At 40.6% G+C, this 1,093,267-nt stretch overlaps 164 protein-coding genes, 8 long non-coding RNA genes, 4 other non-coding genes and 6 pseudogenes across 356 annotated transcripts in view; 89 read left to right on the top strand and 93 right to left on the bottom strand.

Moving 5' to 3' along the window:
• The window catches only part of LOC135623979 (cation/H(+) antiporter 15-like), a 2,702-nt gene extending 730 nt beyond the window's left edge, over window positions 1–1,972 (bottom strand). The window contains exons 1-3 of the mRNA XM_065127451.1: window positions 1,766–1,972; window positions 531–1,640; window positions 1–446 (exon numbers count right to left, since the gene is read on the bottom strand). The exon at window positions 1–446 is cut by the window's left edge and continues 730 nt beyond it. Coding sequence (XP_064983523.1) covers window positions 1–446; window positions 531–1,640; window positions 1,766–1,972 — 1,763 coding nt within the window. The remainder of the gene's footprint in view (window positions 447–530; window positions 1,641–1,765) is intronic.
• Window positions 1,973–2,931: 959 nt separating this feature from the next.
• Window positions 2,932–10,453, top strand: LOC135623978 (2,3-bisphosphoglycerate-independent phosphoglycerate mutase-like; annotated as a pseudogene).
• On the bottom strand, window positions 9,319–10,087 carry LOC135622531 (probable calcium-binding protein CML27). The gene has a single exon (XM_065124453.1). It carries the CDS (start codon window positions 10,085–10,087, stop codon window positions 9,497–9,499), a length of 591 nt encoding a protein of 196 aa, XP_064980525.1. The 3' UTR covers window positions 9,319–9,496.
• Window positions 10,454–11,637: 1,184 nt separating the features above from the next.
• On the bottom strand, window positions 11,638–16,342 carry LOC135622530 (hydroxyacylglutathione hydrolase cytoplasmic-like). The gene is made up of 7 exons (XM_065124452.1): window positions 16,183–16,342; window positions 15,951–16,073; window positions 15,611–15,772; window positions 13,648–13,723; window positions 13,447–13,560; window positions 12,582–12,758; window positions 11,638–11,854 (listed from the first exon to the last, which is right to left on the bottom strand). The coding sequence occupies exons 1-7, from the start codon at window positions 16,227–16,229 to the stop codon at window positions 11,780–11,782; spliced, it is 774 nt and encodes a 257-aa protein (XP_064980524.1). The 5' UTR covers window positions 16,230–16,342; the 3' UTR covers window positions 11,638–11,779.
• An 847-nt stretch (window positions 16,343–17,189) lies between these two features.
• LOC135622529 (receptor-like protein kinase FERONIA) lies at window positions 17,190–20,560 on the bottom strand. Of its 2 annotated transcripts, none has more exons than XM_065124450.1 (2): window positions 20,449–20,560; window positions 17,190–20,300 (listed from the first exon to the last, which is right to left on the bottom strand). In XM_065124450.1, the coding sequence occupies exon 2, from the start codon at window positions 20,089–20,091 to the stop codon at window positions 17,443–17,445; it is 2,649 nt and encodes an 882-aa protein (XP_064980522.1). In that variant the 5' UTR covers window positions 20,092–20,300; window positions 20,449–20,560; the 3' UTR covers window positions 17,190–17,442. The 2 variants fall into 2 exon arrangements, with proteins under 2 accessions (XP_064980522.1, XP_064980523.1); XM_065124451.1 differs by having other exon boundaries at window positions 17,190–20,182; window positions 20,449–20,546.
• Window positions 20,561–22,948: 2,388 nt separating this feature from the next.
• On the top strand, window positions 22,949–29,057 carry LOC135622528 (eukaryotic translation initiation factor 2 subunit beta-like). 2 transcript variants are annotated; one of them, XM_065124449.1, is made up of 11 exons: window positions 22,949–23,039; window positions 23,154–23,290; window positions 23,428–23,533; window positions 23,629–23,684; window positions 23,780–23,834; window positions 24,196–24,293; window positions 25,668–25,813; window positions 26,636–26,778; window positions 27,564–27,649; window positions 28,448–28,574; window positions 28,742–28,870. In XM_065124449.1, exons 2-10 carry the CDS (start codon window positions 23,246–23,248, stop codon window positions 28,523–28,525), a joined length of 813 nt encoding a protein of 270 aa, XP_064980521.1. In that variant the 5' UTR covers window positions 22,949–23,039; window positions 23,154–23,245; the 3' UTR covers window positions 28,526–28,574; window positions 28,742–28,870. The 2 variants fall into 2 exon arrangements, with proteins under 2 accessions (XP_064980521.1, XP_064980520.1); XM_065124448.1 differs by lacking the exon at window positions 28,448–28,574 and having other exon boundaries at window positions 28,742–29,057.
• Window positions 27,744–27,827, top strand: LOC135624083 (small nucleolar RNA SNORD34). Its single transcript, XR_010491588.1, has one exon. It is a non-coding gene; the product is annotated as a small nucleolar RNA SNORD34 (small nucleolar RNA).
• A 272-nt stretch (window positions 29,058–29,329) lies between the features above and the next one.
• Window positions 29,330–29,403, bottom strand: TRNAI-AAU (transfer RNA isoleucine (anticodon AAU)). Its single transcript has one exon. It is a non-coding gene; the product is annotated as a tRNA-Ile (tRNA).
• Window positions 29,404–32,063: 2,660 nt separating this feature from the next.
• LOC135622527 (trans-cinnamate 4-monooxygenase-like) lies at window positions 32,064–34,922 on the bottom strand. The gene is made up of 3 exons (XM_065124447.1): window positions 34,075–34,922; window positions 33,837–33,967; window positions 32,064–32,814 (listed from the first exon to the last, which is right to left on the bottom strand). Exons 1-3 carry the CDS (start codon window positions 34,857–34,859, stop codon window positions 32,219–32,221), a joined length of 1,512 nt encoding a protein of 503 aa, XP_064980519.1. The 5' UTR covers window positions 34,860–34,922; the 3' UTR covers window positions 32,064–32,218.
• A 2,141-nt stretch (window positions 34,923–37,063) lies between these two features.
• On the top strand, window positions 37,064–38,537 carry LOC135623977 (WRKY transcription factor 55-like). Its single transcript, XM_065127450.1, has 3 exons — window positions 37,064–37,542; window positions 37,722–37,847; window positions 37,942–38,537. The coding sequence occupies exons 1-3, from the start codon at window positions 37,064–37,066 to the stop codon at window positions 38,411–38,413; spliced, it is 1,077 nt and encodes a 358-aa protein (XP_064983522.1). The 3' UTR covers window positions 38,414–38,537.
• Window positions 38,538–40,382: 1,845 nt separating this feature from the next.
• LOC135623256 (probable LRR receptor-like serine/threonine-protein kinase IRK) lies at window positions 40,383–44,203 on the top strand. Its single transcript, XM_065126010.1, has 3 exons — window positions 40,383–40,611; window positions 40,711–42,191; window positions 42,411–44,203. Exons 2-3 carry the CDS (start codon window positions 40,744–40,746, stop codon window positions 43,870–43,872), a joined length of 2,910 nt encoding a protein of 969 aa, XP_064982082.1. The 5' UTR covers window positions 40,383–40,611; window positions 40,711–40,743; the 3' UTR covers window positions 43,873–44,203.
• Window positions 44,204–45,917: 1,714 nt separating this feature from the next.
• On the bottom strand, window positions 45,918–47,764 carry LOC135621992 (vicilin-like seed storage protein At2g28490). Its single transcript, XM_065123615.1, has 5 exons — window positions 47,399–47,764; window positions 47,115–47,296; window positions 46,939–47,019; window positions 46,513–46,878; window positions 45,918–46,440 (listed from the first exon to the last, which is right to left on the bottom strand). Exons 1-5 carry the CDS (start codon window positions 47,733–47,735, stop codon window positions 46,024–46,026), a joined length of 1,383 nt encoding a protein of 460 aa, XP_064979687.1. The 5' UTR covers window positions 47,736–47,764; the 3' UTR covers window positions 45,918–46,023.
• A 2,162-nt stretch (window positions 47,765–49,926) lies between these two features.
• On the top strand, window positions 49,927–72,845 carry LOC135622524 (nardilysin-like). Its single transcript, XM_065124444.1, has 19 exons — window positions 49,927–50,475; window positions 51,860–51,935; window positions 53,442–53,488; window positions 54,832–54,944; window positions 55,066–55,139; window positions 55,265–55,360; window positions 55,445–55,564; window positions 55,717–55,950; window positions 56,661–56,809; window positions 58,501–58,657; window positions 58,953–59,108; window positions 61,809–62,188; window positions 63,548–63,697; window positions 67,965–68,147; window positions 68,322–68,525; window positions 68,999–69,105; window positions 69,297–69,450; window positions 70,605–70,726; window positions 71,998–72,845. Exons 1-19 carry the CDS (start codon window positions 50,122–50,124, stop codon window positions 72,242–72,244), a joined length of 3,123 nt encoding a protein of 1,040 aa, XP_064980516.1. The 5' UTR covers window positions 49,927–50,121; the 3' UTR covers window positions 72,245–72,845.
• Window positions 72,846–73,312: 467 nt separating this feature from the next.
• LOC135622526 (expansin-A2-like) lies at window positions 73,313–74,547 on the top strand. The gene is made up of 3 exons (XM_065124446.1): window positions 73,313–73,589; window positions 73,656–73,968; window positions 74,041–74,547. Exons 1-3 carry the CDS (start codon window positions 73,442–73,444, stop codon window positions 74,342–74,344), a joined length of 765 nt encoding a protein of 254 aa, XP_064980518.1. The 5' UTR covers window positions 73,313–73,441; the 3' UTR covers window positions 74,345–74,547.
• Window positions 74,548–76,279: 1,732 nt separating this feature from the next.
• On the bottom strand, window positions 76,280–77,793 carry LOC135622523 (CBL-interacting serine/threonine-protein kinase 14-like). The gene has a single exon (XM_065124443.1). It carries the CDS (start codon window positions 77,703–77,705, stop codon window positions 76,398–76,400), a length of 1,308 nt encoding a protein of 435 aa, XP_064980515.1. The 5' UTR covers window positions 77,706–77,793; the 3' UTR covers window positions 76,280–76,397.
• A 1,382-nt stretch (window positions 77,794–79,175) lies between these two features.
• Window positions 79,176–81,598, top strand: LOC135622525 (cationic peroxidase 1-like). Its single transcript, XM_065124445.1, has 3 exons — window positions 79,176–80,447; window positions 80,533–80,727; window positions 80,798–81,598. Exons 1-3 carry the CDS (start codon window positions 80,247–80,249, stop codon window positions 81,362–81,364), a joined length of 963 nt encoding a protein of 320 aa, XP_064980517.1. The 5' UTR covers window positions 79,176–80,246; the 3' UTR covers window positions 81,365–81,598.
• Window positions 81,599–82,342: 744 nt separating this feature from the next.
• Window positions 82,343–85,435, top strand: LOC135622521 (uncharacterized). Its single transcript, XM_065124441.1, has 4 exons — window positions 82,343–82,583; window positions 83,508–83,945; window positions 84,274–84,618; window positions 85,041–85,435. Exons 1-4 carry the CDS (start codon window positions 82,404–82,406, stop codon window positions 85,314–85,316), a joined length of 1,239 nt encoding a protein of 412 aa, XP_064980513.1. The 5' UTR covers window positions 82,343–82,403; the 3' UTR covers window positions 85,317–85,435.
• On the bottom strand, window positions 83,467–87,617 carry LOC135622522 (protein transport protein Sec61 subunit beta-like). 2 transcript variants are annotated; one of them, XR_010491089.1, is made up of 3 exons: window positions 87,467–87,617; window positions 85,933–86,168; window positions 83,467–83,782 (listed from the first exon to the last, which is right to left on the bottom strand). XR_010491089.1 is itself a non-coding variant. In XM_065124442.1 (2 exons), exons 1-2 carry the CDS (start codon window positions 87,017–87,019, stop codon window positions 85,907–85,909), a joined length of 318 nt encoding a protein of 105 aa, XP_064980514.1. In that variant the 5' UTR covers window positions 87,020–87,451; the 3' UTR covers window positions 85,610–85,906. The 2 variants fall into 2 exon arrangements, 1 of the variants encoding a protein (XP_064980514.1); XM_065124442.1 differs by lacking the exons at window positions 83,467–83,782; window positions 87,467–87,617 and adding an exon at window positions 86,964–87,451 and having other exon boundaries at window positions 85,610–86,168.
• Window positions 87,618–87,895: 278 nt separating this feature from the next.
• Window positions 87,896–114,245, top strand: LOC135622520 (uncharacterized). Of its 4 annotated transcripts, XM_065124438.1 has the most exons (25): window positions 87,896–88,066; window positions 88,163–88,546; window positions 90,439–90,510; window positions 90,888–90,931; window positions 91,023–91,134; window positions 91,429–91,500; window positions 91,837–91,899; window positions 93,036–93,113; window positions 93,179–93,271; window positions 93,362–93,481; window positions 94,097–94,180; window positions 95,383–95,598; window positions 95,696–95,743; window positions 98,557–98,811; window positions 103,656–103,759; window positions 104,135–104,379; window positions 105,884–105,952; window positions 106,037–106,101; window positions 108,766–108,935; window positions 109,045–109,123; window positions 110,488–110,743; window positions 111,709–111,754; window positions 112,985–113,093; window positions 113,779–113,841; window positions 113,933–114,245. In XM_065124438.1, the coding sequence occupies exons 2-25, from the start codon at window positions 88,196–88,198 to the stop codon at window positions 114,011–114,013; spliced, it is 2,895 nt and encodes a 964-aa protein (XP_064980510.1). In that variant the 5' UTR covers window positions 87,896–88,066; window positions 88,163–88,195; the 3' UTR covers window positions 114,014–114,245. The 4 variants fall into 4 exon arrangements, with proteins under 4 accessions (XP_064980510.1, XP_064980509.1, XP_064980511.1 ...); XM_065124437.1 differs by lacking the exon at window positions 87,896–88,066 and having other exon boundaries at window positions 88,119–88,546; XM_065124439.1 differs by lacking the exons at window positions 87,896–88,066; window positions 109,045–109,123; window positions 110,488–110,743; ... (2 more) ...; window positions 113,779–113,841; window positions 113,933–114,245 and having other exon boundaries at window positions 88,119–88,546; window positions 106,037–106,106; window positions 108,766–108,903.
• A 637-nt stretch (window positions 114,246–114,882) lies between these two features.
• LOC135622146 (senescence associated gene 20-like) lies at window positions 114,883–115,623 on the bottom strand. The gene has a single exon (XM_065123791.1). The coding sequence runs from the start codon at window positions 115,550–115,552 to the stop codon at window positions 115,031–115,033; it is 522 nt and encodes a 173-aa protein (XP_064979863.1). The 5' UTR covers window positions 115,553–115,623; the 3' UTR covers window positions 114,883–115,030.
• A 1,209-nt stretch (window positions 115,624–116,832) lies between these two features.
• On the bottom strand, window positions 116,833–126,311 carry LOC135622518 (uncharacterized). Of its 11 annotated transcripts, XR_010491084.1 has the most exons (9): window positions 126,014–126,247; window positions 122,961–123,054; window positions 122,794–122,866; window positions 121,341–121,498; window positions 118,833–119,417; window positions 118,376–118,429; window positions 117,858–118,285; window positions 117,258–117,730; window positions 116,833–117,171 (listed from the first exon to the last, which is right to left on the bottom strand). It is a non-coding gene; the product is annotated as an uncharacterized LOC135622518 (long non-coding RNA). The 11 variants fall into 11 exon arrangements; XR_010491079.1 differs by lacking the exon at window positions 126,014–126,247 and adding an exon at window positions 126,266–126,311 and having other exon boundaries at window positions 117,858–118,018; window positions 118,131–118,285; window positions 121,341–123,054; XR_010491080.1 differs by lacking the exon at window positions 126,014–126,247 and adding an exon at window positions 126,266–126,311 and having other exon boundaries at window positions 122,116–123,054.
• Window positions 126,312–126,579: 268 nt separating this feature from the next.
• On the top strand, window positions 126,580–138,810 carry LOC135622516 (protein SCAR2-like). Of its 7 annotated transcripts, XM_065124431.1 has the most exons (16): window positions 126,580–126,777; window positions 126,884–127,127; window positions 127,238–127,377; window positions 127,995–128,441; window positions 128,529–128,713; window positions 128,846–129,052; window positions 129,122–129,183; window positions 129,276–129,372; window positions 132,732–132,895; window positions 133,862–133,985; window positions 134,074–134,203; window positions 134,959–135,026; window positions 135,113–137,951; window positions 138,097–138,183; window positions 138,274–138,381; window positions 138,480–138,810. In XM_065124431.1, the coding sequence occupies exons 9-16, from the start codon at window positions 132,772–132,774 to the stop codon at window positions 138,540–138,542; spliced, it is 3,543 nt and encodes a 1,180-aa protein (XP_064980503.1). In that variant the 5' UTR covers window positions 126,580–126,777; window positions 126,884–127,127; window positions 127,238–127,377; window positions 127,995–128,441; window positions 128,529–128,713; window positions 128,846–129,052; window positions 129,122–129,183; window positions 129,276–129,372; window positions 132,732–132,771; the 3' UTR covers window positions 138,543–138,810. The 7 variants fall into 7 exon arrangements, with proteins under 7 accessions (XP_064980503.1, XP_064980506.1, XP_064980505.1 ...); XM_065124434.1 differs by having other exon boundaries at window positions 127,238–127,327; window positions 128,846–129,183; XM_065124433.1 differs by having other exon boundaries at window positions 127,238–127,337; window positions 128,846–129,183.
• Window positions 138,811–139,038: 228 nt separating this feature from the next.
• On the top strand, window positions 139,039–143,155 carry LOC135622517 (uncharacterized). The gene is made up of 4 exons (XM_065124435.1): window positions 139,039–139,433; window positions 141,512–141,581; window positions 141,808–141,896; window positions 142,928–143,155. The coding sequence occupies exons 1-3, from the start codon at window positions 139,098–139,100 to the stop codon at window positions 141,861–141,863; spliced, it is 462 nt and encodes a 153-aa protein (XP_064980507.1). The 5' UTR covers window positions 139,039–139,097; the 3' UTR covers window positions 141,864–141,896; window positions 142,928–143,155.
• A 2,440-nt stretch (window positions 143,156–145,595) lies between these two features.
• LOC135623976 (uncharacterized) lies at window positions 145,596–146,051 on the bottom strand. Its single transcript, XM_065127449.1, has one exon. The coding sequence runs from the start codon at window positions 146,049–146,051 to the stop codon at window positions 145,596–145,598; it is 456 nt and encodes a 151-aa protein (XP_064983521.1).
• A 3,600-nt stretch (window positions 146,052–149,651) lies between these two features.
• LOC135622514 (dehydration-responsive element-binding protein 2B-like) lies at window positions 149,652–153,792 on the bottom strand. Of its 3 annotated transcripts, none has more exons than XM_065124424.1 (4): window positions 153,659–153,792; window positions 151,719–151,768; window positions 150,226–151,622; window positions 149,652–150,134 (listed from the first exon to the last, which is right to left on the bottom strand). In XM_065124424.1, the coding sequence occupies exons 3-4, from the start codon at window positions 151,110–151,112 to the stop codon at window positions 150,119–150,121; spliced, it is 903 nt and encodes a 300-aa protein (XP_064980496.1). In that variant the 5' UTR covers window positions 151,113–151,622; window positions 151,719–151,768; window positions 153,659–153,792; the 3' UTR covers window positions 149,652–150,118. The 3 variants fall into 3 exon arrangements, with proteins under 3 accessions (XP_064980496.1, XP_064980498.1, XP_064980497.1); XM_065124426.1 differs by having other exon boundaries at window positions 149,652–150,052; XM_065124425.1 differs by having other exon boundaries at window positions 151,719–151,771; window positions 153,659–153,764.
• An 839-nt stretch (window positions 153,793–154,631) lies between these two features.
• LOC103996955 (abscisic acid receptor PYL4) lies at window positions 154,632–155,908 on the top strand. Its single transcript, XM_009418032.3, has one exon. The coding sequence runs from the start codon at window positions 154,700–154,702 to the stop codon at window positions 155,579–155,581; it is 882 nt and encodes a 293-aa protein (XP_009416307.2). The 5' UTR covers window positions 154,632–154,699; the 3' UTR covers window positions 155,582–155,908.
• A 422-nt stretch (window positions 155,909–156,330) lies between these two features.
• On the top strand, window positions 156,331–163,428 carry LOC135622512 (uncharacterized). 2 transcript variants are annotated; one of them, XM_065124420.1, is made up of 11 exons: window positions 156,523–156,662; window positions 159,335–159,482; window positions 160,111–160,196; window positions 160,339–160,405; window positions 160,827–160,969; window positions 161,068–161,116; window positions 161,198–161,335; window positions 161,420–161,500; window positions 162,573–162,749; window positions 162,838–162,924; window positions 163,066–163,428. In XM_065124420.1, the coding sequence occupies exons 3-11, from the start codon at window positions 160,129–160,131 to the stop codon at window positions 163,126–163,128; spliced, it is 873 nt and encodes a 290-aa protein (XP_064980492.1). In that variant the 5' UTR covers window positions 156,523–156,662; window positions 159,335–159,482; window positions 160,111–160,128; the 3' UTR covers window positions 163,129–163,428. The 2 variants fall into 2 exon arrangements, with proteins under 2 accessions (XP_064980491.1, XP_064980492.1); XM_065124419.1 differs by lacking the exon at window positions 159,335–159,482 and having other exon boundaries at window positions 156,331–156,662.
• Window positions 163,429–163,749: 321 nt separating this feature from the next.
• On the bottom strand, window positions 163,750–167,095 carry LOC135622513 (small ribosomal subunit protein eS7-like). Of its 3 annotated transcripts, none has more exons than XM_065124421.1 (6): window positions 166,942–167,095; window positions 166,078–166,172; window positions 165,926–165,999; window positions 165,709–165,832; window positions 164,357–164,539; window positions 163,750–164,016 (listed from the first exon to the last, which is right to left on the bottom strand). In XM_065124421.1, the coding sequence occupies exons 2-6, from the start codon at window positions 166,150–166,152 to the stop codon at window positions 163,894–163,896; spliced, it is 579 nt and encodes a 192-aa protein (XP_064980493.1). In that variant the 5' UTR covers window positions 166,153–166,172; window positions 166,942–167,095; the 3' UTR covers window positions 163,750–163,893. The 3 variants fall into 3 exon arrangements, with proteins under 3 accessions (XP_064980493.1, XP_064980494.1, XP_064980495.1); XM_065124422.1 differs by having other exon boundaries at window positions 166,835–166,972; XM_065124423.1 differs by lacking the exon at window positions 166,942–167,095 and adding an exon at window positions 166,790–166,838.
• A 556-nt stretch (window positions 167,096–167,651) lies between these two features.
• LOC135622511 (uncharacterized) lies at window positions 167,652–175,168 on the bottom strand. The gene is made up of 11 exons (XM_065124418.1): window positions 174,868–175,168; window positions 173,845–173,887; window positions 173,291–173,344; window positions 172,699–172,762; window positions 171,351–171,407; window positions 170,791–170,897; window positions 170,641–170,679; window positions 169,583–169,671; window positions 169,410–169,488; window positions 168,173–168,220; window positions 167,652–167,960 (listed from the first exon to the last, which is right to left on the bottom strand). Exons 1-11 carry the CDS (start codon window positions 175,050–175,052, stop codon window positions 167,889–167,891), a joined length of 837 nt encoding a protein of 278 aa, XP_064980490.1. The 5' UTR covers window positions 175,053–175,168; the 3' UTR covers window positions 167,652–167,888.
• Window positions 175,169–178,586: 3,418 nt separating this feature from the next.
• On the top strand, window positions 178,587–181,995 carry LOC135623025 (ferritin-4, chloroplastic-like). 2 transcript variants are annotated; one of them, XR_010491253.1, is made up of 8 exons: window positions 178,587–178,956; window positions 179,219–179,302; window positions 179,383–179,443; window positions 179,540–179,627; window positions 181,112–181,173; window positions 181,271–181,336; window positions 181,582–181,692; window positions 181,781–181,995. XR_010491253.1 is itself a non-coding variant. In XM_065125489.1 (8 exons), the coding sequence occupies exons 1-8, from the start codon at window positions 178,658–178,660 to the stop codon at window positions 181,834–181,836; spliced, it is 780 nt and encodes a 259-aa protein (XP_064981561.1). In that variant the 5' UTR covers window positions 178,587–178,657; the 3' UTR covers window positions 181,837–181,995. The 2 variants fall into 2 exon arrangements, 1 of the variants encoding a protein (XP_064981561.1); XM_065125489.1 differs by having other exon boundaries at window positions 181,629–181,692.
• A 1,063-nt stretch (window positions 181,996–183,058) lies between these two features.
• On the top strand, window positions 183,059–186,316 carry LOC135622510 (uncharacterized). The gene is made up of 3 exons (XM_065124417.1): window positions 183,059–183,821; window positions 183,927–185,001; window positions 185,841–186,316. The coding sequence occupies exons 1-3, from the start codon at window positions 183,427–183,429 to the stop codon at window positions 186,120–186,122; spliced, it is 1,752 nt and encodes a 583-aa protein (XP_064980489.1). The 5' UTR covers window positions 183,059–183,426; the 3' UTR covers window positions 186,123–186,316.
• Window positions 186,317–188,894: 2,578 nt separating this feature from the next.
• LOC135622509 (LIMR family protein Os06g0128200-like) lies at window positions 188,895–198,328 on the top strand. Of its 7 annotated transcripts, none has more exons than XR_010491075.1 (18): window positions 188,895–189,459; window positions 189,557–189,642; window positions 190,799–190,917; window positions 192,253–192,363; window positions 192,645–192,743; window positions 192,865–192,987; window positions 194,714–194,776; window positions 194,863–194,927; window positions 195,191–195,300; window positions 195,375–195,489; window positions 195,586–195,651; window positions 196,325–196,435; window positions 196,558–196,624; window positions 196,703–196,815; window positions 197,060–197,156; window positions 197,239–197,468; window positions 197,737–197,821; window positions 198,100–198,328. XR_010491075.1 is itself a non-coding variant. In XM_065124416.1 (14 exons), the coding sequence occupies exons 1-14, from the start codon at window positions 189,110–189,112 to the stop codon at window positions 196,748–196,750; spliced, it is 1,533 nt and encodes a 510-aa protein (XP_064980488.1). In that variant the 5' UTR covers window positions 188,895–189,109; the 3' UTR covers window positions 196,751–197,037. The 7 variants fall into 7 exon arrangements, 1 of the variants encoding a protein (XP_064980488.1); XR_010491076.1 differs by having other exon boundaries at window positions 196,703–196,854; window positions 197,322–197,468; XR_010491073.1 differs by having other exon boundaries at window positions 196,703–196,854.
• A 1,660-nt stretch (window positions 198,329–199,988) lies between these two features.
• Window positions 199,989–204,315, bottom strand: LOC135622507 (trihelix transcription factor ENAP1-like). 2 transcript variants are annotated; one of them, XR_010491069.1, is made up of 3 exons: window positions 203,191–204,315; window positions 200,400–200,474; window positions 199,989–200,262 (listed from the first exon to the last, which is right to left on the bottom strand). XR_010491069.1 is itself a non-coding variant. In XM_065124415.1 (2 exons), the coding sequence occupies exons 1-2, from the start codon at window positions 204,059–204,061 to the stop codon at window positions 200,464–200,466; spliced, it is 882 nt and encodes a 293-aa protein (XP_064980487.1). In that variant the 5' UTR covers window positions 204,062–204,315; the 3' UTR covers window positions 200,310–200,463. The 2 variants fall into 2 exon arrangements, 1 of the variants encoding a protein (XP_064980487.1); XM_065124415.1 differs by lacking the exon at window positions 199,989–200,262 and having other exon boundaries at window positions 200,310–200,474.
• Window positions 204,316–204,713: 398 nt separating this feature from the next.
• LOC135622508 (uncharacterized) lies at window positions 204,714–207,307 on the top strand. The gene is made up of 2 exons (XR_010491070.1): window positions 204,714–204,850; window positions 206,817–207,307. It is a non-coding gene; the product is annotated as an uncharacterized LOC135622508 (long non-coding RNA).
• A 2,097-nt stretch (window positions 207,308–209,404) lies between these two features.
• LOC135622506 (zinc transporter 6, chloroplastic-like) lies at window positions 209,405–211,770 on the top strand. Its single transcript, XM_065124414.1, has 2 exons — window positions 209,405–210,202; window positions 211,331–211,770. The coding sequence occupies exons 1-2, from the start codon at window positions 209,462–209,464 to the stop codon at window positions 211,643–211,645; spliced, it is 1,056 nt and encodes a 351-aa protein (XP_064980486.1). The 5' UTR covers window positions 209,405–209,461; the 3' UTR covers window positions 211,646–211,770.
• Window positions 211,771–213,198: 1,428 nt separating this feature from the next.
• On the bottom strand, window positions 213,199–215,976 carry LOC103996945 (ran-binding protein 1 homolog b). Its single transcript, XM_009418022.3, has 4 exons — window positions 215,774–215,976; window positions 215,527–215,678; window positions 215,316–215,441; window positions 213,199–213,685 (listed from the first exon to the last, which is right to left on the bottom strand). The coding sequence occupies exons 1-4, from the start codon at window positions 215,926–215,928 to the stop codon at window positions 213,453–213,455; spliced, it is 666 nt and encodes a 221-aa protein (XP_009416297.2). The 5' UTR covers window positions 215,929–215,976; the 3' UTR covers window positions 213,199–213,452.
• A 405-nt stretch (window positions 215,977–216,381) lies between these two features.
• LOC135623947 (mitogen-activated protein kinase kinase kinase 18-like) lies at window positions 216,382–218,810 on the bottom strand. Its single transcript, XM_065127416.1, has one exon. It carries the CDS (start codon window positions 217,944–217,946, stop codon window positions 216,411–216,413), a length of 1,536 nt encoding a protein of 511 aa, XP_064983488.1. The 5' UTR covers window positions 217,947–218,810; the 3' UTR covers window positions 216,382–216,410.
• Window positions 218,811–219,774: 964 nt separating this feature from the next.
• On the top strand, window positions 219,775–223,202 carry LOC135622501 (asparagine synthetase [glutamine-hydrolyzing]-like). 2 transcript variants are annotated; one of them, XM_065124405.1, is made up of 14 exons: window positions 219,780–220,307; window positions 220,421–220,559; window positions 220,643–220,738; window positions 220,812–220,953; window positions 221,026–221,216; window positions 221,291–221,452; window positions 221,531–221,611; window positions 221,686–221,907; window positions 221,975–222,109; window positions 222,186–222,266; window positions 222,349–222,435; window positions 222,507–222,614; window positions 222,685–222,891; window positions 222,973–223,202. In XM_065124405.1, the coding sequence occupies exons 1-14, from the start codon at window positions 220,042–220,044 to the stop codon at window positions 222,976–222,978; spliced, it is 1,923 nt and encodes a 640-aa protein (XP_064980477.1). In that variant the 5' UTR covers window positions 219,780–220,041; the 3' UTR covers window positions 222,979–223,202. The 2 variants fall into 2 exon arrangements, with proteins under 2 accessions (XP_064980476.1, XP_064980477.1); XM_065124404.1 differs by lacking the exon at window positions 222,973–223,202 and having other exon boundaries at window positions 219,775–220,307; window positions 222,685–222,903.
• Window positions 223,089–228,222, bottom strand: LOC135622502 (acetylornithine aminotransferase, mitochondrial-like). 2 transcript variants are annotated; one of them, XM_065124407.1, is made up of 5 exons: window positions 227,961–228,222; window positions 227,206–227,844; window positions 226,681–227,112; window positions 225,005–225,439; window positions 223,089–224,096 (listed from the first exon to the last, which is right to left on the bottom strand). In XM_065124407.1, exons 3-5 carry the CDS (start codon window positions 227,104–227,106, stop codon window positions 223,557–223,559), a joined length of 1,401 nt encoding a protein of 466 aa, XP_064980479.1. In that variant the 5' UTR covers window positions 227,107–227,112; window positions 227,206–227,844; window positions 227,961–228,222; the 3' UTR covers window positions 223,089–223,556. The 2 variants fall into 2 exon arrangements, with proteins under 2 accessions (XP_064980479.1, XP_064980478.1); XM_065124406.1 differs by having other exon boundaries at window positions 227,287–227,844; window positions 227,961–228,220.
• A 1,878-nt stretch (window positions 228,223–230,100) lies between these two features.
• LOC135622503 (omega-3 fatty acid desaturase, chloroplastic-like) lies at window positions 230,101–232,949 on the top strand. Its single transcript, XM_065124408.1, has 8 exons — window positions 230,101–230,937; window positions 231,019–231,108; window positions 231,213–231,279; window positions 231,381–231,473; window positions 231,554–231,739; window positions 231,815–231,895; window positions 232,275–232,412; window positions 232,494–232,949. Exons 1-8 carry the CDS (start codon window positions 230,435–230,437, stop codon window positions 232,647–232,649), a joined length of 1,314 nt encoding a protein of 437 aa, XP_064980480.1. The 5' UTR covers window positions 230,101–230,434; the 3' UTR covers window positions 232,650–232,949.
• A 151-nt stretch (window positions 232,950–233,100) lies between these two features.
• On the top strand, window positions 233,101–235,834 carry LOC135622504 (uncharacterized). Its single transcript, XM_065124409.1, has one exon. It carries the CDS (start codon window positions 234,044–234,046, stop codon window positions 235,244–235,246), a length of 1,203 nt encoding a protein of 400 aa, XP_064980481.1. The 5' UTR covers window positions 233,101–234,043; the 3' UTR covers window positions 235,247–235,834.
• LOC135622505 (jasmonate-induced oxygenase 2-like) lies at window positions 235,475–242,100 on the bottom strand. Of its 3 annotated transcripts, XM_065124412.1 has the most exons (5): window positions 241,735–242,100; window positions 241,114–241,521; window positions 240,327–240,901; window positions 239,934–240,258; window positions 235,475–235,720 (listed from the first exon to the last, which is right to left on the bottom strand). In XM_065124412.1, exons 3-5 carry the CDS (start codon window positions 240,824–240,826, stop codon window positions 235,475–235,477), a joined length of 1,071 nt encoding a protein of 356 aa, XP_064980484.1. In that variant the 5' UTR covers window positions 240,827–240,901; window positions 241,114–241,521; window positions 241,735–242,100. The 3 variants fall into 3 exon arrangements, with proteins under 3 accessions (XP_064980484.1, XP_064980482.1, XP_064980485.1); XM_065124410.1 differs by having other exon boundaries at window positions 240,327–241,521; XM_065124413.1 differs by having other exon boundaries at window positions 240,327–241,521; window positions 241,899–242,100.
• A 22-nt stretch (window positions 242,101–242,122) lies between these two features.
• On the top strand, window positions 242,123–247,630 carry LOC135622500 (uncharacterized). Of its 5 annotated transcripts, none has more exons than XR_010491066.1 (5): window positions 242,123–242,744; window positions 242,831–245,183; window positions 245,579–245,628; window positions 246,809–246,975; window positions 247,335–247,630. XR_010491066.1 is itself a non-coding variant. In XM_065124401.1 (4 exons), the coding sequence occupies exons 1-4, from the start codon at window positions 245,143–245,145 to the stop codon at window positions 247,384–247,386; spliced, it is 318 nt and encodes a 105-aa protein (XP_064980473.1). In that variant the 5' UTR covers window positions 245,060–245,142; the 3' UTR covers window positions 247,387–247,630. The 5 variants fall into 5 exon arrangements, 2 of the variants coding, with proteins under 2 accessions (XP_064980473.1, XP_064980474.1); XR_010491067.1 differs by having other exon boundaries at window positions 247,327–247,630; XR_010491068.1 differs by having other exon boundaries at window positions 245,265–246,975.
• Window positions 247,631–248,395: 765 nt separating this feature from the next.
• LOC135622499 (uncharacterized) lies at window positions 248,396–253,579 on the top strand. The gene is made up of 6 exons (XM_065124400.1): window positions 248,396–248,852; window positions 251,621–251,749; window positions 251,827–251,947; window positions 252,084–252,165; window positions 252,885–253,038; window positions 253,132–253,579. Exons 1-6 carry the CDS (start codon window positions 248,541–248,543, stop codon window positions 253,264–253,266), a joined length of 933 nt encoding a protein of 310 aa, XP_064980472.1. The 5' UTR covers window positions 248,396–248,540; the 3' UTR covers window positions 253,267–253,579.
• Window positions 253,580–253,820: 241 nt separating this feature from the next.
• On the top strand, window positions 253,821–262,982 carry LOC135622497 (uncharacterized). 4 transcript variants are annotated; one of them, XR_010491065.1, is made up of 5 exons: window positions 253,821–254,887; window positions 255,001–255,744; window positions 256,659–257,801; window positions 259,207–262,344; window positions 262,785–262,982. XR_010491065.1 is itself a non-coding variant. In XM_065124399.1 (4 exons), the coding sequence occupies exons 1-4, from the start codon at window positions 254,704–254,706 to the stop codon at window positions 262,197–262,199; spliced, it is 5,034 nt and encodes a 1,677-aa protein (XP_064980471.1). In that variant the 5' UTR covers window positions 253,821–254,703; the 3' UTR covers window positions 262,200–262,702. The 4 variants fall into 4 exon arrangements, 3 of the variants coding, with proteins under 3 accessions (XP_064980471.1, XP_064980470.1, XP_064980469.1); XM_065124399.1 differs by lacking the exon at window positions 262,785–262,982 and having other exon boundaries at window positions 259,237–262,702; XM_065124398.1 differs by lacking the exon at window positions 262,785–262,982 and having other exon boundaries at window positions 259,210–262,702.
• Window positions 262,983–264,834: 1,852 nt separating this feature from the next.
• LOC135622496 (protein THYLAKOID ASSEMBLY 8, chloroplastic-like) lies at window positions 264,835–266,659 on the bottom strand. Of its 5 annotated transcripts, none has more exons than XR_010491064.1 (3): window positions 265,823–266,659; window positions 265,204–265,288; window positions 264,835–265,132 (listed from the first exon to the last, which is right to left on the bottom strand). XR_010491064.1 is itself a non-coding variant. In XM_065124395.1 (2 exons), the coding sequence occupies exon 1, from the start codon at window positions 266,573–266,575 to the stop codon at window positions 265,850–265,852; it is 726 nt and encodes a 241-aa protein (XP_064980467.1). In that variant the 5' UTR covers window positions 266,576–266,656; the 3' UTR covers window positions 264,835–265,113; window positions 265,823–265,849. The 5 variants fall into 5 exon arrangements, 1 of the variants encoding a protein (XP_064980467.1); XR_010491062.1 differs by having other exon boundaries at window positions 264,835–265,113; XR_010491063.1 differs by having other exon boundaries at window positions 265,204–265,279.
• A 1,052-nt stretch (window positions 266,660–267,711) lies between these two features.
• LOC135622495 (E3 SUMO-protein ligase SIZ1-like) lies at window positions 267,712–284,026 on the bottom strand. The gene is made up of 18 exons (XM_065124394.1): window positions 283,878–284,026; window positions 283,536–283,801; window positions 282,231–282,311; window positions 281,592–281,634; window positions 280,769–280,847; window positions 280,453–280,612; window positions 278,983–279,116; window positions 278,122–278,190; window positions 276,662–276,749; window positions 275,151–275,226; window positions 274,756–274,829; window positions 273,978–274,085; window positions 271,293–271,454; window positions 270,730–270,834; window positions 270,576–270,656; window positions 269,310–270,492; window positions 268,157–268,526; window positions 267,712–268,031 (listed from the first exon to the last, which is right to left on the bottom strand). The coding sequence occupies exons 2-17, from the start codon at window positions 283,557–283,559 to the stop codon at window positions 268,381–268,383; spliced, it is 2,613 nt and encodes an 870-aa protein (XP_064980466.1). The 5' UTR covers window positions 283,560–283,801; window positions 283,878–284,026; the 3' UTR covers window positions 267,712–268,031; window positions 268,157–268,380.
• Window positions 284,027–287,333: 3,307 nt separating this feature from the next.
• On the top strand, window positions 287,334–294,814 carry LOC135622491 (uncharacterized). Its single transcript, XM_065124391.1, has 8 exons — window positions 287,334–288,669; window positions 288,785–289,110; window positions 289,195–289,379; window positions 289,454–289,624; window positions 290,844–291,044; window positions 291,643–291,894; window positions 291,971–292,465; window positions 294,418–294,814. The coding sequence occupies exons 1-7, from the start codon at window positions 287,504–287,506 to the stop codon at window positions 292,406–292,408; spliced, it is 2,739 nt and encodes a 912-aa protein (XP_064980463.1). The 5' UTR covers window positions 287,334–287,503; the 3' UTR covers window positions 292,409–292,465; window positions 294,418–294,814.
• Window positions 294,815–295,017: 203 nt separating this feature from the next.
• LOC135622492 (uncharacterized) lies at window positions 295,018–302,904 on the bottom strand. Its single transcript, XM_065124392.1, has 6 exons — window positions 301,773–302,904; window positions 300,739–300,930; window positions 300,387–300,626; window positions 297,016–297,233; window positions 295,857–296,111; window positions 295,018–295,529 (listed from the first exon to the last, which is right to left on the bottom strand). The coding sequence occupies exons 1-6, from the start codon at window positions 302,191–302,193 to the stop codon at window positions 295,272–295,274; spliced, it is 1,584 nt and encodes a 527-aa protein (XP_064980464.1). The 5' UTR covers window positions 302,194–302,904; the 3' UTR covers window positions 295,018–295,271.
• Window positions 302,905–303,100: 196 nt separating this feature from the next.
• LOC135622493 (beta-1,4-xylosyltransferase IRX9-like) lies at window positions 303,101–306,417 on the bottom strand. The gene is made up of 3 exons (XM_065124393.1): window positions 305,449–306,417; window positions 304,040–304,298; window positions 303,101–303,532 (listed from the first exon to the last, which is right to left on the bottom strand). The coding sequence occupies exons 1-3, from the start codon at window positions 306,141–306,143 to the stop codon at window positions 303,380–303,382; spliced, it is 1,107 nt and encodes a 368-aa protein (XP_064980465.1). The 5' UTR covers window positions 306,144–306,417; the 3' UTR covers window positions 303,101–303,379.
• Window positions 306,418–308,530: 2,113 nt separating this feature from the next.
• On the top strand, window positions 308,531–309,336 carry LOC135622846 (LOB domain-containing protein 1-like). Its single transcript, XM_065125088.1, has 2 exons — window positions 308,531–308,760; window positions 308,910–309,336. Exons 1-2 carry the CDS (start codon window positions 308,578–308,580, stop codon window positions 309,261–309,263), a joined length of 537 nt encoding a protein of 178 aa, XP_064981160.1. The 5' UTR covers window positions 308,531–308,577; the 3' UTR covers window positions 309,264–309,336.
• Window positions 309,337–310,446: 1,110 nt separating this feature from the next.
• Window positions 310,447–313,924, top strand: LOC135622489 (PWWP domain-containing protein 5-like). 2 transcript variants are annotated; one of them, XM_065124387.1, is made up of 3 exons: window positions 310,447–310,568; window positions 310,659–313,483; window positions 313,586–313,924. In XM_065124387.1, the coding sequence occupies exon 2, from the start codon at window positions 310,755–310,757 to the stop codon at window positions 313,467–313,469; it is 2,715 nt and encodes a 904-aa protein (XP_064980459.1). In that variant the 5' UTR covers window positions 310,447–310,568; window positions 310,659–310,754; the 3' UTR covers window positions 313,470–313,483; window positions 313,586–313,924. The 2 variants fall into 2 exon arrangements, with proteins under 2 accessions (XP_064980459.1, XP_064980460.1); XM_065124388.1 differs by having other exon boundaries at window positions 310,462–310,568; window positions 310,680–313,483.
• Window positions 313,925–314,971: 1,047 nt separating this feature from the next.
• LOC135622490 (probable sugar phosphate/phosphate translocator At3g11320) lies at window positions 314,972–319,836 on the top strand. 2 transcript variants are annotated; one of them, XM_065124389.1, is made up of 8 exons: window positions 314,972–315,126; window positions 315,229–315,412; window positions 315,507–315,626; window positions 315,780–315,871; window positions 316,244–317,224; window positions 318,367–318,470; window positions 318,664–318,892; window positions 319,362–319,836. In XM_065124389.1, exons 5-8 carry the CDS (start codon window positions 316,757–316,759, stop codon window positions 319,506–319,508), a joined length of 948 nt encoding a protein of 315 aa, XP_064980461.1. In that variant the 5' UTR covers window positions 314,972–315,126; window positions 315,229–315,412; window positions 315,507–315,626; window positions 315,780–315,871; window positions 316,244–316,756; the 3' UTR covers window positions 319,509–319,836. The 2 variants fall into 2 exon arrangements, with proteins under 2 accessions (XP_064980461.1, XP_064980462.1); XM_065124390.1 differs by lacking the exons at window positions 314,972–315,126; window positions 315,229–315,412; window positions 315,507–315,626; window positions 315,780–315,871 and having other exon boundaries at window positions 315,925–317,224.
• A 3,556-nt stretch (window positions 319,837–323,392) lies between these two features.
• LOC135621995 (dof zinc finger protein DOF1.6-like) lies at window positions 323,393–324,690 on the bottom strand. The gene is made up of 2 exons (XM_065123618.1): window positions 324,545–324,690; window positions 323,393–324,325 (listed from the first exon to the last, which is right to left on the bottom strand). Exons 1-2 carry the CDS (start codon window positions 324,569–324,571, stop codon window positions 323,477–323,479), a joined length of 876 nt encoding a protein of 291 aa, XP_064979690.1. The 5' UTR covers window positions 324,572–324,690; the 3' UTR covers window positions 323,393–323,476.
• Window positions 324,691–326,262: 1,572 nt separating this feature from the next.
• Window positions 326,263–328,953, top strand: LOC135622488 (mitogen-activated protein kinase 5-like). The gene is made up of 6 exons (XM_065124386.1): window positions 326,263–326,707; window positions 326,808–326,937; window positions 327,564–327,701; window positions 327,786–328,118; window positions 328,205–328,388; window positions 328,542–328,953. The coding sequence occupies exons 1-6, from the start codon at window positions 326,556–326,558 to the stop codon at window positions 328,712–328,714; spliced, it is 1,110 nt and encodes a 369-aa protein (XP_064980458.1). The 5' UTR covers window positions 326,263–326,555; the 3' UTR covers window positions 328,715–328,953.
• Window positions 328,954–329,780: 827 nt separating this feature from the next.
• Window positions 329,781–332,472, top strand: LOC135622486 (APETALA2-like protein 1). The gene is made up of 9 exons (XM_065124383.1): window positions 329,781–330,295; window positions 330,383–330,408; window positions 330,497–330,527; window positions 330,609–330,696; window positions 330,789–330,934; window positions 331,024–331,068; window positions 331,169–331,272; window positions 331,541–331,652; window positions 332,123–332,472. Coding segments are annotated over exons 1-9 (963 nt in total). The 5' UTR covers window positions 329,781–329,885; the 3' UTR covers window positions 332,124–332,472.
• A 2,006-nt stretch (window positions 332,473–334,478) lies between these two features.
• Window positions 334,479–335,839, bottom strand: LOC135621925 (uncharacterized). The gene is made up of 2 exons (XR_010490962.1): window positions 335,327–335,839; window positions 334,479–335,233 (listed from the first exon to the last, which is right to left on the bottom strand). It is a non-coding gene; the product is annotated as an uncharacterized LOC135621925 (long non-coding RNA).
• Window positions 335,840–336,293: 454 nt separating this feature from the next.
• On the bottom strand, window positions 336,294–342,154 carry LOC135622484 (thioredoxin-like protein AAED1, chloroplastic). Of its 2 annotated transcripts, none has more exons than XM_065124381.1 (10): window positions 341,927–342,154; window positions 341,275–341,416; window positions 341,146–341,191; window positions 339,910–339,969; window positions 339,299–339,335; window positions 338,826–338,905; window positions 338,595–338,686; window positions 337,494–337,554; window positions 336,695–336,793; window positions 336,294–336,591 (listed from the first exon to the last, which is right to left on the bottom strand). In XM_065124381.1, exons 1-9 carry the CDS (start codon window positions 342,120–342,122, stop codon window positions 336,734–336,736), a joined length of 774 nt encoding a protein of 257 aa, XP_064980453.1. In that variant the 5' UTR covers window positions 342,123–342,154; the 3' UTR covers window positions 336,294–336,591; window positions 336,695–336,733. The 2 variants fall into 2 exon arrangements, with proteins under 2 accessions (XP_064980453.1, XP_064980454.1); XM_065124382.1 differs by having other exon boundaries at window positions 336,699–336,793.
• A 1,928-nt stretch (window positions 342,155–344,082) lies between these two features.
• On the top strand, window positions 344,083–351,257 carry LOC135622479 (two-component response regulator-like PRR73). Of its 10 annotated transcripts, XM_065124368.1 has the most exons (10): window positions 344,111–344,404; window positions 344,488–344,617; window positions 344,803–345,254; window positions 347,236–347,397; window positions 347,504–347,637; window positions 347,871–348,041; window positions 349,101–349,284; window positions 349,359–349,794; window positions 349,879–350,698; window positions 350,908–351,257. In XM_065124368.1, the coding sequence occupies exons 3-10, from the start codon at window positions 344,858–344,860 to the stop codon at window positions 351,046–351,048; spliced, it is 2,445 nt and encodes an 814-aa protein (XP_064980440.1). In that variant the 5' UTR covers window positions 344,111–344,404; window positions 344,488–344,617; window positions 344,803–344,857; the 3' UTR covers window positions 351,049–351,257. The 10 variants fall into 10 exon arrangements, with proteins under 10 accessions (XP_064980438.1, XP_064980446.1, XP_064980443.1 ...); XM_065124366.1 differs by lacking the exon at window positions 344,488–344,617 and having other exon boundaries at window positions 344,083–344,241; XM_065124371.1 differs by having other exon boundaries at window positions 344,110–344,617; window positions 349,101–349,266.
• Window positions 351,258–351,534: 277 nt separating this feature from the next.
• LOC135622480 (uncharacterized) lies at window positions 351,535–360,844 on the bottom strand. Its single transcript, XM_065124376.1, has 18 exons — window positions 360,685–360,844; window positions 360,025–360,094; window positions 359,372–359,932; window positions 359,098–359,286; window positions 358,887–359,000; window positions 357,688–357,746; window positions 357,538–357,604; window positions 357,339–357,390; window positions 357,135–357,227; window positions 356,637–356,720; window positions 356,099–356,514; window positions 355,006–355,067; window positions 354,406–354,475; window positions 353,082–353,162; window positions 352,867–352,968; window positions 352,020–352,150; window positions 351,842–351,884; window positions 351,535–351,769 (listed from the first exon to the last, which is right to left on the bottom strand). Exons 1-18 carry the CDS (start codon window positions 360,729–360,731, stop codon window positions 351,668–351,670), a joined length of 2,343 nt encoding a protein of 780 aa, XP_064980448.1. The 5' UTR covers window positions 360,732–360,844; the 3' UTR covers window positions 351,535–351,667.
• A 754-nt stretch (window positions 360,845–361,598) lies between these two features.
• Window positions 361,599–364,511, top strand: LOC135622481 (pentatricopeptide repeat-containing protein At2g37310-like). Its single transcript, XM_065124377.1, has 4 exons — window positions 361,599–363,671; window positions 363,960–364,119; window positions 364,266–364,334; window positions 364,450–364,511. Exons 1-2 carry the CDS (start codon window positions 361,652–361,654, stop codon window positions 364,025–364,027), a joined length of 2,088 nt encoding a protein of 695 aa, XP_064980449.1. The 5' UTR covers window positions 361,599–361,651; the 3' UTR covers window positions 364,028–364,119; window positions 364,266–364,334; window positions 364,450–364,511.
• LOC135622482 (protein IN2-1 homolog B-like) lies at window positions 364,027–367,415 on the top strand. Its single transcript, XM_065124378.1, has 10 exons — window positions 364,027–364,119; window positions 364,266–364,334; window positions 364,450–364,510; window positions 364,677–364,763; window positions 364,850–364,948; window positions 365,040–365,148; window positions 365,234–365,310; window positions 365,890–365,997; window positions 366,910–366,990; window positions 367,110–367,415. The coding sequence occupies exons 1-10, from the start codon at window positions 364,097–364,099 to the stop codon at window positions 367,116–367,118; spliced, it is 723 nt and encodes a 240-aa protein (XP_064980450.1). The 5' UTR covers window positions 364,027–364,096; the 3' UTR covers window positions 367,119–367,415.
• Window positions 367,416–367,758: 343 nt separating this feature from the next.
• Window positions 367,759–371,122, bottom strand: LOC135622483 (uncharacterized). 2 transcript variants are annotated; one of them, XM_065124379.1, is made up of 4 exons: window positions 371,003–371,122; window positions 369,815–369,926; window positions 368,713–368,927; window positions 367,759–368,238 (listed from the first exon to the last, which is right to left on the bottom strand). In XM_065124379.1, the coding sequence occupies exons 2-4, from the start codon at window positions 369,905–369,907 to the stop codon at window positions 367,974–367,976; spliced, it is 573 nt and encodes a 190-aa protein (XP_064980451.1). In that variant the 5' UTR covers window positions 369,908–369,926; window positions 371,003–371,122; the 3' UTR covers window positions 367,759–367,973. The 2 variants fall into 2 exon arrangements, with proteins under 2 accessions (XP_064980451.1, XP_064980452.1); XM_065124380.1 differs by having other exon boundaries at window positions 370,871–371,009.
• An 887-nt stretch (window positions 371,123–372,009) lies between these two features.
• On the top strand, window positions 372,010–372,958 carry LOC135622125 (protein SODIUM POTASSIUM ROOT DEFECTIVE 2-like). Its single transcript, XM_065123767.1, has 3 exons — window positions 372,010–372,336; window positions 372,411–372,486; window positions 372,552–372,958. Exons 1-3 carry the CDS (start codon window positions 372,010–372,012, stop codon window positions 372,713–372,715), a joined length of 567 nt encoding a protein of 188 aa, XP_064979839.1. The 3' UTR covers window positions 372,716–372,958.
• Window positions 372,959–373,068: 110 nt separating this feature from the next.
• LOC135622124 (ankyrin repeat-containing protein ITN1-like) lies at window positions 373,069–376,697 on the bottom strand. The gene is made up of 4 exons (XM_065123766.1): window positions 376,568–376,697; window positions 375,940–376,479; window positions 374,591–375,000; window positions 373,069–374,110 (listed from the first exon to the last, which is right to left on the bottom strand). Exons 1-4 carry the CDS (start codon window positions 376,587–376,589, stop codon window positions 373,280–373,282), a joined length of 1,803 nt encoding a protein of 600 aa, XP_064979838.1. The 5' UTR covers window positions 376,590–376,697; the 3' UTR covers window positions 373,069–373,279.
• Window positions 376,698–377,312: 615 nt separating this feature from the next.
• LOC135622477 (ankyrin repeat-containing protein At5g02620-like) lies at window positions 377,313–383,265 on the top strand. 3 transcript variants are annotated; one of them, XM_065124362.1, is made up of 4 exons: window positions 377,313–377,441; window positions 377,924–378,391; window positions 379,479–379,888; window positions 381,768–383,265. In XM_065124362.1, the coding sequence occupies exons 2-4, from the start codon at window positions 378,070–378,072 to the stop codon at window positions 382,632–382,634; spliced, it is 1,599 nt and encodes a 532-aa protein (XP_064980434.1). In that variant the 5' UTR covers window positions 377,313–377,441; window positions 377,924–378,069; the 3' UTR covers window positions 382,635–383,265. The 3 variants fall into 3 exon arrangements, with proteins under 3 accessions (XP_064980434.1, XP_064980433.1, XP_064980432.1); XM_065124361.1 differs by having other exon boundaries at window positions 377,314–377,441; window positions 377,819–378,391; XM_065124360.1 differs by having other exon boundaries at window positions 377,328–378,391.
• Window positions 383,266–385,721: 2,456 nt separating this feature from the next.
• LOC135622476 (receptor-like protein kinase HERK 1) lies at window positions 385,722–389,183 on the top strand. Its single transcript, XM_065124359.1, has 2 exons — window positions 385,722–386,118; window positions 386,208–389,183. Exon 2 carries the CDS (start codon window positions 386,422–386,424, stop codon window positions 388,918–388,920), a length of 2,499 nt encoding a protein of 832 aa, XP_064980431.1. The 5' UTR covers window positions 385,722–386,118; window positions 386,208–386,421; the 3' UTR covers window positions 388,921–389,183.
• A 103-nt stretch (window positions 389,184–389,286) lies between these two features.
• LOC135622478 (uncharacterized) lies at window positions 389,287–390,378 on the bottom strand. The gene has a single exon (XM_065124364.1). The coding sequence runs from the start codon at window positions 390,045–390,047 to the stop codon at window positions 389,457–389,459; it is 591 nt and encodes a 196-aa protein (XP_064980436.1). The 5' UTR covers window positions 390,048–390,378; the 3' UTR covers window positions 389,287–389,456.
• Window positions 390,379–394,731: 4,353 nt separating this feature from the next.
• Window positions 394,732–395,514, bottom strand: LOC135622474 (histone H4). The gene is made up of 2 exons (XM_065124358.1): window positions 395,401–395,514; window positions 394,732–395,282 (listed from the first exon to the last, which is right to left on the bottom strand). Exon 2 carries the CDS (start codon window positions 395,249–395,251, stop codon window positions 394,940–394,942), a length of 312 nt encoding a protein of 103 aa, XP_064980430.1. The 5' UTR covers window positions 395,252–395,282; window positions 395,401–395,514; the 3' UTR covers window positions 394,732–394,939.
• A 566-nt stretch (window positions 395,515–396,080) lies between these two features.
• LOC135622473 (uncharacterized) lies at window positions 396,081–404,430 on the bottom strand. Of its 3 annotated transcripts, XM_065124357.1 has the most exons (5): window positions 404,193–404,430; window positions 400,728–400,920; window positions 398,171–398,346; window positions 396,665–396,854; window positions 396,081–396,428 (listed from the first exon to the last, which is right to left on the bottom strand). In XM_065124357.1, exons 2-5 carry the CDS (start codon window positions 400,783–400,785, stop codon window positions 396,196–396,198), a joined length of 657 nt encoding a protein of 218 aa, XP_064980429.1. In that variant the 5' UTR covers window positions 400,786–400,920; window positions 404,193–404,430; the 3' UTR covers window positions 396,081–396,195. The 3 variants fall into 3 exon arrangements, with proteins under 3 accessions (XP_064980429.1, XP_064980427.1, XP_064980428.1); XM_065124355.1 differs by lacking the exon at window positions 400,728–400,920 and having other exon boundaries at window positions 404,193–404,429; XM_065124356.1 differs by lacking the exons at window positions 400,728–400,920; window positions 404,193–404,430 and adding an exon at window positions 401,187–401,636.
• Window positions 404,431–405,230: 800 nt separating this feature from the next.
• On the bottom strand, window positions 405,231–405,870 carry LOC135623975 (WUSCHEL-related homeobox 3-like). Its single transcript, XM_065127447.1, has 2 exons — window positions 405,529–405,870; window positions 405,231–405,458 (listed from the first exon to the last, which is right to left on the bottom strand). The coding sequence occupies exons 1-2, from the start codon at window positions 405,868–405,870 to the stop codon at window positions 405,231–405,233; spliced, it is 570 nt and encodes a 189-aa protein (XP_064983519.1).
• A 2,439-nt stretch (window positions 405,871–408,309) lies between these two features.
• Window positions 408,310–415,536, bottom strand: LOC135622472 (kinesin-like protein KIN-5A). The gene is made up of 23 exons (XM_065124354.1): window positions 415,236–415,536; window positions 414,737–414,917; window positions 414,520–414,649; window positions 414,270–414,428; window positions 413,705–414,178; window positions 413,436–413,533; window positions 413,202–413,358; window positions 413,049–413,118; window positions 412,780–412,856; window positions 412,603–412,656; window positions 412,443–412,523; window positions 412,244–412,355; window positions 411,890–411,976; window positions 411,590–411,765; window positions 411,296–411,457; window positions 411,098–411,205; window positions 410,848–411,006; window positions 410,676–410,759; window positions 409,467–409,672; window positions 409,247–409,348; window positions 409,038–409,147; window positions 408,798–408,949; window positions 408,310–408,708 (listed from the first exon to the last, which is right to left on the bottom strand). Exons 2-23 carry the CDS (start codon window positions 414,904–414,906, stop codon window positions 408,487–408,489), a joined length of 3,150 nt encoding a protein of 1,049 aa, XP_064980426.1. The 5' UTR covers window positions 414,907–414,917; window positions 415,236–415,536; the 3' UTR covers window positions 408,310–408,486.
• Window positions 415,537–418,552: 3,016 nt separating this feature from the next.
• On the top strand, window positions 418,553–419,323 carry LOC135622471 (histone H2B-like). The gene has a single exon (XM_065124353.1). The coding sequence runs from the start codon at window positions 418,640–418,642 to the stop codon at window positions 419,111–419,113; it is 474 nt and encodes a 157-aa protein (XP_064980425.1). The 5' UTR covers window positions 418,553–418,639; the 3' UTR covers window positions 419,114–419,323.
• Window positions 419,324–419,768: 445 nt separating this feature from the next.
• LOC135622470 (actin-depolymerizing factor 7-like) lies at window positions 419,769–421,123 on the top strand. The gene is made up of 3 exons (XM_065124352.1): window positions 419,769–419,942; window positions 420,324–420,589; window positions 420,675–421,123. Exons 1-3 carry the CDS (start codon window positions 419,784–419,786, stop codon window positions 420,823–420,825), a joined length of 576 nt encoding a protein of 191 aa, XP_064980424.1. The 5' UTR covers window positions 419,769–419,783; the 3' UTR covers window positions 420,826–421,123.
• Window positions 421,124–422,262: 1,139 nt separating this feature from the next.
• Window positions 422,263–423,717, top strand: LOC135623974 (UDP-glucosyltransferase 29-like). Its single transcript, XM_065127446.1, has one exon. The coding sequence runs from the start codon at window positions 422,263–422,265 to the stop codon at window positions 423,715–423,717; it is 1,455 nt and encodes a 484-aa protein (XP_064983518.1).
• Window positions 423,718–423,874: 157 nt separating this feature from the next.
• LOC135622469 (elongator complex protein 1-like) lies at window positions 423,875–431,246 on the bottom strand. 2 transcript variants are annotated; one of them, XM_065124350.1, is made up of 6 exons: window positions 430,899–431,246; window positions 429,634–429,933; window positions 426,106–429,194; window positions 424,720–424,821; window positions 424,253–424,565; window positions 423,875–424,180 (listed from the first exon to the last, which is right to left on the bottom strand). In XM_065124350.1, exons 1-6 carry the CDS (start codon window positions 431,055–431,057, stop codon window positions 424,157–424,159), a joined length of 3,987 nt encoding a protein of 1,328 aa, XP_064980422.1. In that variant the 5' UTR covers window positions 431,058–431,246; the 3' UTR covers window positions 423,875–424,156. The 2 variants fall into 2 exon arrangements, with proteins under 2 accessions (XP_064980422.1, XP_064980423.1); XM_065124351.1 differs by lacking the exon at window positions 430,899–431,246 and having other exon boundaries at window positions 426,106–429,205; window positions 429,634–429,773.
• Window positions 431,247–431,651: 405 nt separating this feature from the next.
• LOC135622467 (probable ADP-ribosylation factor GTPase-activating protein AGD6) lies at window positions 431,652–436,095 on the top strand. The gene is made up of 3 exons (XM_065124345.1): window positions 431,652–432,629; window positions 433,216–433,305; window positions 435,375–436,095. The coding sequence occupies exons 1-3, from the start codon at window positions 431,817–431,819 to the stop codon at window positions 435,852–435,854; spliced, it is 1,383 nt and encodes a 460-aa protein (XP_064980417.1). The 5' UTR covers window positions 431,652–431,816; the 3' UTR covers window positions 435,855–436,095.
• A 1,348-nt stretch (window positions 436,096–437,443) lies between these two features.
• On the bottom strand, window positions 437,444–442,491 carry LOC135622468 (uncharacterized). 4 transcript variants are annotated; one of them, XM_065124348.1, is made up of 11 exons: window positions 442,349–442,491; window positions 441,806–441,890; window positions 440,905–441,098; window positions 440,312–440,394; window positions 438,958–439,003; window positions 438,811–438,867; window positions 438,687–438,741; window positions 438,504–438,604; window positions 438,375–438,438; window positions 438,150–438,283; window positions 437,444–437,750 (listed from the first exon to the last, which is right to left on the bottom strand). In XM_065124348.1, the coding sequence occupies exons 3-11, from the start codon at window positions 441,094–441,096 to the stop codon at window positions 437,577–437,579; spliced, it is 906 nt and encodes a 301-aa protein (XP_064980420.1). In that variant the 5' UTR covers window positions 441,097–441,098; window positions 441,806–441,890; window positions 442,349–442,491; the 3' UTR covers window positions 437,444–437,576. The 4 variants fall into 4 exon arrangements, with proteins under 4 accessions (XP_064980420.1, XP_064980418.1, XP_064980419.1 ...); XM_065124346.1 differs by having other exon boundaries at window positions 442,117–442,437; XM_065124347.1 differs by having other exon boundaries at window positions 441,025–441,098; window positions 442,117–442,437.
• A 473-nt stretch (window positions 442,492–442,964) lies between these two features.
• LOC135622466 (5-oxoprolinase 1-like) lies at window positions 442,965–447,944 on the bottom strand. Its single transcript, XM_065124344.1, has 2 exons — window positions 447,567–447,944; window positions 442,965–447,034 (listed from the first exon to the last, which is right to left on the bottom strand). The coding sequence occupies exon 2, from the start codon at window positions 446,914–446,916 to the stop codon at window positions 443,143–443,145; it is 3,774 nt and encodes a 1,257-aa protein (XP_064980416.1). The 5' UTR covers window positions 446,917–447,034; window positions 447,567–447,944; the 3' UTR covers window positions 442,965–443,142.
• Window positions 447,945–448,546: 602 nt separating this feature from the next.
• LOC135622465 (inner membrane protein PPF-1, chloroplastic-like) lies at window positions 448,547–455,827 on the bottom strand. The gene is made up of 11 exons (XM_065124343.1): window positions 455,377–455,827; window positions 454,488–454,598; window positions 453,984–454,058; window positions 453,530–453,590; window positions 452,431–452,504; window positions 452,215–452,319; window positions 451,176–451,283; window positions 450,972–451,075; window positions 449,875–450,021; window positions 449,670–449,793; window positions 448,547–448,970 (listed from the first exon to the last, which is right to left on the bottom strand). The coding sequence occupies exons 1-11, from the start codon at window positions 455,692–455,694 to the stop codon at window positions 448,863–448,865; spliced, it is 1,335 nt and encodes a 444-aa protein (XP_064980415.1). The 5' UTR covers window positions 455,695–455,827; the 3' UTR covers window positions 448,547–448,862.
• Window positions 455,828–456,916: 1,089 nt separating this feature from the next.
• LOC135622463 (guanosine nucleotide diphosphate dissociation inhibitor At5g09550-like) lies at window positions 456,917–461,837 on the top strand. The gene is made up of 13 exons (XM_065124341.1): window positions 456,917–457,218; window positions 457,880–457,942; window positions 458,062–458,145; window positions 458,726–458,833; window positions 458,949–459,121; window positions 459,512–459,623; window positions 460,036–460,116; window positions 460,196–460,258; window positions 460,466–460,567; window positions 460,640–460,764; window positions 461,076–461,286; window positions 461,371–461,445; window positions 461,640–461,837. Exons 1-13 carry the CDS (start codon window positions 457,132–457,134, stop codon window positions 461,694–461,696), a joined length of 1,341 nt encoding a protein of 446 aa, XP_064980413.1. The 5' UTR covers window positions 456,917–457,131; the 3' UTR covers window positions 461,697–461,837.
• Window positions 461,838–462,333: 496 nt separating this feature from the next.
• On the top strand, window positions 462,334–467,822 carry LOC135622464 (uncharacterized). The gene is made up of 9 exons (XM_065124342.1): window positions 462,334–462,493; window positions 462,573–462,634; window positions 462,749–462,839; window positions 463,048–463,134; window positions 463,618–463,671; window positions 463,855–464,039; window positions 465,059–465,141; window positions 465,338–465,438; window positions 467,461–467,822. Exons 1-9 carry the CDS (start codon window positions 462,449–462,451, stop codon window positions 467,677–467,679), a joined length of 927 nt encoding a protein of 308 aa, XP_064980414.1. The 5' UTR covers window positions 462,334–462,448; the 3' UTR covers window positions 467,680–467,822.
• Window positions 467,823–469,784: 1,962 nt separating this feature from the next.
• On the top strand, window positions 469,785–472,889 carry LOC135622461 (heat shock cognate 70 kDa protein 2-like). The gene is made up of 2 exons (XM_065124337.1): window positions 469,785–470,108; window positions 470,931–472,889. The coding sequence occupies exons 1-2, from the start codon at window positions 469,895–469,897 to the stop codon at window positions 472,661–472,663; spliced, it is 1,947 nt and encodes a 648-aa protein (XP_064980409.1). The 5' UTR covers window positions 469,785–469,894; the 3' UTR covers window positions 472,664–472,889.
• Window positions 472,890–474,563: 1,674 nt separating this feature from the next.
• LOC135622462 (probable clathrin assembly protein At4g32285) lies at window positions 474,564–478,274 on the top strand. 3 transcript variants are annotated; one of them, XM_065124340.1, is made up of 2 exons: window positions 474,564–474,927; window positions 476,051–478,274. In XM_065124340.1, the coding sequence occupies exon 2, from the start codon at window positions 476,148–476,150 to the stop codon at window positions 478,074–478,076; it is 1,929 nt and encodes a 642-aa protein (XP_064980412.1). In that variant the 5' UTR covers window positions 474,564–474,927; window positions 476,051–476,147; the 3' UTR covers window positions 478,077–478,274. The 3 variants fall into 3 exon arrangements, with proteins under 3 accessions (XP_064980412.1, XP_064980410.1, XP_064980411.1); XM_065124338.1 differs by having other exon boundaries at window positions 475,932–478,274; XM_065124339.1 differs by having other exon boundaries at window positions 474,597–474,927; window positions 476,027–478,274.
• Window positions 478,275–480,657: 2,383 nt separating this feature from the next.
• LOC135622460 (probable protein phosphatase 2C 23) lies at window positions 480,658–483,275 on the bottom strand. Its single transcript, XM_065124336.1, has 3 exons — window positions 481,669–483,275; window positions 481,215–481,593; window positions 480,658–481,133 (listed from the first exon to the last, which is right to left on the bottom strand). Exons 1-3 carry the CDS (start codon window positions 483,193–483,195, stop codon window positions 481,018–481,020), a joined length of 2,022 nt encoding a protein of 673 aa, XP_064980408.1. The 5' UTR covers window positions 483,196–483,275; the 3' UTR covers window positions 480,658–481,017.
• A 2,699-nt stretch (window positions 483,276–485,974) lies between these two features.
• Window positions 485,975–489,496, bottom strand: LOC135623411 (replication protein A 70 kDa DNA-binding subunit A-like). Its single transcript, XM_065126347.1, has 2 exons — window positions 488,975–489,496; window positions 485,975–488,489 (listed from the first exon to the last, which is right to left on the bottom strand). Exons 1-2 carry the CDS (start codon window positions 489,250–489,252, stop codon window positions 486,176–486,178), a joined length of 2,592 nt encoding a protein of 863 aa, XP_064982419.1. The 5' UTR covers window positions 489,253–489,496; the 3' UTR covers window positions 485,975–486,175.
• Window positions 489,497–490,573: 1,077 nt separating this feature from the next.
• LOC135623973 (uncharacterized) lies at window positions 490,574–493,054 on the top strand. Its single transcript, XM_065127445.1, has 9 exons — window positions 490,574–490,850; window positions 490,937–491,053; window positions 491,124–491,370; window positions 491,438–491,849; window positions 492,003–492,102; window positions 492,180–492,239; window positions 492,324–492,407; window positions 492,496–492,603; window positions 492,716–493,054. Exons 1-9 carry the CDS (start codon window positions 490,779–490,781, stop codon window positions 493,052–493,054), a joined length of 1,539 nt encoding a protein of 512 aa, XP_064983517.1. The 5' UTR covers window positions 490,574–490,778.
• A 16,066-nt stretch (window positions 493,055–509,120) lies between these two features.
• On the bottom strand, window positions 509,121–514,698 carry LOC135622459 (telomere repeat-binding protein 2-like). Of its 3 annotated transcripts, XM_065124334.1 has the most exons (11): window positions 514,028–514,698; window positions 513,840–513,928; window positions 512,980–513,184; window positions 512,034–512,907; window positions 511,683–511,892; window positions 511,549–511,599; window positions 511,347–511,426; window positions 510,737–510,981; window positions 510,025–510,333; window positions 509,861–509,924; window positions 509,121–509,419 (listed from the first exon to the last, which is right to left on the bottom strand). In XM_065124334.1, exons 3-11 carry the CDS (start codon window positions 513,058–513,060, stop codon window positions 509,246–509,248), a joined length of 2,088 nt encoding a protein of 695 aa, XP_064980406.1. In that variant the 5' UTR covers window positions 513,061–513,184; window positions 513,840–513,928; window positions 514,028–514,698; the 3' UTR covers window positions 509,121–509,245. The 3 variants fall into 3 exon arrangements, with proteins under 3 accessions (XP_064980406.1, XP_064980407.1, XP_064980405.1); XM_065124335.1 differs by lacking the exon at window positions 513,840–513,928 and having other exon boundaries at window positions 514,351–514,698; XM_065124333.1 differs by lacking the exon at window positions 514,028–514,698 and having other exon boundaries at window positions 513,840–513,961.
• Window positions 514,699–517,142: 2,444 nt separating this feature from the next.
• On the bottom strand, window positions 517,143–525,999 carry LOC135622458 (oxysterol-binding protein-related protein 3A-like). The gene is made up of 10 exons (XM_065124332.1): window positions 525,693–525,999; window positions 524,520–524,613; window positions 523,319–523,435; window positions 520,481–520,553; window positions 520,283–520,401; window positions 520,010–520,131; window positions 519,633–519,809; window positions 519,238–519,382; window positions 517,871–518,049; window positions 517,143–517,634 (listed from the first exon to the last, which is right to left on the bottom strand). The coding sequence occupies exons 1-10, from the start codon at window positions 525,791–525,793 to the stop codon at window positions 517,388–517,390; spliced, it is 1,374 nt and encodes a 457-aa protein (XP_064980404.1). The 5' UTR covers window positions 525,794–525,999; the 3' UTR covers window positions 517,143–517,387.
• A 2,719-nt stretch (window positions 526,000–528,718) lies between these two features.
• Window positions 528,719–530,590, bottom strand: LOC135622457 (uncharacterized protein C24B11.05-like). Of its 3 annotated transcripts, none has more exons than XM_065124330.1 (9): window positions 530,454–530,590; window positions 530,175–530,253; window positions 530,028–530,093; window positions 529,854–529,951; window positions 529,742–529,779; window positions 529,585–529,672; window positions 529,228–529,503; window positions 529,082–529,147; window positions 528,719–529,005 (listed from the first exon to the last, which is right to left on the bottom strand). In XM_065124330.1, exons 2-9 carry the CDS (start codon window positions 530,233–530,235, stop codon window positions 528,850–528,852), a joined length of 849 nt encoding a protein of 282 aa, XP_064980402.1. In that variant the 5' UTR covers window positions 530,236–530,253; window positions 530,454–530,590; the 3' UTR covers window positions 528,719–528,849. The 3 variants fall into 3 exon arrangements, with proteins under 3 accessions (XP_064980402.1, XP_064980403.1, XP_064980401.1); XM_065124331.1 differs by having other exon boundaries at window positions 529,228–529,379; window positions 530,175–530,347; window positions 530,454–530,584; XM_065124329.1 differs by having other exon boundaries at window positions 530,175–530,347; window positions 530,454–530,574.
• A 1,316-nt stretch (window positions 530,591–531,906) lies between these two features.
• LOC135621990 (uncharacterized) lies at window positions 531,907–535,069 on the top strand. Its single transcript, XR_010490990.1, has 2 exons — window positions 531,907–532,237; window positions 534,595–535,069. It is a non-coding gene; the product is annotated as an uncharacterized LOC135621990 (long non-coding RNA).
• A 3,487-nt stretch (window positions 535,070–538,556) lies between these two features.
• LOC135622456 (E3 ubiquitin-protein ligase SDIR1-like) lies at window positions 538,557–543,591 on the bottom strand. Of its 5 annotated transcripts, XM_065124326.1 has the most exons (10): window positions 543,472–543,575; window positions 543,186–543,379; window positions 542,963–543,081; window positions 542,815–542,872; window positions 542,666–542,718; window positions 542,334–542,562; window positions 542,029–542,149; window positions 541,854–541,905; window positions 539,601–539,729; window positions 538,557–538,916 (listed from the first exon to the last, which is right to left on the bottom strand). In XM_065124326.1, exons 3-10 carry the CDS (start codon window positions 543,038–543,040, stop codon window positions 538,800–538,802), a joined length of 837 nt encoding a protein of 278 aa, XP_064980398.1. In that variant the 5' UTR covers window positions 543,041–543,081; window positions 543,186–543,379; window positions 543,472–543,575; the 3' UTR covers window positions 538,557–538,799. The 5 variants fall into 5 exon arrangements, with proteins under 5 accessions (XP_064980398.1, XP_064980396.1, XP_064980399.1 ...); XM_065124324.1 differs by lacking the exon at window positions 543,186–543,379 and having other exon boundaries at window positions 543,472–543,591; XM_065124327.1 differs by lacking the exon at window positions 543,186–543,379 and having other exon boundaries at window positions 539,601–539,726; window positions 543,472–543,591.
• A 289-nt stretch (window positions 543,592–543,880) lies between these two features.
• TRNAL-CAG (transfer RNA leucine (anticodon CAG)) lies at window positions 543,881–543,961 on the top strand. Its single transcript has one exon. It is a non-coding gene; the product is annotated as a tRNA-Leu (tRNA).
• Window positions 543,962–547,532: 3,571 nt separating this feature from the next.
• On the bottom strand, window positions 547,533–552,830 carry LOC135622454 (protein TOC75-3, chloroplastic-like; annotated as a pseudogene). Its single transcript, XR_010491059.1, has 7 exons — window positions 551,608–552,830; window positions 550,044–550,265; window positions 549,704–549,811; window positions 549,062–549,253; window positions 548,734–548,863; window positions 547,984–548,238; window positions 547,533–547,913 (listed from the first exon to the last, which is right to left on the bottom strand). The product of XR_010491059.1 is annotated as a protein TOC75-3, chloroplastic-like (transcript).
• Window positions 552,831–553,160: 330 nt separating this feature from the next.
• LOC135622453 (uncharacterized) lies at window positions 553,161–561,973 on the top strand. 2 transcript variants are annotated; one of them, XM_065124323.1, is made up of 12 exons: window positions 553,161–553,350; window positions 553,495–553,584; window positions 553,821–553,943; window positions 554,037–554,204; window positions 554,287–554,373; window positions 554,517–554,656; window positions 558,679–559,503; window positions 559,601–559,726; window positions 559,942–560,034; window positions 560,112–560,152; window positions 560,250–560,307; window positions 561,232–561,973. In XM_065124323.1, the coding sequence occupies exons 1-12, from the start codon at window positions 553,330–553,332 to the stop codon at window positions 561,800–561,802; spliced, it is 2,343 nt and encodes a 780-aa protein (XP_064980395.1). In that variant the 5' UTR covers window positions 553,161–553,329; the 3' UTR covers window positions 561,803–561,973. The 2 variants fall into 2 exon arrangements, with proteins under 2 accessions (XP_064980395.1, XP_064980394.1); XM_065124322.1 differs by having other exon boundaries at window positions 560,235–560,307.
• A 1,045-nt stretch (window positions 561,974–563,018) lies between these two features.
• Window positions 563,019–571,828, bottom strand: LOC135622452 (probable methyltransferase PMT11). Its single transcript, XM_065124321.1, has 9 exons — window positions 570,977–571,828; window positions 569,709–569,858; window positions 569,326–569,596; window positions 568,176–568,286; window positions 566,878–567,037; window positions 565,564–565,821; window positions 564,365–564,487; window positions 563,695–563,772; window positions 563,019–563,470 (listed from the first exon to the last, which is right to left on the bottom strand). Exons 1-9 carry the CDS (start codon window positions 571,652–571,654, stop codon window positions 563,269–563,271), a joined length of 2,031 nt encoding a protein of 676 aa, XP_064980393.1. The 5' UTR covers window positions 571,655–571,828; the 3' UTR covers window positions 563,019–563,268.
• Window positions 571,829–573,223: 1,395 nt separating this feature from the next.
• LOC135622451 (uncharacterized) lies at window positions 573,224–578,517 on the top strand. 2 transcript variants are annotated; one of them, XR_010491058.1, is made up of 2 exons: window positions 573,224–573,331; window positions 574,988–576,026. XR_010491058.1 is itself a non-coding variant. In XM_065124319.1 (2 exons), the coding sequence occupies exon 2, from the start codon at window positions 576,326–576,328 to the stop codon at window positions 577,748–577,750; it is 1,425 nt and encodes a 474-aa protein (XP_064980391.1). In that variant the 5' UTR covers window positions 573,229–573,331; window positions 576,053–576,325; the 3' UTR covers window positions 577,751–578,517. The 2 variants fall into 2 exon arrangements, 1 of the variants encoding a protein (XP_064980391.1); XM_065124319.1 differs by lacking the exon at window positions 574,988–576,026 and adding an exon at window positions 576,053–578,517 and having other exon boundaries at window positions 573,229–573,331.
• Window positions 578,518–579,605: 1,088 nt separating this feature from the next.
• Window positions 579,606–579,720, bottom strand: LOC135624079 (U6 spliceosomal RNA; annotated as a pseudogene).
• Window positions 579,721–581,585: 1,865 nt separating this feature from the next.
• On the bottom strand, window positions 581,586–583,070 carry LOC135622449 (mannose-specific lectin 3-like; annotated as a pseudogene).
• A 133-nt stretch (window positions 583,071–583,203) lies between these two features.
• Window positions 583,204–586,076, bottom strand: LOC135622450 (ras-related protein Rab11C). The gene is made up of 3 exons (XM_065124318.1): window positions 585,918–586,076; window positions 585,498–585,694; window positions 583,204–583,960 (listed from the first exon to the last, which is right to left on the bottom strand). Exons 2-3 carry the CDS (start codon window positions 585,660–585,662, stop codon window positions 583,475–583,477), a joined length of 651 nt encoding a protein of 216 aa, XP_064980390.1. The 5' UTR covers window positions 585,663–585,694; window positions 585,918–586,076; the 3' UTR covers window positions 583,204–583,474.
• Window positions 586,077–589,584: 3,508 nt separating this feature from the next.
• LOC103996890 (rop guanine nucleotide exchange factor 7) lies at window positions 589,585–592,754 on the bottom strand. 3 transcript variants are annotated; one of them, XM_009417942.3, is made up of 7 exons: window positions 591,753–592,750; window positions 591,474–591,590; window positions 591,246–591,400; window positions 591,099–591,173; window positions 590,733–591,023; window positions 590,316–590,663; window positions 589,585–590,239 (listed from the first exon to the last, which is right to left on the bottom strand). In XM_009417942.3, the coding sequence occupies exons 1-7, from the start codon at window positions 592,075–592,077 to the stop codon at window positions 589,820–589,822; spliced, it is 1,731 nt and encodes a 576-aa protein (XP_009416217.2). In that variant the 5' UTR covers window positions 592,078–592,750; the 3' UTR covers window positions 589,585–589,819. The 3 variants fall into 3 exon arrangements, with proteins under 3 accessions (XP_009416217.2, XP_064980389.1, XP_018686660.2); XM_065124317.1 differs by having other exon boundaries at window positions 591,099–591,400; window positions 591,753–592,754; XM_018831115.2 differs by having other exon boundaries at window positions 590,733–591,173; window positions 591,753–592,754.
• A 917-nt stretch (window positions 592,755–593,671) lies between these two features.
• On the bottom strand, window positions 593,672–596,524 carry LOC135623321 (universal stress protein PHOS34-like). Its single transcript, XM_065126147.1, has 4 exons — window positions 596,234–596,524; window positions 596,015–596,124; window positions 595,807–595,925; window positions 593,672–593,972 (listed from the first exon to the last, which is right to left on the bottom strand). Exons 1-4 carry the CDS (start codon window positions 596,409–596,411, stop codon window positions 593,882–593,884), a joined length of 498 nt encoding a protein of 165 aa, XP_064982219.1. The 5' UTR covers window positions 596,412–596,524; the 3' UTR covers window positions 593,672–593,881.
• A 701-nt stretch (window positions 596,525–597,225) lies between these two features.
• LOC135622448 (uncharacterized) lies at window positions 597,226–599,710 on the top strand. 3 transcript variants are annotated; one of them, XR_010491057.1, is made up of 3 exons: window positions 597,226–597,660; window positions 597,756–597,833; window positions 599,329–599,710. It is a non-coding gene; the product is annotated as an uncharacterized LOC135622448 (long non-coding RNA). The 3 variants fall into 3 exon arrangements; XR_010491056.1 differs by having other exon boundaries at window positions 597,226–597,833; window positions 599,329–599,396; window positions 599,512–599,710; XR_010491055.1 differs by having other exon boundaries at window positions 597,226–597,833.
• Window positions 599,711–600,011: 301 nt separating this feature from the next.
• Window positions 600,012–603,757, bottom strand: LOC135622446 (transcription factor MYB1-like). Its single transcript, XM_065124315.1, has 2 exons — window positions 603,248–603,757; window positions 600,012–601,295 (listed from the first exon to the last, which is right to left on the bottom strand). The coding sequence occupies exons 1-2, from the start codon at window positions 603,636–603,638 to the stop codon at window positions 600,514–600,516; spliced, it is 1,173 nt and encodes a 390-aa protein (XP_064980387.1). The 5' UTR covers window positions 603,639–603,757; the 3' UTR covers window positions 600,012–600,513.
• Window positions 603,758–603,909: 152 nt separating this feature from the next.
• Window positions 603,910–604,754, bottom strand: LOC135622447 (heme-binding-like protein At3g10130, chloroplastic). The gene has a single exon (XM_065124316.1). The coding sequence runs from the start codon at window positions 604,674–604,676 to the stop codon at window positions 604,077–604,079; it is 600 nt and encodes a 199-aa protein (XP_064980388.1). The 5' UTR covers window positions 604,677–604,754; the 3' UTR covers window positions 603,910–604,076.
• A 200-nt stretch (window positions 604,755–604,954) lies between these two features.
• LOC135622445 (DExH-box ATP-dependent RNA helicase DExH11-like) lies at window positions 604,955–624,818 on the bottom strand. The gene is made up of 23 exons (XM_065124314.1): window positions 624,452–624,818; window positions 623,940–624,197; window positions 623,559–623,819; window positions 623,396–623,470; window positions 622,480–622,558; window positions 620,919–621,073; window positions 620,415–620,522; window positions 618,594–618,695; window positions 618,114–618,314; window positions 617,871–617,981; window positions 616,872–616,939; window positions 616,327–616,699; window positions 615,627–615,782; window positions 615,437–615,547; window positions 613,926–613,979; window positions 611,588–611,845; window positions 610,043–610,152; window positions 609,272–609,425; window positions 608,392–608,854; window positions 606,956–607,170; window positions 606,177–606,415; window positions 605,605–605,731; window positions 604,955–605,517 (listed from the first exon to the last, which is right to left on the bottom strand). The coding sequence occupies exons 1-23, from the start codon at window positions 624,584–624,586 to the stop codon at window positions 605,305–605,307; spliced, it is 4,026 nt and encodes a 1,341-aa protein (XP_064980386.1). The 5' UTR covers window positions 624,587–624,818; the 3' UTR covers window positions 604,955–605,304.
• A 2,001-nt stretch (window positions 624,819–626,819) lies between these two features.
• On the top strand, window positions 626,820–629,391 carry LOC135622444 (laccase-22-like). Its single transcript, XM_065124313.1, has 6 exons — window positions 626,820–626,975; window positions 627,186–627,337; window positions 627,468–627,715; window positions 627,813–627,947; window positions 628,025–628,951; window positions 629,033–629,391. The coding sequence occupies exons 1-6, from the start codon at window positions 626,880–626,882 to the stop codon at window positions 629,161–629,163; spliced, it is 1,689 nt and encodes a 562-aa protein (XP_064980385.1). The 5' UTR covers window positions 626,820–626,879; the 3' UTR covers window positions 629,164–629,391.
• A 757-nt stretch (window positions 629,392–630,148) lies between these two features.
• Window positions 630,149–637,322, bottom strand: LOC135622443 (coronatine-insensitive protein homolog 1b-like). Its single transcript, XM_065124312.1, has 3 exons — window positions 636,527–637,322; window positions 631,566–632,043; window positions 630,149–631,479 (listed from the first exon to the last, which is right to left on the bottom strand). Exons 1-3 carry the CDS (start codon window positions 637,009–637,011, stop codon window positions 630,679–630,681), a joined length of 1,764 nt encoding a protein of 587 aa, XP_064980384.1. The 5' UTR covers window positions 637,012–637,322; the 3' UTR covers window positions 630,149–630,678.
• Window positions 637,323–639,396: 2,074 nt separating this feature from the next.
• Window positions 639,397–651,219, bottom strand: LOC135622442 (imidazole glycerol phosphate synthase hisHF, chloroplastic-like). 2 transcript variants are annotated; one of them, XM_065124310.1, is made up of 19 exons: window positions 650,931–651,219; window positions 650,743–650,825; window positions 648,016–648,110; window positions 646,896–646,999; window positions 645,262–645,431; window positions 645,045–645,159; window positions 644,225–644,277; window positions 644,082–644,120; window positions 643,863–643,961; window positions 642,995–643,057; window positions 642,845–642,907; window positions 642,663–642,745; window positions 641,649–641,757; window positions 641,479–641,532; window positions 641,138–641,225; window positions 640,998–641,035; window positions 640,622–640,727; window positions 640,262–640,428; window positions 639,397–639,701 (listed from the first exon to the last, which is right to left on the bottom strand). In XM_065124310.1, exons 1-19 carry the CDS (start codon window positions 651,085–651,087, stop codon window positions 639,642–639,644), a joined length of 1,746 nt encoding a protein of 581 aa, XP_064980382.1. In that variant the 5' UTR covers window positions 651,088–651,219; the 3' UTR covers window positions 639,397–639,641. The 2 variants fall into 2 exon arrangements, with proteins under 2 accessions (XP_064980382.1, XP_064980383.1); XM_065124311.1 differs by lacking the exons at window positions 642,845–642,907; window positions 642,995–643,057 and having other exon boundaries at window positions 650,931–651,205.
• Window positions 651,220–651,447: 228 nt separating this feature from the next.
• On the top strand, window positions 651,448–658,479 carry LOC135622441 (uncharacterized). 2 transcript variants are annotated; one of them, XM_065124309.1, is made up of 6 exons: window positions 651,448–651,587; window positions 652,360–652,527; window positions 652,609–652,693; window positions 652,788–652,855; window positions 654,558–657,648; window positions 657,766–658,479. In XM_065124309.1, exons 5-6 carry the CDS (start codon window positions 656,123–656,125, stop codon window positions 658,010–658,012), a joined length of 1,773 nt encoding a protein of 590 aa, XP_064980381.1. In that variant the 5' UTR covers window positions 651,448–651,587; window positions 652,360–652,527; window positions 652,609–652,693; window positions 652,788–652,855; window positions 654,558–656,122; the 3' UTR covers window positions 658,013–658,479. The 2 variants fall into 2 exon arrangements, with proteins under 2 accessions (XP_064980381.1, XP_064980380.1); XM_065124308.1 differs by adding an exon at window positions 651,850–652,045 and having other exon boundaries at window positions 651,453–651,587; window positions 652,360–652,693.
• Window positions 658,480–660,243: 1,764 nt separating this feature from the next.
• On the top strand, window positions 660,244–663,415 carry LOC103996879 (auxin transporter-like protein 4). 2 transcript variants are annotated; one of them, XM_009417932.3, is made up of 8 exons: window positions 660,244–660,801; window positions 660,914–661,203; window positions 661,324–661,509; window positions 661,661–661,773; window positions 661,849–662,032; window positions 662,141–662,238; window positions 662,337–662,802; window positions 662,983–663,415. In XM_009417932.3, the coding sequence occupies exons 2-8, from the start codon at window positions 660,997–660,999 to the stop codon at window positions 663,229–663,231; spliced, it is 1,503 nt and encodes a 500-aa protein (XP_009416207.2). In that variant the 5' UTR covers window positions 660,244–660,801; window positions 660,914–660,996; the 3' UTR covers window positions 663,232–663,415. The 2 variants fall into 2 exon arrangements, with proteins under 2 accessions (XP_009416207.2, XP_009416206.2); XM_009417931.3 differs by having other exon boundaries at window positions 660,884–661,203.
• A 1,050-nt stretch (window positions 663,416–664,465) lies between these two features.
• On the bottom strand, window positions 664,466–670,121 carry LOC135622440 (thylakoid ADP,ATP carrier protein, chloroplastic-like). 2 transcript variants are annotated; one of them, XM_065124307.1, is made up of 11 exons: window positions 669,710–670,121; window positions 669,312–669,368; window positions 666,714–666,776; window positions 666,568–666,624; window positions 666,365–666,448; window positions 666,112–666,180; window positions 665,930–666,042; window positions 665,664–665,833; window positions 664,983–665,061; window positions 664,753–664,861; window positions 664,466–664,666 (listed from the first exon to the last, which is right to left on the bottom strand). In XM_065124307.1, exons 1-10 carry the CDS (start codon window positions 670,037–670,039, stop codon window positions 664,759–664,761), a joined length of 1,125 nt encoding a protein of 374 aa, XP_064980379.1. In that variant the 5' UTR covers window positions 670,040–670,121; the 3' UTR covers window positions 664,466–664,666; window positions 664,753–664,758. The 2 variants fall into 2 exon arrangements, with proteins under 2 accessions (XP_064980379.1, XP_064980378.1); XM_065124306.1 differs by having other exon boundaries at window positions 664,777–664,861.
• A 2,084-nt stretch (window positions 670,122–672,205) lies between these two features.
• LOC135622438 (protein root UVB sensitive 5-like) lies at window positions 672,206–682,152 on the top strand. Of its 22 annotated transcripts, none has more exons than XM_065124295.1 (18): window positions 672,206–672,498; window positions 672,580–672,630; window positions 673,395–673,543; window positions 674,442–674,542; window positions 675,408–675,466; window positions 676,483–676,529; window positions 676,601–676,679; window positions 676,754–676,826; window positions 677,684–677,773; window positions 678,562–678,621; window positions 678,720–678,833; window positions 679,517–679,577; window positions 679,652–679,770; window positions 680,249–680,341; window positions 680,443–680,726; window positions 681,115–681,156; window positions 681,345–681,470; window positions 681,719–682,152. In XM_065124295.1, the coding sequence occupies exons 1-15, from the start codon at window positions 672,245–672,247 to the stop codon at window positions 680,692–680,694; spliced, it is 1,602 nt and encodes a 533-aa protein (XP_064980367.1). In that variant the 5' UTR covers window positions 672,206–672,244; the 3' UTR covers window positions 680,695–680,726; window positions 681,115–681,156; window positions 681,345–681,470; window positions 681,719–682,152. The 22 variants fall into 22 exon arrangements, with proteins under 22 accessions (XP_064980367.1, XP_064980365.1, XP_064980371.1 ...); XM_065124293.1 differs by having other exon boundaries at window positions 681,236–681,470; XM_065124299.1 differs by having other exon boundaries at window positions 681,089–681,156.
• Window positions 682,153–682,352: 200 nt separating this feature from the next.
• LOC135622437 (arginyl-tRNA--protein transferase 2-like) lies at window positions 682,353–690,487 on the bottom strand. 2 transcript variants are annotated; one of them, XM_065124283.1, is made up of 7 exons: window positions 690,152–690,252; window positions 689,747–689,785; window positions 689,343–689,414; window positions 687,147–687,297; window positions 685,848–686,981; window positions 684,045–684,384; window positions 682,353–682,940 (listed from the first exon to the last, which is right to left on the bottom strand). In XM_065124283.1, exons 4-7 carry the CDS (start codon window positions 687,242–687,244, stop codon window positions 682,815–682,817), a joined length of 1,698 nt encoding a protein of 565 aa, XP_064980355.1. In that variant the 5' UTR covers window positions 687,245–687,297; window positions 689,343–689,414; window positions 689,747–689,785; window positions 690,152–690,252; the 3' UTR covers window positions 682,353–682,814. The 2 variants fall into 2 exon arrangements, with proteins under 2 accessions (XP_064980355.1, XP_064980354.1); XM_065124282.1 differs by lacking the exon at window positions 689,343–689,414 and having other exon boundaries at window positions 690,152–690,487.
• A 768-nt stretch (window positions 690,488–691,255) lies between these two features.
• LOC135621979 (uncharacterized) lies at window positions 691,256–694,748 on the bottom strand. 3 transcript variants are annotated; one of them, XM_065123604.1, is made up of 6 exons: window positions 694,558–694,748; window positions 693,531–693,667; window positions 693,351–693,446; window positions 693,164–693,262; window positions 691,779–691,859; window positions 691,256–691,665 (listed from the first exon to the last, which is right to left on the bottom strand). In XM_065123604.1, the coding sequence occupies exons 2-6, from the start codon at window positions 693,552–693,554 to the stop codon at window positions 691,654–691,656; spliced, it is 312 nt and encodes a 103-aa protein (XP_064979676.1). In that variant the 5' UTR covers window positions 693,555–693,667; window positions 694,558–694,748; the 3' UTR covers window positions 691,256–691,653. The 3 variants fall into 3 exon arrangements, with proteins under 3 accessions (XP_064979676.1, XP_064979674.1, XP_064979675.1); XM_065123602.1 differs by having other exon boundaries at window positions 691,779–691,839; XM_065123603.1 differs by having other exon boundaries at window positions 691,256–691,662; window positions 691,779–691,839.
• A 3,857-nt stretch (window positions 694,749–698,605) lies between these two features.
• On the bottom strand, window positions 698,606–703,157 carry LOC135622436 (auxin transporter-like protein 2). 3 transcript variants are annotated; one of them, XM_065124280.1, is made up of 9 exons: window positions 702,686–703,157; window positions 702,385–702,514; window positions 701,867–702,108; window positions 701,542–701,727; window positions 701,319–701,431; window positions 701,043–701,226; window positions 700,751–700,848; window positions 699,374–699,839; window positions 698,606–699,193 (listed from the first exon to the last, which is right to left on the bottom strand). In XM_065124280.1, the coding sequence occupies exons 3-9, from the start codon at window positions 702,056–702,058 to the stop codon at window positions 698,957–698,959; spliced, it is 1,476 nt and encodes a 491-aa protein (XP_064980352.1). In that variant the 5' UTR covers window positions 702,059–702,108; window positions 702,385–702,514; window positions 702,686–703,157; the 3' UTR covers window positions 698,606–698,956. The 3 variants fall into 3 exon arrangements, with proteins under 3 accessions (XP_064980352.1, XP_064980353.1, XP_064980351.1); XM_065124281.1 differs by having other exon boundaries at window positions 702,385–702,444; XM_065124279.1 differs by lacking the exon at window positions 702,385–702,514.
• A 4,773-nt stretch (window positions 703,158–707,930) lies between these two features.
• LOC135622432 (uncharacterized) lies at window positions 707,931–711,744 on the bottom strand. 2 transcript variants are annotated; one of them, XR_010491051.1, is made up of 3 exons: window positions 711,249–711,744; window positions 708,681–709,770; window positions 707,931–708,286 (listed from the first exon to the last, which is right to left on the bottom strand). XR_010491051.1 is itself a non-coding variant. In XM_065124276.1 (2 exons), exon 2 carries the CDS (start codon window positions 709,550–709,552, stop codon window positions 708,872–708,874), a length of 681 nt encoding a protein of 226 aa, XP_064980348.1. In that variant the 5' UTR covers window positions 709,553–709,770; window positions 711,249–711,744; the 3' UTR covers window positions 708,573–708,871. The 2 variants fall into 2 exon arrangements, 1 of the variants encoding a protein (XP_064980348.1); XM_065124276.1 differs by lacking the exon at window positions 707,931–708,286 and having other exon boundaries at window positions 708,573–709,770.
• Window positions 711,745–712,292: 548 nt separating this feature from the next.
• LOC135622435 (uncharacterized) lies at window positions 712,293–715,858 on the top strand. Its single transcript, XR_010491054.1, has 3 exons — window positions 712,293–712,983; window positions 713,741–713,848; window positions 715,063–715,858. It is a non-coding gene; the product is annotated as an uncharacterized LOC135622435 (long non-coding RNA).
• A 479-nt stretch (window positions 715,859–716,337) lies between these two features.
• LOC135622434 (uncharacterized) lies at window positions 716,338–720,136 on the bottom strand. Of its 2 annotated transcripts, XR_010491053.1 has the most exons (3): window positions 719,999–720,136; window positions 716,769–717,073; window positions 716,338–716,663 (listed from the first exon to the last, which is right to left on the bottom strand). It is a non-coding gene; the product is annotated as an uncharacterized LOC135622434 (long non-coding RNA). The 2 variants fall into 2 exon arrangements; XR_010491052.1 differs by lacking the exon at window positions 719,999–720,136 and having other exon boundaries at window positions 716,769–719,992.
• An 807-nt stretch (window positions 720,137–720,943) lies between these two features.
• On the bottom strand, window positions 720,944–726,210 carry LOC135622431 (mitochondrial uncoupling protein 1-like). Its single transcript, XM_065124275.1, has 9 exons — window positions 725,948–726,210; window positions 725,211–725,426; window positions 725,037–725,115; window positions 724,777–724,910; window positions 724,604–724,702; window positions 724,385–724,489; window positions 723,621–723,695; window positions 721,623–721,709; window positions 720,944–721,273 (listed from the first exon to the last, which is right to left on the bottom strand). The coding sequence occupies exons 1-9, from the start codon at window positions 726,026–726,028 to the stop codon at window positions 721,238–721,240; spliced, it is 912 nt and encodes a 303-aa protein (XP_064980347.1). The 5' UTR covers window positions 726,029–726,210; the 3' UTR covers window positions 720,944–721,237.
• Window positions 726,211–726,854: 644 nt separating this feature from the next.
• Window positions 726,855–727,752, top strand: LOC135622433 (17.3 kDa class I heat shock protein-like). The gene has a single exon (XM_065124277.1). The coding sequence runs from the start codon at window positions 727,057–727,059 to the stop codon at window positions 727,537–727,539; it is 483 nt and encodes a 160-aa protein (XP_064980349.1). The 5' UTR covers window positions 726,855–727,056; the 3' UTR covers window positions 727,540–727,752.
• Window positions 727,753–728,846: 1,094 nt separating this feature from the next.
• LOC135622429 (uncharacterized) lies at window positions 728,847–731,629 on the bottom strand. Of its 4 annotated transcripts, XM_065124274.1 has the most exons (6): window positions 731,383–731,610; window positions 730,904–731,252; window positions 730,475–730,816; window positions 730,067–730,391; window positions 729,679–729,786; window positions 728,847–729,590 (listed from the first exon to the last, which is right to left on the bottom strand). In XM_065124274.1, exons 2-6 carry the CDS (start codon window positions 731,210–731,212, stop codon window positions 729,451–729,453), a joined length of 1,224 nt encoding a protein of 407 aa, XP_064980346.1. In that variant the 5' UTR covers window positions 731,213–731,252; window positions 731,383–731,610; the 3' UTR covers window positions 728,847–729,450. The 4 variants fall into 4 exon arrangements, with proteins under 4 accessions (XP_064980346.1, XP_064980345.1, XP_064980344.1 ...); XM_065124273.1 differs by having other exon boundaries at window positions 730,475–731,252; window positions 731,369–731,629; XM_065124272.1 differs by having other exon boundaries at window positions 730,475–731,277; window positions 731,383–731,628.
• Window positions 731,630–739,541: 7,912 nt separating this feature from the next.
• LOC135622427 (26S proteasome non-ATPase regulatory subunit 14 homolog) lies at window positions 739,542–744,112 on the bottom strand. The gene is made up of 6 exons (XM_065124270.1): window positions 743,878–744,112; window positions 743,602–743,779; window positions 740,927–741,008; window positions 740,408–740,584; window positions 740,159–740,326; window positions 739,542–740,023 (listed from the first exon to the last, which is right to left on the bottom strand). Exons 1-6 carry the CDS (start codon window positions 744,014–744,016, stop codon window positions 739,832–739,834), a joined length of 936 nt encoding a protein of 311 aa, XP_064980342.1. The 5' UTR covers window positions 744,017–744,112; the 3' UTR covers window positions 739,542–739,831.
• A 634-nt stretch (window positions 744,113–744,746) lies between these two features.
• Window positions 744,747–750,946, bottom strand: LOC135622426 (folylpolyglutamate synthase-like). The gene is made up of 16 exons (XM_065124269.1): window positions 750,702–750,946; window positions 750,500–750,606; window positions 750,359–750,424; window positions 750,163–750,272; window positions 749,876–749,936; window positions 749,476–749,559; window positions 748,177–748,233; window positions 748,002–748,062; window positions 747,565–747,611; window positions 747,379–747,456; window positions 747,096–747,260; window positions 746,778–747,017; window positions 746,573–746,693; window positions 745,678–745,833; window positions 745,381–745,490; window positions 744,747–745,144 (listed from the first exon to the last, which is right to left on the bottom strand). The coding sequence occupies exons 1-16, from the start codon at window positions 750,913–750,915 to the stop codon at window positions 745,085–745,087; spliced, it is 1,737 nt and encodes a 578-aa protein (XP_064980341.1). The 5' UTR covers window positions 750,916–750,946; the 3' UTR covers window positions 744,747–745,084.
• Window positions 750,947–751,489: 543 nt separating this feature from the next.
• On the bottom strand, window positions 751,490–755,939 carry LOC135622428 (digalactosyldiacylglycerol synthase 2, chloroplastic-like; annotated as a pseudogene).
• LOC135623972 (hevamine-A-like) lies at window positions 755,623–757,023 on the top strand. The gene is made up of 2 exons (XM_065127444.1): window positions 755,623–755,649; window positions 756,202–757,023. Exons 1-2 carry the CDS (start codon window positions 755,623–755,625, stop codon window positions 757,021–757,023), a joined length of 849 nt encoding a protein of 282 aa, XP_064983516.1.
• Window positions 757,024–757,039: 16 nt separating this feature from the next.
• Window positions 757,040–758,232, bottom strand: LOC135623971 (acidic endochitinase-like). The gene is made up of 2 exons (XM_065127443.1): window positions 758,130–758,232; window positions 757,040–757,392 (listed from the first exon to the last, which is right to left on the bottom strand). Exons 1-2 carry the CDS (start codon window positions 758,230–758,232, stop codon window positions 757,040–757,042), a joined length of 456 nt encoding a protein of 151 aa, XP_064983515.1.
• Window positions 757,601–759,932, top strand: LOC135622425 (uncharacterized). Its single transcript, XM_065124268.1, has 3 exons — window positions 757,601–757,756; window positions 759,401–759,557; window positions 759,647–759,932. The coding sequence occupies exons 2-3, from the start codon at window positions 759,402–759,404 to the stop codon at window positions 759,692–759,694; spliced, it is 204 nt and encodes a 67-aa protein (XP_064980340.1). The 5' UTR covers window positions 757,601–757,756; window position 759,401; the 3' UTR covers window positions 759,695–759,932.
• Window positions 759,933–761,065: 1,133 nt separating this feature from the next.
• On the top strand, window positions 761,066–764,282 carry LOC135622424 (very-long-chain aldehyde decarbonylase GL1-8-like). Of its 2 annotated transcripts, XM_065124265.1 has the most exons (7): window positions 761,066–761,221; window positions 762,237–762,374; window positions 762,720–762,865; window positions 762,937–763,056; window positions 763,130–763,342; window positions 763,438–763,518; window positions 763,980–764,282. In XM_065124265.1, exons 1-7 carry the CDS (start codon window positions 761,192–761,194, stop codon window positions 764,053–764,055), a joined length of 804 nt encoding a protein of 267 aa, XP_064980337.1. In that variant the 5' UTR covers window positions 761,066–761,191; the 3' UTR covers window positions 764,056–764,282. The 2 variants fall into 2 exon arrangements, with proteins under 2 accessions (XP_064980337.1, XP_064980338.1); XM_065124266.1 differs by lacking the exon at window positions 762,237–762,374 and having other exon boundaries at window positions 761,078–761,221.
• Window positions 764,283–764,314: 32 nt separating this feature from the next.
• On the bottom strand, window positions 764,315–765,804 carry LOC135622423 (tropinone reductase homolog At5g06060-like). The gene is made up of 5 exons (XM_065124264.1): window positions 765,646–765,804; window positions 765,288–765,495; window positions 764,969–765,185; window positions 764,783–764,895; window positions 764,315–764,671 (listed from the first exon to the last, which is right to left on the bottom strand). The coding sequence occupies exons 1-5, from the start codon at window positions 765,744–765,746 to the stop codon at window positions 764,495–764,497; spliced, it is 816 nt and encodes a 271-aa protein (XP_064980336.1). The 5' UTR covers window positions 765,747–765,804; the 3' UTR covers window positions 764,315–764,494.
• An 8,669-nt stretch (window positions 765,805–774,473) lies between these two features.
• Window positions 774,474–775,931, bottom strand: LOC135622422 (tropinone reductase homolog At5g06060-like). Of its 2 annotated transcripts, none has more exons than XM_065124262.1 (5): window positions 775,800–775,931; window positions 775,442–775,649; window positions 775,123–775,339; window positions 774,936–775,048; window positions 774,474–774,824 (listed from the first exon to the last, which is right to left on the bottom strand). In XM_065124262.1, exons 1-5 carry the CDS (start codon window positions 775,898–775,900, stop codon window positions 774,648–774,650), a joined length of 816 nt encoding a protein of 271 aa, XP_064980334.1. In that variant the 5' UTR covers window positions 775,901–775,931; the 3' UTR covers window positions 774,474–774,647. The 2 variants fall into 2 exon arrangements, with proteins under 2 accessions (XP_064980334.1, XP_064980335.1); XM_065124263.1 differs by having other exon boundaries at window positions 774,942–775,048.
• Window positions 775,932–776,061: 130 nt separating this feature from the next.
• LOC135622421 (noroxomaritidine/norcraugsodine reductase-like) lies at window positions 776,062–778,446 on the bottom strand. Of its 2 annotated transcripts, none has more exons than XM_065124260.1 (6): window positions 778,294–778,446; window positions 778,001–778,208; window positions 777,713–777,929; window positions 777,530–777,636; window positions 777,276–777,448; window positions 776,062–776,200 (listed from the first exon to the last, which is right to left on the bottom strand). In XM_065124260.1, the coding sequence occupies exons 1-6, from the start codon at window positions 778,440–778,442 to the stop codon at window positions 776,125–776,127; spliced, it is 930 nt and encodes a 309-aa protein (XP_064980332.1). In that variant the 5' UTR covers window positions 778,443–778,446; the 3' UTR covers window positions 776,062–776,124. The 2 variants fall into 2 exon arrangements, with proteins under 2 accessions (XP_064980332.1, XP_064980333.1); XM_065124261.1 differs by lacking the exon at window positions 776,062–776,200 and adding an exon at window positions 776,914–777,111.
• Window positions 778,447–780,325: 1,879 nt separating this feature from the next.
• On the bottom strand, window positions 780,326–782,013 carry LOC135622420 (noroxomaritidine/norcraugsodine reductase-like). Its single transcript, XM_065124259.1, has 5 exons — window positions 781,563–782,013; window positions 781,268–781,475; window positions 780,972–781,188; window positions 780,776–780,882; window positions 780,326–780,687 (listed from the first exon to the last, which is right to left on the bottom strand). The coding sequence occupies exons 1-5, from the start codon at window positions 781,640–781,642 to the stop codon at window positions 780,511–780,513; spliced, it is 789 nt and encodes a 262-aa protein (XP_064980331.1). The 5' UTR covers window positions 781,643–782,013; the 3' UTR covers window positions 780,326–780,510.
• Window positions 782,014–782,363: 350 nt separating this feature from the next.
• On the bottom strand, window positions 782,364–784,276 carry LOC135622419 (tropinone reductase homolog At5g06060-like). The gene is made up of 5 exons (XM_065124258.1): window positions 783,671–784,276; window positions 783,383–783,590; window positions 783,013–783,229; window positions 782,823–782,929; window positions 782,364–782,716 (listed from the first exon to the last, which is right to left on the bottom strand). The coding sequence occupies exons 1-5, from the start codon at window positions 783,865–783,867 to the stop codon at window positions 782,540–782,542; spliced, it is 906 nt and encodes a 301-aa protein (XP_064980330.1). The 5' UTR covers window positions 783,868–784,276; the 3' UTR covers window positions 782,364–782,539.
• Window positions 784,277–793,433: 9,157 nt separating this feature from the next.
• LOC135622418 (L-type lectin-domain containing receptor kinase S.4-like) lies at window positions 793,434–795,882 on the top strand. Its single transcript, XM_065124257.1, has one exon. It carries the CDS (start codon window positions 793,466–793,468, stop codon window positions 795,620–795,622), a length of 2,157 nt encoding a protein of 718 aa, XP_064980329.1. The 5' UTR covers window positions 793,434–793,465; the 3' UTR covers window positions 795,623–795,882.
• Window positions 795,883–797,953: 2,071 nt separating this feature from the next.
• LOC135622414 (uncharacterized) lies at window positions 797,954–801,141 on the bottom strand. Its single transcript, XM_065124253.1, has 5 exons — window positions 801,057–801,141; window positions 799,038–800,885; window positions 798,721–798,925; window positions 798,416–798,612; window positions 797,954–798,329 (listed from the first exon to the last, which is right to left on the bottom strand). The coding sequence occupies exons 2-5, from the start codon at window positions 800,842–800,844 to the stop codon at window positions 798,229–798,231; spliced, it is 2,310 nt and encodes a 769-aa protein (XP_064980325.1). The 5' UTR covers window positions 800,845–800,885; window positions 801,057–801,141; the 3' UTR covers window positions 797,954–798,228.
• Window positions 801,142–801,232: 91 nt separating this feature from the next.
• On the top strand, window positions 801,233–805,253 carry LOC135622417 (uncharacterized). 5 transcript variants are annotated; one of them, XR_010491050.1, is made up of 3 exons: window positions 801,233–801,572; window positions 801,887–802,350; window positions 802,446–805,253. It is a non-coding gene; the product is annotated as an uncharacterized LOC135622417 (long non-coding RNA). The 5 variants fall into 5 exon arrangements; XR_010491047.1 differs by having other exon boundaries at window positions 801,887–804,793; window positions 804,859–805,253; XR_010491048.1 differs by having other exon boundaries at window positions 801,887–804,993; window positions 805,056–805,253.
• Window positions 805,254–805,689: 436 nt separating this feature from the next.
• LOC135622415 (uncharacterized) lies at window positions 805,690–809,034 on the bottom strand. Of its 2 annotated transcripts, XM_065124254.1 has the most exons (5): window positions 808,619–809,034; window positions 806,802–806,955; window positions 806,553–806,585; window positions 806,360–806,454; window positions 805,690–806,164 (listed from the first exon to the last, which is right to left on the bottom strand). In XM_065124254.1, the coding sequence occupies exons 1-5, from the start codon at window positions 808,970–808,972 to the stop codon at window positions 805,928–805,930; spliced, it is 873 nt and encodes a 290-aa protein (XP_064980326.1). In that variant the 5' UTR covers window positions 808,973–809,034; the 3' UTR covers window positions 805,690–805,927. The 2 variants fall into 2 exon arrangements, with proteins under 2 accessions (XP_064980326.1, XP_064980327.1); XM_065124255.1 differs by lacking the exon at window positions 806,553–806,585 and having other exon boundaries at window positions 808,619–809,024.
• A 94-nt stretch (window positions 809,035–809,128) lies between these two features.
• Window positions 809,129–810,311, top strand: LOC135622416 (thaumatin-like protein). The gene is made up of 2 exons (XM_065124256.1): window positions 809,129–809,533; window positions 809,604–810,311. Exons 1-2 carry the CDS (start codon window positions 809,473–809,475, stop codon window positions 810,281–810,283), a joined length of 741 nt encoding a protein of 246 aa, XP_064980328.1. The 5' UTR covers window positions 809,129–809,472; the 3' UTR covers window positions 810,284–810,311.
• Window positions 810,312–812,527: 2,216 nt separating this feature from the next.
• Window positions 812,528–815,020, bottom strand: LOC135623930 (laccase-4-like). The gene is made up of 6 exons (XM_065127393.1): window positions 814,801–815,020; window positions 814,565–814,716; window positions 814,233–814,477; window positions 814,017–814,145; window positions 812,973–813,926; window positions 812,528–812,900 (listed from the first exon to the last, which is right to left on the bottom strand). Exons 1-6 carry the CDS (start codon window positions 814,891–814,893, stop codon window positions 812,770–812,772), a joined length of 1,704 nt encoding a protein of 567 aa, XP_064983465.1. The 5' UTR covers window positions 814,894–815,020; the 3' UTR covers window positions 812,528–812,769.
• Window positions 815,021–816,246: 1,226 nt separating this feature from the next.
• Window positions 816,247–819,282, bottom strand: LOC135622413 (uncharacterized). Its single transcript, XM_065124252.1, has 6 exons — window positions 819,124–819,282; window positions 818,948–819,034; window positions 818,721–818,783; window positions 818,474–818,575; window positions 816,712–816,970; window positions 816,247–816,611 (listed from the first exon to the last, which is right to left on the bottom strand). Exons 1-6 carry the CDS (start codon window positions 819,199–819,201, stop codon window positions 816,502–816,504), a joined length of 699 nt encoding a protein of 232 aa, XP_064980324.1. The 5' UTR covers window positions 819,202–819,282; the 3' UTR covers window positions 816,247–816,501.
• Window positions 819,283–819,619: 337 nt separating this feature from the next.
• On the top strand, window positions 819,620–826,411 carry LOC135622412 (ATP-dependent zinc metalloprotease FTSH 8, mitochondrial-like). The gene is made up of 8 exons (XM_065124251.1): window positions 819,620–819,821; window positions 819,911–820,145; window positions 820,249–820,320; window positions 821,477–821,610; window positions 823,368–823,853; window positions 824,097–824,864; window positions 825,315–825,542; window positions 825,763–826,411. The coding sequence occupies exons 1-8, from the start codon at window positions 819,762–819,764 to the stop codon at window positions 826,207–826,209; spliced, it is 2,430 nt and encodes an 809-aa protein (XP_064980323.1). The 5' UTR covers window positions 819,620–819,761; the 3' UTR covers window positions 826,210–826,411.
• Window positions 826,412–828,708: 2,297 nt separating this feature from the next.
• LOC135621919 (laccase-4-like) lies at window positions 828,709–831,050 on the bottom strand. Its single transcript, XM_065123545.1, has 5 exons — window positions 830,897–831,050; window positions 830,664–830,815; window positions 830,321–830,565; window positions 830,114–830,242; window positions 828,709–830,000 (listed from the first exon to the last, which is right to left on the bottom strand). The coding sequence occupies exons 1-5, from the start codon at window positions 831,008–831,010 to the stop codon at window positions 828,901–828,903; spliced, it is 1,740 nt and encodes a 579-aa protein (XP_064979617.1). The 5' UTR covers window positions 831,011–831,050; the 3' UTR covers window positions 828,709–828,900.
• A 958-nt stretch (window positions 831,051–832,008) lies between these two features.
• Window positions 832,009–839,572, bottom strand: LOC135622410 (factor of DNA methylation 5-like). 4 transcript variants are annotated; one of them, XM_065124242.1, is made up of 7 exons: window positions 839,194–839,572; window positions 835,311–836,214; window positions 834,477–834,658; window positions 833,519–833,608; window positions 833,130–833,417; window positions 832,771–832,983; window positions 832,009–832,399 (listed from the first exon to the last, which is right to left on the bottom strand). In XM_065124242.1, exons 2-7 carry the CDS (start codon window positions 836,200–836,202, stop codon window positions 832,172–832,174), a joined length of 1,893 nt encoding a protein of 630 aa, XP_064980314.1. In that variant the 5' UTR covers window positions 836,203–836,214; window positions 839,194–839,572; the 3' UTR covers window positions 832,009–832,171. The 4 variants fall into 4 exon arrangements, with proteins under 4 accessions (XP_064980314.1, XP_064980313.1, XP_064980316.1 ...); XM_065124241.1 differs by having other exon boundaries at window positions 839,286–839,572; XM_065124244.1 differs by having other exon boundaries at window positions 839,296–839,572.
• A 275-nt stretch (window positions 839,573–839,847) lies between these two features.
• On the bottom strand, window positions 839,848–845,790 carry LOC135622411 (triosephosphate isomerase, cytosolic-like). 5 transcript variants are annotated; one of them, XM_065124246.1, is made up of 9 exons: window positions 845,356–845,789; window positions 845,182–845,257; window positions 844,211–844,334; window positions 843,120–843,204; window positions 842,272–842,404; window positions 841,853–841,947; window positions 841,006–841,084; window positions 840,678–840,760; window positions 839,848–840,163 (listed from the first exon to the last, which is right to left on the bottom strand). In XM_065124246.1, the coding sequence occupies exons 1-9, from the start codon at window positions 845,464–845,466 to the stop codon at window positions 840,113–840,115; spliced, it is 837 nt and encodes a 278-aa protein (XP_064980318.1). In that variant the 5' UTR covers window positions 845,467–845,789; the 3' UTR covers window positions 839,848–840,112. The 5 variants fall into 5 exon arrangements, with proteins under 5 accessions (XP_064980318.1, XP_064980319.1, XP_064980321.1 ...); XM_065124247.1 differs by having other exon boundaries at window positions 845,377–845,789; XM_065124249.1 differs by having other exon boundaries at window positions 845,540–845,786.
• Window positions 845,791–846,363: 573 nt separating this feature from the next.
• On the top strand, window positions 846,364–849,712 carry LOC135622408 (transcription factor AS1-like). Of its 6 annotated transcripts, XM_065124237.1 has the most exons (4): window positions 846,364–847,310; window positions 847,403–848,071; window positions 848,218–848,295; window positions 848,463–849,712. In XM_065124237.1, exon 4 carries the CDS (start codon window positions 848,506–848,508, stop codon window positions 849,532–849,534), a length of 1,029 nt encoding a protein of 342 aa, XP_064980309.1. In that variant the 5' UTR covers window positions 846,364–847,310; window positions 847,403–848,071; window positions 848,218–848,295; window positions 848,463–848,505; the 3' UTR covers window positions 849,535–849,712. The 6 variants fall into 6 exon arrangements, with proteins under 6 accessions (XP_064980309.1, XP_064980307.1, XP_064980310.1 ...); XM_065124235.1 differs by having other exon boundaries at window positions 846,364–846,895; window positions 847,014–847,310; window positions 847,403–849,712; XM_065124238.1 differs by lacking the exon at window positions 848,218–848,295 and having other exon boundaries at window positions 847,403–848,011.
• A 2,017-nt stretch (window positions 849,713–851,729) lies between these two features.
• LOC135622409 (uncharacterized) lies at window positions 851,730–852,649 on the bottom strand. Its single transcript, XM_065124240.1, has one exon. It carries the CDS (start codon window positions 852,505–852,507, stop codon window positions 851,842–851,844), a length of 666 nt encoding a protein of 221 aa, XP_064980312.1. The 5' UTR covers window positions 852,508–852,649; the 3' UTR covers window positions 851,730–851,841.
• Window positions 852,650–855,774: 3,125 nt separating this feature from the next.
• On the top strand, window positions 855,775–864,409 carry LOC135622407 (protein ESMERALDA 1-like). Its single transcript, XM_065124232.1, has 10 exons — window positions 855,775–856,458; window positions 857,029–857,098; window positions 858,342–858,409; window positions 858,508–858,596; window positions 858,975–859,172; window positions 859,932–860,136; window positions 860,227–860,394; window positions 861,828–861,995; window positions 862,089–862,279; window positions 863,574–864,409. The coding sequence occupies exons 1-10, from the start codon at window positions 855,868–855,870 to the stop codon at window positions 863,734–863,736; spliced, it is 1,911 nt and encodes a 636-aa protein (XP_064980304.1). The 5' UTR covers window positions 855,775–855,867; the 3' UTR covers window positions 863,737–864,409.
• A 110-nt stretch (window positions 864,410–864,519) lies between these two features.
• Window positions 864,520–866,489, top strand: LOC135622168 (fasciclin-like arabinogalactan protein 4). Its single transcript, XM_065123812.1, has one exon. It carries the CDS (start codon window positions 865,095–865,097, stop codon window positions 866,409–866,411), a length of 1,317 nt encoding a protein of 438 aa, XP_064979884.1. The 5' UTR covers window positions 864,520–865,094; the 3' UTR covers window positions 866,412–866,489.
• Window positions 866,490–873,610: 7,121 nt separating this feature from the next.
• Window positions 873,611–875,470, bottom strand: LOC135623214 (dof zinc finger protein DOF3.6-like). Its single transcript, XM_065125933.1, has 2 exons — window positions 875,024–875,470; window positions 873,611–874,851 (listed from the first exon to the last, which is right to left on the bottom strand). The coding sequence occupies exons 1-2, from the start codon at window positions 875,072–875,074 to the stop codon at window positions 873,886–873,888; spliced, it is 1,017 nt and encodes a 338-aa protein (XP_064982005.1). The 5' UTR covers window positions 875,075–875,470; the 3' UTR covers window positions 873,611–873,885.
• A 5,312-nt stretch (window positions 875,471–880,782) lies between these two features.
• Window positions 880,783–883,344, bottom strand: LOC135622406 (uncharacterized). The gene is made up of 2 exons (XM_065124231.1): window positions 882,986–883,344; window positions 880,783–882,824 (listed from the first exon to the last, which is right to left on the bottom strand). Exon 2 carries the CDS (start codon window positions 882,653–882,655, stop codon window positions 881,687–881,689), a length of 969 nt encoding a protein of 322 aa, XP_064980303.1. The 5' UTR covers window positions 882,656–882,824; window positions 882,986–883,344; the 3' UTR covers window positions 880,783–881,686.
• Window positions 883,345–885,408: 2,064 nt separating this feature from the next.
• Window positions 885,409–889,083, top strand: LOC135622405 (vacuolar protein sorting-associated protein 2 homolog 1). Its single transcript, XM_065124230.1, has 5 exons — window positions 885,409–885,588; window positions 885,803–885,933; window positions 886,823–886,927; window positions 888,470–888,730; window positions 888,828–889,083. Exons 1-5 carry the CDS (start codon window positions 885,552–885,554, stop codon window positions 888,963–888,965), a joined length of 672 nt encoding a protein of 223 aa, XP_064980302.1. The 5' UTR covers window positions 885,409–885,551; the 3' UTR covers window positions 888,966–889,083.
• Window positions 889,084–892,637: 3,554 nt separating this feature from the next.
• LOC135622404 (CASP-like protein 4C1) lies at window positions 892,638–894,255 on the top strand. Its single transcript, XM_065124229.1, has 3 exons — window positions 892,638–893,090; window positions 893,169–893,304; window positions 893,396–894,255. Exons 1-3 carry the CDS (start codon window positions 892,825–892,827, stop codon window positions 893,618–893,620), a joined length of 627 nt encoding a protein of 208 aa, XP_064980301.1. The 5' UTR covers window positions 892,638–892,824; the 3' UTR covers window positions 893,621–894,255.
• Window positions 894,256–895,229: 974 nt separating this feature from the next.
• On the top strand, window positions 895,230–900,461 carry LOC135622403 (syntaxin-52-like). 2 transcript variants are annotated; one of them, XM_065124228.1, is made up of 7 exons: window positions 895,230–895,389; window positions 896,710–896,942; window positions 898,836–898,937; window positions 899,161–899,264; window positions 899,346–899,446; window positions 899,552–899,596; window positions 900,102–900,461. In XM_065124228.1, exons 2-7 carry the CDS (start codon window positions 896,725–896,727, stop codon window positions 900,231–900,233), a joined length of 702 nt encoding a protein of 233 aa, XP_064980300.1. In that variant the 5' UTR covers window positions 895,230–895,389; window positions 896,710–896,724; the 3' UTR covers window positions 900,234–900,461. The 2 variants fall into 2 exon arrangements, with proteins under 2 accessions (XP_064980300.1, XP_064980299.1); XM_065124227.1 differs by having other exon boundaries at window positions 895,255–895,394.
• A 2,257-nt stretch (window positions 900,462–902,718) lies between these two features.
• On the top strand, window positions 902,719–906,289 carry LOC135622402 (ras-related protein RABE1c-like). Its single transcript, XM_065124226.1, has 9 exons — window positions 902,719–902,876; window positions 902,991–903,166; window positions 904,824–904,896; window positions 905,021–905,121; window positions 905,231–905,296; window positions 905,390–905,487; window positions 905,627–905,689; window positions 905,824–905,916; window positions 905,985–906,289. Exons 2-9 carry the CDS (start codon window positions 903,094–903,096, stop codon window positions 906,066–906,068), a joined length of 651 nt encoding a protein of 216 aa, XP_064980298.1. The 5' UTR covers window positions 902,719–902,876; window positions 902,991–903,093; the 3' UTR covers window positions 906,069–906,289.
• A 2,809-nt stretch (window positions 906,290–909,098) lies between these two features.
• LOC135622401 (zinc finger protein ZAT11-like) lies at window positions 909,099–909,953 on the bottom strand. Its single transcript, XM_065124225.1, has one exon. The coding sequence runs from the start codon at window positions 909,846–909,848 to the stop codon at window positions 909,357–909,359; it is 492 nt and encodes a 163-aa protein (XP_064980297.1). The 5' UTR covers window positions 909,849–909,953; the 3' UTR covers window positions 909,099–909,356.
• A 2,672-nt stretch (window positions 909,954–912,625) lies between these two features.
• On the top strand, window positions 912,626–913,140 carry LOC135623970 (zinc finger protein ZAT5-like). The gene is made up of 2 exons (XM_065127442.1): window positions 912,626–913,009; window positions 913,111–913,140. Exons 1-2 carry the CDS (start codon window positions 912,626–912,628, stop codon window positions 913,138–913,140), a joined length of 414 nt encoding a protein of 137 aa, XP_064983514.1.
• Window positions 913,141–913,702: 562 nt separating this feature from the next.
• On the top strand, window positions 913,703–920,007 carry LOC135622400 (serine/threonine-protein kinase AFC1-like). Of its 7 annotated transcripts, XR_010491044.1 has the most exons (14): window positions 913,765–914,113; window positions 914,620–914,791; window positions 914,964–914,990; window positions 915,179–915,332; window positions 915,421–915,469; window positions 915,557–915,671; window positions 915,872–915,963; window positions 916,182–916,338; window positions 916,437–916,501; window positions 917,371–917,468; window positions 917,581–917,692; window positions 917,809–918,087; window positions 918,252–918,310; window positions 918,620–920,007. XR_010491044.1 is itself a non-coding variant. In XM_065124220.1 (12 exons), exons 1-12 carry the CDS (start codon window positions 913,994–913,996, stop codon window positions 917,968–917,970), a joined length of 1,323 nt encoding a protein of 440 aa, XP_064980292.1. In that variant the 5' UTR covers window positions 913,767–913,993; the 3' UTR covers window positions 917,971–918,139. The 7 variants fall into 7 exon arrangements, 4 of the variants coding, with proteins under 4 accessions (XP_064980292.1, XP_064980293.1, XP_064980295.1 ...); XR_010491043.1 differs by having other exon boundaries at window positions 918,252–920,007; XR_010491045.1 differs by lacking the exons at window positions 917,809–918,087; window positions 918,252–918,310; window positions 918,620–920,007 and adding an exon at window positions 916,885–916,982 and having other exon boundaries at window positions 913,703–914,113; window positions 917,581–917,621.
• A 1,461-nt stretch (window positions 920,008–921,468) lies between these two features.
• On the top strand, window positions 921,469–925,926 carry LOC135622397 (metal tolerance protein 5). Of its 2 annotated transcripts, XM_065124217.1 has the most exons (7): window positions 921,620–921,759; window positions 921,839–922,298; window positions 922,630–922,739; window positions 922,842–923,087; window positions 924,144–924,224; window positions 924,493–924,726; window positions 925,292–925,926. In XM_065124217.1, exons 3-7 carry the CDS (start codon window positions 922,674–922,676, stop codon window positions 925,640–925,642), a joined length of 978 nt encoding a protein of 325 aa, XP_064980289.1. In that variant the 5' UTR covers window positions 921,620–921,759; window positions 921,839–922,298; window positions 922,630–922,673; the 3' UTR covers window positions 925,643–925,926. The 2 variants fall into 2 exon arrangements, with proteins under 2 accessions (XP_064980287.1, XP_064980289.1); XM_065124215.1 differs by lacking the exon at window positions 921,839–922,298 and having other exon boundaries at window positions 921,469–921,759.
• Window positions 925,927–926,722: 796 nt separating this feature from the next.
• On the bottom strand, window positions 926,723–929,984 carry LOC135622398 (actin-7-like). The gene is made up of 5 exons (XM_065124218.1): window positions 929,849–929,984; window positions 928,440–928,507; window positions 927,936–928,329; window positions 927,248–927,861; window positions 926,723–927,164 (listed from the first exon to the last, which is right to left on the bottom strand). Exons 2-5 carry the CDS (start codon window positions 928,494–928,496, stop codon window positions 927,099–927,101), a joined length of 1,131 nt encoding a protein of 376 aa, XP_064980290.1. The 5' UTR covers window positions 928,497–928,507; window positions 929,849–929,984; the 3' UTR covers window positions 926,723–927,098.
• Window positions 929,985–933,392: 3,408 nt separating this feature from the next.
• LOC135623939 (uncharacterized) lies at window positions 933,393–934,684 on the top strand. The gene is made up of 3 exons (XM_065127409.1): window positions 933,393–933,548; window positions 933,658–933,763; window positions 934,168–934,684. Exons 1-3 carry the CDS (start codon window positions 933,504–933,506, stop codon window positions 934,317–934,319), a joined length of 303 nt encoding a protein of 100 aa, XP_064983481.1. The 5' UTR covers window positions 933,393–933,503; the 3' UTR covers window positions 934,320–934,684.
• A 1,670-nt stretch (window positions 934,685–936,354) lies between these two features.
• LOC135624076 (U5 spliceosomal RNA) lies at window positions 936,355–936,471 on the bottom strand. Its single transcript, XR_010491583.1, has one exon. It is a non-coding gene; the product is annotated as a U5 spliceosomal RNA (small nuclear RNA).
• A 477-nt stretch (window positions 936,472–936,948) lies between these two features.
• LOC135622395 (elongator complex protein 5-like) lies at window positions 936,949–941,210 on the bottom strand. Its single transcript, XM_065124212.1, has 9 exons — window positions 940,992–941,210; window positions 940,804–940,896; window positions 940,546–940,706; window positions 940,413–940,459; window positions 940,128–940,197; window positions 938,511–938,734; window positions 938,338–938,427; window positions 938,124–938,199; window positions 936,949–937,374 (listed from the first exon to the last, which is right to left on the bottom strand). The coding sequence occupies exons 1-9, from the start codon at window positions 941,156–941,158 to the stop codon at window positions 937,169–937,171; spliced, it is 1,134 nt and encodes a 377-aa protein (XP_064980284.1). The 5' UTR covers window positions 941,159–941,210; the 3' UTR covers window positions 936,949–937,168.
• A 209-nt stretch (window positions 941,211–941,419) lies between these two features.
• On the top strand, window positions 941,420–945,017 carry LOC135622396 (uncharacterized). Of its 2 annotated transcripts, none has more exons than XM_065124213.1 (5): window positions 941,420–941,558; window positions 941,956–942,189; window positions 943,058–943,233; window positions 943,308–943,599; window positions 944,446–945,017. In XM_065124213.1, exons 1-5 carry the CDS (start codon window positions 941,485–941,487, stop codon window positions 944,501–944,503), a joined length of 834 nt encoding a protein of 277 aa, XP_064980285.1. In that variant the 5' UTR covers window positions 941,420–941,484; the 3' UTR covers window positions 944,504–945,017. The 2 variants fall into 2 exon arrangements, with proteins under 2 accessions (XP_064980285.1, XP_064980286.1); XM_065124214.1 differs by having other exon boundaries at window positions 941,438–941,558; window positions 941,993–942,189.
• Window positions 945,018–945,482: 465 nt separating this feature from the next.
• LOC135622394 (uncharacterized) lies at window positions 945,483–952,224 on the top strand. 5 transcript variants are annotated; one of them, XM_065124210.1, is made up of 6 exons: window positions 945,527–946,068; window positions 947,172–947,260; window positions 947,733–948,128; window positions 948,264–949,658; window positions 950,694–950,844; window positions 950,934–952,224. In XM_065124210.1, exons 1-6 carry the CDS (start codon window positions 945,966–945,968, stop codon window positions 951,563–951,565), a joined length of 2,766 nt encoding a protein of 921 aa, XP_064980282.1. In that variant the 5' UTR covers window positions 945,527–945,965; the 3' UTR covers window positions 951,566–952,224. The 5 variants fall into 5 exon arrangements, with proteins under 5 accessions (XP_064980281.1, XP_064980280.1, XP_064980282.1 ...); XM_065124209.1 differs by having other exon boundaries at window positions 945,483–946,433; window positions 947,733–949,658; XM_065124208.1 differs by having other exon boundaries at window positions 945,483–946,439; window positions 947,733–949,658.
• A 2,194-nt stretch (window positions 952,225–954,418) lies between these two features.
• On the top strand, window positions 954,419–955,696 carry LOC135622392 (protein SODIUM POTASSIUM ROOT DEFECTIVE 2-like). Its single transcript, XM_065124204.1, has 3 exons — window positions 954,419–955,023; window positions 955,111–955,186; window positions 955,316–955,696. Exons 1-3 carry the CDS (start codon window positions 954,577–954,579, stop codon window positions 955,459–955,461), a joined length of 669 nt encoding a protein of 222 aa, XP_064980276.1. The 5' UTR covers window positions 954,419–954,576; the 3' UTR covers window positions 955,462–955,696.
• A 1,444-nt stretch (window positions 955,697–957,140) lies between these two features.
• On the bottom strand, window positions 957,141–959,947 carry LOC135622393 (large ribosomal subunit protein uL29-like). The gene is made up of 4 exons (XM_065124205.1): window positions 959,790–959,947; window positions 959,589–959,724; window positions 959,359–959,515; window positions 957,141–957,433 (listed from the first exon to the last, which is right to left on the bottom strand). The coding sequence occupies exons 1-4, from the start codon at window positions 959,791–959,793 to the stop codon at window positions 957,359–957,361; spliced, it is 372 nt and encodes a 123-aa protein (XP_064980277.1). The 5' UTR covers window positions 959,794–959,947; the 3' UTR covers window positions 957,141–957,358.
• A 2,953-nt stretch (window positions 959,948–962,900) lies between these two features.
• On the top strand, window positions 962,901–965,013 carry LOC135622389 (exocyst complex component EXO70H1-like). The gene has a single exon (XM_065124203.1). It carries the CDS (start codon window positions 963,006–963,008, stop codon window positions 964,932–964,934), a length of 1,929 nt encoding a protein of 642 aa, XP_064980275.1. The 5' UTR covers window positions 962,901–963,005; the 3' UTR covers window positions 964,935–965,013.
• Window positions 965,014–965,151: 138 nt separating this feature from the next.
• On the top strand, window positions 965,152–968,145 carry LOC135622391 (ankyrin repeat-containing protein ITN1-like; annotated as a pseudogene).
• Window positions 968,146–969,163: 1,018 nt separating this feature from the next.
• On the top strand, window positions 969,164–972,764 carry LOC135622385 (glycine-rich protein A3-like). 3 transcript variants are annotated; one of them, XM_065124189.1, is made up of 3 exons: window positions 969,164–969,319; window positions 971,815–972,150; window positions 972,299–972,764. In XM_065124189.1, the coding sequence occupies exons 2-3, from the start codon at window positions 971,835–971,837 to the stop codon at window positions 972,568–972,570; spliced, it is 588 nt and encodes a 195-aa protein (XP_064980261.1). In that variant the 5' UTR covers window positions 969,164–969,319; window positions 971,815–971,834; the 3' UTR covers window positions 972,571–972,764. The 3 variants fall into 3 exon arrangements, with proteins under 3 accessions (XP_064980261.1, XP_064980262.1, XP_064980263.1); XM_065124190.1 differs by lacking the exon at window positions 969,164–969,319 and adding an exon at window positions 969,338–970,151; XM_065124191.1 differs by lacking the exon at window positions 969,164–969,319 and adding an exon at window positions 970,158–970,294.
• A 746-nt stretch (window positions 972,765–973,510) lies between these two features.
• LOC135622388 (uncharacterized) lies at window positions 973,511–987,238 on the bottom strand. Of its 9 annotated transcripts, none has more exons than XM_065124197.1 (5): window positions 986,803–986,944; window positions 979,152–979,261; window positions 978,863–979,027; window positions 974,165–974,297; window positions 973,511–974,070 (listed from the first exon to the last, which is right to left on the bottom strand). In XM_065124197.1, exons 4-5 carry the CDS (start codon window positions 974,235–974,237, stop codon window positions 973,823–973,825), a joined length of 321 nt encoding a protein of 106 aa, XP_064980269.1. In that variant the 5' UTR covers window positions 974,238–974,297; window positions 978,863–979,027; window positions 979,152–979,261; window positions 986,803–986,944; the 3' UTR covers window positions 973,511–973,822. The 9 variants fall into 9 exon arrangements, with proteins under 9 accessions (XP_064980269.1, XP_064980267.1, XP_064980270.1 ...); XM_065124195.1 differs by having other exon boundaries at window positions 978,863–978,945; XM_065124198.1 differs by having other exon boundaries at window positions 974,165–974,273; window positions 978,863–978,945.
• LOC135622387 (glycine-rich protein A3-like) lies at window positions 975,709–978,039 on the top strand. The gene is made up of 3 exons (XM_065124192.1): window positions 975,709–975,812; window positions 977,339–977,687; window positions 977,840–978,039. Exons 1-3 carry the CDS (start codon window positions 975,807–975,809, stop codon window positions 978,037–978,039), a joined length of 555 nt encoding a protein of 184 aa, XP_064980264.1. The 5' UTR covers window positions 975,709–975,806.
• A 1,809-nt stretch (window positions 987,239–989,047) lies between the features above and the next one.
• Window positions 989,048–997,816, bottom strand: LOC135622384 (APETALA2-like protein 2). 8 transcript variants are annotated; one of them, XM_065124187.1, is made up of 14 exons: window positions 997,659–997,816; window positions 995,758–995,920; window positions 995,555–995,645; window positions 993,736–993,909; window positions 992,436–993,323; window positions 992,322–992,347; window positions 992,192–992,222; window positions 991,992–992,079; window positions 991,694–991,839; window positions 991,197–991,241; window positions 990,993–991,096; window positions 990,753–990,886; window positions 989,819–990,081; window positions 989,048–989,726 (listed from the first exon to the last, which is right to left on the bottom strand). In XM_065124187.1, the coding sequence occupies exons 5-13, from the start codon at window positions 993,149–993,151 to the stop codon at window positions 989,842–989,844; spliced, it is 1,530 nt and encodes a 509-aa protein (XP_064980259.1). In that variant the 5' UTR covers window positions 993,152–993,323; window positions 993,736–993,909; window positions 995,555–995,645; window positions 995,758–995,920; window positions 997,659–997,816; the 3' UTR covers window positions 989,048–989,726; window positions 989,819–989,841. The 8 variants fall into 8 exon arrangements, with proteins under 8 accessions (XP_064980259.1, XP_064980255.1, XP_064980254.1 ...); XM_065124183.1 differs by having other exon boundaries at window positions 989,048–990,081; window positions 995,745–995,920; XM_065124182.1 differs by having other exon boundaries at window positions 989,048–990,081; window positions 993,736–993,931.
• A 7,477-nt stretch (window positions 997,817–1,005,293) lies between these two features.
• LOC135622383 (uncharacterized) lies at window positions 1,005,294–1,019,040 on the top strand. Its single transcript, XM_065124180.1, has 14 exons — window positions 1,005,294–1,005,428; window positions 1,006,011–1,006,110; window positions 1,006,241–1,006,371; window positions 1,006,489–1,006,645; window positions 1,006,735–1,006,844; window positions 1,008,303–1,008,386; window positions 1,008,468–1,008,516; window positions 1,008,656–1,008,747; window positions 1,013,312–1,013,441; window positions 1,013,578–1,013,657; window positions 1,013,723–1,015,299; window positions 1,016,598–1,016,711; window positions 1,016,787–1,017,488; window positions 1,018,781–1,019,040. The coding sequence occupies exons 2-13, from the start codon at window positions 1,006,018–1,006,020 to the stop codon at window positions 1,017,350–1,017,352; spliced, it is 3,183 nt and encodes a 1,060-aa protein (XP_064980252.1). The 5' UTR covers window positions 1,005,294–1,005,428; window positions 1,006,011–1,006,017; the 3' UTR covers window positions 1,017,353–1,017,488; window positions 1,018,781–1,019,040.
• A 4,161-nt stretch (window positions 1,019,041–1,023,201) lies between these two features.
• Window positions 1,023,202–1,026,680, top strand: LOC135622379 (probable WRKY transcription factor 14). Its single transcript, XM_065124176.1, has 3 exons — window positions 1,023,202–1,024,470; window positions 1,025,041–1,025,181; window positions 1,025,793–1,026,680. Exons 1-3 carry the CDS (start codon window positions 1,023,947–1,023,949, stop codon window positions 1,026,295–1,026,297), a joined length of 1,170 nt encoding a protein of 389 aa, XP_064980248.1. The 5' UTR covers window positions 1,023,202–1,023,946; the 3' UTR covers window positions 1,026,298–1,026,680.
• Window positions 1,026,681–1,027,322: 642 nt separating this feature from the next.
• Window positions 1,027,323–1,031,035, top strand: LOC135622381 (uncharacterized). 2 transcript variants are annotated; one of them, XM_065124177.1, is made up of 5 exons: window positions 1,027,323–1,028,187; window positions 1,029,076–1,029,178; window positions 1,029,589–1,030,422; window positions 1,030,597–1,030,711; window positions 1,030,819–1,031,035. In XM_065124177.1, the coding sequence occupies exons 1-3, from the start codon at window positions 1,027,922–1,027,924 to the stop codon at window positions 1,029,622–1,029,624; spliced, it is 405 nt and encodes a 134-aa protein (XP_064980249.1). In that variant the 5' UTR covers window positions 1,027,323–1,027,921; the 3' UTR covers window positions 1,029,625–1,030,422; window positions 1,030,597–1,030,711; window positions 1,030,819–1,031,035. The 2 variants fall into 2 exon arrangements, with proteins under 2 accessions (XP_064980249.1, XP_064980250.1); XM_065124178.1 differs by having other exon boundaries at window positions 1,027,324–1,028,187; window positions 1,029,091–1,029,178.
• A 77-nt stretch (window positions 1,031,036–1,031,112) lies between these two features.
• On the top strand, window positions 1,031,113–1,038,983 carry LOC135622378 (fe-S cluster assembly factor HCF101, chloroplastic-like). Its single transcript, XM_065124175.1, has 15 exons — window positions 1,031,113–1,031,531; window positions 1,031,611–1,031,727; window positions 1,031,807–1,031,949; window positions 1,032,031–1,032,081; window positions 1,032,659–1,032,814; window positions 1,033,006–1,033,149; window positions 1,033,229–1,033,371; window positions 1,034,594–1,034,663; window positions 1,034,753–1,034,848; window positions 1,035,064–1,035,153; window positions 1,035,259–1,035,312; window positions 1,036,430–1,036,553; window positions 1,037,239–1,037,363; window positions 1,037,901–1,038,023; window positions 1,038,675–1,038,983. The coding sequence occupies exons 1-15, from the start codon at window positions 1,031,366–1,031,368 to the stop codon at window positions 1,038,759–1,038,761; spliced, it is 1,689 nt and encodes a 562-aa protein (XP_064980247.1). The 5' UTR covers window positions 1,031,113–1,031,365; the 3' UTR covers window positions 1,038,762–1,038,983.
• Window positions 1,038,984–1,039,846: 863 nt separating this feature from the next.
• LOC135622382 (acyl transferase 5-like) lies at window positions 1,039,847–1,041,013 on the top strand. Its single transcript, XM_065124179.1, has 2 exons — window positions 1,039,847–1,039,990; window positions 1,040,067–1,041,013. The coding sequence occupies exon 2, from the start codon at window positions 1,040,169–1,040,171 to the stop codon at window positions 1,040,709–1,040,711; it is 543 nt and encodes a 180-aa protein (XP_064980251.1). The 5' UTR covers window positions 1,039,847–1,039,990; window positions 1,040,067–1,040,168; the 3' UTR covers window positions 1,040,712–1,041,013.
• Window positions 1,041,014–1,041,196: 183 nt separating this feature from the next.
• Window positions 1,041,197–1,054,891, bottom strand: LOC135622377 (uncharacterized). Of its 4 annotated transcripts, none has more exons than XM_065124172.1 (12): window positions 1,054,581–1,054,891; window positions 1,054,247–1,054,416; window positions 1,054,002–1,054,090; window positions 1,053,810–1,053,909; window positions 1,052,597–1,052,814; window positions 1,051,940–1,052,508; window positions 1,051,581–1,051,760; window positions 1,051,450–1,051,501; window positions 1,050,873–1,050,955; window positions 1,048,657–1,048,771; window positions 1,048,462–1,048,569; window positions 1,041,197–1,041,773 (listed from the first exon to the last, which is right to left on the bottom strand). In XM_065124172.1, exons 1-12 carry the CDS (start codon window positions 1,054,596–1,054,598, stop codon window positions 1,041,652–1,041,654), a joined length of 1,824 nt encoding a protein of 607 aa, XP_064980244.1. In that variant the 5' UTR covers window positions 1,054,599–1,054,891; the 3' UTR covers window positions 1,041,197–1,041,651. The 4 variants fall into 4 exon arrangements, with proteins under 4 accessions (XP_064980244.1, XP_064980243.1, XP_064980246.1 ...); XM_065124171.1 differs by having other exon boundaries at window positions 1,054,627–1,054,891; XM_065124174.1 differs by having other exon boundaries at window positions 1,052,381–1,052,508; window positions 1,054,627–1,054,891.
• A 4,901-nt stretch (window positions 1,054,892–1,059,792) lies between these two features.
• Window positions 1,059,793–1,078,875, top strand: LOC135622376 (N-terminal acetyltransferase A complex auxiliary subunit NAA15-like). Of its 2 annotated transcripts, XM_065124170.1 has the most exons (26): window positions 1,059,793–1,059,968; window positions 1,061,773–1,061,851; window positions 1,061,953–1,062,035; window positions 1,062,124–1,062,273; window positions 1,064,130–1,064,245; window positions 1,065,131–1,065,236; window positions 1,066,039–1,066,110; window positions 1,066,296–1,066,411; window positions 1,067,988–1,068,120; window positions 1,068,459–1,068,536; window positions 1,068,709–1,068,762; window positions 1,068,873–1,068,943; window positions 1,069,987–1,070,041; window positions 1,070,127–1,070,222; window positions 1,071,837–1,071,965; window positions 1,072,074–1,072,156; window positions 1,072,263–1,072,493; window positions 1,073,678–1,073,810; window positions 1,073,892–1,074,005; window positions 1,074,180–1,074,311; window positions 1,074,872–1,074,928; window positions 1,077,336–1,077,433; window positions 1,077,513–1,077,571; window positions 1,077,644–1,077,755; window positions 1,077,848–1,077,948; window positions 1,078,078–1,078,875. In XM_065124170.1, exons 1-26 carry the CDS (start codon window positions 1,059,918–1,059,920, stop codon window positions 1,078,278–1,078,280), a joined length of 2,712 nt encoding a protein of 903 aa, XP_064980242.1. In that variant the 5' UTR covers window positions 1,059,793–1,059,917; the 3' UTR covers window positions 1,078,281–1,078,875. The 2 variants fall into 2 exon arrangements, 1 of the variants encoding a protein (XP_064980242.1); XR_010491040.1 differs by lacking the exons at window positions 1,077,336–1,077,433; window positions 1,077,513–1,077,571; window positions 1,078,078–1,078,875 and having other exon boundaries at window positions 1,059,810–1,059,968; window positions 1,077,848–1,077,886.
• A 1,699-nt stretch (window positions 1,078,876–1,080,574) lies between these two features.
• Window positions 1,080,575–1,084,609, top strand: LOC135622375 (auxin-responsive protein IAA1-like). 3 transcript variants are annotated; one of them, XM_065124169.1, is made up of 5 exons: window positions 1,080,576–1,080,874; window positions 1,081,329–1,081,510; window positions 1,081,689–1,081,800; window positions 1,084,084–1,084,145; window positions 1,084,401–1,084,609. In XM_065124169.1, exons 1-5 carry the CDS (start codon window positions 1,080,645–1,080,647, stop codon window positions 1,084,418–1,084,420), a joined length of 606 nt encoding a protein of 201 aa, XP_064980241.1. In that variant the 5' UTR covers window positions 1,080,576–1,080,644; the 3' UTR covers window positions 1,084,421–1,084,609. The 3 variants fall into 3 exon arrangements, with proteins under 3 accessions (XP_064980239.1, XP_064980241.1, XP_064980240.1); XM_065124168.1 differs by having other exon boundaries at window positions 1,084,383–1,084,609; XM_065124167.1 differs by lacking the exons at window positions 1,084,084–1,084,145; window positions 1,084,401–1,084,609 and adding an exon at window positions 1,082,338–1,084,069 and having other exon boundaries at window positions 1,080,575–1,080,874.
• Window positions 1,084,610–1,084,654: 45 nt separating this feature from the next.
• On the bottom strand, window positions 1,084,655–1,091,503 carry LOC135622374 (ABC transporter G family member 36-like). The gene is made up of 24 exons (XM_065124166.1): window positions 1,090,965–1,091,503; window positions 1,090,756–1,090,876; window positions 1,090,560–1,090,648; window positions 1,090,372–1,090,456; window positions 1,090,112–1,090,271; window positions 1,089,948–1,090,024; window positions 1,089,789–1,089,842; window positions 1,089,578–1,089,668; window positions 1,089,197–1,089,498; window positions 1,088,836–1,089,117; window positions 1,088,437–1,088,753; window positions 1,088,186–1,088,346; window positions 1,087,992–1,088,095; window positions 1,087,734–1,087,896; window positions 1,087,520–1,087,645; window positions 1,087,293–1,087,438; window positions 1,086,873–1,087,205; window positions 1,086,498–1,086,788; window positions 1,086,335–1,086,418; window positions 1,086,108–1,086,241; window positions 1,085,797–1,086,024; window positions 1,085,542–1,085,713; window positions 1,085,215–1,085,469; window positions 1,084,655–1,085,122 (listed from the first exon to the last, which is right to left on the bottom strand). Exons 1-24 carry the CDS (start codon window positions 1,091,285–1,091,287, stop codon window positions 1,084,862–1,084,864), a joined length of 4,359 nt encoding a protein of 1,452 aa, XP_064980238.1. The 5' UTR covers window positions 1,091,288–1,091,503; the 3' UTR covers window positions 1,084,655–1,084,861.
• Window positions 1,091,504–1,093,267: the final 1,764 nt, after the last annotated feature.

The raw sequence follows: 1,093,267 nt of genomic DNA, 5'->3' as shown, positions 1-1,093,267 counted from the left end.
GTGAGGGCCTGGAGGGTGACGCATCCGGCGTGCTGCTGGTACTTCTCGAAGGCAGAAACGATCGGTTCGGAGTGCACGAGGTCCGGGGGTGCGTTGTCGGTGTTCCTTCTCGTGAGGGTGCCAATGGCACCAGCTTCATGGACGATGAGCATGGGAGGGGTGCGGCCGGTGAGCTCAACGAGGTGGACGGCAGAGACCAAGAGCGGGGAGTCGTGGGTGGGGTTAGAGAGCTGAAGGAGGCTGATGACGGAAGGGACGTTGCGGACGGTGTGGACGCACGCCACCAGGCGCAGGTCGGAGTCCCGCCTCGAGAGCTCCAGGTTGCGCTGCTTGTAAATGGCCGGGCCGCGGCATTTCCTGTCGAGGGCTGTTACCAGCGGGCCCACCAGTGCCGTGGAGATGACCGACGAGGCCACCAGCAACGCGTATATCTTCTGGTTAAAGACCTGCACGGGCTAATAATGCTCATGAGACGACAGCACACCAGGGTTGGAAGCGAGAGAGACGGTGAGGAAGGGAGGGGAGTTCACCTTTTCGCTCTTGCCCATGTTGAGGATGATCGCCTGAGCCGGGCCCATCGTGTTCATCAATATCCCGAGCGACAACCCCTGAGAGCGCGGCATCGAATAGAAGGAAGAGATGATCATGCATCCGGCCACCTTGGCCAACGTCGCAACCACGACGATGCAGCCTAGCCAGAACATGTAGTGCGTCGGCTCGTTTCCCTCCGGTCTCATAAGGGATGCCACATCGGCCTTGAGTCCGCAGCCGACGATGAGGAACGGCAGCATGAAGCCGATGACGAAGTCGTCGAGCCGTTCGATCAGGGTTGTGGTGAGCGGCCCCTTGGGCACCGCCAGCCCCAAGACGAGGGCGCCAAACACGGGGTGGAATCCGACGGTCGCCGAGGCCAGGGCGGCGCCCAACACGAAGATGAGCACCAAACCCATGTACACGTTGTTCACCGGCTCGCCTTCCGGCATCTGCCGCAACGTCCATTCCAGGAGCGGCCTGACCATGTACAGGCACACGAGCACAAGACAGGCTGCGGCGAGCACCATCCAAAAGGGCGCAAGGTACTCATGAGCAGCTGCCTTGTCGCCAGGCCCAATAAGGGCAAAACACAGCGCGAGGAGGAGCCACGACACCACGTCGCCGACCAAGGCCGACGGCAGGACGACCTGACCGACTTCGGGATTCGGGATCTTGAGCTCCGCGAGGAGTCGCGCCAGGATCGGGAAGGCGGTGATCGAGAGCGCGAAGCTGAGGAGCAGGACGAAAGCGGCTTGCTCCGTGCCGGACGCCTTATAGCTGTTGTTCGCCATAGGGGCAGGTAAACCGAAGACCGCCACGATGGCGGCGGTCGCAAGCAGAGGGAGGGTTAGGCTGGCCATCGCGATGGCCACCACCTTCCTGCCCATCACCCTGAACACTTTCACGTCGAGCTCGACTGCGACTAGGAAGACGTAGTAGATGAGCCCCAAGAAGCCGATAGCCTCGATCAAGGTATAGCTCGTCGGGGGAAAAAGGAATCTGTAAAGCGGTTTAACCACCGATGTTCGTGGGCTCCCTGCATTCTCGGCCGAGGCGCTATTGTAAGTAAGCTTCCCAAAGGCCGCCGGCCCCAACAGTATGCCACCCTAATAGACAGGCAACTCCAAGTCAACAGCTGGACAAGATAATTCCACTACATATGGAATGAAAGCTAATCTCGTGAGACTTGCGGAACGAGAAAGAAAAATAGAGGAGAGGAAGTCGAGCTTACGATGAGCTCGGCGACGACTCTGGGCTGGCCGAAAGGCTTGAGGGCGTAGGCCAAGAAGCGAGTGAGCGCTAATATCACCGAAGTCTGCATGATTAGGACGGGAAAAAGGAATTCCGACAACACCTCAATGTCAATTTCATTAGCCCAAAGTCCGCTCAGCAGGATCATATCCGACGGAGGGCATACCGTGCTGTTCCCTTCCGTCATGTCTTGCGTCCAACAACGGCAACGATGGGTGAGAAGGGAGAGGGACGAGGGAAGGGAGGCTTCAGGCACAAGAGATGGGAGGAAGAATGGTGGTGACTGTATATATGGCCGGGGCACGGAGGGCTGCTATTTTAGCCCCGTTGTTCCGTAAGCTGGGGCTTAATTAGGCTTTAGTGGTTACAGACGACTGCCGTTACCAACAACCCCTAGACCTTCACTAACTAACACAACCACCTTCAGACGCAAACTTCGACTAACTAAAAACCGTTGTTTTAGTTATGTCTTATGAATCACTTTCTATTCCTTTTATTTGAAGCTCACCAAGCTCATATTATAACTTGATATCCTCTAACATCTTGATTGAGTGTGGTTGACTTAGTCACAATCTTCGGACATTACCGATTATGTCATGTCTTTCGTATATTTTCTCATATTTTGTGTAATATTACTGTACCTACGTTGAAAAAAAAAGGTAAAATCATTCTCAATATTAATACTTCACAAGTACATACGACATCTTATACAGTTATTCTCATTTAATTTACGTCGGTAGAAGATTGTATAACATCTCATATGAATCAAATTTCTGCTAATGATGAGATGAATCGGTTGATCCATGCGTTGCGATTCCGTTATCATGGCCATAAAACTCGGCGAGAAGACGACACGTGTCTCCAATAAAATTGGAAGGCACTAAAGGCGGGGGTTCATCCTCTCGTGTGTACCGGAAGGAGTCGAAGCTTCGGGACGCCCTCGCCGCCCGGTCTTTGCATCTGATACTTCAAACAGCGGCTATCCACAGCACTCGTCGCCCTGTCATCTGCGCCTTCTCACACCTCCATTCCCTCCTCTTGATCGATTAAATTGCGCTAGAGTTGTAGCGGGAAACGATCCCTTCGTTCGACGTCGCGCGTTGTCTTGATCGCCCTGGTGTGTAGTCTCGTGGAGGGTTCGAAAGGATGGGAAGCCCGGAGTTCTCTTCGAAATTGGCGGACCACCCGAGGCTTCCCAAGCGGAAGACGGTGGCCGTGGTGATTTTGGACGGATGGGGGGAAGCCAACCCCGACCAGTACAACTGCATCCATGTCGCCGACACCATGTCCCTGCCGGCGACGATTTGTTGTTTGAGCAAGACCTCATCTGGTAGAATCTTTAGTACTTATCGATGTTTAGTTCTGTTCTAATCTGGTACCCTGGATTCGCGAAGCCGTGTGAGTATCGAACATATAACTTGCAGTTATACTTTTCGGCATTGGGGATGCGGATTAGGGCCTAACGCAATTTGTGCTCATGAACATATAGGGTTGAAGACGGATAATTGGAGTACGAGAATTGGCCATATGGAAGTCGCCAATTTGATGTGTCAGTACGAGAATTGGCCAATATTTTTAACCCCTTTTTTATTTTGTTTAATCAGAAAATTTTGCTGTATCTGTGACCACTTAGTTATTTTCTGCTGCTACTCTGAATATGGCTGCGATAAAATTTGTTAGGTTATAGGTGGTGAGAGAAATTTGTTGTTTGGAGAAATTTAGCAGGTGGGATTGTTAGGAAAAAGCTAGATAAGATGATTACTCTACGCCAAACCAAATGCATTTACTGAGCCCAATTGTGCCATTTGGTAATTGCATGCATGATTTATCCGTTAAAGAGAAAGTTAGGATGGCAAACGGTTGGTTGGTTCTTGATGTTCAATGTTCTGGATTATTCAACTGAGTTGTTTTCTCATGTTTACTCAATGAATAAAAGGGTAAACATTCTTCACCATTTCATAGGGTGCTCCAGAGAGATGGAGATTGCTGAGGGCTCATGGTACAGCGGTCGGGTCGGGCTACCTACTGATGATGACATGGGTAACAGTGAAGTTGGTCACAATGCACTAGGCGCAGGGAGAATCTATGCCCAGGGGTAAATTACACATTTGCCTATGTGCTTCAGCTACAAATCGTATTTTTTTCTTTATTTGCTTCTTTGTGTTCATATAACTTGCTTGGTTTTGAACTCTTTGTTATAAATGGTTTACCGGAACAATGCTAACCTGATTAACTGCTTGTTACCTTCCGATTCTTCTGATTGTCCTGATCATTGATGCAGCAAATGGTTTTGCTGCAACAGTAAAATAGCATTATGCAGGCTTTAATATTTGATTCATTTGCTGATATTTTACATTGCATTATATTATAAATATGTTTGCATGGTAGAAAGTTCGTGTGCATTGAGTTATGACATGTGAATATGATTATATGAACACAATACAATTTGGCCTATTTAGAAGTATTATGATACATGGCTTTCTTCATGGTCAAGGTATTGTTTGAATGAAATGAATATTTTTGCCGTTTCGAAAGAACATTTCATTTATGGACTATTTTCAGCAATGTTGTCATCCTGTCTGATTGCAATCAGATACTTCATAGCTGAGCCTATTTAGAACTATCGCTACATCAACATTGATAGTGATTGCATTCAAGTAATGATCCTATATGTTTATCTGGAAAATCACTTGCAGATTATTAGAAATCTTTGACCTTGTTCTGCTATTATGTTTAGGGTACATTCTTTGATTCCCTTGTTAACAACTTTGTTGTATATCTTGATGAAGTACAATTTCACTACAATATGATGGCACGAGATATGTAAACTGCTTTTTTGGGCGACATGAGCTCTGTGCTAGAACAACACTATATAAGAATGTCATTAGTAGTCTCATGCCAATGCAATATATGGGTGTTATGTGTGGCACATGCTGTCTGTATGTTTCATTTTTATTGGTTCATCCACTGTAAGCCAAATGTTACCCATTGTCAGGGCTAAATTAGTGGATCTTGCACTTGCCTTTGGGGAAATATACGAAGGAGAAGGTTTCAAATATATCAAAGAGTGTTTTGAGAAAGGGACTTTGCATCTCATTTGGTTATTGAGCGATGGTGGTGTCCGCTCACGGCTTGATCAACTACTAGTACATATTTCTTATTTCTGGTTCGTACTTTAGAAGCTTCAATCATTCATCATCATCGATGACTTCATTCTTGCAGTTGTTACTAGAAGGAGCTGGTGAACATGGTGCCAAAAGAATCCGTGTGCACATACTTTCTGATGGCCGTGATGATTTGGATGGTAGCAGTGTATGATTTGTAGAAATACTTGAGAATGAGCTTTCAAAATTGCGTGAGAAAGACATTGATGCACAAATTGCATCTGGTGGGGGCCGGATGTATGTGAGAATGGACCGTCATAAGGTAAAGTGCAAAGGTTTCTAGTTTGTATGCTGATCAAGTATCGATGGCACCAAGCAAGATCACTTGTGGAGAAATAACTAACTAAATTCCAAAGTGCTCTTGAAGCCATTAAAAAGTTGAGGGAGGACCCAAAAGCCAATGATCAGTACTTGCCTCCTTTTGTCATAGTTGATGAGAGTGGTAAAGCAGTTGGACCTATAGTAGATGGAGATGCAGTTGTAACATTCAACTTTCGAGCAGATCGGATGGTTATGATTGCAAAAGCTTTAGAGTATGAAAATTTTGATAAGTTTGATCGGCTTCGGTTTCCAAAGATACGATATGTTGGAATGCTTCAATATGATGGGGAATTGAAGCTTCCAAGCCACTATCTTGTTTCTCCTCCAGAGATAGAAAGAACATCTGGTGAATATTTAGTGCATAATGGCATCAAAACTTTTGCCTGCAGGTAATATTCTATGCTGTTATCTAGAAATTGTTAATTATTGTGATAAACTTTAAAAACAATGTGCATGATTTGTTTCTTTTTTATCAATGCATGAATCATTCTATTTGCAGAGATATTGGTTTTATTTCCATAAATTACCATTGTCCATAAACTTTTAGTTCTTCACTTCTTCTCTGTCTATAGTTTGTTAACTATAAAGTTGATTAACTTAATTAGTCGTACAAACGTTTTGTATTTAGATGGTCTACTCTCTTTCTTGCCTTGGACTACAAATTGGTGAAACCTACCAAGATGATTAATACTTTCGGGATTTGGATTCTCATCATAGCTGGTATGATGGAAACCCCTGTAACGTATTATAATGGCTGTTGTCAGTCTTCTTGATCACTGTTGTCTTTTTCAGATTTAGAATAATTATTGTCAACCATACCTATGAATTGTAATAGCTGATAAATGCAGACAAACCCCCTATGTGCTATAACAGCTAATAACTGCAAACAAACATTAAAACAACAATGTTGCAATAACACCAAATTTGAACAAGGTTATTTGTGCTGGTGAGACAATGTTACTAATTACTGTTTTAATCTCAAGAATATTTATGATTAAATTGTATTAAAACCAATGGAGATTCAGATAATATTACTCTACATCATCCGTCAGAGCTTGGTATTTGTCTTGACAAAATCCTTTGATATTCCAAATGTTTGTTTCCCCCTTTATTTGCCCAAACAGAGTGAAATTTTCTTGTCTTGTCATGGAAGATGGAAGAGTCCTTCTAGTCAATATAAAATGCTAGGCAGAACATTACCTATGCAGCATGCATTGTTGAGTTGGTGATCTCTGGATTCAATATGAACTATTTGTGTATGAGCTTAAGTTAAATGTTCTTATACTATTGAAATATATATATTAGGGAATTAAACATAGTTCACATGTACATTTCTAATGCATGCTGAGGACATATTTCTGAACTTTGCCTTACCAGATTTGTATTGTAAGAAGTCATTTAGAGCAAGACATTAATTTCTTCTTAACTCTGTATGGGGCTGTTGCTTACTACCTATCACATACATCCACATGCCAAATGTCTTTCTTTTTTCTCTGACCTGCAGTGAGACTGTCAAATTTGGTCAGTCACCTTCTTTTGGAATGGTAATCAATCGGGATATTTTGATCCATCCATGGAAGAGTATGTTGAGATACCCAATGACATGGGGATTAGTTTTAATGTTCAACCCAAGATGAAAGCTTTGGAAATTGCTGAAAGGGCAAGAGATGCGATACTCAGTGGCAAGTTCCACCAGGTGATTAACATTTGGACTGTAAAAGTTTTTCTTTTTATATTGTTTTTTCTTATGATTTATTTTCTGCAGGTATGCATCAACCTAGCTACTGGAGACATGGAAGGTCATACCGGAGACATCAAGGCTACTGTTGTGGCATGCAAGGTAGCTGATGAAGCTGTTAAGGTAAATTTATGAATTTCGTGTTTCTTCTGTTGTTGGGCTTTACGCTTTGTCCAAAATGCTTGGGGTTGTGTTCAAATACTGTTGGACGTTGAAGTAAAATTTTAAGCTTATAAACCCTTGGAGAACTAATCTTTTAAGTTCCATAAATTCCAAAATTGGCGTAGGACTAATTTGTCAATCAAATAGGGCTAGTCATGACTCTGCTACTAGCAAACTCTATGACTAAGAATTTTCTTGATCCTCCTAAAATATTTAGTGGATCGGGTCAAATTCAACATGGCAAGTGAAGTATTTTCAGATGTAGTTTAGATGAATTTTGCAAAATGTTATGTTTTTAGTGCATGGCATTTTTTAGTCCATTAGACAATATAAACTGTTGTTCCCTTTTTATGTCAAGCTACTACATTTTCTTTGTTGCTTTTGGTTTCTTCAAACAATGTAGTTGTTAGTGATTTCCTTCTTCTCTACTGATGCAGCTTATACCTCCTAAGAGGTGTTTTTCACATTGTTATGTTCACTACATCAGATGTATTCATGGCAATGTTACAGAACAATGCCATGACTGCAGTTTTAGCTTCTAGATGATTGCCATCATCATGGCATATTTGCAAGTAGATCTATCTCTTATCACGAAGACCTAACAATCCTTTTAGATGATAATCGAAGCAACAGAAAAGGTGGAGGGAGTCTATGTTGTGACCGCCGATCATGGTAATGCCGAGGACATGGTCAAAAGGGATAAGTCCGGCCAACCACTTCTTGACAAAGATGGGAACATCCAAATTCTCACCTCCCATACACTTCATCCGGTAAGTTCTACCTTACGTTCTCAATTCATCATCATTGTTTACCATCACTTGTTTCTGTGCTGCTGAAAATGCTAGCTTTGAGGTATTTCAGCGTTCTAGATTGGTTCACTCTTACAGCTTTCAAGACTTCTTTGAAAACAAGTATCAGCTGGTGTATAGATAAATTCTTGAAGATATCAACTGGTTGATAACAAGACCTCAACCGCTTACCCGATACAAAGTTAAATAAAAAAAACAAGTATTATTTCTGTTCTGCTGAGTGAATCGCCATTCGTATGAAATCATGAACGTAGTTGTGAATTCTTTATGTTTTATGTCCCTTAGTATACGTGTGTGTAGATGCATATTTCATTGTACATACTTTTGTGCTGCAGGTTCCAATTGCGATCGCAGGCCGTGGGCTTGCCAATGTTGCTGCTACCGTGATGAAACTTCCCGGCGACTACGAGCCGACACTAATTGAAGTGGTTCGCGACTGAACAGTGGTCCGACGACCCATCTGCGATTAGGTACGCCATGCCAAAACCCCTCCTCTTCTTTTAAATCTTCGATCTGCAGTTACTCGAGCATCATAAGTTTATACCTGAAGGACAATAATAGTGTTGGCAAGCAGTCATCGGTCTCCTGTGAAGCCGCTTACTTTGACTAACGAAGCATGGGAAAACCCCCTTTTGGATGGCAAGTGGCCCCACCGTCTCCGAAATGGTTTCGTCAATAAATATTTTTTTTTTAAAGATAAAAATCTTTCATAATTCAAAAATTTTATCACCTAAGTTATCCGATATTTTTAAAAAATATATAAAATAAGATTTTGAATACTCAATTTTGTTTAACAAATTTGTTATACTACTATTATATCATTATTTGACATAATATTTCAGATATTTTTTAAATATGAAATAAGATTTTGGATACTCAGTTTTCGGTAAACAAATTTGGCGTACTACCATTATATTAATATTTAATACATTATGGTTTTTTTTATAATTTAATTTGACAATCTAAAATATTTAAATTCAAGTTAAAATTAATTGATGAGGTTTCTTAGATTAATATCTAATGTGTAAAAAGAAATAAAATATATAACTATAACCATAACTCTATATCTAATGTGTAAAATATATAACTATATCTATGTCTAAAAGATATAAAAGATATCTATCGTTGATTATAACACTCGCATATGCTCATCATAACCCCATGTGGGGCAATATTTTGGTAAACCACAAGAATTGTAGCACGAGTTATTGATCGACGACACTGACTCCTTTTAGTTCGACAGGTTAATAAACATAACATATCACACATCGCAGCACATCCTCAAAGCTCAAATCAATCGGTCGCCCGACACAGAAGTCAAAGACAAATTATGAGCGGATAAGAAAAAGGTGCGTCCCCACTTGGCTCTAGAAATCTACGGCAATTAGACCTCCACGCGTCCATGATGTGATGCGAGCAACATCAGCAGCATTTAAAAGCGGTGAGGGGCGAAGAGAAAAAAATTGAAAGGGAAAGGGAAAGCAACCAGAAAAAGGATCTGCATCATGTGCCGTTGATCAGGCGCTCCAGACGGTGATGCCCTGCATCATGTGCTTGAACTCGCCGAAGTCGACCTGGCCGTCGGAGTTCTGGTCGACGGAGCAGATCATCTCTCGGACACGCGCGATGCTCCGGCCCTCCGGCAACCCCAGCTTGGAGAGCACCGCCTGCAGCTCCGCCGCCGAGATGAAGCCGTCGCCGTCCTCGTCGAACACCCGGAAGGCCTCCCTCATGTCCTCCTCCACCTCCTCCTCGGCCGCTTCCTCCTCCTCGCCTGTTGCGTCGGGAGCGCCGAAGAGGGCGTCGCCGAGGGCGCGGTGGAGCGCCTCGAAGTCGTCGAAGGCGAGGCCGGCGCGGCCGGGAGGGATGTAGGCGGCGACGGTGGAACTGAGCTCCGCGGGGTCGGCGGCGAGGCCGAGGCGGTCAAGGGCAAGCGCAATCTCCTCCACGGTGATCTCCCCGTCGCCGTTGTGGTCGAACAGGTCGAAGACGCGGCGGAGGCGCAAGGTGTTGAGGCTCTCGGTGCGCAGCCGGAAGGACGGCGACGGCCGGCCAAGGGTCGGGGCCGGCGTCGGCGGCTGGCGGTGAGCGGCCATCCCTCCCTCCATGGCGTCTGTACGTGGACAACAGCAAGCGAGCTAAGAGAGGTAGAGAGGAAGGAGAGGCGAGGGGTGAGCGAAGCTTCCGAGGGCGGTGCATCATATAAAGAGAGGGAAACGCGGGAAGTCGGCGTGCGATGGGAGCTGGAAACGGCTTCTTCTACGAAAATAATAATTTGGATGCGAAATGGTTTATTCTCGAGACAATGATATACAGTGGTGTCACGAAATTGACATGAGTCACATGTCCCTTACTGTGCCATAAGAGGAGAGTTTGTTACTTTTCCATTTATTCGAAAAGCTATCGTCGAGAAAAAAAAAATTGTAGATATATGGTCATCGGAAAAGAAAAATAATAAGTGAGAAGTTAAGATATATTTCTAAAATGGGAAGTTGATCATAAATAAAGCAAATAAAGTGAGAAGTCAACTAAATAAAATATATGGCTTGATACACTAGCATCTTCCGGTAAACAGCTCACATCAAGCTCTTGTTTATGACGAAGCTCGAGCTTGGGAGGCGGTGCACGACTCCAGGGCTCGACGCTAGGTTGACATCAAAGGAGAACATAGCGTGGGCAACACGTTATGCGGAGTTGCAGTCATGACGATCGTCTCGACGTGTCATAGATTGGTCTACATCTGAAGAGAGAAGGGTTTGTTATTACCATTGCGCTTACTGCCATGTGATGCCGTGAGCTGGAAGACTGTGTTGTAATCTGTTCCATATTAGTATTTAATGTGAGAGAAGTTTATGATGACAGGATCAGTCCAATCTAGTAGTAGTTCGAGTTGATACACATAGGTTGAAGGTGGCTCGGGTGATCCTGTACGAGATGTCGAGTGAGATTCTCAGTACTCTAATTGATTTTGAAACAAAAATAAAATAAAAAATTTTAAGTAAACAATAATTAATCTTAATTGTTATTATCTAATCGATTTCTTATAGTAAATTTAATCAAAGAAAAATATTTTACGAATTGATATCCACATAATCTAATTAATTGTTGATCACCGCTCGCAGGGCAAAAAGATTCTTCCGCACCGAAATGACGAATGAACTGTTCACGAAGCTGTCGGTAGTTGATCATCAAAGCTGAATCCAGCACCGAGAGGCTTGCCGACACGTTAGCCCAAAGAAGCTCCAAATAAAAGCGCCCCTCTCGTCCTTGCTTGTACAACGTTTTCAATAGAGGCTATTGAAGAGCACACAGACTATTGTTGCATGCATACACAGCACAAGCAGTGACTCGTATCACCTCTAAAGACAAACATAAGGCACGTCATGATCACAGAGAGAATGCTTGATGATAGGACAAACATAAGACAATTACCTCCGTCAGGATGATTGTACGACAAACATAAGACAATTACCTCCGTAGTGCCAGCCCTGCTCATGGAGAATCATGTCGTTTCAGTTTGCTGTGATGCTTTCGGTAGAAAACCAAATGACTGTCCTGGCATTTCAGCATCTTTGATTGCCATTACCAACTCTCGGGATTGCAAGTGCCTTCACATCTCGGATTCTCTCACAACATTAATTCATCGAGATATATTCCGTGAACAATCGCACACCGTGATTTATTGCAGTCTCGGGCAAGATTCTATAACCACAGAAAATATGGTCCTTGTTCTAACAATACATTACCATATCCCATAAGACTCTTTGGATCGTCTTTTCCGAGGATTGATCTCCTCCTTTTCAGCCTCTCCAGTTGTCTTTCATTGTCCTAATTTTCCTCAGCGTCTCGACTGGAGTACCACAGCTGACTCTAGCCTGCAAATTGCCAAGTTCAAGTTGATAAGCTGATCCAGAATATAAAACAAATATGTAAATCCAGATATTTGAAATATGACCAAAACAAAGGACAATAGTCGATATGGCAGATGGAAGTAATAACGGTTATACAGGAAAACAGACTTGGACAAAGTTCATATGCCTTCTGTCTTCCACATATGTCGAGAAATCTTATGCAATTCATTAACATTATTTCTATCCCTCGGGAAATTGCACACATGATGTTGAGAGCACAGTCATCATCGAGGCTCCCGTTTCATAACTGTATGCTGTCACCTAAAAGAATGTGCAGCCATAAGCATCCAATGCTAAAATGCTGAGGACTTGAATGTGCAAGCTTCAAAAGACGTATTCATTTCACATCCCATGAACGGTCCATCTGACAGTATGGTAGTTGAATTCTAGCAATAAAGCCATCATTTTATCTTCATGGAATGCACTATTTCATTTTACAGCTAGTAGACTGGTAATGCTAACTCTTTCATTCATGCTGTGTAGATCCACCTTTTAAGTCTAAAGTTCCCTAGCTTAAAAACATCTATATCTTCTTAGAGGCAGCTTAAGACCATTGCTGGGAGAATCAAGCTGTGTATCAGATTAGCAATTTATGTAGTCAGCCACTAGTTTAACATAATATGCCCGTTTCTTTTTTTTTTTTCTTTCCCTCCCTCAAGCAATACAATGAATCAAAAAGAAAGCAAAAAACCTGTATCTCGGGTAAGTCAACCCGCATGAATGGATTAGTTTGTAGTTCTTCGTCAATTGTCGAAGGAATGGTAGGCTGGCCTTTTTTACGCTGATTTTGAGCCCATAATAGCTTCTGTGATACCTTTTCATTGTCTGGTTCAACCGTTGACGCAAACTGCAGGTTCTTCACCGTGTACTGCAGGAAATCACAAATTTAGCCTCATCATCTCTTCCCAACATAAGGGAAAGACTAGAAGTTGCAACAGATCTAAGAATAAAATGATGTATGTTTCACAGTACTATTGACATGTTTCCCTCCTACATCAGAGCAACAAAAAATTTGTCACATACACAAGACAATGATTTATTAAATGGAAATGACATATCATGAAGATATCTGTATTATCAGATATAGCAGGGGAGGTAAACATGATAAACTGTTTTATCGTAGATTACCAAATTACAGCTGTAATCAAATTGTATGCCACATTTGCTGCTTATGTTGACTACACTTCTCGATAGCAACTATAAGGAATCAGCATCATGCATACATCATCTGATGTACATTTTCCCCAAGGATATATTTTTCCACTAATCAAGATCTCATCAATTGCATAACAAATACAATCAGCTAACATTTGCAATCTATGCATTTCCTGGATTAGTCTAGTAATGACCTTTTTAACTTTTTGGAATGCATCGAACTTAGATGTGTTTAAGCACCTTCTGCTACACTATTTCCATTACCTATATTCAACAACCTCGTTTGGCATGACTAGTCCAACCAGGAATCGAAATAGAAACTCTAAGGTCCATGACTTCAGTCCATTCTATCACGAGGAAAAGGTTCTCATATTAGATATTCGGATTAATAAAAAGCACACCTCATGGCCACAATAAACACGGGTAGGCTTCGGCAGTGAACCCAATGTCACACATAGTGATTGATACATCTGTTCTGCAGTGCCTTCAAAAAACTTACCACAACCAGCGATAAACTGAAAATCAAAAGGAATAAAAGAGTGTCATCCTATCAGAGTGTAATGCATCCATATTATAGAACAAAGAACATGATGTCGACTCACCAATGTGTCTCCAGTAAATACAGCTGGATCTTCCCCTTTACTGGTCACATAATAGCTAATATGACCCATGGTGTGGCTGATGAAACCAGATCATAAGTACATTTTCAGGTTGAGAACCAAAAAAGGTTGAAAAAGAGTGAAAAAAAAAAGCAACATCAACTAATAGATTATATCTTCATCCTTTATGAGTAATATAAATAATTCAAGGACTTGAGTTTACTTTTCCATCCTGCATCAATGGTGATCACTAAAAAACATCTTAAGGTACAATGTGCTTCCTTATAGAGGATGCAAGAAATGATTAGATGATGCAAATGGACAACTCGAAGCTCAGACTAGGACAGGTTCAAACCTCTAAATAAAGATTATTAAATTGTCTGAGGTTTTATTTGTTCTGAGCTACTGCACCATTCGTTCTGGAAATGCATGAGGGAATGCAAGGAGAATTGACCAGCTCAAAGACGCCACAGTTCACCATTTTTCTAGTGACCAACTTGACCAACATTTTCCAAGAGGAGATGTTGCTGCTATGTACAGAATTCCATCTTATTGACTTGGCACTATCATTCAACGTACACATGTGCATTTTTACAAATGTGGAAAGCTTTGCCCTTTAATCGATGAAAACTTAGGATGTTTAATTTTAATAAATAATATGTATTGTCACATTCATATTATCACCAAAGTCGTTCTCAGATGGTATATGTTGCCATCACCAATAGTTGCTTATGACATCACATATTATGGTTTGCCTGTCATGTTAATCAGAAACTAAAGCTCAATAATTCCTTTCAGCTTCATGACCAAAGATATAGATATTCTTCACGTTCCAGTTTATCTAGCACAAACCACCAATAATTATGATGTATAATTCACTTACGAACTTGAGGCAGTGCAAGAAAATGTTTGTTCAATCAAAATTTTTCTGAGTTCTCGATAAAAGTGGCTCAAGGACAATTAATTAACAATGTCATCATACTATTTGCTGGTTTTGAAGTCTGTTTATCTTATGTCCTCGGGCTGTCAAAATGATTCATTTATATTTTCAATTCTAAGGGTATGTTTGAGAACACATTTGAAATAAACATTGAGGGCCCAATACACATGTCATGTGAATCGGTATTTGTTTAATTTTTTTTCAAACTGCATCTAGCCTGGATGCTGCATTGAAAATGCTCAAATGCTGATGCTACCTCATGGTAGCATTAGCATTTCAACATTTGAAGGATGCCAATGTAATTTTTAAAATTCCAAAAGTACCTTATAACTTTATCTAAAATTAAATATTACCAAAATGATTTAGTGATAAACCAAGTTGATCTATATTTTCTATAAGATAAAATTTTATTTATTTATTTATTTATTATATGTTTGGGCCATACTAATTTTTTATAAGATTACATATATTATTTACTTATTAATTTAATGAAAATATATATATTCACTTTTGAACAAATATTAAGAATATTAGAAAGGTAAATTTATCAAAAATATTTAATGAACTTTTGAATATAATTTTACTAAAAAAAATTTACGTCAATGCACATTTAAAATATAGTTTTCATATGTTGTCTACTAAACACTTGGAGCATTCCATGACTGCACATTTATTCAAACCCCTTTCTCCGACCGCACATTAGAAATGCAAATGTGTTACCAAACGCAGCCTAAGTGTTCCTCCATATGTGAATTAAACAACTTGCTATCCTATGTCTCAGAATCAGTCACAAGCTAGTTCGACATCAACATGTGGCAGTCCTGCAATTCTACATGTGATATATCACTGTCCAATAATAGTTTCTCAAATGAGACTGACATAGGGTTGTGATTTTGATTTCATCTTGTCGCTTCACAGTGCACAAACAATCAAGTAAGAATGCATAGATCACACAGGAATACAGGGTATGTAGAGCAAGATAGGGTATGGAGAGCAAGATGTGATACAAGAGGAGTGACCCCATACCATGGTGTGTGGAGCGCCAGTATCTCCATATCCGGCCCCAGAGGCAGCTTATCCCCGTTCTCTAAATTATCCGTGCAACCTTTGACGGAGTCTTTTGATCCACCAAAGACTTTTATCCCTGGCACCAACTGCTTCATCTTCTCGTTCCCACCTGCATGATCCCTATAATGAACGGGGCACTTTCAGAAGACAACATATAACGGGCTACCAACCTAATCCAACGACTTCTAGTACTGCAGAGCTCAAAATTCTCAGAGTAGATGAACAATTTGGTGAATCTTGGGTCAAGAACTTATCGGAACTAGCAAAAAGGATAAGAGGAGAGGGGATTTGGACCAACCAGTGGTGGTGAGTAGTGAGGACAAGCTTGAGATCGGCCCCGATCTGCTTCGCCGTCCAGCAGACCTTGTCGGGCTCGACGGGATCGACGGCCGCCGCCTCCCCGGACACCTCATTCACGATTCTGGAAGTCGCGCGAAACGGGAACGGATCAAGAAAACAAGAGGATCAAAAGCAAATCTAGGGTTCGAAGCAACGGGAAATCGCGGGGGAAAGGATCAACCGGTGCTCACATGTAGGCGTAATTGTCTTCCAAGCACTCGACGTGAACAATCTTCATCGTCGCTCTTCGCGATTCTTCGATGGTCGAGAAGACGCAGAGAGCGAGCGAGCAGAGCGAGAGAGAAGTGGGGTAGGAGCGGAGGGGGTCGGGGGTGGGTTAAGGAAGAAGGTGAAGTCGCTGGGACTAGAAGAGTGCGTTTAGCGACACGTGGCAAGACGGCAAGCATTCTCTGGAAGCTCATCTGCGTATAATAATTATTTTTAATATATATTAATAAGGACGATTTATCTGAAAAATATCTTCATTCTAGAAATTATGTCTGGTTATGTAATGATCTTTTAGCTTCAATGAAGAATCATAACAGTATTATATCGGAGTTCATCGATCGTGTTAGCTGTCGCCAGATGCAGGCTTGTTAAATGATGTCTATTATATTTAGTTACAGGTCTACTAATCTAAGTTACTCACTGGTACAACACAGAGCCAGCTAGTTTGGATTTTGTTGTTGTTGTTGTTGTTGTTGATCTTTTTGGTTTATGGATGCCGACAACAGGAAGTGATTGCATGTTATATGAAGCTGAACTGGAATTCTATAGGAAAAAGTACAGAATTCGGGGAAGAACATGAGATAAATGGAGAGCAGCTGAAGAGCAATCGGTCTTGGTCATGGAGGATTCCAGCTAATGTCCTATGCTATCAAAAACACAGACTAAGCTGTAACGTGCACGGGTTGAAATGTTTCCCGATCTTGCGGACCCATAACTTGAAGCACGCAGTGGGATACAGCACATGATCCACCTCTCTGATAGAGACAATAAGATAAAAGAACAGGTTTTGGATACTTCGATATCGCATGCTCGCACAAGAAAAGCGCTAGAACGACACCCCAAGAAATCTATCAGCTCAACATGAATCCAAGAGCAGAAACTAGGAGTCCATTTCATATCTGAATAGGTCATATTTTGTTCGATCCATCAAATCTTTCAGGAACAAAGGATGGGATATCAAACTTCCAGATACAAAAGAAGACGACTTTAAGTTGTCTATTGATAACACCAACCATTTATTTTGTTCACAACAGCAGTTTCATCCTGGAAGTACAAATTACAGATCAAATTTATCGGAGGTTATATGAAATCTCAAGGTTGAGTAATGTTACAGCACAAACTCAGCAAAAACATTTAATAAAGAGATTAAGAAGATAAATCAAAGCGCTAACTTCCATATCGAAGATTGAAGAAGCATCGAGGCAACCCTTACAATGATGAGCTCACCGACCTTTTGGGTTCATGATCTGTGAAAACACAGCACTGGGGGTCAACCCATCCGAGTCCTCGCTAGCTACACTCCGCCCTCCAATGCTTATCGAGGTGGTTGTGGTTGTTGTGGTGCTTGATTCCATAGATGGGTCATCAGGAACTTTCTTTCCGAATATCATAAGTGTTGCTGCCTCGTCTGAGATACCAGTACTGATGCTGCCACTCTCCTCGGCACTCTCCTGCAGCTGGAGGGCAAACTCGAGGTTCCACAGCACATCACCCATTGATGGTCGTTCGGTCCCAACATCTGCCACACACTTCTCGGCAGTCTCAGCAAACTTCTTTAGGCACTGCGGAGCAATCTTACCCTTTAAGTAGGGATCAATGATCTGATCTAGTATTCCCTTCTTCTGGCAGTGTGCTGCCCACTCAGCCAAGCTGACTTGTTCCTTCGGAAGTGTAGGGTTTAGAGCTGGCCGAGCGCACAGGACCTCAAACAACACAACCCCGAACGAGTATACATCAGATTTCTCGGTAAGCTGCTGCCTCCGGAAGTATTCTGGGTCAAGATATCCAAAGCTTCCCTTCACCACTGTGCTGACATGAGTGTGATCCAGTGTCGGACCAGTCTTGGAAAGACCAAAATCTGAAACCTTTGAGACCCATTTCTCATCTAACAGAATGTTTGTGGTCTTCACATCTCGGTGGATGATGGTGTACTTGGCACCAGTATGGAGGTAGTGCAGTCCGCGAGCTGCCCCAATGCAGATATCGAGTCGCTGCCTCCAGGTGAGGGGCGGCTTTTGAGTCTTGTATAGATGCTCACGGAGGGTCCCATGGGCCATGTAGTCGTACACCAGGATCATCTCACAGTTCTCCTCACAGTAACCAATCAAAGAGACAAGGTGCCTGTGGCGAAGCTTGGAAAGCATCTCAATCTCAGTCTGAAATTCATGAACACCTTGCTCGGACATCGGATTACCACGCTTGATGGCTACCTTTGTCCCACCATCTATCTCCCCATGGTAAACCTTTCCAAATCCACCAACACCAAGGAGGAGAGACTCATCAAAACCTTTTGTGGCAGCCTTTATTTCAGCAAATGAGAAGTGGCGGCAAAGGTTTGTGGGGAGTGATGAGGCATAGCTCCCACTAGTGTTTGATTTAGCTGATGCAGATGAATGAGAATTTCCATACAAGGAGAGAGGAAGCCAACCAGAAGGCCCATCACTGCTACCAGCATCCTTTCCTTTCTTCTTTTGGCGCCTGCAGATCCTGATAAGACAGAAACCAACAAGCAAGAGTGCAAACCCTCCAACAACCCCGCCAGCAATTGCCGCAGTTCTACTCTTGGATTTCGTGGATTGCCCATCAAAAATCTTGCTAGCATCCACCTCTGGATCAGGCCTTGGTGGTGGATTAAGTCCTGCAAGACTTGCATTGCTGTTTTGCAACTTAAAGATCTCAAGCCCATTCAAGATAGCATCATAAAACTGTGGTTTGAGTTTGGTATCTGGGTGGAGTGCAATCCATAGCTCCATCTGTCCGCTTCCTGTTGTGACCACGACATAGTCCTTAAAAACAGGTATACCTATTCCAGTGCTCCACCCGATTACATCAGCCTCTTCCTGTGCAGTCTGGTTGTTGATGTAGATATCAAAGACTCTTTGGTTTAACTTGGTTATCGGATACTGGATCTCGCAGAAATGGAACCTTACGAGATAGTAAAAGCCAGCATCCACTGTGAGAATCCATGTGAGATTATAATTCAGGTTGACATTTGCATTTGGCCCCATTGATCGTGCAGTTGAGTAGACATCCACCGGTGCAATATAGTTTGGAACATTATCCGTGTATGAGATGGTGACATTCGGATCGTTGGAGTAGGTCACACCGAAAGAAGACCCATAGATGTATGGTGAATCATCATTCCAAGAGCGGAACAAGCCAGAGTCCTGGGTAGGGGAAAGGGACTGCCCACCCACATTGAGCCGATACACTGTCTCTAGAGCCCAGTCCTGGTCAATTGTATAGGGCAGGGAACTTCCACCCATGACGAGCATAGGGCTTGCAGAGCTAAAGATGTCCGGAATCGACACGATCTCGATACCATTGATAAAAGCAAAAGCATTGGGATGGGTGGTCGATGGGCTAAAAGTGAGGTTGAGGCCACCGGTAGAGACATTAACCGAGAACTCGCGGGCGAGGTAGGCATAGTTGAGTGAATCGGCAGTGAGATAGGCGCTGAAGTTACTGAGAAGGGTGTGTGTGTCGGAAGTGACGGAGAAGAATGCATCCGATGCAACATGGTTGGAATAATTGGAAGGGTAGAAGTGGAGGCGGACATACTTGCGGCCCGGGCCGACAGGGAAGGAGTAGGTGTACGGGGAGGTGAAGACCCGGGCCGTCAAGTACGGGACTTCCGGGACCGACGAGTCTTGCTGGGGAGCTGTGAAGCCGACGGCATTCAGAGAAGGGCCGTACTTAGATCCAGCGTCGCCGGTCCAAGTTTGGGAGTCGGTATCAATGGCCTGCCCTGAAGCGCCACAGTTGAGGAGGATGTGGTCCCGAGGGACATAGGTGGAGTTATCGGCGGCGACCAAGATCGGGGCCATCGCCAAGAACAGGAGCAAGGAAGCCGACCCGAAACGGTTCCTCATGTGGAAACACCACACTATGCACCACCCAGAAGAACAGAACTTTGGGAAGAAACTAGCAATCAAGCCGAAGACCAAGACTGGATTTTTAGCCCTAGATACAGCAAAAATCGAATCTTTGATGAAGAAAACAGAAGATTTCCCTCAAGTTCTTGCATTCCTCTTGGATTCAGAGGAGAAATCCACAGAACGAGGAAAATAAACCGGAATTCCTGCAGAAATACTGAAATCTAAGACGGAATATTTGGCAAAAAAATTGTCGGAAAAGAGAACAACAACAGATCTACAAAACGCAGCTGAAATAAATCAAAACCGGATGAAGCGGAAGCCTAGATCGACGGGGAAGAGCAACGTGAGTACCTTGCATGAGCTCCGATGGCGGAAAGAACCGCGGGGAATCTTTGGTGAGGGAGGAACACCTCTTCAGTTCTTACAAGCTATCAACTACTTCCCCATTTATTTCCTTCCCTATTAGCTTAATGGAAAGTGCATTATTAGTCGATCCCTTGTATGATACGGCTGTCGCTTCGGCACCAAGAACCCTCCCGAGAACCTTACCCGGAGGCCGATTTCTCGTGGGTCCCACCTAATCATCCAGTAACCGAAATGGTGTGACACCGGGTTCGTCAGGGAAAGACGTGTTGAAGAGCGACGCACCTCGCTCACCGCGTTTGGCGACCCACCGACGCCAGCTGTTGTCGGAACGGAGCCAGTGATGGACCGGGTGGTGATGGTGGGTCCAGCAAAAGATCGTCCAACTTGAACCGTTGGATCGCGGGGCTCTTTGATTCGTTCGAACACGTATTTTTCTACGGTAGGTTGACGCCAAAGGGTCCGAATCCGACATGAACGCATGAACATGGGGAACATTAACGCTCCGGAAAGACAGCGTTGACTCGGTAACATGTAGACGGTGGTGGTGGATCACAACCCGATTGAGGCGACCAATAAAAAACGATTATTTAGGTGGAGCCCACATCATCTAATATATTTTTCCCTCCGTCACGCCGCAAATTAAGAATATCGTGTGAGAAACCAATTTCCCTATCGCATTTTCATGTAATTATATTAGTGGTAGATCGAACCTTCACGGCTTTGACGATCAATTCATTTGAATGTGATTCTTAGGAAATGGTAGCTATTCTTAGGAAAATTTGACATCCATGGTAAATAATTATAGTGAGGATGGTATTGGGTGAGTAAGCTCATCCCAAAACTGAGTTAACACAACATTATGTTACCTAATACCTACAAGTAAATTGCAGTAAATACATGGCATAACGTATACATCACACTACCTCCGATTTCAATTCGATTATGTTCATGAATTAGTGAAACAAAGATGCCAAGAATTTTGGTTATTTGTTGACAATTATAATCCGATGAATTCCTAAAGAAAGCCCATAGGTTTTGTTTTTCTTTGAAGTGTGTTTATTTTTAAATTTTCATAATAATATTATGTATTTACCTAATACACAGAGCTTTATTGATTTGACAGTCAACCATCTATTATTTGTTTTTTGTTTTCTTTTTTTCATATAGATCGATCCATAAGGTGAATCGTAGTGATTACGATGTTTTTAACAATATCAACAATATGCTATAATACAGTATATATATATATATATATATATATATATATATATATATATATATATATATATATATATATATATATATTTATTTATTTATTTATTTATATAATAGTGTTTTTATACTATGTCAGTGTTTTCAGTAATACTAGATAAATACTATAACATAGTAAAAATATATATTTTTAATATATTTAAAGTTAAAAGTATAAAAATATTATAATTGGAATGATTTATTCTATGAACTAACTTATAGAGACAAAAAAAAAAAAAGAATAGATGATTGGTGGTATTTTATCTACTAAATAAAAAAGGAGGTGATTAGAGAAGAATGAAAATGAAGATATTTTTCAGAAATATATCGATAACTTGCCCATTATAATCTCCTTTATGTGATATTTGAATGAAAAGAGTGAAATAAAAAACGTGGAGATTTTTCGATCAGTTTATTTCACAAATAACAATCAACCATATAAATATTTGTCCATGCAACTTTAAATATAACTAATCATATATAATATTTTTATTAATCAAATATAAATTTACTTGATCTTTCGTCAAATGGGCTAATTACATAATAACCCTTAATTATATTTTTTAATATTTTGATATCTAAATTTAAAAAAATTATATTAAAATCTCTATAATTATGAAAGTGAAACATTTAGTTCCATTTATCCTAAAGTCGTTAGTTTTATTAATCATAGATGATTGTTATGGATAAAGAAAATGAGAATGAAAGATGAGAACCACTCGATAAACTATATCAGCACATATATAAATATCAAACAATTATTTCCTCACTCTACATCTGTATCGAGATCAATGCAGATAAAGATAATAAGTAGCTACGTTTTTTATTTATTTATCTCAATTTACCTCATATATTACCGTTATTCTCTCTCCTTATCCACAACAAATATCCGCGACCCCTGTTCGTCACTGTTAATATTATTCGTCATTACCGAAAACATAATTAGGATATTAAAATTATAATTTTTACCTCTCGTTTTTATACTTCTATCGATAAAATAAAAGATATTATGTAAATAAAACTAGATATTTAACTTTAATATTTATAGATATTTTAATATAAATATTTTAAATATATAAATCGAAATATTAAAAAAGTTTAACTATAAAGATAATATGCAATTAGCCCTTAATGAAAGCGGGTCTAACCTAACCCAATTCGTACCGGTCGAATCGGATCGGATCGGATCGGTGCAGGGTTAGAAATGCCACCCATTCTCTAACCCTACCCTTATCGTAACCCTGGCTATAAATGCTAAGCCGAAGCGGTGGTAGCACGCATCCGCCGAACGAAGCCTCCAGTGTTTCGTCATCACATCCTTTGAGGTATGCCGAGGAACTCGTCGATTCCTAATCCATTCCCAAGAAAATTTCACGGAAAATATGTTCGAGATCTAATTCTTTTCCCCGTCATGTGCGAAATTGATTTTCCGGTTGTAGTTGGTGGTGGAGGCTGTTCGTTGCATCGATTTGTATTCGTTATTTAGGGTTTCGCAAGTTTCAGATTCGAGAATCTGTGTCCGTGAGACGGCATGGCGGACGAGAATCCATCAGATGTGAAGGAGGAGGTTTCGGAGGTAATAGAGTCGATGTGCGTCTTTGTCTAGGGCTAGCGAGATTTATACTCGTGATAGGGTCGATGCGAATTTTCCTTACTCCACATAGATCTTGCCTATTATTCTGATTCATTTACTTCTGGCAATAATGCCTGCAGTTGGCCCCCTTTGATCCGACCAAGAAAAAGAAAAAGAAGAAGGTTGTTCTTCAGGACTCTGCTGAGGTGGTGGATAAATTAGCCGAGAAAACGGAGAATTTAACTGGTATAGTTCTTGTTGAAGTAGTTCATTGGACTCTCACTTTTCGTTAAGCGCAGAATATTATGGGTTGTGCAAGCTGAAATGTTTATCCATCGCAGTTGCTGACTCGGGTGAGCCTAGTTTTGCTGGCATGAAGAAAAAGAAGAAGAAACAGGTTAGTTGGGAAGCAGTACGATGATGTCTAGGGATTAGGTTCTTGCAGCTTCCTTTTGATGATGACATGATTTATATGTTGTTTTGGCCATTCAGGTTGACACTAACTTTCTGAATGATGAAAATGGTGATGTGGTAGATGATCTAACTGGTAAGATCCGTGTGTAGTAATTTTGGATGATTTGATTTTGGTCATTTCAGTTTTAAGATTGCCAACAATGACTGATCCAGGCTATAAAAAGTAATTATTTGTGAAATAACTATGAATTTTTGTTATTAACAAAACATTTGATGATTAGTCCATGTAGGTGGGAGAGAATCACAATTCAAATATAAACAGTGACCCATTCAGTTTAATAAATTTGCTGTATATGTAATGTGTAGAATTGAATTCAAAGATGAATATATCTGGAAAGCTTCATCCAGAAGGCCTTTTGTACATTGATATTTTGAACACATTAATTTGGATTCTTTTGAACATGATAGCAGTTAATATTGTTGTTAATGTTCAGGTGATCAAGTTGGCGGGGAGGACGAAGGAGAAGGCATCGTCCTTGGGGTTGGTCGATACCCTTGGGAAGGAACTGATCGTGATTATAAGTATGAAGAGGTGTGGTCATGTTATCTTTCATAAACTGAATTGCTTTTTCTTTACCTGGAATTCATAGTTGAAATGACATTCAAAGGTGTATTCTGTAAGTGTAGGTGCAGTTCATTCATGTTTTCCATCCCCTTTGTGTTTAGCATGAGTCTTACCTATGATGCACTTATTCTGGACCTAAGAAATCGATAGTGATTCTTGCCACAATCTGAAGTTAAGATAAATATATGTCAACTAAATTGGATGGATGTGTCAGCCTTTAGGGGCTTCAAGGTGAAAGCAAAATAACACAGAAATAGAGAAAGAGTCAACTTGATATTACCACAATAACTAGTACTTGGAGCATATCAAAATAGCTGTCTGGATTAGGATCTTTTTAGTCATCGGATGACATCTTCTTGTTTGCTGGGGGAGGCTAAACGGGATTTATCTTTGACTTTTTAGTTTTTGATCAAACTAATTCGAGATTAGGTGACATGCAAGTTGCTTGCGGCTGGATTAGACCCTTTACACTGTTATTCAGTTATAAGCTAATTTTTATGCTTATCATAGTTCAGTGATCATTTTCTGATTGGTGATGGTCCTGAAAGTTGGCATTCTTTTAAGTGGTTCTACTGCTGATGTTGCTAAAACACTCAAGTTGTGGTTTTGGAGAGGTATCTGATTAAAAATTGTGGCTAGTTTTAGCACTTTAGGTATCTAATGTACATAATTCTGACCAAGGATTTCAATGTTGTAGTCTTGTGTGGTATTGGCCTTTGCTTGGACTAGTACTGGTGTTGGAACTATATGACATTGTGGCGTGCCAACATAGGTGTGCTGGTGTAAGTGAGAGGCAGATGCTGGGATGGAGGAAGAGATGAGGGGCTGAGGGGGGCAAGAGAGAGTGATGACAAGGTGGACAGGAGGAGGAAAGCCAAGTGAAATAGTATACATCATACTCCTGTGGTCACCATCTCAATTAATATTAACATTGATATGACCTGCTAGATGATTTTGGGCCTTTTGGCTGGATCTCATGCTATCTTCCAAAACACCAAACCAGGCGCTTGCATTTTACGTTTTTGTTTTCTACCCTGTACAACATTTTTTTTGGTACTTGGTAAAAATCAGAATGGTTGGTTATTCTTTCTGAATCACATCTCCTTTTATGTTGAGGTTGTGGTGTAATCTGGGATTTGGTATCGTACTTGTTTCTACATCAGCAGCCACAAGGCTTGTACGAATCAGAACAATTGGTTATTCTTTCTGAATAACATCTGTTTTTATGTTTAGTTTGTGGTGGAATATTGAAAATGTTTGTGGGTACTTGTTTCTATGTGAGCTGCTCACATAATATTAAACATTTATATTTTAATCTGATATTTGCTATTGTCGATGCAGCTTCTGGGTAGGGTGTTTAATATTTTGCGTGAGCATAACCCTGATCTTGCTGGAGACAGGCGTAGAACTGTGATGAGGCCTCCACAAGTTCTTAGAGAAGGAACAAAGAAGACAGTTTTTGTTAATTTTATGGATCTATGCAAAACGTATAACCAATACCCTTCCGTATATTAATTTTCTTTTAATAATTTATGATCTACCTAGCTTCTACCGCACTTTTTGCTGTTTATGTTGTCAGAATGGCATTTCTTTTCTGTTATGTTAGTAATCAGATATTTTTCAAGGATATGCTTGAATACGTGTTCTTCTGTTTGAATGAAACTGTCTGCTGCATTGGGAAAAAAATTATATGGATTTAATTTTCATGTTTACTTCTATTGTAATGGTAATTTTAAGAAAAGATTTCAAGTAAGCTTTTCATGTCACTTTTCTTTGTTTTAATTTAAAGTTGACATATGATTGGTTATGATTTTTTCAATCATACATATATAAATTTCTAAACTGTGTTAGGAAACTTGGTAGTGCAGTTACTATAATTACCGAAGTGAGGTAGCTTAAATTGGTATAAATAATTACTCACTTATTCTGTCACCTGATGAAAATGCTTGTTTGTCATTTTGATCGAATTTGCAACCATTTTGATGATATAGAAAACTCTTGTATGCTTTTGCTGTGTGATTTGTCTATAGGGTATATACATTGAATGATATTTGCATTTTGATCAAGGTCATCCTTAAAATGCTTTTGCAACATAAAGGTACAATGATCTTCATTGATGGAAACAGGGATTGTCTTGCTGACCAGCATGTTGATGTGGTTGGAAATGTATCATGCCATGTTTACTTTTAGCAGAGCATTCTTTGTTTGTCTACTTGACCATCGTCTTCTTTTGATATTCTTAGTTCCATATTTGCAATATTTAGTCATAATGAACTGCCTTCTCAAAGAAAGCTTCTGATCTTCTTCAGGATGCATAGGCAACATGAGCATGTTATGAATTTCTTACTTGCTGAAATGGGGACAAATGGGTCTCTTGATGGGCAGCAGAGATTGGTTGTCAAGGGAAGATTTGCACCAAAAAATTTTGAGGGCATCCTCAGAAGATATGTCAGTAAGTTTCTACATGAACTGCCAAATTTAGATTTTAGTGCTTTGTTAATATCATCATTACCATTTTCTGTTGTCTTTATTGGTTTGAAATAACTTTTGATGTATTAGCAACTTGATTGAACAATAGGTTGAACATATCAAAGTGCTTCAGTAAATTGTTTGTTTTCGTATGTATTTTATTTATTAGTTTAGCAAATCGTGTTCTTTCCTAAATTTGACTAAGCTTGAGATTGATGCCAATATTAGAGGGTTGGCCAGTGGCCTTATATTTATCTCTTGACAATAAAGTGTAGTTAAACTATTGGTAAACCCTGCTATGTTTTATTATGGTGTATAAGTTTGATTGGAAGATTCTCAAAACATGATGATTCATATAACAAACTTGATTGCACTCTCCTTGTGATCGGGCTGTAGTTATGCCCAATGTACCTAAAATCATCAAACTCTCCTTGTGATTTTGCAGTCATTATTTCCAAGGTAGCCAAAATCTTCATCTTGAGCTGTTAATTAGTTAACTATATCATTGCTGAACTATTTTGGATAGGCATGCTGAATGTTATTTAGTTTCCTCGTACCTTTTATAATCATTATTAGTATGGCATTAATATTTGAGTATGATCTTCCCTCTTCATTATGATGTTTAGTAAAAGGATGGTTGGTAATTCAAATTCTGTCGCAAAAAAAATGTAACATGCTGATGCATCAAAAATTTTGACAGTTAAAACGAGGACTAAAAGAGTGTTGATTGTTGACTACTTTTCTAATGAACACCTTTTTTCCCTTCAGATGAGTATGTCATATGCAATGGCTGCAAAAGTCCGGATACGATACTTTCAAAGGAAAATCGTTTGTTCTTTCTTCGCTGTGAACAGGTGATCATCTAAACCCCTCAACTCCACATCGATTACTCTATACATTTACTCCAATTCAGTATATGGTTGGGCTTTAGTGCTTTCTCTTTTCCTCAAGGCCTATGATAGTCAACTAATATATTGCCTACATTGCCTGATTAGCCTTGTGATTATAATCTGATGTTGTTCTGAGGCCTTTGAGATGGTTAGAAGCACGAAGAACTGTGACTTTTTTTCATCATTCCTTTTATATGATTTAGTACAAATGTAAAAATATTCAAATTTGGTTTTGGTATCCTGTGCAAAAGTCTCTCTCTCTCTCTCTCTCTCTCTCTCTCTCTCTCTCTCTTATTTTTTTCTTCTCTTCACGCCACTTTTAATCTTTTTCTTTAGAGATCCACTTTTAATATTTACCTCAAACTTCAATTAGTGTCTTGGTCAAACTTGATATTTTTCTGAACATTGACTTCTAAAATTCCAAAAGTTTTTTTCATTAAAAAAAATGTTCTAGATTTATTTCAATTTGTGTGCAAATTTACAAAATACATCTGGCCTTGGATTAAGCTGTTCTAGATTTCCTCTGTGCTCCATCTTCTGGTGCACATCAGGCCGAAGAACCTGAACTGCTAGTCAGACTTAAATTTTCTGATAGCCTCTGAAGGTCTTCTGAGCTTTGGCTTTCTTTTTAGCTGGTCTTGAATAATATTATTTTCCTGGTTTTTTTTCAAAGAGTTTTCTTGTTCGACTGTGGGCATCTTTCTAGCTAATTCTTCAGGCATTCAAGTAACTTTGCATGATTAATTCGATCATTTCCTTCAGTGCGGCTCTTCACGATCAGTTGCACCCATCAAGGCTGGTTTTGTTGCACTGGTTGGCCGCCGAAAAGCTGGCACCTGATTTTCATCTCCCCAGTGTTGCTGCTGCTCTTCAACGTTTTACACAGACAGTATATTCAAACTTTTTTTTGTATCGATTTGCTTACAATTTTGTCCTTTTGGGAATTGCATGCTACATCAACTGAGTCAAATGTTCATCAGTTTTAAGAGCTTTTTTCATCTATAGCAATGGTGGAAACTGAAAGCTTAGATGAGCCATATACCATTGTAATTTCAGGCGAGGAGGCTGCAGTCTGGTCTTCGGATCCTGTGGGAACGTATTCTTATGTCATCGAAACCGAGGGCAATTTGTAGCAGGAACTCGAGTAATAAACTGACTGTCGAAACTAGTTTTGTGCTGTGCCAATTTGTGTTTGCTTTTTGCTCGATCTCGTTTCGCTACTGCTAGTTTCAGACTTTGTGACTCGAGCACGATTTGGAGGAACATGTAATGCTACTTTGGTTTATGGCATGCCAATCCCAAAGTTAACAAGAATTGTGCGTGCCCATCATTGTTATTAACATGCTTTTAACATGATGCTCGATGGTCTCTATTTTCTTTGGTTTTTTCTTTTGCTAAATAATTATTTTGCTAAATTAAAATCGCAACACGAATGTAACATCCACGGTACATTTTTTTTATCAAATCTCGCTTAATTTAAGCCGACATATATCTTTGACCTGCTGAACCGCTAAAATGTTTGCCTATAAATGTTAAAATAATTGATGTTAGGCTGACCGAAAATTTAAATATATGACATGTGAATTTAAATTATAAATTTTAAAAATGTTGTTAAAAAAATCGAATTTAATACAAAAAATACTATGGCCCATGCAGGTTTCGAACCTGCGACCTTCGCGTTATTAGCACGACGCTCTAACCAACTGAGCTAATAGGCCAGTTGATGAAGATAGAGATATATATTATAGATAATTATAATACGATTATAATTTTAATTTAATAAATAATTTATAAATATGAGTAGTGTTAAAAGATGATCATCACTACTTCCAATGCCATACTAATGAATATACTGTTCCAAATTACAAGAGTTACATATATTTTTACTGTGTAAAAAAAAATTCACATGTACCATCCACACATTAAGCGTACTAATCACATGTTCATAGATAATAAAATATCACCATGTATCAAAACAAGTAAATTTTCTTAGGTTAATAAAGTCTCGGCCAAAGTAAAATTAAGAAAAAACAAGTGAATTTCCATTGAAAATCCATAACACAAGGCGGGGATAGGAAAAATCAACCTTGCAACTTATTTATGGGCGATAAGGAGCAATATTGGAAGTTGGCTGATAGAGGAGGAGTTCAATGGATTACATGATACTGTAAATAAGCTGTTAGCAATTGTTACGGGAAACAACTTTGAGCCGTGGCCTCGGGGCCAACGCGACCAGGTTCTGGTTCAGTCGTAGCGATGGGCCGTCGTTTCTCCCGTGAAAGGGGCTCCTCGCCTGAGCCTCGGGTGAAGGGCGCCTCGTCTTCGTACCTGCACACAGGTCGGGTCGGGGTGTTTGATCCGACCCCTCCGACGATCTAGTCAAATGATGTGGAAGGGAGTTTTTTTAGTGAAGAAGTGTCCCCCCACTCGTTTAGAACTCGGGGGTATTTATAGGGTAGTTTAGTGTTACCTGATGCGCCTGCCTACGGGAGGCAGGATCATACCTCTGATGGCGTCTGACATTGCCATCGACGTTGCGTGAAGAACCGAACTGCCGCAGGGTATGGGCGAGTTTCGATCGTCGTCCTCCTCTGCCTCGGCCAAGCGCGCGGGGTCAGACAATGATGAAGTCGTTGTCTGAGAGCGGATGACGTCAGTGTATATCGAGTTAGCATTATTGCCCTCCTCCTCGGGCAGAGTGGCGCCCAGGTGAGACCGACGTCGTGACACGTTATGACGATGTTACTCTGGTCGTGTCGCTATTATTGCTCCTGTCAGATGGTGTCCTTTCGGTTGACCTGGCTACCGCGAGACGGGGCGCGCGTCACCAACCGTAATGCTGTTGGGTCTTCAGTGATTCCCTCATCATGTTTTCCTTATTTTAATAAAAGACAATATTTAAAACACTAAAGATTACGAATTTCTACCTAAAAGTGTAGAATTTCCACATTTTGAAGCCTACCAGCACAACATATTAAAGTAAGATTCTCGATACTATGATGCTTCTAAGAGAGAAGCACACATCTTCACGACCAGAATTGGGAATGTGTCTAAGAGAAAACACTAAAGATTACGAATTTCTACCTAAAAGTGTAGAAAGCAGCCGCAATTACACAAATCAAATCAAACACTTCCTAACACAAGATCCGATTTGGATGCCTACCACCACAACATGTTACACTAAGATTGTTGATTTAATGCCTCTGACGAAGAGACCGACCTCTCGAACGCAAAAATTGGGGAAAAAAAGTCTAAAAGAAAACACTAAAGATTACGACTTTCTACTAAAACTGGACAAAACAGCCGCGATTACAGAGATCCGATCAAACGCTTCCAAACACAAGATGCAGTGGAGGCGAAGGAGCATTACCAGCGAGGCGCGTTAATCGACGTGACAACACCCGGTCAAACGGACGTCAGATGATGCCTCACGCCTTAATCGACGCGATAACACCTGATCAAACGGACCAGAACACCGACCGAGGCGCATTAATGCTTGCTCAGGCTCGGTTCTTCACGCCACGCCAACACCAACGTCAGACGCTACTAGTCTGCCCCTTGCAAGCGGGCACAGTAAGCTTCCCTATAAATACCCTCACATTCTGAACAGGAAAAGAAAAAAAGTGAAAAAACACCCCCTAACCACTATCAACTGACTTGATCGTCGGAGGGGTCGGGCCGAGCACCCCGACCCGACCTTTGTGCAGGTGCGAAGCCGAAGGTCCCCGCTGGACGCAAAGGCGAGGAGTTTCTGTCCAGAGGAAACGACGATCCCGTCCCGACCATCGCATCAGACCACCTCGACGGGCTCGAGGAACGTCCCAGGGAGATCCCCATCATCCGGACCCGAATCGAGCCGCGTCGACCCCAAGGCCACGGCTCAAAAATTGTTTCCCACAACAGTCGTTCAGATCATCACTCGAATATATCGTCAAACAAGGGGTAAAACGGAAGGGAAAAAGCCATAAATCCAAGTTTTGAGGCAGAAATCGGAACTCGACGAGAAGGGAACAAAGTCGGCGAGAGACGTTTGGATTTGCTCGTCTGGGGTGTTGTATATACGGTTGGCGCATTTATACGTAGATCCGTTACACGGTGGGAACAGATCAAATCACGAATAGATCGGACGGTCAAGATCAAGCGACTTCATAGAGATGCGGTCGGTCGGGACAAAGCGGTGATCCGAACCCGATCCGATCCCCAAGCGGATCTCGGGTTGTGAGACTCAAGATCCGACTCTTGTCTTAAGTTGATTCGAGTCATATCTCACACATTAGGTTACATTCACGCTCTTATAACAAAAGAAGAAGAAACAGAGGATGTATAGCATTCGCTCACGACGATCTTTGAAGCCATATCCAATATATCAATCACATAATAGCAGTAAGTCCTCAATAGATTCATCTACGTAAATGAATACAGTAGGATCGACTTATTTCAACACACTAGCAAACTCGCGCAGGCTAAGTGGAACCAAAGATGGAGACGGAGAGAGGAGTGAGTACTGCAGGCGACTCCCCGGAGCGACTGCCATCAGAACACCCTGGGCTTGCACACCACGGTGGAGTGCTTCATGATCTGGAGACTGAACTGGCCGGCCTTCTCGGTGGTGTCGATCTTGGCCTGGCCCGGCGGCGGCAGCAGCTCGAAGTTCTGCACCAGGCGGCCCAGGGTGATGCCGATGATGGGGAGGGCGAGGATGATGCCGGGGCAGCTGCGGCGGCCGGCGCCGAAGGGCAGGTAGCGGAAGTCGTTGCCGCTGGCCTCCACCTTGGCCTCCTCCTCCAGGAAGCGCTCGGGGCGGAACTCCTCGGGCTTGCGCCAGTGGGCGGGGTTGTTGGCGAGCCACCATGCGTTGACCAGGATCTTGCTCTCGCCGGGGATGTCGAAGCCGCCGAGCTTGGCGTGGTTGAGGTTCATGTGGGGGACGAGGAGGGGGATGGCCATCCGGTAGCGCAGCGTCTCCTTCACCACCGCCTGGAGGTAGGGCAGCCTTTGCAGGTCCGGCTCCGTGATCTGGTCGCGTCCCAGCACCACGTCCAGCTCCGCCCCAAGCTTGCGTTGGATCTCCGGGTTGTTCACCAGCTCCGCGATCCCCCACTCGATCGACCACAGCGTCGTCTCCAACGCTGCATTAACCCACCATTAAGCTTCATTGTTACGATACATTAGTGTTGACTGAGCAAGCTGTCTCTCTGGTGATGACAACATGATTTTATTCTATCCAAAGACGATGGATGATGACATGACAGCATTATTGCCAACTTTGGCCCAAAGTACGTACTTTAGTAATGGCTGTTGTTTTCTCATGAAAACACGGTGCTTTCTTTTCACGTAAAGGAGAACTGCTCCCACATCTTTCGACATGGATTCGATGATATCCTCTTTGTTTGCGTTGCACGGAAATAACAATTGTTCCCTTAATTTTATAGTCGTGTAAGACTTGACTAATAGTTATCGGATGAGGACACGATTGTATTATTAATTCTCGAATATATATATATATCTATCTGTTGGCTACTGCACATTGTCATTTGTCAGTTTGTATTAATAGAAAGGCTAACGGATCCCATTGATTTGGTCAAACTTTGAATTCGTTTGCCCGAACTAAACAATTTGCCCTCCACTAAAATATATTTTATTATATTATCACTCGTACAAATATTTTAATTATTAATTATTTTAAAACAAAAAGATATGTGATGCAGCATTCGAGATCAGTACCTTTCCATAAATTGTTGATGTCTTTATCGAGTAAGTCAATCGCCACATTTGGAATGAGATTTCAAACCTTTAATATCTAGTAAGTGGATATGGTGTATCAGCACCAAATTGGTGACAAATAATTTATTTAATATGATTACCGATAAGGCCTTTACATAAGTTAATCACCACTATATGTCAAACAAATTTAAGACAAATTGTGAGTTAAATTATTTGTTATTTTTTGATATCAATGAAAGAGATTTCATATATCAAGATTTATTATTTCTTTACGTAATTACTATCAAAATTATTATTATTATTATTTTTATTTGAATACACGAAATAAGATAATTAAGATGAACAACTAAAGAGCATTTGATGCACTAAATGGATAGTAATCCTATCATCGAGATTAATCGAATGACATAAAGAATAGGAAAATTACCGGCGACGTTGATGTTCTCAACGATGTACAGAACATTGTCGTAGTTGATCTCGCCCTTCCTCTCTGCGTCCAAGATGTGATCGATGGCGCACTCGAGCTCCATTTTTGATCCCTTCTCCTCCATCATCTTCCTGTTTAGTTCGAATGATCCAGTAATTAACTGCTGTCATACAAGTTGCAGAGAGAGAGAGAGAGAGAGAGAGAGAGAGAGAGAGAGAGAGAGGATCGTAGGACGCACTTCCTCTGGGCAACGAAGTGCTCGTGGAAGAGCTGCAGGCGGTGGTCCTTGACCTCCTTGCACTTGTTGAGGTAGCGCCTCAAGAAGGGCCTCAGGATGGGGATGAAGTCGCCGTAGTTGAATTCGAAGCTCTGCGACAGGCGGCTGCGCTCGAAGTTGATGGCCTTGAGCTTGTTGAAGAGCGGGTCGTCCACGCTGTCGAACCTTTTGTCGAACATGATCCGGTACATGTCGTTGTACATCATCAGCTGCAGCCTGCGGCGGATGACCACCCCCTCGGTGGCGGCCGTGGGGTTCGTCTTCAGCTCCTCCACCACCAGCCGGGCCTCCTCCTCCCACCCGGCCCTGTTCTGCTGCACCACCTTGTTGGTGAAGAAGGGCACCGTCATGATCCTCCGCATCTTGCGCCAGTGGTCGCCGTAGACCGTGAACACCATGTCCTGGCCCTTGTCGGTGAAGATGTCGAGCACCACGTTGCGGGTGCGGGAGCCGAACTCGACGCCCTGCGCGTGGAGCACCTCCCGGGCGAGATCCGGCGAGGAGACCACCACCAGGTCCCGCACGCCCATCAGCAGGTGGAAGATTTCGCCGAAGCGCCTGGCCATGTCGGTGAGCAGGCGGTGGTTGAGGTCGTCGCCCACCTGCAGCCAGTTCCCGAAGATGGGCACCGGGGTCGGCCCGGGCGGCAGCTTGAAGCGCTTGCCACACAGCTTCGACACCACGATGGCGAGCGTCACAGCGGCGAACAGCCCGAGGAGGGCCTTCTCGAGGAGGACCAAATCCATGGCGGCGAGCCGATCCAGGGAGAAGAGCAAGTGTCCGTCACGGGGATGTCGAAGCAACAAAGGCGGTGGGGTGGTTATATGGACGGAACTTGACGGCGACCGTTACTAATTGACGGAAGGACGCCAGGATCAACGTTACGACGGGTGAGTGGATCAAAGCTGCCAAGAGGTAATATATTACCGACAGCTGTTAATCGTAGTCAAATAGACATGCATGCAGAACCCGGGTTGGGCAGTGATGGGGATTTGAATGTTAGTTTGTGCCACCAAGCTTGGACAAAAGCCCCACTTGTTCCCTTGATTAGCATTAATTATGTGACATATATATATATATATATATATATATATATTCATGCGATCCACCAAGACTGATGTGACAAATTGGGACCGTACTTGTTGGGGTACATGTCGACAAAGTCATGAGAGAGCATATAAATCAAGACTGCCTATTTGTAACATGATAGTAAATATTTCTAATTATCTATATTGTTGGTGAATCAAATATGGTTAATCAAGAATAAAACTACAAAACTTATTATCTATCTTCAGATTAAAATTCACCTTTGTTTCTTCCTCAAGTCATGCCCCTTTGTGAATCTTGGCAACCACATGCTAGCTGTTGTTGCATGTGCAAGAGTGTGATAGTATAATCCGAAGAACATGTTGTTTGACTTGCCATCGCTTGTTCTAAGATGCTCCCAGAATTCCTTGGCACATGGCCGAGCACCCTATTTCATTCCAACATTTCTTTACAGTATCTCATTCAATTGGCTCTTGGATAATACATATATGTGTATCTATACATGGAGAGAGAGAGAGTTGAATTCTGTACTTAAGAGGCAAGTGGATCATAGACAGAATTCGATAGTATTAGCTAAGAAAAGCTGGCATTAATTAGTCAAACAAACCATCATCTGCACTCTTTGGACATCTGGCATGGTCACAAGAAGGTGGGAAGCTCAATGGTGGGTGAATCGCTTGGAACGATTCTTCGCTTCAGTTGGCTTTTGGCGAGGAAATGGAACAGTTGACTTTGACTTTAGTGGGAGAAGTAGATCACGAACAAAAATTATCTCTCGGTACTCGGTCATCTCGTACGTAAGCCTCATATTGGGTTGTAAGAAAACACACGTCACAGGAAATATGCTAATGAGATTGATGTTAAGTTCTATTGTGTACAGCAAAATATCCCAAACTATAGATATATAGTCTAATAAAATTATAGTTTGAAAATATAAGAAAAAAGTTTATAGATGATTTTTTTTATTTATTTTTTTTCACAATTTTATAAAAACTATTTTATAAAAGTGTTATAAAATAATTTCACTATTTTTTCACCTTTTTTAAAATCAATTTTTTCCTTTAAATGAATCAACCCATTCATCTAGGCCAGTTCAACCCAAGATTTAGACCGGTTCAAAAATAATACTAGATCATATATAGTTTATAAGAATACATTGATGATTTGAATAAATACTTTTTAAAATAATATATATATTAATATATATATATATATATACATTAATTATTTAAACAACTAATTTAAAATTAAATAAAAATGTATATTAATTAATATAATATTACTTTAAAACCGGTTGAAATCTTGGGTTGAACCGGTCTAAGTAAATGGGGTTGTCTCAATTGGATGAAGATAAGATTGGAGAGGAGGAAAAAGACTTCGATGACAGTTTTCAGTAGCCTACACCCATGAAAGAAAGGTTTGGAGAATTAGTCTTGGCACGGTGCACATCGACTGATTCCCACCCCAAGTCATCATCAATTCCAGCCTCGGCTGATGACCAAAAGTAAGACGGATGCTGTTCCAGAAGAGGGAGCAGAGACTGCGAGTAGCCAATCTGGACTCGGTTGCGAAGGAGTCCTGTAGTCCATGTTATCGAGAGCATGCAACGCCCAGAGCTTACGCTCCTCTTCCTCCGTGACCTCGAGAGAATACAGTGTTCTTCGCTCATCTGTCGGTAGAGGTTTGCCGTAATACAAAGATTGAAGAGGAGTGTGGGACACTGTGATCCCATCTGAGACTCGGAGAAGTCGTGTGTTGGTGCAGAGGACGACGACCAAGTCAATGCCTTCGCAACCCATTCGAGACACTTTCCCTCCTCCTTGACGTGTGGAAGATGAGTCTCCCGTTGACCTCTTCCTATTTATATCTTATGCCTCCCGGACTCAGATCCGAAGCAAAGACCATGGACGACATCTTGTCTCAAGTCTTTGACGCATGCAAGCTAGCTAGAGATCTGGAGAGCTGCCTCCGCCTTTCCACCTGCCCGATCGATCCCCGCTTCCTCTTGGGCTCCTGCGAGGACATCGCCGGTGCCTTCAGCAACGCCGTACATGTGATACGCTCACAAACGCCGTCTTCTTGCACCTCCCAATTGCTCTTTCGGGAGGCTTCGGGAGAAGGCTACATGCAAGCCATCCATCTGCTCCGACAAGGCGACCATCCGTTCTGTGCCGCCGGGCCGTCGGCGAACGACATGGCCTTCTCCGGTTTGCCGCATCTGGTGCCGGAAATCCAATCGACCGGTGCGATGGGGGGCTCGAGCTATGCCAACACCCCTGACACGGACGTGGATGCGCTCGTGGGCGGCAGAGGAGAGGCTCCGGTCGCGCCATCCGGGCGGACAGCGGACGGTTCCTTGCCGCAAAGGTCTCGCAGGAAGAGGTGGGATCCCCAACCTCGAGATCAGAAGTTGATTTCCTTGCACTTGAGCTCGTGCGTGTTCACCAACCGCCGCCGCCGCCGCCATGTTCACCCACGAGACTTAACAACGGCAGAGATATCTGAAAAGCTACTTTGAGGTCAACTGTTGGAGAACTAATCGTTACTACTTGAATTGGCAGGAAGGAAGGCACTGTGACGCAGAGAGTGCCGGTCCTTCGAACAGGGAACACGGAGATACCTCCCAACGATGGGTACAAGTGGAGGAAGTACGGTCAGAAGAAGATACTCAATTCGAGCTTTCCAAGGTAAGCTTACGATGTCCTGATAAAGATTCGTGGATTCTCGATGAGCTACTCATGATCTGCTTGATACTGCAAGAACATGATTTGACTTCGGCAGGAGCTATTACCACTGCAACCACAAGAGTTACTACCGCTGCGACGCGAAGAAGATGGTGCAAAGGCCGGACGACGATCCGTACACGTTCCAAGTGACCTACTGCGGCAGCCACACCTGCCACACTTCTCCGACCCCGAAGCTGATCCCCACCCTGGTGCCCAGCGGCTCCGTCAACGACAACGAGGACGGTGGCAATGGCAACCCGCAGGGCGCGCCCTTGGGCCTGGAAGCCATGCACCCGGTGGCATCGCAGTCTACTCCGATTCATCTGCAGAACTGGCTCGAGGGCAATCCGAGTAGCACAGGAGCCCTCCTCGTTGCTCACAGTGGAGTAAGCAGCCGCAGCAGCAGACAAGTAGCGCAGGTGCAGGGTGGAAGAGACATCGACTGCTCCGTGGCGGATGCGCTGCTCAACACAGCGAGCAGCGGCAGTAGCATGGATGTCATCTTCTCGCCCACGCATGGAGAGTAATCGATGGTCTGATCAAAATGATGAGAGCTGTAGAAGTTAGATCAGAGACGAATCCTTTCTGGCCAACCTTGTAGCTTAGCTTCTAATAAATGTCTACCTTTCTCGGTAGCTCTGTTTTGGTTCTTGAAGTCACATCCATCTCTGTTCTTATGTCACCCTGGTGACGAACTTGTTTCCATCACCTACTCGTGCGATGAACTTCCAGTTGCCACTTCCGATGACAAAAGAACTACAAGTGGATTCACCTCAAAGACCATAAGAGAGGACTACGACCGAGGACTTGCTCTCTACGGAACAGAGTCAGGGGCATGAAACAGGCGTGAGAGCGCTGATTCGAGGCCGTGAATTGGCCTCGCAGCTGAAAACCATTCTGCTGCAATCGGAGATCGGTGGAAGAGATCTCAAAATGCTTCATCAGAAGCATCAACGCCTCGAGTGCCAGAGAAGCCTCGCCGGTTGATCCAAGTTCCGGTGCTCTGCGGGAGGACGCTGGCGGTTAGATTGCACAGTACGGGAGGAGAAGGTTCTTTCATTTGCTGTAGAAGGCTCAAAGAAACTGTGTTTTGCCGACAACATTAAGGAGCCACAGATGTTCATGCCATCGACACCACTGGAAGATCATCGTTGTTGGAAAACGTATGGTCAGAAGAAGATTCTTCATGCCAAATATCCAAGGCATCGGAACCTACGCATTGAATGCAAATTGACTTCTTTATGAAAGCCTGCACGGTGATCATGAAATCAGAACTTTGTGTTGATTGTTGGCATGCTCTACTACAAGTGCAGCCAGAAGAAGAATCAAGGTTGCCGAGCAATAAAACAGGCGCAGAGGACACAGGATGACCCTCCATTGTATCTCGTCACCTACATAGGGCAACACACAAGCGCAGATGTACTCCATGCTGCACAGTGGGAATCAAGAGCTTCTTCTCCCACAGAACAACGATGCAGCTAAGATACATGGATTGCATGGCAATGGCCAGTAAGAAAAGGAAGCAAGCATGGGTTTTGCCATGTCATTTTCTAGCACTTTTGTTAGATGAAGCTATAAATGGATTCTCAAATTACATCCTTTGATGATAGAAATGTACCAGTGAGTACAATCCCTTTGGTAAATCTACCACAGCTTGGAAATCTCATTGGTTGAAGAACAGGTAGAAACACAGCTTGATGCCACTGTGAAGGCATCTATTTAGAAGTTGCTGCCTTCTTTTCTTTGAATCAAATATAAAATTTGCACACTTTACAAGTTCATATTGTGTTGTTAAGGAAAAAAAAATGATTTCAAGCTTGACCTATCAAAGACAAATATATATACCTCAGCATCAAAAGAATCAAAAATAAACATGTAAGTATCTCAAAAGAAGTGAGCTTTAGCCTCAAAAGAAGCAGCCAACACACATCAACAATGGCAGCAGAAGCTTTGGTGGATGTGGAGAATGCCCATCTCATGTGATGGACTTTATCATGGGCATTATGATGATGATGGAAGACAGACAGTGGTGTGGTGCAGAGTTCCATCACCATCACAGACCTCCAATGTTTCTCATATGGAATCCAAGTTCCCAAAGTCATATCATATTCTTACATACAATGATGTAAATTGCATCATTGTGTCATTGAGAAAGGCCACCTCTTACTTTAATACTCCACTGAGGGGTGATTTGTGAATGCATAACTTTGCATCATTGCTTTGATCAAATCAAGCCTTTTGATATTTGGATAGAATTATTTTGGAAACATGTATGTAAAAGGAATGATATTTGGATGAAATCAAGTAATTTTTTTTAGGGCTTTTTACTCTTATTAATAGAATGCATGAGAACTCAATTTCTCCACTGATGGCAAAATAGGGGTTTAAGGGATCCTTCGGAGAGTCTACTTGTCATTTCACCATCGAAGCATTGATTGACCTCAATAGATTCTGCCACGCTTCTCCGACCCCACTCCCACAGCGAGAGTGCACCCTTTTCTTCCACCGACCTCTCAGCTTGAGCTGCTAAGCGCAGAAAAGCTGTGATCTTTCGGAGGCAACCGAACCCCCCTCCTCATCCCACCTCAACGCCTACTCTCCATACCACATATCCTAATGGCATTCTACTCCCGGCTTTAGCTCTGCGAGCGATCCGTTGCTTTCATTCACGGCTTGTGAGCGCAAAACAAGAGCCATTTCTTGGTGTTCTTCGTCGTTTTTCTTGGTAAAAGTCTCTCCTTTTCTTAATTCCGTTCTCTAAATCCGAGAAAAGATGTCTTTTTTGAGTTGGAACAGCTTAATCTGAGCTCTTTTTGGCCGAAAGATTGAAGCGGAAGCAGAGGGATATCTGTCGAAGATGAAAAGCCTTTGGTTTGGTGTCATTTGCCTCCTCTCATTCCTTCCCCTGCTCGCCGAATCCGGAGCTGCAACTTTGAACGACGACGTCCTCGGCCTGATCGCCTTTAAGGCCGGCATCGAAGACCCCCGGTCCAAGCTCGCGTCTTGGAACGAGAACGACAACGATCCCTGCAACTGGGACGGCATCAAATGCGACCCGAAGTCCAACCGCGTCGCCGTGGTCGCGCTGGATGGCTTCGCCCTCTCCGGAAAGCTCGGCCGCGGCCTCCTCCGGCTTCAGTTCCTCGACACGCTGTCCCTCTCCGTGAACAACTTCTCAGGTAGCCTTACCCCTGCCCTCCTCCGCCTCGAGAGCCTTCGGACGCTGGATCTCAGTGCGAATAACCTGTCCGGCACGATCCCGGATGGGTTCTTCGGGCAATGTAGGTCCATTCGAGACATCTCCTTGGCGAAAAATTCCATCTCGGGGAAGATTCCATCGGATGTTGGCGCTTGCTCGACCCTTGCGTCCCTGAACCTCTCGTCGAACCAGCTTTCTGGTTCCTTGCCTGGCGAAATCTGGTCTTTGAATGCCTTGAGGTCGCTCGACCTGTCTCATAATTCTCTTGTTGGCGAGATACCGGTCGGAATCAGCAGAATGTTCAACCTGAGAATGATCAGCTTGAGAGGCAACCGGCTTACTGGCCAGTTGCCGAATGATACCGGCGAATGCTTGCTGTTGAAGTCTCTTGACGTAGGAGAGAATCAGCTCTCCGGTGAACTCCCAGAATCGATGAGGAACCTTTCAACATGTACCTATCTTAGCTTGAGCTCAAACTCTTTGTCCGGTGAGGTTCCGGCATGGATTGGGGATATGAACAGCCTAGAGACGCTAGATTTGTCGAGGAACAGGTTTTCCGGTGGGGTTCCAGGTTCATTAAGCAATCTGCAGTTCTTGAAACTGTTGAAGCTTTCTGATAACAGTTTCTCCGGCAGCGTGCCAGATTCACTGGCTGCCTGCAGGAGCTTGTTGGACGTGGATCTTGGTCGGAACACATTGACTGGGAATCTCCCATCATGGGCTTTCGAAACAGGTTTCAGGCAGATCTTGCTGCCGGGGAATAAACTAAGTGGACCGATCGATGTTCCTCGCATTACTGATTCAACTCTACAAGTACTGGATTTATCTGGCAATGCCTTTTCTGGCAAATTTCCGAAGGAAGTTTCAAGCCTTAGAAGCATAGAATTCTTGAATCTTTCATCCAACTCACTATCCGATTCCATCCCTATTGACGTGGGTGAGTTGAAGTCTTTGGAAGTTCTAGATGTGAGTGGGAATTTGCTGAGTGGGAGGATACCATCAGAGGTTGCCCTTGCAACATCCCTCAGAGAGCTGAGGCTAGAGGAGAATTCTCTCACCGGAGAGATACCGGTTCAGATAGGGAGTTGCTCTTCACTTGCATATCTGTAAGTTTCTCACCTCTCATTTCTTCCATTTTCGTTCTTATGGATGGCATGTCTATTATAGCTTTATCATAACTCTATCTGCTTGTTATTGGTCATGTAAATAAAGATTGAATCAGATGCCCTGAATGCAGTCGGTCTCGATTTCAAGTGGTTAATCATATTTCTAGTAACTAAATGCTTACACGACATCTCTTGTTTGGACTTTTTTTTTTCATGCAGGGATCTGTCGCAAAACAATCTCACCGGTTCAATTCCTGAAACATTAGCTAATCTTACCAACCTTCAAGTTGTTGATTTCTCCCGCAACCGGCTATCAGGAACCCTTCCTAAGCAGCTCTCTGACCTTCCTCACCTCCTTTCCTTCAACATCTCCCACAACCAACTCTCTGGAGGCCTCCCTGCAGGAAGTTTCTTCAACAACATTCCTCCTTCTTCACTAACAGACAACCCTGGTCTTTGTGGATCCACTGTCAACCGCTCTTGCCCCGGCATCCTCCCCAAGCCCATTGTACTTGACCCCAACTCCTCACCTGATCCATCATCAAACCCCGTGTTATCACCTCGCAACCTCAGCCACAAGAAGATTATTTTCAGCATTTCTGCCCTCATTGCTATTGTAGCTGCTGCTGTAATTGCGCTGGGTGTCATCACCATCACTGTTCTGAACTTCCGTGCCCATGCATCTGCCTCCAACTCTGCTGTGGAATTGGCCCTGTCAGATGAATACCTTAGCCATTCTCCAGTCACTGATGCCAACTCTGGCAAGCTTGTGATGTTCGCTGGTGGTGACCCTCAATTCAGTGCCGGTGCCCATGCTGTGCTGAATAAGGATTGTGAACTGGGTCGTGGAGGTTTTGGTGCAGTCTACAAGACAGTCCTCAGAGATGGCCGATCTGTGGCGATCAAGAAGCTTACAGTTTCGAGCTTAGTAAAGTCACAAGAGGATTTCGAGGAAGAGGTGAAAAGGCTGGGAAAAGTGCAACATCCAAATATTGTGGCCCTCGAAGGCTATTACTGGACTCCTTCCCTCCAACTTCTTATCTACGAGTTTGTGCCTGGTGGCAGTCTGTACGATCACCTCCATGAGTGCTCTGCCTCTAACACCCTCTCATGGCAAGAGCGGTTTGATATAATTCTTGGTATCGCTAGAAGTTTAGCACATCTCCATCAGCATAAAATAATACACTACAACCTTAAATCAAGCAATGTCCTTCTTGATGGATCTGGTGAGCCCAAGGTGGGGGACTGTGGACTGGCAAAGCTGCTACCGATGCTGGATAGATACGTGCTAAGTAGCAAGATACAGAGTGCTTTGGGATATATGGCGCCAGAATTTGCATGCCAGACAGTGAAGATCACAGATAAATGCGACGTGTATGGATTTGGAGTGCTAGTGCTCGAGATCATGACGGGAAAGAGGCCAGTGGAATACATGGAAGACGATGTGGTGCTGCTGTCCGATATGGTGAGGGAGACACTAGATGAAGGGAAAGTGGAGGAATGCATGGACGAGAGACTGTGCGGGAAGTTTCCTCTTGAAGAGACCATTCCGGTGATGAAATTGGGTTTGATATGTACTTCACAGGTACCATCTAACAGGCCAGAAATGGCTGAGGTTGTGAACATATTAGAATTGATCAGATTCCCTCAGGATAGCCCAGAGGAAGATGACTTTTGTTGAGGGTTTCTGCTGAAATCTCTTGTTTTTCTCCCCTTGGAAGTCTATGATATAATCATTTAGCTAGACAAAGACGTTGCATCATGACATACTGTGGAAGTGGAATCTGATTTGCTTGAAATGAGGACAGAATTCCTTGAAGAAGAGTTGCAGGCTCATGACAAGCAATCTGATTGATGAGCACAAATCCTTGTAAAATTTTGTTGTTTTGCATTCTGCTAGTGGAGGAGGTTTCCTTTTTTCTTTGACTAATTTTCATATGCTTCTGAAAACTGGATTACCTTTCACCAGAAACCCTTCTGAGGAAAATATATTACCTTGCGTTCTACTTGGATATCATTTTGTTCACTGCAAAGCATCGTTCTTGAGATGCTGGCCGGCCAAAGGCTGATCCGCAACTCTTCATTGGTACGTCAAGTACTATCTAAGAGATCATCAATCTGGACGGTTTAGCTTCTGTTTACTCTTTTCCGCATGATAATGGTTGTTTTTTTTCTATGCATGATATTCCTACCAAACGCTTACCGAAGTTGCTTATAACGATTGTTTCAGCAATTCTCTTTCCATGTTTTTGGCCTGCAATGTTCATAAGGCACCTCAAATGTATTGATTGTTATTGAGCATGCAGTATTCCATATCTGCATCAGTAACATTTTGCATTCTGAACATAGAAACTTATAAAGCCTTGTTCATCTTCAAGGTTTGATTTAACTTGCACCTCTTCTTCTTATTGGAGTGATAGCACCAGCAAAGGAGTCATACCTAACCAGCCTTCAGATACCATTCTCATTCTTTTCCTGAAGGTCTTTCCCCTCATCAATGGCATCGGTATTTGATTAGTTGCCCACCAGCTAAACTTGAATCGACTAGCTAAGGAGCTGAGGGCGGGCCTCGATACATCGGTAAGATTGTTCTTTACACCGCATTAGCGGGAATCTTGTACATTAGAAATGCTCCCTCTTAACTAGCTAAGGAGCTTTGTTCCCATCCCTATCCATGTCTGCAGAGTTAAGTCTTCTTTTCATGTGCTTAGAAGGAGATAGCTGCAATAATCTATACATAGTCTAACAGCTTGTATCAAATAAATAACATGCTGCTTCAGACAGCAAAGTCAACAGAAGTTTGGCTGAGATCCTATCACTTCAGTAAAAAAATGGATACCACTTCAATGGTAAAAGAGTGGAAGTACATGGCAGTGGCAGATGGAATCAAGCAGTGTGTGATGATGCCACAGAAGCAGCAGTACACCTTTGGAACTGTGAAACTGAGATGCTTCACATGTAGAAGCTTTCTCTGACATGATTCAGAGAAAATTTAGTATGTTCATATTTGTTTTAGCAGATACATTAGAAGCTCGATAAACCTGACATCTGGGCTGTCCAACATCTACAACTCGAGTAATTGTCTCCTATAAGCAGATCACTGCAGGTCTGAAGTAGCTTGGGAATCTTTGCCAGTAAGATAACAATGTTAATGAGCCTGTTTGTCCTCACCATTTGGCCTCACATTGTTATTCTCTGCCCAATTCATCACATGAATGCAATCTGTTTCCTTTCTTGTAGTATTTCTTAATCCTTCGAGATGCTCCATGAATTAAATATTATGGTGCACATCTTCTTTAATCAGTTCCCTTTGCAAGTCCAAAGGTGCCTCACTGGTCCCTTGTCATCACATTTCTAGCCTCATCTTCTCGGTCCTTTGCGAGAGGCATATCATCGTGTCCCAATATAAGACACACAGCCCGTTGTTTCTTGCTGTACAAAGGGAACCAGTGACGCTTCGAAGAGCAACTATGGTACAGGCATGGCATCGATCAAGAAGTGTGCTCTGTGTAGTCTCTTCCATGCGACGGGCGTTGGGAAATGACTGAAGGCAGCTTTGGCATCTTCCTGTTGTTTGTTTATGCAACACTAGGATTCAAATCATCTGCTTCTCTCCATCGAGTCGCCCAGATCAGGAACTCTTGGAACCAGCGGAGAGATGAGCAGCAGCAGCCGGGGGAAGTGATCACCAAGAGCAGCAGATGGAGACGATAACCAAGAGATACAAGAAAAATATATGCTGAGAAAGGATTCGAACTACAACTGTAATCCTTCTTTATTAAGGAGCTAGAAAAGATACATACATCCAAAGTCTCCTGCACGCATGCAGTGCTCACCTATTGACCGGTGTCTTCCCCTCCCTCCTCACAGGCGGCCATGGCCGCGACGGGAGAATGGTGGCCTCCCTCTGCGCGTCCACCACGTCCCTCAGCTGCTCCTCCGACACCCCAAACCCTGCGGCCAGCTCCGGCCCCATCATCGCCGTCAGGATCGAGCTCGCCCCCACCAGGAACTGGGGTCTGTTCCTCCTCGCCGACGTCGTGAACCCGAAAAACTCCAACGGACCGCTCCGCGACGCCACCTGACAGAAGGGAAAGTAGCGCGGAATCCAGAACACATCACCCTCCGCCACCTCCGCCTTCATGGCGCCGGTGCCGTTGGGCGACACCACATGAACCTCCCCTGATCCACCGAGCACCACGCCGTACTCCGTCGCCCTCGGGTTCACGTGAGGCGCCATCATCGACCCCTGACGCCATAATGACATGTCGTAACAGGACACGGATCACAACGCTAAACCGCTCAAGGTACAGAACGATACCGCAGTAAGGTTGACGACGTAGACTCCGATGTCCGAGTGTTTCAGAGGATGGTAGTCGTGCTCATCGAGGGCGAGACTCCATCCGTAATCGTTCCTGAAGTCGGGATCCCGATCGTATACGTTGTAAGGATCGGGCGAGCGAACCGGACGTTTCTTTCCTCTGTTGCGATCACCGAAGCCACCTCCAAGTATGCCCGTTAGCAGCTTTCTCCATGTCCACCATCCATCCTCCTCCTCCTCGTCGTGGAATTCTAATAAACCTTTCCGCCGCCGGCGGTCGATTCGCTCGGCCGCTTCACCGGTCAACAAAACTATTGGCCCTCCAGTTTGCGACCCCAGGATTGCCTGCACTTCCTCTTCGGTGACCTGCGCATCACCCAGATATCACCTCGCTGATCCTTACAGCTTGTAACTTAGTGGGCTTACATTGAATGCCGTAGAGAGGGTTCCCATGTCGAATCCTGCAACCACCGAAGTCGGGTACATCCCTCCACCGATGAAGAACGACTGCAGAAACAGCGCATAGTAGGGAAACGATGGAATCAGATTCAAGTGTAGAGTTGACTTGGCTGAGCCAGCCGAAGGGACAGGAGCTGCTTCACCTGATAAGGGCTGAAATCCATGCTATCCGAGGTATCGATACTGCAGATGATCTGCAACCTCTGACCCTCGCCGGCGTTGACCATGTAGAAAGTGGAACCAGCAGGGATGTGAATGATGTCTCCCATCTTGAGTTGCCTCTCCGCCAAACCATCCTTGTATATCCACCCAACCCTCACATCCCCTGTAGCACATCGATCACTTTGTGTGTTCTGACTCACGTTTCTAAGATCATATAATCTTAGAATTCTGAAGGTCCTGACAAGAAGGAACAGAGGGTGCTTACCCCTGTGAACGAACAGGATGAGGCTCGAATCCAAATACTGAGGGATGAAGAGAGTCTTGGGCTCCATGAAGATGAATCCGATGTGCATGGGGCTAACAGGACCGCACCCACCCCACTTGGAAGACGACCCGAAGCCCCTCACCACCCTCACCTCTCCACCCTCCGTCTTCACCACCTGCTCCGACTTCTCCAGCTTGAAAGGGCTCGCAGTCGTGCCCCGGACCTCCTCCTCTCCTCCGATCTCCCTCTCTCGGTATCCCGTCACTGCCATCGTACAACAAGACGCCACCGCCAGCAGCTGCAGCAGCAAGAGCGTCACCTCACTGCGTCTACCCATCGATGTCGTCGCCTCGTTTGATCTGCCACTGCAAGCGAGCATAGCGTGAAGCGAAAGAGGAGAGGGCAGGCCTTAAAGGGTCCGGGAGTTGAGCGTGGACGTGACACGTCTCGTGCATGCATGGCACGTTCGTGTTTACGTGTCCCAAGTCGGTCAGTCTGCGTGTACTACGAGGCGGATTGAGGTCGAAGGCATCTAACCGACGGTCGTTGGCGAGTATCATTTCTCCAGGACGGAGATCCCACCATCCACAGTCCCAAACGCGAATCTTAAAGTGCAGTTCATATGAATATATATATATATATATATATATATATATATATATATATATATATATATATATATATATATATACTTTTATATTTACTTATTTGACATAAATTGGTCATAATCATGCATATGGTGCTCGTTATATTTCTATTTTATTGCGAAATTCTAAACTTGTTTGTTCTACTTATTAGATAATTTGAACGTTCAAAAAAAATGTATGCATCCTTAATATTTATTTATTTTTAAATATATATATTTAAATGCTTAAAGGGAAATTTAAGTCTCTTTCTATAATGATAAAATAGAAAACAATGCTACTACATTCATTACTCTCTCATGCCCTCATCGTGTTTTCTTAGTTCATATATTCATATTTCATTATATTATTTTTTTAAATAATATTATAAATATTATAGGGTGATTTTTCTCATCTCTTTTTTTTCTTCTCATATAGTGTTATTTTTATTCTTTTTTCTCGTATAGCACTTTTGATTTTTTATCTCAAAAATACCTTTCCTTTCCTTCCTCTTTGTTGCCTCCACCTTGTAGATTTTGCTCGTGTTTCTTCACCCATTATCTCCGTGTTGTTGGCATTGTCGACTCATTGCTTTTGCCCTTGCTCGCTCACCCATTTAACACGAGGTTTTATCCTTTCCTATCGCGTCTCTCACCTCCATATGCATGAGCCATTCTCTCGTCATATAATGAGTCCTTCCCATCATGATACAAATGCCCCTTATGATATTGTTGATAAAAAAAAGTAGTTCATGACCTATGTATATGTCGTCCCGCAGAGCCAAGGAAGGAAAGTGGGTGACTTATGTTAAAGTTGACAATAAATATGATAGATTAATCTTGTTATCACTAGCTTTATCGTAGGTCGCCTCTCTTCCTTCTTTTTTATGGAATAATAAAAACATAAGTTGTCTCCTCCTCACAGAAGGAGGTGAGGAGCACGATAAAAAAAAGACATGGAGATGAGAGACATAACGGGAAAGAGCGAACCTCACAACGGTAGGCAAGGAACCATGGTTATTTGGTGTAGACGGGATAGAGACAATAACGAGGAAGGGAATAAAGGATGTTTTCAAAATTATAGAAATGAAAACATGACCAAAAAAAAAAAAAAAAAAGCCTTTTGATAGGAATAATCCAATATTATATATTTTTATTTTTTAAAATTATTAAATATAGGGTTGAATCAATCGATTTAATCAACGATAAAGTGACTTAACTTGATTGACACTCGATCCGATTACGTGTATAATTGATGAGAGTGATTCGAAGAAAAAAAAAAACCCAAACAACATAATAACAAAATATAAAAATTATAGAACAATATATCGTGCCATTTGCGTTGTCCCACCAGAAAAAAAGGCAACCAATATTACCTACCATTATGCGTCAAGTACTTGAAATAATGCTTCATAAAAGTTCAAATTCCAGGTCACACCACACAGATGCTATGAGGTACGGCAAACGGCATACGCGTTCTTCCTACGCCAAAAAATCCCTACTCCCACGACGGACATACCATCAAGCGGGACCCACATCCGAAGTGGTGGCTACATCCAATAACATAGTCGGTAGACACCGGGTACGTTAGTGGGTGTAGGGAGAGCATTTCTGCTGCTGCTTTAATGCGCTTTTGTGACTGCCGTCGTTCGCGTTCATAAAAGAGTGTACAGTGACGAGTAAATTTAACGAGCCAATTGCGAAGCTTGAGAAATACCGTCGTGTGGGATCCACGTCGGCTCTGTGGGTCTATCCAATCACATGCTAGGTAGCTTGTCGGTGAGTGGACGTGGGTAGCGAGAGCACTTATGCTGCTGCCGTGATGCGCTTTTAAGACTGCCGTCATTCGCGAGTATTAAAAGGAGACTAAAGTGAGGAGTAAGTTAACGAGCCAATTGGGAGGCTCGAGCGCTCGCCGCGAAGACTCTTCGATCCGCCCCAGGTCTTCACCCGATCGCCGCTATGTCAAAACTGTTCTCAGCAAAACACTATTAATACCCCATCTGGGAGTTCCGAGGAAACCCTCGAATTCCTCCTCTGCCCTCCCCTCCTCTTCCCCCTCCCCCACTCTTTCTCGTACAAGAAACCGAGGGCGGCGTCGATGGCGACAAGATTTGACGACGTGATCATCAAACCCCCCACCGACCGGAGATCGTACAGGATCGTTCACCTCCCCAATGGCCTTTGCGCCGTGCTCGTCCACGACCCCGAGATCTACCCCGACGGCGTCGACCCGATCCGGGAGGGCGTCCCGAGCCCGATGGAGGAGGACGGTGCTATGGAAGATGACGAAGATGAGGACGAGGACGGCGATGAAGATGACGATGAGTACGAGTCGGAGGGAGACGACGAGGAATTTGAAGATGGGGACGAGGAAGAGGAAAATGGAGAAGACGATGGGGATGGCAGCCAGCTGGTGAAGAAGAACAAGAAGGGGGCTTCACCCACCAAAAAGGTGATCGATTCGAAGAGATCTTGAATGATATCATATTGATTTCTTGATGATCTGAGACGAACAACATGCCTAATTCTTTAGGATTCTTGAAGATTTTCCCGTCTTAAAACCTGCGAAAAAGAAGAGAGATTATCCGAGCACTTTGATTTTATTTTGTTTTCAAATTTCTTGATGCTCTATTATGCCTGCTAAAATGCTGATCATTCGTGGTGAATTCCAGTGACTCTAGCTATCATGATATTTGAGATCAACTTGATGTTTCTTTCTTCAAGTTTCGTGGGTTTCATCCTCTTAGCATCCCAAAGAATATATTTCTTTATCTTTTTTCAGGTCTGTTGATGATCTAGAAACCTGCTAAAATAATGATCATTTGTGATATCTTGATACTTGAGATCAACTTGAAGTTTGTTTCTTGACTTTTCTCCTTTCAGCACCCAAAAGGAATAGATTTCTTTAACCAATATATTTTTTCTTTTTTTTTTCAGGTTTTTTGATGCTCTATGACATCTGTTCAGACGATGTTCTTTTTTTAGCTAATTCAATTGACTTCGTTTAGCTATCTCAATATTTGAGATCAATTGAAGCTTGTTTCTTTAGGTTTCTTGATTTTCCTATGTTAGCACTGTGAAGAAAAGGACTTCTTTAAGAACTCTGATTTGTTCTTTTCAATTTTCTTGATATTCTATTAAACTTCTTCTAACCATGATTTTTCATGGTGAATTACAGTGAGACGTTGGGCTGAACGTAAAGGAGACGCCTCTTCTTTTAATATTTCAAATGTTCCCACTATATTTTTCTTATACAAAAATTCTTCTGGATCACTTTTTAAGTATTCTTGAGTAATCATTAGATTCCTTTCGCATAGAAATGCACTAGATTTTTTTTTTCAGGTTTCTATCATGATACTTCCCTAGAAATGCAAGCATCATGGACTCATCAAGGTCTCCTTTTTTAGCGAAAAGGAGTTGTTTTTTTTAGTCATTTTGAGGAGCACCTTAGTGATAATGTTCTAGGACATTATGGCTTTGCATTGCATAATAGATTCAGCTGTTAGCAGTATGATTTTTTTTCCACTATTTCACTATTTTCTGGTGATGCAGGGCTGCATTAATTCTGAAACCAAATGGTATTTAAACTTTTAAAGTGCATATATTCATATGATTTTTTTCATCCGTAATTGAAGTAATTTTTTGTAGACTGAAATATTACTCACATTTCAAGTGTTTCGAGCCAAATATTTTATGGATTTTATTGTGTTTTTCACATTATCTGTACTATTTGCTTGAGTATGCTCTCACTTTGCCAAAATTTGCTGGGCTGAGGATTTTTGTTATATTGATCGCCTGTTGTACTAAAAACAACTCTTCTAATTCTCTGTTTTCAGGCTGCTGCAGCAATGTGTGTTGGAATGGGTAGCTTCTCCGACCCTTCTAAGGCCCAGGGACTTGCACATTTCTTAGGTATGGTTACGCTTTCTGCACTAGGTTAGAGAAGATGTTTTTCCGGTTGTTTTACTCGTTCTTTCAAATTGTTCATATGTTTGCTTGTTTTGATATTTGAACACCAAATGATTTCCTGCTAAAATATCTTTATTCGCTCCATTTTTGTAACATATGTGCATCGTTGGTAATGTCATGTCGTGCACTTCATGGCACTTGGTTACCTATGTTGCTGCTGCACAGTTTAGATTGTTTTCCCCCAACATAAGATGCATATGAACATCACCTGATGCTTACTTGTTGGAAAGAAACTAGCATCCTTCTTTTTTGCATGATTTTTCTCTATTACCTAAATATATACAAATAAGATGCACACACAAACGTGGGGTACGGTTGTGTGCTTTGCATGAGTGGAAGTTGATGTACACAATGTTATTTTATGCGCTGGAATTTTTGTGGTTAATGGCCAAAAAAATGCATGACACCAAATTATAGAATGGATTATATTCCATTTGATTAGCTCTATATAAGTATAAAAAAAATACCTTGGTCGTTCACTAATAGTAATAGCTTAGAAGTCAAGTCTAAGGATGGCACTATCTTTTTGCCCTTGAGACCACTCAGCTCTACCCGAAGAACTGAACTTGTGATCACAGCAAAGGAGTCGTTGAGTAGCAAGCAAGATGACTCATGGGTTGACGTGGGCTTATGTAATTTTGTATAAAATGCAATGAATAGGTCTAAGCCATCCAAAATTAACCAAGCCATGAGGTGGTGCAGCTTATGAATAGTGCCCTCAAAGGACAGACAATACATGTCCAAGTGAGCCTTAAAGAAGAAGCCAAACCATAATACGTTGTCTTATTGCTATGATGTATCTAAATAGAAGGAAACAAAGTCCAACCTTGTGCAGAAAAATGTGCCGGGTATTTGATGTTCAAATTAGGCCGTCTCGTTCTCCTTTTGTAAAAGCCAAGCATGAGAGGTTTCATCATGAACAGGAAGCCAAGCGTGAGTGGTTGACTTATGAAGGACACAAGAAGTAAGCTTTTGAATGATAAGTTTGGTCATGAAGCCAAGCTGTCATAGATCAGCTTCTGAATAAGTAACCAAACCATGAAGTGAAGCAACATGAGGGCCTCGGTATTCTAATTTTGATGTACTATATTATAACCTTGTTCATATTTTCAGCATAGCAATTGGAATTTAACTAGTTGAAAGATCTTCTATTGGCTAAAACCTCTGTAGATTTAAAAAAATATGTTTCAATGGAAAAATGCATCTTAGTAATACAAATATTGTCTTGTCAAAGATCCACTTATATATATATATATATATATATATATATATATATATATATATAATTAAAATGTGCCTTTTATTACTGTTGTTAAACTCTGTTTGATTTAATTCTAAGGACCTTAGTCACTATAATAACAATAATTTTTATCTGAAATTTTTTCTGAATTACAATTTTAAAATCAGTATATCCTCTCAGTTTAAACTAAGTTGAGTCTTGGTTTGTAGAGCACATGCTTTTTATGGGGAGTTCAGAATTTCCAGACGAGAATGAGGTCTGTATATTCTTATATCTTCTATACGACTGTTGATTATGCTTTTTATGCGTGGCACATGGTTTCAATTAAATGCTCTATCTGTGGTCAGTCTACTCTATTTGCATCATTACATGGCACATGATATCAATTGAATGCCTTCTATGTGGAGTCAGTCTATTGCACATACATCCCTATTCTCTGCTCTTTATGTTTGCCAATAACTTAAAGTAGCCTAAAGCCTCATTTTGAACACTAATTTATACTATGAATTTTTAAGCAGGGTTTTGAATACTGACCTGACCAGTATTCACAACCAATACTTGCCATTTTGAACAAGAACCGTGGTTTGATACAATATTGCTTGGTATCCGTCAATATTCATTCTTTTGTTATATTTTTCTGTGCGATATTAGACACATTGCAACTTGATATTCCATCTAATATACCCGTATCATACTAATCCTATGAGGTATCAAAACCAGTATTTGATTGAGATTTTAAACCTTGATTTGAATTACCTTAAAAACCTTTATGTTTTGTTGTTCACTATTCCTCTACTGCACTCTTGACTAATAGTAATATAAGCAGCAATTTCTTAAGCATTTAATCATTGAATTCCTATTTGGTTAAGCTTATTCATAAATGTTATATGGATGTTTGAAAGTTTGATTAAAAGAGTCTTAACCATGTGACCCAATTTGCTTTATTCCAAGTTGGAAATAGGAGGTCCATCTGCTTACATTTACAAATGCAACCCATTAATGTGGGAGCATTGGGTTGTCACAATCCCACCCATTGTAAGACTCGACCACCGTAACAACACCTAGCATAGGAGACAGCTCAAATTCTCTTACTTGCAAACTAACCTATTCTATTTGGATCACTGACCTAAGATTGCCTCAGTGAAGAAGGGTAACCAAGCACATAAGAATTTTACCATTGTCTGTTCTCTGGAGGGTTAATATATGTTGTCTTACCCTGGCAAGAAAATAGGGTGCACGCCTAACTTGAATTGTAGGGAAGATTGTGAAGTAGCAGCCTTACCATGACACCAAGTCTCACATGAACCATATTAATATTAGATGGAAATGATTACACCCAAACTATATGATTGATGTGTACTTGTGCAGTACCACAAGATTTCTTTTTTATGTACAGTTCCCAAGATTGTGTTCGTCTATGTGATATGCTGTTTTGCATAAGAAGATTATGACAAAATAGTGAAGAAATAAAAGAACTTTTGAATTTAGAGAGTCATTTGTTTTTATTTTACAATTCTATTTTGATATCAACTGCAAATGATACTCAACTGTTAGTGGTGGATTAGTCATTACCATCTAATTTGCTCTTCTGTTATCTAGTATGATCATTATTTGTCCAAGCATGGAGGTTCAACAAATGCTTTCACTGAGACTGAATACACCTGTTATTACTTTGAAGTTAATCGTGAGTACTTGAAGGGTGCCTTAAAAAGGTAATTTCCTTTTGTTTTATGCATTACGGATGCATTACTTTTATATTAAGTTCAGAAAGATTTTATGATGATCACTTAGCTTCCAAGAGCACAGGGGTATTAAATCATTTTTATTTTACAGATTTAGCCAGTTCTTTATATCACCATTGGTGAAGGCGGAAGCTATGGAACGTGAAGTCATGGCTGTTGATTCAGGTCCTTAACTGTTTGCTCTAACTTCATCAGCTTTCATTTTGCAATATGCTGGCTTTAAATTATGAACTCTTTGATTTATGCATCCTATTTTCTACAATATATTCTCAAAAAATATTGTGATACAGAATTCAATCAAGTTTTGCAAAGTGACAGTTGTCGTCTACTACAGCTTCACTGCCATACATCGTCTGTGGGTCACCCTTTCAACAGATTTTATTGGGGTATGCTCAATGCAAAATCTTACAATAGTCCCTTGTACCAATTTTCTTGCTCTTGTTCATAGTCATTTTTTGATATGATTGCAGGAAATAAGAAGAGCTTGGTAGATGCTATGGAGAATGGTATCAATCTGAGGGAAGAGATCTTGAAAATGTATGCAGAAAATTATCATGGTGGAATTATGAAATTAGTTGTAATAGGAGGAGGTGAGGTTGCTGCATGAGTATGTGCATGGTATTCAATTGAAACATCCATCCTTTGTCGGTTATTACTTATTAGTCACATTTGCTGATTGACTGTAAACAATCTAGGAAAAGCTGGGTCTCTTTGGTTGATGTGTTTATTCATTATTTTTCAGAACCCTTAGATGTTCTACAAGAATGGGTAGTGGAGCTCTTCAGTAATATCAAGGCAGGTCCTCCGCTAACGATGAGCTATAAGTCCAATTTGCCTATCTGGAAAGTCGGTAAGTTATATAGACTAGAGGCGGTCAAGGATGTTCACATTCTGGAGTTGACTTGGACACTGCCATGTCTTCACAAGAAATATCTGAAAAAACCAGAAGATTACTTAGCACATCTATTGGGCCATGGTTAGTACTTCGTGATACCATAAGAGTTTTGTTATCATGATGAAATTTAATTATTTGATACTTCACTTGACATATGTGATCTCATACTGTAGTGTTCGATTGCTTGGTAGTGGTTTAACATCTAACTAGACAGCTCAAATGACAAAATTGTGTCGTTTCTCGTTCCATTTGCTTAAATACTGTAAGTTACACTTGATGCATGTTTATCATGTGAGTGGTTTGGATGGTTGATGTAGAACTATTTGTTGAATGCATATCATCAAAGTGGCGTATAACTACCCATGCAACAACATTCTGTAATGTCCAAACTACTTCAAGTCAGCTATATGGTTTTTTTTTTCCTGCCGTTGAGCCCAGGGCAATATCCCTAGTTGAATTAAGTGCAGTCAATAGTTTCTTATCAAGTTTTATTATTCTGCTTTTGGACTCTCCATACACCACTAATCTTAATCAATTCACCTCTTCTAATCAAAGCATCTACAGCATTCTTCTCCAATAAGCATGTTTATATTTTCTTAAATGGTGTGCTTTTGTTTTATCATCTAAAGAGGCTATGACTAATTGTTCATGATTGAGAAGTTTATTAAGGTACATTTTATTGTTTTTTGTTCTTCACGATTTTACTAGTATTAGTTTTTATTGAATCCTTTATATGTACATTTGGATATGCTTCTCACCTCTATGCTTACAAAATGGGAAAATTGTTACAGAGGGCAGAGGAAGCTTGCTTTATTTCTTAAAATCTAAAGGATTGGCATCTTCTTTGTCTGCTGGTGTTGGTGAGGAAGGAATGCGCAGGTCCTCTATTGCTTACATCTTTGTCATCTCCATCTACCTAACTGATTCAGGTTTAGAGAAGGTATGCATAATTAGATGAAATAAGTTGTATTTGCTACAATTGTACTTTGTTCTTAGTTGAGTTTTTAATTCAACAATTGCATGAAGTGGTTACTGAAATATAAAGAAAAAGTTTGTTAGAGGAGGTGGATACGTGGAGTTAGAAAAAGGAATGTTTTCATTTAATTGTACTCTTGTAGACTAAGGAGAATCGCATAAGAGGGTATGAATGAAGACTTATAGATGCTTAAGTTAGGAGATGTGAGACAATTAGTATTAGTGATGCAAGGAGGGGTAGAGTGAGTCCTAAGAAGATTTACTAAGAACTATAAATAAGGAATTAAATTCTGTTAATTTAGCTGAAGATATTACTTTGTGTAGAACTCAATGACAGCAGAAGATTTATATAGCTGACCCCAAATACTTGGGATATTACACCTTGTTGTTGTTAATTTTCTAAATGGTAAGTTTTCTCTAAGTAGTGATGCTTTATCAGCTATATTCCCATTGTTCATTAACAAGACAAAACTAAGCAACACCTAAAAGAAAAGGATATTTTATAATCCCATACCATGATGGGCTTTACTTGGTTATCAGTTTCAAGTTATCTCTAGTTATCTCTATAAACTGACATCTAAAAATTCTCTGTGGAACATTTTTGTTTGATGGGGTGGTTGCACTTCTTTCATGTACTACCATACATACATACTATTCATTCAACCACTAGATATTAGGACTGCATTGTTAATTGTCTTGACTACCCAAATCCTATGCAACTAGCGACAGTGTAGTTTATGTTTTCTCGTGACTTTGTTGGTATATGCATTTGTCCTGTCTTCGTGGGTTTGGAATATCTGAAATTTTCTGAAAAATAGTTCTACTTTTTGACAAGTATTGCCAATATTTATTTACCTGATTATTTGTCTGGTATGTTGTTTTAGATTTTTTTAAATTGGAAGAAATTCCATATATTTGTATCTAAATATATATAAACTTACTACCGTTTAGTGACCTCATGCATCACTTTGACATGCAAATGGACTTGCTAAATGTTATGCTGAAGTCTCTAACTTTTCCCTGGAGGTTTAGTTTTCCTTTTCTACACTTAATTTCTCAATTATGGATACGATGGACAAGAATGAATTCTTAATTCAGTTTTCTCTTTACTGCTTGTGATCTTTGTTTATCAGATTCTGATAGACCGTAGCTTATCTTTGCTTCAAGAAGAGGCTTCTCCTGTTATTGAATGCAGTACATAATTTGTGCTGATGGCTATTCTGTCCATGAAGCTCCTGTTATATTTCTGTTGAAAACGTATACTGGTTATTACATGTTAAACTTCTGCTCATATATAAACAATTATTCTATGTAATTAAAAAAATTATATTAATATTTCATGCATCTTTTGTTTAGTTATCTGCAAACTGTTTTTGCAACATTTTGTTATTTATCAGTCTTCAGAAACAATACACACTGCTTTTCCTTTGAGTTGCTTTTTTATTCAGGTTGCCTACTTGGAAAGTATTAGAAATATCTATTGTTTTGTGCACCCTTCATGATTTTCTTGAATTGTTTAGTTAAAGTTACTCTAGGCAGCAACTTGGAAAATGATGTGCTTATAAAGAACGGATGTGTTCCTTCTGTTTTCCCCAGAAATTGTACAAAAAAGATACCTGGCTTAGATTTTAACTTTTTTTTAAAAATACTTTGCAGTTTTATGAGGTGATTGGGTTTGTATATCAATATCTCAAGTTATTACGCCAATCTACTCCGCAAGAATGGGTATTTAAGGAACTCCAAGATATAGGAAATATGGAATTCAGATTTGCCGAGGAGCAACCTCAGGATGATTATGCAGTAGATCTTGCTGGTAACTTAAGGGTTTACCTCGAAATATATGGTTATATATTATTTAGATATGAGCTATACATGTTAGTTGCATTACATTAATTTATTATTGCACTTGGTATGACAAGCGCTTGTTGATAAAATTTTCCTGCAGATGTATCTTTGCTTGTCTAAAGTTCCTCTCGATTTGTATTGCATGACTTTCTAATTGGAAATACATTGCTAAACTATTTGTTTATTAAATTATGATTTTTTAAGGATTAGATGCTGCAATTATTCTTTGTGGTACTAGAAATAATTAATGTTTTCTTTTGCAGAAAATATGTTTTTTTACTCTGAAAAGCACATTATTTATGGAGAATATGCATTTGAACAGTGGGATCCTGATTTGATACAGCATGTTTTGAGCTTTTTCTCGCCAGAGAATATGAGAATTGACATACTGTCGAAATCATTTGATAAACAGTCAGAAGGTATTTTTTTGTATCTATTTGGTGTTTTTTTGGCTGCTTGACATTTCTGATGCTGACTGAGGAATAGTTTCTGAAAATTATAATGCTATAATTGTAAATTAGCCTCGTTGGAGTTATATTTATATATTAATCTATAACTGCATAAAGGAGTATTTGTTAATTTTGTCAAACTATTTACACAAAAATTATAATAACAGTTAATGCCATGTATTCATTCATTCAACGAAGACCCCTGTGCATCATTGTTTAATTGTGCTCATGCTTCATGTTGTAATCCTCTTCCTCTTTGCTTGTCTGGTTGTAGAAATGATTATCTCTTCCATGAGCATATGGAGTTCGGTTATAGGATTAATGCAATAACTTATGACTACTTTGTACATTTATGTTTCATTAGATGTAGATGTAGAGTAAGTTCATTATCCTATTAGTTTTATGGTGCCTTACTGATTTGCCTATCAAGTACCATGTCCATAAGAATTGCTACAGGGGCTACTATTTCTATGTTGATGAAAAAGTGAGTTCGTATTTTGGTCAATAGAACTTCTTCTGTTCTTCATTCACTACTTTTTGTTTTATTGATGTCATAAATGTTTAGGAGAACATGGGCCCAATAGACTGGCATAGGACATGATCTGAATTGTCCAATGTTATAGTTTCAGAATTGATAACGGTTGTCTGTGATTTGTGTTTCCAATCTGAATACTGTCTGAGAATCTAATTTTGCATTAGAGAATGAAAACATTTAATGAAATTAGTTTTGTGGAGAAGATATGGAACTAGACATCTCATCTGTGGTATAATTATAAATCCATGGATGAACCTAGTGCTTGGGACTTGGGAGGATTAATTAAACTTTAGAGGTTAATTAATCTAGCAAGCAACAGGAGTTGTTGGTAAATACTAACTTTAGAGGTTATGTTGGCTAACAGAGATGTTGTGGTGGACTACATTCTTCTTTTTCAATGAGCCCATAAGCCGAACATAACAGCTGCCCAAGTTCTGGGTGGTGACCTACTTTCTTTATGGTCTTTTAGCTCCCTGCTTTGGACCCTCCCTCTGCTTTAAGTGTTGATTTCTCTTTCCCCACATATGTAGCTAATTCTACTCTTTTGTGAGAGCCTAATTTTCTGTTATACAAAGTACAAACCGATGCCTAACCTTTACTTCTGGGTGGCTTTCTTTGACCTTTGCCTTTCTATCAAGGTGCTTTTTGGCTGTTCTGTTGTGTTATTGATAAGGCACTTGATCCTCCTAGATGCAAGAAATTTATGTGGCTGGTTCTTATGCTTTACATTCACTGCCAGGTATCTTGTTTAGAAAAGATAGTTGTCTGTTTCCTTATGTATGATCTGTGTGGTCCCTCTTGAATAATTTTTTCACAAGATTGCTGCTGTATTTGGGAGGAGAAATCTTGGATGGTTCAAGATTTTGTGTTTTCTGTTATGGTCCCATGCTCTTTGAGAGCACACTTTGTTTCTTCCTCCTGGCTTTTTTGGGATGGTTGAGTTGGACAAATTAAGATCACTTTTGTCAATCTGAAGCAGTAGATGATGACTTGTCATTGTCATTGAAGATTTATGGATAAGCATACTTGAATTAAAGCTGAGGCTACAAATTGACATTGGTCAACATCTTCTAGCTGATCATAGTGTAGATTGTTCAGTCTCTTAGGCAACTCGTTCTCTGTCTCACCTTAGTATCCCTTATGCAAGGTCAACAACCTGATTCATTTTTGGCCCCCACCTTTTGGCCGATATAAAATCCATTTGGTAGAAGAGCATATGTGGCGATTTGTTTGGTTGCTTCACAATGAAACTACAAAGGAAAGAATAATCTCTGTGACCTTAGTGAAAATGGAAAGACATGGGACTCTTGTGGAGACTGCTTACTTATCTCTTCTTTGTTCAATTATTATTCGTAATTGTTATATGGGATTGTTCGTCATATGTGCATCGTAAAAAGTTTGAAGATCTTAAAGGAGGAGGAACCAAACCAAGTCTCCGATTAAATCAGAATTTGATATAATGTGTAAGTAGGAGAAACTTTTGGATAAATAATTTAAAAAAAAAAGTGAGAATTTTACTGTGTATTGATTTGGAATAAAATCAGAAAGTTTATGAATATTTTAATAACTACGTATAACTAGTATATATAAATTACTTATTGACTAGCTCTTCCATGCAAACTTATTTGAGAATTCAAGTTATTTTGCAATTATTTATAATAGTTTTATCCTCACCTTCAAATATTATATAATTATTTATAATAATTATAAGTATTATAATTATTTATAATAATTATAAGTATTATAATTATTTATAATATTTATAATTATTTACATGACTAAATTGATGTTGTGCAGGTTGTAATAGAGCAGCGGTCTTCTGATGTTTGTTTTGTCATTGATATAACATATACAATTTTTTACATTGAATCTTGAATGTTAAGCTGCAGGCAATTTCTAAGTGGTAGAGTCTCTCAAGTTTTCATTGCAAATCACAAATGATATTGCATGTAGCATTGTCTCCCTATGCATTGAGGTCGTAATTTCTACGTTATTTTCTCATGCAATATCAAAGTCGGGGTCAATAATGTATCATACTGCATCGTTGTGACTACTTTACTGGCCATGTACTTATGATTTGACTTACTAGCTATATAATCATGATAGTTAATGCATGATTATTTTCTTGATTGCAGCCATCCAATATGAGCCATGGTTTGGATCGCGATTCATTGAAGAGGACATCTCACCATCTCTACTCAAACTTTGGGGAAATCCTCCTGAAATTAGCCCGTCTCTGCATTTGCCATTAAGGAATGACTTCATTCCTTCTGATTTTTCTCTCCGAAGTGCTAATTTGTCGAAGATTCGATCAAATACTAGCAATCCACAGTGCATCATTGATCAGCCATTGATGAAGCTCTGGTACAAGGTTGACTTGACGTTTAATGTTCCTCGTGCAAACACTTACTTCTTGATCACTGTCAAGGATGGATCTCTCAGCATAAGGAATTGTGTTTTGACAGAACTTTTTGTATTACTGCTCAAAGATGAGCTAAATGAGATCATATATCAGGTACATTTTTAACTTTTAAGGAAGATTTCAAAATATTCTCTCTTTAATATTTTATTTTGTGAATGTATGATACTGTTCTGAGTCTTCTGACATCAATTTATGTCACATATTTAGCAACTTCCTCTCCTCTACTTGCATAAAAAGAATGATTCAATTTTTCATTATTAGACTGGATGCATATTGTAAATCTAGAAATGTACCCAGGATTGGTCACTGGTAATGAAAAAGCTGGTCTCAAAGATGTTCTGTTGGTGTTGATCTGGGTTCCATTAAATATTTTACTTTTTGGTTGAAGTTGATGACCTCATCATTTGGCTACATCTTGATATTATTAATCTCATCTAGCAGTTTCATATTTCATATATGTTAGTTTAAAAAATGATGCTACTGAAATTAATACTAACAAATGTCTGTCCATGTTGCTGTTGAAATTTTTGGTGGTTGTTCTTAAGGTCTTGGATCACATCTTCACCAAAAGCTCGACTATAAACAGAAAATCCTGTCTAGGTCTTAGTAGTGGGAATTTTTGCAACAAAACATGGAAGTCCAATTGTTTTACTTGATACTTACTTTTACATTGGGTGAGATAAGGCTTCTCAGTGCTAGTTGACCAGATGACTGACCACTAAAGCACCTCCATATGCAAAGCAAACACCGTACACAGTACATCATTTGGGTAGTCTGTAAAAAAAAAATCAATTCTCGATCTGTTATAGGTTAACTCGTTAGAGGATTTTGATTACTTTTTCTTCTTTAGCTAATTCTCTGAATTGCTTCTTATTAAGTGCTTTTGTGATTTGTGATCGCTAATCCTCTGAATTGCCTTATGACGCTCCATGAATGACCATGAGCCTGAATCGTGCAGTTAAAGTTGATTGCCATTTAGATGATTTCAACATATTGGGTGCACCAATGATGCTATGAGGATGTTAAGTAAATTTTACAATATCCCAACTGTGGGGTTCATCTTGGTGTTATGATATTTCCAAGCAGAATTTGATTCTGCAATGTGTCAACCTTTCTGATTTATACACTTGGAAGAGGTCATGATCCTTTTCAGAATAATGGAAAGGATGATGCCCACCAAAGAAGGAACCGAATCCATACTGATTACAGACAAGTACATATTCAAGATGTAAGTGGGGAACCAACTAGGCCAAGGTTCCATTGAGGCTAACTTCATATGATATACTAAAATAAGTATACCTTTTAACATTAGAATGTATCTCTAACATCACTTATTTCACACTGTTTTTCTTTTCATGTTAGCCAGCACTACTCAACTTCTTACATGAGGTTCTGCAGTCTTTTCTTTTTTGAGACTGTTTGTCAGTAATCGTCCTTTTGCTGGCTATGCAGGCTGGAGTTGCTAAGCTGGAAACATCTTTGTCTTTTGTTGGTGACAAGCTTGAGTTGAAGCTTTATGGTTTCAATGACAAGCTACCAATCTTGCTATCAAAGATATTGAAATTATCTAAAACATTTATGCCTAATATCGACCGATTTAAGGTACATTTAATAATCCTTTATCTTCTTCTACAGTTCATTAATAGTCCAGTGGAGTTCTATATGTTACTTTGCTTGTACAGTTCATTTTGTTGTGGATAGTTTTGTGTATTCTGTTTGTTCTGTATAGTTGTATTTGGTGGTGCTAAAAATTAGGATATAGCAATGGAGTTAGATGTACAATCCATGCAACATCCTGTGTATAGAATCGTTGCATCTATCTGAAGATCCATTAAAGTTTTTAAGTGTCATTGGCTACTTATTTAGCTTTTATCTCACTTTCAGGGATCTGTATGATATCTAGAATCAGTGCTTATATGCCACAAATCTTTGTGCATGCTTTCCCTGTATTCCTTGTTCCATAATCTGCTTGTACCTTTTTTCTTCCATTTAAATATATTTCTGATCCAGAACATGCTAAATTTAAGTTGTTTGTTTATAATTTAAGTCTCTGAAATTATGTTATTCTTCACCATTTCTTTTGAAAAAAATCATTTTCCTGTAGCTGAACTTTCAATCCTGAAACTCTTCCCAACTTCTGCTTTTACCCTTGGATCCTTACTCTTAGATAGTTGACCATACCTTTTTCCATTTCCAAGCTTGATACATATAATGGGTTTATCTTCATAAGCCATGATAAACCGATACTATGCTTCGGCGATATTTTAATTTGACTTGGCATAACATTAGCATAGTAGCATGACACATTAACATGGTAAGTCGACTTTCATGAATGCTTGCCTGTCTCCAACCATGTTTCAGTAGTGGGCAAGTATGTAATCAAATCTTGGTCATATCATTTGGTACATACTGGTATTTTGCCATCCAACAAGGGACTGGTACTGGATATATATAGGTTGGAACTGGTTAGTATCTTTTTTTGTTTGTTAATATTGGTTAGACACCAGAAAATATAGTTTGGTACTAGTCAATATTTTTATCATTATTATTTGGTAATAATGGATGGTTCAAGGTATTATGCCTTTATCATACCAGTCCAATCTGTTACTGAAATTGATTTCAAATTGAGATCTAAATCCTTGAGGGCAAGTCCTATGATTGCATTAGCAGCGAAGCTGATCATGCTGAAATTCTGATTGATCAAGGCAACCCTTAGAATTTTCAAAGGAGCATGAAAACGCAGGCTAGTGCCTTTGTCTGACAAGTCCTTGGGTTGAAGGAGCAGGTGTCATGTGGCATGCAATAATCGATCACTCTTCTTACAGGATGAATCTGCTGCTTGAAACTATTCTTTTCCCATGTTGCGACAGAAAATTAACAGGTATAGAATTAATTATATACCCTCACCTCTAGGTCAAAATCGTCTTGTTCCACTCTTTGATATGGCTGATGTGCCATATGTGCTTGGTAGCGGACATCCTTGAGCACTAGGTGAACCCTCTATCAGAACAATTTGTAGAAGTGTATCTTTACCATAGACATTATTGTCATGTAACCAGTAGACAGTGCAACCATTGAAAGTGATTTAAGATCTGGTTGCATTTGGGGTATACAGTTAGGTCTAGTTTGAGTCTACAGTCTACTTAGCATCTAGGTTGAGATTAAAAGAATCTGGACTTTTTTTTGCTATTTCTGATACACTCTTATCATTTGTTTCAGTCTGGACCTTTTTGTTACTTTTGTTATTCTCTTATCATTTGTGCCTTATGGGTGAGTACGAGTGTCTATTGGACTAATTTTTGCCTTAGTTAGGAGTCTGCCAAATGATGGTTTAGTTGGTTGACTTTGGAGTTGAGTTTGGTGTCTTATATGCTAGATTTGCTGGATGACACATTACTCTTTATGAAGATTGAGATAAACCAAAATTTTGCTATTCATGTCAAACAGCAAAAGTGAACTAATTGGTATATATGGATGGTTAAGAAAGCAGTCTGTATAAATCCTTACATAGAGGAGAGATCAATAGGAAAAGCAGAACCCTTTACATATTGGCCATCCACCTAAACAGTTTGGACCAAATTGAATGGATGACACCTTTTTCCACCAGAATAAAGACCCAAAGTGTAGAAGCCAAAGCTAAATCCTCATTGAAACTTAAGAAGGAGAAAACCATGTTATCAAAATTTATATCTTTGTAGTCATTGGCTTCTCTAGTGAACTCTTCTTCTCTGGTGAGCAGTCGAGTGAAGTGAGCTTTGTGTGGCAGTGTAACTATGATATCTAGACCTAAAAGAAGAAAGCGAGCTCATATGTGTGGCTTTTTTGGCTGGTAAAGTGTTCAGTATGTGCTTAAGGTATCAGAAGGCCAAGACACACCTTTTTGGTTCTTGAGAAACCGTCGGTGTTTTAGTCCTTGGCTTCCGATCTTTCAGATAGGAATGTCTAAAACATTAACTCAGAGTTGCAACATCATTATCTGAATATATAAGAAATTGTTGTATTTTGCAACTTTACCATAATATTCACTTCCAGGGTTGCTGACATAACTGTTCATAGACCTCTTGCATAGTCAAAGCATTTTTTTGTCCATGATGCTTATGATTCAGTACAGTTACCTTAATGGATTTCTATTTCCTATTCATTTTGAGATTTCAAGTTCTATTATATACTTGTTTAGTTAGAGTTCTCTTGGATAGTTCTTCAAAAAATGTGATATTGTAACATATCTATGAAAACAATGAGTGTATGATGATGAAAACAACAAGTGGGCCAGGAGATCAACTGAAAACACATTACGTTGTTGCCTGGACTTTTCACATTATTGTTAACCATGCAAGGCTTTTCACATTATGTTGGGTCTTTGTGGACACATGATTCAGTCAACACCATATTCTCAATTAGTAACTTGAGAAATTGAAACACTTGTAAGGAAGTGAGAAAAGTTGGTTGATACTTGATACAACTGAGAAAGGGGATCAACATAACATTAAATACAGTAACAAGTTAAAAGAATCTGCAGAAGCTGCAAATACCAGATAAATATTTGGTACAAATAAGGAAACATTGTAATGGGAAACATTTTATTATGGATGAAATTGCAGTCTTATTCAAATGAAACTCCATATAATATATTATTTGCTGATGGAAATTATATTAAATGATGAGAGTCAAATAATAAAATTTTAAAGTTATGGTGATAAGCTTCTAAATGGAAAGTGGGATAGTTGAAGTTCGGTGGAACCTTCAAAGTGTTGTTTTAACTGCTGCGAAGTCCTTAGATGAAAGGGGAAATCTTCCTTTTACAGAATAATCGCAGAGCTTGATGTTGGAAAGGATTGTTATAGCTGATTCCAATGAGTTGGTAACTCAATATAGCTGACCTTTACTAGTTGGGAACCATTGCATGATGCTGTTTTATGCTTGCAACCTTATGAAGTGCTATTTACACTTTGAGTTATTTTTGCATATGACTATTGTCTAATGGATTATATTTTTCTTTTTTATCCTCACTACTCATATTTCCTCTTTTTATTTTGCTTCTTCTTGATAGTTTCTTTCTTCTCAAAATTTTGTAAGCCTAAGGAGTGGTGCTTTATGGTTGCAAGAGCCTAACTTACTGCCAAATATATCTTTGTACCAAACAACTAACTTTTTAGGTTTTCAGAAATTATGTGTATTGCCTTGGTAGCACATCATTAAATTATTGATAGATTTCCCCTCTCATGTCATAAGTTGTGCTCTGTAGCTTGCCATGTACTAGGCAAGAAGTCTTGGATGATAACACATAGTGCTTCCACTTTACAAGCTTCCTGCTGCAAATTGAAAACAGTTATGCGGTATTATGACCACATGCAGAAAACTGTTTCTGTGATAGGACTTATGAGACACAGGTCACACTGGATCAACTTTATCACTGCTGCAAGGCCCATCCTCTGGGTGTTCCTTTTTAAGCTTCCTATGTTTGTCTCAGATGGCTTATTTACAGTCTTCAATCCTTTTGTGATCTGTTTCACTCTGGATCTTTTTCTTTTTGAACTATATTCCAGTAATGTTCTATTTAGCAAGATTTTGTAAACTATGCCCCTTTTAATAGCAGATAATTTAAATATTAACCAGTTCAAAGTTCTATTGAAGTAACCTTTGATGTTATGTGCATGCTTTCCTGGTTTGCCATCATTATATTTCTTTTGTTGACGGCACAATGAGCTGAACGTTTATTATGCCACCACGAGTGTTTCATTAACTTTTAAATTAGCAGTATAGTATCAATGCTAGGTGAAAATTTTCTTATTAAAATGTGTGTGATATTTTGGCTTTACATGATCATCTTCTCTCTTAACTAAAGTTCTTTTTCTACAAAATTATTTAGGTTATAAAGGAGGATATGGAGAGAGCATACAGAAATACCAATATGAAACCTCTGAGTCATTCATCTTACTTGAGGTTACAAGTACTGCGTGAAAGTTTCTGGGATGTGGATGACAAGCTATCCTGTCTCCTAAATTTATCTCTTTCTGACTTGGTGGAGGTCATTCCAAGTCTCCTATCTCAGGTTACCTAATAACTCTGTTTTGGTAGCCTAAGGTTGTTTTTTTTAATTTCAAGTCCGCAGCCTGGTTTCTTATTGGTAATACCAATTTTACCATTTAAGAATATTTGTGTATTCTGTTGTCCTTTCCTAATTGTTCATTGATAAAAGTTTTATTTTGTCTCTGTTAACTTGCAGTTGTATATTGAAGGCCTCTGCCATGGGAATCTGTCAGAAGAGGAGGCAATCAACATATCAAACATCTTTACAAATACATTCCCTGTAGAACCTATACCTGCAGGGTTAAGGCATAAAGAACGTGTTATTTGTCTTTCATCTGGTTGTAGCCTCAACAGAAGTGTCTCTGTAAAGAATGAGCTCGAAGTGAACTCTGTGGTCGAGGTATACATTTCAATTGTTTGATTGTGCGCTATCTGTTGTCTACAAGTAGGTAGGACTTTTAGATTTTGCGCCGCTACCAGTTCCAGTAATCTATGGGACCAGTATGGCATCAACTAAAATATATTAAAAAATTAAATACCAAGCGGTACTGGACGATATGATCCAAGACCAGTATTTGGAACTGTTGACATTAACTACTTGTGACAATGTCAAATAATAAATGGTTTGTTGGGATTGTTGGGCCCTCTAGCTATCCCACATAAAGATTTCTGGGTATATCAGTTCTTACCTGTCATTGTTTGAGACAGCTGCATCTCCATCAGTCTGACCGAATGCACTTTGACTAAGGCTTGTTGCTATCTGCATGAATACAGATTAGCGCTTGCCTTGTAAGTTTGTTAATATAGTTTTAGTCCTACTGGATTTTGTTAATTTATGCAGGCTGTTTATACCTATATTAATTGGATTGGCAGCTTTATTTCCAAATTGAGCAAGATGTAGGGATGGAAGCTACTCGATTGAGAGCCACAACAGATCTCTTCAGCAATATTATTGAAGAACCATGTTTTGATCAGCTTAGGTAATATCATGATACTAGTTTCTGCTTCAGAATCACACATTTGACTATAATTTGATACCCTAAGGTTTGTGTTTATTTACTTCCATGTCTATGAGTTTGAAATTGGTAAAGTATGCTTCATTTGGACTTATTGAGCCTTGTTATTATTTGGATGAATTGATAGAAACTTATGTTTTTCATGCTGATCATAGGACAAAGGAGCAGCTTGGGTATGTTGTTGAGAGTGGTCCACGGATGACATACCGTGTTTTGGGATATTGCTTTCGTATCCAATCATCAAAATATAGTCCACTGTATCTGCATGACAGAATAAACAACTTCATCAATGGTCTTCAAGATTTACTGGTACTCTACTGATTTTGTCTTGCAGACAATGTTAGACACATGTTATAGACAATATTTAATGTTATACATTACATATTGTCTATAACATGTGTATAACATTGTCTGTTGTTGCTTTTATTTTTCAAATAACACACAACTTTGTACTATTCGAAATTCTTCTTGAATAAAATGTTTACTGTGTGGATTATGATTTTAGGACTAAATGAGAATATGCTTTGCTTATCATTTTATTGTTTCCACCTTTCTGGTGTTTTCATTTCTGCTGTTATTCTATTACTATTCCTTTTTCGCTAGATACATAAAGTTCATCAATCAAACATTTTTTAGAAAATAAAGAAAGGAAAGAGAATGAGGTAGAGAGTGAATTAAATGCAGAAAGAAGGTAGATGAGAGGAGTATCACTTTTTCATTAATCGAACTTCATCAACTCAGAACTAGTTTTTCTGGACCTTTTACCCTTTGTAATTTCTTAATTGTAAAATATTAAAGACTATGAATTCGAGGAATTATGGGACACTTTTTGTTAATTCATCATCCCACAAATCCTATGTAAAAGGACTTCTAGAACACTGTAAGTCTAAATTGTTCAGTATTACTTTCCTAAACAAATAGTTGCCTTTTTAGCCTTGACATTCATATTAGTCAATTTTTATTTTGTGTAGTAGATATGACAAAAATATAGTGTTCGACATCTCTTTCACTTTGCTTCTTTGATTGGGGACTACATTGAATCAAACATCTTGGTTCATCAAATTGTTATTTCCGTCATTTCCAACTTTTCAATTATCCCAGATCAGTCATTGACAGATTCTCATATTGCACCCTATTACAGAGTCCTCTTTTGATTGAAAAGTGTTTTGATAAGTAATTACTGAAGAAGTTAGATCAATAAGCCTTTTAAGGGATTATACCGTAATAATCTGTTCATGTTGTTGCAATGTCATCTGGTAGCATCCGAAAGAATTCACCTATTAGATGCCAATTTTATTGAGTTAACCCAAAACATTTTGTTGTAGTTTCTATTGCATCAGATGTTCTGCAGGTTATGCAATTTTACATTCAAGTCGAGCTAAAGATCCAGTGCTATAATATTTGATCATCCATTTTTGCAACTACTTTATATGTTATAACCAATTATCCATTCTTCACCACAGGATTGTCTTGATGATGAATCATTTCAAAGTCATAGAAGTGGCCTAATAGCAGAAAAGCTGGAAAAGGACCCATCACTTACATATGAGACTGGACATTATTGGAGTCAAATCGTGGAAAAAAGGTCTCTTTCATTTCAACTTTCTTTGGCACCTATTTTGCTATTCCGCAAATATGTTTAGGATTGTCAAGTTGTTGCTGTGCATATCTGCTGTTGGTCTTTTGGTTGTCTTGATACATCTGGAACCATGGCATATTCATGCATTTGCGACTTTCTGTCACTTCTGTGTAATTCCTTTATTTAATAAGTCTAGGGATTTGTTTCTGAAATTAGTTGTCTGATTGAAGAGTGAAAACATACACTGTTGTTACAGGCCTGTAACTTTGCTTCAAATGAGCAAAGGTTCAGGTGGTTCAACTCAAAAGCCATGAAGAGTAGCTGTTGCAAATTGATTTTTCAAGTATATAGCTTTTTCAAAATAATATAGGCAAGCTGGATTACCACTGCAATTTAGACTCAATGGCCAGTAGTTTTAATGCTTTGTCAAGAGAGGAGTCTTGTTACTTTCTTGACATAGATTACCACTGCATTTTAGACTCGATGGCCAGTAGTTATAATGCTTTGTCAAGAGAGGAGTCTCATTACTTTTTTGACATTGAATAGTTTGGATAAATAATTATGGCCAGTAGTTACTGTTTTACATAGATGTGTCGGAGTATCATGAGTTGTGTCGACTGAGACATATATTGGGCTCCTTGGCAATTGTGAATTCATGTTGGGAGTCGGTAACTGGTCTTTTGTTCGTGATGAATAGGCTTTTGTGCCTTGTGCTTTTATATATTATCTCACCCGATCATACACTTGATGCAACATGACACTGGTCATGATTAGGCCAGCTTTCATGGTTATGCTTGAAAAACACAGTTACTTTACATTTAAGGCTGCATTAGATTCAATCAAAATCAGATTATGCATTATAATTTGCATTATTATATATGGCATCATGTTTTCAATTTGTCAATTCTGCTTCCCAGTAAGTGTCAATTCTGAGAATTCATACGTATAGAGTAACTATTATTTATGCTTTTTGGTTATTTCCATTTACAAAATGCAGTCATGGTCTCCCAAACACAAGATATGAGAGCGTGACATCTTACTGATTTTTTTGGCATCACTTTAAGATGCATGCTACCAACCATTTGCATAAATTGAGATGATTTGCTAGTAAGAGTGATGCAATGTGTGACCAAAAATATATAGTTACTCTTTTGGTCAAATCTATTAATATTTATGGCTCTGGTGTTCACTGTGTATTTGAGTGATTTGTAACAAAAGTATTAACAATTCTTGGAGGTCTTTTTTGGTGGCTAATGCTAAGAGGATGTGACTTTTAGGTACTTATTTGACATGTTGAAAGTGGAAGCAGAAGAATTAAAGACGATAGAAAAGAGTGATGTTATTGATTGGTACAAGAAATATTTGAGACCACCGTCTCCAAAATGTCGACAACTTGCCATTCACATATGGGGCTGCAATACAGACATTAAAGAGGAAAAAAAAATGCTAAATAAGTTTGGGAACGCCATTGAAGACATTAATTTTTTGAAATCATCATCCGAGTTCTATTCAAGTCTCTGTTGAATGAGCAGCTTGAAATGGCATTTGGTGAACGCATTCAGATTCTGAAGATCTGCTACTCTGTCATCTGCAGTGCTTTCCCATTCCAAGGAAACAATGGTTAATGTTGTCGTCATCAATGCATTTTGGCAGTGCACAAGTTCTATGGAATGATCCCAAAGGTGTTGATTCAAATCACTAATTTAACGATATCAGTTTGGTCTTGGGGGAGTGATGGCAGATAGTTTTTGAACTGATAGTGTGTTAAGTATCCAAGAATGGTAAACTAACTCAGTGGCAGCATTAAACATTCAAAGAAACACATCCGCTTTTGTTGACTGACCAAGATAAAATTCTTATTTGGAAGGATCAATAATGTGGGATATTTTATTGTTTTTGCGAACGCCATCATTTGGTTATTATGTGTATTCCTATAACCAAGGACAATGGCTTTTGTGGTGTATAATATAGTGAGAGGGCTTTTGTTTTTTTGGTAGAGGTCATTCAGGTAATCTGTTGAGTTAAAGGGTTTCGTTCTGCTTGCTGTAATTTTGGCAAGCGTTAAAGATTGTTGATAGTCTGTGGAATTTATTTGTTGTACGTGCATTGATGTGTCTGTTGTCCATCTACTCAGTTACGAACTCGATTCTTATGGATGGGCTCGTCGAGAGTGTCTGCAGCATATCATGTGGTTTAATTGTTATTTTGGATCTATGAATTATTGACTGCAACGTCAAACGACCAATGATGGCTGGGCATCATGAGTCGAATCATGAGCCCAATGGTATGGTTGGAGAAAGAGAGTAGAAGATAAGACTCGCTCATCGTAGTCAAAAGGTGAGGAAGGCAGGCGTGATCCACGTCGCGGCGTCGACCACACGAGCAATTTACTGCCTCCAACTAACCACGTCGGCTGCCAACCGAACGGATTGATGGTTCATGTGAACCCCAAGCCTTCGCCGCCCTGGCGTGTCAATCCACCGTGCATTCATGCATGCATGAGCTCAGAGTTGAGAGAGAGAGAGAGGAAGAGAGAGAGAGAGAGGGTGCTCAACCAGGCCGGGTAGCTCGTGCTTCTCCGATACCATGTGCTCATGATTTGGGTTGACTGGTGCACTTGGTTCGAAGGCAATGTGTTCACTATAAATAGCTCCGTTCATCTCCCCGGATCAACGGCCCCCTAACCTCTTCTCTTCTCTCAATCATCTTATATACCACCGGATGGCAAACCCAAAGTTCTATCTCTACAGTGCTCTCGTCCTCTGCTTCTTCTCCCTTAGCGTCTTCGCGTCCACGGCCTTCGCAGACTCTGCATGGGAGAACGCCCACGCCACTTTCTACGGTGGCGGCGACGCCTCCGGCACCATGGGTGAGTTTGGCCCCCCATAAACGACGCAAATGACCGATACTGACATATGAACGTACGTGTTTGCAGGCGGGGCTTGCGGGTACGGCAACCTCTACAGCCAGGGCTACGGGACGAGCACGGCGGCGCTCAGCACCGCGCTCTTTAACGACGGCCTCATTTGCGGCGCCTGCTACGAGCTGCGGTGCGCCGACGACCCCCGCTGGTGCCTCCCCGGTTCCATCGTCGTGACCGCCACCAACTTCTGCCCTCCCAACTACGCCCTCGCCAACGACAACGGCGGCTGGTGCAACCCTCCCCTGCCGCACTTCGACCTCGCCCAGCCCGCCTTCCTGCGGATCGCGCGGTACCGTGCCGGCATTGTCCCCGTCTCCTTCCGCAGGTGAGCAGTGACACAAGGCGGCCGAGTCCACTGTGGTGATGCTGAGCCGTGCATAACGTAATCCTCCTGCAGGGTGGCTTGCGTGAAGAAGGGAGGGATGCGGTTCACCATCGACGGGCACTCCTACTTCAACCTGGTGCTGATCACCAACGTGGGCGGCGCCGGGGACGTGCACGCTGTGTCGATCAAGGTGTCGAACACCGGGTGGCAGGCCATGTCGGGCAACTGGGGCCAGAACTGGAAGAGTAACGGCTACCTCGACGGGCAGAGCCTCTCCTTTCAGGTCACCACCAGCGACGGCAGGACCGTCAGCAGCATCGACGTGGCGCCCGCAGGGTGGCAGTTCGGGCAGACCTTCGAGGGAGGGCAGTTCTGATGGGAAGTCTCAACGCTCGGCGACGTCAGGGAAGTCGAAGAAGGCATCATGAAACCGGTGTCTTTGGCCTCATGCAATGCCGTGGTAGCGTAATTAGCACCCGCTAAGGCCTAAACACATAAAACTCTGCATGTAGTAGAACAAGGTTTTATCTTTAATATTAAGATGAATGAAGAACCAGTAGTTCTTTAGAAGCTAAGAAACATCTAGCAATACTAAGAAGAATTTAGGGTCGTCGGGAGCGCTGCTGTGCCCATGCTTGCGCCCGGGCCACTGGTATCCTTCGACGTCAAGTTGATGCTGCACACTGCTGTAGTCACTGTAGCCGCCGCAGGCAACGAAGCTGTTGTGATCGCCTTAGCCATCGCAGGCAGCAACAACCGTCGCAAGCCTGCTAATCCCCGTGGTGCTTAATTGTGTATGCAGCCACCGCTAGTGATTAGGCTAGCGATCACCGAAGGTCGCTACCCTCAATAATACTATCGTTACCGTAAATTGTCAATAGCATTTTATTAATCAAGCATGATAAACCTCTTATCGTCCATAAATAGACGACATAATGGATTAGATAGAAAAATAAATCGATATTATAAATTGATTATTTAAGTATCGTAAATCTAAACCAAATAATATTTTTTTCATAAATGAATGATGCTAATAAACATATTTAAATATAAAATATATCTAAAATATTTTTACAATTTAACGTATTTGATTTCAAAACATGACTCTAACACCAATTATAAGTATAAAAATCATAAGTATGATATTATTTTATGAAATACTCTAATACCAGAAATTGAGATCAATTAATGACATCAAATATATAGTGTATATTTTTAGATGCTTATTAGAAAGTTATCTGATATGTAGATATACTCATCACATTTGAAAGTCAAAATGATATCAATTTGTAATAATGAAAAATTCTCTTTTCTTCTTATCCTTTTACCGTCCTATTATCAGCAGCAATAGATTATAAACAAAAGAAAAACCAAAAAAATATAATATTTAAATAATTTATAATAATTTCCAAGAATTTATGTCCCATGAATATAGAATATGTTGCCATCACTCAAATACCTCAAAACACATATTCAAATATAATTTTGTAATTTTCTCTGTTCTCATTTATCGGGTTCTCGAGATGAGAAACCCATACTATCATAATCTTTTTATTAATTATGCTCATTCATTTGAAAGAATTATTTTACGTAATAATGATTATAACTCCTCGATTTTTGTGTAAAAATTATCAGATGAGAAATTATTCTTTCGAACTCCTCATTCAATCATTGTTTATGATTGAATCATTTGTTTCGATGGGTGAATAGATTCGATCTGCACTTTCCTCTTTTCATCTCTGACGTACCCCTCTTCCGCGAGCTTCCAGCCCCCTTGCAGATGTTGCTTATTAGCTAGCTGTCAAATCAATCATATCGGTGGAGGGCTTTAATCGACCGGCTTCTTCCTCTCAAAATCACCATCCTGTTGGACGGACCTCAGCGCAGCTCCCAACGTTTGCCGGTGTTGTGTCAGTGGAAGAGTGCAAGTCTGTGGTTGCTTCTGCCATCGGACTTGCTTGTATCTTCTGCACGTCTTGTTCTTCCGGAAAGTGCCACTTAATAAGAGAATATTATTAATATATTACTGTGCTTTTGAGTTCCAACTCGTGTGGACAACCTCTTGCCCTTCCTTCATCGATTGCTACGGAAGTCACAGTCGTAAGTTGCGTTGGAGACTTCGACGGTGCAGACTTCTTCCATGGAAGACTCCGTCGCGCCGTGTGTGTGTTGAGCTTCGAGTGCTGTACGTACCCACACAGATAGATCGAAAGCGTCGAACAGTTCCTGTAAGGGAATCAAATGATTCGTGCTTTCGGTGTGTCATACGATACTCGTAGACTGTGTTCTGTTTTTCCAGCTTTCCGAAGAAGAATATGAATCGTGATCGATTTATTTGTTTCTGATGACGTCAATTTTCTTTAGCATTAATTCCGAAAAAAGAAAAAAAAACAATAGTCACATACTTATAAAACAGTGGGTTTCTAAAGCTAAGTTAACCGCTCACCGGTCACCGCGCCCCTCAACGCGGGCCCCAACTTCTCAGTCCACAGGCTTTCGCCAGCGCCACCGCTCCTCTCGACCGCCACCACCGCAACGCTGCCGGTCAACCGGTATACCTCTACCCTCAGAAGGAATTCCCCATTTTGCCCCTCAACGACCGCGCTAAACCCCTTCTCGCCCTCCCTCCTCACCGCCAACCCCTCCCCTCTCCCCACCCGCTCGAGCCGGTCCACGATTGTGTCGACCGGCTCGGTCAACGCGAACCGCTCCCGGTCCGAGGTCGCCTCCTCGAAGAGGCCCGAGAGGTCGAGCCCCGGGGAGAAGGAGATGAGGTCGAAGGCGTTGAGCTCCCTGCGATGGTGGGGCTTGCCCGAGGGATCGGTGGCATCTCCGCGGGGCTGCATCAGCGCCGTCCATTGGTCCGCGTCGAAGTCCCTGGCGAACCAGGGGTCGCGCAGGATGCCGTCGATGGAGATGCGGGTGGCGGGGTTGGGGTCGAGGAGGCGGGCGATGAGGCGCCGGAGATTGGGCGAAGTCCAGCGGGGGCAGCGGTGGTGGCCGCGGTAGATCTTTCGGTAGAGGGACATGAGGTTGGGGTCGTTGAAGGGGAGGTAGCCGGCGTTGAGCACGAAGAGGATCACCCCGCACGACCACATGTCCGCCTTCGCCCCGTCGTACCCCCCCGTCATCTTCCTCGTGAGGACCTCCGGCGCCACGTACGCTGGCGTCCCGCATTGGGTGTGCAGCAGGAGGTCACCGTCATCGCCTTCGGAGGAGGAGGAGGAGCGGAGGGAGGCGAGCCCGAAGTCCGAGACCTTGAGGTCGCCGGCCTCGTCCAGGAGGAGGTTCTCCGGCTTGAGGTCCCGGTGGAAGACGCCGCGGGAGTGGGAGTAGGCGACGGCGGAGACGAGCTGGCGGAACAGACGGCGGCAGAGGTCCTCCGGGAGGTGACCGCGGTCCTCGACGCGGGAGAACAGCTCGCCGCCCTTGGCGAGCTCGAGGACGAGGTACACCTTGGAGCGGGAGGCCAGCACCTCGTGGAGGCGGATGATGTGGGGATGTCGGAGCCGGCGGAGGGCGGAGATCTCGCGGATAAAGGAGTCGCCGTCGGCAGAGCAACCAGCAGGACGACGGGGGTTGGGGAAGACCTTGACGGCGACGCCTTGGCCGGAGGGGCAGTGGCGGGCGTGGTACACCTTGGCGGAGGCGCCGCGGCCGAGCAGGCGGCCCATCTCGTACTTGCCGAAGATGACCTTCGCCGGCGACGGCGGCGCACCGCCCCCGGACTCGGTCATGCTCCTCGGCTGCCTCGCCTTCTCGTCTTCCTTTCCTCGAACAGAGAAGCTGAGGAAGGGAAGGGGGAAGCGAGGTGCTCTCGGGCGTCCATTCGATGATATATACACAAAATATTTGCCTGGCCAAGTGGCTTATGACGTCACCGTGACAGGACTCTTATATTAGAACTTTGGATCTGCCGTGAGGGAATAGTTGACTTTGAGCGGCCTCCAAAGAATTCAATGACCGTAGACGGCAATTCGCAGTGCAAATTGTCTTATGATATGAGGTAATAACCATTGAATTCCTATGTAGCAGGTTGGAATGGACGGCTCAAAAACCCAAATAGAATTTGATACAACTCAGAGTTATTATTGGAGTTTCCTTCTTTCCTCGAGCTTTGTTTTCGCTGGGCTTCTTGAGATTATTGCGCTTAGATTTACTATCATAATAATAATAATTACTTTATATGAGGTCAGGTTGTTTGCTCCAACCATCATAGTTATCCTTCTGAGCTACACTAAGATACGGATTGGATCCTCCCTTATCATATTATATACAATCTATTTATTGATCATATTTAAAATAATTAATTATAATTAATTAATTTTATTATCTTATTTTTATATATTTTTTAAAATATATATATTTTTATGTTATCGATTTATATTTTTTTAAAATATAAATATTAAAAATAATTTAATTATAGAGAACACTTTATAATTAATACTGTTTAAAGTGGAAGATCGAACATTCCAGTGGTTGGCATGAGAGAACGAACTTGGTTTTGCTTCGAGCTCCTTCGTTGCTGTCAGTCCAACATCTAACATGTAACATGTGTCACACGACCATGGGAAAGAAGGTGTGCTCCTCCATGCCGCCAGGTAGACACGAAGGTCGTCATCCGAAGTCGACACCTCTTGCGGAGAGGCTATCGAAGCAGCCATCGACCGGTCATGGACACGCTTCATGCATGATCCGCTTAGGGTTTGGCCTGTCGGCAGCGGTACCGATGGCGGGTGGACCATTCCCTGTGGCCTATCGGCAGTGAGTGATACCGACGGTGGGTGGAGCGTTCTGCGTAGGTTCGTCATGGGCGGCTGTCTCAGTTTTCGGGAAGGTACGATTAGAAGTAATTTATCAGGTTGAGGTCGTCAGAGAAAGAAGGAATCATTTTGTACTGTCATGTCGTATTCGTACCAAATATATAAATGTAGAACAGTCGTTGGGAACTACAGATTCTGATCACCCAATCACTTCCTCGAAGAAGCAAGGAGAAGAGAGAGGATGGCATGAAAACGATGTGCTCCTCCAAAGCCAGTTTCCTCCTTCCTTGAAGCTGCACCTATGGTACGCGGCCACGGACGTCGCCGTGGTTGATACGCATTCGTCTCTATCAGTAAAGATGCCAGCCCATGAACCTCCCCCACCTTACCCCCCCCTCTCTCTCTCTGGTAGGTGGATACATGCGCGGTGAAGAAGATGCCCGGCCGATTGCTCCTCCCCTTGGCTGTTCCTCACGTGCGTTGTCGCTGTCCGCACGGGTCGTGCCGCCACCCACAGTCGACCGACCAACGGAATTTGTAGGACGAATCTACGGTGGCAAAAGCTACGACGAGTCTGGTCCACATTGCGACCGATCCTCCACGGTCGCATCGAGTGCTCGGACTTGGTGGAATATTCCACCCAGATACGAGACGGCAAAAGGTTGAAGGAGAAGAGTTCGGTTAGCATCCGTTCGTCCTCCATGCGATCGCATGCCGGCTATTTGCCGGTCGACTTCCTCGGCTCCGGTAAAGGCGTCTGAACTCCCTATTAACTGCTGCGTCGGTGGCCGCACATGCACACCGTGCAATCATGTCGTCAGCGGCTCCGCTCCATGCCGGGAGGGTGCCAACTTGGAGATCGCCTGTGGTTTCTGGGGGAGCACCTGGTTTTGACGCCATGGATGGCCAACCACATGGTTGAACCTATTGGGCCGGGCCGACCTATCAGGCCCGTATAATGAACGTACCATTGGGCCTCATCTCCCACATTTCACCTGATCTTGATATTTTATTAAACGCATTCAATAAATGTATAATATACATGACCTAAAACATTAATTGCTTGTTGCATTTGGCTAACGAAGAGTAGATTGCAGAACATAAACGTGTCATCAAGTGATTCGGTCATTATTAGCATTAATATATCATTTTGAACCTACTAAATCATCATAATATTACTTCATACACCTAACCAGGTTTTGTAGCAATTCCTCTCGTCCAAAGGGAGCAGTCTCCACGTTTTGTCATTTCCGGTCGTTGGGTTATGTCTTCATAGTCGTCAACAGATCTGTTTCTCTCAGAACCTATCCTTCATTTGGATGCATAGATGCGATACGCCTTTGGATTTCGAGCCTTCTCTAAGTTTCCAGGGAGTGACTAATCCCAGAAGAAACCTCGATTTTTGTGTACATGGCAGGTTCATAAACAACGTGATGTTGGTGGCACGCAGACTACATATGCACGCGAGCACCATTTGCTTGTCGGAGGTGCTCGATTTGAAGCGTCGCTCACTCCATGGCCACTGCTCAAATGTTCTTCACCATCTTCTTCGTCGTCATGCTCCCGGCTCAGGGGCAGCTCACCCCCGATTTCTACGATGCAGTGTGCCCGCATGCACTGCCCACCATCCGAGCAGTGGTGGAGGCGGCCGTCGCCCTCCAGCCACGCTTGGGTGCGTACCTCGTCCGATTGCACTTCCATGACTGCTTCGTAAACGTAAGACCACATCTTCCTTCTGATATTGTATTAAGAAGAAGAAGAAGAAGAAGTTATTACCTGATGGGGATGACGATGGTGACAGGGTTGCGATGGCTCGGTGTTGCTGGATGATTCCGCCACCTTCGTCGGAGAGAAGACGGCGGGACCGAATAACAATTCCCTGAGAGGGTTCGAAGTAATAGACGACATCAAAGCTGTCGTGAACGCGGCATGCTTCGGAAACGTAGTCTCTTGTGCTGATATCTTGGCCGTCGCCGCGAGGGACTCGATCGTAGCGGTGAGTTGTAGCAGTCCTTTCATGGCATAGCATGGTATGTACTCGTTGTTCATGACATGTTACGTTACAGTTAGGTGGAAGCTCGTACGAGGTGCTACTTGGCCGAAGAGACGCGACGACGGCGAGCAAGGACGACGCAAACGCCGACATCCCCACGCCGTTCTCCGGCTTGCCAGACCTCTTGGCGAAGTTCCAGTCCCACGGCCTGGCCGTCGAGGACCTCGTCGCCCTCTCCGGAGCTCACACCCTCGGGTTCGCTCGGTGCGCCCTGTTCCGGGATCGGCTCTACAACGAGACCTCCACCATCGACAGCGACTTCGCGACCGCCCTCCAGGCGCGATGCCCGCGGACCGGCGGAGACGACGAGCTGTCGCCGCTGGACGAAACGTCCCCGGCGGTCTTCGACGCCGGTTACTACCGAGGTCTGCTGCAGAACAAGGGGCTGCTGCATTCGGACCAGCAGCTGTTTGGGGGCGACGGGAGCGACGACACGGACGCCCTGGTGCAGCACTACAGCGAGAACCCCGGCGAGTTCATGGCTGACTTCGGCGCGGCGATGATCAAGATGGGGAGCATAAGCCCTTTGACGGGGAGCGATGGGGAGATTCGCGAGAACTGTCGGGTGGCGAATGCATGACCGGCTGAGTCCTTGAGAAGTCTTACGCCCACGGCGTTCGTGTGTCTGCTTGTTCGTGCCGATAGCACGAGTGTGGTGTTCGCTTTTTATGTTGGCACGCAATGTTGAATCGTGCCAATGATATGTTCGTCAAGAAAAAGAGCAAAAAGTGTTTGTTGTTGAACTCCGCCTCATCATATTATTATGAAATATTTTGGGTGATTTACTGAAAAATATTTCTCTTTTTTCTTTATCTTTGAAAAGTTGTTTTATATTTTTGTTATTTTTTAAATAGTGTCTCTTATTCAAATTACATCAAAAATAATATTTTAACATATTAAACTATAATAAAAAATATCTTAAATTATAATTTAAAATATCATAAATGAGACAAATGAATTCATAACCCCAATCAAATCAACTTCGAGTCTAAAAATTTGGCATCCTAATAATTTATGAGCAAGGACGATAAAAAAATGCACAATGTGATGTCATTTATCATATTTTTAATAGTTCTTCGGTGTTTTAAAAACACTAATAGTGCTTTTAATTCATCAATCAAAATAATATAACGGTATTGAAAGATAATGTAAATGAATCAAATAAAAAAGTCCAAAACTGATGACAAAAGGTATCATTAGGGTTGTGAGGAATATTTTGTTCGAAAAATGAGATGCCATTTGAGAAAACAAAAAATAAATGCACTTTTGAGAAAAAAAGGAAAAAAAGTTGGAAATCACAGAAATATTTTCCTCGTATTGTAATTAAAATTATTTAAAATAATAAAAATAATTTTACAAACTTTAAATATTTCATAGTGATGCTTCAAAATAATAATAATAGGATCTAATTTTGTAATTAGGATCTCGAAACATAATACGGCCCAACGCTTGATGAGGCCCAAAATGAAGCAACCGCAAAGCCCATTAGAAGTTGCCGGCCCAGCGAGGAAGTCACCCATCAAGCGCTCGACTCCGAGTCCCAAAGAGCCAACTGCCTCCATCTGTACTTCGAAGTAGGCGTGCGAACCCCCATTCCCTGTCTCTCGATTTATGTTCCCATGCTCCGATCTTGGCTCATCACCTCTTCCGTCGCTTCGCGCTCCTCCCGGTTCTCCGTGCTCCGCCGGCGTATCCCCTTCTTCTCCTCTTCCGGCGACAATAAGACGACGAAGATGTCCGGCCAGGGAACGCCTGGGGGTTTCTCCGGAAACCGAGCTTCTCCTCATCCCCGCAAACCCGTGAGTTCCCTTCTTGAACCGATCCCTGTGTCGATAATACGGACCGATGAGATGATACAGGTTTGATTAGGTTTTCTTCGTCCCTTTCACGAACTTTTGGTCGATTCCTTTTGCTGTCGAGATGATATATGTTTGATTGGGTTTTGTTGGTTCTTGAATAGACACTCGTTTCCTTTTTTGTGTCGACCGATCCCTTTGATGATCGCCGCCGTCTTCGTCCTCGAAGTCGACGTTTCGAAGAACCCAATGTCTAATTGTAACTCGTCGATGTTGATTCACCCTACTATAAATCATTGGTCAGATACGCATGCCTTCATCAACACAATGCAGCACATAGGATTTCGGGGATTCAATATGTAGTGGACTTCGTTTTGTGAGCGCCTGATCGTATTGTAATAATAATGCTACACACTTTACTTCTTTGATTGATGCAAAGAATCATTAGTACTATCATAGGACCAGAACTCAATCCTACATGATGATTGTGCTTGAAGGAATGGAAGCAACCCTATGTGTTCTTGAGATGAAAAGTGCAAGTATTGTTATTAGGGCAGCCGGATGTACACTTGTATTGCTTTTCCTATTTTGGTTGCTCATGTCGTAACAGAGCAACACTGCAAGGCACTGCAACGACCGATGTGAATGGTATATATCACAAAAGATGCATGCTATTTGATAGACTCTATAGAACTAAACATACTTTGGTTCATCATTTCATGTGTGCTTAAATATCCTTTGGTTCACAAATTGTTTTTGCTGATTTGCAAGCTGCAGGATTGTTTTACATTTGTGTTGTTTTAAGTTGCTTAAATTCTTTGCTTATGAAATTTGGCTGAGTGCCTTATCCTTTTTGACATACAAATAATCATGAAGCAAATTTGAGTTGGAGGTAATGCTTACTGTTGTTTTGGATTGGATTTGTAGGTTTCTGCTGGCAAATCAATGTATCAGGGTGATGGAGTATACAAGTCCCCTAATGTCTTCCGCAATGCTAAATACCCAAATACTGTCATGTCTCAACATAGTCAAGCTTCTCCAGAGAGTGCTGACGAATCAACATACGAGTCTCCTAACGTCTTCCGCTACGCTAAATCCCCACATACTGTCATAGCTCAACGCAGTCGAGCATCTCCAGAGAGCATTGGCAGCAACATTAGGAGAAGTCCACAAAGTGATGCTGAGATGCAGCATTTTGATATCTGCAAGGCCAAAGATGTGGGTCATGTGATACTAAAGAGATCTCTTCAGGCAATAAATCGGGAAAAAAGAATAGAAGCTGAACGAGCCAAAATTGTTCCTCAGCATATACATCTGAGGCCGGGGATGATTCTGTTGAAAAATTACCTTGATCACGATGATCAGGCTTGTGTTTTCTTTACTCGAATATATATTTTGACATTGATCTACGTTCAGTCTGTTGTTCATATTCTACTTTTAATTCAGTGACACTACTCAAAAATAATTTTCTCCATGTAAACTACTTCAGACTTGGTTATTAAGGAATTTTCTCTTTATATTTTGCAGTTAGGAGATAGGAAATAACACACATCAAATTTGTAACTGAAAATGCACTTCTTATTTTGTTTTTTAATTAATCATACAGAAAGATAGCTGGAGCAATTATAATGTGTAGGTGCTCGAGTGCTTTGGTTTCTCAATTAAGTTCATGTTCTCTCTTTTTTTGCTTCAGGTAAAAATTGTTAAAAAATGTCGAGACCTTGGTGTCGGTTTGGGTGGATTTTACAGACCTGGTTATCGAGATGGTGCCAAACTGCATCTGCGAATGATGTGTTTGGGGATGAACTGGGATCCACAGTCAAGATTGTATGATAGCAAGCGATCAATAGATGGTGCAGAACCACCCAAAATTCCAGAGGACTTCATAGAAATGGTTGACAGAGCCATTCAGTCATCTCATGACTTTTTGAATGCACAATCTCATGGTGTTAATGCTGCATCTGAAGTTCCAAAGATATCACCAGATCTCTGCATTGTGAATTTCTACGATAACAATGGTCGTCTTGGTCTGCATCAGGTATTATCCTACATTTCTATTTGCAAAACACTGATTTTTTTTCTAATGCTGTATTTCCGTGCCATCTTGTGGATTACTTCCAAACCACAATATGGCACCTAAGTTTTTATTGTTTGTATAAAATGGTTTTTAACTTTTGAGTGTAGCTTTCTGAGGTTCATCGGAATTTAGCTGGGACTTCCCTTAAACTGGTTAATACTTGGATTATTTGTTTTCATCTAAACATTTGCCAGAGCATTATGGACTATCTGTTTTTATCCAAGAATGTGATGGAGGCACCGGATTGAAACTATGTTTCTAATCATAGACACTATGAAAGAACTGCAGGCACATGTTTCCACCATATAGACAAAATCGTAATGTTTTTGCATGAATGTTTTAGTAATCGATTCAGAAGATGCTGATGTTCTTTTAACGTGCAGGACAGAGATGAGCGCGAAGAGAGTCTCCGAAGAGGATTACCGGTGGTCTCTTTTTCACTGGGAGACACGGCTAAATTTTTATATGGAGATCAACGAGATATTAACAAAGCTCAGGAAGTTGAACTTGAGTCTGGTGATGTACTAATATTCGGTGGAAAATCTAGGCATATATTTCATGGGGTTTCGTCGATCATCCCAATGACAGCGCCGAAATGGCTCATTGAAGAAACTGGCATGCTGCCTGGCCGCCTTAATCTTACTTTCCGGCAATACTAGCATAGTTAGTTTTCATGTATTTTGGTTGTCCATGTGGACACTCTTTTCCTGAGTCCTGTAGTTGATCTGTAATATAAGCTTTTGCCCAGATGACACAACCAGTTTGCTGCTTCATGCTACTCCAAGCATATGTGATCTTTGGTTTTCTATAAAGAATTGACGTAACAAAACATGTGATAAAGCCTCTGAGCAATGCCATTTCTGTATAAGTTTTTTGTACGAAGACAAACGACTCATCGATCAGTCGTTTCCTAATTAAAATGTGTTATTCTGATTGATCTCATGACAGAATGTTGAACCCAATGCGATCAAATATGCATTTTAATTCAGGCATAATGCAGTTCAATCATTTTATCTGTTACAAATTAAACACTGAGCTGCAGGTTGGATCTCTCTTAAAACTAACATACATGTAGAACTACATACATTCTAGAATTCTCATAATGCTAATAGCTGCTAATCCTAAACTAAACTGCTAAAATGAATCATGTCTACATCTGATAAATGATCTAACAGGGGTACATTCACAAGGTGCTTGCTTGGAAAAAGTACACTTTTACTGAGATTAGAGTCGCTGCACGCCTGAAGCTCTAGCGAGGAACAAAATAGAGCTTACCAACGACATGCAGAAGAGCAACCACAGCACTAAATCCGATACTCATGAAGAGAACAGTATTGGGAGACATCTTGGCCCCTGTGGCAACATCAGTGTAGAACTGGAGCATGGTACTGGCACCTCCACCCGCTGCTGCCGCACCACCACCTACTGCCCTCCGCCTGCGCATGTTAGCAGCTGCTGCTGCACTTCCTCTGGGTGGCGCACCGCCAGCAACCATATCGACTGACTGTTCACTGAACCCAAACAAAACAAAAGGAATTTTGTATCATGTCTTTTGCATGTGCATACGATTGTTGGTGCATTCATTAAATTGGATTGCTCATGACCAGACTCAGTGATGCTTTAATTATCTGTTCAGAACTTGAGTGGCAATAACATGAGGACTCTATGCTAAAAGACCTTGACTCAAGGATGATCAGTTTGAACATTTATAGCAATACTAAATCAGTTAAAATGATGCTGCACGAGCACTAAAGCAGAAAATTGTAGGGGGACAAGAAGACGGTTTCGCAGAGACCAAAGAGCGCCGAAAACCTTTGTTATAACTCTTGTTGGTTAGAAAAAACATATATTCTATTACTTCATACATGCAAATCTTGGCTAGCTACTTTCAAAACCGTCAAGCACTTCAAATTAAAGACGACAACAAACAAGACCAAGCAACTGGATTTTGAAGAGGCACGGGAATGACAGCACAAATTTGCTGCAGATTGTAATGTTAGAAATAAGCTGAATCATGTGTATATAGTGGGAAACTCCTCTAAGAATACAATGAGAGATACACTCCAAAAACGGAGGCCATGATACACTACGTTCTAAATGGAAATCGAGCATGATCACATAAAGTGTATGTTGCTACTCCGTATTGTCTCAGAGGACAACCAAGTAGGTTAAACATCTAAAAATCCGCACATCAGTCACTCAATGGACCACAAATTTCTTATTATTATCAAGTGTATTGGTAATTGCATTTCTCAGTTCTTAATGCCATTTTCAGCAAAAAAAACATCTCAGAAATGAAATTTTACCTATCGAGAAGATGTCTGCCATCTGCAAGCAGGTTGTATAGGAGATGTAAGATCATTTTGATACTCTCATAGGAGATGCTAAACCAATTCTTCTTTTCCTTAACTCGGTTATTTTAGTAGAACCAACAAAATCGCCAACATAACATCAGTAGATCATGCGATTGTCAACTCCAAATCGTACAACGTCAATTGACTATACGTTTTCCTCGTATCACATTTTTCCTATAAAAGTAGGCGCCGGATCTCGGCGAACACGAAAACAACTAGCACATGAAACCTCAACTTAGGGATCTCAGCGACCAATTCGCAGATCCCCTTCTCCTTAAAGTTCACACTAATATAAATCATATTGACAATATCAGAAAACAATAACCAATCAAACATATGGTGGAATCGAGGATTCTAGGTCGAATTTCCCATGTGTTTAGAAAAAAGATCCAAATCAAGCGGGGGCGGCGAAGAAGATCGAGAAGGAATGCATGAGGATGAGGTAAAATTCGCACCTTAGTGGGCTCGAGGGAAGCACAAGCTAGGCGTTCCAAGACGGATATCGCCCGAGGGGGTAGCCGATCGGAGGAATTTGATGCGCGCTTGTGTCGACGAGCCCGTCGAGCGCCGGAAACGGGCCACGCTACTAAGAGCCCAGTTTGTGTGTGGCCCAATCGAATTGATCCAAAATCGACTTGGCGTGATCAGTTTATTGATAATTCGATTTTAAGGGTTTAAAAATGATTTCGGTTCGAGAATATATTTTTTAGTTTTATTAATCAATTTTATAATTTTTTTTGGTATTTAAATTCTATGATATCGACTCAATTTCAATGTAATAATTTCATCTTGATCTGTTACGGGACGTTATCGACCAAAGTTTGTTCTCTCTCTCTTATTTAACTTTTCGAAAACTGTCATCGAAGCGCCTGCCGTATTTGCCATCGCCGGCTTCTCCCTGGCGGGCCGTCACCGCGTGCCGTCTCCGCCGGCGACGCTCGTCTACTTCTTTGGACGGTACCGACTCGGTATCCCATCAAGGGATCTCCTGGCGATCGGTCGAAGTATCCACGCCGTCCATCCGTTCGTTGCCCCACCGCACACGACAAAGTCAGGTTGTCTGTCACTCTCTTCTTTCGACTATATTAATGACGCACAGCACTTCTCTCTCTCTCTCTCTCTCTCGTTCTGAGAATCTTTGGAGTTGTCAGATTGATCTCCTGGAAGACCTCCGCTTCCCGTTAATGGCTTCCCTATCCCGCCCCTGCCTCCTGTACCGCGGTTTCTTCGAGGACGCCTCTCGCTGCCTCAAGAAGACCCCCGCCGGTTCCAAAATTTCGCTTCTGAACTCAGCGTGCGGTTCTTCCCCCATTCTTGGATGCTCCACGCGCGTGTCGAGGAGCCTTGTGTCGGCGGAGTTAGGTGCTCGCCTGGGAGCCCTTCGATCTGCGGTCGAGGAGGCGAAGATAGTGAGGCAGCAGGAGGAGGAAGAGGAGAAGGGAAGGCCTCTGAGGGTCGGGATCATCTGCGGTGGCCCGTCTGCGGAGCGTGGCATCTCGTTGAACTCTGCACGATCGGTTCTTGATCATATACAGGTTGCCTGTTCTTTTTTGCTCGAGGGTTTTGCCATCCGATACAGCTCGATTGTTCTTTCTTTGAGGTTTTCTTCATAATGTAACAGGTTTATTATTGTTTCTGTGCGGGGTTTATTGATCATATACTGCTTCTTATTTTCTTTTTTCTTGAGGGTTTTGCCATCGTATACAGCTCGATGGTTCTTTCTTTGTGGTTTTCTTGATTATGTAACAGGTTTATTGTTGTTTCCTTGAGGGTTTTATTTATCAGATAAGGGTTGAATTGGTTTTTATTTTTGATGATGTACAGGATGGTTGTTATTTCTTTGAGGATTTCTTTGATGATGTAATTTGCTATAAGTATGTGCATGGTGTAATTTTCTGTTTACCTTGGATACATTTAGACTGCTACCTACTGTGCCCAAATGATAATAATGATATGTTAAATTGGGTTAAGTTTATTTTTATCATTATATACATTACCTTGTAGGGAATTTTAAGAAGTTTAGGGCTTGAGCTTAGTTTGTGTTGACTAGTAGTTATGGTCTATATGGTCAACAAGTTGGCTTGTTAATGTTTTTCTGTATTATTGAACGTTTTTATTTTATGAGTGCTGATGTTGTAATATTCAGGCCTTGGTTTGGTACAATATGAGGCAGGGATTAAACTTCCTCTTAGGTAAACAACTTAGCGTGAAAAATTAAGGTTCACTGTACCGCCTGAGTCAGTACGGCACGGGGCGGTATATACCAATCAGACCCATCACCGAGACATGGCTTGCATGAGTCCTCGTTGGCACACACTTGCATAACATGTATCGGTACACCAGTATAGATTGGTAGTCTGGTACGTACTGTACCAACAAATCTTCGAAATCGGTCCGATACCCAAAATGGCAAACCTTGCAAAAAAGAAATAATCAACTTGAGAACAGTTGCGCTCATCAAATCTACTCGTGAGAATTTGATTTTAAGCAGATATACTCTTTGCAAGAATTCTTGCCAATAGATGATTTACATAAATTACATGAAACATTAGCATTATAATTTGATTTAAGCATGTGCATGTTGTGATTTTCTGCTTACCTTGGATACATTTAAATTGGTACTTTGCCAAATTGACAATAATGATCTATTAAATTGGGTTAAGTATTTTTTGACATTATATTTATTAACTATTAAATTGGATTATTATCTGTTAGATAATAATAAACCTCTATTACTATAGGATTACATTAAGGATCTTCCTTTAATACTTATTTTTTTAATTGGTAATAAAGGAACTTATTAGTTATTTGCAGAATATACCTTCATGGTGTATGTTATTCGTTGTTAATATTGTTTTGATTGATGGATGTTTAAATGAAATCAAATTTAATTTTGAGTTATGGGACAAATCTTAAAAAATAAAGATTTTAAATTAAGTACGATTAAGTACTAAGACCGGTTTTTTAATCCTTGGTCTAATGCGTTTGATATTTGTTGTTTGAAATGATATGTGACAGTTAGTCATACTAATATATCTTCATGTTTTAAAAAAAATAAAGATGTATTATGTCAAATATTCGAGTATATGATCAGCTTTGGGTTATCTACTTGAAAAGCTCTGCTGTATATAGAGGTTTTATGTTGCACTGTTTTGCTTGGATACAAAATGTGATGTGTAACTAGGGTCTTTGTGATTCTCATCAGGCTGGACTTTTTCTATAAAACAAAAAAAAACTTCTCTTTTGTGGAGAAAACATTCCCTCTTCTTTTATTAGTTAATTATTTTATCTTACCTTAGTAACTATATTAATCCTGTGAATTGATATTTGTTATAATAGAAACATAATAAAACTGTAGTGAACATCTTAATCAATAGCTTTGTTCTTCTTGTGACTGACGTTTAATTCTTTTCTGGTTATGTTACAGGGAGAAGATTTGCATGTCAGCTGCTATTATATTGATTGCAGTCTCAATGCATATGCAATATCACCTGCCCAGGTTAGTGAACTGGATAATGAATTCATTTGTAGTATGGACTTGATGTACCAACTATAAGTAAAGTCATTGGATGTCAAATTGTAGATACATGCAATTGCAATCCTATAGTATAACTCCTGTTCTATAGTGTCTTAAGTCAGATTTAATTGTTCCTTTGTTGTTCACAGTCAAATGTAATACCTTATGGAAGCTATATATCTATTATTATATTGGTGCTTCGTTGGCCATGTCTTTAGACTTATCTCAATCATACGGGCATCCTTTTTGTGGCTTCCACTGATGTGGTGTCCATTATCCTGTAAACTTCTCAATGCTTCTAGCTTTTACGTCCTCATTGTAGTAGTGTCTGGTAATTCTTTCCTCTAATGGATTTGCAGTTATACTCAAACACTCCTGCAGATTTTGATTTCAAACTAGAGAGGTAAACGTTCTGGTTTTTGACTTCATCTTACACTGCTCAATGGCTGGTGTTTCTTTTGTAGATGATTTGCTCCATAACCAAAATTTTGCAGCCTTGCCCAAGGTTTTCGCTCTTTACACACCTTCGTAGAGCATCTTGCTGTCTCTGTGGACATAGTTTTTCCTGTTATCCATGGCCGTTTTGGTGAAGATGGGGGCATTCAGGTCTGTCTTATGAATAAATGGGACACAATTAAACATCCCACATTAAGATTTTCTTACGTTTAATCATATAATTCAGAAAATGCTGATCTGTATCGGTCACTTCCACTTTTAATTGCCATGAATTGCCTAATTATGTAATTTTATAATATCAATAGATTTTTTGGTCTGGGAACTACAAGAACTTGCATATTGCAAAGAATATGTAGGCCATGTTGGAGTCTGTATACTCGCTGAAATGGAGTATTTGCTTCTGTACTGTATGATTAAAATCAGCTGTCTTGTTTGAATGTCTAGGAGCTGCTGGAGAAAGCAAATGTACCATTTGTTGGCACAGCTTCTCATGAATGCCGCCAGGCATTTCACAAGGTTAGCCATCTAGATGCTTTGCTGGTGATTGCAGCTTTATTATGATTTTCATATTGTTATCAATCAAATTAGACATTCTCATTATTTTTCCTTGTGATATCCATCCAATGCTTGCATTCAGTAGTCGTTATTTTTAGTTTACATGTTTGTCCACTGCTCTCCACCATCTCTTGCTTATGTTTGTGGCCTGCCTTTTGTTCTTCTTTTTACATTCTTTGGCATACAAATATTTGATGGAAACTTCTTTTTAACTTGTTATGCTGGTTCAAGTTCACTGAAAATCTTGCTTATTGTATATTTCTTTATTGTTTATTGATTTTGCAAATTGTTTTGCAGTACAATGCATCTTTGGAGCTTATCAAACAGGGTTTCCTCACAGTGCCCGGTTTTCTTGTTCAGGTGTGGCACTAACTTTTATCTTTAAAAATGTTAGGCTACTCTAAATATTGTATGTTTCTTTGAGAAAATGCTTTGGCTTTTGAAAATTTTACATTTGAATCTTGTGGCACTGTTTGATTAGGGGTTATTGCTGTTTGTTTTACTACTTCATTTGCTTCCAAGTACCAATCTATTATCCTACATGGTTGCAATGACCATTTGAAGGCCATAACATGCTACTGAGCAAGGTTAGTCATATTGTAGCATATTACCTGGTACAAGTAGTACGTACCAATCTAATAGGGGACTAGTATGGGTGGTACGTATCAGTCTGCTGGTACATATGTCAATATGTTGGTATGGATTGGTACATACTATACCAATGGCCGGTTGGTACACTCGTATGGACTGTTAAGACAAACATGTTACTGAGTAATTGTTTTTTTTTCTTTCATTCAGTTCCAAATTTTCACTGCTCTTTATTTTGCAGCTTTGAGAGCGTATATGCAGATCTTAGGACAGTAAAGTTATTATTGTTGTTTCACTTCCATGTGCAGGAACCATATTATGCCATTGTTTGTTTAAACTAATTTCATTACCATATATTTGATCCTCTATTTGGTAGCTAATTTTGCTAGTAGGCTAATGATAATTAGCTCACGTTATAATTGGGTATATGAGAATGGGTTCACAATTTTACAGGTTATTGTGCCGATTTAATTAACTATCTTTATGATAAAAGACAATTCACTTGACTGCAAATAAAGCATGAAAGAGGAAGGTACCTGAGTTCAAGGTGGAAGTTAGGCAGATCAATAAGTGTTGATCAAATATCACAATAACAGTGAGCTAATAGAGGTCATTTTATCAAACTCCATCTTTTGGGACATCTGGTTAAAAGAAGCTAGTGCAATTTATCATGTAACAAACAAAATAAAGCACTATGAACTTGTTCAAGTTCCATCTCAAGTTGCTAAACAATCCCTCTTTATCAATTTACTCTTTTTATTTAAATTTTCAAGTCAACTATTCATGATAAATTATTGGATAAGGACACTGATTTTTTTAGTAATAAAAATTTGGAATAAGTTCCTGACAGTTATGCTTTGTGAATTCTCTCAATTATCAGTTATATGTTTCTCTCTTTTTTTTAGTAGGGAAACCAACCAGACAGGTCTGAAATGATAAGGTGGTTTGAAATCAATCTTCTGGATAAGGAAACAGGAAAAGTTGTGGTAAGGGAATGATTCTCTTCTATTCAAATGTACCATACAGATGTTTCAACCTCCATGTACCCTAGGTGAAGCCGACACTGGCTGGATCAAGCATTGGTGTTACAGTTGCTTACGGTGTTGATGATGCCATTGAGAAAGCAATTAACATAATTAGTGAGGTGGTTACCTTTGATGCTACCTATTGTGGAAATTTATTTCATGGGGATGAAAATCTTTGTGTTAGCCTGAGCTCATTCTGTGGCAAATAGGGCATTGATGATAACGTTCTTGTTGAAGTTTTTCTGGAAGGAGGGAGTGAATTTACAGCAATTGTCATTGATGTTGGAATTGATAATGATGCCAAGCCTGTTGTTTTACTACCAACTGAAGTAAGTCAGTCAATATACTTGTTTTTTCTTTATTTGGAAGAAAGCAACATTTTGTTTCTTTTAAGGCATCTAAACTGTCTATATTGTCTTGAGAGTATGTAGGCTATCCTAGACATACTATCTTTCTAGTACATCTTGTAGAATTCTTTTGCTTAATAGATGAACTTTCAAAGACGATACCACTGCCAAGAAATTAATGATCAAGTTTATAGAATTGATATAAAATATTTTGCTATTAGTTAGTAAATGATCAAGAGTTAAAAATTAATTTTCCAATTTACATTTGGATGCCATGGATCAGATTCCAATTATCTAACAAAAGACCTGCTAACCTAACTGAAGAAGGTGAGTTGTCCACTTATTTCTTGTCCTTCCCTTAAAGAAGGTCCTATATGCTATGGGTGTCATTATGAGGCACACCTTCTCTTGGTTTCTGATATGGCATTTTGTGGCATGCTGAGTGTGTATTAGTACACACTTGGCGATGTCATTATCTTGATTTTAGAAGTCTGTTTTAGAATGCATTTGTCAAGCATATCCAATGCAAAAGGGAGTATACTATACTACTATAGAACATTTAAGCATCTGCTAATTATTTTTCTTATTCAATATCAGGTGGAGCTTCAAGTTTTGACCAATAATGATCAGTCTGAGGACACAATTTTTAACTACAGGAGGAAGTATCTTCCAACACAGCAGGCAAGATAATTGGAGCAAGATTTATCTTCTTCTTATATCATTATTATCAGTTGAACTTTTCTCACTTGTAGTTGCTAATGTGTCTGCTTCATGACTTTAGATAAGCTGAATTGGCAATGAACCTAATGTATGCCAAACTGGATTGATAAACTCTGACCCAAAATTGAAACTATTAATTAAATTTTAACATTAATTTGCAATGGCATACTTGGCAAGATGTATACTTCTTTTGATATTTAATGCATATATAAGATGACCGTTGCTTGGCCATGCATGTGCCAACTGGTCTTTATCTGCTGTGAGTAGGATATGCAAGTACTAATCATTGGATGCTTGTAGTTCACATGAACACCCCTCCCCCCGCCCGCCAGTCGTTCACAGTTAAAAGTTTGTATATGAATAAGGAATTTCAGTTTCACCCACTGTGTACCAATTATGGTTTTAGATCTTGGCCCAGTATTGATATCGATCCTCAGGATAGTATGGTACCAACTGTTGGTATCAATATTGCCCTAGTTCGATATTTTCTTTTGCTTTTTTCTTTAATTATGTGTATTTATTATTCATATGTGTTTGTTGGGTTGCACATTATGAATCTGTTCCTAGAGTCTCAGTTAAGCAGAATAATTATATGGCATCAATCTTGATGATCTGAAAAAGCCTGATAATATTTTTGGCTGACATTAATATTTACACCAGATCATATTTCAGGCTATACACATGCTTGCTCAAACACCAATTTACTGAATCTCCATAAGCTTATTAAACATTTCCTTTTTGACATAGAAAAAGAATTGGATCATGTTCTCAAATGTCAAACATGAACAGATGTTTTTTATTCATTTCCACTTATCTACATGATAACCTATTTTAAGATGCAGAAGCAATGAAAAGAAGGCCTCAGATAAAATGTGTAATCACCATTGTAAAATGTTTTTTGATCTGCAAAAACTATCAAGTTTTGTTCTTGGACGCAAGGCACACACTTAGTGGGCTAGAATGTATATTCTTTTGTAATTCTATATTTTAGCTGTTTATGTTGATGTCATTGCATAACAAATCATTGGTCTCTTTGTCAGCGATATTGTATTTGTCATAGAGGCTCATTTTCATTCCTTATTTCCATCCCTTTTTTTATTGCTTGTTAATCTCTAATATTTGCAGTACAGAGAACTTTTTAGGTTATGGATTTACTTTTGCAGGTTGCTTATCACACCCCTCCTCGTTTCCCAACTGATGTCATTGAATGTATAAGACAAGGAGCATCATTGTTATTTCAACATTTTGGTCTTCGTGATTTTGCTAGGATCGATGGTTGGTTTTTACCTGGCAATGCTAATATGTTCTCGACAGTTGCAAAAAATACTAAGTTTGGAATTACAGAATCGGGTAACATCATTTTCACAGACATTAACCTGGTATGTGAAAAGTTTTGCTTATTGTGATTTTGTAGGGCTTACATTTCACTTTGCTAAATTGCTTGCTACTGCAATGGTGCTGGTTTACTGAATGCAGATAAGCGGGATGGAGCAAACCAGCTTCTTATTTCAGCAAGCCTCAAAGGTACCTTCCTATTTATGTCAAGTAACCATCAATTTCAGTAACTTTTGCCAATTTAATATGGGGGTATCTAGGTTGAGACTTATATTATTTTTATATTGTTTGGGCTTTAACCATATACTTTTAAAAATAATACATTAGTGTTTGAAATTTTAGAATTTAATAGAATCATTTGAGAAAAGTTGTAGCATGTAGGGTTTGCCTTTTTGGGTACCAAACCTGTTTTGGCAAACTGTAGAATGGTATATATAGGTTTGTATTGGTGTACTGACACATGGTACGCCAGTGCATACTGGTGGCTCGGCGATGAAGAAAAAGAAAGAGAGGTGGAAGGAATGGTAGAGGAACAGAGGAGGAACGAAAGAAGAGGGAGGAAGAGGAAGAAGTGGAGGAAGAAGAATGAAGAAGAAGAAAGACGAGGAGGAAAAGAGCACTGGTAGTGCACCTGGGAAGCAGCGACAACGAGGTGGTGCCATCTTACACGAAGTGATAGTGGCAGCAGTTGGAAAGTGGCGATGGTGAGGCGGCAACATCTTATGTGATGGGGAAGCAGCAACGGCAGCAGAGGCGAAGTGATGATGGCAAGGCGATGGTACCTTGTGTGAGAAGAGGGCTTGTGTTCTTGAGCCCTAATCTTTTTTTTTTTACACTGATTTAGACATGGCCCCACTATTTCTTCGAATATTTTATTAATTTAACTGGACTGCCCAGTATAAGGGGGTTCCATGTACCAGACCCCTATCGGATCACTACATATTACCTGTATCGGGTGGCATACTACATCGCGGCAAACCTTGGTAGCATGATAAAATACCATTTTGTTTGTTTCAAGATAATACATTACTACACTAAAGTGATAATTATAGTTATTTGAATATGTAAGTATATGTAACAGTTAAGATAAAATCCATCATCTAACCCTTCTTTTGATCAAATAAAGATGATGTCCGTGCTGCTAGCTGATTGGATATTCTGGACAGTCTCTCCTTACAATAGCAAGGATCTTTAGTACCATGCAGGATATTGTTTATGCAGTGATAAATAAGTATTCATAAGATGATGGTGTCCCATAAGAACCAAATTGGCAGCATCTACATTGTTTAGAAAGATGGTCAAGGAAAATTCACCCTAGTTGCATGTTGGCATTTGATAGATGGCAAGTAGAAATGAATTGTTTTAAAATTGAAAAATCAACCCAGAAATGATATTTTCTTATGTGTGAAAGATGGGATTGGTATCTGAAGTTTCAAGCAATTGAGTGGTTAATTTTATACAAATCAAAATAGCCTTAATTAAGAACTATGCATGTGTTTCACAAGTTAATAAAAATGGTGGCAGAAAAAATTATTCTTATTAATTAGAAACTTAGAATTGACACACACCATAATGTGGAGTACCTAAAGAGTGAAAATGGTTAATGATGTTACCAAAAGGGTATTTATGTTTAGTGATTATTGCTACTGCAACAACAGCTTGAACTTTTGCTCCTATTTGCTAGCTGTCTTGTGAAAGCAGAGCTAAGTATGCAGAGATATCTTTTGCTCGATGCCAAGGTATCCAAAGATGGAGAGGGAGAGTTTGTGTGCTAGTCAAGATGAAACCTTGTTGAAAAGGCTCAAACATTGCAAGCAGCTGGGTAACCATGTGGTTATATCTGGATTATAGATGATAGCGGATTGGTACTCGTGGATCACTATCAATATTGCAAATATACTAGGTGTCCACCTGGTATGATAAGTATATCAGGTGTTATGCCTAGTGTGGAATTGAATTGGGCAAAATTAACATGTTCATGTGTTGGTTGGTCATTGGACTAGTAAATGCCAGTCTGCATCCGTTAGTATGGTTGAAATTAAAATCCTTGATATCATGGTTTCAAATCTTGATTTAAGACACACTAATCCCTGAACCGACCAATATGGGTCTGATACACACTGGTGTACTGACACACAGTATGCCAATGTATCAGTCAGTAGAGTTCAAAGAGAAGAGAAGAGAAGGGAAGAGAGAAGGCAGTAGAGGAGGTGGAGGAGGAGGTGGAGAATACAGGAGGCTGAGGAGCAGGGAGGTCTACTGTTAGTTGTTTTGGTTGTCAACAGCAGGTTCGAGATATAGAAAAAAAAGAAGAAAACAAATTTGAAAGAAGTGGACGAAATTGCCAGGTTCAAGTGCTGGTTTCTGGCCAGACCAATAAATACTGGTAGGATCTATACTGGTATTTACCTGTCCGACTGGTTTTTGAACTATGCTTGATATAAACAACTAGCATTGGTCAAGATAGATACATTCATCTACATCTTGACCCAATAGACATAGTTCCATCTGCTGATCTTGCAACCTAAACTGACTTTTCTCCAATTGTTAATCTTAGTGCAATTGTAGGATGCAATTTTATCCATTTTTCCTCTTGCTTCCATAAAATTCTTAACTGAGATTGCATTAATCCTGAGATGGTTATTTTAAACAAGAATTTACTGGATATAAATGACAGTGTCAGTGAAACAAATCACACTGAGGTTGTCAAAGTTTATAGAGGAGAAAACGATCTTGATCTTAGACTGAAAAATATTAACCAATCATATCAACATTAGTGATAACAAATAGATATGGTTTTAAACCCTTGCATGAATTTTAATTATGATAAAAGATACCTGCAACTAATCTGTGATAGCATTGTTAGCGCTACTATCTGTAGCTGTCTTACCCAACTAGTCATCTACAGTTGGGCACAGGTATTATGAAAGACATCTTCTTTCTTTGATCACAGCTTTTATGTCATTCTTCTGTATGACGCTGACAGTTGTTTCTTTCAATAGGTTGGGTTTTCTCATTCAAATGTTCTTCGAACCATCATCCAGCATGCATGCTTGCGATATCCTTCTCTCAAATCATGCAGTAATGCATGGAACACATTATCCAGAAGATTGCAATCTGCTCAGCATAGCAATGTACCCTCCAAGATCCGGGGTTCTCAGAAGGTTTTTGTGCTCTTTGGTGGGGAAACTTCAGAACGTCAAGTATCTCTCATGAGTGGAACAAATGTTTGGCTCAACTTGCAAGGTTATGGTGATGTAAGTTCTGAACTTATTACTGTTTGGTACGTTTATTGAGTTTTAATAAATCATACTGTAGCTACTTGTTCCAATCATGTTATTTATCACTAGTTCTACTCAAACATGTGACTAATTTTTTTCTTTTTCTTGGCTGAATATGTTGCTTAAGTCAAGTAGATGTGTTAGCCCATTTAATACACTTCTATTAATGATTTCGATTTTTTGAACAAATAGATGCAAGCTTCCTGTCAGAGGTTCATTTTTCGATCCCTGCTATTGACTTACAATCTCTCTCGTGCTGTTATGCAGCTGTCATTTTTTAAGTTTGAATCGATTATATTTATTAATCTGAAGGAATTTCTGATTGTAACATCAATGAGTTAATCATCCTCAAAGTTCTGAGCAACTGTTCGTGTTTCCTCTAAACTATTGACCTTCCTGTGTGTACTTTGACTTTTTAAGATATAAAAATTTACCTTCAGATTATTATTCATAATGACTGCATGCCATGATGAGAATATTTATAGTATACAGATAATTATTTTTTTCTTAAAGAGGTTGTAGGATGCAAACAGACGAGTTACATTTTCCAAAGTTTATGTTGCATGTTCAATGACTGAATATTACTTAAGAGTTGAACATTAATTACAGAGTTAGTTAGTTAGAATTATTAAAGGGAGGCCATGTAAATCAGATAGGATTTTTTTTGGAATGGTATAATTGAGATAGACGAAGTTTCAGTGGCAAGAGGGGATTTTAAGTGCTCCTTTGATTCTATCATATAATAAGCTTAATTTTGTTATTTATCTATATTTCTTATGCTATTGGAGATTGGGGTTTCTTTAAAAATATCGAAGATAATCATAACTGAAACTGGTCCGCATAAATTTAAGTCAGAGGTTTTAAATCTCGGTCTAAGATGATTGTGTCATCACTCGTCCGTAAATTGAATCCGGGAAATTGAGGAAGCCTTCATAGTGCCTAGCTTCAGATACTGATCTGAATAATTTACCTGACTGGCATGGTTCTGGTGTACCAGGTGGTATGCCACCCATACCACCATGTCAATCAAAAAGAGCAACACATGGTAATACCGATTAGTACCAAATCAATTGGTACCAGATCATAAGGTTGGATATTGTTCGTTTGTTGGACCATAAATACCTGTCAGTACTGTATTTGAAACTATGGTTTTAATCATAGAACTATAGAAGACCATGCAATCCAAGATTGCCAGCAAGGCATATTTGTACTCATTGCTGGAATTAGTACCTAATATTGGGTTGTTGTGTCAAAATGGTCCAGTAAGTAAAAAGGATTTTCTTTCTTCCCTTCAAAATTTATGCTCTTTAGTGTGTCCCACAGGGTCTGCCGTACCGAAGCGTACCGTCTGTACCAGGCGGTACATACCGGTCCGACAGATTATCGGTACGTGGACCGCCCGGTACCGCTACAGTGCAGCACTACTACAGTATGAAAAAAATAAAAAAAATATTCGGTACACCCTGATGTACCGCCCGGTACACTGGTACCATACCGTACCAAGCCCGGGTCGAAACGCCGGTATGGTACGGTACAGCAAACCTTGGTGTCCCATGCAGTCATCCTTGAACCATCCCAAGGTGCCCAAGCCAAACCGTTAGCAGTTCTATTTTTTCCTTTGTTTTTCTTGTTAACTTTTGCATCTGCAAGACTGTTGTATGGCATTGATGTATCATGTGTTTACTGCACATAAGATCGATTGGACATGTAGCATGTTTCTGGTCTCAGCTATTCTGAATGCCTTTTGTATTCTCATTTTGCCTTTGAATTTTCATTTTGCAATCCTCTGTATGACTGGTGTCTTTAGTGCACTGCTATTGCAAACTCTACAAATGTTTCTCTACTACTTCTTATAATATTAATATATACTCATGTGATCTCTTCCTCAAAGCACTAGTATGTCTTTTCGATGTTCAATAGGAAGATACTTGACTTATCTATATTATTTTCGATCTTAGGCCACTCTGTTATTCTCAATTTTATTAATACCTAGAAACCATTAATTGGTTCATTCATCACATCATGTTTTACATCTATCTTAATGCCCTGATTTCCTTTGGCATAATCTTATCTAAGGAATGCAATTTTGGATTCTGAACTTGTGCATGTCCATGGCCGGACCACTATGATGACTGCTATGACATATCGACACACTGTGATGACTACAGTTAGGCATGCGACACCTAAGTGATAGATGCTTGCAAGGGTCAACATATACCTTAACCTTGTATAGTCCATTAAAGTTATGCACCAAGAAGAAAATGTTAGAAAGATGAATGCATGGGTAGTAAGTTGTAGTCGCACACAAGGACAAGAAAACTATACTAAGAAACTATATTTTATTAAGCACTAAGACTCTCGCAAACGAGCTGAATGATCGCACAAAAAGGGGGTTGGAAGGCAGGTGTTGATTCAATGTTCACTTACAACTTTTGTCGAACCAAAACGATTCATTAAAATCATTACATCACCTCTCAAACAGATAACCGAGGCTTCATCTAGCTTGGTGACACTAGGGAGTGGCTCTAGGGTGTTGAGATGACCAATGCTTTCACCACAACATTGCCTCTAAAAAATTACCTCGTGGCATGCCAAAACAAGTTGTTTCAATTATTTTCCCCTTCATGTGATGACTTCTTAGCCTAAAATGCTAGCATGTTTTATAAAATAAAAATGTTGTCAAAACCTAGCAAATTGAACATTTATGAGGACAAGTTTGGTATAGACCTTAGTAGAATCCAAATGAGAAGTGACTTTTCTAGCTCCAGTGTGTCGAAATTGAGCAAAGGATCATCACAATGACAATGCAAAGGGGTGGTGTAATTGGTGAATGCATTTTGAGGTCAAGCAGGGGAGTAGTCTAAGACCCCGAAGGAGCCAAGACACATGACAATATGTTGATGTTTATGGACATCAAACCGAACGAGATGGTGACTTATGCATTGGTGGACACTGGTGGATATAGGAGCCACTCACAACATAGTGAACTGAGGGGCATGGACTAAAAGACAAAGCAACTTGGATTGAAATAGGCTAAGACTTCGAGCCACATGAAGGCAGTCAATTCGAAAGTAGAGCATATTTGGAGATTGGTGAAGAGAGTCAACATCAAACTTTGAGGTTGGAGCATATTTTCTGGGACTAAAGTTTCTACTGGTGAGGGCAGTATCCAAGTCAATTCCTAAATTCTCTGTTCTTAATGGGTGATGACTCTCCATGTGTGGTGTCACTTTCAAAGAGAGATCTTTGAGGCACACACATGTACTCTTGAAAGAAGAATTGAGGCAAAAAGACCTGACTTGTTCCACAGCAATGCAGTCGGAGTCAAAAGGCCTTAGTGCTTGACAAAGGATCGTTAGGACGAACACTCTCGAAGAATATGTTGGTATGTTAACAAATCATGAGAATCCTTTCCACGTGGTTACAATGTGGAATGGGAGTTCGAACTTGAGTTTTACGTATAGTCAGCCATCCATATTGTGTATCATTCTTGAAGTTAGAGGACCTCCGGGACCTCTTAGATAAGCTGTTGGATGGAATACTATTCTAGAGATTATCTTTGCTCATGGGTATCATGATGTTTTCGTGGGGCAAGATCGAATGAGTGAGTGTTAATGTCAATAAAATGACCTAAGAATGAGAGTTGGCGGGGGCCTTGCAACAAGTTGAAGGTGGTGGCCACCTTGAAAAGTTCCAATTTGATTGATAAAAGATATGGAGGGAATTGCTTCGTGGGACATAGAATGTGTAGAAGCAACTAGTCAGGAGAGGCGAGACATTACAACGATATGGAATCTCAATGGGACTCTGCTATCTAAGAATAACTTGGTCGAGAAAGTGTAGAAGGCCATGAGCTTCAGAGGACGGGGCATGGGATTGCAAATTCACAACAGTCAGAACTTGGTTGAGAAATCATAAAAAAGGTAAAGAAACCTGGGATTACAATCAATCAAAGCAATTAGGCACAAAAGGCTTTTGCAAATGGGCTCAAGGTTGCACACAAAGAGGGTTCCTAAGGTTGGTGCAGACCCAATCAAAGTAATGATTAATGTGAAAACCATGTATAGTCATCCTATCACCAATTGGCAATGGTATGTACCCATTGTGTTAATCGCATGTCATTGTATGCCAGTTGAGGCATGAGACTGTAGAAGTTTTGTTTTCTCTAAAAAAATGATTTTTTTTTTTTTACATTTCTAAGTGGGATTAACTAGTCAATCACACAAATCAAAAATATTTGAAGTGTCTGACATGAGGATTTAAGAATGAAATTGTCAGATGTAGGAATTGTACCAACAAAATAAGTGTATAGAATTATAAGCACTTGTTTACAGGGCCACTATAGCTGTCAGTTACTCTCTCATTTGAATAATTCTGTTCCTTAAAAATGAAAAAAAAAGAGATAATTGACTCTAATTATGTTAGATTTATTTGTGATGGTCGACAATGTATTCATAAAACTATGAACAACTGGGAGGGGAAGAAGGTGAGCAATTGAAACTAAGGTGATTCAATGCTTGGCCAAAAAGTTTTCTAGATAATGTTCTAACATGATTCAATGCTTGGCCAAAAACTAAGGTGAGTATATATATATAAACTTATAAAGTTTTCTAGATAATGTTCTAACATGATTCAATGCTTGGCCATCCATTCCTTATTTCTTTACTATGTATTTGACTATCGTGTGGTCCTGGTATATATTGTTGTTCCTATAAGGATGTTTATGCACTTTAATGATGACCTGACTTATAAGTTTCTTTTCTACCTGAAGTCTTTCATTATTGAATTAGTGTCATGTGTGGTCTTTCTTTTGAATTCAGCTTGATGTGATTCCTTGCCTGCTTGCTCCTGCAAATGGATATGGATCTGCTGAACTTAAGAATGCAGATCAACAAGAGATTTGTAGAACTGTTTGGACTTTACCGTAAGCTTGTTTTATTTTTGACTTATCTATTCAGTTTAATATATTGTACTTGAATGTTTATATAATTAGTTTGTTTTCCAAAGAAAAAGAAACATGTTGCATATTGTTGACAGCATGTGTGGAAACCATTTCCACTGTCTGTATCCATAATACTCAATGGTATTATCTCATTATTCTTTGTTAAAGAGGTTAGTTATGAATCATGTCAAATTTCTTTGAAAATCTCCAGTTTATTTGTTGAACCTATTTTAGGTGGAAGAACTTTCACACTAGATATACTAGCATAATAAATATTTCAGTTTCTATAGAGACTCCAATTTACCAATATACCTTTGAATCCTTTTTCTACATGCTCATAAATCCCATGTTCTACAGTTACTCTCTCGTCCTACGACATACCACAGAGGAAGTTCTGGCAGCATGCATTGAGGCGGTCGAACCAGATAGGGCTTTATTAACATCTCATTTACGTGACAATGTTATGAGTGAACTATCAGCAGCTCTTAGCAAACATTATTGGTTTTCTGGTTTTGACATCAATGAAGAACTACCTGCAAATTTTACGCTGGAAAACTGGATCAAGCATGCTAAAGAGTCTCAGTCAATAGTTTTTATTGCAGGTCAATTCCAAACCATATGCATATATAATTAATAATCATATATAGTCTAGTTTTGTGAGTATGTCAAATTGGCTACATGGCAATATATATTTCCTAAGAGGTGGCAGGCCTTCTTTGGAGCTCATGCTGTAGTTACATATAGTCTCCAAGGACAAATAAATTTGTGTAGTCAGATATAAGTATATCTTTGCATTTTTCTTTTCTGATAAGTTAAACAATGAAGTGATAAATTTTTATGGGGTATAATAATAACACAACATCACTAGATCAACTGCTAAGGTACGTTGAAGAAAATAAGCATAAAATGCTAATGGCTTTATTTAGCAAGACATGATAAAATAAACTTCTATTATTAGTAAAAAATAATCATTATGCACAAAAAATAATGTGGAAGTTGTGATGATGGTTTTTTTGTGTTATTTCTTCAACTACTCTCTGTTAGGCTACAGTCTACCACAGTTCTGATGCACAGTTCTTAATTGGGTGGTCCATACTCTTAGTTAAGGTTTGCTATAATAGTCACTAATTTGAATTTATTCTTGAATGAATATAGCAAATGTTCTGTGAATATCTACTGTGAAGAAATTGTAACATTCAGGTGGTGATGAATCCTATTGTCACTAATGCAGATTTACAAATGTTAGATAATCACAGGAACTTGATAAAATAATTTCATGTAAGTCCATGCATTTGTACAATTATCAGGTACTTCAATACTTTTTAAGTTTCCCATGTGATACTAAACATGAACAAGTGTTCTAACATAGTTCAAACTTCAAACAAAATATATTCTTCATCATTGCTTGTTCCTTGGCTGTGAAAGCAGTTTTTAATAGTTTCTCTCTCATGACTAGAATTAGTATTTCTCTGTTAAACATCACTTAAGAACCTTTTTTGACCTAGAAAGTTATGTTCCCATAATTAGTGTTGTGTTTGCACTTTAAGCTGATTGAATATGTAGATAAAATAGCTAGATAATGATGAGGTTTATTAAATGCAAATATTAGATTTTTTGGTACATTCTATATTACTCGTAGGATACAAGAGTGCCTGTTAACACCATGATACACTGGATAGATGAGTCAAATCTACAAAATCACATTGACAAATAGTTTTATTCATTTTCCAGATTTGACCATAATGGCCAGAAACTTCTATATAATATGCCTCACCCACTGCAGATTTCTCATTTACTCCTTCCATGATCATTTTCAAAGCATTTTCTTTTAGTAAATCTAGAAGCGCGAGCCAGTTAAGCGTCTCTCTTTTTTTTCTTTCTTTTACTCCTTTTTTTAATGTGCTGCAGCATCCATAGCCATGGGTTAGGTCTTGGTTATTTGGTCACTATTTCAGATCAAGTGTTCCATTTCACTTAATTTGGGTGATATGTCCAAAATCTTTGTTATTAATAAAAAGAAAAGATTTCAACTTCTTTTATATATGTTTTGATATCATGAGTCTACTATTTTATTTCTTTGATCATTGTTAGCTACTTCTATTATAGTGCATGGTGGAATTGGTGAAGATGGTACTCTCCAATCTTTGTTAGAGGCTGCTGGAGTTCCTTATACAGGTGATAAGCCTGTAACAACATTTTCTTGAACTCCAACTTGTTATTTTAGTATTTTGCTGGGGTTTTTAATTTCAAACGGTGCAGGTCCAGGACCTTTTGCTTCCAAAATATGTATGGATAAAATGCAAACATCTCTTTCTCTTAGCCAAGTAAGGTATCTGTAATATTTTTATGTATATGGTATTGCATAATGTTTTTGCTTTGTGACTATGCCTTTTCAGTCTCAAAACTGTTTGTTATCAACAGTTCTGTGACAACAAATTTGTTATCTTATAATGTTCTGTTTGCCTTAGTAACATAAGTTTCTGACCTAAAAGCTTAACTGAGAAATGGTTTAGTTTTACATTTAAAACACTAGAAGGTCAGATGACAAATTTTCTACTGTCGATGTTATTAATTGTGGATAATAATTTTGTGTTATACATCCTACATCCAAACTAACGGTCTAGGAGCTAGACTTGTAGAATTTTGCCTGACAAGAATGCTCAATGGCTGGAAAAGATCGATGTAGCCAACTCCAAACAATCGTGATATTGTGGGTTTTGGCTTCTCGTTGTGGTTTAATGCAAAGGCCTCCTCCTACAGTGTCCAAGATACAGAAACTTCCAAATTCTGAGGTGAATTTGGAGCAAACTATTTTGTGGCAGCCCACAACTGTGCCATGTTTATCTATGGGATAAGATAACCTCTAAGTCATCGTCTATCATCTCTTTCCCAACTCCTATTCCTATCTCTTTGATATGCACACACTTCGCCAATTTCTTAAACATGTCAAATACTTTCCCGGTTCCAGTCCAGTAAATAAATCTGCTATTCAATTTATAAGCATCGAGAATCATTCCCATGAATAGTGTAAGTTTATAAAAACTAGTGAAAGTTTCTATCTGATGGATGGGGTGAGTACTTTCCCCATCTAGCTATAAATATTCTGAACCATAGTTTGAAATTTTACAGGCCTGTATTAGTCCTTGGCTAGATCGGTATAGGTATGGTTCATAATAGCATACTGACACTTGGTATGACTGTAAGTGCTATGGTAGAGGAGAAATACTGGGAGATACAGTAGGCCAATGCTAGCAGGTGGACAGGAGGTGGCATGAGGCAGGAGAAAAACATGTGCATTCACATTTTTCCCTAAGCCCGCTACCTTATAAAAAGAAAATGACCATTATTGCCCGAAAGGGGTGGTCTGCATCCTGGTTAAAGCCCATCCAATACATGCCTGTTAAGGCAAAGTTAGGAACCTCGTTTTGAACAAAGATCTTAAGTATTTCTGATATGTGATAATGCAAATGAAGTTATTAAGGATGACAGAATAGTGGCATTCTATGGAAACCAGGAATGATGAAAAATTGCTACCTTTTCGTACCTTAGAAAGTATGATCACTTCTACATCTGATTGTGGCAGAAATGATGTTGCAGGACTGGGCCATTCACTATTCAGCAAAAACAAAATAACTTTTTGTAGCCTTAATATAACAATCTCTCTCTTGCCGTCTGTCAAGTGTAATAACCTTTAATTAGGATGTTAAGAGTAAATGTGCCGGCTGAGAACCCAAAGATCTTGCTTTGACAGATATTTGGCAATACTCAACAGGTCATGCTTGTAAAATGAGTAAAAGGAGAATAAAAGAAAAGGTTCCTAAGAAAAATTTAAGGTTTTATATTAGTCAAAACCAGTGTTTTAAATACCAGTCTAATAGTCATTTCGGTAATTGACTAGTCTGATATGGTACCAAGATATTTTCCTGTATATCAACCTACATTACTGGTGCTTGGTCAAACTGGTAAATAATGGTTGATATTGGCAAAAATATGGGCATAACAGTTGGAGGAGGCTGTAATAAGTTCATTAGCAAAGATGGTAGGAGTGCAAAGACAATTTAGTATATTCAGGATTAGCCAAATATGATGACTACTCTAGGAATGCAGAATAAGTTTAAAAAAAGAGGATAAATTTAAATTATCCTCCCATCTTTCGTATAGAAATCAAGAACTATATCCAAGTCAAATTCTAGGATAAAGTTAAGACCACCTTTTCCTTTGTTGGTTTATGAAAACAAATGAATTATTAGCATTTGTATGTCATAGAACTTATGTGCAGCCTGGCATTGTGATGTCTACTCCAGAAACATTCTAAGTTGTATTATTTACTGAAACATATTTTGATACAATAAGTAATGACCATCTTGTCCAAAAGGAGAGAGAAAAAAAAGAGCAAAATTTTAATCCCAAGAGAAGTCATGTTTATTAGACTATATGAATGTTCACTAATGAAGAGATTTCATTAATCTGTACTACAGTCTATAAACTTTTCTTGGGACCATTCATCCCGGCGAATCATATAAATGCCAATTTTTAACTAATTTTATCATGAAGAATGAAAATTTAGGAATTTAGAAGCATCAGAATTTTATGAACTCTTTGGTCTACACGACACTTAGTTCAATATCAGTGGTTCAGATCCTTAAAAGAAATGTCCTGTGTCATATTTAGTGCATAATTTTTTATTTTTCCACCTTTTAATGTTTGGTGTACATACAACACAGCAAAGTCATAAAGTCCCAACTATTGGGATTTGGATCTTTTGTCATCATTGAAATATGTAAAACACTGTAAAGTCCTACTTTTTAATGGCTTGATGTACATGAAAAATGGATTTCAAATTGCATCAATTCTGGTTTCTTGGCCTTCTCTGTTTTGTAAATGTGTTCGGCAGAGTTGATTTTCAACTTGTAGCTTGCATCTTAATTTTAACCGGTATGAGGCCTGGGTTCTGTATCTTTATTATTATTCCTTTAATTTTGAAACAGTTGACAAGTTTGGGAGTACTTACCATACCTAAAGTTGTTCGGAGAAAAGAAGAATTACTGAATTCTTATGTATCTGATACCTGGCAAGCTCTGACAAGTGAACTGCAATCAAGGTCATTATGTGTCAAACCAGCTCGGGATGGATGCTCAACTGGTGTTGCTAGATTATGGTATGAAGACCCTGTCAAGGTCATTTTGGTTAAAATTTGGTGGTAATGAGCAAGTACTTGATTTATCTGCTTCTCAGTTTCAGTTTTAATGATAATAGTGTATTTGCAGCTCCATGGAAGATCTTGAAGTCTATGTAAATGCATTAAGGAACTCCCTCCCACGTATACCCGCTAATAGTTTGTTAAAGGTCTGCAATACTCACTGTCAATTTAGAACTTTCAAGATATGTGCTTATAAAAGTGTAGTTTTGTTAGTTCCATTTTTTTTATAAATGGGCATCTAAAAGCAAAAGAATTGATTATTCTTTTAGTTGACAGCATATATGGTTTATTTCAAGTTCTACAGGATCTTGTTTCGTATGACCTGATCTGTTGTTGTAGTGCTGATCCATGATTTGGTGTCTTATCACATGCCAAGACACATTAGTTAACTAAGTTATGTCCATATATGTACATACTAGCATGCTGGTTCCTATTTGCTGTTATGGGAAAAAACATGGTACATAGGTATGTACCTCTTTGGTACATTGGTAAAAAATGATCATAAACATGCTTTCATCAGCAAGGAACTCAATTTAATATTTGATTGTGACAGTGTTTATCTATGTTTCTTGGTTGATGCTAGACCAGATGTACAGAATTATACACCTTTGTCAAATAGGATCATTGAAATTTGAGTGCAGTGTGTTTGCCAGAAATGAGTATTTGTAAAATTGTATTGCTTGGAAATTGGCATAGTTATTGTTCTTTAACATGCCTGAGTTCGACTGGCAGAGTATGTAGTACCTTTTTAAAAATGTTCAATATATTTTTCATGGGTTCAGAAACTTTTTAAAAATGCTATGCTTTTAGATTCAAATGAAAATACCTTTTTGATTATGTTCTTCCCTATAACAGTCACTTCTTGTTTTTTTGTTAAGGATCATGATATCTTCCTTTTGTGGTACTTGGCATCATCTTTTGTGGATTACATGAAACCTAATACCATTTTTTATATTAGCATATATGAAGTGATATTTCATTTCATTTTGTCCCTGTACTTCTAGCAGACAAACTGTTTTAATTTCCCTTGACAAATATATACAGATAAATGATCTAAATAAATTGTTTTGGAGTTATATTTTTATAGGGAATTAGCTAAATGATATCAATTCAAGTGTTTTTCTGTCTTCTTACTACATCCATATTATCTCGTTCTCCATACCTATAAATTTATGTTTTTAATATTTTCCAAGTGATGGATTTTGAACACCATGAACATGTAACATTTGAGTTTACCATAGAAAAATTATACATGCTGTTTTGTTGGTGACTTAATTATGCCTAACTACTTCCTACAAACTAACTCCTAAAAGTGAGAAGTTGTTTCTAACAATTGCATATCTTGAGCCAATGAAAGCTTGTCTAGAATTTTTTTCACCTTGAACTGTAAATTCTTTAGTCAATGAACACTTTGTGTGTTGGTAGTATCTTATAATACTTAAAAATATTCCTGGCATTGTGTCTAATCTAATTGTGATTCTTTTAGTTGATATTTGATTTTCTGTATTAGGCACATGGGGTGATCGAAATGCCAAGCCCTCCTCCTCAGTCATTAATTTTCGAGCCTTTTATTGAAACAGATGAAATAATTGTTTCATCCAAATCACTGGATAGTAATGCTCGTCATCTTATATGGGAAGGACATACTGGATGGGTTGAAGTGACAGTTGGTGTCATGGGTACACGTGGTGAGATGCATTCACTTAGTCCTAGTATTACTGTCAAAGAAACTGGTGACATTTTATCACTTGAAGAGAAATTTCAAGGTATGTTTCTCATTTAATGTTGTCGTACAGGTCCTGAATATATTTAACTAATTATTTCTTTTCCACAGTTGATCTTATTGATATTTTATCTTGAAAGGCATGCCATTTAGATGAGGAGTACCAATTGCATTAACAAATGTGCTTTCATGAATTTTCTGCAGTGTCTTAGCTATGATTTAGAATAATTACAGTGATTATCATTTTTTTCTAATATTGCACTTTGGCCTTCCATAGTTGCCTTCAAGTTTTCCAATGCTTTTTCTTATTCATATTACCTCCAGATGGTACTATCAGTTTAGCTTATTACTAATGCTCTTTGTATCTAGATTCTCTAATTGTACAAAATACATCTTTGTATGTAGATTTTAATCACCTATAGACAACATTATTATATTGCACTATGTTGCTATTTTAATTTTTAAGAATTACCATGTTGGTATATCCAGATCATGTTGTACTCGTATCAGTGTCCATTCATTATAGATTGCACTCTACCAGATTTAAAGTTGAAATTTTTCTTAACAAAGAAACTATTTAGGAGAAAACATTTAATTGTTCTAACTTCTGTGGATATTTGCTTATGTAGGAATGTTATTCTTAGCAACAAGTCCTTAGCTACAATGTCATCTGAACATTTTCTAAATTCTAAATTTCAGCTTACGTGTCAGCTTCATCTTTATCAAGCTTATTTATTCCTCGGCTTCTTGAACAACAATGTAGTAAAGTTCTAATCACCTAATTAAGAAAGAGAGGCATCTGTTAGCTAGGAAAGGTTTTGCTATCATAGTGAATGATCCCTGATTTTATGTTATTTGTCATCTTTGCTCATGTTTCTAGTTGATACTTTTTTTTTATTAAGTACTTCGTATAATGTGCATCCCATTCATGTTATCATTTTGGATGCTTCAAGGAACAGTCATTGTTTATAATTAACAATTAATTATTTGTATATGTGCATTTTGCAGGTGGTACTGGCATCAACTTGACACCACCTCCAGCAGCAATAATAAGGTTCATCTCAAAATCCTGTTATATAATTGCTGATTATATGGTTTTTAACATTTGACACAAGAATTGACAAATGTACTAAAACGTGATAATTATAACTGCAATTTTTTGGCCATTTATTTGATCATTCAGATGCATATCATAATTTTGAAATTGTAACGTTGACCACTATCTAAAGCCTGAAAATAAAATACTTATTGAGATTCTGAGTTTCTATGATGTGGACATAATTTGGATGCTATGTGCAAAAATGCTAGTAATAATAATTTGGATGCTATGTAATTGTGAGTTTCTGTGAGATAGATATTTGGAATCTGTAAATTGTGATAATGTTTTCGGTAGAGCAGTTAAACCTCTATTATTTTCCTTTGGCACTTCAAGAGTTGGAAAAGGTCAGGATTTTGTTCAGTCATTATTAACATGCACATTTTGTCTGAGATTGTTATGTTTTGGTTTTTAACGACTGATGATATGACTCCAAACTAGATCTTATGATTGATTTTTTGGCATGCGGGATCTGTCAATCTCATTTCATAATCATCATTAAGCAGTAAAAAAAAGCATGCTAATTCTTGTAAGTTTGGCAAAGAAATTTGTATAATGATTCAGGTTCATTATGTTATATGGTGCTTTTTTAACCTGGGTAATATCATTGCTCACAACCAAAAATAAAAAATAAAAATTAGAACTTTCTTCACTTGCAAGTAATTATCAAATGCAAGAGTTGAATCTTTTTCACTGTCAGGCCAAAGCATCAAAAAAGGAGGGTTGCAATAGGCAGCTAACAGCCATTTTATATGGAAATAGTTGGGACATTTTGGCTTGTTTGTTGATGTGGTGGATCAAACAGGTGTAGGCTATTGGTCTCATCCACATGGAGAAATGCCTGTGAACTAGTAGAGGTGATGTGTTGCAAAGTCCTGCTGCTTCTCCGCAGCATGTCAAATATAGCACAGATCTTTTAAAAGCCCAAAATGCTAGACATATAGTCGTTTGCTTTCTTTCTTTGCAGTTCTGTATGTTTTATCCTTTAGGTAAGGTAGAAGAATCCTCCCGAAATGTTTAAGTAGAACCTGTCTTTAATTAACTTGATTAATTGGCGTTGGACTTGTATATTCAGGATGACTTGAAGGCAGTATAATTTAGGTGACATAATATTCATTCTTCTACATGTGCTTTCTGAAGGAGTGTGTTCTTGTCTTGCTGAGTATTTCCTTTGGCCTTTTCTCACAGTGATGAAGCCTTACAAAGATGTAAACAACGAATTGAAATCATTGCAAATACTTTAGGATTGGAAGGATTTTCTCGGATTGATGCATTCATGAATGTGCAAAGTGGGGAGGTATATTCTTCTCATTAATTTATTGATCCTTTTCTCTACATTTTAATTAATGGTAATTTACATCATGGATCTGTTTTCATTAAAGGTGCCATCCATCATTGTTCAGCTTGAACTCGGTTTTCATGAGACTAGCATATTTTTGTTCGAAGTAATTTCTTGTACTTGTAGCTCTCGAGTCCATCTCAATCATTGATCATACTGATCTGAAAATTGGGCTTCCTTTGTCCTGCTATGACGGATAGATTCATCTTTTAAATGGAGTGTGGTACCATTTGATGAAATGTCTTTTGCTGCAACCAAGCTTAGCCAAGTATTATGCTGCTTGTTGAGATCATCCCTGCTTTCCTAGTTTCATTATTTAAATTGCATTCCATCTGAAAGCAACTAACTTTATCCCGTAGATGTTGAAATAGCTGGTACATAGCCATTCCAACCCCCCTAACTCTATTCACCTCATCTAAACAGCCGAATCAGAGGTTGTGTGAAGTATATTATCTCTCTGCATGCTAAGTATCCTACAGAAAGTAAATTGCAGCATCCGATCATATTGAAGTAGGCTTATTTTGGTAGCTTGTAATAATTTGTTACATACTGCAGTTATTTTAAAAAGTGCTTGTCAATTTGTCTTTATCGTATCCACTGCCTGTTGTACAATTCTCATAACCCATTAAATGTCTGTTAACAGGTTTTAGTGATAGAGGTTAACACCATACCAGGGATGACCCCATCGACCGTCTTGATTCATCAGGTAATTCATTAGATCTGTGACAATTGCAAGAGTCACTCTATAAAAGATGCATCCACCACTTGGGCGTAATGACCATCGACTCTCTTTTCAGGCCCTTGAAGAACAACCACCCATACGTCCTCAAGAATTTTTTCGTACCGTTCTTGAGTTTGCTCGGCAAAGATCGAATTAGATCCTTCTCCATCATCCAAACTACAACTCAGTATCCTAATTAAGGCACTTATTAAGGGAATAAATAATTGGATCTCTTAGTGTCATTCTGGTTGCTCTTTGTTTGAGCCCTATTTATCATATTACTGTTTTGTGTTTTACTTTGTAATTGATTTTTAAGCAAATGGTCAGTGATGAATGCTAGTTTTAATCCCCAGACTTTATAATAATTGAATAAAGTTTTTGTTAGATAAGCCGGTTAGTTTTTCGCCTTCGAATTTGCTGGATGAAATTGATTCAAATGTTTGAGGTGTTTTGAACTTGAGGTCTTTTGATCAGATGTTTGAGGCGTTTGTTACGTTGTTGACACAATAAGGCATCGAGTCTCCAAGTTACTGTTTTCATAACCTTAGATCTTTTGTGCTCAAGTATTTTTGGGTTAGCGATTCGATCTAAACAGTTAGTATATCAGTTGCCTTATCAAGTCAGATGTTGACTAATCATATCAGAGTCAACTATCAGACATGTGATTGGTCGAGTTGCTATTGAGCTTAGTCTCGTATGTATGTATGTATCGTATTAAGGCAAGATTTGATTTTATATTGTGTTGATCTCGGACATTAAGTGGTTTTCTCTCTCGTCGAAAGTGTTACTGTTTCGGGATCATCATCATCATCATCATCATCATCATCATCCTCAATCCGGCATATACCGGACATGCAAAGTCGACCCCAAACAATTAGGATTATGGCTTATCGATCTGTGTCGGACATATACCGGTATTGTGATGATCCATTATAATTAAGATTTAAGATGAAAAACTTTCTTAGCTTCTCTGCCATATTAATTAATCCATCATCCATCATATAATTAACCAATTGCACCAACAGATTATGAGAAACTCAGCTCAGATCTGCATAAAAAAGATGGGACATGGCAGTAGGAATAATACGCACAACATTCGTTAGCTTCCTACTCTATACAACAACTACATGTGACACCAAAATAACTGCGATCACCAGTACTACAGTATGTATCGCTAGATGGCGAGAACAAGGCCGGGGAGGGAGCGGCCGAGGTGAGCCCGGGCCTCGCTCTGCCACACGGCGGAGCCGCCGCCCCTCGCCACGGAGTCCATCCCAGCCTCCGCCGGGCGGAGCTCCTGCACCGTGACGGCGGTGTTGAAGTACTCCCTGAAACGGGTGATGACGCCCCCCTCCACCACCCACGCGTGGACCCAGTACGCGTGCTTGCCCTCCCACCCCTCAGCCACCACCCACCCGCCCACCTCCGCCACCCTCCGCGGCCGAAACCGGAAGTCGCGGTGCCCCGCCTCCCCCGTCAGCAGCCGCCTCATGTACTGGCACCGCCTCGGCCCGTGGAACCACCACTCCACGTCCTCCGCCATCAGTGCGGCGGCCGCCGCCGCGTCGTCCCTCGACAGCGCCTCGTACAGCGACTCCACCACCTCTTTGGACGCCATGGACAGTAAGGCAGGGTGCGGCGCTGAATGCCCCTGTGCTGTGAACACATGGAGATGGGAGGAGGCGGTGGTGCGCATTTATAGCGTTCGTGCCAAGGAAAACGACAACGGGATTAAGCCAAGCAATTTAGGCCACGTTTCGTACACATGTTATACAAATATGTATGTATATACGGTTGTTGTCATCAAGCTTTTAATACTGTCAGGGTACACGACACCGACGTGTATCATCATCATCATACCTGATCGAATCATGAGTTCGGTGGAAAGCCACGCATGAGCCGAGTCGGGCTTCATGTATAGACAAATGGTCTCGAGCGGGTTACCGCATGGGGAATTGAAGCACCGGTACGATGACCTTTTGTCCGTCATAAAAAAGTAGGCAATGTGTTGTTATCGAATTTGACTCTGTTCCAGGCGACCTTTTTGAAGTCGGAATCACAAACGCGCGTAGTCGGAATCACAAACGTGCGTAAGATGCATTCCGCCCTAGCCACTTCACATGAATCACTGCTCTTTCTTGCCTTGATGTGTATTCAAGATCGGGCTAATTATATATTTTATTTATATTTATCTTTAATATTTTAATATTTATCTTTTTTATAATTATAAAAATAAAAATTTATATCTATTTATCTTAATATTATCGGTTTTATCAATAAAAATATTAAAATAAAAAATAATTTTAATATTTTACTTGTTGATGATGGATAATAATAAATGATGACGTTGGTATTGGGATATAGGTGATTATTGTACACGAGAAAAACGATGATAAAAGATTAGGAGTATTTTATATGTGCATCGACATCGATGTAATTGTCGAGTGATCCTTTTATTATTTTATATTTACGTAAAAATTATTCACATCTATATAACATTAACGTAAATGTAGAACGATGTCATTTAACAATTACATCAGTGTCGACGTGAATGCAAAACGACTTTTATCTATTGTCATCGTTTTCCTTATCTACAACAATCACCCACGACCCTTAACGACGTCATCGTCGACCTCCGTTGATATCGTGAATATAAATATTTTATTTTCGTAATTATAAGAATATTAATATAATTTTTTTTAAAATATAATAATCTTTTTTAGTTAAAAAATAATTAAAATAATATATAATTAACCCTTCGAGATCACGGGAACTAATTACGTGATAGAGCGATCTACTAAAGACTGCATTTCTCTTACAGATGTGCCAAGACACATCAATAACCTGATGGGACTCTCACTGAGTTCTCAGCCACTGCTCGCACCCATTCCATCGAGACTTCATTTCTTCCTTGGATTTGATTGACGTGCACGTGGCGTGCATGCACCCTAAAAGCCAGGAGCAAGAATGGGAAGATGAGCCTGCGAATGACCCCAGGACGTGGACATCTCATTTAAGAAGGTACACAAGACGAGACGGAGGAGATTAGTTGCGAGTGCCACGTTACCAAATCTGCTGCATATCTTATAAAAATTATTACTGGCTGCAGCCATCGATCTGTCTGTCGTCTGCATTCGGTGTTTCTTGCTGCCTCCACCTATTAAACAGCCAATGCGTTTGCTACCTCAAATCTTGCAGTGCAGGCGCAGTAGATATTGTTACTTCCATTCATGTCCTTCCACGAGAGATGTGTCGACTGAAATGCAATCAAGTCCGAGAGCAGGAGATTCTTCTCTTCTCCCTGCGAGTTGACATCTGAAAGAAGAAAATATATTTTCTTTTCGTGTAAGAGAAAAAGAAAATGCTCACATTGATATCACCAAATAAGAAATGTGAAGTACCGTGATTGCCCCGGTGATGCAAGTCGTAATAAATCCATCAATCCATGGATCATAGAAATTCTCTGAGACACAGGAGGAAAACTCGGATGGTTGCTGGTGCAATGAATATGACCGGATCCTCTGAACTATGATTGAATTTTAGGAGCCAATCACTGTCATAAATATGCTCATATAATTGCCCCATCCACAGCTGTGGGTGATTCAGGCAGACAATGGCCTCAGAAGAACAGCTGGGATGGCTCGAATTCCAGTGATTTTTAATCAGATATCGGTACGATTTAAGATGCCATTTGTCCCGCCAACCCATCCACAACTGCTAATGATCTTCGAACAGGACAAGTATTGCTTCTCTAGAATCGATGCAGAATTTGTGACACGAGGCATTCAACCTTTCATCAACGTTTTCCAATTGACTGAAATGCCTTTAAAGCCCTTCGACCAGCTTTAATTTGAAGCACCACTGCCTTCACGTACTACAAATAAAGAACCAAGTTAAACAGGGCCCCATGAACTGCTGCCGCTCAGCAGATAACAGCTAAGTTTCAAGGAAACCAATATCAAATAGTATGGACCTTTCTCTGCAGAGACTGCACGCATTACCTGAAACCAAACTTCCCATCCTGCTGTCTTGTGTGTCCATGTCGGTCGCTTTGAGGAGTATTTAATCCCTTTACAGCTTGGATTCACCATTTTATCGGCTTCTGTGGCTCCTCCTGCTCGTCAGGGATACCATGAATGAATAGTTCCGCGTGTACTGCAATCTGATTCATTGGAGACAGATAACACCAATCAAGTTGACTGGGACCAGGGCATGGGAGGTTTAATAATGCTATCTATCATCATCGTTCCATCTCTGACAGACTTCAAACTCACTCGTGGTCTCCTCTTCAGAACAGCCTCAGACGGGAACCCATTCCCAAGTGTTGGTATAAAAGCATTGCATGCATGGATCTGAGCACTCGCCAGCTGCTTTTGTCGGTCAGAGTTGGCGTGTGAAATGAGTTGTCAGCTTTTGTCCATTTCTGCTGCTGGCAGATTGTGATGACAGAGATATGAAGAAGTCAATGAGAAGAGTATGAAGGAGAGGCAGCGTAGCGTAGCTGTGTTTTGGCTTATACCTTGTCCAGCTTATGTAGGGTCTGGGTTTCTCCTCAGCAACAAACCTGTTCCAACTAATCCGATATGACAAGAAAATTTAAGCTTTAGGCAATTATAAGTTGATGATGCACTTAGACATAGATATGCATTAACACCACAAGAAAGCGAGCAAGCTTCGAATCGCCAAAACTTTTAACTCTATGTTGTTGCATTGATGAAAAATCTGTGCATTATGTTCACCGTATCAACGACAGCATCGAAATGTACGCATCTTAATGTCTGCATTCATTATAAGTTATTTTAGCTGTCCTACAGACTGACAATAATTAATTAGTTTCTCTATAATAAACTAGCATTTTATGGTTGTAGTCCAAAGGCTTCGAACAACATATATGTGTGATAAAATGTGCATCTACTATAATTTTTTTTTCGTCCATGAATAAAAGGACAAACAGAGAGGCTGAAAAAGTAAATTACCTTTAATCCAAGCCAGACTGACCACATAGCTTCTTTTCCCAAGTAGGTAGTGTCGAGTGAAAGATATATACGTATCCAACACTGCATCAAAATATAGACATATTAAAGCAATGCATTTTTATTTCAAGAAAAAGAAAACTTAGATTCCTGAGCTAAAGTTCTGCGGTAAGAACTGTTAGTCGTTGAGCAAATACAAGGATAACTCGGGGGGATAATTGTCCTTTCAAATCATTGATACATTAGACACCCTAGTATTTTTTGGTAACCCAATTAGTTGTTTGGTTACTTTCTCTACTACAGTATAGAAAAATATAATAAGTAAATTATTGAAGAAGTGCTTTGATATCCTGAATGATGATCCGCAAATGCCAAAGGTGGTGCAACGTCTTTGGTAAATGTGTTGCACAATATCGAGGAATCTGTTTCAATCTGAATACGAATGAATCCTCGATTTGAAGCAAACAACAACCCTTCTTTAGTGGCCAATGCTTCACACTATATGTCCATTTTGTGTTGGACATATATTTTCCCAACTCCTAAACATGCTCTCAAGTGATTATGTAAGGCAAATCCAGCATCTCCATCCTGCAAATAAGAGAAGCCATCAGTACTGATTTTAATGCAACCCTATGGAGATTTATGCCATTGCAATGGTAGAGAATTGGTCATTTGTAAGCCTTCGAGTATGGTTGATCTAGCATAGTAACTAATATGAGTAAAGGCTAAAGTCCAAACCCACCAGGCAGAGGGTGCTTATTATTCAACAGTGATTCATTTCTTTCTCCTTAATTATATTTTTTACCTGTATTGTTCAGGTGAGCGCCTGGTGCCTAGAGTGACTTCACACTTTCATGCCTTTTTTGTGCCTATCACCTTTGACAACAATACGGTTGGTGAAAATTGTTCCTAGTTTATATTTTTGCAAGTTTGTTTGTCATACAACTCCTACATCCAAACATCATTGTGATCTTGGATATGTCAAAAGACTTGTAACTTTGTTGATGAAAACTATACTGGGGCACTCTTTGGGCATGCAAATGCTTTGTAGCTATTTTGCTTGTATGTAGATAAATAATATGCCTAGACAAAATTTATTTAGCAACCAATATGTTGCATTCTTCAATGCATCTTTTTCCCTTGCATGTACTTATAATTTTATCAAACTAAGTTTAACATTAGGGTGTCATGAATATGGATCTAAAAATAGTTTGATGAGGTTGAAAGATAGAATATGGTAAGAGCTGAAGTTCAACGAACTGATTGGTTCCAGTAACAAGTCATAGGAGTCGAACAAAAAAAAACATCATAGGAGTCACATATTCATTTAAGACTGGTTTGAGTATCTTGCTAAGACGGACAAAACAGCGGATGACCCTTCCACTAAGGAAAGATAAGATTGTCTTTAGAAGAAAAGAATGAAATAAAAAGTCTAGTGCTATCCATGACAAAAAAAGCATGTGTCATGGGTCATCATCGAGAAACAAATCTCTATTCTGCGTATGGGAAAACACGATTAGTATCTTACGGCAGACACAACACTTGCACAAGGACAGGTCAATAAAGGTCTCGTCATTTTAACACAAAGTCTTGGTTCAATCAATATGTTCACTCAAACAAGGGAACATATGTGTTACTTCATAGTCCTATTAGAGTCTAATAACAGATAAAAAGGCAAAGAAAACAATAATATAAACATAATGATTTCAATAGGAAATCCACTTTAGTGTCCAGCCACAACAAATTCATAAAGTTCATAACCTGAAATCTAGTTTGTAGAAAGCCAGAAGTATCTTTGTGGCATTTGAAAGATAAACATCAGCTAAAAGAATCAATTTTACTTTTTCTTTTTTATGACTTATGGTAATGACCATAAAATTTCCTTAGGTTCTTTATTGCCAAAGCATCGGTAAATTAAACTACAAGTATAAATTTAATCATGAGACCAAGAAAACAAGGAAACTAGTGATATTTGAAATTTAGACAAGCGTATATGCAAAGGCATACAGCTCTATATGTTTTGAGAAGATATACCGCATGTCTTAATGGCTCCAGTGAACCACATGGTGGAACAATGAAGTGCTATGTCTAGAAGTAACAATTTGGCAAGCACTAAAAGGTCAGAAGTGTTCACATACAATTCCAACTTAAACAGTGCCGCACAGAAACATGCTTCAGAGAGAGTTCAATCCAAAGTCTGGACAAACTCATGACCAGTTGAGATTACTTAACTCCTACAAAACTTTGGTTAGACATACAAGGAACTCTTGGATAGCAGTTTGAGATTACTCTTATCCACATTTTTTAAGGTGCCAACTAGATTAAATAGTAAAGATCTTGTAATATTTATTAGAGAAAAATCAAAGAGTAGAATGTTTTGAGAAACCAAAAAATAGAAAATATAATTATCTTAAAAGTACTCCATCAGTTATGAAGATAAAAAAAAATACAAGAACAGAAAAAACTATGTACCAATGCAATGTCAAGGGATCCAGATATAACTGAACTTACCTCCAGTAATGAGTTTCAAGTTGAACATCAAATGCTGGCATAATCACCACTGATTCTATATTGTTCAAGAAAAACCATAAATTGGCTATGTACATTGACCCTCCCCACACCCTGCATTGGTGAGAGCCTTGTGCACTGGGTACACCTTTGGATATTTCCTAATACAGGCCAGACATTTCAAAATATATTAGGATTGCTGTACCATTAACACATATGTCACAGTGGTGTATACATAATGGATGTTTGTTTCATCTATTCTCTGTTGAAAATTTCATAAACACATCAGACTCACGACACAGGCGTAAAATGTAGTTCATATTCTGAAAATAAGTACAAAATGAATATGATGCAATTAAATGTATCAATCAGCAAGACAATTTACTGAAATTATAATAGGAAAATATTTCCAACAGTGCACATAAAATATTAGCAGCTTTAGAAATTTGAGTTCAATCCGAAGTCTGGACAAACTCATGACCAGTTGAGATTACTTAACTACTACAACCTTTTGGTTAGACATACAAGGAACCATTGGATAGCAGTTTGAGATTACTCTTATCCACATTTTTTAGGTGCCAACTAGATTAAATAGTAAAGATCTTGTAATATTTATTAGAGAAAAATCAAAGAGTAAAATGTTTTGAGAAACCAAAAAATAGAAAATATAATTATCTTAAAAGCACTCCATCAGTTATGAAGATAAAAGAAAAATACAAGAACAGAAAAAACTATGTACCAATGCAATGTCAAGGCATCCAGATATAACAGAACTTACCTCCAGTAATGAGTTTCATGTTGAACACCAAATGCTGGCATAATCACCACTGATTATACATTGTTAAAAAAAACCCATAAATTGGTGTGTGAAGTCTCCAGCGAAAAAAAAAAAGAAAAAAGAATGCAGGTTGTCGAAACAGCTCTGTTTAAGACCAAATGAGCCCTTCTATTGGTGTCAAACTCATTCAACATCAATCAAAACATATTTCACCTTGTTAAAGTTGTTCGACAACATAAAAGAAATATGTAAATAAGAAACGAAAAGTAGTACTACAGTTATCACATCTTATATGGCATTAGTTTTTAATTATATAACAACAATTATATTGAAATCTGTTTATTCAAATTAACTAATTCAAACATGAAAGAAGTCATGAATCAAAGGCAGCTTAAAATACAAAAAAAAAGAAAAAATTTGACACTTCGCCATTCTTTACAGGATTGTAATGCAAGACTTTTGCCATGAGGAAACACACTAGAGTTTTCCAAATGGAGCTGACACACAAGTCCTGTTAGACAAAAATTCTGTGAGGCATCAGCAACTAAAGCAAGAGCAAGTTTATGCCCACAACCTATACAAAGTGTCATTCTAAAAATCCTCCCTTGAAACATGTCTTTTGGCAAATAAAACCTAAAGATACACACAATAAAAGCCATGAGAATGGTTAGGAGATACCTTCATCATAATTAAATAAAAGGTAATCGTAAGAAACACAGCAACCCCAAAGTAAGATAAGAAAATCTGCAATCTGCACTTCACTATAACATCATGAGCATCGATTGCTTGAAATAAACCTTTCCCATCCAGATTATTATAGTTGTATTTTCTGTGACAAAGTGAACCTTGAGACATTATATCTAAATCCAAATGTTTAACATTTGAAGTAGGTAGTTTTCAACACATATGTCCACATGCCCACCACATCTCTGTACCTACCTGCATAAATTAAAACGAAAAGTGAACTGATGCTCAGTTGTGCGGCTCTAATCAATGCATCTAAAAGATAGCTGCCCATAATGAATGCAAAAGTAAATCATATACAAGATCCTCAGATCATCTATCAACATTAGGTTTATTCATGTAGACCACGAATTCTTAAAACTAGGAAAAATTCTAAGCAAGAAATTGATTCTTTACTAAGTGCTACTAAAAATAACAAAAAAGTGAAAAAATATGACACAAACTGAACTTATGCATAAAAAGGTTTTCATCTAGTTTGGTATGTAAACCATATGAATACAGGTCCTTGGGTAAAAAAACCAGGAACACAAACAGTATGCACTACAAAAAAAATTCACTGTAAATGTGAGGAATACACCAGCAGAAGAAAATATAGAAAAAATTTATTCTGAGCAAATTATGCCATAGTAAAAGATAAATTGTATAGAGAGCAGCTACAAAAGAAAGATGCTTGTTAAATTAGCCTCAAGGAAGTCCTATGTAGCAACTTAAACTCCAATAGTGCTTGATCAATGTGCATTAAATCAAAGATTTGAATACTGTACCATATCCCCCGAAACGGGCGGTATCGACCGGTTCACCGGCAAACCGGCACGCGGACTGCCCACTACCGGGTAGTATCAAGTATTTGGCCCCGTATCAGTCGATATAGGGCTGTACCGGGCGGTAACGGTCGAAATTTCAACTGGTACCAACCAGTATTCAATGTGCATTAAACCAAGGATTTGAATACCGTACCATACCGCCCACGAGCGGTATGTACCGGTCCGCTAGCAGACTGGCACACTGACTGCCCACTACCGGGCGGTATCAGGTATTTGGCCCCGTATAGGGCGATACGGAGTTGTACCGGGCAGTAATGGCCGAAATTTTGATTTCGACCATTACCTACCTGTACCGGTCGATTTCGACCGTTACCGATTTATATCGGTTTTCAAATGGTCAATTTGACAGTTGGAGGCATTCTAAAGGGTTTTTAAACCCTTTCCTCCCTCTTCTTTAAATTCATTTCACTCTCGCACTCTTTTAAACTCTCTTAAACTTATTTTTACTCACAATCTCTCTCTTATTCTCACATTTTCACCCTCCCAAACTTAACAAAACAACGATTTGTGGATTAGATCAAATTTAGAAGGCTAATTTGAAAGGATTAAGAGGAATAACCTTTTAATCAAGAGGTATGATATGAAACAGTAGATTAGTAGCGAAAGTATAAGTTTTGACATTCACTAATACATGCCTCAGGAGCTGTCTCCGACACGTGATTCACGACGATCAACCTACAACCATCACCACATTAATTCACCAATGACATACGGTGTACCAATACACTATGTCATGAGATCAATTTCAGGATTAGGTCCGGCAAGCATCTTATATTGATATACAGATACATAAGATTGAGGATCCCGATCCACCACCCGTGGAAGCCCGTCGTTCATTTTGGTGGTAGAATCAGATATATCTACACATATGATTACTTAATTCATTTGAATCTTAAAGTTTAAGTTGTATACAAAATAATCTAACAATTCAAATAGTTTTTCTATAGATAATTCAATATTAATGAAAGAACGATCCAGAATGAACCAAAATTACGAACCTTGCACAAGACTACTCCTCAAAGCCCGAAAAAGATATGTGGCACTATTCTTACCTAATTTACATTAATTTTTTAAAACTATACTAAATGTATATTTATTTCTAACTTAAAAACATATCCTAACTTTTTTTTTTAAAGTATTTTCGAAGGGTTTTATGACTATTTTAGGCATACTGCTCGGTATGTCATACCATACCGAGCAAAGCTTAGTACATTGATACGATACGAGATTAAAAACCTTACATCAAACACAACTTAGAAGCATAATATATGGATTTTAACCATAAAGTAATGCTCAAAAACAAAATTTCATGAGTGGACAACATTAAGCTTCATACTAGTCCGACTCGAGGCCCTCGTTATGCCCCAATACTAGGTAGGTTAGTCTGATACTAATTGTCATAACCCGACCTGATAGGATAACTGGCTTGTTAACTTCATTGGGTTTGAACTACTGGCTCAAAATGTTTAAGCTGAAGTCAATAGTATTATACCTATCGGACCCTTATACATAAATTTTAATTTTGTCCACTTTCGATGTGAGACTAATCGGGATGCTACAGTTAGAGGACCATGTTATTTTACTAAAGCTTTAATAATGTCCAATGTGATAAGTAAAAGAGGTATCCCTCTACTACTAAGACAGGGTTAACCGACTAATTGAATCCAATAGTGACTCCTCTGATCATAATAACCAGAACAATGTAAAAGATTCAATATTTCCTAAGTTGAAAATCTTATATATGCAATGTGAACCCTTGAAAGCATCTCCTCCACTCCTGTGTGATCCATACCTTAAGAAACTTCACATATATCTCTTTTTTTTTTTGCTTCCATCTAACAATTCTGAAATTGCCAGCACTAACACCAGCGTAACCTATAGCAAACTCTATCCGCATGGATCACACATTAGTTAGATAGGCGCCAAATAACCAACGATGCCAAGAAAATTTCTTAAGCAAATTTTTCTTTCAAAACATAAAGTTATTCTATTCAATTACTTCTATATCTCCTACTAATATATAACTACAAATCATCATGTTGTGAATGAGGTATGTGGAAGACAGTCCTCGATCATTTTCTCAAAACACCCCAACATCATCAAGAATTCAATGCCATCACACCAGAACAATGACCCTAACAGTGTCAATGCTCTAGATCCATTAGCCATCATTATCATCCCCCAATAACTCTAACTCCGTGGATCTGCCATGTCTCAACCCACCCCTAACGCTGCATTGTTAATTCACTTACCAAAAGGCATTATCCCTTCATTGATTAAATAAATACTTCAAAAAACCCTACCACTCTAAGATTAAATAGTTCGCATACCCGCTGCAAACCAAAGAACTTCACATTCACCGCCAGATTAAAGAACTAAATCAGAGTGGGACAAAGGGCTCTGAAGGAAGACCGCTCGAAGCTTCTCACGAGGTGAGAGGACTAGATCAAAGACACCACCTAATGTCAATTCTTGAACCGTAAACTTCCTAGCGACTAATTCCCGTTTACAGAGAGAAGCTTCCTGGCGATTAATTCTTCTACCCTGGGGAAGAAGAGTAGAGAAAGGGGAGTAGGGATCACCTGATTCTTCTACCACGGAGATGCTTCCTTCTCGATTAATGCCCGCATTGATCTGATCCACGTCGTTTAAGGTCTACCAACCTGAGAAATCAGATCGGATCCGAATGCTAGGAGATCCGATTCCACGTTCGATCCGAATATTTCTCGGAGTTCGGATCTTCCTAGGCTCGACGGGAATGAAGAGAAGAAAAGAGCAACAAACAGAAAGAACCGGGTCGGATATCGGGTTTCGGATCCGAAGATTCCAGGCTTTTGGATCGAAATTGTGAACCAAGTCCGCTCCTATCGGATCCAGATCCGGTCTATTCGTAGGCTGCTATTGCTCATAGATAACAGAGTAGAATTAGACGAGCTCACACTTTTGTCTTCCTCGTGCTCCGTTGGTCGGCGGTCGCCGAATTGGAAGCAAGCGAAAGCAGCGGGCTATGCTCTTCCTCGTCCCCGTATGGCGTCGGTTCCTAAGCAAGATATCGTTCCGAAGTAGATGATTTACTTGAAGAATAAGAAGAAAGGTAGATGTTCTTCGGCGCTGTCATGTTTTCTTTTCGTACTCTTTTTCTTATTGATATTGTCGGCTAATAGGGTTATTCATGTTGTGTTTTCTTTCTTGATTATAAGTCTTCGTGCCTTTTCCGATGTCGAATGGAACACGATACGAAGCCTGTGTTTCGATAAGATCAGACTATCTCAGCAACAGAGATGTCAAGATTCGCCTCGTAAAAGGAATTCTTTGAGAGCTGGTTTTCGTTTGGCGTCTTATGCCATTGTTGTAGACTGGGTTATAGGATATTTGCTTTAGTCTTTAATGCTGTCGTTGAATCTGTACCTTTCACCAATTGCCAAAGTGAAGGGAAAGAAGAAGGTTTGACTTATCACTTACCATTATCCAATTGAGTTCTGTTTGGTATTGCCATGTACATGCATGTACAAATTTTGTGGCATAATTTACTTTCATTTTTCTGTATATGGCAGAAGTGAAGCAATCTCTTTATGCTTGTTTTCTCAATATGAGAGAACATCGGATGTGGTGGCCCTGAAAAATGAAAACAGCCAAACTTCAAGGTCAAGCATGGTAGTTTTTGCTGAAGCTACAGCTTCCATGTTAATGCAATGTGAGAAATGGGAAAAATTACCTTGCCATGTTAATGCAATGTTTGTTTCAGTGGACTGGCAGTGCGATTTCAATCGTTGGTTTCAGCATCAGTTCTTAGATCTTTTAGATAAAGGATGACTTGCTGCATTACTTTTTCTTCTGAACATGTCCTTATCTACATGGTACAACTGGCTATGGATACACAACCTTTTCTAGTGGAATTATTTTGTGTATTCAAGCTCATTTATATGTGCACATATGTGCAATATACATGGTGTAGAAGATTCATTATGCATAAACAAAGTCACGATGAGGTTAGAGATGTCTTGGAAGCCAAGTCAGGAGGCAAATATTAAACAAAACTTGATGCTATATGGAAAAATAATGTTAGAGATGAAAGGACTAAAGTATCAAGATTTTACGATTAAACGATTACAACTTAAGGTTCCACAACAATGCTCTTGTGGTGTTGTTACAATTGTATAATAAGCATGAAGTTTCCAGTGATTATACCTCTCAATCTTATAGTTTCAGCCAACATAGTTTCTGCAATCTGCAAAAGTTTCTTTTTCCACAGAAATATTAATGTTTTTCTGAACTTGAATTCCATATGATTTATTCTGTGTTTTTTTTCAGCTGCCAAAAAATGCTGGCTTTGGAGGCATAGCAATCTAACTCTGCTCCTGATGCTCCATAGATGTCAATTTTCTTTTGTTTTGCGACCAGGTTACCATAGAATTTGTGCAATATTTAGCATAACAAATATTCAAGTTGCGTAATTCTTCCATTACTTCATATGGATGGTGCCCTTATTCTTCCTGTTGCAAGAACAATGAGCAAATCCATTGTCGATGTGTTTCTCCGGTGGTTTCTCTGTTACTGGAACATGTTCTGATGATGAGCTCCTGATTGTTCAATAATCATTGAAAATTGTTTTGTTGAACCTATCAGAGGAGAGCATTACACCACTTAATTAGAATGTGATCATTATCATACTTATCGAGATATGCTAGAAGAAAGCCCTTGTGTCTTCCTACGAGAAATTGGGTGCCACAAGCAGTATCATTGTTTCATTCGCAATTGGTATGATAGACACCTTATTATGTGCTATTCTTCAAATGGCATGTGTGTATTATCGTGACACTCTGCAAAGCTCTTATGTTTGTGCAGGTAGGAAGGTGTTCTCAGAATCTCTTATGTTCTATGAACTTGTTTTCTCTTGAGTTACTAGTTTTGAACTTCTCCAAGGTAATTGATTGAGTCACAAGCAGTATCATTGTTTCACTTGCAATCGGTATGATAAACACCTTATTATGTGCTATTCTTCAAATGGCAAAGCTCTTATGTTTGTGCAGGTAAGAAGGTGTTCTCAGAAGCTCTTACGTTCTATGAACTTATTTTCTCTTGAGTTACTAGTATTGAACTTCTCCAAGGTAATTGATTGTTAACTTTGTACATTTGCACTTATCTTTTACATGCTTTTCCAGATTCCCAACAAGGACAGACAAGTTTGCATGAGCTTCCTGCCGTTCCAAAAGATACCCATTGTATGGGAAGGTTGACCATCATTCTTGAGTTCCTCCACGAGTAACAGATGATGGAACCTGAATCAGGAAATTGGCCTGGTGGAGAAGATGGCTGAGAACCTGTATGCTTCAGCTGCCAAGCAGGCCCCTCATGATTTCAAGATCACGGTTGTCTTCTATGCCTAAAACCAATAGGTGTCACTGATTTGACCATGAAACTTTTCGATTCTGATGCAGAGGGCATTGTTGACTTCAGTGACCTGAAAGGATCCACTTTCTTGACTTGGTTCTCCTAGGAGGTGTGTTCCCTAAGATCACATTCTTGATGCTGATGTTTTCTTCGCATGTAGATGGCATTTAAGTGGTGAGAACCTAACTTCTCTCTGTGCAGCTACCAAAAGCTTCGATCGAAATGCTAATGCTCTACAACCTCTGCTGGATACAGTTTGCAGTCCCCAGAGCTACAGTTCCTCGATTGACCTCGTCAGGTAAGCATAAGTTACTTTGCTCGAACATCCATTTCTATGAGTGTTTGCCAAGTAACAAAATCTTGAAAGCTAAGAGACCAAAAAAATGCTATCTCCAGTAAAATAATAAAACTAAAGGAGAGAGTGGAAGAAAGAGGGCCACACGTCGTTGCCGAAATGATAGGTTGGTTATGGAATCGCAGTCATGCTCGCTGTATAATAATATTGCGCAGCCAACCGTGGGTGACGAAGCAGTAATACGTGATAGAAGCTATACTATTATTAGCTAGCATTTGGCAACATTTTGGCCCAGCTATCACCAATCGAGCTGCCAAAACATTGTTTTATTACTTCTAGAGGCTTTTGATATAGTTTGTGTTTTCAAAATGTTTTTTCTTTTAAATTATCAATTCAAATTAGTTTTTCTTATTGTTTCTAAATCTAACCCGACTTTTCATGTCTTATAACAACAACAATAATAAAATCGTAAGTCCTAATTATTTATAGTTGGTTACATGAATCTTTTATTATTATTATGATATATAATAATTCACTTTTATTTAATTAGTGTATTTATAATTTTTATTAAGATTTTTTTAATCTTTCTCTATCTTTTTTTACTATTAAAAATACTATATTATTCGACTTTTGTAAAATGATGTTGGAGAAGATATATATATATATATATATATTCGTGCTGATTAAAAAAGATTTTTTTTCACCTTCTGAAGAAGATCATTAGAATCGAAAACAGAAAAACGTGGATTTCTTGTGATTGTAAACTTTTAAGTGCTTCTGTCAAAGTACAATTCAGTTCCCTTGAGACCAGACATGGACATAAATTTTGTTTTATTTTTTGGTTTTAAGGTCAAGAGAGAGAGAGAGAGATATAATAAGGCTGAACTGTGGCCAAGTAAATTTGCAACATAAGAACATTAATGCAGGGTATGGAACATGTCAGTCGTCCGTGGTACTTAACCATTTAACCGCTAATTAAATTCACCATTTACACTCCCTCCCGACTTGTAATCGAAGCGGGTCGGTACGCCGTGGTACTTAACTATTTAACAGCTAATTAAATTCCCCATCTACGGTCCTGTCTTCTTAATGGAAGTGGGTCCTAAGGACAATTAACGGGCCAGATCGAACGCTCGTTAAAAACGCTATCACGTCTTCTTAGTTTCTGTGTGCGTGGAGAGAGGAGAGGAGAGGAGAGGAGAGCAGAGGAGTGGAGGGAGACTTGCAAGGCTCGTCTCTTCGGCTCCCGTCTGACCTCTGTAACGGAGCTCCAACGGTGAAGATATATCGGAAGGAAGAAGGAGCCCTTTGTTTGGTTTAGTCATCGACGACGCGGCCTTTTGGACGTCGGATAGGGATGCCGACGATCAGATACCAGATAAAGAACGAGTATGGCTTGGGCAGGTCGGAGCTCTATGGAGCTGCGGACAAGAATGACCCTGAAGCACTTCTCGAGGGTGTCGCCATGGCTGGACTGGTCGGCCTCTTAAGGCAGCTTGGCGATCTCGCAGAGTAGGTTTATATTCTCGTTTTTTCGGTAACGAAGCTTCATCCTCGTTCTTGCATCCAGAGTGAGCTTTTCATCCTCGGTGTTACCTCAAGCGTGATTTGGATCGGTTTCTTTTCCTTCTTTTCTTTGGGTGGTTTTGGGGAAGAATGAAAGGTGAGAGACGATGTCACGCGTTCTTGGATTCTCTTTTTCCTCGTTTTCTCATGCCAGTTTTTGGGTTGTTGAGTATCTCTGTGGTGTTGGTTTGGTGTGATGTTTTATGTGTGTGGGTATGTGTTGTGATATTCTGCTGGGAAGCGTGGTTGATTCAATATCTATGCACACTGATCCTGCTTTTTTTTTTGCTTTTCGGAACTTCTTTTTATGTTCTTTGTACTTCGTGGTGCAGATTAGGGAGAGATTAGGAACATGATGAGGTCTGGATATTCTGAAATTTTGGTTTTTTGTATTGCATATGATGATGATCATCTGCAATTGGCATGAGATTGGATTGTCTACTGGCGCCTTTGGGTTACGTAGGTCTTTGTCATAGCTAAGTTATGGATTCAATTGCTGGAAGGGAGGAACAAGGGGCAAATTAATTTATTGCATACATGATGAACAGTGTCCATTGCTACACTTTTGATGATCATTACATTGTAAGAATTTTATTTCATTCAAATTGACTGGTTTTTTTAGCTAAGTAAATGAACCCCTTAACAATGGCATTCTGGGAAGTGTTCTAAGCAAATGAACCTGGTGCTTCATATCATCATCGGACACAAGACACTTGTCCCATGCTCATTTTCAGATAACTGAACCATTTCACTTGATTAGATTTCTCAAAATTTCTTCATGATTCATAATCTTGTTTATTGTTTTGAAACATGTTCGAATTCCTTGGTGCTTCATAAGATTTACTTTGAATAAATGAATATTCTGGAATTGCACTATAGCAAAAAGTTAGGTTCATCTTCCTCCACCAGTAGCGGAATCTGTATCCACAGGCTAACCTTCTTTTCCTTATTTTGTATTTCATATATAAACCGATGGACCTAAGATTGAGCATCATCTCTTTCTTCAAGAATTTGAAAAGACTTCCAAGTTTAAAATTACTTGGAGCGAGCAAGGATTTAGTTTGTGTTTGGATTATGTATTTAACAAGTTGACTGGACTACATTGTCTAGATTTACAATGTATAATTTTTATTCAGGTTTTCCGAGAAGTTGAGCTGAGTAACCAATTAAAGTGAAGAAATTTTAGGGAGAGGCATTATGGTTGTACAAAAGTAACTCCAAATAGACTTTGATCCCCAAAGCCTAATTCCATATACATGTGAAGTCATAGGATTACCATTATTAGGTGCACTACACAAGACAGTTGTCAATGACCAAAAAACAGGATCAACTACCCACAAGAAGTCTTATTCAAACTAATTAGCTTGTTGTTTTGGTTCCTTAATATGCATATGGCCAAATAACTTTAGATACCACAAGGAACTGTGATAACTCAGGTCTTCGTCTGTGATTTTCTCAGTAGCTTCTAAGTATTGATGACTTGAACCACAACCAGAATTCTTGCATGTTTTTCATTGAAACATAATTACTTTGATTCATTACCACAGATAGGAAGCTCAAATATTTAAAATTTTCATATCCATTAATGGATCATTTGTAGATGAAATTTTGTATAACATCTGGAAACTACTATTCTTGCCAATTTATCATGCTGAACTGTTGTTATCCTGAATATGTTTATGGACGTGGTGCAGTTGCTTAGCTCTGAGTATAGAATGTAATTGTACAGATTCAGTCTTCTCACTGCATCTTAATATCCATTCACAGTGTTGTGACAAGCACATTTTATACTATAGGTTTGCTACAGAGGTGTTCCACAATTTGCATGAAGAAGTAATGAACACTGCTTCTAGAGGTCATAACATGATACTTCGAGTCCAACAGCTAGAGACACAGATTCCAGCAATATCAAATGGCCTTTTTCATGGGAGTGGCTCTTCATGTTTGTCTTGTAGGGAAGGTCAGCTTGCACTTAAAAAAATTTATGGTTTAGACAAAACAGTTTTGTTGTATATGATGACTCAGATGTTGTGTCAATTATCATCTGTTTTCCAATGTTCTGCACCTCTAACACCATATAAAAAAAAGGAAAAACACCAAGTTTTAAGATGTTGATGTAATGTTTTGTAATTTAGCCACAAATCATACTTTTCTGCTTGGCATTAGCTACATTGCTCGAAAGGTATTTTACTTTATTTCTGCTTTTCTAATTCATTTGATAAACATGCATCCAGGATATTTTTTAACTTCCTCATATATATTTAGGTTTGGTGGCTATTGAATATGGAACTTGCATCGCTTGATTGTCATTGCCATGATTTGTGATAAACATAGAGTTGGACATGCATGTAATTACGTAGTTGCCACATATGTATTTATTCTGAAACTTTGTTTTCATACCAATCGATTTTTTAAGAGGCAAAATGTTGGGTGGATAGCCATGCATTTTATTAAATATGAATTTTTAATTAAGATTTTTTTTCATAAATTTTTATCTGAATACGCTTGCTTTGTTTTGATTATTAGTTTCGTGTCAATTCGATTTCATTCACATAGAAATTTATTTAGTTTTTGATCTGTTGAACATAATCAGACAGGATAACTGACCATATAGACACATTATTGAAAGATATTGCCATTGACACAGTGGTGAAGTACTGTTAGCATGACCCAAGGTACTACCAGTCCGCTAGGATTTACCATATGACTGCAAAGTCAAGTAAAAAAAGGGGATGTGATTTATGTTTGTGGCAACCGGAAACTTGTCGAAATCTATATTTAAGTTAGAATTTTATTGAGTTGCAGATAACCTTGTATATAAAGCAGTATTTTGGAGCTCATGCAGTAAATTAGAGAGGCTCAAAACAAAGTTAACTTTTATTTTTAGAAGGCACTTAATGATTAGTACAAATGCCATCATTTGCAGGTATTGATTGGCACTGTAATATCCAAGTGGACCATAATCTAATCACTGCAGGAGATATGCCGCATTTTTTCATGGATATGTATGAAGAATGTCATGGTCCACCACAGTTATTCAAGCTAGACAAGTATGGCATTGTTCTAGTTACTTACCAGCCAGACTTTATGGCTTCTTTTTCTTCTTTTTTTTTAATTCATACGTCCTTGCTTCTGCAGGTTTGATGTTGGTGGTGATGGAGCATGTTTGAAGAGATACAGTGATCCATCTCTTTTTATGATGGAATTGACATCCTCCAGATTGGTGGAACATGACCCTCGGAGAGAAAAAAGAACTTGCAAAACAAAGGTGGTCAATTAAAAAACACTAAAAATGACCTGCAAGGAATAATACTCATTGCATTTACTTTTAGGTAGGATGTATTTTTCACAAGACCTACTAGATTGGCTTCTTTTGTTGGTGACAGAAAATAAATATACAGTGAGCAAATAACATGATGATGACTTTGACTTTGTCCTAGGAAGAGTGATACATGGCTCCCTATGCACATTATAATTTTAATGACACCAGTTCTTAAACCCAACCCTTTTCCATGTATTCGTTTCCAGTGTTGTGTCAGGTATGCTGAAAATCTGTATTACTTAGTATGTTCCTTAGGGGATGGCCCTATTTAAATTGACCAAATAAATAAAAATAATACCGCATTGGCTAGTTTAGTATCCTGTTAAAGGTTTCTTATATTGAATTTATTTTTTTCCGAATATCAGATTAATATCTCTTTCCATTGAATTAACAAAAGCTGAGATACCAGCACTAAGTGACAAGGAGTTGATATATGTCCACATGCTGGTGATAGTAAGTTCAGTTACAGCCTAATATCCATAAAACCTGGGGTTGATGCTAGCTTAATACCCATGAACTGATGATAGTAAGTGACAAGGAGTTGATGCTTATTATGTCTATTTTTTCTGCTTAAGCATAATGACTTTCAGCTTGACATTATATCCAATGTTCTGTTGGAGAATTGTTTAGGTTGTGCCTTTTTCTCTTCTTTGCACCAAGAACTTTTGTCAGTTAAAATTGCCACTTCTTTCTCTCTCCAGAAGAAGGTATCATTTTCCTGTGGTGGTGAACCACCTAAATCTTTCTTAATGTCTCACTTTGATTCCAGGTATTTCTTTCTTGATAGTTGATACCTTTATAGAACTCTTTGTCCTCTGAGGTTCTTTCTTTGTCATAAATTGATGCTGTGTATAGATTGCAGCCTGCTACTTCTGGCCAAGTTCTTGACAAAGTAACCTTACAACATGTCAAGTTGAAACCTAGACAACTGAATGAATCAGTTAGTCACAGTCTAAGAAGTTACATGGAGAATCATATTGATTTGCTTCCAACAGAGCAGCAAGTGGCTTCCGAGACATCTATAATTCAATCCATCGGAATGAAATCTGCTGACTTGATTAAGTCGGCCACTGAGGTGCATGCAATTGTAGTTGATACATCTTCCAACAGAGAGAAAAACCAAAGCCGATCTCCTACCAAGCAGGAAATGACAACTGCAGGTGACTCAGAGAAGCAGAAAATAGAAAGGATGAATTTTTCAGATAAACAGTTTGAGCCAACTAGTGAAGTACAAAACGTGCATTCTGTCTATTTTATGCTGGAAGAAAAGGCAGTAGTTTCCAAGAATAAAAATATAACTGAAGGCCATTTATATGGTTCTCAGCCTAGTGAAGTAGACCTAAATCTTTCAGTTGATCAAGAAGTCGAACAAAATGGATTTTCACCTGATGCTGAATGTAGATCACAAAACAGTTCTGATGGCTATATTTCTGATGAGATTTCTAGTGACTTGGACAATTACATGGACGCACTTACCACAATGGAATCAGAATTAGAAACAGATGCTGAGAATCAAGGTAATACAGATTCAGTTTTTGTCAGCACTGAATCTCAAGAGACAGATTCTGATGCAAGTGATGCTAATGAGGAACAGGAGGAGTTACAAGCTCAATATTCTAAACAGTATTTTATAAAAAATTCTGCTTCATCACCAGGTTTCACTACAATATTCAGGAAAGGGGCAGCAAATCTTTCCTTCTCAGATACTTTAGGTCATATGGCTGCTCAATTATTAGAAGAGAACAAGAATGACTCTGATTTTCCTCCAGAGTCAGATGTTGGCCTAGGCGAAATGAAGGGTACCCATTTTGAGCAGACATATAATGAGCCTGTGAAATGCAAATCTTCAGAGCATTTACTTCTAAGGACATCAGATGTTTCTTCATCTGCTGTACACAGAGAAGCATTTTGTAGATCTTCTATCACAGACTTAACTTCTACAATCTCATTGGTTACGTTAAACATTATGGAGACATCCCCATCTTATGAGAGAAAAACTGGCCAAGCTGTAAGCCATTTGGATGGTGAGTCACCATGCAAAGTAGATGCTTCCGAACTCCCTTCTGAAGAAAAGATTAACATGTTACATGGAGAGTTTGCTAAAAACCCTGGCATCTTATCTGATTCTCTACACCATATGACAGACCTAAAGCTTTTGATGAAAGATGATATTCCTAAAGAAAGTGATCCCAATGAATATATCAAGGAGCAAAGCACACATGATGTGGTGAGTTCTAACAGGCCGGTGCTTCACTTGCAGAAACAACATGAAACTGCTCTTGAAGTAGGTACCACAGATATTGAAGTCTCAGACCATATAAAGTCTCAAGAGTCAGAAAAGCATGATCAAGGAGCTTGTTGCCTTGTGAAGCCTGCTGTACTGGATGAAGATTTGGGAAATGCCATCACAGGTAATGACAGTTTAGCAGCTTCAACATTGGTATTAACACATGAAAATGCCGATGCTGTAACCCAAGGAATAACTCCCATGCCTAACATGTCAACCTGTAAGGCGGATATTTTATCTGGGGCACATGAATCTCCATGGACCTTTACTGGACATAAAGCATTTTCTGATAACACGGATGTCCTGTCTGAACCTGTTGGAATAATCTTATCTACTGAAAATGAACTGCCGAAATGCAATCCAGAAGAATCAGGTGACGACATTACCAGTGATGTTGATTTTAGCGAATCTAACATGCCATCATCAAATGAAACCATATGTGGGGAACTTTCTTTTGAAGGATCTATTCCATTTCAATGCAATTCTGATTTGCATAAAAATACCTCCGGTTCTGTTTCGGTACCTGCTCCACTAATCCGGTTGAATAAGGACTCGATATCTGAAACTATTCTGCAGCAATCTTCTGAACAGCAGCCACAACTAGCTTCGAGTGCACCACTTCCAGAGGATAATGTTACATCGGAAGATACTAAAGAGATACTTCCAGGGAGATTGACAAAACCTCCTCAGGCTTCTCTTGTCTCCAGTTGTAGTGTGGCCCAACCTCCAAGTGGATCAAACACTGACATATCATTATCAACCGTTGAGAAGGAACATTCAGGAGACTTACTAGCTGGAGTTGAAATTACAGGGTCAGATTGTACCGTGCAGTCTCCAAAATCATGTGATATAACAGTAGCTGTCAAGGGTGGCTACGAAGATATCTTACACTCAGATAGAAAGTTGGTGCACCCAGCTTTGGAGTTGCCACATGAAGAGGACAAGCAGGTGCATGATGGCAACGCATTTGAAGAAGATTGCATGAGAGCAACAGAACTGCCATCAACTGTAGAAAATGAAAGCTCTCGAGACATTTCTGTATTGAAAGGTTCAAAAACATATCCTCCAACATTGTCAGAGGTAATTCCAAGTTTAAATGAGAGGTGTCAAGAGTTAGAACTAAAGAGATCTCAGAATGGTATTGCAGATGGTGAGAAGCACAAGGACACCCACGAAGTTGCTGGTTCTGCCTTAACTGTGAATGGTAAGCTTCCACTACCACCATCCACAAAACCTAAGAAATCTGGACATGGATCTCTTTCTACAGAAGAAAAGGATTCATCCTCTTTACATTATTTAACCACACCGACTACAGAGAATGAGAAACCCACAAACAAACTTCGCTTGGTTATCAGTAGGCCTAATGACCCCTTGATTGAGGCTATTGCATCTCATGACAAAAGCAAGGTATGTAGTTTATTTCCTGCATAATCTTTAAAGTAACATTGGAAAACAATTTAATTGATGATTTTGCAGTTGAGGAATTGTCTATAGTACAGGACCTTTTTAAAGAATTGTTCTCACCATGTCTATTTTATTTTGATGACTGCAGTTGAGGAAGGCACCCCAGCTGATTCATTCTTCTGTCATGCCAAAGTCCGATGAAAAAGGATCGTTTCTGGAGCAGATAAGGAACAAAGTCGGTATAATGCTTTAGATAATAAAATCTTTGTCTCAAAGTAAAACACCTTTTATTATCATATATTGATGCATTTTGTTCTTTGTCAAGTCCTTCAACCTGAAACCAATGGTGGCACCGACAGTGAAGTTCAAAGGTGGCCCTCCAACAGACGTAAAGGTCATCGCCATTTTAGAGAAAGCAAATGCAATCCGGCAGGTCTGTTCTCTGGCTCAATCGGAAAACTATTGATCTGCGCTTACATTTGTTCTCTTTCTGGTTTCATACAGCCTCTCCTAAATTACTCCTTGATTTAGGCATGTGCAGGAAGTGACGACGACGACGATGACGAAGAAGATAACTGGAAGAGTGATTCTTAGGAATCACTGACCACAAGAAGTACTTACAGAACTTCAAACGGATTCACTTTGCTGATCATTTTGAGATTAGAACGAGGGGATGATCGATAGAGTGTTGCTCAACGTTGAGAATCACATTCATGGAACTACTGCTACTATCTCGGTCACATATTATGAACGTTACTGTTCTTGTTCAGATCAAGATTGACATGCCATCCGGGTAGAGTGTAGTAGTTGTATGGAGATCTATTACATCTATCGCATTTTTCTTCGTCGGATTGTAGGATGATGTAATGAGTGTCGGTAAGCACACCGTGCGGTTCTTTTAACTGTCCTTACGAAGGCGATCTCGATCAGAAGGCCATAATCATCTCGGCCCACGCTGATCAGTGGGTGGATCTTGTAATAGCGTGCGTCGCGGTACGTGTAAGCTACTTCTCACCCTTCACCCGTTCTCGAGCATCGGCTTCGATGTTTGTTCTCGACTCCACTCCCGCAATATAATATAGTTTTCCCGGTCCACCTTTGGGTCCGCCTCCCTCCCTTTGCTCCCCCTCTCCTTCTCCGCTCTGTTGTATGGGCAAACAACTCCCATCGGCGACGAGCCTACAGAGATACGCCCGCCTAGCAGTCGAGACGATCCGGAGAGCCAAGATCGCGAAGCCCGCCCTTAAATCTCTGGCTTCGGGCAAGGAGGAGGCAGCGGCCGCCCACTCTAGAGGTCCAGGCCGGTGGATGGACGAACGAGAGCGGCAGCAGGGCCGCGTCCCCCTGAAGGACGTCGTGGCGGACTGCACCCGGCGGTGGTTCCAGGACGCGCTCAAGGAGGCCAGGGCCGGGGATGCCGCGATGCAGGTTCTTGTTGGTCAGATGTACCATAGCGGCTACGGAGTCCCGAGGAATGAGCAAAAGGTGAGATTTTGTAGGGGTTCTGATCGTTTTTAGCGTTCTTGAAGTGTGATTTGTTGAACGTGGCAGTTTCTTGAGATGTAGGTTTTGTGATTTGGGGAAACCTGCTGGTCTCGATCGTAAAGAATCGTCTTTAGGGTTCTCTTTGTGTTTTCTAGGAACTAGGGCTTCGATTGGTAGCAGCACCTAATAGCTTACGTAAGATTCTGAAAATATGCTTTGAATTCCTTAAAAAGATGCTTTTGGTCTTTGTGTATTTTGGTTGCTGAAGTCATCAGCATCTGACAACGAACAAAACATGAAACGCTGATTGTGTCAGGCAGCTTTAAAATAGGAGAAAATATAGTGGCAGCTGCATTTGGATCTGTTGTCTGATAGATTTCTCCCTTATCATAGTCTTTTGGCTTTCTGGATCATCCAGAATTTTGTTGCTGGGACCTCTGAAAGAGAAGTTTGAGTTCTTTCAGAAACTCTGACAAGTATTATATGTTTTGGTTTTTTCTATACATTATATGTGGCTAGGCCCTATGTGACGCGGTTATATAATTGCTTACAGCATAAGCAGTCTTGTAGACCACATTTTAGAACTATCCAAGTGTTTGATGTAGTCATAGTCTTAAACCGGAGTTTGACTTTCTTACATTTGGTTTCTTGAAAAGTGGATTGGTTGTAGATCCTTCAATGAGTTAGTACTAATACACCTGAAGATGTTCGCTAGATATTATAGACTTGCTTTGATAGAATGAGGTGAATTATAGATTTCTCAAAGAACATTTTGGTTCAGTTTTTAGCAAATAGAAATGTAAAGAAAAGGAATCTAATTGCACCTAATCAAAGTGTTTCCAAATGATATGCTGATTATTTAGAGTAAAACTGTATTGTTACAAGTGCCGTGGACATCATCTAAAGGACCAAACTGGTGAAGGTTCGTATTGTGAGATTCATATTGAGAGAAGCAGAATCATATTTGTGGTTTGGAAGGTCAGTGGAGAATGTTATATATTGCACAGCTATTTGGAAAGCACTTGTCATGCTTGGCTAAGTTTCTTCTTGGGAAAGATTTAATGGAACTCCTGGAGCATAGCTCCTTACACAAGAATACTTGTGTAGGTCTGTCTTACCTGTGATTTGCAGAGTGAAGTGTTTAATCTCCCTTTTGTGATCCACATACTTCAATAAATGCCTCTTTCTCTATTACTTTGAGGTCTCTACATCTTGAACAAAACTTCATGAGAAACTTCATGGATCTGAAGATTGTTGACAATGCTTCTGGTATCAAGCAATATGACAACTTTTTGTTACCAAATTTTGGAAATTGAAATCCAATTATCTCCTTGGTTTGTAGCAAGGCATTGGATTTGAGGATTGCATGTTTGGAAGATGAAGCTGTTTGGTTCTGAAGGTTGTACAATTTGAAGATGCAGGGTAACACGTACTCATAATCTTGTGCGGCAAGGTCAGTTCTGTGAATAGTGTATAGTGTAGTTTGTGAAGTTGAGAACACATATCATTGGGCCCTCGTTGGGCAGCTTAGGAGAAACAATGATTCTGCCAGATTTCAATTCTGCAATTTGTTTAACGTTAGGATTCTTGTACATTGGAACTCTTCTGGATACTCTTGAGACATTGAATTGACAAATAATCATGCCATCATCATTGGAAATTCTGAGCAAAGGCTGCTCTTTAGGTGGACTGAGTTGACCCTAAAGAAATGTCTGCCTCTCAAACACCTTACATGCGAGGCACGTATATATGGGGCCTCACCTGGGTGCAAACAGTGAGAGTGAACCCTGAAAATTTTTTGAGGATGATCCGGTCCTCCCAAATAACCTTCATCATGACGTGTGCTAGTCTTATTAACTTATCGACTACATGCGTGTAAAGGTATGTGTCTGCAGTTATGGGAAATAATAATTTTGGAGGTTGTAGAACACTAATCCAATGACAGAGAACTGTAATCATTGGATAGTTCCATTAAATTAAAATGTTTCAGAACTATATATGAATTAGTTATTTCATATTGTTGAAATAATGATTAAGAATCTCCTTTGCAAGAATCCTAATGAGCATCTGCTTTTAAGGCATATACATGGATTTCAAAAGCATCCAAGTACCGTTCATCAGTTTGGAAGGTTAGCGACAAGCGTCCAGGTAATGTTCTATCTTTTTTTACCATTACTATTTTTGCATTGACAGGTTAATATCTTGGGGTATGTGTGTATGCATGTCTATTTTTGTTCCCTTTTTTATTGTTGGGGGGGTCTATATTTTTTTGTATGTGATATACTTGTACTTTTGCTCTCATAGCTTTTTGTAAACTCAAAATCTTCTTCTTTTGCATGGTTTTTGTTGCTCATGTTTTTGTTTTGTATGTTAGGTTACAATGCCAGTGATTCAGACACTGATGAGGAGAAGATGAGCATGAAATCGTGATCCGAGGCTTGAATTTTAAGAAATCATATCAAAGTGAGTTGTGTCTGTCCATCTTTCACATCATTATTAAGATTGAGCTTCTAGCTGGAATGTTGTTTTATTGAGTTCAAGGGGGAAAGAAATCACTCACTAGAGCTAATATAATGTTATTGCACATTTGAATACTTAAATATGGTAAATCATGTATATTTTACAAGTGTGAGAATACTTCTTTTTTGTTGAAAACCAAAAAAGTTAGAAGCGATACACACGACTGAGTTGTGAATGATGGATGATCTAGGATGGAGTTCTTGCTTCCTGATTGTTTCCATTTTTTCTTCCAACTATATCTTAATACCCTACATAACCAGCACTACTAGCTTAAGTCTTTCTATTAGCTTCTTCAGATAATTGAGGCCCTCCATACACCAAAGAAATCAAATCATCAAGATTGTGAGAAAGGGTTCTCATGGTTTTTGTGAGCCAACTCTCATAACATGTTGTTAGTACTTGTCATGTGTATTAGACTAGAGTCCAGGTTGAGATTATAGAAGAGCTCGAACATTGTTAATTTATCTAAAATATCGAATGCTTTGTTTTATTTATCATGTAATTTTATGATTAGTTTTCCGTTTTTTCTGGAAGTTAAAATGTTTGGTACAAAGTACTGAAGTTCTACACACATCTTTTGAACTTTGAAACTACTAATGACCTTCTAAAAAATCAACTCGAAATGCTAGCATGGTGACATAATGGTATATTGGGTTCATAGATGTTCCGGTTTGGGTATTGGCAATTTGTGTATCGAAGGAGAAAATAGCTTTTGCTTTTGGAAGAAATAGTTAGCTGCATTTCAAATCTGATCCATTCGCATTATTTTGCTTAATTGCAGTCTCTAATACCTTTTTTTTTTTTTAAGAACATTAAAAACTATATTAGATTAGCCATAGCTAAAAAAAAAATTGGAGGAAGTGTTGATGACTGATGCCTATTTACAATATAATTGCTAACTCCGCCATATTTTGTTTGTGTTGCTTGCTTATTGTCGGTGGCTGATTACCTCTTTGCTGGTCTCATCATTTCAGTTGGAATGCTTACAACACTTGCGTGATTTTTGGGAACTTTTACTGCCACCAGTGCATCTGTTTCAGCATCTGTTCATTACCTTTCCTCCCCGTGTATCTCTTTTTTTCGTTTACGATTATATTGATATGAATACAACTTTGTTCTTCGAGTTTTGGAACTCCAATAAATAATGTAACAATTCAGTGACGGACACAGTTTCTGTTTGAACAAATGAATCATTTACGGTCCGCTTTTGTCTGTCTGCGACGATGTTGGTGCATGTTGACCTATGTTAGCTGGTTTCGTCTAGATTATGCAGCAGTTTGACCTATTTATAATCTTATAAATGAAAAGACAGACTTAGAGATGAAAACTTAGGATTACGTAAGTAATCATTCAAGTAAATACGGTAAAATGTAAATGTAAGTAAATACTTTACAGGCACTGTAAAATATAAATGTAAGTTTTGAATCATGGTGCCACAAAAGGTCAAAAGCAATCTATCACCTTAGCAACAAGATTGAGTGATAGATCCATCTTTCTATATAATCGAATCCTCAGCCGATACGATGTCACGGTCCACTGTGTTGAGATTGCTAACATCGTAATGTCATCGATTAGAAATCAGGCTGTGGTAGGCATTACTCTATCTATACCATTTACATGTTTTACAAGATAAAAACACATGTTTAATTTTATAATTATTCATGCTATATATAATTTTTAAATATTTAATTTTTTGGATTAAAATATATTATAATTCGGAATTAAGGGGATTGGTTATCATTTAGGTTAAAATCACTCCACGGATTAAGCCACTATCTATAGACTAGGATCAATCATAAACTAGGTCTAACCAATGCGAGATTAACTTAGATCGATTCAAGATGATTCAAAATTAGTTTGACTTATTCGATTAGTTTGACTTATTCGAGCATGTTTAATCTAAACATAATCTAGTTCAAATTATACTAATTTGATTCTAGATCAATTAAATGAGAATCAATTCAGTTATGTTCTAATTAAATCGAGTTCAATTAGATCAATTGAACTATGATTCAAATTAATTTAAGGTTAATTGATATTATTTGATATTAATGACATTTGAAAGATAAATTAAAATATTTTAATATATTATTTTATCGTATATGGATATGACTAGTTTGAGATTATTTTATTCTTTTGCCTAGGACAGATAAGGTGATTTCCTTGAAGGATTAGCAAGTCATTAAATGTGGTAGTGGGACGATTCTTTCATATGTTGTTAGGAGGAACGTGCCTCCACTTTGGTATGGACATCACTTCATCTACTATTAGGAGTGCGATTTAAATTTGTCTCCATTCGCTAGTAAGAGAACATAAAACCTCTTCATCAACTATTGGAGAGTGATCTACATTTGATACATATCAATGGGATAATTAACTTTTGGATATATATTTATTTTCAATATTACTTTATTTTATTTTATTTTCCTATCTTAAAAGCAGCTTCCCAATAACACTAGTCAAGATTTCAATCGAGAGTAAACCTTCATCTATTATTAGGTAGGTAGAGCCAATTAAATTTTATTTTATAGTTGATATCATTATGTTTCTCAATAAGATCTATCGTTACTTTTTACATATATTTTGATAAATAATACATTATAATAACTATTTATAATTTGTGTATATTAATAAAAATATTTATTTATTTATTTAACTTTTGATTATGTATCTGGAGAAAGATTTTTTGTAATCCTATAAAAAAATAAAATTACAGATGTGACAAAGGACGTTTTCACCAATTATTGCATTAAATGAATAACTTAAGGCATGACTTGATATGCAAACGCAGAGTCTACGAAACAGATCTCTATGAATTACTAGTTCATGAAACCAATAACATCACGTTCTTCTGGCAGCTGATCATGGAGAGTCTGCTCACCAAGCCAACTCTTTGTCTGTGTTCTCCAACAAGAACAACCCTACCCATCACTTATCAGGTCTCACAAGAACCATGTCTACCTTCAAATCTTCTTCCAGTTCTAAGCATCATCGATCGATTCAGCAGCCTGTCATTCTCATCATCGATCATTTCACCATTAAATCATCACATCACATCAAGAACCAAACAACCGATGAATGTTTTCACCTCAGCAAGACCCCATGATCCGATGCTGGTTTCTGTTCCAAATTCCTGTCGATTTTGGGACCATAGTCACTGTAAATATTCTTCCAAGAGTTGAAGTCAATAGACGTGTTGAATTGAGAATGCAACACAATTAGTTGTTGTAGACTTTTAGCTCACAAGTCATCTTTCGTCGGTTCCTTTTGGCTCTCTCTCTTCGTTGCACGAGAAGTCTTCTGTTGCGGCACAAAGCACCAAACTTGGATCTCTTTCCTCGCGCAAGAAACTATATATGATCACCACACGTTTTCTACCTTTTAACATTGCATCTCTTTATTGTGCTTTGTTTGGATCGATGAGAAACTTGATTGCAGGAGTAAGCCAAAGAATTCGATGCCAAGAATTGGCTCATCAGCAGCTGCAAGAGCTTTGCGTAGTTTGAGGTAAAGCACGAACACCAGCAGACCGGTAGAAAGAGAATGATCGAGACTGTGATGGTCTCTTCCTATCAAGTTTGCTCTTCTTTTTGTTCATGCAAGAACAGCACGCACCCATCCAATTGATGCCTTCCCGACTCTTCATGAGTTCTCTTCACGAACGCTCTCCAGACGCGGCCGCCATGCTCCGACCCGATCGCTCCAGCGGCGTGGCTTCTTCTCCGCCGCCAGGCAACCGTGGTCCTCACTTGGCGCGACATCGATGCTCGGTGCGTTCTTCGCAGGCTTCTCTCGCCTATCGCTCTTCTTCTGCTTCCGCTGCGTCGGCGATGTCGAGGTGGGAACGAGGAAGTAGATGTGGCCTCGCTCGAGCTGCGACTCCGCCGGGACGACCAAGGTCCGACGCGCCACGCCCCGAGAGCATGGCCGGGTGAGGAAGTGGTCGGGGTTTGCCGCCATGATCTCCCCGGCGGAGACGTGGCGGCGGCTGTAGTACTCCTCGACCTGGCCGTCAAGGTGGACGACTCGAACCACGTCGAAGGCGCCGCAGGGGAGGACGCAAGCCAAGCAGCACCTGAGGTTGTTGCCCATCCCCATCGTCTTCTTCTTCTTCTTGTCGCCGGCGTATAGTAAGTACTCCAATGTCCATCCAAAGACTATGTTGGAGTTTGACGTACTCAATTCCACTCCGCAAACAACTCTATTCATTGACCTCTCATTGCAAGTCCTTTTCTATTTCTCTTCCTTTGTTTTCGTAGTTCAACATTCATGACACGGCACGATCAGTTAACATAAAATATCGATAATGCTTTGCGTAAAATAAATCGATTGACAACGTCGTCGTCGTCGTCGTAGGATTTGATTGACATTAATTTATCTTGGTTTGGATGATTTTTTTTTTTTCTAAAATCTTTAAATTGATAAGATGTATTACCTTCTGTTGGTAAACGACCTTGAGTCGTGGTCTCGGGGTCGACGGCTCGGTTCGGGTCCGGACGACGGGGATCTCTCAGGGGCCTTTCTCGAGCCCGCAGAGGGGGTCGTGGTGCGATGTCCGATCAGGACGGGGTCGCCTTTGCCTCGGGACAGGAACTCCTCGCCTGCGCGTCTGGCGGGGACCTTCGGCTTCGCACCTGCACAAAGGTCGGGTCGGGAGGCTCGACCCGACCCCTCCGACGATCGGGTCAGACGATACGATAGTGGAGGGGGTTTAGATGAAGAAGTCTCTTTGGTGTATCACCTCCTCCCCCCCCCCCCCCCACTCGTTCAGAGTGCGAGGGTATTTATAGAGAGGCTTATTGTTTTCTGATGTGCTCGCTTGCAGGGGGCAGGCTGGTTGCGTTTGACATTGGTGGTGGCGTGGCGTGAAGAACCGAGCCTGAGTAGGCGTTAATGCGCCTCGGCCTATGTTCCGATCCGTTTGACCAGGTGTCGTCGCATCGACCGAGGCGTGAGGCGTCATCTGACGTCAGCCGAGTCTTATCATAATTACTATCCTCATCATATTCCCCCCCCGGAAAGAAGCTATGCGTCGGTCGTTGTAACGGGAGTCCGAGGCATGGCTTCAGCTTTCAGGCGGGCTGGCCGTGCAAGCGCGGTCTCGGGGAGCATGGAGCCGAGGAGCATGACGCAGGCGGGCTGGCCTCGCAGGTGTATCTCAAGGAGCATGGGGCCGAGGAGCACGACGCAGGTGGGCTGGCCGCGCAGGTGTGTCTCAAGTAGCATGGAGCCGAGGAGCACAACGCAGGCGGGCTGGCCGCGCAGGTGTGTCTCGGGAGGTATGGAGCCGAGGAGCACGACGCAGGCGGGTTGGCCACACAGGTGTGTCTCGGGAGGCATGGAGTCGAGGAGCACGACGAAGGCGGGCAGGCCGCGCAGGTGTGGTCTCGGGCATCATGCGGCCGAGTAACACGACGCAGGCGGGCAGACCACGCTGGTGTGGTCTCAGGAATCATGCGACCGAGTAGCACGATGCAGGCGGGCTGGTTGCGCAGGCGTGGTCTCGGGCATCATGTGGCCGAGGGACGTGGCTCGGGCCGAGGGGCACGACTCGGGCGGGCAGGCCGCGCTGAGGTGGACTTGGCAGTCTTCAGCCGAGGGATGCAGCTCAGGTGAGAAGGCCGTGCTGAGGTGGGCTCGGTAGTCTATGGCCGAGGAATGCAGCTCAGGTGGGTAGGCCACCCTGAGGTAGGCTCGGTAGTCTGTGGCCGAGGAATGCAACTCAAGTGGGCAGGCCGCCTTGAGGTGGGCTTGGTAGTCTATGGCCGAGCCGTGTAGATTCAGAAGATTTTAAGCCGGGGCTAACCGCGAGCTGAGAGGGGGTCAGGTAGATACTGAACCTTTGCTCGGAAGAGACTGAGGCAGGGCTTAGATTTCTTTTCATGAGGACTACATCGAGTAGCCGCCACGGGTGCTTGACCTCTCTTATGGAGCTCGCGGTCGGAAGTCGTCCCTTCTCCTCACGGCCGCCCAGGCCTCCGCGGCGATATAACGGTTAGCCCACTGGAGCATCTCTGGCACCGTGGTGGGAGGTCGCTCCGCGAGGGACTAGAGGAATCTGGAAGGTCGCAGGCCTATCATAAACGCCTGCACTAATAGAGAGGGGTGAGTGTCCGACAAACCTCGGATTTGCGTGGCAAAGCGATCCACAAAGTGTGAGAGGGGCTCATCCTCCCTTTGTTTGAGTCTGAGGAGCAGTGCCGCGGAAGGCTTCGGTCATGCATAGGCCGCGAAGTGGAGCTTGAAGTCATTGACAAGCTAGTCGAAGGAAGCGATCGTTCCGGTTTTCAAGTCGTCATACCACGAGTGGGACGGCCCTCTCATAGTGGTAGGGAATGCTCTGCACATCAAGGCATCAGAGGTTCCGCATAGCGCCATTTGGGCGCGAAAAGCAGCTACATGGTCCGCCGGGTCGGTGGAGCCATCGTAAGCGTCCAGAGAGGGGAGCTGGAAGTCCGGGGGGACTGTCTGATCCCGTATCTCGGGCATGAAGGGAGACCCTTGGTGTGCGTCCTCCCCGAGCTCTCCCTTGGACCTGCAAACCTCTTTCTGCAACTCGTCGAGTCGCTGATTGACGAAGCGCAACTGGGCCTGCAGGGAGTCCGAAGAGAGTGCCTCGGGTTCCGGGCGACCGCTCGGGTTTGCCATCACTGGATACCCGAGTGGGGCCGGTCGGACCCAAGGCGAAGTGGGGGGCTCCGGAAGTGTTGCGTGGGCTCGAACGGGAGCCTCGCGTTGTAGCAGTGGTTCGATCGCAGGCGGGTGCGCCGAATTCGAAATGAGCGGGATAATGGTTTGCACCATACCCATCAGAGCTCGGACTTGACGAGCAAGGTCCTGAAAGGCCTCGGACGACACGGGCGAGGGGTCGGCGGGGGCGCCGTCGGGTGGCGACACGCCCGGGTTGTCGAATATCCGCCAATATCAATCTGAGGTCGTGGCGGGGTGTTCGTCACGATGGTCTCCGTGCGGGGGATGTTCCCCTGAGGCTTCAATCGGATGCGACCTGTCAATCGTGGGCTCATCTAAGCCGCTCGGGTGATCACCCGACATTCCGGGCCCTCCTTCTAGCGCCAATCTGTTGGTGTAAACGACCTTGAGCCGTGGCCTCGGGGCCGACGTGGCTTGGTTCGGGTCCGGACGATGGGGATCTCTCAAGGGCCTTCCTCGAGCCCGCAGAGGGGGTCGTGGTGCGATGTCCGATCGGGACGGGGTCGCCTTTGCCTCGGGACAGGAACTCCTCGCCTGCGCGTCTGGCGGGGACCTTCAGCTTCGCACCTGCACAAAGGTCGGGTCGGGAGGCTCGACCCGACCCCTCCGACGATCGGGTCAGACGATAGTGGAGGGGGTTTAGATGAAGAAGTCTCTTTGGTGTGTCACCTCCTCCCCCTCCCCCACACTCGTTCAGAGTGCGAGAATATTTATAGGGAGGCTTACTGTTTCCTAATGTGCCCGCTTGCAGGGGGCAGACTGGTTGCGTCTAACATTGGTGGTTGCGTGGCGTGAAAAATCGAGCCTGAATAGGCATTAATACACCTCGACCTGTGTTCCGATCCGTTTGACCGGGTGCTGTCGCGTTGACTGAGGCGTGAGGCGTCATCTGACGTCAACCGAGTCTTATCATAATTACTATCCGCATCACCTTCTTCTCCTAAAACAATGTAAAGGATAAATAGAATAAAATAAAACAAGAGGCAATCATAATAATTTAATGTTAATAATTCAGGTAGAAGAAGCCACGTGAGATGTGGCTTGCGATTGCAATATTACACCAAACCTCGTAGTCTGCTGTCTTCGTTTGCCCCTCGTGTGTTAAGAATCCACAGTCCCAACATTCGCACTACTATCGTAAAAGCATGATTCTTTCTTCTGCGCCTTTTACCTCTCGCCGACACCAAACAAACCATTTCTCTCCCCAGACTCACTCGCACTCACCCTTCGTTTGACGCCATTTTGGCCGCTCAGAAGAAGCTTCACGCCTCGTGTACTTCCACAGGCAAGGCATAGTAAAACACTACTGAGTGGAAAGAACACCAGGTGGTCACATGACTCTTATGACTTCTGCTACTGCTACGCACCCTCACATCACTTACACCGCCCTAGAAATACAAATAAAAATTTCTAGTACCATTACACACATATGGCGACAGCATTCTGAGCATATACTATTCTCCTCGTATTCTAAAAATAAAAAATAAAAATAAATAAACCTGTGGAATGCGTCTGCTTTCTAAATAAAAGAACAACTAATCTTCCGAGAAATGTCTTTTACCTCCTGGGGCCGGACGAGAAGTCAGCATCAAACGTCCCCAACTCCGTCATCTTTGGAACCTCCACCGGGCCGTACTCCCAGTCATCTCCCAGTGGCCTCCAAAGACTATCATCACCGTAGTCGAACCCCAGAGGATTCTGCGCCATGCCCCACAGTGTAGCATCTGGATTCTGCTGCAAGTCCAGCGCTAGGTCGTCGGCTGCACTGATGCCCTGCCAGTTCACGTCCCTACCAACAGGACCGAGATGACAGGCCATACTAGCTTCGGCATCTGCACCCAGCATCCTCAGCATCTCCTCTACAGAGAATTCTTCCTCCCGCCCATCCGTCGTAGGAGGATCCCGATCACCGGTCTGTCGAAGCTCTACGCACGCTTCGGTCGTAGTAGACTCTTTCTCCGCGTTATCTTTCTGTTGGACCTTTGGAAGCAGCTTCACATCCTTGTCCCAGTCATCCGAGACGTCTGTGGCATCGGAATAAGCCACCTCATCCCTCGGGTCAAACCTTGGAACCTTGCGGTCGATCTCACGAGACATGGAGCCATCGACCGCACTGGATTTACGTGAAGTCGTGGTCGTCTCGCACGACTCCCTTCTCATGGCAGGGACGTCTACAGCTCCCGGCAGGTTGACGCGGGCCATGGTACCGTACATGGCTCTTGCGGCATCGTCATAGGCAAGAGCAGCTTCCACAGCAGTCGGGAAGGTCCCCAACCAAAGGCGACTGCCCCGGTTTGGCTCTCGGATCTCGGCAACCCACTTGCCCCAGGTACGCTGTCTTACACCACGGTATCTGCATTTAGGGTTTTCTGGCCCACCTTTGCCTCGCATGCAACCTTTTCTTGAACCTTTTGCAGGTGCTCTCCGAACTCGCTCTTCACCATCCATGGAACGGTCGAGCTGGCGATTGTGTTCTCTCCACCGGGCAATGGTTTCTGCCACGGAACCGGCGCCGTTCTCCCCCCCCCTGCGTACTCTTTTTTTTTTTTTTTGCCTGAGAGAAGGGAGGATCAGCGTCAAAGCACCAAACGAGAACAGCAGAAGAAAACTCGACAAAACCAAATTATCTTCGAATCGGGTAGATAGAACACGGAAAGGCGATGCTCAAAAAAGGAATAAAAGCTCCCATGGCTCGAACGCGAAAATGTAGACACCAACAAAGAACAAAACAACACAACAGACAGAAAGAGAAGTCGATAAAGAGGCTTTGTTTCTCTCTTCTAGGATTATGGAGTCCCACGCTACACCACCCAGGCAAAGCAACAGCAACAGCAGCAGCAGTAAAAGCACAAGACAAGCCACATCCAGGACCCAAAGCTATCCCACGTAACGCTGTGAAGGAGTATCGATGGAACTACTTGCAACTCAGGTCGACCACCATCTCCTCCGAGCCCACATCTGAACGTGGCTTTCAAAAACATAAGCTGAATCCAATTTTGACACTGAAAAATGGCAACTAAATCGTACATTAAACCAGATGAAAATTATACATACCTAGATGTTCTGTAGAATCAATACAACCAAGCACCTGCCGCTCCCGAATTCTACTTCAGCAGAAATCATAAAACAGAAAACAACCGCAGCCACATAAGTAAAGAATGTGATCCATCAAAAAAGGAATCATAAACACTTAATTAACAGAACAAAAATCATCTAACGTCTTCAAACTTGTTAAATTCCACGAGCAACAAAAACAAATTAAGACGTCAGTCCGCAAACCTCCCATAAAACCTGTGTAGGAACCCTGTTGTCACTGTTGTCATAGTATCCGTGTCAGACAACACCTCAAGTTCTGACAGCTCAATTATCGTATATGTCGAAAACCGACGTAAATCCTCGTACCTTAGGCTCACCATGTTCCTACTTTCATTGGATCCACCATCTCAAGACAAGCACATAATGGAACTATTATCACAAGGGTGGGGAATTCCATCGACCTACCACCCACTTAAACGCATAAAAATTCATAGTACTGTTTCTAGAAATTCAAATGTCCATCGAGTGAAGGGCAACAACTAAAGAACAGAATCCATAGTGCCCAGAAACTCCATACAAGCCCACAAGTTTGCTACCTTCTACGAGAATGTGACACAACAGGATCTCTATATTCTCAAAGGGTTCTTTGCTATTGAACACAAGGCAATTTGAATCCAACTCGAGTTGCAAAATACACCCAAAAAAGCCACTTCCGGCAAAAGAAGTAAAGCAGACCACAACGATCACCGCTCCTACTTCCTAAATCCATGTCTCTCCACAGCTTGGCTTTTATGAGAACGATCGCATGCTTCTCGCTTAATCCGACATCCAGCATTTTTTCAGACATCATCAGTGACGAAGAAAAAACTACAACACACTGCTCTCTAGGAATGTACTGAATAATGTACTGACACTACTAGAACAATGTACTGAATAATCCAAACAGATTATATTACATTGCCTACTCTTTATAGATTCCAAATTACCAAAGATCCTTCTCTTCCACAACTCTGCTTCCATCTCAAACTCCCCTCACCTTGGCAGGAACCCAAGAGAAAGAAAATACATATTTCTGATTGCAAATTTTCCAAAATCCTTTAATTATCTGACAAATTGAAGGACAACCTTAGTAATAATCATTGGGGCATCTTAGTACGTCTCTGGAAGCATCAAAAGAATTTACTTTGCACCTGATGCACCCTCAACTCTGATAGTTATTTGGCACTCCAAGAATCAAAAGGATAGCTCCCATCATCCCACGGTATTCTTAACCTACGAATCCCTGTTCACAATTTAAACCTCTGCAAATATCACTCAACAGAACCGTGCATCGTAACGCCGACGACCAAGCTACCTATCATCTTAGTTCTGAACATACAAACAGATATCGTAGTAGTATCGTTCAGCTTGCATCATTCCCTCATTTCTGCCTCGACTCTCCTCCTATTGCGATCAAAATGAAACCAAAAGCGACCAGAAGCACTCGTCACAAGCTTCCTACATACGTAACACAGTCACAAGAAACATTCAATTCTGCATCGAATCAATCATGAACTCGACCTCCCCGAGGAACAGAACCCTTATTTCAAAGAAAACTGTTTTGGAAGATGCAAAACCCTTATTTCAAGTATCCACTTTCAGCAGACCTCACGAAAACCCAAAAATCGATGGCCCCGTTTTCCTCTCGTCGCTACCATGATTTCAACGAAATTTGGACGCTGAAAGAGTTTGATTCACTCGTCTTAGCTTCTTTTTTCTTCACATGGTCATCACAAAACCACCTCACAAAACCGGAGATAAACCCTAGAAACCGAAGAGGATCAGACCTCGAGAAAACAATGGAAACAACTGGAGCGGCAAAAATCGAATCTACCAAACCGAAACGACGAAAACCAAACAAGAACCGAACCACCACTACACAAGAAACGAGTAGCTCATGGAAGGATTTGTAGCTTTACCTATCGGACTCCATCATCAACATCATCATCCCCATCTCCTCGTCCTCCTCGCGGTTCTTCTTCTTCCTGCCGTCGGGGCACAATCATCAGATGTTTCTTGGTCTCGAAGAAAAACTCGATGACCCGCCGAGACCATTATATAAGGGGACAAATACCTCGGTTCCTTAGGTGGCAGACCTCGTGTCGCAAGGTGTGACGTCTGAAGAGCCACGTTTCAACGAAACTTCCCACAAGTGCGGCGGGAGATCACGTGACCCATTACTTAGCCACTAAGGCTTAGCTTTTCTATCCGACCGTACACGTAGACCATAATAGGCGTGCACCATGTGGTTCGGGCTTTCCTTTCGCGCGGCGATTCCGTCGAGCCCACGGGTCTGCCATCGGCCCTATCCGTTTCGGAAGAAAAGATGAAGGGCCAGGATTTCTCGATCGTCATCCATGAGTTCAATCTGAGCTGTTGCTCGGGAAGACTCGGTCAAACCGGTCTTGCGTGTGAATTAATCTAAAAATTTAGTCAAACATTTAATTTTTGACCTTCTGATTGCGTACGCTATGATGTTGGAAGGTTTGGACCGAATTATATGGACACGCCCAGTACCAATTAACAACATTAAAAAAAATCACATAATAATGTAGTAGCCAAAATGCCGGGCACTGCCATCGACATGTGCTCCACCAAGAGGACCCCACCGCTGAAGCAAAGGTGAAAGAGTCCCATTGGGGAATGGGATGTCGATGCGTCACGTGTGAACTCAAGAATGGAACTGCGTTTAGTCCTCGAGGCAGTGCTTATCTTATCCATTATGCTACCATTTCGGACTATTAGCTTTTTGACTTGCGCGTCACTTTTTCTAAAATATATTTTAAATATAATGTCGAAAAGTATGATTAAAGATTATTGTGGTGAGTTTACCACTAAAAGAGTCCCAATTTGACATCCAAAGCATCAGTATTTATGTGGTCGCTTCCGCTGGTCACCGCACCCTCCCATATCCAAGTCTTCGAAGACTCTGTCGAGAGGAATAAGAGAGAAGCGAAGCGATGCCTTGTATTCCAGCGACCGAGTTTTGCACGGCGCACGAGGTGCCGGAGGCGGTGGCGAGGCACCACGAGCACGCGGTGGGGACGAACCAGTGCTGCTCGGCGGTGGTGCAGACGGTGACGGCGCCGGTGGCGGCGGTGCGCGTCGTCGTGGGGGACGGCGAAGTCGGCACCCTGCGGGAGGTGCGCGTCGTCTCCGGCCTGCCGGCGGCCACCAGCACGGAGCGCCTCGAGATCCTTGACGACGAGCGCCACGTCGTCAAGCACTTCGTGAAGAGCTGCGACGTCGTCGTGGGGGACGGCGAAGTCGGCACCCTGCGGGAGGTGCGCGTCGTCTCCGGCCTGCCGGCGGCCACCAGCACGGAGCGCCTCGAGATCCTTGACGACGAGCGCCACGTTCTCGGCTTCCGGGTGAGAACCAGTGCTGCGGTGGGGACGAACCAGTGCTGCTCGGCGGTGGTGCAGACGGTGACGGCGCCGGTGGCGGCGGTGTGGGCGGTGGTACGGCGCTTCGACAGGCCGCAGGCGTACAAGCACTTCGTGAAGAGCTGCGACGTCGTCGTGGGGGACGGCGAAGTCGGCACCCTGCGGGAGGTGCGCGTCGTCTCCGGCCTGCCGGCGGCCACCAGCACGGAGCGCCTCGAGATCCTTGACGGCGAGCACCGCCTCGCCAACTACCGTTCCGTGACCACGCTCCACCCGGACGACGACGGAGGCGGACGCACGGTGGTGGTGGAATCCTACGTGGTCGACGTGCCGCCGGGGAATACGACGGAGGAGACGCGGGTGTTCGTCGACACCATCGTCAAGTGCAACCTCCGGTCCCTGGCGAGGATCGCCGGAAGCCTCCAAGTACGGCGCCGGAGGGCAACCCGTAATTAAATGGGATCTCGCATGACTTCTTTTATTTTCGTTTTCTTATCAGATCAAACGAGATGACAAGCAAGCTCTGGACATCTTATTCCGACTCAGAAAACTGCAGCCTCTTCTTGTCTTTTCATTTGATATCTGCATCAGGTTCCTGTCTTCCATCTGTTCGTCTCCGCCCATCAACTTGAGCTTTTTGCTTCTGTGGAGTACTGTTCCGATTGTACTGACAAATGGGGATGGTGTGCCACTCGCTTTGCAAGTTGCAAGGTAGCTTGTAATGATCCCCACTGTATCTTGTCTCACAGAATTGATGCCCCTTTGACTGACGATTCCAAATCAGTAGTAAGCAGTGTGCCTACCGTCTGAGTTGTAACATAATTTTTTTTAATGTAAATTGAAATGATATATATATATATATTATTTGTAAATTATTATAAATATTTATGTGAATCATGATATATCAAATGATTTCTAGTATAATTTAATTTTATTTAACTGATTTATTATATTTTTAAGGAGATTTTACAATATTTTTATGAGATCAATCAAAATACTGTAAGAGATGAAAAAAAATATAGTCAATTTTTAAAGATAATTTAAATATTTTCAATTAAGGATATTATTTTAAAAATCAACGAACGCTGTTAAAAAAACCAAAAATAAAGATTAATCATTCAAATAAAATTGTTGTGATTTGGGAATTTGTGGTGGCTCGGATATTGACTCGGCCTGGGCCGGAGGCGGAGAAAACAAGAAGGCCGCTGGGGTGGGACCGCTTTTTCTTCTCTCACTCATCTTGTGTGCTCCGCCGCTCTCTTTTATCTCCCCCTTTGTTTTAGCTCCTCTCTTCCGATCTCGGCGACCGCTTTCTTCCCCCTCCACGATGTCGTCGGCTTCAACTGCTTTGATCCCCTTGGCCCCGCTCCACCGGTTCTCCGCGGTTAATGGTGCCCGGAGATCGTTCCTGTGTCACAGGAACCCCTGGAGAACTAGGGTTTTCATGAGCGTCTCGGTCGGATCGCGAGCTACAGTGGGAAATGATGCCCTCTTCCAAGATTATAAGCCCTCTTGTGCTTTCCTCTTTCCTGGCCAGGTAATCCGATTCCGACCCTCACTCTGTGAGCTTGTGGCTTTGTTTGGATTCTTCCATGAGGTACTTATAGTTACTTTAAGGAAAGCAACAGTAGAAATCTTCGTAAATGACCGGGTAAAAATGCGAGACGTTATGTATAACAAAGGATCGTGTCTTGGCATTTTTTTTCTTCTTTAATATCTAGGAAATAATTTAGTTAATGAGGTCTAATTTGTTTGTGAGGAATCGACGGATGACAACGAGAAGATAATAAGATTCCCTTCTAGTTATGTTTTGCATCGAATGTAACAAATGACGAGAAGTCATGATCAGAGGGCGTCGTTGGATACAAAAACCAGATAGTTTAATGGTGAAGACGGGATTCAATCGGACTTTGTGCTATTAGTAATCAAGATCTTTACTAACTAAGATAGTAGACATCTTTAAAATATTATCGGATGAGGTCTTGAAACCTCAATTGTTGGTAGGTGGGTGTGGTCCATCACCGGATATTAAATTTGCATGTGTTTGAAAAGACAAAACCAAAATCGGATGCGGGCAAGCAGTATATAGTTGGAAACAATAAAATCGAAGATAAAAACATATGGTAGAATGATACCGAGATTTAACATGGTAAAACCCTTTAATTACTTAACGTCCACAGGCAATCTAGAAGGAATTCACTATAAATAAACAAAGACTATAATCTTCTCTCTAAGACAAGAAGTATCATAACTCATTCTCTCTAATAATAGGAGAAACAAATGAAAAAAATAAGGAATAACTAAATTAAGGAGAAAACAATTTCCTTCTTTCTCTCTCTTTCTTCTTTTTTTTTTGTTCTTTTTTCCTCTCTAGCTGGTTTCTTCATTGTGTGTTTTTATATAGGCACCAGAGTCCTGCACGAGGAGAACTCCAACACACGCATGTCACTGAAGTCATCCACGCACACGTCTCGTTGAGATTATAGTATGATGTGGGGACGAGCGTGTGGTTCCTGCAACCATGTACATTTTGTGAAGGTGGGGAGGTTGTTGCAACCACCCGTGCACACGAGTGGTTCCTATAATCACCCACTTCCCTAGTCCAAGAATATATATTTTCTAGACTTAGAATTTAGCTTCATTCTTTCCTGGGCATTTTACATTACATATATAGGATAACCAAATATATGAAGAGAAGAATAATCAACTGATTTACCAATCCACATATCCATGAGTGTCTTCAATTTAATCGTTGTTAAGGGAGACCGATTAATAGCATAACATTGCCCAAAATGACTTGGCCAGACCTGTAGTAACCAATATTGCTATGGTCCTCTCCTAAAAGTCATGTTCATCTGCTTTATCACATCATTCTGTTGAGGACTGTATGACGTTGGAAATTGTCTCTCGATGCCTTCATCGAACCCCATTCTCATATATTCTCTTACATTTTCTGTCCACAAACACTTGATCCTTTTTCTAGATTTGAGATCTCTCCATCCTCTATTAGAAGACAGTACACAACATTGCTCTCCAAAACATACTCCTTGTGCTAAGTTGGTGGTACCCTCTTATGAATTAATTGTCAGACTTCTTGAACCTTAGACTGGATTGTTACTTGTTCATCATGCTCTGGATCTGCTTCAGAAGAAACTAGATTTTCTGATATTGAATACATTTTTCGCTGAACTAAAGTGGTTTTTGAACTTTCTATCACTGTTGTATCACTTGTAGAAAGTTCTAAAGTTGCAAACTATTATAGCTCTATCTACGATAGAAATAGAGTACATGACAACTACACACGCTTGCGACGAGGCAATTTGTATTAGAAGGTTAATGAAGGAATTCAGGCACAAGCAGGGGAATATTTCCTTATATTGTGACAGTCAGAGTGTCTTGCACATCGCGAGAAGTCCAATCTTCCATCCCAGGACAAAGTACATAGGAGTTCAATATCACTTCATTCAAGAAATAATGGTGGATGATAACATGGATATGTAGAAGATCGAAATAATGAACAACCAAGCAGATGTTATGACTTCATGTGAACTAGATCCTCTTATGGCTTGGTGAAGACGTTAGCAGTATATGACTTGGCATTTTATTTTTACTTTTATTGGCAAGCAAGTCGGTGGTTGCAGATTCACCCACACGTGCCCACATCGCTCTGCAATCTTCGTGAGACATGTGCGTTCAGGACTTTGATGGTGTATGCATGCAAGAGTTCTCCTCGTGCAAGACTGTTGCTTATATAAGGCACCAAATGAGAGAGGTGAAAACACATAATGAAGATGCCATCGTGAGCAAGAGAGGAAAAAGGAAGAAGAGAGAGGAAGAAAGAGAGAGATAGAGAAATAAGAGAATTGTTTTCTCCTCAGTTTGGTTCCTCATTTTCTCATTTATGAGTTTTTCCTCTACTTCTATCACATGAGAGAAGGTGTTGTGTTACTCCTTGTATTAGAAAGAAAGTTGTACTCCCATTTATTTGTAGAGAATTTCTTTTAGCTTATACCTAGATGTTTCCTCAAAATAATTGAGGGTTTTATCTTGTTAAATCTTTGTGTCATTCTTCCGGTTGTTTTTTGTCCTTGGCTTTATTGTTTCAAGCTAGATGCTGCATATCCGCATCTGGTTTTGGTTGTCTTTTTTTAACAATATGGTTATTGTTGTGCTGAACTTTTCACTGTTTGATCACCATATGGATTGCAGGGTTGCACTCATTTGGATGTGATCATGGGGTGATAGGATGATTACTGAAATGTATTCAGAACCTTGTTATCAGTAATCAAAATATATCTTCAAAATAAGTGATGAAGACGGGATTCAATCTAAGGACCTTGCCATCAGTAATCAAGATGTAAGATAGTCGTCATCTTTAAAATTTGTGGAATGAGGTTTCGAAACCTCAACTGTTGGTAGGTCAGTGTGGTACACTACCACCAGATGTTGAATTCACATGAATATTATTCTGCTGATCTTATTGGTGTTTGATTACCATGTGGATTGCCAGGTTCCAATCATTTGGATGTGAACAGACAGTGGGGTGGTAGGATGATTACTGAAGTGCATTCAAAAACTATATTAAGACACCAATCATTGAAAAGCTGAAATTCACCACATGAGCATGTTCAAACATTTCATGCACCAGTGGTGGTGCTACATATTACTTTTCTTGATGCCAACTTTCTCTACGTAAACAGCTGTTTCAACTTGCAGAAGTTCAGACAGCTTCTTTTAGATAGCCAGAGCAATATGTAATATACATGTTAGATGAAAATCCAACAATGATCATGCTTGGCAAACATTTTTGTCATAATCATATTAATTATGTATCACATGGACTACTTATCTATTCTATGTCCAGAGCAACTACCTGAAGTATGAAAACAATGACTTTATGAGTTTTTTTGTGCCTAATGTTCTGGATTTCTATGTGGGATTGAGCATATTGGACTTTTCTTTCTTTTTTTCTTTTTTGGTTTCAGGGAGCACAAACTGTTGGAATGGGGGTGGAAGCTCAGAATGTGAATGCTGCTGCTGAATTGTTTAAGAAAGCAAATGATATACTTGGGTACGAAATTCTTACTCTAGTTTCTCTAATACAAAGCTTAGGCATCAAAAAGGAGAAAACCCAAAGCCCATGATGTCCCTCGATGCTTATCATTGGTAATATTGATCTTCTAAATTTAATCCTTTTGTTCCCTTTGCCTCAGTTATGATCTCTTGGATGTTTGTGCCAATGGGCCAAAAGAAAAGCTTGATTCAACAGTAATAAGCCAGGTACAATAATGCAGAATGGCTGTATATAACCAGGCTGTTATTTCTTCTCTTCTGCTGGCATTCATTACTTGCTTCTCTATAATTTTATTTTCTGTGTGCTCTCCAGGAAGCATTTCTTTGCTTTTGTGAAAATGTGAAAAATTCTCGATGTTTTATATAGTATGAGTATTCTACTATTGGTAGATTATCTATGCAAGTGAAGCCTATTTTTGGTATAACAATCGTTAGAGGTTCGAAGTGGTGTTAGATGCCACTTCCATTTATGAGGACATTTTTCACTCAGTGTTATGCAGCTCTACATGTATGTCTAGTCATATATCTAGTTCTCTTGAATTGTTTTTTTATGCTGAAGCTGGTTTCCTCGTCATTAGAAATAATGAATTTGTTCAATAGTATCATTATAAAATTCAACTTTTTGCAGCCAGCCATATATGTTACCAGTCTAGCTGCAGTTGAAGTATTGCGGGCACGTGATGGGGGTCAGGATATAATCAATTCTGTAGATGTCACTTGTGGCTTGAGCTTGGGAGAATATACAGCCCTTGCATTTGCTGGTGCATTCAGGTACATTAGATAGTGAGAATCTTCTGTTGTGATGGCTCGTCTTTGATATTTTCGTCTTTCACTCAATCAAAGCATGTTTGTTTCATGATATTCACTAGTTTTGAGGATGGTCTCAAGCTTGTCAAGTTAAGAGGAGAAGCAATGCAGGTTAGCAGCCGATACCAGAATTTGTGAACTAGCTATTTCTTTCTCTAGCTTCTCTTGACTTATTTCAATAAAACTCCACAGGATGCAGCTGATGCTGCTAAAAGTGCTATGGTCAGTGTCATCGGACTGGACTCTGAAAAGGTGCAGCTGTTATGTGATGCTGCTAACGAAGAAGTTGATGACCAAAATAAAGTTCAGATCGCAAACTTTTTATGTCCAGTATGGTTTTCTCAATGCTTCTTTTAATTATTTAATGTGTTCTTTTAATCCTTTTCTTTGACTAGAGATGAATTTGAAGTGCAGGGTAATTATGCTGTTTCTGGTGGTGTGAAGGGAGTTGAAGCAGTGGAAGCTAAGGCAAAGTCTTTTAAGGCTCGGATGACGGTTAGTCTTCTTTGCTATTTATGATTGTATATTATAATCATCTCTTCTTGTTACTGTTCAGGCACCTTTGTTGTTAAGAATTTCATGTGCTTATATTTTGCTTTTGATCATGCTTGAGGAAAGAAATTTTGGGGTCAAACAGGTCTAAGAAAAAGACTGAAATTTACTTTACTGAGAAGCCTATTTGTATTGCAAACATTTAAATTAAAATAACCAAATAAGAGAGACAAATATCGATAACATTATAACCTTAATCAGTGGTGATTACCTCTCAACTGACATTGCTTTACATATATGTTACTGGGATTGCTAAGCGTAGATTGTTGTCACTCTGCTGCACTTCAGCATGGATTTTATGTTTAAGTTCCATCCATGTTAATATTGTGTTTAAACTTTAAACCTATTCTTTTCTTGATCATTCGATTCCTCTTAATCTTTTAACCATTTTTCTTCACCATTCTACTTGGTAATTTGGTTATACAAGTCTGTCTTCATTCTAGTTTTAAGCACTCCAGCGTCCCACTCCATAATCTTCATATAGTCTATCAATGAATCTACAGCCAGCCCTTGCCAACTTCTGCATCTTCATCTACACATTTGGATATTACTTGAGATTATCTCCTCATTGATCATGCAAGCATTAGATCTTTTTTCTTTTCTGGGACTTTGGTCAGGGCTACTCCATAGCATATTATGTCGGAATAGAAATTATATCAGGATTCATAGTGTGCTAAGATGCTGGCCTTTGTAGCAATGTGTGTGTTTTTTAAGCATTTTCCTATTCTTTGTTGGATGATAACCGAGATATACATTTTGCTGCTAATGTAACAGTCTGTTCAAATATATAAATATGAAGCTGACACAACCTAGATCGAAGAAAAGTCTGATACCGATTGAAGATACTATTATATTGTACCCAGCAGTGCCTACTCTGCCACGTTAAATGGCAAACCTTAAAGGGTTGTGTAATATGTAGGGTTATGCTTAAATCTTTCACATTTTTCTATGCAAGTCTGGTTTTGAGAAACAAGATCTATATTGACACAAGAAAATGATCACTCTTTATCACCAGGTACGCCTTGCTGTTGCTGGTGCTTTTCATACCAACTTTATGGAACCGGCTGTCTCCAGATTAGAAGCTGCACTCGCAACAACAGAAATCAGAACGCCAAGGATTCCAGTTATATCAAATGTGGATGCCCAGCCACACTCGGATCCTGATACGATCAAAAAAATTTTGGCACAACAGGTCTCCATGTTCACTGCCTAAATTTGCTCTACCCGACTTATAATGATCATAAATAGCTTTGTCATATGGCTCCTCTTCTCAAGTGCAGGTGACGACTCCTGTGCAATGGGAACTGACGCTGAAGACTCTGTTAAACAAAGGGTTGAAGAAAAGCTATGAGTTGGGACCTGGAAAGGTAAAATACACCAGAAAACACCTTTCCTTGTTTTTGAGGACTAGGCTTCCTAGTTTCTTGAATTATTATTATTATTATTGTTGTTGTTGTCGTCGTCTTCATCACTATGAAATGTTCCTAAGGATCTAGGGCCATCCTCAGGTTATCGCAGGAATCTTGAAAAGGATGGATAAATCGGCTGATCTTGAGAACATTGGTGCTTGATATTGTTTCTAACGAAACTCGAATGTTGAAACTTCAAAAGATGAGACTCTAAGTCTTCATTTGCATTTATCCTGGATGAGCTTGACATGCAGAATTCCGGAGTAGCACAAAGAGGCCAGCGACTTAGGTACGGTGTCGAATGCCCATTTTTATGACTTTCTTTTTATTGTTGCCTTTTTTTTTCTTTTGTTACGGTCTATGCTTTTGATTTTGAGCTCGGTCTGTCCGTGTTGTTTAGTCAGTCAGACGTTTATGCATTTACCAATTGAACACGTCAAATCTGCTTAGATTTGTTCCCAAGTTGTTGCACTTTTTTATATTTGACCGCTCAGAAGCCTATTAGGCTACAGTTTGTTGCCCGTAGCAAATCATAGAGATGATGAGCATTAATTTCACGACATAATTGGACTATTATAAGACTAGTTTATCGGATGGCCTAAAGGTGCATACCTAAATCATCTTTTACTTGAAGATGATTGCCGATCTCATGCACCACATGCTTAATAGTGAAACTTAACTGTGATGACAATGCAAGTTTTTGGAAGTTCTGCATCTTGTGTATTTTCCCATGACAGATCGCTGCATAAAATGGTAAAAAAGCTCACCGAAAACGATTCACACTGGTGTGCAAAGAAATGTCAAATTACCAAACATCAAAGAGTGCCAAAACAAAACGTACTAATAAAAAAAAAATGCTTCTAAGGAGAGCAGTCTCCGTTTATAAAATTAGCGACTTAGATGAAATGTAGTCCGATAAAAATTTCTTCATGCACTCTCGGTGACAGGGTACTCGAAAACAACGTCCTTCCCACATAGCTTCCGGTAGACCCCTGTGAAGGTCTCCAGTTTATATTCGGTGTTGTTCCTCTCCTTTGGGTCCAAGAAAATCTGATAGAAACCAAAAGATTTATTCATGTTAAATAAAACACTTTAATTCAATCATATGAATTTGTACACCCTGAGAAAGAAAGAATAAAGCTCGGAAAAAGAAATTAATTCTGACTTGACTTCTACAAGTTACACGAGTATCCATGGTGTTGTTCAAAAGATGCAAGTCATAATATCCATTTTAAGAGAAGGGATTAGAAATCTACATATTACAACCATGAAATTCTTCATAATTGCTCGACAATATTCAAATTATTCAAACATTAAAAAAAACTTATATACACAAGAAAAGCAAGTTAACCAAAAATCAAGAACAATAGGTGACAGAATAATAATATACCTTTATGATCTTAGAGCCATCGAGGCGATATCTGATGCGCTTCCCAACAATTTCAGCAGGGTAGACTACGTCTTCCAAGATGGCATCATGAACGGCAGTGAGAGTGCGACTACGAGGGCGCACAACAGCAGAACCTTTCTTAGGCGGTCTCAGAATCCTTCTTGTGGCAATGAGAACAACGTCCTATCAGATTAAAAGTAACAGAATGAACTTACAGGCGACGATCAAATGTTTAGTTACAATCAAGAACCAAACACGCAGGCTTCAAAATTCAACAAAAAACATATGTAATAGAGCTTCTTTGCAACATTAAGTTCTGAATCATGATTAAATGTTGTGGGCTAGCTCCACCTTTCGGCTTATTAGACTTGGAAGCAGACCTGATTGAGGTTCCGGTTCCATGGAAAACAGAGCCATTCGGTTCTAGGCCATTTTGGTTCTAGAACTGCCAGTTCTAGAACCATTGATTCCAGTACCAATTCAAAGTTAAAAATGAAAGATTTCCACCATGGTCTGAACCTAAGTCCTGAGATTTTAAGTTCAAAGCACAAAGCATTACACCATGAAATTCTGTGTTTTAATCATTTTTTGTTTCTCTTTCAGCCGGTATGGAACCGAACCGAAATCGCCAGTCCCGGTTCCGATTCCGATTCGAACCATAATTATGACTACTTGGAAGTACAAGCCTGAAAAATACAAACTATAATATTTACCTGGTCCATTGAAGGCTGGGAAACAAGGAACTCAAATTTATGTCCTTAATAATTGCTGTATGACATCACAGGAAGTTCCACCTTTGGAGTGATTTGAACACCAAAATTATTGGTATCATGGATGAATATAGTGGTTCCAGTAGATGTCATAAGAATAATTGGAACATGATGTTACCCTATCTCAAAGTCATGGGTAAAGATGCTGGTTCCCTGTAAAGTACTAAGAGCAACATAAAAACACAATCCTATCCCTTGGGTTTATGCTAGCCATCAGGAAGGATGACTCTGTTGTACACGAGAATGCAATTGCATTAACTCAAGGCATATAGGATCTGATGACCACGAGAATGTCATAGATCTACAAATAGTTGCCAAGGAATCACTTCAGGATGCTTTTAAAGTTTAAACAACTAGATATTTATGTTTAACCACTCTATACAAATTAAATTTTGCAATAGTATCGTTCACATTACCCTAAATTCTTATGAAGGGATTCACCCAATACAGAATAACACGCGTTTGATATAAAATCACATTTCTTGTTTAAACAACAACAAATTTATTTCATTAGTTCGATTCCAACGAAAATCATTTAACCAATAAAAATAATAACATAAAGCGTATCTGAGCCTGCCGTACCTTCCCACTGAATTTCTTTTCCAATTCTCTAACTAGCCTCACATGAATCTTCCTGAAGGCTTTGCGAAGTCGGTATGGGACGTGGATAACAACAGCTTTCCGGTTGCCAGCTACATCCATTTGACTGCATCGGAAGACCACGTAAACGAGCAAAATGATAAGAAGTGTTATGTTTGCTCGAACAACAAAACAGAAACAGGTGATATGCCAAACTTACGTTGCTGAGCTAATGTAAAGGTCCTTCAAGTCACTCTTCAATTCCTGATTTCCATTCTCCAAATCAAAGAACGCCTGCAATAAAGTACAAAACACTCACTAAAACATCTATACAAAAGCATAGGGACAAGATATCCATGATTAATTACTAGCCTGAGCAACAGTGTCCTCGAACTCGGTAGGCTCAGCACCCTTGTCCTTTTGGATCTTTTTTCTTGCGGTGAACATTTTGATTGCTAATGCTTAGCCTACGAATGAATGAAACCCAAAATATAAATTAAAGCGTCCCGCATTGAATAAAGAGAAAAAAGATAAATCACTGATCAGCTTATTGCCAATTCTACAAACATGTACTTCTCCTTTTGTCGTCACCCACTTGCAGTAATGGGAAATATATGATTTAACTCTCACAACTTTTTCTTACCCACCAACCCTAAAATTTCTACCAATGTCGAGCAACAAGTCATGTTCTCACGTCTTAGTAAATGATAGATGGCAAAACCGGACTGGCGCAACAAAACTTGCTCTGATCTACTGTGAACATTAGTAATATAGCATGAAGACATGAAGACATGAAGATTAACCTATCATGATGAACCATACAAGAAACAAGTTTCTAAGCCGGAATCATTTAACATATAGAATAATATAAATGCATGATCTCACAAAAGAAAACGCAATAAGATGCACATCAATAAACTCAAACATCGGATCAAAACCTCCATGAAGATTTTAATTAGAGAATCATCCGTATGTCAATACGGCGAATCAACCTTGTGAAACCCTAAACCTGAATTCCAAACAGAAGTTAAAACGTCGATGCAATTAAAAACATTAAGACCAGAAAAAGGGAGCAATGCAACACCAAGAAAACACCGGTATCGTCTACAAATTAGAAGCGGAGACGAACAATCTGTATCGAAACAAGATCGATGAGGAGGGGCCGATGCGATCGGAAGGCCAGCTTGCGCTCTGTATTAGACCCTAATAACAATAGGTCGAGGGCGAGGGAGGTACCCGGCGATTGAGGAGTCGAGAGATAGAGGAGAGAACGAGCTCAGTGACCACGCCGCCGCGCAAGTAGGGTTAGCGTCCAAAAGGCGAAGCCCCCGCGAACCTTACTATGAAGCCCCCGCATCGCGCTTCCCCGTTTCGGTCGATCGGGGTAATCTGGACCGTTCGATCGGCGTAACAAATCATGACCATAGGATAAAGATCGGAAGGTCACGAAAAGAACCCAAGGGGGGCAAGAGGGGACTATTCACCATGGAGTTAATCGTGGCCGAAGCTAATTTGAGTTAAAAAAAAATATATAAAAACATAGATTAATAATGTTTTAGCATTAGACTATGCTTTTATTACATTAATACGAATTCGAAACAAACTAATAATAAACTTGTCGTGGATAATTATTGTTTGAGCTAAAAATATATATAAATAAACGAGCCATAGAAACCTAATATTTTCAGTATTATTATGATTATTTTTATAGAAATAATATATCATAATTAAAATTGATTGATTTGACGTGAAATATATAATAGACACTTTGTCACATTATCACAAGGTACTTAACTAAATCCTGCCTCCACATGCAAACATATATGTATATGTAGACATATAATACTTTTAGATTTTACATATATATACATATATACATGTATATACTGATGTATATATATTCTGATGAAATATACTGATATATACTGATGAAAACACTGGAAATATACTGATGAAAACACTGGAAATATACTGATGAAAACACAAGATTCCACAAAGTTGAACTCCCAGTTTCTGAGAGATGACAATCAATCAACTAACAAAGATACAAAACTTTCATCCATGATCTTAGCAATCCTCTTGCTATGCTCCAATTGCATGTCATAGTTTTGTCCACAGAACAATGGGTGTAACAACAGCCAAAACTAGCAAGGAAGCGACTGATATCTGATGACAAATGCTCCTCAATAATTTACCGGGGCGTAGGAACCTCGACTATCCCTGCTGAACCTTCGCACTAAACCTCTAAACATACTCTGCAAGGAATATAACAGAAGAAACCCAGAATCTAAGTATCAGCATAAAATGCAACTGCAATCACAAAACCAAGACTGATTTTGGTTCAGTTTCTGCACCGTCCATATAATTGTTAGGAACTTCTTAGTGGAACAAATGTATCGTAGCATACGCTATTACAAAAAAATTGTCTGACTTATCAAGATAAATAGTCAATCATAGAGGAACTTACGCTTGCTTTATATGGCAAACTGAGCCAAAATTCTAAGTTTGGAATAGCCTGAAAAAAATGAAACATCAACAATTACATCTCGTAGAAGGATGTTTATATGTAAAATAGTTTGTATCGGAACATAGTGATCTGTAAGAATAACTGTTCATATTTTGTGGTTGAAGATAACTTCAATTTCGTACAAGGGATGTTTCTGCATGAAATTATTTGTATCGGAACATAGTAAACCACAAGAATTGTTTGTTAATCTTGTGGTGAAGATAACATCAATATTTCATAGATTATCAGATATCAGATGTATCTGGCTTATATTTTAAGTAGCATCAAAATGGAAAGTTAATTCACTATAAGCATTAGTTGTAGGACATGACACCGAGATGGCATGATACATGTTTCCTATAAAGAACAGAAACAGAATGATTAATTGAGTTTTCTAAGGAACCCTGATTTAAATTAGGTAGAAACAGTTGCTAAGTTTAAGAAATCAAGTTTTAAGAGATCTCGTTATCTCTTCAAATTAGGTTTTGCAAGATACAGGATTTTACTACTTTTTATAAGTTCTAATAGCAAAGCCATAGTAAGCCTAATATAAAGTTATCCCTCCAACTATAAGAGAGTCGCATTAAAGCTCATGATAATGTAATAGATTGGCACATAATGTGAGGTCCCTATCTTTCTCTATGATGTTATATTGGGTGTGAGACCAAATGGACCGAGTTTTGTTCAATTTTCTTATCAAATTCTTTTCAGTCCTTTTCTTTTCCTTCTATTCAAACACTTCTTACAGGGAGCAATCGGATATCTCTCTCAAAAAGCTCTTCTACTCCAAATTCATTCAAAAACCATCAAATTCTCTCTGTGAAGTCATGGTCAGTCTGAAAATTATACACGCTCAACCAACCCCTTTTAAAAGGACTGTCAAACCTATTCAGCTGCCCATCAGTCCTTTACACTCTTTAACTGATAACTTGCTCCAGACATAATCTTTCTACAAGACTACAACAGTCAATAAAGTCATACAAGATATATGAGACCAATCCTACAAGAACGTGACAGCCAAATCATTGCCTTTATGCATTTTCATTTCCAGATTCAGCTATTCAATGCTATAAAGGAGTAAATACAGAACAGACTACCAAATGATATTTGTCTGCAACACCAAATGAAACTTTGTAGATCCAGTGCATAAACACATATCATCATAAGCCGTAAAAGCTAAAAAGTTGGAAAGCCTTACTTCTATGCCCTGAATTCCCAGGAAAAAGAACCTATAAATTGTGCCTACGAGAACATAGCCTACAAGAAGGCACAAAATTCTGCAAGCACAAAGCAATGGTAATCAATCACTGACACAGCAATTGCAAGCAATAAATGGATGAAACTATCAATGTGGCATATGGTGAAACATACATCATCATTAATGTTCCAAACCATCCCCATCCTTTTCCATTTACATAAATAACTTTTGCACAACCAGATGGATGCCTGAGCACTACAGCCTGTAGAATTCAGTTCAAACATATTTTGTTAGTCTAGTGAATCTGGAATTTAGTAAATTACATAGCAAGAAAAGAATCACCACAAAATAAGCTGGAGCAGTTAAGATGACTGGGGAGGGAAAATGACACCAGGTTACTTGTGCATCACAAAAATATTCAAGAAGAAGTAATATGTAAATCAATTGCAAACACTAAATTTCCCTGAAAAGTATGACAGTATACTTTGCAATTGTGGGTCACTTGAAGAAAATTTATACACATGAAGAAGCCAAACCAGTGCTGGTCGAGGATAAATGACAGAATTATTTAAGATGGTATAAACATATCTAAAAGAGATCTATAAATGAACTGCTCAGACAAACTGAACCAAGTAGAACAAGTGACGAAAGGAGAAGGCGAAGAATACCTAAGAAAATTTTGTTAAAATATAAAGAGATTTTGTTGCTATTACTTTCACTAATTATCGCTTTTGATGGAGTTCAATGATGGTTGGAAACTTATATAACTTGTTATTGTTGTTGGTATCTCTTGCCAAAAAGCAGGCTCCCATTTTTTGCTATTTGTCTTTATAAATTGTTGTGTTTATTGAACAAGGGAAAAATATCTTTTCTTTATTTTCCCCTTTTTTGTACTTTCGAAAAAGATTCATGAGTTTATTTGCAAGGTTTGCCATACAACAGCATATCGCCCGATACAAGCAGTACATATCAATCCAACAGAGGACTGGTATAGACGGTATATTGGTATAGACGGTATATATCAATTTATTAGTACGTCCCATCGTACTATGTAACGGTATGTTGGTACATACTATACCAACGTCCAGTTGATCCACTGGTACGGACAGGAAAGGCGAACCATGCTTATTTGCCATACATAGACACTTTTGTCTTACAGACATGAGCAATATAGGAGTAACCAGGATAGGTAAAGTCTGATTTCCAAAAAAGGAAATTTGGGCATACTCACATAGTCACAATTTCCTGTTATGTTGAAAGTATCTGACACCTGCAAGTATGATAATTGAGAAATTTTCACTATGGAAAAAACCACAAAGATATAATCAGTATGATATATGTACATGAATGTAAACATAAGCTTGTCATAGGAGTAACACACCTGTGCTTCATTTGAATCACAAAAGACTGAAACAGAAAGTGAACAATTAACCTTGGGGCCAATTGATGATGTCTTGACAACAACACCTTTTTGAGGACTGTTCTGATCTGTTCTACAATCAATAAAAAGCAATATAAATTATACTATTAAGCTATGTGATATAAGTGGAACAAAATGGTGACAAAAAACAGAGTGTTTCAGGGCAAATTAATTACATCAGAAGATGGTGAAAGAAGCATCCTAAAAATCTATAAGAACTCCAAACTAATCCAAAATAACTGGACATTTATCATTAAGTGAGCAAACATGATTGGTGTATCTAACACAATACGGTATGGAACTAGGCAGTTCTTTGTTTCATAGGAGTAAGCATCAAAAGGACTTTCGATAACACAAAAGGTTGATTTTGATCATAGCTACCGAGATTTGATGATGTGTCAAACTTGAATATTAGAATTTAATTCATTCACAACATATCATCTCAATTAGTAATTCGTATGACAAATTTCATTTAATAAATATCAAGAGATTCAAATCAAACAGAACTAATTAGATGTTACCAATGAGAGCAACGTTAAGATTTGAAGCCCTTCCAATGGTTGTACAAACGAAGTATCCTGCATATGCAACCGATATCAGTTAGCACAACTGAAGCCACTGTGTTCATGAAATGAATTATATCGTTCTTGAAAATAGTTTTCCTTAGATAACATCAAAGTATGACTCTTAGAGAAAAAGTAAATAGGTAGAAAGGCCTTATGATCATTCTCATCATAGCATCATGTAGCATAACTAATAAAGAAAACTTATTTAACACGAGGCTTTTACAGTGACATAAAGCAACCAAATTTTGAGGAATAGATTCTCATCACGCTGAAGGAAAACGACGAGTGTGGCTGATGTCTAGTTAGATATAAGTCAGGAAACAAAAGCATCTTATGGGTGAACAAATTGACGATTTCTCTGTGATTACAAGTTTACAACTAAAAGAAGGAGAATCAATATTAAAAAAAATATTAGTGCTGCAGAAGAAAATGTGGTACCAATTAATAGTCATACAGTGAACTCAGATTTTCCCGATCATAACAAAAGATCCATGTAGTTGACCCAAATAATTGGGACATTAAAGCTTCATCATTGTTTTACAATGAACTCAGATTTTAACAGCCATTTAGTTTCTTAGCTATGACTTCCTGATAACTCATCCATGTTCTGTTCTAGGTCAATTACCCATCTAACAAATTATTAGAGAGTTCTAAGCTCACTTGACACATTATCTTGTCACCATTATCTTAAATTTCTTACAGTTACCATATAATGCTCCGGCAGAATCCCTTGACTGTCATCTTTTTCAGTTAGGCAACCAATCATAACTCATATAGCAGGCTCCTTGAGCCAGGGCCTCAAGTTACTTGAACTAAAGCAGGTGTAAGCAAAGAAGTGAATGGAACTAATACTTTGGGAGCATCACTCTTTTTAGCACTTCTTTTGAGAGATCAGCAGGAAGTGAGTTTGTAAGAGCTCCACATAAATTGTAGAGCACCAAGCAGAACATGCTGCTACTAGAGACATGACGAACAGGTCTTCTACCAAAGCATGGGATATCAAGAACCCTATTTAGAAATGTAAAAACACACCAGTTGATGCAGAGAATAAACTTTCTTTGAGGTGGTGCTATGAGGTTGAGATAATAGTGTAAAAAACAGACTTAATAATTCTCATGTTTTCGATGCCTACTGCATAATATGTTAGTTATCTCCTATGCATATAATATCCTTCAATGATACCTTTTTCAACTATTGTTCTTTCACAACTGATGCTCACATACAATGAGACAATGCACAATATGCTTCTTAACTTTTAATAAATAAATTTCCACTTCTATGAACAGAAAAGAATTGAGTATACCTCCTATGCTGTTTGCCACAAGTGCATTGCACATCATACCGCAACGTGATGGACCTCCACAATCCTATTTACATATATAAATAAATTTGAAGACACAATTATCATTTAATAGTATAGTATAGAAATTTTTTATTTCGTTTCACTATTTAACATCATGAAAGTATCAAACGCAACAAATTTATTACGAGAGGATAACTTATAGAAACTAAATAACTGTATTTCCTTTTTGTGACCCTATTCTAGCTTTATAATTTACAATCATCAATAAAGTCACATTATTCATTGATAACAACACAAAGTGAAGTTCTTTTATATGAGCACCATGATCTGTAAAAAAATCAAATGTCTTTGGAAAGGTTTAAATTTTTATTCCAGTACTGATACTGATGGGTCCCAGGGGTTGAAAAACAAAAAGAAAAGGAACATCACCACCAGTAACTTTTCTTGATTAATATTCATCAGTACGTATTTAATTAAACTATATTTTTTTTAATAAAAATCTAACAGCTAATCTAAATGCACTATAAAATATTTTAACAAGTTCAAAAGGGAAGAGACACGAAGTGGGTGATGATTTCTGGAAATCAGTTACCTGGCAATCATAACATCTTGGGGGATCATGGTTGAATATCATCTGATCACATAGCTGTTCACATAAATATCAGTTTAGCTATATATCAGTAATATTGAGCAATGTTCTGCAGAAAACCAAAGAATATGGTGTGTGCTGTTCCAAATCCAAACTAAATGCCTCAGTACATATGTGTGTTGGCACCTAACTATATGCATCATTTGGTCTAGTTCACAACACCAGAAGTTAAGGTGGCAACTGTAATGCTGTATTATCCCAGTACCAAACCAACTAGCAAGGTAAGGGTATGCAGCATGTCATTTAGATACATAAAATGAAGGTTAATGCCTGCATAGGCACAGCATGGCACAAAACAAACATGAATCATGCTAAAGTACCCTGTTAATAGAAGGCAATCAGGAAACTTATGCAGCTCATTTTTTGGTCTCCTTGGCATTGTCCATTTTATGGTAATAAAATTGGAGAAGTTCATAGATTTTGAATGTATAGTTATGCTTAACACATTGATGATGAACCTAAAGACTACAATGAGAAGGTGACCCGATGAAGCCAACCTGAAACCAGAGTGATGTCTCATTTACAGTCACTTTGTAAAACCTACAAGAAAGGCGAATTGCTCAACGATTAGTATGAAAAACAAATTAAGTCTTTATGTAATTTTGACAGATGTAGAAAGCTATGGCACTCCAGAAGAAAAAATTATGGCGAAATTTAACATCAGTTTGGAAGAGAAGGTGAAATCATTATAAAGAAATCAGCAACAACCACTATATAGGCATCAAAGTTGATGCATGTATTTGCAATGCAGATATGGGCACATGTCTGTGAAATTCTCTGACATCTCTATCATAGTAAAATACATGGATATACAACTGCAGTTGCGCTTTCACTGGGAAATAGCTAGCCCCTTATCCCAAAAGAAGCCCCAGCAAAATTTGAGTCACCGAGGAGGTGCGCACCTTAAAAACTGTACACTCTACTTTCATCTATTGTGGGAAGCTTACTTAATTCATTTGCATGCACAAGAAAAGTTATACACATGACAGATTAAGAATAACTTAAACAAAGATAGTAAGCCACGATTAGTGTCCCATTGGAATGAAGCTACACATACAGGTTAGCCCATAATCTGACTCCTTAATACAAATATATTGATGAAGAATGAATCTCTCAGTCTTATACAGCCTTAGAATCATTGATAAAAAAAATATAGATGATATAACTGTGCAGACGCTACCTCACTACAGATAGATTCGATGATGGTATACATCACTGACAGCATTAACTGTTTGTCAATCACTTACAAGTTGATCTAGACGCGATCCTACACCCTACCAAAGTTACAACCTGCAACCTTCGATTAAATTCGATCAGGCAACGGAAGCAACATAACAGCAACGTGTAGCTCTTTCAGTCTTCGAACGCAAAAGACGAGTAAACTACTAGATTACCTGCGATCGCGTCCTGAGCCTTAAATTCTTAATTCACAGCAGAATCACACGAAATGACGAGGAAAAGATCACAAGAACAAGATTCGTCAGGAAAGGCAGATCGGGTGAGGGCAGGAGGAGGAGTACCCGTCTTCGCTGAGAACGCCGTGAGGGAATTTGTCGGTCGGCGACGCCAGGCTGTAGTTATATAAGACGTCGCTGTGGCGGACGCTGAGCTCGCAAGCTCCGCCTCCCCCGTGCGTGGGTCGAGGCACCAACGACAGAATGGAGGCAACAAGAAGCCCGAGGGCGACGCCATCTCGCGCCGGCATCTTCAAAGCCAGAATTCCTCGCTCGAGCGCCGTTCCCTTGTGGGAGGAACCCAAACGGGGGCCTGCTTTGTATACCTCGGAAACCCTCGCAATCTCATCTGGGCTGCTTGAGCTGACCCAAAAATTACAGCCCAATAGCTTGGGTAAAGAATTATATCTATTGAGAATAATTTAATAGACGGCCGAGATTCGCCTTGAAATATCATGGACGGTCAACGTTTCATTATCTTGTCCAAATGACGCAAACGGCCGTGATCAATTCTTATCACCGTCGGATTCACTTTCATCTAATATGGGTCGTCCATAGTGGTCGGATTGAGCCATTTTGAAAGATTCATATTCATGGTGAGGTATGTGTTAACACAGATCACTTGTGAGTCGGTCTGGTTCATTCTCCGTCGAAAATATAAATTCCTTTTGGTGACTCTTGATTATGTGGAGAGCAGGACGAAGGAAGCTATAAGAAGAATCAATTCTCTAGGAGCGATGAAATTTGGTTTGAGAGTTGGGTGATCTCATCTACTGGGTAGTCTTTTGGTTACGCCTTCAAAACTACATCGATGATTCTGTATAATAGGCCTATGCCGAGGGTGTCCTGGCTCAGCCCCTCCGATACTTAAGTTATGAAAGTAAAATTAGAAAAAAATAACGGTATCAGCAGTTAATTAATAGAGTAAAGAATCTCTTTTTCCTACTTGCCTTTGCTTGGTTTTGGGCTTGACTTTTTTACATGGGTATTGAGCGACCTGGACGTGTTTTTGTCAAGGCCCCGCTTACCCTATATAGCGAAGTCATTAATGAGGGCGACTTGTTGGCGTGTCCCCTGGTGCCTATGGCGAATTGTTGGGGGGGATACTTCTGGGCTGACTTCCTTGCCGCTTTGGGTTAGGTAGGGAGTGGTCCCTTCATCGATCATCGGAAAGGTAAGGTCGGTGGAGACAGACCATGTCGTTAGTTATTAATGCAGATGTATAACTTCTGCTGATGTATCAGTCATGAGAAGGTCACGTGGGCTCATTTTTTGAAGTCGGGGCGGGCAATCCAACCCTGGTCCCCGTGTTTTGGTTTTAGGCATTATCTTTTTAGCCCACGTGGTGAGGGGAGCTGGTGGTGCCTTGGATTATCTTTGATTCGATCGTCGTAGCGGGAGTATCGATATCAGTCTATCGTAGCAGGTCTCGATTTGACCATCGTAGTAGGAGTATCAGTATCAGTCTACCATAGCGACTTCTGTCGTAGCAGATCTTGATTCGACTATCGTAGCGGGAGTAAAGACACATCATGGTAGATTTTGGCTCGATTGCGTCAGCGAGATGAAGGACCCGTCATGATGGGTTCTGGCTTGACCGCACCAATGGGAGAATAGGACCTATCATAGAGGGTCCAGGCTCAACCATATGAGCGAGAGAAGGGACACGTTGTAGTGGGTCTTAGGTCAATCGCATAAGTAGGAGGAGGGACCCATCATAGCGAGTTTTGGCTTAACCGCGTCAGCAAGAGGAAAGGACCCACTATGGTGGGTTCAAGCTTGACCACATGAGTGGGAGAAGGGACCCGTCGTAGCGGGCCTTGGCTCAACCGCATAAGCGAGAGGAGGGACCCATCATAGTGGGTTCTGGATTGACCGCATCAATGGGAGGAAATGACCCACTATGGTGGGTTCAGGCTAGACCGCATGAGTGAGAGAAGAGACATATCGTAGTGGGTCTTGGCTCGACTACATAAGCGGGAGGAGGGACCCATCGTAGTGAGTTTTGGATCAACCGTGATAGTGGGAGGAGGGACTTGACTAACCATGATGTTCAATTAAGTCATTACTATCGTTACGAGATAGTCTAATTCAATGATATGCCCTCGAAGGACTCAACCAAGCATTCCACTCGAGTCACCGATGACATCTCTATATCATAAACAATATCTTGAATTATAATATATGTGAGCCTCGAGGGATTCGACCAACTCAGCCTACGTCGAGAATCGATTTCTCCCTATAATGATAGAATGTCATGTGGGTCAATCTAATTAACTCACTTTTACCGACTTAATATTACTGAGATAAGAGATTCTTGTTCAGTCTCTTAATATGATATGTCACACATATACATATTTAATATATATCTATATCGCATGTAAATATATATACATATTTAGTAAATGTATAGTTAAATATACATCACATGAGTAATCACATCAAATGATCATGGACCACAGCCTAATATGATCTAGTTTGAGCTATATGACATCAGTCTATATAGTATCGGTCTTATTATCGTCATCTCATCACGATCCAATTCTCAGATACATAGACATCACAATATATATGCCTATATATATATATATATATATATATATATATATATATATATATATATATATATGTATATATATGTACATATATATGTATATATATGTATATACATATATATGTATATATATGTATATATATGTACATATATATGTATATATATGTATATACATATATATGTATATACATGTGTATATACATATATATGTATATACATGTGTATATACATATATATGTATATACATGTGTATATACATATATATGTATATACATGTATATATACATATATATACATGTATATACATATATATGTATATACATATATATACATATATATGTATATACATATATATATATATACATATATATATACATATACATATATACACACATATATATACATATATATATATATGTGTATATATATATATATATATGTAATAAGTAGTATAAAGTAATAAAATATTAAATAATATAATAATAAAAAAGAATGCACATCATGTCACGTGTATCTCTTTTTCCTGCATGTCCTTGGTCCAGGGCTTAATTTTTATACTTATATGCTAAGTGACTCGAACGTGCATTCGCTAAGGCCCCCCTTATCCTGTACAATGGAGGCGTTAATAAGAACGGCTTACTTGCGTATATCCCTTGGTGCCTAAAGAGAATCATTGGGGGATGCTTCTGGGCTAATTTTCTTACTGCTTTGGGTTAGATAGGGAATGATCCTTTCATCGACCGTCGGAAAGAGAAAGTCGGTGAAAGCTGATCATACCGTTAATTATTAAGGTAGAGATATTATTTTTGCTGATGTATCACTCGGGAGTACTCAGCCCATTTCTGAAATTCGAGATAGGCGATGCGATGCCTGATTACCGTGCTTTGGTTTTATGCATTGTCTTTTTAGCCCACGTGGCAAGGAGAGCTGGCGGCCTAGAATGATCCCTATCAGTATGCATGTGGTATTTCTAATATCTGACCCGATAGCGTCGGAGTCCTGACCCGTAACACTCGCAGTTTGGACTTCCGGTTCCATTGACAGCTCGTGGAATTCTTCTGGAGAAGTCCGGACTTCTCTCCACCCGACTCCGAAATCTAATTTCCAGAACATTTCGGTTCGGGTTCGACCATGTTACTTCGCGTTCGTTGGAAAATGCCGGGCGGTGTCCAAACTCGCAGCCTCCCACGTAACCAACCCAAAACTGACTATAAAATGACATCAACCCATATCCCCTTACGCTCGCCGCTCCACTTTGGCCTCTTCTTCCTTCCTCTCCCATCGTCCCGTCTCTCGAGAGCCATGATCTTGGGGGCTCCCTCCGCTCTCTTTCTGCGCTCGCCCTCCGCCAAGGCCTCTCCCAGTGGCGCCGCGTACTGGCTGCGGTCTGGCCTGAGAGTTCCGAGGGAACGAGCGAGGAATGGGTCCGTGGTCGCCATGGCGGCCGGCGAGACCAACAGCCGTCCCATGACCGGCGTGGTGTTCGAGCCTTTCGAGGAGCTCAAGCAGGAGCTGGCCTTCGTACCCTCCGTGCCCGATAAGTCCATCGCCCGGCAGAAGTACTCCGACGAGTGCGAGGCCGCAATCAACGAACAGATCAAGTGGGTTCTCTTTCCACTAAGTGAATGTTTGTCTAATTTCCACGCGGATGGTCTATGTTTGTTTCTTTAATGCATTTATTATGCCAAAATGCGCTTTTGATTCAAAAAAGTTACTCTGCCCTTTCTTGAACATTGATTTGTTCATTGAGGAAGACCATAATGCTTTTGTGCTTCCGTTTTTACTTAATTATGTAAATTATTTTTTATGTTTGCATTTCGAGTCCATGTCTAATGATGGGTTTTTTGGTTGGGGAAAAAACAGTGTTGAATACAGTGTATCGTATGTCTATCATGCCTTGTTTGCATACTTCGATCGTGACAATGTTGCTCTAAAAGGCCTTGCCAAGTAAGTGTTTGATTATTTCAAGAACCTTGTGTTCTTTATGCTAATTAAGTTGCATTTTCCAATTAAAAATATACTTGTAGGTTCTTTAAGGAATCAAGTGATGAAGAACGGGAACATGCAGATAAATTAATGGAGTACCAGGTATCTATCTTTTTAATCTCTTATTTATATCTAGATGCTGGACCGTATTGATGAATTTTAGCGTGCTGATTGTTTTCTGGGTATCTTTACCAATAGAATATGCGTGGAGGCAGAGTGAAGCTCCAGTCAATTATGATGCCCTTGAATGAGTTTGATCACCCTGAAAAAGGAGATGCACTGCATGGTAAGACTTTTGTCTGAGTTCCAACATTATCTATTCCGTTTTTCTAAAGAATCAGAATTCAGATGCACACATGAATTCCAAAGGAATCTGGTTCGCAAAATTAATTATTAGACAAGGGACGCCCTTGTATTTCTGTATTGATAGTTGCTCTTGTGAACATGAATGCTCTAAAGACATTTTGTATCCATGTCTACTGCCTAACTACTACTTATGCAATCATAAAGAAATAAGGTTATCTGAGAATACTTGGGCAATCCTTTCCATGCATTCTTGAGAACCTTATTTCAGGTATCTGCGAGTCATCTCATACGCAGACAAGCCATCTCAACTTATAATTGAGTCCTTTCGTCTCCTTTTTTGGATTTTGTGAAACTCAATTTTTGAAGGTTCATTACTCTCTACGTGCCTGACACTTTCTTGCAATCTCTTGGATCTCACCACTAAGGAAATAAAACCTTAGAGAGAGCTCGCAAGGGAGAATCTCATGAATGTCTCCTTCCACCCAATGGCAGTTTTCTTGCCTCAGATTTGCTGCCACCCCTAAAGGTAATAGGATCTTGGAGGCTTCAGAGAAAGGATATGTTTAGCAAGGGGATTATATTGGGATTTAAACTGTCATGCCTATGTGCCGAACAAAGGAAGATGTGAGTTTTATGTAAAATTCTTAGATGAGTTGCGGGCAGAGGAATTGTTTCACGGAGCATTAGTTTTCAAGGCTTGCAAGGAAGGACAGTAACAGGAGGGAGATTATATTTGGAAGGTCAGTTGTCATGCCTTTGTGCCAAACAGAGAAAGAGAGATGAATTCTACTGTAGAATTTTAGACAAGTTGTTTGATTTTTTTTTATTTTTTGTATACTTATCTCACAGGAAGTATTAGTCGTGCCACCAGAACATATCAATCTAACTTGGAACAGTGCCATTTAAGTACATGAGTTCATTAACAACATATGTCTTAGTGTTTACAAACTGCCATCTTGATCCTGAATCTAGTAACCTATTTATTTTACTGAACATTGAATTTTAAATCATACCGAGTTTCTTGATTTTGAAAACATTGTTTAGAGGCAGTGTCGTAGCAGGAAGATAACTGTGAAAGCAGTATTGGTAGCACTTGCTATGTTTTCAGATCATTCTGTGGCTTTCTCTCAGCATCTCATATAACAACGTTCAATTACTGTCTTGTTGGGATGGTAACTAAACATTTTTATCGTGATCTATCATTTTGGGCTTTCTTGAGCAGTTGTTCCATGATAGTTATAGTTCTTCCTTGTTTGTCTTGCTTTGCTTTGTTAAGCAATAAAATAATTTTATTTGGGTTTTTTGTGGTGGTGATAGGCATTGGTTCAGCACTGATTATTTACTTGTTATTTATCTGCCATGTTCCATTGCTTGGAAGTATATGATATGTATATATATATATATATATATATATATATATATATATATATATATATATATATAATTTATTTTTTCCAATTTCAGCGATGGAGATTGCCTTGTCTCTCGAGAAGTTGACAAATGAAAAGCTTCTTAATTTGCATAAAGTAAGCAACTTCAATCTCTTGATCCATATGCATTAGTTGCTTGTTTAACTGCATCTGCTGATTTGTGTATCATATTATTTCCCTGGGTGGTGTATAGGTAGCAGAACGGTGTAATGATATTCAGATGGCGGACTTCATTGAGACCGAGTTTTTGGGAAAGCAGGTCAACTCACTTAACATTTTCATTGTTATCCGCAAATTCGTCCTCTGTGGTAAAGAATTAAAATGATGGTGACTTTCACTTGAGAAACAATTTTCAAACTCGATTTCCGGCAATTCTTGTTGCTAAAAGATGAAGTTAGTTCTTTAAGTTTCATGTTTATTGTTGTATATTCTTCTTTGCTTGAAATCTGCAAGTCTTAAATCTGTATATGTTTAGCTCTGTTGACGTACCTCAAGTGCTTTCAGCTGACACGGGAAGGCTATTTTTCCTGGAACGCCTTTGCACGATGCAGGTAGAAGATATAAAGAAGATCTCCGAGTATGTTGCTCGACTAAGAAGGGTGGGGAAAGGACATGGTAAGATTCATTCGGCTGAAGATATTATTTACGTTTAGATTGGTGATTCAGGAGCAATTTCTATTGGCATTCCTTCTTTTGGGTGCAGGAGTGTGGCATTTCGATCAGGTGCTTTTAGGTGAAGGAGAAGAAATGGTTGCTTGAGGAAACATGTTACCTTCTCATCCTGCATGCTTCTGTTACATGAGCGAGTCCTTTACATGCTTTTGTTGCTCGAGGAAACATGTTGTAGCTAAGTAGATCACTCTAGTCCTGCTTAGTTGATGCGTTTAATCGATGGTATTAGCCATGATTCGACACTAATCTCCTTCTGGTAATTCTGCCATTGCACTACTGCATGTGAACCATCATCTCCTCCTCCCTGCATTTGAGCTTCTTATCAGGGTGTGCCAACCGATGTTTGTGTTACGAATGGGACAATAGATTATGAGGATTAGGTGGAAGAATCTTGCCCCGGAAGTTAAACCCATGATTGGATAATTAAGTAGGGGTTTTGCAGAGGAGACAAAGATGAGTTAGTGACATGCAGATGATCACAGGATGTCTCGTTGTGGCAGGTGCATGGCAGCTATATAATTTACACAACTTCTTCTCTTTCTCTTAAAATAAAAAAAGCTTATGGCTTGTTGTATACTTCTTTTCAAGCATGCACTTAATATATATATATATATATATATATATATATATATATATATATATATATACATACATACATTTCGATCCAATTAATCTAAAAGGTATAATTTGTATTTAACCGGCAAACCATAAGAATTAATCTAACACGAAAAAGGATTTACACCTGGAACTAATGATACAGGACTCGAGCTTTTAATGCTACAGTGGATGAGATCGAGAGGTGTCGACGCATGCGAGCCAAATCCGCATGCATTGGACGTGACTTAAGGGACCATCGACGCCCGTCATGATGGACCGACTCCTTCCTGCTTTCCCAAAAGAAAAAGAAGAAGGCAATGACATGATTGGGTCCATGTCCCTCTCGATCGTCCCTCAAACGCCTAATCATTCTTGTCGATCACACCATGTCTCTCCCCAACATTAATTGCATGACGGCCGATCTGTTGCTGGATGAGCCGGCAAAGTTGTTTTCAGTCATCCCATCTCGTCCGGCGAATAATGGAGAATGATCTGATCCGTCCAACCTGATATAACCGACTCGATTTAACGTGACCCATCTTGCGAGTTATCGCATATCAAAAGATCAAAAAAATGTTCTTAAAATGACCACAATTACTGAAACTATTTGGATGTTTTTCTTGTATTAATCGAGATTATTTTGGCTGATAACGAGATACTTATAGCATTGTGGTGCTTCAAGCCACCGTAGAATGGAACAGCAAAAGGCTGCAAGCCTGCGCTCGCCGATGCTTTTGTGCTGTTAATAGCACATTCTAATGAATCCATCCTCGTTTCCTTTCCCAATTACCAAGTTACTGTTACCGCTGCCGCTATTTCCACTACTACTGCGCTTAGTACCCACTGCTACTTAGTCTGCAGCAGCAGAGAAGATCACATGCACATTTTAACTCTCCCTCCTCCTCCTCCTCCACCACCAGCACTGCGATCTCTCCGCTCGGCCATTCGTCCTTCATGTTCTTCTGAACTATTTTAAGTAGTAGTAGTAGTAGTTGCAGTCATCGCTATTCTCCTCATTGGTTTGGTTTGGTTTGTTTCGGAACTTTTGGTGAGCGTTTGGGATTCAGCTGGATAGTAGAGATGGCAACGCCGATCGAGTGCTGGTCCGGACGGCCAAGCACGGACGAGGACATGGTGGAGCAGGTCCTCATGCAGACCCACGACCGGTCGGAGGCCTTCCACCGTTCCGCTGCCTCCTCCCCCGCCTGCAACTCCTCCCCATCCTCTTCCTCCTCCTCCTTTTCCTCCCCGCCTTCCCCCTCCGCCGCCTTCCCTCCTCCCAAGAGATGGCAGCGCATCGGCCGCAATTTCGCCGGCGCCATCGCTGCTCTCCGCAGCTCCCTCAACCTCGACTCCTCCCGCGACCCTTCCCCCGCGCGCTTCGACCGTCTCTTCCGCGGCGGCGGTGGCGGCGGCCAGCCCCCTGACAAGCTCGTCGCTAGTGCCCGTCGCCACTTTGATTCGCTGCCCAATAGGTATTCGATCTCTGCAATTGGATCCCTTCCGCCTTCTTCTTGGTTCCATTCGCGTGAACTGTGATCACGAAAAAAAGTCCTCTTTTTTGTCCGTGGGCGCCGCAGCTACGCTCAGGCGGGATTTGATATGAAGGATGTGCTTCTGCATGTGAGATTGATCGAGCAGGCGTCGGCAGGCGACCACCCCGCAGTCCACCTCCAAGAGATTCACGACGATGGCGGGGCTGAGAGATCCGTTTTCCAGCTTACATTTGCCTGCGGCTCGCCGTTGTCATGGCCGGCGATGGCGGAAGCGCTCGATAGCTCATTGATCTGCTGCAAGAAGATCCAGATCTTCGAGAAGAAAGGCTTGACCCTCGGGGTCGTCTCCGTCTTAGTCCAGCAGGGAAAGGAGAGGCACTTCAAGGCCCGGATCGAGGCCTCGCTGAAGGCGGCGGTGAAGAAGCCCAGGAACAACGGCGTCAAGCTCCCCTTTGGTTTGTGCGGCCGCCAAGAGGAGCGCCCGAGGAGCGCCGAGGAGGATGCTCGCGGGGACGGGAACGACGGGCAAGGCATCGACGGGGAGGGACTCCGCCGGATTCAGCTACCGAACCCGCTCCCGATGTCTTCCGTCGTCGTCTCGATCGACGAGTGGCAGAGCATCCGGTCAGGCGGGGACGAGATAAGGAGGTGGGTTCTGAGCTCCGACGAGGTCGAGCTCGTCGACCGCACGGGGCCTATCTCGTTCAAGGGGGTGCACAGGGGGAGAAGAGTGTGGGTGAAGAAGCTGCGGGGGTGCGACAGGGGAAGCGCTTACGATGTGGAGGTCAGGCAGGACTTGTTGCAGCTGATGAGCTGCGGGCAGAGGAGCATCCTCCGATTCCATGGCATCCTCTTCCAAGAGAACCAGGGGCTCTGTGTCGTCACCAGGATGATGGATGGAGGATCGGTGCACGATGTCATGCAGAAGAACAAGAAGGTCCCGATGAGGGAGGTGATGCGGATGGCATTGGATGTTGCAGAAGGCCTCTTGTTCATGAACAATCATGGAGTGGCCTACAGAGATCTCAACACACACAGGATCCTGCTCGATAGGCAGAGAAATGCTTGCCTTGGTGACATGGGCATCGTGACTTCTTCTAACATTGCCGGCGAGGTCACCGAGTACGAGACCGCCGGCTACCGATGGCTAGCTCCTGAGGTCAGTGTTCATCACCACTTCCGTCGTTCATGTTCTAAGATAGAACATAGTGTGTGAGTCTGATTAAGATCAGAATTAAGGCTTCAACCACCATATTAACCATTAGTTAGGAGCTTCAAAATCAATGATGAGCTTGTTATGAATTGTAGTAGAAATAATAATATATCATGGAGTACAAACACCGGGATTAAGCTTGCTTTTAGTCATTACATAAAGATTTAGTGTGGATCTGTTGATCATCCACAGCATCTAATCGTGTGCAAATTGATTTGTTTGCTGCTAGCTTTTTAAGCCAATGGTCTTCTTGGCTGCTTAAGATCTTAGAAGAAGATGGCCATATAATTTGGGCAAATTGAAGACCTTTATAGCTAGTCAATGCACTCTCTCCTGTTCTCAGCCTTTATGGTGTTTCTATGCTTTTGTCTTTGATTGAAACATATGACTGGCTTCATTTTTCATGAGTACTTCTAAGATCATCAGAGGATGTTTATCTCAGTAGCTAATGGCACCTTATGTCTGGCTAGAAACTACTCCAAGGCATTGCCAGCTTAGCTACCTTTTGTATTCCAAGTAATCTCCTGTTAAAACTGGTATTTGCATATTGCTGTAGAAGAAAAAAAATTCCTTATCATCAGGATTTATGATGGTGTTTTAAGTGCAATAAAATTGCCTAATCTCATTTTTAGGCATGTATTCAGAGAGAACTCGGAGATTCATAATTAACTTATGTTCCTTTTTCTTAAGATGCTTGCTTATATTCGGTTATCTGCTCCGATTAGCTTAAATCGAACGTAGTTAGATGCGATGAGCAATGCTGTTTTACACTGATTATGTTGCAGATAATTTCTGGGGACCCCGAGATTGTTTCAGAGACTTGGATGAGCAATGTGTATAGCTATGGAATGGTTCTCTGGGAAATGGTAACTGGTGTGGCAGCCTACTCTTCTTATTCACCGGTCCAAGCAGCGGTGGGGATCGCAACATGCGGGTTGAGGCCGGTGATACCTGAAGACTGCCCTCAGGTTCTGAGGTCACTGATGCACAGGTGCTGGAACAGTAACCCAGCGAAGCGACCTCGGTTTGCGGAAATCGTCTCGATCCTCAGTAAGCAAAATGTTTGATAAGCAGCTCAATGTTTTTGTTCTATGCAAAAAAAATGGTTTTGTTTCTGGTGGTGGTTGGTTGCCAATGGCTTGCAAAAGAGAGTTTTGTGTTTGGCAATAGGAAGATTTGTCGTCATCATCGTCGTCGTCCTGTTTACTGTTGGAAATGCAAACACACCAATGGACATGACTTGGTTGAAACTATTGCTTCAGATTGTGAGCCAGTAATTGACTTGATTCTTTGAATCAATATGTGGTTCTATCTGCACTAGAAACATTTGGATATGCTGAAATCTTGCTTTCATTACACTCTCATTCTGTCATGATCTGTAGGTTGTCTCTGTTATCAATCATCATATGACCCACTTGGGTTTCATTCTCTAATCTCCTATCGAGCTGTCCATTTCCCCCCACCATCTGGTCCCTCACCAACATGATGATGGCTACACAAGACTACAACTTCAATTCTGTTGCCTACCACAATATTTTATCCTGATTTGATTATATATATATATATATATCCTGTTCATACAAGTAAACCAAGTTGATTGATAAGTCCAAACAATTTCATTCCTCACTTATTTTGACATATATGCAAGAAAGCTGTGTGTGTGTGTGTGTGAGAGAGAGAGAGATTTGCTCTAATCACATGTCAATGAAATCATAATTCCTTACAGTAGAAGATGGATTGAAAATTAAGAACTTGAAATGATGAAGGCTTTGAAAGTATCAGAGCTCAAAATACATAGAAATCAAATTCTTTCAACATGAATAAATTGGGGTAGTACTTTTGCCAATCTCCATGAAGAGCACAAAAAAGAACAACAAGAAATACTTGTGCTGACAACAAATTTTGACTCCAAGAAAATTTCTTGCTCTCTGGTGTTTGAGCATCAAAATAAGGGATAAAAGTTGCCTTCCTCTCTGCTGTCAACAGAACTTTTACTACCTTCTTTTTACTCTTTATCTTTATTCTTGTTCTGATCTTTATTTGTTCCTTTTTCTTTTTGTCTTCTTTTCTCTTTTCTTAATTCTTTCCAGCATAATTTGCATTCATCTTTTCTTTTAAATGAAGAAGATAAAGAAAGAAGGCAAAGTAACTCATCAATCAATTTTCATCCAAAACATTGATCTTCGATCGTAATGTAGTATAAGAACTATTGAGATTTGAAAGGTAAGAGAAAGAAATCATTCATCGCCCACTGTAGATTCCCTTCTCGCCTTAAAATCCGCATAGGATTCGCCATCAAAGTACCTAAAATTATGATGGTTTGGCTTCACATGTCTCTGTCTCTCTCAAGAGGAGCCATATTTCTTGCCTATCGGCATCAAACTCTCCGTTCTCAGTAACATCCACTTTGTTGTCACTGTGTTGGTGTTGTCATTGAAGATGATGTTATGGTCTGCCTTAATCTCATCATGAGATTGATTCATGTATGTCCCACCAATTCCTTATCCCAAACAGAGCTGCGATCTAATCGTTTGATGCCTGTTTATAGCCTAAGGATGGTTCAAAAAGAACAAATTGGAGCCTTTCCAGCCTTTCCAAGAAAAAAATGTATCACTAAATCCAGACTAAATGAGAGAAGAAAAGGATTTCGATGTCCTAAGATCGTATATATTATTATATATCTTCCAAAAACTAAACTGTAAAATCTTTTTTTTATCGACAAAAAACCATTCCTTATTCATGTTGATCATAATCTATCAGAGAAGTTTTATAGCACCTATTTTTCTATTGATATACACAAACTTCCTTCTTATTTAATACAAATCTTACTATTGATTTACATCCTTATTCGACATTGTCGATGTATGACTTATGTATATATTTTTTGTGATGTATGTATTGTTTCTAGTGTTTTGATGTTTTATGAATTAGTTTCAACAATGAATTTATGATGATATTATATCGTATATGTGATATATGATATTTCAAATAATATCATGTTGATTATAGATGTTATTTGTATCGATGGATAGACAAATGGATATTAGTAAGCTAATTTACTCTAGGGATTAATAGATCTCTCACTTTATAGAAAAGATGCTCTTACCGATTAATTTGAGTAATATATCACTATGTAAGTCATTCAGAGTATAAACTTTGTAGGAATGATTTATGATGATATGAGATGTATATCACGTATCTTATCGTCCTTTAAACTCTTCCTTCTTCTCTATTGGATATTTGTATCTATTTTATTAATATTTTTTTTTATCATAATAAGATCATGTTTAAGGAGTACTAAATGAGACTTATGCGATTATTTATGATTTTAATATATATAAAGTGAATTGATATATAATAATAATATAATTCTCATTTAGTACTCCTTAAACATGATCTTATTATGATAAAAAATAATAAAAATATCCAATAGAGAAAAAGGAAGAGTATAAAGGATGATCCAAATATATATATATATATATATAAACATAAATTAGTATAATTTCATATATGCGATTAGTCAATATTGACGGAATACAAATAATTTTTGGATCTAAAATTTTTTAATGTTAAAGGATGAAATTTGGTCTTAGTGATTCGATGGTGCTTTGTTTTATATTCTCAAAGTGTTTTCATAATAGAGCGATAAGGAGTACCGATCATCGAAGTCATGAAACGAATCTTCCCACCGACTAACAAATGTCAGAATAAAACAAGTTTTCTGTTTCATGTTTTTGGAAACACAAGAAAACAGAAACGTTTTCCTAACCGGGCCCAACCAACCCCTAACTGGGCCGCTCGCCAGCCGGGCTGCATATATTCCCCTCCCTTCCGTCAAACAGTTCCCTCCCTCGTCTCTTGCCGCCTCGTAAAAAGGTCTCGTTCTCCGGAGACGAGAGACAGCGAGTTCGTAGTCGAAACCCTATTCCCAGTCGTATCGAGATCGGATCGCGTACGGTATAGTTCTCCCCTCGATCCCCTCCTCTTCTCCATGAAGAAGGTGACGATTCAGGTCCCCGAGGATCTGGCGGTAGGTTAGGCCGGAGGAGGAAGGATGGGGGATTTCAACCTGGCTCTGGTGATCGTGGCGGTGGTGGTGTGCGTGCTGGTTCTCCTCGTCAATGTCTACCTCCTCGTCAATTACCAGCACCCGGACGATGTCAACCAGGCCTACTTCCCGAAGCTGGTGGTGGTTCTTGGTCTCTCGGTTGCCGCCATCTCCATTTTGATGCTTCCGGCGGACGTTGCTAATCGCCAGGCTTGTCAGCACGCTATATACAGTGGCGCTTGCACTCTCACCCTCCCCATGAAAGACCTTTGGCTGGCCGTATACGTCGCCGATGCCGTCCTTGTGTTCTTGGTCATACCGTTCGCTATGTTCTACTACGAGGGCGACCAGGACAAGTAAATCTTTCGGTTTCGTCAAGGGAAACCCTACTTTCGTTTCGTCGACTTTGACTGTGTGTTTGGATTTGGTGGTGTTGATGACTTCTTGTTGCAGGAGTATTGGGAAGAGGTTGAAGAGTGCTCTATTGTGGGTTCTGACATCGGCTGTTGTCTGTGGACTTGTGCTTGGGATTCTTTATGGTAAGATCTTTCTACCAAATCTCTTTGCTGTTTTTGTTGTTGATAAATATATCATTTTCTTGGAAGTTAATTTTCCCGAGAAAGCGAAAATAAAACACATGATTTTATTTAAGATTGCTGTGATCTGATTAAGGTTCATGCTTTTGGTTTTTACCGATAGTTACCGATAGGCCTATAATTGCAATTTGAAGTTCAACTTAGTTGGATAGATATTAATTACTGTCTTGAAAGATTACTGTGTGTACCACTTGTTAAACTTGTTTGGTAACTAGACAAGATAGCAATTCAGCTATCATTCACTGCAGTTATTTGTTGTATGACTTTGTTCGAGAATATTGTCTCATTTAAAATAAGATATGTAGGTTGGATTTTTAAGTGGGTGATCTGAGGTTTTACATACTCTTGAAATGTCAATGTTCTTCATTCTTTGGCAGGGTGGCATCATTTAATGCTTCTGAGTCTGATATGGTATTTGATTATTTTAGTCCTCCAGAGGAGTAAATAGAGGCACATGGATATTCCAGTTACAAGCACATCATCTTTCAAGTCAAAACAGATTGTCATGCATTTTATGCTGCTTTTATATTGTCATAAAGTCTGAAAACTTCTATCTGGAAAAAGAAAGGAACTCAGAATATGTTGATTCTAGATACTGTGTTGGTTCTTGTATGTATAGCACTGTTATGCTTCCAATCAGCTGCATATCTTCGGGCAATACTGTTAAAACCAAATAAAATCTTTGAGTCAGCAGTACTAATATGATGGTTGCTCACAATTTTTCCAGTTCAATATCAGCTATTATGGTTTAACATAATATAAACATAAGATTATGAACATGATATTTAATGTATTATGTTCGTAATATCAGCTATTATGAACATAAGATCTAAGGACTTCAAATCTGAATGCACCATTCTACTTCTTCAATGCATGCCAGAAACATGGAGGTTGATATTATCAGCTATGCTACCTGCTTTTATTTTAAAAGAATAATCACAGTCGAAAAAGTGGAAAGAAAGCTAGAGTTCATTTTACACCTGAAGCTTTCCAGGCTGTAATTTTCAATTCTCAAATACCATTAGATCCATTTACGTCAACTCTGCAGTGCTGTTATATTTTTGTAAGTTTTCCAATTGACATTCCTTCATGGTATCAGGACTAGTTGGTAAAGTGGACTTTACAGTTAGGCACCTCTCTTCTTCTGCTACAAGTTTCCCCAGTTCTTGGTCAACATTCTCAAGTTCTCAACCTTGCATAGGGTCAACGAATCATCTGGTGATATTTCTTTATTTTCTTTTAGTTTACTAATGCCTGAATGGTTCATCAATATTTTTGTTATTTGTTTGGAAATATACATGACTTATATGTACTTTGTTGTATTTAATGGTGAAATTTGATTGTGCACATGTGAAGATACATAAAGCATTGTAGTTTCGAATCTGATCTTGCATGTTCTGTGAAGCATATTCTAAGGTCCCATAGTTTTCTATTGGGTTGCAACTGGTTAAGAAGACTTGAATCAAATTGATAACCTTTTTAGAATTGATCTGGACTATTGTCCTATCAGTTTTTTAAGTGTGGTTATTGCTAATTCAAAGAAAATGTACTGGCATTACACAATGTTAAACCCTCTGGGATAATTAAATTCATCTGTATATCATTTGATTTCAACTCTTAAGTGTATTTAGATTAAAATTTTTGAACTCCATTTCACTTGAAATAAACCCATATGCTGCGTCGATGAAGTTTCACGCCAAGCATTGGGAAACTTCAACAATAGTAATGCAAACTCAAGCCAACTCAACCCTGCTTTCGCCCCAAGCTGAAATTGATGATGATATTTGTCGCTAATGTTTAACGAATATGCAAATTTTGAAAGTAAATTTGTCTGAGTTGATTTAAATTCAATTAGATACCGTGTTATATTGTTTACACAAGAACAAAACCTTTAATAACTTAGTCAAACTCATATGAAGCTGTTCATCTACCTACTATTCATAATTTTAGGTTTTCACTTGAGACAGAGGTTGTGATATCATCTAGATTGAATTGTGGCTTGAAATTATGGCATATATTTGGTTTGTTTTAGTAAGTTCTGCATGGTTGCACATTCTACTTATTTTCTAGAAATTAGAATTTCCACTAAAATGCGATGCAACAACTTCCAATAAGCCCTCAGTTCATAAAAATCCAATAGAGAGAAGAAAAACTTAATTATCTCTGGCATGTATGAGTGAAAATGACTGCTGTTTCGTGCCCGGCTAATATATTCTGGAAATTTCTGAGTCTTGGTTTTGCGGGAAAGCCTTAGGATGGCTCCTTGTAATTTAAGATTCTATTAGATAAATTAGTCCAAGAAGCTCAATAAACATGAATATTATCTATTTTTTTCTTGGCTTGTGCATTGATGAGTGCTTGTATAAGGATACATTTATAGGCATGCACATATGGTTGCATATGAGTAATGCATTTATGTGTCTAGGAACTCTTGCACCCATGAGCTTTCTCTAGTTGGAATTTGGGATGTGATTCTGTGGCACTTTTGTATGATCAGCAGTGAAGGTTTATTGTTACTTTATGTAATCTAATGCTCATTCATTTTTTCTCCAGTGTGATGCATATGGAGCACCCGCTTCTTCTGAAACAACCTGGACAATGCAAACCACCTTTCCAGAATATGTGGTTGCACTTGCAACAATTGTTGGATCAGTGCTTTTTACTGTATGTTCCATTATTATGCACCCTTATTCATTAGGTTATTTTCCTTTTTCATCACCTTGAAGTATATTCCAATATTATAATAGTGTCAGAGTGTTTGGTCAATGCTTGTGGTGTTTTAATTTTTGGTCATATGAAATGTTTCTTGAACTTTTACCTTGTGATAGAAAGATCTTCACTTGTAGTATGAACTGTGAGGTTGTAACATTGGTGCAAAAATTTATGGTTGGTGTGTAAATTTTTGTCCCACACGCCCTCTTTTTATCCTAGTTTTTTTGGGGCAGATATTTGGTGGTGTGGGGATTGCTTGCCTTCCACTGGGCCTCATTTTTTCATTCATACGACGCCCCAAAGCTGTCATAACTCGGTCACAATATATCAAGGTTTTATTCTGTCTCAGTTTCTAGCATGTAATATCAGCTAATGCCTACAGTAGTACATGAGCATTAACTGGCTCCCTTTAGTTGCCTATTTTTTATGTGTAATCTCCTTGAGACCTGATAGGAAGCCACTGAACTGGGAAAAAAGGCTGGAGGATTGAAGAAAGCTATTGAAGCTCTTCACCAGGAGGAGAGAAGTGGTTCTAAGGGGAGAAAATGGCGCAAAAATGTGAAGGCTGCTGAAAAGGTGCACCTTTTTTTTAAATATTCAACTGATCAGCTGTTTTTTGAGTTAAGCTTTGATAACATGACTGATCATTTTGATGTAATTTTTATGCTTTATCTTTCATCAAATTATACATTGATTCGACTTATACTTCATATCCCTAATTCTGCAATCATTTCATATTTTATTGGAACCCTAATTATTGTTCTTATATACTGGTCTTCTTAAAGCTTTTCTTGGTAATATATAAACAAGTACACATGGTCTTTATGGGAATGGTTATGTACATTTATTTTCTGCATTGCACATTCGATGTGCATGTTGAAGCAATTCAAATATCTTTTCATGCAATTTTTGGCATCATCCTATGGTTGACTGGAGTTCATCATGGAAACAAGGGAACATAATTTTCGGGAACCCTTGTTATTTTGTGGTCACTACTGTTCATTCAGTATGAAGCGATTTTGGAAGTCTTCACACGCATATCTAGTTTTTGCATGAAACGAGCAAGGTGCTTTTTTTAGGCATATCTTGGCATTACCTAAATTTCTTGTGTTTGTTTATTTGTAAATGGCATTTAGCCTCGGGCGTCTATGATTCTTTATGGAGTTTATTGGTGATAATTCTAAATGATTCATATAATACTGAATAAATTACATATTTTGCAGAACCCTTGTTATTTTGTGGCCACTACCATTCACTCAGTATGTAGCAATTTTGGTCATATAATACTGATAATTCTAAATGATTCATATAATACTGAATAAATTTTATATATTTTGTAGAACCCTTGTTATTTTGTGGTCACTATGATTCACTCATCATGTAGCAATTTTGGTCATATAATACTGATAATTCTAAATGATTCATATAATACTGAATAAATTTTATATATTTTGGGTAACCCTTGTTATTTTGTGGTCAACTCACATGCGCATCTAGTTTTTGCATGAAAAGAGCAAGGTACTTTTTTTTACGCATATCTAGGCATGACCCAGATTTTTGGTGTTCGTTTATTTGTAAGTGGCATTTAGCCACGGGTGTCTATGATTCTTTATGGAGTTTATTGGTAATAATTCTAAATGATTCATATAATACTGAATAAAATTTATATATTAGTTGTATGATTTACTAATTTAGTAGAATTGGAGAGAGTAATAATTTTATTTGCTTGAAACAAGTATAATTTCCATGAATTTAAGTGTAAATCATGTGAACAAACTGTATCTACTGTACTATTTTCTGATGTGACTTCTAGGACTAATTCCTCATTTACCACTATCTAAAATTGTAAAAATATACTATTCTTATTTTAGAGTTGGTACCTTTTTAACTTGTCTAGAAGTATTTCATCATTCTGTAGCAAGTGAAGCATGGAAAAGGTTCGTTTGTCATTTACATACAACTGAGGCTTTTAAGAAAATTTTTAGGATATAGATGTCAGCCGTTGGCCCTATGAAATTCATTAGGTAACATCATAAGAAATTTTTTTGGACATTCAGATCTTAGTGCTTAATGGTAACAGGAACCTTTTTGTGAAATGAAATACGTGACTTGTGAAATCATCATATATTTTCTTCTGAGCAGGGGCTCTACAAAGAGATATTGCTATTTTTATATTTCGTCTCTGCATTTGCATGGTTTTTGTTAGCTTCTTTCTCTACACCCTTAATCTTTTGGTCTGTGTTTTCTGTAATAAAACTACTTTTGTAAACTGTTTTTCTTCCATTCTTCATCTAAAATCTAGGAGTTGCTTATTTTGGAAGATGATATGAAAGCTTTAGAAGAAATGTATCCACAAGGAGAGAAGGTGATGATAGTCGCAAGAACCTGTTTATTTGGTAGGGTTTAATTACCCTTTTCTTTGACAAATGTTCTGTATTTTTGTCCTTATAGGCTGAGACTCTGTGGGCTCTAACTGTTCTTGGCTACTTGGGAAAGCTTGTATTAGGGATCATTGGGTAGGTGCTGTAAGCTAATTTCCTTATTAAATTCTTTATGCCCCAGATTCCTTTAGGATGCTTCATTCTAATGGTATATATTTGATCATCATCACTTGCATTTCTTGACTGTTTCATTTTTCATTGTCTTTTGATAGCTTTCTAGTTTCTATATGACTTGAACTTCTTCAAACTATCGTCTGTTTAATAGAGAGATTATTTCACCATAATGTGTGTGTTTATTGTTATATCCTCTCATAATTGCACATGTTTTCTGGTTTCAGGTTGATTGTTTCGGTGGCCTGGGTTGCACATATTATTATATACTTGCTTATCAGCCCACCTATTTCTCCTTTCTTAAATGAAGTTTTCATCAAGTTGGATAACGTGTGGGGTATGTCGTGTCAACCAACGACAAATATTTTTTCATTTGATTTCCCAGGATTTGCCTAACACTTCTTTTATCAGGTCTGTTAGGGACTGCAGCATTTGCATTTTTCTGTTTCTATCTACTCCTTGCAGTGATTGCTGGGGAGATGATGCTTGGATTGAAGTTGGTTTTTATTACTATCCATCCAATGAAGTAATCGACCATGTTCCTTTCCATTTCTCATCAAGCTTAGAATGCATATTCTTTTTCCATTGTTCAGCTTCCTGATGTCTAACCAACTTGATTCAGGTGGGGAGGGACTCTTATGAACTCCTTTCTCTTTAATGTGGGGCTCATCCTGCTTTGCTCCATCAGGTTTGTATTCTAAGCTGATGTTACCGTGTAATTCAGCTTCATGTGGATAACATATATCTAAGAATTGTTTGTGTGTCTCCTTGCATCTTAATCAAGGAAGAGACCTGATAATATAATTGAGTTGCAGTTTAACTTGCAATTATTTGTTATTTTCTTTTGAATTCTTTGAGAATATACAAAACTGTTCAACAGCAACGAAGTGAAGCATCAACTTTAACGATTAGGTAGGATGAAGAACTAACTAGGACTTCTGAGATACCTGTTCCATGATCAAACGTTTATTGGTACTGCTGCTTTGTCAATGCAGACTTCAGAAACAAGACTGACATCATTTTGAGATGATTCTTCTCCCAATCCGTAATTTATTCTACTCAGAGCCATCTTTTTTGTAAAAGTAATTTATGACGAGTGGCACATTGTGGGATAAAATTAAGGAACCATAATTTAAGAGATTTTTGTTTCTCCTAGAACTTATAAAGAGAATGACATTCATGATCATTAAGAAATGTTGTGGAGTTTGGACATCCATTTTGCGTTGGTGTATTTAAGATACTTGTTCTTTACCTTCATTGATAGAAGGTGTTTGAGTGTTTGAGTTCCATGAATTGTCTTTGAAGATTTGACTTTCGCTGAGCTTTTGTTTTGGTGTTTATGTTCAATGGCATCTTTGCAGTGTGATTCAGTTCTGCGCCACAGCTTTTGCTTACTATTCACAAGCAACTGCCGCACAAGAAATTTTTGGCCACACGCTGCAATCTCTACGTGGAATCAAATATCTATACAAGTGAGCACAGTGTTTGTTTTTATCATGTCTAGAAATTATGAAGCCATAAGATCAGGATATCCAATCTAATTTGGACACCATAAACTCTTCTGATGTCTCTATTATTGATCTTTGTCATGCAGGTATAATGTGTTTCAATATGGTTTTGTTATTCTGGCAATTATCACACTCTTCTGCTATGCCGCATTTGTAAGTTTGTGGTTTGTCATATATCTAGATCTTTATTTGCATTTCATAGTTTTTTTATTTCATCTTCGATTCTTTCAGGGATGGAAAAAGAGAAAACCAAGTGGCAGCTTCCAACTATCAAGTTGATCTCTGTTGCTTGAGACCTTTATGGTTATAAGTTGGATGGTTACATGTATGATCTTATACTGGAGGTGACCATTTGATGATCTTTGATGTAAAAAATAGCCAATGTAGGTTTTTGATTGAATTCAGATCCAGCCTTGTTCTTTTGGAAAAACGAATCCTGTACTTAAATTCTCTGTATGATCTCGTAGTTATCAGTCAGAATATGCATCTTGGTGCTGCTAGAGTTAAAATGTATAATCGTTAGTTGTATATGGCAACTGCAGAGTAGAATTTAACCATGTTTTATTTGTCTTGTCTTCCTTGTGGTAGGAGGTGATATTTGACTTGTTCAGTCAGGTCAACTTCATCAAATTCCCTGAATCACGGTCGGATGGGTTGGATGCGTGTGCAAGCCTTGGGTGTGAAGGTGTGTGCCGGTCGCCATGTCTTTGCCCAAGTTGTACTCGGCGATCCAGGTTGTATTGACTCGCTTGTGTGTTTTTTGGCAGTTCTGGGCATGATAAAGGCAACTACCGTGTAGTTAAAAGCATTAATTCTTCTACCAAAGTTTATTGCTAATAGCATCTTGCAGATATCATTCATTCATTCCTAGTCCATGATTACCATTTTCTGTGTGAAAGAATCGGTTCGTCAAGTTGGCATCTTTCTTCGGTGGATCCTTCTATTCGGAGTCGTGGACCAGTGGACCCAGGCACTCGTCGCCACGGGGGATTATTCGGTACGTTTGCTGACTAGTTGATTGAGCTTCGACCGAAATAATGGGGGAATATCTGCTAGTTATTTTTTTGCTATCGATTTTGGCTTTTCGAAATATTTGTATTAAGGTGAGACGCTAAAGTAATATTCGCCAATCAGAGTGCAGGATTATTATTACTTTTTTTTTTTATTTGGAGGAAGAAATAGAAATATTAAATATTAAAGATTTTTCTCCCTCTGCCTGCCTCCGTTTCCTTGGACTACTTGGTCGTGCTGATTCCGTTCGGAAGGATCGGTGACCTGAGGTACGACATTAAAGATGGCCGCCAAGAAGTGTAGGAGGAAGCTGGACCCCCTCGACATCATCAAAATCGGGTAAGAGCGACGTTTTCGCTTGGGTTTTTTTTTAATGGGAATGAAGCACGGTGTCCGTGATCGCTGGTCCCGATGGCCCTCCATCGACCTAATGAGTCGCCTTCGACTTCTTGATCTCCATTTCTTAATTCTTTGTGGTTGGTCCCCTGACAAGGTCGAGCTCCTCGTCCTTCTCCATTCTCGCAGCGATCACGGACTCGGGATTTCTCGTGATTCCTCAAAGTCTCTTTCTTTTGCTTCTTCGACATCATCAATCAATCATTTCCTGTCATGTGCAGGCGACGACACGGGATTTCTCGTGATTCCTCAAAAGTGTTCGGGAACTCAAGTGGAGGGGCGGATCCCACTGTCTTCTCTAAAGCAAAACCCTGCGAGGTGGTGATCGGACGACGTTTGGTTGATTGTTAGCAGGTTGGAGGCGGTGACGTCGGTCGATCACGTAGACGTGGCAATAAAAAAGGAATGGGGGAACAATTCGTGCTAATTAAAATGCGGATGGTTTCTTTCTTTTGGCTTTTTTTTTTTACACATTTGCCCCTCACTACACTTCCTATATTAATCTGATAGAGGAAAGGAAGACAAGATAAAAGGATTTGATTGTGAGATTAGAGAATAAAAGAGAATAAATAAGGAAAAAAAAAAAAGGAAAGGAAAGAGGAAGAAGGAGAAGGAAGGAAGAAGAATGGAGGAGAAAAAAAAAAAGAATAGAGAAAAGTAGCAAATAGAGGAAAGAACTCTGTCTCGGGAAGGAAAAAAAGAAGGGGGGACAAGAACCTAAGAGAGATCTTTTTTTTTTTTTTTTCTTATGGAGGTAAAAAAAAAACCTTAATCCTAAGGAAAAGGTTTACTGCTCCTTAGCACACTCGATCGTTAAAGAATATAATATTTTATTAGTATCTTTATTTTTGAGTTAAATCAAATACAAGTTTAATTTATTATAAAATATTGATTGTATAAATTATCATATGCATAAGGTATTTTGAAAAATCATGTTTCAAATGATATGATTGTCATAAGCTAAATATGAATGTCTATGTTTTTTAAGTAAAATTATATATAAATTATAATAAATAGTGTGGAAGTGTATGGATATGCTTCCACGTGCAATGAGAGTGTACGTATGCATTATGATGTGTGGTATGAGTATATATATATATATATAATATGTTATATATGAGTGCTTGCATATATTATGACGTGTTGTGTGAGAGCGCACATGTATATATTATGATGTGCGATGTAAGAATGCATGTGTATATATATGATAACGTACGATGTGACAGTGTAGGTATATATCATGATATAGAGTGTAGAAGTTTATGAATTTGTTATGTTTTCTACATGTGCATATAAGCATTCTGAATTATGTCAACATAAAATTTTCTCTATATTTTATATATATTATGTTGTACGATTATGTTTGCTAAAAAAATTATATGATTAGATGCTTATCATTAATTATCTTATGATAATTATTTTAAAATATGATATGCATGAAATGATGTATGCTCATTGAATAAAATTAAAAAGACTTATACGATCTTATTTTATAGGTATAGGTAAGGATATTATTACTTCACCTAAGTGACTAAGTAAGGAAGGGAGTACGTGCAAGCCCATGTTAGCTACGATGACTTATGGACAATTTGTGTATATAAATTTTAAACTTGTTTGTGTTTTTAAAAAATTATGATATCAAAACCTAGGTCATGAGTTAGGTAGACTATCTATAACCCCAAAAGAGGTATGAGATGTACTGCTCAACTATCATGTAGATTTTAATAAATAAATTATATAATTTTTATTAATATTTGGTATTATAAAAAAATAAATTAATAGTTTTGATAATATTGGAGAGAGAGAAGATTCTGGATGACAGAGAAGTATTCAATAAAGAGATATGATTAGTTGTATGTACGTCATCTAGGTGTAACTTGACCCAACACGACCTTGAAAAATATGAATTAAAGATAAATAATTTGATGAAAATAGATTCTGTTATCAAGAGTAAGCATCTAAAATAAAATATTAATAGCATAAACGTTATTCGCGACTTTGAGAATCTAAAAGCATTAAAGCCCTGGCAATTTGTTTTGGTCTATATAAAGTTTCCTGATTAGCCACACCTTCCTTGATATAAAGGGAAATGCTAAAGGAGGAGGAGGAGTGTTAAAAGTTTAATATCCTCAGCAGTTGCATTTTTTATAACTCAACTTATGATAAAATAAAAAATAAAAATAAAAATAAAAATAAAAATAAAAATAAAAATAAAACTGAACTGATAGGTTTTATGATGGCTTCGAAACTTGGAGGAGAGGGTACAGAGATCATGAACAGTGACGAAATAAAACCACCATCTCGGGGGTTACCTACCTACCTCCCTACCTACCGTGGTAGCTTAAAGCGTTGACCCAAGTGCGATAGAATCTTATAAATTGGACCTGCAACCAAAAGTTAATTGGTATAGACAAATTACACCCAAAAGAAGTGAAAAAAAAGTGGGCGGACATATGATATCATGATACCCGAGTAAATCTAATTCCAGAAATCACAAAGATTATTCTATTCTATTCAGTACCTTCTCATTATCTACAAACGCCACAGGTATTAAAATGACAGCTTGCTTACGCTGCAAACACCACTCAACTCTTTCCTGTAGGAGTCACGATAAAATACGTCAGAAACTTAGGGTGTTGTTGTAACATCAAAGTATAACAGACATGAGATGGAGAAATCAACATCTATTAAATATTGCTCAGACAAATATAATTTTGTGATTCCCTGCAAAACAATGACGGCAGTTAAAAGCCTAACTTTGAGACCAATCTCAATCAAAATCTGAGCTCATACTAACTCTAAAAAATGATGATGATGAAAATTATAAAAGCAAATGCAGAAAACCTGAAAAAGGCATCCTAAACCTAATTAGAATCCCAATCCGAAACCCAGGGTAACAAAATAACAACTGGACTAGATTGACCAATCAGACCAGACCGCACCAATTAGTTTCATGGGACAGCCTCAGTCATATCCAGTTACAAGAAATTATTTATGCTTATTGACTTCCATCAGGCATTGACTCTCCCTAAACCATTACTATTGATTGAAAAACCAGCACATCAATTCTTCATCTCAACCCTCATGAGATTAAAATAAAAAACAAAAAAAATTGCATGTAAAATACACCAATTATTATTAGCTAACATCCTGTTAAAAATAATCATCGATAACATTAAGACAAGTGATTTGACTTGACTGTATTAGTCACATTAGTAACACTACTCATCGACTCACCGGTACCCGAGACACTAATAATAACTTAAATCTCAGAATTCTCAGATCAGTCATCCGGTGAGCATAATGGACATCCTCGTCTTTACAAACAAAACATATCTCAAATCTTTGTCAAAGTTACTAACACCTTCCTATTATGATGAAGAAAATGGCCAACTAAGACAAACCCACCGATATCTATTTATTCAAAGCCTCTTTATATGCACAATTTAAGCACCTCACATTGGGTAAATATTTAAAATTCAAACATCCCACCATTGCTCGTGTCAACGAACATGTTTCCTTGTCCTACAATTGGGCGATCAAAGGATCATCACTAGGATGACCTTATTCCCCTAAAACCAGAATTTGATAAACTAGATCAGATATATTGGACTCAAGAGCAGGCACTTAATTTCACAGATGAAAAAGGAGATGCTGACAAAGAGATCACAACCTGTTTTCTTGTAAGTCAACAAAAATACAAAAAGTGTTCATCGGCTATTAGAACCACTATTAAAGTATGTAATACTCCGATGAGTGCACTAGATGGATTATTTGCATGATGAAAGACGATATAACATCAATAGAGCATCCACACTAGAACTTAATCAATCTGTATGCTCTAAGATGTTACACAAGCAGGAAAGAACTGTTCTAGTAGCCTGTTAAATCTCCCAAAATAGATGAGCCATTAAGGAGACATTTTCTTCTTCAAAATAATCCTTGAATATCCAGCAGTACCTACAATTCGGTTGTTTAACATAGATACGTGTGACAGACTAATAAACTAACCAATGATCACTGTTGGACAGATGACAAATGAGTCCCATGTGACAAGGAATCTACTCCTGTAAACTAATACAACATCCCTCCGCATGGGTGTAACATTAACTAATTTAGAACAAATAGTTTTTGAGAGCTGACTATAATGATTTCTGTATGATGCTGCAAATATAATTTTCTGCTTCTCAACATCTTAGATAAAAATTTAATATGTTGAAGATATGGTAACCATGGCATCAAGCAGAAGAATGAAGGTAAATTTCCAACAACCTATGTTATTGTAAATCTAGCTAAAAACGAAATGCAGCAACAAATAACAAAAAACATCAATGAATATCATACCGTCCTTACATCAGCTAAAATTACTGTAAGAACAAGATATAATTAGGACAGAATTGCACTCCACTAAGGCTCAACTCCAATAGATCTATCTACGCATCAGCTAAATAGTAATTATCACACAACAGCAAATCAAGTCCATAACTCGACCCATCTGATAAAAGTATTTACAAACATTTGATGGTTTATGGCCCTCAACTAGTCGGCAAACTAAACCAACAAGAACGGAAATGCAAAGTAACAAGTATGTTAAAAGATCCAATTGTCTCCCTTTAACAATTTACTGTGTCAACAATTGGTACAAAAGACACCGTCTATCGCCATATAGCTAAAAGATGCTGGAACCCAGATGTACACTAGCAGGGAAGAACTATCATCTAGAATATCAATACTCAAAACAACATGAGAAAAAGACAAATGCGAACCCGACAAAAAACAAAACTGGTTCACAAAAACCTTCATTAATACAAAACGAAAGGTGCATTTCCTCCTTCTCAGGACCCCATTTTATGATGTTCAATGTGTCATAAATTTTACAGTTTAAGACCATAGAAGTATGACAATAATAGCTATACTGAATCTTCTAATATGAGGTATGAACTACATATGCCTATGCTTATTTAGTACTTAACATACTCATCGCTATGCTCTATGCAAACCTCTCAGGTTGGATGCACCCAGTATAACGCACAAGTCATCTTTGACATCTTAGTTAAATTTCTTCGTAGATCTTAGAACGTTGCTCGGTTTTTACAAGCTCAGTCACGGTTTCAGCAATTCTTCCCTAATGCCCTGCTTATTGGAATGAATGATAGCAATTCACCATTTGGATGCAAACTAAGTTTTCGACTTAGTGATATCTATGAGTAACAACACGATAGCTCCGACCTGTACAATTTCTAGTCTGTGATAGCAACCTACGACAAACATGGCTGCAAATAATAAAGATCTGAATGTTCCAGCAAACTCACCAGATCCAGACGTGTTCTTTCGCCGCTTCATCTTCTCCACCTCGATTTGAGCTTCAATGATCATCTGCATCCTCTGGAACTCGAGATCCTTTGCAAACTCCATCCGTTTTAGTTCCAACTCCATCATCTGCCGCTGCTTCGAGTTTTCCACTCTCTCATAAACATCAGCAAATTTCATGATCGCCCTTGCCAATTCACTAAACGGCCCGTGGCCTCCATCACCATCACCCATGCCACAACCATAAACCCCCCAATCTCTTCGCCGCTTCCCGGCCAATGCACCGGCAAACATCCCATTAAGCTTACGCTCCTGCTCATCATCATCATCCTCGTCCGCCTCTGCGTCGGCTTCAATATCCTCGTCATCATTGCCGTCGCCGAACTCGGGAGAGCTCTCTGATGATCCCCCCAAATACACGGCCCCGTTAGGGTTCCGATGCTTGACGGTTGAAACGAGCGAAGGGTGACGTTTAGGCAGGGGGTGAGAATGCTGCAATCTTAAGGATGGCGTCGGGCGGTGGTAGGGCTCGGTGGCGGCGTCTCCGATGAGGAGATCGAGGCGCGAGAAGAAGGACCACTCCGACGGCCCAGGCTTCGCCTTCTCGATCTTGTACTTCTTCTTGAGGGTGTCGATCCGGTTCTTGCACTGGGCGTCGGTCTTGGGGGGCTTCCCCACCGCCTCCCGCCGCTCGTTCACGGCGTCCGCCACCTCTTTCCAGTCCTTCTGCCGGAGGCTGCCCCGGCTGAGGCGGAGGTGCCGATCGCCCCAGGCATCGATGAGGGCGCCCGTCGCGTCCTCGCTCCAGATATCCTCCCGCCCTCCTCCGCCGGCATGGTGGTGGTGGTGGAGATGACGGCGGCCGGAATCCATGGATCGGCGTGAGGTACAAGGTCAGGGTTAGGAGGAGGCTCGGTAGAAACGGAAGGGGAAAGGATTGGGAACAGGATAGAGGGAGAGGGAGAGGGAGAGGGAGAGAGAGAATGGGAGGAATCCCCACCAGGTCGGTGAGGCGGAACGTGGAATGCCGTCGGCCGTGCATGATGTGTACTTCCTCCTCTCCCCCCCGACGGTAACGTCACCTGCGGTCGGGTGCGACCAACGCGGAGCCCAACGGTGCCTGACCACGCCGGTTTCTGTCCGCACGCTGCGGCGGTGACCGCACTCGGACCCCCAAAACCAACATAAAGAATCAAAACCGGCGACCGAGACAGAGAAAGAGTCCTTGCCGTGCTCCTCATGTGCGGCTATCGCTTATCCTGCTCCTTCAACTCCACCATTCATATGCTGCAACGTGGTATTTCCTCATTGTTCCGTAACATTGCTTTCCTACTTAACAGAAGTGTACCTTTTCCCACCACTGGAATCGTGAGAAGCCGTAAAGTCCCCTGGGACCCATCACTCGTCCAATCAGAAAGCAGGAAGTTGATACACGTAACGTAATTAGTACCAAAGCAAGACCAGCGGTGGTGTAGGATAGTTCGGTTGGGGGAACATAATCGAACAAAGACGGGGATACTGACAGTGCCGAGATACCGATCAGAGGCGGAGAGAAGCGACTCGGGAATAAGGATCGGAGGTGTTCTTTTGGGCGAGATAACGAGGAGAAGAAGTCGAGGGATGGGACGGCCGCCGAGGGCGATCGTGGGGGACGATTACGAGGTAATATGTTACGATTTCAGTTCGGCAGATAGCTTATTGGAATGCGATTTCGATCGAGCCGGCGTTTTGTTTCTTCTTTGAAGTAGGATTTCTTGCAATTGGAAGGTTGGTTTTGACACACATGAATCTGTAATATGGAATCGAATCCTTTGATTCAAAAGATTCGTATTCCCTTGTTGCAATAGCTCTTTGGTGTATATTGCAAATCCAACTTTGAGATGCTATCGGTACTGCTCTTCAGCTACACCAGCCTCAAAGCCCTGTTCCACAGTCTTCAGCTTTTGGCCAATAGTTATTTGATGATCGTTGTCCCGTAGTTATTTGATAATAATTCCAAATCATTCGATGCAAGATTTACTACAACGTTATTTATCGAACCTAACTTGCATATGTTTTACCTTTTTTTTGGTTAATGGCTATTAATTTTCTTAACAAAAAGTGATTTGGGGATCATGAGTGAGAAGGTAACAACAATCTTCAAAAGAAACAACTGATTCTCATAGCAACTTGGAATAGTTTGAGTTCCTCTGATCTTAGAATCCTTTATATTACAAAGAAGAAAAAATATGTGGAATCGATTTCATTCCACATATTTAAGATGTTCATAAGAGGTAGTCAACATGCTTATAACCACTTCGCTCAAGGTACATTGTCTTGTTTATCCTAATATGCCGAGATACCAACTCAATGGGCTATTGGAGAACAAACTAAAGCTAAGGAAGCATTATTTAAATATTATTAAATATGGTAGTTGAAATCATTGTTTTTACAAATGACTAGTGAAAACAGGATTTGATCTCTAGACCTGGCTATCGATAGAACCCTCATTTTTTGATAAGTGGATTTGGTCCATTACCATTAGACCATTGTCTTAGTTTCAACCCTTCAAGTGGATCTAATACACCACTATCAAACTAATGCTTTATGTGTGTATCTTATAAAATTTAAATAATGAAAATAGACAAGCCATTGTTTTGAGAATTTCACAAAGGCAACTTTAGCCTTAGATCAATGTTTTGATAAGTGCATTTGGTGCAATACCATTAGATTGATGTTTTAGCTTCAACCCTTAACAAGTAGATCTGATACACTACTATCAAACTAATGTTTTATGTGTATATCTTCTAAAATTCAAATTAAAAAATTAGTCAAGCTATTATTTTGAGAATTTCACAAAGGCAACCTTAGCAAAAACAAAGGTATCACTGGCAGGTGCTGTTCAAAGCGATCTGCTTTGCTTAAGGTCAAATGTCCTCTTCATCTGTTATGCTGGGAAATGCTCACTAGTTCATGCTAAAACTTGCTATAATCACCTTCTTGAGTTGGTATATGCCTATTATTAAGCTTATCATGTCTTTCAAAGCTGGATAGCAACTAAGCAGCTTTTCTCGATTATTTCAGTTGTTGCTTCCAGACTGTAATATTTTATCTTATACTTCTCTTTAGTTTAGTGGTGAGGAATAATTTTGGAAGGCAATATCTGTTTATGTCATTTGAAGTGGTCAAGTCAATTCGAAGAAGTTAATTCCTAACCCTCTTATTGATCATATGAGCTGATTGTAGCTTTTATTGTTCCATGATATGGGCATGTAAATAGATCCTCCCCAACATGGGCTTAGTATATGATTCTCCATTCAATGGTGAGTTGTCTGGTACCAGATTCATATAGGGTGTCTTCTACATTCTTGAATAGCCATACTAATATTATAAAGCAAACCTTCCATTTTTAGATCCACATTTGTAGGAAGTATTAAGTCATGATGATAATTCAAGGGGAATCTTAGTGATTATTTTCCTTTATTGTCTTTTTATAATTATTCATGGATTACTTTGTAAATTTCATCTTCTATTGCCATCAGTGTGGCCAAGAAAACTTGTACCTCTAAGTTGCTTGAGTACTTCTCCTGCAATATATATCTAGCCATTAGCTGTGGTTTCTAAAAGCCGGATGCTTTCTTTAATTCAGGTAACAGAGTTATGTTATTCTGAAGGTTGGCCTACATTTGTGTCATGATTGGTGAGGGAATGTAATGCATATCTACAAGCATTACTGTAGTAAGTTTTCATCTGATTATAGCAGTCCTCTTCCTTTCTTGTCCTTAATGTATCTCTTCTCAAGAAGCTTCAGGAATGCCAACATCCTTAAAAGAAAGTGGCTTCCCCGGCTTCTTCCGATGTAAAGGGATAAATCTCAATCATCTTCTGGGGAATAAAGGCTAAAGACGGCAGTTTAATATGTTCAGTTGTTGTAACTCAACAAGATCATTCTCTTGTTCTACAAGGAGGATATGATCATAGAAAGCTGTTGTGAAAAGTGAAGCAAGTGGGTCGTTTTTAGCTTTAGTAGGCCTTCACATAAGTTGTTCTAAATGCTAACGGTGATTATACAAACCATGTTTTGTTGCTCAGAGAAGAGTAATGTGAGACGTGTGGCTCTATTAGCTTTTTAACTTGCAAGAGATCTCAGTTGCCTATTGATGTCTTAAATTGTATTGGGTTATAATCCCAAAAGATTATGTATGTATGTCTATTTGTTTGTTTTTCTTTCTTTCTAAATTGAGTTACACCAAATGGAGAGTCAAACAATTTCTAACAGATATTTTAGGAATGTAATATTGTTGATATTTTTTAAACTCATTGATAATCATGATCATTAATGGTTAATGCTAATTCATTAGATGGCTCCTAATAGGAGTGATATATATATGTAAATAATTTAAATATTTAATGTATAAAAATATTTTTATGAATGTATATGGGATATTAAAATTTTTTAGGCAAATAGGTTATTTCTAAACTTTGGTTTTTTAAATTTTTAATATATATGTATATGTATGTGGATGAAGATCAAATATGTTTTTTTTTTCATAAGAATCACATTACTTGTAAGTATATTTTGTATCACATGGGCTTTTTTTTTATTATTGGATCATAACATCTTTCAAAATGTACATTAAGAACTAAATAAATAAATATTTATTTATTTATATATTATAAATATTTATTATAAATTATTTATTCATCAAAATAAAAGTAAAAAATAGTCATATATTTTATTCTCAAAAATAAAATCCAACTAACTCTATTTAGTGGTAGAGGATAGCCTTTTTTTTTTTTTTCTATTAGAATTCACTTTAGTGCTAACGGAGGATTGTTTTGAAAATCGTTTTTTTTTTTTTTGTGAACGAGAGTAGGAACTGCTATAAATAAGTTAACCGTAAATAAAATATATATCCAAGGTTAATCATCATATCAATATAAGTTAACTATAAATTAAATCAACTGTTATAAGTTTGTATTTTCCTGACAGCGGAATTAAATAAGCTCATATTACACTCCCAAATAGAGCGATATCTTTTACCCTCCAAAGTGGGGATACATTTATTTCGGTAATAAATGAAGAAACTATTCGATCACCATGTTTAATGGCCCACTAATCCCAAAATAGGTTGGGTCGAGTTAACTTACTAGTTAAGGCTTGACTTATTGGCTAGGCTTAGCTTGCTGACTAGGCCTAATATACGGCTTATAATCAATTCTCATAATTTTGAATTATACATGAAATTATATTCAAAACATCTAATCATTAGTATTGATTCATTAAAACATAATAAATAACAATAAATTAAAAAGATAAAATCATATTAGGAAGAAAATAATATTTTTAATCAATTATGGTAGAAGTCTAATAGAAATCGAGTATTACAACTACGAAAAATAAAAAAATTTAGAAACTACATATAACATTAATAATTATAATATATTTTTAATTTAAAAAAAATAAATAATTGAAGGAATTAAAGAAAATTTTATTTTTTTTAGAAAAGACAGGAACCTAATTTCTTGGTTACTCGTTAGGTTATAAGAAACCAAAGAAAGGAATTCCTTTCTAAGATAATATTTGTTTATTTTTTATTCATTTAATCTTTATTTTTTTTTTATTTTTTTTAAATAATATTACTCAACTTAAAATATTGAATATTTGTTATTTAAATTTTAGTATAAAGAAAAAAATCAAAACATTATGGTTAAATCAAGATATTTGATTTACGATAGACTTTTCATCGTTTTCTTCGCATCCTCCTACTTTTTCTCGACTTATTCTTTTTCTTCTTGTTAATGACGGGATAATGATATGTAGTTTACACGCGGCACGAATTCATTAGTCGATCGAGAATTCGCTACATCACCCGTCAACCCCCCATATGGTAAATGTGTCTATCATGCAAAGAAGAGGAACGAAATCAATACACTAATCGACGCCACCGTGTGAGAGACTATAATAGTGGGTCAATGCATCGCCATGGGTTCCGCACAACCACACACCTCTGTATACGGAAGTGGCCACTTCGACGCAGTTCACAGCTACGCACTTCGCACATCAGCGGTCTCCACTCTCATTAAACCCAGCGTCACTTGCGGGCCCACTTCCAATGACAACTGGGCCGCCCCTCTCCGCGGTCCCTTTTACCATCGCAAGCGAAGACAAAGACAAAACGGACCAACTGAGACTTTTGAGGATCGAGTTGCGACACGAGAAGGAAGGAGGAGGAGGCAGCGACGAAGAGAGAGAGAGAGAGAGAGGGGGGGGGAGAGACTTGGGGAGTCGTCATGTCGGGGTGCGATGTCGGTGACGCCAGCCGCGCCCAGTGGTGCCGCAACGGGGCGGCGGCGCAGCAGCTCAAGCTGGTGTCCATCGGCATCATCCTGGTGACTAGCGCCGTCGGGATCTCGTCGCCGGTGGTCCTCGCCCGCGTCTTCGAGGGGAAGCCCGCCTACGGCCGCGCCCTCCTCCTCATCAAATGCTTTGCTGCCGGCGTCGTCCTCTCTACCGCCCTCGTCCACGTCCTCCCCGATGCCTTCGACGCCCTCGCCGACTGCCAGGTCGCCGCTCGCCATCCCTGGCGCGACTTTCCCTTCTCTGGCCTCCTCACTCTTATCGGCGCCCTCCTTGCCCTCCTCGTCGACGTCGTTGCCACCTCCCACGCTGTTGCCGGCTCCGCCGGCAAGCAGCAGTACCAGCCCGTCGAACTCGAGGAGGGCAAGCGGAAGCCCGCGGCGGCGTCGGTGTCGGCGGTGGCGATGGGTGGGTGCCACGGGCACCACGGAGTAGCGGACGAGCAGGAGGGGGAGGAGGAGGAAGGGGATCAGGGAAGCGAGGAGGAGAGGCTGGCGAAGCTGAAGCAGAGGATGGTGTCGCAGGTGCTGGAGATTGGGATTGTGTTCCATTCCGTGATCATCGGGGTGACGATGGGGATGTCGCAGAACCAGTGCGCAATTAGGCCGCTTGTCGTAGCCCTTGCCTTCCACCAGATCTTTGAAGGGTTGGGGCTCGGCGGATGCATCGCTCAGGTGAAGAAATCGTGCCCTTTGCTTCAGATTTATGGTCATAGATCTCATTTTTCCAGATCAATTGGCTGTTTCTTCCTGGTTGCTTCTTGAGTTCATGCCGTCAAAGTGTTTGCTTTAAGTCTTTCGGTCATCAGTAGTGACTTTATTTTTGGCATCCTTCCATTCTAAACCCTAAAATTTTAAACTGTTCCAAAATTTAACTGCTTAGTCGGATGCAAACTTTAAACCTATAATCTTTATAGAGCCCTTACAAAATTTACCCCCAATTTAAATTATATGTTCTCTACTCTACCATATAGCATAGAATTTTACCCCCAGTCTATTTGATATGTCAGCACACTTTCTGGCTAATTGTTATTTCTAAAAAGCATGCCTTTTTCAGTATAGTGATGCGTGACTAGATGAACACACAGCCCGATCCTCTTTTAAATCAGTGCACAGACGAGAGAGCTCTAACTTTTTCTACACTGCACTATTCTGCAGTGGGCAACCAGTGGTTCATGCTTTAGGCACTGCCAATATAGATCCATATGATTTTGTTTGATTATTATGATGATTAGCATGACAATTAGAAGACAAAGTCGTACGATAATTAAATGCTGTGGTATTAAGTTATATACAGCAAACTGGAATTCCACTCTTCTAATTCGGTAACATGTACTGTCTGGGCATTTCTTGTTTGCTGGATTTAGTTGTCGTTGCACAAGGGAAACTTTTCTGTATTTACACCGATGCGGAAGGCACTTTAACTTTTCATTTAACCCATAGATAAGAAAAGAAGATGATTCATCCCACTTATCCACTTGCAAAGAATGTTTCTGATTAGAACTGTAGGTGTAATGCCACCCGGCCAAGTTCCACTTCTTGTATATTGTATCCTCTTTGTGATGTAGTTATCTGACCTCCACTAAATTCTGTTTATATCCATTTTGTCTCAGAAGTGTGTGTATTTCATAATTGAGCATCCATATGCATCAATCAGTTATATCGCATGAAAATCAAACATTGGGCATCTAGATGTATGTGGTTCTACAATCATAGTTGAACCATCGGCAAATGATTGGTTGAACTATGTCGTTATGCTACAGATATTTCTGGCTGACTGATCTATGGTAATAAATTTTACAGGCTGGATTTGGCTTCGGAACAGTGGCTTACATGTGCCTCATGTTCTCAGTGACTACGCCAATGGGGATAATATTGGGAATGATTGTTTTCTATATGACTGGCTACGACGACAGCAACCCAAATGCCCTGATATCAGAAGGATTGCTAGGTTCTCTTTCTGCAGGCGTCCTAATATATATGGCACTTGTTGATCTAATAGCTGTAGATTTCTTCCACAACAAGGCCATGTCTTCGAGTTCTCAGTTGAAGAAGGCATGTTATGTGGCTTTAGTCCTTGGATCTGCTTCGATGTCTATACTTGCACTTTGGGCTTAGAGCACTTGAGCATAAATCTATGATCCAACTTGTTTGTCTATGTTAATTACACAATTTATTGATATTTCACTTCCAGTGGAGGCTATCTGATGGCGAAATGCGGGTACGTCATCATGGTTTCTTTATGTTGCACTTTGCCTTTTCAGCTTTTACTTCACGCACATGCTTTCCTTATCATCTTTCTAAATATTTTTGTTTTTATTGCTCAGATTGTATATATTTTGATTTCTCGGTATCTTTAATATTCAGATTTATTTGAGCATCTAATGCTAGAACCCGAAATCAGCTCAGAAAAGACATTCTTTCACTATTACTGAAAATTCTCACCTAGATCCTTTCTATGTTAGGATGTTTTGTGTTATGCCTAGAGCATCATTACTATGCTTTTGCTTTTCTTTCCCTGAGGAGTAATATTGTTTGCTTATATTCGGGACGCAAATAATACAATTAATGAATGAAGACTCTTACTCTCTTTGTGGATAAGGTAGTGAAGAATAAGAACCCAAAATTTTTCTTGTGGGGTTTGGCAATGGCAATAGGCAGAGGAACAGATTGCTTTTAGAGTGAAAGACAACTAGGATTCCAATCTTGAGTGAAGATGAGCATAAAACAGCAGATTAATATGACAACAATTGTTTATTATGAAATGAGAAACCAATTTATAGATGTGTGTAAATGGTTAAGTCAAAATATTTCATATAGGTTTAGGTCCAAATTGGCCATTGGTGACTGATTAATGAGATAACCGGGCATTTGATTGATAGAATCTGTGAAATTTGCACTGTGAGGTGCATAAACAACAGGACTGGGTGTAGCAAAACAGACCGAGATGAACTAGTTTTACCATCTCCAGGATTAATCAGTAGCAAAATCTCCTGACATGGGTAGATTTCACTTGTGGCTTGGCTTTTTATGTATACCCTGCTTTCCCTACTTGGACTTGGAAGAGTTGCATGAGACTTTGTTATGCTGACTTAATCCTCTACCAACAACAACACCGAAACCTTAGAGAATTATTTTCTCTACCAATCCATCACGATGAGACGAGAGACTCCAATTGGTGTGTTAGGATGACTAGACGTCCAGGATTGCATCAGTGTATGGTATCAGTCCAATGTGTCTGATTGACGATCAAACCCCTTTATCATGAATCAATTAAGTTCTACTGCTGATGTGGACGTCTAGGATTTCATCAAGTTATGGAGCATCATCTACCTATCAACCCCCTTATAATAAATCCAATCGAGGAGGACAAAATTGGGTTCTGCGACTGAACTGAGATGTCACAATACTCGGTTTAGTTTACGGCCGGAGAATATGATTTGAAGAAAGAGTCACAGAGACACATCACGAGCTGCGATCGCAGGGATCTCTAAACCCAAGCAGAGGAACCCTCGGCAAAAATTAATCGATTTATCTACAACAAATGGAATCAAGAAAATTCTCTCTCTTCTAGAAATTGAATCAAGAATCGAATAGATGATTAAACCCGATGATGCACAAGTACTCGAACCATAGCAAACTAAACAATGGAGGGTGGGTGCAAATCCATCTCGACAAACATCACCACACTTTCCATGTTTCACTTAGGTAGGACGGAATCACCAAAATACAGCCAAAACTCCTTGACAAATGAAGTAGGGGAAATTACAAACAAAACTACATCTTATAAATTACAATCCAGAACGAAGACCATTCGACCACGATATAGGCTGTACGATATAGGCAAGCAGCCGCTCCATTTTGCTGCAGAGTTTAGGAAAAACATAGTCACTATATCCATTGAGAGGGCGGTTATTGGCCAGACCTAAGATGCCGAATATGATTCTTTGGTGTTTGCTTGCTTCTCTTCATGAACTTCTTTCTTCTCGTCTTCAGCATTAGCTGCCTCTTTTGTGGTATTTCCCTCGGTTTTGTCTTCGCTCACAGTCAGCTTTTCTATAAGGCTGGCAGCTGACGATACATCCTTGCTCTCTTCCTCTTCGATCTTGTCAACTGATTCAGCAATTTCTTCAACCATCTCCCTGAACTTCTTACAGTCTGATTAAAAAAGGTTGACATTGACTTTAGACATAGAGGCGAAGTATTGCAAGTGCAAAAACTATGCAGTTGAGGGAGAAAAAGTTTGAGTGTGACTAGTGGTGTTGCCCTAAATAGATCTCAATGGTAGAAAAAGATTCATGTAGCCATCCATCCCATATAATTGTTGTCAAAGACTGAAAAAACATCACAAGAAAAATATATTCAAGCACTTCATGATGAGAAAACTCGAAAGGCTTCATTAAGTCCCGTGTGTGTGTGTGACAAAGAACAATTCAATTCAACCAGTACTACATCACGGTTTGCAGGAGTAATGCAGAGAGAGAATCATTTCAATCAAGTCTAGATGATGAAAGCAGGAGAGCTATGCCAGAAAAGATGGGAAGTTTCTTTTGCCTTGGTGTGGCCTACAAAGATCTTTTTTTCATTATTCAAAAGTGGCCTAACAAAAGAAACAATAATGTTTCCTAGAGGTGAAAAAAAAAACAGATATTCTTTGCACGCACTTGCCTATCATTTTGAAGATGATAAAATGGTATAACATTAGTTAATAGGCAGGTTGTCCTCACAAGCAGCTGGAAAACAAAGTTAAGAGGAAATGGGGCAGAAAGGTCATTTTAACCAATAATTTGATGACATAAGGAACAGAATATGTAAATATTGGCATTAAATAGTACAGGTAAAGGTGAGGATTCTTCTGACAAATTTCATATATCATTCAAAATGCAGAAAGTAGATATCATGATGGTACAAAAGAGACCATTTTCTTTATATAATATACATAGAATGAAAAGCTCAAAGTAGATATATTATGTTACATCTAGTTAACCAACCTATCCACTTCGATGATAGATGAAATTTCAATACCAATGTAGCAGGAACTCTTTGTGCCATAGCTATCATATCCGAACTGGAAAGTGAACCAGCCAGGCCTTAGGTCAATTAGTCTGGATGCATGTTTGATTAAAAATTTTTTAAAATATATAAAATAATTCAAAATTATATGTAATAAAAATCTATAATACCAAAATTAATAAGAAAATAAACACAATCTTAGACAAATGAAAATATAACTTGGGTCATAAAGAATATGATAAAAACAGTAACATCAACCAATATTATAAAGAAAAAACTTTATCCATATCAAATGAAACGTGATGATCTTACAAAAGTAAAAAAATTGAATATGCAATTCAATTACTTAAACAAGAATATTGATATAGATATAACATGTATGATGAAAGTTACGACGAAACATCAATGAAGTATAATAAGAAGAGATGATAAGATGACCTTAGGAACAAGAACAACTAGGGTGAAGGGAGATGAGGAAGAGAGGGGAGAGATGGCTAGAGGAAGGAAATGTCGTTTTCCTTAGTACCTTAACCTAATTCACAATTAGCATAAATACCCTCTAAAACAAATAAAAAAAGAAACTTGTTAAGTTAGGAGTATTCTGATAACTATGCTTTCATTGTGCACAACAAATATTAGCCAAGATAGCAAAACAATATAAAGGGACATATACCCATGGATCGATATTTAGGTCATTTGCTTCAGGTACAGCAAAGGTCAACATTAGGCATTTCTAATTGGTATGTCGTCGAGAAATAAGGAAGAAGAGGCTCACTTTCGACCGATCCAAACCGAATCGCAAACATCTCCTCCTTCAGCTCCCCATCCGAGAAGTCCATCGCATGCCACACGCACGACTTGTCGTTCCCGGCATGTTCCTGCATCCTGATCGACGGAACAACTGCAGAAAAGGGGGAAAAGAAGAGTTTATAGATCCATCTGAAATCTGAATCTTTCAAGCAATAAGAAACGTCAGAGGAAGAGACCAAGATGATTGGCGCAGATCTTGAGTGTCTTGGCCTGCCTCATCACCAGCCGAACCTTTCCGGTTTCTTTATGCTTCAGGAGCTTCACGTTCCCACTGCCCCGCTCCTTCCACTGATTCCCCTCCTTGTCGAACCGATACAGCTTCGCCTTCCTGCAACGGCAGCAGAAGAACCGATCGAGATCGCGCCCCAAAAACCACGATTCAGTAGGAATCGGGAGAAGAGGAGGGAGGGGTTAGGGAGATACAGGTCCAGGAGGGAGTCCTCGTCCTCCTCGCCGGTGGTGACCGCGACCTCCTCTAGGCGGACTATGGGTGATACATGGGCGCCAGTGTCCTCCTCCTCGCCGGCGTCGGCAGCGGCCTCCTCCTCCTCCGGGCGATCCACGTGGGTGCTCGTCATGGAAGGTAAAAGAGAACTTCCGATGGAGTGACAGTCGCGAGAGAGAGAGAGCGCGACGGCTGGCTTTAAAGCAAAGCCAAAGCGCCTTTCCCCCCCTTTTTTTTATTGCATATAATTCGCAATATAATTATATATTTATATTTATATTTCTATATACTTTGAGAATTTATGGTATATATATATATATATATCTACCTTTTATTTAATCTAATAAAACTCAAATTATTAATGATAAAATAATTAATAAAAATTTAAATTATATATTAATATTAAATATTTTAATTCTTAAATAATAATAATAATAATAATAATCCTAATTTTCTTAGATTAATGTTAATCGAAACGGTGTATATAAAAGATTTACATATATATATTGAGATTGGATAACAGGAGAGAATATTTTGGATGTTGGAGAGATTATGGTTATGATGAGCACAGAACGGGAACATTAATGGTATGCAATTTTATTTCCGACAAAAAAGTCATCTCTGGTTGCTTTCCTTCTGCACCGTATGTGCAAGTGGCAGCACGCCACGCGCTTTAGGGGAGAAGAAAGTTGGCATGCACAGTGATCTGAGACTGAACTCATCAGACCTAACCTTCTTAGCCTCCACGAGAGAGAGAGAGAGAGAGAGAGAGAGAGAGAAGAAAAGGAAATGTAGAACTGTATTGCCATTTATCAGTGACGACAAGTGATGACACCCAATGACCAAACTCTTCCCCATTCCAAGCACATGCTGACAGCCCAAACCACCATTACGGCAGTAACACCGGCGCCAACAAAGACGACTACGGCAGCTGCTGCAAGAAGCAGAGCGTCTCATTCCACTGCACAACCCACCCTCACTTGGCTCACCGGCGCTGCCGTTCCCGTCTCCCGATTCCCACCAGCCGCTGCTCGAACGATCTTCGCACATCCCTTCCACAACGATCTCTTCCTCCTCTGTCTCAGAGCACCAGATGAGCTCCCAACCATCACTGCACCAACCAAAGGCACCTCCGTCCAAAGCCAATTCCCTCACTCTTCCTCTTGCGCAATTCATCATCTCCTCGGCTTGATGATCGTAACTAGAACTAACAGTGCATCTTTCTTTGATGGAATCATCGTCGTCATCATGGAATTCCGTGTTTGCCCACTCGAGAACGCCTCTCGGAGATGGGTCGGTGATTACGCTTTCCTTGGCTAAGAAAGGATGCCGCAGTAACTGCTCCGCCGTCCACCGCTCGGTCGCGTCCCTCCTGAAACACCTGGCGAGAAAGTCCTGGCCGACGTCAGACAGCCGAGCTGGGAACTCCGGTGTCTCGCCGCCATAGCCTATCCTGAGCATAGCTCCGGCAGCGTCGTTGGTCCTCATGTCGGGCCACGGCGGTCCACCCGTGACCATTTCGATGACGGTGCACCCGAGCGACCACACGTCCGACGCGGGCGTTGGTCGCTCCCCTCTCGCTACCTCCGGCGCCATCCACAGCGGGGTCCCGCGCACCCAACCCCGCCCGTCTCCTCCCCTGCTCGCGTCCGCAATCCTCACCGCTGCGCCGAAGTCCGCGAGCTTGGCCACACGCCGGTCCCGCCCCAAGAGCACGTTCCGGCCCTTGACGTCGCAGTGCACGACCCCGGCGACGTCGTGGAGGTAACGAAGAGCTCGCACCACGCACCGCGCGTAAGCGCGCACTTGGATCTCGTCCAGCGGGAGACCCTTGGCCTTCGCCGCCGCTGCCGACTCCGCCACCGTGCCGCCGGGCATGTACTCGAGGTGCAGGTTCCGGCACGCGCCGGCACGAGGCTCCTGGCTGGTGTCGTCGCCGAGGTAAGCGACGACGTAGGGAGAGCGAAGCGACCTGAGGATTTGGATCTCCCTCTCCAAAGATTGGACCGAGGCAACAGGGGACGAACTCAGGCTCACAGATTTGACGGCGAAAGCGTGGCCGGTGGACTCGTCCAAGGCGAGGTGCACGACGCCGAAGGCACCAGTTCCGATGGCGCTCCCCTTCACCCAACCCCGTCCGTGGCTTCCCATGGCCGAGAAGTTGGAGTTCGAGCTATAGAAGACGGTGATGCCGAGCTTAAATATTTATAGCCGGTGTTATGATTGGTCAAACCAATCAAACTAGGATGGATAAGGTGCGGGATGAACCCCTTCAATTAATGCTATGGATATGGGTTTCGTGGTTGGATTCGATCGAGCCGATTAGAATCCGTGTCGACTTGGTGGGGAAACATAAGCTTGGCGGCACGCACAATGCATGTTGGGCAAGTTTAGTACAGCGGGGAGACGTGCAGTAGCCATGAGCAGGATGACCAGTTGTCGAACACGGAGCATAGTAATAATGCGTGTGGATTTGCCTTGCCCTTCTCCAACAATGGAAGCAAGTGAGATCGAGTAAGATAAGCTAATCCGGTTCATGATCGACCCCAACACGATCGAACCGGATCTAGCGGCAGGAATCGAGTTGCCAAATTGGCTCCGTGACGAGTGAGTGCGCCCTGCAAGCTCGGCCAAAAGTGGTCGGAACGGAGATTTGGGGCGGAGAGGAGTACGCGCATCAAACCTTGCGCAGAATTCATGGGATAGATGGGGCTGCCTTTGCGGAGGCGACGCCGGCCGGTGTAGGCCACATGTGGGCGGAAAGCGAGACAGAGTGGGCAAAGCAGTGCACCGGCAAGCCATGGTGGCTGACCTCACCGAGCATGCACCTGCCGCTGCGTTGCTTGACGTGATGGGGGAGAGAAACATCCCTCCGTTGGTTTGTGGCCATGGCTCCGTGACATGGGAATGAATACCACCGTGGGAGGGAAGCAGCTTCCGACCATGGATATGACAGATACACCGGTCGGCTCTGCACATGCACCCGTGGCCGGATTCGCAGATTGATGATTAGAAGGGGCAAGTCGCCGAACACATCACATGCGAGACGCGTGCCGACATACCTCGGGATGATATCTGGGAATCCAGACTATGTGCGCCGTTGTATCAACATGCTTCGTGTCTGGGGAGGGCGATCGACGCACGTGAGGGTCAACGTCGATGGGCTGCAGAGTTGACTCCCAGTATAATCACACTGATCGTTGACCGCAGATATACCGAGTCGGTAAATAGGACGAGGTGAAAAGTCAAACTCTATTAATTAAGGTACTTAATTAATGTGTCGTACGGACGAGACATGCGAATAAAGTGGTCGATTCAGATGTTCACGTGTTAAATTTTATTATTGTTTTTCTTGAAGAGTGTAAAAAAAGTGAAAAAGAAATATATTTTTTTCAGGTTAAAAAGGTGGGAAGAACATGAATAGAGTGAGATAGGAGATAAAAAAGAGGAGAGGGAAGAACATGAATAGAGTGAGATAGGAGATAAAAAGAGGAGAGGGACATGGAGCCAACTCGGGCTGTGAGATATGGCTGACAAAAGGACAGAGGAGGAGGTGTCACATGCAGTTCCTTGCTCATCAACCTAACGATATCGATCATGGCAACCAGCTTATCACCAGTTGTTTTCCTGGAACCAATGCACACAGACAACCTGCAGAGTTGGGAATCGAAGCTTCAAGTTCTTCAGAAAATTCTCAATGCAAGAAAAATATGTGTGTGTGGATGCTACCCAAAGACGTATGATCGTCAGTTCAATACGGTGGTGAGATTGGTGTGCTCTGATCACTCTTTCGATCCCAAATCGGAACAAAGATTCCTGATTTCATTGCATAAGGTTCCTGCAATGCTAATGCGTAACGCTAATGCCAGAGCTCTGTCCAATCCAATCAAATCCCTTCTGTATACCTTAGTATCTATCGATAGAACGAAGCAGAATGACATGTTTTCTTGAAACAGGCACTTGAAGTGTCGACTTTGACTTGCTTCGAAGCAAGAAATGGTAGCTTTACTTACATACAGAAGGCAGCACAGATCCTTCGATCATAATAGGAGAAACCCAACTCTCCCATATCATCGGATTGCTTGTGCTTCTTTGGTAAATCCTCGTATTGACAGAAGTTCTACCCTGTCTCTGATAAAGCAATTCAACTGCCGAAGCTTTGTATCTCACCTTAATCCAGTGGTAAAGGGAAGACGAAGAAGACGACGAAGAAGAAGAAACCAATCGGAACCGTCCATAGCCTGCGATGATCGAGCGAGAACCGTCGGATCAAAAAGAGCGAGAACCGTTCTTGGAGAAGATCCCGAGATTCAAAGAAACAGGCACGGAATTCACGAGCAGTGGGACCCGCTTCGTTTGGCCTTGGATTATACCCGTCTTCGTCGTTCGGTCTCTTCGTTTTCCAACGTTCGTCTGCTTTGCGCCGGTGATCATGTGCGGAATTCTGGCAGTCTTGGGTTGCTCCGATGACTCGCGGGCCAAACGCGCTCGGGTGCTCGAGCTCTCTCGCAGGCAATGATCCAACCTTCCCACCTACTTTCTTCCACCCTCTCTCTGCCTCTTCTCTCCATGCACGTTTGTTACTTGCATCAAGGGATGGAAGAGAGGTAACTCTCTGCGTACAGGTTAAAGCATCGCGGTCCAGATTGGAGCGGTCTGTACCAGCATGGAGATTGCTTCCTGGCACACCAGCGGCTGGCAATCGTCGATCCTGCTTCCGGCGACCAGCCTCTGTACAATGAAGACGAAACCATCGTCGTGACGGTCTGCAACACTCGTTTGAGTTGCTATTTGTACCTTAATTCGCTAGTTTAGCTCATTCATGGAGGGAATCTATTCGATGCCAGGCGAATGGAGAGATCTACAATCACGAAGAACTGAGGAAACGATTGCCCGGTCACAGGTTCAGAACAGGCAGCGACTGTGAAGTTATCGCGCATCTGGTAAGAGCTTTTAGCCCTCCTTCTGCCATCTCCATCTACCATTTCCCTCTGTGATTCCATTTGTCGTTGACAGTACGAGGAATATGGCGAGGGGTTCATGGATATGTTGGATGGGATCTTCTCGTTCGTGTTGCTGGATACGCGCGACGACAGCTTCATTGCTGCTCGAGATGCGATCGGAATCACTCCTCTCTATATCGGCTGGGGACTCGAAGGTACTCTAGCTCGATCTTCTCCCCCGAGCGATCGAATTCCCTGTAGAGATTGTTCTGAGTACATGCATGCAGGCTCTGTGTGGATATCATCAGAGATGAAAGGACTGAATGATGACTGCAAACGCTTTGAGGTCTTCCCTCCGGGGCACATGTACACCAGTAAAGGAGGCAGCCATGAGAGATGGTACAAACCACCTTGGTACGCGGAGGCAATTCCATCAGCCCCGTATGATCCCCTTGTTCTGAGAGAGGCATTCGAGAAGGTAAGACGCGTTGCAGGGAGAAACATGGTTGAATAGCCTCGAGAACGGGAACTGATCTTTCTGTCTGTTTGAAGGCTGTCATCAAAAGGCTCATGACTGATGTCCCATTCGGAGTCCTGTTATCCGGTGGCCTTGATTCATCACTGGTTGCTGCTGTGATTTGTCGTCACATGGCCGGAACGAGTGCTGCAGAGAAATGGGGAACCCAACTCCACTCCTTCTGCGTTGGCTTAGAGGTCAGCGATGTGGTCTCATCTTTTAGCCCAAAGAAGATATAGTCTGCGTCCGATCCTTTATCTTCGCTTTCCTTGCAGGGCTCGCCGGATCTGAAGGCTGCGAAGGACGTCGCCGATCACCTGGGAACCGTTCACCATGAGTTCCACTTCACCGTTCAAGTATCTACAACGTATGCTATGGCTCTGTACCATTCGAGCTCACCGTAGTTGATGATGAGTCTCTACATTTCCAGGACGGAATTGATGCGATCGAGGATGTGATCTATCATACCGAGACGTATGACGTGACCACGATCAGGGCCAGCACACCCATGTTCCTCATGTCTCGCAAGATCAAAGCGATGGGAGTGAAGATGGTGATCTCCGGCGAGGGGTCAGACGAGCTCTTCGGAGGCTACTTGTATTTCCACAAGGCACCAAGCAAGGAAGAATTCCACAGGGAGACATGCCGCAAGGTATGCGGATTGGTGTTCTGCGCATATCTTGTGGTTGTAGCTCTCACTCGTGCGATCGCACTCGTAGATTAAGGCGCTCCACCAATATGATTGCTTGAGAGCTAATAAAGCAACGTCCGCATGGGGAGTGGAAGCCCGCGTGCCCTTCTTGGATAAGGGATTCATAGACGTCGCAATGGGCATCGATCCAGAATGGAAGATGGTGTGTAAGATTTGTCTGATTGCTGGCAACACCAAAAAAAAGTCTCTGTTTTCTGACGCGATGCGTTTGTGATCAGATCAAGCCTGATTTGGGGCGGATTGAGAAGTGGGTACTGAGGAAGGCTTTTGACGATGAGGCGAAGCCATACCTGCCGAAGGTACTCATTTGTCCACCATCTTCTCTCTCTTATCTTCTTCTTCTTCTTCTTCTTTTTCTAAGTTTCCATCATGTCGCTGCAGCACATTCTGTACAGGCAAAAGGAGCAATTCAGTGATGGTGTTGGCTACAGCTGGATCGATGAACTGAAAGCCCACGCTGCAGAGCATGTACGTCGTCTTTCTTATAAGCCTCGATGTGTCTCTGATCTAACCGGAACGTTCATCTTCATGCATGACAGGTGTCTGACAAAATGATGCAGCACGCAGAGCACATATATCCATATAACACCCCTGCCACGAAAGAAGCCTACTACTACAGAATGATCTTCGAAAACTTCTTCCCACAGGTAGAGCATGCACACAAACCCCATGATAATATGATCTCTTAGATGGTGATGTTCTCAATTTGGCGTGCAGAACTCTGCGAGATTGACTGTTCCCGGGGGTCCGAGCGTGGCGTGCAGCACCGCCACGGCGGTGGAATGGGACGCGCAGTGGTCGAAGAACGTGGATCCCTCGGGCAGAGCTGCTGTGGGCGTGCATGCTTCCGCCTATGACCCAACCGCGCCGTCTCTTCTCGACGCGAAGCACAGAATGACAGAGGTGAAGGCTTCAGGGCTCACTGTAAGCACATAGTTTCTTCAGATAACATGCGTACTGCTTCCATCGGCTTCACTTGTGTTAGTAAGATCTTCTATGATGCAGGGTTGAAATCCTTGCATGAACTGAATGAAATCACAGCGAGGTTGATGATATTGCTCTACAGACATCAGAACAGAAACCATAGGCAGTGATTATACGACCAGAATTTACAGCAGATATCAAGTGAACTATTACAGCTCTTTGTATATTGTCATTGGAATCAAGTCAAACACTTCAACATTCATCAACATACCAGAGAAATAACATCGTTTGTGCATATTTATGCTGTGAGACATGGCATTTACATACACACAAACTCATTAGCCATCCTTCCAACTCAGCAGACATGATCTTGAAGCTATAATTTTGCAACATGATTGCTCATATATATAAATATCTTTCAGCTCAAACACATACTATAAACCTTCATGTTAGTGAACTCAACCAGTTGCAAAATCTCGGTTGTTCCACTGTTAAAAAGCAGCGAATCGAAATCGGCAGACATGTTGCTGGTTTACCTTCCGTTAAGGCGCATTGTGCCGATTAGGACGACTTAGAATCTTATAACCTAGAGTGCAAACGGTTCACACCATGTCCAGGTAACATGTCTTCACATGAACCATACCTTACAAACTGAAGCTTGTACCTTAACTAGAAGCATTAGCATCGAGAGCAGGCAAGCATGCGCTCAGAACCTCGGCGGCCTGTTCCAGCTCCGTCTCAGATATGATTAGCGGAGGTACCAGCCTAACGACATTCCCTTTTCCAGCCGTCAGCACCAAAAGGCCAGCATCTCGACATGCATTAACAAGGGGAGAAGCTTGGACATCCAGCTCGATTCCCACGATGAGCCCAAATCCACGTACTTCTTTCACGTGTGGGTTCCCTCCCAGTTTCGTAAGGAGTAGATCTTTCAAATAGAGTCCTTTTCTGGTTACACTGGCCAAGAAAATGGAGTTCTGGATTTTATCCAGTACTGCAAGGGCAGCATGACAAACAAGAGGTCCACCAGCAAATGTGCTACCATGGTCCCCAGAGCTTATGGCCGCAGCAACCCTTTCAGTGGTGAGGACTACACCAATTGGGAGACCACCGGCGAGGGGTTTAGCAAGGGTCATCATATCAGGAGCCACACCAAAAGCCTCATGGGCCCAGAGATGACCTGTTCGGCCCAACCCACACTGGACCTGCACAAGAGAATATTATTGAAACATGATAACTTAAAGAATAATAAAGACCAGATGTAGACAAAATAACACAAATCAAGTTTAAAAAATGAAAGGGTAGGATAAAAAAAAGCAAATCGTTCTGTACATCTAACGTTGGCTATCAGTTACTTAAATGTTACGAAAAATGTAAAAACTTTAATTTACAAGCTGTATTCTCTTGGAACTATTTCACTTCAACCAGTTCCAAGTGCGAGATGCGAGCAATCATACTGATATCTTAATGTTAGACACCACAATTATCGAAGATCCATGTTGACTATAGTAAGAAGAGAAGTAGCTATAGATATTCTGTCAGGCAAAAGAATAGATAAAGAGGACAGGACAGGTTTTGTTCCATGATGAAATGGATTATAGGAATTAGATCATCTACAAATCTGCCAAAATTGTCTACCTAACTGGCTAGGAGATGTTTGTGGCACTTGCAGCTTGAACACTACCATTTCTCAACACAAGTCCTGATATAGACTACTTGAACTTGCTCCTATTTGAAAAGGTACCAGTGCTACATAGTCACAAGCTGCACCGACCACGACGAAGGTGCTAGGCAACCTCAATATTGGTTCACTAACCCGAGATCTTTTAAGATAAGGTGAATTAACCAAGGTGAACCAGCTTCATTAATTTTTAAAGACAATATTTACAGAAATTATGGTAGTGTTAGCAAAAAGATAATACGTCCATGAAACTTTAAGCTAAATTAAAAAGATCCTATTGTAATAAATTTATAGTTGGAAAGTAAAAATCTCGAAACACTGAGAGATTTGAACAACCTAATTAGAAAAAAGATAAACCATGTCTCAAGGGGTCATTCCATGCAACCAATAACATAGTTTTAGAAAATCATCAACTATTCAAGTAAAGCCTACCTCGTCATATACCAAAAGAGCACCAGCATTGTCACAGGCAGTGCGAAGCACCTGCAGGAAGTCCTTTGTGGCGCTATATATTCCACCTTCACCCTGAATAGGTTCCACAAAAACTGCTGCAGTTTTGCCAGGTTGAATTGCTTTTATGGCTTCTTCACTATTCCCATATTCTATGAACGTAACCCCAGGCATGACAGGTTCAAAGGGTGCCCTGTAGTGTTCTTTACTTGTGAGGGCAAGAGCACCCATCGTCCTCCCATGAAAACTATTAGTGAAAGCAATAAACTCAGTAGCAAGAAGCTTCTCATCAGCATGTGAAAATCTTTGGAACTTCCTAGCAAACTTTATAGCTGCTTCATTTGCTTCTGTTCCAGAGTTTGTAAAGAAAACACGGTCTGCAAATGAACACTCTACAAGGCGCTTCCCAAGGGTCACCTGCATCATCCATGCACATCAATGGCCGAAGAAATAAAAAATATGAAAATTGGGAGAAGATTAGGAAATTTTTAATGCTTAAGTAACAAATCGAATGAAAACAAGCATAAGCCGTGCATGAGGGCAGGAAAAGGTCACAAGTCAGGAACAATAACACAAGTTCAATACAAAGATCTCATGTTAAGAAAACATAGAAGCACTAAAAATGCAGAACTTACTAAAAATTTAGCTTCCAGAAAAGAATAGAATTTATTATTGGCTGGGCTATTATACCAGCAACACCTAGAAGCACCAAAAATACAAAATTAAATTATAGAAAAGAATTTATTCTAAGCACTAAACAATAGTTACAGAAAAAAGAGGTGAGAATGCAAATAAGCAAAAAGGAGGGTGAAATAAAGAATGTGAGATGGAACTTTAGAGTGCTATCACACCAGGTTATTTGCAAGGTTTCCATCTTCAATTCATTCTGAAACCTTGAACTTTATACCCATTTCTACGTGAACCGGTATTTCTGATTTGCCATCATCATTTCTTCGAAACTCCTCAGATCGTTTTAATTATCTTCCTCCTAAATTCCAGTTTCATTTCTACTCTTTTAAGTTCTCTTATTGGAAGAAGCCCAAATCTTGAGCCCACAAAGTCACATGACAAACTGGCATAATAGTTTCTAAACATGCAAATGCAATAAAAGAACATTAAAATTCAGAGTTATCCCCATCAAAATTGACCACAATCCTACTAGGGACAGTATTTCAGACGACAAAAATATAGAAAAAGAACAAATAAACGAACAGTTGTTATGAACCACAAATTAGACTTCATTCAAAAACAGAGTTTAGGGCTCCAGAAGTATATGTAAGATGCAAATCAGCAAAGGTCAGGCTTAACATGAGCGACGAACAAATGCCACGATAAATACAATAGAGCTAGTAATTACAGGAAATTAATGTAAAAGACTTGTTTGCTGAGAACAAACTGAAGAAAACTGGTACTCATCCATATTAATAAAAAAGAACCAGAGGCTCACGATGGTCGAAAGAACGAAAGAACAAAAGATATAAGTGCAATATTGAGCCCATTGATCAAAGAAACATAGCACCTAATCCATAAATCCCAACAAACCATTAACAATTTGCATTGATTAAGAACCCAAGAAAAGCTGTAGTCCATGTAAAATTCCTCAACTAACAAGTATCAAGACAAACTCATAGCCTGGCTCATAAATGTTCTAACTTTACCTGAGGTATTGAGTAGTAGACGTTACTGACATGGGTAAGAGTGCTGGCCTGCTCGACCACAGCATTCACCCAATCGGGATCGCCATGCCCGAGGGAGTTCACCGCAATCCCGGCCGTCATGTCCAGGTACTCCTTCCCGTCCACATCGTAGAGCTTGCATCCCTTGCCACTCTTGATCACCACCGGAGCTCGAGCATAGGTTCCCACGAGCACATTCCTTTCCGTCTCCATCACTTCCTTGCTCTCCCTCGTCACCGGCTTCGCGGAAGCTGACCCCTGCCGTGGGTCCGTCACCAGACATGAGGAAATCTTTGGAATTACTGCTCCTAATGAGATTTTCCGTCCTTTATCCAACTTAAAAAGCCGAGGGAGATCGGCCGGTGGAGAAATGTGAGAGATGTGTATCGTTTGAAGAGAATTCGACATTCTTCCCTGTAAGAAATCTCTCCTTTGATCTTTCTTCGCCAAGGTTAATAAAATTAAAGAACTATAAACACCAAAACAAATTCTTCGGCGAAATCTTACTTTGGCAGGCGACCATAAACTTATCTTCCTCCAAAAGCTATACGATTCTTAGAAAAATCGGATATTTTTCCAAAGACTTACCAAAACAAAGAAGGTTTCTTTGACGATCTCGGATCAGATGATGAAAGGTGGGAGATCGGACGCTACGTTGATCGGAACCGAAGCAAGGGGAAGAGAACCCCAACCGAGAGCTACAGACTGGCAACAGCGAGAGCAACTAATCTAGTAAACCGGCATTCTGTTCACCGAGAGATTAGGGTTCTAAGGCGAATGGGTCTAATCCCGTGCATAAACCGTTACCAACCCAGCAGCGTCGCTGTAGCAACCGATGACCCGTTATAAACGATACGTCATGCGTCCCGATAAACGTTAAAATGCCTATCGAGAAGGATATCGCGTGCGCCTCCTTCCCGTTACAGTTTGTCGCGCCTTCGGCCGAAAGGCACATATAATAAGGCAGACAAGTGAAGGCAAATGGAGTCATCTTCCTCTAAACCTGCTATTGTGAAGTATTGGTATGTGATCTACAAGAAATACTGATATTTCCTACCGCCACACCTCATACTCGATATCTTGAAGAGTGCTCGCAATTAGCATGTCAGAAGATTCTGAGGCAAATGGAGTCATCTTCCTCTAAACCTGCACAGAATTCACAGAAACCGATGAGAATCGAAAGTGTACTCGTTATCCTTCTTTGTACTCACAGAAAAAGCCCATGTCCTCTCTTTCTCTCTCTCTTCTCGCCTGTAACGTACGTATCAGGAAAGGAGCAGGCTGTGGATCCTGCATTCGAATCTTGAACCTCTTTGCTCTTTGGTCAATCTTCGAGCAAATGGACGCAACTGCGACGTCGACCTGGAAGTCATTCATCTTGCGCTTGCGGTGAAATAAGATTGGCTGTGCATGGTGGAGAAGACGGGCACATGAAGAACAGGCACAGCCTTCGTTGGTGGAAGAAGAAGACGTGCAAGCCATGCACGTGCCCTGCTTCTCCACCCTGCACAACCCACCTCTCGGGTGCATGAAGCCAGCAAGCAGCTCTGCAGCTGAAGACGCCATCGCCCCCAGATTTATAAGGCTGGCTGGAGCTGGAAGAACCACTTATCTCTGCCCTCCGCTGAGGCCATCGCACAGAAAGGTGGAAGAGGTGGCATCTTTAGCCTTGCCAATGCTAATGAGTAGTGTCATCGAGGATTGGATGCGTTGGCTTGGAGACCACCGGACAAGCAAGCATGGGACAATAAGGCCAAAAACCAGGGAAGTGATGCTTAGTGCGCAGCATCTTTATCCATTTTAATTATGAGGGTTGCAATATCTTATAAGATGTACAGATCAGGTGGACTTCAGGGCGGCGGTGGAGCATGCGATAGATTCCTCAGGTGCTCATGGTTTCTTTTTCGGTGGATTGCAGCTTTATGAGCCTTCTTCAGGAATGTCATAGCTTCTTCTTCTCTCTCTCTCGCTGAGACACGAGCAATGATCGAGACCTAAGCTCCATTGCTAAGCATGACACTCATCTGAGCAATATGAGTAGATCTCCATGTAGTAGATAGAACCTCATGATTGAGGAGCTGACGTTGAAAAGTGATACACTTGGCTTGGTGCTGGTGGGGAATTAAGTCCATGCTCCTATAGTGGTTGTGATCAAGGACGATGATGCTGCACACTTAGAGAAATGACCACAGACATATGGGAAACAGCAACAAAGATGGTGGTGGTGAAGCAGTTTATATAGCGAGATTGATTGGGTGCAAGTAATCATTACACCTTGAGAATGGAGGGTGGCAGAAAAGTCGGTACCAACAAGCTCTAATGGGTTTGTCACAAACTCCATTATCTCTCATCTCTTCAAGAACAACAGTTTCTATTAGGTAAAAGCACTGTGGCCATGTTATTCTATGCACCTCAACATTACAGGTTGCTCATCCTTCACCTGATATACATGTATGTTCTTCTTAGCAGCAAATATTTCTTCTCCTTTGATCTAGAATATATATATATATATATATATATATATATATATATATATATATATATATATATATATATATATATATATATCATCTAGGGAGTTGAACACCGGGGAAGACATCACTCATCTAATCCATCATGCATCGAACGACTTCTTGATGTGCACTTGTAAGGCTACCTTCTGCGCTTGGGCTCGGTCTTGGTCTTGGGCTTGGGCTTGGGTTTGGAGATCGTTTTGGGGTTCGGCAGGTGCCTGGGATTGGCTCGTGGCGCGCTGTAGTCCTCCAAAGAGACGACCAGTGACCGCCTTCCTCCGCCTCTGCTCAGCCCTGTTCATTCCCATGCGATGAAATCGATGTATTCTCTTCGCTGCGTAGTAAACAAGGCAAGAAGATGATACCTGAGGCGGGACGGATGAGGCTTAGAGAGCAGAGCAGAGCGGTGACGACGAAACAGAGGAGCCGCCGAGGCCGAAGCGAGCCATCTGTTCCCGAATCCATGACTGACGGGTACAGGGGAGGAGAGCAGCGTCTTTATACTGCGCGAATCGACGGAGGAGGCGGCCGACGTGCACGGCGTACATCGGAGGGAAGAGCTGACCGGAAGCGCGTCATGCAAGCCACGTAGTGGTGTTGGGTACAACGTCGTCTCCTTGCACGAGTACGACGAAAAATAGAGCCGCAAAGCGTGCGAGAAGGAATGCGTCGTGGCTCGAGTCGGGACGACGGTTTTTGTGCCACAAAGGTCTCTCTGCTACGTGTAAGCTGCTGATAGGTCGGTGCGGCTACAGCTGCTCGCCTTGGATTTGTAGCTTCCTATGGTTCCACGCAAGGCTCGCCATGGACACACAAACCACACGAGGGAAAGCAAGAGGGAGAGGGGTAAAGGTGGGGAAACGGATTCCACGCTTATAGGAGATCTGAAGAGGTCTGTTGCTGTAATCCTTGAGATTTCTGCTGATGAGGGAGGGGATAAAGGGAATTATATGTTCTTGATTCTTTGAGGGTTTGCAATAAAAATCTTTCCTTTTTACCGCCACCATCACTGGACTTGTGAGTGGTTGCCGAGGCCGCCGTCATTGGCCTTTGCAATATCTGGTCTACATAAAGGAAACAGAGGCAACGAGAGGCTGTTATGTGAGAAGGGCGAGCCGCCTCTGGAATCTGATCTCCGCCTTCTCCTGCCCTAATCCTATAGAAGACCTCTCAGACCGGGGAGGAGGAGTCGGGGACGGCGAAAAGGCGCGACCTTTGGGGGAATGGCGAGTTGGGTCGTCTCTAACTGCTGTGGCCTCAGGCCCCTCCCCGCATCCCTCCCTCGCCCCAACTCCGGCCTCCTACCCGCCGCTAGCCTCAAGCCCTTGAAGAGGAGGCCCCTCTTCTCCCCCACCGTCGGTCTCGGCGGCCGCAGGGAGTGGGCGCTCCGCGTGAGCGCGCCGTTGCAGGTGGCGCCCTTGGAGGATGAGAGGGAGTCCGGCGAGGGCAGCGGGGAGCCCTCCTTGAAGGGGAGTGACGGGAAGGAGGCAGCTTTCGACCCCGGGATGCCGCCGCCGTTCGGGCTGGCTGAGATTCGAGCGGCCATACCCAAGCATTGCTGGGTGAAGGACCCGTGGAGGTCGATGAGCTACGTGGTGCGCGACGTGGTGGTCGTATTTGGGCTCGCCGCGGCCGCGGCTTCCCTTAACAACTGGATAGTGTGGCCGCTCTATTGGATTGCACAGGGAACCATGTTCTGGGCTCTCTTCGTTCTCGGCCATGATTGGTATGGAGCAAATCCTAAGCTCAAGATTCAACCTTTACTCGCTTCATGTTGCTTTCCTTACCAAGTTTGGATCTTTGGCAGTGGGCACGGGAGCTTTTCGAACAACCCGAAGCTTAACAGCGTCGTGGGGCATTTGCTCCACGCCTCCATTCTCGTGCCCTACCATGGATGGTAGCTTCCTATTTCCCACTCCTAGCATTCTGAATCTAATTAGATCTGTTGTTGCCTTCTCCCATGTCTAACGCAAACAAAGGTGATGCTTTTGAGCTCTGCAGGAGAATTAGCCACAGGACTCATCACCAGAACCATGGGCACGTCGAGAATGACGAGTCATGGCATCCGGTTAGGAGCTCACTCCTGCTCGTGCTATAGGCTATAGATTGCTTGTTGATTCCCTTGTGAAATCTGTATAATATGCTCTCTTCATTTTGCTCTAATTGCAGTTGCCTGAGAAGCTGTACAGAAGTTTGGACTCCACAACTCGGAAGCTTCGCTTCACATTGCCATTCCCTATGTTTGCTTACCCCTTCTACCTGGTGAGCAGCTACTCAGATTGCTTGCAGTTGACTACTGATCATCTAGGAGCTCAGTTGTCTTAACTCATAACTCTTCACAGTGGGGAAGGAGTCCAGGAAAGTGCGGATCGCACTTCCACCCTAGTAGTGATTTGTTTGTCCCTAATGAGAAGAAGGATGTGATTACATCGACGATTTGCTGGGCTGCAATGGTGGTGATTCTTGCAGGGCTAACCTATTTGATGGGTCCTAATCAGTTGCTTAAGCTCTATGGAGTTCCGTATTGGGTATGTGTTTCTTGTTTACCTTGCCATGTATATATATATTACGGATGACTCGAATTGTTTTGCTTCTGAATGCAGATTTTTGTCATGTGGTTGGATCTTGTGACATACTTGCATCATCATGGACATGAGGAGAAGCTTCCTTGGTATCGTGGAAAGGTATGAAGTTGTTGATCAAAACTATCTAAATTGCATCGATTAGCCATCCAGAGAAGTTATGAAGTTAGATTAAGATATACACTTTGTGCTATCCAAATTTCCATGGGAACAGAACTGGTTTTATCCTGTGATTGTGTTGGACACTCGATGTTTCTTATACATGAATAACTCAGTTATCGGAAGAGCAACATGGTAGAAGGATCAATGTGTCCGATAGATTCTTGGGAATTTAAATAGCGAGTTTTGTTCTTGTCATGATTGTTGTTGTGCACATCAACATTTTCCACTGAAAGCTGGATAATTGAGATTGAATCTCGGTGTTTTTGCTCTAAAGATGATTCATTTAATGAGCTAATCATCTTTTGCTCATTACATCTAGGAATGGAGTTATCTTCGAGGAGGATTGACGACACTAGACCGAGATTATGGATGGATCAACAATATCCACCACGATATTGGCACTCATGTGATACATCACCTCTTCCCGCAGATACCACACTACCATCTAGTAGAAGCGGTCAGCACTACTTATTTTCTCCTTTGTTTTACTTGGATTTATTCTACGGAGTTTCTTATCAAACTTTTGTTGTCGTATCAGACCGAGGCAGCAAGGCCAGTGATCGGGAAGTACTACAGGGAACCTGCCAAATCTGGACCTCTGCCATTTCACCTTCTGGGAGTCCTGGTGAGGAGCTTGAAACATGATCATTATGTTAATGACACTGGAGAAGTTGTCTACTATCAGACCGATTGAGGGGTACTTCAGATTAATGGTCATCTCAAAGGCATTGGTGGAATGCTAATAGCATAATACATGTTTGATCAGACCTGCATGTTCATCAAAGCTGGAATTTTTGCTGATGGCTTCCTCTCCGGCCACACATTCTTTTCTCCTCTCCGAGTGCAAGGAAGAGATGCCTCTGCTGCCCGTTCATGTAATAGCATAGCATGGATCTGTATATGTTGATGTTGGCCGGAAAAATGTTATCGGCATAAGCCAACCTATCATTCTTTGAGAAGAAGAAAGTGACAGGACTTGTTGTTGTTTGTTCCATCTACTAAAACTCATTGTGATTGCTGCACAAATGAAGATGCTTTTTTGAAATCCTCCACAAGAACAGGCAATTCTCCACCCACGAAGCATCACAGTGCATCCTCATCTCGAATGAAGCTGGTGGCAATCATTTGGTGGATGAAACATCCATTTCACCCATCTATATCACGGGACACAAACTTTTCCTTTCATTTGCTGTTGGATATGGACCAATCGGCTGTTGAAGGCAACTGCAGCAGGACATTTGTGTAGTACCCGCAGTCCAGGAAATGTCACTAGTGAGTGGTGGCAGCTTGATCTATGAGAAGAGGTACCAACATCAAATGGCCATATATGCAGAAAGGATAAGACATGTATGCTCCTGTTTCACTGATTTAAGCTATATGTGAATCACATGTATGCCTCTATCTTCTATCATCGATCATCTTCTTGACTTGATCAGATCACACATTAGATTCTTTTCCTTGTCTGCATATTCATCTGATAATGCAGCCATCACAATCTACTGTCGTTTCATCTTTTCCATGGTGGAGGATCAACAGATCCCGTGATAACTCCTTCCACTGAGCTCAACGAGAAGAGAAGAGGTCTCATCCGTCTCTGTCTTCAATAAGCTGTGTTTCTCACGTTTTCTGTGCTGTTGACATCAGACGAGAGGGAGCTCTTCGTGCAGCGTTGTCTATGCTCCCATGCTTCTCACTCGGCTTTGACTGCACCACCGGCTGCAGGAAGAGGAGGAAGAAGAAGCAGCAGCTTCGGGCCCCACCCGACGTCGACAGCTCCGCACCACACAAATCCTGAGTCAGAAACATCGGCTGCTGACAGACCCGAATCTCCCGGCCTCGGGTCACCCACCAACGTACCCACTCCTCTCTCTCTCTCTCTCTCTGACGCCATGACACCTACATATTAGATTGCCGACAACCGCGAAAGGACCCACGTGGACCCCACGGAACCACCCTTTTCCCAACCACTCACCGCTTTCCAATCCCATCACCCGACCCACTGCGTCTTCAAACGCAGAGCCCGCCCCGGCAGAGCAGCCTTTCCTCCTCATTATTCAAATTTGTCTCTCCTCTCCTCTTCCTCCTCTCATGAACACCTCTCACCCTCCGCTCGACTTGAATTCCGACGCCGCCGGCGTCGGATGCCTGTCCGGGGTGGTGCGCCGGCTGCTCTGTGCGAGTCTTCGTAGCGATGTGCACGGAGATTGCAGCGCGGACGAAGGAGTGGGCAGCAGTAGCCTTGGCATAGAATGGATCGCCATGCAGAAGAAGAAGAAGAAGCCGCCGGCGACGCCCTGTATCGTGGCACGCCTGATGGGGCTCGACTCGATGCCGGTGTTCCCCTACACTCCTCCGGAGACGGTGACCCGTAGCCGGTCTACGAACTCGGTCGAGAGCTGGCCTGGGTTCTTGTGCAGCGAGAGGAGCAGCGGCGCGGCGCAGATCAGGACGCCGTCGTCGTTTCGTGAAGCTCCGACGTACTTGAGACAGGAGAACGATGACTTCTTGGTCATGAGCTTCACGCCTGAGGACAAAGCTCGGAGCATTATGGTCAAAGCAGGAGATTCGAGGGAGAGGAAGAAGGGTGGGAAGAACAACGGAGCGAAGAAGGATACCAGAAGGACGGAGCAGAGAACTCGAGTAGCAGGAAAGCAGATACAGAAGGAGAATGTGCCCCAGAGAAAGCACTCCAGTGGCAAGGGCTCGGTCATGTCGTCTCCAAATAAGGCCTGCCGAACCACGAAATCTGGCGGCAGCAATATAAAGCCCGCGAAACAAAAGGAAACGCCATTGACGGACGAGAGAGGTCGAAGGAAGAACAGAGCGGGTTGCAGCTCCCATCCTTCCACGGATGGCGCGTGCTCCCTCAGCTTCAACTCTCCCTGTTCAGGTAACTCCATAACTGGCTCATTATTTCCTTCAGCAAATGCAGAAGAAGAGAGGAAGCAGACATCGAAGTTGGAGAAGCTCAACTCCACGTCTCCGAGTTGTCATCCCGAGACGAGCTCAAGAGACAGAGGAACCGACTTGTCTAGTGAACCAAGCACCAAGAAATCTAGCAAGGCCGAGCAGGCGAGTCTAGAATGGAGCGAAATCTGGGAGAAGACTTGCATGCTTACAGAGGAGGATCTGAAGGACTCCACATGGACGTCAAGAGAGACTTGGAGGTCGGAAGAGGCCGGTGAAATAGGAGCAGTGGTGGCGCTGGAGATGCTTGATCTGGTCCTCATGGAGACTGTATCTCAGATGTCCAGTAATGCCACAAGATCCAAAAATGTAAATGGCATTTGACTTTGTGTCGAATCGATGGGATCTATGGAAAGATCCCAAAGTCTATCGAAGAGGCCGCAAGATGATGACTCCTAAAGGAAGAATGCACCGTAAATAAAGCAATGTCTCTTATTCAATCAAATCAAAAGGACAAATGAGGAGGAGACACGATTAAGACGAATCCTTTCGAGCATGACGTATATGTTGCATCGGCACAACAACAACAATCGAATCCAATTCACGCGTCGATCATGCAGCCTTGTGGAGATCTACGTGCGACTTGCCACAGGGGCCCAACATCCTCATGTACATCTTGTACTCCTTGAACGTCATCGGCTTGTACACCGGCGGCGAGGTAGGCGTCACCAGCTCGGCGGCGGGCTCGATGGGCAGGTCGTCGTCGGGGTTGTAGAAGAAGGCAAGGGAGAGCCGCTCCGTTGTCGCGTTCACCGTCACTCGGTGCTCGACGCTCTTGTAGGTGGCATTCGTCAACACCTGCATCATCGAGCTTCGAGATTCGTGATTCGTGATTCGTGATACGCTCTGCTGTGGTACCCGTGTATCATTATCTTGACATTTTAAATATCATTCTAATATTAATTTTTATAATCTATTAAATCGATATAAAATACTAAATAAAGTACAATTCATATAAATATTTTTGAATAAAATAAAATATACTAAATCATATGGTTTGATATTCATCCTCACTCCAATTGAAGAATATAGTAATGACTTAATTATTATTTATAATAAATAAATAAATAAGTCATATTTATACTTATTTCACTAAATTTAAGTGTAGCATATATTATTACAAAATATTATATTGTGTACATATATATATATATTAAATCTATTAGTTTTCTTTGAGTATCAATTCAAATTCCTTATGGTATTTATATTATTTAAAATTTAGTTATGACAATATTATGACCGATCAAACCTTTTATAAATTAATCCTAATCTTATTTACTTAAGATGTGAGATTAATCGAGCGATAATCTCTCTAACTCCATTTATGGATAACCTTTTTTTACTCGAACCCCTTCACCATATCCAAATATTAGGTCGGTAATGATACCAAATATTATGACCCAAATGAACTAATTAATCTATCAACTTCATTTAACCTAAATTATTAGTTAAAATATTTTTTAAAAAATAATAAAAATATGGAGCTAATCAAGAGTATTAGAGATAATAAGAATATTAAGATATCTCAAAATTTCATCTAATTTATTAAACTCAAACTAACTCATATTAACTATTATTGATTTTTTTGCAACTATATAATCCAAATTGTATACCCAATTTGACTTTTGATCATAAATTTTCTATAAAAAAACTTAATTTTTTTATTTTTATTTATGATGAATGCTAACAAGAAGTATTATTGTAGGGCGAATTATGATACTAATTGATGAAGACCGGAACACCGACCGAGGCACATTAACATCCTGCCAAAGCTCAATTCTTCACGTCACGCCAACACAAAGTCAGACGCTACCAGCCTGCCCCCTACAAGCGGGCAGCTCAGGAAGCAGTATGCTTCCCTATAAATACCCTCTCGTTCATAAGAAGAGAGGGGGGGGGGGGGGGGGGGCGGGACAGACACACAAAAACACTTCTTCATCTGAAACCTCCTCCATATCTGCTAACTTGATTGTCGGAGGGGTCGGGGCGCTCGGCCCGACCTTTGTGCAGGTGCGAAGCCGAAGGTCCCCTCTAGACGCGCAGGCGAGGAGTTACTGCCCGGAGGAGACGACTACACCGTCCCGATCAGACACCGCACCCGACCGCCTCAGCGGGCTCGATGAACGCCCCAGGGAGATCCTCGTCGTCCGGACCCGAACCGAGCCGCGTCGGCCCTGAGGCCACGGCCCAAAGTTGTTTCCCACAACAGATTGGCGCTAGAAGGAGGGCCCGGAATGTCGGGTGACTGCCCGCCCGAGCCATGTCCCTCGGTCGTAGACATCCCGAGTTCTGCCTCAGGACGGCCTGCCCGCCTGCGTCGTGCTCCTCGGTTGCATGTTGCCCGAGACCACACCTGCGCGGCCAACCCGCCTGCGTCGTGCTCCTCGGCTCCTCGGCCCCATGCTTCCCGAGACACACCCGCGCGGCCAACCCGCCTGCGTTGTGCTCCTCGGCTCCTCGGCCCAATGCTTCCCGAGACACACCGCGCGGTCAGCCCGCCTGCGTCGTGCTCCTCGGCCCCATGCTCCCGAGACACACCTGCGCAGCCAACCCGCCTGCGTCGTGCTCCTCGGCTCCTCGGCCCCATGCTCCCGAGACACACCTGCGTGGCCAGCCCGCCTGCGTCGTGCTCCTCGGCTCCTCGACCCCATGCTTCCCGAGACACACTCGCGCGGCCAACCCGCCTGCATCGTGCTCCTCGGCCCCATGCTTCCCGAGACACACCCGCACGGCCAACCCGCCTGCATCGTGCTCCTCGGCTCCCCAGCCCTATGCTTCCCGAGACACACCCGCGCGGCCAACCCGCCTGCGTCGTGCTCCTCGGCTCCTCGGCCCCATGCTCTCGAGAGACACCTGCGCGGCCAGCCCGCCTACGTCGTGCTCCTCGGCTCCATGCTCCCCGAGGTTACACCATGCGTCGGCTTGCCCTACTAAGTGTGCTCGTCGGCCGCACGCTACCTGGGTCACCGCTGCAAATCCGACCCTTCTTAGTTGCTAAACTCCACGATTCCCACACCTCCGGCAAGGCGCCCTGCTGGGACAGTTTCTCAAAGTCGAAGCCATGCCTCGGACCCCCCCTTTTTACGGCATGACTTCCTTCGGGGGGGAATATGATGAAGATAGTAATTATGATAAGACTCGGCTGACGTCAGATGACGCCTCACGCAACAGCACCTGGCCAATGCAGACCGAAACGCCGATCGAGGCACATTAACATCCTGCCAAGGCTCAATTCTTCACGCCACGCCAACACAAAGTCAGACGCTACCAGCCTGCCCCCTGCAAGCGGGCAGCTCAAGAAGCGGTATGCTTCCCTATAAATACTCTCTCGTTCATTAGAAAGGAGGGGAGGGGGGGACAGATACACAAAAATACTTCTTCATCTGAAACCCCCTCCACATTTGCTAACTTGATCGTCGGAGGGGTCGGGCCGAGCACCTCGGCCCGACCTTTGTGTAGGTGCGAAGCCGAAGGTCCCCTCCGGACGCGCAGGCGAGAAGTTCCTGCCCGGAGGAGACGGCTACACCGTCCCGATCGGACACCGCACCCGACCGCCTCAGCGGGCTCGAGGAACGCCCTAGGGAGATCCCCGTCGTCCGAACCCGAACCGAGCCGCGTCGGCCCTGAGGCCATGGCTCAAAGTTGTTTCCTCAACACTAATATATGAAAGGGATGTATGCCAATAATATTTATATTTTAAAGAATATATGTAAATATACTATTTAAAAAGAGATAGATATGTGGAAACCTTATTTTCAATCCATGGACATACGTAGAAATTCGAGATTATTTTGACATGGGATCCGATGAAATAAATGACTCATTAATTTGTTAAACTTGAACTATAATCCGAAATATTTAAGTGATAATATATATCTACTATGATCTTGGAAGCTAACTCAATTATTCTTACAACCACGCGAAGCATATGTTTTAATATGATTAGACTGTTCATTTATTATATTGATTGTAATCTATGCCGATCTTATCGTGACCAACTTTTCGGTGCATAAGGCACATTTCTTCCCCTTTTTGTTGGTACTTTTGAGTCACCATTAGACCAAAGGAGGAACTGTAGAATTAGTGGAAAGATGATGCTATCTATCTCTTAAAGTTGACCTAATTTTTTGTGGCAATGAGACCGTGGAAATGCATACATGCTTTTTTCCTTAAGAAAGAACTTTACCTATGCAAATCACATGAGAAAAAAAGGTAAAACCATTCGTCATTTCATCCTCAAACTTCATTCTTTATATACATAATAAAATGTTTTGTATCATCTACATGCCTAAGCTTTCGAACAGATTGATAATGATCAACAACTTAAACATTGTATCACGGCATTAATTGATGGATCATTTGCTTTCGGGATACTCTTATAGAATTCGAAGTTTCTTGATCTAAGATGGATCGTGCAAATTAGAGAAAGTTGATTGATTAGCCACTTCAAGTAGTAGGTCACATTTTCTTTTTCTCTTTTTTATAGAAGAAATAGTCGACGTTCAAATAAAATAATCTAATATTATCAACTCATCATCCTAATTCTTTTGGTTGCATATGAAGCTTTAATCATTATAATATCTACTTAGAGGCATTTAATCTTACTCGTTATTGGCAGCTAATCCAAAATATAAATATTTCATGCTTTCTAAATGCTAAATCATTAGAAGATCATAAGAAAATTACAATATTATGTCCATCATAAGATATCCTTAATGATCGATATTGACACTATCTTTCTCCTACGGCTTAGTAACATTTGCAACGTAGGCATGCACGCGAAGCAAAAAAAAATTATCTGAAATGACATATTTGTCCTTTCTAAAATTTCATATATATTATATTCATAAAAAAATATGCAAAAAATATACCTAAAGGGGGGCATAATAATCAGAAGATAAGCTAATCGTAGAGGGATATGTATGTAATTTAGTCGCGTATCCCATGCAGAGAGCAGAGCTATCTCGCTTACGTGACCTCATGCAGGGAGAGGAGGAGGAAGTAAGCGAACCTGGATTTGGTCGCCGATGTTGACGATGAGAGCATCAGGGATCGGCTGCACCGTGATCCAGTCGTCGGCCTTGCGCACCTGCAGCCCCTTGACGTGCTCGTCGGTGAGCAGCACGGTCATCCCACCGGGGTCGGAGTGGGGAGAGAGGCCGAGGGTGAGCTCCGGCTGCGGGCACTTGGGATAGAAGTTCACCCTCATGCAAGCGCCAGGCTCCCCGAATCCTCTGTGAAGGAACCCTTCGTCCATTCCTAGGGTTAACGACAGCACCTCCTTTATCACCCCGCACAACTTCACCAGTTCGTCGCCGTAGGCCTCAGTCGTCTCCCTGCTCCGATGGCATCGCTCCGTGACCTCTCGGGGATGAGGAAAGAGAAAGAGTGTGTGTGTGGGTACCTCAAGGAAGCAGGAAGTGTTGGCCATTTGTCGTAGTTCTTGATGGACTGCGGTAACAGCTGAAGGAAGAAGTAGTCGCCCCAGTCAAGAATGGCGCCCTTCTTGACCCCGAGGCGGCTGCCGTAGCCCTCGAACGAGGTGGGGGAATTGGCATACGCCTGCTTCTCCGCCATGGGAAGATGGAAGAACTGCCTCCACGCCTCCCTGACCGCCGCCGTCAGCGCTGGGCTCACCCCGTGGTTCACCGCCTGGAAGAAACCCCACTCCCTGCACGCATCCGACACGGCGCGCATCGTCGCCTGCCTCTCCGCCGCGCCACCTCTAAGCCCGCCGAGGTCTACGACGGGAAGGCATTCTGTCTCACCTGCCGCCATGGCCGTGCCGGGATTCAGATTGGGACGCTCGGACGGTGGCTTGATGTACCTCTCGGGGATGGCTTCGGCATCAGCCAAGCTCTGCACCCGGACAATGGGCTCGGGCCATTCCTGTGCCACTTCCATGTCTCCTCAGAAACTACAGCAAGCTCAGTCCTCCGTTGCGGATCGCAGCGAGACATGCAGGCTGATGCTGCGTTTCTATAAGATCAGTGGAAGCATGCATCACCACAGGTAAGTTTACCTCCTGGGGGTCCGTCCAAAACCAACGTCAGTAAAGTACCATTCTCTTTTTACGGTCATGGCGTGTTAAGGGACGTAAGCTTACCAGCTGTGGCTGTTGAATTTGTGCATTAGGTGATACTGAGGCGGTAGGTGGGGAGAGAGAGAGAGAGAGAGAGAGAGAGACGTACCGGAAACGAAGAGCGCCACTTTTGGTCTACCGTAGGAAGTGAACGTGAAACATGGAGGAAATGACCCCAGCAGCAGCAGTAGTTTCGGTCAACTGTAAGAAGCGAACGTGAAACATGGAGGAGATGACCCCAGCAGCAGCAGTTGTTCCTCTCCTTCTCTCTCTCTCTCTCTCTCTCTCTCCCGCAGACGTGGTGAGTCGTCATAGGGAGATGTCATGCATGACGACGATACACGAGGAGGCGCATGCGGCGACGGGGAATACGTTACTGGTTTTGCTTCTTTTTCTCCGTCAATCACGTTGTAATTATCCTGTTCCTGTTCTTGACATGCCCTAAAAATCTGTGTCGGAGAGGTAACCCATGCAAGGAGTGACATCAATGCTGTTGCCCACCTTACACGAACAGAACCTGTTCAGAAGACAGGATGACACTCCTAAAATCCAAGCATTAAACTTGCATTCCAAGATCAAAAGGCAGAAAGCAGAGGCTGGTTGTTCCTAAACATTGTCTGGAGCAAGCAAGAGAATTGGCTCAAACACGAAGGTCAGTCAATTTATGACCACCATATGCATGTACTAGGCCTAATTCTAGTGCAACTATGATGATGCATTCGACCAATACCTTGTCGAGGATTACCCATTTCGCGACGCGCTTTATCTCGAACACCATGCGTGCATTGGAGCACGAAGACTAATCAATCGCAGGACCTTCCCACGGAAAGGCAAAGATTTCTGGGAGCATACGCAAAAGAGCAAGTGATGAACCTCCAATATAATTCATCGTACCTGCTTCCAACGATCCGCCGAGATGTCAGAGAAGATCTCATCCGGAGGCGGGCGGTCGGAGTTTCTGCGTTTTCGGCGCAATTTTTTCGTTACACTGATCGCGGAGATCGATCGGGCCTCGCCTGCTTTATTTGTTGATGCGGCGTCATGGAGCGCGAGCTCACCGCGATTTCCCTCTTCGGGTCTCTTCTTCTTCGCCTCCGCTCCGCTCCAAATTCGACGCCAGCGATCTTTCCCACTCCAGTTCGGACGCGACTCTCCGGTCGACATAAGCTACGATTCGGGGAGTCGTCTCGGTGGCTCGTAACGAACCTTGGTGATGGTTCGGTCCAGTGTTATCCGCGGCTCCAGCTTCCAACCCTTTCGTGGGTCCCACGCCATTTTGAGCAACCCTTGAGGTCGTGAGTGGTCCACGTAAGATGAGAAAGCCACGGGATCAAACTGTGGTATGTTGGAGCGACAGAGGCGATATGGGCACGACAAAGTTTCTAGTAAATCGTGGCTTCCCTGAGCGACTAGGTCTACGAGTTGGGACGCTCAACGCGATTAAGTCGCGATTTCAGGTCCAACACGGGACACGACCGCTCTTCGTCCCCAGGGCCTCGAGCTGCCGCCCCCTTTCTCGGTCTTCCTCTCCTTGCTCTCTCAGACCTCACTCCTTTTCATTTCTCCCAGTTTCCTCCGTCTCTCACTGCTTCGCCCGGGCTCTCTTCATCGTTCGCAGCTCCCTCGCTCCTCTGTCCATCCGTCGCATTCCTTCTCCATCTGTCGCTGCAAGAGGTGGCTAGGGCATCTTCCTCCCTCCCTCCCCCGGAGTTCCTCACACCGTTTGTTACTCGTACGGAGGTAATCCTATTCTCTGGCTCAGGTTTTAGAGTGAGTGGTTCCCCAATTTGGGCTTTAACTAGGGTTACTTCTTTTCTATCAATTAGGGTTTCGTCAGCACCGATCCTTTCACATAATAAGCTCATGATTTGATTCCAGTGGATTTGATTGAGGTCTTGACTTGGTTTTGCCTGTGCATTGGGTTTCATGTGATGTGGGCTCCGTTTATGGCATAGATTAAGGTACTACTACTACACATATATGTACAGTGGATGGGAGACGAGATGGAACAACGTATGCCTCCCAAGGAGAACACAAGCATGCCTGTCATTGTCGTACAAGATGGGAACAAAGGCGAGTTAGATTCTAGCTCAAAAGTGAATGATGTAGTTGAACCACCTTCTGCCGGAATGATATTTAATTGTATCGACGAATTGTACGAATTCTACAAAACATATGGCAACCAAGAAGGTTTTCCGGTGTTCAAAAAGTCGACCAAAAATGATAAACAAGGGAGATTGCACTTCGTCACGCTTTCATGTGGTCGTGGTGGGAAGTCGAGATGTAAACGAGAAAAGTTGGTGAATCCGAGCTTGACGATGAAGATCGAGTGTAATGCAAAGCTCAATGCAAGAGTGTATGATGATGGTGTCGTGCGAGTGACGTCTGTTTTTCTCGAGCATAACCATGAACTGAGTCCGACCAGAGCGCGTTATCTTCCACGCCGGAGGAGTGTTGGTACCAGTATGAAAAGACGGCGAGAGAAGATTGATGAAGCTGGAGTTACGGTGGCAAAGACTCTTACTTCTTCTGCTGATGAATGCGGAGGACATGAAAGTGAACCGTCCTTAGAGAAGGTTTGTCAGAACTATATTGACAACATTGACAAAAGAAGGAAACTGTGTCTTGGTGTTGGAGATGCTGGGGTGGTTTGCAACTATTTCAATAGAATGCAGGAGCAGAACTCCAATTTTTATTATTCCCTGGATTTTAATGAAGATGGTCACATCAGAAATATTTTCTGGGCAGATGAGAGGAGTCGAGCGGCCTACAAGTCATTTACTGATGTTGTCTCTTTTGATACTACCTACCTGACAAACAAATATGATCTGCCATTTGTTACTTTTGTTGGAATTAATCATCATGGTCAACCTTTGCTCTTTGGTTGTGGGCTCGTATCGGGTGAGGATACCGAAACATTTGTGTGGTTGTTCATGCAGTGGCTTGCATGCATGTCTGGCAATGCACCAAAGGCTGTAATTACTGATCAAGATATGGCTATACATAAGGCCATCGAGATTGTCTTCCCTGAGGCTCAACACAGATGGTGTTTATGGCAAATAATGAAGAAAATTCATGGAAATTTAAGCTGTCATTCCAACAATGAACAAGTGAAAGCCACCTTGATGCAAGCTGTATATGACTCGATGAGCAAAGAAGAGTTTGATTTCAACTGGGGCCAGATGATTCAGAAGTATAGTCTTCAATCTAATGCATGGTTGAGTACATTGTATGACGACCGTCATCGTTGGGTTCCAGTTTATGTGAAAGATAGTTTTTGGGCAGGAATGTCGACAACACAGAGAAGTGAAAATGTGCATGAATTCTTTGAAGGACATGTGAACTCGAAAACCACGCTAAAACAGTTTGTGGAACGATATGATAAAGCACTAAAGACTAAAGTTGAGAAAGAATTACAAGAAGATTTGAACTCGTTGAACTGCTATTGTCCCTGCGTAAGTCACTACAATATCGAGAAACAATTTCAACAAGCATACACCAATAATAAATTTAAAGAAATTCAGGAGGAGTTTAAGGGGAAAATGTTCTGTTATGTGCATTCCATGAAAGAAGAAGATGACTTTGGTGTGTATGAGGTTATAGAAGACATGGTTGTTGAGAATGGCTTGAGTAACCAAAAGGTCTGTTTCACTGTTTATTTCAAGCAGGCAGAATTTGATGTGAGATGCAGTTGTCGTTTATTTGAGTTTCAAGGAATTTTATGTCGCCATACCATTACTTTACTCACAGTGAAAGGTGTGTATTTGGTGCCACAAAAGTACATTCTTCCAAGGTGGAGGAAGGACTTCAGAAGGGAACACACAAAAGTAAAAGTCAGCTATAATAACTGGAATTCAACTCCTGAGATGCGGCGGTATGATTTGATATCCAAAAAGTCTGCCGTGTTTGCAGATTTTGGATGCACATCCGAAGATAACACACAAATTGCATTAGATTTCATTGAACAGTTTAGGCAAAAGTTTAACATTGCTGATCCACTGAATGTGAATGGTCAACCTATTTTTTCGGTCAGCGGGAGTTGTCAACCTTATCAATGATCTGGTTTTATGCATGATGTCCAGAACATTCATATTATCAACGATCATTTTTTTTTGTATGGCCTTGTTAGTATCATGAAATGGGACATATCAAAGTTTGCTTGTTGAAAGCCACAAACAGGTTAGAAATATTTTGTATTTCATGTGGGCTTTATATTGTGAATACTCTGTTCGAGCATCTTTAAGTATTTCATTATTACAGGAGGCAAGAAATGTTATGTCAAACTTTATTAGAAGTTTAACTCTTACCATCAACCTTAATGTTCAAGAATGGTGAAGATGATGCAAGAGCTTAGGGTTAACAATTGATGAAGACATGCACATTCACTATTGTTTATTTTTCATGGAGGACTTGATGTTGATGGATGCTATGATTATAGTTGTGGATTTTGTGATTGATTTGTACTTTACCATTGTATCCTGTCATACTGTTTTTGCAGAAAGCATTTGTAGTTTTTGAAGTTCATAAATACTTAAAATTATATTCTGCCATGCTGTCTTTGCTGTAACCTGCAGGACAGGTAGGTGCAACTCGCAACACACGATGGTGCAACCTTACAGAAAAGGTATTTCAGCTCTAGTGCTCAGCTTTTTTTATGCTATCATTCCAATCTTGAGCAGCTCATTATTTAAACAAGATTAGCTCTGATTACTTCTTGAAAGCTTTATGAAAGTCTTGTTCGACAAAAGTAAAAGGCCTATGGCTATGTAACCTTATATATTGTAAATTTATGGAATGATATACTTCAAATGTGATGTGTTAGCATACATGTAAAACCATTATCCCCTACAAGATTACGAACCATGACCTGCATAGTAAAGGTAACTCTGCTACTATAACTCTAGTGCCACTAGGACTAGAAGTAGGAGTGTGAAGCTTTGCCACACTCGGGAGCCCACTAGACCATCCATCCACATTTTGGAGGGGTTTCCTTCTCTCCGTCGGCATAAGTGGTTCACCATCCTTTACTGCTTTTTCGTCTCCATCAATTTTATTTCATGTTCAGATTAGTCCATTGGTGGTCTTCCACATAACAATCTCTTCTGTGGATTCTTCTATCACCATCATTACTTGTAGAGTGTTACTTTTCATCTTCAACTTCTTTTTAGGTTCATGTCACCTCTTTTCTTTTATATCCTGTAAGAATGCACTCTTCCGATCACTTGTTTCAATGAACTTCAGCAAATCTCGACCATCTGATTGACTGTGAGAACCTGTGGTGCAAAGCATACATGGAAAGCCGATACATTGCACACAGTATACAGTAATTGTGATGGCTTAAATGTCGTTTGACCAGTACAACCATAGAATAAGTCACAGTGTGCTGGCTTGAATGTGAGGTGAGGCAGAGAATCTGGTCCTCAATCTCAAGTTTGCCCATCTCATGACATCCAGAGAGATGTAGCCTCGTTCACCAGGTGCAAAAAATTCTCATAAATCCCATTTTGTCTTACATTAAATAGAGCTGTATTCTTTCTTAGTTCAGTTTAGTCTGGTTGGATGATCTATTTATCTGTTTGATATTAATTACAACTCAGAGAATGCAGACGTTTTTTAGTAACCTGAGTAATAAATGATACCGAGTGATTCGGTTAGCACTCTGAACTTAACTATTGTTGTTGTTGCTGTAGTAATAAATGATTCGGTCTGTTGTAATTATTCATTTACTGATTATGTTTACGGACTTGATATTATGAATTCTCTCCTTAAAATGATGTGAAAGTATCCTATATCTTGTGCCACAGAACTTGCAAAGTATTTTGAGAATAATGATGATGCCAGGAGCTTAACCTTTCTGCTACCACCGCTTATGGAGGAAGACTTTGCTCATGAAGAGCTTCACTTAGTTGTAGATGCCACCCATCACATGGAGCACATGGAGACCGATGAAATCACTTCTGGACTGCAAAAGGTTTGGGTTTCGTTATATCCTACTAACCCATTTTGTCTTTCAACTAGTGCCAGTAGAAGCCCGGAAATTTCGTTTGGCAACAGAACAATTAGCATTGTTTAATGGAACTGTTTTGGCTCATATATTTGCAATGGAGAAAACAAATAATTTAGCATATATTGGTATCTCATTATGTAAAGCCAGAGGATTCTCCATTTCATCTTCCTTTAAAAAATAAGCCTCCATTTCATTTCAATCATGTCTTAATGATGGTTATGCCATGCCAGTAATTCACTCTCTTAAGAACTTTTTTTCTGTAGATTTATATTTTTTTGCAGCATTAGGTTTAATAACCTTATCTCTTTTCTGAAGTCGTGCAGGCAGATCGCCACCAGATGCCGATCTCGACTTAGGGTTCTCCGAAGGATATAGATTTTGACTGTTGATAACAGGATTGTGTGATCAAATCTTATATTCCTCATATATTTTTATATAAAAAATTAGTTTATTAATGAATATAATAGGCTTGGATGCTGAGATCCTGATCAAAATTTTGAACCGGAGGACCCCTTAGTTTCTTTTGAATTGTGTTAAGAATACTCCTGATAAATGTATGGGGTGCAAATTCTCTCATGTATTTTGAGAGGTTAATAACATTGCTCACTGGTTAGTACAATTTGTTGGGTGGTCCACCAGTTCTTCTTCTTCTATGTGGAAACTAGACTTGTGGTCTATTTTGTGCTCAAAAGAACATGAACTATACTGTGAAAGACTGTTGTGATTTATGATTGTTGTATCGTTTGAAATGGTATGATGCATATCGGTTTGGGTGTAAGTCTGAATTCTATGAATTACATAAAAATTTGAATTAAATAATCATTATTAATCCGATTATAGTTGACTCGCTATCATCCCTAAGATTCTCACAATAACAATGATTCAGTGATCTGAACCGTGTTCGATGTGTTAAGTTATTGAAGTTTGATGATCTCCCTGAGGTCCAAGTCATACTCTAATCTAAGCTTAGCTGTCCATCACCCTGCAGCACGTGCACCCCCACATGCCAAGAAGCCGACCCATCCTCTTCCGGTGGCTATCTCATTTAACGCTTCATCATCCAAACGGAGACGATACAGAGAGAGACTTCAAGAAGGCGTAAACAACTTAAGAGAGAGGAAAGGAATCATTCATTCATTTTATTTATTTTATTTAAATATTAGAATCTTATTTTTTTTCCTCCTTTTATCACTTTCAGAATAATTTTAGGAAAACAATAAAATAAAATTAAAAAAAGAAAATGGAGAGAATCCAGAATCCTCCATCATAACACACCCTACACGGATCTCAAAGGTCGACGTGGCGTCGGTGGCCGACGCCAACGTCGACATCAATAGCCACGCCCAACTGCCATCGAGGCCTGCTTTATATGTTCGTCTCGCGCCCGCCCGAGGCCCGCCTCCCCACTTCCCGTCGGCTGCCGTCGCTCGACCTCATCGTCGGATCCCCCACGCCGATCTTCCGACCAACCGCGATCCGGCACGTGTGCGCCGCCGCTTCCGTCTCCGTCGTCTTCTGGTGTTGCCGCCATGGCCGAGCTGGCCCAGTCCGGAATGTGCTCGCCGTGGTACGCCGCCGCTACGGCGAACACGACGACCAAGAGCGTCCGGGCATGGCGGGCTCTGGTGAACTGGGTGGCGATCCTGTTCCGTCTCCTGCTCCAGATCGTTCGGGGAACCCCCTCGTGGGCACAGATTCTCTCCTTCGTCGGCCTCCGCCACACCCTCCTCTTCTCCCCCTCCATCGCCTCCCCGGCCTACAAACCGCTCGCCATAGATCCCCCGATCGATGGCCCGACTCCCGACACCGCCCCGGCGCCGGAGCCTCTCGGTAAGCTCACGGTACGACTCCTCCTGATCTGGATTCTAGGTTGTGACAAAATTGCATAAAGATTGAAGTTATTGTGTTGCTTTGTTGAGATCTCTCATCGGTATGAATCTGTTATTAGATTGCAGAAAGATAAGATTGTATTATTACTGTTTGATCCCTTATTGCATGGGTATTTATCTCTCTTGGTTGTTTGGACAAACCAAGGTCACTGACTTTTTTAAGTTGGTTAGGATTTGTTGCCCAGCAGCCGCAATTAACTGATTTCATCTATGCGTTTAATTAGTCACCATGATATATTATATTACTTGAATTGCAAAAGAAGATGATAGTGCATTAAAATAAATTTATTAGTGACAACTGAAAATAAAAGAAGAAGTGATCAGTGAGTACTCATTGATAGAGATTTTCTAGAAAAACATCTAAGCTACGAATACTAAATACTGTTCCTGACCCCCAAATTCACAAGACCCTTTCGATGTCTGCCTTCAATTTTCTTCTTGTCCCCTCTTTCATTGTGTGGATCATGGATTCACTAGCTGCATAAGGACTAGTTTCTTCGTCCATCACTTTGATGTGACTGATGCCAATTTTCTGAGTTGTTGGTCCTCTCGCTTGTGAAAGCTAGTTATTTCTGCAAGCAGCTTTTTGGATGTAAAATGAACATTAAGGATATAATGCACATAGGTTACTGGGATTCTTATACTGGCTGTCATAAGAAATTCTAGTTGTTATAGTGCATATAGGATATAAGTAAATTTTGCAACAATGGTTGGAGTTTTCTCGGGGGAAGAATTACCTACAGATGTCATTGGACTTGCAAAACCTTCTGGGACTCTTAGCTCTCCTCCAAAGGTGAGGTATATAAATTTGATCACATACATTGATACATGTGATTATGGTTGGAGATACTAAAGTTGAAGCTTTACATAGGTCTATGATGATATATGACTAATTTAGTCATACACATGATCTGATCACATTAAACCTATGCCATATTTTAGGACAATTTTGAGTGTCTTTCAAGGAAAATTAGGTTTACTTGAAACCAACAATGGTGGTTAGGTGGAGAATACAAAGGTTAAGCACATTAAAACTGCAGAATATAGGACCAGGCCAAACTATATCTGCCTTAAGATCAGCAGATGTGATTGGTTAAGCGATTGGGAATCCCCAAAGTTATGTCCAATTCTTTGGTTGATGAAGATATAACCAAATTTGAACGTAGAGAAATAGTTCAAACCTAGCAATCCATTATCACCATTGTCATTGTTTTAAAAAAAAGGCAGTTCAGTGCACAAGGCTCCTGCCAACATGGGGTTCAGGTAGAGTCAACTATGCAGCTTTTCATTACTCAAACCCTTGTCACCTACATCATAAAGGAGCAACCAATTGTGAAACCAAACTTCATCCTCATCAAGGGTAATCCATTAATATCCTAAAAAGGTTGTTACTATAAACAAGAGTGCTAACAAAAATTAGTGTATTAGAAAGTATGCGGAGGTTATAACGAAGGAGTGGGAAGGCTTGCATAGGATTTACATCAGCTGAGGTAAATGTTTACTAAGGTGTGGGCAAGATATACCAAGATAAGAACTCTTTGATAACAAAGATATTCTTAATTGGATAACTAAAGTTATATATTGTATCAAAGATATTCTAAATATCAATTTAGTTATGAGAAAGCTATAGATAGCACCAGGTACTGTAGGAATATTTGACTACCTAATGTTCACAAGTCCAATGATAATAGTTTGAAAAAGGCTTGGCAGTTATAGTTGTGGCAGGGATGCACTTGGTAATTATAATTAAGATTTCATCAACAGGCCCTCCTTAAATGTACAAAAATTACTATGATTTTGCAGATTAGCTTGATATTGATGCTAGTATACTGTTATAGTTTTGTAACTTAGGGTATTGTTTTGCATATTGATACATTGGTTACCAAACTGGGACGAAGCACTTTTCTGTTTATTGAACTAGCATTTCAAGCAGTTTTTAAGTCCTGAATCAAATAGAATTTGGCTAGTGAGCTACATAAACTTAAGGATTCCTGAATCAAATAAATTCTTTTCTTTGCTAGAAAGCTACATAAACTTCACACTGTCCTTTGAATCCTGCTTGCATTACTGCTTCTGTGTGGATCTTGCTTTTATTACTGCTGCTGTGTGTTTCCTTGTTATCTTCTTTCATAACCAATCATGATATTGTGGACTCCACTGTCCACCGATTGCATTCAGGTTAAATTTAATTTGAACTATTACTTTGAGCACTATAAGACCTTTTTGTTTTCTGTGGTTCTTCTTTCTTTCATTTACACTGCAAAAGATGAAAACACTGGGACCCATAAAAAATAAATGAAAAGCATGTCTAAGGTAGCTTTTAGTTGTTTAACAAAAGAGTGCTTCATTATTCAAAGTGACTTGAGTGCTTGTATTTTGCAAAAGTACTAATAGCTCGTTTTTAACTTTATTATAGATGGCTCAAAATTCATTGTTGCAATATTCCAACTGTCCATGAAACTACTTTTGCAGATTTTGACTATGAGGTTTTGAATTGACAAAATGTAACAAACTCATGGGTATGGACCAAAATGGACTATCGTAACACCGACCGCTAAATGCTTTCACTTGATTTTTCAATAATGTTCACACGAATTTTCCTAATAAAATTCATGGTTTCAAGACAACACAATACTGTAGAAGTTATTGCTTATGGAGTTATTGTTTATTGCTTTGTTGTGAGTGTGTCTGATTCAAGGTCAAGTTTGAAAAATTTGCAGGTTGTGCTTGACTTGGATGAGACTTTAGTTTGTGCATACGAGACATCCAGCCTTCCATCTACAGTTCATTCGCAGGCTATTGAAGCAGGTGTAAAGTGCTTTGACCTGGAATGTGTATCTTCAGAAAATGTCGGTCACTAGCAATCAGGTAATTTGTACATAATCTTAAGCTGCAGGGGTATTTATTTGGAGTTATGTTTCTAAAGGATGCTGATGGAAGACAAAAGGCGAATCATGTCACTGTTTTTGAACGTCCTGGTTTGCGGGAATTCCTAAAACAGAGCAGTGAATTTGCAGACCTTGTTCTTTTCACTGCTGGTCTTGAAGGTTGTTGTCATTTACCTATGATAAGCTATTCTGTTATTGCTAGCTGTCTTTCTATGTTCTGCTTATTCCTCCATAAATCATTCTTTGTTCTGCTTATTCGTCCATAAATCATTCTCTCTTCTTTCTTCTGTTTCAGGTTATGCTAGTCCAGTTATTGATAGGATAGATGTTGACAATAAATTAATTCATCGTCTATACAGGCCTGCAACTGTGAGCACGTAAGCAAAAGTTATTGCGACTTCAATAGCTCTTCGGTTCCGTTTTAACATTTTCTTTTTAAAAAGTGATGACAGAAGTCTTTACCAGCTTGCAACTGTCTGTGCTTTTCATTATCACAGAGTTCTTAAACATCCAAGTTGCTATTAACATAGATTCTACTAAATTCTCTACCTCCAAATACTAACAAGTGCACTCGTGAATCAGTTCATGTTTTTTTTTAATAATTTGAGCAGTTGCTCATGATTATATTCCAAGCATTGTTGGTTATGACCAATATCATGGCCAACTGTGGCTGTTCACCTTTGATGCTGCCGGGTACCTTTTCAGGTAGTTTGTTTTCCTCAAAAAAACATATCAAGAGATTGTCCTTTGGTTCAAATGTGTTGCTTTTGCAGTGGTTAAATCCTGTTAGGTGCGAACCGAAACGAAGAATGCTAATTTATCATAAAAATTAAATTTCTGATGATTTACTCCAAATATAAATTTATCTTTATTTAAATTGTCTTTTCATAATTTTTTATTGAAATTGTCTTTTCAATTCATATTATTGTAGTGTTAGATGGAAGGCTATTTAGAACTTTCTTTACTTGCTTGTATGCCATACAATTACTCGAGTGACATTTCAAGAAAATGTATATTGTATGCAAAGTTTAAATTCATGTATGGACACATGCGGATGTGCATATTTTAATGCATTCAAGTTGATTCTATGGATCAGGGAATATCGGGAACATGTCAAAGATCTTTCTTGTGTATCAAAAGATCTCTCCCGCACCGTCATTGTTGACAACAATCCATATAGTTTCTTGCTGCAACCATTAAATGGAATACCATGCATGCCATTCTTTGCTGCACAGCCTTGCGACGAGCAGGTAATAATAATAGGATATTCTGCTTTCTTGTTTGGTCAATTATATGCTTTGTACAACTATACATGATCTAATTTTCATTTTATTTGTTTCCAGCTGATGGGAGTCATTCTTCCACTTCTAAAGCACCTCTCTCTCCAGAAGGATGTCAGGTCGGTCCTCTATGAGAAGTTTCACATGCCTGAATGGTTTGAACAGCAAGGAATCCCCACTGTAAAATCTACTCCCTGAGATATGCTTACAATCTCTTTTTATCAGAGACTCTCGGTAATTTAGATATTGCAAATCTACTAATAAAATGTGGATATGGTGCGATGAATCAGCATTAGAAATTGACTCTCGGATAAGATTAATCTGCTTAGGAAATTGTTTATTAATATTTGTTTGGTTGTTGGAAATGTACACTGAAGAAATTGGATTGTCTCGAAAAGGGGGTATGGTTTATCTACAGCAATGCTATACCAATGTATCAACCATGATCTCTACTTTTGTTAAGTGGGAGAGAAGCTTATTTTTATTTTGGGACAGTGACCAAAAGGAGCCATATCTTCCCCCCACATCCGTCTCCCTTTTCTCTCGCCCACCGATAAAATCACATCACATTCGGTCACCCACAGCATCTATTTTTCTCAACCCGACAAAGAATATTATTTCCTTTTTTTTTATTGTTTCGTTCTGTTTCTTTAGATCTGATTTCCTGACAACCCTCTAACATATTCCCTTTTTCTAATTAGCCCAACGCAGTTAAAACATAAAACTACAACTAAAGCGCCCTTCCTCCAAAGAAGAGGAGGCGATGAAGGCCCGCACGGAGGGGGAGGGGAGCTTCCGCCCTTCCCCGATCCCGCCCTCGTATGCCCGCGCCGCACGTGCCTCGAGGCTCTCGGGCGCACGGACGCACGCGTGGGGTTGGGGCGGGCGGCACGACGTGGGGGGCTCGCTCGCTAGCTTCCCTGTCGCCTTGTGGGCGGTTGACCGGAGCGCCATCGCTTCCCCGCAGCGAAGAATCTCGAAGCCGGAGTTGAGTTCCCGAAACGGCCCCCTTCTCTTCTCCCCCGCTCCCGAGCGATGTATCGGGTAGGATCGTGGTTTCGGGAAAGTTGGGAGGCAGTTAAGGAAAGAAACAAGAGAATGGAGTCAGCTTGATGGCGAGGGAAGGAAAGCTTGGCGGGGAGGGGGATTAATCAGCTAAAAGATTTGGTACTATTTTTTTAGCGGACGTGACGGGGGATTGAATTCGAGTTAAGGAGCATTGAAATCCAGGCTGTGGCGCTCTCATTTATCGGCTCTCTGCCTCTCTCTCTCTCTCTCTCTCTATCTCTCTCTTCCGCAGCTTTGTTTACCCAGCCATCCACCCGCCGACGAAAGAAGATAGGGTCGAGACCTCCGGCGAAGGCCAGCGGGCGGCGACAGCGGTTCCTTTGCCTTGTTCACAGAAAGGTCGCCCTTTTGCCTTCTTCTCCTGCTTGGTTTTCCTCCACCGACAACTGGGGAAACCCTAATTGGTGGCGAGCTTGGAGCTGCCCGCCGGCGGAGACCGTTGGGAATAGATTGGCCGAGATCCGAGGCAGGCCTTTGGCTTAACGGAGGCTTCCTCGGATTCGTGGCGCCGCTTTGTTCACGTTGTGGTCTTAGAGGGTTAGATGCCCTTTGGAGCTGGGAAAGTTGATGCCTCCCGAGCCATCACCTTGGGATCGGAAGGAGTACGCCTTCAAGGACCAGAGGAAGCACGAAAGAGGGGATGCCCTAGGCGGCGGTGGCGGCGGCTCCTCGTCTGCTTCGCGGTGGAAGGACCCCTACCATGGTGGTCCCCGTGATTTGCTCCGTGCCTCTCCTCGACGACCCTTCTCAAGTAATCAAGCCCGCTTCCTCCCAGATCTGAGATGTTCAAACCTGTTTACTCGCAGTTTTTCTTCGTCGCCCTCTTCTTCTCGTTCTAATTCTGAAAGGTTTCTTTTTATGAAGGTCATTGCCGGCAGGGCGGTGGTTACCACCAGGTTCACCCGGACGATTCCGTCGGACATGGGTGCACACCTTCGCGGTATGAAAGATTTTGGTCCGAGGACGATGGCTATAGGCCCGCTTCTGTCAGACATGGTGGCTGCTACCGCACCAGCAGCAGTGGAAGCAGTAGGGAGAACCGGGGGTCGTTCAGACGATCCCCATGTTGGGATTCTGGTGACTTCTCGAGGCAGCACCGTCATGATCCTCATGCGACCCCTTTGAGGTCAGTCGCAGCTCCGATCTCTTCCACATCTCAAATCCCCCTGAAAGAACAGAATGATAAGACTGGTGGTGTCGATGATGGCTTGGGCACAGGCCACATATTCGATCATCGAGATCATTCGTTGGGTTCCATACCCTGGAAGAAGTGGAGCCGCCCTGGTAGTCTAGGCTTTACGAAGACAAGCAGATCTGAGTCAGAGGAGGCATGCCTGGAGGGGGTGTTGCCCTCGGGAAAGGAAAACCCAATCCAGTCTCTGGTAACTCTTACTCTCCCTCCTGATGAAGTTGCTCCGAGGAAAAAGCCCCGACTTGGATGGGGCCAGGGGCTGGCTAAGTATGAGAAACAAAAGGTAGAAGGATCTGTAGAAACTTCTGTTGGTGGTAGCAAGGGGTCTTTAAGTGATGACAGCCAAAAAGTTACTAGTATCTCTGGATGTCTGTCACCCACGACTCCATGCTCTGCTACTTGCAGTTCATCACCAGGTGAGCTGAGACCATTCTTGCTATCTTTGTTGTGTTTGTTTCTCATATTGATATGAGTCTATGGTTGTGTCTGTAAAATTATCTTAGTTGCTTGGGAATTACCACACATGTTCTGGCAATGGAGATTTCTGCTATTTTCATTTTTCAGAATTATGTATCTTATATGTACTTGTGAGCCTTCATAGCTATCAACCTTTGAATAGGCAGTATTCAATAATTCTAAGGGGTCAAAATTTTTTGGCATGCATACCTCTTAATCTGGCATGATCAGTTTCCTGTTCATGTAGTTATGTGATGGTACCTTGTTCACATTCCTTCATGTTTGATACAAATTTATTTTCATCTCCTTCAGATCACTTCGGAGTCAGTACCTTGTTTCTCAATGTATTTATTATATGCTATAGTGTGGGTTCATTCATTGTTCTTTAAGTCTTGTCTTGGTGGTTGATAGGAAACTGTAGCCCTTAGATATATGAAATACAGTATTCGGAGGTTTTGGGTAGTGGTGTTCGAATGCTATGTCTTATTCTGCTATTTTCCTTGGCTATTGGTGTGTTCTTAAATTTTTTGTGAGCTTTTTAAACATTCAATGACACAGCAGTATATATGCTTTAAATTTTGTGTCTAAAAACTTAAATATCTGGAGAAGTTTTGTTTTCACTAACGTTCTTCTCATAACTTATCATCGATGACATCATCGGTAATCGCTCCTTTCATGCTAGTATTATTGTTTATGATACTTTCATGTTTCTGTTACTTGCTGATTCAGTTCCTTTCATAATATAACTTGTCCCATTCATTGGGATTTTCATTGTAAAGAACTCTAATGATTAAGCAGAAAGTTCCTAGACTTAAAGCCAGAGCTATCGGTTTTCACTCAGATATAATGGTTTGAATTTGGTATTTCATGGCAGGCACAGAAGATAAGCTTTGCAGCAGGACTGTGAATGATTATGATGGTATGAATCAAAACAGTGATTTACCTGGATCCGCATTTCTATCTTTCTGTGAAGAAATTTCTAATAATTTGGACCATTTGGAAGTCAATCCCATCAGATCCCTAGATTCTCTGCTCACTGACTTGTTTCAATCTGTGGATGCCTTCTCTGGTGATTCCACTTTCTCAAGGGATTCTGCTATGAACAAATTATTGAAACTGAAGGGGAGTATTTCTAACGGATTGGAAAAGATAGAATGTGAAATTGATTTGTTGGAAAAAGAGCTCAAGTCACTGAATTGTGATACTAAAACTGATTCTTACCAAAGTTCCGTCAAGTTAGCTAATGATTCTGCTTCGGAAGCTTGCATACAGCCATTGGCTGGTTTATCAGATGAATCTAACCCTTCAAAGGATCAAAAGGTAGAAACTATCGAAGTGGCATTTGTTGAAGAGCATGTGCCCTGCGGTAGTCTTGTCAAACATGACAATGTAATTAAAGACATTTATATTATTAATCCAGAAACATTATCGTCTAAATTTCACTTAGCCATTGAGAAATTGTCTGAAAGCCCCTTGCTGATCAAGGATGAAAAATTGAAGGTTACTGAATTGCAGCAGATTGTCGACTCAGATTGTGGGGAGAGGATAATGGTTGCATCTGAAGATGGGAATAGAAATTGTGGAGATGGAGACTGTAGCAGTGTTCATGTAAGCTTTGATGAGGCCACGCAAGGAAAGGACTCTAATTTAATAACTTCAATTATAGATTCTAATATGAATGCTGCCAAATGTGCCTCGAAGGTGTTCGGCACAGCTTTTTCAACAAATCCCCTCCTGTCAGATATCTGGGGATTGGTTAACTTCACATCATGCCGGAAGAATGACCTGAAAATCAAAGAAAAACTTGCTACTCGTAAGTGCCAACTAAGATTCAAAGAAAGAGTCCTTATTCTTAAATTCAAGGCACTGCACCACTTATGGAAGGAGGATTTGCGGTTACTGTCCATCAAGAAAGTTCGCACAAAGTCAAGCAAACGTTTTGAACTTATGAGCCGCTCATCACAAAATGGTTCTCAAAAGCAACGTTCTTCAACCCGGTCACGGTTTGCATCACCCGGTTAGTCTTAAACTTGTTTTTTTTTTCTATGATATATTTTGCTTTCTGATATCTGGATATCTTGTTTGTCCATTATGTTTCAGTGCTTCCCTTTCTACCTTTAATTGTGCCTATGTGCATTATGGTTTTGATATAGTTATATGTAACTCAAATTATCCAAACAATCAGTAAGCAATTAATATGAAAAATTTTGTGCTGCATGTTATCCTTATTTGCACATTTCTTGTGATGCCACTCTGAAAACCCTGGGGAAGTTGCTCAATGTGTAACTGGCCATTTTATGCGTGATGAAGTTCATCGGCTATTGTACATTGGATTTCGACGTTTTTGCAACTACTTTCCATTTTATATCGCATAGATGTTGGTTGCTAATAGGATGGTCCTAGCTTTAGGCATCTAGAGATCATGGATCATCACCACAAGATGCTTAGGGTTCTTGGACATTTTTCCATAATATATTACAATTATTTTGAATATAATCTTAGCTAATTGTCGACGTCATTAATTGCATAACATTGATTTTTGAGCAATCCTAAATATTTAAGCTGGATTATGTTGAAATGATCTGTGGTTGAATCAGTTTTAGAACTGGCTGGAACTAGATATTTCCACTGTTTTTAAATTGGAATAAAGTTAAGGCTCAGACTAGTATAGGTCTCTATTTGATCTACAACGGGGAGGCTTACATGTTGTAATATGGGTTGTTCAGTTGCTGGATGGGTCTTCTCTCTAGATTATGTTGTAGCCATAATGATTAGAACAGATATTTTTTCCTAACCACCGTTGTGTTCTTCCTGTAATATGTGAACCTTCATCCACCATGAACATATTTTTTTGCGTCAGTTGCCTATCATGCAAACCAAATCTTGGTAGGCTCTTTCTTTTTTCTAAAAAAAGAAGGAAACTTAGTTGAAGGATCTTGGTATTAACCACAAAATGCCTGTGTCTATGATTGTGAATTGCAGTCATCTGTTCGTTCCACTCTAATAAAAGGGATGAATTTGTGGAAGGCTATACGAATGAATATTAGCATACTTTTTATCATTTGCATGATTTTATGTTCATGTAGATATGTACACCAGAAGAAACTGCAAATATTTTGTACCTATTAGCATTAATGGAGGAATTTAAACTCAAATGCCAACTGAAGATTAGGATGTGGTGTTTCAGAATTGTTTAAATTGACTATGTTGAAGAATAGAAGAAAAGTGTTAATGAATGAAAGGACCTTTGTCAATGATGTTTCATTTATTGTTTTAAGGTAATCTTGAACATGCTTGTTTGCTTTCTCTTTTCCTTTATATGGTTGGCCCTCGATGTCTTCAATTGGCTAACAATGTCTTGTAAATATTCTCTCTCTTATTAATGTCTGTTTGTCGCCATCTGAAAGTTTCATTGTACTCAGTAGGTAACTTAACTTTGGTTCCTACAACAGAAATAGTGAACTTTACAAGTAAGTTGCTGTCAGATGCACAGATAAAGCTTTGTAGAAATAATTTGAAGATGCCAACACTATTATTAGATGACAAGGAGAGAAAATACAATAAGTTTGTTACACAAAATGGGTTAATAAAAGATCCTCCTAGCTTTGAGAAGGAAAGAGCAATGATAAATCCATGGTCAGAGGATGAGAAAGATATTTTCATGGAGATGCTTGCCAGATATGGTAAAGATTTCACCAAGATCTCTTCATCTTTGAACCACAAAACAACAGCAGACTGCATTGAGTTTTATTATAAAAACCATAAGTCAGAAAGTTTCAAAGAAGTGAAGAAATGGTTGGATCTAAGAAAGCAGCAGCAGCAGTGCTTACCAGCCAACACCTACCTTGTAGCATCGGGAAAGAAGTGGAATCATGAGATGAATGCCTCTTCTCTTGATATGTTGGGTGCAGCATCGGCTGTCGTAGCACATGATCATTGCAGTTCAAAGAGTGAAAAGTATGCTGGTAGTGCTGTCTATGGGACCTGTAATGATATGAAAGTATCTTATGGGTCTTCTTATTTAGAAGGGGAAAACAGTGTTGACGTATCAGGGCAAGAAAGAGACTTTGTGGCTGCTGATGTGTTAGCAGGCATTTGTGGTGCTCTATCCTCAGAAACAATGAGCTCATGTGTTACCAGCTTTATTCATCCTGCCGAGAGAATAAACCGCATTACAATGGACCAGCTCTTGACCCCAGAAGTTACTCAGAACCTAGATGAGGAGGAAGCCTGTTCAGATGAGGGCTGTGAATTGGGATCAGCTGATTGGACAGATGAGGAGAAGTCTATATTTATCCAAGCCTTGGGCACATATGACAAGGATTTCACTAAGATCTCAAGTTGCATGAGGACAAGATCAAGGGAACAATGCAAGATTTTCTTCAGTAAGGCTAGAAAATGTCTTGGTCTTGATGTGATTCGTCAAGGTACTGTCCTCGGGGGTACGCCATTGAGTGATGCAAATGGAGGAAGGAGTGACACTGATGATGCTTGTGTTGCCGAGATGGATTCTGCAATCTGCAGTACTCAATCTTGTTCCAAAGTGGATGTGGATGTCTCCCAGTCTGTGGCAAACACCAGCTATGAGGGAATTGCTCATGCTGCAGGCAACCCTTTCCATGCCGAAACTGATAGATCCAATGAACAGGATGGGGATGTATTTCCAGGACCTAATCTGGTGGGTGGTGACGAGAAGGTCAATAATAAGAAGGTGTCTATTTTTCATGATGATAAGCTGGCAAGCCAGGGGGATAATCTTCAATCTAAGACTCATCCAAAGGAAAGCATTGCTGCTGGCTTGGGATGTGCTGAAGCTATACAACTTTGTGAGGTTGCAGATTCAGCTGACAGAGAAACAATAGTTGGGGGAAGTACTAATGTTGTTTCTCCAAATGTCTCGATTCTTACAATAGGAAAAACTGAGCCTGTTGTTGAAGCATGTTTGGAAGTAGAGTCAACAAAGTCAACTTCTAGTACAGTCTGTAATGTGGATACCACTGGAGGTTCTCCTGCTGAGGGCTTGAAAGTGGTAGTAAAAACTGAAGCATCACTGTCCAGCAAGGTTGGGTTGTCAAAAAAAAATACGACAAACATCAACCTCAAAGCAAATGGAAAGGGCCTTCTTTGCTGTGGGCCAGATTCTAATGCAAGTGCTGCTGCCTTATTCTCAGAAACTGTGGCTAATGTTTGTCATCTGGCCTTTGACCCCAGATGTCAGCAGCAGATACAACTGGATCTACAGCAGCGCAAACTGAAGCAACCACAGGCCATCCTGTTGAAGCAGGAAAATGTCCATCATGTACCATTGAATTCATTGTTGCCAGATCCATCTTCTATTTGTTTTGGGGGCACCCTTAATGTATCATCTGAGACTACTTTGAACTTTGAGCAGGGCAATAAATGGCACCAGAACCTGTTAAAAAGAGGTATATATCAGCAGTATATGCCCAGAAAGCTGTCAGTGAACCAAGTTGACCGGAACATGCATATTCTCAGAGGTTATCCGCTTCAGGCACTGAGTCAAGACGTGACGAGGGAAGTGGACCTTACAGCAGGCGAGAAGTCAAGTCTGCTTGAAGCTGAATGCAAGACGAATGTAGTTCCCCAATCAAATCAGTTTTTCATGTCAGGCAAGCACTGGAACGAAAACAATCTTTTGCCTTCCAACTCTGGTATACTACGTTCATCAAGGAGTGAGAATCAGTCGGAGGCTGAAATTAGAACCTGTATCAAGAATGCTTCCTCTGAGATCGAAGAACACAGAACTGGAGATGTGAAACTGTTTGGTAAAATTCTTAGTCATACGTCTCCTTTGCCACAATCGAGCTCTTCCTCCCATGAAAGTAATCCCAGAACCTCACCGGAGTTGGATGGTTCTTCAACAACCAATTGTGCCAGTATCCGAAGAGACAATAACCGTCTCGTCCCAAACATTGGAAGTGGCCAAGTTGGCCTGGAGGCCCTGCCTGTGAGAACTTATGGCTTCTGGGACGGGAAGAGAATACAGACAAGGTTTTCATCATTGCCGGAGACTGCTTCTATGTTGGCCAAGTACCAAGGATCACTGACTGGTGTGTCACTTTATTCAGCCAAAGATGGTATGCCTAGTGGCAACGGAGTTCTAACAGACTATCAGCAGTCTTATGTTCAGCACCTGTCCTCAAACGGGAAACGGGTAGAGAACATTTCTGAGTTGCAGAAGAGGAATGGAGGAATCGAGATGGTCTCTGGGTTTCAGCAGCAAGGCAGGGTAGCCCCTCTGGGTGCAAAAAACATGATGGGGGGAGGAATCTTGGTCGGTGGTGGTGGAGGGGTGTCCGACCCGGTTGCAGCCTTGAAAATGCATTATGCTGCGAGGGCGAGCACCCTCAACAATAATATTGAAGCATGGCGGGCAGACATGGGAGACAGGTAGCACGAGGCTGGTTAAATATAGGCGATGTTAGGGGCGACTCCCGGTGGCAGAAAGATGGTGGCCGTATAGGTTGGGCAATGAGGCGCTGCTCTTGCGCCTGTCTGTATCATATTTACTTTTTTGTAACTCCAATGGAATCAAACAGGTGAGTAGATTTGCATTCCTGTCCAAATTGTCATCTGATCTCCATTTTCTATTTTCGTTGTTACGCTTTTTTATTTCTACCCCTTCAGTAGGTTAAAAGGTTATTAGCCCTTTTTTTAAGTCTTTTTGGTCATAAGGGTGAAAAAAATCAAAAGTGGCAGGAATCATTTTCATGCACTGACATGATTTGGATTAACAGAATAGTTTGAAGGATGAGAGATAAAGCAGGGACATACAGTGACGTCAATGTAATGAGTTGTATGTTTCACGTTCATCACTCTCCTGTATTAGTAGTTACGTTGTTGTTTAATTACTATATTTACTTACATGAATGTTTAATGGAGGGTTTTTTTTCTTCATTATTTGCTTTTTGTGAACTTGTTTTTCCAGTCATTTTTCATCTCTTAAAACTGAAACAAGAAATGCTGTTTTTGTCTGCAGAGCATGCTGTTTTTGTCCCTGAAACAAGAAATTACTGGTAGTAAGACTTCGACCTTCCTCTATTATACTCATTTGATCTTTTCTAAGCTTGCACCAAATTATACGACGTTTCTCTGGGTAGCAAAGATGTTTCAGTGAGAAAGGAACACTTCCCTGGGGTTGGGGGTTTGAGATCTACCGGGTGATGAGTCGAACATGTTATGTTCTCCATATTATCACGGGGTCCGTTCTGGCTGCTGAGCCTGAAAATTTTTGTTAGAGAGATAAATCATCGACAAAATAACTCTACCTGATTTGAAATTGTCAACTGCCAGCCAAGTGAAGGAATCATCGGTGTACCTGGAGGAAGAACATGATGAGAAACGAACGGGAGGAAGAACTAGCAACGCTCGCAGAAGAACTAGCAATGCTCGCAGTCCTTTACACTGGAAGGAGGGTTAGGTTCACATCGGTAAGGATCAATCCGCTACCAAAGAGAGCCTCTCGACGAGGAATCAACCCCTTACAGAGGGATGGGGGTCAACAATTCAAGACACTAGTGTTCCTCGACTCTGTCAGCATTCGCCTAATGAGTGAAGTTGAAGAACTAATCGAAGAGAAATAAGTTGGACATGTCGGATGAATTAGACGTTGCACTTTGGATCTCTCTAGTGAGAGCCTCGAAGCACGCCTTGGCGACAGCGACCGAGGGAGAGGACAAATGATAGGGAGTACACCATCAATTAATCGTTATTCGACATGTGATCGTCACGTAATATCTAAGGCAGAATGAGAAGACATGTCACCGTCTTCCTATCTGCTCATATGGGTAAAGGTTCAAAGTGGCCAATTATAAGCTATCCCTCTCGACGAGGAATTAACCCTTTACAGAGGGATGGGGGTCAACAATTCAAGACACGAGTGCTCCTTAACTCTGTCATCATTCGCCTATTGAGTGAAGTGAGAGAACTAATTGAAGAGAAATAAGTTGGATATGTCGGATGAATTAGACGTCGCACTTCGGATCTCTCTCGTGAGAGCCTCAAAGCACTCCTTGGTGACACCGACGGGGAAGGACAAATGATAGGGAGTTCGACATGTGATCGTCACGTAACATCTAAGGCAGAATGAGAAGACATATGTCACCCTCTGCTCATGTGGGTAAAGGTCCAAAGTGGCCAGTTATAAGCTATTTCCCTATCACCCACGTGAATGAAACGATGCCCATTTTGCTGGCAGTATGAAAGAAAATATTAGAAATCAGTTTCCAAAAGAAAGAATCATGTACTTCCTTAAGAGAACTCGCCGCCGTGCTACTTTCTTGGGTGTGCCTGGATGGATGACACCACCGCCATCTTCTCCGGTGGAAGAATTCGCCCCATTTCCGTGACTGCCTAAAACATTTGCTGGATCGGCGGAGATCGAGCGCGAGGATCTCGACAAATTCGTTAGTGAAGGAGAGGGCGAGAGATGCGCATACCGAGGAAGGGATTGAGATGAGAGTTCATGGCGAGGGAGGGAGATGGGAGAGGGAGAGGTTGTGATGGGGGATCGGGATGGAAATGGGATGGGAAGGGAAGTTAAGGGCAGGAGATTCGAATATATTGGATCAGCGAATAACAAACAATACGCTGATTTCGATTGTATTCTTACAAAACTCCAAAGCATTTATATGTGCTTTAATAAAAACAAATCTAATTAGCTGGTAAAAATCAATATTTTATCAAAATATCTTACCTCGAATCTCATCATTTACCTTTTGCAACAAAAAAAAACCATTAATTAATTTTAAATCGATTGTTATTTGAAATTCTAATTGATATTAACACTTAAAAATTTACATATATATTATAATGATGTAAATATTGAGAGAACCAAGGTATGCAATACCATACCGCTCGATACAGTACGGTACCAACGTACCGAGCGGTACATCATGGTATACCGAACAATTTTATATATTTTTTACTGTAGCACTGCTACGGTATAATACTATAGCATTGTAGCATGTTCTGTTCGGTACCGGTATATACCGCCTGTACCGGGCAGTACCATTCAGTACTACATATCATGGAGAGAGCTATATATTTTATTTTTTTAACTTATCATCAATATTAACCATACACACATATATAAATATCACTGGGTGAACATAATGACAAACAATAAACTACAAGCTGATGCTAAAATGTTGGGATGTATTGTGGGCATATAGAATAAGAGAAATGGAAAACAAATTATAGGACAAGAAGATGCAGAAACCTGTGCTCCATGATCCTCTTCATTATGAGGTGGAATCTATTAGATAATCATCTTCCAAGGCATCCCACTAGTTCATGTATATAATCTCCTGACAACAGTAAAAAAATCTAATTATACAATATAAATTCAGGAACATTTATAATAATGTGTAACAGGTATAAACATTAAAATTTTGTACCAAAGCAAGTAATCCCTATACTTGTAGTTTTCCAAAGTAGGAGCTGCTCCATGGAGCTTATTGTGTTTGGTTGCATCTGCAGAAACTTGTGGCCACAATTATCATGTCCAGATTGCAAAGATTTTTTTTTTTTTCAGAGTGCCAAATTTGCATATCCTAATTATAATAATAATAATAATTTACCCACCAATTGTTTTCAAAAAGGTTGGGGAAAATACAATATGTTTATCCATTTAATTGAATGAAGTTTTCACATGCATAAAGAAATAAAGTACTGTACAGATAATTCTTTGACATGTACAAGATTAACAATTAGATAGAGAATTAGTGTTACTTTCAGATTAGTACATATTTGCAGTTCTGCTTCCAAAACCAATATTAACATTATGTACAAATAGGCATATCATGTTCTCACTTACCATGCGATAAGTCTTGACTATCTCTACTTCCAAATTTATATAGATAATTACTTAAGACATTTTTTTGGAGAAAAAATTCTATCATATTTCAGTCTCTACTCAGCCAATTTTAATTTTGGTATAACAGAACACTGGTGCATTATCGAATTGAAGAAAGACAGACAACTCTACTATGTGTAGGATTCACGAAAGAAACTGACCTATTTAATGTTCGTTCAAGCATTTCATCAAACAGGCAGCGGCTCCATGGGCAAACTTCCACACTCGTACCACACCTCAAAATCTCTCTCCACCTCTTCAGCAGCAGCATCCTCCCCCAATCTCCTCAACCCTCTTATCAGAAACTTAAACAAGAACTCGTCCGGCTCGAATCCCCCGCTCTTCAAATTCCCGTAAACATCTCTCACAAGCTTCGCCTTTTCAGCCGCCATCAAAGCCCTAACGAACCGAGAAATCTCCTTGGTATTCTCAGAGGAGATCCATCCCTCCTCATCCTCAAGGAGACAGGCCACCAGGGCATCGATTTCATCCGACGCACCGCACCTTGCCAAGCTGGACACCATCTCGGCGTAGAGGGCGAGGTCAGTCCGGTACCACGGCTCCCGGCGGGCGGCCGCGAAGGCCTTCGAGGCGAGGCCCCACTCGTTCTGGCGCTGCAGTTCCGCGAGTGCCGCAAGGAGGTCGGCCTTGATGAGGCGACCCAGGTCGACGGAGATGATGCGGTGGACCCTGGCCTCGTCGCCCGCGGCCGCGGCGCGCTTGAGGGCCTGGACGGCCAGGATGGCCTCCGTGCTGAGGGTCCGGCCACGGAGGAGCTTCCCGCGGTTGTCGCGGGGGCCGCAGGTGACAGGGGCAGCGAGTCCATGGCTCGGGCAGGGGAGCTGCTGCTGCTGCGGCGGCGGCGAGCGGCGTAGGAAGAGGAGGCGCGTGGTCGAGAGGGATAACGACGCCATGGGACCTCGGTCGCTTCGGCTTCGGTCTTGACGTGTCTTATACCCATCGAACGGCGATGCATACCTCCTCTTCTTCCATTTTAAGCTTCGTCAATATATTTTCTTTCTATTATCTGATGCTTACACATTTCTAGCCTAATATTCAAAAGTGCAAACGAGCAATAATATCTTTTTAAGCCAAGATATGAATTTAACAACTTCACACCCATTTCCAAAAAAAAATTAGTAAAAGCATTAAGCCACAAATATGACTAGTCAACTAAAACAAGTTTCCATCAATAATAAACTCATGATTAGTTCCTGAAAGCATTAAGAGAAATCAGCAAAATACAACATAAATTATTCCTGCATCATCATATAAGAAATTGGCAAACAATGATAACTGTACATGATCTTTACTGGAAATTTTGGGTACGGACCTACCTAAATAGCTAACCGGATCTCAAGTAACTAATCGGATTGGACTAAGCGGATCCGACGTGAAACCAATTCGTCAACACGTTTGCAAGGGAATCTGTCTGTCTACATTCCTTCGGGTATGGACCCAAAACAGATCCTCGTTCGGATCCGTAAAGATTTCCCTGATAAGGAGGGTATGAATCCTAGATCTATATATCAAGGGACAACAAAGTACATTGGTAAAGAAGCACCAGTTTAGTTTTGAGATGTTATGTTGTAAGATCAAAAAAGCGTGACCAGACAGTGAGCTACAGGCTAAAACAAGCGGAGGCAACTCTACAAGCTCTCCAATGAGGATTACAAGTAGCTTCCGATCCAAAGCCTAAAAAAATATGCTGCAACGAATATGTATGACGACTAATGAGGTTTACAAGTACCTTCCGATCCAAAGCCTAAATAAACATGCTGCATGTAACAAATGTCGGCCAAAACCTCTGACTCTGACACAATATGCAAGCAATTAGGCACTTGTCAGGGAATAACGTCGCCTAAACAAGACAGACAAAGATGTGAAAGCACAAAGTTACCTAGTTTTAACATAAGAGCAAGGGTGTATAGAAATCCGTGCGAATATGACAAAAAAGCAACATATACACAGAAGTAAGCAAGCTTTTAAGTGAAGTAGGCTTCGAACTGATCAGGACAGGCAGAGGCAACAAGATGAAGATCCACATGACTTTGAAAATAAGAATTATATTGAGAATATCAGAATTATACAAATCTATATGCTGATGAGGTAGAGAAAATCCCAACATGTACAGGAAGACCAACTATCATAAAGCCTTTCATTCCACCAATTCAATTGGCATTTGTGTCCTGCAATTTCTAAAAGCTAATGCAGCATTCTTTTAATAGCCATCAGAATTGATAAGCACAAAAATCCAGATCAAGCAAATCGAGTACGATATGCACACCAATCATACTTTGGCTTTACAACTTTGGAATGGCCTGCCGCAGAACCCCATTGTACAACTTGCTGATTGCAACCACATTATGTCTGCAATTCAGAAAAACCAAAACAAAGTTACACAAAAATCCAGTCAATATGGAATAATTAGAAATTAATTAACACAAGAATAAATAAATAAATAATTCAAGCAAACGCCTTGAAAGTTGTCTCACCAGCAGGCAGGAAGCTTAACAATGATCGGGATTTCTGCTGACATATTCAAGCCACTTGCCCCTGAGATTAGGAACATTGACTTTTCTGCCTCACAGCAAGATAAATGTAGCCAGTAATCGCTTTGTGATTGAAAAAGAATCCTCGAATATCATGCAATCACCAAGGTGGAAAACCACCTCCTAGTCTTAAGAAAAATTCTATGAGCTAATTCTCCATTAGATGATTAATCAGAGTCTGTATTTATTGACAGATGCAATCGAGGCCTAGCGGACCGTCGCTGCCGGGGATGTGAGAAAGGATGATCAGACCTTTTATTCTTTGAATTTACTTTATCCGCTCTATTATCATTCATGCTCAGGAGTAAAGAAGCTGCATCCACATGGTGAGAAGCAAACTTTACTATAACAACAAAGCAATTGATAATTCATGCAAGAAATAAAATAATCATAAAGGGAAGAGCAATCACAAGATAATGACAAATGAAAGAACAATGAGATGAATCTCAGATACAAAAGCAAAAAGATTGGAATATGGAAGCCTGGGAGTCTGGTAGTATAAACTAGCAACCTAGACAACATTGACAGTGTTGAATAAAAAATAAAATTAAACAAAAAAGAAATGGAATGGGAATATTAGTGTGTCTAGTGTTGGTATTGGATGCGACTGATAGGTCCATATAGACCCTAAATGTGCAGCACTGGCACCTGCTGAGCATCATATAGACACTGTGCTACATGGTGCCTGTATGATGCTGATATGGCATACATTGGCATCAGACCAGCAGGAACAGGGCACTTACATGCCACATCAACAGAAATTAGACTCCAAAAGACATGATCCCATTGGTACATTCTCCATCACATTTTTAACATCAGGACATACTTTATATTTAATAAAAATGAAATACCACATGTATTCAGATTTATAGGTATTCTAGTTACAACCAAACTAAGTTCTTTAAATATCATATCATCCAAAAGCTATTCATGTGGGAAAAAAAGAGGTTGGGCCATCAGATCTTGTTGGGTACTATATAGAACCTCTAGGTAAGACATAAATTTGAAGTTTAAATTATTTCCAAGCCAATGACCTAAAACAGATTGATGCAGCATCAAGAAAAGAATGTGACTGTTTTATCGACTAGGTACAAACCAGCTCCATCCAATGGTTCCATCCTACTCTCCTTTGGTGTGTGTTGCTGCCCTGACCTCGGTCTAGTAGAAGGGGCAGATCCACCATCACCACCGGCAAGGGTGAGTGATATCCAATCATCAGAAGTGACCCCATTTGGCACTTCAGGGCGGTCATCCAAGTCATCCTGCAAAGGAATTCCAGTTGGTTGACTGGGAAGAAAAATTTGCAGAGATGGATCATCACTGCAAAACGGCAGTGGATTATCAACCAAGCTTTCATGTAATCCAGTACTCGAATGGCAAGTAGAACGATTTTGCATTCTTGAAGTGTCTCCTAAACCAACATTGGATGCTAAGCCATAGACATCAGTTAGTACACAGCCAAGGGAATTATCTGAATCAACTAAAGGATCTTGCACTTCAGCATTTGCTCCAAATAGCTGGAAGCCAGGGCCTGCCTGAGGGCTCGCATGTATATGCCATAGTGGCATGGCAAAGTCATCAGTATTATTGTCCAACAAAATGGAGCCAGAAGTTCTCATCCCAAGAGCAGTGGATTCAGGGAATCCCTCTGAACCTCTCGGAGGGCTGGGAAAAGGAATTTCACTATCAACAATTGCACGAGTATCATAAGTTGTTTCAGGAGAAATTAGTGACGGATTATCTTCATCAGAATCACTGAGGACAATAACATCTGGACTATTCCGTGGTGATGAATGAAATGTATTCCCAACAGCATATGTTGACTCAATATTTAGACCTGGAGAACTAGGCTCATGGCGACGGTTCAAAGATAAACCAGAACACCCTGCAGCCTCTTGATTGACAATTAGATCTTCCACATCTCTATAACTACCAGATGCACTACTGCTCATAGGCATGAATTCACAATGATCTTCAAGCTTGTTGAAGTCATGATTCTGAGATGATTGAAGCCTCGTGCTGTCAGGTTTACTAAATTCCCATAATCCCTTCCGGTTTCGCTTCAGTTTCAAACTTCTATGCACCTCTGAAGTATCTTCCTGCTTAATCTGCTTTAGTTTCTCCAAGTCAGGTTTCACCTCTGTACATGTGTTGACACAAAGGGAACCATCAGGCATATGCCATTTAGAAAGATCGTTAAATTCATTTTCATTCCTAACACGCCAACAACCATCAGGTTTCACATCAATCTCATTTACATCTTCTCCACAATTTTGCAACTGTATCACCAAAATGAAAAGAAGCGTTCAGTAGTCACACTATTAAACCAACTGAAACTTGAAGGATTGACAAAAGTACCTACCAAGGAAGTAATGCAATTGAAATATGGGTCAACAATGATGTTTTCAAGGGAATAGTTCTTGAGACATATAGGACATTGCCACTGCATGAGGTAAACATATTTCTTAGTGCAGAAAAGAAAAAAAGAGTAAGATGCAATTGTTCAGAAGTACAACCTTCCGAGAACGCTGATTAAGTTCCAAGAAAGTTTGTAGATCGAAGCACCCCATATGAACACAAGGCTTAAACCTGCCGGCTATCCTCATCCGAGAACCACTCATCTGCAAATCAAAAGGAGAGGAAGTGAACTTCTGCATATTTAAAATTTTAAAATCAGTGAGATGAGCTATTTCAGCATTTTGTTGGGTACAATATGGCTCAGCATGATATGGTTAGCAGTTAGCACAAACCTATGCTGGTCAAATCTGACCAAAAATTAGCCTGACCTAACCAAAGTAGAGAAGAGCCAGCAAGGCTCAACACAGCTAGGTGCAAAACCCCAGGCCAAAAAGACAATCTTTTTTTGCAACATGAAACAACGGAAGTTCAGTGACCAATATATCCAAAATGAACTTCCTGTATGTAAGTGCAAAGAAATTCAAATGATTTTTTGTTTAAAGACAGGCATGATGTCTATTGGTCTCGAAACACAAGGATGCAGCAAGTTACTAATACTCGTGCCTCAGTCAACTAGTCTTATACATGACACTATGAGCACTATTTGTACACTTCCACTTACAGGACAACGAAGACTGATTGTGACAGAATCAGCTACCACTTCTAAATCACTATCACTGTCAGCATTTTCTGTAGCAGCTCCACCACCAATGCAGCGACAAACACGAGCAAGAGCATCTTCAAAGCGCTCACCATCTCCTTCCTTTGGAACCAAACCAAGAACCTAGAAACAAAAAATAGGTCCCATAAAGAAAGAGCCAATCAAATCAAATAAGTAACAAACTATCTACATTAAAAAATAAGTAACAATTTCAAACAAATAGGATCAGATGCTCAAAAAACACATTAAATAGTAATTATCTCAGTACCGAACATAACTAGAACACTTCAATTATGCGAAACAATTGTGCAAGTTTTCTTTTCCTTGCAAACTATCAGAAAATAGGAATAGATCACAATGAAATGCATTTTAATTGGAAGTCCCTAATAACATTCGATAGTATCTACCGCATGATCATTAAATTTCAAGGCTTAGCATATGGCTTATAGATAGAAGCAAGGTTCGAAATACTGTATCGTACCGGCGTTTCGACGTTCGTTCGGTACGGTACGGTATACCGTTCGGTATATATATATATATATATATATATATATATAACTCGCAGGCGGTATATATATATATATATATATATATATAATATATATATTATAAAAGATTATATATATATTTATATATATTTTTATTTATTTAAAAGCCGACGTCGCATCGCCTCGACGACGTCGCCTTTACCTTCCCCACGCGGGGCGATGTCGCCGAGCCTTTTTTTTAATATATATATATATATATATATATATATAATTTTATTATTATTATTCGTTCTGCTCGGTAACGGGCGATCCGCGTACCGGTGTACCGTCGGACCGGTATGTACCACACGTACCGGGCGGTATTATTCAGTATTGCCTACCTTGGATAGAAGTAATCATTCATGCAAGACGTTCCAAAACAACAACTATCAAACTTGTCCATAACAAAAAGCCATAAGTAATTTAAACTGTATGGGAAATGAAGATAATTTCAGGCAGTTAATCCACTTAAAAAGATTTCTAATCCAATTTTCCATTATTTTTTTCTTATCAGATTAACTTTTGCATGTGATCCAGAACTCCTAAATTCCTACATTGAAGTTTCACCTCGTCGATGTCATTCAATTTTATTAGATATAAAACAACTAAAAATAATAAAATCGGTAGAAATTTTCTACTCCAGAGTCATCCAGAAAGGGGACAACTTCTTAAAACAACAAAGCACCAAAACAATACAAACAATAAACAATTCATAGGTTTCAGATCTTCGACTATTGCTTCTATTGACCCAATTTTATATATAAAACTAATTATTTAGTAAGATCAAAACAACTTATCTAATGCAGCAAGCAACCCAGTTAACTAATTCAATATGTATTGTAACGCAAAATAATGAATCAACCAACACTACCCACAGAGATGCAATCCAAACTAAGTGGTCTTCCTCAACACTGCGTTTTGGGATAAAAAAGAAACCATCAGTTAGCTTCGAGAGGATCATGCTTATTATTAGTGATGCCTGTCCAACTTCATATTTTATCATTCCTTGATGTATCTAATAAACAGGTTCCCATTTTGTCATAAGATTCTAAAACCTGTTATGAATTAAGAAGAATACGAAAAAGAATGCCACAAGTCCTGATAGGATCCAAGAAAGAATGAAACTTAAGAAACTTCAGAAATCAAAATACTATCACAGAAACTTCAGAAGTCAAAATACTATCACATCTTAACAACTTGTTTGTAAAAACCTGTCAACTGTGAGCATAATACATGCTGTGATAAATTAAACCCATAATAATAATTGGCACCATGGACCACAGTTTCATGGTCGCTAGCTGGACTGGTACATACCAGTTGGTAGCGGTATACCAGTAGTCCAATACACCAGTAGGTACTATCTTTTGAATAAGAAGAAGAAAGAGAAGAGGAAAGGGCAATGGAGGAGGAGGAAAAAGGAGGAAGGAAAGAGGACGGAAGGAAGAGAAAGAAGAGGAGACAGTGGAGAAAGAGGAAGAGGAAGAGGAAGAGGAGGATAACAGAAGGAGAAAGAGGAGGAGAAAGCATACCTATCGATGGTGCATGATGAGCAACTGGTGGCTGCACGAGGAAAAATGGAAAGGACTCCCATTCGGGGCAAAGAGGGCTCACATAAATTATGTTCTTAAAATTTTCCTTTTTAAGGTTCGGATCGGACTGCCCAAGACAATGGCAGTCCACATGAAGTATGCACTTCCCGTTTTGTACCGGTCCAGGCGAAACATCAAACACTGGTTGGTGCAATGCAGGGTAAGTTGCCATGAAATTCTTCTACATTAACTAAGCCGCACACCAATTTTATCATGTAGATTAATCATTAACCAATATTTCAGAAAAATAAATGACTCAAAACTGGAGCCAGGTTAACAGTCATATTCCCTCTTACCAGCTAACAAGCCACAAGAGTCCAAAATATTGGATCCAAATAAAAGAAGACAATCAAACAAATAGAACATATACAAAGAAGGCAAAATAATATAATTAGGCACAATAGCTCATACTAACAGCACATAATGATATTTCCACACGTAATATAAATAAATAATCTAACGGGCATCTCAGTTAACTGATTATTTGAGAACTGTCATGGGGAACAAAGTCAAATTATTAGACAAATTACCTGTTGTATTGACCGCCTTTTTGCAAGCCTGATTCCAAGACAGAATGCTCGAGCATCATGCCATGATAAACAAATTTTGTTAATTCCTTCCTTGCTGCATGTGGTGACCTGAATAAAGCAACCAAATGATAGGTGGACAACCAGGTCAACGTATAGATATACAGGGAGTTACAAGTTGCTTAAAAAGCAATTTAAAGAACTAGGTCCTAATTTGAAAAACCATGAGTAGTTCTCTGCTAGGAATTAATAATGTATTTCCACCATTTTGTTATAGGTTGTCTCCAAAAAGCCTGGCCTACAGTCTATGCACCAAACTAGCCTTAGGATGCTTAGGCTATGCAAATGAAGACCATCATATGCACATAAACTGGTGTTACAAATTTGCATATACACAAATGATGATCTAAAAGGTCCTGTGTTGTGCAATTGCAAAACTTCATCCAACAACATTTAAGGCACATGGAATTGCAAAATATTAGTAGTGGTTTTAAAATATATAATTTCAATAAATTTACTGATTGGGCTGATACCTAGGCACCTAGACTATCACCTGGGCCTTAGATTACATCCATGGCCTCAGATAACCAAGGCAATTAACACCTATGCATTCCACCAGATTCTTCATGGCTTGCCATTCCATACATGAGAAATTACATCACATTTACACATGAAATTATTGATTTAAGGAAAATAAATTTACATTTACTACAAGTTAAGATCAAAGCATCTATAATTTGTAACAAGTACTATGAGCCTCTCAAGGAACAAAGAGACTGACCACAGGACCATCATCCCGACCATTTATACCCAACAACTGTGACCCTTGTCTCGTAACCACTCGGACTGCATCTCCTGCAGGAAATGGAAACATCAGTCTGATCAAGCAAATCAATCTGCGACTTGAATGTAGACACATATAACATGCCCATATTAGTCACCATCCTACAAACATGTTATTAATCTGCTTTTTCAGCAGTCACACTAGTTGTTACTTATGCTTCATAGTCACTAGGTCACAGTGCAAGTCTTACACAATGAACAAAATCCTGAAGGTCAAAGAAGCAATAACTTAGGGGTAAATGAGGGACCAAGAATGTTCAAACACAATGATACATCAACAACAAAATCATGACATATTCCACCAACTGATGTAAGGGCAAATTTCTTCCATACCGTTGACTTGCAGCTCTGCAAATTGTGGCCATTGCATTCTAAATGGAACCTTATCATTGAGTAGTAGACACCAAACCTGCAAAACATCACACCATTAAACTCATTGTCCACCATAGCCTCTTCTTCCTCCATATTGACCATCAAGTGGTGATCATGGAGTCCACGGTCATGATGGCGACAAAAGGTGGTAGTGGTAGGGATACTTGGGGTGGTCTTCATGGCTAGCAGGAAATGCAATAGTGGTGGCAATGAAGGTAATGATGATGATAACAATGGTGGTGATGGTGGTGGTAGCGAAGGTAACATGGTGGTGATGGTAGAAGACAGTTGTGTCACAAGCAGGGTGGTAGTAACAAAAGCAGAGGATGGATGTGAACCTAGTAGTGATGGCAAAGAAATTTATGATCAAGTACTAGTAGCGGAGATTATGATGATAAATGGGAGGATATAGAAGCTGGAGCACTGGATGGTGGCCAGGTGAAAGTGAAGAAGAGGAAGATAAACCACAAATTAAAGTGTGAATTCAAATAACAGAACAATAAAAAAATATCTCAATGCAACATGTTTAGAAGACTGAAAACTGTTGGAATTTTCAAGTGTGTACAGATGACATCTTGAAAGGTATATATCCAAACACATTTTTCTAAACTGATTAACATATATATTTAGTGATAAAAAATATGCTAACAGCTGTAAAGCATTAAATGTGTTATTACATTATTCCGGCAACTCACTGTTGTCATAATCTTGTAATTATGGATTAGCTTCTGCAAGTACAAAAAATTAAGAAATTAGGTTGATATGCTAGAGGTCCTTCAAATGCTTCTCTTGCCATATACGAGGGACCAATTGCTGTCACTTTACCTTTTCCAGCTATGTGAATACTTGACATGTCCTGTGCCATGATTCTTATAATGGAGGATCTCAGGAAACCGTTTTTTAAGGGACGTTGCAACAATCAATTCAAGATTCGACGGTGATTTTGATATAATTATTTCATAATGTTTTCTCTCTAAGTCATAACTATATGCACATGATAAGATGCTGATTAAAAGTTCTCCATTTACAATTAAGCATCAGTAGTGAGTCGCAGCTAAGTTGCGAATAATCAGCCTCATTGAAGAAACGAGTCATAAATCTGTCACAGATTACTTCATGTAAATGCAAGCAAAGATGGAACATGTTAGTTCTTATTAGTGCAAAAAACCCACTGGCATGTGTCAATAACAGGCATATGCACCATCATGTGGTTCCAGCTGGCACATACCAAGGGGGGTCATATATGCAAGCTTACCCCTGCAAGGAGGTTGTTTGAACAGCTCAAATCCTGATCACCTAGTTCACAAAGGAACAATCTTACTATGACACCAAGACATATCCTGTTGGACTCTAATTTGAACATTTGGTCTTCTTAACCACGACAGTACATATGAACCAACTGGTAGAGTCACATTTGCAAAGACTCAAACTCCAAAAACCAGTGATTAAGAAAAACGAGAACAGAAGCCAACCTGGAGATCATATTCAGCTCTCTGTAACGATTCTCTATGTGCTCTTGACAATTGAAATGTCCTTTCCACATTTTGTGATGTGCTTGTACTGAAAAAATTAGAAGCAAAAAACATAACAATGTAATCGACAAAAGGATAGAGAGGTATACGGAGATTAACATGAACCACGAAAAAACCATCACTTCTGCAAAATCAGCTGATCAGTAATAAAATTTGTGTAAAACACAGCATAGTCATAAAAAGATTACAACACAAATATAAATTTCTTGCATAAATTGATAGACAATCACAAAAAAGAACACACTTATAAAAGTACTCTAGTTTATTAAACCTTCAAAATTCATAATGAGATTTATACCAAATCTTGTATTCCTCACATAGTAACACTATTATTAGCTGCAGCTCTGCAGTCAAGTTAGATATTCAGAATTCACACTTCCTTACTCTTCCAATATTATCAAAATTTAATAAAATTTGAGCAGTTTTTGGCTGGAGTTCTATAAAATACGCATAATGGTTCATTACTTATGAGATTATGTCCTTTGCCTGGTAGCCTTCTTTTCTTCCACAATCCATATGTGGTACTTACACATGTAACCAGAAACGTCTTACAACATTGGTAACTCATAAGCTTTTAGAAATTGAAAGAAGAAAGGAAAATGTCATAAGTAATCAACAGATCATTCAGACGAGACTCAATTGTTTTGGGGCACCTAATTGTAAAGGTTGCTGACCCAATAAAGCAAAATATACAGGCACCCCACCACCTCAAAGTAGAATAGTAACCAAACATGTTTATGATCATGAATACAGAATATAAGAAGAATAGATGGAAAGAGAAATGAGGGTTGATTTGAACCATTCCTGAGGAAGAAAACCATTCATTGGCAATCTGACAAAGGACATTGAACAGTAGCGATTTAATAAGTTCATGTGATTGTCTTTTTTGTTCCAATTTTCTAGTTAACTTATCTATATATTACTGTAGCAAAGAGTGACCAATAAATTGACTCGCCTAGATATATAGTCACATTCATGAATTCAACAACAAAAAGGTAAAGCATGAACTCTCAGAGAGAGAGAGCAGGGCGGCCGGTGGCGGCGGGGGGCGGGGGCGTGTGGAGAGAAGAGGATCCGACTTCAAAAAAATATTCTCAGATAGAACTTACTATAAGCAAGAGAATATCACATCGATAAAAGAGGGAATCAATTTGGGTTGCTGGATATACAATAAAGTCAACTTTCCATCTTACAAATCACTACTCTAGAACATGCAATGTTCAAAGGCATATGATAAGAAGTTTAAAACCTAAATTCCAAAATTCAAGCAAAGATGACATCTTGAGACAGTTCACATTCGAGCATTATTCTTTTCTAAAGTCAAATGATCAAGTGTTTATGACTTTTTTTTAATTCATGAATATATGTATATGCAAAGTGATTTCTAACAGAGTACTCACCCATCAGCAGTGACTCCAGAGGATGTCAACTTTATAGGAAGCAATGGATGCCCTATCGTTATCCAGAACCTGTATCTCACAAGGATGGCACTAGCATCAACAATCTATTAAATGTCTTGTGAAAGGTACAGAAAGAAAAAAAAAAGGGGGGGGCAGATAGGACAATAAGATTTGTACATCTTTCATAGAAGAAACTTGCTGAAATACAAGAGTGCTATCTTAGCTATCAATGAGTGGTCTAAGTTTTTTGAAATATCTTATCCTAATCAAGCCAATTCTAAATGGCCTTATCTTTTTATAATTCATTCCTACAGCTAGTGCTTCAGTTTCATTTTAACTAAAAAATTACAGTGATCAAATACAGTTTGCTCCTCCAATTTTCTTTTTAAATAATTTTGCATGGACAATCATGTCGACAATCTCATCAGTATCATATCAACCTCTCTAATTCATGTCGAGTCAGTCAGATAAACGTTCAAGCAATTACCACATATCAAAGCTTGTACTGACTAACAACTATGCGCCCAACCAAACTTGCTATATGATATAGATGAAGACATGCATATTAATTTACAAAAGAAAGGCAGTGCTAACTGAGTCTGACTAGAATCATGTGTTACACAATTTTTAAGCAGGTAATAGCACGATATACCATGTTCAGATCCCAAATCTATATTAAATAGAGTATAGCTCATTCTGAAAACAAACATCAGAATCTTGATGGGAGTACACTGTCGAGATATACCAATACTGACTGAAACCACTCATAAATAAGCTAGCTGAGATTCATTGTAAAACAATGGAGCTTATGCTTAAGAACATACTACTTGTAATATAAGAAGAGAGATAGGCATGACATACGGATCAGCCCTCTTGATTCTGCATATTTCACAATAAAAGCGAGGAGGAAGTTCAGGTGAAGCACCCTCTAAAGTTCCCTCGGGCATAATAACACATCCTATGTGCTGCCACACTCGACATCGAGGATCTTCACACTGTAATCAGCAAATGCAACTGTATAGATGAATATTTATAAAAATCTAAAGAATAGTTTATCACAGCAAAGAATTACATGTGCTGGGAACAAAATGATATAAAATAATACCTGGAAAAATAGTAAGAGAACATTTGAGGGAAACAACCGAGTAACAGGAGTCATCAATGTCCCAAAAAAAAGATTTTTGGCTCTTAAATGAAGAATATAAAAGAACATAAAAGTTAAACAAATAAGTTGTGACCTATCCAGCCTACCCGGACCAGAAAATTAGAACCCTAGAATTCTCTGTAGATAACTAATAGTCACAAAATAATAAACAATTCAAAGGGGAAAAAAATGCATTTAGCAGAAAAACACAAAGTACATCAAATAGAAAGCAATGATAAACTAGAAAAAAGATGCAAGATGTGCAAAGGTTGGAAATAGGCAATTTGCTCCACATACTCAGTCCAAGCATTCAAAAGTAAAGCATTTTCCTCATACAAAAATTAGTCAGTGAAGAAAAATGCATCAACAACTACAATTAAATTGAAGTTAAAATTTACTGATGTTCTGAAAACATAAACGGTGATATTGCTACATCACACAGTCATAACCAATAGATTAGTCATGACAGCATAAAAACGAAGACAGAAAATTCTGATCTTAACAAATAATTAAGGATGACTGTATTAGTTTTAGGATCTGCAGAAGTTAATTTCCTATGTATGTCGTTACAACCATTGAAGCTCATTCCAGAACCATACTCAACAAAAACAACACATTTTAAGCATTGTTTAGGGTCAACTAATTTTGTATATAATATTGTGTAATAATTTTAGGAGTGCAATAATAGGTTATATATAATCAACAATGCAAGATCTTGACTTTCTATGATGCTATAATTCACAACTAAGGAAATCGTAAAGAAAGAACTGATAAGAAACAGCATTATATACAAAATAAGTGCATGGAGATAACACTCGAAGGATAATACAAACATAAGGACCCTGCTAAGTTATTCATAATAGCAAAAGATGATCAGATCAATAAACCCATCATGAATGATGGACAGTTATAAAAGATATAACACTGGAAACAAGGAGATACAACATAACATTATGACACAGCTGACAAAGAAAAGAAGGCATGCAACATCCCCAAAGAAGAACAGACTTCATATGGAACCAATAGCCTTCACAAACAGAAAAATAATTCAGTAAAATACTAAGAACATGACGTAATCATGAAAGTGATTTGAATGTTTACAGGCTCTGTAACTTATGAATTAAAGAACATGATGCTGCTGAAGATTACTTTTAGGGTACTGAAAAAGACAAAAGGAGCAACAGTACCTGAATGATTGAATCACTAGTTAGTGAGCTCCCACAGAGGCAGCGAACCTTCATTTCCAGACAATAATCATCAATTTCCTCTTTAGGCTTTACCTGATTGAAATCTGTGGTGCTAGTACTCTTGGATGCTAAGTCTGTAGCACCAGAAACTTGCATTTTTCTGCAGACATTATCCACAAAGACATGTAATTTGAACAAGTGAAATTTGTCATTTCTATTCATCTAATTAGCAAGTTGGTCATTCTATGGTTTGGCACATTTGATAAAATATTTAAAATGGAAAGGCAACATAGATAAGGACCAAAATTATGATCACCTGTAAGTATCATCAATTATCTTAGCCACTTCATCTTTCCAGAAAGGATTTTTCTTTCCCCAGACCTGTGACTTGGGAACTGTAGAAGGGTTAACACTCTTCAAAGATGTCTTGGGAAAAAGAAGAAAAAAAAGACTTGAGAGGAGGTGAGAGCGTAAAAAACCAACAAAAATATATGAAAGAATACTGCCTAGTCAATAAAAGAATGATGTATGACCAAAGAACAATATTTTTGGAACTAACATGCTGGACGAGCAAATACATGTACACAAAGTATCTGAGAAATCCATGTTCCTATTTATATCTGGTTCGAGGAATTTCAGCACGAATTGTTACACCAGCTCCTCGTCTTATATCTCATTGTTAAGAACTAAAAGGGAAATGAACGTAAAATTGTAAGCTTATTGAAGTTTAAGACATGCTCAAGCGAGTATACATGAGAAATTGAAGTTTAGAATACTGTTGTAGGAAAACACTTAAATGTTACATATGGCAACAATGAACACGGAATACTTGAACACAATGAAAATTACTGGACATTCATTTCTTGAAAGAAAAAGAAGAGGAACTAAAAGGCCTGAGTACACAACTTCAAGCGACAATAGCTTTAATAACAATCCCTCTTGAAGAATAAATAGCAAATATATGAACAAAGAAAACAACTCTAAGGATGAGAAGACCATTTAAAATTTTAAACAATAACTAGACCATCTAGATGATAATAAGATTATCTCAGAAAGTCAGAAGTATGACAAAGTAGGTAGCACCACATTTATGCTATTTGTTCTGATGAAACTACCATGACTAAAGTGTACATGACTACCTTGTTCATCTGAAAGTAGTTGTAAAATCCTATTCACAAGGTCCTGCATAGCAACAAAAAAAAATTAAAAATGAACTACAAAATTAACAGTTCATAAGATATCAAAGCACAAAGAAAAGATGACTATAGGATGCAAGATGAGATGGCTAAATATTAACGAATTGAACCACTGGCACAATACATTTTCATGAAACTTGTCATATTGACTATTGAGTATTCTTACCCAAATAGATATCAGACAGTCCTCCAGGAAAAGTTAAGCAATACAACAGAATAGTAATGCCAATGTCAAAGCAGCAAAAGAATTGCTATAAATAGAATAAGTAATGTGAACACATAACCATTGATGTACCAAACAAAAAAATTAGCTATAATGATTTCTATGTACCTTCAAAGTTATGCATCGCTTTCTGTAATGAAAACTATTACTAGCCAATTAAGACCAATTAAGCACAAAAAAAGAAATAAGTTCTCGGCAAAGCAGCAAGTTGCTTGACTTTTAATTATTGTGATGCCCTACTTATCCCAAATGCATCATTCCATGTCCCTACGGCATTGTCATATAACATTTCATATTTTAGCTCTGAGAATAAAGAACTGTTAGAATATTTTATTAGAAGGAAAAGAACAAGTGCTGACCTGCTTCTTTCCTTGCTTTGCAAGACCTAGTTGAGTCAGCACATCCTTAAGCTCTTTTATTCTGAAGTATGCCAACTTATCCTGATGTAAAAGGACAGAGACATCAATGCAGAGGACAAAAAAGGAAAGCCTTCTAGACAATCAAATTGGTCAAACTATTCACAGAGAAAAATAATTAAATGAGGTTCCTGAACTTAAAAGGGCTACTTTACAAAAATTACAAACTGTATGCACGCATACATGTGTATAAAGTTATCCTCCCCAGACCCCACAGTTAGCAAGAATGGCACTGGGTTTGCCCTTTTTATGTATGCATATATGATAAGCTAGTGCAACAAGCAAACAGTTACAAACGACCTTGATGCAATGCATAAAAGCTGTGTTCATGAAGTAATGTCAGAACTCAGAAGCAATTACTCTCTATTACCACTTACAAGCAATGAAACAAATATAATCTGGAGTAAATTGTAGCTAAATGTCAATAGAAAACAAAGTCGTAAACAACCCTAGATAAGTGCTCCAAGACAACAACAGACACAGATAAGAATTAGAACAGGTCTACTACTTTTCACTATAGTTATAGTACTAATGTAGGCCACAGGTATAGATATAGCATAAAAGGTAGCCAATACCTATACCTAAAAGATTGTATCAATATCAAACACCAAGGTCGAGGATGAAGAAATGATGAATCTCTTTTTTGGCACATCTCGAAAGCATTGTCCATCTATTATACTGATCCAAAAACATGGGGGGGATAGATGGAAATTTCACCACACAGTTATATAATGAACTTAAAAAAAATTATATATATCCTTGCAAAAGTTCAACATCATCCTGTTTGGCACATTTCCGTGTTGCTTTTAAAAGAATTCATATCTATAATCAACAGTTACAATCAACATTAACCCAAGAAGAACATAACTAATGCATGCTTCAGAACAATAATCTAATTAGCTTAGGATGTTCTCATACCATATTAGATTAAGGCATATAGTAATCAGCAAATTAAGTTCAATGCGTGAGTTAACTACTAGGAAGCTAACTAGAGACCAATGCATTATATATTCAGAATATCAGCAATGTAGTAGCAAAGAGTTAGCAGAAAATTCCATTCGAAGGCCCAATTTTGCCTACGATTCTTGTTTCCAATCACAAACTCAGCTAAGAAAAAAGACCAATAGATGAAAAAGAAAAATCATCTCAACACAACGTCATAATCAGACGGCACATGCATTCAAGAAAAAGAAATGGTCCCAGCAAGCAATTATAAAGCAAAAGAGGACGACACCAAATTAACAATACCCTGCAACTGGTAACCAAATCCATCGATCCAAGAGTCGCCACCAAAGGGAGCAATCAGCCCACCAGAGGAGCAGCAAGAGGGCAGATAGGGCCGCGATCGGCCGATCTCCGACGCCAATTCAAAAACAAACCAAAATTCTCTCAATCGAGCGCCACAAGAATATATTCTTCCACCCCACTCCGAAGTCTATCTCACCGAATAGAAAGCGGCGGATACCCAGCTAGGGTTTGCAAGGGACCAAAAGGATTCACGAAGAACGGCGGACCTGTGGATCGACCGATCAAACAGGAGATTATAGATTGCAACCCTAGGGAAGAACCAGGAAAGTGGCCTGCATTTACTTGTCAACGTCGCCGCGATGAACCGCCCCGTTCCAATTCGATGTTGCGGGTTGGGCGGCGGCGTTGCACCGGATCCACAACCCTATGTGCGAGGGCGACGGGTGGGGCCGGTCGCGGCCTATCGAGAACGAGGTGGGGGTTTCTGCGCCGTCGGGAGCAGACCGCTCCTCTTCGAGATTCGCAAAATGGCCGAAAGACGCGATCGCACCGTCCTTTACGTGGGGGGTTCTCCGCCGTCGGATTGAAGCGCTCCGCTTTGAGATTTGCAAACGCGGGAACTCAACGGCCGAAAGGCGCGATCTCACCATTCTTTACATGGGGGGTTCTGCACCGTCGGAATGGATCGCTCCGCTTTGAGATTCGGAAACGCGGCAACTCGACGGCCGGCTTCGGACCCGTGCACACGATTGCGATTGGGTTTGTTCCCGGGCACACGAGTCCGCACACGTCGCCACGCTGTCATGTCTCACCGACTTCGTCACGCCGCAGCGTTCTTTGACCGCTATATTGGATAGGTGGGTGGGCGAACGGCTGAGACCGGAATCAGCAACAATCGGGAGGACAGGCGGTTACTTCCGTCCGATGATGCTTGTGCGGTCGAGATCGCTGGAGCTCAAGTAGTGGGGCTGCGGTTCGTTGGCCCCCGCCTCGACTCTTGAAACGTTGGAACCCAGCGTCCACGACCCGCTAGTTCACCAGCACGCGGGGCGACACGTAGTCGATGCAGGAGGAGCCACGTACACAACCAGTGTCTGCGGGGCCCAAACTTTTAATCACATGGAACGTAGAGTGCTTGATTTGCGGAATCTCATCATCAAACAGCCCAGTCAAATAAACGGAAAAAATAATAATTATTTTTAAAATAATATTATCAACGTCTCCTACTCCATGTGTCGCCTCTTATCATCGTTCTTGCAAATTCATTGAAGCCTAAGGGCATCATGCATACACAAGGAGAAGGTCAATAGGATTAACAATGAAAAAAAAGAAGAAAAAAAAAAAACTAATGATAACATTCACTGTGCATATGGAGAAGGTGAAGTGAGACAACTAGCGAGCCTCGTAGATTCATATGTGAAAGAAAATGATTAATCAGATCAACTAATGTACAGAGACACAAGCAAGTAAGGAAGGATCGTCGATGATGATGATCGATAAGAGTATAATGATTATATATATATATATATATATATATATATATATATATATATATATTATCTAAAAAAAATTTAAAATTAAAGTGGCACATACAAACTCGTTTGTTATTATTTATCACTCTAAACTTAAGTTTACTAAACGAGATGTAAAAATGATCGATGATGGTGAAAGGGGGCTTTTAGCTATTTCGAACATTAAAAGATATCAAATTTGGTTCATCAAGTATTCTGAAAAGTGGATGGCTGGCTATATCACATGGATGTAACAGAAGAACTGTATTTCAAAAGTTCACAATCTTTTTGTCTTCTAATTTTTTATAATTATATATATATATATATATATATATATATATATATATATATATATATATATATATATATTAAAAATAAGTAAATAAAAATAATAATTTTACAAAAAAATTCATATAGTTCAAATATATAATAAATAATATATGATAATATAAATAAAATATATATAATTTTAAAAATAAAAAATAAAATTTCAGACTTGTGAGAAAATGGATGACACAAAAATCAAGAGAATGATGATTAAAATTTCTATCATATAACGATGATTTTAGATAATATCATAGAATATTTTAAAAATTTCAAACATTATATGTAGATGCTGAAATGTTTTTGCTATTCTAATATGGTGTCAATATTTGAGCAATTTCAATATAGCATCTAAATTATATATATATATATATATATATATATATATATATATATATATATATATATATATTATCAAACATCAATTCACATAACAAAATATGCATTGGACCTTCAATGCAAAGACAGGGATGAGAAATCCCCATTGGAAATAATGAACCTGAGGTCCCCAATATTATACTAATTAATCTATCAAATTAAAAAATAAAATTAATCATACTAAAATTTATTAATAATAACAATAATATTTGTAAAACTTATATATCATAATAAAATTTAAATATAAATATATCCAAATATAATCATATATGAACTAAATATAAAATTTTAAACAAAATATTTATAAATTTATCCATTAAAAATATTTCCAAATAAAATTAATAAATTAAAATTTTTAATCTTATTAGTCCAATTTATATGCTCACATATTCATGCAATATGAATTCTACATAAATAATAAAATATATTAAGTGTAAAAAAATATTATTAAAATTAAAATATATATCAATTCCGAATATGCTATTGATTATTAATTTATTAGACAAACAATAATAATTACAAATTAATATTAAATAAATAAAAATTAAAGTATTCTCACTCAAATTAAAGTTCATACTACCAAATTCATTAGATAACTAGTTTTGAGACCATATGAAAGTTTCTAGTGGCCTTCCAAAAAATTTAGAGTAATGTGGACTCACAAGCCTACCACCATTGCTAAAGGCAAAATCAAATACAACAATACATACCAAAATTACTAAAATATTCATAAGTTTATCTTGTAATATATAATACTTAGTCTCATTGATCTTCCACACATATCAAAATCAGGAATCCTTGGTAGGAGAGATTGTTCCAAATACTTGTCTAGTTTTCTTTTAACATTGTCGCTACTACTACTACTACTACTGACAAATAAATCAAAGCTTAAGATCAATGTCTTCTTCAAAAGAAATCACTTCTAATTTAAAAATATCAATTGAGCTTTTAAAATCATTTGTGTTGATACTCCCTTACAAAATCATAACAAATCATTTGAATTCTACTAATTTCATATCATTAACAGTACAATATTCATATTGTACTATTAATGTTATAATCAAACAAATACTCCAACGATGAGAAAGAAACAGGAATTAAGTGTAAATATAAAAAAATTATAATCCTATTATGAAACTTAAAATTATAATTTTTAATTGAATAATATCAAAATTTGACTTCCTAGTGTCAAAAAGTGATTCTAGTCAATATAAGCTCATATTGACTATAAAAATCTATAAAATTGATTTATCCTAAATATATAAATTTATCCTAAATATAAGCTCCTATATATTTAGTCTAAATCTATAAAATTTATTTATCCTAAAATAAAAATAAAAATATATAAAATTGAGAAGACTAAAATAACGAAGACTAAAAACACATCGTGGTTTTATCCTATCAAAGAAATTACTTGGGATCAAATCTCACCTTCATAAGGAGTTTATGCATTTAATTTAAATCAGGCTCACGTTGCTTCGGGATCAAACCAGGTTGACACGATGGCTCGGGCCACGACGTGCTACAAAAGGAAATAGGGCGGGTTCGGAACGCGCCTTGAGTCACGACACAGGTAACGGAAGGGAGATGCGCCAGAGATTACAGGGGAGGCGTTCCACGAGTTAGTATACAAACCTAACTCGCCGGATCGGGTTTTGAAGCCTCCGATTCATCGTGCAGCTTTGTCTTCCTCGACCCTCGTCTTCCTTTCAAAACCCTAACCAAAAAACTCCCGCTATCCTCCTCAGCTCTGGGATGGCGGTGACGCCGGCGACAGGGGCGGCGGAGATATCGCCGGACCTGTACCCGAGCGAGGAGGATTTACCCTACGAGGAGGAGATCCTCCGCAACCCCTTCAGCCTGAAGCTTTGGTGGCGCTACCTTATCGCCCGATCCTCCGCACCATTCCGGCGACGCGCCGTGATCTATGAGCGCGCCCTCAAGGCCCTGCCGGGCAGCTACAAGCTGTGGCACGCCTACCTCCGCGAGCGCATCGACGCCGTCCGTGGCCGTCCCGTCTCCGACCCGGCCTTCGACTCCCTCAACAACACCTTCGAGCGCGCCCTTGTCACCATGCACAAGATGCCCCGCATCTGGCTCATGTACCTCGCTTCCCTTTCCGAACAGCGTCTCCTAACCCGCGGCCGCCGCACCTTCGATCGCACCCTACGCGCTCTTCCTGTCACCCAGCACGACCGCATCTGGGAGCCCTACCTCGCCCTCGTCTCTCTCCCCGGCGTCCCCGTCGAGACCTCTCTCCGCGTCTTCCGCCGCTACCTCCTCTTCGACCCGTCCCACATCGAGGACTTCATCAACTTCCTCATTGCCTCCCGGCGCTGGCAGGAGGCCGCCGAGCGGCTTGCAGGTGTGCTCAACGATGACAGCTTCCACTCCATCAAGGGCAAGACCCGACATCAGCTGTGGCTCGAGCTCTGCGACATTCTCACCCGCCACGCCACTGAGGTATCGGGCCTCAAGGTCGACGCCATCATACGTGGTGGCATCCGGCGGTACACCGATGAGGTCGGGCGCCTGTGGACGTCCCTTGCGGATTACTATGTTCGCAGGGGTTTGTACGAGAAGGCGAGGGACATCTTTGAGGAGGGCATTCAGACTGTGACTACGGTTAGGGACTTCAGTGTCATATTTGAGAGTTATGCGCAGTTTGAGCAGAGCGCCCTTGCTGCAAAGATCGAGACAGCCGAGGAGGAACAGGAGGAGGATGGGGAAGGAGAGGAGGATGGCAGGAGAGATGGTTTGTCAAAGCTTACTAAGAAATTCCTGGATGGCTTCTGGTTGAATGATGACGACGACACCGATCTCAGGATGGCAAGGTTTGAGAACCTTCTCTCCCGAAGGCCAGAGCTCCTTAACAGTGTGCTCCTACGGCAGAATCCTCACAATGTGGAGCAGTGGCACAGGTGTGTCATAGCTACAACACAGTTCTCTTATAAACTTTCTTTCTGTACTAGGTATTGCGAATGCATATGTATATAACTCATCCTTTTTCACATTTCTGATCTCATGATGATGCAGGCGAGTGAAAATTTTTGAGAATGACCCCGCAAAGCAGGTTTTCACCTATATAGAGGCAGTGAGAACAGTCGATCCCATGAAAGCAGTGGGTAAGCCCCACACACTTTGGATTGCCTTTGCACGGCTGTATGAGAGCCACAATGATCTTCAGAATTCCAGAGATATTTTTGAGAAGGCTGTGAATGTGAACTACAAGACTGTTGACCATCTAGCAACTGTTTGGTGTGAATATGCTGAAATGGAGTTGAGGCACAAGAACTTTGGAAGGGCACTTGAGCTGATGAGAAAGGCCACTGCAGAACCCTCAGTTGAAGTCAAGCGTAGAGGTATGAATTCGTTTAGAATTTTTATCTTTTAATCTCAAAAGAGAGGAATTATCTTGCTTGATTTTAACATGTCATTTTGTGCAGTTGCTGCTGATGGTAACGAGCCTGTACAAATGAGGCTGCACAAATCTTTGAGGCTTTGGAGCTTTTATGTTGATCTTGAGGAGAGCCTGGGGTCACTGGAATCAACTCGAGCTGTTTATGAGAGAATTCTTGATTTGAGAATAGCAACTCCCCAAATTATTCTAAATTATGCTTTCCTTCTCGAGGTAGGAATCTCAAAACACGTTCCTTTCTACCTTTGGTGGATGTATCTTAAATATTTTCATTTTGACTTCTATAGGAGAACAAATACTTTGAAGATGCATTTAAGGTTTATGAGAGAGGTGTGAAAATATTTAAGTATCCGCATGTTAAAGATATATGGGTTACGTACCTATCCAAGTTTGTCAAAAGATATGGAAAGACCAAGTTGGAACGTGCAAGAGAGCTTTTTGAGCATGCAGTTGAGCAGGTATTTGATAGTTAATGCGGATGTTTTGTTTTTTTGCCAGAGTTTCTCTGGATGAATGTTTGGAATTATTTTCCCCTGCCTGAGTGTCAACTGAGTGTGGTTAATTAACTTGCATTGCTAATCTTGTGTTATTCATTGCTTAAAAAGGGAAAAAAAGGAAAGAACTTGCAATGATTATCAATTCTTCAAATTTTTTATTCCTTATGAATATGATGTTGGACTCTGTCTTTTGGATAATTTATTGAACTCACTGTTTGTTCATTTATGTAATGTTTGTTTTTTCTCATGGAAAACAAACTCAAAAGTTCATAGCAAAACTCTTAAAATGGTATCTCCAACCAGTGATGACTCTGTCTTTTAGATAATTTATTGAACTCACTGTTTGTTCATTTATGTAATGTTTGTTTTTTTCTCATGGAAAACAAACCCAAAAGTTCATAGCAGAACTCTTAAAATGGTATCTCCAACCAGTGACGGATTAGCTAGTTTAATGTTGGTTGCGCTGAATAGAAAGTTTATTTTTGGAATAAATTTAAGGTATTATGCTAGTCAGAACTTTTACTGTTATCATACCATCGTTATGTACTCCAGCTTATACCTTTAAACTGTATTTGCTGACATTTGCACTTAAATCATTATCTTGAACTACATTTTCAATCTTTGTTTATTACCATCCGTTATCTCTTTTGATTGTTACCATCTGGCCTCCATTTTTTTGTTGTTTTGTTCTCATGAAAAAGGAGGTACAGATTGAGGATCCAAATAATGTAGTTCTCTCTGGCTTCATCCTTGACAAATGACAGCAAACATAACCTTCTTCGGTTTCTATGTGTTGATTTGCTGAAGTGTGATACTGTAGTTCTCTCTGGCTTCATCCTTGACAAAAGACAGCAAACATAACCTTCTTCGGTTTCTATGTGTTGATTTGCTGAAGTACGATACTGTACTCCATCTAAGGGATCTCTTATACACATTTTCTTTCATTTTGTGGATGGGGATTATGTAATGGGAAGAATATGATAACATTACTAATTTCTTATTGATGATGTTTTATGAAATCAGTTCTACTTGAATGAGTGTAAGTCTGTATGCTATTCGTATGTTTGGCCAGGCTGAAACTCGTTACGATATAGTGGAAATTACATACTTATGCGTTGTATAGTATGGGTACCATCAAAACATAGGCTTACTCATGAGTTTCTCTTTCACTTGTCATCAGGCACCCGCAAATGAGGTGAAGCCAATATATCTGCAGTATGCTAAACTGGAGGAAGAATATGGTCTTGCGAAGCGTGCAATGAAGGTCTATGATCAAGCAGTGAAGGCTGTCCCTGACAATGAAAAATTGAGCATGTATGAGATTTACATAGCTCGAGCAGCTGCAATTTTTGGTGTTCCCAAAACTAGAGAGATATACGAGGTTAGTCTTCTTCCTTTCTGCAGAAGCTCATGCAATTCATGAACATTAAGTTAGATTTACCTAAATATTAGCTCAGATGTTTTTAGTTGATTTCTCTCTTGCCTTGTCTCTTCCAGGAGCATAAGTAATCCATGCATGCAACTTGAGTCAGCTACATGTAAGCTTTTAGAGGTTGATAAAATGTAATGATAATCAAGTTTTTCATTCAGACTATCTAACCAATGATGGTCCATGATAGCGCTAAATTGAGTTAGTTGAGATTTATATAGCTGTGTTAGCTGAAATTTTTGGTGTTAAAAAAATGTGTGTGTGCATGTGTGCGTGCACTTACACAACTGATGAATAACTTCTCTGATTAATTTAGATTTTACTTACGCATAATCTTTCAAATATTAATATCTGCTTATAATGTTTCATGATAACATGCTTCTTTGTGGGACATTACGGCTTCTTGTTGTTGTATGCTTCTTTGTAATTTCATCATGTTTTTAATATCTTGGTCAAAATGCACCATTTTCATTTGTGTTACGGACTTATCCTACAACTGTAACTAGTTGTCTTTATTTGTCTAACTTAAAAACTGTTGCTGCTTTTTCAGCAAGCAATTGAATCAGGTCTGCCTGATAATGATGCAAAGAAAATGTGCTTGAAATATGCCGAACTTGAAAGAAATCTAGGAGAAATAGATCGTGCTCGTGCGATCTATGTATTTGCATCACAATTTGCAGATCCACGGTCTGATCCTGATTTCTGGAAAGTATGGAAAGATTTTGAGATTCAACATGGTAATGAAGATACCTTCAGGGAAATGCTTCGCATTGGCCGCAGTGTTTCTGCCAGTTATAGTCAGGTAACTATTATTTACTCTCACTTTTTGGGACTGGAGTGTAGTATCCCATCTTACACTGATTTTTGCCGCCATGCAGACACATTTCATTCTTCCTGAATACTTAATGCAAAAGGATCAGAAGCTAAATTTGGAAGAAGCAGTGGATACTCTAAAGCGTGCAGGCGTCCCTGAAGATGAAATGGCCACTCTAGAAAGGCAATTGGCTCCTGCAGCTGCCAATTCTCCTGTTAAGAATGGTGGCAGAATGGTAAACTTTGTCAGTGCTGGATCTGAGTCACAATCTGATGGTGGTATACGACTGACTGCAAACAATGAGGATATCGAGTTGCCAGAAGAGAGTGATTCGGAGGATGATAAAATTGAAATTGCCCAAAAGAATGTCCCTGCTTCTGTATTTGGGGACCTCGCAGAAATAGTTGCTAAGGATGAGGACAAGGGAGCTGATGCTGCAGATAATGGTGGCAGTAGTCTTCTAGGAGCACTTGAGAGAATAAAGAGGCAAAGGCGGCAATGATGTTACATCAGTAGGATTTTGCGAATCATGGAATTGAACTCCTGGAATGCTTGACACGTAAGTCACTGTAATGATTGTCATTAGCTGAACTTTAAGTTGCTCTTACAAAACTTCTTGATGCACCTTGAACTCTCAAGATAAGTCTCTGTAGCATTTCTTGTTGCTGATGGAGATAATGGCCCCTTAAGTTCAACAATAGGGGGTCTTCAAACCGGTTCCAACTGAATCGTAAAGGGCCAAATTGAACTGAACTGGAAAATCAATTCAGTTCGGTTAAGGTAAGGTAGTCTGAACCGGAACCAGTTCGAACCTACCTAACCGGATTGTTTCAAAATCGATTAATCCAGTTCAGTTAATCAGTTTTTAATTTCAATCAATTTTAAAAATAGATACTTTTCAAATGAACCAGTTCGGTTTGATGAATCGGTTCAGTTCAATTGAACTGAATTAGAATCTTGGTCCAATCAAATATAGAATCATCATGTCGCATTAACAAGGATTATGGTGAGGAAAAGAGGACAACATAGACAAGAATGCACATTTATGCTATGCCTTCAGGGTCTTTGAGCTGGATTGAATCGATTAAGGGATTAATGCAATGAACTTGGTCGGACCGATTTTAGCTGTAGTCCGAACTGGTTAACCGAATTGAAGAAATGTACCCTCTCAAATCGGAACTATTGATGAACTGGTTTGGACCAAACCGGTTCAGTTCGAGTTTGATTCGGATTTGGTTTGGTTTGAACACCGCTATTCAACGACGTCTCCGATGGTTCTTTCTTGCATGAAATTAACTTGATTTCTGCATGAGAACTGAAGATAAATGGTCTCTTGTATGTTTCCTCTGTTCATTATCATACACTTTAGCCTGTTATGGCTCACTGTAAACTGTTTGGCTTCTCGTTTTTATGCATAATTAACTTTGTTAATGTGCATATGTAATACTTGATGTGTTACTTACTTGATTTGTCCCTCAGTTGAATATCAAACTGAATGATGATCAGAATAATCAAATCTGTTCCTGTAGAACCTATTCTGCCTGGTGCTCGACATATATGTCGAAGTGTGCTTTTGCAGCTGTTTCCCTGCACTATAAATCCAGAAATCTAGTGTATATTTGAGGTATGTTTATTCTCCTGGGTGACTCGGGATAATGTTGAGGTAATCAAATTTTGAAATATAGGATGCTGATTGTAAGATGTGCTTCAAAAATGTATTTATAATGCGGTTTGAAACATAATGGTCAGTCAGTTGATAGTGTTACCTTAGGTTGTCTAATAAGTAGGTGAGTTTGGATAAGTTACCAAATATGTTTTTTAGAATTTAGAGAGCTTAAAGAGGGGATGAGCTACTAGAAAGATGGTTTATGTTGGGTTAGCTTGTATTAAGCCTAGTCATACCACTTTCTGGCTTAAATTAAACCGTTTAAAGATAAATAAATAAAAATATATATATATATATATATATATTTCTGGATTTTCTTATGTATCATGTTTTATTCAAGGTATATATGTCGCTGGGGGACATCTTGATTGTAGCAAGATTTTGGTATCTATATGGTAAGATTTGGAATTCATTTGTAGAATTTCTGGTTGTTAGGTATTCTGAAATCTTCTCTAACTTTTTATTTTGGAACAATTTTGTCTTTGGCTGACCTCGACTCCGGACTCGAGGTCGATACCGATCCTTCAAAGCTTGGTACAAGTCACTTTGTAAACTTAATGTGTTCATGTTGCAGACCTAATTTCTGTTTTTTTTTTAATGCAATAATTTATTGTATGTTGGGAAACCATTAATTTAGGTTCTTCCATTGCACATTTAATCTTTGTTGGACCTTGAAATCCCTTAGTAAGAGGTGATATTTTCTGTTCGACCCACCTCTGTTATCATTTGCTCATTTAGACAGTTCTGGTTTCCGGCATTGTCTCGAAAGCTCTTGGTGAATTCTTGAAATGTTTCTTGCATATTTATTGCTGATGTGCTTTTGTTCTTCTGTCTGCTGGCTGCAGGTGCTCTAATGTAGTGTCGGGAGGCTTACATGCAATCGGCTATATCTGCGACCATTTCTTCATAAGAGGCCTCGTTGGGAACATCCATCCCCAAAGATCATATCGGAACATATTTACTACTACATTGGAAGGGCACATGCTGATAATGTAATCAGCAAGATAGCGATGTACTCTGAGTGTTCTGTTGTAGATTGTATCATTGGTGTTTTATCTCATCTTCCTGTTCCCGTGAGTCTCTTCAAATAAGACCCTGGAAAAGTGCTATTAGATCTCGAAAACAACCCCGGCTTGTGTTGCTTTTGTTGACGATTGATGTTTCTGCTGGTTGTACTCCAACGTTAGTGGTACATATATTTCTGCTGGCTTATCAGTAACAAGATATAACATTTCTATTCAAGCAGGTGGTGACAATCTTGTCGATGGATAATATTTACGATAGGGTGTATGAGATTTGAAGCTCACTTGTGGCATTGGGTAAAATAATAGGTTAGGGGGTAATCTTCTATCAATTATACAATGATTTCGGTGACTTTGGTTATAAGCGTGCCTTTCACTTCTTGAATTACAATCCTTCTAAAGTCTCCTTTTGTGATGTAAAAGTATACAACGCAGAAGACTTTATCATTTAAGAAGCATTTCGTGAGATTGCAAACTGCCAACACATTCTTAAATCCACCACCGGCGGAAACATAAATTCCTCCGACGGTGGTGTGGTGATAGGACTGATGGCCGTATATTCCTTGGAGTCGTAAGAAGACGCTATTCCTACCACCCACAACTATAATTCCCTTCCCCCAACTTTAAAAAAAAAAGGGAATCCAAGGGAAAAAAGGGAAACAAATGAGAAGGATGTTCTACTCCTGTTCGGTACAATCATGTGAAGCTATGTCTTCCATATGTTGTTCGCTTGGTGATCGATCAACCTCCAATTTGGTCGAGAGAGGGCCTCGCGGATTTCCGAAGAGGGTGGAGAATATTTGCCTGTGGCAATCATCGCAAAAGCAGAAATAGGAGAAGTGTCCTTCGCCAAGCAACCTGTGCACTGTTGCTCCCGGGATCATCCGTCGAATGAATTTGGTCATGGATGGTGGCACCACATGGTCGTCCATCCCCTGTTCGACACAGATATATAGCATGACCACCATTTTACGTATGTGAATCGAAGAATGAACACTAAAATTGATACCGATATATGACTGAATGCAAAGCGAGTAAATTGTCAAAGGAATGATTTATATTTCATCAAACAACTCAGCAATCTCCTAGCAATCAAAGCTTTAAAAATGGCAGCATACTGACAGCATGTTGAGCAAAGAGTAAAGTGTGCAGAATATAAGTAGAATAGTGAACTAACAAAATGTAACATTCACAAGCTAATGATCGGTGTCTGCGTCTAATTCGTAAATGTAAAAAAAAAAAGAAGCCGGGAATGCACAGACCTGCCATACATGTATGGGGCCAAGAAAGCCTGCCTGCTCGTGTTCAACTCGACCGTAAAGTGACTTGAGCCACGGGAGAAGGCCTTTACCCTGATGCTGATTCTGCACTTGAAGATCAGCCAAACAGAAACCCCAGTTTGAAACTTGCAGCAGAGCTTCCTCCACAAATGGTTTTGCATCTCCTTGACGGACAGATTCACCAGCATCCTTTTCCCAGAATTCCCTAAAAACTGGCTCTTCCAATAATGATTTGTCCTAGATGCATAATAGCACCATTAGAAATTTCATTACCTTCCAGGGAAAGAAGCCTACGAATCCAGAAAGAACTTTCAGAACTATTAAAAGCAAGCAGTGGCTGTGAACAGATGATGCCGTATCAAGTGATGAGCAATTTATGACTCGATATAACATATCTCTGGTATTCAATTCCAACACACCTGCATTACACCTTATAAGTATGAAAAATCATAAAAGAATGCTTGACACTACAACCAGTTGTCTGTTTCCTGAATTTTCAAGAAAAAATAAATCAGCATCTCGCTCCCTGCAGTCAGCCTTATTCTTCCTTTTTTACCATCATTCCTTGTGCAGCTTTTCAAACGCCTTGATACAGTAAAAATGCTCTCAGTGATTTTGGGTGTAGAATATCTTGGGTGTAGCTTCATTGGTATTTGAATCAGTGGTACATGTTAAATTGTCCAGACCAACTTGAATTAGTTGGGATTGTTTGTATATGTTAGGCTTCTGCACAGATATGCTATTAACTAATCCATATAATATAGACTTTGTGGAATTACTCATTTCCTGTGATGTGGTGATACACAAAACTTCATTTCACACTAACCATGACTTTTCACTTTCTACAAACATAGAATTAAAGTTTGGGGAACAAAATCATGACAAACAATTACTGGCCGAGGTTTCTAAGATTCAACCAGAAAAATCTGTGGAAGTGGTCATATTGTCATGGCATTTGACGTCATAAAATCAGACCTTTCAAGTTAAAGTTTAGCAAATAAATAAAAACCTCTTTATGTATGACACATGATAATATGTGATGCATCGGAACTTTAAGCTACATAAATTCTACTAAATCTCAGAAAGATGATTTACTGGTGGCAAAAACTTTAAGCAAGGGTATAAAGAAAACTAGGCATACCTTCTTCCCCAAGGACAATGACAACCACTTCTCAGGCTGACCACATTCTCCGGACAGAAAGCTTCTACGGTAAAAGTATGGAAGAAGAGAGGGAAACCTCCGAGCCAAAACATACATCAATCTCCTTTTCATAGTCCACTCATCCCAGGTTTTATGAATCTCTTCTTTGTTCAGGCTGGAGTCATACGGATTGGACATTGGAGCAAACATGGCTGCACCTGAAAGCCCAATTGGGGGACAGATAAGGCGTAAAATAGAACCATCGAGATGAAGTAGATATTATATTATTTTTGGATAAGGAGGTTACCTCTCTCTTTGATATTTTCTATCAAACCAAAGGAAAATCTTACATTTATAAACCAAAGAAAATGTCCGCTGTAGCTTATAACAAAAAGTTAGTTCTCTAATAACAAAATTACAGATATTTCCAACACATCCAAATTCAATGATTAAACATGAGATTCTGGATTGATGTGACGATACATTAATAAAGCTTCTGGATACAATTACCATGACCATGCGGACCCTTATAACTTGTCTTAGATTTCTTGAACCAAATTCTTGTTTGGTTCTTCTACTAACGACGGAATCGCTCTTAAGAATTATGCCTTGCGTTTTGCAGTGTTTAATTAACTAATCTGTCTACTAAATCTAGACAAGAAATATACTAACACAATCCCATATTTCTTCAATGCCACCAAAAACTTCCAGAACATGAAATAAGCTAATGACTGGGGCTAACCACCAAAAGATGTGTTAAGAAAACAGTTCATCTAGGTGCTTTCTGCCGGTTCATATTCTGATAGACATAGTATTGTGAAAGGAAAAGGACAGACATTTATTCATTCAACAGAAATCCCATAATTAACCATCAGAGAAGGATTTCTAATCCAAGAAATCCATACTTTATTTTACACATTGTGACAGATAATTGTGCTTTGCACAAGTAAATGTACAATGTATATATTAATAACATTGTTTGTGGATCACTAAAACAAGTAAATTTTTTAGTTATTTCATATGAAATGAATCCTGGTACAAACACATAAGTCAAAAAGAGAAAAACTCAATAACACTCTTTCTGGGAGTCAATCATAACTCATCATGTCTAATCTTACCTCTCCTTGTTTCACAAAAGCATACATAGATGTATTTTGATTTGTTCTGTTCTCTGTCTTGCTTCTCCTGGGCTTCATTTAGCACACATCATATCCTAATATCATGCACCCAAAAGTCATATTTGATTAATGTTCTCAAATTCTGTATATCTGCCTACACTATTAGTTGATCTTTTAGATCCCATTACATAGTTTCCTGTTAAGTTCAGTGGTCTCAATAAGACAGTTCATTTCGTCTTCAATCATTCAGACATGCAACAAAGACTGAGCGGCCTTGTTATTACTGCTATTGTCCCAATCCAAGAATCACAATTATTTCAAGATTTTCTTATACCAAATGTTGGGAAAGAAATGGTCCTACCATTGTAATCGGACATGTTCTCACAATTTGCGGAAAAGATAAACAGAAGCTAAGAACCATGCTTCTTCCAACACTTGCTGCTATTAAAAGTCCCACCATTATAACTAGATCTCACCTAAGATGTTTTTCTGAGGCAAAAATCTTACAAAAGATTTTACGAAAAGTGGATATATGACAGAACAATTGTTCCTAATCGAATAAGTTCTGTGAAATTCCCAAATATTCCCAAGATCTTGAGCTTTACACATGTTAGGAAAAGAGTCGACACTAAGAGGGAGGGGTGAATTAGTGCAGCGGAAAACTTTCGTCGGTTCAAAAAACCTTCGTACGATAAAAACTGATTTCGACGAAAACCATTTCGGAGAGAGGTTAACTTAAAAGCGTTTTAGTAAAGATAGTTTGAAAGCGTACGGAAGATGCGTAGTGGATGTAAAGCAAGTTAAGAGGTTTGCAGTAAAGTAAATTGTTCAAATATAGAAATGCAAACCAGAGAAGAACACGCCGATTTTATAGTGGTTCGGTCGTCGTGACCTACATCCACTCCACCGATTCCTCTTCCGTCGAGGCCACCGACATCCACTATCGATCTTCCTTTATAGGCAAAGATCAACCTCCTTCTTACAGCTCTTTCTCCTTTTACCGGGTTTAGGAGATAACCCTTACACCCCCACTCACTCCTCTCTCAAACTATTCTAACACTTAGAACTTTGAGAGGAGTTTCACACAAGATTACAGCAGAGTTTCTTTCCTTTTTACTCTCAATACTTGTGTATATTAACCATGGATGAGAGGGGTATTTATAGGCCTCAAGTTGATTCAAACTTGGAGCCTAAAAACATCTCATCTCAGGTTTCCTGGGTTCGGGCCGTACCACCGCCAGTGTCAGTCTGACACTGACACTGCGCTGGCGGTACCACCGCTTGGGAGGCTGTGCTGGGCGATACCACCGCCTGACACAGTCTCAGAGACTGTGCCATGACGGTGCCACCTCTTGGGTCACTGTTTGGGCCTTTTATTGGGCCCAATACAGTCCTTACATGGGCCCAACTGGCCCCTAATTGGGTTGGCCCAAATCCATTTCCAATTACGTGCTAACTACGAAATCTAAGGCATACTTAAACTAAACAAGTCCCTAGGTCTTGGTTTCTTCCGGCAAACTTCCGACGATCTCCCGACAATGTTCCAACGGACTTCCGACAAGCTCCTAGACTTCACGACGATCTTCTTGGCGAGTTCCGACGAGCTTCTTCCGGTAAGCACCTGGACTTCTCGGCTGGTTCCTGCAGAACTTCTGACGAACGTTTGGACTTCCGACGAACTCTCGAACTCCCAACGAAATCGTGTCCTTAACTCCGGGACTTCATTTTGCTTCATGACCCAAGATTAAGAACTCTCCATGGGCACACCTGGCAATCTACTAGGCATCCACCTAAGTTGGTGCTAAGTCGATACTAGGTAAGAAAGTAACTTACCTAAAACAGGGTTGTTGGTTGCTGGAATTCAGAGAGAAATCATCTAAAATTCTTATAGAATATAGACTGAGGAGTCTTGAAGAAGAGGGAACAACAAGCTGTAGTTTAGGGATAAGGATCGTTGTTCATTTCAGACACAAAAGGAACCGATAGCTTAACTAAAAGCCTGTATTATTTGCTCTAGTTGCAGAAAACTAGTGCTCTGCACTAAAAGGATAAACCATGGTAAACCACATGGAGGCTTGTACATCTTATGTTAGCATATCATAAACAAGGTCAGAAACTTCAGATATTCCTTTGAAAAATAATCACAAAAGTCACATTTTATGAAAGTAACTGACTGCTCCTACGAACTTCCGTGTCTACAGATGTGATAGGGTAATGTAATAACTGTGCAACTACTATACAAACAAAACACACCTGCTAGTCTGTCAGGAATATAATGAACAGCTGCCCATGCATGCATGGCACCACCTGAATAACCCACTACCCAAAACTTGTCAGTAACACCAAGAGCATTCGCTAAATGGAGCATATCCATAGCTGATGAGTTGAGATTCCGAACGGGATGAGGATCACTTTCACCAAAACCTGGAAGATCATAAGTGATCAACCGAACACCAAATTCCTCTAAAAGAGATTCTTTAATGCCAGGTATTCCTATATAAGAAAGTATAGAATGACAAGTCAGTCTAGAAAATTGAAAAGCAAGGCATGCATAAGAGCTAATTACATTATATGAATAACATGATAAAGGAGGAAGAAATTGTACCTGCCAAACGAGAAGAAAGAAACGCATGTGGAGCAATCATGAAAAATCTAGCTCTTTCAGCCAAAACTCCTTTCTCTTGATATGCCATATATCGACCATCTAGAAGTTGGATACGACTAGCACTTGGGGGACTTACATACAGTTTCTTTGGCGCTTCAACAGAAGTCTCGTTTCCATTGTTTACCCTTAGTACTGCAAAGGATTTCTAACCACAGTCGGAAGAAAAAACAAAAAGCAAGATAACATGATGTCTAAAGCCAAAAAGCTATAAAACTACAGGATATTAAATGGATTGAATGGAATCCACATGCATATCCTTTTTTCTCTCATGATGCAAAACTAGACAGATAAAATGCATCATTAAAGATGTTATCAGCAGCAGCAATGGAGTGAGAGTTATACTAATTAGCATTAGTCTAAGAAATGAAGGCAATTGCAAAGTTTTTCTTGCATTTGAAACAGAAAAGAACCAGATTATACTTGAAAAAAGGAATTAAAATACATTTGGACGAGCATGAGATCCCTAGAGTTTGTACCCACATTCTTTTCCACATATGATTGCCACATTGCGATCTTCATCAAAGGGAAAAAAAGAGGTACAGCTAAACACAAAAAGGTCGTCCAATGTCAAATACCACAGGAAAAGGGGTGGAATCATCCTCGTGGAATCATCCAATGTTTATGATCAAATACACTTCTAAACTACCACTATCTACAATTATCTTTGCGCAGAAGTGGAATCACCCAATGTTTATGATCAAATACACTTCTAAACTACCACTATCTACAATTATCTTTGTGCAGAAGTGGAATCACCCAATGTTTATGATCATTTACACTTGTAAACTACCACTATCTACAATGATTTTTGCGCAGAGGTTGTTATTGGACGAAGAATTTTTTCTTCTAACACAAGTAATTGTTAGTAGAATGCATGAAGTTTCCTGATCTGAATCTCGAAACCTTTTAGATCCTTGTAAAAGCTAAACCAAGTCTCATCAGAAAGCAAACAAGATGATGTGCTAAGTGTTTACCAAGAAGCGCGAGGAGAAAGACAGTGATGACGATGGGCCAAGCGTGCACCGGATCCCGATCCTCGGGCAGGTACTCGTTCATGAACTCGAGTCGCCGCAACACCGCATCCCAATGCCCCCTGACCTTCTTGCCGACGTAGGTCTCCCCCACTCTCTCCAGACTCTGCTGCGCTACATCCCAAAACCCGCGGCCGAGGTCCCGTAGCATCTCCCCCGTGGCCACCACGAACCCCGTCACCTGCTCCTTCAAGCTCTCCTCCGGTCCCGCCCCGTCCTCGTACACGCGGAAATACCCCTTGCCGAGAACCCTCCCGCCCGTGTCCCCCGCGTCCCGCTCCTCCTCCTCGGCCACCGCGGCGTCGGCGGAGTACGTGATCCCGGTGTCCCCGACCAGGCTGGCCAGCTCCTCCTGCCACGTCATCCCCTCCGCCACCACCCCAAACGTTCCTTACTCGTGGGGATTAGACAGAGAGTGGAAGTTTAGCGTGTTCAAGAAGCTCGATCGCGGTGCAGCGGATGGACGGATGAGATTTCACGGGGAGCATCACAGCGCCACGGGTTGTTGCGGCGACGGAGGACGACGACCGGCATTAATATGGGGACGGAACCCTTTTCCTTGCGATCTCCCGTCGTTGTCCTTTCGTTTGATGCCACCGCTTCGGCTTCGGCGTGGAAAGAAGGCGAAGGGAGAGGAGGGGGCGAAGATGCGAGAGACGCCACTTGTGGGAAGCGATCGGACGGTGGCGACGCGTGCTACGGTCAGATATCGACGGTAGATATCGGTCCACGTCGGATTGCGTTCGAGTGCCACCCATTACGCTTTAGTCACGTGCCTGAGACGCCGGGGCCCACCGAGGCAGCAGCAGGTGGGACCCCTCGAGGATCCGGTGCGTCGCGGAGACGGTCGAGCGTTGTCACCGGGGTATGTGTCCCGTCACGAGACGTCTCTCGACTGAAGGCCGGTGTTGGCGGTGGGGGCGAGGGGCGGTCAGGGGGAAGGCTGCGGGGAACAAGAGATGGGATTTTGGGCGGTGGAGGCGCGTCGAGAACAGAGCCGCCAATGTCCTTTCGACAGAACACCACACAGCGTTTTTCCACCGATCACGATGGTGCCAGCTGCCCTTCACGTCTTTTTTGTCCAAAGGTCGGGTGAACAAGAGAACCAAGACCAGGTGTGGACACCACCATGGCATCTCTGACAAGGTTACGTACCTGCATGAGAGAGATATCCTGTAAAGAATGTCCCTTTCAATCACATATATATATCTATGTAATGTCCCACAGAATAAATGCTTATACTGTTAATTCCATCTCAGACCATTAAAGTATGACATCAATGCAGAACAATCCTTTGTATCGTTGAAGTCCCACCTCTTAATTATTGTGTCGCTACATGACAGAAATATGGTAGCCAATCTCTCTCAACTTAAGCCACCAACCACGTGAAAGAATACCAACAAGTAATGATGATTACTATTGCTTGGGATGTGCCCAATTGGGTCTTCCCCAAACGAAAGGAAATAAAAATCATAACTAACAAGACCATCTTCTTCTTCTTCTTCTTCTTCTCTCATTTACACAACCTTTTTTTTGGTTGATTTCCTGAGTTAACTTTTAGCTTGGCTTCGATCGTGGAAGGGCAGAGGAATTGCTCTTGGAGTGTAGAGGTGCCACACCATGATCCTAGAGCAGTCGGCAGGAAGACACTTCAACTTGGTCTCATCTTCCAGGATGACTTCATGCACAAACTTGATTGAATCCTGAAATTACACATCACAATGTTTTAGAGATAAAAAGTCAGTAGTAGGTGAGAGCAACTTTCTTGAGTTGACTGGTCACCATCCGCTGGGACAAAATCATGTTACTAGTCCTGATAGAAGGTCCCCTGTGCTACACTTTGTCCTTCATCAGTGAAGGGAGAACGAGTTGGTAAACATCTTCCAAGGCTAATAATTGAGAAGGTTGCTATCGATTAGGTGATTGATAGAGGTTGGGAGTTCTATTGAAGTCCTTGTAGTTACAAAGATATTGCTTCCAGAGACAGCTGGAAAGAACCTTATGTGAAAGAGATGGAACTGATGCATGCAAGAATAAACATGGTCTTACTAGTCAACGACAAAGTTCCTGAGAGACTAAAGCAGGAAAGAGATTGTCTAGTAATGATGTTATGCATTTGCTTGAACTGCAGACCAAGGCAGAATTTGCGGTTTCATCTTATAAATAATGAAGCAGAAAATTTACTTGAAGCTCTTGAATTAAATGCTAACCTGCGAGGTATCAGGCAATGAAGTAGGGCGACCCCAGCGCTCAGGATCCCAGAGTATGGAGCTATTGAATGCAAACCCAGAGATATTAATCTTTGGAGGTTTAGGGTTCATGTCTGTGCCAGTCGGCAACAGCCTTTTGTCATTGCTCGAGTCCTTCAAGATCCACCCTTCAACCCTTGATGCACGACAAACTGGGCCGTCCACAACCACTCTTTTCCTGTTTGTCGACACCATTGCCACCGGCCATGTCCCGAAAGCCCTGGAATTTTGATTTGAGAGGTATTAGTGCTTCAGAAGGCAACAGCTCTAAATTCTCTCATTGTTTGGCATTTTTGGGACCAATTCAGTGAGTTTCTCTGAGATGAATCGGTAGAGTTGGATTTCTGAGTCCGATTGCATGGTTTGAAGGACAAATCAGACAAGAAATGAATTCAGAGATGAAAAAGAAGAGGGAAGACATTCAGACCTTTTTTTATCACTCCAATGCCCTCCCTTGAAATTAAAAGCATAATTTTCTTGGAATTGGAATTCATGGAAGTTTGTCACCATGCATTTGCATGAAATGAGTTCCTAAAAGGACAGATTCCCATGAGACCCAGCTTGCATCCATTTAGTCAAAGGAGTTGAACGACGGCCGCCATCGATGTTGCCGACACGAGAAGAATGTGCAATGAGGCAGCATGTGCAAGACACGGATTAGGGAAGAAAAACTAGTGAGATTGGCTGGAAAATACCTTAGAAGGTTTTGGTTTCATACGAAGGAAGGCAACTTCTGCAATGCAAGTTCTGTTCTTTTGCTGTCAATTGATTACAGAATGGTATTCTAAGATCAGAGTTGAATGTAATCAACATTTCTTTATTATTCTTCAATGCTTATCCTTTACATAGCTATTTCTTGAACTCTAATTATGCTCGGAATTATGCTCGACGTTAATTCAGGAAAAAACATGGAGTGAAGATATGGAAAGAAGTGTGAGAGAACATCAGAATTGATGAACTAAACATCTTTAGGCTATGAGATGGATTACTGGAAACTAATGGATCGAATCCTCCTTAAAGACGAAACAAGGGAAGAAAATTGAGAGAAGAACATCAAACATGCGGTCAATTCTCCTCGTTCCTCTCCCCAAGAAGAAGTATTTAACCCAAATGATGCAAGAGAAGGGTGAGATTTGGGCTCAAGTGTCAAGAACGAAGCATGCCCATTCTTCTGCTTCTTAGGAGAAATTAGAAGATCGGAGCTTTTCATTGAATGAATGATTCAAGTTGCGGAGGAATTGATACTGATTCCATCTTTTAGTTCCTATTCCTATTGAGTTATGAGCGATTTCTGGTGCCGCTAATTAGTTCATACTGGGCAAATAAATGAGGAGAGGAAACAGAGCAGAAAAAGGGAAGAATGGTCATACTCGATCTCTCTAATCTCCTCGAAGAATCGGAGATCGTAGGCATTGGATGCGCCGGCGAAATGGACGATCCCGGTGAGGCGGTGGTACTCGACGTGGCTGAGGGCGACGTTCCGCTGGTGGTCGGCCTCCGCCGCCGGGTCGGTAAAGTTCTCCTTGAAGGTGAGGTGCCTGTAGATGACGCCGGTGGTCCGCAGCATCGCGGCGGTGGCGGGGGCTTCGGCATAGGCTTGGACGACGATCCACAGCAGCGGCGGCGGGACCAGGCGCAGCGTGTGCGCCAGCCGCAGCAACAACGCGCCCTGGAACCGGTCGTCGGCCCGGGTCGTCGTCACGATGATCAGCAGACGCCGAGACGGCGGCTGCGCCTCCACGGACCCCTCCGCAGACGGCGGCGGGTCGTCGCTGTCATCGCCGGGCGCGGGCGCCACAGCGGCAACCGCGGCAGATCTGGGGATCTCGATCAGGCTCCTGTTGACGGCCTCACCGTCAGGCTCGACGACCTGTTCCACGGGAGCGGCTGGGTGGAAGCTGATACCGGTGACGGGCTGGCGATCGGCGCGGCGGTGGGAGAAGAGGGTAGCGGTGCTGTGCGGCGCAAAGCCGGTGAAGAATCCCATCACGAAGCATAGCGCGAAGTGCACCAGCGCCTTCTTCCGTAGCTGAATCCTCTTCTTTGATCGATCCATCGATCCCATTTCGCTCGTCAATGCCGCCAAGGCGTATCCGAGAGATAGAGAGAGACAGAGACAGAGGGGGTGGGGGGGGCGGTTTGGTGGTTAAGTGGGAGGGGTGGAAAGCGGGTTAAAAAGGGCGGGAGGGGAAACGGCAGTAAAGTGAAAGGGAAGTGTGAGAATAATTGAAGGCGTGTGCGTGTCGATGCGATCGTCTCCGTTGCCGATCAACTCATCTCTTGGAGGCAAGGCAGGAGAAGGAAGACGAAGGAGGAAGGACCGATTTGATGATGGTTACTGTGTGCTAATAATGATGAGTCAATGCGTGCTCGCAGGAGAGGAAGGGGAGGGATGGTGATGCTTCAAAAGTCGTGCACACGAGAAGTGATATGGTCGCCGACTCCGTGTTTCTTAGTGGCAAATGTGCACACAGAGACGCCAGACAAGTTGGGGATGGGGATGCGTTGACCACAATTTGGAGATTTATTAGGGCCGGCGTTGGCTGATCATTTGCACGTTAGTCTCTTAAGCTATGACTTAAACGCATTGAGGCCCAGTCATTTTCACTGCGGTCTATGGGTCTTCGTCGCTGGATTACGTCCAATTCCAGCAAATTTTTAGGTGATGGTGAATCGAGGTAAACTCAATCGGATGGCGTTGACTTACTGTGAGTCTATGGAATTCACCTCTTCGAAGCTGACACCACTGACTTTGACTCTCTTTGACCGTTTGATTCCACCCCACATTTGTAGATCGACGTGATCATATGCGGTACTTGCATCGATCGATCGACCGTCGTCTCTGACTCCAAAGTTGTTTCTACCACCCGTTCGCCGGACACCACACGGTCGCCTGACACCTTCTACGTTTGCATCCTTCGATCATACACCATGCTATCCTTCCAATGTGACATCCAACAGTTTTGTTGACTCTAAAGATGTGATCAATAATCAAATACTAGTGTCAAAAAATCAATGCAAAAGTCACGGTTGGATGGCTTCACATTAAAAAGCAAATCCGGAATTGAATCAATTTCTTAGTTGAAATATCTTTTTCTCTTATTCTTTTGACTTTTCTAATCCTTCTAGATTTATTAGAGAAAAATCTAAAAATACATAATATTTTTTATGCTTATTTATCATCAAAATATAGAGATGTATTAGATATCTATCGAATAATAAAATATTTCTCACTAATGATTTCTAAGACTAACTTGACTCTTTCATTCAAAAAAGTTTTCGATATTTAAATTGTTTGTTCTTCGTTAATATACTCGCTATCTTAACACATCTATTGAATTCAAAAAAAAATATATTAGATCAGATCTAGTGGTCCATCGTTCGATCTACGATGAATATTTTTTTCCTCCTTAATTTGCTTAAAAAATAATAATTTTTCTTTAAAAAAGTAAATGACAAAAAAATAAGATTCGAATCAAGATCTTATAATAATTTTTTAATAAATGAATCTAATATACTACCACCGTATCGATCTTTTAAGTAGAATAAATTGAACTTGAGAATGGCAATCCACGTGAAACATGTTTAAAATGTCGTCTTATGATCACCAATCTCATGACATTGCACGTCTTTCTTGCTCATTGCTTGTCCGATAGCGTCCCTCTAAACCTCTCTTGATGTGCCCGTGAGACATGGACAACCCAGGAATCAAAACTCATGTGCTCATCATATTGATATTGATGATCATATATGTATATATTTATTTGTAACTATAATTAAATGTTTCTTGCAACACATGTTTGCCGATAATGATTGCCATACTGTCACACACTACATTAAAAATCGATGTCGAGAAGGATTGTCGACGTGATCTTTTTGACGCTCTAAATTAGTAATAAAAGAAAAATAAATAATTTTAATAATAATAATAATAATTGAGTTCGATTACCGTGACCTAAAGGGTTTTTATAATCGATTAAATTAAAAATATTTTATAATATTTTATATTAGGCAAGTGTGCATGTGGTTCAATCGTTGATCCAACTATGTTTCCACATATGGAGACGAGACATGATTGAGATGAATATTTTTTTTAATCTTTGGTTCTCGTATGTTTATAATTTTATATTATTAGATATTTTAAGACTATAGTCATTTATATGCCTAAAAATTTTTAATATTTATTTTGTCAAAGTTGAAAGTACTATACTGACATTTCTAAAATTTGAGAATATATATATATATATATATATATATATATATATATATATATATATATATATATATATATATATATAATCTCAAATTACGGCATACGCACATATCAAAACGTTGCTGGCCGACGTATACATATATAGCTCGAAGCGTTCTGTTCCGGGCGACATAACTTACAGCCGACCTCTATATATATCGATCCGCGTTCACAGTAGCTCCCATCTCGTGCTCAGGTAATCCATATCATACTCTCCTTCCCCGAGTCCCCGCTGTGTCTCGTTCCTATGGGCTCAGCTATTCCTCCTCCTGCCGCAGGCGTCGTCGGCCCTTGCGCCGCCTGCAAGGTCCTCCGCCGTCGATGCACCGACAAATGCATGCTGGCGCCCTACTTCCCTCCCACCGATCTGCGAACCTTCACGAACGCGCATCGAGTTTTCGGCGCCGGTAACATTACCAAGCTCTTGCAGGTTAACACATCAACCTCGAGGTTTACGGTGCACCGGTTGCATCTCTGTCGTGAATATATCGTCGATAACCATGACGCTATGGTGTTCGAATTAATGCCCCCCAACTGTACACGCTCCTCTGACTTAGACACGGATCGTCGCATCGACAGGAAATCCCGCAGTGGCAGAGGCAGGACGCGGCGAGCAGCATGGCTTACGAGGCGAATGCCCGGATGAGGGACCCGGTGTACGGGTGCACCGGCGTCGTATTCCAGCTCCAGAATCAGGTGAGCGAACTCCAAGCTCAGCTGGCCCGGGCGCAGGCGGCGGTCGCCAACCTGCACGCCGAGAACGCGAACCTCACGGCGCTGATCTGCGAGCGAATGTCCCAAGCCCTGCAAGAGACCACCGCGGTGACCGTCGACGGCATCGCGCCCGCTCCTTACGTCTTCCAGAACGATTCCTTCTTCCTCGACGGGAGCAGCGTTCCGGGCTACACTCGGGAGCCACCTCTTCGGACATGAGCTGCCATGGCACATCTCAGCCGCAAACAAACGATGAACGACACGCTGTATCGAGAAACTCATATCGACTTGATTCCTGTACTTCATTCGGAAGCATAATTTGGGCTAATATTTGTTAGAATCGAACATCAACTTATAATTTAAATTTGATTAAACATTGAGTTTTAGCTTTAGAAATGAAAGATAGAACAAGTGGTTGTGTCTGCACTGTTCATCAAGCAATCCGATGAGCTGTAGCGTGAAGTAGAACACCATGGCTTGTACGACCGTTCTTCATCCGCTGTTTCTGTTGGGTTACGACTACAAGCCGGTAACGTGGAAATTGCCTGTGCTTGAATCAATCATGCATGGCCGCTGGCCAAGTGGAAACACGGTTTCACGGATGCAATGCATGGCGGACGTCCTCGTGGGATAAGGACGAGAAGGTCTTTGCAGAGGAATCTTTTGCATAATATTTATCTTTTTATTGCGTCATATTCTAGTTTTTCTATAATCATATGACACAAATAATATTTATTTTTATCATAACTTAATACATATCTTTTGATTAAAAAATAAAAATTCTCAATCATCGACCGTCAAGTTAGCAATCATTGATTCTCCGTTGAGCTCTAATGAGTCCGATCGATCAACGTTTTATATCTGACTATCAATATTTTCTCTATCATTTATATACATAAAAAATATCAACCTTACAACAAATCGAGTAATTTATAGAGAAGGAAGTTGTCAAGATTTTGACAAATGCGCAATTGATTCCACATGTCCAATTTGGCGAGAACATCAACTTAGAGCATTGTTTGATCTCGATAACTTTAATATTGCAACAATTGATTTCATGATTAATTTGTGACGTTAAGTAATTAATTGATTAAGAATCCAAGTCATTCTTTGGTTTTTTTATTATCGATTGATTAATCATCTTAAATCGTGTCCGTCCAATCTCATGGATTTGCGATCATTGGGTCCGCCAATGTGATCGGATTCCACGGCCGTATCCGAACTTGCACGTGCAATCGAACCAAACCACTTCCGCCCACCGATTCGGTTCGGTTTGGCGGCGGGGGCGGCGGCCGCTGAGGATCGTACTCGAACTCAGGTGACGTCCACTGCGAGTGACGACACCGACTGCAACAGCCCCGACCCACCGATTTACCCACCACGAGCAACCAAAGGCCAATACGGTAACTTCACATGAGGTGACCTGACTTCCTCGACCATATGCTCGTCTGCCCTCGAGAGTCTTCTCCCCTCAACGCAGTTCGACTCCCTCCTTCGATTGGAACCGGCGACATCAAAACGGAGGTAAAGATTTAACGTTCCTACTTAATTCCTTTTTAGTGAGCCCTTCCGTTCTCTGATCGATCGGGATTTATGCTCGCCTCTTTCCCTCAGATCGATCTGTGACAATTTTAGGGCTTACGCTTCTGCTAGTTTGAGTCGATGGGGCACTCGAGTTTCTTCTAGGGTTTTTGTTCTTTTACCGTCCACATGGAATCGAGTCCCTCGGCGAAGAAGACAGGAGGCGGCAGCCTCGATCTCAACTCCGTCGCCAGCGAACAGCCGGAAACCCTCGCCAGTCCCGTGGATTTAGGTTCGGGCGCGTTGGAAGTCGGAGCGAGGGATGATGCATCCGCTGTTGGGCGTCGTAACGTCGTCGGAGAACAAGCGGAGGAAGTTGGTGTAGAACAGGATGGTGTCGAGAAGAAAGATAGTATGGCCGGTGAAGAAGTGGTCCAAGCTGCTGGAGGAGAGCGCGGAAATGGATATTCTGGCGCCGTCGATGTTGGCGATGTGAAGGATGTGGTCGAGGCCACTGATGCTAAGGACACAGAAGATAGAGGAGAGGGTGCTGAAGCTGAGGCCGGTGAGGTGAATGTCGCTGTCGAAGTTAAACCTTGGTATGAAGACGCCGATGTGGTTGATGAGAAGGCGACGATCGAAGGGGATACTGTTAGTCAAGAGATGGCTTCCAATGTTGGTAGGGAGGCTGGTGGTGGTGAAGATCAAGATGTGAAGGTCGGTGAACAAGAATCGACAGCTAGGAGGAAGAGGGGAAGGCCCCGGAAGTTGGTAAACAAAGGAGACTCTGTTAGTCAAGATGTTGGTAGGAAAGCTGGTACCGATACTCTCAGCAGTGAAGAACAAGTATTGTCGGCAAAGCGAATGAGGGGAAGGCCACGTCGTGCTGTCACTGCATGTATTGATGAAGCTTATCGTCACTATCACTTTCAGGAAGAGAAGAAGGATCCATTTGCTGCTTCTAATTTGGTGTGGGGTAAGGTGAGGAGCCATCCCTGGTGGCCCGGCCAGATTTTTGATCCTTTGGATGCGTCCGAAATGGCATCCAACATTCAGAAGAAGGATCATCATCTGGTTGCATATTTTGGAGATAGAACATTTGCTTGGTGCGATGACTCGAGGTTGAAGCCTTTCCAGACACACTTCTCACAGATGGAGAAACAGAGCAGTATGGATGCATTTGTAAGCGCCATCAGTGATGCGCTCGAAGAGGTGTCACGGCGTATTGAGTTGGGAATGACATGCCATTGTTTTATGGATGAAACTTACGCTAGGGTCAGCGACCAAAAGGTTGAAAATGCTGGTATACGGAAAGAAACATGTATCTCTGCCATTGACAAGTCTTGGATCGTAAGCTCCTTTGATACTGTTGGACTCCTCGACCGCATCCAAACATTAGCACGGTTCCCATATGGAACAGTTGATAGGTTGGAGCTTGCGATAACCAAGTCCCTGTTGAAGGCCTTTTATCACTCAAAGGGATATCCCGAACTACCTGTATTCGTTTATGGTGAAGGACTAGGGGACAACGTCGAAGGTTCACCAACTAAGAGAAGAACATCTGGTAAAGATGTTGCTGATCCCTCAACTCCAACTTTGTCAGATACTGCTTCCAGAAAGGGGAAGTCAAGAGTTAGAGGGAGTTCATTCAGAAAAGACAAACATATAGTTGAGCATGGTAGAAAAAAGAAGAGCTTGTCTGAATTGATGGAAAAGAGTAGCGAACATCATGATGCAGATGGTGAAAAAAGTGGATCCGGAGGAAATGCATCTTCTCTTTCATCTCACAAAGAACTTGAGGTTGCTGATTCTGATGGTGTTGAATCCGGGAAGAGCAAGAAAAAAAAGCTTGACTCTTTAGGGGATTTGACAACTATGTCGCAGATTTCCAGGTCCAAAAAGCAGCCTAAGTTTGGAGAATGTATGCGTCGAGTGGCAGGACAGATGTCAGGGCCACCCCCCATGCTTAAATTGAGTGGTAAATCAGTAACAAAACCCCCAACCATACTGAGCCATAGAAAAGGTGGCATTCCAAGGGACTATTCCTCCCCAGGTGAGATGCTTTCACAGCTCTGCTTAGTTGCGAGGGATCCGTTGGGGGGGTATGATACCCTGTCTTCAACAGTGAGTTTCTTCACTGATTTTCGAAATGGGACCATTCCCAGTATTTCAATGGATGAAAAACATAAAGGGACAGTTGCAGGTAAAAGGGATAGGAGAAAATCCACAAGTTTCACGGCAGCCTTTTCGGAAAAATTGGACTATATGCAGGATTCGTATTGGTCAGACATTATTGTAAGTGATGAAGAAAATTTAGTGTCAAGTGGGCAGAAAAGCGAACGAGAATCTCAGAGCAAGCGGCAAAAAGATCAGCATCCTGAAGATGAATCAGCACTTTTACTTACCTTGAGTTCCCTGCCAGATACCAAACAGCATTTACAGGATGATTCCACGAATACTAATAATGTGAAAGAAATGCAAGATGCAAGGACCACTGGAAAGAGTTCACTGGTTTGTTCCTCAAATCCTAATAGCATGCAGGAAGTGGAATGTGAAGGACCCACTAGCAATTTGCAAAATGATATTGATGAATGCATGCCGACTGCACTGGTTTTGACCTTTAGTGAGGCATCTTCTATTCCCGCTGAAGCTGATCTCATTAAGTTATTTGGGCGATATGGGCCCCTTGTGGAGGCAGAAACCGAGGTTACAAAGTCAAAAAATCATGCTAAAATTGTCTTCAAGAGGCGCAGTGATGCAGAAGTTGCTTTAAGCAATGCTGGAAAATACAGTATCTTTGGGCACACCCTTGTGAGCTACAGACTTAGGGTTTTGGAGGTAGAACCAAAAGCTTCTCTGAGTAGCACGCCACTCAGCGAGCAAGATGCCTTGCCTGTCGCCTGATGCAAATGTTTCAGGTGCGAATATGACATCCTGTACCTATTCTGCATCGTCATTTAAATGTTATGCTTTAAGTAAGGTGTTTATCTAACTATTTTCATTTCTTTTTTTAATCATAGATAATAATGGAGCTATTCAGAGAACATGAATGTTGAAGTGAACACATTATTAAAATGAGCTGCTGACTTGGGTGACCAGTTTTTTTTTAATATTGTTTAGTTTGTTGAGGGGTCACAATATCCTTGTTCTGTGGAATTTATATGGTTTAGAGGACAAACGCAATGATGATAAGAGCCAATTGTTGATCATGTATATAGCCATCTTTAAAGTTCTGAAGTGACATTTTCTTCTCTAAGCTTGTTTGGTTTGTGTTATTTTCTGTTGCTGAAAATGAACGGAACAAAGTTATAATGTAAAACACAGAGCTACTATAACTGTGACTTGGAGTTGGTCTTTTATTTTTTGTTCTGATAGTGAATATTGCTTCGACTCCATGCTTCTTGTTGTCACCAAAAAGTGGACAGCCTCTTGAAGAAGTTTTCTTATGCTGATTCATAAATTAAGGTCGATGATTATGCATCTACGGATTATATGTGACCTGCATATTTGTTGTTCTATCTTCGACCTTCTGTTACGGTGGGTGACCAAGAATTCTTGTATTTGTTGTTTCTGTACTGTTAGGCATTCAAATTATCTTATTGCATTGATAATTTCTCAAGGTACTAAATCGCTTAGCTTAGCTTAATTTTCCTTTTGATCTTGTGGTTCTTGGGTCATTTGCATGGTTTGTTGGGCATTATATAGGTTTTTCCAGGTGATTATTGCCAAATGAAAATATCTCATCTTCATATTATGGCGTGGTCTAATTACATTTTCTTTTGGCTGCAAACTATTTTTTTACATTGCTTACATTGCCTGCGTCAGTCTGTAGTAGTAGCAGTAGTGTTCATGCATTGGACTGTATGAATGGTTGGTGACTTTTTCACCTGCTGCATGATAGCTTTGCTCCACACGACACTATATGTTGGCTTTTCCATATTGACTTGCAAGTTCTGTTCGTGCTTTTCCAAATAGTTGTAGAACAATGAGCGAATGGTCATAGAACGATGTGTTCAGTATTGGCTGCTTGTTTTGTTCCCGAGCTTTATATCTGCATCAGTTTTTGATCTCCCTGATCGTAGTAGCTACATTTGAAGGCTGCACTTTGATCACTGGGAGCCTGCATGGAGGCTCGATCTACCGCAGGCCTTTGACCCTGTTCTAATTTGTAATCTTATGTAAGCCATCTTAAAATGGTCATGCTTTTGTCTCATCGTATGTTTGCGTATGTATCTTGTTATATATGTGTTCAACGATTTGGTGCTTTCGACTCGGGCTTATCGACATTCTTTCTTATGGTGAGTTGACCGCCTACTTAAATCGTCTTCTATTTGATGAGGATCAAATTATATATATGTTTAATTGATGTAATATTATCACCCTTTCTTTTCTTTTGTTGTCCGGGGTGATTTGTTAGAGAGCCGCACTGCTGCCTCTATAAATATAACGCGATAAAGACTCGTCCTCTCCCAATGTCCGTCCCCCGTTCGTCTGCAACGTCCGATCTGACTCTCTCGACGCCGCCCGCGCGCCTAATCGAGACGAGTCAAGAAAGTAAGAGGTAGGAATCGTCCTCTCTTCTCTCGTGTTTCCGCCACCGGCACCGACTTCTTTCTCCTCGAACGATCTTGGAATTCTTTTCGCTATCTTCGAATGCATCTAGGGTTCTGGCGGCGAGCAGCGGAGGATGAGGGCCCGGAGAAGGCGGCCGGAGCCATGAAAGCGGCGATCGTAGCCGGAGATAGTGGATCATGAGGAAAGCGCTCTCACCAATGCCTAGATCGTGATGTTTTCTTGCCACTGCTATCGAAATGGTCCCGTGTCTTGGTTGAGATCTCGATGTCATAGTTAGTGTAATCAGTGACCATTTCGATCTGCTGTTTTCTTGTTCCCGTCATGCTTATCGGATGGATCTCATAGCCGATGAACGTGGTGCCGTAGGTGGGTGATAACTATGCGCTCCGAGGAAGGTGGTCACCATTACGTCGCAATAAGAAGGGCGGAGGAGGGCTCTTGAGGGAGGAGTGGTGGAATCGCCGCCTGGTTCGATCGAAGCACCAGGTATGTTTATGTGTGTTTCCGTCGGTGTTTCTCTGCCCTCTCATATAGCTATTATTAGATCTGAGTCTCATCCGTTGCTGCAATCGTATTGCAATCAATATGTGATAATGCCATGGGACAGTGTGTCTGTCTGATCATGTACTCTCTTCTCAGGCCCGGAAATGGTCCGCCGGGAGGGAATCACGGGATCATCTCAATTTGATACCAGCACGACGAGGGATTCCAGTTCTAATGTTTCCTACCAGGTAACTTTTATTGGGCATATTATGTCTTTAAGTCTTTAGATATAATGGACATCGATGGAAGATCTAAAAGATAAACCCTATAATGACAGCAACACTTATCATAAAGCAAACCAACCCAATGCTGCATCTCTGGACAGTTATTACGAAATTAAACTGAGAAGGCATTGCTGGTCATTAATTACGAAATTAAAAGTTATTTTTTTTTTTGTATTTATTACCAGTATGCAATAGGAAGACCTTATAGGAAGAGTGGGAATGTTTCCATGTGTTTGGTCCGGCGAAGTGAGTGAAAGGTCCAAATTGGCGTATATCAATTAGGAAGGTGGAGACATATATAATTTATCTCATTCATCCTTCGATCTTTTTTAACAGGCAAAAAATAATCTGACTTGTAGAAAGACAATTAGATCCCACTCAATGGATCATATAACCAAAGAAAATAATGCGCCGGCATAGGGGTAGGATTGTCTTACTATATTTTGTTGGAACCGCTGAGATTTGAGACTTTAGAGAATTGAAGGAAGCTTTGCACATTTGAGAGCTCCATGTCGATGGACGGAGTCGTCGCCTTCCCCTTTCATTATTCGCCATCACCATCTCGCTTCGCTTCTTCTCGTTCTCAAATAAAATAGCGAGGCATTCTCTAGCCTCTCTCAGATCCACCTCTCTTCCCCATCTCCCGAAGCCTTAACCCTGGTCCCAATTCTCCACCCGCCCCTTCTCTGTCTGCGAGTTCCAAGAACAGATCGGATCGGCCGGGATCCATCCGAGGATCGACGATCCTTCTGCGTCGATCTCCGCATCTCGGCGTAGGTCCGCCGATCTCCTCGCCGTCACTCGCCGGATCCCCGCAGGAGGAGCAGCGACCGAGAAGAAGCGGAGGAGATGAGCTCAAAGGCGGCCTTGTCGACGGCGCTGGCGAACGGCCGGTTCTTCACCGTCGGGCTCGTCGCTTCATGGTACTCCTCCAACATCGGGGTGCTCCTCCTCAACAAGTACCTGCTGAGCAACTACGGGTTCAAGTACCCCATCTTCCTCACCATGTGCCACATGACGGCCTGCTCCCTCCTGAGCTACGCCGCCATCGCGTGGCTCAAGCTCGTGCCGATGCAGTCCGTCCGGTCCCGCGTCCAGTTCCTCAAGATCTCCGCACTCAGCCTCGTGTTCTGCGCGTCGGTGGTCAGCGGGAACATCTCGCTCCGCTACCTCCCCGTCTCGTTCAACCAGGCCGTTGGCGCCACCACACCCTTCTTCACCGCCGTGTTTGCTTACCTCATGACACTCCGGCGGGAGTCGTGGATCACGTACATCACCCTCATACCTGTCGTCACGGGTGTTATTATTGCCAGCGGGGTGAGCTTTCTTGGTCACATTAGGATGGGAATAGTTTCATGTTTGTTGATTGCATCTGCTCTTTGACCTAATAAAATAAATTCCATAATTCAGCAATTGGGTTGCATCTTTTAGTTAAAAGTTATGGATCCAGAAAAAGAAGATTCTGATCGACAGTTACTGTTCTATGCAATTCTCTAATGAGATTTGCCATTTCAAGAATGATGGAATCATATACAATTTTGATTATTTCATCTTCCAGCAGATATTATACATAGATGGCGCAGTCAGCCTGAATTGTATATTTCTGGATTATTTCTGTGTAGGAATAGGAAGAAAATTGCCATTCATGTCTTATATTTTACAATAATTCATAATTAGATGTTTCAATCATGGTTTGATAAACAAGTGTTATGAGTTCCTGTTAAGATGACTTTGATTTTTGTAATTGTTTCCATCTTATGTATGTTTAATCCCCTCATCTGTCAGTGTAGCAAGTTCTAAGACGAACATGTTCTCCATGATCAATGGGATATCTTTCTCGGTTCCTCCTACAGAGCTTTAAGTCTCTTGATCAGCTTTTTCTATCCAAAGATTGACGTGCATGAAAGTGTGACAATACTTTTCTGATGGTTGACCAATTTTCCTTGAGATTGTTAAATCTACCTTTATTTATTGGATCGACTCACATTGAAATATGTAGGTTTGCTGTGACTCAGCTACTCGTCGTCTGAAAGAAGATTATTCAGTTGGATTCCTTTCACTGTTGTTAATTAGAATCTTTCTGTGTGTCTGAGCTTCACTAGGTGTGTGTTTCTGTTGAACTAACATTAAGCTTCTTCTAAGCTTTTGATTGACATGGTAGGAAGCTGGCAGCTATGTTTTTTTCCTTTATAATACTATGTCTTGTTTTTGCTAGGTTTCATTTCTCTTCTAGTAATATTTTGCTTTGACCTCATATGACAGCAGATGCTAGACATTTATGCTACCTGATAACTATTCAACCTCTATGATGCAGGGACCTGAGTTATTTGTAGAATATGCCAATGGTTGTGCAAAGGATTAGTTCGACATGTGTTTTATACACCTAATATTATTTTATTTGCTAAATTAAAGATTGGAAGATGTGAAAACTGACACCCTAACGGTTCAACTTTATGTAGGGGGAGCCAAGTTTTCATTTGTTTGGTTTTATTATGTGCATTGGTGCCACTGCTGCTAGGGCACTCAAGTCAGTGTTGCAAGGAATTTTGATGGCTTCTGAAGGGTGAGTTATTTATTTCTTTTCTCCATTAAGATATACAATTGAGTTATTAGTGTGGCAAAAATCCTTGGTTGAACTTTTTCTAGTTTGTTTCTACCATTTCATTGTTCAAGTTGATATGGCTGAGACTTTGAGAATATGTACATATGTTCATGTCTTTTTTTTTGTTTTTTGTTTTTGCATGCGTTGCTGCCAGGGAAAAGCTTAACTCTATGAATCTCCTCCTATATATGGCTCCAATAGCAGTAATTTTTCTCCTTCCTGCAACAATTATAATGGAGGAGAATGTGGTTGGAATAACACTGGCACTTGCTAGAGAAGACTTCAAGATTATTTGGTACCTCCTGTTTAATTCTTCGTTGGCATATTTTGTGAACCTGACCAATTTCCTGGTCACAAAACATACCAGTGCTTTGACCCTTCAGGTAAGCTGCATTACTTTTTTTATGTTTATTTTTCAATAAAGTATTTGATTTATTAAATTCACTTTGTCAAATCTTGGCCGCCCTCCCTGAGGTTAAATCCTACTTCCAACATCTTCCTCAAATTGACATTGTACCAAATTGTGAAGATTCTGAAGAACCTAGTAATCTATGCCCTTGTCTTCAATTGATGCATCGCTCTTCCCACGTTATGTACCAGTGTTGTTGATCGGTTGGGGGGGGGGGGATGCTTCAGGAAATTTATTTTTAGAAAGAATGGAGGTTACCAAATAGTAGACTGATTAAAATACTTTTCTTGTGTGCATCTTCTTAATGTTTTTTTAATTACCATTCTGAATTAGGAAGTAAGATTTTAATAAATGTTCTAAATTATTTGAAACTTTTATTATGTTCTTTGGTGTTATTTTGCTGACCAAATGATGTGTAATTTTAAATTTTAAATTTTTTCAAGGTTCTTGGAAATGCGAAAGGGGCAGTGGCTGTCGTCATCTCAATTATGATATTCAGGAACCCAGTGTCCTTTACAGGGATGGCTGGCTACACGCTTACAATCATTGGTGTCGTCCTTTACAGTGAATCTAAAAAGCGCAACAAATAAGGTGTTTCGAGGGGGCAGGACGATAGTTGTGCTCCTCATGATCCGGTGGCAAATGCCTTCATTGGGGTTGGGATGTTACCCCACCCTGTTCTTTTACTGTAAACCTCGATGGATCCTCCTCTGTATCAGTATAGTGATAGAGGATGAGCATGTTTGCAATAAGTATAGATGGCGTTTATGCCTTTACAAAAAAAGGTATATAGGAAGCAATCTTTGCCCCTTTTGTTTTCAAACATATTTATAGGCAAAGGGTTGTAACTGTTTTTGTTTTATATTAATGCAACAATACATTACTCAAAATTATGTGACAATAGTTGTTTTTGCTGAAGGACAGTCTTTCAGGCAACTTTGTTCAGGGTTGGATGGTGCTAGAATTGCTCCGTCGAACGCTACCGCAAAGCAGCATCAAAGCAAAAGTCAAGTGGCATTTTGTAAAAATTTAGAACCAACCCCTAAAAATAAAAAGAACATGCCTCCCACTCCATCAAAAACGTACCCGCGCAAGAGCCTCCCAGGTCTGTCCCGTAGCCTATGCTGCTCTCTTTTCCTCCGCATGAACTAGGCGGTCAACAGCGCAGAAAATCAAGAAACAAACGGATCCCAATATTTACAGCATATCTTAATGCAGGATTGACTAGCACACCATGCTGAGCAGTCAACTCTAAGCTCAATCCCCATTTCCGGCATGGTATCACTCTAAGCTCAATCTAACTTATCCTGTATACTGATTCTAACATTCTTTACATTTCCATCTAACTCCAATCCTGAAATCAAATATCATGACCTCATACAATGGTTAAATTTATTATAATCCCTAATATCAAGTCCACTCTCATAGCCTACTTTGAAACTATGTACACCCAAATGCTAATCTTAATCTCAAGTCAATGAGTATATATATATATATATATATATATATACACACACACACACACACACACACACACACACCCACACACTCAATGAACCCTCTGAATCAATATATTTTAGTTAATCAGTGTTGCTTCTTATTTGGATATTTCCTTCAAATGTAATCGAATTCTGAAGACGAGGACAAGTGCTAGACATGGACATTGAACTGAGGAACAAATATAGGAAAGAATCTTTGAATCATTATGTGAATGTTGAAAAGATGAAGGTAAAAGTTATGGATATCTTTCTAATTTTTTACCAAGCCAAAATATGAAAGATGGAATATATTTAGAACCTTTCGATATTAGATTGGTGCAGCTAGATCATCTCCATGCCAACAACTTGGTAGAAAAACAATCGCATTATATAGTTTTTTTTTTGCCTTTTCCCATAACAACATTCTAGTCTTAGAATGCCTAAGTCCCAAAGCTGATACGAAAAGTGCCTCTTTACCAAAAACCAACCATGAGCATGCAACATTCAGTTCAGGACACAAGGAGCAAATCATTTTTTAATTTCATATATTGGCATCAAACCATGTTGAATCAGAGCCTGTGTTCATGCCTCGACAAAAGAAAACTTTTCCATCGAAAAGTGGGTTACACTAGGAATCATAATATTCTGATTAGATCAACTTAAGATGATTCAGAAACTACTTTAGTGAATACATACATAAAAGGTTCCTCGAAGATTGTTTTTCCGTGATACTTCAAATGGGGAAGACAAGGAGATCAGAAAGTTCTTGACAGAAAGATGTAGTCAGTATAGGAAACGACCAACCAACTTTAGTTCAGAACGCAGTAGTAACAAATAAACTGGCATTATATTTCAGTGCATGATGTCATCATTAAACTGAGGAAAATAAAATATATATATTTAGTTCAGAATGCAGTAGTAACAAATAAACAACAGAATAGAACAGCGTGAGTTCAATGGTATGGCATTGAAGTTACCTGTGAACGTCATAATAATCAATAAGTGAGATTAGAAGATTTATTTAGGACTGTTCATAACTAAAATCGTAGAGATAAAAGTGACTATTGATATCCAAATCTTGGATAAACAGTATATTTCATACCGTCTGCTGCAATAATAAGAAGAACAAGCCATCGAAAAGAATACACCAGATACAAAAAAAAATCACCCATTAATTCAACGACGTAAAAACTAAAAAAAGGAAAACAACATTCAAATGGCCTCAAGAGCAGAAACATTCATGAATAGATAAAGGGAAAAAAAAGGGATGCCATGGATGGAACAAAGCTGAAGATCCCGAATCGGTGAAACCTGCAGAAAGAAAGCAAATCCCAGAGAGGACGCAAGAAAATAAAAAACAGTCCAATCAAAAACAAGTCACAGTAGAATACTTAAACCAAGTCGATCGAAATAGCCCAAAACCTGAAATCCAAGAAACCACCCATTTAATCAACTAGATAACATAGAACGAAAAAAACTATCCAGGAGTCACAGTAGGTACCATAGATAGATCGGAAAATTAAAAAAAAAAAACCCCCCAAAGATACTGAATCGATGAAACCGCCACAAAAGGAGAAGGGGAAATCGTCATCGGGCGATGTACCGATCCCAATCCCAGAGAGCGTCTCCATGGTTCAGATGCAGCGAGAGAGAGAGAGAGAGAGAGAGAGAGAGAGAGAGAGAGAGAGAGATTGAAGCGATCTGACGCAAGAATACTTAAAACAAATCAATCAACATAACCCAAAACTACCGATCCATGAAATCGCAGTAGGATTCGCAGATAGATCGGAAACAAAGAGTACCTAAAGATCTGGAGTCGATGAACTCGCCGCAAGGAAAGGAGAATGCGACAACGTATCAGTCGGAGAGAGCATCTCCATGTTCCAAACGCAGAGACAGAACGATTGAAGGGAAGACTACTTAAACAATTCAATCAAAATAACTCAAAACCATCGATCCAATAAATCGCCCATTCAATCAGCAAGATGAAACGGAACAGATCGAATACCAGAAATCGCAGTAGGATTCACAGATAGATCGGAAGCAAAAAGTACCTATGGATTTCGAACAGATTGAACCGCCGGAAGAAAAGGGGAAGGGGAGATCGTCCTCCATCGAGAATCAATCGCAGGGAGCCCCTCCATGATTCAAACGCGAGAATCGGAAGAGGGGTTCGTTACGCACATATATAGCACACAGCTTCATGTTAAGTAACACCTCGCTTATCGTCACGTATACGCTACTTGACAAGTGGATGGCGTCGCACGATGCGGGTGCAGTTACCATTGCCCGATGAGTTTGAGCGGGAACATTCGTCCCGTGAAACCCGCCATTAATTTATCTTTAAAATAATAATTGATGAAAGTGTCCGTTAAGTTAATTTTGAATTATTATATTCCGAGTTGGCTAAGTTTTTCTTATTTTTATTAGTCTTTTATCGATCTCAGTCACTTTACTTGTCCGACTCTTATCGCATGAAACACACTCATGATACATCGAATATGGAACACATAACATACATCGAATAAGATCATGATACATCGAATCCGTAACACCATATCTATATATCAATCATAATGTATATGATGTTAAGATGTCAATTACATGATATGTAAAATATTATATATTATATATTTTTCCTTAATTTAGGATCCTAAATTACTCAATTTAGGATCCATACTTCATGAAGGCTGAATCATTATTAATAGACGTAAAGTGTGCTCGGAACAAAATGGCAGCGAGATGGTATGAGACGGACAGCCCACATACTCCCATCCGGCCATGCACGGGAAATCACCCCACCGCACACAGACAAACTATAACTCTCAGTCACGTCACTAAGATTTGTTGCCGGCCTCGGAGACACTGAAATCTTAGATTTTGTGCGGTATTATCGGATCCGATACTACAACTCCACCACCTTTACCTTCCAACATGCAAAGATGAAGTTATCCATCCTCCGATTCCCACTATATTTATCCTATCAACACTCAGGAGAAACAAAAAGAGGAGCCATTAGATGCTGTAATTTCACGTACAGGAGAGGACCTAACATTTGATCTAAGCATGTTTTCGGATGTCTACAAGAGGGAGCTGTTGATGAGACCATGCCAAGCTGAGCCAACCTCGTTCCAGTGATGATCTCGTCCGGAGTCCGAAGCCATGTTGAGATCCTCGCCAACCTGCCACTGCATACCCATCGACATCGTATCATCCTCCGATCCGTTCAATACCTTGCAGCAGACTTGATTAGCAGTCACAGTTGTAGCTGCTGCTGCTGTTGATGATGTTGTTTCTCCACCCAGGCCTGCATCAAAAGGCAAACCCAGACCCTGATAGACATCGCCGATGCCACTATACCCACAGTGGAGGTTGTGGAAGCCAGTCGGATCAGTGGTACCAGTCTTCTGAAAGTCAAGGAACTCTGCGGGTTCTCCGAGACCATCAGGAACACGACCAGGTTCGGGGATAGAGTCTCCGTGAAGGGCAGTCTCATGGTCATCCAGTAAATTCCCAGCGTTGCGGTGAGCTTCCTGGAGCTTTGCAAATGCCAGGATCAGATCATTTGGATCATAAGCTAGGAATGGTGGTAGCGCAGAACTGGAAGCCAGTGATGTGATGGGGTTAGCGGGGAAGGATTGGTCTTGTAGCCTCTTGGAGGAAGAAGACTTCTTGTTCTTTCTGCAGCCGCCGCCAATTGGGACGTTTCTTAGAGTGCCTCCTTTGGTCCAGTACCTCCGGCAGCCCTTGCAGAAGTACCTGGGCTGGGCGAGGCTGTAGTTGTTGTAGTAGCAGAACTTGGTGTTGGTGGACTCGCACCTGGGGCACTTTATGGATTGCTCTGGTTGTGGTCTGACCTTCCCCTCCTGCTGCTCTGCCTTTGAAAGTCCACCGAGTACTTCTTCCAGCGGAAAGCTCGCCATGGCTACCTGTGAGAGATCAAGCCACGAACTCCAGCGTTACGGTATCCACTACGATACAAGTATGACAGGAGGAACAATCGATAGAGTTAAAAGTCATGGAGACCCCTTCTCGAGAACATCCAAATCAGATAGAGACACTCTCCGCTCAGTTAATATCTGAAAGATCAGGAGGTAAAACAAAGAAGGAACACCGTCGTGTGAGACAGAGAGAGAGATGAATCGTACCTGGTGATTTGCACTAGACACCTTCATAGATTTCTAGCTCGCTAAAACTATTTAAAGATCTGAAGTAAAGCCCAGTGGAAGGACGAACACCCTTCCTCGCACAAGCATAGGGGCGGAGGGGACGTGAGAGAGAATATATATATATATATATATATCTGATTATTCTTCCATGGACACGCAAACATGGACACGTTTCATGGCGCCTCCAACGGAAGGCCTCTCCAAGGCCAAGCCGGTTTCTACCTGAGCTTGAGTTGGAGCTCTTGATGATCCATCACACTCTCTCTCTAGTTCATGAGCTCACGTGGTATGTTGACCGGTCAAACTTGGACGCTTTGGTCAGAGCAGTGGGATACCAACTTATCCGGCAAGGAGACAAACGACGTGGAGGTGGAGCAGCACCCATCGCTTGTCGTCGAATGGGACGAACATGACGGGGAGTTGTCCCAGCCGTCAGATCAACGAGGTGCTCGTGGGGTGGCGGAGGCCGCAAGAGAGCAGCCAGCAGAGGTTACAGTGCGACGGCCTCGTGAGTGGAGCCGGCGGTGGGCCACAGACGCTTGCTCGCCCCTGCCACTGAGGTTGCGTCCCAAGGAAGCAAAAGGGTCGGAAGTCGGAGGGGTGCAGCGGGAGCAGCGCCAGCGCAGCTCCTCGGGCCGCGAGGGTCGCGTGCGACGGCCAGAAACGGACGAGCGGCCGCCGCCCTGTCTCGAGGAGCTCGTGACGACGTCACCCCGGTTTCGGAAGCCGGCCGGCCTGTCGGCTGCCCGCGGATTTTGCATCTCTATGGGACGGTAGCCGAACACAACACTTACCCTTCGGACGTACCTGCGTTCTGATTGGAGGCACCAATTGGTCCCACGTCACAGTTTCACCCGCGTATAATTCCTGCGCCTTCTGGCACGGCACACTGTTTGATGCACTTTCGATGGGTCCCATGTGTATGGTTTACTGTCGGTCATTGCACTGTTCCTATCGGATATGTTTGCGATCTGAGTTCTTGAGACCACGAAATTAAAATAACAAATCAAATTGCATATTGTTTATACTGTGTGTGTTTCAAGTTTGTAGTTATTTCAGTATAACTTCCCCTTTTTGTTTTATTTTGATAGAATATTTTTTTAAAAAAATAAAATTATCTCTCATCTTCGCTCCGTGCGCAAAGAACGAGAGAGGAGCAGACGTAAAGCTGATGGGAGCATGATGATACTGATGACGATAAAGAGGCGTTCACGCAGAGGTCAAAATAATCTCGTCTTTTATAAAATAAAAAATAAAGTAAAGTAAAAATCAAATGAACTATGAAAATAAAAAAATAAAAACCTACGATTTTTTTTAGACTATATATAAATAAATATATATATATATATGCACAGTAATTATAATAATATATTTTATTTTATTCCCCTATGATGTGGCCTCCTTATCATCAAGACGTTATCCCGACTTTAAGTTTCGACGAGTCAATAACGGAAGTTTGTTCGTGTGTTCATTTAGGCTGAGTTCGTGGGGAGAACGATATTAATACTACTAATCGTTACTCAACGATCAGCTGTCAGAGTCGTGCATGCCTGATGGACGGTTAATATGCTTAGACATTGGAGTGAGCTGTAAGCTACCCTGATGGACTCCGAAGTCACATACTGTTACATATATAGTTGATTAGATTAATAATATGGGTGTCCTCATCGTCATCGTTTGCGTCCATTACAAGCGGAAATTTAGGTGATAAGTTCTTATCCTCTCTAATCTTCCATCAGAAAACTAAAAGACGTCACAGCTCACAACCGATACCGATCGGCCGTTGAGCCTGGACGTCCTCGTCCACCGTTCGATCCGAGACGCAGCGGATCCCATCCGTCCATACCACCACCGGCTTCCCTCTCCCCCTTTTCCATTTCAATCGTTGTTCTCCTTCTCTCTTCCTTCCCCCTGAGAGCAGCGGAGAGGAACCCAATCGAGATCGGTCGCTGCTTGCCTCCTCTTCCCCTGTCATAATACTTCGTGTAACATGGACGGAGCTCCGGCGAACGACTTCCCGGTAGCGCTAACGCACGGCGGCCGGTATTTGCAGTACAACATCTTCGGCAATCTGTTCGAGATTACATCGAAGTATCGCCCGCCGATTATGCCGATCGGGAGAGGCGCATACGGGATCGTCTGGTACTTCATCTTTTCCTATTCGTGTTCTGCTGTTGCTGCGGAGATTTGGATCATCTGCCGTCGATCGGTTGATGACTCTGTTATTGATTCTTTGTTACAGTTCGGTGATGAATTCAGAAACTGGGGAGATGGTCGCCATCAAGAAAATTGCCAACGCCTTCGACAACCACATGGACGCGAAGCGAACGCTACGGGAGATCAAGCTCCTCAGGCACTTGGACCATGAGAACGTAAGCCACCAAAACCCTATCACCTTGGAAGGTTGTTTCATGTAATTGATTCTAAATAGTTAGGACATTCGATTTTATTATTGTTGTAGCTTGACAATGATTCTTCTGTTATTTTAGTTCTCTTAATATACAATTGTTGAGCAAGTGGAACATTGGTTGATGAAAGAGCTGCTCACAGAAGATTTAATTGATTCCTTGATACCTCAGTCCTACAATTCACAACAATTAACATGCCAAGAAGACCAGATATATAACTACTTTCTTCTGTGTTATATGTGATGTCTAAATATCTTTAAACCCACTCATAATATGCAAACCTAGCTTAATTCTCAGGTTTTTTGAGAGAATTATACTTCATATTTGTTATATCCCCAGAATTCGTCGAGAGAATTTTTGTCTTAGATTTACCAAATATGCAAGAACTCGAGAGTTGCATATAGGATTGATATGTTATCCCACTGAACTGTTCTTGACAGAAATCTGCTGTAACAATGTAGAGCTATTCCTGGTTTCAGCTTGCCCCATTCAGTGTCTTAACATTGAGAACTGTGGATAAAGGATGTAATTGCCTGCCATATATTGTCTCTACTAACTGTGATCTAATGGTTCCACAAACAAATCGGCAGGTTATTGGAATTAGGGATGTGATTCCCCCACCGATTCCTCAAGCATTTAATGATGTCTATATCGCCACCGAGCTCATGGATACCGACCTTCATCATATAATCCGTTCTAATCAACAATTATCGGAGGAGCATTGTCAGGTAATTAGACTCGACACCCAAGTAAACTTGATTCGCTCAATTCTGATGTCCAACTGATGGCTTTCTATTGCCCCAATTATGCAGTACTTTTTGTATCAGATTCTTCGTGGATTGAAATACATACATTCAGCGAAAGTTATTCATCGAGATCTGAAGCCGAGCAATCTTCTGCTGAATGCAAACTGTGATCTTAAGATCTGTGATTTCGGTCTCGCCCGCCCTGCTTCTGAGAATGAGATCATGACGGAGTACGTGGTGACCAGATGGTACAGAGCGCCTGAGTTGCTGCTGAACTCGACAGACTACACTGCAGCCATCGATGCGTGGTCCGTGGGTTGCATCTTCATGGAGCTGATGAACAGGCAAACCCTGTTCCCGGGAAGGGATCACATGCACCAGATGCGTTTGATAACGGAGGTAGTAAGATCATGGATTACTCCATGAATCCATTGTAACGTCGTTCTCCTCTACCACTTCCAACTGGCATCATTCTTTGTCTTCAGATTATTGGCACTCCAACGGAACCCGAGCTTGGATTTCTTCGGAGTGAAGATGCAAGAAGGTACATGAGGCATCTCCCTCGGTATCCTCCTCGGTCGTTCGTAGGTCTATACCCGCATATCAATCCAGTTGCCATTGATCTCGTTGAAAGAATGCTCACATTTGATCCCACCAGGAGAATTACAGGTATCCTCGCCTTTGATGCTTCTGCATCGTTGAGTCTTCTCTTTGTCCTGCAAATAAACACGAGTGCATATCGTCTGAACTTAATAAAAGACTTGATGTTGTCGTAGTTTCGAGTTGGCTTGCTTACTCTGGCTTCTCATCATTTCTGCGCAGTCGAAGAAGCATTGGATCATCCATACCTCGAGAGATTGCATGATGTTGCCGATGAACCCACTTGCATGGACCCTTTCTCCTTTGATTTTGAGCAACATGCCCTCACGGAAGAGCAGATGAAGGAGCTGATACACAGAGAGTCTATAGCGTTCAATCCAGACTACAAGTGCTGAGGGAAATCGGTTCATTTGAAATTTGTCATCAGCTGGTGCTGTGTATACTACAAAGCATGAAGAATTGGTGATGTGAATCTATTTTTTGCATTCTTTATGTTGCATTAGTGTCTGGTTGTATGTATGAAGAATTGTTACTGTGTTTCTCTGCTGACTGATTTTTTTGTCTGGGCAAAGATCCATGAGATCACCTCTGTATCTTTTAGCCATTTTTATTCTGTTCCTGTTCTGATGCCTCTCATACGTATGTACTTGATATGGTTGGATATTCTTATGTCAACAATACTTGTTATGTCAGTGTAAATGAAAACGACAAATATCATCCTTACCATAAATAAAAGCAGATATGAAATGAGCTTTCTGCTTCTCGTTGACTTACTCGGATATTATTCATTTTAGACATTCATAGCCATGTACAAATATGAAAGGAGCCATTCAGATCCATATACAAATATGACCTTCTCATCACATCGGATCACTGTTTTTGCACGCCATCGACAGAATTAGTGATCAGAGAGAACAATAATTCCCTTCATGTTATCAGAGAAATTAATATCAAATTCATGTCACGTGTCGATGGACTATTGGACGACGCGACGCGAGCGTCAACGTATCGCCAGAAGCTTCTTTCCGACGTATCCAGCGGTGTGAATCACGTTCAAACAAACGAAATGGTCGACGGCACGCAACACGATTCCTCTCCAAGTCTCAGACCGCACTGTGCACGTCTGTAGGCAAAGTGGCACGTGCGTTAGTTAAGCGGAAATTGTCGCGCACGTGGCGCCTGCCCGGTTGGATGACGCTGTGGTGGTCAAGCAGCTGTGAGAAAGGCCTTTTAAAGGTTCCGGAAAAAGGTTGCCGCAATTGGGTAGGTTGGAGGTGGGGCCCAACGGCGGGGGTGGCCGTAAAACGTTGGGAAAGCATTTGTTTCACGCGTTCCCATTTGTCCATCAGCGGATTACATATATATATATATATATGTAATATATATATATACATATATATATATATATTTATTTATATTATATTCCATCGTTTACTGTTCTTCTGTCTTTATCTTTCTTCGGTACCACTTGAAATAGCGAAGAATCCCACTTGGTGGAGTGGGTTGCTATCGAGAAGAGGTCGAATCCGATCGAGGACGGTTGATCTTTTTTGTGCTTCTTCTGACATGAGTCGGAGAGGAGCGATGCTAGGCCTCGACTTGGCATCGTCCTTCGACTCGACATCTCTGGAAGCGAAGTCCGGCCGCGAGCAGATGGATGATTCGGTGACCACCGATTCATCCGTCCTCGATGCCGAGGATTCCCGCTCCACCCGACCCGCGGCAGCGTACGAGTTCAGTATCTTGAAGGGTTATGTGTCGGGAGAAGGCGAGAACGGGGACGGGATCGGAGCCCCGCAGCAGCCTGGGTTGGTCACCAAGCAGCTCTTTCCGCTGGCGCCATTGCCTCTTTGGATGGATCTCACTCCACATCAACCGCCGACCAAAAAGAGTCGCAGGGGGCCGCGGTCTCGGAGCTCTCAGTACCGGGGCGTCACGTTCTACCGCAGGACAGGGAGATGGGAATCTCACATTTGGTTAGCGTCTTTTCTTTGCCCTTTGAATCTTGCTTCTTCTCCCCCAAAATTTAGGTGATTTATCATCCGTTTGCTTCTCTTTGCTAGGGATTGTGGGAAACAGGTGTATTTGGGTAAGCAGTTCTATATTCAATTGATCTGATCGGAAATTTTCTGATGGTTTACTGTTTGTTTTGAATTTGATTGGTCGATCCGTAACAGGAGGCTTTGACACTGCTGAAGCTGCTGCAACGTGAGGATGGTTTTATTGGCTGCTTCTGTTCCTTTTGTGTCATGTCTATTAGCTATTTACGCAGTGGCATTCTACTTTCAGGACATATGATCGAGCTGCAATCAGGTTTCGGGGAGTCGATGCTGACATCAATTTCAATCTTAGTGACTATGAAGAAGATCTGAAGCAGGTAATTAAATTCAAAAAAAAAAAAGGTACAAAAGTATTTTGGATGCTCAACTCATATTTCCTTTTTGTGGTTTTGTTTTTATCAAATTTTAGATAAAATACCTACCAAAGGTAGAATTTGTGCATTTTCTTCGTCGACAAAGCACGCGATTCTCAAGGGGTGGTTCAAAATACAGAGGAGTGACCCTTCACAAGTGTGGTCGTTGGGAAGCTCGGATAGGGCAATTCCCTGGCAAGAAGTGAGACATCAATGCTACGATCCTTGTTCCTGCTTAGTTGTTAGTGTTATCCTTTGCAAAATGCTATGATCCTATGCATGGATGTGCAGGTACGTATATCTTGGACTGTTCGACAGCGAAATAGAAGCTGCAAGGTTGTGTCGGGCATGAAATTTCTGATTGCTGATCGCGAATCTCTCGATATTAATTTCCAACACCAGTTTCCTAATTCTCTTTGTTGTTTGTCTACACTAGGGCTTACGACAAGGCAGCTATAAAGTATAATGGAAGCAATGCTGTTATCAATTTTGATCCAAGTACCTACGAAGGAGAAGTAATTTCCGAGTATGTTACCAAAGGTATATACCGTAAAGAATGAAACGAAGAAGATATCTGTGTTTGATATGATGCTCTCTATTTATACACGTAAGGAGGAAGGATTTTCCTCAACAACGTAACGATATTTCCTCGTGTAGTTGGAGAAATCACAGTTGCTATCATGGAAAATCTTAGTTGCTATCATATACTCCACAAGTTGCAAACTCCATTTCACGAACTAACTGAATGGTTGCTTGATGATACTTTGTAGTCCGATATGAGTTTGAACATATTTTTAATTGGTCGCAGCCGATGATGTGGATCTGAATTTGAGGATTTCCCAGCCTGTTGTCCACGGTCCAAAGGGGAATGGAATTCATTGTGTAGCCAATTTGAAGCTGATGATGCCGACAGAACAATGGTAATCAATTAGCCTACACCTAGAAATTGTTGAAGAATTTTCATACCTTTGTTTTTGAGATCTGAATTTACTTTTTCTTTTATGGCATTAATAGTACAAATGTGTTCTTGGTGGATCGATATATTGTGTCTGACATTTCTGAATCTGTTCCTGTTTGTTTCTGCCTTATTGACAGTAGAGTTTGTCATCATCACTAGTAGGCATAGTAAGTCTTTAGCACATAATCCATACATACATTCCTTAATATAAATCCAGCTCTCATCTTCAATGGAGAGTTTACCTTTCTGAAATTTACTTTTTGTTGTTCCTACCTGTGGAATGCTAAGGGCCTCATCAAATTATTTAGCTGCAGTTGATACAAATTCCCAAACCTAAGAAAAGAATTAAGAATGACAAGAATAAAACAATCACTTTAATGAATCATCTGCTGAATTTATTATTATTATTTGTCTAATTGTTGCTGCCTTCAGATGCAGGAGAGTCAGAGTTCTCCTCTGCAGCATCATCAGGATTCTCAACTACCGAAGCCACAGCTGGTCTTCCTCTCTTGCAAGCGCCACCTTCAGCAACCCATCATCTCCGTTCCTCTCCACGAGCTACTACATCATGTCACAGTCTCTGGAACCCAAATCATTCGGGCTCAGATGGAGCTGCAATGTGGTTCCTGTGGTCATGTCAGTTATCGTTTGTGTATTTCTCCTACTTTAGCCCGCATTGGCGGGACCATTTCCTCCATAATTTGCTTGCAGGAGGAGAGACGTGATGTGTACTCACTCTTCCAACCAAAGTTAAACGTGACACGCCACATGAATCACGTGTATGTTTCTGTTGCACATTTTTGAAGGAGATAAAATTTTAAAATTAAAAGAATATTTTTCTATAAATATATTACATGAGATATTTATAGAAAAAAATAAAATTATAATTATAATCCCCATAGTTGATATGTTACTCATCATGAATGATAAAAGATTAGTAATGTTTTGATGGATTGGTTTCAATTTTTTGTTGGACTAGTTTTAATTTAATTAGACAATTTAAATCCAAAGCCATTTTTGTGAACTCATCAACTGAAGATTTTTCTTTGAGTTCCGATCCTCTCTGCTTCATATGGATTCCAAACTGTCGATCCATTCAATCCGCACTTCTCCACCATTCAGATTTCGGAGTTGGAATCTTGCAGACCTTCGCACCAATTGAAGAGAATCCAATCTTTGCTTCCGTTTACTCTCTCAGTTCAACTCGGATGGAGTTTGGCCAAGTTTTGGATCCATTCAGAGACTAACCCACAACACAATTAGACAGCTCTACCTGCTCTAGTAACCCTGAATGCTGATTCAATTCGAATCTAAATCAAATCTATTCAGAACTACGATTTCAAACCACGATTTCAAACCAAACTGGGTTGCAAACCGACTAAAAATAATAATAAAAAAATATCTCAGTTTTGATTTTTGATAGGAAAAGTACCGACATCACTAACTCATCCCGCCACATGGGCTGAGCATGCCACCTAAGCAAACGTATAGGAGCTCCCATTGACTCCCTGCAGTCGTCAACAGAAGATTAGCTCACGATCCTTGCTTGCCCCAGTTTCCTAAAGAGGGTCCGCAAAACTACTCATCGCTGACATCATAGTTGAAGAAAGGGTCACTTCCCCGTATTAATAGTTGATGGCATAGTTCGCCTCCTCCACACCCCTCCTTTCGAACGATTAAAGGAGAGACCACTCCCTGCTTGACTCAAAGAGGTAAAAAAGTATGATAGGAAATGTCATCCCAATGACCTAGCGTCGACACCAGCCTTGGGATAATGCCTTGGTATAAAAATCAGTCTTTGTCGCCAGGTACCCAGGTAAAAAAACCAGGCCCTATACTAAACAAGGGCAAGCACGTAAACACCACACTCTCCTGAGTATAGTTAACTCACTCCTTTCCCGTTCATCTAACTTAAGTATCGGAGGGGTCATGCTGGGACATCTCTCCGGTGCTGACCAATTGTGCAGGATCCCTAGCGTGGCTGAGGAGGCATTGCAAGACGACTCTCATGGGCAAGGCAATCTGTCTTTACAAATTAGTTTGCTCCCTCCACAAGCGGAAAGCTCTCTACACCTATGCCTCAGGTCAGTTCTTCACAATAGCTCTCTACGCTAACTCCTCGAAGGCCAACTCTCTGCACTAACTCTCCACGCTCGCGCCACATATGACCTCGTCACAAGAGTTCTTCGCATCAGCTCTCTAGGAAGGACGTGCACTTTCGACGTTAGACCAAATCAAGTTGACTCATCAGTTGACGGTCTCAGTATAGTAATTATTTTGAATTTGATAAAATTAAAATCAACTATTCAAAAATCGATGTAGAATCATGATGGTTAGGATTAGTTCTAGGTTGAAAGAGGAAGTTGAAGTACCATTGTTGACTAGAATGATAGATATTAAGCTTTATTAGTTCCCATATGCATAATTTTTTTTATCATAAACAAGGCTTTAGCTGTGGAACAATTTGTTGCCTATAGAACATAAAACACATTATTTTGTTGTGAGCTAATTATAAATTAACATCGTGATCTCTATATTCCTAAAAATTATATTAAAATTTTTATATTTATAAAAATAAAATATTTAATTTTATTTCTCGTTATGTAATCGATACTCTATATGTATAGTGATAAATTAAAATGAGATAGAGTCAATACGTGATTAATCGTGTGACGTTTCATCAGTAGAGTCGTTGGCATGAAAAGAAACGAATTAAATATTTTTCTTTCATAACTATAAAAATTTTAATATAATTTAAAAAAAAATATAATAATTAAGAGGTTAAAAATAATTAATTATAAGAGATAAATTACTGAGGATAATATATAATTAACACTTTTGTAGCAGAAGATAAGTCGCGGCGTGGGAATGAAACCGAAGCAGTCTTGAAAAATGCAGAGACGCGGAGGGATCAACAACCGGTGGAGCGACAATGGTAGCAAAAGAAGAGAGAGAGAGAGAGAGAGAGAGAGAGAGAGGGTAAACAACAGCCTCAAATCTTGCCACAGAACCAACCGCTCTTGCAACAACACAGGCAAAAAAGATAGGGTTCATATGACACTGCCTTGCCATCGCTCTGCTCGGAGAAATGTGGTGCAGAAGTTGTAGAGTCGGGTGCGTGCCCCCTTCCATCCATCTCCTCCTCCTGCAGAGCTATGGCTGTATGTACATACACACACAAGACACGGCCGGCGAATCCTGTGCTACTCGCCCTCGTAGCTCGAACTGTAGCCGCTCAACGTGGGAGTGATGTCGGCGGAGGAGCTGCCGCCGCCGCCGTCTTCCTTGGCCTTCTCCCCGTTCCCGAAGAAGGCCTTCGGGATGACCGCGCGGACTAAACTCCCCAAAATCCTGGCTTTCACTTGCCCTCGCCTCGTCGGAGGCCTTCTTCCCTTCCTCGTGTTGCTCTCGGCCACCCGGTACTCCATGGCTGCTGCCGAAAGCTACAAGAGAGGTCTGTGGACGGAGATGATGGGAGAGTCGTCTGATGGAGAGGGGATCGAGCTGCGGTGCCGGTATATATACATCACCTTGCAGTTCGTACTGAAATAGGAGAAGAAGGTCTGAAACCTTCAGAAGGGACGGACCAGAGTCGTTCAACCAACGAGCATATGGAATCGATGTGTGTGAACTCACCCTTCGGTTGACCGACACGCTTCGCTTTCATACCTGCGCTAATGATGATATTGGACGGCTACAGCCCAAGCAAAGCGACACAGCTGTTCCTTCTAAGATCCTACTTAAGTGGTCGTAGATCGCCAGAATCCAGGAATAATATTTGGATGGGAGGAGTGAAAGGATTATATATATATATATATATATACTTAATGTATTATTCCGACATCAAATTTGATAGATTTTGTTTGAAAAAATCTATCACCAATTGTTAGTCCCATGAAATCCATGAGTCGCATCAAAAGAGAATGGAAGACAGACAAAGAACACGAGAGAACAGCAGGTGACCCGACTGGCCAATTGGAACAAGAAAAAGAGATTACAAGATGCTCGGATTTCTCCTTTTGACTGCAGCATGAAGAAGACGAGAGGATGGGCCAATAGGGAGCGGACAATTCTGCCAGCTCGCATCTTTGTCATGAGCTTCCGTTGGTCGGTGTCCTGCAGCTTTATCAACGTGCAGTTTCTTTTGAAGAGAATGCCTGACCATGGTTTAGTACGACCAGAGTTAGCTTTTATCAACATGTAGTTTCTTTTGAAGAACGCCTGACCATGGTTTAATGCGACCAGAGTTAGCTTCATCGGCATCCTGATTGCTCAGGAGATTGGCCACATCTTTTTATTCAAGAGGGACGAAAAGAAGGATGAAGGCATACTTTATAATTATCATGGTGAAAGAATAATAATTCAAGTAGAAAAGGGAAAGGGCACCATGAGTTTCATATGATTATTATGTTCACCGTAGATTCACTTATAGAGTATATATATAAAAAAATACAAGGATAATTAGTATCATAAGGTGTGCAAAAATATTTGAAAAGGTTTATTAAAAAAACCAAAAATTAAAAGTTTTTTCAGGGAGTTCACCTATTATTTATTCAACACGACTATACGGGTCCTAAATATAGTAGAGTTCTCAACAAAGTGATAGAGCGGCAAGAGAATAAACTAATTAATTTAAATATATCCTGATATGAATCCGACCTAAGACATCAACATCCATTACAGAAGGAGCATTCGATTTCTTTTACACGATCAAAAATAGAAAAAGAAAATCATCCTGCTTGTCCTTCATGTCGGTGCACGGACACAACGGAACTTTGTTCTCCAAGATTCACATCTGAGCTTTACATAAAGAGTATCGGCATTTTGTTACTCGGTAGTTGTTTTGGTTCTTCATTTTGGCCTTAAGGACAGCAGGAGCAGTTGTCTTCAACTATTCATCTCTGATTTTAGATGTAAAAAATAATTTCAATGATGATAACTGATCTTGCAGAAGTGCGATAGAAACTGTAGGACATATTTCTTTTGTGTTAAAACAGAACTTACTTACGGTAAAGATATCAGGGGAAATTATCCCACAATCTATTAGGAACAGCATGCTTCGATAACTTCTTCCACGTCAGGATCATCTCCAGCTTCTTTGTCCTGTCGACAAAAAGAGGTCATTGGATAAACATGTCAATCCAATAACGACGAACTCAATTCAGATCTACAGGGAAGTTTGTGATAACAAAAGAGAGCAAAATAGAATTCACTTTACAAAACACAATGGTGTACACTTGGTATTATTAGGTGAACCTATGGCACAATGCCGAGTTATATTGTTCATCTTGTTCTAAAAGATGGACTATTGCTTTTTTGATTCTAATGATGTTCTGCCTTTACATGGGAATATCAATTCAATGTCTAGAACAGAGAATGTGATATCCGGTTACAAGTATGCTTACACACGTGCGCCCAATTTACAACACACAAAAAACAAATGATACAAAATTCCATACTAACCACAAGAAAAAAATATGGTAAACATGTTCAAGAAATAACACCTGAACATTTACCAATTTGGTCACACATATTTTAGGACTTGAGACGGTGATACGTTTGTCATATAACTTTGGCGAAGTATTTGTGTATCATGCAAAGGTGAAAGAAAGGAAAAAATTTCTTGGCTACACTCCCTTAGGTTAACATACAAAGGCTTTTGACCATAATCATTAATCAACCCTCATCTAAGGCTATGGTTTGTTTCGCAATTTTCTCTTCATACAAGTGAAAATAAGTATATAACATGATACGAATGACAACCAATTCCAAGAGATTATTTCAACAGAAAGGAAGTGCTAACCTTGTGGATGTATAAGATGTTGCTCACTCCGGGACCTGCTACAATGATGCCTCCTTGTTGCCTAAAAGAAGAAAGCATGAGTTGTTTTATAAGAGAAGCACACTAGAATAATATGGAAACATGTCAGCTTACTCATTATTAATTAGTTAATAAGAATGCCGTAACATGCCAACCAAGTCATCATATGTTACTAGTTTTAATCATTTGACCCTTTTCCACATGCAATGTTTTTTTCTTACTCCAATTTCCCTTATTTCTGGGATCTTGAACTTGTTGTGTAATATAGAATGTGAGTGTTAACATAAACAAATCTCAAATAATAGTCAACAAGAGATAAAATACGTAAATTTATCTGTAAAATTGACCATGAGAGTTCTGCATACATGTGCTATGTTTTGGCGTCATCCACCTATTAAGTCAAACCACATAATATAATTCATAAAACTTCATGTACAAATCATAAAACATCTTTCTTTTGTAATTATAATATAGGAAATTCCATAGTTGATGCCTATTATGCTGTTCAGAACCTGTGTCGGGGTCCAACTTCTGACAATAATGGCAAAAATATCAAGCAAATTGTGTATAATAAAAAATGCACCTATCGAGATTGAGTATGGATCAATTTAAATGCAGAAAGCTGCCATGATAGAAATCAAGTCATTCGAATGGGTTGTTTTGCAGTATAAACCATTACCTCATCATCATTCTTTACAAGCTCTGACATGGACTAAGCTTTCATTAGCGGTAAGAGAGTGTTTTTCCGAATTATATTTACTTTCCTGCATGTCTCTGATCTGAACCTTTGTGTTAAATTGTTGATAGGAAGGAATGGGCCAGCAAGAGTCAAAAATCCTACTGTCTTTTTCACTGTTTGCCTTTTAATCTGTTACTTTTTTTTGATCGCCTGCTAATGCTCTTTATATTTATTCTGATAGTTATCTAATGATATTAAGATTCCCAAGTCAAACAACATATTCACAATTCACAAACACAATTTATATTAACTGTCTCTGATGTTGCGTACAAAACATGGAAATTTAGGAGGAAACAGCCATCACAGACCTAAGTAAAAGATTTTATTTTACAATAGTCACTTACCAACCACCTCTTGCCACTGTATCCTTTTTAAATGAAAGCCCCCAGTCCTGTCTATATCCTTCTAAGTATAATTGTACGATTTTCATACCAGCCTGAAAAAGACAAATATGATAGATCAGATATTTCACAAAAATGTTACCTTTTTTTAAAAGAAAAAAATTCCTAATCTGATTTTTGCATATATAGTTCTTTTCTTTAATATCTAAAAATGGAAGATTTTACAATACATACAGATGGAGAAAAAGTTGTTGATACGCCATAAGCAAAATTAAGTGCATCATACGATGAATGGGTGGGATCCGCATAAACTTCTGCATGAAGGCATTTTGATTGCTAAAATCAGATCAATTGACATTAGCCAAAATGGAGAAGTGATTGACTCATAATAAGCAACATCTTACAGGACATGAAATCTTTTGATTCATAGTAACCAAGCATCCTGATTTCTACTTCATGTTCCAGTTAGAAAATTTTTACATTTGGAAGAAAACATTAGTGGTAGAAAAAACTCCCAGATAAAGAATAATATGAACACCTGGTTGAATGGTTTTAACAAAAAGTGAGGATCTAGGCAATATAATTGCTCTCTGCATAACAGGTGAAGTTGTGAATTGCATTTAAGCCAATGACAACCGACAGTATATAAACTCTCGAGTGTCCTCAGTATGATCTAGAAATATGTTTCAGATTGTATGGAAGCGTACCTCCTTTGAATTTGGTTTGCTCAACAAATGCCTTTGCCTGCACCAAAATAGTCATACGTACAAAATAGTGAACATTATAATTAATGATGTAGCATAACTGCATAGGCCAGAGGTTTTTCTTGCAGATAGAAACATCACGATTAGTGTTTTATCAACATTGATAGAGAAAAAGTCTTTCATATTGGATAATCTACTGAAAAACGTATGATAGTGGCTAAATCAATATACTACTTTCTAGTCGTTGGTCATATTTGTAGCTAGTGATGCCCAAGATACCTGTTAAGAAAAGAGCACACACTTCACCAGTTCCTCCAATTATAGAAATTTTCACACTTTTCCTTGATCAAACTTAACATGTAATCTTAATATTTGTAATTGGCTTTAGATACATGTTTATTTTAGATAATTACTATCTAACCTAAATTTGCATTGTAAGGAATTAGTAACTAATTAATAAAGGATCCAAGTCAGGATGAATGTGTAAAAGGAATCATTCTTTCCCTGCACATTGACAAATAACACCTTATCCTACCAGTAAATGCTTGGAATTTGGTTACAAAAATGTGTGGATTCAAACAATGACTCTCACCTCATATTAGTAAATGCCATACCTGTTCAGTACTACCAGGTCCAACCAAAACAAGTGCAACTCCAGCTGAATCCATCAATTCCTAGAAATCGCAACCAAGAAAGAGAATACAAGTGGGGAATAATATTTTGTGCATTGAACAAAGTAATATTTGTGGAGAAATGTATGTATATACATATATACATACACATATACACACACACATATATATGCATGTATACACTATACATATATACATATACATATATATACATACATATATATATATATATATATATATATGTATATATAAGTATATATATATACATACACACACTCACATATACATATGAATATATACATATATATATATATATATTTATATATATTTATATATGTATATATTGTTTGTGTGTGTGTGTGTGTGTTTAAAAGAAAAGACAAATGCACATATATATACAGATACATCATGAGATGCAAAAATAGTGGATATGCGCACAATGATTACCATCTTACAAAAGACTCCCTATCTCGTTTTAACTCAAAAATAAATATTTTCCACTTTTCTTTGAACATTTACTAAAAATGCTTGCCTTTTTCACAGTTGACATGCACACAGAAACAAATAAGAACAATATAGTGAACCTACAGATTCATGTAGCTCTATGTGAATTCTCTTCAACGACTCAACATGATCATTTGGCTGTCTGTTTCAAGGTCAAGTAACAAGCATATGTTGTCTTAAGGAAATCGATTTGGCCTACTCATCTAGCTCACCACTTCCATTTGGTTCATAACAAAGAAAGTAAACAGATTAGGACAAAATAGAAACAGTGTAAATTGAATTATTAACCTCGATGAAGATGCAACCTCAGAGGCTCATACTGTTGAATTACTTATTAAAATTCATCTCGAGACTGTGGTGTAGCTAAGAAGAATGGATAAAAGTTATTCCTTTATTTCCTCGATGATCAACATACTTGACCATCAGGGTTCACAGAAAACAAATGTGTTAACAAGTGCCTGCAATATTGCATCCATGATGAAAATAAAATGTCATGGGGAACGGTGAGTAGTTTTATGCCATGAATCTAGAACAAGATGGGCCTCTTCTACCACCCTATATATTATCATTGTTCTATGTTAAGAAGAAGCAAGTTATACTTAATCATGTTCCTCTGATGTCATTATTATTCAAACCACACACCGCTGTGGTTATAGCAAAAGAAACTCCTGCCACAGGAAATTTAGGAGAAATTGAACTTTGTAAGTCTAATACCTTCTTGGAGGCAAGAAGATCAGCCCGTTTACGACAAAAAACACATCTGAAGAAGTAGAAAAGTATAAATTATTCTTTAGACTGGTTCAACTTTAGAAAGAATGAATAAAGAAGAGTATATAACATCACCCAAAATGACGTGCAAATGCAATTACAGCTTTCCTATCTCTCCACAAGTCGGTTATGCGAATCGCTTTTCCAGTTAAATCAAGAACTTCTACACTTTCTAAGGAACCAGTGAGGCTCTCAGGGCTGATTGCAGATGTGCTACCTGATATGTGCATATCTCTTAGACTCAGCAGGAACAACAGTGAAACTTTTGAACCATTCAAAAAAATACTGTTGCTTACAGTCAATTATAACTCACTAAATGTTTTATGCAATTCCTAACAGATTGATTAAAAATAGAAAATATCCAAAGACAATTACCAATAAAATATTGAAACAAGTCGATGCAAGATTAACTCATGGAGAACTAATTATTTCAAATAACACATTATATTCATATTCTTCTTAATGAAACACCCACGTTATTTCTTGTTCCGTAATCTCTGTTGTTGAGTTGATTGAAATATTCACAGGAGAAACTCGTGGAGGTCCAAGCTTACAAGGAGGATGTCGCAGGAACCTGCGTATAACCTTGAGGACATCCCTCTTCAGGTATGCCCACAATACTCCTATGACAAGAAACTAGATACAACATCGCAAGAAGCACTCTCTCGGATTGCAGTAGAACGAGATGTCAGTAGATGAATTACAGAACAGAGGGTTGAAACGTTACCGATGGGTTCGGGCGCTGCGTGGAGGGGAGGGAGGATGCAGGAGCCGCGGTTCACCTTCTTGGGGCGAGACGGGAGGCCAAGGGCTTGGTCGCCTTTAGGGCTCCTCGCAGAAACCGCGGTGGAGCATCGGCGCGTGCCCTTGCTCTCCGCGAGGATGGCGGCCGCCGACTGGATGCAACGGAGAGGCATGGCCATTTGGAATTGGGAAACGTTACCGATTGGTTCGGACGCCGTTATGATATATATATATATATACATATATATATATACATATATATATATATATATATATATACATATATATATGTATATATATATATGTATGTATATACACATATGTATATACATATGTATATATACATATATATATACATACATATATATATATATATAATTATTCTCATTGTGTTAATGTTAATATAAATATAATATTTTTTATGTCAGTCTCAATTTAGATTTTAATTTTATTAGACGGGAGTTCTAATAAAAAATTTTAATTAGCGGAAGCAGCGGGGTAAAAGCAGTAGGGGCGAAGGAGGCCCGCCGTCGTCTCCTCGTTGCCATCGGCGACGGCCTCCTTACGGAACGTGGAAGCAACGGAGGCCCCTGCAGAAGGGAAGGAGGTCCACTACCGTCTCCTCGTGGACATCTTGATGGAATCCAATCCTGCAATCCCACCTTTCCATTTGAAAGCTATGTTGTCTGCAGCATCTGCAATGACTCCACAAGAAAGCTGAGTAGATAACAAAAGCATGTACGTGCTCTTGCGCGAGACCATTAGAAAGCCAGCAGCAGCAGAATCCCACCCCACCCATCTGCACCATCCAAACAAGAGGAGAGATCAAAAACCAGGAGGACAAAGGTTCCAGTCCAAAAGAGAGCCAAGGAAGGCCACACACGAGAAGAAAGTGGAAGATGCCCAGATGTTAAAGCATTGGTTCTTGGCCACAACATAGAAGAAGATGGAATCCAGACGTGTCGCCATGCATGTAACCATCTTTCCTGTGTCCGTGAAGCACAATTCCTGTATCGACCAACCGAGAGATCTCGTGGATGTACGCTTGTCTCTGCTGGCAGCAAACTGGGGCAAAGGAATGCAGCTGGCGGGGCGTTTTGTCTTCGAAAGTTGGCCGCTCGTGAGCGATAAGGCATGCAGCGGCCTTCATGGAGTCCACCTCATCCTCTCATGTTGTATACAAGTTTTACCTGGGAACAGAAGAGCACTGATTCAATCAGCTTAATCGTTTCAGTCACATCAGCAAGAAGGAAGGGCTGACCAGTCTATTATTCATCCTCTTCGAAGTTTTGCTTGCACAGTAGCAGTGCATTTAAGAGGAGAACTCGAGAGTATATTGCTAATGTCTCCTATCATTGCCTCATACATCAAATCCAACATATCGATCAAGACAACTTGTAATAGATCAAAGAAGACCCAACCCTGATTGGGTCACCAAAAGTAAGAATGGATTTGAAGGACTTGGTCGACTTGTAAGGTCAACGCGAAAGATGGATAGCCCACCATGATATCCGCACTGCCCGCCACCGAGAGAGGATAAGCACAACCTTCTTCCAGCATTATCCAGTCCCCCATTTGATTCCACGAGGAGCAATGTTGGAATTTAATGTTTTAAGTGACTGTATGTGCAAATAATCCTTTACTGACAGGACTTATTCGAAAAGTTAGTATACGTAAATATTTGCAGATAGGGGTATATGTGTAATAGTAATTTGTATTGGGATGGCTCTCAAACGTTTCCGCAGACTAATTCGAAAAGTTAATATAGGTAAATATTTGTAAGCAGGGGTTTATGTGTAATAATACATTAGTTTGAAATGTATCTGAAAAGTTTCGAACTCGTAAACACCGTTAAGTCGGCGTTATGATTTTTGTTACTCCGCCCGGAGGTCCCCGCACGCACCGGTTGGCATACCTCCCTCGAATCTCCGCCACCTAGTCAAACGGTGAAGCCGACACGTCGCGGTAAGTGGATATTGTGGCGTCCCCAGACCGTCCCACGTGGCTCACGCCGGATCGGGGGGGGGCGCGTCAGCTCACGGATTTTGATCTCGCACGCGTGTCTCGCCACGTGGACATCGTTGCCTGTCCGCCACCGCCATTTTCTCCACGTCATCGACTCCCCAAACTGACCCTGACAGCCTTTCTTGACGCCTCGACTCACTCGGTTGTTGTCCCCCTTTGAGTCGAGACCGTAGTCTTCACCAGAGCCGAAGGACGCGGCCAACGCTTTCCCATCGGCCAAGAAGAAGAAGAAGAAGAAGAAGACCCTCAACGACCTGAGACTTAGAATCCCCAGTAGGACGAACAAAATCGATTCATCCTCCTCCTCCTCCTTTTGTTCTTTCTTTATTCTTTTTCTTTGGGAATCTTTAGAGGAAGTCTGGAATTGGTCGGATCCCCGAGAATGGATTGTTCCTGAGCCTTTTCGGTAGTTCGCACATTTTTATCGAGGGCGGAGGTACTCGAAATCTGATGCGTTTTCTTGTTCTTGGTGGCGTTGGTCGAGGTTCTTGGGAACTATTGTTGATTTGGGTGTTGTAGGTGGTCTTTGTTAGAATTTAGTTCAGAGAAGCTTTTGCTTTGGCTGGATCTTGGTATTCTACGATTAATTGCCTGGGATTGTGTTGATATTGTTATCGATCGTCATCTAGGGTTGCGCATGAATGTCTTGGTATGTCATTTGAATTTTCGGGAAGGATTATTCGATTTGCAGATCTTGATTCGTCTTTTGTTTTTCTTGATAATCGTGTTTGCTATAATTTTTATGTTCTTAGGTTTTGAAGGCTATCTAATTGTCTTTTGGTTCTCCTGAAGGTTTTGATCCCAATACCCATCACTTCTTTCTTGTGATTCCAGACATAAGTGGCGTCCGGTAGAGTTTGAGTTCTGTGTTTGTTAAGAAGGCCAAGCGATGCGTAACGTTTTCTTGTGGGACAATCGAGTGATGGAAAGTGCCCATCAAGCCGGCCCTAAAGGGGCTACGAATGAGGGGCTGACAGACGGCAACCATCAGGATGAGACCGAGCACAAGGAAGCCCCATGTGGTGGGGAAGGTCATGCCCCCTCTGAAGAAGATGAGTCCAAGATCAATGTGGCCTTGGAAGATTTAAACGGTAACCAGATAACGGATGCAACACCGCTCGCGAAACAGACTGCTGGTCTCCAGAAGCAGGAACAGCAGCCACCGGGGCCAATCGTACGCTGGGAGAGGTTTCTTCCGGTCAGAACACTTAAGGTTTTACTCGTAGAGAATGATGATTCCACCCGTCAAGTTGTCAGCGCTTTGCTTCGCAACTGTAGTTATGAAGGTAAACATATCATCTCTTATTTCTGTTATATGAAGGTATTATTGATTCTACTTTACTGCTAACCAATATGAACTTTATCCTTAAATATTCTATATATGTCAGACCACCCCCATTTGAGGGCTAGTCTTTTTGCTATTCTGAGTTTGCTAAATGTGTTGGATCATCATTTAGGTGGACTAAACTGTAGTTGCTTTTCTGGTATACAACCTAGCTCTACTTTTCAGGCGGATATATCTATTGAGTTGCTTCTTTCCTTGGCTTATTTCAGCTTCTTCGAGCCAATGAAGAGGATGCACAAACAGACTTTCCTAGATGAGGAGAAAAGTTTTGTGTACTTCTTGTAATTTTTTGGCAACAAGTATTAGTACTAATTTCATTAGTTATTTACCATGGGATTTTGCCTTGTGATTATTATTGAGCTTCATATGTTTAATTATCACAATCCTCACTTTATTTCTCTTTTCAGGAAAGTAAAATGATATGGTTCATTTCTTGATATATATCTATATATAATTATATATAATGTGAATATTCATTTATATATTGATAGATTCTTCTTAAGTAGAATGAATTGTTGTGTGATTTGCTTCCGAATCTCTCTCAGCATAAAAATGATTGTAATCCATGCTCTGATCTGACCTGACCTGTCCTGTGTAGTTTGGTACATGGGCTACTAAAGAGGCTGAGAGCTATGCAGAAGCCTCATTCCTTTATGTTTCAGTACATGGACTACCGGTTCAGACATATACTCTAGCTTCATCTGCTACTGTTTATTGTATGAAATTTACTTCTATTTTCAACCATTGCTCTCTTCTTAATGATGATTATACTCTATTTATCACAAATTATTATCTACATCCCAAAAGGTTTTTCCAGAAATTCCGGAAACTAATGTTCCCTATTTCGGGATGCTAATAGGTTTTTCTAGTGTTCTGAGTGGCAGTCTCGTCTTTGGTATTCTTTTGTTGGTGGTTATGTTATGTGTCATACTTTTGTCAAGCAATTGAACCTTTGTGCTGCATCCATGAAGTATGCATGACTCTCACGTTTTCCACTTTCAAGATCATTACCATGATATGATCTCATCGATTTCAGTTTGCACTTATGATCTACATGAATATGCCTTTGGAGGTTGTTTGTAAAACTAGATATATGACCGACTTACGATTCACAAAAATCATGGTTTAAGGTCTATCGCTGGTACTATTGGTAACATCCTGGCACAATATGGTGTGGGTTCTATTCTGATTCACAGAAGCTAATGACATGTCAAATTTGTTGACATACCCTTAACATAGTAGTTTCCTTGCACATAACTTATCACCACAGTGTGAACTGATGGTCTACCTCGGCATGATCAGTACAACATGCCTTGTTAGAAATTTATTGATTATGGCAAAAGAAAAAGATAGTATGCTCATGAACCACATTAAATGTTTGTTGCCACAAAATATTCTTTCCTTCCAATATATGCAAACATTATGCACACCAAAATGTAATAGCAGGTGTGTTTATTTATTTCTTTATACTTGAGGAGATTAGGGTATACTATAATGGAGGAGAGGAAATTTTCTCCTTCTCTACCTCTTTCTTTCATCATTAATCTGCTGTAGTTTGAAGCAGCAAAAATCTTTTGTCAGGAGCTTCCAAATGCGCAGTTCGAGCATCTTGTTCATGGTATACCTTTATAATATAAATCAGACCAAGATTATCCATTACCATTTCTTTCTTTGCTTACTGTTCTTCATCTTTGCCACATCTATCATATCAACTTTGCATATCAAGTGATTCAACTATTTAAATTTGATGTTTGAGTGGCTTATGTGATCTGAAATTCTGAATATAGTTAGTTTAATCCAAGTTTACAAGGCAAGGTTCTTTGTCAGTGTGCTCTCTTCCTTATCGTCTTGGTATATACTTTTTGTAATGAATATAATGTGATTAATTAACTAATGATGTTTTTGTTTTCATTCTTTGACAGTCACTGCTGTTGCAAATGGTTTGCAAGCATGGAAAATATTGGAACATCTAACTAATCATGTTGACCTCGTGTTGACTGAGGTGGTCATGCCTGGTTTAAATGGCGTTGGTCTTTTAAGCAAAATCATGAACCATAAAACACGCAAGAATGTACCTGTGATTAGTGAGTATTTTTCTTACAGCATGTGATGAAAACAGAATTGTGAATGTATATTGGGTTATTCATGTTTGAGATATTTAACTTCTGAAAATTTGTGATCTGTGTGTAGTGATGTCATCAAGCGATTCTATGGGTACAGTCTTTAAATGTCTGTCAAAAGGTGCAGTTGACTTTTTAGTGAAGCCTATCCGCAAGAATGAGCTTAAAAACCTTTGGCAGCATGTGTGGAGGAGATGTCACAGTGTTAGTTACTATATATTCTGATAAGCCCTTTACAGTATCATGTTCACCAAGATAAATCATATACATGTATCTCACTCTCATCCGTAGCTTCTTTCTTTAGTGTGTCAATGTCCTTCAGTACTGGATTACTCATGTAGGGCCTTCTCGTGCGTTGTTTTCTTTCTTATGCTTGTATAAATCAATTCTGATTTCCCTTTCTGTTTTCTAATTGCACCAACTCTGCTTCATCTCAGTCCAGTGGCAGTGGCAGTGGCAGTGGAAGTGAAAGTGGCATCCAAACACAGAAATCAGTTAAGTCAAAGAGCTCGGATGACACTGACAACAGTAGTAGCAGCAATGATCATGATAATGAAAGTATAGACCTGAATGCAAGAGATGGCAGTGACCATGGTAGTCGAACTCAGGTGCACTTTTTGTCTCAGACTACTTGTTCACGCTCTTATTTATCATCATGGAAGGCACGAAAAGTGTATCCATGTAGTAATCAATGAATGTTGGCGACATGTAAATAATCTGTTGCTGCTGGTTCAACATTATCAGAAAGCATACTTATTCCTAATGTAGCTTTATCTCTTCAACATTATGTTTTTAATGCTAGTATAATTTTCATGGACAACAACCAAAAGCATATCAACCTAGATATGCTCGATTGCTATATTGTTCTCTCTCTACTTTCATCACTCAATTCTTTACTTTATATGCATTAAAAAAAACCTACCTTAATAGGTTTACAAATTTAGAATTTTTATCAATTGGAGAGCCATCAATTGGATAAGGATAATTCACTTCAGTTAGCGGCACTTACCATCATCGAATGGACTTTTGATGCCACAAATTTTCCCTCTTAATACCAATCATTTTTATTGCCATGGATTTTGCATTCATTTAATTTTTTTCTACTGTACTCATAATCATGTGGTCATTTACTGTGCAACTTGTTGACCTCCAACTCTAGCATCAGGCTTTTAAGGGAGCAAAAATTTATGATTATCGTATGACCGTTTGTCCTTTCTTAGTTACACAGAGTGATATCTTCAGTGCCTCTTTAAGTTCTATCAGTTTGTGATGATCACAAATATCAGAAATTTTTCTGTCATATGTCATTTATGTGACTTGCTGAAATCATCGCTCCTTGGTATTTGTCATAATAGTAGATCTGGACCACAGTACTGTTTTTGTCTGCTTTTCTTGTAGGATGTTCTTAGGCAAAAACAAGAAGAAAAAGTCATTAATCAAGTAGACCAGCTTAAAATATAAAGATGTATCTTTTTATTACCTCAAAATTAAACTACTGGTATGGTTTCTCACATTGAAAATCCGGATGTCATAGTCCATCTGAAGTTGGATGTCATAGTTCATCATTAATTGACAGTTCATAAATTTAAGAAGAGGTGGATGCCTTTTGTTGTCTTTATTCGCAACTTCCCCACATCATTTGAACACACTCAAAATTTGACATGTAGAGTTCCTGGACAAAATGTGCTCCGGAGACTGACAGTCCCCAACCTATGTCTCCTTTAGATCAGTTAGCTGATCCACCTGATAGTACATGTGCACAAGTCATTCGCCCAACGCCAGAAACCTTCAGTAAAGATCAGATGCCTACATCTGCCATTAGAGAGAATCATGGTAAAAAGAAACCTTCTGGTGAGCTAACATTACCTAAAATCTATTTCTTGCACACTTTCAGGATTCTCGTGAAACTTTAGTCTGTTTTCTAGATGATTGCATGGGGAAAAAAATGAAGATTCAAGAATGCAGGAAACCAGAAATGCAATATGAAAGTCATTCAACCGAGCAGGATTTTATCAAGTTAGCAGACAAGAAAATGGACAAATTGCCTGAAAAGGACTCCAAGAATAAGGGCCATCTTGGCACTTTTCGTAACGATTCGTTCAATGATCCAAATGCTCAAGCTGCTAATCTGATTGATGCAGTTGGCAATAGCTCTGACTCTCGAGTGGTAACCAGGATTGCTCAGGCTCCTAGTGGTTTTTCCAAGGTTGTAGAAGAGCAAGATAAGATTAATCACACTTCAATAGATTTACCATCCGTTGAGTTGAGTTTGAAGAGGTTGAGGTCAATTGGCGAGAGTGGAACTGCCAATCAAGATGACCGCAATGTCTTAAGGCGCTTAGAATTGTCTGCATTCTCAAGGTGAAAGAAAGAAACATTTTAAATTGTTATTGCTTCTTATGTTGCTTAAGAAGACTGATTCTAACTTCTTTAATTTTGTGCAAGATATCACACATCTGCCACTTCTAATCAAGCTCCCACTGGATGTGGAGGAAGCTGCTCTCCACTTGATACCAGTTCGGAGGCAATTAAGACAGAGTCGATGCACAATATTGTGTCTAGTTCAGATGCAGGTCACCCAAAGCAAGGTTCCAATGGTAGTAATGACAATGACATGGGATCCACTACCAAGAATGCCTTGACACAACAAGCGGCGCACAAAACAAAGACAGCAGCATTTACATCAACAGTCAAATGTAACCAGTCTACAGCTCGCCACCCAGTGCAGTATCAAGCGTCAGAAAGTCAGGAGCCTGTGCAAGACAATGTGGAAACTGTGACAGCAGCTTCAGCCACAAATCAACCAAGGAAGTTCCAACACCAAGTCCTGGCTCAACATCATCGTGGTCACCACTATCATCATCATTATCACCAAGTTCATAATGTACAGCAGCACAGACAACAGCCATCACCAAATCACAATGACTTGTCACTCAAGAACAAGGCAGGAGCTACACACCAGTGTGGATCATTCAACGTGTTTAATGGGCATGTTGAGGGTAATGCTGCAAATTATAGCATAAATGGGAGCAATTCAGGCAGTAATTATTGTAGCAATCGGCAAGATGGAAGTAGTAATGCCATTCAAACTGGAGGGCTGAATATGGAGAGGGCTAATGGACTCACAGAACAGTGTGGTCCTGGAAGTGGCAATGGTAGTGGGAGGGGTGGTGCTTGTGGAGTAGATCAAAACCGGTTAGCTCAACGAGAGGCTGCCTTGAAGAAGTTTCGACAAAAAAGGAAAGAAAGGAACTTCAGAAAAAAGGTATTTGCTTTTTTCTGACTAAAGCGTACATATCGCAATTTTCTGACTGCAATTTTCTGTGATTTCTGGATATCGGAAACATGTTGTGAAAATCTTGATATTTTTCGTAGCGCCGGTTATAGAAAATCTTGATCTTTTTGTAATGTTACGATAATCTGTTCCTTTGATTGTAGCTCATGGAAAATACAGATGAAATCTTGATCTTTCAGGTCCGTTACCAGAGCAGGAAGAAACTTGCGGACCAGCGGCCACGTGTGCGTGGGCAATTTGTGCGGCAGTCCGTGCATGAACAAAACGGTCGAGCGGCAGACACGGAAGATCCTCATGACGGCCACTGTCTGGTTGCATAAGTGCGCTACCAATTCGGTAAATCGTGTCTTCTCCATTAATGGATAGCTCAATAGGGTAAATTGGGTGTGAGAATACACTTGGAACGCTGGGGACCTGTGTGTTTGTATCACCACTTGTTTTATTTTACTTCTCAGAGAGGGATTATCTATCAGCTACTATTGAGAAACTGCATTACCGAAAATCTATGATGTTCCTGTTTTTTTTTCAATTACCGAAATGGAAACTGCCGAGGTGATCCATGCAAGTCCATTGGCAGTGGCAACCCTTTCCCTCCGCAAGCTCCGCAGCGCTGGTGATTGCAGGACATCGGGTTTCCTCCGCTTGGAAAGAAGAGTGTTTTCGAACTATCAGCGCTGTTCATAGACCTGCTGCTGACACGCAAGTGAATGTTCATGCCTGGATGAACATTCAATCCTACACACATCACGGACTAATGTTTTCGAACTATGATGGAGATGATAAAGAGTTGCAAAAGCTACCGAAGATGAGGGGTAAAATACCCAGAAAGGCCATTTCTCTGTACTATAATAGTTGAAAATGTTTACATCATACAGCCAATACAAATACCGGACTTTGGGAAGTAGACAAAAGTGACATTGAAGCAGAGTCTCATATCTGCTACTTATCTACTTGCTCAAGACCATTAACATCGTCGGTGGGAGTTTTCTGGGGTAGTACATCGGACGTCATTTTACCTTCTGTGGTCTCTTCCGGCTTGCCCTGATGCAAAGCAAAATAAAATTTAGGATCAATATAAATTATCAGGGAAACAATGTCAAGCTAGCCGCTTACCTTTTTCTTGTCAAGCCAGCCAAGTCCAAATGGTCTAGTTTTCCTGGTAGACAAATTATGAGACAACATTAATTGAAATGGTCAAACATTTAATTGAAATGGATAATGCATTCCTCGTGCTTCAATTAAAAACATTACAAGCACCACCAAACAAAAAAAAATCACTGCAAAATGATACCTTGGTGATGGCAATTCTTGAGCTTTGACCTGATTTGACTGATACTGTATTGTCGCCTCCAGCATTGTCTCAGCCATTACAGCCCTTTTCTCCATCTGTGCAATTGCAGCCATTGTCTCTTCATATTTTTCCTGCATATTATACTGAAAACTAAGGAGAGAATATGATAAATGGAGAAAAAGGCAAACAAATTCGAGACTCATTTGCAAGTCAAAATCATTTGAAGGATCCGACTAAACATTCCATCCAACATGAAATGATGAAATAAATGCTGCCAGAAAAAGTTAGTTAATTTGGAAATTTTTTCTCATGATAACACATGTAATTGATCATGATCTAGGCATATTTTCAAATATCAGTTGGACTAGCATGCGCCTACCTTTTTCATTAATTTTTTTTCAATGACACCAGACAATGTACTGATCAGCCAATTCACATTGGAGCAAGTAGTGTAGTCTCTAAACATCAGCCATTCACAATAAAAATATTTCATTATCTAACACAAATGAAGAAAAATAAGAAAAAGAGGACATGGACTAGCATTAATCAAAACAATGAAAAAAGATAACTAAAATGACCCAAAACAAAAAATATGATCCAACAAATAAATGATCCAAAAAAAGAAGAAATAAATCAATTGACAAGAAGCTTCTTCCATAAAGCTCATACGAGATGAATATATGTATACTACCTTCAGTATATAATTTTGCAGAGAAAAAGGACATTGATACTGCCATTCAACTACCGATATGCCAAATCCCAAAAACGAATTTGTATGGAAGAAGGAAAAAGAAGAAACATTTATAATCAATCGAGTTTAACCACAAATTCAGTGACAAGTTAGAACCTTAAGCATATAAGCTGCATATTTCTGAGCAGCAGCGTTTTGCTCAGCTAACAGGCGAGCATCTTCTGTCACTTTCTGTTCCTGCTCCATCCTCATTAAAACCTATGAAAGCATCATAATATAAATCCACATAATAACATAGTGTTATTGCTGTATAAGGTTAAAGACAGAAGCTATTATAGAAGATGAGCAATAAAACAGGAAGAAAATTATACCTGGAGCATGGCATTTTCTTCTTCTTGTTTATCTGCAAGAGTTTGTCGTAATTCAGATACCTCTTTTTGTAGCTGCTCAACCTGTACAATGAATGTTCTCTGGCTGGATTAGAATGTGTGACAAACAGTAACACAACAGAACCCACAAAGGATGAAGACGGTAATATAGATGCACAACTTCTTATTGAACTTATCACCAATCCTTGAGATGCTTAAGCCAGTATAAAACTGTCAATCTAAAACCTACCTGTTTGATAATAATGTCAAAAACAATAAACCTGGGTTCGGGTAACACAACCGCACCAGCATAACCCACTGAATAACACAAATTCCTTGTGTTGAACCATATCAAACAACTAATTGGCCCATTTATACAACCCCAAACATTACCACAAACAATTAACAAATAAGCGGAAAATGATACATTAAATATGTTTTAATCAATTATTAAATGATTGGTTGGTCAGCGGTACTGTTAATTCCTAAACACAAACCTAGACAAACTTAGTAGTCTGGTTAAATTATCTTGATCCAAATTTACACGAGCCCAACTAAAACTTGCTTTTTCATCTTGAGCTCGTGTCAATTAAAGAATTGCTACCATTATCAGCATTAACCATAGGCAAAAGAACCAGCAGGTTGTTTGCACACAGTCATTTAGAATAAGAGTCAACTGCTGTACAAAGACAGTCATTTAGAATAAGCTACATGAATAATAATGGCAGGAGTCACAGGACAACAACTAAATGAAATTTTAAGATAAACATTGAGAAAGCCACTACAGAAAGAATGAACTTGGACAAAGATGGGAAAGAAATGATACCTTACAGATTGAAACAAAAAAAATAGGCAAGTTTTATAGTTGCAAAATTCTTCCAGTAGACAAATAAGTAGCTGACACAGCTACAGAACTCAAATGCATCAAGAATACAATTCAGAGAAGAAAGAAAAGCCTTTGATCAAAGCCGAACGAACATCAACTTGACACAATGAACATCATTTGCTACTCAAGAAAGATGTTAAGACAATAGAAGCAGAAATACACACAAATCATGGAAAGAATCAAAGTTTGTATGACACACCATGATACTGGCCAGCCATACACAGCATGATATGGACACATCCATGACAAAGTGCTCTATGCCAATCCATACCAGCTAGCAAAGATCGGCACGGCCAGAAGTAGGAACTCTTATAAAAGACAGTACACAATCTCACTGTAAGCAATCATACTAAACTATCAACAATCAACATAATGGAACTCACAGAACAAGTATTGTTCCTTATCAACTTGATCTTTTATAAGAACATCCTCGAAACGTACCCTGGCACTTAGAAGGCGCCTGTTGTCCTGTCTGACCATCTCCATTAGTGCTGTCTCCAACTCTTCAGATCTAGCAAAATAATAAAACAGCAAACAGATATTAAATTCCGAAGAACATAAAGAAAATTTTGCTTCGGCTTTTCCGTAGTTGTATTGTAGTATGAACTTGAAAATAGAAGTAAAAATCGGCAGACTCTGGTTATAGGAAAAAGATGGAAGAAGTCAGAATGATAAACAACATATATGTTGAGAACCATGTGACAAAAATTCAGAAAAAGAATTACATACTAGTCATGTTAGAGAGTTAGTTGCAATCCAACAGACTAAAAAGTAATGTTTCATTCTTTTACCTGTTCTTCATACTTAAAGTAGCTAGTGCAAGCACTGCTGGGTGGCTATTGTGCTTCTTAGAAGACACCTCACATAATACTTTTATAAGTCCTTCAACAAATTTTACAAAGAGACGAGTATGAAAAGCAGCTGGAAAGTAAATTCTCTAGATGGAGGTTCGTCTTCTAACTTCCAAGAATCGAAGCAACAAATTTTACCTTGAAAGACTTGTTTACAAATTGGAAAGCAGGGTGCTATTTGTACACAAACCTGAGAACAGCTGATCTTTTCTCCTCCAGCAATCTGCATAACTCAACCTTCAACAATGTCACCTATACCAAAAATAAGAAAGGTTAATCATCACAATAATATGGAGACCTGCTCCAATTATCAGGCATTTTGCAGTCAGCTTAACTCATGTTGGGTTCAGTTTAGAAGATTGAGAAACAAAATGGAACACCATGTCCTTTAAGGTCTACAAATCCCCTTAATATATATAGTAAAGATATCTGTCACATGTTCCTAATATCATGAAGGAAAATGTGCAATTACAATAAAAAAGGAAAAACTGCAAGTAATACAACATTTCAATATCAATAAGTCACCTCCCAAGTTGCAAGTTCTTTTATGAGAAGATTTTGTAACAAAGTAATCACCAAGATATGTTAAGAAAGAGGATCCCAATTTTTGATGTATAAATGATCCAAATGAACCAGATCATTAGATCAGGTTGCTGCTCTGGTGCTGGTGGAGACAGCAACTGAGCAAGTACAGTATTGTTTTCTTGTTGCACTATGGTAGTGCTTGCTGTGACTTTTCTAAGAACAAATGTCAGAACTCGAAAATCCATAAACTGGTATTCTATTTCATAAATATTAGCTGATATTTTTCCTGGATTGTCAGCGATCCTTTTACTATCAATTTTATTATCCTTCTTAATTGATAATGCACATTGCTAATGTTCTTTTATACTACTAATTGTTTTCTCGATGAATCAGTTGTGGATAGGGCGGATGTCATTTTGAATGCACTAAGCTTCATAGCATGTAGAACGTCACTATCATAATTCGGCAGATGGCCATTTGTTCAAGCAGTTTTTTTTTTTTTTTTTGCTTGTTAAAAGGTACCATTATATTACAATGCAAATTTTGTGGATGAAAGTATTATCCTTCTCATAGGAACATTTAAAACTAAGTCATTTCAGAAATTTTGTGATGTCTTGGGTCCTTGGCTTGTGGGCACCTGCCTAGGTGATAACTGAATGCCTAGAATGCAAGCAGTAGAATGCTGCCTAACTACAGCATACAGTTTCACGGAACATTAGGCATAAATTACCTAAAAGATCAACTAATGAGAAGATTACCTGTTCTTTGAGATCAGGTACAGAATCCAACTCGCCATCAACCGTTAAGCTACTGAAGTATCCCTCAGCTGATTCAGACTTTAATGGCAAATCCCCATTGGCTTGTAAACCAGCTGGACCATCTGTGGAGTTGGTTTCCATGCGTAATGATTCTGGACCATGCTTCAACCTGTAAAATTTAGATGCTAGGCCCTGGGAGTCCTTCCAAGCACGAAGTCCTCTGGACCTTTCCTCCATGACAGCGATAACTTCAGGCCTGTGCCTTTTCCTCAACTGCTCCAGATTCAATTCATCTACAGTTTGAAAACCCATGCAAGCTATCAAGACAAGTTGGCTGCTATCGAAGGTAGAACCAGCAAGAGCCTGCAACAAAGTTACTGCATCTCCAGCATCTTTTGCTGTTACCAGAGCAGGACCTACACGACAATCCATCAAGGAAATGGTGATCTTTAGACTTACATTGCACAGGCACTCTGTTAACTTTATGTCAATGAAATTAGTCAAGAAGACCACAAACCAAAAGTCATTTACCCAGTACCATATAACTCCATCAAAGCAAGTGCTGTGCGGAACAGCATAACACGATTTCCACCAAAAAGAAGCACATCCCAAACACGAAGAACTGGAAAATAAACACAGTGTATTCAGAAATATTTGCAGTGTCTATAAATATGCTTTAATGTATCACAATGGTAGCAAGTTGAAAAGTAATACATTCGAAAAATAGAGATCTAAGACAAGAATCTTAAAACAGAGTTGAGGTACAAGGAGACTTATGAGTAAAAAATCATATCTAATGTGCAATATTTGAGGAAGTGCCTTGGTACTTTCTAAGTTAGACTGGACATGAACAAATAGAAAATTGTGCATCAATAAGGAGGGTAAATTTAATATAAATTAAAGGGGCAAGAGAGAAAGAAATACAAAGACACAATCCTTGATGAGTTAATAGAACTAAATGGAATATCAAGAAAACTAAATAGTCCCAAAACTACACTAATAGTCTTCAGGGAAATATCAGGGAGGGGAAACTGACCACTTTCCCATGGAAGCATATTGACAAAGATCGAAAGGAACCAAGGTCCAGTAACCCATGCAACCTGCACCCCCAGGTAATCGAGATGATTAACTGCAACACATTTATATAAAACAATAAGTTATCTAACAGACAATCAGCTCATTGTAATGGCATATATGAGAATAAAGTAATAACATGCATCTACCACAATAGAATACAGACCCAATTTTGGGAACTTTTCACGGACTAGATCCTCAAGAACAAGTTGGTCCACCTGATTGAAAAAGAAAGATCTAAACATTCAGACATGTAAAACTAGTCATCCCTTATCTTCATACCACTAGTTGCTTCTATTAATGACCTCATGTTGAATGGAAACTAAACAATACAAATCAGTGGTGGCGAAACGTGGATTTATTACCTGAGATTCAATCATTTCCTCAGAATAGTATCCATCAAAGTAGTCATCGATAATACCCACTAATGTCCTGAAAAATACCATTATAACTTAGATGGCAAAAACTAATGCAGCTATATTTCAGTAAAAAATTATAATTCTTCTTCAACCTACCAAAATGCATTTTCCTCGGGCATCAGCAGCAATAACAAGCCTGCAAAGAAGTTCATGGCCTGCAGGCACATATTCCCCAAGAAAAAAATGCACCACAATGTGATAAGATTTTCAATATTTAATGCACAACTAAATAAATTATGCTTCATATTTCAGTTCATAATGTTAGAAGTGTTTAATCCATGAAATCGCTTGTGGACTGCATGGATCTTTTCTTGCCACTGAACTTTGTTGAGGACACTAAGCGCTGTAGTTTATGCCCAAATAGATTATATGTGCAATATTGGAAGATCAATTTACAAAAAATCACTTTAAATGTATTCGTTTATGTAACTAGTCTTACAAACGTGCCTAAGTAATGGTTCCCAAATCCCAATTTCCTAGAAGTTAGACAGAAGACCCAGAAGTAACAAGAGATCATTAAATACCAACACCCATCATTCCCATTTTCTTATCATCCTTGTCTCTCCACACACTACCTTTCCTTCCTCATCGTAAACACTGGGTAACAAGATCGCAATATGGATGTGGACCAACAGCATGTTCCCAATCAGACAAGTTTAATTCTTGATTTCAAGATAGATTCTTGATATTGTAAAGTTTTGCGGTAATAGTTTTCTTAAGCATGTTAACTAATGTTTATCTAGTGTGAAGCTTGAACAAATTCTCCTTAGGCAGTGAAACTTTTGTCTTTCAAGCTACTTATACATCATTGGTCATTCTCTACAAACCAATAGATTTTCCAGATGATACTAGTAATTTCATCTTTTTCTTTTTCATCATTATGTTTTCTTTTTCTTGCATAGAAATAATCAATATTCGCTATTTTCAATCATGCAGCTATATTCAAGGATTTGATAACACCATACCTCAAGTCATCAATTCAAATTTAGTTGAACAGGTCTATGCTGACTGGCATTTGCCAGACCAACCATGGAACAACACATGAAGTGGGAAATTTTCCTGACCCAATTTCATATCAGGCATACAACCAGGTATTGCTACATGTACCGAGCTTAATAAAAAATAATCCTAGTTTTCATTGCTAAACCCAAATGGACAAGGCTTGTAGTAATGGTTTCTGATCTCATATACAAATGAAAGCCTTCAATCTCATTGATGAGAACAACATAGAAAGAAGCTAGAAAACGAATAGAAGATTACTAGAATAGATTGAATTGCAAAAAGCTCAATGCTACCTGGCAGTATCCAACAGATGGATTATGTCGAGCATAAGCCGTGAGTAGACGCCTCAAAGCATTCCTTCCATCCTCATCCAATGCAGGGTGCCCTGGAAATGTTCGGGGCAAATCCTGCAAATACAACAATGTCAAGTTTACCTTTGATAGCAATAGCTTCAATGACAGTACATAAACTGCATTTTGAATTAAACCTCCTTCATATGACAACCTTCTCAATTTGTCCCTTCCATTTCTCTGGACTGCACCTTTCAGGTGCTTTTGACATCTTGTTATTGTTGTCTGTGTTGTTGGAGGACTCATGTTCTTTTCCATTGCCACTTTCAGCTTCGGGAGATAGTAAATTATCATAATACCCCTTAATTCTACGAGCTCTCACGCCCACAAAAGCTTGCCACAACTGCAATTGGAACAAGAAAAAAGAATAATGCCAAATTGAATATGACAGAGCATTTATAAGTTCAACAAAATGGTTCTGACTGCACCTCTCCTCTCAAAGCCATCGGCACACCCCCACGAACCAAGCTTTCCAACTCTTCTTTCCAAGGGAAGCAAGGAACATCATTCAAAGCCAAATCCGAACTCGATGATGCTTCTTGCACCAGCTCCGGTCTCTCGACATCGTAAAATTCTTCCTCTGATTCCTCCTCCGGTGCCCCTCTCACTGGCTTATGCACACCTCTGCTCTCCTCCTCATCCAAAGCATGATAGGATCGGCCATTTCCAGCTTCTTCTCCATCTCTAGATGGTCTCCTTTTCTTGACTCGATAGCTCATCATCTGCTCGATGGAACTCAACGATGACCTTATGTGACTCCATATGCTTATTTTGTGAGTTTTCACCTCCCCTGTATTCTCTGTCGCAACTTCCTCTGAGCCATCAAACCTGATAGCCCCATTCTGATCAATGTCATCTCCCCCTGCAACATCTGGTGCTCCTGCAAGACCTTCATCATCTACCAAAGAATCGCTTGATGGCACCTCAGCAGTTTCCCCAAGTCGGTCCAAGAAGTCCTTCCATCGGTTGGATCTCTCTTCCTCCTCCTCCTGCACTATCAACAGCATCCATGTAATCAGTAAGAGACCTGCTGAATAATACCCAGCCCAAGATGCAAGATCAGAAGACATCGAAACGTTGCCTTGTAGATTTTTGAGTACTCGTGGTATCTCTGCAAGTGCTGAGGCCGCACCGTAAACCCATAGGCATCCCTGATCCATAATTCCATCATCAATACAAACATTACACAAAGAGAACACAGGGAATCAACTCACGGTTCAAGATTCAAGATTCAAGTTCAAGATTCACGATTCAAGAAACCAGAAACCCAACCCCTTTTTCCCCGAATAAAAGAAGAAGGACGATCTTTAACCTGGACTCGACATCCATATAGAAAGAAGGACCAGCTACAGCGTCGAGACGAATAATCCGAGGCGATCGCCCACGGTACTAATTGCGGGCCGCCGTCGGAGCTAAAACCCTAGAAATCCGGTGGATCCGGAATCCTACCAACAAGGGCGACGGCAACCACTAAGTCCGAATGCCATCCGAGGAGTAATTTCCGTCACGCACATATCCAAAATGGCGGACGAAAGGTATATCCATGAGCGGGCAACTACATTGGCCAAATCAACGCAGCGTGGACGAGGAAGACGAAATATTAAATGAAGACACGCGATCAAAAGAAGAAGAAGAAGGGTCAAAACCGTATTTCTCTATAAAGAGAGAGAGAGAGAGAGAGCGGGCGTCACGGAGGAACAGGGGATCACGTGGCGCGATCGGCGCGACGAGGACGACCGACCTCTTAAGCTCGACGGTGGGGATAGGGGGCCGGCTCTTCCCCTTCATCGCCGCCGCCCGCCGCCCGCCGCTGACGGCGCCCTTCTCGCGATCGGTTCCAGTGCACCTCGGTCGCGTCGTGGCGGAGCCCTTCTCGGCCGTTATATCACTTGTATCGCCCTCTACCCATTGCACACATATATATAGTCTGTGTACACTAATCCACAAACATCAGTTCAATGATCGCATGTCGTTACAGCTCATAATCCCAATTATATGCAAACTTATTAGTATATAAACCCCCTTTTACACTCTCTAATCATGTGTTTTATTTTCATTAATTCTCAACACATCCAAAACAGAAGACTTTTTTGAGAAAATGGAGATTAACGTGTTTAACCGACTGAGTTTAATATTAGGAATGCCATGTATTAATTACTTGGTGTTTCAGTTGATAACAAATCTTTGTAATAGCTTAGTAGATCGATTATAATTAAACGACCCTTTTACCTCATTCACTAAAATTAGTAAGTAAGGTGTTCCTCCATCAATGTCATTATCATCATGCCAGATAAAAACCTGCATTAGCAATGAAACAAAAGGCTGTCATCCCGAGTGTGTATGATGGCAGAAACATCATGTTTTGTCTCGTAGTCGATGGTAACGTGACAGGCCTCACATGCCTGCTGTGTAACATAAAGCGAGACGGAGGCGACATGCACTCATGGCATCGACCGTCGCTTATGTCTTTCGTCTCTGTGGCGGGCCCAAATCGAGCCTAATCTGCTTACTTTGGGCTACACCGCACGGCATTAGGCAAATCCATCATTAAAGCTCATGGATTACAGAGCCTAATCTGTGACAAGCGTACATTTGGCCTTGGTGTAATCCGGATCCGGATCTTATATGATTATATCTCGGAGCTCGATCCGACTCCTACCCAATTGCTTCGAGCGGGTAATGGCCGAGTCCCGACTCCGTTTTGATGGATGAGGCTATCTGTCCCGCTCCAACGGATAGCGGCCGCGGCCACGGCCGCCCAAGTGCGGTGGGCCTTGGGGAGTGCCGCCTCCCATGGCCTGGCGGCGCTGCCGGACATCGGCGCTTATGGTGTCCTCATCCAGCGCTGCGCCGATGGCGGTTGCCTCCGCCAGGGCCAGCAGCTCCACGCCCGCCTCGTCGTCTTCGCCGTCGTCGCTTCCAACTTCCTCGCCTCCAAGCTCATCTCCCTGTACTCCCGCTGCGGCCGCCTCCACGATGCCCGTCGCATGTTCGACGACATCCCCCGTCGCAACCTCTTTTCGTGGAACGCCATGCTCCTCGCCTACGCCCTACACGGCCCCGCCTCCCACGCCATCCGTCTCTTCTCCTCCTTCCCCACCTCCCTTTCGCCCGACGCCTTCACCCTCTCCGCCCTCCTCAAGTCCCTGTCGTCCCTCCCACCTTCCTCTTCCTCCGCCTACAGGAGCGCCCACGCCTTCGCCGTCCGCCACGGCCTCGTCTGCAACATCTTTGTCTCGAATGGTCTCATTACAGCCTACGCTCACGGGGACGATATAGCGTCCGCTCAAAGAGTTTTCGACACAATGCCCCAAAGGGACATCGTCTCCTGGAACTCGATGATAGCCGGCTACTCGCAGAGCGGTCATTACCAGGAATGCTTGCGACTGTACCGGGAGATGGAAGCGAGATCTGGCGGCGTGCTTCCTAATGCGGTCACCGTCGTGAGCGTGTTGCAGGCTTGCTCTCAACTCAAGGATTTACTTTTCGGCATGGAGGTTCATCGCTTTGCTGTGGAACATGGGATTCAGATGGAGAGAGTGGCGTGGAATTCAGTCATCGGCTTCTATGCCAAGTGCGGGAGCCTGGATTCTGCCCGACGACTGTTCGAGGAAATGAGCGACAAGGATGGAGTCAGTTATAGTGCGATGATAACTGGGTACATGAGCTACGGGTTCGTCAGACCAGCAATGGATGTCTTCCGGCAAGCAGTTGCGCCCGTCCTTAGTACATGGAATGCCGTGATCGCCGGTCTAGCACAGAACAATTACCATGATGAAGTTTTGGACTTGGTCTGCGAGATGCAGGCCTCGGGTTTCAGTCCTAATTCAGTGACACTTTCAAGCCTTCTTCCAACCCTCTCATTCAATTCGAGTCTGCTGGGAGGGAAACAAGTCCATGGCTACGCCATTAGAAATGACTGTCATCAGAACATATATGTTGCAACTGCACTCATCGACACTTACGCAAAATCTGGTTTTCTTGAAGGCGCTCGACGAGTTTTCGATGTGTCAGTGGGCAGAAGTGTCGTCGTCTGGACCGCAATCATATCGGCCTATGCGGCTCACGGAGACGCGGATGCTGCACTGAGCCTGTTTGATAGAATGCTCGACGCTGGGATCAAGCCGGACCTAGTGACTTTCACCGCGGTGCTCTCGGCTTGTGCTCATGCCGGGGCAGTGGATGAAGCTCGCCACATTTTTGATGCCATGTCTTCCGTTTACAGAGTATCACCAACGGTGGAGCATTATGCTTGCATGGTTGGAGTGCTTAGCCGTGGTGGGATGCTCAAGGAGGCCGTCAAATTCATCGATAAGATGCCGATAGAGCCGAATTCTAAGACATGGGGCGCACTGCTCAATGGAGCAGCGGTTTATGGTGATGTTGAGGTTGGGCGGTTTGCATTTGAGCAGCTGCTTGAGATTGAGCCCGAGAACACGGGGAATTATATCGTCATGGCCAATTTGTATTCGAAGGATGGGAGACGGGAGGAAGCCAAAACGGTGAGGGAGAAGATGAGGGGAATCAGGTTGGAAAAGACTGCTGGTTGTAGTTGGATTGAGACGAGTGATGGGCTGCAGGTGTTTGTGTCTCGGGATGCTTCAAATGGACGAACAGACGAATTATATGCAGTGTTAGAGGGACTGCTTAGATTGATTAGGGAGGAAGGTTATGCTTACAGCAATGAGTTTGATGAGGAGACTGAGTCTTGTGTTCAAAATGATGAGAGTAAGCAGCAGCAGACTCTCTCTATTGCTTCAGTTTGAGAATGCATGAGGATTGATTTCCAATTACTTTGACTGTAAAAGTTGACTGCCTGTCTATTGATTTCCAATCTATAATTGTGTCTATGTGATTAACACGTTGTCGCACATGCGAATACACGTGGGATGATCATTGACCATATTATTTTGACCATATCATTATTAATTGAAAATTACGATTTTGGCGGATCGAATCGCCGTTAAGACTATTTAAAGTAATGTTATTATATCCTCACATGCGCATCAAATTCAGATCACGTGTCCGCGCGATGTGGTCGATCGGGTAGATTTGCCATCTCGAAACAGTATGCAGCGCTATAAAGATGGTTTCAATTCGCCTTATCGTCAAGTCTCGCATCCGATTGGTCCGAAGCGTCTCGGAGATCGCCGATGGCCGCCGCACCGACACTTAGGTAATCCTTCTTCATAGGAAGCACTTTGTTTTGACGTCTTCGGTCTCCTCGGTTCCGATCTAAGCGTGTCGGAATAACCCTAAACTTACGGTATTTGCCTCATCTCGTGTGATTTGTTTGTTTGTTTCTGCCTCTATTTTTTGAAGCATGGAGACTCTTCCCCCTAGTCTCACTTCTGCTTCGGAACCGCCTGCGATCTTTGATGGCACCACCAGGTATCCATATTCCTTCCTTTGTTTGGCTTTGTGACGAATTGTTTTTGAAAAGGCAAAAAAAAAGATCTTTTTTTTATTGGCGTATCCTCATTTGTTTTCGGGGTTTGGATTCTAGGTTGTATATAGCTTATATATGTCCATATGCGCAACGCACCTGGATAGCTAGAGACTATAAGGTACGTCTCTCTTAATCAGTAGGTAATTTGCTGCAAATAGATATGGCTTGAACCCTATTTGTTTTGGATCGAACACCTGCGATCTTTTTCAGGAAAGTTCATTCTTCTAATTGGCGATGTTTCTGGAACATGACAACGCTTTTAACCTGCTTTTACGTGAAATCAGGGATTGCAGGAAAAGATCGAATTGGTGCCCATCGATCTGCAAAATCGACCGGCATGGTACAAGGAGAAAATTTACCCTGCAAATAAGGTCTTGTTCGCTCAAGAAACTGTTCTCTTGGCATTTGTCTTTGGTTTTTTTATGCTAGTATGTGATTATTGCCTTGTGTTCTATAGGTACCTTCTTTGGAGCATAATAACGAGGTCAGAGGAGAGAGTCTCGACTTGGTAAAATATATTGACTCCCATTTCAAAGGGCCTGCATTGATGCCTGATGTAAGATGCAAATGAACCTTCTCTTGCTTAATTAGTAGTTCTCTTCCACCAAAAAAGGTTACATTTACCAGTTGTTGCCGGAAATTTGTAGGATCCTGCAAAGCAGCAGTTTGCGGAGGAGCTGCTGTTGTACAGTGATTCCTTTAATATGGTTATGTACAAAGCAATGCCTGCTAAGGGGAATGTCAGTGATGAAGTTGGTCAGTGAGGAACTCTCTATGGTTATCATTATTAGGGATTTGATTGTTTAACATAGCGCTGATCTGCTTAAACCTTTTGAATCAGATGTTGCTTTAAACAAAATAGAAGATGCTTTTTCGAAGTTTAATGATGGACCCTTCTTGCTTGGAAAATTTAGTCTGGTATGTCAGAATTTGGATATACTTCTTTGTCGTTGAATTGCTTTTGGTATTATTTTGCAGGGATTGAAAACTAATCTTAATTCATAAAGTGAAATGTTTTCTCAACATCCAGACAAACTTGTGTGCTGGACATCCTTGTCGATTTCTTATGCCATGCAGTAGCATTGCCGGCTTATTTAATTTGACACTTATACAAACATTTGTGAAGTTTAATTGTGTTGGTTCAGGCTTGACACTTTTACAAACATTTGTGAAGTCTGACAACAATCATTTGAGAATTCTTTCAAGCTTTGAGTTTTGTATCAATATGAATTAGAGGCTTTTTTCCCTGAAATATCACTTCCAAGTACTACTGTTTAGTTGACTTACTGCAGGTAAGATATGAACTGTGGCAAATTTGCTGCTCGGAGATAATTTCTTTGTTTTATATTCCTTTCTAGAATGTCTACGGGTTTGTTATGTTCAGAATGATATGAAAATTTTTTTTTTTTTTCTATTTTTAGTATAGAGTAAGATTTTCAATAATTATTCTTCTAACTACTATCATGTTTAAAGTTGACTTATTCTTATGCATTTTAGGTGGACATTGCATATGCTCCATTCATTGATAGATTTCAGACTTTCTTTTTGGATGTGAAGAATTATGATATCACCAAAGGCAGGCCTAATCTGTCATCATGGATCGAGGTATTCCGAAGTCCCAACAAATACAAGACTATAAAGCTGGCTATATTCTTGTCCTTATAGTTATGCTTTTGCTTTTCTAGGACAATACATGCAACAGTAATTTCACCAAAGATCTATAATTGGATATGTGAAAGCTCAAGTTGTGGTGTTTTATTTAACTTTGTATGTTCAGCTCATCATTTCTCCGAAACCTTCCCCTGCTTCCTCATTTACGGCATCATTGGAACTCTAGTCCAGGCCAGAAGAGTTTCTCTGGTTATAGTTGTGAACAGTCTTTGATGAAATCATCCTTACCATAAATAAAAAACCTTCTTTGCCCGGTTTATATGGAAAAGGTTTAATGAGACATGAAATTTTGAGGACTAATCAACATTGTTAGCATTTCTTAGACTGGGGCTGTGAGGCAGGTGCATGCAAATGTATCATCTAGGAGTGACTATATTTTCTATGGTAATGCTAATTTCTAAACCTAGTTCCTGTCACCCCAGAAATATAATCTTCATAGCGTCATCAGATTTCATAACAGAGTGTTTGTGTTGACACTAGAAGAGCAAATTTTGGCTATTTAATTTGAATCCCACTGGGAAACAGATATGTTTGAAGTTTCATCCACGATCCAATGCACACATTTCAAAAGTAACTTGGACTTAACTAATTATTATGTCAATTTCACTCGCATTGCAGCTTGTGAGTGTACTGTTCCTCTGTAAGTAAACCTGACATGGCCTGTTTTAATCTTCAATTTTGTTCAGTTTCTTCTACAACTTCTTGCATACATCAATTTTGGCAAATACATTCAGACAGTACCACTTGTGGCATTCAATTTTCATTCCGTTTCTCCAGGCATAATCGATTAAACTTCTGCATATTCTATCGTGGCAAATACTTAACCCCAAAGGAATACTGTTTCAGGAGTTGAACAAGATTGATGCTTACTCGCAAACCCGAATAGATCCTCAAGAGCTGCTGGCTGCGACCAAGAAGCGGTTTGGGGTGAAGTCCTTTACCAGTCATGATTCTTTAAATTCAATTGCTGTGTCAAAAACCATTAACGTTTTAATTGCTCAACAACAGTACTTTTCTTTAATATGCTTTTTTTTTCTTTTTACCAGATTGCCTGAAGAATCATCTACATAATCATCAGGTATTATAATAAGGCAGACTTCGAAATTTGTGGAGATGCGTTTTCTTGAGATTTGAAATGAATTTTATTTATGATCAAGAAGCTAAAATAAGAAAAATGTGAGATTGGTCCAGTGTCTGGATTCAACTACTCTCTTGGATGCAATGACTTCGTATTGGGTTGGACTGTGTTAGTAATGCAATGTATTCTCTTAAGCTCCAACATTGTCTCTGGATTGGAAATAATTGAACGTGTTTGAGATATATATTATCATGGAATTTAATTTTTCTGCTCACCTCCTCAGTACTTCCTCTTCCAGCTTGTTGGACAAAATTTGGAACAGAGAAATTGTTGGAGGCAGTAACTTCAAAAAATTGATCTGTTTTGGCTGTCTCATTGCAAAATATTCTACATCAAAATGTAAATATATTGCAGTGACATGTTGCAGTTGGGCATTTTGGCTCTCTGGATACAGTGAAAGCATAAACAACAGAGTCCTCAACTACAAAGCAGTCGAATTCCAATCTTCTAATCTCAAAGAAATCCATATTAGAGACTGAGTGCAGCATGGTTTAGCTTGTAGCAGGCTTTAAACAAACTGTAAAGATAAGAAACTTAAGAAACCCGAGCATCAGAACAAGAACAAAAAAGGGGGCATGGGGAGATAAATATCAGCTGGATTTACAGAAGCAAACTAAACTACTAATGTCTGTCATGAGATGAAAGAAAACAGTGGTCTTTACAGAAGATGTCAGATGCCAGGTAATGAAAAGTCATTGCTCTCCTCTCTAATTCATCTAATTCTACTTCTTTTTTGTTGATATCTAAGCTGCTGCGGGATGCAGCAGTGAATTCAAATATCAGTTACATAAACCTGTCCATACTCTCCTTTAGGATCCTCCTTATCCAAGTAATCAGCTCTTGCGTTGAGCGTCAAGATCTGACAGATGAACCAAAAGAGCGATGCGTCGAGGGCAAGAAATGCAGCGCCACCAAAGAGACCCGTCTTGGCGGTAGGGCATTGATATCCGAGATCATGATGAACGTTGCGAGAATGATGAAGACCTTCTGTGATGGTAACCCACATCATCATCGCCAGAGCTAGAGCCGAAACAGCCCTAAGAGCAGCGTCACTAAACATCAGAGTGCATGACAAGCATGCCTAATTCAAAAGCATAGCAGTGACATAAAACAGAAGAAAACTGCATAAAGATATGAGAGGGATGCTCAATATGCCGCGCCTATGCTTAGGCAGTAGTTAGGTGAAGGAATCATGTTAAGTAATAGTGCAAGGAGTAAAGAAGCACATTTTTTATTTCACACTATAACCAAAATAAACGGCAGGCTAACTCATAAGCCTAATAGTACACGGTGCGGCACAAAATTTTTTTGAAAGATGATATGAAGCAAATGACCGTGGAATGACAGTTTAGAACAAAAAAGAAGTGAAGATCCACCAAGCGAAATAAAATGTGGAAGATTTGAACTTCAAACAAAATGCAATAGACAATATTTACGAACAGATTCATCACTTACAATTATCGAATAAAATTTGGATAAGAATTGTATTGAAGGAGATAAAGGAAGCTTACTCAGCAATGATAAAAAACACAAGCAATGCAGCACTCCGAAACAAAGCATGACTTGGAACGGACTTGCCTTTGTATGGGAAGTAAACAGCAACATGCCCTACGATAGCAGATACGAGGAGTGCTAGTAGAGATAAAATTCCCAATGCAACCGATGGATCACTTGGGTACTTGCAGATAACAACATTCTTTCCTTGGATTGGAATCCCGTGTGTCGGCTGTGAGAACATGAATAGGACTTGGTGAGGCCTAAGAACAGAATTGAGAAGATAAAGACATGCACATACACAGATAACTACTTGAAATCCAGAATATGTCATCCCTCCCAGAATTATCTTTAATCTACTTACATAATCACTGCTAAGATTCCTACCAAATTTTTTACTTAAAACTGAGAGTCTGATAATGAACGGCTTCCTCTGTCCAACAGAAAATAGCAAGAGAGAGAGAGAGAGAGAGAGAGAGAGAGAGAATTTTCATGCCACCACAATATGTTAAATTGTTAATAATGAATAATTATGAACTAAAAGTATAAAAATTAATCCAGGAAAAGAAAAGCTGATGGGAAATAAGATGCAAATGAAATAAACTCAGCGATAAAGATAAATAAAGCTAAGTGTTGGGATAGAGATAGCGCAAATCAAATGGACAAATGAACCATAAGAAAAGTCCATTCCGTTCATACAATGAATAATCAGGATTTAACTTCCATAAAAATCCTCAATACTGACAGGAACAAAAGTAGAATCATATTATGGTTTCTCAAGAAAAACCAATAAGAATTTAGTAACTCCACGATATAGATGGGAGATAGCAAAACACAGACATCGATTTACAGTAGCAAAAGCAAAGTGTCACCATTATAGTAACACACAAACACGATGATTCCTGACAGTAGCAAGCATTTACTGTTGAATAGATTTAGAATCTTTAGACTTCAACTACATGTCTAAGTAATTTGCATTAAAGAACAGATTAGAAAAAGAAAGTTCACTCATATCCAAAATTATCAAGAAAGGAAAAGTTTCCCATATAAAAACATCAAAGTCCATTATCAAACTTCACTTTTTAACAATTCCTCATAATATATCAAATTAAAAAATACCTTTTTGTTTTCTGCAATAATGGCAAATATGAAAGATAGAGAACCAAGAAAAGCCACCAAAATTGCAATTATTTTGGATTCCTGTAGTGCCATTGTTCGATCCTCAACAGTCCTGCACCAAAGAAGTAAAAGGAGAAAGTAAGACTAAAAGCTCTATGCAACAGTCATTCATGGAGCAAACACTAAAAACCTTCAAACACTAAACAAAGACAAGAAAGAAGTTGACATCTAGCTTCATTTCAATGGCAAATTCAACAGAACTAACCAAACAAATCAGCTCTCATCACGCACATATATGAGTCACTCAATGCAAATTGCAAAGGCTAGTTATGAATTCCATTTGTCAGATAATAAAACAATACTTCTCAAAAGCATTGCAACTTATGGAATAGGCTTTTACAGCTTCAGGATCTAATTAGTCATGACAGTGGAAGTACTAAACTAATTAGGCAAATGATTAGGATCTTAAGTAAATTTCTCCTTTCAGGGGGATGTTAAATTTTATAAACCCAACTAGTGAGAAAGATATGTCTCAATATCGATTATAAGTATTGCCAACAAAGATTATGACAGCATTGGTGAACAGTGTCTCAAAATAGACACAATAGAAAAGGATTCGTGTCAGAGTCTGTGGTATACTAGCAGAGAACCAACAGAAGAACCCAAAACTGGCATGAAATAAGTGAGAGGAATATCACAAAGCCACCAAATATCATTCGTTTGAGGCACTCTAAAGTAAACTTCCAATAGCATATTTGGAGTGAAATATTTCACCAAAAGAAAATTGGAAATAAAGTAACTTGAATGTGAATCAAAATCTTGATACTAATTCAACCAACCACACAAATCAAAACCAAAAATGTCACCAAAACCGATTTAATCTGATATGAGAACATTAAACAAGTATATAATCTTCAGTCCAGAATCAGCAACGAAAAAGGAAAGACTATGAACCATCAGCGGATGAAAGCAAAAAAACAAGACGACTTCTTCGCATCGGAAAAGTCTCGCAGGAACCAAATCCTTTGTTCTCCAGCCTCTTTCGAGTGAACTTACACAAGTACTGAATCCGAAGTCCTCCGATCAACAAAGAGACCAATCAAGATCGAATCTTAACACCCGTGCAACGCAGAAAAATCATCAGAAACAAACAGGGAGAGAACATGAGCATAACAAGGGCTTCGATACCTCTCGGATCCCTCGGCGGAGAAACCTGGAGGAGACGATAGTTTTGAGTCGGGCGGATTACCCACAGCTCCCCTACGGAAAATATAGTTAGGAGCAAACGAGGGTATTTTGGTAACTAAACTTACTAGCTGGAGGTAGTTTCGTGAGATGGGATCCTATCCGGTAAACCCGCAAGTTTCGCTACGATATATCCACCAGAGATTTGGTGAGGCCATCCACAACGAACGGTGGTGATGCGGCGGAAGATATTTACTGCAGATTGGACGGGATCCAAATCCTCCGGCTTTGAGGTCTCCCAAACTCTAGGATCAACATCAACCCTGACCGATGGATCGACCGATCCGTCGTCGATAAGCGGATTCTGGCCGTTCAATTTTCCATATATATATATATATATATATATATATATATATATATATATATATATAATATCTTTGAGCTTTGGAGACAAAAATAATACATTTCAACATTTTGAGTCGATCATCCATGGAATATAGAGATTGTATTTGTATAATAAATACATCACAAAATAGAACACCTTGAATGATGTGTATTTATCATTATAATCATCATCAACCAAACAAGATTGCTTTTTATATTTATTCTGAGATCTACAATGATGTTCTGATACTTCCACAACATGTGCTGTGCAAGAACCAAGTCGCAGAATCCTATGCCTTGAACAAAAGCAAAACAAAGATAGCTTACATGTCGAGAGATTTGGAATAAGCTCTGCCCGACTCGTCATCCAAGAACAGCTCGGAAGAGAATACGCAAGCAGCAGTAAGAGAAAAAGGCTGCAGCAATGAGACATATGGCATCTCTATCAACCAAGGTCTGGAATGGAACGGGGACAGCCATGAGACGGGATGATGCAGTCAGTACATGATGTGCAAGAGATGCTTTCGTCAATCAAAACATACATATCGTTGGTAGGGTTGCCGACATGCATCGGCAAACTCGTGCTCTTCGCTCCGCTGATGCTACCGCTTCTTCCCACCGGCAAGATGGTTGCTTTGCTCTTCAAAGGAATCAAAGGAGTGAGCTTCTCGTGTGCGTCTTCTTCTTCGGTAGCCATACGAGAGAGCATCGACAGAGCCAAGTCCATCGCCCTGCCGAACACCGGAAGAGGCAGCACGAGACCAAAGTCGCAGTGCACGGCCTCCAAGCCCATGCCAACCGATGGATCAGTCAGTCCATCCAGCTCTTCTCGCTACCTGTTAAGCTCGACCGCATTGCTGTCGGACGACCCCAGCTTCTTGAGCAGTAGAGGCGATGAAGAAGAATTTTTCTCAAAGCCACCGATCTCTTCTGCCAGACCACATGATCAGCAGGTACTTAATCGTCCGTTACGAGCTCTTCGTCTGCTGGAGAGAGATGTTTGATGTGGGTTGTATGATCCTCATAGGTTGTGGTTCTGAGAGTGTCGTTGCATTGCAAGGGTTGCGAAGGGAAGGTCAGGAAACACATCTCGAAGATGGAAGGTGAAGTAGTTATCTCTGTTTGTTTTTGGATCCTTCATCAAACCATGACCGTGGACTGTTTACAGGAGTCACATCCTTCAGCGTGGACTTGGCGACGAAGAAGGTGACGGTGATGGGAGACGTGACGCCCTCGGGAGTGCTCGACAGTATCTCCAAGGTGAAGAATGCTCGGTTCTGGTCGTCACCGCCTCGATCCTCGGCGTCATCCCAGTTGAAGGAACCCTACTAGGGTTTGCCATTAGCACGGTTCAGAGAAGTGCGAGATCGCTTCAAGAGCAGGCATAGATATTGTAAGAGGTCGATCATTCTCTTAGCATCCGGATGTAAGGTTACTATGGAGTAGGAGTTCAACAGGTCAGTTCCTGTCATCCACCAATTCCTCCAATGCTCGGAGAGGTTTGGTTTCTTTGCCTTCACAGTGCATTTGGAGTAGCATTTCAACAGGCCATTCGGTGGGGATGAGGAGGCACATTTAAGTATGCTATCATCATCAAAAGTCCTCACTGGCAGGAAGTATGATCAAAGTTCATCAGAAGATGAGGTTAGTAGTCAAGAACTACACCAACAGAAAGATCTCAGGTATGAGGAGCTTGACAAGAGAAGTGGATTATCCATTTCTGCAGAGCATATCGACCGAAATGGGTCACAAGTTCATGGCTGGAAATAAGCCATACAGCAAGCGATACAAATCGGTATTCCTTGGCACAGGTAGCAACAAATAGTCTATGGTACGGCAGAGATCCGATGTAGAAGGGTGATGCAGAAGCTGAGGGTTAGCCGCAGTTACCTGGGATTAGATGGCATAGATGCTATCGATCTCGGAATCAGAGAACTCAGAGGGGTGATGCCATGAGTTGGAGCCACTCCTCATGGACTTCTCCCTCTTCCTCATCGAACGGGTCCGCTTCGTCTTCACGACGTAGAAAGTCATGGTCCCAAGAACCCCGGCCATTATCACACCTCCTATTAGCGTGACCAGAACTGCGGCCCATTCGAAATGCCGGCCGACGACAATATAGGACGAGGCAATAAAAGAAACGCTGGTGCATACGGAGGCCAGCCACATCAACTTGTTTATAACCTCGACGACACGCCTCTCCGCCTTCATTTCTCCCCTGACCAGCGTTATCTGAACCACCACCACGGCCAGTGAGGTGAACAGAGCAATAGCATTAAAGATGAAAAATACCTTGAAGCTCCCCTTTTGTGCAACTACTGCAGCTCCATTGTCATCGGTTCCACCGGGGACCGTAAAGATAGCCGCGAAAGCCACGGTAGCAAAGAGCACAGCAACCACGGTGACAGAGTTGGTGGCATTGTTAATGCCTTCACTGTGAAGTTTCTTGAGCTCCTTAGCGATACCGTGGACATTTTTGTTTGTTTTCCGGCTCTGCTCAAGCTGTATGTGAACATCATTTTTAATCTCGGTTACAGTCTGCCGCAGCTCATCTCGTGGCTGGTTTAGTTCATCGGCTCTGCATGCCCCACAACGAGATAAGCAGTCCTTAATGTCAGCAGACTCTTCAGAAAGAGGCAGGCCGTCAACAATATCAAGAGCAGTTTTATGATCTCTGGTCAATGTGTTCACATTAGTTTCTGGGAGGAGCAGTAGAAGATTAACTATCTGCAAGAAGTGACAAGAATTTGAAATATGCACAAAACAAGCTGAATCTAATCATCGATATTAGCAACGATGACAATGAGTTAATCGACACACCAACAAAACTTCAAATAATCCAAGTACTCAAACCTAAATAAAAAACAGAAGTTATATATATAACTTCTGATGGCTAATCCAGCTGACCCAAGCTAAACTCAATGGTCACCTTCATTTAATGACTGCTTCCTAGAGTCATTGAATGTGCACATGTAATTTTTGGCAAAGCAACTAGTCAGAGGGTAAACTTTCTATGTCTCATTCAAGCCTGTTCTGAAACTTCTTACGAGTAGCTGAAGCATAAGTGCAACAACGTGGAATAGATAATGCAGTTAATCTAAGCAACTTAAATCAGAGCACCAGAATGAGACTGGCACTCCGTGTTCAAACAAAAGAAATAGCAACTCAAGCCAAATGTAACCAAAAGACATAATGAAGTAATAATACCTCTACACGTTTTTTTCTTGCGGCGACATGTAATGTTGTGTTCCCTGCTCTGTCTGGAAGCATCACAAGTGCTGGATCAGCATCCACAAGGGCTTTAACAACCCCACAACATGTTCCCTTCACTGCCATATGCAAAGCAGTCTGCCCTTTCTTATCGGTCCTTCTGGCAAGTTGTGAATCCTTTCCTAGTAGTGCTTTTACAATTTCCACATGACCCTGTCGTGCAGCAAAGTGCAGGGCATTTTTTCCGTTGTTTTTCGATAACTCAATTAAGCTAGGATCTTGTTCAAGCAAGAGATTTACAACTTCAGTATGTCCTCTTGTTGCTGCAGTTATAAGGGGAGTTGCATTTGATTGACCAAAAGTTTTGACAAGAGCTGGGTTACATCCTATAAGCACCTGAACAATTGCTGTACATCACTTATTAGATAGAGCAAGATCTATTATTCCATGGACAAACATTCAGAAAGAAGTCAAGCAAACAATATACTGGAATAAAGAGTGTAACCAATAGCTTATAATAGGACTTCCTTTGCTTGATAAAGGCAAGGCAGACATTTAAGAAGAAGGTGACCTGAGTCTGAGTTCTAGAGGACTTTAAAGAATCAAAAAACAATAATGCTGATGCATCCTGATGAAAATTGACAACACAAATGTATTCAAAGAAAGACCTACATCAACAGGTATAAAGAAAGTATTAACTGAACAAAGTATAAACAGTAAACACTTTTGAATGTTGAAACGAAGTTGAAAATACAAAAAAGCTCTATAAAATTGTTCAGATAATTGTTCTACAAGTTTGGGAGAGCTACAGCTTCTTGAGAAGAAGAGCAATGGCCACGTTTCAGTTTGTTATAGTCAAGAAGTATTCACAAATCACAGACTGTCCAACAAAATACACAAATCTTCGACACAGCCTTCTGCTAATTTTCTTAAACAAGTTGAAATAGTTCGGCATGTAACAGCAAAAGGAAGTGTAGGAAATATCTCTTCTTTGTAACTCTAAAGAAAGTTCAACTGAGAGGGCATTGTAAACCTCCTAATGCATTAATTTGTTCGATCACACAAAGTTTCACATTTAGTACTAAAAGGAACAGAACCAAGGAAGTCTAGAACTTTATGCACCTCATAGGAGTTTAATTAGTTTAAAAGTAGAAGCATTAAGATCTAAGGAATGGTCCAAGGGAATTTACTAGTGTGTGCCAGTGAATTTACAATCAATCCTTTCCTACATCAGTTCTACCATTTGAGGCAGATTAATAGACAACCAATCGGACGGGAACAATAACAAAAATTAGGGCTAGAAAACAACAGCACAATTAATGAAGTCGAGAAATGAAAGCCCTCACCTTGGTGTCCTTCTCTGGCAGCGATATGGAGAGCATCAAATCCGGATTTGTTCCTCCTCATAAGGCTCTCCTGGTCGGAGTACTTGAGCAGCTCCACCACCACATCGAGAAACCCTTTCTCGGCCGCCGTGAACAGCGCCGTCTCATCCACCTCGTTGACGTCGTTCACCACGGCGGCCCGTATCTCCGCCACCTGGGCGTCGAAGTCCGCTCCCACCGCCGTCCCCGTCATCAGCGCCTCGATCTCGCCGAGGATCATCCGCACCGCCGCGAGGTCCCCGCGCTGCGCCGCGAGATGCAGCTCCGTGTCGTTGTGCCGCCCGGTCACCTGCTTCACGTACTTCTTCTTCCCCGACGGGTCCATCCGCTTCCCGGAGTTGGACAGCACCAGGGCCGGCGTGGCGGGCGCCGACGAGGGTGAAAACACCACCTCTTGGTCAATGCGCTTACCGGATCCCGACAGGACCAGCACACGGACGGGCGGCAAGCGTGGGCTCTGGTTTACGCTCGCCAGTCCCCATTCGGGGTCCCTCGCTCCTCCTGATCGAACAATTAAGAGCGGAATAATGCCACGCACAAGAGCAACCGGGGCGCAACGAGATGGCTAGGTAAGGAAGAAATCCATTACCCATTTCGATTTGGATCGTCATCTTCTTCGTTCTCCTCCCCCTCCCATGCGCTACCCAACGCAAGGAACCGCCATGGCCACGCGAAGGTTGCCAGGCTGTACGGAGAACCACCCACACGAGGAAAGAGAAGCGATGAAGCCGATAAGTAATTACATACATACATATATATATATATATATATATATATATATATATGTATATATTGTAATAATAATTCGTAAATGTTCCTGATAACGAACCTGGGCCATAGAGTGGGACCCATCGTGGGCCCGGTGGTTGTAAACTGGAGACAACGACTCCAGTTCGTGTCAAACACGCGGCGCGACCCGCACGTCCGGAGTACCAGAAACCCAAACCGAAAGAAATACTTTTCTCACTATAAACTAGCTACCCATGGCTATACCTTGAATTTGATTGGGAACAGGTCGAATGACGCGAGAGGTAAGCGAGACGACAACAGCAAGCGCTCGGCCTCACGCAACAGGACCCACGAGCGACCACGACAGTCGGATCCCTGAGGTGGGACGACGCGGACCGCCAACACATTCTCAGAAGATCGGGTCCCATCCACGATGTCGCCACGTCAACGGTCAATCGGTCGCTGTCAAATTCTCTCTTATTTTAACCTTTTTTTGTTGGTTTTCGTCTTTATTCGAAGCTATAATGCCACCTTCACATGCTTCGTGCCTTGGATCATTATATATAGTTTGTTCTATAATTGATGGGAATATATATGCCTTCGTCCCCGTTTGGAATGAATCGAAATGGACGTCTTCCTCGTCATTGGGTGAGAGGCAAGGCGCCCTCATGGCACCCGCCAGGAATCGGGGGAGATCCGCTGGGGTCTTGGATCATTCTCTGCGCAACGTTAAGGTATTCGAATCCCTCCTGCCAAATGCTCTCATCGCTCTCGATGTTCTTCTCCGCGCTAGAGGCCTTTCTAATTGTTCCAAAATGAAATCTTTTTGGGGGTTCTTGGCGATGTCCGGAGCTGAGTGGAGCCGGTGTGCTCCCCCATCATGCTAATTGAATACTGTTCAGGTCATGTGGGTGGTTGTCTTCAGTTCCCTTTTCATCTTTGTTACTCTTTTTCCTTGTTTTAAATTGAAAGCAGTAGCATTTCATTCGTTAGTTCTGTTGCAAGGAATGTGGTGCGGATGTGGAGGATTAAGAAGGGCGGATCCGCAGCTGCACATTTACTCCTTTAACTTTTTCTTCCTCCTTTTCATTTCTTTTGTTTCGTTTGCTAGTAATGTAAAGCATGGAAGATAGGCCGGATAGTGGTGAACCAGGTTGGATTGGTGGAAAAAGGGTACAACACGATGTGGTAAAGGGCATGTGGCTTTTGGCTGCAGGGTGCTATGTTGAGAGAGTTCTTCGGGACATTATCTTCGGCAAAAATCCCTGCATAGTAGCCAGAATCTTGGGTTGCATATGCTGTTGAAAGATCTGGGAATTTTGTCGTATAAGAGGCAATCGTTACTGTAATTAGGATAGCGAGATGGACTCATCGGTCGGGCGGCGGAAGAAGATAACCAAGCAGCTGACGGGAAAGCGAGAAGACACTCCCTTGCATTCTGCAGCCAGGGCAGGGAATTTAGCTGTGGTGAATGAGTTCCTTTCGGGAAACAATGAAGAGAATTTAAAGGAATTGTTGTGTAAGCAGAATCAGGCCGGAGAGACTGCTTTGTTTGTTGCTTCTGAGTATGGCTATATCGATTTAGTGCAAGAGATGATCAAGCATCATGATGTTGCAATGGCTGGAATAAAGGCTAAGAATGGTTATGATGCTCTACACATCGCAGCGAAGCAAGGTGATGAAGGTATTGGTTCTAACACAATTACTGTTTATGTTATGTGAAAATACCATTTGTAGATATGGTGAAACTATCTTTACAAGAAACCTTATATTGGATATATTCTAAAAATTTTAGAATTATGGCCTTTCATATTTAGTGTTCTTGCATTGCTTTCAAATGGCATCTGAATGTAATTAAGGATATTCAGTTTAGGCCATCCAGTGGTGCCAATTTTGGGAAATTGAATAGGGAGAGGGCGCTTTGGCGTGGGACTTTCCCTTCTGGGATTTCTGTTTTGCTGCCCTCTGATGCTCAGGATGATTTTCGTAACTGCAATGTTCTGGTTTAATATAGCTCTTGCTCTTTTGTTTGGGAGAAGAAATGGCTTCTATGTTTATCCTAAAGAAAAATGTGCAGAACACAAAATCGCATGGATGCTTCAGTTAATTTCCACTTGCATTTTATTCTTCTGATCATATAAACCTGTAAATTAGTGTTCAAAGAGGCAACAATAGTGCAGACATATTGAGGCTATTTTAGAAACATGGCTGCATATGAGAAGGACTCATCTCTCCGAGCATTGCTAATATCTAAGCTCATTCTTTGACATTTGCTACTAAGTTTCCTATGAGTGACTTAATTTTATTTTGCAACTGACCATCTGTCTTTGCAAATATTCAATTATCTCTAGGTCAGTAATGTTTTAACTCATGACACTAAATAGTCTGTATAAATTTAAACTAATAATAAAGGATTATAGAAGCAGACACATAAGCTTTATTCAAAGCCAAGCTATTTCAATCATTAGTTAGTCAAAATGGGGTTATGATTGTGGTGTTCATTAGTTAAGATAAATAGTGCAATTGTGAGCTTTTACTAGATCCCTTTCATTATTGTTCAAGTGGAAGACATTAATCACATGAACACCCATACATCCAGATGTCGCACAAGTGTAGTAAGTTGATATAGTATGATCGGCTAGTTATCTGATTGGGATGCCATGTTGGACCATACCCTATGAAGCTGAAGAATCTTGTCTCGAGTAAATTCTGAGCTTACACTGATATCTCTTTTTTAAAACTATCCCATTTGTCTTAATTCAATTGACCAGATGTTGTGAAGGAGCTGCTAAATGCTCTTCCAGAACTCTCTCTCACGGTGGACTTTTCAAACACCACGGCACTTCATACTGCTGCAACACAAGGCCGTATTGAGGTGGTGAATCTCCTATTAGAAGCTGATAAGAGTCTTGCACTAATTGCAAAGAGCAATGGTAAGACTGCCCTTCATTCTGCTGCAAGAAATGGACACTTGGAAGTTGTCAAGGCTCTTCTAAGAAAAGAACCTGGAATTGCTACCAGAACTGATAAGAAAGGACAGACTGCACTTCATATGGCAGCCAAGGGCACAAGCCTAGAGTTAGTTGAGGAGCTTCTTGAACATGAACTCTATCTAATTAGCTCGGTTGACACGAAGGGCAACACCGCATTGCATATTGCGGCAAGAAAAGGCCGGGCTCAGGTATAACACTCCTAACTTGCTAATTCTTTCTATTGAAGTTTTTTTCTAAAATCTAATTGGATATCTCTCCTATGAAGTTGAGGTAATTGAGGATATTTCTTCATTAGCAGGAGCTTAATCCTGGAACTTATTCTATAATTTAGAAGGTTGTTGAACCATAACACTAGATATTATGCCTGCTTGTCAAGACTCATCATCTTTTCACTGTACTATATACATTAAACCACAGAAAGGTATTTCTGAAGCAATTTAAGTCTCCAACTAGATCTGCCAAGACCAGTCTGGATGCCCTTGCCTAGCTGTTATGTCATGTGATTTGTGATACTTTGAAAAGATTAACATTTCACACTAGCTTACTTGCATATGTTGTATTTTTTTCCCTTGTACTTCTCCTCAGTTACTATCATATCTTGTTATCTTTACTCATTGATGCTAGCAGTTTCCTTGATGCTAAAGAATGGTAAACCTTTCTTTTCAGAGGATCTTAGGTATTAATATGGAACCATAGAGTATCAATTTACATGAAATTATACAATGAGCAGCAATGAATCATATAGGGTTTTAAGGGTCTAGCTACTAACTATGAATGAAAAACATTAGCATGATACAATTTTAGGAAATCTGAAGGCAAGTCATCATATTCTTTTTTGAAGACTAGCTATCCTATAAAGATAACATGTTCTTTATCCCCTAAGACAAGCTAGTCTAAATGCGGAAGTCTTGGATGAAACAAATCCTAATCATTTTAACATATGGATCCTTTTCGAAAGTGATTAATTATGGGTCAGCAATTACAAAATTTGCAATCTGAGTTCTTTGGATCAAGTTTTGCTACTAATGTAATAGTAAAGATGAAAGATTATTTTGTTATTTTCAGATTCATCAATGCATGGCTAGAACAGAATTTCATTTCAAATATGAAATGAGCCGAGCCTTAAACTTAAGTTAGGCTTCTGCTTTTCTAATGACAAACAAGAGAGCAGAATTATAAATATATATGTCCGTCAAATAATATATAATTCATAACAGTATTAACATATTAAACAGATGACTAGGGGGAACTTATGGAGAAATTAGAACCAGCTTCCAGGAAAGAGTGAAAACAGGGATAAGATACTAGGTCTGTGAGGCCAAAAAAGCACCACAGAACCCATCATATGATGTTCCACTTCTCAACATTTATCCTAGTTAGGCTAGGATCTTTGGTATACAAAGCAGGCTTTAGGACCTTGATTCTCTTCTCTCTGTAGATCATCTGCAGCCATCTTCTTAGACAAAGCTTGAGTTATCTATGGATGATCACCTGACAAACTGGGAAGAGCAAGAGTCACTAGTCTCACAAAATCTCAAAGACCCAAAAATAACCAGCCATCCACCTCTAGAATAAAGAAAATTGGCAGATTCAAAGGCTCATTTGTTTAGTATTCTTCTCCAAATACAATTAAATTAAACCTAGATGCAACCCCAATAAGATCCAAGAATTGCTTGATTACACTAAACAAGAACCTGGTTGAATTGGCCTTGTGCCAGTGAGCTTGGACCCATGAAGTTACTAGCTACAATTCTTTGTTAGCATATCATGAATTCTGACGAGAGATTTGATCCTTTATTTTCTTGATGGTTATTTGTACACATAGATAAAGGAGGACTTTGATTTTCTTTTCTATACTGCCAATCTCCAGTGACAATTACTTCTTTAGCATGAGCTGAGACAAAGGAGCTTTCCTCCATGCAAATAGCATATCACTTGCTTCTGCTTTGCATTTGATTATAAGATTGGAAACTGAAGAATAGCACATTCCAAATACTCTGTTACATAGAATGTGACTCTGGAGACAGTCTTCCATTCAATTTCACTTGTGGTAATGTCCACTTGCAGATAATCAAGAGATTACTTGAGATCAAGGAGCTTGAGACCAAAGCCATCAACAAATCAGGCGAGACAGCACTTGACATTGCTGAGAAAATGGGGAATTCAGGTATCATCAGCATACTACTGGAGCACGGTGTTCAAAGTGCAAGGACTATTAGACCTCCTCAGAACCCTGCGCGCGAGCTAAAGCAGACAGTGAGTGACATAAAACATGAGGTTCACTCCCAGCTCGAACATGCCCGCCAGACCAGAAGGCATGTCCAGGGGATTGTGAAAAGGATCAACAAGCTCCATGAAGAGGGCCTCACCAATGCGATCAACTCCAACACTGTCGTCGCCGTCCTCATTGCAAGTGTAGCATTTGCAGCCATCTTCACAGTTCCTGGTGAATATGTAGAGTTCGATAACCTCGCCCCTGGACTCACACTAGGAGAAGCCAATGTGGCACATCAGACACCATTCATGATCTTCTTTGTCTTCGACTCAGTAGCACTCTTCATATCCTTGGCTGTTGTCGTGGTACAGACTTCGGTGGTCGTGATCGAGAGCAAGGCCAAGAAGCAGATGATGGCCATCATCAACAAATTAATGTGGATAGCCTGTGTGCTCATCAGCATCGCATTCCTCGCCCTCTGTTTCATCGTTGTGGGGCGCAAGGGGAGGTGGCTGGCGATAGGAGTGACCATCATTGGGGCGGTGATACTAGCAACAACATTCGGCACAATGATCTACTGGGTGATTGTCCATCGGATCGAAGCCAAAAAACTAAGAAGCATCCAGCGATCATCGTTCAGTCGATCACGGTCATGGTCGGTGTCTGGGGTGTCAGACAGTGAATTGTTCAATGGAGAATATAAAATGTATGCAATTTGACACTAACAAGGTATCTCTTTGGCACCGGCACCACAAACCAGCCATGTAATCCTTGGAAAGTGTTCTTCCTTGGCTCAAAATGCTTGCTAGGAGTTGATGGGCAAATGCTCCTGCCAGTACCTTATTCTATTCATCTGGTGACAATTGAAATCTATGAGTTTAGGCCAACAAATGAGCAATTTCTAGTTTTGAGCCCCATAGCAATCAGACCAACCAGGAATCACATCGAAACAAGGAGGAAGGTTTGTGTCCAGTCTCTGTACGATGCAGACATAATCAATGCTTTGCCTCTTAACGTGTGTTGTGAGAATTACAGACACCTTGATTTGAGACCAGGCACATCAGAGAAATCCGAAATTTGCTACGCAATAATCTGAACAGCTGGATTGAGAACCCTTTCCAGATAAGCTCGACGATGATCAAACTCTCCATTTTCATAAAGATGACTCGGTTGTGCCCTCTAGTTTCGATGATGACATATATTGTAAATTGAGAGTTTCTCATTGATTCAAAACAAAAATAACGAATCCATTTTTTTTTTCTTGGAAGAGTTTCTCATTGAGAGTTTCTTGTACATATAAATGCCATGAAATGACGTACGAGACTTTGCTATTGTGAACACCTCAATGTCCCTATCTGAATTCGTTGAATACTGTTCTATCATTTGTTCAAGAATGTGTGGCATAAGGAAGCTATCCATTATATTATTCTATTGTATTGTCAGGTCCCAATTGGGTTGCCGGTTAACTTTGTTGGGAAATCTAGGGGCGACATCTCATGCGCAGCGGAAAAACAGAAAACAAAAATCCTAAATTTTTCAAAAAGGGTGTTTGTCATTGTACGAAGATTGGTATACAAAATTTGTAAAATTAAAAATTACGTATGAGATAGTTATATTATATAAGGAGATCGTATATCCCTCAATTTCTACAAATCTGTAGGAGAGGATGAATGAGGTCAAACATCCTCCTCTCGAATCCTTTAGCTTATGGGTCTTTGGTTTCCTCCTATTTATAGAGGTCCCTTGTCAACTTAGCCCTAATGGATCCTGCCTTATTGGGTATTAGATATCCATCCAACTACTCAAGCCTCTTAGATTAGTATATCTATATCCAATAATCCCTCGTTGGCTCTTATTGGATCTTATCCATAGGATCCAATAATTCAGGGGCTTATTGAATATCCAATAAAATAGGGGCTCCGATGGATATCTCACATCTGAACCTCTACTCATCATAATGCCTATCATATGTGTGTGACCCTCTAAACCCAATATCGAGCTGGCCGTGAGTTTTATCTGTCAAAACTTCTTCTGGCTTAGTGAATTATTATCTTCATAATAATTCACTTGACTCATCGACTGCGAACGTACTAGGCCACTATGTCATAGCCTCAGATGATACAGGGGAATCTAATCCTTTGGATCTATTTGTCCTCAGTTACAGTATACCCATAGTTCCTCATCCATCTAATATCCTAGAGATTATATACTGGGCATGATGCAGTCAGACCATACGGTTTCTACTCGAGTCTCACTTTAATCAGATTCTCTCGCATTCTGTGAGCAGATCAATCAGTGAACTCATTCTCTAAAGAGCACCTGTACTGTAGCCATAGTGTCCCCACACGAGCAGCTATGAGATCAGCTGCCTCCATCATATGGATGGGTATATAGCACACTAGTCTGTCCAGTTATCTCGATGTCCCTATCGAGTAATTTATGACCAGTATTATTTAGGGTTTTGTGTTTAAAGGTGAATCGGTCTTATCATCGTGATCTCATCACGATTTGATTCCCATTGCACAAATCCATATATATATATATATATATATATATATATATATATATATATATATATCATCATCATCAAATAATATAATAAATAAAAAAGAATATGTCACATATGTCTTGCTTCTATGACATAAATGACTAGTAAACTTTGAATAATAATTAGTCAATTTTCACGCACCTTTAAAAGAATCCAAAGCTGCGGCTGTAATTTTTTTTTTTTTTTGTGAACTTGAAAATATTATTTTCTCTTTGTGTGTGAAGCCTTAAAGAATTATCAATAAGGATAAACAATTTGATAAGATGGCTGTGTGTAGTTTTTTTCCCAACATCATTCCACCAATTATGACCAAAAACATATCTTCTGCTAACTCTTGTTCCACACACATCTGATAAAATACTTCAAATATTTATTCCAACTCATGTTCTTGATAATCACTAATTCACCATGGCCACCATGTTTCTAGGGTTTGTAGGAGTTGCAGATCTAGCCCTGGTTGGCGATGAAGCTGACATGATAAGAAAGTCATGATCAGAAATCAGAAAGACTTAATTTAAAATGGTAGCGCAAGGTCAATGTCAAAATCCATCATTCTTTTAGGTGGCAACCTCATCAATTCAAAGGCAAGAATCGGTCCGTCATTGTTCACAGGTGCTCATAGGTGACTTTGTCGTCGTCTTCCATGGTTAGCCAATCCCAAATGCAAAGAACCAAAAGCTACATACACTTTATTGAAAGGTTGAAAGCAACCAAACAATATATTACTAGAACATTTCTAAAAATTATTATTATTTTATATACAGCTGAAAAATGATTTTTCTTACTATTCGACGGTTCCAAATCGAACAGATAGTTTAGTTTTGATTTTTGATTTTTTATTTAAATAAAGCTGATAATTTTGGTTTTGATTAGATATAATATATATATATATATATATATATATAAATTTATGATATAGTGGTTAAATTCTTCCGTTTAAAATCAATTTGAATTTTGATTAAATATTTTATAACTTTATTATAATATCAACTTTTTTAAAAATATTACACTCATTATAGATAGTTATACATTTTTTTTTCTAATTTTTAAAAATTAAAAATTAAAAAATATTTTAAATTATAAATAATAAAAAAAAATAATGTCCTTTTCTTTCACATTGATAGTGAGAGACTCGTAACAACCGCGAGCAACCATTTCTCTTCCAATTTAATTGATTTTTATCCGCTGGCACAGTCTCTCTCTCCTCACTTTTTCTTGCGGCAAGTTACAGTTACAGAGCATTGACTCACCCCTCTCTCTCTCTCTCTCTCTCTCTCTCTCTGCCATTGCCATGAACTTCCCCTATAAACCCCTACCTCCTCCCCCTGCACCCTTTCTCTCTCTTTGAAAGACTTCTGAGGCCTCGATCAAGCGAAAGGAGGGACCTTGTTCGCCTCCTGTGGAGTTCCGATCGGTTGCTGAGGTACTTTTGTTGCAGATCTCCTTGTTCGCCTCCTGAATTTTTCACCACCTTCTCCTCTCTTTTCCCGTGAGATCGCCCCCTCTATTGTGCTTCTTTGAGTTCGATTCCAATTGCTTGTGGTCGTCGAGTTGTGAAGATTCTGCCGTTCGGGTTGTTTCCCCTATTGTGCTTGTTTGTGGTGAAAAATTCAGGGTTATCCTGGTGGGCTTGTCGTTTCCGGCGTCATTTTCAGGTAGATCGTGGCCCGAGATTGGATTTTTGTTACTTATTGTTGATGTTCCTCCGGTGAATCATGGTGGGTTCTAATATTTAAATTCCCAGGAGAAATGGGGCGGCGTTTGAAGTGAGATTGATGAGCGTGAATTAGGGTTTTTCTGGTTCCGAGCTCAGATTTCTCGTTTGTTCTTTGAATCGGGTTGTCTTGTTAGGTAAGAAGAAGTTCTTTCTCTCCGGTGCCCGGTTCGATTGTATACCTGTCTTCCTTTGGTGTTCCCAAAAGTAGTGCCAACAGATCTATCTTCAGCTGTGTTCCGTGATGGCCATTCACAAAATCGGAGTGACTTTCATCGTCTTGGTGATCGTTTCGATTCGATGCGGCCGTTCTGCATTTACTCCAGCTGATAGCTATCTGATTGACTGTGGTTCTTTGACCAATACCACCATTGGCGACAGAGTTTTCGTGGCTGATGTATCCCTTTCGTCGACCTTGACACCCGCCTCAAACTACTTGGCCAACACCTCATCGAGCTCGGTCCCTTCCTCCTACGGCACGGCCCTCTTCCAGAACGCTCGGGTGTTCACCGTGCCCTCGTCCTACTCTTTCCAAATCAAGGCGCCAGGCAGGCACTTCGTCCGCCTGTATTTCTTCCCGTTCGTGTATGGAAGTTACGACCTCACTGCTGCAAACTTCAGTGTGTCAACCCAAGACGTTGTCCTTCTCCGAGACTTCCAGCCTCAGGCAAAGTCCGCCATTGTTAAGGAATTCTCATTGACCATAACTCTCGACACCCTCATCCTTACTTTTGTACCATCGGGAAGCACTTCCCTCGCCTTTGTAAGTGCTATCGAAGTTGTATCGGTTCCCGATGAGCTGATTGTAGATACTGCAAAGATTGTTAATCCTCAGGGCAAGTACCAGGGTTTGTCAGGACAGTTATTGGAGACAGTTTATCGGATCAACATGGGCGGGCCGAAAGTTCTCCCAAATGATGATACTCTGTGGAGAACTTGGGACACTGACCAGGAATTTCTGCTTGACAGTAAGCTTTCCCAATCGGTTAACTTCAGTGGAAACATCAATCGTATGCCAGGGGGAGCCACTGAGGAGACTGCCCCTGATATTGTGTATTCTACGGCAACGGAATTGGCTGCCTCCTCAAATACTTCGAATGCCCGCTTTAATGTGACATGGCAGTTCAATGTGGATGCAAACTCGGATTACTTGATAAGGGTTCATTTGTGTGATATAGTCAGTAAGGCGGCTGGTGACCTCTTGTTTGATATTTATATTAATACTTGGCTTGCAGCTGGTGATCTTGATCTTTCTTCTATGACATTACAGAGTTTGGCTACACCTGTTTTTATCGATTATGTTTTAGAGGCTGATCATGCATCTGACAGGCTTAGTGTCAGCATTGGTCCTTCAACCTTACTTGATGTTTTGCCAAATGGCATTATGAACGGCCTCGAAATCATGAAGATTAATGGCTCTGCGGGTTCTGCAACTGTTATCACACCACCGGGTTCAAAGAAAAACTTTGTCATCATATTGGTCCCGATCGTTGGGGCAATTGTGGTTGCCGTTGTTGCTATAATTCTTTGCTTGGTCCTCAGGAAAAGGAAGCTTGCCAAACAATATTCTAAAACCTGGGTGCCTTTCTCCATTAATGGATTGACGTCACATAGCACGGGAAGTCGAACTTCCAATGGAACTGCATTTACGATTGGGCAGAATGGAAACCTCAGTTATCGTTTACCTTTTGTTGTGCTGCAAGAAGCGACTAACAACTTTGATGAAAATTGGGTGATTGGGGTAGGAGGTTTTGGGAAGGTCTACAGAGGAGTGCTGAGAGATGAAACAAAAGTAGCGGTGAAGAGGGGTAACCCAAAATCTCAACAAGGCCTTAATGAGTTCCATACTGAAATCGAATTGTTGTCACGGCTGCGCCACCGCCATCTAGTTTCTCTTATCGGCTACTGTGATGAGAAGAACGAGATGATTCTTGTTTACGAATACATGGAAAAGGGCACTCTAAAGAGCCATCTTTATGGTTCAAACCTTCCTTCTCTTGGTTGGAAACAGAGATTGGAGATTTGTATTGGATCAGCCAGAGGACTGCACTATCTTCATACTGGTCAGGCAAAAGCTGTCATCCACCGTGATGTCAAATCTGCAAATATTCTACTCAATGAGAATCTCTTGGCGAAGGTTGCTGACTTTGGGCTCTCAAAGACAGGGCCTGAGTTGGATCAGACTCATGTCAGTACCGCAGTAAAAGGGAGCTTCGGATATCTTGATCCCGAGTATTTCCGGAGACAACAGTTGACAGAGAAGTCGGACGTGTATTCGTTTGGGGTAGTTTTGCTTGAAGTGCTGTGTGCAAGACCAGTCATTGATCCAACACTACCAAGAGAGATGGTGAACTTAGCGGAGTGGGGAATGAAGTGGCAAAAGAGGGGAGAATTGGAGCAGATTGTTGATTCTCGGATTGCAGAATCAATTAGGCCTGACTCACTGAGGAAGTTTGGGGAAACGATCGAGAAATGCCTAGCAGATTCCGGTGTCGAGCGCCCCTCGATGGGGGACGTCCTTTGGAACTTGGAGTATGTGCTACAGCTTCAGGAAGCGGATTCCTCCAGCATGTCCGAGGTCGACAGCATCAATCGCATCACTGAAATCTCACCGCTGGTTCAAAACATCAGCACATCTGACACTACACCTGTGAGGGATGTCGGGACATCAGTGCTTAATGATCTTTCAGACGTCTCCATGAGTAAAGTTTTCTCGCAGTTGATCAAGTCGGAGGGGAGGTAAGTTTTACTAATATGCTATGATACTGCTTAAATTGTAGACCTACGACTGTTGCGTGTTTAGTACGTTTTTGCAGTACTTAATCCGAGGGGACCTGTCTTGCATCCTTGGTTTTTTCTTCTTTCTCCCTTATTTTTCTTGATGTTATATTCGCATAACAAACCATATGCCAATGTAATTACAATCTAGCTTTGTTGTATGAACTGCTCAGCATCTTCTGTGTGAGACGTCTGCAAGGATGACAATGGAGCTGTATTATATCCTTATATGAATCATGTTTGATGTGCAAGTATTTTTAAGCATTTAGCATTTTGCATGTCTTTTCGATCCTATTTACCTACTTGAAATAATGATGTGTTGAGTCTTGAATTAGGAACCTGAAAACTGATCGATCTTGGTGTTTCAATAAGAGTCAGGAAACGAGGAAGAAGACATCACTGTGTATAAAGACCAGACTCGTTTTCTTGTTCACCTCTATAGAACTTTCGGAGAAGAAAGCACAGAGACACACACACTAATGCTGAAGAAAACCATTAAGCTTAAGAAACAGGAAAAAGAGAGGAGTGTGAATTCTGTGGTAATTTGCACCCTCGACGCACCACCTCGACTCTTGCAGTGCAAGAAAGGAGGCGATGGAAGATGAAATAGAGCGTGGAGTAGGAGACCTCTCTTAGCTTCCTTACCGTCACACAAGCCTTCTTCTTCCTCTTCTTCCTTTCCGTCTTCATCCTTCTGTTTGGAATGTTCTTATTATTAGCATCACCATTGACGCCACCTGCGGTGCCTTGGTTCTTTCGTTGGCGGAAAGGAAACACGGCGGCCGTCTCCCTGACTCTTCCGAGGCACCGTTGTGTCTTCTCAGGAACACTCTCCCTCCGAGAGAAAGTGTAACTTCTCAGGTACATCTGCCGGCACGAGTAGCTGTCCACCGCCGTCGGTGCGGCGCTCCACTTTCTCCCTCCCTCGAGGTTGCTGCCGCCACTGCGACCGTCGACTTTCCCCCTTCTTCTCGTCACCGACTTCACGAATTCGGCGTCGGATTCCGGCCACTTGTAGAGGTTCACGTAGGTTGCTCTCACCGGCACACGTGCGTCCACGAAGCCCAGAGAAGACTTGCACCGGGAGCTCATGGCTCACCCTCCCACCACCTCTCCTCCTCGATGTTTTGGTCCAATCTACCTGGGGAGCTTAAAAGGAAGAGCGATGGGGGGGATGTGGCCAGGCTTCATTTGCAAGTAAAGGTAGGAAAGTGGAAGTGGGACGATGAGAGATTGGATACAGAGATCCACAAATGTCTGTATGGTATGTAGCTCACAGCGCATTTCGCTTTGCTCAAGTGTTGGGGAAGGAATGGTGTGGCATCATGAGCCATAAGTGAGTTGGGTCCTTCTTCTTCTTCTTCTTCTTCTTCTTCTTCTTCTTCTTCTTGGCATAACCATACCTTGAGACACCACAAATCTGGTGGTAGGGTTAGTAGCTTCCCATCCAATTGATGACGAAGAAGATAAAGACTTGGGCAACCCTCAGTGCCACAGCAGAGTACATTGATTGGTCATCATAGTCACCGCTCAGAGACAATGGCCACTTCTCCAACGGTCCAGTAAATACTCAATGAGAGCCTTGTCTCTGTTCAAGACGAACCGAAGAGTAATGTCCAAAGCACAAAGATGTTGTTGGTCCTCACACACATCTACAGATGAAAGAAACAGAGTATGCCTTGTTTGGTCGCTCATCTAAACCTTAACCACCAGCCTTCTCTATCCCTGTTAGCATTTCCTCGGACACTTGGTCACAATTTGCAACCGCTTGTGATGATATGATCATGAATGCAGCGACCTGCCCTCTTCAATCTTCATCTATTTTGCGTTCTGCAGATGGCAGGGTGCAGCTAAACACACTCACCTACTTCAGAGAGAGAGAGAGAGATGGGCACCATCACCCTGAATGACGAGAAGCTCGAGGGTCGGCTCCTCAAGGCCGCCTATGATGCAGTGGAAGAGACTTTGATGTTCTCTCAAGTTCCAACTGTTGCAATCGCTATACGCCTCGAAGACCTCGAAGAAGGTTGGAACTCGCGATCGCTATCCGCCTCAAAGAAGAAGAGTCAAGTGCAAGCACTCATCGACCAACTTGACTTCCGATCTATCACAAATACCAAGTGACAAGATCCACCATGACATCTCAAGTGGAGAGCACCATCAAGTGTCGATCGACATCGATCCACATCATCTAAAACTATTTCTCATCCTCTCCTTTTTAATTTTTAATTCATCCCACTTCATTATTTATCTTTTTTTATTATTTTACATCACATCACGATGATTTAGAGAATGAAAGGAAAAAAAAAACAACAACAACAACCATGTGGCAAAGACCAAACACACTACTAATGCAAAAACAGGTATCTCGACAGAGTCCACATGCTAAAATACACAACTCATCTCCTTCAAAAGATCACAAAAAGCTTTACCAAATCACAGACATAGAACCCCAAAAACCACATCAGCAACAGCATGTTGAAGAACAGAAATGCAGGTTTGAAATTTTTTGCTGAGCTTCTGAAATGTTGGATGAAGAGTATTGAAATCACCATCAAAGTACAGATTCCGAAGGCCTAAACTATGGATGAAGAAAAACCATATATATCAAAACAAAAACTAAGATCATAGCAGCAGCAACAGCTGAGAATTATTGCCTTACAATCCGTTGGCCACTGCAGATCATAAATATTGAATCCTGATGCAACTCTGACCAAATATCCAACTAAAAGCAGGTAAGCTTGCCTTCTTGATTTGTCCATGCCTACCCCCATCGTCAACATGATTACTGCCACTTGCATCTAAATCTTGTTCTTGCAGTTCTGAATGCTCAAAGACACGACGGCATCTCCAATGGTCACTTTCTAATCCTCGCTACTTTTTGCAATTGCACTATAGGTGGTTTGATGAACTTGGACTTCATCTCTGAACCCCTAGAAGGTTTAGTAAATCTCTTACTGATGATTCATGCAAATCTATCATCTCCACTATACTTCCATCAATAGTTTTTAGCACTATGACCACTGCATTTTAGCATTTCCATAGTCTCTTATTCATGTTCACATGAATCCTTGTGAACATTTCCATATTCTCTTTTTCTTCAAGCTCACATGAATCCTTGAGAATGTTGCGGCACAGGATGCTGAAGTTTACTATCACCATCAGCAGACAAACGCATGCCCCTTTAACACTTCCAACACTTATGGTACACTCTTTATGTGAGGATCCATACAACGATGATCATCTCCAGCAACCAATTCAGATGAAGTATAATATACTCACCATCTGAGCAGTCCATTTCGATGCAATCTTGATATGAGACCATCACAAGCCATGGGCTCTCTAACATCAGAAACCACACATTCATCATGCAGCTTAGAAGCCATGTGAACAATTTGATGAATTTTGGTCTCCACCATTGCATCCTTCTGCAACAGCAATGACATATCCATGACAAAATTTATTAATCTACCAGTACTCCCTTCTAATGTCAGAGATCACATCCTCAGCTTTACAAGATATACTAGGAACTGATACTGTGGCTGGAGCCAAGGCTCCTTGAGTGCTTTCACCTGAACTTATTGTCGCATTACCAGCCATGACTGGACTATCATCACAAAGCATATTCACATCATGTGCAGCATTAAAATCCAAAACCACTGGTTTAAGCTTTACCTGAGGGCAACTCCATGCAAGTGGGGACATCAACTGATGATAGTCCAATGCCATAACTGGTGACTTCCTTTTGAATTCTTTTGGTGGCTCTGATTTCACCAATTTGCCTGACAGTAATTTCTGATCAAAGGGATCAGCTACCCTGGAAGCTTCACCCTTAAAACTTCCATTACATGTTTCAGATTTCATGCGCCTAATACCTACCAACTTTAGACTACTACATCGATAAGTTTCTATTTCCTTCTGACTGCTGTTGGCATATGGTTCAGGTTTCACAACATGCATACAAAAGATTCCTTGCCAGGTATCAGGAAGGGCCATCTTCCTCCAGTTAATGTGCAACTCTAAGCCGCCTGTATCCCTATTGTCTTCAGCAGGCATTCCCAAATTTCTTGATCTGAGGTTGTATTGACTGTTCAGTAAATAAATCATTTGAATCGGTGTCCACACTTTAATGGGAAGGTTCAAGTCCCAATTTTCGCTGTTCAGCATGGATAACGGAACTATACTTTGAAGCCAAGTTATTGTGTGGAGTCTAATGCAGACATTGGAGCCCCATGTAGCCAGTGGCGGATTTTCAATCACATCCTTCTTGTGCAGATACTCTTCAGAATCTCGGCTCATCAGCAGAATGCCTCGGCAGCAGAATCAATTCTTCAGTCTCCTGCCATTGGAACACAGATAAGTGACAACCAATCCAATAAGAACCTCCTGATATGATGAATTTTGTAGGTTGTAAGAATGATTTGCTTACAAGAAACTCTCTGATATGATGCACTAGGGTGTACCAAGCTTCCCAGCAGAATCCTGGTCCATCTAGATTAAGAATGAAGATTTAACAGATGAAGATTCAGCAAAATGAGATCAACACCAAAATAATCAGCAAATGCTATAACTAAAACAATTACCTTTCCCAGTTGGATACAAACATCACTAGATGAGTATAAACAGCATCATACCGCAACAATTTTTCCTAGCAGCATAACCAGGGTACAGAGTCAGATCAATTGTTGGGGAACATCCAGCTGATCCCTCAAGTTTCCTCGTAGATCACACCACCGATATTATTCACATCGGTATAGAAAACACTTTGAAAAAGAAATAACAATGCATCAGGTGCCAAAACGGAGTCTCAATTTCATTTTTCTATTATGATAGATCCTATATAACAGCAACATAAAATGAGCTTCATTGACATTTTTCTTTTACATCATAAACAACCAGCTTTCAAAGGTGAACAATATCCATAAGAGCAGTCAAGCCATTTCCTTTATAGAGATACTTGAATCGACTGTGTACCAATAATGGAACAAGCACAATTAATCGCTCGATGCAAATGATCTAAACAAGCATCTCTAAATGCAATCAGCAGCAAACACCAAATACCTGTAACAAAAATCAAGTGGAAACACCAAGAAACCAAAAACCCAATGAATGCACCATCAAACTAAAAGTGTACTTAATCAAACAACAGACTCTCGCCACACTCAACATTATCAACAACAAGAGCATCCACTCTCAATGGTCATCATATGAAACCCAACCATAAATCAGTAGCCCACTGATACAACTTACTTCCAGCTCAAATTTATGCAAGTTATTTTTCACCAAGAAAAAAAGACATTACAAACAAGACAACATGTTTTCACCGGTTAGACACAATTGCAACAATAGATCACTAATACACAAAAGAAGACTAGCACACCACACATTCAGGAGGAATCAATCAAAGTACACATTCCCATCTCTACAAGTAAACAAGTCAGTTCTAATACTCAAAGCCCTAAGCATTCAAGTCAAGTAGAAGCAACCTTGCAATTGAACTAAGCATCCTAAGATCTTAACATCTACCCCAAAAAACTAGAAATTCATCGTTCAAATCACCAAATATATACAAATATAAATCAACATCAAAGTAACAGCCAGAAGATACATGAGCTAAGGAACAAACAATGCATACATCCTAATTGACAAAGTCATTAGTTCTGATTAACATGACTGAGAGATCTAATAAGATATCATCAAAGCTTGCATCAACATACACTCAACAAAATGAAAGCTGCATCAATTAAATGACCTGAAAACAAATTAGTAATGGACGTTCACCAAACACAATGAGATATTAATTTCATAAACTTGCGGACGAGTCGCACATCAGTACCTACACACAGAGCTTCCAGCAACAACAGCTTAAATTACCGAAGGACAGATGACCAAAGAAAACCCTAGCCACATAGTCTCGAATTCAATCTACATTGTTTCAGTTTTTTGGATTTCTTGACAGCAAGACTTTAATCAAACGTGAAGCCCTAACCACCAAAACCATAGAGAGTCCTTCCCTGCCTCTTCAGGGCATACACGACGTCCATCGCGGTGACAGTCTTCCGACGGGCGTGCTCAGTGTAGGTCACAGCATCGCGGATCACATTCTCGAGGAAGATCTTAAGGACGCCACGAGTCTCCTCGTAGATAAGGCCGCTGATACGCTTCACACCGCCCCTCCTCGCCAAGCGCCGGATCGCGGGCTTGGTAATGCCCTGGATGTTGTCGCGGAGAACCTTGCGGTGGCGCTTGGCCCCGCCCTTGCCCAAGCCCTTGCCGCCCTTTCCTCGCCCGGACATCGCCGCCGACCGAAGCTAGATCTACAAATTTCTGCAGCAATTCAAGGCGTCATCAGTTCAAATCACAAAGATTCCAACGAAATTTTAGAAACAACGACCGACGGAAAGCGACGCGAAGGGGGGAAACAGAATAAAGGTCTTCCTCATACCTCAGATTGCGGGAATCGGAAAGCTCGAAGCGATGAAGACGAACGGCGGTTCGAGGGTTATATATATAGTGGAAGAGGGAGAACGTGGGCGCGAGCTTGAGGTAGAATCGACCGTTGGAAGGGATGCCATGGACGGTTCAGATTGAGATAACTAATAGACACGGATCACTAAGGTGGCAGATGATGGGAAACAGTAGTTTATGGCGGAAAGAAAGTTTTAAATTTCAATAAATAAATAAAATAAAATAGTTTTTGGTTTCATGAAAGCACAAAGAATAAACATGTGTTCTTTACCTAATGGGTATATAATAATATATATATATATATATATAATTATTTTATTTGAGTATTAAATTTTTAGTTAAGATGAGACTTAATATAATTTTATATTAATTATCAATGACATAATCCTTATTTAAGAATATTTTCTTTTCAAATTCTTATTTGAGATTTATTTTTTGACATCCGATTTTGGTTCGATATCGACGGATTGCACTGAAATCCATAAATGAATTTTACGATATGGACGGATTGTATTGCTGAAATCCATAAATGAAAATCGGATCGGATCGGATCGGACACTAATATTGGGTGACCATCAAGAGTTCACCCAAAAGGAGAAGGGAGGAATAAGAATGATGTGAAGAAGAAAAATAAATGACTGTTGAATAAGATTGCAATGTGCTAATGACCAAAACTTTGCAACCAAGCTTGTATCATTTACAAACACTATATGCCATTTTTTTACACATATAAAAAAAAAATTAGGGTCCAAAATGTCTTCACATGTCATTGTCATATTATATAACCTAGACCCAGTTCATCTTCAATATCATCCCCCTCGTCAAAGAGTTTTAGAAATCGTGCCTGGTCTTGCTCCCTCTTTCTCTTTTGCCAGTATTTATACAAGGCTACTATACCGGCAACCATTACAAAAGAAGCAGCAAATACGCATATAATTATGACTGTAACCATTTTCCCTCTCCTGCCAGAAGCCTCGTCCTTTGATTCGAGAGTCTCATCAACACCTATGAGTATAAGAATTTTACATCAGCAGTTGTTGTTGTCAGACCGGTTAATCCATCTACTAAGCTCCCAAGATCCAACTTAATGTGGCCAAAATGACTGCTCCAGAAAAGGGAAATGCAAAAGTAGACGAATGGAATGAAGAAAATAAAGGAAGACTAAATTATTATTTATCATCAATGCAAAGAGTAGAACCTATGATAAGATATAAAACAACCAAGAAGATAAGAGCACTCACCATCGGAAGCAGTGCACCGAGGGCATATGAACGTGGCGTTGAATTCTTTGTTCTTTTTACGAACATATTTTCCATCCACAAAATTACCAGCACAAAGCTCCCACTCATCAAAGACATCATCAGCTTTAAAAGTGTCTTGTTCATAGAAACCGCATCTTTTACATTTTTTCTCCGGAAGTTGTGTCAGAGGCTGTGAATTACAGGAGAATGGATTATCATCAGTTGCCTCGAGATAGATTGGCCTTGTTTACTAACTCTTATGCACTGAATCATTCGTATGGTCATTCATCATACTATGGAATTAAAATGTTTCAGAGAAAACAACTACAGCAACAACACAGTAAATTATGTAATAGGATGGGGAACCCATCAGAAAATTATCATGTAAATGAGGCACCTAAGAGTTATAGGATGAGGAAGACAACAATACAAAGAAAGCAAAACTACAGTCGTAACAGTGGCAAGAAATCTGAGGACTAGAAGCAAACTTCATTATGCACCAAATTACATGTCTATAAAAATAAAATAGAGGCAGCTGTTAGTTCTTAGGGACACAACAGAGAAACGGGTGTGCTCCACGATGATCTCTGAAGAATCTTAAACAGAAGTTATAGGAAGAACAGCTTCATATTTCGTGAAGATAAAAATGCCCTAGTTTGCGCTTGAAAGAATTCCACATAGTTGTTTTTCTTCTTATTTAGTTTCTAAATGAAACATGGGGAATATTATCCCATTTTTTTGCAAAAGATCTCATGTAGTTTGTGCAAGGCAACTTAATTGCATATTGCTCCAGCATCTTAAAGCCCATAAGAGAAGGCTTTGCAAACAGCAAACCTTTTCTTGTAAGATAGAATCAACTTAGATATGTATACACATTGGATACGAATAAGAATTAGATACATGAGGGATATAGCAGATATATATGTGAATAATACATGAATCTTATACATCACATAAAAGTAATTACACACTAAGTCAAATATATCAATAATAATCCTTGAATGCGAAAACTTTAAAACAAGGGTGGGGAGAAAATGAAGAATGGGAAAAAGAAATAATATGATTAAGTAACGTTTTCCTAAAAAAAACTCAATAAAGTAACAACTTTCCTTATATTAAGGGGTAAATCGAACACTTCGAGAAATCCTTGGAAATATGGATGTGGAATGAACCCTTAGTTAAATATATACCCAAACGAAAGGAAAATAGGATAAAAATATTAATATGCATGACATACATTTATGTAACAATATCTAGCTTGGTTGCTCATTTTGGTTCAAAAACTGTAACCAAACAGACACTATCCAACCCACTTTCACCATTATACCAATAAAATCTTAAAGCCGAATTGAATTGATTATCTTTGTGTTTTAAGATTATTTTTATATTTCATTGACAGAAGATTAAAAAAATTCATCATTTTGAACCAATAACTAAATGACAAAATGTCAAAATGGAAAATAAAGCAGGAAAAGGATGATAACACAATATTCATCTACAACAAACCTGCCAAGATTCTTCACCACGGAAAGTGTATAAAATATCTTTTTCCTTTACATCAGGCAAGACAGTCTTGTTTTCTCCTTGACAATGAAAATAAACGATTGGTTTCATAGGTAGCCATTCATGAGTAGTGAATATCACAATTGAACCTAGGGAAACTATCCTTGATGAAAGAATGCCTGGAAAAATAAAATAAAATACGCTTAGCTTGGGAACATAAGCCAAATAAAAGATTTCACAACTTCAAATGTTAAAATGTATAATCAATCAAGAATTTACTATGACAAGAATTTGACATGAGAAGAAAACAGAATGTATCCACGACAGCTTTCATAAGGCACTCGAGAAAACCAACAATAACAAAGAATTATGCAACTACTATGAGGCAATATAAGGCAAAGACTAAGAGACTTCCTTGATCATATGAGGCAAGTACATGTCATTTGTTTATAATGAAACCTAATTGTAATGAAGTGGCCTGATGTCCAAACCTGAAATGGATTTAGGAAAGAATTGATCAAGCATCAAGTAGTACTTTTAAAAAATAACTGGCACATCCAAATTTTATGTTTGTATTGAGCATAGAATAACTATCTGTCAATGAATGATAATTAGAACCTTTGTCAAAACATGTAGAAAATAATGGGTGTTTCCCTTGCATAGGAATTCCCAACTTACAAGTAATCATTTTTCCAAGTGCTCTAATAATTAGAAAACCAATAACAGGCAAGTTTTTGCTAAAAATCTTCTGAAGCTGCTCAGAGAAAGACAGTTCTTATAATTCTTTAAATTCATCAAAACAGACACCAATCTAACTGGGTCTTACTCACTACAAAACTACAACATCAAGCTTCTCTGTGCCATTAGATGCAAATTATAATACCTAAATTATTTAGACTTCGATCCATATTGACTCTAAAGCATGACTCCTTAAATTTCATTGAGATTTATTTCTTTATACAACCAATATAACTTGGTCCTACAAGACAAATGGGACAAGTTTACCGATATAAGTTGGTCATTATCTCTCTGTTGCATCTGATCTCTTCTGTTTCTTCCTTCTCAAAACCAGATATCTCTTCTCTGTTAAACTTCATAGATTCATTTAATCAGTTAAACATGTTCTATTCTGAATTTCAGCTCTATTTTTCTGAGATTAATATAGATCAATGAACATCCTTAATCAAAATGGTTTGAGGTGGACTACCAAAGGATCTCCCTTCCGATTTATTAGTATCAAAAGTCAAAATTGCTCTTTTCATTCATTTCCCAAAAGTTCTTTGCAATGTCCAATATTCCTTCATATTGCATAAGTTCCTTCTATATGTTTTGTCGGGTATTTATGTCTCTCCAATTTAAATTAACTACAAAAGGTCCTTGGAGACATATTTGTAGTGTCATAAAGACATTTCCGTTATACAGTAGCACATGGTTGGCTCTATTTATTATGTCTCCAACTGCATCATGAGCAAGGATTCTTGTTTTGTGTATACGATTCGTAAATTATAAGCTGACATGGTCTGACATGCCTCTCTATGCCATTGTGATAGTTTATGCCTGTGAAATCCATAAATTAATTAGATAATAATAGTAATCATCGACCACTCCTTGTACAGCACCACAGACAAAGGGCCTGTTTTCTATTCAACACAAATAACAGTTACTTCAAAATGGCCTACCGTGAAAATACTCATAGGAACTGCTCTTCTCCCTCCGCCATAAGCCAATTAACAGTCACAAGAAGCCAAGTAGGAGAGCATCGTATTTATTTCATGCAGATTAACCTCTCATATCGCAATTTATGTCTCCTTTATTATCCCCCTCTAAGTTGAAAGACCAGCAGGAAGACATCATATCCTAATCTACATGCATAGAAAATGAAAGAACAAGACACAACATGGAATTCCTCCCTTTATATAGTACAGCACCAAACTCGAATCTTCTCCAATGTCTTCATCTATAGTCACTTTCAACTGGTTCTGTTCCTGATCCAACTTCCTAATTCCCTTCTCCTTCAGTCTCCGGTGCACGAAACCCTAGCCTAACTTCATCCACCCTAATTTATGCAGCACAAGAACCATCCACTTCAATCTCCAAATTTCCTTTCCCTTCATACGTCCAACAGAATCACAAAAGCATCAACACCCTGATGTAGGACAAGCAGCAATGGATTTGTTTCTTGATAATAGAGGAACATAAAAGAGAGGAATCGAAAATGATAATTGAAAGATAATAAGAAAACAAATGGATGACTATCGGATTCGCTTTCGCTCAAGAAACAAACTCCCAAGATGAAGGCCTTGCATCTCCCCACCTCTCGCACATGGACAATGGAATTATTCCATCAGAAAACAAATGTAGCTTTGCACCACTCACAGACAAGGTGGGAAAGAACTCAATTCATTGATTCATGTTTTTCATTGATCCATTACAATGTTCTAGCTCCTTTTTTAGGTTCAAGTACAAAGAAAAAAAAAAGAATTACAGAAATAGAAAAAATACAATCATATCAATCAAATATGCAATCTATTCCTTCACTCGAAGAAGATAATATTCTTACTTTGATTTGAGAGATAACCTTCCTTCCTTGATAATATTATTGATTGATAGACTTCCATCTTTGTAAAGATATGAATATTTAAGATCTCCAATCAAGATTTGTAATCTTCAATAAAAAATGAGTTTGGCTTCTTCCACTTTTCTTGTATTGGTTTCCTTTTTCTTCGCCTTGAGTAGATATTGCCATGTGACAACTTATGACAAATGCAAAATGTCTCAAAACTAATAAAATTTATTCAAATAACATATAAACCAAATTGCGACTGCATCACTCCCACTTCTAATTTCAGCTCAAACAAAAAGTATTGAGGAATTGCTTAGTGACTAATTTCATTAAAGTAAACAAAATCTAGGAGATGAAGATCTTATCGAAATTGATTTGTGAAAGATAAATCGAGAAAAAAAATTAAAACAAATCTAGGTTTCAAACAAAAGAGAAGGAACAACTATTTTCCTTTACCAGGAATCGAGTAGAGCAAGACACAACCGATCAGGAGAAGGCAAGGAATCGAGGTCGAGCAACGCCTTGAGCCTCGAGGCCTCCACATAATAATCAAAGCGAAGTGGATCAAGAACGACGAAGGAGAGGGATCTGGAGGAGGCAAAAAGGATGCAGCAATGGCGATAAGAAGGAGCGGAGGGGAAACCAAGTTTATTTCCTTTCCTCCCTTGTTTTCTCATGTCTTATTAATGGGATTGTTTTGCTTTCTTTAAAAGTCATAAGGTGATTAGACAAGTAGATCCCCTCTCACCGTACATATATATCTACTCAAATCTTGACTACTTTACTTAATGATGTTGGTTCTAATCGTATGCTACTTCCTTTTAAATTTAAAAATCATGTTAGTATTTCTCACCTTATGTACGTGATTTGCTTTAGGGCCAATAGGAAACCCTGTCAAAGTATTGAACATTTTTCGCACTTATGAGGCTCTTATAAATCAAAAGATTAATATCAATAAGTTTTTCATTTTCCTCGCAACACTAAGGCGGAGAAAAGACATGAGATTTATTTGTTCTTTAATGTTGAGGGAAAATTCCTCTTTAAATATTTTGATACCATGATTAGCCCACGTAGGATTCTGATGTCATTTGATGATATGACTCATAACCTCCAAAGGAAACTAGGTAATTGGAATGGATCCAATTTATCGCAAGCGGGTAGAATCACCCTCATTAATTCGGTACCTAATGCCACACCTGCACATGCCCTGAATGTTACCTGGTTACCTATCGGGTTATGGACCATAAGGAAAAAACAATTACAGATTTCCTTTGGCAAAAATGTGATAGATCCAAGGGTCGGCATCTTATTTCCGAGGATTCTATTACTTAACCCAAACGTGAGGAGGGGCTTGGCATCCATGATCTCCATGCCACTAGTATTGCTTTACAGGTCAAAAGGATTGCTTTGTGCTTGAATTAACAAAACAATATGTACATTGAAATTGTTACTGCTAAGTATGGACAATTATGTCCTTGGAAACAACCTTGCACTGTGAAAGTTAGTTGAAGCTGTAGGCTGCTCCTTGAGGCTTTGCATCATCTGCATTTTGGTTTCTCGCATATCACTGGGGATGGTGTTTCTACTGAGTTTTAGTGTGATTGCTGGTGTTTTGAAGTTCTGATTCCTATGAAACCTATGTTTCTGTTTCTTAATATGAATGTTGATCTGAATAATTTATATGTTTTGACCTTGTTTTATAATGGTCAATGGAATCATAACTATCTTATAGATTTGTTTGGCCCAATTGGGAGTGGCCCGATTGCAAGATTGATATTTCCCTTGGTCCACTTGACGACATACATATTTGGAAAGGTGACCTCAAAGGGGAACCATCAACCAAACTGGCTTATAGGTTTTCGAAGGATTCTGGATGTCATAGTGGTTCTTGGTGTGACATTTGGTCCCGTATGTGGAAGTTGCCTGTTATTCCTAGGGTGTAGGTTTTTTATTGGAAGCTTCTTCATAAGAGGCTTCTAGCAGTCCCACTGCTAGATTGGCTAAGCTTAACATCTGTTCTATACATGCTTGTTTCCTGCGTGGGAGGGATTCTGATCAGCCGAATCACTTTTCTTTTGAATGTCCTCTTTATTCTAAAGTGTGGGAAGGGCTGCAGCAGAGGTTGAATGTTACTTTTCAATCCTTTCCTCTTTGGAAGGATGGTGAATGGATTAGGGAAGGGACTTATATTGCTCACCTTGACTATCACATACGTATATCCCTCATAGCCTATTGTCTTTTGTTGATCTAGAAGACCAGAAATGAGGTTGCCTTCAATCATGTTAAGGGTCACCCTTACACTATTTTTTTTAGAGCATCAGCCTATGTCATGCTGTAAATACCCAGAATTGTCTGATGGAAAAAGGGGGGGGGGGGGGGGGGGGGCGGGGGGAAACCATATCCTTGTAGCCTAGGCCAAACCCAACGATGCGTGGATTAAACTAAACACTGATGGATATGTAACATGCAGGAGAAGGGTGGGGTTGCCCTCCTTCAAACGTCTACATCTTGGCTACGTGTGAATTCCTCCCCGACGCCTGCTGTTGGTGTGCTGAGCTGCTGGCGATCAAACATAGTCTACAACATGCAAAAATCTGGAAGGAAGCTGAATCATCATTAAAATCCTCAACAATGTGGCTAGGCCTCCCCAGCACCTTATTAACTGTGTTATAAGTATTTTACCTCTGGCACAGGGTTTTCAGGGATGTTCTTTTTGTCATTTTTTCGGAGAAGAGAAGAACTTGAGTGCTAACTGGTTAGCACATTTTGGTAGGACAACGAGACCCTCTTGTATATGAAAAGACTAGCAGCCTATGGAGCTTAGTCATTCTGGTAGGACAACGAGTAGCATAGTATGCCTTGTATCAGAGTTTTAAAGTGATATATCTTTTTTTTTCCTTTGATAAAAGCAAAAAAGAAAAAAAAAGAGAAGGATCGGAGGGGGAGAGCATCATATTTATTTCATGCAGATTAACCACTCGGATTGCAATTTATTTCGGTTTTATTTTCCCCCTCCTAGTTGAGAAACCAGCAGGAAGACTTCAGATCCTACTCTACATGCATAGAAAATGAATGAACAAGCCACAACCCTAGCCTATCTTCATCCATGAGATCATCCAACTTCCTAATTCCTTTCTCCTTCAGTCTCCTGTGCACGGAACCCTAGCCTATCCTCATCCACTCTAATTTATGCACCATAAGAACCAGCCGCATCAATCTCCAAATTTCCTTCCCCTTCATACAGCCAACAGAATCACAAAAGCATCAACTCCCTCTTTTAGTTTCAGCTCAAACAAAAAGGTTTTGAGGAATTGCTTAGCCACTAATTTCATTAAAGTAAACAAAATCTAGGAGACGACGATCTTATCGAAATTGATTTGCGAAAGCTTATGAATCAAGAGGAAAACGTGAATCAAAATCTAGGTTCCAAACAAAAGATAAGAAACAGCCGTTTAACTTTACCAGGAATCGAGTAGAGCAAGACGCAACCGAACAGGAGAAGGCGAGGAATCGAGGCCGACCAACGCATCGAGCCTCGAAGCCTCCGCATAGCGATCGGAGCGAAGCGGATCGAAAACGGCGGAGGAGAGGGATACGGGGGAGGCGGAGGGGACGCGGCAATGGCGGTGAGAAGGAGCGGAGGGGGAGGAGGACTCCTTCGAGGCGTCAATGCCTTTCCTGCCCGCGTACTGCGGGACCCTCTCATTCTTCTCTTGCCTATGGCGGATCCTGTCGGGTCCACGCGGGACCCACCATCAGGAGAGTTCCAGATATCCACCAAATAAACCGGTCGAAAACAGATCCGCCCCGTGATGAAAACGGCCAGATCGCGAACCGGACCGGTGCAGTCGCGCTAACTCCGTCCCGCCTCCTTACACTGGGCCTGGATCAACTCACGTATATCCCTCGGGCGGGATCAAACGGGACGCGAATCTCGATGCACGACACATGCAGTGGTGGACGATGGAAGAAGCAAATCCAAACGGGACCCGAATCTTGACGCGCGAAACGTGCAGTTGCGGACGATGGTAGTAGCAAATCCAATGGCTCCTACGAGGCAGTACCAACGCGAATCTCATGCAATGACGCAACGAGTCCTTTTGGAAGCTTGAAAGACCTTAAAGACTTCCAAAACATGCCATGAACTGCCTCAGCTTCTTGATGCAGTACTGAGAAATCCAGTGCCATTAAAGGCACTCCTTAATCCCAAAGAGCTCATGTCTACGTCACAGCTTGGCTTAAAGATCACCCTTCTCTTTCTTTCGCCATGTCTCACTGACTTATTTGCAACCAGTAATGGCTTCAGAATCTAGCTATAATGCATTCAACAGGCAAAGAAAAGGATCGGAAAAGGAAACAGTGCCATGAAGAAGGAAGGACGTACTGAGCTACACAAGTGGTTTCGTTTCTTTAGGAACTACATGACAGTCTCAGTATGCAGCAACAGAATGTAAAGCAGTCCTACTTAGGAGGCGAGAGATGCAGAGAGGAGTGCGCCATTTAGTTGGTTGTTGAAGAGCATGAGGACTTGGAGGTGGTACTGCACTCATCCTTGAGGCCGGTGCTCTTGGTTGGGAAGAGATCGAGAGTCCTGAGAGGCCTACAGCATGAAGGCACCGCCCAGGCTGCATCCACCATCGCCATCGATTCATGCCTGAGGGTTGCATCGCTGGTTGACGATGCTTCTTCGGCGTCGCCGGCCTCCATCTTGCAGACCGAGTTTGCATCCTGGAATGATCACAAGATGGTAGCAGCACTGATAGTCTTACGATGGAATCGAGGGGGATGAGTTAGAAACCTGATGAAGGAAGGGAGACGGAGTCGCATGGTGGAATGGGAGAGGGAAGACAGGAGCTTCCTGGGAGCAGTAGAACTGATGATGAGGGAGTGAGTTGGCCGAGTAGAGAAGCTGGTAGTGGCTACAAAGCCTCCTCCGGAGCTTCTGCCTCTCTCTAGCCTTGTGGTTTTGGAACCAGTAGAACACATTCTTGCCTTCTATCCTCCCGTAGTAGGAGAGACGGGCTGTAATTTGCTGTATCTGGGAAGCATTTGGGGTCCTCACCCCGCTCCTGTACATCTCCTCCAGTATCATCAGCTGCTCTGGCGTAGGACACCACCTCGTAGAAGGCACTTGAGGCATCTCTTTCTCTTCTACCTTTGTCTCTTGCCGGGTGTCGGTATCTGCTCTGGGTTTGGAGCTATATATAAAGAGGACGAATCATGTGAGAGAGAGACAAAAGAGGTCCGGCTATCTACGCAAGGTTAGGGGATTGGCAAAGAGGACGAGAAGGAAGTACCGTCATGCTGATGCCCGGTTCCCATGACAGGCATTCATTCACCGGGAATTCACTTGTTTTAGAGAGAGAGAGAGAGAGAGATGTCGGTCTATCACATCTCGTCTGTGGAGGAGTCATCGAAGAGAGGGAATGACACGCAGCTTCGCACACGCCTTTTCTGTCTACCAAGTCAATAAATTATAAGGTGATGATGGCACCCAACAAGTGCTCTTTCCAGTTTGCAGACACCGTAAGCATTCATGGCATGAACGTATAACGAAGGAATCTGATACGAAGGAGAGAGACAGAGAGAGATCCTCTCGTCGGCATCTGATACGAAGTAGCTTCGTCGCTGCGTGTGTAGTCACGCATCACAGACAGGCTGAAGGTTTTAATGGGCGAGACAGTTATGGCTTGGTTCTGTTTGAAGGCAATAAGAAGTAATGAATTGCATGAGCTTCCGACGCACCAAAGAGATGTAGGTGGAGACTTTGGCCTGGCAAGATGATGGAGAAGGCTCTCGAGTAATCAATGGACTCAACCTGAGGAGTACAAACCAAACGGGCCAAATCTTGCTAGAACAAGCCACACTGGCTGCAATTTTAGCTGCTGCTTTAATCTTGCACTTTCTTGGCCTCTTCTATGCATAGTGCTGAGAACGCAGTCTTATTGTCTTGGAAATTATGAACTGCACCTTTTAACTCTGATTTTTGCAGACCTTTTGCAAACGGATAACCTCAATTCTTACCCATTTCGTAGATAAAGAGAAGTGTTTTGGTAGTGATATTTATAATTTTAAATAATTATATATATAATAAATTAATTTAATTCAATTGAATCGATCGAATTAATATTTTTTTTATAAAAAAATAATGTAATTTAGTTTAAATTGATTAATTAAATTAATAAAAAAAAAATATTATAATATAAAAATTATTTATACCATTCAAAATTAAAGAACCGTCACATCATGCGATACTATGGTGTTTTTGCTGTCGATCAGATCAGCTTCTTCCCAAGCTGTTCGCTGCCGCGCTTCCAATCGCTCGCCTTTACCCATAACATTCCAAGCGATCACTCACCCTCTTCCGTAACACACACTGCCACTAATCGAGTAAGCACAAAAGACAACAATCTGCGCGGGACAGCACCGACGCCTCGAAGTCCGAAACGCCTGCCAACTCTGAGGGCTTTTAAGTGACAAGATGCTGGTATCAGCGACTGTCTTCAGAACATTTCTCCATGGAGAAGAGAAGCTCAGAGTGCTGCCTCTGTGGATGGATGTCTTTGCGTTGACTACTGTATCCATAAGGTGCTGTGCCAAGAGTAGGGACTCGGGGACCATGGAGGAGCTCCACTCCTTGCACGTCTGCAACAAGCCATGGCAGCCGATGCGGCGTGGCAGGAGCTGAACCGACGCCATGTCTCGTCCTCACCGGATTCACTCGAACAAAAGTCAACTTGGATCCTTACCTAGAAAGAGGGCTACAACAGCATCAGAGGAAGTTAAGGCCGACATGACCTGTCTCCCATCCACCGTCTCTCAAATCACCTCATTCTCCTCTCCCTCACGCCATCTCTCTCTCTCTCTCTCTCTCTCTCTCTCTCTCTCGCTCTCCAACCAGATTCGCTGCATACACCAATGCACCGAAACCGGCATTGTTTCATGTGACGAGACGTTTGTTTCAGGGACATGGAGGAAGGGAGACGTGGAGGATCTGCTGGGCGAGCAAGCGATAGACGTGGGTTTGTTTGCAGGAGCCACAGGGAAAGGAAGGGATGGGAACTAAATGCTCTCCTGTGCTGCTTGAGTTTGTTTACGGCAGGAGCCACAGGGAAAGGAAGGGATGGGAACTAAATGCTCTCCTGTGCTGCTTGAGTTTGTTTACGGCAGGAGCCACAGGGAAAGGAAGGGATGGGAACTAAATGCTCTCCTGTGCTGCTTGAGTTTGTTTACGGCAGCGCCGTGTCAGAGCCCCATTGCCATCTTATATCAACATTCTCTCGGGAGCTCGCCGTGACAAACAAGTAGAATGCTGCTTGGAATTAATGTAAGCGATGAAGCTGTTCAACTTGCGCTGTGTGATGCGCCTGAGTGATGGCCACTGTAATGGAAATTATACGGTGGATTTATGACGAAGAGAGAAAATAAAACAGCCAAAAGGAACAACGTTGATGATAATTTCTCATCGATAGAAACAACGCGGTTGCAAAAGCCAAATCTATGTGGATTACAACTAAACTGAGGAGAAAGAACATCATCCTGATATTTGCCAGGGATATGACTAATATCCCTGAAATGATTGACACAACGCATCTTATGAGATAGATAAAGTGCATGTACATAGTAATGAAATAGAACCAGCACAGCTTGGGTAGTGGAACCCTTTAATTGGAAAAAGAATGAATCGTGATAGGTTTTCTTTACCCTGTACATGCCATCATCATCATCAGCTGGGAGCTACCTACCGAGCTTGGCCTTAATTGATGGCAGTCAGTGGCACCCTTGAATCTCTCGAGGACTGTAACTGGGTCTCATATGACCCAGAGAAATGTTTTACATCACCATTTGCCTGCTTCACCACATCCCCAAACGACTTCAATAGCTCTTCGAAAGCTGGGGTCCGTAGTTCTTCGATGGATGCAACACTCGGAAGATTGATTGGTCGTCTCTTTGGGGTGGAACAGGATGGTACATCCACCTGGTCAATTTGCCAAATAGTCAGCTGAGGAACATGAAGTTGAAACAAATCTTTCGATTTATAGATATATTTGATCAATGTATTCTTACCACATATTCTTCTTCAAGACATTTCCCCGTATTGTCTGTAATCTCCACGATTTTGTGGTAGTGACCACTCTTCAGTTCCCTTAGTTCCCCGTGGCATGGAATGAGCAAGCAGTCAAAGTTTTCACATGCATCTTGGTCAAGTTTCAGTGAACCTGGAAAAGTTTGATGATATAAATGATTTTAGATGCTAGGACGTACATATATTATGAATGGTAGGCAACAACCACAGTAACATCTTACAGTCGATGGAGGATAAAAGATTCTTATTTGAAATGACAACATCTTCAAGTGTCGATGAAACAGCAGAAGATAATTTAGAACGCAGAAGCTGGTTGGCATCCAATCCACCCCTACACAAGTTTATGAATACATTAAAAGTCATATAACAATTTGAATTTTCAGTTACTATAATTCCCTGATAAGATCATAAAATCATCTGCTTCAATCACCTGATAATTGAATCTACTGATGCTACATTTCCTTTGCTGAGAGTTAGCAGGGAGTTTTGAGCATCTCTCCATTGTTGTGTACCTGTGCGAACCTTTGCCTTGCTGCCAATTATTAACAAAAGTTTAATTACGGAATTAGGCTAAATGCAGTAAAAAAAGAACACAGTTTAATGTGAAATAGAAATTTCTATGGCAATTAGTTGTATCCATTAAGACTTACCAATTTCGTACACCTTCTTCTAGGCCATGTTTACCACTTTCAACTGCTGCAGTATCCTCGACAAAGTGATTTTCAGTTTCTTCCATGTATATTTTCCATTGATCTTTCACAGAGCAAGTAAAATCGTGAACGGTTGACATTTCCTTCTGGAGATTACTTGTTCTATCAGCAGCAGTAGCTCGGAGACTATCAACTGCTGTTTGAACCTAAAAGCAGGCACAGACGTCAAACTACTGCTAGCATCTATGTTCTGATCCTATAACAAACAAATAAATGACATACATTTGTGAACAGAATTCTGAACAGTGGAAACATGCTGAACACAGAATACACAATTAATAGCCTTATGTTGGAGGAAATTTTACAGTTCAAAGCATGATTCTTATCAGTACGTACTAGTGTACGGACCGATCGGTACCACCCATACCGGTCCCCCATTGGACCAATACATACTGCAGCGAACCTTGGTTCAAAGTCATCGCCAATAGATGCTTCCTATCTTAGAGTGATACCACAAGGTGACAACAGTCTATGGTCGATAAAATACGATGAAACCTTATTAGCATCTTAAACAATATCATCATGGTATATAGGAATCTCCTAAAAGCTAATGCTGTACAAGTTGAGCAATTACATCTTTCTAGGAAGCAGTTACATTCTTTGTGCCATAGTTCCATCGCTACTCCAGTATTAGCATCAAAGGATTTGTTGATGATCTGTTTGAACAGTTAGGATTCTCCTAATAGGACTAGTAATAACATGCATGGAGTCCCTCAACTCTTAATATAAACAATGACATCACTTGCTACTTTAAGAGTGCACCCAAGAAAGAACTGTTAAAAACAGAAATTAGTCTCTATTTGAAGCATTAACATACATATACAAAGATCATCAACAGAGTTTTTCTCCCTCAATTCTCCTTCAGCGACTCAGCTAAAAGGAAGATACAAGAAAATAGCTTACAGATACAACAGAAATACTATATCAAAAGAGCAAAAGATATCAAAATTCTATTACGTGAAACAAAAGCAAACTCCAGTGAGACATTATATAAATCTTGAAGATTCGCATCTCATGCATATTCGATCCTTGTAAATAGCACCGACATATCATAAAGAAATTATCTCTTTCAAAGAATATCTAAGCTTGCAAGTCTGAAAAAACAAGAGAAATATGTACTTCGTTTCCATTAAAAGAAGTTCCCATTACCAGATTCTTCTTCCTAGCACTTGAACCAGCTAACATTGCTGCCACTTTTTCCAGTATTTGCTTTTCTTCATTAGCAGCACATTCCTACAGGAATAGGCAATGGATCAAGAAGATGGCATATAAGATGAATTCAGCACTATTGACTACTTTCACCCAATTAAAGTAGAGTTACCTCAAACTTCTTCTCAAGATCATGGAGTTGTTGGTCTTGTATGTTTTGTGATTCTTCCAAGATCTTGGTTAATTTAGATGCATGAATATCCAGAGTTTGGAAAAAATTAGAGGTAATCTTAGATATGGACCTTGTCGATTCAACAACTCTAAGATGTCCCTGTTGTTCAAAAGAAGAAAACCATTATTATTCTCCAGTATAACTGAGCACAAAGCATTTGTCAATTTCCATACTTCTGATGGAGACCTACCTCACGTTGCTGCTGTGCAAAAGCAGCTAACTTATCCTCTTGTTTAGACAGACTTTCTTGAAGTTCATTTAGAAGCTGATCAGCCTCCAGAGCCATTCCTTTGAAGCACTACATGAACATAAAAGTATGTATACATATTAGAACTTTTGTGAGATATATTTCAGAAAGTTTACATAGCCACAAAAATAATTTACTTACATCTTCAAGGGAAGACGAGTGATTTAACACCTGCGAATTTAATCTTCCAAAAGTATATTCTGAATTCTTGTCAAGCTCACCAGCTAAATCATCCAAAGCTCTGATCCCTGAACCATACATAGCTTTGAGCCTTTCAACATGCACTTTAAGTTCTTCAGTGGCCTGTTAATGAAACATGTTAAGAAAGAATATTGCTTGAATGTGTGGTGCACGAACACAATTGATCTGAGATATTTTGATAAAAGGAAAATTGATAAAAAAGAATAGTAAAAATGTTATCTAGTATGATTATACCTTGGACTTTGTGGAAACAAATGATTGCATGTCCTCTTCCATTTCTTTCAACTGGGTCTCCTGTTGCATCACTGAAGCTACAACACTTTTATGCAAGATGTCCATCTGTTGATTTAATTGAGACTGGAACTTTTGGACAAGTATCCTGTTTCCTTCCTCGATTTTATTTTTACGTTCTGTAAACCAAATTTGAAAGTCATATCATTCATAATTGGCATTATGTCTTACAAATCAAAGTATATCCATGGCACCTAGAAGACCAGGAACTTGAAAGGAAAAGGAAAAGGAGAAAGTAACAACCTATTTTAGAAAACAAGCCAGAAACATCTGCAGCTGCATTTTCTAACTCTGATCTAAGCTCATAAGCATGCTCGATTAGTGCCTTCTCTGTTAGAAACATTTCCAAACAAATATATTAAAACACTACACTGTAAAACAAAATAACCTGAAACGAAAATGTGGTTTCCAGATCCGGCAATGTTCAAATTTCCAGATCAGGCCTAGAATTATGTGAACATGGCTAATTTACATCATGTCACATGACCATCATGCTAAGACAAACAACAAATAGAGCATGATGATAATATTGAAATTCAAAATAGCGCATAATCATCCACATACAAAAGCCCAAGAAGAAAACATGATTTATCTCACCTGACTTGAGGAGGCTAGATATAAAAAATTCCTTCTCTTTTATTGTAGATTTGGCTTGTCTGTATCTTTCTTCTACGTCGAGGAAAGCATGCTCAGTTTCCACCAGTTTTTTCTGCAGCAAATTCATACTACCATTGATCTCTTTCCAGGAAAAAATTTGAGATATGCCTGTCAATGTATGAGAAAGAGAGAAACTTGCCAGCGTTTTCTCTAGTTTGTCACTTAAATCTGCATTAAGCTGTTTTTGAGAATTGTAAAGATCTTGAAGCCCCACTAGTTGCTGCTCAAAACACACAATACCATAATTCAGACCTCTATGGAAACAATAGGGTACCATATTATTAAGTTAACCAACACACCTTATCCTTTGTATCCAAATCAAGTTCCAATTTTTCAATTTTCTCAGTCATGGCCTGAATGAAGACAAATAATCAAAGGGAATGGTAAGAAGGATAAATGTATGTAAAAAACTGTAACTGTGTGTTGTAGGCACATGCAAATTTAGAGGGAATCAATTTAAATAATTTCAAACTGACCTTCTTCTCAGCTTCTTCAATTAAGTACCTGTCACGTGGAATATATACACCATTCTTCTCTCTCGCAGCAAATACCTCTGCAATTGATAATAGCAACTGAGGTAACACATCTGAAAACTACTTTCTGGACAACACCACATATTATGCATTTTACCAGTTTATTTTAATTTTTATTTGACAATGCCAATATGTTACTCAAAGTTGAGGAGTCAAATTTGCACAGCTATGTAATATTACACAAAATGACAGAAAGAAACACAAATAATTACCTTGTTTAAGACGGTCAATTTCTGAATATAGATCCTTGATCATTGCAGATTTCATCATTTTTTGATTGACCTGTAAATATAATAAAGAACACTTGCTCAGTCTATGTGAAGATAATTTGATTTAGCAATAAGGCAATGAATACTGTTGATGACCTCTGGCTTATTCTTTATATTCTTTGCACGATGTGCATAATCTAAGGTGCTCAGGGTCTCTTCCAAACAGAGGATGGAAGGCGATATGGTGGCAATAATACACGTTTTAGTCTTCCCACCCAAGGAGTCCCTTAGTAACCTTGTCAATTTGCTGTCTCTGAAACCATAAAAGTCAACATTCAGCAAAACATTATAGAAAGGAATACAACACCCGATGAGAGTTCTCAGGAGTACCTATATGGAATATGGCCAGAATGCTCGACAAGCGTATTAATAACACGCCCAAGTGTGAGCAAACTCTTATTTATCTCCCCAGCTTCTCTTGCTCTTCCCTACAATTATAAATATTCAAACAGTCATCCAAAAGATCTTAATGGATATCAGAGAAGAATATTGAGAAAAATAATTTACAAGTATTAAGTTCGATTAGTAGTCATGTCTTCTGATAAATACCAACTGACATTTACTACTACCACTACATGAAACATTAATCATTTACTCACATCTCTAGCACCAGATCTTGATATATTCTCTGATCCAGCAAGATCCACGAGGTTAAGCTTTCCACATTTGATCATCTCTTCTCCCTCAGGGGTACACTCCTTAATGTGAATTGTAATCGAAAAAATGGAGTGGGATCTGCTACTTTGCTTGTTGAGTAAAGTCTCTGCAGTACGCCTCTTTGCAGACCCTTTGTCCAAGATTTTGTAGATTTCACCAGCAGTATAGACTACCTCTTCTTCCAGTCCTCTCACAAAGACACCACCCTTCCCATCTTCCATGAGAGCTATAGGCTTTTTGGACTTGTCATCAGAGAATTTTGATTCATCTGGGGCCAAAAGATCAGTTATCTCCTCGTTATATAGCTCAAGAAATGTGACTTTCATGCTGTACTCAGCACATTGTGATTCAAGTATGTCAAAGATATGCCGCACTGCCCTCGGGATAACTCCAGCATCGCTTGGGAATTCTCCATTCTACAATAAGTTCATATATATGATCAGAGATGAAAAAAGTGCAGTAGCTGCAACATTTCATTTGATCTGTTCTCGAGGGGGAGGAACTTACCTTGGCTTTTCTTCCTCCGCCTTCCATCGTGTAGGTCTTCCCGGTGCCAGTCTGCCCATATGCAAAGATGGTGCAATTGTAGCCCTCAAGAACCTCGTTCACTATAGGAGCAATAGATTGATCAAACAAATCCTTTTGCTTGGAAGTTGGGCCAAAAACCTGCACAGTTATCAAACTGATAATAAGTCTAACACGTAGGGTAGCAGAAAAGGTTCACTGACAAAATAATGAAACCAGAAGTTATAAAGACCTTGTCAAAAGTAAATGTTCTGTCAATCTGTTTGTTAGCAATATTCTGAGCAGCTGAAACTTCTCGACGGTGTTCATTGCAGGTTATGACCGCGGGCGTGTTCAACCTCGCCTCGTCGTCACTTAATGGCCTGAAAATAATTCGGGGAATGGATTCAGCAAAGCAAGATCTAAAAATATGAGACACAAGCCGCCGTCTTAGAGTCCAATTCGTTCACCTGCATCTGAGAATGACTTGGACATTGACCCCCTTGTCCCTGTCAAGCTTGCTGCTGGAGTTCCCATTCCCGTCAAGTGACCGGAAATCTCTCCCATGTTTATCCGTGGATCTCGGCGTTTGCGAGGGCGACACCGGCACAAATCCCCCTTTCTTTTGCGAGCTATCCATCTCACCGTTACCTGAGACGTCCAGATTTTCAATTCATTAACATCTCAGACCAATTTTTCAAAACATATACCCTAAGAATCTGCGTTGTTCGAGTAGAAACCCAAAGCAGGATCGAACGATCAAAGAACATTTCAAAAAGATAAAATGAAAACCCCAATACCCCCGATCGCCAGCATCAATATGCCGATCAAAACCCAAGAAAACCCCCCGAAGGTAACACCTCGAACTAAAACCAAAACCCGCATCATAAAGCCGGACAGGAGCTCGGCCGGCACCAGAAGGAAGTCAATGTGGAAGAGACAGAACGAGGGAAAGGGGGAACAACACACCACGAGCCGACAGCCGACGATGGGCGATCGACAGCAATCCAGAAATCTGGGAGAAGAGCCAATGATCGACGGATCTTCAGCCGGCTGCAGCAACTGAAAAGAAGAGAGGGAGAGAGAGAGAGAGGACTCGTCGCCGCCCTCTCTCCTCTTTCGGCTGCTTTCCGGGGTTCAATCCAGGGAGAATCCTGCACTGGATCTTGAGGTTTGGGCGAGAATTTGCAGCCGAAGAAGGATTTGGGAGTGAGGGAGAGGATGAATCGGAGGCGATGAGAAATAGAGGGGCAGAGTGAGAGAGGGATGAGAAGTAAATAGGAAAAATAAGGGCAATAAATTATGTGATGTGGGGAAGGTGGGTTGGGTTTGAATTGAAACGAAAGGCCGTCACTGATGCCGTTAGTTAGCCGTTTGGGAGCGGCATCCGACCGTTAGAAGCAGCAGATGGTCCCCACCATATATATATACATATATTATATATGCTCGAAATCATACGGTCATGGTTTGAACTTTGAATGCGATTCCTTAATGTGTATTTTAGTTGACTTTTTCTAATTAATGTTTAATGTTGAAGAAAAATAAATATTATTTATTACGCAACACATGAATTAAATACCACATTAGATAAAGATGATTATTTTGTCAAGTTATTACTAAATCGAAATAAAAATTACTTTTTACCTTACTAGATACTGAAAAAATTATATTTTATTTTAACTTACATGTCAAAAAGGATTATATTGAATTTTCTCATCCCGCTCTTTCCTTTCCTCGAAAACAAAATTACGTTAGTTCATACCTTTTATTTTCGGAGAGATGAATACGAAGATAACAATAAATGGTTCATGAATTATTAACATTTAAGATAAAAATATATTATTTATATCATTAATATAAGGATGAATATATATATAATATAATATATATAATTCTTGCTCTTATACTTGAAGGTAATTTTGTCTCTTTCCTTTTTTTTTATTGTACTAGTTATTTCTAACGAGAGACATTTCTGTTGATTCAACTATCATACACCTTGCCAGCAATCTTCCCTCCTTTTTTTTCTCTCTTGTGATCGACGGTGAGAGTGCACAGGCTATTCCATCTCTTTCTTCACTCATGATTGATAGTATGAGGGGGGGTTTGCGGGTGATCGATGATACGCCTCTTCTCTCTTCCCTTATGACTAATAACAAGGACCACGAGCGAGGGGGGGAAGGGGGTGGGTCTATAAGTAATGGTGACGACTACAAGTAAGAGGAGAGCAGCAAGGGCTTGTGGGTGATCGATGATACGCCTCTTCCCTCTTCCTTTGTGACTAATAACAAGGACCACGAGCAAGAGGGGGAAGGGGGTGGGTCTGTAAGCAATGGTAACAGCTGCAAGTGAGAGGAGAGCAACAACAAGTCATCACACGAGGGTTTTAGATGATTGTTTGGGGTGAAGGGGAGCGATTGAGAAGACAGAGACATAGTCAGATGAGATGACAAGGTGGAGGGTGATGACCGATAAAATGATCATTAAAAAAAATATATTATTTAAAAAGTGATAGTGCACTAAAATAAAATTTAAAAAGTATAAGTTTGTTTTTGAAAATTCACTATTAATATAATTAATTGGACTTTTGGGGGGAAATTATTGTCTCAGAGTGATTTGACTTGAAGTCCTTCGAAGCTGTTCGATTCTGTATTTAGTAACGTTACATTCTTAAACGAATGCATTCCATCAAATATAAAGGCCCCCTTTTAAATCATCATTGCTTCTCTAATCTCATCATCCATTGGTCACTTTTTTTTTTTTTTGAGTTCCCTTTTCTTTAGTCGAAATGATGCCTACCACCTTTGTTGTAGATAATATATTATAAAGGATAAATATTCTCTCTTTTTAATTCTTAGAAACTTGGACTTCTTCATCTTTAAATAAATTTTATTTATCATCAACTAAGTATTAGATTGAAAGTATTTTCTAAAATATATCAGGATATTTCAAACAGGTGAAAGAACCAAAAAAAAACCTTGTACAGTTGTTCTAATATTAATATTTTCTAAACACTGACACAGGTAGTATTTAATTGTTATAAGTTCTCAAAAGTCCAACTCAAAATCAAGAAAATCCAACCATGTTTTCACTGATCAGACTATCCTCAAATCACTATTTATAAGTCTAAAAGTAAAATCAGGACTGATCTTCTAAGATTTACCACAAGTGCTCCTTAGGAGTCTGTACACAAGATCAATTTCATGGTGATCCCTTCCACCACTGTTTTAAGAGTATTATTATGCTACATGTCATTGACATGAAGATACACTAAAAATGAAGAAGGAAACTACTCAGCTACAATCTAAGAAGGAGAGGAGAAAATAAGAGCAGCTTACCAAAATTGGGTTGGCATCCAATCCAAGTTGAGCCATTATGACCTAACATGGTGAGTGACCACACCTGTCTCTGTGCAACTTTACTTGGTCCCAATCTTGTTCAGGTGGCCTCTCCTTTGCATAGTATATGAACACCTTTACAGTTACATCATTTGCAAGAAGTATAAATAGGGCAAATTATTGTCCTCTTTGCCTGCTACTATGCAATTGAATTCATATCAAACTCAACCTGAAAAGGGAAGAACTGGTGACACATTTATTTTCCATCATCACGAACTTCTCTGCTCTGAAACATGTGATGCTGTGTTGGCCATTTATTGGCAGAGTGATGGACATTTGATGCAGCAGTTGGGTCAACCTTTGAGATCACTGCATTGCAGTAGAATGAAACATGCACAAAAATCATTTCTCTTCAACATCAGATTTGCTTGTCAACACAAGCATATGACTTTTTCTCCAACTATTAGTTATGTCTTGTGTTATAATAGTCAATCTGTTGCTTGATTATTTTTCAACAATAGTGTTAATTAATTGATTACTCCAATGAGTCCGACTCAAATTGGTCATAATTTTTAATTCATTCCTCTCTCTATCTTTCCTGTTGTTGATAAATATGATAAGGATAGATTATATTATTATTATTATTCTTTATTATTATTATTATGATAATAATAAAGCTCGAAACGGATGGACATTTGACGAAATCGGAATTGGGCTCAGTCTCTTAACGGGCCTAATCCGAGCCCAACTGTGGTCGGATTGCGCTCTTTGTTAGAGCCTCCGGTAGCCCAATTAACGGCTATATAAATCGATGCAATACTCCTGGCCGTCCAGATAACTTCGGCATCGACAAATCCGACGGCCAAAAAATCGACAACTCATGAATCCGGATGCTTCAATCATCCACCAATCGTAGGCATCTCTTCGCTCTTTATAGAGGCTTTCACCCAAAGCTTCTGTCGCAAGTCGACATCGTCCTCTCCCCTCCTCTTTTTTCTAGCTCGTGAATCCCCCTATTCCGCTCGATCGTGCACCCTAATGGCGCCCAAGGCCGAGAAGAAGCCGGCGGAGAAGAAGCCTGCCGCCGCCGAGAAGCCGGCCGTGGATAAGGAGAAGAAGTCTGTGGCCGAGAAGGCCCCAGCTGAGAAGAAGCCCAAGGCCGGGAAGCGCATCCCGTCCTCCAAGGACGGCGCGGGTTCGGCCGGCGACAAGAAAAGGAGGAAGGCGAAGAAGGGGACGGAGACCTACAAGATCTACATCTTCAAGGTGCTCAAGCAGGTCCACCCGGACATCGGCATCTCCAGCAAGGCCATGTCCATCATGAACTCCTTCATCAACGACATCTTCGAGAAGCTCGCCCAGGAGGCCTCCCGCCTCGCCCGCTATAACAAGAAGCCCACCATCACGTCTCGCGAGATCCAGACCTCCGTCCGCCTCGTCCTCCCCGGTGAGCTCGCCAAGCACGCCGTCTCTGAGGGCACCAAGGCCGTCACCAAGTTCACCAGCTCTTGAATGGTGACATGATTCGGATCTGGGAACCTAGGGTTTTCTCCAAACACTCTCTGATTTTTTGTGAGCCTCGTATTTTGTTCTGCTATCCTGATGGAAGATGATTGCTGTTGTAATATACTAGTTTATGATCAAACGAAAAGAGAGGATTCTCATTCAATCGGCAGAGTAAGTTGAGTCTCACTCTGACGTTTGATGATGAGATTGTGTGTATTTCATCTGCTCCAACGTTGTTGCCGTTACATTGGTTGTTTGATGGTGTTGAGTTATGATATACTTGGTTGTATGCTGTAGCCATCGGCGCTGTGTTCGATCGGAGGGGGTCGATCGACGGCCCGTGTTCCTCCAGTGGCGATGGTGGGTGTCAGATGTGTGGACCAATGAGATGGCGGTTTGGTGGTCATAAAAGTAGTGCCGAGACCTGCTTGTAATTACTAGACTATTAAACTATTTTAATTGAAAAACATAATAATAGGTGACAGTGAAAATATTCGACCTCAATTAAGACTCCACATGTGACATCCCAATAAAAAGTTAAAATCATCGAATTTATCACATCTAGTTAGGTAGCCATGAGTCTTTTGTGTTTACTCGAATCGATACCCGAATAGTGATTCATCAAGTTACAGGGGACCCATCTGCATCTTCAGCGGGTATTTATAGAATCGTCGTGATGAGAAGTCCTCAAGAGACCGTAACCGAGCCAACGGAAGACGTAGAGTGTACCCATCTCATTTGGTTTGTGATCCTCCCGAGCCCTCCTTTTTCTCTCGTTCGATTCCTGGATTGTCGCCACCGATCTCTTCGCTGTTACGCCGCCACCCTAGAAATGGTATGCTATTCCTCCTCTCTTTGTCGCCGTTCCGATGCCGGCGGTTGCGGATCCCTGTTCTTGGATCAGTTTCGTCTATGATTCTTGTGTTGTCCGATCCATGATCGATCAACTCGTATTCTGATCGGCTGCTGCTCCTCCGGGGTTTTGTCTGGTTCTTTTCTTGCTGCAATTTGGGGATGGATCTGAGTTCGATTGCGATGATCTGACTTCGTTTATGCTGTTGTCATTTTGGTTTCGCGTTGATCTTTTGGACCAAGTGATGGTTTAGGCATGGATTTGTAGAATGATTCTTTTGGTTGCTCTCAAGCAAGATTCGATTCTGTTAGTTCATGATGCTATCGGTATTGGTATCGCAATTTCCAACATCATATATCGCAGGCAAACGCGGCGTCCGGAATGGCCGTCAATGATGATTGCAAGCTCAAATTCTTGGAGTTGAAGGCCAAAAGAACTTACCGTTTCATAGTATTCAAGATCGACGAGAAGCAGAAGGAAGTGGTCGTGGAGACGGTCGGCGAGCCCTCTTCGAACTACGATGATTTTGCTGCCGCTCTCCCGACCGATGAATGTAGATATGCCATATATGACTTCGATTTCGTGACCGAAGAGAACTGCCAGAAGAGTAAGATCTTTTTTATCGCATGGTAAGTTTTCCTGTTGCATCGAAATGAACGTAACCATCGGGCTGTTGCAGTTGAGATATGACCCCGTATTTTTGTCAATGTGAAGGTCCCCTGATTCCTCGAGAGTGCGCAGTAAGATGCTTTATGCAAGCTCCAAGGACCGATTCAAGGGGGAGTTAGATGGTATCCAGGTCGAACTGCAAGCAACTGATCCTACGGAGATGGGCCTTGACGTCTTTAGAAGCCGTGCAAATTGAGCATCTCCTGCTTACCCGGAGGAGGTATCCCTTCTGCAAACTACTTGATCGAACTGTTCAATAGTTCCAAACGTGCTGCATTGAAATGCAAATATTCATTGACTCTTTTAAGCATCTTTCAAGTCGAGTATATCTTGCTAATCTGTTTCTTGGTTGGACCTATGAGGTAAGTTTCTACTTGTAGCCTGATGTTTACAAAGGCAAAGGTATGTATGTGTTGGCTAGCTGGTTAGACAACACTTGTTGCTTGTTCTAATAATTTTCATTCGAAACTTGGCCCAGATTCATGTTCTTTTTATGCTGATTTCTTATTGATGCTTAAGGGTTTTCAGTGTTTTTGATATATTCGTTCCGAATCTCTCTCGTATTGTTTCCTTTGCTTTCTCATGCATTATACTATATGAAAGATGTTATTATTTTATTGAATTTTCTTGCTCTTGCATTTAAATTTATATACGATAAAGGCAGAATTAGCAGTCTTCTTAGGTTGTCTACGATCTCATTGCAAACCCGAAACATAAAAGTAATTTGTCAGTGTTCCTTTCTTTTAATGTATGTTATAAATTGAAGTCAGTATAAAGAATCATGCTTTCTCCATCCTGCCGAATCAAGTTGGATGCGTGTAGGCTTGATTGGTAGAGTGATATTATGTTTTATAAATAACTGAGGGATGTTTGAGTGAAGACTGCTGGAGAGAGAGACTGAGGGAAGGGAGTTGAGAACATACTGGGTTGGTTTTAGGGGAGATTTAGCAAACAGTTGGCAGTAATTTGTCATAGAGCTCAATGATGGCCCGTGAAGCTCTCTCAAGATGCTGTCCATTGTGTGCAGCAGCAGGATATCACATGATGGCTTTAGTTAGTGCCAGCGAAATCATAGTGTTGCAGATGATTTAAATAAATGACAAAAAGAAGGGACAAAAAAAGACTGGAGGAACTCCGAGCACTTTGGTTTTGGATCGGGAGCGTTGAAGTGACACAGTTCATTTCCTATCCGGAGTGGAGTCTATCTGATTGAGTGCACGATAATTCACCCAGTGATCTTCTAAGAACTCTCCAATCATGTAAAGGAACACAAACAATAATTTCCTGCCTACAGCTTTTAATTATATAGTTCTCATCTCTCCATGACGTTGGCTTTGTACATAATATACAAGGAAATGAATTTGGAGATAGAGATGGAGGTAGGCAACTTTGATAAGGTCGACGCCAGGAAAGCAGCAGTACCTGCATGCGGTGGCTGATACGGTGCCATGCGGTGCATACGTGGCGGCTCGTCAAGTGTGCCAGCAGACTCATGACACTCGCTCTGTTTTCCCACTAGTGTTATTTTATCATCGCCCTCTTCCGGCTTATAAGCCAACCCCCTCCCTCCTTGGATCCGTAGAATAGCTTCTTAAGGAGAAGAATGTCAAGTGACAAGAGTCGCGCTGGGTCTATGGATTCAACAGGCGATCACTACGGCCTTCGCGTGGTCATGCTACCATGGCTCGCCCATGGCCACGCCTCGCCCTTCCTGGAGCTCGCCAAGCGCTTGTCACGCCACGACGTGTTCGTCCACTTCTGCTCCACTCCCGCCAACCTCGTCTCCATGCGCGAACAGTTCGACGCCAATGCCTTCCCTTCCATCCGGCTGGTGGAGCTCCAACTGCCCGCACTCCCCGGTCTCCCGCCTGACCTCCACACCACCAAACACCTCCCGTCCCACCTGATGCCCACCCTCAAGCAGGCCTTCGACCTCGCGGAGCCCGACTTCGGGCTCCTCCTCCAAGCCTTGCACCCCGACCTGCTCATCTACGACTTCCTCCAACCTTGGGCGCCCCTCTCGGCGCACCGCCGCAACATCCCGGCCATCCAGTTCCTCACCACCGCCGCTTCCTCCGCGGCCTTCTTCTGCCACTGCATCAAACGACCGACCGAAGAGTTTCCGTTCCCGGCCATGTCGCTGGGCGTGAAGGAGAACCTGGAACACATTGCCACGATGAACCGGTTTGCCAACGGCATGTCGGACGGGGAGCGCTTCCTCCGCTGCATGGACCGCTCCTCGGGCTTCATCGCCATCAGGACGTTCCGGGAGATCGAGGCCAAGTACATCGACTACTTGTCCTGCGTGCTGGACAAGGAGGTCGTGCCCGTGGGGCCTCTTGTTCCGGACGACGACGACGACGACGACGGTAGCAGCGGGCGGGATCGCCTGACGGACCAGGACCGCGAGACCGAGCGGTCGATCATGTCGTGGCTGGGCGCCAAGGAGAAGTCCTCCGTCGTGCTCGCAACGTTCGGCAGCGAGTACTTCATGTGCAAGGAGGAGATGCGGGAGGTAGCGCGCGGGTTGGAACTCAGCGGGTTGAGCTTTATCTGGGTGGTGAGGTTCCCAAAGGACGGAATCCTCCCCACGGTTGCCGGCGATAGTAGCTCGTGGGCTACTGCTCTGCCGAGCGGTTTTGTGGAGAGGGTCGTGAAGGGGGAAGGCAGGGGATTGGTGGTGGAGGGGTGGGCGCCGCAGAGAAAGATCCTGTCCCACCCAGGCGTGGGCGGCTTCCTCACCCACTGCGGGTGGAGCTCGGTGGTGGAGGCCATGAAGTATGGGGTGCCCATCATCGCGCTCCCGCTGCAGCTGGACCAGCCCCCGAACGCCAAGTTGGTGGAGGAGCTCGGGGTGGGGATGGCGGTAACGAAAGGGAAGGGCGTGCTCGGCGAGTTCGAGGGCGAGGAGGTGGCCAAGGGGATCCGGGACGTGGTGGTCGGCGAGCAAGGGGAGAGCGTGAGGAGGAAGGCGCGGCAGATGGCCCGCGTCATAAGCCGAAGGGACGACGAGGAGATCAAGGTGTTGGTGGAAAAGATGGCGGCGCTTGGCGAGGCGGCGAAGAGAGATGGGAGGGAGGTGATTTGATGAGTGTTCGTGATTCGCAGTAGAAATCACGATGATGTGATGTCAAATGTCCTTTGACTTGGATATCTCCGCAATGTACAAACGTCCTTTGAAACGTTGTTACGATGGCGTCGATATAAACCGTGACAAAATAACGTAACTGTCACATCAGATCACGTTAGAAACGCTTGTTACGATGACGTCTATACAAGCCGTGAAAAAATAACATTACTGTAGCATATTAGTTCATGATGAAAGCCACGGAAAAAAGCTTTCCGATTAAAGAGCATTACAAGACAATTTACAATTAATATGTGGCCAACAAAAGCTATTTAAATCCCCCAAATCCAGAAATTACAACATGATGAGCAACATTGAGAGAGTTGAGATAAGATTTGCCTTTCTGCAGAAAACTTGGGCGACCATTCCAATTCGCTCGCACGACCATAACAGTATCATGTTAGCATTCAAAAAGCTCATGCACCTGCACATATACAACTCTATCAGATACATTCGATCTTGTAAATCTGAACCTTTCATTTCCAATGTCTTTTACCTGCAACGGTGGTAACAGCGCTTTAGATAGCCGAGGAAGAGCCTTTACATACAGAGCTTTCAACCTTTTCATGTAATTTTCTAAGGTATGGGTGTTCTCATCTAACACATCATTTGTCACTGTATCTTCGGCTAGTCTTACAGCTGCCTGCTGAGATATTTGATACGCATCTGCAGCGGATTGAAGCTTACGGGCAATTTCCTCCAAACCAAGCATTATAAGAGTTACAACGAGGGATTTAAGTTCACGTTGGCTGCTCTCAGTGAGGGACATGCCCTTCAAATACTCCACTAGTGCCAGCTCCTCTCCAGGGCTGTACGATGACATGCATTCAATTAGAAATATGAATAGAAATATGAACAGGTCACACCCATTCCTCGAATTGTTATTGATATCTACTATAAAATGGTAATGAAGGAAGTTGAGGAAAATGCAAGTTAGAACAGAAAAAGATTGTAAAACTGCACCTTCCAGGACGAATCTTTCCACCTTTATGTCTTTGATGTCTCATCGCACGAGCCTTACTGGCTTTACTTGAGCTGATGGAAGCACTTGATTCCCTTGCTGTCCTGTTAAGAGTTCCAGCACGTCATTCTTGGTTTGAGTTACAAGTTTATGCCATTTTAAATTTTATGAACAAAACAGAATAAATAGGTAGCTCAACACAAGCAGTAGAGTATATGTACCACAATTATCAAAAGCTACATAAACTCAATACATGATGCAATTAAAAATCAGCGTTGCAAAAAGGCAGGAACAAAATGTTTAACTGCAGGAAACACTTCTGGTCCAAACCGAAGATGCTTTCTAAGACGGTTTAGATTCAAAAATCAAAATTCTGAATGGTAATAAAATGAAGCTGCGGTGTCGATGCAATGAAGCGCACGAAGGGAGCAAACAAATTGCAGAAAAGAACAGTAAGATAAAGTTACTTGTAAATTTAATTTAATTCACACAATATAATTTGGAAAGAGTATACAATCTGGCTCCTCTTTAAGATTTTTCATTTTTTTGGGTTGCTACCACTTCCCAAAGAACCTTTTCTCACAATGACACTCCAAATAACCTTTTTTTTTTCAGATCGAATTTTTTTTACTTTGTATCTTTATTCTGAAAATATTAGCAATTTGCTTGTCAAATAAACCTGAATTCCTCTTGCCATTTGTTACACTGCATGACCTACTTGAATGTAAAAAAGACCTTCAATAAACATGAAAAACCAAGCTCAAATACTCTATATAAGTTAGAAATTTAAGAAGTCATTCTGTTCTGTAGTATAGATGAAAAATGCAAAGACATTTTTTTACTTTGTATCTTTATTCTGAAAATATTAGCAATTTGCTTGTCAAATAAACCTGAATTCCTATTGCCATTTGTTACACTGTATGACCTACTTGAATGTAAAAAAGACCTTCAATAAACATGAAAAACCAAGCTCAAATACTCTATATAAGTTAGAAATTTAAGAAGTCATTCTGTTCTGTAGTATAGATGAAAAATGCAAACACATGATTTTTCCTATTATAAAAAAAATAATAGCACTGCATTAATTATAATCACTTCCATCAGATGGATAAGACCAATATACCTTAACTACACACAACTTCAGAATGGAAAATTGCCAGCTTAAAGGATACAAGTTTGTATAGATAACAAATATTCAGTGACATCAAAACACAAGATAAAAAATATATATATATATGTGATGCCATTTCTGTGCAATCATATATGTGTTTTCTTTGATAACCAGTGGAAACAAATGGAAGGTAGAGTTCTAAGAATGATCTTTCCAACAAAATTAATGAACACAAAAATAGAAGGAACAGGTAATAACTTTGCTTTAAAAAGCATACCTTGTGGTGTATGCACTCATTTCGCTGAAAGTAGTGCTGCTTTCTGAAAGAGTATCATAATCAGCATCATTTACGGACCTGTCCTCTGATTGAATCTTAGCTGCAAATAGTATTCTTCTCTGGCGTACAGCTAGATAGCGGGCAGAATATTTCCCTACTTTCTCGAACCCCTCGTTGTATTCAGAGGTCAATGCAGTGGCACATTCTACACATGCATCCTTCACAGGGGTGAGCAAATCCAGCTCTTCTTGCATACAGGCAATTCTGAGAGCCTCTTCCCACTCTCGTGACATTATTAAATAATCAACGGCTCTGGCAAAATCCTTTAAATACTCAAGCGAAATTTTAGCAGCCTCAGCTGGCTTCCCAAGTGCTCGAAATTCTTCACAAAGATCATTTGCTAGTAGTAGAACCTCTCCTTTTCCTAGTTTAAGGAGACCAGCTACTGTAAATACACCTCTCCAATCAGCACAAGCACGATATGCCCTTTGAGCTTTCTGAAGTGATGAGCAACTTAAATAGATCCTAGCAGCATCTTCAAAGCATTTTTCAGCATTAAGATGGTCACCCCATGCCTCTAGGATCTGTAATCTCTTGACAGGGTCAGAAAATAACTGAAGGCCGAGTGGAAAAAGTTCAGGGTTATTCTTCAGAAGGTTCATGCAATCTTCGTAATAATCATCACCTGCCAAGACAATATGTTTTAGTGCGCTCTCATACCTATGCAGTCTTAGATCGATTGTATATCTCATAACAGGAGGGGGCAATTCTTCAAGTCCTTTGAGAAAGGGAAGAAATTCCTTTGGATCTTTTTGTGAGTTTAATGCTACAATGGCAGCAAGGTTAAGATCGTACAAGCCTAAAGCAGCTTCATAAACAGCCTCAGGGTCCGTCAACCATAGCAGATGCTTTAGAGATTCTTCAGCAGAAGGATATGACTTTCGCCTACCATCATCAACCCTCAATAGTTCCAATTCTCGGATTACTTTTATTCTATTCAGTGCTTCCTCCAAAGCTGGAGGTTCACTGCGAGCTAAAGTAGTCAATATACAGAGCTCTCTAGCAGGTTTTTCCGGTATTTGTTCTTCTAGGGCTCTCCGCACAGCTAATAAAACACTAGAAATCTTGCTCTCCATGTGAACACTTTCAGTGTGTCCAGATGTGGTCTCATTGGAAGCAGGCAGTGAAATATAGGCCTTGTAGAGAGTGCTAATCACATTCTCATTCTTGATTGAAGAGACAAACTCTGTTATATGGCCAAGATTATCTACTTGACAGACAAACTCTTTAGCTGATTTAAGAAAAGCTTTCCAGCCATAGTAGTCAACAATGACGTTGAAATCTATCCTATGTCTCCTTACCATGAGCATTGCATCCTTGAACCGCCCTTGAACCAGAGCATTAATGATTGACACAAGAACCAATTTTCTTGGATAGATACATTCTAAGCTACCTCGATTAGTTTGTAGTATGACTGCTGCTTCATCCCCATGAATTACCCCAATCAGTTTTGCACCTCTTTCCCATATACGCACCAAGTCTTTATTTTCCTCTGCATGGTTGTTAGAACTACTGTATCCATCAATTTTTGTTTCTGGATTTCCATGTAAAACATCATCCATGCTGACAATAATTAGAAGATCGTGCTTGGTGGTAAGAAGCAAGTGTGTGACCACTTGCTCAGAAACACTGCAAGTGGTGGAGTAAAATGAGAAACTACTGCAGTTTTTACATAATATTCTCCTCCCAAAATGCAGTCTGCCATTATCATCAAGCCCAAAAATCAAGTGTTTTAAAGTGCCATTATCACGAACAAGGACTGCTTTCATCCAAGGGCATGAGGATGAAAAACCATGCTCAGATTTAAATTCATGAAGATATGAATGTTCAGGTATCATCACATTGGAAGAAGAATACTCCACAACTGATCCTCCATGAAACTGAATAAAGGCTGAAAATTTTTTGTTTGGAATGGGGGCAATAGCGATGATAGGTTCTTCAAAAGACCTTAACTTCGAGATCTTTGCATGCCAACCTGAAGAACTAACTGATTCAGGTACAGAATTCTCAGAACATACAAGTTCAATCTCCTGCAACAAGTAACCATGGGGTTGCTTCTGTTTTTGAGCAAGAACATATTTCCCTAATGATGCTGAACAACTGTGAGATCCCAAAGAAGATACACCAAGCAGAACATGTGAATCCAACCACGTGAGATGCATAAAGGTGTCCAATGCTGAATCAGCTTGACAAGCTTCAATGTTGAATACTTCTCCTTCAAACTGATCCCATAAATCCATCCTAGGAAGCTCCACTACACATAAATCACTGTTAGACAAGCATGCAGCTACATAATTCTTTGAGTTCTTAAAAAAGAAAGAAATATCCTGAACAGCACAAGAAAACTTCAGATTGAAAAGGGACATGGGAGGTGGCACGAGGGAAAGTGAAAGAGGAGTAACTAGCACATTGGAGTTATCAATAACCAATGCTATCGATGTCTCAGTAACAGCAGTTGACCAGAGAAAGTTGTAGGCTATGATCTTTCCACACAGTGTCCAACTAATCAAATGCAATGGCTTTGATGGATCCCAGATATACCTCACTCTGTCTTTCTTTGGATATCTTATGTCTTTCTTTAAGTACCAGTGGTTGTTGCTGAAGGACCAAATTTTGATACTATCATACTCATCACCAATAACAGAAGCAGAAAGCAGGTCAGAATTGCAATTCCATTTTAATATTTCAACTGTTGCTTCCACTGGCCCGTCAATTGGAAAGGAGTTCCTCTCCAATCCATTTTTCTCAAAAAGTACTACCAGAGGACATTTATTTTCATTCTTCCTGTCACATATGGTTGCCACTTTAGCTCCACTTGGCATCCAATCCAAGGATGTTCCCATGAACTTCCTAAACTCTGAAGAAGAATATAAGTCTCCAGATTCACGTTCCCAAACCCTAAGCTTTTGCAAAGAAAAAGAGTCATAAACTCCACTTATGGTAGCATAGAACCTTCCATCTCCTCGCCAAGAAATGGAGCTCTCAAAATGATTGATGGAGTGACTATCCATGTCACTTACATTCACATTCTGGCAAGAAACTTAATCAGAGATATGCACAAAACAAAGAAAGGTATAAGAAAAACTATACGTTATGAAGATCATAAGTACAATTAGATATGTATAGCAATCATGTCTGACTTAAATAGTAGATTAGGTATTATAACCATGTCAAAGCTATGCAATAGATGCCATCTCTTCAGAAAAACAAAAGCCACAACAAAAAGAAGGGAAAAGAAGCCTTGAGTATTGCTATATTCTGAAAGTACATATGTAATATTGAAGAAAAAAAGTTAAAAGTGCAAAAATTTCGTCTGAACAGGAGTCTTGAATTATCAGGTACGTGTGCATGAAGCCAAGTGAATACCAAAGTTGAGGGTAAACACACATATAATCGCCATTTATTGTTAAACAAGTGCCAAAGTTAAGCTAGATGCAATTCGATGTTGAGAAAGAGGGTACAACTTACATCGGAAAGTTGAGGGTCAAGTGGGATTTCATATTGTACTTCCCACTCGTAAGTCATGACTAGTAACTGCCCAGATCCAGAAGTTACAGCCAGAAGAGCTCCATCTGGACTAGAAACAAGACTCTTCACTCCACCCTTTACCTCACCAACAATTTCAGTTGTTTTCATATCGACATTATACAGTAGTAAGCAACCCCCTGAAGATCCCAGTATTAGTGCTTCCTTCTCCATCAGATAATCCATCGCAGTTATGTGGTCCCCAGGTTCTAAAGGTAGTGGCTCGGCTTCTGAAGATGAATCCTAGCAACACAAAAAATGGGAGAGAGAAAGAGAAGTTCATACACTTATGAATCAATGTGCAAATTTAAAATGTCAATATTACAAGAATAATCCCTTGCAATTAATTTTTAGTGTCTTGCCTCCTACCATGGAAGATAGTGGCCAACAAATACTGTATCAAATTTCAATTATGCTCACACAGTCACACAGTTAGAATGCAAGAAACTTAAAAACATAAAAAAGCAAGAAACTAAGGAACTTATAAAAAATATATGAAAGAAAAACCCACCAGCCATCTGGCAATGAAGAATCACTATCTCTAATTAAGTAATTTTAAAGATATTTTAGAATTTTGGTTAGAGGTTTCTGCCTCAATTTTAACTTCAAAAAGTAAAAAAGAAAAAAGCTTCCAGCATTACACCATAAAATGATTCAAAGATGATAGTTGCAAAGCTAACTCACTCAAGAAAATTTCAAAAGCAAAATACAAAAGAACTAATGATAAATTAATCAGAGATAAACCAACTACAAGGTGTGTCAAAATACAAATGAGTGGGTAGCCCACTAAATCGATCACACTACAGATGAAGCACAATGAGCTCCTGCACTAGAATGAAATGAGTACCAATCTTTGAAGTCACCAAATTAAGCAACAAGAGAAGTCTCCACTGGGTTACAGGGTAAAACGAACAGTTTAATCAGGTTCTGTTTTGTAGGATGAACGATGAGCTTCTCGCGTCGGATTGAAATGAATGCAAAAGCATCGATATGTGAAGGTAAAAAAGAAAAATCAAGCAAAAAAGAGAAATATCCGTGAATATCGAGGTTCATTCTCGTTATTCCACCAGCAATATGATGCTTTAGCACATGAACCTGATCGAACGGCTAGAACAAGAGATTTTGTGGACTCCTGTTTTTGCACGGAACAAATTAACACCACTTAATAGAAAAGACTGCAGACGGAAGGGTGTTCGTCAATTGCTTACATGAGACAATGGGAGCTGGAGAGTGTAGACGACATTAGCGGAAGAGGCAAAGAAGACACGGTTGCGCTCGATGTCGAATGCGGAAAGCAGAAGGGTTTCCCCCTCGAACTGCAACTCCAGATCCCGCGAGAACTGCGACGAGAGTTTCAGGTTCTTCATCCCTCCTTCGCTCGTTGGTTGTCCGAAAGCAGTGATCAGATCGGAACCTAGAAACGGGAAAAAGGAAATGGAGGGCGTTTGCTCGGGTTTCGCAAACCGGACGACGGCGGCGGAGCAGCGGAAGATCGCCGCAAGGGTTCACGTAGGGTTTTGTTCTACCACCGAACCCACAGTGATGTCGCGAACTGCTCGTAAGCCCATCAAATATGGGCCTAAATGGAGCCCAATAAGGCTCAAAAGACTCGAGGTCTCGACCTACGCGTACCTTCAACTATTGTTTTCCGGAAACATCAAAGTTTACCTGCCTGTTTATTGGTTCACATGTGGGTTCCACAAGTGAGGCCTCGATAATATGGCTGGTGGTCTAGCAAACGAGTAGGAAGTGTTTTAAATCTGGCCGACGGCTGTTGCGCAGCCAACACACTATGGGCTGTCTTCGTCGTAACCTACCAACCAAGACGTTGTCACGAACCACTGTTAAGGCACCGACTGCCCATCAATTGTCCACGATCTAACCGCTCATCTCTCTGCTCGTGAGCGATCCAACCGTTCACTTTCCCTCGAAAGGAAATAAAGGTGAACGCAGTGTCGGCGATCTCCGAATCGACGGCTGGTCTGGAGGAGGAAGGAGAGGCTCGTCGAATCCCTAAAGCCTCTCTCTCCTCCTCATCCTTCCCCCCCTCTTAGATCGATCCCTAGCCTCACCCGGATCCGAGATCCGTGATTCGGGATCCGGGATTTTTTTGGATCGTGATCGGGATGGCGGCCTCGCGACGCCTCCGCGAACTCCAGACGCAGCCGGGGAACAAGACATGCGTCGACTGCGCCCAGAAGAACCCGCAGTGGGCTTCCGTCTCCTACGGCGTCTTCATGTGCCTCGAGTGCTCCGGCAAGCACCGTGGCCTCGGTGTCCACATCAGCTTCGTCCGTTCCGTCACCATGGACTCGTGGTCCGAGATCCAACTCAAGAAGATGGAGGCCGGCGGGAACGACCGCCTCAACGCCTTCGTCGCCCGCTACGGCGTCCCCAAGGAGACCGACATCGTCGCCAAGTACAACACCCGGGCTGCTGCTGTCTACCGCGACCGCATCCAGGCGCTCGCCGAGGGCCGCCCCTGGCAGGACCCTCCGGTCGTCAAGGAAACGCTCGGTTCCGGGGCCAGAAAGCCGCCGTTGGGACGGAGCGGTGGGAAAGGAGGGAACACGTCGAGCAACGGTGGTTGGGATAGTTGGGACAATGATGACTTCCAGTCCGCGTCTTTTCCTGATATGAGGAGGAATCAGTCGGCGGGTGATTTTAGGGCTGGCAGCGGCGGTGGGGTTGGAGGGGTGCAGCAACCGCCCAGATCTAGATCGACGGAGGATATCTACACCAGGGCGCAGCTGGAGGCATCGGCGGATAACAAGGAGAGCTTTTTTGCAAGGAAAATGCTGGAAAATGATTCTCGGCCTGAAGGAATCCCACCATCGCAGGGGGGAAAATATGTGGGATTTGGGTCGACGCCACCTCCTTCTCAAAGGAACAATTCGCAGGGTGATGCGCTCCGAGATACAGTTTCAGTCGTTTCTCAGGTGATCAACAAGGCACATAAAATTTGCACATAACTTATTCTCGCTAGTTACTTGCCTATCTAGTATCTGGGTTTACATGTATTAGAGTATGCTGATTTTGCTGATTGATAATTGATCTGACAGGTAAGCTTTTCTAGACCTTCGGAGGTGCAATCCTTTGGTCTGCTATGTTGTTTTCATGGAATACATGAACCAGGATTGTTGTTACTTATAAGTATCTGCATAAAGACACAGATTGCAAATTTTGCTCATTCACTGTATACCATTTTGTGCACTCGTTATCATTTTGTTTACAAGTTTTCTGTTTTTTTGTCTATTGTGGAAATAATACATTAATATAAATTCTTGTAAGAAACAAAGCATGAGTTGAGAATTATGTGAATTTTCAGCAAGATCAATGTGGTCCCAAGTATTTGATGGCTGATCTTGTTGAATCCTCAATGCCATTTAGCTCCACTAGGTCTAATGACCTTAGGCAAGAATAGTCCAACTGTTATGTACTGAATAAGTTGAACATTTTTGTCTGATTATGTCATGTACTGATTGAGTTGAACAATTTCGTCTGATTATTCATTCATTTTGATAGGGCCTTGGTCGACTATCTTTTGTTGCAAGCTCTGCTGCACAGTCTGCCGCTAACGTTGTCCATGCAGGCACAAAGGAGCTGACTTCAAAGGTACTGTTTAGTTTCTCCTATCTAAAATTTGCAGATTATAAGTTGTTGTTTTATGTACTCTACACATATAGTGGAATGCTAGCTTTCCTTCGTTCATGTTTGCTATAGGCAGAAAAAAGCAACTAATGATGGTTGCCCCTTGTATATGATGTTCAGATTCCACAAGATTTTACTCATCATAAGTTGCATTTTTAGGGAAAACTTCCAATTCAATAAGATCTTTACTTTTGTATGGCAGACATATTTCTCGTTGGAATTGATGCATAAATACATGTAATTGCTATCTTAAAACATGTTCTTAATATTGCATTTGATTTAATATATGTAAATATAAATTGATTATTTAGTAACATGCTATTAAATTGTTTTACAACTGATAAAACAAAAGTCCGATAGAAGAAGATGGTATAAGCTGTAATCTGGTTCTCTCACTTATAACTATCTCCTTCTCAATAATACAAGCTTGTTGCAAGAGTTCTCCTTCAGTCAGAACAAATCACAGAAAAAATGCACCATTTTGATACTATTTTTCTGTAAGTGCTCTAATTGTACATGTGTGTATGCTTAAGGTCTTGTTGTGGTTAAAATCTGTTGGATTATACTTTATTTTGAGGTCTATTTTCCTGACAAGCATAGCTGTGGTAGTGATACCCTATACATTTTTTAATGGTAGGAAAGGATCCATGTGGCCAACCCTGTTGCTATTGTATTCTTAGGTAAAGCTGTCTTTTCCATTTTTCTAGTATTCTATAAGGTTTGTGTTTTAAAGATCTGTCATTTTAGGGTTGGTTTTAGAGTCCAAATGCAGTAGGAAGAGTGGTCAGGCATTGTCTTATCATTATCTCTTTGTTACTCAAACTTTATGTAAAACGCTGGGATAATGTAAGTGCTATGTCGTTGTGATGAGCCTCTGGGATTGGAACAGGTTTAGATGCGTTAGATACATGACATTGTGTTAACAAGTTCTTCACACATGACATCTTTTAGAAAGGTGAGTATATTTTTTGAGGAAGGCAAGACCTTTTATCCCTCTTCTTTGCTTCGAGCATTCTTTGTATCTTTCTATTTCACATATATCCATCCTTTTGATCTTCTTCAGTCTTTACAGTAGTTTCGATTGTTTCAGTTTGTAGACGAGCTAAAAGCCCCTTTAGTTTGGATTTGATTCTAAAGCTTTTTATTTTTTAAAAATAATCAACGATGAGAGTTGGTGCTGATCTATACCGACTTCAACATAACTGTGAAGCAATTTTCAAGGCATAGTTGTTGGAACTATGTGATAAAATTAGCAACTTGATAAATCAACTTAAAAAGAATTAGGGCATGAATGCTGATGAGCACAATTAAAGATTTAGAGAGGTTCCAAGACAAAGGACTGGGGAGTCATTTTGACAATGAAATATAAGCAAACCCTGTTGAGACCTATGACTCCAAAGATGCTTCAGTCTTGACAAACTTAAATCATTCAGTCCAATGATTTTAGTAAACTACTGTCACGATTCCAGCAATTCAAGAGGTCCTCAAGTTGAAGTGACAAATTCAGTGAAAATTGTTATTCGAACAATCAACTATAGTTTTTGTCAGTGGATCTAAAATTCAGATTTTATTTTTTTATTTTTGACAGAATGTGGGACGGCATGTGTAAACTTTAAAACAGGTTTAGATAGCACAATGCGATGGGTATGTCACTAGTTCCTGCTTGCAGTAGCTAGTACTTGAATGCAAGTTGTTGGCTCTTTTTTCTTTTCCTTCTTATCAACGATGACTGGAGTTGCTGCCAATATGTTAGATCACTATGCATACCACATTGATACCACTGAGGACATTCCCTTGTTCTTTTGCTTTAATTTACCCTTCTAAGTTTCTACCTTCACTGTGGGCTATATATAGCATATGGTTTTATTGTTCACTTTAAGATTTGTAGAAAATATCAAATTATGCAGGCAACTCATAAGACGGATGATGATTGATTGGGATAATTTTGGTAGAGTTGTACATTCTGCACGCTAATATGTTATATTGCAAGGAAAACATTAGGTGTATCTTAAATTGTACTTTTTATAATGCAGATGAAAGAGGCAGGATATGATCATAAAGTCAATGAAACTGTGAGTGTGGTTACAACAAAAACCACCGAGATTGGGCAGAAGACATGGGGAATCATGAAAGGTGTTATGGCAATGGCATCACAAAAAGTTGAGGAATACACCAAAGAAGGTATCAATTGGAAGACTGATGATTCGTCATGGAAAGAGAGTGAGAAAAATAGTTTCTATCAAAAATTTAGTCAGGACAACAATGGTTGGGATTCCTCTCAAGAAAATTCAAACAAAAATTACAATTCTGTCGGCTCGTGGGTTGACTGGGATGAGAAAGAAACAAAAGAACAACCTAGGAAGGGCACACAGAACGGTGAAAGCTGGGCAGGCTGGGATGATGATGTGAAAGATGATGATGGCAGTGATAATTATAATTACACTTTGTCTAACAAGGTTGGCATTCAAAATGGAAAATCTGGTTCGTCATGGACGGATGGCGGTTTCCTTTGAGGTTCATCTGTTCTTTCTATCCCAATCTCCTCTTTGGTATATACAGGATATGAAAAAAAGGGAATGCATTTATATAAGTTTTATGTTCTTTATAAATTGGATTAATTACCCAAATCTTAATTTTCTTTCTCTAGAAACTGTCTGCATTTTGTACTTTTTCTGCAACATTGACAATTGATTTTGTCTTTATATCACAATTTAAAGATTTGGTTGTGTAAGAAATAAGCATATTTAAGTTTTAGCCTGTCCTGATTATTACTAGTGCTTTGAGTGAGCATCTTTTTAGCAGCTTCAGGAGCAATTGTGATTTCAAGTAGCATCAGTTACTTAATAATGGACCTAATTGGAGGTCGATAGACATTATGAAGTTTGCTTAGTTTCTAGTAATGACTTTTAACAGTTTTTCATAATATCCTAAGTTCAAATCTCGCATTCGATATTTATTCTTTGTCAAAAAAAATTGCAGTAGTTATCTATATATGTATATATTTTTTTTCCTTCATGTGTGCTGTATTATTTTAAATTTGTGGGATGCGAACAATTTTTGATTGATTTTTGGTTTTTAAGTTACATTTTGAATGACTTACTAATAATAATTGAAATTAAAATTTTAGTAATTTTTATTCATGAGAAATATTATTAAATATATTTGAAGAAATAATCAACACATGCATTAAGATGAACTCGAACAACACGAATTATTATATAAGAAACAAATACTTCACAAATTATTGCATATACGGAGCTTGAACATTCTACAAGTCCTTTTTCGTTTTCGAACATATATAAATCATGACGGCAATTAACCATATATATATATATATATATATATACACTGTAAAACCTTGTATTCCCTTATTTCTATCGCAAACCCCCCAAGGGGACGGGCAAAGAGGCTTCTCTTGATCGAACTACCTTTCCACCCCAAGAATTCCTTCCTCTCATGCCGATACCTGCCCTATCATCGTCCTCCTCCGCCACCGTCGCCTCTGCAGTCGGTGAACTTCTCTTGATCGAACCAGCTGCTCGTTGACCCCAAGTATCCTACCTCACAAGCCGATCCGGCTCTATCATCGTCCTCCTCCTCCGCCACCGCCGATCTTCTCTTGTCCGAACCAACTACCTCCCGACACCAAGAATCCTCCCTCGGACACCGGTTCCCACCCTGTAATCGTCCTCCTCTTCCGCTTCTTCCGGTGAATTTCTACTCATCGTACCAGCTACTTGTCGACCCAAGAATTTTTCACGTTCTTTTTCACGTTGGTATATGACTTGTATGGAGAGAAGACGACTGGTACTTGTTGAATCAATGACTTATGTAGTTGCTCCCAAGACTGTAGAGTTCTGATGCATGTTAGTAATTACGGTTTAATGGTCATGCCTACTTGGTGGGGGTGCATGTACTTGAACTTTTTAGTAGTCACATTCATGAGACTACTATTATTCTGTTCAAAAGCTCGCAAGTTGCCGACAGGAATTTTATCGGTACCAACGGACTGTCGTGTAGTCTCTGGATGAGATTTGCATGAACAAACTACACTATTTAACACGAGTCATAATAACATACGAGAGAAAAGAGAAAAAAATCATGAGAAAAAAAAAGATAATCTCGCGTTCCCTTCCAAAAATCATCAAAGATCACAATTTAACAGAGCGTAAAAATTAAAAAAAATTACAAAACCACACACAGGCAGCAGCACGTGCGAATGGCATCCGTTGCCGCTAAGAACGTTTAGATTTTCTGATGTTCTCCCAACTCGAAATAATCACCCGTAGTATGTAGTACACAACAGTTGTGACACAAGTTACGATAAAGTTCCAACAAGATGACGGCCAATACCAAGGATAAAGCAACCTAAAGAAGACGCTTATCACGTGCCGCGGGTACCGTCCAACCTATGACATCCGATTAACAGCCATCAGAAAAAATGTAATAGAAATTTTCTCAAGTTTTAGATCTGGGAATGTTAAAAAGGCGATAATGTTAAAAACAAAAGGCATGGGGTTATAAAAAGAAGAAAACTTAAGTCCAGATGCACTGTAAGATGTCACTCGCTCCAAACAATTTGGACTTTTTTTTTTTTTTTGTGGCTAAAAAGTAAAAAATTTGGACCATGGCTTATATAAATGTAAACAAAAGAGTCCCTATATTCTATATGTCTCCTACTCTTTTATGTAATCTTCACAAGATATATCTAAATATATCCCAACTCTGTCCATGCTTCACGTAAGGTAACAACACACGACTCCAAATCATTCAAACTAGTTCGTTACAATCACCAAAAGACCACTCACCGGGAAGAGAAGATCCAATGTATCCCAGGCTGCATGGCGTACAGCTCTTGTTGGATACATAGGCCCTCCGGGGGAAGTGAAGCTGTACAGGCATGCCTTCAGCCTTGTACTCGTCGCCATCCTCAATTCTAGACCTATACAAAGTGTTACAAAACCAGATTATATCTAAAGTAGGCCAGTTTCATAAAAACATAGTCGTCTATCTCGGCTTGAAATATCTACAACCTTTAAGGGCACCCATACGGGAGAGATAATGCAAAAGCACTGGTTCCACTTTTAACTTCTGAAGCTGAAAATATAAAATGTGATCGTTAATGCTTTGTCCCGTGAGCAACTCGATGCTGGAAAACTAACCTGATCTGAGAGCTCAATTACAAATATATCTTCCGGACCTCCAACTAAAAAGGCATTTGGGTAAGCTGGAAAGTGCTTTAAAAAAGGTTCAAGCAAGTCATCTGCTAGTTGCAAAGTACGTTCAATGATATAGACATCATTATGCTTTGTGGAACAGGGAGCTAAAAGTTAATAAAACCGCACCTAATTTATAAAAGAACAAAAACCTGGAGAGGAGAAGATAGAGATCTCGACGGGCCTAGAAAAAGAATAATGATCAGATAGATTGTACCCATAAAAACACTAATATTATGTAATAAAGAAAAACCTGCAAAGAGATTTTATTGCTCCGATCTGGTACAAGTGCAACCTCCTCAAGAAGATACTGAAAAAAGACGGGAAAAAAAAAAGCCAATTCAACATTGGAAAACAAATGAAGGCAACATTGGAAAGTAATCTCGGAGTTGTATTTTACACTGAATAAGGAAAAAAATCTCCTCCTATTTGCTTGAATGTCAATCCTGTAAACAGACAAATGAAGCTCTAAGATGAATCAAATCAACAGGCAAAAGAAAATGCAGCAAAACCATGATCAGCTTCAATGACTAGTTTGCATTTGATGTTACCAATGCATATAGAATAACAATTGAACTTCTAGGTGTAACAATAGTTTCAGCTACAAAAGGGTATACTATTAAGAATGAAAATATAATATCAACTCAATTATATTCACACAAATACACCACAACTTATTTCTCATGGCAACTACAAGTATCAAGTAATACATATTGAGTACTCTACCGTGTTGTCTCCACAACCAATTAATCATCGCCTATCCTATCAAAAGTGAACCATAGTAATCACCCTCCCCTTTTAGACTTGGTCTTCGTTTTAATTATGATGTCTCGACTTATAGGGGATCTCCAAACAACTAAATTACAATATAGTTAACCCAGTAAGGCGACATCCTGACCCGTACAGCATAACTAACTTCACCATTGTTTTGCAAAATTTTCATACACAAACTGATCACACAAAAAACCCAATGTCTTGCTCCACTTTGATGAATTCAGTCTCTTCCACTATAAACAATATCTTCACCAATCTTTTCCTAAAACTTCTAGTGAAGCTCTTCGTCCATCCATTTCAACTACACTTCTCCTCCTCTTAAAATTACCAAAATTTTATTTCATATATCTATCTTAGTCTTTGTCCGAAAACCTTATTTTTAATGTTTGTCTCCACACCTCAAGTCAAAAAAATATCCAAATTAAAATTTTATTGCAAAACAATATTATCAACAGCCAACATGGAGATCAATCATCTCCATGACCAATAAGCTCACCCATCAACAATGTGGAGAAAATAAAGATCAAAAGTTGATCCTTGATATCATCAGACACACTTCTTATGGTCCACACATTGATGATTACTCTATTGCACAAGGCTTTTATTATATCAGCATAATTACTGCATCCTTCTTTCTTCTCTAAAATCACCACAATAAGTCTCTAGACATTCTATCACAATCTTTTTAAGCCAACAAAAGCTACATGCATATATTTCTCTTTTTCTCTATTTCTTCATTATCTTATCTAAATAACCTGTTACAGTAGTCATCAATAACTTTTACATTGGTCCCACAACAATTTGTATGACCAAAATATGATGTCTACAAAATTTTTAAATCATAAGATGTATTTATATCATAAGATATACAAAGTCAAATGTACTTGCTATTGTTATCTACAGAATTAGCCATTCTACTCATACCAATAATAGTCAATTAGGAAGTAATGGTGGCGGCGGCCACCGGGGGCATGACTTACCAGAAAACATTGGAAGCACCATGAACAAGGGCAGATCCATAACGCAGCAGTACTTCAGAAGTTTCAACAGAAACTTCAAATAACTAGAAGAACGAAACCATTATAAATCAGTATAATCTTTGCGTACAAGATAATACATATAAGAATATAATAAAAGATATCAAGGCATTTACAACATAATATCTATCAATAGGACATGTTGATTCTATAGGACATTGTCCAACCTAATTCCTAATGGCCTAATTGAATTGAATTGAACACACTATTTACAAGACAAGGTTATGGGAGGTTTCTTTTTTATAGCCTTTATTCATATTTCCAGATAAAAATTGACTGGAACAGACATTCTTGAAATGCTCGTATAGCCAGAAAAAAATAAAAATCATGTGCGTGGGACAACATCACAATATGATAAAAATTAATAAATAACACAACATACACCAAAACTTCGCAGCAGATGTTAGCAAACCAACATGTACAGGGAACAATAGAAATAGTAGTTGGATGGAAGTGCTCAAAACAAATGAAGCCTGAAATCATAGACAATCTTATCTATTAGTTGCATTAAAGGATTTCAATAATAAAAAACATACCCACTTATGGAATAAAAGGGCAAATATATGTGAGACAAAAGACTGGCTCCAAAGTTGGACAATCAAATCAAGAATGTTCTTTCCACTTCCGGGTGCTTCAACATAATAATCAGCAAGTACCTCATAGAAACACAGGGTCTCAGTTACATCATCTGCAGAAGCAATTTCATCTTCATCCTTCTTGAGGATCATGTCTGTTAAGCACATTATGAAAAGTCAGAATCCAAATGGATTTAGCACCATCCCATAATTGCTGACATACAGCCACAATAATGTCACTCCAAGTTGCATAATAAAAAACAAGCAGGTTATCATTTCCATGCATCATATAGAGGCATAAAACACAAATACGATAGAAACAGCAATGATAGATTAAATCTAATTAGAGAAAGTAACCAAATACAAGCATGACTAACACGCAGATGTATTTTCAAAATTAGAGATGACATCAACCTCCTAAGCACAGAAGCCATAATATTCTAAATCAATATTATTTCTTAATTTGTTTCATGTCACACAACAAAGACAAAAGCAGAACGGCATTAAAAAAAAATCTAACCACGATGCTAATTCATGTATCAATTAATCAGATATTCTTGTCCACTTATCTCTGCAATATTTGACCATTCATTGAGGTATGCATTCGGTAGCCACATGGCACAACACTACAGCAGACTATCTAGTGCTCTTACCTGATAAAATGAATCTGAAGACAAGAATCAAAACAACAGAGAAATAGTCTTTTCAAACATAGAAAGACCATATCGAATGAAACTAGCAAATGAGCAACTCCATCAAAGACCCTTTTCCAACCATGTAATACACAATACAAGATTCAACGTGTGCTGTAAGCCAACGAAGAAATAAATGCAAATTGAAGCATCACAGAAACGAGAGGAACCTCGAGCTCGATCCTCGATCTCCAAAGCCGCATCAGCAAATAATTTTTGAAGCAACTCAGGTCTCTGCCCTGGTGAAATCAACGCCTGCAAAAGAACAAGAATACCGACGGCTACGGGCCCTCAATTCCTTCATCCTTGCAAGGTTCCAGAAATGTTGCAAAAGCAACATTACGTAAATAGACAAACACCAGGATTCAAGAACTCAATTTCTACCCGGACAAGGTTTTCAAGATTTCACCGCCATCCGACCAAAAGCAATAAAATGAACGAGAAAGAAGCGCCATCAGAACCAAGAACCAAACCCCCTCACCTTCTGGAGCTTTCTCTCGATCTCCTGCGTGAGAGCGGCTAGGTAAGTCGATCTCCGATCCGCCGGGGCCAGCTGCATCGTCCCGATCGCCCAAACGCGGAAACATTTGAGGACCCACACCGAACCCTAACCCCACAATCTCGACGGCTGACTCTCCCACTCCGATCCGATCGAAACCCACATGAATTCGCTAAAATCAGGAGCCGGAAACATGGAGAATTCGAAGCCCTACCAAGATTTGCGCGGCGGGGTAACGGGGGGAGCCAGCGACGGAACCATGGAAGCCGACCTCGCAAGAAACTCACCGACGAGAGGGAGAGGAGTTTGGCCCAACTTTATATATCACAGTAAAGAATGATGACGTGTCTCCAAAGGAGCGAGCACCAGTTTACGTGACCCACAATCGTACCGAACTCTGAACGGGACGGTTGCCCCCTCGACCAACTCCTGAAGTTTGGGGTGCGTTATGGGGTTTCGCATTTGAGTTTATATATATATATATATATATATATATATATATATATATATATATATATATATTCACCAACTTTATATCTAATATATGAATCTGATGATGATATACTAAATTTATTAATGAAAGATTATAAATTTTAAATTTTGAATAAAAAACTAATTCGAAACAGAAGGTTTGATATGTGCTAATTTGATAAAAAAAAAATTTCAGATTTTCATAAGATCAAATATTGTCTTCCATATTTACACTCTACAAAAAATTATAAAAAAATTATAGGTATAATTTTCAACCTTTGCAAGTTTGCATGGGCTAATGTAAAATAATACCCACAAACTGAACAATCAATAGTAAAAAAAAGAATAATAAGAAAAGATTGAATAAATGTCAACTCTTATTTTTTCCGGTAATCAAGAGAGAAGGGCAACGTTTGCAAATTTATTTTGAAGATCGGAGACCCGAGTCACAAACAGTTTATACTTTCCATTCAATGCCAAACAAATGCGTTTCGGTTATTCCAGCAAAACGAGAGAGTGCAAATGCATATAAAGGCATCAAAGAGGAGAGCCAAATCCACCGCCTCCAGGAGTATATATCTGAAGAATCTCACCGGCATCCACCTTCAAAGAGTTCTTCCCTCCGAGATACACCCTTCGCTTGTCTTTCTTGATCAGGTAATTAGCACCACGAGCACCATCCATGCCTCCTTTTAAGCCCCGAGGTGCATGCACTCTCCTTTCTGAAAGAATGCTGACCACAACAGGCTGCCGGAACTCTATTTCTCGAATCAGGCCATCACCCCCTCTGTGATATCCAGCACCTCCACTGTTTTCTCGGAGTCCAAACTTGTGAAGAAGGACAGGATACCGCTGCTCAAATATTTCTGGATCCGTCATCCTAGTGTTGGTCATGTGGCACTGAATTCCACTGGTTCCATCCCAAGTCGGTCCTGCACCACTCCCACCTCCAATGGTCTCATAGTAACCAAAAGTGTCATCGCCAAAGGTCAGGTTATTCATGCAACCCTGAGAGCAGGCGCATGCCTGGAATGCAGTTAGAATAACATCTGTTATTCTCTGAGAGGTAAGTACATTGCCACCAACTACGGCTGCCTTGTCACTTGGTGAAAGGAAGGAGCCTTCAGGAATATGAATTGTCACAGGAGCTAAGCAACCTTGATTCAGTGGTATGTCAACGTCCACCAAACAACGAAGGCAGTATATGACTGCTGCTGCGGTTACTGCTTGAGGAGCATTCCAGTTGCCATAAACTTCTGGGCTGGTACCTTCAAAGTCGAAATTAGCTTCGCCTTTTTCAGAGTCCATGCTGAGCTTCAGGTGGATTGCAGAACCATCATCCATATAATCTTCTTCTTCAACAACAACAGATCCCTTTTCTTGTTCCACTCTAGCTGCAACTGTTTTGAGCATCTCTCTCACAGCTGCTTCAGCATTTTTCTGTACAAAAGACATGTATGCTTGGACAGTCTCTAAACCATACTGATCAATGAGTTCCTTGATGAGAGCTATGCCTCTCTGGTTTGCTGCTACTTGGGCTCGAAGATCAGAAAGATTATCTTGAAGCCTGCGAGTTCCTAGGATTTTACTATTAGATTTGTCATCCCAACCAGGTGTTTGAAGCAGGTTAACAATTCCCTCTTCTTGGAAGATACCTCCTTCCACAAGTTTGAATGCCTTAATCGCGGCACCCTCTTCCCATATAGACTTTGAGAAGGGTGGCATACTTCCTGGAGTTATCCCACCAATTTCTGCATTGTGCCCTCTGCTGGCCACAAAGAAAACTAGCTTGCCATTGTCAAAAACAGGAGTTACCACGGTTATGTCAGGAAGATGGCTTCCGCCTGCACAAGGATGATTAGAGACAAGAACATCCCCTTCATAAAGGTTATCACCCCAGTAATTTAGTTGCCAACATACCGTGCTTGACATGGCCCCCAGATGAACTGGGACATGAGGGGCATTAGCAACAAGTCCTCCATCGGGGCCAAAAACAGCACAAGAAAAGTCCAGCCTCTCCTTTATATTTGTAGAGATTGAAGTTCTCTGGAGGGTTCGACCCATCTGTTCTGCAATACCCATGAACCGATGGTTGAAAATAGAGAGCTGCACAACATCTGCAACCTTCTCTGCTATATCTATGGCTGTTGGGGCTGAGTTGATCTCAATTCTTATATTACCGTATTTGGTGATCGTTGCCTTACAGTTTGGTTCCACTATAATCGTGCTGTTACCATTCATGATGATTGCAGGACCATGCAAGGTGTGCCCATATCCTAATTTCTCAAGCTTGAATAATGGAGTCTCCAGCCAGCCTTTGCCAAGGTAGATCTTGTAGGAACCTTCTGCTCGAGGAATACCCATAGATGGTTCCAGCTCCCTAGGCTTCAAGATGTTGGTGACTCCTATACCTCTAACCCTCACATCACATATGAGAATCTTCCTGTTCTGCAGCTTGAACCCATACTCTTTCTGGAACATTCTTTCAAATCGACCAGCATAATCAATCCCGTCTTCTCCCGTTGGCTGTTTGACCATGATGGCTGTATCAGTGCCCTCGTATCTCAAGTTGAGATATGTTTCTGTGTTTATGCTTTCATCTCCAAAACCTTGATCTCCGAGCTTTTGTCTCACTTGTGTTAATAGCACAGACTCTCTTCGAGAGACCTCAAGAAGACTACCAGGAGTATAGATAGAAGAATATGGCTCCTGTGCCTCCTCAACGACATCAGCCAAGCCCATTCCATAAGCACTCAAAATGCCACAGAACCTGTGGATAAGGACTTCAGACATGCCTAATGACCTGGCTATAGCACATGCATGCTGTGGACCTGCACCCCCAAAGCAAGCAAGCGCATGATTTCTTGTTTCATGACCTTTCATTTCTGTTAGCTGACGGATAGGCCGACACATTGTTTCATTTGCAACATTTACAAAGCCAAGAGCAATCTCTTCTATTGTCATATCCTTTGCTGATGAATCCTGGCTCTTTCTGTAAGAATTTATCTCAATAGATAGCTTTTCGAATTCTTTTCTGGTGGCTTCAACATCCAGAGGTTGATCCTCATTTGGTCCAAAGATGGATGGAAAATAGTCTGGAATAACGGTTCCTAATATCAAATTAGCATCAGTCACTGCTAATTCCCCACCTTTCCTGTAACAGACCGGACCAGGGTGTGCCCCAACTGATTCAGGTCCCACATGGAAGGAACCAAACTGGAACTTGAGCTTCGAACCACCACCTGCAGCCACAGTGTTTATGTCAAGCTGTGGTGCTTGAATTATGGCACCAGAGATTTGGGTCTCAAGTACTTGTTCGTAGGACCCATTGTAGCGACTCACATCTGTAGATGTGCCACCCATATCAAACCCAATAAGGGGTTTAGATGTTTCAAGCCCAAAGAGCGTTTGAGAGTAACCAACAACCCCTCCTGCAGGGCCAGACAGGACAGCTTTATGCCCAGAGAAACTTTGTTCCGGTGCAAGACCACCATCCGATTGCATAAATAAGACATTTACCCTTTCTGCCCCGCCTTCAAATCTAGACATAAACCCTGATAGGTACTCTTTGATAACGGGTGTCAGATAGGCATCCACAGTGGCTGTTAGACCTCGAGGCACGGCACGCACCATGGGAGTCAAAGCTGAAGATAAAGAGACATGCCTGAAACCCATACTCAGGGCTAAATTCTCAACCAAAATTTCATGATGAGGGTAGGTGTAGGAGTGCATCAACACAACAGCCAAACAATTGATTCCTTTGTCAAGTAGACGTTTCAGAGAAGGTCGTAACCCTTCTACGTCAATGGGCTTTGCCACCCTGAGGAGCTCCCCGGATATCCCCGAAATCGAAGCAGTAGCATTTTCTTTATCAATAACAAGCTCGATCCTCTCATCAACCTCTACAACTTCCTCATAGAGATTTGATGGTTTCGAAACAGTTAGGTCAAAGATATTTGGCCGTGCTTGGTTCCCAATCTGAAGTAAGTCTTTGAACCCACGGGTCACACAAAGAGCAATCCTTTCACCTTTCCGTTCTAGGAGAGCATTTGTGGCGACCGTGGTGCCCATTCGAATCCACTCAATCTTGTCAGTGGGAATCTTGGAAGACCGGGGAATCTTCTGGCCGCTGAACTCTTCCAGGATTCTGCGTACCCCTTCAATAGGAGCATCATCATAGTTCAAAGGATCTACTGATAAGAGTTTCATTACACAGCATTCTGATTGTCCAGGGACTTCAGCATAGATGTCCGTAAATGTTCCTCCTCTGTCGATGCAGAACCTGAACTTCTCCTCCTTGGTGCTTCCCATTCCTGTGCTGTCTTGTCTCAGAAGTTAAAGCACTGTGCCAAGTACTGTAAGATCCTAAGATTTCCGCATGACAGTATGAGATGATTTACTAAATTGGCTTCCACTGCCAAGTCTTTAGCTTCAAAACAAAAACAAAAAAAGAAAATCTAAAACAGACCAACCAATAACTCTCATGTATGCATTATTTTTTTCTCTTTGTACTTCCAACGAACACTCTGTTAGCGACAAGATCTGGTTTTTACATTAGACTCGTACGAATTAATAACTCGAAATCTTTTCGTCCAGGCAGATTGTTCCAATATTTTCAACTTGGAAGAAAGTGGATGAGCAACCAAAATCAATCCGTTTCCAAGGGTCAAAATTCATTCCACAAAAAGAAATCACACGTTCAACTCAATTTATTACCCGAAAATGCACGAGCACCAACCATTTCATTGAACTGTCGTCGATTACGTCAACGTTTCATGAACCAAAGTGGATCCGAATATAGAAACAATAAACACATGAACCCACAACGAAATCTTCTTAAGATATAATCGATCAAAAACGTTTCGGAAGACAAACGAGAACGAAACGAAACAACAGAAAAAGAAACAGAATGAACGAATTAAAGCTTGGGAAGGATGTAGTCGTTAAGCAAGAATGCTTACCAGGAAAACCGGGAGATGCACCCAAACGAGGCGGGGGGCGAAGGGGGCGAAAGGCGATAGATTTCCTTGGATAGCGTCGCTCGTGACTAAACCATTTTGGTTTTTAGGTCATCAAACAAAATGATTTCATGTGTGCAACTGAACCGGCCACCAAACCCATCGGGTTCGATCGGAGGTCGGAAGGCGGTGGCAACGGCCCAGGAGCCAGCTGGCGTACCAGCCTTGTGACTGGAAATTTGAGGTAGGGCTTGCCGGTGCAAGTCCTCGGTTACCTTCCGGTTTTGAATTGTGAATCGTGAATTTTTGCTTGCGGTCTGGAATTAATCTTGAATTGTGAAGCGGCGGTAAATTGGGGAAACAAAAAAGATATACTTTTGAAAGAAGGGGTGCAGAAATTCTAGTGGAGATCAGATCGCGAGCTTTTGTTTACAAAGAAGAAAAGTCCAATATGGATAGGTGAATCGCCCCCATCTGATGTAAGGGATGTGAAAGTAATATATATATATATATATATATATATATATATATATATATATATATATATATATTCTTTTGTAAAAGAAAACTTAATTGGTTGGGACTGAGGTGAAAGTGACAGAAGTGGACAGATAGCCGCCGCCATGCATTCATATGCAAGTGAGGTCAAATGTGCTATGACACTTATCTTTGGTGATGACATGGATACATGGAATTATTAATCTGCAGGCTCACCTAACAAGTACTCGGGATTTCATGTACTTCCCATCTAAATCACGTACACTACACGACATTTTAATCCATGCGGAACAGCTGATATTGCAACTCAAGTCAACATCCTTCTCGACGTTGGTATTGCAACTCAACCACGATAATGCAGCAGAAGTCGCGGGAGTCGATTCTTTTGCCTCCACGACATGCAATGAGGCCAATTTATTGGTCAAGAAATGCTGCAGATGAATAAAACATATAGTCTACATAACAGGAATACTGACTGAACATAGTTTATCTATCTTAAATCATGATCTTTCTACTTCTATAATGAGGTTAATAAATGTCATACAAATAGATGTCAACTTTTGGGAAAACATAGATTAAGTGGCTACTTCTACACAACAACATAGCTTGGACAAAATCCTTTCTAGAAACACTCTAATCCTTTCCTCTCGTTTCGACAGCTAACTCGATCGGATTGCAAATGAGAGCTTCTCTTTACAGTATCACAAAGTAAAAAATGGGCGAGATGCATTTCTTGTATATTAGCTGCAGGAGATGCACCATACTGACCAATGCGTCGACAGTGATGAAGGATCTACAATACTACGGCACTGCACGCTTCCTTTTTGATCTTTTCCCCCTCTTTGGTGCAGTGTATTCGGGAATTTTTTTGCTTTCAGCAGATGAATAAGCCTTGTCAGAGACTTTTCCCTGTCATTGGGTTAATGTTAGTTAGAGAGATCTCTACGACATTTAATAGCCAATTCTGCTGAAAATAGAACAAAAATCACTAGTCTTGCTCATCATATCATAAGGTAAAGATAGTGAATAATCTAATACTTGTCAATAAGTAAATAAGAACAGAATCTGTAACATAAATCATTCATCCCAAGGTAAAAGCAGGGAATAATCTAACATTTAGCTTAAAAGTAAAAAGTTATGGCAAGCTAGGAATAACCAACAAAATTTCTCAGATAGATGAAAACCGTTCACTTTATTTGACTTCATTATCATTCACAATTGCTTAGACATCACCTCGATGTTCTTGGTACTATATAGAGTGAAATGCATCTCAGAGAGTTGCTTTCACATCATTGTGATGTCCACCATACAGTAGAAGAGGCAGGAACAGAGGTAAGAAAAACTAACTTGCTTGGACCACAATGTTTCCATCTTTACCAAACTTCTATTTGCTCTCTTCAACTTGTCAAAACTTGCACATCCATCATTGCACCCAATTTTAGTGCCAATAATAGGATGTAAAATGACATATACCAATACTGAGTAAACAGAACTAGTTAATCATATTTAATTTTATTGATAAAGACTGCATTTTATTACTCCAAATAAGCACAGAAATATAAAGTGAATATACTAAAGGCTAAATGAAGCATAAGAGTATCGACAGACCTTATCATTGGACTCCCCATCTGATTCATCATCAGAAATTGATGTAGAAGCTGAAGTCTGCCCCTCAACCGCCAATGCTTTGTTGAACATTTTCCTATTTTCTTCTTCTTTCAATTGCTTCATCCTGCTTTTCAGGTACACATCAGAAACACGCTTCGTATTCCAAATATTTAGAGAGAATAATCTTATAAGTTGGAATAACAACCTTTCACCAGTCTGTACAGGCTGAGCAGTACGTTTTGCTCGTCCTGCACTAATGATTCCACCTGCATCCCCACTAACAGCAGGTTTTGCCCCACCTAATTTCCGTAACCATATCTGTTGAGCTGTACTTAGAATGTTGTTTGTGAACCTGAAAAAAGAAAGTTTACAATTAAAAAAAAAAAAAACCAACACTCTTAGATTATAAGCTAAAATTTTGAGAGATCCAAGTCAAATATTATGCATATTGTCCAACAATGCTACGCTGATTGAACATCATAGTAAGCAACATGTACACGAGGCTCCCACCAAAGCCGTGGGTTTGAAGAGGATACATATTGTTTAAGTCGCCTTATCTAACAACAATTGTTTTGAAAAAATAATGGAAATAGACCTATCAGATGGTGGCTTTAGATGAAGCAGCCACCTTCTAACCTCGCCTAGGGCCTTGCCATCCACCTATCAATCAGCACATGAGAGGACACCTAGGAGGTTGGGTAATGCTCTTAGGGTCTATTATTCTGGTCACTAATTAGTTTAACAGAAATTTCAGTGTAGGATTACTAATAACACATGAGCTAACCCATTATACAAGTGAAACTCAAGTTGTAGCTCTCACTTCTCACCTAGAGAGTATTGAACCATGATTTCCTCCAAATCAGCATTGAAAATTGGTTGATCAAACAACCATACAACACCTATGGAATTTGCGTGCAGTATGGTTGGATTTTGCAGAACGTTATAAGCCTATGATATACAATATGTTGTATCTTGTTTCCTGGCTTCAATTTAGTGCGGTATGGTTTCTTATAAGCTACCTTCAGTTTACTATTAGTGAATTTGATGGAAACTACAACAGTAGCACATACCAATTGCACTATGAAAGCAGTGATATAAGTGGCTTGTTTAAGAAGTGTAGAAAGTAATATCTTTGACCCAGTGGATAGAGATGATGTATTAGAACCATCATTCAAACAAAACATAAATCTCATAACCTCAGAAAGATATATTGGCACTAATGCAAGTGACACTAAGAGAGAATTATTATTATTCTCCAAATGAGCATAATGCTACTAATAGAACAAAACAATATTTACCTACCAGTAGATTGACAGTCCTGATGGAACGGAGAGTGAAAAGTAACCAATCATAACAGGAAGAAACTTGAAAACAAGAAGTGAATTCTTTGAAGCTGGATCATCTGTCTGCCATTAGATAATATAATCAGGTTAATAAAATAATTAACTGAAAAAATGGAAAGAGAAAAGGGGATTGAGGAGTGAAAAGTTGAGGAATGCAACAGACCTGAGGTGGCTTCATGATCTCCATAGAGACATATTGTGAAATAACAAGAAGAACAGGTAAAACTAGGTATGCTGCTGTGTCAGACCATCCTAAAGGCGGATGTCCATCCTACATAAAATATGACAAAAGAAAGCAACTTAGAATTAAAATCTAGCTGAAAGGTAAAATCCATTCTACTTAGAAAGTATAAAGAAACACGATGCACAATTATTACTAAGTGATAGTTGGTATAAACAACAACAACAGACCTTATTCTCAGTAATCAAATCTAAGCTTTCTACTTTCTTGAAAAAAAAAAACAACAACAAGCAAGCCATTATGCCCCAACAGTTGGTACAAAAACCTAGAAATTTTTAAATACTGCTGTAATTGAATTCGTGCTTGATCAGATTAAAATTGGTCAATGGCCATATGATTTCCGAGCAGCAAAGTTCTTGTAAAAGGTTGGACAAAAATTGAACACACAAATACATAATTTTGTCCTTGTATTTTTTGCTTAATAACACAATTAAGATTCTTCAATGACAAAATATAGCATACATGATTTAGTGAAGTTAAATATTCAGTACATTTTCTTTAAAGAATTTCTGAAGTAACATTTTTCACTAGAATGGTGTCTCATGAAGTCTACGCTTAGCTAGCAAGGCATGAAAATACACTAATAAACACTTTTTAAAAAATCATGAGATTATCTTCTTTTGATTGGAACTCTTAGTGTCTTTTGCTTAATGCATTTTAACAAAGAATCAACTCTTACGCTTAGTCTAAGCTTGATGCCTTTCATGGACATACCATAAGAAATCAGATCCAGGAAAGAACAAGCACGCATTACACATTCTAATGCAATGGTGTTAGAAAGATATGCTTAGTGACACAACATGCCAAGATATGCTAAGTGACACAAAATGATGTGCAAAGCATTGATGGACAAAAAGCAAATTGCCAACCCATATGGTGAACATGAAGGCTATAACAACAATCTGTAACAGAGCATACTAAATATGAATGTATCCACCATTATGACTGAAAATCTAATTACCACAAATGGTATGAGCCATGAAATGCCAGATCCATTTTGTCGAGCAGCAATTGTTGTTGGACCGCCCAACGAGGGGATCCAGAGAAAGCCTTCTGTTAGCAACCCCTTCAGATAAAAGATTTTGGCAAATACAGCAATTTGGGTTTTAAAGGCTACTTTGAACTTTCAGTCCAATCAGGACTGTCTTTCTAAATAATGAAATTAAATAATGAGTACCTCGTTAGCTACATTTGAAAGAGCTTGATACAGACCGATCCAAACAGGTATTGTAGCCAAAGTTGGGAAGCATCCTTTGGGCATCAATACAAAAAACTCAACACAATTGCTTAACATTTTAAGAGGAAAATAGCTAGAATAAGCACAATATTGCTTCCCCTAAAAAAGCAAAGTATGACCAGAAGTTTGAAGGAATGAATATATCAAATAATAGTTTCCAATCTCAGTAACTCAGAAAATATAAAATTAGAGACTTGTCAGACGATGTGAGATTTAGTGTCAAATCAAAAAGGAAAATTTCAAAGTTTTATGTGATAGGATGGCACCGGTCACATGTTTGGGCATCGATATAGTAGAATAGAGAAAACTAACAGACAAAATCTTACTGACGAGGAGGATGAAGAAGACATCCTTTACAAAGAAACAAATAAAGAATGGACTTTAAATTGCTGTGGAAATTTCTTGACAAATTTAAAACAAATGCAGAGAACACAAACGCATTATTTTTACTTACACAATGTCTAAAGTTCAGGAATACTACATAAATACATTTTCATGAGTATGCTTATAACACATGAATTTTACATATGCATGTCCCTAGGATAGGCATCTATGCAATATTCTGATCAAAGTTGGAGCAATAAAATCAAAATTTCAAAATTAGCAGTTTTGTGTGCAGTTTCCTAATCCAAACTTGGACATTAATTGTTTACCTAGTATATGTCATCAAAATATAGTCCAAGAATTGTATTAATAGTGATAACATAGTGGAAAACTTAAGTGATGCTCTTTACTAACAAGTTCCCTCATGCTAGTCACCAAAATAATTCATCTTAAAAATAAAATAGCAATTATAAATTATAAAAGCCTTCATTATTGGTAGGTTTATGAGAGCCCAAAGTCAAGTGAAGCACTTCCCATAGTATGATTTATTGACCATTTGAGGAACATATAGGTTATCTCTACATCAGTGGCCCTAAAGAGATTCCAGGCCCCCTCTTTAACTTCACAATCTAAGTGGTAAGCACCTTCACCCATATATGGAGAGGAATAAGTAAATGAACATGATGAAGAAAAAATATCTCGGACGTAAACTAACCTGCCAATGGATTCACCCCAGCTTGCCTATATAAACGAGAAGTCTCAAGCTGTATTCTTTCCTAATGAGAAAAAAAAATCACTATAAAAGTCATGAAGTGGCCAAAGAAATTGGCAACTGCAGAAGTCAGAAGGTTGAAAATAAGATCTGCATCCTCAAAATAACAAAATGGAGCAAAATTAGCTATATTAGTGGCTCGATGTCAGGATACACACATTAGTACTGAATTAAACATAAGATAATCTACATTCTTTACCAATGTTTCTATGACGAAATATAAACCTTTGCTTTGTTTGATCGAAAGCCTAAGAGAAGCATGAAAGAAAACATTGTTACAAATGCCCAGAAGGATCACCAGTCAACTAAGAAGATGACATGAAGATTTTCTTTTCTTTTTCACTAAATAAATAAGTTCTTCATGACAGAAATCATTTCTTGAGAATGTAGAGCAAACCTGGTTGCCCTTATATCTCTCCTGAATTGCCTTGATCTTTGGCTGTAGATTCTGCATAGCTAAAGTTGATTCAACCTATAGAATGAGCAGTGACTGTAAGAATATATATACTTAGTGACAAAAAGGTATAAAATAGGCTGTAAATATGGATGACTAAGTGACAAAAGGCAAGTACAGCAAAGATATAAAATTCGTAGATCCACAAAGATATAAAATTCGTAGATCAACTAAGTGATAAGACACAAGTAGAGGAGCAGAGATATAAAATAGGTAAAGCAATTTATTAGTGGTTTAGACTCCAAAGATGCTTTCATAATTCATCTAGCTAGATATCTGCTTATCAGATGTTCTAGGGAGGCACTAGTGTGGCAAAACAAACATAAATCAGTAGTTAAGGAAAATTATCAAATGGTAGACACACAAGCAGAGAACTGCAGGAACAAATAGACCAATAATAACAAGAAACCCTTTCTCTTTTTGTACTGCAGGAGTACAATTATTTACCTGCTGCTTTGTCAAAGGAAAGGTCAGCACTTTCACGATTACAGTGAGTAGGATAATTGCAAAACCATAAGCATATGGTACATGTATAGCTGTAAAGACATCCTTGAGCACCTGTACCCAACAAAGTTATCAAGTTAGTCTTCTACTCAATGATGTAAATTTAAAGATGTAAATATCCTTTCACCTACAATTTTCTCCGGTCAGTAAATGAGGCTATACAACAGAATACCAAAGGGGCACCTACTAGAGAAAGGATGGAAAGCGTCTAATGAAACAACTGGAAACAGAATCTTCAATAAGGGAATTTATCTAAATCCCAAAATACATTAATATAAGTGAACACCTTTGTCTTAAATACCACGAGCAGCTAAAAGACCATAGTTAGATTATGTTGTTATATAAAGCCTAAAAGAAGTTGATGTCACTTGAAGTTTTACAAAATACATAGATAAGAGATGTAATCAAGTGTGACATGCCTACAAGGTCAAACAAAGTATAAACATATGAAATTGCAGATGCAGGATAATTATTAATCCGTGCAGATTGAAACCAAAACCTATCCAGCAAATCAGAAGAATTCAAAATCATATTTATCTAGTTCAGAGTCATTTTAAAAGATTTTACTTAATTCAACTGAATAGATGCAATCATGTTTAAGGAATTCCACCAGAATGGATCACATGAGCACAAAATTTCGAATATATTATAGAAAAACAAAATTAAACAATAGTGAAAAATGAATTTGAAAGATTCGATAAGACAAAGACCAATATCTAGGTTCAATTAAAGTTCCCTCTCCCCACAACGAAATTGGCCTTCAGAAAACAGCAACCAGTACAAGAAATCTCCAAGCTCCCAGGTAATGGAAACATTGAAAGTAAAAAAGCACCTTAAGAACCACTTCCATAGCATCCGAAATGAACCCAAACCATCCCCCGTTCTTCTGAACCACAGTGGAAGCATCAGTTGCTGGAGCAGTGGCATCCGCGAGCGTGTACAAGAGACTTTCCATCCTCGAAACAATCCCATGGAGATGGGCCAAAGAATCGGCGCCGTGAAGGGGTGGAATGTCCTGGAAGCTCATCCTGACCCGCGTCCCCAACTTCCGGGGTCTGTAAACAGGAACCCCGAATCGGCCACCGCGGGGAAGGGGAGGGAGCGGCGCGGCGAGGATGGAGGAACGGAAAGATACCAGGGTTTTCGCCATCTACGAAGGTTTCCTTGCGGTGAGATGGGATTAGGGTCTCATAGGGGGAGTGGAAGTGGGTTCCTTGAGGACGGGGAACGGATGAGGAAGCGTGGAAGTGGTGGAGGTGACGGGATATTCCGAATGGAGGGAGAAAGCGCTCGTTGAGTGGATTCCAAAGGCCGTGTAGTGTCCGTTAGAGTTGACGGGATATTCCGTTTGTTGGGATTGCTGGCCATCGATTGGCGAGTGAGAACGCGCCGCGTGGAATGCGTCGGTCGTTAGTAAACGTATTTAGGTTTTTTAGCAGATGAGTCGACCCGGCTAAAATTTTGCTTAATTTATTTTCAAGTTCATATATTCTTTTAAATAACCGATGAAGACGAGATTCGATGTTACGATATATTATGAAAGTCTAACGGTATAGTATCAAAATCCATAAATTACTGTTACATATAGAATAATTATTAAATTATCGATAACTTTATTTAGAAGTTCAAAATTTTTAATGGACATAAAATATTTATCTTTTATATTTTTTGATATATATATATATATATATTAGTCAATATTAATTTATTATATTAGTCAATTAATTGATTAATACTGGATTCATTCGTGCTTAGATCGATATATATTAGTCAATATTGATATATTATGTGTTGATATCATCTCTTGTTAGAGCTATTTGGATGGACCAAATAACTCGAAACAAGAATGATTCACGTACCGATTCACGTCCGAACAAATATGCATCGAAAGTTTCGTAACATCATTAATTGGTTTGAATTAAAAATATTATAATACTTAAATGAAATTAGTATTATCTAACAGTGGAATAACAACTAACTAACAAATATTAAAGACAATGGTATAAAATTCTGTAAAAAATATATATGTGAAGATTAAGTTTAGAGGGATAATTACAAAAAATGACTTATATTGGGAGTACATAAATTTATTTGCTAGTTTTATTTTGATATATAACATATACCCAACGTCCGCAACCTCGTAGTGTACATGGTCCGATACCTCTTCAAAAAATTATCCAGATCAGCTGTTTTGCTCAAGACGTCGAACAGATATACCAAGTTGGTTATTGGATAAAATCTTTGGGCCCACGGCTCTTAGGGCCTTTAACAACCTGCGAGAATCGTCTACTCGTGTTTGCGAGCTCGGCCAAGACACACGAGCTGCACCCATGTTGAGGCAGTTATCTCATCGCTGCCGAGCCTCGTCTCTTAACGGTTCCAACGGCGTTCCCGTGGCGAGTTCCACCTGAAGACCTGCTCTCCGCGCCTCACCACCGTCTATTTCCGCCCTCGTACCGTTGCCTCGTCGCTCTCTCTCTTCCTTCACCTACTCTTCCTTTTCTCATCGTCCCTCCCATCTTTCACTGTTTCTGCCCTCTCTTCTTTTCTCCGTTCTACACCACTCATCTTTCGGGGTCTTTGAGGAATGGATGAGGAATACGATGTCATTGTGCTCGGGACTGGGCTCAAGGAGTGCATTCTAAGTGGCCTTCTCTCTGTCGATGGCCTCAAGGTCCGGTTTGCAACAGAGTACATTCATTCCGATCAAAGAAAAGCTAGGGTTTGCTGTATGATCTAACATAACGTTATTATGTCTTCGATCGACAAGTTACTAGGTCTTCCGTTAAGATTTTTCCCCCTAATTTTCGATTGAACATTTCTCGGTAGGATTAGAAAGAAGGAGAGACATATCTGCTTAACTATACGGTTTGGGTCTTCTTGAAACCTTATTTAATAGCCATAAATCTAAGCAAGGATTAACAGTTGCTCATTTTGTCTTGTCTTCCATTTTGTCTTTTCGCGTTTGGCGATTTCTTTCATTATCGTAAATTCGCATAAATATTCATCTGATTTTTTATATTTTTCTCTGCAATTACCAACGCATACAACATTAGCGAAGTGCTATTTTGTTTTACTTATAGAAATTAACACTCCAATATCAGTGTGTTTTTCTATTTCAAGCTTTTCTTCAAGAATAGCAGAGTTTTTTTATCTCTAATATATCCGAAATTTCCACCCTGTAGAGTATCGGTGTTACTCTCTTGCTTTTGAACATAGATCCCAATTACACTTGTTTAAATGGACTGTTCTAAACACTGATGCGACAAACATTCGCAAGATAGCATAGTAATTTAAACTAATGTGACTGATGTTTCTCCAAAATGGTGACACAGGTCCTTCATATGGACAGGAACGACTATTATGGGGGGGAATCGACATCTCTTAGTCTTGTACAGGTGATTGGTTTTCATTTTATCAAAGATCTTTTGCTTGATAAAATGCACACCTGGCATTTTTTCCCCACAAAATGGGACATTGTAATACATTCTCTAAGTTTATCTTTGATGTATTATAGCTCTGGAAGAGATTCAGAAGCAATGATAAACCTCCAGAATTATTGGGTTCAAGCAGGGAGTACAATGTGGATATGATCCCTAAGGTCTGGTCTTTGTAATTCAAAATTTGTACTCTAATATTGAGACCATATATCTAAAAGTCATTCGTCCAGCATATTTTTATATTTTTTATTATCGTAATATCATTCACCATGATTCATTAAAATACCTGACACATTAACTTGTTGAGCTCAAACCACTAATCCAAAATGTTTGAACCTGGGTTAATAATTGTGCATCTATCATATCCTTATAAGCTAATTCAAGTTTTTACCCACCTAAGATGTGAATCTGAATTTCTCGGGGATGCTACATAATTATTCTCATGGTTGAAGCTCTCAAGTTCAGCTCAAAATGGCCTTCTTGTTTCCATGTTCTCCATCAAATGAAACATTTACATCTTTCCTATGAAAATTGTAATACTTGGAAGATTTTGTTGTGCTTGCTACCATACGTGATGAGATAATGTTTCTGCTCCAATAAAAAGTACTGAAATCTCTATATAGATGAGGTGTCAAGGAACTACTGATTTATCATACTATGTCATATATAATGCTTATTTCTATATATAATGCTTATTTTGATTTGGCAAAAGATTTCAAATTATTAGTTTTTACCTTTCAGTTCATGATGGCAAATGGTACTCTCGTTCGTGTTCTTATCCGCACTGGGGTTACTAAGTACTTGAACTTCAAAGCAGTTGATGGTAGTTTTGTCTATAACAATGGAAAGGTATTACCACTAAATTCTCATCACACTCTTCTTACTCTAATTCTTCTATCTAAGTTGACATAATTATGTTTCGTTAATGTAAATTAGCACTTTGCCTCATCTCTTGTGCTATCAGATCTACAAAGTGCCAGCTACTGATGTTGAAGCTCTGAAATCTACATTAATGGGACTCTTTGAGAAACGCCGTGCTAGAAAGTTCTTCATTTATGTACAAGATTACGAAGATGATGAACCAAAATCTCATGAAGGGCTGGATCTCAACAAAGTTACAACTAGAGATGTCATTTCGTATGCATTTAATTTGCTCCCTTTTTTCTTGGCTTTTTACCAATCTAGAGTATATGCCAGAACAAGTCAAATTCATATCTACTGCAGCTTAGATCTTTCCATTTATTCTCTATCATGTTTATTTACCTAAAGTATCACCGAATTGTTTGATGAACTTTGGCATGCTTGGCACTAATACTTGTGAGATAGACATGACCATTTTGTTTCACTTTTTTCTCTTGTAGACATACATCTTTGATATCCTTTCTATATTTAGTCTCTCCTTTGGTGGGACACTGATCAATATGAGAAATAATAACTCCTATTGCTACTTTAGCTTTTGCACTGACCCCATAAGTCAATATATCTATCATATGACATTAATAATTAAACATCCTTTTTATGCTGCAGCAAATATGGGTTGGAGGATAATACAGTCGATTTCATTGGGCATGCATTGGCGCTTCATAGAGATGATAGCTACTTGGATGAGCCTGCAATTTATACTGTAAAGAGAATGAAGGTAAAAGCAGAGTTTATCATCTGTTTTGGTCACCAAATACATGGTATTTTTTTCCTTTAGAACTTCAAAATCTGTTATCAGAACATTGCATACTTCTTGATCACAACAAATACAACTTATCAGGCCATTGAAGGTTTTATATATCACTATATACAACTTATGTTATTTCCTTTGTCATTTTCGTCCTTTATCACTAAGTCCACTCCTGAGATATACATCTTGGTTAAAATTTGTACGAAACTTCTGAAATGATATTTCTTATCATGATCTCCATGACAATTCTTATTAATGGTTTCCAATGCTCTATGTTTCTAAGGGGGTGTCTTAGATTTGTAGTTGCAAATTTTATTTTTCATGAATCTGATCATGAAGTAAGAGAAGCTCTCATCATCTTGGCACTTAATTTATGCAGCTATATGCTGAATCATTGGCTCGCTTTCAAGGAGGTTCTCCTTATATCTATCCACTGTATGGGCTGGGAGAGCTTCCTCAGGTCAGCTTCTCATTTCTTGTTGTGACAGTTAGTGATGACGAATTCTGGTAAACTGAAGCATACTGAAACTTCTTTGTAGGGTTTTGCTCGTCTAAGTGCTGTCTACGGTGGCACCTACATGCTCAACAAACCAGAATGCAAGGTGATAACAAGTGAATTACTAGACACCTTAAGTATAATCGCATACACCTTGAGCCATGCTTCTTTAAGTTGATTAAAAAGGTCAACAAAACTGTCAGATCACTAAATGTATCTGCTAAACCTGAAGAAAACAGAAAATCTGAAGTCAACTTGTGAGATATTAAAAGTATCAGACTTTGCTAGATAACCTTTTTATCAATCATTGCAGGTAGAGTTTGACACTGATGGAAAAGCCTATGGTGTGACAACAGAGGGAGAAACCGCCAAATGCAAAAAAGTAGTCTGTGATCCTTCCTACTTGCCTGATAAGGTATGCTTCTCAGCTTCCTTGTGTTCTACTCATCTAGAGAACCTTCATCTTCCAACTTGGAATATGTTACAGGTCAAGAAGGTTGGAAGAGTTGCACGAGCTATATGCATAATGAGTCATCCAATACCAAATACCAATGATTCACACTCGGTGCAGATCATTCTACCCCAGAAACAACTAGGACGCAGATCCGATATGTGGGTCTTTTTTTCTTTTGTTGAAGCTTTCTGCAAACACTTCGATGTGGAAACAGAAAAAAGATCTTGAAAATGGTAGCAAGCATAATTAAAATACTGTGAGGACATAGTTTCATTATATCAATGGTAATTAGGAACTATTAATTGCTTGTTGAGGGTTCAAATTTTGGTGACAATTAAAGCTTCTAAGTTTCACTGCTATCTAATGTTAGATGACTTCAACATAAAATGAGGTTAATGGGGTTAAGAAAATGCTTATTATCTGCAAGAAGCCTTCATGGATGTATACTGATCTCTTTTGCTGTCAGCAGGTATGTCTTTTGTTGCTCTTATGCTCACAATGTTGCTCCCAAGGGAAAGTACATTGCTTTTGTTTCAACTGAAGCTGAAACTGACCATCCTGAGACAGAGTTGAAGCCCGGGATTGATCTACTTGGTCCTGTAGATGAGACCTTTTTTGATATTTATGATAGATATGAACCTGCCAACCACGATGAACAGGACAACTGCTTCATATCCACTGTATGTTTAAAGCTAATTTTTGTCATTTTTGTGAAGGGAACGTAAATCTTTTCTGGTTAATTCAGTTCATGTATTTCTTTGCAGAGTTATGATGCAACAACACATTTTGAGTCAACAGTTCAAGATGTTATCTCCATGTACAAGAAGATCACTGGCAAGGTAATCCACCAATCATTTGAAAGTATCCATTACATATATGCATAATTTGTTTGTGTCTAGGCTTTGCTACTACACATTTCCAAGTAGTCATTGGAGTATTTCGTTGGCCAATTGTCATAAGCTTTATATGGGTTTTAATCTAACAACAGAAATAGATTGCTAGTGTTGATCGATTTGTTTGTTCCATGCCACAGGAGCTTGATCTATCAGTGGATCTCAGTGCTGCCAGTGCTGCTGGTGAAGATGCTTAATTTTCTTTATTTCTATGACCAAATAAAAGAATATGTAGACTGATAATTTATTTCTGTATGTTTTTTTGTCTATGTACCTGCAAGAAATTACATTGTTTACTTCTTTATTAGTGCATGCAAATGGGCTAAAAGAATTATTAACTTGGTGTTGCAAAGATATTATGGTTCTGCTAAAATTTTGTGTTCTATAATTGATTTCTTTTGCTAATGGTAAAGGTTGAAGACAAGATTTGGACACAAGATTTTACCATAAATCATCAAAGTCTTTATTAGCTAGTCAAAAACATATCAGATGAGGTTTTAGACGCTCAACCTTTGATAATAACTTTTGATCAAATAAAAACAAATTAATAATAAAAAATTTAATATAAAAAGTAAAAAATTTAATAAAAATAATTGTGCTTAATCAAATAAAAATATAATAATAATAATAATAATAATAATAATAATAATAATAATAATGGAAACTATTGACATCCAAATTGTGTTATTAGGTGTTGCTTAATAAACTAATTAATTAGAAATAATAAAGAAGAAGAAAAAAAAACCAATTGCATGTCATAATGGGTCGGTTGGTCTTACGCTATATTGGGTTTGTGGGGTCGGCCCATCAAGAACAAGTAGACGAAGCGGCATAACAAGGCCATAACGGCCAGCAAAATGCTTACCGTCGCTGCTCGAGATCCGTCTGCAGGCCATCTGGTTGAGTCATTTCCTCGAACAGCTTCGGCGCGCTTGTAAGAGCGGAGCCAATGAATACCAAAAAGTTGGCTCTCACATTCGCGGACAGATGTCGGGTTGGTCCTCGCCTCGCCGATCTCTCTTTGGGCAGCCGTTGTTTTGGGATGTTCTCACGATGTGCTATCTATCTTGCAGAACATCTTGGCGGCGAACTGGCAAGCACACCTGAATACCATCAAAGCCGACGCGAAAGGAAGGTATAGTAGATGTTGTTCCACTGCGTCCTGATGTGCAGATTCATGCCGTTTGACTTCGTTTCTTGAACGGATGACTGATGGTTGGTCTCGTCTTGTCGTCGATTGCTGCAATAGCAAGGACGATATATACTCGTCCAAGGTTCACTACATGATCATGCAGGGCAAGCCGTACCTCTGGGTGCAAGAAGGCGACATACACAACATGGTATGCAATCTTTTATGAACCCTTAGCAGTCCCCGGTAGCGATAGTAACTGATTTGATCTTTTGCATTAGGGTTTCTTTTCTTGTCTTGTGTGTTATATGTTATCATCTGCTAAATGATAGGTCAAGTTGGTGATGCATGCATGAAATGACAGAGGTTAATTTAGAATGTTGATCTTGTTCTTGAGAACTGTTACATTCTTTTTGCAGAACACTATAATCGATGAACGTGCTTCTCTTTCTGTGAGCAGCATCATTCCAGGTCCTCTCATGGGCTTGCTTAGATCTGTTAAGAAGGTTAGCTCAGCTCCTATTTAACTTGTTCTAAAATTTTATTTGCAGTCTTTTGGTCATTCCTTTATGATAGATATGAAATGATGTACTCACTAATTCACTATCCGGGTGCGAGTCATTACCATTTGATAAGGGCCTAAGTTAATGTGCTTTGTTCCGTCATTTCTACCAACACCAAGCTGTAAATCCTGAATGTTTCTGGAGTTTAAGCCAAGAGCCAAATGAATGTTGGTGATTATAACTGGTTTCATCTCCGTAGTACACAACCTATATGCCTGTCAAACTCATAACATATAAATATTGCTTTTTATCATGAATGCCTGCAAAAACTAACCCTTTACTAAATCTTCTATTGCTTCCTTACTTATTGTTTTAGTGTAGAATCCCTAAAGGTTATCTTTGGATTATATCAAAATTTGCATTATAAGGGGCCTTAAAATGATACATAGAATCTGGTTGTCTTTCTGACCTTGTTGTTTACTACAGTTTCCAGCTCGAGTTGCTTTGGCAGGTGATATCAGACTTCTTAAAGACGATAAGGTAATTCTGCCTTCTGTCAAAATTTTCTAGTTGTCTAGTTGACATCTATTACATAAACATATCATCTGTGAAAACCTTCCTCTGATCCATTGAGTCACCGTTGTGGCACTTCCGCATTTACTTACATTATCATGATGGCTAGCAGTAGAGTTCAACTTCGATGCAACTTTCTGTTGACTCCAGGTCCAGGTTGTCACAGAAAGCCTAGCAGAATCTGTTGTATCGGAACATGAAACAGTTGACCAAGCTAGTTATGCAGTTTCAGCCATAATAAGTTCTGCCACTACCAGTTGCAGATCGAGAATCGAGAATCTCGATTGGATACTGAAGGAAAGTAGCAACTACAATGTTTATAAATTCAATATCAGGTATAGTATACATATTTTGGATAGATGGTCTTAGTTTGCTTTTGTTGTATTAGTCATATAGATCTTTTACATTTTAAAAAATTCTTATCCATTTTAGAAAAATTTTCCATCATATGAAGAAGCACTTTGTTTAACCTTCTGCGCTTAGAATTCTAATATATTCTGATTCTCAAGAGGGACTTGAAAATAGATTGGTGCTTATGAGGCACATGGAGATCTAAGTTTTGACTGTCTTTTTTTTCAATTTGTCCCTTTGCATAGATGTTGCTTTGATAATTGGACAGTCAAGAACAAGGAGTAGAGACTAGTAAAGGTTCATAAGATGGTTTTGGTTACAAATAGAAGACACGACTACTGTATATATCACATAGACATTGAACATTTGGAGCCTTAAGTATCCTTTCTAGTCTTACGTACTCCACCACTGTTATAAGTGATGCAACTTATGCATCTAGATTGTCCTGTTTTGAGCATTTTAAAAGTGCCCATGGTCTGTCTTTGCATAATTTGCATCATGAAAATGAACATACTTCCTACTATTTTGCTTGTGCCTAATTTATCTGTAGCAATGGGAGTTTTGGAGGACTGTTAAACTTAAAATTTTCAAGTTGAATATTTTTATGGCATGTCAGACTGCGAAATTGCGTGTCCACATTCCATTTTATTTACAATTTTTCATGACTAGACATTTTACACTATAGAAAAAGGGGCACATTTTCTTTCACCATTATAACTGTTTTCATACTTTGCTACTTTGAAATGTTTTATGAAGCTGTTAATAGTGATCTAAGGTCTTCGTTTTTCACATTTCTGCTATAACTGAAGTCAAAATTTCAACTTTCCTAGAGGTAGATATCACTTGTCAGCATAATTGCTTAAGCATGGGATCTATGCAAACTATCTCTTAGTTCTTGTTTCAGGTGATACCCACCTGCAAAGTAAGATAGAAATTCTAAATCTGCGCGACAAATAGTTGCACACTCAGGCACTTATTCCCATTACAAACTTTTTGGTTGCAGATCATGCTCTTATGTTGATGGCAGTGGTGGCACTCATGATGTTGAACCAAATGAGGTTAAGGCACCTGAAGCAGATCTCTTAAGTAAGACTTATGCCTGCAGATTCATGCTTTGAATTCCTTTTACACAATTTTTGTCCCTTGATTACTTGAGAAACATTGCTTTATGATGCAACCAATGGTGTTCCTCTTGCACAAAGCTGCTATTATTTTACCATGCAGTTCTCTCGAAGCATGCTTTATTTGCCTTTAACTAAATCCCCTTTGTATTCTTGTCTAGTGCCATTTTCTGAACAGCTAGTTGATGGAATCAACCAAAGTCAAATAAGACGCAGAGCACTGATGCTATTCTGTCTTGAGTATTATAAAGTAACTGCAAGAGTAAGTCATGGATCTTAGTGGACTTTAATTATCAAGCATTGCACCACATATTTTATATGGTCAAGCTATTTCACATTTAGAAACAGAAGAAAGTACCATAATAATTCATTTTGGATGTCAGTACAAATTTCATGTCATCATTTATGCGGCTGCTGGACTTTGTATAACTTTCTTGTGATAATAATGGATATGTAGATAACATGCTATGACCATATCTAGTATTAGCATCAAAATTTAGTTAATAATAAAGCTAGATCTCCAAAAAGATTAGTCTTTTTTTTCTCTCTCCCTCTATGTTTGTTCTTTTCACTTTTTGTTTAGATATGCCAGTCATTCTTATCCTAATATCTGCTTTTTTATTCTTAACTTCGAATTTGATTGTATTCTCAAGCATCTCAATAAATGAAATTTTCTTTGTAGTTTTATGAATAATAATTATTTTGGTTTGTGGTCTAATGCATTTTGATTGGAAGAGTCTACCTCGTAGAGTTTGGTATCACTATTAGAGTGTCGTGAAATTGACTTTTCACTTTTACAACGTAGTTACCAGTGTAAAGGATCACTTCTTACTTTTGGAGATCAATCTAGTTGGAAGTACCAATCAACTATCTTAGTTGGGAAATAACCTTTTCTTCATATATATATATATATATATATATATATATATATATATACCCTTAGTTTTGATAAATTCTCACATAGCGCTCTTTTTTTCATAAATGATCATTTTGCCCTTGTGCTTTCGCCTTCGTTGTTGGCCGCTTCCATGGGCGAGCCGTTAGCTGCCTATACCACGAGCGAGGATGAGGGTGAGGCATTGCTAGTCACCTGTGCCATGGGCAAGGATGGCGAGTGTGAAACGCACGGAGGTAGGGTGTGTCTGATAGGGCAAAGGGGAGGTAAGGTGGCGGTGCAAGGAGATAAGGGTGGCAGTGCAAGGCAGAGGCTAAGGTAGGGCTAAAATGATCTTTTTTAAGTAAGAAGTGAGTGCTCTACAGGAATTTCTCAAAACTTTATATATATATACACACACACACACACAACAGCAACAACAATAACAACAATACTTATGACCATTCCTGCATTAATAATCTTCACTTGTGCCTTCTATTCTTGCCAATATATATTTAAGCACCATGGTCGGAATGGAGGATCATCTCGGGCTACAAGGTGACATGAATAATGTGATTAGCGGTAGTTTCTAAAACATTGTGCATGTCAACTGAGAACAGTATGCAAGAAGCAGAATGAACAACAACGTAGGTCAAGATCTGAAGTACTTCTTGAGTTTACCATGATTGGTGGATGATCTTATAGACAACACTTTTATTTTATAAGTTCCTGACGAGATGCATACTGGCACAAAATTTCTTGATGAGCTTGTTCATGAGTTACCAAAAAAGATTTAAAAAGCAGAAAAAAAAAGGATGCACCTGAACTAAACCAGGCTTCTATTGTTGGTAACAGAAGATTATGCTAGTAGGTTGAGTGTCAAGATGAATGTATAAATATCTAATGTAGATGTTGGATTGTTTTAGTGCCTTTCCTAATGGTTAATGATCGTACCCTTCATATCAATCAGTTGTGATCATAAAGTCCATAATATCTTTACCAATTTTTTTGGTAAAAAAAAGTGCACATCTGACAAGGTTTCCTACTAAATGGGTGTGGCAAATACTGTTTTATATAACTGATCAAGATCAGGGTATATGAAGCCATGATCAACTGCACTTACATGCTTATGAACAGATATTTGACTAGTGAAAGTTCCATTCATTTGTCCAGCAAGCAGAAATGAATTGACTTTAGACAATAAAGAAGGATTTGGACATCAAACTAGACAATAATGGCCTAATGTTGCCATGGAGTTTTCTCAACATCAAACTAATTGAATTCTATAAGTTTGTGCATTTTGTTGCTTACTGAAAAGAAGTTTATGCAAACCTCCTTTACTATGCTACACAGAAGACTCGGATTCGTATGTTGCTGATTTGCTGATTCTTCACTTTCTATTTCTTGAAGGATGCTTTACTGCTTTCTGTTGACCACAATGGATTTGATGTCCTCGCCAAGGTCCTTGAAACAGTGAATAACAGTACCTCAAATCAGCAGTATCATTGGAAGGAGTTCAGATTCAACTTTAAAGAAAAAGCACAAGATGTCGAATCTTTCTGCCGCAAGCTGGTTGAGTTGGAGGAGGAAGCTCTTGAAAGGGTTAAAAGTTACAGCGGTCTAGGTTGAATCCTACACTATCATGAAGCTGGTGATCTCTGTTGGCTAATCATCACAGTTTCCCTGGTTCCTTGAAAAGCTTTAAGCTTTAAACTTTAACCGGAAGCACAACTTTCTTTGTTGATAAAAAGGAAGAATTACCAGATGACTACTGGTGGCCATCAAAGTTGAGATGTTGCAAGAAAGTTACTGCCACCAAAAGATGATAATTATGTTGGTAGCTGGAAAGGACCACATGTACGCTGGAAGCAATACAATGTTTGCATCTTTTGTCACTCTCATTTATTCGGTCTCGTCATGTGCAACAATCTGAATATTGAATAATTGGAACCAATTAGAATGTTTATCATTGTCAAGCTGATCAAACTAATTCAACCGTCTTCTTGTGAGATGAATTTTGCTGGTAGTTGCTACTTTATACCACCAAAGCATGCATTGCGAAGACTAGCAGTTTAGTTATCATCATCCACCAACCATCATATGCTCCACACATATGGAAAGCGATTGAAAACATTAGACTAAAGCATGTTGCTCTTAGAAGTACATCAAGTGAATCAAGACCAACAACTGGGGCAATTTTTAAGACTAGATAATTCATCCAGATCTCTAAATATATGGAGGCATTACTAGGATAAATATAAGATTGCCATAACTTTATTCAAATTCTACTTGCATCCAAAATATACTAAAAGAAAACAAGAAAGAACCAATAAAACCAGTGCTAATCTCGACTTGTGGAGTTTATAGATGAGTTGAGACATCCAATCTAGATTAATCAGATAGTCGAATCATCGAACAGATGGACATTTTGCCAAGACATTTTGCCAAGAGGTAGAAATGGTGTGACAGAAACCACATTGAAACAGATCGAACGACCACGGATCGCCATCGTAGTGGACACAGGAAACAAATCCTAAACAATCACCACAGACATCACCAGATCGGAATTATAGTCGACAGAAACTAAACCCTATACGCATTGAAATCAACGCTTCGAAGCTAACAAGAAACCAGATGCATTAGGAAATAAAAGACCACAACCAACCTGGATCCTGGCATTTCGTCATCACGCCACCGATGGACATATCTAGAGCAGCGAAAACAAGTCGGGGACGGGAAGACTCACCAAAAGACAGTGCTGATTGGGGGGGTTCATGGCGACCTGGTTCGAAGTGGCGATGGTGACTGTCGGTGAAGGCGACATAGGAGGGGTGGTGCGGTTCCCCTGGTTGTTGGTGATGATCTCGATCCGATCATGCCGCCACACGCCGACCCAGATCGATCCTGATCGCCGGAATCTCGCCCTTGTCCGCCACCTCAAAGAAATCAACAGCGAGGATAGAGACCAAATAAAGGGAGCGCGCGAAATTTCATACGGTGTTCCGGAAGTTTCTGATGGATTATGGCCGTCAGATCAAATCAGAACACGTGCTTGATGAAAGTCTCTTGAATGTAGCGGAACCGTCCGATAAGCGAAATGCGGCCGCGAATAAGGGGATCCTCTCCAATGCTTATTTCAACTAGAGATTTAGGATCTCCGAGTCCCCAAATCGCAACCGTACACGGAAGCGAATTGCGGGTGAGGCTTCGCGAAACAAAAAGGCTCCCGTTTCCCAAGCCATGAAGTGTCTAACCCACGGTCAAGCGGGCCGAATCTTGGGCCCTCGTAATAGACAATTCGAATGTGGTACGATGCATCATTAATGCAATTAAAATTGTAGAATTATTTCGAACAATTATTAATTAAATAATAAACGAATTCTACCCATTTTTTTCTCATCAATACCCCTTTGATTAGACTCATCCCTACAGCAGTGTTTCTGCATAGACTCATAAAATAATATATTACACACGTACTCTTATTACCGAACTCTTCTCGTTTATTTACGTCTTAAGATTAACATAAATAGATCAGATCTGATGTGATGCGTGAAGGGCCCGGCATGGAAGGTCATGCGATCGCACCTCCGTGACTCGCAACGTGGCAGCTCGCGCGGGACCAAACAAATCTGCAGCCGTCCGATTCGATCGGGTCGTACGGTCAGTCAAGGACTTCGGAACATTCCAGATCCCTTGCAACTTGGAAGTCGCCTTCTATTTAGCCTCAGCTTCTACTATGCTCTCTCCCTCTCTCTCTCACTCTCGCAAGCCCTTGTGGCGGATCTGCTGGGTTGTCTCGCTGGTCAGTATCTTTGATATAGGATCCTATTTAAGCGTTTAAAAGATGGCCGGCAAGGGTGAGGGTCCGGCGATCGGGATCGATCTGGGCACGACCTACTCCTGCGTCGGCGTGTGGCAGCACGATCGGGTCGAGATCATCGCCAACGACCAGGGCAACCGGACCACCCCCTCTTATGTCGGCTTCACCGACACCGAACGTCTCATCGGCGACGCCGCTAAGAACCAGGTCGCCATGAACCCTACCAACACCGTCTTTGGTGAGTATTCCTTCTTATCTGTTGCTGGTGCTTGCAATAAGATGTCACATCATGCAAATGTTGCCCATTTGATTTTTTTTTAGGGTTAAGTAACGCCTATTTATTTATACGGTGGGTGTGATGTGTCATTGCGCAGTTGTTATGATCCTTCTTCCTTTCGCTTATTATGATGTAGATCTGCCACTATGAATCATCTATTTAGTTTGAATACTTAGATCTGCTGCTGAGATGTGAAATGTTTGTTGTTTTTTCTTTGTTGTTGCCAATGATGATTGTTCTTAGTTTTCTTTTTATTGTAATACAATGTCATGGTGTGTTGTTGTTCTTAGTGCTCCGGGGCAAAATAAATCACAAATGACGAGAACAGAGTCTTATAAACTTGTCTTCTGCTTTTGCACCTCCCCATTGGTTATCTTTACCCAGCTTTAGGTTCCCAGCTTAAAGAAATCATGTGCATGACGATTATTTGCCAGCATTACGCGTGAAACAAAATAAATTTATTTATATTTTTTGTTCGTTTGGAAATGTGAACTTGTGTATTTAGTTTTCTTCGTATCAGTCGTCCTGGCTGGAATGTAAAAGCAGCTATCTTTGATCTACACTCTTGTACCGCTTGTGCAGCGTTACATTACAGAGAGACACTAGTGAGGTTAAGAAGTATATCAAGTGATCTTAGTTCTTATTTTGTTAACTCTGTTGCTACCTATTGAATTTTGTATTATTTGCAGTTTATCTAAAGTTCGTTGATTGTTTTTCTTTCATATTGTCAATTTTTTCTTATTACTTTCAAGATGCAATAGCCATTATTTACTGTGTTTTCAGATGCAAAACGTCTTATTGGAAGGCGATTCAGTGATGCTTCTGTCCAGAGTGATATCAAGCTCTGGCCCTTCGGGGTCATTGCCGGTCCTGGTGATAAGCCCATGATAGTTGTTCAGTACAGGGGGGAGGAAAAGCAGTTTGCTGCAGAAGAGATTTCTTCTATGGTCTTGATAAAGATGAAAGAAATTGCTGAAGCCTACCTGGGTTCTACTGTAAAAAATGCTGTTGTTACTGTTCCTGCTTACTTCAATGACTCTCAGCGTCAGGCAACAAAAGATGCAGGTGTCATTGCTGGTCTCAATGTAATGAGGATTATCAATGAGCCGACAGCTGCTGCTATTGCTTATGGTCTCGACAAGAAGGTCAGTAGTGTTGGGGAGAAGAATGTTCTCATCTTCGACCTTGGTGGTGGCACCTTTGATGTCTCTCTTCTGACCATTGAAGAGGGTATCTTTGAGGTGAAGGCTACTGCTGGTGATACCCATCTTGGCGGAGAGGATTTTGACAATCGCATGGTCAACCATTTTGTCCAGGAATTCAAGAGAAAGCACAAGAAAGACATAAGTGGAAACCCTAGGGCTCTCAGGAGATTGAGGACAGCATGCGAAAGGGCAAAGAGAACCCTATCATCAACTGCTCAAACCACAATTGAGATTGATTCCTTGTACGAGGGAGTCGATTTCTACACCACCATTACCAGAGCTAGGTTTGAAGAACTTAATATGGACCTGTTCAGGAAGTGCATGGAGCCTGTTGAGAAGTGCTTGAAGGACGCAAAGATGGACAAGAGCAGCGTGCATGATGTTGTGCTTGTTGGTGGATCCACTAGAATTCCTAAGGTTCAGCAGCTCTTGCAGGACTTCTTTAATGGGAAGGAGTTATGCAAAAGTATTAACCCCGACGAGGCTGTTGCCTATGGTGCGGCTGTTCAGGCAGCCATACTGAGTGGGGAGGGCAATGAGAAGGTGCAGGACCTGCTTCTGTTGGATGTCACACCTCTCTCTCTTGGTCTGGAGACAGCCGGAGGAGTAATGACTGTGTTGATCCCAAGGAACACCACTATCCCCACGAAGAAAGAGCAAGTTTTCTCGACCTATTCTGACAACCAACCTGGTGTCTTGATTCAAGTTTATGAGGGCGAGAGGACTAGGACTAGAGATAATAACCTTCTTGGTAAATTCGAGCTCTCTGGCATTCCACCGGCACCTAGGGGTGTTCCTCAGATCACTGTTTGCTTTGACATAGACGCCAATGGTATCTTGAATGTCTCTGCTGAGGACAAAACGACCGGACAGAAGAATAAGATCACCATTACCAATGACAAAGGTAGGCTCAGCAAGGAGGAGATTGAAAATATGGTTCAGGAAGCAGAGAAGTACAAAGCAGAGGATGAGGAGCACAAGAAGAAGGTAGAAGCAAAGAATGCCCTGGAAAACTATGCATACAACATGAGAAACACGATCAAGGATGAGAAGATAGCTTCTAAGCTTGCTGATGCCGACAAAAAGAAGATTGAAGATGCGATCGAGCAGGCTATCCAGTGGCTCGACGGCAACCAGTTAGCAGAGGCGGACGAGTTTGAGGACAAGATGAAGGAGCTTGAGAGCATCTGCAATCCTATCATAGCTAAGATGTATCAGGGGGCTGGCGCCGACATGGCTGGCGGAACGGATGATGATGTGCCGTCAGCTGGTGGCAGTGGTACTGGGCCGAAGATTGAGGAGGTTGATTAAGTGTGATCACTCTGTGCTCTCAGCTGGTTGTTTTGATTCCCGGGGTGTTGTTTTGGTTTGGTATCAGCGCTACGTTGTATTGGACTTTTGGCCGCATGAGATGGGCTAGTCACTTTAAGTATGCATTCGATGCTCTGGAAGTATGGTGTTCTCTTAACTTTGCTTCCACTGGGAAACATGTAAGGATTTTGTATGTTCCTTGTGGAAATAGACCCCCTTCTCTCTCTCTCTCTCTCTCTCTCTCTCTCTCTCTCTCTCTCATCCGACTTCATGAAAATGTGATTATTTTGAGATCAGGTAGTGTTCCTTATCTACGTTTTGCACGTCAATTATTTTGTATCTCTACCTTCTAAGTTGGCAGCTACGGCCCTCACATCAATGTGGGTGAAATTTTCATTTGCCAGATTGGCAGGCCATTTAGAATGCCAAGCATTGAATGTTTCACACATACAGCCACATATTGGGAAGATGCAGATAGATAATACATTTATTTTATAATTTGGGATGCCTAAGTGATGAAGATGCCTTGCATCATCTATGGATGACAATCTAACTCTATATTAAGATCGATTAAGATCTATATTTATAAAATTTAATATAGTTTTATGCTAATTATTAGTCACTTAGCTTAATCCTACATATTTTTTTAAAAAACCTAGATTGGTGATATTATATTATTATATGATTGTAATACCTTTAAAAATGTTTAGAACTTCCAGCCAATATTTGAAGAGACTGAACAAAATTAGTATATGGATGGTTGACGGTTCGCAGGTATCCAAGTAGAATAAGAACATATTCGAAATCTCATCAGTTCATCAATGGAATCGCTTAACTTCCAAGATATACTTCCGTACAACTATCTTTAATTTAATATATATTATCTAAAAAGTAAAAAAAATAATTATTACTCGAAACTTTAATCTTGGTTGAGATTAAAATAAAAGATATATTCTAAAACTTTATTGAATTGATATCATTCATGATTATATTTTTAATTTTTAGAAGGATAAATATATAAAAATAATCTCCTTTTTATATTATGGTTTGGGTGAATTCTGAAAAAAATTATAAGTTTGAAAAAATTTTGATTGAGTATTTTAACCTTAAAAAATTCTCATAAAACATCTTAACTATATAAAAATATTGTTTTACCCTTGTTTCCATCGAATCAATCATTATCTTCTCTTTCCTATGTTATCTTCACCATTGCTCCTATGCTCTCATCGGACCTAGGAGCATTATGCACGAAGGCACGTGCATGATCAACGAGATCAATCCATGCACAAAGGATGGTGATCGATAAAATCAATTGATAAGTGAAAGCGCGTACGGGTAAGAAAGGACGATTGGCGAGGTGAGGGGAGAGGGTTGGCAATACGGAGGGTGATAGCAATAAATTAGGATAAATATTTTTTCGAAAAATTATTATTATTATTATTATTATTTTCTAATGATCAACTACTAGTCCGTAAAAGGCAATAGTAGTACCAAATGGGGTCCTTTTAGTTCGTTTATCGAGTCGTGGCCCGGTGACTTGTTTATCGATCCCACGACATGTCGTGTTTCTTCTCGGTTGGACCGCTACGCCATCACAGGTCACCACCCACGTCCCTATGCGGCTTCGCATCGAAAAGCGAGTGCCACGTGAACGGTGGATCTCATTTGTCGCGTACAAACTTTATGCAATCATGTGCAACGCTATTACTACCGTGAAAGTGTCGATGTCGGAAGAGACAAACGAAGCGATGAAACCAGAGAGGACTGTCTCGGGTGACGTGGCGCTCCCTGCGGTCTATGGTGGTGGGAACTGTTAACTTTTCTCGGCTGATTCAGTCCTTGGCTGGACAAAAAGAACGGGGCTAACATTCAACACTGTAGTGAGAGTTCTGGAAATGCCCTCCGTTCTCTCGTTCCGTTTCATGGTCATCGTCTCGCCTTCTATTTATTTATTTGCCACCGATCGATCCGCGTGCTGTATTCTCGGGTGCCGCCGCTCCCGACGGACATATAGGCCGAAATCTCTGGGTCCGGTCCGACGCCGCCGCCCCCCATAGAGAAGAAAAAGAACGAGGGAAGAGGAAGAGGAGGATAGCCCCTCTCTCGCCCTCTTCTTTGATTCTTGCCTTCGTCAACGCGGATAAGGATCGAGAGATCCGCGGGCAAGGCTCGTAGATCCGGGGCAGATCGGCCCGCAGGATAGCGAATCGGTGCGTTGGAGGGCGAGACTCGGCGGAAGGGATCCACACGGTTGTTCTAATCAGGTGATTTGCTTCTGTTCTTGTTATTTGCTTGGATTTATTACCTTCTCGTGGATCTGTCAGTTTATTGAATGTTTGAAGTTTGCTATTGTTTTTTATCTCGTTAATTGCAACCCTGATAGCCATTTCCTAGATCTAAAGGCTAATATTCGATCGTAGTGGAAGATTCTTGGAGAAATTTGCTTATGTATTCGATTTGTTTTAATATCTTGGGTATACTACTTTGTGCTGCCGTCTAATCATCTATAGATCTGAGTGGAGTCAAATTTTCTTGCGATCATTGCTGATTTATAAGCTCTTTAAAACAAAATTCTAGATGAACTGTAACTATTTGACTATTTATTAGCAGTCTATATTGCGTACGATCTGAATCTTGATATGCTTGATGAGTTGTAATCAATATTAACTGCAAGTACTCTGTATTTGAACTACGTTATCAGCACATCGGAGTTCTAAGGACTGCTCATCTTTCAAGTCAAACGGTTATGTCCTTAACCAGGGCCTCATGTTATTTGCAGAATGACTACTAATTAGGATTGTGTAGATAGATGATCAGTAGGAGCCAAATCTGGCATCAGGAAGCCTTGCAATTTGCCATGTCAACTGGTTACTGGTATGTTGCAGTTTTGATAGGGGCCTCTAATTGAAAGAAGACCAGTTATGCAGACTCTGACCTTATGCTATAGACTTTTCTGGTCTGCAAAGACTTAGAAAACATAATTCTTGGGAGACGACTATGAAGGACTAGCTTCAACCTGCACAATGCGGTTTGCACATGTTAGATCTAGTATCTTGATTCAATTTTACAGGAGTTGCATCTGTTTCTTTTAGTTACCGAAGCATCTCTTGGCTTGGACCCAGAACTTTGTGGTTATTTTTTGGACGTGCATGCTGTTAGACTGATGAATCATGATGGGTTTCTTTACATCTCTACATCTATGCAGACAATGTCATTTGTTCCTCTAACATTACTAATAATCAGAACCATTATGAACTATATATAACAGATCAAAGACCCGATGGCATCAAGTTGTATTGCTTCTTTCTAGCAGTCTTGCTATTGTTTAGAGGCTTTGTCACTCAGATTAGGCCTTCTGTCCAGACAAACCTTCTGCTTCTGCTACAGAACAGGTTTGCAGTTAGGCTAGCATATTCAACTTCTGAGAAGCAACAACTGAAACTAAAGGGGGGAAAGTAATTTAACGGAAGGGAAGAGGAAAGAAATGGCACCCAGCATTAGGAAGGCTCTGGGAACAGTGAAGGATCAGACTAGCATTGGCCTGGCCAAGGTGTCCAGTAATATAGCCCCTGAACTTGACGTGGCTATTGTCAAGGCAACTAGTCATGATGATGAGCCTGCTAATGAGAAGTATCTGAGAGAGATCCTGAACATGACATCCTATTCAAGGGGTTACATCAGCGCCTGTATTGCTACTGTGTCAAAGCGGCTTGGGAAAACTCATGACTGGATCGTGGCTCTCAAGGCGCTCATGCTTGTCCATCGTCTTCTGGTTGATGGAGACCCTGCATTCCAGCACGAGATTCTCTACGCAACCCGAAGGGGTACCCGTCTCCTGAACATGTCTGATTTTCGCGATGAGGCACACTCCAATTCATGGGATCACTCTGCATTCGTTCGCACCTACGCTCTATATCTGGATCAGCGTCTGGAGTGCCTGGTATATGAGAGGAAACAAAGTGGTGGCAGCAGCCGCTCAAATGATTCCACGACAGAGCGCTGGAGATCTCCACCACCAAATCGATCCGATTATGGAGATCGTGATCCTTATGTGTATGGAAGTTATGGGAGGTCCTCCTATTCATCCCCTCCGGGTAATGGCAGTGCTGGATACGATGAACGGCAGAACGGGGAAGATAAGAAGCCACCAACACCACCGAGGGACATGAAGCCAGAGAGAATTCTGGGAAGGATGCACCAACTGCATCAGCTGCTTGACCGCTTCCTTGCTTGCCGCCCCACAGGCAATGCAAAACACAGCAGGATGATCCTTGTAGCTCTCTACCCTATCGTCAGGGAGAGCTTCCAGCTCTATGCTGACATATGCGAGATATTAGCCATCCTTCTAGACCGCTTCTTTGACATGGACTACCCTGACTGCGTCAAATCGTTTGAGGCTTATGCTAGTGCTGCAAAGCAGATTGATGAGCTTTGTTCTTTCTATGCCTGGTGCAAGGACACGGGGGTGGCCAGGTCATCGGAGTACCCGGAGGTGCAGCGCATTACCGACAAGCTTTTGGAGACACTGGAAGAGTTTATGAGGGACAGAGCCAAGAGGCCCAAGAGCCCTCCTAGAGAGGCAGTCCCTGCACCCACAGGGGCTGGGGATGAAGAACCAGAACAAGATATGAACAGCATTAAAGCTCTTCCCGCACCTTCTGATTACAAGGAAGAGGAGCCCGAGCCAGCAAAGGTCACTGTGGAACCTGTCAAGCCACAGCCGCAGCAACAAGCTGACCTGGTGGACCTAAGAGATGATGGCTCGTCTGCTGATGACCAGTCGAATAAGCTCGCATTAGCTCTTTTCCAGGGGCCAGTGGCAGCAGCCAATGGTGCAAATGGCTCGTGGGAAGCATTCCCATCAGCCAATGGTGACTCTGGAGTGACCTCCGCGTGGCAAACCCCTGCAGCAGAAACCGGAAAAGCAGATTGGGAGATCGTCCTTGTGGAGACTGCCAGCAATCTTTCAAATCAGAAGGCTACATTAGGTGGAGGCTTCGATCCGCTACTACTGAATGGCATGTATGATCAGGGAGCTGTGAAGCAGCAAGTGAATGCCCAGATGAGTGGAGGGAGCTCAAGCAGTGTGGCCTTGCCTGTGCCCGGGCGTGGCGCCGCTCCGGTTCTCGCCCTTCCTGCACCTGATGGTACCATGCAGACCATCGGAGGGGATCCGTTCGCAGCATCGCTTAGTATTCCTCCACCTTCCTATGTTCAGATGGCAGAAATAGAGAAGAAACAGCAGTTGTTGGTTCAGGAGCAGGTCGTGTGGCAGCAGTATGCAAAAGATGGGATGCAGGGCCAGACCAGCTTAGCCAAGCTCAACAACACCTTCATGCCCAACCCGACGATGCCATATGGGATGCCAACAGCTTATAATATGGCAGGCGGATACTACTATCCGACCCGCTGAATTCTGATCCTTTCTCCCCTTTTTGAACCCCCCCCCCCTCCCTCCTATCTTGTTGTGACACGGATTGTGCAGTGTCAATCGCCTCCTGTTATATGTATTAGCTATTTGTTTCGTCTACGTAGTACTACCACGGTCGGACGTGTGACTCTCTTGTGTTGCTACGTGTTTATTAGCTCTTAATCGAGTGAACATTCTCCAGTCTAACAAATCCATGTTGAAATGGTCACTGAAGTGAGAGATGGCTTGTTGAATGACCGACTGACTAATTGTTATCAGGTACGACTTTATTCCTCCTCAAAAAGTAGAAGTTGGTAAGACTTCTTTCCAAACAATTAGAGATTTCAAGCCATCTTCATCGCTCGACCGAAAGTGGAAGGAAAAAAAAGGTAATCTCATTTTCAACCTTTGTTTTATAGGGAAAGTCCAAAGGGCATGTCAACCATGCTGAAATCAAATCTGTAGCCTTTCTCATATTTGATGACTTAAACATTGCAATTTTTTAGGTAGAAAATAATAGCCAAATTTCCTTCCATCCATCCATCATTCATCATTACAAATCCCGCTTTGTATAGCTAATCGAAGACCACGATTGGTTCTGAGACTTTTAGGTGCTTTAGTTCCAAGTTGGCCATCATGCGTGTCGTCGCCCTTATATGGTGGATCAACCTTCCCAGGTAGAAAACCAATGTGTGTCCGGATAACGTATGAGGCAGCACATCAGGAACTGGGCGTTCCTGCACCAGACGCAGCTGTTGCCCCTTCGAAGGGGCATTCGCCGGCATTAGGGTCCAGAACTGATGGCAGATTTCCAGGTAACCCCACCGGAGACCTCCCAGTGAGAGCAGCTGCTGCAGTACGATGATGCCAAAGATGCGCTGTGTCCGTCAGCGGAACAAGAGCCGATGCCCTCAGTCCTCGGGCACGCCGAATTGGCCGAACCTGAACACTGCAGCAGTAGCCCGCCACCGGAGGAGCCATTCATTATCTGGCACTCTCCCTCGATTCAAATCCAACATGTCATCGGGGCATCGTTACCGATTGATGTGACTAAATTCGAATGGTTAATTCGAACTGTGGAGACCCAATCGACTGGAGGAGGACGACTCGAAACTGGTTGTCGAGCTTCGACAAAGGTTTCACCCGACGTAGTTGGACTCGAGCTCGTCCGATTCCTCCCATGTTCAAATTAGAATACGCCCAAATGCTCTATCTCGAGGAGTATCGTGTTGTGTCGATCGACGATGTCGATCCTGCCTTGGATCGATACATGCCCATATACGTTATGGTATGTATCGGTTTTCGAAAAACATCAGAAAATAGCCAAAAATATAATAAAAATTAAATAAACTCATTTTTATGGGCTTTTTATCCTAATTTAATATTATTATAATATTTATTACAATAAGAGTCATACATCGATAGTCCTTATAGGTTTTAAGAATGAGACCGGATTTATCTCTTTTTGGATCATCGAGCAGCAATTTTGTCGCGCTTTTGAATCTTTTGAAAAAAATACAAGTTCAAATGTTAGATTATGTGTTGGACAATTCTTCAAATAATCGACATGCTCCTCTATTTGATTACTCGATTATTGCTTTTAAGATCATTTCTCCACTAAGAATCATCAATATAATTATTTGTGATTATTATGCTTAAATCCTGGGTAATAATTCTAATCTAATACTAGTTATATTTAATGAGAGGGTTAATTATGAAAATTACTAGCTAGGCCTCTTTAATATCCCGATCTCTAGACTTAAAAAAATTTATGTTTGAATGCTTATAATTATGAAAATAAAACATATAAGTCCATTTTTCCTAACATCGTTGGTTTTACCGACGAAAGCACGAAAATAATAGACAAAAATATAATTTCAACACCACAGTTGTATTTTCGGTGGTGGTGAACGGTGATACTGTTGGGGGGTCATAGGTGATTGTCGTGGATGAGGATAAAGAGCGATGACGAGAGGTAAGACGACGATATAGATGCTGATACTTTGCATCTGCGATGGTGTTGCTCGACAACTGCATCAACATCGACATGGATGTAAAGCGACGAAAGGATCACTCGGCATCTGCATCGACGCCTGCGATTACAAAGTGCTATCGCTTTGCATTTGTGTTGGCATCGACAACGATGCGAGGAAGGGTGATGTTACTTTTCATCCGCATCAGTACCGATGCATATGTCGAATGACCCTTTCGTCACATTTGTGTCGGTGCTAGCGTAATCGTCGAGTGACAACATATATGTCGTCGCCTCATCTCTCGCCGTCGCTCTCCCTCCTCCTCACCAATAGTCACTCGCAACCCCAACGACATCATCGTTCGTCACCACTAAAAATATAATTGAGATATTAAAATTATCTTTTTGTCCATAATTTTTATATTTTTATCTATAAAACCAACAATGATAGGAAAAAAGGAGTTAGATGTTTCACCTTCGTAATTATAGAGATTTTAATATAATTTTTTTAAATCTAAAAACTAAAATACTAAAGAGATTTATATATAATATGTAATTAGCCCCGAATTAGACTATAATCATCACATCAACTCATGATCGAGCCTAAAGGGATGTAAAACGTCACCACCAACCTTCGATTACACTTTGATTTACTAGACAAGTAATTTAGTTGCTCGAGAGTCTCTAAGCTTTCGAGCTTGTTTGGGCCTTCCATCTGCATCTCTGATCAAGAAAGAATGAGAGCCTCATTTCAAATTACATTATAGTTTCACGGAGTACGACAAATCTCGGAAGGTGAGAAAGGAAAGGCAAATGGGTGTCCGGTTGTGTCGATCCGAACAATGGAGCTCTGCAAAGAACCAGTGATTCGAAGATGGCAAGTGCCTTCTGTGCTCTGTACTGTGTGCTTCACCTCCTTTAAACTCCACGTTCCGTCCAGAGCTCCACCGTCACGACGAAGACCGAACTCGCTTACAGACACGATCTCCACATTCTTCCTTCCATGGAGATTAATATGACGGAAACATCATCGTGATACCTTCTCCTGTCTCCTTGCGGGACATCGAGCAGCTGATCGAAATCCATCCCTGCAATCCCAACCCAAAGGATGTATCACCGTGGAATCCTGTACGGTAATCACTGTAGCTGAGCATGCATTTGGATCGTACCGGCTTTATCTGCAGCTCGATGGAGGACTTCTTCCACGAGGTATCGAGCAGGATCGCTGTCGGGATTCGTGGCGACGAACATCTCCACTTGAGTGACCACCTCTTCGTTGGTGAAGTATTGGTAGAGACCGTCGGATGAGAGGATGAGGTATTTGTCTTTGGGGCCGAGTCGGTGGTAGCACAGAAATGGGTTGCAGTTGATGTATGGCGACGTCCCCTTGTAGTCGATTCTGAAGGCTCCCAGCAGTGCATTGTTCCATTTGGGCTGCTTCAGGTAGCCGGCGCCGAAAGCCCTCGTCACCTTCAATGAGCCCTTCACCCTGTTGTTGGCGATGGCAGCAGGGTCATCAGGGTGTTGGGTTCTGATTCTTCGCACTTCCTAGACCACGGCAAGCAAACACGATGCGGATCACAACCAGAAACGATGAGATAGGACGCGACTGCAGCTCGTTACCTCGTTGTTGAAGGTGGTGTGATCCAAGGTGAGCTGCAGGGCGACCAACTCATCGTAGGATTCGAGATAGCGTAAGGTCTCGTTCCTCATGACCTCCAGATCTTGGGTCGCTTGCCCCACCAGGTTCCACAGATCAGGCTCCGCTCTCCTCCCCAGAACGGCTCGACTGTCGCCGACGTTCATCAGGTACACGTCCTCGCCCCTCACCAGCATCGCCAGAACGCATGACCCCATGAGCGCCAGCTCGGGGTTTGCAGAGACCATCGTGTTGGCCATCCGCAAGTAGGCCTCCTCGGTCCTCCTTAGAGCTCTCGAGAGCGCCTTCAATACCGCCCTGTGGTCGATTCCGCTGCCGCTCGACTGTGTTAGTTGTTCCTTCGATCGTCTGTTTATTTCCGAGCTCTCCGCATTGCGTTGGCCTCTCTTAACCCTGCGGCAGTCGTCGTCGAGCTCCTGCGATGTGTCGATGGCGTGTTCGCAGCCGGTCTGTGGGTCGTCCCAGAGCAGCCCCTTTAGCTCCCGGTGGATCGCCGGATAGAGATTGACGAGGAGGTAATCGGTGGCGTCGGGGCCATTGAAGCCGTCGTAGATGCCGACAAAAACCCAGCCGTGTTCCTCCGATACGACAACGTGGGTTCTGTCCTCCCCCGCCTTGCCCTGCGCCCAGTGGAGGTTGCCGTTCGCCGCATCCGACAAATCGGATTCATCCCCGAGGCAGTCGAAGCTTGTCTGATCGTTGCCGCTGCTGGTAATCGTGGTGGAGTTGCTGCTGGGATCGGCGGTCGAGACGAGCTGGGCGATAAAGTTGGGAACTTTGGCGCCGCTTGGTTTCTCGGAGGGCTTGGCGGGTGTGGCGATACAACGGAACTTGGTGACCGTCCTGGAGAGGTACTTGGTGAAGCGGCGGATGAGGGCAGGCGCAGATCGGCGGCGACGGGCGGCACGGCTGGGCGCGAGGCGGTGGGGCAGGCTGCGGTACAAGTGGCCAGCGGAGGACGACGAGGAAGGCAGGCGGTCGAGCGGACCGGAAGAAACGACGGAAGCACGGTGGTGCTCCAGGGGGCCAGAGTGGAATCCGCGATCCAGGGGACCCGAGCCGAAGTAGTGGCGGTCGGAGCCGATCGGACCGGAGAGGGAGCCGGAGTGTCGGGGTTGCAGAGAGACAGAGGCAAAGGAGGAGGAGCTCTCGAAGGAGGCGGCGGAGGAGCAGGTCAGCTCGTTGCGGAACATGAGCGGCGCGGTGGAGAGTGGGGTGGCGGCGTTGGCGCTGACAGCTGCGCCGGAGATTGAGCGGAACGTGGTGGTGCTTGCGGCGGCGGCCTCATCGGAGTGGTGGACGCGGGCGGAGGAGGAGGAGGAGCCATTGGATCCGGAGCGAACGAGGTGCGGGCCCCCGTCGGGGCGGACGTAGAAGAAGGAGTGCCCAAGGCCCTCGTCGACGGTCTCCGACGCCTCGGCGGCGGCGTCGCCGACGGGGCGATCGTCGCCGCTGAAGCAGGGCGCCAGCTTCACCAGGCCGTTGCCCATTGCGGAGGCGAAGGAGAACAGTGTTGGGGACCCGATAGGGCCAGGACGAGGGAAGATAAGAGGAGAGTGGAGGATGATGATGGAGAGTTGACTTTGGTGTAGGGTGGCCGATAGCGAGGGATGGGGAGTTGAATTTGGGAAATCAATTTGTTTTCTCGTTAGATAAAGGTCAGGAAATCTCACCATCTTGGCGTTGACCTCGAGATGCGATTGGCTTTCTCTCAAGAAAATGGCTCTCGGCTAACGGAGGTAGAGATAATGGGATTGCTCAACGCAATACTTTAAGGGAAGCATGCTTAATTGTTCGTTGATATGGCATAGGATTTTCAATAGTCAAACAACGTGTGGAGTTTTTTTTGTTTCGATAAATTTTCGAGAAAGGCTCCTCGTATATAGGTTTTCCTTTTTCGAGAAAGTCTTGCACTTACGCTCGCAAAAAAGATTTGAAGAGAAAAAATGATCGGAAATAAATCGATAGATGGACGAAGTAAGATCGATGGAGCCTATCGTAACCCATCCAACAAAGTTATGAACTTGAGACTCTTATGGGCATCAGCTATAATAAATCTCATTTTCAAACTAGCTCCCCAATTTGGAGTACCGATCGAATGACATCAATTATTAGATCTTCTCTTATGACACAATTCGGAACTTCTATGATATCATGCGCAAGACTAAGGATTCAAATACTTTACGGTCAACAATCGACTCTCCAACTATTATGCTAGAGTTACCACCTCTGAGTCTCCCACCCCTTAGCAGCAACATCAATGATGAAAGAGGAGAAACTAAAGAGATCCTTAATACCCTCTTAGTGGTGGTAATGATGGAAAAGGACAAAGATAGATATGAGGAAACTAAAAATAATTTTATTTAAAAAAATAAGAGATACTCTATGAGAATAAAATAAAAAGAAAACATTCTGCGAAAGAAAAAAAAAAAAAGACTTAGTTTAAAATGTACCTACAAATCATATCGGTGAATACCACAGAGACTCCCGTCTTTTATATTATATTAGGTATTTTAGGAATATACGGGAAAAATTAGAGAAAAGACAATTGGGAAAGCCACCAAATGAGGGATTTTTCGGAGAAATTTACCCATGATATCAAACCCAGGTGGGCCTGCATGCGGGGCCCGACACTGCAACAACAGTTGACTCGAAGGCGTGGACGGGAGGAGAACTTCGCTGGATACCTTTTACGTTCGGGCCCGCCCCCTGCAAACATTAGCATCCACCGCTTCCATGCAAACGTGTATTATCTGGAAATCCCAACGAAGGCATTCATTCATCCACTCGCAGTTGTTTAACCTGTGATCACATATCACGTAATCAGACGTTGATCAATGTCTCTCTCGTTTGCACATCGGCAGTAGCTTTGGCCACGCGACTCGGGTGTTGTGCAGATAGAGCCCCCTAATTAACCTGCAGCAACTTTCGTCGGTCAAGGTTGACATGGCATCGTGGGTTAGGCCAGGATCATCCTCCCAATACATGACAACGATTGGAATCTACTGTTGCGGTTGACATCAATGCAGTAGTTTTCTTTGGATGGCATGATTGGATGTATCCCTGTTAGCTACTGGTTTTCTCCCCAACTGATACTGATGTCATCCTCGAGGCTTCTCGCAACACATGGCATGCATGATCCAGCTCACTTGACCTTCTGACCTGTATATGCATATACATGTATATCTTCTGAAACAAGAAGCTCGCAATGGTTAGCGAGATATAGTCAACGCACATTTGATGTCAACTTAAGAGAGTAACTTGACAGGCATACTCACGACATATTAGCAGAACTCCTGACTGCGTCACGGTCGTTCCATTTCTGCAGCTTGATTAAACCCCCGATGGAAGTGATTGCAGCCCACTAATTCTCTTCTTCAGGTCTTTATGTATATGCAGCTCTGGCAGTAGAAGAACACGCTGCAGCTGTCCTATTGACCGTATAATAATACGTTTGGTTGTGCGAAGAACGTTTCGATGACACCTTCTATGCATCTACATCGAGGTGACGGAGCCACAGCTGAAGAGGACAATTGCGTCCTTCGAGAAGCCTTCAAGTGCAGGTAGATATCCCAGAAAACCAACTGTGATGTCGTTGACTGTTCAAAAAGGTTGAAGTATGGCATCCATTAAAATCGACTTTGCACATAAAATAATATTAAGACTCCCCTTTCAAGTCTCTGCGTTTTCCAGGGATTCTTCAGCTTATGATTATTAAGACTCCCATTAAGCTGTTTGAGTGGGTGCGAAATGGGCAACAGGAAGTTGCAAAACAAAAAGGGCTAAATCATAAAGACAACCCCATTGATCTACTCGAAGGCTGTAAATATATATACACACGAGAGCCAGAACTAACTAGCATAACAGTAGATATAAAAGCAATGGAAGACAAAAAAATAAAAATAAATCCTCATATGCAAGTTAGAATTAAAAATGCAGTCATCCAAATGCAATCCAAGCTGAGCATGTCGAGTGGACGTTTAACTAAAACAACTCCGATGTTTGTTAGCTTGTTGGCATGATGTAGTCCACCATTAGATATATTAAACTAAATGATGCATTGGACAATAAATTGGACCACAAACACATATGATATAATGAAGGGCACAATTTGCTTGATGACAGAAAGCATGAAAAGTCAAGGCAAAATGCAGAATAAAACACCTGCATGATGTAGTCCACCATTAGATGGACTACATCTAATGGCATAATTTGCTTGATGACAGAAAGATTGAAAAGTCAAGGCAAAATGCAGAAGAAAACACCTGATACATCAAAGCTTCTGGAATTGATTCAAGGAAATAGCTATCAGCAGTTCAGTTGGCAACTAAGCATCAGCAGATTACATTGAACTACATCGCTACGGCCATTCCACTGTACACAAAACACTACAAAGATGGCAACAGTTTGCTGATAACTCACCGGTCTACTCTTTTGACCATGACAAAATTTGTCAAGCAGTACAAAATTTCAGAACCCACTATGTTGCCTGTTAAATCTTCCCGATGCACCACCAATTCCATATGCTGATGTGGCAACGCCTAGTCCGGGACATTCACTGGCCCAATGCCCGGGTTGTTGGCATTTAAAACAAACGTTGGAACCACTGTTTGAGAATCCACCTCCAATGGATTGACCCTGCCGATTTACACCTCTTGGACAGTTGTGGAAAGTGTGACTAGTGGAGCCACAACTGTTGCAGAATGCTTGAACTTCATTTTTAGAAAAAAAAGGCCTGCCATTGCTACCATATTCATTCTCATGCTTCCCTAACTGACTGTTATTACTGCCAAAGTTATTGGTGACAGAATGGACACTATTGTTAGATTCTACCGTGCCATAGGCAACACTAGACATTCCAGAAGTTGAAGCAAAAGTTCCATGCATCCCAGAAACTACATTGGGATCTTCAGTCAAAAGCTTCTCAATCAGACCTAGTAGGTATATGCTCTCCGATGATGGGTTTACTTTCTCAGCTTTGATAACGGTTGACTTTACACGTTGTTCATCACTAAATGTCTCCTCCTTAACTTTCAACTTGAATAAATGTTGATGGAAGAGGACTCTCCGAATGATTTCTGCAAACTTCAAATCATCTTGTTCTTGATATTTCAACGAGTACAGCTCCTTTGCGGTGACACCCAATATTTCCTCACCACCTTCTTGGAATGCTGTGACCCATGTCATACCTGTATGATCCTGTATCTGAAACTGGAGCAGATACCTATACTCACACTCAGGAAAACTCTGATCACACCGGTCACAATGCCAAGTGCCATCACCATTGTTGTTAACTTTCTTATTGCATAGCCTGTCCCCCACCATTAATGGACAAGCTGTATAGCAGAAGTTGTCGACCTTTATGAACGTAATGGTTGCCTTGACAGTTATCCAGTCAGGCTTCTCAGATCTTCCTAAGCCTTCATCCTTGATCTGCGAGACTGTCTTCCTGACGACATCAGTCCTGCTCATGGTTGTTGTATCCCTGGATATTGACAGGGCAGACATGTTCTTCCCTTCTCTGTTATACCAGTCTTTCAATCTGTGAGCCTCGGGAAAATCAGGGTTTATAAATAGTTGACTTGAGCTAATAGTACCAATTGACTTCCCACTAAAATCACTGACTCTACCAGCTTTAATGGCCAATACAGGATATACACCAGAGTCACACAAACGTTGCAGCTGTTGTCCCTCTATGCTACAAAAATTTCCCCAAAATGTTACTTCCACACTACGACCCGACATGTCCTTCAGCTGAAGAGTTTGTTTATTGGTTTCCATGCCATTTTTCCTCATTATTGAAGCTGAAGGATTTATTGACACCACAATGCCAATAACATCAACCATGGAATTGTTTTCCAAGCCTTCAACTTCATTTACTGGCCGAAAGTTGAACTGTTGTCTTGGGATAGTGTTGTCTTCCTCTGAACAAGGCTGGATCACCGATTGAGACTCCAGAAAGATTTCATATTCATTGTTCAGGTGATTAAAACTCTTCCGTGCAGGCTTCAAGCTTCCTTTAGAAATCAGGTACACTTTCCCCACCTCAATCTGGTCATAGAACTGGTCAGCTACCATATTAAAGCAGGTCACACGTATTTCTCCACCATCTGAATCCAGAAGATCAAAAGAAAACACTTTTCCTTCACCCCTCGGATTACTATAACGCCTTAGTTCACCCTTGGTTGTCACTCTCGCCTTAATTGTCCATCTGCCCTGGTAAGGATTCAAAGCAGCAATCGGAATGATCCGTGCAGGAGCTTCATTCTTGGCTATAGGTCCTCTATTTGTGTACATTGGTGGTGGCTGCTGATAGGCTGGCTGAACTGGGTGCCCATAAGAACTAGCAGGAGGGCGAAAAGCTCCAACAGATGCTGAACTTGAGAGCCTCTGGTTCTGGTAACCACTGTTTGGATGTGATTCAGAAATCCTCCCCACACCCTGTTCAGATTTTGGGTGTTCACTAGGTACACTGTTCGTGTTCCTTGTTGACATGACACCATTTCCATAAGAACCACCAAAAGATGAGTTGGTTGTCACGGCCTCTGTCGCAGGATTAAGAGAAGGCCCCTTTGTGACATTTTGACCGATGTTAGGAGTGCTAGAATGTATACCACCATAATTTTGAGGGTTTGCTGCAGCTATTACTGGTTGATCCGCACTGGTTGACTGAACAGGACTGGGAACTCGGTTTTGTGAAGCGGAACCATTGTCATACAGTTTTGGTTCTCCAATAACATTACTATTGCTGACAAGCACTTCCAAGTTGATGATGATAATGATTCTGGATTTATAAGTTGTTAGGTGAATAAAGGCACTAGGAAATAGCCATACATATATATAATCCAGAAAACAGATCAAAATCTTGGCTAAAAAGGAAATCACGCATTGTTCAAACCTTTTTTTTTTTTTCCATTTACTATTTTTTCACTAAAATTTTTGTCGCATTTATTATAAGGAGAAGTAGGCTACTGAATCTTATGACAAATCCACTACCATGAGCTAATAATCATTGCCTAACTTTACTTCAAATTTAACCCCCTTTTTTCTGCGATAACCTAACAAGTTAGTCTGTGCTGGAACGCTCCATCCCATAAAAACAAAAATTGTTATGTGAAACTTCGCATTTCTGATCGTTTTAGGGTAAATATTTAGACAGGATTAAAAGTTCAAATAATTAAAATTGCAATCTGTATAATGTGGCCCATTTCAAACATCAACAAGAAAGGTACACAAGACGACGAAACGATGAGAGGTGAATTCATTCACCTGCGATTCTGGATGACGTTACAGATGAACTCGTTGAGTCGGACGATCGAGTGCTTCTGGAGGGCCCCCAACTTGACAAGGTCGTTCATCTGCGTCGCGAGCATTGCCTGCTGCATGTGAGCCCCATCAGACAGCAGCATCCGGTACCTCTCCGTGGTGCTCTGTTGCGTGTTCACCAGCTTCACCTCCCATACCTGCACCACCGGCTTGACGCCGTCCTTCACCCGCCCTTCCGAGATTGCCGCTATCGCCCCCCCCGTCAGATCCACCGCAGCCATCCCCTTTCCCTATCTCCGCCTCTCCGTTCAATCACTTCAAAATTAGATCAAGATGGAGACGGAGACGGGGGATTGATCTGAAGCGAAGTTTCTGATCGCATAAGAGGAGATCGATCGACAGATTGGGAGATGTGACCGAGGATAAGAGGGATTCCGAACCGCTTCGCTTCGCCGATTCGCCTTCCTCGAAGCCGCGAGACGAGGAGACGAGAGTGTCTGGGAAGGAGCCCTAAAAGGGACGGGCTCGAAGGCGGGCGAGTGGAAGCGAAGGGAACCGTTTCGGGTTTTAGAGGGAAAACTAATGAAATCGAGCTTTGGAAATTTTGAGTTCCGGCGGGCTTTATGGGGCGTTAATGGGCCTCGAATGATTCGGCCCAAAAATATTCTTATCGCCATACCGTTACCGTCGGTCACTAATGGGATATTATTTTGGGTGATTTCCCCTAAAATAATCTTTTATATATTTTTATTTTTTAAAAAACAAAATATATCCCCTATTTTTTATATTTTCCAAGCAATGTCTTTTTTTTCTCTAATTTTAAAAATATCATTAATTTAAAAACCAATCATTTATTTTTTCTCTCTTTTTCTACGTAAATTATAGCGTTACAGTGTTTTCTTACTATCGTTGAAACCGTATTACAAATATTAACTTGGTATAAAAAATACTATAAGTGAGTTTTATGTCTGATATAAGAATTATAAGTATTTTTCTAATTTTTTTCATAAGGATATATAATCAAAATTTATGTATTTTTTTAAAAAATATTTTTAGTATATTTCCCTCTATTTTTCTCTTTGTAATAGAATTATAGTAACTATAATAATGTTGAAAACAATATAATTCATATATAATTCAAATTGTCTGAATATTTATTTTATTAAATGGAGAACATTTTAAAAAATAAACATTCAAATAATATGACTTTATATAAGAGAATATTTAAGAAAATACATATTCAAATAATTTGATTTTTATCGGAGTTATAGTATTCTTCAACATGGTTATAGTGTTTTCGAGAAATTATCAAAAACACTATAACTCTATCACAAAACACTACAATAGAAGAAAATGAATCCAAAGAATGTCAAAAAAATATTTATCAATCATTATATTAATTATGATGACGACAATTAAAACACTTGAAACAACGAAGTATGTACTAAGCTCGAACGATTCCATTTCTTTTCCTCGATGCCAACTCGGTTGCTAACTCACTTCAATGCGCCGCCGCCTTTTGACTCCGTTTCCTACCGCTGTGGGAAACACTTAAGCCCGTCATGCGCTACCTGTTACAAAGTGTGGCCTGCTGTAAAGATTTAGAGGTGTTCATGGGAAGAACATGGAAGTGCGAGCAGTCCCAAAGACAGTCTCTCCTCACCATTAATGGAATTCCCATGGTGCTGAGTTGCTCATTGTTTAGCACCGAAGCTTTTACTGAACTCGCCTCTGACTTCGTACAGCACCGCTTGCCAATACTGCTGCTCTCAGACACCCAATTTAAGCCGAGTGATTCGGCGTAAGAATGATGAAGTTTGAGGATCTCCCGATGGATAAGCAAGACGGTCATCAGAAGAGACTCGGGTTAGAGGAAGAGGTAAGATCGGATTGCCGACTCCTCGTGATGTACGAGCTATTGTTTTCGGTTTAGCACGGATGAGGAACGGTGTGATCGAGCTGCAGGTGGCCGAGCTGCAAGACGAACTGGAGAAGGAACAGAAGCTCAACCAGATCCTGCAGTGTGCGCTTCATGGCCCGTACGTTTGCCATTCGTGCGTCTCCTCGTTGGTTCCTCTTCAGGTATCAGGAAACCAAGTTAATTCTGGGCCTTCTCCCTGTAAAGATCGTCATCGATCGGATGAATCGGCAGGTACAGGTCCTTCTTGCGGAACTAGCGATGGTGGAAGAGGAAATCATCACCCTGGAGCGGAAGATCGAGGACTTGAAGATGTGCATTTATCAGGAGAGGAAGCAGAAGAAGGAGAGGAGCTTTCGGCCGGCGCAGCAGCATCAATGGTGGCAGCGACAACAGAGACACTTTCTATGTGGTTTTGGAGGCCGAAGAGAGATCGAAAAGCTCCAACAGCTACCAGGATTGCAGCACGAAGACACAACAGGTGATTCCTCATGCGAGCATTGCTACGACTTATTGGCCTCTTGCGATCACCAAATTGCACGTAGCAGATGATGAAACTGAGAGATCAAGGAGATGCGGTGAGCCAAACCGGGAGTCGAGCCATCACACTAGGCAATGGTGCGGAGACGAAGAGGCCTTTCCTGACACACCAAACCAAGTCTCGGAGGAACTAATCAGGGCTCTGCTCAGCATCTTTCACACGCTGAGCCAGAGATCAGGTCAACTCGACTGTGAACCGCAGAACTCTGCGAAGCTTCACATCTCCTGCATGAGGTCAAACAGCTTGGTGGGCAGGTCCTCACACTGCCAGACGTCGACCTCTTCCTCAAAGGGCACATCACCTGAGGCTGATGGCACAGGGAGGGACATGGGATCGAATCAGAAGCTTGTCAACGTCACGCAAGCTTCCTTGGACATGAGTCGTCTCTCCCTGTGCATTCCAACCATCGGAAAACTGAGGTGAGTTCATGGATAAAGCAGCAGATCGCATCAGTGTCTCACAGATGCATCTTGGGAAAGTTCGTATTGTTCGGAGTGATGACTTCAACAAGGCTAATCATACACTGCTATATATTTCATCATGACTGACTACAGTAAATGCATATGTTTCAGGGCAGTGATACACAAACTCTCTGCTATTAATCCAAGTTTTTTGACTTACAAGCAGAAGCTTGCATTCTGGATCAACATCTACAACGCTTGCATAATGCATGTACAGTAAGCAGCTTCTCAAAAGCATATAGAGGAAATAAAGAAGCAGAAAATGTTTGATGTGTTTAATGATTGCAGGCATTTCTACAGCATGGTCTTCCGCCCTCACCCGAAAAGCTGCTTGCACTGTTAAACAAGGTAAAATGTGCCTCGATAAGCTCCATGTTTCTAATCTTTAACCTATGGTAGAATTAATGGGAATTGCACATTGATGATCTTTAGGCGACGATAAATGTCGGAGGTGTTGTTCTTAATGCTCTGGCTATTGAGCACTTCCTCCTGAGGCATTCTTTTGAGAGTGAATCTGTGAGTGAGATGTAGCAACGCCAATTCATCATAATTTCCATCCTTTTTTGTCATTGATTTACTGATAAATTGCCTGTTTACCTCAAAGGAAGCCATGAACGAGAAGGAAGGACTTCTAAGGCATGCCTATGGCCTTGGGTACCCTGAACCCAATGTGACGTTTGCTCTCTGTAGAGGCAGCTGGTCTTCACCTGCAGTAAGTATTCATCTACTGGGCAGAAGAACCAAGTATGGTTCTAAATCACTTTTTGAGTTGTCATAGTCCAATCTAAACTGATTGCCGAAAACATGGGGATGGATGGTTGCAGTTGAGAGTCTACACAGCAGAGGATGTGGTGAATGAACTGGAAAGAGCTAAGATTGAGTACCTGGAGACCTCGGTGAGCATCACTAGCAAGAAGAAGATCATTGTGCCCAAACTTCTGCACTGGCACATGAGGGACTTTGCAGATGGCATGGACTCACTTCTGGAGTGGATCTACAGCCAGCTCCCCAGGTCTGGATCTCTGAAGAGGTTGCTCAAGGAATGTTTGAGCAGAGATCCAAGGATTCCTTTGGCTAAAATGGTGGTAGTACAGCCATACAGAGCTGAATTCAGATACTTGTTGCCATCTCAAGAGGCTGCTCACTTCCTGCAATTCTTTTGAGTTGTTCTCTTTTTTTCTTTAGGACAATGAGTTCATGAAAGACCTGAAGAATGATTAGAAACTGGGATCGCTCTTTGCCTGAAGAATCACCGAGCAGCTCACTGAATCAGTGTCGTAAACTAAGCGTATGGAAACAACCAGTTTATGCTCGTCGTGAGAGCATAAGAGACACTGATGTCCTTCGTGCGTGCATGTATGCATGTGTACGAAGCAATATACGTTCGGAGACGTAGTAGCACACAAGTTTCTTTGGTCGACCTCGTTCTGTTCTAATCCAATGACGATCCGCTATGTCCTTTCTTCCTCTTCCCTTCCGACGAGTCCAAATCGCGCGCCGCCCTGTTATAGGATGTTCTGGTCTCCGGCCAATACCATTGCATGTGCATCAGCTCCCTTCTGGGTTCAACCACGACCCTCGCGTGAAGTGGGAGGAGACGCGGGGGCCGCGATCGCATCCACGAACCACCCCACTGGCCTTCCTTCTACCTTCCCGTTGGACTGTCGTTGCCTGCGTAAAGCAGAGAGGGGCGACCAATGGAGCAGAGGGCGATGATCGACGGAGAAAAAATACTCTGAATTTTTGCTTAGATGATCTGAAAAAAACACCTAAAGTTATAAGCATTTGTCGAGAATTCACCCAAGAATAAATTTGTTGAATCTCGGATTTTGATGATAAAATCAATTGATGGGTTATTTGATCTAATCCATATTATTGAGTTAAGTGTGCAGGATTAACTACGATAACCAGAAAACACAAAGCGAGAATACCGGAGTCAAGTTCGATGGACGTTTAAGAGTCCGAAGAATCGTCGGAGATGCTGCCAGAACCAACCGAGAAGAAATCGGGAACCTGTCGGAATTTTCGGAAGTTCGCCGAAGAGATCGTCGGAGGTTCACGGAGATCACCGAGAAGGCTCGGCTACTCATTAAAGTCATCACAAGTTCGGGAGCTTGGTAGAAGCCCGTCGGCAGAAAGTTCGTCGGAAAGCTCGCCAGAACAAGACTCGACGTTCGCGGTTGAAAATTTGCTTAGGATGTGTTTTGGTTATGTAGTCCACTTGTAATTAGGATTAGGATTAAGAGATAATCCTATATCCTGGTTAGGGGCCAACTGGGCCCAAAGTCAGAGTTGGTTTAGGCTAAAAATTAAGCTAAACCAGCGAACTAGAGAGCCAAGATTGAAGCCCAACTAGTGGCTGAAAACACTGTAGTCGGGCTGAAAACACTGTAGGCGGTGGCACCGCCTAACTGGGCGGTGACACCTCCTTGGCTGGGCGGTTGCACCGTCCAGCACCCGAGCGCTGGGCGGTGGCACCGCCTGGCTGGGCGGTGGAACCGCCAGCACCGGGAACCCTAAGAGAATTCAAATTTTGGAGCCCAAAATTTGAATCCTCTTGAGGCCTATAAATACCCCTCAAATCTCAGCTGAGGTTACAACTTTTGAGAAGCATTTTGATTGAGAGAAAAGTCTTAGAAAGTCTTAGCAAGTCTTGTTTTCAATTTGCTAGAGAGTTCTCCTCCTTCTTTCTTATTGAAAATTTGTAAGAGGTTGAGCTGCTTGTAAAAGGTTGTAAGAGGGGTGTTTACCCTTCCATTTCAAGAGACTTGCTAGTGGAAGGTGGGAGCCTCATCGAAGAGGGGCCTCGCAAGTGGAGTAGGTCATTTGACCGAACCACTCTAAAAATCGGCGTAATCTCTGGTTTGCTTTTTATTATTGTCATTTACATTACTGCAAATCTTCTTACTGCTTTAGTTCCTTATTACTCTTGCTGCGCAACTTTAAGAATACGCCTTCAAGTTAAATTTCTCAAGTTTCGTTCTTAACGTACGAAAGATTTTATTAAAATCGAAGTTTTAATCCGCTGCACTAATTCACCCCCCCCTCTTAGTGCCGCTCCGATCCTAACAAGTGGTATCAGAGCAAGGTTATCTCTCATATTTGGTTTAATACCCAAGAGAGATGACTTACTCCGGCATGCAAGAGGGCCATTCTATTGCACGACCACCTTTGTTTAATGGGTCGGATTACACATATTGGAAGACTCGCATGAGAATCTTCCTCATTTCTATGGACTTTGAGCTTTGGTCTATTGTCGAGAATGGATTTCAAAAATCTTCTCTTCCGATGAGCGAATGGGATGAATCGGAGAAGAAGGTTTTTGCTTTAAATGCAAAGGCTATGAATGCCTTGTTTTGTGCACTAGACAAAAACGAATTTAATCGTGTTTCAATGTGTGATTCGGCTTTTGATATTTGGAGAACTCTTGAGGTCACTCATGAAGGCACTAGCCGAGTGAAAGAGTCCAAAATCAACATCCTTGTGCATTCTTACGAACTTTTCCGAATGAAACCAAGTGAGTCCATCGGAGACATGTACACCCGGTTTACGGATGTCATCAATGGACTCAAAGCTCTTGGTAAAGATTTTACTAACTTTGAACTAGTAACTAAAATCTTAAGATCCCTCCCTAAAAGTTGGGATCCAAAAGTTACGGCCATTCAAGAGGCCAAAGACCTTAAAGCATTCCCTCTTGAAGAACTCATTGGGTCTCTAATGACCTACGAAATGACATGTCAAGCTCATGACGAGCTCGAGAACCCCCTTCCAAAGAACAGGAAGGATATGGCACTCAAATCACAAGAAGACCACTTGAAAGGAACATCAAGTGATGAGGACAGTGACAATGACATTACACTTTTGACTCAAAAATTTAAAAAATATTTAAGAAAGAACAGATTTAAAAATAATACAAAAAATAAATTTGAACAAAAGAAGGACCAAGTGATTTGCTATGAATGCAAAAAACCGGGACACTATAAGAACGATTGTCCTAAAGCCAAAAAGAGAACATCAAAGAAGAAGGCATTCAAGGCAACGTGGGATGATTCAAGCGCATCCGAAGAAGAGGAGTCCAACACCGAGCAAGTTGCTCATTACGCGCTAATGGCGTTAGGAGAAGAGGTATGTGATTTATTTAATGAAGATTTATCTTTTGAAGAACTATCTATCGCTTTTCATGAATTATTTGATAAATGTAGAACTGTTAGCAAGAAGTTAAGTATCTTAAAGAAAGAGCATGCTTTGCTACAAGATAAGTTTGATAGTCTTCAAACTCCTCCATGCTCTAAGTGTGAGCACTTAGAAGCAATAAAAAATGAAAATTTGCTTCTTAAGGAAACCTTAAACAAGTTTAAGGTTGGTAGCAAAGGATTAGATATGATCCTTGCACACAAGGGTCACATCGTAAATAGAAATGGAATTGGATTTGTAAAAGGATTACATCAAAATCCTACCACTTTCATAAAAGGACCTACATTACATGTTTCCTCTTATATGAAATGCAACTTTTGTTGCAAATCCGGACATATTGCCTACAAATGCCCATTTAGGAAGATTAGTTCACAAAAATTAATATGGGTTCCTAAAGGAACTATAAAGAATTCAATCATAAATAACAAAGTTAGTGGGTCAATTTTTGAGGCACCCAAAATCAAATGGGTACCTAAAAATCATCCTCTTTTGTAGACAAACCCACAAGCTAGGAGCAAGAGATGGTATCTCGATAGTGGATGCTCAAGACATATGACTGGAGATCCATCTCATTTCTCTATGCTCACTAGCAAAGAAGAAGGGTACGTTACCTTCGGAGACAACAACAAGGGCAAAATCATTGGCAAGGGAACTATTGGTAACAAATTTAATTTTTCCATTGATGATGTCTTACTAGTTGATGGATTGAAACATAATCTCTTGAGTATTAGTCAACTATGCGATAAAGGTTACATCGTTAGATTTGAATCAAATATGTGCATTATTGAAAAACCAAATCATAACATGACTATGATTGCTTTAAAACAAAATAATGTCTATACCATCAATCTTGATGAACTAAGTAATGAAATGTGCTTCTCCGTCGTAAATGATGATGCTTGGCTTTGGCATAAGAGATTAGGCCATGCAAGCATGAAAACAATATCTAAGATCTCATCTCAAGAATTAGTACGAGGAATTCCAAATTTAAAGTTTATTAAGGACAAAGTATGCGATGCATGTCAACTAGGCAAACAAATAAAAACAAGCTTCAAACCAAAAAATCAAATTAGCACTACTAGACCATTACAATTGATCCATTTGGACTTATTTGGACCAATTGATACAACAAGTCTAGGTGGAAGCAAATATGCTTTTGTGATTGTGGATGACTACTCTAGATACACTTGGACCTATTTCTTAGCTCACAAAAGTGATTGCTTCAAGTGTTTCTCTAAATTTTGTAAACTCACTCAAAACGAAAAAGGCCTCATGATTTCATCAATTCGGAGTGATCACGGTGGTGAATTCCAAAACCGTGACTTTCTAAATTTTTGCGAAAGTAATGGGTACAATCACAACTTCTCAACTCCAAGAAATCCTCAACAAAATGGAGTAGTTGAAAGAAAAAATAGAAACCTACAAGAAATGGCAAGAACTATGTTGAATGAACAAAGTTTACCTAAGTACTTTTGGGCCGAAGCCGTAAATACGGCTTGCTACATCATGAATAGAGTCCTAATAAGACCATCCTTATCCAAAACTCCCTATGAATTATGGAATAACAAAAAACCAAACATCTCCTATTTTAAAGTTTTTGGTTGTAAATGCTTTATTTTAAATGAAAGGGATGCTTTAGGAAAATTTGATGCTAAAACCGATGAAGGCATCTTTCTTGGTTACTCTTCCGTTTCTAAAGCTTTTCGGGTTTTTAATAAAAGAACTTTAGTAATTGAAGAGTCTATTCATGTAGTTTTTAATGAAATTTCCGATTTAAAGAAAAATGATTTTGATGATGATCTTGGTTTTGATAATTTGAATTTAAATGAACCCTCTCCTCAAAATAGCCATTTGAATGCATCTTCTTCCGAAATTTCTTTACCAAAAGAATGGAAGTATGTAGATGCTCATCCAAAAGAGCAAATTATAGGAGATACATCAAAAGGGGTTCAAACTCGTTCTTCTTTCAAAAATTTCTGTGCTAACGCCGCTTTCCTTTCTCAAATTGAACCTAAATGCATTGACGAAGCCTTAAAAGATGATTTTTGGATCATTGCAATGCAAGAAGAATTGAACCAATTTGAGAGGAATGAGGTATGGAAGCTTGTTCCTAGACCAAGTGACCACTTAGTCATAGGTACTAAGTGGGTCTTTAGAAACAAGCAAGACGAAAATGGTATCGTGGTTAGAAACAAGGCTAGATTAGTGGCCAAAGGTTTCAACCAAGAAGAAGGTATCGATTACGAAGAAACCTTCGCTCCCGTGGCTCGATTAGAAGCCATAAGGATGCTCCTTGCCTATGCTAGTAGTAATAATTTTAAACTATTTCAAATGGATGTTAAAAGTGCTTTCTTGAATGGTTTTATTTCCGAAGAAGTATTTGTCGAACAACCTCCCGGATTTGAAAATTCTCTTCTTCCTAATCATGTATTCAAATTGACTAAAGCTCTCTATGGCTTAAAACAAGCTCCTAGAGCTTGGTATGAAAGGCTTAGTTCCTTTCTTGTTTTAAATAATTTTACCAAAGGCAAGGTTGATACTACATTGTTTATTAAACATTTTGAAAATAATTTTCTTATTGTGCAAATTTATGTTGACGATATTGTGTTTGGCTCTTCGGATGAATCACTATGTGAATCATTTGCCAAATGTATGAGTCTTGAATTTGAAATGAGTTTAATGGGTGAATTAACTTTCTTTTTGGGATTACAAATCAAACAACTTAGTGATGGTATATTTCTTAACCAATCCAAATATACATTAGAATTGTTAAAACGATTTAACATGGATAATTCAAAAGCAATAAACACCCCTATAAGTACTGCGACTAAGTTAGATATGGATGAAAATGGTGAAAGTTTCGATCAAAAAACATATAGGGGAATGATAGGTAGTCTACTCTACCTCACTGCGACTAGACCGGATATTATGTTTAGTGTAGGACTTTGCGCTAGGTTTCAATCTAATCCTAAATTATCTCATCTCAAAAGTGTTAAAAGAATATTTAGGTATCTTAAAGGAACTCCAAATTTAGGATTATGGTATCCAAAATCTGAAAATTTTGATTTAATAGCCTATGCGGATGCCGATTTTGGCGGATGCAGAATAGATAGAAAAAGTACATCCGGAACATGCCAATTTTTAGGACATGCACTTGTTTCTTGGACTTCCAAGAAACAAAATTCAGTTGCACTATCTACGGCAGAAGCCGAATACATAGCTGCAAGTGCATGTTGTGCACAAGTCATTTGGATGAAAAATACATTAGAAGACTATGGAATTCACTTTAAAAATATTCCCATAAAATGTGATAATACTAGTGCCATATGTCTTACTAAAAATCCAATTCAGCATTCTAGAACTAAGCACATCGACATTAGGCATCATTTCATACGCGATCATGTCCTTAACAATAATATTGTTCTAGAATTCATTGACACAAAGCATCAATTAGCGGATATATTCACAAAAGCCTTGAATGAAGACCAATTTGAATTCATTAGAAGGGAATTAGGTATGTTAAATTGTCCCTAAACAATAAACTTTTTTGATTGGATTTTCCGTAAAGTTTTTCATCTTCTTTCCATCTCTCATTCTCCTTCAAATTCCATATGACATGTTGTGAAATCTCGAAATCGACTTTGATGACTTGATTATGAATTTCAAGTTAGCGATTTGATTTAAATAAGTTTTATCTAAATCATAATCTTGATCTTGCAAAATTGGAATCACAAATAATATCTTTTGGCATTCATGAATTGATACTTACAAATATGAAAGTATTGGCATTCATGACTTGAATTTGATTGAATGCTTAAATTAATCATTCTCCTATGTTTCAAAAATTCTTTAAATGCCTTATGTGATGATTAAAAAGTAATGTTGAGATTTTCATGAATTTGACGATTTGAATGAGTTTGTATTCGAATTATGATCTTGACTTCGTGAAATTACTACTTGAATTTTTTTTTTTATCCCAATCTCTCTCTTATACATCTACAATTTCTGTTATTCATAGGAAGAAGAGATTAGATAATATGAATGCATGCTGAATTTTCCTCTAAAATGAACTCTGCGTAAATATTTTTGCATACTTAATTTTCAATGATAAAATCGTTGTATGACAAAATATGTGCTTCAAGTCTCATTTTCCTTTTTGTTGATGACAAAGGGGGAGAAAAGTGATGACTTATATCATTCTTAATAGCATGACAAAATATGAATTGCAAAATCCTTGAGAAAAGTGATCGATCGATGATTATCTTATATGCCTTGCAAAATCCTTGAAAATATCGTAAGATTGATTGATCATATTGAATGCATGTCTAAAATGTATAATCATGCAATTCAAGTTGAAAATCTTTATCTCTTGTCATAGTAAAATTTGTCTCTTATCTTTCGACTTAAAAAAGATTTTCATCAAAGTTTCGCATTTACATTATGCTTAATGAGAATAACGATAAGTTCTACGGTTAGAGCTTATGGTTTATACTTGAATTCAATGATGAAATTCAAGTGTTTTATCCTCTCATAATATGGCATATAGATAGGGGGAGTTACGTTTAACTCCGTCATCAATTGATTGTCATCATCAAAAAGGGGGAGATTGTTGAATCTCGGATTTTGATGATAAAATCAATTGATGGGTTATTTGATCTAATCCATATTATTGAGTTAAGTGTGCAGGATTAACTACGATAACCAGAAAACACAAAGCGAGAATACCGGAGTCAAGTTCGATGGACGTTTAAGAGTCCGAAGAATCGTCGGAGATGCTGCCAGAACCAACCGAGAAGAAATCGGGAACCTGTCGGAATTTTCGGAAGTTCGCCGAAGAGATCGTCGGAGGTTCACGGAGATCACCGAGAAGGCTCGGCTACTCATTAAAGTCATCACAAGTTCGGGAGCTTGGTAGAAGCCCGTCGGCAGAAAGTTCGTCGGAAAGCTCGCCAGAACAAGACTCGACGTTCGCGGTTGAAAATTTGCTTAGGATGTGTTTTGGTTATGTAGTCCACTTGTAATTAGGATTAGGATTAAGAGATAATCCTATATCCTGGTTAGGGGCCAACTGGGCCCAAAGTCAGAGTTGGTTTAGGCTAAAAATTAAGCTAAACCAGCGAACTAGAGAGCCAAGATTGAAGCCCAACTAGTGGCTGAAAACACTGTAGTCGGGCTGAAAACACTGTAGGCGGTGGCACCGCCTAACTGGGCGGTGACACCTCCTTGGCTGGGCGGTTGCACCGTCCAGCACCCGAGCGCTGGGCGGTGGCACCGCCTGGCTGGGCGGTGGAACCGCCAGCACCGGGAACCCTAAGAGAATTCAAATTTTGGAGCCCAAAATTTGAATCCTCTTGAGGCCTATAAATACCCCTCAAATCTCAGCTGAGGTTACAACTTTTGAGAAGCATTTTGATTGAGAGAAAAGTCTTAGAAAGTCTTAGCAAGTCTTGTTTTCAATTTGCTAGAGAGTTCTCCTCCTTCTTTCTTATTGAAAATTTGTAAGAGGTTGAGCTGCTTGTAAAAGGTTGTAAGAGGGGTGTTTACCCTTCCATTTCAAGAGACTTGCTAGTGGAAGGTGGGAGCCTCATCGAAGAGGGGCCTCGCAAGTGGAGTAGGTCATTTGACCGAACCACTCTAAAAATCGGCGTAATCTCTGGTTTGCTTTTTATTATTGTCATTTACATTACTGCAAATCTTCTTACTGCTTTAGTTCCTTATTACTCTTGCTGCGCAACTTTAAGAATACGCCTTCAAGTTAAATTTCTCAAGTTTCGTTCTTAACGTACGAAAGATTTTATTAAAATCGAAGTTTTAATCCGCTGCACTAATTCACCCCCCCCTCTTAGTGCCGCTCCGATCCTAACAAGTGGTATCAGAGCAAGGTTATCTCTCATATTTGGTTTAATACCCAAGAGAGATGGCTTACTCCGGCATGCAAGAGGGCCATTCTATTGCACGACCACCTTTGTTTAATGGGTCGGATTACACATATTGGAAGACTCGCATGAGAATCTTCCTCATTTCTATGGACTTTGAGCTTTGGTCTATTGTCGAGAATGGATTTCAAAAATCTTCTCTTCCGATGAGCGAATGGGATGAATCGGAGAAGAAGGTTTTTGCTTTAAATGCAAAGGCTATGAATGCCTTGTTTTGTGCACTAGACAAAAACGAATTTAATCGTGTTTCAATGTGTGATTCGGCTTTTGATATTTGGAGAACTCTTGAGGTCACTCATGAAGGCACTAGCCGAGTGAAAGAGTCCAAAATCAACATCCTTGTGCATTCTTACGAACTTTTCCGAATGAAACCAAGTGAGTCCATCGGAGACATGTACACCCGGTTTACGGATGTCATCAATGGACTCAAAGCTCTTGGTAAAGATTTTACTAACTTTGAACTAGTAACTAAAATCTTAAGATCCCTCCCTAAAAGTTGGGATCCAAAAGTTACGGCCATTCAAGAGGCCAAAGACCTTAAAGCATTCCCTCTTGAAGAACTCATTGGGTCTCTAATGACCTACGAAATGACATGTCAAGCTCATGACGAGCTCGAGAACCCCCTTCCAAAGAACAGGAAGGATATGGCACTCAAATCACAAGAAGACCACTTGAAAGGAACATCAAGTGATGAGGACAGTGACAATGACATTACACTTTTGACTCAAAAATTTAAAAAATATTTAAGAAAGAACAGATTTAAAAATAATACAAAAAATAAATTTGAACAAAAGAAGGACCAAGTGATTTGCTATGAATGCAAAAAACCGGGACACTATAAGAACGATTGTCCTAAAGCCAAAAAGAGAACATCAAAGAAGAAGGCATTCAAGGCAACGTGGGATGATTCAAGCGCATCCGAAGAAGAGGAGTCCAACACCGAGCAAGTTGCTCATTACGCGCTAATGGCGTTAGGAGAAGAGGTATGTGATTTATTTAATGAAGATTTATCTTTTGAAGAACTATCTATCGCTTTTCATGAATTATTTGATAAATGTAGAACTGTTAGCAAGAAGTTAAGTATCTTAAAGAAAGAGCATGCTTTGCTACAAGATAAGTTTGATAGTCTTCAAACTCCTCCATGCTCTAAGTGTGAGCACTTAGAAGCAATAAAAAATGAAAATTTGCTTCTTAAGGAAACCTTAAACAAGTTTAAGGTTGGTAGCAAAGGATTAGATATGATCCTTGCACACAAGGGTCACATCGTAAATAGAAATGGAATTGGATTTGTAAAAGGATTACATCAAAATCCTACCACTTTCATAAAAGGACCTACATTACATGTTTCCTCTTATATGAAATGCAACTTTTGTTGCAAATCCGGACATATTGCCTACAAATGCCCATTTAGGAAGATTAGTTCACAAAAATTAATATGGGTTCCTAAAGGAACTATAAAGAATTCAATCATAAATAACAAAGTTAGTGGGTCAATTTTTGAGGCACCCAAAATCAAATGGGTACCTAAAAATCATCCTCTTTTGTAGACAAACCCACAAGCTAGGAGCAAGAGATGGTATCTCGATAGTGGATGCTCAAGACATATGACTGGAGATCCATCTCATTTCTCTATGCTCACTAGCAAAGAAGAAGGGTACGTTACCTTCGGAGACAACAACAAGGGCAAAATCATTGGCAAGGGAACTATTGGTAACAAATTTAATTTTTCCATTGATGATGTCTTACTAGTTGATGGATTGAAACATAATCTCTTGAGTATTAGTCAACTATGCGATAAAGGTTACATCGTTAGATTTGAATCAAATATGTGCATTATTGAAAAACCAAATCATAACATGACTATGATTGCTTTAAAACAAAATAATGTCTATACCATCAATCTTGATGAACTAAGTAATGAAATGTGCTTCTCCGTCGTAAATGATGATGCTTGGCTTTGGCATAAGAGATTAGGCCATGCAAGCATGAAAACAATATCTAAGATCTCATCTCAAGAATTAGTACGAGGAATTCCAAATTTAAAGTTTATTAAGGACAAAGTATGCGATGCATGTCAACTAGGCAAACAAATAAAAACAAGCTTCAAACCAAAAAATCAAATTAGCACTACTAGACCATTACAATTGATCCATTTGGACTTATTTGGACCAATTGATACAACAAGTCTAGGTGGAAGCAAATATGCTTTTGTGATTGTGGATGACTACTCTAGATACACTTGGACCTATTTCTTAGCTCACAAAAGTGATTGCTTCAAGTGTTTCTCTAAATTTTGTAAACTCACTCAAAACGAAAAAGGCCTCATGATTTCATCAATTCGGAGTGATCACGGTGGTGAATTCCAAAACCGTGACTTTCTAAATTTTTGCGAAAGTAATGGGTACAATCACAACTTCTCAACTCCAAGAAATCCTCAACAAAATGGAGTAGTTGAAAGAAAAAATAGAAACCTACAAGAAATGGCAAGAACTATGTTGAATGAACAAAGTTTACCTAAGTACTTTTGGGCCGAAGCCGTAAATACGGCTTGCTACATCATGAATAGAGTCCTAATAAGACCATCCTTATCCAAAACTCCCTATGAATTATGGAATAACAAAAAACCAAACATCTCCTATTTTAAAGTTTTTGGTTGTAAATGCTTTATTTTAAATGAAAGGGATGCTTTAGGAAAATTTGATGCTAAAACCGATGAAGGCATCTTTCTTGGTTACTCTTCCGTTTCTAAAGCTTTTCGGGTTTTTAATAAAAGAACTTTAGTAATTGAAGAGTCTATTCATGTAGTTTTTAATGAAATTTCCGATTTAAAGAAAAATGATTTTGATGATGATCTTGGTTTTGATAATTTGAATTTAAATGAACCCTCTCCTCAAAATAGCCATTTGAATGCATCTTCTTCCGAAATTTCTTTACCAAAAGAATGGAAGTATGTAGATGCTCATCCAAAAGAGCAAATTATAGGAGATACATCAAAAGGGGTTCAAACTCGTTCTTCTTTCAAAAATTTCTGTGCTAACGCCGCTTTCCTTTCTCAAATTGAACCTAAATGCATTGACGAAGCCTTAAAAGATGATTTTTGGATCATTGCAATGCAAGAAGAATTGAACCAATTTGAGAGGAATGAGGTATGGAAGCTTGTTCCTAGACCAAGTGACCACTTAGTCATAGGTACTAAGTGGGTCTTTAGAAACAAGCAAGACGAAAATGGTATCGTGGTTAGAAACAAGGCTAGATTAGTGGCCAAAGGTTTCAACCAAGAAGAAGGTATCGATTACGAAGAAACCTTCGCTCCCGTGGCTCGATTAGAAGCCATAAGGATGCTCCTTGCCTATGCTAGTAGTAATAATTTTAAACTATTTCAAATGGATGTTAAAAGTGCTTTCTTGAATGGTTTTATTTCCGAAGAAGTATTTGTCGAACAACCTCCCGGATTTGAAAATTCTCTTCTTCCTAATCATGTATTCAAATTGACTAAAGCTCTCTATGGCTTAAAACAAGCTCCTAGAGCTTGGTATGAAAGGCTTAGTTCCTTTCTTGTTTTAAATAATTTTACCAAAGGCAAGGTTGATACTACATTGTTTATTAAACATTTTGAAAATAATTTTCTTATTGTGCAAATTTATGTTGACGATATTGTGTTTGGCTCTTCGGATGAATCACTATGTGAATCATTTGCCAAATGTATGAGTCTTGAATTTGAAATGAGTTTAATGGGTGAATTAACTTTCTTTTTGGGATTACAAATCAAACAACTTAGTGATGGTATATTTCTTAACCAATCCAAATATACATTAGAATTGTTAAAACGATTTAACATGGATAATTCAAAAGCAATAAACACCCCTATAAGTACTGCGACTAAGTTAGATATGGATGAAAATGGTGAAAGTTTCGATCAAAAAACATATAGGGGAATGATAGGTAGTCTACTCTACCTCACTGCGACTAGACCGGATATTATGTTTAGTGTAGGACTTTGCGCTAGGTTTCAATCTAATCCTAAATTATCTCATCTCAAAAGTGTTAAAAGAATATTTAGGTATCTTAAAGGAACTCCAAATTTAGGATTATGGTATCCAAAATCTGAAAATTTTGATTTAATAGCCTATGCGGATGCCGATTTTGGCGGATGCAGAATAGATAGAAAAAGTACATCCGGAACATGCCAATTTTTAGGACATGCACTTGTTTCTTGGACTTCCAAGAAACAAAATTCAGTTGCACTATCTACGGCAGAAGCCGAATACATAGCTGCAAGTGCATGTTGTGCACAAGTCATTTGGATGAAAAATACATTAGAAGACTATGGAATTCACTTTAAAAATATTCCCATAAAATGTGATAATACTAGTGCCATATGTCTTACTAAAAATCCAATTCAGCATTCTAGAACTAAGCACATCGACATTAGGCATCATTTCATACGCGATCATGTCCTTAACAATAATATTGTTCTAGAATTCATTGACACAAAGCATCAATTAGCGGATATATTCACAAAAGCCTTGAATGAAGACCAATTTGAATTCATTAGAAGGGAATTAGGTATGTTAAATTGTCCCTAAACAATAAACTTTTTTGATTGGATTTTCCGTAAAGTTTTTCATCTTCTTTCCATCTCTCATTCTCCTTCAAATTCCATATGACATGTTGTGAAATCTCGAAATCGACTTTGATGACTTGATTATGAATTTCAAGTTAGCGATTTGATTTAAATAAGTTTTATCTAAATCATAATCTTGATCTTGCAAAATTGGAATCACAAATAATATCTTTTGGCATTCATGAATTGATACTTACAAATATGAAAGTATTGGCATTCATGACTTGAATTTGATTGAATGCTTAAATTAATCATTCTCCTATGTTTCAAAAATTCTTTAAATGCCTTATGTGATGATTAAAAAGTAATGTTGAGATTTTCATGAATTTGACGATTTGAATGAGTTTGTATTCGAATTATGATCTTGACTTCGTGAAATTACTACTTGAATTTTTTTTTTTATCCCAATCTCTCTCTTATACATCTACAATTTCTGTTATTCATAGGAAGAAGAGATTAGATAATATGAATGCATGCTGAATTTTCCTCTAAAATGAACTCTGCGTAAATATTTTTGCATACTTAATTTTCAATGATAAAATCGTTGTATGACAAAATATGTGCTTCAAGTCTCATTTTCCTTTTTGTTGATGACAAAGGGGGAGAAAAGTGATGACTTATATCATTCTTAATAGCATGACAAAATATGAATTGCAAAATCCTTGAGAAAAGTGATCGATCGATGATTATCTTATATGCCTTGCAAAATCCTTGAAAATATCGTAAGATTGATTGATCATATTGAATGCATGTCTAAAATGTATAATCATGCAATTCAAGTTGAAAATCTTTATCTCTTGTCATAGTAAAATTTGTCTCTTATCTTTCGACTTAAAAAAGATTTTCATCAAAGTTTCGCATTTACATTATGCTTAATGAGAATAACGATAAGTTCTACGGTTAGAGCTTATGGTTTATACTTGAATTCAATGATGAAATTCAAGTGTTTTATCCTCTCATAATATGGCATATAGATAGGGGGAGTTACGTTTAACTCCGTCATCAATTGATTGTCATCATCAAAAAGGGGGAGATTGTTGAATCTCGGATTTTGATGATAAAATCAATTGATGGGTTATTTGATCTAATCCATATTATTGAGTTAAGTGTGCAGGATTAACTACGATAACCAGAAAACACAAAGCGAGAATACCGGAGTCAAGTTCGATGGACGTTTAAGAGTCCGAAGAATCGTCGGAGATGCTGCCAGAACCAACCGAGAAGAAATCGGGAACCTGTCGGAATTTTCGGAAGTTCGCCGAAGAGATCGTCGGAGGTTCACGGAGATCACCGAGAAGGCTCGGCTACTCATTAAAGTCATCACAAGTTCGGGAGCTTGGTAGAAGCCCGTCGGCAGAAAGTTCGTCGGAAAGCTCGCCAGAACAAGACTCGACGTTCGCGGTTGAAAATTTGCTTAGGATGTGTTTTGGTTATGTAGTCCACTTGTAATTAGGATTAGGATTAAGAGATAATCCTATATCCTGGTTAGGGGCCAACTGGGCCCAAAGTCAGAGTTGGTTTAGGCTAAAAATTAAGCTAAACCAGCGAACTAGAGAGCCAAGATTGAAGCCCAACTAGTGGCTGAAAACACTGTAGTCGGGCTGAAAACACTGTAGGCGGTGGCACCGCCTAACTGGGCGGTGACACCTCCTTGGCTGGGCGGTTGCACCGTCCAGCACCCGAGCGCTGGGCGGTGGCACCGCCTGGCTGGGCGGTGGAACCGCCAGCACCGGGAACCCTAAGAGAATTCAAATTTTGGAGCCCAAAATTTGAATCCTCTTGAGGCCTATAAATACCCCTCAAATCTCAGCTGAGGTTACAACTTTTGAGAAGCATTTTGATTGAGAGAAAAGTCTTAGAAAGTCTTAGCAAGTCTTGTTTTCAATTTGCTAGAGAGTTCTCCTCCTTCTTTCTTATTGAAAATTTGTAAGAGGTTGAGCTGCTTGTAAAAGGTTGTAAGAGGGGTGTTTACCCTTCCATTTCAAGAGACTTGCTAGTGGAAGGTGGGAGCCTCATCGAAGAGGGGCCTCGCAAGTGGAGTAGGTCATTTGACCGAACCACTCTAAAAATCGGCGTAATCTCTGGTTTGCTTTTTATTATTGTCATTTACATTACTGCAAATCTTCTTACTGCTTTAGTTCCTTATTACTCTTGCTGCGCAACTTTAAGAATACGCCTTCAAATTAAATTTCTCAAGTTTCGTTCTTAACGTACGAAAGATTTTATTAAAATCGAAGTTTTAATCCGCTGCACTAATTCACCCCCCCCTCTTAGTGCCGCTCCGATCCTAACAAAATTGACCTAAATCCGAGGAAAAAAAATATCCTTCTTAATTTTGTGTATGATTATGATCAGCATGTCAACTGTTAGTGACGGCTGCTTATTCCATTCATATTTTTCCTCTCAAACGCCAAACAAAGCACTTTCTCTTCATCATAGAGGGGAGAGAAACTCCTCGCCCCCAAAATAATGGTGTGAGAGAATTAACATATATTTTTATTATTATTACACATACTAATTGGTTATTCCTGGTGACTTTTTACATGGATCAAATCCGGTCTTCCCCTCTTTCTTGAAGCAAAGAGATGGCTGTTCTTGGGTCAGAGGAGTAGGCAAGGCTCTGCTGCAGGTGGCTTGGCATGGAGCTTGGCCTGCTGCTGAGACCAGAAGGCTTGGGCGGAGAGGACGCGGTCCAAGAGCTCCTGGGGGACGGGCTCTCCCCTCCTCTGCTGGGGGGAAATCCTGGCCGTGTGCACCAGCGTCTTCCACTTATCCTGCAGTAACAACAACAGAGATATCATGAATCATCAAGTGGCATATGGAACAAGAACAAGTGACGATGACATCCTGTCCTGCACGCAAAACCCAACAAGAACAATCATTAAACAAGTCTTCCTAGTTTCGGTGGTGCTGAGGGAAACGAGATGGTATCAGCTGAAGCACCCCAAGATCATTTTCAAGATGTCCTAATTCTGCAGCAAAGATCGCAACATTCCTAAACCGGTAAAGGAAACAGGATGGTACTGACCGAAGAGGACCCGTTCTGTATGAAGAAAATGACTCGAGCGACCCACAAGAACTAATAGCTGGCGTTTGCATTGGAAGACTGGTCTTCTTGGGATGATATGGACTCCATAATTCATTTGATGGTTCAGAAGATCAAGCATGCAAATATCAGCACAGTGTGGAAATTATCATACTGACAGATTGAATACCTTAAGATCAACATATGTCCGGTGCTTTGCGCTGTCAAAGGCCCGAAGTTTGACATCACGCCACCTGGGGAATAGGATGGATATGTACATGTGAGAAATGGGATGACCTGCAGCAATCTATCATCAGATTATTTGGAAGAAAATGCGATCGGCAAAAAGAGAACCTTCCAGTTCCGAGCTTTTCAACTGCCTGGACCAGTGCTTCCACTTCGGCAACAGAGAAGGGTCTCCTAATTCGTCGCTGAACATGCTCAGGATGCCTTGGCTTGCGGAGTGGAACAACAGCAAGTGCCTCTATGCTCACTGGTGGAAGAGCAACCAGCGCTAGTTTGTCTGCTGGTGTTTGATCAAGCGATGATGCATCAGTTGGGGAGTGAATTGGCTCATGATCACTCACTGGCGATGAGGTTAGTACAGCTTGTGGAGTGGAATCAGTGGCCTCCTGGTCTATAGAAAGGGCTCCAGGAGGAATCCTAAAAACACAAACAATAGCACTCAGTTTTGACTGGTTTCGATGAATAATTCTGAAAATGAACGTTAAACAGTTTGGATAACTTTTTTTATCAAGATTAGATACTTCTGCAGTAGAATCATTGAATCAGTTTAATAATACAGATGATCCATTAGATCATGATAGAAGTGGCACATGTTACTCCTGGAGAAATATGTTAATCAAATCCACCAACTAATTAGGTCACGATATAAGCAGGCATATTATCATTGAATTACTCCCAGCAGAATTGATGACCATAACAAGGAATTTTATACACCTAAAACATCCTATAAAACTCTCCAAACTTGTCGAGAATTGTTAATATGGGGAAAAAAATGTACAAAATGATTCACTGTAGGGGGAGATGTGTGGTATCCAGATACCTTGCTAGTGGTTCAACGGCATCATCAAGACACAGGAAATGGGGACCTCTTAAACTTGTAAGTGGTGGTGGGGTTTGTGTCAGGCTGGGCTCCAATGTAAAGCCTAAGTTATCCAGTTTATCACTACAAGAAATCCCAGTCTGTCGTAGAGTCTTGTTGTCGTCCCTAACCTTCTTTCCTTGAAGAAGAACACCAATACTCATTCCACCTTGAAGAAAAGCAGTCACAGCCTCCATTACTGTTTGCTGCATAAGAATTAACAAGTAATGCCTCACATATCAGAGAATTTGTAGTGTATATCTAATAAAACTACATTTATTCAAGAGATCAACATGGGAAAAAAGAAAACCAAATCCACCTTCCATTTAACTAATAACTGCAACTAAAATAATATGAATACTGATGTCAAGTTATGATGCAGATATAGGATTAACATTAAGATCAAACATCACAATAGGATCGAACTAACAATTTTTGACGTGTTAGTACTATGCAGCTTAACAATCTATAAACAATACGTCATCACTCATTGGAGGTCAAGTCCATTAATCTTTGTGAATGAAAAGTTCCTATGGGTGCATGGAACTTGCAACCAACCAGAATAACATACCTTCAAAGAACCAACTGTAGCAGTTTCAGGAATCTCAATGAAAAGTTCTGGCACCATAAAAGACTTGATCCGGAGTTTCACTGAATAAGAAACACAATCAGCTCCTCACGACATAACATTTCCGGATATAAATGAAAATTGATATGGTCAATAAATTAGTACGTATCAGTATCCCATTTACCCAGTCAAATTACAAGATCACCTGAGTTGTAAGATGAACTTTGCTCTGCTTGGGAGGGTGATGCATCGTTTGCTGCAAAAAGCAAATATGATTGGTTGGAATTCTAGCACCTAAAGGGTGGTCAAGAAATATGGATGGTCAGAGATGTAACAAACTGTCAAGAACAGCTGTGCGTGGATCATGTGCTTCTGTGCCAATGCCACCCATTTCACACAGATTAGGAATATCCCCACTATACATTCCTCCATTAGATGCTGACACCAAGCAACGTTCAAACAGCTTCCTTCTCTTGCAGTAGCTCCTCTGCGTTCTTTGGCGAGTATAATAAATTTTCTTGCCATGTAAACTACGCTTTTTTTCTGTATCTGTTAAGGAAACATAATTAAATCTATTCAAAATGGAAAATCATTTAACAAATAAGAATCAGCTATAATGTCAACCATTGCTGTATTACTAAAAATTCAGTTTGGCATACCCAAGCAAAGAGCTTAATCATGCATACATACCATAATCAGAAATATGACTGTACTTCAATATATTTGGAGCTGCTCTCCAGTACTTCAATGTGGAAAGCTTCCTTACTCGGTGGTTCCCTATACACCGTGGCCTGCAGGCCTTATTAGTAATGGTACTAAGGTGAGTGCACCCGGAAGAGTTATCGTCATCATCTCTATCTACAACATGTTCCATGCCACTTTCTTGCTTTGGCAAGGAACTATTACTAGGAAGATAATTCCAGCAAACTGGAACTTCAGTACTGCTGTCAGAGCTAACTAAAGCAGGAGGCTTGGTGTCCAAATCCATCGAATCCTCCATGCCGTATATACCCACAGCATTGATATCTAACCCATTACCGGGCATTTGGTTTTCAGATTCCTGGAATCCTGTCAGGCCATCTCCTTCAACTTCTGGGGAAGCAGGAAGGTTTGTTTCAGTGCCACATCTGCCAGCGACAGCATAAGCAGCAGAATAACTAATATCAACCCTGTTATTTAAGGTCTTCGATTCCCGGGCAATAGCATCTAATATGTCATACTTGACCAAGAGAGAAGCAGGTCCTGAATCTTTTGGTCTCAAAATATGCAAATGTTCCGTTGAGCCACAAGAAATCTGTCTTTTAGTAGCAACTTCAGGGCCTAAAACAGTATCGTTACAGCTATGCTGATCAAAAGGTTCAGTTTTGAGTGGCTCTTTTTGGCACAGGTGGTCCGGTTTAACTGAAGCCTTTGACGTATTAGTAGTGCCCGATGCTCCATCAATGCATTGTGGAGAGGGAGCACAGTTCTCCCTTTCTGATAGCAGTTCCCCTGCTACTGTAGCAAGCAAATCAATCGCACACAACTGCTTGTTCTCGACCTTCCTTCTAGCTGAACGCTTTCTCTATAAATGATTGTCGAGTCACAAACTGTGAAGAACCAACAGAAACAAATTGAGAATTAAGACACTTACTACCTTGGCTGATTTTGGAAAGTATAGCATTGCAGGAACCTGGCAGCCACTGAACCCATAATCCAACCTCTTCTGCAACATCATATCTCATGGAGTCATTTCGTTAAGAAGCCTCTCACATGCCAGCAAAAGTCACCATTGAATCAACAATTGGTCTTCAAAACTGAAATCCAAGAAATCTGACCACATCACGTTCCATTGCTTAAACCTGTGAATGAAAGCAAGAGGGAATCGCCACATTATTATTGTTCAAAAAATTTGCTTCGAGACGCATAACAAAACCCCTGAGGTCTACACCAATACTAATAATCAAAGATCGAACATTTCAACTAAATTCTGCAAGCACATGACGGCATGAGAGGTAAAACTGCATATTGCAAATCGGACAAATTCAAGAAATTAAATTGTCAATTTCCTACCGGAGTAAAAAATAATAAATAATTAAATAAAAACAACATGCGTTGTGAGTGATTAGAACAGGAAGTCTCAGATGGAGCACTAAAGTACGAGAAATGATGCCCATATCTTAGAATCTTTACAAAAAAATAAAAAAAAAATCTCTCGATAAGATTGTTCAAGGGGACTAATAAAATGATCTTCAATTCTTTTGCTGAAGAGAGACATTCTAACGACATAATTATATACGGTATATTGTTACGCGAAAAACGTGTTGCCATAAAAAAATGACTTTCAAGAATATCCAACTATATCAATGAAGCACAAAGTTGTAAGAACTAATCGGCTTATCAAAAGAGAATTGGAAACGAAAACAGGTGCGGAAAACGTGTTTCGAGTATCGCCAAACTCAAAGCCACGAGTTCTGACATCAAGAATTAAGATCAGATGCAGATCAAAGATCTTACCTTTATTCAACTTGGCACGATCTTAAGATTAAACCATATTCTAAGGGATACATACTAAGTTGAATAATTGAGGCATCTTCCTATATTTCCTGCAAGAAAAGGGGAATAAAAAAAGAAACGTTTTTTTTCCAATCCCAGGAAAGCGAAGTTCATACGAAACCCTGTAACGAAGGGAGAGACTGTTAAACCTGCACAGGGATGCGTGCGCCTCAAGAAACTCGTGTTCTAACTCAAAAATCCCCACAAACATACGTAACACCGAAATCATGGCCTAATCTTCCAGATGAATTGCTTAGGCAACAGATCGGTTCGAACATAATTTAACAGAATTGGGACGAAATCGCCGGAATTTTGCAGAAACAAAGACCCCGTGAGCTCCTCCAGCAAGAGAAATCCCAAGGAATCACGAAAGGGGTACCCGAAAAGGGATCGAACTCCAACCGATCGTCAAAATAAATCGACGAATACAAAAAACCCCCAGAAATCAGTGAAAATTCGCCAAAAATCGGACCTTCTAGCCCCATCCGAGGAAGTCCGCCTGGAAACGGAGCAGAATCCTCCAAGAAGGCGATCCGGGGACAAATCCGCTTCCAAGTCTCAAAATCCCCCTCCGATCGTTGGAAGAGCTTCAGAATTCCCGCTAATTCTCCGTCTGAAGGAAATCCGCGTCCCTGGATCAACAAGTTCCAGATCTCAAACGCAAACAGAATTCAAGATCCGCTCCATTTCCCAATTAATTCCACTTTTACAAGAAAAAAAAATTTAACTTCTTTCTGAAGAAAAGATTTATCCTCCTCTCTCTCTCTCTCTCTCTCTCTCTCCAAACCCCACAAGAAGAATTGGAGACACCGAGATCGCCAAAACCCCTCAAAACCACCCTTTTTTCTCCCTAAAACCCCATCTTTTATACTTCTAACCCGCCCACCGGCGCATCCGGTATTCCCCACCTCCTGTAGCCGGTCACCCCTACGTCCGCTTGACCGTTTCCTCCCCCTCCCTTACCTGCCCACTGATTCCTTACGCGTGTCTCTAATCCCACCAACCGACGGTCGAGCATTTTTCACTGGCTATAAAACCAGACTTATATTAAAAGATGCCTAAGCACAATTGTGATTAGCTAACCATTTGGAGTGCTTTGTTGGTTGCTGAATTAAAATGTTCCGAATTGGAGGGGTCATTTAGATGAAGAATTGCCACGTGGGAATCAACGATGCCACGTGGAAAAGGGCAGAACTCCACTGGGAGGTTGGTGTTTGGATGCTGTTATCCGGTTGGGTGGGTTGTTGATTTCATCCACAATAAATAAATAACTAAATGAAAAATGGGGAGGATAATGTTATTACTTTCTTTTTTAGAAGGGGTGTGACGGGGCGTTGCTTTCGCCGTTTGGAGGTGGAATGACGCCGTGAAGGTTTTCGGGGTCACGTGGCGGGCCAGACAGCCACGAGAGTTAACGGCGTCGGGTCTGGTGGGGGGATAAGGATGGGGTGGGTGGCGTGTGTGGCTGGGAGAACGCCCGGGGTTTATTGTGACCGGGAGTCCGTTGACGGCTTCCGTGACGGTAGGCCGCTTGCACCCACGGTCTCACCGGTTAAACCGACACGTGTGGGGTTACGCGTGTTCTCTCTTTGATGGATCAAAAGTGCTGCAACCGGCAGTTGTCTCCGTCTTTTCCGATGACCCCTTTGTCCGACGCTCGAAGTGTAGCGGTGAGTTTATCGATGGATGACTCGAGTGCAAATGTGACGCAGAAAAGCTGCTCAGGTGGACACAAAATCACCCCTGTGAAGTTTCAAGGGTGAAATTGCTTCTCAGTCACTTAGCTTTGTCGCTTCACGTGTAGGTGTGGACATGAGGTTAGAGAGAGGGACAACAGAAGAAGGTCTACTTCCGACACTACTGCCTAGTGGATGCATACTCCATGACGTGAATTGCGACCTAGGAGGATGCACTTAAATCCATGAGTATTGGTAATACCTTCTGCTTGCACCGTAATAGAAAGCGACCATTAAGCAACAGCACAGAAGGTGGCACGACGACTGTCGCATGGTGGTTGCAGAGCGGTGGACATCTGATGGGGGCGAGACATCAATTTCACGGGATGGTCGACGTGAGATGACAATGGGGTGAAGCAGCTTGTGGTGGGCTCCAAGAAGCTCGTTCTGCTTTGAAGCGTAGGCTGCTTATAGCGCTCCGAAATAGTCCCAACATCATCGTACATAAAAATGAAAGGAGGAAGAACCAGGGCTCAGGTGCCGTTCTACGCGCACAGTAAACGGGCACACCTGTGGTGGGAGTGTCGGCCGCCTTCGGTGTGTTCTTCGGAATGTGGAGTGACAGAAAGATGGATCAGATCGAGTTTTAAAGAACAGCCGCCAACCGTCGACGATTGGATGTGGAAAATGTTTCCGTGCCGGTGGCCCCACCGCGGCCTCCAATCGCAAGGCACGCCAAAAAGTGGACTAGCAGAGAGAGAACAAAGGCGCGTGAGGGAAAATTTTAGGATGAATAAACCAGTTGGGACTTAGATGATTCTTAAACATTTTAATTAATTAAGCATTAGTCCAGCTATCGAAAACAAGTTTAGACGAGAAAAAAAAAGGTTGAGTACATGACCTGACATGTTTTGCTGCTCCTCTATGATTCGAGTGATGAAGTTGAAATCGTAACGAGAAAAATATCTTTGCGATTCATAATGAGCAAAGCCTCACACGCTCATGAGACTCGAGGAAAGGGAGGTCCTGACAGGGACAGCCGCTCCCAAATGGTCTCATTGCCATTCCGTTTGTTTGTTCCCAGAACAAATGCCGCCAATGGGAGGTGAGGTCATAAAGATGGCGGTCGGTGACAGCGACGCTCCAAGTGGCTCGGGTTCTCATCTTCGGTCGCACTTCTCCTTTTTATGAGTTGCCTTCGTCCTGTAGAAGACACGACTCACAAGTTAAAACAGCTATGAGTTGAAGCAGAGTTGATCCAAGTGTTTATCGTGTAGTCTACACAGAACAAAGTAATCAACAAATCCAAGAACTGGACATACAACCTACTAGAATTTACGGTCGACGAATACTAGCATCCAATGAACGAGTCAGTTAGTTTCTCCAACTTTAGGACCATACCATATACAAACATCAAAAACAGCCAAGAACCCTGGTTCAAACACAATGAGAACATAACAGGAGCAAAAGTTCAACAAAATTTTCCTACCTAAGAAAACTTGCAGTCAAAGAAAACTTCAGTACCCAAGGTTTCTCCAACTTCAGGCTCAAACACAAGAAAGGAGGAGAGAGGTTAGGGAATGGCATCTTCAAGAATTTAGGAACCCTGGTTATAACAAGGTATTATGGAACATTACATTAAAAGGCAAACGAGCTCAGTCATCTAGGAGTAAGCAATACAAAAACATATGAAACTGATGACATCCACAAAGGCCCCACGGAAAGATAAATGTTTTGCTATCCACCATACAAACACTAGAAATAATTTTCATACCACCACCCGTCCAAATGCATTCTTAAAAGCGTTCAATGTTTGTACCAAGCGAAAATTCCTTATTGGGCAGACAAATCACCATACTGCCATGGGTTGAACTCAACGGTGTTGATATCAGTCTCATCGATGGAACCGGAGCTATCGATTCTAGCCCGGTGTTCTGTGTATCTACCATTATATTCGTATACCTCTATATCACCCCAAGGTGTAGGAGTAACTTCGCTTGTCATGTTGAACCATCTTGGGGTAAATTGATGTCCCTGGACCTCTCGATTTCTTTTCTCTGCTCGCTGCCGCTCCTCCAAGCTGAAAACATCAACAACATACACAAAAAAATTAAAAGATGGAATCTCTGGAAAGTATGAAAATCTCTTTCCTCTGGAAAAGCTACAGAAAATAAAGACCCAAAATGCACACTCCAATGCAATACTATATTATCTAAAGAAGATTAATTTTCTGAAAGTCAAAGTTGCCGAGAATCAAATTTTGAAATGTGCGTGCAAGTAGAAAAATTAACTTGCTTGTTCTTAAAAAGTGCCCACCTGCTCTTTTCTGCACCAGCCTTGGACATATCACCTTTCTCGAGGGCATATCTGTCAGGCCGCAATCGGGAGTCTGATGCCAACAACTTTTTAGATGCTGTGTCAAAGCTGTTTATCTTATGTGCAAAATATGTGTACTGGAATTTGTCCTTTTCTGGGGTGGCAGCAACTCTCCATACCTTCAAAATACAGAAAAAGAAAAGAAAGCATAACTCATCAGTGACTGAAAAATAATTCCTCGGCCACTAGTATTACAACAAACTAACAGGAAATAATAAGCAATGAACGCAATCTAAAAAGATGTAGCAAAATTAAATGACATGAAATATTTTCATCAGTAGTAATCGGATATTAAAAATGTAAAAGTAATATCATTGTAATTCATGAACAGGACCCGAGATATGTACAACAATATTCACAGACTTTTTTGTCAAAATCGTGAAATAACCAATTAATCATTCACCAATGTATTGATCATAATCATCACATAAGTCATCTGCAATAATCATCCACTGAAAACACCTAGATGATACATTATTTTGGCTATTGATTGATATTATATTTAAATGTAAGGCAAGCAATTCAGGGTTATAAAAATGAAGCACAGTGTGCACAAAGCTCCTACTAATGCAGGATGTGGGATAAGTCAATTTAACAGCCCCAACCTTGCAAGCAGAGAATCTATTTCCATGACACTAGACCTCGTCAGCCAGGTCCATGAAGGAGCAGTCCCAGAACTTGATAGTGACAGCCAAGACCTTTACCAAGCCTATTTGGCACCTTCAGTTTGAATGCAACATAAATTTGAATATCTTGATATGGTTAAGATTTCAATACTTATATGTTCTCATGGCATTGTATAATCTACACTAGTGTTTCCCCATATAGTTTACATTCTATTATGTGTTGCTTCTTTTCTTACCAAAATTAATTCCTTCCATATCACTGCTCGTCACCTAACCTACTTAACAAGTTGGCTCATGTAAACTGTTGTTTTGGATAGTGTAAGGATGACCATACTCAAACGAACCAGTATCAAAAACTAGCAAATGTTTTAGTTCTTACGAAAGGGACCAGCTAATTTTTCACCAAACCTCTATGACCTAGTAAGCTCTAGGCATATTCAAGCATCTGCCCAATTGTTATGCTTCTGTTCCAAATAATGGAACAACCTAGTCAAATAGCTCCTTGCAAATAACTGTTTCACTACTTTTACATTAGAGGGAATATAATTAAATCAATAGCACATGATATATTGAAATTTTTTCTAAACAAAAAATTTATTTTAGAAGAACGTAGCTATTTCCACAAACCCTAATATACTTGCTTCCGTGAATGTAGCTATTTCATAGAAGACTGATATGGACCTCTTTTAGTTCAGTGCCCGGCAAGGGTTCTCCTTCTTGATCACAGGGCTGGCAACTCATTGACTCATTCCATTTTCCTGTCATCAATATTTTAGGTTCTTCTTCTGCACTATATACATATCCATCCACTTCGTACCGCCCAGCCCTGTCAGTACATTCAGCGAGATGTGCTTTAAAAAAATGCAGCAGATAAAATCAATAAGCAACCACGTAGATACTAGAATGAAGAATAAAAAAAGAAACAGAACAAGAAAATCCATACAACTCCAAGGTTAAAAGCTGGCAATCGTTTTACCTTCCATTAGTGCGGAAGGATCACTAATGCTGTTGTAACAAAGAAAATCATACAACAATAACCTATGATAATTCAAATGGATTAGATTAATGAACCATACCCAAACCAACCACATGGTTGGAAATATAACACAACTTTGTCCCCAGTTGTCAAGTTTGTCATAATCATCTCCCCAGGTGAGTCAACCCATGTGCGCCCAAATATAAGGTTATTAACCTTTGTGGGAGGAGGCACCAAATCCAAGATAACACCATCTTTCTTTAGCTTCACCCTTGTCCTGCATCACATGCAAACCAGCTTCTTATTTCAGGAAACTGTTCCAAATTCACAAACAAGCCAGCTTATAAGATCAAAACAAGTTACATTATTTATAAAGTGTTGGTGGTTAAGAAAAAAGATATTTCTTGATTATGCATCAAAAAATAATAATTAAGATAGAAACTGCACTCTTCAAGCGTTAGTTCTGGAATAGCCCACCTTCCAACTGGATAAATTTCCAACGAGTTTCCTAAGAATTTTGTTTTCAATTTTGAGGTGATATCATAAGTAAAATGTTCATTCTCTGCGTGTGCAGCACTCATTGGTGGATGATGACTAACCTGAAAGTATGATGATGCATGAGTCAGGAAACAGAAAGAACAAGAGCTATCAGTACTCTCAAACAGGAAGCATATGTTGAACAAGTGAAAAACTAAAGATTAGTGCTCAACTGAAATTCTGAGCAAATGGAGCAGCATAGAAACAACCAACCTGCTCTGCAATGAATGTCAGACCACCATGATTAGCCATTTCATAAGTCTCTCCAAGGATAGGATTAAAAGGTTTCCATGTTCGTTGATAGGCAAAATAGATAGAAATTGCCCAAGAGGCTGGAAAGGACAACCAAGCTTTGCATCAAACTATGCATACAACAAAGTCAACATATAAAAGATGGAAAAATATACTTACAAGCATAAACTAACCGCATGTAGGGGTCCTCACATTCATCTGCCAGATCTAACAAGTGGCAATACTCCATTAACTGAAACAAATATTGAATTTATTAAGATATGCACATCATGAACAGCATCTCCCATATCATAAAGAACATGTATGAGACAGATATATGAGGAAATACCATATTCTGTTCTGTTAATGCTATCCCAAAAATGTAGAGTCTGAAAAATGCAATAGGCAAATGATGGAAGGAGATTTCTCTTAAAATTTGCACATATACACTGGTTAAGTGTGTGCTTTCATGGTTATCCAACATGTGTGCTTTAAGTCATGGTTTGCAGTACCGGTCCGTACCGCCCGGTACGGGCGGTACGTACTGGTCCGACAGGCTTCCGGTACGCGGATTGCCTGTTACCGGTCTGGTACTGTAGCAGTACTGTAGCAGTATAGCACTGCTACAGTGCTCGGCACGCCTGAATATACCGCTCGGTACACCTGGGTGTACCGAGCGGTATACCGTACTGTACCGGTACCGAGCGCAGGTCGAAACTCCGGTACGGTACGGTATTGCGAACCTTGCTTTAAGTCCAGAAAGTCCCTGGTTTCTAACATCCTATGTGCAAACATACCCAGATTTAGTTATCTGCCAAATGAGGGATGGACCATTCTTTTGCCAAATTCCCCATGAAATATGGAAAACATTCACAGCATTGGTATATGCAGAAGTAGCCCTCGAATGGAATAGGGCAGGCATGGAGCAAGTCTAGAAGGCTATATTGCAATGGAAGGATTAAGCACTCTGTGGAAGTTAACAGCATATTAGTACTCCAAGACAAAAGTCTCCACACATGCATAAGGGGTTCTTGTCACTAATTTAGAATTCAACTGGTGATCAGGGTCAGTAAGTGGGAACGACATGGATCGATAAACAGATACATAGTGTGTGTGAGTGAGTGAGTGAGTGAGAGAGAGAGAGAGAGATTCATATTGTAAGATCATCCCTGGCATATTAAAGGCATATGCAAAAGGAGTCAGAATGAAAATGACAAAAAATTTACATCATGGATAAGAATGTCCGAACAAAATAACTTTAAATGAATCATGATAATTCCTCTCACTTTAGGTCTCAAAAATCAATCTCTCTGCCTACATTTGATTTTATTAGTGGCAAAGGATCAAAATGGGAGTACTGACACCCCTTTATCGATAATTTTATAATGCCAACTAGTCATGAAATTCTCCTTCGAATTAGCACTTTTGCTGACCAATATTGATTGAGAGCCAGAATAATTAAGTTCATGATTTCTACTTTGTGAATGTGTATGTGTCCATTGCCTATTTCCGGGTGAAAGACAACTAGCCAAATCTAAAAAATCAAACAAAGACAGATTATGACAATTGACAGCAGAAAATGAAAAAGAGATCTCAAATGTGACCATGACCTATTGTCACGGCCTTAGCTGGAATTGCCTAAGGCGTGAGGCACCCTTGCGGCCAAGACGCAAACTTAGCTTGCGTTGCCTAAGTCGCGAGGCACCCTTGTGGCAAAGACGCGAACTTAGCTTGCGTTACCTAAGTCGCGCTTCGCCCTTGCAATATTGCTCCGCAAAGATCAGCCCACTTGCAACCTCTCGCAGGTCCCGAAGGACCTATAAAAGAGAAAGTTGATTAGTTCGAAAGAACGAGCGACGGACAAGTCCCGACATCTCGCGAAAAGGAAAAGCTTTACAAGCAATTCAGCGAACACCTTGCGTGCACAAGAGAAAAGAGGGAGAGGGAGAAATCAAGGACTTTAGAGGGTTGAACGAACAGCTGCAAGTCCACAAACAGTTGCTCACCGGGTGCCGGACGCGACAACAAGTTCCCGTCAAGGTAACGTGCGAACTTGCGAAAGGTTGTTCAACACCCGATACTATACCGAAGCCCCATCCAGCCCTGTGCCACCCGGGGGGTTTAAAGAGGCTGAGATGGTTGACGTTTTGGTGAGCGGAGGCGGACTGCAGAAAACAACCAGTGGCACATGAAAACGGAGCTGTTTTGGGCTGTTTTGAGGCTATTTTACTCGGTTCGGTGAGCGATCGCTTGGTAACGCTGCAACTTGTTCGAACTTACATTTTTACAAGCAAAATGACTCAAAACCAAGGCAAAACATGCTGCCAAGAAGCTATACAGGTGGATGTGAGCGACGAACAGTTCGTTGAACGGAGTTGTTGCGGGTGCGCGACGACCGTCCGTAACACTATGTAGCATCCACAAAATGAACTCTAAACCATGATGTTCAAATTGCAATTACTAAAAAGAATGTAGCAGAAGCCTTAACTGTCACTTCTCAAGATAATTTTTCAACTGCAACATGTATTATTGATATAACAGACATTCACAATTGAAAGAAAGTTACATTGTTTTAAATCTAGCAAACTAAAAATCTACTTCCTTGATTAAACAAGGGTATAAGTTGATCAAGTTTGTACTCCCAAAGTTGATCTGAAACTAAAAACTAAAGCCAAGAACCTTTATCTAATAGGAAAAGTTGATCAAGTTTGTACATATAACATTTTTCTTCAGATGAATGTGTTGCCAACAGCTAATCAGATAAAAGCTTCACTTGGTACAAAGTTACATCACATGGCAGATGGCTAGATCTTGCAACAAATAGATGTAATTCAGAAGCTAGAGATACAAGAAGAAAACACAGCTAGCGAGATTCTTGCCAAAAGAAAAAGGGGTGTATGTCACTGGAAATTAACAACTTTAAATGAGAAGCAGAAGCAGAAGGCTCCTTGGGTACAGATTGACACATGACGATATAGAAAACTCATTACAACGGCTAAAGCCCAAATTAGCACTAACCTCAGCCATTTTCTGAAGCATTGTCATTGGCTCAAAAATGATAACAGGCAATGTCACCATTGATGTCACATCTGAGCCTATATATTTGTGCATCATCTTCCAATAACCATCTCGATCCTATAAATTAGTAAAAGAGACCATAAATGAGATAGAATAACCATGCCTTGTATATGCATAGAAGTGATAGATGCAACAAAAAAGATAAACTTGGCATTTTTGTTTTAACAGATCTAGGAACCACAAAGAAAGCAACTATCTCATATATACTTGTCTCTTCAGATTAAGTTTAAAACAAAATTACAAAAGGTGAACTTAGCCAAGCAGATGATTTTTTTTCCTTCTAAATTTTCCAAAATAAAGGAGATATGTATCATCGTCATAATAAAAAGACATGGCAGCTGATGCAAGATAACAATTAAACTCTACTAGTAAAATATATGGATTGATTACCTTAATATAAAAGAAAATGGCTGTCCGGTGCATCATTTTCAAACTAATAGTGGTCTAGGGGTCAATATACATAGTCTTACTCTTACAAGTAAAGATTTGAGGTTGCTTTCCTAAAATAAAAGGCTGCATTTATGGCTGAAACCAGGAATGTTTAAAATCAGAGTCTGAAAAATGTTTCAAGTTGCTCCATTAGACAATTTTGCTCCTTGGAACAACGTAAACAACAAAAAGCATTTGGGGAATATTAATGTTAAGTAATCACATTGGACATGTTGATGGTCGCAACTATTCTCCTAGTTTACAGTATTGGAATAAAGTTCACTTCTTTATTATCTCTAAAACCATTATAATACAAATGGATCACTTATAACATGGATAATTGAAGTCTTCTTACAATGGTTAAGGAAATTCAATCTCCATGAACAAATCAGGTTTCTGTAAGCAGTAATGGCAAATCAGAGTAACTAATATCAATGACAAAAGGTTTCCAAAAGATCACCAGGTCAAACACTTCTTCACAAGCATGCACCATAAGTATATATGGTTAAAAAGGATGTAAGAGTAATTATTTGCCTGGCATTTCAATAACGTTTGGCTTTGCATATAAAGGAAACAAATATATGGGAAAAAACAGAGTGTTCTTTATGAACTCTTTCATTCCAGTCTTAAGCAAATTTAGAATACATGTGTCCAGAAATTAATGGCAAAGCTGAATTATGAAAATTGGCATAACAACTAAAGACAACAATACCTCTTGCTTCCACCTTCCACGTTGGGCTTCTGCCTCTGCATCTTCAGTGCCTCCATCAGGATTGATAACTTCAAGTCCTTCATAACCCAATAGCCTGAGCCATACCAATTAAATTATTTTTTGCTATGTTCGGTAACTAATTCAACACAGCTAAAAACTTGAATCTTTTATGCAAGAACCAACCCAGCATTGCAATAAAGACAGCCAATATTAAGCCACAAAACATATTAAACCACATTGTTTTTTCTTATTTTGATATGGTTACCAGGCCAAATGGTTGGTACCAACAGACAACAATAAAATGTAGTAGGAACTGGGTTGATGGAAGAAGATGAAAGTATAGAAACCTTTTGCTACTCACAAGCAATCATTTACTCAATGATAAGCAGTTAACAACAAGGAAGCAAGATCTAATAGCAGTGGAATTTATAACCTATCAAATGGAAGACTAGTAATCAACGCACACTCTACTGTTTCTCTAGGCCTGAACGTGATAACGGGAAAGATTTTTCTCAAATAAAATCAATTAATAATATCATGATATAATAAAGTAAGGTTTGTCATACCGTGACATACCGCTCGGTACAAGCAGTATATACCGGTTCGATAGGAGACCGGTACAAGTAATACATTAATATGCTCTCATGTACTATATGTCGGTACTGCTCAGTACATATCATACCGACAGCTAATCGATACACCAGTACAAACCGATAATACGAACCATGCAATAAAGTTCTTCAAATAGGTCCACAAACAAGATGTTAAAATGCGATGATTTAGCCACATTTTGCCGCCACAATACTATTCAAGTGCAAAGAACTTTTTCTACTAATAATTCACTATTCTATTGCTTGTGCACTTAAGTATCATTTTTCCCTGGCTCAACTCCATTTCATCACCACACAAGTAAAAAATCACTTACTTATGAGCATCAATCACCTCTTCTTTGATATCAAGTACAGAGTAATCACCTTATGAAACATAATTCATCAAAAGAAATCCAGAGTCTATAGCTCAATACTTCAAGAACAAAAAGTTAGACAACATGGACAAGCTCCCCCATGAAATATACGGCCACCTTCAAGCACATCAAGAACAGTTCAATTTAACAGAAACAGACTCAGGAAAATGTTCAGGTAAAGAGGCAACAGATCTTGAGAAAACTCGTACCCATTTACGGATTTATGCATCGCGCTGCCCCAGTTCCGAACGCTCGACGTGATCGCGGAGAAGAACCCACCACCCACGGGCTTCTCATCTTTCGAACCCATGACGACAACCCTAATCCAAACTCAAAAGCCACGGATCCCCGAATCGCGAGCGGAAGAAGAAGGTCGGATGGATCGGAGCCCCACCGCCGGCGGATCTGCAACTTCGAAGCTCGGATCCACGCGAAGCGAGCACGGATCCACGAGTTAGCGCCCCCTTCTCCTGGCTGCTCCCGGCGTTGGAAACAGCGAGGGGTCGACACGGCAGAACGAACGGAGAATAAGAACGTGGAGGAGTTGAAACCCGGTCAAATTAACAAAAAGCCCCCTAAGTTCCTGAAATGATAACAAAGCCCTCCGTTTTGGCTGACGTAATGAAAACATTGCAAATATATCCCTTGAAACATATAGTTTTTGTAATCACCCCTCTAAATTTAAAAATATGCAAGCAATTTTCGTTTTGACTATTAATGAAATTTTTAGATATGTTTGATATGCTTTAGAAATTTATTATGATTATTATAAGAATATTAGGGATGTCTTAAGTATCAATATATATATATATAATTTAATCTAACTAATGTTGGCTATAATTAATTTTTTTGTTTTTTTCGAAAGTGTTTTGATTAAGTATTCGATCTCAAAATCTTATCAAAAAAATATTTTTTATTAATTTAAGTATGTAAGATATTTTCACATGAACATAGATTAACTGTAATTAGCTAATTATGTTTAACTATATATTTTTTGGAAGAATGTTAATGAAAGAGATAGATATAAATTTTCATGATAATTGGAGAAACATAAATATTATATAAAAATGTGTAAGGTAGAGTAAAGTATTTCTAAACTTGGAAAGGTTGGATATTTAAAGATCCCAAAAAGGTAAATTCAACATTGAAAAATAAATTAAAAATAAGTCTCCTTTGATTATTTCAAAAATTAAAAACTATTCTATTATAATTTTAAAAAAAAAAATCATCTTTATAATTATTATTAATTATTTTCTGCACTTTTTTCTTTTTTCTTTTTTTGTTTTGTCTATGCAAGCTAATAGATTTATTGTGCTCTTTATTTACTCCTTTATCAATTACATGGTTGCAAAATTCTGCCTCTATTTTTTTTTCTTTTATTAATGCATGTATTCACCATCATCTAATTTATGTTTCAGGGTTTGGTACCAAATCAATAACAAATAAAAATATAAACTAAAATACAATCCATAAAAAATCATGTTCTCTATTATGTAATAATAATCCATGCAAGTAAGCTAATTATTTTCTGTTAGCTTTAACTCAACTCTAGAACCTCTTGTATACTACTACAAATTCTCTGGAGCCACTCTGAATCTTTTAAAGAAAGGAAACTCTTTAAGTCTCTCAAGTGTTTTTATTTGTATACATATGAAAATTGTGAAGTGCATACTTGAAAGGATCTCATTTCTTCATGAAAAGAATTCTCAAAATGATATCTTTGTTAATCAAGCAAATTCATCCATCAGGTTTTTATAGGTTATTGTTGGTCAAAGATATGATTTCTTGCTTTAAAGTTAGATAATTGAGAATTGGACACCAAACATCCATCCATTGCAGCCAGTATGATGGACAAGTAGTAGTACAATGTACTACTACTGAACATTGCAAACACTGAAGCCAAGTAGTAGAGTACACTATGAATCATTTGATCAAACACCTGCAATAGTTCCATCACCACTTGCAGACTCTGCCTAACAAGTCATCATCCATATCATGTGCAGCCTTGGAATCAAACCTTCTCACTTGAGGGGTGTGTTTATTTATATTGATAACTCCAACTCCTCCAGTTTAATCTCATATAAAAGATTTAGATTAGTCTATAAGGTGATCAATTTCACCTCAAGTATTTTTTGGATTGTGATTTAAATTCAATAAGTTGATGTGTCTATCACTTCAAAATATTTTATTTTATTTTCAATTTTTTTATCTGAAAATTGATTTGACCAAAGCAAATACAAATTCTATTTTTTGAGGTACCCTATAATCATCATAAAAAAGTCACTCCAAAATTGTTCATCCTTGCTTATATTGATAAGAAAGATGACGGTGAGATGATTGATTATGAAGGGATCCCCAATATGTCATGTATAGAATTTGCATTCCAAACTCATTGCAACCACAATACAGATGTCATAAGAAAAACCTAATAATTTTCCTGAAAGAAATTCTTGTCTTTTCATAAATAATTATGTCTCCTAAATTATTATCATTTAATGTTTTCCATCGATGGGAAGGAGAATCTATGGATATTGCCGTACACAATTATGAAGCCATGGATGCAAAAGTGACAGGTAAACTGTAGCTTCTCTGAAAGAAAAGACAAGTGGAGAGTGACATGTTGGAAATAAAGTCCACCCTTTTTAGGTCACTGAGAGTTGAGGAAATCATTCATGCCAAGCACACACACACACACACACACACCTTTAGTTATCCAACATATGCTTCTGCAACTTTCCCCACTGAACTTTTATAGCATAGGAATTCAACTTCAACCATGTTCCGAAACATGGAATACACTGCTGCAAAAGATGCAGTTGTATTTGGCTCTCTTGTTCAGGGGTCGTTTTCTGTGTTCACAGAGTGTGATGGATGCCTCCAAAGAGTGTGAGATATGATCACTGACTTGGGGGACTGATGGGGACCTGCACACCAGCAGATGATCTGTGTGTGTATATCATATCATTCCATGATGACTTTTAGTGGAATTATTGATTAGGTGATGGAGAACATAGCAGTTCAGTTCTCCCTGTTGCTTTCTCCTTGACAAGCCAATGAGAGAGTACCACTGTTGAAGGAGTGGTGATAATTGATGGAGTTGCGGTTGAATTCATGGAGAGCAAATTTGTACTTGAGATTCTGATGGCCGAACACCATTCTCCAGCATTATTTATTCTTCTTTTTTGGTGGTATTTCATGGAAACCGATGAAAGGAACAGCAAATACGCCAACAATGTGTTGCAGGAAAACATTTATTTCTGGACATACACAATCGAACCACAAATTATGGGAACAGTTTATGGAGATTAATCCTTTCCCCCTCGTCACAGTGATGATGGATGGATGGATGAACTCGACGGGGAGGAGCTAAGCAGTGACCGATGTTTCCATTGCGACCTTGCTGGAGTACCTAATGCCGTCAGATTTCTCGGCCTCCTCCCACAGCCCGGGCAGTGCTTCCCTGATGTTATGGATGCTTTCCAAAGCGTAGTCGGCGCCTTTGACTTTGTGCGCAGTGCCCACCTGCGTCCATGAATCAGCAGGCCATGAGAAACACATGCCTCGGTAGAGATGAAGCATTCGGCGGTAAGAGATTTACCAGCACAGTGTGCAGCCCAATGCGTTTCCCTGATTGAACGTTCCGCACGCTGTCATCAAAGAAAACCTGCAACGCATCGTAAACAAATGTATCGTATCAGCCACAGAATTCAAGGAGCGACGATATCGTACGTAGATGCGTCTTACGGTTCTCTGGGGATCGATGTTGGCGATCCTGAGGGCGTACTCCATGGCTTCGAGCGATGGCTTGCAGAGGATCGGAGTCTTCGGCAGTTCGATTCCTCCGGTGTCAGGTCGAGCGAAGTGTTCGACGATGTCGAAGATCTGGCTCGAGGTTTCTGTCACAGAGGAGGAGGATGGTGGATTGAGAGTCTCGAAGCATATGATTCCTTCGAAACAGTCTTCCAGTCTCAGCTTCTTCAGCACCTTCGCGGCATGGACCTCATCGGCGTTCGTGAACACCTGGATCGCAGCCGGAAAGATCCATGAATTGGAGAGACAGAGAGACGGAGGAAGCTTTTGTAGAACAATGGAAGAACTTACGACTTTGCGAATGGGAAGGCTCAGCAAGAGTTGCCGGAGAACAGGGTCTGGCTTCAGATTCTCGTGCGGTAATCTTCCATGAACGAAGCTGGTAAACCACAAACTATCAGTACGAAACATGAGACACAGAAATCGCAGCAAGTTTTAGAGTCGAAACCTGTGGTAATCGTCATAGTCGAAGTCGTAGCCAATGGCCTGCGAAACAAGTAGACCGGTTGGCATGACGACAACAAGAACAATAAGACGTAGATGAAACACGAGCAACGTACCTTTAAGCCAGCCATCGTCGTGCCGTAGTTCTTGTACAGAAGATTACACAAGGCCGATACCTTGTTCTCCTCGATCCCAAGCTTCTCAACCAAATAATCTGCAAATCGAAGGAAATCTTCCTGTCAGAACAACAGAGGCAAGCAGCCATGAACTAAAAGAGACAGCTGCCGTACCTCCAATGTTGTTTCGGCACTGGATTGCGATTCCGGAACTCAACGGGTAGAGGGTGTCATCAAGATCTGCACGTAGGAAAACAGCGGAGGATGAAGAACCGATCCAAGATCAGAAACGCAAAGTGAACGGCCAAATCAAACGCTTACCGAAGAGGAGGCAATCATATTTACCCCTCTGAGATTGCCGGCACCGGTCCTCGTACTCCATCTTGATCTCTATTAGAAGCTTCAGATACATAAGACCAGAGTCATCAACAGTTCGAATGATCACCAAAAGGAGCTGTTGGTATTCCAAACACCACAATCTACTTCACCCGTATCTGATCCAAAGTTCTTTGCCGTTTCTGTAAGAACGACTAGAGAGAGAGAGAGAGAGTACGGTCTTCCGACCGACCTCGTTTCCCGAGTCATGGAAGTGAAGCTTACCGGAACAAAGAGGAGGAACCGATCGCTGGGCGATGGGAACTTCTCCTCAATGAAACAGAGCAACGGAGATGGGAGGCGAAGGGGGAAGGAGGATGGTCGGGCTGCGCCGGTTTAAATAGCCGACGCGTCCCCCTCAAAGCCGCAATTAGCAGCTTAAAGTAATTTATTTTTGGTTAATTATTGAGCGAAAGGGACGTGGAAATTGCTTGGTGGCTTCTGGCTGTCCAGCTGTCACGTGCTGATTGGATGATCTGTAGCTTCTAGATACCGACTGCGACGGATCTCAGGCTGGAATTGCACCCCTAGACGTGAGCTTATTTACGGGAGTGCCCCTCGTCGGACGAAGCGTGGACCGTCCGGATGAAGTTTGACGGTGGAGATGGGACGACAGATTCATGATTGATATGCTCGTACCTGGGGGAGGTGGTGTCTGTGTGGAAGGAAGATGGAGTCGGAAGAGTGGTTGGAGTAGAGGAAGATATTTAGATTGCATTTAATCGTGAACAAGTCGTGTTCATTTAGATCATTAGGGTTTCTTCATTGCAAAGCTTTGAAAAACATTGATCGATTATATTCTTGAAAGAAGAAGCTGCATTAAGTAATAACCATGTTGGCATATTTTGTCTCATTTTGATCATGAGATTGTATGTGATTTTTTGTCAATATAGAGGGGATATCTAATGGTTTTTTTTTTTTTTTTTTTGCTTTAGAAAATACATGTTGTCTTTTTAGTTTCCAGAAGAAGTAAGATTAGATAAAATATTTTTCTTGAATTTTGACTCAATTTCAAAGTTTTTCTTATATTTTTTAATTATAATTTTTTTTTTCTATACTTTAACTTATTTAAAACTCTCGAAACTTATTTCTATTCTCCTCTGTAACTTAAGTACTTAAACAGCATTTATCTATTCTATCTCAACAATTACAGGTGAATTTGAATCTTTTATGTGTTCATCTTTACTTCACTTAAATAGGATGTGTAAATTTTCCAGATGAATGATGCTGGTAATACTTTTGTGAGACATGGAGACCAAATCATTGATAAGATTGACTCGTGTCATGACAGTGGCAGGATAATTAAGGATACATGTTGATAAGTCCAAAGCAAGTGTGTTTTTGGCAGCCATGAGAACACTGATGAGTTGTAGGTGACAGTCACCTTCTGTGATATGGCCCCATCTGTGGCTTATCTGAATCCTGTGATCAGCATAATAATGGTTGATGAGGGTTTGATGGCTGATGAACTCTCCTCAAAGAAGAATCTGCCGGGCTGGCAGTGAATGAAATGTTGTGGTAGCTAACCATTGCTCATCATCTCTTACCTTGAGACTCCACATCCAGTGTGCTACAGTGGGTGCCCTACAAGTTCTTCAGTGGGCAATGCTAGCTAGCTGGACTCCAGCAGCAGCTTCTGCACCGGATGGGTCCATCAAAATAATTCACCTCTAATAGCTCCAATCATAAGATGTCAAAAGTAGCTAGTACTTGAGCAAGCAAGAATCTCAGCGTTGCTGCAGAGAGGACTTCAACCTGAGCCTGCACATACATACTTTCTTCAATCGCCACCTACATACAAACAAGAGGTTTTCTTTTGTGCACTCCAGGTGTAGTGCACTGGCATCCATCGACTGTGGGGAAGCATTATACTGGTCGCATCTTCTCTTAAGCAAATGAGCAACGCACAGCCGAAGACGACGAGTGCAGGTGGGGGGAGGAGGATGCACCATCGAATCAAGTTCATTATGTTATCAGATGGTGAGGGGATGCTGAAATATGTGAAACAGGTGGGTATTCTTTTCCAAGTGCAGCAGCTGCGATATGCTTCACATGTTATACCCTCTCTTATTTTACTAGGCTGAGAAGAACAGATCTGTGCCAAAGCTATGTGTGACTGTTCTTATTCATTCTGTGCTTGTTAGACATGCTACATCAATTATTAGAAATGATAGAAAGCTTACAGAATATGCTATATGACAGACAGTATATAAAGATCATATTATTCCCTCCTTAAATCAGTGATTACAATATTAATGATGAGATATGTCTCGTCGGACAAACCTCTAACATAGACTTTCATAGAAAAAGAGATATAAAATACAAATGGAGGTGAGAAAAGAATCACAGATTTCTCTACAAAAACCACATTCAAGCAACAGTTCATGCAATCCCCTAATCGACCACTGCAAATGTCCTACTTTTCATTTCAGGTGGCTTGGAGTGCACTGCACCCAACCATCATCAAATGATGCATATGCAATAATGCATATTCCGAAGGGAGAATACAATATGTGGCTTTCTATACTTTGCCCAACTGTTGGTGTTGTATCACACAGAAGAATGATGGCTAAGTATTTGGCTAATACATATAAATGACTTCTATATACCCATATAGGCATTTGGACCCAACCAATAATTCAGAAAGTGACCTATCTGTCGCTGCCTGCACTTGCCATTGTTGCTGTGCAATTATAAGATGTTCTCGAGCTCTATCAACCTTGACATCTCGTTCACATAATACTTGGAGTCGCGTATCAGCCAAGGAACTCGTAGAGGTGACTCCAGACATCCATTGGCTACTATTGGTCATCAATTATTAAGGCAGCAGACATCAGAAGAACAGAGATTAGGACTCCAATCCGTTGATACCAAATAGTGATACCAATCGAGATCCTTTCATTCTTGGAATCTCTATTGTGATGATGACATAATTCTAATATTATTTTTATTTTTCTTTTTAGATTACAACATAAGCGTTGTGACCAAAGGTCAATAAATAAATATATAGTGATCCTTCTCACACTCAAATAGACGTAAGCAAAGAAAATAATAAAAGAGTCCCATTTGGTTTATAGAAAAATACTATATTTGTTTTCCTTGTTTAGTAGTAGTTAGAAGAGATGATATGATTCCTATTAATGATATGAGAAGAGATAAAGAAAGATTTAAATAGATTTTAATATGAATTATAAATACCCTTAATTTAGTTAAGCATATGATTTTTTTATGGATCTTAATGGTAACAAAACATACATATATCATACACCAAATAATTGAAACTTATGTCTTTGCTATTATTGCTATGGAGTAGTAAATGATGATGTTTTTTTTTTATTTTCATTGAAAAAGGTATGGATATGCATAGTATAGCTGCAGCACAAACCTAATTTCTGCATGACACAGTAGAAATGAAGAGCTGATGGTCTAAACCAAATGCAACATTTGCTCATCATATCATATGTTTACTTGCATGTCCTTCAAAGTGGTGTCGAATGAGATGCAGAGAAGACACCCATTGACATGTCAACATGTGCATATGGAACTTTCTAATGCAGAAAATTTCCAGTATATTAAAAGTTGAGTGCATGATAAAGATGAATGTGATCAAAAGCTTTACCTGGCAACACATTTTTCTGAGCAGGATCAAACCATCAGCATGCTCTCTTTTGGAATCTGGAAAGAGTCTTTGTGCTCGAATTGTTGCCAAGTACTTCAGATTGGTTATTGGAACGATGAACAGTACAGAGATGAAGCCCAAAGGAAGAATATAACCTAAAAGCTTATTGGAAGAACTGTTTTTTATCTGCTAATTCTTAGTTACCTTTCACACACAAACTTTTTCCTAACATGCTAATAAACAGTATTCATGATGTATATGTATATAGTAGTGAGACATTAATGCTTAATGGGTTTGATGATGTAATTGATTTATTAATTTTATTGAGTCTTAATCGCTAGTCTAAAATATTTAAGCATAAGTTAATAATAATATATTCATCAAATCTTATAGATCAATCTACATCTTAATTTATTTTCAATGTGAAACTAAATCAAATAGTTACTCATGGTGGGTAAGGAAATAATAGAAATCAGGTATTTGTTTTGGTTAAGACTTAAAAAAAGTTGGTATATGTTTCTAGATACTCTCTAAAATCATAAGCATTGTAAATGTATGTATATATATATTATATATATATATATGTGTGTGTGTGTGTGTGTGTGTGTGTGTGTGTGTGATTAGGAGAGGATTATGCTGCAAAGAAATCAGGAAGTGGCACTAAACAGCTAAACATTTGTCCTTGGAAGTCATGAAAAATATTTCCCACCTAATCATCAGTACAATTTCTTTTCATTCTGATGACAGGTTTGGTGTGCAGCTACTGGTTTTGCTGCTGCAGCAATAGATGTGAGACCTTGGAACACCATTTCACTGAAGTGGGAGTGTGAGCTTTACCATATCAGCTCAGGAGAGTGAAGGGAGAAGAAGCAATCCATTGAAGCATAGTTAAGGAAGTGGGAAGAGAGCATCAGCTGGTTGGTACTGGATGTCTGAGCAGCTACTTGTTTTGCTGCTGCAGCAATAGAAGTGAGACCTTGGAACACCATTTCAGTGAAGTGGGAGTGTGAGCTTTACCATATCAGCTCAGGAGAGTGAAGGGAGAAGAAGCACTCCATTGAAGCATAGTTAAGGAAGTGTGAAGAGAGCAGCAGCTGGTTGGTACTGGATGTCTGAGCTTGCTTTTGGCCATTTACTATGGGAAACAGTCTGTTTGTACACAGATCTGTACGCCAAAAACACTATTTACCACTGCTACTGATACGGCTACACTGTGCTTTCACGAGCAGGAGTGACAATAATGGATGACAAGTTCAGTCCCAAACCTGTTTGATGAGATAAGTCTCAGTTGATCAAACTCTACATGTAAAATGGCCCATGAGAGAGAGAGAGAGAGAGAGAGAAATGATGTACCTCTCCCTCAAGAAATGTTCTAATATATGTCTGATTCTTCATAGATGTAATGATCATGCAATTCAAAGTTGGTATGGAAGAGGAGAAGTTCAATTACTTCCGGGCCTCAAGTCCCTCAGCTTGTTCTTTGTTTCCTTCTCTGTTTTGTCCAAGGCAAAGCCGAGTTGGATGCATGCGGCCGAGTCACATCTCAGTGATTCTTTGAGCCCTCACGTTGGTCTCGGGATCTCAGCATTCTTAATTACAACAATGAGAAAGATGTCTCAGAGTTAAGCAATTGCAGAGAGAGAGAGAGAGAGAGAGAGAGAGAGAGAGAGAGAGAGAGGTGGCAGGATTTCCAGGTGGTGATACCCACTGCACACCACCAATCTCGGTTCTCTTTCACCATATTCTCTTCCCCATCTATATATCCGAACCCTACTTACTGATCCCTTCATCACACCATCATTGAGCAAACCATAGATAAACTCAACCCCTGCCTTCTTCTCCTCTTCCTTCTCTCTGAGAGACGAGCATAGCTGAGTTCATTCTTCAGGTGGGACAGGAGAGAGGAGATAACTAGATCTGGTGCAGTGGAACAGGGAGGGGGGGAGGGGGATGGAGATCTACACGGATGAGAAGTGGAAGCTCTCAAAGAAAGAAAGCAGGAATAGCTGCAGCGGGAGCAGAAGAGAGGTGGCGGCCACTGAGGGCGGAGGGCACTTCCTCAAAGGGTCATCCAGCACGAAGGAAGGGCGGAGGAAGCCGCCGAGGTCCTTCTCGAGCCGTTGCGCCGGCCTCGTGAAGGAGCAGCGAGCCAGGTTCTACATCATGCGCCGTTGCGTCACCATGCTCATTTGCTGGCGAGACTACCCTTGACACGGTAGAAGAAGAAGAAGAAGGATATATCTACCCTTCGACACCTGTGATCTTTCTCTCAACACCGACATATAGAGTATTAGATTCATTCTTTTTGTTGTGTGTATACCGTATGCCTTTTTTTTCTCTGTCTCTGTGTTCTTGTAGAGGTTTTGAACCTCCATTAGGGTTGCAGATGATAGATCTACGAGCTGTAGGCCCAAGTAAGCCAAGGAAAGTTGTGTGTGCGTGTGTGAGAGAGAGAGAGAGAGAGGAACTGTGTTCTACCGAGGCCACTGTATTAGCGTCCATCTGGGAGGCCATAGCATGCTTGGGTGCTCTGCATCGTATGCAGCATCATCTTCTTCGTGCATCATCGATGGATCGACATGCAAAAATTTCATGGTGACAGAGAGACCGGAACAACGGGCGAGTTTTGGGTGGTGGCATCGACTGACATGATGAGTTATCGATGTCTGTGCATGGTATTTGTTTACTTCATGCATTTAATGGGCTACGTCACTTCAACGTACACCGGTGGAACTGTTCGCATTATCCAAGTACAGTGTGGGAATTCCGCTACGCGGTGAGGAGGGATAAGAAGGAATCATGCAACGTGATGCCCCTTCCATTCTTTCTTTCCGAATCTCTTCTCCTCCCAATGGCTTTGATCTGACTTGGAAGAAGACGATGTAGGAAGTGGATCTTTTTCGTCTCGACTTTGGATTCTCCAAAGATCTTCGAGGCAAATAAGTGCCCTTTCCCTGTCTTTTATTAGTATACTATATCATCACTGATCTAATATCTAACATCTCTTCATCGCTAAGGAGGAGAGGAGATTAAGGAGATGAGCATCAAAGGATGTTATTTTTGCATGCCGCGATGCTCGTTCTCCATGTGATGACTGTGTACGGATCACACTCGGATACATAAATTGCTTGGCTCCATGGCATCTTCTCCTCCGCTCCCCATATGGTTGTCGAGTGAGTTGACCGTTGACCAGTTTCATCGGGTCCCGGCATCACGTTGCCGCCGTCGATCCGTCCATCTAGGCGAGGAGACTGAGCACGTGATGCCATGCATGTTAGACTCGTGTTTGGGTTGGACCCCACCGTCACCCGATCCGTCATTCGAGTCATCTCTTGGCGGGCAATCCGGACGCCGTTTGCTGCTCGGTTCGAACGATATCTTTCGTGGAACAGACTGCACTGAGTCACCATCGCGATTGGGGCACAGCGGTCCGAGTCGGATCGGGACCCGCCCGCCGATCCCGATCTGACCGGCGTCACGGGGTCGCCCTCGTGGCTGTCGGATGCCGCGACGATGGGGCGGCCCCATCGGTCCACGTGGGACAGCCTAGCTGGCATGGTAGGACGGTGGGACGCATCTCATGTTGTGGAATGACGAGGCAGGAACTGAAGTGGATCACGTAACAGTAGTGGCCGTGGTGGTGATTCCACGGCCTACCATTTGCTGTGCAGGGAAAAAGATGACGGAGACTTTCCTCTCTCTCTCTTTATTAAAGTTGGCACTAACACGCTTTTTATTTATTATTATTATTATTATTATTATTTTTTCTGGTAGGAACGTTAGGTAAATTCGAAAAGCATCATTTTTTGGTTTATTAGATTAAAGTACCGTTTATATTATAAAATATTAGATTGACTGTATCATTCACTCCCATTATGTTGTGATTGGCTTTGCCTTATCATATAGTGTGCATGCAATATGTCCCTCTCGCTCACCTTCGTCTCGTCGCTCTTGCCTCGTTCTCTTTACTCCGTTGTGTCGTGATTATCTTTGTCTCGTCATACAATATGTGCAATATGTTTCTTGGTATCGTCCACCTCTATCCCACTGTTCTTGCCGTCATTCATTGCTACTAATGTGCTATTAAGATCTTATCATCTCAAGGATTTTGGTCCCCTCATGCTAAAGGAATGTGCCCTCGCTCACTTATGCCCCACTTCTATCCCTCGTCCTTAGGTCCAAGTGATGCCTAGTGTGACGAACCATTCGATGAGAGAGGGAGGGAAAGTCTCATTGTGACCATCTTCTTCATTTCAATGAAAGACCATAAGATGATAATAATACCTCAAAAGCAACAAACGAGAGAGATTGAAAAAAGATGAACGTCAAAAAGAGGTGCACTTCACAACAAGACGGAAGCGACAAGCGATAACAGACCAGCAAATGGGACGATAACTAAAAATAATATCATCTTCTAAAAAATAAAGAACTCAATAAATAAAAAAAGGACACTCTTTTAAGGAAAAGAAAAAAAAAACCTAAGGTTTTTTTTTTAAGGAGAATTTGCATAGGATCATTACATTAATTTTTGTTAAAATTAATGCAGTAGTATATTTCCTTTTTATTTCAGATGATTTATCACTGCAATTAACGATCAATATACTCGAAATATGAAACAAAACATATGATCTCAATCCAAGAAATATGGCAGGTTTCATCCTGCTTATCAAATTCAAAAGGAATCTGATGCCAACAAAATGAAGATTGCCTGAACAAGAAGCTTGATTTGCTGCACCTCCAAGACTTTTGCTCAATCTTAAAATTCACACAAAAATTCGATAATAGGGTTAATACAAGCTACTTTATAGTTTAACAAGTAGTGAACTAATACTGTACATATAGTTAATCGTATCCACATCAAAACCTTTCGGACATTAAGCAACATGCACCATTGATCCAGCAGCAACCATGCATGCCTTTTGTTCAGATCTCCCAGTAATAAATAGAACCAGTTAAACCATGTCCATTTCGCCATCACTGTGTGCATGCCATCCAGAATTCACCCTATGTTTGCAGACAGGACATGTACCTTGCTGACGCAACCAGGGGTCGATACAGTTTGCATGAAACTGCAAGAAGTTCAATAATTAAGAAGATTCAAAAAAGGTACTAATCCACATAGCTATATCAACCAATTTCATCAACAATGGAACTTTGATGAAACAACGTCAGAGAGTAAATCTAGGAGGCTAACAGTTGCCTAAGTCATATGATAGCCTCCATACCGGACAATTTCTATTTTTTCAAATTTTCAGCCATTTTAAAGTTTTTTCAGACTCGGTGTATCAAGTGTTGGTACACCAATAAAAAAGGTGCCTTGTCCGACTCCTGATCGGTACAGTGACAAATACATAAAATTGTGAACAGGTAAAGCAAACAAGAGCACATAGATTTGATGATTTATGTTGCTAGGTTCAAGATATTGCATTGATGTATAAACCATTGAAAACTCATGAGAGGGGACAAATGATTGCTTGATTAAGCTCATCAGAGTTTGACATGGAACATTGAGGATCAGAATCCAATATATATTCTAAAATATACACCGGTGACTATGTCAACTCTCAATTAAGTGTAGAAAAGCATGGAGGATTAAGAAATTGTTGCAGACATAAGTTTCCCTTCTATAGAGCAATCAACAAAAAGTTCACCCATTTTAAACAAAAACTTAGATGGACCAAGGGTAAGTACAACTTCCTACTTGATATATCACTTAGACATATTAAATATAGCATGTTACAAGAAGTTGATACCTGATGTAAGCATGGTAAGCTTCTTACTAATTCTCCTACATTGACTTGCTCCAAGCAAACACTGCATGTCAGTTCATCTTCTGGAGTCTTCAAGTTTCCATCTAGTTTAGTACCTTCCTGCCTTTTCTGCTAGACAATTGTTAAATTTTTCTATCTCAGTAAGTAGGTGGAAGAAAGTTTAAAATCAGACCAAATGAAAATAGAGGAACAAGCGTAATTTAGATAAGCAACACAATTTCTCTGATCAAAGAAAGTTGAAACATCACCAAAAGGCAAAAGAAGTTTCAATGTTAATCTTTAAACACCAAACCAACTATCAATTAAAAGAATCAGCAGGAAAGAAGTACCACCAAGGAGAAATATTATGCTGTAAAATTGAAACTAATAGCCTTCACACCTTTTCAACTTTGTCAAATAATCATAAATTCTTTGATTATAGACAACATAATCTGTCAACAGAACATATATGAACCTTTTGGGAAATACAGTGATTGATAAAAGGCATTCGGATCCTAATATGGAGGACAGAAGTGTATTATACCTCAGATTAGTGATCTGCATTCACTGTATTATTTACTAATCAACTAGTTGATATTTTTCACATTTTGGAACTCAGGTGACATACATATATACCTAAAACTTGGGATTTGACTTTAGTTTGTTGGTCAAAGTAATGATACTTGGACATTCTCAAACACCATCTGTTGACATCAAAGAATACACAACCAACAAAGACAAGAATGAAACATCTTAATAGCCAAAGAGGATATATATCTGGAGATGGAGGAAAACTTAATGACAAATTATTCAAGCCGTTGCCATGGAAAAATGACATGCTGTAAATATCCTTCTGTAAATGCTCCAGAGGTTTGTTTCAATTTGTCAGATGGATGTTTTTTGTGAGAGTGGAAATAGTCAACAGTTGAAGAAAGAGATTCAATTCAGAGCCAAGTGGATGAAGTTCTAAAACTCAAGACACAAACAAATAAGAATGAAGCAAAGTACTTCCTGATAAAATGAGCTGATTGCCAGAAGGAGTCCCTGAATGCTTTAACATTTCAAAATGTAAGCAAATGGCACTTCAGGTTTCAGTTTTTCAGCAGCAGCATAATCCTCTTCCGTCACAGTATATACTTGTTTTAATCTATGCCTGCTTATGCTTTCAGAATTTGTTTAATGAGTTGCATTAATTATTCACCAAAGTGATGCATAAAGGAAATGTTTAATGAGTTGCATTAATTATTCACCAAAAATTTCTACTGCATGGCAAAAGAAAAAGATGTAATTCAATACCGGTGAGCAACAAGATAGTTCCGAAGAACCTCGAACATGGAAAAGCCACACATGATGCCGATTTAAAATGTCCTATTTTATCAAGAAAAACATAATAAATTACAGAGTAGATTGAACTCTCAAATTTCACCATGAATCCAGATATTTCTTATAATCATTGAATAATTTTGATGTCTGAGTCCCTTGCTATTTATCATTAGTCACATGTCCAATAACTAGAGATACTTTTTAAGCCACATCATCTCTCTTCCATCTCTGCTAAATTTCATGCAATAAGTAGTTCAGTTGGCTAATAGAAATTTTGTACAATTCAAGCTTTCAGTACAATGCTCCAACCTAAAGAAACCTTTATGGGTGATAGAAATTTTGGGTTGGCCAGAACTCCAGAACCAGCACATGGCTCCAGTGGATACTAACAACATATCAACTCCAATCAAATAAAATCCACAAAGTTATATTTTGTATAATTCAAGCTTTCATTACAAGACAAAGAGAAACACAACTTACATAACAAAAGCATGTGATTATCTAAACCAAAGAAGAAAATAACCACCTAAATGAAGATTTTCCCTTTCCAATCCAAAAATAGTTCAACAGTGTGCTAATTATCCATAGAAACACTCAAGAAAAGGACAAGTCCAAATTTTCTATGATGGATAGTATACCGAGAAAAACAGTGTAATAAATAACACAATTATTTTCTGGCAGGATAACTAACAGAAAACAAAACAACTTAGTGACATATCCAATAGTAAGTTTCAAGGAATATATTAAATTAAATACTAAACTTTGTAGATACTCCATGTTTAATTCGTAATTCATATTATCTAACTGAAGGGCCAGGTTGAAAAATTAAGAACAAGCAAAAACAATAAACCCCTGAATATTCCATAATGCAAGAGATAATAGCACAGCATTTTCAAGGATAAAGAAAAAAACAAAGGGATTGTAAAGGACTACCTCAGTTGCAGATATTGAAGAAGACGATGCATGTTGCAGAACTGATCCACCACTGCCCAAGCACAATCAAATCTCTTCAATTAAAAAGAGGATAATTTGTTGTAACCGAAAGATATTAAAAAATGAAAACTTTGAAAAAACAAAGCCTATGTACAGGTAAAGAATTGGATCTTGCCTTTGCCGATTGGAGGATTGAAGCTTGTATTTGTGTACAGGTAGCGAATTGATCTCTTCCTCGGTCATCGAAGGAGCATCAGGAGGATTATCAGAATCCAGTGCTCTTAAAGCATCATAATCTGAAAAATAGTAAACGAAAGAAGCTGAGTAGCAAGATTTACCATAGGCAAAAGAGAAAGTGGAATAACGAAAATGAAGAACAAGGAAAATGGGAGAGCTAAGATCAAGCAAAGTCATAAAGCTTCATCATTGTCAATGCAGGCAATGATGCCGGGGAAAATAAAATATTTTAGAAGTTTGTACCTAAATCATCGAATTCCCGGTCAAGAAGAGCAAGTTGGAGCCTGAGGCTTTGTAAGCGTCCTCTTGTGGCAAAGGCTATGGATGGTGGAACATGCAACCGCAGCTCCGTGCCACCAAGGAAGCCACTTGCAGCTGCAGCATGAGCTTGGGCTTGGGCCTGAAGTTGTTGGCAAGTTGCATACATCCTAAGGCTGGTGGCCATCAGAAACACTCCCAAAACAAGCCAAAGCTACAAACACAACATACCCACAGAGGGAAGCCCTCAGATTCTGAAAAGATACTAACTAAGAAATGAAGATACGCATATAAAGAATCCCGCCATTAGGAATTACCAGAAAGTTGGGTGACATCTGATGTGAATTCAATATCATGAACAGCACAAGGACTGCAATATCAATCATGCACATGAAATTAGGAGCCACGTATCTGAAACCAGATAGAAGAACAGGAAAGCCCCATCATCAAACAATTCGAGACATACCGGTTACGAGAAAAGCCATCGAATTGTTATTAACAGGACGAACTCCCGCATGCATTCGCTATGACCAAAACACAACAAATAGTCAATAAGCAAAAAAGCCATAATTAAAAGAAGAATGCACTTCAAACAGATAATTCAAGAACAATACCACCGGTCGCCTATCCGGTATAAATCCAGGCAAGCCGCTTTCGATGTCCGCCCGACTCCCCCGGAAAAAATAACTCATGATTGCAGTGGCTAATGATCACCTCAAAGCGACCTCTTGCCCTTCAAATAATCAAGAAAACGCAACTGCATCAGCGAGAATCGATATGCGAGGTCGAACCGTCCGTAATAGAGGAGAACACATTCACGACAGGGACGAAACACACTTGGTCTTTCCAAGATTGGAATTTTCTGACGAAATTTGAGTTCTACAAGATCCTAGATCCGGATTCCCAAAGATTTATCGATCCAAGGAATGGTTAAAGGGACACCATCGAGGTAGACAGATCTAGGATTCCAAGATCCCTAAAGCTTTGCAGCAGAAACCCTAGAAGCATCGAGAAGATGCGAGAACACCAATCTGAAATCAACAAACGCGAGGAAAGACTTACCCTAGATAGCGATTGGAGACCTTTAATCTTTGAGGTGAAGAGACAGAAACAAAAGTAATACCGGGGGAGCGATTTGGCTTGGAAGAGGAGGAGCGTCACGAGGAGAGCGAGAGGCGACGGCGAACCACGGCCCTGCACGTTGGGCTGCTCCGCGGAGCCACCTAAGCTATTTGGTGACAGGTGACGCTGGGGATATAATAGGACTCTAAACGGATCGGAACCTGAAAACGCATGTCGAATCCAACTCCGAAGCGGATCGGATCTTAACTTCAGCCCTGCTGCGACAGACGGGCATTACCAGTGGGTCCCGCCGTGGGAACCATAATATCGGATCCAAACTAACCGAATAGTCAGCTTTAACGTCCAACAACAATCTTATTCGATCCTCGTTTGACGTTAAGAAAACCACCCGATAACCTTATTTCCTTAATTATATTATATCACAATTTATCATGGACAAAATGTCACATGTCAAGATGGCCGAGTTGGTCTAAGGCGCCAGTTTCAGGTACTGGTCCGAAAGGGCATGGGTTCGAATCCCATTCTTGACAGCTGTCAAATTTTTTTCCCGGATTTTATAGAAATTCTATAATTTGTAATTAAGTTGCGCAAATTCAATAAAAAAATAAAACCATAGTTTAATTCTAAAAAAAAAGTCCCTAGTTTTCATTATTTTTTTGTAACTTTCAAAAATTCTCTTAGCCTTTTTTTTATTTATATATCATAATCGATGATTTTATCCCATTCTTGACCGCTGTCAAATTTTTTTTCCGGATTTTATTGAAATTCTATAGTTTGTAATTAAGTTGCGCAAATTCAATAAAAAAATAAAACCATAGTTTAATTCTAAAAAAAAAGTCCCTAGTTTTCATAAATTTTTTGTAACTTTCAAAAATTCTCTTAGCTTTTTTTTTATTTATATATCATAACTGATGATTTTATCCCTAGTCGTTATGCTTTGCCCTCGCTGCTAGCGATAACAGTCTCATCGTTAGCCACAAGCAAGGTAGACGCATGACTAAGGACTTATGTCAGCTCGTAATCGCTCACCCTATCAGTAGATCCGATGAAGACAAGGATAAAATAATTTTTATATAAAAAGGATATTGTACAAATTTTTTTGAAAGTTAGCATACTCTACAAAAACTTCTCAAAACTAGGAGCTTTCCGAGAATCCGCTCAATTAAGTTGAAGTAAATTTATTTTTATTATTTAAAAATCTAAATTTTTTAATATATATATATATTACAATTAGATAAATGTTCAATTTATTTTTCTTTTCTTTTCAGACACTTAACTTAAAATATTTTTGGAATTGTAATGAATAAAATTTCCTTTTGCAATTGGGACTTGATAGATCCAGTTTTATGGGATTGTCTAAAAATGCTCAAATATTCAATTAAGTTGTTTTGCATTTGGAAATATTTATTGTGTGGAGTTGTGTAGTTATATGAACCGCGAATGAGTAATCTTAACATGAATGAACATACTTCCTATTAATCATTTGATTAATTAATTAATACATATCCTTTCATTTCAGAAGTCAGACACTTCAAATTTAGAAAGCATTCACTTAAATAAACAGATACATATCCTTTCACATCACATACAATGGGGATTAGAATCTAGAAGAAATTTCATTGCCAAGCACTACAGATCTTTAGAATTTCCAAGGAAATTATGGATAAAAATGAAGCTGTATATGGATACAGATAATGATGGCACAACAACTACAAAATCATTAATCACAATGTGACTAGAAGATGCCTGCAGGAAGAGAGAAAGATCAACAAAACTAGAGGACAAGGAACAGTGTAAAGAATTTTGCTGGAATGATAAGAAGAGGCAAATCCCATGGTGCCATGGCATCTCATGCAAAGGATGATCTACAGATACCTGGTGGAGAAGATAAATATGTTGTCAGTTCTCTCAGATGCTGAGTGGCTTGTTGGAGAAATATTCAGCAGCTTTGGGCACTCACCATTCATCATAATTTCTTGATTTCCGGTTGTAACTTCCCACAAATACAAACTAAATCACCTGCAAAGACCGAGAATTATTCAGTTCTTGGATTAACCTAATAGAGAAGTAATGTTAGATGTCCAAAAAAGTTGATAATAACATTAAAAGAGGAAAGGAGTTTAGCAGTTAAGTGTCCTATCTTCTGATAAAGAAGTCAGCTCAGATATTGCAGCACTGAATACCAAATATTAGTATCAGTGCATCGACGGAGCATGTGTGATGTCATGTAAATAATTCAATTACAGAAGTCAAGATGTCGAACGATGTGTTTTCTTGGTCAGGCAGTTCTTGCAAATCAATAGAAAAATTGAGACAATCATCTTCATAAATTTGTAGTAGCATGAAGCATGTACATACAATGGTTCTTGCTTGCAAGATGTGAAGTATGTTTAGACCAAAACTTCCAGTCAAGTATCTTTTTGTTCTTTATGGAATCAAATAAGTGATCAGAAGATGCTAAAAGTTCAACAATGGAGAAAGCCCTTAGTACTTGTCACGAAGAAGGTCAAAACCTCAGCTAAAAATAGCCATTACTGGTTTTGCAAAATAGGTTTCTCTCCACAAAACTCTGTTTTCTTTTACATGTGTACAATGTTTGTTCTTCCTTGTCCTCCGTTTATAATTATGGCTCTAGCAGAAAATGAATCCATGAGATTGCTTCACATTTAAGTTTATACTCTCAGGAATCAAAATGAGTACTTATTTCCACTTAACACACAAGATTCAACTTCGAGCTTCACTCGGAATTGACCGGCATAAGTTTCATAGATTTCTTGAATTCCAACAATAACCAGCTACTATGTTGTAGAGCATACTTCCAAATGCAGCAATTTAGGGTTCAAACATGCAGTAAGAAGTAATTCATCAATGCCAAAGCGAATGCCACACCACATTTATGAACATCGAAGGTATTTTCTACAAAGAAAGAACTAAAATAAGGTTCAAGTTATCGAAAATCACTGAAGCATCCAAGTTAAGTGCAAAAAGAATAGAGAAGAAAGAGGGAGAACGCTCACATATATCGTGTTTATTCTTCATCTTCTTCAATTTTCTGGCCAAACCCTCTGGGCCCAGTCCTCGCCTTGGCCTTTGCTTTTTTTCCTCCCTTCTTCGTCTTTTCTGCCTCCTCTTTCTCAAATTTATCTCTTTCTCTTTTCTGAAGAAAATCTTGCACTGCCAAGTAGATCACCTGCTCCGATTGCAAAACCAACAATTTACGACAAAACAAAAAAAAAATCAAAATTTGTCATCGTCCAAGCAAGCAAAATCCCATCTTTCAAGTATCACAATCAAGAAACAAGAAAAGAAAGCTCGCAAACAAGAATCTAGCCAACCACTACAATTGGTCACCAGAAAGAGGTAAAAGAGCAGCCTTTTGACTCCAGTCACCAAGGCTACAAGTGGTGACTGGAGTTGGGCAAGGGAGATTACCCCTACGGTGAGCATGAAGAGCCCAATAAAGGCGACGAAGAGAAGAGCAGAGACGACGGTGGACGCAGCGCTTTCTTCGGCGGCGGCGGGAATAATCTCCGGGGGCATAGCGTCCTCCGCGGCAACTGAAACCTGCCAAAGTCAATATCTTTTGAGCAGATCTCTTCCAAACCTTCTCTTTCACGTCCACCCATGTCGTCGAGGGCGAGCAGAAGAGGTCAGCGGGGGAGTTAGACCGAACCAGAGCTTAGAGGAAGCACTAAAGCCGCATTTCATTTCGGATGAAAATATAAAAATAAAAAATAAAAAAAATAATTTTAATATCAACAATGGAGGATTACATGATCCTCACCTTTCGTCGTCGTTCTTTTTATTCACAACAACCGCCCATAGTCTCAACAATGTCGTCATCCGTCATCATAAATTGAAACGTTAAAATTATCTTTTTATCTTTTGTTTTCATATTTTCATCGATAAAATCGATCAATATTAAGATAAATAAAACTATATATTTCATTTTTAAAATTATAGAGATTCTAATACAATTTTTTTAACTCTAAGGATATGGATAGTAAGGGGATCTAACTGCAAGGGATGATATGTAATTAGCCTGATTAAGTTCGGGTCTTTACACTCAATACAAAATAGAAAAAAAGGGAGACCAAAAAAGAACGAGCAAAGCCAATCAACTTCTTGTCGAAACAGATGCAAATACATATGAAAAGAAGTTTCATTTCTTAGAAAATCATGACAAAATGTCCGCTAATCTCCTCTCATGTGACTCAAAACTGTCACAGTCAGTAATGTGACTCAAACCCTTTCTCCGAACCTGAAAAATACTGCACCTGTCCCTGAGTTATGATCGGCTGCATACTCTGCTCTCACCATCCCAAGCTTCACACCGGCGCCATACGACGAGCCATGCCCTGCCCGATGGAAGAACTCGGTTGGGTTTCCTTTGACATCCTTAGAACTACCAAGATCATTCCCGTGCTCTGCAAATGCGTATATACAGGTGTTCTTCACCTGGATCCTCAGTTCGGCAGCGAGCTAAGTATGATTAAAGCATGGTTGGGTTCTAGATGTATAAATACAAGGAAATAACACTAAGGATGCCTACCTCGAGGATGTTTCTGCAGGCACCCAACTCGCCCATGTTGTATCCTCTTACGGAGTAGGGTCCTCCAAGAGTGAAAGCATCGTAACTTGGGAGGTCTGCCACACAGCCACCATAATGTCCATGCAGAACAAGAACAGGTGGTGGTGACTTGCCGACGCCTTCCTCGACTTGCTTCAACGGAACGAAGCGGGTTAATGTGAGTTGGTGTCGATTGAAGAAAGGAAAATTGCTCCCAATTCCAAGGCCTTGGTCTAACTGCAATGAAAGAAAATAAATGGCAGAAACAATGCATTAGAAGAAATATAAGATCGATGTGAATGATGGATTTCATTCTTGTTAACCATACAACTTTTGATGCACAAAGTCCAATTTTTTTTTCAAAAAGATTTCAAGTTGAGAAATAGGTCTGAGTGATGATCATTTTAGGCATTGAACATAGATGCACTGAAATGAGCTAGTCATGGCTACATGAAAATTTAGAATGGTTAGATGTTGTGCAGTCCCTGAAAAATAGAATTTTAGGCAACTAACTTTTAGGTGTGATACTATTCAGTTCATCTCTATGCTTTTCCTAAGCAGTGTAGACATGCATCCTCAATAAGATACCACTGAAGCTTTCACTGGAAGCATTCTATTGTTCACATTTCAATTAAAGCTACCCCACATTTGAGATCAGCATTCAGAACTAAGCACAGATGCCAAAGATATGAATTTGAATGTAAATGAAGAAAGTAAAAGACGAAAAGATACCTGAAAAACATCTCTTTGACCAACAATTGCACCATTTATAAATTTTGTGTTATCGCGAGTTATATTTGCCACGTGTTGTAATCTCCTCCATCACAAGTCCATAAGTGAATTTGCTTTGTCTAGTGAAGTTCTGAATATTCAATGATGAACATTATTTAAAAAAAATGCAGAAGTAAGACATATATATATATATACATGTGTATAGATACATATATACATATACATGTGTATATATACATATATACATATATATACATACATATATATATATATATATATATATATATATATATATAAGATAACAGATTGCTTCAACATTAACACCAACCTCCGTTATATTTGCTTTTAAGCCCACCCTGTCAATCCACACTGGTGGAACTTCATCAACACCTGGCCCGCCGGTGAAAACAGGACTTAACTTCCAGCTGTTAAAGCAGCTAGCACGAAAGGTCCGGTTGCGAGGGTTGGTCACACCATCCACATACGGATGCACATATTCAAGCTTAAAAGACAAATCATCCTAAACAAGAAAAAACAGCACAATTAGATACCTGCAAATCCTGCTAAATGAATATCTATTAACTATAAGATAAAGGTGAAATGCTGAGGCCGATGTTAAGGTTTTAGCTCTTGTACTAAATTTCCTAACTATATTCACAAAAAGGCAAATGAAAAGACCATTTCTATGTGAACCAGCTTGATGATTAACAAAGAGAATCAAGCATGCATGACCATGAATAAGGAGCACACAAAACAATGCCACAAGTGTTCCAAGTTGATATGCAACCAACAGAAAATATCTGAAGTTCTAAAAGCAGAGAATAAATGATATGCATCATCAGAAAGAATGTGCAGAATTTGAAATAAATGTGAATAACTACTTTCTGCTCTGTTAAAATTCAGAAGCTTGATTTCATTCTCGTGTTAAAAGAACCTTAAAAATTGTAAACATTATCCAGAATTCACAAACCTGAGGATTTAGCAGATTGCTAGATGTCACAGAACCAACTATCGATCTGTTCAATCCATTGATGTTCCTGTGTTCAAATGAAACAGTTCCACCAGGTTGAATTGATGCCTGAGAATAGGAAGTCTTTGATATAAGAATAGGAACTTGATGGAATAAATGAAATATCCTTGCAACTTTCCCACTAACATTGGGAAAAAAACATGTGAGATCTGAACAAATTTCACAAATTCTAGAACATAATATTCTTTCCCATTAACATTGGGAAAAAAACATGTGAGATCTGAACAAATTTCACAAATCCTAGAACAAAATATTGTAAGATCTTTGCAGACAGAAATACCAGTGTCGGCCGTCCGTTATGTCCAGGCACGATATTCCATTCTGAGCTTACTTCAGCTGATTTCTGTTCCAATTCTTTAAGCTTGATCTCAACAATGATTCCTCCTTCATTCTTTTCATCAGGTCGTGGGTTTACTTCTATGTTAGAGAACAAAGAAAGTGAATTGATATTCCTCAAAGCTTGTTTCCCTGCTTCCATATTGAAGACATGTCCTGCTCGAAGCTGCACCAAATAAATCACACAAGTTGTTAATAAAGACGAAAGTGTTTGCTGTTTAAAAATAAAATAGTCACTGAGACATAAAAAAATTATTTTAAACTAAAAACTGTTTAAATTGTAATAATTGAAACCAATCAAGAAATAGTCATAGATAATGCAGAAAAACTTGTCCTAACATCTGCAAACCTATTACAAATCACAATATATATCCAATTTCCAAATTCTCAACTCAAGTCCCATGATCCGTGTATAGTCTTGACCTCGGTTCTAGAACTGATGGTTCGGATTTCGAAACTAACGATTTTGGTTCAGCGGCATTTGGAACTGGAACTGGTTCGGTTCCAGGTGATTTCAGTTCAAGAACTGGCGGTTCCAGTTTGGAACTGCATATTTTATTATTTATTTATTTATTTATTTTTGAATTTCTGATAATACCCCTCCAATTAACTGTTTATTAAACTATTAGAAGGGTAGATTCAACATTTAAAAGGGCATTTAGTTTTTTTAATTTAGAACTGAACCGAATCAAACCACCGGTTTCGGTTCCTTGAAATTGGAACTGGAACAAAATCGAATCACCCTGGTTCAGGATCAATTCAGAACTGTTGAACCATTGACCAAGTTCGGTTCCGGTTCTGCAGTGGTTCAGCTTTGGTTTGAACCGAACTAGGGCTAGGGCTAAACTGTGTAATTGGATTGGACTTCTGAACTGAACCGCAGCCAGGGCAAACCGTGAATCATGTCTCATTGTCTATGCACATTACTGGACCATAATCTTGACGATCCTCTCTCCTAGGTGGTGTGAGTTATGACTCAAGCCTCATGATTCACCAATGTGAATACTTCAATCACAAGTCTAAGATGTCTAGACTCTGTATGGAAAATAAAAGAAAAGCAAAGGAAAAGATTAAGATTAGGCAGATAAGCATGTTCCAAGAAACATTTTCGCCACTCACAATTGGCTCAGGCAGTCTCAACAGAATTACTAAATAATATCCCAGCACTTGGGGGCTTTTCCAACATACAATACTCTATGGCCATGAACAAATTTGACTTCACATATCAAATTGATTCTTTCTTGTGGTGATTGTTTAAGCTAAATCTGAAACAATAGAACAACATGAAAACCAGTGCCATCAGAATGATTTTTCAGAGTTTGTATTGCAGCACTTCATGAAATGTCCTATTCAAAATACAGCATCCACCCTCATGAAACAAGTTTTTAGCCACCAAAGGAAAAGTTTCATCTTGTGCAATGGAAAAAACACACAGCATGAAATAAAAAACAGAAGGTTTTCTATTCAAGCGAAGGAAAACAGATACTAATTAGTCACACAAAGATTACCTGCTTTGGCAGCTCCCGGCGAATGACCCCAAGTTTGGTATTCCCCTCGCAGACATTCCCAAGCTTATCTTGGAATTGGATGGCCAGCTACGTGATGTCCCCTTCCACGACCTCGCAGACCACCTCCCTCGTGTTCAGATTCCCGAAGTTGACCACCTGGGCGCAAGCATACCCCTCGTCGTGGTACCACTTCTGGACCCGGTCCCGGATCCTCTGCAGCAACCTCGCGGTCACCCTCCCTTGCTCCCGAAGCATCTGCATCACTTCCCGCTGCACCGTCACGGGCAGCAAGCACGGCCTCGACCGTTCGATCCTATTCCTGTAGTCCCTCTCCTGGTTCCGGAAGTATTCCAGCTTCTCCTTATCCGTCATGTCCGGGTCCATCTCCATCTGCTTCGACTGCGGCATCAGGCCCACGTCGATGCACCGGAATGAGTCGGCGCCCTGCCACGTGCTCTCCAGAAAGGATACATTGACGGCGAGGGTGCCGTCGGGCTTTGTCTTGCCCTCGAGGTCCACCCGCTCGAACATGCCGCAGGAGGCCAGGGTCTCTAGCTCCTTCTGAAGCTGGGCTTTGGTGTAGACGCCGCCGGGGCGGAGGGAGACCATCTCGAAGAAGGAGTCCTCCGTGCCGGCGACGGTGCTCGGTCGAATAAGAGGATCTCCGAGATCTTGTACCGCTTAAGCCCGCTAAGCTGGACGACTATATTCGCAGGGAGTCCGTGGGAGTCCCACTCCACGCTGCCGGCGGATGTGGCCTGCTCTTTCTCGTTCGCGGACGCCGGCAACGGGGAGAACACATTGGACCAGAAGCCACCCCCGTCGCCGCCCCAGCCCCAACCACCACCACCTCCTCCTCCTCCTCCGCCGCCGCCGTTAGCGGGGGGGAGGAATGGAAGAGAGATGGAAGAGGAATCCGCCGCCCGCAGCTGCGGCGACGGACGCGGCAGCGGAGTTGAAGACGGATAGGGTAATCTTGGGTTTCAACGGAACGGGAAGACCATGGGAGGGGGATCTTTCGGAGGAGAGGTCGCAATCGGGAAGGCTGGCAGCGAAGACGAAGGAGGAGGCAGAGGATGAGGAGGAGGAGGGTCTGCGACGCCATGGGGCGGCGGCGGTGGAGGAATGGGTTTGGGCACGAGGGAATTGGGTCGGAGATAAGAGAGCCATGGCGGCTTTGCTTCGGAAGAGAGAGGAGGACGAGGCCGAGACGATTACGAGAGGTTCTCGGCGATAATATTAAGGAGGTAATGTTACCCCACTGAGCTCACTTTTCACGTTGCCATCGGTAGAGAAGACACGAAGGAAAGACACGCGACTAACGGCACCAGGCGGTGACGAGAGATGAATAAAAACCAAAGTGGGTTAACTTGAGGCCCATCAAGTGACCCAGATCGGCCCATATAGGAATCATCAGAGCTAATTGGTAATCTTAAAGAGACCCAACTAAAAAGACCAATAGTAATCCATAAACTATTACATGGGCCGGACTTATTTCATGAACAGTGTTCGATGCGATCATAAATACGCGATCGTTCTCCACGTTAAAACCTCGGTTTCTTTGTTGGTCATCAACACAGTGCTCGATCGGCTCGGCTCGACTCGACGAGATAGGGTTTCTGTTGGAGGGACGGAGGAAGCCCTCGGGTCGTCGCGGCGATAAGACTTCGAGGGTTTGGCTCGTCTTCCTTTGCGTCGATACCCTAGACGACGAATAGGAAGATGTCGGGCGGCTTCTTTCGGGTAAGCGAAGCCCCGCCTCTCTCCTTTCTCGGATTTGATATTTCCCTCGGTCGCCCCCTTCCATGTGCCCCGATTCGCTTCCAATTTCTCGCAATTTAGGGGGTCAATTAGGGTTTTAATGGCTTCCTGACCTGTGGATTTTAGGGTACCTCCGCGGAGCAGGATACTCGCTTCTCCAACAAGCAGGCGAAGTTGCTGAAGAGCCAGAAGTTCGCTGCGGAGCTCGATCACCCTGTGAGTGCTCGTTTGGTTGATCTACGGTTCGATTGCGATGGATATCTCATTTGTCATTAAATCTGTGGTTTGGATGAGAAGATCTGTCGAAGAACTTTGTACTAGTTTGTAATAAAAGCGTGATTGTTCATTATTTTGTATTTATTTGTCATGTAAAGAACGCCTGAAAAGACATCTTCGTTTTTCCCTTGTTGGCTGTTCACAAAATAAAATCTTGTTTTGAACTCTATCTGTAGGTGGATATGACAAAGGTGCAGATGGATGTGATCAGGCCATGGATTGCAACAAGGGTAACCGAGCTTCTAGGTTTTGAAGATGAAGTCCTCATTAACTTCGTATATGGACTTCTTGATGGCAAGGCATGCTATTACTAGTGTCTATTATTTTAGTATACAACAAATGCATTGCGTTGAATATAGTATCAAGTGCTCATTTCCAAGTTGTCCACACAGGAGGTAGATGGTAAACAGATTCAGATCCAGCTCACTGGATTCCTGGAAAAGAATACAGGAAAGTTTATGAAGGAGCTTTGGGGACTTCTGCTCAGTGCACAAAATAATGCCAGTGGTGTCCCTCAGCAGTTTTTGAATGCCAAAGAAGAGGAAATGAAAAAAAGAAAGGTTTTTTGAACTTTGATTCTTCTATGCTGCTCGCATTGTTTAATTCTTAACCTTGTATTCTTATATGCTGTTACTGTCATAGGTGGAGAGCGATAGAATTACTGAGGAGATTCAGAAGAGAAAGGAGAAAGAGGGAAGAGACTTTGAACAAGGGAATAAAAGGAGAATGGTATTTAGCTTCTCTGATCTGCAGTTCGCTTTTTCATATCTGAACTTATTTTCTGTTTTAACTTGTGGTTGTCTCTCTATGCCATTCAGCTAGCCTCTCCGATTATTAGGGTTCATATACTTCTTTACCTCAAACTACTGTAGGATGTGGAGGCTGACAATTCAAGATTGGCTAATGCTACTTCTGGCTGGAGTTCGGAACATCCACTGGATAAGACTTCCAGTGTTCAGCCTGAGACGGAGAGAGATGTGGACATGCGGCGGAGTCCAATATTGAAAGGACGGTTAGTAAAGAATGCTTGACACACTTTTTAACCCGAGCTGTCTTTTTGCATCTTGTCATTCTTCATATATGACAAATATTATTTATAGGAGAACTTGATTTCTTCTGATAGGCTTTTGGACATCCACCAGAGTTATTTCATTCCACGTGATGTATAAGCTGCTTAGCACCTTTTGTGAAGTGTAGGATTTTTCTTTTTACTGTCATAAACTACATTTCTTTACATTCATGTCATGTGCACTTGTGCACTATTTAAAAACATTTTGAAAGGCAGAAATTAGACCAAACTCAATCTGAATGTTGGATTTACTCTCTTGGTTCACATGGGTCTCCTCTTAAGGAATTGCCAAGTGATATGCAGAAACTGGACTTAGAAGTCTCCCTACTTTCAAGGTATGTGGACGATGATGTTTTTGGTGGGTTGCCTTCTTTAGGTTTATGGTTCTCCAAAGTAATTGTATGGTTACAAGTGAAAACTATGTAGGTATGACCTTGATATTGCATTTGGTGTTGGCGCCAACCCCATGTTGCCGTCATGATGGCCTTATTAAGTTTGAAGTCTGACATGTCTACTGTGAATTAGTTGCACAATCAACAATAGAAGTTTAAAATTCCTGGGAAACTTTTGAGAGCTGCAAATTTTAAAGAACTTCATTTTGTTGAGTAAATTTGTGATTCAAAACTCATTTGCGCAGCAACAATGTGTCTTTTCTTTTTTGTCTTCGGATTTTTTTATCACTGGTTAGCTATTGACCTTATTTTTAGTTCTTTCACAATGGCTATGCATTTCAAATAGTTAATTAGGATTCTTGTTGTTTGTCTGTAGGTTTCCTTATTTTGATCCATTTCAATAGTTCTTCCCTTCCTAGAAACACCAGTAAGTGGAAGAAAATATGTTGTGTGTTTTCTCTTTCTACTTAATTTCCCTAAATATCATTGCCAAACTGCTGACAGATCTTGGAGTATACTTCTCTAAGTCACCCAATTTCTTGCAATATTCTTATATACAAGGCATAAAGATTGTTGCCTATAAACACGTTGGTATTTGGACAATTAGATGTCAGATGATGACTTAATTCTGGGGATTTTGTAATAATGAGTTTTTTTCTTTAACAATAAGTTTTTTTCTAGTTAAAGAATATATGTTTCTGATAATTGATAGAGTTGAACTTTGTAATACAAAGTGATATGCTCATGTACATGCAAGTGTTTTTTGCATGCCTGTATACAAGTGGTTCACAGTATGGGTTTTGCATGATTAATTGTGTGGAAACTTCTGGGCAAGCTAGCTATCAGCATACGGATATATTTTTTGTTTGCAAGTGTTTGTGGATATCTTAACATATCATGTCAGAGGTATCACTATTTACTTTTTGTTTGTTTCTGGAACAACTATCACAATAAAATATTGTTTCTTCTAATTGTTGACTGTATAGATTGATGCATGTTGGCAATCTTCCCTTTGCCATTCTTGTGCACATTGTATTTTTACATTGCTTCATTTTTCCTTGTTGCTGATGCAACTTCCTAGCGTGTACTTGCTGATTATATGGAATTAATTGTTATACTCGATTTTCTTGGTTTTTGTAATTCTACTAGATATTTTTTTAGCTTGGAGGCATTTGAAACCATTTGATTGTTGCATGTGCTTTTTACCTTTGTATGGGGAGGGAAAGCTTGGTCTTAGTATTTGTTGGTTCTCATAGACATGAACAGGATCGCTTTCTTGTTAGATTTATTCCAATTAGCTTAGTAATATTGAAGGGGATGAATTGTACTTATGAATCTTTGGTAATGTGAGCTTGATTAAGCCATAAGCTAATTTTTTTTCTCTTGTTTTTATTTAGGCTCTACATTTCTTCCCACTTGAATGATAATTCTCCTATTCGGTAATAATGTTTGTTGTTCATTTATGCTCTCTCCAATTATTTAGGAATTATTACCTAGTTTTAACTGTTAATCATAATTTCTTTCTTTAGGGCTTCTTTACCAAGCCGGTCATTCAGCAAATCAGCTTCTAAGTCTGGGATATCAAGATGCCTTCTCTTTTGTGATCATTTAAGAACTTTCCTTAAAACTGAGACTTGATTACATACTGCTTCTCTCTACAAATATTACAAGCAGTATTTGATAATGACATTATCCTATTCCATGCAATTGTTGAATAACTTGAATTGCTGTGTACATAGGTGCGTAGTTTCTGAGCAATCTACTTAGTTCCTCTTCATCATTCATTTCCCGAAGTTATTTATTAATCCAGTAAAAGTCTTTAACTAAAGGCATGTACTAAAAGGTTTTTAATTTTGCCATATATGTAGATCTTAACTGAAAAATAAAAAAACTGATAACCTATCATGTTCTTTTTAATGCATAAATGATGATTACGTACTATTGAACTTATTTATACAAATCATATGGAAGTACAATTATGGGTGGCTTGTTGTTGATATGTTTTATACACGATGAAGAACTCTATATTGATGTCTTTCCAGTTACAACTTTATATGTTGTCTATTGAACTTTGTTTTTACTAGAAAACAAGGATATAACTAACCCATATGTTGCCAATCAAAGATAATTGAAGTTTGCAGGCCATGGTGGGGGGATGGTACTTATGTTGGAATGAATGAGTTTTTTTTCTTGTTTTAAGAAATATGGGTGATCATATGTTAGTTTTAATTTAGTTGGCCACCACATTTCTTAAACGACATACCATAGATAAAATATCTGAAAAGGTACCTTTTAAAGGCATCTCCTTCTAGAGAGGCTCAAGTATCATTATATGAAAAGAATACAACTACAATATTACTTGCAATATCTTGAGGAGACATGAGAAACTCTGGGGTCTTCGGTTTATTTCATTTCTTTGTATATTTTACTCATATTTTTTCTGGATCATATAGTTTCTACCATGATATAGCGGTTTGATTTTCTCCCCTCCTTTTGAAGTAAAAATCTAAGCTGTTGAGAAATGCTGTTCTTTTGCTTGTAATGAAATTTTTTGTATTTTTGACAGAACACTTGTATGACATGACTTGTGGAACATATATCTAAAAAAGATCATTTCTTGTCACTCTTTATTCATATAAATGGCCAGTTTGGGCACCATGAAAAATCTAAGTCACAATGCTCTTGACTTAATTGTAGGCATTACCTTACAGAATTCACTGGTAGAAAACAAACCCCAATAACAGGGACATTATGACTTGTTGTTGTTGTAATATAGAGAGTGAAGCAATGAGTGTCTCATGAAGAATGGAGAATGACTCTCTCCCCCTTTCTTTTCTTTTCATTTCTCTCACTTTCATACGCACCTTAAGAGTCTGTGGATGGATGTCAATTTTTTTATTGTCACTTGATTTTTGTAAACAAAATAAAAAAGAGATCTAAATCAGCAAAGATGATAGGAAGGAATTATGGGCTATGGTTTGCTGAAATTTTTTTTTGCGTTAGTGCAGCGTTAAGCATCATCATGTTCATCTTTATATTGTATGTTTGTTGGGTTTAAGATAGTTTGAGGCATTGCTTCAAAAAATTTATTTATGCGAGATGTCAAATGATTGTCAGTATTTCAACTTTTTGGTAACATGTCAATATGTTTCACGGCTGGTCGTCGAAGAACTATGGTGTTGCCTGTATTACCCATGTGGAGTTCTAGGTTTTTTTTTATATTTTTGTCCTCTGTTTAAATGTAGCTAGTTCTATTGATCTAGTAGTCAGTTTTTTTTATTTTTTATTCATAAACGACCAGTGTTATTTCTTGAACTAGATATTTAGCACTAGCTTTAATAAATTCATGACTCACTTGATGCAACATCTGTTTATTTTCTTGCAAGTCTTCTATTTGTGTTTCATTTAGTAGGAGCCCTCTGATGTTAGTTTCTTCTAAAGCATTCTTGGCTTGTTGTCTGTGAGAAACTAATTTATGTATTTGTTTCATAGACAAGTTTCTTCTCTATATCTTTTGGTTTGTTGTGTTGGTTCTTTGGCAATAAACACAGTCTTTTGTCCTTCATTTACCAGGAATGGACGATCAAGGAGTGTCTCTGTTTCATCTCAGTCCCAAGGGCATTCAGTTTCACCTATTAGGCAGTATCATTCTCCGGGCAGGCACTCCATTCCATCTGAAAGGCGGCACAAGTCTACAGCTCGAAGTTCCATTTCTCCTCGCCGCAGATATTCCCCACGGAATAACTGGTCACCTTCGAGGCACAGATCACCTTATGGTAGACGAGGATCACCTTCAAAATCAAGGCATAGATCTCCTCCACTCATTCAACGAAGATCATCAAGGTCTCCATCATTCTTGCGCCGTAGGTCTCCTTCTCCCTCACACCATAGGTCCCCAGTACAAAGCCGCAGGAGATCACCCTCTTCCATACGCCGCAGAAGGTCACCCTCTCCCTCGCGCAACAGGAGGTCACCTTCTCCCATGCACCGTAGGAGGTCACCCTCTCCCACACGTCGCAGGTCACCCTCTCCCATGCGCCGCAGGAGATCACCCTCTCCTGTGCACCGTAGGAGGTCCCCATTTCCCATGCGCCGCAGGAGGTCCCCATCTCCCATGCACCGCAGGAGGTCCCCATCTCCCATGCACCGCAGGAGGTCACCCTCTCTGACACGGCCCAGGAGGTCACCCTCTCCGACACGCTCCAGGAGGTCACCTTCTCTGATGCATGACCAATCTCCTATTAGGCACAGGCCTTTATCTCCTTCAACGCATGGTTCTTTGTCTCCTCTGAGGAGACCGGCCCCACATAAGTCTCCACAACAGAGAAAGACGTCTCCTCTGCATTCACCAAGAATCTATCGTGCAGATTCTCAAGTGTCTCTGGGTGCAAGGAAGAGGTCCTGATGCTGAGATATTCTTATCTGTTTTAGGCTATCTGATTATTCCCAATGCTTCAGTTTGTATACCATGTCTGAACTGCTAATATATGTGCAGGAGTCGGAGCCCTTACATGAGTAGTAGCCCATCTAATCCGGCTCGTAGAGATTCAAGTAGGGAAACTGATAGGAGAACTAATGGCTTTGATTCCAAAAGATATCAGGATGAATATACATCTGAGAGGTAGTTCTTATAGCAGTTCCTGTTTACTCATTGTCTTTAGTTTGACATCTTTATGGAGAGTGTAACATATCTTTATGGTATATTGCTACAGATGTTCTTAGCTTAGCCTCTTTTTTGACAGATAGGTGCTTCTATGTTGCAAATGATGTTTGCACTCATTCTAGACATAGACTTTTATAGACATGATAAGGATTGATCACTAAATGATATTGCAGGGTCGCTGAAAATGCCGCTAAAAAAACTGAAAAGCAAAGGCTTCACAAAAGCCAAGGAAGGAATGGCAAAGAGGAACAAGCTAGTCCTGTCAGGTAAAGCCTTTTCTTTCATTCTATGCAATTTAAAATCTTTTCCTTGATTCTAAGACCATGCACATTCTGATTATCAGGGAGGATGCCCATCATAGAACTGAATCCTCATCCAAGAAAGGTAAAAATTCACTAGCATATGCAAAGAAGAAAATATCTCATGCTAATTAATTTAGTTGGATATATGTATAATGTATTAGCAGTTGATCACTCTCCAGGTACTCGAGGTCATCCTACTAATGTGAAGTTAAAACAGAGTGAAAGTGAACATAACAGGTGATCAGCATCCTATATTTTGCTTTTGTCTTAATTTCTCATAGTTTTCTTCTGTCCTGAAGTAAATTTCCCCATATCCTTTTCTGTTCCCTTTCTGATGCACCCAAGTAGATATTCTTGTTAGCTAATCTCGGTGAATAATAGGCATGCAAACACTTACAACTGCTAAACCTTTAAAAGCATGACTGTAAGTGTTAACACAGTTCAACAGGAACCATTCTTGATGTTAAAACTTAAAACAAATAAGATTGAAGTAGAGCTAAAATTCTAGCACATTCTGATAAGTAATTTCTTATAAGTCAGTGTAATAATTTGTGAGTGTCCACCTAAAAAGGAAAACAAGTTGAAGTTAGATTTGCTAGGTTTTAACAGTGCTGAAGCAACAGAAAACTAGATCTAAGGATTTTGAAGGCAGAATGTTGGGGTGGCATGTAGAGAATGGAAGGTGGAGTGCGTAGTGAAAAACTATGCAAGGAGTGCTTCTAGTCAAAAGGAATAAAATAGTTGTTGGATCTGTCACAGTGGAGGAAGAACAGGTATCAGAGAGAAGCATGTAAGTTTTTCGTTCAACATTGAGCCTGCAAGAATTGAAAGAGATGGTGGGTGCAGCAATTGTCTACCAAAATGAAAGCAAATCTCCCTGAACATTGGCTCACCATTTACATTTTGGTTTATTTGGACCTGTTTAGAATTGGTAATGCTTAACTTCTATTTGAGTCAAATCTTTTTTAATAGTTCTGTAACTCTTCTGGCATATTTATTTTGAGTTTACAAGTCTGATGGGCTTGGACCAAACAGACGGTGAAATATTCGTCTTTTCCCTCCACCCCCTCCTTTTATTCTGCTTTTCTGTAGAAACAGTTCTTTGTCAACATAGCCTAGTAGCTGCATGGATATTTGACAAATCATATTTATGCCTGGCAGTAATATGGATCTTCCTACAAGACACGTACGACAAGTTTCATCAGAATCTCCGAACGAAATGGAATATGATACAAAACACTTCAAAAGACCCAAGAGAAAACAAGAGACAAGCAGTCAAAGCAATCCTTCGGATTTGGAAGGGACTGATACTCCCAAAAACAGGAGTTCCGAGAAGAGAAAGCATAAAAAGTACGAGCATAAAAAGGGTTCAGATGACAGTTCTGAATCTGATTCTGATCCTGAAGCTAAGAAGGAAGCTAAGAGAAGAAGGAAGGAAGAAAGAAGGTTACGCAAGGAGGAAAGACGAAGAAAGCGCGAAGAGAAGCACCAGAAGAGGTTAGAACGCCGTGCGAGCAAGCTTAAAATGCGGCCGATGGATACCGTGATGCCCCCATCTGATTTTGAGAAAGAGCACAGTGATGCTGGCAAATCAGATGATGAAGCTGCGACTAGGAAGGGTCCTCACATAGCTGACGCAGAAGAAACAGAGTCCGAGGAGAAGCAGCTTGAGATCAAGCTTCGGGAGAAGGCCCTGGAATCTCTTAGAGCAAGGAAGGCCACTAGCCATTAATTTATGGTCACCACAGTGAGATTTAACTTTCCTTGATTTCCTGCTCTTTGTGATTCTATTTGCATTTGACACCTACCACCAAGTACTAGGCGGCGTAATCTTCTTGTATATCAGACTTTTGGATGTACTCTAATTTTACTCTTTGTCAGCAGCTAAAAATTATTTAGATGATGATTTTGTTGTGTTAATAGTTTGTTTTTGGTGACGTAGGTTTCTCTCTATGCAAGTTCTTCAGCTTGCTTTCTTAGAACAATGACGCCGCCGTTGGTGTACTACACACATTTTGTCTTATTAGCAGGCCGAGAGGTGAAGAGTACGAGAGTGTTCAGCTGTAAGAGAGTAGTAGTAGTGCATTGTGGCAGTTGGAAGTTGAAGTTGATTTCTACATCATACGTACATCGCACATCATCAAGGATGGACTAAACGAGTACTCCTGCATGGTCACGACTTACCACGTATTCTTAGAGAAGAGAATCTAACACATGATCTACTGTATATAGATTTTATCCCTACGCTTTGTCTCTATCTGAAGAGCGCCTCTTCAACAATAAATAGGAGGCTGATCGGCACACACCTCCTGATTGATTCCATGTTCTCTTCACAAACATATCTAACATTTTTGGGTGCTTAATAATCTGCCACACCATGCCCTAATCTGCTTAATCAATGCAACCTTTCTTTTGCTCCACACACACACACCAAAGCCATTAATCCTCATTCTTTACCTCCGGTCATCCATGACCGACGCTACCCTTCCTGCCATGTGCTCCTCCATCGCTGCCCTCTCCTCTGAGTAGAACAACAAAAACTCTCGACATATTTCGTTGACAGTATCTTTACGTACGAAAAATATTATTAACTTGTTTGAAATCTGCAGCCCACATCGCAAGAACAATGTACGATTAATCTCGGTGTTGGGCGTTAAAAGTAGATCGATGGGCTTAGTGGACTTCCCAAGAATCCAGAATTCCACTTGCATTCTTAAGCTAAAGCTTTGCTAAATTCTTCAATCAACATCAATTACACATATATAATTCGATGTACATCTTATTTCTCCTGTGAATTTATTTGATGTATCACCAAATTGTAGAGAGCAGGCAGTTTGCAGCAAGTAGAGTAAGTGTGATTTGTTCTTGATCACTTGTTAATATTGTTCAGAAAAATATTGCATACACATGTTCTCGGTGGAAAGCAAAAAAACACCCTCAGATCATGCTAAACATAAATCTTACGACAGCTTGATGAGATATTCTTGATTCGAGAGAGTTGGTGACAAATGCAGAAGATGTTTACATTACCGTTCTTTATAGTAGAATAAGATTAGCTGTTACAACAAAACCACTACTACTCATTGGCGACGAAAAAGATGCAGAAGCTACACCTCTTCCGCCCCATTGTGCAGAAGAATGTAACGAGAAAGGAAAAAAACCTCCGAAAGAGAATAAATATAATAACCTGCAAAACTTCTAGGAGAATGGCTTATTGCACAGCAACAGCTTCCTGCTAGCATATGGGCCTTCAGAGGTGTCGCGCAGGTCACTCCTCCATCCCATGGCCAGTGTAATGTCTAAAATCTCTTCCATGATATATTTTGAATCGCGAATATAAACACGACCGCCGGGTCTTAGCATACGATCCATCTCCAACAAGATGCTTGAGATGTTGCACCTGGTGGCCAGAGAAATTTAAGGAGTCTTTAACACATTGCAGGTCTAATATCTGTATGTATATTCTGCACGATAGGCATAATATTCTGCATAGTGTTCAATCACCATGATCATGGTGAGATTGGCAAGGAAAGGCAAGCTATCATATCCATAACATCGATAAGAAAACATGGACAGAATTCTATGTTTGTTCACATCTAAACATTACGATAGAGTTCAAATTACCTTTTCTGCTCTTGAGAGAATAGGCCAGATGCATGCAATAAGTCATAAGTTCTTGGATATGTATCAAACGGCTCACACCTGTTGGTAAAGGAAAAACAAATCAGAAGAGGGACAAGATAAAACTACCCATTAGGAAATGCATTACTGCTAGTTACGAGTCATGAGAAAAGTAAATGACTTAACCACAAATATTTATTAGATTATTATGACTTAATCATGATTGTTAATTAGATTATAAATGACCTGACTAAGATAAGAAATAGCAGACTTGTAGGAAGAGCTGTCTCTTTCCGAACATAAAATTCCTTTCGAGTTGTATATGTCACATGTCATTTTCCTCACACGCCAACTACTGTAGTTATGCCAAAGTCAAGGTCACATGGATGAGAAAATTAGACTTAAACAAGACAGACAATATGAAAATGCAGAGGAAAACCAAATACATCAACATCGATTGTGTTGGGCAACTAAATCAATTTACATCAGCTGAATAAGACAACGTGGAAATGAAGAGGAAAACAGATACATCTACATTGATCGAGTTGCAGAAAATTTCTTTCTTTATTTACAGCAAACTTTCAGCTCAACATTATTATGTAAATTTCAAAAAAGAAAACCCAGTTGATGATACTAAAAATCAGAAAGATTTGAAATAGTGCATCGAGCATACCAGTCATGGGTCACTCCTATAAGTCCACGATCATATATTACCGGCAATGTGTTTGGCCCGCTGATTGGAATGACATTCATCACCCAACAATCAATTTGTTGATTGATCAGTGCAGCTGCAAACCTGAAACAAACTTGAGACAAATATTATACTGTGTAGCAACCGATCACTGTCCAAAAAGCAAAACTCATTGGAATCTGGGACTACAGAATGAATATAACCCTCATTTTTTCTCACAGTTAGACTGAAGTAATGAACTCATGGAACAAAACTAAAAGAAGCATGTAATCTAGAACACAAGTCATTGAAAGAAAGGATCATAATGATGAAGGTCTCTGTGCAGGTAAAAATTTGAGAGTTAATTCAAACAATAACATAGAGTTACTTCATTTTAGTACAGTGGCACTACCATGTGGTCATCTATGGATGACATAGAATCTGATTGTGTTCATCAAGAGATGCCGCACACAGTACTGTAACTAATTAAAAAGTTGATATTCATGGAATAATATTTTATCTTTAAAATGATCTTACCCTTAAACCATATGCTAGGCATACATTGCAGGAAGGCACACACACATTATTGATAGGAATGTAGAAAAGGCAGACAAAAAGAATAATAAAATATTCCTAAATTGACAAACACGCAGAAAGAGAGGCATGCGTGTGACGTATATTGCATTATATCTGTCAGAATAAAATGTTGAGAATGTGGATTTTGCATTATCCATAATTACAGAAGCAGAAAAATCGAAGAGGATTAATTTAGGCAAACTTTATGATGGCAGTGGATTTATGTCTGTATGACTAAGAACAACCATGAAGCAAGCGATAAAACTCTATTAGCTATATTCTCAATTCTCTAACATACTTGACTAACAATGTTTATTTATCATCAATTTGCAGAAGTATTCTACTAAGGATACAAGTTAAGACTAGTCCGCTGGAATAATTTTAACTCATCATCAGTCATCAAAATTGTACTAGTTTGGGTTTACATAAACTTGTCATTACTGCATCAAATACAATAGTCCTAGTTAACATCATGGAATTGATAAGTATCAATAAAATACTGCTGATTTTGAATTTTTTTTATACTTGAAATTGGTTTTGTACAGATGTTATTTGCAACACTTGAAAATGCCGAATACCAGGACACAACAGTTCAGTTTGAGTTACTGCAAAGACAAAAGACTCACCCTCCAAGACCAGCTCTCATGTCCATCACATTACGCAGCTCCATTTCTTTCCAACGGAAGATACGAATGTGACTCTCAACAATTTCATTCCAGTATGCTGATTCTGCCTTGAAAAGATCATTTTTCGCTACATAAGCATCCATGTCAACTTCTTGGAGCCTTTGTGGAGGATTGTGAAACCGAGCAGGCCATGAAGAAACATTTGCTTCAAATCCATTTTCAGGAAGGCGGGTGATGCATGGTTTTAGGTCAACATACCTGAGAGAAGCTTAAAAGAAGTTAAGGAGCTAGCAAAACAAATGAAGATGAATCGAGACCATTCAAGAAGCATTATAAATATGCAGTTGGCATTAGCAACAGTGAACGGATTCTTGCACCCTAGTCATGATTATGTTGATACTTATACCCAACAAACCAAAATATAGAGCTTTTTAAGCACCCAAGAAACAAGTGCACCATTAAATGATTTCTTATGCCTAAAAAACTGTATTAAATTTGTTTTTAGTTTTTCACTGGTTAGTTTTACTTTGGGCAACTATGTTCATTTCCTTTATCTGGAGGTTTTAACACTAAAAGATGATACTTTATTGGTTGCACTGTCGTTGGAAAGATAAGCTGAAAAGTATGAAAATGGAGTTTAGAGGGATTGCAAGCTTGAAAATGCTTATAAAAATAATACAGAAAATATTGATGTGTAAAATTAACAAGTGAAAAAAAAAATTGCAGGATCATGAGAAAAAAAATTACGTGGTACATTCATAAAAATCAAAGCCCATAACAGCCTTTCAAATTTCATATAGAAGCTTAAACTTAGTTTTCCGCTGTCATACGTCGAACGGATATGATCAGTGAAAGAATATCATCTGTTATCTTTTAATTCTGATACTGGGTAGCAAATGTTGCTTCAGCACCCAATGAGACATGACACTAGAAGAAGCATCATTTGGTGTTTGAGAAGGATTTTCCATCATTGTTGCATGTACAATAGGCAAGAAAATCAAGGATAAATCTGATGATGATCACTTGAGTATTTTGGTCAAGGAACTTTTTTTGGTAAGGACAATTATCATTGCACCTAGCATGCGATATCCAATTTAGCCCCACATTGTAAGTGAGAGGAAATTTTAGTTAGTTTAGACTGTTAGCGTAGATCTATGACCATTAATTTTGACTTTTAGTATTTTGGGCAAGTGGTTCAGTCCTATCAGGTTAAGGTCAGTTACCCATCGGACCTGATAGCAACATAGCAAATGATTATTTATTAACCTTTCCTGCCACTAAGCAGCAATTTTAACTGAAAGTTAATGAAGATACCAAACTTTGTTTGGCTGATCCTCTGCATCACATAAAGGTGGTTGGACTCCAGAGTCACGATTCATGTAGCATGAATTATTCAAAGGCTTCTGCCATATGGCAATATAACCCTCCTTCTTCACAAGTTGCCAACAAATACTTGCTGTGAGGTCCTCCATATCTGTACATGAATCAAATGTGTCAGTAATACAATTACAGAAAGTGAAAGATGAATCTTATAAGAATTCAGAAGCACATTATGCAGAAACAAAAGGGTAAATTCCCAAATTATCCATGTGTGAGATGATCTCTTCTCACTTTTCCTAGTTGTGGTTAGAATCGTCACAATTGGCATGTGCCATATGGCCTTTAAGCATATTATATTTTCTGTTGGCCATCCATGGTATGGATGAACAAAATACCTTTCAGGAAGACTCTTCTAAAACATATTGCACTTACTACTCTCTGGCTGCAGTGGAACCTTTCATTTCTAAAACTTACTATCATGTTTAGGACATTTCTAAAACTTACTATCATGTTTAGGACACTTCAGAGATGCTCCCTGATTGATGAGTCTAAACTGCATGAAAAAGGAAAGATATACCTACAACACAAAAGTCTGGCAGGTTTGAGGCAATCGCTCTCATCTAATTTAGATCGGATGGGAAATTGGGCAATAAGCTTCAGAGGGTGGTCAGGTCCATGGCTGATCATATCATCATAAAGTTTCCTCAAGTCTCCATGAAAACCTTCTGGGATGATATATGCTATATGCATCGACAGGAAAAGGTTTGGATGATTCTACAGTATAATAAATAGATGGTTTGGAATTGCACTACCTAGGCACGCCACACATCAAAAGCTAATGATGATAGCAATGAAACTACAAAAGCCAATTTATTATTTCATTGAAAAAGAATAGGCTATACAAAACATCATTTTTTCATCACTTAGTGGATGGACGAAAAAATATCATAATCATTGACAACAGAAAGCTTATATGATGCAGAACTGTACCCAGGTTAAATTATTGATTTCCAGCATGCTAGGAGGTTTATGAGGTTTTTTGAATGCCTTGACTTGACCAGTGATGTCATCTTGTATAGAGCTTAATGAGGGCAAAAATCCATGTACCAACTCCAGATAGTTGTTCCATTATGGCTTGTTGTTCTTGTTGTTATTTATGAGACTACAGATTCTCCTTGGAACCTTACAACCCTATCATTGCTTAAGAAATATTGAGTTGCAGCCTGTGAATTTTATGGTACAATATAGACAATACATAGACTGAATAGAATTATAATTTAGGAAGGAGATACCTTTCCATGCCTCTTGTTGGATCTCTTCATGCTTATAAACAGGTTGTGCTGCCCAAACAAAGTACCCTCCAGCTCTGAGTAATCTGTTGACCTCGAGAAGCAAAATCCCATCTTCACCAAAAGTATCGATAAATAAATCAGTTGATTAGTAAATTATTTTGAACATTACAGTATAAAAATTCAAACTTTTATTAGGTTAATATCTCTGATATGAAAAGGAAAAGTGATTCAGGTCTTGTACAACTATTACATAACTATACGGCTTGATACCTTTTAGTTAAAAAAAAATTATATTGAAGAGAAAATCTAAAATGCGCAGCAAGTGAAACTTAAAACAGTGTGCATTTTCAGTCAATGATACATCTAAGGAGGCATAGCACAACACTTGAACTATCCCAAGAATGACATGAAGAAGCATGCTTTTAGCACGAAGAAGAGCAAGACTTAGTTACATGGGTCTTAAAAATAGTGGACAAATATCTAATTGATAACAGGCTTCCGAGGATATATCGGGTCTAGTTTAGGTCTCTTACAGAAAACCTGAGTTACATAATAAAAAAGTCAATCATGCTCATAAAGAATTCCCTATGCTACCTTGGTGGAAATGTTGAATGTAATATGCAATTTTATTATCACATTTTTATAAAAAGACTACTACATACAGCTAATTAATCAAATTGAGTTTCATACAAAAGTGAAAATCTGTAACATGTTCTTATTACGAAACCAGAATTAGTAGTAATAGATAACTACAGTACTTGAACAACAACTAAAAATGCAAATTATAACTAAAATATGCCCCCATCATCAGAAAAATCTGAGTGCTAAATTGAAGATTCTTTTTGCAGCTATTCTTTAACAAACATTATAAAGCACTTCTTAGGTCACTTAGGAGTATGTTCTCTAGCCTTTCTGCACTGTGTATTTGGATAATAAAATAAGCCAAAGGTATTTTTAAACAATTTCTACAGAGCCTGACAAGTAAATGCAAGGAAAAAGATATAGGTATGATGGTGCCAGTACTTAACACAAAATGTTTCAATACTTTCAAGTACAATACTTGCGATTGTATTGTGTGTCCCTACATGCTCCAATAATGATAAATACGAATTACTGAGAATATGTTTCAGGGAACTAAAGAATAACATACCATCACGGGTCCAGTTTATTCTACATCTTGAACAATGAATCAGATCAAATGCCTGGCTTGGATATGGCAAACGGTGTGTTGCAAAAGCTACGACCATAGCAGGCACACCACGTTCAAGAGCAAATTGAATCTGATTTTCATGAACATCTTTTGGAGCCACAGACATGGTGACCACATTGCGTGAGAGTAGAAAGGCACCAAAACTAGCTACACCACACCCAACATCTAGGGCAACTCGTGTGTGATTGCCAAATGCAATATCTGGAACCATCTGCATATCTAGTGAAAGAAATAAGCACACAGATAATAGATACAGAGAGAAACCTAAAAGCATCAGCAAAATTAAAGTCTAAACATCTTTGGACTTATGAAAACTATAGTACCCGAGAAATCTGATCCAGATATTGATTTGCTCCATGGATAAATTGGGTCCCACCTCCTGGGAATTTGAACTTATCTTTGTCCCTAGAGATCCAATTTTGTCCTCCTTTGTCTTCGACCAAGCGTGTATGTGGTACGTTGCTATACCATACCTGATATTGCAGCACAGCAGGACATCTATAGTAAGAAAAATATGAGAAGGAAAAATACAGGAATATTAATTACAGATAATCAGAACTTCACATGGTCTATAACTTCCATTGGATCTTGTGTTTATGGATCAAAGTTTCTAATCTGGATAATTAAAAGTTTGCATGGTCTCTAACTTCCATCGGAGCTTGTATTTATGGATCAAAGTTTCTAGTATGAAGATCCTTATGGAACAGTTGAATCACAGCAGAGCATGCATATACCATAAAATCAAAATTCTGGACCCCAATGAATATCAAGTGTTCTCAGCAATTAAATTTATGGGCTTGTTGAGTCACGTTGATATCTGAAAATTTTGATATTAGGTTACCTGTGCCTAAGGTGTTTATATGCCCATCTCTATTTGTCAGGCCACAACAAAATTATATTACTAGGAGAACGTCAATCTGGATCTTACCCCTCCTAGAGACAACCTTCAAATGAGGCCTCAACTCAATAAACTATCTCAAACTTAAGTCATATATGAAACCACTACATCAGAATCTAAAACTTTATCACCATACAAAATTCCAGTGTTCCAAAGATAAGATCCCTTCTTCGACCCAAAGGATCCTCTAAAAGATTCTATAGTAACAACCAAGTTTGATCCCTTGGTTTTTACCTAGTCCCACAATACTTGGACAAACCATCGATGGTTCCCGAGATCCAGTTAAATTCAGACGATGACAAAATCAAATCAAATCTGAATCAAGAACCAAGCCACTACTCTTGATTTGCTTCTTAACTTAGTTGACATCAACTTAGTTGCATCTTGCCCTAATTAACAACCATAGGAAAGTTTCACTGCTCAAAAGTCACTATGCTGATTATGTCTTGCTGATTAAACAATATAAAACATGCAATTATAAAATGGAAAAGAGTCATCTAAGAGAGAGCTTATGGAAACCAGTACCAAATAAAAATTACCCATGCTTGTCAATGATATCTCGAGCTATCACAAATATGCAGCAGTAAACTGAGTTATTAGAAGCGAATCATAAGCTACGTCTACCACAAGAAGGATCAAGTCGCCTGAAGCAATCAATTATCCAACAAAATTCGGCATGAGAGAGTTCCCAACCTCATCTCTGCTCTGGGGCCATGGAATTGGTTTCTTGTAGTCCTGTGGCGCCGGAACTAGACAATCCAACCCCTTCCCCGCGAGCGGACAATGCCGCTCGAATCTCTCCCCTCGCTCTGTGGAATTGAGCTTCTTGATGACCTCCTCGTTATCCATACAAGGGATCCACTCCCTCATCTCCTGCGGACACACCTTAAACTTATCTATCTTGACCCTAGCCCTCCTCTCCCCCTCCCCGCTCCCCATGCCCGCCGTCTCATTAATCGCCGACCCCTCGTCATCCCATCCGTCGGCCATATCAGGATCAAGCTCCCCCGCGTCGAAGCCCACGCTCATCGTGCCGTTCGCATCCACGATCCCGACCTTCCGCGCCTCCGGCGGCGGCGAGGACGGGGGCAGATCAGCATCGAGCGGCGGCAGGGCGTCAGCGTCGCCGGGGAGGAGGGTGGTGTTGGAGGTGAGGGCGGAGACGTCGAGGGTGAGGTTGGCGTTGGGGGAAACGGCGACGGAGGGGGAGGCGAGGCGGTCGGAGGCGCCGCCGCTGGTGAAGAAGACTAGCTGGGGGTAGGAGTCGGACCAACGACGGCCTAGGTAGAAGGAGACGATGGCAGTGAGGGCGAGAGCGGAGATCTTGACGAAGGGGCGGGAACTGAAGAGCTCGGCGAAGCCTTTCGTCATGCTTCTTCCGAGCTCGAGGTCGAGACGGAGAGCGGGATGCGAAGAAGGTGTGATATGAAGCTTCGGATCTGGTGATGGGGCGACGATGGCGTTCGATGCACCGATCGCCGAGGTCGGATCTGACGATCTTACTGCCACTCTCGAGGAAGCGGGATTCGTCCCCTATTTATTGACCGCGGTATCGTTTGTGGCGATGAGAAGGGAAGGTTAAGAGAATGAACGGACATTGACGTTGACAATAGGTACTGTAATAATGTTGATTACGAAGTTTTCTTTCCTTTAAGAAAAGGAAAAATATTCGTTAAGTGTTAAAATCAAATATTTTACTATAGGGATTAATTACATATTATTTTATACTTAGATTCTATTAGTATTATGATCTTTGTATTTAAAAAAATTATATTAAAATCTTTATAATTATAAAAATAAAATAAATAATCTTATTTGTCATGATATTGTCAGTTATATTGATGAAAAATAAAATATGTGTTTGCGTATTGGATTGGTGTACAAGTGGAGGCAAAAAGATAATCTTAAAATTTTTTTATTTCTAACTACTTTAATTTCAATATGTTAGGTGTCATAAATTAAAAAATATATTAAATTTAATTTTTACTTATCACTTTTGTATATATCATGTATGTCATGTTTTTCATCAATATAGTTAATAACGTAAGAAATGAATGTAATATATAATTAGCTATGGTGTATAGCCTATCTTATGTTGAATAATAAGGGTGAGGTGCCATTAAGATATTTCTAAAGTTGTTTCAAGGTCCAAGATAGATATACTCATGCGCTCTATGGATGATTTGCATGAAGATCGAGGTTAGATACGAGTTTTTGATTGGATTCTTTATATACTTAAGTTAGTTATAATATAGACGAAAAAGAACATTCCATGAAATTTTTTTATGGATAACTTATGATAATTTTTTTTTATACTAATGTCTATGTGAACAAACATAGATTTTATCTCCTTTATGCCAACTAAGTTATCTAGTTATGTGTCAAGTTATCATCGATTGAAAATATTTTTTATGTTACAAGAAATATCAGGTGTTATCGACTTATATGTCTTTTTATCTTGTGATAATTTTTTTGTTGAAGTGGTTTTCATACATCAACTTATACTGTCATGACAGATTTTTTCTACGATGGATCAAGACAATGATGATTGTGACATGTTTCTTCTAAGATGGATCAAGACAGTGATGATTGTTGTAAGTATAAAATGATTCTTTCAAGCATCTGTCGGGATCCAGACATATTTCACTGAAAACTGCCGTTTAATTGGACAGGTCTCGTGGGATCATTCACCCTGATGTGGGTCCCAATGATGCAGGACGAACGGGTCTCGAATATCTTAAGAATCTCGTGTCGCCACGGACACAGTTGAGACCGAGCCCCGCTTGTCAGAATTCGTTGCCGTTTTTGCGAGCCAGGCCGCCGGTTGTTGGCCACAACGGAATTTGACGACCAACCAATGAATTGTCTCCACGTGGCAGCACGTCTCCCACACTCCATGGCCCGGCTTTATAAAGAGAGACCCGGGCGATCTCCTCTTACTCCGCCCCCTTATCCTGACAGCCGGATGACGAAGTTTTTTCTCCTCTCGATGCCGATCTCCTTTCGTTGGGCCAGGAACGCGGCGGTCCGATCCCGGACTCCTTTGAGGTAGCGTTCTTTCATTCCTTTCTTTCCTCCCCCTTCATCTCCCTTCCGCAGTGCATCGTCTTTGCAAAAGTTCGTGATTGTCCTGGACATTGGACAACGTTCCCCGTCTTCTTTGATCGTACATTGCAAACCGATATTTGGAATTAATGAGACCAGGTACAAAAGAGTTAATCTAGTGTTTTCTTTTCTCTGTTGGTTGCCGATGATTTCTTATCGGATCCGAATCAAGAAGGGAAGGAATACATTTACTTTGCTTTTTTAATCGAATATATTTGATTAGATGGGAGGGTTGCTAGTTCATCTGCGATTAATATGTTTCACAATCCCATTATGGCGATCATTGCTAATCTGTTACTAGAATACCAGAGTCGATCGCCAATATGATTGTAGTTATCATAATCCATTACTTAGATCCATCTTTTGCAACTAGTTAAGGAGAAGGGTTGTTTAAGGAGCACATGATAAACTTGTTGTGGTTTAGTTCTTCCCTTTTTAAATGATATGTCTACCATCGGTTCTATTCCTTATGTGTAACTATACATACTTAGGTAAAAGTAGTTTTCTTGATTGATGTAATATTTGCTTTACTATGTGTTCTTATTGGAGGCTGGCTATAAGCATATAGATTGATGGATTACATATACAACATGGATTGCTTTACTATTGTGTCTCACTTCCGATGTGGGATTATAATGAGGTGTTATGATGCATATACAGCTTTCAAGTACCATTTGCACATATATATACTAGTTAACGTTGCTTCTTGATCTGTGTTTCCTACTGGATGTTGGCATACGATGTGTTCGTTTGGGTCTTATGTGTGGAGTCAGCTGTCTATTATGTGATATCTGGTAATATTTAGAGAATTTTATAAGATCAAGTCACGAGAATTTAGCAATATTGGCATTTGAACAGTTGCATAAGCCTGTGCACACACTTAAACACAGAGACACTTGTTCATTATTATGCATTTCTTAGCATCCTCCACTGGATAATGGTGGATTTTCTGTAATATGTCCATAATCAAAGTGCATTTTTGTGTTTTGGTATGCTCTATTTGAATTTAATCCTAAAAAGTTGCACTGTTTTGAATGCAATCACTTCTTTGTTGAAAGCAGTCTTCAAACAGTTGACAAACTTGTCTTGAACATGTACAATACCCTGCTTTTTGTTAGCACAGTCGATTGATTATGTACAATATATATGTTGCTGGTCGTGATCCATGTTCATCTACACAAAGCATTCTTACTGATCGGCTAGTATGCCTTGGCAAAACTCCGGTTTCTATGTAACAAGGTTTGTGTAGTTTACTTTGAGGATTAAGAACAAATCTTATCGGGTGTGCCAATTCAACCAGGACCATGTCAAACTAAAATCTTTTATTTCATGGAAATATTATATCAATACTACATCTACATCTATATTATCTCAAGTTCCTGCACAGTGTAGCATTGAATAACAAGAATCTAAGATGTCATAGTCACTGTAAAGGATTGCTAGAAATGCATGCACTGTCAACCTTTCACCCTTCAAATTCAGATATTTGCATAGACAGAGTTGAAGAAGCTTAAACCTAGTAAATTTATGTTTGGATCAATTAAACTTGGCTATTTCTCCACTATTAGCTCTGACTTCTTCGATTATGCTAATTTTCAGGTTCAGAAAGTTTTCTTTGTTTATATTGCCCTCTTACACTAGATGATGCTCGGAACAAACACAAAATTTTAGAATGCAGAGCTGGTAAAGTCAATTGATGGGACATGGATGGGAATTATATGTGAGGGTGCATATATTATATGGTGGAAAGGAAAGACAGCTTCAAATCCAACAGCTTCAGCTAATCACATTGCTAAATCTGAAGCATTTTTATAGAAAACTTTATGTTGAAGTAAAGTAGCACACTCTGAGAGGTGAGAATGTCGATGATATTTAGAATGAAAATTGATTTTTGTTAGATTGGAGCACGATTAAAATATAGGAATTACTGGAAGAAGATTAAACTAAGTTTGTTGCATTCTCTTGGTAAAACTATAGGACCGGTACAAAATAATAGGTACTGAAGGATGAATGCTTACGAATTTTTTGGGGAAGCCCAGATACGGATAAGAGGTTAGGATGTGCAAGTTTTGGCTGGGAATTTTGGGATACAAATACACAAAGATGAGAGGGAGGTTCTTCGAGGCCAAATGCACGTAGTTAATCGTATAATTTGGGGCTTACAACGGTTTTGATGCCCACAGAATACACTGTTAATCACATTGGCCTTCAACGTGGAAGAACTCATTGTTGTACAAATCTTTTTTTTTTTTGCTGGTATTTCACTAATAAAGCCACATTTAGCATTGGTATTCTAAGTTTCTCTGTTCTTGCTATCCGTTAGTAGAACCTCAGGTGCTATCAATCAGGTTTTGCCTTCCAACACTCGGAAGGGCTAGGCTTTACTAAATTTGCTGGGCTGAGGAGCCTTTAATCTTATGCATGGATGATGTTTTTTGTCTGTTTCGTGCTGTTTTGGTTCCTTAATTGCACATTGTTCTAATAGAGTCTTTTCTACTCATTTTAAGGATGTAGTTGCATTAGCACATTGCCGTAGAGAGTCTTTTCCACATTCTAAGGGAGCTGTTGCATAGAGTTTTGTTCGTTTATTTATCCTTTGATATTAAAAGTTTTACCTGGAATGACGAAAATTTGGTTCCTTGTGCCATTTTTTGTTTGCTGCAGAGTAACAATTTCAGAACCCTACTTCATCGCATATTGTGGATTATTCCACATCGTTCATACGGTTGTTTTTGTTAAGAGTAGAAGACACCAACCTGTTGATTGGAAAAACATAACTATCGATGATTCATAATTTGCGATTGCATAGATAGCCTGAAAGACATGCATGAAGATCAGCAAGTGAAACCTAAGCAAACGACCTCTTGCTGCTACGCTGGCCATTGAGACCTGATAGGTACTATAGATAGGGTGGTGACGTTGACAACTGGTAGGGCGATGGCGGAGATGGCATCTGCCGTGAAGGAGATGGCTGCCCCTGCGCTGGTGGTGTTTACCGTCGTGGTGGAACCCGGCCATGGTGAGGAGGCGGTTGATAGCTTCCTGCCGGTGGTGTCGATCCATATGTCGGTGGCGGGTAACCGTAAGATGGTGGAGTTGGCGATGGGGAAGGTGGTCTTTTTCCATGAGATGGTGGTGATGGAGGTCCATACTGGGGTGGTGTTTGTCCTCGCCGCGGTGGACATGGCCGTGCATGTGGTGGAGACCGTGGTTTCTTTGGTGCATGACCATGGTGCGGTGATGGTGGCTTTCCATGAGGTGGTGGTGGAGGCCGTGCATGTTGCGGAGGTGGATGTCTCCGGTGAGTTGGAGGTGGTGGTTGCCCATACTGTGGCGGAGGATGCCTGTATTGTGGCGGGGGCCATGCATGTAGCGGAGGTGATTTCTTTGGTGCATGTTCATGGTGCGGTGGAGGTGGCAGCTTGCCATACGGAGGTGCTGAATGCGGGGGAGATGGTTGTCTGTGTGGTGGTTTCTTTGGTGCATGACCATGGTGCGGTGAAGGTGGCTGCTGGCCATAAGGAGGTGGTTGACGGCCATAATGTGGTGGTTGTGGTTGCCGTCCCTGTGGAGGAGGTGGGTGTCTCCTGTGAGTTGGAGGGCATTTGTGGGAGGGTGGTGGTGCTGGTTGGCCATACTGTGGCGGTGGCGGTGGTTGGCGATACTGTGGTGGTGGCGATGGCTGTCCATACTGTGGTGGTGGCGAGGGCTGTCCATGTTGAGGTGGCGGTACTATGTGATGAGGTGGGGGTTTTCTGTGATAGGGTGGCCTATGTCCATGATGAGGTGGAGACGGTGGTGGACCTCCCTGCCGTGGAGGTGGTCGACCATACTGTGGTGGCGGCTGTCTGTAGTGAGGTGAAGGGTGGCCTGGTGAGGGTGAGGGTGGTGAGTACCTATGGTGCGGCGACTTACGAGCAGGTGGTGGTGGCCTGTGAGACGGTAATCCGCCATGTCGGGGAGGTGGTGGTGGCCGTCCATACAGCGGCGGAGATGGTCGGCCATAGTGCGGTGGTGACTGCCCGTACGGAGGTGGAGGTGGCTGGCCATAGGCAGGTGGGTATGCGTAATAAGGCGATGCAAGATAACGCTCATCTTGTGTGGAAGCAATGGCAGGGGAGCAAGTACCTGACCTTAGGACTACCGCCACTGCCAACCAACACATGGCTTCCAGATAAACTCCCCTCATCTTGCCCTTCCTCTTTCACCTCCCCTGTGAGCAGGTGCAACGGAGGGTGGCTTAGATTATATAGCACAGGCGACCAATGTGGGACGGGACGATCGCAAAGCTGGGACCTTTGTCTCTACCTCCATCTCCATGCACATGATCTCATTTATGTCAGGGAGGCTGTATTCCACTGAAAGCCCTCTGCGCATGACACACAAAGGGGGAGAGCCCTCGAGTGACCGACGAGTGTAGTATGGAGCTTCTAATAGTACCAAGGCATGGATTCATGCAGAGTGTGGGGGAGGGAGGGGGCAGGTTCTGTTTCCGGTCGTGACAAGAGCTCTGCCGTAAAGCAAGGCAAGGGTGCAGTAATTGTTTTGGCTGTTTCCTCGGGTCACCACCACCTTGTGTGCATTGAATGGGCCTAGTGGGTGGCGTTAAATGACATGCCTTGGGCTCAGACAAGGCTGAATATCATACTGGACTAATGACGGCAACATGGGTTAAGCTACCAAGCCTTGGACTGAGACCCGAGACCGCACCAGGCAATTGTGTGGTCCATGTGGTGTTTGCTTGCTTGCCAGCTATACACAGCGACCGGGTGTGGCCTTCATCTGTCACGAGCTTATTATTTCCAAGCATTCTTTTCTTCCCCTGCAGGGACTGGCCCTTTTGGGGGTGAAGAAAGTGCTAGAAGTAATGACGACGCTGTATCTACTGCAGCAGTAGCAGAGCAGAGGTGGAAAAGGTGCAGTTGAGTTACATGGTGCTGATCTGGTGATGATGCGGGCCAAAACCATGAGGTTCCGGTTCCAGGGTTTGAAGACAAGAATGGTAGACAGCCATGTAGTCACAAGCCGCGGGAATTTAGATTTAGAATTGCTTGAGATTGGAATCGCAAAGTATTGCAATTTCGTATGGTATTGAAAATTCGATCTCAGCTCGGTACAATACAAACGTATTAAAGCATATTATTTGATATATATATATATATATATATATATATATATATATATATATATCGTCTCGTTTTTTCTCCGCATGCAAGGAAAATAAACCGCGAGGAGAAAAGATAGTTTCTTCTCCTTATGTGTCGTTTCTTTTCCTCGTCAATGTTTCTTCTCCCTCATATAGATAAAGAAAAGTTATCGACGATGCAAAGGCCTCGTCGCCTCAGATGAGGAGGAGGCGATATCTCATTTATAGCGTCTGGCGAGGGAGGGCAACGACGAATCAGAATCGTCGAGGGAGAGCTACATCTGATCTCCAAGTTCTTCCTTTTCTTCTCCCTCTTCTTTCTTTTCCCTAAGCTAATACCATCTGCTACGGTAATGGGGCGAAAATTACCCTAATCGATAGTACCACATGATAATGGATAATTCGTGTATCGATCTACTAGCACCCTAGTACGTATCGCCTGGTAACGAACGATTCACATATCGATTTACTAACAAATTGTTACGTATCGCAAGATATGAGATATCATTCAAAATTAAAATCCTTATTGCAAAAGCGCACAGACCGAGCCTTTGCATATGGTATGTTTGGGGCAGGGCTACATTTGATCCATCTCAGTCTGGTACGAGTACAAGCTTGCACTTACTCGGTTCACGACTAATTTAATTCTTTACATGCACAATTGCAAGAGTGGGTGACCTAGGTGACGTATCGCCTAATAACGAACTATTCACATATCGATCTACTGATAAATATTGTAAATTCCAATTCTTGTAAAACTTAATTTGCCTAAAACTAGATTGACAAAGCTTTCCAAGAACACCTATTTTGTATAAATTGGAGCATAATTGGTTATCCAAGTAGTTCATACAATGTTCCTATCAAATTATGCCAGAATCGAGCTTTGGTCGATTTCGGCTTTCCTTGTTTCTTCTCTTTAGAAATTGATTTCAGTAAAAAAACTCTTACTTCAGTTAAGCTTTACATTATTATCTTAAATTCCTGTATACTTTTGTCCTTTATTTATTTGTACATCTGCAGCTATCATCTAAAGATCATGTTTGCATCGTAATGATTCAACACATGCATCCCATTGTTCCGCATTTGCTTTCGATTTGTGCGTGTCATCCTTGCACAGGGGCCATGCTAATCTTCTCTGTATTGTTTCAATTTTATCGGATGTCTCTTCACATATCGATTTACTGACAAATTGGTACGTACCGCAAGATATGAGATATCATTAAAAATTAAAATCCTTGTTGCAAAAGCGCACAGACCGAGCCTTCGCATATGGTATGTTTGGGGCAGGGCTACATTTGATCCATCTCAGTTTGGTAAGAGTACAAGCTTACACTTACTCGGTTCGACCAATTTAATTCTTTACATGCACAATTGCAAGAGTAGGTGACCTAGGCGTGATGCGCTTGTTGACGTATCACCTAATAACGAACGATTCACATATCGATCTACTGACAAATTGGTATGTACCGCAAGATATGAGATATCATTCAAAATTAAAATCCTTGTTGCAAAAGCGCACAGACCGAGCCTTCGCATATGGTATGTTTGGGGCAAGGCTACATTTGATCCATCTCAGTCTGGTAAGAGTACAAGCTTACACTTACTCGGTTCGACCAATTTAATTCTTTACATACACAATTGCAAGAGTGGGTGACCAAGGCGCGATGCGCTTGATGACGCATGTCGGCGTGCAGAGTTCACGTACGCAGCATATCTATATACTATGAAGAATAAATTTAAAAATAGCGAGCTTTTCGAAAATGTTTTTCTTTAAATTTTTGTTTTTTAGTAAAGGATGTCTCAATTTTCACTTATCCTGCGTATCGTTCTTATTTATTTTTTTATTTCGACATTGTACATCCTTACTTTTTCCCCTCTTTTTTTTTTTTTGTATTGGTTTGTCACTTGGTCCTATTCAATAAGTCAAGAATTAATCCAACCAATAAAATACAACTAAATTAATGATTAAAAACATTTGAATTTATAATTAAGTTAAAATTATAATGTTTACAAAAAAAATAGTCTGAAGATCTAAAAAATATAATTCATTTATTTTGTAAACAATATTTGTATACATAATTATTTAACATGAATTTAAATTTTCACTATTGCTTTCATAGGGTGAGTCATTGGTTCATATCCAAAGTACTCTAATTTGGATAGAACCATTGCGAATGAACATTATAAAATCAAAATGATATTTAAATATAAAATATGAAACGTTTGTTCTAAATTATTTTTTAATTTTTAATGTTTTATGCTAATTTTAAAATTTTATTTCATGAGTCTGTCTTTAATAATCATTTAATAAAAAAATTTGAGTTGATTCAAATTATTTTTATCATGTTTAAAATTTGTTGAACCAAACATATGGATCAAACCACCAAAAAGATAAAAATAAAGAAATTTGGAAGGGTAAAATTGGAAAGTTAAAAAGTTCTACAAGGGCTAAAAAAAAAAAAAAAAGAGTGCTTTTTGGAGAAAACAGGTTCGTAAGTTTTAAAATGTTTTGTTGAACATTTCAACTTAAAAAAAATTTAACGCTCCTAATCATATGAAAGGATTATTTTATTTCTGTCGTCGTGTGATCCATTGTCATACGAGGCTCTACATCGTTGCCTTCTCCCTATGTTACTTTCATCATCAACTCTATGTCTTCATCAAACCCTTCGATGAAAGTGGCTAATGAGACGAAGGGGTCGGTGGTTGACGAGAGTATGATTATTTAAAAAAAAGAATGTTTTAATTTTTTTTTAAAATTAGGGTGTCATATGTGAAATTATGAAAGTTAAGAGTTTTTATCTAAAATCTTTTCAAAAGTCAAAACCTGAAGCTTTTTCAAAAATTATCTAATTTAAAATATACTAATAGGAAAATAATTTAGCTTTTAAATAATTTTATTTGCCTTTGCTACCTGGTTAGATTCCAGTCCATCTACTATTTATATAAGTCGGCAACTAATTTGATAAGTTTGAATTATTGAGTAAAGTATTTAAATTTAAATTGATAGAAGTAGATTCACTTTAGTTATAAATCAAATTTGTAAGAGAAGTGTGTTTTTGGGAGGGAACCATAGTCCATACTACTACTACTACTATAAATGCCCATCCAAATAAAAAACCATGCTTATTCGTGCATCATTTTTATTTCTTGGGAAGTTGTAGTGTCAAGTACAAGCTCTCGTCAACATAATCAACAAGCCACTGCATGCATGCTGCAGTTTCTGCTTCTAGCAGCAGATCAGGTGGCGATGGGTGGCTCTGGGGACGAAGAGGTGGTGTCGAGGAGGCTCTTTGGGGAGGAAGTGGTCAGCCACACCGTTGGTCCATAGACAACAGCTTGTCCATTGATCTGGAGAAGAAGCGCATAGTCTCCGATGCTCGAGGCGTTGTTGCTGCTCCACAAGTTCTTGTAGTAATCGTCACTCGCGACGGCGAGCTGCCCTCTGTGATCAAGCCAGAGGAAGCAGTGGAGGAGGCCTCGCTCGGCCCGCCGTCCCTGACTGCCAAATGACGCCGACCGAGGCCTTCACGAGGACCAGGTTGCAGTCATCCTTCATGAGGAGGCTGTAATCCCTGGTCACCTGCTTGGCGTTCTCGTAAAGCATCTCCGACGAGAACAGCACGTTCTTCGCCGCGGGAAGGGCGTGCGTCCACCCCTCGTGGACGAGGGCGGCGCCGAAGCCGTAGTCGGGGGTCGACCACACGGCGGGGCCGTAGATGGCCACCACGCCGTCGGGTCGGAGCACTGCCGCGTACTTCCTCCAGTTGGCCCATCGGAGGAACGGGGTGCGCCACACGATGGAGCCGCCGAGGGAGCTGGTCGCAGTCGGTGAGCGAGAGGGTGCAGTTGACGCCATGGCCGCGTGTGTAGGACTGGAAAACGCGGCGGCCTTCGACGTGGTGGACGAGGTTGCAGTCACGTTGCATGACGAAGGTGGCGGCACCGTAGGAGAGCTGCTCGTCGGCGCCGAGGACGTCGCCGGTGAGCAGAACGTTGCTGTCGTTGGCGGAGGAAGGGATTGCGAGGAAGGGAAAGACGGAAGCGAGGGTGAGCAGGGGGATCAGGGGAGGGACTGCCATCGTCGACGAACACTTACTTGAAGCTGGGCGGCTCGTCGATGCTTTGCGGTTGACCCATCTCGTGTGGTATTTATAGGGCAGTGGAAGCGGAGGTGGAGGGAGGAGAAGTCTCCATCGATGTGACATGGTAAGTGGTGGTTCTTCAATGCGATTGCTGACTCAGTTTTGACCATGGCGACTTCCATCACGTGGTGGCGATGGAGACGGGGACCCGCCTGCCCTCCTCCACCGCAAAGACGCGCGTTTTCGGATGAGTTGGAAGATATGAGTTTGGGGCAAGAAGACGGCCATGACACGAGAGGAGGAGGAAGATTCAGAAAAAGGAAACCAGAAACAAATCTCAAAGTGTAGGAGGAGGAAGAATTACTACACAACTGGAAGCCTCCTTCCGATCATATTAGGCAAAATCATGCAAGTGAAGAATGTTTGATGATTCACCCTTGTGCAGTAACTGAGCTATACAGCTAAACAGATTTAAGCGTCAGATTTGAACTTGCCATGGTGGTCGACCACAACCGGAAACAAATGCATCGAGGATGAACTCGTACATGAATCTGCTAAGACAAATTCAGTATCAGTTGATCGGATGAACAGCACAAAAAGGGATCCAGAAACATTCATTTTTAGTGTGTCCTTCACAAGGAAGATCCAAGTGAAAACAAGAAGAAAACGATTTGCACACTACACATGTCATCCGTGTCTTTTACCGACAGAATTTTCCCGAGGAAAAGTAAAGAAAATCTAATTTCCAGGTTCTCCAAATCACGCGTCAAACATAGAAGAATAATCTACAAACAATTTTTCATCCTGCAGACACAAATTTCTTGTTCAAGCACTCTTTCAAAAGCCAATAATCGCCTAACTCGAACAACAAGCATACTTTGAGCCTCCAGCAGAATCAGATACATTGATGGTCGTTCCTTGAGTTGGGGGCACTGCAGTCCTCGCCGCCTCTTGGGCTGCAAGTGCCTTCTTGTTTACGATGTGGTAAATCTCTGTGAGAACTGTTTGAAATGCCTTCTCGATGTTGTGTGATTCTAGTGCTGACGTCTCCAAGAAAGAAAGCCCCTCTTTCTCGGCAAGTACCTGGCCGTCGTTTTCTGAGACTGCTCTCAAGTGATTCAAGTCTGACTTGTTGCCAGCCATCATGACGACGATGTTGGAATCAGCATGATCTCTTAGTTCGCGAAGCCACCTCTGGACGTTGTCAAACGTTTTCTTCTTTGTTATATCATAGACTAGGAGTGCTCCCACTGCACCCCTGTAATACGCGCTGGTTATGGCGCGGTATCTCTCTTGACCAGCAGTGTCCCAGATCTGTGCCTTGATTGTCTTCCCTTCTATCTGTTCATTCCATCATGTTAAACTTTCACAAACACCGAACACCATGACATATACAAAAAATCTTGACACCATTTAAGGGAGACATGCATTGCATGTAATGAGGTTCCGAAACAATCGAGCATCTATTTAAGCTAATCAGGGAGGAAGTTTGACGTGACACATCGACTACAGAAGTAACTCAAATGAATAAGTAGGTCAATCTACAGGAGTCATTACTTGTTAACTAGCAATTGAAATTTATGCACACCACAAACTCCATCCGTTTGTACTATATCCATCATAAAGCTTAAGAGTTGTGTGGATCATATCAACTTGAACCTACATGATCGGCAACTCAGCAGCTGCTAACTAACTACACGACAACCCAGATTGTCACTGTGGTGGCTGCATTAAATAAAGAAACATCCATTTTTGATATTAATTGCTTCGATTCTTGTAAACAAGGATCGACACAAATGGGAACTTAAGCCCTAAACTTAGTTTTTGTTCAAGTTAGTCCCTGAAAATTATTGTGTTAAGCCCCATATGCCCCCAGCAAGTTAGGTCTATCTCGCTATCACAGACGACAGTTTTCCTGCTCAGTATGTTATTTCTTTCAATGTTTGGAATATGCTGACTCGTACCCAAGTGGTGAACATGGGATTTGGGACACATCATCATCATCTTTCTCTTCCTATTCATCGTCCACTCCAAGAACTAATTCCGGATGAAGTGGAAAATGCCACCATGTCAGCAACCAACTCTATGTACATTTAAGTACAAGCCATCGCAACAGAGCCGTGTGATTGAATAAGGAATGAAAACAAAGTAATGTCCGTAAATGGCTATATTTTGCCAACTAGGTGGCTCAGCCAAGCCAAGGATGAACGATACCTGATGAAATAATGTTCAGGGACCAACTAAAATAAAAACCGAAGTTTAGAGCTAATATTGACATTTCTGATAAAGCTTAGAGTCAATTTGTGACCGGTAGTTGCGGTGTCAAGCCTAGTCCAGTGAGATAAAATCAAAATGAACAAGTCTAGCTCATTTGTTTGAAATAATCCAATAAGTCCATAAGGACCTGATGAATGGTACACAAGGATACGGGAAATCTTTTGTTTGCTAAAACCATCGAGTCACGTCTATGCCAATCTCAAGGTAGCAACTTTTCTACCTATTTGCGCAATCATATACTGTGGTCATAGCTTCAAAATGCATTACGAAGAGTGTCAAGTAATTCATTAGGATATCTGTAACACATCCTAAAGGGGGAAAATGTTATATCATACAACGCCTTGATCATAAATGAGTTAAAGAACAAATACTTTCGAGGCTGCTTTGACTTAGATTTCCAGTTTCAAAGGATGAGAAGATTAGGTCATTTTGGTTCTTGTTATGCCACATCCAATGATCCGCAAGCAGCATAACGCCCTATTTGCATTATATGAAATCCCGATACTACCCGGAGCGATCGCAACAGAGTTTTCCATGGCCTCAAGATATACTACACACGGATCTATAACAGGAGGAGCAATAGGAATCGGGGGCAGCTCACCTGAAGGGTCTTGGTGGCAAATTCGACGCCGATGGTGGACTTGGAATCCAAGCAGAACTCGTTGCGGGTGAACCTGGAGAGGATGTTGGACTTACCCACGCCGGAATCTCCGATGAGGACGATCTTGAAGAGGTAATCGTACTCGTGGTCCACTCGGTGTGCCATCTTCACCGCCGCCTCCTCCTCCTCCTCCCGATCTGCATCAGATCCACCCGGAAAAGAACAAGAACCACCAATATCAACATCGATACCACAAAATCGCGATCGAATTCGACGCCAAAACAACACAGAAAACACGAGGAGATCAGAGATCAGCAAACGATGGATTCGAACATAGGACCGTCCAACCAGAATCACAGAAATCGATGCCACAAAAACGCAAGGAGGAGAAGGGGGACGGATCTGGAGATGGAGCAGTACCTGGTTCCGAGATCTGGTCGAAGGAAGAGAAGAGAGAGCTTGAGATTGGATGGTCCGGTGAAGGGGAAGCGACGAGGCGTCACCAGCGTCAACGGCAAAGAGAACGGAAATGGCTCACGGCGTCACATATATATGATAACAATAAAATCCATTAGTTATCGGATTTGGATATCCATCCCAGGATTGGGATCCGAATTAAAACGCACGCATCAAGCATGATTGATTCTTATCAAGTCGGATTCGGATCGACTGTTGGGTTTTCAGGCTCCGACAAAGCCCCGAATCTCTTCTAACTTTGCGTGTATCTTTGTGTTCATTGAATTAAATAATACATACTTATTTCAATTTCATTCAAAGCGATAAAATAATTTAAATTTATAATATTTTAATTAATTTATGTAAGACTGAGAGTGTATTACTATAAACTTTAACTTAAATATTTTTATCAATAATTTAAATTTAATAAAATTGACACATCTGTTATCCTGTTAGTATGATTAGCTGACACCTATTAGTATACTTATCTTTCTAGATATAAATATAAAATTAAAGAATAAAATAATTAATCAAAACATAAAATAGGTATTTAAAGTTCGATGAATTTTTGAAAAAGCCCCTAAATTTTAGAATTTCTCAAAAAGCATCTTTAAGTTTTAAATTTTTTTTAAAAATAATCATCTTGTTCTATCGTCTTTCACCCAACCCTTGATCGTGTTGTTGTCCCGTCGGTTGCCCCCCTCTACTATACCCATCTACTAACGAAGACGTAATGACCCGCACCTCATTGGACCAATGATGGTGCGACCCTCATCCTGATACTAGAAAGGACATAGGTGGTATTATATAGTACCTCCATACTTAATGACGATGATAAGGGTTGGGGGCTTGACGAGACTGCATAGCCCCGTCATGACCCTTTCTTACTAGTGTAGACTCCTCATGCTCCTTCCTTGTCGTTAGTCGTATGTGAGAAAGGAAGAGAGACGATTCACAGGCTAACAATGACGATGAAAGCTAGGAGACAAATAGGACACCCTAATGGCTATCAACGAGACGAAAGTGTAGCTAGAGCTAACACAAGCGAATGTGGCTGGAGTAGGGATTTTTTAAGATGATGTTGACAAAATCATGTTTAGTTATGCAAATTTTCTTACTCCACATGAAAACAATCCACATTTCAAAACCTTTTTTAAATGACACGGTGGTGGCTCATGAACACTTATTAAATCGATAAATCAATACATCAAGACATAATCTTAAACATAGAGTATATTTAAAAGTTATAAATTTCATTTCAATATTTGGATGGAAATCGAGATCTGCTTGCAAGAAAAATGTTCAATGGACAGTAGTAGGATTACTCCAGACTGCACTTGCAGATGATCTCTTTATGTATTAGTAGATATCCATCAAACAAACTAATCCATGGTTTTTCTTTTCCATCAAGCTTTCTTCTTGCAACCTCAAACTGATCTGCCATGTTTTATGGAACGGTAGAAAATACAAGAAAGATCGAACAAGACAACATGAAAGAAAGTTTCAGACCAAAATCATAAGAACTTGAGGTTATGGCAGTCCAGCTTGCTGCAGTTGGAGTCCCAGCTGCTCCTGCATTCACCTCCAGCCCCATCACAGCACTGGCACTTGATTCCCAGTGACTCCAGCACCGCGACATATCCTTAGCCCCAAGCCATCAACAAAACCAAATCAGTCAGAGTAACATCTCAAGCAGTCAGTATCTATGGAAATCTTGCAAGAAGTTTCAGTAGTTAGATAAAGGGTTAGGGATGGGTTCTTTGGTGCTCTTACTCTCTTGCTTGGTGAAGGGAAGTGGCCCAGCCTCTGCAGTACTCAAAGAGATGTGAACCTGGAAGGTGGAGACCAAGAGCAGCAGAACCATGCAGTGAAACCTTTGCAGACCCATCTTGTATCTTCTTCTTCTTCCAAGGTACATGCAACTTGTCAGCATTATTTATATCTAGCTTCTTTGATACTCCCTTTCTAATCTCATTATTAGGTGATGACCTTATAGAATGATCAACCTTGGTTGTAAAGTATACTTTTAGTTTGTTGTGTTAAATGTTTGTTTGGTGGAAAGGTGTAACCTCTGATTGTAATCCACATCATCTGATGGTATGATTATTAGAGAGGAAGATCTTTAGTGCAGGCCAAATTCATGCCTCATGGGCTGCATCCCAAGTCTACAACGTGTCACGCTCAAGATTCAAAAAGCTTCCACCATGTGTGGTCACATTGGTGCAAGTTCTTGTTGGATGATAGCACAAGATTACTTGTTTATGTTGACTTTGTCTGGTTGACATCAGAATGACCAAGCTATCGATGTAGGAAACCATGAGACTCACGGTTCATGCATCTTCCTTATCTTCTTTTTTTCTTGTACGAGTGGAAGATCTCCTAACTCCACTGCCCGTCAGTGGTGCGTGTGTCTCATGCTGTTGCCTATTCTCTCTTCCCATCTCTATCCATGAGTCATGACTGATGAGTGTAACGTGAGAGAGTATAATATAAGATTTGTGATCGAATTAGGATTAACTCAAGGATACTTGATAGCATTTGGAAGAACGTTTACTTAAGTCCACCCACAGTTGAGGCATCATCATCAACATTGTATTGATAGCAAGTAGGAACAGCTTAAATGGCTTGATGTAGTTTTCATGTGAAAGATGAGCCACTTGGTTGACATGGATGGTGTTCTTCAACACAGTAGAAAACATCAACCTGAGATGTGCAGAAGATTAGCCGGAAAGCTTTCACCTCAACGTGGATTACTAGATCTGTGGAATGGCTTCCCTCTCATGGAGATCTTTGATGCCAAATGGAACGACTGTTGCAACCATTAGTGGATGGCATTCGTACACCTATACGAACTCCATGAGAATGACTTGCTCAGGTCTATATCTCTCTATCTCTAATCCTTCAACCCGGTTTCTTGCTGAACATCGAACAGATTATATGATCCACTGAAAAGCTAAATCCATGAGGGACGAGTCGTGGGTGGAGGAGACGAGGTTCTTCTCCACATACATGTCCGGCGGCGGATTGAAGGAGGGGTTCGGCCGTAGCCGGCACCGGAGGAGGAGGAAGGGTACTGTCAGGCCAGGCGAGGGTGAAGAGGGAGTACTCACGTCGACAATTTCTCTCCTCCTCTTCCTCCTCCGCGGCTGCAGCCTCCGCCTGAGTCGAGTATGGTGCTCGGCGGCCTCTTATCAGCGTGCTGGCGGATGTCTTCATCATCCATGGCGACCAACAGAGACAAGGGCTTTGAAGGACTTCCAACGCTCGTCTCTGAAGATAACGCAGTGCCTTGCTCCGGTCAACATGAAAAGGACTTGTTCGAAATCCACCAGGCGTGGATCCTCTCCAGACACGATTTTAAATAGATTGCTCCAATTCCCACATCTCAACCGTCCACACGCCTGATTTACTATTCGTAGCCCCCTTTTTTTTCTATTAATAATCTCATTATCATTAGTAATATATTTAATCTATATAATTTTATTATTTATAATCCAAATATTATTAATTTTATCTTTTAATAATCTTTATTATCGAAAGAAATACTTTAGAAATATTTAAAAAAAAGGATTATATTTAGCGTCAAATATTAACATAAAAAACCACTCCAACAAATTAACCCATCAAATCGGATGATAATAGTTGTAGATGTAACCCTTTCTACTAATGCTAATTATTCTGATGAGAAAAATAAAAAAGGCACAAAACACACTATCCCTACATATATTCCATTCAAGAGAGCATTTCCACCCACAGATGCAACACTACTGAGAAGCATAAACCGAGGAGGATTACAGGTTTAATATACATCTCACACAAAGTATAACACTTCAGCTGTTTCTTCACCTCCTTCCTCGTGAACTCGCTCAAGAGGCTGATGAGATCTCAGAGTATCTGTTTGAGACCACCTCCGATGGCTCAGTCGCATCGATGGGGCTTTTGGTCCTCAGCTCGACGTTGAGATAACTGGTCAGCACTTTCTTCACACCGAATCCCCGACTGCTGGGCTTCTTGTTGATCAATGGCGACCTCTCTCGCCCTGCTGGGCTAATTAGCGGCGCCGGCGAGAAGCATGGCGTCGCATAAGCCGTCATGCATGGAGTGCCGGAGGCAGGCACCGTCACCTTCTTCTGCGCGATGATGCTGACCGCTGGAACCGCGCACAGCGGATCCGAGTGCTTGCAGAAGTCGTCCACATGGAGCAAATCATCGATGCGGGCCACGATGTTGAACGCGAGGCTCTCCAGAACTCTGGAGTAGCTTTCCAGAATGGATTTGCCGATGTCCTGCAACGCTTAGCATGAGAAAGGCTGACACAACGCTTCCACCAAAGCGAGACCGAGAGTTGCAGGAAGCACCGACCTTGTTGAATTGGATTTTGCTGGTGTCCAACGATGTCTGGGTGAGGCTGGGGAACCTCTGCTTCAAGCACAGCAAGAGGGTCTCGGCCCTCTCAGCAAGCAGCTCCCTTTTGTCTGCGTCTACGATCATGTCCTTGACGATTTCCCAGGACGATTTAGCGGTGCTGCTGCTTGCTGGTTTCATGGCCGCTCGCCGGCGCCAGATGTAGATGGATGCCTCCACTCTGTTGGCGACTTCCAAGACTCGGTGTTCGGACGATAAATCGAGGCAGTCGAGAAGGCATTCGGGGGAGAACTGATCAGATGCAACATATCGATGGATCACATCACCCAGACTTGCTCTTCCATTCTGCGATCCAGAATCGAGTCAGTGGACGAGGAGGAGAACCCATGGAGATCTCTCTGCTGGAGAACACACCTTTGGTAGTGAACTGAGGTAAGACTCGGGTACTTCCATTTCCGCCAAACTGTTGCTGTTGATTGCCATCGCAGCCTTCAGGATCTGACTCGTGCATTCTCTTTTGTGCTGCAACTCCTTCCTCTTCTTCTCATGGAGGCCGCCGGGGGGGACCCGAGGAACGGGAAGCCACCACTTCTCTTCTTGCCGGTGAAGGGTTCGTCGGAAGGAGGCCGAGCCATCGGAATCCGGCGCCAGTATCCCTTGATCGACGTACCAAAACTCCGGATCACTGAAACTGTCCAGTATCTCCTGCAGAGAGCAACTCCTGATGAAGAACAGTGAAGAGGCTGAGAGCACAAAGCTGGAGTTTGCATCAAATCTTACAAGGAGCATGTTGTCCAACTTCCTCAGCGCCGGAAGATTGATACATAGATCCGATCTTGGTCTGCAGGTCATGACCTGAATTCCAAAGGATGATGTCGTCATCATCATCATCATCGAGAAGAAGAAGAAGAAGACAAGAGGAAGTACCTCGAACTTGCTCCCGTCAGGAAATGTTTGCCATGAGGGTATCATTTCGACGATGTGATCACTGACACACAGAAGCCACTCCATCTCCCTTCGCCACATGGTCTTCTTCTCAGAAGAAAGAGGCTCCAGCCTCCATAGCTGCCCGAAGATGGTGGCTGAGGAAAAAGACAGTTATTTTGGAATCAAACGCAATGCACAGATAGAAATGGGAAGCAATGAAGTGCTTACCGCAGAGATTAGTGATAGCATTTGAAATTGCCAGTGCAGTGCACGCTCCTTTGCCGCAGCCAGACATATCTTCTCCAAGTAGCAGTTTTGAGAACCTCTCCTTCATCATCTCGATTTCTGGTAGAACAACAACATGTATTTGCACGCTGTTACCGTGTGCTTCATCTAAAAGTAAATGTAGCTTCGTACAGATACAAATCGACACAAGCGAGAATCCAAAATGTGGTTGCAGAACAATCTGGTCGTGATACAACTGATCCAAGATCAAGACTGGGTTACCTGAGTATTTGGGCTTCATCAGATGTTCTGTTCCATGGTGGTGGTGCTCATGGGCTTTGCCATCATCGTCATCATCATCCAATTCCAAGTCAGAGACGGAGCTTTTCTGCAGAGGCCAACCCGGCGCCACCGCCGACTGCTCCGACGACGGTCCCTGATGGGCTCCACCACAAGGGTCGTGTGGCTCCTCGCTGGACGAGGTCTCGAGGCTCGAACTGCTGCCGCTGCACTCATCCTCTGCGGAGTCACTGAACAGGTCGCCTCCCAGTGCCGCCTCTCCGTGCTTGCGTTCCCCATTCTCACCCTTTTCCGCCGCATCATCCATTCTGAGCAGCTCCAGGCGCCTCCCCGTGCTCCCACAGAAAAAGGGCTTGTCCACGGCAAGACCGGAAGACAAGATTTTGAGGGAGCCAACAAACTCAGAATGAGGAGGAAAAGGAGCAGAAAAGGTAATGGTTGCTGGTTGGGGCTGTCTGGTGGTAGTAATGGAGTGTGCAGAAGAAAGCCATCATCCGGTAAAGGAGAAGAGGGCTTGTGTGGGCTTCTCTAACCAGCAAGCATTCAGCAACAGCACATCCATTTAATATAGGAGAAGTTGGTGAAGGAGATGATTACGAGCGCTGGACCTTGCACATGAGCACACTCACACGACCCTCGCTTCACGGAGACGGGGAGGACGAGCGCCTTCGCCATTTAATTTGCCCCACGGCGGAGGAGGCAGCCACCGTAATTGTAATTGAAGGCAGCAACGGTCTCCGCATGCACACGGCGGCTGCCCGCTTTCCTCCCTCGCTCGATCTCAGACACGCTCTCTCGCCCGTTGCACCACGTCTCCTCTTTCCATTTCTTTATGTGCGTGCGCACTCCTTTTGATCCGTCGGAACGTTACAGACACAAAAGAGAGGAGAGAGGAGAGAGAGTGCGTTCGTCGACTGTGGACGCAGATTTCAAAATTGAAATAAAATAGTTGGACCGAAAAGAAAAAGATTGCTTTTTGTGGCGTCGGGAGAAGTCAGATGCGGAGAAGACTGGTTTTGGCATGAGATTTGAACTGTGGGGGGATCGCGGTGGTGAGGGCGGAGACGACGACAAAGCAGGCGTAGACGTCTCCTGGTTTTGGAAACCGACGAAGAGGGTCCCAGACAAAGTCAAAGAAGAGCAAATCTCGGGAACGGCCCAACTCAGGACGCGCGTCGTATTGAGCCGTGGAGATCCCTTCACATGCGTGTCTTTTATCCGTTGGAGGCGACTTCGAGTGGTGTGCTCGCGTTCATTGTACCACGAGACACCGGGCGGTGACATTGTGTTGTACGATACGTGTCGCGCTGTAGCTGGTCGGTCCGGTGGGCCCGATGAAAAAAGGAAAGTTTTATCGCATGTGTTTACACAAATACCGGTCACAGATTAAGAGAGAGTGAAAAATACAACAAAAATATTTCTGTGGTTTTGAGGCTATAAAAAGTAATTAAATAGATTAAAAAATGATATAAACCTTTCACTTCATTTGATTTGGATAGAATGTTTTTGAACAAACTTATAATGTCTTGATGAAAATATCATAAAACACTATGAGCTTATTCAAAACCACTGTATTAAAATAGAAATTTCTTTAATTATTTATTCTTGTTTCTAAATCAAAAAAGAAATTTGAATAGATTATTTTTTATGGAGTTACCAACTATACACCTATTAAAAACACACCAATTGACAATATTTTTAAATAAAATATGCAGAAGAGAAAAGTAAAAGGGATTATGAAAAAGGTGGAAATGCCCCTTGAAAAATTTGAAAATAAGACACCTCATGAGAAAAGTCCAAAAAAAAAAAAGCTTTTTTTCCTAGAAATCGCTCATGATTTATATGTTTCCATCCGATAGCAATTCGTTTATCCCATGTAAAGTTTCAAAAGATACAAAGAATAAAGAGATCCAATCCAACTCACACTGTTTTCAATTTATTCTCAACCATTTTCGATCTCCAAAAGTGGCACTTGCTTACAAGTGTTATTAAAAGTAAAAACATGTCCAAGCTCATGCTTGAATTTTACATAACCTGATCCGTTGTCTCATCACGAAGTCTGTATTCTCTTGAATCCTAATGCCTCTGTATGAATCATTAGGACAGCAGATCTATCTGCGCTTGAAGTTTGTATCTTTGATGACAGTGACAGGGCACGATACATTTGACAGTACATAGTTCGATACGCTGCCCAGAAATATCCTGCAGAAACACTAGAATAAATAAGAAAATTTGAGAAGAAAGTAAGTGCTAGTGGAATTACCATATTGTTGTCATCGAACTGCAACTTCCAGCAGAAACATAGATAATGTTTGTGCCACAGAGCTGAGATAGATAATTCCCAAGTACGTAAAATATATTGATGGCTAACACTACTAACCAAATCTGACCTTGATGAGCCAAGACTACCAGATGTCCATACATTCAACTCGGCTAAGAGGCATCGATAGCTTATTGTTCTTTTTGGATCAATCAAAATGTTCATTCCAAAATTTCCTTCACTAGTTTGCAAATCTTACAAAGTAACCGCACAGCATTTAACATCAAATGACCACAGGGGAAATGAGAGAAAAACATCAGAAATGGTTTCAGAGGAAACACCCAACATGAGGTAAATATGATTTTTGTGGCATACAGCATGTAGGTGAAGCTATCCTGCTCCGTTTTGAGACATTTATAACTGGTCCAATGGATCATCTAAATTTGTATATTCAGAGAAATGTGTCTCAGATTAGGTGGTCTGAACCAGATACATATTTGTCTAATCTCAACCATCACCGTTAAGAGCAAAGGAGAAATAGATGCTAACATGGGCATTCATGAGTCTAACAAACTGCACACACAGCAATCATTGGTTTGCAAATTATAGATATGTTCAGGTCTGTCTATTAATTATGAGAACACATTGGAATTTGCCTAATGGTCGGCCTCCAAAAATTTCCAGGGAAGTGCTCTCTCAAAACTACATCATTGAGATTAAAAAGAAAAATGTAACTGTTGACCAAAAAGTCTCAGTAAACACCTTACATTTGAATTATCTGAATTCAAACTTTTATATTCAAAGATAAATTTCCAACAGGAAACTTTTATAGCAGCCTAAAATCTCACATCATATGGAAACATCTAGAAGATTATTAATATTGCAGCATTCTTAGACAGGCAAAAAGTTGGCAAAAAGGAAAACAACTGCCCTTTGATCATTTTAACATGAGTAGATATGGAACCATTAAGTTTTCATTGACAACTGCTCACAAGGTTAAAGTTCATTTACCATTTACTGAAGCACAGATTCAATAAGAAGACCCAAAGAATTCAATTGTAACATCTTTTGTACCTAAAGTTAAAAAGCAAAACAAGAAGAGACCAAGCAAGTTGCCGATTTGCCAGCATTGCAGATGGGTAATCAATCCAAGCAGACCTCAACATCTGACAATGCTTTCTTTGCCAAAGAGTTCAGGAGGAACCCGACAATCAATGGCTGCTCTTCTTGAGTAAGGGCATATCCTTGTTACATAATATCTCTAGATTGCAGCTATCGTTTATATCATGATAGGATCAGTATGGGCTAAATCGGAGAGGGCGCATAAGTTAGTGACTCAAAAGCATTTAGTTGGCATGGCTCTCATGTTGTTGGCTGAGAGCTACCATGAACACTAGAACTAGCCAGAACAAGTCTATCATTCTACCTTGCATTTAAGATCAAAGTCAGGTACCATTTAGAAACGGAACAGAAGAAGTCTGAAAGCTATACACATGGTGAAACTCCAATTAATAAATGCTCCGAGCAGGTTTCAGCTGCAATATATCAATATCCTTTTTGATCTTTAACGTTGTTTGCTCATTGAAAATCCGTCTGGCAAAGGAAATTGCTTTTACCAGTTTATTACGTCTCAAATTTCGCAGTTTATGGGGGGTCAAAAACTGATGCAATCAACAAATGGTGAACCAAACGCTATCAGAATTCGAACAAATATATGGAGTAAGAGTATGATGCACTGCACGGGAAAAGCGGAAGCTTCTCTATGTATCATGTTACCTCTGAATCTGGGTAAGACCTCTGCAACCCATGACCAGCGAGTCCAGCTTCAGCTCTTGCGCCGCTTCGCACAGCTTCTCCCTAGCATCCCCCATGTATAACTTCATCACGATCTTCGCCTGATCCATTCATTTCACCGGGACGAGATATAAATCGAAACATATGTCTACAAGAAACAGTCTTTTTTATGAGAAATCAGAGGAGGGACCTCCTTTTGTTTGGAAGCGGCTTCGAGCATGTCATGGACGTCCGTATCGACATCCAGATCGTAGCTCTTCAACAAATCCAGCTCCCGGCGCTCCGTCAGAGGAATCAAAGCTAACAATTTGCAGAGCATGCGCACACAGATACATGGTAAGCGGGAGCGATTCTATTTCTCAGAGGACGGTGCAGATTGAAACGAGAATTAAGGGGGCATGGTACGTACGACGAGCATCGGAGGAGTGCTTGGAGCCGGCGCCATGGAAGAACGACTTAGGGCGCACGACGTGGAGGACGATGAGGGTCTCGCCCGGGTCGAGGAGGTTGTCGATGGCCCACTGGAGCGCCCGCTTGCTGCTGCTGGAGAAGTCCAGCGCCACCCCGATCTTCCGGTCGCCCGCCATTCTCTCTTCCTGCTCTCAGCGGAGAAAGGAAAGCGGGGGCTCGCTTCGCCTCTTGGGTCTCCTCTTGCTCGTGGCTTTCCCATCGGCCCGAAGTGCTCGCGTTCTTTCTTTGACCCCGCCGGCTGAAACATGCCGTGCCGCACATCAAGCTGACCTGGTTTTGTTTGTGTTGCCAAAAACACTGTACCTGATATCCGAAATGTTTTCTGCATTAAACAGAGAAATTGCAGCACTTTAGGCTGACATGGAAACTAAAAACAAGAAAACATCGAGAAATACTTTTTTGCTGTTTTCTATACTCGAACATCTATACATATCGAGACGGGCATCGAGTAATTTCCTTTTCCGTTTCGGTTGCGAACCCTTCGCACGTGCCCGCCCACTGTGTGAATCCTCTGGGCCCCGCAGCTGTTCTCCAATCACATGACGGGCCCGTGTAAGATGGGGTAAGAGTAGGAACCCCGAGGAAACCGCAACAGTCGAGGAGAGAAGGTCGCGTGGCCGCCGATGGATACATTGCAACTGAATCCGCCGAGTTGGGCGGCGTAGGCCTCCCCCATCTCTCTCGCCATCCACCCAACCACCCCTCACCACCTCTCTCCATATATAATAAAACGAACATTTATTCTCCCTATATATTTCAATACGTTTATATTAGTATTTGGTCGCCTTTTCTACGGTTACTCAAACTGTTAAATTATTTATTTATTTTTAAATAAAAATTACATCAAGAATATATATATATATATATATATATATATATATATATATATATATATATATATATATATATGCACACACACACAGAGAGGACGCGGTTAGTTCGACCTCTGCCTCGTCTTCTTGCTTCGTCGTCGGCGGAGCTGATGGCGCGGCGATTAAGGGAGAGCGGCCCTTTGATCCCGCGTTCGTTCGTTCGTCAGCTTCGCCTTCTTCTCAAGGTTGAATCCTGTCTTTCTCCTGACATGTTTTTTGAATATAACGAACGGGAACCAACGACGAAACCCTCTGTGTCGATCAAGATTCAAGGGGTTTTGTTGTGTCTGTTAATCGATCGACGAGCCGACCGCACACCGATTCTGGATCGGTTTCCTTCTTGTAAAGAACAGAGTTCTGGATCGATCCGGCATGAAGAAGACGTGCTTCTGCGGAGCGGATGAGGGATGTGGATGAACGCGGCGGATGGGTGGTGCGATCTCGCTTGTGCTCGGTAGCCATGACAATCTATGTTGCTAGCGAGGCTTTCAAGGTTTGTTCGCGCCCCCGCTGTTTTTTCTACTTCTTGGCTGTTCGAGGCATGCCTTTCTGGGTTGATTGCGATTCTGTTTGCTGCTATGGGGGAAGGTGCCATGGAGACGTCTATGGAGGTTCAACTTCTTGCGGAGAAGTGGAAGCTTCTGCTCGCTTGACTCTCTGTTTCAGGTGTCATTTCTTTCTCATGTATTCTTTAATCGCCTTGAGGAAAGAACCGACTAATAAAATAGCAGGCACTCTTTAATCGCCTTGAAGAAAGAGCGGACTTTCTTAGGGCCAAATGATTTCTTGGGTATGTAGCATTAAAGATTGAGGGTTGAACGTGGTCATAGGCTCAAATCTCAGAGTCATAAGATCGAACTACTTGGAATGGCCGGCACGCCTACAGGGTAATCTGGTTTTGGATTTGAATGGATGATGATCAAATTAAGGCAACTTGAAATAACTTGCAATTGCTAATCATTTAAGCTTCACGTTCAGTAGAGTGGTTTAGTCCCTCCTTGGTGAGCCTGGCACAAAGCTAAGCCTATAGCATTTAGTTTTTGTTGTTGTAGATTCATTCTGGACATTAAGGCACAGGAAGATGCCGAAATGACCTTGTAGTGTGTGCCATCTTTTTGCTTCGAGTCATTAGTTCAACAGTACTTATGGATGGTGCATGATGCTATTAATCATCTAAGGTTGTTTGTCATGTTCTATCTTTTCTCTGATCAAAAGGAATAAACAAGCAACACCATGATGCTTACAAGAATAGATTCTTGTTGGACTGCAATTTATTGATGACTACAGAAGAATCTTAAGCTTGTTGTGCACTAGGCTGAATGGATGTTTTGAAGTTAAGACTGGAATTTCTTTTAGTAGTTTATTTTTTCTTCTAGAATCTACAGTTTAGAGGAATAGGAACAAAAGATGTGGAGTATGAGGCTTCATCAAGGTGTTATGTTTTTTTTCTTCTTTTTGCCAAAACATGCCACATGTTTGTGTTGCCTTTGATGTCATGATGTTATATAGAAGATGGAAGTAAACTGATATTTTATTATAATTAAATCAAATATGTTTGAATTTCCACCTCTGAGATGAATAGTGCTGATATAGTGCATGAATGGACAAATTATGTTAGGAATATCCTACATTTTTTTTTTTTTTTATGGAAAGGGGTATCCTATGATCAAACATGTAGCATTTTATGCATGTCTGTAGCATTTACATCTTCATTGTGTTCTCACCATCTCGCCTCTTCTCTGCCATTTGATTTATACATCAGAGACATTTTAGCTCTTCAATAATCTTCTAAATTCGATGAAATCAATCTTCAAAATTGCCAATTATTGAAAAGTCTGATGGTTACCTATCATACTTATTCCCAATGATCAAGTTATATTTATGATCTTGCATGTGGTTATATTTTGTTTTCTTCGGGTTTTATCTAAATGTCATTTTATGAAGGTTTGACTATCTTTTAGTTATCAGAAAAAAATACTTTTTAGTAGCCTTACCTATCTCATGTGATGGTTATTGGGGTATAATATAACAAGGGGAATTTTCTGGAACCGCTTAATGAGTAGCTCAGATGTATGGGATGTAAGTAATACTACTTTGTAAAATGTTTCTGTTGTCTGAATCATTAAATGAATTAAAGACTTGTGCCATTATTTTTCCTCAGTGTGTCCATGGTTTGGCAGCGCGTGGGGTGGACCAGCCTTACTGGATCTTGGATTTATGATACTTTCGGTGTGTATACTATGTTGCATTCTCCTGTCCAGGCTTTAATAACATCAAATATTTGGGCAAACAAAATTTGACCAAATTGTAAGAATCATCTTATGATTGTTAATGGTTTTCACAGGAACCTGGGAAAGAAAGAGGTCTTACCTTCATCCTTTTGCTCTTGCATAGTGGTTTGTTAATCTTAATTTCTTTGTTAAGTCGCTGATAGGTTGCATGATCTATTGTAAATGCGCATATGGAATCATCGTGAATTCTTAAAACTAGTAATAACTAAACTTCAAATTTGAAGTGGTACATGCCTGGTTGGAAATTGTACACGGACAAACTCGTAGTGTTGAAATTACGTTTCTCCCTTTTTTCAATATTTTATTTCTGCAACATTTTCAGTTGATTTACGTTTTTATCAACCACTGCTTGTTCACTTACCTTTCATGTTCAATGTATTTCAATTATTCTGACTTGCTAAGGCATGATAATATTCTCTCTCTGTAGGCAAACTAATATCAAAAAGAGAAGTGTAACTCACCACCCTGTGTAATTAATCTAGGCCAGACAGGAGTATCCAAAAAAATGTAGGAAAAAGAATCAAACTCGTTCTACATTGTTTCATAATGGCACTGATGCAAAGAGACACAGACTACCCATTCAAGCGGCCTTTAATGAATCATGTTTTCTGGGTTTACTAGATAAGGAAGGCATAATACCTGCTATACAGGCTGATGCAGGACCAACGCCCTCCTATTTTTGCAAATTACAACAAAGAAACTGACAAGTCTAGCACACCAATAAAGGAGAGGTGTATGAAAACTGAAGCATTCTGATTCACTAGAGGAATATTCAAGTGCTCACCAGACGAGTCATAACAATTTCTGGCCCTATCTGATCTGATCTACATCAGCACCATCATAAGGTGGCTATCCAAAACACGAATGTAATGCCACAATGATTGATGAGACACTGTTCTCATGATCAATAACGGGTGCTTATGACAGTTCCAAGCAAACTTCTGGTCAGACTAATATCCCTTCATTCCGATACTAACTGCCACTTCATCATGCTCGTTGACTCGCTTACAATGCCTTTGGGTGCAGCGATGACCATGGGGATTTTTCCTGTCGCATTAGATATGTACTCCACATGAATCTACCTGTCCAGGTGGAGTAGCATATATGCTGGTGCAACTACTGTTCAAGCCACTTTTAAGCCAAGCAATGCTGCCAATTTCAGACCCTACAGAGGCCAACTCATGACTTGGAATGGGTGGAGGCTCAACAAACTCAATAAACTCTGGACCTAATGAAGAGCTAGAAGAATGGCTCCCATCTTGAATGATACAGCATCTGTGCCCACAGCGTTGCGGAACCTGAGGTTCGCAGGAAACATTGTTAAGAAATTTACAGATGCCACCACCAGGTTTGAAGGCTTCATAAAGTGGGCCACCCAGTAGACCTCGTCCTGATGCTTCAGGACCACTCAACCGACGAGGTGTACTATTATATGGGCTGAAAGCACTCCCTTTAGCAACTGGTCGGAAGAGGCAAGGTGGGTTTCTCGACTCAGGTACGGGGGGTTCATCTCTAATGACGACAACCTCTCCAGAATTCTCTGAAGCATTTTCCCTCGAACTAGGATCTTTTACTTCCATGGATTTAAAGGAATTGACATTACTAAAAGACAGAGATTCATCTGAAGAACCTTTGGCTCTCTCAATACCAGCAGCATCTCCTGAAGAATCACATGATATCGTTTTGTACTGTTTAGCTTCAATACATGTACGCCTCAATGTGGAATTCCAATGGTTCTTTATTGCATTGTCTGTTCTCCCTTGTAAAAGCCTTGCAATTGATGCCCACTTGTTACCATGGATTGCATGAGCAGAAATAATGATACGGTCCTCTTCCTCTACGTTAAACATGGTCAAACTTGTTCACGATCTTACAACTAAAAAGATAAGTAGCAAAAAACAAAAAACAAAAAAACAGCATAAAGCATCACTTTCTTTTGTAAGATGCACATGATTCAACATGATATCTACCATTTACTATTGCATCCAATATACATAAAGGATATTATGAGATCAAGTTTCTATCCAGTTTAGGAAGTCAAACTTGCATCAATTTTTTTTTATTATCTTATCCAAGGTCCGCCAGTACCGGAGTTTCGACCCGGGCTCGGTACGGTATGGTACCGGTGTACCGGGCGGTACACCAGGGCGTACCGAGCGGTACACCCTGGTGTACCGATACTGTAGCAGTACTACAGTGTAGTACTATAGCACTGTAGCAGTGCTACAGTGTAGCACTGTAGCGGTACAGGGGCGGTCCGCGTACCGAGTACCTGGCGGACTGATACGTACCGCCCGATACGGCCGGTACGCTTCGGTACGACAGACACTGATCTTATCTCAGTTAAACCAAACCCTCAAACATGGTTTAGCAGACACAGAAAGAATTGTAAGCGTTTAAACTTTTTGGCAATGAACCATATAAGATTAATCACACAAAATAACAGGTCTGATCCTTCAGTCTACTATATTAAAAAAAAAAAAAACTTTTCTTACCCATCTAAGACTTACCTGTCTCACCTACCTGCCTTACAGGCAGCGATGACCCACATAGCAGGTGCCACATGGACCCCATCACTGCCTCCAATCACAAGGTAAATCATAAAAAAGTAGAAAATGTATTGCATTTTGATAATTTACCACATTTCTATTTGATGACAGAGACTCTCAAAAAGTGCTATATGAAGACACAGAGGAATATTAAACGGTAGAAGTCAAACTAGCTATTTCTAGATTCTGCCACCGGAGAAAAGAGAACTAGGTTATGTCACTATTATGAAGAAATTACACCTTAAATGATCACCATTTCCCCGAACCACAACCAGACAGGCCATTATATTGCAATAGACTTTAGGAAAGACTATCAAGAATTACAAGCCACTAAGCTCGCTTTTCATCGTGTTATATGTTTATCTGTCCAAGCCATCAAGATAGCCACCTTGCCATCATATGCAACAAAAGCTTTACCTAAAGAGAACAGACTACCCTTAAGGTTGGCGCATCTCTAAGACAAATCATAAAGAGTTGTTGGATTAAACTAGCCCATCAGTGTCTACCTTCTCACTTCTCCTCTTCTTACCAGTAACTATCCTTCATTCTTTCTTCCCGTTTTCTCTTGTTAGTTTCCTTAACCAGATAACCCATCTTATCTACCGAACAACATCTTAGCTAAACTAGGTTAGCCCAATTATTTTATTTCTGAAACAGCATGACGTAAAATTTTATCCTAGAATGCTAGACATTGATACGAGAAAATATAAAACATTTTATTCTGCTATGCAACTTTTCATGCAGTAAAAATCAGAACTCAAATCTTGCAGAAGACAACAGAAAAACCGGTGTCCTGACATGAATCTCATTGTCCAATATACACTATTAGATTAACTGCTATGGAGACTAGTAATGAAAGAATCATTACTCCACACCTATTGTTGTATATCATTTGCAGAAAGATCATCAATGCCAATATCCATGGAGATCCAAGCATGTGTCCTTCCACTAATTCTACTACCATCCCACGTTCAATGATGGGTATACTCACAGAACATTTTGCAGCTCAAGGAGGTCTTTATCATAGGCATCCGAACATAACTTCAGGTAAAGGAACATGTTCTCGGGTCTCCAAAGATAAATTCAAGATTATTTGCGCATGTCTGTGGATTTCAAACTCACAATGGCAATTTGGGGCTGATCACCAAAACCCTATTAGATAGATTTCTACGCCAACGTCTCAAACAAAACCTAGAAATCACAGACCCAAAGAAGAAGACAAAAGGGGGGGGCTAAGTACCAGTGAAGGGGCGGCGCTTGACGTAAGGGTCCAGTTGGTTACACCATCGGAGACGGCACGACTTCCCGGAGCGCCCGGGGACCCCGCGCGCGATCAGGCTCCAATTCCTAGCCCCGAACTTGTCCACCAGCCGGCTCAGCATCAAGTCCTCCTCGGGCGACCATGGGCCTTTCACCCGGTCCTCCACGGCCGCCACCGCACCGTCTCCGCCGCCGCTAGCGGGCCCATCGAGCACCGCCACGTCGACGCTGCTCCCATCCTCCGCTGCCGCGGGTTTCGATCCTCCCGCCGACCCGTCGACGACGGCGACGGGGGAAGGAGGAGACGAGGTCGTATGGCGAGGAGGAGGAAAGGCGGTCTCGGGTTCGGCCTCCGTGGCTGGGGCTTCCATTTCCACCCTCTTCTTCGAGTAACAGAAACAATAGCAGGATTACCGACCGCCTAACCGCAGTTTGGGCTCGGAAGTCCAACGAGAGATGACGGGGGAAAGAAATAGCGAGGAGCAAATGCCATGAGCAGGTTTACCATCGTGAACAACGCAAGTCACTTGATGACTTTGTAAGTCCCCATCTTGGGCTCAGTGGCCCAAACCTTCCTTAGCAACTATGGGCTCGCCAACCAAGAGAAGAAACTTTTATGTTCCTCGTGACACGCGCATAAGGTATTCGACGAAACGTGGAAGAGTCTAAGTTATATGTAATCGATAGTGCTCGACATTAAGATGCAGGCACAGAACATCCACACCGCGTTACATATGGCACCCTGCGACATTTCACACCATACATAGGAGAGGAAGCAGCGAATGTACGGCATACTACTACTGCTGCTGCTACTCGATGGGAAGCATGACTTCGTTGGTGCGCAGGAAAGGCAGCGTCCAGGGCGGGTTGTACCTGGCGAGGAGGAAGTCCCCCACCACCTTGTGCCCGTCACGCTCCAGGCACCGCCTCAGCTGCTCCACCCTCTCCGCCACCGCCTGGTCGGTGGTCAACCCGCTAAACCTCACCACCCCGAACTTGGCCTCCCCCTCGTCCCTCACCACGACCCGTTCGTCCACCGGGGCCGGCGCCTCCTCCGCCCGCGAGTACTTGGACGGCAGCACGAATTGCATGGTCACTTCCTTGCCCTCGCCGGCGACGTTGGTGATGACGGGCGCGGTCATGGCGATCTTCTCGGGGCCGGCTTTGGTGATGACGGGGGCGGTCATGGCGATCTTCTCGGGGCGGACGTTCTGCGGCTTGCCGAGGGCGCCGATGTAGTTGGCAAGGATCATGAAACCGCCGTCAGGGTCGCCGCGGAGCTTGGAGGGGTCGTAGGTGACCTCAGCCACCACCCGAGGGGAGTACTTCCTGATCTCATAGTCTGGGCAAGCGTGGATGACTTCATACTTGGGCGTCTCCACCGAGATCTTCCCCAGAATGAGACCCATCTCTCTGTGCTATAACTTCCGCTCAGCGTGAGATGAGGACAGAGATTTATGTGGCGGAGTCGATAGTTTCTTGCAAGTTAAGCTAGATATATCAAATGGGTCGTCTCCTGAGGCGTGTGGCGGTCGTCGCAGGATGAGATGTGGCGTTGATAGCTCCACGACGAGGGAGATTTGTACTACGCATGCGCCGTAGCTCTGTTAGGAGCCATAGAGTCAGCTTGTTAATGTAACCTTTGAACACTCGCTGATTAAGATCCATCAGTATCACATCCAAACCATATAAAAGGGCTGCAACTTTACATTACCATCTTTTGCCATCTTTATCTCAGCCACATCAGTTGTGAACAACAGGGTGGTCAAAAGAACTACAGAATTCGAGCGAGAGATGCCTTGTAATGTTGTTAACTACAACCTGATCACTAAAATCAAAAACCCTGATCACTAAACTAACTACATCCTGTGATGTTAACCAAAGGACATGTCTTGTACACTAAGGCTCCTGCCAACGAGAGGTATGAAGAACTAATAAAGGATGCAACTTAGGAAGACATCGGTATGCTCCACCGGCTCTTCTAAGGGTATACAAGGTTATGTTAGGAACATTGTTGAGAATGCCACTCAACTGGAATCAAACTCCTGTTACATACAAACTAGCTGCAAAAACAATGTCACGCTTTATAGCATCGGAAGCTGTTTCCATCTTCTTATAGAGCGCAGAGTTGCCCATTATTGAGGCTGCATTCTTGAACTCACGACATGTTTCATCCAGTCTCACGATAGTTCTTACTATGAGACCTTCGGGCACATCAGTGAGTTCACATATATCTGCGAATGGTGTCCCCTGCAATGCACCGTGAAAACATCAGAATGAAATCTTTCCCGAACCATGTAAACTACAGTGATTTTCTTTTGGGATAGACGGAAAGACCTTTGCCCATTCATATACAACTTCAACAAGACCAAACTTGAGGTTCTCTCGTGCATATTCCACAGGATCAATAGCTAGTTTAAACTGCGATTGGAGCTGCCCCAATCTAACTGCTGTATCGTATAACCTAATGAAGGCAGGCAAGAAAACGTTAGTAACCATTATAAACAAACAAATACAAATTACAAATATCCCTCCCAAACTGAATTGTGCTCATAAGTACAATTAAGCAAATGCTGTCAATGCTAATTTCTATAAAATTCACTGGAAGTTACATAATCACTAGAAACCAAGTTTCACAGTCCCTAGGAATCAATGTCATATCACGATAAAGTTTTAGCCACTAATAAAACTAGTAGAAGCTCCGTATAAATTATTCAATGGATCCACATGTAAGGTCTAATTTGCAATCGGACAAAATTATATACCTTAAGGGGGAAAAAAGTCAGTATCTGTTATTGTGAAAAATACTGGAAATTGATTCCTATGTTAAAGATTTATCCCAAATAAAGCATCACTAGGAAAATTTAGTGTAATTTAGTGGAGAATATATATATCAACTGGAATACTACCTCCTTTTAGCATAAGCCAGCTTAGGAGTAAGTGATGGTTCAGAAGTGTTCTTCTGTTGGAAAACAAGAGATGACATAATTGCAACCGCTTCTTCAGCTTCTAAATCATCCAATTGGTTCTCAAACAAACATTCTGTGCATATCAATTCCTCCCCAGAGTTCATCTCACAGGCCACTCGGCCCTTTAGTTGAACAACAAGATCAGAATCAATACAATAGATCTCCTTCAGCACATCAATCTGCATATTTAAAAAGTAGTTAATTAATTTTTGTAGACTACCATTATGCATTTCAATACATCTAAACAAATCAAAACTATTGATAAGTGATTGCTAAATGCTAATTGCCAATGCTGTTCTTTTTTTCTTTTCTTTTTTTTTTCACAACTGTATTTAGGTGGTAGTAGTTCAACTCAAAATTCTATTATAAAATGAAATTCTGATATTTACTTGTTATTAAGTCTAGGCAAGAGACAACCCAACAACAATAACAAGAAGCCATAATGTCCCAACTACTTAGGGTTGGCTATTGGCTACATGGATCTTTACCCGCCGTTAAGCTCTGGTTAAGGAAACATCAGAAGAGACCCCATTTTCTAAAAAATCTCACACTACTAGTTATTAGTCATGACCGCAGATCCTATCGACAATCCGATTTGGGATCTAAAACCTATAGCATTTCACAGAATCATGTTGGATCAAATCCTCTTGATACTAGCATCCAAATTATTGGATGATATGCACCAGGAAAGAAAGAACTAGTATTTGCATTAAACATACCCGGCCTTGAAAATCTGGCATTTGCTGGAGTGCGTCATCTGACATTTGATATTTTAAAGCGTTAACTTCTTCTTTGTGCCTGTTTTGCTCCTTTATCAACATGATATGCTCATTAAACTTTATACATCCATGGCATTTGTTCTCAGCCATATTTTGCAACAATTTATTGTAGCTATGATACCTTTGCACGAGATCCATGTCCCTCAACTTGAGATCTAAGCAGTGTACAAAGAGAAAAGGAATGAGAAAAGAAAGGACAGGAGGGAGATACTCTATTCACGAAAAAAGAAAGTCTGCAACATTAGAACATAGCATTTTCTATCAAATCACAGATACTAAAGAGAAAGCTACTCCTGCTAAATAGACATGGAATACTTCCACTATGATACATAGGCTACGTCCTCTCTTGAACTGAGTCCTGAAGAAAGTACATCAAATCAAATAAGTGAAAAAAGAAGTTACTAATAGTACTTGAAATTTATCGCACTTGCCCTTCGGACTGAATCAATAACATGGTTTGCTTAATTTATGTAGACAAATGCTAAATCCACTCTACTGTTGCCAAACCTTAGCTCAAGTACATGATATGGAGAAAGTAGTGTTAACTTGGAGTCTGTGAATGGTATCTTGATAAGATTGCATGCACATCTTAAAACACAACGCGAGCACATGCTGTCATTATTCTTGTATGTACACAACATGACTTTTTACATAATAACCTTTTAACAATCAGTTTTTGTACATATCCTTATGAATGCGACATTTGCTTATATCTTCTTGATGGTATTTTCTTGTACATATAGCCTTAGAAGATATATGGGTGAAAAACTTTATTGATTATACATATACATGTATGCCAGAATGGCATGTAACACTCAAAAGTGTATAAATAAATAAATATATAAACAATAATTTGAGAACGGTATATATGAACCATACAAACTCAAAGAATTCGCACACAAATAAGTTTGTCCATGAACATGCACATACATATTTACAAATGTATATCCAAGTGCATGTGCTTGTGCATACATAGAGTCAAAGGTTAGTGCCCCTAGCATATGACATATCATGTAATTTAGCAGCACAACATATGCACTGCAAGCATCAAATGTCCTCAGTCTGGGATGGACACCGAAGAGAGATCCTGAATCATACCATTTATAACTACACCTATCTTCATGTCCCTGAGACAGCTAGAACATATGCTATGACCAAATTATGTCAACATGTTAATTAGCATTCAAACCGATTTTCACCTGATGCCTCGTGAAGGACACTGATATTTGTTGTGAACAGTGATCAATTGGATTGGGAAAAATGTTGATGCATTCCTAAGTCACATAATTTACATGAATATTGCAGAACAACTGTATACACTCCATGAAATTTGTTCATTGGCCTCAGTGGATAAACTGTAAAGCCAGAGAACATACCTTTTACAGCATCTAGCGCTGGAGGATACTTGTTCCCATCATGTTTCTTTTCTAGCAGTTGCTGAACAGTTTTTGAGTAAGCAATATTGCTGGGATCCTCTAGAAGTCGCACTTGATCGATCTTTATTTTGCAATTGCAAATAGACACGATGTCCTTATTATCTATTGCTATAACTTTGTAGTTCGTACCGGAAGCACTACCATAGTATGGCAACTTTATATTTATTGCACCAGATCCTTTACGAGAACTGACGGACGAAAAGTACTCTTCATCCATGCTGCGTTTTCCTTTCGGAGTAATAAAATAACCTTGTTGAAAATTTTGACTTTCTTCCTCTTGCAATTTGTTCGAGGACATCGATGGAGCTTGCGAAGCAATATCAGCAATCAATACTAAAATGATATATTGTTTATTAGCAGCAGAAGGCGTCTTCAAAACAGTGCCAAGCAAGTGATCTTCTGCCTACCAGTCCAGTCAAAACAAAAGGTCAGTGTTGAACTGAAAATAGGGAAGCAATTACAACAGAATATTTGCAGATGATTAATAAGACATAGGTAGAGGGGTATAACAATTTGCCTACTAGGCCAAATGATGGCCTGTCTGAATATGCACAAGGACAAGGTCCAATACTGAGGTAAAACCACATTCCTTTTTTACAGAGCTGTAACAGGGATGCATAAACCACATTATTCTTGTGCCATATATGATCAATTTGGTGCTCTACAAGTATTAATTTCAAAATAAGAACGAATCCTCGCACGAGAAAGTGATTCCATATGAAGCTCCAAAGTTTTAGAGCATATTCAAAATGTTAAAAAATCCAATCCTTTGACCGTCAAAGATAACAGCATCATAATATAACCAGATGAAAACACTTACTGATTGTGATTTGACAACCACCACTCTTCCTGGCGAAAGAAATTGTTGAGCAGTGTGTGATTGCAAGACAGCCTCTAAAATGTGTTGTCTGTGTGTTTCAGCTTCTGACGCCATCTCAAAATATTCTTCTATTGCAGGCTCACCTTTTATACATCTGACAGGCAAACAGTGAAGACTCTGAATATAAGAAAAAACATTGAATCATAACAGCAACCAAAATAAAGCCATAATGTTTATTTAGAAGTTGGTAGATACCAAATGTTTGAATACCATATATATATACTGGTCCTATCCCCTTACAGGCACACAAAATTAGCGACCTTAATTTTTTAGGCTTAAATACCATAGTATGTAATGGTCCGATACCCTGAATTTTTATGAAGAGGGTATTTATACCCTGCACTCAGATAATCATGAAGCATCCTTACAAGAATGGTATATGCGGACACCTACAGATTTCGATAAAGATGCTTTTTTTCTTTAGTTCTTCCAAGACACTAAACACCTCAGAGACTTGTAAAATTCAGTACATGTGGTTGGAAGATTTACTAAATATAGAATAAGTAAACAATAAAAATATGCATGCCAATAACTACAAAGTAAAAAAAAAGGCAAATTCAGTGGTAATACATCATTTTACAAAGAAATATAATTTGCAACGTATCCTATTTTAACAATTCTTCCTCCAGAAAAAGCTAAGAAAATTCTGGTAGACTCCAATGGTATTTTGGGTTGGAATACAAGTGTATAGCACAGAGGACATGACCTTACTCAATTTTTTTAGTACTTTGGCGTAGCTTTTGCAAAAGAAGACGCTCTTTCTCTGGCAAGTTCTTTTGTGCATGAAATTCAGCAAAGCTTCTTTTAAGCATGTCCTCCACCTGCAACATGCATTCACCAATGTTGCATTTATGCATGATAATATGTCATAAAATGATTTCAATTATTTAAAAAAAGGGCAGGAAACACAACAAAGGAAGTAATGAGCATGTAAAGGGCAATAAGTATCAGTTAATCTTTGTTTCAACAGAGAAAAGCACTAATGTGCAACATGTACTAATCCATCCTTGTATCAACAGAAAAAAGCACCAAGCATAGAAAATTAATCAAGCAGCAACTCCCTCGATGAGGTGCAATTTTTATATAATCTAAAAATGCAAGATTCTAGACTTGCCTACTCCCGTAATTGAACTCATACATGTCAAAGGTCGGCGTGGTAAATCATCAAATGGAAGCATGTACAAAATCATTCCTAGATGGGCCATGTCATATAGCCTAGCACATGTCAACATGGAATCTGCACGACACAAAGTATTATAACAATGATCCGAACAGGAATGGCATATGAGACCTCAAAATTACAAAGGTGCACTCAATGGCAGACTTGCAATACCTTAACTGTTTGAGCCTTCCCCAACCTATCCATGTAAATGATCGAAGATGCCACAAGGTGCAAATTGAGACCCACAGTGGACCCTAATCGAACATCTAAGGTACAGGGTCATGATACAGGCAAAAGGCTGCAGGCAGATAAGATTTTTTGGGTAAAGATTTAGAATGTGAAGCAAAAAAAAGGATCCTTACACAGAGCATACATATGTGCATATACATACATATAAATATTAGTACATATATTACACATAAATGCACACATGCATAACTCGAGACTGCCCTATGGATTTATAAACAATTGTCATCACAATAAATAATAAATGTCAACACACATCCGAAACTTTGTCAAATAGGAAATATCACATGCATATCAACAGAAAACATATATTAGATTATTCGAAGAGCCAAACACGATGTCTATTACAGCCTCCATATAGGCTACTACAACAATGACAGATTTCAAAAAAAGCAAAAGAATCACGTTTAGCTCAGTACTCCTTTTTGTATGGTTATATAGAGAGAAAGAGATTAATGAGTGGTGCCTCAAAGATTGATAAGAAAATGAGAGTTTAGACCAGTGATTTAGACCATTAATGTGATTCTGGAACCTATATATGATATCAATAACCATGACATTCCAAGTCCATTTACATACTTTAAGTTGTGCAAAAAAAGGATGATGATTAAGATTTTTTGAACAAGTTCCAAGATTTTTATTTGGAGACACTTTAAAGTATCTAGGCCAACTTCAACAGTTTGAATTTCTTTTATAAAATTCAGGAGAAATTTAAAACTGATCTAATATCAAGTCAGTGTCAAACAAATTATGCTCTCTTTCTATATATAGATGAACATGTTCTAAATAATAAACAGGTGAAGGAAAAATGTTCTTAGCACAACATCAGTGTCTACATTCTATAGTACCTTTAATTCTTCCACACGAAGAAGATGAAGTATCATGGTATAAGTCAAGCGAAACTGAGATTCAAGCCGTGTTGGTTTTCCAACCATTACTTGCTTCAAGTCACTTTCTTCTGGAATTTCATCACGGCACATAACAATAACAGTACCAATCTTATCTAAGCCTCTCCTGCCAGCACGGCCAGCCATTTGAATATATTCTCCTGGAAGCAACCTCCTGAAGTCCTTGCCATCAAACTTTCTCAGGGTATCAAAGACAACCTATGAGATTGGAGAGAACCTCAATAAAATTCAACTACGTATTCTTGCCACCGACAATTTTTTTCACTTGAAAAATTAAAAAGGCAAATCTAGATGAAAAATATCTAGAGAATGAGGCAGTTATAATGACAGAAGAATTTCCAGCAAATAATGTCAGAAAGGGGCAGATATAATATTGTTGTTCATGTCAACCCCACTAGAATAACTTTAATTAAATAATTTTCTGTGAGTTTCCAATATGATGTTTGCAAAATTTACTAAAGATAGCCAGTAACTGAATACATACAAAAACAATGAGAACAATCAAATGTTAACCCAACTCATAAGAAATAATCAAACTTATCACTACAGCACCCACATGAAGTAATAGCAATGTACCAGTCCACATCACAGTGATCAGGATGAAATATAAATTAGCATGAGAAAAAGAAAGGTACTAATTGTCATATCAGGTTGAGAGTTCCAGTATCTAGCTTTAATTAGAAAAAAGGTGAAAACCCAGTCACGGGATTCCTCCTGAAATTTGGAAGAATCATCAATATTTGCATAACACACAATATTATAACTATTTCAAGGAATCAGATGAGTCTTCTCCAAAAGTTTTTTAAAAAAAATCATGGTTCACCTTACCGATCTGCACAGTTTACCGATCAGCCATCGGTACGATATGTACCAAGGTGTATCGAGCTGTACCAAGCATACTGACACACGATACATGGGGGCATACCAATGTCCCACCCATACTGGTCCCCTATCAGATCAGTACATACCGCTCACACCAAGCAATACATATCACTCATACCGAGCAATATGCCACGGTACAACAAATCTTGAAAAAAAATATTAAAATTAAACATTAAGTAAAAAAAAAGGCCAAGGCATCTGTATTGTACAACACATAAAATGCATATCTATCAACCTTCCAGACAGCCATTTCTGAAGCTATATTTTGACCAGGAAGTACCTATGGTATGGTCCAACATTGAGCTGGCACGAAGACCAAGGCTTTTCACCTAGCCCAATCCCGTCCGGTTTGCAAGATGTAGCAGGGTCACCTACAGAAACAGAACCTAAAGCTAATGACTCATTCTTTCACCTACAGAAGCCAAACCTAAAGCTCGTTCCTTTTTCTGCTGCCAGCAACTGCCTTGCTCGTTGCAGCCGCTGCCTGCCCCTCAGTACTTCTCCACCTCCTATTCCTCCTGCTCTGCTCCTCTCCTCCTCCTCCTCCACCTCCCTTCCCCTACTCTGCTCCTCTCCTCTGCCAACTATTTTCCTCTTCTTTTCCTCCTCCTCACCCCTACACAGTACTGACCATACTGACCGGCATGCTGGCAGACCAGAGCCAAACTGGTCTGAGTAGTAAGTTTAAGATTTTAAACCATGACTCTGATATGAAATTTAAGACTGCAAATGACAACATAAAAAACCTGGACGCCAGGAGGAACCTTGAAATCTATCTTCTTGTCTGTCATCTTAATCTACTCCATGGAGATGTTATCAATCAAACCATATGTATTTCCTGTTTTAAATTCTGTTAGAGAAAACCAATGAGATGCAGAAAAAACAATCATCTATTTCACATAATTATGCATGGCATTCCAGGCAACAAAGAGAGACCATTCATCATATATTTTCACAACATTTAATCTGAATACTTCAAATGAACAACAATATCAACAATTCAACACCATAAATTCTTTCAGCAACATTCAGTAGCAGCGAAAGGGAAGGAAGGAGTAGGCAAAAAAGAAGTTAACAAGAAAGACAAGCAGATAGATCATTTCAAGAATGTTCTATCGTATAGAAAGTAGAAACAACAGCAATTACTTGGATAAAATATATCCTTCTCCAGCAGACTATACATAGGTGTCTCACAGTCCACAGAATTATATTATTGCTTTACTGTTATCCAAATAACTGATGTTGTTGTAGTCTCTATTCTTGTCTCCAAATTACAGAGTTCTCAGAATAAGATACATGGAGAACTAATCCTATTTTTTTCAACATTATTCTGAAAATAAATAATAAAAGCTAAACCATGCTATAAAGACAACAGTGACTAAGTAGAGAGACTCACTGTTCTTGCTGGAGCATTAACTCCCATAGCAAATGTCTCAGTGGAGAATAAAACCTACACAAAGTCCGAAAAGGAGCCAAATGAATCAGTCAGCGATCAATAATGTCAAAATACAAATCAGCCTTTACATGATTAATCATGACAACACGAATAACTAGTCTAACAGACATGAGTCTAAACATGACTAACTTAACAGAAATGAAGAAAAGCCACAGGACTCACAAAAACAAAACTGAGGGTGCATAACATTAGTCATTAAAGCCATCTGACACGATACTTATTTGTAACAAAAACTGAGATGCATATTCAACAGAGACGAAAATAGTTTATAGCAAGGAATTCACCATATCCATTCACGAGCAACCAAAATTCATCTCTGTAGCAATTATAAATGGTTACATAAAGACAAGAAGACCAACTTATCAATTATTGTTTGATAGAGAAAAAAATGTGTGGAAGAACTCGACAAAGAGCTAGCCAATGTCCATTATCACCATGCACAAATTCAATAATATCTATTGTGTTTAAGTAACCATTTGTTCAGTGAGATTATAAGTAATATAAAGCAAAAGGAGTCAGCCACAAGTAAATTAAATTATTCCCAACAAAAGTAATCACATTAATTTCATACAGACCGCTGACTTTATTAGCCTTATAATTAATTGAAGCTCTAGGAATACTTTGATGGATGCCTAAGGATGTGACAGTGATACCACTCTAGCAAAAGACAGTTAAATACCATGTACATAGGGAATTTGGCACCACCATAACCATGACTTTAAGAATAAACATGTGCGAATCAAAATGGACCAAACATACTCTTCAACTAAGTGAAGCGGCACCTGAAGTCAATCATATCACCTATGAATTCTTTGAAGTTAACAATATCGCATTTTAATTTTTTTCCTTAAATGTTCTCTCAAATTGTGTCCTCTTCTCACAGGGAACATGACATATTCAAATAAAAAATCAGGCGAAGCTTTGGCATCCAGTAAAATAAAATCAGCAAAAATAATGAAATTCCTTAACCCTTTCTAGCGAACCATAGAGGAAAACAGTCAGAGCTGAAGGAAGACAACTGGATGAGTGTTTGGATGTCACCATCAACAATTGTTTGGTTTTTACTCCTCTCTTCATTCTCTTTCCCACTTTTAAGTAAAAGAGCTGGCATGTATTCCGAGTTTGGTGTTGGTATTACATGCCAATGATGATACCATGTCAACCATTGACCAGCATGCTGATCGCCAGTGATACTTAAATCCTCGAGAAGAACACCAATCTTTCTCTCTCTTCCTCCACCGCCTCCTATTCTTCCTTCCTCCTCCACGCCATCCTCTTCTCTTTCTTCTTCCTCTTCGAGTCACCAATGTGTACTAGTGTACCATGCTGACTGGTCTACCCAAGGACCAATACAGGTCCGGTACTCACAAGCAAAGCAATCAATTCTAATTCATCAATGAATTAAGTCGCTAGAAGCATATGAGGAAAATAAGGAAAAGCCCAAACAGAACCTTGATCACGCCACGGCAAAAGAGCATCTCGACAACTTCTTTTACAATAGGAAGAAGCCCAGCATGATGCACACCAATGCCTCTCCTTAGCAGGTTTTGGACTCGGACAACCTGTAAAATGCATCCACAGGGTTGATGAATTTTGAGTTAATAAAGGTCAAACACACAAGTTTAATTGGAAGTTAATTACTTGTGGAAGATTCCTATCAGAACCCTTTAGCCTTGAAAACGCCTTATCACAGAAGACCTTTATCTCACTTTTCTCAGAACTAGTTGTCAGGTCAGTCCCAGTCATGTTATCTGCTGATTTATCAACACGGTTCTTTGAAAAGCAGAAAATCACCACCTGGAACCGATGAGTTTTCAGTGAGATGTAGATTCCTATTCCAATACGAAATAAATTTAACTATCAAAAAGCATGAAACATAAACTGGAGTCCTTGACAGAAAAAGCTCAGTTGCTTAAAACCCTTTCTTTTCTTCTCCCACTCTCTGCCACCAAAGAAACAAAGTTCCTACATACAGGTAATATCAGATAACAGACTAAGACATCAAAAATTATATCCACATCATTGAAATTAAACATACAATGACACCACAGATAATCATAGTCACGTTGCAAAGTGAACCCTATTTTGGGGAACCAAAATATAGATAAAAAAACACAATGCCAGAAGTTAAAGGTAGCAAACAGAAATACATATACCAAAGCTAAGAATGTCTAAATGGAGAAAAAAGCTAAGAATTCAGATTAGAGCAGGCATTCGAGAAGGGGCAAAACAACTCATTACAAAAGTTGCATATAACTGGAAAATGGTTGCGATGGAACATTACTCAAACTAATAGAAAATAGATTTCTATAAAGTAAATCTTGGAAATATTGTTCCTTACAGGCAAAAGGGAGTTCTTTGAAAGTTTGTTTACGAGTGATAGCCATAAAGATGACTCTGATCTCCTTAGTCCTGAATGACTATGGTTCATCCCACTAGTTCCATAAGAACTGTGAGTGATCTGATGTCCCGAGTGCTTCTGAATTTTCCCTCGACTAGAACTATCATGTTGTCTAGATTGGCTTCCAGCTTGAGCAAATGGAACTCCAACTTTTGTTCCAGACTGTCCCATGCCAGCACTTGATTTTTTTCTCTTATAAACATCTTTAACTGCTCTGAATCCCTGAGGCAAAAAAGTATCACTCTCACAGACTTTGTACAACTCTCCAGAGTAGAACAAGCAGTGCTCAAGAGGAACGGGTCTTTTTGTTGTCCTGATAACCAAAGAGTTGGAAGATTATGAAAAGAACTTTTTGTTGTTTTTCCATATATTCATGAAAAGAGAAAAGGCAAAATAAGGGTGGAGAAGTGTAAGAGGTGGTATAAGCAAAATAATAGCAGTTGATGCAGTTACATAATTCTATAATTAGAATAATTGACACATACCCTGTAACACGGATCTTCTTTTGTTTTGTTCGACCAATCCAATCAGCAAATTCAATTGTGTTTGGGACCTACAAGATGCTCCAAGAATATCCCAAGTCATTGAGATGATCTGAATACAGCACATGTGAACAAAATAATTTCTAAAATAGATCCACTTGAATCACTTCATATTACTGATAAAGTAGTAAGCACTATGTTATTGTGATCATAAGAAAGTAATTTTATTCCATTTATGCTGTTCGGATTTCTCAGGTAGCAAAAGAAAATGCAAGCTATATGTGAAAAGCTTTAGCCAAAGTATGGCCTCGAGCAAAGAACATCATCAGACCCAAGAGTCGATTTTCACAATCAGAAGTTAGGAGTTAGCTTGATTGCATGCAATAAGACTGGTAAATTATAACTATGCCCCAAATCGCTCCATCCTGTATCATCATATAAATCAGTATATTACTGCAGTATATCATTGAATAGCATATCACAGACTATGAAGATCTTCTATGTGCTGAACAAGCCCACTATATCATAAATTTTAGCATTTATAATGGTATATTAAGGAGGGAACCGAAACCATCCTCCATACTTTGATATTATATCTACTAAGAGAGATGACTTGTAGATTTCACAAGATAAGAAGAGTCAATATGAGTTACCAATAGAGTGCAAGGAATGCAAAAGTATATATGTGCAAGTTGAGAAAAAGGGCGAACCCTAAATTAGGGGTGAATAGAACATCTTCCATAAAGGTAGACATTTTGAACGAACAGCATACTGCTGGACAAGTCTTTGGCAAAGACCAAGTAGCTGACTACTGCCTTAATAGCTAGAGTTGCAAAACTCATGTCCTCCAATTGCTTACATGAGATTATGGAGCCGACTGCTTTTCTTTCTCCAAGTAAAAAAGTAATCAACTGGAATTATAAACTGGAAAGTAGATAGAAAGCCCCCGTCGGCACTTCAAAGACAGGATCTACAGAACTATATCCAAAAAAGAAAATGTACCGTTGCTGAAAGGAGGATAATATTGACATGTCTTGGAAGCATGATGATAACTTCCTCCCACACAACACCTCTTTCAGCATCATTGACATAATGCACCTCGTCAAATATAACCTGTTTGCAAAATGCCAAAAAGCAAAATTACTAGGGAATCCTGAGATCATGTCAAGTTATTGGGCATATTAGGGTAGTTCTAGACTCTGAGAATATGTATAATCAAATATAAACTAACAAACACATCATTACCCATTCAATGTCGCGGATGATATCAGCACCTCTGTAAAGCATTGACCTTAATATCTCAGTAGTCATGATGAGACAAGATGCTTCCGGCTTCAAGCTTACATCTCCAGTAAGAAGGCCTACATCAAACTTCCCACAAAAGTCCCTGTACTTCTGGTTGCTGATGGTTTTTATTGGAGCAGTATAGACAGCCCTTGTGCAGTGCTACATAATATAAAACGTAATGAAAAGAGACACAAAGCCAAAATTTTTGCAAAGTTATTTGTCTGATAAGTAACATACTCGAAAGATTATGGATAAGAACAAAATTAACTAAAAATTTCATCAAACAAGGTCCATACAATCATGTCCAGTAAATTGGATACTGAAGTCATTCTGAGCCAAACAGTAACAGAGTTCAAAGATATGATATGGACTCAAGTTACTCGACAACTATACAGATATAAAAACATAAATAAAGAAATAGCAAAGGAAGCTGCATACTTTGGATGCCAAAGCAAATGCATATTCTGCAACGACCGTCTTTCCAGCTGATGTATGAGCAGCTACAAAAACAGACTCACCTCTCTCAAGATGATATATGGCCTGCACATACCAGAAAGTACTTTAAAAAACTAAGCCACTACAGCACGTGATTGGCATGTTAACAAGGTTGAATGAAAATATTATTCTCAAATTTCATGGGCAACTATAAACATATGCTCCAGCAATAATATCATCTTTTGAACCTGTTGGAGATTTTTGTGTTAAGATGTATGACAATCTTTCATGTTGTACATCCATCACTTTTCACTACATCAAAAATAAAAACAAGTTTTAAGATATTGCAACCCTTACTGATGCTCAAAGAGACAGACATTACTACAGAAGTGACATAATACAAGGATGAGAAGAATTTGTGATGTTCAGCCTTTTTTCAGAATGTTACTTTATATGTGCATCAGAATATCTTTAAAATATGATTCTCTTATCCATGCATCATTTTTTAACCAGCATGGCTCCAAGTTACTGTTGACATTCGAAGTATGCTACATGCAAGAATTTCGAGGTGCAAATTATGTGTGTTATAGTTTGAAGGCGATTTCAAGAGATATTTTCTAAATGCATTAATTCCTTCTTGCCATGAATATATATATACATATATATACATATATAAGCTTAGTACACAACTTGAAACAAATCATCATTAGTCAAAAAGGTAGCAATCAACAGATTATGGATGCTAGGCTGTAAAGAAAATGGTCCAATGATCATAGACCAAAGACAATCATATACTACCAATGTATACTCATGGAATTAGATTGGTGTTCCATAAGGCAGATAGTCGTTGGAGAGAGTGTAAGAGATATCTGTTACAATGTTAGTTAAGTTGAACTTAAGAATAATGATTCTGTTATGTTGACATAATATGCAATATACGTGCAGCCGATGTCTTTAGATTTTTCATGAATTTAAACAACAAGAAATAGTGGGAGAGGAATCAGAACCCCATCATTGGAGAGAGAGTAAGAGATATCTGTTACAATGTTAGACAAAAAATGCTTGATGATGATCTGCCTCAACGTAATAAACTATTCTCTATAATAAACTACAGAAATTATGAAAATCAGCTCCTTCCATAAACAGTTTTGCTGCTTCATTTGTTATGTATACATAACAAAACGAACCAAGATATCCTTGCATAAGCCACTAGATAACTATGGTACATATGCATGTAACTATTGTACATATTCTACAGCTGGTGCCTAATTTGTTGAAGCAAATTTATGTATACAGCCAACACACATAAATATGCATATAAGACAGAATACTTGAGAATTGGTATAAATATTACAAAGCATTCAACTGCTATTAACTTGGAATGATGATATTCTTTGTTCTTGGAACCATATCTCAGCAATGGCATAGATTCTTATAAGACCAAAACTTACTTTGCCCTGTAGAACTACATACAGAGCATGTTGTTCTCATTATGCTTTAAGGCTTAAGCCCCCCTCAACCCAAAAAAATAATTTAAAAGAAAATTATCCCCAAAATGTCATTGTTGTCAAAAAAAACCGACACGAGTTATTAAACATCAAAATATTTTAGAAGTCTGGTTTATTTTCTGGCATTTTCTCACATCACAGTATTAGCAGGGACAAAAGCCTACAAAGGGTGAATCTAGTTACTAAATAATTTACACCTTTACATGTGGTTCACTTGATACAGGAGCAGACACTAAAGTCATTAGTTACCGTACAACATAAGTATTAGCACCTATGATAGATAGGTATATACATGTTTAACACAATCATACTGTACCTCTTTCTGGAAGCTATCCAACTCAAAAGGGAAGTCAATGGCCATATCAGGAACAAGTTCATAAAAGTGACTGACAATCTCGTCATTACCACCAACAAGAGCCCATGCCTGTGAAAAAAGATGCTTATCAACCATAATTGAAACAAAACAATAACATCCTGAATTCAACTATAGGCAAGGAGAGGTGTCCCGAAGTTTGCACAGCATTGCTATAATTTTACACAAAACATGTTGATCGAGCAAATCTCACTTAGCCATGATCAATTAAGAAGCATGTGAAACATGCTTTTTAATGATGACAGAGAAATGGACACAAGAATGGCAAAATTATACTTCATAATGGGAGAATGGTAACTTTTTTGTTTTCTAATGGGTTCCACCTGATTCTCTTGTTGATTAAACCAATAGCAACCAACCATTTCATATAACACAAAAAAGAACTTTTTTTGCACATCATGAGGCCCAACAGTCGAGAGTAATAACAGAAGCATGAGTATTTAATACCTCTCCTTGGTGCTTACTAGAATCAATGTTCTGCCCAGGTAATTCGTCTCCCATGTTTCCTGGCTCACTTAAAATCATGTTGTCTGAAGAAATTTCAGATTCAGGAAGAGGATCAATATTTATCTCTTCTTTTTCATCTTCATTTTGGACAGAACCTGGATTAGATGAAACAGCAGATTTGTCAGAAGAATAAATTAGAAAACAAACATAAATTTTCTTGTTTGAAGCATGCGGGGCGGAATAGAACCACATTAACTTGATTTGGAATATTGATTTAATTAAGGTTCAACTTGTCAAGGTCCACTCCAAACATTGAAGGTTCTGAAACTTCTTGATCTAAATGTTTTTTTCCATCAAGTCTAATATATCATTGTCTCACCACATTGTACAATAACATGCATGATTAAAAGATAAATGCACATTATCAATATCTGAATTGGCTATTATTTCTAAAGCACGTCTAGTGCTATATTACCATACATCACTCCAAGAATAGAGGGTTGCATGAAACACATGTGGGTTTGCAAATGTCAAGTAAAGCTGAAAGCAGGCACCCTTTATCCTTGTTCATGCAGATCACAATTTTGTCCCGATAACTGTGTCGTTGGGAGAACTCCTTGTTAAATCTCTAATAAGCCTGGACCACACCCATTATAAGTAACCACTATGAGCTCCTTAGTCTAGTAGAGACCATTATCTGTCCATTATACATATCCTCTGGAAAGGGATACACTGTGTGTGCATGTGGCGATCCTCAGTGCTCCAAGAGCACCAAGAATGCAAATGCTAACTTCTAGCTAACTCCCTTCTAAAAGAGGTACTACTTGTTAACATTCAGAAGCAACTCATATCAACATTCACTTTATTAGGGAACACCACATGATGAGCTTTTCTAGTTCTGACCACAAGACCATGAACATTTATTATTTACGACTGGGCAGTGGGCTCTTCTTGAAAACCAATTAGGGCCTGTAAGGAATAAGTGTGTGAAAACTTTCGTGCACGCGGCAATTGCAGATCTATGTGATACTTGTCGACTTCAGGTGATATTATTTATGGTTATATTTTAGTTCTCAGCTTTGCCTTTTCCTCCTTGTGACTGCAAGTTGCATTTCCACATGCACAAGGGTGTCAAAATCCCTGCAATACAGAGTGAAGCAAGCTCACATGAAAGGAAGAATCGTAAGACGGATCATTTACTGCATTTGTTGTTCAAGCGCCTACCTAGACAGAACAACAGACAAGGTAAGCAATATGTGTATTCCCTAGCATTGCCTCCTCCTCTACTTTTTATGCCAAACCACTTTACAGATTCCAGCATTTCATGTTTCTTACTTTGACAGAGCAACCATAACAATGAATCAACAAATTGCAATAAAGAAAAGTGCCAGCTAAATAATTGAAAATCCATCAGATTTGAAACTCAAGATCATTGTGAAGCATGGCAAAAAGGAAGATACAGAAAATCATCCAAACTCTTGTTCTTTTCTCCTATTTGAAGCAACTAACAGATAAAATAGAAGGAGCTTATACCAACTTACTAGAAAGGTCAAAATCTCACCATCTCCTATTGATCCTTCGATAATATCTTCCTCCCAAGCCTTTTTAAATAAATCATCAAACTGCACCGAGTACATATTCTGCAGCAAAGACAAAATTGGCATGAAAATGTGATGGCATGATTAGCCTCTACACTATCATAAACTTATTAAAATTTAGAAGAAGGTAGATATAGAACTAAAAGTAAATGGAGAAAATCCAACTATAGATCATAAGTGTTACAGCTTTTCCATCTGACAACTACATGAACGATGAGAACGGTGAACCAATCATTTCATACTTGTTGTAATTCACACCACAGTGATCCAGTCCGCCTCTAGATGTTTTCTAACCCCTTGTGGCATCACACGACAGTGATAATAGCATATCAAATTTCTGGTCTTATATAAAGATCATACATTAAATAGGGCCCTCAAATTAATCATAGCTCTCGTGCTCAATCAGAAAAAGGAGAGGCGCAAGACTCCCACCAATCTGGGGCTTAGCGAGGGTCATTATCTGCAGCCTTTCTCCCACAATCAGAAAAGAAGTTCCCATAACTCTAAAACTCAAAAATTCGACACCCAAGTCATGGAAGAGAAATCTTTCTGATGCCAAGATTTGTGTTACCTTAACGATATCACGAGCAATTATAATGAAACAAACTGACACACAGGAGAAATGTCACCGTGATGCCAATGTTAGTGTTGCACCAATAATATCACAAGCAATCATTACAAGAAAAATTCTCCAAACATATTAACAAGTTCTGGTTTCATTATGATCCATGACAGTTTTGCACTTCAATCATTAGGTGGGAGCCGCACAATCAGAACAATGAAGATGACATACCAAGGATTTCAAGATAACCACAAACCAACTTTCCATAGTATAACTGCTCAGGAGAGAAAATGCTTAATAGCTAAGCATCGACGTACCAAGTCATCATCCATCAAATCCTTCTTTGCTGCAGAGATTTTCTGATCGGTGCACGTCCAATGGTAGGGATATTTCTTGAAAAATTAAAGGTAACAGCATCAGGTGATGTGCTGGCAACTGGAGATTAACATTAAGAGAGTCGTGGAGTGACTAAATCAGTACCTTAAGATCACCTAAATCCAGTCCCTTCTTAAAGCTAGGAGGAACAGTCTCAGCAGGACCCCCATCGAGAACTTTGCGAACCCATTCACCGCTAAGAGCACCTTCAGGAGGGTTCCTCGCCAAAGCTTGAGAACCATCAAGGCCACCCGGTCGGAACGGACGACTGTTGGTGCTACCCCTTACAAAGTCCTTCGCTGGTCCAGGCATTCGTGGCATCGATCCAGAATTTTGGGCTCCTTCCATCAGCTCAGCCACATCTACCTGGAATAGAACAAACAAGATACTTACAAAAAAAAAAAAAACGTTGCCACAACTTCCATACAAGAAAGATGTTATGATGCGAGGAAAAAGCGGGGAAGATAAAAGACCATCCCCAGATACCTCCACCGAAGAGGGATTCCAGATTCCCGAAGGGCCCGTATTCTTGGAACGTCTAAAAGGCAACTCCCACGAGGGGGCCACAACGGAACGCGGGGCCGACGGCTCCAGCGGGACCTTCGCCCGGCCAAACCAATCGAAGTCCCAAAACCGCCCAGAGTTCTCCACGGAGAACTCGTCAGGGTCCAGCTCCGGGCGAAGGTAATTGTCCTCCAGATACTCCTTCAAGCTTTCAGGCGTTTCCGGAGGAAAAGCCGGCGGCTACAACCAAAGAAGACGATTATTTCTTCATCTACGGCGCTCGAGAACTTGGAGAAACAACATAAAAGCCCCACATCAACGTAAAAGAAAAGGCGCCAGCCAATCCGCGGTGCTCAAGAACATCGAGTAACGATAATGAGTTGTTCACATACCGACGAAGAAAACGACCAGTCAATCGGCGGAACTACGCACGAAACTGCAAGATTGGTGGTTTGCGACGATTACAGAAGGGGAAATGAAGGAGGAGAACTCACGAGGATGAAATCGGGGAGAGAACTCAAGGGGGTGGGGCGCTGGACCGGCGGGAGCGGCTCGAGCCGGAGGTGGCCGCTGTAGCCGGTAAACCCTACCCGGAAGGCGACCTCGTTGGTCGCCTCGACGCGCTCCATCGACGGATCGTTATTCGGCTCCGCCGCCGACTCCGCCGGTGCTGTCCGAACAATGCCCTAGCTTGCTTTCGCTTTCTTTCTTTCTCTTTCTTTCTTTGAGGCGTCGCGTCCCGTAACTCCGGCGCGGTTTATGCACCGAAGCTGCTGCTGCGTCAGAGAAGGCAAAGCAGTAACAACGGGACGCCTCACCCTTTTCTTATGCCTGGCCACTTTCGGCTGCCGTTATCCTTTACTTGTCCATGGCGTCTTACTTTTAGGCCGGTTTTAAACCTAAGGTTTGGGCCGTATTTGGGCCATAATTGGGCCATGTAAAAGCCTATAATTATGTGTTTATCTTTGTAAAGATTGGGTTTTTAATATTATTAGTATGATGATGATATTTTTAATATAAAATACATAAAATACAATTATAGACATATTTTTAATATAAAATATATACAATATAATTATTGAAATATATAAAATACAAATCATATTTTTAATATTCTTAGTACAATGATACTCGAGGGATTGAGTTATAAATGATATTAATATCAAATTGAGTTATTGGAGCAAACACAATTGATTGATTACCGAAACTAATTAGTGGAGGTTTTTCTACCTAAATTGTAAAAGAAAAAAATCGATTAATTATCTAAGAAGGACTTAAAAGTATAATTTGTATATTCTGAGCTCGATTAACTATTCAGAGTATTTGAACTCGTTCAGCCTCTACTTAATTTCCGACCCATATGAATTCTAATTTCAGCTGACGGATCTCCTAATCTTAATTGACTGCATTATTCTTCTCTCGAACAAACACGTTGAGCTCACTTTCCTTTTCCTGCAAACTACGCCATCATCCCTTCATTCTCACTACGGACAGGCGCTTCCCAACCATTGTTTAAGCGTGGACGATGTCACAGGCAGCGAAACAGCATGCCCACAAGTCTCCTTGCGACCGCTGGTCTTGGTTCAGATTTAGGTGCCATAGGAAAGCATTCCGAGTGCTCCACAGACAATGACAGATGTTATATATATTTAGCAAATCACTAATTAAGTATCCCATATATATATATATATATATATATATATATAAAGCTAATAATCATGGCAAATGTCTATGATGAGATATTCTAATGGTTAACACATTATTGTGTGATCCATTTGTTTCACGTGGAATGGTTAATTATCTTTAGTTTCTCGATCCCTATACTTAAAAAATTTTATATTGATATTTTTTTATAATTATAAAATAAAATATTTAGATCAATTTATCATCGATCTTACTAACGAAAATATGAAATATATATATATATATATATATATATATATATATATAATTTTAATGTTCAAGTTGATAATGACAACATCAGTGGTGGTGAATGATAACACTATTGGAGGTAACCGTTATGGATGACAAAAGTGATGATGAGAAATGAGCATCAATTTGTATCCACGTCAACGTTGATACAGATACAAAGTAACGAAATTGTCGCTTGATAATTGTGTCGACATCGACATATACGTAGAGTAGCCCTCACATTTTAATGTTACTCTTATTCATAATAATCACCCACGACCTATAGCGATATCATCGTTCTCCACCACTAATTAAAACGTTAAAAATATATTTTTAATATTAGAATAAATGGACATAGATAATATTCTTTCGTAATCATACAAATACCGATGTAACTTTTTAAAATATAAGGTTCGAGATATTAAAAGAAGTTAATAACGAGTTCCATGTGTGATAAAATATTTCAATCTTATATTATTTATTTCGCTTGCTATGTGTTTTCTTATTGTTTTACATGCAGTCCAAGTCTTTGACTATATTTGAAGGACTGGTTACTTAATCCTCCTACTACGGGAGACCTGATCAAGAGTTATGCTCTAAGGTTCAGTCGGCAAGAAGCTAAATCTGAGATGTATGTGTGTGTGTGTGTTTTCCGATGAGTAGCAAAAAAAATGATTAAGATAAGAAGATCCATCTTTTACGAAAAGAAAAATCCTTCAGAAATGCTCTATTTCATCTGATGGAAAATGACTTGCGACTCACAAGAAGTGGGATCCAGAAATGCTTGACATGGAGAGATATATGACCTTTATGTGGGATTCAAGAAATCTGGATGTATTCTCCCTGTTTATTCTACCAAAACCTTGTTTGCCAAGATTCCTCCCCGCACCTAAGATCAAAAACGACTCAGCAGCTACATTTTCCAATCCCTTTATAAGCTCCTGTTGCCTTCTCACTCCATGCAACCTTCCCAATACAGGAAGAGCGAGAGGGATAGGAAGCACAGAAGAAATGGAGTCTTCTTCTTCGTGGAAGGCTCTACTCCTCGCGGTGTTCTTCCTGCTTCCTTTGCTGGCACAGGGAATGACTCGACACTACAAGTTCGATGTGAGTATCTCGACCGACGCCAGCATCAGTTTCCAAGCCCTTCAATCTCCAACATATACAGTATGGATACACATCTCATACGACGTAAAAGAAAGCATACGAAGTGAATAATAGCTTTCTTATATATATATAGTACCGTACGTATCCTATTAATTAACCCATGCAACAGCGCCACTTCATCTTCCTGCTTTAATTTCATGGTGGGTGCAGGTGGTGGAGAAGAGCTTCACTCGGCTCTGCTCCACCAAGTCCATCGTCACCGTGAACGGCCAATTCCCGGGGCCAACTCTCTACGCAAGAGAGGACGACACGGTGGTGGTCAAGGTCGTCAACCGCGTCAAGGTCAACGTTACCATCCACTGGTGAGCAGTCTCCATCCACGCCACCTTCGAAATCTCACCTGCAAGCTTAACCACTGCTCGAGCAATCTGTATGAGCCCCCACTGCGTCGAACATTGGATCAAAGACTCATACGAGTGGGGTTGATTGCAGGCATGGAGTTAGGCAGCTGAGGACGGGATGGGCCGACGGACCGGCATACATCACCCAGTGCCCGATTCAGCCAGGCCAAAGCTACGTCTACAACTTCACCCTCGCGGGGCAGCGAGGCACTCTCCTGTGGCACGCCCACATCTCATGGCAGAGAGCTACGGTTCATGGCGCCATCGTCATCCTCCCCAAGCGCGGTGTTGCGTATCCCTTCTTCCCCACGCCTCATAAAGAGGTGGTGCTGGTCTTGGGTAATCATAGCTGAGCTCATCCGACACACGGTACTCCTTCGTTATGCGTCTTGGCATCAGAATGCAGATTGATCGGTTTGCTTCGATTTGATCTCAGCGGAATGGTGGAGATCGGACGTCGAAGCTGTGATAGACGAAGCCATGAACTCGGGTCGTGCCCCCAATGTGTCCGATGCCCACACCATCAATGGCCATGCGGGGCCCGTCTCCGGTTGTGCTTCTTCAGCTCAGGGTAAAGTATTCGAGACGCTATAAGAAGATATCTGGAAGGAGATGAGATCTGAGTCGGACATTGAACTGTAATCGCAGATGGGTTGACGGTGCGGGTGGATAAGGGCAAGACTTACCTGTTCCGCATCATCAACGCAGCACTCAACGAGGACCTCTTCTTCAAGGTCGCCGGGCATCAGCTCACCGTCGTGGAGGTGGACGCCACTTACACCAAGCCCTTCACCACCGACACTCTGCTCATCACTCCCGGCCAAACCACGAACGTCCTCCTCACCGCCGACCAAGGCGCCGGCAGATACCTGGTCGCTGCCTCCCCTTTCGCGGACTCGCCGCTGGTCGCGGTGGACAACAGGACGGCTACGGCCACCGTGCAGTACGCCAGCAGCGTATCCGCCTCCGCTGTGGTCACCACCACCAAACCTCCTCCTCAGAACGCCACCCCCGTGGCGTCCAGCTTCGTCGACGCCCTCCGCAGCCTCAACTCGAAGCAGTACCCCGCGAAGGTACCACTGATGGTGGATCGCTCCCTTCTCTTCACCGTGGGCCTCGGAGTGAACCCATGCGCGACCTGCACCAACGGGAGCCGAGTGGTGGCGGACATCAACAACGTGACCTTCGTGATGCCGACGACGGCGCTCCTCCAGGCGCATTACTTCAACACGAGCGGGGTGTTCACCGATGATTTCCCGGGGCAACCGCCTATAGCTTTCAACTACACCGGCAGCGGCCCGAGCAACATGCAGACGATGAACGGGACGAGGCTCTACCGCCTGCCTTTCAACGCTTCGGTGCAACTTGTTCTGCAGGACACCGGCGTGATAGGACCGGAGAGCCACCCCATCCATCTACACGGCTACAACTTCTTCGTGGTGGGAAGGGGCGTCGGCAACTACGACCCCCAAACATCTCCCTCCAAGTTCAACCTCGTCGACCCGGTCGAGCGAAACACCATCGGCGTTCCCACGGGAGGATGGACGGCCATTAGATTCAGGGCGGACAACCCAGGTAGGTTCACATGTCCGCACGTGGTAAAGGCCTGATGGCACAGCTTGAGTCCTGACGAGGTGGACTGATGGATGGATGCAGGTGTTTGGTTCCTGCACTGTCATTTTGAGGTGCACACGTCGTGGGGGCTAAAGATGGCGTTCGTGGTGGACGACGGCAAGGGCACCAACGAGTCGCTGCTGCCACCACCGAGCGATTTCCCAGCTTGTTAGCTACGGAATAGTCATCCATCGAGGAAGAGAAGACGAGGAAGCAACTCAATGGAAGGCAGAGAGTTGCGGACATGTCGTCGAGGCTTTGCTTTGTTGTTGCATGAATGTTTTGTTGTTTGGGCTTGCGTTTAATTTGCGGCGATGCACGTCTGAATTGTTTATGGACCAAAACAGCCTTTTTTGTTTTTGGTTTTGATTGTAAGAATTTAAAGTTGATGCAATAATTAACTATATGCATATTTATTATTACTACTATTATTATTCATTTTGTTTGGTCCATCAATCACATATGGAAGCTTGTCTTCTCCCCGTTATGGATTTCGAAGAAACGGAAGAGGAATAAAATATAAGAAAGAAAGAGGAATTGGGATCCGTTCGTTCCCTTCTCTTGTCTTCCTCTTTCGGATAACATATGCTAATCTCGACCTGACGTCCTAATCATCTATTGCTCATGGATTTGCGTGGTTCCAAAGAAATATCACAAAGGCTTTCAGAAAGTGGACATTGACATCACCGTACTGCGCCTGCATCGTTGTCGATGTTTCCTTGTCGCCTTTATTTCCAGACTTCCATCCATGTGGTGGCATCTGCAGGTAGAAGAAATTGTGGTGATTTAGGCCTCACAAATACAGCGAAATGGAAAATTAAGAAGATTCAAGGCAGCAGTATAGCATGATTGCTCATCCTTGTTAAGCTTTTGCGTTGCGAACAACAGAGCTTTCTTCCTCTTTTTGGCAAGACCAAGACCACAGCCATGATCGGAGAGCTTTATACTTTCAGACAACTTTGTCTTCCGGAAGCATTCTGATTCCGAGTTCCCTCCCTACTCCCTACTCCACTGGCACAAGAGGACTCCCAGCACTGTTCATGGAGGAAGAAAGAGATGGAGATGGAAAGCAAAACAGTGGTTATCGAGATAAAGGTGAAAGCAAAATGCAGTTAAGAAGTTTAACCAACAAAGGCACGTAGTTACTACAAAACGACAGAAAACAGAAAAACCAATCGCTGTTCATCCCCTACTTGAAATGATATTGTCAATCTGCGTACATGACCGCTTGCTACACTGATGCTACATATTGACTTGAATGGCAACACTTTGAGACACAGCTTCCTCTCAACTAGTATCATGATTCAGATAAACAGATCATAGAAGGCAGCTGAGATCACAGAGTTAGCAAGAACCCAAGGGCAACGCGGTCTTCTTCGTGGTGACATCTCCCCAGAGAGGATGTCCCGATGCTCGAAAGAAAGATCAGCACTTAACAAGCAATAAAATAATAGATTTGGCAGAGGTGCCGTGACAGAATCAGCACTTACCACGTGATAAACCCGTCAGCCGATCAGAAAGCTCATCGGCTTTCAGAGAAGAAGACAGCTTATTATAGTACTGGCTGCACAAATTATCAAATTGATACAGACAACACATATAGACGTGTTCATCACTGGCGCCACCGTCGATCCTAATCGGCGATAGAGTAGGGCAGAAGGAAACAGCAAAGGCACGGTATGTAGCACTCAGGCTGGATACAGAGGTATCACGGTCTCTGGGCAATCTGTTCGTTTTCCAGCAAGAGAGTAGTAAGCCAGAATTTGAGCCTGACTCTCGATATTGCCTCGCCTGTCTTCGATTCCATCGGCATCCTGTCTCGGAGGTATAAATTCTATGTTCCAGAAGTCACGCGCCATGGCCAAAAGGTCGCGGCCCGTAGGGGATGCAACGTATCCCTGAACCCATAGATATCTCAAGGAAGGTAGCTGCAAAGCTGCCATGGCTAAAGCACGCTCGCTAAAACAGCAGCTCCTCAGCTCTAGCTTTTGCAGGCGTGGGCATCCCCGTGAAAACAGCTGCATTCCACGGTCGGATTCCCCAACATTACCCATCAGTATCCACCGTACGTTGTTGCTATATTCGCCAATGTAACCGAGACCTACGTCTGAGAGACCTCCAGGTCTCAGATAAACAGCAAGTCTCCTGAGCTGGGTGCATCCTCTCAGCAGAGCACGGACCCCATTGTCAAGGGGCAAGTCTGTTATCCTCTCTTCTCTGTCGAGTAAAACAAGACGAAAATCGCATAGGTTTTTGCTGAAATTGCCAATACACTCAAGAGCTGCATTTGTGATATCGGAGACATATACTGCCAGGTATTCCAATTCAAGGCATCCCTGTGCTAGAGTCGACAGACCAACCTGGGAAACCCGACCCTGTTCATCCTCTAGACCCTGTTCATCATCCCCTCGTTCTATTCTGAGCCTTCGGAGTTTCTTACATGTCTGAGCGACAACCTCTAATCCTCTATCACCAATCACATTCCTCACCTGCCAAGGAAAAAAAAGGTAGTTTCAGTTCATCAGCTCGAAAGTTTATGGAATGAGGTGATAGCAGGAGCTATGACATATGCTACCTCAAGAACTTCCAGATTTGGACAACGTTGGATCAGCTGACAATGATCCTCAGTGCTGAGAAATGTATACTGCAAGTCCAGCTTCTTAAGTGCAGCAGCAAATGGAAATAATATGTCCATTTCATTCTTCCCCATATAGATGAGGCCTATGCAACATAGCTTGGGAGGAAACTGGATCTTCTTATAACTATCAACCTCTCCAACTTGATCATTGAATGAACCCCCGCCAAACTCTTCCAATGACGTTGCAATGCGGAAAAAATTAACCAAATCAGAAATGTCACATTCACTGATCTTCAAGGAAACCAAGGACCTGCAATTCTTAGCAAGTAACTCGAGGTCCTGTGGTGTAACTCTGAGTTCTGTCATATAGAAATTCAAAGTCTCAAGCACAGAATTATTAATAGCAATTTCATGAACCCATTTGCCATCATTCTCAGTAATTGAGCTTTCTTCCAAAAACAATGTTCTAAGGCATCTGCGAGTACAAATTAGTAAACCAAATCAGTTGAATCATCAGATGATGGAGGAAACCAACGATAAGTAGTCAGTTGCACCAGAACATGATGTTTCCAAAAGGTCAGTACCACTGAAGACGTAAAAGTACTCATCATGATGAGATACCCAAGGATCTGCTTGTGAAAGATAGCCTAGCAGCAACTACCACATAGAAGCAAGGCTAGATTATCTGGTTTAATAGTGTTGAATAAACTGTTAATTAATATTAGATTCGTGCACACAAGACCATATAGATACACAGATATGGGTGGGTGTATATGCTGACACAACATATAACGCCTAGGCATACATGTAAAATTATACACATTTATTTTTGCACTTACAATCCTATGTTGTCTTTTTTATAAAATAAACCCTCATTCATTTAAACCTTCTAGTCCTGATAATGATCCAAAATTCTATTAATAATCCTTGGCATTAAGTTCCATCAGTCAAGTTAATGAATGATTTACAAGCTGACTTAAACTTGATCTAGACTGTACAATAAATAGCTGGGAGTAGTTGAAAATTTTGTATCCCCCTATAACTGAAAAAATCCAAGAGTCCTCAGTGTTAAGGTCCGCCAGTAAAAACTAATAATCAAATAGCATCAAACCGAGTCAACTTGATAAAGACAGTACCATATTTGAGGAAAATTTAAAAATAGATTAACATCCCCTGAGAATATTGCTCGACAACTATATTGCACTAGAAGAGTTTCTAAAAAATTTCCACCTTTCTTGAGGCGAAGGAGTAGGTTACAATTATGCCCACAAGACAAAACACCCCTGTAGTTGGCATAGTTGTATACATACCAGGCAAGATATTGTGCTTCTACAAAGATCCAATATGAGTAAAGCAATTGGCACAGTTAATGACATCGGAGGCTCTACTTTGACATGGAAGAGTGTAACAACAAGCTACAAATAAGTATTGCTGAAGAAATATATTTCCCCTGGATTAGATGGCTGAATATGTACCATGTACAACATCTGATGCAGCCTAGGACTGGTACATCAGATTTCAGCTGATAAGAGATTTGATCAGCCACTAACCTCAGAAGGCTGCTCCAAGCTAGAAAAGCATCTAAGGGACATTACGAGCAAATTAAGGCATAATAAGCAGCTTCAGTTACAAACAGGAGATTCTTCCAAAACAGAAATCTGTTGGCTCTTGTAGCATACGGACAGCAGCCCAGCTGCCTCTTCTACTTGAAATCAGCATGTCGTAGTAAATTTAATTCTGTTGTGTGTGAATTCCAGAAGATAGGAACGAGGGAAAGAGATGAAGAGAAAGAAATGGGAGAGGGAGAAGATCGGGAAGAAGACACCTAGCTTGGCCTAGTAGAAACTGTAGCCAATTTTGTTATTTCCAAAATATCCAACTAATATGAACGGGCAAATGCCTGTCATTTAAGAAGATCAGTCCGTAAAGAGCCTTTTCCTTAAGAAACCGACTAAATACAGTTAAAACCATCCAATTAATGGAACAACCTAGAGTTTGAGTCTGACTCAAACTCTTTTATGAGCCATTTATGAGCCACCATATCCAGATGTTGGCTCATTAAGCCAACCAAAGATTTCTCATGCCAGATCTCAAACTTTACTATTAATCTAACTACACCTCTGAATAAAAATTTAACCAAACCCAATCTAACATCTAACTAACGCCAAAATAGATGCCTTCATGGCTGTCAAAGGCAGAGTATGGTTGCATCAACACCACAAGACATCCTACTAGTATTCTTTGTGCAAAAAGCAAGATTATCATGTATATGATGTTAAAGGCTCTACTGCAATGTAAAGGAATATGGCAACAAATTACAGAATAAGGAAAATTCTTCATGGCTTAGTTGTTCAGAAACACTAAACTAGTATAAAGGTAGACAAGGCTGATGCAGAACTATAAGCTATCCATAATATTTCCCAATTTGCCATGATGCAAAAATCTTAGTGGATTTTCACATGGGCAGCTAAAATACTCAGAAAGATGAACTGTCTTGCTTTTCTGCCTACCATCAAAGAAAGTTGACAATTTTACCAAAAGATATCTTAATGTAGAAAGCTATGTCCTTTAATATTTATTTCACGCCTTTGTACTTGATGATTTATTTTACATCTTCGGAAACAGAACTAGTTGGATAATGAAGATACATTAAAAAACTCACCCTTGGTTAAGAAATTCAGGAAGAAAGTGAACGTCAAAGTGGAACTCAACAGTACGCATCAGACTATAAAGGGAATGTCAAGGATATAAGTAAGATGAGATTTCCAATAAAGAATTAAGTTGCATGCATTTAATGTTTGACAAAGGTGACGAAAGAAATTAATTTGAAAAAACATCCAACATTAAACTGGAGGAAATTTAGACTTATTCTGTCATGGGACCAAGATGTGCAGGGAGTAAAACATTGACTAGGGTCACCAAACTTGGCCAAAAGAAGAGAGATATGACTATTTAGAGGTAACTTTAGTGTGGAAAACAATTTATTTTTTGTCAATATTTTTGCTCTACTTTGAATTTTATCCATCAGCCTAAAAGACTTTACCCAGCATAAACAGCAACGGAAAACCAAGTACGTATAGTAAGTTGTGGCCAAGAGATCAATGTGGAGACCATCAACGGAGATATCCAGAAAAATTATAAAAGAGCAATCAAGATACCAAAAAGAGTATAAACATTAAGGGAGCACAGCAAATTCTGAACTATATCAAACTGCCTTGCATGGCGTTACCTGTACATATCTGAACTCATATCTTTGCAACCGAAGTGTGTTATGCACAACGAGCACCATCAAGATAACTACATATAATTATCATGCGAAGTTTTCGGCCTCCATTTCACACAGTCATTCTTCTTATTGAAAAGATATACAATACTATAAATTATCACAGACTGTCGTTAGAAGTTATGACAGGAAATTACAGAAGATAACAATCGTTACTACTGGTACAACAATACAGAAAAGATCAATTCCAATTCAAATTATGATACACTGTCATTCAAAATTACAAAATAGATTGTTTCAGTGTATAGTTGAGTCTACATTCCTGTTAGTACTGTAATTTCCAGCTACCAATATACACGACGCAGCAGGACGTGCTCCGAAATCATTATGATGACTGTTCTAGAAGTTATAACTGCCAGTCTGACACTATTACAAAATTTTGTATCTATCTTTGAAAGGCCAAAGCCTTCTATGTGCCACAGATAATAGCAGAAGGAAATTTTTCCGTAGACATCATAGGAAGAAATGACCATAGAATCACTTAAATTATATGGAAGGTATGTCTCCATTACTATGCGGGAGACATGTTTACAATTGCAAGGTTTAGCATATCCATAGCAGAAGGAAATTTTTCCGTAGACATCATAGGAAGAAATGACTATAGAATCACTTAAATTATATGGAAGGTATGTCTCCATTACTACGCGGGAGACATGTTTACAATTGCAAGGTTTAGCATATCCATAGCAGAAGGAAATTTTTCCGTAGACATCATAGGAAGAAATGACTATAGAATCACTTAAATTATATGGAAGGTATGTCTCCATTACTACGCGGGAGACATGTTTACAATTGCAAGGTTTAGCATATCCATATTATAGCCATCCTAAAATCTACTTGGACATGCTCTACGAACCAAAGTCTCTTGCTTGCACCATCAGTCGGTGAATTAAGAAAGTACATCAGACCATAAATTCAGTAACAAATGAGTAGCTTATTTATGAAAGGATTCATGCTTTAAAACTTTAGAGTTTGCAGAAAACACCCAACTAAATTGTTGAGAATTATTATTCTATAGAAGATGAATAATGTTCTTCTACTAATGGACAAAAAAGGTCTTCAAGTTTGGAGCATAAAACGGGAATTTTATCTACTTGAAGGTGATTTGACATGATATTGTAGCATCACAAACATAAACATGACAATCACATCATGGAATTAATGCCAATTTCCTTTGTGTGAGGATGATGGTAACTGTGCTAGTGCAATGGGTATGCAAGCATTAGAATTGACATGAAGGACACAAATGTTTGTAATTTGATATGTTATAATCCATATTCCTGATGATGCATACCTGCCTTTCTAACAGAAGAAAGTGCGTTCCAGTAAAAAAAATTCACAGTCGATAACTACTTCAACTCAGAGCAATTGGATCTTACTACCCCAATCCAGTAACACTCTAGAGCAATATGATCTTATAATTACAAGCCTTTGACTAAATCAAACAAGAAGCAGTCAAAGACTAATCTATTGGAAGCTAGATGTACTTTGGGTGCGGAGATATAATTTGTTGCAGGCTACCAAGCGCGACGGACCAATCTAAATGTGCTCAAGCACCATATATTGCAGATCACGGATAAAGTAAATATATCAAAACGGAAAGAACTTCTAGAAAGAGGGCAAATAAAGGGCAGTGAAAACTAAATAAAGATTCAGTCAACTAAAAGAGTCGTACCTGCACGAACGCGCAACCAGGAAGAGGGCATCTGTGGAGAAGCCAGAGCACTTGTCGAGCTTGAGCGACTCGAGCATATGACCCCTGGCCTTGACCAGCACGCCGATATCGTCGTCCTTGACGATCATCCGCCGGAGGTGCAGCGACTTGAGGCAATTGAATGCCTTGGCGATCTCCCTGACCCAAGGCCCGGCATACCCACCCCAGTCTTCAGGAATGAGATTGAACATGGCGGCCCGGGGCTTCCCCTTGAGCTTGAGGGACTCGAGGTTGGGGAACCTCCGCCGCAGCCGCTCGGGACTGGTGGAGTAGCAGATAGCGATGGTGACATGCTTCCGCGAGAGGGCGTCGATCTGGTACCACTTCTTGCACACCAGCGACACGGCCTCCCGGTCACGCGGGTCGTCCACGTGCCCCAGCACGAACTCCAACGCCAAATCAGATATCGCAAAGCTCATCACCCTATTCAAGGTCGGCCGCTCCATTCCCCCAACCCAGAAACTGCCTTACCACCGGATCCGCTACCGAAAGGCAGCCGCCGGGGGCTCCATCGATTCCGACGGATCAAGAACCTTTCCTCCCGATCTAACAGCTAAAGAGCCAAACAATTACGAGCAAAGAGCAGACCCAGCAGCTAAATCCGAGGCGGAATCGGGATGTCGGAGCGGGCCATCGATCGCCGGAAAGCGTCAACCCTAAATTTCAGTGGGAATTTTTCTGGTTTTGTTTTTCTTGTCGCCTTCGCTCCGCTAAAAAGGAGGCGAGAAAGAGAGAGAGAGAGAGAGAGAGAGAGAGAGGAGATGATAACAGCAAAGGAGAAAATAATAGTACTATATGATAGTGAGGAGAGAGGACTCGCGAGCTTTTACATTAGTTTGTCGTTTTCTGGGTGAGCCGTTGAGGCAGCAGCGTAGTAGTTAGTAGTAATCCCACCCCTCCAACAGACCGCACGATTTGGGACCGCTGCCCCAACCGTGATCCGCAACATACACGTTTCCGACCCGCACGACCGTACCCGATAGGTCGTTGGACCCGACATGGGGCCCCGCCCGTGTCTGCCACCCGTACGAGCGGGTGAGGGCTCGTGTAGACCTCGTACGCGCTCGCTCTACCAGATTTATGTTGCGAATGCTGCGCTCGCGGAGCGAATCAAATCCGACACGATTCGATCGGAAATAGGATCCGATTCATGTTGGATATGGTCGGCTATCGATCCAACGACTAGGATTGCTGCGGTCCGTTTGTCCTCTAACATGAGCCGTCCATCGATATTAGCTTACCGTTGTGATCTCGAATTGTTCGGTCGTATGTAATCGTGGAATCGAAGAAGAGAGAGGGAGGGAGGAGGAGAGGATGAGGTCCGGTGGTCGGTTTCATGCGTCAAAACTAAAAGTCATTGGATGGATTCTTTGCGCTGTGGTCCGCCCTCTCGATTGCCTCAAACTATTGTAGACATGATCATTGTTGTCGGGAAAAAAGATTGATATAAAAGATATCGTTTTAGTCCCGCACCATTAAAAGATTAAAGAAGTCTAAATATATATAACTAAGGGCCTTTTTTATTAAAAAATCTCCTTTTTTTTATATTTTTTTTAGAAGGTGTTGTTGAATTCTATTTTTCCTATTTGATGTTCGCAATGTCCGTAATGCCTCTCATCACCACCTAGTCATCTTTGTCTTGTTGCATTCTATCATGTTCGCAATGTTCGCAATCATCCTTTTTTTTTTTTTTGGTATTTTCGTCTTGTTATTGTTTCACCGTTTTCATAAAAGAAGATCATGGGAGCTATGAGAAAGGAAGTTAAGAGGAAGGAGATGACTATAATGAGACTTCTGTTCCCTCTTCTTTTTGATAGCCTATTATGTCAAACATTATTCGTGTGAATTCACCTATCATTCGGCTCCTTTGAGCATCACCATCACCTCTATCATAGAAGGCCTCTCCCCTATGACTCCTGCAAAGCACCTTCTCGACATGTTCATCATAGCTCTTGCAACCTCTTCCCTCCTACTAGTTATTGTCATAGCTCTCACGATCTCCTCTCATGGTGTCGATTTATTATGAAATGACAACTTCGTGATTGTCTTGGGAGGGTAGACATATAGAGTGACGATAGATGGGGGTGATAACGGAGTAAGGAAAAGACGATACATAAGAAACACGAGTATGACATGGAGATGAACGCTGAGAATCAAGCCAAGCACTACATATTGTTCGTTATCTCTTATTTGATCATCCTTGTTAGAGCAGCAGAACGCATAAAAAAAGATCAGCTCGATGCGGTTTGAGGTCCTCGAAGCCATGGATTCCTGCACAAGAATAATATACGTAGCTGGCATCGATGATGAAGATATATGTGAGAACCCCCGATCATCAAAATTTTGCTTGATGGTTTGATTACGATAGACACCGCCATAACTTTACGGGTAAACGTATCTCAAATAGCATCGCTACTTAGCACCGACGAGTTGGACTACCTATTCTCAGGAAGAGCTGATAAGGAGAGCTCATGTATTCTGACGATCGTGGACTTCTGACATCTTTAAAGAAAAGTTGCAGTCAACTCATCTTGCAGCTACTCTCGTCGCCGATACCATTGCACGGTCAATTCGACACGGCCTGTTGGAGATGGAATCTGGTGCGAGAAGTAAAGCGCAAGCGTCCGGATCGTCACAGCTGGCTGCTGTTCTTGTCGTGGAGATATGTTATGTCGGACATGACGCTTGTGATGACAGCAACCAGTTAGTCAACTTCCAATGTCAATGGACGAGGATAGATTGGTGGTTGGCTACAGTTTAGGTAACTACCACTACCGACCGTCGTGCATTTGCATCATCAAATCCAGCATGATCTGTTGCAGATAACTCTCTCAAACTCAAAAAGGAGAATTGCCTTTCCATTATCATCATAACATCGTATCAAATTAAATGAGTGGACTCTGTTTTCAATCTCAATTGTTGGTGCAGTTTATATAAGAAGAATTGCTGGTAACCAAAAAGACAGACCATAACACAGGTCAGAGATTTTGTCCTGCTAAATGATACGCAACTTAATCTTACATTCTAAAGCTGAAAGCAGCAGCAAGTATGGAACATGGCCGAAAAGAAATCCCTTTTACATTCTAACCTCTATGCCTTCTTGCAACAGATGCTTCTTGACTGATGAAATTGGAACCTGCATTGCCACAGTTGATATCAGTAACTTTATTTCTGGTACAGTTTAGATGGGCATTGTTGATGCTTATTATAAATTGCTGCACAAGGCACTAAGTACATCAACAAATCTTTGGACGGCTGCAAGGAACGACCAATTTATAGGGTCAAGTAAATTATGCCAATTTAAATGTTAGATCTAGTAGAAAGATAACATGCCCAAGGAGTTTACCCCGAAGCGCATTTCTTTGAGAGCAAGTCGACATTATGCATTCTTAGGACAATTAAAATATGAATATTGGATCCAGTAGAAGATCTAAAATATGACGTAGGACGATGTTCTCACCGTGGCTCAGCTTGAAAGAAGTAATCCAAGGCACATTTCTACTAGCTTACCTTGTATATCTACATTATGTGGTTTCAAATGACTAGCATCCTGTAGCGTGTAATAATTACCTGAGAACTCTTTCAGCAAGAATAAAGATGTTTAATTTGTTGCACATTTGATTCTTTTGTGTAGTTTCTAAGATACAATTATACCTTTGGATAACAAATAAAGCAAGAAACAAATTCTGAAAGTACCTCCTTCCGATGGAAAATTCCAGCTGCAAGAGCAGCTGATGCGCTTGTCTTTTGAAAGACGTCTGAGAAGTGCTGAACAGCACCTGCACCACTGCTTGCAATTACAGGAATTGTGACAGCATCTGATATCAGCTTAATCAAGTCTATGTCGAATCCTTGACCCTGGCCTGTAATAGGAATAATCTCATCCCTTGCATGCATATTTTCCATCAAAAGAATATTCACAAACTCATCCCAAATGAGTATACTGATATCTCTTACAATTTATTAAACAGATTAAGCATGCTTAAAGATATTCAATAAGCGATGAACATAAATCATCTAAATATACTATTGGCAATTAGATATGCAATTATTTACCATCACAATCAATGCAGTTTAGAAGTATTTCTCCAGCTCCAAGTTCTTCAACAGCTTTTGCAAGTTCATAGGCTCCAATAGGTCGCCCCTCACGTCCACCATTGATCTGCCAATAAAATATATAGATAAAAAGATCACGATGTCATATCCACTCCCATTTGAACAAGCAATTTAGTGAACATCATGCAAAAAGGTTCATCATGTTACTCAGAAAATCAGCCCTGTACATTCATTTACTCAGAAAAAAACATCACATTCTATCTAGTAGCAACAGATCGATCCGCCTAGTGAAGGCAGTCAGATTAGATTGCATACGTGAGTATCATAAGATACACAACCAGTAAAATAAGAAGCAGAAATGGCTTGAAAGACTAACCGTGCACTGATACCATGCATATTCTTCACCTGACGGGCCTAAGATTTGCAAGAAAGAGAATTCATAACGATAGAACATTTTGTAGAAATAGGATGAGGAATGCAATGAGAGAGGAGATAGAACTACAAAGAAAATAGTACCTGGAGAAGAAACCTTAATGGTCTTAAATTTGACATCATTAGGGTTCCTGATATAGACTCTGCGGGGATCAATGCTTACTACTACTGCCTGACAAATAGAAATATCAACAAGCATTGTTACAATTGCCACTAGAAAATGATATATTCTAGTGTATACTAGTCAAGAATCTAAAGATCTGGGCTCTGCAGGTAAATATCAAAAGTCAGTTAATACGAAAAAAGATACGCTCGGTTTACAAATTCCACAATCCATAAGGATATTTAACCAAAAAAAAATACTGCCACTGACTAAAAATAAAGATACAAGAATTGGTGAATAGATCATTTTATAAGACAGTTACCTGGTTACCGTAAACTCGAGAAATCTGCTCTAGGCTGCTCTTACCAGTCTTTACCTTTAATCATCAACATGGAAAATTAGCAAAATGTAATGTTACATAGTAATGTCTCAGACACAAAAAGAATGGTAACAAATGCATAAAAAAAAGAAAGAAATAAATCAACTGCATACTCCAGTTTTTAAATATTCTTCTGCAGCAAAAACCGCATCACTTCCAATTGAAATCTTATCTGCACCAGACCTAAAGTATTCTGATGCCACTTCCAAGCTTGAATAGTATCTGCAGAGGAAAAAGCAATCAATAGGTTAAGCCCTGGGAAGTAGACTAGTATTTGACAATAACAGAAGGACAAACAAGACTGAAATTTGACGTTGTAAGCATTGGATTACTAAAGAAAATATTCTCTCTGACTAATCTAATCCAGAAAATTAATAAAAATCATATTTTTGTCAATCATAAAGAGATCCATCAAATTAAGGGGTGATGTTATTCTGCAGATATGATCACAGTAAGTACCATGCCCCCATGCAGATACTTCAAAACTCAGGATTGAAAATTAAATACATCATCTTCTCAAAATTACATTAACAAACTCTTTTAACTCCCAAATATTTATGCAAATGACAAGAAACAATCTAAATATTGTGTGAAAACTTTATGAAAATTTCTCACTCTTGCTTTAGCACATGGTCCCCACAAAGATATTTTGATTTAAGAAACATATTGATTTGTTCCAACATAATTTACAAGAATTTCATCAAAGGGAACCATGCTCCAGAAGTATGAAAATTTTAGTAGCAAAAAGAGTGTCATTTTGATATGCATTTAAGGAGCAAGTTACTTCACCAAATTATCATATAGTCCTACTATATTAGTTTATACTCAATATAGACAGGCCATGAAGCATGACATGAGCGTCTGGTTTCAACTAGTCAATGGAAGAGAAATGTCTTCTAGCAAATGGGATATTGACCCAAACCTCATTGGCAGGAACCCTGTGCACAAGGCCACCCCCCTTTTTTAAGGCTCGACTGTCTCTGAAGAAGTATAACAGTATTTACTCTTTCTAAGGTATTTTGCCAGTATACACAACGTCTTACAATCACAGAGGGAAACAAGCAAATTATCCTCAGCACATAAGGGCACATGCATTAATGGATAATTCAAGTGGAAAAAATACTGACCTTCCATTCCCATCTGTGAAGTCTCGTATACCACCACCAACTGTTAATGGTACAAAAACATTTTCTGATGTGTAACGTAGTACCTACAAAACAGTATTTGTGCAGCCACAAATAATTATGCATGAACTAACATGAACAGGCAATTGCTTTGTAGGATATGAGCAATAACATCCATCACGAACCTGTAACATTGGCAAATCTCCCAAGGGAAAATCACGGAAACCAGTTATGTTCAAAAAACTAATCTGAAATATCATGTGATTGCCTCAGATTTACAGGATAAATTTCAAAAAATTAACGTACAAATGTTAATTCATTTTTATCATAAGTACCTCATCAGCACCATCCTTATAGTACTGACCTGCTAGCTCCACTGGCTTCCCAAGGTTTCTAACCTATTGGCATGAAAAATAAGCACATTGCTTAAGACTGGGATCAAGTAAATAGAAAAGACAATCATTTTAGGCAATGGTATGGATAAATTTCAATTAATCTCTACCTCCTTGCCCCTCAGCTTCCTATATTAATTGAAATCTGCCCCACATCTCTACCTGTGCCCAATATCCTGTTCCTTAATCCCCATTTTCCAAAGAGAACATGCACCTATCTCATATTAAGCCAGACTCAACATTAGGACGACTTCACATGGATCTAGTGTAGGCTGAGTTTGAGGTGTGTTTTCTTTCTTTTTCTTCACAACTTCCACAGAATTTTAATAAATAATTTTAGGTCATAGTGTTACTTGGCATGTTCAAATAGAGAAGCTAAGTTGCCAGCTTAACCTAAAAGAGCTTGGGTCCTTCCATGCAAGGAACAAAAACATGAGGTACAAGGATCATCTGGTTGTTTGTTTCCCTTCAGTGAGTGATGGAGGCAAAAGTGCCCATTCCTCATTGAGCGCCAGATACTTGACACGTGGACGCCTACCAGGCAGATAATAACAAAAATTGCTATGCAGGATCCGCTATGTGAACCTCAATTGTAAGGGAGAATATTCTCTGGATCAGGAATAATTTGCAGAATATTTTCCTAACAGTTCACGGTTTGGGGCCACTGACTATAAAGGAGAGGTTGTTTGATGGTCGGGAGTTAAAGTAATATAGCTGATATGAAACTAATGTGTAGTAGGATACCAGTGCCTTCGCACATTACAAAGCGTGCAGTACTGCATGTGAAACAAAACCAAGTAAATTTCCATACCTGATGTTCATCAGAGTGCTCTCTTACATCATACTGGTCCCCTTTGGTTACTACAAGATCCCCTTTATCATTTGCCCTCACATCAAGACATGCTATCACCTGAAAGATAAATTGGCATAAAATAAAACAGTGGAATCAATTAAGAATGTGATGGGGTTTAGGCAGAAATAGGGCAAAGAATTAATATATCCATTTCAACTAGAACAAATGAAATCTCACTCGCTTTGCAAGTTGTGATGCTTTCCCATGAGCTAATTTCTATAAGACCAAAAGCTTGCAATTAATCAGATTGAAATATGAGACAAAATGCCTAAACATTGTGGGAATAGGATTACATTGGAACATCAAAGTGTAACTGTTACCTTTGAAGACGAAGAGGGATCAAGAAACTTCCTTAATATGGAAAGTCCAACATCTAGAAAATGACACTGAAGTAAGTTTCTTATGTATGGCAGCTAACTATAGTAAGTAGAAAAAGATGTCAGGGAAAGTTGATAGCCGATCATCAGGCAACATAAAGGCAGCATAAAAACCATGAAAGAAAATAAGAAAGAGAAGAAAAAGATTTTGAAAGGATGCTAGAAGATGACAATAAGTGACCAAAATTATCTACCATAAATCACATTATTTTCACATCTCCACCAACATAATTGAGCTTGCTGAAACAGGATCCAAAGAGTATTTTCTTCAAATCTTTTGTAATAAAAAGACACCCACTAGTGCCTACAGAAATAGCATGTTGAAACATCATTTAAAAATTATGGAAAGTAACTCATAAGACATATGACCATCTTCACAAAGTTTAAAATATTCACAGAATAGAGATCAGATCACATTTAACTTTGACAGATGTGTATTCCACTCTAATCCTATTCATGGCATAATTATTACTGGATTAGTAAAGTAATTCCCATCGTGGAACCTATCTTTCTTCCCTAAGACATCCACCACAGTCCTATCAAAGACTTAAAAAGTCAAATCACACTTTCTGATAAATACGCTATTCTATTGACAAGATCTATAGGGCATCTAACAGCAATATTTAACTAGACCTGGATAATCTACCCCAAAAATACGTATTGATGCCAATAATCATGTTTGGGCATCTTTTAGTTGGAAAAAAGAAATATTGCTGGCTAATTAAATATTAACATAAATCAAATTTTATTTAAAAATATTTACCTCCACTCTTTTCTGGGTGAAACTGGACAGCATGCACATTGCCCCTTGTTATAGAAGAAATAAAACTATCGCCATAATTGCACACTGATGAAACCCAGTCCCAGTTAGCATCTGACTAGGCAAAATTTACAGAAATCATTTTGGTCAAAAAATACATTAAACAAAAGATAAATGATTTTGGAGTATTCTAGTCTACTTATAGGATGAAAAAACTTACAGGAATTACACGATAGGAATGAACAAAATAGACATGGTGTCTTCCAATGTCATCCAAAATTCCTGAGTCTTTGGTAATTTGAACAGCGTTCCAGCCAATATGAGGTACTGCCAGACCATTTGAAGAATCAAAGCGCCCAACAACACCAGGTATCAAGCCCAGACCTTTTACTGCAAGACAAATATTAGATTCAAAGCCAAAGATTTCAGCAGCAGAATAAACGACAAAGAGTTGTTAATCTGGTTGTATGCGTAGCAGATCACTGGAAAATATTGAAACCGGGAGAATTAAAAGTGTTCAGAGAGTTGTTATTTCATATCTTATGATACTTCAGCATATTGAAGAAGCCTATCAATAGAATCATCTGAATAAGTTTGTAGACCTTTGTTATTAAAATGGTAATTACATTAAGCATTGAAGTGATGTAATGGAGGAACAAATTAGGCACTTGTGGATGAAATGAGCTTGAAATTTTAGCACACTGTCCATCTACTTCAAAATGGGTTGGAGATTGTAAGACAAGGTAATTTAAATGGAAATTCCAATTCTGGTACAAGTCAATTTCACCAAGTTTGGTGAACTTACCTATTTAATTTCTTATAAGGTATTAGGGGTATTTTAATCTGAATATAGATTCAAAACATATATATTTTCAGGTGTAGAACTTACCTATTAACATTCGAGTCCATTTTGAGTTCATTTTATAGAAACTAGGATTTTATTTGTTACAATCGAGTCCAAAATTGTGGTTCTATTTAGACTAAGAAAAGTTAATTAAGTTAATCATGAGGTTATCTCTTGCCGCTGAAATTCAACTTGCAATTCAACCTTAATTGGTTGTTATGACTAAAGGCCTATACCCTTCCAATTTTACTTCTCTTTGTGATTTCTCAACTCACCTTTCTTGTAAAGCTCCATTTCTTTCAATTCAGTCACTCTGCCTACAACTTACTATTACTGTATCAGAATTTGTTGCTCGTCAGGATCATTTCATTCAAACATGACTTTTCAGTGGATGTAGACTGGGTAGAATTGATCCAGCAGCAGACTTCCACTTGTTTCACCACAAACAATTCTGATATTGACATATTTTGGGCCCAATCTTAGTGCTCTATTCCATAATGGCAAAATGCATTGCACGAAAGAACCAGCGACTTGCAACAGAAGATAGCAAGACAAAAGCACAATTCTTCACCATCCAATTTAAGCCTATGTACACATTAACATATTGTTACCTAGAAAACCTTGAATAAGTCCTTCCAGTACAAGTATCTTCTGATGAAAAGGCTGAGTTAAAAACGTAGAAGGTGGAAGGACAATTTTCCTTCAACATGCTTAGCATGAAATGAACAAATTCCAAAAAGTTAATCAAGTAACTAGTGTAAAGAACTTAGGACAAGATTTACATTCATTAGCACACAAAAGCAATACATACATACATATATGTATGCATAGCTTAAGTTTCTGGGACAAATCTCACTCAGATGGCACTACAATATAAGTTCCATGAACAAACAATAGCTTTACCATGTAACTTGGTTTGAGTAAGAAGATATCTATCAATCAAGTTTTATAGTTTATCAATATCTGACAACCATTTCCTTGCATATATCCTAATAAAAAGGGAGCATTACCTGGACCATTCTCTTCACTGGACTCAAACAATAACTGAAGCCCCAGACAGATACCCAAAAAAGGACGATCACTCTCTATGTATGTAGAAAGTGCTTCAGCCATCCTGAAATAACAAGATTAACTGTTGCTAGTAGTTTCCACAATATAGGCAAGGAATTATAAAAAACTCCTCAACAGCCATCTTATACAAACTAATGCAGATTACAATCAAAGCAACATGTCAAAATAAGGGCAGTATAATAGATTTATCAACATGTACACTGCCTAAGGCATACCACACAGCATATGGAGCAACAAAAGTTTAAGAGAAAAAGATAGATTAAATATACACATAAACACTGAACTATAAATCGAATTATTTGATTAGTCAATTTAACCAATAAATTCACAAGGAAACAACAACTGTACAATTCAAACTTTTATTTGAAAACATAATGACCCGCTAGGAGAGACCCTAGTTAGTGACCACATGCACGAAACTTTCTGATGACTGTTATGATAGACAACACAAGTGAATAAATAACATGTCCAAGTACTAAAATTTTAAGAAAAAGAAGCTATGTTTATGGAAAAAAAAAACAATTAGACAATCGTATATCAATTGATGTTCCTTTTGCAATCTCTTTTATTTACCAATCAACCAAATAGTAAGTGTAAGGACAATAACAAAATTTTTTGCTCCTTCTTGAGTAAAAGATTTCCTTTGCTACATTAATACTGCTACTTATCCAACTCAGCAGATTAAATTCTCTGACAATTACAAGTGAGAAGGAGTAATAACAAGCACAGTAAAGTAGCTTGATAAATAATCTGTAACAAAGTAAGATCTTTGTAAATTTTGTTATCATAGCTAAAAAGACATTTATAAGGTTCTTGAAATAGATAACTACAATTGAACAATAAAGAATACTTTAGCACAAGGTTGAAAGCATGACTAAAGTTCTGTGGTGGATAAACATGGTTGTACTACAAAAGTCAAAGTTCCAAATATACTGATATGTAAAGCACAAATCATGGTTATCATAGACCTTTATGAATATATCGAATAAGACCAAGGAAGTCCAGTCATGGGCCACAATGGCTAACAAATGCAAGCCATAATAACAAGGTAGCACTTACCCACTTTGCTCTAACACCTCCATTGCTGCTGCAAAGGCCCCAACCCCAGGAAAAACAAGCCGATTAGCACTGAGTATGTCTTCTGGTTTTTGCACCTAAAAATGTAACAAGTTCATTTCAATGATTAATCAGCTAATTTCCTCATGTACAACAGAATATGAAATGCATAAAATATAATTGTGAGATATCATGAACAGGACAAGGGTAACATTGAAGTTAGAACAGTTACCAACCCTGGTCTCAAGTATTGAAATTGATTTAAAGATTATCTACTTACGCTTCAACATTAACCAGAGTAAAGCGATGGATTGTATAAAAAAAATATAAGCACAAAAATATAGAATTGGCATTAGCAGAAAATAGCACAGAACCTATTTTAATAGAAACGGCAATATATATTTTTGTTCGCAAAATTCTTGATTAATAGAGGAACACAAAACCTCAGTCTATAATGAAGTGTAGACAGAGCCAATATTAAACATCACCAAGCAAATAAACAAGAAAAGATATTGAAAACAAGGGGCACCACATGCATGAAAAGAAAATGAACAAATGCAGATATGATGATTTCCACATTTTGCTAAAAAGTTCGAACAGTGTGCTTGACATGGCTGCAGAAGAAAGTTTTCAGTAACAACAGAAACAAGGAGAACCTTTCAACAGTAATTACTATTTTAGAGAGGCATTGATCATGATTGGAACTTGCTCGAAAGTGTTGGACAACTAAAACATGAGGAAAAAAAAACACTAGAAGTTACAGCTTACCACAAAAAATTCAGTTTAGAAGAAAACAGGGGTTTGCTAAGCTACATATCAACCTATATATTTGGCTGATCAGTATATATGAGTTTACCATTTTATCCTTCGATGGAATATCCTGTACCTCAATGTGGAGTTCTATGTTTGAATTACGCTTTAAGAGGTTGCAACTTGCATATGCCTTTTAGACCTTAAGTACTAAGCAAATTATTCCAAGAAATGATAAAATCTTACTTGCATGAAACAAATACAATAGATAAGGAACTAAAAATTGATCGCCATGATCCAACCAATAAAAACTCACTTCCTCCTAACACATCCAATGACATCTTGAACAACGATTTCAATAGACGCTCGGGCGCTCGCCTAGGCGCTTGAGCAAGACAAGGCAAGGCTCGAGCGCCTCGCTTCATGTCCAGGAGGCATGCTTCAAAGAGGCATCACCTGGGTGCTCGCCCGAAGCGCTTGATGCCTGGGCTCGGGCAAACGCCCGGGTTAAACCAGGTGACCCCGGTGCTTTAGTTGGTTCAATCGAACCAACTAAAGCATCAATATCAGCCTCCCAGCATCCCTCTCACGACTTCGCCAACCCTAACCCTACTCGCGATTCTGTCGCCGACATGTCCTCTCTGTTGTCGTTGTCGTTGCCTCTCTCTGCTATCGTTGCTCTTCGCTACCACTACCACTGTCGTTGCTCGTCGTCGCCACTGTCACCGCTCACCGCTCCCACTGTTGCTACTCATTGTTGCTGTCGTTGCTCGCCGCTCGTGCTCCTGCTCTTGCTACCGTTGCTCGCTGCTACCGCTACCGTTGTTCTCAGTCAGTAGCATCGGTCTTACTCTTACGCTACGCTCTCACTACCGCTGCCACTGCTACTATCGCTGCTCGCCGCTGTTGTCGCTGCTTACCACTGTCGCCGCTCTCGCTGTCGTTGCTCGCTGCTCGTCGTTGCTGTCTTACTCTTACTTACTCTTCTCACATCGACTCGATAGTATATTGTTAACAGTATATTAACAGTATACTGTTAACTATATACTAGTAACAATATTTTTTATTTATTAGATTAATAATATATTATTTTAATTTTAATACTACTAATTTTTATTTATTTGAAATTATTATTATTGTTTTGAATTTTGAGACTTTTTGTTAATGTGATTTTGTGATGTTTTCTTAATTTAATATTATTTTTTAATTTAAATAATTATATTTATTAATTATATTATGTATTTTTATATTTTAGCGCTTCGTTTCGCTCGGGTGAGCGCCTAGCGCCTCGAGCGTTTTTGGACTTTAGCGCCAAAAGGCGCCTAGCGCTTTTTAAATCATTGATATTGAATCTTATGATAGGTCAAAAACATAAGCAATACTTAAAGACCAGAACAAACATGAACGGCTCATGCAATATAACTTGAGCGTATAGGCAGCTAAAGTTTGACGTGCTTTCTTAAGAAACCATTAGGACCTTGGTACCTAAACAAACTGCAAGTGAGTGCATTAGAACAAGACTATACATAGACCACAACAACATTCATTCAGCATATTTCCTTCTCCCAAACGCATAATGCAACAAAATCATTTTATATGTTGAACATAAAGATCAGACCTCCATAGACTAAGGAAAAGCAATTACTCTCACCATATGATGACTGAATCTTAAGAAACCAACACCAACACGACCTTTTCATAGACAAGTTAAAGGCTCTTAGTTTAATTGAAAGGACAAGTTCAACAACTGCTGGCCTCGTACTTCCAGAGTATCCCTAACTGTCATGTCATCAAGCATTTAAAACAACAGTAATAGCACAAAAACATCCGTGAGCGAGAAAATATTTTCTTTTTTTAACCTATTCTTCCCAATGTGTACAAGGTCCTCAGCTTGTCAAGCTTCAAACAGGAGTTTGGAGGAACCATGAAATATCCAAGAAAGAGAGAATAGGGAGACGAGAGCACGCAAGAAACGCTTACATCTTTAATATCGAACCCTAAACAGCGGATAGCATTGCGCAAGCTTCGGACATTTCCAGCGCCATAATCAAGCAAAGTAACAGCTGCAGCAGCGACACCCCCGTACAAGAAAGAACACGAAGAAGAGTCATGGACAAGCACGAGAAACAATCCATTGGGAAAAGAAAAACGAGGGCAAGGCTTCTTACTGGAATCCGAAGACAAGGAGGCGCAGATGGAGAAAGGCTTCGTCTTGATACGCGAATAGGGTTTTATTGGGCTCGACGCTCGACGAAGGGTGAGCGGAGGCGAAGGACGGACATGGATGGAGACGCCTCGCGAGGAGGAAAGAGCCGGCGCATCCATCGGGTCGGCCGACGAGGGCAGGCCGTCGGGAGGGAAGGGTGATGTCTAACGGTGGCGGCTCGAGTTGAACGAACCACGAGTCGCCAAAGGTTTTAGGCTACAAGACTGGGAAATGGCTCTCTTTTGCCGGAGATGGATACCCTCCAAATGCATCCACACCGTTCGCCATTCAGGCTCTACGTGCTTCGTGTGGGGCCCACCTATTGGCCGGTTACATGAGATCCTAAGCATGGGGACCAGCAGTTGAGTGGCCAGGTAAGAATCGGGTCCAGAATCCCAAACCCAACCTTTGTACCACATACCGCCAGCTCAGCCCAGCCCAGCTCAGCCCAAAGAAAGGCTCATATAAGATGCCGGCCGGCTAAGCGTTCGGCATGGCGACGCCGGAAGCCCCGATGAAAACCCTCGACTTCGAGTCGTCTACGGCTTTGTTGCCGTCGTACTTCTCGACGGGGCAACGCCCATACTCCGGCCTTCGCAAATCCCTCTCATCCTCTCTGGTCCGTTCTTGAACTTCTTTTATTAGTGTTTTCTTATATTTACTCCTTTACTTCACTCGAATCAAGTGCTTGAGCGATCACCGGACGGATAACGGAGGGTTATCCTATCCTCTCGAGTCCTTTTCTATTATGCTCGGAATAGTTCTACATGGTTCTCGATGGATGCATTCTTATAACTTCTTGACATCTCAGCATGGTTTATTAGGGTTTGGATTCCTCTAGTTCACTTCCTAATTTTCCGTTTCCTTCGTTCTCTTTTTAGCCATTAACTCGTAAAAAGAGAGCCAAAAACTGTATTGATGCGACCGCTCCTGGCCTTCCCATGTTGTGGCCGTTGTCAGATCCATTGTGCTATTGAGTTCTTTCAGTTGCTCCGAGCATAGATATCAGAATGGGACTGGATCGGGTGGTCGCAATGGAAAAATTGGGAACCAGACCATTGAACTAATTGAGCATATGTAAGTAGAGTGTTTTGCTGTTGGATCAGAAATTAATTGAACTAATGAAACGTATCATTGTTATATATATGCATATGTAAGTTTTCTTTTCTCTAGTTGTGGAATGTAGGGTACTACTAAATTTACCATGAATCAGAAATATACTATACAAAATTCAATTTGGAAATGGTAGACATGAAAACGCCTTGACCGCACATGCATTATGGTCATTTCTTTTGTTTGATCCTGTTCCCTTGTAGGTTGATTGGGTATTTTTCATAATAATAAGGGAGCTTTCTTTATCTAAGTCTTGATAAGGCAACCTGGTGGTGCAGGACAAAATGAGATTGCTTTGTATGTGGAAGATTCCATGATGTTGGGATTCGGAAGAAGTTTTTGGACTATAATCATATGCCATGACTCTGTGCCCAAATTGTGGAAGGCTGACAGCAGTATTGAATGGTATCTTAATAACAAGGGGACGATGAAATGTAAATATGAAGGCAAGAAATGAGTTAAAAACTTCGGCTGGTTTTTGGATATCTAAAGTTTGAGGAGTTCTTTATGTCGAGAAGTTTTGGTAGTCTTTCTTAGGCAAGGACAAGTGCAGCACCTGCTAGGTGATTGCGGAAGCATAGCATGCAGAGATTGGATAGCAGCTTCACAGAGGTAAATGGAAAATGTCTCCAATATAATAAATGCATATACACTTATGTCTCTAATGTAATGCAAGTGTCATAATTAATGTTGCATTTCATGGCAGCCACCCCGTGCATTAATGGTTGGCAAAGTTGATTGTGGTGGATCGGTGGCTTTGATCCTATTATTTGGGTATGAGGTCCTATCTTCTGTGCCATTTGCTCATGCTTCAATTTTAATACAGTTTTTTCCTTTAATTTGCTTGTTCTATTGTTGGTTGTATTGAAGTAAAATTGATCCTCCTGTGCCATTTGCTCATGCTTCAATGTTACTACAGTTCTTTCCTTTAATTTGATTGTTCTATTGTTAGTTGTATTGAAGTAAAATTGATCCTCCTGTGCCATCGAAACTATTTATTTCACTTTTTTGGCTGATAAAACTAATTTGCCAGTCAAACCACCAATTCTAATTTTTTAAGTTGCCGTGCAGTCCTTCTCATATTCATGGAAACTGTGTATTTAATAAATACTAGAGCCTTATATTACATCTGAGCTCAACCACTGATACCAGAGATGTTTTGCCTGTAGTTTTTTTTATTATTATATAGTTCCAAAGAATCTTTTTCTGAAGTTTGGGATGGAAAGGACTTTGCATTTTCTTATTTATTTTTTAACCACCAAACCACCTTTCATTTTTAGCAGCCACAAATATTGGGAACATTTTTATAGTATTCCTGTCATCCAGTTCTTTTTCGTTATAGGTATGGTTCCTAAAAATTCAAATGATCCTAAAACATTCTAAATCTAATGTCAATGCTAAAATGCTGATATTTATGTGAAGCTTTGCATATGAAAATTTGACCCCCTCGTATTCTTTTTCCGAGCATCTACTTATTTCTTTTAGCAGTCTATTTAAGTTTCCAGGTTTTGGAGGACATAATTTTAAGGATTTGATGGGACATGCAAATTATAAGTTTTAGAAATTTTAAATCAGACTTTTGGATCTTTGTAATGGATGGAGGATCTTAAGAAAAAATACCAATCGATTGGATTATATGTAGTATCAGAAACCAAGTAAAAATATTACAATATGAAAGAAAAGCAGGTTAAATGCTTTGTATTTATCTGACAATGGCATGGTAGGTGACATAACTAGTGCTTATCACTATCTGAAAATTGAGAGGTAAATATTTCAAGAGCAATTGCCGGGAAAATATCCTCTTCCTGGGTTTTTCCTGAATGGTGTCTCCCCATCAAAATTCCCAAACAGTGATTCCTTATTTCAAATCTTTCAAAAATGTCCATTCAAAAAGCTGTCATTTTTTCTCGTCCAAATCCAAAAAAAATTTCCGCTTACGGTGTTTTGTAGGTTGATTTTGATCCACAAAATACTATATAGTATTTTAAAAACACTATACAGTATTTTGTAAAACACTAGAGAATTTGAGTAGGAAAATATATAACAACTTTTGGGGGTATTTTTGGGATCTTTTAAATAGGGGGTTGCTGTTGAAAATTCTGATAAGGGAATACCATCCCCCCCAAACAAAAGTAAGAAAGAGAGTATTTTTCGGAACAATCCTTCATATTTCAGAAAAAAAAGAAGGTTAGATGCTTTGTACGAAATTATTCTTAATTGTCTATGTTCATTCTTACCGAAGAATAGTCACTGCCATTGTGTTTATACTGCTAACTGTTGTACAATTCGGTAGTAGTCACTAAATAGAATAATGTATGAGAATGATGACTCGCTCCATATATCTGACCATTTGCTGTAACAATTATTTGGACCATTAGTAATGACAACAAATATTTCAGGTCACCGTTCTTTCATAAGATGCTGAACTTTATTTTGTGATTGAAATATGATGTTCTTTTTTTCTGGATCCGGACAGGTGAGGCAGAAAGGACGGCCGCTAGCGGTTGGAATGCTGCGACGCTGCTGGGGTCCTCTCAGCTCAGCTGCTTGCGAACGAAGGAGGATCTGTGGGGCATCCTCCTTGGCCCAGAAATCAAAACCAACCGAATCCGTATGTCTCTGGTAGATATTTCTTTGCCTCTTCCTTGTGCTTTCTTACCGTTTAAATTACTGTGACGGGCGAGGACGAGGAGATGGGAAGCATGGAACAAGGAGATTAAAAGGGTATAACGTGGCTTAGTTCTTTACCTTTAGGCACGACGCCATTGACCGAGGAGATTAAAATCTCGCTCGAGCGATGTCGACAGGCGTTTGATTTTATTTCCGATTTCTTACCTATCGGTATCGGTTTCTGTGATAGCAACTCGTGCAGGATACTGACATTATCGAGAAGCCTAATGTCAGCCGTCAAATCTGAGTTCTTTAATCGATCATAAACATAGTCAAAACGTCGGGTGGTAGTCTGATGGGCACAAGTGAGGTTTGGCGTCTACGCTCGCAGCCCATATCTTATTTGTCCCTTGCTTTGTAATTTCAAATCTCCATTTGAGCATGCGATTTCACATTCATTCGGCCAAAAAAAGAAGGGAACCTTTTGTAACGCTAGCGTACAAGTTGGCCAACTGGAATTCTGCTGTACCCTTAGTATGTGTTGCAGCCATGACAACCACATGGAAAGTGAACATGATTAAAGGTGTTCGATCTGGATTTAAACAGAAGGTGTCGTGTTTTGAAAAATTACTCTTTGCCTTCATTAGGTTGGTGGTGCACCAGTCTTTGAACCCTTCCAATTGTGCGCCAAGCCATCTTAAATGGTTCTCGGCAATCAACTAATTGGTTTCCGGTTATACATAGGATGGATGTCCAGTTCAGTAGTCCATGGGGTGACCACAGGGACGTGTGGGGGAAGCCTCACACAGGAGTGGTTGTGGATCGGTTCAAATTGGAACTAAATTGGTCTGAAATTGAAATTGAATCAGGTGAAATCGGGTCCAAAATTAAACCGTTGTTTCCTCCCAAGCCGCATTCTTTTACCCCACAGGCAAAGGGCTCGGCACTGTCATAACCAGCGGTGCCACGTGAAGGGGAAGTGGACGCCGCGTGTATTTAGTAACTAGCGAACATGTTTCATTCTCCCTCGGCGAGAGGGCACCGAGGCCGCATGCGGTAAAAGTTACGTCCGGTCACGGTAAACACACTGGTCGTTGATCCCCCCAATCACCATTGCTGATTTATAATTTTAAAGTAAAACATGTATAAGCCAAGACGTGTGCGTATATAAGAGCAGGTGTTCTATAGCGATGCGCCCCGGGGACAAAACATGGCCGTGGCATCTGGCCCAGATTGCATTCTACTAGTGTCGATCTCGTCTCCTCTACTCTCTGTCTTGGTTCTTGTTCCGGTTTCCTCTTTCTCCAATCTCTGAAGCCGAGAGTGAGAGGAAGTTTCCCTTTTAGATCCAGTCCTTCCCGGGGTCCGGCGAGAAGAGGGATATTAGCTGTGCCTGTAAGCTTCGGTGTATCGTGAGCAGGGGGGCGGGAGATGGGACTTCAGGTCGCAGCGACTTGCACGCGGTGGTCGCAGCTGTCGCCCACCAACTCCCTGAATTCCTCCCAGGCCGCTGCCGCAGTCTCGCCTCTCGGCTGCAGCAAGCGGATGGGTGCTGCTGCCGGTGTCTGCGACTGCGTCCTCGCGTCTGCCTTCCTCGGTGCCGGCTCTGGCAAGCTGTTGAGGGCTAGGTCGTCGGAGACTCACAGGGGTCGTGGAAGGCGGAGTCGGCAGCACGCACCACGCCGGCCCTTCAGTGCCAGCCTTGAGCACTTCGCAGCACAGGGTGGCGACGAGGAGGAAGAGGAGAAGTTTCTGCAGAGGCTCGAGGGATTGGCCCTCGAGCTGCAACAGGAGCGGGCGGATGGCAGCGAAGACTCGGTGGCTCATTCCGAGTCATGGAGGAGCGAGGAAGGCGATGCCTCGGGATCCTTTTCGTGCTTTGGCTCCGAGTTTAGCCCGGTAATTTCTCCTGTGCCCTTTTCGTCGACAGAGCTGCTGTGGCTGCCCGTCCTGCCGGAGACGCCGGACTGGCCCGACCAGATTGTGCCGCCCAGCGTGGAGAGGAGCGCAAACAGCGTCGAGCTGCCGCTGTCGCTGCGTATCATAAAGAGGAAGAAGCGTCGGGAGGATGGGTGGTTCCGGGAGACGGGCGAGTCGGCCTGCTGCTCCGTGAAGCGGGCCTTCTCGTCCATGGTGTTCATGATCCGCGAGCTCCAGAGCTACACGCTCCAGATGCGGGACGTGCTTTGCCGCGAGGACCTCCAGGGAATTCTGGCGCGGGTGAAGCGCGAGATGAACTCCTCCTTCGTCTGGCTCTTCCAGCAGATCTTCTCCTGCACCCCGACCCTTATGGTCTCGATCATGCTCCTCCTTGCCAACTTCACCGTCTACTCCATGGGCCACCTCGACGCCTCCGCCATGTCTGCGCCCGATCCGCCGACCCAACAGTCGCTGGTCGAGACGGTCGTGGTGGAGGAGCGTCGCCAAAGTCATCATAACCAATCCTCCATCGTCAAGACGTTCTCCTCCACCGGGCGAACTGCATCCATCGGAGGTAGCGGCGCCGGCGGTGGAGGGAAGGCAAGGCCGGTCGCGGGGGCCACGGGAGACGGGCAGCCCGATGGCGGATCCTCCGCTTACTCGACGATCCTCCCCGACGGGATCTCGACGGCTTCGGGGGCGGTGAACGCCGAGGAGGGGGAACAAAGTGCGACGGAAGATGGCGCGTTGGTGGCGGTGGCAGCAGCAAGGGCGGAGGAGGAGGCGAGGGTTTGGAAAGGGATACGTGAGGAAGTGGCAAGTATACAGTCGAGCACGAGGGACGAGGCGCTCATGGACCCGGAGACGGTGCGGCGGTTGGTCTCGCCCGTGGCAGTGGAACTGGAGCCGGACGACTACTCGGGCTACCTGCGGACGGAGATCATGTACCAACACGCCCTGTCGCAGGACCCGGAGAACGCGCTTCTACTCGCCAACTTCGCTCAGTTCCTCCATGTCGTCCACCACGATCACGACAGGTAACCTGGATTGCTGCCCCCCCGCAAGCTGTTTGTCGAATTGTCTCACAGAGATGCCGAACCCTCGCCATGTGTGCTGGAGGTGAGAGGAATAAGACTGGCTTGGGCATGTGACAGGGCGGAGTACTACTTCAAGAGGGCGGCAGGGTTGAAGCCGGCGGACGCAGAGGCATTGGGTCGGTATGCGAGCTTCCTGTGGCTGGCGAGGAAGGACCTGGAGGCAGCGGAGGAGACCTACTTGGAAGCCATCGCCGCGGACCCCGGCAACACCGTCCACGCAGCGAACTACGCCCACTTCCTGTGGAGCACGGGCGGCGAGGACACCTGCTATCCCCTTGACGACGGCAACAACGATGCATGGTAGCAGCAGGAGATCAACACGATCTCTGCTTCCACAAACAATGGTACCGCCGTAGAAGCCCAAGAAAGTCTGTGCGGCTCAACTATTCCTGCTAAGACGAAACCCAAATCAAAGGCCGATCTATTTCTGGTCTGGTCGAGTCGTCTTTGCGAGGCTGGGATGGAGACCGGGTCAACAATCGGATCGACCAAACCAGGTTTACTTGGTTCCACTTTACAGCAGCCCAGCCCAGTCGGCTAAATAATGAACCCAAATCAAAGGCTCAAGTAAAATTGCATCCCAGTCGCAATGATTACAGTAGTAAAGCATCTCAATGAGTGTACAAAAACAAGAGAGAGAGAGAGAGAGAGAGAGAGAGAGAGAGAGAGATGCTTCTAATTTCCAATAATCGAAACTAAAGCGTATGGCACTGATTCATTCAAGTGATTTTAGTTCTAGTTTTCAAGAATATGATATCATTCGGAATCCAATTCCTATGTGTATGTATGTATGTATGTATCTCTAATATCTGATCATGCCAAAGCCACGTGGTAGTGGTTTGTTACCGAAATCTTCGAGTCAATTATCTTACACTTTAGACTGAGATATGACTCGAAATCGATTTGAAGTGGGGAGGGTTTGTACCACGAACGACTCGAGACGACAATTGCATGTCCGGCATCTTATTCGATCGTCCTTTTTCTTTCCCATCTTTGTCGAAAGTGACATCAATCAACCCTACCGAGTTATGAGCAGTGCGCTTTGATTAGGGAGCAGATTTCAAGCACTGCACGCGTGCAGCAGCTCCTCCTGTGCGCGATGCCTCAGCCTCTCTCCTTCCATCGTCGGCAAGAGTATTTTGAGGAGCTCTGCTCGATCATGGCCGGCAGTTGGAGAGCCTCATTCAAAAGATGGTAGATTAGAGGCACTGAAAGGGTTTAGTCCTCCTGTGCTCTCATCTCTCCGTGGGTGGCCCAACCGACGACGCCACCCCCGACACCAACGTATGAAGAGCAAACGGTTAAGATGAAGAATCTCCCACAGTGGTTTCGCTGTTCCAAGGCTTCGGTGGGTGGACAAGACAAAGATTTCATTACTCCGCATCCCATCACCCTCACCCTTAATCCATGTCCAGATATCTTCCAGTGTATTCTAACGGTAGCATACGATCGACAGCCATTGAAGGGCGAGGAGCAGCGCTAAGACCACCAGAGGCATATGGTCTATCACTGAAGGAGACGGGATGGGTGGAACACTTGCATGGTTGTCGCCCATTAAGTTGGGCAGGAGGAAGATGACCTCTCCGGGCTTCCTTTTCCCGATGGGACACACCACCATGTGCGGATCGATCTCGCCTTATCGACATCTCTGAGGCGGACAAGAGGGAGACAGGGAGGGGGTGTGAAGGTGGAGCAGGCAAGAAGAGGTGGCCGTGATGTATCTGCCTATCGATGCCTTCCGCATTCCTTTCTCTCCCAGCATCATAATGGCGAGGCTTGAACGTCTGTGCACCCAACAAACGATGCCATGCAGCCTGCAACCAAGCTCATAACCTGCTGCCTGCATGAATGCATGGCTGCTCCTCTCTCTCTCTCTCTCTTGTGGCCTTCAAAGACTGACGGCACACGTGAGTGGGGAGCAGTGAGAGTCATCCAAGTGCGCCTCCCCCTCATCTTTGCACTTCCCGTCTTCTTGCTTCTCGACCTTTTCACACATGTGCTGCCTCTGACTGCCATGCACATAAAGAGAGACCCAGTTGTAAACATGGGTCATTACCCTACAAAGCCGCCTTCTCCTCCTTCGATCATGTGGTCCTTCCAAGGCACAAATGGAGCCACTGACAGTAAGTCCCAAGAAATGTGATGGAGCGGACGAGAACTACATGCGCTTGCAGGTAAGACTCAGCACCGAGGGATGGTGGAGAGGCATGGGAGGAATGGAGAGTGCAGGAGATTGGTCCTCCCTCTGTAACTTGCCCATCCCACCTACTCGCTCGATGATGACCCCTATGCGACTCCCATACGAATCTTATTGTCATCTCCAATAAGTATTTTCGAACAAATAATTGCCACTTCTTTCTTTATATGTTTTCGTTGTTTGTGGACCACAAATAGAGGATGTTTGACCCAAAAGGCCATTCAAGAGGAAAAGCAAACTTAATGAGGAAAGCAACACAGGTTTTTCTCTTCTAGCTTATAGCTTCCTGAGGTCCAAAAACTATTCACAAGCATATGGATGGATGGATGGATGGATGGATGGATACTGATGACAGGAATTTGTTGGCTGAATCGGATCTGTGTAATCTTTTTGGTGGATCCAAATGATCACAATCCTTGAAATTATTGAGATTTATGATAAGCTATTTGCTTTTTGAGACCAACAAAAAGCAAAGATCGGAGGCATTTATGAAGGTGTGAAGCGATGGACCCATCCAGCTAAGACTTTCCTGCACTCTCTGCCATCATATACCTTCTGCTGCTGCTGCGGCTACTCTTACATCCCTCGTCTCAGTTTACGTGCTCCCCCTTTTAACTCCCCAGCAGCGATTCTTGTGAAGAGAGCACGGTGAGCGGCAGCACCAACGACCGGGAGGAGGACTTGCAAGTACGTTTCGGCTAAAAGGCTGCCACCAGCACTCGATCCCTCCTCGTTGCTCGAGCTCCGAGCAGCGTATGTTTACTGCGGCTTCGGCCCTGTCTTCGGCGCGGATGAGCGCTTCGCAGTCTCTCACACACACAAAGATGTAGAGGAGGTGCAATAAAGGAAGGCAGGTCGGATCAGTGCTGAGAACGAGAAGCGCAGAGGAAAGGAAGGTGAGGAATCCAATCCGTGTCTCACTCGCCTCCTCTCCTACTGTCGTCGGTGCCGTCTTTATTGTTCCTCTCTGTGATCCAGATCTTACGTCGTGTACCGTGATTCGTCCAGCTTCGTCGCCGCTGCTGTCGGGAGGAAGAGGAGGCGGGCCGGGAAAGGGAATCTCGGGGCGACGCTCGGAGACCGAGGAGAAGATGGTGCCGCAGAAGCAAGCGGAGGAAGCTGCCATCGTGGCCAGCGGCATTACTACCCTCAACAACGAGACGGAGCACGGAGATGGCGACGGCGGGGGGGGCGGCAAGGAAGACGACGGAGAGGAGGAGTCCATACTCAGCATGAAGAGCCTCCTCTGGCACGGCGGCTCCGCCTGGGACGCCTGGTTCAGCTGCGCCTCCAATCAAGTACTCCACGCCGATCGATTTGATATCTATCCATCGAGATCCTATCGTGTTCTTCTTGCTAGTCTCCGCTAATCGATGGAGTTGTCATCGTCGTGTGGGATACCGGTGGCGATGTTGCAGGTGGCGCAGGTGCTGTTGACGCTGCCGTACTCGTTCTCGCAGTTGGGGATGCTGTCGGGGCTGATCCTGCAGCTGTTCTACGGCTTCCTCGGCAGCTGGACGGCGTACCTCATCAGCGTACTCTACGTCGAGTACCGCACCCGAAAGGAGAAGGAGAAGGTCATCTTCAAGAATCACGTTATCCAGGTCAGCTCCCCCATCTCTTCTTCCTCGGTGCCCACTCTCGATCTTGATTTGCTTTCCACCTTTAGAAGAAAAAGGTTCCTTCTTATCCCCATCTACACCCAACTTCCCAAAGATTCCATGTGACCTCCCTCGCCCGTTTCATCTGTGACAGTGGTTCGAGGTGTTGGATGGGCTGCTGGGGCCGTACTGGAAAGCCGCCGGCCTCGCCTTCAATTGCACCTTCCTCCTCTTCGGCTCCGTCATCCAGCTCATCGCCTGTGCCAGGTACTTCTTCCTTCCTCTCTCTCTCTCTCTCCATCCCTCTCGTTCGTTCTGTGATCTGATCCGGTGGCGGAGCAGCAACATATACTACATCAACGACCGGCTGGATAAGAGGACATGGACATACATATTTGGCGCCTGCTGCTCGACGACAGTGTTCATACCCTCCTTCCATAACTACAGGATATGGTCGTTCCTCGGCCTCGGCATGACCACGTACACCGCCTGGTACCTCACCATCGCCGCCGTCGTCCATGGCCAGGTTAAGTAGATGGCTCGATCAGCTTGGTAGAATCTAGTTGGTCTGTTGGTTCATCGTCCATGAGGAGGAATGACGACGACGAGGTGCCTTTTTGGATGGATGATGCAGGCGGAAGAGGTAACCCACTCGGGTCCAACGAAGCTGGTGTTGTACTTCACGGGCGCCACCAACATACTCTACACGTTCGGTGGCCACGCCGTCACCGTGTGAGTGTTCACTTCGACTTTTCCGTAGGCTCCGGTCCCGGTCTCCATCTCGATCGCAGTAAAGAACTACTCTGTTTTCCGTCGTCTTCCTTGTGCAGGGAGATCATGCATGCCATGTGGAAGCCGCAGAAGTTCAAGAACATCTACCTGCTGGCTACGGTGTACGTGTTCACGCTGACGCTGCCGTCGGCGGCCGCCATGTACTGGGCCTTCGGGGATCAGCTCCTCACCCACTCCAACGCCTTCTCGCTGCTGCCCAAGTCGGGGTGGAGGGAGGCGGCGGTGATCCTCATGTTGATCCACCAGTTCATCACCTTCGGCTTCGCCTGCACCCCGCTCTACTTCGTGTGGGAGAAGGTGATCGGGATGCACGACACCAAAAGCATCTGCCTCCGCGCCCTCGTTCGTCTCCCGGTGGTCGTCCCCATCTGGTTCCTGGCCATCATCTTCCCCTTCTTCGGCCCCATCAACTCCGCGGTCGGGGCGCTCCTCGTCAGCTTCACCGTCTACATCATCCCCGCCATGGCTCACATGCTCACCTACCGAACGCCATCCGCGCGGCAGGTAAGCTCGCTATTACACCCCCCCTTTAGTTTGGATTTGATTGATGAACTATTATACAATGTATCCCACCCCACGAAACGGCTGTAGCTGCAGCTCCTAACAGAGATGGTGTAGTGCGGGAGACTCGTGTCGTCCGACGACCGTAGAGAGTTCCCATTCTCATCTTTGCTGTTGTTGCAGAATGCTGCAGAGAAGCCTCCCTTCTTCCTGCCCAGCTGGACGGCGATGTACGCGGTGAACGCCTTCGTGGTGGGGTGGGTGCTGGTGGTCGGCTTCGGGCTCGGCGGATGGGCGAGCATGACCAACTTCGTGAGGCAGGTGGACACCTTCGGCCTCTTCGCCAAGTGCTACCAGTGCCCCAAGCCGCTGCCACCGTCCGCCCCTGCTCCTCAAACGCTGCAGAAGCAGCAGCAGCAGCATCATCACTGATCCAGCTGCTGCCCTCCCTACCAAGTCCTTCATACATCAAATTTCCTACTCAAATGTTCGGGTTTGTGATGTCTCTCTATTCACCTGTAATGTACTAAGGGGAGAAAAAGAAAGGAATGCTCTCCATTTGTGTTGAATGCTTTGCTATGGGTTTCTGCCCTAGAAACCTATATATCCTTTTCAATGCCGTGGACAATGATTGGTCGCTGGTCCTGTCAGAGTACAGTGTGATTGCATATGGTTGATACTGAAAAGGCCACACTCTCTTTGGCTTCATACGGACATAGTTATATATACGAACCAGGCTGGTGAATCAGATTTATGGTTAATGCACGAATTTTGGATGTTAATCTCCAAAAAGGAGCCAAAAGTACATCTGCAGTATCCTAAATTAAGTATAAGAGAAGTAATGACGATATCAGAGGATATCTATTCATGAACGAGATTGGATGCACATCCTACGACTCCAAAGTCCATTATGCAAGTCTAAGTTCATTTTTCTAATGATTTACCATTTATTGATGAACTAACTAAGTTTTGTTTGGTCTGGCCAATTTGTGTACAGCCGACAATCAATGAATAGATGCGTGCATCGATCTTGATTTAAGAGGATCATGGTCAAAGACCGAGTCCAGTTATATAACTCGAGACCACAAAGGTGTTACCCCTTGCATAGGCCTTCCACCAAGATCTCTTTCCTGTCACCACACCGACCACAACAGGATAACTGACAGTTCCAAAATTCTTTCGAATACTTAAAATATACTGTCAAACTCTTATAATCTGATTTAATTCTTCTCTTATGGGTTAAGGTTACTATCAAAGAAATATAAATGACGACAACAAAATCGTAAATCTCAACTATTTGAGATTGACTATATGGATCTTTTGTCAGAGATTAAAGACGCACATCAAAATCAAAATTAAATTACTGAAGATATACCAAAAAACTATCATAATCTAATTCAATTCATCGAATGATACATGTGACACCCGTCACAACCCATGTTTTTCTACATGAGCTTCTAATTAGGCTCAATGCATAGACCTAGAACCATGTGGCCCAAAATACTTCAACACAAGTTAATAGTAATAGACCATCGAGACATTATAATTCAACTTGGTTCTTCTATTTCAGATGTGGAACTAAAGTGTAGGTATTCTGTAAATAATACTATCATCACATAAAGAAAGCGGCGTAGCAATGACGGCAACCAAAATGTGCCCAGAAAACTCAATCAAAAAACCACTCTGTTGTTTAGGCATTTAAATATCTGATAAATGGAATCTATCTGAAAGTTTCAAACAAAATAATCGTAAAAATGTGAAAGATGCATGCTTATCTGGCCGCATCCAGCACCAATCAGACAAATCAGACACGGGATAGGAATTATATCTTGCCCTCTTTTGCTTCTGCACAACCGATTAGATGCTCCTACAGTCATTTGAAGTTAAATTATTATCATAAAGACAATATCATCCACAAAATTTGGTTCACTATAAACAGAGGTGGTGACGAACCATGAATTAGCTAACCAATTTCACCTTGTTCCCCGCACTAATTCTCTCAAGTTCCTTTCGCCCAGATGATATTAGGCTCTTGACCATGTCAAAGGTTGTAAGCCTAATGCTGCAGACAATTGACGCCTTTATGACCAGAAGGATGACCAAATTGTAAACTAAAATTGATCATGCTATCCGCATCACAGGAGAATCTAAACAGCTTAACGAATATGGATGAAAAGGCCAACCTGCTGTTTGGCAGATTTTTCAATGTATTGGGCACAAAACCTCGATATAAGCCGAAGAAGCCATCACGCTCCACGATACCTGAGCTTGCATAGACAACGCAATTATTATAAGGTAAATTTGTTTGAAAATTTTGCCATTGAGAAACAGGAAAGCAATTCAAAAGATGACCACTTTGAGCAGTTCATGCATGACTGCATGAAGCAACTTGATGATTGTCATTGATATCTTTATAGAGGCCAGGCAATAAAACAACAAAAGAATAATCAGACATGGCTTCAGTTTGGTAAGAGCATAACCATATGATAGTTTACGTTGAGTGGCACCCTTCTTGTAGTAAAAGATTTTTGGCAGTTTCATTTAGACACTTTATGTTTGTGCACAAGACTGCTAAGGTTCAAACTTCTAACGAGTAACATGATCTGTTTTGGGCTTTCTTTTCGCTTGTCAGAATTGTTTTTATCAATCATCAAAATCTCTACATAAGCAAACACTCCTAATCATTTGCTTACTATCCTTATCTCCTATGGGGCCAAGATCAGAGATATCACAAATGAAACGCTATGCCGAATATATATAGGTTTCCCATGATATCGAGTTAAGGTGCACACAGAATGATAAACAGATATAATGACTAGTCATTGATCATCAATCAAATACAGTGATTGAGAACATGGTATTACCCGGGAAGGCATCGAAAATAGTATTGTAAGGTGAACCTTTCATCTGCATCTGTCTTCTCACAGTATCCAGAGGGTAGCACATAAGTGTAGCAATTGTTGCCGAGACCAGTGCAGTTGCAAGAGATGTTTCTGGCCTCTTTTGGTACTTTTCTGGGAGTGACTTCTTCACCCTACCAATTGTATATAAAAGAAAACCATGTCAATAGGATTCTGATTCAAGATGTTTCTCACTAAGCTACCAAGAGAAATGAATTGAGTAACCTCACAAGTCAAACACACAGAAGTTAACGGCAATATATGGCGCTATCCCAATAAGAGAAGGACCAAGACCACTGTAAAACGATGCTAGCCCTTCATCTCTTAGCATATTAAGAGCAACCTGAAAGATAAATAATTTGTATCATATTTCTAAAAACCAAAAGTAAGTACCGAGTATAACAAAGTTTACCTGGGACATTGTTCTACAACCAGGTTCAACTGCAAGCCTTAGCCTTAGGACATCCAATGGATATGTTACCTATTAAAAAATAAATTAAGTTCACAATAAACTAGCATTACTCTTAACAAACATGCATTTTGCAAAAGGATAACTGATCTAATCATGTCCTAAGTGGAAACACGTATTACTTAAAACAAGAACAGCCACCATGAAGGAAACACTTGAGCAAACAAGCACATGATTTGATTCTGTAAAAACTCACTAGTGTGGATGTCATTCCAGCACAAGCCCCTGCTACAAGCCTCCCTACAATGGAAAGTTCCCCATCCTTTTTACTAAAGAGTTTCTACAATCAAATGGAAAACATAAATGGCATGTGAAAGATCAAGAACTCCATTTCAATGTTATGTAACAGACAAAAAACAACCATGCAAGACAGCAACAAACAAAATGAAGTTCCCCTACCTTGTAAAGTTCATAAGAAAAGAGTTGAACTGCGCTATATGGAATTATTCGTATCACCTGTAATCATTTAAGACTCATTTAGAAACTGGAAAACTCAACAGACAAACTTTTGATCTGCAGCATGACAGGTAGCAAATGCAACGCACCTGGGGTAAATTCCCTTTCCAGTAGCCTTTAATCCCATCTTCCTTCCCTATCAATGTTATAGCCTGAAAGCAATGAATGATAAGATCAAGCATTAGCATAAACATGTAATTCTATGCTCCTGAGACCACTGCATACAAATATGTTTTTACGGTACAACGGATCGAACAAGAAAAAAATGAACTAGAAAACAATAATAAACTACATCATACATGGCAGGAACATCTTCCTAAACCAATAAAACAAAAGTCAAATGAAGAAATGAAAGTAGATTGCCTCAAACAGAAATAATAAAAAGAACTTGGCATCCCAACTCCTCAGGTCAGCTACATGAATCCTCTTCCAGTGTTCAGCTTTATCAGTACCTACACTAGACAAACTAATGGCCATTATATTCACTTTGTATTACTTCTGACCAAGTCTCATTGTCTTTCACTCCTCTGGACTCCTAATCTGAATTGTTTCTACGTCGCATTACCTGCCAATTAGACAGTAAGCCTAGACATTGAAAATCAATGACTTGTCACTTGATTTTGATCTGCTAATTACAAAACTGTCTAAAACAACATTGATATCCTATTATATTATGTTTTGCATTCTTTACAGGGAATATATGCAGATATACTTTACTCTAGGTTAATGTCTCTCTACATTCATACAACAATAGATAGCTCCTTATGGAGGTTTCAAATTAAAACTTTTGCATGTCCACTACATCCAAGATCCTCCTGCTAAAGAAACTTGACTATATCTTACTATTTTTCTTTGTTCATTGCAAAAACTTAACCATTGGAACCAATATCATACGTATATATATACACACATACATACACACACACACGTATATATATATATATATATATATATATATACATGCATGCCAGACAGGTCATTAGAAGTATGCTAAAGATGACATGTTGTGACAAAAGAAAGGTATCCAAATTACAAACAATAAACATAAAGCAGCATGAACTATTTATGATCAAGGCCCATCAATGAATAAGATTAACCTTTGTTCTGGTTCATCACCAATCTAATTAGGCCTGATGATGATAAAATTTCTGAACAACTATCAGTTCTCAACCCAATTAAATTGTACAATCCATAACTGGATATGGCATGATTGGCATGTAAGTTGTAACACTTCCAATTAATGGCCTTCCCTGGTTCTGTTATGATATATCCATATCAAAGACATTCATATGGACTTGCAAGCCACCATTATATCAAGTTATCAACCCATATGGTATGCTAGATAAACACGTTCTTGATGTCATTTTGTCTAGATTGAATGGTTCTAGACAAAATAAAAGTAGCTTAAACAATCTAAGTCAAGATGAGGTTACATAATACCTAAACTAGGTCGGGCTAGCATGGATAAGCCTGAACCAGATATAAGAGATTTACAGCAACTCCTGGTCTAAATAGGAGAAACAAACTTGATTTGTATTAACCAGAGTACTATCCATTTTAGATCTGTACTCTTCCTTTATCACTCTGTCGTTGACTAACACCAACAGTGGATCATCTCCTATTCCCCTCTTCCCCAATCCTCTTACCCTTTGCTTCATAGCCGTTGTTGAAACTACTGCCCGGTGCATCTTCTTTTCTTCTTTCCCTCTTTCTGCCTCTGCCTCTCTAGCATTTCAACTGCCAACAATATTGAGGCCAGATTGGATATAAGAGAAACTCAAAGTTCAACATATCAGGATTCTAATGGTGGATAGACACTAAATCAAGGTCAGAAATGTCCTTTTAGGTACAATATCATGTGTGGATCAATTCCAACTGACCATTTATAAGTTTTGATAAAAAAATAATGTCAGTGAAACCATTCAGAGAAGGCTAGGGAACTTTTATGATATTTTTCTAATATGACCATATTCATCCAACAAATAGTAATTAAGTAGTCCAAAATTAGTAATGAAGTAATCTCTAGCATTTGCAAGTTCCTCTTTCGCAGGACAATCCTTCATCAGTATAAACCTCGATCCCAAGATCATAAATTCATTCTTTATTCCAGTTTCTCCAATAACTAGCACTAAAATCTTGATCCTACATACTGAAGCCCAAATACCCACAACTGTCCTGAGATGGAAAATAAGAAAAAAAATTGTAACCTTGATGGAATTATCCATGGACTTGAAACTCTTACATCTTCCACAATCCTAGAAACAATTTCAGAAACCAAACTATAACATCAACCCCAGCCTTTCAACTGGATTAATCTGAACAGCAATTTCATTCAAGCTTCAGACTCTCATCTCTTTCGCTTCATAAATTCCTACAATTCTGGATTGTCATCATCATGATTTTCATAACTCTCCCTTCAATAGTTAGAACGACACATTGATAGTTTCCGAAGATTTTGGTCAGATTTAATTTCTGAAGACAACAATCTTATTAATACTTGACTCTCTATGAGAAATATCTTCTGCAAGCAAATTGGACCTAATAGAACACCGTCCTAATTTGCATTCATGAAGACAATTAAACATGAAAGAATGCATGACTATTCAGGAAAAAAAAAAAGACATGAAAACAAAACAGAAGCAGGACGTTATTGCAAAATTTGAAGAAGCTAGGACAGAAGCCTTTACATCAATGAAACCAATCGCCTTCTTTCCAGTCCGCTCAACAGCCCGCAACCCATGAGTCTGCAAGCAAATTGGCAAGGTTTACTTAGAAGCTGATTATGACCCAATAGAACAAAAGAAACAATAAAATCATCGGAGTTAGAGGTATTTCCTCTTATCCAAGACTCCACGATTTCAATATAATTAAAGCAGAAACAGAAATAGCAGACTGTAGCACTCTTATCCGGTTCGACTAGTTAGAAATTTAGCATTACCCAATCATACTTGCAAAATTGGGTGGTTCGTGAGGGGGGCAAGCAAGAAACGAGTTTAAGAACCAAGTTAGTGAACTGAAATTTTTTTTCGTCCTGTACAGGAAACAGAGTTAATGAAGACGATAAAAAGGGAGGTACAGGGCATGCCTGCATGAGGAGCTTGGCACGGTCGAGAGGCGCGGTGAGGGTCTTGGCAGCGGCACCGGCAATGGCCCCGGCCGTGAAGAGAGCCGCCCCATCGGGAACCAGCGCCAGCAGCGCCAGAGGATGCCGCAGAAGTTGGTCCGAGGACGGGAACGCCTCCCTCTCCCTCCCGTCCTCCTTGTCCTTCTCCCTATCCCTCACGCCCGAGGCGACGCCACCGTCGCCGCCGTTGGAGACGGACGCGAATACTGCACGAGGAGGGGGGAACCTCCTCGGCGCATCTCCGAGGCCCGGGATGGGACGCCACACCACCACCGCCTCCTTCCTCCTCATTGTGGTCGGCCACGTTCACGCCCTCTTCGGTGGAAAGGCGCAGTGGGAAGGAGGCGATAAGGGAATTGGACACGAACGGGATATTAATCCCCTGCATTTCTTTATACCTTGAACACTACAAAGTGGCCCCCATTTATTTTCTTCTTTTTTTCTGATTTTTTATAGAATCCAATGTTGGCATTTGAATCTTTGACGCCACTGGAGGAGAATCTGGAGACCTTTGTGGACCCATCGCTATATCCAATAACAAAGCAGGTGTCGATACGGGTGCCACGGTTCGAGGGTAACTTAGTTTTATTCTTTCCATGAGCAAGGGCAGCACAACCCGTTTCCGTTACCGTAAAGAAGGCCGTGGCATCAGCAAAACAGCCCGGCTGGTTTCCCGTGACGGTCACCGTCATGAAAATTTCAAAGCGTTTACAAAAAATCCTATTAATTACGGCTTTTATATTTTTACAAAATATATAAAAGCATTTTAATCCTTTTCTTTTATTTTTTCTTTAATAACTAATTATTATATTTTTTTAAAAAAAAAATAAAAATATTAATTATCATAAAATCATGCTTTGACAGTTTAGAAAAAGTTTGGGTTGGTTTAGTGAAACTTGATGAAGTTAAACACTAAATTAAATTAGGTTATACTTGATCCTAAAATCTATTTTAAAAAATTATATTTTTGATAAATTATTATCATAAAATATTAATATTAATATTAACTATCTTAGAATAATTTGATAGAAGTTTAACTTGGTTTAATGGAAGTCAAGCAACTTACACTCAAAATTTTAATTAAGTTATACATGATCATTTAACATATTCAAAAATTAAATTATATTAAATATATATTTTATAATTATTTAAAAATTTAATAATCTTAGAACCATGTAGTAGTAGTAGTAATAATGTGAATGCTGATAGGGGTAATAATGGTGACATGACATGTCACGACGTTGGTCTCACCTGGGCGCCATTCTGCCCGAGGAGGAGAGCAATAATGCTAACTCGACACGCCCTAATGTCATCCGCTCTCAGACAACGACTTCATCGCTGTCTGACCCCGCGCGCTTGACCGAGGCAAAGGAGGATGACAACCGACCCTCGCCCATACCCTGCAGCAAGTCAGTTCCCCACGCAACGTCAATAGCAATGTCAGACGCCATCAGAGGTACAATCCTGCCTCCCGCAGGCAGGCACATCAGGTAACGCTAAACTACCCTATAAATACCCCCGAGTTCTAAACAAAGGGGGGGACTTCTTCACTAAACAAACCCCCTTCATATCTCCATCTAACTTGATCGTCGGAGGGGTCGGGCCGAGCACCCCGCCCTGACCTTTGTGCAGGGGCAAAGCCAAAAGATCCCGTCGGCCCCGCAGGCAAGGAGTTCCTGCCTGGAAGAGACGACTATATCGTCCCAATCGGACACCGCTCACGACCACCCCAGCGGGCTCGAGGACCCCCCAGGGAGATCCCCGCCTTCCGGACCCGAACCAAGCCACGTCGCCCCCGAGGCCACGGCATACGGTTGTTCCTCGCAACAAATGCTTAGGTTAGCTTAGTAAAAGTTAATCAAATTATACTCAATCAAAAATTCTATAATGATTTATTATAGATTATTAAAAAATATTAATCACCCAATAATTATATCATAGTTACTCTTTGAAAATTTCGATTGGTAGAAGATTGATCCAGTTATATTTAAAATTAAAATAACTTATACTCAATCAAGAATCTATAAAAAAAATATTAAATTATAATTACAATTTTATTATACATTAAAAAATGAATATGTGACATCATATGGTTAAAAAAACCAATAATGAGAGTTTTTTCCAAGTAAAATATCCAATATAATATATAAAGCATAGTTGGTTTGCCCAAAGATATTTTTGTGGGTCCCAAACTTCAGTTCAATCAGCAATTGCCACACGGGAAAGGATATCAGTTAATTTGCCCATCCCTAGTAATTCAAATAAAAATTCTCTTGTCTTATCGGATTTAGTCATGATTAGAGTGTTTAGGATCAAAATCCGAATCCGATTTGGTGCTTATTTTTTGGTCTAAATTGACTAAAGAATACACAAAATGGATCTTACAATTTCGAGTATATGAAGAAAATCCGATCCGTTATCGCTTTGTAAACAAAACAAAAGCTAAGCCGTTCGAATATATCACCGTTTATAGAGGCATTGCCACATATAGGCGATATGCACCTCTGCTCGTCCTACCCCTCCTTCCGAGCCTCTCTCTCGAGCTCCTCTGCCTCTTTCTCCTCCACCGCTTCTTCCGTGCTCATCTCATGGGCGAGGTATCCTCTTCCTCCACACCGCTGTGTTCTTCGGTGCCGTCGTCTGCTCTCCGTCGCCGGTGTTTCTCGACGGGCAGATGCCGGAGAAGGCAGACCAGTGGAGGACGACAAGGAAGTGTTCGAAGATGATTCCTCCGATCATGCCTTCGTCCGGTAATTCTGCCGCCTTCATATTGGCCTGTCCTCGTAAAAGATTCTTGATCTTTTATCTTTTGTCTATTGCCATGGTTACAGGAAGCCCCAGTCGCTGCTTGTGGAGCGATACCAAGATGGCACTGCTAAGAGGTACGCACTCTCTATAAGCTGCTTACCGTCGGTTTGCGCAAATGCGTGCGTGTGGAAACCCGACGGCCTTGTGTTACCTGGGAAACCTAATCTGCGGCCTCCTTGTTTTCAGATTGCCTCGACAGACTCATGCACTCTTTTATGTTGACTATTTCTTCTCTCAAAAGAAAATTAATGCTTCAGACCAGATTCTTTACTGCCAAATGGGCCTCTAATTTCGTCAAGCAGATTGATAGGCCCCCCTACTATTAGAAGCCTCATCCGTCGATCCTTTCCTTGCCCGATCCTTCTAATGTCATTGAGGATTTATGCAAACTGTTTAAGCCGACTTTCTTCTTTTCTTTTTCCATCTTTTCGTTTGGCTTGTAAATCTCTTTTCTTTTTTGCTATGGCTCCCGACTGCCATCGATCACTACATGTGATCCCCATTGTCACAGCCTCCCTTGGGAGCATTAACCTCTTCTTTTATTTGTTAAGGCCAGATATATTGCTTCTATGCATGTTATGAATGAATGAGATCTAGTGGCCGTGTATGTGCATTCCCTTCTCTTTTTTTCTTTGGCTGGTTCATTATTGTGATTTATATCTGCAAAGACAAAGTTTGACTAGAAATTCTGATTGGCTATTCGGGGTAAATATAGGTTTATGTAGCATCAACACATCTCACCAGAATTAGTGTCTCATGCAGACAGACATTAAGTTCCGGCAATCTATATGCTTAAATATTGGCTTTATATACTTTGTTTGAATTCTGAACTTGACAGATATATCTGGGATGATAACTCCCAACTACTAACCTTTCGGGACGAATTTGGCGCTTTGACTAATGGAGTGCAAGATGAAGAAAGCCTCTCACAATTTTCTTTGATACCAAGCATTTTAAAGGAATTTGTACTTCCAGCAGGGTTTCCAGGTAGGTAGAGGTTCTTTTTGCTAGTTTACTCATTAGTCATGTTATCTTCAAATCTTTTTCAAGGCCCCATGGTTACTTAATTGCAAACAACTTAATTTTTTTAAACATTGCTTAATCTATAAGATGTAATGATGCTAGTTGTTTTACCATTGTCTTGATCCTCCAAATTCCGATGGAGTCCCAATTTCAATGTCATTGTTAAGCACAAGAACATTTTTATGGATTTAGAAGAACAACAATTAATTCCAAACCTTAAATGTACCAAACTAGTGAACTATACTTTTTTTTTCTGTACACCCATACTCTACCGGGTCATTCAAAGTCATGTGGCAGAATAACATGGTGCATTCCTTGTCTGTTAAAGGCAGCAGTATTAATGGATTAATATGCATCATCATGGGAAATGGTGTATATGTGTGTGTGTATGTATATATATGTATGTATATATGTATATATATATGTATATACATGTGTATATATATATGCATATATATATATATACATACATACATATATACATACATACATATATATATACATATATATGTATATTTGTGTGTGTGTGTGGAGAGAGAGAGAGAGAGAGCAGCACGGTTCTCCTGGTAGAACTGAAAATGTTACCATTCTATATGGTTCTATCTATTTTAAGGAGGCAACAAATTTTTAACAACTTAATGGAGTGATGGGATTATGAACTATAGCACACAGTGGTGCTAAGCTCATTGTAATCGCTTTTAACAATTTTTTTCATGTGACCAATGCTATCTAATAGTAATTAATCTACTGTGTAAATCCGTCACACTTCACATTCTTGTTATTTTATTTTGAGGGTTCATTTCCCTCTAGATATATTAATTATTAGGTATTTATTCTAATGCATTTTTTGGATGTTTTACAGGATCAGTTTCGGATGACTATCTGGATTACATGCTACTGCAGTTTCCAACTAATGTAACAGGATGGATCTGTCACACATTGGTTACTTCAAGTCTGTTGAAGGTTTTTTATTTTCATTACTTGCAAGTCTCATCATATGTTTATTTGTTGAAAGACATAAAAGGCAAAAAAGTAGTTTTCAAAGTTTTTTTGTTTATGTTTTCACGGAGTCTCTGAATATTTGTTAGAATGTACATAAAATTCCAATAATATTTTGTCCTAGCATCATGTTGACCAATTGGAAGTTATTTCTTTTCATTGCTGTTTAGGTAACTAATTATCATAAAAAAAGTTTTCCGTGGAACAACATTTTAGGAAAATCAGTAGTTAAAGACTAGGAAAAGAATGCCCGTTGTCAATATATATTACAATGTAAGTTCAATAATTCTTCGAAAGCAAAATGATGTTTTAATGCATAAACAAGATGTATAATCTTATGACTGAATATCTAAGTTTGATCAACCAGCGCGCAGTCTAATTATTTAACAGGGGAAATGTCTACAAGTCATGTTTTCATTATCATTTGTAATGGAAATACACTGTATGTCTATTTTGTTTATCTTTTCTTAGTTTATAATCATACAATTGAAAGAATTAGTTCGTAAACTATCTATAATCATTTTTTTATATAATTTACATTTATTGTTTGACAAAGGTACTGTTCCAAAGGAAAAAAATAATGTGCCATCTTCACGTCGGTCTTGGACTGGCACACTTTGTTTTGTATTATCCAATGTCGTGTGTCATGTTGGCTTGTTGAGTGCCAGGCAATGTTGATAAGCTCATTTATAGGTGCACACAATAAAGAGGTTCATGCCATTTGTTTGCTGACATGGTGCACATCATGTAGCAAAGACAAATTAGCCTACCAGTTCTTGATTTTTAGTGTCACTCAGTGAGCTAGTTACATTTTTATAAATTCTTTCAGGCTGTTGGTTTGGGCTCTTTTTCAGGAAGTAGTTCTGCTGCTTCTGCTGCTGCTATAAGGTAATCCCTAGTTTTGTCTCTATTTGCCTATTCTTCAGTCAGCTTGTTTAATCACATTGTAGTTTTTTATATGTTGTTTCTTAACTACCAAACATTTTGAAAAGATTATTGATTAACTTTTAGGGGGAATCAGTTACATGTGATAAATGGTGGGGATTGACATGCCTTTTTTGGGCTTCTTGACCTGACTTGAACTTGTTGAAAGAATCTGAGAGTTCATGGGAATCAAATTTATCATTGAAGAGGTAGAAGGGTAGCATGGAGCCAGAGGAAGATGGCGAAACATATCCTAATTTGTACCATTTGCAATATTCCCAACTTATAATCTTTTAGTATTGGTTGGGTTTGTTCCCTATAAATATATATATGATACCAATAGGATATTAGACATGACCTTTTTCTTTCGTGAGAAAGCAGGTCTGACATTTCATTTTCTACTCTTCTTAGTTTCCTCCATCTCCTAACCCTCCGACCATTGGTGTTAGCGATAACATTATGGTGATGATAATTCATGGTTGTAGCATTTCATTCAGATAGAAAGAGCTTACTTGCAGGAAATTCATTGGCTATGGTCCAAAATGTTAGCTTTTGCTTGATGTTGTGTGTGATGTGTGCACAACGTCGTAGCAAATATTATGGAACTACCTTTGTTTTGTACCTGCAAGTTCTGCCTTATTTGGTTGTGAAATACCTGCAGTTTTACCTAACTCAGAATCAGTGCATTCTTTGAGATATCACTTCTGTTTGCAGCATCATGTATCACTTTTGTTTATGATTACAATGGCCTGTTTAACTAGGTGCACCATATTTTTTTGAACTACTATCTTGTTGAGGTCATTAATGAATATGTTTGGTCTTTTGAATATCTTTGAGTTGGTTGAGCAAGTTTCTCATAGTGGATTTATTGTCTTGTGGTGAATGGAGACCTTTACTACTGCTGTGAGTTGATAATTTCAATAGATATAACTCTTCTCAAATTCATTCTACTTTAACAAGTTGACTTTGATTTATCTCAGATGGGTGTCAAAAGATGGTCTAGGAGCTATTGGTCGCTTATTTATTGGTACAAAAGAAAACTAGAAGATTATTTGTAAACACATTTGTTTATTCTCAACTGATATTGCTCCTTCTTAGGTGGACGTTTGGGGAATCTTTTTGATGATGATCCAAAGCGATGGAGGATGTATGCAGATTTCATTGGAAGTGCTGGAAGGTTCTTGCAGCAATTTGTGCAAAAATAGTTATATACTCTGGTTAAAAATGAACACTGATTAATTGACTATGCAGCATCTTCGAGCTTGGCACACAACTAAATCCAGAATATTTCCTCCCCCTTGCAGCTTTTGGCAATTTTGCTAAGGTATTACAGAAATGAGATTTTTTTTCTTTTTGTAAACAACTACTTGGACTTTTATGATCGTAAATTTTAATATTCTAGTATATATTTAACTGTAGAGTTCTGTTTCTCTTCAGCTAGTCCTGGTATACATAGATATAACTTCAGAAGGCTGCATTTGATACATACACATATGAAAATGGGTAAGATTGCAAGGTCCGCGTCTGTACAAATCAAGTCAATGTCAAGAGACAACTTAGTATTGCCAGATCCAGATGTGAGCTGGGCTCAGTTTTCACATCATGACTGGTCTGAAATTGGACCCTATTTCTTTCAGACAATCAAACCCAACTTGATTGGTCTAGATCTTTACCAGATATAATATGTAAAGATGATTTACATACAAAACAATCTTGATTCTGTTTTATCAACTCATGCCCCACCCAGTTTGACTCAAGTTTTTAACAAACATAAAACATTCAAATGTGTCTAGATATTCATAAAATCATGGTATAAAATAACTATAAGAAAATTGGATCCAGTTTCTCCAAGTGTCTAAACCTTGATATGACCTGGATTTAGAACCGGATAGTGGTTTTTGCCCGTATATGAATACCAGGCTAATGGGTTTATATGGTGGCCTAGATTTTTCAATTCAAAGTGGGTCAGTCAGAGAAAATATGGTCACACCTAGGATTGTTATTATTTATATTTTTGTGCTAGGCTAATAAAGTTATTGTTAATTAACTTTTTAAAAAGTTTCTTAAGTATCTTATTCTTAGGTCAGAGCACAGTTTGTATCTCAAAATGCATTAATGTATTACAATTTCAAACGCCTTCTGTATACTCTTCGAAGGAACTGATTTGGTTATCTTAACCAGGCTATAGCAAGAGGACTGAAAGATCCATCATTTCGTGTGATTCAAAATCATTTTGCTGTCTCTGCTAATCTTGGGGAGGTTGCAGCTAAGGTACTCAATGATAATATACAAGGAACAAAAATGTTTAGCACTTTTTATGTTTTACACTGGGTAATTATTACCCTACTAATTTGGATTGTCTTTTACAAATATCGTGATACTTTAGAGGCAGAGTGGACCCTGAGCATAAAGCTGCCTCACTTGTTTTAATGAAATTTGGATGAACTATGTACCGACCGGTACGGGCGGTACGTATCGGTCCGCCAGACTTCCGGTACGCGGACCATATGTTACCATTCCGACACTGTAGCAGTACTGTAGCACTGTAGCACTATAGCACTGCTACAGTGCTCGGCACGCCTGAATATACCGCTCGGTACACCTGGGTGTACCGAGCGGTATACCATACCGTACTGGTATCGAGCCCAGGTCGAAACTCCGGTACGGTACGGTATTGCGAACCTTGCTCAGTAGTTTTACCTCCAAAATTATATTTTGAAGGAAAATTATAGTTCAGAGAATTATATTAACACAACCACCTTCCTGTTTCAGAATGATGAAAATAGGGATTAACAATTAAATTTCAGGTGTGATTCATGACTAAGATGGTTTGCTGGCAAGTTTAGATTCTGTAATTTGCATTGCAAGATTGCTTAAACATGAGAAGGTTTTATGGTTAGACGATCGGTGATTTAAAGATGGAGATTAGTGACAGCAAGGGAAAAAAAATTTAGATTTGCAAAACTAGAAATAGCATTTTAACATAATTAAGAAAGTTGTTTTCTTGTACAACAGAATATTATGTAGTGAAATAATGTTTCTTTGCTCCTTTATTCCAGGAGGAAGTTTGGGAAGTAGCAGCTCAGCTTCTAGGACTTGGAATTGGCATACTGATCCTGGTGACCACTTGATTTTTAGGTTAACTGCCATCATTCTTAGAATTTTATTTTATTTTGAACTTAATTGTTTATTATTTGTTTGACATAACATGATCCAGGATCTACCTGGGATACAGGCATCATATTCCTTGCTGGTTTTCACGTGGCTGAGCATGCGTCTTCTGCACCTTTGGCTACGTTTCCAGTCACTATCAGTTCTCAAGTTTCAGACTGTAAGATTATTTGACAATTGTATAATATCAAATTTTTTTGAAGTATAAGAAAATAGGCAATGCGATTATTCATGTGGTCCCCGTTACTTGAAAATAGAGAATTCTTTATAATTCCTACTGGTGTTTTTTTTTGTAATATGTTAAGCTGCCATATTAAATGATTTAAATGTTGCTTCAATATACATTATATTATATATATATACGTGTGTATACATGGTTCGTCTTACCAGTCTATATCGGCATACCGATCAGTTTTTGGTATGGTATATACCGAGTTATACTGAGCGTACTAACACATGGTACATAGGGGTGTACTGATGTACCGCCCATATCAATCCCCTATCGGATCGGTATATACATATATACATATAAACATGCATATACATATATACATATAAACATGCATATACATACATACATACATACATACATACATACATACATACATACATACATACATACATACATACATACATATGTATGTATGTATGTATGTATTTATTGTTACAGTTTTGTATCTTTCTACTTCATGATTACATCATGCAATGAGTTATTTTTCTTGGATAATATAGTCATTCTTCAGCATTGACTTTGCCAAAACATGAAATCTGATATTTTCCTTATTTCATCTAGATTTATCATTTGATGATCCTTCTTGATCCTTGTTTCACTTTTCTCGGCAGATAAACATGAAACGTGCTCGGTTGCTTGTGAGATCACATGTTTTACATAATACAGTTCCTGGTACAGATCACCATTATAAGTTTACATCCACTTGTGTAGCCTCTGAAAGAATTTGTGCTAATCTTGTCTGATAGGGTATGTCACTTGCAACAAGGAAGAGAATTTTCTATCTTGGGAAAGATTCTTGCAGCCTAAAATTATTTTTGGCGTGTCTATGCAAAATATGATGGGAAAAAATGGCTCCAACGATATGGTATATAGCTCAAATTTGGCTATTGTCTTCTGGTCGCTATCATAGAGTACTGAGATGCTGTGTGGTATTTATACGTTTGCCGCATTATAAATAATACTTTACATGTCTTATCTTAATCTCCACTTTCTTAATCTGTAATTTCAAGATTTGTTCAGCTAACATAGACAATAATATTTTGGCATAGACCATCATTCTAATATAAAATCAGTCATAGTGCCTGAGTGAAAATTTTGTGAAATGCTCCAAGTACATTTAGCAGACAACCAGAGAGACAGATTTTATGAAGCATAATCTCATTGGTCTTGGTGTTCTTACTGAATATATCAGTTAGTTTTTGCTAAATTGTATATGCCAAGGCAGTTGCATGGAGAAAGCTACAAGATGAAGAGACTATGTTGCAAGATTAGTTTGATAAATAATTATTTGTTTGGATCTTTTAGTTGTCTACTTATAAGGTTACTTGTACTGTTTGAAACAGGCGAAGACACTTCTTAAGTTATACTCAAAGGAAAGTTACATTCTCTATATGAAGCAGCAACAAGGAGGCTCTACATTTTTAGTTACTTTCAAGGTTGGTTAACGACAGTAATTCTTCTAATTTATTGTAGATGATTGTTCAATGATGAACATAATCACCTTTTTTTAACTCGATTGGAGTGTATCATGCTGTAGGTTGGAGCTACTGGCCTGACAGTCTTGAGAAGCTTATGGCAGGCACATTGGCTCCACGAGTGTCAAGAAAGAACATCAAATCATGTCTTATCTTTGCTTGAAGAAAGCCTCCTGAAACTGGAAAACGGATTCGATGACTTCCTCAGGCAATTAAAAGGAGCTGGATGGGATGAACAACAGATCAAACTCAAGGTTCCCAAGAAACTTCTTTTCGATGAGTCAGAAAACCTCGAGCTTGCCCTTGATAAGTAGATCGTCTTGTTGCTGTTCCTAGTGCTTTACAGGTAAAATTTAACCCAATCTACGCCCACTCAATATCAACTTCAAGAGTCATATGAAATAGTTAATGGATGAACCCTTGTTGGTTTGTGTAAGTTCATTTAGAATTGTCTACTCAGGGCATAATTGCAGGCTGTATATATAACTTTTTTATCAGGGTATTGTCTGAGCCATCTAGGTAGACAATGGAGGTATTTGTTGAAGTTTTGGAAATTTTGCTACAGTGGAGCTGTTGGATTGTCATATTATGTGAATGTTAGACTGGTTATACTCCTTTTTATTTTACTCACCGACACGACAAAACATAAACATTGTGAAGCCTTGAATATTGTCGGTGATTGCTAACATGTCATTAGGTACACTACAGGCTGAGGGTTTTTTTTTTCCCTGTAGCTTGCCGGAGAAGAAGCCTCCCAACAACAAAAGCCAAATGAGGTTAGTTCAGACGCTCATTAGTTTTTCCCCGTATTAATATGAAAGTTTAAGTATATATTTTTGCTAATTTTGTCTTTAGATATTTGGCTCACTGCCTGTGGATCAAGCTGTCAAGTTTTCTTTAAACAGTTGATAAAGAATAAATTTGGCTAATTTAATATTAATTTTGAGATGATGGGGAGGCTTAGGTTGGTAGATGGACCTCTTTGAGTCTACTATTTGCAACGGTGCTTACGATTGCAAGAAGTTTTCATTGTGACCGGAGACTTTCTGCCTCAACCGAGCCTCCAACTGGAAGAGTTGACCGGAGGAGGGTATATATGTAGCGCAACCTTATCAATCCTTTTTTTGTTTTGTTTTGTTTTTTTTTTATGATTGCCACCTGCATATCCTACACAGGCCGGTTATTGAGTTTTTGCTTTCTATACATATGATTATTATCATACATATATATATATATATATATATATATATATATATATATATATTTATTTATTTATTTGTTTGCTATAATTTCTTATGATTCCCCAGTGTTCTTAAAGTTGTGCATCTCATCTTGCAGTTACAGAAGGTGCTCATGCATCTCGTAAGGAATTTTTGCACGTAAATGCAGTTAGAGGATTAACCCAGAGCAAAACAATGTTCTATGTGCAGGCTAGATGATATACGTGCATGAAGACCCCAGCCAGGGAACCCACAACAGCTAGAAGATTAAACAGAGCAAAACAATGTTCCATCGAGATGTATTCATAAGTAGCGGGTCTCAAGTTTGAATCCACATGTGAGCATTATATCATTCGTTGTAATATTTTTTTTTAATTTTAAAAAATAAATATAAGAATTTTATAGTTGGTGTACGAGAGAAGCTTAACCAATTGCGTCCTGATGTACGTATGATCCGATCCTCCTATGTGGTTTTCGTCTAATTGTAAAAACTGTCTGTTAAAAACCTTTTACTGCTGATAAATAATAAATTCAGTATCACTAATGAACCAATCTCTGGCTGTCTAAATTAGAGCTACAAATGTTCACAAGTAGCTTTCCTAATGCTGGATAACCTTTGCAGATAAAATCGGATGCAAGAACAGGGATCAAGGGATCATATCATTTGGTTTGGTAAATTGGGCACCAAGCTACCCTGCATGAATATAAGAACAAGAACCAGCTGTAGTAGCAAAGATATGTACCTAGAGAGATCCCACAATGCGTATAGCACATGCTTAGCATTGATTTAATAGCATAGAGCCGGGTCAAAATACACGCTTCGATGCAATCAGACTGGTTTCACGATGATACCTTGAAATCCCGAAAGATTGCTCTACAAGCTTCGATGCAATCTGACTGGTTTCAGAATGAGGATTGTTTTTAACAGACAATCGTGTTGTATAGCAGTATTCCTGCGTCTGCAAGGCGCCACAGGTTAAGGCTCATGGCGACCGACTGATGCATCTATCTTATCTGATAGATGAAGAAGCACAGTTTGAGTGCATCATCCACCAAATTTGCAGAAACACTTACCGTTCCAGTGTTACAGGAGTCTGACAATATTTACAGTGGTTCCCAATGTGAAATCAAAAGAATTAAGGTTGTCCAAGTTTCCTCACACACTACTTTCACAATGGATGTATCTGGCAAAGTAGTTCCGCATGCAATTGAAGCTACCCGAGGGAGTACACCATACGGCCAGCAAGCTCGTTTCCGACGACTTCAACAAAGCGTTGTAGCTGACTTTCTAGTTTAGAAATGATCCTCCTTTCTAGTGGGCCAAAGACTTTCTCAATGTCCTAAAAGTTACAAAACAGAAGATATCAAATCAGGTCACTTGTATAATGACAATGTAAGAGCAACTTAATATTGCATCATACCGCCAGCTAATTTTGTTACAAAGAACATAATCTAGCTCACATATTAGGGGTGTAAAGTCACATGCATATCTCCTCCAAAATGTCTCAGGTACTGCTTGTTGCGGCAGGCTCCCAATTCAACTTCTCCGCAAGATTGATGAAATGAAGAATGTTTACCAAGGGACAAAAGCAACCTCATGTAAAAAAGTTGCAATTACAATATACTATAATAATTGTTTGGAGTTCTAAGGCCATAACTTGTGTGTCTAACACTGAGTTGGATTCAAATTTAAAACAAAAGGATCTATGTTTTTATTATAAAGGGGCCCAACAAAGTTATCAACACCCTCCGAGGTTTAAAATCTTGTCCAATGCCAATACCGGTTGATGGCCTGATAGGTACAGATCATGCATGGGCCAATGCAACACTAGGTACCAATTGATATTGTCCAACTAAAAAGAAAAAGAGGGTGAAGAGGGAGAAAACAAAGAACTCGAGGAGAGGGAGGAGGTAGAAGAGGTAAGGTGACAGAGATAGAGAAAAAGGAGGGGAGGCGGAGGCAGCAGCAATGACACAGTGGGACAGAGGAAAAGAGAGCATGAGATGAGAAAAAAAACAAAAAGAATATCAAAAAGACAATTGTCAGAAGTTGCAAAACAATAAAATAATTAATAGAGCTAAGGAGCAATAGAATGTAAGAGAGAAAGAACAAAAAAGGAAAAGAAATGATCAGACAATTGTCAAAATTTGTCAAAAAAATAAAAGTATTAGGGACCAGGTGATCACTGTACTTTAAGGTAACTATAACCAAGCAAAAACTAAGTGAAAACCAATTGTTCATATAGTGTTTCGTGGCCAAACAAGACAATACGAATCTGTACCGATCAGTACAACCAGTTTCTAAAACCATGATGCCCTCGATGCTAAAAAATCTTCAACAGATTGAGGCCTTTACTGACATCAACGGAAACAGCAAGGACACACAAAATATGAATAGCTGAGATCTAAGAAAAGATCAAAGGCAGTTTGGGCTTGGGACACACCTTGAACTTCACACATGAACCGTTGACATCAAGCATAATGTCACCAACATCATAAGCTCGTGAATCAGCAACATTCAATGCATTAGTTGCTGCTAAATTTGATTCATCCTCTACACCTGTATCCGAATCTTCATAATGAAAGCCAACTTCTTCATCTTCTTCTTCATCTTCATCAGACAGATCTTCCATTGGAGAAGAATCATGAAAATCAGGGCCTAAGTTTTCAACAGGATTAGCGAGCTTTGGTGAAATTGCACAATCTTTTACATCCAGAGAATCTGATAGGATAACATAAGGAGTTCTATCGAGCAAAGGTCTTGCCACTTCAAATGGTACCCACCTGCAAAATCAACCGTTAGAAATGAATATAATGTAGCATTACACAGAGACTTTAGCTAATACAACAGTTATATGATGCACTACACATCTATGCTTGTGCTAAAGTAAAATAAGAAGTGTTTCTGCATTGATGGAAGCTCTTTGATATAGGGCGAACTTACAAGATCGTATTTTAGTTGGTACACCAGTCACCTTATTTCTCTTTCTCTATACATAAGTCCAAACAATTTAGGGCATACTTCTTTGTAGAAATTTTCCAATTTTTCAGAATTTTTTCAATTTTTTACTAATTGATAATGGAACCTTTTTTCTCAAACTTACAAATATGCTTGGAAAATTAAAAAAGTAACTCTAAATTTTTCATTGCTTAATTTTTCACCAAGCTTCTCTTATTGCAATCTATCATCATCATTGTTCCTGGCTTACTGTTGTCATAGTGTCACATTTATTGTTGTTGCCATTACCATTACCATTCAATTACTATCATCACCATGACACTGCTGTCACTATCACTACTATCATCACAGCATCGCTACCACTACCATTGTTAGAAGTTAGAACACCATCATAGCACCACTACCATCACCAACAACGCCCAAGTACTACCACTGTTACACCATCATTATTGTACACCACCACCACTAACATCAAGCTCTATCTTCCGCTGCCCCTACCATCAACACCTTCAACTACGATCATCCAACATCCCTGGGGTGTGCCACCATTAACACAAATTGATTGATGAACAGAAAAAAGCAAGAATTTTTTTTGTTTCAAGAGTAAACATGCTTTTGCATATTTCTTCGAAGAAATGAATTGAAAAATAAACATGAAAATAAAGATAAAACCTGAAAACCTGTTTTCTGGAAGTAATCACAGCCAAGTGTCGCACATGCATGAACCATATATACATATTTTTTTAAAAAGATCTAAATATAGAAGTTTCTTACTTCCCTCAACTGCATTTCGGATATGCAGATTATTGGTGGTAGCTGTAGAACTCTTCAGGTGATGGGTGCTAGAATATTCATGCTTCTACGAGCTTTTTTTATTTTGATAACTAAATGTTGCAAAAACCATCATTTTGAAAGGTTACTAATATTAGAACATGAATCTATAAACAAGTTTCACAACCCACGGAAACCTAAAGTAAAAACATGAAGAGCGCATCTCACCTACTAGATATAACAATGAATATATATGTATATGATACATGCACATGTGCACCTAGACCATCATTAAGTGAAATATGCATGGATGTGAGTGCACATATACAAAAACAATGTGGATTCTTAAAGTACATGGAGTTGAGCCACTACTGAGTTCAATAAATTATAAGCATGTAGACACAATTTTTATGTGCACAGAATTAGAAACATTATTCAACATTAATAAATTCAGCACATATTTATCCAGGATTATCTTTGATAATTTGATCCGAAAGCTGAAGGGAGACCTACTTACTGGTAACGAAGAGGACAAAGTAGTTCGGATGGACGATATGCTGCTTTGTATCTCATTTTGTTGCAGGAGTGAATGTAATAGCCGAGATAGTAATACTGGAGACTAGGACAATGGTTTTGAGTCTCCTTTACCCAATTTATTTCCTGCAAAGCTGAATACTTTCCAAGTGATAGAAAGGCAAAATCAGGGTCCCAAAATAAATACTTGCTAGACAAACATCTTGGAAGAACATCCACAACACCAACTGCAACAAGCTTCCCATCAATCAAATACTGCTGATGGAAAGAGCCAAAACCACAAGGTGGAATTGTGTTATAACCACTAACTGGTGGAACAAATACAATAGGAGTATCCACCAGAAATCTTTTGTATGAACCTACTGTGACTTTTTCTGGTTTATCATCATGTACCTTAATTTGGTATCTTCTGTATAAAGCAAATTCTTCTTGATCAAAACTTGATCTGTTCATACGGATTTCAAGCTTTCTTCTCTTTTGTGGGAGAATTGCATTACTGTCAGCGGAGCAAATCCGTTTTGTATTACCTCTGTTACCTCTTGAAGCCTGCATACTTTCTTTAAGGTCAATGAATTCTGAGCTCCTCTTTTTGGTCGCAGAATAGAAATTTAGGTGGCCATTGCAAGCTTTTATTAAAAGCTCAGAAGGCAATTCATGCTCCTTCACTAAGCATGCCAGCTGTTCAGCAATAGTTGTTGCATTCAAATCCAATAATTCAGATTCCCGACATTTAATAGTCTCATCTGTAGACTGAGAGCGCCTAATAGCTGCCGCTATTTGAAATGCTATGCTGCTAGTATATACTAAATCTTCTGATATTTCCACCAGCTTTTTTTTGGCTTGGCATGTCACCTTCTTCACAACAGCCTTAGGAAGATGGGCAGTATAACTGACAAAAAGTGTGCTTACAGCACTATTAATTATGTTTGCCAAAGAATGAAGAATGTCATTTTCATTGCACATATTTTCACATGTACTAGCTGAAGATTCTTTTGTTGATAATGCTGTCATTTTCGTAATAGAGTCATTGCCAGAAAGCTTGAGTAAGCCCCTACAAGAATTTTCCTTTTGTTTTGAAGATTCAAATTTCTTCACTGATGTGGTATCATCTAAGAACCTGCACAGTCAGTTCATGCTATCTCTAAGCATCTAAATTGAATCTGAATTTGACAGTATAGCACTTTTTTGTAACTTGCCAAGACCTTTTCCAATACATAATATATCATGCCAAAAGCATAACAAAATTATCATCTGCAAAATGAGAGGAGGCAAGCTCTGATACCTTTGCATTTTTTTATATATACGAGCTTGCTCTTTGGAAGGATAGAAATCAGTGGCTTTCAGACGAATGGTATAAGATGGGCAACATGTTCCTTCCATCTCAGGTTTGTAAAGGAAGCAACCAGATCTCCTCCAACCATGGTCAAGCAGCTCTGTGGACAATACTTCACAATCAGACGACATGGGAAGTTTCACATGTATAAAAATAGCAATGGACAGAGGTAGTTAAAAAATGACCAAGGAAAAAAATTGTCCAAATATAAAAGAAAAGAAAACAATGTTCTCAAGGACTTCTCTAATTCATGCAATTTTCGGTGGCTAAAAAAATGTCTTTAAATACTACCTGTAAAGAAACTATAATTGATGGAGTACTCTAGTCAATCATATGGGATAGTAGTTCTTAAGGCATTGAGAAACAGAAATAAATACATCATGCACAAAAATTCAGATGCCCAGTTCTCAAGCATAGACGAATTACATACAAGACATTAATTGTTGTGGTAAAGTGATCTGGAAATTGGTACAACTGGAGATGAGTTAACACCAATGTACAGCATGTATACATTTATAGTGGCCTTGAGCAATTTCAATGGCTTTCTTACACAAAAGGAAGAGCCATGAAATGCACATGGTAACAGGAAAAACATAATTACCTTGCCATACATATGCGGTAAATGCAGAAAAGTTCAGAGTTAAAGCTTTTAGAAAAATGATGAAATAAAACAGAGAATCAATTCCAGTAGATTTAGCAGAGAGAGAGAGAGAGAGAGAGAGAGAGAGAGAGAGAGAGAGGTCTAGTTAAAAATATTAATGTTCTACTGTGAAACAAATCATATTCTACCTCCTGCTGCTGTTTATGTTTTGAACCAAAAAATAAATCCCCACAAACTATAAAGAGACCTAGTGTTAGAAATATCATCATTCAACTAAATGATCAAATTTGGAAAAAACAATTTTGTCCTGACATTCTTGGCTGAGTTAATCAAGTCATAAGGGGCTACCAGTGGCATCCTTCTCATCCATGTTGCAGCCACTCATCCCCAAAACCACTTCTGCCTCCAATTGTGGCACTCTACTTGATCCAAATCCTGTCAGTCATGTAGTCTCCATGTATAAACAGAGTGCTGATGTTATGGATCTTTGTGCAGATCTTTCCCACTGTCACTTATTATGACAACCCTGGCAAAAATGTTAAAAAGAAAGTTTAGTACCACCTCACTTTTGCCTCACACCATTGTTGTCCAACAACTATGTTGGCCACTACGGCCAATCAAGAGTTCCAACCCTTATCTTGGAAAGCATTCCTTTTAAACATCATAATGGTAAGAAAGAGATTCGATTTGTACCTGGGTTGGCCATACAATTCTCTCTTCAGTCTCTTCTTTGCAACATCTAGTTACCTCCATCTCCTTTTATTTGGCTCTCTCTCAACCCCACCCTCCCCAATTAAAAGCAAACCCTTAACATAGTTTCTGTCTTTCTAATAACATCTGCCAGACCCCTTCTTTGATTACCAGCTATCCAGCTTATCTAATCCCTTACTTTCATTTCACATACTTTCATGGGGAAATGAAATCTCTAACTTCACTTCTCAAAACCTGAAATCCAAAAGAAATCTTCTTCTTTATTTTGCTGTCCATCTCCCCTTTCCACATAAATCATCGATCTATAATGGATGATGAATGATGATCGGCTATTATGCATACAAAACCATGGATGATAGGTGTTTATATAGTTTTTTTTTTGTTTGATGTGATCCTTGATTAGAGCTGTAGTGTTTATACACCAGTTACAAAACCATGGATGATATATGCATACAAACTATGTAGGTTCATATCACATAGCCAACTGTTGAATATATATATATATATATATATATATATATATATATATATATATATATATATATATATATAATGTTTGTTACAATTTAAACTAAGATTTCTGGAGCATTCAACAGAAATTTTAATGCTATCTCAACACCATAACTAACAGTCCCAAAGTAACTGGTGTGAATTTGTGATCTATAAGTCATGCAGTATAAGGTCAATGCAAAATATAATGGCATTGTCAACATCAAACAAGTAGAGAACAATGTGTGAAACAACATGAACTCAATCAATCTCAAGATAACATCAACATCATATTAAATCAAGGGTATTTCTTTTTATTCTTTTCCTAAAGGTTGACATATAACCTTAGTCACTGGAATTCGTAATGGAAGGTTGAAAGAAACAACTGCAGCAGCAGCAGGGAGGTCACCGGACAGCTTCAAGAGATAATCTAAAAATTAGGGCATAATTGAGAGAGCACATAAGCCTCCCCTAAATACTACCAGCAATAATCCAAGAATTAACTAATTGAATTGACACAGGTAGAGCAGTTGACTTCAGTTAGGTGAAAAAAGTTTTATTTACTGTTCACTTTTGAAATTTTATTGCATTATCCAATGGTTAGACTAATTTCTCTTATATTTTAAACAAAAAAGGTTTTTACCTCCCGGTCATAATCTCTTGTCCTATACATCTTATTAATTACCTCTTTGGGAGATAGGAAATGCAGTAATTGGAAAGGGAACAAACAATAAGATAAGCTACAAACCTTGGTAGTCCTCAGCTGTTATACTGTCAGCCCATAAACCTGCACAATTATCTGATGCGTAAGTTGCAAAATAAATAGAGCTAGAGTGTAAGAGCATACATTGTGAAGAATAACCCAACTTTTAAACCAGAAGCCATAAAGTAAAGGAAAACAAAGTTCGAAGTAAGCATAAATATTAAGGTGCGCCCGCTAAATTGCTAATACTTTGACACGATTTCTTCGGGCGATCGCATCAGAAGAGTGCGACGGAGGAGGAGGGAAAGGAACCGGAAAAGGAAAAAGGAATTCGCCGGGAAACAAAATTTCGATTTTTTGCTTAGCTAGTCAACCGAGGAAACCATTCGCGACGTTTGGTGGATCAATCAGGAATCAACGAATGTGAAATCCAAGGATGGATTGGAATACCGTGGGAGATGCTGGAGTAGGTGGATCTGCAGTATCCGCAAGAGGACCTCCTCCTGCCATGATCGGTGACCTTACTCTCACCGATCGCCCCTCCTCCCTTCACCCTTTCCGTTCCTCCTCCCCGGCCGCTGCGGCTACTGCTGGCCCCATCCCCCATTCCTCCCCGGCCTCCCTCCTCTTCGTCCGTCAAGGGACAAGACCTCTGCGCTTCGCGTCGGGGCTCAATCAACCGAAAGGTAGTACGAGGAACCGAGCGGCGACGGCGAGGAGAAGTGGGGGCGAGATCGTCGCTCGAGATTGCAAGAGGCTTCGCAAACCTACTCTTGTGGGTAATTGGACCGAGGGAAGGTGACTTTTTAAGTTGCCCTCGACGAAGCAGAATTAACTACGACGTCGTTTGGAATCACGGAGGTGGAGTGATCATGATGTGATGAACGGGTGATATCGAAAGATGCTTCTTTCCGGTTTTGCAATTTGAGGCCACTCTTTCTTTTATTTTCTTGCGGTTTTAGATATTTTTTAATCACTAAAAGAGGCTCTAATAATAATAATAATAATAATAATAATAATAATTACGACTTATCAGACAAAAACACTTAAACTCTAAGCTTTATCCAAAGAATCATTCATTTTTGTTTGAGCTTTTTGTGGATCGATATTGAATAAGAAGGATTTTAATATTTGGAGAATTGTGTGAAGAATTTTAGTATATAATATTTTTTCCAAAGCAAGAAACTATGTTTTGTTTAAGAAGACGAATATTTTTGTTTGGTATATAATATTTTTGTTTAAGAATATCTCCAAAAACATCCTTCCTGTTCATCATTCTTACTCTATTTCCTTCCCTAAACACATGGTTAATAGAGTGCGAGACAATAATTTTAATATAAGAAAGAGATATTCATGTCATAGCACAAATACGCTATTTAAGAACTTCAAAAGAATATATGTAAAAAGTTTTTTCTAAAGCATATTCTATTACTTTGCATCAGAAGACAAGATTGAACAAATTAGATTTAGTGAACTATGATAGAGTTATGTACAAAGCTGTTTTATTCCTGAATTCTTCGTCAATCATCAGATAAGACACCAGAGAAGACAAGATTGAGATGGCAGATGTTTCTTAAATCTTAGCGACGCTGGATTGTAATTGATGCATACACAAAGTAGCATGGAATATCTAACTAAACAAGCAAATTACATGCAGGTAAAATGTTCGAGCGATTCATGTACAAGAGGGATTCACATCACAGAATGCCAGTGTTGAACTCCGATATGCCTCTCTTGTGGTTATTCTTCGTCTTCATCTTCACTTATCCAACCGTAACATGGAAGCCTTCGTGGTCTTAGACTAATAAACTGATTTGACAGATTTTGATGACAACCTGAGCTCGATGCAGACAGTGGCTCGACCTCTCTTGCAGTCAAATTTGGCTGGCCGCCACCATTCACCTTGTGCTCCAGGCCCTGGTTCGGGTCTGTACTTGAAATGTCCTTCCAATTTACAGGTTCTTCTAGGGTGCAGCAAGCAAAGGGAACATGGTCAAGTGTGAAAAATACTAGAACATTAAGATCTAAAACAAAACTAACCACACATCTAGTGAAGAATTAGCAAGGTCTGCCTCACCAGCCTGAGCAACGTTGCTGGAAACTCTCGAGGCCGTAGCTTCTTCCCTGGTTCTTCCCTCCTGAAGCAGGCATTATGGATCTTTGCAGTGAAGAATACATTTAAAATGAAATAGGATATTGAATCAGAAGAATTCTGAATATTATGGCATGTTAAATTAGAATATGTTGGAACAAACAGGAAATTGCATACTGGTGTAACCACTACATGTCTTCGTTAACCATAACATTAATAAACCACGAGGGAAGGTATTCGTTAAAGAAAAAAGAAAAGGCAAGAGCAGTTTGAACTTTGTACACACAACCAATCTAGCATAATGCATTACTTTGAAGACTAACTCAAAGAAAAAGTAGATCGGAATACTGTTTAGCTAACCTTGATCAGAACCAACCAGAACATTAAGCCACCTTTACAGCCATTGACATACAATGGCCCCGTCCGTGCTCTCACAGGACCATAATTTCACAAACAAGTAAGATTTTAGTGGCTTGAGATTTTTACATCAAATATTTATGTTTTAGGCAATATCCATTGCATGAGTCCAATTACAGAAAAATAAATATTTTGTTTTAAAAGTTGGAAAAGAAAATTCTGTTGAACCTACCTTCAACTCTGTAATCTGGATGAGGGTTTTTTGCTCATAGCAATCAGAATTTTATGAGGATCTAGATCAAGCTATCTGCTAACACGCACACACATTCATGTATGTGATTGAAGTGAACCTAGTAAGACCATGAAGCTTTTTAAGTCATATAAATTCATTAGAGGGGCAAAAGTTCCAAAAAACAAAGTGAAACTGCTTCATTCAACTTATGGTGGACATGTCTAATCTCATTCTAACTATTTAAATGCTGCTTAACATTCAAAAGAAACTTTACAATGCTTTTCTTAAGAGTAAGCAAACTGGTCGTAAAGACTTCTTTGTCCAAAAGAGAACCAAATGTTGTCCAAGAACAATTAATGCTTTACATGTGAAGGTGGCATCAAAACCACAATAGAGACCAAAAAGATGGAAGGGGAAGATGGGTGGAAACACTTTAGTCTGAGAACATGTTAAAGAACCAAGACATGATATTAAGCAACTTAATTAAGGATCCTACAATTATAGTTACAATATTTGCTTTGATCTACCAAGGATTCCAGGATTCCAAATTAGAAGTATTCACTTTGGAATTTTGTGCAGCAGTTTAATCTATAAATGCAAATGATCACTTTATTTTTCATAAAATTGTGCATGTCCATTATATTTACCACTCAGTCACTATATTATGTTATTGCCTGGAAAAATAAGGTTGCATATAGATAGTGCACCAACTAGCACGACACAGAGCCAAACCCGAGACAAAAGAGAGATGCACAAAGATACCAGTTGTCCAAAGAAGTACCTCTCTTGCCTCTTGTTTTTGCTCTTCTAGGATGGTCTCGATAACCAGACTGTAACTACCTTCTTCAATAAGGTACCACGCAGCATTGTCATCATAAACCTACTAGTTTCCAAGCAGCTTCTAAGACACTTCAAAAGACTCAAAAAGAAAATGAGAATGAAAAGAAGAAAAGTGGAGGGGATCTTACTTTGAGAAGTTTATTGATCGTCGAGCAGATAGTTTCTTTAGAGAAACCATAAGGAAGCAATGCATCAAGGGCTGCGTCTATCCGCTTCAGCCCTACCTAAATCATTTAGATAAGAAGGTAATCTGGAGGAAAAGGAAAACCATATCTGGCAGTTGAACTGGTAGAAGGTGTGTGGTGTACCTTCTTCTGCCTTCTTGGAGCCATGTGCAACAACAGTTCTCAACCTCCCACGGCTGCCTTCTTCACCTCGTCTTCTCTTTCTAGTGGAATGGAACACAACCTGCCTCCTTCCCTCAAAACATTGATATGAAGGTCCTCTGGCATAGCCACGAAGAACTAAGATTAGGGATTCAGGTCATCTCAAGTTTGACAGAGCAATCCACCCAGTATCCAAAAGTAGAGTCACACCAAATACACAACAGCGTCTGATAGTTATCAATCATCTAGTTGCAGTATACCAAGTTGCTCCAAGGACAGGAATTAGTAGGAAGCATAGAAACACATTATGCTGTTACTTCCACCACAATAAAACTTCCAATCCTATGCATTTATTGCACAAACTACAGGGCACACCGCTCTGCATCTCATAACGCACTAGAGATCAGTTCAACAATATGATAAGTTGCAGGAGAAACAACAGTTGCATAATCTAGAGATTCTAGACACAGAGGTACCAAATTCAAAGAACAACACGGACAAACAATCTTCAAGATTCAATACATTAGGGACGAGATATATACGTATGATTCAATCAACTTGATACGAGTAGCGATTTGAAATGCTATAAGATTCCCGAAGTAGCTATGTTCTACTGTCTCCTGCAAAAATCTCCAAACGGGTTACAGTGAGACATTCTTAACAAAGGATGAACTTTCAGACAAGATTCATCAAAAGAGTCCTTCAAGTCTCAACCGAACTAATTCATTACAAAAAGAGAGAAACCTAGAGAAATAAGGAGGATAGAAACGAAGGGATAGGGCTAGGGGGAGGTGGTCCCGCGAAAGAAGAGGACGGCGGTGAGAGAGTGGTGATCCGGTGGCTGTTCTTACTCCGGCGAGTTACCCCAACCGGACGGCGAATATATTTCACCAAAGTTGCTACTGCACACACGACGTACTATATCGAACGGGTGAAGTGATCGACCGTCTCAAGCAGAATGAGAAGTCCGATGAGATCGGAAACGAAAAAGTTGGAAGACTTGTGGTACCTGAGAAAGCAGCGTCGTGTTGGCAGCAGAAAGACCGGCTAGGCGGAGGACGAGTGGAGGGGGCCAGCAAAACCCATAAGAGATCGCTAGGGTTTTAAAGGAGTGGTTTCTTACTTTGGAGAGGGAGCGGCGTTTGGGGATTGGGATGGGGCGGAGGAATGGCCAATGCGCGGTCGATCGGGTAAACACGAAAGAGCGAGCATGGAGGCCGACGGAGATAACAAAATAGAGAAGACAAAAAAAAAATGGGAAAATAAATAATAAAAGGATAAATTCTCTAAAAAAAAAATGGTGGGAAGACAAATAAATTCTCAGTATTTTTTTTATTTTCTAAAATATGATATTACTCTTTTATTCTATTGTGATGGTTTTCGCTCAATCGTATTCACTCAACTACTGTCTTGTACTCTTTAACGCTAATTGATGTCTGGCAACTTGTTCTAGCACAAAGTGAAGATATCATTTCCGCCATAATCATTATGGATGGACAAGTTTTGTAAATCAGAGGTGATGTGATAGATGCGCTAGAGTCCACAATTCAATTTTAATGACCAATAGTAACTTTGTCACATAGTTAGACTCTTTGTTGATTTATGTGATCAGGACGCTAAGGTTCAGGATAATTGAAATAGTCACCTTGATGGTTGTAATTGAAATACTGAAAAAGGGAGGTTTGTTTGGAGCCCACAAGTATAGACATACTGGCCGTGATAGATGATCCTGACAACTTGTCATCACGCTTGAGACATATCTCATAATCAGTCAACTTCTCATAGAGTTCTTCAAATGACACTAGTGAATCACGTGCGCGTATTGCTGCTGTCAATTCCTTGTACTCATCTCCTATGTCGTTGAAGATCTGGACCTGTTATGTAGATAATCAATAATCAGCAACAGTACTTTCCTCTTGTTTTATCATCATGAGACTGGACAGGAGACTAAACATACGAATGCGGGAACGATTGGCTATGGTGGTTTACAACTTGCACCAAGCTTTAGTAGTAATATCACATGAAGAAATGAGTAGGGCGAGGGATTCAACGACCGAGGCTTGAATAGCTTGAAGGATGAGACGATCCTGACGTAACCATAATGAATAGTTTGAAGGATGAGACGATCCTGGTGTAACCATAATTTGTGGTCCGGATTTGGTATTAGACTGGATGCGCATGAAATGTTGAGTATCGCTGGTGAACAACGAAGAAAGCCATCGACATAACCTAGAAGATTATAGCCAAATAGTAGATTAGAGAATTGAGCACATAAGGATGCGTAGTTACCACATTTGGATAATTTGAAGGGGATTGGATAATTTGAAGGGGATGAGGGTTACTGCATTTATGGAGATAAGACCTGTATGTGGAAAAGTAATGTGGTTCCCTGCACCAATATATTGGAACAACTAGAAGTCTGCAACGATGATAATGATCAGGGAGGAAGAGGTGTTGGTAGCAAATGGGTTGTGGGTTATAGTGGCAAATGGGTTGTGGGTTGTTGATCAATATTGGCAATGATCAATATTGTGTAAAGTTGCATATCTCTGTGCAACAGTTCTACAGTTGGAACTTGGAAATGGTTCTGGATGCTGCTTATCGAGACGAAAAAGGTGGAGCAGGGGACAACAGCTTGGGAGAAAAGCATATCACTACTGCTGCAGCTGTTGCGACAAAGAGGACTGCTACAACAAGGACGGTGAGAACGGCACTTCTCGCTCGAGTGAGATGAGAAAATGAGGAGGAGAGGTCGTTGGCCGGAGAGCAGTTGCGAGGCTGTGTCGACTCTGCTTCTACAGGAAGAGTCAGAGAAAGGGCGACAGTAAAGAATGCCGCCGGCGTAGGGAGGAGAAGATGTCGTTGTTGCTGCCGCCTTTCGCCGACGGGAGCAACGACGGAAGGGGGAGCGACTATAGGAGAAGTGGCCTTTATGGCAAAAGCTCTAATACCATAATAAAAATAAAATAGAAAGAAAAAGATTACATTGATTGAAACAATACACAATACTCCATATTTATAAAGGAATTTTGAGGACGATTTTCGATTTACAATATCTCATCATATAGTTAGGAAGATCTTAGGTTGTTGAGGTTGTTATCACGAAAGATCTTGACTATTATCAACTGGTAGCCAAACGCTCGCGATAAAGATTTAAATCATCTCATCTCCGATAAGTATCTTACCATCCACCCCCTCACCTCCCTCATCTCCCACCCATTCAAGCCCCTGGACCTCCTCTATAATGACATCCCCCTCTTCATAGAGATGCACAATAACAAACTTGGTACTTTTGAGGCCACAAACATTCTCATCGAAAGTAGAGAATTGTGCAATGGGATCGATTGAGGTGAGCTAGAGCAATGGTTAAGAGAGGTAGCAATATTGTCACACGCATCGTATGGCAAATGTGCCATAAGTTTCATATCACAACGAGACCTCTCTCTCGCTAACTTGTTGCCTTCGCCTCATCATCCATGCCTTCATATGGGGGGAGGGTCTCGAGGTCTCATAGGTTATAGTCTTGAGAGATTGCAAAACGGAGTAAAGGTCGATAAAGCGACAACATCATCATGAGGTGATTCCTGAAAGTTCGATGAGACGGATGGGTAATACCATTTTTTAAAAAATAAAAAAATACTTCATGTGAATAAAACTAAAAAAATTGCTCTACAAGAAAAAATAATAAAAACTTAGAGTTTTTTTTTTTCAAATTTGCCCATAATAAAAATGGTTCACATCATTTTTGTGATGTTCTTTTTGTTTGGTCGAGATGACTCTCAAAGGTTATGGTTGTATATTTGACCAACTTGATCACATGTCTGAATATATATTGAAGTATAGAAAAAGACGTGATTTGCATATGTGAGATATTACGCTCTCTCTGAAATAGCAAATCTAAAATCAAATTAAATTAAGTTGACAAAGTCAAGCATATGCAATGAACGAATGAGACACTAAAGATGACATCTGTCATTATACTATACTATTCAGATATAAAACTACATGTTTGTAATTAAGAACCAAGATCTTAAAGTTAATTAGTGATCTAACTTGTACATCCGATACATATAATAAATGTTGATTAATAGATTTATACTGATTGCAACCTCCAATTAATATTCTAAAATATATTTTACAAAAACCGTACTTAAATTTTGATTTTTTTTGTTTTTACCCATATTTAAGGTTTACATTCGTTATATATATATATATATATATATATATATATATATATATATATATATATATATATATATATATATATATATATATATATATATATATATATATATATATATATATATATATATATATATATATATATATATATATATATATATATATATGTCGTTGAGATACTTCGAAATATTTCATACGTCATTGATAGACTTTAAAATGTTTCATTTGTTATTGATATATTTCGAAACATTTTATACCTCATTGATAAGCTTATATATGTTTCATATGTCATTGATATACTTCAAAACATTTTATATGTCATTGATATGCTCCACTTATTCTTTATTTCATTTGTTATGAACCAAATATGTTTTGAATGAAATGACGTTTATGATTCTATATCTAATGAAATGATATTTATGAATTCTTATATCTCTACCTTGTATTTTGATATCAAGTTTGTTTAAAAATAACCTTTTTTGTCATAGATATATTTATCACTTGTTAAACTTTTTTAGCTTATTTAATTATTATATAAATCTTTCAAATTAGCTTGTTTAATTATTATATAAATCTCTTACTGAGGTCGAGACAGTAGAAAGCTATTCAGAATTTGGGTAAATTTTATTGGTTGATATATTATGATCGTTGTATAAGTATATTTTGTATGTAATGAAATTTGTTGACGGATTTGAACCGATATATTGTATAAAAGAATTATTGAAATTCTGATTATATAAATTATTAAGTTTATGAATTTATAAAACCCCGAACGAAGAGAGAGAGAGAAAGTTGGACACGTGAGTTGTGGGACGGAGTAGGCGGATGACAGATACAAACTGTGAGACCATGGAGAATCCAATCGAGAGAGAGAAAGTTGCCATCGTTATCCTTCGACATGCTTAAACCAACGAAGAATGCTCATGTGGTAGGACTCAGGGCCATGTGCTTGACGGTGCACAAAAAGCTATCATCTGTGCTCATGTGCAGGCCAAGCTCTGTACCAAAGTCACTATGTGGGCAACTCTGTTCTTTGAACCACAACATGGTAGCAGCCATGTCGTATACCACCCAACGTCAGTAACATCATAAAGCATCCAACACTAATGGGGGAGGCAGGAGATTCCACCGTCGGAGCCTACCCCTCTTTGCAACTTACAGGCGACAAATAGAAGCAGACAAACCGAAGATTAATAGGAGGAAGAAGGGGAGGAGTCCATGGGCGATCAGTGATGCTGCTGCTGCAGCGTTTGAGGAGCAGGGGCGGGCGGTGGCTGCGGCTTGGGGCACTGGTAGCACTTGGCGAAGAGGCCGAAGGTGTCCACCTGCCTCACGAAGTTGGTCATGCTCGCCCATCCGCCGAGCCCGAAGCCGACCACCAGCACCCACCCCACCACGAAGGCGTTCACCGCGTACATCGCCGTCCAGCTGGGCAGGAAGAAGGGAGGCTTCTCTGCAGCATTCTGCAACAACAGCAAAGATGAGAATGGGAACTCTCTACGGTCGTCGGACGACACAAGTCTCCCGCACTACACCATCTCTGTTAGGAGCTGCAGCTACAGCCGTTTCGTGGGGTGGGAGACATTGTATAATAGTTCATCAATCAAATCCAAACTACAGGGGGGGTGTAATAGCGAGCTTACCTGCCGCGCGGATGGCGTTCGGTAGGTGAGCATGTGAGCCATGGCGGGGATGATGTAGACGGTGAAGCTGACGAGGAGCGCCCCGACCGCGGAGTTGATGGGGCCGAAGAAGGGGAAGATGATGGCCAGGAACCAGATGGGGATGACCACCGGGAGACGAGCGAGGGCGCGGAGGCAGATGCTCTTGGCGTCATGCATCCCGATCACCTTCTCCCACACGAAATAGAGCGGGGTGCTGGCGAAGCCGAAGGTGATGAACTGGTGGATCAACATGAGGATCACCGCCGCGTCCCTCCACCCCGACTTGGGCAACAGCGCGAAGGCGTTGGAGTGGGTAAGGAGCTGGTCCCCGAAGGCCCAGTACACGGCGGCCGCCGACGGCAGCGTCAGCGTGAACACGTACACCGTAGCCAGCAGGTAGATGTTCTTGAACTTCTGCGGCTTCCACATGGCATGCATGATCTCCCTGCAGATGATGTCAGTAACCACAAACCCATGAGCAAGTCGATCCAGAGGTGGCCATTCGAGGCAAAGAAAGATTCAAAGCTTCTACTCAGAACATGGCGTCAGAGCACATGCAAGTGTTCAGCTGCTAATGATCACCACGTTCAGCAGAATCGTTTGAGACCTCGCTAAACCCAAAGGAGCCGACGCAGGGTTTTTCTAATATTTTTCATTGAATGCCTCGATTCTTCGGTAGGCGAGGATGACAGAAGAAGCAGAAGATCACATGGAATAGATATCAGATCGAATCCCTCTGTGGGGTACTCTCTTCTCCCATTCAGCAAAACAACAAAACCTCATTTTTATGATGACTTCCATGATTGCTACCCCTTTAGCCCGTGGTCTTTCGATCACCACTAAGAGATTCTTTTGGTTTTCTAGTGTCTGAAACAAAAAGGTTCTTTATTGGCTGCCATGAGTTCGTCTTCATTGGTGAGCTTGGTGAGAAAAGGCATTGGCCCTGCATGGCAGGGCAATGGAACATGGTCCGGGTCGATTCCAATCAGGAGGAGAAGCGAAAAAGAAGAAGTGGCGACAAGAAAGAATGGGGAATGATTTCCATGTCCGGACCGTCAACCCCACCACCCAGCAAAAGCTGACGAGAGAAGGGGCGGGCCCTGCAGGAGGCGACGGCAGAAACCTCTGTTTCAGGCTCGAAGGGAAAGAAAAGAAGCCACCCGGTGAAAAGCTGATAACATCGAAGGTAGGAATTAGAAATGGCAGAGAGAGAGAGAGAGAGAGAGAGAGAGAGAGAGAGAGAGAGAGATGACTTAAGATTGGTGCTTGCTTTTCCTTTAAAAGGCTTCAGCCAAGGGAAAGTTTGTGTAGGCTTAATTAAACCTCCTAAGAGTCCGAGATATGATGAGCACTCACACGGTGACGGCGTGGCCGCCGAAAGTGTAGAGTATGTTGGTGGCGCCGGTGAAGTACAGCACTAGCTTCGTTGGGCCCGAGTGCGTCACCCCTTCCACCTGCATCATCCATCCAAAAGAGACCGTCATTGTCATCATTCCTTCTCCCTCCCGCAGCGGCAAAAGTAAATGATTTGAGAGACGAACTAAATGGGGACAAATTACAGCAATCTAGTAACAGACCAACCACATTCGTGCGAGATGAGTTCATCTACTAAGCTACAACAACTAGTGCTGCTGCTGATTCATGGTACCTGGCCGTGGACGACGGCGGCGATGGTGAGGTACCAGGCGGTGTAGGTGGTCATGCCGAGGCCGAGGAAGGACCATATCCTGTAGTTGTGGAAGGAGGGTATGAACACTGTCGTCGCGCAACAGGCGCCAAAGATGTACGTCCATGTCCTCTTATCCAGCCGGTCGTTGATGTAGTATATGTTGCTGCTCCACCGCCGAATCAAAGAAGCAAAATTTACATCAGATCACAGAACGAAGGAGAGAGATGGAGAGAGGGAGGAACGAAGGGATAGTACCTGGCACAGGCGATGAGCTGGATGACGGAGCCGAAGAGGAGGAAGGTACAGTTGAAGGCGAGGCCGGCGGCTTTCCAGTATGGCCCCAGCAGCCCATCCAGCACTTCGAACCACTGCACAAACAGTGGTACCTTTTAGAGGGGAAAGCAGGGGAGAAGAAAGAAGGAAAGTTGTGGACCATGGAGATCAGCGGAAGGAGAAGAAACGAAGCGGAGGGAGGAACCTGGATGACGTGATTCTTGAAGTTCACGTTCTCCTTCTCCTTCCGACTGCGGAACTCGATGTAGAGGACGCTGATTAGATACGCCGTCCAGCTGCCCATGAACCCATAGAACAGCTGCAGGATTACCCCCGACAGCATTCCCAGCTGCGAGAACGAGTATGGCAGCGTCAGCAGAACCTGGGCCACCTGCCGTGCATTTGCATTCCGCAGACAACTCGATTAGAATGTCAGAGACTAGAAATCGTTTAGATGAAAACGAAAAAGAGACGATCTTGGGGCTGGCGGACGATCGACATGTATGTTGGAGATAGGAGACGGAAAGTACTTGATTGGAAGCGCAGCTGAACCAGGCGTCCCAAGCGGAGCCGCCATGCCAGAGGAGGTTCTTCATGCTGAATCCATGGGCCGTCTCTTCGTCCTCCTCTCCCTTGCCGTCGACGTCCTGCTCCAGCTCATCCTTTAAGGTGCTACTACTGCGCGACACGATGGCTTCCTCCGCTTGCTTCTGCGGCAACATCTTCTCCCTCTGCTCTCCCAGCTTTCTTCTTCCGTCTCTTTTATCCGAAGCTGGATCCGTACAGGTTCAAGATGGGGAGAAAAAGGAGCAACGGGGCAAATCACTGTCAGAAATCCATACGGGACGGATCACAGCAAATAGAAAGGAGGAGAGCAGAAAAGAAGACCCAATTCCCGGGCGTAAAGCAGTGGATCTCATACAGATCACGTTTATCCAAGAAAGAAGACCTCAACGATTACACGAACAACCAAAAAATGAGAGAAAACAAAAAGAAAATCCCCGAGAATCAAATCTGTAAGCAAGAGCAAGCAATCCGGTCTCCTTACCACAGAAAGGTTGCTAGTGAGTGAACGAATCAAACTCCCAGCACCGTATCTTGTCCCGTCCTTTAAATAAGTTGATAGAGACCGTGCGAGGGGAAGTAAAGCAAGAACGAGCATCAACTCTTATCTTTAGCTTTCAGTTGAAAGTTAGACACAAGGGAGATGACATCAAACAGTTGTCATCACTTGCTTTCAATATCAGCAAACGGATGACACTAACACAATCATAATGGCAAGCAGAAGTGTAAACAGAACAAGAGGAGATGAAAAGAAGGAAGGAAAGTGGAGATGAATGGAATCCTACCTTGGCACTTTATTTGCAGTGGCAAGTCTAAGCGCCCTCCCGCTTTCTATCCTGTAGGGATCAGTCCCTCGCTCGAACAAAAGATACTCGAAAGAATCTTGGTGGAGAGGAATACGTGAAGATTAGGATGAAGGGAGATGATGGAGGGGAGGAGGAACAGCAGGAGCGTCTTAACTGCGCGCAGGACTTGCCCCCCCACTCTCTCTCTCTCTCTATGCCATGCGTTTCTCCGGGACGCAGCTCGGTTGGTCTGCTTTCTTCTTCCGCAGATCATTAATTAGGAACAGGCTCAGATCCATACACCATCCATTTTAAATGCCCCACATGAGATTACTGCTCTGGATTTGGGGTAAACAATTCCTCAGTCGCTGCTTACCGATACTGCCGAACTAGAAAAAGCACTCATCCGATGCTCACACAACTTGTGTGACGTTCCATGTGAAACGCTGCTGCAGAGAGACGCGCCGCCTAGCCTCATCACCACAATCTTCTCGTTTTACTCCTCCTCGTCGGCCTCAAACGAGCTGATGGATTTGGGAGGCAGCTGCAACGTGGAATGGTTCGGCCCACACTCCACCGTGAGCACGTGGCCCACGGCCTCCCTCCCCGCTTTTGGCGGAACAGATTAGATCTGCTAAGACACTGATCGGAGCGTTTAGGAGGAGATTAGGGGTAATGATGGTTTGCGAATCTTGTGCGCGGCATGAGAAGGTGGGGAGGTGGGGAGGGCCCCGGCCGCCACACCGGGGAATAGGAGGAGGACGGCGAGCGCCCTTTGGCGAGAGGGAGGGGGCGGAGACAAGTGGGTGGCGGTGATTCATTCGCTTGCGCACGCATGACGCGACGACGGGTGCGGCCGGTACGAACGCGCAGCTGTTTCGCCTCGGGGGTGGGTCCGACGGCCATTAATATGGGTGACGCCGCGGGGCCCAAATCATAGAGATTAAGATCACGGCAGCAGCAGCCGCCCTGTGAGATCCGATCTTAGTAGTTAATGACTTTAAAATGTAATAAAAATTCTCTAATGTCTCATAAGAAGGCGAATTCTTCAAAATGAAACTTCTATTTTTTATTTTTTTTTTTCCGGAAAGTGTGCCCATTTTAAAATTTTTAACATTATTTTTTTCTTAATATTTTGAGTATTCCTAATCACTTACCTTCCTCTTTTTATCTTTTTTCTTTTTCTTATGTACCAGCCGATGAATGAATTGGTACAGTTGTAATATTTTTTTTATATTACATTAGTATTTTTTCAATAATATTTTTAAAATAATATAATGTAACATAAATATATTATAATATAAGTTTTATGATTATTTTATATTTTTAGTCATTTTAAAAATATTATAACGTAATGTAAAACATAGTAAATATAATGTTTTATAAAATTTATATTACAAAATTATTATATTTTTTTAATATATATATATATATATATATATTGCATAACATCTCGACTTTAGGAATTTCCCATAGAGCATCCATGATAGTGTAAAAAACTCATTTTGCCTATGTCTTCGTAAGACTCCCTTGTTGTTGCTTGCGTCGGACCCATCGTCACCTGTGACGTAGATGTGATCACACACAGAAGTGGCTAGTGGCAGAGGCCTCGTCCTTACTGTTATGACTCGTGGCACGAGCATCCGTTGATCCGTCACCCTAACTCCCCTCTCCTTCCCAAGCGATCACTAACTCCCTACATCCATGGACATATCCTTAACTTTGAGAAGGAGGTTTAAGAGCTTGTTTCTCGAACATAGCCTTCATGGTTAGTTTAAGACGGTAGAGGAAGGAGGTTGCAATCGATAGAGAGGAGAGTTTGGGTGGCGGGCCAATGATTGATAGCCCTAACTTTGAAAAAGAGGTTTAGAGCTCCTTCTTTACTCGTAAACTTCGTAACCAATTTAGAGTTGGGAGAAGGAGGTTACGATCGGTGCAAAGGGAAGGGGAGGCAATGGATCGACGATTACTTATGCTGTTGGTTGCCTCTATGTACAACCACGGTGCAGCGAGACTCTTCGGGGCAAAAGGAAACGGTCAGTAGAGCAGAGGCGACGATGGATCAGAGTAAAATGAGTTTTTTCAACAAGAAGCCTCTACGAAAATTTTTTAAAGTTAGAGTGCTCTATCAAAATTTCTAAAATATATAAATTTTTTAAAGAATTCGTCTCAATATTTTAATACTATATTATAATATTTTTAAATATTATTAAAATACTGTACTCATAGAATTCGTACTCATAAAAAATCAAACGCAGAATCGATAAGTTATCGTTGGGAGTACGGAAGTGCGTGTCTCCTTGGGATACAAGACATGAGGAGTCCGAATTCAACGCAACGTAGCTCCCCAGTTCGATGGCCGCCGCCATCTTCGAGTTAAGCAAACTCATGTAACGTATAAATCACTATACCGGTCACATATCTCGAGGTAAGAGCAGTCTGATACATTGACTTGCACGCTCAAATAAGAACCTTCATAGCGAGGCGAGATTTAATCTTTCGTACACTCGAGGAAATATTTGGGTGTTTGCTTGAGTTTTACAGTGTGTTTAGCTTTCTAATCTTCAACTTCTCATTTCTTTAATTTCAGGCTGTAATTGAATCGAACAAGACTTCACTTCTTCTTCTTCTGCTTCTTAACGAATCGGATTCGTATATTGCCTTTAATCGAAGGCTTTTAATACACAGGGACATGTTTTAAATCTCTCTACATGTTTTCATCATCGTAGTCGCAATAATGTAGTCAGCAATTGGCATGGCTAGCCATAGCAATTGACGGCTGTAGAGGTCACCAATGGACAACATGCATGGGTTTCACTGGGACATGCAGATAAGAGACCAAGCTGGAATCTATATATCACTATTTGACATTGGCATATTTCAGTACTATCCGCATGATAGCGGTCGTCGATCACGATAATGCCAACAAAAGAGCTCTAGGTTAACACAACGTAATACCTCAGACCCGAATGGGATGATCACTTGCCCCCATACCGTAGAGTCATTTCGGAAAGCTCGGAACGACGCCGCACGACACGGGCCCGTACAGGTTGGTCGATGCTCGCTTGCAAGGTACAAGCCAACTGTTCGAGTCGGCAACCATTAACGGACCATGTATGATCGATCCTTGTTCGTAGGTATAAAAGTCAATCCCTTGACTAACGTCAAAAGGGGAGGACTTCGAGCACTCAACTTCAACTTACTCCATTCGGTACTAACTTAAACTTCGGAGGAATCGAGTCGAAAAATCCTCCTCTTGACTCGGCCAGTGTGTAGGAACTCGATGATGAAAAAGCAAGCAATCTGCCAAGAGAGAAGGCTAGCCTCAGGAGACGAGGCTCGAACCAAACCCAACCTAATGCTTATTTCTACTATCCAAGTATTTGCGTGGACAACTTTGCATATCCATGATTGAACCGAGCCTTGCTGACACCACGGCAATGGCGTATAGGTTCCCCAAACACTATTCCTCCACCTTCTTCCATCTCATTTGCTGTAGGATATTGACTGCAGTCTCTTGCTCCGACTGTGGGACGTTCCCAGATGTGGTGGTGGTCGAAATAGCCTCTCCTGCAAACACAAGACTGGATCGTAAACTGTGACCTATCTTGCAGTGCTCGTGAATTGGTGGCCGAGGACTTATGTAGCACTAAGACAACGTATGTAGCGAATGCTTTCAGGAGTTGAGATCAATTAGCCTAAATCAATCGATGCACAAGTGGCAGCATTCTTAAAGCATTAGAGTAAGTGATGTAGAGAGAGGAGAGAGATAGAGAGAGAAAATATAGGCTATTGTTGGATGCTTTTCTATTTATGGCTGTTGGATGCTTTTCTATTTATAGCTTTGAGCTCACTAATCGCACCCTCATGATTAGTGTAATGATTCAAAGATTAATTTTTATTTTAATTGATGTTGATGTGACAAATATATGCGATCGACTTTACGACGTTGATCGAGTTATCTTTTTAGTGTATGTGTCTCACCCTATCAAGTATTAAAGAATGCGAGATTCACTCGTCACTCAACTCATGATTGGTGCAATATTCTCAATATCAAGAATGAATCGAAGAACAATCGACTTTATGATGTTGGTGTCTACGTCTCACCCTATTGAATAGTCTTTTGGTGTTTATGTTATTTTTATTATTATTGATGTTGATGTGATAAATATACGCGATCGACTTTATGATGTTGGTGTCTCTGTCTTACCCTATCGAATAGTCTTTTTGATGTTTGTCTCACCCTATCAAATATTTTAAAGAATGAATGCAAGATTTAATCTGTACGCACAAACAAGAAAGCAAAATTCCCCATCAATTACATACAACAAATGAGACATTATAGAGTATATTTTGGATATCGCCGTATGGACACGACCCCCAACCATGTCAGTGCAAGCGCGAAACATCGGAAGAAAGATGTAGCGTCACCAAGGATTTGGGATGACTATCGTACTCCCCTTCGCATCGTCTAGGGTTGCACAAATCGGCATTGTTGCCCAAGGAGTCGACCGCTGTGCGAAGATCACGTACGGACGACCCTCAGACACCAAAATAAAAGCCTCTTACCAACATCTGGCAAGAGGGCAGAGGATTTTCCATATAGTTCCACTGACTTAATCTTTGGAGGGGTTTAAATTGAGATACCCTCCCATTCCGACCTAGGCCAGAGTGTAGGAATTCGACGGTGACGAAGATAGGCGCACTAACTGTAGAAGCGCATCCTGACTGACCCGATGAAGACCTCATCCCAGAGATTTCCTGGACATCGACAATCGAACCAAACCGTACAGGCTCCTCGGCCACGGTATAAGGTTTACAAACAAGACAAGATAGACTCGTATTTGGTCCGATATTTACCAAAAGATCTGACTAAAGTTCATTTTCGATGTGATCAAATCCGATCTTTTCTTATTTCGTGTGGTGATCACATCGATTTTATTTTTGTACTTGTATGCAAGCACATGTAAGCCCTAAATAGAAGTCATATATGATCCAGAAGTAGAAGTCGATCCAAATTAGGTCTGATTAAGAATTAAAACCCTAAATAAATTTATTCATATATGATCGAATCCAATCTTTCTTGTTATTCATTCATATCGAATCCCAATCTTTCGACACAGTATATATGTCCAAATATCTTCCATGTACTGTAACACCATAAAAAGATTAAATCTAAAGAAAGAGACCAGTGTGTGACTTCGTGGTCATGACCATAATCTAAAGAAAGAGCGCGCATAGCAGATGGAAGATGAAGCTGACAACTGAAGTATATAGTATCATTTCTCTCGGTACATGATCCCAAGGAAGAAGAGACTTCTGCTCGATATCCAACAAAATGCGACCAAACAAATAGAAGAACGGACAATTACCAGCGTAGGATTGTGGAGGAATATACAAAGATGGATGTAGTGTGTACTACGATGGTATGCTGATGGAAGAACAATCTCAAGCGACAGCGGCTGTAGGAGACGAGCATGGATGGGAGTCGTCGTCGTGGCTCCTTGGTCGAAAAGTATACTCGAAGAGGGTGAGTGCCATCTTCTGCTGCACCTGGTGGTCCGGCATGAGCTCCAGGCGGTGTCCTGCATACTTGGTGTCCTGCAGCACCGATGGTGATATCCAAATGCATGATTCAAACTTAAAAGATTTAGATTTAGATTTGGATGATGGGTAATCCCAAATGCATGATGCTAGGAAAGAGCTCAATCTATTAATGTGCTTTGATACCATAAAAAAACATGAATGATGAATACATAAGACCCCAGTGTCATGTTAGATGCGTGATTGATTACATATCATGCAACAAATGTTTCTAGTTTGATCATCTTAGCCGTTCCGTCATCATCAAATCAATACAAAAAGTATTCTTCGGACTATCCAAATATGAAAAACAATTTTAACAAACGAATTGAAAATAATTTAACACCACAGAAAGGAATTCCTCCAAAGGAACCTCTGTTAACCCTCTCTGTTTTTGAAAGATTTAACTTACCTTAGCAGAGGACTTTAACATGGAGTGAATTAGGTCGGTTCGTGTCTTCCCCTTTGGAGAAGACAGACTGATAATTCACATAATCTTTACCAATACAAGGAGCTGATAATGAATGGACTATCATTAAATAGCAGAAAAAACACTAATCATATCAAGTACTAGATGGTATTTGGACATATTTCGACGAAATGTCAGTCCTCATAATCCGGTGGGAATGACTGCTCAAACTCAGCATCCATGAGCACACCATCCATTTTATGCACAATGATTTCAGCTTTTCTGATATCAACAACTTCTGATCTAATGCCGTTCACAACCAGCGTTCCATCTAAATCTTTCCAAGCATATAATCTGAATCCTGATACAGATTCAAATGTCATCTCCTTGTGCAAAGGAATTACTTTAGATGGTATATGTTGAGGAACTGCAGAAAACCCCATTACACGAGAGACGACCGCATACGTCTCATTTAGTCTATCCTTGCTCAAGCTGTCATGGGATCTCAGTTTTAGCAAACGCCCGAAGGCCTCCTCTGACGGAACAAATATGGTAAATGCAAGATCATCGGGCAACATTGCGACCATCATGTCCCCAAGTTCCCCAAGTCCTACTCCCTCCACTGTCTTAGTGAATGTCAAGTTCCTGGGTGATCCCATGACACTGTTGCTGAGTGACACCTCAGGGAGTTCTGAATTAATTAAACAAAGCAAGCACAGAATAGGGGCAAGTAAACACATCAGATAGACTGAAATCCTTGAAAGGCATCTTCTTCTCCATTTCTTATATAATGCATCCATGAAGTCCAATGTTAGCGATATATCATGTACTTGTTTAAACAACTCTGTTTGAGAAATGTATTCTGAATTTTTCATTCAAGAGAATTGGAACTCTCTGAAACTTCTCCATCCTGATTGCTAATAACATTTGAGAATTATGCTGTTCCTCCTTGACGCTGGAAAAGTTTTCTTTAATTTATATTGGATACTATCAATACTTCTTTAATGAAGATCAAACACTTGCGTCCTTGAAGTCCACCAAAGCTTCCGAATATGTGTCAGCTTAACAGCCTTTAAATGCTTGGATTACAATGCTGAAAGTACATTGACATCAGGGTTTCCAGTTACTTTGTGCAAGATTATAGATCACATTGTAAAAACAATGTGAAAAGTATAAATATAATGACACTTCAGAAAGTTAAATGGAAAAGGAGTCTAAAAAAATGCAGAAGTGGCAAAAGCTAACAGCAACAATATCCAAAAGTATAATGCCACCTTAACAGAGATGCTATGAGAGTGAAAATACGTGCTTGAAATTACGAATAGCACTGATGAATGTCCAACAACAATCTACTTCACGGATTAGACTACTATTTAATACTGAAAGCAGAATGATAGAACAACAATGTGCATAATTACGAGAGACCAGCTAGTTAGCATCAATATTGTAGAACATATACTTGCAATGGTGGATGATTTATAGAGAATATACAGAAAGGAAAGACTATCCAAGAGCAATGGACGTACGTATAATTACCTCAGCAAATAAATTCCACAGAACAAACACAACTTTTCTTCACAATAGCCTTTCCACTTTTCATTTGCATCTGAACTACTGTATACATCATGAATCTCATGATAACACTGTGTAGTGAAAGACGCTAAGAGCTAAAAGGTGCCAAAATGCATGAGCAAAGCTAGATGATCATAAATATTAAAAATTTAAAAAATATATAATTAAGGAAAAATATGATCACAAAAATAAAAATGAGAAATTACATAGTTCTATAGTACTTTATATTTCAAATATCACCATCAAATATTAAATTACATTCATTTATAGTACCAAAGTAATATATTGTGCAAATCTAATAATAAAAATGACAAAATGAGAAAACAAAAGAAGAAGATTAACGTTAAAAATCTAACAAGAGGAGGAAGAAGCAACCAGAAAAAGAAGAGGGGAGCATGCGGATGACTGTTGGTTGGAGGGTAGCAGGTTATCAGGGAGGGGGATGGGAGGATGCAGAGAGAAGGCGAAGAGGGGTGTAGCTATCGGGGTGGAGGAGGGAGACGGGGGTTGTCATGATCGGCGCCCGCGGGAGGGAGGGGCGCGCGTGGGGAAGATGGAGGGGGAGGATGGTGTCGGGAAAGAGGGGGGAGCTGCGACGAAAGGGGGAAGAGGGAGGAAGGATCGGGGAAGGGGGGGTTTGCGATGAACTGGGGGCGGGGGTAGGGAGGAGAAGGGTGGGGGAGGATTATGTCGGGAAAGGGGGAGCTGAAGAGGGAAGGTAAAGGCCGCCGTTCGCCTATGGAGAGGAATACGCCGCCGCGGGGGTTTGTGGCTGGGGTGGCCTGAGTTCAATCGGGTGGGCGCCCGGGCCGCGACCGCATGAAGTCATGGTGAATTAGGTATCTCTCGATCGTCAGATTTAAGGAAGAGATATAACAGCAGATCTCCGAAAGCACACATTTTGATCTTTGCTAAAAGGAAGCTCAAAAAGCCATTCTTTGATCACAAATTGCTCGTCAGAGACTCCAATACCGTAGAAAAGGAAGAGGAAAGACTTACCTTTCGGACCGGTATCGACTCCAAACCGCCTCAGATCTGGAGATATAGTGATCTTCTGAAGATCAAAGCAGGAGGAGGGAGGGAAGGAGGTCTGCTTTCGACTTATAGCAGCGAGTTTGGGCGATTCGGACCACTCCCACCCAGACCGGCTGGCAGTGAAGGAGGTATAAATAGGAGGAAGATGAGGAGGCAACGGTGGTACGCTCCGAGGCGGCCGGCGGAGTGGGATCGGAGAGAAAAGGGACAGCGCTGTCAAACGTCCGAGCTTGGGCCTTGACGGGCCAGGCTAGGCCTTCAGTAACACTGGCTCGGGCCTAACGGATCACGTTCTTAGTGCCGAAGAAAGTGTCGGGAAGCGGAGACAGGAGGAAGTCACGTATAACGTCCTCGAGCGTTCTTGATCGCCGAGGAGGAAGGCGAGCTTGGTGACGAGCAGAGACGTGCTTGTTCCATTGTCTTGGAGTCACAGTTCTTGGAATTCCATGCCAATCCAGGTTTCATGTTGTGGAATCTGGTTTAACTCGGAAGGAAATGGGAATGGCCCATCAGGTGTTTGTGGAAATGGGAAACTAGGCGCCAACTTATTAAGTCGGGCGGCCTCTTTGGCTACGCGGAAATGATTTCAACAAATGACAGGTAGTTTTATCTGCTCTTTGCTTTCTTCGCTGGCTGTGTATGAGCTCAATACGTAGTATGATCGAGTGTAATGGTTTAGCGCCTATTAGCGATGAGTACGTAACAAACCGAGACGACGACGCTTCTAATGCTTGCAGGGGAGGAACTGCCAAATAAAATTCATAAAATCAAATATAAATGAGAAAATATTCAAATTTTGAACTCACCCTCTGGGCGCCAACTCATCCGCCACTCTCTCTCTCTCTCTCTCTCTATATATATATATATTGCCGCTCTTTCCATTGTCGGTTTCGGATCATTATTTCAACTTTCGTCGGAGATGGGTTTCGCTCACGAGCGATGGATGCAGGATTGGATGGGAGATGGCCGGAAATGGGTTTCAGTCGATCTCTCGCGACGACTGAAACCCATTTCCATCTCTCGGGCCATCTCCCATCCGATCCTGCATCCATCGCTCGCGAGGGTCTCGAGGGATCCCGAATCGTCGAGTGTATCCGACACTTCCCAAGCTCTTCTCTCCTCCGGGTATAGGGTTTCGTTCAAGAATGGCTCCTCCAGTGGGTTCTTGGAAGGGATCGAGCGGCGGGAGCCTGAGCTTCTCCGGGTTCCTCGCATCAGGGAGGGTGGTTCTTGGAAGAGAACGAATCGTCGCGCCCGATGGGGTTTTTGGTTCCTATGCATCGCAACTTCCTCTGTTCCCGCTAATGTTTCGTTCATGAACGGCGCTTCCGACGAGTTCTTGGAAGAGAACGAGCCACGGAGCCGGAGTTCGAACCCGACCAGGTTCTTGGAAGAGGTTTCATTTCCAAATCCCCGAGAGGATCTCGGATTCCTGCGCTTCCTAAACTTTTATTTCCTCTCTCAAGGGTTTCGTTCAAGAACGGTGCCTCCAGCGAGTTCTTGGAGGAGGTTTAAGGTGTTCTTTAATGAGTTTTTGGAAGATAACTACCCGCGAAGCCGGAGTTTCTTTAATCTACGTATGTTCTTTAAAGAAGCCGGAGTTTCCTTTTCTTTGGCTGGCCTTGCCCTCTGCAATGCCGATCACATGGTGATGTCTGTGGCCATCGTTCTGCTCTCCAGAGCCCATGGCATCGTTCAGGTAATTGTTTCTTATACTGTCTCATGAAATAATAAATCGAATTAGGGTTTTGGGTGATATAACAAAAAATTGATGATGTCAATCAACATGGTGTGGACTATAGTGTCTACATAGATTGTTAGCTTGAAATGTATGGTTGACTGATTGCTCTTTCACCATTCACCATTCACCATTCATTGGATTGCACATGTTATATGCAAAACATGTTGATGCTCACGTCAGGCAATGAGCTTCTTTACAATAAAGAAGTGTTTCTGGACTTTATCACTCTCTTGTTGACTTGCCGTTCATGTATTCTTGTTCTTGTGAGAAAGAGGTGGAAGTTACCAAAATCTTGCAGCCTCTAATGTTTGACTAATTATAACGCTGAGTCAATGTTTTAGGGAATGTTATTGTATGTTATTTGGAATCTAGCCTAACTTTGTGCGTTATTCCAAAATGAAGTTGATAATGATATGCCATGATTAACTTTTGGTCATGATTCAGCTCTAGATCCATAACGCTGAACCGACGCAGTTTAATTTGTTCCTGTTCTTTATTTCAACTATTTATGGTGAACCTGAAAACTAGTCGACTTTATTTCTTATTTCTAAGCTTTTCTGGTTATCATCTGATTGTAATTTAGATATCTTCCTAACATAGTTACTGTCCTTTGGGCACCAAATTGTCTCCTATAGTTGCAAGAGCTCGAGCGGATCAGTGGTCTTATCATATCATTATTTTAGCTTGAAAATTAATGTGGGACATGTCACTGCAGGAGAAAAATGCTCTTCTGGGAATGGAGATTTGGGAAGACTGATATGGCTTATGTAAGCAACATATCTCTAAGAAGGGCCAAGAAGAGGTTTCTGAAGATTGGCTTGAGGTACTTTCTACTCCAAGCTCTTTAAAATTTTCCATTTGACAGAAGTTTCGGTCCGTGGGAGGTTGAGGCTTTGATGTCGTGTCTTGTCAGATATTTTTGCCATGTTAAATTATTGAACCATAAATGCATTTGTTGTGGCACTTAATGATATTACTTAGTGATATTATAAGTTTTGTTTGCCAGTCAGACAATTATTCTACCTTTTACTGCCTACTCAGACACTTCAAAAGATATTTAAGCATTTCTTTGTTGGAACTCGTTGCTGTATCAAATAATAATGATAAAGAGAAATGAATGGTCTTGAGCCGGTTTACATCCATCCATGTAGGTCCCAAAGAAATTATCTGGGAAAACGATTTCTGGCCTAAATAAGTTATATTATATATGTTATAAAGAGAGGACACCTTAGTAAGATTTAGTAAGATGATTTAACTGGTGTGCTATTGCGCTTGTACCAGTATTTGGTCTGTTTTTTGCATATCGATCAGACATTCTTTCTTTTTGTATAGCTACAAGTGCTACTTGCTAGTTTGTCCCTTTCTAACTCATTAATTCTTTTGCTTTATGAACATCAGGATTAAATAGGGAACCAATTATAATGCATGCGTGAACTTGCATGGTTAACATTATATGCATATAAGAGAGAGAGAGAGAGAGAGAGAGAGAGAGAGAGAGAGAGAGGAAGCGTGGTATTCATTTTAGAGTTTTTTGTGGAGAAATCTTTCATTCTTTTCATATCTAACAAAGAACAATGCTGTCCGAGAGAGAGAGAGAGAGAGAGGAAGCGTGGTATTCATTTTAGAGTTTTTTGTGGAGAAATCTTTCATTCTTTTCATATCTAACAAAGAACAATGCTGTCCATTACAGATGCTCTTATTGTTGTCGCTTTGAAGTTGGAAATGGGTTGGAGGAGAAATAACATGGGAATTGGCAATAATGATGCATAGTGGATATAAGACACCAAAAAAAAACTCAGTCGTCTCTTTTGAGAAGCAAAGTCTAGCACTGAAGATATTGATTTGCTTAAGGTCAAGATATAAAGTAGATCTGGCGTCATCATATCTTAGGATAAACTGTTTTTTATATATTCTTTCAAAAACTGGAACACCTATGTGCTTGTCGAGAATACATATTTTATATTTTTCTTCATAAATAATATGTATGCGATTCTTATTATCTATGGTATTTGATAGTGATCTTTTACATCGTGGCAGGGGGAGTCAGCATGGCTTGGTTCGGTCCCGGGTGCGCGAGATCATCCACGTCATCGTTCGGGTGACGAGGATGGTTGTCAGGTGAGGTCAGGCTTTGGCTCCGGCTCCAAAGTCGGGAAACCCCCCCCCCCTTTGGATGGTTGTCTGCCTCTCCGTTGTTGGTCCTTGTACACAGGTCGGGGTCGGTAAAGAGGCTCCAAATTTCGACTCCTTTGAAGACTATGCGGGGTGTTCTTCGTGTCATGGCATCGAACGATAGTGTCGTACTCGGTGTCGTCCCGATCTTTACGGGATGACGTGATACTTGGTTGGCGCCGTCTCGATCTTCACGGGATGACATTGTACTTGGACGACAGTGTTGCACTCGGTTGGCGCTGTGTACCAGATCGGCACTGTCCTGATCTTCGCGGGACGACGTTGTACTCAGTCGGCGCGGTCCCGACTTTTGCGAGACGGCGTTGTACTCTGTTGGCGCTATCTCGACTCTTGCGGGACGACATTGTACTTGGTCGGCGTCATCCCGACTCTTACGGAATGGCGTCGTACTTGGTTGGCTCCGTCTTGACTTTTAGGGAACGGAGTTGGGGGGGGGTGTGATCTGGTACGTTGATCTTGACATTGAGGTGGCTGTGACTAGTGACAAGAGGACAAATTACCGAATGCACTATCAGTACTTAAAACTGCACATATGATATATGCTTTCTGGGGCTTTAGGCTTTTATGTGGAAACGTTAATATTTGTTTAACATTACAACACGATTTGTTTAACATTACAACTTTAAAGGGTTTTGGTGTCTGTAACATATTTGTTTAACTTTAATGTCTGTAACAACATTAGAACTGATGTGGTTGCTGTTTAATGACGAGGGGATTGGCTTGAGTGGGGCTTGCGGTGTAACAAGGTTTAATAGTTTTTATTACACCTGACCTAGATTGTTGTTGTTGTGCCATGATGTTTTTGTTATTGCTCTCCTGACCTAGATTTTTCCCTCAAATTTGCCTCAGTACTCTTTTCTTGTATCGATCACACAGTGAGGCGTTAGTGAAATGGGCACAGCTATACACTTCTATCACGACATTAGAAACCATTGAAGACATTGATAAGCAGACATTCTGATTTTGTTTACAAGCTCAATGTATTTTACCTTCATATTTTAATTGTGCATACTTGCACGCACATAAACACACACATATTATATATATATATATATACATATATATATATATATATATATATATATATATATATATATATATATAATCTTTGTAGGGGAATGGAGTAGAATCACAATGTTTGTATTTAAAATGTTTATAACGCTTGCGTACAAACATATTTTCTTGGCCTACCTCGGTCAATTTTCTTGGCATGCTGACACATTTTGGTGTTTTTTTCTTATGATCGTTGCAAATCCAGCTGAAATTGTTGAGACCAACTACATTAATTGCGTCCTACACTTGCACCGCAAATCATTCTTAGGCTTGCCCTGGAAGCTTCTTAGCAATCTTTAGTTGCATATACTTTCCTTGCTTTTCCCCGTACGTTTTTCTCTTCGAATGAATTTCAATGCAAAAATTCGCATCAATAGAGCGCCGACACACAACTGCTGACAAAAGAATTTCAATGCAAAAATCAGACAAATAAAATAAAATAAAGAACCGGTAGAGAAGACTGCAAATTTCATCCACGATTCGTTTGTCTACGATACCTTCGGAATTAGCATTCTATTCTCATCTTTGTACTGTTGCCTACAATTTGGCATCACTTGGGATAGCATCATCTCATCTTTTTAATGTCTGTCCTATGATAAAACGAAATCTGTCCTGGGCTGGCTTCATCAAATTACATTTTTTATGCGCTGCCGAGTTAAAGAGGACAGAACTAGTTGGAAAGTAGGCAACAAAACTAGTTTTTTTTACATTTCTACATATCGACTAGCACTGAAAACCATTATAAATTAATACTACAGACGGTATCCCCAAATGTTGCTCTCCCATGCATGCTTGCAGAAACCTGAAAAAATAAGCAATAAAAAAAAAATTACTGGTTCTTACACCAAATTACGTCAGAGACAGTAAGGCCTGACGTTTTGCAGAAACGAGGAGCAAACAAGCATATAGTCTCAAATCCTCCAGCAAGCAAAAATAATAATACCATGATTTGCAGTCTTCTCTACCGGTATGTATATATATATACATGTGTATATACATCAACAATGATAATAATACCATGGTTTGCAGTACCGGTCCGTACCGCCCGGTACGGGCGGTACATATCGGTCCACCAGACTTTCGGTACGCGGACCATATGTTACCGTTCCGACACTGTAGCAGTACTGCTACAGTGCTCGGCACGCCTGAATATACCGTTCGGTACACTTGGGTGTACCGAGCGGTATACCGTACCGTACCGGTACCGAGCCTAGGTCGAAACTCCGGTACGGTACGGTATTGCGAACCTTGAATAATACTATGACAACAACACATAATATAAAAAAATAGTGACATTGATAGTGATAGCAGTAAGAATAATTAAACACCTACCTCAAAAGGCCCATAAGATTCAACGACAATTTGGCTTTTCTTTCCTCTTAACTACCTACTCTCATGAAAAATCACCACAATTCTCAAAACCGAGGCTTATGACAGCATATGGTTTAACTATGAATGTTGGGCACACATAAAACTCATCGCCTGGTTCGGACACTGAATCACTGTTGAAACTGTCCATACAGATTCATCTCAAGGAAAATTATATAAAAGCTAAGAATATAAATAGAAACAGTAAATGCATATCATGACAGCCGTATGTGGAGATGCTTATATTGGACAAAAGTAATGCCAGAAAGAAAGATAGGGAGGGCATACCCCTTGCATATATCTCCTAAATCCGTAATTCATGCCAATAAAGTTAATTTAAATAAAAATATGCCGGAAATGGCAGGAGCAGCAGATCCGTGTGTACGGAATCAGAAATACAAAGACAAATTGCAAAAGTGCTTGAAAATGAACCCAAAAAAAGAAGAAGCAAAAAGCTCAGTGCACTAGGCAATAACAATCTAAACCCAGAAAGAATAGGAGATCAAAGGTGAGCTAAGCTATATCAAACATATAAAAAGGCAACTTATCACACTTTTTCCTCCACTTGAAATATGCTTCTTAAGTTGGCCAATTGAAATCAATTCCTTAAGTCAAGCCAGTGACATATATGTCCAGGATTTTTAACGGGATCATTTGATCCTGGTTACTATCCACACACAGAGTGTGATGACAAACTGCTGTAATGACATATTTCTAAAAAATATAGATCTTGAGAAAGCCTCTAACTCTATCATACTGATACAGTGACCTACATACATGGCGTGCATGGTGAATGAAAATGGGGCAAATACCTGTTCAACTGACATAAACCAATGGCAGTAGCCGCAAGAAGTAATACAATGATCCTAAATGACTTTGATCTTTCTTAAATGATGCATCTGAAATGACTCGTATAAACTAAACAGTGTGAGTAATGTTGAACAACCGAGACAAGTTTCAGCAGCCTATAGCTTATTTATAACAAAGCAAGACATATTCATCAACTTCACAAACAGAATCAGTGAATTACAACTTTTTTCTCAAAGAAAAAGATCTTTTGCTCAGTCGCAGCAAAAGATCTACATAGCTGGATCAAAAAAGAGTTCCTGGTAGACAAACTCTACTGCCAGTGGTGACATGTCACATGCACAAGAGTCAATTATTAGGGGCATTAAAGTCGATAGAATTCCTAAGACCATTAGATCAATCGATAATTCTAATTTATTGGACAACATGGTAGGTCGACCCTACAACTTGAAATTTCATCCAAAACAGTGAAGCCCCGTTAGCACCTATACAAACCCATCCAACCTTGGGGAGGAAGACATCCTGTCCAATGTGGTTCTCTAGGAGGGTGAAATGACCACGGTAGCTCCCCAAACCTTGCAGACAATGCATTAAATTCCTGTTCTCCCATTAGAAAATTGTACGGACGTGGGTTTGCATTTACTAGTGTTCGCTGTTGCATCCCATCACGATTTGCACGGCGCTTGATGGTGGGCAAAAAATAAAAGGCGAACTTACGGTTGGTCGTAGCCTAATCGTGATCCGGCAATCAAGAATCGGAAAGGAGGGAGGGAAACGCTACCATGGATTTCTATTTCCTACAGAACACAACAAAAACAAGAATTCACGATGCGAACTCTCAGCATCTGAGAAGGAGACGCCAAAAGGAAGATGTTAGTCGACGGAACCGCGTCTGTTTAAACTCGCTCGCTCTGACGGCACAATCACACATTTATGACAACATGAATTCCATCTTGGAAACCCACAGAACAAACAACAATCCACGAACGGAAAATTCTAGTGAAAAAAATGTCCAGTGACAAGAATCCGCGAACAAAAAACAAGATCGTTGAAGAAAATGTCTAGTGACTTACAGAATCCGCAACAAACAACAAACGGAAAATTCAAAACAGGATCAGAACCCACTTCTGAAAATTCACGAAACAAGAAACACGCACATAGAACAAGTTTCACGCCGCCAAATGGCTTCAAGAATCCGCAACCAACAACAAACGGAAAAATCATAACAGGATCAGAGTCCCCTCCTGAACGAACAATCATGAAACAAGAAACACACCCACAGAACAAGAATCACGCCGCCAAAATATCGACGAAAACAATGGCATCTGGATTCAAGCATCCGCCAAAAGATCGACAAAAACGTCTGTAGTTGGATTCAAGAATCGGAAACCAACAAGAAGCAAAGAAAATTATCACAGGATTGGAAGTGCTTCTCGAAAACCATGGAACAAGAATCAAGCTGCCAAAGATCGAATAAACCGATGATATTCTACTCCAAGAACCTACGATCAACAACTTGGAAAAGGAAAAGATACATCAGAATGACCATCACCTTTTGTGCGATCGCCTGTAACCCTCCCCACTTGTGCCTCGATCATCGCGGTGAGAAGATTCAACCACAAGACGCAAAAAGCTGAAGTGGGGCCGCGCCTTCGTAACCGCCATTGATATACATATATATATGTATATATATATGTATAAATGTATACATATATATGTATAAATGTATACATATATACATATATATGTATACATATATGTATATATATATACATATATATACATATATATACATATATATACATATATATGTATATATATACATATATATGTATATATATATATATATATAGAGAGAGAGAGAGAGAGAGAGCCTCGAGGTGAAGTTTCCGGAAGTGCGGACGCCAACGAGGAATTTAATTCAGCTGAATCGCCAATGGACTTGGACGACAGTGCTTATTACTGGGCTAGAAATGGGCCATCAGCACGCCTAATTGACCAGTCCTTTATATATATATATATATATAATTTTGTATTATACATGGTATATTCGTCTGATCCCACTACTTATTCCGTAGTCTTCTATTTTCTAAAGCAAGAGAAATGCGAAGTAAAAAAAGAAAAAGAATAAACAGAATACCCCGTGGAGACAACCCAATTCCCTAAACTGACAGAAGACGACGCCATGTCACGTATAGCCAAATGGACTTTGATATTGCAATCTACAAGTGAACATCAACCTGTCGGTCCACATAGGTAATACATATTTGCAAAAGTTCACAACAGGTTACGCACTGAAGGTTTAGCAGATACACATTTATGCCGTTCAACATGGTGCTCAATAAAACAATTCAATAAATACACAGTGAATCTAAAGGATGAAGATATGTCTTAGGATCGAGTAATAGATAAATAAACTCTCTCAAAATCATCTGCCACATGAAGCTTCATCCAACCTCATACTCAAAACAGCAGTTCCGAACATACACATCATGAGTAAACGATTAACAAAGTATTAGGATTAAATGATATGGGATCATTTTGCAACAAACGATTTGCCCGATAGTTTGCACAGGAACTGGTTTTATTAGAAAATATTAACTAGATAAAAATCACTGAAATTATCGTTCTCCAAAAGAAGAGAGATTAATTCCGAGGATCATTTTGCATTTTGATGGAGCTTCTTGGAAGACCATGAATTTTCTTCTCAAGACCCCATTAATTTACAAAAATTGCCTCAAGAAGAAGCCTTATTTTCATTGCACAGAAACCAGAGAATTATGTGAAAATGTTAAGATGGCACTTCTCTTGCAAATAACTTCTTGACCTGTACAGAAATGATGTAAAGGAAAGTAAATACATCTTGGGTCAGAACATGTATTTGTCCATGCAGATAGTATATAAGCATAAAATATTATGTTTGAGAAGTTCTAAAGAAATTGCCTGTAAGATGTTTAACAACTGTAGACTATCATGTAATGAAGGTTTCTTTGAGTCCCGGTACTCACCACTTAAAAGTAAAATCACACATGAATATTAACAATCAGCTATAAGAACATTTCTAGCAGACGATTGATATACATAAATTTAAGATACAAACATTTAAGATTGGATGTGCAGAATCGCAAAATGTAGTAGCATAAACAATAAATTACGAATGTGGCATTTGTAATTACCTGCTCCAATGTCAAGAACATAATCACATTCCATGATCCAAGACGACCAAAATTTGGAATAAATCCTTTATAAAAGGCCAAAGGTCCCTGAAAAGAAAAGATCATTGTTTCGCATTGGTTAGCTTTGTCATATCCTTATAACCATTTCACGAATATATATGCCAAAGATCAGAGTGAAATAGACCATCATATCTCTCTCTCAAGTTGATTTATTGCACATAAGTTTTTCAGTATAATTTTGCAGATACATGTACCACACATAATAAAAGAACACCTGAGACTGTCGCATTAACAGAAATATCTACAAAATAAGTTTCTTATTAACACTGATATGAATAATATATATGAGGTACATCAATCAAAAGCTTTGGAGTTATTGAACTCCGTTAAAAAAAAGGAATCCCATGTTCATGTAGGTTTTAAGCATAGATTGAATGCTGCAGATGTGACTGAAAAGAAAATCTAGTAGTTGAATCAAATGTGCTGAATTGCATGTGCTGTTTGGTAAAAGAAGCAAAAAATCAGATATTATCATGAGAAATAAACGAAATTTATAGGTAACAATTTCTTTATTTCTGTTAAAAAGGAGCAATTGAAAAAAAAAAAAAGGCAAGTGGCTCAAAATAACTAACCATGCCCTAAAAACTCTTCAAGACATTCGCCATTACTTTAATAGTTCAACCAAACGAATCGATAATTTCTTGGATTCTTCTTCAATTCTCATGGTGCTTATATACCCTTACCAAGTACAAGTTAATAGATAGCATTGCTTTGTTTAATATATCTTGCCAAAAATGAAATAGAAAACTCACAGTTTGAAGCACATGACGACCTAATTGCAGTCAGAATATTTGATGTCATTGCATAAGTTTACAAGCAGGTTTAGAAAAAATAAAAAGAAGAACACATGAGATACACCTAATATCATCATGGTAAATGTAAACCTGTATTTAAGCAGCATTTATGTAATCCATAAATTGATTATAGCATAAATTGATTGAGCCCTGCTACACCTTTATTATGCAAATCATAGGTGACTTTTGGCACCTAAAACATGGAAGTGACTAACCAGATGTTCTGTCAGATAGTGAAAAAATATGTATCTAAAAACATGGTTTCAGATATATAAAAAGAGCAAAAATCATTTAGAAAGTCTTAGAAGAACTTTGACATTTTAATTCTCAGCACCAGATCAGTGCGGTGCCATGGGAATCATGAGTAGAGCCATATGCATAAGAAAGCAACTGAATGTTGATGCCTAAACTAAAGAGGGAAAGAAGCTGAAAGCCCTCTTCTACATGTCAGCAACTGGCCAATATTAGTACATCTATCTGTCTGGAAGCTCAACTAGTACCATTAAATAGATAAGATAAACAGAATCCTACATGGAAGTCATAAATTGGAGTTCAACTTCAAATAAGACAATAAAAGAATATTCACTTATCTACCACTAGAGATATGAGATATTTTTTTTCAGATCATAATTACTGACAAAAGCTATCGGTATCACGGAAAGTACAAAAGGTAATCATGACGTACACCATGCTTCTCAACCAACCATCATTACGGTGAATTTTTCATCAAATATAACTCATCATTACTTAAAGAAAGAAAGAATAGCTACAAGTCCAGTAACAACCTACTTGATTGGTTAACTAGAGTTGGCAGGTATCATAACATTTCTATCTCCAATTTTCTCGACACTCCTGTCCAAACAACATACTACATCTACGGACAGAAGATAATGAAATTCTCTGTCTCATGAGAAGTGCATTCCAAAGTAGTCTGAGATGATATAGTAATTTCTTTGTTAGAGCCTGGCATTAGAAGCTTGATAGCGAAAAGGTCTGCAATTGACCCCCCACGCAGTTCAGACAATCCCTCTTAAAATATTATCTCATAACAATCATCTAGCACAAGAAATTACACCATAAAGGGCAAAATGAGCAGAGATGTGCTTTGATAAATATGAAAGATAAATGTAGTTACTCAGCATACTTCATTTTTCATCGTCTTGACAAAACAATCGAGTGTGCTTTTATAGGCTGAATCTCCCATCATTCTTGACTTCACCTGAAAAAAGATATTTCTACAACATCAGCCATACAAAAGGCCCTGAATATATATTTTGATTTTGTATAGTAACACAAAACCAAAGATAAGAAATTCTTAATTTGTAGCCAGCTACAAAGTATACACAACAAGCAGCCAAGCTGGTCATCATTTTACCTACAGAGTAATCTGTTTAACCAAGATACAGTTAAGGCTGGTTTAAAGTATATATAAACTAGAATACAGAATGACCATCCCATCCCTAATATTAATCTAGTTCCATGTTAAGCCTTCTTATAGGACAATGAGCTATATTTCATCCTATGATTGCATCCTCAGTGAAGAAAACAGCCCTAGATTTTGAAGTAGTTTGGTCTAAACATTTCCAATCTATCACTATCCTCAATGAGCTACCTGATTCACGATCGATAAGGGTGCTTTTATGTAAGAAGTAGCACTGGAGTTTTTGCTTTTAATAATTAGATATTGATATCCAAAGCATGCATTACAGGAAGAGCGTGCTTAAAATTTTACCAAGTATTAGAGGAGTCTTGAGGTACAACTTTGTTATACCTTCTATTAAATTATGAGCAAAGGATGCCTACAAAATTTTCTCTTAAAAATGAAACTATTCAACCAACTGTTTGTTACAAACAGATTTTTCCATTAATGGAGTCTATGATAAAAAGGTATCCGATTGAGAAACTTACCACATCAACGGGAGAACCAATACAAACAGCAAAGAAACCAGCACCCAAGCCAGATAAAAGATGAGTAAAGACGTTATCTGTGAATCCAGGGATTTTCAGAATTGTCTGAATAAAAAAGAATGCACAATTGAATTGAAAATTGATGATATAAAAAAGAAAGTGAAACATAAAAGAACGAGGAGCCCTTTGTAATGAGATATATTAAACAAGGGCTTTCACCTGTTTGACTTGATCATAACTAGCCAACTCGGCAGCATTTATGATAGCATTCCGTGCAACATTAGGACCAAGACCAGTCCAGAGCGCCCCAACTCCTTCCTGGATTGTACAAAAGCAAACATTCAGCTAGCAAATTACTTGAAATATTAGGCATTAACTTCTTGAAAGACAACCTGTCTGACTATTGTGGAGTAAGCATTCAGAGCTCCTGAATAACGTCTTGGCACACCAGGTGGAAGTTTCCCTTCAGCTTGAAGCCGTACTTTTACAAGATCAGTTGGATTTGCCACTGTTATAGCCAATGCACCTAATTGAATGGTAATAATTAAATTAGGGTGTATTGTTGTCAAGCAATGAACTGGAGCAAATACGATAAGGTCTGAGGTCTCTCAATTCTTTTATTGGCACTCTCACACTTTCACACATAACCCACCAGTAGTAAGCCCGGCAAGAATTTTCTTGGACAAAGGAATATCTCCCACAAAATTTTCACCAACATAGAAAGATTTAACCTGCGAAGAAGAAGGGCAAAATACAACTTAAATAATCACAGAATACCAAGAACATAAGAACAACTTATCAACTGACAGAAGGCTTTGAAACTTACAGGTTCATACATCCCAATCCGCAGCCCTCCAAAAACACATTGGCGGTGCAGCCCAGGTACGATACCTTTCCAAAGTGCCGTCATTCCTTCCTCCCGTGCGATAGTCGCAACAGTGCCCAGCATTCCGCTGTACTTTGGCATGGCCATAGCATCTGTAGCAGCTTTCTTCTGCAGCTGAAGTCTCACTTTTGCAGTGTCAAGAGGGATAGTGCAGAGCTGGAACAGACCCAAAACAAATAAAGACGATGAGAAAGGATGATGGCCACACAAATCTCCCATTTCTCCTGTAACGGAAATCGTTGTTTTGTGAAGCTTTTACACTCGCGTATCAGTGACAATGTATGTTCCTTCTATTTAATATCTAACAACAACGATACAACAATAACAGAAACCCTTATTTCCTAAAAAATCATCACTGATTTCAAGAAAGAAACAATGTTGGGAATTACATCTAAGGGCAAGACGATTCCAAGCATGAAGCAGAAGCAATGAACAGCATAATGGTAACAACGGTAACGGACCTCAGAATGGTGCTTACAGATACTTTAATACTAAAATATCACACTAAAATCTGCAGCGCAAAAATATCAAGAAGTCCTTGGATCCCTAAATTAGCACTATATTCAAGAAAGAGATCATATTGAGGTCGCATTTGATGGCAACCGACTGCAAGAATGAAGCAGAAGCAAACGACGAGAGATGGGTAAGTGACGGAAGAAGCGAGTCATCGCGATTACCTCCGCGAAGGACGCGGCGATTGCGCTACTAGCGAACCTTCCGGCGAAGGAGATCTCGATCTTGGAGCCGTGATCACCCATGGCGGCCGCCGGCTCACCGCGATCTTCAGGGTGGCGGAAAGATGGAGCTCGGGGATGAAGAATCGGGTCGGTAAGTGCTGAGAATGAGAAATCGGAGAGAGGGGATCCCTTCGGAAGAGGAACGAGAAAAGAAAAGACGAAGGGCGATTAATAAAGGATGGATTTGGCGTCGGAAGGCACCTCCGACGCGGAAAGGCGTAACCAAGTTGGCCACCGCACGTGCTGATGCGCATCCGAGTCATTCTTTTATTTACGCGATCAAACTGCCAGAAGATACCCGCATCTCAATTGGATAACGCTTCGTGAACTAGTGGGACCGGTTGTGGATAGGTCGAAGGTACCGTAGTGGGTAATTTTCTCCTCTCTTTTATTCGCGCTCGGCAACTTGAGAGTCGACCATACTTTCGGATCAGTGCTATGCGATTAGGATCATATATTTGTTGTTGAGCGCGACCACTTGAAGTCGAACAAATCAGCCTGATGCACAATTAGGTACATGAATCTCCATGCGAAATGAAGGGCTACACGCATGTACTTTGAACGGAACCGAGTAATAAGACCACACGTTACAAACGTCAGGTACACATGACAATGAGCTGGTTATGTCATGTGATGCTTATCAAGCATTAGATATAGTCGGATGGGTCGAATTCAAGCCCGACGTACTCGTGATTGATTGATTGATTAAGATTGCCTGATGAAGAATTAAGACACTGCTGGTTGGCATCGAGGGTGGCTCAGTCACGATCCACTTGGAAAACGCATCTTGTGCTAAAGGTCAACTTATTTCACGAACGATACTCGGAAGCGTGCTGCACGTGAAACCAGGAGCAGAAGGTTCTGGATGCCCGTGGTAGCTTCCGGGCCTCGCAACACGATGAAGCCCAAGAAGCCGACGGTGTCACGACGTCGGTTTCCCGCAACCCAAATTGCAGATACCAGAAATATCTCCGCGGGATTCCGGTTCCCATCTCTTCTTCGCCGTCGTCGTCTTCTTCCCGCTAAATAGTCGTCGATCGGACCAAAGAATGTCGCTCACTCCCTTGGGATTCGGTTCACGGCGGGGCCGCATCTTCGATCCCTTCTCCCTCGACGCCTGGGACCCTATCCAGGGCTTCCCCTTCCACACTTCCCTCTCCTTCTCTCCGGCCACCGTACCCGGCGAGGCGTCGGCCTTCGCGGCCGCTTGCGTCGACTGGAAGGAGACTCCGGAGGCGCACGTGTTCAAGGCCGACCTGCCCGGGCTGAGGAAGGAGGAGGTCAAGGTGGAGGTGGAGGACGGGCGCGTCCTCCAGATCAGCGGCGAGCGCAGCCGCGAGCACGAGGAGAAGACCGATACCTGGCACCGTGTCGAGCGGAGCAGTGGCAAGTTCCTCTGGAGGTTCCGCCTGCCGGAGAATGCCAAGGTCGAACAGGTGAACGCCGCCATGGAGAACTGCGTGCTCACCGTCACGGTGCCCAAGGAGGGGGTCAAAAAGCCTGATGTCAAGTCCATCGAGATCTCCGGTTGATTGGTAATAGTATGAGTGAAGACGTGCTTACCGTTTGCTTGAATAAGGTCATATGTTGCGCGTTCGTCCTGGTCGGGTTCTCAACGATCGTTTCACACGTGTCGAAGAAGTTCGTGATGCGTCTGTCTTCCTTTTCGTCATTGCCTGATGTGGTCTTTTGTGTAATATTGATGGAGATAAATAAATTATAAGCTAATCATATATTACAAATAATTTTTATGTTTTAATTATATTTTTGATTTAACACTGACTCGAGTCTACCATCAGAATTAGTTGGAGGCTACGAAAAAGTAGTGTGGGACGAACAACTCAAGCCTACGTCCATGTGAGGAATGGCTGGAATCTATAAATGGGTTAGCGCAGCCCAAATGGATTCAAACGTGTGCCGAGGCACGGGATCGGTGCAGCCCATTTAAGGATCACGACAGCTCACCTTAAATCAGCAGGTGCTCACACCGTATGACATTGTTGGACGCGAAACAAGCACTCATGAGCACGTGAGTTGCAATGGCCACAGCAGGGACTACCACTAGCAACTTCGCCATCCCACCGGATATGACGATGCGTGGTAGATGGGTTACTTCAGGGAGGATCTGCAAAGTAAAGAAGAGCACGTAGCACGAGTGTAAGGTTATCCTCCTCTACCCTGCAGCATTATTCATACAAGCAAGCATACATCTATCTATCTACCCACAACTAATTGGTTACATCATAAGCAATTAATTAGGTAACCCGCTAAAGGAGAAATATATCAACCCTTTTTATACCCTCGAAAACTGCGGCCACTTGAAATTAAAATCTAACAAATGTTTCGTACTCTTAACAATCGAGAAAACTGTAGCTTTCGCACACGCCTTTTCTCTCGACAGCGGAGACTGTGTGAGACACCCTCGCACTCCTGCAACACGAGCAGTGTTGGTCTTCAATATTTTATGACATCGCGAACGGCCTCACCGGTCACGAGATGCTTCCATGCCTAAAGCAACAAGGGTCTCGACCAAGTCAAAAGAAGAAACGGAAGCGAGCGGAAGCCCCGAGGCCAAGCGCAGAGATCGATAGAAGACGGACGCTTAAAGCGCGGTCACGTACGGTGAACCCCGCAGCTTGCTTCGCTCACGAGCAACCAACCCGCGAAACACTCGGAAATTGTTACCGTCCCGTCCGCGATCCACGATAAAGTTCACCGGAGTAAATAAACTATGAATAGTGCTTCAGACGGGACAAAGAAAAAAGCAACCCGTCGAAGACCGCGCCGCTAAGGGCACAGCACATTACAATAACATAAAGAAAATTTGTTGACCACCGTATCACACGAACAGCAAACTTTCATTTCGGGGTAACAAACCATATTTCATTTGACTTCATTCAGTACAGTCGAAGAGAAGCCAGTTGGTTTTACTACATTCTCCTATCCAACCATAAGAGAGATTGTAGAAACAAAGAGAGAGTCGCACAACAACAACAAAACAACGAAACGGAGCCCGTTTATTTTGTTAGACACCTGCAGCCCATTTTCTAGTGCTCTGTGCCCCCCACACACAGATAAAATAGAAGGCTGCAAAAAAGGGAGAGAATTAAGGCGGTCTTGGTGAGGGGTACACCACCGAGATGAACACAAAAGGTAAGATCTCTCCTGGTTTCTTATTGCGAAACAAACAAATCCCCACACCTTAATCCTCCGCCAAAACGGAACCACGGCTTATTGTTTCCTCACACACTACCATCCAAAACATCCCCATCAAGATTTTGGCGCTCATCCATCTCTTCCACCTTCCAAAACCCAAAACAATTTCCCAGCCGCTGCTGCTAAATTCTATATCCTTCGGTTTTCATAGCTTCTACTACGCCCTACCCTAAAACTACCCAAAAGCTACGTTACGGTAAAAAGTTGGCACTAGTACGTAGACGCTGTCAGTAGATCCACTCCTGAGGCAGTCCGACCTCATGGGCCGCACCTGCAGCGCCAGCTGCAGCGGAGACGGACGGTGAGATGTGCTGGTGGTTCTTTTTCTGGTGCGCGAGCACCGCACCGCTTCGCCCCATCAGTGCATCTGTCCATCAAAGCATACTTCGTTACATGATGGAAAAAATCGCGAAAGCTTTGCGAAGATAAATCGATCGCCTCGGAAGAGTAATTACCATGGCTGAGAACGAAGCCACCGGGGAAGCGCGGCTGAGCTGCAAGCTCCTCAAGGTTCAGGTTCAACGCTTGAACCACCCTGTCAGGAACGAGCACGGTTGAACAGCCTGTGCAAAACCACGCCATAGCAACAACAGTTTAGAGTGCGTAAAAACGAGAACCAAGAAAGACATACTTGGAGCACACAGTAAACAGACAGGAAATAAGGGCAAGACTGGCTCCGCCAACACGGAAACACAAACAGAACCATCAAACGCAAAGGGACAGCAGATTAATACCAGCTTGGTGGCCAACATATTGAAAGCTGGCAAGAAACGACAGAAAGGAATACGCGAACACAGCGACATGGGAATCCAATGATGAGATTCTGGCGGTGCGGGGCATTACCAGTCTTCTTCTTTGGCTCCAGCTTGTTGCCGGCAGTGCGGGGAAGGAAGACACCGGTGCCGGCGGACTCTTTCCGCGAGCCCGTGGTGTGGAGGAACACGGCTCTCATCCCGGATCCAGGAAGCGGTGGCGGATGTGGCTGCGGCTGCTGCGAAGGTTGCAGAGGATGTTTTCTAAGGGGCGGCCAAGCGGAGGGCGACAGATCTAAGGTCCGGCCGCACCTGCCTTCCCCATAACCCCCTCCGGTGACTCTACCTTTGCTCTGCCTCCCCCAGGCTGTCGAAAGCTGTTGCTTAATCGCTTGCTGCTGCCTCAGGTAGTAGAACTAACAAAGGACACATATCGGAGAGTGTGAGAGAGAGAATGCGGCGAATAGGTATGGATGGCAAAAGGTGTGGTCACGCTCACCTGAGCTGCCTGCAGTTGCTGATGGGTGACGTGATTAGGGGAATAGTAGCCGGCGGCGGCGGCGTTCTTCGAAATCGAGGTCACCACAGGAGTTGGTTTTTTTGGCACGCTAAGAAGCCCGACATCGTTCAGGCCCTGGTGTCGCCCAAGATCGTCGGTGGTACGGAGGCGCATCACCTGTCCTGCAGCCTCACGGAGAAGGTCGCAGGGATCCCTGATGCGCTGCTGCTGTAGCGGAGATGACGACGGCGGCGAAGAGACCAGAGAAGGTCCGTTTGGGCTCCCCTTGGTCGAGGCGGAGGACCAAGCGCACAGAGTGGACTGGGGCGAGCCGGCCATGGTCTTCAAGAAACCCCCACCAATCAGCTGATGCAAGGCCCGAAGCCTCTCAAGAATTAGTCGCTGGCGACAACTGAAGGGATTCTTTACCTTTGCGTTGTTCGCAGCTTCCGCTGCAGCAGCGGAGGCGTCTTTTTCGTCATCTTGGAGGAAGTAACGAGCCATCTGCTGCGTGAGCCCGGCCATGTAGTCCTCCTCGTCGCTCTCCTCCGTCCCGGTCACCGACTCCACAGGTGAGTCCAGATTCGCGTCCGTACCTAGGGGAAACTCGCCGGGGAAGTAAGCTCCCCCGATGCCGGCTTTACCGTCCCTTCCGCGGTTGCCTCCTCCGAGGAAGATTTCATCACACAGGAACTCGGAAGGTAGCCAAAACTCTGCATCATCCAACTCTTTGGCCATCGCACAAGACACGCTGCCGCTGCCGCCGCTTCTTCTTGGCCTGGTTGATAAGGCAGGAGAGACGGCTAAAAAGAGGAAGAAGAGAGGGGAAGGACGAGATAAGATGAGAGGGATGACAGGAGGGGCGGTGTTTGCGGGTTGCGGAAGAAACGATACCGCTTAATACTCACCACAACCACGAGAACGTGGGCCTTCTTCTCCCCTCACTCTCCTTCAAACTCGCTCGGGTTCCTTGCGAAAAAGAAAAGCCAGCGCAATTAAAGAGGAAGGAGGGCTTTGGTTACTGTCGCTCCACTCTTCGTCTTCCCCTCCCTTTTTCTCTTTCTTGAGAGCAGAGACGGAGGGAGAAGGGGGCCGAAGTATTAGAAAAGGGTGCTTGGGGAGTAGGATTGTTGAGCGATGGTAGGCAATAAAGAGTGGTGGGGCTGAGGGGCGTCCCGGTCACAGCACAACCGCAGCGCGACGCACGCACACACTCCCTCTACTTTGAGATTAAGAAATCCAGAAAAGAGACATCGAGTGGGGGCGCCCGAGAAGGAAAAAGGTGCCCAACAAACCCTATTTCGCATTCTCCTACCGCAGTGGTTGCACAGATCCGCGTCCTCCTCTCCCACCGATCCGCCATGTGTTTTCTTTCTGTCGTGTCCTAAGTCGTAGGTCGTTAAAATAAAACATCTCCAAGCAGTTTCTTCTTTTGCCCTTAAAATAAAAGACAACATTAAAACATTAACGATTCCAACATGTAGCTACTTATTGCGTCCAATACTGACATAAACTCCCATTTTAATGTCGTGGTAGAAATCCAAAACCAATGTTTTTCGTTTTCCTAGTAAAAGAAGAACCCGATCGAGAAGATTCCACCAAAAAATGAAATAATACAAACGATTTATTCTAGTCGTCAACGTAGGATGGCCCACTGCGGAGCTACCAGCTAGCCAAAACGGAAGTCGATAACTCGTCCATCCTCGCTGTCACCATCGCAGTTGCTTCAACGACCATCGCCCCTCCATTTCATTGCATGCCAGTTAGTATCATTGGCCTCGAGCAGGGTCGCATGTCGCCTTGGCAACAGGAAAGACGCAGCTATATTTGTAGATGTCGTCTTATGTTACATTCATAACCAAGTGCGAATAAAGCCAAGCGGTCATTAAAATGCGTACTGTTCTACATGTGACGAGGGCAAAATATTTCATCATATAAAAATTCACTCCATATAAAAAAATGAAAAATAGAGAACAAAAAGGGCAAAAAAAAAAGAAAAAAAAGAAAGAAAAGAAAGTAAAGCCGGTTGGTTTGGGCCAGATGGGAGAGGGAGACAAACTCCTCTCTTCCTTTCGTGTGGGCCTGCCTTCCCGGTGGTGTGGTGTCGTGGTGGTTGCCACGTAACAGTTGCCCGCCTCGCTCTCCGCCTTCGAAACGGAATCTGGAATCTCCAAGATAACGTGGCGGGTGTGGCGATTCCTTAGTATCGGCCGCGTTATTTAGTCGGGTCGGAGACGAGACGGTCTCCTGCGAGCCTCTCCCGTCGCCATCCTTGCCTCATCCCCACTCCAACCCCACAGGGGACTCCGTCTCCGTTTCCGAACTGACGGAGGATGTCGTCTCGCCTAACGGCGCCCGTCCCTTTCGGCGTAAAGGACTACTGCGGGAAACAGACCCTCGTGGGGCCCTTTCCCCGGACGTCATACCCTCCTCCATTAAATCGAGTTAATTTGCCCGTTTACCTCCGCCCCGCCCGGCCATGAAACTACACAATGATCACCTGCTGTGGGGTGTCCCATACAATGAAAACTAAAAAGTAGCAAGCGATGATGATGAAAACAATAGAAAATAGAGAGGGGAGGACGTGCCTACCCGCCGAAAAGGACGGCACGGTCTGACATGAGGACTGACGGGGAGACAGCTACGAGAGTTCGGAAACAAAAAGAATATATCTTCTATCCGGACTCCAGAGGTAAATATAAAATTGGATATCATAAAAGGGGCGCCACATCCGCTAAAATTATACGAGATGGGGAGCGTAGAATATAGTTAGAATCGAACTATGTTTGCTTTCTTAAGTATCTAATATTTAATTAATATCATTTTCATATGAAGGCAAATTATTGCTCCCATTTACGGCAAGTAAACAATGATATTTTAAATGAAAAATTGAACGGTGACCAAACGACGCGTGACGATACGATGTTTCGAATTTTCCCGCCGAAATTTGAAGTCTTCTTGAAATTTGAAGTCCCTCCGCGCCATGCCGGGTCAGCGTCGCCCGTTCCCGCCCTTTCCGTTCCCGCCAGCTGGACATGCGAGGCGGATGCGACCCGCACGCGCTTCCCGTCTCCTCGCCAACGACGAGGGAGGTAGGCGAGCGGGTACGGAGGTACAGATGGCAAAATTAATTTTCTTTGTTGGTGGGATTCAAAGCGACGGGAGGGACGGTGGTTTTGGGCGGGGGTGGGTTGGGTCTCGTCGATGAAGAGGCCACAGCTGGCGGGTGGGCCCGGAAGATGGATCACATGGGGGTGGGGTCCGTCACGGATTCCCGGAGCTGGCGGATTGCCTTACGCGGGGGGGGTCCCACGAATGGAGCTCCGCTCCCGGGCCCTTCCTGTCGAACCCGTGATCCTTATCTTTTGGCGTCAACCCTCCGTTGCCGGGTCGGATTCAAAGAATCCGGCACCAAAGAAATTGTCTCGCCGGACTCCCTCCGTAACACATCGCTCGATTCAAATCGCAAATAAATCGGACGTAATCGCAAAGCTGCCGCGTAGTTGTGGATGTGTAGTTCGAACGCTGCCGCGAATGGGAACGAGGAAGTGAGCGAGCACAAAAAGCTGCGAAAGCAAAGGAGGGGGGGGTGGCGTACCCACCGCTGTCAGTGCTTTCTCTCTGCTGTGGATTTTGGTGGCCGACTCTCTCGTTTCTTCCTCTAAATTCTTTTTCGCTCCCATACGCCATCGCTCTCCTACTTTGCTGCTTTGGCGTCGACAAGCAGTCGAGATTATTTAGCATAATTCTTTTGGCTTTTGCTTATAAGATTTCAATCTATCTCGAATAAGTTGTATGCAAATATAATTCATTGATGCAGATGGGATGTCAATTACGAAGCACTCGGAGTAATGATTTGAAATCATTACATCTCCTTTTGCTTTAACCTCAAGCTGATGAAAGCAAGCTCAGAGAAACTTCACGGACACGAAAGCACCGATAAATCTCTCCCATCTTCATCATTATAATCCCCACCTTTTACTGGCGAGATGGGTCGTATTTGGGAATGACAACACACATACACGCTCTCTCTCTCTCTCTCTCTCTCTCTCTCATCAGTATAAGTATCGGCTCCCTTAGTTCTGAAATGGGGAACACGTCACAAGGAATCACGGAATAAAACAAGGAAATCGTTACCGACATAGCTTTGGACTCGTACCGAATGATAATTAAGATTGAAGAAATCTAAATCGATTATTGAATTCAGATCTTTCCTTCTCTCTACCGCTCTTAGATTCCTCATCCAATTATTGGGAGATTCTTTCGAGTCACAGAGTGTGGGATGTTGACGTCGGAACGTCAAGCGAAACCTCACGGCAGTTGACCAGCGGCGCGACGGCGATCCATTACCTGCACTCCACCCTACGATTCTGGGAAGTTATCCCCAGTCATAAGACCGAGCGGTAGGCTCGGGTCGATTCAACTCGATCAACTCTAAGAAAATAAGGCACAAACAAGATAATGAGATCAGAGGCACAGATGCCATCCAAAGAGGTGCGTGGAAACAATGACTGCTCGACATCCTCCCGATTAAGCCCAACACTGTCGCTGATACAACCTACGCATAATATTATACTATGCTGCTGATACTCCTCCTCTACTTGGCTTATCCTGGAAATGCGAAAGCTATGTTTCGGCTCAATCCCACAGCGATAAAAACCATTGTGGGTTGGGAGACCTGCACGAAGTATCCGATTCCGATGACCTGTTGGAACAAAAATGTGTTCTAGAAATTTTCTGGAAAACGTTCCTAATGAAATCTGAAAAGACCTACCGACAGAAAACAGTGATTATGATGGGAATTGACATCCATATTGTGTGTTACCATCAAAGAAAAGAGAACGAGAACAGATGTGCCTTTGATCTTATTATTGCAAATCCTGTCCTGAATTGGAGGCTTCTGAGGATTACCATGAGATTCTTGAGTTGGAAGATGACGGGTGATGTGATTTAATAAATTGATAGAATTGATAGGCTCCATAACTTATTATTATCAGCTTAATTGATTTGATGTGTATCATATTTTCTTTCGTAAAGGATTAATCTGTTCATGACATCTACCGTCTCGTACAAACTTATAAGGAGAAAAAAAATATATCGTGGAAGTGAAACTTGGGATAGTTAAAAATGATATTTGAGTAAATACTTCATTGATACAAAGGTAGGTTTTTCGAGCTTATACCAATTGCATCACGAATGATCTAACGTCCCATCTTTAGACATATATTGAAGTCTATATTTTACGTCTTAAAACTTTTTGCCATATCATAAATAATTTTATAAATAAGATATTTGATATAATATTTGTGTATATCTGTTTCTTTCAGTTTTATTCATGTTTTAGTAGAGAGTTTATAGTAGGCTTGTCAATCTCATTTTAATAAATTTGTATGGTTATTTCAATATTGTAAATATAGATTGTATGCGATCGTCATGTAGAGGTAACATTATATAGAAACATATCATCCAAACAACCATTTTAGGAGGTTTCTAGCTCTATAAAGTAGTATAGAGTGTTAAGCAACATAAGACTTAGGAGTTACTCGGGTGGCACATAGTTGGATGGGCTTTTATGATAGTGTCTAGGGATGGTTTATTGTCTTGCTCCATAGTAATTTCGTACGAGGACTTTTGATCACGATAGACCACTTTAGAGCTTTTATCATATATTTACATTATATATATTTATAATTTACATTGCAGAGTCTATATTTATAATTTACATTGTCTGTCAAAGGAACAGACATCATAGATTGACATTAAGAGGAATAACCAACCATTTGCACGGAGGCACCACGAGAACAAATGAGCTAAGAAAAACACATAGCACATAAAGGTTAGGATGACTGAGTTCGAGCTATGACTCGATGTTAGCAACTAAATTTGACGGTGCTTAAGGCAAGTAGAGCGCTTGGTAAAGGATGAAACCGTTCAAGGAGGGATGAGTTACACAGCGATTGAAAGAGTTGTACAAAGCTCACAATTGTAAGTTCAAATTATTAACTCGAATAATTCAATACTTATGCATGAGCTTCTATGTGGATGATAAACTGTCTGTGACAATTCCAAGGTGATCAAAACTTAGCGTCATGCAACATTGAAACTCTCTTCGGTATGGGAATGATACGTTTGTAGGAAGTTAAAGTATGTAATAAGTTTAGTACGTTGTTAGGCCTTGAGGGGCGTAGCAGGGACTATATTGGTAAAGAGTCGTAATTTAGTGTTCGCACTAATAGAATAGTTCATAGTTTATTCAACAAGGTAGAGGAGTCCAAAGAATACAATTTGATCATATAGAGGTATGACTAGATACAAATGAGAATATAATCGATGCGAACTCTATAGCATGATGGCGGAGGCCATGCATAGGACCACAGGGTAGTCTGTCTTACAATTGACCACGGGGAACTGCTTGGAAAATTCAAAGATGCTGAAGCGGGTGGTCAAAAGAGATGAAGAAACGATAACGAGTTTAAAGGGACTTAGCTACCCAAAACAAAGATTGATCTACCGATTGTGAATAAAGGAACATAGATGCAAGATTATGCATACTAGGGCCATAGGCATGATAGTGTCATGGTACTATAGAGGTGGGATTTTCGTGGAGTTATCGATCCCTTGTTCTCATGAAGAGAGAGTGCATAGTCATAAAAATGGATTAAAAAGGTGGAGTATATAGAGGTAAACTCTAAGTATCAAGACAAAGCCGAAGGGCAAAAGCTAGAAAACTTTGTAAGACTAGTGTCGATAGGTTTCTCATTGAGATAGCCAGAAGTGAGAGACTTTATAAAGATTAGAGATTCAGCAAAGATGATAATGTCGTAGGAATAAATGAGGGAGAATGTTAGAGACAAATATATAAGCAGAGTGTTCGATGTAATAATTGTGTATATGTGTATCTTTCGATTATATTTATACTTTACATAGCATGCATATGACTTATAGTAGGTTTAACAACTTAATTTTGATTGACTTTTATGATCATTTCAGTCTTATAAATATATATTGTTTGCAATCATTATACAGAGGTAAAACTATTCAAAAACAAACCATTCAAGCAATCATTTTAGGGGTTTTCTAACTCCGTAGAGTCGTGCAAAGTGTCAGCCAACACAGTACGTAGGAGCTACCTAGGTGGCACATGATTGGAAGGGTCTTGGGATAGTATCTAGGGTTGGTTCGTTGCCTTATTATGTAGTAGTGTCATGTGGATACTTTTGACCATGATGGATCATCTTGGACCATTTGTCATGTAATCGTTCAGAGCTTACAAATTATATATTTATAATTTATATTATTTATAAAGTGCTTATTGAAATGTTTGCCTATGAGATCCTAAGTTAAATATTTCTTTTAACTTATCTTCTCTTTTGTAGGTTATTAAGAAATCATAAGTGGTTTCGGGGAGACTAACCCCTTACGGATGGACATGCAAGGGTACCACATGACTTATGCAAAATTAACTAAGTCTATGATAATATAAAAATAATAATATTTTAACCATTTTCCCTTGTGCATTATAACGCTCTACCTATAAAACCTATGTGTTTTATAAAATAAAAATACTATCAAAAATAAAAATGAGACTAATTGTACTATTTTATGTCTTGTATAATCTACTCGTGAGAAACACTCCAAAATATCAAAAAAGGAAAAAAAAATCAAAATGGGTCATTCAATAATTTCTCGTCAAATCTTTTGTAAATGCTTCAACTCGTGCCTTCTGACTCCTAAAAGTATTATTGAGTAGTTAAAATTTGATCTACTAATACTATCTTAACTCGTTAATAATTAACTCTGATACGAGGTTGGTAGATTTATGATAATCTTTTTTGATAATTAATGATCTTTTGATGAAGAAAAAGGACCTTTACTTTTATGTGTCAGTCTCTCAATCATCTTTTGCTGACTTTTTTGATTGATCATCATTGTAATAACTCGAAGTTCTCACTTTCGATCGATTTATTATAAGAAGTTTTTTAGCATGTGACTTATAAAGTTCTCTCCACTGTTCTTCTATCTTATTTTAGTATTTGGAGTATACCACCACCTTTATTAACTAGTTCACTCTTCCTGTAGGAGTATAAGGAATTGATGTGCACTTGGAAGTCCCACCTATATACTCTCTTATACTCATGATCATATTGTCTATTGCTTCATATTTACATCCTTTGTAGATGTTGTCACTATGATCAACACATGATTTTGGTAGTTAAGTTTCCTTAGATTAGTTGAAATGCACATAAAATACCAAATTCTATGGTACCGAGTCCCATCCATTGACGAGCACACATAAGACTCACCTATATGGTACCATGATATTAACTTGAGCCTTTAGTTATTTTTTTAATACAAATTTAATATACAAGATGACCTTTAATTATTCTTTTAATATAAATTTAATACACACATGAAAGATCATCTTTTATGATTTTATGACGTTTACTTCTTAAATCCATAATCTTTCTACTTTTCTCCTTTCTCTATGATCTTTCATAATCTTTCTACTCAAGGTCCGCTATACCGTATCGTATCGGAGTTTCGACCCGGGCTCGGTACGGTACGGTACCGATGTACCGGGCGGTACACCAGTGCACCTTGGTGTACAGATACTATAGCAGTGCACCTTGGTGTACCGATACTGTAGCAGTGCTACAGTGTAGTACTACAACATTGTAACGGTACCGGGCAGTCCACGTATTGAGTACCTGACGGATCAATACATACCACCCGGTACGCTTCGGTACGGCAGACACTGTTTCTACTTATCCGTCGCTTAATAGCTCTGCTCTCAGAGTACACGAACTTAAGATTGTGTACCATTGTTCGGATATTAGGAGTCTATAGTGAGATAATGATGACCAAGTTGCATGGGGTTAATCCTCCATCGAGCATCTTCGACTTGATCTGGTAGCGTGTTCGTCCACGAACACATCACCGCGCCGCATGCCACAACATCTTGACTAGTTCTATTTTAAAACAAGCAAGGCATTAAATATCCATGTTTTGATAATGTCGATACTTTCACACCTCATATCCAACATGGGCAGTTGCAACAGAAAACATATAAAGAAGGCATCATGATACTGCCAAAAAAATAGTTTATGATGGTCACTTAGAAAGGGGCAAAATAGTACCCAAAAAACCCAACCAGTAGTACATTGTGCTAATAATATAACCACTGCAACGTAGTTGGTCGAGGACTACAATTAGACTACTTGCTAGTACAGGCCCTGATGTTCCATTGAAACACTAGGCATCGACAACAAACGTTTTCCTTGGCAACAAAAGGGAACCGGAATGATAAATGATTTTGCTGAGTTGAAAGCAAAACAAGTCCTCAACTCGAAACCGCTATCAAAACACGACGGTGTCCAACATAGTACCCAGAGTCTGAATTATGTTTGATGACATCAAGTTAGAGACATGCTCTTCCAGATGCTTTTTCGCATCTTGCCTTCCCACATTTACAATAGCCAACTTTTCAGGTGGAAGCTCATCCTCCTCCTGGACTGCTTTGTTATATTTGATAGCCAAATCCAACATTTCCTGATTATCCAACATTAGTAATTACTTGCAGTTTCAAGACGAAGAATGATGCACCTTTTTTTTTTTTTTTCTTGACTAAGAGAATCATTTGCAATAACAATTGATATTCCAAAGGTAGAAGGTCGCATTGCATACCTGGACGGTCTGCTCATTGGTTTTCGAATGGGTGTCAAATGGGCGAAGTATCAATCCATCCGTCCATTTCTTTTTGTGAAGGTTCAGCAACATCTTCTCCTCGAGCTCATTCTTCCGGTAATTTATGGCTATAGAATAGTAATGCCGGTTCAACCCATGGATCAATGCCTGGTAAACAATTTCTAGATATAAGTGTAACATGATAACCAACTCAGCACGATCTAGGATAGTAATCAACCAGCATTCAACCTGAATGGATGGTTTGTTGAGATGCCCAACATTGGATGTTGTTTGACGAGGCTCCTGGCCAAGCATCATAGTCTGGGGGTTAATCAAGCGGAAAGCATCAATGACCACCTTACCCTTTACGCTCTGGATCGGGTCTACTACAACAGCAATTGCCCTCGGATTCAGGGCTTCAAAACTCTGCAGAAGGTCAACAAAATTATATAGACCATCCAAAAAGGCATCAATATCAAAGCAACTCACTGACACTATGACTGGGGGAATCGGTAAATTATGAACCAGCATTTGTGAAGGCAAAAGTAACCCAAAAAAATAGAGCTGGCATATTGGCATTACCAGTTTTCTAGATCTAGTCAGACAAGCAAAAACAATAACTACCATAAGAAATAGCAACAAGAATAAATTAGATAGCTTACTCAGCAAAAAATAAACATGCCAAACCATTAGATCCACATTCATCATTAGGCAATACACACAGAGAGTAAAGCAACAAATACTTGGGAGAATAGGAAATGACGACACCTGCTGCGTGTTTATGTCAACACCAGAAAGCCAACAACCAAAGCCTGGGTGAGAATGGTACCATCCGACAACCATTTCAGGTCTGTAATATTAGAATTAGTCAGACATGTATACTAAAAAGAAATCCAACATTCAGGAAAAGAAAAAGTTACCGGTACCTTTATTTAAAATGAGAAGTTGACAGAAATGTGAATATACTAGATGTAGAAATCAAAATCTTAGTGCAACCTTGCAGTGCCAGATGGGTCCTTTCCTTTTTCAATGCATATATGATCCTTTTGTTTTGTATATAATTTTATGACTGACTTTTAAACGTATCATGAAAAAAACATGAGTGAAAAATTTAAAATGGCTAAATATAATATATGTACAAGTTCAATTATACATGAGACTGAGAATAACCTCTTCAGTATTCACAGGCTGTCAATGAACATACATAAGTACATATCTAATCATTCACCTGATATTAAAACAAAAAACATGGTATCTTGAGAGTTGAATATGGCTAGAGGTTTGTATTATAAGTCTGAAACTCAAGAACGGTATTGCTCCCATGGTATATGATATTAGTAGACATTGTGGTCTATGCTGATCAGATAAGCAATATCCATGGCAGCTTGATCACTGATTGGGTTGGGAGGCCTGGATATGATGCTCCACCTAGTAAAGGTGGGAGAAGAGGGTTGATGATAAAGTCAATGTACATGTCTGCTATAGAGCATTCGTGCTACTACCACTGTACTGCTCTTGTCGCAATTGGAAGTTCTGATTCAACAAATAGAGACCTGTTGTCGATATTATAGTTCTGGTCCACAAAATCCATGCTGGTAGTAGGGCAATCACCATGAGAAACTCCTGTCAACCTCAATCATGGATAAGATCACATCTCAACCTTATCAACTACCTTCTCTTACCCATTCCCTCTCATAATCTGAATGGAAACAAGACACCCATTCCAAATGAGTGGGAGAATGCTAAACTGAGCAATAAGACATTATCTAAATAGAAAGAATCAAACTCCTGTTATAAGTGGGTGGGAGAAGTTTTAAATCACGAAATAAATTTACCACCCAGTACAGGTTTGATATTGTGCAAATATCCACTGATTCGCCAAGGATAGACTAGTACTGTCTGGTAAGATCCAATCGACATGTTGATATATGGTCAGATCAGTAAAAATACAAGGGGGTACACACTAGTTTGACCAATACTTTGAAATTTAACAAAAATCTCCTTTCCCTTTTTTTTTCATCCAAGCCAATCAGTCATAGACATAATAAGAATTCTATTGACTTCAGTTTACAGATTGCATTAGGACCGGAAAACAAATAAGAACATTAATTAATTTACAACCTATTGGAATGCCTAACTCAACCAAGGTAAACCAACGCAGATTTCCCTGAATCAGTTCCAAGATTTAGATGGAAGTGTCACGATCTGATCCAATAGGATATCTGATCCACGAGCTTAATAGGTCTAAATCATAGACCGAAAATAAGAGTCGTATAACCTTATAGCCAATTCAAATCTCTTTCCACATCCAATGTGAGATCAAGCTTGAGCATCACAATCTCCCCCACTTAATGCTTGACATCTTGGACATCATGATCCCCCCTTATTAAGTTTGATGTCCTCGTCAAGACCAAAACATAGCCCAAAATCAAGTCCTAGCATGATGCACATGAAGCTTAACTTAGTGATGACTCCATGTCGTGATGTGTCTTTACTCTTATCTACATGTAGTCTCTTTCCTATTCAGGTCCATCATCGTGCTCAATACCGAATCAGATACCCTTTGTTATGACCTAATGAGAGAACTGATATACTAACTTAGCCCAAACCATAAGTCAAAATATTTAAGCCTAAAATAGTATTAGACTATAGGACTCTATAAACCAACTCAAATATCCTCCCACAACTGGCATGAGACTAAATTGATGTGTTAAATCTCCAAAACTTCAGGCTTGACATCTGGGGTGTCACAATTTGATCTACCCAACTTTTGATCCAATAAATTAATCCAACTAGAAATCCAACAACTTTGATAAATTTCATGGTGATCTAAACCTTCTACTTATAAGGGTAAGAATTGATCCTCTCAGAGCTCCATATTGGCAGGAGCTTTATGAATTAGGCTCTCCCTTCTTTTGTAAGCAATTTTGGCAATTAAAATTGGATTTAGCCTTAGCATTCAACATCGTATATGTATCAAATCAAGGCAAAGCCATGAAACTAGACAAAATAGAACTTAGAAGGTAATGATGTATCTAGTCTAAAAAAAAAACTCGTACTGGCTTCCTCTTGACACAATGGCAATTACAAAATCTACGAATATTTTTTTTTTCTCTGACCTTAAAGAAGCAAGATCTAGTTACTCCATAGAAATAAACTCGCTTTACCGTATCAAATCCAACAAAAAAAAATAATGGATGAACAACCTGCGGAATGAAATGCGAAGAGACCCCACAAAGTAGAAGACTCGAGGCATTTAGAAGAAAAAATTAAATTCATTGTTCGATTAGCTAAACAGCAGCCAAAAAGTAGCCATGACGGAAATTTAGAGACGGAAAACCAGGTAAAGAATGTTATCTGATGCCGAGACATGCATATCTTGAGAGGATCCAGTGTCAAGAAACAAGGAAAGGAAGAAATAGATGAGGGTAGGAGGAGGAGACCTTCCTGTCTGCTTGAGCATGTCAAGCATGTTGGTCTGGAAGACGTGATCGACGGCCTCCACGCTGACGCCCGTCCCGCTCTGAGGCATCGCGAAGACGTCGACGACCCGGACGGTGTACTCGTCCACGAACTCCCCCAGCATGAGCCCCATCACCTCCATAGGCACTCCGGCCCTCCCTGTTTCCCCAATATCAAAAGGAACCCTAATCTTAGATCACCATCGCCATCATAATCAAAGAAGGGCAAGAAGGAAGAATTGGAAAACACAACATTACCGTGCTTGAGCATCTTGAGGAGGGCGAGGGAAGAGATGTAGACCTGCTCGGCGGAGTCGAGCTGAGGGGAATCGGGAGGCGGGTGGCCCATACCGCCGGCACCCGAGAAGATCCGATGCAGTCTCTCCATCCCCTGCATATCCTCCCCCTTCTCCTCTTCCCTTCCCCGCTTTCTCTCCTTTCTCTCGCTGCCGCGCGACTCAAACCCTTCGCCGTGGAATGATCGATCGATCTCATCTCCTCGGCGATGCCGTTATAATCTTAAAACCGAGTTCGAATTAAGATCCACGTCAAGATTCCCATCCGCTTGCTTTTCCGGCCGTCCGATGCGTATCAAACGGACAAAAATAATTCTATAATTCTTTATGGCGTATCGCCGTTGCCTTGAGCCTGAAGGCAGCCACGTGAGCCGGGTCGAGAAATCCTTAGCCCTGATCCGACCCGTCAGATCAACCGGACTTGAGCTATGCTCGATCCACTTTGGAAGATGGTTGATTTGAGATCATGACATTTTGACCCGCTAACGAATCGGGTCGGGTTTGGATTAGGCACATTTCCCTCAAAATTATATGCAGCAATATAAATCACTAAAGGGATATTAATTATGTACAGCAACGTTACAACCAGTATACCTTATAATGTTCGAGAGCATGATTACAATTATGCAATCTCTTGCATTATAAGGTCTCAGCTAATTTTTTCTACCCAACTCATAAGAAGCAATTTCCGTATCAATTGTCTCCACCAAGGATTGGTAGAGATTCAATTATAACAGAGGATACATGCAAATCATCTTTACAGCATTCAAGACACAGTGGACCAAATAAACAGTAGCAGGTCAATCTTAGAAAAACAAACTCAAAAGATGATTGTACTAAAAAGAAAGTGTATAAATTTGCAAGAGTGAACTCATCAATTTCCATTTTTCTTTCAATCGTCTCTTACATAAAAATTTTTCAAGCCCAGGAACAAGATTTACTCGGTCTACTTGAAGCAACTCACGATGATGACGGTATAACAATATATGTCGAGTGACCTCTTCGACCTGAAAACTTGAGGTTCTCAACAATAAAAGGTAAGCGAGGAAGCGATAGCTTACCAGCATTCAGAATAATGTTTTTGTTTTCCAAGAGTCTTCGGAATAATAGAAATGAATCAGCGAATCAAAACATGACCGAGCTTATAAGTTTATCTCCAGGAGGGAGCATCAATTCTTCATTAGTCTTAGCACATCACCCACAAGGTGCAAGGAACCGGTCACCAGAACCTGAAATGGAAAAGGTTATGAAACTTATCTTCATGACAGGCCTGAGGAGCACAGTGGCCCATCGAAAATATCATGGTTTAAGAAAGCAGTATTCCTAAACAATTAGCTAAATGAGGTATCAGATAATTTAGCATAGAAATCGTCTGACAGATGTCATTCTTATTGAATTTCAACAATATAAAGATAAAATATCATGGCATATTGTCTTCTATTTGTGGCAAGGATAGGCTTGATACCTGAACTTGAACTGATCTGCTTTGTTGAACACTTTCCCTGAGCCACTTAATAGCTAATGGGAGTGAAGGAAACACTAAACTGTCCTCACAGACACTTGCACAACTTGAGCCTGTAATAATCAATGGTGTTAATTCATCATTTGCTAATGAACTAAAAAAACCATGATAAATGAATATCGCAAAATGCATTTTCAGAAGTTTAAACATCTAAGTAACACCCGCAACTCCAAGAAGCATTTTAGATAACCTAAATTACTTATGAACTTGAAAAAAAAAAGCAAGAACATTTAGGAGCACCTTGTTCACTATGCATAAAATTCTCCCATGCTTTCTGTAGTGTCAGCTGCCAAGAAAGATCGACTTGCTGAGGATCAGTTGGTGGTGATGCAAGAGATGTAACCTTGTTATATACTGATTGGTTTGGTACAAAAATGGCCTTATGAAACTTGACCCCTGAAAGTCGTTAAAATATGTCCATCATTAATTCACAGCAATGTATCATGAAAATAACTAGTAATATCTGGATGAATGAAACAACAATATACAGCTACTTTATTGACAAGTATCCTATGAACTCTCTTAGATGGGTAACATTACCATTTGCCCTGTTGCCTGGTCAGACAAATGTCCCCATTGTGGGGTTTCAGCCTAGGATCACAAAAAACTAAAGTAGATCATAGTGATTCCTTGGTACTAATATGAATAGTATGCTTGCGTGTTATGTCTTAAATCAAATTGTTCTACTTAAGCATTTTAGACTACTTGTAGCTTTCTTATAGGGAAAATCATTTAATTCACAGATCTGATGTAACTGTATCTATCCTTTCTACTGAAGTTAGCTAAGAAAAGCCCATTATGACATGTACATTTGAGTAGGAAAGACAAAGAAGATGTGTCACCACCACCTCCAAGCATCAAAAGACAACAATTAATTCTGGAAGTTGTTTAAAACTTTAAATAATTTTACAAGGTGGCAGAAGAAGTCAATAACAACGTAAGATAGGAACAACCTACAAACAAGTCAAAACAAGCCAAAGTTACTACTTATATTAGAAAGTAGAGGATTGGTGAAAATCTTCAAGATTAATTGAAATTCTGTAAGAAATAATTAACATGAGTTACATTGGAGCAGATATGAGATTGTAAAGAAAATGAATTTTCCGATATACGAAATGTTCCTCATCTGACTTACCATGCTGATCACAAGTATTTATTAGACGCGGAAGCAAGAGCTGAGGATCTCTCACTGACATGCAATTGAACAAAAGTATCTGTTGGTGATCCTTTCCCCCTAGTGAATTAGGGTGACCTCCCTGCAAACGGAACATATAAAAGAATATGAATAGGCATAATTTAATATCCCAGTCAGGACACGCTAAGAGTAAAATAGAATTTACCTGTCTCATATGGTGATTCTCATGAGGCCTTTCACCAAACCGTGAAGGATCTTCTCTTATAGCATGGGAATACCATTTCGCACACATTTCCATGCTTTCTGGGCTATGTGCACCATCCAGGTAGAAAGTCAAGCCTCCAAGGTTGGAGTTCTGCTGTTGCCCCAGTGAATCAGGGACAATTTGTGCTCGTCCCTCCAAACGAGCCCTTGATAGGCCGCTGACAAATTGCTCAGGTAAACTCTGGTTGCCACACAGAACATGTTGATGATCCTTTGCTAGGTATGATGAAAAGAAAATAGAATATAAAAGCACACTTACATGTTCATCTATATTCATGCTTTTCAAATTTCCAGTCATTTTAAGCCAAACACTAGACAAGGCAATAGCGAGGCCAGAATTTAGATATTGATGTTCACCATCTAACCCAAGATGCCGATTTTTCAGCAGTCCAGTATCTAAAGGCAAAGCTAGTTGAAGAGGAACCTGTAACAGAATAAATAAATGTTTACTCACGTGTCATGCAAATAATATGAGTTTATCATTCAGGTTGTAGTGTGCCATATCTTGATCAATCAAAAGTGCATAAAACAATGACACTTACACCTAATTGAAAAGCCTTGTCTTCCAGCGCATGCATTGCTTCTTCAGGCTGGGGCACAGTATATGCAGGTACTCCTTTCTGTGTCAAGTGAAATGCAAGATATGGAACAAAAATAAATCACAATTTTTTTTCTTGTGGCATGTTACATTACATTTTCAAAGCACAATAAATGAGAAATTTAAATACCTTAAATATGCCAGCTTTCTCTCCTGCAATTTCTCTCAGTGTATTTCCTGTTCATGGTAGAGTCAGCAAAAGAAAAATTATATTCTGATTCACCAACTCTCACAAGATTTCTTACTATGTCTTGTAAGAACTTTTTTGGTAACCAGTGTGATTGTAACAATCTTTTCTAGCATGTTCTAACATGAACCATAAATAATATGATATTTCCATAATGAGCCATGTTTCAGTTCTAGGATTAACTGGCATAACTCTGATAATCTTTTACATTATATACTAGCAGATATTGCAAATTTTATACATCCTAAACAAATATATTCCCTGTTGAACAATAAGGTAGAGAGCATAACACAGCATAAATTTTCTTTCTGAAGGAGCATAACACAAAACAATATGGTGATTATTTGCATATTTTCTTTGGATGTGGGGAGGGGACCAACCGAGAATTTCCATATGGTCATAACCCAAGGAGGATATTCCACAAACAATTGGTTTCTGCACCTGAAATATGATGGTGAAATTTAAGAAAGCAACATGTGTGCTCTAAATATATGCTTTATGCAAGCTACAATTATTTGAAACCAAAAACACAACTTAAAAGAAACAATTACTCACCACATTGGTCGCATCAAATTTTCCTCCCAAACCAACTTCCATTATAGCAACATCCACCTAATTCATTTGAACGTATAATATTATGGTTATTATGTACTAGCTCAGATTCTAGCATTAGCACCAGAAATACTAAAAAATGTTGCAACATGTTAGTCTGCAAATTAATCAACTAATACTGTACAATTGCAATTAGAACTGTTTAATTAATTTCCAATGGGCAATAAGGCCTGTTATATCATAAAGATGCAAGAAAAATAGACTGCAGTAATATGTTACCAACATTTGGTGAAAGTTAAACACCGAGAGTTAGATTTGTGATTTACAACTCCCACATTCATGTTCATGGCTGACGTCCAAGTAGTTTTCTGAACATCTCATCCAACTCTAGTACACAAGGAATAAATATGATGCAATATTGAGTAAGAACTAGTCCTTCCCCATTATGTTTTTCAGCATCTTCTTAAAATCTTGAGAAGCCTCACTTGAATTTTCAAGGACATGAATCTCAATAAAGTTCCCGTAAGTTAGTTCCTCTCTTTTATCTTGTGCCTGTTGCTAATTTCCAGTTTGCATTTGGTAACTTACTGTCAGTTGGTAGAATAGGACCTTGTCCGAATTAAGATATTGCTTCAAACTTTTGCTTGATTCTGGCTTGAAAGCTAAACTAAGATCAATGGATTTCAAATTATAGCAAGTACAATTACCTAGTTGGCCAGTTCTAATATGATTAATGAGCAGAACAAAAGCAAAAATATCAAACATGGTATATTTTACACACGGAGTCGAGTACAAATCTGAGACAACCTGATTTTAACTTTTCCCATAGTATCAGAGTAGTCATGAGTTTATCAGTCAAAACAACTGGTGGCTTAAAGGATGACTTTCTTCATTCATGAGATAATGGATAATAAACATCGGCATCTCTCAGCAGATGTTCACTGGATATTTTTGGATAATCATTCAATCAATGTAGTCAGAATCTCATTAACCTTATTTGCACTACTATGCATCATTTAGATTGAGAAAAGCAACCTTATGGAAAGACAGAGAAGAAAAGCAAAAGAAGAAGTTGATGCATTAAATAGATCAGGTGAGGCATTTTCCAAGTATATAGATCTCTTCTCTTAAACATATAAATGTTCTGTTTCTTTGGACGAGACCCGTAGGCAACAGGAATGGAACACGAGGATGTCAAGATTGGTACAACCGATGCAACGATAAGAAGATAACAAACTGACAAGGAACTGTGTCATCAACAATAAGGTAACAGCAAATTGAAAAGGAATTTGAACTGTTGACCTGCTCTGCTGAGAATATCTTGAATGCTAGGAGGGCAAGGAAGCGGAAATAGGCCGGCATCGGCACATCATCACCAGTTTTCTCCTGCAAGGAAAAGCAAACCAAGCAATGTTCTAACGCTCGAGAAAGAACCATAGTTTGAAACAAACATCAAAAGGAAAAGCATGAGAAGAATAGTAACAACTAAAGAAGGTGACAGAAGGAAGGCCTTCGTTTTGATCATAGGACATTTTCATACCTACAACTACCATGTCCTGTACCAAGTTGAAAAATTGTTATGGTTGCTTTTAGAAAAGAAAGAGTTGTTCAATGATTAATATCCAATGAAAGAATCTTAACGAAAACATGCAAATGTAGCATACAGTTCGATTAATCTTGCATCAGAAGTATATGTGTATACCTGCAATCTATGCCAACACCACCAGAAATACTCCAAAAACTTCTCTTCAGAAACTTCAACCCTAGAGTTCGATCATAGGAAACAAAGAAATGTCAGTGTTCCTTGCTAAGCATCGAGAAGAAACTGCGTACGAACCTAGCTATGCTTTGATATACATGGAAGAGTAAGCAGTACATTAGTTATTACCGTTGATAGACTATGAGGGGAAGATAGAGCATTAACTTGATTGGGTTTAGAACAAGTGCGGGCCACGGCATGAATCCTGGAGAGAAAGCAAAGAACCTTACCCATCGAGACGGAACCGCTCGCGGACATCGATCAGGTGAGGGGATGTGAACAGTCCAGTCCGGAACCCACAACACCGGAGAATTGATTCGGTAAACGTGCACGTCGAACCCTGCATCGTTAATTCATCATCAGCCAGCACCGATCGGATCTCATGCGAAAAGCAAAAGCGAGAGAAGCACAAATCAAGGTTTCCACCTTTCCTTTGGTGCCGGCAACATGAATTACTTTAAGTTCAGGAATCGCGTCTTCCAACTCCAAGATCTACACGGATGCAAACCAAGCATATCGAATCAGCTAAACGGACGAAAGAAGAAGAGAACATCGAGGGCATGGAACCTTTAGGTAGTCGAACATCAGATCGAAGTGGTCGCCCTTGTTGGACCCATCAGCTCGAGTGCGGCGCGTGATGAGGGAGGACAAGCAATCCAACGCCTCCTCGTAGTCTGCGGCAGAAACGGGATTAAGAAGGAAGAATCTACGAAGAAGACGAGTCCGTTGTCCACGGGCACGACGAGCCGTAAAAGAGTTGGGGCAATACCTCGGGCCATGGCTCGATTCGATCGGAGGCGGAAGCGATGGGTTATTGGGAGCGGGAGGCAGGGAACGGCGCAGGCGCGGAGGGAAGGGTCGAGGGCTACCGAATCAGTGTTGGTGATGCGCCGCCGCACCCACGAAGCCAACAACACGCGAGGAGCACAGGGATGGCGTGGGCAAAACGACCGAGATCGGGCAGCCGGGCTCGCATGCAGCATAGCGTTACGCAGTCACGACCTCACAACGCCACGATTTGTGTTACGTGTTAATAACACTGCTACTTTCCTCGAGTTCGATTCGGATACGGAAATCGATTGAATCAGAGTCCGAGCATCAACCTATAATTGGAGTATTATAAAATTAATTATAAATATCCTATAGGAATACTAATTAGGTTCAAATTAAGACTCCTTACTGGAATAGGATTAGAATTTGTATTATTTGTTAGGATTAATAAATAATTTAGGAATATTAATTAGGTTCAAATTAAGACTTGTTAATTTGCATCACCTAAATTATGTGGTTGAATCGTTTGCAGCACCTAAATCTGTAAAATAATCTTCATTTTATTTATTTAGAGGTCAATTTAGTAGACAAAATAGTAGTTGGGATACGACAAATTGCTGTAGTAATCTGTATTTAATTTAAAGTGTTCCACTTGTGTAGGATTGTTCACGTCTATTTTAAGGCAAAGCACCAGTGCTTATCCATGCAAATATAACACGTTAATTGCCACGAAGCCAACAGAGGTTCTTCACCTCTTTCCGCCACCAATATCTTCGACACATGAAATAAAGACAACAAAAATTACAGCTCAATCACTAACAATCCAATATAATTACAGCTTAAGAAGAAAACTTAAGGCTTAGGATTTCCAATAGTTTACTTGTCAGAATTTTGTCCCCGTAATGCCGTCAATTTACAACATCTTGCAAGAGTTCCAATCACAAGTGGTAGAGAAGTCAGCTCCAGTGAGACGCATGATAACCCACAGGTAAACTAAGCGAATCTGCTGCACTGTTATCAATTCCAACACTCAAGACCACGTTCTAATTGAAATCAGAGTAACCTTCACAGAAGTGTAGGGAGAGAAGCGGCAGATCTAACGTCTGAAACATTGCTTTTGTTCTGGAAAACCCAACCCGAGCTCCTTCCATAGTTGCTCATCAGGAAGCAGAGTTTGCGGAATTGCACCAAAGGCACAGCGTGCAGCCTCGATTCCAGAAACGGTATTGTGCAAATATGCAGATGCTTCCTCCAATCTCTTCATCCATTCATGAAGACATTAACATGAAAGGCTTAGCAGAGGGAAGGGCTTTCTCCTGGAACACCTCATTTAGCTCTGCAGCCTCGACAAATCTTTCAGTGGCTGCCTCCCAAGATAATGCATGCCTAAGATCATCCGTGAGGGGCACAGGTTCTTCGGCTAGAGCTTCAAGAGTCAATTTCACAAACTCGTGGCTGGTATTGTACATATGGCAATTTGGAAACTGCTTGAAGAATTCATTTGAAGGGTGGCTGGCACAGATAACAATCTTTCCCATCGCCAAAGCTTCTGCTGTAGTTGTGCAAACGACATCCGTAGTGCTCGGGTTAACAAACACCTTGTACCTGAAGGAACAGGAACACAAGAAAGGATAAAAAACAAATAAAAAAGTGAGTTATTTTTAATTTGCTTATCTCTCAACTTGTCAAAGAAAATATAACTTATATAAGAGACTTTTATAGGATACCGGGAAGGATAGCAACTGTATCTAGTTAGCCTTCTCCAAAAGTGACGAACACAAACTTCTACAGTTTAATATACTATCATTTTAACAGAAAAAAAAAAAAAGTTGAACAGAAGAAGCAACTTGTAATGCAAATAAGGTATGGAGGGTTTACTGATGAAATAAAGGATCAACATGATCACGGCCAGAGTATATTCTTACATCCAGAGTCAGTTTACTGAAAGAATCTTGAATCTCATCAAAGTCTTCACCATTTCCATGCAAGTCTACTTGTAAATCAGAAAATTCATTTTGGTGCTCCGAGAGTAGTTGGAGTTCTGTATAGCCTTTACTCCAGATCATCTTTCCAATAAAATAAACACCTTTAGAAAAGGCTGTCTGAGCTCCTTGTTTTAGCTGATGCCTTGTTATCCCAACCTCAAGGAATTTGGGGTTGACACCATGGACATTACAGATGATGGATCTTGGGAGATCTTGTGTGGCAGCGGATAATCTCACAACCTGCAATATGATAAGCCCCTCGTATCCTTCTCAAAAAATTTAGAAGGATAATCATAAATAATAGCCCGCTGTATTCTTATCTTGACCCAAAAGGATGCAGTAATCTGAAGTATGATAATTTCTCACACTAGGGAAAAAACAAAAATGGACAAACAGCAACAGGCTTTCCTAGATTCTGCTATTCTGGAAATAAAATAACATGGGACAAAAATTGAAATTTGAAGTTTGACATTTTTCATACTAGGCTATGTTCAGCTCAAGAATGAACCAACTATTCACTGATGAGTTAGATACAAAATGCTGAAAATGACAACAATTTGAAGGTTTTAAACTCCTTTTGTTTACTGAAGTAAAACAGCTAAAAAGGCTTGCTTAGGGACCACAAGGCAAAATATTAACTGATGTTGTCCAAAATAGTTCTGCAAGAGCTACTCATCTAAAAGAAAAATGTTCTGAAAAGAACCTTAGATACTCGTAATCTTCTACACGTCCCTAGCTGAGTTTGTCCTGAGGATCACTCAATCATATTCCTCCAACTGTAACATTTCATAAGCTTCAGTTGAAATTGATAATTCAAATTACATCTGTCAGAATCTCATCATGTATCTCACATGTAATATCTTCCTTTCAAGTGAATTTTATGTGCTCACTTCCTCTCATTAAATTGATATATCCACAAACCATACCAACATGAAGAACATTTCCAGACAATTGCAACAAGGGAGAAAAATCAGAAGATTGAATAAGAAAGTTTCCAGCTTGCAAAATTCCCTTTGCATGACACTGAGAGCCTACAGCAATAAAGTTTCTTGCTTACTTGTATGCAAGAAATAATCAATATGTTCAGAAAAAAGCATATTGAAAATGGAAGGTCTGACATCACATTTGATGAGTTTTTCATCTAAATTAAGAAATTTGTATGGTTGAATGTGCTTAACCAAAATTTATTGTTAATTATCTTCTCAGCCTCTGGGTCTATTGGTTTACATCACAGTATTTTTACGGCACAAACTTCAGTTTTCAGCATGTCAGAGGAAGATTTTCATGCAACATTGAAAACTTTCATGGATATGCGTGATTCTTGCAACACACTCACCTTATGGAAGTAGATCTGAATAACCCAACTGTTAACATATTTCAAGAGAAAGGCTTGTATCTGCCCATTTTTCTCCCTCTTCACATATTCCAAATAATTAGTATGAACAACACCTATCACTCTCTGGAACTTAGTTTTCCACCTGCGACCATGATGGTACCAATTAAGATGTTCTGGCTCCTCAAGTATAGCAATTTCGGCCACTTCATCAGGAATCATCTCAGTGATGTCCCCAACAGGTAGAATGCTCCTTTTGTCTTTGGAGAACTGCAATTTTAGCCAAAAGTCATATGGAAGTTCTTCAAATGACAAAAAAAGTGATCAATTCCCATCTGTACAGTGTGACTAAAACCTAGCTCAAGCCACACTCATTAGAATTCAACAGCTTACATCAGAAACCAGAAGTTTACCAAAATTAAGGCCAGCACAATATATTGGGCTTTTTATATCATACCGCTGGATGACAAATAATACAGCTCACCAGTAATATACTTAAGAACGTAAAAACTTATGATTGCTTCAATGTGTCTTACGTTTCCAGGATAAAAGGCGATCCTAAATTCTGATAAAATATCAGCCTTCTCCTTTAGCCACCAATAAACATAGGCTTCATGCTCCTCTAGCGAGCAAAACGTTATTTTATTTGGATATACTAATGTTTGATCCTTCAAAGATAGCCAAGGAATTACCAGCGTCACCTCTCGTTCATGATTCTTTGCCAGGTAAGCAGCACGAAATAAAGGGTTGACAGCAGTCCCGGTCATCCATGGGAGGCTTGCAGTTGTAAAAATCGCAATGTGCTGCTTCCGAGCCATCAAGTAACTAGATATCACATACTGAACGCCATGTCAATGATCCGGACACTAGTGTCAGCATAGTCAAACAAGAATTAGTAAACAACTTCTCAAGTAACAATGATCAAGCTGCATTCGGCAAGAGAAAGAAGAACTGTTAAGAAAGGAGAACCCTCTTGTGTAAAAGGAAGATGCTTAAACAGAGACCATTAGTTAATCGACTAGATGAGGCAGTTCATTGTATCTTATTATGGTACTCCAATAAAGCACCTCCCGGAAAGAAAGAACATAATTAAGCGACTAGGTTTATCATCATCATAAGGGTGGCACAAGAATTTGCTACTTCCATGGAATACATAAAAAATGTGCCGAATGAAGGACAAGAAAGATAAAGAATGGAACCGATCTTGGAACGGTAAATCTCCTAGAGCAAAAACAAAAAGATATGCCTGCGTATGTAGAACATACCCAAAACTGATGGAGAATATACATACATATATATATATATATATATATATATATATATATATATGTGTGTGTGTGTGTGTGTGTGTGTGTGTGTGTGTGTGTGTGTGTGTGTGTCTTCTTCCGTTCTGCTCAGCACATTAAAAATCTTCCCTAGCTGTCTGTGAAACTAAATTTCATCTTCCAACGCCAAACTAGTGTGCTGCTATAGGTACAGAATCGCCGTCCATTCTCTCATATTCCGACATGACTGATACCAAAATAACCCATACAATTCGACGAAACATCAACAATGACGAAAATATCATTACAAGATCTATCAAAATGCAAATTGAACGGATGGAATGGCTCGATCACTGGTACTCGGTACACTAAGGAACGAATTAGGGCTCCAAAAGTTCAAGATCGTTTCTAAAATCTGGTACAAAATCGACCTTGGAGGACATCGAGAGGATCGTAAAGAGACAAGACATTGATTAAGGGGGGAAAAATGTTACCTCTCTTGCAACTGCTTCCGCTGGAGAGAGAGAGAGAGAGCGATGACAGCCGAACGAGGAAAGGAGAACAGAGGCGGAAGGAGGTCGAAAACGGTAGGGAGGAGGAGACCAGAACCGAGTAAGAGCAATGGTTTTCCGTTACCCCTTGTCACGAACCCCTCCTCGCATGATGGGGGCATCGAAACGAAGGCGTCCAATAAGGAGTCGGGTACGGCCGTTGGGTAGAAACCCGCTTGAGTTTGGCCTTTCTCCCCTGCAACAAGGACGATGGCCCACCGTAACTAACCAAATCAATCTGTCGGTTTGGGGTCCGCTAGAAAGGTTGGTGGCACGAGGTAAAATTGTAGGTGTCGATTGGACGTACGTGTAAATGTGGATCATTACGACGTCAAGGTGATGCTCTCCCTGGGTGGCGCCGGAGGGAGGCTTACGAGAAGCCTGTGCCACCGACAATTACAAGTACGGCCTCGTAGCCTTCGTCAACCAGTTCGGCGGCAACCAAGACCTCGCCGGCCATTGTGATCCCAACACCAACGACAGCACTTTCCTAAGCAACGACATCATCTTGTGCCAGAGGGATTACAACGTCAAGGTGATGCTCTCCCTGGGCGGCGCCATCGGCAAGTACCGCCTGGTGTCCAAGGAGGAAGCCAGGGAGGTCGCCCACTACATCTGGAACAATTTCTTGGTCGGCTCTTCCTCCAACCGGCCCCTTGGGAACGCTGTGTTGGATGAAGTAGACTTCGACATCGAGGGAGGGAGCAGAGACCACTGGGACGACCTTCCTCGCTGCTTGAAGGCCTACAGCACGCCGGAGCGGAAAGTTTACCTGAGCGCGACTCCACAGTGCCCCATGCCCGACTATTTCCTTCAACCTGCGATCGACACCGGCCTCTTCGACTACCTGTGGGTGCAATTCTACAACAACTACTGCCGGTACTCCGGCAACGTTGCCACCTTTGAACAGATATGGAACCGATGGACTTCCATGAACGTAAGCAAGGTGTTCCTCGGAGTCCCTGCTTCTCATCAGGCAGCTGGAGGTGGCTTCGTTAGACCCGCCGAGCTCATTACTCAAGTTCTTCCCATCGTGAAGAGGTCAGAAAAGTATGGAGGAATTATGCTGTGGAATAGATACCACAACGTTCTCTACGGCTACAGTTCCGAGGTTAAGAACTATGTGTGCTCGGATCGTCTGTCCTCCAGCTTGTCTATGCTAGTGAGGCCTTTCATGGTGGTATGAACTGCGTGTGTGAAAATTATTCCACATGGTGGTCTGAACTGTCTTTCATGGAGGAAGAGCCACCCAAGAAATTGTTCCAGATGTGGTGGACGACCTCCCAGGCTTCCTCCTCGGACACCAGGTGGTAGTTGCCGATGGCGCCGCCCAGGGAGATTATCACCTTGACATTGTAATCCCTCTGGCACGAGATGATGTCGTTGCTTAGGAAAGTGCAGTCGTTGGTGTTGGGATCACAATGGCCGGCGAGGTTCAGCTGCGGATCTTGGCTGCCGCCGAACTGGTTGAAGAAGGCTCTGAGGACGTCCTTGTAGTTGCCGGTGGCACAGGCTTCTCTCAAGCCTCCCTCGTAGCCGTTTTGGCCCCAGTAGACTGCGACGCGTGGTTGTTAACAACGGCAGTTAACTATTTGGCATTCGTATGGGGATTTAATTACCCTTCCTGTATGGGTCAGATTTGAGTTAGGCTCAAATCAGGCCTTAATTAGGCCATTAAGTGTCTTAAACCAATGTTGGGTCCCGAATAATGGGGTAGATGAAGGTAGCCTGTGGGAGCAAGCGGTCGGGGTTGTGGACGGCTAGGATGAGTTCTTCATAAATGAATGGTCCAGATGATGTGTTTCTGTAATATATCAGATGATGGGATGACCGATCTAGCCGAGCAAAGCCCTTGACCGAACTCCTACTGCTGGCCGACGCCCCTTTTCGATCTTATCGTTGCATCCTTGGATTTACAGGTAAACCTTTCACTTTCGCCAACGCCTCGGGCTCCAGTCAGTGGTAGACCGATCTTGCCCGATTGTTCGATCGATCGTTTTTATTTCCCTCCTGTGGCGGCCTGGTTTATTTTTCTTATCATGCCGATGTGATCGAGACTATCTTGCTTTCATTGCTTGGGTTATATGTGTATTTATCTGTTGATCGTTTGATATGGGAGAATCCTTTTTCGTTTTCCAAGGTTTGATTGTGGAAAATAATAATGAAAAGAATAAAAAAAAAGATGCACGAAATTAGGTTTTATATTTCCTCCTCTGTATGATTATTTTGATGTAGGTTTGTTGGCAAAACATCACAATCCGATACGAGATGCCGTAGTATTCTGGAGGATACCTAACCCTTGTTGGGTGAGAAAACCATCTTGGTTCTCTCCATCCAAATGCCTTTCAACATAGATCTGGAGGTTTTCGATGCTTCGTTTTGAAAATTTAGGCATATTTTGGGAAGATGAAGATAATGAAGAGTGCTGAAACCTGCGAGACGTAATTGGCATATGCTTCACACTGATTGCAACCTAACCTCATGCAAAAGCGGACCGATTGTCAAAATTTGATTGGGAGTAATGTTTTACCAGAAGAGCCAAATAGCCGAATGAATCGTTTTTTTTTTCCCGTCTAAGATTAAAGGAACAGGTAGTTAATAGGAGATCTATGAGTAATTATTCTTAAACGTATGTAGGGTGTTTTGTCATGATTCATCTTCGAATTTGGTTCCATCACCATGATGGATTCAATATGCTGTCATATGTAGACATTCATGAGCATCATTTCTTATATGTGCATTATTTTTGGGCACTAGGGTTATGACCTCTCTTCTGCTACACTGACTAAGCTAGCCTTCATTTTAGTTTTCTATTTTAAGCATAAATGACAATGTAGTCCCTGGATAATGAAATTTTCATTTGGTTTTTAAATGCTAAATTTTGCCAATTGAATTCTAGAACTACAATGATTGCTTCGATGAAACCGTACCTTCAGATTTGTATATAAGAAAACAAAATGATGGTCTGTAATATCCAATCGTCTTTGTCTAACTGCAAGGGAATTTTGCCGATTCCTCTACTCTTTTAGTTAGGGTTTCTACTGCTTATCTCTTCCACCCCATCATTTCCTTGGATTATGATTTATGTACTTAAGAATTAGCTTACACTTTAGGAGATTACTTCTGGAAAATATCCACTTTAATGAGACATGTATCTAACTTTCATACATGAAGAAGCTGTTGGTAAGGATGCACATACAGAACTCATTCTAGTAGTTTGAAGAATTAAAAAACAAGACAACTTGGAGGCTTGGATATAGGTCAACAATATGTTTTTATTGAGCATCATGTGATAAATTTTATTGTGTATTTATGCCAGTTACTCAGCAACTGATATATGTTCAACACTTATGCACTGTTTGTCGAACTGACTTTTCATCAACATTAATTTTGTGAGGAATTGCCAGTTACAATAGTGAAGCAAATCTTACTTATCTTCATCCATTTATAATAACGAATGCCTATCTACTTGTCATAGGATTTACACAATCTACATGATCAGATTATACCAAACAATTAAAATCTAAATTTTGATTCAATTATATTTTCTTCTGGTTTTTCAGGATGACAGAACCACCTTTTGTGTCCCGGGAAAGGCTTCTGAAGCATCAGCAGTATTTTCAGCATGTTCATAAGCATACATACTTGAAAGGACGTTTCGATAAAATAACATCTGTTGCTATCCCCCTTGCACTGACAGTCTCTAGCTTGGCACTCATCGTCCGTGGCTCTCTTTTTTAACTTGTATAATATTTTCTTTCTTGTTGTTTATTGTCATTGCAACTAACTATGTTGTATTTAATGAACAGGGACGTGGGATCTACAACATGTCTCATGGGATCGGTAAGAAGGCCTGACCGGTCTAGTTCTTTATGATGTATGGAAAGCATGGTGTTGATCGTCGCATAGGTGAATTTGTAGTCACTTAAAACGAATTGTTTGTTTCAGAAGTGCTCTTCTGTTGTTTCTATGTTTCTACAAAACCTGGACTTTCTTAAGTTTACCGCTTGAATAATGGTCAGACTCTATTGACTATGTTTTACTTGTTGTCCAGATCATAAATATCAGAAGTTTTCGTTGGTGAACTTTCCCTTATTTGATACTGGTAGAAATTATCTGTGATGATCTTAAATGATTTCATTGTTCTAGTACCTATTTCTCTCTCTCTCTGGGGTAGAACAATATGTTGCCCATTGTTGAGTTGTCACATTCATGTATACACCATGCATTAAGATATCACCACTATATACCATCATAGAAACTCTCGGTTCTGGTTTCCTGTCTTCATTTTTCTGGATGCTGGCAACAAAACCTGTAATGGTCCATTGTGTGCATAAAAACCAGTAAAATAGTACATGGTGGTCACAAAAACCTGTAATATGCATGTGCATGTGGTCCTCCGAAAATGAGTGATGGGTATAAAAACCATTGATTTTTTCAAAATTAAGAACAAAATTTTATTACATTAAATGATGTATAAGAGACGTACGCATGGATTCAGATTCATCGATTATTAATTATGCAACAGTGCATTAACCTCTTGAATATCTTAATTGTCATGATTTGTGTCAGCAGAAACGGCTAAAACGCAGTACAGATCTTCGAGTTGTGCTTCCATTTGAGTGCAGCATAATTGATTTCCCGGCCCATCTCAACCTGCACATGTGCGGTGGCATTTCTCTTGCTCTGAATCCAACTCTTTTACATCTGAGTACTGCATAGGCATAGTTAAATGGTTTCTGACAAGAAAAAACAGCTTGACATAAGAAATTATATACATTGGGAAAACCGCTACCGACCACCAAGTCAGAGGTGGTAGGTATGGCACGTTCGACACAACGTAGGCCGTTTGTAACACACCATATTTATGAGCTTTAGGATTAGAACAATACTTCATAACCGTGAAAAGAAAAAGGTAAGAGAGAGTTATTTCGACGATGTGGAAAGAAAGCCGATCTGACCGGAGAGCAGTATGTGATTGCAATTATTGTCCCACAAGAGAGAAAAAAGATGACGTCGGAAAAGGTTTGCCAGACTGTTCATATATCCTCTACTTGTATCAGTTGGATTCATTTTATAATTGAGACTACGATAATAAACGGGTAAATAATGCACGTAATGGCGGATCCAAAATCTAATTTTCGCCATTTGAGTCTGTACCAAAAGATTTCCGCAGACATTAGGTTCCATTTAACAACTTGCTTAATATATATATATATATATATATATAAAGAGGCGTGCACTACACTCGAGGATTCTAGTGTGTGTACCTACCACCCTCTATTTAGTACTGCCCACTGCTGCTGCCGCTACACGCCCTCTTCTTGTCCAGGAAATCGCCGCTACCGCAATCCATGGCGCCGCTGCTCGAATCCGTTTGGCAGGTAAACTTCTCTTCCTTCTCTCTCCGGTCATACTCCACTCTATACCAACGTCGACTCGGTAATCCATTTCTTGGATGACTCATTTCTGATGATCCCCTCAAGAAATCATTTCTTGCCCTGTTCTTGGATTTACCGGCTGTGGCCGTCCCCATTTTGACTACCAAGTGCGATCTTGGAGAAAGCGAAGGACTTTCCTGTGTTTTTACTCTTCCGATAGTGTCATTTGCCATCAGATTGCCGTTTAACTTAGATTTACTTCCCAAGTATCGGATCTTCAACAAAGTTTCAGAGGAACTGAGTTACTCATTTTCTTTCTCTTTCTGAAGAACCGAACTAGTCATTAGAGCTCGGATTCTGCAGAACGACTATAGTTGTTTTAATTTTATTATATGATATCCAGTGCCTAATGTGGCCTTCCTATGTTTCTGCTGCTGTATTTGCTTTGATATGTATTATGCATCATAATTATTCTGGAATATTTACTTTGTTCACTTTTTTTTGTGTGCTTAGCTTAGCTTATATGCACATTTCATTAACTTTTTGTAAACCATTAATGAGCTTGTCACTGGTGTTCACAAGAGGTTAAATGAAAATTGTTTTGAAAGTTCGATCTGCATTAACCACAAGTAATTAGATCGAGAATTAGAGGTACCTGATCAATAATGCAATCTAAAGAGTAACTTTATGAACCAAAATAGAAATTAATCTGATAAATTACATACTGAGACTAATGTCTGTAAGTAAAAAAAAATGATAGCGGGCTTGACTAAATCAAGTTTCTTAAAACAGATTGATGCTACCAACCTGACATCTAAATACAAAGCATGCTTAGGACAAGAATATTGGACTCCTTCCATGTTTTCTTTGAGATGCTTGCAAGACATTAATATCGACATATTATGTTCTGCAAATAAATATTATGTTTTACATTCAAGCATGGATTCCCGAATTTTTTGAAGTTTTTCTTCACATTTAACTAAGGTAATTTACTAATGTTGCTCATTGTGCTCTGCAGTACCTAATCACACATTTCAGTGAATTTCAATTGGCTACCATTGGCACGTTCTTGATACATGAGAGTGTGTTTTTCTTGTCTGGACTTCCATCTATATACTTCGATAGGTCAGGGCTTTTCAGTGAATACAAGATTCAGGTTTGCCTGCTTGCTATGCCATAGTTTTCTGCACTACTCATGGCTTCTTTTGCTTTGTCTCATAGTTGTACTCATATTTCTTCTTAGGCCAATCAACATTCTAGCAATCTTTAACTAGAGATTTTCTTTATCTTGTGAGTTCAGCTAGAGATTTTCATCAACATAGTAACATGGCAACAATCTTTAACATGAGTTCAGCTAGAGATTTTCATATGACCATCAACATAGTAACAATCTTTAACTGCTTGCTCGATCCATTACGTTAAATATTTCTTTAGCAGTTGCTTGTTGTATCGATGTTCATTACTTGATATATCGTAATGATCAATATATGTTACATTGCAGAAAAAGAGTAACACTGCAGAAGCTCAAGAGAAATGCATTGTTCGGCTAATCCTGTATCATGTATGTGTGAACCTACCAGTGATGCTCGTCTCCTATCCCATCTTCAGGTGGATGGGCTTGAGAAGCAGTCAGCCATTGCCACACTGGTATTTAGTGGTTCCTTCGAATGTAATTCGAATGGTTCATTGACTCTATTGATTAACTTCTGTTTCTGTAGGTCTGTTGTCCTATCTCAAATAATCTTCTACTTCATCTTGGAAGATTTTGTGTTCTATTGGGGCCACAGGTTACTGCACACGAAATGGCTCTACAAGCATGTCCATAGTGTTCACCATGAGTAAGTGCCAAAGATTGCATGACTGTAAACTATTGTTAGTTCCATTATCCTCTAACGTTGTGAGTTCATGAAGATATGCTACGCCTTTCGGATTGACTTCTGAGTATGCCCATCCTGCCGAGATATTATTCCTAGGCTTTGCTACGGTGGTCGGTCCAGCTCTCACTGGCCCTCACCTGTTCACCTTATGGTTGTGGGTGATACTGAGGGTCTTGGAGACGGTTGATGCTCATAGTGGATATGATTTCCCTTGGAGCCCCTCAAATTTTTTGCCTCTCTATGGAGGGTGCGTTGTGACAGTATACTTAGTTGTGTGTTCTTTTGTTGACGCATTTTGGTTTAGTTGGTGTCTATTAATTGAAATCTGGTTGTTTCCTGCAGTGCTCATTTCCATGACTACCACCATCGCGTGCTTTATACGAAGTCAGGGAACTACTCATCGACCTTTGTCTACATGGACTGGTGTGTATCCTTGTTCTTCTTTATCTTTTCTTAATTTTCTGAGTAGTGATTCATAAATTAACTAGTTAGTGAATCGATTTGAGTTATCATGAATATGTCACTACAAATAACTCACAAGCCACTATGGTTGTTGTATGCCCCATAGTCAAATTCCCTTATAAGATCAATCTGCCTTAAAAAGAATGTAATCCACATTCATGCATATATTATTTTGTCTCAAATTTCATCTTTTGCATACTACATTCGGTATTATTATTTACTGGTTGGTTCAACTTCATGTTATCTTCTAACAAGATGATGGATATGTTTTATTGAAACCGATCTAATTCTTATCTTTGCAAGCCCGTCGTGCATATTCCACACAAATAAGAAGTCAAAATAAAATTGGAAATTTTTGAAACGAACACATACATATTTTGATGCTCTCACTGTAAAAGCCATTGTTGATCATGATGTGTCAGGTTGTTCGGCACCGATAAAGGTTATCGGAAGCTAAAGGCTCTGGAGGAAGAGGAAGGAAGCAGCAAGAAGCTGTAAAGAGGGTATATCCACCACCCACCAGCTTAATTACCTGGTAGCATCCATCACTTGGAGTTGTTGTTTCATGTCGTAAGAGTGTTGTTACTCCCGTTTGGGCACTTTTGGTAGCCTAGCTAGGATATTTTTGCTCTGTGCTTGCTTGGCAACATATCAAGGAAACTATTGGGAACTGCATTTGTTATTGCCATGATCGAACTAATTTGAGTACCCAAATGGTCAGCAAATAGCTTTATTGTACCGAGAAAGATTATTTAGATTGTACCGAGAATGACTCTTAGATGGCGATCTTATTCGGAGAAGGATTCTATTACCTATTACAACCACACCAGGCACAACTATATTGTCTCGTTACATGGACGTCACGCTAAGTAGCTATATTGATGGTAGTACTTCTCGGAACAACATGGATGGTAGCAATAGTGTCGTGATGGAGACTTCAATTGTTGCCGTTCACAGTCCGACCTCCATCCACGATGATGACTTGGCCATCGACGTAGCCAGAAGCGGGGAGGCAGAGGAAAGCCACCACGGCCGCCACCTCTTCTGGCGCACCCAGCCGCCCCAGAGAAACGCGACGAGCCTCCCTCGCTACGAACTCTTCGTCTTCGGATAGCTGTTGAGATTGTAAACACTGGTGCGTCACACAGCCATGCAGTACGAGGAGGAGGAAGAAGAGTTCACGAGGTTTTGATGATTCCTATTCAGGAGGGAGAACAGATAGAACCATTACGGTCTGAATGAGTGGAGTTCTGATGTACGCGGGAGCGACGCAGTTAACTCGAATGTTGTCCTTTGCCCACTCGCAAGCAAGGCTCCTCGTCAGCTGGTTCAGTGCTCCTGAAGAAAGAAGAAGACGAAGAAGTACTTATTAGATTCGTGATGCGAGACGGTTGTGTCTGTGACATGTAACCTTTAGTTGCTGCATAGACGGATGCAGAATCGATGGCGACGAAGCCAGCGATGGAGGAGATGTTGACGATGCAGCCTCTTCCTGACGCCTTGAGAAGAGGATGGGCAAGCTGGCTCAGATGGAAGGCAGAGTCCAAGTTGGTGCTAATGATACGTCTGTAGTCCTCTGGGGTCTGCTCCACCACCGGTTTCCAAATCACCGTCCCGGCATTGTTTACCTACACCACGAGCATCAGCGAGGACGGGGAAGAAGCCTAGATGCGTTATCATCTTCTTCGGATGGATTAAATGCTAACGCTTAAGACAGCCGACAATCTCACCAAGATATGGAGCTTTCCATGGAAGACGGAGTTCACAGTCTGCATCAGTTTCTCCCTCTCGACGTCAGATGAGACGTCGCAGACGGAGCCGGTGATCTTGAGGTTCAAAGCTCTCCATTGTTGCAAGCACTCGTTCAGCTCTGCTTCGTTTCGAGAGCAGGTATGGACGGCTGCACCAAATCTAGCTAGTTCTTCTACTATGGCATGTCTGATCACCATAAAAGAACGTAAGAGAAAACGTCATAATAAGCTGGACATAAGCTCCTTAATTTCGGCAGGCATTAGACCCCAGATTTCAGTATGAACTTGTTTGTGCTGTGAAGTAGATTAGCAAATGTATGAAGAAAGATGACGATACCCGATTCCTTTAGTGCCTCCGGTGACCAAAGCTGTTGTTCCTACAAGAGTCCATCTCCCCACCGCTTGGTTATCGTCGCACTTCTGGTCGCCACCCTCCATTGTTTTCCTTCTTCTTCTTCTTCTTCTTCTTCTTCTTTGTTTCTTCCTACTTCAGTCCATTTATAGCTAAGATGTGGAAACTGTATGCACATTGGATCAATAGAAGTCGTGTCCACACACATTTTCCAAATTATATTATAATTTCTGTAGATAAATATGACTTACTCGGAAACTTCGTCGCTATGAGATGGGCAAATGATTGTGCCAACTGTACTTAGCCTTCAATCCTCTATCATATCGCATGTGATTTTTTTTTTGGTCTCTTCTCTTTGGATCGTGGCTCCATAAAATATTCACCCCGAAGTGTTCTGATATCTAAATAAAAAAATATTCTCTCAAATATTGACATTTCACAACGTAAAAAATTATCTTCTATAGTTAACTACATTTAATATTTACATCTTTATATTTATAATATTTATGAAAGAAAAATATTTGATCTCGTTTCTATTCACGTCGTCAAAATATCATAAAATTTATCATGGTCTTATTTCGATTTATCAATGTAATTTTTAAAAATATAAAAAATAATATATTAAAAGTAATTAATTACAGAAATACTTTATAATTAGCTCTTAGAGTCATATTTATGAGTGGAAACGAATAATAGTCTTGTAAATCTATCCACTCTTCCTCTCTGTTATTTAATTGGTTTCGAAAGTACGATGGATGGCTTATCGATCATAGGAATCACACGGAACACCCTTCCCACAATCTGATACCACATTGAGTGTTCTAAAATGCCTCGGATGGGACCAAAGGTTCCCTGTGCAAGTTGAATCTCAAAACTCAGCTCTAATTTCTGGCCATGGGAATTCCCAATCGGCAATCGCGACTAAATGGGTGGGTACGTTCACCATTGTCTGCTTGTGCACGCATCATTGTGTACGCGAGCATCTTAATTATTTTACACAACGTTGCGAATATTCAGACCACGTATTCATTAGAAAGGCATCGCAGCACACACGGTCTATCGTATAGCTCGCCACGGTGATCGATATCTACCGATCGGAAGCTTATGCGGTGCCGTTCACTGTTCGACCTCCATCGACAACCACGACTCGGCCATTGACGTAGAGGAAGACAGAGGAAAGCGACCACCGGTGCTAAGTCGTCGGCCTCACCCAGACGTCCAAGAGGGTTACGATGTGACCGTGATACGCATATATATGCTGCTTAGTACCGTGATACGCACGGAAACTAAACGTCGCTAAGTTGACGTCCATTACCGGCTCAGTGAGTGGCGTTACGATGTGACCGGGTGCAACTCAGTTTGCTTGGATGTTATCCTTCGCCCACTCACAAACGAGTGTTAGGATAAATTATTATAGTCGAATAATTGTTTTTCTATTTATATATTAAAATAGATTTCTTATCAAAATATTAATTTATTATTAAAAATAAATATTAACCAGAGTAGTATAAAAATCAGAGAAAAATCACGGAACATAATCCACTTTAAACTTCTACTATTACCGATGATAATAATAAATCTATAATAAATTTTCTTTAGAATAATCAGAGTATCATAATAATTTTAAAAATATATAACTTGACTCAACAATAACATATCATCATAATCATATATAGATTTTATAAAAGAAAAAATTTTAGATCTCATCAAATGGGTATAATAGAAAAGTAACTTAGAGAAAATAAACTAATATCAATACCGTTAAGATTGTAGAACTTGTTGTAAGGATTTTTCACATAAAATTTTAGTCAAAACCAATAAAATTTAACCGCTTGATTATCTAGCTAAAACCTAGAAATCTTAACTTTCTCTCTCTCTCCTTTTGCTTTCTTTGTTCTCTTCCTCTCTATTCACTACATGCACACACACCACTTTCATTTTATTTTTCTTTTTTTAATACATTATATTTGGGCTTAATGATCAAATCAATTGGTCCAAGCCCACCTATGGGCTGGACCCAACAATTCTCCCTCTCCAACTCATATGGTAGATTGTATGTACTAAGCTCGCTCTACACCTATATGCTTCAAACTTCTCCTTGGAAAAGACTTTATCAACATATCTGATCCATTCTTATAAGTATACACATTTTCTAAGTGTAATTCTTTAATCTCAATCACATCACGAATGTAGTGATATCTTACATCAATATGTTTGGATCTAAAATAATACGTTGAATTTTAGAGAAGTAAATGACATTTTGATTATCACAATAAACAATATATTCTTTTTGTTTCAAGTCTAATTCATGTAGAAACTTTTTTATCCACGAAGCTTCCCAGCATGCTTCAATAATTGATATATATTATTCTTCTGTGGTTGATAGTGCAACATAATTCTATAACTTAGACTACCAAGAGATTGCTCCCCCTGCAAACGTTATCAAGAACCTCGAAATGATTTTTTTGGAATCAGTATCGCATTCCATGTCTGCATCTATGTACCCCTTTAGCACAGGTTCATCACTACCAAAACATATATACAACCTAGAAGTACCTATCAAATATCTTAATATCTATTTCATTACTACTCAATGTTCCTTATTAGGATTAGAGAGAAATCAGTTGATAACTCCAATTGTATTAGCTATATCTGGCCTAGTAGAAACCATAATATATATATCAAACTACCTATTATAAATGAGTAAAGCACTCTGGACATTTCTTTTTCTTTCTTGTATGATATTATTTCAAACTAAGCTTGAAATAACATACAAGTGAAGAATAAACTGCTTTGGCTTTACTCATGTTGAATCTTTCAAGAACCTTTTCATTGTAGGTCTCCTGAGATAGTCAAATCTTTTATTTATTCCTATCACGAAGAATCTTTATGTCAAGTATTTGTTTTACCGATCTTAAGTCTTTCATGGCAAAAGATTACTTAACTCTATTTTAAGTTTATCAATTTTACAAGCATCATGGCTAATAATCAGCATATCATTAATATATAGTAGGAGAATAATGAAATCATCATCTGAAAACTTCTTTGTAAATACACAATGATTAGATATAGTTCTATTGTACCCTTGACTCATCATAAATGAATCAAACTTCTTGTACCATTGTTTGGGTGCTTGTTTAAATCCATATAAGCTTTTCATAAGATTACACACTAGATTTTCTTTTCCTTTGACTTTGAAACATTCTAATTGTTCTGTGTAAATTTTTTCTTCTAAGTCACTATGAAGAAATATAATTTTCACATCAAGTTACTCAAATTCTAAATTCAAACGGGTAGCCAAACCAAGATTAACTCGGATAGAGGATATTTTAAACATAAGAAAAAATATTTCTTTAAAGTCAATACATCTCTTCTGATTGAATCATTTCATAACTAGTCATGCCTTGTATCTTTGTTGTAAGCTATTATTTTCAGTCTTCAATTTGTAAATACATTTATTCTTAAGAGCTTTCTTCCCTTTAGGCAACTTTACTAAGTCATAGATGTGGTTCTCAAGTAAAGATCTCATCTCTTTTTGCATAGGTTTAGTCTACTCATTCTTATATTCATGTAGAATAACTTTTTAATAAGTTTCTGGCTTTCTCCCATCAGTAAGCATAATATACTCATGTGGATAATATCCAGTAGATGATTGTTACTCTCTTGTGGATCTTCTTAATGAAATTTCAACTAGTGGTAGAGGTGCTTGTTTAGTTGATTCAATATCATCAATTGTAGAAGTATCATTACTAATATTCTCACCACAATCTTCTTATTCATCTCCCTCATGATCATCATGAACTACAGGTTGAGAGATTGGACCTAAACTCCAAGGAATATAAACAAAATTTTTTGTCTTCTCAATATTATCACCATAATCAATTGGTCTTCAAGAAATACAACATCTCTACTTCTAATAAATTTCTTATTTACTAAATCTCATATCCAAACACTTCATAACAATATTCCAAGAAAGTACATGTTTTTATTTTATTATCAAGCTTGGACATTTTATCTTTGAGAATATAAATAAATACTTTGTACCCAAAGACTCTCAAATGATCATAAGATACATCTTTTCCTTTTTATACTCTCTCTAGAACATCATCTTTTAGAGGAACTGATGGAGAAAGATTTATCAAGTCAATTGTAGTTCTTATAACCACCTCTCGAAATGATTTAGGTAACTTGACATGGGAAAGCATATACATAATCATTTCTTCAATTGTTCTGTTCATCCTTTTTGCCACACTGTTTTGCTAAGGAGTTTTAGAAACCATTTTCTCAAGCCTGATACCATGGAAACTACAATAATTCTCAAAATGACCCTTATACTCACCACTATTATTTGCTCGAACATATTTTAACTTTCTACAAATTTCTCTTTCAATACTAACATGAAACTCTTTGAAAATATTACGTATCTAATCTTTAGATTTTAAAACAAAAGCTCAAACTTTTCTAGAATGATTATCAATAAAAGTAACAAAATAAAAAGCACAATAAAAAATTCTAGTTTGCATAGTATAGATATCAATGTGAATCAAATCAATAATATTTTATCTTCTAGATAGTGGATAAGTATGAAAGGCAACTCTATGTGTTTTTCTACTAAAACAATGATCACAAGATTTAAGAAAAGTACGTTACAACTCCGATATGAACTACTTTCTAGTAAGAGTTTGAAGTCTCTTCTTATTGATATGACCAATCCTCTTATGCTAAAGATCTATGCTTTCACCATTTTGAATTACATTTATCTCTATTTTGTATAACTTAGCTTCCATGACATAAAAAGAGTTTAGCTTCTTTCATCTCGCAACAATTAGAGAACCTTTAGTGAACCTCCATTTACCTTCACCAAAATAATGTAAATATCTCTCATCATCAAGTCTGCATATATGCATCAAGTTAAGACGAATATTCGAACTATGTCCGATATCTTTGAATATCAATTTGCTCTAAATACTGGTCTGTAAGTAAATATCTCAAATACCCACAATCTTAATGTACCATTATTTTCTATTCTTACATTACCAAAATCACAAGCAAAATATGAAAAAATCACTATGAGAAATAACATGAAATAAAGCATTAGAGTCAATTACTCGGTTACTATACTTAGCTATAAGACTAGCACATTTGTCATCACAAACAATAATGATATCACTTTCAACAACAATTATATTAGTCTCTTTCTTATTTTTCTTCCTTTCATTTTGTTCTTGCTTCCAAAACCTATGCTCTTTCTTCATGTGACCTGGTATGTTGTAGTGGAAACACTTAATATCTTTTTTAAACTTGGATCTTCCTCTATAACCGTGTATATTTCTACTATGACTTCTTCCACGTCTTTCTTATTTTTCAATAACAAGTGCACTAGAAGAATATTCTCCCTGTTCTTTCCTTCTAGCATCTTCATTTAGTAAACTGTCTTTAACTATATCTATAGTTAGAGTCCCCTCTGATATGAAGTTACAAATTATCGCCAAATATGTTTCTCAACTTTTCAGTAAAGAGCTGAGAACTAAAAATTGTTACATCTCATTTATATTTATTTTCATAACAACCAACTTATTTGCAAAACTCTGAAATAAGCTTATGTGCTCATTACAACCATCTTTATTCTTTAAATTGATAAGTCTTCTGATTAGAGAAATTATGTTTCCTACTATCTTTTTTGCAAAGAGATTTTCTAATATTGCTAAATAACATCAGCTTTGGTTTCATCAGAAATATGCTCATGCAAATTTATATCAATTCATCTTTTAATATAGGCAATAACTTTTCTACGTTGAACCTCTCATTCCTCGTCTTCCATAATAGAAGATTTGTTTTTAACTTTAATGTGCTTATAAAAATTTTTGCAATAGAGTAAATCTTCCAACATACCCCTCTAGGTGATATAATTTAATGAATTCAATTTAATCATACCGTTTGACTCCTTTATTTCAATCACACAAGAAAAACTGACACTAAACAACCTTAAGCTTTAATACCACTTATTAAGAAAAACTATTATGGTGGAATAATTTTTTTTCTTATTTGTATATCAAAATAAGTTTTTCCCCAAAATACTAACTTGTTATCAAAAGTAAATATTAACTAGAGCAGCATAAACGGTAGAACAATAAATTAATCATAAAGTGAGACATCAAATTTTTTACGTGAAAAATTAAATACAAAAAAAATCACGAGACCGTAATCCAATTCAAACATCCACTATCATCAATAATGATAATATATTTATAATAACTCTTCTCCGTACGTAATAACATCAAGATCATATATTTTGGCTCAATAATAATATATCATCATCATCTAAAAAATTTTAGATCATACCAAATGGGTATAACAAAAAAGCATCTTATAGAGAATAAACAGTATATCGATAGTATTAAGATTGTAACAAGATTCTTTACATAAAATTTAAATCAAAAACCGATAAAGTCTAAAGCATCACAATCTTAATTTTCTCTCTCTATTCCTTTTCTCAGCTCATGAACACGTTCGCTACCCTACTCACGTCGCGCACCTCATTTTTTTCCTTTTTCTTAAATATATCAGATTTGGTCTCAATCGGTCCAAGCCCACCTATGGGCTGGACCCGACAGCGAGGCTCCTGGCGAGCTGATTCATTGCTCCTGAACCAGACGAAGAAGAAGCCAACAGCAGCAGATGATGAGCGCTTGCATGTTGAAGAGCTCATAGAGGAACCAAGTTACCGAGTGCGTACCTTTGGTTGCTGCATAGACGGCTAGAGTATCTATGCCGATGAGGCTTGTTATGGAGGAGATGAACACAATGTTGCCACTTCCTGATGCCTTGAGAAGAGGATGAGCGAGCTGGCTCAAATGGACGGCAGAGTCCAAGTTGGTACTCATCAGCAGCTTGTAAGAGTCACGTCCGTCACCCGTCTCTGAAAGCCCGTTCCTGCGTTGTTGACCTACGCAAACAGCAAACCGATTACTGTCCACGTTACGTGACTCTTACATGGAAGAGTCTCGACTCGACTACGAGACTCGACTCGACTCGACTCGACTCGCCAAAATGTTGAGCTTTCCATGGAAGATGGACTTGACATTCTCCATTAGTTTCTCTCTCTCGACTGGAGAGGAGACGTCGCACGCGGACCCTGTGACCTTGAGGTTCGAAGCTCTCCACTGCTGCAAGCATCTGCTGAGCTCTGCTTCGTTCCGAGAGCAGGTATGGACGGCTGCTCCAAACCTAGCTAGCTCTTCGAGTATGGCATGTCTGATCACCATAAAAGAAGTGAGAAAAGAATCTCATAATAGACATAGACATAAGCTACTTCATTTCGGCAGGCATTAGACCTTAGATTTCTGTATGAACTTGTCTGTGCTGTGAAGTAGATGAGTAGATGTATGAAGAAAGATGACGATACCCCATTCCTTTAGTGCCTCCGGCGACCAAAGCTGTCGTTCCTCCAAGACTCCATCTCCCCACCGCTTGGTTATCTCCGCACTTCTGGTCTCCATCCTCCATTGTTTTCCTCCTCCTTCTTTCTCCTACTTCAATCCAGATCTCAGTCCTCTCGATTTGTAAGTGTGGAAATAGTACGCAGATTGGGTCAATAGTTGCAGTGGTGCCACACGCATTTTCCAAATTACATTGTAATTTCTGTAGATAAATATGACTGACTCCGAATCTTCGTTGGTATGGTATGAGATGGACAAAAGATTGTGGCATCAGTCACTTAGCCCTCAATGCTCTATAATCTCCCATGTGGATTAACTTCACAATCCACTCCCTCTTATTAGTTCTACTCTACGTAGAAGAAGATCATGATATAGGTAAATATGAAATGATAATTTTATTATATATATATATATATATATATATATATATATATTCTTAATTAATCTATAATTTGAGGATATGATTTAAGTGTATAATCTAAATATATGATTATGTAAAATCTCTTCCTCGTATAAATATATATTATCTCGATAAAATTATCTCCTTTGTAACAAATTCTTTCTAGTATCTTCTTAATTTTTAAGGTTAGGCTCCCTCTTCCTTTACCTGTTGTTGCTATTCTTTTTCCTCATCTATTTTTTTGTTGTTTTATAACTATTTTTGCTTTACATTGCATTAAAAACGAAACGAAGATGCTTGACTCATTCATGCCAATCTCAATGCTGTAGCAATTCTGATTTGTTTGTGGTTGTCATTATGACTTCCAACCCAAAAGCTCCAATTGTGTCAAACTAGTATTTTCTTTTTTATTTTACTTTTTTTATTTTTCTTATTGGGTGATTTACAGGCAAAACCTACTTTAAGCTTCACCAAGATAGTATCCAATGTTTTTATATTTCTCATAATAAAGTTTCTATCTTTTCTAAATATTCATAGTATTTTTTTTATGAAGTTAAAAATATTTTATTTTAATAAATTAGGTATAGTATTTTTGATTCAGTAGCAAAAATAAAACTATAATCCTTATTTTGGCTACTAATTAAAAAAAATTACTGTGATCGGTCCCATTCGATTTAATTGGCCGATTTTTGTTGAGAAATTTTTTTTTTTATATAAAGGTATTCTGCGTATTTTAACAAACTATAGTCTCTCCGTAAGTAGTCAAAAATATGAGCCTTTTATACGAAATGGTCACTTGTCCTTTTTTTATTCCCCCACATATAATCATTCATTGTATATCGTTATGTGCTGATAATTCAGTTTCAATTCTCACTGATTGCATATATCTGTTTGGGCAGTGTTGGAAGCCCAGCTGGGATATGTTGACTCTGTGATTGCTTGGCAACATATCAAGGAATCTATTGGGAACTGCATTTGTTATTGCCATGATCGAAATAGCTTTATTGTACCGAGAAAGATTCTTTAGATGGCAATCTTATTTAGAACGGGAATCGCATTACCTATTACGACCACACCAAGCACAACTATGTTGATGGTATTGCTTCTCGGAACAACATAGATGGCAGCAATCGTGGGTAATGGAGACTTCAATTGTTGCCGTTCACAGTCCGACCTCCATCCACGATGATGACTTGGCCATCGACGTAGTCGGAAACGGGGAGGCAGAGGAAAGCCACCACGGCCGCCACCTCTTCTGGCTCACCCAGCCGCCCCAGAGGAACGCGACGAGCCTCCCTCGCTACGAACTCTTCGTCTTCGGATAGCTGTTGAGATTGTAAACACTGGTGCGTCACACAGCCATGCAGTACGAGGAGGAGAAAGAAGAGTTCACGAGGTTTTGATGATTCCTATTCAGGAGGGAGAACAGATAGAACCATTACGGTCTGAATGAGTGGAGTTCTGATGTACGCGGGAGCGACGCAGTTAACTCGAATGTTGTCCTTTGCCCACTCGCAAGCAAGGCTCCTTGTCAGCTGGTTCAGTGCTCCTGAAGAAAGAAGAAGAAGAAGAAGAAGTACTATTAGATTCGTGATGCAAGACGGTTGTGTCTGTGACATGTACCTTTAGTTGCTGCATAGACGGATGCAGAATCGATGGCGACGAAGCCACTGACGGAGGAGATGTTGACGATGCAGCCTCTTCCTGACGCCTTGAGAAGAGGATGGGCAAGCTGGCTCAGATGGAAGGCAGAGTCCAAGTTGGTGCTAATCATACGTCTGTAGTCCTCTGGGGTATGCTCCACCACCGGTTTACAAATCAACGTCCCGGCATTGTTTACCTACACCACGAGCATCAGCGAGGACGAGGAAGAAGCGTAGATGTGTTATCATCTTCTTCGGATGGATTAAATGCTGACGCTTAAGACGGCCGACAATCTCACCAAGATATGGAGCTTTCCATGGAAGACGGAGTTCACAGTCTGCATCAGTTTCTCCCTCTCGACGTCAGATGAGACGTCGCAGACGGAGCCGGTGATCTTGAGGTTCAAAGCTCTCCATTGTTGCAAGCACTCGTTGAGCTCTGCTTCGTTTCGAGAGCAGGTATGGACGGCTGCACCAAATCTAGCTAGTTCTTCTACTATGGCATGTCTGATCACCATAAAAGAACGGAAGAGAAAACCTCATAATAAGATGGACATAAGCTCCTTAATTTCGGCAGGCATTAGACTCCAGATTTCAGTATGAACTTGTTTGTGCTGTGAGGTAGATGAGCAAATGTCTGAAGAAAGATGACGATACCCGATTCCTTTAGTGCCTCCGGTGACCAAAGCTGTAGTTCCTACAAGAGTCCATCTCCCCACCGCTTGGTTATCGCCGCACTTCTGGTCGCCACCCTCCATTGTTTGCCTTCTTCTTCTTCTTCTTCTTTGTTTCTTCCTACTTCAATCCATTTATAGCTAAGATGTGAAAACTGTATGCAGATTGGATCAATAGAAGTCGTGTCCACACACATTTTCCAAATTATATTATTATTTCTGTAGATAAATATGACTTACTCGGAAACTTCGTCGGTATGAGATGGGCAAAGGATTGTGAGATCCTTGACCTAGCCTTTAATGCTCTATCATCTCGCATGTGGATTTCCTCCACCATCCACTTCCTCTCTCTCTGCCTCGTTGCACCACAAAGTGTCCGGTCTCCTTTAAAAAAATGAAAAACAAATCACCGTCAAATCAACTGACATCTAAATAAATTAAAAACTAAAAAACAAATCACCGTCAAATCAACTGACATCTAAATAAATTAAAAACTAAAAAACAAATCACCGTTAAATCCGATATCTAAATAAAAAAAATACTCTTCAAATATTTTTATAAGATAAAAAATTATCATAAGATGCTTATAGTCGGAATTAATTATATATTACCTCATGTAATTAATTATTTTCAGTATTTCGATTTTTTTATATTTTTAAAATTTAAATTATTTTTTTTTATATTTATGAAAGTAAAATATTTAACCTCATTTCTTCTGTTAACTCTATCGATGAAAATATCAAATAATTAATTACTATGCACGTGCTGACTCTACCTCAATTTGACGTATGTGTAGTATTTCAATCGACAGAATCAACTTGAGAAACAAAGTTAAATTTTTTACTTTTGTAATTATAGGAATCCCATTATAAGTTTTGAAAATACATAAACTGAAATAGTAAGAGAAAAATAATTATAAAAGATAATTTATAATTAACCTTGAAAAAATATTGATAAAAAAAATATTAGCCTCCAACTTCACACAAGTCCAAAAATCATCATGTTTATAGTCATTTATGGTTAGAATGAATCGTAAAGTCTACCATTCTTCCTCTCTGTTACCTAATTCGTTTCGAAAGTATAATGACATATCATCATAGGGCATAGGGGTCACATCGAGCACCCTTTCCTTTATCAATTATAGTACAATCTGATACGACATTGAATAACCTAAAATGCCTCCGATGGGACGAAAGGTTCCTTGCAAGTTGAATCTCAAAACTCAGCTCTAATTTCTGGCCATTCGAATTCCCAATCGGCAATTTCGATTGGCGAAGCGTCACGACTGTCTGCTTCTGCACGCATCAATGTCTCCGAGCATCTTAATTAATTTACACACCGTTATCTAATTAATGTTACACATCGTTTCGAATATTTAGAAAGGTATCGCGGCACACGTTATAACAGATAAGATTTTTTTAACTATATTCGCTGTTATATCTACCGGCCGGAAGCTCACCGGTTGCCGTTCACAGTTCGACCTCCGTCGATAACCACGACTTGGCCGTTGACATAGCGAGAAGCAGGAAGACAGAGGAAAGCGACCACCGGTGCCACGTCGTCGACCTCACCCAGACGTCCAAGAGGGATACGATTAGTCTCCTTCGCCACAAACTCCTCGTTTTCGCATAACTGTGACTCACACATATATGCTACTTAGTAGACACAGTGATTCGAAGGGAAACTAAACGTCGCTAAGTTGGCGTCCATTACCGGCTCGATGAGTGGCGTCCTGATGTAACCGGGCGCAACGCAGTTTGCTCGGATGTTATCCTTCGCCCACTCACAAGCGAGGCTCCTGGTGAGCTGATTCATTGCTCCTGAACAAGACGAAGAAGATGATGAGTGCTTGCATGTTGAAGAGCTCATAGAGGAACCAAGTTATCGAGTGCGTACCTTTGGTTGCCGCATAGACGGCTAGAGTATCGATGCCGACGAGGCTTGTTATGGAGGAGATGAACACAACGTTGCCACTTCCTGATGCCTTGAGAAGAGGATGAGCGAGCTGGCTCAAATGGACGGCAGAGTCCAAGTTGGTACTCATCAGCAGCTTGAAGTCCTCAGGAGTCACGTCCGTCACCGGTCTCTGAAAGCCCGTTCCTGCGTTGTTGACCTACGCAAACAGCAAACCGATTACGGTCCATGTTACGCTCATTCTAAGGTCAACTACGAGACTCGACTCGCCAGAATGTTGAGCTTTCCATGGAAGATGGACTTGACATCCTCCATTAGTTTCTCTCTCTCAACCGGAGAGGAGACGTCGCACACGGACCCTGTGACCTTGAGGTTCATGGCTTCCCATCTTTGTAAGCATCTGCTGAGTTCTGCTTCGTTGCGAGAGCAGGTATGGACGGCTGCTCCAAACCTAGCTAGCTGTTCGACTATGGCATGCCTGTGAGGTTAACATGAATTAGCACTCGTGAACTGTGGCGATGCGATCCACGTGATGAACTTTGAAGAGCAGATGTTACAAATACCCGATCCCTTTGGTGCCTCCGGTGACCAAAGCTGTTGTCGCACGGAAAGACCATCTATCTTCTCTGCTGTTGGCCCTGCAATCGGCTTCATCCTGCATAGTTGACTCCTCTCCTTCGGCCGACAGACCATGGAACTTCCTCCCTGTCATTGGGAGGCATAAAGAATCGGGGACCATACATCAAATAAAATCAACTCTCATGGCTTTCGTCATCTTTCGGGTCACATCTGGTGCCACGTCATAGTTTAGATAAGGCTCATCTCATGTCACATGGTATCACGTGATTGTGAAGGTATGACTTTGAACGATTGAAAGATTTTTCCGATCCGATATTATTGAATAAATTGATAATAATATCTGTACAGTGTTCGAACAGAATTCATCAATAATTCATAGATAGTTTCGATTTGAGAGGACTTTTGTTTGATTCGATTAATTATTTTGAATCAAATCAGACCGATCTTAATTCAAAAAATATTAGTTCGATCGAATTTATTATCTTAAGTCATTAATCAAATCGAACGGATCCAAATACCTCAAAAATTCTAAAATTCCTAAGATCAAACCGTAATTTCACGAAATTTATCGGTCCGATTGAACCAAGACTCTGGTTCGATTAAATTGAATCGAATGAATTCATTTTAAAATATATATTATTAAAATTTAATTATAAATTGATTAATCGAATCAGGTTAATATATTTTGAACTAATTTGATAGATCCAAACTAGAATCGATTCCGATATCAACCGAACCAGAAATCGGTTTGGTTCGATCGTTAAACGTTCGGTTCGAACCAGTAAATACTAATTGGTATTGCCAAGCTGACCGAGCTTCTCCTTCCTTTTCATTATCTTTTCTATCACCGGTCGCCGGCACATGGTATGACGTGCTGCTACAGCTTTGGTTCATGCTTTATATGATCTTATATTATATACATCGACATCAAATTGTATATTTTTAATATTAATAATTGTTTCGTCCAATTATTAGTGATCCATGCTATTAATTTAGACATGGCTCCGATCGCCTGCACGTGGTATGACGTGCCAACAGCTTTTGGTTCATACTTTATATGATCTTATTTTATATACACCAACATCAAATTGTATATTTTTAATATTAATAATTATTTCGTCCAATTATTAGTGATCCATGCTATTAACTAGTGATATGGCATATTATGGTATCACCCTCATGGCTACAATCAGCAAACATGCTAACGTGGACGTGGAGCCTCGAGACTGAGATGGAGCATCGCATCGAATGTGTCACCTCGAACTCGGGAGGACGATCACCCCTTCCTGCATCGTCTGAATCTGCACGAGACAACGTCATACCCTTCCTGCATCGTCTGAATCTACACGAGATAACGTCATACGGTACAAAGCCACTTTGGAAAAGCTTGAAACGATATCGCACGATGTCGTTTCGTGTAGGTTGGTCGGCACTCGTACAGAGGTTCAAGCCGGCCACCATCATTAGATCACGTACAATCGATCTTCGCTCACAAGTATAAAAGCTCCTTGATCGGCATTAGGTAGGAGAATTATTTTTTTTCAGAAAAACTTCTCCCAATACTAACTTAACCTTCAAATGGATCGAGTCGGAAAATCTCCCTACCGACCTCGACTTGTGTTCAGGAGTCTCACGATAAAAAAGCAAGCCACTTGCCAAAGGAGAATACCGCACTCGAGAGACAAGGCTCAAGCTCAATCTGACTCAGCAGAGGCTCCCATCTAATAATCAACCGCACCGACGATCCTGTGCATCGGGGATCGAATCGAACCATACTGACACCTCAGTTAACAACTAGGCTGATACTTGAATCCACAATGGATAACGATGATAGACTTATATTGATGAATGTCATTAGTCCAACACGTAATGGATGAAGCTGATCGGATTCATTTTCTTATTGCCCGTCGATATCGCAAGCACAATCAAGGCCATCAAGCTCCTTGCGATGATGAAGGTATTCCTACCAGATCTTGTTCTGACATAGACAGTAGAACTAATGAAGATAGAGCATACTGTGTTTAAGCACACGGCGACATATTTATTAGCCATAACAAAGTAAAAATGACCATATGATGGTCGACAACACGTGTTTTTGATGAGTGATTCGAATAGCTACGGACGCATCTCTCGAGTAGCGCTCGTCGTCTTGGAGAAGAAAAAGGGGTAGCAGCGGCAGCGGCAGCGGCAGCGGCTGAGACTTAAATGTTGCCGTTCACAACCCGACCTCCGTCCACCACAACGACTTGGCCATTGACGTAGCAAGAAGCGGGCAGGCACAGGAAAGCCACCACCGGGGCCACGTCTTGTACCTCGCCCAGACGCCCCATGGGGATACGACGTGTCTCCCCCGCCACAAACGCCTCGTCTTCCAGTGCCTGCCATCAAGACCAAAAACATTAATACATTCGTATCCGATGGAATCCTTATGTCACTCGTCGAACAAATGCTCTGCGTCTAGATTACGTTTTGAATGAGTGGGGTCTTGATGTATCCGGGCGCGACGCAGTTGGTTCGGATGTTGTCCTTTGCCCACTCGCAAGCAAGGCTCTTGGTGAGCTGGTTCAGTGCTCCTGCAGGAGAAGAAGAAGACAGGATCTTGAGAAGAGCTTATTACAAGGAATCTGTTCGATGAATTGCCGGCTACATGATGAAGGCAGACCTTTAGTGGCAGCATATAGGCAGAACATATCTATGCCCACCATGCCTGCGATGGAGGAGTTGAACACGATGGTGCCTCTTCCTGATGCCTTGAGAAGCGGGTGGGCGAGCTGACACAGATGGAAAGCCGACTCAAAATTGGTAGTCGTGATGAACTTGTATTCCTCAGGGGTCACACCCAACGCAGGTTTCATGATTCCTGTTCCTGCGTTGCTAACCTGTGACACAAAGATCAAACCACTTCGATCCATCTTCATTTGTTTTCTTATGCAAAGATCAAACCACCACGAGGCTTACCAAAATATCGAGCTTTCCATGAAACGCAGACTTGACGTTCTCCATTAATTTCTCCCTCTCGACTGGGGAGGAGACGTCGCAGGTGGACCCTGCGACCTTGAAGCTCTTTGCCTCCCATTGTTGGAGGCATTTCTTAAGCTCTGCTTCATTCCGAGCACAGGTATAGACTGTTGCCCCGAGCTTAGCTAATTCTTCTACTATGCCATACCTTTAATTCACATCGGCCAGCATATCAGACACGAGTCAGAACTCAGTTCAGAGAACATACACTAGTATATGTGCGTGAGATACGTACCCGATTCCTTTGGTGCCTCCGGTAACCAAAGCTGTTCTTCCGCTAAGAGACCACCTATCGAGCACTGCGTTGGTAGCCATGGCTTCTTTCTCTCTCTGCCAACCTACCAACCTCAGGTACCTTCCTCCGTAAAGAACTCTATTGCTTGTGCAATGGAAAGGCCTACAGCATTCCTGTCTCTTATATAATGAAGTCACTCCTGGGTTTCGCTCAACGCCGTGCGCGATAGGACGCTCAGGTATGTGGACCTCAACTCTATGTAGAACGGTCAAGCAACGAACGAGAGGTGTCGGGTCTCACCTCAGTGTGGCAAATTCATAGGTTGGAACGATGACTCTGTTGTGCATGAGGAAGGCCAGAAAATTCCAACTATAATATAAGGTGGAAAAGGCGAAGTGATACATCCATTCTCTTGTTTCCAAGTGAAGCTGATGCATCAAGAGGAAGTAGATGAGGATCCAAGGCACGAAAGTCGCAGAGAAGAATTAGATGTTAAAGTGTGCCTTTTCTTGGTTTCTTCACCTTCTCCTCATCCACATCTAAACCAAAGGAAAGCATTCAGCCAACGAGATTTGGGTCAACGCCCAGAAGTTTACGACGCTGACGGGAAGCAAATGTCCTCTTCAGACGATTTAAAGATTGTTAACTCATCCACGGAGTTGTGCCAATTTTACCAAGTCAAGAGTTCGTGGAACGACTAATCTCGAGAGATCTTTGGGAAGAAGGCGATCACCCTGAGAGCGTTTGTAGAGATCCATACAGCGATATTGGATATATCCAAGTGATATCGGACGTCATCAATTGCTAAATCATCATCACACTATGCACATATATTAAAGTCATCAACATCGATGGAGTCATCATACAGGCATGATAAGCACATCTTAGTATTAAATAACACCCGTCATACGAAACCCAAACCGTACGTAACCCATATCAGATGTAATAAACTTGTCATCATCGATGATAGATGGAACTCACAGGTTGCCGTTGATCGTCTTCCCTCCATCGATACAAATCACTTGACCATTGACATAGCAAGAAGCGGGGAGGCAAAGGAAAGCCACCACAGCCGCCACCTCCTTTGGCTCTCCGAAACGCCGCAGAGGCACCCGACGTGTCTCCTTCGCTACGAACTCTTTGTTATCCAGCAACTGTGCTTAGCATGCAAAACCATTGTCATTTACTACAATCATAAGAAGGTGTTTTTGTGTCAACTCTGATGGAACGCAATTTGGATCAAGAAGAAGGCCTCGTTACCGGCCGAACAAGCGGTGTCCTGATGACACCAGGAGCGACGCAATTGGTCCGGATGTTGTCCTTCGCCCACTCACACGCGAGGCTTCTGGTGAGTTGGTTCATTGCTCCTGACGAAGAAGACGAAGGAGAAGGATAAGGTGAACAGGTGTGAAGAGCTCACAGAGGAACCTAATCAATTACAAGCATGAACCTTTGGTTGCTCCATAGACGGACGCCGTATTTATGCCGAGGAAGCCTGCGACGGAGGAGATGAACACGATGCTGCCTCTCGCTGATGCCTTGAGAAGAGGATGAGCGAGCTGACTCAAATGGAAAGCAGAGTCCAAGTTGGTACTCATGACATGTTTGTACTCCTCGAGTGTGACCTTTATCGCTGGATTTATGTAGCCTATCGCTGCATTATTGATCTATAAAAGAGAGCAAAACATCTTTGAAGTAATACCGACGATTAGATTCTCTTTGTACATTTGTATAGATCGAGATTTGTGAGTTATACTCTGTTTTAATGCCGTATATCTCTGAAGCAGAGTTGAAACTTCAAAGACGACCATGAAACTCACCAGAATGTTGAGCTTTCCGTCGAAGATGGATCGAGCTTTGTCCATTAGATTCTCTCTCTCCACCGGCGACGAGACATCGCAGACGGACCCCGTGACGGTGAAGTTCATGGCCTCCCATCGCTGCAAACACTTGTTGAGCTCTTGTTCGTTCCGACAGCAGGTATGGATCGCTGCTCCAAATCTAGCCAGTTCTTCTACTATGGCACGCCTGAAAGATCCACAGACACAACTCAGTTCTCATCGGCAAAATCACAAACAACAGATGATGGCATGGGAACTGTACAATACCCGATTCCTTTGCTGCCTCCGGTGACCAAAGCTGTTGTTCCGCGAAGAGACCACCTGTCGTCTGTGATGTTAGGCCTGCAACCATTCCCGGCCTCCATGGCCTTCTTCTCCCTTTCGGTCGACAACCTCAGCCGTGAATTCCTTGGCTGAGAACCGTGTCTGAAGAGATCAAGCCAAGTCGTGTTCACGTGACTCATCCCTTCTGGTCGATTACCGTGCAGCTGACGTGAAGAATCTCATATTTTGCTGGGTGGTTCAAGTGGATCATATGGAATTCTATTTGCAGTAACGAAGAGGTGTGCTACGTTCCAATGGTATGGGTCATTTCGCTTCCCTTTTCTACGTCGCCTTATCGAATCAACAGCACATGTGCTTAGGATCATGTGGCGCAACCAACACAAATAATTCAGCAAGACCAGGAAAATATCTTTTGTCAGCGATGATGTCGGCAGAAATGGAAGACTTCGCCTTCAAGAATCTGTCATTGCTCAGCCACCAATGGTCCTTCGCAGCGGCAGCGCTGCAGCAGCACGAGGACTTGTGGCCAGGTGTAATGAAGCATCTGTATGCCTCTAAAATGGCGTGGAATCCAACCCACCATTAACCCGGCCAAAGCTTTCTTTTAATGGATCATAAGGACGTGGAAATGAGATGAGAAGGTGATGGAAGGTTTCATCTACTATTTAATCGATCAATTTTTTCTTCTTTCTTCTCCACCTTACCCTTTTTTCTTTTTCTAATCTGTTTCTCTAGAGGATAGTGAGACAGATAATATCAACGATCAATTTTTATCCCATATGTGATCTTCGTATATGTCTAGCTCGAAAGAAAGACAGATTATCTTTCCTTGGTCTACTTATATGGATAAGCGTCAAGACAATCAATTGCATACTGTCTCTTTCCTATTGTGAGCTGTCTCCTTATGAAATATTTTATGATATGTTTTGTCCCTTTATAATCAAATATAAAAACTCATTTTTAATGTTCCTACAAGAAGATCATTTTTTTATCACCTGTAATTATACTCATCTATCTTGAGTTACTAACTTAAGCGTCGAAGGACTCAAATAAAAAAAACTCCTTCCCACCTCGGTTTTCATAGGTGGCATCTCGAAAGCTCGACATTTTCATCTCAGAAGTACCTTGGATAACCTTGTACACACGGGTTTGACCATGTCGAGCTTATCATTGTCCGATATCTCCTAATAATATTTTGTGTTAAAAGTAGATTCTATTGTTATAAGAACATTCGCTCATCGATCCTCTTAATAAACACTCAAGCAAAGAATTTTTGCTCTTGACATATAATACGTTCACCCAAGGGAGGTCGCAACCATCCTTTCTATATATCAATGTATCTCGGCACAAATATTGATGTGATACTAGTAACTATTTAATAACCTAGGTCTCTCACCCCTCGGGATAGTCCCGAGCAACCGACTCATCCCCACCAAAGTGTTCTTAGATCTTACTCAGCGAGGACAAATGCTAACAGGCATGATGCAGGTCGTTGCTCTACTTTTATCCCAATTGATCTAATAGGCGATGCCACCAACTCGGTCATAGTCTCTGAATCCACCACTATTAGCACATGTTGAAATTTCCCGACTCGACATAGTGCTGGCATCCTAGGAGTGCTCGAGGCCTGTCGAGTAGGAGCATTAAGGGGGCACTTCGGTCCACGACCATGGAATTCAGTGGAGCGCACCACCCTCAATTTGTCTCATTTGAATCTAAGGTCTAATCAACGAACTTGATGGAGGATTCCCTATGGACCCAACTATAGTGGGTGGAATGATGTTTAGAGGAGATACGATGAGAGCTCCAATAGACAAAAGGGGAAGCACTAGCCAACCATACAATGAGTCGATCATCGTTCACATAAAAAATTCAAGAGGAATGGATTCTAGTAAGCTTATGTCTTCTATCCTTAAAGGTATTTGATAGTAATATCGATCTAATGGAGTACATTGTAGCTTTCCATGCCCAGATGTCGCTATAGAGCACTTCAAACATTCTAATATATTACACTTTTCGACCATGTTAAAAGACCCAACACAAGAATAGTACATTTGCCTAAAACTACTTTCCATCTACTTTTTTGCCCAACTAGTAAGAGAATTTAAATTTCACTTCCTCAGGAACTTATATCATCGGCCATGAGCAACAACACTCCTCAGACTCAAGTAGGGGGAGAAAAAAATACTTGTAGATTTCATTACGTAATTTACCAATGAGATCCAAGGCATAATAGATGTTCATCCATTGCTCATAATATAGACCTTTATGATGAGACTCGGACTTTTTCATTTCTCTTAGTTATTGATAGAAGGACTATCTACGACTATACCTGAAGCACTTTAAAAAGCCAATCAATATATTATCGTCGATGTAATAGTTTCAAGCAAGTGTGAGGAGTCACACAAGAGATTGAAACAAGAGCGACCATAATCAGCCTTAACCCCGAGGTCACTGTGTTGGAGGAGAAATGAATGACTAGAGTTACCTTGCTTAAGGTCTAAACTTACTCCTCTAAATATGATGAAAATTGAGGTTTTCCTATAGATAAAAGAGAAGGGGCTTTTAAGAGACCCTCACCCAATGAAGACCTTGTTTGCGAAAAGTGACAAGTGTAAGTATTATTGATTCTACCAAGATTATAGTCATGATATCAAAGATTATCATAATTTGAAAGAGTATATTGAAGAGTTATAGACCAACATAGGTCCTTTAGTGATGAGCAGAAGAGGAACCTACTTCCTCCTCCCACGATCCACCTCGACGAATGAGCAAAAGAATGAAAGGTGCCTACTCCTATCGAGTCAACATTGTCGACGTCAAAAGCCTTCATCTAGGATGTCATACTCTATTGAACGAGTAAAACAATAATGTTCTCCTCTAGTTACTCAATGTTCAAGAGTTTCTATTGCCCGACATGAGCCCCTCTATCGTCTACCCTACATCGTTCGAAGTGGATGGACCGACCAATCAATTAAAGTTGTACACTATCCGACATAAGCCCCATAATTGTACTACAATGGTTCAAGTATTGTTGTCTCCACTGTCATGACTCATTTAACAACTTGTGGTAGAAGAGGAACCTAATATGGCTCATCCCATAGTTTGCCTTGGTGATGACTAACAAAGGAGCATGCCTCGAATCCTACAACAAATCGATTAAGAGCAAGCTTTTTCTACCCGAAATTGGTCTCTTAACAGATCAAGTAGGCCGATTATATCTTATACTATACAAAATTGACATCTCGATGGCTCCCCCCCACCCCCTTACCCCTAACTTTTGCATGGTGCACGTGTCGGATAAGTTGACTGTTGCACTTTGGGGTCTCTCCGAAAGAAACCCAAAAGCACGCATTCATAGGAGACAAATGATAAGAAAAATATTGTTGATCAATTATCATCTGACATATGGTCTGCTCATGCGGATAAGAGTCCAAGAAGGCAGACAGTTGTAGGTTGTCTCCCCTTATAGCCCATGCAGAGAAAAGGTAAGTGAAGATTGTTAGAGGCGATTTAGGACTACCTCCCTACAAAAATTTTCATAAAATATTTTACCCCTTTATAATCAGATATAAAAGCTCATTTTTAATGCGATTTTAGGAGGATTACTTTTCACCACTCAGAATCACATGCACTTACCCGAGATTACTTACTTGGGTTTTGAAAGGACCAGATTAATAAATTATTTTAATATTTTCATTTCGAAGACATCTCGAACAACTCTACGCATACAGATTTAGATCACGTTAGACTAATATTAATTAGGACATCGATGATATCTTTCTTCTTATAATATATAGTTTATTTTATAAATCATAAATAAGGTAATGGGGTTTATATAATATAATAGATGACAGAAAGTATCCCTTAGAAACTGGACGGAAGATCTAAGGATCTAAATTATCTATTTAATTATGCATTGAATTTAAAAATCTCAAACTCATTAAATGATTCGTCCATCAATTCAAACATTCTCCTACCAGGGTATTATGGCTTCGGCCACTGGGCAACCTACCAAATGTCATTTTCTTCGAATCACGTCATAATTTGGGTGGAAGGATGACTCTAACACAAGGGAACGATCAGTCACATGATGTGATTCGAATCATAACACGAACCGAATCAAGGCCAATACTAAGCATAGTTCCTATCATTTGTGGTGTGGAGCTGCATTTTGCACCCGAAACCACTCCCCTTACCAAACACCGTGTCCTGCCATCATCACTCCCGCCTTGCCCTTCACCATTACTCTCTATCAGGAGTCCTTTCGTCGTCACATGACCATGCTTTGTAAACTTTACTCTGCGTGGTGTCAAAAGATACATCACTGACTCTCACTTTAATCTTTTAGTATCACAGAAATCTTGGATACCTATGATCTTGTGGTCAATGATCTCAATCAACCTGAGTGGAACAAGTTGCGCAAGCGTGAGGAGAACGGCGACATGGGTGGTGGAGGAGCAAGAGAATCCGACGCCACTGCAGTTGGCCGACAAGCGTTCGATTTCGGCTGAAGTGGGAGATGCTGCTGCGCACGCCGTCAACGCCACCGGGGCTTCTGCTACTAGGCCGGTCAGCGTCATCCACTTCCGAGATGGGTGTGGATAACGCGTTCCATCATTTCATATCAGCCGCTGCTGTAGACTTCGATCCTGCGTCTGGAAGCCATGATATGTTTATGAAGAAAGGGCATCCTTTCGAGTGTTCTGGTCATCAACATCTTATAGCTTACTAATATTTCACCTTTGTTAGGATGATGCAAAATTCGGCTACATGATCGAAATGGATAATAACTCATCCTCTCGAACGTTTCAAACCACAAATTACACCAGAGATCATCGAAAGCTACAGAATGAAGAGCTGTCCATATCGTCCTTAGGTTTTTCCCTTTAGAACGTGACACTGAGAAGTTTAGTCTTGATTGTTTTCTGCTTGTCTGAAGTCATATATTGAGGCTATAGAAACCTGCTTATCGAAGAATGTTTAACACATGATCAGGTGCTGATCATAGATGTTGATATCTATCCGCCATGGGAGTTCCACAACTCCTCGAGAGATCGTGACGCCTCATGACACTTAGACGAAGTCAAGGCCGTATCTCCATGTTCCACACAACTTCATCATCATCATCTCGGTCTGTTCTTTAGTGCCGAAAGAGGTTAATCCACTCCGCCCACATATTAGACTTAGGTTTAGACGATGCATACTGTAAGACATCCGGAACCCTTCCTAATCCCACACAATGACTCTTCTAACTCCTAACCACAATGACCGTCATCTAAGAATCTCACCTTTCACATTGGCAACTTTTCTTCTTCTTCTTCTTCCTCCTCCTTAAAAAACTTAGGATAATTAGAAAGCTCAAGATGAACTCCTTCCCATAAGAAACAGGAATCTCTTCGTCACTACTTCACCGCAACATTAACCCTTCGAATGTCGAATAAACTATCACTAAGTATATGAAACAACGAAACATCATCGACAATGTCACGTGGATGAATGACATATACATGACATAATTCGATGTCATCAATTTTAGTTTTAAATGAATTTACTCAGAATATATCTCCGCTTGTATGAGCTGTGCTGGGTTGTGTTGAGGTTAGGTTAGGTTAGGTTAATCTCCTTTTTCTTAATTGATCTGACTTCCTGTGGGCCAAATCTCTCGTCTAAGATGGATGATATTGTTCCAGAAGATGGTAGAATTGCCACCTAGTGCGTCAACTGCACGCTTTTGACTCCCATCGATTCGAAGAAGGCTCTGAAACCAAAAAGTCAAACTTTGCTGCCACAAGGCATTCGAGCCATCTTGAATTCTGCCAACGTTGACAGGTTTCCGGTCAACACAATCCATTTGCAGCTGCGAGTTGGAGTTGGCGAACGAATTGAGATTGCAGTATCCACCACCTTTTGAAAGAAACAAGCAACCTGTTGTCCACTGACGCCGTTAAAGACCATACCGTGCCACACCCATACCCTCGGGTCATAGCATAATCTACTTGTTAGTGTAAACAACTTTCAGCGGTGGCCTCGAGGCCGACGCGACTCGGTTCATATCCAAATAATATGGATCTTTTCGGTATGACCCCCGAGTCCGTCGAGGTGGCCGATCACGGTGGTTCGATCGGGATGGGTCATCGCTTCCTCCGGGAGGGGACTCCTCGCCTGGGCACGCGATGGGAGGTGCCCTGTCTTTGTTTCTACACACAGGTCGGGTCAGGAGGCTCGACCCAACCCCTCCGACGATCAAGTTAGTTGATGTGAAGAGGATTTCAGATGAAGAAGTTTTTTTTGGTCTCTCCCTCCCGTTTAGAATGCGATGGTATTTATAGGGAAGCTTACTGTTTCCTGATGTGCCCACTTGCAGGGGATAGGCTGGTAGCGTCTGACATTGGTGTTGGCGTGACATGAAGAACCGAGCCTAAGCAGGCGTTAATGCACCTCGGTCGGCATTCTGGTCCGTTTGACCAGGTGCTGTTGCGTCGATCGAGGCGTGAGGCGTCATCTAACGTCAGCCGAGTCTTATCATAATTATTATCCTCATCATATTCCCCTCCGGAAAGAAGCTATGCATCGGTCATTGTAACGGGAGTCCGAGGCATGGCTTTAGCTTTCAGGCGGGTTGGCCGTGCAGGCGCGGTCTCGAGGAGCATGGAGCCGAGGGGCACGACGCAGGTGGGCTGGTCGCGCAGGCGTGTCTTGGGGAGCTAGGAGCCAAGGAGCACGATATAGACGGGCTGGCCGCGCAGGTGTGTCCCAGGGAGCAGGGAGTCGAGGAGCACGACGCAGGCGGGTTGGCCGTGCAGGTGCATCTCGGGAAGCATGGGGTCGAGAAGTACGATGCAAGCGGGCTAGCCGCACAGGTGTGTCTCGAGGAGCATGGAGTCGGGGAGCACGACGCAGGCGGGTTGGCTGCGTAGGCGTGTCTCGGGAAGCATGGGGCCGAGGAGCACGACGCAAGCGGGCTGGCCGAGCAGGTGTGTCTCGGGGAGCATGGAACCGAGGAGCACGACGTAGGCAGGCTGACCGCGCAGGTGTGTCTCGGGGAGCATGGAGCCGAGGAGTACGACGGAAGCGAGCTGGCCGCGTAGGTGTGTCTCGGGAAGCATGGAGCCGAGGAGCACGACGCAGGCGGGCAGGCCGCGCAGGTGTGGTCTCGGGCATTATGGTCGGGGAGCACAACGTTGGCGGGGAGGCCGCCCTAAGGGGAACTCGGCAGTCTACGACCGAGAGATGCAGCTCAGGCGGGAAGGCCGCCCTAAGGTGGACTTGGCAGTCTACGGCCGAGCCGTGTAGATTCAGAAGGGTTTAAGCCGGGTCTAACTGCGAGCCGAGAGGGGGTCAGGTATATACTGGACCTTCGCTCGGAAGAGACTAAGGCAGGGCTTAGATTTCTTTTCATAAGGACTTCATCGGGTAGCCACCGCGGGTGCTTGACCTCTCTTATGGAGCCCGCTGTCGGGAGTCGTCCCTTCTCCTCACAGCCGCCCAGGCCTCTGCTGCGATGTATCGGTTAGCCCGTTGGAGCATCTCTGGCACCGTGGTGGGAGGTCGCTCCGCGAGGGACCAGAGGAATCTGGAAGGTCGCAGGCCTATCATAAACGCCTGCACCAACAGAGAGGGGTGAGTGTCCGACGAACCCCGGATTTGCGTGGTAAAACGATTCACAAAATGTGAGAGGAGATCGTCCTCCCTTTGTTTGAGTCCGAGGAGCAGTGCCGCGGAAGGCTTCGACCGTGCATAGGCCACGAAGTGGAGCTCGAAGTCTTTGACGAGCTGATCGAAGGAAGCAATCATTCCGGTCTTCAAGCCGCCATACCACGCGTGGGCTGACCCTCTCATAGTGGTAGGGAACGCTCTGCACATCAGGGCATCAGAGGTTCTGTATAGCGCCATTTGGGCACGAAAAGCAGCTACATGGTCCGTTGGGTCGGTGGAGCCATCGTAAGCGTCCAGAGAGGGGAGCTGGAAGTCCGGGGGGATTGTCTGATCCCATATCTCGGGCGTGAAGGGAGACCCTTGGTGTGCGTCCTCCCCGAGCTCCCCCTTGGACCTGTGAACCTCTTTCTGCACCTCGTCGAGTCGCTGGTTGACGAAGCGCAACTGGGTCCACAGGGAGTCCGAAGAGAGTGCCTTGGGTTCCGGGAGGTCGCTCGAGTTTGCCATCACTGGATCGCCGAGTGGGGCCGGTTGGACCCGAGGCAAAGTGGGGGGCTTCGGAAGTGTCATGTGGGCCCGAACGGGCGCCTTGCGTTGTCGTAGTGGTTCGATTACAAGCGGGTGCGTCGGATGAGAAACAAGCGGGATAATAGTTTGCAACATACCCATCAGAGCTCGGACTTGACGGACGAGGTCCTGAAAGGTCTCGGATGACACAGGCGTCGAGTCAGCTGGGGCGCTGTCGGGCGGCGACAAGCCCGGGTCGTTGAATATTCGCCAATATCGTTCTGAGGTCGTGGCGGAGTGTTCGTCACGATGGTCTCCGTGCGGGGGATGTTCCCCCGAGGCTTCAGTCGAGTGCGACATCTTAGCCGTGGGCTCATATGAGCCGCTCGGGTGATCCCCTGTCATTCCGGGCCCTCCTTCTAGCGCTAAAATGTTAGTGTAAACAACTTTGAGTCGTGGCCTCGGGGCCGACGCGACTCAGTTCGGGTCCGGATGATGGGGATCTTCCTGGTACGACCCTCGAGTCCATCGAGGTGACCGATCACGGTGGTCCGATCGGAACGGGGTCGTCGCTTCCTTTGGGAGGGGACTCCTCGCCTGGGCATGCGATGGGAGGCACCCCGTCTTTGTTCCTGCACACAGGTCGGGTTGGGAGGCTCGACCCGACCCCTCCGACGATCAAGTTAGTTGATGTGAAAGGGATTTCAGATAAAGAAGTCTTTTTTGTCTCTCCCTTCCATTTAGAATGCGAGGGTATTTATAGGGAAGCTTACTGTTTCCTGATGTGCCTACTTGCAAGGGGCAGGCTGGTAGCGTCTGACATTAGTGTTGACGTGACGTGAAGAACCGAGCATGAGAAGACATTAATGCGCCTCGATCGATGTTCTGGTCCATTTGACCCGGTGCTCTCGCATCGATTGAGACGTGAGACATCATCTAACGTCAGTAAGTCTTATCATAATTACTATCCTCGTAACTGCTTTGATCTCCCAATGGCCACTAGTGGTCAGGTCTTCGACGTGATAGGGATGTGGACTTCACCTCCACGGGGACGGTATACTTTGTAGCCTGATGCGATGATCAGTGGAGTCGAACTATATCAACACCAAGATGATGACTCCGTTTCTTGCCTTGGGTCTCATTTTTTCGGCCGTGATGGCGACGTGTGGGCGCTGCTGTCCTTGTCCCTCCGAGTGGGGTTGACGGACGGGCCAATTGGTCTCGCGGATTTTGACCTTCGGAAGCCCGTCACCTCCTCCAGGGTGTCCGACGAGTACCGCCGCACCGCTCGTCCGCGACCCTCATCCAACGGTCCTGGTTCGATCACGGGACATTAACGAAATGGATCGATGCCGATGGCCGCGACTTGCTCACCGCACGTGGCTCCCGGGCCCACTGCGTCGTTCCTGATGGTTCACCTACGATCCACCTGTCCCGTTACGAATCTGAAATATCGTATTTAACCCTGTCAGCGTTTACTTTTTGAGGGAAATGGGACGCGATTTCCCGAAAGCATATGGGCTTTCTGGTAATTTTAGTTTGCAAGTCGTCGACATCATACCAACGGGACGCCTTCTTGGTTCCTCCCTCGCTGCTACAAAACTCTCCTCGATGGCCCTTTCGAGATCCCTCGTTCGCAAGGAATCCCCCTTTCCCCTCTCTGTACGGGCTATCATCTCCTCTCCGATGCGTCAAAGTTGGATCTTTTTCCCTCTTATTGTCTCTCTCATCCTCTCCGCCGCCGCCCAGCAAGATGAGTTCATCTACACCGGCTTCTCTGCCGCAGCAGACGGTGGCGTAAATGGCGGCGGGCGAAACATAAGCTTGATCAAGACGGCGGAAATCCAGGACGGCGGGATCCTGCGCCTGACGAACGAGACGACCCGGTTGATCGGGCGCGCCTTCTACCCGGAGGCCCTCCGGTTCCGGAACGCTACCGACGGCTCTGCCTTCTCCTTCTCCACCGCCTTCGCCTTCGCCATCGTCCCCGAGTACCCCAAGCTCGGCGGCCACGGCTTTGCCTTCACCATCGCGCCCTCCAAGGAGCTCCCGGGTGCCCAGCCCAGCCAGTACCTCGGCCTCATGAACTCCTCCGACATCGGTAACGCCACCAACCACGTCTTCGCCGTGGAGTTCGACACTGTCCAGGACTTCGAGTTCTTGGACATCAACGACAACCATGTTGGAATCGACATCAACAACTTGGCCTCCAATCGGTCCGCTGCCGTCGCCTACTTCGGCAGCGACGGCGCCAAGAACGACCTCAATCTCAAAGGCGGCCACACGGTCCAAGCTTGGGTCGATTACGACGGAGTAGCGAAGGTCGTCAACGTCACTGTGTCGCCCTTCTCCTCGAAGCCGGACACTCCGCTGATATCCTTTCCGGTGGATTTGTCCCCGATTCTCCAGGACGAAATGTTTGTGGGCTTCTCGGCGTCCACCGGATTGCTCGCCAGTTCCCATTATCTCCTTGGTTGGAGTTTTAAGATGAATGGCGTCGCGCGATCGCTCGACCTCTCCTCCCTGCCTTCGCTTCCTGAGCCGAGCAAGAAAAATATTCCCTTGATCGTCGCTGCCCCTGTCACGGCCTTTGTCGTCCTTGTCGCCGCTATAGCCGCTGCAGCGTACCTCTTCTACAAGATCAAGAACGCCGACGTGATCGAGCCGTGGGAGCTGACCTGCGGCCCGCATCGCTTCTCCTACGAGGAGCTGAAGCGCGCCACCAAGGGATTTCGGGACCGAGAGCTCCTGGGCTTCGGCGGGTTCGGCAAGGTCTACAAGGGGACGCTTCCGGGCTCGCGGGTGGAGGTGGCGGTGAAGCGTGTCTCCCACGAGTCCAGGCAGGGGATTCGCGAGTTCGTAGCGGAGATCGCCAGCATCGGCCGGCTACGCCACCGGAACCTGGTGCAGCTGCAGGGCTGGTGTCGCCGCCGCGGCGACCTCCTCCTGGTGTACGACTACATGCCCAACGGAAGCCTGGATAAGTTCCTCTTCTGCGACGATCGCCACGGCCAGCCGCCAGGGCCGCTGCTATCGTGGTCGCAGCGCTTCAGGATCCTCCGCGGAGTCGCCTCCGCGCTCCTCTACCTCCACGAGGAATGGGAGCACGTGGTGATCCACCGGGACGTCAAGGCCAGCAACGTCCTCCTCGACGCCGAGCTCAACGGCCGCCTCGGCGACTTCGGGCTGGCCAAGCTATACGACCACGGCGCCAACCCAAGCACCACCCGCGTGGTGGGCACCCTCGGCTACCTGGCGCCCGAGCTCACCCGCACCGGCAAGGCCACCACCAGCTCCGACGTGTTCGCCTTCGGAGCCCTGGTGCTCGAGGTGGTGTGCGGGCGGCGGCCCATCGAGCCGAAGGCGGCGCCGGAGGAGCTGGTGCTGGTGGACTGGGTGTGGGAGCGGTGGACCGCGGGTCAGTGGGCCGACGTGGTGGACCCGCGGCTGGGCGGCGAGTACGATCTTGAGGAGGTAGCGGTGGCCTTAAAGGTGGGCGTCTGGTGCTCACACCCGTCGGCGGCGGCCAGGCCGGGCACGAGGGAGGTGGCGCGGTACCTCGACGGCGGTGATGCGGCGGAGGTACCGCCGATGCCCGGCCCGGCGGAATACTCCGCCGCCGGCGAGAGCAGCGTTGGCTTCGACGACTTCGTGCACTCCTACCCTTCATCGTTCGAGAAGGTCTCCATGAGCTCGGCTGCCGTTGTCGAGGAGGCGGCGGGGCCCGCTTACTCCCCCCTCTCCCGGTTCTCACAAGTGAGCTTGTGAGCCCGTACCGACGAAAAGAAGAGGGCGCTAAGATTTGCGTGAGGTTGGGCTCGGTGGGTCTGTCGGTTCGAGCTGATCTATCGGATGTCGATCACGGGACAGTGTCGGTAGTCCGTCCGTACGGGAGGCTGAGCGAATTGGTCGAATAGGACAGTTTGGTGTGAGGCGAGGACACTTTGTTGCCTTCGCTTCGCCGTTAAAAATCATTCCTACTTGCCTAACTGTTTTGGTGAACACGATCCCGATTTCTTTCTATCAAATTTGGAAGCAAACCAAAATGGATTCGGTTCAAGAACGGAACCCACTATTTTTATTTATTATTTGTTCAAAATACCTCTTTAATTAGTTGAAAGAGATAAATTCATTTGATTTTTTTTTTTTGGAATCAGAACGAATTCTGATTCGACTCTGATTTCGAATTAATGAACCATCGATTTAATTCGACTCTGATTCTTAATCGATTTGGTTTCGATTCAAATCGGGTCTTTTAACCCGATTGTTTATTATGTAACAGTGGTGACACACCAATGTCCAGTTTGATGTAATAGCATAGTATATGCTGTGGCTGTATGTGCTTTGGTCTACCAACTTAAATTTTTACCTACCCAGAGGGGGGTTTTCAATGCACTGATTTGACCACGAGGCCATGCATTCTTGCAGCAAGACAACTCTCCGTTAAAGATCCTGCCTGACACGCAGAATAACTCTGCACCACCAGCTACAAAGAACAACTTTACAGCTTTGATCCGATGAGATCTACCGATACAAATATGGCCCGCTTTAAAGTCAGACTGCACAATGCTCTAAAATAAGCAGATATGCTATTCTGAATCCTTTAGCTGATCTGAGTTATAGACAATTGGGGCTGAGTTATATATATATATATATATATATATATATATATATACACACACTTATAAAGCTCTCAAATAATATATTTGCCGCTGCAAATTTCAGTACGGCCATATACACCCTCCAAATATCATATTATCTCTCGTAATTAATTATTATTTTTATATTTTTAAAAGTTAAATTATTTTTACTTATGAAAATAAATAATTTAATCTTATTTTTTCTCACATCGTTAATTTTATTGATGAAAATATCACATAGTGATAAGTCGACGGTAAAATCAACTCTATGATATTTTCATCAACAAAATCAACGATATGAGGAAAAATATAATTAAATGTTTCATTTTGATAATATATAATTAGCCCTCCTATTATCTTTCATATATACCAAAAGAATATAGAGTATCTAACATGTGCACAAAAACCACAAGAAGCACAGATTTGAGGATAAACCTAAATTGATTGAAGACATTGTTTGGGAGCTTGGTCAACCATGAAAAGTCTCTATCAAATGCAACAAAACAAAACATGATAAGAGTGCAGCAAAACAATGACATATACCAAAGTGTAGAAGTCCACAGGTTAGGTGCATATGCTGGTGATGTGACAGCATGAAATGTGCTAATTGGCACATATATGTAGCTTGTTCTTCGCATGATATAAACACCCATGCTGATACCATGCCACCACAATACGATATGGTCAGCTTGGATCATCTGGAACCACCCTCAAGAATCCAAAGCATATATAACATGCATAAGTCACTTTTGTCCATCACAATAATATTATTAGCCTCTTAATTTCGGAAATAAGAGTTTTTCTTGTTGATCAGTCTCATAGAACTCTGGAAATCTAAGGAAACCAACACCTTGATCATTTCAGTTCCTTGAGACTAAAATCTAGCAAAGCATGTAGAATTCAAACCAAGACAAGAAACATATTGAGAAAGATGTCCATGAGAAGCATTGCGGCTCCCTTGCTTCATAAGTACAATGGGTTTCACAAATATAAGCTTGACATTAGGTCTCATCTCTATAGATCAGACCATGAAGTTCCTTATAACACAGTTGGCATTAGGTCTCATCTCTCCGATTGACCACTCACATTTTTCTGATATCCAAGGCCATAAGTTTATTGATCTTTGCTATTCCATCTTAGTTATAACCATTCATAATCTTGTGGGATCATATTATAGGTTGAACAAGAAAGCAGAAACCATACACTTTTCACATACTGACTTTTAGAGAAACCAGTGACTCCAGCTGTGGCGGGCATGTAAAGAACAAGCTGATTAAGCAAGGACAAGTTCTAGAACTTTCAGTGGTTAACTTAAAAGAAAGCTAAGATACTAACAATTTTTGTTGTTGCCAGCATGCAAGTTCATCATTATTTAGCATAAGAAATTGCTAAAAGAAAATTTGCTTCAAATATCAATCATTTCTTTTGAAATCCACTGCACCACTTCTATCAACAGGACTGGTTTAACTTGCTATATTATTGGGGAAACGGAGTGATACAGTCCACAAACTTAAAAAACTAGAATAAACAAAGGAATAAATAAAGTAGACTACAACTACAATTGCCATGTCAACTATCACTTTCAAATTGAAAACTTCTACAGATGTACAATATGATGTCTGCATAAGTAGCACTAAGTGGACTAAATCTCAGTGTTTAACAACAACATACCTCTTCTAGAGTGAGAGCACTCCTCTTGGAGCCATTTTTGCTTTATTCTTTGACAATCCAATTTCATGTAAAAGCCGTATCTTCTTGAACCTCATCATCCTCTTTTATATCACCATCATCCTCCACATTCTTGCCAGCAGCCTGGATCACCTCATCATCAATTCCTGTGAAAATAAGAATGCCAAAGTTCAAGTTAGCAATTGGTCGTGAGTTCAATCATCAAGATATATACAATATAGAAGAAGTATACCAGCAAGGAAAGTTTCGGTTTCCTCATCATTTATATACTCAGATTGCAATTGAGTAGCCACTGGTTGGTTCAGCGTCATCCAATTGGAATGGTCAGCATCAGCAGAGAGCAGATCATTTTTCTCCACAATCCAGTCACCAACAACATCAATGTTATCGACGGATATAGGATCAAATGGTTTATGCCTCAAAATCTTCCTGTATAAATTCATAATTCATATTTTGACCATGAGTTGCAAGAGTATTTGATTAAGATACTATAATCTACCATCAGCATGCAACATGCCAGAACATCATCATAGTTACCTTTGCTGTAGCTGCAAGTTATAATGTACGAAGATGAGGTCACAAAGTCGTTGATGTTCTAAATAGTTCATTCTGTGGTTGTGAATTTGTTCAAAAGGAAGGTGAACTCGCTCACATCCCCTTGCACTGCATGTTTGACTGAGGATGCGTATCGCCAAACGCATTAAGTTCGGGCAAGCGCCTCCATAAGTGGACCACCATTCAGCTACAAAATAACCAAAAGAAGAACAAAATCACCAACAAAAAAATCAAATGACAAACAATTCTTGCGTTAGTATTACTTTGGAGAAGAAACAATATTTTCAAGTTTTCCTTACCAGGAAGCAAAGTATTCCTTGCTCTAGTAGCCATTTTCCTACCGAAGTCCCCCGATGAGCTTTTATAAAGACTGAGCTCCTTTTGGATTTTATCTTGGATATTTGCCTCGGGGATTAGTCTTTCTATACAATCGAGCACCCCGGATGAGATCTCATTGCACACATCTTCTTGAATGCTGAAGAAGAAGCGAGGGTTCAAAAAGAAAGCAGCTGCATAAAGAGGACTAGGCGGATGTCTATTCCACTTCCAGTCTATAATTTCCCAGTAAATCATGTAGTCAGCCTTCTTCAAAAGTTCTTTCCTTATTGCCTGTTTGACTTGATACATCGCGACATGAATATATCCCATGGCAGGTTTCTTATCACTCTCTACTAATTTATAAACCTGCAAAAGTGGTTCTGTTATCCGGACGATTGCATCACAAGAAGACCAAAATGGCGGACTACAAACAAGTTCAGATACTGCAAGTCCTCCGGGCTTCCTTGAATATGGCGAATCCAACCACTCCCCTGAAGTGACCATCATTGTCAAGTCCTCCTTTAAGCTAATCAGACTCTTCAATGTGATGAAGTTCATGGCAGACCGGCTGTCACAAGGAAGTATTAAATCTTTCCCATTCGTATACTTCCTCGTCATATTCAAGACAACTGCATTAGAGTAGATAAACCCTGTGATGGCTTTAGCATTCTCGATGACCTCGCTTATCGCTTCCAACTTCCCGATGTCCTCTAGAATTTCTTCTATGCATTGAGAAGCACATGGCGTCCAAAACAACGTGGGAAATGTTTCTGCCAACTTGCTCCCGGCAGCAACATGGATCTCCGAATAACTAGTAATCACCTGAACTACATTTCTCTCACCGACTCCTTCCACAACATGCTTAAGCAGCTCATATAGAGTATCAGCAGACGTAACTATGTGTGATGCATCAACTGATTTCAGGAACATCGTTCCTTCAGGACAGTATACCATAAAGTTTATCAGGGTCTTACCGGTAGTCGTAGTCCATTCATCTGCCAACACCGAACACCCAGTTCGGCTCCATGTTGCCTTGTATTGCTCCAATGTGTTATTCAATTCATCAACTGATCTCTTCAAGATCCAACCACGGAAATCATGATAAGATAACATTCCCAGCCCCGGTCCTGCCGAAGCAATTGCATCAACCATTGGTTGGAAAGACGCACAGTTCACCGCTTCCAAAGGCACCCCAGCCTCGTATAAAAACCGCCCGATAGCCATACAAACTTGATCTTTGTTGATGGTGCCTCCAATGAAAGGCTTGCCAAGATCCGACACCGGAGCAGCAGTTTGTAGGGATAGAGGAGGAGGAAGAAGGGGAGGAGAAGTATATCTTGCTCTCTTCTTCCGCCCCCTCTCCGGAAGTTTAGTCACAACGTCCTCCTCTTTTACTTCCACCTGGACCGCACCCGTGTCGACCATCTCCGGGAGCTGGATTAAATGCAAACCGGCGTCCACATCGCCACCGTCTGCCTGAATAGGGTCGGCCCTGCTCACCTCCTCCGCAGGCTTCAGCTTCTTCTTCCTCCTCGCGGCGGAGCCGTCCAGGCTCTGCTGCATCGCGACCTGCACCTCCAGCGGCACCTTGGGGCAGCACGATGCATTGCCCTTGTGGCGGGCGAGGTGCTCCTTGATGCGGTGGATGCCGCCGCCGAGGAACTGCTTCATGCAGTACACGCACCTGAGCTTCGTCCGGCCGGCCGACCGCACCATCAGGCAGTGCTTCCAAGCCGGGTCGTGCTTTTGCGTGCCGATGGGCAGGATGATCTCGGAGGTCGAGGCCATTCCGCCGGCCGCAGGCAACGGAATTAACTTCCCACCTTCACCTGAGATCGACAGGGGGAAGCCACGGTGAGCGGCGCGGGCACGAGGGTGGAGCCCAAGGAAAGGTGAAGGGGCCGCGGGGCCCGCATGTGGTCTTACAGGTGGCGAAAGGAAAGAGGCAGACTAAGATTTCAAGGAAACAACGTGGGTTGGGGGGGTTGAGAGAGACTTACTAGGCTTTTCGCGTCGCGTTGCACTCCTGGCTGCGGGAGAACCGAAGGAGCGAGAGAGGGATTTGGTCCGGTTTGGTGGTATTTATAGCAGGGGGAGAGGATTAGGGGATCTGACCGGCTAAACCGGTAAGGCGTTCGGACTGGTTCCTTGGATTAGCCGCGGCCTAATCGCTGTTTACCGGTCAAGGCCCTGGCTGGACCGGTTCCCTGGCTTGGAGAACCGGGACTGCCGGTTGCCCTGAAGGGGCGGCTCCCTCCCCGAGCGGTTCGCTCTGCGGCGTCCGCCCCGGCTCGGATCGGCCGGCGTGACTTCCCGATGATTCGATCTTTTCTCTCCCACCCCTCTCCGGTTTTATCACCCGCTCCGTGGCGAATCGAGAACCCTCTCCTCGTGGGATCGAATTCTCTCCCACCCCTCTCTGGTTTCTCCCTGTCGTCTCCTCCCTGCTCCTGTTGGTACGGAGAGATTGATGATTCGAGAGCGGTTCAAAGAACCGATCGGCGGGGCAACTCCAGGTGTTGATTCGTTCCTTCGAGTCTTGTGGCGGATTGCTTCGAAAACCGGATCTGTTTGGGTTAGGGCTAAAGAAATTGAACTAGGGTTTTTAGTCGATCTCGTTCTTCTGTCTTTGGAGTCGGATTTAGGGTAGAAAGAGGTACATGATTGCGATTAATTTTTCCGTTTGCTTCCTTCCTTTTTTGCTTCGTCGTGCTTGAGATTTGTAATTTCGAAGTGCTCGGTTGTGTACACTTGGCTTAGATGATCGTTTCGTCCGCTGCTGCTTCCTGTCTGAGTTTTATCCTATACTTGTTATTGATGTTCGTTGCAGTGTTGGAAGAACGACAAAACACGGAGGTCTCTGATTCTTCGGTGTTTGCTTAAGAAGATGGAGGAAGGGTTTAAGAATTGGGGGACAAAGACATGATTGACGATTTATGCTTGCAATTTTTTTTGCTTTTGAGATGATCCAAGTGCTCGATTAAATATAACTATTTTGAGATGACTGGGTTGTCTAGTGTTCCTATTTCCGACATAGATTGGTACGTTATCCAGATCCTGAAATCAGTCCCTGCTTCCACAAAAAGAATTGGTGTTCAAGCTTGTTATATATTCAGGTACGTTTCGAATTAGATTGGTTGCTTTTAATAGACTGATGATTGTGATTGGTGAAACAATGGGGTGAACATTCCTTATTTTTCCTCCTTTACATACAATTCTTAAATTGTACATTACAAATCCTGTGTTCTGCTATTGAAGGACTTAAGTTGGGATCTTTGGTTTGATTTTGTTGAGGTATCAATATTTCTCTTGTATATGTATATGTACACCCATCTTTGTTAATCTTTATAGCTTCTTGAGTTAGTCATTTTGAAATTTGACTTCTCTAGCTTGCAGGGTATTTGAGCATTATTGACATCATTGTTCTTCTTTCATCTTGAAGAGAAGGTGTGTTTTCTTCATCCAGCTTATAGCTGGTTTAGTTTTTTATATTGCTTGAACTATTGTTGGTCATTCCTGCTGGAATTGGTAGCAAAACGTGTAGGATCAGTTTTTCAGGCTTTTAGATGATGATGATACTCTGATAGTACAAAGAAAAATGATCAAGTTTCTCTTTTATGTCATGTTTATGTTCTTACATTTTATTACTCTATGCATTGGGTCTTGAAGATTGCGTTTTTTAAGGTTAATGTCCTATCTTGTTCTTGTGGAGCAACTTGCCTTTGTTCCTCTTTGTTCAGTTTCATCCTTATAATCTGTATTAAGTTTGTGGGTAGCTCCGGGTTACATTGTGGAAACAAAAGACGTTCTTTTGCTACAAACATTGTCTTAGCTCAGGGTTACATGGTGGTCGGTAACTTGTTGACATAAATTGTCCTAGCTGGCACTCTTTCGAGTGAGGTTTCTGCTGACCGAAACAAACACTATGCTTCCTAGGTGTATAAGCAAATCCTTTGGACAGTGTGAAGTTCCATACTGGTGTTGTTCTGTAATGGTACATGTTGGCAGGCATCTGCAACGCTTTTCTATTGTTTTTTCCTAAACTTCTTTCCTCCAACAAAATATGTGGTTTCTTCTGATTTGGTAACGCTAATAATATTTGTTGAATTGTCATCTAGTGCTCGGATCCACAATGTGGCTAGTTATGAGCCTAAGTTACTGGTTGACAAAAACGTAGACAAATATAGTGCCTTTCTAGCAAACATGAAGTGCTATACAAGTGTTTTATCAAATGAACAATTTAGAATGTAGAACAACAATAATAGCAAAGCCATAAGCTCTAACTATTTGAGGTTGGCTACATGGATCATTTGACACCATTGAGACTTGTAAAAAGCTATATGTTAAGTTTAGAGTCTTTAGAACGCGATTTATAGTTTATATTAAAGTTTTTCTAGGTCCTCTTCTATTTTTTTTTATACCACTAATATTAATTATTTCATTTCTTCTGACCATTACATTCAGAGGTCTTCTAGGCACATGCACATATCATCTTAAACTATTTTCTCTCAAATTATCCTCTATCGAAGTGATATCTAGTTGTTTACAAATGCAAATATTTTTTTTCTCATCTTTCCTAGTAACTCCACATATTCATCTCAACATCACAAACATTTTGCATATATTGTTTTTTAACTGTCCAACACTCATATCCATAAAGTTTAGAACGTAGAAAAGACACATAAATTGATACTATTGATAACTAATATGCAATACATTGTATCTAGTGGTTTTAAAAAAAAAGAAGCTTAAAGTGGGTATATTGTGATGGACTTGTGATTTGGTATTCGCTTATTACTGAACTGATTTGTCCAGTGCTCTCATTGACTTATTGTGAACTCTACCACTGTCAATTTTTATCAGAATCATGAGAATCAAGTTGGACTTCATATGGCACGTTTAGATGAGGGTAATTGATTGTGTCAAGAATTTAGGGTAATATTCCAATTAGGAGCCACAGAATAATGCAGTTATGTAAATTTGCCCCTTTTTTGTTTATTAAACTGGCTTCCAATCTTTTTAGAACAATTTTCCTGCCTTTTCTTCTTAGAGCAATTTTCCTGCCTTTTATAGTCTGAATAATAGGCTCTATTCTATTCTGAAATAGAACCTTTAGAGAGAGAGAGAGAGAGAGAGAGAGTTGGAAGTCAGTGATCTTGATGTTAGAGATTCTAAGAGCTGATAGTTCTTTTATATAATCATGAACTTTCAATTCACCTGTTAGCCGGCCCATCACTGACATCAAGGTACCAGCAGTTCCCTTGAGGATAGTGAGGGTGTTATCCAAAATTCCAAACCATTCGTGGTGCAGTGTGTATGGTATTGCCTTGTGCCTTGTTAACCGAAGCATAAAGAATCACAAGTGGATGGATAAGAACCAACAAAGACGTGGTCAAGGTTGCATTATAATTTCTCAATTCACTCATCATTCTTCTTTTTGCTTTTGCATAGTAATTTCTTATATCTTCTTGTTTGACTTGCAACTCTCTTTGAGGTGGAGTGAACTAGTTGTTATCAGAACCAATCATCCTGAAATGATGCACTTGATTACATCTTCATCAAAAATAAGTAAACCACGGTAGCTGATGGTGATGCTGGATAGTTTGATACTGTTAACCGTGGAAGCTGCATCATAACTTTCATTTGCTGGGCTGGGGCTGCACTTATATCTCTGAGGAAGATTGATCAATTCCTTAAATGTGCTGACGAGGCTGGAAAGCTTGAGCAAGTGATTGATGTATGCACACTTACATGTTGGTTTTGTTTTCATAATTGGAAAATGCAATTTACTTTAATGTGCAGAAAAGCAAGACTGGAAATCGTGTGCACCAATTGCCTGCTTCCCATCATCTGGGCATTTCGCAACACAATTTCTCTTATGGATTTTGCAGTTGCGAACCCAAATCACCATTAGCCAGGAAAACTACTGCATCCAAGGTATGGTGAGCAAACCTATCTGAATCTTAGTGTTGCTTCATCATATTTCGTCACACATGCAGGCAAGTGTGGTTAGAGCCAACACAATACGAAGGGAAAGTATACATACAGTGGGGACGGAGGTTGGAGGTAGTTGTACTTTTTAAGAAATAAAAAAAGAAAAGGGGGAATGCTCAGAAAATATGAAAATAAGGACAAATTGCCCTTTGTATTTTCATCGATCATGGTAGAATTATAATGTTATGCGTAGTTGACGTACTTGGGCATGTGGTAGAATCTTCTCCCTGCCGCTACCGCTTGTGTACCCATTAAAACTACCTCCTCTGCTTCCTACAAGCATCTCGTGATTTCGATCGCTACCCCCCACCTATTGCAGCAGCCTTCTCATCGGCTCATCGGCCTCTGTAGCAACGAAATGATGCAACACACCTTATTTTCCTAAGATTATCGTGAGCCAATTTATCAATAAAAATGATGCAGCAGCAGACCTGAATCTTTCCCAAGCCAGGAATAAAAGAAAGCTACTTGATCAACGTAGATTTCTAAATATTACACTGATTTAACATATTTGCAGCTGAAACACCCGCCACATCTACCAGAAAGAATCATTTGAACCCTTATATAGAAAGAAACACAATTTCTCTTCTGCAAGAAGATCACTTGAACAGACCAAAGAATTATGACTTGTACGCATCATTTACAGGTAACAAAATAGATTTTCACCACATAATAGAGTTGCATATACAAAGTTATAAATATAATGAACGACTTTACAAGAAATAAAACAGTACATGGGTGTACTAGCTTTGGGAAAACCCAAAGCCTGTAAAGTAGATGGTGAAACATACTGGTTATCAACCAGTCCACCTGTTATGTCTATCTAAACCAGTAAACACTCCATGTAAACACTCCTTGAAGCTTGCCTTAGTTAGACCTACAGCCCCAGCTCTTTTTTCAGCTGCGCAAGAGCGGCCTCAATTTCATCGATGCTATCTTCAATGCTGTCCTCCTTCTTACTTTGATCTCTTACACTATTTTCCTCATTTCCATCCCTAGAAGATGCTGAGGGGTTTCCATTCCGATATTCATCCCAGGAGCTCTCCTTTTCAACATCCAAATCATTAATGTTGAGTTCCTTCTCTAAGAACTCAACAAACTCCTCACCAATGGCCTGAAAATTCAGGAATCTAATTAGAGGCAAATCACATCTTGAACCATAGAAAGGTCAGCTAATAATATCACAGAGTTCTCTCGAGTTTGCAAGGCAGAAAACTATATGTTTATGCAAGGAAAAATGAAAGCTAATGGGATAAACGATATTCTGAAAAAGTCTGGTTATCACGACAATGGTCAAACTTAAACTTACAGCCAACTCCTCCCAAAGGCTTTTGGGTTTCTCTTGTGAACTTATGCCTGCTTCCCAGTTCCGAAATTCTGCTTGCAGATCTTGAAAGAATTGTTCTGCAACATCATTTTTCTGGTTATTTTTAATCAGAGTAGCTCTTCTATTATAAGAATAAGGATACGATAGCTTGGTTCCTGACAAGAGTAAAATCTACCTAGTGATATTTGTACATCTCTCAAAAATTCACCTGCAGAATAAATGGTTATAGACTTACAATTAACTTAGGGATCAGAGCCTAGATAATAATATTATTTTGTAGTTACACCATATAAGATCTGGAGACAGCTGGTTAAAATAATCATGCCATCCAACAATCCTTCATCTAATTCTAGAATAATAGATACATATAACAGCAATGATTCTTAATGTCAAAAACCAGCAAGGGTATGATAGTGATATGTACCAAAGCCATAGAATTCCTCATCTGGGGCACTTCTGCTCCTTTCAGCTGTTCTTGAAAAATCTGCACTTTGATTTCCATACTTGAACTGTGATTCTGAATTCATTAAGGTATTGTATGCATGTTTAATTCTCATGAATTTCTCCTGAGCATTTGCCTTCAAAGATAAGAGAATATACTAATCAATGCAATGACATTAGCATGATAGGTCAAAGGATAGTCTCTTTGTTACTACAGGTAAAATATTGAATCAAATTGGAGAAATAATATGTCTACAGTTCCAAGTCATCAGAAGAAATTGCTGAGTGGCTTCATAGAATTAAAAAAAAAAAGATGAACCCAATAGGCAAAATTTTGGAATGGTAGGATCAAAATTTTAGAAGACTCAATATTCACTTAATTACATGAAAAAACCATGACATGATGTCTTAAAGCAAGCTTGTCAAGATTTCTTTGAGGAAAAGATCCTCTAAAGCAATATTTTGTTGTGACCAAATGATATAGTCTTCTGGTCAAGAACTATTCCAGTACTCAATATTCAAGCCCACTAACATTAGTTCCAATTTATATTAAAAAATAAAATTTAATTAAGAAACTTTCTTTTATCAAACAACTAAATTTGATTAGTGAAAATATAAAAAATATTTCTTGAAAGGGTTCCTACGGTTATCGTTTGAAGGAATGGTTTGAGATCATACCCAGCCAGCTCGGAGAGAGCAGCAAAGTCCTTAACAACTCAGATTCCCAGCAGAGACAAGTAGGCTTTTAATTCAGGTTCTTGGTTGATACATAACAACCTTGGGAGAAATATGAAATTATGCTACTTATTTTGGAAAAAGAAAAGGAAGGAGTCCTTTAGAAAATGACAACTACCTTATTTGCGATAGGTGACTGTGCTTTAGAAAAGGCATTCTCAAATAGAAATGGCAACTTATGCTGATATCTTTTCTAGTTTGTTTAAAGAACCTCCAAAGTTCCTCTAAGAGGGCTAGAACATGTTAGTTGTATAAGTACTAAAAAGAATCTAGTTAGAGCATTTATCAATTATGTTGCCAATAATGGATTATTTAATCATGATCACTACTTGATTGAAGTCATTGTGCATGCTCTAAACCATTGAAACCATTGAAGCCCTCTAGGGCAGTTCTGGACTACGCTACAGTTTGAATATTGACGATGATGTCAAGCTTTAAATAGGGAAGATTATGACATCCAGTTTAGTATCACATCGAGAGGGAGGGATGGTTATGAGCCTATAAAGAACAAGATTAATTATTATCTTTAGTTTGGATTTAAGCATTTTGGGTCAGTGATTCGGGTTCATCAATTTAATGGATTAATTATTTCATTGGGTCAAGCCATGGCACATAGCTTGCAAAAAGTGCTCTCCTTAAAAGAGATACACAATGTCTTATAGAATGACTTATATCTCATATACAACATCAAACAACATCAAGACATACACCAGCATGATGAGACTCCATGATAGCAGTAGATCTAATTAAGCATATAAAGAAACTATACATAGCAATAGATCAAGATCAGATTCTTTTTTGGGTAAATTAAAGATAGTATCGTCAGTAAGAATGAAAGACATAAAACCTATCAAGATATCGGTTTTATGGAATATTCAAAAACCAAATTATGAGTGGAATAGGGCATACATGCAGAATTGATTCAAGACACCAACTTTATGGGTTTTGTTCAAGAAATCAAAGGAGGACAAGTAAAATTAGATCAAGAACGAAGATCTATAGGAACCAAGAACAGGAAATACCAGAAAGAAGAATCCAAATGTTCAAGAAACAACAGGTACCTACTTCCTTATTGACATCGGGATGGTACTTGAGGGCGAGCTTTCGATAGGCTCGCTTGATCTCTTGAGCGCTCGCCGAAGGGGAGACGCCCAGGACCTCGTACGGTGACTCCCTGCGGCTCGCCCTCATCAGAGTAGTGCGCCATCGCGGGGAATCGCCGGCCCGCCTCTTCTTCCGGCTCCATCCGAGGCTCGCCGGAAGGGAAGCGAGGGAGAAGGCGTCACGACGAGGTACACGGGGCAAATCTTGAGGAGGGGCGGAGAGGAAGAGAGAGAGGCGGAGGAGGTGGCGGCGGATCGAAGCAGAGCACGAAGGGGAGGAATGGGTGGAGGAGGAAAGAGCCGTTAGCGGATGCATGGAGATGATGGAAGGCCATCGATCCGATTATTGCCTATTTACCCTAATAATATTATTCGTGGATAATATTGTGGTGAGATTGGGTCCAGTTGGAGGTTAACCATAATCTAATCCAACATGGAAGTGGCTCGAACCAAATCCACTCTTTGTGGTCGATTTATTTCCCACATCATCGATCGGTCGGTCCGATTTGGTTTTTTTGGACTTGATATAGGTTTAATTTGATCTGGTCCAAGTTGAACCCGAATTACGCTCGGAAATGAACCAAGATCAACTCATTCCGACCCAACCGGCTTGGGTTAGCCGGGTGAAACCCAACCCAATCTCCTCTTCAGGTATCGGTGACTCTTCTCGTCTTACCACCAGGTGAGCAGTTGCCACTCTGCTTCATGACAACGAAATCAAAGGAAGCCCACTCCCTCCACTCAACCCCTCTCTCCTTCCTCTTCGTACCCTTCTAATAGCCACAAGGCAGACTAAGAAGACCAGAACGAAGAACAATGTCGACTTCGGGACGACACACCTTGCTCCTCTGCCTCTTCATTCCTATCTCATTATCATGTGAGGCTCGCCACCAGCATCACCAAAAGGAGTTGGGTTGTAACTCACGGCCTTGTCTTTGTTGTTTCAGGTGAGATCCAACTCGTACTGGTGAACCACTGCAAAGACGGCGTGTGGCCTGGAGTACTCGGCAGTGCCGGCCACAGCTCCCCGGAGGGTGGTGGCTTCCATCTGGGCGTCGGCCAGGAGGCAGTCCTGGACGTGCCGAGTGGATGGTCGGGGAGAATCTGGGGTAGGCAGGGTTGCTGCTTCGATGAAAACGGGAAAGGAAGCTGCGACAGTGGCGACTGCGGCGGCCTGCTGCGCTGCAACGGTACTGGAGGCACACCGCCGGCGACCGTGGTCGAGATGACGTTGGGGACCCACCGGTCTCCTCTCCATTTCTATGACGTGAGTTTAGTGGAGGGCTTCAATCTTCCGGTCACGATCGCTCCGGTTGGCGGAGGGAAGGGATGCGGCGGCGTGGCGGGCTGCCAGGTGGACTTGAACACATGCTGCCCTTCCAGGTTCGAGGTGAAGCAGAAGGGGAAGGTGGTGGGATGCAAGAGCGCGTGCTTGGCCCTGAAGACGGACAAGTATTGCTGCACCGGGGAGTATGGCTCGCCGGAGCGCTGCAAGCCCACCCTCTTCTCCCATCTCTTCAAGTCCATCTGTCCTCGAGCTTATAGTTTCGCCTACGACTCTTCTTCCACTCTCAACATGTGCAGGGCATCGAGGTATCTCATTACCTTCTGCCCTTGTGCAACCTAAATCAAAGTCACAGATGCATTCAGTATGATTGCCAATGCCTTCCATTACTAACATTGTTCTTGAAGCACTAAACCATGATCGCTTTACATAGACGTGCATGGAAGAGAGAGAGAGAGAGAGAGAGAGAGAGAGAGAGAGAGAGAGAGAGAGTTGGAAGCATCAAAATAATACAAATATAGAGAGAACGGGGAGACACGCATGAACAAAATCAACCAATCGATCGATCGATCACAAATATAGAAGAGGACAAAGTATGGGATTACACCACCACATAACTCGAGCTAAGACTAATCGCAACTCAAAAAACAAGAGTAATGTGATCTTGTGATCCTTTCTACAAACTTCTAACCTAACACAAACACGAGGATATGTACAAGAAACCAGAGTATCTCTTTGATTTCACCATCTCTCTCTGGTTCTGCTTCTCCCTTCTCCTAGTTCATATGATCTCTTCTTCTGCCCTCGTCAGCCAGCAGAGACATCAGGAGTAGTCTCTCCAGCAAACGAGCATGACGACACAGCGGCGCATAATGTAGAACCTTGACCTCTGTTCTTTAACCAGACTCGCCCACCGCCTGGAGAACGACTCCGCCATGCTCCTCCTCCCCGCGTCCCTCCTGCTTCCCTTCGCCGATAGCTTCCACTTCTCATCCATGTACAGCTCCATCTTCAGATCTAGATCTCGCGACAGCTAACGTGCCTGGTTATATAGATGGAAGGAGCAACAGAGTGTATGTTGATTGATTGACGCAGTGAGGGTGGCCTTCGAGCTAATCATCGTTTAACTAGTAGCAGAGAAGGAATTGTGAAAGGTATTGCTCGCTCATTCTGAGGTGAAATCACATGGTTGAGACAGGGAAAAGACTGGCGGTTTCAGTCTTCATACTTTTCAGCTCCCTACAGATTTGGCACCGGATGACACCTCTGCAGCTGATCAGCTTTTCATCTTTGTAGCTGCAGACCGGGATTTGGATCTTCCGGGAGGCCACCCTGGACACAGCGCATCACAGCCCCCAGCGTCCTCCCTCCGCGGCTGTTGTGCGGTCAAAGCAACAAGATAAAGGGGAAAAAAAAAGCAGGGTTTTGTGCTCTCGTCCTGAGACGAGGGACATCCATGCATGCGCCCTCAGTTCCGAAAACACCCGTACAGGTTTCTGCTTCCCGTAATCATAAGTACGTGAGTCACTAATTGTTCTTATGATCCGATAACCTGCAGTTTCGATACAAATGTCGACGCTCATCATGCATGCCTACTACACGTTGTGTGTTGTGCAGGGAAACAGTGGAGAGGGCAAAATTTTCAGTGGCGTAAAGCTTGTCCGCCATGTGGTATGAATAGACGCCATCGAAGGTGTTGTCACGGTGAAGGATACAGACAGGGCATGTGGTGGGCAGCTTCATTTGGCCCGACCTTATGGTGTGCGTGATTCAAGGCATCTATGGGGTGTCTCAGGTGAGACCATTGAGGGAGGGTTGGACATTAGTGGCACAAGCTAATGATTGGCTGCATTTGGTACTACTTTGGATGTGCCACAATGCATTTCTTTTTTTTGAGGTTTGCATAGAGTTTAATACTGGAAAATAAATTTACCATTTGTTCTATGACGAATTCTCGAGAAAAAAAAAATCATTTTTTAATTTTTTTTTCCCTAAGAAATGCCTTCTATTTTTAAAATTCTCAAACTATATATATATATATATATATATATATATATATATTCATAAGAACCCAAATAACCATAGTCACCTATTTTTTTTCTCCCTTTTCTTATGCACCGATCCATGGGGTGAATTACATCATGTTGTAGTAATTTTAGTAATATAAAAAACATAATAATAGAATAAAAACTATATTATGATTTTGTATTATGTTATAATATTTTTCTCAAATTGCTTAAAACACTGTAACATAGTATAAAAATATTTATTATAATATAATATATTAGATTATAGTATTTTTTGATATTAATAAAAAAATACTATAATATAGTATACAAATATTGTACCTGAACAGATTTATCCAATGGATCGATACATAGTAAAAGAGAGAGAGAGAGAGAGAGAGAGAGAGAGAGAGAGAGAAAAGATAGGTGACTGATTGTCAAATTAAGGATATATCAAGTATTAAGAAAAAAAATATTATTTAAATTTTTAAAAAATATGTGATACATACTTCTCGAAAAGAATCAAAAAAAAAATCTGAGAATTCGTCATCTGTTCATTCAGAGGATGATTTAAGGCAGGAACCAATTTTATTTTTATTCAATTGGAAAACCAGCAAGAACAATATCAAAAAGTCTAATCTGGGAGCTTGTGATGTGGGAATTTACAGTTCAAAATAAGGAAACCCAATTTTGACCGCAACAGTAGGCGGGGAGAGAGAGAGAGAGAGAGAGAGAGAAGAGACGTAGTAAGTTTCGATACACCACGACAAAATTCCAACCAAGCAAGCCCCAGAACACACGCGACCGATCCAGCGGTCAGCATCAACATCTTGGAAGATCGGACGGTGGAGGAGGGAGCTTCTGGTTGGGGAGTGGCCCGTCGTTGACCACCCACACCATCTTCAACCCCCAGCTGAGATGCAAGTCGATGTGGCAGTGCATGAGCCATGCACCTGTTCCGTACCCAAGTCAACGTCCAGCAACTAAAGAAACCACCAGTGAAGATAGTAGTATCTGTCACTTACCGGGGTTGTCAGCTCGGAAGCGAATGGCGAGCCATCCGCCCACCGGGACGCCGGCGGTGTTCTTCTCCACAGGGTCGACGAGATTGAAGTTACAAGGCTCGGTTACCGGGTCATAGTTTCCGAAGCCTTGTCCCACCACGTGGAAGTTGTGGCCATGGAAGTGCATCGGATGGTTCTCGATTCCTTGAATGCTGGTGTCCTGCAGCACCAACTCCACGCTGGTGTTGAACGGAAGCACCACCACCTTGGTTCCCTTGCTCACGAACGTGTTGTTGGGTGGAGTCCCCGTGTAGTTGAAGGGGAACGGAGGGATGTCCGGGAAGTCTGTGGTGTAGACCCCGTTCGACTGATTGTAGTAGTGAGCCTGGAGAAGAGCAGTGGAGGGGAACACAAAGGAGGCGTTGTTGACCGATGCAGCAAACTTGGTGCCATTGGGGCCTTGACAGGTTTGGTTCGTGGGACAGGGGTCCGTGCCGAGGCCGATCGTGAAGTAGAATCGCCGATCGACGGTTCGTGGTACGTCGGAGGGGTACCGATCATCCGCGAGGCTGCGAAGCTTGCTGGTGAAGTTCGTGACGTTAGCAGTGTCGTTAAGGGACGGAAGTGCCGGTCTCAGTAGCGGCAGCTTCGTGCTGGCTCTGTTCGGATTGTGGTATTCGAGGACGCCGGCCGTGGTGGTGTTGTCGAAGGTGCCCTGCCCGGTGGCATAAGGCCTCGCGGCGAAGAGGAAGGCGGCGTTGGGGAAGGTCGGCTTGGAATGCAAAAGCACGTTGGCGGTCTGGCCGGGGGTGATAACGAGGGCTTCAGCGTCGAAGGGCTTAACGTAACTGGCGTCGGTTTCCACGACAGTGACGGTGTGGTTGGCGATGCCGAAGAAGAGCTCGTCGTTGAGTGCAGCGTTGATCAGTCGAAGGAGATACGTCTTTCCGGGCTTCACCTTCAGCTTGAACGTATCTATCAAACATGCATATCATACCGTTAATCTAAACAGCATCTCGCTGTCGCCAAAAGTGTTACAAAGGGAATGACTCGGAATCCAATCACCTTTCCCCGAGCAATTATACAGGGGACCGGGGAGGCCATTGATCGTGTAAGCGTCGGAAACATTTGGCCCTCCGCCAGTCCGAAGAGCTTGGGCGATGACGGCCTCCGGGTCTGCATTGAACCACTCACCTGCATTGCCAAAAACCAAGCGATCAACCGCTCGTAAATCATGATTTAAGGGGGACTAGTCCGTCCAAGTCAAGATCTAGTGATTACCTAAGATGATGGGGACTTCCTTGTATGGTCTCGCAAACGGGTAAGGAACACCACGCTTGGGGAGGATGACGAGAGAGCCATACACGGTGGCCCTCAGCCAAGAGGCGTGTGCATGCCACCAGAGAGTGCCTCTCTGACCTGCAGTGGTGAAGTTGTAGACGTAGCTCTGCCCGGTGCGGATGGGGCACTGCGTGATGTACTCCGGGCCATCCGCCCACCCGCTCTGCACCTGCCGTATGCCGTGCCTGCACACGTACCCGTTCGAACTCATCAGACAAACGCAGCAGTAAGAGGCACTCGGATACGTAACTCGAAGCCAAGGATTTGGATACCAGTGTATGGTGATGTCACTGCGAACATGGTTCACCACCTTAACCACGAGACGATCACCTTCTCTGACGACGATCCTTGGCCCCGGGAACTGCCCGTTGACCGTCACAATGCTCTTTGTCCTGCACAACCTCGTCGCGTTCCGTAGGGTTATCTGCAACAAAGAAACATGCTGGTAACGAAGAAACACGTCGACTACATTAGCTTCCGCGGACACAAACATAAGCACGTTACACACATCAAACTTGTAATGCCTGGTAACACCAGCTGAGAGCTGTGCCGACGAGAATAAGATGCACACTGCAAGAAGGAAAGTTCTGACGCCACCCATGCTTCGTCGTCCCACAGCTTGCAAGTGGATGGATTGAAGGGTGTCGTGAGCGAGTTACGACCTAGATATTGGCAAGAACGCTATATAGGCAAGAAACGGTAAGAGACAAAATTCCTCGGGTTCTCTGTCGGGGCTGCAAAAGGCGTCAGGTCTACCTGAACTTTAGAGTGTTCACAAAGAAATATTCAAGTGTAATTGGCCTGCGCCATCAGTCGAATGTTGAGGCAGTATTCTATCAGTTGAAGAAGAGAGAAGGGGCATTTCTTGATCACAAAGACAGCTCTAAAATATTGGTTTGTTGGTTTTGGCATTGACTTAGAAGCATAGAGTTGTTGTCGTATATATCAACAGCCCCCACTCGAACTTGCCTCCAACTTCATCAACCCCTCACTGTCCCTCTCTGATAAATGGAATATGTGATTGGGGCATTAGCTTGTTTGCTTTGTGACCAAGAGATTACTCAGCACGCACTATTCTCTGGAATTCAAATCCCTATCATTGAACATGGAAATCTTGCGTTGAAATCTCAACTATTTCCATCTTTCGTTAGTTGAGGCAATAAAAAGAAGAGAGAGACTGCCATGCATATATATATACACACACAGTTGAAAACATTATGAACATCCCTATAAACCTAATTCTTCCACATATATTTTCACAAAAATTCAAATTAAGTGCAGTAGGTGAAGTTGCCCTTGTTTGAAGATGAATCGATGACATTATGAAGGGCATCCATGCTTCATTTTGATCATCTGCATGACGGTTCACCAAACCGGGCCTCATTGTACTTCTCTTCCTCCTCCTTTTAACTCCGACAGTTTTAGCATCAAAAAAACCTAAAAGAAGATTCTACCATGGATTGAGCTAAAAATGTTTGTGATTCATGTGGTAACTCCAACAGGTTTAGCATCAAAAACATGCATCAATAGTATGAATAAGTTGTTGCGTCGAGGTTAAGCCAGATTCGACTAGCTCACCATTTCCACGGAGGGTAAAGATAGTAGTAATATATTGAAGATCAGCGGTCAATCCTAACCCCTAAATAAGGTGCAAGAAAGCTGGCAAGAACAAAGCTGTAGATGATGTGTCCAATCATCGTCTTGTTCCTCCTGTCATCTTAAAATTGATGACATGCTTTTCTTGCACCAACACTTTCAACTTGAAGAACACGGAAACACCAGCAATCCACTTTATACTAATAGTTCAAAACTATTAAGTTAATGAATCTGTTATTTCACCAACCATATCTCCTGCATAATTATGAAGCTGATATACAAAACACAAAATTATCAGAAAGGTTTGGATCACAAGGAACTTTTGCCATTAGCATCCTATGAAAACACTACAGAATGGTTGACAATCATAAACATCAAGGTTTTCTATAAAAAATTCTTCTAATTCAGAATTATTTAGTCATAAACACTTAGCTGCCTAAATCTCACACAAATTTCCCATCAAAACTTCATGTTCATGTGGAGGATTCCAACTCACACCATTTCACTTCCAACTTTACAACAATGTAAAACCAGATGTCAAGAAGTTGCATCCCACCATTGTGTTCGGCTGTCATGAAAAAAAAATACAGTTTTCTCAGTCGTGTAGTCCAAGCTATCGAAGACCTTGACATATCAAGTATATCTCTCTTGAGCAAGATCTGGTCGCCTTGGGCCTTAACCATGACACTTTTGTGAAACGCAGTTTGCAAAATTTCATGAATCCTGCAACCATCAATCCAAAACTAAATGCCTAAAGGTGATCCGAAAATTAATATGCAATCAACAAGGCTTGTATGCATTGCATACTAGGGAGTGTATGTACCTGCATTTTCTTCACTCTCGAGAAGTTTAATCACAAGGTTGCCCCCTCGTCGAAGAACACCAACTTCGTTTGCATCGAGACCTGTGCTGTTGAGGTGTAACTCTGTATTGGAATCACCAGCTGAGCAAGGTAAAGGTACCTTACCAATAGCCAATGAGAGCGCGCGCATGCCAAGCTGACAGGATAGAGCAGTATCTTTTGCCGTGATCCCAGAAACTGTTGGACACATATCCGATAATATCACTGAAAAACCCCTTTCCTGAAAAGCATATATGTAACCACCAATGACTCATCTTCGGTTCCGAAGAAACTACTACACAGATGGAAATTCTTATTATTTGAGATACAAAAAAGGCGCCAGCAGACTCATGATTAAATTGTGATATGATATCTACAGCCACAGATGGACTCTCTTTTGTTATTTGAAAAGACAAAAAGAGGTGCTGATGGACTTCAAAAGCATGATATGACATCTAGAAAGTGAAAGGCACAGGAGATAACCATTACCCCTATGGTCCGACTTACATGAGTTATTTTCAAGACTGTAATCACAGGTTATTAACCAGGGCCTCAGGCCTCAATGTTATACAAAGAACAAAATAGGAAGAGATTGACTGAATACAAGAGGAGATCACAGTAACTGCAATAAGAAGAATATTGAGAAGCTGATGTTGATTGTAGTTTTCAGAAACCTAGATAAGGGCATTTAAGGCGAGAAATGAACGATGACAAGAAAACAGTCCATGGTTTCTCTCAAGATATTCAAATGTCAGGGGAGTTGAAGCATTTGTGTGCAAAAAACAGACCTAAAACACACTAAGATGCCTTATGATGTAATAATATATCATAGTAGCATGATCCACAGAGGTCTTGGTTCATAGCAATATCAACATCAACAATAGGATATAATTAAAATGCAATAATCATTGGTCAAATCAGATATCAACAAGACTTCTAAACTTCCAGTGACTTAAACAGGAGTCACAAAGGAAGTAATTTTAAGTTATCAATCTAATCCTCTTTGTAGGATTCCTTATCTTCCCTCCCTCCAAATGTTCCCAACATTATCGACACCCAATGACTTCAATTAGGGGGACAAACTACCTGCATTTGTTCAACAATTTAACTGGTTCACATATATAAAAGAAACACATCCATTCCATATGGATTGAGATTAAAAGAGAACAAACACCACATCCAGCTCTACAGAAGCTGCTATACCCGTCTAGGAGTTTCACCCATATCCCAATGTCAAGCTGTTCTTGTCCATAGGACCATAACCAATGCATATGTGCTGAAAATAAAATGGCATTTCGTGTCCTCTTTTGGAACAGTGCTGCTGTATATGTCTAAATATTCCTAAGTAGCTAATTCAAGTGTTCCCACCCAAATTGGATAAGAAACACTAGTTTTGCAAATCACTGAACAGATGAGAAGTACTGACACCACACTAATCTACAAAATGGAGTTGTTTTATATCCAAAATCCTCTCATTCATCCACTACATGGGCTACTGTATACATAGCTAATTTTCCTTCATCTATCTGGTTGCTCTTATTATGACTAAGACTATGTTGATGGAATGGTCCCACTGATATAAGGCATCAACCGCATACAAGTTTTTCAAAAGCAAGCCGAAATTAAAAATTCTGAGCAACTAGAGAATGTAATTTCATAACAAAATCTGCATTATTTTGGCACTTGAAAGATACTAAAAAATGAAAATCATCATGCAAGCCCAAAACTAAGAAACAAATGATACCTGAGGAGACATTGCTCTCACTTGCTCCTTCAACAGGCTCATTACATCCGCACAAACTGTTCTGACCCGAGAATCACAATGAGAAGAGGGAGCCTTCATTTTCTGCCCAGCAATAAAAAACAAAACGCAATAAATAAAAAAGGATGTCTACAAAGATCCATTAAACCATGCCATCAATCTAATCCATTTTTTCATCAGCATTTTCATAGATGTCCACAGAAAACCGAAGCAGATTCATGTAAGCAACCTTCAGATCAATACCCACGACCGCCCCACCCTTTTCCAGGGCACCCAAGCTCTGGCATGCCACCTAGCAACACTAAAAGATCACTTCTTTAGAACATTTATCGTGACAAAAACCTCATAACAGGACTATATTACAAACGTATTCCGAAGTGTAATGATATACTTTAGGAGGAGAAAATAAAGGAGGTAGCTTCCGAGACGAATAGAAGGAATCCCAGGGGGCGGTACCTGAAGCCAAGCACCGGGAGCGCATCCAAGATCCAGAACCGAAGCCCCCGGAGTTATCAGTTTATGCTGCTTCTGCATCTGTAGAAGCTGAGAAGACAAAGGGAGAGTATACAAAGACATAGGTTTTGATTCGAACCAAAAAGATCTCAACCAGGAGGGGTACGAGGAGGAGAAACCTTGAATGCTGATCGAGCGACATAGCCGAGGCGCTGAGCCTCTCTGTAGAAGAAGTCCGGAGCCCCGGCACCGCTCATCGTCGCCGTCTTCCCTCTTTCCCCTCCCACGGCGATGACAAGACCCGTCAGACCTGTGAGGGTTTGAGGAACCCCGCGATAAATGGGCCGGGTCGATGTGAGAGACTTACAGGCCATGACCCGACCCACATCTGACGTAAGAGATGGAAGTTGTGTACCGACATAAGCCAGACTCACATCAAGCAGATGTGGTGAGGAAGGGCAGTGCGAATCTCAACGTGCACCACATCTCGCACTCCCGTGAGTTAAGTCGAGTGTCAAAGCATCACCCACACCCTCCGATCGTGACTAAATTCGATCATCTAATTTTCGTGTCTCTATCCTATCCGTCCATTTGAGCCGAAGTCCAAATCACGTCTCGCCTCATTTGTTGTCGTAGTCGTAGTCATTGTCGCTGCAAATAAAATTCGCGGTACGCCTCGGGGCCGCTCCCCCTTTTCGTCGATACTACCCCAAAAACTCCCCTCGCATCTCCTCGTTGCCTCCTCAATCCAATCCCTGCTCGCTGCCCCATCTCTCCCGAAGGTTTCTTCCCATTTCATGCGCGACTTCCCGGAAAGATGAACTTCTCCGGCCTCGGGCGCTCCCTCTTACGATCGGTGCGTTCCCGATCACCCAAGGTACGGCGGTCCTCCTCCCCCCTTCTTGCCACTTTCTACTGCGAGACCTATCATTTTGTGCATGTAACTATTGGGGTTCGGTCGTTAAGGGTGCTCTGTCGGGTGGCTATGGCGCGCGGCCTGTGATTTCTAGCGAAGTGCTCCTGCAAAAACCTTGCATTGGACGCGATATCACCGCCGGTATAGGGCTTCTTAGGGGTTACTTGACTTCGGTGGGGGCCAATAAGGCGATCGGCGTGGGGAGCCATCTCTCGCATTGGAGGTTCCTGCTTGCGAATCCTAATTTCAGGCGATTCTTCTCTAGTGGCTCCCCCAAAAAGAAAAGTATTGACCTTTGGATGACATTTGATTTCTTTGTGCTTCTTCTTTCTTTTTTAGTCTGGCAGCTCTTTATTTTAAAAAAAAAATTTTTTTTTGTTATTTTTAGATTACGAGAATTACTATCCAAGGGATAAGAAGGAAATCCCCAAAGACTCCAGCAACAAATCAGATTCCAAAGGTATGCAACGTTCAAATTATAGTTTGTAATTCCAGATTCAGCTATCACTAATTTTAGAAAGAATTGTAATTTTTGGAGCGTCAGAGTTGGAGTCAGTTCATTGGCTGTGCAACTAATCCTTTTACATGGAAATTAGTTCAAATCCATGACTACAATTTGCCAAAAAATGATCATCATTGGTGTACTTTATCATGCCCTGTATGTTTGATTCTTGCAAAATTTCCTCATCTTCAATAAAATTAGTTCAAAGGGAAGATTATAGTCTGTCTGAAAAAGATCTTCTTTTGGTATGCTTCGACATATGCCATATGTCTAATCGATGCGCAATTTCAAGTTTTGTTCTATGTGTCAAAGAATATCTCCAGAAGTAGCCACTGGTTTTCTTTGTTAGATGTGTTTTCTATGTTTAGCAGGAACCTAATTCTTTGATGGTATGAGCAAGTTGTTGATGTATTGGAGCCTGTTAATTCGAAATATGTAATCCATGAATGTGAATGTGCACACACAATGAATTATCTAATATGGTAATGATGATGAAAAGGATGCTATGCACTAAGGATAGAAAAATTAGGTATTGTTGCTTGAAGGCATTGATATCTGTTTTATACCTGACAGACCTTGTTTTAAATGCCACTTACAATAAGTGATAAAAGCTCTCTGGTTCAAAACACACCAAGCAGAATAAATGCTCTTAGGATGAATTAAAAGAAACAATAGTATATGGAAGAGAAAATAAGAACAAAGTTTTTGTCCTGTTAACCATTCCCCAATTTCCCATAGCATTAGATCTTAATTTTCATTTTGCCATTCTTCTTGGGCCATTATTAATAGATCCACATTCATCAAGAAATATTACCAGCAAGCTTCTGGGAGTTATTGAACGATTGTACAATATGTGTCAGACGTATATATTATTTCTATAAGATGTGATACCTACATGTATCATCGTATTCATATTCAAGAAGCTTCCAGGAGTATGTAGGATTGAGAAATAACTGCCTGACAGTATATGTCTTCAAAATATCCACTTTCGTATAAACTGATGATCATCTATTATTAACACTATATATTCTTTATTTCTGTTCAGAATTTATGGTGTGCTTCAAGCAATTTACTTATTATTAACAGTATATATTACTCTTTTAATTATTCCCAGGGGATTCAAGCACAGAAGATCATGGGAATTTCCAGGAGAATTTTATGAAGCAATTGCAGAATTACATAGCTCCTCTTATATTTATTGGCCTGTTGCTTTCATCTTTTTCTGCTGGTACATCTGACCAAAAAGAGGTTAGACTTCCAGTCTAACCATCTAAATGCTTTTGTTTTTATCCAGTAAAAATTTCTTTTCTCTGTAAAGTGTTTTGGAAATGTTTTCAGTCATTTTCTGTTATTTGATTCTACACAACTTTCCTATGTTATGACGAAGTTCCAATAGTTGAAACCAAATATTTTGTTGCACTAATTTTCTGGAATCCCTTTCCATAAAATGATTAGGAGGTAATTATACATTTTTGTGTCTGGGCCTCTTCTCTATATACTGATACATAAACATCATTATCTCTATCTGAATCTTAGGAAGTAAGTGTCTCGGTCTTTGAGTCTTTTTCAGAAACGTGATTGCTTGGAAAATCTAATTATGCTGCCATCTTATTCCTATATTTCTTGTAGATCTCATCATAGTAACCTCCTGCAGTACTGATAGAAGTTTTGGCCTTTCTAATTCTTTAGGTCTAGGTGTTAGAAATACTTTACCCCAGGATCCAACTTCATGCTGCATGCTTGACATAAAATTAAAAAGATTTTTTTTTTGTAATTGTTAATACACTAATTCCCAAGGATTGGTCACTTACCACTATGAACAATTCTGCTTAGTATGCATCATATTATACTGTAGAACAGAAAAGTTTTTTTTTGTGCTCATAGGTTGCTTTAACTTGTGAGGCTACAAATATTGATCAACTTATGCTTATTTTCATTTTCCTTGCTTGGCATCTGTATTATTATAATCGGTAAAGGTGAAGTTATATAATCTTGTTTATCTAGCATATCAGATGACGTAACAGTATTTGTTTCTGGGACAGTGTTAATTAATGATCTCCATGAGTTTATTCACATTATTTTTTGAGGACTGAAGTATTGGTACCTAGTACATGCTACAAACACAAGCCATTGAGGGAATGCACCATCTTGGATTGGTAATCTTCGAAGCACTTTTCCATTCCATTTGTGGATGAGTAATGGAAAATGACATGGCATGTGTGTGCATAGTAAATTTAATAAAGAGCCAATGACTGACACATTTCGTCTTTTGGATTCTTTTATTTTTGCAATAATGAAGTGCCTTAAAATGTACTACATCCAAAGGTGTTCTTGGTTTTTACATTCCTATTTTTTTCTGTATAAGTTTCTGCTTTTATTCATCTTAGTTTATCAATAAAGCTGATTGCAAGCATCTTTAGTTGCTCTATTCGAGTTGCTCTCAACTTTGCTAAATTTTCTCTTGTATATTATCTATGTACTGATGATTTTTAGCAGTTTCTCTTTTTAATTGAGCAAGAGCTTTTCCTGCAGTTAGCATCGTTGTTTGTCAAGTTATGGTTCATAAGAGGGAGTTCAGGGCCTTTTAGGCTGGTTGATGCAAGAAGTTCTTGATATTTGCTGCAAAAATTGAGTGATATTTGATAGCCACTGTGGATAGACACTTAATTGTCGGTTACCTTTCTCGTGTCTGAAGTCCACTAGCACCTCATAATTTTTGTGATAGTTCCTGCTGTCCTGTTGAGTCTCAGTGCATCAAAAATTCCACAAACATGTGAGCTATTACCTTTTCTCATTCTAGTAAATACCATTTTTTATCGATCACATCAGCTCTTTTATATTTAATATGATTATTGGTTTCTGCTTTGCCATCTTGGAACGCTGATAAATGACTATTTGGTAAAAATTAGATTACAAATATATAATGTAGTACTTATATGTTAAGACTATGTTGAGTTCTATCATGGTAAATATTTCCCCCTGATGCAGATTCTTCTTTCTTGCAGATTAGTTTTCAAGAGTTCAGAAACAAGCTATTGGAACCAGGTTTGGTTGATCATATTGTTGTATCCAATCGATCAGTTGCCAAAGTTTATGTCAGGAGTGCTCCTCAAGCAAACAATCAGAAACAGGACAATGAAATTAATAGTCCAAAAACAGATGTTCCCAGCAGACGTGATCCTGGCAGGTACAGATACTATTTCAATATTGGAAGTGTGGATTCATTTGAAGAGAAGTTGGAGGAAGCACAGGAAGCATTGGGCCGAGATCCACATGACTATGTTCCTGTAACTTATGTCTCTGAAGTAATTTGGTATCAGGAGCTTCTGAAATTTGCCCCAACGGCCTTCCTTTTGGGTCTTCTGTACTTCATGGGGAAAAGATTACAGGGTGGATTTAGCATAGGGGGTGGTGCAGGAAGGGGAAATCGAGGTATATTTAACATTGGAAAAGCTCATGTGACCAAGATGGATAAGAATTCGAAAAATAAGGTAAGAATGCCAGGTGAAGATTTGTTGGTAGTTCTAGTTGTACTTTTAGCTTTCTATTGATCAAGTGAAAAGCACAGAGTTATTTTTTCTTGTTGTATTTGTCAATGATATTGAGTAACCAACAATTACATTTGTGTGTACTTGTTGCTCATCTCTCAATAGAAAGAACTGCTTGCAAGACCTATATTCTTTTCTCATATGTAATGGTGTAACTGTCCTTATTTCTCCCAATGTGTAAACCAGGTGTATTTCAAAGATGTTGCTGGCTGTGATGAAGCCAAACAAGAAATAATGGAGTTTGTGCATTTCCTGAAAAATCCTAAGAAGTATGAGGAACTGGGAGCTAAAATACCAAAAGGTGCCCTTCTTGTAGGTCCTCCTGGTACAGGAAAGACGCTTCTTGCAAAAGCAACTGCAGGCGAATCTGATGTACCGTTTCTGTCAATTTCTGGTTCAGATTTCATGGAAATGTTTGTTGGTGTTGGACCATCCAGGGTAAGAAACTTGTTTCAAGAAGCAAGACAGTGTGCCCCTAGTATAATTTTCATTGATGAAATTGATGCTATCGGTCGAGCAAGAGGTCGTGGAGGTTTCTCAGGTTCAAATGATGAACGAGAAAGCACGCTGAATCAGTTGCTTGTAGAGATGGATGGGTTTGGAACCACCTCTGGAGTGGTTGTACTTGCTGGTACCAACAGACCTGATATCTTGGATAAGGCTTTATTAAGACCTGGCCGATTTGATCGTCAAATTACAATAGATAAACCTGATATTAAAGGCCGCGAGCAGATTTTTCGCATTTATCTTAAAAAGATTAAGCTAGATAATGATCCCTCATTTTATTCCCAAAGATTAGCTGCTCTTACTCCCGGATTTGCTGGAGCTGACATTGCCAATGTTTGTAATGAGGCTGCTTTGGTTGCTGCAAGAAGTGAAGAAACACAGGTTACAATGCAGCATTTTGAGGCTGCTATTGATAGGATCATTGGTGGATTAGAGAAGAAAAATAAGGTAATTTTTTCTTCTACCTTATTGTTTTTCTTAAGAAAATGTTTCTTGTTTGTATTGACTCTTGTTCTCTTCAGATATGTTAAACCTTATTCTGTAGATTGTCTTCTTTTTTACCTTGTTACAAATATAAGAATCAAGAGTTAAACTTATCTTACTTAAAGAATAAGTGACGACATTTTGTATGGTTATCGTGCAGCAATTCGTAAATTTACAAAAACTGTCTATGTGTTTTGGATTTCATTAGCTATTTGATGACTTTGTTATGTGGAAAATGATGCCATAAATATTTAGTCATGCGGCTATTGAGCCATGGTGTTGTTTTCCTTAAGTGAGTATCAATATTCTTTTTAGCAGGTTGAGGTGGTGAGTTGATTACCGAACATGTTAGTATTGCGTGGTCTAAGAATGTCTTCACACATGAAAACTTATCTGTGCTTGTCTGTACTCTAGGTAATTAGCAAGTTGGAACGCCGAACTGTTGCTTACCATGAAGCAGGTCATGCTGTTGCCGGATGGTTTTTGGAGCATGCAGAGCCCCTCCTCAAAGTAACAATTGTTCCTCGTGGTACTGCAGCTCTGGGCTTTGCTCAATATGTACCTAATGAGAACCTCCTAATGACTAAAGAGCAGCTCTTGGACATGACATGTATGACTCTCGGAGGCCGTGCATCTGAAGAGGTGCAAAGTGTCCCTCTTGACAGATATGCTTCTTGGAATTTTTTTCTATTAATGAGTTTCGTCGATGTTAAATTCTAGATCTATTTTCTATTACACTTGAAGTAATTCATATAATCTTTGGATGGAGTCCGTGGCAAATTCTCTTTTGTGATTTTAGAGGTAGCCTCTTCACAAATGATTAATAAAAGCTAGCGGAGAATGATTGTATTGGTTGTTTCAGGTTTTGCTGGGGAAGATCTCCACTGGTGCGCAGAACGACCTGGAGAAAGTGACGAAAATGACTTATGCCCAGGTTGCAGTATATGGTTTCAGCGACAAGGTTGGGCTCCTCTCTTTCCCCCAGCGAGAAGATGGTTTCGAGATGACCAAGCCTTATAGTAGCAAGACTGGAGCCATCATCGACAACGAGGTGAGGGAATGGATTTCCAAGGCCTACGAGAAGACGGTTGAATTGATAAAGGAGCACAAAGATCATGTGGCACAGGTTGCCAAGCTGCTGCTTGAAAAGGAAGTCCTGCACCAGGAAGACTTGGTGCGGGTCCTGGGAGAGCGGCCATTCAAATCGAGTGAGCCAACGAATTATGACAGATTTAAACAAGGTTTTCAGGAGGAAGAGGAAAACAAGAGCAGCCTCGAGACACTTGACGACGAGGTCGTTCCTACATAAGCGTATGGTTTTCTGTAGTGTATTCAGATGCTACTTCTATAGATGCTTGTTCATCTTTCCGGATCCAAAATAAATGTACAAATCTGCATCCACATTCATAGAATAAAAAAAAAAGGGTTGGGTGTAACTTTTTTACTAAGTTAATGTACGTGAGGTCGAGATGCTCCTCCCCCTTTATGGTGGATCGATCCACATTGGATCAGCAGTTCTTCTTTTGGTGTTGATTTCACTTTGCCTTGCTAGTGATACAGGGTTTGGATGAGGCACGACCTGTTTGCTAATGCATCCTTCGATTACATAACCATCTGTCCACATATCCACTATTTTGGATTCTGTGGTTATGATCTTTGTCGACCTCTTCTCTTCTGAGGGAAGATGATGAAATGGATCTGATCCATGAATTGAAGGTGTTTTGGCCTTCTGCCTTGTGTATTAATTCAACAGGAGGCTTGTTTTTTCTCATTTTTTCTTTTTGTTTTCTTTTCTTGTTATTTGGCAAACGCGAAACATGAGATGGGGGCATAAGAGAAGAGGAAATGGTTTCCGGAGCAAAAGAACAAGCACGTATGGATATGACAATCCTCAACAAGGAACAAATCTTGGCTTCTTGAGGATGGATTCAATGGGGGTTTTGTTTCCGTTTGTTTTCTTTTTTTCACCAGAGAAAATTTACTTAATCCATATTGATTAATTTAGGAGATTTTTATTGATAATCTATTTTTACTATTTATAATCTCATTTTAATAACTTATATTATTTCTAAGATACCCTTCTACAAAAGTATATAAATACTTTAAATGTACCAATTAATTCCAACACTTTTTCAACCTATTCCATCTGACTTTTTTTTGTTTCTTTCTGATCTTGTTCTTTTTCTTTAGCTTTTGCAATCTCCTCTTAGTCGCTTTTTTCTTCTCCTAATTGTCGAAAATGGTCGGAGAGAATATAGTGATGTCGGACGAGAGTGATAGAATGTTTTTTTTTATAATAAAAGAATATATAAAAAATAAAACATAATAACTAAAAGATAATAGAAAAACAAATTGATAAGTATTAGACTCGCTTAGAATTATGAGAATACTCCCGAAATGAAACCTTGTACCTTCACATGTGGTATGTAGACGATGAAATCATATTATTGGAAAACAAATGAAGCATTCCATGATGAATTCATACCATGGAAACCTTGTACCTTCGTGTGACACGTGGATGATACAATCATATTATCGCAAAACAAATAAAGTCTTACTTCATGGAATCATACCATCACAAAATAAATGTGGCTTCGCACCAATGACACTCAAGGTAAGGAAAAGAACTCATTTCATCGATCCATTTTTGATTTATTTGCATTACAATATTCTTACCCCTTTTATAGGCTAAATTACAAGGAAAAAAATAAAAAAAATAAAAAATTATAATTGAATCAAATCAAATATATGATTTGATCTTTTCGATAATATTCTTGATTAATATGCTTATATTCTTATAAGATCAATCTTGATTATTAATTATGAATCTTCAATCATAATTATAATTTAATTGTTTTAAAAAATTCATATTTTCTTCTTCCTGAAGTAAAGTAGGAAACTATATCAAAATTATTAGTATGTTATCAAAATTATCACGTGACAATTTATGATATACAAAATAATCTTTAAACTAATCAAATTTATTTGAATAAAAGATAGATAAAATTAATCTACATCATAAAACCTCACCTCCAAGTTCATATAATTGAGATATGATCGATCTAGAACATTTTAACTAAACTAAGAACTATGATATCAAATATGATGTAGGATGATAGATTTTTTTTTTTTGATAATAGAGAAACATAAAGGAGAGGAATAGAATATAATAATAGAAAGATAATAGAAAAATAAATGGATAACTACTTAACTCACTCTAGCTCAAGAGAATATCCTCCAGATGAAAGTCTCGTACCTCCGTAGGTGGACAATGAAATGGTACTATTAGAAAACAAATAAGTAATATCAATAATATTACTTATCGATATGCTTCCATCCTTGTAGAGATTAATCTTCACAAAAAATTTTATCGTGATTTATAATTTTCAATCATAATCATAATTTATGTTTTTTCAAATCCTTTTGATATTTTTTTTCTTAAGTAAAGGAGAAATCTAGACGAGAATTATTTAGTATATTATCATGTGGTAACTCAAAAAAACTTTAAATTAATTAAATTTATTTAAATAAAAGATAGACAATATTGATTCAACATCATATCATATGGCTAGGATTGTGATATGAAAGGATGCTCATGATGGTTATATAAAGTAATAATAATCGAGAGATTAAACATGATTGATGATTGAGAAGTTATAAATATTAAAATTATTTTTTATTAATGTGATAGAGTTGACATAAACGTATCGACATTAGATTAAAATGAACCTATAAATAAAATAACATGAACCTATCAACACTAAATTAAAATGCGCATATTAAGCAAATATCAAAATTTTATTATGGAGCAAAATTAGTGATGACATGGATACGTCTTTATTGCCACGTCCTTTTACAAAAAAGAAAAAATAAATCACCTTCTCCACAATTAGGAGCCAAAAAAACCCAATACCAAGCAAAACAAACTCACGAGAACAGACACGAAAAGGGCTTGGGGAGAAGCCTCCCATGGACGAGCCGAATCCAAAGCCCTTGAAGTCTAGCATTTGGGAAGATCCGACGGCGGAGGTGGCAACTTTTGGTGAGGAAGGCTTCCATCCAACACCAACCAGGCCATCTTCAAACCCCAGCTCGTGTGCACCTCCAAGTGGCAGTGCATGAACCACACACCCGGGTTGTCGGCCAGGAAACGGATGGCCACCCAGCCGCCGGCCGGCACCCCTACTGTGTTCCGCTCCACGGGGTCCACCAGGTTGAACTTGGCCGGGTCCTTCGCCGGATCGTAATTGCCGAATCCATGCCCCACGACGAAGAAGTTGAAGCCATGGAGGTGCAGCGGGTGGCTCTCTGCTCCTAGAATGCTGGTGTCCTGCATCACAAGCTCCACACTGGTGTTGAAGGGGAGCACCATTAGCTTCGTCCCGTTGCCCACCAACGTGTTGTTGGGCGGAGTCCCTGTGTAGTTGAACGGCGTCAGCGGGGTGACGGGGAAGTCCGGCGTGTAGACGCCCCTCGACTGCCCCAGGAAGTGCGCCTGCAGGAGGGCGGTGGTCGGCAGCGCGAAGGAGACGTTGTTGACGGTCGCCGCGAACTTGGTGCCGTTTGGCCCCTGGCACATCTGGTTCTCCGGGCAGGGGCTCGAACCGAGGCCCACGGTGAAGAAGACGTGCCGGTCGACGGCCTGCGGTACATTTGCCGGGAACCGAGCCGTCGCCAGACTCCGTAACTTGCCGGTGAAGTTGGCGAAGAAGGAGGTGTCGTTCAGGGACGGAAGGGTGGGTTTATACAGTGGGAGCTTACTATTGAAGCTGGCCCGGGACGAACTATTGGGATTACGGTACTCGAGGACGCCGGCGACGGTCGAGTTGTCGAATGTGCCAGATCCGGTGACGTATGGGCTGGCGCTCATGAAGAACATGGCATTAGGGTAATCAGGCTTGGCGCGGAGGAGGACGTCGGTGGTTTGGCCTGGTGAGATGAGGAGGGCATCACTTTCGAAGGGCTTCACGTAGACAGCGTCGACATCGACGACGGTGAGGGTGTGGTTGGCGATGCCGAAGAAGAGCTCGTCGTTGAGTGCAGCGTTGATGAGGCGGAGCAAGTACGTCTTCCCCGGTTTCACCTTCAGCTTGAACGTATCTGCATGCATGCATGCATGCGGCAGCGTGCCATCCAGTCTTAGGCGTGGGATGCTACTCTCTCTCTCTCTCTCCGATATATATATCAATCACTTGATTTTAGAGCTTTGATACCTTTAGCGGAGCAATTGTAGAAAGGACCAGGGAGGCCATTGATGGTGTAGGCGTCTGACACATTCGGTCCTCCACCAGTCTCAAGTGCCTGGCTGATGACGGCCTCCGTATCAGCCTTCCACCACTCCCCTGCATCAAGACTAATGGAGTCAATCTATGGCGTCCAAGCATCAAGCCGAGGCTGGTGATGGAAGAGCTCGAGATTACCCAGGATGACGGGGACTTCTTTGTAGGGTTTGGCGAAGGGGTAGGGAACCCCCAGGTGGGGGAGGACGACGATGGGGCCGTAGAGGGTGGCTCTCAGCCACGAGATGTGGGCGTGCCAGAAGAAGGTGCCTCTTTGGCCCACGATGGTGAAGTTGTACACGTAGCTGTGGCCGGTTTGAATCGGGCATTGGGTCACATAAGCCGGTCCATCGGCCCAACCACTTCGCAATTGCCGAATGCCATGCCTGTTTTCTCGAATATTATCGTGCAACGATGGGTCAATTAGAGGCTAATAGATTAAAGCTTGTGGGCTTCGGTTCAGCACAGGAAAGGAAATCCGTACCAATGCAAGGTGACATTGTGCTCGACATGGTTAACCACCTTAACGACAACTCGATCGCCTTCTCTCGCCACTATCTTTGGCCCCGGGAATTGACCATTGACGGTCACAATGGACTTGGTGTGGCACAGTCGTGTTGCATTTGCCATTTGGATCTGCATGTTACATGGTATCGGGATAAGAATAATCTTCCTTACAGTTGCACTGCAATGGAGGAAAGCGAGCTGAGAACACACATCGAACTTGTAATGCCTGGTTGGTGGGGCGACTGCGGCGTCCGAGAGAGCAAGCAACGCGATGCATGAGAGAAGGAAGGCCTTCACGAGGAGGTCAGATGACGAAGAGGCCATCGTTGTTCCTACGGTGAAGCGGGAGAGATGACAGAGAGGAAAAGGATGCTTAATTGGTGGGAATCCATGAGAAGCCAGGAGAAGTATATATAGGTGAACAAGAGACGCAGCATCGGCCTCGTTTGCTGAACTGTTTGGTGGACGACACCACATCGAAGCGATGCTGGTCCATGTTAGCTTCAGAGTATAGGCAAAGTCAACTTACATACATACATACATATCGTCTCTCCGGACTTCACCTTGAAGTTATATTGGTGACATATATATATATATATATATATATATATATATATATATATATATATATATATATATATATATATATATAATTTCTTGATTACCTTCATGAAAATTGTTTATACATATAATATTTATTTACAGGCAGGTAGATGTGGTATCGAAATCAAGATATTGGTGATATGAGGGGGTTGGTAGTTTCAAAGGCGGAGAGAGATGTCCGAACATACTTCACCTAAGTTTTCAATTTATTATTCTTCTTTTAGGGTCACAATGACCTCCAACTGCCAACTCCAAACAAACTTAACCAAGAAGATACTGATTAGAAGATTTCTGAAGTATATGCTTCTCCTTCTCTTTGAAGTCAGATCACAGTCAGCTGCATTGACCACGGGTTGGATTCAACTCAGAATCAAATCGGTCAAGAACCGAAATCAGATCAATGATTTTAAATTGAATCAGAATCAGGTTCCGTTCCTGTTCTTAAACTCTGGAATCGAAACCCAAATCAAAATTTCAAAACCGAAATCAAAATTGATGATTCTAAATCAGTTCCAAACCCCTACACATGACAAGTTTATCACTTCCTTGGTTTAATAACGATTCGAGCCACCATCATAAAATTCCGATTCCAAGTTCGATATAACTGAGGACAAGGATAAGCAAGACTACAGGGGACACCCATGCCCCGTGCAAAATGTTCAAACCCAGCCATGAAGTTGTGAAGACATTTCATCATATGGCAGGCATAAAGCAGACTCTAAAGCAATTTGAAAAAGTGATTGAAGAGGAAATGGTCCATACTTCTCTACAAGCCAATAATCGTACTATCCGAATCCATATAAAATGCCACAAGAGTCTAGTTAGCACAATTTGCCAACATTTATCTTCGTCCAAGTAGTGGAACTTAAATAAATGTACTTCTCATCGTTTCCGCTTATAGGTCTTCCATTGCTTCAAGATGTAATTTATCACTTCTGTAAGTGTTGCTTTCCGTTCTGCTTTTGAGTTCCAGAGTTCTGGGATGGGATATCTACCACTTGGATTGTACTCGTTCATCTCGAGTAGGGCTGTAGTTACAGCTTTGTAGACTGCATCACCCAATTCCTCCTTTAAAGCTCGTAATTTTTCATCATCCTCCTTTATAAATTCCTGCAACAGAATATCAATGTAAGATACGCTCAAAGAAAGTGAAAGCTAAAGATAGAGAACATTAATCTCTCGAGAGATAAAGAATAAAAGAATAAACAAGAACGGAAACTAAATGCACATGCAGCAGGATGACAAGAACGGAGAAATAAAAGAGATTAAGCCCCCTAAATTCCAATCTAGTTATGAACCCACCAAGTTTCCCAGGTTACCACAGCTGCAAGAAAGGTTAAAAAAACAAACAAGAAAACAAAGTGGGAAAAGTTAAAAAAATAAAAATATTATATATCAGTTCCTGTGGTATCCATGTCTTCAGCAGAAAATATTAAATTATGGTTTGGGCAGTCAAAGAAAAAATAATTAGTTATCCAAACCTGAGGCTTTCCATCTGTGTCAACAATTTTGAAGGGATGCCATTCAGGTTTCTTCAGTTCATGTTGCCAGTGAGAGCAATACTCTGCAGCTTTGATTTCTGCTTCATCTTTTGAGAACCTCTGCTTGCATGCAGGAAGAAACGGTCCATCATCAAGTTCACCCATCCTCTTGATGGCAATTAAAGATCGACTACCCAGCAAATCTCCCAGACCCTGTATATGTCAACAGATTTGTGATTATATCCCACAACCCAGATAATCCATGTAGATGAAGACAAAAAAAGGAGATATATACTACTATACAGAGGTCCAATTTGGAAAACAATATTCTGAAGCTAACATGGTTGTGGAAGTCATACTTGTATTAGCGCTTTACGAGCTTCTTGTAGCTCGTCATTGCTCATTCGTTCTTTAACAACCAAAGTCTGATTCAAAGCCTCCAAATCGTCCATTTCTTCAATTTTTTCTTTAAGCTGCTCGCTCATCTCATCAATTTTTTTCTTCACCGTTGCATCTTCGTCTCCTTCCATATGCTTCATAATCTGCAACTGCCCTTTCAACTGTTGTATTTCCAGTTCTAGCTTCTGCTTTTGATCCAGCTGTTTTTCCAGTTTAAGTATTTTCTTGAGAGCAGCCTCCTTTTCCCTCTGTTGAAATCAGTTCCAGACATGTAAAAACACTATTCCTACTGTGAAACAAGTATTGATAGAGAATTCCTGCTAAAGCAATCTAACTGAGAGCAAAACACCTTGTGATCTTCAAGAAGCTTCAACACATTTTCATCAGCTTTCTTCTGTTCCATAGTTGCCAACTGAAGTGAATTATTCTTCATGGCATTCTGCACCAAAATAACAATTCACTAAAAAGTACATATAAGAGTTGTCACAACAGTGATATCATGATGTTTCTCCCCGTCTCAGTTAAACGTGTGCTATTTTTTTATTCAGACAAATATCTGCCAAGCAAATTTTTTAGAAGTGGATGAACAAATGTTATAATTTGCTTTGCGTGGCATATGATGGCCTGACTCATTACTGCAACTTCCAGATCTGCATAGGTTAAAATTAATTAGAATCTAACGCCGTGTAAAGGAAAATTTTTGGATTGATCGTCAAAATAGCTAATGTTTTGCATGTGCTCAATCAAAATACCAAAGATCCCAAGACAGTCTTATTAGTGGTGGATTCATAATGCCTGAGTTATCCCATAATATATTGAAAAAATAAATTAAATAATACCAGGTTATGTAATGTAAACATATCATCGAGATACATGCTCTTAATAATCCCAATGAACACATCCTACATGTTTGATCCACCAATCAAGTCGCACACACAACTCTTCAGCAGCTAAGACATAACCAGCGTCTCTGCTTACAAGGATAAGTTTGCCGACATCGATCCTCCCCAAAAGCCTCGAACACCGGACTACTCTTTTTTCTGTAATTCATTTCTGACCAACAAATGGATGGAAACCGCCAATCTAACATGAAACCAACACAAGCGGTCCAGCTATCTATGTAAATCTCAATAATGCTACCTAGCTGTGGCAACTTACTGCAAAATACTCCATGTACTAGAATAGATTGGCATGTCAATCCAATATTACATTTCAAGTTCAACAAAGTCAAAGGAGCTTGCCAATCAAACAGTTTAAGAACATGAATACTATATATTATAAAAATATTAGATGTGAAAAATTCTTACCTTTTGTCTCTCATCGTCAAGCTTCCTTTTGTCAACATCATTTTGAGCAACCAGCTTATCAAGTTGATTGCGCCTCATTTCAAGCTCTTGTCGCTTGGAATCCAACTCCGACCTTAGCTTTTCGTTCTCAGTAAGTATCTTACGTGAATGATCACGAGCAAGGTGCTGCATTTTTCGAATTTCTGATGCAACAAGGTGTGTTATACAATAAATCATAGATCATGATCCAGTGACAAGAAAAAGGACATGAACAAGCTAAGTGACTGATCCAAATAAGCAGCTAATTATGTGCACACATGCTGATTTAAAAAAATTTGGGCAACATCATTCTCCAAGTGGTAAATTCTAGCTTCATATATCAATATACTCAGATAGCAGAAAAGAATAATCATTTAGTTGCCTCACTCACATAAGAAAGATACATCTGGGCCACATCATTCTCCGAGTGGTAAAGAACCTAGTTCAGCTGACTCATCTTTGACCAACGACATTAGATCACTATAAACCAAGCTACAAGTTCTTTTGGTATTTTACCATATCTTACAAATTGACAATAGAGGTACAATCATGAGATACACTACCAGTAAAAGAAATAACTAAGCTGTACTATAACATAGCATCAAGCCAAAGTTGTGTGCCACAGTGTTTATTTATCCTTTAATATTTTATGACGATGTGTCCATGCTATAAAGGATTGATATTTCTGTTTGTAGTTAAATCAACCATCCCGAACAGGATCAGAAAGCCTTTAGCCATGTAGAATACACTTGACAATTGAGAATTGGCATAATTATGGTGCCCGAAATTTGCAAAAGAGCAAAGGACCATACGAACCTTCATTATAAGCTTGGAGCAAGGAATCTCTCTCTTCCATCATTTTATCTAGCGATATTGTAGTTTCATTGTATTTACACTCTAACTCCTGTAAATGCTTGTTTTTCACTTCAATCTGGCTTGCTAAATTTGCCACAAGCCGATCTGTTTTGCGGGATTCTTCTGTTGCAAGATCAGCAACAGATTTCAGATCACCATTTTTTCGTAAATAATCACCAACAGGACCAGCAGAATTGTAATCATCTGCTCTTGCCACCCAACCATAAATATCAGAACCTCGTTGTTTTTTTTCTAACCAGTTCCTCTTTCCATAATGCTCCGCTTCAAAATTATTTTCAAAAGCCATTGCATCTTTAAAACCAGTCCAATCTTTGGTGAAATCCATGATAGCAATTCCTGTGTGTCCTCTATGGTTCCATAACGGATGAACTTTTAATGGGTGAAATCTGGAAAGCTGCTCCTTCAGTCTGTTTCCACTCTCACCTACATATTGTCCATTCTTAAATTCAGTTGGAACATTAACTACAACACCCATCCAGGGCCAAACAAACTGATCTTCTGATGTGCTTTTAGAAGGCTTAGGCTGGAAAACTACCAGCTGCTCTGATGAACATGTAGTGTCAGTGATGTCATTGTTCAAATATTTTGCCAAGGCACGATGTGTTGCCTTCACTTTTCCCTTCCTGTTGGATGCACCGATGCCAGTTGCATGCTGAAGCAAATCCTTGTAGTTGTAGTCCTGCTTCTTTTTCCCAGCACAAAAGGGACATCTGCATGTTTTGTCTGTGTTTCTCACTATAAACTGTCCTGCTTTAAGCCGAAGGTAAATTTTCTCCTCATACTCTGGAACGTCAGAGTCACTGATATCAGATTCTTCTGAACTCGGATCCATCTGCTGAAGGAACTGAAAAATGAAAAAAGGGCAATTCAAAAAGAGAGTGTCAAGAATAAATTATACACTTGAACAATGGTAAGCATTAATAAATAATATATTAAGGATAAAAGAAATGACATGTAATCCTGAAGAAAGATTCATTGGCCAGCGAGCAATAGCAAAATGATAAAGTGCAAAAATTTGAGTGGAGACAGAGAAACACAAGATCCAAAGTAGACACATAATCTAAAGAATATGAGACAACATAGACTTGAGAAGCAAAATACCTGATGTCAGGATAAACTAGTTTGATAGTGATGCAATATAAAGGCAACAACTCAAAGCTTACATCTCAATACCATCATCCAAATTCACAGAACTGTCAAATGAACCTTGATAACCACCAATTCACTCAAGAACAAAATGACCCATCACTACATAACTACACAGATAGTTCCACTTCCCTTCCCTTCTCAATCATCAGCATTCACCTACAGTAAAATCACCTATGAGCAGCTGCACAAGCCAATCCTTAGTTGCAAAATATGATGAATCTCCTTGCAAATCCAACCCATGATAAGAAGTCATTTACCATGACCTTGGGAGTAATCTACCACAAATTAGGGTAGCAAGTCTGGCTACAATACGGCATATGTAATTCTCATTGCAAAGTCTAGCAGTTTGCGGGGTATCAATGACTAGGAATCAGTTTAAGATGTTAAATTGTGAGAATGTTCAGATAAAACGTTAGAGAGACTATGAAAGCTCATAAAAAATAACAGACAGTAACATATATACTACCAGCAATGATACAACTAGATGACATAGGTCAATATCTAAAATATGCAACAATCTCCGAGACATTTCCACTGCTGTACCGGTTCCTGGACAGACCAGTTCGTACCAGGTATACACTTGGTATGTACCAAAGAGGAAGAGGAAGAGGAGGAGGAGGAGGAGGAGGAGGAGGAAGAGGAAGAAAGAAAAGAAGGCAGTGGAGGAAGAGGAGGAGAAACGGGAAGGAGGAAGAGAAAGGAAGAAAAGGAGGCAGTGGAAGAAAAGAAGGGAAAAAGGGAAAGAGGAAGAAAGAAGAGGAGGCAGTGCACCACATGATCATGTAATCATCAAGAACACAAAAGTCACACAAGTGTCAACATAGATCATCAGATTCACCCTCTAGGTGATGTGGGATCCTAGAGGCATTCTGGACTAGTATGTTGCTGCCACCTTCGATGATGTAAATCTCCACCAGATCATGGTTCACTATGACAAATAATAGTTACCATGTAACCCAACCACCAGGACTAGTCATTGTGCTAATATCATATTTGTCACAACTAAAGACCTAGAATGACATAGGTCAAGCCCGAAAAAAGAGCACTCAGAATTCATTCTTTGGATGTGAATAACCCAAATACCATCTAAAACCTTATTTCATAATCAACCTGGAACCATGTTGAGGTATCATATCTATTCACTAATAGACCACCTACTTTTGACACGAAACATCCCAGTGAACAAGGCTTCAACAAATATGGGATATTGAATCAATTTATACAACCTTATACCAACAATTGAAGAGGCCATTTTCATCAAACTCTTTACACTTTGGCCATAACAAGCAAGTAGCAACCTCTTACCAGTCTATGTTTTTTTCTTTGGCCCAAATGACAATTGGACAAATTTTGAGGCGTATCATTCATCAGAACTTCATTGGACAATCAGCATAACTTACAATTGACTTATAACTAATTCAATCTATTACACTAACTGAAAAAATTTGATGCCAAAAGTTTTACAGAAGATATGCATCTTAAAAAAATTAAACCGCATTGCTGCTCATTACTCACCAAACTAACAATATAAATAAAGATAACAGAAAATAGTAGAAAAACATAAAGTCATTTGGATCAAATATAAGTTTTAATGTTATATGAATAGATCTACGGTTGATTCTACAGTCATCCAAAATGAATAGATCTGGGTTGCTACTTCAGATGTACTAGCTTTTGATTCTTGCATATGCAAGTCCTTGGTCAACCTAAGTTAGTGAGAATTGTAAATCCCAATAAGAAGGGTTTAAAATAAATGAAAAGGACAGATTAAAAAGAACATATAGGTGTCCGTTGTGGTAGAAGGAAGATTTTTGACATTTTCTACTAGCATCAACCTACCTAGACCAGACTATTCCTTTGCAAAGGACAATAAACAAACGAGAGATCCAAAATATAATGTGGAATTATTGTTTTACCAAGATATCATCTATAACTGATCAAACAAGACTAATTCAATAACATCTCTACCGAATAGGATTCACTCTCTCAGCATAACAATGCATGGCGGAAAACAGAGGAAGAAATATATGATGGAAAACGGTCTTTAACAGTCATATAACATGGTGATATGTGTTAATTAAAAACGTCATATATAAAATTACAGCATCTGTTCAGCACCTTACACTTCATAAAAGCTTGATCAAGCAAACCAGATTTAACTTAGTTCTCACTATGGAAGCATAAACATCTAGAAAATATCATCGCATTACAAAAGAGGATACCTAAACAATAACTAAACAAGTCAAAACACATTCATGAGAACATGTTTCATTGTCTCAAATGCAATCCAACAAACATATTTGCTCAATGGCAGTATAAATTAGAATGGAGAAGCAAAAACACTCAAGAGAAGGTGCAATGGGCTCACTATAAACCCATCCGGACGTAACAATTGGATTCTAGAAGCCCAACACGTCTATCCAAACACACACAGACAGCAAAAGATCCACTACAGCAGCATATTCCAGTTGCATATTATCCGCAAAACCACTTATACGCCCGAAAAGTAGAACGATCGGAGGCAAGAAAAGTGAAATAGAGGATCAAAGAAAAGAAGGCACTACCACGAGCGATAAAAAAGCAAAACCACAACAAGACCAAGTTGTTGTATAACCATGGCCGAGAGCAAAAACCCTAAACCGCTAAACCCTACGGCAGGGATCTTTTCTCTTACTTAGAGAAGAGATGAACGACCGAAACGCGCAGCCCTAAGCATCAAACATCTCGGAAATTAGTTGAAATCAAGAAGAAGAGGTAGGTGATCACCGGCTCTAACCAAAGGACAGGATCGTGGGGGGAGGACGGAGAAAAGGGAGAACCGGAGAGAGATCCTTCGGGAAACTAAACTGAATCAAGCATTCAGGATATAAACATCGTTTTGGGGATTAAACGGAACGGGAAGAGAGACGCATGCCGTTCCGTTCCGTCCCGATCAGCATTCTCAAAATACGAAAATGTTGCCCCGGGGAAGGCAAAGAAGGGTAAGTGATGGTTGCTCTAAGGATAGCAGGCGCTCGGGGAATGAAGTACGTGCTTTGCACGTGAGGTATCCAAGATCGGTCGTTCGAGTGTCTAGAAAACCCAATAAAACGGGAAAGGTCCATTCTGGAATCATCTAACGCACACCACTTGAATGGCGACGAAATGAAAGGTGTTCAAGGGTCTTCCTTCGCGGGTGTCAGATTTATAATAAAAATTAAATAATAAAAACAATAATTCAACCAATTAGATGATTGGCTGATGTTTTTGACAAAAGATTTTCTTTTTCTTTTTGTGACGATACAACAGACTTTGATTCCATAAAATAAGTTCTGCAATTGCTAAAGGATTCAAATCAAATTGTTATTCCAAATCTGCATTCAAATCAAATCCCTTCTTCCAAAACCCATATAAGAAGAAAAGTCATCAACAAGAAGCCCCAAGTCCCACTCATTTTGGAGTCAAGCTAAATTGTGGGAGACAATACAGGTATCATTGAGCAAAACGGGAAAGTAGAACCAGCTTTATAACATTTCCCTGCCACTGTTGCCTCGTTCATAGTTTTACAAAAGATTCTGCCACACAAGTGTTGAAACATGAACAAATCCAGCGTCTTATGCAGATGACTTAACCGTAGCAGACTTGATAATGTCCACAAATTCTGGCTGTAGACAGAAAGGAAAAAGAAGTCAGAAACCAGATTGGGAAATCAAAGTGTAGCAGAGTTATAGAAGGGCTGATCATTTTTTACAGCCAGGTATGATCAACTAGCCATAAGAACATAATCGAGAAACAGCAAGCATGAACAATGGACAAGTTTTTGTAAGGTGGTGCAATTCCTTCCTGGTCAGAGGACACCATTCATTTCAATTGTTTCTCTAACAGCAGACTGCCTTCAGTACGATATGCTTGCTTCATTCATTCAAACAGGTTGTTTTCACAAACAAATGTGTCGTGTCAATTCCATCCAAGTGTGCATATTCAATTAAATTGGCAATGTCGACTATGCTGATAGACGCGAACAAATCCAACTGCCACTTGTATCAAGAAACACTCTTCAGCTGCAGCATAGTATAGCTTAACCGGTGATCAGGAGTCAAACTCTCAAAGGCCCAGAGATTTTTTTTTATAAATTCCTATTTTATAAAAAGGATAAAAGAAGAGTGACGTCAGACAAACCTTCAAGGAAGCTCCACCAACAAGAAACCCATCAACATCAGGTTGTGCTGCCAGTTCTTTGCAATTGGCTCCATTTACAGAACCTGCAATTATCATGATGGACAATTAACAGCTAAAATCCAGCAATAATCTTTATAAAGAAACAATATTTCACAGATATACACCATAGAAAATTCACTTCTCTGACAATCTTGACATATTGCATTAAATTCAACACGTTTGAAAATGTAATAGTTGGCTTCAACAAAAAGCTGAAGTCCACCAGTTAATGCAAAAATTGGTTTACGTTTGAGAAATATGACTTTTCTAGACAATTTGAAAGATGTACCTCCATATATAATCCTAGTTGATGCAGCAACTTCAGGACTCACATTATCATGAAGCAATTTCCTTAGAGCTGTGTGTACCTGGTATATTTTCCACATGATGGTGAGAAAAAATGTGCTAAAAATGATTTAATGAAGCTATACATAATGTGATATGTGTGTGATTATGTTAGTGGTACATATTTTGGTGCAAAAGTTTGATACCATAGCAAGGTCCATAACATCTTGTTTCAGAGTTAAAATAAAAAGAACCGGAATCAGTATGAGGATACAATAGTAGCAACCTTTACAATGGACACACAAAGTGTTTATATCTTGAATCACAATAGGTATATGCGCTAGGGAAACATTAAACTAAAACAGTGTCCATGTCCATTTAAAATAGAGTAGAGAATTCCTACTAGAAAACAGAAAAAAGAAAATGTGCAATTTAAATTACGTAGTATATTTCACAAATGAATAAAGCAAATTTGATTCCTATATGCACTTGAAACCTTCATAACTCCTCAGCAGCAGGAATACAACATCTTACTAGCAGATATCAAACATTAATAACCGTTGCATTTAACATAACAAAAAATGGTAAGAAATGATAGGATACAGTTAGTTAATTATCACTAGCATCAACTGATAACACAACCTAAACAACTGAAGCAAATTTGGTTATCTCTAGTTTATCTTGAATCGAGTAACCACAAGAATTTTGATAATGAATACTGATGATAAATTATCATGCCAAGTAGGATAAAGAGTTACTATATCTATCACTCACTTGGATAACATATTATTGTCCAAAAATTTAAGGTTGATGAAACAAGATACAGAGTCATCAGGTATCACATAACACACCTCCTGAGCCTGAGTGGGGGTTGCAACTTTGCCAGTTCCAATGGCCCAAACTGGCTCATAGGCTAACACAACATTGCTCCAATCGGATATCCAGCCTGCAAGAAACAACTCCTTTAATAGTAACCATTTGTGACTTTTGACATAAAAGTTCAAATTCAGATTATGATCCTTGAAAAAGTGAAATGAAGAACTGAAAGTTAAGAAACAGATCTATTCGTATAGGAAAAAAGAAAAGAAAATGGAGAAATAACATGGAAATGATGCAGTGGAAGATAAACCATCACAAGTTACCTAGTCTACCAGTTCAACAATAGCTAGATATACAGTTTTCCCAATGATGCAAAATGATAACACAAAAAGTAAATATCTGCTAATAATAAACAGTTCATAAAGTTATAAAAAATTAACACTCGCATTGCCTGCAATTGCTTTTGTTTGTGCAGCAACAATATCCATAGTTGATCCTGATTCTCGCTGCTCTAGTGTCTCACCAACACAGGCAATCACCTTTAATCCTTGAGAGAGTGCATATGCAACTTTGTCTCCCACAAACTGCCATTGATGAAGCAAATACATATCATGCTGAATAACTGTGTTACAAAACCTAACTGAGACCAAAAGAGTTCTAATTTATTGTTGAGGTACAATATTGACACTCACATGCCACCTATTAGGAAAGATTCTAGTCTATGCATTGAGCTGCAGACCTTGATGAAGACAATAATCCTTTGAGTTGGGAAGATAGATACTCCAGTTAGTACCACATAAAAAGAGGAAGGATATTTATGTTATCATCAGGGCTAGATTGGTTCACTCCAAGTTAGTGGGATTAATAATCCATCAAACCAGGTGGTGCAATGATTATTCATATCTTGTACCGGTTGATTAGTTTCAGGCACATACAGTCATAACATAACTCTAGGTTAAGCTACATTTTCCTCCATAAGTATACCAATTTTTGGCTCTCTGGCATAGCATTCTGCAGATATTCAGCTTATACAACATTAAAGATCATCCCATTAACTTTTATCGAAGTGGGTTCATTTTTTCTTGCACTTATATGTGCACATCACTGGGTTGCTTTTAATTAAGAGGAACTCCGACAATATCAAATTAGCTTAAAAAAAATTGAAGTACCTATTGCGATATTCCCAAAATTTAAACTGGGATATGCAGTGAGGAGGTCCACACAAGAATTATACAACGATTAAAATAACTGTCAACTAATATAAATGCAAATGATACAAGTGACATAAGGAAAACTTGCCTCATTTGTTTCACCCAACAATAGCCTCCTTTCAGAGTGACCCAAAATGACCCAAGGAATGCCCAGATTTACAAGCATCTCAGCACTGCATGAGAATCAATATGATAAACTTCTCAACTCTTGCATGTTCGAGTTTGTTTAAGAAGATTGAATTTAGTCAGGAACATTTATCAAGTATACATCACCATACATCACAAGAGCACAATATTAGATTTAAATTGCATTAGTTGAACCAATCAAAGAAAATGGAACAGATAGTTCTAGGGAATTTACCCTTATTTCCCTAAAATGACTATGGTGATTTTGGTGACACAGCATCTAGATTAAGATGCTTGACAAGAATTCAATAAAGTACAAGAGATGCCAATATGGCGACTAAGGCCAGCTCCTAGACTACATCCATCAAGAATGACATTTTCTTTGTTAAATATATTTTAACAATTCAGGTTTCATACATAAGCTGATACAAATGAGCAACTGTTGGTGAGAGCACAAGTTCTCTTGGCATATGATTAAATATGTTGAGATATAAGAAGATTACATCCAGTAGTTAACAATGACTCAGGACAAATGTGGTCTTTAAATTATCAAGACCCAACTTGCTGCAGTTTTGGCAACACTGAAATTTCAGCCACTGAAGAAATCACCACAGATTACAGAATCTAACGATGGAAAAATATATCTGCAATTTTGGTAGACTGAATACTTCTGTTTCCTGATGTTTCTGTATGATGACTTCTTGAGTTAATATATCTACTTCTTTTCTTTAAAAAAAAGGAAAAATAGTCTTTAAGTGAGCTTCTGATTCTAGCAGGTAATGAAAGTATGAAACAGCCTTCTCGCACATGAGAAGTTAATGTTTTCAGCTCAGTGATATTAATAAATCACATGTGAAAGTTTACAAAGGTTGAGCAATGTCTCGCTGATAATTAATATATCAAATTCATTTTGCAAGAAGGGTCAGAGAGGCATAATGAATACAAAGGTTGAGCATCCGATGAGTAGAATTGAGAGCATTGACCTTCAAGCATGAAATTTCCATATTTTAAAAATTTACATATCCTCAACAACCACTTAGAGGAATGTCTTACCTAACTTCACCTGTGAAAGCACCTCCTTTCCTTGCCCAACAATTCTGTGCAGCAACTTGAAAATCAGATCGCAGCAAGCTTTTCACCAAACTAAGGAAAACAAAAGGAGGGCTCACAACAACATCTGCAAAAACCATTTACAATAGTCATATGTTGACCAAAAGACAAATCATTGTGATGTCATCGAATGTCATAACACGTACATATTATTATGGTCATTTCCGATGATCCTATAATAAACAAGACTCTGAACAAGTGGCTCCAGCTAACTGTCAAGTGCATTCGTAGAGGTAAAGATCATAATTTCATTGTTCTCTGAGCCAACTTTGACTATTGCTCAAAGTTTACAAGTTTGTGCAGTCTAACATCCAGATACTCCTTTTAGCCCATATCAGGTGATTAGCCGGCTTAAGATGACATCTTTCTCTTCCATATGTGTATTTCTAACAGATCAGATATATTTGTGAAGCTTAACTAGTCTGGCCTTGCATGACGGTAAGAAGAGATCTTAACCTCCTCACTAGTCGGACTTGTTTACCATATAATTTTTCTTTGCGTGTACAAAGTTAATGCAATGTTTAAGGATATAGCAAAAAGTAAAATTCAACGATCTATGTCATCTTTCCTAGTGCAAGTCCATAACAGGCAAGTAGGACTCACAAAACGACACAGAAAAAAAGGGCATGCTCTAAAGCCATTTATAACTTAAGTGAAGTTACATAGATTCACATATTTAAGATGATGGCATCCTATCCTCCGAAGAACCACTATGAGAAAGAGTGCTGTTGGAGAACACAAGTGCATACACACACAATAAATGATCACAGGGAACTAAAAGTGCATTAAATTGGTACAAGAACAAATTTTCGTGCTTAACTGACATTGCGAAAATTACATGCCGAATCAAACACTCAAATCCATCTAACAAAAAAAAGGAAACATCATCAGAGCTATTTAGGTTTAAGCCATACCCACAACCTCCTCAGGCGGGACTTCAGCTTCGTTCAGGACGGTGACGATCTTCTTGACTTGTTCAACTGTCCCATTCTGCATAAATTCCCAACCAAAACCACATTTAGAGAAGGGAAACATAAAAGATCGAAGCAAAACAGGAGCAACCATTTCCAAATTATGAAAAAGATCACCAAAACCCCCTTTGTCCTCGCGTTTCGGAAACCGTAGAACAACCACAGACCAGGTGATTCAGAGATGTCGAAGAAACAATCCGAAAAAAGAGAAGCGACGCTAAGCTCCATCAACCGTGAACAGCGAAGAAATCAAATCCAAATGAAGTCATCGATCGAGAGCTCTTCAGAAACGGGAGCCTACGCATTTCCAGTTGCCGCCGACGAAAAACTTCCTGGCCATTGTTCTCCAAGAATCGGACGAGGAAACCAAGTAATCGGGGCGGTCCGATCACAGATTTCCCGTTCCGTGCAAGTCTCGAGACTCGAGAGAAAGGCGGAACGAGGCAGTATGAATGGGCCAAATGACTCTTACAATTAACCGGGCCGGAAAAGATGGCCATGGCCCGGCTCAGCTTTGAACCAACTCGATCATTGTGATCGGGTCAGGCTCGGCCCGCACGCTCGATCGATTTATATATTGGTAGTCATCGAATCCATTTATAGGGACAGTTATCGACTCCTAAACTTGGGAATCGAAATGGAATCAAGAATATTCTTCAGTCCACCACATGCAATAGTGCAGGAAGGGTCGACGAAGAAAGCTACAACTCAATTCGACGTAGTTGAATGATGGATGGGCGATGGAAGAGAGAGAAAAGATGAGTTGCTCCATTTGCACAGATCTGACAGGTTCGAGGATGCGTGCAGCCCAATCCACGTCCGGATTTATTGGATCTCATGTCTCGTGCACATGGGAGAGGAGTGATGCCGTGGCCTTTGGACCAGTAACCCAGTCAAAATTTTCAGCTACGTGTGTATGGCTTTAATATATCTTGAAGAACAATTATAGTTATGATTAAACATGTATTTAGTTGATAATTAGAATACGTAAAATTACCTAACACTTTGCAGACTCGATGTTGAAGACGAATGTCCTTTTACGTCAGGGTCGATCTGGTGATGCCCACAAGCAGACAAAGCGGTCCCACAGAGAAGTCGCACTGCCAAACAGGGTGGATGGCAGGGGCAGTGGAGGAAGATGAGACACGAACCCCGAAGCCAAGGAAGGGAGAGAGAGAGGAAGAGAAGGGTAATTGGATCGGCGAGGAAGAGGAGAGCGACGTAACCAGTCGCTGACACCAAAGACGAAGCGCCAGAGAGAGGAAGAGACGAGGTGGTGGAGGAAGAGGTCCAGTCTCCATCGATTCGTCTCCTTGTGCCGCGAAGCGCGCACTAAAACGCAAATCTTTCCACCGCGCCCCTCTCTCTCTGTCTCTCTTCTCAGGGCCCATGACTGTATCTGCAGTACAGGTCCCGCCATTGCCATTGCCAGGCATGGCCATTTCCACCCACAGTGTGCCACCACCCCCCTTGGCAACCGCGCCTTCTGTTTTCTCTTTTCCCCTGCCTTCTCATCTCTCTCCAATGATGCCACTTGCTCTCACAGTGAAAGTTCCCGTTCGTATCGGGGCACACAGTGCCGGACCCCAACTGTTACTGCTTTCTACAGTTTCTACAATTACTACGACGACGACGACGACGACGAAGAGGAGTTAAGGTGTCTCTTTATTCACTGTTACTACGATTACTGCTACGGCGACGACGACCATGAGTAAAGTTAGTATCTCTTATCCCCCCGTGTAGATAGATTTGAGTGAGTCCAATATCTTTGGCAGATCTGTAGCTCAGTAGCTCGTATCGGGAGGGGTTTTACATGCTTGAGGTAAGCGAGGAGGCGGGTAGCTTTTGCCATTAACTGGCAGCAGAGCTGCCGGTCCAGTCTTGTCTCGGAACGTAATGGATCCATGAGGGAAGGCTGGTCGCTCATGAGTTGGCAACGCAAGAAACAAAAAAGGGAAGGCTTCCCGTCGTACGACGCGATGGTTCTTGGCATGACAAAAAATGCAAGCGCAGCACAGAAGATCGCGCCACTCTCCGCCGGGGGGGCGGGGCGGGGCGGGCAGATTACCTCTGTAAGATTGTCAGATGTCCGGTTCCATTGATCTCTCTCTTCCATCATGCATTTATTACGTTCTTGTTCTTACACCTTCCCGTCTTTTGCAAGGATGAAGGCACTGTTCCCATCCGCTGGATACGTCTCATGTCCCAAAGCATGGATTCATCGTTTATGCTGCTCCGCACTAGCCTACCCTCTGCCACTGTTCCACCTCTAAGCCACCTCTCTCTCTCTCTGTCTCTCTCTCTCTCTGGGGACAGGAAACCTTTATCTTTTCTTTTCTTTTTATCCTTCTTCTTAACAGTAAAGTAAAAGACATCTTCCGTGGGATCAATGGATGGGTTTCCGCCGTGTGCAAATATGATCATGGCATCACGTTCCTTGCTCAAACATTGACACGGCGCCCACCGCACTCCACTGTCCCTGTTGTGAGTAGTCTTTTACCCCGACGACCTTCCTCCCCTCACCCTTTCTCTTCCCATCTCTCTCTTTCTTTACCACCTTTCGTCTTGTTGCCGTTCGCGTGCGTTTCCTTTACGTTGCTGTCCCGTCGCCCTGTCTCGACTTCCTCTTCCCTTATATTTGAAGCCCGCTTTGTTCGCCCTTGGCCAAATATTCCCTTTCCATTTCGCTGCTGCTGCATGGTTATGCGATGCCATGCTATGCTCTGCCCTTTGGATCGAAGCTGCTAGCCATCAGCATCATTGGAAGACCGTCGTAAGTCATCACTGGCGTCGAGTCTTCGAAGATACCGAGCTTCTATGAAGTGTTTTGTTGGTAATGTCGAATCTGGCTGGATTTGTGATCTCTCGTTATTCATTGATTTGGTCAAACGATCATTAGGTTTTTGTACCTTCGCTTCTCTACTCTAATCATATGGCGTATAATTGTTAATGGATTATTTAACGACTAAAATCACATAGATTCTGCAAGTACTATGCGTTGGGATTCTTCCGAACCAGCGGGCAATCTTTTGTGCTTCGAGATCTTTCAATGAAATGGTTTGTGGCATTAAGTTTCACTAGATTTCTATTTGGTGGCACTGCAGCGTCAGGGTGCTCGATATCTTGACTCTATCGAGACACCCCGAGATTCGTATGACTTGTCGATGTATCTGATGTCGTCTTCTTCCATGGATTGCCATTGTTCATGGTTTTATGTTTGGCAGAAAGCTATGAGGCGCCAGAGGAGATGGGAGTCGGCCACTGCAAATGAAGGATAGGCAGCGGTGGAGATCTGAAGAGGATGCTATATTGCGTGCGTACGTGAAGCAGTATGGTCCCAGGGAGTGGCACCTCGTGTCCCAGCGCATGAATGTTACCCTCGACCGGGACGCCAAATCCTGCTTGGAGAGGTGGAAGAATTATCTCAAGCCCGGCATCAAGAAGGGATCGCTCACCGAGGAGGAGCAGCGCCTGGTGATAAGGCTGCAGGCCAAGCACGGCAACAAGTGGAAGAAGATCGCGGCCGAGATCCCCGGACGCACAGCCAAGCGGCTGGGCAAGTGGTGGGAGGTGTTCAGGGAGAAGCAGCAGCGGGAGCAAAGAGAGAGCAACAAGTCCGGGGCCGCCACCGCCGAGCCGGGCAAGTACGACCGCATTCTCGAGAGCTTCGCCGAGAAGCTGGTTAAGGAGCAGCGGGCCGTCCCACTGCTCATGGCCACGCCATTCCTTCCACCGTGGCTGTCGAACAATGCCGGCTCCCGCAGGCCGCCGTCGCCATCGGTCACACTTACACTCTCACCTTCCACCGTCCCTCCTGCTCCTAAGCCCTGGCCGCAGCCTGAGCGAGGAGGAAACGGTGGTTTGGGGCTGACAACGTCTCAGCGCAGCGTGGTGCCGGGGTTCGCCAGTTCGGTCGACGGCAACATGATGTCGGAGCTGGTCGACTGTTGCAGAGAGTTAGAGGAAGGGCATCGAGCGTGGATGGAGCACAAGAAGGAAGCGGCATGGAGGCTGAAGAGGTTGGAGCTGCAGCTGGAGTCGGAGAAGGCTTGCAAGAGGAGGGAGAAGATGGAGGAGATCGAGGCCAAAGTGCGAGCACTCAGGGAGGAGCAGCAGGTGGTGCTGGAGAGGGTCGAAGCAGAGTACAAGGAGCAGATCGCGGGGTTGAGGAAGGATGCGGAAGCGAAGGAACAGAAACTAGCGGATCAGTGGGCTGCGAAGCATATGCGGCTGAGCAAGTTCCTTGAGCAGGTGGGCTGTCGCCAGTGGCCACCGGCCGACATGAATGGGCGGTGAGGATGAACCTCCCTACCTACCGTGGAACCTGAAGCTTAAGCCAATAACTCATCTGTTCGTCTTTATTGCCTTCATCCTCTCTTCCGAAGAAGAAATCCCAGTTTATCTATTTGTACTGCCTCGATCTAACTGTTCCCAGTAATTGAATATGCTGCAATCGTCTACGATGATTCGTTCATCATCTCCAAATCTAAAATTCCCAGGCATTTTTTTTTCTCTTCCATCTCCTCAAGATGCTACGCATTACTGAAAGGCAAAATGCTTAGGAACTGAGATATATACAGTTCTTAGAAACCCTAAACGTAGTAACATCTTTGACTCACACCACAGCTTCTCCGGATCCTTTATTTCGCCTACAAAACCCACCGATCCCAGTGTTATCCATCACGACGTCGGGTGATACTTCCGTCTCCTACATTTCGTCGAACACTTTAAACGCAGATCCCGAATCTTGGTATTTGCTACCCCCGGACATCAAAGCTTTATGCGTGTAAATAAAGATCGGTAAAGACACCCGCGCGCTTCATCTCATCACTCAGCTCGAACCGACCACTCCCGGAGTCGTTCCTGAATCACCTGCTAATCGTGACGGTGTAAGTGAACTCATTAGCGATCAAGCTCCTTAGTCCGATCGAACAATCGCCCCGCCACATCAAAGCTGCTTCTTTTTACAGCACCCATCGATCAAAGTGGTGCGCGTGACCGCATTGGGCGGCCTCGAACTCGTCCACCACGCTCGAAACTTGATCGAGCAATCTCGCGTGGCAGAGGCCGCGGAGGCGGAGAAGCTTGGCCTAGGTGGTGGATGCGGGAGTGGGGCGCATCGGAACGTTTGGTCGAGGTCCGAGGGCGGTGGGCGCGGGGATTAATTTTTCGAATATATATATATATATATATATATATATATATATATATATAACAATAATTTTCTTGAATAAGGTTCTAAAAACTATATGAATAATTTATTTATAATATTTTTATATAAAAATTGTTATTATTTTTCTCTGATATTTTTCCATTTGAATTGCTCATTGCTTATAAGCATAACAACGAATGATTCTCTTCTTTTCAATATGATAAATTGTATCACTTGTTATTCTTTCTTTTTTTTATTTTGATAAATTATATTATTTATTTTTTTTATTTTAATAGTATAAGTGATAATTTGGTAAAGTCTTTATGAGATAAGCTAGTCGACATCTTTCATGTAATTAATATTTATTTGATAATTATTCAATTATATTAAAATAGTGACATTATTCTATTATGCATTGACACTGTTTTCAGCTAAGTCATATCATATGCAAACATTATTTTCTTTCATTATTGACATTTTTCAAAAGAAAGAAAAGGGGGGGGGGGGGGGGGGGGCCTACCTTGATATCTATCTATCTATCTATTTCATTGTCTGTATTCTCCATCACACAAAGTTCTAAATTGAAATATTTGACTGTCTGCTATCAACATGATGAAACATGCTTGCCACAAACATGAGCAGGGCTTATTCAAGATCAACAGCTGATTTGTTCTTGGTCTGAGATACCACTCAATCAGTTGAATGGCAAAAGAGAAGTGCTTGCCATGATACATCTATTAATTTCCAGCAACCATAAATAATTAGACTTCCTTGTGCAACTGATGAAGCTGCTCTCTTGGCTGGAACGACATGCAGCAAAGTTATCTGCTAAATGAGATTATTTTAGCTATTTTTAGGTACATTATACAACCTCACTAACCCAGTCACTACTTGCACGCATAAGGTGGCAGCACCAAAGCTGAGGCTTCTGCATCAAGTGTGGTGGGGTAATGATGAAGAAGGCACTGCGAAGGAGGCCAAGGATGGGTCCATTTGCCATCGAACAAAGATGCGATGAGAAGATCAAGCTTAAAGAAGAGGAAGAGCGAGACTTGTGGGGGCCCTTTCCTTCCTCTCTTTGCGAAAAAGAAAAAGGCCACCACCACCTGTCATCATCCATCCAACCCACCACCTCCGGTGGTCATGATCAGCTTCTTCTTCCCTTGGTGAAAGCACCGGGGAAGGAGTCGAACATGAAAGCATGCAGTTGATGGATCTGTCTGTCTGCCTTTGAGAGAGACACATACGGTTCCGGTTTCCCTCAGAAGCACAATGGATGAAACAAGAATTTTTTGTACAGTTAAGATCGAGAAAAAGGGTTGTGTTAGAAAGAATTAGATGATCTCAACATGTTCAGATTAATTCCATTGTCGACGGAACAAAGAAGGGAGGAGCAAAAACTATGTTGCCATCAAAGAATCGAAAGACATGGAATAAAGAAGGAACAGATCTCAGCGTGCCATTGCAGGTGGATTGGGGAAGGTGATGCTTCGCTGGGTGGGTAGGGCGAGCATGGCGGTGTGGTCCAAGAAATCCTTGAGGGCCACGACCGCCTCGAGAATTCTTCTTAGGTCATCGGCGCACGAGAAGCCGGTAGCTCCCAGCCGCCGCAGGGCGTACACGTAGAACGTCAGGCACCCTTTCCGGAACTTGAACCTCGACATCTCGCAGCCGGAGAGCCCCCGAATGAGCTTCTTGTTGACGTCCCCCAGCGGGATCATGCGCGGCCACAGCTGGTCCACCGCCAGCTTCATGCTCTCCGACTCGAACACGAAGATCACCACCTTGGACTTGTTGGTGCCCAGGCCGAGGGTGAGCGTGTGCCATGCATGATGGGCCAGGATGGTGAAGTTGGTGGGCAGGTACGTGGTGGTGGAAAGGAAGGGAAGGCTCTGGCGTTGGCTGAGGCAGGAAGGCGGGATGTCCAGAAGCCGCAGCAGCTCGAGCGGCGCCGCCTGCCGGACGGTGAAGGACTTGACCACGAATTGGGCGCCGAAGCGGATGCCCTTGACGTCGGCGCTCGGCTTGAAGTGAGCGTCCGACGCAGGCTTTTGCTGATCATTCTTCTGGTCATCGTGCTTGTGTTTCTTCTTCTTCTTCTTCTTCTCCTCTGCCATGTTCGCTGCCGACTAAAAAGCTATAATGCGGGGGATGGCGACGGGGCTCGACCTGTCTTTCTTGCCTTGTTTGGTCGCTGGAAACCGGAAAGGAGCCGCCCACTTTACCCTTTATACGAGGCCGGTCCGCTGCTGCGAGGGAGTGAATCCAAATCTTTCTCGCTCTTCTTTTCTTTTCCGTGTTCACTTTGCTTCATATCTCATCAGACATACATATCCACGTATAGTTAATATAGTTAGAAGTGGCATCTTTTCCTCTATTCTTCTAATTCTGTTGGTATATGAATGGTTTTAGATCAGCTTCGTCACCATTTAATTTGAATCAAAATTGAATCGATAAAAAAGATCGGAATTGATTTGCTTATTTCAAATTGAACCAAAATACGGTTTGATTATTTCGATTCTAGTTTGAATCGATTATTCATGATTTTCTAAATTTTTTTATTTAAATTATTTTTAATTTAAAAAAAAAATAAGAATCGAAATCATGATGAGATCCATTCCAAATCGACTGAAAATAATGAAAAAATTAAGATTAAAATGGAACAATTAGCACTTATAAATTATAGTTTAATAATTCAGATTTGAATGTCGAAACTTTTTTCTTTTTCGATCGAAAAGTGATAAAGAGTATTTTGAGATTTATAAGTCTAAAAAGAATAAAAACATACGAGTACAGATATATTTTTTATGAATCTTTATATCAATAACGATCTAAATGTTAGACCGAGAGAAAGCATGACATGGAACAACCACCGTTTTCTACGTGGGCGATAGGTATTGTTAGCTTAAAACATTACGTAGAACTCACATCAACAACTGACATTACGTAGAACTCAAGGAAATGGCCTCTCGATTCGTCGAACTACTCAAGCACTTTTCTATCGCATAAGATACAATAGATGTCATCTATGGTCTTTAGCTATTACTAAGCATTCGATGCCAATCGTAAAAAAATAAGGTTTGGGTCAATGATAGGATGTTAAATCATCAACAAGTGTATCACATATTTATAATCCTTCCATTAGTCGTACGTCCAAAGTAAACTATAATTATTATTAATTTTATCTTAAATATATATTTTTATTAATAATTTAGGTTTAGTGAAATTAACATCAAACTAAATCTGATAGTTATTATTGGTATCAAAATAAATATCTTTTTTTATATATTATTATATTATGGTAGCTTTGAATGGTCCATAACATCATACAACACCAAACAAAGTAAAAAAAAAATTCAGCACACCACACCACCCTCGAAATTAACCTAACTCAACATGAGCCGATTTGGATTGATAAAAAATCATCAAAATTCAAATTCAACATGATTGAAATCATTCGAATCAAATTGAGACTGTTTAAGACCGATCGAAATCATCTCAAATCATATTGAATTGACTTAATTCAATCAAAAAAACATAAAAAAATATTAAAATTGAGTTGGAATCACTCTCGATTAACTTGAACTCACTAGACCTAACCTGATTCACGTTCAACTACACTGAACTATGAGATCATGTTAGTTTGTTCACAAGCACTAGGTCGATCCATGTCGAACTCCACCTAATTTGAGTTGGGTCCGACGAACCTTAATTGATTGATTTGACTCGAGCTAGATACAACTATGTCGATCTAGACTATACCCAACAGTCATCCGTAATCGAATTTGAATTATTTTTTGATTAATATGTAATGTGAACACATAAATAATATTATATTAGATTTCAAGACAAAAAAAAATTAGATATTGTTTTTGAAAAAAATAATATTAGCTTTAACAAAAGGCTAATTTAAATATATGAAGATATGAATCTCATGAAAATCATCAAATAGTGTTTAAAAAATTTAATGATATGATCCAAACAAATAAATTAACACTAAATTAATCTGTAGAGGCATGATCTCATGAATATCATCAAACGGATGTACTAATTTACATGTCAAGTTACAAAGTTAAGTATAATTAATCGAATCTAAAGCATGAATCACATCCCATTTTTAATTAATAAGAAAAAAATAATGAAGTATCAAACAAACTAAAATAGCAATCAAATATTTTCAAAAATAAAATAAAATAAAAATAAAATAAATTACCTAGAGCCGAAGATCTCCACCGATCACTTTGCGAGAATGGATTGAAAAGGAGAACTTCACCCTGTTTATAAAGGACGAAGAGAGCTTTAAAAAGGTAAGAAGTTTATTTTTTTTTTTCCATTTTATTAGTAAATAAAAAATAATTAAATAATTCCTTATAATCGCATTAATCGCTAAATAAGATTTCTTGTAAGGGCATGCAAATTAGGATATGGATAATATTATTTTAGTTAACAAACAAAAATTAGAATGATTATTCCTCATGTTGTGTGTGTGGCCTTTGAATTTTTTTTGATACCCTGTTGGTGTAATCGTATAGAATGCCATGAAAATGTTAATATAAATCAAGGAGTACAAAAATAAACTTTTATCTAGACAAATAACATGCAACAATATCTAAAAAATAATTACATTAATTGAATACGAAAAATTATCGAACGATACAAAAGAAATAATTTACCCAACATAATTATCATAACTTGTGATAGGAAACTTCCATATTTATGTAGATGAACTTATAAATATAAGTTTTTTTTCTTTTTTTCTTTTTATGACAACTAAAACAATCGTAAACTTTCTTCTCTTCTTTTATAACAAAGAATATAATTATATATTTTTTTTTATGATTTCAAATAGGCTTGAAATCGTATATCTCGATTTACTAGAAGGAGAAACTTAAAAGTCGAGAAACTCAGTCCAATCTTTGTCAGATGACATATCGAGAGTATGATATTTTTATCTTGAATATGTTTTATACAATCTTATGTATAAAGACTTGGATCATGTCAAATTGACCGAGACGTGCATACAAATTTTTAAAAAATTAAAATAAAATTTGATAAGATACTAAGAGAGAACATGAGAGCGAGAGGACGACGGTCGGAGTGATAAGGGCAAGTCCTGTGTCGTTATTTGGACTCTCGGACAGACATGGGTGTTGGGTTCGTATGGGACGGGAAAGTGGGAACCCACAAGCGAGGGTGGGACGAACATGGCGTCCTCTTTTGTGAGGCTCCGACACTGACACTGTTCCCCTTATTTCGTTGATAGATTACGGATTTGATCCGATAAGAGACGCCATTAATTCATTTAAATATGGAATCACCTCCGAATTATTCATATATGTATATATATACGTATATATATTACGCGTTTTGTGGTGACACGAAGACGGCGTCGGAGGAATGCGGGCGACAAACGGAGCGCGGAATCTGTGAAACGGGACCCACACAGACCACCGTGGCGCGTGTGCCGCACTTGCTCTATGTGGGAGTCCCAACACCGACTTCGGGGATGCGGTCGCCGCCCGGTCTCGCTTCCTCCGCTACCCAAGAAAAGAATACGACCACCGGGAGAAGCAACCGCGAGGCTCTCCCCCCGCACTCCCCGCCACACAAATCGAATCCGCCCCTGCCGTCGATCCAGCGGTCGAGGGTGGGCGAGCGGATCCACGCGGTCGACAGATATGCCGCACCACCATGCCTACAACCGCTTGGGGAGCGGCGGCGCAGGCGGTGGGGGGACGCCGTCGCCTCCGGCGTCGCCGCGGAGGTCGCCGAGGACCCAGCGGAGGGGCGGTAAGGCGGGCGGGGCGAAGGGGGCCGCGATGGGGGCGCCTCGGGCTATCGCGCAGCGGATGGCTTGGATGCTACTCTCCCTCTTCCTCCGCCGGCAGGCTATCTTCCTCTTCACGCCGCTCCTGTACGTCGCGGCCATGCTCTTCTACATGGGCACCGTGTCCCTCGAAAGCGTGCCCCACATCATCTCCCGCTCCGCCCCTGGCTCCGTCTACCGGAGCCCTAAGCTGTACGAGCGCCTCCGCAATGACATGGATGCCGATAACTCCTCCGACGGGGTCAGTTCCTGAACCCTAATCGACCCTGTTATGCTTCTTTTATTCTCGATTGATTTGGATTTGAGCCTTCTTTTCTTTCTTTCTTTTGATTTTACTCGTTTATTTCTGTTTCACGACATTTATATGTGCCATATTATCAAAATTTGCATTTGTTTGTGAACTCAAGGGAAGCCTGAGCGTGAATTGATGTATCGAGATCGTAGCTTCTTCGATGCATACTTCGCAACATCTTTGTTGAGCATAATTGAGTAGAAATTCTTGTGTTGTTTGTAAAATCACAATGCAGCTGATTTAGATGTTCCATAATAAAATTAAATACAACGAGCATTGATTTTTTTTCACTCCACAGTATCTTCCAAGCACTATACTAAATTTCTTCTTCTACCTCATTATGCTTATTGTAGGATTCATGGGTTGTGAACAAGACAGATGTGCTTTATAGTATACTTATGCAGTTTCAAGCTAGGATAATTAAAGCTTTTGTTCTTAGGATATTGGGCACAAATTGCAATTAGTGCGTTTTCTCGGCATCACTTCACCTAACGATTCAAATGTTGTATCATTTCGTAGTTAGCAACCGTGTGGAAGCACTCTTTCAAAGGTGGCGGCTGGCGGCCCTGTCTAGACACCTCTACTGATGGTACTGATTTTCGCCGAATCTTAAAAACTGATTTATTTTGCTCTCTCTCAAAAGAGAAAAAAAAAATGGAAAAGATATCTTGTCCATGCCAAAAACTCACATGTATTTCCAAAAAAAAAATTATCGTGTGAATTTCTTAACTCATAGATGCCCCTTATATATATTTTTTTATGTTGTACTTACCGAGAATTGAACTGTCAAGTTTTGAGGGGTTTGTCGGAACTCATATGGTTTTGTACTATGTATGTGCTGCTTTATGAAAATTGAGGTCCATGTCACAAAATCAGTTTGGTATTTTTTGGTATCATTTGTTGATGTTTTGCTACCTATTTATCTATTTAGTCATCTTCTTGTTTCTCAGTGTCTAATATCATGAAATGTAGAAATGTCAATTTAATTTTTCACAGATCTACTTGTCACTTGTGTCTACATCCTATATTTGTTGCTTAATCTGTCTTATTTTTCCTACTACATGAAAATTTTCTATTGTGATCCTTTTGGATCATGCAGAGCATGTTTTGTTAGTCCATGTATTTTCATGATTGCTTTCATAGAGTGAATTCTCTTTATATCTTTTGTTATTTAGCAAATTCCTCTTAAGCCATTCCACAGTGATCAAATTCTGTTTTTCCGCAAGACTGCACCATTGCCTTGAAGCTTTGAGAATTGGATTGGATTTGCTAGATCCATTTGTCACAATGGTTTTGACAAAATCTTGAAAGAAATAAAAAGTGATTGAAAAGAGAAAACAGGATGAAATATAAACAAAATAGAGAGAAATTCAAGAAGCAAAATAATATTACTTAAATTGCAATTTGGAGTTAATAAAACATGTTCTGTGTATAATTTCATCCTATAAATGATACAGATTGAATCCCAAAAATTTCAAACGATATGTATATATTGCCACTAAATACTAATATCGAAGCATTGGATTCTAAATGTAGGGATTGAGATATATAACTTTTCTTAAAGCATATTTTGTTGCTTAACTCAAAACCAGCAAGGGAAGGTTCTCCATAATTGGAGAGGTCAAGACTCGAAGCAAACCTTAAGGATAGTTCTTGTAATTGGAGGATGTTTTTAAGTCCGTAATGGGAGAACACTTTTTTTTTCTTTTCTTATTTCGTGTTTGTGTGAATTGAAGGATGGGGAAACTAATTGATCTGTTCTTAACTACTGTAAAATAATGAACAATCTGTACAAATGATTACTAATTTGAAGTTCTTTTCTCTTTTTTCAGTTTTGCCTGATTCTAATGGTTACATATTTGTTGAGGCAAATGGTGGCTTGAATCAGCAACGGACATCGGTTGTTCCCTTTCTCCTTCATGTTTCTTTTTTTTTCCTGTCATTCATTCTAGATATGTCATTGTGCCAATTTTATTTATATTTTTTTCTCCTTTGCAGATATGCAATGCGGTTGCAGTGGCAGGATATCTGAATGCGACACTTGTTATTCCTAAATTTCACTATCACAGCATTTGGAAAGATCCTAGGTTATTATCTATATCTCTATCTCATTTATTTTGTAGTTAAATTCTGACCTTTTTTCTTCATTGTCATTATATTTACGATCCAAAGTCTGTTTAATTAAAAAGAAAGCTTTCATATCTAGTAAGCAGCCTAATTGGTCCATAATCAAAATTCCATATATTTTTGTTGACAAATGGACCCACTGTAAAAGATTTAGCAGCATGGATAGACAATAAGAGTTAAATGGATAAAAGGTTGGACCCACTATATGCATCTTTTGCTTTGAACCTTGATTATATGTTATTTGACCAGGAGTGAAGCTTAATATACTTATTTATTTACTATGTTATTAGGAAGGCAAAAGATTAATGATGTTGTTTGATATTTTGACAATGATACAGCAAATTCAGTGAGATCTATGATGAGGATCACTTTATCAGTACTCTGAAAAATGAGGTGCATGTGGTCGACAAAATTCCTGAATTTATAATGGAACGCTTCGGTCACAACATGAGCAACGTGTTTAACTTCAAGATAAAAGCTTGGTCCTCCATTCAGTACTATAAGGATGCTGTTCTTCCTAAACTGGCTGAGGAAAAGTGAGTTCCTTTCTCATTGTTTCTGCCATCTTTAATCATTAGCTTGCAGTAAAAAAGGTCCACTGAAATTGTGTTATGCAATCTATTCTGATTTCTCCTTCATGCTTTATTTTCTTTGTCAATGTTTTATCCTCTTCAATTAGTTTCATGTACTATAGAACTTTTTTCTTCTTTTAATATCTCAGTGGACAAGGTATTGCTGCATCTTCAGTATTAGGAATGTCATGCCATTACAAATTGGGTGTTTTTTTGTCGTTAGGACATTTGAAGCTATCCAATCTTCTGGTCACATATGTATTTGTTTCTTAATGTTCTCCCTTATGCTTCTTGGCACAAGGTATAAGGTTTGTTGATGATATCATAGTAAAAAATGGAGGAATTATATTTTTAATTATGTGACAATTAAATAAACTTTAGTTTGGATATAGAAAATAGCAAAAAGCCATAATTTGTCCAAACATGTGGTGAATTCGGCAAAGGAAACTTTAACGACGATGAAAATAGGCTCAAGCATAGGACTTGAAACTAGTTTGTTTGATAATGTTTAGAAAAACTAAACGATGTGCAACGATTGCACAGGTGGCTTGATTTATGTTATAAATTGCAATGTCCATAATTTGAATGAGATATAATATTGTTCACAGTTTAAATTCTTCCAAAGCATTGAGCTACCTGTAGTTATGTTGATATAATCATACGAAAATTAATGTTGATAACTCCATTGTCACTCAACAAACTTCTACATTTAATTTGAATCAGGCTTATCAGGATATCTCCTTTTGCAAACCGGCTGTCATTTGATGCCCCTTCTGCAGTTCAGCGCCTAAGGTGCTTGGCCAATTTTAAAGCACTACGTTTTTCAAATCCTATAGCAACTTTGGCTGAAAATTTGGTTTCTCGAATGAAAGAGCGCAGTGTGGATAATAATGGGAAATATATTGCAGTGCATCTGCGTTTCGAAGAGGTCAATATTATACCTTCACATTTGTCCTGTTATCTCTTGATTTTATGTCATCCAGTTCAAGTGGACATTGTATTTTTTCAATTCTTTCAGGATATGGTTGCCTTCTCCTGTTGCATATTTAATGGTGGTGACGAAGAGAAACAGGATATGAATGCCGCAAGAGAGAGAGGTTGGAGAGGAAAATTTACTAAACGTGGCCGTGTCATTCGACCTGGGGCAATTAGGATGAATGGAAAATGTCCGCTTACACCTTTAGAGGTATAACCTTCTTTATCCTTGGTTACGTTATGCTGGTAATTTTTTATATTTGAATGAATAAGTGATGGTTTTTAAGTATTTTATTTCTACTTTTTTACTTCTAGGGTTCACTGAGTGACATGAACTTAAAAAGATGGAAATATGAAAGTGATATGCAATAAACTTTTACTAATATTTTTGATTGCATACATTTAAATTATGACCCATATGAAGTACTAATGGTTTACTTATCTCCTAATGTATTCTCATTCTTGTTGCTCTCGGCTGAAAATTTGTGTTGTTTTTGATGAATTACTTTTCTCCTGTCATTGCCACTTGATCATCCTTGGTTATCATTCAGATGAGTATAGGATAAGGTTTCAAATACCTGTCTTATATTAGTTTTAACAAGCTATCAAACTAATACAGTATAGAGATATTGCGTGGTACACTGAACTATACTACCGGTATCACTGAAAAAATAATATAAAAGAGAATAATGAAAGGATGGTGCAACCATCACCAGTGCTTGGTCAGGTCAGTAAAAAACAGGGAGAACAATGTGGTCTATTTTTAAAACATTGGTATATCATAAATTGCTGTACTACAAGAATCACATGTATATTATTTTAAGTTCTCTTCTCTATCGAAAACTTCTTAGATGCTCTTCCTATATCAATTGTTTGGGACGCAACATTGTTGCTACACTTTTGTTAGTTGCTTCCTCAGTATCATGTTTTTGAGACATCACACGGTCAAACACAATGCTCCTGTGGACATGACCTAATGATTAACTTTTTCTCCTGTGCTTCCTATGAATTTAGTTTGCTGATATGACAGAATCTTTCATCAAATGGTATTTCCTGGTTATATCAAACTGACTTTGACTGAATAGTCTTTTCAGCAATCATTTTCACTAATACCACATTAATGTATTCACAAATTTCTCCAGAAGATTTTATTTTCTGAACCATAACCATATCTAAAAGCAACTGCTCAAATTCATTATTTGCCTTTCTAGTCATAGTACACCCATTCATTAGTTTTGTAGTTGTAAGATAATAAGATTTATAATATATCATTTTGATTCTGAATAATAAGAATAATTTCGTGGATGCCTCTTAACTTATTGCTCACACTTTGATTAGAGATGGACAATCATTTTGATTATTTATTATGTTACAATTAATATACGAGAAATGATGACTTTAGCATAAGATGCTTTTAATCCAGAATTATGCTTATTGTGAAATTAGCATTGCATATTTTACAGTGATATATATATATGTCTTATTACTCTGCACCAATGAACACTAAGCAACTAACTTTTTTTCCATTGATTGGTGATCTTATTTAGCTATCATTGCTGATGCTTGAACTTGTAGTTTATTTGGTCATCCTGAGCATAACACACTTGAATGTTCTTCCAACTATTAATTCATTCTTGGAATCAGGTTGGTCTGATGCTCCGTGGCATGGGTTTCAATAATAACACTGCAATTTATTTGGCTTCTGGGAAAATATACAAGGCTGAGAAGAATATGGTTCCCCTTCTTGAAATGTTTCCTCTTCTACAAACTAAAGAAACACTGGCATCAGCAGAGGAACTTGCCCCATTTAAGGTTTTTGGTTTTGTTTTGTTTTTTTTCTGAGGGCCTCCTGTTGTAGCTTTTCTATGTCTTTATATTAATAACTTTAATGGCTGTTTTCTGCAGAACTATTCCTCTAGGATGGCTGCAATAGACTATAGTGTCTGTCTTCACAGTGAAGTGTTTGTGACTACTCAAGGTGGAAACTTCCCTCATTTTCTGATTGGCCACAGGAGATACTTGTATGATGGGCACTCTAAAACTATAAAACCTGACAAGAGGAAGTTAGCATTATTGTTTGATAATCCAACTATAGGGTATGCCAACTCATATTCCTGCTGTTGATATTTCCATAAACATTTATCTGGTTTGCTTTTGGAATTAAGTTCAACTCTAGCAGTTTTATGGCTTATAGATTTTAAGCACCTGATTAGTTTTACCTTTATTAAGTTATTTTGATCTTAATGCAACATCGCTAGTTGCATAGTTTATAGAATCGTCTGCTTGTTCCTACCTTAGCTCAATAAAGAAACTTTTCACTAAGTCTACTTTTGTGTTGATCACTTTCTGCCTTGAATCTGTAGAAATTAACTATATCAGAAGTTTTAATTGGATATTCTCATACGAGATCTAATTGCATTTAATTCATTGGATGTCAGTCCTCTTCCAGATGCAATTACTTTGAGGCAACAGGTTTAAACCTTGCCAACCACCAAGGGGTCATAATGTCCCTGTTAAATGAGAAACCCTGTGGTGATCTGAAGGGTCATGACTACCAAATGTGGAAACCCTGTGGGGGCTTTCAGAAAACAATTTTGCCCTGGACCATAGATGTGAAGGGGCATACAGGGAGTCAGTGTGCTTTATTCCTTTGTGTTTCTGTAGTTTGTATTGTTGGGCTTGGACTAAGTACACTGTTGATGGTATTGGATAAGATATTGAACATAAAATGTCAAAGCTTTATCAAACAACTATAACCTTGTCTATTGATGAACAAAGTTGAAGAATTTGTGATCAAGAAGCTGCATAATTACCCTGTTACGTAGGAAGGTCAATCTTTGTTATCTCGATCTTTCTATTTAGATTCAATGCCGGCTGTTACGTTATGAATGTGGAAATTTTAGGCCACTTGAACAGTTTCTAACTAGAGACTAATATATACAAAAAAAAAAAACTAGAGACTAATAATCAGTTGTTTCAACTCTTCCTAAAAATTAAATGGTAACATATATTATGTTGTCTTGTAGCCATACCCACAGCCAGATCTTGTCTTGCTTGATAAAGTTTTCTGTCCAGTGATAGCATTTGGGTAAAAGAATATATGAAAGTTTTCCAGTCATTTATTGGAGAAGTTTCATGAAGTACTCGTTGTTTAGATTCATATAATCCTTTTGTTCTTCTTCGACATCCAATAATGACTTAGATGAGTAGTTAAATAAAAGGACTCATTTTGTTGTTCACATCTTTGACTCATCGTCAACAACTATTCTCATGTGTTATTAGTTTTTTTTATTCCTTGCACGTCCACTTGTCATGCATAATATATCTTCGACAATCTTTTGCTTGTTTTCATGGTGTGAAATCTTTCCTTTTTACTTACTTTTTGAACAGGTGGAAGTCCTTGAAGCGCCAATTGCTAATCATGCGAGCTCAAAGTGATGCCAAGGGAATAGAGATGAAAAGACCAAATGAATCTATATACACTTACCCGTGTCCTCACTGTATGTGCCGCTCTAACAGGACGGAAGTATCAAGATCTTCGTCAGCTCGATAGTATAGTCCAGATAATTTTGGTTAAACATTTATGGTGATTCAACTGATGTTGGAGCTGGTGCATCATTTGTTCTTTCATTGGCCTCTTGCGAGACCACTATTCTTTCCAAGCTTGCAGGCTCCATGTAGACTGTATAGTGGCTATTCTTTACAACCTGAGATTACGGCATTTGTATAGGCGTCTCGTGAGAGCACTCTTCTTTCCAAGGTTGCAGGCTTCATTTAGACTGCATAACAACTATTCTTTTACAGCCTGGTGGGGTTCCTACTTTTTGTATATAGTTGAAGAGTTGATTGAAGAAGGGAATCCAAAAAATTGTTATCCAGGTGCTGACATGCACTTTTAACTTGTATTCACAACCTCTGCATCTATCTAGGCCTCGAAGCAAAGCGACCTGCAAATTTTGGTGTTCGGTGTCAGCAGAAGGCTTCTATATTAGTCGATTCTTTTCTACTTGATATCCAAATGTTTGTAAAGACATCAAAACTGGAGTCATCAGCATATTAGTCTGCATTCTTTTCACTTCTCTGTTGTAACATGAACAATTCTCTTTTAGGTGGAAGGGTGTCGTCCTTTTTATCTGTCTGTAATCACAATGGTTAACCTTAGGATCTTCGCCCCATTCAAGGGTGAGAAGAATAAATCGTATTGTCATGTTTCAGGTTCTTCAAAATTTCTCATTATTTATCCTCAGTCTCGTTCCCGAGGCTGGATTTATGATGGTGTTCCGGTTTTACCATTAAATCAATTTTCTGCATTGAAATTAAGTTACTGCTTCTCTTGTTTGTGCCGAAGGCAAATTTGGTTTTTGGTGGAGAATTGTTTCAGTGCATCATTTACCTCATCTTCGTGGAAAGGTTTGTAGGGTTCTCAGTCCAGCTTCTCTTTGAAGACGAAGATGATGACGGAGGTCGACGTCGGAGCAGTTATGGTGATGTGAGATGGCTACTGTCCCCCAACTCACGAAGGAGGATAGCACTGCAACCCACATCTCGACTCATCTGCGTCTAATAGTACTACCACGGGTGACCTGTCTTACACTGTCCTCTATTCACCTCGAAAGCTTTAGTTTCCTCGATGTCATCGGTTTTCCTGTGGTCGAGAGCTCGAGTTCGGTGTTCGTTTCCTGCTACGGACACTCAAACGAGACGCCACTCCTCTCTCGTCCTCGCCTCCGCTCACCAGAAGACAGCCCCTTCCGCCTCCTCCGCCCGAACGACAGCAATCCCACGTGCATAGTGGTGAAGCGGTAGGTGAACGTACCCCCAATCTGTCTCATCATTTCCTCTCAGATCATAAATTAGACGCATTTCCTCGAGTTAATTAAGTAGAGTAATATACATACACACGCCTATTTAATGGCCTCATCGAAGACGACGTCGTCGTCGTCTTTCTACTTCGCACTCTCCTTTCCTTCGCCCACTCACACGTGGGACCGCAGGAAGTCGCAGCAATTTGAAATGGCAGCGCCGCCGCCGCAGCGTCTCCACTCCGCTGTTGCCCCGCTCTTTCTCCTTTTCCTGTTGCTTGTCATCCTCGCACTGGCCCTGGCGGTTAACATCACGGCAGTGCTCTCCCCTTACCCCGACCTCTCCGCCTTCAACCGCCTCCTCAGCTCCACGTCGGTCCCCTGCGACCTCTCCGGCCGCTCATCCCTCACCATCCTCGCCATCCCCAACGCCTACCTTCTCCGTTCCTCCTCCGCCCGTGCCGCCGCCGATATCGCCGATGTCCTCCGCTACCACGTCCTCCTCGAGTATCTCTCCTCGCCTGACCTCCGCCGCATCCCCGCCGCCGGGAAGCTCGTCGCTACCCTGTACCAAACCACCGGCCGGGCCGACGGCAACCTCGGCACCGTCAACTTCACCCGGGACCGAATCGGTGCCGTCACAGCGCGCTTCCCCTCCCCTTTCCACGGATCCAAGGCTACCATCCTCGGCCTCGTCGGCACCCTCCCATACAACGTCTCCGTCCTCGCCATTGACGCGCTGCTCCTCCCCTACGGCTTCGACCTCGGAGCCACTGACATCCGCCCCTCCGTCGGCCTCAACATCACCCCGGTCCTCGTTGACGGCGGCAGCTTCAACGTGGCCGCCGCCATGCTCGAGGCCTCAGGTGTCGTGGCGGAGTTAGAGGCCGACGAGCACGGTGCCGGAATCACCGTCTTCGTCCCCACCGACGAGACCTTCGCCGACTTCCCGGCCACCGAGCGACTGCAGTCGCTGCCAGCGGACCGCAAGGCGCTGGTGCTCCGTTTCCACGTGCTCCGCTCCTATTACCCCCTCGGCTCCCTCGAGTCCATCGTCAACCCCGTCCAGCCCACGGTCGCTACCGAAGACACCGCCGCCGGCTGCTTCACCCTCAACATCACCCGCGTCAATGGCTCGGTGGCCATCGACACCGGTCTGGTCGTGGCGTCCATCACGCGCACTGTGTTCGACCAGAACCCGGTAGCCGTGTTCGCCGTCTCCAAGGTGCTCCTCCCGAGGGAGATCTTCGCGGGGGAAGCGGATGCGTCGAATCTCGCGCCGCAGTGTACGGAGGGGGTGGACACGCCTCCGGCGAGGCTGTCGCCGCCGCAGGGCTTCAAAGAGGAAGTCACGTCCGGGACCGGCGGCAAAGGAGTTGCTCTGTTTTATACAGTGTCGCTGTATCTACCGCTGCTATTTGCTTGACATTTGCTCGCTGCGCTGCTACATTTTGACTTTTCTATCATATACGTTACTGATGTTCGTAATAGCATCCAATTTTTTTTCGTGCTTATGTTGGTTGATTTCACGGCGGCATTCAATTTAGATCTGTCGGAATCATCCGATGGAATTCGAAGGAGGATTCATGTTTATATCATGTATTGTTTCGTAGGTAAAATATTTACATTTGTTTTATAATAACATCATGGATCCGAAAATATATAAATTTTTTTTTAATATTTTACGCCCATTACATCAAACGACTAAATGTGATATCTATGTCGATGCTAATGTAGTTGTTGAGAGATGTCGCTCCGCATCTAATTCGATAGGTCTTTTATTGTTCGGTATATGTGTCAGCAAGAATGTAAATACAGAGTAATCATTATCTTTCGTCGTCATTATTCTCATTCACAATACCCACTTATGACTCTTACTGAAATTATCGTCCGTTATTTATTTATTTTTATTTTTATATTAATAAAATTGATGATGTTAAATTAAATGGATTTAGATATTTTACTTTTATAATTTTAAGATATTAATATAATTTTTAAAATATAAATATTAAATTATTAAAGATGACTAATTATTAAAAAAAATATATAATTAGGCCGTATTGATAACAACATTTCATATTTTAATTTCAACGTTTCATACAGCCATAATAATTGAAATTTTTATATTAATTCTGGTCTTATTATCTTATGACTTACTGAGATTAAATGACATGACAACGACGACGATGATCGATGTTCTGATCGGCACAGAAACAATTTTTTCGCTGAATCAAACCCGTCCATCTTATTGCCCACATCTGATCAAACGTTCCTAATCGACTAGGGTAACCTCGTAATTGAAGGATAATTTGAGCCCCTCGTTTGTCTTTTCGTTCCATTCGCCTGGCGCCTCTTATTTAAAGGGTTCCCTGTTTTCGCCGAGCGTCGTCGGCTTTTGGGTTTCTCTTCGTCTCCGAGACGTCGGATGTCAGGTATCTCAACCATCTCGTCCTTCGAATCGTAGGCTTGAATTAGAAACCTCCGTTCTTTCTCGACTGTGGGTTCGGTCTTCTTCAAGTGTTTTCGGTTTGATCGATTCGGGGTCTTTGAGATGCCGATCTCTTCGTGGTTTGATCCTTTAGGAAACGGAACTGATTTGTTGATTTCAATTTGTTATCGATAGGAATCGGACGGTGTCCTCCATATGGGCGTTGGCCTTTAGCGATGCCCCATGCTCAGCCGAACACTGATTTCGGATCAACAAAAGGGCACACCGTCACGAAAAGGTATAAATCTGAACAACTTTTATCAAACGTTTCACTGTCTTGTTTTGTGTAGTTAACACATCTTTGTTTGGCTTCTTTGCATGATAACTACATCTGTTTGGGCCCTTCACATAACTCTTGATAGTTTCTTGCTTGGTAGGATTTTGACATATATAGTTGCCAGCAATAACTTCTTGCATGTCAAAGTGGTATGAATTTGATATTCTCATTTTCTGGGTATGTTGTTACTTGACAATTGTGGATTAGGCTGTCATCCTCTACATCAAAATTATTAAGATTATACTTGGTGTTATTTTAAGGTGTTATTTAGTTGTTGCCTTTGGCATTTGGAAAGAAAAACTGGATATGGACGTGTCGTCCGCCGAACTGGAAGCAAAAGAATTTTCACTAGGGAAACAAGTTTTTAGGTTACTTCCTGCAAAAGACTGCCATGACCAAGACCTTGGGTTATCAATTTGTGAAAAGGTTGCTCTGATTGTGTTTCCATGGACTCTTAGATGCATAATATTATTATTTTTACTTTGGCATTGATTGTCACTTTGTTCTTGGACATTCCCTCATGGTTTGAAGCCCTAGAAAGGGAGACGATGATGAAAAGATTTAAATTCTCAAATAAATCATGCTGTGGATTAAAAACTTTGATAAACTTGAAATATCAGAAATAAAGAACAGGGACAAACATCTGAAAGCAATAACTTACTTATTACTTGATTTAGACCATTAGGAAAGAATTTATTTCTTTTGCGAAAAACTTGAAATTATTTGTTCTCTCAAGGTTTCAAACTCAAGAATATCGAAATTGATTCTTTTAGTGTCTTTCATAATTAGGAGCATTTTGTATAGCTTGAGTCGGTACGTGCTCATTTTAAAAGAGCCAGATCATGAGATGACTTTCTCGATGGTGACCTCTACTCTAATTTCTTGTCTCCATATAATAAGAACCATCACACTATTGTAGACCCATGTACTAAAGGACGATTGGCAGAAAACTTATGGCTACTTACCATCTCTGACCTCAAACAAGAATCATTAGCTTTACGTGAGATGGTCTTTGCAAGTGGGGGTAGAAACATTGAAAATATGAGATGTTGTTGAAGGTGATAAAGGATCTTGTGCGGTCTTAAATTGAAAGCCTTTTCTCTTTTCATTGGAGAGCCAAGAGTTCCTATGGTTCCTGATGATTTCTGCTGTGCCCAATCTCACTGGAATTAATGATGAAAGATCCAGCCAATGGCACGGATCTCACCCAAATGCCTGTCCTAACCTAGTAAGCCTTAACTTAACTTGCTGCTTAAGTGAACTTGCTGATGTATATGCATTTTTTTGCAAGTTATCCTCTCGAAGTCTTGATGACCAAGTAGCAGCTTTTGGGGAGCTTCATCTGCTAGCCAAGTGTAATGTCGATGATGATCGCATATGGATAGCTGGGGCTGATGCTGTTTGCCTCCAGAAATCTACTCTCACCCATTGATTCCCGCGCCCAGGAGAGTCGCTGCCCTTTACAATCTTTACATCCGTGAGGACAAGAAGTCAATAATAATCTCTTTTGGGGCTATTCATGGTACCGTCCGTGTTCTATGAAATGGTAGCATGGAGGCACGGGAGATTGCTTCAGCCACACTCTTTAGCCTTTCGGTGGTGGATGAATCTAAGGTGACAAATGGGGCATCAGGAGCAACCTCAGCACTGGTGCAACTGCTGAGTGAAGGTACACATGGAAGGAAGAAAGATGTAGCAACCATACTGTTTTACCTGTGCATTTAATGAGGAAACAAGGGGAAGGCCTGCGGTGCCTATGATGTTTGAAGCCCTGGCATTATTGGCCTTACTGTCAAGCCCCCAAGAAGGAAAGTCGGCAACTGCAGCTGTTCAGGCCATGGCTCTGTTGGTGAAGAATATAGGAAGTGGTTTCCCCCATGAATAGAAAGAGTGCAGTGTGGTTATGGGACCATTGCAAGAATTGGACATTAGTGGCATCGATAAAGAGGAAGAGGACGGCCCAATTGCTAGAGCACATAAATACATGCTCGAGCTGAGGCTTCAACCCAGACTGCATATAAATGAGAAGGAGAAAAGTATGACGCTACTTCATCTGATTCTGTGAAGACCTAGGTTTTCTTCCCCTCGGAGGGAATTGGGGTTTGGTTATTGTATTTAGGCAAATGTCTTTTGTTTGGGTGAGAAGAGCGTTTAGTTTAGCGGAACATTTTGCATGCTGATGCTTTGTGGCTTGTGCGTTTATGCATCGACCATTGTTTATCCTTGAGCTGTAAAGGAACACATGATATGTGGAAATTCACCTGCCCTGCATCATTCGTGTGGTTGCAGGTTGGAGTAAGTGTAATAACGCTGATGTCTAGAAGGCAAAAGGTTTACTACGGTACAGCATTCTCCAATGAGAACTGCTGAGATGCTTTTTGTGGACCTAAAATTGACCACATTGTAATGACCGATACGTGCCCTTGGTTTAAGTGGGAACAGAAACAGATTCAGAAGCCATTATTCAATGAAAAGGTTGGAAACAAACAATGGTTCGAAATCTGATGCTAAGCTAACATTTAACATCTCTTTTACGTTTTCTATACAAAATCTTTCTTATAAGGTTAGAGGCTAAATCCTATCTGGAAACAACAAACCAAGTCAAAAGTTGCAACGAAGAGTGAATTGTAAGCAAAGTGAGTTTGGGTTGCTGGGCACGATATCCCAAAACTATCTCTTACTTTTTTGTTTCTCATAGCCTGTAAAGGCCCAAATTAGTTGCCTCAACGTTTGGTGCTATTCCTTCTCTCCAACTGTTTCTCATTCCAAGACTTTGGTGGAGAACACAAGTTATCGGCCATTGACCGCATGAAATGGTGGTGGGGTGCTCTCCTCAAGATGTGTACACAAGGGTTACCTTACTTGGCTTTCAGCTAACTTGGTAGAATAATTACATGGAACATTAGAATGACGACCAAGTCCTACGACATGATGTATTGACAAATTTCGCGGAAACATCAATCAACATGTTGTGTGTCGTGATGGAAAAATACCTGCAGGAGCGCAAATGTTTTTGCCATTCTTCATCTTTCGTAACATGAAGGGTGGAAAACCCACCCTACCACCCTACCACCCTACATGGTTTGTCTTAGAGTGCATCAATAAGCGTCATAGACGCGTATCACATGCTTTGATTGGAAAAGCTGTGTGGTAGAGGATCCGATCAGATGATTGTAACTGTTGCTGATCAAACTTCTACTGTTGCTGATCAAGCAGTCTTTCCTGCCTTCAACAAATTACTCGTATGTTTCGTGGCCCCAGCGTCAAGTATGGATGCCACAGTTATTTTGATTGTTATTGCCTACATAGATCATTTGCTTTGTCAATGATGGAGAGGAAATTACGCTGTTAGAATTATGTAGATTTAGTATTTAATATGATCTCTCTTGCAATTTAATAACTATATTTTATTATCAAACGATATTATGTCTTTAGAGCATTAAATATAAGTCCTCATACCAATAATTATATTCAAAAAATAAAAATAATAATCATATATTTATTAATTTGGGAAAACAGGTTAATTGTTAGCTAACTCAACAATTAGGTAATGTTGTATCGATTGATGTTTGAAAGCTAAGTTATTGATTAATTTTTTATTTGATAATTATGCAGTATTTTTAATAATTTTTTTTTTTCTGTACATCTCTCCCCCCTAGTTTATATCATCGACTAGAGAATTTAAGTATGTTTCCGTGAGCTTATGATAGTAATGATCTGCTCTACAATATGTCAACATATCAAGTATGAGTTAGTGGCCAAGATCTGAAGCCAGATAATTGTGTTATCTATGATGATTAGCTTATTCGCATATGAGACGAATCCAAAAGACTGTAATAGCAACAAAGAAGAAGGTCAAATATCATGCAAGAAGGACCTTCATAATTGTAGCAATGTATGTATTGATTACTCGTAGTTACTAGAGTAATGTATACCGCCAAAACCCCCACCGTGTGTGTCTCCGACACACACATTGCAGCAGGCCTTTGAATGCCTGAAATGAAAAGAAAGATATCCTCTGCTAACCAAGTGTTATCATATAGTAACTTACATGCTTTCAGCATTTTAGAATCTGATACCCCTCATGGTATCAGTGTCTGTCATACAGTTAACACGAGATTAACCCCCTCTGATTGAGCTCATGTGAGGCAACGTGAGCCAACATGGGTTCTCAGCCTCTCTCCAATTTAGTCTTTCCCTGCTTCAGCTGTCACTGAAGGAGGAGGCCCCAACGTAAAAGATTCTTAGGAGACCCCCCCTTTAACAAAAAGCTAAAGCTGCCAACCTCATGCTCTCTCTCTCTCTCTCTCTCTCTCTCTCTTTCTCTCTCTCTCTCTCTCTCACAAACACATATTCTACCCATCCATTTCAGCTTCCATTTCGTTCTATATTCTGCCATCTGCTGAGGATACACCGAGCGTTATCTCTCTATCTTTTTTCAAAAATTTTACAGGGGCTTGGTTGGTTGCTTTATTCTCTCCAAGAGAGGCTGCATTGGACTTGATGAAAGCAGACGAAAACCCAGATTCCCCACGACAGGGACAGATCAGCAAAGTTAACCTTTTCCCTCATCTCTACCGCTGTTTTATATACACGATTTAATCTTCTCTTTTTCTTTTTCATTGTTTCAGTGCTCAGTGTGTCCTTCCACGACCAGCATTGATCTTAGGTTTCTCGAACCACCCATTCTTTCATCCCCCGGTGCGTTCTCTCTCTCTCTCTCTCTCTCTCTCTCTCTCTCTCTCTCTGGTCCTTGAAGAGGTTGCATGGATGTTAATTACACGAATGCGTGTGTGGTATTAATTGAGTGTCAGCATAGGAAGAAAAAGGATGGAGTTCATTCAATCTGATGCATCATAACCCATGACCAAATCTAACAGCATATGCCCATATAAAGTGCTTGTCGCCTTGTCCCTCGCTCCTCATGACTGATTGTGTTTGTGGAAGTTCGTGCATCCCACGGCTGATGTACAAAATGCACCCGAAGCAAGAATTATTTGATGGAAGTTTGATTTCCCAATGAACATGCCCACGTTCCCTATCCAAATAAAATCGAGAATATGATGACGTTGGAAAAGAGATCAGATTAAATGATTGGGAAATTTTGGAGAGATAAAAAGTATTAAAAAAAGAAGATGATGATGATGTAGCAGTCAAAGGATGGGCTTCAAAGTTCTAGAAATATAATACTGGTGAGTGTTGAGATGCATGGTGACCGGGTTCTTTGACTGTCACCGAAGATATTGGTACTATTTTGTCTCCTGCAGGTGTATATGCTTCTTCCCAGCCTTCAAAGTAGGAGCACGACGTGTTGATGAAACCCAGCATGTCATACACCTCCTCCCTCCATTGAAGCAAATAATAAACTAGAGATAACGAGGAACAAGGTCAGCATATCTTCTAGGAATGGTGTACTAAATCCTCCTTTATCAGTTAATACAAAACTCTGGATACTAGAATTGCTAGCTTTCATAGTCACAGAATAGAGAGAGAGAGAGAGAGAAACAACTGGTATAGGTATGACAACAACAATATCTATTCATATCTGACACCATAGCCTTGTCAAATGATCTTTAGCCTATGGCTAAAGAACAAAGATTCAAAATTATCATGACTAGATTGGATTTTTTTTCACCAGTAAATGACAGAATATAGAGAAAAACTTCAGCTTGTAATGTTAAGGTTGCCGAAAAAGAACAAGATGTGAGATATTTACAGCATTGTTCTAATTGCTAAATGTGGTCACGTTTGATGAAGCAGCAGCAGCAGCAGCAGCAATGGAATACCATAGTACTTGCCGTAGCAAAAGAGCAGTCAATATGGGATGGCAGTACCGAGGGCAATGATGTGCGAACAAAGCTTCCACACAAGCCAATGGAGCACATTACTATGATTCATTGTTGACAGCCAACCTTATGTCAGAGATACAACTCTGCATGAGTTCATGCACTTCCTCTCTCTAAACGTACTGCGCAAAAGTAAGATAGGAAACAACCAACACAAAGTAGATGGATGATACACTAACCTACCCACCATCAGCATGTTCTTCATCATCTGCTCTCTGAGATTGCTATACTTCAGCTTGCGAGGCTTATGGTTACAGCCGAAATGAAACTCTAGTGATGGAACCTGAAATTACAAGATGTTGCCGGCTGAGGAAGAGTTGAATCCCGCGAGATCTGTGGCCCAACCTCCGCTGCTGTTGCCACCGCCATCGCCGCCGTGCCAATATTGCTCGCTGCCTGGAAGACCTAAATACTCCCTTGGAAGATTACGACCCTGAGATTTGTCTTCCACCTTCACCGAAGCCAGCTGCGTGATCAGTGAAGAGCCGGGAACCCTAGCGAGGTCTCTACCTGCGCCGCCGCCGCTCCCGCCTTCCCCGTAGAAATTGTACAGTCCCGACACGGGTTGCACCCCAGCCGGCTGTGGTGGCTCCAATCCTCCCAGGAGAGAGAATTGCTGGATCTGCGGCAGTCTCCACTGTTCGAGCCCGATGCCGGAACTGCTTCCCACATGATAATCCGCTGCATCGATGGTGGGAATACCCTCAAAGTTGAGGCCGAGGTTTGAGGCACCGTAGTCGGCCAGTGTGTGCATGGAAGCCAAGAAGGGCAATTGGGCCGGCTGGGGCATGCTAGGCAGGATAGCGCCACCGCCACCAGTGACGACGTCTGGAGACGCGGACGAGGGTCCCGGCTGGCGGTCAGCCGTGAAGGTAGTGGCTGCCGATTTCGAGGAGCTCCCTGTAGATTTATTCCTCTTGTTGCGACGGCAGCCTCCGCCCACGGGAACGTTTCGGAGAGCGCCGCCTCGGGTCCAGTAGCGACGGCAGGTCTTGCAGAAGTGGCGAGGCTGTGACAGGGAATAATTGTTGAAGTAGCAGAACTTGGTGTTGGTGGAGTCGCAACGCGGGCACCTGAGCTGCTGCTCCGGCTGCGGGACGATCTTGGCGAGGCGAGCTCGTTCGGTCATGGAGATGGGCCTGGCTGAGCCGGCAGCAGCGGTGCCAGCTTCTGGTCGCTGTGCCGACTGCATGTGAGGAAGCTGAGGAGCCTCACCGCCGCCACCTGCAGCGGCTGGACGCTGAATCGATCGTTGCTAAGCATGACAGATGGAGAGTATAAGATTAACGCTGCGGTATATTCAAGAAGATATCAGGAAAAGGATGCGAATATCTTCTCCTTTATTATGCCTTTTTTGATGAAGAAGCCAAAGGAATTGGAAGCTCGGAAGGAAGAAAAGAAGAAGAGAGAAAGGTGGTAGCACTCACCTGGTTCCAGTTGGGTGGATCCAGATAGACTGGAACAGAGGAAAAAACCATGCTGTCACTACTTCTTCTTCCTCCTCCTCCTCCTCCTCCTCCTCCTCCTAATAATAATAAAAATAATAGTTCTTTCTTAAAGATGATAGGATTTAAGAGAAGGTAGAGAATCAAGTATGCACAAGTGGTAGCATAGAGAGGAAAGTTGGGGGAGGCAAAGAGATAGCAAGAGAGGAAGAGGAGTGGATGGGAAAAGGAGGTGATTTATTTCTTTTATTCTTCCATGGTGTCAAGTGTATTATATACGGTAGGGTTGGAGGAAGAGAGGGGCGATGTCCAGGGAGAGTTTCTTGGCCTTTTCAAGTGTCTCGGTGTCGATTACAGGAACAGTGTTAAAGAGGCGAGCTGATGCGGTGGTTCATGTCGGGGAATGGTGGAAAGGGCTGAGTAAGCTGAAACCCTAATGCCATGATAATTTGGAAGTGAGATGCTGAGACCTAAGTCTTCATATAGTCCAAACTTTGTCCATGAAAGAATATGGGTCCCTCTCTCTCTCTCTCTCTCTCTCTCTCTCTCTCTCTCTCTCTCTCTCTCACACACACGTATAAGGCAGCACAATATGATAAATGAGTATGTTCATCGTTACCATCTCATTAGAAATTGCAAGTTTGCATTTAAATGTTTAATGCATGGAATGTCGTGGAGGATGATGATTTGGCTTAGTCGAATCAAAGGAAAGCAAGAGCTATTGTTGTTAATGATGTTAAATTGAATGATGCTGCTCTTGCATTGGATTGTATTGACCGGTGTGCATGTAAGCACCTACGGGGTGTTTCATTAGATGGAATTTGCCTAAGGCTTCGTGGCATACTCTTTGAAGCTCTATCCGGTGGATGTCCAAAGAAAAGAAATGATATTGTTCGCGAGTAAGTTATAACACATCCGGGGATATAATGCATGAATACGGAGGAGATTGACTATCATCAACACATTTTTTAATGTAGATTTTAGAGTATAATCTTGTTTCTCATTGAGGGATAGCTTGATTATAAAATTACTTACTACTGATACGAAAATATTTTATAATCGGTGTCATCCTCTACTATCATCTCGAAAGGATAAAATTATACAACAAATAATTTCTTACTGGCCTTTGTGCTTGTGCTAATAATATCTCTAATACATTTTTTTTTTTAGTTTGATATTTTTATTTTTATTTCTATAAAATAATTATATATATTGATTGAGAAAATATTCATCTCAATCGAGGCTTGACATCATGACGGTAGCCTAATGAAATTGAGATAATCGACGATCCAATCAACGGAAGAACCGTATAAAATTATTAAAAAAATTATATTTTTTTCAATCAAACCAACTATACATGTTATTATTTTACTCGAAATTAAGCATAAAAAAGATGGCATCTAACTTAATCTTTGTATAAGTCAAAATTCGATCAACGTCCAAGATTTCTTCGACTCCACTTGAATTTTTTTCTTATGACGTCCGAATCCAAGTCGGATATGAGATGCTGTAGCAGCGATCGAAAAGATGCGCGGCGGCCGCTCATCGGATATAGATTCCCGGTCGACGATGCCTGATAGATAACACAGCCTCCACCAACTTGTGCTCTTTGACCAACGTTTCTTTCCCTTCCATCATGACTGACTATCGAATTCCCAGGTAGCTTACGAACTCAACTCTTCTTACTTCGGCCGTGTGAGATTGATCGGAACCGACTCTCAGATCTAACAGCCATTAAAGCTAGTCAAAGAGAACATCGGCGACTATAGATTTACGTAAATATAGAATCACAATCTGATCGATCTCGGCTCGTCTGTGGATATTAATTAATCCGGTGGTCACACAGATGATGAGTAGCTTCTTCCAAGATTATGATCGATGAGAGCAGCTTTACTCGTGTAAAGGTAGCAACAGTGGTAGGACAGACTCGACGCCATCGAACACGGCGGAAAAGGACGGGCATTACCGCTTGTTTACATCGTCGTTCCGTAGCACCAATGGCAGCTTTGCATGTCAATGTCACACCCTCCTCCTTTTTCTCGTCTCCGAGTGCTCTCCATCCAGTTTGTAGATCACCACTGCCGCAACAGTCAGCCTAACGATGGACGAGAACGAACCCGAGATAGGATTACTTCAACAGTGAGTGAGTGCATCGAGAATTAATTGAGAGGTCTTTCTTTGGGTTGGGTATGTGTGAATCGCTTATGCATATGGAGTTTGTTCTCTTCCCATTTTCACTTGCTCTCTCCATTAAAACACACACATAAAATCGCTTATGCTTTAGCACTATGGGTGTTCAAATCCAATTGAATTATTTGTTCAATTCAGTTCAATTAAAATAAGATAGTTCGAACTCGAATCGATCGATTCGGTCTGATTAATCGATTTATGATTTTGAATAATTTAAAAATATTATTTTCAAATAGATCGGTTTAATTGAATCAAATTAAAATTTTGATCCCATTATGTCCACACAAAAAAGATTTATGAAATTAAATCCACATCACTTATAAAATTTGAACGTTGATTGGTTTGAGTAATCAATTTGAACCGATTAAAGGCCTAAGAAAATGAATTCAATCATAAGAAAAATATGTTATTACGATGGATCACATTAAGCTATTATTGTATGTTATTCTATAACAAAATAAAATGAAAAAAAATGTCTGTATTGTATAAATATGTTATGTCGTTTAAAGTGTTGGGCTGACAACCATATATTCAGCCTAAGGTGGGCTTTATTAGTCTACAGCCCACCCCCTTTGACCTAACACTAGATCAAAATTAGGGGGTATGTGGTGGATGCGAAAAGAGACAGAAAAAGATAACAACGAGGGAGAAGGCTGTAGCCAGTGACGTAATCCTTGTATCCCAGTTATTCTCTTATAATTATTGCTAGGGTTTTGGGCAAGAGATTGAGATTTGTATATTCATTATTCTTATAGTGGATTATCTCTAGTTTATCCCGTGGTTTTTACCCTTCACATTAGAGGAATTTTTCACATATATCTTGGTGTTTTATTTTATTGTGATTTCATTTAATTCCGCTGCGTATTATAGCCTGCTAGTATTTATCCATATACAAAAGTTATTTCTCTTTATATTCCATCGTAAATAAAGAAGACTTATAGATGTTATGATTAAACATGAATAACCGATTAGTACTACTGATAGCATAAGAGGCAAAGATCGAGAAACTTTATCAAAATAATAATAATAATAATAAGGCTATAATACTTTTGTATTTATTTAATGATATTATGCTGTACACAATTAAATGATAAAGAAACTACACAGTTGAAAGATCATTTGCATCATTCTTTTTAATCTTTTTCATGCTTAAACATTTGAGAGGCTTTCTTTCTTTTCTCATGCGTCAAGGATTGGTTTAATATTTTAGTTCAATTAAGCAGAGGGAACTAAGAAACTAACAAAAATAATCTGTGTGTTTTTTTCCTATAAACAAAATATTATTACCGACAATTATTTTGAGAATCTTAGAAGGATTCCGAAGAGAAATTTGTCTTTTCTACCTCTTTATTCTTTCTTTCTTTCTGATCAATCCATACATTTGATGAGCACGCCATGTTTATGGTTTGCTACCACACCACGTTACACAGTTTGGAAAGAAGGCCACATTCCTCACCTAAAAGCTGGCTACAATAAGTGGCCACCAAGTGTGACACTTGCTTTAACTACTTACTTATATTTTTCTCTTAATACATCTTAATATAAAAAGGAATTCTTTCGATGCAAAATTTTATTAAGTCGACAATCTTAATATAATACCTAAGGTTACACATATACAGGCATTAATTTATTCTGGTGTTTGGAATGATTTAGTATTTTTCAAATTCTTAAAATCAAGTGTCTAAAACGATAAGAAATCTTATTCATAGACTAATCATGAAGAGAATAAATCCTAAAAATTAGGGTTTTGTTCTTGTTATCTCATGCATCTCTAGGCCATGCGAAGAGTAAGATTTAACGATATATATATATATATATATATATATATATATATATATATATATAGGGATAAATCAAGAATTACGTAATTGATCTGAAGAATTTAATTTTTTTTGGTATATAGTTATAATATAATTTATATTTTTCTTTCTATTTCGTAATTCTTCTCTTACTCGCCAAACGCTTCCGTGTCAAGCAGCATCGTCGTGGAGATCATCGAGCATGGTGGCCATTCAAAGAGACTCTACAGGACCAAGATGGCATGGCGAAGCTAAGTTTGGCTGTGGGCCGACCACCGAGCGTGTTGGCTAAAGCAAAAAGGGAGGAATAAAACTGGGTCTGGGATTCCCCCTTGGATTGTGCCACTGATGTGACTTCTCTTCTTTTGGGGGGGGGGAAGGAGAATGGTCCAAAGACAAAGCGCCTGTTCTTGCTGTTGGACTGCGGGTGTTCGACCTCTGCCCACTTCCTTCTTTCCTCGTGCTGGGATGTTGTTAGCTCTTAGGACAAGCATCGCATTTTGTACAGGTTGGGTTGTTGTTCAGCTGCGAGTTTAGTTCATGGCAGAAAGCATTCCTGCAAAGACTTGAATGCTACAGGTGTTTGACAAAGACACTTCAGATCTACAAAAACACCTCTTAATTGAAGTTGAAAAGGAATCCGAGTTTTAGCTAGCGATGGGAATTCCATTGTTTTCCTTTTGTAGCTTCTCCTACGCGGCACGGGAGTGAGAGATCAGGAGAGATTTATTACGGTGAATGAACTGTGCGTCCGTGACGAAGTCGACGTTGACGGAACTGCTCAGCAATTCTGGCATGTCTTCTTCCTCTACAGCAGCAGGAACGCAAACGAAATCTGGCTAACATGAGGTGAGCTCCAAGGAACAAAGAACACGACCGATACACAGTGCAACCATAAAAGACGAGTAGTTCAAATCGTCTCCCAAGGAACAAAGCATTTAGGGACACAAACAATCGACAAGGCAAAGATGCCATCTTCCGGCAGAAACGAAGGGTCGAAAGATAAAACTCCTCCTCACGTACCTATTTTTAGTGATATGAGTGGGATTTCAGCCAAAGAAGAAGGAGTGGCGTCGAGAGCTTTGATAGCTCCGGCAACGAGTATGAACCACGATGGCGACCTGCTCACATGCTGTGCGCGCCGGATGACTCAGTACCACAGTAGCTGCATTGCTATCATGGTTTTCTCTTCATTTCTCTCTACCATGTTATCTTCGGTGGCTATCCTCCTCTCCCCATTCGTTTGCGACGGATGTATATTTTGGGTGTATTTTTTATTTTATTTTTCTTCAGGATGTATTCTCATTTCCTAATATATATAATACTTTTTTTTCTCTCTCTTTTCCTATAGATTGAGATCCATATATTATGTGCAAAAACACTGTAACACAATTTTTTTGTATAAATTTTACAAAAATATTAAATTAATAACATTTTTACATTAGTTTTCAATAATACTAAAAATATTATAATGTAGTACAAAAATATTATATTCGAGTGATTCGAATCGGTCTATAGAAAAACAATGTAATTCACCTTACGAATCCGTCTATAGAAAAATGAAAAGAAAGAAACGGAATAAGTGTTGAGAGTATTTTATATATTAGACAAAAAAATTATTCATAAAAATTATTTTATGAAAATTTAACTTTTTTTTATCAAAAGAAAATAAAATATTCATGGATAATACCTCCCAATTTTCAAGAGGAAAACAATATATGAGGTAGAATAGAACAACGACAACTGTTCATCTGGATAAGAGGTGGGACTATATTGGATTCATTGACGGACCACACGTTGAATTGATGAGAAACAGGTGTTTGGTTCTTGGAGTAGTAACATCGAGCGATCATCGAAACTTAGGTGCAGGGATACAGACAGAGGCTGTCGAGCAGAGCCACCTACATATTTTTGAGGGCTCCTTGGATTCCTCGACTTCAGAATACGGAAATCATGTTTCTTTTGACTTGTGTGCCATTGCATCTCCCTCATCAGAAACGCAGTCAAACGGTGCGGCCGATGGTCGTCTTCACGCCCACATGACTCAAGCTGCTCGCATTGTTAGCGTACAAATCTATCCGCGATGTCCGCCTTGATCTCCGACCAAGCTTGCATCCACTCGGAAACACTGCCCTGTTCATCTATAGGCTCTCTACATCGATAGGGATGGGGGAATAGCGTCGAGCGAAGTCTCCCTCTTCGTCGAGCGATTTCATCGAGCAACTGGGATTCCGACAGATGAGATAAAAGGTTGTGAAAGAGAAAAGATCAAAATTTTCTTATTTTTTAAGAGTAATTACCAATGGCAGACAAAAAAGATCGCCATTGAGTTAGCAAAACTCTCTGCAAACCACAGGAATGATTACAAGTTCAGGCACTCAAAGACATGCAGATAGAAAAGGTGCAGCTTTCTGGTGCTCGGCAACTGGCCAGATATCAAACGTCAATTGGATCACAAGAAAAGAGGTGTTTTGATGACTTCCACCCCCCCCCCCCCCCCCACAGCTCCCTTTTCAGAATCAAGGAATTGAAGCAAAGACAACGAAACTAGGTACAAGTGGAGAAATCAAACAACAACAGCAACAAAAAAAGGTTATCTTGTCACCGAATTCGCCGACTGCATGTGAAAGTATGGTTGTTGATGAGGACTCAATTGTCAAATCGAGGAACTTCGTTTCCCTTGCACTGGTCTGAAGCTCGAAGGAGAAGAAGGTAATGGAATCACCTGCGAGGAACTTGAATGGTGCTGCTGCCCTCTCTCTTTGTTCTTTCCTATCACTATGGTGATGAAGGATCCATCCTCTTCTTCTGGGCCCGTGGGATGTGAGGCGGCGACACCAGGTGGATGAGAAGAAACATGACTCTCTTGTCTCGCGGTGCTGTTAACCAGCCCACCATTCCTGTGAACCTTGCCTGCTTCTTCCATCAGTTTCTTCCTGTGTAATTTTTCCTCGGCGTCCTTCAGAAACTTGAACTTTGGAGGCGGCGAGGACCACACCTTGATGAAGTCTTCTTCCTTTGTGGACTCAAAGAGGGGGTTGAATCCACTTTGTTTGTAGCAGTCCAAAGGAGTCAGAGGCGGAGTGAAGAGAGGCGGGGAAGAGAGAGGTGTCAAGAATGGGGTATCCGAAGAAACAAACAGCTCGCTCAAGCTCTTCCCTCTGGAACTTTTCCTGCTCCTTCCCCCTCTCGACCTCCCGTCCTCTGACTCCAAATCCTCCTTCGTTTCCTCTTTGATGGTGAAGAGAAACCTGGGAGGGCCTGCGAGGCCATGGAGCCTCATGAGCTCTGCCTCCATACCGTCCTCTCCTCCGAATGCCTTCAAAAGAAGATCTTTGCTGGAGGAGTCGGAGCGGAGCTGCAGTTGTCCCTCGTCGGAATAAGCAGCTGCATCCACCGAGGTGGTCATGTCTCGGGGGTTGAGCGCTGTGGAACTCAGGGAAGATGGCTTCCTCCAGCAGCAGAGATAAAGCAGCTCCCCGGCTGGGCTTCTGGAATCGTGGTCGACCTCTCTGCTACTCCTCTTCTTCCACCAAAGCAGATAGTATAGCTCTGCAACAAGAGCCAAGAACAGGCAACCGGAAACCAGGCTCAAACCGATGCCCAGACTGCTCAAAGGTCGCATCTTTTTTCGCAGTAATCTCTACAAAGTCTGGTCTCGATCAAGCCTATCGTCGACAGATCTTCCAGCCAAAAGGAACTACAAACACAACAATTCTGAGCTTACAAAGGGAAGGCGAGCGTATTAAGAAGGTACAGCTAGCTATCGGTGGAGATTCAGAACACAGTCATCCCTGAAACAAATGCAACACCCATTACGATAAAAGCAGGGGAAAATTACAGGGAGAAAAACAAGGAAATTTATCGCTCAAATCAGTCTCCGGCCTCCCTTCAAAACTCAAACCGAACACCACCAATCTAGTAAATACTACAAACAAAAAGATGGCACCTTTACCCTGCTCTTTGACCTGCGAGAAGTAAATCAAAAGCCCCGAACAAAAACGATGCATCCAATGACTAAATCATCACAAAGATCATATTCTGAGAGCCACGATTCACAGGTAGCATCACCACCATGCGTCCAACAAACAAGCCGGCTTCTCTTCCCCGAAAGCTTACACGAGCTCTGCAATCCACCACTACTGCCAAAACCCCTCAGCTTTTGCCCTGGAAAAGCCCAGCCGAGACAAGGAATCTCAAAAGAAATCACCACCCTGCAGAACTCCCTTGCGGGGCTCGTCTCCCTCCCGAGCTGGTGCGGTCGATAAGGTTGCGTTGTTCCCGAGAGCGGCTCACATGAGCTGGATAGCGAAAGCGGGGGCTGTCGTTTCCCTCCTGGCCAATAAAAGAAAGGGAAACGCCCGGGAATCGAATTGTTTACCTCGACACAGCTGGGGCTTTGGTTTACTCCGCGGTGCATTTTATTTTAACGTGCACTCCAATTTGTTTTCGATCTGGAGCGTCCGATTAGTGGATACTTCTTCAGCCTCGCGCGCAAATTGGTGGGTGTGCGTGTGCTGCGCAACAAGTGCATCTGACGAGCACCGGTCACCAATCATACTGCGCCATGTGTCATTTCCTTCCCAACATCTCCGTCCCCAAAACCTATTATATTATATTATATTATATTAGAATATCAATTAAAAACAGAAAAAAGAATTTTGCTCAAATATTCACCCTTCCACGTGGACATCGTCTGTGATCTCGAGACAAGTGACACCTCGGCTAAATCAGGCACGTCTTTCATTAGCTTCCTTTGCAGAATCCCCATGGATGATGTGTGACAGCCAGAGAGTAAAGGCCGTGTGCAGCACTCGTGCTGCTGCCCCTCATGCATCGAGTCATGCACGTAATTAATGAGCAACAAGAGAAATAAATCTTTTTCTTTTACAGTGCCAGTCCAAGAGAGAACAGATGATGGCAAGATGGCATGGAAACCACAACACCAACTCACTGGGGGAAGATCTAAAGGATGTTACGACTTGAAAGGTAAAAGAGATTGTTGTGGTCATGTTGATCTCCATAACGTGTCCATTTGGTCCATGCAAACAGCATTAAAAATTTATAGGTTTCAATAAAAGATCTCCCCCTCTTATTAGTTAGTGTGGGAGGTATTCACTCCACTAACAAAAGTAGATTAATTTATCCAGAAAAGATCTATATTATTCGTTTTCTTTAATAAGAGGATGTCCCCGTGAATAAGTTATTTTCACATCGTCCTTCTTGTTCTTCTCCTTCGTCTAGCTTTGTCTCTTCGTCATCATTCTTCGTCTAATTCTTATATATAAAATATATTTTTATATATTAAAAATAATTAATTATTAAATTATATATTTTTGGGGATAGATTTGAGACTGTTTAGTTTATTTTTTATATAACAATATCAATTTCAATCAAAACATTTCAATTTTAAAAGGATTTATTATCATTAATTATTAAATTTTAATTTTTTTGATAGATTTTATGAATGCTTATATTTTATTTTATTTGAAGTTTAATAGGCTTAACTTCAATCAAACAATTTCAAATTTTCATCAGTCTATTAGAACATGATTCCAACATCATTAGAAATGTTTTCCCATTGTTATAATATTTTAGGATAATTATTTATTAAAATTTTAATTTTTTAGTTCAATATCAAGTGTAATATAATCAAATTTAATCAAATAATCTTAAACTTTCATCAATCTATTAGACATAATTCTAACATCATTAGTCATATATTTTTTATTTCTAGAAGGTTCTATGATAATTTATTACCAGAATTTAGATTTTTTTTAATATGTTTTGTGAATGAGTGTATTTAGTTTATTTTTTAGTGTAACAGAGTTAATTTCGGTCAAATTATCAGAAAATTTTTAATAATTACTACTGATCCTATCAAGGAATATTATATATTTTTTAATTTATATTAAATTATTTTTTTATAAAAGTAATATTTTTGTGAAAATGAGGCGAAGTTACGAGAGACGGAGAAAAAAAAAGGAAAGAGAGAATATATTATTTAAAATTTATTTAAAAATTTTTGTGAGGAAAAATTAGTATTTATGGAAAAAAAAAAAGGTATAAATCATCATATTATAAAAAGTGATTATGAGATTCTTTATTTGATACATTATCCATAAAAGCATTTGTTGCCTTCAAATTATGGCGATGGACGAGATCAAATATATCACAGCAAGCGGGCGGTTCAGATGGACGCTCGAGTGAAATATATTTGGTGATCTCAAAAGATTCGGTGACACGAGACCCTCCCGACTGCCACACCCACTCACGTTTTGGGCCTTTCTGCTGCTTAATAAGCCCATTCGATAAGAGGTAAAGGTAGCTTTTTGGAGAAGAAGAATTACCAAAAGGGTTTAGCCCTCGAATCGTCAAACCCTCCACCGGAATCGAGATCGAGTCGCGATAGGGGGTGGCAATCAAAGCTTTCTTCCTCTTTGCCGTAATTCGAGCGCCAATTTGATCGACAATTGTGAGAGAAAGCGCGGAATAGGTTCGTGATCGCTTGATCTATCACGATGAGTTTCATCTTCGGGAAGCGGAAAACCCCGGCAGGTACCCTCGATCTCTTCCCCACCTATTTCAAGATCAAAGTTATCGGTCGATGCGCTTTGCGATTTGATCGATTATTGTTAGTATTAAGTTTCCAATCTTTCGTTTGCTTTTGCATTAAATAAGAGAACCCTATTCGGGTGGTATCATTCTTTGGTTTCTGGAAAGGAAAGTTGCGATGGGTCGGAAGCTTTATGGTGGCTGTTTTTGGCTGCAGAGCTGCTGAGGGAGAACAAGAGAATGCTGGATAAATCAATTAGGGAAATCGAAAGGGAGAGGCAAGGGCTGCAAACACAGGAGAAGAAGCTTATTGCGGAGATCAAGAAAACTGCTAAGCAGGGCCAGATGGTATACATTCTTTACCGCAAATGATTGATCTTGTATAGATCCGATCATGAACGCCCACCTCCACAAGAGTATTCTGTCTTCCATGTTGTGCTAGCTTAAGCTATTATCATGTTTTCCCATGTAGGTATTGTCACAAGATACTAATGATATTGATTCAATAGCCGAGTGCTAAGAACTAGAATGAAAGTGTCAAATATGCTTAGGAGAGAAAAGATGGAAGGAGTTAGAAGCTGAAAGAAACAGAGAGGAAACTAGCAGAATTTTACCATGCTTGTGAGAGTTAGGTGATTTGATACTGGGGTATGAGCTGAACCCTTTTTTCGGTACCTGATGGTCTATGCTAGGCATGTTGAGATGGTATAATGGAAACCAGGATTATATATATAAGTGGTCTTTCTTCTGGAAATGTTACTAGCTCAAATTCATTTCCTTCACCAGGCAGCTGAGCACTCCTTCTTGATCTTCATGGATCTAGCTATAGCTGTATTGGATATTATATGTTTCACATACATAGAAGATGTGGTCAAAAAATGGCATTGCCATTCTGAGTATAGGCTACATACCATTTCGTTTGATATTGATCAAACACCCCAATTCGTAGAAAAAGGGACAAAAAGAACCATGGTGCCTTTGTAATACACACTTTCTATATTCTTAGTCATGTTGTCTCTAGTTCTTTTTTAACATCTTCGTTCTAGAATTCTGATTATTATTATTTTTACTATTTTTTGTTCCATATCAGTCCAATTTGGCATTTTTTATGGATTTTATTAGAACGCTTCTTTATGCATGATTTTTTAAATTGTTTATTATCACATCGTGTGTGATTTGTGCTGCAGATTCTTTGTTGTATGAGTTGTCTATTCTTGCTGGCTATTACTTGTTACAGGCAGCAGTGAAGGTCATGGCTAAGGATCTCATTCGAACAAGACACCAGATTACAAAATTTTATGCACTCAAGTCGCAACTCCAAGGTGTATCTCTGAGAATTCAGGTAAAACATTATCTTTTTACATTTTTCGCTTACTAACCATTCATCTAAACAATTGTTACTTCTACTGATGAGTACATTGCAAGAATCATCTCCATTTGAAATGATACTACTGTTGTTTGCTCTCATCCATGAGATTGCAGTAGGCATACTTATCCTTGTTATTAACCATGTTGTAGTCATTACATTTATTTTTGTTGTTAGCCTCTTTAGGCACAGATTGTATAAAAGAAAATGGCTAACATGAATAAAATAAGGGATAAATGCTGAGTTGCTTCAGGCATGAACTCTTTCTTGGTGTTTTTGGTTTGAAAATATAGGATGTCAGAAAATGCGAAAAGTAGTTTTAGCATCAGTCTAGTCTGCAGATCATGAGAAAGAAAGTGGACATATTGGGGGTCGAACAATTTCAGGAAAATTGATTAGGAGGTAAATCACATAAGGGCTAGAAGAGAAGAAAGCAGCAAGGAGAAGGTATGTCATAACACCAGGTCTGGATTGTATGTCGTGACACCGGATTGTACCCAACCAGTTCTGTTATGAATCATTGGAACTTGCCTTTTTTTTCCAAATACATGAAGGAAGGTGATATCATTGGTATCTAAATTTAGTTTAATAATAATTGTGTGTGATTAAGTAATAGCAACATAAGAAATTAAAGAAAAAGAAATTCCTTGCGATCTCTTCCATCTTTGTCCCCATTTGTCCCCATTTGACCCGTGTGATCACAGACGCCCTGCCATCCTGCCCACTTTGGCACAACCATTGATTTTATCAACGAGTGGAGAAAGAAAGCACGAGGAAGACAAGAACGCACAGAAGAAGAGCAAAAGATTAAAAGAAAAAAAAAGGAAAAGAGAGTGGAGGAGAAGAGAATCATTGAAAAGAAGAAGAGGAGCATAGTAAGGTGAAGAGAATGCAAGGAGGGAGAAAAGACGATTATAGAAGGACAGTGAAGGAGAAGAACGAACAAATAAGCAGATTAAAGAAACAGAAAAAGAAAAAGAAAACAATATTTGTAATATATCCATCTGACCAATGGATTAGTGAACCAAAGTTTGACGTGATCCTGGTTTGGTTGTATAACTATGGTTGTAGCTGAGAGCGGGAGGTATTATTAGGTCTGTAGAATTTAGATAGAAGAGCTGGATATTGATTGACGTTAAAAAGAAGATGGTGGGGGCATAAGTTCTTTACTTTTGAAGTTAGGTATAAAGACTGTCTGGAAAAACGCAATGAGGAGAAAGTTATGACCGAAAATTATATAATCCCTATTATGGTTCGATCTTTTAAACCCTTGTTAAATTTGCTTGAGTTTGCCTAAATAAACATAAAATTCAAATGAAACATGTTGATAGTAGGTAAGAAATCTGAAGTTTTGCAGCATGGAAAATGAAGCTTCATATCCATTTGAAGTCGATTATATGTATAGGTTACGCAAAAGCTTCAGCCTAGAGTTGAGGATGGACTTAGTTATGAACCAAGTCATTCCATTCAGTTAATTAACTGATTGACATCAAAACCAATATTTGATGATTTCTGCAGACACTGAAATCAACACAAGCAATGGGAGAAGCTATGAAAGGTGTTACAAAGGCTATGGGACAGATGAACAGGCAGATGAACCTCCCTGCATTACAGAAGATAATGCAAGAGTTTGAGCGGCAAAATGAGAAAATGGAAATGGTCAGCGAGGTTATGGGAGATGCCATAGATGATGCTTTGGAAGGAGACGAGGAAGAGGAAGAAACTGAAGAACTTGTGAACCAAGTCCTTGATGAAATTGGAATCGACATTAATTCAGAGGTGAATCTAAATGATACCTTTATCGTGCATTTCCTTCAAAATTATCGGCACTCCTGTTGTTTTTGCGTAAAGCAACTGGTCCCTCATTTGCTTACAGCTTGTAAAGGCACCGTCAACTGCAGTGGCTAAAGCCGAGGCATCCAAGAAGGTTGCCCAAGCTGAAGCAGCTGGAAGTGAAGATGGTGGAATTGATAACGACTTACAAGCAAGATTAGACAACTTGAGAAAAATGTAAGTCCATATGACGAGACTGTGTATAGAGTTGTAGTGGTACTGTGAAATTGCTCCACTATAATCGCCTTGCTGTCTGGTTGACTTATGGTACACCTTATAAAGTCTATTGCGGTTCGGAAGTCTTTCCCTTGCTTTTTCTCGTGCTTCCAAATGATCATGCGCTTCTCTGCAAGTTGTTGTTGAATAGGTAAACGTAGGTTGCTATTAGTAACGTCAGTTTGTAGCCTTGCGCATGTGGTTCGCACAATTTCAGCCAATGGGGACGGGACACGCTCTTTTTCCAGTTTGATGGGTTGGCCGGGACAGGTGGATCCGACACGTTCTGAAGCTCCGTTGCCCGGACCGATGTGCGCAACAACCGCCGCGTTTATATTTGTTTATAACGAAAGTAGAGCGTGGCTATCTTTACCTAACGAAAGTAGAGCGTAGCTACCTTTATAATTCTGAAAGTGAAATAATTAGTTTTATTTGTTATAACAACATCAATTATATTGACTAAAAATATAATTCGTCACATAAGGTAGGTGTTAGATCGATATCAAAATGATGAGCAAAGAGAATTTCAATATTATCAGGATGTTTTGCTATCTAGTTCGTCTCTTGCTACGTTGTTAGGATGCTCAGGGCATGATCATCGTCTCGCTTGGCTCATAGTGTAGCGAAAGTGATTGTCGTTGGGATACTCAAAGTTTACGAGAGCATAACCCCTCTTCACAGGCGTTATCGTCTCTCACCATAGCATCCCATTCTCGATCCTCATTGTGCCACTTTCAATATTCATGATGCCTACGTTGTCATCTTTTATGCACTCGACACATATGGTTGGTTCAATATTGAAACTTGGATCGATGCCTTAAGCAAGAGACAAACTAATTAGGTGGTAGGGCATCCCGATATTGTTATTTTCTTTTAATCATCATTTTCATGTTGATCCAACACGTGACGTCATGTGTTGTATTTTTCATTAATATAACTAATAACATTATGATAAATATGATTATTTATTTTATTTTAAAATTATAAAATTTGTAATATAATTTTTTTAAATACGAACATCCATGTTAGTAGGATCCAAAGTTCGACAAGCTAATATGTAATTAGCCTCCAACCTCTCCCGTCTCCTTCATCGGCATATAAGTAGCCCCCCTCGTCGTTCTTTAAACCCCTCTCTCCCTCCTCCCTTCGCGTCTCTTCCACGGCATTGCAGGATCAGTGGATGAGACTCTTTTTTGCGCGTATCTCGTCGAATGGCGGCATCGAGCCTTCTGCTCCAGAAGCAGCTTAAAGGTATGGATCGGATTCCTCCCCATGTAGATTGCTCATGCCTAGGTTCTCGAATGAGGGTTTGCTTTGGTGTTTCTTGGATTAGATATTTTGAAGAATCCGGTGCGTTATCCAGTGGAGCGTGACCATTCGATGATCGCCTGACACGTTGTAGTGAGTGATCCCCCCCCCCCCCCCCCCCCCCCCTGAGTCGATTAGTCATGCTTCTTTCCTCTTTTATTACCTTTCTGATATGATGGATTCTTTTGACGAATTCTGTTCGTGATCGGACGGGTTTATCGCCATCGTTGGTAGCGATGGGTTAGGATCTCATGCGACTTTTCGCACGGGGCTTGATAACTTTACATTTGTGCGTCATTGATTAGAACTTGGGACTGGACATTGAAGGACGATTAGTGTTTTTGATGCATAGTATCGATAGCATCTCTGATTGATGCAGACCATCTGTTTGTTGGTTTGCCTCATCATTTATAGTGCTGCTTAAGCATGGTTGTTTTTTCTGCATAGTACCGATAACATCTTTAATTGATGCAGACCATCTGTTTGTTGGTTTGCTTCATCATTCATAGTGCTGCTTAAACATGGTTCAAACCGAGATAGCATATACGTAGTAATTAGATATTATCTGATATCTTATGTGTTATTTATTATTAACATTAGATGACGTAGGTCGGTGGTTTACTTGGTACAACTCAAATTTACTGCTCTTTATTTTGCTTCGTACTAAAACATGTTCCGTGTCAGGCCTACGGCCATTGGTTATTGCGATTTCCATGGCCCTGTCGGTGTCTGTAAGAAGAGTAGTGTCAGAGGTCACGAGGCATTCTCACCCCGTGACCTCCGCGCGGTGTAAATCCCAGGTTGTTGCTGTCACACGAGGGAGTTTAGAAGATCCCCTTGACAAGGGGAATTGACATTTCCGTAGTCATGGGGAATCGAGATGAGCGTTGGAAGTCTGCATCAATTTGAAATCCGTGGAGATAACCTTACTGGTTCTCTTTTGGTTAAGGCCTAATTCCGAATCTTTTTTTAAATATATATTGGAGCTTACTTTTTACTAGTTCTCTTTACTATTTATAATCATATTTTATAATTATATATATATATATATTAAAAAAATTTCTCACCTAATTTTCTTTCTCTTCGTCTTTTCTTATTCTTCCTCCTCTACCTCAATACGTAACTTTGACAGGTTATAACTGTATTGTTTTCATTATCAAGTTCTCCTTGGACGAGATGATAAGACCCGAGGGCATTTGACGGTCACATTGTTTGAATTTGGGATCTTGTTGTCAATATTGTTTGGAGTGAAGTGACAAGGAGCATGGGTTGAGAGGCGATGATCGATGGGAAGAAGCTTTTGGGTGTGTGCTAAGGGGTGACGATTGACGACAAAAAAACATTAGGGAGTGTCTGTAGCGACGATCGCAAAAGCTATGGAGAAGGGAACAAAAGAAAAAAAAGATTAAATCCAAATTAAGGAGATTGTAAATAAAAATATATTATTTTATTAATTTTTAAGAGAGTATGAATAGTAAAAAAATTTAAATAGTAATCTCCTTTTATTATTTCTCAAAGGACATCTTTATTATCATAATTATTTAAATATCTCTTATAAGATAATTGAAATAATATTCGATTACATCCTATGGATTAATATTTTTTTATAAACTCGATGTTATGGAAAACAGTATAACATATTCAAAAATATTATAATTGATATAAAAATTTTATTTGATTATTTTTATTCCTAAACTAATAAGAATACCTATTTAAAAGTTATATGAGGTATTTTCTATTATTTTTTAGTTCATTTACAGTATTTTTGAAACTCATAGTATTTTGATGGAGATAAAAAAAATACTATAATTAATACTGTAAATTTATACCTGTGAGATTAGACCAGTCTATAAAATGTAACTTACATATTATAAATCTTATAAATTGAGGATGCTATATGGGAAATATGAAAAAGAAAATTTTAAAAATACACCTCCTGAACGGCTGCGGCCGATGCGGTAGATACTTGACAGAACCGTACGGAAGAGCTCAGGTGCCTTGTCAAACATCACCTGTACAGTGAGTAAATGCAACGAGACGAAGGATGCTTCAACCAGCTCTCCGGTAGACTCGAGAGTGACCGAATGATATCTTTCTTTTGGCGTTTCTACTGTTCTGGTGGTAGAAGGGGCAGTCCATGGATAAGCATCCTTTGCTACTACTACACAAACAAGATGCATCAAAATAACTAGTGAGGCACCTCGAGAAATAAAAACCTTGTATTTCGTCGGTGGGGTTGCCGGATCGGGCACTCACGGGGGAGTTTGAGGCGGCCATTGCGCCGCAGAAGCTTCCCCTCTAGGTTTGGTTACCTCCGATTAAACCTTCGTTGACTGACAGGTAAACGAGGAAAAGGTGTGTTAATTGAACCGTTGGTTGGAAATATATAAAATGGTCAAATTTACAAACACTGAGCCCACTTTTCCAATGACCGGAGTTGTTTGGATATCGTCGTCATCATCACCATCCACTCCCTCTACCCCTACTACTACTACGAGTCTTTGTTCGCCACGACGATGCCGTCTCCACTTCGCAACGGCGATGCCGCCCATCCACGCCTCCCCTCGCCCGCTGCCCCTACGCCGCTCCACCACCACAACCACAACTACCCTTCCTTCCGCTCCACCGTCTCCGAGCAGAAGATCCGCCGCCTCAACCTGCTCATCCTCCTCCTCCGCCTCGCCGCCTTCTGCTTTTCCCTCTCCGCTGCCGTCTTCACCGCCGCAAACTCCTCCCGCTCCGCCTCATCCCCTTATTCCTGGCTGAGCGTCGACTCCTTCCGGTAACTTGTGGATCTCGTTCATCCTCCCCTTTTCTCGTTAACATCTCTGTTCTCTTCCCCTGATCATACTTCCGGCAGAGTCATGTTTGCGGCGAACGCCATCGTGGCCGTCTATTCGCTCCTCGAGATGTGCGCTTCCATCCGGGAGATCCTCCACGGCGCCACCCTCCTCCCGGAGCCCATGCAACTCTGGTTCGACTTCGCCCACGACCAGGTTCCGTTCTCCGCTCCTCCAAATTCTTCATCTCTCTCTCTCTCTCTCTTCCGATCTATATTATTGATGGGTGTCGGACCACTCGTCGCAGCTGTTCGCGTACCTGGCGCTCTCGGCGGGGGTGGCGGGGGCGACGGCTGCGCGGGGGCTAAGCGGGTGTACCGCGGACAAGCCGGCCGCCTCCTTCTGCGTGCAGGCGTACATATCGGTGGCCCTGGGCTTCGCGGGCTTCGCGTTTCTCGCCCTTTCCGCCCTCGTTTCCGGTTTCCGCGTCGCCTCGTTCGTCCTCACCGGCTCCCGCTTCCCCCTCCAGTGACGGCGGGGCTCGGTTCGTCCGCTCGTCGCCTCCCCGCTGCGCGGCCACCGTCGATGCCTCGAAGCGCGAATCCTAAAGCCCCGTGAGCTTGTAAAAACCTTTGGTGAAATAGCTACATGTGTTTTGCATCAAGACACACCGTCACCGTCCGATGGACCCTCCTCGCACGTGGAGACGTAGGATTTCGCTGTGTAATAAATGCACCCTTGAGTCAGGCGGCGTCCCACACCGGCAGCAGCCACTGGCAGACAGAGAAGGACGGTCTTGCGCGAACAACGCGAGGCGAGATGGATGGTATGACAATGGTATATGATTCCTTGCCCCCTCTCCCTGGCCGATATTATCTATCAGTGGCGTGGCCGACACAAGGAACAGATTCTTCTCATTTACTGTTGTGTTGCCTCGCCTCCCTTCTCTCGCTCGGCTTCCCCTCCTTTATTCTTCGGCCGAGACACAAAAGGGCTGTGCTCTCGAGCGTAAGACCGCACTAGCGGTCTTACGGGTGAAGTCATGGTTACGGACATAATTAATGTTGAGGCAGATCCATTGATTGCACGGCAGAGACGACATTGTACCATCTCAGATGTGGTCGCTTTATTTTATCTCGTTAATAGCCGCTGGAACCTCATTCAAGACGATCTTGTGTTTTTTTTATCTCCATTGTTCATCTATACGAGTAATAGCAGAGATAATGCATGAAGCCAATTATATGAGAAAGTTATTATCTCGATTATTACTCCCTTTCGGCCACAACTTGATCTGGAAAGTCGAAAGTCTCTGATTCATCTGACCTTTGCGGAATTGATCGTCGATTCGTCCGTTTGGTTTCATTGATTCCTGCTGATCTCTCTTCTCGTAACCAAGTGGGGTTTGGCGTTCAGATCAAATCTTTGTTCCGATACGTTCAGATTAATTATCTTGATTAATCTTACTTCTCTTGATCGTCGACTAATTATAAATTACTTTTCTTAGTTAATTATCCTTTAAAAGTGAAACATCCATAATTTACCATTTTGACAAACAAAAGATAAGAACACTCATAGAATAATAGTGTGGAGATTCATGAGATTCCCATCGATAAATGGTTGGAGGAGATACCCGAAGATTCAATGTATGGTTATGTTGGTATTGTCAAACTAGGAAAGATGCGACTCTATGGTTATGCCATCTAAAGACAACGATATTTGTATTTAGGAAAATTTTCATAAGACAAAAAAGAATTTTCCATCTGTATCAGTGTCCCTAAAAAGATGTGAACGACGAGTGACTTGATTTCTGGATCGAGATGTCAACACGACTCGATCCAACCTCGAATGCGTAAGGTTATCCACACGAATGCTTGGGCCGTGAAGACGAGTGTCAGATCGACTTGAGTTTGAGCTTCGTCTCCCAAGTACGGTCTTATCCGGTCTTCTCTCACACAGGCTAAGGTTGTGACCCAATTCCAACCAACCAAATGGGTCGGATCTGACAAAAAACAAAAGATCCAACCCGATTGAATTCTGACGGGACTCCCAAAATGTCCCCGTGGTCTTGACGTTAATTAAACGGTTTAATTAAGCCATGTTATCCGAGTAAGTTCGGTAGTCGGAATCTGCTGCTTATTTGGCACATTTCTTTTGTCGTCGGCGGAGGAAATAGATTGGGACGACAACGTAGACCCCTTCCAATTGCGACTTCCCAACGCGGCGCAGAAGCTTTATTTGGTATCGAGGAAAGGGGGAACTAAAGCGAGAAGAGCAGCCATCCTCGATCGTGTCCTTCGAGCAGTAAGGTCCTTAATCTCATCTTTTGATTGCTTCTCCTCTTCGTTTCTTTACCCAAGTTCGTGTTTTCGAGGGATTATCGAGGTTCTTTTTAGTTTAATTCTTCGTTGAGTAATTATGATTGGATTTGTGATTGTCGTTATTCCTTTAATGATAACAATAATTTCATCCTCTTTTTCGGGGCATCGGATGTGTTCAAGTCCAAATTTAGGATTTATGATTGGAATTAGTGATTGTTGATGTGGTGCGGTGTGGCTGGGGTTTCGCCCAATTCCTTCAGTGACAATATCACCCTTTTTTCGTTTTCTGGCACATTCGATTTGCTTCGGTCGAGATCGACGGAGGGGGGTCGATTCATAAGAGAAATGGGTATTAGGGTTGCGAATGATGATTATTAGGTTCGGAGAATTGAGCTTCGATTGTATGTTTTCTGGAAATTCATGGCGATGGGAGAGTAACACTTGGGAAAATCGTAAATGTGATGGAAAAAGGATCACGTTCTTTAGCTGGTCTGAGTTAACAATGTTATATTTTATTGGAAATGGATATATTTTCAGTTGGGAGCTGCTTGAATCGGAGTAGATACGGACAACCCCAAAGGCATCAAGTCTGTTCCCAGACAGAGGTCTCGATCCTCGTCCGATTGAGAGTCTGATCTTCTCTAGGGTGACGGATCTGAGTGTTGTTTGGGCGTGGCATATTCTGTCCTCTCAGTCTAACTATTGCTTATTAGCCATTACCGCGTAAGAGTTGTGATTCTTCCTTGTATGTGGATGTTCAATGTTAGTCAGCTTGATCGATCTTCCCTGATGTTTTTTATCATGATGAGGTCATTGCCGAGAATCCTGAACTAATAGGATAGATATCCAACATTACTATTGCCAGTCCTTGTGTCCAGGAAGGTCTCTTTGAATCATTCACATGATTCAAATAAGTTGAAGCCATCTGTGGCTCTTATAAATGTTCCAAGGAGACCTATAGATGTTTTGGTTACACAAGGTGCTTTAATTAAGATTTTGTGGTGTGAGGAGAGGCAGATTTATATTAGGAACAAGGAAAATATATTTGAATATTCTTAATTTAAATGGAGATATTGCTTTACATATATTTGAATGATGGAAAAAAGATTGACATAGTTGATTTTGGATACTTGGGGCATTATGACTTGTTGTTGGTCTTAATGTTGTCATTTTTCCGATAGATTAAGTTCCTAATTTCATCGGCATCATCTGTTTGTTTTTGGGGCTTCGTCATAACAATTTCTCATTGTAATATCATGAGATTAGATATCTTGGATCCTCACTGTGGAGATTGTGTTTGTAGATTCTGTCAAAACCAATGGCATCTTCTTTAGATCAATGGATGAGGGAGTTCAATGAAGCTTCAAAGCTATCTGAGGATATTAGTGCCATGATGTCTGAAAGGGGCTCTTTGCCTCCATCAGGCCCCGATACACAACGCCACTTAACTGCGATGAGGAGGAAGATAACAATTCTTCGGACCAGACTGGACAGCTTGGAGTCTCTCCTTTCAAAGCTTCCTAGTATGCAGCCAATGTATGTGTTTCCTATTCCTACAAGTTCTCACTATTCTCCTAAGGAATACTTTTGCTTTTGTTTTTTGCTTGTAATTACAGCTGCTTTGCTCCCTTTTTTCTAGTTGCATCAGGCAAGTGTTTGTTTAGTAGATTGGAAGCATTAATCATGGCACTGTCACAATCTACAAAAACTTCAGCATATCTTTCATTCAAAAGAGTTATTATCATGAAAGGGCAAGCTCTTTGAAGAGACAGCTTCATCTTTTCATGCGGTTCAGTTCCTTATTAGCTCTATCTTAGTTTTAGTTGAAGTCCACATTAGCAGTTCTAGGATTGAATCATTTTGAGTCTTCATTTGTTCCAACTATTGAGGACACATAAGTGGGGTTGTTGGCCACAGATTAACGCTGTTCAGAAGATTAGGCTGAGAGGAGAGAATACTGGAAGCATTAATCATGGCACTGTCACAATCTACAAAAACTTCAGCACATCTTTCATTCAAAAGAGTTATTATCATGAAAGGGAAAGCTCTTTGATGAACAGCTACATCTTTTCATGCAGTTCAGTTCCTAATTAGCTCTATCTTAGTTTTAGTTGAAGTCCACATTAGCAGTTCTAGGATTGAATCATTTTGAGTTTTCATTTGTTCCAACTATTGAGGACACATAAGTGGGGTTGTTGGCCACAGATTAACGCTGTTCAGAAGATTAGGCTGAGAGGAGAGAATACTGGAAGCATTAATCATGGCACTGTCACAATCTACAAAAACTTCAGCACATCTTTCATTCAAAAGAGTTATTATCATGAAAGGGAAAGCTCTTTGATGAACAGCTACATCTTTTCATGCAGTTCAGTTCCTAATTAGCTCTATCTTAGTTTTAGTTGAAGTCCACATTAGCAGTTCTAGGATTGAATCATTTTGAGTCTTCATTTGTTCCAACTATTGAGGACACATAAGTGGGGTTATTGGCAACAGATTAACGCTGTTCAGAATATTTGGCTGAGAGGAGAGAATGCTTTTGTGTTACTGCTATGAGAGAAGAAGATAAGTGATAAGGGAAAGAAGGAAAAGGGAAGAGGGATCTAATAGAGATAAAGGGTTAAGTCAGATGCAGAAGAAAAATCAAAGAGATGAGAGGTCTATGTCCTGTTAATACTGTATTTCTGGTAGCAGAAAGACTACCGTATATTATCATTCGCTAAAAGAAAGATTCCCCTCCTAGTAGCTCTTCAGTAGGATCAATTCTAATGAACTTAGGATTCCACTATTCTTGCTTTATCCACCAAAGAAGCTGCCAAAGTAGACAAAAGCTGAAATGCTGAAACTTGGACAAAATTAAATTAACTCCATTCAAGTCTCAGAGAATTTTAATTAAGTCATTGCTGAAGAAGGCCAGCTCTGATCAATTAAGCTTGACTTCCAAAATCGTTGGGGTTCTTAGCTGACAACTCTCTGATCCGAAGTTGGATCATGATCGCACAATTCATCTGTCTACATCAACAAACACTTCTGATCAACTTTACCCATGAAAGCCATATATTGTTAGCCATAGGAAGCTATGAATTTTGGTGGTGGTTTAATTATTACGATTATTATTTTAGAGCACCATCGAAAAGTTTGTAGACTTAGCTGTAAAGTTCGTAGTTCCTCATCGCAACGGGCTTCTTTGTATTCTCCATATACTGCTGATATAAATTTACTCAAATTTCTTACGACACAAGTACTTTTTTTTTTCCTCTACCACCATTTTGTGTTAGCTAGCATAAGGTTACGGTTAATTTTCATGTATAGACTGAGTACTCACGATTATGATATTGTAAATTTTGTTCAATTTGCTTCAGAACTTTTTTCTACATTCAGAACATGAGAAGCATACTGTTTTCTCATATATTAACTTCCTTCTTAATGCAGAAAGGATAAGGACTTACATAAGCGCCAAGAAATTCTAGCAAACATGAAATCTAAAGCAAATCAGATGGCTTCTACGTTGAACATGTCAAACTTCAGTAACAGGTCTGGCTTCACATAGTAAACTACATTTACTGTGGAGTTCTTTGTAATGCTACTTCTTTACACTCTTGTTTCACTATAATGTTCTAGCATGTTGTGGAAGTGAAAGCCATTCTAGTCTCCCTGCTGGGAATCATAGAGCTTTTGCATGCAAGGCATATTGTTGGCCTCTGTTATATTGTTTCTCAATAGGCAGTCATCAAGTTACCTACTTTGCTAAATATAGGGAGGACTTATTTGGAGATGGTATAAAGTCAGCTGATGTGATGAGCAGAACTTCTGGGTTGGATAATCAAGGTATCGTTGCTTTACAGAGGCAGGTTATGAGAGGTATGCCCTTATAAATTTTCTTTTCTGTCTTCAATAATTTGTTTTCTGTTCAACACATTATCTATTTATATGGTTCTACAGAGCAAGATGAGGGCCTTGAAAAGTTGGAGGAGACAGTTTTAAGCACAAAACATATTGCGTTAGCAGTCAATGAAGAATTGGATCTTCATACAAGATTAATTGTATGTAACATCATGACCCAGAAATAGGCTTATTCTTTCTAATGTCAAAATCTTTTTTAGGATTTCAGCAGCCATTGTTAACTCAAATTGTTTGGCCTGATGCAGGATGATCTGGACGAACATGTTGATGTAACCGACTCACGGCTACAGGTAAAATGTTATTCTTTCACTTCATTGGCTTGTATCAACCCTATAGTAAGTATTCTGATGTTGCCACTGACACACCCTAAAACAGGACCTGTTAGAAGTTTTAATTATTGCTTTTTCTTTTGTATCTGTTTTTCCCGTTCAAATGAAACTTCACATTACTGATGCACAAAACTATGGTAGCCGGCCAATGTATATACACAGATATATATACAGTGTTGTCGATCAAATGTTCAGGTGAGCAGAATATAAAACCGACCTTTGTGAACAGTGACCATCGTGGAGATGGATGTTTGTATATTTCTCGAGTTTTTGGCACTTACGCTTTGTCAAGGTTATACGCTGTTTGAATACTGTTCAAGACAGATTTTATTTTACCACTCAGAGCTTTTCTTTTATATTTGGTGGAAGAAACTTAAGTTACGTTTTTGACCTAGGAGATCACGATAAATACTGAGCACTATTACTTATTAGCCAGAGGTTGATTGAGTGTGTTGACTTAATGCAGCGAGTGCAAAAGAGGCTGGCAATCCTTAACAAGCGCACAAAGGGTGGTTGTTCATGCATGTGCCTGCTCCTGTCCGTGGTAGCAATTGTGATTCTGGTCATTGTAGCTTGGCTTCTCATCAAGTACTTGTAGGCGAAGCGCAAGTATAAAACAATGTGTATCTCTGTATTTGTTACCTCTTCAGCGAAAGCTAGGCTTGTGTGCCTAAACTGCTGAGCTTTCATTTGGTCAATATCTTTGAATTTGAGATACGTCAGAAGTGTCTTAAGCCTTTTGTATGTGATATCTTGTGTCCAAGCACAATGATTGGATTTGTATGATGAACAACAGATCGCCTTGAAATATTTGCTGTTGACTTAATGCCTGATCAAGTTGCTAAACTCCAAAGATTAGGTCAATTAGCAATGCAGAGGGAAACAGCGAAGTAATGCATGAAGTAAGCACCGATAAATCTCTGGCTCGTAATGCAGAGTGCAGCAGGTATGGCTCAGCTGTAGTGTCGTGAGGAGCAGAGTCCATTGTTGGCTCACTCTGCTGGTTTAATGCTCGAATGCTACAGCTAATAGTATGAATCGATCAGTGCGCTGCAGCTTCCTGCCCCACTGCTCGAACGCCGGACTCTTCCGTGGGCGCTGCCTGGAAACATAGTCATCAACTCCAGGCACCCGTTTCGCTTGAAAGGCCACCAAACCAAGCACAGTGCTATACGGTAATATATTGTAATGGTGAAGCCACCAATAAGACACCCAATAACAGCACCTATGTATTAAGATATATCAAAGCATGGCGAGTACAGCTGCGCAAACTAAGAGAAAACTTGGTGAGCGTCACACGACTGCTTCCATACCTCGCCATGGCGTTGCCAAGCCCGGCCTTGGCTTGTAGCTCAGTCGAGGCTACCACTCAACAGCAGAGGCCAAGACGAAACACAAGAGAGAGAGAGAGAGAGAGAGAGAGTTGACACCGTACATATTTGATCTCAAAATGCACCAGGAAGAAATTACATGACTCTCCAAAGGTATCGGTTTACATCGGAAACATCTCGGCCAAGTGTTTGAGAACTGCCAAAGGTTCAAAGTTGCCCTACATGACCCGACCGTGGTGGTTACTTCACCGCCGGCATCCACGTAGTTGGCACCGACGCCGGCTTCTGCTGCTCATTAGAGCACTGCTGGGGAAGGAGTCCCAAGAGAGACTCCTCCATGCCGCTTTGGAGAGAGATGGTGTTCATGGCTGATGGGGAACGAACTTTAATATACTGAACAGATGTGGTGCGCTGGAACGGAGCAGGAAGCTTTGGATTGTGGGAGACGCTTTCGTGGACTCATGTGTAGGGGGATCTTCTAAGCATATACCTCGAGCACATCTCTTCCCCCCACTCCCCTTTATCTCCCTTTCCAATTTTGTCTGCTTTGTTTATGTAAAAGGCGTTTGTGGAATCTACCTAAGTTTTTCTTTCCTTTGTCTGCTAAAGAACTCGGACCCAAGTTTTGTTCTTCAACCGATCGAGTTTTGGATGAACAACAGTGGAGGTTCTGATGTCGGTAGTCCATTGGGCTCCGGTTCTGTATAGCCCATCATCTGTGCTCTCGAACTGAGTTCCACGGCGAACTCAGTTCTCGCTCTCGAAGAACTACGACAAGCCACTGCGCTTCCTCACATTCATGAAACAGCAGTCCGTGGAAGATGACATGATGCTCCACCCAAAACGACTTCTCTGATCTCATAATGGTCTGGAGAAGCATCGATCAAGGGAAGAAAGTTTCAGTGACTTAGTATGTCGTCCGACAAGCATGCATGTCCAAGTTGTTCGTCTGACTGCTTGTTTCAGCTTCAGCTCTTTGTCCTCTTCCCACAGCCAAATTAAGTTGATGCGGTATGGTCGACTACGATCGGTAGAATCATGTTATCAAGCATCAGAAGGGATAGAATATTGTGTCTCCAACCATGTCCAGCCTTATCACTCGTAGATTAAGCCTGTCGTAGCTGTTTGTTTCCATGTTCAAAGATGGGAACCGAGGAGGACTACTGCTGCAAACAATCCGCACGTCAACCCTGCGTCCAACCCGTCGGAAGCTTCGACTTCCAAGGCCGAATCGGAACCATTCATGCGCGTGGGCTCCACTACCACCAACTCGATGATGGATGGGACTCGGTGGGCTCCACTACACACAGCCATTTACATCCTCCAAGGCAGAATAAATCTCAATTGATATTTATATCCTCTCTGTTGATGATGTCTCCCTGCAGCCACTAAATTAAGGAGTTTGATAACATGTTTCTTCTCGTGTGGAACAGCAAGCAATGATGTCAACACCCATCTGTCATAGTATTATTATCACCAAGATGCCTTTGGATTGGGCAACTCGATGGGCCCCATCAATTCTATCAGTAGTCTCTATTATTTAATGTTGCTTGCATGAATTTTCTTTTTCACGGATAATAATTAGTCAAACTAAGACTCAGTAAATGTTTTTATCTATCCGTATTTGTTGTTATTTTTATTATCAGCAATTAGTTATATAAATATAATTATATTTGTATGGAAAACTAAATTACAATAAAATCTTACTCATAAATAATAAAATACAAAAAATACAATTATAACAAAAAGAGATTAAATATATAATAAGGCGGTGCGGTGGTCGCTCGATCATTTCCTCCTCTTCAAACCCTCTCAACGGGCACGGCGACCCAAACAAGTCTTCTTCTTCTCGATACCTTCACATCCGAGATCTCAAAGCCTTCGTCCTCTTCTTTCCGCCGGGAAATCTCGTAAGCGCTTCTGCTCTCTCTCTCTCTCTCTCTTCTTCTTTTTCTCCTTTTGTCCATTTGGTTTCCTGGATCGTTGTATGGAGCGGTTGGAATTTGTTGATCTGTTTTCCTCAGGGAGGGAGGGGGGATCTGTGGCCGTGGCGTAGGATTAGGGATTCTCGATCCCTCGATCGGTCTGTTTTTCCTCTATATTTTGGGTGTTTCGTTGTGATTGGCGATGGCTGCTCCACCTGTTAGGGCTCGGGCCGACTACGATTACCTCATCAAGCTTCTCCTGATCGGCGACAGCGGTAAGGGTTACCGTTCCCCTCTCATTCCCATGGATACGGTGAATTATTTCTGTGTTTCTTTTTTATTTGCTGTCCATTTTGAAGTTTCGGTCTTTCTTCCCTTTACGGTTTGGGTGGGATCTTTTCATTCCTGACTTGAGGAATACGTGGCTTGATGGTTCGATATGGTTGGGATGGATCAGCATGAAAGCCTGGATCTTTAGGGGATCTGTCAATAGGGCATCGCTTGTCCGTAGTCATTTTGAGATATTAGACTAAAATATGGGAGCTAGATCTCGGTCGATATTAGACTTTTGATTGGGGCACCGGTTTCTTACGGCATGGCGTCCGAAGTCAACCATTTAATGATGCTCTGTCCTGGATTCCAATGCGTTCAATTTCTGCCAAAATTCCTTTTAATAGAACAATCCAAACCTTCTTCCTTTTTCTCTGGTAGGATGCTTTGAGATCAAGGTTTTGTTGTCTAGGTGGACATTGACCTGATTGAAAAGCTTGATATGTTTATCTGTTTACAGTTCCATGCCAGGAGTATGCCGTTGTGCAGTTTGTTAGTCTACCCGTTTGGAGTATTATCGAATCCCTCAGCTAAAATTGAGCTATCTATATCTTGTTTTTGTGCTTATGGATCAGAGCTTATCAGATTTTCAAGCCCATGAGATTGAACATATCTTTTAGTTGACAGCTTCCAGTGCCATTTTTATTTCTTTGTTGGTCAGGATATCTCCAATATGCAGGAACTAGGATCCATGATGGAAGTTTGTATACTTGAGATTCGAGAAAGATGCTAGAGAATAGAGATTATAATTTTACAATTCTTATGTGATTGGTGAGACTTGATAGATACCATAACTTGAGAGCAAGAATGGATTCAAAATTATAATTTGGTATGTACATGTTCAATTTACTAAAGATAATAGTAATTATGGTCAGAGTCTTTGCTAGATGAGTCTTTTATGTTGTCCCTTCCTATAAACCCTTAAGTTGTTTGTGTATCCATTAGATTATGTGAACATGTTGTTGTTTATCTTTCTATTCTTAAAAAGATAATTATATCCTTGTGTGTGGTAACTTCTTTAAATATTATACTCCACTATCAAGTGTGCTTCTTGCCATGCAATGTTGCCAGACTCTTCTCTCTCTCTCTCTCTCTCTTTTCCTATAACTTTGCTAACTTGTTTTTAATTGAATATTTTGGTATTTGTCTGGGCACTTAGACATGTATCTGGATTAGACAAACATAATCAATAAAAAGAGATTGAGATTAATATCTTAGTAGTTTTGAGTCACTTCAGGTGATCTGTCGATTGTCTCACATATGAAGTTGTTTGAACCCTCTTCCCAGACTTCTAATAAACTTTGTGCGCTTCTACATGAAGGATGATAATATTAGATAGTTGCATAACGTATAAGTAAAAACTCAGGTGGGCCCTGTCAGTTCTACCTCTAAGCTATAGTTTCATTGTTAGGAGTTCAGGGCATGACTCAGATTCTCTTCTAAATAAGAAATCTGAAAAGGGGAGAGTGAACTTTTTAATTGCATATAACAAAGTTGATTGGACCGACTGATGTCAAAATCAGAACAATCTTAGATCACATAGTTTGTCTCTTGAGATCTTTATGAGATTTTTATTATTTTGTCATGAGCCTTTTCCTGCAGGTGTTGGGAAGAGTTGCCTCCTTTTGCGTTTCTCTGACGGCTCTTTCACAACAAGTTTCATTACTACTATAGGGTGGGTTATGTTTCGAGCCTTGCTAGATTCAATTTCGTTTTTCCTTTGAACTTATGATTGTTTTGGTGTAGTCCAATGGTCACAACTTTCTAGTTCTGATTGCAAACTGCTGGTCTTTACACAGTATTGATTTTAAGATTAGAACTATTGAGCTGGATGGCAAGCGGATTAAACTTCAAATTTGGGATACTGCTGGTCAGGAGCGCTTTAGAACTATAACAACTGGTGGGTTTATTGCTTTTCTGAAGTTGGAATTTTGCAGGGTGCATCTTTTGCATATATTAGGTTTTCAAATGCTTCTGTGGTAACCCTCTCTTATTTTCTTCTGTTGCAGCTTACTATAGAGGCGCTATGGGTATTTTGCTTGTCTATGATGTTACTGATGAGTCATCTTTTAACAGTAATCACCTTTTACACCTTTTATTTTTTGTAGCTTAGTTTCTATATAATTTCACTTCTGATCCCTTTAGTGCATGATTTTCGTAACATACAGATATAAGGAATTGGATTCGCAACATTGAACAGCATGCTTCTGATAACGTTAACAAGATTCTCGTTGGTAACAAGGCCGACATGGATGAAAGCAAACGGGTATGTTACCATAGTTCATCATAGCTGGTTGGTACACACACACACACACACACACACACACACACACACACACGTATATTTCAGTTCATATAGGCACTCAAGACCCTGCCAATGAGGATGCTTAAACTGTGCTTCACAGGCTGTGCCGACTGCAAAGGGACAAGCACTTGCTGATGAATATGGAATCAAGTTTTTTGAAACTGTAAGTAGTAGTATGTTATGTCATCGAAAATTAAGAAGGCTGAGGGGATGGATAGATGTTCTCCGTTGGGCTTCACCTTTGTTTTCACTTGCCTTCATGCTGGTCTATAGTAACTGGTATTTTGCACGTCGCAGAGTGCAAAGACGAACCTAAACGTGGAACAGGTCTTCTTTTCAATAGCTAGAGATATCAAGCAAAGACTTGCAGAAACTGATTCCAAACCTGAGGTAAGGATTCTCTGTGGAACTAACCTGGTATTCTATGTATGGAGCTTAATCAGTTGGTTTGGTTGCAGGATCGAACAATCAAGATTAACAAACCAGACCAGGCAGCTGCTGAGGGTACTGCAGCACCGAGATCAGCGTGTTGTGGGTCTTAGTGACCAGTGAGGTTGTGATGAATAGAATGTTGTTGGGAACTAAAATGTTTGTCATACGTAACTGGTGCTATGAATATAAGGAAGATATGACGACACTACTTGTAATTTTAATTCTTCTATTTATTTTCGTTACATTGGTTCTTAGGCTGGTGAACTATTCTGTCATTCTTTCTCTTTTATGTATGGTCTTCCGAAATCAGTATCTTTACATCTTTCTGTCACATGTTTAGTGCCATTGCTGTTCATTTATGCATGTATCTTACGGCAGGAGACATCTTATCTGCTTATTGAATCGATTTAGGAACTGGTTTTTTCCCTGAGATTGGCAACCTGTCTTATGGCATTTTTACATGGAATCTTATATTGATCGCTACTGCTATAGTGGAAATTGTTGAATCTGCTGCTCTTGCTACTCTTAAGTTACAGTCACTCTGATACAAATGGAGAAGATGAACTTATAAAGGTGACAATTCTACTTTTTCATTATCCGTACGGTTCCATATTATGGAACGGACGAGGACAGAGAGAGCACTTTCCATCTTATCCTCGTCCTATTTATATTATTATATTATATAAAAAATATATATTAATAATAATATAAATAAAAATATATATTTAATAATCGAACTCAATATTTATAATCACTAAGCCAATCTTTTCATTTCATGATTTTTATTTCCCAATCTCTTTTTCATTTTGATATTATTATTTATATTTTTTTTTTCTAAAATAGAATTAATTAATTATAAGAATAGAAGGAATCCACAAGTTGATTGTCCCGTCTCACCACCCTATTGATACCCTTAGAACCATGCAAGATGTAATATGAGATATCATTGCCGAAGTGTCTGACAAGTTCAGTACGTCAACTTCAGATCTCACAAGTTGTCAGTGTGTCGACTTCAGGATCTTACTCTACCGATTCCATTAATCTATGAGTGCGCACCACGTATTGTGATGTGGTTGCAACAACTTGTAATGGAGAAGTAAATGTTCTCAAGTTTATGCAGCCAAGTCACAAGTGACATGTAGCCAAGTATCTACTAACAAGAGAAGAGCATTCCGTAGCATAGAGCTTACCTGTGATTACATTTATGTGCATGCCAATTTCGAAAATGTAGCCAAAACAAATGAGAAACTTTTCCTTATCATCTCTCAGATTATTAGATCTTGATGTGTAATTGCGTTGTTCATGATCGCTTAAAGCTGCTATTACGTCTGTAAGCCAATTAAACAGTTTAATCAGTTGACTTTTTTACTCTTTCTAATTATTTGACTTTGTGGATGATTCTTATTTTTTTATTAAAAAATTAGGATGAATTCTCGAAACAAATCTTTATTTTTGAAGTTTTTCATAAATGACCATGTTGCCCCTAGCTCTCACTGAACCCATCATCGCCTCTACCTTGCATCGCCCCTATGTCGCCCTGCATTATCATCGTCATGCTCGTTTGTGGCTTTGCACGGTCTATGCGTTGAACCCATTGCTCGTAGCCCTCGCTCGAGGAAAGAAGGAGCGCGAGGGCTGTTATCGCCTCTGCAAACCCTATCAATCTCACCTTTGAGTGTCTCATATGTAATTCTCATGCAAGTGTCGAGAGAGCTATGCGCGATAGATCCGAAATGATCTTTTCACATAAGAAGAGATGCTCTATATAAATTTTTTTAAGTAGAGACGCTCTAGGAAACATTTTCAAAAGTAAATATTTTTAAAAAACTTCATCTAAAAGTTATTCATAAATGAATTAAAATGAGGTGCACATTTGAATAAGCGTAAGTGCCTTCGCACAGAGAAGAGATGACACCAAGTTTTTTTTTAAAGCACATGCTTAAAGAAATCTACTTGCATTGCACTTTTCATCTTAAAATTATATCTTTATTATATTTAATTGAATAATATTCTATTATTATCAATTAAGGGTAATTTAAAAAAAAAACTCGTAACTTTGAGATATTTTCATAGAACACTCATTTTTTCATAAATGATCATTTTGTTCCTAACCTTTACTATACTTTTATCGCCCCTACTTTGCACAATCCTCATCATGCTTGCCTATAGTCTAGCATGAGGATAAGGGTCGCTTCCACCTATACAAACCCTATCAACCTTGATTAAACCTAGGTTTATGCATGTGGAGGCGATGACAATTTTGATGGGGACCAATGAGACCTGCGAAGGTAGCGACGACTCTTGCACCCCCTCCTTCCTCGCACAAGGGTCACGAGCGAGGCCAATGGGATTAGCATAAGCTACGACGAGTTTGATGAAGATAGAGATAAAATAATCTTTTCACATAGCCAGGGATACTCTATTGGAATTTTCAAAGTTAGGGCACTTTACAAAAAATTCTCAAAGTTAAGAGCATTTTTTGAGAATTTACCCATCAATTAATTGAGGAGGAATTTTAAGTTGTATATAATTACTCGTATAAAGAAGGAATTTTTTATTATTTATTATTTTTATTATTATTAGAAACAAAATAAAGAAAGACAATTGAATTCTCGAAAAAAGCTTTTACTTTTTTTTTTTTTTTGCAAAACTAACGTACTTTGAAAATTTTGGAAACAACACTCCTAGTCATATGAAAAGATTATTTTACCTCTTCTTTCGCTGGACTCGTTGTCGCCCGTAGCCTATGAGGATTGGCTCCGCTAACTTGATCAACCTAGTCATTTCATGTCTTGCCCGTGACTATCATATAAGGTGATGACGACAAAGGCGTGCACTCCCCTCCTCCTTCCTCTCCTACTCAAGTAACTTTGACTAAGCAATGGGTGGAGAGCGATGGCAAGACTAAATGGGTCATTTTGACTTTTTAAAAAAAAACACTGTTTAAAATTTTTTTAGAGTAAGAATGTTTTGCATAAAATTTTGAAAAGTATAAGCTTTTCTCGAGAATTTGCCGTACAAGAAATCGAGTTGTTGGCTAACATTGAGAAGACAGTAATTTTCTTTCTCATAAAAAATATTCCCCTCAAAAAGAGAAAAAGAAATTAAAAAAAGCATTTGTTAGAGCAGACAACGATTCCTGTGCAAAAAGGTATAAACATAAAACTAAGCCGGTCTACCAACGGTGGCAACCAATGGGAAGGCCCTCAACAAAGATCATGCATGCTTGTTGTGACATGTGATGCAACGTACAACATGGAAAGAAGAAGGGAGGAGGAGACGACGAAGTCCTCGACAAAGAACATGAACATGCATGCATGTTGTGACATGTGATGCAACGTCCAAAATGGAAAGAGCACCAACATGCATGCAGAAGAAGTCGAAGGAACATGCGAATATTATCCACAATCTCCAAGCTTGAGTTCATTCTCTAGAGGCGGCAAGTTCAAGTCCAGAAACATCCCTCCCCGGTCGTCGCCGGTCTTCTTCTCTGCGAGGCTATGCACGAATCCTTCGGTCGTGGTCCTGTGCCGCCTCATGTGGCCTCCTAAAGCCTGCCCGAGGGCGAACTCCTGCCCGCAGATGGAACACTGATGGACCTTGGGCTTATCAGCCACCGCTTCCGCTCGGCCGTGATCACCGGCAGCCAGCCTAGATTTCTTGTGGCTCGCTCGGTGGCCACCGAGCGCTTGGAAGGAAGAGAACTGCCGGTTGCAGGTTTTGCACTCGAACATCCGACCTCCTGACGACGACGACGCCGACTGCGCCAAGCGACCACTCTCGTCTACTCCGCCGCCACCACCACCTCCTCCTCCTCGAGAGAGAAGCATTAAGACATGGGCCATCCTAGCGCAGTCTATCTCTCCTCCTCCAATTATGTATCTCTTCATGTCTTATGGTGTGCAACAAACGAAGCTTTTTCCTCAAAAGATAAAAGGAAGTATGGAGCTGTTGCGGAGTGTAGGAGGTGATGATGCAATGAACGAGACAAAAGATACCTATATAGATGCGTGTTTAAAGGCAGACGACGTCTGATGACAGGAACGGATAAAAACAAGCTGGACTTGGGATAACCTGGTGGACACGCAAATCTTAGCTAGCTGTAAGATGGAAAATGCCGGTCTTCCTGTTCTAGAACCGCGCCAATGGTAAAGTGAGATGACATATCCTTAACGAGGTATGACAAATCACAGCAAAACAACCGAGAGCGAGTCAGCGGCAGAAGCGAAAGAGATGGGGATATAAGCTCGAGCGGCAGGGATTTAATCTGATTCATCTTATCATCTTTGGCACGAGATGGACTCTCTTCGATTAGGTTATGGTCATGAACATGCGCAGATCTTTCAAGTTGTTGTTTGACTCGGGGGAAGAAGTTTGAGTAAGTTTTGAGAGTCGGAAGATTCAGTCCATCGTAGATGGTGGAAGTTCCTCGAAGCTGTTTTCTAGGATTTATTATGCTGCGAGATGAGTTTGCGACTTGGAAGTGATAATGTATATTTTGGGTTCAAAACACGTCACAATCGATGTCACGCCACGCTACAGTTGAGTCAGCAAGGGGAGCATCCCCACGTGCCAAGTCAGAACCCATACCAAGGCGTTGTTTGGCATGTCCCGTCCCGGAAGCTCTGGACGGCGCTGTCTGGCGCCGTTCCGCGTGTCCCGGAACGACGGCCGCACAAAAGTATCATCTCATCCCTCGAGAATCGGCCGTCATGTCAAACCCGCATACGGCCGACCCACGTACAGTAGTATAAAAGCCCCTGGTCGGCATCCGGCCAGAGGAGGAGGAAAAAGAAAAGAAACAACTACTGACTTGCTCGTCGGAGGGTACAAAGTCAGGAAACACCCGACAATGGTAATTTTTGTAGGAAAATGACCACCATCGAGCCGCGAGCGTCTCAACTTGGGAATTACCATCCAGTGTACGAAGGCGAGTTGCTGACTAGCCTGAGATGGAGAGACGCTACTCAACACAAATGATGCCCCGGACTGAGGAACGTCGATCAACACCCTATCGAGAGGGCTCAACCTACCACGGTATATTTGTTCACCAACAACAAACAGTGTGGGAAAAAGGCTGTGAAGAGAATATTTCAATGGTGGAATTGTGTGACTTGGGGGATTTGTCAATTGTTCTAGATTGAGTGGTTGGTGGAGAAGTATGATCGATTCCCATTTGCTCTACGACACAGCGAGTGTCAGGAGAATTTTTCCGTTGACTTCATTCGGGTCCATTGACTTGGCATACGGAAAGACCGAAGAGAGTTGATCTAATGTTAGATACCAACCGCTGCATGCAACACATCTCACAGCTGCTCAAATAGATGACAAAAAAAAATACAGTGCATGAACTTTAGTTGTAGTTTTATGGGTTTAATTAAGTAATGTAACATAACAGCATTACTTAATTGGGAGAACACTGTGAACAGCCTTGCAGCATGCGACCTAATCATTATTATTAAATATTTTATTTAATAATAATGTAATCGTTCTCATTAAGTTCATCGTTCATTATAATCAATTTCTTCATTTATTATAGTTCAAATATTTTGATTTTTCAATCTATATATAACTATTATTATTAAATATTTTATTTAATATCGTTAAAAATGTTTAAATATGGTCCAAACATTACAAATTTGAATTGATTCTTTAACGTTATGGAGTTGATGATAATAAATGTTATTGATGGGAGAACATCTATATAAACGAGGGTTTTGATCCCTGGGCTTATAATCTCTTTTAAGTCTAAATGATTTTTTATATCATCTAAAGTGAGAGTTTTGAGTCGAAAAGTATTATAATTCGAGAAGAAATCGTTGTTGAAATTCTTGACAATGACTAAAAGTAATAATTTCTTTTTCATATTAGTTTTTCTTATGTTTTTATTATAATAATTTAAAAACATATTTTGGTATTAAAATTTCTAACATGCAAATTAAACTCTTGTCACATATGTATCATATGAACTCTGAAATGTGTACCGGAAGAAACTTGGTATCTGATGTCATAGAAAAGGACTTCATGTGAAGATAAATCTTAGAAATTAGTGTCTAGTTATTCTTATTTATAGGTTTTGGGATAGGAGCAAGATATGAAGAAATATTTTCACCTCCAATTCTAGTCACAAGTCACAATCCGGACAGCAAGATAAAAGTATCGGTCGACGAGGACGATGATGCAGGATGACATATGACGCATGGGTAGATAAGACGGCCAAATCAGCTGTACCAAATCAAGCAAACAATATGGTCGTCTTGCGGTGATCTCTTCCTCTATCTTCTCGACATTGGGTAATGCTGTGGTCGATATTTCAATGTCGATGTCGGCATATCTCCTCTCGTTCTTAGCCTCACTTTGAAGGCGAGTACCGAGTCAACTCTCGTCACTTGTAAACCAAGTAAGCCGGTAACAAAAGCAACACCTCCGCAGCCTTCCTTCCTTCACTGCGAAGCTATCCCATGCGCAGTTCTCACTGCAATCTGCTTGCTCCATGACAACAGTGGAGCAGCAAGTCTTTGGAACCTTCCCAGCTGTCGCGATCTGAAGCCTAGACCAAATGCACGGCGGAGAATGTGTGTGCGTGTGTCTATATATACATATATATCTCGGGAGGTGGATACAATACATGTTTGGGTGCAAAGCTCTATCATCTCCATCCCAATACATGAAGAGTCCAAGAGCCGACGAAGACGATGCAGAGCTGCTGCTGTCGCTCTCCTGCGGGGCGACGACGGCGAAGACCCACAGTGAGCCGAGGGCGGCGGTCGGTGTCTTCGAGTGCAAGACGTGCAGTCGCCAATTCCCGACGTTCCAAGCGCTCGGCGGCCACCGGACGAGCCACAAGCGCCCGAGAACCGATCGTTCCGTCTCCAAACGTAGCGTGCATCGGTGCTCCATCTGTGGCATGAATTTCGCGATGGGGCAAGCTTTGGGCGGCCACATGCGCCGCCATAAGCCCACGGCCGAGGAGTACTCGAAACAGACTCATCAGAAGAAGGAATCGAGCATGGCTGGTCTACAGATTGACGTCTCCGATGATGATCGGATTGTAGCCCATACGAGTAGTTCTTATCATCAGCTGCTTCAGTTATTCGTATAGAGAAATACAGGATTTGATTGTAATATACATTTTTCGTTTCTTTTCTATAGAAATTCGCGTTCAAAGCTGCTATCACATAGGAATAGAGAAATTAGATATTTCATATGCATAGAAATATGATTGAGAGAGACTATACGTTACTATTTCCTTGTGAGAATACGGAGAGGATGAATCTTTGCTGATCTGAGAACTACTTGGACTGATGATACCAGGGATCATCATCTCTTGTATCAGTAGGTTGATCTCTCTCTGACGCGTCTCGTGTACTCTCGTCTCCTCCAAGAAATAGCCATGACCAGCCCATGGCAAGCCCAATTGGAAAGCATTCTACAGTCTAAAATCCTACCACAAGAAACCATGTAAACTGTTTGTAACGCCTAAAGACTCGAGCGGTAGATCTATATTAATCAGTTCGAATGTTACAATAAAAACATATAATCTCTTTTGAGAGTTTATTATTTACTGTAACACTTCAGAAAAAAACATATGTACGTGTTGTTTGGAAGACATACATGCAAATACAAACTTATACGGGAAGATACGCATGATATCCACTATTGTAGAGGAGGTATTCATGCAAATGTGACTGTTGGAGGGGCTATTGGCAGATTACATGTTTTGCGGGGGTGTATATAAGCAAAACTCCTCAAAGAAAATAAAATCCTTTTGGGAGGACCAAAACATAAATGTGATCCGACTCAGAGGGATTCGAGGGATCTTCTTCCGGAAACGGTTTCCAAGTAACTGCGGTTAAGATGACACACCTCGTCCCCGCGATCAACGTTCATTTAAACCGTAGTTAGCCTGAGAAAAAGGGCGGCCGATTAGGGCTTGCTGGGAGAAAACGAAGAAGAGAACCTGGGTTGTCGTTCTTGATTCGCATCGATTTCACCATCTGATGAATTGGGTGTTGCTTTGGTGATTTGTTCGGAGATGGAGACCCAGTGGATGGCCGAATTCCCGCACGCGGCCACGGACAAGCGCCCGCGGAAGAGGCCCAGGTTCACTTGGGATGTGCCCCCTCCGATCCCCCCCGCAATGGTCTTTCTTCCCGTTTGCTCTTCGCCCCGATCTCTTCTTTCGATCTTTCTCCTGCGTCCGGCCCTTTTTTGAATTGAGCCTTCTGTTGGTATTCGTGCTTCTTTTCATAAATTTCGGTTTTGATGATAGATCTCGAAGAAAAAAAAGGGAGCATTTTTAGTTGTTTTCATGTGAATTTCGTAAAGGATCTCGTTGACCCGTTCGTTGTCCGGCCTGATTCATCCTAGTGCTATTCGGTTCTCGAGCGATTCTGGACTCAATTGCTGTTGTGCTGCATCGAAATATGGTATATTTTTATTTGTTGAACTGAACTTTGTAGCGGAGCGACAGGTTTTTGTTTTCTTTTTATTGCTTCGATGCCAGTGAATTTTGCTTTTGCTGGTAAAAGTAGTGCATTTTTTTTTTTCCTTCAGAAGGACTTTTTTGGGTGTGGTATTAACCTGATTAAATGCTTGAGAATTCTGTTTGTGCAATTCTCAGAATTGTCTAACATGGAAATGAACTTATCCTTTTTGTAGGTTCCTGTGACGTTGTACTGCGGAAAGGAAGCTGCCCATGTAGCTGGTGCCAACCAGTTATTGCAATCATTCTACCATGGTGGAGTCCCTCGATATGCATCTCCTCCCTGGAGGGGCGACAACAAAGACGGCCATTATATTTTTAGCATCGGCGAGAATCTAACACCGAGATGTAATTGTTTGTCGCTGTTCTGTTTATATTTGTGTAAATAGTAGCACCATGTTTTCAAGTACGTGCTATCATTTTAATTTTATCGATGCATCTGCAACCTCAACTGCACTTTTCATTTTAATTTTATGGATACACCCTGATATTAACACATTTACACTGTTGACCTATGCAGATAGGATACTGAACAAAATGGGTGAAGGTGAGTTTGTTTCACTCCTGCATTAGCCAACATGCGATAATACTAGAAAGACATTTGATTTCTTCTTTTACATCATCTCCCTTTTAACTGATTCTAATATTTAAAATTTATGAGTGACGAACCTTTGTTTGTTATGAACTCTTAGTTTTCTCCCTGTATTTTCATTTTATGCATTGCATATTCTGCAGGAACATTTGGGCAAGTCTTGGAATGTTGGGACTTGGAAAATCAAGAACCAGTTGCTATCAAAATTGTGCGTTCGCTTCAGAAATATCGTGATGCTGCAATGATCGAAATTGACGTACTTCAAAGGCTTGCAAAAGCTGACAGAAGTGGCACTCGGTAGGTCAACAATATTTCAGCCTATTATTTTATTTATTGAATACTTAGGACTTTAAGATGGATACATATACGTGGTTTCTTCATGCAGTTGTGTGCAAATACGGAATTGGTTTGACTATCGTAATCATATATGTATAGTAAGTACATATGCATTTGTGACTCAGTTTTCTGTGGTGGCCTAATGTTTCTCTCTAAGCATTTCTATTTTTATGTGATCTCAACAGGTCTTTGAGAAGCTTGGACCAAGTTTGTATGACTTCCTTCGGAAAAATAGCTACCGCTCTTTCCCCATTGACTTAGTCCGGGAACTTGGGAGACAGCTTTTGGAGTCTGTAGCATGTACTTGTTCTGTCCCTTCCATTACATGCAATTCAGTAATCAAGCATTAGATTGTGTGGTGCTCAATCATTTTTTGACACTATGTTGTTGTGTACTAAACAGTAGTGAGGTTTACAATCTTCTTTACTAGCTTGGGATTCTATTGAAATGTGGCTTTAGTGGTTTCTATAAAGGTTATCACACTTTTATTTGTGTCACAGTTATGCATGAGTTGCAGCTAATTCACACTGACTTGAAGCCAGAGAACATTCTTCTTGTCTCCTCTGAATACGTTAAGGTTCCTGATTACAAGGTACTGTAGATGGTCCTAAGGTGAATTTACCTGCATCTCATTATTCTTGTTATTAGCCAGTGTCCAAGAAACTATGTATTCTATGATGACTGATAGGAAGTTAATACTCTTTGTTTTCCTGCAGCAACAAGCTTATGTTCCCCCCCCCCTCCCCCCCCTTTTTTTTGTTTATCTGTTCTACTAATATTAAAATTGTCTCTGTATTATGATTAATGCAGGTTCTGTCATGGTCAACCAAAAGTGGTTTATTTTTCATGAATCTCCCAAAAACTAGTGCAATCAAGCTTATAGACTTTGGAAGTACAACATTTGAACATCAGGACCACAGTTACGTGGTCTCAACTAGGCATTACCGTGCACCTGAGGTTATTCTTGGTAAAATTTTGTTTTGCCTCAAATGATATTTCACAAGTTGTGTAGTTATATATATTTTTTCTTTTTATACTTGTTGACTTTTCTTTATTATTTTGAAGGGCTTGGGTGGAATTATCCCTGTGATATGTGGAGCGTGGGTTGCATTCTTGTTGAACTTTGCTCGGTGAGTTCATTCTTACTGATCCTGTTAGCAGATTGTCTTTCATTGTCAGTTCTATATAGTGGCCTTTGTTCTGGATGCTCTTACTTTAACTAGTTGTCTTACACAAAACTCGATGGTGAAAAGATGCATCTTATGATGTACTTAACAGTAGCAATCCAAGAAATATATTTTATGGGTTTTTGGATAATCTGCTTTACCAGTTGAACTAACAACATGTAGTTTCTAATATGCTTTTAAAAATAATTCTGTCCGATTAGTTTAGTGGTGACCATTGTGCGTCCTTTCTTTTCCTTTCGTTTGATGAACTAAAGGTTGCTGGATATTCTCTGTCTGTGACTGTGCATTTTGTACAACATTGCGTGGTCGCTTGTAATGGCTTAAAGGCAAACACAATGGACTTCCAAGCAGTTAGGTGGTTGCCTGGACATTACCACAACCCAAAGGGGAATTACATCATCGCGGAAAAACGCTCCTAAAGGAGGTAAATCCAGGTGCTGATGTGTGTCATACTTCCAAGTGTCATGTTCTGGCTGATTCATTGCACTCAATGGTCTGGTGAAAGATAATGTGAGATAATTTTAGCTCGAGAGCTTTAGGGCTTGATCTGGTGAAGCCTTGAAGGATAAGTTTGTTTTACTACTTGCTAATGCTCCGAAAATATTGTGATTATTGGCTCGTTTGTTTGCCCACATCTTCTGCATTAAGGTTCTTGACACTGGAGTATATGTATTTTCCTTAAGAGTAACTCAACATGGTTGTTATTTTAAGGCATCAGTAAAATAGAAATATAACAGTAAATATGTTATCCATATAAGTTATGTAGCAAGTAGTTATACTAAAATACATTGTATTTAATTTCTCAACATTAGGGGGAGGCACTTTTTCAAACCCATGAAAACTTGGAGCATTTGGCTATGATGGAGAGGGTGTTAGGACCACTTCCTCAGCATATGGTCATCAGAGCTGAGTGAGTCCTACATTTTGTTTCTTTTTTTATGATTTTGTTATTACTCAACCAAATTTGTTGACAGGTTAATCTTATGATATTTAATACTTGTTTTCTTGTATGTCCATGGTAGCCGGCATGCAGAGAAATATTTCAGGCAAGGTAGAGGAGTGCGATTAGACTGGCCTGAAGGGGCAACCTCAAGGGAAAGTATTAGAGCAGTTTGGAAATTGCCTCGTCTTCAGGTAGGTGTCAGTTTGGAAATTGACCTATTTCTGTTTTGAAAGAATATCCATCTTTTCCTATGATGTTTTTCATTCTAGTTAAGTCATGCTATCTAATAATTGTAAATGCTTTGCAGAACTTGGTAATGCAGCATGTTGATCATTCTGCTGGGGATTTAATTGATCTCCTGCAAGGGCTTCTCCGCTATGATCCGACGGAGCGTCTAAAAGCGCAAGAAGCCCTTAGACACCCCTTCTTTACCAGAGTGTGGAGAAGATGTGGTTATTCTTTGAACTAAGGGCTTCACCCTTCTTTCTTAAATCAAGTATGTAAGTGAATTATTAGAAAGAGACACGTGTCTTAGCTGAACCTGCAGACTTCATGGACAGGAAGTTGCTGCTGTACAGGGAACACAGTTGTGTAACGATGAACTTGTCAGGCTTGAATAATGCAATTTATTTTCTCCATGTTTGCACCATCACTACATCCATGACATGAATGTACACGTTTGTTGCTTGTTCAACCTGAATATGTACCAGCCAAACTGACACCAACATGGGAATTGTCTTCTCTTTGCAGAGTTTCAGTTGTGCATGTGTCTCCTGTGGTTGCAATTTAGAGAAGGGACTGGATGAAAGGTATGAAAGGAAGTTCTAATAATATGGTCACATCTTTTTGTGATCTGAGCAAACTTGAGCTCAGTATTGCTGGCATCCTTTTATCTGAATAACCAGCCGTTGGCTCAAGGCAGATGGAATATATTGGTTTCAAGCACAATATAAATAAATGTGCCTAGAGGCTGGAATCGCTAGTATGCTCCTTATTGAGTATGATATCATAATTGTGTTTGCGTTGGCAGCTGGTGTTGAACTATTCACTTAATTTTGCGTGGCTACCATATATTTTATCATCTTAATATTCTAATTGACATATTTTATTTTGTTCAGTTCATACAGAATTTTGTTCTAGTGCTTGTATATTCATACTCATGCAGGAGCCGCAGCTTGCTGATGATTTAGTTCTTGAAGGTATGTAATTTAATACAATGATTTAGTTCTTGAAGGTATGTAATTTAATACAAATTGTTCTTGGTAGAACGATAATTTTGCTGCTACTACAGAATTTTTAGTTTGCATTGTTAAATTAAAATGATCCTCATCCCGATACTCTGATGAGCTACAAGATCCTTTTTCTTTGTGTTATACTGGCCCTCCATCAAAATGAAGTTTTCACATAGAACTTGATTTCTGCTGCTGAGATTTTTTTAGCATAAATAGTATGTTTTACTCTGAACATCTTGAGCAAGAACAAGATGGAATGAAGACATTTGCTGTGTTGCCAGCGATTCGGCCAAGATGAACTGTTGCACTGTGGCTGGCATTTGACACTTCACAGGAACAACCCTTGGTTTCGATTATTGTCTTGATGTAATTGTAGATGTGAGGATTTCTCTTTATGTAAGAGAAGTCTCTTGAAGCCACGCTGGATATACCAGGTAAAAGCCTCCTACTTGATTAAAGATGTACTTCTTCAACAAATGATTTGTACAGCATTATGTGGCCTGTGTTTCCTTAGAACTTTCTTTGTCCTCTTAATTGAACAGAATTGTGAGACTGACTCAGGTGTTTCAGTGAGGAACCTAAAACTGAAAGCTGTTCACCTTAGAGCTAAATTTTTATTTTGATCATTTGCCCATCTTACTCAGGATTCATGTTTTATATGAAGGCTGATGAGGATTTAATGATGCAAATTTGAGCTTCAGATTCTTTCAGATGATGTAGATGTTTGACATCCAAAATCTTCATGTTTGTAACAGGGGTGGCCTGCTGCCTAAGCATCTGTGCTTAGGATGCTGTAAATTGAAGCATGATTCAGAGAAGTTGAAGCGCAGATGATCTTAACTCATCCATTTATTTCCATCAATCCTATGGTTGAAGGTTAGCAGCCTTTCACAGAGGTTATAATAATTATGCTCAGGAAGAATCACAAAAGTTGCTTGTAAGTGTGGTTCTCTCGAAGTAGCGTGTCAAACTTGGATAAAGAGAGAGCGAGTACGCCTGTGGTTGGTGGCTCGCTTGTCAATCGCATGATCGAGATGCATCATTTGTCACTGTAAAGTGACTGTATCTTCCTTTTTCTTCTCCTGAAGTGTTTACGCAGAGATTCTAAGGTTAGGTTCTAAGATTGATTTTTCTTTTTTTCGTATTTATTTATTTATTATTTTTATAAGAAATAAGGACATGCAACTCATCCCTGTATTAAGTATAATTTTTTGTACGACTAGTGACAAGAGACAGGTCAAGAGTTAATAATTGCTTCATGTGATTGGTCTTAAGTCACACCCATCATGTGATGGGTGGGTGCGTTATCCGTCGAGTGGGGAAATGATATATTTATGGTCATATAACTTTTTCTTTCAACATGAGAGCGGCTTTCGGGCTCAGTGATTAGCGCAAATAATTGTGGCATACGTCGTCTTCCTCGGAAGATTGTTTGTAATGAAGAAGTCGAGTGACTGATGCACACATGACTTGAGTTTGTTGGCTTTGAAAACGCCATGTGTGGCATATGGCTTTGAAAACGTCACGTTTAAAGTGCTTTTCACATTATAATTTGTTCCCGTCTGTTGCCTCCGAATTGGTTCCAAACAACGAATCCATGAAAACAAGATAACATCCGCAGATGATTCCTTAATTGTGCTATTCATTTCGAATTATAAATTTATATGTAATATTTTGGATAAATTCTTCCGAAACAATATCTACGAATATAATTTTTATATTTTTATATTATTCCATAAAAGAATCCAATAACATAAATTACAAACTAATTTATCGATTTTTGGTTGAGTAACTTTTAAATATATATATATATATATTTGTTATTTTAGGAAAAAAAATTAAAAGTATTTTAATTTTCTGAAAAATCGCCTTACCTTAATATAAGAATACTTGGAATCAACAGTCCGTTGGGCGTATGCACCGCACCAACGATATTGGTGCCACGCGTCATTCATCCCTGACTAACAGGTGACAGAAAGAGAGAGGAAACGGACGACCGGATCAAGCGGCCAATCCGCGGCGGCCGATCCCCTCTCATCCGAAACAGATTCCCCATAGTATGATCACAACTTTTTGTTTGCATCAAACGATTCTTTGCCACGAAATATATATGTATATATATACATATACATATATATATATATACATATACATATATATATATATATATATATATATATATATATATATATATTGAGGTGTACAGGAACAACATTCTCGGAGTATATATATGTATATTAATTGTGGAGAGTTGGGTGGTGCCTCGTGTGATCCTTCTTTTTGTTTTTATTTTATGTTTTAGGTGCATGATTGATAATAAAAATAAAATATTTAATTTATTTAATTGTAACAGCATCTGATATTTTATCTTTGTCATGATTAGCGTGATAGTTCACATGAATTAGATGAGCCTAGTCATGATTAATCCAACAGCTAATCGTTAGCGCCCACTCTTATCTAATAATTTTGAGAATTATCGTGGTTCAAATTAATTTGACAACATACGCCTGGTTTCTCTCATCCACGGTCGTCCATTATCTCACGATTAAATCATCACCGTCCATTAATCATTCAGGACAAAACAGAATAATACAAAGAATATATATATATATTATCATATACACCGCACAATAAATAATAATAATAATAATAATAATATTTTAGATATATCTTCCTCCACAGGAGGGGATGGTGGTCCCCGCGTTTTGATTGCTTTCGCCGCCGTCTCGGAGGACGTGTACCAAGGAAGCAATAAAAGTCGGAAAACCTGCTCTCTTCTCACCGCGGTGGCGTGACTCCACTCACCTGCTTACCTTTGCGCTCTGTTTCCCCGGCGGCGGAGCTCGCGACGACGAGGCGGATGGGAGAGCCGGAGAGGGCGTACGACGAGGAGGGAACCGAGCTCCTCTTGGTGGAGTCCGGGGAAAGGGAGCGGTCGTGGCGGCTCAACTTCGACGGGTTCCGACCGTCCGAGCCCCGCGAGAAGCCTCCCCCCCGCGGCCTCCATGACTGCCTCGGCGTCTTAGGTTCGCCTTCCCTTTCTTTCTTTTTCTATTCCCTTCGTAATCTGACCGCTCGAGTTCGATGCGTGTTTTTCTTTATTAGGCATATGCATGCTTCCCGTTCATATTATTATGGTCTTTCTTCCGTCATCCCCTTTGATCAGAAGAGCAGCCTACCACATCATCCAATTGTATCGACCGGTGCTTTCTTTATTCTACTTGCGGAAATGTTGGGCTATATTGTTTCAGATGCGATCTTTTTCTGCTAGCCTTTTGGGGATCGGAAAAAGGTGTCTCCTTGGTTTAAGGTATCTTCGTTTTGGGAATATGAGAAATCGCGGATGAGTATTTTGGCTTTTAGTCAATAATCTGGATGCTGATGAAGTATATAATACACTAGTTGATAGGAAGGCTTGTAGTTGTGGGTATTTGGAAATTGAGATCGGATCCAGTTTCATCCCCACCCTTTTTCTTGACGAATCCTTTGCTACTAGATTATTGATTTCAAAGTGGATTACTGAGATTGAAACGAGAAAACCTGAGGGTGGAAGTCATTGTTCATGGTGAGTAGTCCCTCCGTATTCATTTATTTTTCTTTACTTTTTTTTTAAATGGAGATTTATTTTTCTGGAGTCACCTCACTGATTAAGCACCTTACTCTAGATAAACATGAGAAACAATATCTGAAAAAAATTTTGCTCTTGAATTACCGACGCCTATTTCTCGGATTTGGTTTGCTAATCATGTTTTGCATCAGCTGATCGTTTTGTGATATAATTAATATGCTGAAATCTCATTTGCCTCTTAACTGTGAAGGTAGTGTTAGAGCAGTATGTTGAACAAATGAGTTTGGGATTTTTAACTGAGAAAAAAGTGTTGACGTGATGGTCATAGGCACTGGAGATGTGGTGGCAGAATATTATCAGCAACAGGAAGAAATGCTTGAGGGTTTTAACGAAATGGATGCCTTAACTGAACGTGGTTTTCTTCCTGGAATGTCGAAGGTACGAGTTCTCCTGAGGCTGAAGAGGGCAAATACTTCTGAAGGAAAGTGTTAGCTTGATATGAAATAAGCCATGGACTGACATCGTTATGTTTCGAAACAGGAGGAGCGCGAGAAGATTGCTAAGAGTGAGACAATGGCCATTAGACTATCGAACATCGCTAACATGGTTCTCTTTGCTGCAAAAGTTTATGCTTCAGTCAGGAGTGCCTCGTTGGCAATTATTGCATCTACACTCGATTCTCTCCTTGATCTTTTATCAGGGTTTATCCTATGGTTTACTGCATGCCAAATGCAGTCAAGAAATCCCTACCAATATCCTATTGGCAAAAGACGCATGCAACCATTGGTAAGTGTATTTCTTTTTCTTTTTATTTTTAATTAGTCAAGTTGATATTATACAAGGTTTACCATTGTTTGCATGGAACAGTATGTTTCCTTTCTTTAGCGACTCACTATTCAAAAAATATATTCATATGGAACTAGGCTATATGCAGCCACAACAACTGGAAATGTCATTAACTTTAGCATTTATTTATCCTTTTATGGTTATGCAAAGCACAATAATTGATATGTCCTTGTTATAGCATTTGTTTATCCTTTTACTGTTATGCAAGGCAAAGTAATTGATATGTCCTTGTTAGTTGTGGTGTGTCATCCTTGGGATTCCTCTACTGGAACTATGTCCTCGTTAGTTGTGGTGTGTCATCCTTGGGGTTCCTCTACAGGAACTATGTTCCAATTGTTTTTTGTTTCCAACTGGCTGCACACTTTTGCACTGGAAAAGATACATTTACGTGTGGGGAGTCAGCTACTCTTGCTCATAAAAAATTTACTGTTGTTAAAGCCGAGCTTTACCCATATCTATTACATTTATTTTATGGGTCATACTAGAAATACTTGGGTTATTTTGGTAATTTATTATTATCTTTTACACATTTTTCATGTATTCAGATTTCTTGCCAACTATTGCAGCCGGGTAATCATCTCTATATCTGAATGGGATGGCCCTGTAAAGAGTTTGTTTCATGTGAATTCTATTCTAGCAACTACACTATGTTATTGGGAGCAAATTCATCTTTTCTTTCTTAGATGGGTCTATCTTGGGTTTATAGTTTATCACTATAATGGGTAACAAACACTGTTTTTCTTTGAACTTATTGATTTCATGTTGCATTATCCTTGTTACTGGCTCAGGAATAGGGCTCAGCTCAAGTAACTCCAACTGGGTATCTTGTGTAAAATCCAACCTCCAACTCTAGCACCTGTGGTAGTTGTTTTACCCTTAAGGTTTATGTTTTTTTGGACACTTAATCCTCTCATTAGTTGATTTCTTCTGCTTCCACTACGTTTACTTTTCTTGATTTGTTCACAGTTGCACTAAGAATATTTCTATGATTTGCAGGGAATTCTTGTTTTTGCATCTGTTATGGCAACATTGGGTCTACAGATAATCTTAGAGTCAGTGCGCTCACTGATGTCTGATGTAAGTGCATTTGACAATATTTGGTATTGACAACCCTTGGAGTAGATGTGAAATTTCATCCTTGATCATGAATCCTGAGTGTATAATCTAAATACAGTAGAAATGTTTGCTTTCATGGGGCCTATAAAATCTATGACCTCTGTTTATAGATTATAACCCAGTACACAGCCTTTCTCTGTTTATAGATTATAGAAAATCTAAATACAGTATCGACAATCCTGCATTTATAGTATGAAAGTCTCATGCTTGTTGATATGTCAATATGCAGGACAATGAATTCAGGTTGACCAAGGAGCAAGAAACCTGGTTGGTTGACATCATGCTATCAGTGACGTTGGTGAAGCTTGGCCTTGTTGTTTACTGCCGTTCGTTCACTAATGAAATAGTTAAGGCTTATGCACAGGATCACTTTTTCGATGTCATTACAAATATCATTGGCCTTGTGGCTGCACTGCTTGCCAACTACGTCAAAGGCTGGATAGACCCTGTTGGCGCCGTAATTGTAAGTAGGAGAGGCATTATCTTCTTTCACATGCTAATTTTAGATCCTTCCGTTTAATTTTTCTTTGCATGTTATGTCCTAAGCTTCTAAATCCACAAATGGATTTTCTAGGCTGTATATTTATAGACTTTGTTGTTTTTAGTATTTTCTTTCTTAAAATAATTGTGTGCTTTAATATTGTGATAAACAGTTTTTATAGTTTGATCAATCTTTTTTTTTATAGAATATTAGGAGAAATAGAGTAAGGTTGATGCTTTGTCGGATGATAAAACTCACTTTTCTGAAAATCTTCCCTTTGGGATTGAGCATCAATTGCAATGAATCGGTAGATGGCTGGCTCATTGGACAAATGTACGTAAGCAACGCTCTAGAAACTTACAGGAAGTTTCCTCATACGGCTTTAGAAATTTTGACTTCAATTTATCTGTGATATTTTCATCTATGATTTTAAACACTAAAGAGAAAACAACACTCAAATCATTTGTGTATGAGTCAATATTTTCATTCTTTTGCATCGATACAGACACTTGAGGCATAGAGCTGATATTATTGTCTATCGTGACAGTTGGCACTGTATACCATCCGTACATGGTCGATGACTGTGCTGGAAAACGTGAACTCGTTGGTAGGGCGGTCGGCAGCACCGGAATACCTACAGAAGCTCACATACCTGTGCTGGAACCACCACAAGGCCATACGGCACATTGATACGGTGCGAGCGTACACATTCGGATCGCACTACTTTGTGGAGGTGGACATCGTCTTGCCATCAGAGATGCCACTTAGAGAAGCTCACGACATCGGGGAGGCCCTGCAAGAGAAACTAGAGCAGTTGCCTGAGATAGAACGAGCTTTCGTTCACCTCGACTATGAATTCACCCATAAGCCTGAGCATGCCCAGTCCCATGACGATTAGCCACCACACAAAGGTGTGTCGTGCCAAAATAACTCAAGGTTAAAGTCCAGTAGCGTCTTCCAAGTTCTATAGATGGCTGTCATCGTTGTTCAAATTATCAAGCGGACCGACCCTACTTGTGGTTGGTTTAATTTGCAACCTTGCTTGGAACATCATGAAGGCCAGCAGATTGGGTAGCTCGCTTATGAGAAGATAAGATGGCTTGTTGGCATCAGCGTTCATACATCCTTTGCAGTTTGTAGCTTGTGGACATTTCCATTCTAACTTGAGGAAGCTTTGTGATATGCCACTCTTCATAAAAATGCCTCGTTGCATCAAAACTTTTTATCTTCTTCCTTTCATGTGGTAGGCTTGAAGGAAAGCTACGGTATCGTGCATCTGGACCTGGTGAGTTCCCAAGTCATCATCATGATCGCATAAGCCACAGCATTCGTTTTGTCTTTTCTCTTCCCGGTGGATCCTGTTGTCATCACTCGGAAAGCCAAATGGTCCTCCACGACTCATTCGCTTGGCCATTGATGTGATGTGGAAGCATCATGGCAGCACTTGTGGAAACACTTCTTGTGGGAATAATGCATATGCATGCACATGAATCGTGGATAACAAAGTTGATATCGAAGATGTGCCGAAGAAATCATTTGGCCAGGTTCATGCCGTCCTACGATACCCATCCCACTGTAATGCCTTGCAAAACACACACAAGAACATCTTTATGGTTCTTGTGTTTAGGACTACAAAGATCGTATTGTGATTTAGCAGTGGCTGCATCTAGGTTATGCTGAGCAAATTCAATGAACAAGTGAAAGAAAGATCATCGTGCTTAGCCTTCGAATTCATCTCGGTGCAGAAAAAAGTACATTGTATTGGCAAAAGATTCATTGACCCAACAACAGCAAAGCAATCCTTCTCATGTTAAGATGTCAAGTGTCAATTATCTCAACCTCGAAGCTAAAAGTTGGTGATGCTGGAAGCGCACCGATCATAATTTGCAAGAGCAAACTGGTAAGCAGTTAAAAGCAACACATCTTGGAAGAGCAATATCAAGAAAATAGATGAGAAGAAATAACAAAAATGATGATGTAAAAACCAACGGAACTACAAAGTCCCTTTGAAACCCTCCAATCTTACAAATTCGTACAATAGTTTACTATAAGAAAACACCAAACCGTACCAGGTAAACCGAAAGAAAAGGTCACAAGCCCGAGCCTCATCCAAACTAAAGTGAACACAGACCAGAAGAGGATCTTGGCGGCACCAACTGCAAATACTGATGTTGCCTATGCTCAAGACATCATCTAACAAGAGGGCTTCTGTTAGCCCAGACTCGAAACAGACAGGAATCTCACAAGCAAATCTGACAACCTTCACCAAATCTACTAATCCAGATCGAGCCACGGATACACGGGCCTTGAGATCTGCCTGAAGTACAGGCAAGCGACGCGCCAGACACGGAAGCTCAGAAGCATTTTCGGTGGACAATTGCTGGACCAGACTCCTCGTACTCTTCCTTTGAAATCCACATCTGCATGTTTAAAGTTTGACAAAGTGATGCATCTCATATTATAAGAGAAAATATAATGACACAAGACTAGAACTAGGATGTACCTGCTGGAAAGTGCTAAGAGAGGCAAGGATGGATCCTCCAATCCAAACACTGTATTTACGCTCTGGCGGGGCAACTACCTTAATCTTCATGCTGCTTGGGGCAAGAGCAGTGATTTCCTTGCTCATACGATCAGCAATACCAGGAAACATGGTTGATCCACCACTGAGCACAATGTTGCCATACAAATCTTTCCTGATATCGACATCACATTTCATAATCGAGTTATATGTGGTCTCGTGAATTCCAGCGGCTTCCATGCCTATAAGTGATGGCTGGAAGAGGACCTCTGGACACCTAAATCTCTCGGCGCCAATAGTAATGACCTGCCCATCTGGGAGTTCATAGCTCTTCTCCACACCTGAGCTAGTCTTGGCAGTCTCCAGCTCCTGCTCGTAATCAAGGGCAACGTATGCAAGCTTCTCTTTTATGTCCCTCACAATTTCCCGTTCTGCAGTAGTAGTGAATGAATAGCCTCTCTCAGTAAGGATCTTCATGAGGGAGTCTGTGAGATCACGACCGGCGAGATCCAAACGAAGAATGGCATGAGGTAGTGCATATCCCTCATAAATCGGAACAGTATGGCTGACACCATCACCAGAGTCGAGCACAATACCTGTTGACAAATAGCCCAATCAAACAAATGAAAATTTTAAAATTTCCCACTGAAGCACACAGATTGATACAAACCAGTGGTGCGGCCACTAGCATAGAGGGAAAGAACTGCCTGGATCGCAACGTACATGGCAGGCACATTAAAAGTTTCAAACATAATCTGGGTCATTTTCTCTCTGTTTGCCTTGGGGTTAAGAGGAGCTTCAGTTAGAAGTACCGGGTGCTCCTCGGGAGCCACACGGAGCTCGTTGTAGAAGGTATGATGCCATATCTTTTCCATGTCATCCCAGTTGCTAACAATTCCATGCTCGATTGGATACTTCAAGGTGAGGATCCCTCTTTTAGACTGGGCCTCATCACCGACATAAGCATCTTTTTGGCCCATCCCAACCATAACACCAGTATGGCGAGGTCTGCCAACAATACTGGGGAATACAGCCCTGGGTGCATCATCACCAGCAAATCCAGCCTGTTTGATGAAGACAAGAGAAGCACAAGACAATTTGGTGTCCATGTTGAGAATCAAAGGATAAAAACACTCTTCAAAGAGAAAGAAACTCCGACAGTGAACTGACTGACCTTGACCATCCCAGTTCCATTGTCACAGACGAGAGGTTGGATATCCTCGTCGGCCATCTTCGATAAACCTGAAAAATATATGTGTATGAGGATAAACTCTCATCATGTATAAAGAGCCAATGAACCAACCATCGAAAACTCACCAACTCTATTATTTTCAATCATGTGGATTGTGACATTGGCATTATCAATTGATACAAGTAAAATAGTCAAGCAATACTAAAGAACCAATAAACAAATTGCTGATTTATTTTCTTATTATGTAAATTATGAGAATAAACAATACACAGTGTCACCAATCTCATTATCAATCATGGACAACAACTAAAGAGTGAAAAATTGTGCGTATAGCCATACATCCATGAGGAAGAGTGGTCAGGAACATCTTATGTAGTAGTTACAAACAGGAAGCCCCGATGTGAGTTAGAAACACCAGTAAGGATCTAGAAGAATTTGTTAGCTCTCTACCGAAAAGTATCATCTTTCAGGAAGACCAGATAATTTGTGTTTATCTCTTAAATGAGACACTATAACATGGAATCTGTTGTCTTCCCTCCGTGGAAAGATCAACTGATGTTGCAAGCGGTTTGTGATTAGCTCCCCAAATAAAGGATATAAAAAAGCCTCATAGAAGAAATGTTTATTTAGTGTTCAAACACTGAAACCATGAAAAGACAAGGTCAAAAGTCCAATGTAAGCCTGCAAACCAAAATACTAGAATACCAATGTACCCAGGTCATTCCTTGCTTTGATTCTCCGATTGTGTTATAATTAGTAATCGGCATGTAATATAGTACTACCAACACTACATTCACTATCTGTGCCGGTCATCGGAAACGAAATAGTATCACGAAGGCATAAACACCGACAATAAAAGGGGCAAAGAAACAGAATAAGCAGCAACCACAAAGAAGATCCCATTCTTCTTTACCACCAAGCAGACAGCAAAGTTCCGCATAAATGGATGCAATAAATAGGTCAGATCCAACAACAGATTAATAAAAGCCTACAAAAATAGCCTACTGGAGAATGCAAACGGATCAGAGAGCCATCAAAAAAGCAGATCTCCGCATAAGCATATCAATCGATAATCGAAGGAACTGACGCCGATAGAATGAAACCAGCGATCAATTAAAAAAGAATAAAGCACAAATAGCATCCGGTTTCCGAATGTGCAGCTCGCGACCAGCTCAAAATTAAACCCTAAAAATTCAACTTTTTGATTGAAAGACAGCATCTTTCACTGTTAAACAAGATAGACCGTCTTGAATGCACCGATCGGGGTCGATATCACCGGATGCAAACCACCAGACCGCGGATCCTAAGTTTCAGAAACAAAAAGAACACCCCAGCCGCCGATCGATCAATGAAAGCACAGATCTATGAGATCGGAGGGACCGAGATATTACCTTTGTCGAAGACAGCGATCAAGGGGAAGAGGAACGATCGAAGACGAGGAGCAGTGAGTAGCTTTTATACTGACAGATTGGAAATCGACATCCCTTTTCTCGTTTAAAAGAAGGCAATCGTCCCTCCCAACTGATTTTTCAGTTATTTTCTTTTAATGCAAATTCAGCATATGTATTCCTCCGATCAATATATATAATTAAAATATATTTTGCGTATATAAATTATTATTTATTTATTTATAGTAGCTAATGTGATTTTATTAGACAAGTAATTATGGTGTATATAAGGAAGATGTATATGTTAAATCTAAATTTTAGACGGTGTCGAAGCTCTGACTTTCTGATTTGGATGTCATTTCTTAGTTAATCGATTATACCTTGTGTTCATGTGATAATTTATTTATAAAATTACATCGGGAGCGTACTCGATAATTCTCCTCTAGTATTTATGTTATTAAGAGACTTGGAAGGTTCGATCTAAGTGTTGAATACAAAGAGTGTAATTCATTAAGGATAGAGAGGAGCCCTCCTTGAGATATGCTCGAGGATCTTATAGTGATTCTTTGAATGATTAAGTTTAAGATTATAGTTTAATACTAAGAGTCTTTATTATAAGGTGAGGGTGACATTGTGTTATAAGGTATCGATAGTCTTTATTATATTATTATTCTCATATCACTTGTCCTTTTTCATCGTGTCTTAACATGTGTAATAGAGTCGATGCGTGATAAAATTTTTATTCGATCATCGACCTTGAAGGGGGGAGGATTCAGTTATCCTATCATCGAAAGGAGAGCTTTAGATCAATTAGATCGTATTGTCGTCGAATGGAGCAATTTGAGCAATTTCGATCATATTATTGTGGAATGAAATACTTTGGGTTGTCTCAATCATGCTATCACTAAAGGAAGCGCTTTCGATCGATTCGATCATGTTATCATCTAAGAGAGTATTTTAGATTGATTTGATCATGCTATCATTGAAGAGGGCCCTTTCTTCATCGAATCGAATGGAGCGCTTTAGATCGATTCAACTATGCTGATGTTGAAGGATGCACTTTGTGTTGATTCAAATGGGTTATCGTCGAAGGACACCTCATGGTTTGGTGCAATCTTTTTCTTGGGAAATGAGTTGAGTCACTGATCTCTACCTTTCATAAGGCTAAGTACTTGATCGATAGACATCAATGTCGGATTGGCACAGTTAGTCATATTAGCCCTCCTTCATTGGATTTTTTACTATTAGGAATTCAACCACGAGGTGTTGGTTTGTGTCCTTAGGAACCAACGGTTTGGTATGACTGATGAGAAGAATCAAGATAGACAAAAGCCATTAATGTTGGCATTGATCAGGATCGATGGGTTAGGATTTGAAACCTTTCTTCCTTTTCATCTTGGCCTTGTTTTATTGTCATTAAAGAGGTGGTTGGCTTCTTATGGAGCTTATGATTAATGAAAATGAGCTCAAACTTCTTAGTTAGATCACTGTTCTAACTAAGTGTGACACATGAGAGCATCATTGCTCATAGTTACTTAGAATTCATGTGGTATTGGCTCCTCCTCGATGCTTCCAACGATGGGAGATTACAAGTAAGGCTCTAGCTCAGGTTGTTTTCTTTGCTTAATCTTTTTATATTTTCAAGACGTTAATTTATTACGAGTAATAAAATTTCATAGAATGAATATTTGACTTCTTTTGATACTTTAATTTCTTATACTAAGATATTTCGTAGTAACTATGTCTTCCAGTGGATCTCTTGACTTAGCTACAATGTTGGGTACTAATACCGATAAAGAAACACTAATGATAGTTGAAGGAGTTGATATTTGCTGTGTTAATTAGGCATTAGGCTTGTTTAATTACGTGTCAAATTTAGATAATTTAAGTAGTCATCTCGAATATCCAACATTGTTTCTTATGACCACCATTCACATTGTAAAAATCAATGAGAACGTCTTTGTCAAATTATCCTGATGTAATTTTGTACTATCATCGTACTTATATTCAATGCTCTCACTTTGATTTCTCGAGAGACATATTCAAGAAAAAAAAGTTAATAGTTAGATCGACCAATCAAAATATATTTTAACAGATAGATATGTAAAGTCATATTTTCTTCTTTTTTTTTCTAAAATCCCTCAGCAGCTCGGACCGGGCCGGATGATGTTGAACTGGGTTGAACCTATGGGCTTGTTTTGGGCTTATCTCGGCCCATTAAACACCCCATCAGTGAAAGACCCGTAGGCGCCGGCCACGTCGTGTCGTACAGTCAATAAAGCCGAGTCAGTCGACCCTTTCAAGTTCATTTTGAGATGTATAAATCAATCCGGTCGCCAAATAATAATACATGCTGATTTGTGGTTCTCTCCATCTAATTCCAGCTATGGATCTGATTGAGCGAGTGTGATCCACAATAGTGGTGCTCCAGAACAGTGTTACATGTAGTCAATTGGAAGATGGTACTGTGGGTTCTTTTGTACTCCATGATTCGTGCTGGTCGATTTCGATCCTGTTAGACCCAACATCCATGAGTTCAAGCAAAAGCTAAGCGAGTTCGATTGGCACAGGAAACTTCGCCTGCGAAGTCCGTCTCTGTGCTCTTCTCGACCTTAATCCAAGGTGAAGGACCACTCCGGCACACAGAGAAAGGACTAAAAGAATCCACTCCGACCATTACTCCGACAAAAGGAGAATCCTGCGCCTTGGCCTCTCCATGCGACTGAATCCTCTTCCTGCATGCCATCAGCTCTGGGGAACCATAAATCTGGCCTCCGGTTTGACGTTTGCCACACCCAATCATCAGTCGCTTTTGTGGTCGCAACCCAATAGCAATGAGCCACGTCAGTACGTTGTTCAAAGTTCAGGATGCCACACGTGAAGCCTCACAGCCTGGTCATCGTTAGAGCGGCTCTCTCACTCGACGGTGGCAGTGGGGTCCACACCATGTGGCCGGATTTGGACACTGCCGGGTGTCGCAACCCAGAGTCGTGATTGCAAACGCAAGACGCACCGAGACAAAGCTACTGCTATTGGGGCTGCTGAATGACCCATACCTCTCCCGTGGCAACCTCACTATGGCTACGTCCCGATGGGCCCCAAGTCGAACGTACAGAACACTGGTGTTGGACCCCACCTTCCCCAAAGTTGAATTCAAAGTGAGGCTTAAATAGGACAGCCACCGCAGAGCGCGTCGAGCGGAACATACGACACGGAGTCTACTGCTTGCTTCTATCTCTTTCTCGAATCCGACGTGCATGGAATCTAATTTAGACTCGGCCATGTCGGGATCGTGAGAACGACGCCATTTAGCCCGACCCAATCACACTCGAAAACGTCACCACTATCGAGCATCGGGGCCCATATATCTGCGCACACAAACGGGAGAGCCGACGACGGCAGCGGCTGGTTGCGTACGTGTGTCATGGTTCATCTGGGAATGTAGGGCCCACGGGCCACGTGAAGGGAGGGCCCACATGAGGGACGGACGTGGCTTTAGTGCAACTCGTCTGCACCAATCGTCGCTCGTCGCCCACGTGGTCGCCGGCCTTGCTCTGATCACATCGGTGCTGCCGCCTTCTTTTTAAGGACTAATCCCACCCCCCCGGTCGGTCGTGTAGCTTGTGTGTATGCCGACCGCGTCTGGTTTAGCTTCGTCATGGGTGACTCCTCTTCTTCATCATCGGCCTCCTACATCCGCATGGTGATCCACGAGGAGAAGAACCCCCTACAAATTTGCTCTTCTCTTTCCCCGGTTACCGTGAGACATCTTGATCTTGATCTTAATCTTCCTTCATGGGTGTTGCTTGCAGGTGCAGCACCTGATCGAGAAATGTCTCCTCTTCCACATGAGCAAGGAGGAGTGCGTGGAAGCCCTCTCCAAACACGCCAACATCAAGCCTGTCATCACTGCCACAGGTATATATGTATATATATAGAGAAAGAGAGAGAGAGAGAGAGAGAGAGCGACGACACATAATCCATGACACGTAACAAAAGCTTGATGCTCTTTTGTAAGTGATCGTATCAACATTCGAACCCTGCAGGTAACCTAGGGATTTATGTCTTAGGATAGACAAGAAATCTTGTAATAGCTTTACGTGCATGCTCGCGTATAAGAAGAAGACCTCCGTTGTTGGAGATATAGGAAGGAAGATTATAAGCGAGGAGATGAGATAGTCGCTAGATGCCTTCTCCTTTTACAAAGAAAGAATTCTAATATTAAAATCACCTTCTGTGTATATTAAGATCTAACATATGCGAAGACCGTCATTGATTTTGATCTAGCATTTATGATAGCAGTTGTGTGCTTAAATTGCCAGTGTGGGCTGAGCTGGAGAAGGAGAACACGGAGTTCTTTGAGGCGTACTCGAAGAACCGAGAGGAGAGCGTGATGGAGATGAGAACAATGCAGATGATCCGGACGATGCTCACCCGGATGGCTTCCAGAGATCCGGACGAAGACGAAGACTAAGGTGGCACCCATCCGTTGAAATTAACTATCTATATAGCCTGCGTCCAAGCTAGCGTTACTGTCGAAGGTGGTGGCCACAAGCTGCACCCTCCACGCGAGGCAAGGATGGTAAGGTAAAGTAAATTAGCCTCCGGAGATCATCCTGCGGCGGGCATTAGATCGAACAACTCGGTGGCATAGGCCGCATGCAGCATGATCTTTGTCATTGCAAATCTGTAAATTAATCCCGTACGTCGAGATTGCAAATGAAGTAACGTTTTGTGGCTACTGTTGTCGACTTCTTGTGTGGTTACAGTCGACCTCTGCTGAAAAGTTTCGGTTGATTGGGACTTCACCAGTAATGTAGGTGTGCCTCTTTACCTTTACGTGTATGATTTTGGAGGTCGAAGTTGATGGGAGATCTGAGAGCTCAACATACTATTCCACATAGTATGTCAAATATCATATATGACTTGAAGTTTTACAGGTACCGGAACAGTCATGTGACATAAACAATAAGAGCAACCCCACCTATCATCACAGAAGAAGTTGTCAGAGTCCATGCTTTTCAGCAAAGATTACCAGCTTTCTGCGAGACAGAAACAACGGAGAAGACGCATGGGACATCTCTGCTGTTGCTGTAGCTTCTTGATATGCTCACACAAGCCACACAATGGACCGAGGCAATTATATGTGTGTCATTTCCAGTTTCGATGAATTAGCTCTTCCTGAATGATGCCTTCCCGACATTACACGGTATCATTATTTTACCGGGAAGCCAGAGCTTGTCTCCATGGTTTTTACGTGTGTGGATTGGAGTCGAGCAAGCGTGATGGTGTCGTCGTCGGCGGGCAAGCATGCGAAAAATGAGAGTCGCAGGGAAGTCCAAAGAAGCGTACATCTGTTGAAAGCTGTAATCATTGTATGAAGAAATTATAAGCGCATTTATTTCTGCAGTGTCCCTTTCCATTTCTCGATTTCTTTGACAGGGTTTGGATTCTGTCTCCGCGTGATTGATGGGAATGGCATCGTTTCAATGGTTTGTTTGTCACGAAACACAAGGGGAAAGCAAATCAACGCGGAGCTCGGTCGGCCGCGATCATCATCGTCATCATCATCATCATCATCATACAACCTTTTGACTGGGTCATCAATAATGTCCGAACCACAGCTTCAAATCGTAGAGAACATTAGAAGAACCTTTCGGCAACCAGAATCTATTTTCAGATTGCTTGCAATAACACTCATCAGATGACTCTAAAAGGAGATGAAAGAACAGATAGTACCAGAGATTTTTTTATAGGTTGATTATTGTATTTTTTTATAGGTTTACAATATTTTTATAAAGTTAATAAAAATATGGATGAATTTTCATAAAAATTCTATAGTTTCACAATTGTAGAGCACCTTAAGTATAAAAATTTCATATAAATACCTCTAGCTACGTAGAAAGATGATTTTACTTTTATTATTTTAAAAATATCATACCTCAACCCTAGTCACACCTTTGCTCCGTTTCGTCTTACGCATGATCGTCAACCCTCATTATCATCATTTGTCATAAGGGTGAGTTGCCCCTCTTCTTTCTTGTCGATCGATGACAATGAGAAAGCATGAGGAGATCGCATCGACAATGAAGAAATGCAAAGAGACTACATGACATCGTTAGATCTTATGGGGCCCTTGACCTTCGTTGTTATCACTAATCTTAGAATAATCTTAGAAGTGTCATACATCATCGTTGTTTGCATCTCTTCTCGGAGACCACTATACCTTTACCTTCATCTTTGGTTAGGTTTAGTAATTGGTGGGACAGTAAAAGAGTGAAAAACAATAAGTTATCATAGAAAATTTTAAAAATTCATCTTAAAAATAGTATAATCTTATTAAAAATACTATAATTTACATGATAATAAATCGGTTCACCTAATAATGCAGTAATATCTCACCTTAGACATTTTCCGATAAAATTAGTTAATATAATTTATTTGAAGACTAGGAAAATATCCTCTAGTCTCAAGAGAGGAGCAATCTTTAGATTTAGGCTTGATGGGGCATCCTTCGACGAAGAATCGGCCTCCAAAAATAGGCGTATGCTGCTCAGAGTGGCGGGCACACGGTATTCTTTAGTAAAAGGCGAAAGAATAGTTCGCTTTGCGCCCACCACGCAGCTGCGTGACAATGTGATCGGCAGGCCGTGCCTTATGAAGGAGGTCACCGGATGTGATACGCTTTTCTTGCCGATGTGGGACTAAAATATCATCACGGTCCACAAAACAAACAGGAACTGTTGTTGAATGAAGCCTTCTTCTTCCAAAACACATTCGAACAGCGAAAGAAAGATGGTCCATATCATCGACCAAAACCCATCGCCTCCCATCTAATTGCTCTCAAACCGTAAACTCAGCTCCACGAATCATTTCTATTTAGGTCGATATCATTGATCAAATTATATATGAGAGTCTCCTTTGGAACTACATATAATCGATAATTCAACGCGAAAAAAATAATAAAATGTCACTGAATTAGCCATACATTTAACAATAAACCGTCGTCAGATTATGGTAATTTGTTCTCATTTGATGAAATCCAACGATGCTGTTGCTATGGTAAATGCTGTGATGATGTCACTACTGGGAAAAGGACACAAGGATCAAACTTTCACCTTCTTATTTGCATCTGAACGTTTACCATCAATATTTTAGCAAAATTGCTTTTCTTTATCAAAGCTATATATCCAGTCTTAACAGAGTTTGCACAAGCAAGGAAGACGAGTTACAGACTCATGCCGTGTGAAATGATGGCATTTGATATGTGCGTTCTGGGATCAACAGGAAGAGACACAGCAACATCAGACGATCCGGGTCATCTTAAATATTCAAATCATCATCTGGGTCCTCATCTGAATCTGGTTGCTCATCATCTGAATCACGAATATAATGTATTTCACCATTCCCAGAAGTGGCCTGGGCGTCTGTCATCACCGAGAAAGTAGACGGCTGGACTAAATGCGGATCCTTTTGGTCGTCAGAAAGAGATCGCCGCCCATCATAGATCTGTATGGCCTCACCATTGCCTAATATGAAAATAGTGTCATAAGAAACCAGAATGCAATCATGCACTAGTTGACCATTTCCAAACCATCATATTTAAATGTTGAGAATAGGCAGCTTAAAATAATTAGTAGTATTGTTCAATTGTTGGTCAACATAAGCTTCCATGAATAGAAACATGGATCTGATTGTATCCAGTATTAATATTGTTACAGTTCTTTAAAACACCAAAATCGAGAACCATGCAAACAGTCTGTTCCCTTTGCTCCTACAACCAGTTATTTGAAACCTTTAATACTACATATCATACTAATATCACGTAGAACCAACATCTTAATGCACTAAACAACAAGAACATGCAAATGAAGCATATTGTTTTTCTTCAACCAAACGAGTGGCAGCTTTTTATTATCTTCCTAAGCCTCGGGTATTTTAAGATATGAATTGTCAAGGAAACATTCTCGTGGACATGTCAATATCCTTTAGTCTGCTAGTGTCACCCAATGACATGGCTAAGCATAAAAATCGAAACTCAATCATAAATGATCTAACCATGTCTGCAACTTATGCATCAAAATCTACATCACCTTGTAAAAATTGACTCCTTAAATTATAGAACTGGTTATCATCAACAACTGCAGTATGCACTTTTTTCTTACCAGCACCATAAATGACAAATTTTCATCATAAAGAAATAAGATAAACTAGATTAACAATGATAGTAAGGCCACAAAATGTAAATTCATTAAATTTGTTTTGATAAGCTCTATACCTTGATGTTCATATGGAAGAACAACTTTTGCCCTATCAACACGTTCCTGATCTGATAGCTGAAGATTGAACTGTACCTGTTGAAGGATAGTGTGTTATGTATGGGGAAGCTCCTCACTTAAGCTTGTAACATTCTGAATCTAGAGTGAAAAAGAAGTGGACATGCAGGTCCCTAGATACAAAAGCTATGACAGGAAAAGGTAAATGGTGATAACCTTTGGCAAAAGGCTTTTGTTGACAAATGAATTTTCAGAGGTTACAGCTGCAAATTTAACACCAACTTGATCCATGTGTAGCTCTTCTGCCTGGAAATTAAATACCACATTATTCTGAATATATGAGTCTTTATTCCTTAACATAAAAAAATACAAAAGACGAGGGAGCCCACAAGTAGCTTCACTCTCCCATTGCGACGTTTAAGGCGTACGTAAAATTTTGCTTTACAAGAATTCTTCTCAAGCCATAGAAAGTCTCGTCGACTTCTATGTTCATCAGTAAGCTGCATTATTGGCTGTACACTAGCAACCACAGTAGACACATATGCAAGAGCTGTGGAGACCCTGGGTTCATGAAGGTCCGAGTGTATTAACCAAAAGATACATGAAATTTGATCTGCAATTAAAAGCCAATAAGTTTTCCACATTCAAGTATCCATCTTTATTATAATGATATTACAGAAAATTATGGTAATAATATTTAGCAGCAACAATGTTGACAAGTGTGATTTGAGCATTTCAGAGAGTTTGAATATGATAAACCTATTGCCACTTCACAAACTTCCATCACAAATAAAAAATAGACATAAGGTATCCAATTCACTGAAATTAAAAGTTAATGCACGTTTTCATTTGTTGCTACAGGAAAAAGAATACCTACTAGCAAACCCAAAAAATATACAAACAAGAAAGGATTACTACAATGGAGAAAGAAACTTTCACAAGATGTGAAATTCTATTCACACTTCACAGATTGATGAAGAAGCCCAGAAGCTCTATTCACAGACTTCATGTCAGTGCACACAGAAGAAATGAACCTTATATAATTTTGAATCAGCAAGCATTTAACAATACATGTAAAAGAAGATATAGGACAACACTACAATATCAATCTCTGTAGGCATTTCAAATGAATTATTATGTGGACACACATAAATACACTTGGAATGCTTTCCTTATGTGTCACCATGGTAGCCTGCAACTGCAAAGCCCTGGTTAACTTCAAGCGTACCTCGTTGTTAGCTTCACGACGAACCATATCATGTCACAGAGAGATTCTGACATACTAAATACAGATTCTGATAAGCACCCAGTCTCATAATCAGAGCTATGGGCTGTTCTGGAGTGTTTAAGGATAGCTCAAAGGGAAGGCTTCTCCAACATCTGGGTCAAAACTGATTACCTCCAGACCATTAACGTTTTGAACAAAGTGATGGAATGCCCCTGGTCTATCCAAAACATTTTGTCGGATGTTTTATCCTTCACCATCCATGCCAGAACTAATAGACTGTCTTTCACTTGAATTGCCCAAGTTTTAACGATCTGCACTCCTTCCCATTTTTGCTCTAAGTTAATCTTTGTCACTTTTTCAAAAAAAAAAAAAAACCTTTTTGCTCTTAGGCCACTTATTGTCTCTCCTAATTTGTTGAATCTACCAACAAAGAAAAGATAAAATTCTGTATAAATTTGTCTGTTTTTCCTACTTATAAAACTCATACATGGCAGATATACTCTGAAGATTATATCATTCATTTTATACCATGTATAAGAAGACAAGACAACATTATATATCACAATTAGGCATGCATAGAAAATTGATCTATCATTCAGACATCATGAAAAATCTCTTTTTATGAACTATCAACTATGATCATGACATCTGTCCAAACTCTCAAAATTAGCAGGTTAATTTGATGATAAAGTCAAACAATGATTAACATCAACAACTATCGTTGGCTTTCAGATTCTAAAAAAATTATTCATGTAAAAAACTATAAAAATGAATATACCATTGCTGCGAAGATTATTAAGTAGGCCTGCAACTGATGGTAATGATGTGTGTCGCAGCAAATTACTAACCTGAAAAAGATTACATCAAACAATAACTTAGAGTAAGAACATAAATCTGCACATTTACTGGAAACTCAGATGTAATGAGCACATGGAACTGGGATACAAAAAAGCAGAATATGGATGATCCCAATGAAAAATTAGGTGATAGTCAGACTGTATATCCTTCATTTGCAATACTTAATTATCATCAAGCATGTGTTACTGTAAGATTCTGAGCATACCTGGTCAACAGCTACTGCAAAGCGAGTCTTGCCTTGCCCAACAAACCCTGACAATAGAAGTCGTGAGTGAACGAATGTAACCCCTGGTTCAAGAAAAATAAATTAAGAGCATCAAACCAACTACAGGTAATACCTTTTCCAAGGTCAAGAACTGAAGACAACAGCTTATTGATGTCCCTCACATCTCTGAAGAAAGAGACGTTTTCCCTCGTAGAGGGCTTTTGAACATTCATTAACGGCGGAATTCGGTCCTTCCAATCGAGCGGGTCCGAGTAGCAGTCCAGAATCCGAACCCTGCTACCGAGCCGATACCAAATGACGTTCCAATACCACTCCAAGTAGCAACGTAAATACAGGTCTTTTATTTCACTTCGGCGCCAAGAACCCTTACCATTTATCAACCAGCGATGCGTCTACCCCCTTGCGCCTTAGCAAATCGATATAGAACGACGGGCTCCGATTCAACGCAACGAGCACCAAGCCACTGCCTCAAATAATCCAAGAATCAGTGAGCAATGATGTAAAAGCCTAAAAATTCGAACTTTCTACATCCCCCTACCTGGGGGCACTTGCACTGACCGTGCTTGAGATGTTCCATCGGCGATTTGGGACGCGAGATTGGCGAGGAAGTGATCGAAGACGTGGGAACCGAGAGGGCAAGCAAGGGAGTCTTCGATGGTCAGGGCCGGCGCATGCTCTCCTTCCAAGCATCCGTCCCTCAGTGACCTTGAGATCGATTCCGCCATCGTAGAACCCCCAGGCGGGAATAGAAACCCTAAAACCCATAGCAACTGTTCGTTCGCAAATATAGGGAACGCGCGGTCGGGTCACCGCGATGTATTTGAGGTTCTATGGAGGTTTCAAACACTAAAACGCGCGGTCAGGTCACCTCCCTTTCAAGAGGAGAAGCTTGCGGTCAGCTGCCCTACCTTCCCCGAGAGCCATCCACCGCCGTTCGATGCCAAATGAGTGGCTGGATCTTGCGCTTTCCAAGATTATAGGACGTTGGAGAACGTGGTCATCGGCCGGCAACTAATTAAACTATTTATCTCGGAGATAGGGAGAAGGGCTCATGATTTCGTCGGCGAAGACGATAGAAAGATTGCCTCTTTGTCCCCTCTTTGTCTTAAAGCGCCTTCCGCATAGGTTTGTCCGTCTCTGAACTCGGCGCTCTTGAGAGCTTTTCTCTTCTTCTTCTTCTTCTTCTTCTTCTTATATCCTTTTCTTTGGAGGAACACTTTCTGAAGATATGATTCCCAAAAGATTTGGTTTTGGAGCAGCCGTGGTTGGAATTAATGCCTTTGACTTCTATCTTTATCTTCAAAATTCGAATTTTTAGTATTTAGGCAGTTTGTTCTCCCCGCTTAGCGCAAATTCCTCTATTTTGCTTGTTTATATTAAAGCATTAATCTTTTTTTTTTTTCATATTTCTTTGCTTCCCTTTAGCATGCAAAGCCCTAATAATGAATTTTTGACAAAGATGGAGTTTTGTAGTGACTCCTTAATGTTTGTTCTTTGCTATCGATAGTATCTGTTGTTTCAGGTGTGTTCAGGTTAGTAGCTTTCCTCTTTTGTCTCAGAAGAGGAGATCGTCTGGGGCTATCCGGAGCTATATGTCGCAAAGTGTGGACAACTCTGAGATAGGCTCTAAGGTTAGGGCAGGAGTAATCCTTCCAGCAACAGATGATCACATTGAAGAAGCAATCGAGGCGATTAAAACTGAGCAAGTTATTGCGGTGCCGACCGATACACTTTATGGATTTGCATGTGATGCCTGGTAAGCGGGCTGGCCTTTTTCTTTGAGCTTCAGATGCTTTATTATTCTTGGCATCTTAACTCTTCATTTGCTTAATATTCATGGGACATTCTAGTTTTCAATTTTCTTCCGGTTGAATGCCGAACTGATACTCAAACTGACAATTCAGCTTCATTTTAGTATGCATGTAGTTAAATAGGTTCCCCCTTTGTAGGGAAAGAAGGAATAAGACAGAAATGCTGAGAAAATAGAAAAGAAATGCGACAATTGGTATTCGTAATCTACTGCAATGAGTAAGCAGAGAGGAGGGAAAAATATGATAATAAAGGATATTGCTGGTTCACAAAAAGTATGATTAGTTTTGGAAAAATTGAAGCTATAGAAAGAAAATGATGAATTGAAGAAACAAGATGATAAGATGAACAAAATTGTTCTTTGTTGATCATGTCTACTTCCTTTAGTCAATATCGAAGCAAACTGTTGCCAAGAAATATCTAGGAATTGGGTTTCATGGCAAGGGTACAAGGTTTTCATAAAGCAGGTGGTACAGATTTTGGTACCGATGTGAGAAATAATTCACCCACTTAATCTTCAAGATTGGTGTTGGAGTTGTCTGTTGAGCATAACCATCAAAATGGAGGGATGAAAAACTTATACTTAGCAGAGAATGAACTATTGCAGTTAATAATAGAGAATAGGTGAATTTGCAGAATTTGTTACTTGTTATTGTTGCTTTTGCAGCCACAGTTGCTGCTTTTACATTTACGAGTTACTTGGTTGGAGAATTTTCTAGTGGTATGCAAATTTTCAAAATTTTCTGTTATATCATATGCCTTAATACATTGTCCTGGGAACATTATTTTGGACTTTAAAAGTGCATTTTTGTCAGCTCTGCAGATGCAGTAAATAAAATTTATGAGATTAAAGGACGGAAGCAGACAAGTCCTCTAGCAATTTCTGTTGCTGGTGTATCAGATATATCTCGCTTTGCCACCGTTAATCACTTGCCTCATGGTTTGCTTGACAGCCTCCTTCCTGGTCCTGTGACTGTTGTTCTGAGGCGAGGTCTGGCTAATTTTACATACAAGTACAGAACATCATATGATTTTTCCTTTGTAACAGTCAGATTCAATTTTCAGGCGATTCTAGCATATTGGACAAATCTCTCAATCCAGGTTTAGATAGCATTGGAGTTCGTGTGCCTGATTTCAACTTTATTCGAGCCGTTGCTCGTGGTTCTGGAAGTGCACTGGCTCTAACAAGTGCTAATTTTAGTGGACAGCCCAGTAGCGTCAGTATCAAGGATTTTGAAAACCTTTGGCAATATTGTGCATATGTTTATGATGGTGGAGTGCTTCCTTCTGGCCGTGCTGGTTCAACAGTGGTTGATTTGATAAAGCCAGGACTATTCAAAATTCTAAGACCTGGAAGGTAATTCTTTCAAATTTAATAAGTAATTATCATCAGATTCAACTATGCCAATTAGGAAGATCAGCTAAGTTTTGCACTACATGCATAGTTTGTGTGCAACATAACAATTATATGCACATTGCACAACATAGTTGCTAGGTTCTACCAGCAGAGAGTTCACATGCTATGGATGTTTCATTATGTGTATGACATACTGGGTCAGATATACACAGTTTGTATCGAGGTATGTAATACCGTACCATACCGGTGTTTCAAAGTTGGCTCGATATGGTACAGTACCGGTGTATCGAGTGGTACACCAGGGCGTACCGATCGGTACACCCTGATGTACCGAACAATTTTATATATTTTCTTCATACTGTAGCGGTACTGGGCGGTCCATGTACCGGTATGCCATCGGACCGGTATGTACCGCCTGTACCGGGCGGTACCATTCGGTACTGCATACCATGGTTTGTATTACATACATATTGGTTGCTGTCGGTGTATTTCTGTATATGCTTGCATGAAGTTATATATCTATGCATGTAGAGAGATAGATGGGTGTTATTAGTAAGGTTTTGGAGGATCAGTGATCTCAGTTGAGATAGGGATTGGTTGAGTCTGATACCTAAACCCCATGATTTAGGCTAATTGGCCAAACTCGACTAGAATTAACTGAAAGGCAACCAGAGTTGAGAAACACCTATCAGGTCTGGCCAGTTAGCGGCTTTTACAACTCAAGGCTGTTATTCATAGAAATAATGGTTGTGTTAGCATTTTAGAAGTACATTCTATAAATTACTTGATTGTCGTCCTCAAACAATTGACATGGTTTTCATTTATTCTGTTTATCTTTGTTTACAGTGCAAGACAAGAAACAACAGCAATTCTTGAGAAATTTGGTCTAGAAGAGGTTCCTTGAGAACATGGAGTTCATGAAACTATTCTTTTAAACAGCTTACTCTTATACAATTTCTCATGTTCGAGATACACCAGTTACAAAGACCCGGAGCGGACGGGGCTTACCCTGAATCATTTACATAAGATTGAATTTACATTTTACCATTTTCGTGCATTCAGTGTTCCACATCAAGCAACAATGGTTCCCGTGGACCAGTCTTTGTTATGTAGCTGCTGATTGCAAGGGATAAAGCTGCAAGATCTTTTCAGTTAACCTGCTGTTGCAATGGAATTCTAGCTATGTTATAGTCAACATTCTTGGAGCTGCAAGCGCTGTTACTACTGCTTTAAATACCCTTTTTATCTGTGATATTAGTGATTGCTTCTCGATGAACTGAGCGTTGCAGCAGCTCCCTGCAAATCTGTTAATAGTATTATCATCTGTTAAGCACAGAAATATACATGCATGGTGTTTGACAGTGCGAAGAGAAACAAGCGTGGTGGTTGTGATCCTTAAGACAGCTCCTATTCATGCTTGTGGGGTTCTGTGGCTTGTGGTTCCATGTGGGAACACTTGTTTCTTTTGTCATCATGAGCTGCTGCTTCCTCCAGCATTAGTTAACACCGTCGAACAATTACTCGAACCATTTGTTTTGCCTTGTGAACTTTCATTTCGATCCAATAAAAAAAAGGAAAGTAAAAGAGAATGATACAAACAATTTGATTTGCTTCGTTGGGCTCACAAATAATGCCACAAACCAATATTCTATGTGATTGTAACATGAACACGAACAGGAAGATTTGCAGTGTTGCTGCCAAAAAGTAAAATTACCAGAGAAAGAAGAAAAAGATAATTATTCACATTTTTTGTTATTGAATATATTTAAAGAACTTATATCCATATAATCTCGTGCTTATTAAGAACTCAGGTATTTGTGTCTCAACAGATCTTAATTGGGGGCAACGCCGGATTTGACGCTGAAGAAAAGATGGAATTCAATAAGTAAAACCTTATTTCCATATCTGAACATAGATTTTTCACACCATTCATATTATTGCATGCGATTCCCATATCCCAACATAGATCTTTTGCGTGTAATTTTCCGAATCCAAATACGTATCACTCACATCGCCAAGTAGCCGCCACAGCCTTATGCGTGTATTCTATTTTTGCCCGACACAGTGGCATACCCACAAGCGTACCACACGAGGCACGTACCCACACGCCACACCCAACCACCGCCACGCCGCCGTTTACTCGATCGCCCTCCTCCCCAAACGTTGCGTTCCCAATCACGAAGCTCTTCTCTCGATTTGATCTCTCTCCCCTGGCGTCTCGCTTCGACAACGATTCGTAGAGTCTGGTATTTGCTCTCGAATTGGTCCGGAGAAGAGGAACCATGGAGGACGCGATCTGCGGGCATTGCTAGAGATTTCTCCTCCTCCTCCTCCTCTTTGTATGGGAGAAGGGAAGGGAAGAAGACATGGAGGTGGATTGGTTTCGGACGCAGCAGGGTTCAGGAGTCCGGCGAGGCCGGCGGAGGAAGAGGGCGTATCGGGTCGGCGGTGGCATGTTGCGGACACCCGGTGCGTCTTGGATTTGTTCCGTCCCCTTCCCGGTGGTTTGGATTTACGTGCTTCGAGTATTTATGTCTCTTTTCGTCGGTTTCTTTTCTTGGCTATGCGTGTGGCTGCGTGGCTTTCGTAAGTTGTGGACAGAACGATCGAGTCTTTGACGATGACGATTACTTGTGGCTTTCTTTCAATTTGTGGTCGTGCTTTGATCCTGTCATATGAGAAATATGAATAAAAAGGCAATTTTGGGAGGGCCGCTTTTTTAGTGGAGCGTCGGAGCAATTTCGCTGTCGGAGAAAGATTTGATTCTTCTTAATTCACGATGATTGATTTCAATAGCAGGAGTTTGTCAGAGTACTTATGCGAAATCTCTGCAGGTGCAGGTTGTCAAGTAGTTCTTCGATGTGTTTCGTTCTTAAGGTTACCTGAAGATTCTGTGTTGCTTCATCTACGTGAAGTTCGTACCACGGCTGATACTTTGAATCATTTCATCACCATCATCATCATCATCATCATCATCATCATCGTCGTCCAAACTTGATTCCTTTTTCCACCAGGATCTTTTTTGCTCTCTTAATTGAGGTCCCCCTTCATATGGCTTCTTCTTCCCCATTGTTTCGGGTTTGCTAAGCATAGAGTTCACCGATGATAGCCATATGGGCCTTTTCTGTTGACGAGACATGTCTACGCACAGAAGCACAGCTAAATTCGTTTGTGTTTTTGTTGTAGTCTTTCCTTAACTTGAGAGTTCTGCTATTGATTGGATGAATTGCTGTTAGTTATCCCTACCGAAGAACCAATAACTACTCCCAGCAAAGCTTTTGCAGCAGCTGAGTCCCTTTCCGCGTCTAAGCTAAATAATTCCACATATTTTTCAGATACCGCGACTAAGCTAAATAGTTCAAGCATCAATGACCGATTATGTATTGATGTTTGTATTTTGCATCGATGTCGCCTTGAGACCAAGTATTTTTCATAATTTGGTTCATGTTCTGAATCTCCAATGCCTGTCGTAAGCTATTCAGAGCTGTCTGAGGACAGCGATTAATGTTTACATTTGTTTGAACTTATATTTGGCTAGTAGTCATCTTCAATTAGTTTTAATTTATTTTCAGGATGCGGTTATCTAAAGGGCCAAAGGAATGATTTTGGCGTAGAATATGGTTCTGATTGCAGCAGTAGCTTTCGAAAAGAAGAAAGTTCTGTAAGTGTCACTCTTCCTTCTTAATCTAATATTGCTTTGATGAGCTGCATGTGCGCTGGAACAAGAATGCCTTTTGCAAGAGGATCTGCATATCTTCATGCATTTAAAATGCAAAGAGTTTTAAAGAAAAAACATAGGATATTTTACTTTTTTTAAGGTTAATTTTGAAATATCCAGATATCTGTAATGGATATCATAGTGGTGTAATAAAAAAGCATGATGTTTTTTTTTCAGCAATATTTGATGTTATCTCAAGTTTTCTTGATGGATGCTGTAAAAATCTCTCATTACTTGTACTGGAGACTTGATATCAGATCCAATCATCTCACGCCCAAAACAAAAGCCCTTAACTTGAGAACAAAAAAGAGAGGATCTTTCTTCTCTGTCTGATTTGTGTGTTTGGACACGTGTTCAACTTGTGACGCCTATATTATTTGTTAAAACATTCTGATGGTTCTGATTTGCTCTTCAGTCAGGCCAAGGCTCATATAATACCAGTGTAAAACCAAGAGAGAGACCCATGGATAAAGAGATACCAAAAGAAGCAGAAATAAGGTGGTCGTCGCCTAGTGTAATTGCAAAATTAATGGGTCTTGACGAACAGCCACCTGTACAAGTAGCCCATAAACGAAAGAAGACAATAAATGGTTATTTTCAAGATATACCATCTACAGGCTTGCAAGAGAAGTACCTAACCAGGGAGGAATGTTTGCCTTGGATGAGCATGGCTGAGCACCAAGAATTTAAGGATGTCTATGAAGTCATTCAAAGACTGAAAGTTGAGAGGGACAGGACAAAAACAGATAGCAGTGCATTGCCAAGTTTTAAACAACGCAAGCTTAATGCAAGCAAACAATGGAAAAGTGATGTAAGCTTTCTTGGCCAAAATTTATTGGATGCAGTGCATCTTCCAAGTGATGAATCACTTCGAATTTCTGAAAAATTTACCAGTGAGTTGGGGAACCAAGACTGCACTGAGCATAATTTTCTAAATGTCTTCCAGGAACCCGATTTCTTGTTCAGAAAGTATTTCCATGATTCAAAGCGGCTTGCACCCTCTCATTTAACAAGCAAGAAAACAATTTTCAAATCATCAAATGGTGCTAAGACAGAAAGTGGTGAAGTATATCGTTCATTGAAGAAGAAGACGGACAGGTTTGTTCATATGCAAAATGGTGTCTTTAGCTCTTTTCGGATACCCATTGCTGGTAAGGCTAGTCGATTTCTCAAGGTTCAGAATGATTCTCTTTCACATAAGTTAGCACGGTTTGCCAGCAACAATTACCAGTGTATCCATCCTAATCATATTGTTCTTTTGAAGCATAACATTGATAAATCCCGTGGAAGTGTTCATTTAAGAACCCCTGAGAATTTTAAGTTTTCTCACAGAAGACCATCCGCTCAAACTGGGATTCGAGAGGCCAACATTGGAAGAAGGGATTGGCTGAACTTTTCCCATAACTCGGAAGCTTTTCATTGCAAGAATAAAGGTTCCAGAGAACTAGATAGAGAGATTACAGAACTGAGAGAGTCTGTAAGCAGCAGTAAGATGAGCATACCAGTTGTGGAGTATAACAGATTCTCCAGGGAAGACAGCTCTTGCAATATCTCTGACATGAAGAGTTTCTGCAGCCCTGAAGGATCATCCAACCATTTTAATAACTGGAATAGCATATGTTTTGCCTTAGCTCCTTCAACTGAATTTATAAGAAGTGAAGCTAGAAAAAACTTCTCTGGGAACTGGAAGATGGCTGGTAACTCTAAGGAGACAGTAGACTGTGGTAAATGCTCAAGTGTTTTGGCTGAAATGCTTGCTTTATCTGATGTGGTAGGACAAAATTCAGTGTCCAGTTCATCGAAGGTTCATAATGTTTCAGTTGAGAAATCAACTAGACCTGATATGCGAGCATCAGGGGGTTCTCCTTTGAGTATTAGCAATAGTGACAGTTGGGAAGATGGATTCTTAACAAATCTACCAAACCCTGCATCTGTTCCCGCTTCATCAACAACTTATGGAAGTCAAAATCTAAGTAGCATGAATCGATTTTGTGATGAACATTTTTGTACACCTAATGATGTGCTGAAATTGAGACCTAAAAAATCCGATCAGAGAGGAAGTTCTTCACTCGTTGGTTTTAAAAGCAGTAATAACCAGCTTTACTCTAATTTGAGCGGGAAGGAAAACAACCTGTCTTCACAGGAAATTCACTTGAACCAAGACAGGACAAGGAAAGGTGTGCTTGCAAAAATGGCTGGTGAAGGAAATTTTAAACCTCTTTCTATTCCCAATTATATGGATGTGGATATGATGATGATAAATAATGAGGAGCTACCTCAGTTGTCAATGGCCAGTATAGCTGTAAAGGATCCTAAAGTGTCCAACAGTAATCTGCTGAAGGTTTGTGTCAACTTTACTTCAGAATTTACAGAGTATGTGTAGCAGTACATCATAAATAAGAGGATATCGTTTGAATCCTCTCTTCACCTATTTGTTTCTTTGTTTACTACTATTATCATTCATTTATAATGATCTTGCTTCCAACTTCCATGCATCCTGTGGTCATTGTAAATCTCACAGATCCTCTTTTGTGTCGAATATAAATTACTTTAATTTATTTTATCATAATTAAATTACTAATTTTCTTCTATCATACTGTTTACCATAACCTCTTACACCAGTGTTATAATGCATTTGCTATGGTATTATCTGAGTATAATAGCAGCCTAAACTGACCCCATTACTTGTAGAAAAATGTCTCATTATATTCAAGTATATACCTGAAAGGGTTTGTGGACCATACACTACAAGCATCCAGCTTTTTTTATCTTTTGATGTGATATGAAACAATTGTAAATGATTTTGTATTTCTTTAACAAAGAGTGAGAACCTATATAGAGAGTCTAGATTATATACTTGGGTTCCACCATCACTAGGATCCAAACTAAAAAGCACAGATAAACTTTTCATTATTCTCATTGCTGTTAATCATAGCATCAGAAAAGCTGAGGCATGGTCTGATATAAACCTACACTGTGTATAAGGGTATGCCTGCACACCATCATGGAAGGGACCACTGTCCTGACAGTGTGTCATCATATAGCTGAAACTTGACAAAAACTTTTTAAAGCACGTTAATTCTTTCCAAAATTCAGACCATTGTTTGAGTGTAGGAACAAATGAGATTCTCGGATACGTATGTGAATATTACCTTATGCAATGTCATTTAGAACAAATGTAGGAGAAACACAAGGTTCTTCTTTCATAATTTTTTGTTTGCCTAGAAGCTTACTTCTCGGCTTTTGTTAATTGTGGAGCCCTTCAGTTTCTTGTCATCTTTTTATTTTTATTTGTACGAAAAGTATCTAAATCATTTTCAATTGCAACTTGAAGCTCAAGATGGATCACTTTTATAACGTATTTCTGTTCTTGCAGGAAACATCATTCAGTCATCTTCAGGTAGATCGTGAACGGCTCACTTCTGTAAGAATTACAAAGGCTTTGCAACCATGTGCTGTTTCTGAACTCGAGCTTCCATTGAGAGTAAATGGTTCAGGATGTTCTGAAAGCCTAACTGGAGATCTTGGTAAGTGTAAGAAGTCATAGTATGTTCTTCATCTCTCGTCGTATTCCATTTGCTTCTTAATATGTACATAAATGACTTTCTTATTGCAGAGCTCCATTCAAAAATTTTAACCTCCAAGCTAGGAGATCAATGTGCTGAGGCATCAGAAGTTCTTACTTCAAGTAATGACGATGACAGAGAAGTGTGTGAATTCTTTCAACAGGCTGGTCATCTAGAAGAGGAATTTATGGATGAAGAGGAGAGGGAGTACACCTACCTACTCGACATACTTATCTTTTCTGGTGTTCACAGTGCCAAGCAAGACAGTCTTCGTTATGCATGTTACTTACCAGAATATCCAGTGAACCCAAACTTATTTGAAAAGCTCGAAAAGAAGTACGGTAAGCTGGTTGCATGGTCACGGTCGGAAAGGAAGTTGATGTTTGATCTGTCAAACTCAATCGTGGCTGAGATCCTTGCTCCATGTATGGATCTGCATCCATGGGTTAATTCTACAGGAAGGATCGGACCCATGTGGGGTTCTGAGGGGCTTGTTGAGAAAACTTGGCAGATGTTGGTGAAAAAACGTATCGAGCTTGGTGCAGGTAACGCAGAAAAGAAAGTTCTGGATACAAAATGGTTTAATTTAGGAGGCAACATCGATGAGATAGGAAGGGAGATTGAGAGGACTCTGAAGGAGGAACTCTTGGAAGAACTTGTTGAAGAGTTCATCATAGGTTAGGCTCCTCTGGCTGGAGGAAGCATGTGCTTCTGTGAGGCTATGCTTCAGCTTAACATGTCAATCGCCACCAAGCTTCAGCTGATTTTTGAACCATCGGCAAGTGCGACGGTTACTCCTAAGAGATCAACAATAAGAACCGAGGCATTTATAACTAGAGGGCTTTCAACAATATGCAGTAAGAACTCCAATGACAATGGTCTTTGATTGGATTGCCACAAAATTTCGATATTATGTCGGTGGTGAGTAATGAGTAATTTTGCTGGTCATTTACTCAGTTGGTGAAATCACATTAAACTGGTCCAAATCATCAAAAGGCTGTGCCGATGGTCAAGTAGACATTCTTGTGGTCTTGGCTTTGAGTTTGTGCATCTCATACCAGAGCAAAGAAATACAGATAGGAACACTAGGAGTTTTGCAATATTTTAGCAGGATAATGAGGGTGAGTCATTTGTTAGGTGGAAGTCAGCTACCCTGAGGCAATAAAGTTTTTTTTGTTTTGTTTGATTGTTTGGCTTGCAGCTCAGAAATTATTTCCTTTTTTCGGGGGGATATAGAACACGTTTGAAGGGTGTATTTTTGTTTGTGGGGTAATTTTGTCTGTGACTATATTGTTTTTGCACAATACAATAAAGGATTTAGCAGTCAATTTCCAGGATTCATTCTTCGATGAAACAACTAAAGCATGATTCGAGAATCTTTCAACAATTCTGAGGATCAATATCATTGTTATTTTGTTATCGACTGCAGACAGCCTCAGATCTGTTTTCTCATCTTTTCCTGGTCTGCTAAGATTCTGAAAATAGAACTTGATTACTAATTTACAGCCAACAATGTTAACACAATTTCCAACCTTTTAATGCTGTTTTACCATTTGATGAATACCTGAGTTTGGTTGATGGAGAATTGATGGAAAGGTTCTCAAAATTTGCATTAATTGTTGATCAACATGAACTGAAACTGACCCTAGACAATGAAAATTTTCTTTTTTCTTTTTTCGAGGAAATGGTGCCTAATTGTTCCATCTTGTTATAGTAAAGATTGGAAAATTGAAACAATCCTAAGGGGGATGCAAGCTTGAAGCCTAACCAAGTCTTCTCCATGGTACAATTGCATCATGTTTTTACCCTGTTTCTGAAGTAGCTACTGCAGGATCCTCATTACACAACTGTTAGGCCTTGACTGACTTTAATGTTCCTGATGCCTCTTAGATTCTTACTAGTGTTTTGTCGGGCACATCTACTTATGTTGAAGTGCACTTACTGGAAGCTTGTTGTAGTTTATCTTATGAGGAATAAAGTGGTTTGTTAATTACATTATCAGTGCAAGAGTGGAAGCTACTATGCTCTTTAATTTGCCTGCAGGAATCTTTAGTTATCATGAAGTTTCATCAGCATAGAATTCTCAAATTTCTAGTTTTTATATATCAGGATAACTATGATTCATCAGGTTGGTAATATAATAATCCATGGGGCCAACTGTTTGGCAATTAGCAATGACCTGCTGTTCCAGTGAAAACCATTGCTGTACCAGAAGAAATTGACTTCCTCCTCTAAATGTGTTGTGGTTATATGAACTCAAGCTGATCTTTATTCTTTATCTGAGTGGGGATGTTGATCCTTTGCCACGAGTTGGTTTTGGGAAAAAAAAGAGGTGTTGAATCTCTATCCCAACAATCAAATAAATTAATGCTACTTTCTGCTGGTGAGAGAGATTTCTGCCAGCTTCAGTATTGTGGCTTAGTGCTCAATGATTGCATGTGCTGAGAGGATGATATGGTAATGAAGTCAAAGTCTGAGAAACAAGATTGAGATCTCTGGAAATGCTAAGAGCCTAAGATCAATAGCTAAAGATTTATCAAAAGCGAAAGCTTTTCTTTGGAGATCGACTTCTTTGATCAGAACAGGTTTTTTTTGCATAAATATAAGAAAGCAGAGATATAAACCTGAGAACTCTTGTACTCCATGCATGGAAGCAGAACTGGTTTCATGGAATTATTTGAGACGAGAATCCAGTAATGGGGCACGAAAGGGGAAGAGAAAGAAGCATCTGATTCTATAGTTAGTGGACCAGAGCTTTGAGATGATGGTGATAAGAAAGGCGGCCGCTTTCTTTATGCATCTCCATCGTGAGTTCTCCTTCCCTAATCATCCACCAGTCTGCTGCCTTGCAGATGTGAGAACCAATGCAGGATTGCTCCTAAACACATTACCGTCTCTGTTCAACTGAATTGGATCTGTGATATCATTCTGAGATCCTTCGAATATGTTCTCCCTGACCAGAATTCCACTAGGAAAAAGTGAATCAGGTGTCGTGAAGCTTTTCTTAAGGTGGCAGGAAAGAATCCATTCAGATTTCTGGGAGAACAGTACTCTGGTGATTAGGGAGCTCAGGTAACTCATATTCTGCACAATAATGACCGTGGTTCAGCTGCAAAGTGCCATGACAGCAGCAATAGCAGAGATGAAATCATGGAAGAGGATGATGATGCCCTCATTCCATCACAGTAGACAAGCTCGATCGCCGAGAATGTATATTACACCAAAATGAGTACATAGGTAGGTGGAGGCAGTACAAGCTCTCTGTATTCTTGTTTTGCCTTTAGATTGTGGTGTATGATGGAGGAAGTCAGTGTTCACGTGAATCGAGGGCTCAGATCATGTGAAGTATCCCACAGTTCATGTTATTACAGCATTGCAACAACAAGTTAAATCTTGCCAGCTTGCTTTTGAGATGTTTCTCTGAGTTGAGTCTGGTAAATGGTCCAAAGAGCATTAAATTGAACTTACACAGACGAGTGTAGCCACTCAAAGTTTTCTTTGAGGACGTCTGCAAGCTCTTTGTAGCACTGCTGAAACTTGTGGGCTTCAATAATGGATTAACCGTAGGGGAATGCAGAGATTACAGATAACTAAATCTTCCCACCTTCTATATATCCATGCTTATAAGTACATCAAACCATCTCTCTCTCTCTCTCTCTCTCGTATCTTCCTTGTCTAGTTACTGACTGTACCATGGCTTCTTTGCTGTTCAAGGAAAAGAGAGGAGCTAACTTCTCCTGCGTCTCCCCGGCATCAGCAGCAATATGCACAAGCATAGATCGGCGGTCCATGGTACAGCCGAGCACCGGCAGAGCCATCGACCGCCACACGCCTCATCTGAGAGATCCGCGACGAGTTAAGGCGACTGTTAACTCCATGTCTCAGACCCCCACCAAGCCAAAAACCTGCAACCAGAAGAACGGGAAGAGCTTGGAGAGACCAAGTGATGCGTTCGGTGTGCCAGGCTCTACTCGGTATCTACTGGATGATGAAGCCGATGATGCCTACTTCAATACCATGGTGCCTGATCTGGAACCTGTCCCTCCTCTTATATCCTTGGGGCCACCTTCTCTACGAGCTCTGATGAGAGAAGAACAGAGAAGACCGAGGCCATCTTCTGCTGCCAGAATGCAAGACCAGGTTCTGAACGCATGCAACTTCCTTTACTCTACCGTTCCGCTTAACTTGCTGGAGGTTAAACGTAAATTTAGCATGTCTGCTGCTTAGGTTGTGGTGTTGAGGGTGTCTTTGCACTGCAAGGGCTGCGAAGGGAAGGTCAGGAAGCATATTTCGAGGATGGAAGGTGAGACTCTTAGCGTGACGCTACTAAGTGACCAACACCAACATAGTTTAGCTCTTCTGTGATAATTCGAGTGTGTTGTATTCATCAGAAGAAAGAAATGTGATGATGGTGGTGGTTGTTCTTGGCCAGGGGTGACATCGTACGACATAGACTTCGCGACGAAGAAGGTGACGGTGGTCGGGGACGTGACGCCACTGGGAGTTCTGAGTAGCATCTCTAAGGTGAAGCATGCACAATTCTGGCCATCGCCACCCCGCGCACCGGCTTCCCTGTGACGAGAAAGGCTGTAAAAAGGAGAATGTAGTGTCTGTAAAAAAGAAGAGAAGATATGCAGCGTGCATCTTCTCGGATGTTTGGTGTAGAGCATGATGAACTCGTGCGATGGTGGTGCGTCTGGCAAAGAAAGGGATGATAGACTTGATTCATCTCCGTGTCATTTTGGTCATCATGAATCCCATCTGTTCCTTATCCACTAGAGAAAAAGAGAAAACTTGTTGGTCTGCCTGATCACTATAACCAGCATGCATTTAATCTCAAGCTTCATATCCTTGTCTGGAACTCTGAGATATCACAAATCTGTAGTACTTCCGGTAATGTGGCCTATCACCTTCACCCCCTACTTCTAATGGCCGATAACTGTGACGAACGAGTGTTTGGAGATGCTTTCTTGCAGGTGAAGCCGTCGAGGCAAGAAACGGGAATTTTGGCTTGTACTCGATGCATTTAAGAAAGCAATAATGGCTGGTGGTACAATGATACGATTCCATCAGCAGCATTCAATTATTTCAGCATGGTACTTGGCGCATCATGTGGCATACTTACCGAATAGCTTCCGAGCATCGGAATCCCAAGTAGCCAACTTGTTTCTTTCTTCTAGAGACACCACAATCCGAAATTTAAATTTCGAACATGTTGCTAATGTCTTCTGTGGGTAATTCTCAGTGAGGTGGAGAGATGTCAGATTGATGCTGTTTTGACATATTAATCTGATCACTCCGTGGGGTTCTGTTCGACACACAAAAAGAAAGGAGGTAGTACAGCAAGAAATAATGGTTGGAAATGGGGTTGATAAGATTGAAGTCTTTGAGATCCACCAGCTCTTCTGGCTGAGTCAGGTTGTACAGCAGTTGCCGACACTTGGAAATGACACTCGAGCAACGTAGCCATTGAAGTGCGGCTATTCGGCCACGTGAAAGGAAGCAGAAATAGAACTGTTTGGTCATGAGATGATGTAGCAGCACTGTGGGCATTGCATTCTGCATGACACTGTTTCACAGCAACTTCTCTCTGTAACACATTGCTGGACGACAGTGCTTTCAGCTTTATTCACGCACTAAACGGTTCGTTTTCTCGAAGGAGTACTGTATTTGCTGTTCTGGAGGTAAAGTCTATAGTCTGCAATTGAAAGAAGATACTTTTTTTTTATTTTAAACAATTATCAAAAAGTTCTTAAATAAATCAGGGCGAAGAATGACCAAGAAGATTGATTGTACATACCATCTTCGAATTGCCGGCATGAATTGAGGTATCAAGGAAGCAATCACAATCAATAATATCACCGTTCCTCACTTGTTCATGAACTGGAAGCTTAAGCTCAATAGTGAAGCAGAGTCCTGTGGGTCTTAGTAGTATCTCCTACTCAGAAAATCTTATTAATACATCCATCAAATCCCTTATAAATAAATCAATATGCAATACTAAGTTAGTTTTGAATTGACAAAGACAGTTGAAAGTTTAGGCGCTTGCTATGATTGGTGGTGGATGTCAAGGCAGCCTCGGTGATCCTCTTCAAACCGTAGTGCATCTCTTCGTGTTCATCTTCAAGTCATGAAGAGCCCATAGACAAGTGAATCATTGGACAGGCCACCGATAAGGTGACTGGGGTTCACCTGGAAGCACGACGAAACAGCAAACAGCAGCTATCCAACATTCTCAACAGAGTGAGACGAGAAAATACTACAAGTGCCACACTGGCATAACATTGACATTGACATTGACAATGAAGCACCAGGACATTAACATATTTCACGTGTCAAGAACATAGCTCATATTCCAGATGGAAACTCAATGTTTGCAAGTTCAGAACTCTCTAAAATGTAGTCTCTAGTGGATAAACTAATAAAACCACAGCTGGAAAAGAAGAGCTTGGTTTAGGAGAGACCCTATCTTCGTCTAAGCTTTGATTGCATACTTCCTAGTTGGGAAGTACATCTCTTTCTTCTTCTGTCGTTCTGTCTTCAAGGACTCCTGCATCCAGAATGAACCAACATTTCCATCAATACAAACCAGCAAGATGGAAGAACAGATTTATATGGTAGCCGTCAAACTATTGATTATGAATGTTCTATCATGGAATGTCACACTATTATCTAGAGAATCATCTATATTAGCATTACAGAAACATAAAAGTGTGGCATATATATCCAATGTAATTATATATGTATGACATGAGATAAATGCAATATTCATGAAATTACTAGTGAAACGCCGAGTCAATGAATGACTACAAAAGAGTTTGAATACAACTTGTTCTTTTGCATTTTAGAACCTACAATATCTGCTGTAAATTTAACAATAAAACCAGCATGTCCACAGATCTCCATTTTACTACTTAACTGAGCTTATGGTTCAACGGAAGTAAGGCACTATAAGAGGTTATCCAAAAAAACATCTTTTTGGTCATCGAACTTGCTAATCCTAGAAAAACAATCTCACAATAAGCAGCAGAATAGATAAGCCCTCCATTCTTTATAGAGTCTCTAAGCGTTCTTGCTTCGGCCTCATAAAGTCTCGCTTTTAAATTAGCTCTTTATTACAAACGTCAAGATAATATATTAAAAGGAAAACAATGTATAATGCGAAAAAAACTTTTAGTCATCCGACTTTCTATCGCTAGAAAGTCAATCTCCTCAACATGCAGCAGAAGAGGTACGATGCACTGGTCACTCTATTATTTTACACAGCATCTCACTGTTCTTGGTTGCGCCGCATAAGTGACTTGCAGGTATCAGCCAGACCTAGTTACTTCTCAAGACCAAAAGAAAGATCCTCTTTACAAACACTTGGATTTGAAACCTACATATTACTCTGGAAAAGATACATTCTTGGAAAGGCAACCACTGTACCCAAATGGACATGACTCTCTTTAGCAGTCACATAACGTTATGAATGTACATGTTATCCCAACATCTTTCTCAATTCTCATGTATTGGAACGCGAGGCTCCCCTCAACATCAAGATTTGGATGCAACATCCATGTGGAATCTCACTTATTGCTACCCTCACTATGGTGTGACCAATAACAATGGCAATAATACATTTAAAAAGTCACCATCGAAGTAAAATATACACATCATACAAATTAACACAATGGCAGAGCAGACATATGGTATTAGTCTCCGAATTCTGAAAAAACATATTTTGATACAGTACCATATTAAGTTTGGTGTTCTTTGAGCCCAGATTAAGCTAGGTTTGAGTTACATCAGGTTTTGTTCTGGTCTATTCTTTGTCCTTTTCAAGAAACCTATGTTCTACCATCATCCTAGGTCCTGATATAGCCATAATTCGAAGCCACATATGGGAATAAAAAAGGATAAGCCATTTGCTCTGTTCGGCCAACATGAGACCCAACAAGCAAAAGAGAAAAGAATTCAAATATATCGAATGGAAGGAGAGGGGAGTGGGGAAACTTAAATGGAAAGAAATAAGCTACAGTTGCTCATCCCGTTTTATCTGGTTGTCTCAAGAGTTAAAAATGGAGCCCATGCCTCTTATTAAATTAGCCTCTTGTAAACAAAAAGGACAATCACCAAAGCTTAATTCACTCTTACTTTCACTTTTTCCCAACACAAATTATCCACATTTTCAAACACCATACATGCTAATGGAAATTGGTAAAAGAACAAATGCAACTACTCATCGAAACACAAAACCATACACACACCATAAGCAGCAAGCTTGTAAAACTCATGGGATGGACTATCGGTAAACGTTGCACACACTGGAGCACCACGTCTGAACCCACATTACCAATTATACAGAAGCAAACAATAAAGAGCGGATGCTAATATGCATATCGGCCATATCAATAAGCAAAGCAATGCCTATCTCCCAAAGAAATCATGTAGCTAGCTTAAAAAATAAGGGTTTTCCTTTGAAACAAGCATTACCTGATGCTTGGTAAGGCGGCGGCGGATGGCGCGAGTCTTCTTGGGCCGGAGGTCCAGCGGGATGTGCTTCTTCTTCTTGTATACCTCCCTCAGCGCCGCCTTCTGCTTCTGTGAGTTGACCGTCAGCACCCGCGCGATCGACAGCCTCACCACCTTACTGCAAGACAAGAGCCGGCAGAGTGAGCGCCCAGGGATGACATGGATCGAAGGAGGAGATGGGGATAGGGTACATCTTGGAGAGCTTGTTGGGGGCACCGCCGGTGACCTTGGCGACGCGGAGGAGGCTGAGCTCGTTCTTGAGGTCCTTGAGCTGGTTATGAAGCTCCGTCCTCGACTTCCCCCGGAGCTCGTGGACCTTAATCCTCGCTGCGACGGAGAATCGGCAGTGAGATCCGACGGCAATCCAACCTTTAAAGGGAAACACTTCTTACCCATTGGGAACGGATGTCTTCTTCCTGTGACTCTCCGACCTCGAACGCAGGTGGCGGCGGGCGGCACTCAGCGAAGGCCGGACGGGAGATGCTTCTTTTAAAACCCTAGATGGTCATAATGGGCTTATCGGGCCCCCCCGTTTGGGCGTTACAAGCCTACGGTATCTTATCCCAATTATTCATTCAAACAACGCAAAGACCATATAACTACTATGGTTGACTTGTCAAGAGAGATATTTCAGGAATTATAATAAATAAAAGAAGAAATATAGAAAAAGTAAATCCACCTCTCAAGAAAAATTAAAAAATAGAGGGGTTTTTTAAATTGAAAATTCATTATTTAGATTATAACAAAATATAATTACCATATCGATGTCTTTGGTGTACTTTTCCACGATGATGATAGAGATCTCTCTTATTCGTACATGGTGTGTGGAAGCAGCTGATAGTAAAGAGATCCCAGCGGAAACATCCTTTTTCCTCCACCCTTTTTCCAAGAAACAACAGAAGAAAATTCCTACCAAGGATTTATTGCAGGATCTCATTCTCCCATTGTTCTTGCTTTCGGCTAAATCTTTAAGTGGACTTATCAGAGTCAACTTTTCAAGCTGAGGTTGTGGACCGCAACCTTCGGAATCCGTTCCAGGAAATGGCTGCTGCCGCTGCAGCTGATTGTGAACTGATCTGAGGTTGATGTGAGTTGACAAGATTGTCGAAGCAACGTAAGTTTTCACCGTTATCATAATTACGATCTAATGTTATAATTATTGAATCTCGAATTTTGATGATAAAATTAAATTATAATATAATCGACGTTTGATCATGAAAATATATATTATACTTGAGGATCATTATATTCAAATAAATATATTAATGTTGGAGACGATTACACATTTTTCTCTATCCTTACGGAATCATATCGTATTGAATCTGAAAGACATACCACGTCAAGATATTGAGATGTATACAGGTGTCAACTAATGAGGTATATTAGTAAGTGTTGAGATGTATATAACATCAAGATATCATATTAAATCTAATAAATAAGGGTTGATCACATAATGTTAGGTGTCGGCTATGTGGTATATAGGTATCAGCTACGTGATGCAAGGGTGTCGACTACATGGCAAGTAGGTATCAACCGTATCATTATTCTCTCATGAGATGTGTACATTGAATGTTATTGATACATGGATCAACCATACTTAGTTTAGATCCACATGTTCAAAAGGTCTGATATGTACTGGGATGCTTATCTCGTAATTGACCCACACGAAGATCATGATAAGTTGATTTCTTGATATGGTCCATTCGATGACCAAGTATAAAGATAAAATAAGTTTAATAAATAATAATTGATCATAATTATAATGCTTCTTATAGTCGATTAACGAGGAAGAATATTAAACTGGCCTTGATAACGATGTTTTGAGTTGTGCTCGGAGAAGAATATTTTATCAATTAATATATTAACAATGAATCACCCAAATCGAATCCAAACCGTTACCAAAATGGTCAAATATACGGTCAACTTTTTTTGCTCGGCAGGTTGATCGAGTGTTTGACTAATTCCACTTGACTGAGTCCCGAGCTAGCGTGAGTTTGCACGGACCTATAGAAAGCTGCTTCCGAGGCTGTCGTGACCTACCCAATCCAAATCCGAGACTGTCACCGTCACCTCATATGGTCACTCATTGCATCATAGATCAAGTGTTTTAAGATTGAAAGATATATAAATGACTAAAAACAACCGAACCGATTGATCCGACCAGAAAATTACCGATATTAATCATAATATCCTTTGTTTTAAATATATTTGTTTTTTTCTTTCTCAAGGTGATATATATATATATATATATATATATATATATATATATATGAAAACAGTGTTTTCTCAAAGTATATGTTATTAGATCCTTTTTTTCATGACCTCTTTTACTCTTTTATTAACTCCCTTCTTTTTCTTTTTTATTTCAAATAAGTAAAGGTAAATTAAACCTTTATTGGTCCACAACATGACCTTTGCAAGTCATTACCTAAGATGGACACAATATTTTCTTTCCATAGAATTGAGTAATTCTTTCTCTCACAACAGTCAAATTAGCCGTGTGATTACATTCCTTTCAGATATCCAACCTTTTTTGTTTAATTTCTTCGTTATTTTTTTATAATCTTATTATAATTTTTTTATCACATTAGAACATTTTAGTCATAAAAAAATTATCAATTTTGTTGTATAAAAAAGATGCATTTCATGACTGTATTTTTATTATAATTTTAAATATATATTTGTATTTTTTAGGATGAATTGTTGAAATAAAATTATTACCTTTAAACATTTTTCATAAAGCATCATTACTTTGAAAATTTTGATGATCTTTTCATAAATGATCATTTTATCCCTCGTTCTAGTTGGACTTATCACTACCTTCGCCCTATACTATCGTCTTGTACCGTGTTTATCCATTAAGATTATCTCTATGGATTTACGTTGCCTTTTGTCCTCTTTGTCTCGTCGGAATCATCATTTGTAATACTCGATCGAGGAAATATGGGGGCCATCATCGCTTCCATGAATCTCATTGGCCTAGTTAGATCTATCATACACAACCCTCCTACAAGGAAAAAAGGGAGCCTTGCTGACTTTATCCTTATGCTCCTCGCCCGTAACTCTTGCACGAGGAAGAAGATGACACGAGGGATGTCGTCGTCTTCGTAAATCTCGCTAGCCTCAATCAAACTTATCGTTATCTTTACGCACATTTTTTTCTTGCGCAAAGGTCATGATGCACGAGAGTTACTGACGATGGTGTAGGATATATCTAATGGTAAGTTCGATGAAGATAAAAGTAAAATAAATTTTTGGAGGGACAATCTGCTGAAAATATTTAAAGGTAGGAGCTTCCATTGGAATTTCCTCCCTTGTTTTTGTTATTTATATATGTAAAATATAGATACGATATTTTAACATTTTATATCCAATGTAAGATCCGATTTATTGATGTCATTGCCAACGTAACAACGCAGCCAGCTTTCCCACCTCCTTCCTCTGACTCGGACTGTGCTCGTTCCTCCCTCCTCTCCTTCCCCTCTACTCTATAAATAGGTGTCTGATTCCCTCTTTGGGGACCCAACTTCGCCTCGTGATCTCCTCTCCTCCCTGCACAACTCACGGCAACACTGGCAGAGGCTCTTGGTCACTGGAGAGGCAAGGGAATGCGGAGCCTTCTCTCATCGTCTCCCTCGCCGCAGGACGGTCCTCAGCTTCACCATCTCCATCGTAATCATCGTCGTCCTGTGGAGCTCTCGCCTTCCCGACAGACGTTCTCGGACAGGATGATGGAGGACAGCATCGCGGCTGCGGAGGAGATCATCAGCAAGTGGGGTCCAGAAGTGGAAGCCTCCCTCTTCTCTGGCAATGGACGCGCCGAGGCCGACCGATTCCTCCGCGCCGCCTCGGACCTCCACCGCTCCATGCTCTTCTTCACCTCCCCTTCGGCCAACTCCGCGGCCTCCCCGGCCACCCGCTCCGCGGTGCTCTTCCGCGCCCAGTCGCTCCTCTCGGCCGCCATGCGCCGCCTCGAGCGTGAGCTCCACCTCCTCCTCTCCTACCATTGCCGCCTCCTCGACTCCCACTGCTCGTCCTCCCCCGAAACCTCCACCATCGAGGACGCCGCCGAGTCCATCACCGAGATGGAAAGCGCCTTAGACGTCGTCATGCGTGATCTTCGAGCGGTCGCCGAGGCTATGATCTCCGCCGGCTACACCAAGGAGTGCGTTCGGGTCTACAAGACGGTGAGCAAATCCTTCATCGACAAGTCCATCCGTCGGTTGGGCTTCGAGCGGCTGACGCAGTCGCAGGTCCAGAAGCTCGATGGGTCGGCACTCGAGTCCCGGATCCGAGCTTGGCTCGCCGCCGCCCCGATCGCCTTCAGAATCCTCTTTTCCCGCGAGCGCCTCCTCTGCGACCGCATCTTCGCCGGCTCAGATGCCGTCCGCGAGTCCTGCTTCGCCGACGTCGCTCGCGACGCAGCAGCCGCACTCCTCGCCTTTCCGGAGTCGGCAGCGAGATCGAAGAGATCGCCGGAGAAGCTGTTCCGTATACTGGATCTCTACGACACCCTGGTGGTGCTCTGGCCGGATATCGAGTCGCTGTTCATCTTCGAGTCCACCGCCGCCGTCCGATCGCAGGCGGTCGTCTCCCTCCTCAGGCTAGCGGAGGTGGCACGGTCGACCCTGGCCGACTTCGAGGCGGCTATCGAGAGGGACGCCTCCAGGTCACCAGTTCCCGGCGGCGACGTCCACCCACTCACCCGTTACGTGATGAACTACCTCGTCTTCCTCGCCGACTACGAGCTTGCCCTCGACGACATCTTCGCGGACTTCCCCTTGCAGACCCCGAGCCCCTTGCTGGATTCCTTCTTCGAAGCGGCAGCTGTGGCGACGTCACCCACCTCCTCTCACTCCTCCCCCTCCTCAGCCTCTACCACCATCTCCTTCGAGGGCAGTCCTTGGAGCTCCTCCTCTTCTGCCGCCGCCCGGTCGATTTCGGACCGAATCGCGTGGCTGGTCCTGGTGCTCATCTGCAAGCTCGACAGCAAGGCAGAGCTCTATCGGGAGGCGGCCCTCTCCTACCTCTTCCTGGCGAACAACATCCAGTACATACTGCGGAAGGTGAAGGAGAGCGGGCTGGCCCCCCACCTCGGGGACGAGTGGGTGGCGCGGCACGGGGCAAAGGCGAGGCACTATGCGGCGAGCTACGCGCAGCTAGCGTGGGCGAAGGTAGCGGCGGCGATTCCGGCGGACGTGTCCGGCATGGAGGCGGAGGAGCGGATGCGTGGGTTCAACGCGGCGCTGGAGGCGGAGTGCCGGGGGCAAGCAGGGTGGGTGGTGGTCTCAGACGGTGGGTTGAGAGAAGAGGTGAGGGAAGCAGTGGCGGAGATGGTGGTTCCGGCGTACCGAGTGTTCTACGAGAGGTGCCGTCCGATGCTGAGGGACTCCGGCGCCGGGTCCACGGCGGTGGTGCGATTCTCGCCAGAGGACGTCAGCAACCATTTGAACGGGATCTTCAGCGGCTCGACCGGGTCCGGTTCTTCCAGAAACAGAGTGTCCGGTTCGTCTAAAGACTCGAACCGGTCGCAATAGAAGATTGATTATTTTTCATCATGTAAAAAAAAAGAGATCATATTAAATTTATTATTATTAAAATTAAACTTGTTAAGATATCATAAAAAGATTCATTATATATAACAAAATTCATTACATCAAAAGAAAAAACACAAAAGGATAAATCAAAATTTACTATTAATTCTTGAAAAGGATTTCTTAGAAAAGAATGATTCATATTACATATAATTAGTGTAAAATATTTTTGAAGACTATATAAACCTATTAGGTCATAAAATAAAATCTTTATAGCAAACCTTTATCCAACTCACAGTTGTAAAGGTGGGCGGAGAGGAGAACATGATAAAAGATGACGAAGACGACGATGATTTCAGCAAATGATTAATATTCAACAAGTCAAATCAGTCAACGATCATTACAGATAATGGAGTACGAACCCTCATAGAGAAACATGGGAGGACAGCTGATGGTTTCTGCAACCTTTTTGCGTGCTCCTTTTCCATGTTGCAGCCGAGAGGGACCTGGAAATGGGACCGGCGTCGCCGGGGGAGCCTTCGACGGCCGGCGCGACACCAGCTCTGGTTTTGTCGAGCTCGGTGGACGAGAAGAGAACGAAGTACGTGAAGCAGGTGTCGGGCAGGCACAACGATACCGAGCTCCATCTCGCGGCGCGACGATGGGATCTGGCGGCGGTGATGCGGATCCTCCGCGACGTCGGTGCCCAGATGACGGAGACCGCGGAAGGGGCGGAGGTGATGTCGGCGGTGGTCAACGAGACCAACGATTTCTAGGAGACGGCGTTGATGACAGCGGCGGAGAAGGGGCAACTTGGTGTGGTGGCAGAGCTGCTCAAGTACTCGAATAAGGCAAGCATATCGAGGAAGAACAGATCGGGGTTCGATGCTTTTCATGTAGCGGTGAAAGGAGGACATCAAGGTGAAAGCTTATATCTATCGCCCACACAGTCTACTTGTCTTCCTCCTTTATATTACCTTAGAGCTCAACCCAGGGCTTCATTATCGAAGCTAGGACACTGTATTCTGATATCATTTGCTCATGTCACTTCTCAGATCTTCGACTTTATGTGCCCTTTCACTTCCTGACAAGGGAGCAAGCGATTGCAATGTTTCTGCAACTTCAAACATGATCCTTTTTGCTTTGCAATTATCCCATAAATCACAAAACCACTCGAACTTTGGTACAGTAGTCGCCACAGAGATAAATTTTAAAGCTTGGACATTGCTTGCTTTATGCTTTATGCTATATGCTATTTGTTTCTGTTAGTGAAATCATGTGTCCATAAATGCACAAGGAAAGAAGTCAAATGATGGATAGATTTCTGTAAGCAAGAAGATCACACTGAAATATTAGTGAATCAGTGAGCTTCCAGCTTTCGCTTGAAACTATTTTTGTTCAGTGGCATGCTAAAACTTTACTATCCTGTTTTATACAGACATTGTCCGGTTACTTCTCAGCCATGACCCAACACTCGGCAAGACATTTGGCCCCTCAAATGTAACACCTCTTATATCTGCAGCAGCAAGAGGCCACACCCAAGTGATCAAGCTGCTGCTTGCTCAAAATTTCAGCATGGTTTAGGTGGCCAAACGCAATGGGAAGAATGCTTTGCACTTTGCTGCCAGATCAGGCCATGTAGAGCCATCGAAAGCATTACTGGAGAAAGATCCACAACTCGCTCGAAGGACCGACATAAAAGGGCAGACTGCATTGCAAATGGCTGCAAAAGGAACAAGCCATGATGTTATCGAAGCACTTGTGGATGCTGATCCGGCCATAGTTATGTTGCCTGACAAATATGGGAACACAGCCTTACATGTAGCTACCAGAAAAAAGCGAGCAGAGGTATATTTTGCAGAGGCTTGGTCAATTATGCAGTTTATCTTGATTCCTGCATCCAATTATTTCTTACTCGAATCTATATGAATGAGCTCTTATGTGATTGGTAAGTGTTTGGATGTTCATCTCATCTCTGTTGTGCTTGGGTTTGCTTGTCATATGATACAACTTATAATGCTTTGCCAAGGTATAGAGGGTTGACTCTGATGACTATCATTTTCCTTTTTTGTAGGAAAATTCACTCTTATGTTAGTTTAGTTTATATTGGTAATGTATCATAGATCATTGAACTAACACCAATAGTGTGCAGAGATGATACAGCAAATTCTGATACGTCTAAGGAACCCCACACCAGCAATGTGAACTAATTCATCTCACCTAACCCCACCCTTTAGAAACTCCTTGATATCTAATTGTTCATGAACTATACTATTTTTTACCTAATTTTTCAAGTAATTTCAGGTATTCATATGATATTGCAGAAGAGTTACCTCTCTCCGAGGAGTCCACATACATCAAAGAGTGTTTGTGTCGCCATGGAGCACTGAGGTCAAAGGAATTAAACCAGCCTCGAGATGAGCTTCGGAAAACTGTGACAGAGATTAAGAAAGACGTCCACACACAGCTTGAGCAGACCAGAAAGACAAACAAGAATGTCTATGGCATTGCAAAGGAGCTAAGGAAACTCCACAGGGAGGGCATCAATAATGCCACAGACTCTGTGACTGTGGTCGCTGTGCTCTTTGCGACTGTGGCGTTTGCAGCTGTATTCACTGTTCCAGGTGGAAGCGAAGACGACGGCGTTGCCGTGGCTGTTCATGCCGCTTCTTTCAGAATCTTCTTCATCTTCAATGCGATAGCTCTGTTTACATCGCTGGCGGTGGTGGTGGTTCAGATCACTCTCGTGAGGAGAGAGACGAAGTCGGAGCGGAGGGTGGTGGAGGTGATCAACAAGTTGATGTGGTTGGCGTCGGTGTGCACCACAGTCGCGTTTCTGACCTCCACCTACATTGTGTTGGGCCATCGTTTGCAGTGGGCAGCGGCACTGGTTACGTTGATCGGAGGAGTGATAATGGCCGGCGCCCTCGGCTCCATGACTGACTTTGTGGTGAAATCGAAGCGCATTCGTAAGAGCAGGAAGAGGGACAAGTCGTCGAGGAGAAGCGGTTCTGTTTCATGGTATCACACCTCCGACTTCTCGGATTCTGAATTCAATCCAATCTACGCAATTTAAAGATGGATGGGAATTCATTGTATAGGAGAAAATTCTTGATTTATATTCGTTTCCGATACAACTTGTTCTTGAAGGTGGCGATTAGATTTCATTCGGAGTTTACACGTCGACTAAGATTCTTCGACGTCCTTGCAATAGCAATGGAAAATATTTTTTAATTCATTTTATATCAAGAATCACATTGTAGTAATGGATGTTAATTACATATTATCTTAGCTATATTTAATATATCAATTCTTGCTCTTTAAAAAATTATATTGGTATCTCTAACGATTATTCTAACAATTATCATTTTTATCGATGAAAATATAAAAATAAAAAGTAAACAAATAATTTTAACGTTTTAGTTGATGATAATGAACGATAACGTCGTTGGGGATTGACAATGGCTATTATGGATGAGAAGAGTGGTAGCAAGAGATTAGAGTCATTTTATATCTACGTTTTATCAAGTGACTCTTTTTCGTTGCTCGATAATTACATCGACATCGACGTCGATACAAAGCGACCCTTCGTTAGTGCACTTTTCATCCGTTACTATCAATTAAAATATTTTATTTTTTGTTTTTATTAGTAAAATCGATAATATTAAGATAAATAAATTATCGAAAATTATTATACTAAATAATTTAATATGATGATTTAGTAATTTCAAATCAAATCGAAACCGATAATGTACGGTTTAGTTAGCCGTTACGACGGTTTGTCAGCCTTGGTTCACAAAATTTAGTAACGGGAACCGTGGGCATATGGGAGACGTTATTTTCTGGGCCCAACAAACGCTTACCCGTGTCCGCCATCTATCTACCTTTTCATTGGAGATGCTTTGGGACCCGCAAACCAGACACATGACGTGGATAATGATCGTCGCCACCTCCCGTCCCGGCGATTCCTTCGAGGTGAAGACGGACCACGCGGAACGCGGCGACGTGGGTCCCTATAGGTGAAAGCGTCCCACCTAAACTGGCTGATAGTGTTACCCGTTCTCCTACCTCACCTGCTCTGTGGTTCGAAGACTCTGTTGCTGCTACTGCTCCCTCCAATCACAGCAGAGAGTATTCGCACGGGCGAGCCCAATAAGTGCGTGTCTTGTGTTCCTTGCGCGTCACTGATGAGAGCACGACGCGTCGAGTGCGCGTCCCCAAAAGAAAGTCGTTGACGCGTCCGTATCCCACCGCGTCAGCTTCCGATTTCTCTCTCCCCCTCTCCTAACTTATATACGAGATTGATGGATGGATGTATCGATCGATCGAGATATTTTGTTGCGGACGCTCCTTGGAGAGGCGAAGGGGATAGGGATCCATTTGGTTTGGTAATGCCTCTCCCTCTGTTTGATGTCGTTGTTGTTAAGATCGTATGGAACCATTTCCGGTGGACGATGTTCCTTCCTCGTTTGTTTGGTTTCTGCATCGTGTGCTAGGGCTGCTTTATTTACCCTGTTCTGTTGATTTCCCTTTGATATTGATCTTGGCATGTTTTAGTAGCGGAGAGGTCGTGCAGAACCGTAGGGTGATGGATATTCTTGGATCGGATTTGGAATTGCTTAATTAATCGAAAAGTAGGGTTCAAGATTGTGGGGTTATGAATCCTAGATGATCTGCCTCTTCGATTTGTTTGATTTTGTTGAGATGGAAGGCGTTTGTTTATATTATAGATTTAGGGATTGTGCTAGCCCCAACATATTCCTCTTGGGGCGACCCTTTCCCCCTTCGAAAGTCAACGCCTTGTTCGATTCCTATCCTTTACTCTGGACTGGCCTTCCACTACTAGTTCCCCTCGGTTATGTCTTCTTCTTCGACCGCAAAATTGCAAAGGCTTAATCCCCCAATATCGCGATGTCGATCGATTCTCACCAAAAAGATCTGATCTTTGCGCCTCCTTATCGTTCAAAGATGAATGAGTCGCAAGTAAAGAGTCCCCACCTAACAAGTTTGGTACGAACACGTGTCCCACTTTGCGTGACCAAACTCGATTTCGCATAGCACCACCCGCAGAACGCGTCCATTGCGCGTGGTCAAAGCAAAGCACGCGAGCGTTATCTCCGTGTTGTTTATCTAGTGGAATCGTCCTCTCTCCGATCTGTCTATATATTTGATTAGAAGTATCACTACGACATACATCACAGCGAGAGGGCTCATCATCTGGTAGAATTTGCCTCTCTTTTCTGTTCATTCTTTTTGCCTCTCTCTTTGCCGTTGATTAGAATTTGCCGTTTATCCTGTCGAAGAGCAAGATATTGGATCTTTCTTGAGGTTTTCAAAGCCATATTTTCTGTTTGGTTCAACATGTAAGGGTTTATTTCATCACCCTTTTTTCCTTTTTTTTGTTCCTTTCACTTTTTTTTCACTTGTAGCAAATCGCTTCTGTGTTTGGGAACAATTTTGGCTTAATTTGTCAAAGAAAGCTTAGGATTGAGTAACCAAAATATTAACATTTTTCATTTACTTTCCTAATTATTTTTTCGTTTTTTCTTCTTTTTCCTTTTTTTCCCCTTTCCTTCATCTCATTTTCAACATGCCATTTTAGTCGGGTCATTGAAGACCTGAAATTTTAACTTACCTGAGAATTCTCTATAAAAAGCACCAAGGTCTATTTTGATTTTCCAAACCCCCAAGATCTTCTTTTCTCAAAAGATCTTAGTCCTGGTCTCAACTTGGGGTATCTTTTCCACATCACTTGATTTCTGTAGTTTCATTGGAAATGATTGGTTGGGGCAACAGGGTTCAAGAACTTAAATTGTGTTCTTATGCATCATATTGTCATTTGCCTTGTTGCATTATCAAACTGGCAAAAGGAGTTTTCTTAGGCTAGGTTATAAGCAATCAATTCACTGTAGGATTTTCCATCGCCTCATGGGTCTGTTTAGGTTTTTTTTTTCTTGACTGCATTATCTGTTTGATAAAAGATATCTGGAAGAGGATTGTGGTTCATTTCTCAGATCTTACAGCATGCTACTTTACATGACAGACATCATTCTATTTGATCCACACACAAAAAAGAATTTGCTTAGATGTAGAAGAAAGAAATTTTATGACTAGCGGAGGCAGCATATGACCTTTTGACAGGTTTAGGATTGTATATGGGATGGAGTAAATGATTTGCGATCATCAAACTATTATTTTGGTTCCACATCAGGTTCTCATCTGGATAGAAGAAGGTTTGCTAGAGCCAAATGTACATGTTTTCATACTGTTGGAACTCAAGGATGTTGATCGAGATGGTTCTTTTTTCCTTCTTGTATGGTTAATCATCTATGTCTTTGAAGTCAAAGATTGTGTCAAACTTGTTCTGTCAAATGAAGTATAGTAGTTGCGAAACTTCAGACTTATTCTAACAAATAAAATATGTTAGCGATTGTAAATTAAGCTTTTTTATTTTTTTATTTAAAGGATATGCTATTAACAATTGTGCTTCCTCTTTAGGTATGTTTTTGCTATTTAGCTAATCCTTGTGGAGTTGGTAGTGTCTTCTCTCAAATTGGTAGCATCAGAACTCTTTATATTTTGGACACATGGCATTATCTGTTTGTATTAACATTTCATCATCAAGTACCCATACATGCTTCTTCTTCTGAGTAATTTGGGTCTAGAGTATATCTTGATCCATTACACGCTGCTTCATGGCTGGTGTTTTCCTATGTAGTTTGCATCTAGGGCATTCTTTGGATTAATGTTTGGAATTGTATGAAGATATGATCTCTATCAGCTTGTTAAGAAATGTTTTAGAGATTAATTTTGCTGTACATATCTGTTGTTTGTGATCCATCTCAAGAAATCAGCATTAACCATTGTCACATTTCTCTTTCAGCCATCTTCATTGAAGAGAAAATGGGAGGGGGAAAGGATAAGCATGATGAATCTGATAAAGGATTGTTTTCAAACTTAGCTCATGGGCTTGCTGGACATGGACAACATGGGGGGTATCCTCCATACCCTGGGGCGTACCCACCACCCGGGGCATACCCTCCACAAGGATATCCTCCCGCACCCGGTGCATATCCTCCGCATGGACATCCTTCTCAGGGATATCCCCCTCAAGGCTATCCACCATCAGGGTATCCTGGATATCCTCCATCAGGCGGATACCCACCTTCGGGATATCCACCTGCTGCTTATCCTGGTCCATCGGCTCCGTCACATCATGGTAAGTTGCCCAACTTTAGTTTCAGGAGATATACTTAAGCTTCTTTAGACAGACCATGTTAAAATCACTATTGCTGAGAACTCATTGCATCACATGGATGGCCAAAGTGTCTGTGTTCCCTAAACTTGATGATAAATTGTGGACACAGGGCATGGATCTAACATGGGAGCGATGCTGGCGGGGGGAGCTGCAGCTGCTGCGGCAGCTTACGGGGTTCACCAATTGTCTCACGGCCATCATCAGATGGGACATGGAATGCACCATGGCTTGGGCCACCATGGCAAGTTCAAGCACCATGGCTTTGGCCACCATGGCAAGTTCAAGCACCATGGCAAGTTCAAGCATGGAAAATTTGGCAAGCACGGCATGTTTGGTGGGAAACACGGCATGTTTGGTGGCAAGTTCAAGAAGTGGAAGTGATCCGTGATTGCCTGAATCCGTATCAATATCTCGCTATTGTTTTTATTTTCTTGCTCTAAATTCTGTCTTATATGCGTCACTCTCGTTTGTGATATGACTGTGTTGGGGATGTGTTATCGGCCTTAGGACATTTTAATCTGACATTTGTCTTGTACCTCCTGGTATTTATTATTGGTGCCCAATGATGCTGTTCATAGTGTTCGAAGAGTATACTTCCTATTGCTTCCTTCTACGCTTGGCAAATACATGCACGGTTGATTTTGGCTCGACCACCATAGACCTTTTGCTTGTTGTATGAAAAGCTGTATGGCACTCCCTTTTTCAGATATTATCTAACACGAAATTTACATTAAAAACCTACTCAACATTTTTATTTTCCTCAGAAGGCTACTTTTTAAAAAAAAAATTATTTTTTGACAAAGATGAGATTCGATTTTAGATCTTACGATAAGTAAGTTAAAAAAAGTTAGCATCTTATTACGGTAAATAGGTTATCATCTTAGAAGGTTAAGGGTTTACACCTAAAATATGTTTTTACACTCTTACACCTAAGATATTGACTTGGTGAAGATATCAAATTCATTTACAAAAAGTTGAATGTTTGAACTTTCAGATATTTACATTTTTATATATAAATGGTTGGGAGTTGGAAACTTAGTTCGATATATTTTTATATCTAAAATATTATTTGTTTATCAAATATTAAGACATATTTAGTTAAGGTTCAAGATTCACATTCTAATCTGACATATATATAGATGATTTATTAATATTGATTATCTTCAAAATTGATATCCAACACATGATAAAATTAGAACAATTCAGAGAAGATTTATATAATCCTTCATAAGTATTAAAGTTCAAAAATAAAAATAAAAACTCGAAAGTCACGTGATAAAATTAGAACAATTCAGAGAAGATTTATATAACCCTCCATAAGTATGAAAGTTAAAAATAAAAATAAAAATTCGGAACCTCCCCCGACAAATGTTTAGATTATATATCAATGTTAGTTGTCTTCAAAACTGATGTCACTCTGAAGACGCCCGATAAAATTGGAAGGACATATAGAGTATTTACATAGCCCTATGTAAGTAAAAAAGTTTACAAAAGAGTTGCATCAAGGTTTTCCACGCGCAGCAGTGGCCCGCATGGAAGTTTCAAAAGCTTCAACAAGGGAAAGCAAGGCAATTGAAGCACTGTAACTGTGGCTAAGCATGAGGAGGTTGAAAAAAAGGCATGGTAGTGACCTTCAAGTATCATCCGCCATGGTTTCTCGATACCTTCTGATGACATCCTTGTTAGGTTTCCTGTAGGTTTCTTCTATGTGATTTGCTACAAACATCCAAGTACTTATGAGCTTCTTTATGTTTGGGACGTTGTAGTTCTGGGCTATGTAAATACCACAGCCAGTTTCCAGCAAAAAAGAGAAACTGCTTCTTATCATCCCCATCGTAGACTGCTCTCTGTTACCCAAATTCAAAATGAATGCTAATATCCCTACAAAGGATAAAGAAGAAAGAGTCATTCAAATTCAAAAATACATTACTTTGATGCAAGGAGAAAGAAATGCCTTAATACATGAAAGTATAACCTTGAGAAGCAGCATAAACCAGACAACCGACTATAGTGGTGGCAGCAATGCCTAATGATTGACCATCTTGCATCAGGTGCTGTGAATTTCGCTCCTTTCGGTGCACGTGCTTACACACACAAGTAAAATGTGCCTAAGACAATTGTGAAATTTATTAAAGAAAGGCATTTATCAGAAACAAGTTAAGTTTCAGTGCAGGCTGAAAGATAGCATCAGCTTGCAATAGTGCAGATTTTGACTGACACAGGAATTTCTCCCTAATAACTTCTCTATGATAATAAAAACAAAGTTGCTAAACAACATCAAAATAAGTCAATTGGTCCCCAAATATGACAGACCTATGCATCGACAGATTACCAAAACAAAGTTTTCTAAAACTTGGATGAACCTTAAAGTTGGGCTGCTACATTGAGCTCCACCATTGTTTTATCAGGGAGGTCATCCTTCCTCCACACCCTCTTTTTCCTCTAGTTTCCTCTTCTTCATTAATATCTTTAAGAAACATAGTCTCGGTCTAAACCTTGCAATGGTAGTGACCAAAAACCCAATAACACAATTCAGTCCTTTCTCAGAAGATCAATATTTTTTACCTTCTAAATAGCAAATTTCTTTCATCAAGATAGCAATTACACAAAGTAAAAGAACTATAATGAGATGTCGAGAGCAAATGTGCATCTCTGAAAATTCCCCAACACTTGAACAGCTTCAGAAGTTAAAACTGGCTTCATTATGGAATTCTCTCACCTAATAATAAAAAAATATAAATAATTTTGCAAGTGGTCACCTAGACCCAGAGGACAAGACATATATTAACACATCAATGGCATGCATCGAATATAGAAATGGTGGAGCACAATTATAATTCTGAATACATTAAAACCGATATGAGATGAATGTTGGCACTTTTCCTATACTGTACTAAAATTTTAAATTTTGAAAATTTTCAGTTTTTGTAAATGTAGCATGGATCACTTCCAGGCTTCATTGATCTTATTGAAGATCTTCATTTTTCAGAAGTATATTTCCACGACACATATTGTACTTTCACATTTTGCCATCAAGAGTTGATGCATTATCATTTGAATCATTTTCAAAGACATACAAATAAAAGTAAGTTCTGATTTAAAGTTCATTCCATCTTTGCACTAACGAGTTAAAAAGCTTGAGTGATTAAGAATCTAGCAATATTTGAAATCCTAATAAATTAGGTCATTAAATGATTCACATGTATGATGGCTCTGTGGACAGGTGAACTGTGATTTAATGTTTCTTGTATTTTAGTCTTTCATACCTTTCTTATTTATAAATTATTGAAGTTGTTAAAGCTTAACTTTGTACAAAATATGGATTGCGATGTAGTAGAAGGTGGGTGTTCCTAATTTGCTACAGAACAAGAACGATTGAATAGATGAATCGTTGTTTCAGGTGTGAGGTTCCTCTTATTATACCAAATAGGCAGTAGTCCTACTAACATTTAGCTTCCTCTTACCTTAGTGTTACAGCCCCAGACACCGTGCATGACCATGAATTGTCATAGCACTGTGACACCACTACAAAAGACCAGTGGCAATGGAAAGAGAATAGCTCGACCGGGAATCAACACAGCAGAGGCTATAATACCGCAGGCAGATGCGATGCGACGATGATGGTTGTAACTTCACATATCACACCTCTCTTTTCTATTTCTTCTATTTGCCATTACTCTCGCACATTTATCCTGTCGAAGAGCAAGATATTGGATTTTTCTTGAGGTTTTCAAAGCCATCTTTTCTGCTTGGTTCAACATTTAAGGGTTTATTTCATCACCTTTTTTCCCTTTTTTTTTTTCATTCCTTTCACTTTTTTCACTTATAGCAAATTGCTTCTCTGTTTGGGAACGATTTTGGCTTGATTTGTCAAAGAAAGCTTAGGATTGAGTAACCAAAAATATTAACATTTTTCATTTACTTTCCTAACTCTTTTTTCGTTTTTTCTTCTTTTTCCTTTCTTTCCCTTTCCTTCGTCTGATTTTCGACATGCCATTTTAGTCGGGTCATTGAAGACCTGAAATTTTAACTTACCTGAGAATTCTTTATAAAAAGCACCACGATCTCTTTTGATTTTCCAAATCCCAAGATCTTCTTTTCTCAAAAGATCTTAGTCCCTGTCTCAACTTGGGTTATCTTTTCGACACCACTTGATTTCAGGTTCTTCTTTTCTTCAATTTTCTGTATTTTCATTGGAAATGATTGGTTGGGGCAATAGGGTTCAAGAACTTAAATTGTGTTCTTATGCATCATATTGTCATTTGCCTTCTTGGATTATCAAACTGGCAAAAGGAGTTTTCTTAGGCTACGTTATAAGCAATCAGTTCAATATAGGATTTTCCATTGGCTCATGTGTCTGTTTGACTTTTTTTTTCTTGACTGCATTATCTGTTTGATAAAAGAGATCTGGAAGAGGATTGTGGTCCATTTCTCAGATCTTACAGCATGCTATTTTACATGATAGACATCGTTCTATTTGATCCACACACAAAAAAGAATTTGCTTAGATGTAGAAAGAAATTTTATGACTAGCGGAGGCAGCATACCTTCTGAAAGGTTTAAGATTGCATGTGGGATGGAGTAAATAGTTTGCCATCATCGAACTATTATTTCTGTTCCATAACAGGCTCTAAAAACATCTGGATAGAAGAAGGTTTGCTAGAGCTAAATGTACATGTTTTCATACTGCTGGCACTCAAGGATGTTGATCAAGATAGTTCTTTTTACCTTCTTGTATGGTTAATCATCTATGTCTTTTAAATCGAAGATTTTGTCAAACGTTTTCTATCAAATGAAATAGAGTAGTCGTGAAACAATGTCCTCCCTGTGGTAGCATCAGAACTCAATATTTTGGAGATATGTTAGTACCCATACTCGCCTCTTATTGCAAGTAATTTGGGTCTAGAGTATATCTTGATCTGTTACACACTGCTTCATGGCTGCTGGTGTTTTCCTCTATGGTTTGCATTTAGGGTATGCGTTGGATTAATGTTCAGAATCATGTGAAGATATGATATGTATCAGCTTGTTAAGAACTTTTTTACAGATTACTTTTGCTCTACGTATCTGTATTGTTTGTGATCCATCTCAAGGTAGATAGAGCAATAATGTGGAATCACCATTAACCATTGTCATATTTTTCTTTCAGCCATCTTCATCAAAGAGAATGGAAGGGGGAAAGGATAAGCATGACGAATCTGATAAAGGATTGTTTTCGAACTTAGCGCATGGACTTATTGGAGGACATGGAAACCATGGGGGATATCCTCCACCACCCGGGGCATACCCACCTCCTGGAGCATATGCTCCACACGGATATCCTCCCGCACCCGGCGCATACCTACCTCCTGGGGCATATGCACCACATGGATATCCTCCCACGTCCAGCACATATCCTCCGCATGGCTATCCTCATCAGGGATATCCACCTCATGGTTATCCACCTTCGGGATATCTACCTACCGCTTACCCTGGTCCATCGGCTCCGTCGCATCATGGTAAGTACCACATCTTTAGTTTCAGGCAATATGCTTAAACTGCTTTAGACACACCATGCTATAATGATTAGTGCTGCATTACAAGAAGACCAATTGCTTGGATGACCAAAATATGCATGTTCCCTAAACTCGATAATAAATTGTGGACACAGGACATGGATCTAAAATGGGAGCGTTGCTGGCAGGGGGAGCTGCTGCTGCTGCAGCAGCTTACGGTGCTTACCAATTGATGCACGGCCATCATCAGACGGGACATGGAATGCCCCACTTTGGCCAGCATGGCAAGTTCAAGCATGGGATGTTCGGTGGGAAACACGGTAGATTTGGTGGCAAGTTCAAGAAGTGGAAGTGATCCACAATTGCTCGACTCCATCAGCCTTATCCATAAATCCATACGGTTTTTAATTTCTTGTTTCTAAGTTATATCTTATCTGCATCGGTCTCATTTTTTATATGACTGTGTTCAGGCTGTGTTATCGACCTTAGTACATTTTAATCATAGATATTTTTCTTGCACCTGCCAGTGGCATCCGTGCCCAATGATGCCGTTCAGTGTTGAAGAGTATACTTCTATTGCCTCCTTACGCCTTGCAAATGCATGCGCAGTTATGAGCTAAATTTTGATTTGGCTTGACCAACATGGACATATTTGTTAGTTGTACAATAAGCTCTCAGCCACTCACTTGTTTCAGATATTAGCTAAAACAAAAATTACTTGAAAATATGAGATCCGAGCCTAAGATCTTACAATGATGTATCAGATTCACTTATCAATCGAGGTTTAAAATTTCGTCTTTACACTTTAAATAATGATCTAATGGTGATATATCAAAGTATCAAACCTTACGTCTAAAACATCCTCATCCAATATATTTTTGATCTGATGATGGCATACTGAATCCAATATATCTTTATACCTAAAATATTGATTGGATAGTGGTGTATCAAATCTACTTAAAAGTTGAGAATTTGAAATATCATCAATTTTATTTAGATGATTTGTCAATGTTGATTGTCTTCAAAATCGATGATTCTTAGGAGACACCCGATAAAAGATCTACATGAACCCATGCAAGAATGAAAACTAAAAATAAAAAGAGTTGCATCAAAGTTTTCCACACACGACATATGTTTCAAAAGCTTCAATAAGGAAAAGGGCAAATAAAGAACTGTACCAGTAACTGTGGTTAAGTATGAGAGAGCTTCTTTATGTTTGGGATGTTGTAGTTCTGGGTGCTGTAAATACCACAGCCAGTTCCTAGCAAAAAAGAGAAACTGCTTCTTATTATCCCCATCTTAGACTGCTCTGATATCCAAATTCAAAATGAACGTTAATATCCCTACAAAGGAGCGAGGAGAAAGTGTGGTTCAAATTCAAAAAGAATGTTAACACCCCTAACAGAGAAGCAAGAAGAAAGAAATGCCTTAATACTTGAAAGTATAACTTTGAGAACCAGTATATACCTGACAACCGAGTATGGTGGTGACCGCGATGCCCAACAATGACGGTCTTGGATTAGGTGCTGTGACTTTCACTCCTTTCCGTGCACATGCTTACGACGAGTCAAATGTGTCTAACAATTGTGAATAATTTTTTTAAAAAGGACATTTATCAATACAAATTCAAAAGTTCTAGTGCAGGCCGAAAGAGAGTGTCGGCTTTGCAATTGAGTAGATTTGATTATCTTACGCAGAAATTTCTCCCTAATAACTTCTGTATGATACAAAAAACGAAGTTGCTAAACAACATCAAACTAAGTCAATTGGTCCCCAAATATGAGAGACATATGCATCTACAGAGTTCTAAAACAAAGTTTTCTAAAACTTGGATGAACCTTAAAGTTGGGCTGCTACATTGAGCTCCACCATTGTTTCATCGGGGAGGTTTTTCAGATGGTCATCCTTCCTCCACACCAGGGTTTGTAGTACCGAACTGTACCGCCCAGTATGGGCGGTACGTACCGGTCCGATAGGTTGCCGGTACACGGACCGCCTGTTACCGGTCCGAGTGCACTGTAGCAATGCTACATTACTCGGCGTACCTGGGTGTACCGCTCTGTCACGGACAAACTTTGAAACAGGATGTTTGATGTAATGCTTATATCTGTCCGTGTCTGTTGGCATGTTCATGCCTTGTACAGCATGTAGAGGGGCAGCCGAAGGCTTATAAGTCCCATTTTAGTTGGGTGGTGGCCTCTTTAGGCTTGTAAATAAAGGTTGTGTCATGTGGACACGTGCGAGAGCTTTTCGGTCTGTAATGGACCATTTTACCCTTTGTTGTGCCACTGTTCAGAGCTTGTAAAGTCTGTTTGTAATTTGCATTGTCTATAAAGTGTTTTTCGGAGATGTTTGCTTGTGGATCCCGATTGAGGCGTTCTCTCTAACCCGTTCTCTCTTTTGGTGGTCCTAAGGGACAATGGGAGGCTTTGGGGAGGCTGACCTTTGCGGACGGACACGCAAGGGTGCCGCACGACTTAGGCAAAACCAGCTAAGTCCGTGTCATATGGTATCAGAGCTGGACAAGCACTCATAGAAACACTTAGCATGCAAACGTGGGGGACCTAGCGAGACTGCGTTGAGGGCAGTCAGCACACGCGCGACCGCTTGAGGGAAAACGGGCATGGAGATGCAGGGAAAAGAGTCGCTCAGAGGAGCGGGCATCTGAGATTGGCATTCAGAGGAATGGCCAACCCTTCGCGTAAGAGGCACCACGAGAACAGGCAAGCTTGGAAGAATTTGGAGCGCACAAAGGTTGGGATGGCTGAGTTTGAGCTACGGCTCAACGTTGACAACTATACTTGATGGTGCTCTAGGCAAGCGAGGCGCTTGACAAGAATGAGACCATGCAAGGTGGAATGAGTTGCTCAACGACCAAAAGAGTTATGCAAAGCTCACAGAGGTGAGGGGAATTGCTAACTCGAAGAATTTGGTACTCATGCATGGGCTTGTATGCGGACGACGGAATGTTCGTGGCCATCCCAAGGCGACCGAAACTCGGCGCCATGGAGCATTGAAACTTTCTCTTCGGCATGTGAAGGATACGTCCGTCGGAGGCTAAAGTGTGCAACGAGTTCAGCATGTTGCTAGGCCTTGAGGGGTGCAGTGGGGGCTGTATTGACATGGAGTCGCAATCTAGCAAGTGCGTTTGCAGGAGGCAGAACAGTGCACAGTCTGTTTAGCAGATCGGAGTAGTCCAAGGGGATGGTGGTCTCCGAAACGAAGAGAGATGTTGCTCCAACGGGATAGTTATCCAGGAGGGATAAGTCCCGGCTCTCCAGAGGGAGAATCATGTGAGACGGACCTCACATGTTGAGGAGGAGTACCTCAACAAACAACAACTCCACGAAGCTCGATGGACTGAGAAAGCGGCGAGGAGTTGTCGCATGATCTCGCTCGAGAGAATGCATTGGTGGATGCATTGCGAGATTAAGTGGGGGAGCGACCTAAAGCAACTTAAATGAAGGCACACTTGGAGTCGATGTGGAGATCAGACTCAAGGGAGGGTTGACCCGTGGAATGGAGGGCACGAGGGCCACCATCGACTCAATGCAGAAGCGAGGAGCGGAGCAACTTGGGTGTAACTTGGCGAAGTACCCAAGCCGCATGAAGGGAGCCAGCATAGAAGTTGGAACATGGAGCAGAGGCACAGTGCTTTCCTTAGACGGAGGTCAAGGACATGGACTCTTGCAGAGGTAAGAGTAGGATCATGTTGTTCCATGGGCCATTCATTCTGTCGGAGTGGACTCATCTTGCATGGTGCCAAAGACGAAGGGAGCTTCTGGGCACATGCACCTTATCTCGGAGGAGTATTTGATGGAGGAACTAAGGTGACTCAATTTGCAGAGGCGAAGTCGAGTTCAGAAGACCTTAGCACGGGGCAAGAGGACGCAGAGGCGGGTACTCTTGAAGAATATGCCACAGTGTTGCCATTCGAGTTGCTATGAAGGAAGCAGTGCGCAGCGGAGATTGTGCTGGTAGGGGTAGAGGCCCAGGATCCAGACAATGATGCACAAATTACAGTGAAGTCGGTGGACTTCGGGAGCTACTAGGCGACGGACTGTCCTAGAGCGGTGCTTCATCTAGGTGTGACCCAAGAGTGGGTGGATGAAGGTCGATTGCCAAAGGAGCGAACAAAATCGAAGGTGGAGAAGACCCTGCGATGTATTGGCAGAGGCCACACATGGAGGGTTCACAATTCGAGTTTATTCCACAAGGATCAGAATGCAATGGAGATGTCACCAGGAGGCGACATGGTGCAGCGGATCGTGGTGGAACAGTTCGTGGCATTGCGACACACACGACATAGTCCCGTGAGGGATGAGATCATATGGAGGTATGATCGGGAGCTACTGGGAGCTCTGCTTTGGTGAACAACACGACGGCAAGAAGGGCTATGGATTCAAGGAGTGAAGGCCATGGTACCGCAGAGGCGGGTCTTCCGGGCGTGCACCGAATTTTGCATCGGATGAAAACCTTGGTCATCAGCATATGGGGGCTGTGTTCCACCAAGGGAAAAAGTTCGAATGCAGGTACCAGTGAGTTCCATGGGAGGGACTTGATCATGCAGAGGTATGATCGAAGCAGCTGGAGAGTTGGACTGCTTCAGAGCTCATATTCGCTTAAGGGAGCCCGACAAGTCAAAGGACAAGGTCGAGTAAGCGAACGTTGCTACCAAGGAAGCTAAGGAGAACAGAATCGGTGCAAACCCTATAATGTGATGGCAGAGGCCATGCATGGGAGTTGCAGTCTGTCTTTCCATCGACCAAACAGACTGCTTGGAGAACACAGAGGTGTTGAAGCAGGAGGTCGAAAGGGGCGAGGAAGCGACGGCGAGTCCAGAGGGACTTAGCTACCCAAAATCAAGCATCAGTCAGAATGGAGGTGGACTCAGAGGAGTGCCACAGAGACATATCTACTGATCGTGAAGAAAAGGGATGTAGATGCGAGGAGACGGATAGTAGGGCCATGGGCATGGCAGCGCCATGGTACCGCAGAGGCGGGACTTCCGTGAAAGTCATTGATCCCTTGCTCTCACGGAGGGAGAGCGTTTGGTCGTGAAAGGGGCCGAGGAGGTGGAGCATGCAGAGGCAATATCTAAGTACCGAGACAAGGCTGAAGGGCAGAGGCCAAGAAACTTCGTAAGACCGGTGTCAACAAGTTTCTCATCAAGATAGCCGTAAGTGAAGGACTTCGGGTCATGCAAGAGTGCACGACCAAGGAACGAAGCAGGCAGTACGCGGTGCTGTACCTTTGCTACTCAGTGGAGTAGGCGGCAGGGTTGATGGAGAAGACGGTAAAATCCCAGAGGCGACCTCATCTATCAGAGAATTACTCCAAGTTGGGGTGAAAACTTCCTGCATTCCAGAAGTTCAATGGCATTGAGAAGGTGAATCACAGTAACTAACTCAACGCAAGGAGTGCAAACACTTCAAGTGCTTCAGAAGTGTGAGCAAAGAGCAGGCGAATACCAGTAACCAGCTCGATGCATGAAGTACAACCTCGAGGAGGCGGGCGAAGTCAAGTAACCTTTGCCTTCTCAACTCTTAAGAGAATGGGCGAAACCGAGTACCCCAATTCTCTTATCTATCCAGCAGAAGAGCTCTGCACAAGTTCAAAGACCCTTCGAAGATAATGAAAGACAATAGTTGTCAAATCCTCACCAACGGTGATCAGTGCTACTGAGAGTAGATTGTCCGCTTCATTTCCCAACGAAATGTCAATCGAAAGCGGAAGTGATGCGAACCTACTTGGATGCGACAACTAACTGAAAGAAGAGTCAATGAGCAGATTTTGTGGAGGAAGGACCCAAAACTTCAGAAGTTTACGAGGCGATGCTCGTTAAAGCTCCAACAAGCATCCACCCAGTTCAAGCAGCATGTGGAAATTTTGAGAGACTGGCGCAGTAAGGATGATCTTTTCCTTCATTTGGTGGATCCGCAGGAATCAACGAGGATCAACACAACTCAGCCAACCCCACACCAGAGTCAGAGTCATTGGCGAGTTGAAGCAGCATGGCGGATCAAAAGGTTCGACTACTCAAAAACAGCAGCGGAGAGCAGCTGGGAGCCAGGAGGCGCATTGCAGCTGGAGCGGAAGATTGAAGACTCAGCAAAGGCGAAAGGTTGCAGTGTTCACAAAGGCTTCGACGAGGACGTCGAAGGGATAAGTGGGGGAGAATGTCACGGACAAACTTTGAAACAGGATGTTTGATGTAATGCTTATATCTGTCCGTGTCTGTTGGCATGTTCATGCCTTGTACAGCATGTAGAGGGGCAGCCGAAGGCTTATAAGTCCCATTTTAGTTGGGTGGTGGCCTCTTTAGGCTTGTAAATAAAGGTTGTGTCATGTGGACACGTGCGAGAGCTTTTCGGTCTGTAATGGACCATTTTACCCTTTGTTGTGCCACTGTTCAGAGCTTGTAAAGTCTGTTTGTAATTTGTATTGTCTATAAAGTGTTTTTCGGAGATGTTTGCTTGTGGATCCCAATTGAGGCGTTCTCTCTAACCCGTTCTCTCTTTTGGTGGTCCTAAGGGACAATGGGAGGCTTTGGGGAGGCTGACCTTTGCGGACGGACACGCAAGGGTGCCGCACGACTTAGGCAAAACCAGCTAAGTCCGTGTCAGCTCGGTATACTATACCGTACCGGTACCGAGCCCAAGTCGAAATACCGGTATGGTACGGTATTGCGAACCTTGCTCCACATCCTCTTTTTCCTCAAGTTTCTTCTTTTCTATTATTATCTTTAAGAAACATAGTCTCAGTCTAAACCTTGTAATAGTAGTGACCAAAAACCCAATAACACAATTCAGTCCTTTCTCAAAAAATCAATATTTTCACATTGACCTTCTAAATAGCAAATTTTCTTTCATCTAGATATCAATTATACCAAGTAAAAGAACTTCGATGAGATGTCAAAAGCAAATGATAATTTGAGAGAATTCCCCAATGCTTGACCAGCTTCAGAAGTTAAAACTGTCATTATGGCATTCTCTCACCTAATGATAAAAAACATTGGTGACTTAGACTCAGAGGAGAAGACATATATTAATATGTCGATGACATGCATCAAGAACAGATATGGTGGAGCACAATTATAATTCTGAATAGATTGAAACCAAGATGACAACTGAGGAAACTTAAAGGATGTCTTTAATCTCATAAGAACTCAGCTTCCACTTTTCTTTATAAATTTGGATTTTGGATTGATGCATAACTTACCATGTCATAAGTAGGTCTTGTGAAACAAATGAAGCCTATCACGAGTTTCTTAATTCTTTGGATGATTTCCTATTCACTTACCGATGTCACTTGTCATCATCCTAGGCTCCTAGCAAAAATTTTAATCTGCTGACTTAACAGATGTGTCACCAGTGTCATCCTACAGCGTAGAAATTTCAATTAACATTCAACAAATTGTCTCATTTATGAAATAAACAATCCTTTTTCCATCTGCTATATTATCAGAGCAATATGAGATGAATGTTTGTACTTTTCCTATCCTCTACTAAATTGTAAATTTCTTCAGCTTTTGTAACAATATCCGATCTTTGAAGCGTCATTGATCTTATTGAATATCTGCATTTTTCAAAAGTTTTTTTCGAGCTCACTGTACTTTTACATTTTTCCATCAAAGACTGACACATTATCTTTGAAATCTTCAAAGACATACAAATAAAAGTGAATTTTGATTTTAAGTTCATTCCATCTTTACATTAATGAATTAGTTAGATACAACATCTCTTTAATATGGGAAGGAGGCTTAGGAAGGCTATAATTTTTTTTTCTGAAGGCTCAAATAACAAGTTGTCCCACCCACTATTTTGTGTAAGTTTTTCAGTTCTTAGCAAGGATTTCAATTGCTGATACTTGGACCATGTGCTTGAATGTCATCATTGGTTAAGTAAAATATCATATATATGGAATATTGTCAGACCCAACAAGGAAGAAAGACAAAGAAAATCCATGCCTTAATTATCTGTAAACTCTTAATTTGATTTTAACCTTTAGATTCTTTAAAAATTATATATTTATACAAGATGTTGCAAACTCACTTCACTATTCATCAAATTAAGACTAAAAAGCATACAGCATCTATGAAGTCTTATGCACAAGCACAGCACCTCTGTAACACACAAACATCAAAATTTTATCCATTTTTATAAAGAACTAATAATTCATGAAAAGAAAAGACTCAATCCTTGATGATATCATGGTTCTATAATTTATTTATACAAACCATGCATCTATCTCAAAAGATGACCCTGAACAAACCCCAAATCAGTGGATTCCCTTGTGCACTAAGACACCCTCTTTACCTTAGTCACCCATCAAATTGGTTAGCCAAAATCATTTAGTGTCATAACTCCATGACCTACGAGGAGCAAGTTCAATGACACCCGAGACAACGACTTAATTTGGAGATCATATTTCCAGGTTTAAGCAACAAAATTCAAGCCATAATGAGAAGTTCATGAGACACCCTACCTTGTCTTGGAACTGTATTTGACATTCCCAATTGGAACTCTAATTGAAGACACCACAAATCATTTATTAGATTTAACAATGACTTATTTTGAGATCATATTGCTAAGTCTAAGCACCAAAATTCAAGCCACCTTCCTTGTCTTGGAACTTTGTTTGGCATCCCCAATTGGGATTCTATGACATAATTGAAGACTCACTACAAAAATCATATATCAGATTTGTCAAATCTTACAAATTTTCAGCAGACAACGGAGTCAATGGAATAGATTTCAACTATAACTGAGGACAATGTGAAGCCCAAAAGAGCATGAATCCACGAAGAACAAACCCTACGCGGAAGAACACCTAACGATCCCAGGGTGCCAAGAATTCAAAGGGAAGGCGAGCCCCGGATCCTTTACATTTACGCCTCAATGGGGTGAAGACGCTCGTAAATGAACGCAGAACCCTGATCGATTCGGGAAAAGAAAATAAAATTACTAGGGTTGTGTCTGTTCTGTTCTGCTGCAGAGATCAGGTTCTGCTCCTTATTCTGTTCTTCCCCAAACCAGATAATGATCTTACCACAGGATAAACGAAACGACACCAGAAATTTAGAGGCCAGAGGGGTTCGATAGAAAACAAATCTCACCGGATCGTCGCAGCCCTCGAGACGGAGCCGTGACCGACGACAGCAGAGAGAGAGAGAGAGAGAGAGAGATGTTTCCAGATCCACCGCGAAGCGTGAACGCCGCCGGCGCCGCCTCGTCGGATTGCGTTCCATGCGAGTTCGGTCGGGACTACTTGGAGCACCGTAATGATGAACGGCCCTGCGAACCCGATCTGGAGCTCAGCATCCCGACGCGAATCTCGACGTCCACTTCCTTGTCTCGTCCTAAACGGGCGGGCGGCATCCCGGCGAATCACACGACGCCTTGTTAACCTGTCGGATCCGAATGGATCCAAATGTTCTTTGGTTGCCGACTCGCATCATCGGCTCCGAGGTTTTATTCGCTTGGCCGTGTTAATTGTAGAGGACAAAGAAGAACATAAAAAAAAAACAGAAAAAATCTCTAATATTTCGGAGAGTAGCAATTCGGAAGAGAATCCTATCATCTATAGTTTTCCTTCTTATTTATTAGGATTATTATTGTTTTGACCCAATATTCCATGTATCACGTAACAAAATTTTCGATAAATTTAACCACTTATCTTTTATAATATATATATATATATATATATATATATATATATATATATATATATATATATATATTTATATATATATGTGACGACACTTCAATCATAACCGCCTCGAGTACGACAGCCCAACAACAGTGTCTGGAATAGGGTCACATTATGATATACCTAAATAATACGCAAGCATTCTACGCTGTACGAAAACTGCAAAGCACAACATACATAGATAGCATCAAACAACTAATTTTATGCTTCAAGCGATTATTACAGGACACCGTAGACAGTAAACCCCATTCAACAACATCAAACGAACTCATGCATACAACCACTTGGATGAAGTTTTGTCCCATAAAGGAACGAACAAGAAACAGAATGCATAGAGAAGCCATCTCTGTCATCTTCGCCACTCGGTTGTCTCTCCCTGCATACAGCTAATCTATCTATTACCCCACTCTGCTGGATTATGGCATCAGATCTCTCGTATTGCTCGCATCGACTCTCGAACGCGCGCTCCCGCGACCTCAGATCTCTCTGTTGAACACATAAACGTACCTCGTTGCATCATCGATCTCCTTAACGCGCGCGCTGACGTCGGATCTCTCGCTCGGACTCATGAACGTGCCTCGGAACCGTATCGTTCGCATCATCTCTCGAGCTCATGAACGCGCCTTGGAACCGTACCGTAACGTCGTTCGTGCCTCCAGTTGTGTGCGTCTTCTGCGAGGGAGACCTGTGGTTTGCTATGTTCATCTTCCCTCATATATAACATGCGTCCTTATCTTCTCGAGCCAATTAATCGTCACGATGCTACGCCACTCTCTCGATGCTGGAGTCATCTCGTTCTCCTACATTATGACGTGGATTTGTCTTCTGTTCCAAGTTAACTGACACGTAGAAACGTCAGGAGGCGATCCGCTACGGCCTCGTAGACGTTACTCCCATCGATCTACTACCACGTAACGAGGTCGGTGGTCGAGGAGGGACAGGTGTCGAGTGGAGCGCGGGGATTGGATGGAGCTGCTTCCTGTGAAGATTACACCGGATCCAGGGGAGGAGAGCGGTGCAGGGTTCCTACGCCGCTGCGGTGACGGAGTCGGTGTCGGTCGGATCCTGCGGCGGGTGATCATAGCGATACCACGGGAACGCGGACAAACGATGAATCTTTGTAGGCGACGTCGCGTTTTGCACACCTACTAATTATCTTGTTTATGCTAAGCCATTAAATTATAATGTTATTAGAAAAAAAGCTTGAGCGATTAAGAATCTAACAATATGATGGCTCCGTAGACAAGTGAACTGTGATTTAACGTTTCTTGTATTTTAGTCTTTCATACCTTTTCTTATTTATAAATTATCGTAAGTTGTTAAAGCTTAAGTTTGTACAAAATACGATGTAGTATAAGGTGAAGAGATCCTGAATTCCTACAGTACAAGAACGAATGAATAAATGAATCGTTGTTTCAGGTGTGAGGTTCCTCTTATTATACCGAATAGGCACGAGTCCTCCTAACATTTAGCATCCTCTTACCTTGGTGTTACAGCCCCAGACACCGTGCATGACCATGAATTGTCACAGCACTGTGACGCCGCTACGAAATACCAGTGGCATTTGAGAGAGAATAGCTCGACCGGGAATCAACACAACCGAGGCTATGATACCGTAGGCACATGCGATGCGACGACCACTTCACATATCACAGTCCATCACTTCACCTCATTGGAAGATACGTGTTGAGCACAACATGAAACAGAGCAGAACAGAACAACCCACCTACTATCATCTCTGCGCGACACAGCACCTTCACTGGATCCACAGTGAACCGCAACGAGGAAGGGGCTGAGACGACGGGACAGCAAAAGCTGCCGCAGTTGCAGGGTCTCCCCCTCCCCCCCATCCAATCACATCCTCGACTCTGACACGAGAAAGAAACCACTCATTAGGCGCCATGCGGTTTAGTCTTTTCCCCAGTTGTACACTGGACAAACGTCTCTCTCTCTCTTCCGGTCCTATCATCCCTGTACCCACAAACAAGAAGGTAACAACAAACGATGATGTCTAATCCTTGAAAGGTGGAACTCCCCTCCCCAGCAACTACAAGTCAACATCACGCACAGCAGGGAGGCATCACAGCTGGAAGCCAGTAAGGAAAAGCCCTCCAGCTTTTAAATCAGCTACAGTTCTCGAGCATCAGGTACTGTTGTAGTGGAGTGAATCGGCATTCTTCATAGTAGAAAATGAACGATGCCAGTATTGTTTCAGACGGCGGAAGGGAAGCTGGCATCTAATCTAACCCCACCCAGCATTTCTCTCTCATTATTAGCCAAGACATGGAAGCTTTTCCCTGACCAATGCTCGACCATAGCTATCACACCTGCCTGCAAGTATCCACCATATCGAACTTTATGACTTAATGCAACAAACAGTCTATACTGAGAATGGAGAACCAAACATTTCTGATTGGTGCTACCTAGCACCAACTCGTAATCAGTTTCAGAAATGGTAGCTGGTGCTTGCTGACTGAGGGAACAATACGGGATGGATAATTGGAGGTGGCGGAGCTGGCAGCGGTGGAATCACAGCCGCTGTGGAGGCGCTAGAGAATCCTGATGATGCTGCAGAAGAGACTAATGGCAAGAGAGTTGGACCATGCATTTGCCACGCCCAGTTTGGAAAGACTAGCAAACCCACCTCCTGCCTCTGATCTTTCCCTCTTTCCTGTATAATTCGATGCTGTCCATTAGACCATATCAGCATGAATTCAACAATTGTAGCATAACAAATTATTTCATGGACATATGAACACCGATGCATTAGTGGGAGCCTCGGACGTTCACTCTTTTTATCAAAAACCCAAGTGCGATACTGAAGTTGGTCAATAATGCATTTATTATTGTCAAATTGATGCTGATTGCTGAAGAAAGTAAATGAAATGAAAATGACTTTGTTGCTTAGCATATAGCTTATAAAACAGTTGATTATGTAAACAAACTTCTACTTTCTTGCAATGCACTTGGATGTCTCGTGTACACTAAAACCAGGCAAGAAATATGTGGTTGATTGTCCTAAGAGATCTTCTGAATATATAAACTATTTCCCTTTTATCTCCAACTCCATCAGTTTCTGACATAATAATTCTTTTGCCAGTAATTATTGACCATCGTACCAATTTTTTTTTTCTTGTTAAGAGATGCGACTTCAAAAGGACTTAATCATAAGAAAATCATAGTTGGAGCTAAAGTATTACTGTCACAATAGTGGAATGGGGGGGATCAGTTAGAAGGTCATTAGTATGAGAGGAAAACATTTACAGCAACTGGCACATTTAAGAACATTCAGAATATGCCTGATATCTCAACAAAATGATATATATCGAAAAATCTACAAGGTAAAAGACTATTTACCTGAGCATTTCCAGTTTCCATATCTCCAAATAAGCCACAATTGAAATTGGTACTAGTAGAGCTACCATCCCTTTTTGCACTGTCGAGGTTAGGTTGAGAAATCCTCAGGCTTAAATCAACGTCCTTGAAGCCAACTATCACGAACATAAGTTTATGAAAAGATTACTCAGAAACAACTAAATGCATAAAGAACATAATTTAGGATAGACTGGAAAACACAAGAATATTTCATAATGATACCTTCATTTTCAGGCTCAAAAAGTATCTCATCTTGATAGAGGCTTGGCTCAAAATTGGTGATAGCTACCCTTCCATTACATTTAATTGCAGCCTTGTCATATGCCCTAACAATCAAAGAAAAATAAAAGTTTTTGACTGTTTTTGTTAACCCTTTAATGTAAACATTTGTATCAGAATATGGTTATAAGCAATCAGAAATTAGACCTTGCAGCCTCTATTTCGCTGTCGAATAAACCAAGATAAATATACCTGTACAAGATAAAGAAAAAAAAAATCATGTTTTCAAATGTAAACATGGACTTTAGTCTTATAATTCAAGAAGCCAGAAAGGTTTAGGAGATGATGACCTTTAGTTTTACATTTACGTTTAATGGCGATCTAATGTTCCATGCGCTTTATTAGTGGTATTTATGTGCTATCTAAGAATTTGATTTGGAATTTGTATGTCTAACATACTTGTGTTTCACTCCTTAAACCCTGCATTTTTTTCCTATTACTTCTCTGCATTAATAACTGTTCCATTCACATTTCACTATAGTCGCATATGAATACATAACTTGCATTAAATCCTCAAACTGTCATTGGGTTCAAATACACAAACCACCTAGTTGAGATTAGATTGCATGGATAGAAAACATAAGCTTATTTGAGATCCAACTCGAGAATGAAGCAAGAAAATTAGAGAAGCTACGACATCATACTTTTTGCCAAGGAACTGTCCCATGCGAGCCTCCCAACGGCCACACTTGTGTAGTGTCACGCCTCTGTACTTGGAGCTTCCTCTTGCAAACCCAGTACTTTGACGACGAAGTATATGCACAAATTCTTCCTTTGATAGATTCCTCATCTGAAATCAAATAACATATTCACTGTAGCTTGCTTAAATTTAATGTCAGTTCTACACACATGCAAAGAAAGATGGAGGCCTGTCAGTCCCACACATAAATGTGATGTCACATTGATGTTCATACAGACATGTCTTTCTGTTTCTAGGATTACCTGCTTCAAATCCTCGTCATAATCACTGAGACTAAAGTTAATGTCAGCACCAAGTCCCCGAAATTTGATTGCAGCACGATCATATGCTCTGCAATCCATTTCAGAGACAACATAACAGTTCCCAAACGATGAACTACTGGAATAGTACATATACTCCACGACCAAAGCACTAATGGGGGATGGAGCAAAAGAAATCAAACCTTGCAGCAGCATGAGCAGTATCGAAGCCTCCTGAAGTTTCCATCGAAACAGAGCAAAAGAGTTAAAAACCCCAAACATATCGAATTAGCAATCTTTCCCCTGTTCAAGCAAAGAGAGATCGATTCTTACCCAAATAGACTTGCTTTCCACAATCCCTGGGCAAGGTTAAGGGAGAAAGGGGCACATCCCATTAAGTTAGAACATTACATAAATAACAAGGGGCAGGAGAAAGAACTTGCTAACCAGATGTGGGACTCCCATCTCCCGGTTCTCCTGTAGAAGGTGACGCCGCGATACTGCGAACTCCGAGACCTTGGGCCTCGCCTGCTCTTCTTCACCTGCTGCTGCTGCTGCAGATGACATAAAGCCTTCCCCCCCGTCGCCTCCACCGCACCGCCCACCATCCCCTTTCCGAAACTGAGATCGGCCCAGCCCAAGGACGAGCAAGAGGCCGCAGCCACCGGAGGCTGGAATGTCACCGCCTCCGCCGTAGGGAACAGCTGCTGCGTGACGATGCCCGGTTCAGGCCAGACACCACTCTCCTCCTCAATCTCATCATCATAATCATCAAAAACCGGCTCGGTGGGGTGCCTAAAGATGCCGAAGCGGCAGGTGGCGGCGCCTTCTCCGTTGGCGGCGGTTGCTTCGTTGATGGACACCTCAGAGGAGTTGGAAGCCGCAATGAACGACTCTCCGGGAGAGACCACATTAAGATCAAACCCCATCTTCGTCTCCAGAGACACCGATGGGCACTTGGCCAAAGTCCGAAGAGAGCCAACAGATTGCAGCAATCCGAGAGGAGTCAGAGGGAAGCGAGGAGTAAACTTCGGAGGATGAATTCGCCGTCGGAGGAGATTCGATCCATCTGGAGGGAGACGGATTGGTGGAAGGCAGAGGGAGTGAGATGGAGACGAGACAGGAGTGACGAGCAGTGGAGGGAGAATGCACGCAAGAGGCATGTATATTATAGTATTATCAGGACCAATAGAGCTATTGATGATCCGTCTCTTGTCCTTATCGAATCACATAGCGGGGGAGTACGCCGCAGGTGAGATATGCCGAATCTTTCGGTCACGTGCTCACGTCCTCCGTGCAAACGCTGGCAAACTACTGTTATTTAGAACGCAATGCCTGCAATTAGATACCAACTTAAACGTAATCTATGTATTCAAGAACAAATAATTATTATTATTTCTTGATCTTATGACGAACAACAATTAATTCTTTGGCAATAAAAAAAAAGCATAGATTAAAGTTTGCTGATGATAGCAGGAAAATTTAATCTAGTTATTTTCACCCAGAACCAAAACTTGCCAAAGGATTCAAAATAGATTGCCTGCAGTTCCATTGTTGACGGAAAAAGCCTGAAAACTTCAAATTTATTAAAGGAACAAAAAATTCACTAGAATGCCAGGACATGGTAAGCATGTGATAGCTTATCAATTCAATCAGTAACAACTGTCAAAACAAATACAACGTTAACACCATTCATAAAAGATTCTAAAACACCAATATTTCGAAACAGTGAAAAGATTGGTTCTACCTTTTCCGTCCTTATGTTCTGTCATCCTTGTATTTGTCACTGAAAGAATTGATGTGGACTGCACTGTATGCTTTAATCTTGTGTGGTCGATGCAACAGTGAGATAGACTGACCCGTCAATCATTCATCTAAAATATATACTAAGTCCACGTTGGCCCTCATCCCTGCTTGATCCCTGTGGATCGCCAATCATTCATCTAAAATATATACATCAGTATATCCAAGTCAATCATTCATCTAAAATATATACATAAATCCTTCCACTAAACGCTTATGATTTAAATAGGATGATCCATATCACTTGAAGATTGCCACGATTATGCTCCATCATCAAAAAAATCAATGACTAGTTTTTCTGGCCATAAAATAGAAGTATCGATAGTTCTAATCTATATCTGTTAATAGTATGCAACAAAACAAAAGAGAGCCAGGGAAGCAATACCCCTTGCAACGTGTTCCTCAAAGAAACATGTGAATAGCACTCCACAAACAAGAAATTAATGTGGGATATGAGAACAAAAACTTATTATTATTGGAAGCTAGATGCATTCTCGAATTCTTTTTGACTTCTTTCAGACTAATGAAACCATCTCAAGTTGCTAACTCATAAACCAGCAAAATACTCGAACTCGATCGAGTCATACCCAAAAGAATATAACAGAGATAATTTTTTCTATCCAGATCCCTGCCACAGAAATCACCTATAGATATGTCAGCACTCGGTTTTCCTGTTTACACTCGATGAATAGAGAAGAAACTGAGAAAAAAAAGAAGAAGAAGGATTTATCCATCTTTACCGAGGTAATTGACATCAGTTGATTCTGCATATCACAGATAGTGATCATCCTTGTCAATTCACAAAAAAAATTTTGGCAAGCAATGACCCTATCACCTTCATTATTGACCCCCCTAATCGTAGCTCGTTACTTGACTGCTTGGTCAACACAAGAGGCAGGACCCACACGATGTGGCAGCCACCTAAGTGCAGCAACAATGGTGAACATAGAAGAGAATATTCTGTCATACCACATAATATTCTTTTGGGTCTGGCCTGCTACAAAGTCCATTAATTTACTATACCAACATCAATTACTATTCACTCATGACTCTACTTTCCATCTCAATCCTAACTTCTTCGACTCTAAAATTCTTACAGGTCGGCTCCTCGATGGATGTTTGAACCATCTTTTTGCTCATCTTTAGAGTCTTGTGCACACAGACCAGGATCAATTCGGGCAGACAGAAACATCACTGACAACCACATCATCAACTATCAAGTCCTTAATTTGCAAATCATCAGCATCTTTGTATCTCTCTTCCCATATATACTACAGCAAAACTCTATTGATTTAAAAAAGTTCATCTAATCTGCAACAAGAATTCCAAGATCAATTCTTGGAACTATAGATTAAATTCAAACATTACTTCCTTAATTTAAATGTATGTTTTTATTTGTCTCCTGGATAACTTGGATAACTATCTAGTAATTTCATTTTCATTGAGCTTTATGCCTAAATCATCGGCCCAAAATACTTAAAGCCCAAGTTGCCAATAGTATACCCACCAAATCCCAATATAATTTAATTCACTTCCGATATGAGGTTAAATCAGAATATTACATTTATCTAAATAGGTCAAAAACTAGTATGCAAATAAAACAGTTTCCACGGCCTACAAGATATTATCACTTCAACAATTTGATCTCTTTTTACTCGTGAAACTTTTCCAGAATTATCATGAACGTCATAACAGTAACAACTCCTTTGTCAAACTTATCTTTGTCTAGTTCTTTTTATTAAAATATTTCTCTAGTTTCTTACCATGTAGCTCTGTTGGTAGACTTCTAATATTGAGCCTTATCAACCAGACATCAGATACCACATGGAAGTCAAGTATGCACGTTTCCCCAGCCTGCAAGAAATTATTCCATAATTTAAAGTTACCTCAAAGCTGTCTTGATGAAAAAAATCTTCCATAAGTATCTAAATCTCAAGAGGAAGGAAGACCAACAGTTCCATTGCACCTTGAGCAAGTTTCATAACCAGCTGGCCAATTCATCACAGCTACTCTTATAAGAAATTCTTTTCTTTTTTTGGTTGTATGGCAGGTATTATTTGCTTGCAACACATGACTGTGTCATTACCCAGAAAAATGCACAAATACACCATTTTCTTTCTGATCAACAACTGCAGCAAATTAGATAAGCAACAATTAAAATACCATCTCCTCTAGCACAAGTTACATGAGTGGGAATTTGAGGCTAATGTAAGTTCATAAAGATGTAGTCATTAAAAATAATGAAGTTTCACAAATTAACGGAAAAGTTAACAATTCGGCCCAGGATGAACTTCAAGACTGCATGATAAATATAAAATGTTGAAAAAATAAAATATAATGAAATATTATGATCCGTCATGTCCCGCCCAATGGGATAATCATATCACAACCCATCCTAATAGGATAATTATATTCTTAATGTATTGAGTTTGAATCATTAATTCAAAATATTTAAGTCCACACTAATAATAGTACACCTATCCAATGCTTATAGATGAATTCAAATTTTTATCCACTCTTGATGTGTAGTATACTCATGGATGTTAGACACATTTCCTGTGCTCTCTCCTATGGATGTCTTCGCATGAATTCTTTCTAAATGCACTAAAGTATTTATGGTCAACTTGTTTTCTTCTTAAGAGAGAAAAAATGAAGTATAAAAGCAGGCTATATGTGACTTCTGATAAATGTTTACTTATATTCACCTATCAACAGGTGGTTTATGCATTTACTCTAATGATTATTCACATTGTACTTATGGAAGGAATGCCTAGCCGGAAATTTTGAAAGGTCATCACATTTGTTTGACCATTGTAACAATGAAGAAGAAGAGTGTGAACATGTGGATAAGATAATAGTTAGTTAAGAACTGATGCCAAGCACAAAGAGTAGATTCAGCAAAGGGATGATAGCTTCCATCGATGAATGCATGAGGGATTTAGAAAAATTGCCAAAACTTGTCTAGTCTGGACCGTTACACAATATAAAATCAGGGGAAACAGCATTACAATTGAGCTCTATGAAATGACAAGATTATAAATTAGCTGTCTAAATGCACTAAAGGATTTATGGTCAACTTGTTTTCTTCTTGAGAGAGCAAAAATGAAGTATAAAAGCGGGCTATATGTTACTTCTGATAAATGTTAAGTTTTACTTATATTCACCTATCAACAGGTGGTTTATGTATATTGATTATTCACGTTGTACTTATGGAAGGAATGCCTAGCCGGAAATCTTGAAAGGTCATCACATTTGTTTGACCTTTGTAACGATGAAGAAGAAGAGTGTGAACATGTGGATAAGGTAATAATTAGTTTGCAACTGATGCCAACGACGAAGAGTGGATTCAGCAAAGGGATGATAGCTTCCATCGATGATTGATGCTGGGCTTGCATGAGGGATTTAGAAACATTGCCAAAACTCGTCTAGTCTGGACCATTACACAATATAAAATCAGGGGAAACAGCATTATAATTGAGCTCTACGAAGTGACAAGATTATAAATTAGGGTTCTCCCTCGTCGCTTGGACGACAGATTTAGTCAGATTCAGATTAAATTAATCTCTTCCAACTTTGCCACACCGAGCCAATATCCGTTGTACAAAATAACATCCAAACATGAAGAGACCAGAACTTGAAGAAGATTACCATCAAACCAAACGAAAGGAAACAGAGAAACTGACAAGACTATGATGAGATCTAGGGTTAAGTCGGCATTTGGTGTTAGAAAAAGAAAGCACCGGAAACTATCGATGACTAGAGCAACACGAATTGGTGCAATATCATATCATGGAACGAACATCGCATAAAGCGAATAACTAATTTGTGTCGATAAAAACTCCCAAAGAAGTGACAAGATTTCCTTACTAGAGAGACCTCGCCGCCGCAGAGCGACGATACTGTTCTCCAGCTCCAACGTGAACCACGCCATCGCCGCCAGTGATCAGGACGAAGAGGAGGAATCCATGGGCCTCTCTCTATCTCCGATCGATAACCGAGGGGCTCCGACCGGAACAAGAAATTGGCAGTTGGGAGCGGGTTGTTGGGTTTCGATCCGAAGTCTAATCTTAAGGAAGAGCACCGAAGGATCCGATAGGAAGTTTATGTTGTTCATGGGCTTGACTCACCAACCCGGCTCAACCTTGCCACTTAATTACTTTTTATTAAAAATACTAAATATTTATATTATATTATGAAACATTGATGTTAAATGATATGGGCAACGTTACGATAGCAACTGGATAATATATTTCTAATTTTCATGGTTCTATATACTTTTTATAGAGATATGTTCTGAATAATACTTTAGCATTTCCAATTTAATAGATAATTGATCAATCATCTTTTATTATTTTTTGGACTAATTGATTTAATCAGCCTATATTTTGTTATTATCCATATAGGATTAAGGAAGGAACAATATGTGGATGTGGGCAGTGACTTAGTTTAAGATTTCATGTGCAAGAAGTTCTTTGCTGTGGTCAAAGTGACTAGAATGCTTATTTGGTGATTAAGAAGGGCTTGAACGTTTGCTTGACGATCAAAATTAAATGGGTCCCTTATTACTATGGTCTGATAAGTTTTTTATAGTAGATTTAATCAGAAAAATATTCTTTAGCACGGGTAAAATATTTCATCGACATTTTATGTTAGGTTTATGTCCATTTAGGCTTAACAGTTGGTTGATGCCTTCCTCTTTATACCAATTAAGTTACCATGTGTCAAGCATTAATCGAGGCTAATATTTTTTTATCATGTATACTTTAGGAATTCTCTTGGAGGGATTTGGAAGTGTATTCATATGTTGGCTCAATATATTGGTCACTAGTGCAATAGGCAACCTCTTTAACTCTTGACTTAGCGAGCACATTAGACACCCTTCGATGCTTAACTCGAGAAGGGCGCATTAGGTGTATTTTTTTGTTTAGCCTGAGAAGAATGCATCAAACAATGGAAGAAGAGATGATGTCAACTAAACTATTTTGATGTTTTACATCAAGTAGTGGAGGGGGAAATTATGCTACTTAAACTACTAGAGTAATGCTAATGAGCATATGTCGGGTAGAGTATCTCGACGAATTGGTCAATCCATCCACTTCAGATAATAAAAGATGGACATGACTGACCTTATATAGTTGCACTCAGGCGTCTACATTGGGCGATAAAGGAAATGACAATCGATTCACTATAGAGTTATCAACCAATTTGTTATAGAGTAGTCGATATGGCCACATTTGGCAATAGAGGAGATAATGATCGATCCCTACTGCAACGATGTCGAGGAAGCCACATTGGGTAGTCGAAGCTTGTCATCATATGATCCATAATGAAGATGCTGAGAAGCCCACATTGGGCAATGGAAGTCCATCATCAATATGTTGCTCTATTGTGAAATAAGTTGAGCGATGTGAGATGCTACGTTTGACCAACTACAGGGCTACCAAGGGGCTCACATGAGAGAAAAGAGGAAAGTTTCTATATACCTACTATAAGGTCACCGAGGGATCCACATCAAGCGGTGGGGATGCTTAATTTACAATGAAGATGTTGAGTTCCATCTACCCCTTCTCTCAACCTCATCTTTTCGATATGTCAACAGGGTATCAATTAGGGTACTTTGTAGAGGAATAATTGGTATGAAATTCTTTAAGGGTAAACATTTCCGAAGAGCGCTCAATCATGGACCCCAATGTGTGGAGTTTGATGAAGGAGAAGATGACTCACATAGAATTTCCATATCTATTATGCTATACGGATTTCAACATTGTTAGCTTCTACTGCAGGGCTGCAAAGAGACCCGCATCAGATAGTGGAAGCTTGTCGTTGTTCAATCTGTAACGGAGATGTCGCGAGGCCCATATCAGGCAATATAGGTCTTTCATTGCCTAATCTAGCCTACATTAACTCAATCTATAGCTGAGATGCAACGAGGCCCACATCCGATGATTGAAGTATGTTACAACTAGTTTTAGCCCATATCATTACCCAATATCCTATAAGGTGTCAAGACGCCCACATCGGGATGTGGAACAAGCCAAGGTGCTCAGCATTGCCCCACCAACCAAGTCATATATAACATCACCAATATATTGAAGTGAAGTTGAGAAGTCTACCTCAAGTGTATTATCGTCTCTACCCAATACTAAAATGGAGCCAAGGGACCTAACTCAAGTGGGCAAGGTGGCCTCCAGTTGGTCAATCAACTTTAGTGAACCTCGATCTTGATGGGAAATCTCAAATTGACATCTCATGCGCAGTGCAAAAAATAAAAAATAAAAATAAATTTATCAAAGTCAAGTACTTGGTCATTATGCGACGATTGGTGTGCGAGAAAATCGCAAAACTAAATATCACACATATCATGTAAAAAGTGTTACATAGGGAGATCGTATATATCTGAAATTTCCATATCTGATAGAGAGGATGAAGGAGAACTTGTATACTCCTCTCTAGCGGTGATCCACACGACATATACAACGATGATAATTCTCATATCGTTGTGAGATCTCCCTCTCCACACGAATCACAAGGCTACTGGAGCCAAGGAGGAGGAGAGGAGACCGAGGAGAATAGGAGAGGCAACCATCAAAAGCTCTAGCCTATGAACTTTGAGATTTGTCATATTTATAAAGGTGCATGCAGCTTAACCCTTAATGGATCATGCCATTATTGGGTATTGGATCTCTATCCAATTATCCAGTCTTATTAGATCTCATCCATAGGATGTAAATAAAGGCTCCACATATATCTCATATATGCACCTCTACTAGTCGCAACATCCACCATATATGTCTGACTCGTTAGGCCCAATATCAAGCTGACCGTGAGTCGATCCTGTCAGAACTCCTTCTGACTTAGAATTCCTTCTAATATAGTGAATTATTATCTCTATAATAATTCACTTGACTCATTGATTATGGATATACTAGGCTACTATGCCATAGTCACCTAATGGTACAAGAGATCTAATCCATCGGACCTATTTGTCCATAATTACCGTATATCTATATTTTTTTATCCATCTAATATCCCAGAGACTATATATTAGGCATGATAATGTTAGGCCCATATAGAATCCAGTTCGAATCTTGCTTTAATCGGATTCTCACAAATAACTCTTCTCTTAATCCGAGTGACCTTGGCCTGAGATTTTGTCTGAGCGAGCACATATAAGATATTTCTCTCACGATACCAGGAGTGGATGATCCTTTGTTGATACCCAATTGCCTTCGTAAGGTTGGTTGTCATTCTCGGTAATCGATTATACCAAATCTGAAACTTTCAAACTTGTAAGTCCAGTGTCAAAGAATGTAGTATACAAGATGCATCATTGGTGTCTCAAGTCTAAGAATCAAACACATAATTGGGACCACAGAATCATTATCTGACGTTAGGTATCATTAACTATCTAGCATTCCATAAGCAAATCAATCAGTGAACTCATTCTCTAATTAGCACATGCACTGTACCTCTAGTGTCCCCCCATGAGCGACTATGAGACCAGTTATCTTCATCATATGGACGAGTATATAGCACACTAGTCTGTCCGGTTATCTCGATGTCCCTCTCGAGTAACCTATGATCGGGATGATTTAAGGTCTATGTTTAAAAGCGAATCAGTCTCATTATCGTGATATCATTATGATCTGTTTTCTATTGCACAGATCCAAGAATATCATAATATATACCTAGATAATATATAATATGATAAAATTTTAGTAATAATAAGCAAAGAGATTATCGCAGTGTGTCACAAGTCCCATCACTCACATGATTGGCTTGTAAGACACCCATAACTAACAAATCTACCCTCATTGAGCAGATAATCTTACACTTCAATCAGATTGCAGGCGATCCTAAGCTGCCCACAATGAGTTGCTTACTTTATGTGATCAATCAACTATGGGTGTCCCTGATTTGTCCATAGGGCAAATTACTTTGTGATCAACCATAGGGGCTCTCGACTTGCTTTGCATGGTCGATAAACTATGCGTGCTCTCGATTTATCCATATTAGACATATTACTTCGCAATCAACTATAAGTGCTTCCAATCTACCCATATTAGGCAACTTTGTTAGGCCAATTTGCTCACTTATCCATAAATTTGGAGTTACAAACCTTCACATTCACAAAGGATGCGTCGAACATCAAGATATATTTTTACCCATGAAGGGTGTGTTGGATGCTTTGAATGCTTTTGTTTGTAAATGATACGTTATGTGTCAGAGATGCTTATGTCTATGAAAGATGCACTAGAAGTCAAGATACTTTTGTTAGCAAAGGACTCATTAGACGCTTCATATGTTTTTTTTTCATGACAGACACATCATGCATTAGAGATGCTTATGTCTACAAAGGATACATCAGACATTGGGATGCTTTTGTGCATGAAGGATGTATTAAATGCTTTAAATGCTTTTGTTTGTAAAGGGTGCATCGCATGTTGGATACGCTTATATTTGTGAAGGATGTATCAAATATTGAGATGCTTTCATCCGCAAATGATGTATCAAATGCTTTTGATGCTTTTATACATACATGGCATATCACGTGTCAAAGACACTTATGTCTGTGATGGATGTTCATATGCTTTTGTTCATTAAGAACACATTAGATACGTAAGATGCTTTTGTCCGCTTAAGAATGTATCACACAATAGAAATTGAGATGCTTTTGTCGGTGAAGTGATGCATGAGATGCTTTATATACTTTGTGGTGTTCTAACCATGTTTTGGGTCGAGGGTGGAGCGCATTTGCTATATTACATGTTGAGTAGGTTAACCGATGACGTTCTTATGACATGGGTCCTCATTATAATACCATAATGATAAAAAGGAAGATGACTAAATTATTTTAACTTGAGTCAAGCCCATGCACGCAAGAAGTCCTCTTGCTCGAAGGGACTCAGACGCTTGCTCGATGGCTAAGAATGGTCAAATGCTTGCTTGATGTTTGACCTACATGAAGATAGAGATAAAAAAGGTCTCTGATGTAGCCCCTCCAATGCTTTAGTCAGTTACAAAACATAGTAAAAGTTTATAATAACCAATCAGCCTTGATTATTATTGTATACTAGATTTTTTATATTAGAGAATATTTTACGATACAAGCAAAATATTCTCCTAGTCTTCTGCTTGGATTGATATCCATGTAGCCCAATTGTAAACCGAGGTCTATTTCCCTTTACCATCATGTGTCGAGTCATTATTAAGATAAATATTTTTCATCTAAATTGTCTTATCTCTAAATATAAATAGACTATTTTCATAACTTAAATTCTATTTTTTAAGTTATAAATGAGCAACCTTATCATTATTATCAAGGTCACCCTCCTCAATCTATTTATATATCCATGGGTTTAATAGTGTTAGAGTAAGAATGACATGGCTATCTTATCAATACCTTATGTGACTAACTCGTCAGCATTCCACACCATTGTTCTTGCCATATGTATAGCAAGAGCCCGCACATCACATGTTCAAGCTATTGATCAACACATGACTGAGCTAAACTAGCATGATGGAACTGTCTAATGACAACTTCGATATTCTAAACCAAATAATAAATGAATATAATAATATGAGGTCATTGGGCTATTATAGTCATGTCTTACTAAACAAACTATGTAATATCTTCTCTCGGAGCCTACTATAAAAGGGATCGCACATGTATGCGTAATACATAATACAATTACGGTAAACAAAATATGGTTTATTTGACTAGTTCAATTTTCCTGATTTGAGCACTGAATAAACATCGGAGGGGCATTATCAAGATTGCCTCTAACTTAATTTTACTTGGATCGGATGTCCATCTTGATAAAATTTTCTAAGATTGGCTCAATAAAGAACCAAGTTGGATTCGAGTTGGCGTATAGCTCGGACAACATAAAATAAACTCTGTCATTTTGTTGCTACAAGAAGGGCAACTACAATATCTTAAAAAAATATCATAGGACCATCTTAGGCAAACCTCGAAGATCCAAACCTCCATAAAAATATCATCAGACCATCTCGGGCAAACCTCAAAGATCCAAACCTCCATGGACCAACCTTATATACTCCTGGTCTGAATTTCTTAGTTTCGACAATCCAAAATCAGGGTCCGATGGGGGTGTCAAATAGAAAAATCCCTCAATCTGTTCTTGACCCTAATCTTTTTTTATGATTTTTTCGAGATCCAACCTTTACTAAACCATCTCCTCAAACAACATTCCTCTAGAAACCTTTCACACTCTACTTCAGTAAATGTAAGTTCTAATGTGAATAGTTCGAACTGTCATTCCATACCTTCCTCACCTTACCCAATTAGCTCGTCAAACTCCACATATGTTTGTGCCCCTTGTTTCTACCTTTGCTCTGCCACCTATACTTGTTATGAGATAAGTAATCGAGTAACTCTATCCATCGTTCCGACTTACTTAAGTCGAGCATTGATTATCGAACGAAAGTTGTTTGGACTATCCCCGACTTAATTTCGAGAGATCGAATATTCAATTTAATGAATTTTTCTGAAATCAACTTAAAAGGAACTATATTAGATACAAATTAGCTTCCAGTTCAAATGATCCAAAATCAACTCCAACAAATGAACAATTTAAGATTTAACCTACTAGAATTCTCGGTCGTTTGCCGATATGCTCATATGTATTTTCAATGAGCAACCATTTAGAGCAAGATTGATTATCAAAGTAGGTCATTCAAACTCAAGCCACGTCCAATCTCGGTCAAACATAGCTCGACTAAAATCAAGTTTGGCTCCTAACTGATTTCGATATCGAATCGAACTTAATCGAGCCTTAACCAGACTTAAGTTGAAGTTGATGATTGGATCGTTCACATGCTTTTCTAGGCTTGGATGTGCTTCACCAGATCACGAAATAGGGATGCCCACCACCTTCATCTTGCCATGTCCCACGGACCCTCTCATCATCCTCACCAGTCATCGATGAATCTTTATGTATCGATTACCTACCATGAAACTATGGCCACCATGCATGACATGACCATGACGCATCATTCACCTGCCACGAAACTATGGCTACCATGCATTAAATTTAAAATTCCGATATAAAAAATTCCGATATATTATCTCGATTGGCCGGCCGTCCCCACTAATCTGCAAATGGTAGCTTGCCACGTTACGACGTGCTCTTCCGGAATGGATTTCACGCGGAGCCAAACGCTGCGGCCGACCGGGGGCAAAGCTGATATAACCATTCCTAATACCCGCTCGTTGATTGCTCTATCCTCTATCTTCTTTATGATTGGTACGTTAATGTGGTGCCACAAATCAACCCACACTTCCTCCAATCGTAAGGCAGGTAGCCAATCACGGCGATCGCGCGACTAATAATAGAAATAGTGCTGAAAGGAAGGTTTGGATGGTAATTGTCCGAAATATAAGGGCTGTTTGGTGTCGGTGGGGAGCAGGCCAAAATACAAAAAGAAATAAAAGAAGGGCAAAAACGCAAGAAAGAGACTAGAAATCGACCCCCCGGGGGGGGTGTTTGGGGTCTTCCCGACCTCTCCTTATTTTTTCCCCCTTTCCTCTCCTCTCTCCGTATTTTCGCCCCTCGCTCGAGCTCGGCCTCTTGATCCTTCCCTCTCCGATTCCGCAACCTCCCCGCTCCCAACGTAAGTATTTCCTCTTCGATCTCTCTCTCGATATGGTTTCATTTTCGATCGGATTCCGCGTCTTTCTTCAGATCTGTTCGTTTCCTTGAATTATTTCTGTGCTTAGGATCGCTGGTGTGCGATTGATCTTGAAATTTTGTCTCGATTTTCTCCGCATCGCGACGATATGCAGGTGAATTTATATGATTTCTCTGATGGATCTTTAGGGTTTCTGTATTTTGCGGTTACTTTGTGTGCATGCATGGAGAGATTTTAACCGGTTCAGGATTTTGTCAGATTATAAAATTGAATTAGTTTGTTTGTCAATTCTTCTTGATTTTAGGCTTTTATTTGCTTTTTCCCCTAAAATAATCTAATTGGGTGATCGAGGCGAGGAGATTGGGGTTGTTAGTACCCACGATTGGGTCGGCTAGAGGGAATATTTGTACTTGGGAACGGATTTTGTTGTGTATTTGCTGATCTGTCAGTATCAAAAAGCAAAGTTTATGCTGCTATTATGTTTGTTTCCTTATCGACGACAAATTGTGCCTGCTGATTTGTTTGCTTCATTATTATCGGTCTGAAACCTTCATTTGTCTGAAGCGCGACAATGAGTGACGATGGAGAAAGGACTTGCCCTCTGTGCGCAGAGGAGATGGATCTTACTGACCAACAGTTGAAGCCTTGCAAATGTGGCTATGAGGTGCGAGTCCCTTACATGCAAAAAGCATTAAACTTTCAGAGATGATCTATCTTGTTTAAATATATGCATTGCTGTTGATATAAAATATTTTAGGTTTGATGTCTCATCTTGCATTTTCTTTTATGCATAGATTTGTATTTGGTGTTGGCATCATATAATTGAGATGGCCGAGAAAGAAGACACCGAGGCTCGGTGTCCAGCATGCCGTACACCTTATGATAAAGACAGAGTCCTTAAAGTGGCTGCTGCCAATTCTGAGAGGTTAATCATTGTGTTATAATTCTGCTACTTTCTGCTTTCATTAATCCAATCAATTTATTCTTTGTTTTATATATCATACCAAGAGTTCACATGAAATTTCTCTTCCCTTGGGGCCAGGATAATAGCTGAGATGTATTCTGAGAAAAAGCAAAAGTCTCAAAGAGCAAAGACCAAGATATCTGCAGAAGCTATGAAGCATCTTAGCAGTGTCAGAGTGATGCAAAAAAATCTTGTATACATAACTGGATTACCGACCAGCTTATGTGATGAAAGTGTATGGACTTTGACATTTACTGCACCAAGATTAATATCCTATATCTGTACACATGACATTTTTAATAGGTAGCCATGTTTCTGCATCAGATTCTTGAGCGCAAAGAATACTTTGGTCAGTATGGGAAAGTTCTAAAGGTTTCAATTTCTCGTCCTGCTGGAACATCTTTCCAGAAAACAAGTAACAGCGCATTTGGCGTGTAAGTCTCTTTGCACCGGTTCACTATGTTGTCCTCTTGGTTAAGGTGTGAAGACATGTTTTTTTTTCTTCACCACAAATTCATGTATAGAAGAGAAAATTATATTCTATAAGCATTTTTATCACCAAGAATCTAAATTTTGATTATGCTGGTTCTTCAGTTGACCTTTTCTTTTTAAACAAAGGCTAAACTTTCTCACACACACACACTCTCTCTCTCTCTCTCTCTCACACACACACACACACACACACACGCACGCACGCACGCACAATCATGTCAGTGACTTGCTTAGACTTGACTTTCTAAACCTTTTCAAGTCCTATAGTGGAAAATGTCTTTCTCATATGTTTCCTTGTTTAGTGATCTATGATGGTGTATTTGCATTTTGGTGTTTTATGATCTAAATGACATCGTCATCCTCCTAGATGCCTACTTTGTTATTTTCCCTGATGTTTTGATTGATATTACAGTTTGATGACTAAATTTTCGCAGAATTTAGTATTAGATTGTGATGAGTCGGTAATTCGCCCTCTTTAAATTACTCTTGACATATAAACTTACCTTATCTTTATTAAGGTTTTCCTTCTGAAGTTACTTTTACTTTGGTACTTCCGGTGCAATGTGTCCTAGGCATCATTCTCATGCCTAGCGGCCTATGTTTTGGATGGCCCCTTGATTGATGGTTGCCTTTTGCAGAACAGTTGACACAGTATTGTAATTTAGACATTTTGTCTCCAATATATATATATATATATATATATACACTTAATAAATCTTTTCAGAAGTGCTGCATTTTATGAAGTATTAGATGAGTTCACTTAGCTTTGCTGAAGTGCAAACCAAGCAAATAATTTCTATGTTAGACTATAGGAAATGAGATTACAATTCGTCTTCGATAGAATTTTGTGAGACAACTGTAAGGTCATTTATACTTTATAGATCATAATGTTGGGCAGCTGAGAAAAAAAACTCATAAAAGTTAGTGTGGCTAAGATGAGGATGATAAATTGAATGTGTGGAGCCAGTAAAAAATGATAAAAGAAGTTACATTTATTAATAATTAGGTGTCTTCTCCCATCAAAGTTGTAATGGGGGAAACTGTTTAAGATGCATTATGATTAGTTGTGTTAAGATAGGCAGTTTGAAGATCTAGCAAGAATTTCACTGCAAACAATAAAAGAAGATTTTATAACTCTTACTTTGACTAGTGATGTTGCTTTTCTTAGTGTTCAACATCAGGTAAAAATCTATATAAACATCCTCAAATAGTTGTGGCATTACAGCTTTTTGCAGTAGCTGTTATCGAATGGCCATTCATGTGGTCTAAGCTTCACTGTTAGTTTGCTTGTTTTGTTGGACAAACTGGGACATGTCTTAGCTTTGGCTTGCCAGCATTTGCTCTTCATGCTTTCTCCTGTCTAGAGGATATTTAAATGTTACACGACTTTTGTTGGACAGGTATATTACATATGCCAAAGATGAGGAAGCTGTTCGATGTATACAAGCTGTACATAACTTTGTGTTAGAAGGTAAATCCTTGAGGTAAGCACATAACTAAAATTCTCTTTTTGTAGACTTGTGCATATTATCGTATTAAGATGCTATGACACTGGTTTCCGTCAGGGCATGTTATGGTACCACAAAGTATTGCCGTGCATGGTTAAGAAATATGGTAAGTAGAGTTGCTTAATTGTGCCCTTCTGTGTTGTTACTTGTTAAAAGTTCTGCTAATACAAGGTTTTCCATCTATTAGACTTGCATGGATAATTTTTTTTGTTTCATTTCCATTCTGAGTTGTGTTTTTTATTCAGACTTGCAGCAATCCCGATTGTCTATATTTGCATGACATAGGTAGCCAGGAGGATAGCTTCACTAAAGATGAGATAATTTCTGCTTATACAAGGTATTTTTTTCCCCACACTTTTTGCATGTACGGTGATTTTTTGACTTGTTAGTATGACCCTTACATTGCAGCTACATGTTAGAAGTGCAATCATATTGGTTGTGAGTCCATCTAGAACCTTTTTTCAGATACTAAATTATTGAGCTGCAAATTGTCAGTATTATTAATGTTTGTCCTGCAAACAATTCCAGATGTGGAGGTTACTATTGCTGCCTTGATGGCACAAAAATTTTAATGTCATGAGTAATTAGGCCATTTTAAACTGGCAAACTTGCTGCCATAATAAATTAATGCATAATTTTTATCTAACATGCTTAGTGGGCACAAGCTTGAAATGCTATATCATCATTGAGTCAGCCTACCTTTGTGGAATATTGTAGTGTATTTACAAGTGCTAGGTTCCAAAAGGCACGAAGGTCCTAAAACTCCTAAGGCGCTCGGTGCTTGCCTAGGTGCTCGTCGAGCAAAGCAAGGTGCTCCCAAATATTAAAATTAAAAATATATATTATAATTGATAAATATGATAATAGGAATAAAAATGACATCAAATTGAAATCATATAAAGTACGAAATTACATTGTCTAAATTCTAATAACAAGAATGTCAAAAGTTGCGATGTTCCTACCCAATAATATACTGTTCTGTTATGTCCTAACTCCTAATAGTGCACCCACCTCAAGCTGGTGCAGGAAATAGAAATAGGAAATAGGAGATCATTAAAGGTGTTGGAAATTAACAAAGTTGTTGCTGACTTGTTGTTATCTATAAAAGGAGAAAGAGAGAAAATGGAAAAGTAATCGGCGAAAGGATATGGAGGAAAGTGGCACTCAGCAGCGAAACAAAGCTACAAACAATGACGACGGACAAAACTGTAAGCAACGACACACGATATTGCAGTAGTAGATGAAGCTATAAACGGTGGCAAACGAAGCTTCAGCGACTAACGAAACTGGGGACAGTGTAGTCAAAGGCGCCAAGGTGTCAAAACACTTGAGGCACTGGGCGCTTGCAAATATTAAAATTTTTAAAAATATATGATTAAGAAGAAATGTGATCACTGTAGTAAAATGAGGAATTACATTTTTTCTATATCACTTTATCTTTCAGATATCACCACTAAAATATTAACTTACATTCATTTAAAATACCAAAGTACTATATTGTTTAAATCTAATAATAAAAATGACAAAACAAGAGAAGATTACTATTAAAAATCCAATAAATTCCCTTAAGAAAGTCAATGATCATCAAGTTTGTAGACTATAGAACATTATTAATAATGATTAATATGATTACAAGAGAAAGAAAAAAGAGGGAAGAAGAGGAAGAAGGGGGGCATGTTGTTGATTATTGGTTGGGAGGGGAGGGGAAGATGTAGAGAGAAGGCAATGAGGGGTGTAGCTGTTGGGGAGGAGGGGGAGGCAGAGGGGCTATTGGGGTCGGAGTAGGAGGATAGAGAGGTCGTCGTAGTAGGATGGAGAGGTCGTCGTAGTAGGATGGAGATGGGGGCTGTCGGGATCTAAGGAGTTGGGAGGATGGTTGTCAGGGTTCGTCGGGGGGCAATGGTGGAAATGAAGGAGGCCAAGGTGAGGACAGTGGTGGGCAGTGCTGGGGTAGGAGGGAGAAGGGAGCTGTCGGGGAGAAGGCAAGGGGCGATGGAGGAGAGGGTGAGGATAGCAGGAAGAGAGGAGCTGTCGGAGAGGGGAAAGAGAAACATATAGAGTTCTTGTGAGAAGAAGACATCATGGAGATCTGCCTTATACACGGAAGTTGCTTGTCGGAGGCTACCTTAGGGGGTGACAGCAAAGGAGGAAGAGGAGAGAGAGGGGAAGAGCTCGGTAGAGGAAGACGATGTCGTTGTCGTCGTTCACTAGAGACGAAGACGAAGTTGTTGCTGTCACCATTCATTGGAGAGGAAGACAAAGTTGTCGCCATTGTTCATTAGAGAGGAAGACGTTGTCATCACAATTAAGTTTCCAAAGGGGGTAGGGCCTCGTGTGTGTGGGGTGGGTGGGAGTTAAGATATCTAGTTTGATCGAACCAGAACCAAGGAACTAATACATTTAAGCTCTACCCATGCTTCAATTAAAGGCGCCTGCTTGGACCTCTTGCCAGACACTCAAGCCTCGCTTCGCCTGGGTGCTTAGGGGAGCGCCCCTTGACTTCCCTGGTTGTAGATGGCAGTGGGTGAAGATGCATATGGTAGCAAGCGTAGCGCTAGGGTTTCGTTGAGTTCCTTTCACTAGGGTTCGAGGGGGAAGGGGGGATTTGAGGGAAGTAAGTTGAATCAAGTTGGTTTGGTTGAGCCAACTTAGTCGCCTATGATTGAATGCAGATTGAACAGCCCAAGATTGGCTTGGGCATACGCCCGAGTCGCCTAGTGCCTGAGCTGAGGTGTGCGCCTAAGTGGTGCCTCCTTCAATCGCTCGCCCAAATCAGCAATGAGGCGCTTGAGTCTCGCCTTGCTTGAGCGCCTGAGCACCTGAGCACCTTTTGAAACTCTGTTGTAGAGAATAATATACCCGAAGAAAATATGATTCCAAGTGCCTTGCTTGGGCGAGGCGAGATCCAAATGCCTTTTGAAAACTCTAACGTAGAGAAGAATATAAATTAAGAAAATACGATTCCAAGTGCCTCCTATGATACATATGCAGAAATGGAGCACCTTTCAAGTGAGGCTATAAGAAAATGCTAAGAAAGAAGCAGAAACCATACAAGTATCAAGTAAAACATGGGAGATAGCTTGTTTTGTTGTATTTGCATGATATCATTTACTTCAACATGAAGTAATATGCACCATTTAACTCAATTGAGTATGCAATGGCGAGCCATGTTTTTGGATTTTACAGTTTTAGGATATATAGTTTCTGATGGCATAATCCATATTCATTAATTATTTTTATATTGTATTTTAAGATTTTCTCCTGCATACTATATAATACTAATTGTATGTTTTCTGTATGGTCCTTTTACTGCATAATCTTAAAATTATGATATAACAAAAAATATGTTGTTCCAAAAGTTTATATAGGTCATCCCAATGCATAAGGCTTTTTCTAATAGGGAAACTGAAGGTCCTGGTACACAACGATGCAAGTAGTTGTTTCTATGACTTGAATTATTGTTATGGACCTGGACTCCGCTACTGAATTCCTTGAAATCATCCCTTCTGTTAAGTAATCATTCCTCTTGTTGATTGGCGTCGTGCACCGTCCTCAACTGTCCATCTTCTTCACTCTACTCCCTTCCACTCTCTCTCTCTCTCTCTCTCTCTCTCTCTCTCTCTCTCTCTCTCTCTCCCAGACCCTCCCTCCGTCTCTCTCTCATCTACATCTCACTTTCAGTGAGAGCCACAAATTTTAAGATATTAAAATACCTTTTCCCTCCCTCTTGCAGCGTCTTTTTACCGGAGAAATAGTGGAAGCCATGACCAGCACAGTCACCACAGTTTTCTTTCCTCTTATCCCTGTCTTCATTTCTTTGTTGACCATCATAGAAACATGGAATCAGCAAGAATTCGTTGATTCCTGTATGGGGCATCCAATTCTTAGAGGTTCTGCTGGTTTTGCTTGGATTTTAATGATCTACATAAATAAATGATGATGTTGAATCATCCATGGCCTATCCTGACCTGAATTGACCGATCCAGCAAATCATTGATTATATCTGATGAGCTTTGTCTTGAACTTGTAAAAGAAATGTTTGGCATGTCTTGGTTGAACCAAAAGTAACTTGATAGACCAATTGTTTTAACATAGGAAGTTTGAAATTTTTGTTTATTTAAATTACAAATTATCCGAAGGGTTATTGTGTTTAGATTTCCGTTTATATGAGAAATAATATTTTGGATTAATGTAAATTGTCATCCTGACTAATGCAACAAGATAATTACTTCATAATATGCAAGATAGAGTTCTTTATGGGTTTCCACTTTGGCATAGTTTGTTCCAGCCAGATCCATGCATGAAGTTTCAGTGACTAAATAAATGATCTATTGACCTAGTAACTAATATATAGTCAAGCTCAAGTTATTGTTGATTGGCCAATAAATTATGCCTTAATAAGTGAGAACATTGTGTCATCTCTAGCCTGTGCATGCCAGATGTGACATTAATGCTAAGCTGCAGTATATTTCGCGTGTTAACCACCAAGTGATGTCCGTGGACTTGCTTTCATGCCATTTGTTCTCAATACTTTATCCAAGTAACCTAATAGTTCAAAGCTCGTATATAATGTATTTCAGCCAGTGTGATTCAAGTAAAGTTTAGTCCTAAATTGTTGAAGTGGACTATGCAAGTCATATGTTCAGATGTGGACCCATCTGGGTGCCATGATGGATGCATCTTAACACTTGTTCATTGTCTAAGCTAGGTATATATGTGAATTAAACCTTGTGTACTTCAGACCATCTTGCAGCAGATGACAAAGCAATTATTTTCTATTGTTTTTCCCGTTTGAGTAAAAATAATGTTTATTACTTATGGCACATTATTTTCTGCTCATATACTTGGTCTTTTGTAAGTTCACTTGCACTCCTGAATTTGTTTCGTATATGGTACCACAGGAGTAGGGTTCCACAAATTGCTTCGAGCAATTCTCAACGTCGTTCAGGAAATGTTTTACCCTCACCAATGGATGACTTGAACAACAATGGAACAGTCTTGGACAAGCATCCAGTCAAGAGTGCCTGTAATGTAAGTCAAGTTCTTTTGGGGCATAGGCATGCGTTTTTATAGGATTAGCCACTTTAAGTGAAGTTATTTGCATTATGTTTTGTTATGATTAGGTCTCATTCACTCTCTTTGTTGACCGAGATATATTTTTATGCAGAGTGCCTCAAGTCTAGTCAAAGGTTTACCTCTTAATACGGGTGCTGGGAAGTCCAATGCATTACCAGCCGCTGCTTCATGGTATGTTTCTTTTAATGCCCTGTATTGGCAAAGGTCATTTTTGCTAATATTTCAATTATTTACAGGGGACTTCGTGGTTCAAATTGCCGGCTTTTGGCTTCAAGTGTACAGTACTCTCAAACTCATGCCAAACAGAAAGTAGAGACTATCAACAATTCATCTTTACATTCTTTATTGTCGAGAAGTCCAAAGCATTCTTCGGCGCAGCATGATGGATTACTTATGACATCAAAGATACCTGAAAGCAAGGAAGCTGTTGGTGCCATATCTGGTCCATTGGAACCTTTACAACTTGGTACTTTGGCAGATTTACAACTGACTCTATCACCAGAGACAATCGTCAATGATGATTCTTCTTTAAGACCTTCATCAAATGATGATGCCATTGTAACATCAAAGCCAGGGGAAGAAATAAAAATGGCAGAGTTGGATGAATGGTCCAGGCGGTTAGAATATGTAAGACCTGACGCTGGCAGGCAGCACCAAATATCTTCATCGGAATGGTCAAAACAGGTTGTCTCAGAGATAAGCGATACTTCCCATGTTTCATCAGGTTCCTTATCTAGCTCTCCAGCTGTAGCACTTGAAGAAAAGGAAAGAGACATTGCTTTAAATTGTATTGACATGAAGCCAAGAAATACCATTATTTCTAAAAACCATGTTAGACAATTTAGCAACTCTGGTCCTGATAGAGTTATCCATGATTCTACTGTTGTTAATGGTGAGGTGCAGAGCATGGGTTCAGGATTTTCTTCAGTTAATATAGACGGCCATGATATGGAGAATCAGTTAGATATTGACCAGCATCAAACCTTATCCTCTGATCTCTGCTCAAGTGAGAGGTCCAGAAGTCGAGATTTAGATTCAGCCCCAGTTGCATTGAGCACAAATGAATTAACTGATTGGAATTCTAAGCGCTCAAAACAACAATTGATCTCCTTTATTGATGGGAAGGAAGATTCTGTGAAAGTGCATAACAATCAGTCTGTACCTTGTCTAAGTCCCCAAGATACTAATACAAATCATGCAAGTTCTACCTCCTGCAGTGATGGACTCGGAAGTAAACAACACCAATTTATTGATAGTTCATTGGACATGGATAGAAAGCAGGTCACCATGTGTTCCTTAGGTGACAAAGAATCTGCAGTTCACAATGGACATAGAGAGGATGACATAAGCTCCAACTCTTTTAGCAGGAGCGATTTGAGTTGTCCTGGGTTCAACTGCATGGAAGAAAATATGAGAACTGGTGGTGACAACAATTCTAGTGTAGATAAAATGGGCGAGAGCAACATAATTTCGAACATATTGTCACTAGATTTCAATCCATGGGATGATTCATTATCCTCCTCTGACAGTTTGGTTAAGCTGCTTGGTGAAAAGGAGGAACAAGATGGGTCTTTTAAGCTATCAAATTCATGGAAATCACTAACCAGTAACCAGTCCAGATTTTCTTTTGCCAGGCAAGAAAGTCAAGCAAGTCTTTTAGAACCTCATGTTGGAGAAATTGATAATGCTCAGAGACTTCACTCCTTATCACAGGATTCATACAAAGATAGTTTTCATAACAGACTTCAATTCAATGATTCTGACGGTTCTTATGTTATTACCAGTGGTGACACCTTGTCTGATAGGACTACTAGTAAGTATTTCCTGCTTGTTTTATACATCTCTGAAGCTATGTTTTTGAAATATTTGACGCAATAATCTGATGTATTTACTGGTCCTCTGTCAATCTATTTCTTTGTCATGTTTATGCTCTTTTTGCTTCTGCTTTGTGTATAACAGGTCTAATAATAATTTTGCTCGCTTATTTGTGTTTTTAATTGTCTGCCACAATTGAATCTCTATCCATTGATATGACTGTTCTCTTGATGGTTAAGAGGCTTCTATCCAATGGTATTATTGCCATGCCTGAAAGGTATTATCAACAAGCAACATGCTGCTAAGCTAGAAGATGATAAATCCTCACCAATACCTTTTAACTCTTTTTTTTCTTTTAATTAATACATTGATCAAAGTTCACACAACCCAGATAGGGGATAGAATGGTTCAGTGTGATCTGATCTGGGATGAAAAATTGCCAAATTGGATCGATTGAAATATATACTACAATAAATAAACAGCAGAAAGGGTAAATTGGTAAAATGACAGTTTAGAATTATATATGCCTAAAGATTCTTAATGAAAAAGATGAAAAAGAAAAATATATTAAAGATAGATATGATATGTAACCTAGTGGACGGGGGCTTCATTAACGCAAGGTTTAGAGAGGGTCAATGTATGCTCTCAGAAACATATAAAAGTAAATAATTCCAAAATATAGATAATAGTTCATTAAGAAAAAATATATATATTATGTACTTATATTAAAATAAATGTTGATCAATGTTTTATAAATATGTTATCGCAATAAAGAACTATTAGATATATGACAGAGAAGAGACCCAAAACTTACCTGCCTACAACTATGGAGATAGTGACGAGCCGTATTGTTGCCACGATACTTCTAATCACCTTACGAGTTAAACAATTATGCAGTGCAATGATGGTAAAGAAAAGGATTTTCTTTGAAGAAAACACACGATTTGAGACTACTCTGTGCTTCCATGACGTTTTCTTAAGAGTCTAAGAGCTAAACCCTCACCTTCCTTTTCCTTCTTCCTCAATCCTTTCCAACAAACTATTGACATGGCAACAGGTGGTGAATGATTCTGCAGATGGTGATCAAAACAGCTAAGAGCATCTTGTTTACTTAATTAATTATCTCACCTTATTGTACAATCATTGTGTTCGTTGCCCCCTCTACCCCTTGGAGCAAATCAGTTCATTGCTTCTCTGTTTCAGTATAATTGCTAACATTTAATGTGCAAGTCTTTGCATTTTGTGTCTCCTATGCTTTTAGCTCTATATATTTAAAATCCTACTTTTTATTCGAAGGTGTCTCGAAGGCTAAGATAACAGCTCCACCTGGATTCTCAGCTCCAAGCAGAGCTCCACCCCCAGGGTTTTCTATACCAGACAGATTTAACCAGGCATATGAGGGCTACACAGGTTTGTACTTATATTGTCAGGTGCGTGCTGCATGCATGATTGATACTTGTTTTGCTGACTTATTTCCCCTTGCAGAAAAACATATGCTTGGCTGTTCTTCAGGTGGAAATAATTATCAATCAGATTTGATTGGAAATTCATGTGATGTGGAGTTTATAGATCCAGCAATATTGGCTATTGGCAAGGGCCGGATACATCTTGGACCAAATAATTCAGCATTTGGGTTGAAATCTTCATTTCCTGAACAGATTTGCACCTCTAGTAGCGATCCAAGGCTTCATCTAATGATGCAGCAATCTGTTTCTTCTAATCAGAACATGAGGATACCAGATCAAATGGGAGAAAGATTCTTGCCATTAAATGATGCATATATTGCATCTCAATTTTTAGCAAAAAGCCATTCCAGTGTATCTCCATTTTCACAGTTGTCATACCAGCAACTGAGAAATTCACCTTTTCCTAATAACCAGTGGGATGCCTGTAACAGTTACAACGGTATACGGACTGGCAATGATATAGGCATGAGTGAAATCTTCAGAAACGAGAGATTTGGGCTTAATGACTACTACACAAGCACTCATGAAAACAAGTTCCACATACCGAGTACAGGTGATCTATACAATCGTGCATTTGGAATGTAATGCTGATCTGTTGCTGCGCAGCTTTGACCTCCTTTGTTAAGGGCACCTCTGACCATGGATGACAGCTGATTCCTTGAAGCAGATTTTTTCCAAAAATTTTCTGAGAGCTTGATATTTGGCCAATTTCCATCAACAGGTATAAACATTTCTTCTTAATCTGCCAATGAACTTTAGGGAATGCTACTTGGTGAAGGGTGCTAAAAAAATATATCTAGAAATCTGCAACATTGTCAAATATCAGGTGTGCCATGCCATTTGGATTCCTGGGAAATCTTTAGAAGTGCATAGAATCTTTAATAAATTTCCGAGCTATAAAGATGTTTTGTACCTTTCATATATCGCATGCCAATTGGACGGTCAAGCTCCTTTTGTAGAGGAAAACATTTGCCATGGATTTGCATGTTCATTGTCTTGCTTTCATTTATTAGTGTTTGAGATTGTCTAGCTGCCTTTTTGCTGGACGATTGTATCTGATGGTAGTAATAACTAATTTGTTTGTTAGGTGTTGTTTAACATGTAATAACTAACTACTAATTACTCAATGAGAGGGAGTGTGCGTATACTTGTGATGTTATGAAGTATAGGAAGATCATCAAGGTTAGCTGTGTCAGTTGCTTGGCAATGTAAAATTAAGTACATGCCTGGTGTCGAGTTTATTGCATTAATGATGTGTCGGGGACCTGGGAATTTGGTTCTCATTTCTGTCACTGTTGATATTTGCGAAGTGGCCTGTCATGGATGCGACTTAACATTAAAACATCTGGAATCACCAATGGTTGTTGCATTCAAACTGACTAGTGTCTGCTTAAGCTTGTATAACTTATTTAGGTGGTCCCCATTTTTTTTTTGTCTGTGTTCCTGCTTTCCTTTATTTATAAAACTTATCTAGCTTGGGTATCTGGCATTTTCTTTTTAAAATTTAGTTTGTGTTGCAAGGATTAGTATTATATGGCTAAGTCGCTAAGTGATTTGTTGTATTTATCCTGTTAAACTTATTAGCATATTTATCCTTTCAAAATTTGAAAAATTTATACATGGCATCTATGATAAGTTAACCAATAACTTAATTCCAATATCTATTGTAAGTAAACTGTTTATTGAAACTCTAATTTACATTAATGCCTTCTAATTGATGTTTTGGGTGCTTTTATATTTTTCTTTAAAAAATATTTTTAAAATCAAAGAAGCTAGTTTTAACCATGGTTAGCAATGGTTAATCTAGGTTTTATGGATGGATGCTAAGGACAGGAACACATGAAGAGATTCTTTTAATATATAGGGGGATATACATGCTACATTAAGATTTGTAAGCATGTTTAAAGCTTTGAAGGATATGTATAAAACCCCTTATACTCTACACTGTGATGATGTCTTATATGTTTTCAGTGTTAAATCGTGTTTTGATTGATGTTTTTGGTCATGTTGCAGGGAGGGATACATTGGTTTCATTGTGCCCTAAATCCTGATGCTTGTGTTCTCGAGGGAGAAGGCATACGGAGTGCTGTCATCTTGATGTGTCTCGTTAAATTTTCCAGGTCATGATAAATACTGCTGCTTATGCGTGGAATTGTTCTGAAACTTCGACTCTACATTGAAAAACTTCCATGTAAATATATGTATTTTATTTAAATTGGTGTATACCATTTAATGCCCAAAGTGATTGTATAGTTGAAATCGTGGTTGGCATATGGGATATGTCTTCTCGGCGACATTGTCTCATCGTCGGTTCGAATTTTCGCTTTGTCTTTGCACGCGTAAGTCCGGAATTTTCGTTTGTGACGTGAAGGGGTGAGATAGCTACATTCGGAGTATGATGGAAGATAAAAGAGAGCGCTGACAACGGAGGGTGATGACAATCCTCATGCGGGCGACGACAATCACATTTTAAGTGTTGAACTATTAAAAATTATTTTTGGGCTAACTGTAGATTATATTTTATAGATAGATATTCTTTAGCATTTTATTGTTAGGTTTAAAAAAAATTATATTTATTTATTCTAACATTGTTGGTTTTATCAACATGTCCATCCAAGATGTCAAATATTTCGTGGCTTGCCACATCTACAAGGTCACTTATGTCATTTACCACTCTTTCGAAGTTGGCTATTCGTCTTCGGCGCAGGTCCACAATAGGATTGCCCCTTTTGCGCTTCTTGCGATCCTAATCCTTCTGCGTTCTCTTCACACTTCGTGGCCTCATCCTCCAGCTCTTACATCTCCACCTTCGAGTCCACAATGATGCCTCAAGTGAAGAAGCCTACAGATCCTCGGTAAATAGCTATGAAGCGTCAGTGTGGGGTGGTTGAGGAGAGGGTAGAGGCCATCCCGCTAGGCAAGAGCTAGAGGATCGGATTGCAAAGCGATGTCATTCTACATCTACATCGATGTTGCTCCGTGTCTGCATTGGCGACAATGCATACGCTGAGTGGTATCGCTCTATGTCGTCCTCTTCCTCCAATCTCTTTGCCTCAACTCTTATCACCACTCTTCTTCCTCATCCATAATAGCGACCTGTAGCCCCCAACGATATCTTTGTCTACTACCACCATAAACGGAATTTGGACATTGAACTTATTTTTTTTGCTCATTATTTTTGTGCTTCCATCGGTAAAACAAATAATGTTATGATAAAAGGACTAGATATTTCACTTTGGAATTCTAATATAAAATTTTTAATTATAAAGATTAAAATGCTAAAGAGGTCAAATTATAAGGAGTAATATATAATTAGTCTAATTATTCTATGTAGTTATGACATACTTTTATCCATTAATTTTGTGTTACTATAGGATATATGGTGTGAATAATTTACAATCTCTTTTTTATTATTAATAATTTCATTTTATTTTTTTAGTATTTTTAAATATCTCTGGACGAAAATATCATCTTTCTCTCTCTCTCTCTCTCTCTCTCTCTCTCTCTCACTTCTTCCTACTCTTACTTCACTTCTTCTTGTTCCTTCGAGGGGACGGCGAGGACGAAGTGCAGCGACGACGGTGAGCGGAGGGGTGATGAGTAGCGTCGCCTGATTACACCTGCCGGGAGGGGAGTCAATAGCAAAGGGCTATGGGGTGAAGAAAGGGGGAAAATTTGAGGTGGAAATTGGGCCGCCGCCTTCTCCCTTCCTTGCACTCTTCTTTTTCTTCACACGTCATCGGAAGACGGTGCAATTCATCTCTATGCTCCCATGTTGACTTGGGGTGGAGGACAAGTGAGCTTCCGTTTTGTTGCAGTGAGAACGCGCAGAAAACCTTAAGAGGGCGGGCGCTCGGGAACATAACAGCAGCGCCGCCAAAGGCCTGCTTAAGAATCTTGTTGGCCGCAACAATTATCCACGCCGGCACCGCCAGATGCAAGACTTCAACAACCTCGGACAGCCCAGGCACACGGACATGACGAGCATTCCATCGAATAGCAGCTGGTAAGCATACCATTGACAAAAAATCCTGCAGGCGATGGTACTCGCGCGAAAAGAGCTTCGGTAACGACGGCCATGGGTGCCGGTGGATCTCGCCGTCTTCGTTCCGATGCAATAAGCGGGGTGATCTGGGGGATCGAGAGACCGGAGGGGCAACGCTTGGCGTACGCGCGATGGCGGTTCCGCAGGACCCGACGCAGACGTCGTGCATTTGGCGACTCATATACTGTCATTACTATATAACGAACGAACTCATCAAAATTTTATTGGATATGTTTTATATTTAAAATATTTGTCTAATGGTCAGTGGTGATTTACAAATCCATTTATTTGGGTTCGAAATCCTATTTAATATATTTTGATACCCAGAATATTGTTGATTTGAAGATGATTTACCGGACCTATTCATCAAATATTGAACGTTTGAAATCTTGTCTAATATAATCTATACCTAAAATATCGATCAGATTACTAACCCAGTTCGCAAACCTCAATTCATCAAAGGTTATCAGATCACCACAAGTTCTTGTGAAGAAAAAAAAAAGAAAAAAAAGAGAGTGTAACATCATATATAATCATGCTAATTACATATTACCTATTATAATTAGTGACCTTTTGCATTCCAATATTTATATTTTAAAAAGTTATATTTACATTTTTCATTCCAATATTTATATTTTAAAAAGTTATATTTGTAACTATATAGTAACGAAAGTGAAACATTTAAGTCCATTTACGACATCAATTTTACCAATGAAAACATGAAAATATTGGGCAAATCTTAGGCTCGACTCGAAGCTGGGGTCGTTGGAGCTCTTGTCGATCCCCCTGCTACTACGTTAATTTCAGCACCACCTCTTGCCAAGCAACCCTTTCGTCACCTGCTCTACATTGCTTTGCCTCTGCATCAATGCTAATAAAGTTATTGAGCGATAACTATGTCAGCATCGACGTAGATGGTAGTGGCCACCACAATGTCTACGGCAAAGATAGTGGCTGCCTCGTAGTTGACTCATTGGCAGATCTCATCCTCAACCCTAAGTTGGGGTCATCGGAGCTCCTATCGCTCCTCTCATTGTCATACTAGTTCTGACACCACCTCTTGCCGAACAACCATTTCGCTGCTCACCCCATGCCGCTTTGTATTTGCACCGATACCGCTTTGATAATTATAGGAATATAAATATAATTTTTTATACTTTGATAACTATAGGAATATAAATATAATTTTTAAAAATGTAAGGATCAGAAATAACTAACTATGAGTAATGAGTAATTAGCCTTATATAATTCAGAGTGTTGATTTGAATGCTACACCGCATCTGATACGACTCGCATGCAATTTCTAGGATGCCCCGACGCCATGTGCTGTACGGCTGATGCTACGATGAGCACTATCGACATGGTTGTCACCATTTCCATTGCTTCAAGTTCATCATATTAGTCTGAGCGCCACGTTGCTTAGTCGTCCGCAACGCAGTACTAATACATAGTAACTGTTTGGATCGCGTGGTTGGATGCTTCTGATTCCAATTCCCGGAGGAGGAGGAGAGAATCCCAGCGAGTGCTTGCTCTCCTAGTGGGCGTTCTAATCTCATGCACACACACACATATATATATATATATATATATATATATCAAGTGGCCAAGTGGGCACTTCATTATAGGACCGTGGAATCAGTCAATGCACCCCAAACGAAGTAACATGTGCAATTGTTGGCTGCTTAGCCATTTTTTAGAGAGAGAGAGAGAGAGAGAGTGCATGGTGCCATGGTTTAGCATCACATTAGCCATTCCATAACCTTCTATAAGCTAAGCACATGGATTGGAAAGCATAAAAAAGAATTGGGTCTTTCTATATATTTTAAACACATCATGGTTTCATGATACAGCGACATCGAACAATATTATATATCTCTTTCTCACACATCTCATCAGAATCTTTGAACTTCTTATGATGGATGTGAGATTAAATCTTATTCTCTCCCCTATTTAAAGACTAGAGGTCAATGCTCACATGTATATATATATATATATATATATATATATATATATATATATATATATATATATATATATATATATATATATATATATATATATATATATATAGTTCAGCTCATGTCATGATATAAATGATACGAGGATTTATATTCGAGCCAAATTGATTCCACTATTATTTAGGCTCGTACTATTGTTTGAGTTTGTTCATGTCATTGCTTAATTTGATGGATGAAAGCTAATACATCATCAACAACATCTCTTTCTTTTTGTCCATATATGATTTGTTTCTACCTACAAGACAATTTCATACTACATAATAAAAGAATGATCATTAAATATCGTTTCTAGTTTTTCCGTAAATCCATAGGCTAATGCATCATCAATTCATTCATGATATGAAACACAAGTGATGACTTCGTAGGTGACTCCACACAACTTCCATTTTCCTGTCCACCACACCAACATCTCCATGAAACAAGAGAGCTAAGAACTATAGAATAATATTAATAATACACTGTAAATATTGATCCGATTGATAATATACCAAACTCATTTATCAAAAGTTAAAGATTCAAAATTTAAAAGATAGTTCAGGGAAAAAAGAAAAGAAAAGAAAAAAAAAACATCTCTCAAGGTTAAGTTGGCTAAATAGACACATTGGGAGGTCTCCTCCTCCGGACACTGAACAAGGAAAAGAGACAGCTTTTCCTGCTGAGAAATCCTCCAAGCTAATACAACAAAAGCTACAAGTTAGAATCCCCCCCGAAGAAAAATCTAAGACACAGGGATGGTGTAGATTTGAGCATGACAAATCCACCCCCTCCTTCCTATATGCTCTCTCTGCCTCTCAAGTTGCGTATGGAGAAGTGTCCCTTCTGAAATGTCAGCTTCTTCTACCTATAATATATCCCCGTCATCTGTTTCTCTTTCTCTCTCGTCATAACTCTTCTACAGTGTCAGTCTCCTCTTGTTAGGTTTAGAGAAGAGCCTTGCTGCTCTCTTCTTTCTCTTGGTTAAGGCTCCTTTTCTGCCCTCCTGCCACCTGATCTCTGTCCCATGCTTCCAGATCTAAAAGAACAAGAAACCTATCCTCTCTGAAGACGCATGGAACTTGGCATTGGGTGCAACACCATCAAATCCTAATCTTGCTGCTGCTGCTACTATCTGGACACATGTACGACTATCTCTGGAAACGGATGGAGAACGACCACGGTGACCTCGGCGACATAGTCCGAGCAGGCGGCCGAATCGGGCCACGGAACATGGAGATCGAGCCGGCCGTCGAGCGGGAGCTTCCTACCGAGCCCGTTGCCTTTCGCACCAGAACCGAAAGCCCTACCGACAGCTTCGGCCATCCTTTGGTCGATCTCCGTGACTCTCTACTCGGTCGGAACACAGGTACGGAGTTCTTGGATGGGGCAGAAGCGATGCTGGCGCCGTCCAAGATGGCCATGGAGAGCAGCAGCGACCCTGGAGGAGGTGGGAGGTTTATCTTAGCTCAGAAGGTACTATCAGGCAAGCAGGAGGTCGAGATATCCTGCAGTATCTTCTCGAGCAAGCCTTCCCTGTCCTCACCCGGGGAGATGTTGCAGTTGAGCGGCGGCTCCACAGCCGGCCCAATGGATCACGGCGATGATGTACAGATCTGGTCTCCTCGGAGTAGTCAAGAGATCAAACGCAGGTTCGAGATCCACAAGTACTCATCTAGCCTTCCTGTCATGGGCGAGATCTAACATCTTAAGCATTTCTTTCCTTCTTTGGTAGGTAAGTTATATGAGTCTTGATTTTGTCTTCGGAAGATCTATTCAAAATCTTGGTGTCGATCATCTTATGGATTTGCTCCCCAGAATCTTTCTAGTCTTCCGGTAGTAGGTGAGCACATTCAGACTAGGTTAGTGGATTTTGATGGAAATGCGAGGAGCTTTCTTGTTTGAACTGACCGATTGAAGAGCTGATGGAAATCTAAGGATCCGAGCCATCAGAAGGAGATGGTCTCTTTTCCTCTTTTGTAGCACCACCCGCAGATCAAGTGGTACAGATCTTGGCTAAAAAGAGTTAACATAGACAAACACCTACAGATTCCCAGGAAACTCTTCATGTCTCATCGTAGCATGCAAGCACAATATTTCCCCCTTCATTCTGGAAAAACATGATCATCCTGTGTCTTTCGTCTCCTGGAGCTCAACATTAACTATTAGGATTTCCTTTTCTTTCTTCCTGTGTGTGCGATTGTGCTCGGAGTTAACTAGACTTGTTTATGTCACAGAAAAAGCCAGGCAAAGAAGGTGGTGTGTGTTCCAGCGCCGGTGGCTCCCAGCAGCCGGCCGAGCAGCGAGGCTGTTCCATCCGATCTATGGGCTTGGAGGAAGTATGGTCAGAAACCGATCAAGGGTTCTCCTTATCCAAGGTAAATTCTTTTCATCATTATATATGTGCACAAATGTTTTGATTCCTTTGCTAATTGCAAAGGCACATTTCGTTACTTGGTAAAGCCACATTACTTGCTCACTGCATAAAGAAAGAATAAGGTGTCGTAGTTAGCGAAGAACAAGGAGAAGCTGCTTCTATCATTTGATACGATGTTAAGTAATATAAGGTATGATGCTTCTTCACGAGGGAGCACTGACCATTTTGGCTCTTCCTTCGGACCAGTAGCTACGTAAAACCTAATATGAATACACGTGAACTAAAAGATCGATTTCAACTAGTTGACTTTCTGAATTTGTACATAAACAAACGTTGTCTCATCTCTCAGCAAACACCAAGTATTAGGTTGTTCTTCTTCCTTTTCCGGCTTGTGTTGAACATCTATAATGCTGAATGCGAATTGTTATTGCCCCCTCCGTTGCTTGTGTTGAAGCAGCAGTCTTTTTGAACTCAGAAAGAGGTAAGGATTTAGTCTTCATCTTATCGATCACCATCGTGATCAAGTATGATAAGAATACTGTAATCTCTTAACGAGTACTCGGAGCTTTTTTCCTTGTAAAAGCTGCTGAATTCCATGAGCATATATATCAGGGGCTATTACAGATGTAGCAGTTCAAAAGGATGCTCGGCGAGGAAGCAAGTGGAGCGCAGCCGGACTGATCCTAACATATTGGTCATCACCTACACATCCGAGCACAACCACCCGTGGCCTACACAACGCAATGCGCTTGCCGGAACCGCAAGATCGCATCCATCCAAGAATGGCCCCAAGTGCTCCAGCGATCAGGGTGTTCTAAAGTCGCGCACAGCTCCGAAGGAGGACCCCATGGAACGTCTGGTGAAGCATGAAGTTGCTGAGATGGAGAAGGCAATCGAACCAGCTGCTGAGGACGACGAATTCCACCAAAGCCACACGCGGATGCTCCCGGAAGAGGACCAGCCGGACGACTTCTTCGAAGATCTGTCGGAGTTGGAGACGGACCCCTTGAGCCTCATCTTCTCCTCCGAGGGATTCATGGAAAGTAAGCCGGATGAAGAGAGGGCGAACAAGGCCTTGGACCCGTTCAGCACGTTTGACTGGGCAGGCAGCTCGTGAAAGGAAAGAAAATGACTATCATAACAGGATCTTATATCAGCAAAGACCTCAGCAGGAGAAAGACGATAGAGAATAAGGAGCCATTCTTGATCCTACACGGTTCAAGCCCCGAACCTTTTCATGAACTCACAAGGTTGATTGAACATGGCAGCGTGAGGATGACTCTGTTGTGTTTCCTACACATGGTTTTAGTTGTTTAACCGAACAGTCTAGAGATCAGGATTGTAGAAGAAGAAGAGGAGGGGTTGTCATTACCCGCAAGTTTGGGATGTGACAGAAAGCTGATGAGCAACAGAAGCTAGAAACAGTTGCGCCAAGTACAGATGCGCTTGACGTGACCGAGGATGTCGAGATAAAATATATGAATGGCTTTTCTCCTTTCACTCCTCTCTCTTTCCCTCTCTTTCTCGGCCACGGCTTTTCCCAAGTGCGCTAAATAGTTCACCTCTGCTGAGAACAGTAGTCCAGGTTGCTCGAGTACGAACGCCTGGACACAAAGAAGAAGAGCTCGAGGATGCGTAGCAGGAGCTTTAACTTCTTCGACTGTTCCACATCATGTCATGAAATATGATAAAAATGATTCGGGACTCGAAGACGAACAGAATGTGTCACGGAGCTCCTCCGCTTTCACGGCGTGGTGGTTCTCATACAGCAGGTGAGAGGGAAGGCAAATGTTATACTGATGTGATTAATTTCAGCTATTTCTTTGAAGTTGACTACACAAAGCATCCCGTGCATCATGTACATGAAGAATATATTCTTCATGTACATTCACCACCTGCTCGACATTATGATACTTTTAATGGCTCACAGCGATGGTTTACAGGACCACTCACCTAACCAAACAAGATGGATGGATAGTGTTTTTGTGGATCTAATAATTCATCGCCGTCAATCTGCAGCTTATCAGATCATCCTAATTGCTGATATTGTTGATGACATATTAAGATGATATCATTTTTCAATCATATATGCTTGAATTCGAAATCTAATCGTTTAGGATCAAGAAAATATGTCAGAATCGTAAACGATACAACAATTTTTCGATTGCAATGATCATAAATGATTCATGACATAATTTTTTATTCTAATGGTTACTTGGGAGAAAAGAAAAGAGGAAGCAATCAATTACAGGCTATCAAGAAAAGACAAAAGGGAGTTATTGCAACAAACCTCGTTCCACTACACCACACCGCACCGGTGAGCACCGGCGGGGCTCGCCGGCGGCCTCGTGTCGTCGGAGCCGGCGTTAAAGACGGGGTTTCGCCGTGGGTCTGCCAATGGGTGTTCGTGAAAGTACGTCGTCATAGATGTGTTTGATTCAGGAGGAGGATGGGAAGTAAGCGTTCCCCCAAGCCAAATATCCCTGAGTCACGCCTCTCCCCCTCGTCGATCGATATCCCTCAGCTTTCTGGTTGGAATCAGAATTTGAGGAGGAATCTTGGGGGTTTGGAGTGTCGAATAGGGTTTGAGCAGAGATCGATGGCGGCCGCGGAGGAGGGCGTGACGTACGAGAGCGATCCCGCGGAGGCGCGCTGCCCACGATGCGCCGTAGGGGGGGCGAGCGACGAGGAGGAAGGGGAGGGATCCGACGGGCGAGGGAAAGTCTAAGGTGCATGGCTGGATGCGACGACGAGTCAAGGCGGCGCGGAGGCTTATGATGACGAAGAGGAATGCTACGAGGAGGAGGAGGAGGAGGAGAAGAAGCGGTGGAAGGCGAAGTTGGAATCGTGCTGTTGTGGCAGTGGGCGGAAGCCCCGGCGAGGGAGATGGACAGAAGTTTGGTAGGAAGCTAGAGGAAATTAAGGACAAGAATCAGGTGGACGATGAAGATAAGAAGAGATGCATGATGATCGATCGGTTCCAGGAGAATGGCAGAGGACGCCACAGGTGATTTTTTCTTTAATGTGTAAAAACAAATAACAAAACATTTATTTTTGTGCTTAGTCTGTAGGTGTCTATTTTCCAGCAGTATCTACTAATATGCTTCACGAACACCATTTCATTTTCGCAAATGTCGAGCTTTTTAGTCACCATTGTGGTACATTAGCGATCAAGACATAGTTGGAAGAACAACATTGGGTTACAGGTTAGCGGAATTCTCTTATTGAATAATCTATATATATGAGTCGAGATTTGACCCGAGAAAGGAATCCCTTAAATCCTTGATATAGAAGTAAACGCTAAGTACTGTTCTATAGTTTTATGTTGATAGCTTCAGGAAATATGTTTGACTAAGTGTCATCCTTGGGTTGCTTTCCAAAAGTGGTCTAATTCAGTGACGTTGGGTGCCATGTTTTATGCTTTTTTCTATAATTACTTTGTTTACTTGTTATTCTATATCCTAGGAGAGATTGCAAAGGACCATTAGCAGCAGTTTCCATTATCTTGCTCTCAAGTCCTTTATGAAATATATGGAATCCTACATAGGACATGATCATAAACAAAAGTTTACTTGTTATTGTGGTTCCATTTACAGTTGTTTGTAAGTGGTTGATTTTTTTCGTTTGCTTAATTCTACTTTTTCTGCCAATGCTTGTTTATGCTTCTATTATGCAACAAGGTCTTGAATTGGGTGAAATATCATCCTGAATCGGATGATGTTTCTTGAGTTTTATACTCTCATCTCTTGACATCTTCTGAAGGCACTTTTTAACTATTCATAGTCTCGTCTTTTCTGCTTCTCGTCTTGGAGGTATCCTCTGTCTTGCCTGGCATTTGCACTGTTGAATCATATTTCCTCTGATCATGAGTCTTTATTTAATAACCACTATCTAGGCATATGTTTGGTAGGCGCAAATTGCGGGACCCAAAAGATGAACGTGCTTGGGTGCACGATGGACTTAAAGAAATGAATCTGCATGAAACACATAACAGTGAGGTATTTAAATTCCATGCTGATTTGTTTTTTTGAACAATCTATGATGAGGTTTAGGTTCTTAGATATGCATGATGTGTTTGTCTCCTAAAAAGACACATTTCTAGGCATCGTTCTAGAGGTCGTGGTAGTGCCAAAAGCTGGGGTGCTGAAGGTTGTCATATTAGAGGAAACTGACACCGCATGATAAGTATCTATCTTGATGATGGAAACATACAAAATTGTGCTCCATAGACTGTTAAGAGGGAGGAGATCTAAGTGCTATGAGCCTATTTCAAAGAGCATAAGAGACATTCCTGCAACTCAATGCAAAGAGTCATTGATGGATTTCACTTTTATTGTTAATCACATGTATTCATTCTGTGGGATATGCCGCATAAGGGATACTTTGTTCTTCTTGCATTACTTGTCAGGTCACCTGTAAACCATCAAGAGCCAGCATCAGATGATGATATCGGGAGACAGTCTCCTCAAGCTGCAAGCATGCAATCAGACCATGTTCTTCCATAGAAGAATACATTTGCTTCAAGCGTCAATTCTGTGTCACCCTCAATTTACCCCTTTGGGTCAAGACACAACCTTGATCCAGAAAAGGGCTGTGCAAACTGGAAGTACCAATAAGGCCATTTCTTGATTGAGAGGGATGGAAGAAAATGCTATTACATCCCAGTCTAACTCATCAATGAAATATGGTTGGCCATGATAGGTTGTATATGGACGATTCCCTGGATCCGGCTGCAGGAATGACTGCAACTAACTCTAGTCTCCAGCCTTTAGGATCTTTATTGCCATTAAAAAAATTATTCAGTCTGCTAGTTGTAGGGTTCAAGTGAGGGGCTTAAGTACTGCAGGACCTCCAGATAGTCCCTTCAGAATCACCAATTAGCCAAGTTGGAAGAGTTGCTGCTCAAATTAAACCTATTTTAACTGAACACGACCGGTTCAAGTTCCAACACAATCTGCAATGGGAATTTCAACTCGGCAACTGGTCCAGTCCCCTGTGATGGAAATCAAGCATCAGCTTCTCTGCCCTCATCTGCCAATTCATCTCAAGTTGGAGAAACTGATTCACCTCCAGGTTCAAGTAAATCAAACATCTCACTGGGGTGGAAAAGCTAGGATTAGCAACCAAGCAAGTGGAAGCGACTCTTTTCTGTATGGTGGAGCTCAGGTGATTGGAGCAACTGGAGCTATGGGCCTTGCCTACGGTGATCAAAACTTTCCTGTCACTCCAGTAAATTTACCAGGTCAGTGTTGTTATGGGACTGCCATATCTTTCATCTTTATTTTTCTTCTGATGCAGTTACTTGACATGGAATAGCACTAGTTGTTAAAATTTTATATGCTGATTGATGCTTTCTATCTACAATTTTTTGTTAAATATTGTTCCATCCGATTGTATTTTCTTATTTATTTCACAGTTACGCAACTTGAGGGTCAGCATCCTGGTACTGTTGGGTTTTCTGCTACGAGAATTGCTCTTCCGGGACATGTAGCTCAGCAGCAACTTGGTTTTAGCAATTCTGAAATCACTTGGTATGAATTTATATTGTAATCGGCCAATACATTCATGTGGTTTCATTCTTCATCGTCTAAACTTAACATATTCCTGAAATAAATCTTTTAAGAAATTTATTGTGCAGAACATTTGTTAATACTACGTTCACTGCTTGGACAAGGTGATCCTATGTTCCAGGCTGTGGTGGAGGCTCGTCCAAATGATACGGTCGGTGGGGAAGCTTTTCTTTTAAGAGTTCCGAAGCAATAACCGAGATCAATCTGCAGTGGCGTTCTACTCCTTTTTTTGGTTTCTTTGTTGCTATGACTGTTGCTTGTTGAGTGGAACATTATGTTGTTTGAGTCTGCACGCATTAACTTGTGCTCTTTTGGTTAGCTAATATGACTGTAGTCACAACCTTGCCTGCCTTAACAGAACTTGTGACGCTCGTATTGAAGAAGGTTTGTCTGAACTTGTGCAGGACCGTTCCGTTAGCCTTGGGCTTTAGATTTAGAGTTGCCATGCCTCTGCAGCGAACACGGGCCTCGTTGGTTGTACGGACCAGCTCGAGGCCATCAGAACACTTGCTCGCTTGGCGGAAGAGTGGGCGCACAGATGTTGTCGGTTGCGTGGACTCGGGCCAGGCCCAACTACTTCCGCGTTAGAATGCGGCCGCGAGTCCACAGCCACACATGTATTGTGCCTCCGCAAGCCTTACGGATGTAAGCGGTGGAAACTTGAGGTCCATACGCCTCTTCTCTCTCCCTGTATCGCTTGAGCGAGTGCCGAGGATGCAGCTTCTTCAAACCCCTCCCAGTGGACTTGCCATCTCAACACAGTCTCCCCTACCCAGAAGCGGTTCTACTCACCGTCATATTTTCCACCTTCCCGACGCTGACTCTTGATGTGCTTACGTTGCATCCTGTTCTTGTGATAGGTGCGAATTCCTTGAAAGCCCACCGGCTTTCCTCCACGCTCAGGTGTTCCTCCTCGGTTCGCGTCCACCGACGCTTTGTACGGCCTCCTAGCCTCCCAAGAGCTTCTTCCGTTGAAGGTGCTGTCTCCTTACATCGCTTCGCTTCCGTACCGTTTCGTGGATATGCTTTCTTTGTTCTATAGATTTCCCCTTACAGCCAGCGCGTCAGTGGAATCAGTGGACGCAGCCAAGAAGGAAGTTCTGGTGGCCTTGTCCCAAATTATCGATCCAGATTTCGGCACGGATATTGTATCGTGTGGTTTTGTGAAGGATTTGTTCGTTGATGAAGCTTTGAAAGAGGTAATTCTGGGCATAGACTTTGCCTGCTCAATGTAACGTGATTGAATAAAGTCAACAGAGTATGTTTATCCTGTCTCTCAGGTTTCATTCCGGTTGGAGCTAACCACGCCCGCATGTCCAATCAAAGACATGGTAAGGGAGACTTTGCACCCTGTCAGCTATTCATGAACCTCTTGATTTTTTCTCTCAATTGTCCGAATTTTTTAAGCAATGAACCTGCTTGATTTGAATTCCTCCAGGACAATGCCATCACGTTACACTTCGGCCATGCACTCTTACTGTTGTATTCATGACTGATTCCCGCCTGAACTTAACATCTCACTTGCTCTGATATAGTTGTGCCATATCTAGCGCTTTTTTTCTTTTTTGTATTTCTGGAAGCATCCATTATACATCTTCCATGAACCTGTATTAACTAGTTCTAAAAGCAGCATTGTTTCTGGCGGGAGATAGTGAATTATTAGTCAAATGTTGCTATTTTTTTACTTGAGTTGTTTGGCAGATGATTTAATGTTGATATACTAATATGTTTTTCAACTCTTACATTTTGCTATTGTCACATGTTTGTTTTAGGATAACCTTACTGTCAAGCCTTAGAAATTTACTCTGAATTTTGCCATAAAACCTCAATTCAGATGCATTTGTGTCATATTGTTAGTCTGACAATGCTTCTTTCAAGAATGTGTCTGATACTTTGATAATTGACCAGTTTGAACAAAGGGCAAATGAGGTTGTTGGAGCACTTCCTTGGGTTAAAAAGGTCAACGTGACAATGTCAGCTCAACCCGCCAAACCGGTTTTTGCAGGAGAGCTGCCCAAGGGATTACAAAGAATCTCAAACATTGTAGCTGTCTCCAGTTGCAAGGCAAAAAATTTCAGCACCTGGTTATTTTCCGCATTAACATAATCTTGAATAAACTTTGCATCACATCAGTTTATACAAACATTAATTTTACCGGAGACCTCATCCGTACATAGATGGTACTACTTGTTATATATTCTATATTAGACATATTTTTGTTACTCTTAGGTGACATTTCTAACTTCTATGTACAGGGTGGCGTTGGGAAGTCTACTGTGGCTGTAAACCTTGCTTACACATTAGTTGGAATGGGAGCTAGAGTTGGCATATTTGATGCTGATGTTTATGGTCCAAGTTTACCAACAATGGTTTCACCAGAAAATCGGTTGCTAGAAATGGTACATGTCATCTGCCTCATCATAAGACTTCTGACTCTAGAAAATACACCGATGGTCATGAAACAGCTGGTCTTTATAGAACCCTGAAACAAGAACTATACTTCCAACTGAGTTCATGGGCGTCAAGTTGGTTTCTTTTGGTTTTGCTGGCCAAGGGCGTGCAATAATGCGTGGTCCAATGGTTTCAGGGGTCATCAATCAACTACTCACTACTGCTGAATGGTATGCAATACTTTTTTATACAACAAAAGAGAAATATCTGTTAATTCTTTTACTTTTCATATTTATAATTAGATTATTGAAGTTTATTTTGCCAAAATTGTTAAAGATTAAACATTACTGTTTACAAGGGCACTAAATTAAGCTTATTTCATTGTTTAACAGTGCAATGATTCATGAGATCAACTCTTCTGAAATGCATATTTTAGTTGAAATATTGCTTTAAACTTTGATGGTTTCACATGTCTATGGTTCTTTGTTAAAGCATTTTGATCTCTCCAGGTAGAGATCATCATCCATCTTTTAAAGTGCTAATAGTAAACAGGGTCTACTATTTTGAAATAGATAAAGTTCATCATGACCAATTTCACCTTCTGGAGGTATATGAACACATGCAGGTAATTCTGATTGATTTTAGCCAAAAGAAGAATCAGCTCTGCCTCCTGTTGAATTTGGTGCATCCAATACCTCTGCACGTTGTACTATGACCCATTAGAACTCGAACTGTATATCATTCCGTTTGGACTTTTGGAACCTATACATATTGTTTCCTGCTTATTCCTTTCAGAGTAACTTATCTTGTAGTAAAAAAGTCTATAGGTAAGAAACCATCAGAAGTAGCTAACGGTATCAGTCTATCCTGCTTGTCAAGCAAGAAAAGGATATTTGAACTTTTTCAATAAATCAACAGTTTCAGTACATGGGGTTCCTTTTCCATGATCATTTCCTTAATTAGGTATAGTTCATCTTGATCTACTTGACCATACAACAAAGTTTTAAGTCCATGGCGAGTCTATTTTGTGCTTCCTATTGAATACATCACAGTTTGATCGTGGACTGTCAAGATCATCATACTGGAGCCCTGCCCTTTTACATTTGGAAACAGATATAAGTATCATTTTTTTAAATATTTTTGGTTAGTTTTCATATGCTTCAAAATAATCATTTTCCATTTTTGCCCCATAAATTTGATGGTAGCTACAGAAAGATTATACTCTGTGGTTCAGACCTAGCGAAATACTTATTTTACATATCAAAATCATAACCATGTTAAGGTTCCTTTCCCCCCTGTGGTGACCTACTCATGGTTAATTGTAGTACTTTCTGGTATTATTCTTTTCATAGTCACCATTAAAGCTTTACCCTTAAAAAAGAGAAAAACATCATGCTTCTTTGGGTGGAGCAATTTTGTAGAATTTGGCATTCTAATGTTTGCACCATACAGGGGAGAGTTAGACTATCTTGTTATTGATATGCCTCCTGGGACTGGTGATATTCAGCTCACCTTATGTCAGGTAGCCTTTCACACCACTAATCATGAAGTAGACATGTTTAATCAATCCCATTATTTTCTTCCATGCAACTCAGGTTCAATTTCTCTCAGGTTGCTCCATTAACAGCAGCTGTGATTGTTACCACCCCACAGAAGTTAGCATTTATTGATGTTGCAAAAGGAGTTCGTATGTTTTCAAAACTTAAGGTGATTTGTTAAGCATGTCTATGGGATCTTGGTTACTCAGAAAGAGATAGAGGGATTCGATAGTCTTAGTGTTCTCATAGTCAGCCTGATCAATTATCATTGATGCTTGATTCCATGCTACACTATTGGTGTTCAGAATTCAAATCTCTGCTTAATTTCAATTATGGCTAGATCATACTATTTTGATAAATTTTTATAAATGTTTGTTTTTGAAGGTTCCATGCATAGCTGTGGTTGAGAACATGTGCTACTTTGATGCTGACAGCAAACGATATTACCCATTTGGAAAAGGTTCGGGTTCTCAGGCATGTGACTAACCGATGATTGGTGTTTTCTTTCTCCCCCCACCCCATCCTTTCTTGAGAACTGATTCTTGTTTTGGTGTGGTCTATTTTATCTTTTTCCTACAGGTTGTTCAACAGTTTGGGATACCACATCTCTTTGATCTTCCAATTAGGCCAACTGTATGTGTTTCATTAAGACCCTAACTTAGTTCTGTGAATTCTCAGAAAGTACAGTCATTTATAAGAATGATATGTATGTTTAAGTTTCATACTTAAAGGCATTGTGAAGCTTGAAGCTTCGGTGACTTATCTAGTACTAGTTTTCTCATACAGTCATGCATGTTTTTAGATATAGCATTTTATGTATTTACACATCAATGAAGCATTGTTGGGAATTAAGCCTTAGGATTATTCGCGTTACCCATGGGTGAGTTACAAACAAAAGTAGAATTCTAGGAGCACACAGGAATACATTATCACAATATCATGGATTTGATTTTTATGACCTGGTGATCTAAGGCCTCCTCTCAAGGAATGAAATGTCATTTCCATTGGCTTTGTTTTCTAACTTCATCTTCCCAAATCAAGTGCACTATTTGTTCTCCCAAGTCCTAAAAGCCCTTCTGTTTTCCTGTTTTGTTCGCATGATTTGTATGGGAACTATAGAGATGATGCTATCTGGTTTACTCGAGTCAAATTAACCTAAACTATTGCTGAAACCCAAATACTTTAAGATCTGAAACCCAACACAAGCAACGTTTTGCTGTGTGAGTTAATCATAGGATAATGAGAGACATCACTATACCAGAAAGTTGTAAAAAAATACCAATGATACCTTAAAGTTGAATAACCATGTACCTTGGTGAATTACCATCTTTTTGGTTTATAATTGTTACAAATACAAAAGTGATGTTTTTGTCCTTTCTGACATACTAAGATGATTGAACCTTATATCATTTTGTTTTTTGTTTGACATTCATATGAAATAGACTTTCACCTTTAGATGGCACTTGTTAGATATCGGAAAGTTGTATAAATATGAGGATATACATATTGGATGTGCATAATGCCCAGAAAATGTTGGTAAGACTGGGAATGTTCATCGATGACATGTTTAATAATCACCTCAGACAGAAGATAACTATGTTTATATTTGAATCTTGATTATCGACAGTTAATACCAAAAATGCTTGTATAGTTGATTTTCTACATCAATCTCAAGTCTTGTCGGTCCATTCAATACTTAACTTTCTGTTGAAAAAGAAGGGTATTACAGTCCTAGATTTTTTTTTTCTAGCTGTCGGCATCTGGAGATAGTGGAACACCCGAAGTAGTGGCTGACCCTCAAGGTGAAGTAGCCAAGACATTCCAAGATCTCGGTGTATGTGTGGTGCAACAGTGTGCCAAAATTCGCCAACAAGGTGATTCATGATTCAGCAAACAGCTTCAAATTAAATTGTTATGTTATACAATGACTCGGAAAGCCTTTTTTTTTCATCGAAATTTACTTGTGAATTATAAATCAACATTCCACTTTTAAAGACTGTTAAAAGTCACAATTTTTAGTATACTGAGAGTTGTGATGTGCATAACCATGAAAAGCAATCAACTTTAAACTGTACTACTGAAGTTTGCCAAACCTTTCTATATTACCTTGTACTTTCTGCTGACAGACTAAGACTCTATTATTCTTTATTTGTGGTGATATTGTTATTCAACCATCACGTGTGTTCTTCGAGTGATTTTTTTGATCAGTTGTCGTAATTTATTATCCTGTACTCCAGTGAGTGTCCCAAGATGTTGTCATAAACAAGTGGTTAGCAGTGCATGACTAAAGTTGATTGCGTTCTGAAAGTATCAACCATACAAGTATGACCTACACAACAAAAAATTTATTTCTCAATTTATTGCCACTTTAGACAACTGCCATTTTTATTTATTTATCTGCTTGTTCATGTAAAGAACTGACAAATAAAGAACATTTTGTCTTGATACAAGTGAATGGAATATCAGGACCATCAGCAGCCAGCTATAGCCCTTTTTCACTGTTTGCATAGTGGTTGTTCTTCTATAAATTATTATGACATAATGTTTTCCCTTTTTCAGTCTCAACAGCAGTATCGTATGATAAATCTATCAGAGCTATCAAAGTGAAAGTGCCTGATTCCGATGAAGAATTTTTACTTCACCCTGCTACCGTTAGGAGGAATGACCGCTCAGCCCAAAGTGTCGTACGTGTAGCATATTTGTGACTATATTGTTTCTTTGTTTCTGAGTTATTGCAACATTTTATTGTACTATCTACTTGGTATTCAATTTAGTCCATAGAAACTATTTGAATTTTCACACAGATTTTGGACCAGCTTGGTCCTTTCCACTGCTGTGAGATTATTTATGATTTGCTATATAACAAACTCCCTGTGAATCTGCATGACTCAATGATTTGCTATTGTATATGAAGCATCCTTTTATTTTACTATTTATCTAGAGATAGAACAGACTCAAAAGTAACCGCCACCAGAAAGTATAAATTGAACAAAATGTGTACCACTAAATGCTGGTTAACTGAACAATATGATGTGCATATTCCTATATGTTAGGTCTTGAATATAACCTTGTTTCTATTTATTTACAAAGTCGTTTTTCTGATACATACATATGCATATTAATATTTCGGTATGTTGAAATGAAATGTTGGCTTCTTTTAGCTTTTCTGAAAAAAGAAAGAAAATGCTTATTTGTCGTAAATATTGAAACTCTAAATACAGGATGAGTGGACTGGAGAGCAAAAATTACAATACGGTGATGTTGCAGAAGATATTGAGCCTGAAGATATTCGGCCCATGGGGAACTATGCTGTTTCAATAACATGGCCTGATGGATTCAACCAGGTAACTAGGGCTCAAATTTTATTTTGGTTCTCTAGTATCTGATGAACCATTTGCATGACAGAAGCATGATTAACCACCTATCGGGTGTGTCACTTCATATTTTTGGACTTTGCTTTACTTAAGCATGGTGATTTGCATTAGATGTGCCTGTAGCATGGTTTTCTGCAAAACTTTGGACTATATGTCTTCGACAGTGGACATTGATAACTCGTATCTAGAAATAACAGAAATGTCTAATTTGACATTCAATGTTAGGTGATTTGGTTATCCTATTATATGTCAATGATAATAGGGAAGATCTTCCTTCATAAGTAGCTTGTCAATCAAATGACATGATCGCAACTTTGGACTTGTATTAATTGATCTCCATGTCCTCTACATTTATTCTGGAGTGGCAGTGCCCTCCATTTTGCTCAAAATGGAATTATCAACTAGATTTGATATAATCAGCAAGGGGTCCTATGGTCAAAGAATTTCTAATGGTAAAACGATTTATTTCTGAAGATCGACTAAATTTGAGAAGGGAAAAGATATTGCATTAGAGTAAATGGTGTTACGGTCAGACCGATGGTCCTATTGCATGTGAGGACATTGAAGCCAAGAAGGAATGGTATGATCAATTTCAGTTGATCCATTCTGTTTTCCTAGCAGATTGCTCCTTACGATCAATTGGAAACCATGGAACGCTTGGTTGATGTTCCAGAACCGATGAGGGCTGCAGGGATTAGTGCCGTTTGAAGCTGTCACGGCAGATGGTGGTGGTAAGGGCCATTGCATGATGAGCACCAGTCTCACTCAATCTGCCAAGCTTGTGGGGGCTTCACCTGGGAGCTGATTTCGGCAGGATGCCTGAAGAAATGGCTTATGTCGGCATTGTTTTGTCACCAGAGGAACAGTTCCAAATGTTGTGGGATATATGTATATTTATAAAAGATGTACTACTGCCTCACCATTCTTGCATCTTTTTACGGCAGTCTTTGGATGGAGTCTTGAAAGCTAATTCTTGATATCGTTCAACTGAGCCTGCTTATTCTCGTTGGCATTTATGTGCTCAACACATTTTACTTGGAACAAGTCTTTTGTTTTGTTTTTGTTGTTTCACAGGAATGGAAAGAGAGAAAAAATAATGATACTTAAATGATAGTATAAAAAATTTTGGATAAGTATCAAGCAGTCATGATGTGGAAAATTAATTATTGATTCTTCTTCCTTTTATGATGATTCATTATAATCTTACTGGATTTTTGTTTCTTTCGATCACATTCTTAGTTGAACACTTTTTTTCCATACAAAGATAATATTTAAGATGTTTAATTAAAGTGCATTCCATCGAAACCTGCAGTGCTCGATTACGATTAGAACGTACTGCCACGGTGAGCGCCGCGCCGTCTTCCGTCGATCCATTTTGGCCGCCAAGCCGAGTTAGTGCTCCACGAGAAGACAAGAGTGGATAAACATATGGTCTGCTTCAGTTGGTCTTCCGCCAATTACTCCGTATGGATCACATGCGTCGACATGAAGATGGATAACACACCACCTGTGGCCAAACAAATGTTTGGTAATTTTCATTTATTTTCTATTGAAAAAAATTATCTCTCCATCTCGATCCAATAATTGAGCTGTCCATCTTTCCGCCCACTTAATTGGTGCGGACATGCATCCACAAGGCACGAAGGCCAAAATCGAATTCGTGGCTCACTAATGATGAGGGTGTGCATCGTCTGATCCTGGTTTTAGAGTCATTTTCTAGGCAGCTTCGACTTTGCCGGGCGGATCGTGGCGTCAGACAAGGGTGAAGCGGAGGTCGCTTGCACTGCTAGTGGCGTGTATGGTTCGTGGAGGCCTCGGCGGATTGCACCCTGGAAGACGTCAACCGTCTCCAGCGCCCTCTCTCAATACCTGCAGCAGAGCTTCTTCCCCAAGCTCCCACCAAAGCGTACTCGGAAGGATTGATTCTTTTGGTGCAGGTATGCTACTTGGTGTTACTAGAATTTACCTAAAAGATTCGGGTAGAACTTTGATTGCATGGGTAATCGCCATCAGGTTACACAGTTCAGGTGTGGCGGATTTGCAGTCGGCATCAGATTCAACCATGCAATTTTCGATGGCGTCGGAGCTGTGCAGTTCTTTAAAGCAATCGGCGAGATGGCCAGAGGTCTGCCGCAGCCGACCGCGAAGCCGGTATGGTGCAGGGAAGCCATCCCAAGCCCACCCAAGGCCTCTCCGGACGACCATGATCTACCATTCTTCACCCCTCCTCGATTCGTCAAAACGGTGTCCGACGTCTCCTTAGACAGCATTAATCTGATCAAAAACGAGTACGTGAAAGAGACGGGTCGAAAGTGTTCGACCTTCGACGCCGTGGCTGCCGCGCTCTGGCAATCCCGAACACGAGCGATCGGTGTTGAGCTCCATGCCGATGTTAGCGTTGGGTTGGTCGCCGACGTCCGACACTTGATGGGCGACGTGCTGCCCGCCGACGTCCGACACTTGATGGGCAATTGTGTGTACCCTACGGGATTGACGGCTTCCGGGGACATGATCGTGCATGCTTCGCTGGTTGAGGTCGTCGACCTTATCAAAGAAGACAAGAAGTTGCTGCCTGAAAAGATGGCAGACTGGTTCAAGGGGTATCCACGGGAAGAGCCGTCGAAGCCGCGTATGGACACTACGGAGCGCTGTGCTTGACGGACTGGAGTCGTGTGGGGTTCGCCGAAGTGGATTATGGCTGGGGAGATCCAATCCACGTGGTTCCTTTGATCGGGGAGGGACACCCGATCGCGTCGGCCATTTTCCTCGAGCCGCCGGTGCCCAACCAGGGTTTGAGGGTAATGACCAGTTGTGTCATCGAGGAGCATCGAGCAGCCTTCAACGATGAGATGATGAAGTTTCTGTAGTGCTTGCTTTTACGTCTTGTGTGAAATCAATTGTCGTGTGTGTTGTTAAGCTTGACTCCTTTTTTAAGCTTCTGATATAAATCTCTTTCGGCACTCTCATCTAATAAAAAAAATCAGTGCTTGTCTTTAGTAAAATCCAAATCCATCTTTACATCCACGTATCAGCTCAGAGGGCATTGACACCACATCGATATAAATCTCCATTATCAGCCGTAGTAATGCACTCTCCAAATAGGGTATAGGTCGACCTGAACTATACCCATAACCCCCTCCAAATTCATGACAACAAATACCGTCAACCTGATAAATAATATCAAGAGAGGTTAATTGCCTCCCTACTACAAACTCACTCTGCCATGTACAAGTCTCTGGTTCCAGATAAACAACACCCACGGAATCCTATTTAAATTGATGAAATATGGAACAGAAACATTAAGATGCACGCATTTATATACATCTCTGGTTGTATGTACCTAACCATCCTTCAGGATTTGTCAAGCCCATCGAACAGAAGACGAGGATATCAAGTAGGCTTTCATATTTCACAAAGACAACTTGGCAGAGTCTGGTAATCCTCTCGTTCAGACCCTTTTGAGTGCAAACTTGAGTCACCGGTGGGCTTTCTGACACAAGTCCAAATGATCATGCAGTATCCAAATGAAAAATTGGATAATAACATCACATAAAACGAGGGCAAGCAAAGGCAGAGATGAGTAAATAAGTCTGGGAGGTCAATGCAGTGCTGCTTGGGCAACAAGATGTGAATATTCCTCAGAGACAAATGACTTCACCTTCAGCTCAGCATCTTTACCATCTTCACCTGTATACTTCAACCCAATAACTGTTGTCAAGCCTGTCAGGTAATAAAACTTCAGCTTATTAATGATTTTCTCAGATACCACTAGAAAACTAAGTTGCACATAAAACAGTATTATCGTAAGAGGATCAGAAAAACATTAGGCACATGACCTTAATCCCAAGCTTGCAACTACAGAGGTTTGGTATCGTCAAAAAAGCTGATCTACTATTACTTTGATAGGCCTAGGATAAAGTTAGATAAGAGCTGGACCATGGTTATGCTTTTGCAATATGGCAATTTGGAGAATTCCATTTAGTAATGAAGCCTACAGATTAGTTTACCACAAAAGTGGAACAAGATTTAGGGAGGTCTGGCTCCTAAGACCTAAATGCTATATTTGCAATGCCATAGTTTGCATGCAAATACAAGACTCTCTAAAGTGCATGACAGGAAAGGAAGCCTTTCTACCCAGTTGCATATGCTGGAATGACATGACTCAGCTCCATACAGAGTAAAAAAAATTTTCACTGTCTAAAAGAAATGTACTTTGTTCCATGATTGCATAATGTGCTTTGTTCCATAATTGAAAAATTCAATGTGTTTTAGTAATAAATGTGCTTAAACTTTATTCATCACCAGGGGATTACTTCAGAACATCCCCTGATCATAAAGTCATACAATAAATTGAATGCAATAAGTCAATACTTCAAAACAACTCGAGTACTAGTATAGTAGTATTAAATAATGTTCTGTAATAAATCTGCTATTGTACATTGCAAATACTCCCCTCATATTTGGAAGTAGCCTAATTAATATGGTATGCATATGATTATTTGGAAGCGAACTTCAAAACACTGAATTAATTAGACCACTGGAGGTGCTTATGAATGATGCCTCCCGCAATGTAACAAGATCTCGAGAGATGGATAAGCAGCTAAATGAGATAGAGCAGGTCAGCCTTAAGTCATTATTGATCATGTAACAACCAACAGAGACTTGACATAGGCATGACATACTGTCACGGACAAACTTCTAAACAAGGTGTTTGATGTAATGCTTATGTATGTCCGTGTCGTTTTGCATGTTCATGCCTTGTACAAAATGTAAAGGGGCGACCGAAGGCTTAATAGTCCCATTTTAGTTGGGTTGGTGGCCTCTTTAGGCTTGTAAATAAAGGTTGTGTCATGTAGACACGTGCGAGAGCTTTTTGGTCTGTAATGGACCATTTTACCCTTTGTTGTGCCACTGTTCAGAGCTTGTAAAGTCTGTTTGTAATTTGCTTTGTCAATGAAGTGTTTTTCGGACATGTTTGCTTGTGGATCCCGTTTGAGGCGTTCTCTTTAACCCGTTCTCTCTTTTGTTGGTCCTAAGGGACAATGGGAGGCTTCGGGGAGGCTGACCTTTGCGGACGGACGCGCAAGGGTGTCGCACGACTTAGGCAAAACCAGCTAAGTCCGTGTCATATGGTGTCAGAGCGGGACAAGCACTCATAGAAACACTTGACATGCAAACGTGGGGGACCTAGTGGGGCTGCATGGAGGGCAGTCAGCACACGCGCGACCGTTTGAGGGAAAACGGGCATGGAGATGTAGGGAAAAGAGTCGCTCAGAGGAGCGGGCATCTGACATTGGCATTCAGAGGAATGGCCAACCCTTCGCGCAAGCGGCACCACGAGAATAGGCAAGCTTGGAAGAATGCGGAGCGCACAAAGGTTTGGATGGCTGAGTTTGAGCTTCGGCTCAACGTTGACAACTTTACTTGATGGTGCTCAAGGCAAGCGAGGCGCTTGGCAAAAGGACGAGACCATGCAAAGTGGAATGAGTTGCTCAGCGACCGAAAGAGTTGTGCAAAGCTCACAGAGGTGAGGGGAATTGCTAACTCGAAGAATTCGGTACTCATGCATGGGCTTGTATGCGGACGATGGATTGTTCGTGGCCATCCCAAGGCGGTCGAGACTCGGCGCCATGGAGCATTGAAACTTTCTCTTCGGCATGCGAAGGATACGTCCGGAGGAGGCTGAAGTGTGCAACGAGTTCAGCATGTTGCTAGGCCTTGAGGGGTGCAGTGGTGGCTGTATTGACGTGGAGGCGCAATCTAGCAAGTGCGTTTGCAGGAGGCAGAACAATGCACAGTTTGTTCAGCAGATCGGAGTAGTCCAAGGGGATGGTGGTCTCCGAAACGAAGAGAGATGTTGCTCCAATGGGACAGTTATCCAGGAGGGATAAGTCTCGGCTCTCCAGAGGGAGAATCATGTGAGACGGACCTCACATGTTGAGGAGGAGTACCTCAACAAACAACAACTCCACGAAGCTCGATGGACTGAGCAAGCGGCGAGGAGTCGTCGCATGATCTCGCTTGAGAGAATGCATTGGTGGATGCATTGCGAGATCAAGTGGGGGAGCGACCTGAAGCAACTTAAATGAAGGCACACTTAGAGTCGATATGGAGATTGGACTCAAAGGGAGGGCTGACCCGTGGAATGGTGGGTGCGAGGGCCACCATCGACTCAATGCAAAAACGAGGAGCGGAGCAACTTGGGTGTAACCTGGCGAAGTACCCAAGCCGCATGAAGGGAGCCAGCAGAGAAGTTGGAACATGGAGCAAAAGCACAGTGCTTTCCTTAGACAGAGGTCAAAGACATGAACTCTTGCAGAGGCAAGAGTAGGATCATGTTGTTCCATGGGTCCTTCGTTCTGACGGAGCGGACTCATCTTGCATGGTGCCAAAGACGAAGGGAGCTTCTGGGCACATGCACCTTATCTCGGAGGAGCATTTGATGGAGGAACTAAGGTGACTCAATTTGCGGAGGCGAAGTTGGGTTCAGAAGGCCTTAGCACGGGGCAAGTGGACGCAGAGGCAGGTACTCTTGAAGAATATGCCACAGTGTTGCCATTCGAGTTGCTATGAAGGAAGCGGTGTGCAGCGGAGATTGTGCTGGTAGGGGCAGAGGCCCAGGATCCAGACAATGGTGCACAAATTACAGTGAAGTCGGTGGACTTCGGGAGCTATTAGGCGACGGACTCTCCTAGAGCGGTGCTTCATCTAGGTGTGACCCAAGAGTGGGTGGATAAAGGTCGATTGCCAAAGGAGCGAACAAAATCGAAGGTGGAGGAGACCCTGCGATGTATTGGCAGAGGCCACACATGGAGGGTTCACAATTCGAGTTTATTCCACAAGGATCAGAATGCAATGGAGATGTCACCAGGAGGTGACATGGTGCAGCGGATCGTGGTGGAACAGTTTATGGCAATGCGACACACACGACATAGTCCCGGGAGGGACTAGATCATATGGAGGTATGATCGGGAGCTACTGGAAGCTCCACTTCGGTGAACAACACGACGGCAAGAAGGGCTATGGATTCAAGGACTGAAGGTCATGGTACCGCAGAGGCGGGTCTTCCGGGCGTGCATCGAATTTTGCATCGGATGGAAACCTTGGTCATCAGCATATGGGGGCTGTGTTCCACTAAGGGAAAAGTTCGAATGCAAGTACCAGTGAGTTCCATGGGAGGGACTTGATCATGCAGAGGTATGATCGAAGCAGCTGGAGAGTTGGACTGCTCCAGAGTTCATATTCGCTTAAGGGAGCCCGGCAAGTCAGAGGACAAGGCCCAGTAAGCGAACGTTGCTACCAAGGAAGCTAAGGAGAACAGAATCGGTGCAAACTCTACAACGTGATGGCAGAGGCCATGCATGGGAGTTGCAGTCTGTCTTTCCATCGACCAAACAGACTGCTTGGAGAACACAGAGGTGTTGAAGCGGGAGGTCGAAAGGGGCAAGGAAGCGACGACGAGTCCAGAGGGACTTAGCTACCCAAAATCAAGCATCAGTTAGAATGGAGGTGGACTCAGAGGAGTGCCACGGAGACATATCTACTGATCGTGAAGAAAAGGGATTCAGAGGCGAGGCGACGGATAGTAGCGCCATGGGCATGGCAGCGCCATGGTACCGCAGAGGCGGGACTTCCGTGAAAGTCATTGATCCCTTGCTCTCACGGAGGGAGAGCGCTTGGTCGTGAAAGGGGCCGAGGAGGTGGAGCATGCAGAGGCAATCTCCAAGTACCGAGACAAGGCTGAAGGGCAGAGGCCAAGAAACTTCGTAAGACCGGTGTCAACAAGTTTCTCATCAAGATAGCCGTAAGTGAAGGACTTCGGGTCATGCAAGAGTGCACGACCAAGGAACGAAGCAGGCAGTACGTGGTGCTGTACCTTTGCTACTCAGTGGAGTAGGCGGCAGGGTTGATGTAGAAGACGGTACAATCCCAGAGGCGACCTCATCTATCAGAGAATTACTCCAAGTTGGGGTGAAAACTTCCTGCATTCCAGAAGTTCAATGGCATTGAGAAGGTGAATCACAGTAGCTAACTCAACGCAAGGAGTGCAAACACTTCAAGTGCTTCAGAAGTGTGAGCAAAGAGCAGGCGAAGGCCAGTAACCAGCTCGATGCATGAAGTACAACCTCGAGGAGGCGGGCGAAGTCAAGTAACCTTTGCCTTCTCAACTCTTAAGAGAATGGGCGAAACCGAGTACCCCAGTTCTCTTATCTATCCAGCAGAGGAGCTCTGCACAAGTTCAAAGACCCTTCGAAGATAATGGAAGACAATAGTTGTCAAATCCTCACCAACGGTGATCAGTGCTACTGAGAGTAGATTGTCCGCTTCATTTCCCAACGAAATGCCAATCGAAAGCGGAAGTGATGCGAACCTACTTGGATGTGACAACTAAATGAAAGAAGAGTCAATGAGCAGATTTTGTGGAGGAAGGACCCAAAACTTCAGAAGTTTGCGAGGCGATGCTCGTTAAAGCTCCAACAAGCATCCACCCAGTTCAAGCAGCATGTGGAAATTTTGAGAAACTGGCGCAGTAAGAATGGTCTTTTCCTTCATTTGGTGGATCCGCAGGAATCAACGAGGATCAACACAACTCAGCCAACCCCACACCAGAGTCAGAGTCATTGGCGAGTTGAAGCAGCATGGCGGATCAAAGGTTCGACTACTCAAAAACAGCAGCGGAGAGCAGCTGGGAGCCAGGAGGCGCATTGCAGCTGGAGCAGAAGATTGAAGACTCAGCAAAGGCGAAGAGTTGCAGTGTTCACAAAGGCTTCGACGAGGATGTCGAAGGGATAAGTGGGGGAGAATGTCACGGACAAACTTCTAAACAAGGTGTTTGATGTAATGCTTATGTATGTCCGTGTCGTTTGGCATGTTCATGCCTTGTACAAAATGTAAAGGGGCGGCCGAAGGCTTAATAGTCCCATTTTAGTTGGGTTGGTGGCCTCTTTAGGCTTGTAAATAAAGGTTGTGTCATGTAGACACGTGCGAGAGCTTTTCGGTATGTAATGGACCATTTTACCCTTTGTTGTGCCACTGTTCAGAGCTTGTAAAGTCTGTTTGTAATTTGCTTTGTCTATGAAGTGTTTTTCGGACATGTTTGCTTGTGGATCCCGTTTGAGGCGTTCTCTTTAACCCGTTCTCTCTTTTGTTAGTCCTAAGGGACAATGGGAGGCTTCGGGGAGGCTGACCTTTGCGGACGGACGCGCAAGGGTGCCGCACGACTTAGGCAAAACCAGCTAAGTCCGTGTCAATACGTTAAAAGGAATTTCTTGAATACAACACACCCAGATGACAGCATACATTTTGAATAAATAGCTTGATTCCAATTGAAATTACGTAGAATGCACTCACTAACAATTCTGCCCATAAATTAAAATCTCAATCTGGTACCGATGGCCAAAGCAGTATGATATTAGCAAAGAGAATAATACCAATGGTTGAGTAGCATGCTACCAATACGAGACGGTGTACCAACACTTGGTACAGGTTGGTACTGCACAGACAAAGAGAAGAGGAGAGGAGCAGATGAGGAGACGGGGGAGGATTAGATAGAGGAGGAGGCGCAGATGGAGAAAGATAAGAGAAAAGGAGTGGAGCAAGAGGAAGAAGAGGCAAAGATGGAGGAGGTGCAGGAGGAAACATATCCATAAGAGGCTATGACCCAGACAAAGTGACCGCAATGATGTGGCAAAGAGGAGGTGCCACACACCAGGAAAGAGGCAGTAAGGCGAGAGAGGGGAGGAAGCAAACGTGGAGTAGGAGGTGTAGCATGAGTAGGAGGAAGAAGATGTGGCAGAGCAAGAGGAGGAAGATCTGGCAAAGGAGGAGAAGGCAAAGACAGAGGAGATGTAGAAGCAGGTGTACTAGTAGGAGACTGACTCAGACAAGGAGGAAGTAATGGCAATGATGCAGCAGATAGAAGGAAGCAGAAGTAGCCAAACAATGGGGTAGAGGCAGAGAAGGGGAGAGAGACATACAGAAAGAGAGAAAGAGAAGAAAAAGAAAAGACAATTGAGAACCCACCATGCAGTAACTTTACCACACTGGGCTTGTCAATGTAAGTAGACCAACACCAAACTATACTGGATGATCATCAGCCTACCAGTTGGTTGCTGAATCAGTAAATACCAACATGTACCCACCGTTGTGGGTGATATTCCAAGTTTTTGCCTTTGTAAAATCAGTGCAAAGAACTTTTCTAAAGTGTTGTCAAAATTTTCTCTGAAGATGTAAAGAAAGGCAACAAAGCCAAACTTTTTGCCCTTTTTGTACATACTCTTTCATTACAATAAGTCAATAATTTTGTAGGTTTTCTAAAGCAAAAACATGTCAAAAATTTCAATGTAAATAATACCTTTTAACAATATAAGATAACACAATGAATGAATAACCATAAAATAATACTCACTATCATGTATGCGCCCATATAAAAATCTCTCACCACGCCAATATTGTAAGGGTCTCGACTTAATTCTTGTGCTTTGCCTTACACCGGATTTCCACATCATACCAGCATCTGAAGTTGTAAATGAGTGAGTTTCCAAATATTCTCAATGGAAAACATTCCTATGGTTTACACCTTTAAGGCATTGGTAAATCAGACCTGCAAGACTTTGTCTTCTTGAAACAAGTTTTCGCTTGTTTTTTCTACTTGGCAATGCTTTTTGTTTCTTTCCATTATTTTGGGATGTTGCAGAAGTCGCATTATGTCCTCGTGTCTAAAACGGTATAAGAATATTAGATGCATAACAAGACTATACCCCACCAACGAAAAGTTTCAAACATCCATAATGGTCCTGATTAAAAGATGAGAAACACAAACTACAATAAAACAAGGATTTTCAATCTTATATTAACAATGGAATATAACATGTCAATCTGTTATCACTAGAAAATACAGTAGGTGATCATATATCTCTATGACATCCTTCATGTAACCAGCATATCATTCATCGAAATGTTTAGAATGATAAGGTGTCTGTATAAATCATTCTCTTTTATCAAGTTAATGTGGTACATATTATAGTTACTGATGACATGAGTAAAAACTCATGCATTGGAAGCTCCTGATATGCCTGAAAATAGTCCACAGACTACATGTGATAGTGAGCATGGCTTAATATGTGGACTTTGCAAATAAGTGGTTATTGGAAAAGATAGAGCAAGTTTATAACTCCATGTACCTACCACCACTCATAATCTACTCCTAGCCATAGGGGTTTAGCCCGATGATAACCTTAAATGATATGATACAATGGGTGTCCACTAGTATTTATGTATCATTTATTATTTTTCGGTTGGTATCAGGTGTATGGGTTGGTATATTGTCCAATACACCAAACCAGTATCAAACCGAGATTTAAAACCTTGATGGTGCATAAAATGATCTCCAACCATTTGTGGTTTTAGGATAAATTACATGGAACATGCATTAAATTATGTTTTGATCTTCAAACCAATTTAGCTCATTCTTTGGACATGTAAATTTTTTTTATCAAGTCATGTTAATAGCTTTTGTCAATAATTAATGATAAAAAGAAGATAAATAATAGACACATGTCAGCTCATCACAATCATTTAATACTATCATAGTGGTATTGTCATGCAGACTAGAAACTTAGTAGGAATCGAAGTTAAACCCAGGCCTTTATATTCACATCATAATCAGACCACTCCTGAGTGAAAATGTGTGGCAAATCACATTCCTAGCCTGAAAAGATGTGGAAGAAGAGGATAAGAAGAATCACAATTCTTGACAATCCTAATTGAATTTCCTAGCATACACAGATGAGGAGGAAGAGGATGAGAAGAATATGAGTAAATAAAACTTTTTGGTTGATTTTGAGACTAGGAAGTTTTTCAAACATCATTGATTTTGAGGCGAAAGAACCAAGCCCTTCAATCCTTCAAATTAGGTTCAAGCTCAAGCTCAAGCTCAACTCTCTCTCTCTCTCTCTCTCTCTCTCTCTCTCTCTCTCTCTCTCTCTCTCTATATATATATATATATATATATATATATATATATATATATATATATATATAACTTAACAAGAACTTTGTCGCTAAGAAGACATCTTGGTGGTTAAAGCCCTCTATGCACAATTAAGAAGCAGGTTTGATTCCCATTGTAAGCATGTTATGTAATATTTGAACGAAAGGAGTAGGAAAAAAAAACATAACAAGATTTGTGGCAAGTTCCTTTCTTACCAAAATATGCCTTACAAAGAAACCCAAATGATTGCTGACATGAAATGGTATTTGGCTATAAAATCTTGCAACTTCCCATTACACAAGACTATATTCAAGTGTCAAAGAAAGTTAATTTTCACTTAAAAACCATAAAGCATTCTTATTTTTTCCTTTCTTTTCTATTTTGAAAGTTCTGGAGATGTCGTCACTCCAATCTAATTGTTTCATCATTGATGAGAGTAATCTAAAGAAAACATTCTAAGACTTGTGGTATTACATAAAAGTGGCAAACGTGTCGCATAGGTGCATATACGTACAGAAAAGTAAGAGACCAAAGTTCCTTGCATTCTCCCAAAATACTATGACGTTGTTTGGCATACACCTTTATTCCAATTAGTTTTTTTTATTACTTACAGCAAAAAAATGGACAATAATTGCCTTGATTAATTATGGCCTAATATAGTGTAAATTGGGTTCATTGATTGCACTAGTAATTAACAAGTTATCATTGAGAAACATAGGGATCCAACTAGTTCTGAAGATCTCAATGAACCATATAGTGATATAAAAGAAATAAACCTCTAATGCAAAAAAAAAAGGTAATACAAGAAATAGATACAAAAGGCAAACCTCAGTGTCCGCTCCTGTTATTATGTGTTCATCTTTAGATTGCTCACTCGGAGGAAGAACTGTTGTCCAGGGAATTGAATTTTCTGACAAATATTATATGATGCAACTAAGACTTAAAAGTAATATAAAAACTACTACCACAGTAAATTGCATTTGTGCTTGCAACAGTGAAATAATGGAGAAATTATAGACAAGCTACACATTGTACTATTGCATATATCACAATCACAAAAAATCCAAAGCAAGATAACTGGACATATAACGAACAGCCATAAACCACCACAACAAAAAACGAAACCAAAGTTAAATTCCCTTAGCTGCATATGTAAGAGGGAAAAAAAGAAGGATAGAACCTAAAAAGGCAATTTTACAGTGTAGGCAGGCATTGACATGATAAAAGGAAGGTAATGACTTAGAAATAAAAATAAAAAAGACACTGGAACAGGACAAATTAATGTTTCTTCTTTAAACAAACCACAGTAGATACGAACAGAAGAAGATGGTTTAACTTGCATTATCTGGATAAAATCCTTAAGAATATGTCAAATTTGAAAACCATCTCAGCAAGCATACATACCTCTGGATGCCTCTGGACCAACGACCAGAACATCTGGTGCTCTAACTTTTACCTAGAGTTTGCATAAACTAGCTATATTTCAGCACCCTTATAAAATTCTCAGAGTAACCTTTACATCTACAAGCACTTGCCTGATTTTGCATATTGTCATCAGCACCACCTTCATTTACATTAGTAATACTTTGAGAAATCACATGGTCTTCAGCTGTAACCAATCCTTTTCTGTTCTTGTGATTGGTGCAACTAGGAGCTGGATCCTCAGCTTCATGATCAGGATGTTCACATGATGGATCAAGTTGGATATGATTGTCCTGCAAGGTACATATGCCAGTCTTAGAATATGATACAGTAGTACTATGAATATGGCCCAGAAACAGAATTGCTAATTCCTCTGCCATTTGCTTGTTTAACCCACCGGAAACACTCCAGTCATTCTATGGTATCTATGTTCTATGGTACTCTCAGGTGAGCAACACACATGTTCTGTTACCTTTTTGTCTATTTCAATCTTATCATTGATGGTTTTATCTGCTTCAATAACTGGAATCACCAATTTAGCAACCAAACTTGATTTTTTGTCATATGTCTTTGCTGAAACAGAAGCATGTCTAGCAAGCAAACCATTCTGATCAGTATTATTGAAATCATCAGGAGGTGGAAGAGTCTTTTTCTTTTGGCAGCTAGTTGGACAAGGAACTTGAGAATATGGTGAATCCTCACTTGGAGAGATCATGTATGGATCTTTCAGGGGATCATTAAGTGAAATACGCCGTTGCAATTCTGCAATCACTGCAAGCGGACCTGTTGCTAGGTTTGGTGAAGTTTGTGTAAGTTGGTGTACTTCCAATTTCGTTAGCATAACTCTATTGTCCATAGTCCTAAAGTCATTTCTTTGGACAGTATACCATTCAGGGACATGCGTTTTTCCCACCTCCATTGACTTAATCTGCAAGTTCTCCGTCAGCAGTGCTGTCCCTTCACCTTCATCCAAAGCTTCAAATGAAGACAACAACTTCTCTAGAATATTGTTTACATCGTTCTCCTCATCAGCTACAGAATCTGTTAATATTATAGAAAAACCAATTCAGAGTCTCATCCAGTGAAGGATAATTAACTAACATATGATTATTTGATAGAATTACTAAACCTTCTTGTTCAATGCCAACAAATAGTCCATTATTTGTTTCTGTCAAATATAAATTGTAAGGTTGATCAAATGAATCAGGATGCAGATTTTCATTTGACTTAGTTCTGGTTGAAACCTTGTAAGAAATAGCATTCCTTCCGTCACTGTCTTCTTTTGATGCATTAAAAGCTTTGATAGTATCAATAGCAGAAACGTGAGGTTTATAGCTAACTGTCTTCCTGTTGCAACAAAAGAAAACAAATATCAGCGCAAAAGATCAATAACAAGATAATTTCATCTTTAAAAAGGTGAAGCACTTAACAAACATAAAGGATATAATGTTTTTCATTGTAACTAATTTATGAAATATCCAGTAACCCTTGACCAGGATGAGCAACTACATCAGATCATAAGATAGCACAGTTTGGGTCTCAGCTGGCAACTATGGTATAAACACCCATAGCATTGGGGGATTCATGCCTATTACCTATTACAAGTCTATTCTAAATTGTCTAGGTAGCTAATACAAAAATACATACCGCGCCATCTATAAAGCTTTTCATGTGGGTTTGCAGAGTTAATAATTTTGTAAATGGAGTCACTCAATTTTTAATGATTGTAAAAATTGTCAACAAAATGTACAATTATCTTAAAGTTCTATAAGAAACATCAAGTGTTTCACATCTAACATTCATCCATTTATTATATGCACGATGAAGTTGGGTTTATCTCACTCCAATTTTAAGAACACAGGTTGGAATACAACTTGAAGGGGAGGAAACAAAAAGAAAAGCAACATGCATTATATTAAAATGACCTTTGCAATTGCAACTCCAATATGACATCGGAAAACAGTATGAAACATTATAGTGAATTATGAACAATGATTGATCTCCAATATCAGTGCACCATTCAAACTCGGAACTTTATCCTGGTGAGTGCAATGCCAATGTCATTTTGCAAGTCTTGTTCTATTTTACTCTCCTAATCAATTAGGCAGCAGACAACACATTAAGAAGTATGGAGATGAAGAAAAATAAGGGATCTGAAACCTAGTTGCTCACGTATAGAGAGTGTCATCAACAAGTCAAGCAGGATTTAATATGGAACTCAAGTATTAACAAATATTAGCATCATTAAAGGTTCCTGTACATAACAACTAAGTTTAAACAATGCATTTGTAGACAACAAGCAAAAGCATACTGAACCAACTACACATCAAAGTCAGTCATACCCCAGAATTCCAGGACGACGTCTATGCCCGGTGGCTCGCTGATTCTTTGCAGCTTCAGTAGCAACCTCACCCCTTAGTTTCTTTAGCTCTTTGTCCGCATCTAGACCCATAAAAAGAAATGGGGTGGGGGATGAACAACCAGGAGGTAGTAGTTAGAAGACAGATTAACTTTAAAAGTAGGCAAAGGATTACTCTCAAGCTGCTCAAAGGCAAAATAGTACTCCTCCGGATCATCTATATGATCTAGTTGAGAATTCAAATCAAAATCTGGGACAGGGTTGCTGTAAAAGGACAATAATTTCATAGCTCCTTTTAGTAGTCTCATCAGATAATGAAAAATTAAAGCATTTGACATGATACACCGGGTGAGGAGGCAAGAGGTTGAACGAGACAGTTACAAGGGCAAAACTTATGGCTTGTAAAAACTGCTGCTTTACCCAGAGAGAGGTTTCAAACGAAACATAGCCCGTTTCCGGCCCAGCGCTGGTCTTCTTCCAAGAGGCTGATATGTGGCATCTGCAGGAATAGTCTTGTCCCCATCCTGAATCGAACAACTCTTGTTAATAGCCTGTGCCTGCTCCATGACCTCCTTGGAGCAATTCAGAACCTGGTCGTCAACAAAAAATTACCAATCAGAACCTTAGGATGACCAAAACCTAAATCGATAGCCTACCAAACTTGAGAATACTCCAAATATAAAAAGTTAGGGTCGATCCTCGGACTCGCATTGAAACACCAAAACCCTGATAGAAAGATACTAAAACCTCAAACCTGCGTACAATAACCCATAAGATTGGAGAGGGAGACCGAACGTCACCATGGAGTCAGGAACAGCTTCGATCAACTCCATGAAGGGGTTCTACATGAAGCGCGACTCCTGATGTCTGAGTGAGGAGAGAACCAAGGGAAGACGTCCGTAAAGAGCTCCTCGAACTCGCGCCCCCGATGGCCAACCGCCACGAATCACGGCGGTTTCGTGGAGTTGAGAAGCCCTCGGTAGCTAAACCGACGAAGAAGAGATGTAGACGACTGGAGAAATGGCCATCGGAATTCGGGAGAGCCGAAGTGAATATTTCCTTCGAACTTCGTAGCATAAGATCGGTTAAATAAGTTGTCGAGTCATATAAATGGAACGGGCTAATTTAATATTAGCTCGGGTACGTGTTTGTAGTCCTGATTTTTAATTTAAAAATTATATTAAAATTTTTATAATTATAAAAATAAACCTTCTAATTTTATTCATCATAATATCGATTGATTTTATTAATAAAAATATAATTTTAATAAGTAAAAATATAATTTTAATATCTTAATTATGTATATGTAAAACGACGAAATAACTACTTAGCATTGGTGTTGACAGATATATAGCATTGATATCTATGTCATCATTTTTCTTATTTCTCATATTTATCTCCGTTCCAATCCACATAAAGGCCCCAACAACGTTATTATCCATCATCATAGAAAACATAATTGAGAAGTTGAAATTATAATTGTACTTATTATTTTTATACTTTTATTAGTAAAACCGATGATGTTAACATAAATGAAGCTAGATACTTTATTTTTATAATTATATAATTTTTAATATAATTTTTTTAAATATATGAACCAATATGTTAAATAGATATAACTGATAATATATAATTAACCCAAGTTTTGATCTACAAATATGGTAACACGAAATCATTTGCTATTACTTAATTGATCGAGGAGTCTGTTGATCCACTAAACACTATGGCTGTCGCATGCAAAGTTTGTTAGGATCAGGGTCGGCACTAAGAGGGGGTGAATTAATATAGCGGATAAAAACGTCGGTTTCAAAAAATCTTTTATACGATAAAACCCGAACTCGAAAATGCTTAAGTTGAAACACGTGTTCGTAAATGTATTGAAGGCAGTAAGTTATTAAAGAGGTTTGCAGTAAGATAATAACAAGAATAAAATGCAAACCAGAGAATACAATAGTTTTAGAGTGGTTCGGTCAACGTGACCTACATCCACTTTCGGCTTCCTCCGACGACGACGTCACCGACGTCCACTAGAGGCCTTCCTTCAATAGGCGAATGCCAATCACCTTTTATACCCCTCTTCTTCTTTTCACGGGTTTAGGAGATAACTCTTACAAGCACTCACTCTCCTCTCTAAACAGAATTCTAACACTTAGACTAGAGGAGGATTCTCACAAGAGATTTATATAACGATTCTTTACTTTTAAACTCTCTATGCTTGTGTATTTTAATCAGGGATGAGAGGGGTATTTATAAGCTTCAAGTTGATTCAAATTTGGAGCCTAAAACTTTCTCATCCTTGGTTCCCTAGGCATGGGCAGTACCACCACCCAGTATCAGTCTAACACTAACACTGTCTTGGGCGGTACCACCGCCTAGGTCTGGCGGTACCACCGCCTGGGGGCAATGCTGGGCGGTACCACAACCTGGCACCCTGCCAGGGGTGGTACAATCGCCCAGACTGACGGTACCACCGCTTGACACTGTCTTCGAAGACTATGCCACGATGGTGAGACTTCTTGGGGCACTATTTGGGCCTCTTATTATGCCCAACACAGTCCTTACATGGGCCTAGCTAGCCCCTAATTGAGTTGGCCCAAATCCAAACCCAATTACGTGATAACTACGAAATCCAAGACATGATCTGAGCTAAACAAGTCTGTAAGTCTATTCTTCTAGCAATCTTCCGACGATCTCTCGGCAATGTTCCGGCAGACTCCCGGCAAGCTCTTGGACTTCACGATGATCTTCTTGGTGAGTTCCGACGAGCTTCTCTAGCAAGCTCCGAGACTTCTCGATTGGTTCCGATAGAACTTCTGACGAACGTCTGGACTTCCGACGAACTCTCGAACTCCCAACGAAGTCGCGTCCATGACTCCGGGACTTCATTTTGTTTCATGTTTTGCTATCATAGTTAATCATACACATGTAAAACACACTTCGATCTAGACAATTAATACTAAGCATTAATCATGTTGTCCGGCATGTCATTGATCCCTCGACGCTTCGTCCGAATCTTCGACGCATCGTCCTCTCTTGCAGTCTATTGCCCAATCGGCCAGTTGACTCCGCAACTCCGATATCCTCGGCGTAATAATCGCTCTTTTTGGCCCGATGCCCGAATCCATGGCCCGAAGCCTTCTGTCGATATGTCGATTGATCCTCTGGCCCGACGTCCAATCTTCTGACATGTTTCTTCAGCCCAACACGATTCTTCTTGCTTTAATTGTCTCATCCTGATCGAAGCATCCAACGTCACTCAAAACGCAGATTAAAACATAAATAATTATCAATTTTAAAAGTTTACTGAATATTATGTGATATATTTATCATTCTAATTTTATTATGTTTATTCAAAAATAAATATATTTTTATTATTTAAATTAATAAGCAAATGAATTAAATGAATGTAATCTTATAAAAAAAATTAATATGGTCCATATATATAATAAATAAATAAATATAATCATAAAATGAAATATAATATAATTTATTTAATATGTAAATAATATTTATTTCTTACTTAAATCACGTTATTACATTAAGATATATTGCTCACTAAGTTGACAAGTATTTAATCACGTAATTTTGCCATGTTATAACATACATTGCTATTTACCTTATTATAATCATCAATTACAATGTCAATAAATTAAGTGGAAAGCATTTGTAATGCAACATTCAAGTTAAATATATTTTTTAAAAAAAATTAATTTCTATTTTTAATATATATTGAACCCTTAATGTATATTTTAAATATGTTTCTGACTATCATGTTAAAATAGTACAAATAGCACATCCACGATGGAGCACGCCATTAATTTTTCATCAAAACAATTATCAGGTTTATATATATATATATATATATATATATATATATATATATATATAATATACATTAGATGTTTTTATATAGATTTAAATATGATGTCAATAAAATGAGATAATACTATACAAAACAAACCAAATGTCCATATCTAAAATGCGAAACATGAAATACTTTTAGCACGATGACACACCCAAATTTATACTTCTTTGCATGGCCACGTTTGTTTCCAACTATAATTAAATCAAAATTGTAAATCGGGCCAAGGAGGAAACAGTTCCAATCCCAATTGGGTAAAACCAAAATTAGAATCGGACTCAATAATTTTGATTTTGATTCTTCTTCAAACTGATCAAATTATATTAAAAAAAAACAAGAATCAAATTGATCGTTGATCGGGCAGCGCTGACCGTTAGATCGAAGGAGTGGCAAATGACTAAATTACCCGATCAATAGATAAATTTACTCTTTTCAACAACTAGGAGGAGGGTATTTGAAAATAAAAACTCAATTTTTTTTATTCTTTCTCTCACCCATTCATCAACCAATCATAATATTTTTTAAACTCCCTATTTTTAATATTATTTACAATATCATTCTCTTCCAATAGGACATATTCTGGTAACACCCCGTGCCAATAGTTAGCAGCCACATCAACGCTAACATAGCCTTAGGGTTGATATAGTGCACTACGTTGACGCAACATCTCGGGCTCTAATGGGACGATCGCTTATTCCCGTGTTATCCGAGGTCGTACAAGTTAGCATCGCATAGTACAAAAGTCACTTCGAAAAGTTCAAAACGATATCGCGTGGCGCCAATCCATGTAGGTCGATCAATACCTACACGAAATGTATGAGCCGACCACCTGAGGAGTCGATGGCTATTAACATACAATGTATAACTGACATTCGTTCACAGGTATAAAAATCAATCTCTTGGCCAGCCCGAACACCACTTAACGTTGACTTGAGCTTCGGAGGGATTGACTTAAAAAATCTCCCTCTTGACCTTCACTTGTGTGCAGGAACTCGATGGCGAAGCAAGCAATAACCAGACATGGAATGAAGAAAAACCCCTTACTCTACCTTGGATCGATAAAGCCTAGACCCGAGCCACTTCAATTTGAGCATCAATATGGGCGAATATACAAACTCGGGATTGAACCAAATCGTACTAATCTAATACCCAACACCTATCATAAGCTCTTTTTCAAATTTGATAAGTGAAAACTCCACGTGCCCAATGCCCGAGGATAATTTTTCAAATCATAATATGTCTTTATTGAGCATACGCAATAAAACCAATACTTTCAAATTTCCTTTCAATAATATATAAAATACTGATGGAAAGTAAAAAAAATGACAATTAACTTATATGATCATTATAGTACAAATTATAATAAATAACGAATTACCTTGAATCTTCTGAATTTATAGGTCCCAATAATGATCAGAGTTATATAATTCCTAAAGGAAGAAAATTATTATTACAAATAAAAATATCGATGAGATCGTTATTTGATATTTATCTAATGATTTTGTGTGCATGTGTTTGGGTGCAACACTACAAGTATATGATTTCTATTTTTTCAATAGCTATACATCATGCAATAATCTTTTTAATTTTAGCCATTATTACAAGATAAATATTAACAACGAGTTATTTATTTAATTCATAACAAGATAAATGTTGAGCTTCATATATACTATACCATAGCTGACTATACCAGAGATGATCCATGAAAATTATGAAGATTCATTTAATTTATCAATCAAATGAAGACATCCGACACTACGAGCGATCGATGATTGATTTTTTGATATATTTATTTTTGTATCATTAGATGTATATATATATATATATATATATATATATATATATATATATCAAATAATATATATGAAGCTCATGAACTTGAACATGAGACTTATCACTTGCCGAGCCGAAATCAACCCCGCAAGTTCGATTAGCTCGATCTCTCCACACCAAGGGGCTCCAACAGCCGTCCGACCCACCCTGCCCCAAGACCCCGCGTCGCGAGCCGCTCAACGGTGAGATCACGAGAGCACGACCCTCAAAGCGAACGAGCGGTCCGGAACCCATCATCATTTAATGGAGGGCCCTGGTTCCTTCTATTTTCCGTCGGTCAGCAGCTACTAGTGAAGGAAGCGAGGGGTAGGGTTGCAGCAGCCTCGCATACCACCACACTCGGCACCTTCCTCCTCTTCTTCCCTCCCCCTAGGGTTTCCTCAGATCTTCCCGAGAATGGGGTCTTCTCTCCCGCCCAGGGAAGCTAATCTTTTCAAGGTCATCGTGGTAAGTGCCCTCTCTCGCTATCCCGCTCGATCGCCGGCAGTTCCGGTTCATCCGGTGTTTGTGTTCTTTTTCCTCATCCGACCCGTTTCTTGTATTGGATTTTTCGGAGCCGGTGCTTGTGGTGATTTCGATGATGGTCTGGTCATGTCGTTGCTGAAATCGGCGGTTCTTTACGTTTTCTTGTTCTGCACCACTCCGTCACGCATATTTTCGGAACCAGGAATTGACGGGATTAGGTTTTAGCTGATCGCTTCGAGATGGATGGGATGACGTTACATCACTCCGCGAAGTCATTGATGTTACATAATTTGATGGAATTCTCTATTGCCTGACAAAATTTGTACCTATGTTTGGATGTTTGCTTCTCCATTTTCGTGTTTAGGACTACCTTCAGCTGATTATTTCAGAATTAGGTAGGTTTTGGAGCGAAGGGTTCTTTGCTTTTGGCTCTGAATTTTTCATGACCCAAAAGCAAACGTAGTACAAGATTATCATCTTAGTACCAGTGGCAGCTTTATGTCACCAGATCTTTCAACGTTTGTCTGAATAATTATTGTGCACCTTTTGTACAAATAATTTGTATGAGTTAAGTGAAATAAAAAAGGCTTTCCGTTTCAAACTAGCAACTTGTCAACTAGTACTGCTGTTGAATGCGTGCAAAATTCAGTCAGCTCGACTTTGTTAACATTTTTGTTTCAGACATACATTTGCTGGTTTTTGCAATCCATGGGCTGCTATCTTCTAGCTAATCCTATTTGGTCGTCTACATTAGAATCAAAGATTCATGATTTCATATAAAATTTATTTTTTAAAAAATATATAAGTCAAGACATGTTTGTTGTTGACGTGCTTTCAAGTGTATTATGCTATATTTGTTAAACCAAGTGGGACCAAGGTCTGGAACTATTTCTTGAATGAACTTCAGAATCCCCATCATCATTCAGTTGGGGTATCCTTGTCAGTTATTCTGCATACAAGCATGGATGTATTAGACAACTCCGTACAAGTATAACCCGAATTGGCAAGAAGCGAAATAGCATATGATGCAGGAGATCCTTTTTTGAAAAAGACATATGTAGTTGGCACTGACTACAATTTGAAACCTTTTGGTATATGTGAGAGTGACTGTGACAGACCAATATGTACTTGATAAAGAGTTCCAAGATTTAGCACTTATATAGGCTACACTGGTTATAATTGTACATAGTGATGCAGCATTATTACCCATTAGGATGTATCATTTCAGAGATTAGTTCCCAACAACAAGTTTGCCATTCTTCAAATTTAAGAAGGTAATACCACATGTAGCAGGGCAATATAATGAAAGCTAACAGATCCAGTGTCTGGTCTTTGTTGAAATTAGTTACTTGCCTTCTAGGCATCAGCAACACTAGTCCTTTTGGCAGACGTAACAAATTTATGTGCCAGAGCTTTTTCTGTACTAGCATGAAGTTTTTAGAATGTTGCACTGACTGACCCATTATATTCTTCATTCATTTGTCACCTATGAAATCCTAATCAGCTACTTGGGTATTGCAAATTTCAAGTCTAATGTCTTTTTATAAATAGTGTAATAGGTATTTTTTTTAGAAAGTGTTGGAAGAATTTGTTTGAGTTATTGCATGTTTTCATCTATTATCTGCATAAATAATTAAATAAATTATTTGTTATTTGAACAATCACTGGAAGAATTTGTCTTATTAAAAAAAGTTCTAGAAGGCATTAGCTTGACATTTTTCAACTTTGCCTCCTTTGTATGGTTTCTCAACATCAAGCTAAAGCAAACATTTTCTTTTTTCTTCAGAAATCATATGAGACCAAACAGTATAAAAAGGGACTAAAGTCTGCAGATTCTATCTTGAAGAAGTTTCCTGAACATGGAGGTAGGTTTGTGAGAGGTCTCAGTGCCTTGCCTCTTTTCTGTATTCTCACTAACTTGTTTTAGTATGATTGTTGGCTGATGTCATGTTTCTACTGCCGATAGAAACCTTGTCCATGAAGGGATTAACATTGAATTGCATGGACCGGAAATCAGAAGCATATGATCTTGTTCGTCGTGGTCTTAAGGTTAGCCAGTAATTTGCACAAAAAGAAAAAAAAAGTTGCTTTGTACTTTATATAAACTTTGTGTTGTGCTGATTTCTACCTTTTGCAGAATGACCTTAAAAGTCATGTGTGCTGGCATGTTTATGGTCTACTCTATCGGTCAGACAGAGAATATAGAGAAGCAATTAAGTGCTACAGAAATGCTTTGAAGATTGATCCTGATAATATTGAAATTTTGCGTGATTTATCATTGTTGCAGGTTGGTATGGAAGTGCCAACTCTCTGTTGAAATTACTTTTAGATTTTTTTTGAAAATGAAATTAAAGTTGTCTTCTGCTTTTTGCTACTGAATGTGGTTAGCTGTGGTGAAATTTACGGGTGTATAGATCTTAGAACTCAGAGGCATTGGTCATGCTTTTCAGTTATTCGGTCCTTTGATCCTGTTGTGGGTCATTATGTTGTCTGATGATTTGAATCATCTTTAGCCTGGTACAGTTGATGAAAAAACAAGAAGCTATGATTCCAATCATTTGGGATTGGCACTCAAGTAGAACTACTTTTTTTCCTCCTTGATTAAGATTTTGGTGGTAATATCATTTTTAACTAAGAACCATCAAAAGCTTCCCTTTTTGGTTTAATAAGTGTTTCTAGGAGTCCTTGTACCACTAATCTTAATTTAGTTCCATCATCTAACTGATACATTTGCATGCCACAAGTTCTTCATTGTACCCTTAATCGGAATTATCCCTAATTTTTCAAGAATGCAAAGCATTTCTTATCCAAAATATAGGGTGCAGATTAAAATGTATATACAAGTAATTTTAGGTGTAGACTCAATTGAGCACAGATGTCTTAATGCTAAGTCAAGGTTTCATTGAGGTTTGAGCATTACTTGCAGTTCAATCATCAAGGAAGTTTGTCGAGAAAACTGGATAGTGAAAATGTTGTGAGTGGCTAAATTGTTTTGTCAGAACTATAAAGACCATTTTTCAACATTACATCATTAAGAATCAGCACTTTGGACGCTGATACAAGACATATATTGTCAAATGATATTTTCTTTACAAGTTTTAAAGTTGTAGTTCTGCACAAACTTGGTAATTGATGCTGAAGCATGTTGGTTCCGTAAGAATGGATCAGTAAGGCCAGCAATCAAGTCTTACAGAAAGCCATATTTATTGCACCATTAATTCTTTCTCAATTTTCATCCATTAAATCTCGAGGACATGATTCAAGATTGATTTTGGAGATTGCAAATTTCATGGAGATTTAGGATCACCATATTTTTTGTTCTGAAATATTTTAGGTGATTCTATGCTTTCTGGCTATTTTGATTGTTAAAATGGTTGAAAACACAACTGCAAGTAGGCAATGGAAGGAAGTGAACCTGATTGGGAAGGAAGGAAGTGAACCTGATCTCGACAGTTTGCCAATGGAAGGGATGGTAGATCATCTTAACCTAAGGGACTTATCTTCTGAAGCGCATGTAGAATGTTCTAGAGATGGATAATAGCAGCAACAATAGCTACTCCAACCAGGTTGTGGTTGGGCATGCAGGTGGAGGGAGTGAGATCTAAGTCTATAGAGGGGAAGGCAAGGTAGAGAAGGCTGAAAAGGGTCTGGAGTTCCTTTCCTTTTCTGTTATTAGGTGATGTTAACAGCAACGGCTTGACATTATCAAAACCTATACATAAATATTTCTGGTCACGATTGTTACATAAGAATCTGTTTATGAATAATGCGTGATTTGTCATTTATACCATCACATAAAAAATTTTAGTTCAAGAAATGTTTGGGTGCCTCTTTAAATTTCATGGGTACTTGATGCCCAGAACCGATCATCCTCTGTTGGTTTGTACTGATTGTTTGGTGGTTTCAGTTTGTTAATTAAGAAGAGAGCTTTCCATGTTTTAATTTTCATGTTAATGTGAATTAAGCTTAAATTGTTGTGTTTTTGTAATGTTTTTACTTATGTTTTGTTATTTCTTAAAAATGTTGTTTTGTCTTTTTCTTTTCATGTTACTTGGATTCTCTTGGCTAATTGATGTCATAAATGTTTTATTCAAGTTTAACTAAAATTTGTGTATGAAACAGTAATACATGCTTTTTTTGCAGGTACAGATGCGGGACCTGATAGGGTTTGTTGAAACGAGACAGCAACTTCTGGCATTGAAGCCAAACCACCGGATGAACTGGATTGGCTTTGCTGTTGCTCACCACTTGAATTCCAAGTAAGTTTTATTTCATTCGGAAAATTATTCCAATAATTCACGAATGCCCATCGATTTTTTTACTATAAATATATCAATAAAATTTCACAAAAATTGGAAGTCTTCTGTTTCATAGGATAGTAAATTACATTTAAACACATTTGTCCCTTCTATTTGGAATTTGGTGAGAGAACTATATTCTTTGGTAGTTTGGTTCAATCAGAACATAGTATGTTAACCTTTTCTAGGAATTGATGGTTAGGATAGCATTTTAATATGGATGATACGCGTATGATCTAATATCCATTGCATGGTACAGAATCATGGAGATTGATATTCATAGCAGTACTATATGGAGAATACACAAATTCCCTGATATACATTGCATGATACGGAAGCACTGAGATCAATATTAAAGCATTATTATAAAAATGGCACTGGAGAACCAACAAACATCTGCAATTAAATGAGAAACTTGACCATATTGATGGGATATTGTCTCCATGCTCATCTTTGAATTTTGCATGATAGGTTTTCGGCTAGTTATTTTGATTGCATTGCTGCTGGTAAATTCAAATTTCTAAACTTAATGAGATATTAAGGTTCCGGTTTTTGGTACTTCCATAAAACCACACAACGGCTTACTTCTTGTGATGTCCTTTATCATTGGGGGAACCAGCATGACGATGACAGGTCATTCAAATTCCATGTTTGTGTGCAAGCTAGCGCCAAAAGGACTTGTAAAGGAATGTTTGTTCTAAGCTAGCAAAATTATAATGGAACATAGGTGGATAAATTGTTGGAAGTTGATATTAGTAATTTTGATACTTAATAATCTCTAATAAGTTCTCTTAGTATTAAAACATAATCTTTTTGTTACTTATCCTTGATTTCTGTATCTGATAGTGCTTCAAAGGCAATTGATATTCTAGAAGCTTATGAAGGAACACTAGAAGATGATTATCCTCCAGAGAGTGAGCGTTATGAACATGGTGAAATGCTCTTGTATAAGGTATACATAATGTTTATAAATGTAACTTCAAGCCATTAGTGTATTTTTTCTTTTTTTTGTTAATTATATTTTTAGAACTAATTATTCTTCCTCTCCAATTTTATGTAGTAACCAAGATTGTAATAACTAGGCCGGTTGTCTCACGTGTCACTATGTGAAGAGTTTGGTTTGGTAATTCTTTTGCATGGGAGGATTTGCAATTATGATCCCCATGCACCGAAAGTTGCCTTCAAATTTTTAGACCAATGATTTAATGAAGTTTCCGTGTTACAATTTTCAAGCTAAAGTAACATTGTGTTGATGGTGATTATGTTACACTATGACATCCTATGGTGATTATAAATGTTTTCCCAGTATTTTTACTCCATACTTTGGTATGTTATAGCTTATTTTTCTTTCTTTGTATGACTAATCAACCTGCTTGATCAGTGCCAAATGGTGGCTCCTACCATTTGTAAGAGTAATTTTTCATGGGAACATATAAAGTGTGTAAAGTATATATATCTTTAAGAGCGGACATTAATTAGTACTGCTTTATGGAACTTGTAGTTTATTTGAAAGATGTATGGTCAAAGGGAACCTTGACGCCTATGGTCACGTGCTAATTGTAAAGCATCTTTATTTTGTGCTATAATGTTTCGACAGAAGGCTTTGTTCTGTCCTGTGAATTATCAGCGGATGAAGTAATACAATTTATGTTGGGTCCTTTTTTTTCTTTCACCATTCATAATTCTTTTGTACTATAATGGATCGGCTTTGTTGGTGAGCATGAGGAAATTTATACAACAGGCATATTTTACAGATTTCATTGTTGGAGGAATGTGGGTTATTTGACAGAGCACTGGAGGAAATGCATAAGAAGGAGGCTAAAATTGTAAGTTTTCACTGTGGCTGATGCAGTTTAGGTTCATGATCGATAGTCTTAGTTGGACAAATCATAGATGGAAAAGTTGGCATATTTTACTTGAAGGCCTTAATAGTCAATATCAGACACCATTTTGGTGCATTAGATCATCTTTTACAGCATATCTGTTACCTGTATGCTTAATGTCTCATCAGGTGGATAAGTTGGCTTTCAAGGAAGAAATGGCTTCTATAGTCTTGAAGCTTGGTCGTTTTGAGGAAGCAGAGAAAATGTACAGGTTCCTGCTTGTTATGAATCCTGATAATTACAGGTAAGTAGTTTGATAATATTCCACTTCATATAAATATGCATTTTTTTTTTATCGTGTATATGTGAATTCAAGGTTCAAAATTGTGTACTAGTAATGCACCAGTCAGGACTCGAATCAGTACTTTATCATCTTGTACGGGTGTATTGAGTGTCGGTATGTCGGTATGTACCAAGTTTTAAAAAAAATCTGAAAAAACAAAATAACAAACTGACTGATACCAGACCTGTACAGATGGTACAGGCTCTGTACCATGTGTACCAGATGGTATAGGCCCTATACCAGACAGTACAGCCTTGTATGCTCCTATACCAGATTGTATAGGCTCCATACCAGACAGTACAGGCCTTGCATGCTCCTCTACTGACAGAGCAGGCCCTGTACTGGGTGTAGCAGATGCTATAGGCCCTATATCGGACAATACAGCCCCTGTATGGTCCTGTACCAGACATACCACCCAGTTTATCTTGATCTGCATATCGGTAGGTTTACCTTTTTAATTTCCACTATCCTCTTTCTCATTGCTTTTTGTTGTATTTTCATCTCTTTCTCGGTTCCTATTCATTCTTTTAACTGGTCACATCAGTTGATCAAGAATAATTTTGATCAAGATAGTTGGTTCTTCTAAATAAATATTTATCTTGCTTTAAACTGACTGATACCCATTGGAAATGGCTATACCAATAAAATTTATTCTTTGGTGGACAACTGGTTTGACTGACATTAACTAATTTTAGCAAATCTTTAGAAGGTTTTGAGTTCTGAAGTCTCCATAGTCGAGAAGTCTGGAATCAGGGTCAGCCCTTGCCAATACTCTTCCAGCTGCTTGTTCAGCCATCCCTAAAATTTATGCAAATGATATAACATTATGCACATTTGGGTAGCATTTATACTCTGTTGATGTGCTCTTTGAAATAGTCACCACAGATATATTGTCCTTGATAAAATCTTGTCTATGGATAGCTATTTGAAACCATGGCTATATATCTTGTTGGACTCTACTTCTAAACAAAAAATATTTAATCACCGAGCGACTTCCATTTGTAAATATATAAATCTTGGTCATGATTATCTATTTTTATTACCAAAGCTAGCTATATTGGACTAATATCTGCATCGAGAATAAAATTACTCTCTCAAAATGGGGTGAGATGATTAACAAGACAATCCTGTTGCTTAGACAGAAGTATTGGAATTTCCATAAGCATTTTGCAGTCATTTCGCTAGGGGTAGCAATGAATTTACAGTTCTTTGTTCTAAACTTACTCAATGTGGTTGATTGCTATATTTCGTGTTTTCTGTTTCTTGGCCATTTTCTTTCTTGCCTGATAAGGTGTCTTTTTCTCTCTTTCTTCCTTGAATTGAAAAAGAAAAAGGGTGCGGGGGATGACTGGGTGGGGGGGGGGATCTTTATCGATTAACTTCGTTCATTGTTGTGCATCAAGAGTTGTTTCATATGCAGTTTAATTTTAAATGACTTTGGCTTTTTGGTTATGTTTCATCCCTTTCTTAATACAAACTGTCAACACATTTTGGAGGATTTGAACTTTGTTCATTATTGTTGCTTACTTTTGAACAGGTACTTTATTGGCCTGCAAAAATGTCTTGGACTATATTCTGATAAAGGTGAATATACGTCTGATGAAATTGAAAGATTAGATGCCTTGTATATGTCACTTAGGGATCAATACAGTTGGTCTTCTGCTGTCAAGGTAAGATAAAACTTCGTTCGTTGCTTGACCATGATGCTGCTCTATGTTCTGTTATTCTTTTCAGTTACACTGCTATAATTATTGGTAGGAATGAGAAAGATCTAGCCTTTCTCTTGTTGCAAGAAATTAGCAACATGCCTGTTAGAATGTATTGGTTCTTTCGAAACAAATTGAATGTTGATTGCGCATAGATATACTCTACAATAAAACCTTTTTCTTCTTGATTGTGTTAATGCCATCATGCTCTATTTGCTGATTAGTTATGCAAGCTTCTTAATCTTTATGAAAAAATATATTTTAATTGGATTATTTATTGCTGTGTCATCTTTTTGGCTCAGCGAATACCACTTGATTTTCTAGAAGGGGACAAGTTTCAGGAAGCGGTGGATAACTATGTCAGGCCTTTATTAACTAAGGTGGGAAGAACTCTGTTACCATATAATTTGTTGTGGATCTTGTGCTATAACATATTCTGTTCCGTTATGGGTCATGTTGTCTCTTATTTTTTTTGTACTTTTTTTATTATTATCTTCAAATTAGGTATATAATGGATAACCATAGCTAACATTTGTCACCTATATTCATTAGGGTGTCCCCTCATTGTTCTCTGATCTTAGTCCGTTGTATGACCACATCGGAAAGGTATGCAGAATCACTTCAAAAATGATTATGCAATTTTTTTCCTCCCAAATTCTGTATTTTTTAAAGTCAAAAGTTGACATGATCATTGAGTAGTTGAATCCCTTTTGCAGGCATCTATTCTTGAACAATTATTTCTTCACTTGGAAGACTCAATTAGGTCAACAGGAAGCTTTCCTGGAAGGTAAAATTGAGACCAAATTTTTTCTCCCTTTATATTTTGCATATTTGTGAATTATGTTAATTATAATGTGGGAAAAATAGTAGAGCACACTGTATTGGTGTAACATTTGTACAATTTATCAAGCAAAGGGCGTTGACACTTTTATCTGCTTGTATTTATATTTTTTTTCTCTAGGTGAAAATGTATGACTGAAAACAATTTTCTCCAGAGCACTTACTGGATGTGTGTGTATGTGTATGTTTATGTATATCTATATGTATATCTATATATATATATATATATATATATATATATATAGATATTTATATAGTATGTACAGTATGTTTCAGTGACTTGAATTTCGGTTAAGTAGAGAGATTGTTTCAGTGATTTGAATCTTATCAATTATTGAAGATTATATCAAAAAGTGGGTTTAACTAGCTATGGTGTAAAGGAGCTGGCTGGTTCAACTCGGGACAACTTGGGAATTGGCATTAGATTCATTTTGTCATTTCAAACTTTAATTCTTGCATACGCAGACCCTTTTGAGACTTCTTAATACATAATGTAAAAAGTAACAAGATAAAGGTTTTGACCAAAAATGTAAACCACTTTGCATCAAATTGAAATGACTGGGCACATGCACATGATTATGAGGTTTTGACATCATATTATCCTCTTCATTTAACAGTTATATTCCCTTTCGGAGGTTATAGAGATGTGAATCAACTAAAGGCACAAATTTTGCAACGCATTTTGTTAGACCATCTCATTGTAGAAACTAGATGGTGAGGAGCCTTATTTGAGTGACTCATTCATATGGAAGTAGAGCACTATCATCAGTTGATGGCGTCTTTTTTCATATATACTGAATATTGCATTGGCTTTTCGACCTTTGAAATCATCACTTTTCAGCCAACTAGAAGCATGTGTCTTCCAAACAATGGTCTGTACCTTCAAAATGGCTGCTAAACTTTCTGTTTAACATGCATGCTTTTGATGTAAAGTGCTTCTTGATAACAACATTTGTGAATCCTGTTTCTAAGGATTTAAAAAAATTTCAGTTCAAAAAAGGAGCCTCCTTCGACACTCATGTGGACATTGTTTTTGCTATCCCAGGTTTGTATTTGGTGTATCTTTTTATGAATTTAGAATTATTTTATGTGTTATATATGCCAAGATTTTTGCTTCTGTTGTGGTGCAGCACTATGACAGACTAGGCCAGTATGATCTTGCTCTAGCTAAAATTGATGAAGCTATCGAACACACTCCAACAGTGATTGATTTGTACTCCATTAAGGTTCGTGTCATAAGTCAATGATATTAAACTTGGGGACCTAGTATTTGATTGTTACTTGTATTTCTATTTTAGCAGTGTGAAGTTTGTCATATGCAAAATCTTAATTGGTTATGTTTGTTTTGATTTCTGAAGATACAAAAACTGTTCGGTAGAAGTTAAAAGTTAAAACCCTTCCATATTTTATGTCCTGCTTATTTCTTGTATAATAAAGGAGGGTGGCAATTTATTTTGTTCAGAAAATTATGATGCACTTTTCTAAATTTCTGTTATTAATCATTGAAATCAAGATTTTCTTGAGTTTCAAGCTTTATATCTTCAGAGTTAAAGGTTATAATTATACATGATAATATATAACCCTGTTCCTCAAATGCAGGTGCAGATCTATGTTTTCTAAATACAATTTGATAATATGATTTTTCATGGTGTCAAGTTAAAAGAATTAAACATTAGATATAACACGTAGCAAATAAGAATTACAACTAGGAACCCATGAATCTATTATTACAGTTGTTAGCTAACTAGATGATGATGAATTCTGAACAGTAGAAATGAGAAAAGTGCAAAATGATTATTGATTGGCACCTTAACTATAGAGTCTTCTCTAGATGTCATGTAAGATATGCCTTTATGAAAACACTTGGTATCTGCAACAAATGTAAAATCTATCAAAAGCTTGTGCATATCAGATTGTTTTTGATTAAATTTTGAGAGCAAAAGTCTTGAACGCTAGAACCCTGTCTCTAAGATTAGTACATCCCCATCTTAGTTTTCCAGATTGTTAACCAGGGTACCAGTGGACCTGGCTGAAAACCTTCATAATTTCGAGTATTGACAACGTACTTTACGTGCACCTTCTACTTGATTGGTTAGCCATGATGATGCTGGAAACAGTGTTGGATGAAGACTTCATAATTTGGCCCTGTACGAAGAAAGATGGTCTGGAAGTGGTTTTATGAGGAAATTTTTATGATTCTCCAAGTCCAGATGTAGTTATAATGGAAGACATTTCAGAAGGCAACAACAACAACAATAAAGCCATAAAGTCCTAACATCTTGGGGTGGCAAAAGTTAGAAAACTTGCATGAAAGGTGGTCTACATGTATAGTTTGTTAAGACCTGGCCATGTGAGGACAGCATTTTTAGGATGCAGTATCATGGGGCGATTAAAGTTTCTTCTCAGCGAGATGTGATCAGACCTTATCAGGAAAGGGGTCTCATTTTGATGTCTGCAGTGTTCACACCAGTATCTGTGCTTGTTAGGAAATGGAGATCAATATGGCACAATTGGACCATGTAAGACTCCTACCAAGCTACTTCATGCGTCTTGAAGCCTCTGACTTCATTTGTTCTAGTAGTATGGGACACACAGTAATCTGTGTTAGGGTGATATTTATTTTGACATCAGATATTTATTTTGGCTGAGGCTTCATGTTATGATTAATATTTGAGCATCTTAAATTTCTTTGAGAAGTGCCCTCCAGATCGACAATTGTTCTTGTTGTTAATTCTAAGCAAACCTCTGTAATCAGTGGACTGAATTCCTTTGTTAAAATTTTGAAATAATAAATTGTCATGTATTCATTTACGGCATTAACATACTCTCTGCTGATACAGGGCAGAATATTAGAACATGCAGGTGATTTGCCTGCTGCTGCTGCCTTGGCAGATGAAGCTAGGTCAATGGATCTTGCTGATCGTTACTTAAATAGTGAGTGTGTTATGCGTATGCTTCAAGCTGATCAGGTATTACTGTCAAAAATGGATGTTCAATGTCCCGAATGATATTCTTGTTTGGATCAATTTTTGCTTTTGCACATGGAAATAATATTTTTTATGCATTGATTGATGAAGGTTGGATTAGCAGAGAAGACAGCTGTTTTGTTCACCAAGGATGGTGATCAGCACAATAATCTTCATGACATGCAGTGCATGTGGTATATATGTTTGAATTTCTTATCTCATTCTTTACTATTTGCTTGAAGAATCTGGCATATGTACTGGCACCTTTTTTTTACTCTATGTGTGTGTGTCTTGTGTAAGGTATGAACTTGCTTCTGGTGAAAGTTACTTTCGTCAAGGTGATCTAGGACATGCACTCAAAAATTTCTTAGCTGTTGAGAAGCATTATTCAGACATGACAGAGGATCAATTTGACTTCCATTCTTACTGTCTGCGTAAAATGACTCTACGAGCTTATGTATCGATGCTGAAGTTTCAAAATCAGTTGCATTCACATGAGTATTTCCATAAAGCTGCAGCAGGTGCTATAAGGTGAAGTTTCCATTTTGATATGTTCAGATGTTTATTTGACAAGGTTCTTCATTGCAGTGTGTTTTTTAACAGTTTGACTTGTTCAAGTGTTACCGTATTATTTTTAAATATACTTCACACCTTATTAGTTTATAGTTACAATCAAAACTTAAACTATGACAAGATAGACAAATTTTTTATCATTTATACCTGATAATTTTTCACCTAATTGAAGAAGTTTGACGATGAAATGAATAATATTTTTCTTCTTGGTACTCTACATCATGATCTGAAAAAACTTTGAAGAAGGATTAATAGCCAGATTTCCATAAAAGCATTTAATTCTTATGTTCTTCATTATTCTCTTCAGCTTAATTATGGGTGCATCATCAACTACTGAAAATTAGTTTTAGTGCATAAAAAGGAAATATAGGTGCTTGTTAACTTATTTTGAAGAAAACAAAATAACATCTTTGACTATCATGCAGAAATTGACCACCAGAACCAGAAAGTATTTGAATTCTAAACTTTTGAGGCCTCAAAAAACTGATCCTCCCATCTGCACTGCTTGATCTGGATGCTGTCAATACTGATGTGGTTTAATAGTCAGCCTTGTTTTAACATTAGCTATAGGTATCGAGATCTTTTCTGACTGTATCGCCCCAGGTCTTAGGGCAAATACATTTGCTGCTTTGGCATGGTATCTTGTCCTTAGTGGTTCCATCAACATAATTGTCTTTTCTTATGCCATAAGCTTTCTGGACTATCAACATGAAACACTTCATCCTTGCTATAACCAGAGTTGGTCCATATTAACATGTTAAGCAAATCATTAGGTATTTGTTTTTGTTTTCTTTTTTGTGTATGTGTGTTGGGGAAGCAGGAGGGAAGAGAGAGAGAGAGAGAGAGAGAGAGAGAGAGAGAGAGAGGAGGTTTGAGGGGGTGTTGAGGTGTGACCTATGATTCTTTGATCACAGAAAAATTAGATGGCAAAACAGAAGATATTATTTCCTTACTAAATAGATCCGCTGAGGGATGCTCTCATAACACATATGCTCAGCTGACTGTTTAACTAGGAATCTGCTAATGTTGTATACAGGATTTTACCTTGAAAAACATTTATGTAAGTACTTTCTTTTTGCTTGGAATTTTAATTGATTCAACTCTTGAAAAAAATGACATTGAATGTGACCTTTTAAGTGCAGATGCTACATGAAGTTGTATGATTCTCCATCAAAATTGATGACAGAGGAAAGTGATGAGATGTCAAAGTTGCCTCCTTCACAGAGGAAGAAAATGAGACAAAAACAGAAAAAGGCGGAAGCTCGTGCCAAGAAAGTAATCTTGCTAGTAGTTTGTAGTCATAGATGTTGTTCTGTTGGGATGTTTTCCTTGAAAATTCTCTTTGATATTCCACAGGAAGCTGAAGAAAGAAATGAGGAGGAAACAACTTCTTCTGGCATGTCTAAATCCGGCAGGCGGCCAAATGTCAGACTTGTTGATTTAGATCCTCATGGGGAAAAGCTCATGCAGGTTCCTTAATTCAAACAATTATTGTTCATCTGAATTCTTTTTTCTTTTGGCTTTGCAATGCAACTGCTTACTGGTGTTCTCACTAGGTAGTTTAGAATGGATCTTCCAAGAAAATCTGCATTGGTTTTTATGATACTGCTTAAACAACTAACTGAAGTTATGCTTTCTAAGCAGGTCGAAGATCCACTATTGGAAGCTACAAAATATTTGAAATTGCTTCAGAGCAACTCTGCTAATTCATTGGAAACTCATATTCTTTCTTTTGAAGCAAACATGAGAAAACAGAAGATTTTGTTAGCATTTCAGGTAAATTTATAGTTAATGCAGTTCTTTAATATCTCACTTACTGCTTAAAATGTTATTATGCTTCAATTACTGTATAAAACATTGTTCTCACAAATGAGCTGTTCCAAATATGATATATGTTTATCTACTTACTACCAACCAGGCAGCAAGCCTTTCTTAATAGGGTTTGTTCAGCATGTGAATTAAGAATGTCTCCACAACTTATGAAAGAGTAATTTGTAGTCACCCTCCATGCTTGATATCGCAAATAAGATTTCAGATATAGTCAAGAAGAATGGATGAAATAAAGAGTTTTGCTTGCTACCCAGAATTCTGTTGATGAAATAAATCTAGAATTCTGTGGTTAAAGCTAAAAACAAGCAAAGGAAACTGTAATTTTCTTAATTGGGTCCAAACAAGTTTAATATGTATGCCTGCTACCCATACATTGTTAGTACTTCTAACATCTTATGTGATCTTAAATTGAACTTTATGCCAGATGTTGTATATTCACGTTGCAAAGATTGTTCTTTGATCTCCACCTTTGTTATTGTTCTGACTTCAAAATTTCAATTCTTCAGGCTGTTAAGCAGCTGATTAAATTGAATGAGAATGATCCAGATAGTCATCGATGTTTGGTATGTCTTGTCAACTAGCAGATTTTCTTAATTTAACTTTTGCTTCTAAACTGTCACTTGTCCTAATTAAAATGAAAAGGAACATATTCAAATTAGAAGCACTGATGACTGATTTGTCTACATCTTTGTATAGTGTTTATAGTCTTATAATCTTTATGGATTTCAATCATATTTATTTCAGTTAGCCGAAATATTTTATTTACATTTAACTATGGTCTTGATTATAGCCTTTGCTTGTGTTCATATTGGTCAGGTTCTCATTTTCTGTGACAATCAGTTAGCATACTTTAATATTTTAAGGAACTACACATTGACCTTATTAGAAAGGGATAAACTGGCAAAAAAGTTCTAATTTCAGAGAATGCAAGTTTTCACTGAAAACTGTAGGTTTGATGTTGTGGTAATAGAATGGTGGTGCAATTTTCTTGTGGAGGTTGCTTGAATTTGAGAGGCAATTACTACCAAATTTGAGCTGTGTTTATAACATGATTGAGTTTTTGGCTATGTCGAGTCTTTGTTGAGACATCCGAGTTGGTTAGTGCATTATTGCACAAAATATTCAAGGCCACATGTGTGCGTCATGTACATCATTTAATGTAATGAAAACATATTCTAATTTTTGTTAAAAAAAAGTTTTTGGCTATGACTTTAGTCATTAAACATTTGATACAAGTATTAACAAGTGATTTGGTTCTTTTCAGCTTGTTTTCTGTAGTGATGATAATAGGACCTGACTGCCCATAGGCAACACACATGTGGCCCATGGGTTGAGCATGGGACTATATTTTTCTAAACCTGGATCTGCATCCAGATCCAGGTCTGATCAGAACTTAGCTATTTTACTCAATACTCCGTGCATATGTTTATTTCTAAACCTGTGCAACATATATCTTGTGATGTCAATGATGTCTTTGCTTTTTTTCATCGGTTTGCTTGAAGATTTGGGTGGTCTTTAAATTTCTATTTTTTATAAATTAATTCGTTTTTGTAACATGGAATTTTAATTATATATATTAATATTAATATAGCAGTTTTTTTTTTCACGACACCTGAACACATCTTGGACCTGTGCTCAACCTTGGCTGATTCAGACTTGATTTCCTGTTACCAGAACCCAGCAACTAAAGATAGAAACAAGCCTGATAATCATGTTTCTGTATATTATTTTTGACTTCTATAATTTTTCTGAGATCAAGTTATCTTGAGTGACTATTCACCTGATGACTCGTGAAAATTGAAAGTTAACTAATTTTCTAAGGTAGGATGATTGATAATCCAATCACAAAGATAAACCCTTTTCTTGTGTCTTCCTATTGCCTTGCTTGATTGTCTATTAATCTAAGCCTCCTATGCTTTGTACACCGTCTAGGATGCTTGTAACATTAAGGTGTGCTATGTTTCCTCACGCCTTGTGGATCCCATTCTTCATGCTTGTTTCCTGCATGCTCTGTTGCTTTTCGAAACTTGTTTCTTCTATTTTTTGTTCATAAAAGTAACACTAATCAGAAATTTGTCCTAAGACATCCTATGCTAATTGTTCTATAAATCTTAAAAGTACTTAACAAGAATCCTAATATCACTTTTACATCTGGAGTTTCTGTCATAATGAATGGAGCGGGATCAAGCACATTGATCACACCTGAAGAAAACTCTAGGTGTGTAATCCTATCTGGCCTATATTCCTGATTTTTATAATGCAAGCCTTTCGGCAAGGACTGCTTAGTGCAAGAATTTTAGATGAACATGATATACACTAATCACTTCACATCTGAATTATGGGTTTGGCATCTCAATGGTGGAACGGATGAAGCTGCTATTCTTGTTGCAAATTTCAGTAGCAGAAGCAATGCTGGAGAGATAATTTGAAGACAAAAGTGGAAGGAAAAAGGTGGGGCATGGGAATCATGATTAATTTCATAGTGCTATATAACCTGTGGGCACGTACCCTGTACAAGGGACTAGAAGATCAGCTACAAGTGATTGTAAATTAGAACCAGAAACAACTATAATATGTGCCAAGATTGGATGGGGTCAGACCGAGGCATTCCTGAATGTATATTATGACCCTCGAGGACAGTTTATATCAGAATGTGTGTTGCAGAAACTTCTTCGTTGTTTGATTTGGAATCTGAACACCTAAAAAAGAGGATCCAATTTTGTCCACTGTTGATCACATCATAGCATCAGACATCTTATGTGGTTCTGACATATGCAAGAAAGCTTTGTTTCTATTTCTTTTTTATATAGACATATATCAGATAAACATGAAGCATAAATGGCCTTCAACCTCCTTGTTCACCACTTACAGTTTTACCTTTGTAATCTAAAACTTTTAGCATCTGTTTTGGCCCGGTAGATTGTCACGGTCATTATTTTTGGTAGATTTATCCTGTGTACCATTTCACAGATAAAGTTCTTTCACAAAATTAGCAGCTTTACTTCACCAGTTTCAGACTCAGAGAAGCTCGTTTGGAATGTATTAGAAGCAGAACGACCACAGATAAGGTTGTTGATGTCTGTTTTACACTCAAATTCACATTGTTCTTGAAGTTGTTGATAGGTTTCTGGTTCTCATCTCTTGCAGTCAGTTGAATGGAAAGTCACTAATTGAAGCTAACAAATCTTTCCTTGAGAAGCACAAAGGTTTCTAAATCATTCCTCTTAGTGTGGATCACAAATTGTAATATTGTTAATATCATTTCTTTGATGTTCCAGATTCCTTAATCCATAGAGCAGCTGCTGCTGAAATGCTGTATGTTCTTGAGCCAGAGAAGAAGCTGGAGGCAATTAAATTAATTGAAGATTCAAAAAACAACATAGCAGTGGGGTAAAAATGCTCAAAACTTGTTAATGATTTATATACTTTATGTCACTGCGATTATGGGAGCAACTTTGATATGTTGCTGGATTTTTAAGCAGAAATGGGGCACTCGGTCCGGTCAGCGTATGGAAACTCCCAGACTGTATTACCGTCCACAGATTGCTTGAGACAGTGTTTGACGATCAGGGTGCTGCTTCTAGTAAGTACATGAGTATTAGTCAATTAAGCCTTCAACGCATACGAAACTGATAGTCATCTTGGAGTTTGGAATTTTTAGTTTAGTATATACCAAAATATCCTTCTTCCTGATAATTCTGTTCAACTGCAGGATGGAAAGCACGGTGTGCAGAATACTTTCCATGCTCGACACACTTTGGAGGCTGCAGAAACTCCACTCTTACTTGCACTTTAAATAACAATTTAAAAAATTTGCCAGAAAATGGGGTTGCCGCTAGCCAAGATGACAACCTCGCTGATTCTCATTCCTTGAATGGAGAGTTACATGCATTTAAGGACCTGAAAATTTCATAATATAGTCCGTTCTTTTGTCTAACCCTACAGGTGGAGACAAAAAGCTTAAGAGACGTCGATAAACTGAGTTTTCTGCACTCATTACAGTGACAATCCTTGATGAAGAGAAAAACGCATGTCCTTGCCGGAGCACTGCATTTTGTTGTCTCATAGCATTACGGATTGCATTATTGGGTTAGGACTCACATCTCGAGCAAATGCTTCTCTCTGGCTTGTTCCAAGATTGTATTGTTAATTATCATCTCATGAAAATGGTGGAAGATTTTCTCTTACGTCACAAGATCAGCTATTTCTTGATTATGAGTTAAGTGGCAAAGATATGAAAGCGGTCAGCTAGCTCTGCAACCAATGTTTTCAAGTAGTTGGCGTATAGTTTCGCATCTGATTATATTTTGTACTCCTTACGGACCATAAATTTTGTGCAATGTGTTTTTATTGAAGTACAAATTGTTTTGGCACAAACGACTCGTGACTCCGTCATTCTCCGACAGATGAATAATGTTGCGTTTTCATATCCGATTGATGATGATAAATGTATATTTCCTCGTCTCTCACAAGATCAAGTAATGCTGTGAAGTTGGCAGTTTGGTTTCAATCATATTCTTTTATTCTGTCTTGTGTTGTTGTGATTTGTATTTGTATAACGTGTGTCCTCAACCTAACATTAATATCTATGAATATATTTATATATAGAGAGAGAGCGAGAGATTACGGCTCATGCAAATGTCAAGTGGGTCAGTTCACCCGATCAGCAGAAGCATCTGTTCACGATAGTTCATTGGATTAAAAACTATGGAGTTCTGATACCTGCTGGAGATGATGAAAACTCACTAAAATAAACGACGTGATTCTTTGAATCAGGGGATGAACAATCCCATGTCTCAAGGCGTATGGCAACGCTGATGACTTCTTTAATCTTACCCAAAGCACGAAGTCATTCATTGACAAGTTTTGGTCGATCGGCTCTCACTTGTCGTGCTTATCTTTAAATCAATGTAGCTTTTCTTTATCTAAATGAAAAGATGCCGATTAGGGATCCGTGTGGCTCTACATTATTGTATCTTCTATGATACATATTTAATGGAAGAGCCCCCTGTTGTCACAGAATCCGTGCATGCACAGGCGCAACGGGAACTCTCGGAATCCTGCGTACAGAATCTAATCTGCATCAAGTCTCATACGTATGCTTCTGTCTCCCATTGACATGTTAGCTTATTATTAATTGACATTTTATCAACAACGTTACGTGCGATGCGTCCAGCCAAACATCGTCACATGTATCCTTTGACTTGCATTGCCGGACAGCTTCGTTTACTAATGCCTATTACGCCGCCAAACGGAACTCACGTATCGACTAAATACGTTGTACTATCAGCCATCGCATGCATGTGGCAACAGTTAACAGGAATATGTCTACAAGCAAAGCCTACAATTAGTAATTTATTCGGAAGCAATTTGTAATTCTAAAATAAAAAAAAAGAAGTAATTTGAGTTGTGATTACACCATTAATTCGAGCGATCTCAAAAATTGCCACCCTCGCTCGCTGACCTACATTGCTTCCTTGGACTGAAATCAGCAATCATCTTCACTTCTTTCCTCTGATCCGTCCTGAGGCCCACGCAAAGGCGGAGGAGATGATGATGACCCTAAAAAGAAAAGAAAAGAAAAGGCTTCGCTAGTCCCAAAGACGATGGCATCCCGTCCATCGGCACGCTGCTACAGTGGAGAGGAAATCTTTGACGGACTGTTCGCCATTAAAAAGCTGCTAATAGTTATTGATTAAACGCCACATTGAGTTGGGCTTTTACACGACACTGCGCCAAACTCCATCATTATATTACTCCCGCTTCCCTAATCTCTCTTTTGCCGACTTAGTTCAGCCCCCGTTGGGTGGCCGTCCTCTCTCGCCTCTCTCTCTCTCTCTCTCTGTCTCTCTCTATATATATACACACACACAGTCAAAAGAAGATGAAATAAAAGAATAATCTCACATCATTAGAGATTAGATGAGTTGGATTATATACATTAATTTTGGTTTGGAAATCTAATAAATTTAATTTTTTTTATTTAATTAGTATCAAATTCGATGTGTGTCATTTGATTTTTTGACATGTTATGAAATGGACCAAAAAGAGTGGGGTTATATACAATTGAGTCCCTCCCTATCTTACATGGGAGACAAGGGCTGTGGCCCACATTTCCCACCCAACCCATGGGCCCACCAAAGCCCAACCAACGACTCCCTCCCTCCAATTCCTGTGCCCCCCTCCTCGCTATATATTGGAGCTTCTCCTACTCTGCCCGCATCGCCTCTCGCATCGGTCATTTGCGGATTCACCCCTAGCTAGGAGACATCGTGGGAGATGTCGACGACGGAGACAGGGAATAGCTCGACGACGGAGTCGGCGGTGTCCGGGCTCGACTACGAGGAAACGCAGCTGACTCTCGCCCCACCGGGGGGCTCTAGATCCGAGTTCGAGAGGAAGCGCGGCTTCTCGGAGGGCGTCGGTCTCAGCCTCGAGACCAAGGATTTCTTGTCGGGCTCTTCCGATGAGCCCCCCATTTCCGGTGCCGGGGAGCCTTCCGCAGCCAAGTAAGTTGTACTTACTACTGATCGAGATGACGCACGCATTTCCCTCCCTCTGATCTCTCTCCACTGCCAGAGTTGATGGGTGTTTTTCGAATTAGAAGGGCCTCGGACCGTCGATGAGAGGACTAATGTGCCCCTCCCATTGATTAAAGTTCTTGGATTCACCAAGCCGTGCCTTTGCTCCACAAAAGTTTCTATTCTAACAGTCGTAGTACTCGTTTGTAAGACGAGATTTCTCTTCACATTTACATCGAGATACGGACGCTAAGCGTACGACTGGGCATTTCGTAAGAAGAAAAGCTACTACTTCCATAATCCGGTGGTTCATCCTAAGGAAAGGAGAAAGAACGAAAAATCCAAAAACAATTTTAACCCTTTTTTGGTTGGGGCGCAAAGGATTAATATGTTTGTTGACTTCAAGTGTATTCATAGCACTTCTTTTCCTGTTTTTTGACAGGGCACAGGTGGTGGGGTGGCCGCCGGTGAGGTCCTTCAGGCGGAACGTCCTGAAGAGCTGCACCTACGTGAAGGTGGCCGTCGACGGGACGCCCTACCTTCGTAAGGTTGACCTCGAGGCATACGCAGGATACCAGCAGCTGCTGATCGCCCTCGAGGAGATGTTCTCCTGCTTCACCGCCCGTGAGTCCATTTCCTCTCTCTTGGCCACATTGCCATCCCATCCTTCATGTATATATCATTTATTCATTCATCATCATCCTCTTCAGTTTAGTTGCTTGGTGAAATGGTCCATCCAGACAACTTGAAGCAGGGATCGCTAGCATTTGATGATGACTGGTTTTATATTGATTTACGGCAGGTAACTATCCCAACGAGAGGAGGCTGGTTGATCCTGTGAACGGGACAGAGTACGTTCCAACTTACGAGGACAAGGATGGTGATTGGATGCTTATCGGTGATGTCCCTTGGAAGTAAGTTTTCCCTTTCCTTGTATGGCTGTGAAAGTGAAAAACTGAAATTGCAAAAAGATGTTAAAAATTGCTTCAGGTGGTTCTCAAGTCAGATGCATGCTCACTAAGAACTTTGACTTTTGAAACTTTAAGAGTCACTCAACTTTACCATGATGCATAGTTATAAATGAACATTCCTATATTCTGTATTGGATTGTGTTTTTCCCTCTCAAATAGGTTCCTTCCTTAAGTAACATTCATTGGTGTCTATAAATGTGTTCTTTGAAGGATCTATAGAATTTACAAGTTGTATTGGTTCGGTTGAAGAGGATTTTGAGGCATTTGGATTAGGAGAAAAGATGTCTGTGCATGCTAGTTGTTAAATGGAAATGGAGGATTGGTAGAAATGCATTCTTTACAATCTGAGCAGTGTCGAATGTGGAAATGCAACTTTATGTCTGCAAATATCTTGTAAGTAGTGATAATGCTAAAGTTATATATGCATAATATACAATATTATGACATTATAGTAAGAAGGAGATGAGCTTCACTTTGTAGGGTAAGGTCGAGTAGCAATTTCCTAGGAAACATCGAGGGGTTTGGTTCACATGTTGAGGCTATTGACAAAGAAGAGCTTGAAGGGGCTATCTCAACCGTCCATGGCGAGCATCATGCCACTGAGAATAACTTTGTAGAGTGGTCAGAGCTATATGTCAAACTAATCTTGTCCTAGGGGGCCTATTTTAAGGTTTATGTTGCTGAAAATTGTAAGAAACAATTGGAAGACCCTTTTTCTCAATAAATTGAACTGGGAACTGAACTTTTGTGCTAGTGGATGAACTAGAATGTTCAAAGAATAGCTTGAAGCTGTTAGGACAAGGTTTTTGTGCTTTGTGTTCCAATCTGATCAGTTCAAAGTTGCATCAATTTTTTCCCAATTTTCCAAGTAGTTTAAATTTCATTCTTCTTGCAAATTCGCTTGTTTCCACTGTTGAGTATAACCCAGTTTGTAAAGTTTGCACATGTCAACTTGCTTGCTTCCAACAAGAACTGAAGTATGAATGGTATCCTTATTGTCATTCAACAGTTGTGATGGTATGTGTTGCACATAGCATGAATTTAACATCTAGTTCCCTGGAAGGAACAAGAATATCTGCACAAAATATAAATCGGTGACACTCAACGCTTAAAACAACATAGTCGAGCTTATTATGTGGCTTACTCTTGTAAGAATAACTAATCACAACTTGTCTTATAGATAGTCTTCATGTTTAACTAAGCACAACCTGTGATGTGATTAACTAATTAAGCTTATAAATTACTCAGGCTTGTAGTTAGTCTTCATGATTAATTAATCACAACTTGCAATGCCAAATAACCCAAAAAAAAAAAAAATCCTAATCAGATGCCTGATCTTATTAGGCATCTGATAAAAAACATATGGCCATATGTGCTTTTCTGGTTACGCATCTGATTAATCACAACCTATTACTAAGCCTTAACAACTTATGGCCAGATTGATAAAAAAAAAAACATATGTGCTTTTCTGGATTTTTTTTGGCTATATGATCCCCTTGAATTTATATTTTCTCAATGCATCCATCTTGGTATTAACCGTGTGAGTGACATGATTGAATGAATAATCATTCGATAGATGCAGAATTGAGGGTGTAAATCTGATCACATGGATTTTCATGAACTAATCATTAAGATATGTACGTGTGATTTTTCATCTGGTACAGAGCGTAGATATGATAAAATGAATCTATGATTTCTTCATTATTTGATCCATAATTGAGAGGAAACAGAGCCCTGTCAAAAAGTTGTACAGGGCTCTTAATTCGAAATGTTGAATTTGATGAGAGTTCTCTTTCCTGTTCTTTTACCAAGTTACTTTTGCTTTATTAATGAACGTGTGGTGTTCTCAAGACTACTGCAAACATGCTGACAACTTATATTTATTTTCACATTAGTTATCTCAAGTATCTAGACCATCTTTATTTGTTAATGGTTAAACATTGCTGATCTTGTAAAGATAATGATGAATTGAAATTTTGTACTGTGAATTTGGACTTGCATTAACTGTTCTATAGGACATCCCACTTCTCCACCATGGTCTTGGTAAACTGAAGGCAAATTTGCCCATTATCAGACAAATCTAATCCAGTTGATGTACCCATGGCAAATTTGCCCACAATTTGTTGATGAAGTCAAATTTCAGTTCAGTTATGTTGTATGACCTGTAGCTCGAAGCTTCATCATTATATTGTAGGAGCAGTTCATATGGTTGATTCTTGCTTGCAGGATGTTTGTAGCATCATGCAAACGGCTTCGGTTGATGAAAAGCTCAGAAGCTGTTGATTTAGGTAATTTTGACAAACCTTCCCCAATATCAATGGCAATTTTCTTTTTTTCTTTTGAACTCCGATCACCATTTTTATCTGCATATGGATGGTGTGGAGCACATAGATGTCCATCTCTGAAATCCCATGCTTATTGTAATATTCATTCCCACAGAGACATCTCCTCATTTCCTGTACTTTTCACGGGCTCACGTTTATTTTACTTTTTTTTTTTTTTTTGGTCTGTTATGGTTCTAACAGCTCCAAGAACACCCACAGGTTGCATCACTGCGAGGTGAATTGGGATCCACAACATCTCCAAACGATGCGATCATGTACAGAAGCAGTTTCGCATATGTTTTGAGTAGCATCTAGGAGAGTAGGAATAAGATAATTGTTGTCTGTGGGCAGATGTGTTTGGGTTTGTTGTTGTCGTGTGAGAATAAGCAGACCTGCGTTATCCAGCCAGAAATTTTCTTCTCGTGTTAGCATTTTGGATGAACATTGCTTTCTGATGCTTGATTGCCAAGGCCTTGAAAAGTATTGAAATCATTTATTTCTCGGTTATATTGGTGATTTCCGTTGTTCATTGATGGCAATCAATTCATTCATAATACAATAATAAATATCCCAAAATTACAAATGTCAATTATATAGGCATATATATGTATATGGTTCGGTTGCAAGGACATCTCTCATATCTTTGTAGATCCTTGGCAGGCAGGCAGGCAATCCCATCTTCATCTCTTCTGGAAGTTGAGCATCTTGATGGAAAATGCAAAGAGGAAAGCAAACATCACAGGAAACGCCACCACCACGGCAGCCACCACCCCCAAGAAGCTATGTTTGAATCCAAAATAACTCCTCAAGAACTCTGACACCGGCACGTTCTTGTCATCCATGATAGTCTCTATATCACCGAACTGTGAGGCGACTAGACCGTACAAGGTCCAAGCTACGGGACACGCCCAGTAATACCATCTCCACCACACCGGGATTCTCTGTGGACACGATGAACCAAGTCAGCGGATGTATGGCAATGGATCGAATGCGAAACACCTTCAAGAATCAAGCGAATGAAGCTTCGACTTACCGGCCGCGGAATAATGAATCCAGAGAAAAGGTTCCATATTGCGTAGAAGAAAGCGGAAACAATGGAGGCGATGCTGTGATTGGGAGTGATACCCACCGCCATCATCCCGTAGAATGTGAAGTAGAGGAGAGTGAAGTACATGAAGAACAAGTACCAAAAGAACTTTGCAACAGTCCACTCGAATCCAATCATCGCGTAGACGATCACACCATATAGGGCGGACTGACACAGAATGTATGGAAGCTCAATCGCCACCTGCGAGTGGAAGAACACTGTGAGTGAGTAGAGAAGCGTATTGTCAAATTGACCGGAGAAACAATGACGTACTTGTCCGAACGCGTAAGGCAAAGCGGAGTACATTCCAGCCGCTTTCTCCCTGTAAAAGACTGTTCGTTCGACTGCCACCACCGGCTGAACCGATGAACAGTTCTGTATACCCATGAACAGAACCGCGGCATACATCGAACCCATCGCATTAAACAGATCTTGCTGAGTGTTCCTGCAATGTGAGTTTCCACCACCGTGACTCCTCGGATCAATTCATCGAGTGGAGTGACAGGTTGAGGAGGATCGAGGACTTACATTTTGCCGCCCAGGTCCCAGAATATGGTGCCGAACAGAAGAGCTACGATGGTGGTGAAGAAGAACCTCACGGCGGTGTACGGCGGATTCCTCCAGTACGACAAGTGCTGCTTCCACAGGCACGCCATGCATTGTACAGGAAATGACTGCGAGTACTGGGTGGGGAAGTACAGGTCGCTCGAACCAGCAGGAGGTATGCTGAGATCCTTTATCAAGCTCTTGTTCCTCCTGAAATTGCAGAACACGCACGCACTCATGTGAGACATGATAGCATCTCGAAGAATCCTTACGGCAGGAGGAAGCACACTCACCGATACAGCTCCGAATTCCTGTATATCTCATTGAAATTGGCGCCCAGTATATTTTCTTGTGCCTGCGAAGTCACTTCCAACATCCATGTCGCGGGGTTGTAACCATCTTTGATCTTACTGATACCATTGATTCCCTTGGAAGAACAAACATCGAACACATACTATCAATCGTATTGTTCTGCTAAATCATACATATCTATATATCTATATATGTATAGTTTCCTCACCTCAAAATAGCTAATCAGATGGGAAGAGTCACGACCGAGCGGACCCACATATATCTCTTCCCCGCCACGCTTTAATAAGAAGAGCTACGAAAAATGCAGCAAAAACCCCCATTAGAAAGAAGCATGAATTGCGAACCTACAAACCTGAGAGAATTCTGCTCACCTCATCGAAAGCTTCAAATATGTCGATGCTGGGTTGGTGAATGGTACACACCACAGTCCTTCCGGTGTCCACTGTGTTCCTCACGGCTCTCATGACAATGGCGGCGGCCCTTGCGTCAAGCCCAGAGGTGGGTTCATCCATGAATATGATCGATGGGTTGGCGACCAGCTCCACAGCGATGGTCAACCTCTTCCGTTGCTCTGTCGATAACCCATCTACTCCCGGCAACCCGACGAGTGCATCCCTCAGCGGCGTCAGCTCTACCAGCTCCATGACCTCCTCCACGAACATCTGCAACAACAAGTAGCTAGGCGTGAGTCTTTTGCATGGAGATTAGCTCAAAAGTCACGGTCTGCTGTGGATGCTTCGACCAACCTTCCTCGTTTCAGAATCGACCTCAGAAGGTAACCGGAGCCACGCCGAGTAGGCGAGAGACTCCTGAACCGTGACATGAGGAGAGTGGATGTCGTTCTGTTCGCAGTATCCCGAGATGCGAGCAAAGGTCTCCTGCTTCTTGGGGTAGCCAGATATGCTGATGTCTCCTTCAATGTATCCCCCTGTCTTTCTCCCAGCCAGCACATCCATCAGCGTCGTTTTGCCAGCTCCACTCACCCCCATTAGAGCTGTAAGCACTCCCGGCCTGAAAGATCCACTGACGCCCTTCAGCAGCTCCAACCGGTCTTCAACCACACCTTGAGCTTTCATTTCCTGCATGTTTGTTCATCACGATCGTCAAAGGTGTCCAAGGAGATATCTGCAACATGTTCTTGAATTGTTCGTGAGGAAAAGAATTACCTGCGGCATGTCCACAGAGTACCTCACGTCGTCGAAGGTGATGGACAGTGGAGTAAACGGAAGGACCATTCCCTTCTTGTTCTGTTCGAAGGCCGCCCTCATGGAACCCAATGAGCTGCTCTTCCTCCCTATCCCACTCGCGCTCTCTGTACACCAAACTTTCAGTCGGTAAAACACGTCGAGAAATATGCAGCAGAGTTAGCACAACATATCGATAGGTCTCTCACTCTTGGATGCAGAGTGACGCACGGATCTTCTTCCTCTGGACGAGTTCTCCAACACTTCTCCGGTTAGATTGGCGTGTTTCTCCTTTAAGGTCTCTTCAGATAGAGGTGGCTGAGATTTCCCAAAAGCTGCAAAATACGATATGGTCGATCAAGATCTCAGTTGTCGATTCAGGAACTTCAAGTCAAACAAACTTGCTTGTGGAACTATACTCACGATCGAGGTAAGTGAGAGCCAAAGTGAAAAGAGCATTGAAGAGAAGTACGTAGCCGACCGTAGCCCCAAGGCCAATCCAATACCATTTGGCTTCGGCAAAGATACCACGGGACTCCAGAACTGTGACTCCCAGCGGCTCTGTTGAATTCAAATTCGAAGGAATCTGTGGCGCAAAGATAGATCAAACGTGTCAACAAATCTTCTGATGAAAACTAGCGCTTACAATTCTTCTACTCGCTAAAAGCAATATCCTCTCACATGACTCCAGCTGTGCCCCAAGAATTCATTCACTGAGATTGCGTTCTGGGGGTACATCAGCGGCGAGATCCAGTAGCCCCAAATCCACCATTTCTTCACTTTCTCTGCCACGAGCAGGACGCCTCAGTGGTTCAGCCATTTGTGGAACTGAGATGTCTACGATATGGAGAAAGGAATCATTCGGTGGTACTTACCTCGTGAAAGAATGAAGCCACCCAGCACCAGAAGAATGAGAAGAGCAAAAGCCCCGAAGGTATTTGCCACTATCATGTTCCTCCCGACGGCCCCGATGGTGCGGAAGAGTCCAGATGCCATCTGGTTCGTCACCAGCAGCAGCAGGTATTGCTTGAACAGCCTGTTACAGGAGAAACGTATGATATCACAAGGGTAGAATGGAAGGGCGTTGTTTCCCCAGTACGAACTCCACATCCCGATTTCTTCTTACCTTCCAACATTTGGATCGAATCCAATGACGTAGTAGGTTGTGAAAACCCACACTGCAACTTCAGCAAATGCAATGGGGATCTTAAGGATCCATGCGGGTATTGTGTATGACCATGCGGGATAGAAAAGGAGATCTCTCTGCTTGAAGAAAACAGGTAGCTTCATAATGGTCATGGCAAGTTCAGAGAACCCGTTGAACATGATCGTCACTATCCCATAGAAAAGCGCGCCATTATAGATCATCCCGTCATCTATATCGTTCCGGTGCATCTTAGTACGCAGAAACACCGTCATCGCAATGACCGCCATGATGACAAGCTGTAAACAGAGGATCGCAGAAGATGAATCACCGTTCATGGTATTAAAGGCCATCGATCAAGGTAGGGAGAGGGTAGCTTACTTGAACGGCCTTGAAGATGTAGACGAACGAGTTCCTCTTCATCAGCAATAGTTCTCTGGCCATGTTTGCTTTTAACACCTCCTTCTTGCTCACCCCATATCTCGTGGTGGTAAGAGCAGCAGGATGGCTCTTGCTCTTATCAAACGGGACAGAAAGTTCTTCGGCTAAAGCCCGACCAATATGGAATTGTTGGAATGCCTCGGCAAATTCTCTAACGGGCACGTATCTGTAAGGTTCATCCTGGCGTGACCAGTACTGTTGTTGATCCTTCCTCGACGTTACCTTTGAACACAAAGTGAGTGTCAGATTGAAGATCACGACAGGAAGGAATTAATGGAACCATTTCTTACGGAAAACCTACTTCTTGCAGGAAGTCCGCAACACCCTTCCTCTCTGGGCACTTGAAGCCCATGGACTCGAAGAACTCGACGACATTTTCACGAGGGCCTTGATACACGATCAGGCCATCGGAGAGAAGAATGATGTCGTCGAAAAGGTCATACGTCTCCGGTGCTGGCTGCAGCAGGGAGATAACAGCAGTCCCTCCAAGAATGTGGATGGTTTGCCTGAGCGAGTTCACTATCTGGAAAGTCGTTGAGCTATCCAGACCAGTCGATATCTCATCCATGAACAGAGCTCTTGCAGGTCCAACAAGCATTTCACCTACGTCGAGCAAAATGGAAATCAGAGACACACAACCGGCAACAACATAACCGGCAATTCAACCATCGATGATATCTACCTGTGGTGACACGCTTCCTTTGTCCACCAGAGATGCCTCTCAGCATCTCATCTCCTACCATCGTGTCAGCACAGACCTCCAAACCCAGGATCTGTACAGAACGTTTAAATTAGTCCATTGTTCCCGAATCAATCATCTTGCTCGGGCAGTTTATGGGGTTGAGACAATCGACTAACATCTTCGTAGATATGATTAGAATAAAAGCTAATACCTTCAGTATGTAGTCTGTGGTCACATTGGTTTCTTGTCCTTTCATTGCAGATGCCTGCAGGAAAATTGACACAAGAGTTGGACATGATCCACGAGTAATTCTTCTCCAGTTCAATTCATTGAGAAGCCCTGCTTTATCTAAGATGAAGTTGATCTATACCTTCATGAAGACATCTACGTCTGGATCTGGCTTGATGTTTGCTGCCTTCTCTCTCCTAGCTAACTCAGTTAACATATCTGAGGAACACCCACAAAAACCAGTTTAATCGTGATTCGCTCATAGCTTTCAAGTAATCGAAGACCGATAAGGTGGGAGGAACTTACCATAACGAGTGCCAACTCCTTGGCACCTCGCAGAGAAGGCTAATGTTTCACGGACTGTCATCTCCCCTATATGAAGATCATACTGGCTGATGTATGCAGCGGTTCTCTGAGGGACGAATTCTTTCATTTCATGACCGTTGTAGGTCACTTTTCCGGAGGTCTGTGGTTAATTTCCAGATGAAGGAAGTATCAGTCACAACCCAACAAAGAAAGAACAACATTATGAAAATGGAACAGAGCATCGAGTCTTGTCTTTTCACCTTCAAATCAGAGCTGAGCTTTCCAGCCAAAGCCAACAACAGTGTAGTTTTTCCTGATCCTGGAGGACCTAAGAGCAAAGTCATCCTGAAGAACCAAGTTCCAGGCGTTGGTATTCGATTAGACAGAGAGAACAGTGTGAAGTAACGAGAGATGGGTCAAATGAATAGAAAAGAAGGAAACATCGTACCTGCGAGGTTTGATGATTCCATTGACGTCATGAAGGATCGATAAAGGTTTCTTTCTACTCGGTAGTATGTGCAAGTAATTTGCGGCGGTCTTTTGTTTCCACAAGGAGAAAAACAAGAACCGTGGTGATGATCAGTATGATATTATCAGAACAGGAAGAAGATTTCGTTCTGCTTATGTGTGAACGGTGGTTGTACCTCCAGTACGTTAGCGACGGAATTGAAGACGGTAGGCAATCCTCTGTTGCCCACGTGTGTCTCTGCTTCGATGCTTAGGTGCTCATACCGCACTTCGATGGTGGGAAGATCAATCCCAACTCTACCATCGACAAAAGCAACCGAGACAGAGTTAGCAGCAGCAGCAGCAGAAGAACAAGGAACTACTTGTTGTCGCATCATTTTCTTACCGGTCGATACGGTCCTTGAGCTTGAGCAAGAAACGCTCATTGTCCTCCTCGGCGACCCGAACGAGGCGCTCCATGAGGGTCTTCCTCTCCTGGAAGCCGAGCCGCTGGACGTCGACCTCTTGCAGCTGCCTGCCATCCTCGGCCAGCGTCAGGATGCCACGGCGCACGCGGTCGAAGGTGGGCAGCTTCTCGAGGGCGGCCCACTTGAGGGCCTCCTCGTCGTCTTCGTCCCGCGACGACCGCGAGAAGATGTTATCGTCCCTCTTCCATATCGAACTATTCCTTCGCAAGCTCGCGATCCTGTGCACCTCGCTCGGTTCCATCTCCACCTCTCTCCCCCTCTCTCCGCCGGCCTGCGCCTCCTTTTCCAACCAACGCAAAATCCTTATGAATGATGATCACAAGAAAAGAACGAGAGCCAAAACCGAAGCCGCTGTTCTTCCGCTCCTCTTCCTCCGCCTCTTAATTTTGTCTCCCTTCTTTGCTTGCGATGGAGAGAGAGAGAGACAGACAGAGGATATCCTGTTTGGTGTGGGAAAGCCGAGCAAGAGAGTATAAATAGATGCAAGGACGCGTGACGAAGCTCTGCAGTAACAGACGAAGAGTGCACAGTAGCGGTGCTACGTTTTCTCCACGATAGTATGCGCGCGAGTGGTGGAATTAGCCGTCTGAAGGGGAAGGGAAGGAGAGCGACGAAAGTTCCCCTTCGAGACTGGTCAGAGAGAGATTGCTTGTCGACCGCCACCGTTCTGGTCCCTATAACGACCGTTGACCCTCCTGCTTCTGGAAAGAAATGGGTAGACGTAGCAACACAAACCTCCCCATGCGTTTACCGACCAGTCCTAACCAACATCCCGGGCCCACGTTCCCTTGTCCCGCAAAGAAGTCGACGAATAAAATAATTGGTAGAACACCGGGTGTGTTTTCGTAGGTCAGAAAATGAGGCGTGTTGAACCACGAGAGAGACCGATGCTTCCAGCCGCCTAAAAGCTCTTCTGACTGACGGGCGTCGGGAAGGAGCGAGCCTGGCGAGGTTAGCGAGTCAGCCAATACTACAAACAAGATAGATGAACTTGTCATTAGGTCGTAGCTTTTACACGTTTTTGGTGTTCTGACGAGGCGAAAGATGGAAGAAGACCGAGTCTGGTGATAGCTTTGACGAGGCACAAATCATTCGGTAGGAGAGGCTGCTTCCAATCCCATCAATCTAAAAAAAGGTCACAGGCCTCCAGAAGTATAGACGTCCCGTGCCTCTCCTCCTCTTCGCAGCATGTGAGGAGAAAATAATTAAGCTTCAGGTTCTGCCTCGGTTTTCCAAGCGCCCAGCGATGCAAAGTCGTTTGGATAACTTCTCTAAACAAAATTTCTTTTATTTTTTCTCCTGTTTAACATATTTTCTTATTTATTCTTATATAATATTTTTATTTTCTAAAAAATAAAATTATCCTGGCTTATGTTTCGTTCACTATTGTCATCGCCCTCGCCAATCTCCTCTTCCCGTTCGATCAAATAGATCATCTCACTCTTCGACACAAAGTTGCGTTAAAACTTTCTAACATAATATATTTTTTTTTATCACCCGTTGTGCCTCCAATAACAAGCCCCTCATCGATTGCTTGACATCCCTCCCACTACCATCGCATCAATCGCTAATCTCCACGACTACTAGTAAGATGAAGAAGCTCATCATTGATGCTAATCTCCCCCTTCGCCTTCGGCTAATTGGGTATCCCATTCTTCGACGTAAAGCTACGTGAGAGTACCTATGAGATTTTCATCATCAATGGTAAACCCCTCACCTACACACAGTTAATGAAAGATTAAGACGATAATGAGAGCATGCGAACAAGGATGTTGACGAGGGTATATAAGCAAAGTGAGACGGAGGTTGCCATAGTAATATGTGATAGAGATCGAAACTAAGATTAATTTTATTTTTAAAAAAAATAAAAATATATGCATAGAATTAAAGTCTTTTGTTGCCATTTCTGTTTCTCTGATTGAACAGCAGTTGTGGGTCCATTTGAGTGATTGATTTCTTAGCCAAACAAAAACTAGAACAGTGGTCCTTTCGTCACCCTTTGGACTCCATCACCATCGACCAATAGTTTGGGTGATACAGGAGGTGTCCTTCCATCAATATCCATAAGCGTTTCTTAGAGTCTCCAGTATTCCTTTTCCATTAATGACTATCTGCGTTGAGTTTATTGATTGTATGATTTTTCTTTTTTCCTATTATGCACGATATTAAATGGATATTTTGTTGGTAAAAAAGATGGAGAGGTGATCTTTTTAATGATAAA

The sequence above is a fragment of the Musa acuminata genome, chromosome BXJ2-9 (assembly GCF_036884655.1).
Source record: "Musa acuminata AAA Group cultivar baxijiao chromosome BXJ2-9, Cavendish_Baxijiao_AAA, whole genome shotgun sequence".
Lineage (NCBI taxonomy): Eukaryota > Viridiplantae > Streptophyta > Magnoliopsida > Zingiberales > Musaceae > Musa > Musa acuminata.
This window is presented reverse-complemented; position numbering and strand designations above follow the sequence as displayed.

Coding starts and splice junctions, on each gene's coding strand:
- LOC135622490 (XM_065124389.1), top strand. CDS start 316,757: ATGAGCTCAAAGGCGGCCTTGTCGACGGCGCTGGCGAACGGCCGGTTC. Junction 318,471..318,663: donor ATTTTGATGGCTTCTGAAGG/GTGAGTTATTTA, acceptor CGTTGCTGCCAG/GGAAAAGCTTAACTCTATGA. Junction 318,893..319,361: donor CCAGTGCTTTGACCCTTCAG/GTAAGCTGCATT, acceptor AATTTTTTCAAG/GTTCTTGGAAATGCGAAAGG.
- LOC135622409 (XM_065124240.1), bottom strand. CDS start 852,507: ATGGCAGAGGAGAAGAAGAAGAAGAAGAAGAAACACAAGCACGATGAC.
- LOC135622459 (XM_065124334.1), bottom strand. CDS start 513,060: ATGATGTTGCAGAAGAGGTTGGATTATGGGTTCAGTGGCTGCCAGGTT. Junction 512,908..512,979: donor ACTTTCCAAAATCAGCCAAG/GTAGTAAGTGTC, acceptor AATCATTTATAG/AGAAAGCGTTCAGCTAGAAG. Junction 509,925..510,024: donor GAAAAGCTCGGAACTGGAAG/GTTCTCTTTTTG, acceptor CCTATTCCCCAG/GTGGCGTGATGTCAAACTTC.
- LOC135622493 (XM_065124393.1), bottom strand. CDS start 306,143: ATGGGATCGATGGATCGATCAAAGAAGAGGATTCAGCTACGGAAGAAG. Junction 304,299..305,448: donor GAGGAGATTAGAGAGATCGA/GTATGACCATTC, acceptor TCAAAATTCCAG/GGCTTTCGGGACATGGCCGG. Junction 303,533..304,039: donor CATTGCCTGATACCTCGCAG/GTTAGCATTTAA, acceptor GTGTAATTTCAG/GATTCAATCAAGTTTGTGCA.
- LOC135622505 (XM_065124410.1), bottom strand. CDS start 240,826: ATGGAAGTGGCACAGGAATGGCCCGAGCCCATTGTCCGGGTGCAGAGC. Junction 240,259..240,326: donor ACACTTCCTGCTTCCTTGAG/GTACCCACACAC, acceptor CCATCGGAGCAG/GGAGACGACTGAGGCCTACG. Junction 235,721..239,933: donor ACATCGGCGACCAAATCCAG/GTTCGCTTACTT, acceptor TCGATGATGCAG/GTGTTGACGAATGCCACCTA.
- LOC135622440 (XM_065124306.1), bottom strand. CDS start 670,039: ATGAGGAGGAAGGAGGCGGTGGTGGTGTGGCGTCCCATCCCGGGCCTC. Junction 669,369..669,709: donor GTGCCAAGCTCCTCATGCAG/GCATGCCCTGTA, acceptor ATTTGCTTGCAG/ACTCATGGGTTGCGGGCTGT. Junction 666,625..666,713: donor GGAAAGGGAATTTACCCCAG/GTGCGTTGCATT, acceptor AAATGATTACAG/GTGATACGAATAATTCCATA.
- LOC135622488 (XM_065124386.1), top strand. CDS start 326,556: ATGGACGGAGCTCCGGCGAACGACTTCCCGGTAGCGCTAACGCACGGC. Junction 328,119..328,204: donor AGATGCGTTTGATAACGGAG/GTAGTAAGATCA, acceptor CTTTGTCTTCAG/ATTATTGGCACTCCAACGGA. Junction 328,389..328,541: donor TCCCACCAGGAGAATTACAG/GTATCCTCGCCT, acceptor ATTTCTGCGCAG/TCGAAGAAGCATTGGATCAT.
- LOC135622422 (XM_065124262.1), bottom strand. CDS start 775,900: ATGGAGGGTGGCGACCAGAAGTGCGGCGATAACCAAGCGGTGGGGAGA. Junction 775,340..775,441: donor ATGGAAAGCTCCATATCTTG/GTGAGATTGTCG, acceptor CTCGTGGTGTAG/GTAAACAATGCCGGGACGTT. Junction 774,825..774,935: donor CACTCATTCAGACCGTAATG/GTTCTATCTGTT, acceptor CAATCTCAACAG/CTATCCGAAGACGAAGAGTT.
- LOC135622491 (XM_065124391.1), top strand. CDS start 287,504: ATGGCGGTGACGCCGGCGACAGGGGCGGCGGAGATATCGCCGGACCTG. Junction 288,670..288,784: donor AATGTGGAGCAGTGGCACAG/GTGTGTCATAGC, acceptor ATGATGATGCAG/GCGAGTGAAAATTTTTGAGA. Junction 289,625..290,843: donor TTGAGCATGCAGTTGAGCAG/GTATTTGATAGT, acceptor ACTTGTCATCAG/GCACCCGCAAATGAGGTGAA.
- LOC135622393 (XM_065124205.1), bottom strand. Junction 959,516..959,588: donor CCCAACAAGCTCTCCAAGAT/GTACCCTATCCC, acceptor CTTGTCTTGCAG/TAAGGTGGTGAGGCTGTCGA. Junction 957,434..959,358: donor GCCGCCTTACCAAGCATCAG/GTAATGCTTGTT, acceptor TTCTGGATGCAG/GAGTCCTTGAAGACAGAACG.
- LOC135622429 (XM_065124273.1), bottom strand. CDS start 731,212: ATGGCCAAAGAGTTGGATGATGCAGAGTTTTGGCTACCTTCCGAGTTC. Junction 730,392..730,474: donor AGCAACTGCAGGCAGCTCAG/GTGAGCGTGACC, acceptor GTCCTTTGTTAG/TTCTACTACCTGAGGCAGCA. Junction 729,591..729,678: donor TGGCTTCGTTCTCAGCCATG/GTAATTACTCTT, acceptor TTTGATGGACAG/ATGCACTGATGGGGCGAAGC.
- LOC135623411 (XM_065126347.1), bottom strand. CDS start 489,252: ATGGCTGCGGTGGATCTGACGGGGGGGGCGATAGCGGCAATCTCGGAA. Junction 488,490..488,974: donor AACGTCATCCAGAATCGCAG/GTGAATGAATTC, acceptor TTATAAATCCAG/AATCATTATCATCATCAACT.
- LOC135623971 (XM_065127443.1), bottom strand. CDS start 758,232: ATGCCTAAATTTTCAAAACGAAGCATCGAAAACCTCCAGATCTATGTT. Junction 757,393..758,129: donor TCTCACCCAACAAGGGTTAG/GTATCCTCCAGA, acceptor CACGCGTCGCAG/TCTACTGGGGCCAAAACGGC.
- LOC135622407 (XM_065124232.1), top strand. CDS start 855,868: ATGTGGGAGTCCCAACACCGACTTCGGGGATGCGGTCGCCGCCCGGTC. Junction 858,410..858,507: donor TGAATCAGCAACGGACATCG/GTTGTTCCCTTT, acceptor TCTCCTTTGCAG/ATATGCAATGCGGTTGCAGT. Junction 859,173..859,931: donor CCTAAACTGGCTGAGGAAAA/GTGAGTTCCTTT, acceptor AATTTGAATCAG/GCTTATCAGGATATCTCCTT.
- LOC135621979 (XM_065123602.1), bottom strand. CDS start 693,554: ATGGCTCCAAGAAGGCAGAAGAAG. Junction 693,447..693,530: donor CTCCAAGAAGGCAGAAGAAG/GTACACCACACA, acceptor TAAATGATTTAG/GTAGGGCTGAAGCGGATAGA. Junction 691,666..691,778: donor CAGCAACGTTGCTCAGGCTG/GTGAGGCAGACC, acceptor GCTGCACCCTAG/AAGAACCTGTAAATTGGAAG.
- LOC135623972 (XM_065127444.1), top strand. CDS start 755,623: ATGGAATGGCTCGATCACTGGTACTCG. Junction 755,650..756,201: donor GGCTCGATCACTGGTACTCG/GTACACTAAGGA, acceptor GTGGCGCCGGAG/GGAGGCTTACGAGAAGCCTG.
- LOC135622382 (XM_065124179.1), top strand. CDS start 1,040,169: ATGGCCAGAGGTCTGCCGCAGCCGACCGCGAAGCCGGTATGGTGCAGG.
- LOC135622414 (XM_065124253.1), bottom strand. CDS start 800,844: ATGGCCTCGACCTCCGAGATCATCCTGCCCATCGGCACGCAAAAGCAC. Junction 798,613..798,720: donor AACTTGCAGCTACAGCAAAG/GTAACTATGATG, acceptor GAATTTATACAG/GAAGATTTTGAGGCATAAAC. Junction 798,330..798,415: donor AACCGAAACTTTCCTTGCTG/GTATACTTCTTC, acceptor TTATTTTCACAG/GAATTGATGATGAGGTGATC.
- LOC135622450 (XM_065124318.1), bottom strand. CDS start 585,662: ATGGCACACCGAGTGGACCACGAGTACGATTACCTCTTCAAGATCGTC. Junction 583,961..585,497: donor TTGCCACCAAGACCCTTCAG/GTGAGCTGCCCC, acceptor TGGAATGAACAG/ATAGAAGGGAAGACAATCAA.
- LOC135623974 (XM_065127446.1), top strand. CDS start 422,263: ATGGATTCAACAGGCGATCACTACGGCCTTCGCGTGGTCATGCTACCA.
- LOC135622472 (XM_065124354.1), bottom strand. CDS start 414,906: ATGGATAGCTCGCAAAAGAAAGGGGGATTTGTGCCGGTGTCGCCCTCG. Junction 413,534..413,704: donor CAAGATCTGGTGCTAGAGAT/GTGAGTAAATGA, acceptor TTATAATTGTAG/GGAAGAGCAAGAGAAGCTGG. Junction 409,148..409,246: donor TCAGTAGATTCAATTATCAG/GTGATTGAAGCA, acceptor AAACTTGTGTAG/GGGTGGATTGGATGCCAACC.
- LOC135623975 (XM_065127447.1), bottom strand. CDS start 405,870: ATGCCTCAAGTGCCTTCTACGAGGTGGTGTCCTACGCCAGAGCAGCTG. Junction 405,459..405,528: donor CGTCTCCCTTCCTTCATCAG/GTTTCTAACTCA, acceptor TGATCATTCCAG/GATGCAAACTCGGTCTGCAA.
- LOC135622477 (XM_065124362.1), top strand. CDS start 378,070: ATGGACTCATCGGTCGGGCGGCGGAAGAAGATAACCAAGCAGCTGACG. Junction 378,392..379,478: donor AGCGAAGCAAGGTGATGAAG/GTATTGGTTCTA, acceptor TCAATTGACCAG/ATGTTGTGAAGGAGCTGCTA. Junction 379,889..381,767: donor CAAGAAAAGGCCGGGCTCAG/GTATAACACTCC, acceptor GTCCACTTGCAG/ATAATCAAGAGATTACTTGA.
- LOC135622403 (XM_065124228.1), top strand. CDS start 896,725: ATGGCATCTTCTTTAGATCAATGGATGAGGGAGTTCAATGAAGCTTCA. Junction 898,938..899,160: donor ATGTCAAACTTCAGTAACAG/GTCTGGCTTCAC, acceptor TGCTAAATATAG/GGAGGACTTATTTGGAGATG. Junction 899,265..899,345: donor ACAGAGGCAGGTTATGAGAG/GTATGCCCTTAT, acceptor ATGGTTCTACAG/AGCAAGATGAGGGCCTTGAA.
- LOC135622463 (XM_065124341.1), top strand. CDS start 457,132: ATGGATGAGGAATACGATGTCATTGTGCTCGGGACTGGGCTCAAGGAG. Junction 457,943..458,061: donor CATCTCTTAGTCTTGTACAG/GTGATTGGTTTT, acceptor GATGTATTATAG/CTCTGGAAGAGATTCAGAAG. Junction 461,446..461,639: donor ACAAGAAGATCACTGGCAAG/GTAATCCACCAA, acceptor TCCATGCCACAG/GAGCTTGATCTATCAGTGGA.
- LOC135622379 (XM_065124176.1), top strand. CDS start 1,023,947: ATGTACGACTATCTCTGGAAACGGATGGAGAACGACCACGGTGACCTC. Junction 1,024,471..1,025,040: donor CGCAGGTTCGAGATCCACAA/GTACTCATCTAG, acceptor TTTATGTCACAG/AAAAAGCCAGGCAAAGAAGG. Junction 1,025,182..1,025,792: donor AAGGGTTCTCCTTATCCAAG/GTAAATTCTTTT, acceptor CATATATATCAG/GGGCTATTACAGATGTAGCA.
- LOC135623214 (XM_065125933.1), bottom strand. CDS start 875,074: ATGGTTTTTTCCTCTGTTCCAGTCTATCTGGATCCACCCAACTGGAAC. Junction 874,852..875,023: donor ATCCACCCAACTGGAACCAG/GTGAGTGCTACC, acceptor TGTCATGCTTAG/CAACGATCGATTCAGCGTCC.
- LOC135622465 (XM_065124343.1), bottom strand. CDS start 455,694: ATGGCGAAAACCCTGGTATCTTTCCGTTCCTCCATCCTCGCCGCGCCG. Junction 453,591..453,983: donor AGAGATATAAGGGCAACCAG/GTTTGCTCTACA, acceptor TTTTCTCATTAG/GAAAGAATACAGCTTGAGAC. Junction 451,284..452,214: donor CATGGCTCATACCATTTGTG/GTAATTAGATTT, acceptor TATTTTATGTAG/GATGGACATCCGCCTTTAGG.
- LOC135622507 (XM_065124415.1), bottom strand. CDS start 204,061: ATGGATTCCGGCCGCCGTCATCTCCACCACCACCACCATGCCGGCGGA.
- LOC135622402 (XM_065124226.1), top strand. CDS start 903,094: ATGGCTGCTCCACCTGTTAGGGCTCGGGCCGACTACGATTACCTCATC. Junction 905,297..905,389: donor TGATGAGTCATCTTTTAACA/GTAATCACCTTT, acceptor CGTAACATACAG/ATATAAGGAATTGGATTCGC. Junction 905,690..905,823: donor GAATCAAGTTTTTTGAAACT/GTAAGTAGTAGT, acceptor TGCACGTCGCAG/AGTGCAAAGACGAACCTAAA.
- LOC135622384 (XM_065124183.1), bottom strand. CDS start 993,151: ATGCCTCTTGCGTGCATTCTCCCTCCACTGCTCGTCACTCCTGTCTCG. Junction 992,348..992,435: donor AGATGGGAGTCCCACATCTG/GTTAGCAAGTTC, acceptor AACCTTGCCCAG/GGATTGTGGAAAGCAAGTCT. Junction 991,097..991,196: donor AGCGAAATAGAGGCTGCAAG/GTCTAATTTCTG, acceptor TTTGATTGTTAG/GGCATATGACAAGGCTGCAA.
- LOC135622464 (XM_065124342.1), top strand. CDS start 462,449: ATGAATACCAAAAAGTTGGCTCTCACATTCGCGGACAGATGTCGG. Junction 462,635..462,748: donor AAAGCCGACGCGAAAGGAAG/GTATAGTAGATG, acceptor TTGCTGCAATAG/CAAGGACGATATATACTCGT. Junction 462,840..463,047: donor AAGGCGACATACACAACATG/GTATGCAATCTT, acceptor TTCTTTTTGCAG/AACACTATAATCGATGAACG.
- LOC135622377 (XM_065124171.1), bottom strand. CDS start 1,054,659: ATGGAGTTGATCGAAGCTGTTCCTGACTCCATG. Junction 1,050,956..1,051,449: donor TGGTCCAGAGGCATCCAGAG/GTATGTATGCTT, acceptor AATATTTGTCAG/AAAATTCAATTCCCTGGACA. Junction 1,048,772..1,050,872: donor TAACAGGAGCGGACACTGAG/GTTTGCCTTTTG, acceptor ATACCGTTTTAG/ACACGAGGACATAATGCGAC.
- LOC135622496 (XM_065124395.1), bottom strand. CDS start 266,575: ATGGCGTCGTTATCCCTCTCGACCACGCGCCTCCTCTTCCTACGCCGC.
- LOC135622415 (XM_065124254.1), bottom strand. CDS start 808,972: ATGCATCCGCTAACGGCTCTTTCCTCCTCCACCCATTCCTCCCCTTCG. Junction 806,956..808,618: donor ATCCCGATGTCAATAAGGAA/GTAGGTACCTGT, acceptor TTATCTTTGAAG/GCAAATGCTCAGGAGAAATT. Junction 806,455..806,552: donor AGATGTACAAATATCACTAG/GTAGATTTTACT, acceptor ATGATGTTGCAG/AACAATTCTTTCAAGATCTG.
- LOC135622456 (XM_065124324.1), bottom strand. CDS start 543,040: ATGAGTTATTTTTTCCGGGGGAGTCGGGCGGACATCGAAAGCGGCTTG. Junction 542,873..542,962: donor TACCGGATAGGCGACCGGTG/GTATTGTTCTTG, acceptor TTTTGGTCATAG/CGAATGCATGCGGGAGTTCG. Junction 542,719..542,814: donor GATGGCTTTTCTCGTAACCG/GTATGTCTCGAA, acceptor TTGATATTGCAG/TCCTTGTGCTGTTCATGATA.
- LOC135622506 (XM_065124414.1), top strand. CDS start 209,462: ATGTCGGGGTGCGATGTCGGTGACGCCAGCCGCGCCCAGTGGTGCCGC. Junction 210,203..211,330: donor TCGGCGGATGCATCGCTCAG/GTGAAGAAATCG, acceptor TAAATTTTACAG/GCTGGATTTGGCTTCGGAAC.
- LOC135622397 (XM_065124215.1), top strand. CDS start 921,594: ATGGGAGAGCCGGAGAGGGCGTACGACGAGGAGGGAACCGAGCTCCTC. Junction 921,760..922,629: donor TGACTGCCTCGGCGTCTTAG/GTTCGCCTTCCC, acceptor TGATGGTCATAG/GCACTGGAGATGTGGTGGCA. Junction 924,727..925,291: donor ACCCTGTTGGCGCCGTAATT/GTAAGTAGGAGA, acceptor CTATCGTGACAG/TTGGCACTGTATACCATCCG.
- LOC135622447 (XM_065124316.1), bottom strand. CDS start 604,676: ATGGGTCTCATTCTGGGGAAGATCTCGGTGGAGACGCCCAAGTATGAA.
- LOC135622427 (XM_065124270.1), bottom strand. CDS start 744,016: ATGCAGGGGATGGAGAGACTGCATCGGATCTTCTCGGGTGCCGGCGGT. Junction 743,780..743,877: donor CCTCAAGATGCTCAAGCACG/GTAATGTTGTGT, acceptor TTGGGGAAACAG/GGAGGGCCGGAGTGCCTATG. Junction 741,009..743,601: donor ATGCTCAAGCAGACAGGAAG/GTCTCCTCCTCC, acceptor CTAATATTACAG/ACCTGAAATGGTTGTCGGAT.
- LOC135622420 (XM_065124259.1), bottom strand. CDS start 781,642: ATGGCTACCAACGCAGTGCTCGATAGGTGGTCTCTTAGCGGAAGAACA. Junction 781,476..781,562: donor GGAGGCACCAAAGGAATCGG/GTACGTATCTCA, acceptor TGTGAATTAAAG/GTATGGCATAGTAGAAGAAT. Junction 780,883..780,971: donor CCTATATGCTGCCACTAAAG/GTCTGCCTTCAT, acceptor CTTCTCCTGCAG/GAGCACTGAACCAGCTCACC.
- LOC135622401 (XM_065124225.1), bottom strand. CDS start 909,848: ATGAAGAGATACATAATTGGAGGAGGAGAGATAGACTGCGCTAGGATG.
- LOC135623025 (XM_065125489.1), top strand. CDS start 178,658: ATGATCTTGGGGGCTCCCTCCGCTCTCTTTCTGCGCTCGCCCTCCGCC. Junction 179,628..181,111: donor AAAAGGAGATGCACTGCATG/GTAAGACTTTTG, acceptor TTCCAATTTCAG/CGATGGAGATTGCCTTGTCT. Junction 181,337..181,628: donor CCGAGTTTTTGGGAAAGCAG/GTCAACTCACTT, acceptor TGCACGATGCAG/GTAGAAGATATAAAGAAGAT.
- LOC135622124 (XM_065123766.1), bottom strand. CDS start 376,589: ATGACGATCCAAATCGAAATGG. Junction 376,480..376,567: donor GACGATCCAAATCGAAATGG/GTAATGGATTTC, acceptor TTGTTCGATCAG/GAGGAGCGAGGGACCCCGAA. Junction 374,111..374,590: donor CAAGAAAAAAACGTGTAGAG/GTATTATTACTT, acceptor CACTTCTTGCAG/ATAGTTAATCTTCTACTGCT.
- LOC135622479 (XM_065124366.1), top strand. CDS start 344,858: ATGCGTAACGTTTTCTTGTGGGACAATCGAGTGATGGAAAGTGCCCAT. Junction 347,638..347,870: donor TGTGGAGGAGATGTCACAGT/GTTAGTTACTAT, acceptor GCTTCATCTCAG/TCCAGTGGCAGTGGCAGTGG. Junction 350,699..350,907: donor AAAGGAACTTCAGAAAAAAG/GTATTTGCTTTT, acceptor TTGATCTTTCAG/GTCCGTTACCAGAGCAGGAA.
- LOC135623977 (XM_065127450.1), top strand. CDS start 37,064: ATGGACGACATCTTGTCTCAAGTCTTTGACGCATGCAAGCTAGCTAGA. Junction 37,543..37,721: donor CAAAGGTCTCGCAGGAAGAG/GTGGGATCCCCA, acceptor TTGAATTGGCAG/GAAGGAAGGCACTGTGACGC. Junction 37,848..37,941: donor CTCAATTCGAGCTTTCCAAG/GTAAGCTTACGA, acceptor TGACTTCGGCAG/GAGCTATTACCACTGCAACC.
- LOC135622462 (XM_065124340.1), top strand. CDS start 476,148: ATGGCACCCAGCATTAGGAAGGCTCTGGGAACAGTGAAGGATCAGACT.
- LOC135622389 (XM_065124203.1), top strand. CDS start 963,006: ATGCGGAGCCTTCTCTCATCGTCTCCCTCGCCGCAGGACGGTCCTCAG.
- LOC103996879 (XM_009417932.3), top strand. CDS start 660,997: ATGGTGCCGCAGAAGCAAGCGGAGGAAGCTGCCATCGTGGCCAGCGGC. Junction 661,204..661,323: donor TCAGCTGCGCCTCCAATCAA/GTACTCCACGCC, acceptor GCGATGTTGCAG/GTGGCGCAGGTGCTGTTGAC. Junction 662,239..662,336: donor GGTGGCCACGCCGTCACCGT/GTGAGTGTTCAC, acceptor TTCCTTGTGCAG/GGAGATCATGCATGCCATGT.
- LOC135622432 (XM_065124276.1), bottom strand. CDS start 709,552: ATGAAAAATTCAGAATACATTTCTCAAACAGAGTTGTTTAAACAAGTA.
- LOC135622480 (XM_065124376.1), bottom strand. CDS start 360,731: ATGAAGGGGAAGAGCCGGCCCCCTATCCCCACCGTCGAGCTTAAGAG. Junction 356,515..356,636: donor TGCTTTGATGGAGTTATATG/GTACTGGGTAAA, acceptor ATTGTCGTGTAG/GTCCTGCTCTGGTAACAGCA. Junction 352,151..352,866: donor ATGCAGCTTATATGCTTAAG/GTTCTAACTTGT, acceptor TATAATATGCAG/GAAAAATATGAAGAGACAAT.
- LOC135623970 (XM_065127442.1), top strand. CDS start 912,626: ATGAAGAGTCCAAGAGCCGACGAAGACGATGCAGAGCTGCTGCTGTCG. Junction 913,010..913,110: donor TCTCCGATGATGATCGGATT/GTAGCCCATACG, acceptor TCTTTTCTATAG/AAATTCGCGTTCAAAGCTGC.
- LOC135622376 (XM_065124170.1), top strand. CDS start 1,059,918: ATGGGGTCTTCTCTCCCGCCCAGGGAAGCTAATCTTTTCAAGGTCATC. Junction 1,066,111..1,066,295: donor ATAAGAAGGAGGCTAAAATT/GTAAGTTTTCAC, acceptor ATGTCTCATCAG/GTGGATAAGTTGGCTTTCAA. Junction 1,074,312..1,074,871: donor AGATTTTGTTAGCATTTCAG/GTAAATTTATAG, acceptor TCAATTCTTCAG/GCTGTTAAGCAGCTGATTAA.
- LOC135622470 (XM_065124352.1), top strand. CDS start 419,784: ATGAGAAGTCCTCAAGAGACCGTAACCGAGCCAACGGAAGACGTAGAG. Junction 419,943..420,323: donor ACGCCGCCACCCTAGAAATG/GTATGCTATTCC, acceptor CATATATCGCAG/GCAAACGCGGCGTCCGGAAT. Junction 420,590..420,674: donor AAGATCTTTTTTATCGCATG/GTAAGTTTTCCT, acceptor GTCAATGTGAAG/GTCCCCTGATTCCTCGAGAG.
- LOC135622388 (XM_065124193.1), bottom strand. CDS start 986,934: ATGGAACGCAATCCGACGAGGCGGCGCCGGCGGCGTTCACGCTTCGCG. Junction 974,298..986,802: donor TCGAGGGCTGCGACGATCCG/GTGAGATTTGTT, acceptor CAATTGTCTTAG/GCACATTTTACTTGTGTGTG. Junction 974,071..974,164: donor GGTTTATGCTGCTTCTCAAG/GTTATACTTTCA, acceptor TATCCTTTGTAG/GGATATTAGCATTCATTTTG.
- LOC135622509 (XM_065124416.1), top strand. CDS start 189,110: ATGGGGGATTTCAACCTGGCTCTGGTGATCGTGGCGGTGGTGGTGTGC. Junction 194,777..194,862: donor TGTATCCACAAGGAGAGAAG/GTGATGATAGTC, acceptor TTGTCCTTATAG/GCTGAGACTCTGTGGGCTCT. Junction 194,928..195,190: donor CTTGTATTAGGGATCATTGG/GTAGGTGCTGTA, acceptor TTCTGGTTTCAG/GTTGATTGTTTCGGTGGCCT.
- LOC135623976 (XM_065127449.1), bottom strand. CDS start 146,051: ATGGGGATGGGCAACAACCTCAGGTGCTGCTTGGCTTGCGTCCTCCCC.
- LOC135622529 (XM_065124450.1), bottom strand. CDS start 20,091: ATGAGGAACCGTTTCGGGTCGGCTTCCTTGCTCCTGTTCTTGGCGATG.
- LOC135622530 (XM_065124452.1), bottom strand. CDS start 16,229: ATGAAGATTGTTCACGTCGAGTGCTTGGAAGACAATTACGCCTACAT. Junction 12,759..13,446: donor GTGTTTATTGTGGCCATGAG/GTGTGCTTTTTA, acceptor GATTTCCTGCAG/TACACGGTGAAGAACCTGCA. Junction 11,855..12,581: donor TTGACTTACCCGAGATACAG/GTTTTTTGCTTT, acceptor GGCAATTTGCAG/GCTAGAGTCAGCTGTGGTAC.
- LOC135622510 (XM_065124417.1), top strand. CDS start 183,427: ATGGCAACGCCGATCGAGTGCTGGTCCGGACGGCCAAGCACGGACGAG. Junction 183,822..183,926: donor TTTGATTCGCTGCCCAATAG/GTATTCGATCTC, acceptor TGGGCGCCGCAG/CTACGCTCAGGCGGGATTTG. Junction 185,002..185,840: donor ACCGATGGCTAGCTCCTGAG/GTCAGTGTTCAT, acceptor ATTATGTTGCAG/ATAATTTCTGGGGACCCCGA.
- LOC135622411 (XM_065124246.1), bottom strand. CDS start 845,466: ATGGAGCTTAGCGTCGCTTCTCTTTTTTCGGATTGTTTCTTCGACATC. Junction 845,258..845,355: donor CGAGGACAAAGGGGGTTTTG/GTGATCTTTTTC, acceptor GAATTTATGCAG/AATGGGACAGTTGAACAAGT. Junction 841,948..842,271: donor ACAAACAAAAGCAATTGCAG/GCAATGCGAGTG, acceptor TGTTTCTTGCAG/GCTGGATATCCGATTGGAGC.
- LOC135622442 (XM_065124310.1), bottom strand. CDS start 651,087: ATGGATGCGCCGGCTCTTTCCTCCTCGCGAGGCGTCTCCATCCATGTC. Junction 643,962..644,081: donor CATCACAACTTGCAAAGCGA/GTGAGATTTCAT, acceptor TTTATCTTTCAG/GTGATAGCATGTCTTGATGT. Junction 643,058..643,862: donor AGCACTCTGATGAACATCAG/GTATGGAAATTT, acceptor TCATGCCAATAG/GTTAGAAACCTTGGGAAGCC.
- LOC135622423 (XM_065124264.1), bottom strand. CDS start 765,746: ATGGAGGGTGGCGACCAGAAGTGCGACGATAACCAAGCGGTGGGGAGA. Junction 765,496..765,645: donor GGAGGCACTAAAGGAATCGG/GTATCGTCATCT, acceptor TATGGTGATCAG/ACATGCCATAGTAGAAGAAC. Junction 764,896..764,968: donor CGTCTATGCAGCAACTAAAG/GTTACATGTCAC, acceptor TTCTTTCTTCAG/GAGCACTGAACCAGCTGACG.
- LOC135622383 (XM_065124180.1), top strand. CDS start 1,006,018: ATGAGTGACGATGGAGAAAGGACTTGCCCTCTGTGCGCAGAGGAGATG. Junction 1,006,845..1,008,302: donor AGTAACAGCGCATTTGGCGT/GTAAGTCTCTTT, acceptor TTTGTTGGACAG/GTATATTACATATGCCAAAG. Junction 1,008,748..1,013,311: donor ATAATTTCTGCTTATACAAG/GTATTTTTTTCC, acceptor ATGGTACCACAG/GAGTAGGGTTCCACAAATTG.
- LOC135622484 (XM_065124381.1), bottom strand. CDS start 342,122: ATGGCCATGCCTCTCCGTTGCATCCAGTCGGCGGCCGCCATCCTCGCG. Junction 341,417..341,926: donor CGCAGCGCCCGAACCCATCG/GTAACGTTTCAA, acceptor TGCACATATCAG/GTAGCACATCTGCAATCAGC. Junction 339,336..339,909: donor GACCTGGTAGTACTGAACAG/GTATGGCATTTA, acceptor ATTTTGGTGCAG/GCAAAGGCATTTGTTGAGCA.
- LOC135622483 (XM_065124379.1), bottom strand. CDS start 369,907: ATGGCACTACAGGAATCCAAAATAATTGCAATTTTGGTGGCTTTTCTT. Junction 368,928..369,814: donor TTATTGCAGAAAACAAAAAG/GTATTTTTTAAT, acceptor ATGTTCTCACAG/CCGACACACGGGATTCCAAT. Junction 368,239..368,712: donor GTGTTTTTTATCATTGCTGA/GTAAGCTTCCTT, acceptor CGCTGCTCTTAG/GGCTGTTTCGGCTCTAGCTC.
- LOC135623939 (XM_065127409.1), top strand. CDS start 933,504: ATGGGTGACTCCTCTTCTTCATCATCGGCCTCCTACATCCGCATG. Junction 933,549..933,657: donor CGGCCTCCTACATCCGCATG/GTGATCCACGAG, acceptor TGTTGCTTGCAG/GTGCAGCACCTGATCGAGAA. Junction 933,764..934,167: donor GCCTGTCATCACTGCCACAG/GTATATATGTAT, acceptor TTAAATTGCCAG/TGTGGGCTGAGCTGGAGAAG.
- LOC135622471 (XM_065124353.1), top strand. CDS start 418,640: ATGGCGCCCAAGGCCGAGAAGAAGCCGGCGGAGAAGAAGCCTGCCGCC.
- LOC135622481 (XM_065124377.1), top strand. CDS start 361,652: ATGAGGCTATCTGTCCCGCTCCAACGGATAGCGGCCGCGGCCACGGCC. Junction 363,672..363,959: donor TTGTGTTCAAAATGATGAGA/GTAAGCAGCAGC, acceptor CATCAAATTCAG/ATCACGTGTCCGCGCGATGT.
- LOC135622511 (XM_065124418.1), bottom strand. CDS start 175,052: ATGCCGGCGCGAGATGGCGTCGCCCTCGGGCTTCTTGTTGCCTCCATT. Junction 173,345..173,844: donor AGACATCACTCTGGTTTCAG/GTTGGCTTCATC, acceptor TTATGTGAACAG/CTATGTGATCAGATGATATT. Junction 170,680..170,790: donor GTGATTCAAATGAAGCACAG/GTGTGTTACTCC, acceptor TCATACTTGCAG/GTGTCAGATACTTTCAACAT.
- LOC103996945 (XM_009418022.3), bottom strand. CDS start 215,928: ATGACGAGCACCCACGTGGATCGCCCGGAGGAGGAGGAGGCCGCTGCC. Junction 215,442..215,526: donor GATCTGCGCCAATCATCTTG/GTCTCTTCCTCT, acceptor CCTTTTCTGCAG/TTGTTCCGTCGATCAGGATG. Junction 213,686..215,315: donor TCGGTTTGGATCGGTCGAAA/GTGAGCCTCTTC, acceptor TTTTTTAATCAG/ACTGTAAGAAGTTCAGGGAG.
- LOC135622500 (XM_065124401.1), top strand. CDS start 245,143: ATGGGACATATCAAAGTTTGCTTGTTGAAAGCCACAAACAG. Junction 245,629..246,808: donor GGTGCAACCTTACAGAAAAG/GTATTTCAGCTC, acceptor CTTGTGCCACAG/AACTTGCAAAGTATTTTGAG. Junction 246,976..247,326: donor TCACTTCTGGACTGCAAAAG/GTTTGGGTTTCG, acceptor TCTTTTCTGAAG/TCGTGCAGGCAGATCGCCAC.
- LOC135621992 (XM_065123615.1), bottom strand. CDS start 47,735: ATGGGTAGACGCAGTGAGGTGACGCTCTTGCTGCTGCAGCTGCTGGCG. Junction 47,297..47,398: donor CATCCTGTTCGTTCACAGGG/GTAAGCACCCTC, acceptor GATGTGCTACAG/GGGATGTGAGGGTTGGGTGG. Junction 46,879..46,938: donor CCCTCTCTACGGCATTCAAT/GTAAGCCCACTA, acceptor GGTGATGCGCAG/GTCACCGAAGAGGAAGTGCA.
- LOC135622443 (XM_065124312.1), bottom strand. CDS start 637,011: ATGGAGCGGCCGACCTTGAATAGGGTGATGAGCTTTGCGATATCTGAT. Junction 632,044..636,526: donor CTGGTTGCGCGTTCGTGCAG/GTACGACTCTTT, acceptor TTGTACTCGCAG/ATGCCTTAGAACATTGTTTT. Junction 631,480..631,565: donor CAAATCTGGAAGTTCTTGAG/GTAGCATATGTC, acceptor TTTCCTTGGCAG/GTGAGGAATGTGATTGGTGA.
- LOC135622445 (XM_065124314.1), bottom strand. CDS start 624,586: ATGGAGCGCGTCGAGGCGACCAACGAGGTCGCCTTCCGGGTAGGGTTT. Junction 623,471..623,558: donor TGGATTTAGGTGATCTTAAG/GTACTGATTTAG, acceptor TAATTTTTCAAG/AAATATCCCTACCATTGGAC. Junction 616,700..616,871: donor AAGAAGATCCGTGTTACAGG/GTATGTGTCAAT, acceptor TTTGGTTATCAG/GACAACAAAAAGACCCGTTC.
- LOC135622526 (XM_065124446.1), top strand. CDS start 73,442: ATGGCAAACCCAAAGTTCTATCTCTACAGTGCTCTCGTCCTCTGCTTC. Junction 73,590..73,655: donor CGACGCCTCCGGCACCATGG/GTGAGTTTGGCC, acceptor ACGTGTTTGCAG/GCGGGGCTTGCGGGTACGGC. Junction 73,969..74,040: donor GTCCCCGTCTCCTTCCGCAG/GTGAGCAGTGAC, acceptor ATCCTCCTGCAG/GGTGGCTTGCGTGAAGAAGG.
- LOC135622392 (XM_065124204.1), top strand. CDS start 954,577: ATGGCTTCTTTGCTGTTCAAGGAAAAGAGAGGAGCTAACTTCTCCTGC. Junction 955,024..955,110: donor CTGCCAGAATGCAAGACCAG/GTTCTGAACGCA, acceptor TCTGCTGCTTAG/GTTGTGGTGTTGAGGGTGTC. Junction 955,187..955,315: donor GCATATTTCGAGGATGGAAG/GTGAGACTCTTA, acceptor GTTCTTGGCCAG/GGGTGACATCGTACGACATA.
- LOC135621995 (XM_065123618.1), bottom strand. CDS start 324,571: ATGAAGGTGTCTAGTGCAAATCACCAG. Junction 324,326..324,544: donor TGTCTAGTGCAAATCACCAG/GTACGATTCATC, acceptor GATCTCTCACAG/GTAGCCATGGCGAGCTTTCC.
- LOC135622438 (XM_065124297.1), top strand. CDS start 672,245: ATGCACCTCTGCTCGTCCTACCCCTCCTTCCGAGCCTCTCTCTCGAGC. Junction 673,544..674,441: donor ACTTCCAGCAGGGTTTCCAG/GTAGGTAGAGGT, acceptor GATGTTTTACAG/GATCAGTTTCGGATGACTAT. Junction 674,543..675,407: donor TTACTTCAAGTCTGTTGAAG/GTTTTTTATTTT, acceptor AAATTCTTTCAG/GCTGTTGGTTTGGGCTCTTT.
- LOC135622412 (XM_065124251.1), top strand. CDS start 819,762: ATGAACTTCTCCGGCCTCGGGCGCTCCCTCTTACGATCGGTGCGTTCC. Junction 821,611..823,367: donor GTACATCTGACCAAAAAGAG/GTTAGACTTCCA, acceptor TCTTTCTTGCAG/ATTAGTTTTCAAGAGTTCAG. Junction 825,543..825,762: donor GAGGCCGTGCATCTGAAGAG/GTGCAAAGTGTC, acceptor TGGTTGTTTCAG/GTTTTGCTGGGGAAGATCTC.
- LOC135622437 (XM_065124282.1), bottom strand. CDS start 690,308: ATGGGGGATGGGGCCAGCAGTAGCCGCAGCGGCCGGGGAGGAGGAACG. Junction 684,385..685,847: donor CTTTGTCCTCTTCGTTACCA/GTAAGTAGGTCT, acceptor TTGATTTTGCAG/GTGGGTACCATTTGAAGTGG. Junction 682,941..684,044: donor GTTCATGTGTGAAGTTCAAG/GTGTGTCCCAAG, acceptor TGTAACTTTTAG/GACATTGAGAAAGTCTTTGG.
- LOC135622453 (XM_065124322.1), top strand. CDS start 553,330: ATGTCGGGCGGCTTCTTTCGG. Junction 553,351..553,494: donor TGTCGGGCGGCTTCTTTCGG/GTAAGCGAAGCC, acceptor TGTGGATTTTAG/GGTACCTCCGCGGAGCAGGA. Junction 554,205..554,286: donor AGGAAATGAAAAAAAGAAAG/GTTTTTTGAACT, acceptor TTACTGTCATAG/GTGGAGAGCGATAGAATTAC.
- LOC135622419 (XM_065124258.1), bottom strand. CDS start 783,867: ATGAGTCACGTGAACACGACTTGGCTTGATCTCTTCAGACACGGTTCT. Junction 782,930..783,012: donor CGTCTATGGAGCAACCAAAG/GTTCATGCTTGT, acceptor CTTCTTCGTCAG/GAGCAATGAACCAACTCACC. Junction 782,717..782,822: donor GGACACCGCTTGTTCGGCCG/GTAACGAGGCCT, acceptor TGCTAAGCACAG/TTGCTGGATAACAAAGAGTT.
- LOC135622394 (XM_065124207.1), top strand. CDS start 945,966: ATGGAGGTGGATTGGTTTCGGACGCAGCAGGGTTCAGGAGTCCGGCGA. Junction 947,261..947,732: donor TTCGAAAAGAAGAAAGTTCT/GTAAGTGTCACT, acceptor TTTGCTCTTCAG/TCAGGCCAAGGCTCATATAA. Junction 949,659..950,693: donor CCAACAGTAATCTGCTGAAG/GTTTGTGTCAAC, acceptor CTGTTCTTGCAG/GAAACATCATTCAGTCATCT.
- LOC135622125 (XM_065123767.1), top strand. CDS start 372,010: ATGGTTGCTTTGCTCTTCAAAGGAATCAAAGGAGTGAGCTTCTCGTGT. Junction 372,337..372,410: donor CCAGACCACATGATCAGCAG/GTACTTAATCGT, acceptor TGATCCTCATAG/GTTGTGGTTCTGAGAGTGTC. Junction 372,487..372,551: donor ACACATCTCGAAGATGGAAG/GTGAAGTAGTTA, acceptor GACTGTTTACAG/GAGTCACATCCTTCAGCGTG.
- LOC135622460 (XM_065124336.1), bottom strand. CDS start 483,195: ATGGGCAACGGCCTGGTGAAGCTGGCGCCCTGCTTCAGCGGCGACGAT. Junction 481,594..481,668: donor ACACCACCTTCAACAACGAG/GTAACGAGCTGC, acceptor GCCGTGGTCTAG/GAAGTGCGAAGAATCAGAAC. Junction 481,134..481,214: donor TCGAGCTGCAGATAAAGCCG/GTACGATCCAAA, acceptor TTGGGATTGCAG/GGATGGATTTCGATCAGCTG.
- LOC135622461 (XM_065124337.1), top strand. CDS start 469,895: ATGGCCGGCAAGGGTGAGGGTCCGGCGATCGGGATCGATCTGGGCACG. Junction 470,109..470,930: donor CCCTACCAACACCGTCTTTG/GTGAGTATTCCT, acceptor CTGTGTTTTCAG/ATGCAAAACGTCTTATTGGA.
- LOC135622424 (XM_065124265.1), top strand. CDS start 761,192: ATGGCGCCGCTGCTCGAATCCGTTTGGCAG. Junction 762,866..762,936: donor AGTCAGCCATTGCCACACTG/GTATTTAGTGGT, acceptor CTGTTTCTGTAG/GTCTGTTGTCCTATCTCAAA. Junction 763,343..763,437: donor TTTTTGCCTCTCTATGGAGG/GTGCGTTGTGAC, acceptor TGTTTCCTGCAG/TGCTCATTTCCATGACTACC.
- LOC135622387 (XM_065124192.1), top strand. Junction 977,688..977,839: donor ATCGGCTCCGTCGCATCATG/GTAAGTACCACA, acceptor TTGTGGACACAG/GACATGGATCTAAAATGGGA.
- LOC135622436 (XM_065124280.1), bottom strand. CDS start 702,058: ATGTTGCCGCAGAAGCAAGCGGAGGAAGCCATCGTGTCGCGCAGTAGT. Junction 701,432..701,541: donor TCAAGAATCACGTCATCCAG/GTTCCTCCCTCC, acceptor CTGTTTGTGCAG/TGGTTCGAAGTGCTGGATGG. Junction 701,227..701,318: donor CAGCTCATCGCCTGTGCCAG/GTACTATCCCTT, acceptor GCGGTGGAGCAG/CAACATATACTACATCAACG.
- LOC135622433 (XM_065124277.1), top strand. CDS start 727,057: ATGTCGCTCACTCCCTTGGGATTCGGTTCACGGCGGGGCCGCATCTTC.
- LOC135622520 (XM_065124438.1), top strand. CDS start 88,196: ATGGCTTCCCTATCCCGCCCCTGCCTCCTGTACCGCGGTTTCTTCGAG. Junction 93,272..93,361: donor CAATTAACATAATTAGTGAG/GTGGTTACCTTT, acceptor TGTGGCAAATAG/GGCATTGATGATAACGTTCT. Junction 113,094..113,778: donor TGAATGTGCAAAGTGGGGAG/GTATATTCTTCT, acceptor GTCTGTTAACAG/GTTTTAGTGATAGAGGTTAA.
- LOC135622527 (XM_065124447.1), bottom strand. CDS start 34,859: ATGGATTTGGTCCTCCTCGAGAAGGCCCTCCTCGGGCTGTTCGCCGCT. Junction 33,968..34,074: donor CACTTCGTTGCCCAGAGGAA/GTGCGTCCTACG, acceptor CGAACTAAACAG/GAAGATGATGGAGGAGAAGG. Junction 32,815..33,836: donor TGAGAACATCAACGTCGCCG/GTAATTTTCCTA, acceptor GGGTTAATGCAG/CGTTGGAGACGACGCTGTGG.
- LOC135622406 (XM_065124231.1), bottom strand. CDS start 882,655: ATGCGACCTTTGAGCAGTCTGGGCATCGGTTTGAGCCTGGTTTCCGGT.
- LOC103996955 (XM_009418032.3), top strand. CDS start 154,700: ATGCCTTGTATTCCAGCGACCGAGTTTTGCACGGCGCACGAGGTGCCG.
- LOC135622444 (XM_065124313.1), top strand. CDS start 626,880: ATGGAGTCTTCTTCTTCGTGGAAGGCTCTACTCCTCGCGGTGTTCTTC. Junction 626,976..627,185: donor CTCGACACTACAAGTTCGAT/GTGAGTATCTCG, acceptor TGGTGGGTGCAG/GTGGTGGAGAAGAGCTTCAC. Junction 627,338..627,467: donor GTCAACGTTACCATCCACTG/GTGAGCAGTCTC, acceptor GGTTGATTGCAG/GCATGGAGTTAGGCAGCTGA.
- LOC135622441 (XM_065124309.1), top strand. CDS start 656,123: ATGGGACTTCAGGTCGCAGCGACTTGCACGCGGTGGTCGCAGCTGTCG. Junction 657,649..657,765: donor GTCCACCACGATCACGACAG/GTAACCTGGATT, acceptor GGCATGTGACAG/GGCGGAGTACTACTTCAAGA.
- LOC135622517 (XM_065124435.1), top strand. CDS start 139,098: ATGGGCAAACAACTCCCATCGGCGACGAGCCTACAGAGATACGCCCGC. Junction 139,434..141,511: donor TCCCGAGGAATGAGCAAAAG/GTGAGATTTTGT, acceptor TCTGCTTTTAAG/GCATATACATGGATTTCAAA. Junction 141,582..141,807: donor GGTTAGCGACAAGCGTCCAG/GTAATGTTCTAT, acceptor TTTGTATGTTAG/GTTACAATGCCAGTGATTCA.
- LOC135622846 (XM_065125088.1), top strand. CDS start 308,578: ATGGGCTCAGCTATTCCTCCTCCTGCCGCAGGCGTCGTCGGCCCTTGC. Junction 308,761..308,909: donor ACATTACCAAGCTCTTGCAG/GTTAACACATCA, acceptor TCGCATCGACAG/GAAATCCCGCAGTGGCAGAG.
- LOC135622473 (XM_065124355.1), bottom strand. CDS start 404,280: ATGCGGAGGCTTCGAGGCTCGATGCGTTGGTCGGCCTCGATTCCTCGC. Junction 398,347..404,192: donor CTTGCTCTACTCGATTCCTG/GTAAAGTTAAAC, acceptor TTATTTTTCCAG/GCATTCTTTCATCAAGGATA. Junction 396,855..398,170: donor GTGGTGAAGAATCTTGGCAG/GTTTGTTGTAGA, acceptor TGTAATTCACAG/CCTCTGACACAACTTCCGGA.
- LOC135622408 (XM_065124235.1), top strand. CDS start 848,506: ATGAAGGATAGGCAGCGGTGGAGATCTGAAGAGGATGCTATATTGCGT.
- LOC135622458 (XM_065124332.1), bottom strand. CDS start 525,793: ATGGGTTCGAAAGATGAGAAGCCCGTGGGTGGTGGGTTCTTCTCCGCG. Junction 523,436..524,519: donor GTGGAAGGTGGAAGCAAGAG/GTATTGTTGTCT, acceptor ACTAATTTATAG/GATCGAGATGGTTATTGGAA. Junction 520,402..520,480: donor CATGCGGTTAGTTTATGCTT/GTAAGTATATTT, acceptor TGTCCTTTCCAG/CCTCTTGGGCAATTTCTATC.
- LOC135623321 (XM_065126147.1), bottom strand. CDS start 596,411: ATGGCGGGCGACCGGAAGATCGGGGTGGCGCTGGACTTCTCCAGCAGC. Junction 596,125..596,233: donor GCACTCCTCCGATGCTCGTC/GTACGTACCATG, acceptor GCAAATTGTTAG/CTTTGATTCCTCTGACGGAG. Junction 595,926..596,014: donor CCGCTTCCAAACAAAAGGAG/GTCCCTCCTCTG, acceptor TGAATGGATCAG/GCGAAGATCGTGATGAAGTT.
- LOC135622524 (XM_065124444.1), top strand. CDS start 50,122: ATGGCGACAAGATTTGACGACGTGATCATCAAACCCCCCACCGACCGG. Junction 56,810..58,500: donor CTGATTCAGGTTTAGAGAAG/GTATGCATAATT, acceptor AATACTTTGCAG/TTTTATGAGGTGATTGGGTT. Junction 58,658..58,952: donor TTATGCAGTAGATCTTGCTG/GTAACTTAAGGG, acceptor TTTCTTTTGCAG/AAAATATGTTTTTTTACTCT.
- LOC135622467 (XM_065124345.1), top strand. CDS start 431,817: ATGGCGGCCTCGCGACGCCTCCGCGAACTCCAGACGCAGCCGGGGAAC. Junction 432,630..433,215: donor CAGTTTCAGTCGTTTCTCAG/GTGATCAACAAG, acceptor TCATTTTGATAG/GGCCTTGGTCGACTATCTTT. Junction 433,306..435,374: donor CAAAGGAGCTGACTTCAAAG/GTACTGTTTAGT, acceptor TTTATAATGCAG/ATGAAAGAGGCAGGATATGA.
- LOC135622531 (XM_065124453.1), bottom strand. CDS start 10,087: ATGGAGGGAGGGATGGCCGCTCACCGCCAGCCGCCGACGCCGGCCCCG.
- LOC135622452 (XM_065124321.1), bottom strand. CDS start 571,654: ATGACGAAAGGCTTCGCCGAGCTCTTCAGTTCCCGCCCCTTCGTCAAG. Junction 569,597..569,708: donor ATCTGGATCAGATTTCTCGG/GTACTATAGTTT, acceptor CTAGATATGCAG/ATGGTTCCAGATATTGCATT. Junction 563,773..564,364: donor ATAGGAGTGACCCATGACTG/GTATGCTCGATG, acceptor CTTTACCAACAG/GTGTGAGCCGTTTGATACAT.
- LOC135622398 (XM_065124218.1), bottom strand. CDS start 928,496: ATGGCCGACGAGGATATCCAACCTCTCGTCTGTGACAATGGAACTGGG. Junction 928,330..928,439: donor ATGGAACTGGGATGGTCAAG/GTCAGTCAGTTC, acceptor TTCATCAAACAG/GCTGGATTTGCTGGTGATGA. Junction 927,862..927,935: donor TGCTAGTGGCCGCACCACTG/GTTTGTATCAAT, acceptor ATTTGTCAACAG/GTATTGTGCTCGACTCTGGT.
- LOC135622489 (XM_065124387.1), top strand. CDS start 310,755: ATGGAATCGAGTCCCTCGGCGAAGAAGACAGGAGGCGGCAGCCTCGAT.
- LOC135621919 (XM_065123545.1), bottom strand. CDS start 831,010: ATGGCCTCTTCGTCATCTGACCTCCTCGTGAAGGCCTTCCTTCTCTCA. Junction 830,816..830,896: donor CCAGGCATTACAAGTTCGAT/GTGTGTTCTCAG, acceptor TGTAACATGCAG/ATCCAAATGGCAAATGCAAC. Junction 830,001..830,113: donor CTACAATTGCTCCGCTAAAG/GTATCAAAGCTC, acceptor GCATGCATGCAG/ATACGTTCAAGCTGAAGGTG.
- LOC135622469 (XM_065124350.1), bottom strand. CDS start 431,057: ATGAAGAACCTGAAACTCTCGTCGCAGTTCTCGCGGGATCTGGAGTTG. Junction 429,934..430,898: donor TCCAGCTCCCATTGTCTCAT/GTAAGCAATTGA, acceptor TTGTGTTGCTAG/GATTCATCTTCAGAAGCCGA. Junction 429,195..429,633: donor TTGACCCTCAACTTTCCGAT/GTAAGTTGTACC, acceptor GTTTCTTGCCAG/AATGTGAATGTAAGTGACAT.
- LOC135622404 (XM_065124229.1), top strand. CDS start 892,825: ATGCCGTCTCCACTTCGCAACGGCGATGCCGCCCATCCACGCCTCCCC. Junction 893,091..893,168: donor CTGAGCGTCGACTCCTTCCG/GTAACTTGTGGA, acceptor TACTTCCGGCAG/AGTCATGTTTGCGGCGAACG. Junction 893,305..893,395: donor TCGACTTCGCCCACGACCAG/GTTCCGTTCTCC, acceptor CACTCGTCGCAG/CTGTTCGCGTACCTGGCGCT.
- LOC135623930 (XM_065127393.1), bottom strand. CDS start 814,893: ATGGGTGGCGTCAGAACTTTCCTTCTTGCAGTGTGCATCTTATTCTCG. Junction 814,146..814,232: donor GGAAGTCCCCATCATCTTAG/GTAATCACTAGA, acceptor TTGGCAATGCAG/GTGAGTGGTTCAATGCAGAC. Junction 813,927..814,016: donor GTATAATTGCTCGGGGAAAG/GTGATTGGATTC, acceptor CATGTTTGATAG/ATACGTTCAAGCTGAAGGTG.
- LOC135622478 (XM_065124364.1), bottom strand. CDS start 390,047: ATGAGCTCCCGGTGCAAGTCTTCTCTGGGCTTCGTGGACGCACGTGTG.
- LOC135622385 (XM_065124189.1), top strand. CDS start 971,835: ATGGGAGGGGGAAAGGATAAGCATGATGAATCTGATAAAGGATTGTTT. Junction 972,151..972,298: donor ATCGGCTCCGTCACATCATG/GTAAGTTGCCCA, acceptor TTGTGGACACAG/GGCATGGATCTAACATGGGA.
- LOC135622497 (XM_065124397.1), top strand. CDS start 254,704: ATGCCTCCCGAGCCATCACCTTGGGATCGGAAGGAGTACGCCTTCAAG. Junction 254,888..255,000: donor TCCTCGACGACCCTTCTCAA/GTAATCAAGCCC, acceptor CTTTTTATGAAG/GTCATTGCCGGCAGGGCGGT. Junction 255,745..256,658: donor TACTTGCAGTTCATCACCAG/GTGAGCTGAGAC, acceptor ATTTCATGGCAG/GCACAGAAGATAAGCTTTGC.
- LOC135623256 (XM_065126010.1), top strand. CDS start 40,744: ATGAAAAGCCTTTGGTTTGGTGTCATTTGCCTCCTCTCATTCCTTCCC. Junction 42,192..42,410: donor TGCTCTTCACTTGCATATCT/GTAAGTTTCTCA, acceptor TTTTTCATGCAG/GGATCTGTCGCAAAACAATC.
- LOC135622168 (XM_065123812.1), top strand. CDS start 865,095: ATGGCCTCATCGAAGACGACGTCGTCGTCGTCTTTCTACTTCGCACTC.
- LOC135622426 (XM_065124269.1), bottom strand. CDS start 750,915: ATGCTGCATGCGAGCCCGGCTGCCCGATCTCGGTCGTTTTGCCCACGC. Junction 750,425..750,499: donor TGATGTTCGACTACCTAAAG/GTTCCATGCCCT, acceptor GCATCCGTGTAG/ATCTTGGAGTTGGAAGACGC. Junction 750,273..750,358: donor TTGCCGGCACCAAAGGAAAG/GTGGAAACCTTG, acceptor TTAACGATGCAG/GGTTCGACGTGCACGTTTAC.
- LOC135622410 (XM_065124242.1), bottom strand. CDS start 836,202: ATGGATCCGAGTTCAGAAGAATCTGATATCAGTGACTCTGACGTTCCA. Junction 834,659..835,310: donor GCTCCAAGCTTATAATGAAG/GTTCGTATGGTC, acceptor TTGTTGCATCAG/AAATTCGAAAAATGCAGCAC. Junction 833,418..833,518: donor AGCTTCTTGAAGATCACAAG/GTGTTTTGCTCT, acceptor TGATTTCAACAG/AGGGAAAAGGAGGCTGCTCT.
- LOC135622521 (XM_065124441.1), top strand. CDS start 82,404: ATGCTCCGATCTTGGCTCATCACCTCTTCCGTCGCTTCGCGCTCCTCC. Junction 83,946..84,273: donor ACCTTGATCACGATGATCAG/GCTTGTGTTTTC, acceptor TTTTTGCTTCAG/GTAAAAATTGTTAAAAAATG. Junction 84,619..85,040: donor GTCGTCTTGGTCTGCATCAG/GTATTATCCTAC, acceptor TTTAACGTGCAG/GACAGAGATGAGCGCGAAGA.
- LOC135622378 (XM_065124175.1), top strand. CDS start 1,031,366: ATGTATTGTGCCTCCGCAAGCCTTACGGATGTAAGCGGTGGAAACTTG. Junction 1,031,950..1,032,030: donor TTGATGAAGCTTTGAAAGAG/GTAATTCTGGGC, acceptor CCTGTCTCTCAG/GTTTCATTCCGGTTGGAGCT. Junction 1,032,815..1,033,005: donor TAGCTGTCTCCAGTTGCAAG/GCAAAAAATTTC, acceptor TTCTATGTACAG/GGTGGCGTTGGGAAGTCTAC.
- LOC135622405 (XM_065124230.1), top strand. CDS start 885,552: ATGAGTTTCATCTTCGGGAAGCGGAAAACCCCGGCAG. Junction 885,934..886,822: donor CTGCTAAGCAGGGCCAGATG/GTATACATTCTT, acceptor TACTTGTTACAG/GCAGCAGTGAAGGTCATGGC. Junction 886,928..888,469: donor GTGTATCTCTGAGAATTCAG/GTAAAACATTAT, acceptor TGATTTCTGCAG/ACACTGAAATCAACACAAGC.
- LOC135622492 (XM_065124392.1), bottom strand. CDS start 302,193: ATGACGTGGCAGGAGGAGCTGGCCAGCCTGGTCGGGGACACCGGGATC. Junction 300,931..301,772: donor CTTTCTCCTCGCGCTTCTTG/GTAAACACTTAG, acceptor AATCCTTTGCAG/TACTAAGGGTAAACAATGGA. Junction 300,627..300,738: donor TCTTTCTTCTCGTTTGGCAG/GTACAATTTCTT, acceptor TTTCTTATATAG/GAATACCTGGCATTAAAGAA.
- LOC135622504 (XM_065124409.1), top strand. CDS start 234,044: ATGAACACCTCTCACCCTCCGCTCGACTTGAATTCCGACGCCGCCGGC.
- LOC135622525 (XM_065124445.1), top strand. CDS start 80,247: ATGGCCACTGCTCAAATGTTCTTCACCATCTTCTTCGTCGTCATGCTC. Junction 80,448..80,532: donor TCCATGACTGCTTCGTAAAC/GTAAGACCACAT, acceptor CGATGGTGACAG/GGTTGCGATGGCTCGGTGTT. Junction 80,728..80,797: donor CGAGGGACTCGATCGTAGCG/GTGAGTTGTAGC, acceptor GTTACGTTACAG/TTAGGTGGAAGCTCGTACGA.
- LOC135622495 (XM_065124394.1), bottom strand. CDS start 283,559: ATGGATTTGGTTACCAGTTGCAGG. Junction 282,312..283,535: donor ATTTGGTTACCAGTTGCAGG/GTATTGTTAATT, acceptor CTTTTACATCAG/GATAAGTTGGCATACTTCAG. Junction 268,527..269,309: donor GGAACCATTGGATGGAGCTG/GTTTGTACCTAG, acceptor ATGTGGATGCAG/CTTCTTTACTCCTGAGCATG.
- LOC135622400 (XM_065124220.1), top strand. CDS start 913,994: ATGGAGACCCAGTGGATGGCCGAATTCCCGCACGCGGCCACGGACAAG. Junction 916,339..916,436: donor TGCACCTGAGGTTATTCTTG/GTAAAATTTTGT, acceptor ATTATTTTGAAG/GGCTTGGGTGGAATTATCCC. Junction 917,693..917,808: donor GGAAATTGCCTCGTCTTCAG/GTAGGTGTCAGT, acceptor AATGCTTTGCAG/AACTTGGTAATGCAGCATGT.
- LOC135622482 (XM_065124378.1), top strand. CDS start 364,097: ATGGCCGCCGCACCGACACTTAG. Junction 364,335..364,449: donor ATCTTTGATGGCACCACCAG/GTATCCATATTC, acceptor TTTGGATTCTAG/GTTGTATATAGCTTATATAT. Junction 364,764..364,849: donor AAATTTACCCTGCAAATAAG/GTCTTGTTCGCT, acceptor TGTGTTCTATAG/GTACCTTCTTTGGAGCATAA.
- LOC135622468 (XM_065124346.1), bottom strand. CDS start 442,194: ATGCAGCTGGCCCCGGCGGATCGGAGATCGACTTACCTAGCCGCTCTC. Junction 441,891..442,116: donor TCGAGAGAAAGCTCCAGAAG/GTGAGGGGGTTT, acceptor GTTCTTTTGCAG/GCGTTGATTTCACCAGGGCA. Junction 438,439..438,503: donor TAATTGAGCTCTCAGATCAG/GTTAGTTTTCCA, acceptor TTATATTTTCAG/CTTCAGAAGTTAAAAGTGGA.
- LOC135622451 (XM_065124319.1), top strand. CDS start 576,326: ATGGCGGAGATGGCATCTGCCGTGAAGGAGATGGCTGCCCCTGCGCTG.
- LOC135622501 (XM_065124404.1), top strand. CDS start 220,042: ATGATCGAGCGAGAACCGTCGGATCAAAAAGAGCGAGAACCGTTCTTG. Junction 220,954..221,025: donor TATCGGCTGGGGACTCGAAG/GTACTCTAGCTC, acceptor ACATGCATGCAG/GCTCTGTGTGGATATCATCA. Junction 221,612..221,685: donor AGTTCCACTTCACCGTTCAA/GTATCTACAACG, acceptor CTACATTTCCAG/GACGGAATTGATGCGATCGA.
- LOC135622396 (XM_065124213.1), top strand. CDS start 941,485: ATGATTTCGTCGGCGAAGACGATAGAAAGATTGCCTCTTTGTCCCCTC. Junction 941,559..941,955: donor TTAAAGCGCCTTCCGCATAG/GTTTGTCCGTCT, acceptor CTGTTGTTTCAG/GTGTGTTCAGGTTAGTAGCT. Junction 943,234..943,307: donor GACTGTTGTTCTGAGGCGAG/GTCTGGCTAATT, acceptor TTCAATTTTCAG/GCGATTCTAGCATATTGGAC.
- LOC135622466 (XM_065124344.1), bottom strand. CDS start 446,916: ATGGGAAGCACCAAGGAGGAGAAGTTCAGGTTCTGCATCGACAGAGGA.
- LOC135623947 (XM_065127416.1), bottom strand. CDS start 217,946: ATGGGAAGCCACGGACGGGGTTGGGTGAAGGGGAGCGCCATCGGAACT.
- LOC135622418 (XM_065124257.1), top strand. CDS start 793,466: ATGGCCCTTTCGAGATCCCTCGTTCGCAAGGAATCCCCCTTTCCCCTC.
- LOC135622431 (XM_065124275.1), bottom strand. CDS start 726,028: ATGGGTGATCACGGCTCCAAGATCGAGATCTCCTTCGCCGGAAGGTTC. Junction 725,116..725,210: donor GGATTGGGATGTATGAACCT/GTAAGTTTCAAA, acceptor TCTTCTTCGCAG/GTTAAATCTTTCTATGTTGG. Junction 724,703..724,776: donor ACTCCACAATAGTCAGACAG/GTTGTCTTTCAA, acceptor TGTACAATCCAG/GAAGGAGTTGGGGCGCTCTG.
- LOC135622514 (XM_065124424.1), bottom strand. CDS start 151,112: ATGGATGGTGAAGAGCGAGTTCGGAGAGCACCTGCAAAAGGTTCAAGA.
- LOC135622375 (XM_065124167.1), top strand. CDS start 1,080,645: ATGTCGACGACGGAGACAGGGAATAGCTCGACGACGGAGTCGGCGGTG. Junction 1,080,875..1,081,328: donor GGGGAGCCTTCCGCAGCCAA/GTAAGTTGTACT, acceptor GTTTTTTGACAG/GGCACAGGTGGTGGGGTGGC. Junction 1,081,511..1,081,688: donor GTTCTCCTGCTTCACCGCCC/GTGAGTCCATTT, acceptor GATTTACGGCAG/GTAACTATCCCAACGAGAGG.
- LOC135622512 (XM_065124419.1), top strand. CDS start 156,453: ATGTCGTCGGCTTCAACTGCTTTGATCCCCTTGGCCCCGCTCCACCGG. Junction 160,197..160,338: donor AAAGCAAATGATATACTTGG/GTACGAAATTCT, acceptor CCTTTGCCTCAG/TTATGATCTCTTGGATGTTT. Junction 160,406..160,826: donor ATTCAACAGTAATAAGCCAG/GTACAATAATGC, acceptor AACTTTTTGCAG/CCAGCCATATATGTTACCAG.
- LOC135622523 (XM_065124443.1), bottom strand. CDS start 77,705: ATGACCGAGTCCGGGGGCGGTGCGCCGCCGTCGCCGGCGAAGGTCATC.
- LOC135622486 (XM_065124383.1), top strand. CDS start 329,886: ATGAGTCGGAGAGGAGCGATGCTAGGCCTCGACTTGGCATCGTCCTTC. Junction 330,528..330,608: donor ACTGCTGAAGCTGCTGCAAC/GTGAGGATGGTT, acceptor TTCTACTTTCAG/GACATATGATCGAGCTGCAA. Junction 330,935..331,023: donor GGGCAATTCCCTGGCAAGAA/GTGAGACATCAA, acceptor ATGGATGTGCAG/GTACGTATATCTTGGACTGT.
- LOC135622413 (XM_065124252.1), bottom strand. CDS start 819,201: ATGAGCGGTGCCGGGGCTCCGGACTTCTTCTACAGAGAGGCTCAGCGC. Junction 818,576..818,720: donor TCGTGGGTATTGATCTGAAG/GTTGCTTACATG, acceptor ATTGCTGGGCAG/AAAATGAAGGCTCCCTCTTC. Junction 816,612..816,711: donor CGAGAGTGAAGAAAATGCAG/GTACATACACTC, acceptor TGATGGTTGCAG/GATTCATGAAATTTTGCAAA.
- LOC135622395 (XM_065124212.1), bottom strand. CDS start 941,158: ATGGCGGAATCGATCTCAAGGTCACTGAGGGACGGATGCTTGGAAGGA. Junction 940,897..940,991: donor GATGGAACATCTCAAGCACG/GTCAGTGCAAGT, acceptor TATTTGAGGCAG/TGGCTTGGTGCTCGTTGCGT. Junction 940,460..940,545: donor AGTTCTTGACCTTGGAAAAG/GTATTACCTGTA, acceptor TTCTATTGTCAG/GGTTTGTTGGGCAAGGCAAG.
- LOC135622522 (XM_065124442.1), bottom strand. CDS start 87,019: ATGATCTTACATCTCCTATACAACCTGCTTGCAGATGGCAGACATCTT. Junction 86,169..86,963: donor GGCAGACATCTTCTCGATAG/GTAAAATTTCAT, acceptor GTTTGGGTTCAG/TGAACAGTCAGTCGATATGG.
- LOC135622513 (XM_065124421.1), bottom strand. CDS start 166,152: ATGTTCACCGCAAGAAAAAAGATCCAAAAGGACAAGGGTGCTGAGCCT. Junction 164,540..165,708: donor AAAAGAAATTCAGTGGGAAG/GTACGGCAGGCT, acceptor TTAATCTGATAG/GACGTTGTTCTCATTGCCAC. Junction 164,017..164,356: donor ATGGCTCTAAGATCATAAAG/GTATATTATTAT, acceptor GGTTTCTATCAG/ATTTTCTTGGACCCAAAGGA.
- LOC135622425 (XM_065124268.1), top strand. CDS start 759,402: ATGACAGAACCACCTTTTGTGTCCCGGGAAAGGCTTCTGAAGCATCAG. Junction 759,558..759,646: donor TCTCTAGCTTGGCACTCATC/GTCCGTGGCTCT, acceptor TTTAATGAACAG/GGACGTGGGATCTACAACAT.
- LOC135622381 (XM_065124177.1), top strand. CDS start 1,027,922: ATGCGACGACGAGTCAAGGCGGCGCGGAGGCTTATGATGACGAAGAGG. Junction 1,028,188..1,029,075: donor AATGGCAGAGGACGCCACAG/GTGATTTTTTCT, acceptor ACCACTATCTAG/GCATATGTTTGGTAGGCGCA. Junction 1,029,179..1,029,588: donor ATGAAACACATAACAGTGAG/GTATTTAAATTC, acceptor ATTACTTGTCAG/GTCACCTGTAAACCATCAAG.
- LOC135622499 (XM_065124400.1), top strand. CDS start 248,541: ATGGCCGAGCTGGCCCAGTCCGGAATGTGCTCGCCGTGGTACGCCGCC. Junction 251,750..251,826: donor AATGTGTATCTTCAGAAAAT/GTCGGTCACTAG, acceptor ATGTTTCTAAAG/GATGCTGATGGAAGACAAAA. Junction 253,039..253,131: donor CACAGCCTTGCGACGAGCAG/GTAATAATAATA, acceptor ATTTGTTTCCAG/CTGATGGGAGTCATTCTTCC.
- LOC135622421 (XM_065124260.1), bottom strand. CDS start 778,442: ATGACAGGGAGGAAGTTCCATGGTCTGTCGGCCGAAGGAGAGGAGTCA. Junction 777,637..777,712: donor CGTCTATGCGGCAACCAAAG/GTACGCACTCGA, acceptor CGTCTTGTTCAG/GAGCAATGAATCAGCTCACC. Junction 777,449..777,529: donor GGACGCCACTCATCGAGCCG/GTAATGGACGCC, acceptor TGTGAGTCACAG/TTATGCGAAAACGAGGAGTT.
- LOC103996890 (XM_018831115.2), bottom strand. CDS start 592,077: ATGGATGATGCGGCGGAAAAGGGTGAGAATGGGGAACGCAAGCACGGA. Junction 591,591..591,752: donor GATGAAGCCCAAATACTCAG/GTAACCCAGTCT, acceptor TTGTTCTACCAG/AAATCGAGATGATGAAGGAG. Junction 590,240..590,315: donor GCAAAATCCAATTCAACAAG/GTCGGTGCTTCC, acceptor TAAGCGTTGCAG/GACATCGGCAAATCCATTCT.
- LOC135622416 (XM_065124256.1), top strand. CDS start 809,473: ATGTCGACTTCGGGACGACACACCTTGCTCCTCTGCCTCTTCATTCCT. Junction 809,534..809,603: donor CATTCCTATCTCATTATCAT/GTGAGGCTCGCC, acceptor TTGTTGTTTCAG/GTGAGATCCAACTCGTACTG.
- LOC135622457 (XM_065124329.1), bottom strand. CDS start 530,265: ATGTATCTGAAGCTTCTAATAGAGATCAAGATGGAGTACGAGGACCGG. Junction 530,094..530,174: donor ATATGATTGCCTCCTCTTCG/GTAAGCGTTTGA, acceptor TCCTACGTGCAG/ATCTTGATGACACCCTCTAC. Junction 529,673..529,741: donor GACTATGACGATTACCACAG/GTTTCGACTCTA, acceptor GTGGTTTACCAG/CTTCGTTCATGGAAGATTAC.
- LOC135623973 (XM_065127445.1), top strand. CDS start 490,779: ATGATGAAGTTTGAGGATCTCCCGATGGATAAGCAAGACGGTCATCAG. Junction 490,851..490,936: donor GACTCGGGTTAGAGGAAGAG/GTAAGATCGGAT, acceptor ATCGAGCTGCAG/GTGGCCGAGCTGCAAGACGA. Junction 491,371..491,437: donor GCAGCACGAAGACACAACAG/GTGATTCCTCAT, acceptor TGCACGTAGCAG/ATGATGAAACTGAGAGATCA.
- LOC135622146 (XM_065123791.1), bottom strand. CDS start 115,552: ATGCGCACCACCGCCTCCTCCCATCTCCATGTGTTCACAGCACAGGGG.
- LOC135622528 (XM_065124448.1), top strand. CDS start 23,246: ATGGCGGACGAGAATCCATCAGATGTGAAGGAGGAGGTTTCGGAG. Junction 23,835..24,195: donor TGTGGTAGATGATCTAACTG/GTAAGATCCGTG, acceptor GTTAATGTTCAG/GTGATCAAGTTGGCGGGGAG. Junction 26,779..27,563: donor CATCCTCAGAAGATATGTCA/GTAAGTTTCTAC, acceptor TTTTCCCTTCAG/ATGAGTATGTCATATGCAAT.
- LOC135622446 (XM_065124315.1), bottom strand. CDS start 603,638: ATGGAAGCCCCAGCCACGGAGGCCGAACCCGAGACCGCCTTTCCTCCT. Junction 601,296..603,247: donor CAAGCGCCGCCCCTTCACTG/GTACTTAGCCCC, acceptor TGTTTAACGTAG/AGGAAGAGGACCGTATCATT.
- LOC135622502 (XM_065124407.1), bottom strand. CDS start 227,106: ATGTCGAATTCTCTTCAAACGATACACATCTCTCACATTTCTCCACCG. Junction 225,440..226,680: donor TCTACTACTCAATACCTCAG/GTAAAGTTAGAA, acceptor TGGATGATGCAG/GTGACCCTTGGGAAGCGCCT. Junction 224,097..225,004: donor CTCTTTTGGTATATGACGAG/GTAGGCTTTACT, acceptor TCTCTTGTGCAG/GTCCAGTGTGGGTTGGGCCG.
- LOC135622476 (XM_065124359.1), top strand. CDS start 386,422: ATGGCCATTCACAAAATCGGAGTGACTTTCATCGTCTTGGTGATCGTT.
- LOC135622474 (XM_065124358.1), bottom strand. CDS start 395,251: ATGTCCGGGCGAGGAAAGGGCGGCAAGGGCTTGGGCAAGGGCGGGGCC.
- LOC135622374 (XM_065124166.1), bottom strand. CDS start 1,091,287: ATGGAACCGAGCGAGGTGCACAGGATCGCGAGCTTGCGAAGGAATAGT. Junction 1,086,789..1,086,872: donor TCGATTCTGAAACGAGGAAG/GTTGGTCGAAGC, acceptor TTGTTGTTGCAG/ATGTTCGTGGAGGAGGTCAT. Junction 1,086,242..1,086,334: donor ATCTGATTAGCTATTTTGAG/GTGAGGAAACTA, acceptor TGTTCTTCCAAG/GGAATCAATGGTATCAGTAA.
- LOC135622516 (XM_065124428.1), top strand. CDS start 130,727: ATGCCGACGATCAGATACCAGATAAAGAACGAGTATGGCTTGGGCAGG. Junction 133,986..134,073: donor CAGTTATTCAAGCTAGACAA/GTATGGCATTGT, acceptor TTGCTTCTGCAG/GTTTGATGTTGGTGGTGATG. Junction 134,204..134,958: donor AAAGAACTTGCAAAACAAAG/GTGGTCAATTAA, acceptor TTCTCTCTCCAG/AAGAAGGTATCATTTTCCTG.
- LOC135622503 (XM_065124408.1), top strand. CDS start 230,435: ATGGCGAGTTGGGTCGTCTCTAACTGCTGTGGCCTCAGGCCCCTCCCC. Junction 230,938..231,018: donor TTCGTTCTCGGCCATGATTG/GTATGGAGCAAA, acceptor GATCTTTGGCAG/TGGGCACGGGAGCTTTTCGA. Junction 231,740..231,814: donor TCTATGGAGTTCCGTATTGG/GTATGTGTTTCT, acceptor TTCTGAATGCAG/ATTTTTGTCATGTGGTTGGA.